The sequence below is a fragment of the Choloepus didactylus genome, chromosome 4 (assembly GCF_015220235.1).
Source record: "Choloepus didactylus isolate mChoDid1 chromosome 4, mChoDid1.pri, whole genome shotgun sequence".
Classification (NCBI taxonomy): Eukaryota; Metazoa; Chordata; class Mammalia; order Pilosa; family Megalonychidae; genus Choloepus; species Choloepus didactylus.
The window spans coordinates 131,171,896-132,198,581 of NC_051310.1; the positions used below are offsets into that span (position 1 = coordinate 131,171,896).

The 1,026,686-nt window shown below is 37.8% G+C and overlaps 8 protein-coding genes and 2 pseudogenes across 17 annotated transcripts; 5 read left to right on the forward strand and 5 right to left on the reverse strand.

The window, feature by feature from the left end:
- The first annotated feature begins 98,609 nt into the window (after positions 1-98,609).
- On the forward strand, positions 98,610-98,928 carry LOC119533358 (annotated as a pseudogene).
- Positions 98,929-214,395: 115,467 nt separating this feature from the next.
- On the reverse strand, positions 214,396-232,875 carry DTWD1 (DTW domain containing 1). Of its 4 annotated transcripts, none has more exons than XM_037834030.1 (6): positions 232,775-232,875; positions 227,849-228,167; positions 223,897-224,040; positions 222,071-222,329; positions 221,224-221,339; positions 217,070-217,206 (listed from the first exon to the last, which is right to left on the reverse strand). In XM_037834030.1, exons 2-5 carry the CDS (start codon positions 228,110-228,112, stop codon positions 221,248-221,250), a joined length of 759 nt encoding a protein of 252 aa, XP_037689958.1. In that variant the 5' UTR covers positions 228,113-228,167; positions 232,775-232,875; the 3' UTR covers positions 217,070-217,206; positions 221,224-221,247. The 4 variants fall into 4 exon arrangements, 3 of the variants coding, with proteins under 3 accessions (XP_037689956.1, XP_037689957.1, XP_037689958.1); XR_005216470.1 differs by having other exon boundaries at positions 217,179-217,206; positions 221,224-221,381; XM_037834028.1 differs by lacking the exon at positions 221,224-221,339 and having other exon boundaries at positions 214,396-217,206.
- Positions 232,876-245,943: 13,068 nt separating this feature from the next.
- Positions 245,944-519,798, forward strand: FAM227B (family with sequence similarity 227 member B). Its single transcript, XM_037835095.1, has 15 exons — positions 245,944-246,122; positions 248,179-248,232; positions 256,927-257,158; positions 260,252-260,319; positions 273,432-273,467; positions 273,940-274,044; positions 275,878-275,976; positions 292,588-292,689; positions 296,470-296,596; positions 332,132-332,269; positions 476,476-476,573; positions 480,332-480,494; positions 514,319-514,394; positions 518,383-518,452; positions 519,673-519,798. The coding sequence occupies exons 1-15, from the start codon at positions 246,069-246,071 to the stop codon at positions 519,796-519,798; spliced, it is 1,548 nt and encodes a 515-aa protein (XP_037691023.1). The 5' UTR covers positions 245,944-246,068.
- FGF7 (fibroblast growth factor 7) lies at positions 349,076-417,865 on the reverse strand. Its single transcript, XM_037834031.1, has 4 exons — positions 417,612-417,865; positions 416,482-417,034; positions 350,411-350,514; positions 349,076-349,318 (listed from the first exon to the last, which is right to left on the reverse strand). Exons 2-4 carry the CDS (start codon positions 416,765-416,767, stop codon positions 349,124-349,126), a joined length of 585 nt encoding a protein of 194 aa, XP_037689959.1. The 5' UTR covers positions 416,768-417,034; positions 417,612-417,865; the 3' UTR covers positions 349,076-349,123.
- On the reverse strand, positions 518,739-693,229 carry GALK2 (galactokinase 2). 6 transcript variants are annotated; one of them, XM_037834024.1, is made up of 10 exons: positions 693,104-693,229; positions 635,955-636,043; positions 633,969-634,044; positions 631,485-631,575; positions 628,436-628,582; positions 576,458-576,556; positions 574,838-574,990; positions 564,369-564,579; positions 536,118-536,319; positions 518,739-520,385 (listed from the first exon to the last, which is right to left on the reverse strand). In XM_037834024.1, the coding sequence occupies exons 1-10, from the start codon at positions 693,172-693,174 to the stop codon at positions 520,178-520,180; spliced, it is 1,347 nt and encodes a 448-aa protein (XP_037689952.1). In that variant the 5' UTR covers positions 693,175-693,229; the 3' UTR covers positions 518,739-520,177. The 6 variants fall into 6 exon arrangements, with proteins under 6 accessions (XP_037689952.1, XP_037689950.1, XP_037689953.1 ...); XM_037834022.1 differs by having other exon boundaries at positions 633,969-634,092; XM_037834025.1 differs by lacking the exon at positions 693,104-693,229 and adding an exon at positions 667,811-667,969.
- A 22-nt stretch (positions 693,230-693,251) lies between these two features.
- On the forward strand, positions 693,252-715,889 carry COPS2 (COP9 signalosome subunit 2). Of its 2 annotated transcripts, none has more exons than XM_037834032.1 (13): positions 693,252-693,371; positions 703,807-703,920; positions 704,584-704,661; positions 705,565-705,690; positions 707,589-707,699; positions 707,826-707,903; positions 709,106-709,280; positions 709,661-709,839; positions 709,939-709,991; positions 712,674-712,771; positions 713,840-713,922; positions 714,473-714,531; positions 715,144-715,889. In XM_037834032.1, the coding sequence occupies exons 1-13, from the start codon at positions 693,318-693,320 to the stop codon at positions 715,286-715,288; spliced, it is 1,353 nt and encodes a 450-aa protein (XP_037689960.1). In that variant the 5' UTR covers positions 693,252-693,317; the 3' UTR covers positions 715,289-715,889. The 2 variants fall into 2 exon arrangements, with proteins under 2 accessions (XP_037689960.1, XP_037689961.1); XM_037834033.1 differs by having other exon boundaries at positions 707,610-707,699.
- A 62,947-nt stretch (positions 715,890-778,836) lies between these two features.
- On the forward strand, positions 778,837-856,679 carry SECISBP2L (SECIS binding protein 2 like). Its single transcript, XM_037834034.1, has 18 exons — positions 778,837-779,096; positions 786,320-786,498; positions 787,980-788,304; positions 789,992-790,127; positions 801,100-801,329; positions 801,605-801,629; positions 801,992-802,107; positions 825,652-825,786; positions 827,443-827,523; positions 829,391-829,558; positions 829,696-829,837; positions 833,817-833,986; positions 834,770-834,902; positions 837,049-837,211; positions 839,041-839,261; positions 840,204-840,358; positions 844,809-845,028; positions 852,099-856,679. Exons 1-18 carry the CDS (start codon positions 779,073-779,075, stop codon positions 852,779-852,781), a joined length of 3,306 nt encoding a protein of 1,101 aa, XP_037689962.1. The 5' UTR covers positions 778,837-779,072; the 3' UTR covers positions 852,782-856,679.
- Positions 821,568-822,114, reverse strand: LOC119532045 (annotated as a pseudogene).
- A 36,641-nt stretch (positions 856,680-893,320) lies between the features above and the next one.
- On the forward strand, positions 893,321-1,022,891 carry SHC4 (SHC adaptor protein 4). The gene is made up of 12 exons (XM_037834036.1): positions 893,321-893,905; positions 937,192-937,262; positions 961,607-961,670; positions 964,973-965,092; positions 982,247-982,300; positions 986,376-986,427; positions 1,002,940-1,003,063; positions 1,004,565-1,004,736; positions 1,006,774-1,006,834; positions 1,012,141-1,012,320; positions 1,018,315-1,018,568; positions 1,020,531-1,022,891. Exons 1-12 carry the CDS (start codon positions 893,321-893,323, stop codon positions 1,020,684-1,020,686), a joined length of 1,893 nt encoding a protein of 630 aa, XP_037689964.1. The 3' UTR covers positions 1,020,687-1,022,891.
- EID1 (EP300 interacting inhibitor of differentiation 1) lies at positions 972,303-973,979 on the reverse strand. The gene has a single exon (XM_037834037.1). The coding sequence runs from the start codon at positions 973,906-973,908 to the stop codon at positions 973,333-973,335; it is 576 nt and encodes a 191-aa protein (XP_037689965.1). The 5' UTR covers positions 973,909-973,979; the 3' UTR covers positions 972,303-973,332.
- Positions 1,022,892-1,026,686: the final 3,795 nt, after the last annotated feature.

The following is a 1,026,686-nucleotide window of genomic DNA, read 5'->3' on the forward strand; positions in this document are numbered from 1 at the left end:
GCTATGACTTTTCAAAACTTCTTGGAAGATGTATTCCTGTAACTGGTGCAGAATGCAAATCAGCTTGGAGCTGCATACGTAAATGTCCAGAGTTCAAGAAATAAAAAAGATTAGTTGGCCAGAAATCTTTGGCTAGGTCAATTCAGATTCTGGTAAGTTTTATTAGGACAACTTTAAAGTTTTAATTAACTAGAACCCTGGGTCTATACAGAAAAATGTTAATGAACCAGGATGCATGGAGAGATGATGGTTAACTTAATTTGGAAGCAGAGTAATGATCAAGGAGAAATCTGGTCTTTTCACACCTTGTTACCATTGTTTCTATACTCTCTGCCTTCTGTATAAGTGAGAGCACTGATGACTGAGCATACGACCTTTCTTTGATGGGTGACAGTTGTGCTCCTGGTCCCTGTTCCTGAAAATCACTTCACAGTGGGCAGCACTATATAGATAAATAAGTATAAGGTGATGCACAGAGATTGGATAGAAACTATACTGACTCCGGAGCATCCTCAGGAAAGGTTTTGAATAAAATTCTTGTTACCCGGCTTTCTTGAGATGATGTCACTTTCATTAAACTGAGATTGAAAACTAATAAATTAATCAGGGATTCACAATCAGTTCGGCAGGCACACTGACCGATAAGAATTGACATGAGCTGTCACTGGCAGGTACTGCCCTCCTGCTGATGCCAGCTGACTCAGCCCTGTTCTGACCATATTCTAAGTCATGTAAAGAAACAATATCTGTTTTTCTTTATAAGGTGCCTACCTGCTCTGAACTAGATAAAAACAATAGGACTTTTAAGCCAAGTAATCCATAAGATGCCATAGGACAGTTCAAAATATTTTCTTGGTATTTCTTTGCTATACTGGCTAATAGTTTATGTTTTCTAAAGCTATATGATGATGGGTTTTGAACAACAGGAATAGTTTCTATCTGCATGTTAATGTCAAAATGTGTTTAGGTATTGTGAATGGTTTCATATCTCTATAAATTACTGACTTTATGGATTCAAATACTTTTTACAAATAAAATATTTATAAATAAATATGATTCAGGAGTTTGTGAGATTAGTTAAATTTTTGGTGGTAGTTAAAGATCATTGGAAATGTCTTTCTGATTGTCAGGACTTTGTTCTATGGTTCTTTTGCTTCCTCAAAGTGCTCAGTGTAAGGTTAACATATAGCTTACATCTAATAGACATATTTCCTCAGCATGTCCGGTATTACTTCTGAGCACTGGGTGTGTGGAGGTAAGGGTACAAGATAAATAAGAAGTGGTTCCTCATTTCTGCCCCTGGGGAGGTTCTAATCTAGTATCTTTCTACTATGTGTTACGCACCCCATATTTCATTGAATCTAAGATGCCATCAGTTAAAAGATGCACTATTATTTTATATACTTTAAAACAAAAAATACTGCCAATTAAAGTTGGCAAGATGCCATTGGATGTAGGACTTATTCCTAATTTCAGAGATGTTGAAATTTAAAATATGGCAAATACTGGATTGTAGGAGGGTGAAAAACGACTGGTGAAAAAATAAAGGCAATGAATGGTGACTATTTTAAGATGTTTGATGGTAAAGGAAGGTAAGGCTGGTAGTTTGAGTAGTTATTAGGAGAGAGGAAACATTGTTTTTAAGGACTCCCTCCCCCCACCCCACACACATGCTGAGCTCTTTTGCAGGTCAAGGAAAAGGGAAATCCTGAGAATCAAGAAGAGGGCACACTCTCAGAGCAACCTTCCAGAGAACCTCTTCCCCACGCTTCAGTGACACCAGGAACAATGAGGATGCTGCTGGATTTATCCTGGCAGATCCGCTCCCCTTCCAGCCCACAAGGAAGATAAATAACCTCCAGGCAGCTCCCCAGAATTCACAGGGTTTGCTCACTGCTGAGAGAGTATCACTTCTTCTTAGGACACTGCTGCACAGCCTGTGGAGTCCCTCTGATAGAATTGGTATCATTTGGGCAAGTTAACCTGATTAATTTACTTGTACCTATTTTCTGCTGTAGGGTCGAAATAAGAGCAAGTTATCTACAGATAAATTCACTTATTAATTTGATGGAGGAAAGTAGAGTGGTGTGGTGATTAGAGTCTGTGCTCTGGGGTCAGCAGCCTAGTTTAGCCCCACCCCTTCAGGGCAAATTCCTTAACAATGACTTCAAACTTTACTTTTTTTTCTTTATTAGGGAATTTGTGGGTTTACAGGACAATCATGCATAAAATACGGGATTCCCATATACCACCCTATTATTAACACTGTGCATTGGTGTAGAACATTTGTTATAATGGATGATAGCACATTTTTATAATTGTACTATTAATTAAAGACCATGGTTTAACTATGGTTCACTGTGTAGTGTAGTCCCATGGATTTTTTTTTTTAAATTTTTATTCTGTTTCCCTGTATACAGTCTAATACTTCCCCACATCAGATATATATTTCAGTGCTGTTAATTACATTTACAATGTTGTGCTACCATCACCACCCTCTATTACTAAAGCATTTCCATCATTCCAAATACGAACCCTGTACATTTTAAGCCATAACTTCCCATTCCATATCCCCACCCTGTCTCCTGGTAACCTATATTCTAGATTCTGACTCTATGAATTTGCATACTCTCATTGTTTCAAATCAGTGAGATCACACAATACTTGCTCTTTTGTGTCTGGATTCTTTCACTCCACATGGTGTCTTCAAGATTCATCCATGTCATTGCCATGTATCAGGACTTCATTCCTTTTTACAGCTGAGTAGTATTCCATTGTATGTATATATACATACAAGCTTTATTTTTGAAATAATCTGGCTGAAACAGTAATATTCCCTATCAGGTATGGCCCCTGTGAGGATCATGTGAGACAATGTTTGTTGCAAAATGCTTGTTATAGTACTCATACTAAAAGCTAAATAAATGTAAATTGTTGTTTCTAGAACAACCACAGGTTTGTACCCCAGAGGGCTGAATTTCCCTTGCCCCAGAAGAGATTTAACAGGCCTTTGTTTCTAAAATTTTGGTGCAGGGAGGCTAGGAAGAGCTGGATTGTCAAGAAAAGGAGGACTCTGGGGATTGAGGAGTGACTGAATGCTGGAAAGATCTGGATTTCTCAAGACTGCAGGATGAAGGGGTGGTACATTCCACGGAGCCTGGAGGAATGCACCATCAGTACCTGGTGGGCATCTGACTGCCTGGGGAGTGATTGCCAAGCTCCAAGGCCTTCAGAGCAATAGCTCCTCACCTGTAGTTTAGCTTGTGGCCCAGCATAGCTGAGAGGGCATCTGTGCTCTGATATAGAAAGTCAGACATCAGCAGCTGCAATATGGGACCCGGGAAGCAATGGCATCCATCTAGGACTCAGGACTAGGTCTTCTCCTGTTTCCTGGGACCTGGTAAGACCTGAGACTCTTACAGGATCCAAGAGGATGGAATGGGGAGACTAAAGGCTTGGAGGCAATCTAATCTGATATGGAAAGACAAAGGAATGTGAGGTGGGTACCATTATCTTCCCCATTTTCAAGTGAGGTAACTGAACTACAGAGAGGCTAAATAACTTGCCGAAAGTCATATAATGGAGGAGCTGGGATTCAAACCCAGGGAGTGTGTTGCCAGAGTGGCCTGTGCTCTTAACCCCACGCCATCGCTTATAGACACTTAGGTCATAGATTCAGTCTTCTTAGTTCCTGATGGCTTAATTTTTTATCACAAGTGCTCACACTTCCCTTCAAGACACTCCCTTTTATCTATCTGGTCCTTGAGACATTGAACACCCTTTAGTATTTCTAAGATTCCAAAAAAATTTTTTTCCAACTTTCGACTTATGGGCCAATATAAGTAGGAAAATGAAAGGTTATTTTCTTTGAAAGTTACCTTTCTGTTTTTGTTTAAGAGAACATAGAAAGTGAGCACCTGCTTTGGGCTAATAACAGGCATGTGTCAATTTTCCATGGCGCCTTGCTTTGGGGGTTCTCTAGACAAACATACTGGAATTAATCACAGTGAATTCTGTGAAGATTGCATTTCCTCATATTTCTTTGTCTGGTTTTTCGGCATTCATACCAATTCTTTTATGGCCATTAAATTGTTCTTCAACCAGGTCAGCCAGAAGGGGATGCTCCAAATTTTCAGTCTCTGAAGAACTGAAACAGGAGGTCACATGTGGTTGCTGGCTTCCAGTTTTTGGTGGTGGTCACTGGCAGACAAACCTTCTATTTTTAATCTATCTCAAGGTGTTTGATTTTTGTTTTAAATGTGATCATAGGTAGTTTGAAAGGATGGATATACTTTGCTATAAATTTGATTTTGATCCAAAGGCCCCTTTATCATATGGAGGATTGCTAATTACAGTATGCCTGTCCCATGCCAAGAAATTAGTCTCACTACCCTGGATATTACAAAAGATTTTGCTACAACCTTTGCAGATTTTCTCACATTCCCCCATCAGCTTTCTGCTGGCCACTATTTGTGAGATGGCACTGCTGATGTTTGCCTGCCTTATTTCTCCACACAATCAAATCAGAACTATGGAGATGTTTAGCAAGTCACAAGTGTAGACTCCCATTATTTCTTCTATGACTCCCATAGGTCTACTTGATTAAGGATCGTGCCCTCATTCCAGAAACTCTGTGTCTTTGGAACTAGACAAGTGTCAGTGAAAAGATAAGATATACTCCACCAGCCTGAGTGAAATAGTTGCCCCCATCTCTCCTTCTGCAATCCCTGATATATCCCTTTATAATCGCAAATTATAAATTGACAAGTCTGCCTCCTCTTCTGGACAGAGAAGTCCTTTAAGAAAGGGTCCATGTCTGACATGTCCTTGAATTTCCAGCGCATTGCACAGTTGCTGGCAGATAATTTATTGTCACAATATATATTTTTTTAAATGAATGAATGGTCATAATTCAGACTTACTGTTGAAATAAAAGTCCTTTTCTGCACAAAGCATTGATGTTGTTTGTTTGGCAATGGTCATGACGCAAATTTCTTGTTGAAATAAAAGTCCTTTTCTGCATAAAGCATTGACGTGGTTTGTTTGGCATTCCATTAGACTTGGAATGCACATCTCTCTATTTAACCAAGGATGCTTGGATACTGTGTGCTGACCACATCCTGGGAAGAAATACTGTAGTCTCATTGTTTCGGTCATCCTGCACAGAGTAAAACCTCACAGGAATTTCAGAGCCCTTAAAAATATCTCATGGACTGAACCTCAAGCATGGAAGATCTATTTTAAATGCTCTGCAGTCTTTTGGTCTTTAGGCAGTGCTTCCTCTTTGACTAATAAAGTATTTTTCCTTGGACTTGACATTTTATATTTACATTTTCCTCAGCCTTGGTTGTCTTTTTGTTTATATTTTATTACTTATTGTATCTATTAATGTTGCATTCCCACATAGGGAAAATGAAGTGGAATATGAATAAATCAATAAACTAAATAAGATTCTGCTTTGTAATAGGCAGGTAACTGGGATTCAAATTGGAGACTTTTGGGGGAGGCAGTTGGCGGTTGTCCTCCCTTCCAGTGGTCCACTCGGTGGTCATGGACAAGTCACTCAATTCACCATCACTGTTCGCTTGTTAGTTAATGAGCATTTCTGAAGTAGATAGTTGAGAATCAGTCCTTCAAAGACAGCAAATGGGAGACTATCTTCTTATGGAACAGTTACTCAGACATGGCACCAGAAAAGGACTCACACTCATGCCTCCTCGACAGTTCTTTCCAGCTCCAAAAGAACTGCTAGGGTTTTATTCTCCAGGGCTGTGGGGCCAGGATGCCTCATCTGAAGATTCTTGCTGCCTCTTGTCAAATCAATTAATCAAGCAATAGGCTGCATATCTGAGATCTGAGCGGGATGCTGGAAAAGTGTAAAACATAGTCTTGACCCTCAAGGAACTTCATGTTAGCAAGGAACAGAGCTTGGAACATGGCAATAGGATGCATGGAAAGGCCCAATTAAATAAGAGAATGAACATCAAGGTAGTTGATAGCATGCAAAATGATATAACAGGAGTACATGCTGTAATAAAGAAATACTGATTATAGTTTATACAATATAATGCTGATGGACTTTGGAGGTCTGTGTTGGGTACTTGACATCTAGGAAACTCAATTTCTTAATCTGTACAATGGGTGTATTAATACCAGCATCACAGAGCTCCTGGGAATATTGGTGACAAAATATGAAAAGCAGAGTGGCTGGCACAGAGTATCCACTGACTAAGTAGAAGCTCACATTCCATGATTACTAAAGCATAACAGTAGAAATAATATGCAATGTGTTTGCCTACAGCCTGGGAGTGCTGTACGATTTCAGAGAAGAAGTATGTCAGTCATGTTTGGAGCTTTCTTAAAAGACTTTATGGAGGAGAAGTGACTTGAGATAGGCCTTGAAAAGTGAGTAAGCTTTGCTTAGGAGGAATAAATAGTAGCAATAATCCTCTGTCCACAGACAGGGTAGCTCAGTGAGGATCGTATTTGCCTTCTTCTTTGACCTTCCAGGACAGCACCTGGCGTGGGAGACTTGGAGTTATTTATTTATGTTCTTGTCCCCTTGTGAGCTCCTGGAAGGAAGGGAACACAACCCTTTCTCATCTTTACATTTTTTAAAGTGGTGGCTCTCAACTCTGGTGGTCCATGAGAGCTTTTAAAAATATCTACACTGGGCCCCAGGGCAGACCCATTAAATCAGAATCTTGGGATGTGAGGCCTGGGTATTGGTGTTCCTGCAAAGCATCTCAGGTGTTCATAACATGAACAAAGGTAGAGAAGTGTCTTAGTTTGCCTGGGCTGCTACGACAAATACCCCACCAAGGGTTGGCTTAAACAATGGGAACTTGTTGTCTCTTGGCTTTGGAAGCTAGAAATCTCAAATCCAGGCATCGGCAAGGCCATATATTCTCCCCAAAGTCTGTAGTGTTTGAGTGCCGGCTTGCAGCAATTCTTGGGGTTCCTTGGCTTGCACCTCTGCCTCCTGCCACCTGGCCATCTCTCTCTCCTTGTGTTTGCTCTTCCATTTGCTCTGACTTCCAGCTTCTCCCTGTGGCCTTCTCTGACTTCTGGCTTCTGGTTTCTTTTCCTTATAAGGCCTCCGATAATATGGCTTAAGACCCACCCTGTTTCAGTTTGCCACACCTTAACTAATAATAATATCTTTAAAAAGTCCTGTTTACAAATAAACTCACACCCACAGGAAGACAGATTAAGATTAAGAACTTTTCTGCGTTGGGGTAAATAATTCAACCTACCACAAGAACCACTGCCTTAAAGCATCAAACCCACAAGATGACATACAAATTCAATTGTTGATATGGTTGTGTGGGAGGTAATATGCCACTGGGCTGGTGTTAGGAATGGCAGGTTCTAGCTCAGCTTACTGTTATGTAAGCCAATTGAGTTCTTTAGTCTCCCTGGGCTCTGTGTTCTTATCTGAAAAACAGGGAGGTTGGATTCTATACCTCTTTAAGTCCTGACAGTGTCTGATGAGGCCAAGCAGGCAATGCCCCACCCTCTCTGGTTTGGGAGCCAGGCTTAGTGGTGGAATAGTGTGGTGCTCCTTGTGCCTCTCCTCATAAATACACTTCTCTCCTCCCCATTCCAGCCCCACTCAGACATGCCTCAAAGGGGATCTCTGAGTACGTTTGAAGACTGTTTACCTCTTTTCCTGAGAAACGCCATGACATCATCAATCTGTGTTTGCTTTATTTCTAATGAAGGAAATGCGCCTCTTTTATTGGAAACACCTTGAGGAAGGAGGTGAGGGCCTCTCCCTGCAGTCTGGCAGCTGAGAGCAATGCTGCCGGCTGTGCCCCACCTGTCCCCACAACCGAGACAGACACGGCCCCAAATGCTTTCCATACGTAAACCTTTGTGAAGTTTAATACAGACACTTTGCAGCTTGGGCTGCCGTTGCTGTTGCTGGCCAAGGTAACTCAAACCACATGCCTGGAGGGGAATCAAGGCAAATGTGGTTCCCTTGGAGGCAGCAAGTAAGCAAGTGGTAACTTCTCGCCCTACTCATGGCCCCCTCTTTAATGAAACGACTATTGGCCAAACGTTAAAGTTGTTCCAAAGGTCAGTCCTGAAAATCACAGTGGACTCAAACTAGGACACCTGATGCTTCTTAAAATCCAGCCATCCCTTTTCACTCTTAATAAACAATGGAGGAGACTGGACTTTAGAAGATAGTACACATGCAGCGAGGAGTTTCATTCTTGCTGCCCCGCCAGTGCCAGGAGGTGGAGGCATAGACAGGCCTTGCACCCTGGTCCTCAGTGTTTTGCTCTGCTCTGAAATGAACTTTAAAGGTTTCTTGTTGGGTGGGTCTGGGATCCAGGCTGGCTTTATCCATGTATGTGAGAGTTTTGAAGAGGAGCCGTTGGTCTGTGGGTGGGTCGTGGCAGCAGGCCCTCTAAGGAAAGGCCATCCTGCAAGGACAGCAGCCAAGAATCCTCCAGAAAACAGTCCTTGTCTATGCTTCCCTTCTGATAATTTGTAAATGATATTTCCTAGTAAGGACCCCATTCGAACTTTGACTCAGCAGGATGTGGTGGAAGGAGCACAGGCTCTGGAGTCAGAATGGAGCCACATTGTTCCTATCTCAGAAAATTGCTTCTACACCTAACCCAAGTCATCTAACACCTTCTGAACCTCAGCTGCTTCTTCTACAAAATGGGAAGAACGGTAACTGATTGCAGAGTGTTGGTGCAAGGATTAGCGCACATATTTAAGCAGTTAAATGAAAAGACTCTGATGCCAGGCTGCCTGGGTTTGAATCCCCTGTCTGCCAAATACCAGCTCTATGGGTTTGGGAAAGTTAATTATTCTCTTGCCTCAGTTTTCTCATCTGTAAAATGGTGATAATAATAGGACCCACCTCATGTGATTGTTGTGAGGATTAAATTAGTTAATACATGTAAAGCTCCAGGAATAGTGACTGGTACATAGTGCTCAGTAAGAAGAAGAGTTAACATTTGTGGTGCATTGTTATAGTCCCAAATGCAGTGGCTGTAGTATTGTACATGCCCAATGATTGCTGGTAACTATGACTACTAGGGCTATTATCCACTCAGCTGAGGAAAGGAATATCTATCCTCATCCCCCATTTCCTCCCTCTTGACCTCCTGATATGATTCAGATGTGGCTTCTTTGAGGCATCATCCTGAACATGATGGCAGAGGAAGGAGGAACTGTGGGGCCAAACGAGCAGAGCAGGGACATCTGGCTGAGCATTCCAGGCCCGTGGTAGAGGCCAGGCCCAAAATTGACTGGCCATTCCAAGGAAGAAAGGAAACCATATCAGCCCTCACTTTCCCTGAGCTCTAAATGAGTCATATTAAGTCATGCTCCTTTGGGTCCCAACCCTGTGAAGAAAGATGCTTCTGCAGAAGCCAGGGAGGGTGTGGCTAGGATCTCAGGTCTGTGCTCAGGAGAGGATGCTCTGGTGGGCCTACTGGGGATGGTGGTGGGGTTTCTTGCTTCCAGGGGTCTCCAAGTCTTTCATTAGTTTCATGACACCTTGTCTCCATTTCTATTTTTTAGGATCTATTCTGACTGTCTCATGAGCCATGAAGGAGGCTGAGTATCTACCTTAAAGAGGAATACCCACCTCAGAGGTCAGGAGGGATAGAGAATAAGCAGTTTCACTGGCTGGCTCTTTAGCACAGATGCTATCCTTTTCTTTAAAATTAGTCCATGTCTTATTCCTACAGAGAAATATTCTTGACACACTTTCATTTATTCTGCACATATTGGAAAGCCCACCATGTGCCGGGCACAGGGCTAAGGAATAGCCTTAAAAGTTCACATCAAGGAAAGGAGGCTGGCAGGTAATTCTAAATAGTTACTATATAATATTTTAAGGATGTAATATAAATGGGTTTGAAGTGCAATGGGGTATCATGTAGGGGGGAACACACAAGGCTCCACAGAGGAAATGATATTGGGGTTGAGAGGGTGTTTCCTAAAATCAAACTTGCCTGAACCAAAATTCCACCTCTGCTATTTACTCAGTGATTTTGGAGAAAGTTTCTCAACTTTTTTTGGGCCTTTGTTTCTCCATTTGTGAAATGAGGATAGTAGCACTTTCTTTGAGGGCTCTGCACGTGTGATTTTTTCAGTCGAAATCTCTGTACTCCCTATGGGGGACAGACCCCCTGTGTGATGAATGGCTCTTCCCCAAATGCTTCAGTAGGTGTTTATTGATCATCAGCTTATGCCAGGCATGTGAGTTATATGCTCTTGTCATTCTCCATCATTTCTATTTCAAATAAGCAAACTGACTGCAACATCCCTAAGGGGACAGTGGCTTTGAGACATTCAGCACAGAGTTCCCTAGAAGTATCCTTGGTTCCTTCTACTCTTGCCGTCTTTCATCAGTTTCATGACACCTTGTCTCCATTTCTATTTTTTAAGATCTATTCTGACTGTCTCATGATCCAAATTGTACGACAAGAAATCTTTGAGTGGCTTGACACTGATTGGTCAAGGAAAGACTTAGGTGGACAAGACTAAGTGGAATTTGGCCCTCACTTTCCTCTCCTTCTAGGGTTATCTAATATTGAGTTCTCTTTTGGCATTTAGTATATACACTGTGTTGTGATTCTGAGATTGTTCTTAAGTTTTTTTATGATGAGTCCCCACTTGGAATGTACACTTTTTTTTTTCATTCTTTCATATTCCCCATTTCTTTTAAGGGCATCACCAAAGCAAGTCTCAAAAAACAAGTCGCTGAAATAGTGCTAAGGAATATCTGAGACCTGCTCTGCTGTAGTGCTACCAAGAGAATGTGGTTGGAGTGCAAGAACTTTCCGGATATTCCTGAAATGCTCATTAGTCAAAGTTAGCCAAGAATAAGACAGGATCAGGTCTGGTACTCAGCTGCCTCTCCATTCACCTCACGCCACACTCCTCCTGTTCCTTTATCCTCATGACCCAGTGGCCCTCTTCAAGTACTTCAAAGACTCCACTTGACACATACTCTTCCCTCTGTCTGGAATGTTTCCCTCCTCCCCATCCCCAACTTTGCCAGTTTAACACCTACTCATCCTTGAGAACATACCTTAGTTAACACTTTCTCCAGGAGTCTTTCCTGATCTCTCTCACTAGGTAAGAATCTCTTTATTTCTAATGTTCCTACAGCATCTTGTCTTCTTCTTCAGAGAACTTAATACTTAATATATTTATTTAATTGAACGGCCAGCCTCCCTCTCCAAGTGGTAAGTTCCATAAAGGCAGAGCTTGTGTCTATTTTTATTCATTACTGCATCTTAGTGCCCAGTAGATAATAGGTACTCTATGGATCTTCTTAATGAATGATTTTTAATGAATGTTGATAATTACATCAATCCATAATTATTTATTGAGCATCCATGTGGGAGAATGTGCTGAGAATTATTGAGGATACAGACAAAGGAAAAATGTCATGAGCTACAAAGGCGCCAACAGCAGAAAGGATGTTGAGTGGTACAGAGCACAGCGGACTAAGGAGACTGGAAAAATACAACTAGAAAGTCTAGCTGAGGGACCTCATGTAGGAAAGACAGGGAAACTGCATTCATGAAACATCACAAGGTAAGAAAATAGGAGAGAAAGAGGCTGTGAATAATACTGTAAAGTGAGGAATACAAAATGGAATGGATTTGGCTAATGGTGGTGAAAGAGTGCTTGTGAAGTGAACTTACATGCTGTAATGTCAACTTAGTGGGACAGCTGAGTAAAAGTCTTAGTTATCTGTTATTCCATAACTAATTACCCCCAAACTTAGTGAACTAAATAGCATTATTTATTATCTCACAGTTTGTGTGGGCATGGACTAACTGAGTCCTCTGGCTCTGGGCCTCTTCCAAGGCTGCAACCAAGGTGATGGCTGGGGCTGCAGTCTCTTCTGAAGGCTTGACTGGAGAAGGGTCTATTTCTAAGCTCACTCACATGGTTGTTGGCAGGATCTAGTTCCTTGTGGGTTGTTGGACTGAGTCTCGATTTCTTGCTGGCTGTTGGCTGGAGGTTTCTTAGGGTAATTGCCATGGAGGCCTCTCCATAGAGCAGCTCACAACAGGGTAGCTGGTTTCATCAGAGGGAGCAAGTGAGAAGGCAAGAGAAAGGTCAAGAGGGTGAGTACAGGCAATCCCGAAGTCACAGCTTTTTGTAAATTAATCTTGGAAGTGATATCTCATTATTTTTGCCATGTTCTATTACTTATAAGCAGGTCACTAGATCCAACCCACATGTAAGGGCAGAAGATTAAACAAAGGTGTGACTATCAGGAGGCAGAGATTATAGGGGTTGCATTTTAGTAGCTACCTGCTTCAATCTGATTGATATAGTCAAGCAGAACAAGGAAGATGAGCAAGATTGTTATGTTTATATTGCAGGGGTTATGAATTGTATTATGGCTAATTAAACAGGCATAAGAGGCAAGGACGACTGGGAGAACACGGTTCACACTCTTGCACATCGTGGAAGCTCAACAGGAAGGGAGACTGCTTTGACAATACATCACTTTCTGCTTGAATCCTGGTTTAGGAAGTTCCTCCCAGACAGGGGATGTAAATCGTAGAGAAATATGGGAATAGATTCAGAAAAGACAAGCAGGATTTTGAGACAGGTACTCTCATATGACTCATGCTCTGAGACCAGGGGGCAGCAGTTAAGACAAAGCCCCTTGTTCCCAGTCTTCAGTCCAACTCACCATCTCTGCAGAACTTCCCAAACTCATTGGAAGTCAACGGATGTCTAAGTCAGTGGCCATTTGGATATTTCTGTCTGTCCTCCACAGCATTCTTATTGTCATTAGGGGCTGTGTTTGTTGCATTAACCCTGTACTGAACATATGCTGATTGGGAACTCAAGACTGTGACTGAGAGGGGCCGAGACTGAATTGGATCACTTCAAACAGGCAACAGAAAGCTTTCAGAAAGAAGCACTGTTATTTTGATGTCAATCTTTTCTAACCTGATTTATTCTTGCTGTGGAAAGGATTTTTGTGTATAAATCTTTCTCCCCTAACAGTGTTGTGGCTTCTCAGAGTTATCAGAACTGGATCTGATTCCGATGAAATTTCATGCAATGCAGCATGCAGGAGAGAATTGTAAACCGACATCAAAGGAGGAATTCAGAACCGTTATAGGAAAGTTGTGCCTCCTCCATTTTTCAGCCATTTGATACCCTGGCCACATCCTAAAGACATGGATTAAACTCTGGAAGATGAGCTTGGGGATGGGAGTCTGCCTCTGGCTTCTGTGAAGAGTGGGTAGCCTGCAGGTTTTGAGAGGAAGTGAAGTAAGATCAAATTTATGGTTCACTTCTCAAATAGTGGAGGATCAGCTAGATCAAAGAGAAACAAACAATTGGCAGAAGCGTGCCTCCTTGTTTTTGAGCCCAGAGGAATTCCATTTGTATTTTTTTTACAAGGCATTGGAACAATTTAGAACCTGAATGCTATTCCCCTCCATAGAGTGTGTCTGTGGGTCTCTCTCAGGATTGAATGCCCCAAATTCCTGGGTTCTTTAGAAGCCCTGGAGACATTTAAATCCTTTGCCCTCCAATCTACCTCAGTCCCTGGGGCTTTTAAGGACAAGCTTATGGTGTAGGGAAAAGTGGATAGGAGCTCTGAGATTTGATTTCAGCTGTGCATCTATTGACAGGGCAATCCTGGGCAATTGATTTAACCTCTCTGTGATTTCAGTTTTCTTGCTGTGTAAAATAGGAAAAATAATACTCTCCTCACAGGGTTACTATAGGGATTAAATATGACATTGTAGGTAAAAACTACTTTTTAAAGTATAGTATTTTAAAAAAGGTCATTTTTGCTTCACCAGTTTCTTATTCACTCACGTATTTGTCCAGTCATTTACTTATATTATCTCACTGTCTGGGCTGATCTCTGTATGAAGAAGCATTAGCGGAGACCCCTGCCCCCAGTACCCTGATGAGCTGTGCACCAATTTCCTCACTGAAAAATGAGTATATTCACTATCATGCTATGACCTCATACCCCCTTTTTGCAGATGAAAAGACCTATTGCGGGTGTCTGAGCTTGTGCCTCGACTTACCAGGCCTGGGCCAGGGGACTTGATATCACCCCCTGGGGAGGGTAGTAGGTACGGGCGTGAGTGCCCTCTGCAGCCCCCCCGAGCCTGAGGAGCGAGGTCAAGGCAGCTCCCTTTTCCTCACCCAAAATGCCACTGGCAGGGGAGGCTTGCCGGAGGAAACCGCCTTTCTCCCAACTGCCCTTTCCCCACTTCCTTATCTTACCCACTCACTCCCTGGTGCCAAGGCCACTCCTGCCACCGCCAGTGCGCATGCACCGTGGCCAAATCAACCCCCGCCCGTTGCAACGGCTCCTGCGTCCTCTCAGAACCAATCCTAGCCCCTCTCCCTTCAATATTGCCATTTTAGGCTACTTCACCTCCTTTCCAGCCCTGCCCCTCTTACCAGCCTATATAACCTGTAATCACCCCTGAATAACTCTCTTTGGCGCATACCCCTACTGGATGAAGAGTGTTTTTTGTCCTTATCGCCGCCCTCCTTGCACGCCTCTCGCCGAGGACTCTGGCCAACGTCCTCCGCCTCGCCCTCGCCTCCGGGAAAGAGCCCCCGCCGCCGGTACCCTTTAAGCAGCCCCGAGAGCTGAGGGCTCGGCTACCGGCCGCCACTCCCCCTAGAAGCAGTAACCCCGACCGCAACTGGTGCCCCGTGTGAGGAACGTCTCCACACGACAGTTTGGCAGGTCACTCGCTCGCCCGGACGCCTCTCCAGCTTCCCGTTTCCTCGCCTGCAAGGTAGGGCCGCCTCTCCCTCGCCGCTTCCGGAGCCGTGTGAGGTTCCTTGCTCCGAAGCCGCTCCTCCCTTCCCCCACGCTCTCTTCATCCAGTAGGAACTCCTCCCTTCCCCCACGCTCTCTTCGTCCTCTTGTATGCGCACTTCTATGACCCCCGTTCCTCCTAACACTCTCCCTCTTCCCCTCCATTACTTTGCTGTAGTTCTTTGTATCTTTATTTCCTCATTTGGTGCCGTGTGCCTCTTTGCAACTGCCCCCCCTGACTGCTCTCGTTGCCAAAGGGCACTGCTTTCCGCTCTCGCCGTCTCCTTCGGCCTTGCAGCCACAGTTTATCTCATTCTCTCTGCTCGATAAACTACTCCTCCTTCTCCTCCCTGCCAGCCGGCCGGCCCGGCTCGGGAGCAACTCCCCCTCCTCTCCCCTCAGCTATGGGTAATCGTATATCTACATGTCAGGCACCTCAAGTTCGTGCTCTGGCTGGTCTCCTAGACACGCATCGCTGTAAAGTGTCTGTCCGGCAGCTGCAGATATACTGGGATCTCCTGCTGCCCTTTAACCCATGGCTCACCACTTGCCATCTTTGGGACCCTGTTACTTATGATCGCCTTATTGATCGAGTCACTAATGCCATGGAACATGAGAGCAAGCGCTTCCCTCCCGGCTTGCTCCCCACTCTGATAACCATCCGCTCCTGCCTTCAAGGCTCCCTCCCCCCTGATAGAGGCCCCGTTAAATCCAAAGAGGCCCTATCAACCCAGCCAACAGACTCAGATAGCGATACTAATTCAAATCATGACTCAGACACGGAGTCCTTAGTCGAGCAGATTAACAACGCGCTCGAGGTGACTCCCAAAAAGCAAAATAACACTGCGCCACGCCAAGATGGCGAACTTCCTCCTTCTTCTTCCATCGAGGGGAGGAAATGCTCTGGTGATGACATCAGCCCTAAGCTGGGCCAGAAACCGCATGCGCTTTACCCCGCCCTTTCACAGGGCGGAGTTAGTCCACCATCTTATGCCTTGAACCCCGCCCTTTCACAGGGCGGGGCTGATCCACCATCTTGTGTCTTAGCCACGCCTACCGCGCCGCCATCTTGCGACGCTTGGGGCCTCCCACTCCCGCCTCTCCCTCCGGCGAGCTCCCCCTCGGAGCCGCTACCGGCAGCTGCCGCCGCTCCTTCCACCCTGCCGACTAACAACCCCTGGCTGCCTTCTGCACCTCAAGGCAATCCTTGGGGCAACGCTCCCCCTACCCCCACTCCCGCGCCAAGTCCTCTGCAAGCGTGTCCTCCTTTCTCTCGTGCTTTTCGCTGTTTTCCTCTTAACCTTGCCCCCACCCCACAGAGGCCGCACGACTGGTATCCCATTGACTTAGATACTATCAAGCAGCTTCGCAAGGCCGTCAAGGAGGACGGGTTAGGTAGCCCATATGCTTCCCAAATACTACAGGATCTCGCCATGAACTATTGCCTCCCCCAAGACTGGGCCTCGCTTGCCCGTTCAATTTTTAACCCCGGTCAGTTTGTTGACTGGCGTGCTCACTTCCAGGCAGAAGCAGCTAAGCAAAGTGAGCAAGATGCAGCCATTGGAGTCTATCATCCCCCCGAAGCCTATTTGGGCACTGGAGCGTTTCTAAATGCGTCTGCTTATATTAATGCACCTGCCACCTTTTGGCCTATCCTTTGGGGAATCGCCTTACGAGCATTTGCCAACTGCTCTACCTGTCGGCCTAATAAATTCACCAAGCTCTTCCAGGAACCGAGTAAGCCTTTCGCCACCTTTGTCTCCAGAGTCGAAGAAACCTGCGCCAGGAAGGTAAGTGATCCCCAGGCCCAATATTACATGTGCCCATCCTCAAATCCTGGAAAATCGTACTGTAATTCCCCCAACGAGTACTACTGTGCATACTGGGGGTGTGAAACATTAGCCACTAATTGGAAGCCTCCTGTTCCTAATCATTACCTTACCTTAAAGTGGGCCCCTACAGGGTGCAAACTCCCTACTGTTAACTGGCTCGGCCAAGAAAGTGAGAGATCCTGCACACATCTTAATCTTACAGTGCAGCTCCCCACTAATCCCTCCTGGTTACTCGGTCAAACTTGAGGCTTCAAAATCTATGAGAAAGGAACCGACCGAAGATCACTTATTCTAATAAAAAAGGAGGCTGTAAATCAACCAGGCCAAAATACTGCATTAAAAACACCCTCTGGCATAGGTCCCAATAAAGTCATTAACCCCCTTTTTCCACAGCCCTCCAGCCGCACCTCAACTCCAACCAGCCGCACCTCAGCTACAAACAGCGCATCGCCAACCCCACCACCCCAACCTTTTCTGCCCCCTTCTCGTTATTCCTCTCCCCTCCTCAGCCTCATCCAAGCCGCCTTTGCCTCAGTGAACTCCTCCAACCCCAATTTTACCTCCTCCTGCTGGCTCTGCCTCTCCACCTCTTCCTCACTGTACGAGCCCGTTGCCTCCAACCTCTCCTTTTCAGAAAGCACAGAAGACAGCCCCTCGGAATGCAGTTGGAATACCTCTGCCGTCCCCCTAACATTTCATTCAGTCTCCTATACGGGAAAGTGCGTCCGCCCTCGCTCCAGTAACTCTCCCGACCTCACTGCCTGTGCCAGCTACTCATCTCCCAGCAGCTCTGCAAAATTTCTCATTCCTCATAACTCCTCCCAATGGCTCTGCTCCTCTACAGGACTTACCCCCTGTCTCAGCACAAATATCATCAGCGAATATAAAGAAACTTGCCTCCTAATTGTCCTTATCCCTAGGGTCTTATACCACAGCGAAGAAGACTTCTTCCTCCGTCTGGAAAGAACTACAGCTCCTGCCCTTCTGCAAAAGCGAGAGCCCATCACCGTCCTTACAATTGCCTCCCTCCTAGGTCTTGCCGGCGCTGGCACCGGAATCGCTGCGTTAGCCAGTCAAGGCTCCGCCCTAACTCACCTCAGGGCGGCTGTTGACGAGGACATTCGCCACCTACAAAACGCTATTTACCATCTAAAAAATTCTGTCAATTCCCTCTCTGAAGTAGTGCTCCAAAACCGCCGAGGTCTTGACCTTCTCCTCCTCAAAGAGGGAGGCCTCTGCGCCGCCCTAGGAGAAGAGTGCTGTGTTTATGCCAATTCCACAGGTCTCGTCGAGGACAGTCTAAAAAGGGTCCGAGAGGGACTGGAAAAGCGTAAAAGAGATCGTGAAGCCACCAATTATTGGTCCAGTTTTTTCACTCTCATCCTCCCATACATCCTTCCTTTTCTTGGCCCCCTATTAATAATTATTCTAGCTCTCATCTTAGGACCCTGCCTCATCCACAAAATTGTCCAGCTTGTAAGAAAACAAACAGATGCCATTTTTTCCTCGTTCGTGCAAATCCAGTATCAACGACTCGCCACCTCTGACGCCCCCCACTCCAAGATGACAGCCAACCTTCCGCGACCTCAACGCCACCGGTCGACCCGCCGACCGCGAGGCCCTTCTCAATCACCTGAACATCGCTCTCACCTCGAGTTCCAGCTTCTCTGAACCCCTGAACTTTAAACCCATGAACTTTAAACCCCTGAACTTTAAACCCCTCACCTTCTCCCAGCCCGCTGCAGCGGAGCCATTGTCAAGCGCCCAGGCACCACACCAACACTGAGCTCCAGCCTCGCTGAGCCACCGTCAACCCCTTTTTCCCTTCCCTGACCTCCCCCTTCCCTCATCCTTAGCGGGACTCTCCGGTAAAGCCTCTTCCTCTAATTAGAAAAGAAAGGGGAATTGCGGGTGTCTGAGCTTGTGCCTCGACTTACCAGGCCTGGGCCAGGGGACTTGATATCACCCCCTGGGGAGGGTAGTAGGTACGGGCGTGAGTGCCCTCTGCAGCCCCCCCGAGCCTGAGGAGCGAGGTCAAGGCAGCTCCCTTTTCCTCACCCAAAATGCCACTGGCAGGGGAGGCTTGCCGGAGGAAACCGCCTTTCTCCCAACTGCCCTTTCCCCACTTCCTTATCTTACCCACTCACTCCCTGGTGCCAAGGCCACTCCTGCCACCGCCAGTGCGCATGCACCGTGGCCAAATCAACCCCCGCCCGTTGCAACGGCTCCTGCGTCCTCTCAGAACCAATCCTAGCCCCTCTCCCTTCAATATTGCCATTTTAGGCTACTTCACCTCCTTTCCAGCCCTGCCCCTCTTACCAGCCTATATAACCTGTAATCACCCCTGAATAACTCTCTTTGGCGCATACCCCTACTGGATGAAGAGTGTTTTTGTCCTTATCGCCGCCCTCCTTGCACGCCTCTCGCCGAGGACTCTGGCCAACGTCCTCCGCCTCGCCCTCGCCTCCGGGAAAGAGCCCCCGCCGCCGGTACCCTTTAAGCAGCCCCGAGAGCTGAGGGCTCGGCTACCGGCCGCCACTCCCCCTAGAAGCAGTAACCCCGACCGCAACCTATCTTAACCATATTTACTGATAATGCAAGTTTACTAAATAAAAACAGATTACAATCATGAAACACAATATGCAAATATGATTTAATTCATTTAGTTATAATTATATAATAATCAGACCTGTGAGGTAGGTAATATTTGAGGCTCAAACGTGATAGATAAACTTCACAAGTATATGTAGCCAGAATTAAAACCTGCTGTGCCTGATTCCAAAATCTATACTTACCTCTGAAAACTGTTAATTTTGTGATGGACTAGAAATCATCTGTTAGGGAAAAATAGCTGAATAGATGAATCATGATGCTGAGAGAACCTCAGGGTACGAGGGGACTAAGCCAGAATGATCTGTTTCTAGGAACCTGAATGGACACTAGAGAATAAGCTCAAATTTGGGATTTATTTATTTTTTTCCTCAGGACTAGGGCTGCCAAATTTAGCAAAGAAAAATACAGGTTGTTCAGTTAAATTTGAATTTCAGATAAATGACAAATACTTTTTTAGGACAAGTATACCCCAAATATTGCATGCAACATACTTACCCTTAGAAAAAATGTCAAATTCAGAAGGTATTTATCATTTTCCTGAAATTCAAATTTAACTGGGTACCTTGTATTTCATCCCAGCAACTCTACTCAGGACGCCAAAGCATTTTGCCTTTCCTGCTATCATAGTGCTTACTTTGTTTTCCATTGCATTATAGATGTATTATAGGATTGAGCAAATGAATGCTGATGGCTGATGCTGATAAGAGTAAGGATTCTCAATATGGAAAAAGGTACATACAAATATAGCTTGAGAGAAGGCAAGAAAGAACTCCCAATGAGCATGAATTGGAATTGGAGATATCGTTGTGAACTGATGATTTCTAAATTATGTATATGCATGTTTGCATTTGCATGCATGTTAAATATATGTTTCTGTGCATATTTTATGTATTTATATATACAGGTGTATATACATGTATTTATTTCCTAGCACTGTCTGCTGAAGGGGACAAGAATTGAAGATACCATGGAAGCAATGAGCTCACCTAGAAGCCAAACCTTGGTCTCTAATATCATTCATCACTAAAAGGAGCTAGTGCTCTTTGGCAAAGCAGCTGATTCCAGAGGTGGGGCAGGGTAGGTAAAAGGTGATCCCGCCAGAACACCTTGTTCTTCTAGAATGTAAGAAAGCACTTCAAAAAAAAAAGATGGGATCATGTCACAAGGACCAAAGTGCCAATTAGAAAAGGTTTTCAGTGGCCAAATCTGGGATAATTTGAGCATGAAAATAACTAAGTGCAATGATGAATTATACACTGCTGAAAAAATAAAAAAATCATGAGTCTGTATTGAGAATAGATAGATAAATAAATTAATAAATGAATGAGGGAGAATGGAGGGTTCTTGCTTTCAGTAGAATCCTGAAAGCTGACTTGTAAATGTGGGGTGAGTATAGGAGTTGGAAAATTATCATTTTGTAATCATCATAGTAAAGAGAGCCTCAGGCAAGTATTATTAATAACTGCTAAATCTAGGGGAAAGTTTTGATGAAGAGGATTTTGCATGATCTTAAAGGGTCTCCTCACAGAATGCTTATTAGTTGTAAGGGAGAAAATAATAGTCATTACATAGAGGAAAAATTGGACAACACCTTGTCAGGGTAATCAAAATTAATATACCCAGTAGTTCTAGTTTGCTAATGCTGTTGTTTTGTAAAACACCAGAAATGGAATGGCTTTTATAAAGGGGGTTTATTTGGTTACAAAGTTACAGTCTTAAGGCCATAATGTGTCCAAGGTAAGGCATCAATAATAAGATGCCTTCACTGGAGAAAGGCCATTGACATACGGAAAACCTCTATTAGCTGAGAAAGCTCGTGGCTGGAGTCTGCTTGCTCCCAGGTTGTGTTTCAAGATGGCTTCTCCAAAATATCAGTGTCAGCTTTAAATGGTTGTCTTCAAAATGTGTCCCTCAGCTGCAGCAAGCAGTGAGCTCCTTCTGTCTGAGCTTTTATAGGGCTCCAGTGAACTAATCAAGGCTCAGGCTGAATGGGCAGGGCCACATCTCCATGGAAACTTCCAATCAGAGGTCACACCTAACCAAAGGTGTCACTCACAGTTGGGTGGATCACATCTCCAAGGAAACAACCTAATCCCAATATCCCACGAGATTGGATTAAAAGATCATGGCTTTTTCTGGGGGACATAATATATTCAAACTGGCACACCAGTGCTGGAGATGAATATTGTGTGTTTCTGTGTGATACCCTGAGAGAGATGCACCATCATCTATGCAGAATTCTGGCTGAAAATACATAACTTGAATCTAACCGTAAGGAAATAATCAGACAACCCCAAATGAGGAACTTTCTATTAATGATAAAAGGAGGGGTCTGTACCCTTAACAAAATGACCAAGAAAGGCTGTGGAAATGTTTCATATTAAAGGATCCTTTGGAGATGTGGCAGCTGAAGGCAATACCTGCCCTTAGACTGGATCCTGTTTTTGGGGGGTGAGGAGGGATCTGCCATAAAGGACGTTATGAGTTGACTGAAAAAATTGAAGCACGAATTGTAGTTTAGATAAAAATATTGTATCAATTTCAAATTTACTGGTGTTGATGACTAAATTGTGATTTAATATATACAAGAATATCCCCATATTTGGGAAATACAGTTAGAACAAATGATGAAGAAAATGGGATAAAATGTTAACAGTCATTGACTCTGGGTCAAGGGTATATGGGTATTCTTTGTACTATGTTTTATTATTGCAACTATTCTATAAGTTTGAGATTATTTTCACTTGGACATCACTTTGACCAGGTGATCAAAATTAACATCACTAATGAATGGATGAATCTGATGTGCCTCTAGAAGGATATCCTGAGAAGGACACATCACTTACATAGTCTACGTTAAATAATATGAATCTAATCATGAGAAAACATGAGATCAACTCCAAATGAGGCATGTTCTACTTAAAGAGGAGGGTTATTTTTGTTTAGTTTAATAAAATTTACACTTTTACCAAAAAAAAAAAAAAAAAAAAAACCCACCAAAAAACAAAAAAACCCCTCAAAAGTTGTATGGAGGAATGGGAGATACTTGACCCTGAGAAGATCAACTTGGTAGGTACTTGGTAGGTACCCATGAGGATAATAAGAATTAGACAAGGTTGCAGGTATGGAAATTAGTTTCATATTTGAGAGCAGTTTCAAAGGTCGGGACTTACCCAGCTTGACCATTAATTCAATTAAGTGGTGAGGGAAAGGGAAAAAGTAAAATATAACCACAAGGTTATTAGGTTGCCTTAATTTAGATAAACAGTGAGATATTTGCTGAGATAGGAAATCTTGGAGATGGAGGAGAATGAAAGAAAGAACATTCTTACTCATATTAATTGGGGAAAAATGCTGAGCAGAATAAATATATTCTTCACTTTATTTCAGCAGTGGTTTGGCTGCATTGAATGCTAACTGGGTCCCAAGCAGTGTGCCTGACTATATACTTACATTATCTCCATGATTCTCACAATGACACATTTTACACATGAGGAAAACAAGGTTCAGAGACGTTAGTAAAACTTTCCCAGGATCATACAATTAATAAATGGTTTCTACATATAGCTGATAAGTTATTTTAGCCAAAAACTGTGCTTTGTCCACTATGTCATGCTGTCTCCCAAAGGAAAAGTACGGTTTCTGAATAAAAGCACTTCACAGATGGGGTGGTCTTTTTTCTTGTCTCTTTTTTTTCCCCTAACAGGTGCTAGAGATGACATTGTATTTCCCTGGCCAAGATAATAAAATTAAAACTATAATCTAAGCATGATTTTAATTAGTTCTCTTGGGTTTACAACCACAGTGCACCAACTGCTTACAGTCTCCAGGTGGGATTTCCTAACTTTCCCAGGAAGGTGGTAATTGTACAACAGAGAGCTCCAGAAGGCTGATTTCTATCCCTGACTTCAGTTAACTAGCTGTAAATTGGTACCTTACAGAATTATATAAAGGTTAAATGAGATAACTTATAAGCACATACAAATTTAGGTTTAAATATTACTACTTCTCTGGTGCCTCCCTGTTCCCCAACTCTCCCCTGCCAAAGCAATCCCTTAACTCATTAAAGACAAAACAAACTTTAAAAGCTAGGTCTATGAAAACAAAGGCCTCAGTGAGACCCAGTGACCCTCACTGCTTCCTGCTGTTTCCTCCATCACCACAACCATGTCTCTAATGGTCCATTCTTGGCAAGGACTCAGTCAAGTGCAGTTGGGCCAAGAATTCTAAAGTAGCAGAAAGGAGAAAAGAGCTGAGGTTTGGCAATGATTTTCTCTAAGTTCTATAGTCCCAAACCTGGTGTGGTTCATCTACTTCAAAGGCAGAAGTCCTCAAAATAGTTCTGTTGCTAACCACATGTGACCGTGTCATTCCCTTCCTGTTCCAGTTTGCTAATGCTGCCATTATGCAAAACACCAGAAATGGATTGGCTTTTATAAAAGGGGGTTTATTTGGTTACAAAGTTACAGTCTTAAGGCCATAAAGTGTCCATCAACAAAGTGTACCTTCACTGGAGAAAGGCCATTGGCATACAGAAAACTGTTAGCTGGGAAGGCACAAGGCTGGTGTCTGCTTTGCATTGGTTGTGGTTGTGTTTCAAAATGGTGTTCTCCAAAATGTCGCTCTTGGGGCATTTTGTCCTCTTCTAGCTGCAGCTTCTTTTCAATATGTCACTTTCAGTTGCTCTGTGTCTGGGACTGTGTGGCTCTTTTTAAAGTACTTCAGTGATCCAATAAAGACCCACTAAGAATGGGTGGGGCAACACCTCCATGGAAATACTACAATGAAAGTTCTAGCCCACAGGTGACTGAGTCACATTTCCATGGAAACACTGAACCAGTAGGTTCCAACCTAATCAACACTAATACGTCTGCCCCCACAAGATTGCATCAAAGATAATGGCATTTTGGGGGACTTAATACATCCAAACTGGCACAGTTCCCTTCTTGATAACAGTTTTCATCCCCTGTAAATGAGGGGTAGGGGCTATAATTGCTAAGGCAATGTTGATCATAATCTTGTTCTTGAATAAGCTGGGCTGCTTGTTAAAAATGATCCCCCAGGTCATACCGTATAGCTCCCGAATTAGAATTCTTGGGCAAGGCATCTGGTAATTTTCATTTTAACCACCTGTCCCCTCACCAGAAGTAATTCTAATGCACACAAATTTATGATTCATTAATCTTAATTTATCCCTCCCAGATTAAAACAAATTCTATGGTGCAGGGCAGTGCTTCTCAAACTTCAATGAATCATTTGGAGATCTTATTAATTAAAATGTAGTTTCCTATTCAGTGGGTCTGTGGTAGAGCTTGATATTGTGCATTATTAATGAGCTCCAAGGTAATGCTGATGCTGCTGGTCCCTGGATCACTGTTATGGATTAAATTGTATTCACCAAAAAAAGATTTGTTCAAGTGCTAACCCCCAGTCCTGTGAATGTAGATTTATCTGTAAACAGGATCTTTGAGGACACTGTCAGTTAAGATGATGCCAAACTGGCTTAGGGTGGGCCCTGATCCGGTATGACTGGTGCCCTTGTAAAGAAAGAGAACTTGGAAGCAGAAAGAGAGATGGTCATGTGATGGAGGCAGAGCTTGAGTTGTGCCACCACAAGCCAAGGAATGCCCTGGAGTGCTGGCCACCACCAGATCCCCCAGGATTCAGAGGGAGCCTTCCCTGCAGGCACCATGATTTGAACTTCTAACCTCCAGAGCTGTGAGATACAATTTCTTTGGTTTAAGCCAACTAGTCTGTGGTACTTTGTTACACCAGCCCTGGCAAACTGAGACAGTTAACTAAGGCTTGATGTGATATACACAGTCATGGTGGGCTGATTTACTCTTTGGAATGAAAATGACTTAGGCAATGGCTAAAGGGTGGGCGAAGGATATATGCATGGAGAGTGACCTCAGAGATTTGGTTGGCTTGAGTGGAGACTTAGTTGATAATCTTTAGGTTACTTAGGTCCTTATGATATAGAGAAGACCCAAGCTTTGGAGACAGACTTAGTTCAAGTACCTGTCTGTCACTTCCTAGCCATGTGATCTACAGAGTATGATTTTAAGCTTTCAGAGCTTTAGGTTCCTAATCTGTGAAACAGAGGCAATGAAATACCCACCCCACCTTATGGAGTTGCTGTGAGTTTTCAATGTGACAGTGTATAAAAAATTTCCAGCCCTGGACAACCACATCAGTTCCCTTAGGTTTTCAGGGGACCGTTCCTAAGCCTTTACTGCAGTTCCCTGCTTAGAGCTGCTCATTGGAACTGTCCAGCTCCCAAATACACCACCACTTGGGAGGCAACATCAGGAAATGCTTGACTTTCCAAGGCCCACGAGTTATTTGGCACAAAGATGCCCTTCCAGATGTGTAACGCTTGCCACCACCCTGCTAGTGACAGATGGGAGAACTGGAGTCCAGTCGCTCATCCCTGATGTTCAATGGACACATTTATAAGGCTTTTTACTTTTTTTGTTTTTTGTTTTTTTTTTTGGCATTCTCCGCGATGACCTAGACACCAAAGGCAGTTGCCCGCTGCACACCATGTGCTAGCAAGGAAAGCTGTGTGTGCACGCATGGGCTGTGGTGCACAGCTCAGCTTCCTCCTTTTTCCTGCTTATTCATTACTCATTTCTGTGTGGTTGTGGTCAACATATCACCTGATCTTTTGTTCGTTTTTTTTTTTGACAGGCACTGCCGTACTTCCTTTCTCCCTAAATAGTTCACTAAACAAGTAATGAATTACAATAATAAGGACTTAATGTGAAGAGTTTTCCACTCTTTTCATAGGCATTTGGAGGGGTTATTACTAAGTATTTCTTCAGCAATGCAGTGTGCCTAGCAGCACCCCAAGTGCCAGAGAGAACCTATCACCAAATTATCTGTAAAGTTGCTTTGTCAAGCAATAGGAAGCAAACCATGAAAATGGTTCTGCTTTTCCTTAGGACAGTGGTCCTCAACTTTGGCTGCACATTGGAATCATCTGGGAGCTTTAAAAAATTACTGATGCCTGAATTCCAATACCAGAGATTCTGATTTAACTGATCTGGGATGCAGCTTGGGCACTGGGAATTTTTAAAGCAGCCAAGAATGAGGACCACTATTTTAGAAATTGATAAGTTCTACACAGAATTTTCTCATATTACCTCAATTTTTAATCACCATTTATTTTCAGGATCAACCTTTACAAAACCTTTTCACAGAAATCGTCTCTTTTAAGCCTCAAAACATCCCTGTGAAGCAGTATTATTAGTCTCAATTTGTATAGTAAAAAAAGGGGCTCAGAGAGGTTAAGTAACTTGCCCTGTGATGGACACTTGATAAAGGTGGAGATAATCCTTCAACTTATGGGTCCCAACTCCCGCTACTCTTTCCACCACTTTGTAACTGCTTCTCAAAGTCTGTTGTTGAATGACCATTCATTGGAAGGCAATACATCTCTACTTTGGATCATGTGAACTTAAAAAAAAAAAAAACAAAAACCTGGTAACTTCCGATTTTCTTACTGGCAAGTTTAATTAATATTAATAAGGAAAAAGGAGCAGTGCTAATGAGAAGCTGGGGCCTTCCTGGCTTGGTGACCAATAAATGAACTTGATATACATAATGTGTTAAGTGTCAGCAGACATTCAACACACGGCCCTACTTACTGAGGAAGTTGCTGTGAGTTGACCAAAGTCTAGGTACCTGAAGCTCATCTCCCAGAGCCTTAGGTCACCCTGGGAAATAGGACCACAGCATTCTTCCTTCTGTGATGAATGATATTCAGAGTTCTCTGGAAGGTTGCACAGACCCTTGGGACCAAATTCCTGAAAACATTATCATTGGTTGATTCCTGTAACTACTGGGATTAGATAGAAGGGTAACTTCTTTCCTAAGCTGGTGGGACAGCACATTGATTTGAAGCCTTCATTCCTGATATATTTTTCACTTGACTGGGAATAATACAAATATTTTTAAAAGTGATGTTAACTCTTTGTGACCATTTTAACCATGTTTTCTTGGGTGTGTTATTAGCCCTTCCAGTAGAGAAATGGAGAAAAAAATTGGCTGACAAAAATGGATTCTCAGTAATGTCCCTGAATCTTATCAGGGAGCCTAAAGCTCAGGTGTCATCCTACTCTCTCAGACAGAAGCCACAGCTAATGGGAAGATAACAGTCAAAGAGCGCCTACTGGATCTGTGATTCAGCATGGGACAGTAACTTAATTAGCACAGGGTTGCTTACGGAGTTGGACCAGGCTTCTAAATCTATTTGGGATACATGAACAGTTCATCTAATCAAACCACTGGCCATTCTGAAAATAGTTGGTTGAATTAATTCCAACACATTTTCTAACCATTCTTTTATTTTAACCCATTTGTATATGTGTAGATATAGCCACAAATGAAGAAGACTGTGTGCACATTAGGCTCACAAATGGGACTATTATAATAACTAAAATCACTCTAAAAACCCAGAAATTTTGAATCTGAAAAAAAAAAAATGACCCTGAAAGTTACCTCTTAACCAAACTTCTACCAAAATTATGTATTAACCAAATCTTAAAATGCAATTGCTTTCTCCTCACAGTTTCTCAGTCTCAGAAACCCTTAGAGACCAGTCTCCAAGTGCAGAGTCCCCACATCCCCTTTGAAGCACAGGAGATGATAGCCCTGTGCCAGAACCAGCTACATATTTTGTGGGGTCCTGTGCAAAATGGAAGTGCAGGGCTCTTTATTAAAAAATTATTAAGAACTTCAAGATGGCATCAGCACGGGGTCCCGTGTGACTGTCCAGGTTACACACCCAAGAAGCCAGCATGTCCTCAAGGCAGCAAGACCTTAAAAGTGCTTGTCTAGCTTCCCTTCTGTTGAGTCATTGGGAACAACAGGTACCTCATGTTATGTTATGAATTGTTATGTGGGCAGAAGTTTCCCTGCTGTCCGTGGGACATCAGTAGAAGGAAAACACGATGGACAGTGGAAGGAGAGAGGCATTCTATGACTGTATGGAACTCTGAAAAAGGATAGCTGGCTATGAAAGACTAACTGAAAGCCAACATTGTACAGGGTAGAGAAAGCCTTGGATACTCCCATCCCTAAATGAGATTATGTGACAACATAATATCTTGAGATAATATTTATATATCTATACCTGTATTATCTATATCCATAGATCTATACTTAATTTTTTAGTATTTCCAACTTTCCACCCTACCCACCAAGTTAGCAATTGGCTCTGTACTCACTATCTCAGGGGAGAGATGTAGCAGCATAAAAACAAGAAAGTGTCCTAATAGTCATCTTGGATTTATGTACATAAACCCACGAGCCAGAGAGAGCAGTGGAAATGGGACATAAAACATGTCTTGGCCAGAACAAGGATGGCAGCATTTTCTCCAGCCTAGAAAAGCAATTTTCCTGGTCTTAGAAGGGTAAATGTGTCCCGAGCAAAAGGACAAATATTCCACTTTGTAGACAGAGCCTTCTGGGAGGTAGACCTAGACTTCCAGAAGGAACAGCTTGAAGGTTTACTAGGGTGATGGTCCCTAGTGTAGCCTGGGGACAGTTGAAAGCTTCCTGTATCTCATGGATGCCTCAAAAACACCAGAGAGCAGGCTGGAAAGGGACAGAGGATGTTTTATTGGCAACTTAGGTGGAGGATAAAGGATCACATGATATGTAGTCCAACACTCCCCCACCCCACCCCACTCCTACATTCATGACTTTGCACAGGATTTCAGAACTGACAGAGAGGAGAGGGAAGCAAGAAGATGACTGAAGTTAGGTTTCCCAATAGCCTGGTAGGATGAGGATTAGGAATAGAAATTAAATGATAAAAAGGAGAATTATTTTTCCTGTGCACGTGTTTGTGGACCAAGATTCATTCTCATTATTCTGTGATGACACTATTTCCTACAATCATCCAATTCCCATCACTCTTTAATTCTACTCTCATGGAGCATCTTTTTGATCTTTTAATTTGTTTTCCAATTTAGACTTTCCCAGTGGGAAGAGCTTATTTAGACTGCCATGAATTTCTCTTGGAAATGAAAGCTGTCACTATACATGAACAAAATTGATATGTTTCTGATTTGTAAATTAGTCAGTTTCTTGTGAGTTTGGTTAACGTGGCTCAGTCCCTGAGACCTGGCTGCGTGGGATGAGCTGACAAAATGGAGTTTATGAACTTGCTGAATAAAGGGCCATGATGACCCTACTAAAGGTGCGGATACCCTACTAAAGGTCAGAGACTGCCTGACCTCTCTCTACTGATATTTTGTACTGTAAAAATAATATGGTGAAAAAGATAAAGAAAAATTTTAAAGAGCCATATTTAGTTTAATGTAGTAGTTAACAGCATATGTTCTGGAGTCAGATTGTCCAGGCTTATCACATCCTGGCTTTGCTCCTTACACTATCTATGATTTTTGTCAAACTCCAAGAAATCTCATAGGGATTGCTATGAGGAGTGGATGTATTAATACATGCAATGCATTTTTTTTTAATCATTTTATTGAGATATATTCACATACCACGCAGTCATACAAAACAAATCGTACTTTCGATTGTTTACAGTACCATTACATAGTTGTACATTCATCACCTAAATCAATCCCTGACACCTTCATTAGCACACACACAAAAATAACAAGAATAATAATCAGAGTGAAAAAGAGCAATCGAAGTAAAAAAGAACACTGGGTACCTTTGTTTGTTTCCTTCCCCTATTTTTCTACTCATCCATCCATAAACTAGACAAAGTGGAGTGTGGTCCTTATGGCTTTCCCAATCCCATTGTCACCCCTCATAAGCTACATTTTTATACATCTGTCTTCGAGATTCATGGGTTCTGGGTTGTAGTTTGATAGTTTCAGGTATCCACCACCAGCTACCCCAGTTCTTTAGAACCTAAAAAGGGTTGTCTAAAGTGTGCGTAAGAGTGCCCACCAGAGTGACCTCTCGGCTCGTTTTGGAATCTCTCTGCCACTGAAGCTTATTTCATTTCCTTTTACATCCCCCTTTTGGTCAAGAAGATGTTCTCCGTCCCATGATGCCGGGTCTACATTCCTCCCCGGGAGTCATATTCCACATTGCCAGGGAGATTCACTCCCCTGGGTGTCTGATCCCACGTAGGGGGGAGGGCAGTGATTTCACCTTTCAAGTGGGCTTAGCCAGAGAGAGAGGGCCACATCTGAGCAACAAAGAGGCATTCAGGAGGAGACTCTTAGGCACAAATATAGGGAGGCCTAGCCTCTCCTTACATGCAATGCATTTTGATCAATGCTTAGCATATTTAAGTGCTTTATAAATGTCAGCTACTATTTTTACTTTTATTGTTGTAATTATTTGAAGTGCTCCCTTCCAGCACATGTTTAGAAGTATGGGTTTCTTTACATTGTGTGCCTAATACTTTACATTCTTCCTTTTAATGTAACACTATGTCAGAAATGCTTTCTGTGTTTCTAAAGAGGCTTTACTTATCATTTTTAATGGTTACCATAATTCCACTCACTAAATAGTTAAGCACTTACCTCAAAACCAACCGTGCTATGTGGCAGGGATACCAAAATGATGGTACATTAGGGAAACTGGCAAGGGCTATGAACATGTAATACACCAGAAAATGAAATACAAATGGCAAAAAGAGAGGCTTACCTCACAAGAAGTCAGGGAAATGCACATTAAAGTAGTCATCAGATAAAAATGCTTGATAATATCTGCTTTAGGTTAGGAAGTGGGACAAAACTAGTGCAGCCATTTCCCTATTAACATTTACAATGTACAGATCCTCTACAGCCAACTATTTCCCTTTTCCATATTTGCCCTCCAGAAACAGGGACTCATGCACTCAAGGAGAGAGAAACAAGTATGTTCACTGCAACATATGCGATCGTGGAAATTGAAAACCACCTAAATACTCAATACTTGGAATGATTAAGTAAATTGATATATCCATTCTTTTTTTTTTTTCTTTTAAGAAGTTGTAGATTTACAGAAAAAGTCATACATAATGTACAGAGTTCCCATATACCACCTCCCTCCCACACACAGATTTCCTTACTATTAACATTTGCATTAGTGTGGTACTTTGTTATGATTGATGAAAACAATATTATTTTAATTATACTATTAACTTTAGTCCATAGTTTACATTAGAGTTCACTGTGCTTTACAGTCAATGTTTTTTTTTTTTTTAATTTTTATTCTGGTAGCATATATACAACCTAAAATTTCCCATTTGAACCACTTTCAAATATACAATTCAGTGACATTAATCACACTCATAAAGTTGTTATACCAGTGCCACCATCCATTACCAAAGAATTTCCAATAAACTATAATATAGCCATTCAGAAATTTAAAAGAATGAGTAATGAGTTACGTCTATCAGTATTGACATGGAAACCTTCCAAGGCATGTTGCTCAGTGAAAAAACAAGTTGCAGAAAACAAGTACAGCAAGATAACATTTTCATAACACACACAGTAAACCAAATATGTGGTTTTATAGACATGCATATGTGTATGTTTATGTGGGTGTATATGTGTATGTGAATGTATATGTATGCATGTGTGTAAAGGAATTGAAAAATGTCTGTAGGAGACTACACCAAATTTTAACAGTAGTTACCTTTGGTCAGGAAACTAAGATTGGTCAATGGGGACTTTATCTTATCTGTATTTTAAAAATGTTTTTTACAATGACAAAATTTTAAAGTATTCCTTGAATAATAAGATGAACTTTTACAAATTAAAAGATGAATAAGGCAGGGTTCCTGAATCCCATCACTAGTGTTCCATTGGGTAGATGTGTAATAATTCACTTAGCTATTGACCTACATCTGGCAGTTTAGGTTGTTTCTATTCTTATATATTATAGATCTTTATACACTGCAGCTTCTTTTTCTTCTGTTGACTTATTTCTCGAGGATAAATTTCAAGGTGGGATTACTGGATAAAATGATATAAACATTTTTCTTGCCCATGATATATTTTTCCCCACTGCTTTCCAACAGTGTTGTGTTCCCCCTACCTATTATTACTACAAAAAAAAAAAAAGAGTGAGCTCCCCTATTACCTAGTAACAACATACACAACATACTCTTCTATTACCATCTCCTGGTTCTTGGAAATGTGCACTTTTCACCTCAATTTTAAACCTGTTTTAGAACTGGGATCACTTAGAGGAGCTTTAGCTCATAATCTTTCTCCTAAGTCTACCATACATACAGCTGTGAGAGAGATATGATTAACGTCCCCATTTTACAGTCGAGAGAACTGAGGCTCACAGGGGTTGAGTAACCAACCTAGGGTCTATTTTGATCACCTCCTACTCACCCTATAGGCGAGGGAGGGATTTCCACCTTAGGGTTATAGAGATGGCCAAACTCATGACACCTGACACTGGATGGATGAGCTTGGCAGTTCATCAGTCACTGATAACTGATTATCAGTGGTTGGGAAAACAGGGGAGAAGGGAGGAAGGGACACCACATGCCATGCAGAGTCACACAGGGTTGAACAGAGTAAATAACCTGAGACTGTGGGAGGAAAGCTTTGCAGAATCGCAAAGGTGAAGTGTCCTGCAGTTCCCACTGGAGGATATGATTGGCTTGTTTGAATAATTCCTGGATCTGGAAGGGGACTGAAACCCCCTACTCAGGGATAATCTGGAACTGCACCAGGCCATTTGGTAAGGAGGGTTGTTTGGTTAGGGGCTCTTGATCCTCTGGAACAGGGATGAGGGAAACTTGTGGTTAGGCCATTTGAGATCCTCTGGATTTCACCAGATGTCAAGACGCACATAATATTGGACCTTAATTTTAGCCCTTACACCACAGCGTCCCATAGCTAACAAGTAGTAGTGCTCACCCTTTTAATCATGCATCGTACTCTCTCCTGACTGGATGTGGTTCTCCATGTGTTTGTTGTGAACATAGTTGGTTGAATCACATACCAGTCTTGCTTACACACAGGTCCACTTCTGGTGAGGCTTTCCTGTGCCGCCTGGCTTCCTGACACCAGCCCATGTCTGCATCCTCACCACCCTTCTTCCTGTGCCCTGTCTCCTGGCCTGGTTCTCAGGTTGCCAACTCGTGTTTCACATATAAAACTCCATTCCTATCTGTTTCCTCTACATTAACCTAAGGTGCTAGACCAGTGACTATATACTAGAATCACCAGGGAACTTAAGACAAAGCAAAACAAACTGGGGCCTGGACTCCATCCCTATAAATCCCGATTCAATTTATCTGGGGTGTAGTCAGGGCTTGGCTACCACCACCACTTGTGACTCGCTCACCTGTCTACCCCCCGCTCTCACTCTGCCTGCTCGACCCTGTCCCCGGTGCCCTCCCTTAGCTAAAGCACCTTGCTGTTCTTACCTTTGAACCCTTGTCCTGCTCTCCTGTTGAACTGAAGTTTCACCTCCTCCACCCAGCTTTCTGTCATCACTGCCCACACAAGTGGCTGCTGCGTCTACACTCCTGTTTCAATTATCACCTGCTTCACTCCATTCACTTTTCAGTTAGCGATGGAAGGTGGCATGTGGATGGGCGGAAGTGCTCTTAATAGTGCACAAGAACACGGAATTCAGTCAGGCAGATGTGTGTTTCAAATTCCAGGGCACCACTTAACCTCTCTAAGCCTCAGTTTTTTCATTTATAAATTAAAGTAATATATACCTCACCATCTTTATGAATGTACAGAAAGCACTTATCACAGTACTTGTTACACGGTAAAAATCTGATATGTTGACAATTAGAAGTAGAATATAAAGTAATAAGACTGATTTCTTTCAGTGACAGCAGTGGAAATTAAGAACTTGCGCATCTGAATGAGGAATTTCCCATTAGAAAACTGCCCCATAAATTTTATTATATAAATGAATGGAAGATGTTTTCTTATTCTGATGATGCTTCAGTTGCCAGATTTCAGAAATCCTCTTTTGGAATTGCCTATAGAGTCAGTCAATAAGCCAGGAAGAAAAAGGGCCTGTTACTCTATTCCTTGGTTGTTTTGACCAAAAAAGGTAATAACCAGTTTCATTGCCCACTTTATCAGTTTTGTTGCCAAATGAACTTTGGCTTTTTTTTTTTTTTTTTTTTTTTTAAGTTAAATCTATCCTGAGAGGACAAAGATGCTACTACGAAGAATATGCACAAAACATGTCACGGATTCTGAAGGGAATTTCAGAACAGAAGTTCCCAAAAAAGTTCCCCCAAGGATGTTGTAAATACCTCGATCAAAGGAATCTTATCTAAAAGCAGGGATTCTTAACCTGGAGTTAAGAGTTGAGTAGAAACTTTTATATATTTTTCTGGTTAGAGGGTCTGTAGCTTTCTTATTAATTTCAAAGGGATCTATGACAAACAGAGGTTAAGAATCCCTCTTTTAAACTACTTTGTAGGTGCCAAGCTCCTAGGAGATTGCTATAATGTTACTATAAGAGTAAATAGTGAAGGGATAAAACCTGTGCCATCTTTCATTTGCTAAGATGACAACATTCATCTTTTAGAGCACACATTGTTAATTTTAATAAAGGAGAATGGGTTTGAATTAAACTATAAACATTCCCTCAACTTGTCCTCCTGGGCTTCGTGTGTGCATGTGCTTGTAAAGCAGCTGCCAGGGTTCTAATGTGGAGAGAGTTTTCTCTTTGAATAAAGAAGGCTGGACTGTCAGGAACTGACACCATGACTTTTTGGTTATGTTAGTGACACATCCTAACACACTGTGAACTGAAACAGTGTTATTACTTGAAATAACCAAGAAGTTAGTATTCTGTTGTTTTTCTTTCAGTTCTCAATTCCATATTTTTACAAGCATTTATTTTAAATGGAGTGAGTCCGAAGGAGAACTCAGCTATTAGGGTTAAAAAAATAAAATCAGAAAATGGGGACTGGGAGAAGGGATTCTTTTACTATTGTGCTTTTTGTCCAGAAGTGTTATAGTAAATCTTCTTTCTTGGGGGGAAAAGCCCTATAAGTGTTTGTCAGCTTCTAAGGTGTAAACACTCCCAGCGTGGTCAGTTTCAAGCTACCAACGTGAGGTCACTAAAAGTTTGATTGAGAAGGAATGCATAGTGTTGGTTCTCAGCAGCCTCCAGGAGCTGGCTCCCTTGTAGCAGTGCTGGTGACCCTTATAGACCTGGGGACCCAGGAGAAGGGTTTCCAGGGGATGCTCAATTTTATAGCAGTGTCCTTTGGAAGAAGCACAGTTTAACAAATTAGAAAAGATTTCTATTATATTGAAGGAGACTGAGATAACGTAGTTTAAAACATATTCCGCAAACTCCCTGATAAAATTCCTCTTCCTCTACTCCAAGCCACTAAGACTTTCTCTCCCATCCCTTCTTCCTCTTCTACCCATGTCCAGTGCTGTTTTTGTAGATTAAATACTCTCCTGGCAGGAAAGAGTTCTTCCTCTTTAAGAGCTTATTGGAAGTGGGGTGAGAGAGGTGGGCTGCCTTTGGAGGGGAGGGGAGGGAACTACAGAACATTAACAATCTTTATTCTATCATATTGTGTACAGTGTTTAAAGAAAAAGACAAATTTGAGGAAGAAAAGTATAAAAGTGAAACTATCTTCTCTTAAAGTTTATGGCTTTTGTATCAACATGTCTTTATAAACATTATCCTTTAGAGAAGAAAAAGCAGTGTAAATACAAACCATATCCTTTTATTTCTCTTCCATTTGCTCATGGGTATTTCTTAATCTACATCTAAATTTATAAACCAATTTGGTCAGGTTTGAGATAATGAGAACTTAAAAGCCAAGCCAATTGTTTGTCTATCCTAGCTGATTTTATTTTGGCTATCTGGTCACACTCACAATGTGACCACAAGCAAGACATTTGGCTTTTCTGAACTTAAGTTACATCACCCTACAAATAAAATTGAACCGAATGGTCTTTAAGATGCCCTCTAGCCATAAGAGTTTGTGGCGGAACTAATAATGCATTTAATAAGCAGCTTCACAATTTTCTCTTATGAAAACCTCTACTTTTAAAATATCATAAGCCAGTTATTTGAATAAGTGACCTTACTTTATCTAGCATGATTGGTTAACCAGGACTCTTCCACCAATAGGAAGAATTTATTCTTTAGATGCTGCTGGTATTTTTCTCTGCTGCCTTCTCCTGACTTTGAGGCTCCCCAAAGTCATCTGGAGGAAGAAACCCCTCTGAGATTGGAAGAAGGTACTGAGTATGGATAAAGGATCCTCCCCTAACTACTGTCAACAATTTGAACTCTATTTCTAGGGCTCTGGCCCTTGAGGATTCTTATTCTTTTAACACATTTGATCCTCTATGTGTTTCTTTCTCTATCTGTCCCCACTCATTCCTTCTCCATCTCAGGGCTCCTAGTGGTCTAGGGGAGGATGGGGTGAATGGGCAATAGGCAAGTAATACTGATGGCATTACTTGGCTCTTACCTACCATCCATTTGATGATTCACTTTGCTCCGGAGACTCCTGAAAAATAATATGGTGATCACAATAGCTAATACCTATTAAGTCATTATTATTTTGGCAGGCACTTTATAGACACCTCATTTAGTTTCTCACAAAAAAAGAAAACATTAATTCTAGCCCTATCCTACCCATAAGGAAACTGATGCTTAATGAGGTTAACTCAATGCCGGAATGAGTGACAGAACCGGATGTGATAGAAAATCCCAGGACAACCCAAGCTCTGCTGCTCCAGCTGACTATTCTGTGGCTGTATCCAAAGATCCTAAAACAAAGCTAAGAGTGACAAACAGAAGTACAAATAAAAGCCCTAAGATGAGGAGGGTTTGATGGGAATTGAATTTCACAAGTTCTTCTAGCTAAAGAGAGGACTTGGGCTGTTCAGATGCCCACATACAGCTCTGAGGATCTCCTCCTTCCACATGGCCTCCTCAGCCAGGAGACTACAGACTTGGCCCTGGGCTCAAATCTCTCTAATGATCAAACTCAGTGTGAGCAGTTAGTGAAAGACTCCCTGTTCCATTATTCTAGCTTCTTGCTCCTATATCACTAGTGCAGGTGTATGAAGACTCACCTTGTAAGTAAACATAGGCAAAACTCACCCCAAACCTATGCATGCAGAGCTTTCTCTCGATGGGCAGAAGGCTGATCTTAGGATGATGACCTCTTTCTCATTCTCAAAAGACTTTGAAACCTCAATCCTAAGGCAAGGAAAAGCAAACGATATATTGCAAAAAGTGTCCAGCCATTTGGGGAGTGCAAAGGCATACATCTTAAATGGTCCCTCCCTGCATTCTTCCAATCTGAGCTGGAGGCTGAGTTATGGTGGAAGCCTAAGGAGTTGTCCCCTAGAGTGACTTAACTCTCTACCTGAGCAGCAACCGGCTTGGAGATAATGAAGTGACAGGGAGAAGCTGAACATTTTTGGTTTGGGGCTAGGTTTTTTTTTTTTATTATGTAACAAGAAAACGGGATGGCCCATGTGAGCTCAGGAGGAAGAAACCAAGAAGAAAGAAAAGATGGCAGAAGTTTTCCATTTTGTTTCATGTTGTTTTGTTTTGATCAGTCATCCTTTGGACAGAGAGACTCAAAGAGAAAGTAACTTTGGTGCTTCCTTGATTGTATTTTGATTTTGAATGGAGTAATAGGTAAGAGAAGGTCCAAGGGTGAGTGTGACCCAGGGGAATATCTGGGTTTTGTAGTACTAGAATCTTATCCCATTTAGGGGAGCACTTCTCAGAAAAATAATATGAATACAAAGTTGGGTATAGGACTTTGGAAGAAGCTCATGCAAGTGAGGAACCCTGAGATAGAGTCTCATTAGTTTGGTAGAAAATCCTTTTATGGTTGAAACAATTTAGGCATTTTCTCCAACTAGCTGGGAACATGCATACACCACTTTGAGACACTCTGGACTGAGAAACCTAAGGGTCAGGCAGAGAGATGCAAAGGGGAGGACAAGAAGAGGCCAATGAAACACAGAAGAATTACAGGGAGTTTTCTAGGGGTGGTGTATAATACTCAGAGAGAAGGTCATGTCTATAATTGATTTTATACACCAGGATCTTTTTTAGGAAAAGGATGCCTAGAGGTGCCCGGGGCCTCACAGGACCACCTATGTGGTTATTTTTTGGCCGGCATCTGAAAGAGGAGATAAGGATCAATAGTGTCAAGGTTGAAATTACTTTTCACTCTCTTTTCTGATTTCTACTAATTGTTTTGTTTTATACAGTTGGGCAGTACAAATAGCAAAACAATTCACCCCTACCTACCGCACTTCTTCTCCTTTGGCTAATTATCCGATTGACTCCTAACTGGCAAAACACCCATGTATCTCAACCTGGGTATTGAGACGTTTATGAGACAAGTAGGACCTTTTAAACTTTGAATGCCTTTTAATCTTTATCAGATGTTTTACAACTATTTTTAGATGCCTCAGAATGTAGGGTAAAACTTAACTGACCATATTCCCTTTAAACTTTGAAGCAATTAAGGGGTGTAAAAAAAAAAAGATGCCTGAGATGGTGCCAAGAGTCCAGACTGACCAGAGCTGTGGAAAATCCTAATTTTATGGAGTGAGGTTGATTTGGATGGACTCGTTAGTACTCACAAGAATCTGAAATTCACTCAGCAGCTGACGGCCCACATTTAAATTGGAAAAGACAGATTGTCAGACTCTTCTGTCGTAACAGCACCATCCAGCAACAAATTCTGCATGAGTTAAAGTAATAGAAAAGATGGTACCTTTAGCGGAAGAATTAATGGAACTCACAGAAGAGCCACTAAAAAACAAATATCTAAGCTTTAAAGTATTTTACCAGAAAAAGAATAACAAAATATATTGCAGATCAAATACAGATGGGCGAGAGAGGAGGTTTCGACAACAGCAGATTGGCAGGGGAGTTTGGGAGACATGGTAATAGGTTCTCTCTGTCCTGAAGGGAAGCCAGCAGAGGGCAGGAGGCCCAATTTCTCTGAATATTGGCCCTCAACTCCTCATAGCCAATAAAAGGAAGGCTGAGTGCCAAATCTCTGGTTCTGGTGAGGTTGTCCAATGTGCCTTAGGCCAAGACTCTCATGAGGTGGGAATGGAGCATGAGAAAGGCAGGAAAGACTTCTGCAGCCTCCTGAGAGCCCTGGCCCAGTGCAGGGGAAAGGCAGGGTTTCTTCTCATGTCTTCTGTTGAGACTCCTTTCCACATGGTTCAAACAGAGGCGAGCCTAGTTGGAGAAGGGCATTTTCCAACAAAACAGACAGAGGTAGGGCATGCCCAGCGGGAGACGCTTGAACACCACCCACAATTCAGTCTGGAAGGAGACTTGGTGATCTTTCATGTAGTAGTTTTTACTTTAAAAGAGTAAAGAAGGAGGTAATTTTCTTTTTTCTTTCCTTTTCTTTTTATATTTCAGGAAATTGTTCAACTTATATACTCGGGAGTCATGGATTTGCAGATTATGGGGCTTATCCAATTCTCTTTCCATCCAATTTTATATAAGAACAGGCTGTCACAAGTCAAAGGAGACAGTCTGATGGTCCATCCGTCCATTCATTTGTTAAACCTTAGTGGGCAGTATTTTAGGCAAAGCTTGTATTTTGAAAAAATCATGAGATACAATTTCTGTCATCAGGGAAGTTATGGCCTAGTTCAGGAGCTAGTATATCTCTACTGAAGTTAAATTGTTAGGTGACAAGTGAATGAAATTGACAATATTAGGACTTCACAAAGGGCTTGGAAAGGTCATGGAAACCTTAAAAGGGCAACAGGGATTTAACCTGTAACCTGAAAGGGTGGAAAAACTTTAAGTATCTTGCAGAAAGAAGGGAGAAACCTTGTTTGTGAGTAGTGAATGGAGGCATATATGCATGGACTTGTGGAAACCCATTGGGAGAGAAGTGGGAGCTTGAGTATTGTGGCAGATTGATTGCAAAAACTGTCATAATTATTAGCCCCTCCCTGTATTCATACACTTTGCAATGTGTTTTTGCAGGTTCTGTCATCTAGATGGCATCTGTTTTCTCACTCCTTGAATCTGGGCTGGCCTTGAAATTGCATTGACCAATGGAGTGAAGCAGAAGTTAAGTCTTAAGCCATATCATTAACTGATATGAGTGCTAAGCTAAGAAGCTTGGGACTTTTGTCCTTTATGTAATGCAAGGACTTTTAACAGGATATTGTGACATAATAAAAGAGGGATTTTAGTAAGTTTCCTGTCAACATTGTAGCAGTGGAGTTTAGTAATAATTTTAGTCTATTTAAAATTAAATTTTATTTTTATCAAAACAATAAATGCACATAGTTTAAAAGGTTAAATAGTACTGCAAAGTTATTAAAGGAAAAATGTAGCCCCAGGATCTCCTGCTACTCATACCCCAGTAGTGTTTTTCAGATTTCTTTTCTGGAACTTATATTCATATTCCTAAATACTGTACTTATACTCTTATCTTTATAATTACCTATTTTAGACATTATCCATTGACTTCATGGTATGGCAGATGGGGATTTTCTGTCCTTTCTGCCACACCACCTCTCTTCCCTACTCCAAAACCCTTTAACACAACTTTCCAATTTAATAATTGATACTATCAATTTAATAATACTATCATTTTTATTAAATGAATATTTAATGTTTATATTATTATACTATGTAAATATTGTCCACTGCTAGGCAAGGAGAGTAGTATGATAGTTTCTTTTTTAAAAATGTACTTCTTTTTCACTGCATTAGTCTTTTATTTGCTTAGTTTTCTGTGTCCCCATTATTAAATTTTTCTAAGTATAAAAACAGGTATGGAAAAAAAACCCTTTCAATTCTATTTTCCACATAGTCAAAAGCATCAGTTTATTTTATTTTTTTCTTACAGGTCTCCATCCTGGAGTCCTTGTGCTCTAATCTGGGCTGATTTTCTCCAGGTATAGCCATTATTCTAGGGCTTGCTTTGGCTGGAGCAGCCCTGATCCTGGTTTTCAGGTCTTCTGTCTTCGTTTAGACCCTTATTGTGGTGGAGCATATCCTCTAGTAGCTTCTAAAGAAATAGAGCTTGCACAGATGAAATGTCTTTATTCTTCCTCAAGCTTGATTGTTGGACCCAGAATAGGAAATATTTTTCCCTCAGAATTTCTAATGTTCATCTTCATTGTTTTCTAGCTTTCAAAGTTGCTACTGAGGACTCTGATGCCTTTCTTATTCACAGTCCTCAGTCTCTTATAGTTGTTATTATTCTTTTGTTTTCTTCATTTTGGAAATTTGAGTGTCTGAAATTTTATTATGATATTCCTTGTTGGATTTTTGGGCTTTTTTTTTTTTTCTGATTCATTCATAATTGCAGGTAACACAATGGATTCTTTCAATTTGGAACGTGTGTCCTTATTTCTGTAAATTAAATAAATGTATATATTTCTGCCCTGCCATTTTCTCTTTCTTGAAATCCTATTAATCAGATGTTTAGCCTCCTGGCTTGATTCTCTAATTTTTTTTTATTGTCTTTCACTATTTTCTATCTTTTTTTTTTTTTTTTTTTCCTATTCTGCTCTCTGGAAAATATCTTTGATTATATATTTCAATCCTTTATTGATTATTTTTCTGTTTGTTCAAATTTATTTTTCATAATGACTCTTTATCATACTCTGTTTAATCTTTGCTTTCTTCTTAAAGCATTATGTCCTTGTTCCATAGCTATAGTATCTTCACTTATCCCTCTAAAGATATTTATTGTGGATTTCTTTGCTCTCTGGATTGTCTGTTTCTTTCAAGTTCTTTTTTCTTTGTGTTGGTTTTGGTCTTCATATTTCACTTTGAAGCTTATATCTTCCTTCTTGATGGTCCATTCATATTTCAGAATGAGACAGTAGACAGCTAGATGGAAGTTCTTTGTGTCTGTGAATGGCTTGCCAACTGATGGTCCTCATAGTAGGATGATTAGGCAGTAATCAAATTTTTTTGTTCAGGAACCCTCAAATGTTGATATTTGTAGGACTTTTCTCTGGGACTTCCAGTCTCTTCAGAGAGGAATCCTTGTGTCTACTGCAGCAGAGAGATACAACTACCTGGAATTTTCTAAGATAAGGGTAAATGAAGGGGATTGGGAAGGCATTTATCCACTAGGCATACTTTTTATAATCCTTTATTTTATTTTATTTTATTTATTTATTTATTTATTTTAATCATCATTTTATTGAGATATATTCACATACCACGCAGTCATACAAAACAAATTGTACTTTCGATTGTTTACAGTACCATTACATAGTTGTACATTCATCACCTAAATCAATCCCTGACACCTTCATTAGCACACACACAAAAATAACAAGAATAATAATTAGAGTGAAAAAGAGCAATTGAAGTAAAAAAGAACACTAGGTACCTTTGTCTGTTTGTTTGCTTCCCCTACTTTTCTACCCATCGATCCATAAACTAGACAAAGTGGAGTTTGGTCCTTATGGCATTCCCAATCCCACTGTCACCCCTCATAAGCTACATTTTTATACAACTGTCTTCGAGATTCATGGGTTCTGGGTGGTAGTTTAATAGTTTCAGGTATCCACCACCAGCTACCCCAATTCTTTAGAACCTAAAAAAGGTTGTCTAAAGTGTGCGTAAGAGTGCCCACCAGAGTGATCTCTCGGCTCGTTTTGGAATCTCTCTGCCACTGAAGCTTATTTCATTTCCTTTCACATCCCCCTTTCGGTCAAGAAGATGTTCTCCATCCCACGATGCCGGGTCTACATTCCTCCCCGGGAGTCATATTCCACGTTGCCAGGGAGATTCACTTCCCTGGGTGTCTGATCCCACGTAGGGGGGAGGGCAGTGATTTCACCTTTCAAGTTGGCTTAGCCAGAGAGAGAGGGCCACATCTGAGCAACAAAGAGGCATTCAGGAGGAGACTCTTAGGCACAAATACAGGGAGGCCTAGCCTCTCCTTTGCAGCAACCGTCTTCCCAAGGGTAAAACTTATGGTAGAGGGCTCAACCCATCAAACCACCAGTCCTCTATGTTTGTGGTCATGTTAGCAACCATGGAGGTGGGGTAGGCGAATACCCCTGCATTCTCCACAGGCTCCTCAAGGGGGCACTACATCTTTTTTTTTTCCTTGTTTGTCTTTTTTCTTTTTTTTTTTTTTTTTTTTAACTTTCCCTTCTTTTTTCAAATCAACTGTATGAAAAAAAAAGTTAAAAAGAAAACAAACATACAATAAAAGAACATTTCAAAGAGACCATAGCAAGGGAGTAAGAAAAAGACAACTAACCTAAGATAACTGCTTAACTTCCAACATGTTCCTACTTTACCCCAAGAAAGTTACATACTATAGCAACATTTCAGTGAACTTGTTCCTACTACATCCATCAGAAATTAACAGACCATAGTCATTTCTGGGCATCCCCAGAACGTTAAATAGCTTATCTGTTCTTCTTGGATTATTGTTCCCCCTTCCTTAATTGCTCTCTACTGCTAGTTCCCCTACATTCTACATTATAAACCATTTGTTTTACATTTTTCAAAGTTCACATTAGTGGTAGCATATAATATTTCTCTTTTTGTGCCTGGCTTATTTCGCTCAGCATTATGTCTTCAAGGTTCATCCATGTTGTCATATGTTTCACCAGATCGTTCCTTCTTACTGCCGCGTAGTATTCCATCGTGTGTATATACCACATTTTATTTATCCACTCATCTGTTGAAGGACATTTGGGTTGTTTCCATCTCTTGGCAATTGTGAATAATGCTGCTATGAACATTGGCGTGCAGATATCTGTTCGTGTCACTGCTTTCCGATCTTCCGGGTATATCCCGAGAAGTGCAATCGCTGGATCGAATGGTAGCTCTATCTCTAGTTTTCTAAGGAACTGCCAGACTGACTTCCAGAGTGGCTGAACCATTATACAGTCCCACCAACAATGAATAAGAGTTCCAATTTCTCCACATCCCCTCCAGCATTTGTAGTTTCCTGTTTGTTTAATGGCAGCCATTCTAACCGGTGTTAGATGGTATCTCATTGTGGTCTTAATTTGCATCTCTCTAATAGCTAGTGAAGCTGAACATTTTTTCATGTGTTTCTTGGCCATTTGTATTTCCTCTTCAGAGAACTGTCTTTTCATATCTTTTGCCCATTTTATAATTGGGCTGTCTGTACTATTGTCATTGAGTTGTAGGATTTCTTTGTATATGCAAGATATCAGTCTTTTGTCAGATACATGGTTTCCAAAAATTTTTTCCCATTGAGTTGGCTGCCTCTTTACCTTTTTGAGAAATTCCTTTGAGGTGCAGAAACTTCTAAGCTTGAGGAGTTCCCATTTATCTATTTTCTCTTTTGTTGCTTGTGCTTTGGGTGTAAAGTCTAGGAAGTGGCCTCCTAATACAAGGTCTTGAAGATGTTTTCCTACATTATCTTCTAGGAGTTTTATGGTACTTTCTTTTATATTGAGATCTTTGGTCCATTTTGAGTTAATTTTTGTGTAGGGGGTGAGGTAGGGGTCCTCTTTCATTCTTTTGGATATGGATATCCAACTCTCCCAGCCCCATTTGTTGAAAAGACCATTATGGCTCAGTTCGGTGACTTTGGGGGCCTTATCAAAGATCAGTCGGCCATAGATCTGAGGGTCTATCTCTGAATTCTCAATTCGATTCCATTGATCTATATGTCTATCTTTGTGCCAGTACCATGCTGTTTTGGCAACTGTGGCTTTATAATAAGCTTCAAAGTCAGGGAGTGTAAGTCCTCCCACTTCGTTTTTCTTTTTTAGAGTGTCTTTAGCAATTCGAGGCATCTTCCCTTTCCAAATAAATTTGATAACTAGCTTTTCCAAGTCTGCAAAGTAGGTTGTTGGAATTTTGATTGGGATTGCATTGAATCTGTAGATGAGTTTGGGTAGAATTGACATCTTAATGACATTTAGCCTTCCTATCCATGAACATGGAATATTTTTCCATCTTTTAAGGTCCCCTTCTATTTCTTTTAGTAGAGTTATGTAGTTTTCTTTGTATAGGTCTTTTACATCTTTGGTTAAGTTTATTCCTAGGTACTTGATTTTTTTAGTTGCTATTGAAAATGGTATCTTTTTCTTGAGTGTCTCTTCAGTTTGTTCATTTCTAGCATATAGAAACATTACTGACTTATGTGCATTAATCTTGTATCCCGCTACTTTGCTAAATTTGTTTATTAGCTCTAGTAGGTGTATCGTTGATTTCTCAGGGTTTTCTAGATATAAGATCATATCATCTGCAAACAATGACAGTTTTACTTCTTCTTTCCCAATTTGGATGCCTTTTATTTCTTTGTCTTGCCGGATTGCCCTGGCTAGCACTTCCAGCACAATGTTGAATAACAGTGGTGACAGCGGGCATCCTTGTCTTGTTCCTGATCTTACAGGGAAGGCTTTCAGTCTCTCACCATTGAGTACTATGCTGGCTGTGGGTTTTTCATATATGCTCTTTATCATGTTGAGGAAGTTTCCTTCAATTCCTACCTTTTGAAGTGTTTTTATCAAAAACGGATGTTGGATTTTGTCAAATGCTTTTTCAGCATCTATTGAGATGATCAATTGATTTTTCCCTTTCGAGTTTTTAATGTGTTGTAATACATTGATTGTTTTTCTTATGTTGAACCATCCTTGCATGCCTGGAATGAACCCCACTTGGTCATGGTGTATGATTTTTTTAATGTGTCTTTGGATTCGATTTGCAAGTATTTTGTTGAGGATTTTTGCATCTATATTCATTAGGGAGATTGGCCGGTAGTTTTCCTTTTTTGTAGCATCTTTGCCTGGTTTTGGTATTAGATTGATGTTAGCTTCATAAAATGAGTTAGGTAGTGTTCCATTTTTTTCAATGTTTTGAAAGAGTTTGAGTAAGATTGGTGTCAGTTCTTTCTGGAAAGTTTGGTAGAATTCCCCTGTGAAGCCATCTGGCCCTGGGCATTTATTTGTGGGAAGATTTTTGATGACTGATTGGATCTCTTTGCTTGTGATGGGTTGGTTGAGGTCTTCTATTTCTTCTCTGGTCAGTCTAGTTGTTCATATGTTTCCAGGAAATTGTCCATTTCTTCTACATTATCCAGTTTGTTGCCATAAAATTGTTCATAATATCCTCTTATAATTTTTTTAATTTCTTCAGGATCTGCAGTTATGTCACCTTTTTCATTCATTATTTTGTTTATATGGGTCTTCTCTCTTTTTGATTTTGTCAGTCTAGCTAGGGGCTTGTCAATCTTGTTGATCTTCTCAAAGAACCAAATTTTTATTTTTTTTTTTATTTTTTTTTTTATTTTTATTTTTTTTAATTATTAAATTCAGTTTTATTGAAATACATTCACACACCATACAATCATCCATGGTATACAATCCACTGTCCACAGTATGATAAACATAGTTATGCGTTCATCACCACAATCTCTGAACATTTTCCTTACATCAGAAAGAATCAGAACAAGAATAAAAAACAAAAGTGAAAAAAGAACACCCAAATCATCCCCCTATCCCACCTCACTTGTCCTTTAGTTTTTTTGTTTGTTTGTTTGTTTTTTTTTATCATCATTTTATTGAGATATATTCATATACCACGCAGTCATACAAAACAAATTGTACTTTCGATTGTTTACAGTACCATCACATAGCTGTACATTCATCACCTAAATCAATCCCTGACACCTTCATTAGCACACACACAAAAATAGCGAATAATAATTAGAGTGAAAAAGAGCAATTGAAGTAAAAAAGAACACTGGGTACCTTTGTCTTTTTGTTTCCTTCCCCTACTTTTCTACACATCCATCCATAAACCAGACAAAGTGGGGTTTGGTCCTTATGGCATTCCCAATCCCACTGTCACCCCTCATAAGCTACATTTTTATACAACTGTCTTCGAGATTCATGGGTTCTGGGTTGTAGTTTAATAGCTTCAGGCATCCACCACCAGCTACCCCAATTCTTTAGAACCTAAAAAAGGTTGTCTAAAGTGTGCGTAAGAGTGCCCACCAGAGTGATCTCTCGGCTCGTTTTGGAATCTCTCTGCCACTGAAGCTTATTTCATTTCCTTTCACATCCCCCTTTTGGTCAAGAAGATGTTCTCCATCCCACGATGCCGGGTCTACATTCCTCCCTGGGAGTCATATTCCACGTTGCCAGGGAGATTCACTTCCCTGGGTGTCTGATCCCACGTAGGGGGGAGGGCAGTGATTTCACCTTTCAAGTTGGCTTAGCCAGAGAGAGAGGGCCACATCTGAGCAACAAAGAGGCATTCAGGAGGAGACTCTTAGGCACAAATACAGGGAGGCCTAGCCTCTCCTTTGCAGCAACCGTCTTCCCAAGGGTAAAACTTATGGTAGAGGGCTCAACCCATCAAACCACCAGTCCCCTATGTTTGTGGTCATGTTAGCAACCATGGAGGTGGGGTAGGCGAATACCCCTGCATTCTCCACAGGCTCCTCAAGGGGGCACTACATCTTTTTTTTTTCCTTGTTTGTCTTTTTTCTTTTTTTTTTTTTTTTTTTAACTTTCCCTTCTTTTTTCAAATCAACTGTATGAAAAAAAAAGTTAAAAAGAAAACAAACATACAATAAAAGAACATTTCAAAGAGACCATAGCAAGGGAGTAAGAAAAAGACAACTAACCTAAGATAACTGCTTAACTTCCAACATGTTCCTACTTTACCCCAAGAAAGTTACATACTATAGCAACATTTCAGTGAACTTGTTCCTACTACATCCATCAGAAATTAACAGACCATAGTCATTTCTGGGCATCCCCAGAACGTTAAATAGCTTATCTGTTCTTCTTGGATTATTGTTCCCCCTTCCTTAATTGCTCTCTACTGCTAGTTCCCCTACATTCTACATTATAAACCATTTGTTTTACATTTTTCAAAGTTCACATTAGTGGTAGCATATAATATTTCTCTTTTTGTGCCTGGCTTATTTCGCTCAGCATTATGTCTTCAAGGTTCATCCATGTTGTCATATGTTTCACCAGATCGTTCCTTCTTACTGCCGCGTAGTATTCCATCGTGTGTATATACCACATTTTATTTATCCACTCATCTGTTGAAGGACATTTGGGTTGTTTCCATCTCTTGGCAATTGTGAATAATGCTGCTATGAACATTGGCGTGCAGATATCTGTTCGTGTCACTGCTTTCCGATCTTCCGGGTATATCCCGAGAAGTGCAATCGCTGGATCGAATGGTAGCTCTATCTCTAGTTTTCTAAGGAACTGCCAGACTGACTTCCAGAGTGGCTGAACCATTATACAGTCCCACCAACAATGAATAAGAGTTCCAATTTCTCCACATCCCCTCCAGCATTTGTAGTTTCCTGTTTGTTTAATGGCAGCCATTCTAACCGGTGTTAGATGGTATCTCATTGTGGTCTTAATTTGCATCTCTCTAATAGCTAGTGAAGCTGAACATTTTTTCATGTGTTTCTTGGCCATTTGTATTTCCTCTTCAGAGAACTGTCTTTTCATATCTTTTGCCCATTTTATAATTGGGCTGTCTGTACTATTGTCATTGAGTTGTAGGATTTCTTTGTATATGCAAGATATCAGTCTTTTGTCAGATACATGGTTTCCAAAAATTTTTTCCCATTGAGTTGGCTGCCTCTTTACCTTTTTGAGAAATTCCTTTGAGGTGCAGAAACTTCTAAGCTTGAGGAGTTCCCATTTATCTATTTTCTCTTTTGTTGCTTGTGCTTTGGGTGTAAAGTCTAGGAAGTGGCCTCCTAATACAAGGTCTTGAAGATGTTTTCCTACATTATCTTCTAGGAGTTTTATGGTACTTTCTTTTATATTGAGATCTTTGGTCCATTTTGAGTTAATTTTTGTGTAGGGGGTGAGGTAGGGGTCCTCTTTCATTCTTTTGGATATGGATATCCAACTCTCCCAGCCCCATTTGTTGAAAAGACCATTATGGCTCAGTTCGGTGACTTTGGGGGCCTTATCAAAGATCAGTCGGCCATAGATCTGAGGGTCTATCTCTGAATTCTCAATTCGATTCCATTGATCTATATGTCTATCTTTGTGCCAGTACCATGCTGTTTTGGCAACTGTGGCTTTATAATAAGCTTCAAAGTCAGGGAGTGTAAGTCCTCCCACTTCGTTTTTCTTTTTTAGAGTGTCTTTAGCAATTCGAGGCATCTTCCCTTTCCAAATAAATTTGATAACTAGCTTTTCCAAGTCTGCAAAGTAGGTTGTTGGAATTTTGATTGGGATTGCATTGAATCTGTAGATGAGTTTGGGTAGAATTGACATCTTAATGACATTTAGCCTTCCTATCCATGAACATGGAATATTTTTCCATCTTTTAAGGTCCCCTTCTATTTCTTTTAGTAGAGTTATGTAGTTTTCTTTGTATAGGTCTTTTACATCTTTGGTTAAGTTTATTCCTAGGTACTTGATTTTTTTAGTTGCTATTGAAAATGGTATCTTTTTCTTGAGTGTCTCTTCAGTTTGTTCATTTCTAGCATATAGAAACATTACTGACTTATGTGCATTAATCTTGTATCCCGCTACTTTGCTAAATTTGTTTATTAGCTCTAGTAGCTGTATCGTTGATTTCTCAGGGTTTTCTAGATATAAGATCATATCATCTGCAAACAATGACAGTTTTACTTCTTCTTTTCCAATTTGGATGCCTTTTATTTCTTTGTCTTGCCGGATTGCCCTGGCTAGCACTTCCAGCACAATGTTGAATAACAGTGGTGACAGCGGGCATCCTTGTCTTGTTCCTGATCTTACAGGGAAGGCTTTCAGTCTCTCACCATTGAGTACTATGCTGGCTGTGGGTTTTTCATATATGCTCTTTATCATGTTGAGGAAGTTTCCTTCAATTCCTACCTTTTGAAGTGTTTTTATCAAAAACGGATGTTGGATTTTGTCAAATGCTTTTTCAGCATCTATTGAGATGATCAATTGATTTTTCCCTTTCGAGTTTTTAATGTGTTGTAATACATTGATTGTTTTTCTTATGTTGAACCATCCTTGCATGCCTGGAATGAACCCCACTTGGTCATGGTGTATGATTTTTTTAATGTGTCTTTGGATTCGATTTGCAAGTATTTTGTTGAGGATTTTTGCATCTATATTCATTAGGGAGATTGGCCGGTAGTTTTCCTTTTTTGTAGCATCTTTGCCTGGTTTTGGTATTAGATTGATGTTAGCTTCATAAAATGAGTTAGGTAGTGTTCCATTTTTTTCAATGTTTTGAAAGAGTTTGAGTAAGATTGGTGTCAGTTCTTTCTGGAAAGTTTGGTAGAATTCCCCTGTGAAGCCATCTGGCCCTGGGCATTTATTTGTGGGAAGATTTTTGATGACTGATTGGATCTCTTTGCTTGTGATGGGTTGGTTGAGGTCTTCTATTTCTTCTCTGGTCAGTCTAGGTTGTTCATATGTTTCCAGGAAATTGTCCATTTCTTCTACATTATCCAGTTTGTTGCCATACAGTTGTTCATAATATCCTCTTATAATTTTTTTAATTTCTTCAGGATCTGCAGTTATGTCACCTTTTTCATTCATTATTTTGTTTATATGGGTCTTCTCTCTTTTTGATTTTGTCAGTCTAGCTAGGGGCTTGTCAATCTTGTTGATCTTCTCAAAGAACCAACTTTTGGTGATATTTATCCTTTCTATTGATTTTTGTTCTCTATGTCATTTATTTCTGCTTTAATCCTTGTTATTTCTTTTCTTGTACTTGGTTTAGGATTGGTTTGCTGTTCATTTTCTAGCTTCTTCAGTTGATCCATTAGTTCTTTGATTTTGGCTCTTTCTTCCTTTTTAATATATGCGTTTAGTGCTATAAATTTCCCCCTTAGCACTGCTTTTGCTGCATCCCATAGGTTTTGGTATGTTGTGTTCTCATTTTCATTCGTCTCTATATATTTAGCAATTTCTCTTGCTATTTCTTCTTTAACCCACTGATTGTTTAGGAGTGTGTTGTTTAACCTCCAGGTATTTGTGAATTTTCTAAGTCTCTGATGGTTATTGACTTCTAATTGTATTCCATTGTGGTCAGAGAATGTGCTTTGAATAATTTCAATCTTTTTAAATTTATTGAGGCTTGTTTTATGTCCCAGCATATGATCTATTCTGGAGAAAGTTCCGTGAGCACTAGAAAAGTATGTGTATCCTGTTAATTTGGGATGTAATGTCCTGTAGATGTCTGTTAAATCGAATTCATGTATCAGATTGTTTAGGTTTTCAATTTCCTTATTGGTCTTCTGTCTGGTTGATCTATCTATAGGAGAGAGTGATGTGTTGAAGTCTCCCACAATTATTGTGGAAACATCAATTGCTTCCTTTAGTTTTGCCAATGTTTCTCTCATGTATTTTGTGGCACCTTGATTGGGTGCATAGACATTTACGATTGTTATTTCTTCTTGCTGAATTGCCCCTTTTATTAGTATGTAGTGGCCTTCTTTGTCTCTCAAAACATCCCTGCATTTGAAGTCTATTTTATCTGAGATTAATATTGCTACACCTGCTTTCTTTTGGCTGTAGCTTGCATGAAATATTTTTTTCCATCCTTTCACTTTCAGTTTCTTTGTGTCCCTGTGTCTAAGATGAGTCTCTTGTATGCAACATATTGATGGTTCATTTTTTTTGATCCATTCTGCGAATCTATATCTTTTAATTGGGGAGTTTAATCCATTTACATTCAACGTTAAAACCGTGAAGGCATTTCTTGAATCGGCCATCTTATCCTTTGGATTATGTTTGCCATATTTTTCCCTCTCTCTATTAATATCCTTTATTGTACCCATACCGAATCTCTTTAGTACTGAACCTTTCTCCAAGTCTCTCTGTCCTGTCTTTGTTTCTCTGTCTGTAGGGCTCCCTTTAGTATCTCCAGTAGGGCAGGTCTCTTGTTAGCAAATTCTCTCAGCATTTCTTTGTCTGTGAAAAATTTAAGCTCTCCCTCAAATTTGAAGGAGAGCTTTGCTGGATAAAGTATTCTTGGCTGGAAATTCCTCTCACTCAGAATTTTAAATATATCGTGCCACTGCCTTCTCGCCTCCATGGTGGCTGCTGAGTAGTCACTACTTAGTCTTACGCTGTTTCCTTTGTATGTGGTGAATTGCTTTTCTCTTGCTGCTTTCAGAACTTGCTCCTTCTCTTCTATGTTTGACAGTGTGATCAGTATATGTCTCGGAGTGGATTTTTTTGGATTTATTCTATTTGGAGTTCGCTGAGCATTTATGATTTGTGTATTTATGTTGTTTAGAAGATTTGGGAAGTTTTCCCCAACAATTTCTTTGAATACTCTTCCTAGACCTTTACCCTTTTCTTCCCCTTCTGGGACACCAATGAGTCTTATATTCGGACGTTTCATATTATCTATCATATCCCTGAGGTCCATTTTGATTTTTTCAATTTTTTTCCCCATTCTTTCTTTTATGCTTTCATTTTCCATTCTGTCATCTTCCAGGTCACTGATTCGTTGTTCAACTCCCTCTAGTCTTGTACTATGGGTGTCCAGAATCTTTTTAATTTGGTCAACATTTTCTTTAATTTCCATAAGATCATCCATTTTTTTATTTAGTCTTGCAATGTCTTCTTTATGCTCTTCTAGGGTCTTCTTGATTTCCTTCATATCCCGTACTATGGTCTCATTGTTCATCTTTAGTTCTTTGAGTAGCTGCTCTAGGTGTGTCTCTTCTGGTCTTTTGATTTGGGTGCTTGGGCTTGGGTTATCCATATCGTCTGGTTTTTTCATATGCTTTATAATTTTCTGTTGTTTTTGGCCTCGTGGCATTTGCTGACCTTGATAGGGTTCTTTTAGGGTTTGTAGACCAGTTGAAGTCCTTATCTCTAATTTATCAGATCTACAGCTTCGTGGAGTACACTTTCTCTAACTAACCAGCAGGTGGCGTCCACGAGCCACCTGTTCTCCACAAGCCAGATCTCCCCTGCTTAGCCTTTTTGGTGAGTGGGGGAGTGAGTCTTGTGGGGCCCAATTGGTGTCCCAAGCTTGCGTGTGTAGTTGGTGTTGCCTGCCCTGTATGTGGGGCGTGTTTCTGGGCAGTCGGGGAGGGGGGGTGGCCCTAACAATCAAATCTCCCTGATGATCCTAGAGTTTTAAAGCTACTGCAATAGTCTAATCCTTCAGTTCAGTCCTGCCACAGTTTGTCTCTGCCACTGACCCACAAGTCTTTGGTATTGGCGTATGGCTCCTGAGACTTGCAAGTGGGCCCCTCTTCCAGGCTGTGCACCCCGGGTCCTCTGTTGAGGGATGACTGTGCTATGTCACAGGTGAGTGCCGTCCCCCCAGGGCAGTTCTGGGCTGCTGGGCTGTGTTGGGAGGCTCCCAGTCTGCTCAAATGATGGCTGAATGGGGCTCTGTTAATTCACACTGCTCCCCCTTCCCAGCTCTGGGACATTCAGCTGAGGTTGCAGGGAAGGCTAATGTCCACGCCCAGTTTTGTGGTGTGTGCCTGTTATTTGAAGCACTTCCGTCACACTGGGTTGTCTGGGGCAGCTCTGGGCTATGGGGCTGGCGATGGGCAGGAGTGTTTCCTGTCCACCAGGATGGTGGCTGTGAGCGGACACCCCCCTTTTCTTGGGAAGTTGTGTTGTTTAGTGAATTTTCTCAGCCACTGGATTATTGCCTTTTGTCTCAGAGCTCTCTTAGTTCTGCTCTTGACTTGACGTGCCCAAATTTCAATTCTTTGAAGCTTTCTGTATTGAGCTTCTTAGAGTAATTGTTTTAGAAAAAGCAAAAAGGATTTAAAAAAAAAACAAAAAAAACGGCCCTCCTCAGAGATCTAATGGGTTATTGAAATGCTAATAGACAAAGCAACCAGGGCCATTAAGGAAAGGTGCCCAGGGCAGAGAGATCAGCCTTGCTTCGGGATTTGCATATGCGCCTCAAGGCCTGATCTCCGCCCTTCCCCTTTCTGTGTTCACCAGAACTCCAAAAATCCTCTGCTTTTATTTTGGAGTTTTTCGTGTTGTTTTTTTTCTATGTCTGTCTGCTCTCTGCTGGGCTGGCTGCTCTCAGAGTCTCTGGTGTCTGGCCTCAGTCTATCTATGGTTGGAGTTTGAATCAGTAGAATGAGTTTCCGATAAGAGCAGCCACTGCAATTCTCCCTTCTCCTTCCCGGAGCTGACAGCCCCTCCTCCCCCGGGACTGAGCCTGGCAGGGAGGGGCGTGGGTCCCCTGGCCGCAAAAACTTACAGATTTCGCTGATCTCAGCAGTTCCACGTTTTCATGAGTGTTGTATGAAGTATGCCCAAAGACAGATTGCTCTGTGGTGTCCAGTCCACGCAGTTCCTGGCTTTTTACCTACTTTCCTGGAGGAGTAACTAAAACATACAGCTCACCAGTCTGCCATCTTGCCCCGCCTCCTATAATCCTTTATTTTAAACTCCATGGTACACCTGCCTACTCTGAGCTTGTTGTTTCACTATCCATGTCTTCTCCCATTCTTCTCTGGAAAATAAAGTTTTATTTCTTACAGGTTAGAAGAGACATTATCTTGGCTACATATAATCATTATTTTAAATAAATATGCAACTGAAATACAACTAACCCATTTTGGGAAGCCTCTATTCTCAACCTGCACCATCTTTAGACAAGGCTCACTACTTTTATCCTGTGCCTAAATAAAATATTCATCTCTAAAATTTTTGGTTAGTAATAGAGTTTAAACAGAAGTTTGTGAGGATTGACAAGGAAGTGAGTTTGTGTCACAGACATCCTACACATTTTCCCATTGGATATCTCTGTTCTTCCAAACTTCCTCCCTTAGAGATAACTGCCTCATCTCTGTTCTGTTTCTCAATTTGCACCTTGCAGACCACACTCACTATCTAAACAATAGGAATTTACTTGAGATCCAGAGGAAGCTATCAGGGAAGGGTGAACTTTTTCACCACCTCGAAGAATTGAACAACTATTCAAAGTCACACCAACGATTTCTATCAGTAAATTGAGAATCAGCGGTCAATATTAAATTACCATGCCACATTGTCTCATTGGTGAACCTCTTGTCAGGGAATTGAGAAAGGCAGTTGTGGAGCCAGTGGGTAGTGATGGTTCTAGTCATCTTCTCAAATACTGATGACCACATACATATGAGAAAACAACCTGAAGCTAGAGCAATAACCACCAAAAGAATTAGAGGTAAAAGTACCTGTTGCTCATAGAGGTCCAGGAATAGTGACTGTTCCCCCTAACCAGATTGGAAAAATTCATAATTCACAGGGCATCAGTTAGAGTACTCTGAAGATATTTCTGCAGTAGTGGGGGTGGGGGGGGGAATTAGCCCTAAATCAAACACTTCTCTTGTCACACCTAATGAATAATGAAAGCAAGGCAAAATGGATCAAATAGTTTCCAAGTAACACAAATACATCCCAGAAAAAGTTCAAAAATATTTACAGGGATACAAAAGTACCAAGAAAATAATGAAAATTCACAATGTCTATAATACAGTACAAAATTACCAAGCATGCAGGAAAATATGAGTTATAATAAGGATAAAAAAACTAAACCAGCCCAAAACTGAAACAGATATTACTATTATAAGATAAGGACATGAAAAAAGTTTTTATACCTGTATTCTGTAGATTCAAAAAGTTAAGTGGAAATATGGAACACATATGTAGGGCTCAAACAAAACTTGCAGAAATAAAAACTACCATGGCTGAGATGAAAAATTGAAAAATATACTACATGAGATTAACTACAGATTAGACATTGAAGATGAAATATTAGTGAACTTAAAGACATACTAAGAGAAACCACCTAATATGAAACACAGAAAGAAAAAAGAATATCCATGAGGCAATTAAAATGGTACAATTTGCATGTAATTAGGGTACCTGAATGAGAAGAGGGCGGGAGCAGGAAAAATAATTGAAAAAATAATGGCCCAAAATTCTCCAAATTTAATGAAAACTAAAATCCACAGACCCAAGGATCTCAATGACCCCCAAGTACATGAACATGAAGAAAACTGTACAAAGGCACATCATAAAACAAGTTACTCAAAATCAGGGACAAAGAGAAAACCTTAATAGCTTACAAAGAAAAAGACACTTTTTGTACAGAGGAACAAAGATAAAGGAAGACAGCAGATTTCTCACGGGCAACAATTCAAGTAAGACGATAATAGAGCAACATCTTAAAGTACTGAAAGGAAAACAGTAAGCCTGAATTCTGTACCCAGTGACAATAGCTTTCATAATTAAAGTTAAAATAAAGAGTGTACAAGATATACAACAAGTGAAAGAATTCATCACTAACTTCATCACTAGCAGACCTGCACTGTAATACATGTTGAAGGGAGTCCTTTAGGTATAAGAAAAATGCTACCAGATGTAAATGTGGGTTTATCAAAGGCATGAAAATCATAGAAGTGTTAGCTACATGAGTAAATGCATAAGATTTTTCTTACTATTTAAATCTCTTTAAAACATGATTAACTTCTTAAATAAAAATAATAACAATATAGTGCAGGGTTAAAAACATATGTAAAAGTAAAATTTATGATAGCAATAACACAAAGATCAAGAGGGGAGACATGGAAGTATACTTTTGCAAGATTCTTATACTATACCTGAAGTGGTATACTAACACTTGAAGGTAAACTGTAGTAAGGATGTCTACTATAAATGCTAAGCAGTCACTAACCATAAAAAAATTAATAAATGAACAAAGGAAATAAAATGCAATCATAGAAAATACTTAATCCAAAAGAAGGTATAAAAAAATAAAAGGAAATAAGAACTGATGGGACAAATAGAAAACAAATAGCAAGCTAATAGACTTAAAAACTTAACTATATCAATAATCAAATTATATATAAATGACCTAAACACCCTAACTAAAAGCAGAGATTGTCAGATTGGATAAAAAAAAATCAACACTAACTCTATTCTTCCTACAAGAAATGCACTTTAAATATACACACACAAATAGGTTAAAAGTAAAAGGATGTAAAAAAATATACCATGCTGACACTAATCAAAGGAAAGCTGGAGTGGGTATAATAATATCGGACAAGGGAGACAGCAAAGCAAAGAATGTTACCAGATATCAACAAGGTCATTTCATAATAATAAATAGGTCAATGCATCAAATGATCCTGAAAGTTTATGCACCCAATAATAGAGCTTCAAAATGCATAAAGCAAAACAAACAGAACAACACAGGAAATAGACAAATCCCCATTTAAAATTGACATTTCAATATCCTTCTCTCAATAGTTAATAGGAGAAGTAAACAGAACATCATTAAGAATATAGAACAAATTAACTGACATTTATAGAACTGTCTACTTAATATAAAAGAATAAATATTCTTTTAAGGTGCACATGAAACATTTACCAAGATAGACCATATTATGGGCCATAAAACAAATTTTAAAAGATGTTAAAGGATTCAAGTCATACAAAGTATGTTCTCTTATGAACACAGAATTTAACTATGATTCAATACCCTAATGATCTTTGGAAAAATCCCCAAATATGTGGAAATTAAGTCATACCCTTAAAGGGTTGAATAATGTACCCCCAAAATTAATGTCCACCCAGAACATCAGAACGTGACCTTAATTTGGAAACAGATCTCTACAGACGTAATTAGTTAAGGAGCTTAAAACAAAATCATTCTGGATTTAGGATAGACCCTGAATTGTATGAGGAGAGGGGAGGATACTGAAGGACACATGGAAAGGTAGACCCTAATGAGATGGAGGTAGAGATTGGAGTTATGCTTCCAGGAGTCACCAAAGCAGGAGAGGTAAGGAGGAGTCCTCCCCTGGAGCCTTTGCAGGGAGCATGGCCTTGCCAACACCTTGGCCCCTTGATTGCTGATTTCTGGACTCTTGAACTGTGAAAGAATATATTTCTGTCCTTTTAAACCACCTAATTTGTGGTAATTTGGTAACAGAGTCCTGTGAAACTAATATAACACCCTTCTAAGGAACCCAATGGTTAAAAAAGAAATCAAAGCGTAACAAGAAGATATTTTGAATCAAAGGAAAATAAAGTTCAATATAAAATTTGTGGGATGCTACTAAAGGAGTATGTATGAGGACATTTATAACATTAAACACATAAGTTAGAAAAGAAGAAATGTTTCAAATCAAAGACTTAAGCTTGTATCTTAAAAAACTAGTAAAAGAAGAGCAAATTAAATACAAAGTAAGCAGAAGAAAGAGAATAATAAATGAAAACCAAAAGCTGGCTCTTTGAGAAGATTGACAAAACTGATAAACTTCAAGTCAGATTGACCTGGCAAAAAAGTGAGAAGACACACATGAGCAATATCAGGATTGAGAGAGACAACTCACCACAGATTCTACAGATATTAAAAGGATAACAGGAATATACTATAAGCAACTATAATTTCATCAACTTAGATGAAATGGGCAAATTCCTTCAAAGACACAAACTGTAAAAGTTTACTCAAGGAGAAGCAGATAACCTGGATAGTAGAGTATCTACTAAAGAAGTTGAATTTGTAGTTAGAAAACTTCCAACAAAGGAAATGTCAGACCCAAATAGCTTCAAAGGTGGATTTTATCAAACATTTAAGGAATAGATAATACCAAATCCACACAAACTCTTACAGAAAATTGAATAGGAGAAAATATTTCCCAATTCATTCTATGAGGCCAGCATCACCCTGACACCAAACAAGTTATCACAAGAAAAGAAAACTATATACCAATATCACTCACAAGCATAGACGCAATAAACCTGAACAAAATTTTACCAAATTAAATCCAGCAAGATATAAAAATGATAATACATCATACCAAGTGTTACTGAGTTTGTGAAGGAGCTTAAACTCTCTTACATCGCTGCTGCAAATGTAAAACAGTATAGCCACTTTGGAAAATCAGCTCGACAATTTCTTAAAAAGTAATGCATACACATACCGTATAATCTAGCTATTCCAGTTCTATGTATTTACCTCAGAAAAATGATACTGTATGTCCATACAAAGACCTGTGCATGAATGTTTATAGTAGCTTTATTTTTAATGGCCAAAATCTGGAAAACTCAAATGTCCATGAATTGATGAATGGATAAACAAATTGGTATGTACATACAATGGAATATACTTAGCAATTTAAAGGAATGAACTACAGTACACATTAGAACATAGATGAAACTAAAATTAATATGCTGAGTGAAAGAAGCAAGACAAAGGAAATAAAATACAGCATGATACCACCTATATATATTATGTTAATATATATGAATTTTTTATTTATATAAAATTTAGAAACAAACTAATCAAAATTGATAAGGAAGGGAGTTCAAAGGGACCCAAGGAAATTTTGGTGGATACTGGGGGTTGAATCCTGCCCCACCACAAAAGTCATGCTCAGGACCCAACCCCTGGTCCTGTGGATGGGAAGATGTTACTAGTTAAGGTGTTACCAAACCCAGTGAGGGTGGGCCTAAAGCCAATATGGGTGAAGTCCTGAAAAGCAAAGGAAATTGGGCATGGATAAAGAAGCCACAGGGAGCAGCCAGAAGCTGGAAGGCGATGAAATCCAGAAGATAAAAGAGAAGATGCTGTCATGTGCATTGCCATGTGAAGGAAAAGCTAAGGAACCGCAAAGATTGCTGGCCATCCAGAAGATACCAACCCTGGGAGGAGGCAAACCTTCTAGTCTCTGAAACCGAGAGCCAACAAATTCCAGTTGTTAAGCCAACCCATTGTGTGGCATTTGTTTTTAACAGCTAGGAAACTGAAACGGGAGTAATAGATATGTTCATTAACTTGATTGAGGTGATGATTTTCACAAGTGTATACAAATGTCCAAACACATAAAATTATATGTTTTAAATATATGCACTTTATTGTACATCAGTAATACCTCAATAAAACTTTTTAAATGTGGCTCAATTTCCTTTTCTTTGGCTTGGCCATCTCTATTCCTCTTTCTCATGCCTTTGAAACATCTGTGTAATATCTCTAGTCTGATTGCAGCCTCTTTCTCTTCACCACTGCACAAAGGAAAGAGAAATTCATCACTGTGAAGTCAGATCTCAGAACATTATCTCAAAGGAATGAAAGCAATATGTTCAGGGGTTTCAGTCTGACAAACAGAAATGCATATTGCCTGTATCTACACTGGCAATAGAATTTGATGAGGTTAATTTCCTAGTGACTAGAGACCTGGAATTCAGATTGGATAAGCCAGCCAGACTTGGATGAACACAGAATCAAATTTTTACCTTAAAAAAAAAAAAAAAAGTCTCCCAATCCTCACTCCTAGACATTCTGATTTAGTAAGTGTGAGGTGGAGCTTAGGAAATACGTATTTAAACCAGAATTAGAAAGAACAGCATTTGGCAAAATTAACAAACAGGCAAGGTTTTTGTGCTTGCTTCCCTCAGAACCCTCTACCATCTCTCATACCATGTTATAGTACCTCATAGTACTTCTGCATTATCTTTTTAATATCTGTAGAAACTGTAGTGATGTCACCTTTCTCATTCACGGTATCAGTTATTTGTGTCAATTCCTCTCTACTTACAGAGTTTCTGTCTATGTAAATAATGGCACTATTTAGGACCCATCCATCCCAAACTCCACCTGTGACTGACCATCTTACCCCTGCTTCAATTCTTCCCACATGTTTCCAACCCTTGTAGCACTTCTTACCCATGGGTTAAAGTAACTTGAAGATCCCTGGTTAATCTATTATGTTGCTCCATTTCTCTTGACTCTAGGTCAAGGACAGTGAAATAAACCTCTCTGCTACTCAATTAAAGGCCCCAGGGTTTCAAAAAGAAATTTTGTTTACAGAAAATCTGCTATTCTGCATCACATAAGTCTCTGTAGCAGAAGGTTCTCACCAGTGCTTCTTCACTTGCTCACTATATTTGACTCTGCCTTATAGACAACTAATATTATCCTGGTTTGGCTTTAGGGAAAATTATTAAGGCAAAGAGCAAAGTTGTTTATTTTTGCCATCCAAATTTCTGAGGAGAAGATATTTTTGATAAGCAATTCACTGTTGTCTTTGATCTCAGGCTATCAGCTTCAAAGCATAACATTTTAAAATAATTTTATGTGGTTTCTGTTATTTTGCCTGCCTTGCATGCACTGAGACTTGTTTTAAGATGTGTCTTCTGTTTTTGAGTATTTTTTGTAAGATCGTCAAGTGAGATGTTTATCCTTTGTAATAAAACTCAACAACTGCTTTATAGAAACATCCCAGACTTTAAGATTATGGCATTTGACATTGCTCTTCTCTACATGACACTTTCTGAGAGTCTAGAGTTCATTCCCTCTCCTACTCTGCACTGTTTTCTCTCTCTCCTTTGCAATTGTTCATGAAGAAAAAAGATTCCTCTTTGAATATCTGCTATATTTGTGTGTGATGGTTAACACTATTTCTTCTGTATGGTGGTACATAAACTTTTCTATTATTTTTGTCAGGTCCATGAGAAAAAAAGTGTGTTAGAGGTAGAACATTTGGATGATATCTTGGGGGAGTGGAATAAATATCTCTTTGAGGTCTAATCACAGATAAATAGTTGATTTTATTTCTCCTGGGTTTCAGCTTGAGAGAGAGTATAATGTAGTCGGCACAGTCAAGAAGCAGTAGTGGCACTACATACATGTCTAGAGTTGGTGAGGCTGGTTTCCAAATTCTACTCTCCAACCTATGTGATCCTGGGAGCTCTTGATTCTTTCATTTATTCATTCATTCACCCCACAAGTATTTCCTGGGTGCCTTCTGTGGGTCAGACATCATGGAAAGCACTGAGAATAGAGGGGAAAACATAGTTCTTGCTTTCATAGAGTGAGGGTGCTCCTTGCAGATCTTCAACTACAGGAGTGCAATTGATGAGGGCCCCAGTTTCTTTGCTCTGAAACCCTTTTCTGCATTTTCACCAAGTCACACTTCCCATGGGCCATTCCCTCCCAGTGACTGACGGTGGTAGGGACACTAAAGCAAGCCCATCTCTGGGAGACATGGGATTCCTCAGATGGTTGAGTATGTCTTGAGCACTTGATGATGGCCTTGCTGAACACTACTTAGACTACACAGTAGTCTAGTTCATTTCAAACCAATCTTTCTTTCCTTTCTCCTTCACTCAAGGTTAGGCTTGCATCGCATTCTGGTGGCTCTAGCTAACTTATCTGACTCTCTTCCTATTTTCTCTCATATGCATGTCCCACAATAAAAATCCTTGAACATTTAATCCCATCTTGGTATCTGTATCTCACAGAGCCTAGACTAAAATATGAGGTACATATATTAGTGGAGTTGTTGAAAAATAAACAAATAAATAATAAGGCAATTTCAGATCATGATAATTGTTTTAGGCAATAAAATAGTATAGTATGATAGAGACTGATTGCCAGGGATGGGGTGAGGGAGCACATAGCTCTTGAGCTTGAATGGGCAGGGAAAACTCACCTGAGGAGATGACTTTCCAGCTGAGAGCTGAATGATAAGATGTGAAGACAACGGGAAAGAGCAGTCTAGACAGCGCCAAGGGTAGATCCCAGCAGGAGCTGCATGTGTGAGCAATGGGAAGAAAGAGATTTGGTAACAAACCTCCAGGAGAGCACTGCAGGATGAGAGATCAGAAAGACAGATAAAGGCTTAGTTCTATAGGGCCCAAGGCTGTGATAAGGAATCTGCATTCACTCTAAGTGCAATGAAAAGCCATTGGAGAGTTTAAGAAGAGTGACATAATTTGATTTACGTTTTTGAAAGACCACTTTGGCTGCTGAGAGAGAATGGCCTTAGAGGGGGCAAGAGTAGAAATAGGGAGAGCAATTAGATTACAAGAATCTAGGAGAGAGATGGCACAGGCTTGGTAGTGATGGCGCTGGTGAGAAAAAATCAAGATATGGTTTGAAGGCAGTTCTGATAACCTGCTTAACTTTATGTCCCTTAATTTCATCATTTGTAAAATGGAGATAATAATAGTACCTATCTTATAGCAAAGATTAAATGACAAGTGATATGTAATATATTCAGCCAGGATCAGGAATACCTAATAATTATCAGCTTCTCTTATTTTGGAAAGAGTGCTGTGTTGAAAAAGAGTGGATCTATGTTTTATTCTAGATCTGTCATGAACTCAAGGTGTGGCCTCAGTTTCTTACCAGTATAATGTTTGGAGGGGATGGTGGTTATATAACACAGACCATTAGAGCTGTATGGGACCTTTAGGATTATTGACATCATCCTACTAGTAAGGGAAGGACAGACATCCCAGGAAGGAGAACCATGTCCCAGAGGAAACTCTTGGCATTAAACTATGTGGCATCATGAAGGCCTTCCCATTATGAAACTCCAGTGATTCTAATTATTCCATAAATCACTGAAAATTCTTCTATAAAGGTATTTTGGGACCTTCCTTTAGGGCTTGTGTCATTGTTCTCCTTTTCTGATCTTAACTGAGTTTATAGGTTTCTCAGGAGCAGAACAGAGAACAATATGCCAAATAAAAATTTCATTTTCTTCTCTGTTTCTCCATCATCTGTACGTACAATGACACTCCCATTGACTTCTGCCTGGGGCTTCTTGAAAATCTCCAGCCAGGTAGTGTGATCAATCTTAATATCAGCAAAAGTAGAAAACCAAACATTATGCTACTCTTTTTGTCAAGCATTAAGAAGTACACAGCACCACCTATGAAATATTGTTTTTATTTTTAAACTTTTATTAAGGAAAATTTCAAGCATATTCAGAAGTAGAGAGAATAGTGTATTTATCATATTAAATTAGCAGACACTTAAGAGGATGTTCCAGCTTCCTGTAATGGTAGAGAAGCTTGATTGAACTTGTCCTCTCTCAAATAACAATTATAAAATCTGGGCAATATATTTTTTAATTATATTAAGGAAGTGAAGGTTGACCAAAATCAAAACTAGAATTAAGTCTATAATTAACAGAATTTCCAAGGATGAGATTTGTAAGTTTTTGGGCTTCTGCCTACACAGTTGCAGCCACAGAAAGCTGCCATCTTATTGGTTCGAAGTTTCAGAAACAAAGTTTGGAGTAGACAGATCAGAAAGTCAGAGGAATAATCCTGGAAGACAGGGAGGTACACAAGGTAAGAGCGCCAGACGTCTATATATAAATACTTCCCCAAGCTTTGACCACTAAGCTATACATGACTAGGGAAGCCTCCAGGGGCCCTGGCAAAATAGCAGCAGCTGGAAGCTGAATGAATTGATATGGCGCAACCACAGGAAGGCAGATTTGGGAGCTTGAGTTCAACCAAATTAACTGCCTGCTAAAACAAAAATTAATCTTCAGAAGAACACAACAGAATTCAGGTTCCCCCCAATGTATAGTCATAATATCCAGTTGCCAATCAAAAGTCAGTGGGCATGTAAAGAAAAGGAAAAATAGGACCCATACTCAAATGAAAAAGCATTCAACAGAAACTTACCCCAAGAGTATCCAAATAATAGACATTGCAGAGAAGGACTTTAGAACAGTCATAATGAATATGCCCAAGAACTTAAAAGAATATACATATACAGCAAATGAAAAGATGAGGGCATGGGTATGCCCAAGAACTTAGAAGAATATATATATATACAGAGAATGAAAAGATGGGCAGATTTCAGCAGAATTTAAGGTAGAAAAAAGAAAGCTTTTCCAGTTCCTATCTTTCTAAGGTTGGGCGCCTCTTCTGGGCACTGAGCTCTACTTTATTCTCACTAGCCATTAGGGAAGTGTACTCAGTATGGATCACCATAACCTACTTCAGATGATCCTAATAAGGAAGAGGGTGGATAGCAGTGCTGGTGGTGGTGGTGGTGTCTGTGGTAATGGTGGTAGACGACACTAAAATTCTAACTTAAAATCAGGATGTAGGAGGAAAATATTCCAATCTTGTTCTAATTAGATGAGATTATGCATCTGTAGTACTTTCCATGAGCTTTAGCAGTTGATTATGTTCTGCGTTGTATGTTTCCTCCAATGTTTCTTGAGGAAGTTTTTGATTTCCATAGCTAGTAATGCCAAAGTGTATGAAGATTTAGTTCAAAACTCTGACACTCCAGCCAGTTTGGAGAAGTTAGTTAATATCCCAGGAAACTCTAATTTTTTATTCTCTAATATCAGGAGAATCTTGGATGAGATTATCTCTTTGTAGCTGCAGTATTATGTCATTTAATGAATCCCAGACCTGGAAGTCCCTTATCTTGGCAGGAATCATACCTCTCCTGCTTATCCCACAGAGAAGTTTTGAAGAGCAAATGAGTCAATAACAACAGCAAAAGTAGCTTACATTTATTGCGTAGTTACTCTTTTCCAGGCATAGTTATAAGTGCTTTCTTTACAGGTATTAACTCATCTAATACTAACAACAAGGCAGATATATCTTTATTATCTCCATGTTCCAGACGAGGAATCAGAAGCATAGAAATTAAATAGTTCACCAAGGTCTCTCAGATCATAAAAAGTAGAGGTGGGATTCCAACCCTGGCAGTCTGGAGTGAAGATTTAGGGAATCAAACATTCTTCAGCCTCTGCTGCTGAGAATCTAAATTGGTACAACCACTGTGGAAAACATGGCGATTTGGCAACAATCTTATAACTACTAGATGCTCACTTTCATGACCTGGAAATTCCACTCCAAGGTATGCACCAACAGAAATGCTTGGAGAGGAGCAGCAAGAAACATAGACATGTATGTTCAGTGATGCATCATTTGCAATAGAGTAAAACCAGAAACCTATGAATCAACAGGCAAATGAATCAATTATAGTATGTATATGGTGAAATTCTCTATAGCAACAAAATAAATGTATACCAGTATAGATAGATCTAGAACTGTGCTGTCCAATATGCTAGCCACTAGCCAAATAAAGCTATTGAGCTTCATTTTTTTTTTATAATATTTTGACTATATTAGGTTAAATAAAATTTACTATTAAAATTAATTTAACCTGTTTCTTTTTACTTTTTTTGATGTGAGAACTAGGAAATTTTAAGTTACATATGTGGCTCACATTATATTTTCATTGTATAACACTGATCCAGAAAATTTAATTTGAGCAAAAAAAGGAAGGTACAGAATGATAGATACAGTATGAAAAAATATGTAAACACTACAAAGCATGCAAAATAATACTATATGTTGTTCATGGAGACATATATATGCAATTAAAATACAAAAACATTGAGTGAAATGGTACTCTGCAAATTTATGATAATGGCTGCGTCTGGAGAAAGTGATAAGGGAATGGAATTGGGGAGGGAAAGAACAGGAATTTCAACTTCATTTCCGATGCTGTATTTTATCTATATAAAGAAAATATCTGAAAAAAAAAGGTGACTAAATAGTAACATTTGATTGATCATTCTTGAGAGTGGATTCTTTATACTTTCAATATTTTTTTAAACCTTTCAAAAATAAAAGTTCTTTGGAAAAACATTTTTAATTTTTAAAAAATTGGTTAAAAAAGAATGACTATTAAAATGATAAAATGCAGCAAAAGTTTGAAATATGACTAAAACTTCACACAGGCTTGTGTGCACATGCATACACACACACACACACACACACACACACACACACACACACACTTTCCAGCTCCCCAGTCATTAGGCACTATCTTAAACAGAGAATCCAGCAAAGACCACCTTGAGGATGCACAGACAAGTATGAGGACATTGAAGAGAGAGGCTAAGGTATACACATTGTCATCTGGCAATTGTGTATATGGATATTTATAAAATAATGTATGCTCATTTTAGAAAATTCTGATATTTTTGAAAAGTATAAAGAAAACTATAACAATTTTCCCTACACCCATCATAAGAGAAAGTCACTGGATATTTTGGCTTTTTTTTTTTTTTTTTCAGTCTGAGTGTTTGGATTTTTTACTTTTATTAGTATCTAGCAGATACTCTGAAACTCCTGAAAGAAATATAATTATTTTGTTTTTGATCAAAAGAACCTTTGTCTTGAGGCTCCAGATTGAGCTTATGATAAGTCTTTTTTTAAATGAAAACAAAAATAAAACCAATAGCTAATATTTAGTGAAGATTGTGCTCTGCATGCTAAACATGGAACATGCACCACATAAATTACTTTTGATGTTGAACATATTACAGTTCCCATTTACAAACAGAAAATGAGGCATAGAAAAATCTAGTATGTTGCCAAGGAGGTAGGGAAAGGTGAAACTGGGATTCAAACCCAGATAGTTGTATGAATCCAGAGCCAACACCCAGTCTCTAAGTCTCTGTGGCAGATCCCTAGAGTGAGTCTTTGTGTTTATGTTGGACGGGTCTGCCTGTGTGCAGTGACAGGGACTGGGGGTGGCACTGGGCACATTCTGCTAACATTACCTCCTACTCCCCATTCTCCAGAGACTCCTATATCTCCCTGACTCTGACCTCAGAATAAAAGGTGCCCCTGCCAATTTTAGGGGAGATTCACAGATCTATGGGACCAGTCCAGGGCCAATCTGAATCTGCAATGGAGCTCAGCCTGTGAAACTGTCCATTTAAGGTTAAGAGAGGGTCAATTCATTCACTCAGATAGACCTTTTGTTGTTATAGATTCAGAGCTATTGTCCCACTCACCCATTCCTCAACAGACTGCAGTTAGAACAAGGAATCCTAGAGCCCGGGGACTCATCAGTGTTTGGGTGTATATACTTCTTTCTGTGTCTGGGTGTACAGACAGTAAAAGTGCACCAGTTGAACTTTGTTATGGAGATAACATTATCTAACATTTAACACTTGTTGAACCCTCATTATATACAGAGCCCTGGACTCAGTACTTTACATGTTTACAATGCATTATCTCACTTCTCACTTCATTTCCACCCCAATCTTATAAGGAAGATTCTGTTATGACTCCTATTTTACTGGTAAAAACCAAGGCTTAGAGAAGTTGAGGAACTTGTTAAGGTCATGGATCTGAGAATGATGGAGTTGCCTACACTTTCAAACTGAGGACTACTAACTCCAGAGACTGTACCCTTTCTCTATCCTGTACTGCTCTCCAGCATAAGAAGATGTTCTTATTTCCCTTTGCCAACCAGTGTAACATGACAATATTTGAGGCCAGATGGGTGAACATATTTGATATAGAATCCCCAAGACACTGATACAGCCAATCAGATGAGTCTTATCTTTCATAAGGACTTCTCTTCTTTCAGTTTTTCCCACCAGGCCTGCCAAGTTTGGATTGGGTTCCCTGCTGCCAACTCCCGGTTCCACCCAGTTGGTGCTGAGGAATGGTTCATAATCCAAAGAAACAATGCTTTAAATGGCCTGGTTTTGCATTGCACATTGAAGCCCTGGGAAGAAATGTGGGTGGTTACTAGCTTATAAAAATAAGGAAATGAGAACCATGTTTAATAGGAATTAGACTGAAACTGGGAATTAACCCTTTAAAATATGATGGGGTGGGGTGAGGGTAAGATAGGGCATTAGTTTGGGGAAGGATGAATCAGAATGTGAAGGAAGCTTTAGCCAAAGGACTGATATATCAAAAAAACAGATTCTGGGCACTTAGCAAACTCTAGTAACTCTGTAATAGATGGAGAGGAAAATATCTTTAATTTTTCATTAATAACCATCCATTGACAACTGAGAAGCAGTCATCATTGGGGGCCTGAACTGTTGAGATGGCATGCCAATCAAGATGGATCAAATGAGGAATGGAAGCTAATGCACTTGTTTCTGGGGCCTAACTGCTCCCTTGGCCCTAAACCAGTGCTCTACCTCAGTATCCTTCCCACTGTATTGTTGGTATGGGTCACAAACACTGTCTTTGGATTTCATTTCTATTTCAGGTTCTACTGAAGTACCGGATCTGCACGGTGTTGTGTGCACATGGTGAGTGTTGATTAGGAAGAGAACATTGTCAATCATGGTGGAACTGTAGAACAGAGCCCCTGAGGTGAGGAAGCTAGTGAATAAATGGGGGAAATACCCCTTCAATCATATGTCAAAGACCTTAATTATTGACACAGAGATAGAATACGTGCAGAGTAAAAGGAAGCAAAATCAAAATTGAAGGGGACAAACTCCTAATTTTCCCACTCTCAAGTCCTCTAACCAAAATCAAGGAATGGGAATTAATTGTCGTTAAAAAACAAAACAAAACAAAACAACCTTTGTCTCAGCTGTATATGTCTGCGCCAATTTTCTCTCCTGCCAACAGAAGGGTTTCGCTGGGAGAATAACCATGCATTTTCTGGGAAATGAAGCCAAGTTAATGACTGAGCTAAGGGAGAGAAGAAGAAACAAAATGAAAAGATGAGAAAAAAAATTGGACAGTAGTGTCTTCGAAATTCCTTTGCATACATTTTCCCAGGCTCTAAGAGCAACATTTGTCTGGTGAAGGCAGCTGTGCCCTTCCACTCCACGTGCAGGTTGAAAACAAGTTTCCATAGTCATGCACACATCACAAAAAGCCGTTCTCATTCCAACCCTTCATAAACGGGCCTCTAGGAGTGGAACTAAGTAGTCAGACCGAGACAGTCCTGCCAGTTGGGACGCTGACCCCTCTCTTGACAGGAAATGTCAGAATTGCCTGTGGCTCCTCCTTCCACGGACAGAAAGGCTGCCTTGTACCTGTTACCTCAGCCGGAATTCTGTCATTAGCAAGGACTCTAAGACCGGAAAACAAAAAAGCTCATGATGCAAAAGGGGTATAAAACCTCACAAGATGGGACTATCAGCCAAATCCAGAATAGACTCTGAGAATATCAACAGCTCCCCTCTGTGACAACATGAATGTGCCAGTGTTTAGAAAGTGATTAGACTAAAGGGGACCATATGTTCTGGGCAACTGAGGCACCTCTGGCTTTACATTTCTAAAATGTTCAGGGATTCATTTTAGATGTCAGAATAAATGGCATTCGGGATATAAAGGAGGGGCGACTTTCTGTAGCAGGGCAAGGCTGAACACTACCCAAAGTACTTTCTTGTAGGGGGAGAAGTCTGCACTTTTTAATCATCTGGACCCCCCAACTCATGGTCTCCTGTTCAGTATTGACGTTTGTGGCCATTCCTTCTGCGAGTGCTTGGCATGGCTGCTCCTCCTCTTTGTAAGCAAAACAGTTTTGAGGTTAAAGTAACCTTATCCTGCCATCTTTGTTAGTAAAATAAACCCTTGGATTTGAGTGGATTTGCTTATTTATTTATTAGTTTAAATAAACACATAAGAGAAATTATCTTTGTTGTAGACACATGCTTTCTATGTTTACCAGTTCTACCTGTATACTACTATAAACATTCTACTGGGATCTTGCACAGTTAAGGACAATATTGCCTTCAATGTCAAATCTTTACTGAGCACCAGAGGACTTTCTCAGAGGGAAACTTGGTAAGGTGATGGGAAATTCATAAGGTGAGAACTAGGCTCTGGAGTTGGACCAACTGGTGTTCAACTCTTTGTTCTGTCACTTAAATTACTGGGGATGTGGGGCAGGTTACTTAAAGGAAGTCTTTTTCTCCATCTATAAATGGGCATAACATTATTACCTCTCTCAAGGTCTGTTGTGAGGCTTGTATTTTTGCCTCACACATAATAAGAGCCCAGTATTGTTGTTAATGGCTGGAAAAAAATAAAACATGGACCCTTGTTCTAGTTTGCTAATGCTGCCAGAATGCAAAACACCAGAAATGGACTGGCTTTTGTAAAAGGGGATGTATTTGGTTACACAGTTACAGTCTTAAGGCCATCAAGTGTCCAAGGTAACACATCAGCAATCTGGTAACTTCACTAGAGAATGGCCAATGGTGTCCAGAAAACCTCTGTTAGCTGGGAAGGCACATGGCTGGCATCTGCTCCCAAGTTCTGGTTTCAAAATGGCTTTCTCCCAGGATGTTCCTCTCTAGGCTGCAGTTCCTCAAAATCAAAATCATCACTCTTAGTTGCACTTGGGGTATTTGTCCTCTCTTAACTTCTCCAGAGCAAGAGTCTGCTTTCAACAGCCGTCTTCAAACTGTCTCTCATCTGCAGCTCCTGTGCTTTCTTCAAAGTGTCCCTCTTGTCTGTAGCTCCTCTTCAAAACATCACTCACAGCTGCACCGACTTCCCTCTGCCCATCAGCTCACTTATATGGCTCCACTGATCAAGGCCCACCCAATGGGTGAGGCTAACACTCCATGGAAATTATCCAATTAAAATCATCACCCACAGTTGGGTGGGGCACATCTCCACAGAAACACTCAGAGAATTACAATCTAATCAACACTGACAACATCTGCCCCACAAGATTACATCAAAGATAATGGCATTTGGGAAACACAATATATTCAAACTGGCACAACCCTATGTTCAAAGTCAAGAGGGGGATGTCAATCATTTAAACAAATAAACAATGATACCAGAACAAAAGTGATATAAAAGTCACTTTTAAAAAATGTACAGAGAAGCACAGGCAAGGTAGCATTCATTTTGCCAGAAAGGGTCACAAAACTTCAGGGAAGATGTGCCTGACTGGAAAGTGAAGAAAGCTCATCCTAGGCAGAGCGAACACTAAGAGAAGAGGCAGAAAGACACGAAGCAGGAGAGAATGCAGCTATATCGAGTCAAGAACCAGTCCACATGAGGAGATAGTAAGCTTTCCAATTTTGTGAAGGATTAATTTGTAAGAGGCCTGCTGAATAATCCAATAGAGACAGGGCATAAATTTTCTTTAGCCGGAGGACCAATGAATTGGCAGGAAGGGGAGAGAGGGAATCATTGTGAAGGAACTGAGTCAATGGGTACCCACCGAACCTGCTTGCCTGTCACAGTGGGTGACTTCTCGTTCACAGCGGCTGTTGTCACTGACTTCTCATCCAAAAGTGCTGCATTCTAATTTATATTGCCATCCACTAAGTCACGTGTTGGCTGCCTTGGTAGCTGTGGTGGATTGGATTGTGAACCCCAATTGGGGCATGTTTTTAGTCTCGGTCTGCATGTGGTATGGACCCAATGTAAATAGTATCTCTTGAAGATGTTACTTCAGTTAAAGTGTGACCCAACTAAATACATTTGGCATTTAATCCAAATTATTGTAGCCCTTTATAAGCAGAATGAAATTTAGATATAGAGAGAAAAACCACCGGGAACAGCCAGAAGCTGGAAGTCTGTGAAGCTCGGAGAAAAAGAAGACACCACCATGTGTACTGATCGCCATGTGATGGAAAAGCCAAGGAACCCCAGAGATTGCCATCCGGTCAGAAGATACCAACCCCTGGAGGCAGCAAGCCTTCTAGCACTTGAAACTGTGAGCCAATAAATCCCCGTTGTTAAGCCAACCCATTGTATGGTATTTGTTTTAGCAGCTAGGAAACTAAGACAGTTTCCTTCCTACTTTTACAAACTACCGTCTTATAGTACTTTATCCAGCTTCTATAGTCGTTTTCAATCACTCTGTCATAGTCAGAAGTAGGAATGCATATCCTTTCAGGAAATACTGATTTAGAATTTTTGTATTTTGATCAGGGAGAAAGTTTTATCATTTCTGTCTAAAATCTGGCCCTCATATCTGATATGAACATACATGATTCCTAGGATTATTCTTTATCTAATCCTTAGAGATAAATCCTTTTGTTTAACCTTTTTAAAGTTTTTGTTTTAAATGGAACTGAGAAATATGTACCCAATCTTTTCTACCACATCCCTGTTGTTCCTTTAAAGGTGCTTATGACTCTAGTCTTCTGCTACAAGGAAGTGTTTGACATTCAAGCTTCTTCTCATCTTTCTCCTTCTTTTCTAGCTTCTGACAACTAGAAAATGGCCAGTTCAGTGCCTGGCACAAGGTAAACACAAAATGAATGCTGATAAAATGGTTGAGTAAATGAAATTATTTCATTCTGGGATGAATGGTTGACACAGTTCTTTGATTCTTTCCTTTCATTGTTAAGCCACATCTTATTTTATTAAAAATCATTTAAAACATTTCATGACTTGAGGCTACTTTCCAAGGATCTATATTAGCAGTATTCAAGGAACCAAATTTCACAAATTCTTATCCATACAAATGTATGCTAGAAGATATGTCTATTTTGCTCTTGGAATTATTTATTTGCTTGTCATATAGATGGTCATCCAGAAATGATTTCTGACAAAATCTCTCCTTTATGCAGTTGGTTTATCCTGACTAGCATAAAAAGTTTCCATCATCTTTATTTCTCTTTGGGGATATGACAGAGCTGGTAAAAGATAGCTAGACTGTCCATTGCCTAATCTTGTCTTTTAAAGTTTACTTTCTCCTCCACCGAAGAAATAGGAAGTCACTGAGTTATATAATAAAATTCTGTCAGTTGTATAATAAAATTCCCTATGCCTTGAATTCTCTTCTCTCTTTTGTCTGCCTTGTGAACCACTTCACTGCTTTAAAATGTTATTTCCTTTTTAAAGCTTATATATATCTTTTGGAGAAATGCCTATTCAAATCCTTTGCCCATTTTTAAATTGGGTTACTTGTCTTGTTGACATAATTGTCTTTTTGACAATTTAACAAAAATTGTCATTATATTTTCTGGATCCTAGATCCTTAGGAGGTATATGATTTGAAAATATTTTCTCCCATTGTGTGGGTTGTCTTTTCACTTACTTGATAGTGTCCTTTGAAGCACAAAAGTTTTTAACTTTGATAAAGTCCAATTTACCTACTTTTGTTTTTCGTTGTTTGTACTTTGGTGTCATATCTAAGAAAACATTGCCTAATCCAAGGTCATGAAGGTTTACACATGAGTTTTTTCCTAAGAATTTTATTTATATATAGTTGTAGCTCTTAATTCAGATCTTTCATCAATTTTGAGTTAATTTTTGTTTGTGGTGTGAAGTAGGGTTCAACTTCATATTTTTCATCTGGATTTCCAGTTGTCCCAGCACCATAGAAAGACTATTCTTTCCCTAATGAATTATTTTGGTAACTTTGTAAAAAAATCCATTGCTTATAAATGCCTAAATTTATTTCTGGACTTCCCATTCTGTTCCCTTGATCTATACATCTGTTCTTATGCCAGTCTCACACAGTCTTGATTACTGTAACATTGTAGTAAGTTTCGAAATTGGGATGTGTGAGACCTCCAACTTTGTTCTTTTTCAAGATTGTTTTGGATATTCTGGGTCCTTTGCATTTCCATGTGATTTTTAGGGTCTGCTTGTCAATTTATGCAAAGAAGTCAGCTTGGATTTTGACAGAGATTGAATTGAATCCATAGATCAATTTGGGGAGTATTGATATTTTAACAATAAGAAGTCTTCTGAAACATGAACACAGAATGTTTTCCCCTTTATTTGATCTTTGTTAATTTATTTCAGTGATATTTTGCAGTTTTCGGTGTACAAGTCTTGTATGTCTTTTATGAAAATTATTCCTAAGTATTTCATTCTTTTTTATGTTATTGTAAAAGGATTTTCTTTTTTTAAATTTCATTTTTGGATTATTCTTTGCTACTGTATGGTACTGTATCCTGCAACCTTGCTGAACTAATTTATTAGCTCTAAATAGTTTTTTTTGTGGGTTCCTTAGGATCCCTAAGAAATCCTTTAGAGTCCCCAAGGAATCAAGATCATGTACAAGATTATGTCACCTGCAAATAGAGATATTTTTACTTCTTCCTTTTCAATATGGATCTCTTTTATTTTTTTCTTCCCTAATTGCCCTGGCTAGAATGTCTACAATGTTCAACAGAAGTGGCAAGGGAAGCATCCTTGTCTTGTTCTTTACCATAGGAGGAAACCTTTCATCTTTCACCATTAGGTATGATGTTAATTGTAGGTTTTACTAGATGCCCTTGATCAAGTTGAGAAAGTTTCCTCTATTCCTAATTTGTTGAATGTTTTTATGATGAGCACATTTGTCAAATGTTTTATATGCATCTATTGAAATGATATGTGTCCTTGTTCTTTATTCCATTAATATGATATATTGCATCAATGGATTTCGCATCCTGAACAGCCTTGAATTCCTGGAATAAATCCCACTTGGTCATGGTGTATAATTTTTTTGTGTGTATTGCCAGATTTGGTTGCTAGTACTTTGTTGAATTTGTTAATATTCCTTTATCTTTTTGTAGAATTTTATGTCTATATTCATAAGATGTATTGATTTATAGTTTTAGTTTTTGTGATATATGTGTCTTGTTTTAGTATCAGGGTGGTACTGTCCTCATAGAATGAGTTAGAAAGTTCTCTCTAATCTTCTACTTTTTGGAACAATTTGTGAAGTATTGGTGTTAATTCTTCTTTAAATTTTTGGTAGAATTCCCCAATTCCCTAGTGAACTCATCTGGTCCTGGGCTTTTCTTTATGGGGTATTTATTTTGTGTTTTTTTTTTAAATAATTCAATCACTTTACTTGAGTCTTCTCTCATTTGATCTTAGACTAGCTAAAGGTTTTTCAATTTTATGGATATTTACTAAGAATCAACTTTTGGTTTCATTGATTTTCTCTATTTTTATTCTATCCTCTTTTATTTCTACTCTGTAAATATCTTCCTTCTGCTTGATTTGGTTTAGTTTGCTTTTCTGTTCCTAATTTCTTAAGGTGGAAAGTTATGCTATAAATTTGAGATCTTTCTTCCTTTTTAATATTGGCATTTACATTTTAAACTTACCTGTGTGTACTACTGTATGCATCCCATAAATTTTGGTATGTTGTGTTTTCATTTTATTTAATCTCAAAATATTTTCTGATTTCCCTTTTTATTTTTTCTTTGACCCACTGGTTGTTTAGGAGTGTGTAGTTTAACTTCCATACATTTGTGAATTTCCAGTTTTCCCTCTATTATTGATACCTAGCTTCACTCCATTGTGTTTAGAGAAGATATTTTATATGATTTCAATACTTTTCAATATCTTGATACTTGTTTTATGGACTAACATATGGTCTATCCTGGAGAGTGTTCCATGTGCACTTGAGAGGAATGTGTATTCTTCTGGTTTGAAGTGGAATGTTCTATAGATGTGTTTTAAGTCCAGTTGATATATAGTGCTGTTCGAATCTTCTATTTCCTTGTTGATCTTTTCTCTAGTTGTTCTATCCACTATCGAAAGAGGTGTTTTGATGTCTCCAACTATTGTTGTAGAACTATACATTTCTCCTGTTAATTCTTTCAGTTTTTGCATCATGGATATAGGGGCTTTTTTGTTAGTTACATATATGCTTATAATTGTCATATCTTCTTGATGGATTCCATCCTCTTACTTTCAACCTGTTTGTGTCTTTGAAACTAAGGTGTGTCTCTTGTAGACAGCATATAGTTGGATCAGGTTTTCTTGATCCGTTTCTGCCAATCTCTTCCTTTTAATTGGAATGTTTAATCCATTTACATATAATATAATTACTTATAGGTAGAATTTATGGTTGCTGTTTTGTCATTTGTTTTCTATATGTATCTGTTTTTTCACACTATTCCTCTATTGCTGCCTTCTTTCATGTTAAATAAATAAATAAATAATAGTGTACCATTTTAATCCCCTTATTGTTTCTATTAACATATTTTAAGTTATTCTCTTATTGATTTCCCTGGGGATTATAATGCATATCTTAATTTATTAACAATCTAATTCAGATTAATACCAACATAATCACAATAGCATAAAGAAACTTCGCTCCCATCCTCTTTGTGTCCTTACTGTCATACTGTATATTGTATATTATAGGCCATTAACACAGATTTATAATTATTGCTTTATGCAGTTGCCTTTTAAATAAGATAGGAGAAAAAGAGTTATAAACAAAAAATACATCTGTGCTGTCATTTACATTTACCAAGGTAATTTCACCAGTGCTTTCTGTTGCCTCATGTGGATTTGAGTTACTGTGTTTTGTCCTTTAATTTCAGCCTGAAGGACTCTCTTTAGTATTTCTTGTAGAGCCAGTCTACTAGTGACAAATTCTTTCAGTTTCCAGTAGTGAAGTATTTCAGATTGGCTGCCCGAGATTTTTTGCTCAGGTATGAAGGGCACTACCTTCTGCATTTCCTGTGGTGTAATTAGTTGCTCTGCTTTCAATCCTAGAAAGTATGTGTATATATACTTAAACATATATATATCTTTGGAGTAATATACTTTTGGTTATCTTTTTTGCCTAATTTGAGAAAATTTGAGAAAGATTACATTATTAGCCTTTTGGAGGCATATACTAAGTCTTCCTGACCACTAGGGTCCCACACATTTTATGAGTATATTTTAAGTACATTGTTTATAAGGCAATTATTTATATATCAGATTATATCTTCCATTGAAATATATTATAATTCTTAAGATTTGTTCCAATAGGGAAAATATTGATCTTGGCATACCTTTAAAAATCTTACTTGGGGATCCTTGAAATGCTTTTTGTTTTTGTTAATTTTTCTGTGATAACTGTTTTCTTCATTTTCCTTTTTATCCTCTCCAACCTTCTCTTAGCTCTTTTGTCCAATCAAAAAGGTATTCAACTGAGTTAAAAAAATAAAATTAATACTTTGAAGTTTTTTTTTTAATTGACTAAATTCTCTGCTTTTCAATAGCCATGAAAGAATCAAGTAAACATAAACTATTGCATTTAACTCATTCATGCAGTCAGGAGCATAATGGACAACTATTTACATAATCTTCTACGTCACTTTAAGAGCTCACAAAGACTATCTACTTGTTTCCCTATTAGATACTTAATTCTTACCTTACTCTTCCTTTTTCTTTTATGGAATTTAACATTGAAATAGCTAAATGAACAATATTGTTTTGAGTATTGAAGCCAACTCCAAATTTTTGGAGGAAGCACGGATATCTATAATGAGGTACTTTTATTACATTTAAGTCAAACATACAGTACTGAATGTCTCATCTTGAAAAATACCAATGGTTCCTTGCTAAGGAAACTATTCTTTGCTTTGTTTTAAAAAACATCACCTGGATTCACTTCAATTAAGTATGCTTTGCTTGATTTGGAAATTCCTTATACATAGTAACATTACAAAAGGAGCTTTAAAAGGAGATACTGTTACTCCAGCTCTGTTTCTCTAAGGATTTATATTTATTCCAGCCAAATATATAAGACTATGAAAACCAGACAAACATCTATGGAATAAATTATTGCCTTCACCTCTTAAATGTGTACACTCCAAACTGCTAAATAAATGATGTGTAAAACAGAATTGGCCTGCAGTGAAGAGTCCTCCATGCTTTTCATAAATTACTAATTCCTTCCCCTTTTTATGTTATATAATCCTTAGGGGATAAATAACCGATAGTTTCCAGATCTTGAAACTGAGAAATTGAAACTAATTTCATTCTTTTCAAGACAAATTTCAGTAGGATAGAAAGGAGCAGATGAGACAAGCATCCTCTCATTGTGTTTTCTCCAAAGTTCTCACACAAGTACAACTTAAGATTAGCTACAGTTCATACGATTTGTAAAAATTTAAGTTTTAGTCTTCCTCAAACTAAATAAATAAACTTGTCACCGTGGGTGATGGACAGAAAAGTAAATTTGAAAAATTAATGCATTTTATCGACTGTGGTTCTTATTTATTGAGTATTTTAAGCCAAATTAAGTAAATGTCAAGTCTCTGTCAGGACTCTAGTGATAAAGAGGATTTAAAAGCCTCAGGTGCTACCACAAGTATTGAAGCCTGTTTAGTTTGGACATTACCAATTGCAACAGGAACGTGGAAACTCTCCCAGCAAAGTCCTTCTCTAAGATCCTCAGAATGAAATAGAACATGAGAAAGAGATATCAGGATCAGTGTCTCTCTTCATTTAATTTATGCCTTTAAAACCAGGTATAAATGCTGGTTAGGACCTCCCTGCGATCTGATATTTGGATTAGTATTTTTTGAGGGAACGAAGAAAAGGTGCCAGCAACTGACCTACGATTTTTGTGGAGACATTCTTACCATAATTAAAGGGCAGCATAAACCTACCCGATTTGAGGCCTATCATCTGAAGAACATAAATCAATTTTGATATTACTTCCTTGGCTCAGCTAGTTAATTAAAGGAAAATATTATGAATGTGTAACTTAATGTGACCAGCACTCCTAGAAATTTTCAAATAGTACCAAGAAGAGAATATAAAATTAAATTGTTTAAACAAAATAAGATACTCACCAGGGGAAACTTTTCCTACACAGATTATTAAATCTGTACAGTTCCTCTTGTCTTGTTTTTCACTGGAAATGAGCTGAACAAGGAGAACTAAATATTGTTATTTTTAGCTAAGTACCTTGAGACAGCATTGCTGGTTCAACCCTTGATCTTTACCCAGAGTCACAGTTTTGACAAAAGACAAGAGAATTTGATCATGATCCTGTGTTTTCAATAAGAATCCCACCAAAATATGCAACACTCTTTTTAATTATTCTGGAAAGGGAATAGAAGGATAGAGCAACGTACGATATCCTTTTGATTCTCCTACATGGTGTTCCTACAATGCACTGTGATAATGCATATAGAAACTAAAGATAGCAACTATTCTTTCTGAACTTTTAATGGCTTATGGAGCATACTGTAGTCATGAGAATGGGGTCTTCATTTTCTGACATGGAAACTAATCTTCAAATAAAAGTTAAATATGAATACTTCATGTCCAAGTTGCTTGTAGTATCCAACTTTCAAACAATCATGCATCTCTTCCAAAGATTGTTTCTATTGTCATTGAAAGTTGATTATTTATTCAGAAAACAAGCTGTTTGATGGAGGGTCTGAGTCACTGGTTGAATTCTTCATGAAGCCCTGATCACCAATAGCCTTGTGTTACCTTACTGGTACTGAGCCTGCCAAATGTGGAACCCAGCTTTTTCATGATTTGCTCTCATGCAAATACAACCATAGGCCCAGACTTGCTTTCCCCCTACAGATGAAAAACGTGAAGGGACCACCAAGATGAATTTGCTGCACTTTGTCCTTGGGAGAGCCAGGATACTTCCCTGTGGGTCCTGAGCTGGGGCACACCCCACCAGGGAATCAGTGACAGCTCTTTGTTTCTGGACTGGGAGGACTGAGTTGTCCACCCATGAAACCCTTCAGCGGCCAAGTGCTTGATGTGGAAGGATTCCACTGCTGCTCCTTTCCCATCTCGCCCTCCCACGTAGCTCCAAAGGACTCCACGGAACAGCCACTCAGCCGATTATCAATCAGAAATAGTCACAGTCTGAATCAGTTTAAGCTTGGAAGTGATTCCAGAGTTATTTGGATCTGGATAAGGAGCTCATTAAATGAAAATCCAAATTGGTGCAAATATTGGACCAATTATAGTCTTATTTAAGCTACATGCTGAAACGGTTTCAGATTTGAATCCTTTCAGACACTGAACAAATTCAACTCAATAAAAATATTAGATACCATTGAAGTGTTTTTGACATAGCAAAAAGTTTCCCTTACCAGTTTTCCCCCTTGACCCCTCTCCCATTCCTGTCTCTCACAAGCCATCATCATTTTGGGATGTCTCGAGGACACTCTGGAACTAAGTTTTTGTCTGATCTGACCCACTCCCCAGCCACAGCCTGTCACTAAAAGGCACAAGGAGGTCCCATCATTCATTGGCTTTCACAAGCATCTCTTACTGGAAGATATTTTGTTTTCCCTTGGATACTTGCTCATGTATTCTCAGAGACTGACAGAATTCAAAAGCTTAAAGGGCTACAGGGTCAAGAAAAGCCAGAGTCTCAACTGCTGGACAAAGAGCCACTCCAAGAGCTTTCCTTTTGGGTACAAACCTGGGAGAGGGAATGCTTCATTTACTTCAAACTTGGAAGTTCTTTCCTTTTAGTCTACTTTTCTTGTTCTGTTCTATTCTCAGCTTAGAAGATCAATAAGGTAGACCAGGCTAGAATTCCTTATAAAAAGTGTTTGTAAGGAAAAACCATTCTGAGGGCTGAGTCTTTGTAAAATTCTGAGGTACATGAAGGCTGCCTAGGGGTGATGGATGTCAAACTCAGTTGGCCCCACTCTGGGCTCACTGAGCAACCATGTCTTTGGATAGAATTCTAGCCTTTTTTTTTTTTTTTTTTTTTTTTAAGTTCTCCAAAAGATTCTGAAGTAGGTATCTATGTGTTTGAGAAATACTGGGATAAATCACACTCTCTGTCCCATTTCCTTAGCTCTCCACCTCCCACAAACAGGTACCCAGTACTGTCTGGTTTCCAAGAGTCCCCAGTCTATGGCATCATAGCCATGAAAGGCTTCCATGTTGCCCTCCCTTGCACCTCACACACATACATACACTCAAAATTCTCAGCCCCTATCTAATAGTCTGAACATGGGCCAATGACATTACTTTATATTAAATTGTAATTAATCCCCAATACGCTTAATATGCTAAATCCTTCCAGGAATAACTGCAATTTGGAAGTGGACAATTGGGGAAATTGTGAGGGGGGGGATATTATTGGTGAGGGCAGCCTTTTCTAAGACCTAGTCACACTCTGCAGAGAATGCTTACCCTAGCTACCTGCAGTACTGACGCTCACCTTCCAGGTGAACAAGGTGGTCCCCAATCATCCATGTTCAGGAAAGCCAGAACTGGCTCACCATAGCAACATGAAATACAGCTACAGCTGGCTGTTACTTCTCATTAGCTCCAGACAGACTGGGATCTACTAAAGCTGCCTAATGGTGCTTTGGCCAATGGTTGTGGTATATCCAGCTGGGACAGTTGGGTGACATTTTAAAGGCCAGGCGTATCCTCCTTGCTTAGCTTGCTAGCTGCCCCTGACTGCAATCCAAAGTTATGGCTCAGGATCTCACTCATTTGTGTCTCAGCGTCAAGCCTCAGCTATCCCATCACAAAAAGCTTATGCAAACAACTTTTATTTGGTCACTATGTAAGGAGTAGGGGGACCCAATAATTTATTTAAATAGAAGGGATATGGAGTGTTCTTTGGGATCCCAAGAACGGCGTGTATTTATATAATTGGCCGCATTAAACCCTCTCTTACATTTTGGAACATAATAGGAAAAGTAGTTGCATTGTCTGTGGATAGTGACAAGCAAAGAAGAGACCCCGTGTTGAGGGATCTTCAATCTTAGGTGCTTCCAGGCACATTTCTCTTCCAAATAAAGAGCAGAAATTCAGTTCTGTTTCCTCTTGACTTGACCTTTCAGCTAATCCTTCCAAGGCCCTTAATGCTAGTTAAGATACTGCTCTCCCAGGAACTGGATTGAGTCCAAAGCTGAGCTCACCATGACCACAGGAAATTCAACTTACGCTAATGACTTGTGGTGCTGCCAACCTGAGTTAGAACCAAGCTAGAGACTTAGGAGCCAAAGGTTCCATGTTCTTCCATTGTCCTCCAGAGTCACCTCCTTTTCTGCCTTGCCTCCAGGCAAGATAGTTTTGCTTGATCTTTCCCAGATGGAGATAACCTATAGAACACATAGCTTGGCTAACAATAAAACTAGCTGGAGACAGTTGGGAACCAGTCATATCTGGTATTCTCTTCTCACACCTATTCCCTGCACAATGTCTCTCTAAATCTCTGTTTGTATTCATTTTACTTTTACTTTATGGCATTTTCTTCTAGGAAAAGCCAGCAGGAGTCCTGGTACTTACTGCAGCTAGTTGCTTTGCCTCCAAGTCCCCTAAATCTGGCTTGGCATCAGAAATGTTTTAGAAGCTACCGCGTCAGAATCTCTGGGGGTGAGATTGTTTTCAGTGTCCAGGTGATTATGACATGATACCCCAGCTCTTCTCCCACTAGGACTGTAGACTTCGGGTCGCCATGATTCACCTTGTATCCCAGGCTGAGAATGACTTTATTGACTTCTAATCCCTGATTTGCCACTAAACTTGCTATATGACCTTGCCTAAATCAACTGATCCCTCTGGGTTTTAAGTTCCTTATCTACAAGGAAGCAGGAGTGGGAGGATCTTAGACCATTTCATTGGTTACTAAATCTATTTTCCCAAGATATTCACTTTTGGAGCTTTTGAAAAATTTGGATGTGACGATTCAGGTTTGTTTCTCCTCATTTTATCCTCCTTCAGCCTCACCATTCCCCACAATATTTCTGAGGCTCGGCCCATTCTGAAACTAAGATGACAGAAGGACATTGTCTTAGTTTTCCAGGGCTAGCTACCATGACAAGTCCACACACTGGGTTGGCTTAAGCAAAAGAAATTTATTATCTCAGTATTAGAGGCTGGAAGTCCAAAATCAAGGTTTCAGCAAGGTTATGCTCTCTCTAAAGTCTGTAGTGTTCTGGTGATGGCTTCCCAGCAATCCTCCGTCACATGGCAATCTGTCTCCTTGTGTTCCTCCTCTAGTTTCTCCTAACTAACTGTGTCTGAATTTCCACTGTTCATAAGGACTCTAGTCTTATTGGATTAAGGCCTAGCCTGATTCAAATTGGCCTCATCCAACGAGGCTCTTCCAAGATCCTATTTACAAATGAGTTCACACCCACAGGACAGGAGGTTAGTACTAGAACATATCTTTGTGGGGGACATGATTCAATCTATAACAGAGAAAGACATCTTTAAAGCATAATAATACTTGGGAACCATTCTTGTGGGAGGTTAATCTTGACAGTATGAAAGATATTATGGCTATTTACATAATCACTGTGAAACTGAACAAGGGAATGAATGAATGCTTCTTCAGAGTTTGTTTTCTATCTCCTGTCACAAGATCCAGAACTCTCTTAGTAAAGTCATAAAAAGATAAATTATTGAATCTGAATGCAGTGGGGAGAGAGGGTTGCCCAAGTATATAAATTGAAGGATCTTGGGAGGGGGTAAGAGGAAAAAGAGGGCCCAAAGGAAAGAGCGTTCTTTGCTGATCAAAAGGGGGATGCCCACACTGGGGGCCAACAGAATTAAGGCTCTGCATACATTGCAGGGGCAAGGGATGGGGATTCCCAGAACAGAGTGAGAAAAGTCATCCACTGCTCTGTGCACTTGCATGGGGTGGAATGTCTCACACAAATTCAGAACGATTTGTAACAGTCTCCTAGATACTATCTAAATGTGGTAAGACTTTAAGGTCATTTGATGTTAAAATGTGTGATCGACCCATAAGTGCTGGGTAAACAAGTTATCATTTCCGGAGATTCTGAGTCAATATGACCGGAATGTTGCCATTTTTAAACATCCGTAAGGTGATCTTGATACAAGGCCAATGCTCAGCATGACTTTAGGAACTTTTGTGTTTTCTTTCAATTTGCCCAATTTCTTACCACCCTACCACCACCAACCCCCCCATTGCCGAAGATCTTTCCCACCTTTGTAGGAAAAGGCACCCTTTCTCCAAGTAGACTCATCCCTTCTCCAGGGTGTTGGTTTGGCAAGCAGAGCACGGACTGGATTTCAGTCCCTAATGCCCCATTGGCTGAGTGCCTTGTGTAGGGCACCATTTGCACAAACATAACCAAAAGAGGAAAAAGAATATTGGCTTTGGAGATGGGCAGAGCTGTAGTTCAGTCCCAACTCCCACTTTCTAGCTGTCTGACCTTGGAGAAGTTAACTTAAATCTCTTTGAACATCAGTTCAATTATATGTCAAAGAGTGATAAGGGTACATACAGTGGTGATAAATTTTCCAAATCAATTCCTAGGCCTCATTTGACTTATCAGCAGCATTTGGCCCTTTTGATCATTCCCGTTTTCTTGAACCACTTCTCCTGCTTAACTTCTGGGACACCATTCTTTCTTCACTACTTTTCTGCCTCTTGGCCATTCTTGCCCAGCCTCTTTTTCTGAATTTTTTTTTAATCTTCCCAACATGGAAGTGTCTAGGACTCAGTTCTCAGAGCTCTTCTCTCACCATTTACCTTTCCCCGCTAGGTGACCTCATTCAGACCTATGATTTAAACACCATTTTTCTGCTGATGATCTTCAAATGTCTCCAACCCTAACCTCTCCATAATTTTAAGCTCTCCTGTTCAACTATATACCCAACAACTCCTCTTGGATATATAACAGACATCTCAAATGTAATATGTCCAAAATGAAGCTCCTGTTTTCCCTCCCCAGGATTGTTCTTTGCACAGTCTTTCCTACTGCAATGAGTAGTTATTCCATTTTTCCAGTTTCTCAGGACTAAAGCCTCTTTATCTCATTCCGTAGTTACACTACATCAGCAAATAGATGGGCTCTACTTTAAACTATATCTAGTATCTGTCCTCCATGGTTGTCATCCAAGTCCAAACCTCCAACATCTTTCTGCTCGGCTAGTGCAGTAAAGATACAACCAATCTCCCTCCATCCATCTTGCTCCACTATAATCTATTCCCATAGCTTCCAAGGAGATCACTTCTCTGGTCAAAATCCTCTGATGTCTTTCCATCTCACTTTGAATACAATCAAAAGATCTTCCCATGGCCTCCCTGGAATATAAACAAAGGTTTCTCCTCTACTATCTCTCTGACTTTGTAGATCATTCGGCTCCTTGCTAACTCGTCTCCAGATACACTGGCCCCCATGTTGTCCCTCAAACATGTCACAGGTGGTCTTGCCTCAGGGCCTTTGCACTTTTGGTTCCCTCCTCCTGGATCACTCTTCCCTTACTTCTTTCAGATCTCAGCTCAAAGTCGCTTTATCACAAAGGGCCTTAATCTAAACAGAATCTCACCCTCCAACTCTCTTAACTCTTCATTTTCTTATCCAGTTTTGTGTTTTCCTCATAGAATTTATTACCACCTGATGTATCTATATATTTGTTTATGAATGTGTTTGTTTGTTGTCTGTCTACCCTCATTTGAAATTAAGCTTGTAAGAGTAGCTCTCGCCCCAACATCTACAACAGTACCTGGCAGAGGGCTAGATCAATTTTTTTTAAATGAATGAATGCATGAAAGAATGCAGGTAACATAATAATTAAATGAGAAAATGTATATGAAGGGTTTGGTACATGCTAGATGCTTATTAGATGCTCAGTAATTAGGCTTTTCCTCTCCACTTCTAGCTTTTCTCTCTCTCCCCAAATATGTATTAAGCTTTTACTCTAATCCACTCACTCCGCTAGATTGTGATAGGAAATGTCTCAGCTAAAAGGAGCTCGTGTTCTGGTCACTACATGCTAGTGGGAGACACAAACCTGTAAAGAAATAATCATGGTTATCAGAATAAAAATTTTTTAAAACCACTTGATAAAGAAATTTTTAAAAACCATAGAAAAGTTAAAAAAAAAAAAAAAAGAAATAATCACCAGACAATGTGCTAAGAGTTACAAAAGTGATAGTGTACTATGAGAAGACAGACAAAGGGACACTTGGGTAAGGCTTCACAGGGCAGTGGCATTTAAGCAGAGTCTTGAAGGATAAATAGGGACTTTTGAGCAACAAGGGGGAAGGATAGTGTATTTGGAGGAGTCCGCAGGTATAAAAGCACAGAGAAATGAAAATGCACCCATTCCCCAGATGCAGTTTCTTAGCTGCTTAGTTTAATGTAAAGAATAGCAGAGTGAAATGAAGAGAAAGTGTAGAAATTAAAACCTCACTGTTGATATCATTACTCCCTGTTCCCTGAACTTGTGGAGAATATCACATTTCTCAGAATTCTTACACCTTCTACATTTCTTTTGATTCTAACAACATCACAGTAGGTAGGTAGTTCCTCATCTTACAACCAAGGAAAGTAAAAGGTTAAATGGTCATACAGCACGTTGATGGCCAATTGAGGGTTAGAACTCAAGGTTTCTGCCTGATGGATAGTCCCTGTAGAATTAAGTAAAAGGCAAAAGGATTGTCTTCCTTAACTGGTTAAATATGTTTCTAGAGCTGCTTTCTATATTTAAGGATTTCATGTTGCTTTTTAATTGACCATGTCTAGCTACTAATTTTTGAGAATCTATCCTACTATGTATTGTACTAGGTTTGTCACATAGTTATTTCACCAGTCTTTGAAACAACCCTATGGTAGGTGATGTTGTATTTTACAAATGAAAAAACTATGGCTTAAATGGATTTTAAGTGCCTAATGTGACTAAAGTTACTCAACAAAAGAAAGGCAACATCATGCTTTAGACGCAGGTTTTCTTGATGCCAGTGCCCTTGTTCTTTCAGCTCTGTTCTGAAATGAGATTTTGCCAAACACACGAGTATATTTGTCTGTTGGTGCCTTCTCTAAGTTATCTGTATGGCAGGAATTGACACTCTTGGCCATGCTATGCAGGACTGTTTAGTCACTGGAAATTTTATCTTCCATTGTAATTTTATATTTATGCACTCTTCTAGCCAAGTTATACCACATATACTCATGTACTATTTTTCTGCTTTCACTGCCATATGTAAGTGTGGTCATATGAATCAGTCTCATGCGTCTTATTATAGCACTGCTAAATAGGAAAAAATGACCACCAGTGGTAAAGTTAGCCTATTCAGTATGGTTAGTCTTTGTAAAACCATAAAATCAGGAAGAAAATGCTTTCAAGCATTTTGCTGACTAACCTTGTATAAGCCAGTAACCACAAGAGAAGGTGAAGCATTTTCTTAACTTACACACATCCATTCTTAGACTAAGAAAATATTAAAATCCTATTAACCATGGATTTGCCTCCAATCAGGTTCTTTTCCTCTGATGAAGCCCAGCCATGTCTGTATCCTTCAAGATTCATTTTTTTTTTTTTAATCATTTTATTGAGATATATTCACATACCACGCAGTCATACAAAACAAATTGTACTTTCGATTGTTTACAGTACCATTACATAGTTGTACATTCATCACCTAAATCAATCCCTGACACCTTCATTAGCACACACACAAAAATAACAAGAATAATAATTAGAGTGAAAAACAGCAATTGAAGTAAAAAAGAGCACTAGGTACCTTTGTCTGTTTGTTTGCTTCCCCTACTTTTCTACACATCCATCCATAAACTAGACAAAGTGGAGTTTGGTCCTTATGGCATTCCCAATCCCACTGTCACCCCTCATAAGCTACATTTTATACAACTGTCTTCGAGATTCATGGGTTCTGGGTTGTAGTTTAATAGTTTCAGGTAACCACCACCAGCTACCCCAATTCTTTAGAACCTAAAAAAGGTTGTCTAAAGTGTGCGTAAGAGTGCCCACCAGAGTGATCTCTCGGCTCGTTTTGGAATCTCTCTGCCACTGAAGCTTATTTCATTTCCTTTCACATCCCCCTTTTGGTCAAGAAGATGTTCTCCATCCCACGATGCCGGGTCTACATTCCTCCCCGGGAGTCATATTCCACGTTGCCAGGGAGATTCACTTCCCTGGGTGTCTGATCCCACGTAGGGGGGAGGGCAGTGATTTCACCTTTCAAGTTGGCTTAGCCAGAGAGAGAGGGCCACATCTGAGCAACAAAGAGGCATTCAGGAGGAGACTCTTAGGCACAAATACAGGGAGGCCTAGCCTCTCCTTTGCAGCAACCGTTTTCCCAAGGGTAAAACTTATGGTAGAGGGCTCAACCCATCAAACCACCAGTCCCCTATGTCTGTGGTCATGTTAGCAACCATGGAGGTGGGGTAGGCAAGTACCCCTGCATTCTCCACAGGCTCCTCAAGGGGGCACTACATCTTTTTTTTTTTTTTTTTTTAACTTTCCCTTCTTTTTTCAAATCAACTGTATGAAAAAAAAAGTTAAAAAGAAAACAAACATACAATAAAAGAACATTTCAAAGAGACCATAGCAAGGGAGTAAGAAAAAGACAACTAACCTAAGATAACTGCTTAACTTCCAACATGTTCCTACTTTACCCCAAGAAAGTTACATACTATAGCAACATTTCAGTGAACTTGTTCCTACTACATCCATCAGAAATTAACAGACCATAGTCATTTCTGGGCATCCCCAGAACGTTAAATAGCTTATCTGTTCTTCTTGGATTATTGTTCCCCCTTCCTTAATTGCTCTCTACTGCTAGTTCCCCTACATTCTACATTATAAACCATTTGTTTTACATTTTTCAAAGTCCACATTAGTGGTAGCATATAATATTTCTCTTTTTGTGCCTGGCTTATTTCGCTCAGCATTATGTCTTCAAGGTTCATCCATGTTGTCATATGTTTCACCAGATCGTTCCTTCTTACTGCCGCGTAGTATTCCATCGTGTGTATATACCACATTTTATTTATCCACTCATCTGTTGAAGGACATTTGGGTTGTTTCCATCTCTTGGCAATTGTGAATAATGCTGCTATGAACATTGGCGTGCAGATATCTGTTCGTGTCACTGCTTTCCGATCTTCCGGGTATATCCCGAGAAGTGCAATCACTGGATCGAATGGTAGCTCTATCTCTAGTTTTCTAAGGAACTGCCAGACTGACTTCCAGAGTGGCTGAACCATTATACAGTCCCACCAACAATGAATAAGAGTTCCAATTTCTCCACATCCCCTCCAGCATTTGTAGTTTCCTGTTTGTTTAATGGCAGCCATTCTAACCGGTGTTAGATGGTATCTCATTGTGGTCTTAATTTGCATCTCTCTAATAGCTAGTGAAGCTGAACATTTTTTCATGTGTTTCTTGGCCATTTGTATTTCCTCTTCAGAGAACTGTCTTTTCATATCTTTTGCCCATTTTATAATTGGGCTGTCTGTACTATTGTCCTTGAGTTGTAGGATTTCTTTGTATATGCAAGATATCAGTCTTTTGTCAGATACATGGTTTCCAAAAATTTTTTCCCATTGAGTTGGCTGCCTCTTTACCTTTTTGAGAAATTACTTTGAGGTGCAGAAACTTCTAAGCTTGAGGAGTTCCCATTTATCTATTTTCTCTTTTGTTGCTTGTGCTTTGGGTGTAAAGTCTAGGAAGTGGCCTCCTAATACAAGGTCTTGAAGATGTTTTCCTACATTATCTTCTAGGAGTTTTATGGTACTTTCTTTTATATTGAGATCTTTGGTCCATTTTGAGTTAATTTTTGTGTAGGGGGTGAGGTAGGGGTCCTCTTTCATTCTTTTGGATATGGATATCCAACTCTCCCAGCCCCATTTGTTGAATAGACCATTATGGCTCAGTTCGGTGACTTTGGGGGCCTTATCAAAGATCAGTCGGCCATAGATCTGAGGGTCTATCTCTGAATTCTCAATTCGATTCCATTGATCTATATGTCTATCTTTGTGCCAGTACCATGCTGTTTTGACAACTGTGGCTTTATAATAAGCTTCAAAGTCAGGGAGTGTAAGTCCTCCCACTTCGTTTTTCTTTTTTAGAGTGTCTTTAGCAATTCGAGGCATCTTCCCTTTCCAAATAAATTTGATAACTAGCTTTTCCAAGTCTGCAAAGTAGGTTGTTGGAATTTTGATTGGGATTGCATTGAATCTGTAGATGAGTTTGGGTAGAATTGACATCTTAATGACATTTAGCCTTCCTATCCATGAACATGGAATATTTTTCCATCTTTTAAGGTCCCCTTCTATTTCTTTTAGTAGAGTTATGTAGTTTTCTTTGTATAGGTCTTTTACATCTTTGGTTAAGTTTATTCCTAGGTACTTGATTTTTTTAGTTGCTATTGAAAATGGTATCTTTTTCTTGAGTGTCTCTTCAGTTTGTTCATTTCTAGCATATAGAAACATTACTGACTTATGTGCATTAATCTTGTATCCCGCTACTTTGCTAAATTTGTTTATTAGCTCTAGTAGGTGTATCGTCGATTTCTCAGGGTTTTCTAGATATAAGATCATATCATCTGCAAACAATGACAGTTTTACTTCTTCTTTTCCAATTTGGATGCCTTTTATTTCTTTGTCTTGCCGGATTGCCCTGGCTAGCACTTCCAGCACAATGTTGAATAACAGTGGTGACAGCGGGCATCCTTGTCTTGTTCCTGATCTTAGAGGGAAGGCTTTCAGTCTCTCACCGTTGAGTACTATGCTGGCTGTGGGTTTTTCATATATGCTCTTTATCATGTTGAGGAAGTTTCCTTCAATTCCTACCTTTTGAAGTGTTTTTATCAAAAAGGGATGTTGGATTTTGTCAAATGCTTTTTCAGCATCTATTGAGATGATCAATTGATTTTTCCCTTTCGAGTTTTTAATGTGTTGTAATACATTGATTGTTTTTCTTATGTTGAACCATCCTTGCATGCCTGGAATGAACCCCACTTGGTCATGGTGTATGATTTTTTTAATGTGTCTTTGGATTCGATTTGCAAGTATTTTGTTGAGGATTTTTGCATCTATATTCATTAGGGAGATTGGCCGGTAGTTTTCCTTTTTTGTAGCATCTTTGCCTGGTTTTGGTATTAGATTGATGTTAGCTTCATAAAATGAGTTAGGTAGTGTTTCATTTTTTTCAATGTTTTGAAAGAGTTTGAGTAAGATTGGTGTCAGATCTTTCTGGAAAGTTTGGTAGAATTCCCCTGTGAAGCCATCTGGCCCTGGGCATTTATTTGTGGGAAGATTTTTGATGACTGATTGGATCTCTTTGCTTGTGATGGGTTGGTTGAGGTCTTCTATTTCTTCTCTGGTCAGTCTAGGTTGTTCATATGTTTCCAGGAAATTGTCCATTTCCTCTACATTATCCAGTTTGTTGCCATACAGTTGTTCATAATATCCTCTTATAATTTTTTTAATTTCTTCAGGATCTGCAGTTATGTCACCTTTTTCATTCATTATTTTGTTTATATGGGTCTTCTCTCTTTTTGATTTTGTCAGTCTAGCTAGGGGCTTGTCAATCTTGTTGATCTTCTCAAAGAACCAACTTTTGGTGATATTTATCCTTTCTATTGTTTTTTTGTTCTCTATGTCATTTATTTCTGCTTTAATCCTTGTTATTTCTTTTCTTGTACTTGGTTTAGGATTGGTTTGCTGTTCATTTTCTAGCTTCTTCAGTTGATCAATTAGTTCTTTGATTTTGGCTCTTTCTTCCTTTTTAATATATGCGTTTAGTGCTATAAATTTCCCCCTGAGCACTGCTTTTGCTGCATCCCATAGGTTTTGGTATGTTGTGTTCTCATTTTCATTCGTCTCTATATATTTTGCAAATTCTCTTGCTATTTCTTCTTTAACCCACTGATTGTTTAGGAGTGTGTTGTTTAACCTCCAGGTATTTGTGAATTTTCTAAGTCTCTGATGGTTATTGACTTCTAATTGTATTCCATTGTGGTCAGAGAATGTGCTTTGAATAATTTCAATCTTTTTAAATTTATTGAGGCTTGTTTTATGTCCCAGCATATGATCTATTCTGGAGAAAGTTCCGTGAGCACTAGAAAAGTATGTGTATCCTGTTGATTTGGGATGTAATGTCCTGTAGATGTCTGTTAAATCTAATTCATTTATCAGATTGTTTAGGTTTTCAATTTCCTTATTGGTCTTCTGTCTGGTTGATCTATCTATAGGAGAGAGTGATGTGTTGAAGTCTCCCACAATTATTGTGGAAACATCAATTGCTTCCTTTAGTTTTGCCAATGTTTCTCTCATGTATTTTGTGGCACCTTGATTGGGTGCATAGACATTTACAATTGTTATTTCTTCTTGCTGAATTGCCCCTTTTATTAGTATGTAGTGGCCTTCTTTGTCTCTCAAAACATCCCTGCATTTGAAGTCTATTTTATCTGAGATTAATATTGCTACACCTGCTTTCTTTTGGCTGTAGCTTGCATGAAATATTTTTTTCCATCCTTTCACTTTCAGTTTCTTTGCGTCCCTGTGTCTAAGATGAGTCTCTTGTATGCAACATATTGATGGTTCATTTTTTTTGATCCATTCTGCGAATCTATATCTTTTAATTGGGGAGTTTAATCCATTTACATTCAACGTTAAAACCGTGAAGGCATTTCTTGAATCGGCCATCTTATCCTTTGGATTATGTTTGCCATATTTTTCCCTCTCTCTATTAATATCCTTTATTGTACCCATACCGAATCTCTTTAGTACTGAACCTTTCTCCAAGTCTCTCTGTCCTGTCTTTGTTTCTCTGTCTGTAGGGCTCCCTTTAGTATCTCCAGTAGGGCAGGTCTCTTGTTAGCAAATTCTCTCAGCATTTCTTTGTCTGTGAAAAATTTAAGCTCTCCCTCAAATTTGAAGGAGAGCTTTGCTGGATAAAGTATTCTTGGCTGGAAATTCCTCTCACTCAGAATTTTAAATATATCGTGCCACTGCCTTCTCGCCTCCATGGTGGCTGCTGAGTAGTCACTACTTAGTCTTATGCTGTTTCCTTTGTATGTGGTGAATTGCTTTTCTCTTGCTGCTTTCAGAACTTGCTCCTTCTCTTCTATGTTTGACAGTGTGATCAGTATACGTCTCGGAGTGGGTTTTTTTGGATTTATTCTATTTGGAGTTCGCTGAGCATTTATGATTTGTGTATTTATGTTGTTTAGAAGATTTGGGAAGTTTTCCCCAACAATTTCTTTGAATACTCTTCCTAGACCTTTACCCTTTTCTTCCCCTTCTGGGACACCAATGAGTCTTATATTCGGACGTTTCATATTATCTATCATATCCCTGAGGTCCATTTCGAGTTTTTCAATTTTTTTCCCCATTCTTTCTTTTATGCTTTCATTTTCCATTCTGTCATCTTCCAGGTCACTGATTCGTTGTTCAACTTCCTCTAGTCTTGTACTATGAGTGTCCAGAATCTTTTTAATTTGGTCAACAGTTTCTTTAATTTCCATAAGATCATCCATTTTTTTATTTAGTCTTGCAATGTCTTCTTTATGCTCTTCTAGGGTCTTCTTGATTTCCTTCATATCCCGTACTAGGGTCTCATTGTTCATCTTTAGTTCTTTGAGTAGCTGCTCTAGGTGTGTCTCTTCTGGTCTTTTGATTTGGGTGCTTGGGCTTGGGTTATCCATATCGTCTGGTTTTTTCATATGCTTTATAATTTTCTGTTGTTTTTGGCCTCGTGGCATTTGCTGACCTTGATAGGGTTCTTTTAGGGTTTGTAGACCAGTTGAAGTCCTTATCTCTAATTTATCAGATCTACAGCTTCGTGGAGTACACTTTCTCTAACTAACCAGCAGGTGGCGTCCACGAGCCACCTGTTCTCCACAAGCCAGATCTCCCCTGCTTAGCCTTTTTGGTGAGTGGGGGAGTGAGTCTTGTGGGGCCCAATTGGTGTCCCAAGCTTGCGTGTGTAGTTGGTGTTGCCTGCCCTGTATGTGGGGCGTGTTTCTGGGCAGTCGGGGAGGGGGGGTGGCCCTAACAATCAAATCTCCCTGATGATCCTAGAGTTTTAAAGCTACTGCAATAGTCTAATCCTTCAGTTCAGTCCTGCCACAGTTTGTCTCTGCCACTGACCCACAAGTCTTTGGTATTGGCGTATGGCTCCTGAGACTTGCAAGTGGGCCCCTCTTCCAGGCTGTGCACCCCGGGTCCTCTGTTGAGGGATGACTGTGCTATGTCACAGGTGAGTGCCGTCCCCCCAGGGCAGTTCTGGGCTGCTGGGCTGTGTTGGGTGGCTCCCAGTCTGCTCAAATGATGGCTGAATGGGGCTCTGTTAATTCACACTGCTCCCCCTTCCCAGCTCTGGGACATTCAGCTGAGGTTGCAGGGAAGGCTAATGTCCACGCCCAGTTTTGTGGTGTGTGCCTGTTATTTGAAGCACTTCCGTCACACTGGGTTGTCTGGGGCAGCTCTGGGCTATGGGGCTGGCGATGGGCAGGAGTGTTTCCTGTCCACCAGGATGGTGGCTGTGAGCGGACACCCCCCTTTTCTTGGGAAGTTGTGTTGTTTAGTGAATTTTCTCAGCCACTGGATTATTGCCTTTTGTCTCAGAGCTCTCTTAGTTCTGCTCTTGACTTGACGTGCCCAAATTTCAATTCTTTGAAGCTTTCTGTATTGAGCTTCTTAGAGTAATTGTTTTAGAAAAAGCAGAAAGGATTTTAAAAAAAAAAAAAAAAAAAAAAAAATGGCCCTCCTCAGAGATCTAATGGGTTATTGAAATGCTAATAGACAAAGCAACCAGGGCCATTAAGGAAATGTGCACAGGGCAGAGAGATCAGCCTTGCTTCGGGATTTGCATATGCGCCTCAAGGCCTGATCTCTGCCCTTCCCCTTTCTGTGTTCACCAGAACTCCAAAAATCCTCTGCTTTTATTTTGGAGTTTTTCGTGTTGTTTTTTTTCTATGCCTGTCTCCTCTCTGCTGGGCTGGCTGCTCTCAGAGTCTCTGGTGTCTGGTCTCAGTCTATCTATGGTTGGAGTTTGAATCAGTAGAATGAGTTTCCGATAAGAGCAGCCACTGCAATTCTCCCTTCTCCTTCCTGGAGCTGACAGCCCCTCCTCCCCTGGGACTGAGCCTGGCAGGGAGGGGCGCGGGTCCCCTGGCCGCAAAAACTTACAGATTTCGCTGATCTCAGCAGTTCCACGTTTTCATGAGTGTTGTATGAAGTATGCCCAAAGACAGATTGCTCTGTGGTATCCAGTCCACGCAGTTCCTGGCTTTTTACCTACTTTCCTGGAGGAGTAACTAAAACATACAGCTCACCAGTCTGCCATCTTGCCCCGCCTCTCTCCAAGATTCATTTTTTGTTCTTAACTTTGGAGATGTAGTGGAGACTTTTCTCCTATTCGCCAAACATTGGTGAATAGATCTGTTGAGAGTGTCCATCAGAAACAATCAAGTACACTATACCAAACAGATGCCAACTTTGAGAACTAAGTAGAAGGGCTCAGCCTGGCTGACAGTGACCACTATACCAGAGCCACTGTCTTCATCAGGTTGATCTTTCTGCACAGAGTTATTGCCAAGTTATAAATTTGACCATGGCTATCTGCAGTGGCTATCATGAAAACAACCTCAAATCATGAGATGCTTTGCTCTAAGCAGTTCAGTGCTACTTAGGAGATCAGTTCATCTAAATAAACTTCCTTCTCTTCTTCCTCTTTCTCTTTTCTTGCTAATAACAGTAATAGTGATAAACTTAATTGAGACCTATAATGGATAGACCTTATGTTAAGTCCATTGCATAGACCAAATCATTTAATTTTCACAAAAACCCGATGAAGTAAATATTACTATCCCCCTCTTCTAAATCATAATGTTTATTATTTTATAAAAAGTATACACTATAAATTTCCAAGCATTTGGTGAACTTCATTCTAGATCTCTTTAGACATACACATGTATATAGATAGAACTTAGAATGGTAGAAATAATTTTGCATGTAATGCTCTACATACTAATTTAATACAATATACTTACATTTAATTTTCAGTTTTTCAATGAATTAAAAGAGAAAAGGAAACTGAAGTGAAAAAGTGAATTGCTGAAATTCAATTGAATTTTTATTCATGACCTGCTCAAATTTTGCTTCATAAGCCCCTCTAAAGTTAAAAATAATAATGAAAAACATTAAAAATCTGAATCATTACGGTTTTAACTACAGGGTTTAACATTACATAATATCAATTGATCCCTTGCTATGAGAGATGAGAAATTTAGCACACTTAAATTTTATCCCTACTTGCCATTTCCCCAAGATTTGTAACAGTTATATTTTTTCCATAACCATGTTTTCATAATTGTTTAGTCTTAATTTGATGTTTAAACCTTTTTACTACTTGCCACAAATTTAAACCACTGCCTTTATTCCTAAATTTTAAATTTTAATTCATTTTTTGGTTAGCTTTGTTTCACTTTCAAGAAGTTTTGTTTTGTTTTGTTTGTTCCCAATAACAAATCATGGATGCTACGTCTCTGGCATTTTGCATACTCTGGAATCCTGTTGACTTTATTTTTGAAAACAACTTATCTGGGCATAAAATTCTTCAGTCATACTTCCCTTTGATTTTGTAGAAAGTGTGCCATAATTTTTTCATGTAAGTGGTGCTGTGGACAAGTTTGAGGACAACCCAGTTTTCCCCTTTTTGTCACAGTTTTTCCTGCTTGGATGCCTATATTATTTCTTTATCCTTAAAGTTCAGTAACTTCACCAGGATGTGCTGTGGAAATCTTTTTGTATTTATTTTCGGGGACATGGGGGATTTTTTTTTTTTTTTTCTGTCTGCAGATTGAAGTCTTGGTTTCTTCTGCTAGCTTTTAAAATATTTTTGTTGTTTCTATTTATTTTTTGGTTATTTGGGAACAGGAAGTATTTTGTGTGTTTACATATCTATCACCTTCTCTATAGTTTTATAGAAATATCTTTACTCTTTTTCATTTTCTCTGTATACTTTTCTATAGCCTGTTTCCTCTATCCTAGACTTCATTTTAAATTGTACCTACTCTATTTTTATCTCATTAGATTCTCCCTTTGTAATATTGCTACTTTTCTCTTCCAACTTACTCTACCAGTTTACTTCTCATCTTCCTCATTGTCCTAATATCTTTTTATTTTATAGAACTTTTTTTAAGTTTCAAATTTCTTTGAAATTTTAACTATTTGTTTAAATTATTTATCTTTTTAAAGTTAATTCTCTTTTCCTTCATTCTCTTTGTCTTCCCTTCCTCTTTTCTCTCCTTTCTCTTTCTCTCTCCTTCTCTGGTATGTATTATATGCTGTTTCTCATCTGATTATTACATATCTTTGATGGGGCTGGATATTCTTAAAGAACAGAATGGAAAGGGCTGGGACCTGGAGAGATGGCCCACAGTTTCAATTCCATTTGGTCTGCTGAAACTCCTCTCCAGATTTGATCTTCCTGCTGCTCGTGGGGTCCTTCTTGCCTCAGTGTTCAGTATCAAGAGATTGAAGTGGTTCACAGGAAAGCTTCTCCTCGCTCCCTCTTTTACCCTCTCTTGTCTCCTAAACTCCCTCACCTAAAAGGAAAGACTGTAAAAAAAATAAATAAATAAAAAATCAGAATGTCTGCAAGATTTCTCCTACAGCTCTGCCTCTCTGCTATCTTCTTAGGCCAAGCAGGGTCCCCATTAGATCATTACCTACTTCTCCTGCAGCCGGCTCATGCCTGTGGATGTACTTGCTCCAATCAGAGGAACACTGGGCAGATCCTTGGGGACTTTAACATTCATTTTTAAGGAAATCTGGGTCCTGCTTGAAGTCTGAGGGCAAAGATATTGACTGTCAATGCCCTCCCTCATTGTAGCCCACACTCAAAACCATTTGGAAAATATACTCATCACTATTTATAATTTGGGTGTTTCACGGTACTGATGCAAAAAAAGTATAGTGGGTAAAACACCTGGAGCCTTAGCATCAATCAAGGCAGTGTCACAAAACTAGTAGTTCCTGTATTCTTCACCTCCGTGCACTCACCGTTTAAAATATGTCTGTCTTGCTTAGGAATGTCCTTGATGAAAGTAGAAATTATTAATTTATTTAATCTCAACCCTTAGGTATTATGTATGACAAGGGGAGAATATATAAAGCAATTCTCGTGTATATGAATTACAATGGTTGTTTCCAGGGAAAGCACTTGGGTGATAGTTACAGCTGCAAGTCATTTTGTTTTTCGTGAAACAGTGACTAATATACCGTGATTATTGAGACTTGAGTATTTGACAGCATTATCTCAAAAATGAACCAAGTGAGCCTGTCACATCAAGTAAAACAAAGGATAATATTTGTTAACAATAATAAAATACGTGCTTTCAAGAGAAAATTAGAACTTTCAAAATAGTGTATCTGCCAGGGAGCGGGACATTCGGCTTCCGAGCGGGGGCTTTCATGTCGTGCGCTACAAAAGAGCGAATTCAAAATGGGTGATATTGAGAAGGACAGGAAGATTTTTTGTTCAGAAGTGTGCCCAGTGCCACACCGTGGAAAAGGGAGACAAGCACAAGACTGGGCCAAATCTGCATGGTTGGTTTGGGCGGAAGACAGGTCCGGCCCCTGGATTCTCTTATACAGATGCCAACAAGAACAAAGGTATCACTTGGGACGACGAGACACTGATGGAGTATTTGGAAAATCCCAAGAAATACATCCCTGAAACAAAAATGATCTTTGCTGGCATTAAGAAGAAGACTGAAAAGGAAGACTTGATAGCTTATCTCAAAAAAGCTACTGATGAGTAATAGTTGGCCACTGTGTTATTTATTACAAAACAAATGTCTTGTGACTTTTTTACATGTACCATATGTAAATTGATCTCATACTCTAGAATTCAGATCATGAATGGTGTCATTTTTGTTGGACAGTCCTGAGTTAAATAAGATTAGCTATAGTTAAATGAATGTGATCAAGCTTTTAAAATTTTGATAGTAATTCTGGTTTGGCAAATGCTGTCACTATTTCCTCCTTCTAAAGGTTTAATTGGACATGAGGCTAGGTTGAATTAATAACGTTCAACTTTTCACAAAGAAGATGAATGTCAACTCACAACCTATAAATGATTGGTTTTATATTTAGATTTATATAACTGATTTTGTGAATATATTTAAATATTAAGGAAATTCCTTCACTGTTTCATAGAACAGAGCTAGACTCACTTGGTTTCAGTTGGTATTCATCAGCCTGTTTAAAGGCAGGTGCTGAAAATAAGCTATCTATGTCCACTTTATCTTTCTGGTGTTAGCTGTGTAAATCTAATTAAAATTCTCTGTATCTGAAATGTTGCCTTTTAATTAACAAAAAGCAGTTTGATGTGGTTTATGTATAATACCAAATAAAGAATGCTGAACAATTCTCATATTTTATAGATTAAAAAAAATAGTGTATCTGCCACTATGAATTTAGCAGCTCCTCATTACTTAAAGGCTTTTCTGATAGATCAGTGGCAATATTAGCAAACGTAATTTTTTAATATTGCATAATAAATTGTGTCAACACTCAGAAGACTTGCATAACTCAGATAACCAATATTATCCAAATGACCAGTCATGCATGCTACAAAATCACGTATGGGTAAAAACTCCACCACGAGTCCAAGGGAAACTTACCGATTTTAATGTAACAGTGTTACAGTTTATTGGTATAGTTTCAGATTCCACAGTGTTTAATCTTTAATTTAGGAAACTACTACTTGTTGAGTTTGGATGATATTCAAGAAAAATATTTACAATTATCTGGAAAGTCCTTTAAAATACTCTTCACTTTTACAACTGCATATTTGTATAAGGCCAGATTTTTTCCAAATATATGTATTTTTAAACAGACAAGGATGACTTTAGGCAGGGGACTACACTAGCAGGAGAGGGAGAGTAGAACTCAATTCTGTTGAAAACAAAGGAGAGCAAGCTCTCCTTTCCTTCAGACATTCTTTTAGTCACTTTCATTGTGTGAAAGTCAGTACTTGTGTGGAAGACAGCATAACAAAGAAGGGGATTTCATGAAAGGATAAATAGAAGGATCACTAAACAATTTTTTTCTACTTACAAGAAGAGGATGTTAATAAATCCAATCTTACTGTTTTCCATAACAGTGAAAACTCCCCTCATTCTCCATGTGCCCTCTGCGTACTCCTGTCTGTCCCGCCAATAATCAGATTCAATAGCATGCTGCGTTACTCTCCAGATATTTTTTCTATAAAAGTAATATATGGCAATGTATTACTTTTTCTTTTCAAAATGTGCTCATGCTATATACTCTGTATGAGAGTTAGAATTCACACTTGTCACTTCACATTTATATAATATACTGAATTTATCAATTTGTCTCATTTTTAAAAGCTCTTTAGTTTGAAATACTTCCAAACTTATAGACAGCTACCAGAATAAGACAAACCTCTTAGAGAGAACTCCACATACCCTTACATCCCCAGATACTCAGACCCACCAATTTTAATATTTTGCCACATTTGCTGTATCATTCTCTCTATCCATCTATCGATCCATCTTTCTGTGCATCTATTTATCAATCCATTTTTGAATACTTGAGTGTAGATTGTATACATCATGCTTCTTGAACACTTAATACTACCATGTACATTTCTGAGGAACAAGGATACTCACTTATGTAACCACTTGAAGTATAGTTTTCATGTTCAAGAAACTGACATTGATATAAAGCTTACAGTCTATATTCCAATTTCTTCATATGTCCCAATAACGTCATTTTGAGCCTCTTCTTTGCTAGATCTTGCCCAGGATCTGACTGCATACTGCATTTAATTGTCATTTTCTCTTTATTTGTTCTTTCTTTTTTTTTTTCAATTGTGGGAACATATATACAACATGAATTTTCCCATCTCAGCCACTCCTAAGAATACCATTCAATGGGATTAATAATTTTCACAATGTGTGGCACCCTCACCAGCTTCCATTACCAAAACTTTCCCATCTCCCCAAACAGATACCCTACACTCATTATGTATTAACTCACCCTGTCTCCTGCCCCTGGCAACCTGTGCTCAAATTTCTGCTTCTATGACTTTGCACATTCTCTGATATTTTCTTTGTAGTTATCAGGGGGCTTCAATTTTAACACACAAAATCTATAACAATCTTGTGTGTTTTGATACCAATTTAACTTCAACAGTATACACAAACTATGTTCCTATGTCCTCCACCCCCCACCTTTATGTAATTCTTGTCACAGATTACCTGTTTATACATTATGTGTCCAAAACCACTGATTTATTATTACATATTATACTGAAGGAAATAAAAAGTGGAGTTACAAACTAAACATAAAATAGTACTGGTGTTTATATTTACCCATGCAATGACTCTTACCAGAGATTTTTATTTCTTCATGTAGCTTCAATCTATTATCCTTTCCTTTCAACCTGCAGAACTCTCTTTTGCATCTCTTGTAGGGCAGTCTAGTAGTGACAAACTCCCCCAGCTTTTATTTATCTGGGAAGGTCACAATTTCTCCCTCATTTCAGAAAGACAGTTTTGCCAGAAATATGATTTTTGGTTGGCAATTTTTTTACTTTCATCACTTTAAGTATGTCATCCAACTGCTTTCTTGCCTTCACTTAACTTTTTAAGGCTCCCTTAAGCATGATACATTTCTTCTCTTGTGGCTTTCAGAATTCTCTCTTTATCTCTGGCACTTGACATTTTGATTATAATATGCTCTGGTGTAGGTCTGTATGGGTTTATCTTGTTTGGAGTTTTTTGAGCATCTTGGATGTGGATATTCACGTCTTTCATTAAATTTGGGAAATTTCCAGCCACTATTTTTTTGAATATTCTGTCTGCCCCTTCCTTCTTTCTTATCTTTCTGGGATACCCATAGTGTGTATATTCATATGCTTGATGATGCCCATAGGTTCCTCAGGCTCTGTTCACTTTTCTTCATTCTTTTTTCTTTCTATTCCTCAGATGAGATGATTTCAATTGTCTTATCTTCAAGTTCTCTGATTCTTTCTTCTGCCAGCTCCAATTTGATGTTGAACATCTCTAGAGAATTTTTAATTTCTGTTACTGAGGTCTTCAACCCTGTTTGGTTCATTTGCATAATTTCCATCTCTCTATTCATATTCTTTTGGTGTTTATCATTTTTCTGACTTCCCTTGGTTCTTTGTCTGTGTTTTATTTAGCTCTTTGAGCATATCTAAGACCATTTTTAAAAGTAGTTGTCTGGTATGTCCCAGGTCTGGTCCTCTTCATAGATGGTTGTTGATGCTTTAAACATCTCCTTTGTATGGGCCATAACTTCCTGCTTCTCTGTATGTTTTGTGGCCTGTTGTTGAAACTTGGACATTTTGATATTTGTGTGTTATTGCTGTAATTTAGGCTCTGAGGTGTCTGTTCCTTAAGCTTGTATCCAGTTAGTGTTATGATAGAGCTTTCCTTGAATGCCAGGAGCTTAAAAAAAAAGTAGGAAAAAAGGAAAACATCTTTTCCAGTCTTTACAGATGGACCTTTGTGAATTCTCTCCTTCATAAGTATTCCATACAATGAGTTTAGAGAATAGCTCCAGGCCAAAATGTAGGGACTTTCCTGATCCTTTCTGTGCATGCATCTTTTCTTGGGCATGTGCATATGGCCCCAGGAATTCTTCCATTTACAATGACAGAAATATCCCCTCTTCCTTAGGAAACAACTTCCTCATGGTCCTGGGCACTACACTGTATGCCCTACAGCCAGCAATACCCTGTCCTAGGCAACCACAATTTGATTGTTCTCCAATAATGTTTTGTAGGAGAGCTCTGTGAGCTACCTTCCACATGCAGGGCAAGTTCTGGGATGGCAAGCCTGCAATGAGTATAGTGGTTCAGTCCTTCAGGTTGCCAGGCAGAATGTACTAGGCATATATGTTTACAATATGTGCATGAGGTTACTCTGCTTGCTCTAGAACTAGGACCACAGACCCACATTGGGAACTGTGATGATTAGGTTCATATGTCAACTTGGCAAGGTTATGGTGCACAGGTGTCTGGTGAAGCAAGCACTGGCCTAACTGTTACTGCAAGGACATTTGGGGTTGGTTAATAAACCAGAAGGTTGGTTTATTAAATCATCAGTCAATTGATTCCATCTGTGGCTGATTACATCAGGAAGGGAGTGACTTCTGCAATCAGATAATTCTATCAGCTGGATTTAACCCAATCAGTTGGAGACTTTTAAGGGAGAAGAGAGAGAACTCTCACTTCTTCAGCCAGCCAGCCTCTCCTGGGGAGTTCATCAAAGACCTTCATTGGAGTTGCCAGCTCACTGCCTGCCCTATGGAATTTGGACTAGTGCATCCTGCCCTACAGAATTTGGACTTGTGCATCCTGCCCTACAAAATTTGGACTCCTGCATCACCACAGTTGTGTGAGACACTTATATAAAATCTCATATTTACAGATCTCTCCTGTTTGTTCTGTTTCCTTAGAGAACCCTAACTAATACAGCTTGGTGCCAGGAGTGGTTCTTGAGAAACAGAATCTTAAAATGGGCTTTTTCAATTGGTTTTCTACTCCGATTATATTCAAAGGCACTAATGACTCTATTTCCAGTAATCAAGATGGCATTGATAGTCCATGGCATGAGTTGGCAATGGAGATATGCAAAATATCACCCTTTGATTCTCCTAATCATACTGTTGTATGAGGCAAAGCTCTGAGTGACAGTGTTTTTGACACCTTAACAGAGTTTTGCAGAGTTGAGAGGTGTAATGATGTTGGCTGGTTGTTCTTAGATACACTGGATAAAGTTATAAGAGAAAGGGATGAGCTAAAGGCTTCACATTTGAAACTTAAATGCCATATGACAGATGTAAATCTTCCTATATGTGCCCTGAAATAAAATCTCATTTCCTTATTTCCTTATTTCTTATTTCCAAGGGCTGTGAGGAATAAATTTGTGAGACTAGCTCCATCATCCCTGAAGAGCTCTGTAGTCACCCTTCTCTGTAAGTCAGATATTACTATGGGAACTGCTGTGACTGAGCTGGAATCCTTAAACACAATGGGGATAATTGGAACTCAAGTTGGCAGAAGCCACGTGGCAGCAGTTAATCACCAAGACAAGGTGGGCATGGCTACCATAATGGACAGCAGGCTCAAAGCAGCAGTCAAATAATCTGACTTCCAGAGACTTATGGCATTGACTAGTAGATCATGGAGTACCTAGAAATAAAACAGATGGGCAGTCTACTAAATGTTTGTTTGACCTGTATAAGCAGAAGAATCCTAGGTCAAGTGAACAAAAGTCTAACTTGAATTACAAAAACAGACTCATGGGCCTTAATCAATTCCCAGACTTGAGACCGTTTACAGACCCAGAGCCACTTGAATGAGGGGAAGGCTGTATACGCTTGGTGAAGGACCTGTTACACTGCCAAAAATTTATACCGTTAATCTTCCTCCCAGCCTTCCCCAAGGGGGCTGTTCTAGTTTGCTAATGCTGCTGGAATGCAAAATACCAGAAATGGATTGGCTTTTATAAAAGGGGGTTTATTTGGTTACACAGTTACAATCTTAAGGCCATAAAGTGTCCATCAACAAAGGGTACCTTCACTGGAAAGTCTCTGTTAGCTGGGAAGGCTTGTGGCTGGCATCTGCTCCAAAGTCCTGGTTTCAAAATGGCTTTCTCCCAGGATGTTCCTCTCTAGGCTGCAATTCCTCAAAAATGTCACTCTTAGTCGCTCTTGGGGTGTTTGTCCTCTCTTAGCTTCTCCAGAGCAATAGTCTCCTTTCAACAGCCATCTTCAAACTGCCCTTCATCTGCAGCTTCTGTGCATTCTTCAAAGTGTCCCTCTTGGCTGTACTAGCTTGCTCCTTCTGTCTGATCTTATATAGTGCTCCAGGAATTTAATTCAGACCTACCCTGAATGGGGAGATCAACACGAACATGGAAATTATCCAATCAGAGTCATCACCCACAGTTGGGTGGAGCACATCTCCATGGAAACACTCAAAGAACTACAATCTACTTAACACTGATAGGTCTGCCCACACAAGATTACATCAAAGATAATGGCATTTGGGGGGACATAATACATTCATACTGGCACAGGGACCTATAGCCTTTTATCAGAGTAACTGTGTACTGGAGAAAAGAAAATGATCAGATATTTCAGGGATTATTAGACACTGCCTTAGAAGTGACATTAATTCCTGGAGACCCAAAACATCACTCTGGTCCACCAGTCAGAGTAGGGGCTTATAGAGGTCAGGTGATCGATGGAGTTTGAGCTCAGAGTGGGTCCAGTGGGTCCACAGATCCATTCTGCAGTTACTTCCCCAGTTCTGGGATGCATAATTGTAATAGACATACCCAGCAACTGGCAGAATCCCAACATTGGTTCCCTGACTCATGGAGTTAGGGCCATTATAGTAGGAAAGGTCAATGGGAAGCCACTAGAACTGCCCCTGCCTAGGAATATAGTAAATCAGAAGCACTGCTGGATTCTTGGAGGAATTTCAGAGATTAATGCCACTCTTAAGAACCTGAAGGATGCAGGGGTGGAGATTCCCACCACATCCCCACTGAACTTTCCTATTTGGCCTATGCAGAAAACACATGGGTCATGGAGGATGACAGTGGATTATTGTAAGCTTAGCCAGGTGGTGACTCCAATTGCAGCTGCTGTTCCAGATATGGTATCATTGCTTGAGCAAATTGACACATTCCCTGGTACCTGGTATGCAGCTATTGATCTGGCAAATGCTTTTTTCTCAATAGCTGTTAGTGAGGACCACTAGAAACAGTTTGCATTCAGCTGGCAGGGCCAGCCATATACCTTCATTGTCCTACCTCAGGGGTATATCAACTCTCCAGCCCTGGTCACAATATTGTCTCCAGGGACCTTGATCATTTCTCCCTCCCACGAAACAGCACACTGGTCCATTATATTGATGATATCATGTTGATTGGACCTAGTGAGCAAGAAGTAGCAACTACTCTAGACTTATTGTAAGGCATTTGTGTGTCAGAGGTTGGGAGATAAATCCAACAAAAATACAGAGGCCTTCCACCTCAGTAAAATTTCTAGGTGTCCAGTGGTGTGGGGCACATTGAGATATCCCTTCTAAGGTGAAGGATAAGCTGTTGCATCTGGCCCCTCCTAAGACCAAAAAAGAGGCACAACACCTGGTTTGCCTCTTTGGATTTTGGAGACAACATAGCCCTCATTTGGGTGTGCTACTCTGGCCTCTTTATTGAGTGATCAGAAAAGCTTCTAGTTTTGAGTGGGGATGGGACAAAATGAGGCTCTGCAACAGATGCAGGCTGCTGTGCAAGCTGCTCTGCCACTTGGACCATATGACCAACATCCCAGAAAGGGGCTGCAGTGCTGCAGCTGTCCACTTTTGGGTGGTACCTGCACAATCCATGGTTGCTGAAAGTGTCAGTGGCAAATAGAGATGCTGTTTGGAGACTTCAGCAGGCTACTATAGGAGAATCACAACACAGGCCCTTAGGATTTTGAAGTAAAGCATTACCAACCTCTGCAGATAACTACTCTCCTTTTGAGAAACAGCCCTTGGCCTGCTATTGGGTATTAGTAGAGACAGAATGCTTAACCATGTGCCACCAAGTTACCATGAGACCTGAGTTGCCTACCATGAGCTGGGTGTTACCTGACCCACCAAGCCATAAAGTTGGGCATGCACAGCAGTACTCTATCATGAAATGAAAATGGTATTCACAGATAGGGCTTGAGTGGGTCTTGAAGGCACAAGTTAGTTACATGAGGATGTGGCCCAAATGCCCATGGCCCACACTCCTGTCACATTATCTTGTTTTTCCTAGTCCAGAGCTATGGCATCTTGTGGAGTTCCTTACAATCAGTTGACTGAGGAAGAGAGAACTTAAGCCTGGTTTACAGATGGTTCTGCATGATATGCAGGTACCACCCAAAAGTGGACAGCCGCAGCACTGCAGCCCCTTTCTGGGATGTCTGAAAGACAGCGGTGAGGGGAAATCCTCCCAGTGGGTGAAACTTCGAGCAGTGTACCTGGTTGTTCATTTTGCTTGGAAGGAGAACTGGCCAGAGGTGCATTTGTAAACTGATTCATGGGCTGTTGCTAATGTTTTGGCTGAATGGTCAGGGACTTGGAAGGAACATGATTGGAAAATTGGTAACAAAGAGGTCTGAGAAAGAGGTATGTAAGTAGACCTTTCTGAGTGGGCAAAAAAACATGAAGATAACTGCATCCCATGCGAATGCTCACCAGAGGGTGACTTCAGCAGAGGAAGATTTTAATAACCAAGTGGATTACATGACCCATTTGGTGGCTACCAATCAGCCTCTTTCCTCAGCCACTCCTGCCATTGCCCAATGGGCTGCTGAACAAAGTGGTCATGGTGGTGGGGATGGAGCTTATGCATGGGCTCAGCAACATGGACTTCCACTTTCCAAGACCGACCTGGTCACAGCCACTGCTGAGTGCCCAATCTGACAGCAGCAGAGCCCCACCATCAGTCCCTGATATGGCACCATTCCCCGATATAATCAGCCTGCTACCTGATGGCAGTTTGATTACATTGGACTACTTGCATCATGGAAGGGACAGTGATTTGTTCTAACTGGAATAGACATATACTCCAGAGATGGTTTTGCCTTCCCTGCATGCAATGCTTCCTGCAAAACTACCATCTGTGGACTTACAGAATGCCTTATCCATCATCATGGTATTCCACACAGCAATGCTTCTGATCAAAGAACCCACATCACAGCAAATGAAGTGCAGGAATGGGTACATGCTCGTGGAATTCTCTGGTCTTACCATGTTCCCCATCATCCAGAGGCAGCTGGGTTGATAGAACATTGGAATGGCCTGTTGAAGACTCAATTATGTGCCAACTAGTAACTTGCAGAACTGGGACAATGTTCTCTAGGAGGCTATGTATGCTCCAAATCAATGTTCACTTAATGGTGCTGTTCCTCTCATAGCCAGGATTCATGGTCCAGGAATCAAGGGGTGGAAATGGGAGTGGCACCACTCACTAACACCCCTAGTGATCCATTAGAAAAATTTTTGCTTCCTGTCCCTGCAACCTTAATCTCTGCTGGTCTACAATTCTTAGTTCCAAAAAGAGGAGTGCTCCCACCAGGAGACACAATGATTCCATAGTACTGGAAGTTAAGGCTGCCACCTGGCCTCTTTGAGCTTCTAATGCCTCTGAATCAACAGGCAAGGAAGGTAATTGCTGTACTGGCTGGGGTGATTGATCCTGACTATCAAGGGGCAATAGGAATGCAACTACAAAATGGAGGTAAAGAAGAGTTTTCTTGAAATACAGGAGATCCCTTAGGATATCTCTTAGTACTACCATGCCCTGTAATTAAAGTCAATGGAAAACTACAAGAACCCAATCCAGGCAGGACTACCAATGGCCCAGAAACTTCAAGAATGAAGGTTTGGGTCACCCCACCAGGCAAAGGACCATGGCCAGCTGAAGTTCTTGCTGATAGTAAAAGAAGTATGGAATGGGTACTAGAAGAAGGTAGTGATAAATATGAACTATGACCACATGAACAATTACAGAAATAAGGATTATGATGGCATGAATATTCCCTCCTTGTTTTGTCATAAGTATGTTTGTATTTGTACATAGAGCAAATATCTATGTTTTTTTCTCTAGTTTATCCCCTTACCATATGACATAAGTTGCATTGCTCATTTCATAGTATTTAAGTTAAAGGATATCATGTTTAAGAGTGAATGTTACCTAAGGACTTGCACCCTATTCTGGAGGATTTAGTGCATGTCTGGTTGTATGCAGGACAGCTGAGTATTTTTAGGTGAAACATATATCTGTTGTTATGCTCTATTTAGAGATTAAGCATAGTTTAAAGTGATGTGTCTTGCTGCCAAGTTGACAAGGGGTGGACTGTGATGGTTAGGTTCATGTGTCAACTTGGCAAGGTGATAGTGCCCAGATATTTGGTCAAGGAAGCATTGGCCTGTTACTGGAAGGACACTTGGGGTTGGATCATAAACCAGCAGGCTGGTTTATTAAATCAGCAGTCACTTGATTGCATCCATAACTGATTACATCACAAAGGGAGTGACTTCTCCAACCAGATAGTTCTATCAGCTGGATTTAACCCAATCAGTTGAAGACTTTTAAGGGAGAAGAGAGAGAACTCTCACTTCTTCAGCCAGCCAGCCTCTCCTGGGGAATTCATAGAAGACCTTCATTGGAGTTGCCACCTTGCTGACTGCCCTACAGAATTTGGACTCATGCTGTCTGCCTTGTGAAATTTGGACTTGTGAATCCTGCCCTATGGAATCTGGACTCATGCATCCCCACAGTTGCATGAGACACTATTATAAATTCTCATATTTACAGATATCTTCTGTTGGCTCTTTTTCCCTAATGAACCCTAACTAATACAGGTGACAGGCCAGCTCCATGTCAGGACTCTGTGGGGATAGGGGAGGGACCAACCAGAGAACCATAATTTTCTGCTGCTTTTAGGTAGTCTTTTTCTTGATTTGATGCTTGCCCTGTTTCCACAAGCCTTTAACTGTTTTTGGAGCTTTGGGAAAGATATTACTGCCAGTTCTTGCTGTTTATTCAAAGCTTCTGGGGGTGGGTGGGTGTGGTTATGAAGGAGCTCTGAAGCTGCTCACTCTGCCCTCCTAATCAGGGCCTCTTCAAATATTTTGACCAAAATAACATAGTTATGGATGGAACATAGATTGAGACTCTATCTGCTTTCTATTAAAACAGACTTGAAGATATTTGCAAAAATGTTAGACAGTGGCACATTTTTCATTAAACTTTTTTTATTTTGGAAAATAATAGTTATCTTTATAAAACATGTTATTTATGTAAACATGTAATAAGTTTATCTTAAAATAAATTATTAAATAATTATCTTAAATATTTCTTTTTAAATTTCTAATATGTCAAGTATTATACATATAAACTCACCTAAACCAAAGCTCTTTGGGGTACTTAATAATTTTTAAGAGTATAAAGAAATACTTAGACCAAAGAATTTGAGAATCACTATGTTAGGCATACAGCAGAAAGTGGTCCAGGAGTGCAAAAGTAGAAGAAACATACGTTGGAAATGACCTTGTTCCATTGTGGGTTGTAAGCTTCAACAGATTGCTGAGATTAGAAGGGAGAGGTAGAGGAGGAAGAGTGAAGAACTAGTGTGAGGAAAGACATGGCAGTAGGAATAGTCATGGCATGTTTGTAGGATTGTGAGTCAAGCAGCTTCACTGGATCAGAAGGTTTTATAGGAGACTGGGGGAGATAAAATTGGAAAGGTAGTTTGATCCCAGCTTGTAGAGTGTTGAAGAGTTGCAGCTTAACTCTACAAGGCACTGTTTAGCCACATCTATTAGTTTATTGCTTTCATAACAAACTACCACAAATTTAGTGGTTTAAACAACACAAATGTGTTGTCTTTCAGTTCTGTAGGTCAAAATTCTGACCGGTCTCAGTAAGTGAATGCCAAGGCATTTGCAGTGCTGTGTTCCTTTCTGGGGGCTCTAGGGGAGGATCTGTTTCCTGCTTATTGTGGTTATTGGCAGAATTCAGTTCCTTGTTATTGTAGGATCAAGATCCTTATTTCCTTGATGTCTGTAAGCTGAGGACCCTTCCCAAATTCTAGAGGCCTCCACATTCTTTGGCTTGTGGCTCTCTTCCTCCATCTTCAAAGTCAGCAACAGCAACTAGAGTCCTTCTCACGCTTCAAGTCTTTCTTCCATCTCATCTGTTTTATCCTTCCATTGTCACATTCTTTCTTTCTGACCACAGTGTGAAAGGGTTTTCCACTTTCACAGACTCATGTGATTAGACTGGGCCCACCCTGACAATTCACAATTATCTTCCCATCTCAAGGACCTTGTCTACACAGGCTCTTTTGCCATGTCAGGTAACATATTCACAGGTTCTGGGGATTAGAATGTGGACATCTTTGAGGGGCTGTTATTCTGTCTACCGTACTATGGTATATTTTTAGCAAGGAGGTGGCACAATGACAGTGGTATTGAGGTAAGAAAAAAAAAAAAGGAAATTCTCTGAGTATGTAACTGATGCAGTGCCAAATTTGAGGCAGAGCCATGCCTCTGTGGAAACCAACGTCCACATGCTTTTTAGAGCAATGAAGATGCTGCACCAGGGGACATCTGTTGATACTCTGGCAGACAGATCACTTTCTCATTGCCTGCCCTGCCATATTTGTCACCAAGGTCACCAAGGGTGCAAATATAAATAGTTTCCTGAAACACTTTCTCCTATTCTTTTATCTCCAAAATGTTCTTTGAAAAACAAGGACACAAAATTGTCATACTAGATCCTAGAAGCCAACACTTCAGTAGGACAGGGAATTTTCCCTTCTCAGGAACTGGGATTTCAGGGGTTACCTTTCACCTGAAACATCTCATTAAATGGTGTGGTTTCATTACCAAACCTTGAAGTCAGAGGCAACATTTAAATGAATACTTATTGGGTTACCACAGTATTCTGAAGAGAGAACAATAAGTTTGAGTGTTTTGAGTTACAATTTATTAGGAAGGCTAAATTATGAAAGAATGCTTGAATTAGACAAAAGAACCCACAAGATGGAAGTCGTGCAACTTTTTTCCAACATAAGCTTTCTTTTGAAAGTAATTTAAATGTTTGTCTGCTGTCCCATCACATTTACGTGTGATATGTTGAGTAATTAAGTAAGGAGGACAGAAAGGGAATCCTTGTGGTATAAATTCCAGTAACAACAGCAGACTCATACAAAGGTCACTTATAAATCAGAACAAGCCCAAATTTGTAAGCTAGGCTCAAACAGAACCAAGGATCCTGTAAAAATGAGGCAAGATGACAAAGCCATTATTTCCCTTAAAATATTTATAAAAAAACAGGATGCTGTTTCTTTAGTCAGGCTAATTACTTATCTGGGGAATTCTTAACTATTGATGCTGAATATTACACCACAAGAATGAACTTTGGCATTTTGCAACTTGTATTGTGCAAAGTATATCATCTGTTCAAATCCCTTGGGTGCATAAAGCTCACTGTTTTCGCATATGCTTGTTTTCTCTGGGAGAAGATGTCAAAAAGTTGGGACTGCTCTTAAAAAGTATAGCCAACATTTGCTATAACACGTTCTTACTTCTCTTTTGGAAGATTTTCCTTTCCCAAAGAAGCTATCACAGTTTTTCTTCCTGGAACCTAACACAGACACTGTTACCTAGAGCTCCTTACTCAATGTATTGTCCAGCTAATATGTAACATAATGGACTGTTGCCAGAAGGAGAGTTTCCCTTCCAGGCAATGTAACATTTGTAGCCTACTAGATACTACCCCCACTATAGTTTTCGAACTTATAATTTGGGCAGGTTTTGTGAATATGCGTAAGAGATGAGGTGGGTAGTGATCCCCAAGAATGGAAGTCTTGGGAAAAGCACTAAATCTGGGGACCCAGGGCATCTAACTGGGAGAATGCATATACTGAGAAACATGCTCCAGAAAGGGGTGTGAGGAGAATGGAGAGTATTTCTAAAGTGGAAAGTTAAAGGCTACAAAAGAAAATTATGGCTATTTCACAGTTTTGCCTCTGCTTCTGCCCCCTTTTGTGTGGGCCTTTTAGTGCCCATCAGTTGCATTGAGAAGGTAGTTATCTGTTTTGAGTCAGGTAATTCATGTGTCTAAATAGTTTGTGCCTGACCATGAGAACCACTTCCATAAGTAATTAGGTAATTTCATTTGCACTCATGGAAGTTCAAGGAGAAAGGATGAGCCTTGGGAGATGTGAGTTTATGGCACACTACATTCAGATCAGCCAAGGAAAACCTCCAGTTACAATTTTAAAAGACTATGCCCAGCAATGGAAATCCAGAAACGGAAGATCAGTGCCTGAAGAACTAACCTTGTAAGGTGACATCATCAATATGGTGATGTAAACAGCTGCCAAAAACTTCTCCCAGCATATCCAGCAAAAAAGGGGGATAACTCTGACTTGTTCAGGACTCTGGAGGAGGGTATGGATGGGAGAAGGACCCTACAGATGCTGAAATGAAGAAGAGAGATATATAAGGTAGGGGAACTCCATTCCAGGCTGGTGGGTCCTCTCCCCTCCCCCTCACTTGGTCTCCTGCAGCACAGAAGGAACACAGAACCAGCAGTTAGAATTCCTCTCACCTCCCAGTGGGGACACATAATAAAAAATATCTCATAGCAATGAGACAGATTCCCATCATTTGAAGATCAGTGGAGGTAGGGGAGGACATTTCAATCTCCAGATCAGTGAGGGATGAAGAGTCTGAGAAAACATGGGCAGAGACTTTTCCAGCCCTGGGTCTGAAAGCCCTTCCCCCACCCTTGTGGATACTTACCTGGAAATGGCTGAAAACTGCGGCAGCTTGGGGACTCCTCTGCTGCAGAGAGCATGGTAATCACAGCCCCACATTGAGTCAGACTTGATCCAGCAAAATGAAGGTGCAGAAAACCCACAGCTTCAACCCTGCTCAGTCTGACAGGGGCACCTGGAAGCAATTCAGCCCCAACAAACCAGACTCAGATAGGCTCCAAGAGATAATTGAGACCTACCCTGCCAGACCCAGCTGGACTCCAAGAGGTAATCCAATCCACACAGCCAGACACACCAGGGATTTAAGAGGTAATTCAGCCTCACCTGGTCAGACACAGCCTCAGATACAAAAGGTAAATGCCTTATGAGGACAATTAAGTCACCAAACAGCACCATCTGCTGGGCAGATGGAAAGTGCAAGGGAATTTTAGGAATTCTCAGAACATTTCCAGACCTTATCCCAGGCCCAGTGGAGCTGGTCTGCACCCCATGCATGGAAAAGTGACCTGGTTTAAGTTGAGAAATATGGATGACCTAATAGTTAAAGCATTGCTCTAAAAAAAAGCCAGGGCTTGCTAGCTGGTGAAAAATGGAACACCACTGGGTGCCAGCAGACTTGTTTTACCCACACACAGAGAATTTGCTGTGGTTCCTAGTGCCTAGTCCCCAGAGGTAGGCTGCTGATGGTGCCTGGTTATAGGAGGAGACTGGAGGGCAGGGCTACTCTGACAACTGGCTGGCAAGAAAGACATACAGACAGGGAAAGAACCAGAATAACTAGACCTGAAAAATTCTTATTGAACAGAAGCAATGTTAGAGGTCTAGAATAAATTGAACAGAATGCCAGAGAACAGATAGAGAACAAAGCCAACCAAAGAGAAAGCCCAAAATAAAAGAGTGAAAATGACCTGTAGAATAAACTAATCAAGGAAACCAGATGCCTAGACACCAACAAAAAATTATGAGTCACACTAGGAAAAATGAAGATATGGCCCAGTCAAAAGAAAAAACTGACACTTCAAATGATGTATAGGAGTTGAAACAACTAATTAAAGATGTTAAAACAAATGCTAAACCAATTCAAAAATCAAATCAATGGGTTGAGGGAAGATATGGCAAAAGACATGAAGGATATAAAGAAGACATTGAGTGACTCTAAAGAAGAACTCAAAAGTTTGAAAAAACAAATGGCAGAACTTATGAGAATGAAAGGCATAATAAAAGAGATGAAAAACACAATGGAGACCTACAACATCAGAATTGAAGAGGCAAAAGAAAGGATTAGTGAACCAGAGAACAGAACATCTGAAATTCTACACACAAAGGAACAGTTAGGGGAAAGAATGTAAAAATATGAGCAGAGTCTCAAGGAATTGAATAACAACATGAAGCACATGAATATACATGTAATGGGTGTTGCAGAAGGAGAAGAGAAGGGAAAGGGGGCAGAAAAAATAATGGAGGAAATAATCACTGAAAATTTCCCATCTCTTATGATAGACAGAAGATTACAGCTCCAAGAAGCACAGCATACCCCAAACAGAATAGACCCAAATAGACCTACTCCAACACTTACTAATCAGATAGGCAAATGTTAAAGACAAAGAGAATTCTGAAAGCAACAAGAAAAGTAATCAATCATGTGCAAAGCAAGCTCAGTAAGACTATGTGCAGATTTCTCAGCAGAAACCATGGAGGCAAGAAAGCAAAGGTATGATATATTTAAGATACTGAAAGAGAAAAACTGCCAACCAAGAATTCTATATCTGGCAAAACTGTCCTTCAAAAATGAGGAAGAGTTTAAAATGTTTTCAGGCAAACCAATACTGAGAGAGTTTGTGAACAAGAGACCTGCTTTACAAGAAATATTAACGAGAGTGCTACAGGCTGATAGGAAAAGAGAAGAGAAAGAACTTTGGATGAGAGTGTAGAAATAAAGACTATCAGGAAGTGTAAAAGGAAATAGAGGAAAAAATAAGATATGATGTATGTTCTAGTTTGCTAATGCTGCTGGGATGCTAAATACCGGAAATGGATTGGCTTTTATAAAGGGGGTTTATTTGGTTACAAAATTACAGTCTTAAGACCATAAAGTGTCCAAGGTAATGCATCAACAATTGGGTACCTTCACTGGAGGATGGTCAATGGCATCCAGAAAACCTCTTTTAGCTGGGAAGGCACATGGCTGGCATCTGCTCCAAAGTTCTGATTTCAAAATGGTTTTCTCCCAGGACGTTCCTCTCTAGGCTGCAGTTCCTCAAAAATGTCACTCTTAGTTGCTCTTGGGGTGTTTGTCCTTTCTTATTTTCTCTGGAGCAACGGTCTGCTTTCAACAGCCATCTTCAAACTGTCTCTCATCTGCAGCTCCTCTCTGAGCTTCTGTGCATTCTTCAAAGTGTCCCTCTTGACTGTAGCTCCTTTTCAAAATGTCACTCTCAGCTGCACTGAGTTCCTTCTGTTTGTCAGCTCCTTTATATGACTCCAGTGAATTTAATTTAGACCCACCCTGAACGGGTGGGGTAACACCTCCATGGAAATTATCCAACCAGAGTCATCACCCACAGTTGGGTGGGGCGCATCTCCACAGAAACACTCGAAGAATTACAATCTAATCAACACTGATACATCTGCTCACCCAAGATTTCATCAAAGATAATGGCGTTTTGGGGGACATAATACATTCAAACTGGCATAACATATAAAATCCAAAAGACAAAATGGTAGAAGAAAGTACTGCCCTTACAGTAATAACATTAAATGTTAATGGATTAAACTCCCCCCAAAAAAGACATAGACTGACAGAATAGATTTTTTTTTAAAAAAAGGACCCATCTGTATGCTGCCTACAAGAGACTCACTTTAGATACAAGGACAAAAACTAGGTTGAAAGTGAGAGGTTGGAAAAAATATTTCTTGGAAATAACAACCAGAAATGATTGCAGGTAGCTATACTAGTATCAGACAAATTAGACTTCAAATATCAAACAATTAAAAGAGACAAAAAGGACACCATATATTGATAAAAGGGACAATTCATCAAGAAGACATAACAATCATAAGTATTTATGCATGGAGCAAGAACACCCCAAAATACAAGAGGCACACTCTGTCAACACTGAAGGGAAAAGTAGATGCCTCTATAATAATAGTTAGAGACTTCAATAGGCCACTCTCATCAATGGATAGAATATCTAGACAGAGGATCAATAAGGAAGCAGAGATGCTGAATAGTATGATAAATGAACTAGACATAACAGACATTTATAGAACACTGCACCCCACAACAGCAGGATACACATTTTTCTCAAGTGCACATGGAACATTCTCCAGGATAGACCACATGCTGGGTCACAAAGAAAGTCTCAATAAATTTAAAAATATTGATATTATATAAAACACTTTCTCAGGTCATAATGGAATGAAGCTGGAAATCGATAATAGGCAGAAGGTTGGAAAATTCACTAATATATTTTGCCAGTTTGGATGTTTTATGTCACCCACAAAAGACATGATCTTTTAACCCAATCTTGTGGGGTGGAACCCCTTGGTTGTCTTCATGGAGATCTTGGTCACCCAACTGTGGGTGATACCTTTGACTAACTTATTTCCATGAAGATGTGGACCCCTCCCACTCAGGGTGGGTCTTGACTGGTTCAATGGATTACTTAAGAGCTGGGACAGACACTTGCTGATGCTTGGAGATGCTTGGAGATGCAGACAGAAGGACATTTGGCGATGCTAAGCTAAGAGATAAAGCCCAGATTTTGCCTCAGAGAAGCTAAGAGAGGATGCCCAGATGCTTAGAGAGAAACACCCTGGAAGAAAGAAACAAGGACACACAGGAGCTGAGAGAGAGGAGCTGAAACCCAACCTGGTACCAGCAGACACCAGCCACATGACTTCCCAGCTGACAGAGGTGTTCCAGATGCCATTGGCCATTCTTCAGTGAAGGTATCCTCTTGATGCCTTAGCTGGGATACTTTTCATGGCCTTAGGACTTTAAATTTGTATCTTAATAAATCCCCTTATAAAAGCCAATCCATTTCTGGTATTTTGCAAAACAGCAGCACTAGGAAACCAGAATATATGTGAAGGCTAAGCAATGTACTGTTAAACAACCAGTGGGAAAAGGAAGAAATTACAAGAGAAATTAGTAAATATCTCAAGGCAAATGACAATGAAATCACAACATATGAAAATCTATGGGACGCAGTAAAGGTGGTGCTGAGAGGGAAATTTATTGCCTTAAATGCCTGTATTAAAAAAGAAGAAAGAGCAAAAATCAAGGAATTAATTGTTCACCTCAAGGAACTGGAGAAAAAACAGCAAACTAACCCTAAAGCAAACAGAAGGAAAGCGATAACAAAGATTATAGCAGAAATAAATGAAATTGAGAACATGAAAACAATAGAGAGAATTAACAAAACCAGAAGCTGGTTCTTTGAGAAAATAAATAAAATTGATGGGCCCCTCATTAGGCTAAGAAGGAAGGAAGGAAGGAAGGAAGGAAGGAAGGAAGGAAGGAAGGAAGGAAAGAAAGAAAAAGAAAGAAAGGAAAAGAAAAAGAGGATGCAAATAAATAATATCAGAAATAGGAAAGGGGGCATAACCACTGACATCACAGAAATAAAGGAGACAATGAGAGGATACTATGAGCAACTATATGCTAATAAATTAGACAACTTAGACAAAATGGAGAACTCCCTAGAAAAGCATGAACAGCAAATATTGACCTGAGAAGAAATATACAACCTCAACAAACCAATCACAAGTAAAGAGATTGACTCAGTCATCAAAAAGCTCCCAAAAAAGAAAAGTTCAGGACCAGATGGCTTCACATGTGAGTTCTACCAAGTATTCAAGAAAGAATTAGAACAAATCCTGCTCAAACTCTTCAAAGAAATTGAAGAGGAGGTAATACTATCTAACACACTCTATGAAGCCAACATCACCTAATACCAAAGTCAGACAAAGATTTTACAACAAAAGAATTATAGACCAATCTCTTTAATGAATATAGATGCAAAAATCCTCAACAAAATACTTGCAAATCAAATCCAGCAGCACATTAAAAGAATTATACACCATGACCAAGTGGGATTTATTCCAGGAATGCAAGGCTGGTTCAGCACAAGAAAATCAATTATGTAATACACTACATCAATAAATTGAAGTGGAAAACCACATGATCATCTCAGTTGATGCAGAAAGGCATTTGACAAAATTCAACATCCTTTCTTGATAAAAACACTCAAATGGATAGGAATAGACGGGACCTTCCTCAATATGATAAAGACAAAATATGAAAAACACACAGCTAACATCATTCTCAATGGGGAAAGACTGAAAGCTTTTCCTCTAAGATCAGGAACAAGACAATGTCACCATTGTTATTCAACATTGTGCTGGAAGTTTTAGCTAGAGCAATTAGGTAAGAAAAAGAAATAAAAGGCATCCAAATTGGTGAGGAAGAAGTAAAATTTTCACTGTTTGTAGATGACATGAACCTATATGTAGAAAATCCTGAAAAATCTACAGCAAGGCTAATTGAACTAATAAATGAATACAGCAAAATGGCAGGGTAAAAGATCAACATGCAAAAATCAGCAGTGTTTCTATATACTAGTAAGGAGCAATCTGAGGAAGAAATCAAGGAAAAAAAATTCCATTTACAACAGCAACCAAAAGAATCAGATATTTTGGAATAAATTTAACCAAGGACACAAAAGACCTATACAAAGAAAACTACAAGAAATTGCTAAAAGAATCACAGAAGACCTAAATAAATGGAAGGACATGCTGTGTTCATGGATTGGAAGACTAAATATAGTTAAGATGTCAATTCTGCCTAAACTGATTTATAGATTCAATGCAATACCAATTAAAATCACAACAGCTTTCTTTGCGGAAATAGAAAAACAAATAAACAAATTTATTTGGAAGGGCAAGGTGCACCAAAGAGCTAAAAATATCTTGAGAGAGAGGAATGAAGTGGGAGGTCTGACACTACCTGACTTTGAAGCAAATTACAAAACAGTATGGGACTGGCATAAAGATAGATATACTGACCAATGGAACCAAACAGAGTGTTCAGAAATAGACCCTTTCATCTATAGACAATTGATCTTTGATAAGGTGGTCAAGCCAATGCAACTGGGGCAGAGCAGCCTTTTCAATAAATGATGTTTGGAGGACTGGATAGCCATATCCAAAAGGATGAAAGACGATTCCTATCTCACACCTTATACAAAAATTAACTCAAAATGGATCAAAGACCTAAACATTAGAGCTAAGACCATAAAACTTTTAGAAGAAAATGTAGGGAAATACCTTAAAGACCTTGTGATAGGAAGTAGTTTCCTAGACCTTACATCCAAAGTGCAAGCAGTGAAAGAACAAATAGATAAATGGGATCTCCTCAAAATTAAACACTTTTGTGCATCAAAGGACTTTACCAGAAAAGTAAAAAGGCAGCAACACAATGGGAGACAATATTTGGAAACTGCAAATCAGATAAGGGTTTAATATTGAGAATATATAAAGAGATCCTACAACTCAACAACAAAAGACAAACAACCTAATTAAAAAATGGGCAAAAGACATGTGCAGACTCTTCCCTGAAGAGGAAATACAAAGAGATCACAAACATAAGAAAAAATGCTCAACTTCACTGGCTATTAGTGAAATGCAAATCAAAACCACAATGAGATATCATCTCACACTTACTAGAATGGCCAGTACCAAAAAAAATCAGACAATTACAAGTGCTGAAGGGATTATGGTGAAAGAGGCACACTTATTTGCTGTTAGTGGGAATGTAGGTTGTTGCAACCACTCTGGAAGGCAGTGTGGTGGTTCCTTAGGAGTCTAAGCATAGAATTGCATTATGATCCAGCAATCCCATTACTAGGTATATATTCAGAGGAACTGAAGGCAAGGACATGAACGGACATTTGCACACTGATGTTTATAGTGGCATTTTTCATTGTTGCCAAGAGATGGAAATAGCCCAAATGTCTATCAGTGGATGAATGGATAAACAAACTGTGGTATATGCATACAATGGAATATTACACAACTATATGATGGAATAAAGTCACAAAGCATAAAACAACATGGATGATCTTGAGGACATTATGTTAGTGAAGTCAGTCAGAAACAAAAGGATGAATACTGTATGGTCTCACTAATATGAACTAACATTAATGAGCAAACTTTGAGAGTTAAAGTTGAAAATACAACTTATCAGGAGATAGAAAGAGGATAGAGATTGGGCATTTGATGCTGAAGGAATATAGAATGTTCAACAGCATAGATTGTATAGATCCAGAAATGGATAGCATGATACTGTGTGATGGTAGCACAATATTGTAAGAACAGTGAACAAAGATGAGTGTGAATATGTTTGACAGAGGAAGGCTAGAGGCAGGTAGGACACCAGAAAGAAAGGTAGAAGATAAAGACTAGGACTGTATAACTTAGTGAAAACTAGAGTGGTGAATGGTGGTGATTAAATGTACAAATACAAGAATGTTTTTACATGAGGGTGAACAAATGAATGTCAACTTTGCAAGGGGTTAAAATTGGATAGTATAGGGGAAAAATACAGTCAATGCAAACTAGAGTCTATAGTTAACAATAACATTGTAATATGCCTCCACTAATTGTAACAAAGGCAGTATACCAAAGCAAAGTGTCTATCCCTAGAGGGGGATTCATGGGAGGAGTATGGGATTCTTGGTGGCAGTGTTGTCTGTACTTTTTAATGTGTTTTATTTTATTTTATTTTTGTGTTTTCCTTTACTTTTTATTCATTTTTTTCTTTTGTCTTTTTTATCCTCTTTTTTTTTTTTTTTTTGGTGGAAGAAATGGAAATGTCCGTATATAGATTATGGTGGTAAATGCATAGCTATGTGATTATACCAGGAACCATTGATTGTTTACTTAGGATTGAATGTTTAAAGAATAAACAAAGGGGCACAAGAACTGGAGAAAATGTGGAGAGAGGGATGTACCTAATCACTGCTGGTGAAGTAGAATGGTGTAGCCCATCTGGAGGGCAGTGTGGTGGTTCAACAGGAAGCTATGTATGGTGCTGCCATATAGTCCTGCAACCCCATTATTGGGTATATACTTGGAAGAACTGAGAGCAGGGACACAAATGGACATTTGCACACTGGTGTTTATGGCGGCAGTATTCATGATTAGCAATGGATGGAGGTGGCCTAAGGGTACATTGACTGACGAATGGAATGGTGAACTGTGGTGTGTACATACAGTGGAATATTGAGTGGCCACAAGAGGAAATTAAGTTGTGAGGTATGCAAATAGGTAAATGGACATGAGGACAGTATGTATGAAATAAGCCAGAAATGAAAAGACAGACATTATAACACCTTACTAATATGGACTAACTATAATGTGCAAACTCTGAGAATTGAATCTGAGAGAATAGGTTATCAGGGGAAGGCTTACTGTAATGGTTTCTAGATTGTAAGTTCTCACAGCAGTTACCTGTATTTCTGAGTCGTAATGGTTATTTCTAGATTCTGAGAGGCTAAGCTTTTGTGTATAACCTTGTCAGTCTCTGGAATTTTGAGTATCTGTGTGACACCTAAGACTCAGAGTTAGAGTTCAGTAACTATGTATATCGACATAACCCTATACAACAAATGTTAAAGAAGCTGAAAAAGAGATCAAACTTCAATTAGAGATATGAATGAAATGGCCTTGGTTAGGACTAAGGTAAATCAGACTAAAGGGTAGAGAATGATACTGATTATATTTTAAAACTTTAACTTCTGTGTGAGACCATAAGTAGAGATGTTTATTTGGTGGAATATCTTTATTCTCTGTAGCCTGCTATATAATTTAGCTTGTATGGTCAGTTTATTCAAACACAATAATTACATGGAACCTTGAATAGAGAGTGATATCCGGTTTGTTTGTACAGGTTAGTGTGAAGCCTCAATACATCCCAGAATAATTTGGGCAGAGGATAAAGAAGTGTTTGAAAAGCCCCCTTGAGGGACTGGGGGAAAAAGTGGAAATTTTAAATTTACCCACCTGTGGAATTCCTTATAGTCTCACAACATTGAGGGCTACCAATTTAGTAGGCTGAGCCCCTGATCTTAGGGCTTGCCCTTGTGAAGTTTGTTACTGCAAAGGAGAGGCTAAGCCTGCTTGTAATTGTGACTGAGTCACCCCCAGAGAACCTCTTTTGTTGCTCAGATGTGGCCTCTCTCTCTAAGCCAACTACCCTGCCCCCTACGTGGGACGTACTCTGCCAGGTGTAAATCTCCCTGGCAACACAGGACATGACTCCCAGGGATGAGCCTGGACCTGGCATTGTGGGATGGAGAAAGCCTTCTTGACCAAAAGGGGAAGAGAAATGAAACAAAATAAAGTTTCAGTGGCTGAGAGATTTCAAATGGAGTTGAGAGGACATTCTGGGGGTTATTCTTATGCATTTTATTGATATCCCTTTTTAGTTTTTAGTGTATTGGAATAAATGGAACAGCTAGAAGGAAATACCTGAAACTGTTGAACTGCAGCCCAGTAGCCTTGTTTCTGGAAAACAAGTATATAACTATGTAGCTAATATGGTGTGACCATGTGACTGTAGAAAACCTTGTGGCTCACACTCCCTTTATCCAGTATATGGACAGATAAGCAGAAAAATGGGGACAAAAAGCAAATGAATAATAGGGGGTATGGGGAGTATGTTGTTTTTTGTGTTCTTTTTTACTTTTATTTTTATTCTTATTTTTATTTTTTAAAGTAATAAAAATGTTCAAAAATTGACTGTGGTGATGAATGCACAACTATATGATGATACTCTATTGATTGCACACTTTGAATAATGGTATGGTATGTGATTATATCTCAATAAACTTGCAAGGGAAAAAAAAACTAACCTGGGTAATAAACTGGACACTGGGTTTGTTCATCAGAGCCATCTATCTCCATTCTTTCACACAGACATATATGGTTCTGCTGGTGTCCTTTATAATGCCAATCAAAGTTAATGTATGTATTTTGACTCTTCATATATTAATTTCTTAGATGACTTAAAATGTGATTTATATTTATTAGGGTTATACTTTTTGGGCATTATCAAATTATTTCATGTGGATTTGTTTGGAGAGCATAGCACTGAGATAGGAGTAGGAAAACTTGGATTCTAATCTGTACTAGTTAAGATAATGCTGTCTGCTGAAACAAACAGTCCTTAGATCTATACAGACTTAAGTCCAATTGATGTTACTATTTCACTGAAGAGAATTCCAAAATGTATATTCTTGACTGATATGCTGCTCTCTTCCAAGTGGTGATTCAGGGACCATATCCTTCTCTCTTGTGGCTCTGCCAAATTTACTATGTTCATCTGGATCAAGCAGGAGAAAGAAGGGTTTTTCAGTTTTTAAAGTGAGTTTTTATTGGCAAGACCTGAAAAAATATTTACATCACTTTAGTGTACCATTCCCTTGGCTAGATCTCAGTAATATGGCCACACCTAACTGCATGTGAGACTGAGAAATTTAATCTAACACTGCATCAAGGAAGAAAATGAAATAGGTTGGGTGACCAGCTAGTCAGTCTTTTGCCATATAATCCTAATTCCACCACTGTTTATTTTACCTCTCCTTTTAGATTATTATTTTTGATAGCAAGGACCATTTCTTACCCATTTTTACAGCTCCCAAAATATTTAAAGAAATGGCCTACATACAGTACATTCTCATTATCTGTATGCTTATCTGATAGACAATAAATCAATCATGTTGCATATTCGTAACTGTCCTTCTTACAGCTCAAACATTGGGTGCTGTTCCAGGGGATTAAGAAGTATTTCCTTCAGGAAGTCACAAAGCATCTGCCCCAGTATCATCGTGACTGTGGAAGAGACTAATATTAATGCCACAGTTAGGTCAGGGAAGCTCAAGAGGAGGAAATGCTGTCAAGAGCCAAATATCTGAAGAGAGTCTGATGAAAGAATCAGACAGGAATAATTCTGATGAAAGAATTATGACAAGAAGATGAATGCTCTAGCACTTTGCTCACATTGCCAGGTTCTCTGGGGGTACAACAATTGTTCTAGATGGCTTGGAAAGGCCTCTGGACCAGGTTTGGAGCTCTACCAGCAAAGATCATAAAAGTCATGACAGAACGGATCCATGGGAATGTCACAGCATATGGAAGAATTTTCATGGAAATAATTGAACAATGATATGCCAGCACGAGAGATGTCTTCCTCCAAAAACTGCAGGTGCTGCTGGGGACACTGCAGGGAATTGGACTAGAATCATGCCGCTGTCTACCTGTCTATACTTAGTTATGCTCTTCTGGGCCTAGTCTGTAGGCAGCATCAAGGAAAACTACTTTGGGAGCCCAGAGACCTGAATTGTACTCCTGTTCCCTCACTAACCAGCCATATCACTTTGGGCAGGCCAACCTACCTCGTTGGACCCCATTTCCATCCTCTTTATAAGAAGTGTTGGATTATATAGGTGATGACACTTATGTGGCTATGCCCCACCCAAGTGCCCAAAGCAGACACTGATATCATCAGTCTTTTTGCTGAGCTTGCACCTTATTTCAGCATTATTATCAACATTACATCTAGGCGGCCCCTACCAATCCACTAGAATTGGAACTTCTATCTCCTGAAGCAGATGATCTCGAGTTCCTTCCAGCTCTAACATTTTGGTTCTTTTTTTATCTTCTTACTTTAAATAGGTGAGTGTTGTGCTGAGTTTAGAACCAGTATTTTAGCTGTAGGAAAGGACTTGAGCTCACAATAAAGTGTGAGCCTGTGAAACTACACAGTCTTCAATTGCAAGGGTTTTCTGAATCAGGAGTTACATAAAGAGAAATTCCAAAGAAAGTCTTGTTTAAGAGTCATTGCTTAAGTGGAGGCAGGGGAAAATGTTGGTCCTGTTTTGGGAAACCTTCCACTTTTTGTAATTGAAGGGTAAAAATCATTCTGTATGCCTCTTTTGGATTCCTTTTAGCTTTTCTACTTCTCTTAGCTCTTTTCTCTTCTTTTCCTTTAAATACTGTGTAATAGGCAGTTTCCTCTTGATAGTGTGTGATTGTATAAGTTTGGGTTTATGTTGGGAAGAATTGGGAAATATTGAGATAAATTAACCCTTTAAGAGGCCTATGGACTATAAAGCAAAACACAATAAATATATTGCAGCATATGAAGAATGTGGATTAATGAGAATACTACTGAATATTTTCTGAATGAGTAGTCTGAGTTCCATTCCAGTATGAACTGCTAAATTTTAATCCATTGCCTCACCTTTCTTTGCCTTTATTTTCTGTTTGAAAACCAATTATTCTGACTCCTCTCTAAATCCACTTCATAGAAACATTGTGAGAAATCATTTGACTTTCAAAATAAATCTGGAAATTGATTTCAGTTACTATAAAAATTGCAGAGAAGGATTATGTGTGAGGCAAAATTACATAAGCATTTGAGTGAGGGAATAAACAAGAAAGTGCTCTTAGGTTCAAGAATTGAGATTTTGGTTGAAGTAGCAATTAAAGTGTACCATAGTTATCATTTGCAATCTAGAAAACAATTAAGAATTTTTTTCCAGAAATTTCTGTGTGAATTTTTTTTATTTTTGTCATTATATGTGCTTCTGAATATGTACCCATTCACAAAACCTCTGGGAGGTCAGGAAAAATGGATGTATAATCCTCTGAGTGGGGGTAGGACTTAAGCCGACATACAGTTGGCTGGACATATAGGAAAGCAAGGAGGAAAAGCCTCACACTTCCCCCCTACCTGAAGTTGCCATGTGAAAGCTTCCAATATTTCTAGAGAAAAAAAGATGCCTCTGACTCATGTTCTGTTTGTCTTTGAGTCTTACTTAAAATAAAACATTTTCAAAAGGAAAGGAAAATGTAAAGGAAAGCTGGGGAAAAGCAAGGGCCGTGTGAGTGGGATTGCAACTTAGTTTTGTTGCCTTTGGGAATTCCAGGCCCTGACTCCTCACCCTGCATTTTCAGTTGCCATCCTCACAGCATGCTCAAAGGCCGGCACCCAGAATCCCCTGGTGTTTTAGAATCCATAGTGCAAGGGTGTGGTTAAAAGAGGGATTTGGAAGAAATTTTTCTTTGTGTCTGCTGAACTCCTCAGTTCTCACGTAAAAGCCTCCAACTGATTGGATGGGAAGACTCCTCTCACTGCTGAGGCAAATCTCCTTTGTTGATCGTAGATGTAATCATCCATCAATGCAATCAACTGACTAATGTTTTAAATCCATCTATGAAATACCCTCACAGTCATAATCAGGCCAGTGCTTGCTTGACCAAACAAATGGGTGCCATAACCTAGCCAAGTGGACACATGAAATTAATGACCACAGTGGCAAGCGACAAATGCCAGATTTCAGGGAAAACTTGGCCAGATAAAGAGGTTAGGCAGCCCCTGTCAGGCAATCTCCAGGAGGGGTGACTTGTTTTGTATGTGTGAACGTCACGCCACACGTTCTGAAGAAGGAAAATGATTCCTTCTTTTCTTTTCTTTGGGCCAGTCCACACAAAGACACCTAAATGTGGGAAGATGAATTGATTTCTCTGGGTCAGGCCTGTACTTGGGAAGACACCCAACACATTACATGACTGTAGTTACCCCAACATCTGTCTTACTTCATTCTTACCACTCTTCAAACATTAAACATACTAACATTCTCATTCTTTTTAAAACAGTAAAATGTCTCCACTGGAGTTTTAAAGGGAGTATGTATAGCAAAACACACAAAGTCAATATTATCTATTAACTTAAACACAAAATTAGTTAATCAAATTAGTGCCTGATCAGGGCATGGGCAGATAAAAGACAGTGAAATTTTAATGAGGGAGAATAAAGAGGAAGAATTTGTTTGTTTGTTTGTTTAAAAAAGTAAGTTCTGACCAGACATTACTATTCTGGAAGCCACCAAAATAGTGATTATTGGCATTGGTGGAGGAGGTTTTAGGCATAAAAAGAAATACGAGAGAAGTAGGCACAGGGAGGAGATGTGCCCCTCTCTACACTGCTGACACTGCTTTTGGACTCTTGGTAAATTCTGAATGGAGTATGAGATTGATCTGCTCTCTCATTTGTGACCCATGTGTTCCCAAGACTGATTCAGCTACTTTATGGTGCTAGACCAGTGGCCACCTCCTCCAGCACCCCCTGGTTAAAAGCTTAGCTCTGTCAGACACCCAGGGAGGGGAGTGAATCTCCCTGGCAACGTGGAATATGACTCCCGGGGAGGAATCTAGACCCAGCATCGTGGGATGGAGAACATCTTCTTGACCAAAACAGGGATGTGAAAGGAAATGAAATAAGCTTCAGTGGCAGATTCCAAAAGGAGCTGAGAGGTCACTCTGGTGGGCACTCTTACGCACACTTTAGACAACCCTTTTTAGGTTCTAATGAATTGGGGTAGCTGGTGGTGGATACCTGAAACTATCAAACTACAACCCAGAACCCATGAATCTCAAAGACAATTGTATAAAAATGTAGCTTATGAGGGGTGACAATGGGATTGGGAAAGCCATAAGGACCACACTTCCCTTTGTCTAGTTTATGGATGGATGAGTAGAAAAATGGGGGAAGGAAACAAACAAACAAACAAAGGCACCCAGTGTTCTTTTTTACTTTAATTGCTCTTTTTCACTTTAATTATTATTCTTGTTATTTTTGTGTGTGTGGTAATGAAGGTGTCAGGGATTGATTTTGGTGATGACTGCACAACTATGTAATGGTACTGTGAACAATCGAATGTACGATTTGTTTTGTATGACTGCATGGTATGTGAATATATCTCAATAAAATGAATTAAAAAATAATAAAATAAAAATATTCACACACACACACACACACACACACACACACAAAAAGAGTAGCTCTGGAGTCAGATTTCCTGAGGTCAAACTTGAGGTTCCTCTTTACTAGCTGCTTGAGCTTGGACAAGTCACTTAATCTCTGTGTCTTGATTTCCTCATCCAAAATAAGATAGGAATGTGATAAAGGCAAAATGAGATAAAGTGCATAAAGCCCTTAATACAGGGCCTGGCCTGGAGTAAACAGCAGGCAGAGGTTAGTTGTTGATACTGATATCCTATTATTGTCTCTCCTCTTTGTTGAAGGAGTCACCAACAGACTATACTTTTCAGTCCTCTCTTTATTTGACCACTACATTTTATGTTGCCATCTTGACCATCTTCTCCTTTTTGTGACCCATAGCTCTTTAGAGTGTTAATTGGAACATCCTTGCAGGTTTTATTCCAATCTCTTTTGAGATTATTTTAGACTTCTTTGTAGGTTCCATATTTAGTTTCCCTTTCATATCTAAATGACCACAAAATCCTGTAGATTCTGTATCCCAAATATCTAAAGAGACTGTCCCCCCTCCTCTCCAGCCCCTTTCTCACCTTTTGATTCAGGAGATCATTATTTCTTACCCAGAACTCTGCAGCAGCTTTCCACTCCTTTCTGCTTAAAGCTGTCACCTTTCATTTCAGTTCAACAAGCATGTATTAGTACCTACTGGTTGAAATGCTTTGCACTTTTTCACCAGTCATCAGAAAAATCAGGTGGAGTGAATGGGAGGAAGGACAGAAAAACAGAATTAAGGACCTACTTAAAGTTATACCTTCTAGTTAGATGAAAATTTTCTGTCTGCCTTTCCAGGTTGCCTGATGTTAAACCTCTAGATAGCCTTTATTTATCTTTAAATAAATTTAGTAGGGGTTGAAAGAGTAAGCCCTAACTTTAGACAGTCCTGATTAGAAATGTAGTGCTGCCCTGATATGACCTGTAAGCAGGTTACTCATCCTTCTAAGTCTCCATTTCCTCATCTGGAATTAGTTTAGTTAGATTTCATTGTTTTTCTACAATGCCCTTGGGGTAGATAGCATTCTAATATGACCCCTGCAATTCCTGTCCCCCGGTATCCATGCCTTTATGTCATCCCCTCTCCTCTGAGTGTGGGAAGGATCTGTAATTTGCTTCTAATCAATCAAATCTGGCAAACATTATGAGATTTCACTTCTGTGATTATATTGTGTTATAGGTGAGAGAATTTTGCCAATGTAGTTAAGGGCCTTAATCAGTTTGACTTTGGGTTAAAAGGGAGATTGTCTTGGGTGGGCCTGACCTTATCAGGTGAGCCCTTTATAAGAAGGCTTATGCCATCCCTGACTTCAGAGACTACAAGCCACACATACTTTCTGTCTCCCTCCCAGTGGTCTTGAAGAAGCAAACCAATCTTGAGTTCAGCAGATGTAAGGAAATGGATTCTGCTAACATACACACAAGCTTGGAAGAGGATCCCAAGTCTCAAATGATACTGTAGCCCCTTTATTTCAGCCCTGTTGAGACCCTTAGCAGGGAAAACAGCTACTCTTTGCCCAGACTTCTGATACATGGAAACAGATAATAAATTTGTGTTGTTTTAAGCTAAATTTGCAGTAATTTGTTACACAGCAATAGATAACTAATATACTTCTTCTTCCCTATAACATCATCTCCAACTCTTCTTCACTCCCTCAATAAAAAAAAAAAAAAGGTATAGGAAGTACAAAGAACACAGAGCAGACTAGACCATGCGGAGCTGGTTTGAAAGCTATCACATCCCTACCACCCCTGTTGTTGGTGATAGTAGTGATGGCAGAGAGGGGTTTCTGCCGTGGAGTGGCAGAATGGCTTTTATCAGTGCTGTTCTGAGGGCTCAGACTACACATTTAAAGAGCCATGGCCTACTAGGGGGTAGAGAATTGGTGGAATTGGGATAGAGGGCATTCTTCGGCATTCTGTTCTTTCATTTTTTCCACACTTCTGCCTATCTCTGGAACTCCAGAAACTGAGAGTTGCGCCAAGTGAAGAGGTTGCTGGCTCTGCTTCCTGGGCTCTGGATACCCAGGGGCAGACAGTGCAATCACTCAAGCACTAAAGGCTTCCTGAATGCCTAGTAGGTGTATAAGGCCCCAGGCCCTATGGGACTGAGGAACACCAAGACTGCCATGACATGTTCTGCTTTGCCCTTACGGCCTGTAAAAACTGGTTGGGAAAACACTATTAGCATATTGGGAAAGTTAAATTACAACAAAGGCCATATCAAATAATTGGCGCAAGCATTAATGCATGGGATGGTGAAATGGGGCTAGACTTGAACATCCACAGTAGTTTTGATTCTTCCACAGACCGGCTCTTGATCTTAATCACAGCATCTCTCTGGACTTTGGTTTCCTCGACTGTAACATGAAGTGCTTGGATATTCATTGCTGTTTAACTTCTTAAGGCATATACCACATTTCTCAAGTGAAATATAGAAAACAGAGGGAAAGCAGAACTGTTCTGATTAAATTAGGGCAGGAAAGTGGCATAAAGACCCCTGCAGGGGATGAAAGTTTTAATGTCTCTTCTGGCTCAGGTCTCTTCTGATGTGCCATGGGTCTCCAGGAGAGGCTGGCAGGGATAGGTATTGGGAGAATGTGCAGATTTTAACACAATGTCAATTTCATAGGGGCCTGAGAAGTGTGGGCAAGCTGGTGGGGAGAGGAGCTCATATGAGAAAGTGAGCATGCTACTCCTGTAGGGCCTCCAAGGCACACATCAAGAACAGACACAGTTGTCTCACTTCTAGGTACTCCTCCACTAGGCTTGTGGCTATTGGTGTCAGCCAAAACAGTCTCTGGTACTCCAAAGGCTGCTCTACTCTGAGTCTCAGCTAGAAAGGTTGAGCTGAGTAAGTTTCCTTCTCATTACATAAACTGTTCCAGGAAGGTTGGTTTGTCACTTTGGAGGCACCATATTTCAACTTCAATGGCATCAAATATAAACTCTCATCCACCAGTATTGCCATCCTCGATACTTGGTTTCATAATTTGTGTGTTCACATGTTACATGCTTTTCCTAGCCCCACCAATCTTCATCAACACAGATAATAGACACAAACCCCTCTCCAGAACTTTTAGTTTGGGTCATGACCAATTCCTAGTATAAGAGTTTGTGTCTCAGATAGCTTTTGTTAGTGTGTAGAGAGTAGACCAATAAATGTACATGGTGCTCATTTTTTCATGCAGTGCATTTATTGAACTCCTATCATGTGTCTTCTTGTATTATTCCAGCCATTGTGGATACAGCAGTGAACTAGGTAGCTATCATCTATCCTCGTGGAGCTCACATTCTGTAAAGGGAGGGAAGCAATAAAAAGTAATTGCAAGTAGGAAACAAAACCCAGATAGTTTAGAGTAAAATAAAGTCCCTGAAAGAAATAAACAGGGAGATGGGATAAATGGGAATCAAGTGGTGTGAGGGAAGTTGCTTTGACAGGAGGCAATCCACCACCCTAAGGAGGTGGCATTAAACTGAAAACTCAAGACTGAGAAGAAGCCAGTCAAGCTAATGTTTCCAGGAAAAGGTGAAAGAAAGAGCAAAGGCCATGAGTCAGGAGACAGTTCAGGCTGTTTGAGGAACTGAAAGGCCAACCCGACTTCAGTAAAGGAAACATTTGGGAGGATAGCATGCCTTTCCAATGGGTCCTACTCTCTTTCAAACAACTTAACTGCAGTGGAAGGTGTGGGTTGAGCCCAGGCTCTGTGACTTACTGCTCATTAGCTCTCTGTAAGAGTCAGGACATTTTCCAGAGGGACTCGGTTGGCCACAGCAGCAGTACCCTGACCCCAGCAAGCTCAGGCTGGGTCTTCTAGCTACTGTAATGGTTGGATTGAATTGCTTCAGAGTCTTGGTTTGGGTCCCCTGGGAAACAAACTCTGGGATGGAGATTTGAGTGCAGGGAGCTAATTGGAAGACATTCTTGGGAACAACGCTTGTGAGGGAATGAGGAAAGCAGGATTTGGGGATGCAGATGCAAGAAAGACTGCTTTCTATTCCACAGGGAGCTCTGAAGCTGTGATGGCCCTTCAGACTTGTCTTGAATTGAGGTTCAGAGATAGGGCCATGTTCTTCCACATTGATCAGTCATTGGATGTAAGCTGCTCCTAGGTAGATGTGGTGCTTTGAAGTTGTGTACACCCTGCAAAAACATGTTCTTAAATCTAATCTATTCCTGTGAGTATGGACCCATCATTGTAAGTAGGACCTTTTTACGAGGCTACTTCAGTTAAGGTGTGACCCACCTCATTCTGGATGGTTCTTAATCCTGTTCCTGGAGTCCATTATAAAGGAAAGCAAGACAAAGGGAGGGAAAGACACAGAAGCAAGAAGCTGAAATCAACAAAGCCCAGAAGAGAAGAGAGAGACCAGCAAATGCTGCCATGTGCCTTGCCACGTGGCAGAGGAGCCAAGGAGAGCTAGCAGCAGGTCTTTGGGAAGATGATGCCTTAATCTGGACATTTTCTCAGCCTCAAAGCTGTAAACTAATAAATTCCCATTGTTGAAGCCAAGGCATTTCATGGTATTTGCTGGAGCAACCTAAGAAATTAAAATACTGGGAGATGTAACTTTGGGTGAAGCAGCTCCTTTCAGCTAAGGACAGTGCCCAGAGAGGGACTCAGCTGTGAGTCATCAGTGGGGAACACTCCCAGCACCGGGGGAATAAATGCATCAGTCCTGAAGGGGAATCTGGACAGCAGACCACGGCATTTATATTACTCATAGATATTCTGGCCTAATCAGATAGTAAACGGCCATCATTAAGGTGCAACTTACAGTTGGATTTCTCTGCATCTGAAATCATGGTCATTAAAAAGAGGCATTTGCTATTCTCCATGGGGAAAACTGACTCAATCAGATACACTTATTTATTTTTAATTTTATGAGGTTGCTTAAAAGTCCATTAATGGCAATATTTTTTAAGGTATTTTCTGTTAGGTAGGCCTCCCAGCAAATAGTTTCTGTTTGAGGGAGAAAGAAATTTCAAGAGACATGTGCCCCTGGTCACTTGTGTGCCATCCAGCATTTTACATAACTGGCTGTGCTCCTGGCCCCTGCTTTGCCAGATGGGTCTCAGAGTGTAGACATATCAAGTCCAGGAAGTCCGGTTCCTAGCCCCCAGAGAGCAGATCAGGGTAGAAGCTTAAATGGAAGGGCTTCAGACACCTCTGAATGGGGCAGCTCATGCTCCTGTGAAGTGGTTTCATGCCTCTGTGCAAATCCGAGGACATTCTGTCACTGGACATTGTGGTGGAGGGAATGACCAGAGTCAGGAGAGAGGGTGACGGGGTGTGAGGTGCTAGTTTAGATAGGACAGTTTGAAAAAACCTCTGTGAGGAGGTAACATGTGAGTACAGACCTGAATAAAGTGAGGGAGTGAGTCATGTAGATTTCTGGAAGTAGAACGTTCAAGAGAGGCTGAGGCTGAAGAAGGTTCGAATCGCAGAAAGGAGGTCATTGTGATTGGGGCACAGTGAGCAAAGGAGGTGGGGTCAAAGGGTTGGCAGGGGCTAGATCATGTGGGCCCTGGTAAGGAGACCATGGGAAGGACTTGGAATTTTTGTCGGTGCGTTTGTTTGTTTTCCTGAGTGATATGGGAAGTCATCAGAGGTTTGGAGCAAGGGGTGCTATGATATGCCATTATGTTTAAAAGGCTCACTCTGGCTGTTTTGTAGAGACCAGACAGTAGGAAGGAAGTGTGAAAGCAGAGCACAAGTAGGACACTTTTATGATAATTAAGGCAGGAGCCTAAGGTGGCTTAGACTAGGGTATCTGTGGGGTGGTGAGAATTTGTTGGATACTGAATAAACTTTGGAAGAGACTTTCTTGATTTGACTATAGGTGTGAGAGGGGAGACAAGGATGACTCCAAAGTTTGTGAAGTTTGCAGATGTCTTGTTGCCTTCCTAGCACCATTTCTACACCCAATCCCTGCCTCTACTGCCTAACTTTAGTTTTCTACTATCTTCTTCTAACCCTAAGGACTCTCACACTGACTTGCCCAAGTACCTCAGTGTGACTTCTCTTCCATCCCAGGTCTGCCTTCTTTGGCAGTTCCCCATTCTCTACTTCTAAGTTCCTTTTTACATTCCAAGCTTTTCTATGCTGTGTTTTAGTCTATGGTTCCCTGTTTAGCAACTGACTAGCTATTTTTCTGTTTTGCTAAAGGAAGTGAGGACCAAGTTGCTAATTTTAAAATGCCATGTGCTTCTACCACCACCACCCCATACATATCCATTTTAATATATTGGCCCTGCCTTATCCCACAGTTACAAGTACTGTAAGAATTTTAGGCAACATTACAGTCAATAGTGAGAGATTTGGGTGATGGGGTCCTTTTTTAGCAGGACCTATTTCATTCCATTTATCCTCACAGCAACCTACATGATGGGTAAGTATTGCTATTCTCAAATTACAGAGAGAGGAACTCAGGTACCAGGAACCTAGGCCAAGAGCACGGCTGGTAAGTAGCAGTGCTGGTATCCATGATATCCAACCCAAACCTGCCCGATTCCAGAGTCCACTCTTCCCTCCACCCCATACCCTGATGGAACAGAGGATTGCAATTAACTTCTGGCTATGAGGACACCAAGAATGGGTCTACTCTCTAGGTATGCCACATTGTGTTATTTATAACTACAACCCAGCAGGAGAGAACTCAAAAGGCCACCTGGTAACTACATTTGTTTCCAGTGTTCAAGACAGTTTTAGGAATGACTCTTACTTCAGAGTTATACTCTGCCGATTCACTAAAACCCTGCACTGCCTGCTTCAGAGTCTAGAAGCCCTACATGTCTCTATGGCACAAGCTCTGGGACAGTTTCAATCCCTTAGAAGAGGCTTGTAGTGTATGATGGTAAAATGAGGGTAGAAGTTGAAGATGGGGATCTTTCTCACTAGACACCTAGAAATCCAGGGTTTACCATTTCCTGGCAACAGCTTGGGACCTACTCACAACTGTCTCACCACTTGCAACTGAACCACATTAGGTCTATTTCAGATCCCTTTATCCTTTACTTCTGCTTACAGGTTCAGTGAAACAATGGACCAGTAATGACCCTGTCAGTTTAATAGACCATGTCAACTTATCTAGGACTGTAAACAGAAAATCAGACCCATAGTTTTCTGCTGCCCATCTGGATTTCCAAACTGCCTTTTAACCATGAACTTAATTTTTCCTGATTAGGAACAGAGACATTATTGGGAAAAGGGGAGTGGGAGAGAGGAAGGAAAGAGTAATGAATCTTATCGAGGCAGCTTCCAACCCTAGGACTATGTCAACCAATTAGGTTATGGTTACATAGGTAAGGATGACAATTGCTATTTGTTTTCTTTTCTTAGAAAATCCTTTGCATCACACCTATCTGTCATGTAATTCTAAAGTACTAAAGTTTACTTATTAGCTCACATTGCTAGTCTATTTTATCTCTTGGAAAAAGTATACCACCACTGATTTGTGTTAAATTTTTTAGGTATTTAAAAGTGATCTTATATTTTAGTAAAAGTAACTTTTAAATTTATGTATGCTACCATTAAACTTCAGGAAGAAATCAAACAGCCAAACAGGATTAGCAGCTGTAGCTCGATTAGGTCCTATCACTCAAATTAATTAATTTTAAAAAGTAGTAAGTAACTGAAAAAATTGGTAATATTTTAAAGTAATAAATAAAATAGCATGATTTATTTTTTGTTTTCCCAGACTACTTTTTAAAAGCCACACATGAACATTTAATGATCTTTGCTAATAAAGGGGGAACAATGATAGAGCAAAAGGGAATCACCATGTATTAAGAATAATTGGTGTGCTAGGCCATTCACTGATGTTATCATATTCAACTCTCTGCATGATTAAGTTTTATGACCTGAGAAACCAATAAGATTCTCTAAGTACATTACATGGTGAAAGATTTGCAGCAGCTAATTAAAAAATTTTATTTTGCTCAATTTTAAAGTCAATAGCCTACTTGCAAATCTGAGCACATTTAAAGCTTATGGTGGGGCACATTATGCTGAAACAGAATTATCATCATTTTTGCATTCATTTAATAAATATTTATTGAGCAACTACTATCTAATGAAGTCTAGGGGATACCAAGATGAATCAGGTACATATTTGATTCTAGAAAAATTCTAATCAAATGCAATTAAATCAAAGCATTTCAGGGAGAAAGCTCTTTCATTGAACTTTGTATGCTGACTTAAAATTTGGATGGAAAAACAGAGTCAATAATTGCAAAGATCATTTTGCAGAACAGGAACAAAGTGAGGGTCTCTATCTATTATATTCCAGGCTTATAACACAAACAGTAAATATTGGTACAGGAATAAACAAATAGACCAATAGACCTCAATAGGAAACCCACAGACAGTAATACATACATGGAAATATATATAAAAGCAAACATATTATGTGCAGATCAGTTAGGAAAGAATACACTATTCAATAAATGATGCTGGGGTAATTATACATATAGAAAGAATAAAATGAGATTCCTATCTTGCTTCTCTACAAAAATCAATTTCAGATGAATTAAAGGCCTAACTGTGAAAAGAAAATCTGTGAAACGTAGAAAAAATTAAATGTAAAAAAAATTAAATATCCTTGTGCTGTCAGGTTTTCTTAAATAATACAATAGCAAAATTCATAAAGAATAAAATTTGATCAATTTGATTATAATAAAATTTAGTTAAATAAAAAGAAAGTTTCTATATGAAAAAATACCATTAGCAGAGTATAAATGATAAGCCATAGACTGGGACTAGATTGGTATCTGGAATATATGAAGAATGAAGAACTCCTACAAATCAGTAAGAAAGTGATCCAGTTGAAATTGGACAAAGAGGTAATCCCAATAGCTAATAAACTCAGGAAAAGATGCTCAGCATCAACAACAACAGATTAAGCAACACATGATTTCACAAGTATCAGAGCAACAAAGATTTTTAAATCTGACAATATAAAATGTTGGTGAGGCTGTAGAGCAATGAAAATTATGTATTGCAGGTAGGACTTATAAGAATTTCAGGAACAATTTGGCAGTATCTGTTTCCTAGAAAACAGGGCTTAAAAGGCTAATATTTATTGGGAGGTACAATTTCAGGGCAGCAAGAGTGAGGGAGAAGCAAACTGAGACAGGGAAGGATGTTGTGCTGGTTTCAAGCTGTTATGTACCCCAGAAAATGCCACGTTCTTTTAATTCATCCCTGTGGGTGTCAACCTATTGTGGGAGGGGCATTTGTTTCAATTGAGATGTGACCCACCCAATTCAAGGTGGGTCTTAATCCTTTACTGGAGATATTTATGAGGATAAAAGACAGAAAAAGCCCAGAAAGCTCAGAGAAAAACTCCCAGAGAAGCTTAGAGGAAATCCCCTGGAGGAGCTGAGAGATCCACTGAAGCCAGGAGCTGAAAGCAACGAAACTGGGAGAGAAGGACCAGCAGATGCCGGCCAGGTGCCTTCCCATGTGACAGAGGTGTCCCAGTAACTGGCTGCCTTTCTTCAGAGTCCAGGTATTATCCTGTTGATGTCTTAATTTGGACATTTTCATGGTCTAAGAACTGTAAATTGTAAGTTAATGAATCTCCATTGTAAAAGCCGATCCATTTCAGGTATATTGCATTCCCGCAGCTTTAACAAACTGAAACAGATTTGAAGCAAAAGCAAAGTGATGTTTTAACCACACAGATGGTACAAGAGATACATGTCTCAGAGCAGTCTGTCAGAAAGAGAAAGGGAAAGGAAATCAATCTTCCGAGTCCTTGCAGTATTTTCGCTCTTGTGAGTCAGACCTTTCCCGTCAGAAGCTCACTCTCCCACACTTTCAGATTCTGTCACTCAGTCTCTGTGGCAGCTTCTGTGGAAACCGTCTCCCATATCCTGTGGATTGGTGCTTCCTTCAAATCTGGAAGTGGTGAGAGGAGTCAGGTATTTCCACTGTTTGGCTGGTGAACTTCAGACAGTGGGAACCTTTGCCCAGTGTGCATTGCAGTGGCACTGGCAGTTGAGGTGGGACAAGCAGCCAAAGACGGGTGAGGAGGAGAGAGCCTGAAGGGCTATAGACAAAGTACTAAATGAAGAGGGAGATGTGACTCAGAGGTGTACATAAGGGGATTCAGCTGTTTTGATAATGTTTTATTGATTAAACAGAATTAGGTAAATGGCTGTTTGCCCTATTATACCTTTGAAATATATCTTAAATATTATATAACACATTAATTTTTTTTCATGCCATTCAAAGGGCTTAAATGATGTTAAGTATTAAATTGAACTAAGTGTTAAACCTTGTAAGACTATATTTGAGTTTTCCCCCATTCTTCTATTGGGGGCGATAAGATACGTAGAACTTCTGAAGTGTGGATCAGTTATATAAAAATAAAGGAGCTACATTTTCACTCCAAGTCTGAGTGAGCAATAAGTTAATTTTCACCCTTCCCACAATTGAGACTTCATGGAAGAAGTGAATTTTGAAACTGGCCTTCTGAGATAAAGAGATTTAGGAAAGAGTAGGTAGAGAAAAGAATTTCATATACAGTAAACAAAATAGGCATGAGACATACACATAACTAGTTCAGGGAACAGGTAATAATTCAGTTTGACCAGAGCATTTGTCTTGTGGAGGAAGTCGTAGGATATATGGTTGGAAAGACACATGAAGCTGGAATGCAAAGGACCTTGAAATGCCTGGCTGTGGAATCGATACTTTGTTTACTTGGCAATAGAGAGGTATTGAAAATTTTCATGGAGTGTGACCAGAATTGTGCTTTAGAAAAATTAATTTGGCAGAATTAATTCTCCTTGAATACATATACACATAAATCAGAATTATGTTAAATTGATTAAGGTGGAGAAATATTATGAAAAGGGTGACAAATGAAACATCTTTTCCCTGCAGCAGACTGCTAGGCTCACCAACATCCTTTCCTTCCTTTTCCTGGGTACACAGCTAAGCTATATATCCCAGCCTCCCCTGAAGTTTGGTTCAGAGATATGACTGAGTTCTAGCCAATGGAATATGTAAGGAGGCTCCTCCAGGTCTGTCTCATGAATCCTCTCTTGTAATACTTATGTTGTCTTTTCCCTTTCTTGCTGGACAGATGCAGAAGATCAAACGGAACCCCCTAAGGACCTGAAAGATAGCAGAGCCACTAGGTGAAAGAAGCCTGGGTCCCTGAATGACTGCATGGAGCAGAAGCTCCACCCCATCCTCTCTGCACACCCCAGTGGACTGTGGCAAGACCAAGAAACAAACCTTTGTTGTGTTAAATTAGCAGTTAGCCTATCTTGACTGATATTCCACATAATTACATTTATATATTTGTCTTTTCCTACTTAACTGATGTCTTTGAGAACACAAACACACACAGTTTTTCATCCTCTGTTGCTAGCAAAATATGTTCAATAAATATTTGCTGAATGACTATTAATAAAGGCACTAATAGATTTTATAATGGACATATATTTTACTAGAGTGGGCATATATATTTTATGATGTCTTCTGTGTACCCATTACTCCTTCTAAAATGGTTGCTCAAACAACCATACAGAGAAGAATGTTATTAGACATCAGAAAATTAAAATAGTAAGTCAGTCAGACTTCCCTATTTCTCAAGTACTCTCATTATCTGACATTTTGCTGCAATTAGAAAATAACAGCTTGGGACTAGAGGTTTCTAATGGGCATAATCACATATCCTCTAAAGCAAAGAATGAAAGAAAGCTTTCTATCAACCAGTCTCATAATGAAAAGAAAAAAGTCTCTGAATTCTATAGGTCTAAATTAATTTCTATCCCTAGGTTTTTATTTAAAACAAGGAAATTTGATGGAGTCACTTTTTCAAGGCTCTTTTGACTCAATAGCCATTTGACACGTTTACTTGAGGTAGCTGGTTTGACACAACTAAGTAAAAATGCATTAAAGTGACCTCAAATGTACAATCTTCTCTGTTTTTACTAGTAAGAAATATTTGCAGCACATTATCCCCAAATAATTTTAAGAGACTTTCCTTTTAAGGATATTTAATCTATATGCTATATCAAGTGCTGAGAGAACCATTAAACTTGTAATTAAGGATTCCCTATGGAGTTTGAAGCTAAGATTAGTGGATTCAATTACTACCCAAATATCCTCCTTTTTGTTTATTCCCTTTCCCATTCTCCTTGAATATACATAGAAATAAATCAGAAGCTCACAAAAAGTAGACATGCCTGTCTTCATTTTGAAATTTAAAAATCAGCTATCATTATTAAGCTGAACGTCTTATGCATTGATTTAATGTAAGTTAGCATGGCTAGTAAAGCTTTAAGAGAGAAATCAGAGAATTTGAGATTCAGACCATTTATTCATGTGAATTCTTAGAGAATGGGCAGATGCTTTACTTAAGAATGATTGATGGCCCTTTCTGAAAAGAGCAAGTATGGTAAATACATGAGTCTTGGTTATCTGCAGTTTGTCTGCCAGATATCTCCACATCTCTCTGATCCGTATTTCATTCATACTCATTTCTATGCCAAAGGACAAGAAGTGGGGATGAGATAAAAAGATGGTAAGTTCACACATTTCCTAATATTAAAAATAGTTGAAATTTTAATATGTTTTATTTTTAGGTTGTGTCAAAACGTCCATACATCGCAATAGATGCCTTAAGAATTTTCCTCAAAATGCAATTTACCCCCTCCATCCTTCTTCTGCCAAATTCCCAACATTTTGTCAACTTTTGCTTTGCTTGAATAGCTTCATGCCAAAGCAATCTCTCATGCTCAGTTTGTTAGTTTGGATTCCTAATTGTTGATCATCTTCTATCTTAGCATATGAATAAAAGCACACATATTTTCTTAATATACTTCCATATGTATTATTTATGTTATGAATTTTGGCTATGATTTTTATCTTGGTCAAAAAAATCAATTCCTGCTTCAATTACAATGAAAGTTTTAAGTGAATTATGGGGGGTGGGGGGGAATAGGACAATATCTTGAATGGATGTGTTAAGAGGAAATTTGCAGAGTATATCTACAATTCTGTTTACTGGCATATTTACACTCATATTAAATACCCCAATGTATTAAAATATCCATTTATAACTTTCTAATAATTTAAGACTTAGACATGGAGTTTTAACATTTTTTTCCAGGTCAGTGAGTTTCATTATGCAAAGGCATCTGGTTTGCAAGATGCTGGTCTACGGATATCACAAAGAAAAAAAGGCACCAGTCATGATCGCAAAGGAGGTAATGAAAGCAGGGAAAGATGTTTCTGTTATTAGGAACTTAAACTAGATGCCTGTGCAGGATATAGTTAGTATGTTGAGTTCAAAATGTCTGTGGAATCAAGTCTGACTTTTAATGTAAACAGCTTTACCATAGAAAGTCCAAACAGTGCTGCTATTGTTTGAATCAAGAGGAAAGTAATAAATATCATAGAAAAGAAATGGCAGTGTTTTTTTTCAGAGACATTTCATGTCTGTTCATATAGTGCTTACAAATAGGAATGAAACACATTATGATTCAGAAGAAATGAAACAGCAAATGAAATACTATTTAGACACATTCCATCACGTAAGGCTTTATGCTCTGCTGTTTTTATGAGATCGCACCTTGCTCTGGATATCCCTACCCAGAAATGTCCCTGAGAAAATACCTCAAGCTTTTTAACAAGATGGCAGAAAAACCATGATTCAAAAACAGCAGGGCATGGGACAACAAGGGCTGGAAAAGACTTCTCAGCATGCTCCCTTGATGAGATGTGCAGAACCGATGATGGATTGTTTTTAATTTTCTCTTGTAATTTATTTACAATTATTGAATGAGGAAAGGCATTTTCTCAGAAAAACAATGTCCTAATTTTGATAAAGAATAATTCTGAAAAAGAGGGAGGCCCTGTGAACAATTCAGTTTTTCTTTCATTCTCTACCATTTCCCTGGATGACCTCATCTCTATTCAGTTTCCCCATTTTAAGATAGATCAAACTCTCAACTTCATATATCCAGAATAGACTTCTCCCTATATATCTATATATCCCTGCCTACTTCAGTTTCCTGCTGAACATCCTCTAGGCACTTCAAACTCCACTGAATTTATCTTCAGCATCCTCATTCTATTTGTGGTTAGTCTGAGAAGTTTTGCAATTACTACTGCATTCTATAACAGCTCACCTTTGACCTTCCCCACAAAGAATCAAAATATCTTTATACCAAGAGACACAATCTACTAATGATAGTTTTAGTCTGTGTTTCTCAAAGTGTTATTGTTCTTGCAGCAAAGAATGATGTAATCCTTTATTGCCTTTAAAGATATTAAGGCATAGAAGTTTCTGGACTTCTCTGATCTGGTTGGGAAAACTCTACCTCTGTGTTAATGCTCTCTTCTACTAGAATCAGCTAGGTTGGTAGGTAGAGAATGGTTAGATAGTCGGATAGAGGGACGGAGAGATGTCAATTTTTTTAAGTGGGGGTAGAAAGGCACCCAGTATAGAGTGAGCCAATCTCTCTATTGATGGTTTCTTAATCTGTTGTAAATATGTCTTAAGTTTGAAGAACACTCCTATTTCAAATACATTGTTCCATTATGATATCACCTGTAGCAATTTTGGTATGTGGGAAATAATACTTGATGCCTCATCATCCTGCTAGGCTTAGTCATAAATTTCCCTTCTAAGCAACCACTAGAGTTAGCCCTGCCCTGGGCATAACCACGATTAGCAAAGCCTGCACCTCTATACAGTTTTGGATGATAGGGGCCACCCCTAGGTTCTCTTAAAGGCCCCTGCTGCTGCTTCTTCAGGGACTCCTTGGTGCTTCTGTCTTTCACACCATAGGGTTTGAAACCTCCAATTCCCAGTGCTCCCTCTGGGTCACGATAAAGGCACTAACCCAGGAACTGCATGTGCTCTACCCATCCTCTCCTCTACAGGCCCTCGCAGAAGCCCGAAGCCCAGCTTAGGGAAGACAGGGCCCGTCAGCCACCCTCATTCTCCTCTCTCTTCCCCCAGGCTCCTTGATCTAACAAAGATATCCTTTCAAGTATTCTCAGTTGGCTGGCTATCTGTGTTAGCACCTCATCACCCAACAGACCTTCACATAACATCTGAAACACATGGAAACCAAACTTACGGTGGAAAATAATTAACACCTGTGTTTCGCATACCTCTGTTAGGGTCTTTTCTATTTTCCTTTGAAAGTATATTAAATGTTCAACTGTAAGTCAACTTCCGTTTTTCTACTTTCCACCTTGGCCTTTCTTAGTCCTCATCTTTCTTGACCTAACAGCAGCATTCAACACTATTGACCACTCCCTTCTTGAATATTTCTTTAGTTGACTTTGGCCTATTACTCTGTCTTAGATCTTCCTTTACATCACTGACTGCTCCTTCTCAGCAGCCTTTGGTGACCCTCCGTATCGACTTGATCTCTAAATGTTGTGCTGCCCCAGGACTCAATCTTAGGACATTTTTATCTATCTACACTTTCTCTCTTTAGGTAAGTGAATGTAGTCTCATGGCTTTGAATATCATTTATATGCTACCAATGTTCAAATTTATGGCTTAGCTTGAACCTCTCACCTGAAGTCCACTCTATCTATTCAAAGTCTCCATAAAGATGTTTAATATGCATTTAAACTTATTTTCAAAACAGAACTCCTAATTTTCCCCTCAACTCTGGTTCTCCCATAGTCTGCTTCATCTCCCCCAACAGCAGTTCATCCATCTAGTTGCTTGGGACACAAATCTTGTACTTTTCTTTGTTTCCTCCTTTCCTCACACCCTAAAACCAATCTTTCAGTAAACTTGTTGACTCCGTCTTTAAAAGTTATCCATAATACCACCCATTCTCACCATCTGTTTCTGCTCCAATTTTATCACCCACATTCACTGCTACTACCTTCATTAAGCTATCATCATTTCTCACCAGGATTATTGCAATAACTTTCTAACCACTTTCCTTTTCTCTTTCTTGTTTCCTTATGTTCTATTCTCAACACAGCAGCAAGAATGATCCTTTTGGATCATGTTGGACCATGTTCTTCCTCTGCTCAAAACTCTCTGTGGTGGTTTGACACTGTATTGTACCCCAAGAAAACATGTTCTTAAATCTAATCCATTCCCATTGGTGTAAATCCATTGTAAGCTGGACCTTCTGATGAGGCTACTTCAGTTAACAGGCAACCCACCTCATTTTGGATGGGCCTTACTCCTGTTACTGTAGTTCTTTATAAGAGAATGAAATTCATGAAAGGGAGAAAGCCACAGAAGCAAGAAGCTGAAATTAAGACAAGAAGAGAAAGAATAGCAGATGCCAGCCACCATGTGCCTTGCCATGTAGCAAGGGTTGCTGACAACTGGGCTTCAGGAAGAAAGCACTACTTTGATGATCACTTTGATGATGCCTTGATTTGAGCTTTTTCTAGCCTAAAAGCTATGAGTGAATAAATTCCCATTGTTTAACCCCAACCCATTTCATGGTATTTAATTTCAGCAGCCTTAGGAAACTAAAACACTCTCCAATGGTTTCCTATCTTTCTCAGAATAAACACCCCTGATACCTTATGCATTCTGGCTCCCCACTTGCTCTTAACCTCATCTTTTATAACCTTTGCCTTCAATAAATGTGCTCTATCCATACTGTTTTCTTGCTTTTCCTTGAATACATATGTTGCATGCTGCCACCTCAGGGCCTTTGCACTGGCTATTTCCTCTGCCTGGAGTAGTCTTTCTCCAATACTTCCAAGTTTTACCTCTTATATCATTGAATTATCTGCTCAGTTGTCAACTTTTCAGAGACCTTCTCTGATTACACTAACATGAAATAACTACAACTCATTTTCTATCTCACTAATCCTGGTTAATTTTCCTCCAAGGCACTCTATGAAGATCTGATCTACTATATTTTATTAGAAAGGAAGGAATGTGTCATATGTTGTAAGACATGGGGAAAATCTCCTGGGACATTATAACACTGAGGAGACAGGAAAATAAATAGGACTGGTAGGAGGCACTGGGGAAGAAGATTGTGGTTTGTGGAAAGGAGTTTTCTCTGTAGGCAGACTCTGTATGGAATCCAAATTATCTTAGTGACTTCAGGAGGGGTTAGTGAAAAGTTTGGGAGAGAATCACAGGCTTATACTATTTGTACATGAGATGTCAGAAGTGGAAACTTCAGTCATTATTAGCTTCAGTTTTCTCCAGTCTTTGCCATCTTGAATTATAACAATGTTCCAACCACAGGGTCTCCCACAACAGATCTGGGTATCCAAATGGCCCAGGGAAAGTCCCTGATAGAAAGCCCTTTCACATACTCACTTCTTATCACCTCTTTTAATGTAATGGTTTCTATGGAGAGTAATGAGCTGTAAAGTCCATAAGGCCTCAGGAGCCCCAAAACTGGCAGTTGGGCTCACCATGGCTCACCACCAAATCCCTGGCTTCCTTAAAACTGCACATCCGGTTCTGGGCTTATAAAAGCAATGCACTGGCAGAAACCACTTTGAGAATCTGCACCCAGACTGTAATTTGCAGGATTTGAGGAACCACAGAAATAGCTTCTTTCTTTCCATTACCCAATGTGGAAAAATGGAGGATATTTTTAAGGATATAGAGATTTCTGGATAAGTGGCTCCTTAAATATGCCCTACTGTCACCAGGCTGGTAGTTACTGTTACAATCCCCAGATATGATGGTAAAGTATGGGGAGCATGTTTTGGGTATCCTCCGTGTCCGTGAACCCTTTCCACAACCCCACCACCCATCCCCAACCAAGGGTCAATGGTCTTGTGCTCTATTCTTTCCACTTGTCAATCTCTTCCACCACCAAAAACTGCTCTCAGAAAGCAATCTGATATCAGTCACTTATCCCTTAAATTTAAGGCTATTTATCTTTTCTCTAACTGTGAAAAATGTTTTAGCTCCACAGCATTGTGAAGGTCACCGTGAGCCATCTGGAGATGGAAGGAGAAAGTGGGGGCAAATTTAGGTCAGATACTTGGGAAAGCATGAACCACATGCCAAAACCTTGTTAGTGAAACAAAACCAGGACAGGGGCTGTCTTGAAGTCAGAGCAAGAAGCATTCATTTGGAGAAGGGGGCAAACACAAAATTAATTTATGGGCAAATCCACAATTAGAATGGGCTGAGGATTGTAGGGATTGTGTTTTTGGATAAGGCATAGGAAATAGGGCATGGTTGGTTTGAATGAATTCCCAGCCTGGGAAGGTTCTCTTTAGAAAGCAAAAGACCCCTGGTCCATAGGAGCACTGCCACTGTTCTCCTCGAAAGAACTAGCATTAACTGAGGACTTTGTTGTAGACACTGTGCTAAGGGCTTTATTTGCATTGTCTCATTGAATTCTCCCAACAACCTTATGATGTAAGCACTATGTTTATCCCCATAAACTTGTTCAGGCTCCCAGAATAATGTGTTGAATCCAAGCTTTGAATCCAGCTCTGATTCCAGAGACAACATCCACTCTAAACAGCCTTATGGCCTCCATATGGTAGAGTGTTGGATTTAACAAACAGTCTGCATTTGAAGTACAGAAACCATTCTCAGTATATAAGTGAATACAACGGAATATCCTCAAAATGCTTCCTCCTGTCTTACTGTTCCCCTGAGACTTTCAAGGACACTAATGGTTCTTGGTTTCTGTGTTGACAAGTGATCTGTTTTGAGGGTCTCAGCACTTGATGAACTAACCATGGCCTGCAGGATCTGGTATCTGGAATATCAGCTCTGGGATGAATCTAATATGTCTTTTTAATCTGACCCAGATGTACCCAATGGAGGCAGCCTTAAATCAGAATCACTGTTAAAAACAGACAAACAAAAACAAAAAATTATTACAAAGTCATGGGTGAAGACAATTACAGACTTTATCATCTCCTAATAACATGCCAGGTTGACCAAATTCTCCACTCCTTCCTCCCTAATAACTGTAATCCAGGGGACACACTGCCCAAAATCCCAGAAGGGAGTTTTCCAAATAATTGGAGTAGGCTGCTGAACTCCATTTCTAGTTTTCTAAACTCTATTTTGGTACACATTAATGCTGAATCAGTGCTTACTGTAAGTCCCCTCAGCCCAGAGATACATGCATAATATACCGTTTATTTGAATTCTTTCATTCAATACAAAATCACTGAGCATCTACTCTGGGCCATTCCTGGAGACTCAACAGTGAGCAGTACAGGAATTGTCCCTCGGGAAGCTTACAGTCCAAAGTAGGAGCCAAACTATGGTGTAATCGAAGAATATTAACCATAAAAGAGTTCCATTCCACCTCCCAAGAAGTTTCATTTTCCAGCTATATTTTAAATCTTGCATATTCTATAGGGTCTATGACTGGTTGAAGCTCCTGGGGAATCTCATTTAGAAAGAGACAGTTCTTAAAAGACTTGAAATCCCTGACCTCAATATATTCTGCTTCACTCTGGAATAAATTTATTCTTGCTTCTTCCTCTGCTACATATACAATTGTCCCTTCCTGGAAAAACTTCAAAGCCTAGGTCAGGTTCCCTTCTCAGAAATGTTCCTTGGCACAAGAGACTTTTTCACCTAAACTCTCAGAGCACTCATCATCTGTGCTACTTGTTATCATGACTCCTTGGATAATTTCTCTTTTTCTTATATGTGCCTTCTGGGAGTTTTTAACTTTTGCATCTTTGTATTCTGGTGTTTAGAAAAGTGCCTAACACATCACCAGTACCCAAGACATATGATGATAAAACACATATTTCATTATGAAGTTGATGATTATCAGGCCTAAAGAATAAACCCTTCCATGATCAACACTCTGTGACAATTATATTTCATCATGTCCTTAGACTCAGAATCTGCATATATCCTTTTAGGTGTCTGTCAGTATTTGCCATGGGTCATAAGACCAACTTTCTTCAGCACTGCTCCCGTGTGTGGTGATGTATTACAGAGAGGAAGCAGGGAAAAAGAATGAAGTCTTGTGGTTTGCAAGAGTGCTATGGTAGCTGATACTCTTGGGGAAGTAGCTGGTTGTTTGAATAGGCACAGTAGACAAGATACAATAATGGGTAGAAATTGTGGAGAGACCACTAGAAATTGGGGGTGGGGTGGGGTGGGGAATAAGACCATGGGTTCAAATACTGAGAAATGTCAAGAATGTAACAGAATATAGGGTGACTTATTTGATCAAAGACCAGGGAATTGTAATTATCCAGACGACAGTCTAGGTAGTGAGGGAATCTGGAACCAAACCAAACAAACAATCTAGACAGCGAGGGTTAGGAACTCAGGGCAATAACCGAGGGCTCCCATAGTAAGTGACACTTAATAAAAATTTGTTGAATGAATGGATGATTGAAAAGGACATACCAGGATCCCAACTGTAATCTAAATGAATCCATTTGCCCTCAGATTCATTCCTTGCCTTTTTCCTTGCCCTGCTCTGCTCTGTAGCACAGGAAGACTGACCCCTGTACGCTACATTTTCTAGTGACCTTCCAGGTTCAGCAGCACTGATAGGAGATAGGGGCAGGATGGTAAAGTCAGGCTAGTTCTACTCTTCTTCCTTAGCTCCAGGTGGCATCTCAAGCAACAGCTGTGCTCCCTTCCTAGCTCCAGTTCTTGATGGATCAGGACATTGAGGTTCAGTGACCCTGAGCTTTAGTAACACCACCTCTTCTAGCCCAATAGAAATGTAATGCAAGCCAAATGTATAATTTTTAATTCTCTAGTAGCCACATTAATAAAAACAGTCAAAAGAAAAAAGTGAAATTAATTTCAATACTATATTTTACTTAATTTTTGCATGTACTCTTTTTTTTTTTTTTCATTTTTATTGAGATTGTTCAGATACCATACAATTATCCAAAGATCCAAAGTGTACAATCACTTGCCCCTGGGTACCCTCATACAGCTGTGCATCCATCACACTTAATTTTTGTTCAATTTTTAGAAACTTTTCATTACTCCAGACAAGAAATAAAGTGAAAGATGAAAAAAGAAAAAAAGAAAAGGAAACTCTAATCCTCCCCTATCCCTAACCAACCCCCCTCAATTGTTGACTCCTAGTATTGATATAGTACGTTTGTTACTGTTTATGAAAAAATGTTGAAATACTACTAACTGTAGTATATAGTTTGTAATAGGTATATAGTTCTTCCCTATATGCCCCTCTATTATTAACTTCTAATTGTATTGTCATACATTTGTTCTGGTTCATGAAGTGATTTCTAGTATTTGTACAGTTGATCATGGACATTACCCACCATTAAGAATCAGACAATACCACCAATGTCAAGTGTCTAACATGCCTCTCCTATCCCCCCCTCTTATCTGCATTTACCTTAGTATATCACCTTTGTTACATTAAAGGAAGCATAATACAATGATTCTATTAGTTACAGTCTCTAGTTTATGCTGATTGCATCCCTCCCCCAATGCCTCCCCATTTTTAACACCTTGCAAGGTTGACATTTGCTTGTTCTCCCTCGTAAAACAACATATTTGTACATTTTATCACAATTGTTGAATACTCTAGATTTCACCAAGTTACACTGTCCCAGTCATTATCTTTCCTCCTTTCTTGTGGTGTCTCACGTGCTCCCCATCTTCCTCTCTCAACCGTATTCATAGTTACCTTTGTTCAGTGTACTTACATTGTTGTGCTACCATCTCCCAAAATTGTGTTCCAAACCACGCACTCCTGTCTTCTATCACCCTGTAGTGCTCTCTTTAGTATTTCCTGTAGGGCAGGTATCTTGTTCACAAAGTCTCTCATTGTCTGTTTGTCAGAAAATATTTTGAGCTCTCCCTCATATTTGAAGGACAGCTTTGCTGGATACAGGATTCTTGGTTGGTGGTTTTTCTCTTTCAGTATCTTAAACATATCACACCACTTCCTTCTTGCCTCCATGGTTTCTACTGAGAGATCTGCACATAGTCTTATTAAGCTTCCTTTGTATGTAATGGATTGCTTTTCTCTTGCTGCTTTCAGGATTCTCTCTTTGTCTTTGACATTTGATAATCTGATTATTAAGTGTCTTGGCGTAGGCCTATTCATATCTCTTCTGTTTGGAGTACGCTGCGCTTCTTGGATCTGTAATTTTATGTCTTTCTTAAGAGATGGGAAATTTTCATGAATTATTTCCTCTATTATTGCTTCTGCCCCCTTTCCCCTCTCTTCTCCTTCTGGGACACCAATGATACGTACATTATTGTACTTTGTTTCATCTTTGAGTTCCCGGAGACGTTGCTCATATTTTTTCATTCTTTTCTCCATCTGCTCCTTTGTGTGTAGGCTTTCAGGTGTTTTGTTCTCCAGTTCCTGAGTGTTTTCTTCTGCCTCTTGAGATCTGCTGTTGTATGTTTCCATTGTGTCTTTCATCTCTTCTGTTGTGCCTTTCATTTCCATAGATTCTACTAGTTGTTTTTTTGAACTTTTGATTTCTGCCGTATACATGCCCAGTGCTTCCTTACAGCCTCTATCTCTTTTGCAATATCTCTAAACTTTTTGATTTGATTTAGCATTAGTTGTTTAAATTCCTGTAACTCAGTTGAAGGGTACATTTGTTCCTTTGACTGGGCCATAACTTTGTTTTTCTTAGTGTAGGTTGTAATTTTCTGTTGTCTAGTCATGGTTTCCTTGTTTATCCAAATCAGGTTTTCCCAGACCAGAACAGAGGGAAGAAATATTCAGTATCTGGTTTCCCTGCGGGTGTGTCTTAGAAAATTGCTCCACCCTTTGATGCCTCGGGTCACTGTGCTTTTCTGCCCAGCAGGTGACGCCTGTTAGCCTATAATTCTTGACTGGTGTGAGGAGGTATGGCCATGTTCCCCCAGGCTCTGGGGTCTGGTTCTGAATGGAAAGGGCCCCACCCCTTTCCTCCTAGAGAAGACAGAGCCCCCAGGTGGAGGTCATTAGCATTTCAATGGTCTCGCTCTCTGCTTGTGGTGTCTCCGCCCTTCCCCGAGTCACAGCCCTGGAAACTGAAAATGACTGGGGCTTTCTCCACTGAGCCGAAAAAGAAACAGATAGTCCCCTTCAGACCCAGTCAAGGCGACCCTCCGGCTCTCCCAGGTCAGTCGTCACCCAAAGCCTCTGTCTGTTTTTTGGGGCTGCGTACCTGTAGTGAGCAGTTCACACTCGCTACTTAAAACCCCAGTTGGAGCTCAGCTGAGCTATATTCGCTTGCTGGGAGAGAGCTTCTCTCTGGCACCACGCGGCTCCGCAGCTCGGGCTATGGGGGAGGGGGTCTCACGACTTGGTTCCACAGGTTTTACTTACAGATTTTATGCTGTGTTCTCGGGCATTCCTCCCAATTCAGGTTGGTGTATGATGAGTGGATGGTCTCGTTTGTCCCCCCGCAGTTATTCTGGATTATTTACTAGTTGTTTCTGGTTTTTTGTAGTTGTTCCAGGGGGACTGCTCAGCTTCCGCTCCTCTCTATGCCGCCATGTTGCCTCCCACTCCCATGTACTCTTTTTTATGTTCTCTTTTTCAAAAAAAGTCTTCGAAATCTGGTTGTATTTCACACTTCAAGCACAGCCATGTGTGGTAGGGGCTGCCATAACAGACAGCCTAGTTCCAGCCTTCCGGTGACAGTGGTTTCCTGCTATTGTTATCTTCAGAAGGCCTCACCGTCACCCCCTGTTTTGCTTTTACAGCTACTACATCTCCTGTGTAAATAATTCTCCGCACTGAAACCTCTCTTTTGTAAATACTTGAACTAGTTTCTGATTTTTCATTACAGTCTAAACCAAATGTATTAACAGTGCTGATGAGGGATTACCAGAGAGTCATGGGAGGGCAGAAAGGAGGGTCACAGAAGCAGTGATAGCAGTGACCACCAAAGGGAGTGTCCAAAGAGAACAATTTATGGCCATCAGACTTTTAGAATTATGATTACCAGTCATGTTGGGGAAGTGTGTCTCAAATTATTTTACTGAACAAACACTTAACATTCAACTCATCCCTTTCCTCCCCTTGCTCCATTTCTGCAATGCCATGCACACTAAGCAATCCTCAATACAATTTGGCTTCCCATGCAGATCTGCCTACAAAAAAAAAAAAAAGCACTAGCTATGCAGACTCAAATACCTGGTCTTCTCTTGGTGACCACACTGGGCACTTGAATTAAGATGACTCCACCACTCAGCCAGGGCAGAGTTTGCTGTAGAGCTTCCAGTCAGAGACCTGATCTGGAAGGTCTTAACTCTTTGCACTTGGGCCTCCACCAACTATTCCTCTGTGAAGTAAGAGAAGAAGGATTTGATCCAGCTTTTAGAATTTTAGAGCGCTAGAAGGAACTGTAGCATATACTGGTCCAAAACCATATTTTTACAGATAGAGAAAGTGAGGCCAACAAGGATTTAAAGATTTGCCCAAGGTCATGCAGCAAGTTAGTAGCAGAACAGAGGATATGACCCACGTTTTCTATCTCTTGGGACAATGTTCTTTTATACTGTATCACATTTTAGATTATTATCTTAGATCCTGGAAAAAAATCTCAAAGTTGTGCTTGCATTTGGATTCCCCAAATCAGAAACTCACATACTGCTTGTCCAACCAACATATGACAGTTTACTTGAAACTTTATGGTCTGAATTTGGTACCAGAAATCAGGTTAGGATGTGAGATGCTCTATTAATGGCATGGACCTTTGAACACAATGCACTCAGAGTAAGGTTGGTGAAAGTACATCACTCTGTCTCCGTGCAGGTGTGATCCAACCTATCTGTTGCCAGATGATGCTGAGAATGGCAGTGCACTTGGAAAATGGAATGAAATCCATCTCAAATAATAAAGTATTTTGTTCAGATTTGAAAATAATATATATGAAGATTAAAACCAACAAAATGTAAAAAAAATCAATCATTCATTCTGTAAATATTGCATGAGTGTCTGTAGGTAATAGGCATTGAGTTAGGCAATGAGGAAAACACAGGACACAAAAGATTTTGAGATTCCACTCTTATGGAATTAAGATGGTGGCAGGAAAGCCACTTGATAAACATGTATCAGACAAAAATAATAATTAGAAACAATGGTAAGTACAGACAGAGAATAGCATTTCACTTATTTGGATAGGATGACTAAGGAAGTTCTCTCTAAGATACTTAAGATATACTGCTAAGATATACTTAAGCTGAACCCAAAATGACAAGGCTTTGCACCCCCTGTAAGTAGAAGGAAGTATTCTAGGCAGAGGTAATTAGTATAAAGGTCCTGAGGTCATAAGTTCTGGGATTTAACCATACATGCAAAACTGAAAGAATTTGGAATGCAGATAATTCAGTTTTGTAGTAAAATAAAATCAGTCAATTCAGATTTGAGTTATCACCTAGAATGGAGAGAGTGGACTCAGTAGCCTGACACAATGGACACAAGAAACTGAGTTCATTTATAGCTTTAGTTCACAAGTGGTTTCCGGAAGTTTCCCTTAGAGTGCCTGAAGGTTGTGACAGAAAACAAATAAAATAAAATAGAAACACCTAGGATAAAGACCCTAAAAATAAAATAGAACATTCCCCTTAATAGACAGCACTAGTTTGAGTGAAGAGTTAGAGCACATAGAAACCCAACTATTCCTCAGAATCTCCTAGGGGAGATTTCTAGGCTCCTAGATCTATGAGTCAGAATATCTTGTGGTGAAGACCACAATCTATGTTTTTAAAAAGCCCCCAGTTAGCCCTTCTGCATCCAGACGTTCCAGCCTGGGTAACCACCGCAGGTACTACTAAGATATATTATATATTTTATCTATTATATATATTTCATTTTATTACTCAATAAAAATCTGAATAAATGAATTGATGGTAAAAAATGGGAGATTTGTTTGGTAAAGATTGGGCGTTCTGTGTTTTATGTTCAGTTTGTGACTGGTACAAAAGCAAGAAATGTTACATACGGGTACAACTAGCAATACTCTAATTTGAGAAAAATCATCAACAGATACAAAGAGAAGTTCTAATTCTGAGGAGTTGGGGTAGGAAAAATGGTGATTTGACTTTAATGAAATAGTTCATTTGTTCCAGGAAATGGGCAGATGTTGGAGTTGAAATAAGTCCAAAGAATTAAAACCAGCCCAGATGGATTGCATGGGGAACAAATATTCTTCAATAATATTGGTATGCAGGAAAAGAGATACTTCGGCTGAAGATTTTCTTAAATTCTCAGAATGGTTTCCAACCAGTGACCGGGAAATATATGAATTTAGATTCCAGGAGAACACTGAGAAAGAACTCAAAGTACATATACTAATATTAATAAATTATGTTTTCACCTGTGTGCCGGTTTGGATGTATCATGTCCCCCAAAACGCCGTTATCTTTGATGTAATCTTGTTTGGGCAGATGTATCAGTGTTGATTAGATTGTAATTCTTCGGGTGTTTCCATGGAGATGTGACCCACCTAACTGTGACTCTGGATAATTTCCATGGAGCTGTGGCCCTGCCCATTCACCATGGGCCTTGTTTAGTTTACTGGAGCACTATATAAGCTCAGGCAGAAGGAGCGAGCTTGCTACAGCCAAGAGGGACACTTTGAAGAAAGCACAGGAGCTGAGAGAGAAGCTACAGCTTACAGAGACATTTTGGAGACGGCCTTTGAAAACAGACTTTTGCTCCAGAGAAGCTAAGAGAGGACAAATGCCCCAAGAGCAACTAAGAGTGACGTTTTTGAGGAACTGCAGCCTAGAGAGGAACACCCTGGGAGAAAGCCATTTTGAAACCAGAACTCTGGAGCAGATGCCAGCCATGTGCCTTCCCAACTGACAGAGGTTTTCCAGACACCATTGGCCATCCTCCAGTAAAGGTACCCAATTGTTGATGACTTACCTTGGACACTTTATGGCCTTAAGACTGTAACTTTGTGACCAAATAAACCCCCTTTATAAAAGCCAATCCATTTCTGGTGTTTTGCATTCCAGCAGTATTAGCAAACTAGAACAACCTGCAAAAGAAAACTAGAACATTTCTAGTTCCTCATAAGCACCTTCAATAGAGAATATTCTTTCCTTAATAGGCTAGTTTAATCTAGGGGATTTTACAAGGCTGAGGGTGGTTTTACACAAAGGGCAGGTGGATGGTAGAAAATCTAAAGTTGCAATTTCTCACTGAACTCAGTAGGCTAGAGTTGCAGTGGTTGGTGGGGTAGGGGGTGGTGGTGGAGTTGTTAAATGAAACACTCAAAATTTAGCTTATACAATACTTAATCTTACATGTTTCTAAATACACATAATAATTTAATAGATAGGTACTAGTGAGGCTTTTCTCTTGGCAATGTCACCTGGCAAAAGGGCAGGTTTAATAGGTTATTTATGAATTATCCACCTTAATTCTCCCCTTGGAAGCAGAGGGACAGTTTCATCTGACTCCCTGGAAGATTGCCTTCAGCACAGAGACAGTTTTAAAAATATTTGACATTCTCTGTTTTTCTATTTAATGTCTTCATTGTTACTTCATTATATATGAGAGCATTCCTCTAAGGACCTTTAGGTTTAAATTCACTCTTTATAACTCATATTGTTCCTAGTATTATATTTTATAAAACTGTCCACATGAGTCTTTAAATTAGTATCAAGTGCTAAGTACAATGCCAGGTACATTCTCAGGGCTAAATAAGTTAGCAAGTCACAGTTCACATATTTCATAAAAATAGCTAGAAAGATCTTTACTTGTTAGTCAGAGAAAATATTTCTAATTGACGAATTAAATTCTTGCCAACTTTGTGATAATATTGCTGCCAATTTAATTTTGTTTTTAGTTATATTGAGCATTAGTTGAATCTGAATTTTTAAATTCAATTTTACTGAGATATATTCACATATCATACAATCATCTGCAACGTAGAAGCAGTGGTTATGCATTCATTACCACAATCCATTTTTGAACATTTTCACTACCACACACAAAAAAGAATAAGAATAAAAGTTAAAAAGTAAAAAGGAACACCTAAAACATCTCATACTTCCTATCCCACCCTATTATTCATTTACGTTTTGCTCTCATTTTTCTATTAATCTGTCCATACACTGGATAAAGGGAGTGGGAGCCACAAAATTTTCACAATCGCATGTTTACACCATGCGTTCTAGTTTGCTAATGCTGCTGGAATGCAAAGCACCAGAAATGGATTGGCTTTTATAAAATGGGGTTTATTTGGTTACACAGTTACAGTCTTAAGGCCATAAAGTGTCCAAGGTAAATCATCAACAATCAGGTACCTTCACTGGAGGATGGCCAATGGTGTGTCTGGAAAACCTCTGTTAGCTTGGAAGGCATGTGGCTGGCGTCTGCTCCAGAGTCCTGGTTTCAAAATGGCTTTCTCCCAGGATGTTCCTCTCTAGGCTGCAGTTCCTCAAAAACGTCACTCTTAGTTGCTCTTGGGGCATTTGTCCTCTCTTAGCTTCTCTGGAGCAAAAGTCTGTTTTCAAAGGCCATCTCCAAAATGTCTCTGTAAACTGTAGCTTCTCTCTCAGCTCCTGTGCTTTCTTCAAAGTGCCCCTCTTGGCTGTAGCAAGCTCGCTCCTTCTGCCTGAGCTTATATAGTGCTCCAGTAAACTAAACAAGGCCCATGGTGAATGGGCAGGGCCACAGCTCCATGGAAATTATCCAGAGTCACACCCACGGTTGGGTGGGTCACATCTCCATGGAAACACCCAAAGAATTACAGTCTAATCAACATGGATACATCTGCCTGCACAAGATTACATCAAAGATAATGGCGTTTTGGGGGACATAATACATTCAAACTGGCACACCATGTAAGCTATATAGTTATACAATCCCCTTTAAGAATCAAGGCTACTGGCTTGCAGTTCAACAGTTTCAGGTATTTCCTTCTAACTATTCCAATACACTGAAAACTAAAAGGGATATCTATATAATGCATAAGAATAACCTCCAGAATGACCTCTGAACCCTATTTGAGATTTCTCAGCCATTGAAACTATTTTGTTTCATTTCTGTTCTCCCTTTTGATCAAGATTTTCTCAATCCCACAATGCTGGGTCCAGGATCTTCCCCTGGAGTCATGTCCCATGTTGCCAGGGAGATTTACAACCCTGGGAGTCATATTCCACATGTGTGTGTGTGTGGGGGGGGCAGGCAAGTCTACCTGCTAAGCTGGCTTAGAGAGAGAGGCCACATCTGAGCAACAAAAGAGACTCTCTGGGGGTGACTCATAGGCACAATTTTAAATAGGCTTAGCCTCTACTTTGCAGTAACAAACTTCATAAGGGCAAGCTCCAAGATTGAGATCAGCCTTCTAAATTGGTAGCCCCCAATGCTTGTGAGAATATCATTAATTCCCCAGGTAGAGAAATACAATATTTCCACATTTTCCCATCTCTCAATGGGGCTTTGCAAATACCTTTTTATTCTTTGCCTAAATTATTCTAAGATGTATTGGGACTTCACACTAACCTGTACAAACCAACCAGGTTTCATCCTCTATTCAATGTTCCATGTAATTATGTTGTTTGAATAAATTGACCATACAACCTAAATTATATAGTGTGTTACAAAAATATAGATTTTGTACCTAATAAACATCTCTTTCTTTGGTCTCACACAGAAGTTGAAGTTTTAAAAACACCAACAGTCTCACCCTTTACCCTTTAGTCTGATTTACCTTAGTCCTAACCAAGTCCATTTCATTTATCTCTAATTGAAGCCTGATCTCTTTTTTCAGACTCTCTGACATTTTCTGTATGGGGTAATGCCAACATTCATAGGTGCTGAACTCTGGCTCTGAGTCTCAGGTGGCACACAGATACTCAACATTCCAGGGACTGACCAGGTTATAGAAAAGAGCTCAGTATCTCAGAATTTAGAAATAGCCATTACAACTCAGGAATAAATGTAACAGCTTACAATCTAGGAACCTTTACAATAAGACTTCTCCTGATAACCTATGCTCTTAGACTCAATTCTCAGAGTTTGCACAGTTGAATATGAATTTAACGAGTTCATCTTAATCTCATAAAGAGATTTGACTTTAGCCACAACATATTAAATAAATTCCAGCATGCTTTTACCATGTATTATACATTTTCTTCTGCCTTTCTTTCTCCAAAATGTACAATAGTAGACTCCTAGGCACCTTGGAGAAACATAGGTAAAACATTGTGCGTTTTATCCAACATAGTTTAGTTCCAAATATATGCCAAGCTCTGAACTTAGTACTGGGGATATCCATGGAAGCTCTGGCCTGGTCAAGGAAATAAACATGCAAGACAGATAAGTGCAGTGGAAACTGTGTGATAGTATGATATACCAAGTGCTGTAAGAGCATGGAGAAGGGAAAGTACCTGGGTTAGGTGAGAGGACTAGTCTAGTTGGGCAAGGAATGCTTGAATTGGGGATTGAAAATGCATAAAAGTTGGGTAGGTAGAAAATGGCTGCAGCACTTTGCAAGAAGAGGAAAAAACTTGGTGTGAAGATGTGTCATGTCGGTCATGAAATGGTAAGAGATGAGGCTGGTTTAGGACTTTATCTGATAGCAAAGGGGATCCACTGAAGGGTTTCATATGGCAATATGAAGGACAGGTTGTCAGAAACAAAAATGTAGACAGAGAAAGTAGTTAGGAACCTGTTACACAAAGAGTCTAGGTGATGGATAAGGTCCTATCAAAGAAATATATTTGAAATTATTTAAAAAATATTAACATAGCACTTACTATGTCTCAAGTCCTGATATAAACACTTATAAATTTTAACTCATTTAATCCTTAAAACATCCCTATGAGGTATGAACTATTATTGTCCCCCAATTCATGAATGAGAAAACAGAGCACAGAGAGGCTAAGATTTTCCTCGCAGATAATAAATGGTCATATAGCTAATAAATGATAAAACCAAGATTTGAACCCAAGCAATTTGGCTCCAGCATCCTCCCTTTTAACCACTGTATCATACTGCCATTTTGTATTTCAGAGAAGGAGTTCATTTTATGGCTTGGGAACTAGGTAGATGGTGAAGACATTTCTGAAGACTGGGTACAGAAGGAGGAGGAGATTTGTATTGGACGAGTATAGAGGTAATGAGTTCAGTTTTAGATATGTTGAGTTTGAGATCCTTTTGTCCAATACTTTGCTCAGGACTGAATAACAACAGATAATTGATGACTGTAGCCAATTGTTTACAGAGCCCTAGAAAACTGGGCTGCATGTCAGTGCTGGTTTGAAAGCTCTTAGGGATTTGGTGGTTCCTGTGTAAGCAGAAAGCAGTGGCACACCATGCAAGCTGCTGGAACGTGTGCACACAAACTCCTTCTGACCACTATCCAGCTCCCTTTAAAGCTAGCGCCAATGTCGGGCAAAGCACTGAGAGCTGTAATATGGTATAGTTTTGGCAGAAGTTCAGAAATATGCAGTTCTTTCCTCTTCTCTCCCCTCGCATCCACTGCAAAAAATAAAAGAGCTTTCACATTTTATTGAGCACATTTTGAGCAAGGGTCACAGCTCAGAGGCCACTGAGTTAGGGTCACTGTGATAAAAATGTCAAATGAATAAATATTTATTCATGCTAATTCATTTAAAATCAGGCAATGAAAATAATATCTGTTTAGAAAACTAAACTCAGCCAAAATTCTGCCCAAATCCTCAGATTCAACTTCTACTGCTGTCACTGGGAATCATCCAGAAATATTTGAAAGAGGCAACTCTGTTCTATGAGGCATCATTGTGCCAGGGCTTTTACCTGTTACCTATCGTTGGCTTTATTTTTTCCCACTTGCCAAGGTTCAAAATTGGATACAAGATAAAACAAATTTTTGAAGCAGTTTTCAAATCTTTGGTGGTTGTTGAATTCCATTCCTTAATACTCTTGCCTCAGGAAAGGAGGGAAATAAAACATTTCTCAATGACTTGACATTTTGTCCTGTCATGCAATTAGATGGGAAAGGCAACTTGTTTTATATTTGGATAAGCATTGTTTTGCATTGCAGTGTGTTTTCTGAGAATGTCTCTGAATTCATTCTCTGACTCCTAACTCTTCAAGAAGCATCAAGTTCTAAGTTTCCATGATGTAAGGGCTCATTCAATAGTTTGCCCGTTGTCCTAGAGTGCAGCGAGTTCTCCCTTAATTTCTCCCAGAAGTTCAGAAGTCAAGAAGTCAGAAAATCACTACATAAAAACACTCCTAAGTTTTTGGCTAAGTTTGTAGATTACTTGAGGGATCTCTCTCTCCAAGTACAGACCGTACTCACAAAAGAATGATAGGCACACTAAGCGATTCAAAATAATCCTTCCAATACAAACACATAGGTTTGTGCTAAAACACTGTATTACTCTCCTTAGAGTGAGTGAAGTGACTTTGCCTTTTAGGTCCTACTTGGGAAAGTAATGTGAGTGTTAAACTTGTAGAGTTAAAAACAAAACAAAACACTGTGAATCCATTTCATCTTTTTCTCTGGACTCATGACTGATATATTTGATTGCACACAAGGCATCTATCTTCTCCAGGATGTTATAGATATTTCAATCTCAACATGCCTGGCATCTTCTCTGCAAGACATGCTCTTCATCTTGGAGTTCCTACTTCATTCAGTTAGTGGCATCACCATTTACCCAAACCAGAAATACAAAAGTGCCTTACAACTCCTTCATTTCCCTGATTCCCCATACTAATTAACCAGTCCTGGCCTAATGTATGACTTCTAAATATCTCTCAAGTGCACTCTCTCTTCTCCATCACCACTGCCACAACTATTGCCTTATATCTCTGAACAATTGTAATTATCTCCAAACTGGTCTCAGCTATTCCCAGTCTCATCTATTCTTCCTCCACAAAGCCATGGAACAAACTTTCTAAACTGTAATCACATCACTACCCTGTTTAGCACTCTTCAGGGGCCTCTAAATTCTTCGATAAGAAAGTCCAAGCTCATCAGGATAGCACCTGAGGCCCCTCAAGATCTGACTTCTCTAAACCACGTTCTCATCTTTCTTTATCCTCCAATAATGAGGTCTCCTATTCACAGACCTCCTCATGTCTCTGAACATTTCAAGGTATTCCATGTCCCTCTTCCTGTCCAGACTGGGTCAGTTCTTTCAGTGGGTACTGTCTGGCTAACACCCAAAATCTCCAAAGACCCTTACCCAGGTTTCTTGGTTTTCGTCGTGTTGTACCCATATTTTCCCTCTCTGCCAAGGCCCTTTTGTTGCCAATGATCTGGTTAGATTTTTACCTAACTTCTTACATTTTGCCTCTTGTTTTCTACCACCTGCTTCTAAGCATGAAAGTCCTTAGGGAAGTGACACTCTATCCCCACACCCTATCCCAAGCCCCTCATGCTAGATCCCAACCAGTGTCCATCGGGAAAGTAGGATGAGTCTCTGCTTTTGTACCAAGATGCCCCTTCTCTCATCTGCTGATTACAGACACATTTATTGTCCTTCAAAACCCAGCTCAAACAGCACCAACTCTGGGAAACCTTCCCAGTCTTGTTCAGATTAACAGAGTCACTCCCTCCTAGTTGGAGGTCTGTACCTTATACAAATCTCTGTTTTACCATACCTCTCTATTGTGTGATTCTGCATAGTACTTTAAAATTTGCCGGGTTCTCATCTGCAAAAATAGTATAAACTAACTCTCAGGGGTGCTGTCACATAACTGACACTCAGATGTTTACTAAGAACTGGTGGATAGGATGCTTCTAATTAGAAAAAAATAAAGCTAGAGAAAGGCTTGGGACGCAGTCATACAATGAATATTTTAGGAATCAGACATGACATTTTTATAATTGTAAGGTTCCAGCTATCCCACACTTTAAAAATTGTGGGGGACCTGATAGAATTGATAAAACTAGGTCCTCAATATCAAAAAATGCCTTAGAAACTTTAGCAAAATTAGACAAAGAATATTAATGTTTGTAAATGCAGATTATCTTTGTGTATCATCATCAATAATTGAAGTAATTATTCACACCCTGAGCTACTTAAAATGAAATTGTTCAATGAACTTATGAGTTGCCGTCATTTGGTGAAGTTGTTCTGATCCATGGTAAACTGATGACCTTAGATCCATGATTTATAGAGCATCTTCGTACAAATATACCCCAATTTCAGGGTTTCCTATGTAAATCATATCTCAGGGAGCCACATTAGGATTTTCTCTAAAGGTGGTGCTGTTTTGTTTTTTTTTTTTTTCGTTTTGTTTTTCATTTTTATTGAGGTTGTTCAGATACCGTACAATTACCCAAAGATCCAAAGTGTACAATCACTTGCCCCTGGGTACTCTCATACATCTGTGCATCCATCACACTTAATTTTTGTTCAATTTTTAGAAACTTTTCATTACTCCAGACAAGAAATAAAGTGAAAGATGAAAAAAGAAAAAAAGAAAAGGAAACTCTAATCCTCTCCTATCCCTAACCAACCCCCCTCAATTGTTGACTCCTAGTATTGATATAATACGTTTGTTACTGTTTATGAAAAAATGTTGAAATGCTACTAACTGTAGTATATAGTTTGCAATAGGTATATAGTTCTTCCCTATATGCCCCTCTATTATTAACTTCTAATTGTATTGTCATACATTTGTTCTGGTTCATGAAGTGATTTCTAGTATTTGTATTGTTGATCATGGACATTGCCCACCATAGGATTCAGTTTTATACATTCCCATCTTTTGACCTCCAACTTTTCTTATGGTGACATATATGACGCTGAGCTTCCCCTTTCCACCTCATTCACACACCATTTGGCGCTGTTAGTTATTCTCACGTCTTGCTACCAACACCCCTGTTCATTTCCAAACATTTAAGTTCATCCTAATTGAACATTCTGCTCATACTAAGCAACCACTCCCCATTCTTAAGCCTCATCCTATATCTTGGTACCTTATATTTCATGTCTATGAGTTTACATATTGTAATTAGTTCCTATCAGTGAGACCTGCAATAATTGTCCTATGTGTCTGGCTTATTTCACTCAGTATATTGCCCTCGAGGTTTTTGTCATCAACCCATTTTTGTTAATATGGTTTGTGTTCACTCACCAATTACATTCCATCCAAGTAAATAATCGATGGTTTTCTGCATTGTCATACATTTATGTGTTCACACCCCTTCGCCCACTATTTATATAAGAGCATCTACATTCTTCCACAAGGCAGGAGGGAGAGTCAAGAAGGTAGTGAGGCAAAAGAAGAAGGAAAAAAAAAAAAATGAACTGCTAGGAAGCAGCAAAAGGAAAAATAACCTTAATCAAGTAGAATAAAGAATCAGACCAATACCACCAATGTCAAGTGTCTAACATGCCTCCCTTATCCCCCCCTCTTATCTGCATTCACCTTGGTATATCACCTTTGTTACATTAAAGGAAGCATAATACAATGATTCTATTAGTTGCAGTCTATAGTTTATGCTGATTGCATCTCTCCCCCCAATGCCTCCCCATTTTTAACACCTTGCAAGGTTGACATTTGCTTGTTCTCCCTCGTAAAAGAACATATTTGTACATTTTATCGCAATTGTTGAATACTCTAGATTTCACCAAGTTACACAGTCCCAGTCTTTATCTTTCCTCCTTTCTTGTGGTGTCTCACATGCTCCCCATCTTCCTCTCTCAACCGTATTCATAGTTACCTTTGTTCAGTGTACTTACATTGTTGTGCTACCATCTCCCCAAATTGTGTTCCAAACCACGCACTCCTGTCTTCTATCACCCTGTAGTGCTCCCTTTAGTATTTCCTGTAGGGCAGGTGTCTTGTTCACAAAGTCTCTCATTGTCTGTTTGTCAAAAAATATTTTGAGCTCTCCCTCATATTTGAAGGACAGCTTTGCTGGATACAGGATTCTTGGTTGGTGGTTTTTCTCTTTCAGTATCTTAAATATATCACACCACTTCCTTCTTGCCTCCATGGTTTCTGCTGAGAGATCCGCACATAGTCTTATTAAGCTTCCTTTGTATGTATGGATTGCTTTTCTCTTGCTGCTTTCAGGATTCTCACTTTGTCTTTGACATTTGATAATCTGATTATTAAGTGTCTTGGCATAGGCCTATTCATATCTCTTCTGTTTGGAGTACTCTGCGTTTCTTGGATCTGTAATTTTATGTCTTTCATAAGGGATGGGAAATTTTCATGAATTATTTCCTCTATTATTGCTTCTGCCCCCTTTCCCTTCTCTTCTCCTTCTGGGACACCAATGATACGTACATTACTGTACTTTGTTTCATCCTTGAGTTCCCAGAGACGTTGCTCATATTTTTTCATTCTTTTCTCCATCTGCTCCTTTGTGTGTAGGCTTTCAGGTGTTTTGTTCTCCAGTTCCTGAGTGTTTTCTTCTGCCTCTTGAGATCTGCTGTTGTATGTTTCCATTGTGTCTTTCATCTCTTGTGTTGTGCCTTTCATTTCCATAGTCTACTAGTAGGTTTTTGAACTTTTGATTTCTGCCTTATACATGTCCAGTGGCTTTCCTTTACAGTCTCTATCTCTTTTGCAATATCTTCTCTAAACTTTTGAATTGATTACCATTAGTTGTTTAAATTCCTGTATCTCAGTTGAAGTGTATGTTTGGTTCCTTTGACTGGGCCATAACTTTGTTTTTCTTAGTGTAAGGTTGTAATTTCTGTTGTCTAGGCATGATTTCCTTGGTTATTCAAATCAGGTTTCCCAGACCAGAACAGGCTCAGGTCCCAGAGGGAAGAAATATTCAGTATCTGGTTTCCCTGTGGGTGTGTCTTAGAAAAATTGCTCCACCCTTTGATGCCTCAGGTCACTGTGCTTTTCTGCCCAGCAGGTGATGCCCTGTTAGCCTATAATTCTTGCCTGGTGTGAGGAGGTATGGCCGTGTTCCCCCAGGCTCTGGGGTCTGGTTCTGAATGGAAAGGGCCCCACCCCTTTCCTCCTAGAGAAGACAGACCCCCCAGGTGGAGGTCATTAGCATTTCAATGGTCCCGTTCTCTGTTTGTGCTGTCTCGCACCCTTCCCAGAGTCACAGCCCTGGAAAACTGAAAATGACTGGGGCTTTTCCTCCACTGAGCCAAAAAAGAAACAGATAGTCCCCCTTCAGACCCAGTCCAAGGCGACCCTCCAGCTCTCTCCCAGGTCAGTCGTCACCCAAAGCCTCTGCCTGTTTTTTGGGGCTGCGTACCTGTAGTGAGCAGTTCACACACTCCGCTACTTAAAACACCCCAGTTGGAGCTCAGCTGAGCTATATTCGCTTGCTGGGAGAGAGCTTCTCTCTGGCACCAACGCGGCTCCAACAGCTCGGGCTATGGGGGAGGGGGTCTCCCAACCTGGTTCCGCAGTTTTACTTACAGATTTTATGCTGTGTTCTCAGGCATTCCTCCCAATTCAGGTTGGTCTATGATGAATGAATGGTCTCGTTTGTCCCCCTGCAGTTATTCTGGAATTATTTACTAGTTTGTTTCTGGTTGTTTGTAGTTGTTCCAAGGGGGACTACTTAGCTTCCACTCCTCTCTATGCTGCCATCTTGCCCAGTCTAAAGGTGGTACTGTTTGAGGAAATGGGATAGATCCGAAAATCTGCTTTCTACCGATCATTAGATCATTCAAGACACTTGAATGATCATCATTATGGTTTTTCAGCCTTTTCTCGATCTTTGTTTCTTGCACGCTTGTGTAATTTGACACTCTTGAGATCTAACCTTATCTGGAAAAAACATTTCCCTTTTGGCTTCAGCAATGCTGAGCTTTCCTAATCCATTTCCAACTTTGCTTCTTCTGCCTTTTTTTTTCTTTTCTTCAGCCTATGAATGTGGGTGCTTTCCTTGCTTTGCTTCTTGGGCTTCTGCTCTTCTTTCTCTCTATCTTCTCTCTCTGCTTCCCTTGGATGTATGTATGTATGTATGTATAGATGGATGGATGGATGGATGACACCACATCAATATATACAGCCCCACTTCTGTTACAAGATCCAGTATGGATTTCTTTCTGTCTGCTGGATATTTCCACACAGGTATCTCAAACATTACATTAAACTCAATACTCTATGTCAAAAGTCAAAAATTGCATCTCTCTCAAGAAGAGATGCTCCTATCTCTGCTGATGATGCAACCATATTTCATTCATACAGATATGTGATTTGTGAACAAAAGTCAGAGAAACATCTTAAGTATGTTTTCTTTAGTTATTTGGAGAGCAGACAGGGCCAAGTCCTTTTCATAATTTTTATTTTACTTTGCAAAATTTCTATCATCAACAGGGGTAAGCCTATCCCGAAAAATGTTCAATCTAATAATTAGTTATAAAAGCAATTTTTAAGAAAATATACCTGCTTTATTCTTCTTTAAGTAGAAAATGGGAAATCAGAAGAAATAAGACATAAAATTTTGTGCTCTTAGTTTTAAAATAGTATGTTTACACTTTTTTTTCAGGCAATTTTCTTTATCAGTTAGAAACGGTGGGTTAAGTCTCATTTTTAAGTAATAGCCTTGTGGGCTCCAAGAGCTTTTATCAATGCCAATTTATAGAGCAACATTTTCCCAAACAAGGAATTTGAGAGTTCAGGTTTACAGAAATTTAAAATAACACTTTTCTCTTGAATCAGTACTCACTAAAACAATCAGACACTCTCATCACTTCTCCATGGTACATAACAATATCTTCCAAAGCTACTGAAAGGAAACTCCCCTTTGTTGCCCCTGCTAGTGGAGGTGAGTGATCAGTCTTCCACTTCTCCTTGGGTCCATGAATACTTGTGTAAATAAAACTCACAACTGGCTGAACCTTCCTCATCTTATTGTTTAAACTTCACCCACGAGATGATTCAGATTGTGTTTACTCAACTGGACTCAATGTAGAAAATCAGTAGAGCCAGTTGGAACTACAAGAAGACAAAAAGCCCATAGGAAGTCTACAGAAAACAGATGGAAAACAACAAGCTCTTTACAGATTCCCAAAGACTTTTGTGTCTTTAACTAGTTCTATGGAATAAAGCCTTAAATTATGTAAATTCATGGTTTTAACATTAGAAATATACAAGGTCTTAAAATACTAAGCAAGGATGCCAGGGTAACTGTGGAGGGTGATTACTGGCCTGATACAGAAAAATTGTATTTTCCTCGTTTTGTAAAAAATTTTTTTCCTCCTTCTTTTTCCCCTAATAAAAACAAAGGGGTCAAAAACATGTCAAACCATGCTGGACTGAAAGAGATAATGGCATTTAGGGATAGTGTTTGTTTGATATTTTGGCTTCAATAGTATTCAGATGCTCAACTCCTTTCATGTTCCCTCTCCTATCCTTTCCTCTTCTTTCCAAATTTTGAAAATACAACAATAAAAGATGTGAAAGGCCACTTAGAAATCTATCTAATGATCACAACTTAAGATGGCTACAATCATTTCCTTCTCCCTGGTCCACCTTTTATTTGGTCCCAAGATTCTTTTCAAGTTTGCATTAAAAAAAAATATTTTACAGTTTAGAGAAATGTTTAATACAGTTTTCCTGTGCAAAGTGCCAGAAATTCTTGACTTAGTAAACTCTTCAATGCAATGTAGTACCATAGAGTTCTCTCTAATGTCAGTTACCATGAGAAAATGTTGTCTAAGCTAAGTCTGTGGTTTTGAATCTTGCCTGCAATGGAGTTCGGGTTTAGTTGTTTGTTTGTTTTTTTTGTTTTTTCTGTTTTACAATTCTAGATCTATACTTTATTTTTAGTCTAGGAAAACATTCAGGGTTGGCAATTTTCTTGTTTTTATCCATATAACTCCTATGGCCATTTTACTAAAAACTGTTGGTATTGGACCATTTGAAGTAAGCCCATAGATATTCAGAGCCCATTTCGGATATCAAGAGAGCTTCTGATAAAGATTCCCTACACATTACTATACCACTGCTTGTTATTAGAACCAGGAGTATCACTGAATTATAGATTTTAAAAAGCTGCTCAAGAGGTAGTTTTCTTATTACCTGTATTTACACAGGGTTAAGTCACAAAAAGTGAGTCACTGGATTATTTATTTTTAATCTTGATGTTATTCATTCACTAATTATCTTGTGGATTACCACACTATGTCTTGTCAGGCATTTCAAGTTCATTAAGAAGTTGGGTATTTTTGTTTTTTTTTAAGTAAAAATGCCTGAAGGAGGCAATGTGTGGAAATGTGCTCTCTCCAGACAAATGTCAGTTGATGGAATTGACTTAGAAAACTGTATCCAGAACCAATAAACAATTGTTAAATCCTTCAAATATTTCTTTACACTATATGTTCTGAGTTGGAGAAATAAATAGCCCCTGTGCAATTGCTTTGGGTATTTGTTCATTCAGTGGAAATTCGTGTATAACATGTAAGAGTGTAGGGTATGTGAGAGTGGAATGTTCCAAGATCAGGGAACTCATGTGGTTAGGTTTTTTGCTTGTCTTTTGGTTTGTGGTGTGTATTTTGTCATTATCTTTGGTATATCCTACTTCCTTCCAAACAGGATCTAAAGTGAGTTTGGAAAGCAAGGGGAGAGAGTTGGGAGACAGTGACCTCATTTTAACCTGAAAAATTCAGAGTTTGGGGAAACAGGTAAGTATTATCAGCCATTAACTCCAGCAACAACAGGGCCCCCACTAACACTTAGACATGGTAGAGGTTGCCAGATTTATCCAATAAAAATACAAAATGCTCAGTTAAATTTTAACTTCAAATAAACTATTACTTTTTAGTATTAGTATACCCTATGCAATATATGGGAAATATTTATACTAAAAAATTATTCATGGTTTATCTGAAATTCAGATTTAACTGGTGGTACTGTATTTTATCTGGCAACCCAGTAAGTGGCAGTCAGGACACTGTTGAGTAGCAAAGAAGGGGCTAGATCAGTGGTAACCGCTAAAAATCAGCCCACATACCATCTTAAGCACTCAGAACTTGGTGGCTAATTTCCTATCTATGTTGAACGTAGATGTATAAGAACTGTTATTTTATTAGGGTAGACAATTTTGTTTTTACAAATATAAATGAGGAATAAAGGTATAAGCCTCACTCTGAAATAAAGTGAATTATTCTGCCTAGGTAAAAACAGTTGCTAAATTATGGTGCTTTTCCCTTTGAACATATGCAAGACTCTTTTTACAACATTTATTTTCTTAATGGCAACCTTCTGACCTCCCGTTTTGATCTCAAATGGTTATTGTGCTACCCAAATATGGTCCTGAGAATTTTGCTCACTGTCATCTGGGGATTTCCCTGATCTCTGCCTTAGTTTGCCAGGGTCACTGTAACAAATACTGAAAACTGGTTGGCTGAAACAACAGGAATTTATTGTCTCACAGTTACAAAAGCTAGAAGTCCACAATCAAGTGTTGGCGGGGCCATGCTTTCTCTGAAGTCTGTAGTGATCCGGTGGTGGCTTGCTGGAAATCTACAACTCAGTCTCTGCCTCTGAAACATGGCCATTTCTGTCTCCATCTTTCTTCTACTCCAGTGTCCAAACTTCCTCTGTTTATAAGGACTCCAGTCATATTGGATTATGATTCAGTTTGGGCTCATCTTAACTAGTAGGATCTTTGAATATATGTCAAATTTACTAATGAATTCATTCACTGGCCCAGGGTTTAGGACTTGAACATGTCTTTGTGGGATATGATTGAATTTATATCACATCTCTTGTATTGACTCCTCTGTTTCCTAGATCCCATGTCTTTCTCTTTCTTCATTTAATTCCTTGTTTTGATGAAACACATTTTTCAAGACTCAGGAGAAATCACCAGAGATCTCACACCAACTCCTAAGCACGACAGAGTCACATCATTCACCAAAAAAGTCAGCACTGATGTGGTAGTTATAGCTGTTTATACCCCAGGAAAGATAATGTTCTTTCAATCCATTCCTGTGGGTGTAGACCCATTGCAGGTGGGACCTTTTGGTTAGGTCATTTCAATTGAGATGTGACCCAGCCCATTCAAGGTGGTTCTTAATCCTTTTCCTGGAGTCCTTTCTAAGAGGATAAAGGACACTCAGAAAGCCTACAGAAAAGCTCGGAGAAAGGACATATGCAGAGAAACTCAGAGAAAAAGCTGCTGAAGCCAGATGCTGAAAGCAATGACAGAAGCAAAGGACCAGCAGATGCCAGCCATGTGCTTTGCATGCGACAGAGTCCCAGATGCCAGCAGCCTATTTTCAGAGTCCAGGTATCATCCTGCTTTGGACATTTTCACAGCCTAAGAACTGTAAATTGTAAGTTAATAAATTCCCATTGTAAAAGCCAACCCATTTCTGGTATATTGCATTCTGGCAGCTTTACCAAACCAAAACAACTGATCATAACATTTTTAGAACTGGAAGAAATTTTTTTGAACCACCATTCATTTTACAGATGAGGAAACTGAAACTTAAAAAAGGGAAGTAACTCTCAGTCAAGGTCACACAGTTATGAGACCTATAAGAGACTCTTCTTAAAAACAATAAAGAAAAGTTCTTTAACTTTGGGAGGAAGCTCACAATACCCTAAACTGCCAGGTTAATCAAGGGCAGAGGTGAGAAAGAAGACAAGCATAGTTGTACCCACACCAAGACAACTCTTCCTGACCCCTATTTGGTACAGGGCACTGACTTAATATAATGATCCTGAAACTAATATAATTACTCAGTCAACATTTCATCAATAAGCTAATTAAACTAATTCATCAATAATGTTATTGACTTCCATTGATTAGTAACTAACAAGAGATTTCTGATAGCTCCATTAATCTCTCTGAAACCAATTACAAAAGGTAAAAAATAAAAATAAATGATGTGTTCTTTTGAGAAGCCTCATCCCAAAGTTAAAAGATCTTACAGTTGCTTTCCAGTAAGCAGTAAAAGACCTGTATTACCCCTAAACAGTATCATTCAAGTAAAACCTTGGGTTCCTAGAATTTCTTCCAACACCAGGAACCTTTAGGTAAAAGTGGGGATCTGTCATCTCCAAGGCTCCCTCTATCTATGAGAAGGAAAACATGCCATCCATAGCACTGAAAAGGATCGCTACCCCATGTAGGGACTATAGAACAAGAATATTGTCTCAGTTTGGTCTAATGAAAATAATGTATGATAAAAGTGCTTTTGTAACCCTTTAAATTTAACCATGATCTAGACACTGGTATGAAAGCATAGGGTTTACCTCAAGGTAACAAAAGCCTTTCACTGTTATGCAATAACATCCAATTGAAATATCAAAGAATTGTCATAGTTGTCTAGTAAAACAGCCACAATTGATCCAGAGGGCGGTGTTATGGTTTGTACCTAATTAATTAAAGTAGAACCTTCTTTAGCAATGTTAATTTTGGCCTACACTGTTATGAGGCCTTTTCATCAATTATCGGAGTTTTCCTGCATCCGTGGAATTTCCCTAGCTTCTGAAATCATGTGTCAGATTGTTCGTGATCTGTTAAAAGCTATTTGTGACCTTTCTTTAAGCTTAAAAACAAATAACTCCATCTGTTGGCTTTATAAACAGGGAATTCTGGAAAAGGAAAAAGCTCAGAAGTAAAGAGAGAGGAAAGTTTTTTCTCTTGACCTTTAAAATTGTAATACCATGTTAACTGAATCTGAATTTCTTGTTAACAGCTATTTCATTGAAACATTTCTGGGAAGTGTATTAAGTCAAATGTTTGTAGGAAAGCAGGTGTTTTCTCTCACATTTTTGTGTCTGTGTGTTTTCTGCACTATATTCATTTTCCCTTTTCCTCTGAGTAATCCATTCTCACAGTGAGCTCCTGACATTTTATTCTGTAAAGCTTGAAGGAGCTTTTAGTGAAAAGTTCATTGTTTAACACTTATTTGTTGAAGAAATAAGTTATAAATATTGAAAATCCTAGTTTCCTCCTGCTCATCTCGTGACCACTATTTGTAGCTTTGTCAGCAATTAATCATTTGAGCCACAGAATGAATATTTTTTATTTGAGAGAAGCTCATATAAATATGGTCGTTCCATTTAGAAAGCCTATGCCTATATTTTTAAAAACTAAGACAATATCTTTTATATTATTTTTATTTTAAGCATTTCTGGCAATCTTCGTTTCTTTGTGTAGACTGGAAAGAAAGAAGGTAGGAAATAAGGGAAAGAGATGGAGAGAGAAGACAAAGAGAAAATAGAGAAGAATGTCAGGTGGCCTCTACTATTCTAGGATTTCTTCTCAGCCACCCTTGAATATCTGTTGGTGAATATTTAAGATTCTCCTGTAAGGTTTCAGCTCTTCTGACACATGTGAGGGAACACTGGCCCAGTGAATAAGCAGGCATCTGGGAACGAGGTAGTGTGGGGACGAGAAGAGCAACACTGTGAAGCTCCTGAGAAAGACAGCCCTACACAAGAGCTGGACAGAGGGGCCTTTAGTAGCCAGTCAACCACTCTGCCTTCACAAGGCCGGGAATCCATTTTCAGAAGTCAGAACACCACCATGTGGGAAAAAAGCTAAAACCAAAGAGTAAATCATGTGTGGTCTTAGAACAGCCAATAGTGAATAGAACCAATCTTCAGGGTAACTGATGACTTGGTAGCCACAAGTAAATCCTGTGAATTATCCTGAGGGGAGTGTTATAGTGAAATGTTCCTCAAGAGCATATTTGCTCTGATTAATTGGGATACAACAGGATAATTCAAGTTTGAATTTTCCTAGAGGCTTTCCTTTAAATACTAAGCCTCTCCTAGAAATCCTAAATTTTGAGTGTCTCAAATAAAATCCCTTTCTTTCTTCAGAAAGCAGCCCTTGAGAATTCACCAGTCCTCTAATGTGGGTGTGTATAATGCTGAGAAGCCAGTAAAATCCGAAGAAAGTTTATTTTCTTCCCATTACCAATTTTTGAGTGATTCTCTAAGTCCATCATAATTCAACACTCATCTCTGTTTTTATTTCTATTGCCCAAACTGAGCAGTTAAAAGTATTTATAATATACTTTTGGGGATTGTTGATGCACTGTTTCTGGAAACTTCTTCTGAGCTAAATTTTCTCAGGTTTCTATGTCATTTTGAAAAATAAATAATATGTGATTACAACCTGGTGTTTCTACAGAGCTGAGGGCTAAGCATACTGTTGCTCCATTTAGTCTGATTTTAGTCTGAGCTTCTACTGTCAGAAAATTCTCTCACAAATATAAAAACATGCTCTTACTTACTGTGTATTACCTTGAACCTCCATTCCAGCATTTTTAATAACACACAACACATTTTATGCCCTTCTGGATGGTGCTCAAATGTTCTGACTTGGTGTAAATAAGTCTAGATAAGACTTCTTGCAGGAAATATCTTTGTAATCAGCTCTCATTTTGGGCTGGGATCAAGGGAGTATGAAAGCTATTAGGAAAGAAAGGAATCACAGGCTAATCAAATATTCTCTTCCTTTTGAAAGAAAGCACTTGGAAAACTAAAGTTTAGTTGAAGTCATAAGGGATCAATATCAGCCAACCCAAGCCTTTAATATTTTCAAAAGTCAAAACACTAGAACCCAAATGTGTTGAATCCCAAAGACTCACTCTCCATTTTCCTTCACCCATAGGTGAGGATAGCAAGACAGAGTTTTGTTTTTTGTTTGTTTGTTTGTTTTTCCTTTGTCTTTATTCCCTTTCTGGGACTTGATACATATTAATAGACAGTGATACTCACTGTCTTCTTGGGGCCAGGTACTCACCAAGCTGGGATTATAGAAGTGGGCCTTATAAAAAGTAATTCAAAGAGGAAAAATGAAGTATTAGCAGAATGACACATAAGGGTCATGGGCTTCTTCATGTGGGTGACTTTTGACAGTGTGAAAAGTTTAATCAGCCTGAAGATTACTTTGTAAATGCTTGCTCCTGATAACTGAATCTATGGGGAAATGAGAATATGAGACAGCTTAATCAAGTCCCACCTTGACCCACTTCCAGCTTGCTCAGCTGTAACCAAGGGAAAATGTGATGAACAACAGAGAACCTAGGCCAAAGTCTAAGGAAAGTGTATAAGATTCCTCAAGTGGAAGCAGGTGGACTTAAGAGAATGAGGGATCTATGGAGGAGGGTGAGAAGAGAGAGATTTTTCATAAGAGAGGGGCTTCCAGGTGTCTATAAGAGGGGAAACCACATGGGCAGCTTCTAGAGATGATAATGGAGACGCATCATGCCTGGAGGAGCTGCTGGCAGACACCAAATAGAGAGCACGAGTCACCCCTCCTTCTATACTGTCTATACTGTAAATAAATGGCAATTGGTGATGTGAGGGTGAAGTAAGATCTGTTTCCTGGCTGGACTCTGTGTAAGTTTTTTGTTTGTTTTTTGTTTTTGCAATGGAGTATATTATATTGACTTCTGATATTAAGAGGTTATGTAGGAACTGAAATAACAATAGAAATAAAAGTTCTAGAAAGAGTAGTGAATGCATCTATATGCAAAGGTTTTTTTCCCCCAGCTTACCATACCCATCTCTTGCCAGATAGTCTGTCTATTTGTGTCAAAGAAGTCAATTTAGTGAAAACAGTGGGTCAGACTAATTTTTTAACAGTCTTGACCAGGCAATTCACTTTCAACGGCTAATTTATCATCTTCATGTTCATAATGAGCACGGAGAGCCATACTACTCGTAAAAGGGAGATAACAAAAGAAAGAAAGGAACCTAGGAATTTTGCTTTTAAAAAAAAATCTCATTGTCACCTTCATGGTCATTTCTGGAGGGAAAAACTGTCCTTTCTTGTCTCTGTGCAGTTGAGGCTGGTGAAAGTAACAGACGCAAGGCTTTAGTATTTCTTAAAATTATTTTAAAGCAGGTATTTCAAGGGTAATTGATTAGGGCCTAGATATGAGGAAAGCTTTTTATTATTATTATCAATGTCCCTGTGATACTATGCTAGTCCAACAGTTTCTGATTAGCTCTGTTTCCCAGATCCCTGGTCAATGGAACCATCTCACATTTATCATTTCAATCCCAGAGCAGGATAATTAACCCAACTCTGTGTTATAACCAAAAATTGCCATCTGACAGCCATCCTATAAATGTATGCTCTATGTCACAAAGTGGAACCCTTCCAGACATTGAGGAGAAAGTAGAAAGAATAAAGTCATCCCCACAATTTAAATAAACAACTGTTATGTGCCTTATGGATGGTTGGTCAGGGCCGTCTGTCTATCTCAGTTTAGTAAGTAACAGATTGTCCACTGTGTGCTGGGCACTGTGCCAGGTGCTAGGAAGGATACCACATCTTGCCCTTAAGGAGCTCAAAATCTTGTGGCAAGGAATGGCGGAGTCATTATGAGAAATAAACACATATGGCTATAATATAAGATGCAATGTGATATATACCATAAAAATGACATATAAAGTGATGTAGGATTGAATCATTTCATATTCATTTTCTCAATACTTTTTAATATATATTATATATTTGTTGTTTTAGTTTCCTAGCTGCTAAAATAAATACCATGCAATGGTTGGACTTAAGAACAGGAATTTATTGGCTCATGGTTTCAGAGGCTAGAAGGCTTGCTTCTCCCTAGGGTTGGTATCTTCTGGCTGGATGGAAATCTTTGGGGTTCCCTGGCTTTTCTATTACATGGCAATGCAATTGGCAGCTTCTTCTCCTTTCCCTTCTGGGTTCTGTTGACTTCCAGCTTCTGCAGATCCCTGTGGCTTCTCCGATGTTTCCAATTTCCTTTGCCAATAGAATTCTGCCTGACTTTTTCTTAAGGAAGGGATCTTTTAAACATATCAAGATGATCCAACATGAAGCTACCTTGTTCCACAGCAGTTGGTACTTTTAGGATCTTACCAGACTGATTGTGAATTATTTAGGAAATGTTCAGATGTCAAGTCTGTGTGACAATGACCACAGTGGAGGGTAAATAAAAGCATTGAACCCTCCCCAGCCCTCAACCCCAACAAAAAGGGAAGGCACTTCTGATGCTTGGATTTGGCTTTACCATAGCATGTATTCCAGTATGTTAAGAGCCCCCTTTTTTTTTACTTAATTATAGTAAGTACGTTCAGGATTTAGAATGCAAATGCTGAGACCCATTTTCCTAGAAGCAGAACCTGAGATGAGAATTCTTGATCAAAGGATGTATTGGAGGAATGACCTCAGGTGAAGAGGAGTGAAGGAAGCCAGATACCACAGGGGACAAAGTGGTAGCAAGAATAGTTTCCTGGGTAAAATGTTTCCTGTTTGTCTAGAGCAATTCTCCAGGAAAAGAAGTAGCAGGGAGTTGAGTTATTAGCATTTAGGGAAGGGTTGTAGTGGCTGGTAAAGGTCACCAGCAGTGTCCCCAACATGGTACTCTTCCTAAAGGCTCCCACTCTTGGGTAAGAGAGCACTCACACTGGGGAGCAGATGTCTTTAAAATCTTTCAGAAATAATTGAACTGATTAACCTGGAGGGGCAATAGTCTATTAAAAGTTTTGCTTCAAAATGAATTAGTTGGTTTTATCCCTCCTCAAAAAGTTCGATATGGTCTATAAGCTCTCCTCAATGAACAGATGCTCAACTTATCAACATTTTATGTTTGAAAATAGGATGTCTGATATTTTACAAGGAAGAGCATGGAGGCTTCCTGGAATTTTATCATGTGGATAATATACGTACTTGATTATTGAGGCTCACTTATGATAATGATCTAAGATACTTTAAAAACATAATGTAGTATTATGATTAATAGATGGATGGGTGGATGGATGGATGGATGGATGGATGATAGATATACAGATAAATAGATGATTAGTTACAGGGAGAGAAATAGATAAATGTTTCTCTGTTTATGGTTTAGGTTGTTTATATTGTATATTGTCTTATAGCTAGCTCATCTCAGCAGTTTTTTGTTTTGTTTTGTTTTTTGGCTAAACATAGTTAAGGTAATCAGGGCCAACCTTGTAAAAAAATGTAATTCAGGTGAAGACTTCAATATCAGTGAGTGGCCAATAACTTGAGCCAAAAACCTTGACATCATCCGTGGATCCACTCATAGTCTCATATCCCAAATCCAATTTCTCAGGGAATTCTGTTGTCTCAACTTATAAAATATATATAGAATCCAACTACTTCGCACCACTTCACTTTTAACACCCTGGTATAAGACACTGTCATCTCTCAATTGAATTTTTGCAATAGCTTCTTTGCCTACATCTACCCTTCTCCAAGTGTATTCTCAATAGCGTGGCCAGCGTAGTTCTTTCAAAACTTGTCAGGTCATGCCATTCCTCTGCTGAAAACCTCCAAATGGCTCCCCATTTTATTTAAGTATAAGCCAAGTTCCTTGTAATGGCTGCAAGGTCTTGCATGTCCCCCATAACCTCTCCAACCTCCTTTTCCCCTGGCTTCTTCCACTCGTTCTTCTTCCCCAGATACATCCAACACCACAACTACAATGGATGGTTGTGCAAGCTGTACAAGTTGTGTACTACACAACTCTAGGGAGCACCATTCACATTCATAGTCATTGCAGATGTGCATATTTATTATCACAAATTTCTGGCAAGTGGCAATGAAGAGTCTGGGAAAGGGAAGGCTATTTGGACCAGCAGCAAGTCTACCAGGCATGGTTCCATTTTAGGGCTTTTGCAAAATTGTTTCTTCAGCCTGAAAATATACATTGGGAAATTCCCTCACCTCCTTTATGCATTTGTTTGAATATCATCTTCTCTAACCATCCTATTTAATATTGCAACCTAGACTATACCTCAGTATACATACACATCCCTGAAACCTCTTAGCCTGCTGTATTTTTTTCCCATAGCATTTGTCCCCTTCTACCATGCCCTATTATTTACTTATTTATTATGTTCATCATTTATTGTCTCTCTCCCTCAGTAGAATATAAACTCCACAAGGGCAAAGATTTTAGTCAATTTCATTCATGTATGCATCCTAAGTACTTAGAATAGTGCCTGCCGTATGGTATTTTTTGTTTAAAGAATGAATGATTAATGATTAAGACATTACCTTACCTAACGTGTCTGGGTCTGTACTCAGCGATAGTATTGAATTGAGGATTCAGTGGGATTATGATGGTAAAGTACTTAGAATTTGTCTAGCAAAAACAATAAAGCCTTTTTTGATACCCTTTTCCAACTTGACTGTATGTGAAAAGCAAGTCATGGTGATCCTGGAGAGCCCTCAGGAGTCCTTAGAGAGGTTGAGACCTCAAGCAGGGGCTGATGCCATGAGGGTTCTTAACTCACTTGCAGGAAAGAATTCAAGGACTAGTCAGTGTGTACAGCCAAAAAGTTTAATGTGTAGCAAAAGTACATGTTTGAAGGGAGTGAGGATGGGCATTCTTCAAAGAAGGAGAATCACTCATGGGGGCTGGGATTCCTGAATGATAAGGACATGGAGAGGCCCCTCCCATTTTGGTTATGCTAATGAGGGATTGACATGCTGCACCTTTCATTGGTTCTTTTTGGGTGCCAACCTGGGTGAGAGCTAGGTGTGCATGCACCAAAAGGAACTTCTTGGGTCTTACGGTCACTTCCCCCTTACTTCTTTCCTATCTAACTGCCTCATTGGCACCCAGAAAAGAAAATGTCCAGTGTGCTCAGACTCACATCTTCAAGACCAAGAAAGCACATTTGTTGTGAGGTCAAAGTGTAGACATTTGCAACTCTAGGTCCAAGCCACTCTTGTACAGAGAGAGACCAGTATGCACAGATGTATGCATACTCTCTCTCTCTCCTTCCTTCTTTGCTTTTTGGCAGAAGTCTTCTGTGTTAGCTTCATCCTCAAGCAGGTTCTCATCTGAGGCAGCAAAGAGGATCCTGGGGGCGTCAGGGTTATTTGTCCTTTAGAGTTTAACCTCTTAGAAGGAGAGAAAGCCTGTTTCTCCCATTGTCCTTATGAATCACGCAGAAAAAGACTCTTTGGGCCTGCCTGTGTCACATGCCCACCCCTGGTGCCCAGGAGAATTGGCTAGTCAGGATGTCTACTTACCCCTTGTATGGGAGAGGCAAAGCTATGTGATTGAAGCCTCACCTAAGGAAGAAGTATTACTCCCAAAAAGAAAATATGCTGGACAAGCAAAACCTTTAAAAAATATCCCAGCACTTAGAACAATGCCTCAGATATTGTATATATGTATTTTTATATATGCACACAAATGCATTGTAACATCTTATGCATTCATTGTTATGTTTATAAATTGACTATAAACAATTTGGTCTTCTCTTTAGCCCAAGGAGGTTGTTTGCTTGTTATTGAAATTCTCAGGTGCATAAATATTTTGGCCTATCCTTTTATTGTTAATTTCTAGCTTTATTACATTTTAGTCAGAGAAGGTGGACTGTCAGATTTCTTCTTTGGTGAATTATTATAATTTCCCTTATGGTCTACATGATCAAATTTTATAAATGTTCCAAGAGAATTTGAATAGTCTAGTCACTATTCTATGTATCTATCTATTATTGCTTATTTTTTCATTTACATCTTCAATAACCTTGCTTTTTTTCAGTCTGCTTGATCCATCAGTTTCTGAAAAGAATGCATTAAAGACTACTATGAAGATTGTGTTTCATAAATTTCTTTTTGTGTTTCTCTTATGTGTTCTACATACTGTATGGTTGTATTGTTAGATACATAAACATTCATGCTTGTTATATCTTCTTGGTGGATTGTACCATTTGTCAATTTAAAGTGTCACCCTTTGTTTTATTTAATGCTCTTTTAAAATTCTACTTTGTCTGATATTAATATTAACCATTCTTGCTTTATCTGAGTTATCATTTGCTGAATTTTACTTAGTCCATCCCTTTGTTTTCCAACTTTGGGGACCACATTTGGAGCCGGCTACTAAGGCATAAGTTTGGCAAGGGGGAAAATTGGGGGTAGCAGCACCTTAGTACAAATATCCAGTCTGATTTGGAGAAGATGCATTTGCCAACCCCTGGTTCCCCTCTCCTACCCACCAGCAATTTGCAGTCATTGAATGAGCACAATTAACAGGACACCATTTTTATTCCTCTGTTTTGAAGCTTTTAATTTATTTTCACAGCAAAATGGTCGGGGTAGGGGAAGAGAGACAGTGTGCTTAGCCTGGATAGGAGAAGAATAAAACTGTCTGGTCTGAGTGGATAGGTGATGTGGTTTAGTTGATCAAGGCAGGTGGGCAGCACCTTGGGAAGCCTGTGGTCCCGAGATGTGAGAGGAATGCGAGTGCAGCCTCCAAGACATTGAACAGGGCTTGTATCTGAGGCCAGTATTTTCTGAATCAACTGCTTAGAGGCTGCAGGCTCCAGTTCTGAGAGGGATGCCAGAAATGAGGAAGGTGCAGACCCAGAACCATCAGGAAAGCCTACCTACCCCTCCCAGAAATAACTCCTCCTTCCTTTGGCCTTGGATACTGAGCTTGCCTCTTAGTGCCTCCCAGCAACTGTGAAGTGTTTTACAACTGCAAGAACTAACATTTTAATGTTAAAATGTGGCAAAGGGCTGGAGGTGGGGGAAAGATCAGTTGCACTCCTTGCCACTGCTTTCTGGTCTGGAGAATGCCTCTAGGAAGGCTTCCAGAGGATTTTCAGGCACATGGTGATAATAAAAAGCACACCAACAACTTTTAGTAGGTTTTACTATTGTTTCTAAATTCTCTTCAGAAAATGCTCCCTCCTATTGCCTGCACCTGGGGCAGAATGCTCCCCTCTCCTGCCCGATTCTCACATAGATGTCAAAAACTTACAATAGGGAGACCCCAGAAAACTCCACTGTCCTCCTTCACCGAAAATTCCCCTCACTGACTGGCAAGTTTTGCCTGCTATTTGAGGAAAGCTGAGTAACCTCACTCTTCTCTGCCTGCAGGAGATTATCAGAGAATGACGGGTATTGTTTCTGAGAAGGGTAAACAAGTTAAGAAGGTTAAGCAATTTAGTGAAAAGAGCTTAACCAAAAAGCTTTGATCAAGGTCAACAGAGTCCAACTAAAGCTTTCTCTCAATATGCACAGTATTTTCTGGATTTGAGGTCAATAAAGAGGGAACTAGACCCAGAGATTTGTTGACTTCAATGTATCATACTGACCAGAATGGAAATTCTCTACCATCCAAAATCAGCAGAGCTGGGTCCAGATCCTAACACCACCATTGACTTTTTCTATTATCGTAAACAAACTGCTAAATCATCATTTGCAGGAGTTTCTTCCTTTTAAAAGGGTTGTTCTGTAACAATATGAAGATGATTGAGGAAGGGCTGGGCAGTGTGGTGACAGGAGCTAGAAGCACTTTGCCAGCTGTATATTACTACCAGGTCCAAGAAACAGGCCTCTTCAGCTAGGTTCTGGGCTTCCTCATTCATGATGTAAGCAAATAAACTCTTACTAAACTGCGTATTCCACTTGCTCATACAGTGTGTACTCACTGATTTTATAGTACAGACATGGGCTTGCCAGTGTTTTTATTCTTTATACTAGTTGACGATATAAAGTGGTGTTTTGAACCTACATAGGCTTGACACCTTTATTATTATTTTTTATTGAAGTTTGGCATACCTACAGAAAAGTGTTTAAGTTGCAAGAGTATAGTTCAATTACTTTTCACAAATTTGAACAGATCCGTATAACCAGCACCGAAGAGGGACAGAAGAGCTGCACCTTTCATTGATTCTTTTCAGTTTCCTACAAGAGTGAGGGCTAGGTGTGCGCGCCCCGAACAGAGCTTTCTGCTGTTTTGTTCTTTGCTAGTTACGGGTCTTAAGGTCACTTCCCCCTCCCTCCTTCCCTATACAACTGCCTCAATTACAGATCAGATATTGATCTGTGCTATATGTGCTTCTTGAGGAATTGATAAAAGATTGCCAGAGAGGTGGGTGGAGTGTAAGAGCAGAGACGGAAGATAGGACTGGAAATTATCTTTTCCATAAAATATTGTTGGTTAAGACTAATATGTCATTTATAGCAGGCATATGATCTTGTATTATTTTGGGGGGGAAAGAAGCTTAATGAAATTGGAAGGATTTTGTTTCTTTTGTCTTGGATACGTTGCAAAACACCATTTACAGAACATTTTAAAAGGCAGGGGGCATTTCTCTGTGGCTTAACTTGGGACTTGTCTATACTTGGAAAAAGAGATATAAAGTATATGATTGTCATCTTAAAATTTTTTTAAAGTCCTTTCACCATGATATTCCCAAGAGTACAAACAGAATCCAAACGCAAGATCTTGCCCGGTTCACCAATATGTTTCCTAGGTGGTAATGGTAGGTTTGAGGGCATGAGATAGGGGTAGGGAGCAGAGGGCCAGGAGCTATGTGCCAACTGCTGCAAGGCAGGAAATCTAGTTCCCTTTCCTTTCAGCCATATCAAGTCCTCAACTACATTCCATTGTCTGACTACGCTGGCCACAGCTGTGGTTGTTTCCAAAATGAAGATGGAATCTAGCTATACTAGGATTTAGTATTCTCTAGAACTGCTGTTCCTTTGGGCATTATTTTTAGAAATATCACATTGCATGGGGCTTAATTTTTCAAACTGTCTTTTGAAAAACTTTGCAACTCCTGACTCCTGTATTGTTTATTGGTAGTTTTTTTCTCAACATAAAAGATTTCTGTAAAAGGCTTCTGTTCATTACATTTTTCCTTTGGGATGTCTTTATCCAAATGGAAAAAGAGGGTATGATAGCTCTGACTCAGGTATCCACTTAAAAAATGCTTTTTTTCTAGAACAGATAAATTATACATCATAAATGTCACAACACAGTGGCATATTTGAGCAGGAGATTCTACAGAGTGAAAGACTATGGCAACTTCTTATATGAGCTATTTGATTTAGATCAATTAATATTTTCTAAGAGCCTACAGTGAACCAGGCACAGAGTTAAACACAGATGACAAAATAACAAGATATTGTCCCTGTCCACAAGAAATTCACAGATCAGTGGGGAAAAATGCAAACAAATAATTACCATGTGGTTCTTGTTATAGTTATGTGCAATGTTCTTGCAGAAGAAGAAATGATAACCCCCACTGAATGCATGGTCAGGGAAGACTTCACAGAGAGGTGCTACAGGATAATTGGCCAGCGGAAAAGAGAAGCAGGCATACAGACAGAAGGAATAGAATATGCAAAGGCACAGAGGGTTGATATTTTAGTTTTCTAGCTGTCAAAACAAATACCATGTAATGGGTTGCCTTAAACAATGGGAATTTATTGGCTTATGGTTTTGATACTAGGAGAAGTCCAGAATCAAGGCCATTACCAGGGCAGTGCTTTCTCCAAGAACACTGTAGCGTTCTGGGGCTGGCTGCTGGGAATCCTTTGTCCTTGAGATTTATGTAATATGGCAATGCACATGGCATCCTCTCCTGGTTTCTCCCTTCCCTTCCAGGTTCTGTTAACCTTTCATTTCTGTCTACTCCCTCTGGCTTTCTCTGAATCTCTGTGACCTTCCCTATAAGGCCTTTAGTGATAGTTTTAAGACCCAAACTGTTTTGCTGGGTCTCACCATAACTGAAAGAACCTCATCAAAATGTTCTATTTGCAAGAGTTCATATCCACAGGAATGAATTACATTTAAGAACATGTTTTTCTGGGGTGTTTAGCTCCAAACCACCAGAAATGGCACAGCCAATGGTGCTTCAGAAATTCAAAGGAGACAACGGAAATATTGTGTGAGCATAAGGTGAAGGGTGACAGTTGATGAGGCTAAAGCAGAAGGTTAGGGTCAGATCACAGATTCCATCCTCTAAAGTATTTTAAGCAGAGGATCAGTATGGTTAGATCTGCAGCTTCATGATTGACTATGTTATAGGAAAAGAGGCCCAATTGGAGAGAGTGATAATGAAGGCAAGAAGATCAAGTAAGAAATGATGTTCTCAAGCTAAAACTATGTCAAGTCTTTAGTCTTATGACAAAATCTCATTCTCATTTTCACTCATTCTCTTATTTATTCCCTCTCTTCTATTTTTATTGCTGCCATTGTCCCTTCATAGTCCTATATCCCTCCACATATTTTATATAAAAAATCCTTAAATTATCCTGCATCATCCCATAGCTAAGATACTCAAACTCCAAAAACAACTTGGTAAAAAAGGTGAGAGGTTGATACAACTCAACAAAATCATAGGTCATGTCAATTTTCCTCATTATTGTAAGTATCTTGGGGAAGGTATTTGTTAAGGAGTAGACTTGTCATCTGGTGGCCTCTCTGCTGGACCTGTTTAAATTATGGCAGAGTTGGCAGCAAAGCCAGATATGGTTTCACCATTATAATAAACAGCAAAGAAAAAAGATTTCTCATTACTAGTGATATGCTTGTGACACCTACACTACCCCAAAGAGCCTGCTGGGCCTTCAGTCCTGAATCAATCAGCTCTAACCTGTCACTAGTTGGCCATGTGGACTGACACAGATCATTCCTCTGCATACTCTGCATGAATAATCTGGCTCCTTTGTATCCTGCTCCCTTCTGGAAGGCATAGATTTTTAGGAGAAAAAGGAGACTATCTACAGTGGTGGAGGAAGTTCCATTCCTAGACATACAGTTGAGCTACAGCCTAATTAATTAAGATGGACAAGACTTTGAGGAGATTGAGAAGACTTCCAAAGGATTCCCAGGTGGATAGGTATAGATGAATCTGGTGGGGAGAAATATGTACTTCCAACATGAAGTCCTCTCCTCCAGGAGTGCATATGAATCAGGAGAGGAATACATGAGGAACTTTTAAAAAATAAATATCTAAAATAAAAATATCTTAAAGCCAAATTGTTTTAATTTGAAAATTTAAATGCAATAAAAGGAAAATGGGAGGGCAGGGCAAGATGGTGGAGTGGTGAGGTGTGGAATTTAGTTTCTCCTCTAGGACAGCTGGTAAACAGCCAGGAACCGTATGGAGCAGCTGTTTCAGGTCTTCTGTGACCAGACACACATCATACATCAGTCTGGAATGGGTGAGATGGCTGGGACTTCATCAAAGATCTGTAAGTTTCTCCAGCCAGGGGGCTGGTGCTCCTCCCCCCTCCCCCCAGGCATGTCATATTGTCTTGGAGCTGATTCCCCAAGGGAAAAGGTAACAATCTGTGCTGGGAGCAAGGAGGGGGGCTCAACCAGGCCACAATTGCAGAATTAATTAACAAATTTGGACTGCTGAAGAAAAGCTCCAAGCACAGATGAATGAAGAGTGGCCACAAAAGGAACTGGGAGGATTCAGTCCAGCATAGAGGAGACAGGGTTAACAACAACAGCAACAACAAAAAGCAGAGACTTTGGGAGTTGGAAGTGTTCAGAATACTGGAAAAGGTCTGGGCTCCAAGACAAACAGACATAGAAATGGGTATCAACTCTGGCTCTTGCTTGCAAATCCAAAGAGCTGGGTCCCATTCTGAAAAAGGTTGTTTTTTTGTTTGTTGGTTTGTTTGTGTTTTCTTCTTCTTTTCTGTCTCTCCAACTCTTTTTTTTCTTTTTTTTAACTTTTCAATAGTCCATCAGAGCTGCTGGAAGGCTCAGGCTTCAGCACTGCCCCAGGAAAGGGTGGAATTAAAGTTGTCTGAGAGTAACTATTCAGGTGAAAGAGATGCTAGCCTAAAGAGTGTATCTTTAAATAGTCTCTACTGGGACTGACAAAACTTGGGGGATGGAGAAAGACTTTGAAAAGGGATTTCTATTTTTTTTCTTAACTATTCTAAGTAGTCCCTTACAGAAAGCCTCAGATATTTGCAATTGGTAGCTGGACCCAGGGAAGGGCAGAGCTAAGATAGCTCTGAGTGACAAAGCAATAAATATAGTGGAGGAGATAATATCTTAAAGGATGTAACTTCCCCCAAGATGCGGGGGGCAGACCCAGCTCAAGTTGCAGCCCTTATTCAGAGAACTAAGACCCCAAGGGCTGGATAACAGAAACAGCTTGAGTCAGCTACACCCCTGGCAAGGACAGGGTCTGCAGAGAATTAAAGACACTGCACCTCTTTACACCAGTGGGGAGCTGTGGGCTGACAAGTGCCAACTGCTGGACAGGATAGGAAAAGCATAAACTCTAGAGGCTTCAACAGGAGGGTCCGATAACCTGTGGGGTCTCATTCTCAGGGAAACATGATACAGAGTACATCCTCCTCTTGAGACCTGGGCCTGTCTGGACTAGGAAAATCTGATTGGGGTTGATCATAACTGGGGAGACTCTCTCACAAAAAGGTCACATAGAGGCAGGGCAAGAACCAGAAAAACAAAGGCTGAAAAATTCTGATCAACTAAACAGAACTATTGTTAGAGGTCTAGAATAAGTTGAGCTGAACACCAAAGAAAGATAGCAGAGTCAACCAATAAGAAAACCCTAGGTAAAAGAGTGAAAATGAGCTCCAGAATAAAGTAATTAAGAAAATCAGATGCCTAGAGAGCTAAAAATAATGAGCCATACTAGGAAACATGAAAATATGGACCAACCAAAGGAACAAACTAACACTTCAACTGAGATACAGGAATTAACAACTAATTAAAGATGTTCAAACAAATCTTCTAAATCAAATCAACGAGCTAAAGGAAAATGTGGCAAAAGAGATGAAGGATATAAAGAAGTTACTTGATGGCCATAAAGAAGAATTTGTAAGCTTGAAAAAAAAAACAAATGGCAGAACTTATGGGAATGAAAGGCACAATAGAAGAGATGAAAAACACAATGGAGTGCAGACATACAGCAGTAGATTTGCAGAGGAAGAAGAAAGGAACAGTGAACTGGAAGACAGGACAACTGAAATCATACACACAAAAGAACAGATAGGGAAAAGAATGGAAAAATGTGAGCAAGGTCTTAGGGAACTGAATGACAACATGAAGCACATGAATATATGTGTTACAGGTGTCCCAGAAGGAGAAGAGAAAGGAAAAGGGGCAGAAAGAATAATAGAAGAAATAATCACTGAAAATTTCCCAACTCTTATAAAAGACATAAAATTACAGATTCAAGAAGTGCGGCATACCCCAAACAGAATAGATCCCAATGCACCTACTCCAAGACACTTACTCATCAGATTGTCCAATGTCAAAGACAAAGGGAGAATTCTGAAAGCACCAAGAGAAAAGCTATCCATCACATACAGGGAATTTTGATAAAACTATGCATGGATTTCTCTGCAGAAACCATAGAGGTGAGAAGGCAGTGGTACGATATATTTAAGATACTGAAAGACAAAAACTGCCAACCAAGAATTCTGTATCAGAAAAACTGTTCTTCAGAAATGAGGTAGAGATTAAAATATTTTAGATGAACAGACACTGAGAGAGGTTGTAAATAAGAGACCTGCACTACAAGAAATACTAAAGGGCATTTGACAGGCTGATAGGAAAAGACAGGAGAGACAGGTTTGGAGAAGAGTATAAAAATGAAGACTAAGAGAAAGGGTAACAGGAGAGAGAGAAAAAATAAGATATGACATATAAAAGGAAAGTGTGGGATGTTTGTGCTTGTGAAAAGAGGGCACAGAATCTTTTTGAAGGCTGAGAAACACTGTTCTTAACTTCCCTCTAACTCACAATGAATGGAAAGAAGCATGGAGGAGTGATCAGAAAGAAGGACATAAACCCTCAAATTCAACACCAGTTGCAGTAGCTTAATAGATTTCTTTCCTTCTCTGTGTCTCAGTCTTTCCCTCCATAGATAAGAAGTAGCTCTTTTAATCTAAAAGGAAATAAATCCAGTTATTTTCCTCTAAAAGAGATAGTCAGAAGGGCATGACTTTAAAAACTGGATATACCAAGAAACATATTAAAAACCTCTCTGTTAAGAGCAATGAAACAAAATGTTTAAAGTCTGTTTGCAAAGAACAAAGCAAAGATGTACATTCTCTTAGTTGAAAATTTTCCCCTTTAAGCAAAAAATAAAATTTATTTGAGGCATAAAAGTGGATCTAGGATCAAGAATTATGTTATACATACAATCCTAATAGGCTTTTACAAGTTGTAAATGTTTCATAGTGTCAAAATGGAAAGAACATCAGCTTTGCACTCAGAAAAGTCTGAGTTCAAAATGCAATTTAAACTTCCAGTACTGACAAGATGGAATAATCCCACTACAGCTTACCTCCATCACTGATTATAATTTTAAACTCTGGACAAAAATTAAAAAACAGCCTCCTAAGGAATTTGAAAAGTAAGCAATAGCAGGTGGATTGGGGAGCAAAATAAAAACTTGAAGAAAAATCAATACAGCAGTAAGTTTAGTCACTTTAATTCTTCTGCTTTATCTTCTGGATTTGACTCAAGGATGGCCCAAGTCATGAAACTGCACAGAAGACACACATATAGTAAAAACACTGAGAGAAATTCTCTTTTTATGGCCAGATGAATAGGAACATGAGCCAACATGAACTAGAGAATGTGAGATGGAGCCCTAGGTTTTATTCTTTTTTTCTCCTGGTCTTCTCCTAAGGCCAGCCCAAATAGTAGATCCGCACTGATATTCCTGTGGGAAGAGCAGTAGCATCAAAAACCCCAAGAGGAAATTCATCTCTTGCCAGCAGAATCAGGAAAAGGGACACCTGTTGTCCAAAGAGTAAAGGGATAATCATATTATTTTTTCCTCTCTCTATTTTCTTTCATGGCTTTGCCCCAGATGTGGCCATAGTAGAAAGTATGAGAGAAACTCTAATTTGTATAGCCAGAAGACCATGAAAAGGGGGCCCCTGGAAGCCGGAGACTATGGAGAAAATCCTGTGGAGGAAAGAGATGAAGAAAGGAATTACCTAAATCTGTGTATGAATCAACATAAGTCCTAGACTCATCCCTGAGCTGTGCATGCATGGAACAGGCATAAGAAGTGCAGAAAGACTTTGAAAACTGAACTACAGTATAAACCACTGCTGCCCAAGTTCCAACTACCCTTCAGTTGCATGTGAATGGGGTAGATCAAACAGCATAAAAAGGCTTTAAAACTAAACTGATATTAGAAACACCTCCCATAGAAGGCAAGGCAGAATTGATGGTCCAAACCTAACTGGATTAATTTCCAGGGGAAGAAAAAAATCACAAGAGGACCTTGAAGCCAATCAAAATCTCACAACATAATATTAAAAACATACAGGATACAATAAAAAATTACTTAATATACAAAAACCAGGAGATATGACCAATTATCAAGGGAAAAGAAAACAGATACAAACCCTGAGATGACACAAATATTGACACAAGTATTATCAGAAAAGACCTAAAGTTTCTAATATAACCATACTCTATGAAGTAAAGGTGGTGAACACTCTTAAAATAAATGGAAAGGTAAACATTCTCAACAAAGAAGTAAAACTGTTAAAAAAAAAAAAAAAAAAGCCCAAATGGAAATTTTATGACTGAAAAACACAATATCTGAAATAAAAATTTATTGAATGGGTTCAACTACAGAATTGAGACAACAGATGAAAGAGTCAGTGAACTTGAATAGAGAGTAATAGAAATTATCCATTCTGAACAACAGAGAGAAAAAATAAGATAGAAAAAAGTGAACAGAGTCTTAGAAAGCTGTAGGACAATATTAAAAGGTCTCATTCCATGTCTCTCAAGTCCCAAAAGGAGAGAAGAAAAAGATAGGTGCAGTCAAAAAACAGTTTGAAGAAATAATTTCTGAAAACTTCCCAATTTGGTGAAAAATAAATGTAAAAATCCAGATTATTTAAAAAATTTTTAAACCATCCCCAAACAAGATGTGCTGGTTTATATATTATGTCCCCCAGAAAAAGCATATTCTTTAATGCAATCTTGTGGGGGCAGATATATTAGTGTTGATTAGGTTGGAACTTTTGGATTAGGTTGTTTCCATTGAGATTTGACCCACCCAACTATGGGTAATACCTTTGTTTAGAGTATTTCCATGGAGGTGTGGCCCTGCCCATTCAGCATGGGTCTTGATTAGTTTATTGGAGTACTTTAAAAAGACCCACACAAGCCCAGATGAGATATTTTGGAGATGGCTGTTGAAAGCAGACTTTTGCTACCCCGGAGTTTGCCCTGGGATAGGCTAAGACAGGACCCCTAGGTACTTAGAGAGAAATGTCCTGGGAGAAAGCATAAAGAATGCACAGGAGCTGAGGGAGGAGCTGGAACACAATCCGGGATCAGCAGACACCAGCCACATGCCTTCCCAGCTAACAAAACAAAAAAACAAAAACAAAAACAAAACAAAAAATACTATGGACCAATATGCATCACAAACAGATGCAGAAATTCTCAGCAAAATGTTAGCAAATCAAATCCAGCAATATATAGAAAGGATGATACATAACAACCAAATGAAGTCTATCCTGGCATGCAAGGCTGATCCAACATTAAAAAATCAATGTATTTCACTATTATATCAACAGACTAAAGGAGAAAAACTTCATGATTCTCTCATGCTGTTGAAAAGGCATTTGATAAAGTTCAAAATCCATTATGATTTAAAAAAATAAAACTCTCAGCAAACTAGGAACAGAAGTGAAGTACCTTAGCCTCATAATGGGTAACACATATGTGCACACACAACACACAACTTAAAGCCGTCATTATATTCAATGGTTAAGGTCTGACTTCTTTTCCCTAAGATCAGAAACAAGGCAAGGATATCTGCTCTGACACACCTATCCCAACATCATTCTGGAAATTCTGGCCAGTTCACTGGGGCAAGAAAAACAAAACTGTCTCTATTCAGAGATCATGTGATTATTCATGTAGAAAATCCCCCAAAAGCTAACAAAACCTTCATATAATTGACAAGTAGTTTAGCAAATTCACAAGATACAAGGTCAGTATACAAAATATCAATCCTGTTTCTATATATCAACAAAGAACATTTTGAAATCAAAATTTTAAAATACAAGCAGAGTGGATGTATCTGGCATATAGTGGATGATCAATAAGTGTTGGAGAGGATGAAGAGAAATGTAAAATGGTACAGCTGCTATGGAAGATAGTTTGCTGTTTGGTTCCTCTGAAAGTTGAGTATAGAATTACCATATGACTCAGAAATCCCACTTTTAGGTATGTACCCAAAAGAATTCAAAGCAGGTACTTGAACAGATATTTGCACACCAATGTTCATAGTGGCATTATTCACAATTGCCAAAAGATGGAAGCAATCCAAGTGTCCGTCAACAGATGAATGAATAAACAAAATGTGGGATATACAAAAATTAAATATTATTCAGCTGTAAAAAGGAATGAAGTTCTGATACATGTGACAAAATGGATGAGCCTTGAAGACATCATGTTGAGTGAAATAAGCCAGATGCAAAAGGACAAATATTGTATGAACTTACTGCTGTGAAATAATTAGTATAAGGAAGCTCAGAGTCAAAATCTAGAATGTAAGTTACTAGGGGATAGGGTGGGGATGGGGAATGGGAAGTTAAGGCTTAAAATGTACAGGGTTCCTTTTTGGAATGATGGAAATATTTTGATAATGTATGGTGGTGATGGTAGCACAGCATTGTGAATGTAATTAACAGCACTGAAATATGATTAAAAAGGGGAATGTTAGACTATATATATATGGCAACAGAATAAAAAAATTTAAAAAACCCATGGAAGTGCACTACATGAACAGTGAACTCTAAATTAAATCACGGACTTTAGTTAATAGTACAATTATAAAAATCTGCTTCATCAAGTGTAATAAATGTTCCACACCAACGCAAGGTATTGATAATTGGGTAGTATATGGAATCCCGTATTTTATGCATGATTGTTCTGTAAATCCACAACTTCTCTAGCAAAGGAAAAAAAAAATTTAAACAACAAAAACAAAAAAACTAGTCCCAAGCATAGTGGATATCTCTGGCATATAGTGGCACTCATTAAATATTTTTTGAATGACTCAGCATGCAATTTGAATTTCAAATGTTTTCTAATTTTGTTTCTTCAATAAATCTGCATTTCAAGATATGTTCTGTTATTGACAAATGTTATTGACAGTATTACAATTAGTCATGGGCAGTAGCAGCTAAGAACTGATCAGGATAGCTAGAAGCAGCCAAACATTATTATTGAGCAATAGTTTACCTTAAGAATGATTAAGTTCCCTTTCAGCTGTGATATTTAAATGGGCATTGTATTATTCTTGGAAGGTAAGCTTCTAGTGGAGCATAAGTTTCCTGTAACTTTGCCAGTTGGAATAGGCTCTGCACCCTTGGGTTAATTAACAACACAGAAAAATTTTAAAATACATTCTATGTGCATAATCTTAGTGACATTCATTTCACTGAATTTAGTAACCTTTAAATACATGTAAGGAGAAAGAATTCTCAAGATTAAGATTGCTGAAGATGGCAGAGCACCAGGTTCCCAAATATTAGCATTATACATCCATACCAATGCTCATTTTAGATTGTGAAATCATAATGTTTCTAGTCGGACAGGAAGGTAAATTGAACACATACTTATTGGTTATTTGTAATTAATGCTTATTTTTAAAATTTTTATATTTATAAAGCTGCAGTTCTTTCTAACAGCTGGAGCACATGTTTTCTTTTAGTGGGTGGGGCAGGGAAAACTTGCCGGTAGTAAAGTCTTTCTTTGACGCACCAAGAAAGAAACTTCATTTTAAACACTCAGTAATAAAACTATTCATATACAACTGTTCAAGCAGACAAATGGACCCTAAATCTGTAAATTAAAAAAATGAAATAAGAGTATTAAAATTTCTAAATATATAACCACCTTATCTCCTGACATAGAAGGAACTGCTACTTCATGGGATAAAAAACTAGTTAAAATAGAATTTATTTATATCAATATAAATACTTATGTGGCCAATGTTCATAATCAGGAGATTCATTGTACAATATGCCTAGATCTGAATAAACAGAATATGTTTTTCTCTTGCACTGATTAGAAAATTTAATGAGAAATGAGGAAGATGGTCAATGATTCATTTTGAAATCAGTAGAAAAGCCTTAATTACTTTGAAATCTCTGCTTTTAAAATTTCCCTTCTTTATCAAATATTAAATATTTTATACTGTTGCATTTGCTTAATATTAGAATGTATTTAAATTAATACTTTCATCTTTCTGTGGAATATACCTGCTGCTATAGTGATAAATTGTTTGGAAGCAGTTGAGCATTGGAGAAGTAAGTTAAAGTAGTCAGTAAGATTGGTCTTTGTTTGTTTTTTAGGTCAGTAAGATCATTTAAATCCCAGTTCTTTCACTTATTTGCTGTGTGACCTTCAGGAAATTACTTAACCTCACTGAGCCTGTTTTTGTTTAAATCTCAAAATGAAAATAATACATAATCTTAGGGTGTTGGGAAGATTAAAAGATAGTATGTCAAATTCCTGGTGCATAATTTCTCAGTACATAGCACTCATTTTTATTATTATTTAGCTTGTTCTTAAATGATTATTTAAGTTCACAAACATGATCTATGTGTTTTAGATACAGTTTTTATTATTGGATCTCTTTCATCTGGTAAGTTTCATTATACTTTTTTTAATCCATTTTTTTTTATTGTGGAATATAACATATATACATAGAAGTGATAACTTTCCAAGTGCAATTTAACAAGTAGTTAGAGGGCAAATTTCAAAAAATGTTATGGATTACAGTTTCATAGTTTCAGTTAACTCCTTATTGTGAAATATAACATATATGCAAAAAGGCAATAACTTTCAAAGTACAATTTAACAAGTAGTTATATAGGAAATTTCCAAAAATGTTAAGAATTACAGTACCATAGTTTCAATTATTTCCTTATTGTGAAATATGACATATATTAAAAAATGTGATAACTTTCAAACTGCAATTTAACAAGTAATTCCACCATTTCAGTACTTTCCTTCTAGCTATTCTAACACCTTAGCAACTAAGAAAAAGAAAATTATATAGAGATTCAGTATTCATAACCTCTTGTTAAATTCCTTCTTGTCTGTTGCTATCTCTTCCTCTAGTTTAATCACTTTCCCAATCTTCAGGGATGTCTAGGCAGTGATCACCCTAATTTGTTCATGTTGAAATGGGGTGTCAACATTATGGGAAGAGGGGACACATCTGGTTGATGTTCTTGAAGAGGTAATTGCCTCTGGGTTTTGGGACTTATCTGGCATAACAGTTCTCTGGAGGATTTAGTTTCTGAAGAATAAACTTAGTGAGTAAAACTTTTATGGAGTCTCAGATAGGGATCCAGGTATTCTTTAGGGCTTTTGGTACTACTGTTGGCTTTGGCTTATCATACTGTGGCCATTTGGCATATCTAGCTGGAGCTTCTATAGAGTAACCTCCAGGACAGCCTCTTGACTCTTTGAAATCTCTTAGCCACTGAAACCTTATTTTGTTGTCTTTCTTTTCCCCCTTTTGGTTAAAAAGACATTCTCAATCCCTTGATGCCAGGGTCAGGCTCAGTCCCAGAATCCGTGTCCAATGTCACCAGGGAGACTCATTCACCTGGAGGGTCCTGTCTCATGTCAGAGGAGAGTGAAGAATTTATTTGCAGAGTTGGGCTTAGAGAGAGAAAGGTCACATTTGAGCAACAAAAGAGGTTCTCTGGAGGTGACTTCTAGGCATAATTATAGGTGCTTAGCATCCCCTTTACAACCCTAAGTTTCACAAGAGCAAGCCTCAATATTGAGGGCTTGACTTAGGAAGTAGAGGGTTCCTAAGTTCACATAGCATATGTTCTGTCCACGATAATTCATCAATATCTCACATTATGATCATTTAGTTGTACAATCCTTATCACTCTTCGTTTTAAACAATTCTTATGACCCAAAACACCCCATAGCTCTTTTCAACTGTTAATTATTTGTCCCTAGTATTTGTGTGGTACCAGTAAGGTATTCCCATTAATTATAGTCCCTAGTATGCAATAGGTAGATATTTCCCATATACCATTCTGTTGCCAACTCTCTGTACCAATGTCATACCTTAGAAGTATATCATGCAGGCACCTATCTTGATTTGTAGTGCTGATCTGTGGGATATATGCCTTTAAAAAAAACCTTCAATGCAGTTATGATACTTATAATCCCATTAACAAATAATCATCACCCCTACCCATTCCCATACCTTTGAATTCACCTTCATTCACGTATCTGAACATATTGGATTATCATTCCCCCTTCACTAGCTTCTGTCTATCACTAGATCCCCAATAAGTTACCTTATAAGATACTGATTTTCCATTGTTCAGGGAGTTCATAATGGTGGTAACATACAATATTTCTCCTTTTGTGTCTTGACTTATTTCACTTAGCATTATATCTTCAGTGTTCATCCATGTTTCCATTTGTTTCAGGACTTTGTTCCTTTTTACTGCTGATAGTATTCCATCCTATGTATATACCACATTTTGATTATCCGTTCATCTTTTGAAAGACACTTGGATGTTTCCATGTCTTGGCAATTGTAATTGTGAACAATGCTGCTATGAATATTGGTGCACAAATGTCTGTTCGTGTCACTACTTTAGATCTTCTGGGTATATACTGAGAAGTGGAATTATTGCAGGGTAATTCGATATCTAGTTTTCTGAGAAACTGCCGAACTATCTTCCACAGCAGCTGTACCATTCCATTCATTATACATTCCCACGAGCAATGAATAAGAGTTCCAATTTCTCCACATTCTCTCCAGCATTTATTGTTTCCTGTTTGTTTAATGGCAACCATTCTTACTGGTGTGAGATGGTATCTCATTATGGTTTTGATTTGCATTTCCCTAATAGCTAGTGAAGATGAACACTTTTTCATGTGATTTTTTAGCCATTTGTATTTCTTCTTTGAAAAAAATGCCTTTTCATATCATTTGCCCATTTTATAATTGGGCTGTTTGAACTATCGTTGTTGAGATGTAGGATTTCTTTATACATGCGGGATGTCAGTCACTTACCAGATATCTGGTTTCCAAATATTTTCTCCAATTGAGTTTGCTGCTTCTACATCTTTTTGACAAAGTCATTAGAGGCACAGGAGCTTTTGATTTTGAGGAGTTCCCATTTATCTATATTTTCTTCTGTTGCTTTGGGTGTAAGGTCTAGGAAGCTACCTCCTATTACTAGGTCTTGAAGATGTTTCCCTATACTATCTTCTAAGAATTTTACTTTGCTGTCTCTTATATTGAGGTCTTTGATCCACTTCGAGTTAATTTTTGTATAGGGTGTGAGGTAGGGGTCCTCTTTCATTCTTTTGGTTATAGATATTCAGTTCTCTCAGCCCCATTTGTTGAAAAGACTGTTCTCTCCCAGTTCAGTGGATTTTGGGGTCCTTTCAAAAATCAGTCAACCATAGATCTAGGGGTCTATCTCCAAATTCTCAATTCAATTCCATTGATAAATATGTCTGTCTTTGTGCAAATACCATGCTGTTTTGACAACTGTGGCTTTATAGTTGGCTTCAAAGTCTGGAAGTGTAAGTCCTCCCACTTTGTTCTTCTTTTTTAGGATGTTTTGGCAATTTGCAGCCCCCTTCCCTTCCAAATAAATCTGATAATTAGCTTTTCCAAGTCTGCAAAGTAGGTTGTTGTAATTTTGATGGGAATTGCATTGAATTTGTAGATCAGTTTGGGTAGGATTGACATCTTAACGACATTTAGCCATCCTATCCAAGAGCACAGAATATCTTTCCACCTATTTAAGTCTCTTTCAATTTCTTTTAGTACATTTTGCAATTTCCTGTGTAGAGGTCTTTTACTTCCTTGATTAAATTCATTCCTAGGTACTTGATTTTTTAGTTGCTTTTGTGAATGGATTTTTTTTTTAAATTGCCTCTTCAATTAGGTCATTACTAGAGTATAGGAACATTACTGACTCAAGTGCAGTAATCTTTTATCCTGCTGCTCTGCTGAATTCATTAGCTCAAGTAGATTTGTCATCAATTTCTCATGATTTTCCAAATATAAGATCATATCCTCTGCAAATAATGACAGATTTACTTCTCCCATTCCAATTTGGATACCTTTTATTTCTTCATCTTGGCCAACTGCTCTGGCCAGAACTTCTAGCACAGTGTTGAATAATAGAGGTGACAGTGGGCATCCTTGTCTTGTTCCCAATCTTTCAGTCTCTCACCATTGAATATGCCTGCTGTAGGTTTTTTCATATATACCCTTTATCATATTGAAGAAGTTTCCTCCACTTCCTACCTTTTGAAGTGTTTTTATCAAAAAGGGATGCCGAATTTTGTCAGATGCTTTTACAGCATCTGTTGAGATGATCATTTGATTCTTCCTTTCAATTTGTTAATGTGCTGTCTTACATTGATTTTTTTTCTTGTCTTGAACAATCCTTGCATGCCAAGAATGAACCCCATTTGGTCATGGTGTATAATTCTTTTAATATGCCTTTGTACTCAATTTGCAAGTTTTTTTTGATAATTTTTGCATCTATATTCATTAGGGAGATTGGTCTATAGTTTCCCTTTTTGTAGTATCATTATCTGGTTTGGGTATCAGAGTGATATCAGTTTCATAAAATGAGGTAGGTAGTGTTCCTTTTTTCTTCAAGTTTTTGAAACAGTTTAAGCAGGAGCAGTGTCAGTTCTTTCTGTTAAAATTCTCCTGTGAAGCCATCTGGCCCTGGGCTTTTATTTGTATGTAGACTTTTTTTTTTTTTTCTTTTTGGATTAGACAAGCTTTACTGCACTTGTATATATATTTACATTACAAATATACATACAAATTACAAAAATGAAATGCTTAACACTAAAAATTAATATCTTTTAAAACCACCTATCCAATATAAAGTCTTTCTAGTGACTAATTATTAACAATTTCCCCAAGATTATGCACATATACAAACACTTACCCACCAGAAAGGCCAAGAAAAGTCTTTGAAATGAGCACATAGGCTTTAAAAATGGAGACAATCATGCTCACCAAGAGATAGGGAACATTCATTTGGCATCTGCTTGAATATTCCTGTCACAGGATGCACACTAACTTAAAAGGCAGTTAATTCCATTTCCAAGCAACTCTAACCATTCAAAAAGTCTTAATTGCTGAATTAGCATGAAATGTTAAATTAACTTAAACTGGACATGCATTCTGACTCTGTTAGTCACAAGCTTTTTAGTTAGTCACTTAGTCCAAAGCTTATTCTACCTCACCTAAATGATTATAAAATAAAGCAGCATAATTAGGGCAGTGAAAGAGGAAATATTGCTGTTTCTAATTTTTTACATTATCTATTTTTCATCCACTTATTTCTACAAAATAGAGTGTACGCATTAATAGCATGGACTCTGGAGCTAGACTGAAGCCCACTTGTGCCATATACTGGCTGTGTGAACCTGGACACTTTTTTTTAACCTACTTTTTGCCTCAGTTTCCTCATCTCTAAAAAAGTGAGAAACAATGGTACCAACACATAGGTTTGTTGTTGTAAGGTCTAAATAAATTTTTTAGTTCCTTTTATTGAGATATATTCACATACCATGCAGTCATACAAAACAAAGCATACATTCAATTGTTTACAGTACCATTATATAGTTGTGCATTCATCACCAAAATTAATTTTTACAGTTTCATTACTCCACACACAAAAATAATAAGAATAAAAATTAAAGTGAAAAAGAACAATTAAAGTAAAAAAGAACACTGGGTGCCTTTTTTTTTTTCTTCCCCCATTTTTCTACTCATCCATCCATAAACTAGACATATAGGACTGTGGCCCATATGGCTTTCCCAATCACATTGTCATCCCTCACAAGCTACATTTTTATACAATCGTCTTCAAGATTAATGGGTTCTGAGTTGTAGTTTGATAGTTTCAGGAATTTACTGCTGGCTATTCCAATTCATTAGAACCTAAAAGGTGTTGTTTATATTGTACGTAAGAGTGCCCACCAGAGTGACCTCTCGGCTCCTTTTGGAATCTCTCTGCCACTGAAGCTTATTTCATTTCCTTTCACATCCACCTTTTGGTCAAGAAGATGTTCTCCATCCCACAATGCTGGGTCCAGATTCCTCCCTGGGAATCATATTCCATGTTGCCAGGGAGATTCGCTCCCCTAGGTGTCAGATCCCACGTAGGGGGGAGGGCAGTCATTTCACTTTTCAAGTTGGCTTAGGTAGAGAGAGAGGGCCACATCTGAGCAACAAAGAGGCATTTGGGAGGAGGCTCTTAAGCACAATTATAGGGAGGCCTAGCCTCTCCTTTGCAGCAACAGTCTTCCCAAGGGCAAGTCTTGTGGTAGAGGGCTCAACCCATGAAACCACCAATCTCCTATGTCTGTGAGCACATCAGCAACCATTGAGGTGGGGAAGCCCAACACCCCTGCATTCTCCACCAGCTCCTCAAGGGGGCTCTGCATATTTTTTCATTTTTTTTAATTAACTCTTTTTTTAAATCAACTATATCAAAAAAAATTAAAAGAAACATATAATTAAAAAAAAAAAACATTTCAAACAAACCATAACAAGGGAGTAAGAAAAAGACAGCTAACCTAAGATACCTACTTTACTTCCAACATGTTCCTACTCTACCCCAAGAAAATAATCTTATATAGCAACATTTCTGTGAACTTGTTCCTACCATACCCATCAGAAATTAACAGACCATAGTCATTCCTGGGTATTCCCAGAACATTAAATTTACCCATGATAGCTTATCTGTTCTTACTGGATTATCATTCCCCCTTCCTTAATTGCTTTCTATCACTAGTTGCCCTACATTCTACATTATAAACCATTTGTTTTACATTTTTCAATGTTCACATTAGTGGTAGCATATAATATTTCTCTTTTGGTGCCTGGCTTATTTTGCTCAGCATTATGTCTTCAAGGTTCATCCATGTTGTCATATGTTTCACGACATCGTTCCTTCTTACTGCCGTGTAGTATTCCATCGTGTGTATATACCACATTTTATTTATCCACTCATCTGTTGAAGGACATTTGGGTTGTTTCCATCTCTTGGCAATTGTGAATAATGCTGCTATGAACCCTGGTGTGCAGATATCTGTTCATGTTACTGCTTTCAGATCTTCCGAGTATATACTGAGAAGTGCAATTGCTGGATCGAAGGGTAACTCTATATCTAGTTGTCTAAGGAACTACCAGACTGACTTCCAGAGTGGCTGAACCATTATATGGTCCCACCAACAATGAATAAGAGCTCCAATTTCTCCACACCCTTTCCAGTATTTGTAGTTTCCTGTTTGTTTAATGGCAGCCATTCTAATTGGTGTGACATGGTATCTCATTGTGGCCTTAATTTGCATCTCTCTAATAGCTAGTGAAGCTGAACATTTTTTCATGTGTTTCTTGGCCATTTGTATTTCCTCTTCAGAGAACTGTCTTTTCATATCTGTTGCCCATTTTATAATTGGGCTGTTTTTACTATTGTCATTGAGTTGGAGGATTTCTTTATATATGCAAGATATCAATCTTTTCTCAAATACATGGTTTCCAAAAATTTTTTCCCATTGCATTGGCTGCCTCTTCACCTTTTTGACAAATTTCTTTGAAGTACAGAAACTTCTAAGCTTGAGGAGTTCCCATTTATCTATTTTTTCTTTTGTTGCTTGTGCTTTGGGTGTAAAGTCTAGGAAGTGGCCGCCTAATACAAGGTCTTGAAGATGTTTCCCTACATTTATCTTCTAGGAGTTTTGTGGTACTGTCTTTTTATATTGAGATCTTTGATCCACTTTGAGTTAATTTTTGTGTAGGGTGTGAGGTAGGGGTCCTTTTTAGTTCTTTTGGATATGTATATCCAACTTTCCCAGCCCCATTTGTTGAAAAGACTGCTATGTCCCAGTTCAGTGGCTTTGGGGGCCTTATCAAAGATCAGTCAGCTGTAGAGATGAAGGTTTATCTCCGAATCCTCAATTCGATTCCATTGATCAATATGTCTATCTTTGTGCCAGTATCATGCTGTTTTGACAACTGTGGCTTTAATAATCTTCAAAGTCAGAGAGTGTAAGTCCTCCCACTTCATTTTTCTTTTTTAGAGTGTCTTTAGCAATTTGAGGCCACTTCCCTTTCCAAATAAATTTGATAACTAGCTTTTCCAAATCTGCAAAGTAGGTTGTTGGAATTTTGATTGGGATTGCATTGAATCTATAGACGAGTTTGGGGTGAATTGACATCTTAATAACATTTAGCCTTCCTATCCATGAATATGGAATGTTTTTCCATCTTTTAAGGTCCCCTTCTATTTCTTTTAGTAGAGCTATGTAGTTTTCTTTGTATAGGTCTTTTACATCTTTGGTTAAGTTTATTCCTAGGTACATGATTTTTTTAGTTACTATTGAAAATGGTATCTTTTTCTTGAGTGTCTCTTCAGTTTGCTCATTTCTAGCATATAGAAACATTACTGACTTATGTGCATTAATCTTGTATCCCGCTACTTTGCTAAATTTGTTTATTAGCTCTAGTAGCTGTATCGTTCATTTTCAGGGTTTTCCAGATATAAGATCATATCATCTGAAAACAATGACAGTTTTACTTCTTCCTTTCCAATTTGGATGATTTTTATTTCTTTGTCCTGCTGGATTGCCCTGGCTAGCACTTCCAGCACAATGTTGAATAACAGTGGTGACAGCGGGTATCCTTGTCTTGTTCCTGATCTTAGAGGAAAGACTTTCAGTCTCTCACCATTGAGTACTATGCTGGCTGTGGGTTTTTCATTTATGCTCTTTATCATATTGAGGAAGTTTCCTTCAATTCCCACCTTTTGAGGAGTTTTTATCAAAAAGGGATGTTGGATTTCATCAAATGCTTTTTCAGCATCTATTGAGATGATCATTTGATTTTTCTCTTTTGATTTGTTAATGTGTTATAATACATTGATTTTCTTATGTTGAACCATCCTTGCATGCCTGGAATGAACCCCACTTGGTCATGGTGTATGATTTTTTTTAATGTGTCTTTGGATTTGATTTGCAAGTATTTTGTTGAGAATTTCACATCTATATTCATTAGGGGGATTGTCCTGTAGTTTTCCTTTTTTGTAGCATCTTTGCCTGGTTTTGGTATTAGATTGATGTTAGCTTCATAAAATGAGTTAGTTAGTGTTCCATTTTCTTCAATGTTTTGAAAGAGTTTAAGTAAGATTTGTGTCAGTTCCTTTTGGAAACTTTGGTAGAATTCCCCTGTGAAGCTATCTGGCCCTGGGCATTTATTTGTGGGAAGCTTTTTGGTGACTGATGGGATCTCCTTGCTTGTGTTGGGTTGGTTGAGGTCTTCTGTTTCTTCTCTGGTCAGTCTAGGTTGTTCATATGTTTCCAGGAAATTGTCCATTTCCTCCACATCACCAAGTTTGTTGGCATACAGTTGTTCATAGTATCCTCTTATAATTTTTTAAATTTCTTTGGAATCCACGGTAATGTCACCTTTCTCATTCATTATTTTGTTTATATGGGTCTTCTCTCTTTCTGATTTTGTCAGTCTAGCTAGGGGCTTATCAATCTTGTTGATCGTCTCAAAGAACTGACTTTTGGTGTTATTCATTCTCTCTATTGTTTTTTGTTCTCTATGTCATTTATTTCTGCTTTAATCCTTGTTATTTCTTTTCTTCTACTTGGTTTAGTATTGGTTTGCTGTTCGTTTTCTAGCTTCTTCAGTTGATCCATTAGTTTTTTGATTTTGGCTCTTTCTTCCTTTTTAATGTATGCATTTAGTGCTATAAATTTCCTTCTCAGTAACCGTTTTTGCTGCATCCCATAGGTTTTGATATGTTGTGTTCTCATTTTCATTCGTTTCTATATATTTAGCAATTTCTCTTGCTATTTTTTCTTTAACCCACTGATTGTTTAGGAGTGTGTTGTTTAACCTCCAGGTATTTGTGAATTTTCTAAGTCTCTGATGGTTACTGACTTCTAATTGTATTCCACTGTGGTCAGAGAATTGTATGTAGACTTTTGATGACTGATTGGATCTCTTTGCCTGTGGCTGGTTTGTTGAGGTCTTATAATTTCTTATTGGTCAGTCTAGGCTGTCCATGTGTTTCCAGGAAATTGCCTATTTCCTGTAAATTGTCTAGCTTGTTGTCATACAGTTGTTCATAGTATCCTCTTATGATTTTTTTATTTCTTTAGGATCCATAGTAATTATCCTGCTCTCATTTCTGATTCTGTTTATTTGGATCTTCTCTCTTTTTTACTTTGTCTGTCTAGCTAAAGGTCTGTCAATCTTATTGATCTTCTCAAAGAACCAACTTTTGGTTTTAATTATTATCTCTATTATTGTTTTGTTCTCCAGCTCATTTTTTTCTTCTTTAATCTTTGTTATTTCTTTTCTTCTGCTTGCTTCAGGGTTAGTTTGCTGATCATTCTCTAGCCTCTTCAGTTATTCAGTTAGGTCTTTGGTTTTAGCTCTTTCTTGCTTTTTGATGTATGCATTTACAACTGTAAATTTTCCTCTCAGCGCTGCCTTCACTGCATCTCATAGGTTTTGATTTGTTGTGTTCTCATTTTCATTTGTCTCTAGATATTTACCTATTTCTCTTGCAATTTCTTCTTGGACCCACTGGTTGTTTAGGAGTGTATTGTTTATCTTCCATACATTTGTGGAAGATCTGGTTCTTTGGTGGTTATTGATTTCTAGTTTCATTCCATTATGTTCAGAGTTTGTGCTTTGAATAATTTCAATCTCTTAAAATTTATTAAGACTTGTTTTTTGCCCCAGCATATGATCTATCCTGGAGAACATTCCATGGGCACTAGAGAAGAATGTATATCCTGATACTTTGGGATGTAACATCTATATATTTCTGTTAAGTCTAATTAATTTATCATATTGTTTAGGTTCTCAGTTTCCTTATTGGTTCTCTGTCTAGTTGTTCTATCTATAGAAGAGAGTGGTATATTGAAGTCTCCCACTATTATTGTAGATATTCTATTGCTCCCTTCAGTTTAGTTAATGTTTGTTTCATGTACTTTGGAGCTCCTTGATTGGATGCATGAACATTCATGATTGTTATTTCTTCTTGGTGAATTGTCCCTTTTATTAGTTTATAGTGTCCTTTGTTTCTTATGACATCTTTGCATTTAAAGTCTATTTTGTCTGATATTTTGTCTGCTTTCTTTTGGTTCCAGTTTACATAGAATACTTTTTTGCATCCTTTCACTTTCAGTCTCTTTGTGTTGCAGGGTCTAAGATAAGTCTCTTGTAAACAGCATATCATTGGGTCACACTTTTTAATCTATTCTACTAGTCTGTATCTTTTAATTGGAGAGTTTAATCCATTCACATTCAAGGTTATTACTGTGAAGGGAGTTCTTGAGCCAGCCATTTTATCCTTTGGTTTTTAGTTGTCAGATCTATTTTCCCCCCTCTCTCTTTTTCCTTTAAGTTACCCTTACTAATACTCTTCAGTTCAGTGCCCTTCTCTATACCTTTGTCTCCTTTCTTTTTTTCTCAGCCAGTAGAGCTCCCTTTAGTATTTCTTGCAGGGCAAGGTCTCTTGTTAACAAATTCTCTCAGCATTTGTTTGTCTGCTAAAATTTTAATCTCTCCCTCAATTTTGAAGGAGAGTGTAGCAGTTTGAAGGTATTATGTCCCCCCAAACACCATTATCTTTGATGCCATCTTGTATGGCAGACTTATTAGTGTTGATGAGATTGTAATTCTTGAGTGTTTCCATGGAGATGTGACCCACCCAACTGTAGGTGATAACTCTGATTAGATAATTTCCATGGATGTGTGGCCCTGCCCATTTAGCATGGGCCTTGATTAGTTTACTAGAGCACTATATAAGCTCAAACAGAAGGACCAAGCTTTCTACAGCCAAGAGGGACACTTTGAAGAATGCACAGGACCTGAGAGGGGAGCTGCAGCTTACAGACACATTTTGAGATGGCCTTTGAAAGCAGACTTTTGCTCCAGAGAAGCTAAGAGAGGACAAATGCCCCAAGAGCAACTGAGAGTGACATTTTTGAGGAACTGCAGCCTAGAGAGGAACATCCTGGGAGAAAGCCATTTTGAAACCAGAACTCTGGAGCAGACACCAGCCATGTGCCTTCCCAGCTAACAGAGGTTTTCTGGACACCACTGGCCATCCTCCAGTGAAGGTACCTGATTGTTGATGACTTACCTTGGACACTTTATGGCCTTAAGACTGTAACTTTGTAACCAAATAAACCCCCTTTATAAAAGCCAATCCTGCCAGCATTACCAAACCAGAACAGACAGCCTTGCTTGATAAAGAATTCTTGGCTGGCAATTTTTCTCTTTCAGAATCTTAAATATGTCATACCATTGCCTTCTCACCTCCATGGTGCCCACTGAGTAGTCAGTACTTTGTCTTATGTTGTTTCCCTTGGAAGTGGTGAATCATTTCTCTCTTGCTGCTTTCAGAACTTTCTCCTCCTCAGCATTTGACAATCTGGTAAGTATATGAACAGAAGGTCAAAGATTATCACTGTGGTTGAAAAGGGTTGAGAAGTTTTCCCAAACTATGTCTTGAAACCCTCTTCCTAGCCCTTTACTCTTCTCTTCTCCTTCTAGGACATCAATGATTCTTATATTTGTTCACTTCATGTTATCCTTCATTTCTCTGAGATCTGTTTCAAGTTTCCTTAATTTTTTTCACCATTTGTTCTTTTGTGCATATGCATTCAATTGACCTGTCTTCTAATTCACCTATTCTTTCTTCTGCTTCTTCAAATCTGCTGTTATGTGTCTTGCATATTTTTAATTTGATCAACAGTATATTTTATTTCCATTAAGATCTGCTATTTTTTAATTAACTCTTTCAAATTCTTCCTTACACTCTTCTAGAGTCTTCCTGATGTCCTTTATGTCTTTAGTCATCTCGCTGAAGTTGTTTTGGAGATTTGTGTGTACTTCTTTAAGTACGCCCTGGGCAGTTCAGCAGGGAGTCCGCTCAAAGGCACCTTCTAGCTCTAACATGCCCCACTCCTTTTCTGCCATGTTCCTGTGATCCTCTGGGGTGTGGGAGGGGCTCCTGGTGCTTCTGTATGGCACCCTCTCCAAACCCCACTTCTTGCTGGTGCACAGCCTGGACTTCCATGGGGGTAGAGTAAATGTTGCCTCCTGGGTTCCCAAATAGGAGCTCCCCACTGTCTGACTGTGGAGGATCACCTCCCCAGCTAGCTGCCAAGGTGGGTGCATGGGAATGGAGAACCACTGCTCACTCCTTTGCCTGGTGGCCATCTCTCCACTGCCAGCCCTGGGAGGCAGTCCCAGTGGAACAAGCTCACCCTTTAGGTGTAGTCTTTCTGCGTTTTTGTCCATGTCCCCACCATATACTGTGGGGGTCTCTCTTTGGCCAGTCACACCCTGAAAACACAGTCCCGGGCATCCTCTAGCCCTATCTAGTTTCTTTCATGGAGAGGAAGCCCGCTTTGCCTCACCTACTCTGCCATCTTCCTGGACGTCTCATTATGCTTTGTGAGGGAGGATGATTGGATGCAGGTATTCCCTAACCTACTTTTCAAAGGACCAGTGGGGAACTGTCTATAGCAGACATAGCTGGTTGTCTACTCAAGCGACTTTCAAACTCTTTAATCTATACTAAGAAATATATTTTATGCCATGACTGAATATACACACAGGTAACTCAAATATAAGTTTCACAAACATATTTGCCCATACTATGTATAATGAGCATATAGTTTCTATATTATTTTATTCCATTCTATTTAATAGTTTAAATGTATGTTACAGCCCACTAAATTGTTTTCATGATCCTCTAATCAGTTGTGACCTGTAGTATGAAAATAACTAGTTTACCCAACAATCATTTTCCTTTTTGTTTAAAAAATGCAATTTCATTCAGGCATGCATACTTTCTAGGAAGGCAACAAAATTTAAAGGTAAATCCTGATTGGGCTAATCCCTTGTCAATGATTAGTTTGGGGTACGTAATTCAGATGTGATCAATGTGAGTAAGGAAAAATTTACCAGGGGGTTCTTTTGGGAATGGTTTCCTCCCTCAAAATGTGCTGCTGCTCTTTGGCTGCTGCATATTGTTATGCCTGCATGTGATGCTCAGAACTGTGGCAGCCATAGTACAACCATGAGGTGGGCTAGCATAAGGAACAAGCCAATCCCTGAGAATGCCAAATGGAAAGGTGGGAATAATCTGGGTTCTTGGTGATGTTACTGAGACACTTAACTCAAGACTTTTTATGTGAGTAATGAAATGTTCTTATTGTTTAATCTATTCTGAGTTGGGTTTCTGTCACTTTTATTCCCAACCACCATAATTGATTCAATGACTTATACATCACAGAACAACATTTTCTCCTAAGAATAAAAAATGGACACATATATTACATAAAGCTAAAAGCTTTGGTTTCTTAAAATTGTAGTCTGTTAATCTCAATCTGGGAAGACTTCCCCTTAGTAAAACCAACTGAGTAATTTCAAGGTTGATCCCTTGTAAATAGGGTTGTGCACTTCTGTCCATACTCAAAAGAAATGTTTGGTTCAAATGATAGGACAGTGGATTTCAAGGCTCAAGTTTTAAGTCCATCAAAAGAACAAGATTGCAGTCTATATTAAAATAATTTTATTAGTCATTTGAGATAAATTACTGAATCTTGGTTAAAATTGTAGGTTATAGATTATTCTAAGTATAGTTTCATAATGAATGTGTTAAAAATTATAAACAGTAAATGAATTCAACATGTTAGATTATCCTGATAACAATAGGCATATATTGTGGCTAGAATCATGTGATGGTAAGAAGCCAGCAATTGATTGTTTGAATCTGAGATATATGGGTAGTTAAGGCTACCTTCTTTCAACTCCGTGGACAATTCTGGCAAAAGTATTTGTTTTAAAACTTCCAATGTACAGAGTCCTGGGACTGCGTTCCACACACTCCAACAGAAATATATGTTCTGTATCATATGAATAATCAGATTAAGTAGGAAGTTTAGAATAATTCAAAAATTGAAAATGGTATGCCAGTTGGTGGGTGGAATAGAAAAGAGATCCTGAATACAATAAAGGCTATTATTACTTGTAAACATAGAATTTCAATTCTTTCCATAATATTTTTGGTATGGTTGTATGTGTGTATTTAAATAGAAGTTGTTCAGTATCATAAAATGACAGAAGGTCAAAGATTATCACTGTGAAGTAAAACTAATATTGAAGAGGACATTTATTTCTTCTATTTATGAGAAACATAAATATATATACTTCTTTAAAAATTAGAAAGCAATAATAGTGATGAATGGTAACTGCTTCCACAATGGAAAATGGCCAAAGAGGGGAGAAAAAACTTGATGCATTCAACAGTTTAGGTGCTTGCTTTGGAAGAATAAAGGTCTCTGGGTACATAGAGGAGAAGCTATCTGTATATAAGAATATTGTAGTGTTTAAAGCTCATTTTAGAGACCAATAATCCCATGGATCAAGATCTAGAAAAAGAGATCTTAATGTATGTAGTTAGAAAAAGCAGCCATTCTTTATCCAAAGTCACCTGCCCCTTAAAGGCTCAGATGGGTTATCATTTAATTATGGTTCATTGTTCATCAATTCATAATTAAAACCTCATATATATAATGATGTACCTGCTATTCCATGGTTTTTAGGGAATTAAATTTGAAACACCAAATATTTGTTATTATTACTAACCTGGATATAAAAGGTGATTTGCAGCAATTGGTAAACCCACTTCAATAAGTGATATGTAATTACTTTTAATGTAAACATTACATTTAAAAACCTAATGTTGGCAAACTTGGAAAATAAAAGCAATTGTCAGATCTTTAGCTTTTCTCCTATATAGTAAAGGCTGTAATTACAACAGATTGATTGACTAGATAATGAAAAAGCATCAGTTAACTATCTGGTTGCATGTTACAGAAGTTATTTGGTATCCAGCTGAACTATTTTTTAATATTGTTTTCAAGAAGGCAGAAAAAAAAAGAAATTGTTCCCTAAGATTCTTATAAAAAATTAAGCCTTTTTGTTCAGTCAGTGTTATTTCCTTCTTTCCTGCCTTCTTCCCTCCCTCCCTCTCTCTCCCTTCATTAATGCCTTCCTTCTTTGGTTTCATCCTTTCTTTCTTTCAGGATGTGGCGACTTAAAATGGGAACTTATTGCATGTACAAAGTATTAAAGGTTTTTCTAATTGAGTGTCCTAAAACATCTGTGAAATATTCACTTGAGAAACTAGCAGGGGAAAAAGGTTACAATAACAAACATTTGATAGTAAGAGAGAGAGAAAGAGAGAGAGAGAGAAAGTGTTCATCACTGTGGAAAAATGTCCTCTATAATAAGTGAAAAAAAAAGGTTAGGTAATTTTCTCTGAGAATGAGAGGAAAACTAGAATTGTTTTTCTTTTTTGTCTTACAAACCATTTTAGTCTTTAAAAACCCTGAAAGCAATGAAACTATTCATTTCTCAGACTCAGGGTGGTTATAAAATTCCAACACACCTGATCAATTAAAAAAGAAAGAATATTCATCAATAATTAGGAAATTTGACTCAGTAATTTAGGTTCTATTTGAGCATTAACAAGTATATACATTTGTTAAATCATTACCCCTGATAATAGATTGTAAACATTAAATTATTAATGCACAAAAGTAAATAAGGTAAATATTCTTTCATTAGTTTTTGAACTTTTACTTAATTCCTGGCAGAGAACCAGGTAGAATCAATACATTCATATAAGACAACTAAACATAACGTCTTCCTAAACTAATAAATTAACCATCACGTAGGAAGTATAACCAGAACAGTTATTCATGCTCCTTCCTGCTTTAGCAATTAATAGCTGTTTGTCCAAGGAAAAATGAAATAGATATTACCTCTATCTTAAATCTATTTACAAATTTAAAAATGTACTATTAATTTTTTAAGATTATTATGATGGGTCTAGAGAGGAAGGTAGAATCTGTAGATGTCTTATCCTCCCATAAACTGATAGCACATGTAAAATCATCTCTTAAGTATTCTCTACTGTTTCACCAGTCAGCAAAAGATTGTCAACATCATAAATGATCTTAGGGAAAAGAAAAAAGCACAAAGTACCAATAATAAAACATGGTCTCAGAGCTAAAATCAAATAGGAGCCTTTCCACACTACACAGAGAGGGGTCCGAATGGTGTTGTCTTGGGTTCCTTCATAACTTAAAGGGAAACTTTCACTATGTCAGGAAACTTGATGTCCCACAGATAAAGGAGGAGGATGTTCTCAAATTCCTTGCAGCAGGAATCCACTTAGGTGGCACTAACTTTGACTTCCTGATGGAACAGTAGATTTACAAAAGGAAAAGTGATGACATCTACCTCATCAGTCTGAAGAGGATCTGGGAGAAGCTTCTGCTGGTAGTCAGTGCCATTGTTGCCACTGAAACCCCAGTTGATGTCAAATCCTCCAGGAATACTGGCCAGCTGGCTGTGCTGAAGTTTGCTGCTGTCACTGGAGCTACTCCTATTGCTAGGCTCAGAATTGCTCGAAACATCACTTATCAGATCCAGGCAGCCTTCCAGGAGCCTCATCTCCTGTCGGTTACTGTTACCTGCCGATTCTTCTGTTGAATTTTTATTTCAGCAATCACATTTTTAATTTCCAGGATTTCTTTTGTGATTATTGCTTCTTCTTTTTCATACTAGCCCATTCTTGTTTTGTGGATACAATGTATCTTGTCTTTTTCCAAGGATATTCAGTCTCTTTTTTCTTTTCTTTTTTTCTCTGATTCTCTGTTTCCCTTGGATTTTTTTTGTCACTTTGTTAATTACATCCCTTTTTTTTATTTAGAGGTTGTCATGAAGTGTCGATTGATACCTGGCTGTTACGAATGGGTTAATTTTTGGCTGGTGGGCTTCAATGTAGTAGGCACATCAAGTGTTTAGCTAAACTCTTCATTGGGGTCTTCTAATTGTCAGTATTTGGAGGTAAAAACTTTGTAAAATTACTCCCTCAGTAACAGTCAAGTGGGAAAATGTAGCTAATGCACTCACAGTATTGAGTGAAGAGATTTTAAGACAGAATTTTGAAAACAAGAGTTGGCTGCTAACTGCAATTGAGATGGTACTGTTAAAAACAAGTTCATATCAAACTACAACCCAGTAGCCTTGACTCTTGAAGACAGTTGTATAGCAATACAGCTTACAAGGGGTGACAGTGTGATTGTGAAAGCCTCGTGGATCGCAGTCCTTTTATCCAGTGTATTATGGATGGATGAGTAGAAAAATAGGGACAAAAAACTAAATGAAAAATAGGGTGGGAATGATTTGGGTGTTCTTTTTACTTATATTTTTTATTTTTTTTTTCACTTTTTCTGGTACAAGGAAAATGTTCAAAAAATAGTTTGGTGTGATGAATGCACAACTATCTGATAGTACTGTGAACAATCGATTGTACACTTTGGATGATTGTATGGTATGTGAATATATCTCAATAAAAAAATTTAAAAAAACTAAATTAAAAAGTTCAAAACTAAGGAAATGGGTAGGCAAATGGAATTGAAAGGGAATACATAGGCTGTGTAGGGGTGGAAAATAAAACTGCTTCCCACCAAATCAAAAGTGTGATTACTACACACTGCCTTAGGACAAAAACCAAATCCAGGATGCTGCCATTAACATGACCTTAAGGAAAAGATCAAATAAAGGGTATAGCCAGTGCACTTTTTTTTTTTAAATTCAATTTTATTGAATTTAATTCACATATCATACAATTATCCAAAGTGTACAATTTGTTTACAGTAACATCATATAGTTGTGCATTCATCGCCACAATCAATTTTTGAATATTTTCATTATCCCCCCCAAAAAAAGAATAAAAAAAGTAAAAATGAACACCCAAAACATCCCATCCTCCCTATTATTCATTTAATTTTTGTTTCCATTTTTCTACTCATCTGTCCATGCACTAGATAAAGGGAGTGGAAGCTACAGTTTTCACAGTCACACAGTCACACCCTGTAAGCTATATAGTTATCCAGTTGTATTCAAGAATCAAGGCTACAGGGTTGCGGTTCAATAGTTTCAGGTGTTTCCTTCTAGCTATTCTAATACACTAAAGACCGAAAAGGGATATCTATATAATGCATAAGAATAACCTATAGAATGACCTCTAGACTCTATTTGAATCTCTCAGCCACTGAAACTTTATTTTGTTTCATTTCTCTTCCCCCTTTTGATCAAGAAGACAGTCTCAATCCCACAATGCTGGGTCCAGGCTCTTCCCCAGGAGTCATGTCCCACGTTGCCAGGGAGATTTACACCCCTGGGACTCATGACCCATGTAGAGGGGAGGGTAGTGAGTTTGCCTGCCGAGTTAGCTTAGAGATAGAGGCCACATCTCAGCAACAAAAGAGGTTCTCTGAAGGTGACTCAGGCACAATTTTAAGTAGGCTTAGCCTCTCTTTTGCCATAACAAGCTTCCTAAGGGCAAGCCCCAAGATCAAGGGCTCGGCCTTCTAAATTGGTAGTCCACAATGCTTCAATACACTCTTTTTAAGACCTCTGGAGGGTGCCTTTCAGCTGGAACAAAGGGTTCTTAGATTAAGGGAATGAGAAGCTCAATATACTCATGTCTACAAAGTGATAGCTACTTTGAGCATTTCTGCCTTAACTAGTCAGTGACAATTTCTCTGATCCTCTTCATTGTAACCACCAGACCTTTACTATCCCAGAATCTCACACATTTGTGTGAGCCCTATTTCCTAAATTAAACTTCCTTCTTAATATAATACTTGTTGTGAGTCTGCTTTCCTGACCAAATCCAAACTAAAACTCTGGCTTCCCTAGAAAAGAGTCTGAGGCAAAGACTAAATCCTACTACTTTTTTATAATATGCAATCCAGGACACTAAGAATGAGGAAGAAGGGAAGTGAGGCTAGCGAGGATGAGAAGCAAATTCATTGAAATTGAGAAATTACTGCATTGTGCTTACTGCTATTTCATGAAAAGCCATGAAGAGACCTGCTAATTGCTTGGCAAGTACATTTAGCGAAATGATACAGCTCTGGACCGCTGAGTGAAAAACGGTGCCTCTAAATGGCCCATCAGAAGAAGGGAGAGGAATCTATCTGACAGCTTCTAGTCTATTGATGCTTGCCAGACAGGTAGTTTCCTGCTCTTCCATTTGCATCACATAGCCCTTCAGACACTCATCAGAGAAGCCCTGTGGCATGGTGCTCCCTAGAGACCAGAAGTGGTGGCATGGGCCAGGGATTCTATGTGAGTGGACTGTTGGCCTCAGGCAGGAAAATCATGCAAGTCTACAAGTAGCCTGTCACTACGTAGGTTGGTAGCTAAGGCAAAGCAAGGGGCCAATGGCCTCAGGAAACAGTGAGGCTGAGAATCTGAGAAAGTGCTTGAGGAAGGAGTGTCTGATAATATATCCAAAGATGAGTTCTCCATGTAGATGCTCTTATATAGATAATGGTGAAGGTGGTGAACACATAAATGTATGACCATGCAGAAAACCATCGATTATTTACTTGGGATGGAATGTATGGTGAGTGAACAAAACCATATTAAAAAAAAAATGGGTTGATGACAAAACCTCGAGGGCAATATACTGAGTGAAATAAGCCAGACACATTAGGACAATTATTGCAGGGTCTCACTGATAGGAACTAATTATAATATGTAAACTCATAGACATGAAATATAAGGTACCAAGATATAGGACGAGGCTTAAGAATGGGGAGTGGTTGCTTAGTATGAGCAGAATGTTCAATTAGGATGAACGTAAATGTTTGGAAATGAACAGGGGTGTTGGTAGCAAGATGTGAGAATAACTAACAGCGCCAAATGGTGTGTGAATGAGGCGGAAAGGGGAAGCTCAGAGTCATATATGTCACCAGAAGGAAAGTTGGAGGTCAAAAGATGGGAATGTATAAAACTGAATCCTATGGTGGGCAATGTCCATGATCAACTGTACAAATACTAGAAATCACTTCCATGAACCAGAACAAATGTATGACAATACAATTAGAAGTTAATAATAGAGGGGCATATAGGGAAGAACTATATACCTATTACAAACTATATACTACAGTTAGTAGTATTTCAACATTTTTTCATTAACAGTAACAAATGTACTATATCAATACTACGAGTCAACAATTGAGGGGGGGTGGTTAGGGATAGGGGAGGATTAGAGTTTCCTTTTCTTTTCTTTTTTTTTTTTTTTTCATCTTTCACTTTATTTCTTGTCTGGAGTAATCAAAAGTTTCTAAAAATTGAACAAAAATTAAGTGTGATGGATGCACAGCTGTATGAGGGTACCCAGGGGCAAGTGATTGTACACTTTGGATCTTTGGATAATTGTATGGTATCTGAACAACCTCAATAAAAATGAAAAAAAAAAAAAAAAGATGAGTTCTCCATTGGCACAATGCTTTAAAATGAACAGCTATGAAGTTTCAGTGGCATAACAAAAATAAGCATCCATTGCTCACACATCTAGAATTAGGTAGTGGTTAACGAGGTGGCTCTGCAGATCTTAGCTGGGATCATTCACTTATCTGGAGGTTGGCTGGCTATCAGCCAATCTAGATCACAGATTTGACTAGGGTGACAAGGCAACATGACTCTGCTCCATGCACATCTCATCCTACAGCAGGCCAGGACAGACATACATGTTGTTATGGCAACAAGAGTAAATGAAAGTACACTAGACCTTTGGAAATGCACATAGTCCAGAATTAGTGAGAGGGTACTTCAAAAGAACATGAAAAAGGATAAATAGAGGGAGGGGTAAAGAATTAAGGCCATTTTTGCAGTCTATATACCAAAGAAAAACTAGACAAGCATAGTCAATTCATTGTTCTGACAAGTATTATCTTTTTTTGGGAAGAGCTTGAGATTTTATCTGGTGTTAGTTGTTAGCTTTGCTCTTATAAACTATGTGGGCCATCTCTTTTATGCCAGCTGTGAGATGGGAGCAAATGATACAATTGTTTTTTTCTTTTTTAACTATTATATTTAGTTGGTTTGTACAGCCAGTTAAATGGCAATAGATTTTGGCTCAGGGAAGTCCATATTTAGCCAAGAGAAATCCAACTTTGGCCCAGTTTAAATCAATTCAGGACTTCCCAGGGCCAAGTTCTAAACATGAATAAACCCATTTTAATTCCATTCTTATAAAATGACTGCTAAATAGGCAAGTCATTTCATTTGGTTAAGAATATGGCATTAATAATGTTTATAACTTATATAATCCACACTCCTTTTTATGAATAGCATAGTGTAATGGTGACCTCACTGAACTAAATCAGAAGTCCCAGATTTTAGACCAGCTTCTGCCACTTACACTTGTGTGACTTATGGGCAAGTTACTTAACCTCTTGAGGCTTCAGTTGGCACAACTGTATATCAAAGATTGCTCTAAATTACAATATTCCAAAATGTGTGCTGTGAAACACTGTTTCCACAGGATATCAATAAGTGTTACACATTCAAATAAATTTAAGACATAGTAGCTTAAATAAACTTCAAAATGTTTGTTTCAGGACTTTTCAGTCTTTAATATGCTAATAGATCTTTTGAATCACCAAGAGGGAAATTTAATGTGTAGCAAACGAATTTTTCCAAGAACTCTTTTTTCTTTTTCCACAAACAATGTTATGTGGTCCGCTGAATATATTTTGGGAAATGTACTATAATGTCTAGCATCCAAATGCTTTATCAGTCAGAGTCCCAGAAACAAATAGAGGGCAACTTCAAACTGGAAAACTTGAGAGTGTAATAAAAAATGACTATTTACAAAGGTATGGGAAGAGTTTAGGGAAACCAACAAGGGGGTTATGAGGTACCCTGGGGCTAGGAACAGGTAGGAGCCATTATCACACCTAAGTGAGACAGAAAAGGGAGGGAGCAGAGACCTGAGCCAGAGGTGGGTAACTGGTAACTGCTTAGATTGAGATGCCTGACATTAGAGAGACCCAGTCAACCCATGATGACCTGACAGGAAAGGAACCAGGAAATAAATACCACAAATTCATTTTCCTCTCATCCTCTGGTCTCCTGCTGGTGCTTCTCATTTATAGAACTCAACCCAAAGCCAGAGGTAAGGAAGCCTTCCTCATAAAGCAGAGGGAAGAATGAAAACAAGTGGTGGGTAGATCCAGAGGGGCAAACAGAAGCCATCCAAAACAGTCGAGGTCCATATATGTGCAACTAGAAGTGGGTGATTAAATTAAACAATGTTCTCAGGACTCAGTCTCTTTTTCTGTTACTCCACTCTGTTTTTCTTTGCTGGCTTTCTAAGTCAAGCTCTTGCCACCTGGTAGCACAGATGACTACAATAGCAGCTCTCAGCTGCTGCTGAAAGCCCCTTAGATACACTAACTCATTGATCCTCATAATAATCCTATAAAGTAACTACTATATTACCTACTCTTTATAGATAGGGAAACTGTCATATAGTTGGTAAGTGGAAAAGGAAAAGCTGGAATTTAGGATCCAGGTAGTCTTGCTCCCGAGTCTGTGCTTTTAACCACTACATCATACTGCCTTTTAAAAAATAGAACCCTATCTTCTACAGCACCCATAACAATTCTCAAAAAGGACCCTGGTTTTGGGATACATGCTCATCCTTGGATCTATTACTGTGTGTTTGGGGGTTTGGAGCTCTTAGCTTGCTCAACTGGCTCATATACTCACCCCATGCCCATGGCAGGACCATATGATTGCTAGCAATTCCCACCGAAAAAGATGCCAGGCAGATGTAAGAAGTAACAAATGTCCATCACAAGCAGTGTGTACTTATGGAAATAACCCTAGACACTGGAGCTATAATTCTAGTTCTGCCTACATTTGCCACTAACCTCAAGTATTCTTTTCAAGTGGTCTTGCAGATATATATTTTTATTTCCTAAGTATAAATAAAGCACAATTATAAGCTTATTAATTTTGGCAAAATAAAATGACACAAACGTCTTGTTAAAAATTAATGGATACATTTTTTCATTTCCTTGTTTCCAAAACATTTGGCATTCTTTATCAACTGGTACATAAAAGAATAGAAAAATAAAAGATTGTCATATTGTCCTTTATATTTCTCTTTTAGTATATCAGTATGGTAGTCTACCAAAAAGTAGTAAATGGCTTCAATTGTGGAAAGGAAGGTATCTGGTTTTCCTTTTTGATGGCGCCAAAAACAAGTTTTTCTGGTTTTCAACTCAACTTGTAACAACCCTGCCAAAAAAAAAAGAAGAAAGGTATGAATATTTCTTCTTAACCACAGGGTATGAAAAAATGATAATGATTTCCCTTAATTATTTTAAGGATTTTTAAAGAGCACAGATATGTTCCTTCAATCCTAATTTCAAACAGGATATTTTCTTAAATACATTAAGGTATATACAGAAGCAATATAAGACAGAATGAAATGTTACACATGACAGTTAACTCTAAGTCTTGAACCTTGTGGCAAGGGGTTAAAATTAGTTAACATTTAGGATAATCACCTCATTCTATCTTTTACCAGTGTTGTTTTTAATCTGTGACAGAACTGAATTCCCAGTTTTCATATTTTAAACTTTTAAAATATCATTCTGAAACTCACTGAGAGAGACAGGCAAGTTAATAGACCTTAATGCTATTAAATGTTTACTTCTAGATTATCAGTTTTAGGCTATTTATTCATGAACAAAGTACCTAGGGCTGTTTCTTTAACCTCTGTCACATCTATGTTGCAGAGCCTCAATGATGCACTCAGCAAGAATGTTTTGCTCTTGTACACTTAAAGAGGAAATGATTTATGAAACCACAGAACAGTGTTCTCATCTTTCATAATTCAGATGTCAGCATACAAACCCAGAATGCTTTCAGCACCTCAGAACAGTACTCAGACTCACATTGTTTATATTGCCAACTTTATTTATTTATTTTTAGCACATTTTATTTTTTAAAGTGGGGAATAAAAATGACAAGATAGCATCAAAGGTGGGCCACAGACCCAAATTGAGAACCTACGAGTCATTAATGATTATTTACTATCATGCCCCAACTTTTCCTGAAAATGTTACTAAAATCTATTGATCCACCTCAGAAATGCAGCAGACAGGATAAGAAATAAATAATATAAAAAATAGTAAAATATTAAGACATATGGAGGACAGACTATCTAATAGGAGTCCCACAAGGAGAGAATAGGGAGAACAGGAGAGAAGGTATTTAAAGAGATTATGCCTATGTAAAATGGTGAGCTGCCGTGGAAAACAGTTTTAACTCTGAAAGTTAAGTATAAATTACTATATGACTTGGCAATCCCACTTCCGGGTATATATCCAAAAGAACTACAAGCAATAACTTGAGCAGATTTTTACACATGGATGTCCATAGTGCTACTATTCATGATTGCCAAAAGATGGAAGCAAACAAGTGTCCATTAGCAAATGAATGGATAAACAAAATGTGATATATATATATATATAAATGTGATATATATATATAATCGAATATTATTTAGCCATAAAAAGGAATGAAGTCCTGATATATGTAACAACATGGATGAATCCTGAAGACATCATGTTGAGTGAAATAAGCAAGACAAAAGGACAAATATTGTATGATATCAATGATATGAAGTAATTAGAAAAAGCAAATTCATAGTGTCAGAAACAAGAATACAGGTTACCTGGGGCTGGGGTGTGGGTAGGGAATGGGGAGGTAGTTATAGCTTAATGGTGTAGAACTTCTGTTTAGGATGATAGAGTGGTTTTGGCAATGGAGGGTGGTGATGGTAGCACATACTTTTGAATGTGAGACACCACAGAATTGTATGTTTGAATGTGCTTGAAAGGGGAAATTTTCGGTTGTATATGTATTACTAAAATTTAAAAAAAAAAAGCCCTTCTGACTGTGTAACACAAATAGTGAATCCTGATGCAAAGCATTGACAGTAGTTAATACTACAATTATAATATCCTTTCATCAACTGTAACAAAAGTATCACACTAATACAAAGTGTTAATAATAGAGGGTATATGGAAACTGTATGTTTTGCATGATCTTTCTGTAAACCTACAATTTCTATAATTTAAAAAATATATATTAAAAAAAAAGAACTTATGTTCCTCGAAAGACACCACAAAAGCACTGAAAATATGAGCAAAAAACTGCCAGAAAGTAGTATCTACATTCCAAAACATACAAGAATTTTTACAATTCAATAAAAAAAGATAAACCATCAGAAAAATGGGCATAAGTATTTCATAGAATAGGATGTGAATGGCCAGATAAACAAATGAAATGATGCTTAATCTAATTAGCAATTAGCGAAATACAAATTAAGCCCACAAGGAGATACAATTTTATACCCAGTATATTGGCTAAAATAAAAATTTTGATAATATCATGGTAGGAGAGGTTATGAAGCAACACACATGAGTAAGAGTATAAATATACCCACTTTGGAAAACAATTTGGCATTACCTTATAAGCTGAGCATTCTCATACCCAGAATTCTACTCTTAGGTCTATTTTCTAGAGGAAGCTTGCATAAACATAAGAATGTTTATCATGGCATTATTTCTAACAGAAAAATATTAGAACTAATGCAAGTGTTTCAGCAACAGAAGACTGGATAAACTACAGTATATTCACACTAATATAGTATATAGTATATTCTCTGTAGGATAATATGCAGCAGAGAAAATGAACTATAGCTACAATCATATGACAATATGGATAAATCTTAGAAACAAAAAGGTGAGTTTATAACACAAGTCCCAGGGAAACTACATACAGCTCAAATTCAAGCAAAACTAAACATACAGTTTATGAAAACATACATACATAATACAACTATAACCTTAAAAAGTAAAAGAAGAATAAACACATAATTTAGGAGAATGGTTAACTCAGTAAGAGGAGTAAGAGAGGATTGCCTAAGGAAGGAGAACATAGATAGAAGTTATTGATAATAGTCTAGTCCTTGAATTCTTAACTATTCATTATATCATTATGCTCTATAACTTAACAGGGTTATATATGTTCTTTCATATGTATCATACTTTATTTTTAAATGCAATACAATTTAACAACAACCAAACAACAAAAACCAACCTTTGCCTATTTATTGACTGAGTTGGAGCTAGAAGTCAGGTCCAAGCCCTACTATTGCCATCAGATTTAAAATACAGATCTAATCATGTCACTTATAAGCTTAAAATTCTTTAATGATGCCACAGTATCCATGAGAAACAGATCAAATTCCCAGGCATGTTATACAAGAGCATTCATAAATTGAATTTTTCCAGTTTCTTCTCCTACCATTTTCATACTACCCATATTCCCTGATCACAAAGCATTAAATTTAGAAATCAATTTTTACCAAAATCTTCATATGCTTTGAAATATTAAAAATGTTCCCAGATGACCTGTTTATTAAAATCATAATAAATGTTATAAAACAATAGAGAATAATAAAGAAAATACTATGGAAAAAAAGTATGGGATGCACATAAAGCTGTACTCGGGGAAATTTATAGTGTTAAAATGTTAATAACAGGAAAAAGGATAGAATTTAACTAAATATCAAATTCAAGAGATAAGAGAATAGAGTAGCCCCAAATAAATAGAAAGAAATAATAAAGAACAAAAGTTAAAATACAAAATGTAGCAAAAAATGGAAATGATCAACAAAACAAAAAACTGGTACTTTTAAAAAGCTAATTTTGACAACTGTTGGGAAGGTTAATCAAGAAAAAAGAGGTACAAATAATTATACCAGAAAGGGGGACATAACTATACATTCATCAGATACTTGAAAAATAATGAGAATACCATGAAGATATGTATGTCATTAAACTTGAAATTTAGCCAAAATAGAAAAATTTCCAGAAAAATATTACTTCCCAAAATCAATGCAAGTTAATCTGAGCATCAAAAAGAAAACCAACAGTGACAGATTATAACATATCGAATTTTAAAAACATCCATGAGACCATAGTGATAACAGAGTGGGGGGAGGAGAATGGGGGAGGATGAGAGAACAAAACAAGGAGGATAAAGAAGAGATCTTCTTTATATAAGAATGTTAGCCAACAAATGTAGACGAAATAACGAAATCAGCAAATCACTCTTTTTCAAGCTTCAATGTATTTAGGCAAGGATATTAAGACCACTCAGTGAAAGGCTGCTGGGAAACAGTTCACAGACTCAAAGTAATCACAAATTACTTAATAAATTACAAAGAAGAAAACAAACCTTTATAGTGGAGAAAAGTGGCAGTCACCATTTTAATGAAGTAATCAAGCCAATAATGTAACAAAACATTACATGCCTCCTGATTTGATGCAATAATAAGTACACAGCTTCACCAACTGAATAGAGTAACCATACAACGTATCAGAACAGGTTCATTTCTGAGAATGAAAAGGCATGCTATTAACAATTATACCAAAATAATAGGTATAGACTGGAATTGGCATGGACAACCTTGGATTTATCCTAGTCAAAAATATTTAAACTGAATCTAATCATGATGAAGCATTTTGACAATTAACCTGTTCTATTTAAGAAAGTCTAAGTCATGAAAAACAAAAACAGGTGGACTGTTCTACATTTAAAAAGACTAGAGAGACATAATAGCCAAATGTGAGGGCTTTAAATGCTGTATCAGGTGAAAAAAAGTTCTGAAAGATATTTTGGGGACAATTAGGGAAATTCAAATATGGACTATATATTAGATGATATATTATTAATTTTCTTAGGAGTGATAATGTTATTGTGATTATTATGCAGGAGAATGTCCTTATTTTTAGGAGGTATACTTAAATATTTAAGAGTGAAGTGCTGTAAAGCCTGCAACATACTTTCAAATAGTTCAACCAAAAAATATACATTATATATATATATATATGTAATAAGTACTATCACATATACATATAATAAAGACAAATAAAACAAATGTGGCAAAATGTTAATGATGGGTGAATCTAGAGGAAGGGCACATGAGTATTCTCCTTTACATTTACCTGTAGGTTTGAAGTTTTTCAAAATCAAAGTTGGAGGGGAGGGGAAAATAAGCCAAAAAACAACTTCTATTTCTTACCTTGAAGTCGCTCATCAGTGAGTATTTTATTTGTTTGGTTCCAGGTGCTATCTATAAATATAATTTTTTTCAGTGTTGTGCCTTTCCACTTGCTGTCATTCAAATCACAGCCCTCTCGTCCTTCGGTTTTCTTGTGTTTACTAGATGGCTTGTCAGGGTCATCATTTTTACCTCTAACATTATCTTGAATCTTTTTTTGCAGATGAAAAGAAATGTCTTTTATTGAGACAGACTTAGGTCCAGGAAAAACAAGTGCAACCTAAAGCAAAGAAACTTAAGGTTAGCAGTCTGCTTTTGTGATCTTTAAAATGAATAAATTCTATTGACTTAAAACTTTAAGAGGGAAAAATATGCTTAGTATCCGAGAATAAACATCGGGCTTTATTGTGTATGCTTCTTTAATATGTACGCTAAAATTTTTGGTTGTTCTCTAATAATTTATAATCATAATCTACTAACTAAAAAAATTACTTCAAAATAAGTTATTCATTGATTAGTAGAGACCAAATTAATCATAACTGGAAGTAAAAAGCTAAACTATATAATATCAAACAAAATAAAAGGCAAAGTACATTATACTTTGTGAAAGGACTACTGAAAACAGCTCACTGATTACATACTATTTTTACACATACAGTAAACAAAGATAAAACAAATGATATAGTCAATATTGGTGAGGTTATGACGTAATGGGCCTTTAAAACCATTAGTTGATGTCAGGACTAAACAGTATAATTCTTCACAAAAGAAATTTGTCAATTTAAATGAAGACTATTAAATGTTCATAATCTTTGACTCAATACTTTCACTTATGGGAATTTATCTTAATAAAATAATCCTAAATACACACACACACAGATACTCACAATGCCCGAGAACATTTGTTGAAGTATTATTTATTACAGTGAAAAACTGAAATTAAAATCTATTTATTCCAGGAAAAGTTAAATAAATATGGCACCACCTTTCTTTACGCATGCTTTTACTGAGAATGGTACTTAGCTAATCCGAGAAGAAAACAATTATATTCCTAGATCCCAAAATACTCAAATATTATTTACAAACACAAATCTGTATAAATTCAACCAAAAAAATATACTGGAAAGGAAAAACTTACGGAGTTCTTTCTGAAACAAATGAATGAACTAATTTTTAAATCTGTTCCTAGATTACACCAACAAATGACCCCCAAGAGACCTAAAAGACATGCTTCTTAAAGAATTACCCAAGGCCTAATTTTTTGACAAAAGTGTTTCACTTTTCAGCAAGAAGACCAGTAATAGCTCACTGATGTGACAATTTCAACTATGTGAAAACTAATTAAGAATGTAGAAATGAACAAGGAAGGCATTTCAGGAGCCAAGAGAAATAAGACCATGTACTAAAACTCTTAATTTAGTAAGAATGTCTGAAATCCTTTATAACTCAGTCTTTCTTTCTTTTGAAAATATTCCAACAAGACTTGTAATCTGGTTTCCCGGTTTGCATCAGATTCAACCATCTAGATGTAGTACAAGCAAGAGAATGGAAAGGGAAGAAAGTAAAAGCAGGCAAAATAATATTGGCAAAAAGTAAAAACCTGAAGAAATAAAGCAGAAAAACTATAAAAAGCAGAAAGACAGACTCAAGAAAGCAAAAGTCTAGGATCAGTCAATCCTTGAAGACATCACTGAAGTAACCTGTATATTGTTTAATGCTAAATAAGGATAATACTAGGTCATTAAGAAAAAATATTAAATTATGTTCAAGCAAGATCAGGAAGGCAAGGGAGTTTAAAATTTATTTTTAGGTTCAATAAGAAGAGTTGTAAAAAATAAGCTGCCTACTTCATGGTCTTTTTCTTCATACTCTGGAATACAAGGATACGTGTAAATATTTACAAATTCAGGTGCTAAGAGTTTTGCATGTATAGCAGTACTTTTGCCATCTGTTTCATTTGGATGTTTAATGATGTCAATTGTCAATGGAAGCTAAAATTGAAAAAAAAAAAAAGACAAATGAGCAGAACAAATGTAAAATTTTCATGTTAGTAAAATTTTCATGTTAATAAAAATAGTCCTTAAAGCTTAAATTGCAAGCTCACAATAGTTTCCTATAAATAACCTTATAGTTTGAAAGCCATACTTTTCTAGACCAGAATATTAACAATGGTGAGAAGTCATAAAGCAAACCCTCATTTCTTCCTCGATATTGTTAACCATGTAATAGAACAATTATTTTCAACTCATTTAACATAGAACTTGCTCTTAAAAGAAAAGCTCCAATTTATTTTCACTTAAATTATACAAGTATTGAGTCCAATTCCTCACTTTTCTTTATCCGTGCCAAAAGCATAACTTGGTTTTTGATTTTATGCTATTTTTAAAGGATTTTGGGCAAAAGCTTCATATCTAAAATTCAAGTTAAAAATTTTGTTCCTTACATCCTTTAAGGTCAAAGGTATTATTCTTTATTGTGAACACTACGATTCTCAGAAGAGGCCTTTAACAGCACAAATGAAATAAAAATTATCGATTGGAAAAACAGTAACATAATAATAGGTCTACAAAGTGCAATCTTTACATCAAAAATAACTTTTTGAGATCGTCTTGCCTGAGTATTTTTCTCTTAAAGTTTCATTACTTATTAGTTGTGGATTATGCCCTGCCTCTGCAAAGATAAGAGTTGCATTCCTTGAGCTTGATTTTTCTATTATTTTATTTTGACTTGTATGGCTTAGCTGTCTTTATGCCTGTACAAGTCCTGCATTCAGCCATGATTATGAAAATGAGAGCCAAGTTGTATTTCCCCCACTACATATTAAAAAGACCCTCCCTTAGATGGGTTCTTCATTTCAGATTCCAAGTGACTTATTTGTTATGACACATCTCCAACCCACCCTAAACAGGCAGGATTCTAGGGATTTATCCTGGGGTACAAACTATTTTTCTTGGTTATTTTTAAACAGTTTTATTAAAGAGATAAAATTTATACAATAAACCACACACATTTAAAGTGTACTATCTAATAAATTTTAACATGTTACACCCCATGAAGCCATCTACACAATCAAGATAAAGAACATATCTGTCACCCCCGAAAGTTTTCTCATGCCTCCCTCTTTCTCCTCTCCCTATCAACTACCACTCCCAAGTCTCAGGCAACCATTATTGATCTGCTGTCACTACAGATTAGTTTATTTCCTAGAATTTTATATAAATGGAATCATACAGTATGTACTCTTTTTGTCTGGCATCTTTCCACAGCATAGTTATTTTGAGATTCACCCATGTTGTTGAACGTATCATTATTTCTAGAACTATTTTTAAAATGAGCAGCTGTTGCATGCTACTACATGTAACCTATTTCATCTATTTCTGTACTATTATGTGGGGAGAGGACAGTAAAAACAATACACCCCAGAAGACCTTAGCCCACAAATATTTACCCCAAATAGTTTTAAATTAGGGTTTCAAACACGATGTCTCCCATCCTCCCCACTAATAAGAGACAAAGTTTAGGCCTAATGATCATTTCTAAATTTGGGCCATTTGCTTCAAATCATCAAACCAACATCTAGTTATAGGAAATTTACCATTTAAGTAGGCAGTTCACATATGATTTTACATGAGTCTACTTCTGGCTGAACTCTACATCAGACTTTCCTCATGACGCTCAGTCTCAGTTGACACTACATTCCCTCTCCCCAGGGTCTCTCAGAACCAGGTCAGAATTATCTTAGCCCAGGGAAGGTAGGAAAGAGGAAAGAAGAAAAAGAAAGCAGATCATGACAAAATATTCTGTTACTAATAAAAGTGATTTTCTTCTATGGCTGATCAAAGGGCTGAAAATTTCAAAAGCAGATCGCCAACATTTTGGATAAGCTGGCTATCTTGGAAGAGTATCACTCCTATCAAGGACACAGATCTGAGTGTTACCAATATATTTTACAAACCATATACCCAGTCTATGTATAAAATTGCATGATAAAAAGAGAAAGCTGTATGGGCTAAAGTCTACACATATAAGACAATTATGCAAAATTTTTGCTCAAGAAGTATTCCTGGGACCCAGTCTATTTTAAAAAACCTTGAGCTATGTCTATCTCTGTTTACACATCTCCCATAGCCTTAAAAAAAATCATACTCTGCATTAAAATATAGACTTTTATTAATTAATTCCCTAGGCTAAAATTTAAAGCTTGGGAGGGACTTACTCATTACGAAGTCATGCTCCCTTCCCAAGCAGGCTACCCAAGGGCAGATGTTGAATGATTTTTTATGGGAAAAATGAGGCAGAAATTACAAAATTTTGTAGCATTTTTATTACTATTAAAATATATTAAAATAACATTAATTTTTATGTAGGATGATTAAAACATAATTACTTTGGAAAATTTTGCATAGTCCAGTAGTTGATCAAAAACTTGGCATGGTGTTTTGAGTCATTTCTATTAAATAGTGAATATTTGACCACTGATATGAAAAATAATCTTTTATTATTAAATATTTACGAAAATATCAGCCATGTCAATATACTATTGACTTTTATTATTCTGATCTGTAATCATTTTTGAACACATTTTAAGATAAAATTGTAATGGGATACTTACTTTATGTGACTATTACATAAACTGAAGGTAGAATAATTCTTTAAAACCTATACTTTGAAATGTAACATTCCTGTAAAATAATGGGAAACTTAAAATATATTTATACATCTATTATCCTCAAGCTCTCAGTTTTTCTAAGAAAACTGAGGCTTATAATAAATTCCATGCTTCCTTATTTTGTCCAATGAACTTTCCACTGGGCTGGGTGTTCTGAAATTGTGATGTGAGCTTCCTGAGAAGACCACGGACTTGCCAAGATGACATATGAGCTAAACTGAAATTCAAGTAACAAAATATGAGTATGAAAGTACATTTCTTACCTCAAATTTAAATGAACTGCAAAACCACCATTTAAATATTTTTAAACATAGTTACAACTTATTTTCTAAATGGCAAGTCGTAATGAGACCATGTGTAGTTTAGGCTCTCTAAAGTCTTTATAGGCAGCAGTCAAATTTTATATATTGTTTGATTTACTCCTAAAGTCCAGAAAAGTACTAGATATATTAACATATATGCAATAATTCTTCTTTGATTAGGTAGACATGATCGTCTATGGACTTTTACCTACATAAAAGTCGTCTTACTAAGCACCAAAAAATATACAGGTAAGCAATCAATTGTAATCAATTTTTAAACCTGGTTTAAAAACACTATGATTATAACACAGCTCAATGTGTAGGTCTCTCTCTTCTCAATTTTAGTTTAGTTTAGTTTTGGTCCCTGACATCTGCTCCATTTCCACTTATAACATGAAGCTAGTCTCAAAAGCCTAGGCAAAATCAATCCCAGTTCTATTAGGATAGTGGTTTCTCAGGAACAGTCCAAGAACCTGAGGTAGTTTTTGAAGCTCTTTCAGGTAGTCTATAAACTTGTCTCTTGTAGTATTCAAGTTTAAACCACACTTTTTTTCTATGTTGTAAATAAATTATAATTGTTAATTTAAAAAATAATTTCATTAAAAACAATACCATTCACCTCAGACCCAAGTATTCTGGCAATGTCTATTTTTCCAGAGACAAGAAAAACAAATAGGTTTAAAAGTCTGTAGGATTAAATTTTCCATTAATACAATTAATTTTCCAAATGAAATTATCAAGCTTGTCAATTATATTAGGACAGGCATATATGAGGCATCTTTTTAAAGTCTGTTTTTCTACTTTCAAAGAATTAAATTTCTTACCAACCTTCACATGTGGAATCTGTTCAATAGGTACATTTTCAACTGGGACATAACATGTATAGCAATAGAACATCCTTGAGCCACCACATTTGAGACATTTCGATCTCCCAGTTTGTTGAGCTTTTTGAAGAACTTCTTGAGATGCTAAGCATAAATTTTGAAGGGGGTCTTCTGAAGTTATGGAAGTAGTTTGTGACTGTTTTATCTCCACATATTTTGAGTTATTTTCTTCACTTTCTTTGAGAAATATAGGTAGGTTGAGAGACATTTTTTATTCAAACCAAAGTTTGACATCTATTTCTAAAATGTATATCATAAGTGCACTGTAAAAAAAAATAAGAGGGGGCAAAATAAAAAACAGGAAACAAAGAAAATTTCCTTACAAAGGAAACTACTTAATTTAATTCATAATTGTGCTATTTTTAGTACTTAACAAATATTAAAAACTTTAAACCATTAACTTGGCATTCTTTAAAAAACAAAATTAAAAAGTAAACTCAAAAACCATACATTACAGTTACCCTTTTGGGCCATAAAAATAGAAAGGTGGTAACTTAAAAAAAATTATTTCAAATATGAAGTTTAGGTTCCAAAATACATCTTCACATTAGGTACTGATGACACCTTTTGTTCCAAAGATGGCAACATTATATGAAGAAAGTAATGGTTTAATATTAGTATTGGCCAGGAATGCATTCAACCCTGTAAGCTCTTTCTTTAAATTGATATTACACAGCATCAAATTTCAATCAGAACTGTAATGAAAATACAAGGTTCTAGTGAAAACAGTAAAATTTTGTTGGACATATTCTAAAAGATACATTCCTTTCAAACTTAAAACAATGACACACTCACTAGCAACTAATTTGTGAAATATCCCAGAAGGTGAAATACCTGCACAAAAAAATAAGTCTGATCATAAATTTTAAATTTTTACAAAGTAACATTAATGTCCACCCACCCTAAGAATTCATACTACTTTCTAAAAAATGCATGATTCAGATTCTCCAGTTATTAGAGACAAAACAGTAAAATAATTTTCCCACTTAATATTTTCTTCAAGGAAGGTTGATGGCTGCCAAACTTGTTATTCATATACCCTGTAAGCAAGATATCTTTCAAGGTATAGCAACTGGGCCCTTTTCATTTGATAGGCATTACACAGCAGTAAAATAATTCTCTCTTTATAAAGCATTGCAGCATTGTGGTATTTAACTATGGGGCTTGAAGCACTTTGTGTACAAACACTGACAGGAAAAATGCTGTGACTGCAAAAGGAAATTTTCTGTGGTCTCACAAACAGAAAGTGAACAAAAAGTCCAGTGGAACATAAAATAGAACATTATTTGCTAACAAGAAGTTAGTGACACTAATTTAATTACTCATCAGGAGCTTTTTTAGATGCAAATCCCAGTAAATTTTAGGTCCAAATAAAAAGATGAAAAGAAAAGCACGTTGGTCATTGAAGGAAAGTAAAATGTACTTGCCATTTTACCCAAGGGAAATAACAAAATACAGTAAACACTTTTGGTGTGTACTGATTAGACACAGGTTTACATTTTGGGTTGCTCAGAGAAACTGATTATTTGAGAAGGATGGTCCAATTCCTTCCTCTCGTCTTAAAAATGGAAAACATTACCTACTTCTAACCTCTAATTCAAGTCACCTGCCTAGAAAATGGCTTCTGTCTTTGTAAATACACTCTCAACTACTAAGAGACTGCAGGATATTATGCTGCTTTTTCTTAAGTCTCAGAGCCTTTTAAGACTTGTACTGGAATCTTGGACTTTATCCCTAGAAAATGTATATACAGACACAGTATTTTGCACACAATTTCAGGGGGTTTCCAGATCTCCTACAGCCCATCTACAGTTCCAGGCAAAGAACACTTGACAAAGATAAACAATTCATTACAAGAACAGGACCAGCTTTAAGAGTCTGGGAAGATGCAACCCAGAGTATTTTGAGCAGAAAATATGAAAAAGTACTTACACAATCCCTTTGAGGGACTGGGGGAAAATGTGGAAATATTAAAATTCCTCACCTGGGGAATTCCGGATAGTTCTGCAATTATTAGGGAATCTCAATTTAATAAGTCAAGCCCTCAATCTTGGAGCTTGCCCTTATGAAACTTATTCCTGCAAAGGAGAAGCTAAGCCTACCTATGAGCATGCCTAAGAGTCACCCCCAGAAAAATTCTTTCGTTATTCAAATGAGGCCTCTCTCTCTAAGCCAACTCTGCAAATAAACTCGCTACCCTCCTCCCTGCCTGGGAGCAGGGGTGTAAGTCTCTCTGACAACGAGGAACAGGAATCCCAGGGATGAGCATGGCCCTGGCATTGTGGGATTGAAAATGCTGAATTTACCAAAAGGGGGAAAAGAAACGAAACGAAATAAAATTTTAGTGGCTGAGAGATTTCAAATAGAGAGGTCATTCTGGAGGTTATTCTTATGTATTATATAGATATTCCTTTTTAGTTTCTAGTGTATTAGAATAGCTGGAAGGAAATACCTGAATCTGTTGAACTGTAATCCAGGAGACTTGATTCTTCATAATTGTATAAGTATATGGCTTTTATCATGTGACCATGTGACAGTGAAAACCGAGTGACTGACACTCCCTTTACCCAATGTATGGGCAGATGACTAATAAAATAATGAAAAAATATATATATATATATGTATATGTATATGGGAGGAATAAGGAGCAGGGGATGGTTTGGGTGTTCTTTTTTATTTTTATTTTTTTAATTTACTTTGGAGTAATGAAAATCTTCTAAAATTGATTGTGGTGATGAATGCACAACTATATGATGATACTGTGAGCCACTGATTGTATACTTTGGATGGATTATATGGTGTGTGAGTTTATCTCAACAAAATTGCATTTAAAAAAAAAAAAAAAAAAAAGTCTGGGGAGAGATCCCATTAGTCTCCTGAAATGGGAACTTCAGAACCTCTGTTGGCCAAAAAACTGTCAACTGTCACAAACCAATAGTGGTCTAATCCCTGCACTTGGTAAGCTAATTAAGTTTTACCTAAATCCTCTAAGTTTGGGTTCCGAGGTTCTTACAAAGAAACATGTTTAGGCTATAATAGTTCTGACTTGTCCAGATCATAGGACTCATCCTAAAAAAAGAAACTGGACTGGACTAATTCAACCTAGTTCCATTTCCCTGTGTATTCCAATAGCTATTCAGTGCGTTAGCATGTGCCACCAAAGGGCTCAGGCATAGTGGGGATGAGGAATACAGTTCCTAAGTTTGCCATGAAAGTCAATGTGATTGTTTGACAGTCAACGGAAAAAGTACTGGCAAATTTCAGGAGTTGTTCTAGGCCCCTAAAAGCATACTCATAAGATGCCTCAAAATCCCCACCATTCCTATATTTCGCTGGCCTTCTGTCCATAGAGCCAAATGGGTATTAGCAAAGCCTTATATAGATGTTCCTCCTCTACCCAAATCAAAAACACAGATTGCCATGAGATGGTGACAGGGAAATATTTATGACTCCCTCCCCAGCCTCACCTACACACTGTCACCTGGTTTATGTGTCCAGACAGAAGAGGCTAGTGGTTGCAAGACATGGGCAGCTCCCTCCAAAGGTCTCTGAAACTACATGACTAGGGCATCTGTCCTGACCTAGAGCCAACAGCCTGCCTCAAACATGTATACACTGTTAATCACACACATGATTATTCCAAAACTTCAAAACATACCTGTTAACATCAAATATGTGTAGAGAAATCAACTCAGCAATACTTTCCACCTCTTTTCCTTTGAACACTTATTGTTGATTCCACATGTTTGACATGATAAATGAACTTTAATTTGGAGTTACCTTTTGGTGAAGCTATTCCTCCTATACAACAGTCAACTATGCAACAGCAGAATTCTTTCTTGATATCACCTATCCTTGTGGCTTGTGCAATAGGAAGAGTTCTACAAATATTCGTTAACTAAATCAAAACTGTTCTGAAAACAGGCAATCCAGTATACATCTCACTAATGAAGTACCTGACAAACTACCTTTAGACAGCTTGGCAGAATTTTTGCCAGAATAATTGAAAAGGCTCCTAGCTGCAATTAGGGTGATTCACTTCCCAATGGAACATTATGTAAGACTCTCCTATCCTGTAGTGTAGACCAATTCAGTGCTATATAATATCCACTCCAAATTTCTTTCTGGAGTATTTTTAAGAATCTGATCACATAATATGTAAGGGTCCAACATTTAGTTTTTAAAATCCAAGGTACCACCCTTTTTCATACAGGACTCAAGTCCCTCCTACACCATTGACCATGCGGTGGGCAGACGGTCTTGCCTCAGTTTTTTTGGGTATACCAGGGTTAACAGGAAGTAGCCCTTATATGTTGCGGTTTTAAATCAAGTAGCGATTTTGTCATCAACTGCCTGGACAGGCACCCGAAAGTGTTAATATTCTTCATTACTGTCCTACACTCCCCAAGTGTAGGACACCTGCTATTATATAATCTCCCTTGCTATTATATAATCATAATCTTAACATTTTAAAGAGCATGGCATACCTATTTCTGTACCTGTGCTATGTTTCTCCTTCCATGATTACCAAACCCCCGCAAACCACTCAGAATACTTAAAAAATAAAGAATGGGGTTCTCAGAGGACTGAGTTTGCCAGGAAAGACTTTCCTAGGTGCGGAAAGCATCGAAAACAGTTGTTACAAAACAAAAATTTTCTTAGGAAAAATCTGCAAGCCCCCACCACCACCACAAGGGCCTGCAAGATCTTCAGAACACAAGTGTCTGCTCTGGGACCGAGGCACGCTCAAAGGTGGCACCGACACGACCTCCAAGAGCAGACCCTTCTCGCGGCCGCACAGCTCCGTCCATGCCCACTGGTCCCCAGAGAGGCGCGGAGCCTGGCGCGAAAGAACTAAGTGGACTCAGACCTGCACAGCCTCGTTGTCCTCACAGCTCCGCGCGTCTTCCGCTCCGCTGGAGCTCTCGGCGCGCGCGGAATCGCGATCTCACAGGGACCGGACGGAGCGCTTTTCCGGTGACACCCGAGGGAGGAGCCCGATCGTTGCTAGGGCGGTTACTAGGGATGGGCGCGGTGAAGGTAACTTGCTGGACTCTTCCCCACTGGGGTGAAATAGGGAGGTCCCGCTTCAGCCTCTGCCTGACGCCGCTGGCATGGCTCTTCTCCTGAGGCTTTGGAGCGGCTAGCGGCGGGGATTGGCGGGGCGCGACCCCACACCCCTGCCGAATGTACTCCCGAGACTGGCTGAGCCCACATATCTGGGACGCGGTTCTTGAAAAATATTCTCAGGTGTAGCTGCAGTGAGTTGTGAAGAAATGCTGATTCCACAGAACACTTTTCCGTTTTACCATCCCCCAAAATAATTTAATTTAGTTGTGAGAACTTGGTTCTATTACTCTTTTGTGGCTGCATCAAAACAAGTATTTCTTGCGCTGTATAGTAATGAAAGCTATTAGAGAAATCGTTTGTGTTTTCAAGATTCGGTTTGCGTAAAATCTGCACCCCCAGATAGAGTCGGCACTATGTGTCCTTTTTCCAGTTTGAAAGTAAGCATAATATAAAGATTCTCCCTGCCCTTACCAAAAGAAAACCCAAACTGGAGTTCATATTAACAATTGTGAGATTTGGAAACATAATTGCCAGATATTGAACAATGTATTGAGTGCTATGAATTTAGCAAGTGGAAGAAAAAGGACAGAACCTTGAACTAGAGGAGCTTAAGATATTGAGCGTGGATAGTGCAGAAAATATAATATGACATAAATTCTAGTAATTTCAAAAGAGCTCAAAATAGAGTGGTCAATGAAGTCTTAATGGCTGAATTTGGGTAAGTGCTTGAAGAATGATTATGGTTTAGGGCAGTGTTTTCTCAGCTGGAAAGGGGATTGTGTGGTACCATTGGTGGAGGTCTTGACCCATTTGGAAGCAAGGGAATTTATTTATTCAAAACTACATTTTAAAAAATGAAATAGCATTGAGTGGAAATATCAGTGCATGGTATTTGGTAAGGTTGAGTATTATTTGATGACACTTCTAATTATATGTTTATATATATATATATATATATATGTATAGTGTACTAGGTCATGTTTGTAAAATGTATTTCTTATTGTGGGTTACTTTTTTAAAAGTTTGAAAGCCACTGATTTAGGGGGGAAGGTGAGCTTTCTGGGTGGGGGAGGTAGCAATAGCAAAGTTTCCAAGCTGGAAATCAATAATTTACAGCCATTTTATTTTTTAACTTATTTTTAGTTTTATCAAAGTAGTTCAAGTGCACAGAGTAAAAGTAAAATGGTATTTACTAGTTAGGGTAAGTGTTCAGTTACTATTGCTATGTAATAAGTTACTCCAAGATATGCCTTAAAATAACCATTTTATTACATTCACAAATTAAGGTCAATAATTCAGGAAGGGCATAGCAGGACAGCTTTACTCTGGGAACTCAGCTGGGATTATGCATGCTAGCAGAGCTCCTACCTCTGGCCTCTCCTTGTGACATGGGGTTCCTCACAGCATGGCGGCAGGGGAGTCAGACTTCTTGGCTTAGCCCCAGGGCTCCAAAGGGGAGTGTTGCAATGAACAAGGCAGAAACTGCAGTGTCCTTTTTTGACCTAGTTTAAAAAAGTAACACAGCATCATTTCCCTCACATGTGGTGTTTGCAAGTGAATTACAATGCCTATCCAGATTCAAGGGGAGGGGACCTAAATCCCACTTCTCAAAGGATTGTCAAAGAATTTATAGTATAGCCATTTTTCTAAAACCACCACAGTGAATTTACTGCTGTAACAAAAACTCCCAACATTTCAGTGGTTTAGTGCAATAAACGTTTATTTCTCCCACAAAATCCAGTGTGGATGTTCCTAGTCAGATGGCCCTCTCCCATATGTTAGACTTTAGGACCCAGATTTCTTTTCATTTTTAGTGGTTCTGCTGTCTCCTAGGACTTGGGGTCCCAAGCTTAATTTACAAAGTAAAAACCATGGTTAATCACATAAGTTTTAGGGGTCAGTCCTAAAAGTGGCATATATCACTTTGCCTTCATTCCATTAGCCAGAACTTAGTCCCAAGGCCCCATTTGAATTTTAAGGGAGTCTGGGAAATAAATGTGTAGAGGAACATGCACGTGTTGGTGAGCACTAAGTTTATCCTGTTCTGAGTTTTTAACCACTCCACTCTATTCTCAATTCTTCTCTCCAAAGGGAAATTTTTAAAAGTCTTTTCAATATTTTTTCTATTTATTCTGTATTTCTAAAAATACTTAAACTTCAATTTCTTGATTTTGCAATTTCAGACATTATCTGTTGGGTCTCTCCTTTGTAAGACAATGCTGTAGCTCTTTTATAGTACCACCCCCAAATATATCAACACTCTCTGTCCCCCTATCCCCACATACTCTTCTTATTCCCTGATGTCTCAATATAGTGATACCGCAGTTTTTGTTAAATCAGCATTTAGTGTTATCACTACTATGTCTAGGTAAATATCATTCAACCCTGAGCTACATTGTATACTATGATCACATTAACTTTTTTCTTAATACAGTTTTATTGTGGTATATTCACATATCATACAGTTGTCCATGGTATACAATCAACTGTTCACAGTACCATCATATAGTGGTGCATTCATCACCACAGTCTATTTTTTGGAACATTTTCCTTACACCATGAAAAGTAAGAATAAAAAATAAAGGTAAAAACATCACCCAAATCACTCCCCCACCACCACCACCCTATTTTTCATTTAGTTTTTGTCCCCATTTTTCTACTCATCCATCCATACACTGGATAAAGGGAGTGTGATCCACAAGGCTTTCACAATCACACTGTCACCCCTTGTAAGCTACATTGCTATACAATTATCTTCAAGAGTCAAGGCAACTGGGTTGCAGTTTGATAGTTTCAGGTATTTACTTCTAGCTATTCCAGTACATTAAAACCTAAAAAGAGTTATCTATATAGTGCGTAAGAGTGCCTACTTGAGTGACCTCTCAATTCCATTTGGAATCTCTCAGCCACTGAAATTTTATTTTGTTTCATTTCACATCCTCCTTTTGGTCAAGAAGATGTTCTCAATCCCACAATGTCGGGTCCATATTCATCCTTGGGAGTCATATTCTGCGTTGCCAGAGAGATTTATATCCCTGAGAGTCAGGTCCCACGTAGGCGGTAGGGCAGTCAGTTCACCTGTGGAGTTGGGTTAGCTGGAGAGAGAGGGCCACATTGAGCAACAAAGAAGCACTCAGGGGGAGACTCTTAGGCACAATTATAAGCAGATTTAGCCTCTCCTTTGCAGTAACTAGCTCCATAAGGGCAAGCCCCAAGATAGAGGTCTCGGTATACCAAACTGGCAGTCCTCAATGTTTGTGAGCACATCAGCAACAATCCAGGTGAGGAACTCCAACACTTCCGCATTTTCTTCTGGCTCCTCAGGGGGGCTCGGCATATATATTTTTATTCTCTGCCCAAATTACTTTGGGATGTGTTGCTATTTCACACTAGGCTGTACAAACCTACCAAGTCTCACTTCCTATTCAAAGTTCCATGTAATTATGGTATTCGAACAAACTGTATGAGTTAAATTGTTTAGGAAATATAGATCCTGCACCAAATAAACATCTCTTCCCTTGGTCTCATATGGAATTTAAAGTTTTAAAACACAGTCAATATTGTCCTTTACCCTTTGGCCCAATTTGCCCTAGTCCTAATTAGATCTGCTTCATTCATATCTCTAATTGAAGTCTGGACTCTTTTTTAGCTTTTTTTTAGCAGTTACTGTATGCGCTAATAGTGACATTCATATCTGCTGAGCTCTAGCTCTGAGTTTCAGGTATCACACAGATACCCAAAGTTCCAGGGATTGATCAGGTTATACACAAAGGGTTCAGCATCTCAGAATCTGGAGACAGCTGTTATAGTTTAGGAAGAGATATGATTGCTCTAAGAGCTTATAATCTAGGGACCATTACAATAAGTGTTCCCCTAATAAGCTGTGCTCCAAGATTTAATTATGAGTTTACACATTGTAGTTAGTCCATATTACTAAGGCATTATAGTGTTTGCCTTTGTTTCTGGCATAGTTCACTCAAAATGCTGTATACAGGATCCATTCACCTCCTTGCAGTACGTGTCTCACAGCTTCACTCCTTCTCACAGTTGCTCAATATTCCATTGTAAGCAAACACCACAGTTCACCATTCTGTTCCTCAGTCGATGTACCCTTAGGCGACCATCCATTTCAAATCATGTATACTGCCTCCATAAACACCACTGTGCAAATGTCCATTCATGTTCCTGCTCTCAGATCTTCCAAGTATATGTCCCCTAATGATGTTGCAGGACTTTACAGCACCCACATTCTTAGCTTCTTGTGGAACCACCACACTGTCCTCCAGAAAGGCTACACCATTCAGCCTCCTAACCAACAGTAAATACTTCATCCCCCTCTCCATGTTTTCTCCAGCACTTTTATCCTTATTTATATTTCTTCCTACAATTTTATAGAGCTATATTCACAAACCATGTAATTATCCAAGGTATACAATCAGTCATTCACAGTATCATCCTATAGTTGTATGTTTATCACCACAGTTAGCACTTGAACATATTGATTACTGTGAAAAAAAAGTTTGTTTTTTTAAATGAATAATGAAAAAGATAATAAAAATAAAAATAAAATATCATACAGTACAATATAATAGTAGGGTCAGACAACAGCACCATTACCAAGAATCCCTTATCCCTTCCTTATATCCCCCTCTCATACACATTTAGCTTTGGTATATTGCCTTTGTTACATTTAATGGAAGCTTATTACAATGTTACTGTTGACCAAAAATTCCAGTTGGTTTTGATTATATTTTTTCCTCCATACCTTCCCATTTTCAACACTCTGCATGGTTGACATTCATCTGTTCTCCGACATGTAAGAATATTTTTATATTTGTACATTTAGTCACAATTGTTGACCACTCCAGTTTTTGCTAAGTTAAACAGTCCCAGTCTTTATCTTCTATCTTTACCTCAGGTGTCATACATGCCCCTAGCCCACCTCTTTCAGCTTTACTCACAGACATCTTTGTTCAATGCACTTACAATATTGTGATCACATTAACTTTTAATACAACTGTTTGTTTTCCTTTATCTTAGTAACTGCCAAATTTTAATGTATTTATTGGTAATATATCCTCAAGCACCCTGTCAATCTGATAAAGCATCACAAACATATCAAGTAATTTAGCAGATCCTTTTTCTCCCTTCCAGATATTCCTCCTAGAGCATTACAACCTCTAGTCCATATGGGATTGACTGCTATCATCAATCCAATGCTGCTCTCCTTTGTTGGTACTTCTTGTTTCCTTTTTCTTTGTTTAATCCTTTGTTTTTATGAAATACATCCTGTACCACCTTCCTGAAAAAAAAGGTAAATGGGAATCAGGTAGACAGAATAGTGGCCTCCAAAGATATTCACATCCTAATCCCTGGAACCTATGAATATACTACTTTATATGACAAAAGGAACAATGTGTATAAGATTAAATTAAGGGGAGAGCCTAAAGAGCTCAGAGAGAAACACCAAAAGAGAGAAGCACCCAGAAAGCTTGGGAAAACAAGCAAAGACCCACAGAAACTAAAAGAGCCAGAACCCAAAAGCAACAGAATCCAGGAGAGAAGGATCAGCAGATGCCGGCCATTTGCCTTTCCATGTGACAAAGGAATCCCGGTTTTCATCGGCCTTTTCTCAGAGAAGATTATCTCCTTGGAGGCTTCTTCGGACTTGGTTCTAAACATTATATGGATGTTTGTATAGAAACTCCCCAAAGTTGCCAGATTAACTTGACTACCCAGAGCAAGGGGATAAAGAATTGTTTGCATTTTTGGGAAATCAGAACCCTGGAAGAAATCTGCTAGCCTCATCTTGAGAAACAGACCAAGCTTTTGTGTGAAAGCTTAGGACAGACAGATCTTTCTAACCTACAGCATTATGCCCACTGCCGCCAATATGTCTCCTTTCATGATCTTTTTTTTGGATTCATTGGATAAACACAGGAGACTGGGAGAAGAGGCAGAATATCATCAAAAGAATGGGTTGTCTTTTCTCTTTGATTATGAAGAGACCAACGGATGGTCTTTCGTGAGTATTTATGTCAGAATCAGATAATCTTCACATTTTTGTTCTTTGCAAGGGGTGTAATCTCACACTTTTCCTCAAGACCTTCATGTCACCCATTTTATTTTCTTTCCAATTTCCTAATCTGCTAGCTAACCCATTAGACACTGTTTATCAGTCGGTATAGCTCTGTACTTCTGGTGTCTGTCTTTTATGGAAAGCAGACAATAAGATGTCCTGCATGCAGTTTTTCTCTCTGGGAGAATTTTTAGTCACAATTGTCTTTCTGAGACATCCCTGGGGGAGGCTATAATGCAGGCTCATCTTCATCCCATCTAGAGGCCAATACTTGTAAAAACCCATCTGTAAACCAAGCCTAAACTTTTCCTTCTCTAAACAACTGGTCATAAGGAGCTTCTCCACTAGATTGTGTTGAGGGAGAGAAGACAAAATAGTATGTTAGGAATAGGTACCATAAGAGTCTGAGTTGCTGTTCATTCAGTTTCCTTGGCCCTTCCAGACAAACTTGATCCTTGTTTTATTTATATTATTTCAATTTAATAATGTAATGCAGCTATTTACATGCTGCATCTTCATCTGTTGGATTAGGAAACTTGAAGTTCATGATATCTATCTTGGTTATCTTGCTCTGGGTTCCAGCCTTATGGGTTTTCTGATAAATGAATTGGGGTTTAACACCAGAATGTGATATCTGGACTAGAGAATAACCACCCCAGAGCCAGTAAGTGAGCAGTTAGTTGTTCAAAGTAAAAATAAATATCCCATTCTCTCTCACTTCTTTCCCTATTATTCAATACTGATTTCTCCCAGTTGCTGATCTAACTGGAAACCAGTGTGAATGGGAGCCTGCATCATGCAACCCACAGAGGACAGACTCCTTGACACAGGACAGGGTGGAAAGGAACAGAAAGTGGGCTTGGTGGAGCAACTACAGAATAACTAGTTCACTGTGCAAAAGAGATTTTTAATAGGCAAGGAATGAGAAATGTTTCCTATGTGGAGAGAATATTATAGGCAAAAGTTCAAAGTTCCTTTTCCTTTCCTTGTGTGTGATATACTGAGGGTCAATAGAACAGACATTTACAGAGTCACTGGAAAACCATTTAAAAATTTTGGGGGGTGGAATATTGATTCCTGGTTTATATTTTATATTTGAGGATGAATATATATATATATATATATTTGAGTATGAATATATATATATATTTGCATGAAGAGAGTTGGAATAAAAGAATCCTCATTATAAAGACTGTAGGGTGCAGAAAAAATAGTTATGGTAAATAAAATATTGAAATATTAAAAAAAAAAAAAAAGATTAAATTAAGGATCTTGTGTGATTGTGAAAACCTTGTGACTGACACTCCCTTTATCCAGTGTATAGGCAAATGAATAATAAAATAAAGACAAAAAAATATATAAATAATAGGGGAGAAATAAGGAGTATGGGATTTTTTGGGTGTTCTTTTATATTTTTATTTCTTTTTTTGGAGTAATGAAAATGTTCTGAAATTAAGATTGTGGCAGTGGATGCACAACTATATGATGAAACTGTGAGCCATTATTGTATACTTTGGATGAATTATATGGTATGTGAGTATATCTCAATAAGATTGCATTAAAGACATAAAAAAATTAAGGTTTTTGGGATGGGGAGATTATGCTGAATTATCTATGTGGGCTTGATACAATCACAAGGGTCCTTATCAGAGGGAGATAGGAGGACAGAGCAGGAAGGAGAGGCCACATTGCTGGTTTTGAAGTTAGAGGAAGGGACCAGGGGCCAAGAAATGTAGGTAACTGCTAAGACAAGGAAACATTCTCCCCTAGAGCCTCCAGAAGGAACACATCCCTGCAGACCCATTTGAACCTTCTGACCTCCAAAAGTATGATAATAAATTTGTGTTATTTTAAGCCAGTAAATTTGTGGTAGTTTGTTAACAGCAACAACACAAAATGGATACAGGGAGACATTGTAAAATTTTCAATGCCTTGAAAATCTGAAAAATTTCTCTATTCTATGCATACAATTAATGATTTGTCTGTTTTTTAAAATTCCAGGTTGAAAATCATTTTCCTGGAATAATCCTCTAAATTCTTATTTTTCTCTGGTTCTTTATTTCTTTACCTTTTTTATTCTACTTTCAAGAAGATTTCTTCAGCTTTTTTTCCACAAACTTTTTGTTGAGTATTCAGTTTATACCATTATATTTGCATTTTACAGTTTTTTCTTATTGTCTCTTCCTTTATTTATTACATGCTATTTTGGTTTCAGAGATGCATTACCTTATCATGTCTCTCTGAGAATCTTAGAGTCCTTTTTGAAGTTTTCTTCTAATCTTCATATCATCTGTCTTCTCAGATTTTAATTTTAGTTATTTGTTTAGATTTCTGTATCTTTAAAAAAATTTATTTTATTTTATTTTATATTATAGTCTTTCCTGAAATGTCTACAAATCCTTGACTTCCTATTCATATTGAAGAACAAGGATTAAAATGGTGATAGAAAGCTCATTGTGTCTTTACAGAGATTGTCAAGCAATGGACTTCACAGTATGCTCAACTTTTCCATTGGAGGATTGTCAAATATCTGTAGATGAGAAGGGACTAAGGGATGTAAGAGCAGACAGCAATGAAATTAAAAACCAATGTGCACTAGAGAAAAGCAACAAGGCCAAAATTTGGTTCTTTGAAAAGATTAAGACAATTGATAAACCACTGGCCAAGAAAAAAACGGAATACTCAAAATACAAATATCATAAATGAAAAAGGGGACATCATCATAAACCTTACAGGTATTAAATATAATAAGAGGGGATATGGAGAACAAATTTTTTGCCAAAATATTTGACATTTTTTATTTTCTTTGAAAGATACAATTCACCAAAACTGATGTAAGAAGAAATATAATACCTGAATGATCTTGTATCAACTTTGAGAAATTCTATCCTTAATTCAGAACATCCCCATGTAGGTAATTCCAAGTCCAGGTAGTATCACTGGTAAGGTCCACCAAACATTTAAGGAAGAAATAGTACTGATCTTTCAGATTCTGAATTCTTCCTGAGAATAGAAAGAGCAGGAGTATTTCTCAGCTCATTTTTCTGATGCAGAATAACCTTATTTCAAATCTTAACAAGGACATCCTTTTGGAGTCCCAGAAGGAAACACAGGAACAAAAGAAAAAGTATGAAGAAACAGCGATGGATAATTATCCAAAGTTGATGAAAACTATAAATGCACAGATACAGAAAGTTCAACCAATCCAAACAGGATGAAGAGAGAAATTAAGGGGGGGAAGGAAGGAAAGAGGCAAGGGAAGGAGGGAATAAGGAAGAGAGAGAAAAGAAACCCTATTAACTGCTGAAAATCAGTAATAAAGAAAATGTCTTACAAGCAGCCCAGAGAAAAGACACATAACATATAGTTATTAAGTGTTCCCTGCTCCTCTGTTTTCTGCAAGAGAGTGTGTGTGTAGGTTTGGTACAATTTCTTCCTTAATTCTTGGATAGAATTTAGTAATGAAGCCATTTGTACTATTTACTGTCTGTGGGTTTTACTTTAATAAAAAGGCTAAGAAACACAAATCAATGGCACAAACATATATGATTAGGAAAAAACAAGACAATAAATATGAGTGATTAGTGTTAGTAATAGTGGGGCTTTAAAGAAAGACATAAATCAAAGAGATTTTTTAAAATGAATCTTGGTGATAGAAGGGGTATAGGAGCTAATGAAGGAGAAGATAATTCAGACTTTAAACCTGATGATTGTGAAACCTGCCATTAAAAACGAGAAGATTTACAGAGAACATTTCAAGGGATGATCATAATTGTGTTTTTAGAATACTAGGTTTGATGTGAAAATGCTGAAGTGTGAAATATTTATGTTCAGGTCTTCTGTGACTCTTCTGACTGCCATGGTTAATTTCATGTGTCACTTTGGCTAGGTTATGGTTTCTAGTTGTTTGGACAAACAAGCACTGACCTGACTATTACTGTGAAGGCAGTTCATAGACGGATGAGCATCTATGGTCAGTTGATTGCATCTATGGCTTATTTCATCTACAATCAACAAAGGAGACTGCTCTCAGCAATGAGGGGAGCCTCCTCATCCAGTCAGAGATCTTAAAGCAGAACTGAGGATTTCAGCAGTCTAAAGAATTTCTGCTGCTTCTGCAGCCAACCAACTTCTCCTGTGGAATTCAACTTCACCTTCAGCAGTTTCCAGCTTGAAACCTGTCCTACAGAGTTTGAAAGTGCAAGATTTCAGAATCACCTTTTTTAATGTTTCCAATTTGTGGCATGCCCTACAGTATTAGGATTTACCAATCCCCACAGCCTGTGAGCCTATTCTTAAAATAAATCTTTTAACGTCATAAAAATATCCTTTCAGTTCTGTTTCTCTGGAGAACCTAACTAAATACGGATTTTGGTACCAAGAGTGGGGATGGTCAGAGAGAAGGAAAATGTAGGGATGAGGATTTTCAAGCCTTTTTAATTCCCTTATTGGGTTCCAGATTTCCCGAATGTTTATCTTTCTTTCATTGCACATCATTTGGTCTCTTAGCACATGGAGGGGTTGGAAGAATGAACAGCCCCTCCCCCAATCTCAAGGAAGTTGAACATGTCTGCTCTGTCTTAAAAGTCATTATTATAAATAAAAATCAGTTTAAAATGATCAATTACATGAAATTTAAAAATCCATATGTTAATGATTTCAACAAATTTGACAGCTTTGAATTGCACTCATCACTGTATATTAAAGGTATTATATAATTATTGTAACTGACTTTTGCTTTCCTGGAATAAACCCCACTCAAGCACACCATATTCTCCTTTTAATACCTGGCTGGGTTCAATATGCCTGTTGTTAAAAGATTTTTATATCTATGTTCTTGAGGGACATTTGGTCTATAACTTTCTTTTTTTAATGTTCTTGTCAGACTTTGGTATCAAAGTTATGTTGGTCTCATAAAATGATTTAGGAAAAATTCCCTCCTCCTCTATTTGTAAAATAATTTGTGTTATTATTTCTGTCTTTTTTTTAATGCTATAGCCATCTGGACTTGGAATTTCTTTGCGAGAAGGTTTTTCATTATGAATTCAATTTAAAAAATAATATAGGACTGATTAGATTTGCTATATCTTCTTTCAGTTTTGGTGATTTCATTTTTAAGCATTAATTTCATTCAGATTTTCAAATTACATAAAGTTTTTCATTATATGCCCTTCAATCATTTTAATGTCATATAATCTACAGTGATACCCCTCCTTCATTCTTGATGTTGGTCATTTACATTTTTTCTCTCTCTCTTTTTTATTTATTTACTGAAGCTACTAAAGGTTTATCATTTTTTCATCTTTTCAAAGATTAACTTTTTGTTTGTTGATTTTATTTACTGTTTGCATATTTTCTAATTCAGTGATTTCTGTTTGTATCATTATTTCCTTTATCTACTTATTTTTGTTTTTATTTTCCTTTTTTTAGCTTCATGAGGTAGAAATTTAGTTGGTTTTAATTTTTTCCTTTCTAATATAATCACTTAAAGCTATAAGTTTTTTTTCTAAGCACAGTTTTAGCTACATCCCACAAATTTTGATAAATTTTGTATTCTTAATCTTTCATTATCATTCAGTTAGAAAATTTTTCTAATTTCCCTTAGGATTTCTTCAAGCAATGGGTTATTTAGAAATGATTTACTGAATATTTAAGGATTTTATAGAGTTTTTATTGTTTTCTCTTTTAATTATATTGTGGTCAGAGAATATACTCTGAATGATTTCAGTTATTTGGAATTTATTGAGACTCGTCTTATGGTACAGCATAGATCCATCTTGGTAAATATTCCATGTTCCATTACTTTAAAAGTTATAAACAGTTATAGAGTGTTGTTGTTCTGTAAATGTCAATTAGGTCAGGTTGTTACATAATGTTCAAATTCTTTATCTCCTTAACCAATTTGTGTGTGTGTGTGTGTGTGTGTGTGTGATTCTCTTGATTCATTGCTCAAAGAAGTGTGTTAAAATCTCCGACTATAACTGTGGTGTTTCCTATATCTTCCCTTAGTTCTATCAATTTCTGTTACATTTATTTTGAATCCCTGTAATTAGATGGAAAAACATTTATGCCTCTTAATGAATTGACCCTTTATCATTATGAAATGTCCTTATTTATGTTTGTTAACATTCCCTGACTTGAAGTGTAACTTTTCTGGTGTTAATATAGGCACACTGGATTTCTTTTGATTAGTGTATGTGTGGTTCTAGAATATCTAGTTGTTTATATTTTAGGGTTTCCATTTCTCTCTTGTAATACCTATCTCTTCACCTAGTATAATTCACCTTATCTTGTAACATCTCTAACATTTGTATAATAGTTGTTTTAAAGTCCTTGTCTGCCAATTATAATAACTGGGTTCTTACTGAGTTGGTTTCTATTGACTGTGTGTTCTCTTGATTATGGTTTTCCATTTTTTCTTATTCTTTGTATGTCTTTTAATTTTTTATTGTATATTAGACATTATATATGAAAATTGTGAAGGCTGAAGTGTAGTTCAGTTTACTTTTGTTTATTTTTCAGAGAGCACAATCCTTTTCCTCTCACAGTAGAGTGAAAGGCTGATCTTTTAGAGTCCTTCTAGAGTTGAGTTGAGCTTTAGGTTTGTTTGCAGCTTTAATTAGATTGAATTCACATGTGGTGATCCCAGCCTCCCCACCCTCCTCTTTCATAACCACCTCTTATAACTTGTCAATATTTGAGCAGGGAGGAGATTGGACTGCATTTGTAGGTATCTTTGGTTCACTGTTGATGTCAATTCTGGCAGGGCCCTGGAATCCAAGCACAATGAGAATGTGTTGACCTATACAGTTTCTCTATGCCTTTCAGCCCTTCCAACACTGCTGTTACTGGAAAAATTCAGGAGTGAGTTTGAGGGTGGATGTGTAGAAGATTGTTTGACTGAGTCATTTATTTTTGCATTTGGGTATCTTTCAGACTCCAGTTTGTCTGCCCAGCTCATGCTGATGCCTAAGGCCCATCTGATTTCTCTTCATCTTTGAAAAGTTACTGCACCATGGCAGGCCACCTCTCCAGTGTACAGACACGCAGACTGGGAAGTGTCTCCCAGGTAAGGAAGCTGCAACAGCTTTAAGATCACCTATGAAGGACAAACTTATCTATATTCAACATACATTTTAAACAATATTAAAATAATGAAATATTCTGTTCAACGTCAAATGTGTAATTACTTTTTTAAAACATGGCCTAGTGATTTTGTAATCTTGACCATTTTAGCTATTGATATGAAATGTATGTTTTAATAAATAGAAGTATAATGCAATCTTTTCAGCCATGTCCTCATCAGACCATTGTAGTATTAAATTCTGAATTCCTCTAATTTTTGCCTCCTTTTCACTGTTTTCATTCTCTAGAAATGTTTTATCCTTTTCTCAAATGCCTACACATTTCTCTCACACTCATCTTCCAATTTTTTCATTAATTCATGCATACTGCAAGTACTTATTATGCACTGACTATGGGCTAGAAACTGTGTGAAATTTTGACAATTTCTATCCTCATAGAGATACTAATTTGCTGTGTGTATCCATAGAGAAACTGTTTTGGGACCCAGGAAGGCTTCCTAGAAAAGTGACTTTTAACCTGATATTTGAAGTAAGAATAAGTAAAGCCAGAAAGAGATTGGAGGGAAAGAGTTTGGGACAGGTTGCCTTCTAGGCAGAATGAAGAATGTGTGGAAAGTCTCTAAGGCAAGGAAGAATTAATTTGTTAATTCTCAGTTAGAATTAATTTGTCTAATGGAAAAATATGTTTTCAATCATGAAGAAACTATTAATAAAATGAGATTATTACTTATTAGACTGAGACTTCCAAATATTTAAATTATTTAAATTATCACTAGTGTGTGGTGGTTGGATGGGTTGAGCCCTCTCCAAGGGATTTGCCCTTGGGAAGACTGTTGCTGCAAAGGAGAGGCTAGGCCTCCCTATAATTGTGCCTGAGAGCCTCTTCCGGAATGCCTCTTTGTTGCTCAGATGTGGCCCTCTCTCTCTAGCTAAGCCAACTTGAAAGGTGAAATCACTGCCCTCCCCTCTACATGGGATCAGACACCCAAGGGAGTGAATCTCCCTGGCAACGTGTACTATGACTCCTGGGGAGGAATGTAGACCCGGCATCATGGGATGGAGAACATCTTCTTGACCAAAAGGGGGATGTGAAAGGAAATGAAATTAGCTTCAGTGGTAGAGAGATTCCAAGGGGAGCTGAGAGGCACTCTAGTGGGCACTCTTACGCACAATTTAGACAACCCTTTTTAGGTTCTAAAGAATTGGGGTAGCTGGTGGTGGATACCTGAAACTATCAAACTACAACCCAGAACCCATGAATCTCAAAGACAATTGTATAAAAATGTAGCTTATGAGGGGTGACAATGGGATTGGGAAAGCCATAAGGACCACACTCCACTTTGTCTAGTTTATGGATGGATGAGTAGAAAAATAGAGGAAACAAACAAACAAACAGACAAAGGTACCCAGTGTTCTTTTTTACTTTAATTGCTCTTTTTCACTTTAATTATTATTCTTGTTATTTTTGTGTGTGTGCTAATGAAGGTGTCAGGGATTGATTTAGGTGATGAATGTACAACTATGTAATGGTACTGTGGACAATCGAATGTACAGTTTGTTTTGTATGACTGTGTGGTATGTGAATATATCTCAATAAAATGAAGATTTTAAAAAAATAAATAAATTATCACTAGTGTGGCTTTCTAAAACACTTCATAAGAAAGAAGAGAGTTTATTATATTTTTGGCTCTGGATTTAGTGTAGATATTATCCAAGATAGCCCAAAATATATCATGGAACTCTTGTAAGAATTTGAAATGAGGACATTTAGCAGGATGCATATAGAGTGCCTTTCTGGGGGCTGTTGTATAAGAGGGAAACCTTTTTACAGAATTTGGTTTGGTGGCTAAGAATATAAACATATATATCTCTGATCCTTTTAAAGGTACAGTGACTTTACAAAGTGAATTCTTGTATAGTTTCTTACAGCTATGAAAATTATAAGTTAAGTCCAATATCACATTTTTAAGTAAATTATGTACAAACATTATAAATGATCTGAATTTATGTCAATGAGCAATATTGATTTCTCTTCATTAGAAAATGCAAGAACCTCCAAAGACCCTTGAAGAATTCTTAAAGCTTCAGAATTGGGTGAGTAGAGCAGCCTATTTTATGTGCCAATACTTAAAGTATCAGTTACAGAGATGTGCAATGCTTAGGAGAAGACTTTTAGACTAGAAATTTGAGAAATACATCTCAATGTGGGAAGTTTATACAGGCTTATTTCCTTTCAATAGGCTCTGTATTGTCAACATTCCATATTGTTAACATTTTATTCTCCTTTTTTACATTTTAAAAATTCTAATCCTATATCCTGTCAGAAGAATTACACAGCCATATCTATATAATTTTACTACTATTATAAGATTTTGTCTTATATATTTATACCTTAAAGAATATCTGATGATTATACTTACTTAATTCATTTATCCATGCATCACAGCTGAAATTCACAGGTAATTTGTAGAAGTATTCTATCAGTACCCCTTGACTGTTGAATCAGAGTAAAATATTCAAAATGTGTTTTCATGTTGAAAGCTCCAGTTTCCATTGTTATGTATAACTAAAGACTTCTGGAGTTATTTGGCTTGGTAGGAGTTTTTTCTTGAGTCTATGTAATTGCAGGTCTGAAGATCAGGTTTGTTTTGCATTGAGGAGTGTCAAGTAATGGCTAAGATAAAGATGTCAATGCAGAAAACAGAGGAAAGGAGAACTTTCCCTTTTTATGAGATATGTGCATGTGTATGTGTATTTTTAGTGGATTGGGATTTAAATAATTTGCATCTATTTATATTTGAATATATACAGAATTTGTTATGACTAAACTGTTAACAATCTGTTTTCAGAAGTATCTATTTTTAAAAGTCTATTTTATGTTGTTATAGCTGTTTAAAAAAGGTTATTCTCCTTCAATATTTTGGGAAATGATTGGGTTTTCTTTAGGAACAATTAAAAAAATGAAAACATTCCTAGTTTATAAAAGTTTATTTCAGTCACTATGGCAGAATCAAATATCCTAAAGTGCTTTTAGAATAGCTTTTTGCACCTATTTTGATTTACATAATGATGGAAATGTTGGAAATGTGCTGCAGCCTAATGAAAATGTTTGAGGTATTTTTTAATATCAAGAGGAAAAGATTACAGTTAAAATTAAGCCAGATTCAACAAAAATTATGGAGACATTCGGTCTATACCATCATACTTGTTTGAGGACCTGTAATTTCAGATGCTGTGTCAGTTTGAATATATTGTGTCCCTCAAAAGCCATTATCTTTGATGTAATCTTGTGTGGGCAGACGTTATCAGTGTTGATTAGATTGTAATTCTTTGAGTGTTTCTTTGGAATGAGCCCCACCCAACTGTGGGTGATGACTCTGATTGGATAATTTCCATGGAGGTGTTGCTCCACCCATTCGGGGTGGGTCTAAGTTGAGTCACTGGAGCCATATAAATGAGCTGATGGACAGAGGGAACTCAGTGCAGCTGTGAGTGATATTTTGAAGAGGAGCTGTAGCCAAGAGGGACACTTGGAAGAAAGCACAGGAGGCAGTTTGAAGATGGCCGTTGAAAGCAGACTTTTGCTCCGGAGATGCTGAGAGAGGACAAATGTTCCAAGTGCAACTAAGAGTGACATTTTTGAGAAACTGCAGCCTAGAGAGGAACATCCTGGGAGAAAGCCATTTTTTTTTAAATTATGAAATTCAGTTTTATTGAAATACATTCACACACCATACAATCATCCATGGTATACAATCCACTGTCCACAGTATGATAACATAGTTATGCGTTCATCACCACAATCTATCTCTGAACATTTTCCTTACATCAGAAAGAACCAGAGCAAGAATAAAAAATAAAAGTGAAAAAAGAAGACCCAAATCATCCCCCCCATCCCACCCCATTTGTCCTTTAGCTTTTATCCCCATTTTTCTACTCATCCATACACTAGATAAAGGGGGTGTGATCCACAAGGTCTTCGCAATCACACTATCACTTCTTGTAATCTACATTATTATATAATTGTCTTCAGGAGTCCAGACTGCTGGGTTGGAGTTTGGTAGTTTCAGGTATTTACTTCTAGCTATTCCAATACATTGAAACCTAAGAGGTGTTATCTATATAATGCATAAGAATGTCCACCAGAGTGACCTCTCGACTCCATTTGAAATCTCTCAGCCACTGAAACTATTTCGTCTCATTTTGCATCCCCCTTTTGGTCAAGAAGATACTCTCAGTCCCACGATGCCGGGTCCACATTCATCCCCGGGAGTCATATTCTGCATTGCCAGGGAGATTTGCAATCCTCGGAGTTGGGTCCCACATAGGGGGGAGGGCAGCTAGTTCACCTGTCGAGATGGCTCAGTTAGCGAGAGAGAGGGCCACATCTGAGCAACAAAGCGGTACTCAGGGGGAGACTCTTAGGCACAATTATATGCGAGTTTAGCCTCTACTTTGCAGTAACGAGCTTCCTAAGGGCAAGTCTCATGATTGAGGGCTCAGCACATCAAACCGCCAGTCCCAATGTTTGTGACAATATCAACACCAGTCCATATGAGGATGTTCAACATATCCGCACCTTCCCCCAGATCCTCGGGGCTGGGGAGGAGGAGGCTGTAAATGTATTTTTTATTATGTGCCCAAATTACTCTGGGATGTGTCACTATTTCATTCCAGCCTATACTAACCTACCGTATCTCACTTCCTATTCAAAGTTCCATGCGATTGTGATGTTTGAACAAATCAACTGTAGAATTATACTGTGAGAAAGCCATTTTGAAACCAGAACTTTGGCACAGACGCCAGCCACGTGCCTTCTCAGCTAACAGAGGTTTTCCAGACACTATTGCCATGCCCAGTGAAGGTACCCAATTGTTGATGTGTTACCTTGGACACTTTATGGCTTTAATACTGTAACTGTGTAACCAAATGAACCCCCTTTTACAAAAGCCAATCCATCTCTGGTGTTTTGCATTCTAGCAGCACTAGCAGACTACAACAGATTTTGGTACTGGAAGTGGGGTGCTGGTGCTGCTGAGTTTGCAAATACCAAACATGTTGGAAAGGCTTTTTAAATGGATAAGGGGAAGATTCTGGAAGAATTGTGAGGGGCTTGATAGCAAAGGCCTAAACTGCTTTGAAGAGACTGTTTATGGAAATATGGACTCTAAAGATACTTCTGACGAGGTCTTGAACAGAAATGATGAATGTTTTGTTGCGAACCAGAAGAAAGGTGATCCTTGTTTTAAAGTGGCAGAGAATTTGGCAAAATTGAGTCCTGGTGTCAGATGGAAGGAAGAATTTGAAAGCAACAACTTGGAATGCTTATCTGAGGAGATCTCCAGACTATGTGTGGAGGATGTACCCTGGCTTCTCCCTGCAGCTTATAGTAAAATGTGAGTGGAGAGAGAGAAACTTAGAACTGAACTCTTGGGTTCAAAGAAACCAGAAGCTGATGGCTTGGAAAATTATGGGCTTTCAGGGAGTGGAATCCCAGAAGCTACAGCCCAATGTGAGAACCCAGCCGCCATTTCAGTACAAGCCAAGATTGGAAAAGGAGTTAAGCAGAAAGGATTTGTGGAAAGTCCTATTGTCTGACGGCTTTGACCCCTGTGTGCCTTCATGCGAAGCCAACAGAATTTTTGCAAGATCTTTATAGATGGAGCCACTGCCAGTCTGAACTGGAGGGGACAGAGAAGGAACAAACTGAAGGAAAAATTTCTTCAAAGACAGAGCCATGGAGGTTGAGGTCTGGAGTCAAGACGCCTTGGGCTGGGAGAGTGGAGTGGCCCACACGCATGGAAAGGGTGAGTTTGCCCCGGAGGTTAAGGGTGGGCCTTCAACCTTGATGCTCTGGAAGAGTTTTGCCACCCCAGGCCCCAAAGAGGGTGGAGCACATTCCCAGGGAATTGGAGAGAGCCTGGCTGCTACCACACTGTTCTGAGAGGATTGAGCATGTGCCCCGGAGATGGAAGGGACTCCGGGAGCTGCCCTGATGTTTGAGGAGGTTGGGGTCAAGAAGGTGGTCTCCCCAAAGTGTGGATATGTTGGAGCACTCACCTAAGAGTTTGGAGAGGAAAGGGCTGCCACAAGGGCCCTTATGAAGGGTTAGACTCCTGCTCTCTCAAGCCCCAAGGGTGCAACATTGTTCTGTTAATGACTCTCAGACTTTGAAATCTAATGGAATTTGTCCTGTGGGTTTTAGGAACTGTTCTGGTCCTGTCAACCCTGTTTTCCTTACAGCAACGGGAATGTTTATCCTATGAATGTCCCTCCTACATGCAGCACTAGCAAACTACAACAGATGCATAGTCCTTCTATTTAATTTGAGAATGATATTAATCAAATGTAGATCAGAGGTTTATCACAGCCCTTAACCAAAGACGGTATAAAATCAAAATCACAGCATATGAGTATTAGTGGTATGTCAGTAGCACACCGCACTTGTATGCGAAAAACAACATCTGTATTTATAGACTTCAATTTTTATCAGATAGCATTTGATGAAACAACATATCCAATTGTACCATATTTATTATTTATATACTTATGCCATTTTTCACTTATGGTTTTATCTGTAGATCTTTCTTTATCGCCTCAATTTCCCAAACAAAAGATCCCTGACCTCATAGAGTTGTCATTCTTTTAGAAATGAGGAATATGTTAAACAGCAAATGAATAAAACAAAAAAGAAATAGAAAATATATTCTAAGTTGTTCTAGTTTGCTAATGCTGCCGGAATGCAAAACACCAGAAATGGATTGGCTTTTATAAAAGGGGGTTTATTTGGTTACACAGTTACAGTCTTAAGGCCATAAAGTGTCCAAGGTAACACATCAACAATCAGGTACCTTCACTGGAGGATGGCCAGTGGAGTCCGGAAAACCTCTGTTAGCTGGGAAGGCACATGGCTGGTGTCTGCTCCAAAGTTCTGGTTTCAAAATGGCTTTCTCCCAGGACATTCCTCTTTAGGCTGCAGTTCCTCAAAAATGTCACTCTTAGTTGCTCTTGGGGTGTTCGTCCTCTCTTAGCTTCTCCAGAGCAAGAGTCTGCTTTCAACAGCCGTCTTCAAACTGTCTCTCATCTGCAGCTCCTCTCTCAGCTCCTGGGTGTTCTTCAGATGGTCCCTCTTGGCTATGGCTCCTCTTCAAAACATCACTCTCAGCTGCACTGAGTTCCTTCTGTCTGATCTTATATAGTGCTTCAGTAATTTAATTCAGACCCACCCTGAATGGGTGGGCCAACACCTTCGTGGAAATTATCCAATCAGAGTCATCACACACAGTTGGGTGGGGCGCATCTCCATGGAAACACTCAAAGAATTACAATCTTATTAACACTGATAGGTCTGCCCACACAAGATTACATCAAAGATAATGGGGTTTGGGGGGACATAATACATTCAGACTGGCACATAAGTATAGTATGGCTTCCTGGAAAGCCTGTTTTAATTTCCTTTTTACTTCTAAAATATAAAAGAAGAGGTATATGTCTGCATAGTAGTGTAGTGGTTAAGAACAGAGGCTCTAACGTCAGGTTGCCTGGGTTCAACTCCCAGATCTTTTACCAACTAGCACTTAGAACAGTTCCTGGCACCTAAATACTCACTAAATGTTAGCTGTGAGGTTTCTTTTTACCTTGTACTTTATCCTTTATCATTTCTTCTAAAGCCTTCACTTTTTGTCTAGTTGCTACCATTTCTATTATCTTTCTTTTATCCCTAACTCTTCTCATAGTTCTATGTCCCTCGATTGCCAGTTGACTACCTACTTAGCTTCCCTAGGTCTGGCTACAAAGTTTATTTTTCAGTTGATATTTCATGCAAAGGACATCAGGTTGAAGGCAAAATAGAAAGGAATAAGGAGGGAAAGTGTTTAGAGGGAGGATGAAAGGGAAAAAGCATATATGATCTATCACAAGGTTATCATCTGGTATCTGTTTAATAGTACAGCCACAAAGAATCCAGTAAAAAGATCAGGGCTTATTTAAACATTACCTTCTTTGTTTTAATGGCTTTGGGACACCAATCCATCCTCTGCCTACTTTAGGTTTATAGAGAAGGCAGATTCTCATCAGGTTTGTAGAATTTCAGGATACTTTACTCACTTTATAATATATTTCAAAATCATAGGAACAAGGATTGTGATATCTCAAGTCCAGCATATGGGATACATTTTCATAAAAGTTGGTACCTATTGTAAAATCTCTTCAAATTACATTTTGCCTCTCCCCTTTCCCCAACTCCCATAACATTAGCAACACATGACCCATAAGGATTGCGTTTTCAAATGCACCTCTCATTCCAAATTGATTTATTTGTCTTTGGAGATTTTGTCCTGTGCTCTTATCTTGTGAACTCATGGAAATTTTTGACACATAATACCCAGCTTTTGAAGCCAGAAAACTTCCCCAGATGGTTATGTGTCTCATTTAAGATATATCTTTGTAAGATTTGGGAGAAGGCACTTATGTATCCAAGTATTATTATTTTTTTCTAATGACAGAGGGGTCTAGATCCCTCTGGGAAAGTTTTCCAAAGTTAAAAACTGGGTATAATTCATGTACTTGTTATCATTAGAAAGCACAATTTATAAGTAAGGACATGTATAATGATTTTTGGAAGCTTTTAAAGGAATAGAAAGAGAAACAGAATACAGACCAAGGTAGGTCTGAAATTCCTGATCTGCAGACTTCAGATTTCTTCCCATTTAGCTATGTCCCCAGTATATCCTACCCCAATTCCATTAAAGAGTTTCATCTATCCAAGTCTCCTAATACTCCACAAAGCATTCTATCACTCAGAAACCTTTAATCATGTTAGCTAACTTTCTTTGTTTTGCTATTATTTGATTATATGTGAAAAATAATCTTGTATATAGTTTTTCAAATATTAATCTTGTGGTTCCCCCTACCTTCCCTTCCTCTTCCCTTCCCTTCCCTTCCCTTCCTTTCCCTTCCTTAGCAATTTAGCCCTAAAGCCATTTGGTGGGTGTCCACATTTGGAGAGAGGAGCACAATGACCCAGAGTAGGCTGTCTGGGCCCAATCATGGTAAAGAGGGTGTCCATGTGATACCACAGGGTGTCAAAGTCCGAGGGGATGAGGAAGTTACCCACACATAATGGTGGAGGGGAGGAGGTAAGTTGTGGCCTCGTGTGTGAATTCAGAGCCCAAGTGGGGGTAAGGATGGTGTCCCTTCAGAATGGGCAACCTGGCATGGGGTGTCAGAGCCTAAGCAGGATGAGAAGGGCATCCACATAGGAGAGAAGGTGGCAGCAGAGATGAGAGCTTGGTTGCATGAAAGGATTGATCAAATAAGTAAATATATTAAAGGTAATAGAAGCTAGGTTTTATGCTGCTGGAGATGATAATTATAATATGGAAAGAGAGAAAACTACTATATTAAAGGTAATAGAAGCTAGGTTTTATGCTGCTGGAGATGATAATTATAATATGGAAAGAGAGAAAACTACCATGTTTGAAATTGGAATTACAGCATCAGTGTGACTCATGGTTTTAAATACATATAAGCTATATAGATAAAGATATAAGTATAGGTATAGGTATATATAAAAATGTGTGTATGTGTATGTGTGTATGTATATGTAGTGCATCTCTGTCCACTGAGAGGGCCCAGGAGCAGCAGCATCCCAATGGCAATGAGCTCACCTAACACCCAAATCTTAGCTTCCAAAGACCATTTTTCAATAAAATGAGCAAGGACTAATTGAAGAAATGGCTGATTCCAGGACTGGAACAGGAAAGTACAAGGTGAGCCTTGGAACATCTAGTTAGTGCCAGAAAACAAGGAATTACTCAGAAAATATGGAGACGTTGAAAAAATAGAGAAACCAGCTTAAAATGGCTCCTGACATCCAAATTGGGAATATTTTGTGCATCAAAATAAATAATGATAGTACTAGATTATAACCCATTGAATAAAATAGGGAACCATAAATCCATACTAATATAAATTATTTAATAAATTGAAAATTTGAAAGGGAACAAAATATTTGTATTTTTTAAAAATAACCCTGCCCACAAAATATTTAATTACAACAAAATAAAAAATAACTTTTCAGAGAAAAAGTCCAGCAAACAGCACCTTAATCAATTAAACAAAATCAACATTGTCAATAATGGGTCAAATTGAAATTGTGTACTACAGGATAGAATGTAATGAGAACACAGAATCATTTCTGTGATATTCCTGCCTCCAAAGATATATAACCCAATTCTGATTTTCAGAAAATGTTACATACCCAAAGCTTAAAACAATAACTGTCCTGTAATCTTATAAGTGTCAACATCCTACAAGCCAAGGAAACACTGAAGAACTGCTGTAGACTAAAGGGGATTAAAGAGACATGGCACCTAAATGCAATATGTGATTCTGAATTACATCCTTTTGCTATAAAGGGCATTATTGGTTTAATTGATGAAACTTGAATAGAGTTTGTGAATTAGATACGAGTAATGTGTCAATGCCAATTTCTTGATTCTGACGTTATATTGTGGTTATATAGGAGAATTTTTGTACATAGGAGATATACACTAAAGTATTCAAGGATGACGGGGCATCAAGTAGGCAGCTTATTCTAAAATGACTCAGAAAAAAAGTTCTTTGTAAAGCATTAAAGTTTTTCCAAAGTTTGTTATTTTTTCGAAGTTTTAAGAAACAATAAAAATTCTGTGAAATAAAATCTCAATTTTAGCTCATTGGTTTTAACTTTATTGCTTGAATTCATTGAAAATTATTGAAGTTGTAGTCTATTTTGTATTTTTGTAGGATCACTGGCCAAGGGAAATCTATTTGGATATTGATGCTAAATGGGAATATACTCTGAAAAAAATTAAAGAAGATTGTTCATTTACTTCAATTTATACACATCTATGGGGAAATGTTCCTCGGGTATATGAAGCAGTTATGACCATGGAGACAAGATTAGGGGAATGTTCATCTCTTTTGAAAAACCATGCCTCCAAATTACTTCAGTGGGACACCATGATTTCCAAGACAGGTAAACCTTATTTATTTTTCTTCTCTTTTAAATGGCAAAGGGGAATTAAGATTTCAGATGGAATTAAAGTTGCTAATCAGCTGACTTTAAGATTGGCTTTTTGCCTTAAATTAATCCTTCTTTGATATTAAAAGTACATTTCCTGGTGTCTTAATGTGAGTGAAGTAATAGGTGTGTGTCTGACTGTGTGTATTCTCATAAAATATCTTAAATTATGTAATATCTTAAGAAATACCTTTTTAAAATCTTTTAAAAGAATATCTTATACTAATAAATTTGTTTTATTTTAAAACCTCTTCATTGCAAAATGGTCCAATGCAGATTTTTAGTTGAACAGGTGGAGTGCTTCTAGAACAAAGCTTAAAACAATAGTGAATTTTGTTAAGTTGGAGCAGAAGGTAGCAGAATATTAGGGAAACGGTGCCAGCAGGATTATATCAATTGATAATGGAATTGGTGACAAGCAAGTCAGCAAGGGTCATGATGGGAGAAGAGAAATACTTAAAACCCAGAGTAAAAGAGGTGAGAGTTAACCTGGATGTGCTAGGTTAGCCTGTAGGATCTAAATACGGGGTAAGGGAGGGAGTCATTTAATGTTCCAGGAAGGCATTTACAGGAAGGAAATTCCAGAAAGACTGGCCGCAACTCTGAGAAGAACTATGTTGCTGCTAATGTGTTTATTTGTTTGTTTTCTCCTGAGTTGCTTAGATTTTAATACTGTAAGGCTCTAGCTCTCCTTTGGATAAATTTTTTTGAACATTAAGAGATTTCACTATTTAGAGTAAACCGGTTCTCTTAGAGATGAGGGATTTTTCTATCTCACCAGGACCTTTGGTTTTTATTTCTGATCATAAAGAGACATCCTTCATTTGCCTTGTAGATTAGAGATTACAAGATTAGGGATTGTGTCCTTCACAGATCTCTTGAGTCATACCTCAGAGTGGGCAGAAGAGATCCTCAACTTCTTTGTCATCACTTTCAGTTACACTCTGAGAGTTGAGGCAGTTGTAAAATCAAAATACAATAAAAAAACTAAGGTTATGTTTTTCTAAGGCAAGATCCCAAGGAGGAGATTTTAGGGCAAAAATTGTAAAACAAGTATATGTAGTGAACAACTATTATATTTATGTCTGCCAATCGTCTTTTGAATAGGCATTTTCTAGTTGAGGAAGTTCTTTCATAATAAGTTATGCTTCCCCAACCTATATGCCAGACTCCCTGGTAGCTAAGATTCAGGCATTCAATCTGGATTCAATTGATCAGATTCACACACAGGAGACTGATTTGGATGTGGAACAATCTCTGTGTGGAGATTACATTTTTGACTGGGGAAGGTGACAATCTAGCTATAGCATTTAGAGATAGCAGTGCCTGTGACAGTGATTCCCCTGCAGAAGGGGGCATCTGGCTGTAGAAGTTACATTGGTTTGGCAGTGATAGTAGCAGTTTCTTCTAATATTTAGAGGGCAACAGTAGCAGCTTTTTTTTTTCCAACTAGCCCTTTCCATGGTGTAGTTTTGGGTATTTCCTGGAGTCTTGGCCTCTACCCTGTTGTTCCAGCTTTCCCATAATTTGAGAAGTTACCCAGCATCCTTTGCATAAAATTCTTTCAGTTTAACCAGCTTGTAGTTAAGAATCCTGTAAACTATTCAAAAAATGTATAAGATTTTAGAACTCCTTATACATACCTTTGCTTTTTACTTCAGCATAATTAATCTAAGGCCATATAGCCATTACAGGTATTTTTATTAGTTGTGTCCAAATCCCCTAAGGCACAATAGAAGATAATAATGCCGTTTACCCAGCTTCAGTTGTAGTTAGGGCACAAACCCATGATCTAGGCACCTCAGACTTGGAATGGAAAGCTAGTGACAGAAAACATCACAGGCCACCCAGAATTTATTCTGTGGTAGAGCAGTGATTGTAACATCCAGTTTCTAGAGGAAAAACAGTAAGAGAAAAAGAAGAATCCACTATCATTGGAGCAAAGCTGGTGTTTTTGCTCAGCAGTGTTTTTAGTGGTGTTCTCATGAAACCTATGCTGTGGAGTGATTTGGAACATTGCTCTTGGATACACAGATTCCAAGCCAGATCTTCTGACCTTCCTGGAGATCCTGTAAACTACTCTTTTCTTTCTAAATAAATGAGCATTTTCTGTTGCTTCCAATTAAAATTCCTTCCATATACAAGGGATTATGCTTATTAAATGTTAAAAGATACTGTCAAATTGCTTTCTTAAAAAAATTGTATTAACTTACGTTTCTATTAACAGTTTATGAATACCTGTTTCCCTTCTGACGAGCACTGGTTTTATCAATTGTGCCAGTTATTAAGCTTATGATCTCTCAGCTCCAAACCCACCCTTCTCTACTCTGCTTGTGGTGCTTGAGGTTGGGACTCAGCAAACTACCCTTTTCTTTTGTTAACTGGTTTCCTATAAGGTCCTGCCAATAGTCAGTATTAGAGGGTGACTGGAAGTCAGGAGAGAAGAGATTTATTCCTTCCAAATTTGCTTGCTTTTCCTATCAGTTTAGCAGTAGCCCTTCATTTTGACAGCAGTAGTTGGTCCAGTCCCCAGATTATTTTTCAGCATTTTCAGAACCAGCCTCACCTGCCTCCAAAGTACCATCATCCTCCAGCAGAATCTCCCCTCCTAAGAAGTCTGAGCATTGGTTCCTCAGGGCTGTCCTTCTCAGCTCCTGAAGTGTCAACACCGGTTGAGGTATATTCCCTCCTGAGAGATCTAAGTCTTACTTTCATCATTCTAAGTTCCAATAACTCCTATCTTTTTTCCTTTGTTCCCCCAGCCCTGGGGGGAGGTACCTGCCTCTTGTAGTTACTATTTCTGCGTAACTGCAATGTCCCTTTTTCCATTTATCAGTTTTCTCACACTATTTAACCAATTCCATACATTTAATCATGTCTATTGTAATACCTAGTGAGTTTTTGTTTTATTGACTAAACCCTGACTGATCCATCAATGTTTTTAATCTTTGCCAAACTGGTAAAGAATTATAAAGTATTTAAATGGTTCTTCATTTTTAAAGGATACACACACACACGTTTGTTGTGAATTCTGATTTTTTTTTCAAGGTTCTTATGGACATTTGGATAAACAGAAGGCACTTCTGAAGAAGAACTATAGGAAAAAGAAGATAATGGTATGGTATTTGTGTTTTCCTCTTCTTGAAAAATTATACTTTCACAGAAAATACAATCACTTTACTTCCACAGATAAGCACTGGTAATTTTTAATTTCCTTTTAGTTTTTGAATCAGTTATTTATCTATCTATATCTGTCATCTATCTATACCTATTCTATCAATCTGATCACTTTAGCTCTATGTTTTTAAAATAGCTGGACTCATGTACTTTTTACACACTCAGTATTATGGTGTTCACATTTCCACAGTGCTACAAGTTATGAAGACTTATTTTAATGTATCCATATTCCATTCTCTGGTTATTTAATAATTTGTAATAACTTCTTATACTTAGTTAATGCAAGTCCCTTATCCTCTTCCTTTTAAAAAAATAAATGACAATTCTTTTTGATGACCTGTAGAATTAATTTGTCAATATTTTTTTTAAAAATTAAGGTCTCAGTTAGAATTATATTATTATTTTGAATTACTTTCAGATACTTAGCCCTTTTCAAAAATACATTCTAAAAGTATATTATGTTTAAGTTATGAAGATCATGTCACCACTAGTCCAGCCAACTCATTTAATGTTATTTTTTAAGATTTCAAAGTAACTTTTATTATTTTTTTCTGATTATAAAAAACTAAGTTAATCATTTTAGAAAATTAAAAGAAAAGAATAAATCACATATATCTCTCATTTTGTCGGCATCATTTTTCCTTTACTGTGTTTTAAAATTTTTTACAAAAATCAAATAAATGATAATACTTTTTCTAATTCATTAAATGCACTATGAAATTTTCCATCAATAAATATGGTTCTACGTCATTGTTTCATAAATAGTGTAATGCCCTTTTAGTGGACACAGGTTGGTTTTCATCATTCACTATTATTTACAAAACTGTTGTGAACATATCTGTAGCTGAAGATTGTATTTATCCATGATTATTTCCTTAATATAAATTTCCAGAAGTAGAACCACATGTAAAAGTAAATATGAAATTCTTTAAGAGTTTTGATAGCTATTGCCAGACTGTTCTCTGGTAAGGTAGCACAAATTTATATTTGTATGTTTTTAACAATAGTGTTTGTGATTGATCCCTTATCCATTCCCTTGCCAACACTAAGTATTATCATATTTTTTAATGTTTACAAACTTGCCAGGCAAAACTATTGTAGATTGCATACTTTTAAATACTTTTAATGAGGTTGATTTTTATGTTTTTATTGTCCTTTGTAATTCTGTTATTGTGAATTACCCATTTATGAACTTTGATCATTTTTTGAGCTGTTCTTTTTTTTTTTCCCCCTAGGAGCTCTTTATGTTTTAAAAACATTAACACTTCTCAGTAATATATGATATAAATCTTTATACCAGTTTCTCTTTTTGTCTTTTAACCCAAATAATTTTTTTGCTATATACAGTTTTATATTTTCATGGATCTATAGCATTTATTGAAAATAAATAGTGCCTTAGTGCCATGATTATTAAGAAGACTTTCTTCATCACAAGGTCATAGATATATTCACATGTTCTCTTGTATTGTTCTACAGATTTTGTGTGTGTGTGTGCATTTAATTCTTTAACCTCTGCGTATTTTTGTGTAAGGAAGTAAAATATAAGGATCTTATTTCAGGTCCATCAGTAAATTTGTGTGGTTTTCTTTTTTATAAGTTCTGCACATTCCCTGTTAAATTTATTCCTAGGTTTCTTAATTTCTTATTACTAATGTCTATTAGATTGTTTTTCCATTATATTTTTAAATTGTTTATTGTTGGTAGATAGGATATTATTGTTGGATATTATTATGGATATTATTCCACATTGTTTTGGGTTTCTTATCTTGTCTCTGACTTTAGTGTAAAAGATGCTAGTTCTTTGCTATTAACTATAATTTAAAATATTGAGATAGCTATCTTTTATTAGATTAAGGAAATTTATTTTTATTCCTAGTTTGTTAAAGAACCATAGGTATTGATATAGATATTGATGTGGATATAGATGTAGATGAGATGTAGATGTAAATATAGATAGATATCCCCATGCTCAAAAACTTGAAGTAAAATCTCCATGGTTTAGGAAAAGAGAGAGAATGAGTTCACTGTGGTGATAGCAGAAGCTTCTTTTATTCTTTGATCTGTGAATGTGGAGAGTACATTGATAGCGTTTCAGAAGTTGAACTATCCTTATATTCTTTGGATATTCTTTTTGGTCATTATGTATTTTTTAATGCATTAGTAGATTTCATTTGCTGTTGTTTATTTGGATTTTTGCATCTATGTTTGATAAGGTATGATTATCTTTTCTTGTGTTATCTTTGGTTTTGGTATCAAAATAATACTAACCTCAGAAAATGAGTTAGCTTTATCTCTTTTTCTGGTCTCTAAATAGTTTGTTGAATATAGAAATATCATTTGTTCTTTGAATGTTTGGTAAAACTTACCTATGAACTTTTATTGATTTGTTTATTATGAAGTGGAATGAGGAGGTTGATAAAAAGCTGTGTGGACAATCACACAGAACTCTGAATAGGAAATGAGATATGGTAGGTCTGTATAGGTTAGAGTGAAATAGCAACACATCCCAAAAGAATTTGGGTGGAGAATAAAAATATATATTCGGGCCCCCCCTGAGGAGCTGGGGGAGGATGCAGAGGTGTTGGACTTCCTCACCTGGATTGTTGCTGATGTTCTCACAAACATTGAAGACTGACGGCTTGACATGCTGAACCCTCTGTCTTGGGGCTGGCCCCTATGAAGCTTGTTACTGCAAAGGAGAGAATAAACCTGCTTGTAATTGTGTCTAAGAGTTTCCCTGAGTGCCTCTTTGTTGCTCAGATGTGGCCCTCTCTCTCTAAGCCACCTTGGCAGATGATCTCACTGCCCTCCCTCCTATGTGGGACCTGACTCCCAGGGGTGTAAATCTCCCTGGCAACGCAGGATATGACTCCTGGGGATGAATCTGGACCAGGCATCGTGGGACTGAGAACATCTTCTTGACCAAAAGGGGGATGCGAAATGAAATGAAATAAAGCTTCAGTGGCTGAGAGATTTCAAATGAGGTCGTGAGGTCACTGGTGGACATTCTTACCTAAAAGATAACACCTTTTAGGTTTTAATGTGTTGGAAGAGCTAGAAATAAATACCTGAAACTACCAAACTCCAACCCAGTAGCCTTGACTCTTGAAGATGATTGTATAACAACGTAGATTACAAGGGGTGACAGTGTGATTGTGAAAACCTTGTGGATCGCACTCCCTTTATCCAGTGTATGGTGGATGAGTAGAAAAATGGGGACAAAAACTAAATGAAAAATAGGGTGGGATGGGGGGATGATTTGGATATTCTGTTTCATTTTCACTTTTTGTTCTTATTCTGATTCTTTCTGGTATAAGGAAAATGTTCAAAAATAGATTGGGGTGATAAATGCACAACTATATGATGGTACTGTGACAAGTTGATTGTACACCATGGATGATTGTATGGTATGTGAATGTATCTTAATAAAACTGAATTTAAAAAATTTAAATGTATTTAAAAAAGCTGTGTGGAAATTAACTAATTCCATATATAAACTTGGGAAAATTTTCAAAACCTAATATTGAATGAAATAAAGCAAGTTACTGAATAATATATATAGTTGATATCATTTCTTTACATTTTAAAAACACTCAAAAATTTTATATTTTTCACACATATGTACATATATGTAGAATTATTTTGAACACAATGGAAGGGATACAAACCACACAAATGATAAGTGACTACCTCAAGGAAGGGAAACAGAAATAGAACTAGAGATTGTGATAAAAGAGGAGCTAAACTGAGGAGCTAAACTTTGTATTTTATTATATATAAGCTTCATTTTTTGTGTTTAAAATGTAGTCTTGAAGCAAATTCTAAAATGCCAGCAGTCATCCATTCTAGGTTGTGGAAATATGGGAACACTGATAGTGTCATATTATTAGTTATAATTTTCTATATGTTTTTTTTTAATTTTCAAAAGAATTTTTAGGTATGTTTTAGTTACTCCTCCAGGAAAGTAGGTAGAAAGCCAGGAACTGCGTGGACTGGACACCACAGAGCAATCTGACTTTGGGCATACTTCATACAACACTCATGAAAACGTGGAACTGCTGAGATCAGCGAAATCTGTAAGTTTTTGCGGCCAGGGGACCCGCGCCCCTCCCTGCCAGGCTCAGTCCCGGGGGAGGAGGGGCTGTCAGCTCCGCGAAGGAGAAGGGAGAACTGCAGTGGCAGCCCTTATCGGAAACTCATTCTACTGATTCAAACTCCAACCATAGATAGACTGAGACCAGACACCAGAGAATCTGAGAGCAGCCAGCCCAGCAGAGAGGAGACAGGCATAGAAAAAAAACAACACGAAAAACTCCAAAATAAAAGCGGAGGATTTTTGGAGTTCTGGTGAACATAGAAAGGGGAAGGGCCCTGAGGCGCATATGCAAATCCTGAAGAAAAGCTGATCTCTCTGCCCTGTGGACCTTTCCTTAATGGCCCTGGTTGCTTTGTCTCTTAGCATTTCAATAACCCATTAGATCTCTGAGGAGGGCCCGTTTTTTTTTTTGTTGTTGTTGTTGTTGTTTTTTTTTTAATCCTTTTTTCTTTTTCTAAAACAATTACTCTAAGAGGCCCAATACAGAAAGCTTCAAAGACTTGCTATTTGGGCAGGTCAAGTCAAGAGCAGAACTAGGAGAGCTCTGAGACAAAACACAATAATCCAGAGGCTGAGAAAATTCACTAAACACCACAACTTCCCAAGAAAAGGGGGGTGTCCGCTCACAGCCATCATTCTGGTGGACAGGAAACACTCCTGCCCATCGCCAGCCCCATAGCCCAGAACTTCCCCAGGCAACCCAGTGTGACGGAAGTGCTTCAAATAACAGGCACACACCACAAAACTGGGTGTGGACATTAGCCTTCCCTGCAACCTCAGCTGATTGTCCCAGAGTTGGGAAGGTAGAGCAGTGTGAATTAACAAAGCCCCATTCAGCCATCATTTCAGCAGACTGGGAGCCTCCCTACACAGCCCAGCAGCCCAGAACTGCCCTGGGGGGACGGCACTCACCTGTGACATAGCACAGTCATCCCTCAACAGAGGACCCAGGGTGCACAGCCTGGAAGAGGGGCCCACTTGCAAGTCTCAGGAGCCATACGCCAATACCAAGGACTTGTGGGTCAGTGGCAGAGACAAACTGTGGCAGGACTGAACTGAAGGATTAGACTATTGCAGCAGCTTTAAAACTCTAGGATCACCAGGGAGATTTGATTGTTAGAGCCACCCCCCCACCTTGACTGCCCAGAAACACGCCCCATATACAGGGCAGGCAACACCAACTACACACGCAAGCTTGGTACACCAATTGGACCCCACAAGACTCACTCCGCCACTCACCAAAAAGGCTAAGCAGGGGAGAACTGGCTTGTGGAGAACAGGTGGCTCGTGGACGCCACCTGCTGGTTAGTTAGAGAAAGTGTACTCCACGAAGCTGTAGATCTGATAAATTAGAGATAAGGACTTCAATTGGTCTACAAATCCTAAAAGAACCCTATCAAGTTCAGCAAATGCAACGAGGCCAAAAACAACAGAAAATTATAAAGCATATGAAAAAACCAGACGATATGGATAACCCAAGCCCAAGCACCCAAATCAAAAGACCAGAAGAGACACAGCACCTAGAGCAACTACTCAAAGAACTAAAGATGAACAATGAGACCATAGTACGGGAGATAAAGGAAATCAAGAAGACCCTAGAAGAGCATAAAGAAGACATTGCAAGACTAAATAAAAAAATGGATGATCTTATGGAAATTAAAGAAACTGTTGACCAAATTAAAAAGATCCTGGACACTCATAGTACAAGACTAGAGGAAGTTGAACAACGAATCAGTGACCTCGAAGATGACAGAATGGAAAATGAAAGCATAAAACAAAGAATGGGGAAAAAAATTGAAAAAATTGAAATGGACCTCAGGGATATGATAGATAATATGAAACGTCCAAATATAAGACTCATTGGTGCCCCAGAAGGGGAAGAAAAGGGTAAAGGTCTAGGAAGAGTATTCAAAGAAATTGTTGGGGAAAACTTCCCAAATCTTCTAAACAACATAAATACACAAATCATAAATGCTCAGCGAACCCCAAATAGAATAAATCCAAATAAACCCACTCTGAGACATATACTGATCACACTGTCAAACACAGAAAAGAAGGAGCAAGTTCTGAAAGCAGCAAGAGAAAAGCAATTCACCACATACAAAGGAAACAGCATAAGACTAAGTAGTGACTACTCAGCAGCCACCATGGAGGCAAGAAAGCAGTGGCACGATATATTTAAAATTCTGAGTGAGAAAAATTTCCAGCCAAGAATACTTTATCCAGCAAAGCTCTCCTTCAAATTTGAGGGAGAGCTTAAATTTTTCACAGACAAACAAATGCTGAGAGAATTTGCTAACAAGAGACCTGCCCTACTGGAGATACTCAAGGGAGCCCTACAGACAGAGAAACAAAGACAGGACAGAGAGACTTGGAGAAAGGTTCAGTACTAAAGAGATTCGGTATGGGTACAATAAAGGATATTAATAGACAGAGGGGAAAAATATGACAAACATAAACCAAAGGATAAGATGGCTGATTCACGAAATGCCTTCACGGTTATAACATTGAATGTAAATGGATTAAACTCCCCAATTAAAAGATATAGATTCGCAGAATGGATCAAAAAAAATGAACCATCAATATGTTGCATACAAGAGACTCATCTTAGACACAGGGACACAAAGAAACTGAAAGTGAAAGGATGGAAAAAAATATTTCATGCAAGCTACAGCCAAAAGAAAGCAGGTGTAGCAATATTAATCTCAGATAAAATAGACTTCAAATGCAGGGATGTTTTGAGAGACAAAGAAGGCCACTACGTACTAATAAAAGGGGCAATTCAGCAAGAAGAAATAACAATCGTAAATGTCTATGCACCCAACCAAGGTGCCACAAAATACATGAGAGAAACACTGGCAAAACTAAAGGAAGCAATTGATGTTTCCACAATAATTGTGGGAGACTTCAACACATCACTCTCTCCTATAGATAGATCAACCAGACAGAAGACCAATAAGGAAATTGAAAACCTAAACAATCTGATAAATGAATTAGATTTAACAGACATATACAGGACATTACATCCCAAATCACCAGGATACACATACTTTTCTAGTGCTCATGGAACTTTCTCCAGAATAGATCATACGCTGGGACATAAAACAAGCCTCAATAAATTTAAAAAGATTGAAATTATTCAAAGCACATTCTCTGACCACAATGGAATACAATTAGAAGTCAATAACCATCAGAGACTTAGAAAATTCACAAATACCTGGAGGTTAAACAACACACTCCTAAACAATCAGTGGGTTAAAGAAGAAATAGCAAGAGAAATTGCTAAATATATAGAGACGAATGAAAATGAGAACACAACATACCAAAACCTATGGGATGCAGCAAAAGCAGTGCTAAGGGGAAAATTTATAGCACTAAACGCATATATTAAAAAGGAAGAAAGAGCCAAAATCAAAGAACTAATGGATCAACTGAAGAAGCTAGAAAATGAACAGCAAACCAATCCTAAACCAAGTACAAGAAAAGAAATAACAAGGATTAAAGCAGAAATAAATGACATAGAGAACAAAAAAACAATAGAGAGGATAAATATCACCAAAAGTTGTTTCTTTGAGAAGATCAACAAGATTGACAAGCCCCTAGCTAGACTGACAAAATCAAAAAGAGAGAAGACCCATATAAACAAAATAATGAATGAAAAAGGTGACATAACTGCAGATCCTGAAGAAATTAAAAAAATTATAAGAGGATACTATGAACAACTGTATGGCAACAAACTGGATAATGTAGAGGAAATGGACAATTTCCTGGAAACATATGAACAACCTAGACTGACCAGAGAAGAAATAGAAGACCTCAACCAACCCATCACAAGCAAAGAGATCCAATCAGTCATCAAAAATCTTCGCACAAATAAATGCCCAGGGCCAGATGGCTTCACAGGGGAATTCTACCAAACTTTCCAGAAAGAACTGACACCAATCTTACTCAAACTCTTTCAAAACATTGAAGAAAATGGAACACTACCTAACTCATTTTATGAAGCTAACATCAATCTAATACCAAAACCAGGCAAAGACGTTACAAAAAAGGAAAACTACCGGCCAATCTCCCTAATGAATATAGATGCAAAAATCCTCAACAAAATACTTGCAGATCGAATCCAAAGACACATTAAAAAAATCATACACCATGACCAAGTGGGGTTTATTCCAGGCATGCAAGGATGGTTCAACATAAGAAAATCAATCAATGTATTACAACACATTAACAAGTCAAAAGGGAAAAATCAATTGATCATCTCAATAGATGCTGAAAAAGCATTTGACAAAATCCAACATCCCTTTTTGATAAAAACACTTCAAAAGGTAGGAATTGAAGGAAACTTCCTCAACATGATAAAGAGCATATATGAAAAACCCACAGCCAGCATAGTACTCAATGGTGAGAGACTGAAAGCCTTCCCTCTAAGATCAGGAACATGACAAGGATGCCCGCTGTCACCACTGTTTTTCAACATTGTGCTGGAAGTGCTAGCCAGGGCAATCCAGCAAGACAAAGAAATAAAAGGCATCCAAATTGGAAAAGAAGAAGTAAAACTGTCATTGTTTGCAGATGATATGATCTTATATCTAGAACACCCTGAGAAATCGACGATACAGCTACTAGAGCTAATAAACAAATTTAGCAAAGTAGCGGGATACAAGGTTAATGCACATAAGTCAGTAATGTTTCTATATGCTAGAAATGAACAAACTGAAGAGACACTCAAGAAAAAGATACCATTTTCAATAGCAACTAAAAAAATCAAGTACCTAGAAATAAACTTAACCAAAGATGTAAAAGACCTATACAAAGAAAACTACATAACTCTACTAAAAGAAATAGAAGGGGACCTTAAAAGATGGAAAAATATTCCATGTTCATGGATAGGAAGACTAAATGTCATTAAGATGTCAATTCTACCCAAACTCATCTACAGATTCAATGCAATCCCAATCAAAATTCCAACAACCTACTTTGCAGACTTGGAAAAGCTAGTTATCAAATTTATTTGGAAAGGGAAGATGCCTCGAATTGCTAAAGACACTCTAAAAAAGAAAAACGAAGTGGGAGGACTTACACTCCCTGACTTTGAAGCTTATTATAAAGCCACAGTTGCCAAAACAGCATGGTACTGGCACAAAGATAGACATATAGATCAATGGAATCGAATTGAGAATTCGGAGATAGACCCTCAGATCTATGGCCGACTGATCTTTGATAAGGCCCCCAAAGTCACCGAACTGAGCCATAATGGTCTTTTCAACAAATGGGGCTGGGAGAGTTGGATATCCATATCCAAAAGAATGAAAGGGGACCCCTACCTCACCCCCTACACAAAAATTAACTCAAAATGGACCAAAGATCTCAATATAAAAGAAAGTACCATAAAACTCCTAGAAGATAATGTAGGAAAACATCTTCAAGACCTTGTATTAGGCGGCCACTTCCTAGACTTTACACCCAAAGCACAAGCAACAAAAGAGAAAATAGATAAATGGGACCTCCTCAAGCTTAGAAGTTTCTGCACCTCAAAGGAATTTCTCAAAAAGGTAAAGAGGCAGCAAACTCAATGGGAAAAAATTTTTGGAAACCATGTATCTGACAAAAGACTGATATCTTGCATATATAAAGAAATCCTACAACTCAATGACAATAGTACAGTCGGCCCAATTATAAAATGGGCAAAAGATATGAAAAGACAGTTCTCTGAAGAGGAAATACAAATGGCCAAGAAACACATGAAAAAATGTTCAGCTTCACTAGCTATTAGAGAGATGCAAATTAAGACCACAATGAGATACCATCTAACACCGGTTAGAATGGCTGCCATTAAACAAACAGGAAACTACAAATGCTGGAGGGGATGTGGAGAAATTGGAACTCTTATTCACTGTTGGTGGGACTGTATAATGGTTCAGCCACTCTGGAAGTCAGTCTGGCAGTTCCTTAGAAAACTAGATATAGAGTTACCATTCGATCCAGCGATTGCACTTCTCGGTATATACCCGGAAGTTCGGAAAGCAGTGACACGAACAGATATCTGCACGCCAATGTTCATAGCAGCATTATTCACAATTGCCGAAAGATGGAAACAACCCAAATGTCCTTCAACAGATGAGTGGATAAATAAAATGTGGTATATACACACGATGGAATACTACGCGGCAGTAAGAAGGAACGATCTCATGAAACATATGACAACATGGATGAACCTTGAGGACATAATGCTAAGCGACATAAGCCAGGCACAAAAACAGAAATATTATATGCTACCACTAATGTGAACTTTGAAAAATGTAAAACAAATGGCTTATAATGTAGAATGTAGGGGAACTAGCAATAGAGAGCAATTAAGGAAGGGGGAACAATAATCCAAGAAGAACAGATAAGCTATTTAACGTTCTGGGGATGCCCAGGAATGACTATGGTCTGTTAATTTCTGATGGATATAGTAGGAGCAAGTTCACAGAAATGTTGCTATATTAGGTAACTTTCTTGGGGTAAAGTAGGAACATGATGGAAGTTAAGCAGTTATCTTAGGTTAGTTGTCTTTTTCTTACTCCCTTGTTATGGTCTCTTTGAAATGTTCTTTTATTGTATGTTTGTTTTCTTTTTAACTTTTTTTTCATACAGTTGATTTAAAAAAGAAGGGAAAGTTAAAAAAAAAAAAAAAAAAAAAAAAGGGAAAAAAAAAAGATGTAGTGCCCCCTTGAGGAGCCTGTGGGGAATGCAGGGGTATTTGCCTACCCCACCTCCATGGTTGCTAACATGACCACAGACATAGGGGACTGGTGGTTTGATGGGTTGGGCCCTCTACCACAGGTTTTACCCTTGGGAAGACGGTTGCTGCAAAGAAGAGGCTGGGCCTCCCTATGGTTGTGCCTAAGAGCCTCCTCCCGAATGCCTCTTTGTTGCTCAGATGTGGCCCTTTCTCTCTAGCTAAGCCAACTTGAAAGGTGAAATCACTACCCTCCCCCCTACGTGGGATCAGACACCCAGGGGAGTGAATCTCCCTGGCAACGTGGAATATGACTCCCGGGGAGGAATGTAGACCTGGCATCGTGGGACGGAGAACATCTTCTTGACCAAAAGGGGGATGTGAAAGGAAATGAAATAAGCTTCAGTGGCAGAGAGAATCCAAAAGGAGCCGAGAGGTCACTCTGGTGGGCACTCTTACGCACACTTTAGACAACCCTTTTTAGGTTCTAAAGAATTGGGGTAGCTGGTGGTGGATACCTGAAACTATCAAACTGCAACCCAGAACCCATGAATCTCGAAGACAGTTGTATAAAAATGTAGCTTATGAGGGGTGACAGTGGGATTGGGAAAGCCATAAGGACCACACTCCACTTCGTCTAGTTTATGGATGGATGAGTAGAAAAATAGGGGAAGGAAACAAACAGACAAAGGTACCCAGTGTTCTTTTTTACTTCAATTGCTCTTTTTCACTCTAATTATTATTCTTGTTATTCTTGTGTGTGTGCTAATGAAGGTGTCAGGGATTGATTTGGGTGATGAATGTAGAACTATGTAATGGTACTGTGAACAATCGAAAGTACGATTTGTTTTGTATGACTGCGTGGTATATGAATATATCTCAATAAAATGAAGATTAAAAAAAAAAAAAAAAAGACATAATGCTGAGCAAAATAAGCCAGGCACAAAAAGAGAGATATTGTATGTTACCACTAATGTGAATTCTGTGAAAAATGTACAATGTTTTATACTGTAGAATGTAGGGGACCTAGAGATACCAATTAGTGGAGGGGGAATGATAATCTAATAAGAACAGATAAACTATGGAGGGTAATCTCAATGTTATGGGAATGCTCAGGAATGATTATGGTTTGTAAACTTTCTTGGATATAGTAAGATCATGTTGGAAGCAATAGAGTTATTTTAGGTTTTTTTTTTCTCTTATTCCATTGTTTTCTTAGGGGTTGTTAATTTTCTTGGGGTATGGTAGGAACATGTTGGAAGCAATGTAGTTATTTTAGATTATTTGTTTTTCTTACTCCTCTGTTTGGACATGGTTTATTAATTTTCTTGGGGTATGGTAGGAACATATTGGAAGCAAAGTAGTTATTTTAGGTTATTTGTTTTCCTTAATCCATTGCTTTGATTGAAATGTTGTGGGGTTTTTTTGGTTGTTGTTTGCCTGTTTGTTTTTAATTTTTTGATAAACAAAGTTAAAAAATTGAAAAAAAATCAGTAGAAAAATGGGAGTAAAAACTAAATGACAACTAGGGTGGGATGGGGGGATGGTTTGGGTGTTCTCTTTTCACTTTTATTTTTTATTCTTATTCTGATTCTTTCTGATGTAAGGAAAATGTTCAGAAATAGATTGTGGTGATGAACACATAACTATATGATCATACTGTGAACAGTTGATTGTATACAATGGATGACTGTATGGTTTATGAATATATTTCAATAAAACTGAATTAAAAAAAAAAGAATTTTTAAAATTCTATTGGATTTTATCTGATCCCTTTTCAAAATTTATTGAACTGACCTTTAGATGAATAATTCTAATACATGTTTTAATAATTATTCTTAGTCTGAAATACGTTTCATTGGATTTTTTTTTTTTTTTTTTTTTGGTCAGGATTTATGCCAAGAGCACTCCCTAGTAAACATTCTGAACACTAAACTCTGCCTCAGGGTATATTTCCCAGATAACCCAAACTACAGCAGGTAGTTTGTTTATATTTCTTGTTTTACTCCTTGTCTCTTTGTGTTTTGTTTGTATATGTACGTGATTCCTCTCTTGACTATGACTAATTCAAGGACAAGGACCATCTTCATATTCCTGGCATCTATAGAACATTTAGGCTTCAGTTGGATGTCATTATTTATATATGTTAATTAACTGAACAAATTTATGAAATATAAAAACATCTCTTTATTTACTGTTTTAAAGATTTCTTTTTAAAAAATGTTTTCCAGCTTTCAGATGAAATGGAGACAAAGAAGAATATAGAGGTATTTAAAATTTCTGTGCTGCTAAATTATATATCAAAGGTATTATGCTGGGTTAAAACTATGTCTGCAAAAATATAGATGTAGCTATATAGATAGGGATCCCAAGGGAGAAAAAGCTGGGAACAGGTATAGAAGCTTTTTCCTATCTGCCTAGTACATTTTTTATGGTAGTCTAGGTGAAATTCTTGATCATTTTAATATATGTCAAATTTAGTTCTCAAATATGATTTTGTTTTGTTTTTGGATTTGGTATGTGAATATCCCAGCTACCTTACTTTCAAGAAGCAGAAAATCTGAAGATTTCTCTTAGGTGCAATAAATATTTTTCACTTAATTTAGTAAAAAGGAGTAAAACAATTATTTGTGTTAGTGAATGATAGTTAAATATTAATCTATCATCTGTGGTCATATGAGGCTACTAATCCGAGAAAAGTGAAATAATTACTGTTCTATGATATTTCCCTCTTTCTAGGATTGCAACTTCTCAGGATTCAAAGCAAATGAGCTTACTCACCTACCCAGACATTTGGATGCTGAACGCATTTATCTTTTTATTTTAAAAACCCTTAACTGTGATGTATGTAAACATTTTTATTATATGATAAACTTGGAGAATACGATTTAATAAATCAGACCTTTATTTAGAGCAATGACAAATGTGGTGTTCAGCAAGATTTAATCCTTTGGGCATTAAACCTGGCTAGAAAGACCAGTGATGTCTAAGACCCTGATTACCAGAAGAAAATGTGTTAGACTGTGCTGCTGCCAGAAGTCTGAGGTTGCTAGTGTGCATTGTCTTGGCATATGGCTGTAATAGGTCCTTTCCCCTTCCTGTTTCTGCTCTGTCAGCTCAGTATATTTTAACCTGCTCATTTGACCCCACAATGACATGGGAGCCCTTCTTTACTCCCCCATTGGGTGTTCCTTTTGAGCCTCCAAGGTCCTGGGGAATTCCTGAGTGGTGTCCCTACAGGTACATAAATGATTGAAAACCTGCAGGCAAGCATAGGAAGGTGACTAGATCTTAGGGCATTGATTGCTAAGGGTAGTAGGGTGGGGGGAGGGTGCATATAACAGTGATTTGCCACACACTTGAGTACTAGGTAATCAGGTAGCAAGGTTTCTAGTTTCTAGAGGTTTGAACAATGATCCTTCCACCTCCTCCAGGCAGGTTTCCTTTCAGACACCTCTCTGAGATGGAGTCCTAGGTTTCTGGGCCCTTAGCATGGTCTCTGTTCCTCATCTCTCTGTTCCCCATCCCGCTTCCCCTTCATTCACTCCCAGCTTTTCTGTGGTTTCTGCCCACATGCTTTTTATTCCTCAATACAAAGACCCTGTTGTTTGCTTTTTCTTACTATAGTCCTTGATAGTCCAGCAGAAGGGATTTGATCAACCATTAAACCAGGATGAATTAGTTCCAGCCATTATTTTCTGTCCTTTTATTACTCTTATCTTGATGCAGTGTCCCAAGAAGTAGAGTCTGACTGAACTGATTTGGGTCTCATGCTTGCCCCTCAGGGAACAGCAGAGCAGCACCACGATTGACAGTTACACCTAGAATGTTTCAATAATGGCATTCTTTCTTATTTTCCATACTACTTAAAAGTTTTTCAATTATCTTGTACATTTTATGGGATTTTTGTGAGAGGGAAGGCTTGGTGTGCCATCTTGATGCAATCACCTGATCCATTTTTGTAGAGAAAAATTTTATGTAAATATATACAACACATACATACATACCCTGGAAAATGCTCATTGTTTATGCCTGATTCATGAGCAATATTTATTCCTTTGTCTGATAATTTCTATTTTTCCAAAATTTCCACAGGGAAAAGGTTTTATTGTTATAAAAAGAAATGAATATGGATATGGTTATTGAGTTTATGGAATGTGGCTAGTATGAGGAGCTGAATTTTTTATTTAATTTAATTTTAGTTAATTTAAATTAAACTTTAAAAATAATACTTGATTCAGTTATTGAAAAACTTTTAAGTATGATTGGAACAAACTTGCAGTCATACATTTTATAAAATCTAAATACTTATCTAATATTTCTGATGAGAATTTATTGTTCAAATTGAAATGTGCTGTAAGTATAAAATACATACCACATTTTCAGACTTAACACCAGAAAAGAAATATAAAATACTAATAATTTTATATTGATTATATGTTGAAATGGCAATATTTTAAATGTATTGGGTTCAATAAAATATTTTATTAAAATTAATTTCACTTTTTACTTTTTTAATAGGGCTCCTAGAAAATTTAAAATTACATATGTGGCTTTTGTTAAATTATTAGACAATATTTCTCTATAACTATTGAATACATGCTCTTAGTAAGCCAATTTACATTAACAATTTATAATGTATTTCAGTTTTATCTCCATATGTGTTTTTTTCCATAGGAAAAACTTTTTAAAGTCTGGAGGACTCATTTTCTCTCAGAAGCCTCTATTGCTCTTTTGCATGATTCCTTTTGGTGGTGGTTTCTCCATAAATTTAAGGTATAGTAATTATAAAACTTCTTTTTTAAAAGTGGATTTGCCACATAATTAGTATTTTAGTAGAGGTAGCACTAATACAAGAATATTTTTCTGGATCCTTTCATAGAGATTAGTTTCTGAGTATTCCACACATGATAGAAATCCTTGTGAAGTCAAGAGTTCTTCCAGAGGAGATAAGACTAATACGGAATTCAAAGATCCAGGCTCTTTCATTAATCAGGAAAAGATTAGTGAAATCAAACACTGTGATGAATAATAAGTTTGCAACTTTACTCAATACTATAATGTGCTGGTAAACACTAAACAGAAAACCCACCGCAAATTAGTGACACTTATACAAGGAGTCCACAGATTGGATAGAGAGAGAGAGTCTTCACTTGATTCAGAAAAGTCAGAACTCTGATTAGGATTAAAAAGAGAAAGCAGGGGGTATCTGGAAAATAATATCTGAAAGAAAATAAAAAATGGTAATGGTAAGAGAAAGGAAATAAACAACACATGTATCTTAAGTTTGAGAATAAGTGAACCTAGGAAAAGTAAAGAACATCAGTGACTGCTATGTGGCCTCTGGATCTTGGAAGGCTGAAAAACAGAGTAACTCAGGAGATCACAGTGTAAGCATCAAGAAGGTGTACCACCCCATTGAGGAAGACTGAAGATGGACTCAACACTTCACTTTTCTAAATTGGCTCAGATTACCCACAGAAAATTGCTTATAGATTCCCAAGAAATTTCATAGCATGAAGTAATAGGTGTTACCAATTTTGTATGCAAATCATTGATTAGTGCTTAATGTTAGAATCATTAATATAATTCTAGATTAAAGTATTTTTCCTATATTTCTGATATTGTTAGGAGCAAGAAGAGGCAAAAGAACTGATATATCAACTCCAGAAAAGTAACTACCTAGGGAAATTTGTGAAAGGATTCACAAACAGAAGAGTTTCATTACCTTGAATTTCTTTCTTTAGAGCTGGATCCTGAAAATATGTTTTCACACAAAAACAGAGGGAAACATTACTTTGCCATTTACACCAGTTGGGATCATATATAACAAGTTTTTGAAAGAAGCATAATCTAGCAATGTTCCTAGTAATTCTTCTTTCAGACCATAGTAGCGTCTTATTATTTTGGACAGATTTGACACAAAAATATTACTGATCTACTATATATGTATAGAATTGTCCTTGTAATCATGAGGAATTGGAGCTTCTTTATCTTTAATCAAAATATTCTCTAGAAACTACTAGTTTTCTGAAACTAAAATTTAATAATTTAGTAATTTTTAAATGTTATAATTTAATATTTCTAGTATCACTTAGGATTTTGACATTTTTGGAGTAGTAATATATGATTCAGCTGGATCAATGTTCTAGGGAACTGAGGGGGACAATTGGGGTTCCAGATAAAATTGGAAGCTGAGCCTTCACAGCTAGGAGCCAGTTTTCTATAATTTAACCAGGACAGTTTCTCTTTCATCTGTTTTGGTCATTGTGTTTTACCTATGATTTCATTTCATTCATTTAATCTAAGATTTCATTTGTCATTATTAAAAATAATATTTTGATGCCACTGAATTAGATACAGAACATGATGTCTTAGGTTCCAAATCTGCCAAATAAGTGTGGTGGGATGGCAACACATTATCAGCATCAGGTGGGAATAGACCACCCCTGGAATATTTCAGTTTTGTGAGGCAAGCTGCTTTTCCATGCTGTGCTACTTAGATGAATAGGAAACACATAAATTCTATTTATACATCCACTTTATCAAGAATAGTTACCATAGTGATTCTTTTCATAGTGCCATAGAAATCAGGACTAATTTTGTAGCAGGATACAATAAAACAATGAGCCACTTGCACAATTTACTTACCAGTAGAAAAATATGAAAAAATATACCATCTTCTTGAAGTATGCGTGCTTTGGCATGCTGGCTTCAAAATTCATTTCAACAGTTTATATATTCTAAAGGCAAATTTTCTTTATTTACCACCTGCAACTTTGCAACTTAGTAGTAGTTTGATACAGTAGAAAGAACACTAGACAGGAATCCAGAAAATAAAGATTTAAAATCTGGCTTCCCCATTAGTTAGTGTGAAGCTTTGGGCTAGTCAAAAAAATCTGGGGGTTTGCGTCTCTCATATGAAAAAAGTAGAAAGTAGCATATATCCTGCTTTTTTCCTACAGTTGTATATACCAAAGCAACATGAATATGAAGACACCTTGTAAACTGCAAAATATTACATAAGTGTTATATGGTACTCAGTATAACAAAGAGATCTGGCTTTGAAAAATAGGTTTATCCACTTAGTATCTAGGTGATCTTGAAGTTATTCACCTCTGTAAGTCTCTCATAAAATTAAAAAATTACCTACCTTATATGTTTGCTGGAGGAATTAAATGAGAAAATGCACACAAAGTTATTTATTTACATGGAGCCAGTTATATAGAAGTGTTCAATAGTTGCATTTATTATTATTATTATTATTATCATCATCATCATCATCATCATCATCATGGAAAGAATACAGTGTTCCTAAAATTTCTGGCCAAAGTATAGGCTAAGTAATGAGAAGACTTTCCCTGACAGTATTTGACTAGAAGAATTTCAGTAATGGTATTATAATACCCTTACTGTTTTTAAAAATTTCCCCTGGATTTTGGCTCCTAAAAGGATGCAGAAAGCTGGAAAGTACTTCATTCCCACCCATGCAACAACAACGAAAGAGCCATATAGCCTCAAAATCGCAACTTTTCTTGAATGCATGAGTTTAGGTCACAGAGCAACCAACTACCTCTAAAAGAAAGACAGATGCTTGCAAAGAGGAATGAAATGTGAGCACTTGCTACCAAGGGCAGATGCCAGATGCCATACAAGCCAATAAGAAGTCATGAAAATGTTTTTTAACAAATTGCTGAAGCCCAAGTGTGGGCAGGCATGAGCTGCAGACACAATGGGGATCCAAACACACTTATGGGCTTTTTCTCCATGGACTTCACTAGGTGCTGACAAAAAAAGATGAGAGCAGAGTGACAGACCAGAAAATGCCTCCCTTGATGTACAGACCTGGGGATGGGGAGCAGCAGCCACTGTAGGAAAAGCATGAAGCATTGTCTAGATCCTTCCACCTATCACTTTTATGAAACAAAAGCCCTAGTGCCCGAGGGTAAGAGCAGAAAATCTTGTCTCTATCAGGGCACAGGTGAAGAAAGTGAAGAAAAAACCCTCTGCTCCTGGGGGAGGGACAGGAAAATGCTGTGGGTCTAGATCATTAAGATCTCCTAGCTTAGAAGGAACGGTAAGATCACTGAGAACACCACCGTTTAGTTCCAAGGACACAGCACTCACTTAAATCTGAGACTTTGTCTTAGGGTCATTTTCAATGATATTGAGAATAACAGAAAATACACTCTCTGTACCATACCATCAGGCTAGCAAGCATCAAGTAACAAGTAACAGCGTTTTACTGCTAGTGGAGGGGCAAGAACATGGAAAGAGACCAACTGTGAGCTATAGGCACAAAGGAAAGACCTAAAACTGAGTGAAGAGGACAAATTTTTCTAACCAAGATGGAATAACAGGAACCACATTTTTCCATCCCAATTGATACAGCTGAACAAAATGGGCAAAATATATAGAACAATGGTTTTTCAAAACAGGCCTCAGGCAATGAAGAACAGTGAACCCTGGAAGATAGAAAATGAATAAGGTGAGCCCTAGAATTGTCCAGCTACCTGTCTGGAGAGAGTTTCCAGACTGCAGTGCAGGGATGGGAAACCCAAGAGGAAGCCAGAGGTCTTCTTAGGTTAGAATTTGCAGAGTAGAGCATCAGAGAGGAGAAAGCTTCACAGAGAAATAGCTCCCCAAAGATCTGCAAAGGGTGCCTCTTGAATCTTCAGTTGAGAACTAATCAGTGTGTGCATGTACTGAAGCCAGCAAAATAATTGTCTAAAAGGATTGGAAGGAACATACTTGAGGCTTATACAAGGTTGAGATTTGTTTATATTTCCATAAGCTTAGAGTTGAAAATCTCGTAATTCACAGGGCATCAGGTAGTACTCAGAAAGATTATGACTCAGTAGTGAGAAAAAATTAGCCCTAGATTGAATGCTTCTCTAGTCCTGCCTAACAAAGCTTAAAAGAAAGACCTAAAAATATAAAACAGTTTACAATTAAATTAACTGTGTCTTAGACCAAATCTTAGGAATATATATAGGAAAAGATATTCTGCACCCAAAACACTAAAATTAACAATTTCTGTCATCCAACAAAAAATTGAATGCAAAGCAGCAAGAAAATACAACACATAAGGAGGAGAAAATTCAGTCAAATGAAACCAACCCAGAAATGACACGAATGATGGAATTAGTAGACAAGGACAAAAATACACTCATTATAACTCTATTGCATATGTTAAAGAAGCTAGAGGAAAAATTTAACATTAAGTAGAGACATGGAAGATATAATTCACAACTTGAACTTCTTCAGATGTACACTGCAATATCTGAGATGAAGAAAAGTACACTGAATGAGAATAACAATGGATTAGACATTGCAGAAGAAATGTTTGGTGAACTTGAAGATAGAGCAATAGAAATGGTCCAAAACGAAATACACAGAGGGAAAAATGACTTAAAAATGATGATTATATCAACATGGCAATGGAAGACATCCCTGAGAAAACCTCCCCAGAGTTTCAGTGAATAAAAGGAAAAATCCCACTTGCTTAGAAGTCTGGAAGATAGTAAAGAGTGGAGAAAGGCTCCACAAATGAATCAGAGAATCAGAGAAAAAGGAAAATATCAGGTAGGAAACTTCTCTTCTGGACCTGCTGTTCCACTCCCTCTCCCTAACTTGGTCTTGTGCAGCTTGGGGAGTTGCTTAGAGGCAGAGGCCCAGATCCCTCCCACCTCCCACCTGGGAGAGCAGTGATAGAACCCCAGGCATATCGAGGCAGAGGGACCCTAGTTCACAGAGAACCAGGGCAGAGCACAAGCTGCTGAAGAGTGATGTATACGTATACAAAAGGACACCCAAGAGGAAAAGAGGGTGAGAAACTTTGGTAAAACTGCAGCTGGAAAGTGCTGCATTCACTCAATCCATTTTCTCTGGTCTGGACCACCTAAATACAAAACACATTTTTCTGTTGTGACCTACATTTCTGGATTGAGCCCATCTGGCTCCCTGGGGCAAAATACCCTATCAGGTAAGAAATCAGGGGCAGAAAAGCCTCACGGAGTTTAAAAAAAAAAAAAAAAGTATGGGGATTAAACTTAACTGCTTCAAGGCAGGAGATTCCCAGAGCTGAAATAGGAAGATGGGGCACTGAGTAAGGCTGAGAATTTAAAGAAATCATAGGAGCTGAGGAAAAAATTCTGCACAAAAACAAGCAGAACAGATCAAGATTCCTGGAGAAGGAACATAGGAAAGGAAATTTTCTCCTGGAGGTGAAACAATTACACAAAAAGTACAATCTTAAACTTTTTGCCACATATCCAGGGCAAGTATCAGATGAAGAAGAATGAGAAAATCTGATAAGTTAAAAACGGGCTATTCTAAAGGTCTAGAATAAGTCGGACCAAGCATCAAAGAAGAGCCTTAACACAAAGCCAGTCATAATGCATCCCTAAAGAAGAGGGAGAAACTAACCTTCAGAGTTAACTCAGTAAGATAATCAGTTGCTTGGACAACAGCAAAAAATTACAAGACATACTAAAAAACAGGAAGATATGGCTCAGATATGGCTCAGTCAAGGGAACAAATAAAGATTTCAGAGGAAACACAGAATTTGGAACAACTAATCAAAGAAGTTCAAACAAATCTCCTAAGTCAATTCAAGGAGATGAGGGGAAATATGCATAAAGAGATAACAGAACAGATATTAAGAAGACAATGTGTGAGTATTAAGAAGAATTTGAAAGTATAAAAAGAAACATAACAGAAATTATGGGGAAGAAAGGCCCAATAGTAGAGATTGAAAAATACACTAGAGGCATAAAGTAGCTGCTTTTAACAGTCAAAAGAAAGAACCAGCAAACTAGAAGACAGGGCAATCAAAATCATACAGTCAGAAGAACAGAGAAAAGAATAAAAAAAAACTGATGAGTATTTCAGGGATTTGAGTGACAGCATGAAGCACATGAACATATGCATCATGGGTGTCCCAGAAGAGTAGAGAAGCAAAGTGAAAAGGAACAGAGAGGATATTTGAGGAAATAATGACTGAAAATGCCCCAGCTCTTATGAAAGACATAAATATTCATGATTAAGATTAACATACACCACACAGAATAAATCCTAGTAGACCTACTCCAAGACACATTCCAATCAAAATGTCAAATATAAAAGATAAAGAGACAATTCTAAAAACAGCAAGAGAAAAGCAATCTATCACATACTAGGGATCCTCAGTAAGACTAAATTCCAGTTTTTCATCAGAAACCATGGCAGAGGCAAGATAGTGGCAAGATATATTTAAGGTGCTAAAAGAGAAAAGCTGCCAGCCAAAAATTCTTCATCAGGTAAAACTGTTCTTCAAAAAATGAGAGAGAGAGAGAGTTTAAAATATTCACAGATGTACAGAAACTAAGAGAGTTCAACAAGAGACCTGCCCCACAAGAATTATTAAAGAGAGTTCTGCAGGTTGAAAGGAAAGGACAGGACAAAGTGACTCAGAGTAGTGTGAAGAAATGAAGATTATCAGTCAGGGTAAAATCCAATGGTACTGTATCCTCAATATACAATTTACTTTCTAATTCCTATGTGTGTCAGAATACAATTGAATAAGAAAAAAAACATCTTTCCTGATAATGGGCATACAAAATATAAAGTGGTAAAAGGAGGCAAAAACAACATAAAGAAGGGAAAAAGGGATATGGGAGCAGAGAACATGTATGCTATTGAAGCTAGATTGCTATCTTTTCTAGTTAGTAGGTTATAGGTATAGACTATGTAATATAAACCCCAGTGCAGCCACAAATGAAGTATTTAAAAATAGATACAGAAACAGAAACAAAGAAAGGATGAGTCAGATGCATCACAAAAGATCAATTATACAGAAAGGAAGATTGCAATAAAGGAAAAATAGAGACAAGAAAAACTATGACAAAAACCAAAGAACAAAATGGTTGAAGTAAGTACTGCCTTTACATTAATAATACTGATTGTTAATGGCTTAAACTCCCCAATCAAAAGACACAGAGTTGCAGAATAGATTAAAAAAACATCACCCAACTATATGTTATTTACAAGAGACTCAAACACAAAGACACAAACAGGTTGAAAGTGAAAGGTTGAAAAAGGATCTTCCATGGAAATAGTAACCAAAAAAAGAATTTGGGTAGCTATATTAATATCTGACAAAATAGGCTTTAAGTCAAAAGCTGTTATGAAGACAAAAAAGGATGACATATACATTTATAAAAGGGGTAATTCACCAAGAAGAAATAACAATCATTAATATTCATGCACCTAATCAAGGTGACCCAAAATACATGAGGCAAAAAAATGGCAAAACTGAAGGGAGAAATATTTACCTCTATAATAATAGTTGGATTTTTTTTTTTTTTTTTTTTTTTTGGATTTTATCCCAGGCATGCAAGTTGGTTTAACATCAGAAAATCAAAGTGTATAATACAGAAGACATGATCTTCTCAATGGATGCAGAAAATGCTTATGAGAAAATGCAGCATTTTTTTCTTGATAAAAATACTTTGTAAGAATAGAAGAAAACTCCCTCAACCTGATAAAGGGCATAAATGACAAACCCAGCCAAACATCATAGTTAGTAGTCAAAGAATGAAGCTTTCCCTCTAAAATCTGGAACAAGACAAGGATGTCCACTGTCACCACTGTTGTTCACCATTGCTCTAGAAGTTCTAGCCAGAGCAGCTAGGTAATAAAAAGAAATAAAAGGCCTGCAAATTGGAAAGGAAGAAGTAAAACATTCACTATTTGCAGATGAAATGACCCTATATATAGAAAGGCACAAAGGAAATACAAAAATACTACTCGACCTAAGAAATGAATTCAGCAAAATGGTAGGGTACAAGATCAACAGCTAAAAATCTTTACAGTTTCTATACAAAAACATTGAATAATCAGAAGAAGTAATCAAGGAAAAAATTCCATTCACAATAGCAGCTAAAATAATCAAATATCTAGGAATAAATGTAACCAAGATGTAAAGGGCTTGTACACAGAAAATAAGAAAACATTGTTAACAGAATTCATGAAGACCTAAATAAATGATAGAATATTCTGTGTTAATAGATTGGAACAAAAACATCATTAAGATGGAATGAGTGTATGGATCTGTGATATTCTGTTATCTCTCGAACAGAATTGGGATCCAGGTTCAAGTTGTCATAAAGACTGGGATCTGCTTCAGAGTCAGTGGTGATCAACCACTGCTGCTGGGTTATGGGGTCTTCTGGGAGAATGGCAGGATACAGGTGTGAAAGTGCCCATGGAGGGCTTGGGGTCCAGGGTTCCCATCCTGGTTCCTGAGGGTTCTCCATGTAGATCACATGGGAGATCCATATCAGCTCTTCAAGGGGCACAAGGATGGTGCACACCTGGAGCTGGAACTCAGGAGGTAGAAGGTTGGCCATGTCTGCCTGGGAACAACCTGAGGAGATGCTGTCCTCCCAGTTATACTCCATTATCCTGTGTAGGGCCTCTCCATAAGGACAAGGCAGGGGTTCAGTCCTTGGCTTCTGGTTGACCTCATGTATAGTCCAATGTAAGTCTGTCAAACTTATCAACATGTGGAGACATTGTTGCCAGTTCTTCTTTATGCCCCTCTTCCTGAGCCCCTGGGCAATTGATTTTGACAGCAAGTGATTCTTTTTCTTCTGTCTGTGATACATCACATGTTCAAGGGATTCCCATTCCTGAATGAAAGTCCTGATTTCCTCATCACTCCAAGGAATATTTGGCTGACCTGAGGGTTTCTCTGGTTCCTGAGTATTTTCTTCCTCCTTTACTTCCTGGACATTTCTAGTAATTTCAGGCTGAAGCATCACTTCCTCCATTTTAATCCCTGAGTTTTCTCCCAAGATTCTTTTCTCTGCAGCCATAGGGCCCAATCCACAGCAGGCAAAGCTGACACTGACAGTGTTGCAGAAATTTAGGCAGGTGTGGAGGTCCCAAGTGTAGAAATGTGTTTGCTTCTCTCTGCTGTGTGGAGTCTCTCATAGTTGGATATTTTAATATACCACTCTTATAAGTTGATGGAACATCTCGATAGAAGATCAATAAGGAAACAGAGAACTTGAATAATATGGTAAATGAACTAGACCTAGCAGACATATGTAGAACATTGTCCCCCAAAGCAGCAGGATATGTATGCTTCTCAAGTGCACATTGATCATTCTCCAGGATAGACCACATGTTGGGTCGCAAAACAAGTCTCTGTAAATTTAAAAAAATTGAAATTATACAAAATACTTTCCCTGATCGTAATGGAATGAAGCTGAAAATCAATAACAGGTGAAGATCTGGAAAATTTACAAGTATATGAAGTTAAATAGCACACTCTTAATCAGTGGGTCAAAGAAGAAATTGCAGGGGAAATCAGAAATATATTGAGATGAATGAAAATGACAACACAACATATCAGAACTTACGGGATATGGTGAAGACAGTGCTGAGGAGGAAATTGATAGCCCTAAATCCTTTCATTAAAAAATAAGAAAGATCTAAGATCAAAGACTTAACTGCCATTACAGAAAGAACTAGAAGAACAGCAAACTAATCCCAAAGTAAGCAGAAGGAAATAAATAACAAAGATAAGAGCTGAAATAAATTAAATTGAAAATTAAAAACAAAAGAAGTAACAACACCAAAAGTTGTTTCTTTGAAGAGATCAATAAAATTGGCAAACCCTTAAATAGACTGACAAACAAAAAAAGAGAGAAGACACAAATAAAATCAGAAATGAGAGGGGGACATTACTACTGACCCCACAGAAATAAAAAGGATCATAAGAGGATACCATGAACAACTGTATACAAACAAATTAGACACCTAGATGAAATGGACAAATTCCTAGAAACACACAAACTACCTACACTGACTCTAGAAGAAATAGAAGATTTCAACAGACCAATTACAAGTAAAAATATTGTATATGTCATCAAAAACCTCCCAGCAAAGAAAAGCCTAGAACCAGATGGCATTGTGGTGAATTCTACCAATCATTCCAGGAAGAATTAATACCAATCCTACCCAAAATCTTCCAAAAAATTGAAGAGGAGGGAGTACTATCTAACTCTTTCTATGAGGCCAACATGACCCTAATACCAATGTTAGAAAAAGACACTTCAAGAAAAGAAAATTGCAGACCAATTTCTCTAATGAATATAGATGTAAAAATACTCAAAAAAAAACAAAAACAAAAACAAAAACAAAAAACAAAAAACAAAAAAAACTTGCAAATTGAACCCAACAGCACATTAAAATAATTTACAACATGATCAAGTAGGTTTTATGCCAGGTATGCAAGGGTGGTTCAAGAAAAGAAAATCAATTAATGAAATACATCATATTAACAAAATAAAGGGAAAATACTGCATTTTCATCTCCATCAACATAGAAAAGGCATTTGACAAAATCCGGCATCCTTTCTTGACAAAAACTTAGAACACTAGGAATAGAAGAAACTTCCTCAACATGATATGGAGCATATATGAAAAACCCACAGCTAATATCATACTCAAAGGTGAAAGACTGAAAGTGTTCCCTCTAAGATATGGAACAAGACAAGGATGCCCACTGTCACCATTGTTATTCAGAATTGTACTGGAAGTCCTAGGCAGAGTATTTAGGCAAGAAAAAGAAATAAAAGGCATCTAAATTGGAAAGGAAGGAGTAATACTTTCACTATTTTCAGATGACATGATCCTATATAGTGAGAAAGTCCCAAACAGTCTACAACAAAGCTACTAGAGCTAAAAAACAAATTCAACAAAGTGGTGGGGTACAAGATCAACATGCAAAAATCAGTAGTATTTCTATACACTAGTAATGAGTAAGCTGAGGTGGAAATCAAGGAAAAAAATCCATTTACAATAGCAACCAAAAGAGTCAAATATCTAGGAATAAATTTAACCAAGGATGTAAAGGACATGTGCACAGAAAACTACAGAATTTTGCTAAAAGAAATCAAAGAAGACCTAAATAAATGAAAAGACTTTCTATATTCATGGATTGGAAGACTAAAGGTCATTAAGATGTCAGTTCTACCCAAAGTGATTTATAGATTCAATGCAATCCCAATCAAAATTCCAACAGCCTACTTTGCAGAAATGGGAAATCCAATTATCAAATTTATTTGGAAGGGTAAGGTGCCCAAATATCCAAAAAGATCCCCCCAAAAGAACAAAGTTGGAAGAGTCACAATTCAGAATGCAAGGCATAACACAAAGCTACAGTGCTCAAACAGCATGGTCCTAGAACAAGGATAGAAATATTGACCAATGGAATCAAATTGAGAGTTCAGAAATAGACCCTCACATTATGGCCAGTTGATATTTGACCAGACTGCCAAGTCCACTCAATTGGGAAAGAATAGTCTCTTCAAAAAATGGTGCTGCAACTATATGATGGTACTGTGAACAGTTGATTGCACACCATGGATGATTGTATGGCATGTGAATATATCTCAATAAAACTGAATTTTTAAAAAATGGTGCTGGGTGAATTGGCTATCCATAGGCAAAAGAATTAAAGAGGACTGCTATTTCACCCCAAATACAAAAGTTAACTCAAAGTGGATCAAAGACATAAATATAAGAACCAGGGACTTTAAAACTCATAGAAGAAAATGTAGAGAAATATCTTCAGGACCTTGTGCTAGGCAATGTTTCTCAGACTTTACCACCAAATCACAAGCAATGAAAGAAGAAATAGATAACTGGGGCCTCCTCAAAATTAAAAACTTTTGTGCCTCAAAGACTTTGTCCTGAAAGTGAAAAGACAACCTACTCAATGGGAGAAAATATTTTGAAACCACATATCCAATAATGGTTTAATATCCAGAAAATATAAAGATATCCTACAGCTTAACAATAAAAAGATAAACAACCCAATTGAAAAATGGACAAGTCTTGAATAGACATATCTCCAAAGAGGATATTCAAATGGCTAAAAAGCACATGAAAAGATGCTCAACATCATGTTCCAGTTTGCTAATGCTGCTGTTATGCAAAATACCAGAAATGGATTGGCTTTTATAAAGGGGGTTTATTTGGTTGCACAGTTACAGTCTGAAAGCCATACAGTGTCCAAGGTAATGCATCAACAATTGGGTACCTTCACTGAAGGATGGCCAATGGCATCCAGAAAACCTCTGTTAGCTGGGAAGGCACATGGCTGGCATCTACTCCAGAGTTCTGATTTCAAAGTGGCTTTTTCAAAAATGTCAGTGTCAGCTTCCAACGGCCATCTTCAAGATGGGTTTCTCGGTTGCAGATTCTTTCCAAAATGTCACTCTCAGTTGCTCTGTGTCTGGGTCTGTGTGACTCTTTTAAAGTACTCTAGTGATCCTGAATGGGTGTGGCAACACCTCCTTAGAAATAATCCAATGAAAGATCTCGCCCACAGTTGATTGAGTCACATCTCCATGGAAACAATCAAAGAATTCCAATCTAATCAGCATTAATACATTTGCCCCCACAAGATTACATCAAAGAACATAGCATTTTGGGGGACGTAATATGTCTAAGCTGGCACCTTCCACCCCCTGGACCCCTAAATTACATGATCTTTCCATATACAAAATACACTCATCCCATCACAATATCACAAAAACTTAAATCATTTCAGTAACAATAGATAAGTACAAGATCTCAGTTACAGGTGTGGTCTGTCCTAAGGCAAATTTCTCCTTTATCTGTGGACCTGTGAAACTTAGAACAAGTTATATGCTTCCAATATAAAAAGGAGGGACAATCATAGGATAAACATTCCCATTGCCATAAGGAGAAACTGAAAGGAAAACAGGGTTAACAAGACCAAAACAGTTCTGAAAACCCACAGGTCAAACTCCATTTGGTTTCAAAGTCTGAGAGTCATTTACTGAACATCGTTTTATCCCCAAGTCTTGAGAGAGCAGCAGTCCCACACTTCCTAAAGGCTTACACTGCAGCCTTTTTCTCTGCAAATGCTGGGGAGAGTGCTCCAACATATCGACATATTGGGGAGACCACCTTCTTCTCATCCCCACCCTCCTCAAACATCAGGGTGGCACCTGGACTCTCTGCCTCTCTGGGGCAAAGGCTCTCCCCTCTTTGAACAGTGGGGTGATGGCCAGGCTCTCCCCAAATCCCGGGGAATGTGCTCCACCCTCTCTGGGGCTTAGGGTGGCAGCACTCTTCCTGAGCATCAAGATGGAAGGTCCATGCTCTGCCTCTGGGGCAAACCCACCCTCTCCACATGCATGGGCTACTCCACTCTCCCAGCCTGAGACCTCTTGACTCCAGATTTCAATCTCCATGGCTCTTTCTTGGAAGAAATTTTTCCTTCAATTTTGTTCCTTTGTCCACTCTGCTCCAGATCAGCCATGGCCCTGGCTATACAATTCTCTCAAAAATCTCATTGGCTTGGCATGAAGCACAAAGGGATCAAAACCACCAGACAACAGACTTTCCACAAATCCTTTCTGGATAACTCCATCTCCAGTCCTGGCTTGTACTGAAATGGCAGTCGGTTTCCATGTTTGGTTAAATCCTCATATGGGGCTGTAGCCTCTGGGGTTTCACTTTCTGGAAGCCCAGAATCTTCCAAACCATCAATTTTGGTTTCTTTGTACCTAACAGTTCTAAGTTTATATCTGTTATCTCACATTTCACTATAAGCTGCAAGAAGCCAGGCTAGTTTCATAATCTCCTCAGCTAAGTATCCCAGCTCAAATGCTGCCTTCCATTCAACACCAGGACTCAATTTTGCCAAATTCTCTGCCACTTTAAAACAAGGGTCGTCTTTCTTCCAGTTTGCAATGACACATTCAACATTTCTGCTCAAGTCCTCATCGGAAGGATCTGTACAGTCCACATTTCTATAAACAGTCTCTTCAAAGCAATCTAGGTCTTTTCTATCAAGCTCCTCACAATTCTTCCAGAATCTTCCCCTTATCCATTTAAAAAGATGTTCCAACATGTTTGGTATTTGAAAACTCAGCAGCACCCCATTCCTGGTACCAAATTCTGTTCCAGTTTGCTAATGCTGCCATTATGCAAAATGCCAGAAATGTATTGGCTTTTATAAAGGGGGTTTATTTGGTTACACAGTTACAGTCTGAAGGCCATAAAGTGTCCAAGGTAAGGCATGATCAACTGGGTACATTCATTGAAGGATGGCCAATGGCATCTGGAAAACCTCTGTTAACTGGGAAGGCACATGGCTGCCATCTGCTCTGGAGTTTTGATTTCAAGATGGCTTTCCCCAAAATGTCAGTGTCAGCTTCCAGCAGCCATCTTCAAAATATGTCTCTCAGCTGCAGCTTCTCTCCAAAATGCCACTCTCAGTTGCTTTGTGTCTGGGCCTGCGTGGCTCTTTTTAAAGTACTCCAGTGATCCAATCCATGGTGGGCCAGCACCTCCATAGAAATAATCCAATGAAAGATCTCCCCCACAGATGATTGAATCACATCTCCTTGGAAACACTAAATCAAAGAATTCCAATCTAATCAATAGTAATACATTTGCCGCCACAAGATTGCATCAAAGATCATGGCTTTTTGGGGGACATAATACATTCAAACTGGCACACTAGATATTAAGGAAATGCAATTCAAAACCACAATAAGATATAATTTCACACCCACTAGAATGGCTTCTATATGTATATATAAAACAACAACAGAAAACCACAAGTGTTAGAATGTGAAGAAATAGGAACACTCATTCATTGCTGGTGGGAATGTGAAATGGTGCAGGTGCTGTGGAAGATGGTTTGGCAGTTCACCAGGAAGCTAAGTATGGAATTACCCTACAACCCCTCACCCCATTAATAGGTATATTAGGTATATACCCAGAAGAGTTGAAAGCAGGGGCTTGAACAGATATTTGCACATCGATGTTCAAAGCGGCATTGTTCAAAATTGCCAAAAGATGGAAGCAACTGAAGTGCCCATCAACAGATGAATGAACAAACAAAATGTGGTATATACATACAATTAAAAGGCGGATATTGTCATATTGGATAAAAAAGCAAAGCAAGATGCAAACACATGCCTTCTACACAAACCTCATTTTACATGTAAGAAAAAAAATAGTTTAAAAGTAAAAGGATTGCAAAGAGATATACCATGCTCACATTAATCAATAAATGCTAGAATGGTGATTATAACATCAGATAAAGTAGTTTTCAAAGCAAAGAGTGTTATCAGGGATAAAGAGAGTAATTGTATCATGATAAAGTGGTCAATTCACCAAGAGGGTACAACAGTCCTAAATATTTATGAACTTAAAATGCTTTGAAAGATATTTAATAAAAAGCTTTTAAAAGTATAGGAATAAATAGATAAATCCAAAATTATAGTTAGAGATTTCAAAATCTCACTCTCAATAATTTATAGAGCAATTACACAGAACATTACTAATGATATAAAGGAATTTAGCAATACTTGACCTGACTGGCACTTATTAAACACTCCATCCAACAACTGCAGAATACATATTTTCTCAAATTCACATGGAACATTTTTCAAGATAAACCATATTCTTAGCCATGAATAACAGTTTTAATGAATATAAAAGGATTCAAGCCATAAAAAGTGTGTTTTCAGACTAAGATGGAATTATATTATAAATCAATAGAAGTAAGATATCTGAAAAATCCCCAAATATTTGGGGACTAAATAACATGCTTCTCACTGACCATGGATCAAATCAGAAACCAATAGTGAAATCAGAAAGTATTTTGAAAATGGATGAAAATGAAACCACAGATTAAAATATGTGGGATGTAACTAAAGCAGTAGTTTCAGAGAAATGTACAGCATTAAAATGTCTATTTTAGTAAAAAAAGAAAGTTCTCAAAAAACATGACATCAGTTTCATCAGTTTCTGCCTTAAGATAGAAAAAGAAGAAATGAAATCCAATGTAAGCAGAAGGAAATAATAAAGATCAGAGCAGAAAATTAGAGAAAATCTATGTAACCAAAAGTTGTTTCTTTGACTATCCTAAAAACTAGATAATACATGAGGAATTTGATGCTAGCTACTCTGCAAGAACCTTCATTAATTCAACAAACATTTGAGTGCTGTGTGACAGACACTGTCTTGAGTGCTTGAAAAACAAAGTCAAACAAAACATGATCCCTGCCCTTATTTAATTGTACTACATGCCTTTAAGGTGTATATATATTAGCTACTTTTGGCAGATGAATAAACTGGGACTTATTTCACTCAGAGCAGCACAATAAAGAGTAGTGGAGCCAGCATTTGATTCAGGTCTGCTTGATGCCAAAACGCATGTTCTTTCCACTATACCAATTGATCTCCCCTGTAAGATTAGATGAAATTACTCATATTATGCAAGAAAAAAGCCAATTTCAAATTGTAATACTAATGACTTTTAATTTCATATGTGTTTTTTCTTTAGCCTGACAGAGAAAATCAAGATTTCTTGTTTGATAGAATTTCAGAAAGTTATGTGGCACTTTTCATGAGCATACCCCTAAGTCGAAAGGATGCATTCTTTCAGGTAAACATGTAGAAATTAACAGTTATGCTAATTATTTTTAGAGCTAATGAACTAGAAAAAAACAGTTATTTTATTTAAGCACATATGAGAACATATTTTGTTCCTTTTGAAAGCAAAGCTGCCTGATATAAAGTAAATAATGGTTATATTTTAAAAATTATGCTTTTCTCTTAGAGTATTGTATTCCCTTGCCTAAAAGTCTAGTAGAATCTCCTTAGTGGTATTGATTTTTTTTTTCCATATGACTAATTTGAAAACTTTTGAATTATTGTATGCAGTGTCTTAGTTTTTTTGATTGGGATTACATTGAATCTGTAAATCACTTTGGGTAGAATTGTCATCTTAATGACTTTTAGTCTTCCAATCCATGAATATAGAATGTCTTTCCATTTATTTAGGTCTTCTTTGATTTCTTTTAGCATAATTTTTTGGTTTTCTGTGTACATGTCCCTTACATCCTTCACTGAAGGATGGCCATTGGCATCTGGAAAACCTCTGTTAGCTTGGAAGGCATGTGGCTGGCGTCTGCTCGCTCCCAGGTTGTGTTTCAAGATGGCATTCTCCAAAGTGTTGCTCTTGAACAACAAAAGGCATTTTGTCCTCTCTTCGCTGCAGCTTCTCTTCAAAATGTCACTCTCAGTTGCTCTCTGGTCTCTCTGTGAACTCTTTTATACAGACTCCAGTGATCCAATGAACACCCACCCTGAATGGGCGGGGTAACACCTCCATGGCATTTATCCAATCAAACATTTCACCCACAGTTGATTGAGTCACATCTCCATGGAAACACTCAAAGAATTCCAATCTAATCAACACTAATATGTCTACCCCCACAAGATTGCATCAAAGATAATGGCGTTTTGGGGGACATAATACATCCAAACTGGCACATTCTACCCCCTTTATAATTTATCTTTTGATCCATTTAAGGTGACTACACAAGTTTATGTAAAGAACAATGCACAAATTTATGAATTAAATGCATTTTACTGTTTTATTATTATACTAGCTAATGAATATGATTGATTATGGTCTTGAGCAATGTGAAATGAAGATGTATAGAAATGTCATTAAGTATTGTTAAGTTTAACCATCTAGCATTTCAAAGCAGAAGCCCTTTGACATACTTTGTTGCATTGGTATCTATAGATCAGAAATATTTTGGAGTCAGTAAGTGTTTTCCCAGATAAAACACAACTAAAATAAAAACAGTGTAATATCCTTAACAATGAGTATATAAACAAACAAATTCACAAATTTACCAGTTAATTATGTTCAATCTTGATCTACTTTATTTTAATCACAAACACATATATAAAAGTGTTGTAGAGGGAAATAGAGGACTGGGAATAAGGAGATGGCATCAGGTCTGGAATCTACTGCTAATAACCTGGGTAATCTTGGCAAATCATTCACCCTCTCAAGTTCCACAGCTGGTTGTCTGTCAAATGAAGATGTTGGATTAAATCTGTAATTCTTAAGTTGTTGTCTTGGGGAATAGTGGTATTCTCAGAAAGACTAGGATTTTCTGCTGCTAATATTAAAATTGTTTTTTTTTCTTATTTTGCATGAAAAAAATTAATGGTTAGGATTTTGTGTAGAGATAACAAAAGCAGTTGTTTCTGCAACCCATAATCTATCCTTTTGTGGTTTTATATTGATACGTATTTACTGAATATGCTAGCCTACCTCCATGGTTTGATGAAATCAGTCATGCTTTAACATAGGGCTCTTAAGAAAAAATAAGAGGCCTAATAAATGTGGACAAAGAAGGAAGTAGTGACACCATTGCATATCCCTCATACTACAATTTCTGGTCCTAGAGGAGGTGACTTTTATGGTCCAGATTTTCTCCCCTGGCATGGATGTGCTTTTGATAAATGTTATATTTATAACCGCTGTCAAATCATGACTATATTTTTTCTAGGTCCCTATTTTCAGTGGCTTTTTTCCAAGGGAAAATTGAAAGTTGTTGAATCTAGATTCAAAGCTCCATTTGAGAATGGGGAAGATTTAAGAATTTGAGAATAAGGAATACTCCTCCTTAACCTGTGCTCATTACTCTTGTAATGCTCCCTTCCCCTACTTCTGTGTATTGGTATCAGACTACCACCTCTACAATTCTACCACTCCTCTTTAAGTAGAAGTAGGACATCATTTCTCACTGACCAATTTCCATTTATTTTTAACTCATTCACATAAGTGGGGTTTATTTACTATTGTCTTATCTGGTTTATATTACCTAAAGAAGGGGAATTTATTAATATTTAAGGGTCAAAAAATTATCTTCAGTTTCCACTAATCAGTACAAATTAATCTGAACATAAATATATTTAGTATTGCTTTTACTTCTCTTTCTTCCAACATCACACAATGATATTCCTTTTCCAAACTCAGTGTGACACTTGATCTCCTTTTCCCTTCATCTCCTGGAGGTAAGAGATTCACAGAAAACTTTTAGAAGTTCCCATTATTAACTTTATTAAACATTTAAATTTTGATCTTTGCTATGATTTTATATACCGAAATATAATATGTGATATTTTCTGGTAGTGAAAATGTTCATAGTTCATTCAATACAATTAAATATCATATAGCAATATATTAAAAAATTCTCCCATCCTCCCTCCAAAGTAAAAGCATGGAATTCTTCAAAAGGAACCATCATTACCAGCCAGTTTGAGCACTACTGGATTAGGTGACTATTAGCTTCCTATTTCTGCTGAAACCAATTATCATAAACTTCATGGCTTAAAACAGTAGAAATTTATTTTCTTATAGTTCTGGAGGTCAGAAGTCCAAAATGAATCTTGCAGAGATAAAATCAAGGTGTCAGTAGGGCTGGATTCTTCTGGAGGCTGCAGAGGAGAATTTGTTCTTTACTTTTTCCAGCTGTGGCTGCTGGCATACCTTGGCTTGTGGCCACATCACTCCTGTCTCTTCTTCTGTATTCACATTGCCTTCTCCATATGATTATACTTAGAGCCCACCATTTAATCCATCATAATCTCCCCTTCTCAGATTCCTTAATTTAATCACATTTGCAATGTTGCTTTTGCCATATAAGGTAATATTCAGAGATTCCAGGGACTAGGATGTGGATATCTTTAAAGCCATTATTCAGCCTAACATAGTTACCTTTAAGGTCCCTTCCAGTTCTAAAGTTTTACTTTATTAAGGGATTAATATGTGATTGTAAATCCTTATTTGAATTCAGAGTACCAAAAGAGTGGATATGAATTGTTAAAACACATAAATATAAACATATGATATCCTTTTTTGTTTAATTACTCCCTGAGAGAAATTTAGTGTTTAAGGTTGTTTTAAGGCAAATAGAATACTGAGGTAGTGCCATATATTTGTATCAACAAATATTTGAATAATACAATGGTGATTACAATATATTAATTCAATTAAACAAGCTTTACTTTTTCAAAAAATGCTTTTAATTTTCATTACCCATATGCATCTCTTTCTAAAAGAGGATAAGTGAAATAAATGAATAATCATCAAACCTCATCTTAATTGTTAACTTCATCCTTTATCCAAATTAAATTGTCCCCAAAAATGCTATCAGATAACCAAATTGGCTGACTCAGTTTTCAACTTTTCTTTGCTCATGTCCCTCAAGTGGAAGTATAAAAAAGTAATAAAATGACCAAAAGCTAACCATAAGAGAAAAGGGGCATGTATATTTCCCAAACAAACGATAATAACTTTGGTAGTTGAGATATGTAATATAAAAATATAAAATTATTGTAATTGCTCTATTTTGGGTAGGTGTATCCTGATTGTTTAGCACAAGCTATCTATGCAACATTCCAGGAAGCATTTCCAGAATCCAGTAACCTCTTTAATGATGAATTTAAAGAAGATCTAGGGAATAGCATTTTTCTTTGGCTGTCAGGTATGAATATATTATTAAGGATTGGTCATTATTTTGGTATCTTAAACTTTTGGATTGCAGTATTTTGTTTTCACCAGTCAAATAATTGGTAGTTCAATATGACATTTTGATGCCTCTGTTTTAAAATAAAAATAATATTTTTTCTGAAAAATTTGTTATACCAAAATTAATTGGTTAATAATTCTAAAAATCAAATAATTTTTTTATAGACAATGCAATTATTAAAACAGAATTGCCACAGAAATACAGTCCTACAATACTGTACTTCATATTTGGGAGATAGCTGCTGTTGGACTAATAGTTATATTTTGTATCAAATATTGTTGGGTGGAGTAAATTATGAAGCTATTTGAGTTTCTCATAAAACATGCAATCATTAATCAAGGCAAAACTGTTATACTAGCATGGGCTACCATACTAGTGAGTGTTTTCAGGCAGTTTTTCTGTAAATGCTTTAGTCCAAATATTGACTTATTTTGGAACTGCTTTTTGTCAATTTATAGTAACCAGACAATTTCTATAAGAAAATTTCATATTTTAAGGAGGGGGCCCTTGAATGGTAAAGGCTGAAAAGCAACCCTGAGGAAACCTCCCCAAATGCGCATGCGCACGTGTGCACAAACACACACACACACACACACACACACACACACACACACACACAATCTCCTGCTAATTGTACTTATAAGAAATATAAGAAACCAAAAGGGAATGAGCGCAGCATCCATATGAAAATTCTGTAAGAAAAAATTATGATTAAAAGCAGAACAACTTTTCTACAGACATAAAACTCAACAGAAAAAAGTTGTCAAAAACAAATGAATTGAACAAAGCAAATAAAAATTCTAACCTAACCTTCTAACAAAAATTTCTAGAAAATAATGGTACAAAAAAAATAGTTATAAAGGAAGAATACAATTTGGAAATATAATAAGTCAGGTAAAAACCCAGCTATATGATGTATATAAGAAACTCACTTCAAATATAATGTGTATAGGTTAAAAGTAAAAAGGATGATAAATTTGTCAAAAACATAGAAATTTACATCACAAAAAGTGAACCTTAATGTATGCAAATTTTAGAAAAATCAACTAGAAGGGTAGGGTATCCCAGGATAGAATGCAGAGTAAAACAAAGTAATTTAAATGTATTATAAATGTATAACCTCACTGAAAGTGGTAGGGGAACAAAAGAGAGCTAAGTTAAGTAATTTTGGAAAAAAGGTGTTTTGACTAGAAACTGAAGGCTGAAGGCAAAATGAACTATATGTAAGCACTATACTCTAGGTGGGTTTCTTACTGAGTATGGATTAACAATTCAGAAACTGCTTCACATGCAAACCAGAATTGAACAAATAAGTAAATGAATAGGAGATGGTGATTTCTCACTGTTGGGGAACAAAGTTAGAAATAAGTTAGGGAGGAAGGTGATAATGAACCATAATGCATGTGGTACTAAATTAAGTTGGAGACATCAATATGAAGTCATATTGGCGGTGTACATATACAGATGGATAAATACAAAAATAATCATGTGTGTATGAGTACATGCACATGTGTATAGATAAGTTAGTATGCATACATATATTTCCTAGCCCCATCCACTAGAAGCAGTGACACCCCAATAATAGTGAGCACAGCTAGAACTCACATCTTGGTTTTTAACACCATCCTCCAATAAAATAAACCAAGGCTTCTTGAATAAATACAGGCAAAGGAAATCCAATGTTCATATATTTGGAGTCCTTGAAAGAAGAAATAAAGATGTTTGAAAAGAACAATGTGTTTAAGATATAATTCAAGAAAACATTGCTGAAATAAAAGACTAAATATAGAAAGGGCACACCACGCATCAAGAAAAATTGAACCGTTGTGATCAATGCTAAGAAACTTACTAGTAAAGATATCAGGCATTAAAGATGAAAAAAGAATTCCTTGGGCAGCAAAATAAAAAGATCAAGTCACTTAAAGGAAAAGAAAATTAGATTATCAAATTTTTCTTCAGCAACAATCAATGCCAGAAGCAACACCTATAAGATATTCAAGAAAAGAAAGTGTGAACCAAGCATATTATATGCAACCAACCTGTCTTCTAGTAAAAAGGCTGCAAACTGTTTCAAACGTGGAAAATCTTGTTCACGTGAGCCTTTTTTGAGGAAACTACAAGTGGTCAATCTCTAGCCAGTTGAAAGATTTAAAAGGCTGTATGATTTGTATCTCAGAAGATATGTAAAGGAATATTATGGTAAATTAGCATAAATTATTTATTTTTGTGATTAGAATTTGTGGTTATAGCTGTGTGACTCTGTGATCTTAGAAAAATACATTAATTTCTTGCATCTATTTACTCTGTAAGATTATTCAGATTAAACTATGAAATTGATTTCTTTTATTCCCATGAATTCTAGTATTTTTTATATTGCTGAATATGAATTACTTTTACAATTACGCAAAAATCAATACATACTATTTTTTAAAAAGATACATAATATTTTTGTCTTTTGCATTACCCCAGAACAATTTAAGATTCTCTTTTCGCTAATTAGATTATTTGCCTATATTTTCCTCCCAAAGAATCAATCATTTTATTTATCAATTTTATTAGTTAAAATGTTCTACTGTATTAATTTTTCTTTTATCATTAATTTCTGTCTTTTTCATGTTCATTTTGCTTTACTTTTTAATTTAAAGAGCTGAAAGTTTTGCATATTATTTTATTTCTTTCTTGCTCAGCAATAGAAGGTTTTAAGGCTGTGGATTTACCTCTGAGTAAACCTTTAAGCATATCTCATGAGGTTTAACTGTAATGTTCTAACTACAGGCATCCTTCATTATCTGAATATAATCCATTCCTGAAAATGTATTGAATAGCAAATTTTCAGGTAATGGGTGCTTACATTCCATTGTTGAATTGGGAAGAATAGTAATGTGTTTCCAACCCATCCAAAAACTAATTTCCTCAAATATCATTAAAACACGTCTAAACATCTATATAATAACCCACCAAAGATTTCTTTATAGTGTAAGTCACTTAACACACTTATTACCTACTTAGCTGTTTAGCCATTAATGAACTTATTAGTGGATATGTTTGTGTGCAGTATGCAACAACATAGCACACTATTGGCCACAAATTGTATTCACTGCCATAATGCAATGAAGAACTAAAATGTAAATTAACAATGAAATAATGTGTTAAATATTCTCAAGATACTATCTAAATTGGGCCAGGATTGTTAGTGCATTTGGATGCATGGCATAAGAAAACACTGGAAATCTTGGAGTACTAAATATACAGGCTAAAGGCAGAGAAGATGATGGCAATAATGCACAATACTTTTAAACAACAAAAGCATGAGACTTGATCTTGTCTGGAGAACACCTGAAACACAACTGTAACACTAACGATATCCTTTCAATCAGTCTCCGGGATAATTTACATGTTTTCAAAATGAATGTTATTGTTTGCTTTTGATTCAGAAAGGGAATTTTTATTTAGAATGTTTGTAAATTGTTATAGAGAATATTCAAATCATGACAAGTTCTGATAGCTAGGGATAGCTATTTTCTTATTCCTTAAATATTTTATGATTGAATTTTTCATTTTCTATTATTTACTTTTAAAATCCCTTTACTGAGATCTAATATACAGAGACTACAGTGCACAAATCATAGGTGTTCATCTTGATTGTATATATTTGTATTATATATATATATATGCAATAACCATTTATATCAAGATACATACCATTTCCTGCTTGTAGTTGTAATTTTGATTTCCTATTTCACCTAAGAGTCTTTTAAGATTGTTCTTTTTAATGGCAAAGTCTTTTGTGTTTAAACATTAGTTATTAATGTCTTCTTTTTTGCATTATGTTACACATTGTGATGTGTATCATATTTGTATTCTGCAATTTATTGTTTGCTCCTATTATATAATAATACATAGTTAAATATTATAAATGGTACTTAGTGACTTGAAAAAAAGGCATATGGCGGAAATAGAATTTTATGTTCTTTGAGTAAATGTGTGTGTTTCTATGACATCTTCTTTGTATTTCCAATAGCTTCAATGTGTTGAATATTTAATCAATTAAAAACCCCTTTCTCCCATTAAAAATGATACATGTTTACAAAAGTGAGAAAGAGAAATTCTTTTTGTCTAATGTATATCTTCACCTGATGCAGTTTAGATACATTTCTTGCTCTTTTGTTTACAATGAAGAGCTGTTGGATATTTTAGTTGCTAGCTATTTAACACTAGCTCAATTTTAGAGGTACGTAAAATTACGTGTACTTTTTGGTCTTAATTATGGTTTCCTTTTACAAGGCAGTTTATTATCTCAAACCTCAAAATTTTATATAAAGATAATTAACATAGCCATGAGAGTGCCTTCTGAATTTTCAATATAAATTATAAAGTTGTATTCAGTATAGTGCAAGAAAAAGAAATGTAAAAAATATTAGAAAGGAAGAAATAGAGTGTTTTTGCAGATAACAAGATTTTGTATGTAGCAGACACAGAAGAATCTACAGATAAAGTACGATTGTGGATGCACAATATATTAAAAAGCCAGTTATAGTTATATATACCACCAACAATTTGAAAATGAAATTAAAAATATGATTTGTGATAGCATCAGAAAACATAAAATACCAGGGAAAATAATGAAAGATGTATAAGATCTATATACTGAAAATAGAAAATATGACTGAGAAAAATTAACAAAATTCTAAATAAGTGGGAGATATTCTTTGTTCATGGCTTGAAAGATTAAATAAAGATAGCATGATCCCAAAACTTAACTATAGATTCAATGTAATTCCAATAAAAATTCCAGATGGTTTGTGTGTGATTGTTTGTGAAAATTGAAAATGTATACCAAAGTGCTAAAGACCAAGAAAAAGTCAAGAAAATCTTGAGAAGAGCAAAGTTCTTCCAGATATCAAAACCTGCTATAAAGCTACAGTCATTAAGACAGTGTAGAGTTGACCAAAGAATAGGCTAATAGACAAATGGATAGAAGATTCAGAAACAGACCCATACATATATAGATACTTGATTACAACAAAAGCATCACCACATACAGGTTGAAGGAAGTATGGTGATGGGGGAATAAATGATAGTGGGTCAGTTGGATATCCATATGAAAAAAAATGAACCTTGACCCTCAACTTCATAGCATAAAAAATAGTCAATTCCAGTTAGATTGTAGATCTAAATATGAAAGATAAAATATGAAGCTTCCAGAAGCAATACTGGAGAATGTTTTCATGACATGAAATGGGCAAAGATTGCTTAAATAGTACACAAAATACACTAATTCTAACAGAAAATATTGATTAATTTGATTTCATTAAAATTAGGAACTTTTCAAAAGACACCAATAAGAGAGTGAAAAGGACAAGCCATAGAATTGGAAAAGATATTTATCAAATAAAGTATTTGTATTCAGAATATATACAGAATTTCTACATATCAATAAGAAAAACAACACAATTTTTAAAAATAGGCAAAAGACCTGAACAGGTACTTTACAAAAGATGATATCCAATTGGGCAATGTTCTAGTTTGCTAATGCTGCCGGACTGCAAAACACCAGAAATGGATTGGCTTTTATAAAAGGGGGTTTATTTGGTTACACAGTTACAGTCTTAAGGCCATAAGCACATCAACAATCGGGTACCTTCACTGAAAGATGGCCAATGGCGTCTGGAAAACCCCCACTAGCCAGGAAGGCATGTGGCCAGTATCTGCTCCAAGTTCTGGTTTCAAAATGGCTCTCTCCCAGGATGTTCCTCTCCAGGCTTCAGCTCCTCCTGTTCATTGCTATTGGGGTGTTTGTCCTCTCTTAGCTTCTCTAGAGCAAGAGTCTGCTTTCACTGGCCATCTTCAAACTGTCTCTCATCTGCAGCTACTCTCTCAGCCTCTGTGCATTCTTCAAAGTGTCCCTCTTGGCTGTAGCTCCTCTTCAAAATGTCACTATCAGCTGCACTGAGTTCCTTCTGTTTGTCAGCTCATTTATATGCCTCCAGTGATTTAACTTAGACCCACCCTGAATGGGTGGGGTAACACCTCCATAGAAATTATCCAATCAGTGTCATCACCCACAGTTGAGTGGGGCATATTTCCATGCAAACAAACTAATCCAAATGTTCCAACTTAATTAATATGTCTGGCCCCACAAGATTGCATCAAAGAACATGGCTTTTTCTGGGGGACACAATATATATGAACTGGTACAGGCAATAAACACATGAAAAGGTTCACATCATTAGTTATCAAAGAAATGTAAATTAAAGATTCATGATACTGCTGCACACCCTCCAAAATGGCTAAAATAAAAAAGGTGACAATATCAAGTGGTAGCAAGTCTATGAAGCAATTGAATCTATCCAATGCTGGTAAAGGTGTACATGGATAATCACTTTGGGAAACTGGAAATACCTACTAACACTATTTATTCACTGACTAGAAATATCATTCCTGTATATGTATTCCAAAGAACCATGTGCATATGTCCACCAAACAACGTGTACAACAATATTCACAGCAGCTTTATTTATAAAAATGGTCAAAATTGTAAACTATCAAAATGTCCATCAGCACTACAATGGATATATAAATCATGATGTATCCATAAAACAGAATACAATGTATCTGTGCTAATTCAATATCCGCTAGTCACATGTGGCTGGCCATTTAAATTTAAATTTAAATTAATTAAAATTAAATAAAAGTAAAAATTCAGTTCCTCAGTCACACTGCCACACTTCAGACACTCAATAGCCATTTTGAACAGCACAGATATAGAACATTTCCGTCATTGCAGAAAGTTCTGTTGCATAGCACTGTAATAGAAATTAAATTATGGCTTTACGTAGTAAAATGGAAATTTTTCACATACATAATATTGGATGAAAAAAGGCAGGAATAAGATAGTATATATTTTATGATTTCATTTATATTAATTTCAAGAACAGACTAACTAAGATCATAGAAATCAGAATAATGACTTTCTCTGGGGCAGTGGCGCTGACTGGGAGGGATGTAATGAATCCTTCTCAGGTGATAAGAAAATGTCTTATATCTCGATTTGGGTGATGGCTACATGGATGTATACATATCTAAAAATTCATTGAGCTGCATAGTTAATAAATTGTGTACTTTATTGTATGTGTTATACCTAAATGAAAGAGAAAAACTAAAATAAAATTATTGAAAGAATAAAAAATCATGAATAGTTAGTGAATATTTTTTTAAAAAGAGCCAAAAAAGGAGGGCTTGCAGTAAAGAGGCTTAGTTAGACATGTTACAGAGACATAAAACAGTATGCTGTTTGTATAAGAACTAACATAATAATGAAGCAGGAGAGAAAGCTCACAAGAAAACCCATGTATATATGGAAGGAAAATACAAAAGAAACTGCTTAAATCAATGGGGAAAGGAAAGATTGGTTGATGATGTTAGAAAAATTGACTCACCATATGGAGAAAAATATAATTGAAATTCCCCAACACCACATTCAAAAATGATCTCCAAATTGGTTAAAAACCTAAATGTGGAAGATAAAATTATAACTTGATTGAAGAAAATGGAGAATATCTTTGTGATCTATGAGAGAAGAAAGAACTACATTAAAAAAAAAATCATCAAAAACAACCCATAAAGGCAAAAACTGATTAATTGGATTCCATCAAAATCAAGGATTTTTGTTCAACAGAAGACACCATTTACCAAATTAATAGATAGAATTCGAGAAGATATTTGCAATGTCTAAAACTTATAAGAGATTAAAATATAGAATACACAATCAATTCATGAAAATGAATAAGAAAATTATAACAACTCCAAAAAAATAGGCAAAAATTATAAACGGGCAAGACAGAATAGGAGATCCTTTTGGGGAAATTAAAGTAAAAACAACAAAGAGAAATCACTTTGTAGCTATTTTATTGCAAAAATTTAAAAAGTTGGATAGTGCCAAATGTTAAAATGGTTAAGGAAATATGGGAGCCATCCTATCACACAACTAGTGGGTGTATTATAATGTGCCACAGGCGTTCTAAAGAGAAATCTGGCTCTGCTTCCTGAGATTAATTATACAAAACCCAATAATCCTGCACGTAGGTATAATTATCTCAAAGAAATCCTCACGTAGACCCACAAGAGATATTTATATGGATGTTCATTGGAGTATTATATGTAGATGTGTGGTGTCTGTCCTTGGAAAAATGGATGTGATAGGCATGTATGGATACTCTGCAACAGTAGAAACAACAAATTAGAAGTATATATAACAACATGGCTAGATCTTTAAAAGTACACAGGAACAGTGTGAGATCTATAAGAAAATAATAACTTACATAAGTTTAAAATATATGCACACAAAAAAATCCTCATTTGGTAAGAACACATAAAATTTACCCTGTAGGCACAATTAAAACACTCTCTTTTGCAGGGGTAAGGGAGACACTGGATTGAAAAAATATAATAATTTTAAAGAATTCAGTGGTTAAAATATAGAGCTAAAAAATAAATTAACGAGCTCAAGATAAGCTTCAATGAAACATCAGGAAGAGATTTTTTTAAAAAAGAATGAAAGAATGTTAATAGATACAGAGGATACATTTGGTGTGTCAACATTTTTTTAAATGTAGTCTCAAAAAAAGTAAGTTAAGGAGAGGAAATATTTGAAGAAATTATTATTTTGAATTTCACAGAATTAAAGAAAGATCTAACACCTCAAATTATTGAAAGAGCTCATGAAGCATCATACAGGATAGATTAGAAAACACACATGAACACATTATAATAAAATGAAAATCATTTATTAATTTATTCAAGAGAGGTAGTTTTGTGTAAGTTAAAAACATAGACCCTGGAGTTAGTCTGCTTATTCAAAAGTAGGCACCACCACTACTCCCTTCCTGTGTGACTTTAGACAAGTTACTGAACTTTTTTTGGTGGCTCAGCTTTCTCATTTGTAAAGTGTGGATAATAAAATTACTTATCTCATGGGGTTATATGTTTCTAGCACAGAAAAAGTGCTAAATAAGTGTCAGCTATTACTCAACACATATTTTAGTGGGTGACATCTATGTGTCAGACATTATTCTGGGAATACAGCAGTTTTAAAAAGGCATATTCCTTTGGAATCATATTAAAGAGTAGAGAGACAGAGTAAACAAATGAGCAAGCAATATGTAGCATAGATAAATGCTACCTTGAAGGGGGCAAGAAAGTGTCTATTTTGTATAGAAGGTGGTATTTTTTCTTTCATATTTTTAATATTTAACATTTTCTTTTAATATTTTGTCACGGCCCTTGGGCCTTTGCTGCTGAGAGGCCGAAGAAGATGCTGGGCCTGTTCAGAGGCATGAACTTTTATTCAGGGCTTACTTACAAGGAAATGGAAATCGGTCACATTTCTTGGATTCAGGAGCTGCTTTGAATGGTGGCGGGTTCAGAGCTCAATGTGAAGATACTCCACAAAAGCAGGGGGTGCCAGGGGGTGGTTTTTAAGGGTTAGGGCAAAGACATTCAAATGAGTATGAAAGCATAATGCGGGATCGGGGTTCTTGTGACATAGGGAGGGATCCACTGTAGTCAACAGGGAAGAGGAGAGGATTATAGATTATTTTGTAGCCTCAGGGAGTGTCAGGGAGGACATAAATTATAGATTACATTTAATGCTGGAGGCCTGATCCTGCAAGGAGAGTAGGTACATCGTTAACTGACCTAGGTCACATGAGCTGCTGTGTGCGCAGTCTTCAAGGCCCTTAGGGTAGACTCTGGGCCCAGGACTTCCACATATTTCATTATCAAATTCAGATAGATTTTTATTGAAAGTATACTACACACATAATACATATTCATTTATTAACATTTATAAATGGCAAATATTCCTATAATTTAATGGTAACACTTAATTTATTAAAGTAATCATCTCAATTGCTCAGTCAATGAAGTCCCCATATATGAAAACAAGTATGATTTATGGATTGATTCTCAAAATTTACCTTAGGGATTTAAAAATTAAAAATGTGAAATTATGGCTCTCAGTGTCTGTGTAGCTTTACTCTGACTTATGTTATTTCTTGCTAGAACAATTCCTTCATCCCCCAGATCTCGGATACTCCTCCAAAATGTATACAGAAGTGTTGACTAACATAAAAACTGAATGTTGGTGATAATTACAATTTACCTGCCAGGCAAAGCATAAGTCAAGTCGATTATTTATTGACATCACATTGAGATCCAATTGAAAACAATGCCAGATGCTCAGAGGAGAAGCCCAAACAAGATTGCGAGTGATTGCAGGACAATATTTCAGTTAGAACTATTTCCAGTAGTTATTCTTTTAGGGTAGATCTGCTAATAAAAAAAAAAATTCTCTTAGTTTTTCTTTACCTGAAAATATCTTGATTTCCCCCTCTATTCTTGAAGGATATTTTTTCAGGATACACAGTTCTGGGTTGACAGCAATTTTCTTTTAGCCCTTGCAAAATATTTTGCCTCTTCCTCCTGGCCTCCATTTTTTTCTGATGAGGAATCCATTGTAATTCAAATTGCTTTTCTCCTGTAGGTAATGTGTTGTTTCTCTAGCCCTGTTTTCAAGACTTTTTCTTTGTCTTTAGATTTCAGAAGTTTGAATATTTTGTATATTGGCATAGATTTCTTTGGCTTTATCCTATTTAGGATTCATTCAGCTTCATAAGCCTGTAGGTTTGTGACCTGACCTCCACTAGGCCTTCTCTGACACCACCCTGGCTGGGGAGAGAGGGCAGGTTGAGACACCATTACCACTTGGTGAGAGTATAAGTCTAGCTCCTCAATCAGCCTTTTCTGGTGGCTATGGAGATGGGGCTGCATTTTTATCTGTGGTGTTTGGTTGACGTAGATCAGTTATTGTCTAAAAGTTTTTTATCTTGCTAGCCGATCCATATCCAGGTTCTTTGGCTAGAGAGCTCAAGGTTTTGTTGGGGCTCTTTAAAAATCTGTGACTATTGTCATTTCCAAAATTTCATTGCTTATAAAAAAGAATAAGGATATGGCTGTACTCTAAATGGTTTCTATACTATGGAAAAATTATAAGAAAATATTAGTAAATGCTAAAAGCATTTGAAAGCAAAGGAAGAGGAAATGAAGTAAGAATTCTTAAGATAATCTTTAAAAAACCTGACTTAAGAGTATGAATAGTCAGCCAAAATTTCTAATGAATTGCTAAAATCTGAGTGCAGACTAACATGAGAATGCACTTAGGACCTGCAATTACAAGGGGAAGTTGTACCCACTTGCAGACTTCTCTCCCTGGACCTCACATAAAAGGTTAGAGTCTGGGTGAGTGTTCTGAGAAAGCCTGGAGGAAGGGAAGAACAACCACTGAAGGAAAGGCAGAATGTTTTTCCAGGACCCTTCACTCCTATCTCTCCTATGTGAAATAAAGAAAAAGGTTTAAGCCACTGGGGAAGGGTAACAAATCCTTTCGCCCTTAGGGCACTAGTGAAGATCCATTTCAGCAGGAGAAGGAAACAGAGAAAAATGCCCTTTACCCCTGAGGCCAGGGTAGGATACACACTGAGCCCAGAACATTAGAAATCTCTACAGGTGGCACAGGGAAGGATCACAGAAAAGACCCAACCTGATACCTAGGGCCACAGCACCCACCCAAAATTGAGGTTGATTTAGAATAGAGAATATCCCCACCACGAGGCCGACAAGCATCAAATTTCAAATAATATCAGTCTATTGCTGGAAGAGATGTCAAGAGTATGGAATAAGATCATCTCTGAGGAGCAAAAACAAAGGGAAATCTAAAACTGAGAGGGGAGCAGACACTGATTTAAACAAACAAATAAACAAGCAAACAAAACTTTTGGCAAGCTAGTTCCCACCCTAAAAGGAATTTGAAGCATGTGGAATACTAAAAAGTAATCGTAGCAATAATAAAACTCAAACCCAGCTCTCAAGTCCTGACTAGATTGACTCTATTTAACTCATCATTACTTTACTATACAAGATATCCAGTTTTTTTTTTTTAAAGACAAATACCAAAAATCAAGGGGGAAAAAAGGCACATTGTCAAGAAACAAAGCAATCCACAGAATTTGGTCTAGATAAGACACAGATATTTGAACTATTAAATAGGGAATTAAAATAACTATGAGTAATATGTTAAAGGTTCTAATGGAAAAGAATGCAAGATCACATGTAATTTCAGGAAAGGCATGGAAACTGTAAGAAAGAATCAAATGGAAATATTAGAAATGAAAACCATAATAACAAAGATGAAGATTGTCTTTGACAAGCTTGTCAAGTAGACTTGACACAGCCAAGAAAAGATTTCATTAACTTGAAGATAGATCAAAAGAAATTATCCAAACTGCCAGACTGTAAAACATAGGAAGAAGAAAAAAAGAATTAAAAACACAGAACAGGGTATTCAAGAACCCTGAGACAACACCAAATGGTCTGACATACATGTAATTGAAGTTCAAAATGGAGATGAGAGAGAAAGTACATGGCAGAAGAAATAGTTGAGGAGGTAATGCTGAGATTAATTGAGGAGGTAATGCGGAGATTTTCCAAAATGGAGAAAGAAGAGTCTTTTCAAAAAATTGCCTTGAAACTGAATATTCATGTTTAAAAATTAACCTTGATCCATACCTGACATCCTATCCAAAATTTAACTGAAAAGGGTTATAGCTCTAAATATAAATCAAAACTATGAATCTTCTAGAAGAAAACAGGAAGAAATCTTTTTGACCTTAGAATAGGTGAAGTTTCTTAGATATGATACAGTATGAATGATGCCTAAAAAATAAAATGATAAATTGCACTCTATCAAAATTAAGAACTTCTGCTCTTGAGAAGATACCATTAAAAAGTAAAAAGATAAGCCACAGACTGAGAGAAAATATTGGCATAACAGGTATGTGATAAAGCATTTATATCCAGGATATATCAAGAACTCAAAATCCAATCAATAGAAAACAAGCATCCCGATCAAAAATGGACAAAATATTTGAATGAGCACTTCAGAGAAAATTTGTATAAACCTTTACACAATCTCAAATTGTTGACATAACTGCACATCTCAGGAAGATATAGATAACTGTGTCAGTAATTGATGTAGCAAGCAAGCAAAAACCAACTGAACAGGAGGCAGGGCAAGATGGAGGCATAGAGAGGTGTAGAATTTAGTTATTCCTCTAGAGCAACTAGTAAATAGCCAGGAGCAACTACCCCAAATAGTCTGGAACAACTGCTGGGGGACAACGGTGACTCTCCACACATTGTGGTATTGGGGAAAAAAATACAATCAATGCAGACTAGAGTCTATAGTTAACAGAAACATTGTATTATGCTTCCTTTAATGTAACAAAGGCAATACCAAAGCTAAATGCCTATAAGAGGGGGACATAAGAGAGGGGTATGGGATTCTTGGCATTCGTGATGTTGTCTTTTTCATTGTACTTTATTTTAATTTTATCTTTTCTTTTGCTGTTTTTTAGCTGTCTTTTTTTTCTTTCTTTTTCTTTTTCTTTTGTCTTTCTTTTTTGACTCTTCCTCTTTGTGGAAATATTCTTATATAGATAGTGGTGGTAGTGGTGAATGCATATCTACATGATTATGCAGGGAACCATCGATTGTTTACTTAGGATGGAATGTATGGTGCGTGAACAAAACCGTCTTAAAACCAAAACAGTGGGTTGATTGATGAACCTTGAGGACATTATGTTGAGTGAAATAAGTCAGATATTGTATGATCTCACTGATATGAACTAATTATAGTATGTAAACTCATAGACATGAAATATAAGTTACCAGGATATAGAATGAGGCTAAAGAATGGGGAGTAGTTGCTTATTTTGAGCAGAATGTTAACTAGATTGAACTTAAGTGTTTGGAAATGGACAGAGGTGATGGTAGCACATTGTGAGAATAACTAACAGTGCTGAATGGTCTGTGAATGTGGTGGAAAGGTGAAGTTTAGAGTCATTCTTTCACCAGAAGGAAAGTTGGAGGTTAAAATGTGGGAATGTATAACACAGTGAATCTTGTGGTGGACAATGTCCATGATTAACTGTACAAATATTAGAAATGTGTTTCATGAGCTAGAACAAATGTATGACACTATAACTAGAAGTTACTCAAAGAGGGCTATTTAGGGGAAAAATTACCTATTGCAAAAGTATGTATTACGGTTAGTAATATTTTAATATTCCTTCATCCATTGTCTTGGCCCGCGGGACTTTCAACAGAGGCTCTAACTCCTGCGAGGGAAGAATGGTATGGGACAAGAGACACGAAGAATGACAGCAAGACAGGAACTCTGATCAAGCTGCAAAATTTTATTGAAGAGGTAGGGTATATATACTCTAAGGGTGGAGGGAGTGGCTAGTAACAACAAGTGGCGGTCTGGGATTGGTGGCTGCTGTTGCTGGGGTGGATGGCCAATGGGCGGCTACTGTTTAGGTGCGAACTAGCTACTGCTTAGGCGGGAACTACTGTTTCCATAAAGAAGGCTGACGCTATTCAAGGTTTTTCTTGCATCAGCTCTAGCGGCCATGTTGTGTGCTTCCGGCATCGCTGAAGGTGAATATTATACGTGCTACCTTAGTAGACCCCAACATCTCCTCCCTTTGTTTTTCAAAAAGGATGGAGGAAGAATGCTGATTGAGCATTCTTTTGGCATTAACCTGCTGGGGGAAGTAGGGGCCTCATTCCCCAAGTTGTCTGTGGCTCTGTTTTTCTAGGGAGGGGAATTTTTGCAGAGCGAGCCCCTATGCAAATGAGGCATACTTCTCAAGGAGCTCAAAAACAGCCTGATTGTTTCGGCCCTCCTTTGCAGTGCTTTGCCTTGCACCCAGCGGTACCAACCATAGCATAAGCTAGAAGCATATTTTTGAGTTATATGCTGCTCCCGTAGGAGGGGAATTCTTACCCGTCAGGGTGGGTAGCATTCAAGTAGTCTAGATTCATGCCTTGGTCAGTGAGGTGGAGCCGGTGATAATGCACTTGAATGGACTTGCCTAGGGCAGAATCAATTTGATTCTTGACTAGTTGTATTATCCTTCTTATGGCCCAAGGTGCAAAAGATATTACAAGGATTAGGGTTATTAGGGGGCCTAATATAGGGAGGAGGTAAGGGAGGACTCCATTAAGTCCCCAGGAGGGGCCTCCTTGGGCTTCCCGCTCACGCTTGTGGTTTGCAATTCCTTCTCTAAGTTTGGTCATGGAATCTTTAACCATTCCGGAATGGTCAGTGTAGAAGCAACATTCCTCGCCCAATGCGGCACAAAGCCCTCCCTGTTTAAGGAAAAGTAGGTCTAAGCCTCTTCTATTTTGGAGAACAACTTCTGATAGAGATGTAAGGGAGTTTTCAAGATGGGTGATAGAGGTTTCAATACGGGCTAAGTCTTCGTCTATTGCAGCTCTCAGGCTGGAGAAGCCTTGGTTATGGAGGATAATAGAGGGGGCTCCGGTGCTTAGGCCAGCAACACCTAAAAGAGAAGCAATGGTGACAGCCGTGACAAGTTCCCTCTTTTTCCTTATCATGGCTGGAGGTTGTGCGTCCCAGTGTTGATAAAGGTCCTCTTCTTTATGAAAGAGGACATGCGGTAGTACAGTTACTAAGACGCACGTTTCACCTGTTTCAGTGAGGGCTTTTGCTGATACGCAAGGGGTAAGTCCTGTGGAAGAGCATAGCCATTTTGTTCCTATTGGGGGAATATAGAATTTACCAGGTAACGGAAAGGACGACTGTGCGCAGACGTTTCTTAAGGGGGCAGAAATGTTACCAATGCAATGCCCAGAGTGAAGAACGGACTGCATGGTGAGGCCGATTTTTTTGCTATTCCATAGACATTGGGCGGGATGATCTTCATTAGACGTATCAAATGTGGTATTAATGGCTATGGCATCATAATAAGGGGGCTTAACAGATAAGCATAGCCAACAACTGCGAGTAAGGTTAGGCTGGGAGGAGTTTAGAGAAAGAAAAGTAGCTTGGAGCACTGGCCAGAGTGGGTTATTGGTTAGTTCGAACGCTATGGGAGAGTTTGAAGGTGGTAATGTCGAAATGGGAGTAGAAGAAGTAGTTAAATGAGTTTTGTTTGGCATAGCAGGAGGCGGGGGCGTAGGTATGCGAGAAGGGATAGCTCGAGGCGGGGGCGCGAGTATTACATTTGGCCCTATGGCGGATGGTTTTTGCTGTACTGCTTCTTTTTTTATTACGATAAGACTCCCTGGGTCGGTCCCTTGCAAATAAATTCTAAAGCCCCAAGTTCGACCGATTAACCAGGAAGTATCAGTGGGGAGCTGCACGGTGAGATTTAGTTGTTGACAGTTATATTTATCGTATATATGATTAATGGAGTGGTCACGGGGTTTGCAGCCAAAAGGGGCCCATCTCAAAGTTAGGTAATGATCAGGGGCGGAAGGTTTCCAGTGGGTAGCTAATGTTTCACACCCCCAGTATGCACAATAGTATTGGTTGGGAGTGTTGCAATACTGTTTTCCGGGGTTGGAGGATGGGCACATGTAATATTGGGCTTGGTTAAGGCATGGAGTGCCTTCTGGGAATAGAATTAGATCACAGGCATAAACAATGAAGGAGGGGTGTCCTGCTGTAATTTGGGTTTGCACAATTTTGGAATCTTCCCATCGTGCTAGGGTCCATTTCCAAGACTGGTGGGGGTTATGATTAAAAAGGCCATGCGATACACAAGGTAAGAGAAGGTATAAAGCGGCAATCTTGAATGGCAGTAGGCTTAACATGGTTGTATTGGTAAGGCTTATCAGGCCCTTTAGTTAAGGGAAGGAGGCCAGCAGGGCAATGCAACCCACAATGCACAGATACGTTATAGCAAGTAAGGCTCTTTCAAATGGATTCCAATCCTTTGGGGCAACAGTAGCTAATCCGGCCGCAAACAGTAGGGCCAGGAGGCCAATGAGCAAATACCAGAGGCTCATGTGGTGTTAGCAAGGGGGGCAAACCTGTAAGCAGGACTTCTTTGACCATTAGGTGTGCACAGGCTGGGCGTTGGCAGCTGGGCAGGTTACAGAGAAATGGCTGCACCATTGACGTCTGGGCAGGCGCGGCGAGGCTGGAGGCGCACTGGAAGAGAGAAGAAAAAGGAAGGCTTCTCAGGGGGAGGAGGTCGCACCCTGGAAGAATATTATTCGAGGGAAGGGGAAGGAGGAGGTGTATTGGAAGGAGATGAGGGTTGAGATGCAAATGTATTAGGAGCGGGCTTCAATAGTGGAGGGTTAACATGTCTTATTAGCCTTTCTGGGAGCCAGCGAGGGCCTTCTTTCTCTTGATCATATATGCAAGCAGAGCCTCGTCCCCAAATAATAACGGGGTCAGGCCCATTCCACTTCGATGTCAAGGGGTCACGCCACATAACAGTGGCTTGTTGCGTTTGTGTTTTGGGATGCCAATGCCTATCGGCAGCCGATTGTCCATTAATATCTAGGGTTAAGAAGTTAAGGACAAAAAGGGCATGGTGTAGAAGGTCTCGGGGTCGTTGTTTTGTGAAATTGAGAGTGCTTTCTGCTAGGCGGTACAGGGTGTTTTTTGGGGTGCGATGTGCCCGCTCTACTATTCCTTGGCCCTGGGGATTGTATGGTATTCCTGTAATGTGCTTAACATGCAATTGTTGACAGAAGGTTTGAAAGTTTTTCCAGTATATCCCAGTCCATTATCTGTTTTAATGAGTTTAGGTTGGCCTAATATGGTGAAACAATGTAGTAAATGAGAGATAACATGCTTTGAAGCTTCCCCTGTTTGTAGGCTAGCTTGAATGAATCCACTAAATGTGTCAACACAAACATGAATATATTTGAGTTGCCCGAAGCTGGCAAAATGGGTGACATCCATTTGCCAGATTTCATTTGGAATGAGCCCTTTTGGGTTGACTCCCAGATGAGGGACTGGCAGCTGTGTTATGCAATTTTTGTAGGTTTTAACAATGTCTCTTGCTTGCTCCCTTGTAATGTTAAATTTTAGGCAGAGAGTGTTTGCATTTAAGTGGTGTTGGGCATGGGCTTGAGAGGCCAAGGTTAGAGAATCACAAAAATTGGAACATATTAGCTGGGTGGCAGCATCTGCTAGTGCGTTACCTTCCGCTAGAGGGCCTGGTAGGTTCTGATGGGCACGGAGGTGTCCTATGAAGAAAGGGAGCTGTCGTCTGAGAATTAATTTTTGTAGCTTTGAGAATAAGGGTACTGCATTGGTGGACGGTTTGATAAATGGAGTTGTTTCTAATAGTGGTATGGACTGAGCTATATATGCACTATCAGTGTACAAGTTAAATGGTTGGTCCTGAAGATGGGAAAAGACTTGTAGGACTGCATAGAGTTCAACAAGTTGAGCTGAGGTATAGGGGGAAGGTATGGAAAATGTTTGGCCCTGGATAACATATGCCGCGGTCGCATTTGCTGAGCCATCGGTAAAGACTAAGATAGCTGAGTTTATTGGTTTTGTTTTTGTGACTTTGGGAAAGGTGAATTGATGGATTTTAGCGAACTGGATTAATGGGTCGCTTGGGTAATGATTATTAATATCGCCTAGGAACGAAGAGCATGCAACGGCCCATTCATCATTGGTTTGGGAAAGCCAATGGATTTGATCTTGGGTGTATGGGATAATAAGGGAGTCGGGGTCTTTTCCAAACAGTTGGCGGCTAGTTTGCCGGCCTTTAATTATGAGGGTAGCTGTAAGAGCAACGTACGGTGAGAGCACCTTTGTTGGAGTAGCTGGGAGATGGACCCAGAGTAGTGGGTGGCCTTGCCCATTTGGCTGTTTTAAATTGGATTGCCAGAATACACCTGTAGGCATATGAGTTGTAGCAACAACTATAAAAATTAAAGGCTGGTGGTAGTTTATCTGAAAGCAAGTTTGATTTTGGATAGCTTGATTTATGATGGTAAGTGCCTGCATTGCTTCTGGAGTTAAGGTTCGGGGAGAGGAGGGATTTGCATCTCCTCTTAAGATATTAAAGAGGGGTAAAAGGGTTTCGGTGGGTAGTTTTAGGTAGGGGCGAAGCCATTGAATGTCCCCTAAGAGTTTTTGGAAGTCATTGAGCGTTAGTAGATGCGAGATTCGCAGCTGAATGCGAGGTGTTAAAACTTGTTGGTGCCAAAGTTCAAACCCCAGATAAGAAAAAGGGTCTGAGGTTTGTACTTTGTCAGGGGCTATTTGAAGACCTTTTGCTGTTAAATTTTTGAGAAGGTCTTGAAAGCAAGAATGTAGTTTGTATACGTCCTCACCTGCTAACAGGACATCGTCCATGTAATGAAGAATGTAGATTTGTGGCCATAGTTGCCTGATGGGGTTAATGGCCTCAGCGACAAATTTTTGGCGCAAGGTTGGACTGTTTGCCATGCCCTGTGGTAAGACTTTCCATTGAAACCGGGGCATAGGGCCCTTAAAATTGATTTGAGGGACACTAAAGGCGAAATATTGCCTGTCTGCTGGGTGAAGAGGTATGGAGAAAAAACAATCCTTTAAATCTATAACTATTTTGTGAAAGTTGATAGGGATAGCAACTGGCGAGGGGAGACTGGGTTGCAGTGCCCCCATGGGTACCATGGCTTTGTTTACAGCGCGTAAGTCTTGTAGTAGTCTCCATTTACCCGATTTTTTTCTTATAACAAAAATAGGAGTGTTCCAAGGGGACTGAGTAGGTTCAATATGTCCGGCATTAAGCTGTTCCTGTACTAACTCTATAGCCGCTAGGGTTTTTTCCTGAGTGAGGGGCCATTGATCAACCCACACTGGTTCTACGGATTTCCAAGAGATTTTCTCAGCATGGGGTACAGGGATGTCAATGGCTGTTAGGCTAAATTTTGGGAGATTCCAAGTCCTCTTTTGGTTGTATTAGGTGTTACGGCGATGGGTTGTTTTATTCCTTGATTAGCTTTTCCTAGGCCTTTGCCGGGGAGAAAATTCATTTTGAGCATTTGAGCAGTAACCGTATCATTAGGGCTGCACATAAAAACTTGCATTTGGGCTAAGATATCTCTACCCCAGAGGTTAACGGGGAGATGGGGGATAATATATGGTACAACCGTGCCAGTGTTTCCTTCTTCATCTTCCCACCTTAGGGTTTGTGAACTCTGCAGAGGATTTGCGGCTCCGTCTATTCCTTTTAGGTGGGTGGCAGCGGCCGTGAGGGGCCAGGATTTAGGCCAGTGGTTTGAAGATATGATGGTGGCATCGGCTCCTGTATCTAAAATTCCTTTAAATGATATACCATTTAGTTTAAGCTTTAAGGTGGGTCGGTTATGGGATATTGGCTGTGCCCAAAAAGCATTAGAAGAGCCAGGCCCTTTTGCGGGGCGCTGGAGGTTTTTGAAGTTTGAGTTGATATGTTGAAGGGGGAGTATTACAAGCTGTGCTATTCGAGTGCCAGGAGGGATAGGGATAATATTGTTTGAGGTGGCTGCAATTATCTGTATTTCTCCTTTAAAGTCATTATCTAGCACACCTGGGATAATTTGGACCCCGCGTAGGGCGGTACTGGCTCTTCCCAAAATGAAACCAAAGGTATTTGAGGGCAATGGTCCATAAACTCCCGTTGGTATGAGGAGAGGGCTGTTTTCTGGGGTTAATATTGATTCGGCGGTGGTACAGGGGTCCATTCCTGCACTTCCTGCTGTTGCTCTCCATAAGTCTGAGATACGGCAGCATGGTTTATGGTTGGGAGCACAGGTATTGTGGTTGGAGATGGCTGAACAAACCGTGTTGCCCCTGGGTTCGTTCTGGTTGGGGCCTGGGGCCGGCCCCATTGGGAGTTTCCCTGGGGCTTGGGTTTTAGGGGTTGGCCATTAATGTCTGCTCGAGAACGACATTCAGACGCCCAGTGGAATCCTTTTTTACAGCGGGGGCAAATAGATGGCCGTAACGGGGGTCTATTGATAGCGGGCAAAGGGGGGTTGGCTCGTGGCACGGGACAATTTTTTGAAAAGTGGCCAGGTCGCTTACAGTTGTAACATGTTGGAGATTTTGGTTGCATTGTAAAATTTTGGAGGGCGGCACTGATAGCTATCCCTAGAGTTTGAGTGGGCCCAATGCTAGAACAGAGTTTTATGTAATTATTAAGATCGGTATTGCGGAAAGGGCGAATTGCTGCTTGGCAGGCAACGTTAGCATTTTCATAGGCTAGGTGTTTAATGAAGTCACTTTCATTTTTGCTAGCCCCAAATAGGCACTCAGCCATGCCTTGCAAGCGGCTGAGGAAGTCGCTGTACGGCTCATGGGGCCCCTGTCTAAGTTTAGCAAGAGAAGAGGTGGCGGCCCCCTTTTGCGGAAGTTTTTTCCATGCCCTAAGCGCGGCCATTTGTACTTGTGCAAGAAGACCTGGGGGGAATTGAGCTTGCTTATTATTTTGATGGTAGGGGCTCTGACCTAAAAATTTTTTTAATGTCCAAGTTTTAGAAGTGGTTTTTCGAGCATTGTGTATGGCATATTTTTTGCAATGCTCTTCATAGTCTGATTTCCATAATAGGAAATTGCCGCCAGACAGGGCGGCTTTGGCTAAGTGTGACCAATCGTTAGGAATAAGTTCCTTTTCGCTGAGGTTTTCCAATAAGGCAAGCGTGAAGGGGGCGGTAGCGCCATAATCATTCACTGCCTTCTTTAATTTTTCTAAGTGTTTTAAACTGAGTTTTTTATATTTAGCTATGGAGGTGGTACTAGCTTCTTCCTGTTCTTCTTCGCTAGAGTTACGGGCTTCTGACTTATTATCTTCCTCGCTTTCACTGCTAGAGTCGCCATTTTGGGACTCGCCGCCATTATGGGATTCAGCAGCGCCATTTTGAGACCCAGCGGATGGGGGTTGGGCCCGACTACGTGTAACTGGAAAAGTGTAGGTGTGGTGAGTGCAGTGGGGATGTGATGAGGGGGCATTTTCTGGGAGTGCAAGGCTGTAATACTTTGAGTTGCCGACCGGAGGTCAGCAAGCAAATTGGCAGCTCGCAGGCGCTCCTGATTAAAGGCCTCTTTAAAATGATCGGCGTGCAGCCGGAGATTTTCCGCGGCTTCCTCTAAAGCGTGGAACTGAGGCAGGGATGTGACTGGATAAAATTGAGGACATGGTTGAGGATTTGGCTCTGAAAGACCAGGCGCATAAGGAGGTGGCCGAAACGGAGGAAGGGGATTATCCTCTACAGAAGGTAAGTTTTCAGACTTTGTTTTAACTTTACACTGACTGGCTAACGGGAAAACCTGACTGATAGGGGTGTTTGGTCTACCTTCTTTTTGGTCCTCGTTGAGAGGTTTTTCAGGCATGTCAATAATTACTGAGTTGGTTTCTGAGGCGGGACGAGAGTGCTCCTTTAGCGCTTCTTCCCCTTCTTTACAGAGCTTTTGAATATCAGGGGCCAGAGAATGGACCTTTAGGATTTCATTAATCAGATTTCAGTAGGTAAAAGCAGTGACAGGAACCCTTTCAGGACTGAAGGTTCGGAAGTAGTCTTTTAGACAATCTCCGACCCGCCGCCAGCATTGGTGATCTATAGTACCTTCCTGAGGGAACCAGGGGCAAGTCTTTAGTAGGAAATCAAAAAAGTGTGTGAGATCTTTTTTCTTAACTCTAGTTCCTCGTGCCTTGAGCGATTCTTTGACCTGACTAATATATAATTGGTGCTGGGAAGTTGCTTGTCCCATGGTGGGGGTGGGGGCTTACCTTTTCTTCTTTCTTTTTTCTTCTTTCGCCGACACTGACTGACTGCTGAGCGGATCTGTCTCGCGAGCGAGTTCCTTCGCGGTGATCCCGGGTGCGGTGAGTGTGAGAGGCCTCTCTCCTTGAGTGCGGCATTCTGTCCCTCGCAAAGCTCGAGCCCCACATTGGGCGCCAGTTGTCCCGGCCCGCGGGACTTTCAACCGAGGCTCTAACTCCTGCGAGGGAAGAATGGTATGGGACAAGAGACACGAAGAATGACAGCAAGACAGGAACTCTGATCAAGCTGCAAAATTTTATTGAAGAGGTAGGGTATATATACTCTAAGGGTGGAGGGAGTGGCTAGTAACAACAAGTGGCGGTCTGGGATTGGTGGCTGCTGTTGCTGGGGTGGATGGCCAATGGGCGGCTACTGTTTAGGCGCGAACTAGCTACTGCTTAGGCGGGAGCTACTGTTTCCGTAAAGAAGGCTGACGCTATTCAAGGTTATTCTTGCATCAGCTCTAGCGGCCATGTTGTGTGCTTCCGGCATCGCTGAAGGTGAATATTATACGTGCTACCTTAGTAGACCCCAACAATCCATAGTAACAAATATACTATACCAATGCAGTACAAATGCACTATACCATATTAGTCAGTAATGGAGTGGGATGGGGTTAGGGGTATGGGAGGATTTGAGTTTTCTTTTTTATTTTTATTTCTTTTCTGGAGTAATGAGAGTGTTCTAAAATTGAAAAAAAGACAATTGTGGTGATGACTGCACAACTATATAATGGTACCATGAACAATTGATTGTACACTTTGGATGATTGTATGGTATGTGAATAATCTCAATAAAATTGAATTTTAAAAAACCCAAGCAAAGCAAACAAACAAAGAAACAAAAAAACAATCTAAAAACAAAACCCAGGAAGTGTATAGAAGATTAAACATGAAATAATGGATACATGTATAGCACAGTAATTGAAAAATATACATTTGTTCAAGTATATATTAAATATTTACAAAAATTCTCCCTATATTCAGTCAAAATTTAAATCTCCACAAATTTCCAAGGATTTATATAATACAGAGCATGCTCTTTTCCAGAATGCAATAAATTAGAAATCATGACTAAAAAAATCTCAGAAACATCTTCATAAGTTTGGAAAATGAGAAATATATTCCTAAATAACCTATTGTTGAAAGAAAAAAATTGCAATAGAAACTAGAGATTACTTTTGAACTAAATGACAAGAAAAATACTATATATTATAGGATACAATTTGGCAGCTAAGGTGATCCTTAAAAGGTAATTTGTGGCCTTGAATGATATTTTAAGAAAGAATAAAAACTAAAGATTAGTGATCTAAGCATCCATATCAAAATGAAAGAAACTGAGTTTTAAGCTTTTGACATTTTTAAATTCTGAATTCTCTATATTTTATTCAAAAAGTAAGAACATGCAACCTAGTAGCCTTGATTCTTGAAGACAATTGTGTAACTATGTAGTTTACATGAGGGGATGGTGTGACTGTGAAAACCTTGTGGATCACACTCCCTTTATCCAGTGTATGGATGGATGAATAGAAAAATGGGGACAAAAACTAAATGAAAAATAAGGTGGGATGGGTTGGGTGTTCTTTTTTACTTTTATTTTTTATTCTTGTTTTTATTCTGTCTGGTGTAAGGAAAATATTCAAAAATAGATTGAGATGATGAATGCATGACTATATGATGGTACTGTGAACAGTTGATTGTACACCATGGATGACTGTATGGTATGAGAATATATCTCAATAAAACTGAATTTTAAAAAAAAAGTAAGAACAGAGAAAAAAGGGGAGAAAATAATCAAATAAGTACTACAAGAAAATTTACCATAATTAAAAGACTTGAGTGTCCAGTTTGAAAGGAATTATCTAGTTCTTAGGACAATGGATAAAAATAAGTGCATACCACAGAACATTATTTTGAAATCTCATAATCCTGAGAACAAAAAACAAGAGATAATACTAAAAACTTCCGGGGAACAGAACACATAACAAAGCATCAAGAAATAGGATCATATCAGCCTTCTCATCAGCAACTGTAAAAGCTAGAAAGTAATGGAACAATGTATTTTGAATTCTAAAGGAAAATTATTTACAACTTAGAACCAAATTATTAATTATATGTAAGGCTGATCTAAAGACATATTCAGATATGCAAGGCTTAAAAAGTACTTGGCATATATATTTTCTTTTGAAGCTATGGGAGGAGATACACCATCAAAATAAGGAGTAAACTAAAGAGGAGGAAAGAGGAAGAGGATGGGATTCAAGAAATAGAGGCTCTAAATGAGGAGATTGGTGAATCCCCAAAATATTGGTGAAGGGAGTGTACAAGGTGGATGTACACCAAGTCTAATGAAAAATTTTTTTCAGATTGGAGCACATCAGAAGGCTTTGGAAGAGATGTTTCCAAGAATATTAAGCTGATATATATTTAATACATATGAATGTTTTCAGAAGGAATTTAGGCAATTGGGGGGAGGGTTGGAGATAAAATATGCATAAGCACATAGAAACTAAGCAAACAAAAATATCAGACAATTATTAAGTTCAGGGAAAACAAATTTTCTGAAGAAAGAAAAAGTAGTTATAATATAGTTATATGGCTCAGCAGTGAATGCTTTTACATAGTTACAGTAATGTAAAGACTGATCATTTCATCCAGTGAAAATTATACTGCTTTTGACATTATGCAAAGGATAGAATATGAGTTTTTATGTTTTGTCAACAGGGAAATAAACTAAGCTGCAAGGCAACAAAGACATTTATTTGGAGTTTTGGTATTGCAGTGCAGGATCTGGGATTCAGATAGAAACCCAAAGAATGTGCCATCATGGCATTTCCAGGCAAGGGATTTTAAAGAAAAGATTAAATAAGTTTTTGTGGTTGGTGGATATTTGGGGAACTCCAGTTGTCCATCAAGTTAGCTAGTTAACTGAGTTCTTTATCTTGTGGTTTGTTTTATTGTGTCTGGATATCCTTGGGGTTTAAGGAACATTGTTGCTTGAGGTTTTGTGTACCTTGGCAGTTTGTGATATCTGGCTAATATTTGCCTGAGAGTACCCTCCAAAATGACCTCCCTACTCCATTTTAAATCTCTTAGCCATAGTAACTCTATTTTGTTTATTTCTTTTTACAGTTGTGATGGTAGAAGAGGAGGAGGGAAAGATAACTAAATTTTCATCATCTTTAATGGGAAGTTAGTAAAAAAATGACTAAAATTAAATCATCAAGAAGTAGCAATAGACTTCTGGGAAGATGGTGGATTAGGGGAGAGAGAAAAAATTCTCTTCCATGAAAAACACTAGATAAAGGATAGAAAGCACATCAGAACAGCAGTTCCGGGGTTCAACAAGCAGGGCAGGGACTTCTAAACCCATAGTGAGTGTATACTTAGAGAAACCAAGAGACTGCATTTTAAGACCAGTGAGTGTTCTGCCCAGAATGCTGGTGGGGAATGGGCAGTTAGAGCTGGCTGATGAGTGTGGAGGGGAGCAGCCTTCCATGCCCCAGGCATCCTCCTCAGCACTTGGCTCAGGTGATAATTCTCCACAGACCTGTGTCCAAGAGCCCCTGTACCAGGAACTGGCAGTTGGAGCAGGCAGATGATGGAATTCAGGATTTGGCAGGATTATGATGGTGTCTACTCTTCCTCCATGGAAGCCCATGGTGTGCACAGCCCAGAGGCAAGGGTGCTGCATGGAATGCCAGGAGCCTCCCCCAATCCCAGGGACTCATGGGTGCATGGCACACAGGGACTGTTGGGCATATGAGCTGGAAGGTAAAATGCACAGCTTGGCAGCCCCAGAATACCCCACCCACAGCCCTAGGAAGAGCTGGGATCACTGTGTCCTGGAGTGGACTCCCTGCAAAACTGCACAGGGCATGCCCCCCACCCACAGGGCTAGCAGACCCCAGTGCATATGGAAAATTGGTGTACTGATTGGACTTCTACATGGTTTGGACCCCCACTCAGTGTATAGATGAAGTTGGGGAGAACTGGCATGAGGGTAAGCGGTGGCTCAAGAGCACCATCTGCTAGTAGGTCAGGGAACATGCACTCCACCAAGCTGTAGCTCTGCCAAATTATAGACAAACATTCAAATAATCCTGCATATCCTAAAAGAACCTTATCAAGATAAACAAATGCCAAAAGGCCAAAACAACAAAAATTATAAAGCATATGAAGAAATCAGAAGATATGGATAACCCAAACATCCAAATTAAAAAGCTAGAGGAGACACAGAACTTGGAGCAGTTAATCAAAGAAGTACACACAAACATCAATCCCATGGTTCAGGATAAAAAGGCCATGAAGTAGACACTAGAAAAGCATAAAGAATTTGCAAGTGTAAATAAAAAATAGTGGATCTTATGGAAATAAAAGATAGTGTTGATCAAATTAAAAGTATTCTTGAGACATGTAACAGCAGATTTGAAGAGGTAAAGAACAAATTAGTGAACTCAAGGACAGGAAAATGGATTGCAAAAGCATAAAAAAATGAATGGTGAAAAAAATGAAAAATTTGAAATGGATCTCAGGGAAATGATAGACAACACGAAGTGCACAAATATAAGAATCATTGGTATTCCAGAAGGCAAAAAGAAGAGTAAAGGGCTAGGAAGAATATTGGAAGGCATCATTGGGGAAAACTTCCCAACCCTTCTAAATGACATAAATATGCAAATCAAAGATGCCCAATGAACTCCAAATAGAATAAATCCAAATAAACCCACTGTGAGACATATTCTGATCAGATTGTCAAATAATGGAGAAGGAGAAAGTTCTGAAAGAGCAAGGGAGAAGCGATTCACTGCATACAAGGGAAACAACATAAGACTAAGTACTGATTACTCAATGGGCACCACAGAGGTGATAAGACAGTGGTATGACATATTTAAAATTTTGAAAGAGAAAAATTGCCAGCCAAGAATTCTTTATCCAGCAAAGCTCTCCTTGAAATTTCAGGGACAGCTTAAAATTTTCACAGACAAAAAAATGCTGAGAGAATTTGTTAACAAGAGACCTGTCCTAAAGAAATACTAAAGGGAGCTCTACAGGCTGAGAAAAAAAAAGACAGGACAGGAGAGAGAGGCCTGGAGAAGGGCACAGAACTGAAGAGTATTGGTAAGAGTATCTTAAAGGAAATAAAGAGAGAGAGGGAAAAAATAGATGTGACAAATAAAAACCAAGGGATAAGATGGCTGATTCAATAACAACCTTCACAGTAATAACATTGATTGTGAATGAATTAAACTCCCCAATTAAAAGATATAGAATGGCAGAATGGATTAAAAAATATGAACGCTCAATATGCTGTTTACAAGAGCCTCATCTTAGACCCAGTGACACAAAAAGATTAAAAGTGAAAGGATAGAAAAAAATATTCCACACAAGCTACAGACAAAAGAAAGCAGAGGTAGCAATACTAATTTCAGATAAAATAGACTTTAAATGCAAGATGTCATAAGAGACAAAGAAGGGCACTATATACTAATAAAAGAGAATTCACCAAGAAGAAATAACAATAATAAATGTTTATGCATCTAATCAAGATGATCCAAAGTACATGAAACAAACATTCACAAAACTGAAGAAAGAGCAATAGAAGTATCCACAATAATCCTGGGAGACTTCATTACACCACTCTCTCTGATAGAAACATCAACCAGACAGAGGACCAATAAGGAAATTGAGAACCTAAACAATAAAATAAATGAATTAGGCTGCGCGGGCTGCTCGCCGGCTGCGCTGCGGCTGTTGCACCCCCTTTGCGCTCACAGACTGGGGGTTCTGTGTGGCTACCCGGGCTCCGTCTGTGGGTCCCTGTCGCTGCCGTCGGGTGCACCCCTCCTTCCTGTGGGGCGCCATCCGAGGCAAAAGCCGGATTAGGAGACCACGGTCAGATTGACTCTCGAGGAGTCTCTGCCTGGGGAGAGCAGTTCCGGAGACAGATGGCCCCAATGCTACTCAGAAACCACATCCAGGGATCGCTGACATTTGGGGACATGGCAGTGGGCTTTACACAGATTGAATGGAGGCACCTGGATCCTGCCCAGAGAGCCCTGTACAGGGATGTGATGCTGGAGAACTATGAGCACCTGGCATCCATGGGGCTTCTCTCTTCCAACCCAAACTGATCACCCAGCTGGAGCAGAGGGCAGAGCCCTGGATGGAGGTGCAAGATGTTCCATCAGGTACCTGTGCAGTCCAGGAGTACTGGTTTGAAACAACGATGTCAACCGTAAGGCAGAATACTTCTGAAGAATCTGTTCTGGAAGATGGACCAAAAAGTGTCATGATGGAAGGAGACCTGGACTGGGAGGGAAGAAGTTCCACAGATAGGAAGCCCTATAAATGCAAGGAATGTGGGAGAGTCTTCAAATATAATTCTTCCTTTATTAACCACCAGAGAAATCATATTGGTGAGAAACCCCATAAATGTAAAGAATGTGGGATAGCCTTTATGAGTAGCTCATCCCTTTTAAATCATCAAAAAATTCATATGGGCAAGCAATCTTATAGATGTGTTGAGTGTGGGAAATTCCTCAAGAAGCACTCAACGTTTATTAATCATCAGAGAATTCATTCTGGAGAGAAACCCCATAAATGCAATGATTGTGGAAAAACTTTCAAGAAGAACTCAATCCTTTTAAGTCATCAGAGAACTCTACTGGCCAGAAACCCTACAAATGCAATGACTGTGGGAGAGCTTTTGCTCCGAATGTAGCCCTTACTCATCATGAGAGAATACATAGTGGAGAGAAGCCCTTTAAATGTAATGAATGTGGGAAAGCTTTCAGGGATAGCTCAACTGTATGGGAACATCGAAAAATCCATACTGGAGAGAAACCTTATTGGTGTAATGAATGTGGAAAGGTCTTTAGGAGAAGCTCAACTCTTATGACTCATCAAAGAATTCATACAGGAGAGAAACCCTATCACTGTAGCAAATGTGGAAAATCTTTTATGTATAGTTCATCCTTTACTGGGCATCAGAAAACTCATAGTGGAAGTAAGCCCTATCAGTGTAATGACTGTGGGAAAAGCTTTACGACACGCTCAACCCTTAATGGACATCTGCGAATTCATACTGGAGAAAAACCCTATCCTTGTAAGAAATGCGGGAAAGCCTTCAGGCACAGCTCAGGCCTTACTGAACATCAGAGAATCCATACTGGAGAAAAAACCTTACAAGTGTAATGAATGTGGCAAGGCTTTTTCCCACTGTTCATCCTTTAAACAGCATAAGAAAACTCATAACAAAGACAGACCCATCAAATGTAGTGTGGTAAATCATTAAGAAATAGGTTATTCCTTCTGATCAGGAGGAGACATTTAAAAAAATTGCTCATTTAACAAAAATATTCTGAATGTGTCTGTCCTGAGAGCTTCTCACTTGTGAGGATGTTCATTGTACTAGTGAAACATGGGAAGAAGCTAAGTGTCAATCAGTATGGAAATAGTTGCTATGGAGCACAATGTAGCAATTGAAAAGAATGAGGTAGAACTCCCTATAGGACCATAGAAAGATCCCCATGATATCTTGTTAAATTAAAGAAGCAAGCTGGAGAAAATCTTATATATCATGGTCTCATTTATTTATATATTAAAAAATGATGCTATTTTTATGTATGTACATCTATTTATGTTATGATCAAAAAGATTTGGAAAAATAAAGGTCAGACATTAAAAAATAAATAAATAAATAAATAAATTAGACTTAACAGACATATATTGGCATTACATCCCAAATTAACAGGATATACATTCTCCTCTAGTACTCATGGAACTTTCCCAAGGATAGATCATATGCTTGGGCATACAACAAGCATCAAAAAATTTAACAAGATTGAAATTATTCAAAGCACATACTCTGACCACAATGGAATGCAACTAAAAGTCAATAACCATCAAAGATCTAGAACACTCACAAATATCTGGAGATTAAACAGCACACTCCTAAACAATCAGTGGGTCAAAGAAGAAATTGCTAAATATGTAGAGACAAACAAAAACAAGAACACAACATATCAAAACTTATGGGATGCAGAAAGGTGGTATTGAAGGGAAATTTATAGCTCTAAATGCTTATATTAAAAAGGAAGAAAGAGCTAACAGAACAAATGAAGAAGCCAGAAAATGATCAGCAAACTAATCCTAAAGCAAGTAGAAGAAAAGAAATAACAAGGATTAATGATAAATAAATGGTATGGAGAACAAAAAAAAAATAGAATAAATAAGACCAAAAGTTGGTGCTTTCAGATGATCAAGATTGAGAAACCCTTAGCTAGACTGGTGAAGCCAAAAGAGAGAGAAGACCCAAATAAACAAAGTAATAAATGAGAAGGGGGACATTTCTGTGGATCCTGAAGAAATTTAAAAAAAAAATCATAAGAGGAGGGAGAGAGAAGATGGCAGCATGGAGAGGAGTGGAAGCTAGTTAGTCCCCCTGGGACAACTAATAAATAACCAAGAGCAACTAGCAAATAATCTGGAATAACTGCTGGGGGACAAATGTGACTGTCCACACATCATACACCAACCTGGATTGGAGGAATGCCCAAGATTGCAGCATAAATTCTGTAAGTAAAAACTGCAGACCCAAACCGAGAGTCCCCTCCCTCCATGGCAGCCCAAACTGCAAAGCCTTGCTGTGATAGAGAGCAGCACTCTCTGAACAAGCGAATATACCTCAGCCCAGCTCCAACTGAGGTTTTAATTAACAAATGTTGACTGCTCAATACAAGCTATGAATCCCCAACAGTCAGACAGAGGCTTTTGGTGACAACTGACCTTGGAGAGCCGGAGGACCTCTCTGGGAGGGAAGGGGAGCACAGAGGACCAGGTCTTTCTCTGGCCGATGAGTGAAACTGAGGATGGCCACAGACTGGCCCTGAAGAGGGATTCTGTCTCTTTTGGCTCACTGGAGAAAGTCTCAGCCGTTTTCAGTTCCCAGCACTCTGACCCAGACTAGGGTGGAGATAGCAGAGTCAGAGAGACCATTCAAATGCAAATGATATCTTCCTAGGAGGTATATCTTCCCTAAGAGGAAAGACATGGTGCCAAGCTCTACTACCCACCTTCCATTCAGAACCAGACACCAGAGCCTGGGGGAGAACAGGCATGCGCCATACCTCCTTACACCAGTCTGGAGTGACAGGCTGACAGGTGTCACCTGCTGGACAGAAAAGCACAGTAGCTGGAGGCCTCACAGCCTGCATCCATCTTCTAAGATACATCCTCAGGGAAACCTGATACTATTGCCTCCTTCTGAGACCTGAGCCTGTTCCAGTCTGGGAAAACCTGATTGGGGTAACCAAGGAAAGCAGATGCCTAGACAACAGAAAACTACAACCTACACTAAGGAAAATGAAGTTATGGCCTAGTCAAAGGAACAAACTTACACTTCAACTGAGATACAGGAATTGAAACAACTAATACTAAATCAATTCAAAAAGTTTAGGGAAGATATGGCAAAAGAGATGAATTGTATAATGAAAACACTGGCATACATAAGTTAGAAATCAAAAGTTCAAAAAAAACAGCTGGCAGAGTCTATGAAATGAAAGGTACAACACAAGAGATGAATGACACAATGGAGACATACAGCAGCAGATCTCAAGAGCAGAAAAAAAAACACTCAGGAACTGCAGAACAAGACACCTGAACACCTACACACAAAAGAACAGATAGAGAAAAGAATGGAAAAATATGAGAAACATCTCTGGGAATTGAATGACAACACAAAACTCAGAAATGTACATGTCATGGGTGTCCCAGAAGGAGAAGAGAAGGGAAAAGGAGCAAAAGCAGTAATAGAGGAAATAGTCAATGAAAATTTCCCATTTCTTATGAAAGACATAAAATTCCAGATCCAAGAAGTGCAGTGTACTCCAAACAGAATAGTTCTGAATAGGCCTACACCAAGACACTAAATAATTAGATTATCAAACATCAACAATAAAGAGAGAATCCTGAAAGCAGCAAGAGAAAAGCAATCCATCACATACAAAGGAAGCTTGATAAGACAATATGTGGATTTCTCAGTAGAAACTATGGAGGCTAGAAGGAAGTGGGGTGATATATATGAGATACTGAAAGAGAAAAACCACCAGCCAACAATCTTATATTCTGGCAAAACTGTCCTTCAAATATGAGGGAGAGCTTAAAATACTCTCTGACAAACAGAAATGACAGAGTTTGTGAACAAGATACCTACTCTACAGGAAACACTAAAGGGAGCACTACAGACAGAAAGAAAAAGACAGGAATGAGAGGTTTGGAACACAATTTTGGGAGATAGTAGCACAGCAATGTAAGTACACTGAACAAAGATGACTGTGAATATGGTTGAAAGAGGAAGGTTAGGAGCACGTGGGACACCAGAAGGAAACAGGAAAGGTAAAGACTGGGTTTGTATAATTCAGTGAAATCTAGGGTGCTCAATGATTGTGATAAAAGGTACAAATATGTTTTTACATGAGGGAGAACAAATGAATGTCAGCATTGCAGGTGTTATAAATAGGGTGGGATTGGGGGAAAATCCAATCATTGCAAACTAGAGACCATAATTTAACAGAAACATTGTATTATGCTTCTTGTAATATAAGAAAAGCAATACACCAAAGCTAAATGTGTATGGGGGAGAGGCATAGAGGAAAGGTATGGTGATGTTGTCTGACTCTTTATTCTACTTTAGTTTAATGCTGTCTTTCCTTTTGTTGCTTCCTAGCTGTCATGTTTTTGTTTTTGTTTTTCTCTCTCTCTTTCTTTTTTCTTTTTCTTTTGTCTCTCTACCTTCTATGACTCTTCCTCCTTCTTTGTGGAAGAAATTAAGATGTCTTTATATAGATAGTGGTGATGGTGGTGAATACATAAATACCTGACTATACAGGGAACCATCGATTGTTTAGTTAGGATGGAATGTATGGTGTGTGAACAAAACCATCTTAAAAAATGTGTTGATGAAGAAACCCTGAAGGCACTATATTGAGTGAAATAAGACAGACACATAAGGACAAATATTGCAGGGCCTCACTGATATGAACTAATTATAATATGTAAACTCAAAGACATGAAATATAAGTTACCAGGATATAGAATGAGGCTAAAGAATAGGGAGTGGTTGCTTATTATGAGCAGAATGTTCAACTAGGGTGAACTTAAACATTTGGAAATGGACAGAGGTGATGGTAGCACATTGTGAGAATAACTAACAATGCTGAATGGTCTGTGAATGTGGTGTAAAGGGTAAGCTCAGAGTCACGTATGTCATCAGAAGGAAAGTTGGAGGTTAAAAGATGGGAATGTATAAAACAGTGAATCTTGTGGTGGACAATGTCCATGATTAACTGTACAAATATTAGAAATATCTTTCATGAAGTAGAACAAATGTATGACTCTATAACTAGAAGATAAAAATAGAGGGGCATATAGGAAAAATATATACCTATTGCAAACTATATACTACAGTTAGTAGTATTTTAACATTCTTTCGTCAACAGTAACAAATGTACTATACCAATAGTGTGAATCAATAATGGAAGGAGGGTGTTTAGGGGTATGGGAGCATTTTTTTGTCTTTATTTCTTTTCTGGAGTAATGAAAATGTTCTAAAAATTGAAAAAAAAATTTAATCGTGGTGATTGATGCACAGCTGTATGATGGTACTGTGGGCAATTGATTGTACACTTTGGATCTTTGGATAATCTCAATTAAAAAAATCGTAAGAGGATACAATGAACACCTGTATGCCAACAAACTAGACAATTTAGAGGAAATGAATGTTCAGCTGGAAACACATAAACATCCTAGACTGAACAGAGAAGAAACAGAAGACCTGAACAAACCAATCACAAGTAAAGAGATCCAATTAGTCATCATAAAGCTTCCTACAAACAAAAGCCCAGGGCCAGGTAGCTTCAAAGGGGAATTTTAACAAACTTTCAAAAAAGAATTGACACCATTCCTATTCAAACTCTTTCAAAAAATTGAAGAAAATCAAACACTACCTAACTCATTTTATGAAGCCAACATCACTGTAATACCAAAACCAGATAAAGATGCTACAAAAAAGGAAAACTACAGGCCAATCTCCCTAATGAATAAGATGCAAAAATTCTCAACAAAATACTTGCAAATCAAATCCAGACACATTAAAAAAATCATACACCATGACCAAGTGGGGTTCATCCCAGGCATGCAAGGGTAGTTCATCATAAGAAAATCAATGTAATACAACACATTAACAAATAAAAGGGAGAAATCAAATGAGCACCTCAATAGATGCTGAAAAAGCATGTGACAAAATTCAGCATCCTTTTTTGATAAAAACACTTCAACAGGTATGAATTGAAGGAAACTTCCTCAATATGATAAAGGGCATACATGAAAAACCCACAGCCAGCATAGTACTTACTGGTGAGATACTGAAAGCCTTCCCTCTAAAGATCAGGAAAGAGACAAGGTTGCCCACTATCACCACTATTATTCAACATTGTCCTAGAAGTTCTAGCCAGAGCAATCCAGCAAAACAAAGAAAAGGCATCCAAATTGGAAAGAAGTAAAATTGTCATTATTTGCAGATGATATGATCATATATTTGGAAAACCCTGAGAAATCAATGACACAGTTACTTGAGCTAATTAACAAATTCAGCAAAGTGGCAGGATACAAGATTAATGCACATAAGTCAGTAATTTTCTGTGTCTTGAAGTTCTCTCATTTGAACTTGAGGCTGTTAGTCCTCACAAGCTGTTATTTATAACCCTAATTTATTTGCTAAGTGTACATTTTATATTAACAGGTTTAAAACCTCAAAAAGGCTTTTGGACCCACTGGAAACTAAAAGGACTCAATGCAACAACCATACATGGTAGCAAAAAAGCACCTCCAAAATCTGAACTGGAAATTATTGCAAGCAGTCAAGAACGTATAATGAATAGTAAGTAAATTTATTGTAAATTGCAGAAAGAAATATATAGCCTAAATCAAGGGTATTAGGTTATTTATTAGTCATAATTTTATAATTATTTGTGCTTTGGTAGAGATTTTTAAAATAATATTTGATTTATATATTGATGCTATAGTAGTTTGAATTTTGCTTCACATTTTAGTTTTTCATTGTAAAAGTGACATGTGCTTAAGTCATTTTTCCCACTTGCCTGCTATGGTTTATTTAAATTGATTTTTAGGAATTCTTTATCTCCATGTACATCTACAAATATTCTTCTCGCTTTTATCTGTACTGCTAACTGGTTCATAATGTGTTTTGCCACATTATTCAGTAAATTATCATTATTAATTTTTTTAGTGTTTCAGTTTTATGACATGTTTGTCAGGACTTTCTTCTATTAGATTATAAACATATTTACCTGTATTTTTATCTAGTGCTTTTTAAAAATTTCCATGCTTGATTTAATCTATTTGGATTTATTTTGTTATAGGAGGATGGTTGGGTGAAAGTATTATGTTTTTTCTAAATGACTCATTGATCCATTTATAGACTTTCAAATAGTAACTCCCTTGGATTAAATATTTTTGTATTCTCTTATGCTCTCTTGAGCTACGTTCCACATTTCTGCACAAGGACCAAACTTCTCAATTACTCTACGTTAATAAACTCTACAAAGCAAATTTATTTCTTTCTTGTTCACACTGTACCTCCAATACCTGACATAGGTATGACTATCAGGCCTCATTTCTGAATCTCTGGAAGAAAGTGAGACCCAGGCTCAGTATTTTTTAAAACTATCCAGACAATTTCAAGGTGCTGGCAAAGTTAAGAACTACAGATATAGAGGAAAATGTCTTTGCCTGCTCCTTGAGATAGGCTAAGGAAAAACAACCTACTTTTCTGAAAGCTGTTCTTTAGCTGATTTCTGATTTTAAAATTAATTAATTAGTTAATTACTGGTTTTTGGATTTGTGCACTTTGAACTTGCAGAATCTCTGTTTGAGCTGTGGTTTTCAACACTCTTGTTCCTATATATGTAATCCTATATGATTTCTATCTTTTAGTAGTCACCTGTAATTTCTTGTTTGCTAATGTCACCCTTTGTGGTTTTCCAGAATGTCATAGATATTTTTTTGGGGGGGAGTCTGTGGAGGTTTGGAACTGTATGTACCCTAGAAAATCATGTTCTTAAAGCTAATCCATTCCTGTCGGTGTAAACCTATTGTAAGACCTTTTAATGAAGTTATTTTAGTTAAGGCATAGCCCAGAGTGGGTCTTAATTCTCTTACTGGAGTCCTTTGTAAAAGAATGAAATTCAGACAAAAGGAGAAAAGCCAAAGAAGCAAGAAGCTGAAAGCAACGAAACCCAGAAGAGGAGGAAGAGACTGACAGATGCAGCCAAGTGCCTTGCCGTGTATCATAGGACCCAAGGATCACCGCAGCTGGTTTTTGGAAAGACAGCACCATCTTGATTTGGACTATTTTCTCAGCCTGAAAACTATAAGCTTGTAAGCTAATATAGTCCCACTGTTAAAACCAATATATTTCCTGGTATCTGCTTTCAGCAGCCTAGCAAACTAAAATGAGGTCTTTTCAATGGATCTCCACTCTTGCTTATACAGTTTTACTTCTCGACTTCACTTATGAATAACAACTTGACTGAATGCAAAATTCAGGGGATTTTCCAGAACTTCTAATTTTGTTAAAATTTTAACTTAAAAAAAGTAACAAAATACAGGGAACACCCATATATTCTTTACCTATGTTCCCCAATTGTTTACATTTTGCCCCCTTTGATTTATCAATCTCTCTCATCTTACTTCATGTAGGCATCTAAAGCCACAAATTTCCCTACACACTGCTTTATTTGCAGTCCACAAATTTAGTTATATTATATTTTCATTATCATTTAATTCCAAATATTTTCTAATTCCTATTATAATTTCTCCTTTGACCCATGGATTATGTAGACATGAGTTGTTTAGTTTCCAAATATTTGGGAGATTTCTTGATATCTCATAGTTACTGATTTCTAATTTAAAACCATTGTATGTGTGTTTTTGTTTTAATTTTTCAATAAATAAAGTTAAAAAAACATAATACTGGAAGTTCTAGACAGCATTATAAGGCAAGGAAAATAAATAAAAGGCATGCAGGTTGGAAAAGAAGAAATAAAACTCTATTTTCAGATGACATTCTCATTTATGTAGAAAATTCCAAAGAAATCTATTTTAAAAAATCCTCCTAAAACTAATAAATGAATGCAGCAAAGTCATAGTATACAAGACTGGTATCTGCTTTCAGCAGCCTAGCAAACTAAAATGAGGTCTTTTCAATGGATCTCCACTCTTGCTTATACAGTTTTACTTCTTGACCTCACTTATGAATAACAACTTGACTGAATGTAAAGTTCAGGGGATTTTCCAGAACTTCTAATTCTGTTAGAATATAAAAACACAAAAAGTTAATTGCATTTTTATGTTCTAACAACAAAGTTCAAACTAAAATTATAATCACAAAATCATTTGTAGTTGCTCCAAAGAAAATGAGATACAGATTTAAAACAAACAAACAAACAAACAACAATTGTGGTCCAAGAGCATACTCTGTATCATCTTTTAAAGTATATTGAGACTTGTTTTATGGTCTATCTGGTGAACTTTCCATGTGTACTTGAGAAAAATGCAGCTTTATTAATCTCGAGTATATCAGTGGTTGATAGTGTTATTCAGATCTGTTTCAGGGGTTGGCAAAAACTACAGCTGTGGACCAAATCTGGCCTGTGGCATTTATTTATTTTTTTTAATGTTTGTGGTCTTTACTAAATAATATTCTGTTTCTTTGGCTAAAGCCAATAAAAAGTCATCTTTAAACTTTTCAGCCAAACTAGAAACATTACATTAAACTACAAGGTCATCAAGATAGATTTTTTTTTTTTATGTATAGAAGTTGTGAGTTTACAGAACAATCATGCATAAAATACAGGATTCCCATATACCACCCTATTATTAGCATCTTGCTTTGGTGATGAACATTTGTTATAATTGATGACAGCACATTTTTATAATTATGCTATACTGTAGTTCATGGTTTATCTTATGGTACACTGTTTGTGTGGTGCAGTTCTATGTAATTTTTAAAAAAATTTATTCTATTACCATAAATACAACCTAACATTTCTGCCTTTTAAACAGATTTAGATATGTATTTCAGTGCTGTTAATTACATTCACAATGTTGTGCCAACATTATCACCATCCATTACCAAATATTTCCATTGTTCCAAATAGGAACCCTGTACATTTTAAGCCTAACTTCTCATTTTTTATGTGACCCATGAGCTAAGAATGGTTCTTACATTCATAAAGAATTGTAAAAAATGAAAATCAGACCAAACACACCATAGAAGAATATGCGACAAAGACTACATGTGGCATGCAAAGCCTAAAATTGGAAAATTTTTCCAACCCCAGTTCTATATCCTTACTGATATTTTGATTAGTTCTTCTATTAACTACTGAGAGGGAATATTAAAATTTCCAACTACAATTGCAGAATTGCCTATTTCTCCTTAATTCCCTTGACTTTTGTTTTATGTATTTTTTAAGTTATTAGGCACATACACATTTTTATTATGTTTTTCCTTTAATTATTTTGAAATGTCTTTTTTAATCTCTGATAATGCCCCTTGTTTTGAATTCTATTTTGTCTGATGTTAATGTAGCCACTTCAGCTTTTGCATGCATGTGCTTTGCATGGTGTATCTTTCCTAACATTTTATTTACAACTTGCTTGGGTTATGTTTAAAGTGTACTTTTTGTAAACAATAGTGAACATGTTTAAGTATAATATAGGATAAACGATGTAAGATTGAAGAGTGTAATTGTAGAAGGTTAACATGGAATTGAGACAATCACTGTCACCAAGCAAAACAATGGCAGAAAGGAGTAGTGAAGAGGAAAAGAAAAGCTAAAAAATGATACATTTTTTTGACAGCCAATAAACATGAATTATTGAACACTGAATTCTCAAGGATAGGAGATGATGTACATCAATGCCATACCTCTTTGCTTTGACCTCTTGCTTTTTCTAATGGGTTCAGTTTAAATTTGACATAGGTCTAGAATTGCTACCAATGCGGATCTGAAATATCTTCTGTTGTTATACTTATGATTGATAATTTTACGAAAGTGTGGATTATTTTTAGCCCACATTCTGATTGTTGCATTTGTTGAGCAACGTATTTAAAAACCAGTTTCTAAAGATACATTTCCAGTTTCTGCTCTGACGTGTAAAGAGCTAGCAAGTCATCACTCCTGCCCTTACAACAAGAAAAAAGTTAAACAAATGAAAAGTAATGACTTTTCCTAGATCCTTCAGAGAATTGAGATCACAGGACAAACAGCCACCATGAAAAATGGAGAGACAGATCAACAGAGAATACAGATCATTTTATATGAAACAGAAACCACTAGAGGTAACAACTGGTAGGAATGCTTAAATGGTAACTTCAACAAATTCCTAGAGGCTAATTGTGGACCAGCTGGAGGCCCAGTCTAAGTCAGGCCCTCCACACACTCATGAGTTTTAACTACAGGAGTCCCACCAGGTTCTCAACTGAAAACTGGAGAAAAATTCCCTCATGTTTTTCCAGAGGGAATTTTGAAATTAATCCAAAGGGTTCTCCGTAACAAATTCCTACCCAGCAAGAGAAAAGACTTCACCAGAGCAGAGTCTTATCTGACTTGGAGGAAGGGAAATTACCCAACTCCCAACTCTTTAACCTCCTGTCTCACCTAAGGGGGGACAGTGTTGGAAGAAGCACTTGTGAAAGTCACAGACCAGGGACACAGGCTCACTAAAAGACTCAGACTTAATCATAAGATTATAGAAGGTTTACCCTCTTCCCACACCTTACCACATCAACAGGGCTCCTGTTATAATAACTGTGGATTATAGATGAAAGAGTTGCAAAGCTCAGACTCTGTTTAAGAAGGACTTTCTACGGACACCCAAAGACAAGAGGAGAGACAAAAACAAGGACACTAGAGGAAAATGGAACTTCTGATATCTACAGCTAATAGCAAGCAGTAAACCTAGCCCAACTCCTAGCCAGATAAATATAAAACCTCACACTAAATGCTTGTCTACCTAAGTTCCTATTACCCAATACACCATGTACAGCTTTCAATAAAAAAATTACAAGGCATACTAAAAGGCAAGAAAAAACAAAATCTGAAGAGACAAACCAAGCAGCAAAACCAGACTCAGATATGGCAGATTTTAGAATTATAAGACTGGGAATTTAAAATAACTATGATTAATATGCCAAGGGCTCTAATGGAAAAAGTGGGTAACATGCAAGAACAGATAGGTAATATTAACAGATATATGGTGGGGGAAGATGGCACCATAGAGAGGAGTGGAAGCTAAGTAGTCACCCTGGAACAACTAAAAAAAACCAGAAATAACCAGTAAATAATCCAGAATAACTGCAGGGGGACAAATGAGACTGTCCACTCCTCATACACCAACCTGAATTGGGAAGAATGCCCGAGATCACAGCATAAAATCTGTAAGTAAAACCTGCGGATCCAAGCCAGGAGCCCCCTCCCCCATAGCCTGAGCTGCAAAGCCTTGTGCCAGAGAGAAGCTCTCTCCCAGCAAGTGATATAGCTCAGCTGAGCTCCAACTTGGGTTTTAAGTAGCAAGTGTGAACTGCTCACTACAGGTACAAATCCCCAAAAAACAGACAGAGGCTTTGGGTGACGACTGACCTTGGAATGCCGGAGGGTCGCCTTGGACTAGGCCTGAAGGGGACTATCTGTTTCTTTTTCGGCTCAGTGGAGAAAGTCCCAGCCATTGTCAGTTCCCAGTGCTGTGACTCAGAGAAGGGTGAAGATAGCACAAGCAGAGAGAGAGAGACCATTGAAATGCTAATGACCTCCCCCTAGGGGGTCTATCTTTTCTAAGAGGAAAGGGGTGGGGCCCTTTCCTTTCAGAACCAGACCCCAGAGCCTGGGGGAACACGGCCACACCTCCTCACACCAGTCAAGAGTTATAGGCTAACGGGTGCCACCTGCTGGGCAGAAAATCACAGCAACCTGAGGCATCACAGGGTGTACCGATTTTCTAAGACACACCCTCAGGGAAACCAGATACTGAATATTTCTTCCCTCTGGGGCCTGAGCCTGTTCTGGTCTGGGAAAACTTGATTGAGATAACCAAGGAAACAATGCCTAGACAACAGAAAACTACAGCCTTGGGAAAACCTCATTGAGGTAACCAAGGAAATCATGCCCAGACAACAGAAAACTACAACCTACACTAAGAAAAACGAAGTTATGGCCCAGTCAAAGGAACAAACGTACACTTCAACTGAGATACAGGAATTTAAATTTAAATGCTAAATCAATTCAAAAAGTTTAGAGAAGATTTTGCAAAAGAGATAGAGGCTGTAAAGAAAACACTGGGCATACATAAGGCAGAAATGGAAAGTTCAAAAAACAACTAGTAGAATCTATGGAAATGAAAGGCACAACACAAGAGATGAAAGACACAATGGAAACATACAACAGCAGATTTCAAGAGGCAGAAAAAAACACTCAGTAACTGAAGAACAAAACACCTGAAAGCCTACACGCAAAGGAGCAGATGGAGAAAAGAATGAAAAAATATGAGCAACGTCTCCGGGAACTTAAGAATGAAACAAAGTACAAGAATGTACGTATCATTGGTGCCCCAGAAGAAGAGAAGGGAAAAGGGGCAGAAGCAATCATAGAGGAAATAATTAATGAAAATTTCCCATCTCTTATGAAACATAAAATTCCAGAGCCAAGAAGCGCAGTGTACTCCAAACAGAATAGATCTGAATAGGCCTATGCCAAGACACTTAAAAATCAGATTATCAAATGTCAAAGACAAAGAGAGAATCCTGAAAGCAGCAAGAGAAAAGCAATCCATCACATACAAAGGAAGCTTAATAAGACTATGTGTGGATCTCTCAGCAGCAACCATGGAGGCAAGAAGGAAGTAGTGTGATATATTTAAGATACTGAAAGAAGAAAACCACCAACCAAGAATCCTGTATCCAGCAAAGCTGTCCTTCAAATATGAGGGAGAGCTCAAAATATTTTCTGACAAACAGACAATGAGATACTTTGTGAATAAGACACCTGCCCTATAGGAAATACTAAAGGGAGCACTGCAGAGTGATAGGAGAAGACAGGAGTGCATGGTTTGGCACACAATTTTGGGAGATGGTAGCACAGCAATGTAAGTATGCTGAACAAAGATATGAATACATTTGAGAGAGGAAGGTTGGGAGCATGTGAGACACCAGAAGAAAGAAGGAAAGATAAAGACTGGGACTGTGTAACTTGGTGAAATCTAGAGTGTTCAACAATTGTAATAAAATGTACAAGTATGTTCTTTTATGAGGGAGAACAAGCAAATGTCAACCTTGCAAGGTGTTAAAAATGGGGAGGCATTGGGGGAGGGATGAAATCAATGTAAACTAGAGACTGTAACTAACAGAATCATTGTATTATGCTTCCTTTAATGTAACAAAGGTGATATACCAAGGTAAATGCAGATAAGAGGGAGGAATGGGGAGGCATATTAGACACTTGACACTGGTGGTGTTATCTGACTCTTTACTTTGATTTAAGGTTATTTTTCCTTTTGCTGCTAAAAAAAATTAAAAAAAAACATTAACAGATATATGGAAACTAATACAGAATAAAAACAGAAATGCTTGAAATAAAAACACTGTAACAGAAATGAAAAAAAAAATGCCTTTGATAGGCTCAACAGTAGACTGGACACAGCTGAGGAAAGAATCAGCAATCTTGAAAACCTGTCAATTAAAAAAAAAGAGCAGATTCTAAAGGACTCCACAGATATATAATCTAACCTTTGCATAGGCATGGTGACTTTATTTCTGGAAAAAATATTTATGTATACAATTTATTATACAATTTATCAATAGATTGTGCATCTACATCAGTTAGTAAGCAAGTACTTTTTGAGATTCTGTTTCCTTACTAGATTCCATGAGGAATTTAAAAAGAGCAATATCCTTTTTTGCTTTATCACATTTACCATATATTTATCATATAGAGCTTGACACAGACATTCTAGATTCTCAATATATGCTTATTTAACTGAAGTAGATGAAGACATATGCTTATAAAACATTATGTGTGTGCTAATACATATATATGTCTATACATGTGTGTGTGTTTGTAATCAATTCCTAGATGGATATTATAGACTAGTGCAATAGGATTCAGAGAGGAAAGAAATTGTTGTAAGGAAGGAATAAGTCTGGGAATAGCTCATTGAAGAGCTGGGTATTGAATTTTGTTCTTAACGGCAGAGCAGGGTATGGTTTGACAGTGAGAAGTAGAGACAGTCTAGATGGTAGGAGTAATATAGATAAAACTCAGGGGCAGAATCAAGTATGGTCTGTGTAAAACACTATAAACACAGTGAACTAAGGAAACAATAGGTTTATGTTGAACAATGAGAAGAGTGGACAGGTAAAGTAGAACCAGCTGGTTAAAAGCTTTGGATGTTAATTTAAGGAATTAAAATTAACCCAAGAGACAATAAGGGAACAATGTGGGTTCTTCAATTGGAAGTTGACATAGTCAAAGTGTTAGTTTAGGAAGATTAAGGAATGAGGCAGCATCTGAGATGGGAGGAACTTGAAATAGAAGAATGATTAGGGAGCTATTGCTAAACTCTACGCATGAGGTAATAATGTTGTAGAAGGACCAATAGAGAGATGAATCTAGGGTATGTTGAGAAAGACGAGGTTAGCTGCTTAGCTGGTCCTCGTAATTCTGCAGATGGTCAAAGGGAAGGAAGGAGAGGCAAGAATGAAGCTGAATAAATTTTGAGCATGAAAATTAAAATGTTTATCTACTCCTATGTACTGCTGGTCAGAGTATAAATTAGAAAAAAAATTCCTGAAAATCAGTTTTTCAATCTAAATTTTTTAAAGGGTTTTTTTTTTTTTGGCTGAATAATTCTATTTCTTTTAATGTATCCTCAGAAAACAATCATAAATATAAATAAATATATACAAAAATGTTCCTATTTGTATTACTGAGAAATTTGAAACAATTGAAATAATTAACAATAGGAGATTGGTTGAATAAAGAATAGTAAAGTAGAAGCCCTCTTATCTAGCCCAGTAGGATCTATTAGTTGATTAGTAGAAAAATTTTAAGTGATAATCATTAAAATGATATAGAAATGCTGTAAATATTTTGTTTACCTCAAACATAAACTTGTACATTCATTTGTCAATTTTTGATGCAGGGGTAGTGCCTTCCTCTGAGTATGATTCTAATAATTATTATGAATTTCGGTTTTAGTTTCTCGAAAATTAACTGAGAATTCAGTGATATTTGCCAAACAGTCTGAGTGCATAGTTCTTCTAGATTATTACTATTTTTCCTGTTGTCTTGCCCACACCTAATTTAACAGCAAAGTTTTAAATCACTTGCTTTTATCAAATTTTTTTCATGGCATTCACCTTACTTTTCACATAAAAAAAAAACCCTTTTCTGCATAATTTGCAACCATTTATGCAGTTTAATAACATGAGAATGCTGGCAAGATTATGTGAACTTAAGCAGGATTCAAATAGATCTTTTTTCTAGAAAAACAATTGGTAGGAAACAATGAAAATGTTTATAGTGGTTATCATTGGATAGTGAAATTATAAATGATTTTATTTTCTTTTATATACTTTAGGTGATTTTTCAAATTTCCTTAAGAAGTAAATATTAAGTTAATAAGCAGGAAAAATATAATTTTATTAAAAATATATATGGCTCACTATAATGCTGTCGTGCAAAACCAGCCCATTGGTTTTCAGACTTTTTAAGTAAAACAACTTTTTACAAATGAAAACTCACATGCTCAATATTCTAAATGTAAAACAAAACAGTATTATTTTATTGGTATGAATTTATTTTATATTTTCTACTTTTCCTTAGTAAAAATAATTAACATTTACTAAATTAAAATTAATCTGTAAGAAAATAAATGACATGACATTGTCATGACAGAGCATATTTAACATTTACTTATTATCACACAACTATAAGTCATGTGAGCATGTGAATAGCAGATATATCTGAGCCTTGCCCAACACTAATGTGGTATATAAGCCAACTTGTTAGGTCACTTTTACTTAATTGATATTGTACAGACTTAACTTTATATGCCAGGAAAGAGTTTCAATTTTCCTAATTGAAAGAAGTTTAAACACTAGTATAGATAAGGCCAGGAATCCTTTATTTCTAGGTCTATAACAGTATTTATTAATTAAAACTTGTGGCATGTTTATTATTTTATTATAGTTTTAAATGCTTATTTTAAAATTAAGTTTGCAAAACTGTTTGTAGAAACTGTGAATTAACTCTAGAGGATTCTATAGTTTGCAGTTTGGAAATCAGGGCTCAGGGCTAACTGTATTTCTTTTTTCTTTTCCTTGATAATGAACTGTCCTTTTCCCTTTTCCAATATCATTCCTTAGCGTAAATAATTTTTCATTATGTCCTGCTTAAGCAAGCATTCAAGAAGTATTTATTGAGTGAAAAGTCTTATTCGGACCCTACTTCTTATACGAAACTCCCCTAACTATCCTGGTAGAAGCCTTCGCTTTCTTTTTTCAACTCTCACAACATTATATGTGTTAGTGAGAGTCATCTGAATTAACATGGATTGCTTTCATTCATTATCAATGTTGTCAAATATTTCATTGCATTAATATACTATAATTTATTTATCCAGTTTCTTGTTGATGGACATTTAGATTGAGCATTAGATTTTTACCCTAAATTTTTGCTATTATAAACAATGCTACCAATAGTCTACTCTTAAGGATTTGTCGTCTATTCTGAGTGACTTGGAAAACATTACAGTTTTGAACAGAGGAATTGCTTGATCTGAATTGTCTTTTAGCAGAATCAATCTGGCTGCTTTGTCTGAGAATGGACTCTGGGAGGTGAGGAGACAGGTTCCCTTTGTGCACTTTGTATTCCATAATCATTCCAATGCAAAAACGATTATAGCTCCCTTTCTAGAGTTTTCATTTCCTTTTAGTCCCTCCCAATTGTGAATAGAAGAAATATGGAGGCATCTGGGAAAGCCAGAGATCCCAGGATCAGAAGCACTGCTGACTTTAGGATCATGTTAGAAAACATGGAATTAGGTAGGAAGCAAAATAAGTCTTTTCACAGTGTTTAAGGAAGAGACAAAGATGAAGAACCAGGTATAATTCTGAGAGATTTTACTCGCTTAGCTAATTGGTTCTCAACCATGGAAATACACTGGGGAATTTTAAAAACTCCTACCCTAGATATTCTGATGCAGTGGGCCTGGTATTGGGTCTAGGCCTCATTATTTCAAAACCAAAACCAGAACCAAACCAAAACAGAACAGGCTATTCTAAGTTCATCCAGTGTTGAAATCAATTGCTTGCAAGTCTTTTTTAGAGCTCCTTATAAGGCTCAGATGGTTTGGGCAACTTTTGACTGATTGCCTTTGTCATCTAGGATAAAATACTATGGTCCAAAGAAATTTCTCCTGTCATCTATGTACTTATTTTCTTGAGGCAGGCCAGTGGAGTGAAAGATTATCTTCAGTATAAATTTGAAAACAATGTCATTTCCTTCATGTGGAGGCAAAGTGGTATTAGTTTAGCAGCTGTATTAGAAACTCTAAGGAGGCACACCTTAGGCTTTTATGCAGTCCGGACTGTACTTCACACCTTTTCTTAATTATTCTGTGTGGGAATGGAGCACACCCTATCCCTCGGGGAAAGAGCAAAAATGTTGCCACAGAGGAAATACACCTACTGCATCTCTTTGCTGAAATGGCTCACCACTGCATGAATTACTCTTTTTAAGTCCTATAGGACCCAATCTTGTGACAATGGCTTTAAAAATATCCAGTTTAAACTTGTGGTAGGCAGCCTTTAAGATGGGCCCCTGTTATCCCAGCTTTCTGGTATTCATACCCTTTTATAATCCCCTTCCCTGAGTTTGGCAGAAGTACTGGGAGGCCACTTTCAAGATTAGGTTATAGAGGACTGGTTTTCTTTTTGGGCGCTCTCATGCACACTCTCTGATTCCTTGCTCGGGGTGGGGTGGGGGGGAACAAACTGCCATGTTGTGAGAATCCCCATGGAGAAGTCCACATGGTGAGGACCTGAGGTGGATCTTTCTCCCAGTCGAGCATTAAGATGACTGCAGCCCTGAACAACTGGATTGCAGCCTCATGAGAGACTGTGAGCCAGAGGCACCTAGCTTAACTGTGCCCAGGTTCCTGATCCCCATAAACTGTGAGATAATAAATACTTGTTGTTCTAAGTCACTGAGATTGGGGGTAATTTGTTACGTAGGAATAGATTGCTAATATATGGCTGGATTTGTCAAGAGAAGAGCCTGTCATCTTCAAGCTAAATATTTTCATTTGTCCCACATTTCCATTACCAGGATTTGGTACCAATGATATGAAAGAAAATAAATTGTGTAGGTGCTCATGAATCCAATAATGAGGATTTGGAAAAATGAATCCTCATAATAATCAAAAAGGAAAAGGAAAACATGAGAAGTTTCTTCTCAGATGAGGGGAAATACCTAATTCCTTGAGACGTATAGTTTGAGAAGGAAAGAATCAAGGATTGTTGGGTAGAGACTGGCACTTTATTACTTTTGCTTCTTGTCAAAGTCTCTTCAACTCAGGAGAAAGTAAATTCTCTTGACAAACCATTCAAAGTTGGAGGATGAGTGGGAGAATATGTGGGTCTGAGAGAACAAGTCACCTTCACCGAATAAATGTAGAAGTGGAATAAAAAGTAGCCTGACAACAATTAGACATGAAGTTTTAATGAATTATTTCGTAATAGGATACACATTAAGACTCATAGAACTCAAACCAGACAGACCAATTAATAGATACTTCACAAAAACTTTGTTTTATGGTGATCAAAGAAATGATCAGGGCTGGTAATAACAGAAATATTGTAGTGGCCGGGGTCTGCTCTCATAGATTAGTGGTATATTCTGATCATCCAGTAACCACCCATTAAAAATTTTTAATATTGTTTCTGGTCATGGTGAACTTTAGATTAAGTTTTTATTTTCTTTAGCCATGTTTTATCTATGTGTTAAGTTGGACTTTGGGAGGTACAGAATCTCTTATGTCTTAGTCTTGCCCAAGTATATGGCAGTTGTGTAAAATAAGTCACATGATATATCTTGTACATCTTTTTGAAGCATCGGTGGTTCTCCCTGGTGATAATTAGAAAAATTTTCATATGAAAGCAAACACAAATATATTATGGAGTAAAATGCAAAAATCACATGACTTTTTGTGTCTCTTGTGGGCCACCTTTGCATTATTTGTTATTCCCTTATTCTCTCCCCTCTACTATTATGGGTACTTCAGTAGAAAATTGTGAGGCATGATGCAGCTTCATCGAATAAATATAGAAGTGGAATAAAGAGTAGAATTTATTTGTGGTTATAGAATTGCTTTTACTATGAGTACAGCTAGATACATCTTTATGTTCCTAATCATTCTAAAGAACCAAAAAAGCAAATTAAGAGATGGAAACTCTGAGAGATCATCTCCAGTATTTTTCCGTTCTGTAATTAAGTTGAATTTATAGTCAACAACACAAATATCTTTTTGCTGATAATTTATATTATAGCTTATCAATACTGAAATGTTTTGGTTCACCTATTATGTCAAAAGTACCTTTTGATTACTTCTTTTGTTAACATTTTATATTCTTTCAGCTATTTCTTTCATTTTTTTCCTTCCTAATTGTTGGAAGCCTATATATTTAACCAATTTTCTTTTTCAAAGAACATTTTTGAGAGAGTTGCTCTACTTATATTGGTATTTTATATAAATGCTTTTCATTCTCCTTTGCTCTTTTTGAGTCAAATCATCATGGTATAGATTAATCGTTGTCTAAGAAGTGAATTGCCAGGACATAGGTCACTTTTCTATGTAAATGTAAGATCACATCTCAATAGAAATAATTTTCAAAAAGGAGACCACTAGCTAATAATTCCAATAACCTAGGAGTAGGAAGTACATGCTAAGTGACTTAAACTCTTGTCACAGCTCTATACCTAACCAGCTACATGACTTCAATTTCCTCATCTGCAAATAATTGGAGGGACTAAGATCCTTTTATAGTTTTAAGATTCTAGAATTCTAATTGTGTGTAACTAATGCCAGTTTTATTTTCTAAATGTATATGGTAAATGTAAAATAAATAGGGGAAAAAGCAAATAATTAAGGCAAATAGTCTAGAAAAATGTTGTAGATGACCCGTACAATTTAGGAATGGGCTTACTACCAAAGATTGATTTTGATTAATTTAACATTATTGTGTAATTTGATGATAACTGTAACTCCATAGACAAAAAATCTTTGGTCCTAACATGGCTCCTGTGTCTTACATGTGTATACATTATTTCTATTTAAATTTCTATATAATTATGTTTCACCCTAAATTTTTTTGTTGTTAAAATGGATGAAAGCACATTTTTATAATTGTACTATTAACCATAGTCCATGGTTTGACTTAAGGTTTACTGTTTGTGTTGTACTGTTCCATGGATATTTTTAAAAATTTTTATTCTAGTACCATATATACAACCTAAAATTTCACCCTTTAACTACATTCATATATATAATTCAGTGCTCTTAATTACATTCACAATGTTGTGCTACCACCATGCACAAAAATTTATTAAATGAACATTAGTCTCATTATGAATTCTCTTTATATTCAAGCATTGGATAAATTCATATAGAAATTGATTATGGACAGACACTGTGATAGGCTAAGGAAACAAATATGGGAAACATATGCCTTTCTCTTCCCTAGAAATCTTCACAATGCTCTAGTCACAGAATGCTGATCTCAGAACCTAGACTGGGAAGGTGCCCATGGATCAGATGATAGTTCAGAATATCATTCATTGAATCTCCCCAGAGTGTAACTGAGGAAGGGCAATTCTTTCTAGCTTCTTGCAGCCTGGTCACATAGATGAGCCACAAGAATATTGAATGAATCTGTTGTTTCCATTGACTTAGCCTTTTCATAGAACTCTCACCTCTAAATGTATTGCCAGATAATTTTTATGTAAAATAAAAGAACTTGAATGACAAATATACCGAAATTAAAACCATAATGGTTAGCGCTCCAACATTTTAATTTAGATTAATGTTGACTTCCTATTGGAAAACACATAAAATGCTACAAAGTTCTGACAATGGAAGAATTGTGAAGTGGAAGTTCATCTTTCTAATAAGCCTATTATTTGGAGCCTGACATCAAGCCTTCATTATATTCAGGGCCCCGAATCCTTAATGATATCTTCTATATTGGGCAGTCTGTTCTTACCATCTGATAGAAAAAGAGCTTTCATTGCTACCATCTTGTAGGATGGTAGAGATTTCTAGAGGTCAGAAAACTTCCTAACTTTTAATATACATATTCTTACAATACTTTTCTACTCATAAACTCAATATAACTTTACAGTCCTATAAATTCTTTTATCTGCCATGATTTCACTTATATGATCCAATTTAATTGGCAAGAGTGCGTGGCAAAACATTTTTCACATTTTTGAATTGTTCCCTGCAAGACATCTATTGTAAGCATTGCTGCAGGCTGTCATTTTTGTCTGCCATCCAAGATTTTCTGGCCCAAGTACTGTGTACTAGATTTGGTGTTGGTCATGAGGAGGCAGGGGAACTTGCACTTGAGCCAGACAATTTTGTTATTCCTTTAGAATTAAAAACATATGAAACAGATACAGCTTATTAAGGTTTTTTTTTTTATAAATAACAAATTTAAATAACAAAACAATAAAGTTCAAATACAACTTAAAATAAAGTTTAATGCTGTAACCACAGGAAAAAGCATGATTATTTGTGGGAAGAATATTATTAAAAGCCTTATTTTTGAATATGAATTATACAAAAGATAGATTATGTTACTTGAAAAAAACTTAAAAGATTTCTGAAATTTACTTTTAGGGTTTATAAAATGTTATTTTGTGGCAAGTGAGATGAAAGACAGTATTATTGTTATTACTATTTTATATACAAGATTTTTAAAAACATCCTTTTAGCAATACCCTTTCAATATGAGCAGTATTAGAAATTTTGTTTTTGTAATAAGTATACTTCAATACTTTTGTAAAACTACCGATTTGATTCAATTTCATAGTAGAATTTTTGAAAATATTCCTTTTTTCTGATTAGAATTTTAACACATTGTAATTTTCACTAGAAAGCATTTCAAATACTACTCCTTTTGCCTAGCTAGTTGACTTGATTATCTGACAAACTATTCCAGCAGCCTTTAGGTCTGACATATCTTATATAACATCATCTGCATTATTTTTTTATAGCAGCCATTTTATAAGCAGATAGGAATATTTAAATAATCATTACCAGATAATCAAATCCAACATATTCTTAAGGGTAAATTAATTTAAGAAAAAAAACATTACTAACACCATGATTGTACAACCAGTTTTACAATTTTTTACAACTTTTAGTTACTAAATCTGATTTTTGTGTATATTTTTCAAATCTTTCTTTAATGCAGTCTCTTAAAATATACATAAATGCGCAAGTCCAGCTTGATCAGTTTTTCAGTAGTTTTCCAGCCTTTCTTGGTTACTTAAAAAAAAAAAAAAAAGAAAAGTAAAGAAAAGAAAAAAAGAAAACAGTCCACTTAAAGAAATCTCCCTGCTGGAACTGGTTTCTTATGTACTGTTTACGATTAGGTTATTGCCATAGGAAGAAAGTGGGCTGTTTTTTGTTCTTTCTTTGTTTTTTTCCCTTTTACAGGAAGCCCCTTTTGATTTAATGCAACAAACATTTCTCCTCCATTGTGTGTCCATTTAGCTGAAGCATATGTGTTGTAATGGTTTTCCAGAATTAATTCTTTGAAGTTGCAATCTTCATTGCATTCTTTCTGTTATAAACAAGCAAACAATGTTATCCAAATGATTTTTAGAGGGGCTTAATTAAACAAATAATAAGCAGGTGATATTGGTAGAATTAAAACATATATGACATTTTTTTTTAAATTCAAGTTGAGTGGGCCTAATGCCATTTATTAAATATAGGTAAAACATATGTGCAAAATAGGCATTTAAATTAAAAAAAAAAAAAGATAAAATGGTGCTCATTCAGTTATTCAGCATGGTGTCAAATATATTGCTTTTTGATAGTCAGTTTCTACTGTTCTTTTTGTTTTAGAAGCCATTTGCCCTACTTAGCTGCTCTCATATTGCTGTGCCCAAGTCACTCATTCCCTGAACACTGGAAATTTGGTATAGCAGAGCCTCTGCCCAACTCAGATGTGGAACATATTTCACAAGTTCTCTTCATTTACTACTACGCAGCCTTTGATGGTGATAGAAAATAAAATGTTAATTTATTTGTTCATCCATCCAACTATCCATTCATTCATTCACTCAGTTAAACATATATTATTATGTAATTAGTCTGTGCCAGGCATTGTGCTGGGCTATAGGAATGTAAAAGAAACCCAACTGTATTTTATTATAGTGGGATGAACTGCTACATATTTTGTATTGTAAGAAAGTGGGATAATGTGAATGCTACTTTTCAAAGCCATGATTGTGAGATTGATGTTGATAAATGAACTGAGCACTTTAGGACTTTTTTTCAAGGATTTTCATGTCAGCAATGTGCAAAGTGACTGAACTTTAACAAAAAGAGCTTTATACTGACAGATGGAAATTTTAGATTTTAAGCATCTAAAATGCACATGGAATTTTTGAGCTGGAAGGATCCTTAGAGGTCAGCTAATCCAACTCATTTTACAGATGAAGAAACGAAAGTCCAGAGAGCTTAAGCAATTTGTCCAAGGTCACAAAGAAAACATTTTTTTTAAATGCTTGAGTATAAAATATTTTAATAAAATCATTAAAATATCTAGTTGGAGAGAAATTAATTCCATTTTTATTTTTCAGAAAAGAAGGTATCTTTGACACAAATAAGCCTGAAAAATAAAGTCTAAGTTATCAATTATCAATACCTTTGCATAGAGTTTTCCTTCTTTGTTCATTGCAAGATAATATTCACTTTCCACCCCTTTGATTGCCACAATTCCAACTGCAACTGTCCTGATTTCCATGATATCTGCAAGGAATCACAGAAAGATATGTAAATTATTTAGTCAGCTTTGCAGATTATCCAACAATGACCATATGATCTTTATTTCTCCTTCAATTGGAAGCTATTAAAATTATTAATGTGATTATTTACTCAGCCCAACACCCACTACCCATAACATACAAACACCAGTGTAGTCCTTATTAAATATGGGGAATGTAAACTGCTGGGGTTTTTTTAGAAAAAGATATCTGGATTCAAAAAATAGTTGCATATTTGAATTTAGCTTTTTATTTCTAATTTACTATAATAATAATATTTATTGAACTCATACCACATGCCAAGTATTGTTGCAGTGCTCCTAAATATTAACTCTTTTAATCATCACCACAGGCTACAAGGAAGGTACTGTTGTCACTGAAACACAAGGAGAAGTTAAGTAATTTGTCCAGATTCTCCTAGTTAGTAAGTGGCATAGCTGGGATTTGAACCCAGACAATATGGCTCTTAATCATTATATAAGAATATCAAAGTATGTAATAAGCTAGCATCTTTCCTTTTCTATTTAGTTAAACTCTAAAAAAAAAATTGCTAACAGAATATATCTTGAATGTATTGAAATTGAAAATAATTCCAATTAAAGCAATTATAAATGATAGTAAACAGAGCCTAGGGCCTTAAAGATTGTTTTAAATTGATAAGTGAGTTTTTTGATACATGAAAAGACTAATAATTTAAAGCCAAATTATGAAGCTTGTTTGTGTAGTATTTTATGACTTTATACTTTCTAATTTGTTTTTTAATCTTTGTTGAAATTGTTTTTCCAAAACATGTAGTTACCACAGGAATTTTAACCACAGGAATTTTAACCTACTATATTCCTTTATCACATATTTCTTTCCTACTATATTTTAATAATTCTTGCTAAATCCAGTGAATCTCAAGAAATTTTTAAGAACAATGAAGGAATTAAAAGTCTAGTAAACCTTTTTCTGTAATTTGCTGTTAATTATACTTTCTACATAAAGGTGAGGCGTGACACATTATCTTACCTGTGCCTACCACAATGCAAAAATAGTTCCAACTGAAAATTATCTGCAAAAATCAAATCTCCAAAAGTTGGGCTTTTTTTTCAATAAGGGAAAAATCTCAGTTTTTGACTCCATACCTTCACATCATCCCCTTATTTATTACTTTTGCTTCACTTTTCTTTTCTGGAAAATAAAATTGTTAACTTCATAGGAATTTGATATAGCTTAGCTTATATTTGTCATCTGTCTCAGAGAGTTCCACAACTGCTCATCTAGAAACTGATCTCTGAAGATAATGCAAAGGAATGGATACTGATCTTTTCAAGAATGTATAAAGCATTGTCAGAATGCATAGAACTGTACTGTAGTTTTAGCACAGAAATTAAGAAAAATGGCCCAATTTTCTGAACTCCAGAAGTTAAATCTAACAGAAATAGCAAATACATCTGTGTGTGTGTGTGTGTGTATATATATATATATATGTGTGTGTGTGTGTTTGTATATGTGTGTGTGTGTGTATCTTAATTAAAAGAGAAGATAGCTTTTTGGAGAACACAGGGCTAAAGAGGAGGCTCAGGAAAATTTTAATAATTGCTTACAAGCCCATGAAAGATTACAATACTGATGCATTCACGCAACATTCAACATATTTTCACTGAAAGTCAATTCCATGCCACACTCAATTTAGAGACAAATCCTGCCATTTTGGGGCACTCCATCTATTAACTATAGCTAACTCTTTATCGTTTTCATTAAGGAAGAGCAAAGGGAAATAATTTGTCATGCAGCAGAACTCTATTAGATTAAGTTTATGATAACAAAAGGAGCAGTACTGAAGAAATTCATTAACTCAACATATTTGCTGTATCTTCAAAATTGAGTAAATACATCTTTTTGAGGATATAGGGCATAGTTCGTTTCTAAAGCTCTTGCCACTCTAAAATTTTATGAAGTCAATGTTTTCCTTTCCTTCAGACTTGACTCTTGCCATTCCTTCCTTTATTCAATACTGTGTTTTTGCTTAGAAGCAAAGAAGAATGCTGATGTACTTTCAGGCTTAGGTTAAGTATTTTTCATGTTGTGTTATAATTGGGGAATGGAATCTGTAATGTTTGCTGGTTTTTCTTTTACAGACCAACTGTCTAGAAAAGATAGCTGTCGGATGATATAATTATTATTAACTATAAAATGTGGGCACCTTCCCTTTAAGGTCCAATCATGACATTATGTTCTTATTGCCTCACCCCTAAACCCTTTTTATCTATACCCTGCTTTTCCATTATCCACTTTGTACTTTGTAATTTGTACTTTGACATTTAATAGGTGAGGGACATTGATTAATATGTGGACATTGTTTAACCCACATATTAGGATTATAGGATTAGGATTAAAAAATCTTAAACTGGGATGAGGATAGACTTGAGAAAGCCCAGTTTCCTGATTCAGAAATATTCTTAATTGTCTGACTTATTAAAACAAAAAATGTCTTCCACACTGGGAAATCAACAGACTTAATAGTCAGTTGTTGAGGATAAGATCCTGTGGCATGTTCAGCTAGCCTCTCCACCATTCCATCATCAGCTCAGCACAGAGCTAGCCGGTGCTCCAGTGCAGGTCCCTGGTACCAGTTGCCAAAAGAATATCAGTAGACAGATAGAAATTATGAAAAGGAATCAAACAGAGCTGAAGACCACAGTAACAAATTTAATAATCCCTAGAGGGGTTCAGTTGCAGATTGGAGTTGGCAGAAGAAAGAATCAGTAGCACTGAAGATAATGACAATTGAAATCATCCAGTCTGAGGAGCAGAAAGACAAAGGAGTGAAGAAAAGTGAACAGAGCTTGAGGAACTTGTGGGACACCATCAAGTGTACCACTATATGCATTATAGAAGTCCTAGAAGAAGAAGAAAGGAAAAAAGAAGCAGAGAGAAGCTGCATGAGGAAATAAAGATTTCCAATAAAGGTAATAACATAGGTAAATATAAATGCCAGTAATTATTATATTTTTGATTTGTAACTCCATGTTTTACTTCCTACTGGATCTAAAAGATGAATGCATAAAATGTTGATAAATCAGTGCTTCTGGACTCATAATGTAAGAATATGCAATTTGTGACAAAAACTACATAAAGGTGGGAGATGGAGAGGTACAGGAATGTGGTTTGTGTATGCTATTGAAGCTAAGTTGATATCAAAGCAAACGAGACTGTTATATATTTGAGATGTTAAATTTAAGTCCCTGGTAACTACAAAGTTAATATCAGAGAACATGCAAACTCATAGAGACAGAAATTGGAGTATAGGTTGCCAGGGGCGGGTGGCAGGGGGAATGGGGGATTAATGCATAAAAGGTATAGGGTTTCTATTTGGGGAGATGGGAAAGTTTTGGTAATAGAAAATGGTGAAGGTACTTCAGCATTATGAATGTGATTGATTTCACTTAATCACATGCTTAGGAGTGGTTAAGAAGGGAAAATTCGGTTTGTATATATGTTCCCACAATAAAAAAAAAAAGAAAGAATAAAGAGACTGACATTTAAATGCAATATATGATCCTGGACAGTATCTAGTAAAGGAGGAGAAAAGGTTCAAAAAGACATTATTGGGACATATGAAAAAACTGGAATATAGGCTGTAAGTTTTTAAATCAATGTTAAATTTCTTAAACTGGACAACTAAACATAAGGATGTAAGTGAACATCCTTGGTCTTAGGAAATGTATGTGGCAGCATTAAGTGTTTAAGGAGCATGACATATACAACCTACATTCAAGTGTTCAGAAAATGGACTGATAGAGAAACGGATGGATGGATGGATGGATGGACAGATGGACTGATAGATTGATAGAATGATACGGCAAATATGGCAGAATGTTAAAATTGGTGGATATGGGTATCTGGGAGGGTAGGGGTATGTTAAAGTTCTCAATATGGGGTTTGTATTATTTTTATAACTGTTCTATAAGTTTGAAAGTATTTCAAAATAAAAGGTTAAAAGAATAAGTACATGTAATAGTTTCATTTTTAAAATATTTAAAAAGTCAGTTGCTGGAGAGAGTATTAAGCAGTATTGGCAGACTCAACACCCCTTCAACCCTGACATTCTAATCTGCTTTGCCCCAGGTGCTGTGTCCTTCTTTTATTCATGAGAACCCCAAGAATGAAGAAATTAAATTTACCAGTCTTTTGTTCATGTGTAGGGCACGGTGTGATGTTTCTTTTTAATATCCACAAAGATCTATAGACATAGTGAACTATATAATCTTGTGAAGCCCTGTGCTCCAAAACAGAAGCCAGGGAGTTGCTCAGAAAATATGATATAAAAAAATATGTGTAGATAGTAAGTTAGCTACCAAAATAGCTAACTTGGGTTTTTTTTGTCTATGGTATCTCTATTGTCTCATATAAGAACAATATAACAGCTTATCTTTTTGGATCTGTATTTCCATTTAAGAGAAGTTTATGTGTATAAATAACATTCACAATAAATTTGTCCCCCAAGGTGTGGGGCATGTGACATGGGTGTATCAAATTGTTAACATAATGACTGTGGTAATGATAGAGTTAAAAAAAAAAAGTAAGAGAGACCAGATCACATAGTAGAATATGAAAAAATAAGACAATATTTAAGCAAATTGGCCATTTAGGTTTGTCTGTCAATAACTATCAATTCATCATTTAGGATATCAGCCTTACAAGCTTAGGAATATGCCCTAAATGGCTTCTCTATTTCTTTTTCGTGTAGTTCAATCATTCATGAATTTTTCTAAAACTTTTGCCTATTTACTCTTTAAAACTGTATCAGCACTCAATAAATAAAGTTTAAAAAAAAATTTAAAAAAAAACCTGTATCAGTATTTGGAATGGGAAGTGAGGAACCTCTGTATAAATTGCAGTAACTTTTTAAAAAATTCTCCAACATGTACTTTTAGAACGTGTGTTCCCTTAATGTTGTATTTCAGAATTTGATGAGAAACCCTAGGTATTTACCCAATTGAGTTGAAACCATAAACCCATACCAAAACCCGCACCAAATTTTTATAGCAGCTTTAATCATAATTGCCAAAAACTAGAGGCAACCAACATGCCCTTCAATGGGTGAAAGGATAAACAAGCTGTGTTAGCTTCCATAAAATGAAATATTATTCAGTGATAGAAAGAAATAAGCTATCAAACCATGAAAAGGCATATAAGAAACTTAAATGCATATTGCTAAGTGAAAGAAACCAATCTAAAAAGGATACATACTGTATAATTCGACCTACATGACATTCTGGTAAAGGCAAAACAAAAGACAATAAAAGATCCGTGATTGCCAGAGGTTTAGGGCAGGGACGGAGGGATGAATAAGTGAAGCACAGGGGATGGTTTCATAGGGTGGTGAAACTATTCTGTATGATACTGTAATAGTGGATACATGACATTATGTCATATATTGTCATAACTTATAGACCTGTTCAACACAGAGTGAATCTTAATGTAAACTATACACTTTAGTTAACAGTGTCAATATTGGTTCATTAATTGTAACAGATGTACCAAACTAAGATGTTAATAATAAGAGAAACTCTGAGGAGGTGAGTGAGGGGAAGAGATAGGGTTGGTGTATGGCAACTCTCTCTAGCACCACCTGCTTAATTTTTATGTAGTCTAAAAATTAAAAGATTATTAATTTTTTAAAATATAGTCTAGAATTTAATAATATAATACAATGGAATGTATGGGAAACTATTTGTAGTGTTATTTTAATGATTGATTCTTGTCACAAATATGCAGTGCATCTGAAGTTTAACCTGGATCCAATGGTAGCTATTACTATTAATAGTGTCTTTGGTGATGGAATTAATATCTGCTTACCAAATTAATAGACTTTTGTGAAATATGAACAGTCACGAGGGATAAAGTTACAATGCAAACACAGGTTGGAAAGTGTGGGAAATACAAAAACTCTGTGTACAGACCACTATTACACTTGGACATGTATGGCATCTCCCAGATGTACTAGGATGGAAAAATAATTGGGAGCCAGTAATATTTTAGAAACCTAATCTGATGACTTTAATTATGATGTCATAAAAATATCTGAATGTTACTAAAATATATATTTGTCAAAATTCTATTCATATTTTTCCTTCTTTTTACACTAAATGTATTAGCTGATGTTCAGGTCTACATACAAGTGCTGTAACTGTACATGGCTACTATTTCCCATGGAAAGACCTGAGAGTTTATTCCTAAATAAAAGTTTTCTCCATGTCTCTCTCTATAAGAATTTCTGGAGCATGTCAACAGTATCTCTTCTTGGTCCAGCATGAGATAAGTTGAGTCCTTTTTCAAGAGTTGTAGCAAAGAGATTCTGCTAGTGTCCGTTTAGTCCATCAGAGACTGAAGAGATGGCAGAAATTTTTTATCCTCCTCATTATATTTGGCATGTCTCTAATACTATGCCAGAAGCAATTAATTATTTGGGCAATACTACATATACAATGAAATTTCAAGTAGACAACTATTTTGTCCTTAATATTGAGAATCTGAATTTTCTTTGCTGCCTGTTACCTAAAATTTTGATTAAAATGTCCATATTTCTGCTGTATTTGTATTTATCTAAAACTTAATTGCCTGAATCATCTGAATCACCAATTCTCAAAGAGTGGTCCACAGACCCTGAAGTGTCCCCAAGACCTTTTCAAAAGGAGTTTCTGTGAGGTCAGATCCATTTGCATAAGACTACTAAAGTGTGATTTGCCTTTTATCACTTTATTGACAGGTGCCCTGATGATTCATAAAAAATGGTGAATAAAACTGCAGATATGAAACTGCAAGAATTAAGACAGTGACGCAAAATTTACTAGTAGTCATTATATTCTTCACTGCCATGCAGTAAAAGAGCATATGCCACTTTCACTTAAAACTATTCTTGATAAAGCATCAAAAATATTAATTTTATTAAGTCAGTACCCTCTTTATAATATTTTTATAATATTCTGTGTGACAAAATGGGAACTATGTATAAAGCACTTCTGCTGTAAACTCAAGTATAACGAAGCTGTTTTTTTTAAGCTGCAAACCGAACGAGCTGCTTTTTTCATATAACACAATTACCGTTTGAAAAACAACTTACCTAAAAGACTTTGGTTATTCATACATGGGAATTTGGCAAACCTTTTCCGTAAAATCAGACAAGTGAGTCTGTCATATTAAGGAAAACAACACTATTTGTCATCGGTGATGAAATTAGAGTTCTCAAGCAAAAATTACATTTTCTAAAAATTTTTATCAGCTGTAATGAATTTGAGTTCTTCCCAGTACATAAAGACTTTTCTAATGAAAAAAGTGGTGATATTAACAAATGTGATGTTTTTTGATATTGCATACTGAAATGTGTCAACTTTTAGAAGATCTGTATAATTCACTGAAGTAATATTTTCCAAATGACCAATGCATGATGTTAAAAAATCATATGTAGGTAAAAAAATCTATTCAAAGTTCAAGAAAGAGCAATAGATTTTAATGTAACTGTGCATAAAAAGTTCATTGATATGGTTTCAGATTCTGCATTGTAACCAACATTTAAGAAACTATCAAGTTTTGGTGCAATATGAATTTTCTGAAAAGACTCTTAAAATACTCTTCCCTTTTCTAACGAGACATCTGTATATACTTCATTATATACATATTTACACATCTTCATATACTTCAATCAAAACAATGTATTGCAACAGATTAATGTGAAAATCTAGTTATTTTATATTAACCTAGAAACTGAAGAGATTTTTCAAAAAATATATAAAACAATGACACTCATCTCACTAAACTTCTTTGCCTTAGAAGATATAGCTCTTTTCATAAAAATATTATTTGCACAAATATAAAACAATGTCACTTTTCTCACTATTTTTAAAATAGTTTTTTCTTAAAAAATTGTCATTTACATTGGCCTGCAGTGTGTTGTTATTGTAATTTCTAAATGGATTAATTATGTGCTATAAAAGCCTCAGTGTAAATTTTTAATACAGTAAACATCAGTAGCTATAACCCTTACAAACAAAAGCTCTTCAGTGTTGTCCTTAAAAATTTTTTAAAGTGTAATGGAATCCCAAGATTAAAAAGTGTGAAAATAGCTTTTCTAAATTAATTCCATTTTTCCTGCTCTGTTAGTTGCAGTTTGATTGTACTTTTTAAATGTTGCCTTATATATATGGATTGAATATCTTTCGCTATTTTGTAACCCTCTATATGCATGAGTTTATAAATAATACTCCATTACACATGCCAACAGAAATGTTCAATTTGCTCCAAAATGTCTGGAGAATTTCTTAATGATATTTCAAAATATCAAGTTGCAAATTATAATTAAATTATGTAAGTAAACTATGTAAAAAACATGCGTGTTTGATCAATTTGGTTTCTAGCTGAATGTTAGTATGGCTTTAATTAAAAATTAGGCTAAGATATGTATTTATACTGCTGTGATTTCCATTCACTGACACAATTATAAGGATAGCAAAGAATTTTGCTAAACAAATACCATATTTTTGTATTTTTACATAAAATCCCATACCTCAGTTCTATATATTTTTAGTGCTATTTTTGATATAACCTGCATTTAATTGCTCCAATTATTATTGAATATATATGTATGTTCACTATTGTAAATTCAAAATAATTGCCCTTAAGGAGTTGGACTCTTGATTTTATCTCCTTCTGCCTCTCTTGAACATCTTCAGTCCCTCCCTTCCTTCCTTGTGATTACAGGAATTCTCTTTCCAAAATTATCTCTAACCAGGGCTGTTTTGAGATCTTCATAAGCTCCAGGTACTGTTATTTCCTGAGACACTACCCTGCATGTATCAAACATATTAAAATGTATCCATGTTTCTCATTAGACACATATTTTATAAATTATTTAAAGTTTTGTAAAATTTTCTTTTGAAATTATTTGCCTTAAAGTAACTCATTGGAGTTACCATTTGCTATAAATATTTTTACGGATATAATTACTCTCAGACATTCTTGCAAAGTGCAAAATAAATTTTTTTCAAATATTATTAAATATTATATTAAATATTTATATTTTATTATATTTATATTACAAATGTTTATTTATATTATATATTATAAACATTAATAAATTTGGTAAATAATGAAGTTGGCATTATGATATATTTCATGTATTAACTATGTGCCAATCTCTATTTTTTATTTTCTTTTCAAATTTTTACTGCCAAGATCTTAGTTTTTAAATTTTACATATATTTTTTAAGCCTTTGAAAACTTCAAAGGATAAAATTCCTTGCCCTTATCTCTGAAATCTTTTCAAAAGACTACTCCTGAGTTCTTTACACTAGCACCAAAGTCTTAGTCTGCTCACTTTTTTCAATGTGTAGCCTAATTTATATAGCTTATGTCTGCTAGCTTTTCTTCAATTTAATTTTTACGTTCTAACTTCTAATTTCATTACTGATTTTTCTCCCTTCAAGAACATCAGTGTCCTCCTAATTGCCAAATCCATAAGTTTTTTGAAATAGTCATAATTTTCTTCATGCATACCTTGACATTCTTAACCATCCCTTATTCTATTCTTAATCCCCACTTTTTTCTCTAAGTCTGCACTACCCTGGTACATTTATTAAAAATTATTTTTTGTATGTCTATAACTATAGATCTTTTCTTTAACAATTTATTCCATTGTTTTATGCTGTAAAGTCTTTTTTCCATCCCACTGTCAAAAATAATAATTTATTCTAGCTTTTATAGTTTGAATTTTTAATATCTTAAAATTCATCTGGAATTAATTTGGGGATATTGTGTGAGATGAGACTCTAAACTGATATTTTATTGCTGAAAATAGCTAACTAGCTTTTACAATATGTTTATTAAATATTCCTTTTTTATTGCTTTATGATGCCTCTCTTTTCCCTTTTCCCTTATATTAACTATCTGGCTTTGTCCCGTTGATTTGTCTGTCTCTGTGTCACTAATTCTGAAGTGGCTTATTTCATTTATAGATAATTCTTATAATACTTGTTATAAATTGCTTTTGGATATGTCCTCTGAAGCTATAAAGAATAAATCAATATCCTTTCCACATAATGCCCTTTACAATGATGAAATGTTGATCATATCTCCTATTAGGCAAAGAACCCATGGTTTCTTTAGCTCTGCCTATAATGACATGGATTCCAGACTCTTCACTAGTAATGTTTTCTTAAAACCTGTTTCTGAGTGAGAACTGAACCAATATAGATATAGTTAGATAGCCTAAAACATATTAGCAGCCATTATCTTCCTTGATATAGACCAAAAACTTGTTTCACAGCAATAAAATCTCACAATTTTCCTTAAGAATATTTGTAATCATTTCACTGTTTTGAAGTTTGGATATAATAAAAAGTGCACCTATTAAATCAAAATTTTATTTTAGATTAGTATTTTTTCAAGGCTGTATGATAAATTTTGTTTAAATATAATAGTGTTTTTAGACCTGAAGACAAATGTCAATTATTCTCTTTTTACAAATGATGAATGCTTCTTTATTTTCTTTAAATTAATTAGGTAAGAAAAAAAGCATAACTTGTCAACAAGTAAATTTCAAAATGACCTTATGTAGTGTTTGCAGAATTGAAAGTGTATTAAAATATAAATTGAAAAGTAAATGTCATAGCATCAAAAACAACAAAACATGCTTTCCTGATCTGACCTGATTATTAAAATCCTTCTATTCTATGCTTTTAAATAAATCAGCTGATTTATATTTACAGAGTCTTTTGGTTTCTGGATGATAAAATAAGCGAAATGGTGGTTTTGCTACTTGCAAACAGTATTCCACAAATAAAATACTGCAGGTGAAGACAGACTTTATACCTCCCTCATGCAAAAATGAAGCTAATTTGAATATGATTGTAACAGTGTTTTCTGTGGTGAACAGAATTATTTAACAAATGCTTATTGAGTGTGTTTACTGTAGTCAGACCCCATTCTATATACTAGGACTTTGCTGATCTGGAAGATCATCTATAAGTGAATTATGGAATTATCTTTATGTTCTTTATTAAGTTAAATTTAACTCAGTGTCCTTTATGCTTCCTGTTGTTAACCACTAGCCTGTTGAGGTTATAAATTTAACAACATATAACAATGAATGAATCTACTTAAATCTATATAATAGTGAAAACCATTATGATTTGATTAAATGATGAAAGAGTTAACTGTCATAAGCAAATTTATCACATCTAATTGCCAGTCGTCCACATTTGACATGCCTGTAGAAGCACTTAAACCATTCTTTACTAAAGTGAAAAAAATTTAAATAGATTTTATTTATCCCTTTTTTAAAATAATAGAAGTTGGAAAAAGAGTCTGTTACCCCTTTAGTCAAATGAATCCCCTGGCACCTTGGAAACCTCTGGACAGTCCACATACAATTGCTTGAGAAATGGTGAGTTGACTTTCTTAACTCAACCCAAGATTATGTTAACTAGTTTAGAGGCAGGTACATACTGATGGCATTTATTGAAGTTGCAAAATGCCTAGGATTTTATTCATGTAAATAAATCATGTCTGGTCATCATGCAACTTCTTTTTTCACCAAAATTCAGGTCTTTATATTTATGTCTCATATTCAATATTCCTGCATCTCACCATTTTTAAAATTTTAATTTACTCACCTCAAATCCTGTTTCTAAATTAGCAAAGGATAAATCACAAACAAATGATACATGAGTATATTAAAAAGTTTATGGTATCCAACAAATTAACTATCCCCTCCACTTATTATAATTGACAAATTTGAGAGATGTCTTCATCTATAATAAACAAGGTCATGTAACTCTTTTCCATCTACCATTAATATTGCACCCTGTGCTTTGTTATACTCAATTGAAGTCATACATTTTCATCCTGGTCCTTTTCTCAGAGGCCTACTGGAATTTTGAGAGGAAAGTTATTGTGGAAAGTGAGCTGTATGGAGCCTGGGAACTCTCAATTGTTTTTTAAGACAGAGTTATCACACCTCCAGGTGTTTATTGAATGGAGAAATAAATTACTCTGTTTGAGCCAAACCCAATCTTAACTAATGCACCCTCAATTTCACTTTCTTGTCTAACACATTCTTCATAAAATACACATAAAAATTAGGAGGCCATTTTTCAGTTATTCTCACCTCTCTCCATCCAGAAAGGCAAATCCTATTTTTCAACACTATTGTTAATAGCCAGGTGTTTACTTTCATAGCTTTATTTCACTTGTAAAGTCATGTGCTTAAACTAGGAGAAATGAAAACAACACCTGTGCTCTCATGTCTTTCATTTTCCTATTCAGAACGTCAGTGTCACTAGAAATATATCCCATGTTTCTTCTGGTGCTGTCATTTATCCTCACATGTGTCAGCATTCAGTTATCTTGATGACGCTTCACTGACTGCCCTTTACATCTTGATAAATGTGTCAGAAAGACCCCAGCCCTCCTAATAAACTGTGTCAGGCTTGCTTTCAGTTGCTTCCTAGTCAATGAATGAACTCATCCCAGCTGGCTTTTCTGAATACTCTTTGTTGTTTCTAAAGCTTGAGATGCTGCTGCTACTCTTTCAGAAGGACCAGATTCATTGTTTTTAGTTGGAACATCATAACGGTTCATTGTGAATAAAGCAAAAATATATTGGGCACTTAACTATTTTCAGCACTCTGTGTATCTGTTTTCTTTCTCCTCTATGTCTAATTATTCCATTTGCCATATTCTTAATGATAGTTTGGATTTTCTAGACTATTTAGGTTTTTTCTTCTTGGCTTCCTTCCTGAATTAGTTTTTCTGCCCTCTATAAAAAAAAAACAAAACAATGCTTCATCTTTCCTAATAACCTATAGCATAGAAAGTATCTCAAGCCTTTTCACAAGGACAAACAAAACAAATATGTTCTAAGTCACTGCAATAGTTCCCTTAGTGTCCTTAAATTTTGGAACTTCTCCCAGTAAGCTATTCAATTCCTGAAAGCATTTCTTTTCATTCCCTCTGAGTGATCCCCTTATCACTGCTTCTATACTTTGTTAATCTTGTTTGCTCACCCTAATAGCAAACCTTGGCTTCTTTCAGCAAAAATGATAGAAGCTGTGCCAGTTTGAAACTGTTTATGTACCCCAGGTAAAGCCATGTTCTTTTAATCCAATCTTGTACGGGCAGACTTATTGTGGGTGGGATCTTTGGATTAGGTTGTTTCCATCAAGATATGACCCACACAACTGGGTGAGACCTTTTGGTTAGATTATTTCCATGGAGCTGTGACCCCACCCATTCAAGGTGGGTCACAGACCCAGACGCTTGGAGATGCCACAGAAAGACATTTGAAGATGCTAAGCTAAGAGATAAAGCCCAGAGTTTGTCCCAGAGGGGCTAAGTGAGAACCCACAGATGCTTAAAGAGAAGGCCACCGAATCAGAAGCTGAAAGCAATGCAACCTGGGAATAAAGGACCAGCAGACACCAGCCACATGCCTTTCCAGCTAACAGAGATGTTCCAGGCGCCATCATTCTTTCCTCAGTGAAGGTAATCTTCTCATTGATGCCTTAATTTGGAAACTTTTATGTCATTCAAACTAACCTAATAAATCCTTTTTATAAAAGCCAATCCATTTCTGGTATTTTGCATTCCAGCAGCTTTAGCAAACTGCAACACAAGCAAATACGCAATATATACTTCGCAACAATGACGCAAATCATATCAGGTACATTTACTCATCCCTCTTGCCATGCCCATTTCCTCAACTTCCAGGCCCATATGTAATAGATACTGAGGCCAAGGATTCAGGAATTGGGGAAGTTAAGGATCATTTCAAAGCTGGGTGACTGTGAGAACGAGAAAAAATGAAAAAATTAGGAGGATGCTATTTTTATTGGGAGGTGTGGGGGGGGGTGATAATATGTTCCACTTCAGCTAGAATGACTGTGAAGCAATAACAGGTTTCTGGATCCTGTTCCTAAATTTGACTGACATAAGCAAATTGCTTTGTTATCTAAATCCATAATGAAATTCTGGCTGTGCTGGATATGTAAGATTAACAGAATTATTGGTTGGCAGTAATAATCATAAAAAAGAATTATGCATAGTGCCAAAAATGTTCCCAGTGTTCCAGTATCTAAAGAAGAATATCTGTAGGTGTCACCTGAAGTTTCCCCAAATGTGCTCCCCTTACCCCTGCCTCCCTTGTAAAGAATTCAGATAATCTCATCTGGAATTTCATCATTTTACATGCTCCGATCACAGTACTGAAGTCCTCAAAAGATGAAACAAATTCAGATTGCCCCAGTTTGACTAGGGTTGCATGCAGGGATTAAATTTTACTAATGGGAATGATATTAAGAAATGTATAGAAGCATCGTTATTTATTTCTATCTAATTTCTTCCTTTGTTGATAAAATGGAATCATTGAACTTCTAATTGTATTATGGTAGTGAGAATTCTTTGGTTTGTTGTAGATATATATAGTTCCTTAGTTCTCTTTGCTTATCATCATTTCTCATTTTCAATTTGCTTATTTTTATGACTCTCTAGAGTTATAAAAGATTGAAAGATTATAGCAAAATATTTCAGCCAGTAGCTTCTCTACAACATTATTGCTATTACAACTCACTTGAAGAGGCACATCTGCATTGTGACGAAGATCATGGTAATTAAGATTAGCTCATTCACTGATGCCAGTAGTTGTTCCAAATGAGGACTTAGGCTAATGTTAGTCTACCTCTTTGTAAATAAGGGTATTTAAGTAAATAATTTCTTGAGTTCTTATTGATATCCAGTAATTTAAGCCCTAAGAAGCCACTGTTTTAGCCTTGGGTATAAAAAGAAACTGTTTTTCCTGTTCTGATTCTAAGAAAGGGAATAAAAGTTGATATGCTATTAAATGGCGAAATATTTTCTTACTCTGTAATTTTTAGAATGACACAAAATAAGCCATATGCTTTATTGCAATTGAATATAAAATATTTTAATGATTAAACCAATTTTCATGCTCTAAACCCTCCAAATAGAAAAAAAAATTACGTCTAATTTAAGAGTATACCTGGAAGCAGCAGCAATAAATTGAGTGAAATACATTTTTCAGTAACGGTTTTCTATGTAGATGGTACTCAGTGAAATGAATGCTATGTTTACCTCTAGCAAAAAGGATTCTTTAAAGCAATCTGTTTGAAAGTAGAATGATATATCTCACATTAATCACTATAGATAAATTTTTTAGAAGAAAATAAATGACTCATGTACCATCTTAAATTTATTGTAGTCTTAAATTTATTTTTAAGATGGCTTATGAGTCATTTTCTTTTAAATGACTTATATATGGGCAATTGCTGTTATCAGATATAACTGAAATGTCCTGCAACAAGAGAATTGATTCTACACACTCATCATTGAAGAATAAATCAATTATAGCTTTAAATCAGTCCTGTGTCTATTTTATAATGATGTCAAAAACTGTTTAAATGACTCCTCAAACTGATAACAAAGAATCATGCCATTCATTCCAGGACTTAAAAAGAAAATAAGTAAGACATTAGAAATCTTTATAAAGTTCAACAGAATGTGGTACAGTGATGGCAATGTCTTTTTAAAGAATTTAAGTTGCAGCAGCTTGTTTCAGCAGAATTAGAACTATGCCAGAATTAGAAGCAAACTATTCAGTTATGTAATAAATAGAATGACTACAACGGCATATTACTGTCATGGGAACATCATTGAAATGTATTATAAAGACGTATTTCTACACCAATTTATTGACCTTTTCCCTTATCATTTATGGCCTCCACATTTGTTCTCTTTCTACATTACCAAATGTGTATCTATCATTTCTCTTCTGTTTCCATTTCCATCACGTTAGTTCAGGCCTTCTTTATCTTGCACCTTAACTATTTTAATAGGTCTTAACTAAACCTCTGCCTCCAGCCTCTCCAGCCTTTCCGACTTCATATTTACCCTTAAGGTATTCACAAAGCATACATTATAAAAGTTATGCTTCTGCTCTGAAATTTTGAATGGCACTCCCTATTGAAAAACGAAACCAAACATCCTTTAGCTGGAATTCAAAGCCCTCCAAAATCTGACTCTAGGCATTGTTCCTCTACAACTTACATGAGCCTTTGGCTCCAAACGAACTGATTTACTTAATGTCTTCCCCTCCCATACAAAACGCCATACACTTGCCCTACTTCCCACCAGTTCACATAATTACATAGAATTCTCTATTCCAGCGGATGTCAAACTTTGCCTCATAACTGGCTGCGTCGAATCACTTGATGAATTCTAAAGTAATTTAAAATTTCCAGGAGGCACTCCTCAGAGAGTTTGATCAAGTAGGTCTGAAGTGAGACTTGGGAATCAGTTTGTACTTACCTGAGTAACACTTTTCTTTCAAAGTCAAATGGAAATTGAAGTTTCTCCAGGATATTTATCTAGTTTTCTAATCTATTGTCATCTCTTTTAGTTTCAGAGCATAGAGTTATACTATTAATTAGCATCACTTCTATTCTTCCATTCTTATAGTTTTGTATTTTTTCTTCATCTAAATTGTAAGCTATTTGAAGAGACTCTCTCATGCCTCTAGGTGTCCCCAGTACTTAGGATAAAAGTTTGTCCTTGGCGGGCTTTTGTTAAATGCTGAAGAAGATAGAATGATACATATAGTCATACTAACTAGTATATTATATTACAAATAAGCAAATGAGAGAGAGAAATTGTTCCAGGATTAAAGAATTCGTGAGTATTCTAATCATACAAAGTTCAGAAGAGCTAAGGTAAAAAGATTAACTAGATTTATTAAATTTTCTTCTAATTTTCATTACATTTTTGCAGTTTATCTAATTATGTAAGAACCACAAAAATTCCATAGTTGTTTCAAAAAATAGTTCATATCAGATTTTATTTTGTGGTGCCAACTCAAAAAGTTTGCAAGAGCTCCAAACATTCCTAGTTTTCTAACCAATTATAGGTTTTTCTTTTTTGGTTTTGGCTAAACTTCTCTTGGACTTATTTATAGTTTTAGCATGTATCACTTATCTGGGTAACAACTTCCATATGTTTCCTGTTTTACTATGTAATATAGCACATCTATTTATCTCTCTTGCTCCTAGCACATTTAGACTTCAAATAGTAAATGCTAGTCCTAATATTTCATGAGTTGATTTTTAAGTCCCTGTTCTTCTTATCCATTTGTTGTGATTTTGTAAGCATTGAATGTAGTCCACATTAATGTTCACCTTAATACACATCTCTTATTCTAGATGAGAGTCTAATTATTTTAGCCTATATCATATATAGCTAACATCATTTATTCATTCATTCATTCTGATTCCAGGAGGCTTACATTGTAGTTTTCATTAATGCTAAGCAAAGAGAACTATATATGTATTCCAGATGTAGATATGCAATGTTGTTTGCATAGAGATATTATAATTTGTGCTGTTTTGTGTCTTACATTCTTCCTAATGATGCTCATTACCTTACTGGTCTTTTGGCTACAACTGCACAACAGGGAAACATCCAAAGTGATTTCTTGGTGCATTTTCTGTGAGGAATTTATTGTTCAGAGCCCTTTATGTTATGAATATAATCTAACTTTTATTCCAAAATATATTACATTAAATTCATAAGTTTTCTGCTTACCTATATGCAAATGTTTTATCTTCCAGCTTGTTATCATCATTAGCTTATCATTTCACTAATTTAAAAAAGTTAGCATAATCTACAAACTTGAAATTTTTACTATACATTCTCACTTTCAGATAATTTCTAAAAATGTCAACTAAGTTGGGTCATTTTACTGATACCTGTGGAATTTCAGTGATATACATTTGATTCAAAAATCCTTTCAAACAGATTCTTTATTTGTTCCTTTTCTTTATCTGTTGATTCTTACTTAAGATAATGGATTAGGAGGTGTTCTAATTTGCTAATGCTGCCGGAATGCAAAACACCAGAAATGGATTGGCTTTTATAAAGGGGGTTACAAAGTTACAGTCTTAAGGCCATAAAGTGTCCAAGGTAAGTCATCAACAATCGGGTACCCTCACTGGAGGATGGCCAAGGACATCCGGAAAACCTCTGTTAGCTGGGAAGGCATGTGGCTGGCATCTGCTCCAAAGTTCTGGTTTCAAAATGGCTTTCTCCCAGGACATTCCTCTCTAGGCTGCAGTTCCTCAAAAAATGTCACTCTTAATTGCTCTTGGGGTGTTTGTCCTCTCTTAGCTTCTCTGAAGCAAGAGTCTGCTTTCAAGGGTCGTCTTCAAACTCTCTCATCTGCAGCTCCTCTCTCAGCTCCTGGATGTTCTTCAAAGTGTCCCTCTTGGCTATAGCAAGCTCTTTCCTTCTGTCTGAGCTAATATAATGCTCCAGTAATCAAGGCCCATGCTGAATGGGCGGGGCCACACCTCCATGGAAATTATCTCATCAAAGTTATCACTTACAGTTGGGTAGGTCACATCTCCATGGAAACACTCAAAGGATTCCAATCTAATCAGCACTAAAATGTCTGCCCCACAAGACTGCACCAAAGAATATGGCTTTTCCTGGGGGACATAATACATTCAAACTGGTACAGGAGGTATAGTGGGGAGACGGCAGAAATTGTTGGGCAAAGAACAAACTTCTGGGAAAGGATGTCAGAATCATTAGGGCTTTTTCAAATGAGATACTCCATGGAAATTTTGATACTTCCCATCCCAAGAGAGCCATTCTCTCCCAACTCATCCCTCATAGGACTTATTACTATAGTTAACCAATGATACTAGTAGAAATGTTCTCTTTAAAACAGGTATTTGGGTGTGGAAAATTAACAGCCTATTCTAAGCCAAGTTTTAAGAAGTATCTTCTCTCCCCAGTAAAAAGGATCAGCTTTGCCTTAAGATGATGAGTTGGCAAGAGACATGGCCAGTGAAGAGATGATAACACTTGGTCTAGGCAAGAGCTGATGAAGGCCTGCTCCAAGGCAAGGGTGGTGGGAATAGGGGGTGGGGAGGCTACTTGTATCCTCAAATAGGTTATATTTACTTAAATGCATAATATAGATCCTCAATCCTATGTTAAATGATTTCAGACACTACTTCTTAAAAATGTTAGAATACCTGATAATGATTTTTTGATGTTAGAGAATCTGATAATGATTCTCTGTATACAGAGATCCACTATGTCCAGTACCACTGCACAGTCCCAATATGGTAAAATTAAATGCAGAAATGTCCAAATTTGATCTTAAGGAAGAAATTGTTATTTATTTTGAATATAAAATGAAGTTTATTGTTTACCAATAATCTTGTAGAATACAGTCATCCCCTTTGAATATGCCAAGATCTTTATTAGTCTAAACTACTTTCATTTCTCATATCTTATTTGTTTACCTTTCAAAGTTGTGTTTAAACTTAATTGAGAGCAAACTAAACTAGACAGGAGAAACAGGAAGGGAGAGCTATAGCAGAATCTGTGGACAAAGGTAGTTTTGCTGTCCTCCTGCTAGTCAGAGTCATTACGACCTGCCTTTACCTTCCTGCCCTATCCTTTACAGTTCTGTGCCACTGAGAATGGATCCTGTACAATGAATTAGGAGACATAACGTTAAAGTAGAATAAGGGGAGAGTTGGAAACTGTAATTGACCATGACAGAAAAGAGAATTGTGGGACTGGATTAAAGATATTTTTGGGCAAATGCTGGACCTCTAGCCAGTGTAAGGAAAGAGAAGATTGTGGAACAACTGCATATTAAGAAATCTCACCTGAGTACACCTACATTTAGTAAACAAATATATTACAGATTTACTGTTCATCTTGCAAAATACTGTTTTTTGAAAGGATTTGCTGAAAGATATTTTAAATAATGGAATCCTTTTTAGTGCATTCATATTTGATTAAGATACAAAAAAAAAGCATTAATCAGCTTTTCAAACAACATCTACTATATAAATTAGGGTACCCTAATAAATATGTACAGATAGTGAGTGCCCATCTGTTTAATTTTAAATTAAGACAACACAATAAATAATTTAAGGAAGTTCAACTTAAGTTTTCCATGATGTCTATTTTATATTTTAATCAAGTATCAAAATTTTCTTTCAAAAATTTTGGATTTCCCTTACTTTTTTGATACCTTGAGTCCCTGCACTATCTGTATACACTGTGTACAACTGTTCTAGCCAATGTATCTGCTACATTGATCAACCTCATGTGACTAAGTTAGATAGGACTAGAAGGTTAGCAATAAGTGTGGAGAAGTGCAAGAGCAAGAAATATGCTGTTTCTCAAATCAGCTAAGGACTGCATTGGAAAATATTGACAAACATGATGACAAATAAGCCACTGCCCTGTTTGTAGCTTTTATAATGATAAAGGGGTATGTCTATTTAGTGGTTTTTCAAATTTAAATAAAATGAATCAAAGTTATTGGCTGTGTACCTGCCCTGTGTCTACCATTATGCATGGATATATTGTACAGCACATGAGGAACACACAAAAAATAAGTTGCAAGCTCTCTTGTCTTTGAGAAACTAATTGTCTTTTGGGAATAATGAGAACTACAGTTAGCCCACATTACAGGAAGGGCTAATTAAGTGGTAAAGTAATTAGGGAGAGAAAAGATCAGGGTCATTAGTCTAATCAGGGAGGATTTCTAAGAACAAAAAGACCTTGAAGAGGTCCATCAGGATGAGAAACAGAGTAGAAGGAATTAGCCTAAGAAAAAATGGCAGAGGTGGGGTGAAGAGCAGTGTTTTCAGGGGAAGGCTGGCCTCACTAGATAAACATCACTGCTCTTTTGTGGTCCACATGGATCCCAGCTATCAACACTGGACTTTGACAGAATGGAATTTGACTTGAGCTAACTGAGTACATGAACTCCAGCATATGCAGTGCAGTCAGAAATTATATGTGGACACCCAATACATACCTGAAATTCTTATATAAATTATATATCACTTTTCTAAAACTTAAACTTTGCCTTCCATAAGCACTACTATATGTGTGTCTCAGCATATTGTTATCTGTATGTGAATCAGTAATTTTGTATTATGTAATTGAGTGTACAATTTATCCATTTCTAGGGGCACTGAGTTCTTCACGTTCTTTTTGGAAACTTCAGAAGTAACTTCATTAGGTACTAGGGAAAAGATAAAACTTTGCTTCCTCCCTTCAGAGTACAGAGCTTGTCTTTCCCATGATACTTGTTGCTTTCCACGCATATGCTGCCACAGTACTAACAAAACCATGAAGTCTTCTCTTGGTAGAGAAAAGGTAGGCAGCCATGCACACTTTTGGCTCTCAGAAGCCAGGATGAGGCAGCTCTAACATACCACTGCCTACAGACCTCAAGCATAGTTCATATCATCAACCACAGCTTGGTCTTAACCCCTGAAAATGTGTAAGGTCATTTTTTAAAAGCATAAAATAATAATTAATGAGTGGTGCTCCTTATCTGCCAAAAATGGGCATTATTGCTTTAAATTTGGAAAGGTTTTACTCTAAAGAGTTGGTTTTACCATACTTAAAATTCTCACACTGTACTGGAAAGGTATTCCTCAAAAGAGTATTACAGGGAAAAAATATAACCATAGTGAGCATAGAATAAAAATGTAGAGATGTGAAAAAGAAATGCTTCTGAAAATGAGAAGTAGATTTATTACAGATGAACTGTATGACATAATATATGCAAAAGCAATTATAAGCAGTACAGCACTGTATAGGTTAGCTATAAGTCTCCGCCAAACTCTATGAACTGATACAAGAGCAAAATTTGCAAAATGATAGAAAAATGGAAAAGCACTTAATACCTGATGAAAGGCAGGTTCTTTTTTTTAAAAAAAAAAAAAAAAGTCATTTTTCACTCTTCCATCTCAAGGAAAGAAAAGAAAACAGCCCTAAAAGAATCTAATAGTAGGGCATGGATTAGAAGGGTCAGAAAATGCACTGAATAGATTTACTGATTAAAGGTTCTCCAATTCTGAGTTTTAAGTCTGTTGTAGGCATCAGGTGGTTGTAGTGTCCCTCCAGAGAGCACCTAATGCAGACAGCCCATTGGGAACCTGCTCCTTCATAGTCAAAGTGGCTAAATGAAAAGACCTCTCCTCCTCAGTCCAGCACTGCTTACATCCACACCCCAACTGCAGTGCAGTAGGAGAAACACTTAGATGCTCACACACTCTCTCTCCTGCACAGAGATTGGGAACATTTAGAATCTCTCCAGGAAACTCATAAATATTCTGTAATGTTTGTATTCATATCACCAAAAAAAGGAAGATATGATCAAGTATTAGTTCTATGAGAGTAGTCTTTAAAAAAAATAGAGCTTAAGGATGTTCAAAGGAATCTTCTTACTGGTCTGTGTAGCAGATCTGTATATTTGTGGTCAGTGGTAATTTTTATCAAATAGCTAAGTAAAAAATAAATTATTTTTTATAACTGAAAAGTGGATGCTGGGCAGTCTAGAAAAAACAGAACACTTGTGCAGGGAAAAACTAATTGTAATTTATCTGCAAGACTTATTTTTGTCTATAAATTGAATTTATAGAATAGTTTCTAAAATGCAATAATTTGGGAACTACAAAAATATCCACAACTGTAACTAATCCCTAATTGTTCTATCAAACAGTATTATAAAGTTGATTCTGAGTTTTGTTGTCTGATGTATTACATTTTCACTTAGTTTGAGAGTCAGAAAATACGGGAACATAAAGTTCACTCTGATTTCTATAAAGTTAAGAAGTTGGCAACAGCAAAAAGCAATTTCCAGTCACTCTGTTCTTAAAGAAATTCTTCTGGGTATTATCTTAAAATGCATGAAATGTGTTGAATCCTAAATTGAGAAAGAGGGAACAGGAAAGTCTTGGATGAAATGCAATCCAAACAAAATTTAAAACTTTAAATGATAATTAATTAGAAACACAAGTTAACTAGGCTGGAAGTGCATGTTTATGAGTTTCAATGACCTTAAGGATGATTCAAAACCAAGTAATAGCTTATTTGTATATTATGACTATTTAAATATACTACATTTTTGGTTCTTTTTTCCCAGAGAATCAATAGTAATTATAAATGCCTTAACTCATCCACCTTATCAAGTTGAAGCCCTACCTTCAGCACCTTTCACTTAGTTTTTAGATAATTTTTACAAATATCATCTCGTTTGATCTCCCCAGCAACACTTTTGCTATGAAGTGAGTATTGTGCTCTATGGAAAAAAACAATATCAATCAAGAAAGTGCTATCTAACTGAAGATAAGTAACATCAATAATAGGCTTAATATATTTGATGCAAACATATATACATACATACATTATTCAATTATTTTAATTGTTAGATTAGCTAGATTAATTGTTAGATATTAGGTTATTTTAATTGTTAGGATTTATTTTACTATTACAGTCCTTTCCAAAAATACATCATTTAATTGAAGATATAATGTACTCATGCATTCTCTTAATTTTAATTAGTGAAATAAAACCTCAAGACTTGCCTTCTTTCTAAACAATGAATTGATAATACATTGGAAATCTACTGTCTTTGGTACTTGGGGACCACTTCAAAGATTCTGCTTTAAGAAAACCATAGTCACTTAATAGGCTTATTTACCACACTGTGGTTTCTCTCCTCTGGAGAAATGGAAGTGGAAAAGTTCCTATTCTTTGAAGAATTGTATAATACATTCATTCTAAGAGAAAACTATTGCTGTAATTTTTTAAGAAAAATTGACATTAGTTATATTTTACCAAATTTCAAGTTTAGTCCTCTTAATTTTCCTTTTACTTAATAGCATCATAATATTCCAAATCACTCAGCTCTGAAATTTCTGTTTTTTTTTTTTTTTGATCTTTATCTTTCTCATCTAATTTTCACTTCCTATGAATTCTGTCTACAGAGTAGTTTGCATATGGGTCCCAATTTTTTTTCCCACTTGTATTAACAACACATTTTTACCTATACTGGAATATTACAGTATTAACTGAACTCTCTCTTATCCTTCTCTATCCCCATGCCAATCTATCCAGTAAACTGTTTTCTGCTTTCCTAAAGAAAAAACACTGTTTTAAAGAATTTATCAGATCCCCACTGTCAAAGAAATGAAAACCAAAGTCCTTGCCTTATGTTATAGAGTCTTCATATTTTGGCATTATGGTACAGTAATAATATATTTGCTTAAGACATTACTCTAAATCTAGATTCCTCCAATTACTATCTCTATGATCTTGGGCAAGCTGACTATATTCTCCTAAGCCTGAGGTTCCTTCTCTATAATATGTGAATAATGGTATGATTTTTTAAAATATTAAATTAGATTGCCTGTGTAATGTACTGAACATAGTGTCAAACATACTGTAGAACAGTTACCTATCCTTTTCCAATCTTACCCCTCATCTACAAAATTGGACTTCCCACTAATCCTCAAAATTCTGCACCTTTTGTTCACTCAGCCTTGAAAGTGACCTCCACACCATGTTCATCTGTCAACATCCTGTTCATCTTTCAGAGTTATGCTCAAGTGTCTTCAATGATCCTCCCCCATCTTGCCCTTTTCAGAAATCTCCAAAATATATCACTTGGTCTTTTAAGAAAAAGCACCTATCTTATCCTGCTTAGTTTTGTAGCTACTTGTGTAGTTATGTGATCTCACTTTTTAGAGCATTTACTTCTTGAGGAGGGAGAGGCCAAAAAATATAATCTTTGAGTTTCATTTATATACATATATATATACCAATGCTTGCCTGTGATAGAAATACTCTATTGAATGAGTGAATGGACATATAATTTTTGAGAACTTTTACCTCAACCAAATATGTTACCAACATGAAATATAATTATAGCATTGCATTTTTACATTAACCTTTGTTAACCCTGGCAAGCAATTTTAATTAGCAGAAACAACCTGCCATATAAGACACTGCCCAGCTGCTTTCTCTTTCCATTGTTTCTTTCAACTTCTAAATATAACCATCCACTTCTTACTTCTTTCACAAGGGGTGCTATTATTATCAAACATGTTATAGGAAATGGGGTAATAATTCAGTTTTCATAGGTTAACAGGTAAAAAGTGAAGCTCTCAAGAATTAACTTTGATATTATAGCATATCTAGAATAAGAACTGGAAAAATCTCCATAAATTAAGTTTAACCAAAATAGAATTTGTTAATACAGAGTCTAGACTTACTTTAAAAGTTTAGAATGTCTCTTAAGGGGAGGATATGATAAGACCCTTAACTAAGGCAGTGTCAGTGGGAATGGATTGATAATGGTAGTGGAAGTAGAGAAGAATGGAAAATGTATTAGCCTTTACTGATAATCACCTAATGGTTATATATACATTATACAGTTTAAACCTCACACAACCCATTTTACAAGTGAAGAAATTGAGGTCCAAGGGTGTTGCATTTTTTGCCTTAAATTGTACATTAACTAAGAAGTGAAGCAGAGTTTCAAAACTAGGCCTATCTGACTGAAAAGCTCACATCTTTTCTATTATATCACACTGCCTCCCAACCATATCAACTTCCTAGCAGACATGAGGATCCAATTTGAGACATACTTAATCAACAGCATAAATAGTAGCACTGAGTAACTGAAAATAGGAGTCAGGAAATGTAGGAGTGCAAGACTTCCAGCTCAGTCAACTGAGTAGGTGATAGCATAGCTCATACCTGAGGCAATATAGGACAAAAATAGATTTGAGGGGGAAGATCATGAGTTCATTTGGGAAAACGTTGACTGAGAACTCAAGAGAAAGATGTGGAATGAAATTTCAGATTTCAGAATAATCAACATTAGTCATAATTGAAGTCATGTGTGTAGATACAATTACCCAGTGACTGTATGAGCAAAAAGACAATTAGCAGAGAATTTTAAATGGGTACTAAACAGGCTATAAGTTTTCACTGACCTCAAGGCAATATTTTAGGATGATTACCCAAGATTGTTTTTAAAAACCACATTGCCACAGTTTTAAGAGAAAGGAGAAAAGTCATTATTATAGTAGTAGCATAACTTTTAACTAAAGTTTTCTAAATTTAAGCACTCTGGAAGGAAAACCAGCTTAAAGTGATGAAAACCCTGACTTTGGAATATTTAAAATAATTAAAGAAATTTAGTTTTATCATTTTAAGCTGGTTTTAAGTAAGGCATATAATAAACATTTATTGAGTGCTTATACGTACCATGCCCTATGTTACGCTTTATGCGCATCCATTATTTTAAGAAACTCATTACTTTTTTTCCTCACTAGATTAGAAGAGCCAAAAAGACACTGATTATCTAGTTTTTCTTCCTATTTTTTTTGTTTTGTTTTGTTTTTCATTTGTGTCCTCAATTTCTAGATCCATGTCTGGTATATATTAAACACCCAATCAAATATTTTGAATTAACAAAGGGATTGTTAATTTTCCTTATGTGTTTATTATCTGTCTCTCCCAACTAGAAAATAAGCTCCACAAAAGCAGGAAGTATGTTTATATCTGTATTGTAAGGCTAGAAATTAAGACGCAATATTAAAATGCTGCTTCTACATCTTTGAACCACACAGGGCCCCAAAGGCCTAGTTGTGTGTTCTGCTCTCACCACATATTCCCCTGGCCCAGCAGAGAAGTCTCCCCACTGGCTAGTTACACTGTCAGCCAGACCAGTTGCATCCCACCTGGTCCTCGACCCAATGGGATTCAATTACCCGCCATCCTGAAGAATTATTCAAACAAACCAATCACATCCTCCTGCAGGAACCAAGGGACACCCTGCCCTCTTGTTATGATAAAGCCTGCTTCCCACAGCCCCTGCTGGTTCACTCTCTTTCTCAGTGCGATCCCTACAAAGCCCTGCATGGCATGAGGTATGCTGCTCCCAAGGGCTATGAGCATATGTGATAATAAACTACTGCTAATGTCAAAAAACAAAAACAAAACCAAAACAAAACAAAACAAAAAAAACATAACCCTACAAATTAGATATTATTATCCCTGTTGCTCTAAAGAATAAAGCAAGATTCAGAGAGATTGAGTAATTGGCTATTAGTGCTTGTGTTAAAACTTGGATTTGAATCCAAGCTGTGGTCTTTTTATTATGCTTCCTAAAAGGTCACATCCAGGAGAGCTCTCTTTAAGGTACTCATTTAAATAAATAACTTGTAACCACATAATTTTATATAAACCTTTTCCTAAAGTGCCACAAAAAAATATTCCGTTTTAGTAGCTTGTTTTTACTTATTAATTTAACAAACATGTTTTTTAACAGAAAGTATAAAGGTAAATGTCAACCAGGGTTCATTTTAACTTTCACAAATCTGAATTAGATAAGGTAACTGAGACTTAAAATTCTGTTTGATTTTCTTAAATCACATTTTGAATCTGTCAAATAGTGAAATAGGATATCATATTGAAAGGTTTCCCAATAAGCATTTTATTTTCCCTTGTTATTAAACCCAGTCTCTCAACTTTTGAGAGGATCCTCAAACCATGAGTTGCAACTGGAAAAACCATATGTAAAATAAGTCATTGCCTAAGAGATTTCAAAATTTGCTTGGGTTTGTTCTAGACAAAGGAGAATTTAACCTCTATTGTTTGATGTTTAAATATGACTTGAAAAAATTAATCAGCAAATGCTTTGACATAAAAATTAGGATTATCAATCCCCAAGAAAGCCTTCAAAGTTAGCAGGATACATTCCATGATTTGAGACACAATTAAAAATTAAAATCTGGTTACATTTATGATGTGTTTCATTTCAGTGAACTCTAAAATATCAATATAAATTAATCTCTTGAATCGTCAATGCAGATAAAGCTAAATTGAAGAAAAATCATAACAGGATTTGGAAAAGAATTACAATATAAAGAGTAAAATTTCAGCAAATTTAATATTTAACAATTTAAGCTTATTGTTGATTATATAATCTGACATATACGTAGCTATATTTATGTCTACAATTATAGTTTTATAGTTATAGTTATAAAATTATGCTCATAGTTATATAGTTATAAATTTTAGGGCCTTTGAAATTTTTATTTAAAGTTCTATTGCCAGGAAAGAATAGATTTCTCTCTAATTTTGAATGCTGCATAAAATATATTTACTTTTTACTTGATTCAACACTTCACAGAGAGAGAGAGAGAAAAAAAAAAGACTGTCACAGTGATACAAATTCTGTGCCTAACAAAACTTACTTCTTTTTTTACACAAAAAAATTTCTTCTCTCACAAAAACTTAGGTTCTGTGATACATAACTATATTAAGAAATAATGATTATTTTCAGCATGAGTTATTTTGATAGGTATCAAACTTTTTGTAAAAACTGGCAAACTTTCAATTGCTCAAAATTAAATGCCAGTATTATTCATTTCACATTCTTAGTTAATATTTACTTAGCCAGAAGTAAATCCTACAGATAATTGTTTTCTGATATACTTTTTCCAGATTATGAGATTTACATCTGACTCTTAAATTTGGTTGGATTAAATTGTCTCTTAAAAAACACTTTTGTAAAAACTATGTCCCTCTCCACCCCCTCCACCTTTCCCCACCCACTTGCAGATGGCACTGACCAGGGTAAAATATTATCTTGGTCCATTCAAAGGAGTTGATTAGTTGTGGACATGCTAACTACATCTTTAGAATAGTTGTATTTTCCAAATGGTTTCACCCAGCAGGCAGAAAAAAATAACTAGGTGGCTAAACTTTCCAATTGTGTGTAAAAGATTTTGTAGGAAAATAGGATTAGATTGATTTTTAAGTACACTATATATATTTATATATAAATTGATGTCATGATAGTTACATCCTATACAGAAATAACTGTTAGGAGCCCAGTATGAGCCAGTGTGGGTAGAAATTAAGTAGCAAGAAAAACTTGAACTAGGAATATAGATTGAGATAGCACTAGAAAGATTAAGCAACTCTTTGCAGACTAGAGGTATCCAAATCTCCATTCAAGTCTCTGATCTATTAGCTAGGCCAGCACTTTAAATAGGCAAAAGCCACTTAAAATTGTTTTGGAACCTACAAGATGTCAGAGCTGAAAGAGATCCTAAAAATATGTGGTAACCATATATCTGATAAAGGTTTGATATCCAATATATATAAAGAAATTCTACAGCTCCATAATAAAAGGACAAGCAACCCAATTATAAAATGGGCAAAAGATGTGAATAGACATATTTCCAAAGAGAACATACAAATGGCAAAAAAGCACATGAAGAGATGTTCATCTTCAGGAGCTGATCCAAACCACAATGAGATATCATCTCACACCTGTAAGAATGACTGCTATTAAACATACAGGAAACTCAAATGTTGGAGAGGCTGTGGAGAAATAGGAACACATTCACTGCTGGTGGGAGTGTAAAATGGTACAGCTGCTGTGGAAGAGAGTTGGCTTTCCTCAGAAAACTAAATATTGAGTTGCCTGCAACCTGGCAATTCTGCTATTTGGTATATACCCAGAAGATCTGAAAGCAGAGACAGGAACATACATTTGCACACTGATGTTCATAGCAGCATTATTCACAATTACTAAAATATGGAAACAATCCAAATGTCCATCAACAGATGAGTGGATTAACAAAATGTGGTATATGCATACGATGGAATATTATGCAGCAGTAGGAAGGAATGAGGTCCTGAAGCATGCAACAAGATGAGTGAACCTTGAGGACGTAATGCTGAGTGAAATAAATCAGACACAAAAGGATAGATATTGTATGATTTCACTAATATGAACTAACTAGAATATGTAAACTCAGTCTTAAAATGTAGAATATAGGGTATTTAGAGACAGACAGAAGCTAGAGAAAGGGGAGTGGTTACCTAATATGTACAGAATTGTTTATAAGGTTGAACTTAAATGTTTGGGAATAGATAAAGGTGATGGTAGCTCATTATTGAGATTGTTAGTAATAGTGCCATAATGTAGGTGAATTTGGTTGAAAGAGGTTGTTTAAAGTCATGTATGTCACTGATTAACACTATAAATATAAGTAAGTTGTTGCATGAACTTCTACAAATGTATGACACATACAAAGAGTTAATAGAGTGGTATATGGAGGAAAATTACCTATTGCAATCCATGGACTATAGTTAACAGTATACCCTAATATTCTTTCATCAACAGTAACAGGTGTGCCACACCCATACTAGGGGTCAATAATAGGGAGGAGTAAGAGATATGGGGTGTTTGGGTTTTCTTTTATTGTGTCTATCTGATGTTTTTCTCTTTGGAGAAATGAAAATGTTCTAATGTTGAGTGTGATGAGGATTGCACACGTAAGTAATGACACTGTGATACATTGATTGTATACTTGGGATTGAATATATGGTATGTGAATATATCTCAAATCTGCAGATTCAAAAAAAATCATCTATTTTAATCTTCTTATAAGGAAATGAGATTGAGAAGAGTTAAACAACTTGCCAAGTTCATAATACAAATCAAAGGCAGATCAGGAACCAGAATTCTGGCCTAATGATTCCCAGCTCAGTTGTCAAGTTTGTTCATTACACTAGCTAAGTAATTATTTAAGTGATATTAGGGGAATACTTTTCAATGTATAAAATGTTAATTATAGAAATTCCTAACTTATTTTGAAGTCACTAACCTTCCATCTCTGTTGAACCACAAAAAGTCAGAAAGGAAGCAGAAAGTCCTCTAAAGCACAAAAATAGATGTCCTGAAACCTTACATACTAAACTCATTAACTCTATTCATATTGGAAACCTCACTGGGATCATTCATTCAGACACTAGGTCTTTTCAGAGTTACCTAGTCTTTCTGAGCCTTTACTTCCTCATTTGTAAAAGAAAAATAATGCCTGTTCCATTGGATTATTTTCAAGACTAAGGGAGGTATTCTTATGTGAATTGCTTAGCTTTGTGCCTTGTACAGAGAAAAGTTTCATAAATGTCAGCCATTGTTATTATTCATTAGTCATGAACTGGAGATGTAACATGGGTGCTTCTGGCCTCCCCAAGACGACAGGAGTGGACCTTTCCTAAAAGGTCCAGGAAAGTGTGATGTTCTGAGAAAGGGGAATTCCAGGACACAGCCCCCTTATGTAAACAAGTTCTTGGCCAGCTATCACTCCTTCCAAGTAGTTATAGGGCTGGTGATCCTTGTTCCTATAAGCCAGAAGTGGAAGTATCTTCTAGCTTCAACATTAATCATCCTCGTCCTCCAGAAAACAGAGATCTATTCACAGGATAAGGGAAACAAAGAAGAAAGAGCCCTGATCTACCTTAATCCTCACACTATGCTGCCCAACTTTTTCCTGAAGTAGCTTTTGAATATTTAGCAAACACCTCCCCCTCCACTACCAAATAAACACACACATTCATCAACCTAAAAATATCATCATACAAACTCTTGTCATTCTATATTGCCATGGCAGTATACCATATATTACCTCAGGAACAAAATGTCTACACAATGTGCAGGTTCTAGTTCTGTTGATTTAACCACAACCAAGACTATAGTTTTTTTATGGTAAAATTACAGAGAAATTATATGCTGGTTATGGCTTAAATGAGTTAAGTCATAGAATAACATTAAAGCTGTGAAAAGTTAATAATATTTTGTGAAGTTATAGTTGTGGTTTTTTTTTTTTTTAATTTTCTAAGCTATCTTCCCAAGCATAGACTTAAATTATTTCCAAAAGCTTTTTTCCTATATAAATTGTTCAGGATGTGTTGTGCTCTGTATGGTTACTATAGTAGAACAAGCACTGCCGTGGAATGTCAAAGCTATAGACAGACTCGGAGCCCAGCTCTTCCACCAATGAGCTATTTGACTTTGAACAAGACACAGAGCATTCCATCTTCTGCATCTGAGCTAAACTACAATACCAGTTTCCACCTCCATCTCGGCTTGTCAATTGTTTCCATTTTTAATCTTCCCTTGGAAAAGGAAACCATGCTTTTTCCTTCAACAATACAATTTTAGTTATATTATATTCCTTTTAAATGAGGCACAATCACATCCCCTACCCCACCCCTGCTTATTAGCAGCACCACAGCAGCATTTGTTTAGTGCAGTCTCTGGGATCTTGCCACCTATTACTGCCTCTATGCCATTGGGTACACTTGTTAACCACTTTGTGTCTCAGTTTCCTCATCTGTAATATGAAGATAATAATACCTACCTCATTAGAGTTGATTTGAGGATTAAATTAGATAATAACTATACCTGCGAAGCACTTTGAATTGTTGGCACATAACAAAGGCTCTAAAATATTAGCTCCTATTATTTTTACTATTACTAGAAGCATTTTATTAATTCATTTAGCCATCTAACCATTCAGTTATTCAATTAATATTTATTAAACACCTATGTGTAAGTCATTCTGCCAGGTTTATGCAGTTGTAGAAAAAGTACTGCAGTTCCTTTAACTGTTAGAACTCTGACAGTCTCAATGAGAATGCAAACTCGGATGTTTTAAAAATTTCTAAAGTTCTCAAACTATCTTAGATCCCCAAAACCCATCTTAATATTTGAAAAATGTTTTATTAATACCTTTTTATTCCAGAGATTTTTTTGGAAGAGAAAGTACAGAAACATTTTGCAAAGATTCCCAGAAAAATTAAAAGTAGATTATTCAAGAAATCTTATCAACCAGAAATGATTCTGATAATAGTTACAGATCAAAGTGATTTGAATGTGTTAAGTTAGACCTTAAAGACCAACTGATCTTCCAAGTCATCTAACATCCCTTAATTCAGGCACACACCATATCTACCCACAACATTTAAAATAGAACTCAATGTCGAGCCAGTTTTAAGTTTATTTATTCATAATTCCCTCCCTCTTGCATTCACATTTCCACTAATAAATTTCTGCATTTATATTTATTTAGTTATTTTCCTTCCCTGGATATGCTCAGCAGCCAAACAGGAATACCATTTTCTTTGTTCTCTTTTCTATCCCTAATGCTTGACCTAGGGATAGAATGGTGCCTGACACAAGTTGATACTCAATAAATATTTGTGGAATTCTTCCATGCATCCTCTTAACAAATATTTATTGAGTACGACTATGTTCCAGGCACCATTCTAGGTGCTGGATGTATAACAGTGAACAAAATAGACAAAAATCCCTCCCCTCCTAGTTATGGAAATGGTTTACACATGAAATTAATAAGAATAATATATAGTATCTTAGAGAGTCATAAATGCTAAAAAGAAAAGGAATGAGGGCAGAGAGGAAGAATGTGTGCTATGGGAGGAGTTGCAACTTTAAACAAGGGGGAAAGAACAGAGATGGTCTCAGGAAAATGGTGACATTTGATTAAAAACCATGAAGAAGTGAAGGAATGAGTCACACAAATATTTAGAAGAGGAGATATTTAAGACAAGGAAAATAGACCATACAAAGGCCATAATGCAGGAGCTTGTCTGACTTTGTGCTAAGAACAACAAGGAGGCCAGTGTGAGTAGAGCACCATCAGGGAGATAGTAGTAGTGGGGGATAAGGAGTGCAGATCTCCTTGGGCTTTGTAGGTCACTGTAAAAATTTTAGGTTTTACTCTGAATAAACTGGGAAGACATTGGAGAATTCTGAGCAGCAAGTGACATGATCTGATTTATATTTTGAAAGGATGGCTCTTAATTCTGTGTTAAGAATAAACTGAGAAGTGCATGGATGGAAGCAGGGAGACTAGTTAGGAGGCTATTGCAGTAATCAGGCAACAGATGATTGTCGTGACTTGGACTAAGGTGGTCGCATTAGAGATGGTGAGAAGTGGTCAATTTCTGAATATGTTTTGGAGGTAGAGACAATAGGAGTTGTTAACAGATTAAATATAGGATGTGAGAAGAAGAGATAGTCAGGTATGATTCCAGAGTTTTGGGCCCATTTAACAGGAAGAATGGAATTGTCCTTCCCATTTATGAGAAGCTTTGGGAGGAAAATCCTGAGTTCTGTTTAGGAGATAGAATAGCCACCTAGGTAGAGATGAATTTATGAGCCTGGAGTTTTAGGGAGAGGTTTAGGCTGGAAAAATAAATTTGGCAACATTAGCCATTATATTAGATGAAGTCATCAAGGGCACATGTGCAGAAAAGAGGTGTATTATTTCACTATGTTTATGAAAGTGTTTCATTAGTGGCATATCAATTTGTTATTCATATGCAAAAAAGAACATGATGAAAAGGGCTTAAATTAAAGGAGGGTAATTTCCTTAGATATGAGAAAGCATCCCAAGCTAGGGTGACAAAATCCTGGAATGAACTGCTAAAGAAGATTGCGGAAATTCCATCCTTGGAGAGTTTCAAGAAAAGATTTGACAGTTATGTCTTGAATTTCTTAGACTACCAGGTAGTAGTTGGGGGAGCCTTTCTGTCCTGACAGAGTGTGACTGAAAGAGGAAAATGAGAGCCACATGTGTTAAAAGCCACATGATTGTCTTTGGGAATGGAATTATTCAGCCACCTCTGAATATTATACTTGATCATTGGTTTCAGGGAAGTGGGAGGGAAGAAATTGCAAAAGATGTTTGCTAGTATGTTATATGCATTCATTTAACCTTGCTGTACTGTATATATTGTGTATATACTGGACAAATGAGTCCTAATTTTATAATATCTAGTCTCTAGACATTAAAGAGGTTGCCAATATCTGACAAAAGTAAAGTTAGTAAAGTAACTCATTTCGTTCACTCGCTTTGTGTTAAAATTCATAGAAAGACTGTCTTCTGAAAATGACTTTTAGAAATAAAATTGTAAAAACACATCTAAGTGACACATATGTCTGTAATTCATCCACTGGATTTTGTGGTGGAAAGAAGGAATCGGGAGAAATGAAGGGTCTAGATCAAAATGTTTCGGTTTAGAAGACACCTTCAGACATAACCATTGTTACATGTGTGTAGTTTATTCAACACTACTGTGTATATAGTGGACAAATTCAAGTCCTTACTTGAAATATCTAGTCTTTCTAGATGTTTAGATGTGCACAAAGTATGTTAAAAGTAGAGGTAGTAAAATAACACATTTTGTAGATATTGTTTTGTTAAAATTCATGTGAAATATCTTTGGGAAGTGGAACGGTCAAACCACCTTCACAGCAGTACACATTCTGTTTGTGCTGTTTCAGGGAGGAGGGAGAAGAAAGTGCCACGGGCTCTATGCCAGTAAGTCTGTAGTTGGGCAACATAAAGCATCATCGTATATGTTCTGTGCATTTTGTTTTACTTTACTGTGTATATAGTGTATATAGTGGACAAAAGAATCCCAATTTTTATTGTCTAGTCTTTCTAGATGTTGAAGAAGTTGCCAGTGTAGTTAGTAAATAATACATTTTGTACATTTTGTATTAAAATTTATAGGGAAGACTTTGTTCTGAAAACATCAGAATTTCACTTGTGGAAGCAAAATTGTTAAAACACCCCCTAAGCATCACAGATGCAGCCACTGGGTTGATAGAGGTGAGAAGGGGAAGGGTTCTAGGCCAGGATGTTCCTATTTAGAAGACACTTTCAGATTATATCCTTGGTTACAGCTGTATGGTTTATTCAGTGCTACTGTGTGTATCGTGGACAAATTTAAGTCCTTATTTGAAACAGTATTTCATCTAGTCTTTCTAGATGCTTGGAAGTATTCAACGTATGTTAAAAGTACAGATGTAAAATAACACTTAAAATATTTTTTTCTGTTAATACAGAGGAATGGCTGTATTTGGGGGAATGGCACTGTTGAACTAGATGTCTTAGAGCAGTGTGCTGATGGGGGGCAGGGAAGGAAAGGCAGAGGGAAGGGCTCTTTGCCCCCAAGTTGTTAGACAAGTTCAGATTACCTGACCATTGTTCTATATAGGCATTTTAGTTACTGATGTATATTAAGGGACAAACCCTAATATACAAAGTATATTAAAAATAGAGGTAGAAAGATAATGCCTATAGAAATATCCTTGTGTTAGCTTATAGGAAGGACTGTCTTCTGGGAGTGGCTCATATTAATCTACCTCTTAGAGCTGGACACATTTCTGCACTTAGTCATTGACATGGTGGAAGAGGTAGAAGAGACAGGGCAAAGGGGAGGGCTTTGTGCTGGTATCTCTATATATAGAAGACAGCTTTAGAATATAACCATAGTTCTTTGTGCATTTTTTTAAAATACCTGTGTTTATTGTGGGTAAGATTCATTCTTTATTTCACAACAGCTAAGCTTTTCAGATATCTTGAGGTGACAATGCATGATAAAAAAAGTAGAACTAGTGAATTCATGAATTTATAAATATCTTTTTGTTAATAGAAAAGAAGCATCTATGACATGAAATTGTTAAACCACCTCTGAGTGGTAGGCCTCAGGACTTGTTCATTAGATTAGCTGCAGACGGGCAGAGGAAAGTGCAGGGGGAGGGATGTATGAAGATGTGTTCATATTTCCACTTTGACGTAACCATTGTATGTGCACATCTCTTGGCTGTACTGTAAGAAAACACTGTTAAATAATTCAGTGGAAACATACTTTGCCATTATTTCAATGTGGATCTGAAAATGAATTCTCTTAGATGTATTGTACTTATTGTACTCTTACTTTATGTATCATTTTAAATTGAGCATTAAGGAAATGCAATATTTGTAAGTCTGCCAATATCTATAGATGCTATGGCATTTTTGTCTTCTGTGAAATTTTGTCCCCAAGAAAGGCAGGAATACATTTTTTTCCCCCTGATTGAATTGGTATCATGTGTACCTGGTTATACCAATACTCGTGGTTTGGGGACTTTGAATTGGTAAATCTTCATGAAAAAGCATGATACATTCTCTGTGATCTCAACCACATAAAAATGTATGCTCAGATGTGTGTATACACATAAAGGACCTAGAATATGTCAAACTGTAAACTGCTTTTGATTCTGGATAACTTTTGTGGTCCTTGCTTCTTGTGCTTTTCAGTTTTCTATATTGCACAATTAACTTAAAAGTCTAAAAAAATGTTATTTTAAAAACCTAAAAAAAGGCACATAGTTTATCATAATTAAATGTGTACATATCAAATATATACATAAATATGCATGTTCTTCAAAAAATTAGTGAATGCTCATGAGATAAATATTTGGAAATCACTAAACAAGGTAAAGAGGAAGACATCACCCAAACATGTTACTCTTGGAACCTAGCACATTTTCTTCTCACTTTTCCCTAGTTGTAATTATTAGTAAGTCTTTTTAAAGTGATAAATATGAATTATTCTTCTTTATTTTTTTTAATTCAAGCACAAGGAATTTATTCAATCACTGTAATAAATACTTATATGTACTTCAGTTCTATATTGTGTTTAGTTAAAAATAAGAAACGGGGAAAAGGAGAAGAGACAGGAAGAGAGAGGGAGAGAGGGACAGAGAAGTGGATTAAAAAGAGAGAGGAGAAAGAAGGAGGGATGAAAGGGGAACAGGAAGTAGAAAGAGGAGGAAGATGTGGGGAGAAAAGAAGACTTAGGAGAACAAGAGTGAGACGCTAAGAAGAAGGTTGAAAATAAGTTTTAATAACATATGAAAGAGTTTCTGAGATAATCTCCATTCATTTAACCATTAAGCACTTTAGCTTAAATAGGAACATATGTTGCTTCATATTTTTGTTCTTAGAAGTTCAGATTAATATGTTAGTTACTGGTTACAGTTCTTTATCTGCTTTTCAGCATTAAAGTAATTAATAATTCTTAAATCAATAGGATATCTGGAAAAGCCTGTAAGGGGGGAAATTCTTTTCTGGCTATAGAAGCTATAGCTAGGGCACTAAAGGATAAGAGCCTGAGGATTCTACCTCCACCTTAGATACTAATCTGCATGAAAAGCAAAAGACAAACCAACTGTTTATTCCATTTATTCCAGTTCTTCAACTCTTTTATTTTTATGTTTTTCCATTATGTTAGTGACCAGTTAGTTCAATTAGTTTGAAGTCAATGCTAATGAGAATAGTCATTCCACCTAAATATTTCCATATGCATTATTGATTTTTATCAATCTTCCATGTTTTTCCCTAATCATAAAATTTGTGATTGCTCGAAAAATCTATCAATTTGTTTAAACTATCAGTATTGCCAGAAAATCCACCCCAAGCAAACATACCATTAATGGTGAATTTTATTCTAAACAATGAAAAACAATACATGAATGCATTCACTTCAAAGATTATTTAATTACAAGTAAAAATTTATGTGCTTTTCATTAATTTTAATATGGATCACACTCAAAATGCTAATTTTACTCTTGTATCTAAATCCTGTTTTTTTTAAGAAAATAACTTTGAAAAACATAAAAATCTGTCCATAATATTCCAATGTAAATATATCACTATGACTCAGTAGCCAGTGTATTTGTAAGAACTACTGACAAAGTTTCATATCATTATGCCTGAGCTAGAAATTAGTTCTTAGATACCTCTTTCTAAGTATTGGTTTCTGCATTGAGCAGTAAATGTGAAGAACCATTTGCATCATATTCAAAAAGAAGATTGCAGCAGGTCAAGAATGATTTCAAGTAAATGCAGAGGCTACTAATCTGTGCTAGGGCATTAAAGACAATTAAGGGACTTTGAGATGCTTATCTAACTTATAGTGATGACATAATGAGGGCCATTCATTATGAAATTGTCTGAGACAGATTGGGTCAACTGACAATTGCTTCTGTTTTAATTTTTTTAACAATAATGTCATAATAATAGCCTCAAGACAAATAATATTTAAGTGAATGTACTTACATCCAAGAAATAAAACCTCTTGATGTTTTTAAGCAGATACTCCAGTGTTATTTCCTTGTCTACCTAGTTTATATTTTTAAAAGCCAAATACGCGATCTGTGTTCTCAGAAGGTGGTGGATTATGGAGCTCCAGGACTAAGACCTCCCACCAAAACAATTATTAAATAGGCAGGAACTATCTGAAACAGCTAGCTTGAAACTTCAGAGGTCAGAAGAACACTCTACAGCACCCAGGGAAGAGCAGGAGAAAGAGGAAGATAAATTATGGTAAAGAACTTTAAATTGCTCTCTCTGTGCGGCGGCTACTGGCACCCATCCCTACTCTCGCAGCAGGCCACCATGGGGTTCAGCCCCTGACTAGCTGCTGGTGAAAGAAAGGGACCTAAAAATCCTCTTCCCAAAGAATAGGGGTGGGCATGGTGCATCACTGATCACAGCTTGTGATTAGCAAATTCGGATCCCTATATCCTGGTTCTGAGGGCAGCTGTTTCAACCCCTCCAAGACAGATGTAGAGGCAGCCATTGTTTCAACTCAACCCAGGAAGGGGTGGAAGCGTTGGAAATTTAAAGACACCGCGCTTCCTCAGGACTGCGGGGGACAATTAGCTTAAGGCTGCATTTGCTGAGCAGGCGAAGAAAGCTCAGCTTTGGGGAGCCATCAGAGAGTTTTGCTGCCCTTCCTGAATCCCCTCCCCAGGGCACTTTGGAGCCAATCTGCTCTGCATTTACGGGACCCTGACCCTGTTTTGGCTGGAAAGACTGACTTGGGAAAATCCTATCTGGGTTGACCCTCCTCCCAGAATTTGCTCTCCAGGAAAAAGCACCATGAGACAGCAAAAGGGGTGTAAAAACTATACAGGTAGACAGTCTGGGACAAAGGCCTGCCTATGTCAAATACCCAGGAGAGGGACATCTGGCTCCTGGGAAACAGAGGAGACAGCCAAACTCTGGTAAACAGGGGAACTCGAAAACAACTAGCAAGCAAAAGCCCAGGACCAGATAAAGGCCCAGTGAGACAGGGAAACCCCTGCACAGTGCATTCTACTTGGACAGACCTTCCTGATAGGAGAAATGAAGCTTGAGAAAATCTCTGCCTTATCAATAGCTGGTTACAAAACCAAGAAACATGCATTCCAGGCAGTAAATCCCAGAGTTAACATTTTAAAATAGTAAATGTGCAGTATGCAAGAAGAGTACAAGACAAACAGGAAATGCTGGCCCATCCAAAGAAACAGGACAAAAATACAGAAAACATCAACAAAGAAGACAAGAATTGGGCATGCCAAACCAAGCCTTTGAAAAATGATCTTACAAATGCTCAAAGAGATAAAGGAAAGTACAGGGAAAGAACTAAAGGATATCAGGAAAACAATGAATGACTGAAATGAGAGTCTACATGAAGAGATAGAAAATTTAAGAAGAAATCAAACAGAACTACTGGAATCGAAGACTGCAATAACTGAAATGAAAAATTCCCAGGAGGGTTTCAAGACCATATTGGAGCTGGCTGAAAAAAAGAATCAATGAAGTCAAAGATATGACACTTGAAATGAGTCAGGCTAAGGAGCAGAAAGAAAAAAGAAATATTAAAAGTGAAAATAGCCTAAGAAAACTATGGGGCACCATCAAGATCACCAATATACATGTTATGTGAGACCCAGAGGGAGGAAAAAAATAGAAAGGAGCAGAAGGAATAGTCAAAGAAACAATGACAGAGAACTTCCCAAAATTTAACAAAAGACATAAATATGCATATCCAAAAAGCTCAGAGAACACTAAACAGAATAAACATGAAGAAAAATAAACCCTGTTATACATTGATTTCACTACTAAATTCAATGGACAATGAGAGAATTCTGAAAGCTGCAAGAGGAAAGCAATGAGTTATATTCAAGGGAGTACCAATAAGATTGAATTCCAATTTCTCATCTGAAATCAGGGAGACAAGAGGCAGTGGGTTAAAATACTTAAAGTGCTGAAGGAAAACAACTGCCAGCCAAGAATTTTATACCTGGCAAGACTCTTTTTCAACACTGAGGGAGAGATTAAGACATTCTCAGACAAATAAAAACTGACGGAGTTCATCACCACTAGGCTGGCCCTAAAAGCAAAGCTAAAGGGATTTATTCAGACTGAAATGAAAGGACACTAGATAGTGGTTCAAAGCAGCATAAAGAAATAAAGACCTACAGTAAAGATAAACATGTGGGTAATTATAAATGCTTGTATTATTGTATTGTATTGTATTGCTTGGTATGTAGCTCCACTTCTTACTTCCTACAGGTGCTAAAATGCAAATGCATAAAAAGTAATGATAAATCTAGGTATATGGACATACAATGTACAAAAATATAAGAAGTAACAGGTACTAAAAATGGTGGGGAGACAGAGGGCTATAGGAAAAGTATATGTGCAGTGCATGCTACTAAAGTTAAGTTGGTCTCAAACCAAATGTAATTTGTATATATTTAGGATGCTAAATTTTAATACTGTGGTAGCCACAAGGAAAATAGATGGAAAATATATCCAGATAGAAGTGAGAAGACACATGATATGGTACAACACAAAAAAAGCAAATAAATACAAAAGTAGGTGTGCCAGTTTGTATGTATTATGTCCTCCAGAAAAAGCCATATTCTTTAATGCAGTCTTGTTGCGGCAGATGTATTAGTGTTGATTAGGTTGGAATCTTTTGATTGAGTGTTTCTATGGAGATGTGACTCAATCAACTGTTGGGGGGGAACATTTGACTAAATTAATTCCATGGAGATATGGACCCAACCCATTCATGTTGGGTCTTAATTTAATCACTGGAGTTCTATAAAAGAACTCACAAACAGAAGGAGCTCAGAGCAGCTGAGAGAGACATTTTGAAGAGGGCCGTTGAAGGCTGACACTTTGGAGATGCTAGCCCAGAATTTGCTCTGGAGAAGCTAAGAGAGACAAGCCTAGAGACATTTTGGAGAAAGCCGTTTTGAAACCAGAACCACAGAGCAGATGCCTGCCACATGCCTTCCCAGCTAACAGAGGTTTCCAGATACCAATGGCCTTTCTTCAGTGAAGTTACCCTACTGTTGATGCTTTAGCTTGGACACTTTTATGGCCTTAAGACTATATATTTGTAACCAAATAAACCCCCTTTATAAAAGCCAATCCATTTCTGGTATTTCGCATAATGGCAGCATTAGCAAATCAGAACAGTAGGCTTAAAGGAAGCAAGGGACGAAAATGGTATAAGACTTACAAAGGCTAAAGAGGAAAAGGGTAGAAAGAAGCCCTGTATTATTAGTGGAGACTTCAAATGTAAATGGCTTAAACTCTCCAGTCAAAAGGCAGAGATTGGCAGAATGGATAAAATGCATGACACAACTGTATGTTGTCTGCAACAGAATTAAAGCCAAAGAGAAAAGTAGGTTCATGATGAAAAGATGAACAAATATATACTATGCAGGTAGTAACCAAAAAAGGAGCTGGGCTGGCTATGTTACTATCAGATAAAATAGACTTTAAGTCAAAAACAGTTACAAGGGATTAAGATGAGCATTATATACTGATAAAGGGGACAATTCAACAGGAAGATGTAACAATTCTAAATATATATATATATATCTAAAAGTAGAGCCCCAGAATATATGAAGCAAATACTGACAGATGTGAATGGAGAAACTGACAGTTCTACATTAATAGAAGACTTGAACACACCGCTCTCAATAATGCATAGACCATCTAGTCAGAAGATCAATGATCTATTCACTTAGAACACTATGAGTAGAAGGAAACTTCCTCAACATGATAAAGGGCAAATATGGAAAGCCCACAGCTAACATCCTACTTAATGGTGTTAGACTGAAAACTTTCCCTCTGAGGTCAGGAACAGACCAAAGACAATATTCAGTATTGTTCAATATTGTTCTGGAAGTTCTTACCAGATTTATTAGGCATGAAAAGGAAATAAAAGCCATCCATATTGAAAGGAAGAAGTATAACTTTCCTTTTTTGCTGATAATATGATCCTATATACAGAAATCCTGAAAAATCCACAACAAAACTCCTAGAGCTAATAAATGAATACAGCAAAGTGGTGGAGTACTATATTAGCACCCAAAAATCTATAGTGTTTCTAAACACAAGCAATAAACAAATGGAAGAGTAAATCAAGAAAAAAATTCCATTCACAACAATAACTAAAGAGTCAAATATCTAGGAATAAATCTAACCAAGGATGTAAAAAGCTTGTACACAGAAAACTACAAGACATTGCTAAAAGAAATTAAGGAAGACCTAAATAAATGGAAGGATATTCCATGTTCATGGATTGGAAGAATAAATATCACTAAGATCTCAATACTCCCCAAAAGAATTTACAGATACAATGCAATCCCAAACAAAAATTCCAACAACCTTCTTTGCAGAATTGGAAAGGCAATCATCAAATTTATATTCTAAGGGGCCCTGAATAGGCAAAGCCATCTTGAAAAGGAATAATGAACTGGATGACTCACACTTCCTGATCTAAAATTTATTACAAAGCCACAGTAATCAAAACAGCATGGTACTGGCACAAGGACAAACATATAGTTCAATGAAATTAAACTGAGAGCTCAGATATCAACCCTCACATTTATAATCAACTGATTTTTGACAAGATGGCAAAAATCATTCAATTGGGAAAGAATAGTCTCTTCAACAAATGGTGTTGGGAAAACTGGATATCCATTTGAAAAAAGAAGGAGGACCCCTACTTCACACCACATAAAAAAAATCAGGTCAAAATGGATCAAAGACCTAAACATAAGAGCTAGAACTATCAAACTCCTAGAAGAAAACATAGGGAAGCATCTTCAGGATCTTGTGTTAGGCCATGGTTTCTTAGACTTTAAACCCAAAGTACAAGCAATAAAAGAAAAAATAGATAAATGGGACCTCATCAAATTTAAAATCTTTTGTTCCTCAAAGGACTTTATCATGAAAGTGACATGACAACCTACACAATGAGAGAAAATATTTGGAAACCACATATTCAATAAAGAACTAATATCCAGAATAGATAAGGAAATTCTTCAGCTTATCTACAAAAAGACAAACAACCCAATTTAAAAATGTGCAAAAGACTAAAAATTGGCAAAAGACTTGAACAGATATCTCTTCAAAGAAGATATACAAATGGCCAGAAAGCACATGAAAAGATGCTTAACATAATTAGCCATCAGGGAGATGCATATCAAAACCACAATGAGATCCTATTTCACCCCCATTAGAATGGCTGCTATTTAAAAAAAAAAGAAAAAGGAAAATAACAAGTGTTGGAGAGGATTTGGAGACATAGCAGCACTCATTCATTGCTGGGGGCAGTGTAAAGTGCTGCAGCCACCCTGGAAGACAGTTTGGCAGTTCCTCAGAAAGCTAAGTATAGAAATACCATATGATTCAGCAATCCCATTACTAGGTATATACCCAAAAGAATTGAAAGCAGGGACTCAAACAGACATGTTCACACAGGTGTTCATAGTGGCATTATTCACAATTGCCACAAGATGGAAGCAATCAAGGGTTCATCAACCAATGAGTGGATAAATAAAATGTGGTATATCCATATAATGGAATATTATTCAACTGTAAAAGGGATGAAGTCCTGATACATGTGACAACATGAGCCTTGAAAACATCATGTTGAATGAAATAAACCAGGAACAAAAGGACAAATATTTTATGATCTCACTGTTATGAAACAATTAGAATAAGCAAACTCAGAATCTGAAATATAGGTTTTTAGGGGACAGGATGGGAATAGGGTTTGGAAGTTAAGGCCTAAAATATACAGAGTTCCTATTTGGAAGGATGGAAATGTTTTATTAATGGATGATGGTGACAGTAGCACAACATTTTGAATGCAATCAACAGCACTGAATTATATGTCTGAAAATGATTATAAAGGAAAATGTTAGATTTTATATTCAGTAACAGATAAAATTTTTTTTAAAATCCATGGAATTACATTGCACAAACAGTGACCCAAAGTTAAACCATGGACCTTAATTAACAGTACAACTGTAAAAATGTGCTATCATCAATTGTAACAAATGTTGCACATCAATGCAAGGTGTTGGTGGTGGGTTGGTATACAAGAATCCTGTATTTTATGTGTGATTGTTCTTTTGTAATATAGTTTTATTGAGATATGTTCATGCACCATACAAACCACCCAAAGTGTACAATCACTTACAGTATCATCATAGTTGTGCATACAACCCTGTAATCAATTTTAGAACATTTTTGTAAGTCCAGAAAAGAAATAAAAAGAAAAAGGAAAACCCAAATCTTCCCATACCTCATATCCCCCCAATGATTGTTCTTTAAACCAACACCTTCTCTAATAAAGAAAAAGCCAAATATGCAATAATATATATTTTTGTCTTTTACTTTTTATACTACAGAACAGAATCTGTCACTATTCCAACCAAATTTAGTGTCCTGCATTTTAAAGACCTTTTCATAGTAGTATTATTTTACAGAGATGTTAAAAATGTCCAAGAGAATAAGCACAGGGCAGTATTGCAGGATTATGGACTTCTATTCTGTTTTTGCATTGTTTTTGGAGTGACCATAAATCCTGATGAGGGAGAAGAAAAATATATATAGTTCTCCTCAGTGAATTGTCTAGCATCCCAGCTTTGCCACTGCCTGCCCCAACATTACTTCCAACACTGCCCTGAATTCCTTATAAGAATGATCACACATCCTGGTTTGCCCAGGAGATACTCAGTTCACACCTGCTATCCTGAAGTAACTATAATAGCATCCTCTTTTACTCTCAAAATTGTTCCAGTTTGAATGACAAATTATATGCAGAAAGTGCTGTAAATGTTTAACAACTGACTCTCAGAAAAAATGTGTGCATATATATATATATATATATATATATATATATATATATATATACACATATACATACACATATGAAAATTTACTATAAATTTTTCTTATATAAAGAATGCATAGCACACAGTTCACATAAATAAAATATACAATACTCACAAAATACTTTTGCTGATTTTTATTTTCTATGAAACCAACCTAGAGTTGCAATTGAGGAACAAATGTAGTTCTGACCTAAATATTGGTTAAGATATTTATTTATGTTAATAAATAGGATGAAAAAGAATCAGTGAAGATGTATCTTGGAACTTCATTCATTTATCATTCATGTGAGTGACTTCTTTGCTGACTCAGATAATAGTTTTTGAATATGAAAGAATATTTCCTCTTTTTTTTGTTCTATTCATAACGTAAGGGCTGTAGACACAAATCATCAATTTAGTCTATATGATTAACATTTTCTCCATCACTCTCTTAAGTCTGGACAATCAACAAAATAATAAATCAAGCCCTGATTTGTTTGCTGATTTCTGTAGTATAAAAACTCTCAAGATGGCTAGTTTCAAGCTACCAACAAGACAATACTGAACAGAGTTTGGAAGTAATATACAGTAGCACACTACCAAGTAGTATTCCCACCATACAGATACATTAGCTGCAAAGAACCTCAAGAGCTTAGATAATGGTAAAATAATCTGGAAGTAAGAAGTTTTAATTATTACCTTTTTAATATAATTATTTAATTGTAAGTTTATATAATTAAATGCTTAGGAATGGCTGTATTTAACAACCTGTTCACAAAATTTCTGAAAATTTAACAGTTGATGCTCATGCCAGCTCCAGCACCGCACTTAATATGGTTGCTCTACTTATAACAGATCCCCTGTATTCATTTATTCATTGAGCAAATATGATTAAGCACTTTATATGTGCCAGGAACTGTGTTAGTTGTTGGGGAGGCAACACAGCTTCTAGCAGTTCTCCCCAATCTGCCTTTGCCATTCCAGTCTCTTTTCCTAATATAATTGATAAATGGCAAAGATTGAGTAGGGATACAGGTGTCATGTAGGAGGCCAAACAGGGTATCATTTTAAAAAGAAGTAAAGGAAGGATGGGCAAGATGGTGGCCTAGAGAAGAGTGGAGTTTAGTTAGTCCCCTGGTGCAACTAATAAACAACCAGGAACAACTAGTAAATAATCTGGAACAACTGCTGGGGGACAACCGTGAATGCACATCATACACCAACTTAGATTGGGTGGAATGACTGAAATTGTAGCATATAATCTGTAAGTAAAAACTGCAGAACCACACTGGGATCCCCCTCCCCCCATGGCAGGCTGAGCCACAAGACTTCATTGTAGGATAAAACAGCATTCCTGGAACCAGGGAATATAGCTCAGCCTAGCTCCAACTGGGGTTTTAATTAACAAATGTGGACTGCTGAATACAAGCTACAAACATAGGCAAACCCCTAACAAGCAGCAAACTACCCTGAGGTTGCTCCTAGTGGAGAGGAGGTGGGGCTGACTGAGAGAAAAAAATTAATTAAAAAAAAAATACAGAGACTTTTAGAGACTGACCTTGGAGAGCCAGAAGGTGCCTGTGCCCTGGTAAGGGGATCCCAGAAGACAAGGTGCTATCTCTAACTGATGGGTGAAACTGGGGGACTGTGGGCTGGTTCTGAAAAGGGGCTTTCTTTCCCTTTTTCTCTCTCTCAACATGAGTGGCTCAGTGGAGAGAGCCTCAGCCATTTCAGTTCTCAGTGCTCTGACCCAGACAGGGGTAGAGTTAATAGAGTCAGAGAGAAAAAGGAGTAATTCAAAATGCAGAAGATAACTCCCTAGGAGGTGTATCTTCCTTAAGAGGAGATAGGTGGGGCCCAGCCCAAGTGCCCACCCTCCCTTGAGAACTCAGACCCCAGAGCCTGGGGGAAAACAATCAATCCAGAAAAAAACTTAACCTGAAAATTAAAGGGGCCATACTCTTTACACCAGTGGGGAGTGACAGGCTGACAGGCACCACCTGCTGGGCAGTTTAGGAAAAGCACAGTGGCTAGAGGCCTCACAGCAAAGTCTGTTAATCTTCTAAGACACACCGTCAGGGAAACCTGATACTGAATATTTCTCCCTTCTGAGACCTGAGCCCATTCTGTTCTGGGAAAATCTGATTGGGGTAATCAAGGAAAACAGGTGCCTAGACAACAGAAAACCACAAATCACACTAGGAAAAGCGAAGACATGGCCCAGTCAAAGGAGAAAACTTACACTTCAACTGAGATACAGGAATTTAAACAACTAATGCTAAATAAGATATGGCAAAAGAGATGAAGGATATAAAGAAAACACTGGGCAAGCATAAGGTAGAAATCAAAAGTTTGAAAAACTATTGGCAAAATCTATGGAAATGAAAGGCACAACACAAGAGATGAAAAACACAATGGAGAAATACAACAGCAGATCTCAAGAGGCAGAAGAAAACACTCAGGAACCAGAGAAAAAGACACCTGAAATCCCACACACAAAAAAACAGATAGAGAAAAGAATGGAAAACTATGAGCAACGTCTCCGGGAACTGAATGACAACATGAAGCACATGAATGTACATGTCATGGGTGTCCCAGAAGGAAAAGAGAAGGGAAAGGGGGCAGAAGCAATAATAGAGGAAATAATCAATGAAAATTTCCCGTCTCTTATGAAAGACTTAAAATTACAGATCCAAGAAGCTCAGCATACCCCCCAAAAAATAGATCTGAATAGACCTACACCAAGACACTTAATAATCAGATTATCAAACAACAAAGACAAAGAGAGAATCCTGAAAGCAGCAAGAGAAAAGCAATCCATCACAATCAAAGGAAGCTTGATAAGACTATGTGCAGATTTCTCAGTAGAAACCATGGAGGCAAGAAGGAAGTGGTGTGATATATTTAAGATACTGAAAGAGAAAAATCACCAACCAAGAATCCTATTTCCGGAAAAACTGTCCTTCAAATATGAGGCAGGGTTTAAAATCTTCTCTGGCAATAGACAATGAGTTTGTGAACAAGATACCTGCTCTACAGGAAATACTAAAGGGAGTAGGACAGAAAGATAGGAAAAGACAGGAGTGAGAGGTTTGGAACACAATTCTGGGTGATGGTAGCACAACAATATAAGTACACTGAACAAAGATGACTGTGAGTATGGTTGAAAGAGGAAGGTTAAGGGCATGTGAGACACCAGAAGGAAAGAGGGAAAATAAATACTGGGACTGTATAACTTAGTGAAATCTAGAGTGCTCAACAATTGTGATAAAATGTACAAATATGTTTTCACATGAGGGAGAACAAATGAATGGCAAGCTTGCAAGGTGTTAAAAATGGGAAGGTATTGGGGAAAAAATACAATCAATGCAAACTAGAGACTATAGGTAACAGAAACATTGTTTTATGCTCCCTTTAATGTAACAAAGGCAATATACCAAAACTAAATGCCTATAAGAGGGGGACATAAGGGAGGGGTATGGGACTCTTGGCATTGGTGATGTTGTCTGACTCTTACTGTACTTTAGTTTAATTCTATCTTCCCTTTTGCTGCTTTTTAGCTGTCATTTTTTATCTTTCTTTTTCTTTTTCTTTTGTCTCTCTACTTTCTTTGACTCTTCCTCCTTCTTTGTGGAAGAAATAGAGATAGTGGTGATGGTGGTGAATGCATAAATACGTGATTATACAGAGAATCATCAATTGTTTACTTAAGATGGAATGTATGGTGGATGAACAAAAAAAAACAGGTTGATGAAGAAACCTTCAGGGCACTATATTGAGTGAAATAAAACAGACACATAAGGACTAATATTGCAGGGTCTCACTGATATGAACTAATTATAATATGTAAACTCATAGACATGAAATATAAGTTATCAGGATATAAAATGAGGCTAAAGAATGGGGAGCAGTTGCTTATTATGAGCAGAATGTTTAACTAGGTTGAACTTAAATGTTTGGAGATGGACAGAGGTGAAGGTAGCACATTATTGTGAGAATAACTAACAGTGCTGAATGGTGTGTGAATGATATGGAAAGGGGAAGCTTAGAGTCATTAATGTCACCATAAGGAAAGTTGGAGGTTAAAAGATGGGAATGTGTAAAACAGTGAATCTTGTGATAGACAATGTCTGTGATTAACTGTACAAATATTAGAAATCTCTTTCATGAACTGGAACAAATGATATGTGACACTATAACTAGAAGTTAATAATAGAGGGGTACATAGGAAAAAAAATACCTATTTTAAACTATGTACTACCATTAGTAGTATTTTAACATTCTTTCATCAACAGTAACAAATGTACTATACCAATATTATGAGTCAATAATGGAGGGATAGTGGTAGAGCTATGGGAGGATTTGAGCTTTCTTTTTTGTCTTTATTTCTTTTCTGGAGTAATGGAATTGTTCTAAAAATTTGAAAAAAATTAACTGTGGTGATGGATGCACAGCTGTGTGATGGTACCATGGGCAATTGATTGTGCACTTTAGATGATTGTGTGGTATGTGAACAATCTCAATAAAATTGAATTTAAAAAGAAAAGAAGTAAAAAGGGTGGAAGATTTGAATTGTCCTGTCTAAGTAGCAAGAAATTAGAGATGGGTTTTCACTGGTGAATGCTCAAATAACATACTAGTGGGCTTCCTTTGCATGCAGTTTTATAATTGTACATAATTATAAAGGACGATAGATAAGGTAATCAGTGTGTAAGTACTCGACGCAAATCATTATCCTAATAACTGAGGTGTGAGGTGAGGGTTATAGGAAGCAGAGTTGGTGAGACGAAAGTTGGAGAAGAGTTGATCTAACAGATGAAAAGAAGTAAAACACTTTAAACTCCTAGTCTAAAATCTAAAATATGATAATATAAGAAAATAATAATATTATTATTAATTGGTAATGCCTTATATTTGCATATTTTATAGTTTTCCTATTTTACCTTCACAGGGTGCTAAAGGATGTGAAAGGGTGGACTGAAATGGCCAAGGGGACAAGACAAATCATGTAAAGCACACATCACTGTGCCTGGCACATAGTTAACACTCAGTAAAGAGAAGTTTCCTATTTCCCCATCTCTGTTTTTTAAAAATTAATGTGTTAATTCTGTTCACTTTATTTTACTCATGTAACTGGAATACAAGACATTCCTTTAGGGAATTTTATGTAACTCGTGGGGCAACCCAAATATTATATGGCTGTAATTTCAATTAAGTATTTGGATTTATATCATAGATGACTAAATATAATCTATTTGTGATCTCTTTTACCTATACATATAAACACTGGGCTTTCACATTATTAACTCTCTGTAGCAATAGTCTTCCCTCTATTTTACTTATAAAGGACACACCCATTTTTTAACATTTGGTGGGGGGACAAAAGGAGAAATTGTCCAAATAACAAGAGTATATAAACAGGGAAATTTATAAATCAGCTAAGCTTTTGGCTTTACAAACCATGGTAAGAGTTCATATTGCAAACACAGTGGGTATAAATAAAAAAATGCTGAACTGAAAATCAGATTTCAATTCCGGTCCCAATCAGCTCTGCCACTAATTTCCTAACGTGATTTTGAAAAGTTATTTAACTTTTTCTTGACTCAATTTCCTCATCAAAAAATGAGTAGGATGGACTAGATCTGTTATTCGTATACTTCCCTTTGAAATGCAAATATCTTTGAGAATCTGATGAAAGCTTTGAATTCTCTCTCCAATATTTGTGTGTGCAATTTTCCCTTACCAATTTCCCTCAGGTTCATCTGCAAACTCCAGGACAAGATCTCTGGACTAGGTGAATACATGGGTTCCTTCCAATCCTTTAACTCCAGATGAAGTTGTCTTGTCTCATATAACCATTAGTGTGCCTAATTTTCTTTTCAATGCCAACAAAGTGGGGTATTAACATATTGTTTCCATTTGCTAAAGCTGCTGGAATGCAATATACCAGAAATGGGTTGGCTTTTACACTGGGAATTTATTAATTTACAAATTTACAGTTCTAAGGCCATGAAAATGTCCAAATTAAGACATCAACAGAATGATACCTGGACTCTGAAGAAAGGCTGCCAGCATCTGGGGCACCTCTGTCACATGGGAAGGCATATGGCTGGCATCTGCTGGTCCTTTGCTCCTGGTTGTCTTTACCTTCAGCTCTGGTTCCAGTGACTTTCTCTCTGTGTCCTGTGGGTCCTCTCTTAGCTTCTATGGGGCTTTTCTCTCTAAGCTCTCTCAGCCTTTTCTGCCTTTTATCCTCTCATAAAGGACTCCAGTAAAGGATTAAGACCCACCTTGAATTGGTTGGTTCATATCTCAATTGAAACAACCTAATCAAAAGGACCACCTACAATAGTCCCCTACCCATAGGAATGGATTAAAAGAACATGGCCTTTCTGGGGTACCTAACAGCTTCAAACCAGCACACATGTCATATAGTCTCCTATCTGGGAGTTTGTAGTAAGAGTAGAGGGCTGCATGCCTCCTAAGAAAACCCTAAGCCAATTTGGCAGCCACGTAAGGAGAGCTGTCTATTCCTCAGGCTAATTTCGCAAACGTATCTACTCCTCCTCTGTTGTTGCTTTAACGTAATCTTTGTTTACACTTTGACCCCCAACTTGACTAAAAGTTCTTCAGATGCAGAAACCATATGTGGTAGTCAGCCTTTGACTTGGTTCCCTATGGTCCCCTCCTCTTAGTATTCACACCTTTGTGTAATTCCCTCCCACATTTTACCAAAGTAGGTATGTATGAATAATAAAGTTTGCTAGAAGTGACGGTATGTCACTCTCAAGATTAGGTTATAAACAAACTGCAGCTTCCATCTTTGGGGGTGCACTCTTGCTTTCCCTCTCTCTCTCTTTCTCTCTCGCTTGGATCATTCAGTTTAGATTAAACCAGTTCCACATCATAAGGACACTCAGGCAAGCTACAAAGGCCCACATGGTGAGAAACTAAAGTCTCTGGCCAACAACCTGCTAGGAACTGAGGTCTGTCAACAACCATGTGAGAGAGTGTGGAAGAGAAGGCTGCAGCCCTGGCTCACAACTTGACTATAACCTCATGAGAGACTCTGAGCCAGACACTCAAACTTCTCCCAGGTTTTTGACCTTCAAAAACCATGAGATAATGTTGATTTAAGCTGCTAAATTTTTAGATAATTTGTTATGCAGCAGTAGATAACTAATACACCATTTTTTTCTTTCTCTCTCTTACAGTGCTTAGTATGATTGGTAACATTTTACAGTTGATATCTAGTCAAGCAATCTGGTTGAATTCATTTTACATTAAAACAAACAAACAAACAAACAACAACAACAACAAAACCACTGAGGCCCAAAATGGTTAGTTACTTGCCCAAGGTCATTCATTTAATTATTTTAAGCAAAAAGACTGAAATAAGATCCCATAATAATTAGTACGGTATTTTTTCTGTGTCTCCATGTTGCCTCTCATTTTGTAATCAATCGACTCCCAGGTGGCAAATAATATGTATTAATGCTTATACTAAAATATCACTATTGGTTTGATAAATAAGACTGATAAATCATTGGTGAATTGTTCAAGCCTACTTTTTCTGCCTTTTCTCTTCTCCAATTGACAATCATAAACCCCTATATCAAAGAGGGAGCAAATTAATGAAGATTAATTAACATGAGCTAATTCTGCTACTTGTGAGTAGTTCTGATAAGAAGATTTGGCAAGAAAAGAGGTTAACTTTTTAATAAAATAAATGTTTGGGGTTCTTAACAGATATTAACCATTCAAGTCATTTTTGTAACATGAATAAATGACAATTTTTGTTTAGTTTCTGCTTCTATAATATTCTCCAATAAGTCCCTATCACCAATGGGATAAAGCTCACATTTTTAAAAATAGTAAACAACTTTCCAAGATATTAGACTTCACTGCAGTCTAATCTCTCCCTACTTCCTACCTTGAGCTTGATGCTCCAGAAACACTGATTCCCATACATGCCTACCAACTCACCACTCAGCTTTACTTCATGTATTATTTTCCTGGAAGGGACGCCCTTTCTTCCCGTCTCCTTTTCCCATTCCCTATACCTAATTCACTCCCACTAGCTCTTGGAGATGTGATTCAGACATCTTTAGGAGTCTTCTTTTGTCTCTTCCTGGTTCTGTTAGCTGCCCTCCTTTGTGGTCCCTTAATATTCTGAACATATCTTCATTGCAGCACTTACCACATTGTGTTAAAATTGATTCTTTGGTTTTGGTCTCCCCAAGTAGAATGAAATTTTTCAAATAGTAGGCCTTTGCCCTATTTATTTTGTATCCACAATGCATAGCACACAGTATGTACTTAATACATAATGTGGTAACTCATATTCTAGTTGCCAGAAAGAGCCACTGTGACTTTCAAAATACAAATCTTCCAAGATATTTTTAAGACATTGAAAGACCCCGAGATCAACCATGTCACAAATAACGCATATGGCTAGTTTTCAGAAAAACATTGAGAAACAGAGATATAATATGATTTACCCAGAATCGTACCCAGAATCGCAAAAAAAAGAAATTCTTTCAAAAAAATAGAATTCCAGATATACTATCTGTGTTCTAACTCATCATTTTTATTCCCTTTCTTTTGTCTCTGTCTTTTAATTGGGCAGAATTCTAAAAGGATTAGAGAATAAAATAAGAATATATAGCAATCATGAACAAAAGAAAGAGCCACTTGCCAGTAAATTATTTCTTTTTTCAACCTATCTTTCAGAAGTGCTTGTTAGAGCAAACTCTGCTGTTTCTTTTGTTTGTTTTTGTGCTTGTTCTTTTTGGATTTAGTGGTCTTTGGAGAAGGAAATTATCTGGCTGTACTCCTGAAACTGATTTATTCTCTGAAATTAAATTGTATTTATGTACGTATTCTGTAATTATACAGCCATTTACTAATGATTGTGAGTATAGATATTTTAATAAATATCAGAAATGTGTTTAAAATACAACCAAATTAAATTTCACAGCGTCTTTAGGAATTTGTAAGCAAACTAAACTGAAAATGTCTATGCCAATTCAAGGGAAGACAGATGGAGATGTTTTGTACAAGGCAAGTTGGAGTAAAGCTTTTATTTAATAATAAGAAGATAATGCCAAATACTAATTAGGTCATAATACAGAGAAGAAAATTTCAGCTGTTTATAATTATTTAGATGCAAATTATCCCACTGCATGGTGCAAATTAATGTGTGAGGTTTCAATAATGCTTCTGATGGTATGATGACACATTTGGAAATAACAAAAACTATGCTTTGGAGTTAAACCTACTTGGGTTCACATCTCAACTCTGATGGTTACTAGCTGTGTAACCTAGAGCAAATTACTTAACTCTCAGAGTCAATGTTCCCTTATCTGCAAATAAGAACAACCCTAACAACCTTATACAAATGCTTTGAGGATTATACTACATAACCAAATAAAGTTTTTAGCACCATGCCAGACACAATAAGCACTCAATAAATTTAGCTCATCATTGTAGTTGCTTTCGTTTTATCTTAAAATAACATTAATGACTTGTGTTCTTATTGAGGAAAAAATGTTATTTAAAAATGCCTTTCTTCTTCTGCTTTAGAGTCTTTTAGTGACTTGTGTGGCTATAAGCAAACACTGGAGCTTTGTAAGCAATATTCTTTCCATTAACTTCTTGTTCTTTAATATGTAAGAATATCAATCATACAGTGAACTCATCAGGTCTACTATTCAAATATTGACTCTTTGTAGATATTAACTGATCAAACAAATATTTCCAGCATTGCATGCAAAGGTTTTAATATGATCATTTGAATCATCAGGTAATTTTGAATACCAATCTTTCTTAATTGAAATGAACAACACCTAAATAGGAGGCAAACCAGGCCTATGTATAATTTTAAAATAGAATTTGTATACCAGCAAACTTAAACTGGCTGATCTCTCCAGAGGGTGTTTTTTTTTCCCTTTTGTGAAATGGACAATAGTATGATTGCCAGCTTACAGCAAAGGGGTGTTTTGAGAATTAATTAGAATGAAATGAAATATTCTGAACCAGTTCAACTGGAATATGTATTTTTAAAGAATTATGTTTTAGTTATCTACTTAGCCATTCAATAAAAATGCTCCCAGTTGTACATTGTGAGGTTTTGCATAGGCTAAATTAGAATATTTAGGGCAACAATAACAAGCAAAATTTATTTCTACACAAAGCAGTAATTTTAATAGAAATATTAACATGAATACCTGATAAACTATTAAATGGTACTTTAAAACATCATAAATTTTAAGTCCAAGTATAATTTAACAATGGTATAGATTTATGTTCAACTTCTTTGGAGATGAAATATTATTCAATATCTGATCATCTTCAAGCCAGCTAAGAGAAAATTTGAAGACTAAAGATGACCAGAATCTTTTCAAAGTCAACAGCGCTTCTGCATGTCTATTAAACATCTAACGTTATTTTATAATGTCTTATTTGCACAAGAAGGAAGGTGAGCTCAATTTCTCAGAAACACAGACACCTTAATAGATTTACCTATGTGGGAAAACACCTGGGCTCCTGCCTACTTGCTTGGATTTAGAGAGAGTAAAACTTAAGCACATATCCTTGATTAAGTGTTCCAGTTATATAGCTAAAACAGGTGACCCAAGTCTTACGGTAATAAAAGTATGTTTTATCTTAAAGACTGTGACAGATAACCTCCATAATTTTGTACCTACAGGCTAAATATGAGCCTCAAAACCATTGTTTCTCTCACTTTTTAGATACTATTATGCAAAAATCCTCTATAATGATAATGTAGCTTTTATAGTGAACATTTGTGAACAGTTGACTAAAGCAGGTTACAGTTGTGATTAATGACTGAAAAGACACTTAAAATGAGAAAAGTTTGCAAAGCTATCCAGAAAAAACTAAAACTAATAATATTTTATTATTCTAGTTAGCAGAACTTGAATTATGTCTTTAAAAGAAATGTTACCCTTTAAAGGAAATAGCCATTTTTTAGTAAACATAGCAGGAAGGCAAAGTCAGAAAATTATAAAAAGCTTTCTCAGATTTTTAATATTCAAATGGTTTTTAATAGTTTTTAGAAAAGATTGGTGAGCTTAACACTGGCACCTGGAAAGATGTTAGAATCACTTTCAATTTCCTAACCCTTGCAATACTCGCTCTTATTACCAAGCATCTACATGAAATATTTCCTCCACAGGGACTATACTGGCCCTCTATCTTTTCCCTTTAGGTCTCAGCTTAGATGTCATTTCCTCCCAGAGAAGACTTCCATGCTCCCCCAACTCAAGTCAGGCTGGGCAATGCCCTGTGTCCTCTAAACTTGCTGCTCAGTGTTGTTGTCCACCTTCCATGTCCTACTAGACTGTTAATCCTCTGAGCATATAGACAGTGGACTTGTTCACTACTGTATCCCCAGTCTGGCATATGGAAGGTATCAATGACAATTGGTTGAATGAATGAAAGGATAAAAAAGAGGTCACCAATCTTTCAAAGTTTTGTATAACATCTTCGTTATTCATGCAAACAAAGGAAGAAATATCCACTGTCTATAAATGACCTCACCAGTCACCTCAGATCCTGAGAATCACACTGCTGGTACTAAAATTAAGAGAGAAGATTCACCAGCTTTCCCCTTCTCCTCAGCCCTCCCTCCCTATACACATGACCTCTCCTCCAACACAGGTTCACCGTGGTCCACAGTCAATCTTGGGCCCCTGCCCCAAAATATCAACCCAGTGTTAGTTTTCTATTAATATATCTCATTTAATTCTTAAAGATTTTTCCTCTCTGTCCAGATATTATATTTTAGTGCAGGTCCTCCTTAAACTAATATAGAAGTATTACTTTTTGATATGCAGGGATTAATTAACTGTCAGATGAGAATAAGATTGGATGTTGAAGAAGACCACAGCTCTTCCAATCTCCCTTCCAGTGTCACGGGTGGTACCTGTGACTGCTTAGATGGTTGGCCTCTGCAATTAAACAATTTTTCTACTAGTTCCTTGAAATTACCTAGAAAGACATTAAATCAAATTGGTACTGGAACCCAATACCTTTTTTTTTTAATGATACAGAGGAAGAGGGAAGTAAGGTATACTTCTTTTTTGTTTCATCAAGGCTTTTAATTCTGTCTGCATTAAATTCTCATGATAATGCAGTGATCCAGAGTCTTTTAGGTTAGTGCATGGGAAATGCTTTGGGTCAGTTTATAGGTTGCCCAAATAATAGATGTTGGGCATCATTTTAAATTAGGAGAATGGTCTCCTAAAGCAGCTCAGAACCCCAAACTAGGCTTAAATTCTACTGTAATCTCTCGATTTCAGCCCTTCATCCCTGCCCAAAGGGCCCAATATTTGAGTTCCACAAAGTCAGGCCTTACTTTGGTGCAAGTGCTTGGTCCAAGGTCATTCTTAAAATATTAGAGCAGATCAATTTATAGCCTTTTTATTTGGACCAAGCAACTTGAGTGGAAGCTTCGTTTAGTTCCTGACTACACCAAATACAGATCCCAAGGCAAAAGTTCCCAAATTGCAGTTTAATGAAATTTAAATGTTCTACCAAATGGTGTGTGTGTGTGTGTGTGTGTGTGTGTGTGTTACCAATTATATTTGGGCAACCCTGAATAGTCTTCTCTTAGAGCATTGCTATCCACACTAGTGTAGTATAGGTTCAGAGAAATCCTGCTGTAAAAACTTGTTCTTTATTTAACCTAATATTTTCTAATCTGTTAGCCACAGAAACCATGCTTCAGGAAGCACCATTAATATCTTAAGAGACATTTGTGTTCTAAAAAGCAGAGTTTGGAAAATGCTGCCTTAAGAAAAATCTGCAGGCTACGGTAATTCTGAATTTGGTCTCAAATCATTTTCTCAACATTATCTAAATTACATGTAAAGTTCAAATAGGCAGATAGAATGGAAAATATTAAATAGCTTTTAATAGAATATGATAAATATGGTATTTAAAGATGTGAAATATGCCTTGTTTCCCTATTCTTACATTAATCATCAAAATAATCTAGGTTTCAGAATAATCCTCATAAATAAAGATTATTATGGTTTTTTATGCCAAGTTAACTTCTATATTCAAATTTTCTGTTTGAATAACACTTGCAATAATCTATTATCACTTTAGCCCTTTTGTGCCCTGTTACTTTAATATTTAGTTAAGTGTTAGCTTCAGCATTTTAGTGATTCCATCTCTTTTGTTTTGAGCTCAGAAATCCTCCCTCTACTATGTTGTCAACCCATTGCATTCCATTGCCCTTATTCCTTAAGTGCATCAAAAAAGTTAGGAGAGCTGTATTTTTTGAGAATCCCTTATATTTAAACTCACCCTAAACATGGAATGCAAAATTCATTAATTTCTATATAAAGTCCTTTATCCTTTTCGTCTCTTTCTCTTTTCCCTCCTATTCACAAAGATTTTTTTTTCGTGTTTGTTCTTAGAAGGACACTAGCTTATGGCTCTAATAAGTACTCGTGCCTACTCCAGTAGAAGTGATTGCACTTCCCTGCAGGGAAGATAACTGGCACACCTGGAGGATCTCTATAGCCAGTTCTCCCCAAGATGCATTAAACTTTTTCCCTCTGAGAACAATATCTGCCAAAAAGGCAAAGTTTTATTTGGGTACAGGTATTACATAATTCTCCTCTCTCCTTCCCCACCCTAATCCCTCTCTCTTTATACATCACTAAATAAACCTATTCACACACTTAGCTACAGAACACTAATGGCATTTTTTTTTGTCAATGAATGAGTTTAGTATGGCTTCTCTAAGTCAGGTACAAATACAATCTCAAATGAAGACACAAATCTTGGTCTGTGATGCTTAAATGTTCAGTGACTCTTTAACATGAATTTCTGAACCATGTGAAAGACAGAAGATTTTCATTTTCCAACCTGTTGTGCAAACAGAAAGATTGGATGTGGTTTAAGAATTCATATGGAAACTTACTTCATTTAGTTTTCTATTAATATATCTCATTTAATTCTTAAAGATTTTTCCTCTCTGTACAGATATTCTTACATTAATCATCAAAATAAACTAGGTTTCAGAATACTCCTCATAAATAAAGATTATTATAGTTTTTTATGCCAAGTTAACATCCAGTCTTTTTCTTCTAATGTGCCATATATAAAATTAAAATATGGATAAGTATTGTGTTCCAGTAGTGGTGCTAAGGGAAGTTACTGTGCTACCAAAAATTATTATTTACAGAGGGAGAAATTTAAGATCCTTAGAAAATAAAGAAAACTTTGCCTTAATGTTGGGCATCATTCCAAATTTACAAAGAGAACAAACCTCTAGCTTCACATCCTTTACACTAATCTCTATAGGCTCTCTAGACTTGCAGTTTCTTCCCCTCTGGGTTTTCGAGGCTGGAGGCTATCTCTTCAAATCATAGCCTTTGATATTTGTGAGGTGGCCATGGGAGGGTGACACTCATCTTGGACTGATGTCTGTACACCCTTTGCTGCAGCACCACTTGAAAGTATCAAGAGAAATGCAGGCCTTCCTGTCATTGTGAGAGTGGCACAGGACCTATTATTCCCTGTAGAGAAGTCATTCACCAAAACAACCTTCTTAGATAGTAGCTACAGAGCTGTCATTGCATGTATTTCCTGGGCAGTTCACGGAATATTGGAGCTACTGAGATTTGTCAGGGAGGTCAGATGAGCCCAGAAAAACTACCTCAATGCATAATTCAGAGAACCATTCCTAATCAAGCCCGTTTCAAAATCCTCTAGGATACAAGTTAACTATGGAGCCTTCTAAGAGTTACAAAACATCCCCAAGATACCTGAGGGAGTCCAAGCTGAATTAAAACTCTTAGTCCTCTTAAGTTTTCAACTTGGCTGCACATTGGAATCACTGGAGGTCTTTAACAATTACTGATGCCAGGATCCTCCCTACCTTCATGAGATTCTGATTTAATTTTGCTGTGGTTTCACCAGTAATTCTAATGTGGTCCCCTTAGACCAGTGGTTCTCAGCCTTTGTGGCATGTTAGAATTATCTGGAAAGATTAAAACGTGTAATGCTCAGGCTATACTCTGGATTAATTTAATGAGAATCTCTGTGGATGAAACCTGGCATTAGTATTTTTTAAAGTTCCCCAGATGATTGCAATATTTAACCCAGGTAAAGGAGTAGAAAATTCTAGAAAAGGCAGATCCTTCCATGTATCTAACAACTGGCTTCTTGCATTCCCTCCAATTCACTTGGGCCTCTAAATGCCCTAAAACTAAAGGCTGAAGAGTACCCCCCTACAGCTGAGTCAGAAAGAGAAAGACATGAACAGATGCATTTCTAAAGATCTGCGTCCTTCCCAGTCTCAATTTTCAAAAAGGAAAAAACTAGCTTACTGATAGTCTGTGCCTAAACTGTGCCTTTCTTCCTGCATGCTCACAAGTGATTGGAAGCAAATTATCTTAAACCAGGACATTTCTTTACACTTCTCACCAACTTTGGTTTGTAAAATATTGTTTACTTTGTACCTATCTCTAGCAAATAACACGTTTCACTTTAAAACTGTGTCCGGTAGGTGATGATGGAGATTAACTCAGGCTAGTTTGGAGGATAGACTTAAGATTCAAAAGAATGTTAAGCTGTTGAACAAGGAGCCAATGCTAACATAAGAAGAGTCAATAGAATTGCATGTACTTAGGTTCAAACTTTCAACTAAGTATTCTGGATGGATATAGGAGTGAAGGTGATTGTCAGTTCAGTTGAGAATTTACAAGAGAAGAGATGTGCCTGTAGCAATTAATGACACTCTTGAGCATTTAATAAGTGCCACACACTGTTAGCTAGAAAAGCAGAGAAAGATTATAAAATGAAAAATAATTCTTAACATAGGGCTTTAAAGAATAACCAATATTTCCAAATCTGCTTTCCAGGCAATTTATTCTTTCTCCATAATTGAAAGCCTTGACCGCTTATTTAACTGAATGAGCTCACCAGTCCTACAGGTTTCCATCTTGGCAATAGTGTCTAGGATTTGTGTTCAATGCCAAAGATATATTCCCTGTTGTATTTTTTTTTTAAGTGAGAGTTTTCCTTGTTTTGTTGTTTTTAATTCTGATAAAATAAATTCTCATTCTTTTAGATACCTTGCTAACAACTGGTTGAAACAATAAGCAAGCTTACCATCTCCATATTCAGAGGTGATATGTATATTTACTAGCTATTAGCTGAGATTATTTTTGAGTAGGAGCCTATCCAAAGAATTGTTGACAACTGAACCTCTGAAAGTTTTGTGGCCAAAGTCAAATCCAACAATAATGTGTTTATTTTCTTTTTGCCAATTGTTAGGCCATATCCTGTCACAGTTTAACAATCCAAAAGAGAATATTTCCAAATCATTGGCCAGTTTTCAAGATGGCTAACCCTTTTCTTGCTATGGAACTTACAATGCTAAATTATAACCAAGTGAGGCATGCTTCTTGTGTCAATGGTTTATGACAATTAAGGATTCCTTCTTATAAGGAAAGGGTGGTACTGACAACTGTCAGGAAGAGAACAATTTTTAGTAATCAGATGCTGAAAGCAAGAATACCATTCCAAGGGGCTGGGTTCTCTGTTCCACATCTGTCTTTCTGGGCAGTTGTCAGTTGCCCAGTGCACTGCTGCTGTCTCTCACTCGGCACCTCAATTCCCACTTAAACAGCAGCGTTATTTCTGTCAGGTGTGGAGTGATTGCCTCTGTCTGCTGATGGGCTGCCTGGTCTAGTAGTTCTCTAAATTCTCCTACTGGCCTTGTCCCCAAGGGAAGAACTCTGACAACAGAAGTAGACATTATTGACTATTCATTATCCCTTGGTGCTTCTGCAGAAAGCAGGAATATTTCTTTCATTTTATGCTTTATTACCCTTTTTATTAGTTAGATTCAGTTCCAGCTTCATTTCTTAGAAAGTTACTGTGAAGCTGAACATGGAACCACCAGAGAGAGCAAGCTGAGAGGAGAGGCTCTCTGCTTCCTGGGTAAGAGTAGTGTGCCATTCCTAGGACCCGTTCTCCAGAAAGAGCTTCTCTTTTCTGAAGGGTCAGAAGTGTGGTCTAGCTTCTCCTGGCCTCTCATGAATTCCTACATTTCACGGTTAGCTCTTTCTTACATGTCTTACAAATTCTTATTTTTGTTGGGTTCCTTGGTACACTCTTTCTACAATTTATCTATGCTGTTTGCTAATTTCTAATCTAAATATATTTCACAAGGTAACACTATTATTAAGGTAAAAATGAGGTAAATGAGACTGTCACAACTCAGGGTAACTTAAATCACTTTTAAAATTCCCAAAAGACATGAGACATAAGCTATAATGTCCACCTCCCCTTTAACCCCCTCTTCTTTCTTCATCCTCTTCATTAACCTACTCCAGCCCAACACCTTCTGGAAGCAGAATTATACACTTTTTTTTTACCTCTCCTACTAGCACCAATTGATATTTACCAATGTCATGTAAACAACATTCCTATGAGGGAGCAGTGCTTCTGTGGGTGAAGTGAACCCATTACAGTCTCAGGTCACTCTCCCTTTCATTCAAAGCAAAGGCATGCGAATGGACCGGAGACTTTCTTATGGTAACCAAGAGAACAATTATTATGTTTCACGTATCTAATATCTAACTTTTCATGCAAAAATTTTTCTAAGACCTTAAAATCTATTATCTTAAAAGGCCCCCAATGAAGGGTGTTTCACAATCTGTTAACAAATTTAGGTATCAGAACATTGAAAATGAAATTTAGAGTCTGCATTTCAATCTAGTAGACAACCCATATACCTTTTACTCTCACTTTAATAAAAATATGAAGGAAACATCTTTTGTTCATTTGTCCATTCATTCTGTCAGTCAATGAGTGATTGTGGAATGTAAATAATTTTCAAATTTTGTAATTTTAATTTTCTCATCTTCTTTGTTTTTTTTTAAAACAAATTCTGCTGAGCATATTCTTTGTACCTGGATTTCCTAATAGAGTAGCTTGGATAAAAGCAGTCCATACTTTTGCTATGCAAGAGTAAATGATAGGTTTCAACTTCACAAGTGTTAATTTGCCCTTTTTTATATATGGGGCATTTACTCCTAAAAATTAGTAAAGGTACCCCTTAAATAACAGGAGATGGCTATCAAAATTCTTTTCTAATGTTATTCTCCATATATTCTTCATTGGAGTATGTCTTTCTATACATTAGGATTTCCTATAGACAAAAGTGACCTGCCCTCTTTCAACTATGCAGAGGCCTGATTGGCTCCTTCGTCAAGAAGGACAGCTTGACAATGATTTTTAGGGTTTACTTAAGAGACCCCAGTGCAAGTTTCCAAAAAACTGTTCCATTCAGTCTATGAAAAAGCTTAGAGAAGTGAAGATTATTTACATAAATATATCAAGTCTTTCTACTGCCTTGGTATTGTGACATTCTAATTTATAGTGATATAGGATAACTTCCTCTTTTTTTCCCTGTAAAATTAGTGTTATAGGAGAAATGGTGTGCCAAATTGGCTTTATGGTTACTCAAGGTTAGCACTATATTATGTTTCAAAGTGTAAACTAACTTTAGCATTTTGTGTGTGTGTGCAAATACTTGAGTTTATAGTTTTAAAAAAATTTAACCCAGACAAAATAAAATTTGCATTTGTGAATATATTCCACTTATAAATATTTTATCCCAAATATTATTCATTTTCACTGGATTTTACTTCTAATTTTTCACTTTGTCATTATTTGATAAAAGCCTTCAGAAAAAAATTAGCATATAGAAGAATTCTACAGTTTAGGTTTGATAACAAACTTATTAATACAATTTGAAATTAGTTCCAACAGTTCATCTTATCATTGAGATAATATTCACTTTCACCTCATTAAATGTGTGATAATTCTATATTGGATAATTAGACTTGTTCACATTTATTTTATATGTTGAGATTTTGAATAGAATATAAGAACTGAAAAGTAACTTGGAGATCATCTGTACATATCTCACATTTTACAGATGAAATAATTGAGGATTGGGAATAGTAAAAAATTGTCCCAAAGGCATTCATAAACAGTGATTAGACCCATGCATCTCCACTGCCACCATGGCTCAGGACTCTCCGCTGGGTTCCACTGTACATGCTAAAGCTCTATAATTTTTAAATAAACTGATTATAAACTAAATTTTGTTGCTCATATTTGAATGGATATCCACAAAACGTCCCTCTAAATAGTTACTTCCTTAGCTAAACTTTGGTATGACCAGAACAATCTTCTAAGACTAACATGATACCTTTGTTAATAAAAGTTGTAATAATAAAACCGTAATGGATAATAATCCAACTAAAATGGCCTTAACATTCTCTATCAACCATGGTTCAAAAGAAGATTCTCTCATTTCAAATTGGAAACATAATCCCCCAAATTCCCATGTATTGGTTGATTAGTTTAGAAGCCTAAAAGCCATTCATATACAGGCAACAAAAATTTTAAGTATTCACTGCAAGCCTGGAACTATACTAGGCATATGTTTATACCATTATCCTCACACATTCTTTTTCAACTGAATTTAACACACTTACTATGATAAAATGGTGAAACAATAGCATTGTCCAACTGCTGGTAATGCAAACAAAATTTATTTTCATCCTTAATGCATATGTTGAGGTTACTGGTATATTTTACTCCATTAAACTTAATACTGTTATAATTGGCTATTAATCTCAACTGCTAACTGAAAAATCCAGTCCTGATATTTAAACATGAAAAGAATAACTGATTCACAGGAAAAGTAAGAATTTTCAAGTGAAAATCATGGAATTAACATCTTTTCCAACTCCCTTTTATTTCCTAATATTTATATTTCTTTTAAGACAACATAAAACTTTTATGGCTTAGAAGATTTAGATAAGGAGAAGCCTATTTTTCTGCCTCAGTAGATAATTGAGCAATCTAACACAAGCTCACTATAATATGAACTGATGAGGAGACAGCAAATGTGCTTCTGTTTGATAACTATAAATAATTGCACAAGTCACTGAATACATTTTTGAGTACAGATTAAGTATTTTACATCATGGAAATATTCTTTCCCAGGAAATCAGATTAATAAAAAAGTAACATTTTGCATAACCTATGAGCATTTTGAGCTTAGGATATGGAGCTTGTATTTTCAAATCGGCTTGCTGTATCAACTATGACTGTAAGATTAGTAGATTTTCCCTGTTCCAGGAGCTACTTGTAGGGACAAAGTTCAACTGTCCCAATTTAGAGAAATTAGATTTTTAACTTAATGTTTTTTCTTTCAAAAAATAAAAGATAACTGAGAAAGCATCTCACCTGTAAACTGATCCTTTCACAGATTTTTAAGGTTCATAAGCAGTGCTTGAAATAAAAGATGTTACTTACTGTAATTGTTCTTCATTTCTTGGGTTCCTTTTACTTTGCCTTTTTTATCAATCCTCAGATACCACTGTGTTCGACAAAACAGTCTTCTCACTCTTATATCCCCTCCTTCCATGTAATCATAACTTCTTGTATGCCGCTCGGGGCTGGAACAGTTCACATTTGTAGCCATTTGCTCTGGAGTCATGTCATTGCAAGCTAAAGATACAGTGCCCACTAGACAGATAATGTGAAAGAATGATCTGTAGAGCAAAGTTGGCAGGATCCATGTCAGTATCCATTTGTGCATTATAGTGTAGTGCTCCGGGTGTTCATGAATAACATAATGAGAACTGAATCTTGAGTTGATTGTTGCTCCTAGGTCATTGACCTCTTCCTATGTGAGAATTGCAGATTGATTTTAGAAAGAGGAGCTGCTCTTTCCAAATTGTTAGCCTTATATTTTGTTCCTGATATCAAAACAGGAATCCTCCTTAAATAACTGTCTGTTGGTATATCCTTATAAAAACAGGTTGCAATAAACTCAGTTGCTGCGACACTGTTTACTATTTGACTTCTGTTTGCAATGAGAGATTTGGGAAGGGGAGGGAAGGAAAGAGGAAGATGAAAAATTGTATGTATACATTTCAGTGGGTAAATCTTATAATATACAGTGCAGATTATACTTTGAAGATATATTTAAAACAGCTTTCACAAAGGATGTCAACACATTTAACACTTTATGTAAATTTATAAAAGTTCTGCATTAGTAGAGACAAATCAGAATATGATTGTACCTTTCATTCCAATTGCTACTTTGTAAGAAACATCATGCAGTTAGAGCTTTTAATTTAAATTTGTTTCTAAAATTACAATTAGTGAAGTGTAAATGCTTTCCCTAGGTTTCTTATTTCATGTTTTTTTTACATTTGTGGTTAACTAATTATCTTCTTAAATGCTCACATTTCTCAACTTAAATGTCAGAATTGCTCTGGAGAACTTTATGTAAGTTCTACAGCATAATTGCTATAGATATTTACGTGTCTGAAAAATCTGATAACTTTACTTTTCCCATTAGTACTAAAACTAGAGAAAGAGATATACTATGAGAAAACATTCAGCATTATTTTCAAAGACAAATAACAGTAACTTACTTGTTCTGTTGATAACAGCTGGATACACAAGAATTCCATGTCTGTTGTCTGTCTTGTGCAACTTGAGCCTCTCTACTGTAGCTACAAACTATTTCTCAGCTGAAAAAGTCTCCAGCAGAATCATAATTGTTTCCATAAATCAACAGGCAAGAGGATTTTCTCTGTGTGTGTAAGCGCATGTGTTCTTATGTGTGTATGTGTGGAGCCTTTTATTCAGGGCTTTTCGATAAATACCTTTGCTGACCTCATTGGAAGCAATTAAAACTTAACCAGTGAGCTGTTAGTTGAATGCAGCAGCAAGAATAAAAGAAGGCTTGTATAGTACTCAGCTGTCATCAGAGGGCGCTATGAACATAGTTTATACTTAAATCAGCAAGTAGGTACCTAGTTTGTAGAAACTGCTGATTCTGAATCAGTTGGATGAGAGAAAGGGAATTTTAACTTTTTTTCTTTTTTTTACAAAATAGCAGTTGTGAATACTTTGAAATATATTCCTTTTAATATATGTATGGTTTTTTAAATAGTTAGGAAATCTTTTCCATAGCTTTATGCATGCATGCATTTCTATTACTCCTTTGTGCTTAGAATAAAGAGATACTAATATGCCTTAGCTCACATCTTATATCTTAAAGCACTATATAATTGCCATAAGGGTTTATCTCTTCATACAGAGATGTTTCACCATTGCCTATAAATTTATGTCATATTTCTAGACCGAAAGTGAGAAAACCTTTGTTCTTATTTGAGATAGGCACTAGTTACCAGTATGGCCTTGGTCAAGTCACTTGAAGTTCCTGAATCTCAGCTGCCACATTTGTAAAATTCATCTGTTAGTCTAAGTAAGTCCATGCTGCCTTTTAGTTCTAAAGTTCTGTGACTTGTGACTTATACTACTACTAATATAAAGAAGAGAGCACACCATTTTTTTCAAATTATTATTCATAAAAATTGAAAATAAAATGGTTTTGCATTAGGTGCCAAAGTTTGACTTTTATCTCAATAAGAACATCATCACAACAAGTACATGTTAATTTTAGGGATGGAATTATAAGAGCTGAAGCTAATGTAAATAGGAGAAAACTATTTTACTTTCCAACATAAGTTATTCTCCCCTTTACTTCTTGTTCTAGCTTATATATAGTAGTATTCAAGTATTTTATTAGATATTTGATGCAGAATAATTGTATTAACCTAAATCAAAATTTAGGCATATGTAACAAAATTCTCTTTCCCAGGTTATATATTCCCAACACATGTGCACACATGCACACACACACAGCCATCTTCTGCACTTGAAATGTACTACTCTACCGCCAGATGGAGCATGTAGACCAAATAGGAAAAGGAAACCAAGTCAATTCCATTGAATTACAGTTTATGTGATTTTCCTTTGTGTCTGCGCTTTTGGAGAATAGAACCAAGAACATAGAACAATTTAAAAGTACCCAGTTAATCTTTAGGTGCCAGATACTGAAAGTTCCAATTTTATTAGAGCATGGGAAGGTGAACCCTTCTATAGTGATATCGTTTGAAACCTAGATGGCTGCAAAACATTCTCTCATGTATTTCTGTAAAAGGAGGAGGAGAGAGAGAAATACAAAAGAAAAGGAAAGGTGGGGTGGGGAAGAATATTCTGAATCATACCTCACTAGTTTTGAAGGTGGCAATAAAGAACAGGGTCAGAACTCTTAGGTCTTGGATATTCCCTCTAAAGAAATAAAAATTAACAGTCAGTTCACCATGTCATGCTATTCAAGAGCTACTAAATCTGTTCCACACTTAATCAACAGATTAAAAGTCATTACTGCTAATAAAAATACTTAAGACATTAAATAAAAGAAACAAATAATTCATTAGCCAAGTAAAGGGTGGTTAGTGCCTCCTTAAAATCTTGTTGTATAGGATTAATTTTAAAGTTGGAAGCAAAGTAAAAATAAGTTTTTGATCTATGCACTTTCAGTGCATTAGATGCTATTATACTCTGTGATTTGGATATACAGTTCCAGTAATATTAATGAATAGATTAATCTCAACAAGGGGACTCTGTCAGGCCTTAATATTTTTTGTTGTATTTCCCTATTGGAGAAAAATTAATTCAAGATGGGCCCACAACCTGTTTCACTAGAACCACAGCTGTTATAGAGAACCCCACTTAAACTTCACTTATGCTCTTTATATACTTCAAGAAGGAGTTTCCAGGGACTAACAGTAACTTCAGGTATCTCTAGATAGGATAACCTGCTGTTTTTGGTTTGTTTTTTTACGTACTTAGTAACAACATTGACGACCATTTATTGCTCTTGTGTAATGTCCATTATAGTTGCAAGCTAAGCACAGAAATACTTTGAAGAATTGCCTTTCTTTTGTTGTTTGTAGATTAAGTTATCTTCATTTTCAATTGGAAAACCTGCCATCTCTTCAGCTTTAGATTTCTAAAACAAAGGATTCCTGCATTGATTCCTAAAATGTGACTTTTTGTTTTCTGTCCTTTGAAAACACAGGTTAGCTACTGGTATTCTTCAAAAAGAAATAATGCCTAATACTTATTTTTGTTTGATTAGGGGATAGAATGTATGAAAATAATACAGATAATCCATTTCAGTGAATACCATGAAAGCATAGGCAGTTATTAAAGCAATGATTCTCCATCTGGTTTTGATAAGCAACATTTACCCCTTCCCCTTTCCATGAAGAGATGAGTAATAGAAAATAATGTTTCTTTAATGAGTTTTTTAATTCAATTTTATTGAGATATATTCATATACCATGCAGTCATACAAAGCGTACATTCAATTGTTTACAGTACCATTATATAGTTGTGCGTTCATCACCAAAATTAATTTTTGAACATTAACATTACCACACACAAAAATAGTAAGAATAAAAATTAAAGTGAAAAAGAACAATTAAAGTAAAAAAAAACATTGAGTGCCTTTTTTTTTTTTTTTTGCCCCCATTTTTCTACTCATCCATCCATACACTGGACAAAGGGGAGTGTGGTCCATATGGCTCTCCCAATCACATTGTCACCCCTCATAAGCTACACTTTTTTTTAAATTTTATTTTGAAATAAATTCAAACTTACAGGAACAGTTGCAAAAACAATACAAAACCCATACACAGAACTCCAGCATACCCCGACCCCCCCTCCCCTGATACCCCGATCCACCAACTTTAACATCCTGTCACACCACTATTTCTTTCTTTCCCTCCCTCCCTCCCTCCTTCCCTATCTATCATCCATCATCTATTGATAAGCTACATTTTTATACAATCGTCTTCAAGATTCAAGGATTCTGGGTTGTAGTTTGATAGTTTCAGGTATCTACTACTAGCTATTCCAATTCATTAGAACCTAAAAAGGGTTGTCTCTATTGTGCGTAAGAGTGCCCACCAAAGTGACCTCTTGGCTCCTTTTGGAATCTCTCTGCCACTGAAGCTTATTTCATTTCCTTTCACATCCCCCTTTTGGTCAAGAAGATGTTTTACATCCCAATATTTAATTTTAAACCAATATCTCATTCATAATTATGTATAATGTAATCAACATAAAGGAACGTTATTAAATATTTTCATTACTTTGTATCATTACATCCTACCCTGTTCTCCATCCTCCCAGTTCCCATCTTCTCCCCAAAATACAGACAATCATTCTTATTAGTTTTTTTGTATATCCTTCCAGAGTTTCCTTATACATATATAGGCAAATTGAATATGTATGTATGTATGCCTATTTAACTTTTCTCTTTTTCACTCAAAAGGTAACATACCATGCTTAGTGTTTGCCATCTTGCTTTTCTCCTTTAATAAAGATAGAAAATCTTTCCATCTCAGAATTTAGGAATTCCTCATTTTCTTTTTTTACAGCTGCTTTCTATTTTATGGATTCATGGTATTTCATTGAATGGATATGGCACAATGTATTTCATTCACCAGCCTCTTATTGATGAACATTTAATTTTTTTCTAGGCTTTTTCTATTACAAAAATTTATGCTGCAATGAGTAAAATTACAAATGTGCCATTTTGTACTGTGCAAGTGTGTCAGTATGATCAATTCCCAGAAGTGGAATTCTGGGTCACCTGCTACATGTATTTATTATTTTAATAGATATTGGTAACTTAACCTCCACGGAGGTTGTACTCGTTTTACAATCCTACCACCAGTGTATGAGAGTGGCTATTTGTTCAGCGAAGTGTATTGTCATACTTTTGGTGCTTTACTAATCTGACAGGTAAAAATGGATTTCACTGTAATTGTTTTTGTATTTCTCTTGTGGGAGAAGATGACCATCATTGACAAATACTATCAAGTACATAGTGTCATGAGTGTCTCTAATAGGGGTTCAATAGGGAAGGTTTCCCTGCACAAGTACCAGTGAGCTACAAGTTGAGAGTGAATGGGAGTTAACCAGGTGAAGTGGCACCTATGCATGTACAAAGGCCCTGTGTTGAAAGAGAACTTGTCCCTTTCAAAAACTGAAACCCCAGTGTGGCCCTAGCAGAGAGAATAAGACTCTTTGTAGGGCAGGAAGAGGCTGGAGAGACAGGCAGGATTCAGGCTGTGCAGAGCGCTGTGGGCCACATTAAGGAGTCTCATCTTTATTCCAAGAGCAATCAGGGTCCGTTATAATATATTAATCAGAGGAGTGACATGATGAGATTTGTACTCCTGGCCTCTGTTCTTATCAAAACTTATTTAATTCCTATTGACAGAATAAGTTTATGAAATATTAAATTGTTTTCCTTTATCCTAATTTTTCTGTCCTCCATATCTTCAAAAAGATAGCCCAACTTTGTAATCAGAAAGCAAAGGTGGGGGGAAAAAAGTCAAACATGCTTTCTGACTTAGGTAAAGCCTGAGTACATTTGAAACAGTTGCACTAGGTATACTGAAATGAAGGAAAGCATAAGAGTGCCTTTGTGAAGCAGCTCAGGGGAGGCAGAGTCCCCTGGAACAGGGAGTGGAGATAGAAGTCTTGGGTCCCATATTTGGGGATCCAAGCCCCTATTTTTCTGGAAGTACCACAGCACACAGAAGAGACAACAAAACTTCAGAGAATTAGGACAATCTCATGTCTAAACAGATGGGCTCATAAGCATTCCTTAAAAATATTTCTCATATTTTAAAAGAAGTCTGGAATCAGCAGAAAGCCCAGACCTGAAGGAACTGAGTGAGCAGTCAGTGAATGCCCCAGAAATAACCAAGGTACACGAATGACTTAATGACCTGAGGCCCCCACCTCAGGCCTGCATAGAAACCTTAGAACCCTATCACCATCTTGAAGGGAAAAGAAACCCAAGAATAAGAGTAACTGAGGTTAAATTTTCCACCAACCTAGGAGGGTATTTTTCTCAAAATTGAAGCTGGGTTGATTTGTAAATATAAATGTATTTGTTACTTCTTGCATGTCTAAGATTGTGGTCCAAGATTTACTCCCACTAAATTTCCACAGCTATCCTCACAGTACGGGTTTATCTTCATCTTTTCTTCCACCAGCCCCATTCTATAAATTTAATCTCAACTCAGAATCATGCCATACAAACAATCTTACCTCCTTGATTCATCCATTTAACAAATATTTATTGGATGACTAAGTTGGTGCCAGATGTTGGGCTAGCCTTTTAGAGATACAATGGTGAACACGCTGGAAGCAATCTCTACTCTTACTGAGTCTGCATTCCAGTGAGACAACAAGCATAAACAAGAAGATCAGGATGGGGAGTGGGAAGGAGGGAGGGATATATTAGGATTTTAAAAAAGGTGTTAAAGGAGATAATTCAGGGCTAGAAGGATTGACTTTAAGTTGGAAAGGTCTGTTTGAGGAGGTGAACTTTAAGCTCCCTAGAACAGAAAAGACCTTAGGACCTGAAAGAAGGCCAATGTGATTGAAGTCCTTGAGCAGTGGGGAAAGTAATGAGAGACTAATGAAGCTAAGAAAGGTAGATGGGCCAGATCATAAAGAGCTTTGTAGATTTTGATAATCAGAGTTTGAGTTTATGCTAAGTAGACTAGGAAGCTAGAGTGCAGACATGTCCATCCTAGACTTGATGGACCTGGTCAAAGATGATAATTTAAACTCTGGAATAAGTTTCCAGAGTAATTGACTCAGCAAACCTAAGGAACCTATAAATCTACAGTTATATAAACTCTATGCTCACTCTTGGCAGAATGCCCCAGCATGTTAAAACTAACTGTATATATGATATGAAGTCTGAGTCATATGCTCAAAACTGTGGTGTACCTATGACTCAACTTTATAAATATCTCAGTTTAAAAGTGTACTTGACTCTTTGTATCTAAGTCTATAAAAATTTGTTTCATTTAATTTGATGTTTATAAAAAGTTCTCTAAATGCCAATCTAAAATTAAAGTTATTTGAATTATATTATTAATTTACTGAATTGTAGTGCAACTTTAGACCTGACACAAGATCTCTAGTTGGAGTTACTAGTTCTTTTTTTTTTCCATTTGGACATTTCTAAATAATAAATGCATATATATGATTTATTCTTGATTGTCTTGATTCCCATTAAATTAATGCTTTCCTTTAGAAAACAATCAATCTACTTGATTCAGTGGTAAACATTAGTGTGGTTTTTACAGCCTAGTGCCACTCTTAAAAGTTGAAACGTGTTATAATAGGTAATAAAAGAGTGTTGCTTCACCCCTAGGAGAACATCAACGAAAAACACAAGGACTTTGTGCAATTGGGGTTATTATATTGTTTGATTAAACTGTCATTGTTTGGTTCCATAGTCACTGACTACACAGCAAGGCAGCAAAAGGAGGGGTAAGACAAGCATTAGCAATTTTAAAAAAAAATGTTTCATGGATGTCAATGTGTTAATAGCAAACTTGTCTTAATTTTCAATTCATAAGATTTAAAACCATGACCTTTGAACCATCAGATGAACTTTTCTAAAGTGAGAGAAAGAGGCAGAATAAAGATAGTTAGAGTAGTAAAGAAGGAGAAGAAAAGGTATGATGTCCACCATCTTTAGTATAAAGATATACCCATGAAAATCCAGGTATTCAGTTAATATGGATCTATGTAAACTTAATGACTAACACAGTAACTCACAAGAGAAAGGAGGTTCATGCTTCCCCCATAGTCTTCTCTTCAAGCTGAACATTCCTGCAATCTTCGAACATTACTCATATTTTTCCCTCAATGGTAAATATTGAATCAGTCATAGTGAGGCCTCCTTATTCCTCTAATCAATTCCAAAAATCCTCAGTTCTATTATCACAACTTCCTATACACCTGTTTATTCCTACAAAGTATCATCTTTATATCCTAGGTCAAGTCATCATTCTCTCTCATCTCAGCTCTATTCTTAACTGATCTCCTTGCATCTCCTCTTATCATATTTTAAATATTTAAATATTTTAAATATTTCTATCAGATTAATCTCCTCAGACACATTTATAATCATGTTATATCTCTGCTCAAAACTCCTTCGTAACACCCTCATTTTTCCTGAGCAAAATAGTTTTCTTTTTCTAATATCCAAATTCCTTTGTCCAGTCCTTCTTGGCCTTAACTCTATGTCCTTTCTTTGTTATCCTCTGTGATCCAGCAAAATCGGAGAACTCACACCAAAATATCCTTTCACATTCCATATCTTTCTTATGCTATTCACTCTGCTTGTAATATTTTTATCCACTCAATTCAAATCCCACCGGTGACTCAGGGCCTAATTCAAATCGCATCACCTTTGTTTATTCTTGCCTTGTCTGTCTGACTGAAACTATTCTTTTTCTTCTGAACTTTTAGAGTAGTTGATTCCTGCATCTCATTACACTTAGCATATTCTACTTCTAATTTTAGCTGTTTAGCTATATATTCTTTCTCTGTCTTCTCAGGTATAAGTTACTAAAGTCAAGAAATTTGTCTTATTTGCCAACATGTCAACAATCAACTCTGTCTATAATGGTTGCTCAATAAATATTTAAATTAATGAATGGATGCATAAATAATTAAATGAATAAGCTCAATTTGATAATTTTCCCTTGAACAGTAGATCAAGCTTTTATAGTTAGCAAAAAGCAGGGACTTCTGGGGAAGATGGTGGAGTAGGGAGTCCAGGACACAATCCTGCCACCAAAACAGCTATTAAACAAACAAGAACTATCAGAACTATCTGAAACAACTATTTTGAAACTCCAGAGGCCAGAAGAACAGTTTCCAGGGAAGAACGGGAGGAAGAGGCTGATAAATTACAGTAAAGAACAAGAACGGTAAATTGTTCTCTCCCCACAGTGGCTACCAGTGCCCACCTCCAACTCTTGCAGGGTCCTGCCTATTGGCTAGTGGCAGAAAGGAACAAAGAAGCCTCTTACCCAAGAACAGGGGTGCACACAGCTAACCACTGAACAGGGCTTTGATTAGTGAATTCAGATCATTGGGACCTGGCTCTGAGAGCAGCTTTTGTTTCAACCCACCAGAGACAAAGGCAGCAGCAAGCATTGTTTCAGCCCTTCCTGGACAGTGGTAGAGATTTAAGGACACAGAATTTCCTCAGAGCTGTGAGGAAAAGTTAGCTGAAGGGTTGCATTTGCTGGGAAAGCCAGGAAGCTCAGCTTTGGGGAGCTGTCAGAGTTTTGGCACCCATCCTGATACCCTCCATAGGGCACTTTGGAGATAGTCAGCACCCTCTTCCTGGGTCCCTGACCCTGTTTTAGCTTGGAAAGACCAAATTAGGAAAGCCCTCCATGGGAGGACCCTCTTTTCAGAATTTGCCCACCAGGCAAAAGCAGCATGAGACAATGAAGAACTGTAAAAAAAACTATAGAGACTGACAGTCTGTGACAAAGTCCTGCTGGCTACAAATCCTGGGAGAGGGCAGTTTGTCCTCTAGAAAACAGAGGGGACAACCAAACTCCTGTAAACAGGAAAACTCCAAAACAACTAAAAAGCAAGAGCCAGGACAAGCCAGAGACCCAGAAACAAGGGAAAGCCCTGCACAGTGCTTTCTCCTTGGGCAGACCTTCCTAATAGGAGGGCTGAAGCTCAATAAAGTCTCTGTGTTATCACTAGCTGGTTACAAAATCAAGGAACAGACATCCAATGGAGTAAGTCCCAGAGTTACCATTTTTAAATATTAAAATATACAGTGTGCAACAAAAGATTACAAGACAAAGAAACAGGAAATGATGGCCTATCCAAAGCAAGAGGATAAAAATACGGAAAACACCATCAAAGACAAAAATATGAACATACTGAACAAAGCTGTTAAAAATTATCTTAAAGATCTGAGAGCAGAGGCATGAATGGACATTTGCATACTGGTGTTTGTGGAGGCAGTATTCATGATTTGCAATAGGTGGAGGTGGCCTAAGAGTACACTGACTGAGGAACAGAATGGTGAACTGTGGTGTATGCATACAATTGAATACTGAGCAACTACGAGAAGGAGTGAAGCTGTGAGACACACAAGAAGGTGAATGGATCTTGTAGACAGCATTTTGAGTGAAGTACACCAGAAACAAAGGCAAGCACTATAATGCCTCACCAATGTGGACTGACTACAATATGTAAACTCAGAATGAATCTTAGAAGACAGCCTAACAGGGGAAAGATTATGGTAATGGTCCCTAGATTGTAAGCTGTTATAGCAGTCAAATCTAATCCTGAATTGTAATAGCTATCTCCAAACTTTGAGATACTGATCCCTTAGTGTATAACCTGATTGGTATCTGGAACATTGGGTATCTGTGTGGCACCTGAAACTCAGAGCTAGAGCTCGTCAAATATGAATGTCAGTATTAGCACATACAGCAACTGTTAAAAAAAAAAAAGCTGAAAAGGAGCCTAGACTTCAATTGGTGATAATGAATGAAGCAGATCTGGTTAAGACTAGGGCAAACCAGGCCAAAGGATAAAGGTCAAAACTGACTGTTTTAAAACTTCAACTTCCATGTGAGACCAAGGGAAGAGATGTCTATTTGGTGCAGGATCTGTATTTTCTAAACAGCACAACTCTACAGTCAGTTTGTTCAAACACCACAATTACATGGAACTGTGAATAGGAAGTGAGATATGGTAGGTTTGTATAGGTTAGAGTGAAATAGTGACCCATCCCAAAGTAATTTGGGCAGAGAATAAAAATATTTTTTCAGGGCCCCCCTGAGGAGCTGGGGGAAAATGCAGAAGTGTTGGACTTCCTCACCTGGACTGATGCTGATGCTGTCACAAACATTGGGACTGGCGGTTTGATATGCCAAGCCCTCTATCACTGGACTTGCCCTTATGAAGCTCATAACTGCAAAGGGGAGGCTAAACTTGCGTATAATTGTGCCTAAGAGTCTCCCATTGAGTACCTCTTTGTTGGTCAGATGTGCCCCACATCCGTAACTAAGCCACCTCAGCAGGTGAACTCACTGCCCTCACCCCTACGTGGGACCTGACTCCCAGGGGTGTAAATCTCCCTGGCAACACAGGATATGACTCCCAGGGATGAATCTAGACCCAGCATCATGGGATTGAGAATATCTTCTTGACCAAAAAGGGGATGCAAAATGAAACAAAATAAAGTTTCAGTGGCTGGGAGATTTCAAATGGAGTCGAGAGGTCACTCTGGTGGACTTTCTTACACACTATATAGATAACACCTTTTAGGTTTTATTGTATTGGAATAGTTAGAAGTAAATACCTGAAACTATCAAACTCCAATCCAGTAGCCTTGACTCTTGAAGATGATTGTATAACAATGTAGCTTACAAGGGGTGACAGTGTGATTGTGAAAACCTTGTGGATCGCACTCCCTTTATCTAGTGTATGAATGGATGAGTAGAAAAATGGGGACAAAAACTAAATAAAAAATAGGGTGGGATGGGGGATGATTTGGGTGTTCTTTTTTATTTTTATTTTTTATTCTGATTCTGATTCTGATGTAAGGAAAATGTTCAAAAATAGATTGGGGTGATGAATGCATAACTATATGATGGTACTGTGAACAGTTGATTATATACCATGAATGATTGTATGGTATGTGAATGTATTTCAATAAACCTGAATTTAATTAAAAATGATCTTAAAAATGCTTAAGGAGGTAAAGGAAAGAAAAGAGAAAAGGAAAACAATGAATGAACATTATGAAAGTCTAAGTAAAGAGATAGAATTTTTAAAGAGGAATCAAAGAGAACTACTGGAATTGAAGACCACAATAACTGAAATAAGAAATTCCCAGGAGGGTGTCAAGAGCAGATTGGAGCTGGCAAAAGAAAGAAGCAATGAACTTGAATGCAAACTTGAAATGAGTCACACTAAGAAACAGAAAGAAAAAAGAAATATTAAAAACAAAAATAATTATGGGACACCATCAAACACACCAATATACATGTTATGGGAATCCAAAAGGGGAATAAAGAGAGAAAGAGACAGAAGGAATAGTCAAAGAAATAATGACAGAGAAATTCCCAAACTTGCAAAAGATGTGCATATGCACATCCAAGAAGCTCAGAGACCACTAACAGGATAAACATGAAGAAAATATACTCTATCATATATTGATTACATTATCTAATGCAAAGGACAAAGAAAGAGTACTGAAAACTCCAAGAGAAAGGCAACGTGTTATATACAAGGGAGTCCCAATAAGATTGAGTGCTGATTTCTCACAGAAACCAGGGAGGCAAGATGGCAGTGGGTTGAAATACTTAAAGTGCTGAAAGATAACAATTACCAGTCAAGAATTTTATATCTTTCCTTTTTTAGGTTTTAGTGTATTGGCATGGCTAGAGGGAAATACCTGAAGCTGTCGAACTGCAACCCAGTAGCCTTGATTCTTGAAGATGATTGTATAACTATGTAGCTTACATGGTGTGACTGTGTGATTGTGCAAACCTTGTGGCTCACACTTCCTTTACCCAGTGTATGGACAGATGAGTAGAAAAATAGGGACAAAAATTAAATGAAAAATAGGGTAGGATGGGGGGATGGAATGTTTTAGGTGTTCTTCTTGACTTTTTTTTTTTTTTTTGGAATAAGGAAAATGTTCAAAAATTGATTCTGGTGATGAATGTACAACTATAGGATGGTACTGTGAATAATTGATTGTACACCATAGATGATTATAGGATATGCGAATATATCTCAATAAAACTGTATTAAAAAAAAAGAAAAAAAAATAAACCACCTCTCCATCAAAAAAAAAAAAACCCACAATTTTATATCTGGCAAGATTCTTTTTTAAAACTGAGGGGGAGATTAAGACATTCTCAGACAAACAAAAGCTGAGGGAGTTCATCACCACTTGACCTACCCTACAAGCAATGCTAAAGGGAGTTCTTCAGACTGAAATGAAAGAACACCAGACAGTGGTTCAAAGCAGCATAAAGAAATAATGACTTGCGGTAAAGGTAATCATTCGAGCAACTACAAATGCCAGTATTATTTTATTTTATTTTATTTTATTTTATTTTATTGTATTGTATTGTATCATATTGTATCATATTGTATTGTATTGCTTGGTAGGTAGCTCCACTTCTTACTTTCTACAAGTGCTAAAATGCAAATGCATAAAAAATAATAATAAATCTAGGTATATGGATATACAATATACAAAGATATCAGTAGTAAAAGGTACTAAAAATGGTAGGGAGACAGAGGGCTATAGGAAAAGTATATGTGCATGCTATTGAAGTTAAATTGGTCTCAAACCAAATATAATTCGTATATATTTAGGTTGTTAAATGTTAATACTGTGGTAGCCACAAGGAAAATAGATGAAAAGTATATCCAGAAGGAAGTGAGAAGACATGATATGGTACAACATAAAAAAGCAAATAAATATAAAAGTAGGTGTGCCAGTTTGTATATATTATGTTCCCCAGAAAAAGCCATATTCTTTAATGCAATATTGTGGCAGACGTATTAGTGCAGATTAAGTTGGAATCTTTTGATTGAGTGTTTCCATGGAGATGTGACTCAATCAATTGCAGGCAAAATGTTTTATTAAATTATTTCCATGGAGATATGGACCCAACCCATTCAGGGTAGGTCTTAATTTAATCGCTGGAGTCCATAAGAGCTCACAAACAGAAGGAGCTCAGAGCAGCTGAGAGAGACATTTTGAAAACGGCTGTTGAAGGCTGACATTTTGGAGATGCTAGCCCAGAATTTGCTCCAGAGAGGCTAAGAGAGACAAGCCTAGAGACATTTTGGAGAAAGCCATTTTGAAACCAGACCACGGAGCAGACACCAGCCACATGCCTTCCCAGCTAACAGAGGTTTTCCAGACACTGACAGCCTTTCTTCAGTGAAGTTTCCCATATTGTTGATGCTTAGCTTGGACACTTTCATGGCCTGAAGACTATACATTTCTAACCAAATAAACCCCCTTTATAAAAGCTAATCCATTTCTGGTATTTTGCTTAATGGCAGCATTAGCAAACCAGAACAGTAGGCTTTAAAGGAAGCAAGGGACAAAAATGGTATAAGACTTACAAAGGCTAAATAGGAAAATTGCAGAAAGAAGTCCTGTATTATCATTAGAGACTTCAAATGTAAATGGATTAAACTCTCCAGTCGAAAGGCAGAGATTGGCAGCATGGATAGAATGCATGACCCAACTATATGCTGTCAGCAACAGATTTACTTTAAAGTCAAAGATAAAAGTTGGTTGATGGTGAAAGGATGGAAAAATATATGGTATGCAGGTAGTAACCAAAAAAAAAAAAAGTGCTGGGCTGGCTATATTAATACCAGATAAAATAGACTTTAAGTCAAAAACAGTTACAAGGGATTAAGATAGGCATTATACACTGATAAAGGGGACAATTCAACAGGAAGATGTAACAATTATAAATATATATACATCTAAAAGTAGAGCCCCAAAATATATGAAGCAAATACTGACAGATGCAAATGGAGAAATTGACAGTTCTACATTAATAGTAGAAGACTCAAACACACCACTCTCAATAATGCATAGACCATCTAGTCAGATCAATGATCTATTCACTTAGCACGCTATGAACAGAAGGCAACTTCCTCAACATGATAAAGGGCAAATATGAGAAGCCCACAGCTAACATCCTACTTAATGATTTTAGACTGAAAACTTTCCCACTGTGGTCAGGAACAGGACAAGGATGCCCACTGTTACCCCTGTTATTCAGTATTGTTCTGGAAGTTCTTACCAGATTTATTACGCATGAAAAGGAAATAAAAAGCATCCAAATTGAAAGGAAGAAGTAAAACTTTCCTTTTTTGCTGATGATATGATCCTATATACAGAAAATCCTGAAAAATCCACAACAAAACTCCTAGAGCTAATAAAGGAATACAGCAAAGTAGTGGGGTACAAAATCAACACCCAAAAATATATAGTGTTTCTAAACACAAGCAATAAACAAATGGAAGAGTAAATCAAGAAAAAATTCCATTCACATTAATAACTAAAGAATCAAATATCTAGGAATAAATCTAACCAAGGATGTAAAGAACTTGTACACAGAAAACTACAAGACATTGCTGAAAGAAATTAAGGAAGACTTAAATAAATGCAAGGATATTCCATATTCATGGATTGGAAGACAACTGCCAAAAGATGGAAGCGACGCAAGTGTCCATTAACTAAATGAGTGGGTAAATAAAATGTGTTATATACATGCAAAGGAGCATTATTCAGCCGTAAAAAGGAATGAAGTCCCAATACATGCTATAAATGGATGAAACTTGAAGACATCATGTTGAGTGAAATAAGCCAGACATAAAAAGACAAATACTGTATGACCTTGCATATGTGAAATATCTATAGACAGAGAGTAGATTACAAGTTCCAAGAGGCAGGGAGAGATGAGGAGTTGTTGCTTAACAAATTCAGAGTCCCCATTTGAAGTAAGGAAAAAGTTGGGTTAATGGATAATGGTGTTGGTAGTACAGTATTGTGAATGTAATTAATACCACTGAAGTGTACACTGGAAGTGATTAAAATGGGAATTTGGAGTTGTATATATGTTACTACAATAAGAAGTTTTTAAAAAAGAAAAGTATTTTATAGCTAGGTCACATCAATTTATCCATCAAAATGCTTTGACCCACAATATATACTACTGTGTTGCTTAGGAGAATAGATTATATGTGCAGGAATCAGCTAGGTAGCAAGCTCCATTATAAATGAAACCATGTCAGCATTATTTATTAATATAACCTCAGAGGCTGACATTATACCTGCCACATATAATTCATTGACTTATAACGTACATACTGAAAGTGCACAAATCATAAGTATGCAGCTCAATGAATTATTAAACCACCCAGAACAAGAAAAAAAAATCATTACTAGTACCTTACATGCTAACATCTATGTCATACTGATATCCATGATCATGAATTTGTTTTCTCTCTTTTGAATCTAAAGAGTAGAATCATACATTATGTATTCACTATGAGTCTTCTTTTGCTTGACATTATCTTTGTGAGATCCATCTGTGTTCATTTTCTTTGCTATATAATAACCTACTTCATGAATATTACAAAATTGACATACTATACTGTTGAGCAATACTTAAGATTCTTACAAGTTTGGGGTATTACATATAATGCTGCTCTTATTCATGTCTGTTAGTACATATCCATATACATTTCTGTTAGCTATACATTGGAATGGAATTGCTGGGCCATAGAATGTACATATACACAGCATTAGGAGATAGTACCAAACAGCTTTTCAAATATTTGTACCAATCTGTACTCCCACCAATAAAATGTAGGAGTTCCAGTTGCTCTGCATCCTCCTCAACACTTCTAGCTTACATTCGGTTGTTTGTTTGTTTTTTTAACCTTAGCCATTCTGGTAGGTGTGTAGTGGTTTTTTATTATGTTTTTAATTTGCATTTTTCTGGTGACTAATGAGACTGAACATCTTTTCATAAGTTTATAGGCCATTTAAATATCCTTTTTTGTGTGAAAAGTTATTAAAGTCTTTTGCTCCTTTATTAATTGGGTTGTCTACCTTTTTTATTTCTGATTTGTCTTTAATCCTAGGGCAGAGCCCTCCACTAAAAGCTTCTGGTGTTTCCCAGAGCTACTTCTCCTTGGCAGGCCCTAAATTCCTATTTTTGTCTCCCTAGTACCTAAGATTGCCAAAATACTTGCTTATCTTTTGGATTATATTTGCTGCTACTTTCTGCTTGGACGCTCAGTCTCTCCCTCAAGGTTTTTGGAGAATTTGCAGACACATTGGGGGCAGGGGAGAGGAATTGTGCAAAATGTCAGATTCCCTTCTCTGAGCTTCAGTTTAGTCCAGAACCTTGGTTGCTCAAGCCCTGGTTACCTCAATAGCTCTGAACTCCAATTTTGTCTCCCCAGACCAATAAGACTACCAAATTAAGTTTCTGCTTCTTATGAATGTTTCTAGTAGTAACAATCAGAAAAGCCAAAAGATGGACATGAACAAATGAATGGATATATTGTGGCATATCTATGCAATGGAATATTATTCAGCCATAAATAGGAAGTGTTGGTATATGCTACATCTCATATGAACCTCAAGAACATTATGCTAAGTGAAAGAAGCCAAACACAAAAGGTCACATATTATATGTTTCCTTTCCAGTTTGACTTAGCTTTCACTTTTTCATGTATTGTTACAATAATAAAAGAAAAATGTTAAATTAGTATTGAAAATAGTTTTAAAATGCAATGAATGTGGAAATGTTTTTAAAAGTTTTTTTTAAGAGCTTTTCTGACCACCCTCCCCAATGTAATTTAGCCTCTGCTGTTACTATCTTCAAAGCATTCTTTTTTCTTTCATATCACTCACCCAATTTGCAAGTATATCCTTATTTCAGCATTTAATTCTAAAATATGGAACTTCCCACTAGACTGGAAGCTCCATGAGGAAAGGAACCACATTTTTGTTTTTGTTTTTACCTCTGCATGCCCAAATCCTAACTAAGTTTTCAGCACATAGTAGATACTCAATAAATATTTGTCAAATGGATTAATTAATGAATAAGCTCGCAGAGTGGAAGGGATGAAGATTAGGTAGGAGACTGGTAGATAGTGATGAAGGCTTTGAATATAGCTAAGGTAAGTGGGAAAGAAAGCCAACCAATGGCATGTAAAAGGATTGTTGAAAGACACTGAAATCACTCTCAGGGTTTGATAATAGGAATCTATATTGGTAGCAACCCAGTGGATTGTGTAATTTTTCTCCAGCAGCATTCAGTCAGCAGTGTGTAGGAAAGAAAAAAATTTAAGTTGTGGTACCTGAACTCAGGTTTAGTCTTTATAGGATGATCAATATATGTTTGTAGAAGAAAAAGAGGAAAAAGAAGTATGGGAGGGAGAGATGGTGATGATAAGTGAAAGGTTATAAAATAAAGAATTACCATTGTTCAACCTAAAGAGCAGAAAAATGACTTACATATACTCTTCATGTTGAGCAAGGACAGTTCGGAAGTGAATTTAATTAATATAGCACCTCACCACTATAAGAAATTAGGGCATTTGCTCCAGGAACCAGGGCATTTTATACACTGAATAGCCAGAATTGGTGCCATATTGAAAGACTGAGCAAGGAAAAAAAATTAATGAAGAAACAGTATTGGCCTCTTCTTTTTTATGTATTGTATACAAGCTTTGTTTCTAAAGCTTTCTGCTTGATTTCAGAAATCATTTTGTCAGACACTTTTTTTTTCCTATCTGAGTCTCTAACAGCCAAACTCAATAAAAACCCTAGCAAATGAGTCAGTTCAGTAAGTCCAAAGAGTCCTTTTCCACTGCTTTTATTTACCCATTGTTTCAATTTTTTTAATTATTTTTTCACTGCTTATAACAATAATTGTAGATAAATGTACCTAACTGTGAGTCAATTAGCACCTTAATCTGCCATTCTTATTTAGTATAGGTCTCTCTTTTTTTCCAGGACACTGTGATTCTCTAAAGGACTGGTACTGTGCTCTATTTATCTTTGAATAACCAATAAGAGTTTCTTAATACATCTGGGGTAGAATGATAGTAATTTGAGTTTGAAAACCCAGGTTTGTTTGTTCAATGTTTTTTGTTTTTTTTTTTTTCAGGAACTTCTAGGTATGGCAAAAAAACAGAAATCTACTGATTTCAGTAGTCTTATATAGAAAAAGAAGTGGTATTTGTAAGACGTAATTTAAAGAGCATTCCCAGTTAGGGGTCCAGTTCCGCTACTAAAAACGTGACCTAGGCTGAGCACTTAACCTCTGTGTCCTTAGGTTTCTTATCAAATGAGGTGTTTCTAAGATCCCTTCCATTTCTAAAATTCTCTTTTATAGACTTATTAAGTTTCAAGGGAAATAGTAACATAATTTCCTCTTTTATCATACTCATTTTAAAACTTCTACCACATTTTTCAGTTTTTTACTATTTCCACAATACAACAAATAAAAACAATGAATGTTAAGTTTGCACATTGCAGGACAAACAATGTTTCCTTTTGGTGCATATCCCACGTGGATGGAGACGGAGAAGAATATCTAAAAGCAAATCCATGAAGACCCAGCCAGACCATACTATACCATTCTGAAGACTTAACTCTGTAGTCAAGACCAAAGGAAAATCTGAAAATCTTTTCCCCTGAAGTTACCAGTCTAGAATCTCTTTGATAGGATATCTCCTCTTAGATAAGATATCTCCTAAAATAGCTTTAGATCTATACTCCCACTATGAACTTCTTCTCTGTTCCATGACATTTGCATACCTTTGCTACCACAACCTCCACAAGCCACTTTGTCTTTCACAGGTGTGAATAAACAGCTGTCCTCTGGGATCTGCAACACTCCCACAACCATATAAAACTCTCCAAGTGCCTCTACTGTGGTTCCACTGAAGGCTTTCTCACTGGATTTGGGGTTAATGGGGATTCATATCCCCCCTTCCACATCTTTGTAGGGCAGTGGACTCACAGATCCTCTATTTCTATGTCCTCACCCTCTCTCTCCCTTCTGTCTTTCTCTCTTCTCTCTTATACCCTCAATCTGTATGAGGGACCCAAGAATCAGTAACCAATTACCAGTTATTTCCTTTGAAATTTTACTTACTGAGTTTTCAATGGTGCAATAAAATCCTTGGTCCTATTTATTCTCTGTTGACTCAGCTAATTACTTCAAATTAACCGTTACTGTGCATTCAGGTAATGTGCAATGTGATCGAGATACACTGTTCAATAAGATAATCAAGGCTGCTGACTTCTTGGTGCTTATATTAATGGAGAAGGGGACATATGATAACTGATAAAAATAACTGATGACATTGCAGGAGAAAATAAATAGCAAATGACAGAAAGGAGGGTGGCTGTAATATGGTCACAAAAGGCCTTCTGAAGTGGTGACATTTAAGCTGTGATCTGAATGATAAGAAGAAACCAGAACTGGCGATAGAGCATTCCAGGCAAAGTAATGGGGAGAACAAAAGTTCTGAGTTGAGAGTAAGCTTTGTGTACTCTGGGAACTAAAAGATGGCAGTCTTACTTGAGATTAGTGAACAAGAGAAAAGTTAAGTGATGTGAGATCAAAGTCTGAAGGCCTTGATAGCAATGGTAAGGCTTTGGACTTTTTTTCCTTAATGCTTTTTTTTTTTTAATTAGAGAAGTTATAGGTTTACAGAAAAATCCCATAACACCTTGCATTAGAATATTATAATAGTACTATTAACTATAGTCCAAAGTTTCCATTAGGGTAGTATTTTTCCACATATACAAGACTGTGGATTTTATCCTAACTATAATGGATTATAATCAGTGAGTAATGTGGCCAGTCTGAAATCTTTGTGGGGAATGGTTTGGAGGATGGCAAAAGTTGAAGTAAAGTGACCAGTTAGGAAACCATGGCTATAATCCAGGTTGTAGATGATGATAACTTAGACTAGCACCATGGCAAGGGAGATGAAACAAGAGGGCAGATGTATGTTGGAGACAAGGCTTGATGATAGATTTAACATTAGAGAAAAGGAGGAGTCAAGGTTAAATTCCAGATGTCTGTCATATGTAACTGGTTAAAAGGTGGCACCATTTGCCAAACTAAGAAAGACTGAAAAGGGACCAAGATTGGAGGGGAAGATAGGCAGCTAGAAAGACCTGGATGTTTGGATGAAGGGGATGCTTGTAACCTGGATCCTAGCTTACTGTACCAGAGGGATCTTCCTCCCATGAAATGGGAACTAGGAAGCATCTTCCAAATCACTTACCACAAAAATGTGGGAGCAGAAACTCAAACACTGTAAAGGAAATCTCGTGCAAAAGAAAAGCTTTTTTTATGCAGTTTTAACTATGTATTTTGATGAAAAGTTTAAAAGACTTATTTTTCTAATATCTCCCTTATTTTTCTAATTAAGAATGCTTCTGACAACTAGACTATCATAGGCCCCAGTGTTATAAAAGATGAAACATATCAAAAGTTAACGTATGGTATGAGAACTTAAAGTAAAATGCTAAGACAGTACATTCTCTGATTTTAATCATAAATAGATTTCAAGACTGTCAAAACATAGGTTAATGTAGAGTGTATAGTGTTCAGTCAACACCTGTGGCTGAGAAAGAAATTTCTTAAAAATAACAATGCTGAAACAAAATAAGGTTTCAGTGGCTAAGAGATTTCAAATGGAGTCGAGAGGCCATTCTGGAGGTTATTCTTATACATTATATAGATATCCCTTGTTAGTTTTTAGTGTATTAGAATACCTAGAAGGAAATACCTGAAACTGTTGAACCGCAATCCAGTAGACCTGATTCTTGAAGAAGATTTTATAACTATTTAGCTAATATGGTGTGACCATGTGATTGTGAAAACCTTGTGGCTCACACTCCCTTTATCCAGTGTATGGACAGATGAGAAGAAAAATGGGGACAAAAAAGTAAATGAATAAGAAGGGGGAGGTTGGGGGATGGGATGTTTTGGGTGTTCTTTTTTACTTCTTTTTTATTCTTATTTTTATTTCTATTATTTTTTTGGAGTAATGAAAATGTTCAAAACTCGATTGTGGTGATGAATGCACAACTATATGATGATACTGTGAACAACTGTACACTTTGGATGAATTTATGGTATGTGGCTACAGCTCAATAAAATTGCACGGAAAACAAAACAAAACAAAAATAATAAGGTTGTCATTCTAAAAAGAAATCAATACTTACTACCCTGTCTGATTATTTTATCTAAAAGAAAATTGCTTCATGTTCAGTAATATAGAAAGAAATATGCTACTATAGGAATATAGTAGTAAAGTTCAAATCAGTATATAATACGACAGTGGATCATACAACAAAAAAGGATGTCAAAGACTAAAATCTTTCCTATCTAATGCCAAGAAAAATTGATCAATTTGATGAAAAAGATGCAGCATATCAGTCATTTTATAATGGACTGAATAACAACAAAATAAGACTGACTGATTTCTTGCTTTCTAATAGAATTTTTTTGGCTATGCATGATTATAGCTTTGATTTCCTAGCTAAGTAACTTGGAAGTTGGAAACACTGCATCACGAATTTAGAAAGTTGCTGAACTAGTGAAATCAAAATTGTTGCATATTTTAAAAGAAATGCTGTTTGTTAATACCAAGTACTGTATGTGTAATAAATCACACTGTCACCTATTTTAATTGAATCAATAAGAAGAAAAGGGAAGTAGCTTATCAGCTTATCTGCAAAAGTGGACTCAGAAATGCTAAAGATGTTTAGAAATCACTTTCTCTCCTGAATATTTTTAAATTCCCCATGAGAACTCTTTTTTTTAAATTAATTTGGACTATCTTGGAAATGTCTGCAAAGCAAAAAGAGAAGTTTTAATAGAAACTCTATTTGAATGTTTACAAATTCTGAACTATGGGACTCCAAATAAAAGAAATTTTACTATATTTTAAATTATCCTAAAATAGAATGGTCCATTAGGGATAACATAATTTTGTTATTTTTACTTTGGATAAATAAAATTAAAGAGGATATTTCTAGTTCTTAGCACACCTAAAGGGGTGAGCAAAAGACTAATGTTTAAATAGTAATAGAACAATTTATGATAAACTCCTCACATGTCTTGGTTGCCTTCTTCATACTTTTCACTCCATTTCATTACACTTGGGATGCTGACATATGTAGCAATAAATATATTTTACTTCTAATGTAGCCAAATATAAAATCAGGAAAAACTCTAAAAAGCATTAAAAGCATTATTGTTCTTTTAATCCCTCAAAAAAGTTGGGAGAGAAGAAATAAATATATAACATTTCTGGATTATTTTACCACATCCAGGACATGTCATATATTAGATTTAAAAAGATTTTTTTTCCTTTCCTTTCAACAATAGCCCTCATCTCAGTCTGAATTTGTTCCTTTTAAACTGAGGATTATCTTGTCCCTGTTTTTCACTTCCTTGCTTTACAGGTAAAATTAAATAATGCTATTTCCTTGGTGATACCAAATATTTATGAAGATCTGGGGATTTTTTGTTGTATTTTGAATTGTGAAGCTGTGTCTTATCCTGTCCGATCCATTCTCCTTCCCTTTCTTTCTGCATTTTCCTCCTCTACTTCTACTTTCTCTCTCCCTCCCTCTCTCTCTCTCTCTCTCTCTCATACGTACACAGTTTTTCTATCATACCCATGATTCAAGTTTCTAGAACCTTCTTCAGGGCATTCTTATATTAATTTTCTATTCATTTGTCATTTTTCAATCTAGTCTTGAAAAACACATCTGGTTTCTATTCTAATCAGCATTCCTCTGAGAATAACTTCATATTATAGAAAGCAAATATTTGTCAAATAATTCATAATGATGCAACTTTTGGTGATTTTGAACTTTTATCCAATAATTTTAAAAGAGCCATTCATGTAGTCTAACTTCACAGGCTTTTTTTTTTTAATGTTAAAGTTTATGGAGGTGGGCTTTGTATGGATAGTCATTTAAAGCAAGATAATATTTAGAAATCTATTTTTTCAGAGTTAGAAATCTTGGAAACTCAACATGGAAAATGATTCACTGTTATTAGCCATACATATTTGAGAGTTCACAAGTGGCACAATACAAAGTGATACAAAGAATGGGAAGACGGCAACTCCTATTTACTAACCAAAAAAAAAAAAAAAAGAACCACTAAGCAAATAGACACTGAGTGAGAAAATGAATGAAAACTGCTTACAAAACTTAAAGCTGGGTGTATTATGAGAGAATATGAAGTTTAGAGTTAGTATGGAGAAAACTGGTTTGTGCAGTGCTTTCAGGATTTAGCTGTTATGTTTTCAATTAGACATACCTGAATTTGAATTATTTTTCTCCTTCTTAATAATTGTGTAATGTAAGCAATTTACTTAACTTGTTTAAGTCCTTCATATATAAAAAGAATATTAATAATACTTACCTAACTTATTGGTTATTGTAAGAATAAAACCAGATTGCCTGCTGGTAAGTGGCACATAGTAGGAAGGAGCTCAGTAATGGGTAGAATGTTTTCTTCTGAAAAAGTCTAAAGGACTGGATGCCTTAGAGGATTTGAAGTAGAAGAAGAGTTTTCAGAGAGGAAGATTATTAGATAACACTAGTGGCAGCATTATAGGTGTGATTCAGCAGGGACCTCTTGGGGGCAGATAAGCCTAAAAGAAGATGAGAGCAAAGGGATGATTGAAGTCTGATTGAACCTTATGCACAGTAAAAGCAGAGATAAATATAGTCTCTGTTTTATTAATCAAATGCTTACATAGCACTTACTGCATGCCAGGCAATTTCCTAAACACTTTATAAAATTAAATAATGTATCCCTCATAAGCTAGTGCTATTTTTATCCTCATTTTGCCAAAATGAAAAAACTAGTCTTAGGTTGGTTTGCTGGAACAAAGAGAAAAGTAAAGTGAAACTTGAGTTAACTTCACACCTCCACAACAGGTACTGCAAAAAAAATTAAAAGGGAGATAGTTTTGTCTAGGAGGAAAATAATAATAACAATAATAATTACAGCAACAACATTTATTGAGCCCTGGGCCAATTATACATTACATATAATCTGTATACATTATATAAAATATAGGTACTAAAGGACCATAGGTACACTTTTATCCTCATTTTTCCATATGAGGAAACGAGGCACAGGAGGGTTATAGCAGCTCTCTAAGGTAATAGAGATTGAAATTGGCAGAGTTGGAATATTTATACAGACAGCCTAATCAGAAGTCTGAACACCTAATTTTTATTGCCTTCAATATAGGATTTATTTTCACAACAGGACTGGAGAGGGGGTTGTTCCTGATCTGCCTCCATGTAGGCAGCATCTCAGAGAAGTTTCAAGAACCCACAAGAAGCCCTCCAATTATAGGTGAGAAACTTACTGAGGAAAAATTCCTACGCAACTCCAGAGGACATTCATGCCAGTTGCCTGTAAATACTAAAATATTAAATCTAGTCCTTAATTTATAGTATGAACCAAATTTGATAAACATTTAGAGAAAACATGAAAGAAAGGGATCAAGGTGAAAGCCCCAAAAATTGACCATTGAGAAAGAGATAATCCAGGAAATATAAAATATCTATTTCAAATTCTAATTAGTATCTCTATACTCCCACATTTAACAAATACTCACTGAACACCCACTATGTATCAGACTCTGAATTGTGGTACCATGATAACTACCCTCCCCCTCAAGAACACAACATATTATCTGCCCCATGAAGCTTATTTGAAATTATATTGCATCATGAAATAGCATAGCCTACCAGGAAAATTGATCAGAAAAAAAAAAAAAAAAATAGTTCTTAGGAATCAAGAATTTGATGACTGAGTAAATAACTTAGTAGAATGGTTGAAAACAGACTTAATATAGCTAAAGAACAAATAAATGATTTGGAATATCACAGCATTCAAAAGTAGATCAAAAGATGTAGCCTCTCTCTCTCCCAGCCAACTCTGCAAGTAAACTCTTTACCCTCCCCCCTACGAGGGACATGACTCCCAGGGGTGTAAGTCTCCCTGGCAACGTTGGACATGACTCCTGGGGAAGAGCCTGGCCCTGCGCTATGGGATTGAGAATGGCTTTTGACCAAAAGGGGGAAAAGAAATGAAACAAAATAAAGTTTCAGAGGCTAAGATTTCAAATAGAGTCAAGAGGTCATTCTGGAGGTTATTCTTATGCATTATATAGATATCCCTTTTTAGTTTCTAGTGTATTAGAATAACTAGAAGGCAATACCTGAATCTGTTGAACTGTAATCCAGTAGACTTGATTCTTGATGATGATTGTTTAACCATACAGCTTTTATTGTGGGACCCTGTGATTGTGAAAATCCTGTGACTGACACTCCCTTTATCCAGTGTATGGGCAGATGACTAGAAAAATAAAGACAAAAAAATATGTAAATAATAAATAGGATAAAGGGTGTGAGATGTCTTGGTGTTCTTTTTTATTTTTGTTTTTCTTTATTTTGAAGTAACGAAAATGTTCTAAAATTGATTGTGACAATGAATATACGACTAAACAATGATACTGTGAACCATTAATTGTATAGTTTGGATGGATTATATGGTATGTGAATATATCTCAATGAAATTGCATTTAAAAAAGCTTTATGATATATTTAGGTGACTGAAAACACAAAGCATAAAAGCAAAAGAGAAGAGATAGATTGAAAAGATATCAAAAAGAAAATTGTTATGGTAATAAAAGTGAAATTGGAAGAAACCCATGAGAGAATAAGACACTGGTAAAAAGAAAATAAGGAACATAGAGGAAATGAGCAAAATGGAAATCCAAGAAAATGTTTTAAATGTTAGAGAAAATTATGTAAAGATAGACAAAGAAACTCTACAAAATTGAAGTCTCCAAAGAGCTGAAATGAAAATAAGAGAAAGGAAAATATTTAAAGATATCATGTTTTAAAATAGTTTTCAGATTGGAACTTCTCCAGACTTTTTCTGTGTATTTGTAGAGAGTCTAATGTGGAATGAGGCTTGATAGGAATTTGTTTGGGCTTGCACTGTAAGACTCTGTCTTCTATTTAAAATTAAGCCTAGTAGAATGGATACAACAGGAGAACGCTGTAAGAGATTTGCAAAAATATTTCATGATTTCGTAGAAAAGACAAAGTAATGAAGACAGGATAATAGTGCATTTGTAACAATTTAATGGCAGTATTCAAAGTATGCCATGTAACACAGCATTAACCTGGACACAGTTCTTCTGTGGCATACCACAGGTCTATGTTGCTTATATTGTTATGGTCTATAAGCTTATTACATGTAAAATGGACTGATAGTCAATGTAAAGCTGTAAGGTATAGCTAACACAATAGAAAACAGAATCAGGAACCAAGAAGATCTCTACAATCAGCTGACTCAGGCAGGATAAAATGCATTAGAAGTAAAAATGAAGCACTGCAGTTGGATCCAAAGGTCCAGCTACACAGATAAAGTTTGAAAGAGAAAGGGTTGCATAGTAACAGAGTTTTTTGTTTTTTTGATTTTTAAATCTTTTTATTTTTATTTATTTATTTATTTTAATTTTATTTTGAAATAAATTCAAAGTTACAGGAACAGTTGCAAAAACAATACAAACCCCATACACAGCATATCCTGACCCCCCCGATATCCCAATCCATCAACTTTAACATGCTGTCACACCACCATTTCTTTCTTTCCTTCTCTCCCTCCCTATCATCCGTCTATTGCTCTGTCTTCTGAACATACGAGAACAAGCTGCACACATCCTTGAACAAACACTATAATTCACATATACGATTCCCATGAACAAGAACATTCTTTTATGCAATCCCATTAAGCACAGCTAAGAAGTTCAAGAAATTCAACATTGATACAAAGCTTACATTCTATATTTCCTTTTTTTTTTCCCTTATGTCCCTACTGTGTCCCATTGAGCCTCCTGTCCTCCATCCTCAGATCCCATCCAGGATCATCCTTGGCATTCACTTGTCACCTATTTAGACTGTCTTTTTTTTTTTCCCCTCAATTGTGGAAACATATATACAGCCTAAATCTTCCCATTCCACCCCTTCCCTAGCATTCCATTAGTGGGATTAATCAAATTTAGAATGTTGTAATGCTATCACCTTCCCACCATCCATTACTAGAAATTTCCCTCCACCTCAAACAGCAACCCTACACTCATTTCTTAACTCCCTATTGCCCCTTCCCCCACTTCTCATAACCCATACTCTACTTTTCATATCTATGGTCATATTCTCTGATAATTTCTTTGTGTTTACTGTGGGGCTTAAATTTAACCTCTTAAATCCATAACAATCTTGGTTTTCTTTGATACCAACTTAACTTCAATAGGACCTGTAAACTATGTTCCTATACTCCTCCATTCCCCCTCCTTTATACAGTTCTTGTCAAAAATTACATATTTTGCATTGAGTCCAAAACCACTGATTTGTCATTAGAGTTTATGTATTTTATATCCTGTAGGAAGTAAATAGTGGAGTTACAAATCAAAAATTATTGACTTCTATTTGTATTCCATTGTGGTCAGAGAATGTGCTTTGAATATATTCAATTGGTTTTTTTTTAATTTATTGAGGCTTGATTTATGTCCCAGCATATGGTCTATTCTGGAGAAAGATCTGTGATCACTGGAGAAAAATGTGTGTCCTGGTGATTTGGGATGTAAGGTTCTATATATGTCTGTTAAAATTCTCTATGTCTCTTTTTCCTTTCTTTGTTTCTCTGTCAGTAGGGCTCCCTTTAGTATCTGAAGTAGGGCAGGTCTTTTATTGGTAAAATCTCTCAGCATTTGTATGTCTGTGAAGAATTTAAGCTCTCCTTCAAATCTGAAGGAGAGTTTTGCTGGATAAAGTATTTTTGCTTGGAAATTTTTCTCTCTCAGAATTTTAAATATGCCATGCCACTGCCTTCTCGCCTCCATGGTGGCCACTGAGTAGTCACTACTTAGTCTTATGTTGTTTCCTTTGTTTGTGGTGAATTGCTTTTCTCTTTCTGCTTTCAGAACTTGCTCCTTCTATTCAGTATTTGACAGTCTGATCAGAACATGTCTTGGAGTGGGTTTATTTGGATTTATTCTATTTGGAGTTCGCTGGGCATTTATGCTTTGTGTATTTATATTGTGTAGAAGGTTTGGGAAGTTTTCCCCAACAATTTCTTTGAATAGTCTTTCTAGACCTTTACCCTTCTCTTCCCCTTCTGAGACATCAATGAGTCTTAACTTTGGATGTTTTATTTTATCTATCATATTCCTGAGATCCGTTTCAGTTTTTTAGATTTTTTTCTCTGTTCTTTCTTTTGTTCTTTCATTTTCTGTTCTGTGGTCTTCTAGGACGCTGAGTTGTTGTTCAACTTCTTCTAATCTTGTATTATGAGTATCCAGAGTCTTTTTAATTTGGCCAACAGTTTCTTTTATTTCCATAAGATCTTCTATTTTTTTATTTACTCTTGCAATTTCTTCTTTATGCTCTTCTAGGGTCTTCTTTATGTCCTTTATATCCTCTGCCATGTTCTTCTTCATGTCCTTTATATCCTGTGCCATGCTCTCATTCTTTGACTGTAGTCTTTTGATTAATTGCGCCAAGTACTGTGTCTCCTCCGATCGTTTGATTTGGGTGTTTGGGATTGGGTTCTCCATATCATCTGGTTTTAGCAAATGTTTTAAGATTTTCTGTTGTTTTTGGCCTCTTGGCATTTGCTTTGCTTGATAGCTGTGATCTTCCAGGACCTCTGCCGAGGGAAGGCTGTGCTACATCACAAGTGTGCACCTTTCCTCAAGGGAAGCCCTGGGCCACCGGGCTGTGCAGGGGCACTCCCAGCCTGATGCAAAAATGGCTGAATGGGGCGTCTCAATGCCCCCACCTTTTGCACAGCTTGGCCCCGGGCAGGAGTGTTGCCAGCATGCCTGGAAGCCAGCTGCAAGGGGTGTGGTTTCTTTCTCCTTTTGGCTCCCCCCTCTGTCCCTCTGGCCCCGGGACAATCAGCAGCAGGTGTGAGGAGGGCTATCCTCCATGCCTGACTCAGAGGTGTTGGCTACAGCCCGCTCCTGCAGTGCTTCACTGCATGGTTCTCACTGCCGTATCTGCAGCCGCTCCCGGGTTTTTTGTTTGTTTGTTTGTTTTTTAAAAAGAACTAGTCCATCTCCAAATGACAACCTGCAGTTTCCCCATACCACAGCATGGCCGTGGGACTTTCAGCCAGCTTACTCACTCATTTCAGAATACAGACTCCCGGTTTCACCAAATGCACAGTCCCTGAGGATTTAGCAGACCTTGTCCAGCTGGTGCATCGCTGGAAGTGGTATTCTGGGTCACTTTCTGGTTTTTATCTAGTATTTTTCATGGAGGTGTTTTTTTGCCCTGTCTCACCTAGCCGCCATCTTAGGTTCTCAGTAACGTAGTTTTAAACAATTAATTGACAGCAAGCATGAATGACACAATATAATTTGATTCCCAAAATAGCTAATGAAAATGTTAGGCCACATTTTAATAGGTACACCATGTCTAGGACACAAGAGGTGAATACCCAGTGTGCTTGTTGGACAACACCTGGAGCATTGTGTTCAACTAGTGACAAATACAGTAAATTGACTATAAACCAGGTTATCGTAATAATGACTAACACTGTAGAGATATAGAGTTTATTAAGCATATTCATTATCACACCAAAGTTGCATAAATATGCTTTAAGATTAATAGAATCAATATCCCTGTTTTACAAATGAAGACTCAAAGAAGTTAAGTAACTTGTTCAATTTCTGGCAATTAATAAGTGGTGTTGAAAACAATTCAAACATACTGAATCCTTTAAATTTTGTCTGAAAATGACTGCTTTTTGGCCTTCATATCTCAAGAATAGTTTTCTGAGGCATATATTTCTATCTTGGTAGTGGGGTTTTGGGGGGGAATGGGTTGTTTTGTTTTTTCTTTTGGCACTTTAAAAATGTCATATAATTATCTAGTTTCCTTTTTTTCCTGTTGAAAATCTTATTTATTTAAAGAATTTCCTGTTGAAAATCCTTTGAATGTAATGGCTCTTTCTTGCTGAGTTTAAGATTTTTCCCTTCATCCTTACTTTTTAGGAGTCTGAATATGGTGTGCCTTAGTGTGGTTTTCTTTGTATTTATCTCCATTGGAGTTTTATGAGCTTTTAAAATCTGTGAGATCATGTCTTTCAGTGGTTTTGGAAAATTTTTCTCCATTATCTCTTCAAATATTTCTCTGCTCCAGTCTGTTTCCTTTCCTTCAGAACTCTCATGCCCCATGTCTTTTACACTGTGTTATGTTCTTTCCATTCTCTGTGTGTTTTAGTTTGGATTTTTCCATAAACTTCAAATTCACGAATCCTATCTTCTTCTGCTAAATACATTCAATGAGTTTTTAGTTTCAGATATTACATTTATCAGTTCCAAAATGTACATTTTATTCTTTTTTATTCTTTCCAATTACTGATTTAAATTTTCCATTTTTCATTCATTCTTTTCATCTTTTTTTTAACAAATTTATGACAGTTTATTAATAGTCCTTTGCTAATTCCACTGTATGCATTTTCCAGTGTTTTATTTCTATTGTGCCCTTTGCATGTCTTGTAATTTTTATTGTATACCAACTATTTTATATGAAAGAAATTTAGAGCTTTTGGTGATACTATTTTCGACAGAGATGGTTCTCCCTTTTCCCATTTAGGATGAGGGGGGCTGAAGACCACAATTTAATCTGTAAATGAGCTGGATCAGAGCTGAATCAGTTTTAGTAAAATTAGCACACCTCTGGTTAATCCCTGTAGCTTGGCCATAGCCCTCATGGGCTTTTTTTAATTTTTTAATTTTTAATTTTTTTTTAATTGAGATTGTTCACATACCATACAATTATCCAAAGATCCAAAGTGTACAATCAGTTGCCCAAAGTACCATCATACAGCTGTGCATCCATCACCACAATTAATTTTTTTGAATTTTAGAACATTTTCATCACTCCAGAAAAGAAATAAAGACAAAAAAAGGAAACTCAAATCCTCCCACACCCCTAACCAACCACCTCCATTATTGGTATAGTACATTTGTTACTGTTGATGAAAGAATGTTAAAATACTACTAACTGTAGTATATAATTTGCAATAGTTATATTTTTCCCAAATGCCCCTCTATTGTTAACTTCTAGTGATACTGTCATACATTTGTTCTAGTTCATGAAAGAGATTTCTAATATTTGTACAGTTAATCACAGACATTGCCTACCACAGGATTCACTGTTTTATACATTCCCATCTTTTAACCTCTAACTTTCCTTCTGGTGACATACATGACTCTGAGCTTCCCCTTTCCACCTCATTCACACACCATTCAACACTGTTAGCTATTCTCACAACATGCTACCATCACCTCTGTCCATTTTCAAACACTTAAGTTCAAACTAGTTGAACATTCTGCTCATGATAAGCAACTGTTCCCCATTCTTTAGCCTTGTTCTACATCCTGGTAACATATTTCATGTCTATGAGTTCACGTATTATAGTTAGTTCATATCAGTGAGACCCTGCAATACTTGCCTTTATGTGTCTGATTTATTTCACTCAACATAGTGTCCTCAATGTTTCTTCATCTACCAATTTTTTTAAGATGATTTTGTTCACCCACCATACATTCTTTCCTAAGTAAACAATCAACGGTTCCCTAGGTAGCCACATAATTACGTATTCAGCACTATCACCACTATCTATATAAGGCCATCTCCATTTCTTCCACAAAGAAGGTAGAGAGACAAAAGAAAAATAAAAAAGAAAGAAAAAAAATGGGAAATAAAAAACATGACAGCTAGGAAGCAACAAAAGGAAGGATAGCATTAAAGTGAAGTAAAGTAGAATAAAGAGACAGAAAACATCACCAATGCCAAAAGTCCCATACCCCTCCCTTATGTCCCCCTCTTATATGCATTTAGCTTTGGTATATTGTCTTTGTTACATTAAAGGGAGCATAATACAATGTTCCTGTTAACTATAGTCTCTAGTTTGCATTGATTGTATTTTCCCCCAATACCACCCTATTTTTAGCACCTTGCAAGCTTGACATTCATTTGTTCTCCATCTTGTAAAAACATATTTGTACATTTTATCACAATTGTTGAGCATCTAGGTTTCACTGAGTTACACAGTCCCAATCTGTATCTTTCCTCTTACCTTCTGGTGTCCCACATGCTCCTAACCTTCCTCTTTCAACCATACTCACAGTCATCTTTGTTCAGTGTACTTACATTGCTGTGCTACCATCACCCAAAATTGTGTTCCAAACCTCTCACTCCTGTCTTTTCCTTGCAGTCTGTACTGTTCCCTTTAGTATTTCCCATAGAGCAGGTATCTTGTTCACAAACTCTGTCATTCTCTGTTTGTCAGAGAATATTTTAAATTCTCCCTCATATTTGAAGGACAGTTTTGCTGGATATAGAATTCTTGGTTGGTGGTTTTTCTCTTTCAGTATCTTATATCACACCACTTCCTTCTTGCCCCCATGGTTTCTACTGAGAAATCTACACATAGTCTTATCAAGCTTCCTTTGTATGTGATGGATCACTTTTCTCTTGCTGCTTTCAGGATTCTCTCTTTGTCTTTAACATTTGATAATCTGATTATTAAGTGTCCTGGTGTAGGCCTATTCAGATCTATTCTGTTTGGGGTACACTGTGCTTCTTGGATCCTTAATTTTGTGTCTTTCATAAGAGATGGGAAATTTTCATTGATTATTTCCTGTATTATTGCTTCTGCCCCTTTTCCCTTCTCTTCTCCTTCTGGGACACCAATGACACATATATGCATGCATTTCATGTTGTCATTCAATTCCCTGAGGCTTTGCTCATATTTTTCCATTCTTTTCTCTATCTTTTCTTTTGTGTATAGGATTTCAGGTGTCTTTCTCTCCAGTTCCTGAGTGTTTTCTTCTGCCTCTTGATATCTGCTGTTTTATGTCTCCATTGTGTCTTTCATCTCTTGTGTTGTGCCTTTCATTTCCATAGATTCTGCCAGTTGTTTTTCCAAACTTTTGATTTCTACCTTATGTTTGCCCAGTGTTTTCATTATATGCTTCATCTCTTTTGCCATTTCTTCCCTAAACTTTCTGAACTGATCCAGCACTAGTTGTTTCAATTCCTGTGTCTCAGTTGAAGTGTAAGTTTGTGCCTTTGACTGGGCCATAACTTTGTTTTTCTTAGTGTAGGTTGTAGTTTTCTGTTGTCTAGGCATCTGGTTTCCTTGGTTACCCCAATCAGGTTTTCCTAGATCAGAATAGGCTCAGATCTCAGAAAGGGGTCATATATGGTATTGGGTTTCCCTGAGGGTGTCTTAGAAGATTGACACACCCTATGAGGCCTCTAGCTGCTGTGCTTTTCCTAACCTGCCCAGCACATGGCATCTGTCAGCCTGTCGCTCTTGGCTGGTGTAAGGAGGTGTGGCCAGCTTAGTTTCTGTTTTGGCTGTTTTCCTCCAGGCTCTGGGGTCTGGTTCTGAATGGGAGGCCAGTAGTAGGACTGGGCACCACCTCCTTCCTCTTAGGGAAGATGCACCCCCTAGAGAATTATCATCAGCATTTAAATAGGTTCTTTGTCTATCTGCCTGTGCTATCTCCACCTTTGTCTGGGTCAGAGCGCTATGAACTGAAAATGGCTGTGGCTTTCTCCATTGAGCTGCCCAGGTTGAGAGACAGAAAAAAGGACAGAAAGCCCCCCTTCAGGGCCAGTCTACAGCTCCCCCCCCCCAGTTCACCTGCTGCCCAGAGATAGCACCTGGTCCTCTGGGCTCCCCTCCTGGGACAAAGAAGTCCTCCAGCTCTTTAAGGTCAGTTGTCACTAAAAGCCTTTGTCTGCTTGTTGGGGATTTATAGCTTGTATTGAGCAGTCCATGTTTGTTAACTATAACCCCAGTTGGACCTGGGCTGAGGTATATTTGATTGATCAGAGAGTGCTGGTCTCTATCACAGTGACACTTTGCAGTTCAGGCTGCTGTGGGGGGCACGGGTTCCCAGCTCAGGTCCACAGTTTTTACTTACAGATTTTAAGCTGTGACTCAGGCATTCCTGCCAAACCAGGTTGGTGTATGATGTGTGGACAGTCATGGTTGTCCCCCAGCAGTTATTCCATATTATTTACTAGTTGTTCCTGGCTGTTTATTAGTTGTTCCGGGGGACTAATTAACTTTCACTCCTTTCTATGCCACCATCTTTGGGAGACCTCCCCTCATGGGCTTTTTCTCTGTATCCTCTGCCATGAAAAAACTAGGGAGATTAATTCTTCCCTTTGAATGATTTGCACTTAACTCTTTAACCTCCATTACCACACAGCTTCAAAATACAGCAATTGTCTTAAGAGGAAAACCAATCACGTGTTTGTGAGATTTCATCTTCTAGTCACTTTGAGAATTGGAAGAGATTTCATGTAACCTTTTAGAAGTTTCTGGCCCAGCCCTGCCCCAGCCTTCCATATCACCACAGATATTAGCAAATATCATATGTAAATATTAGCTGCCAAGTGTTTGAGGTTTGTCTAGATTTCACACCAGCCAACATGACTGACTAAAGCTCTGATGGTCCATCTCTTCCATGGTAGAGTGCTCTGTCTATGCCAAGTCCAATCCTCAGCCAATACCCTGAATCAGAAAATGCTTTTCAGGGATGAAATAACTGGAGATTTTCAGCTCACATAGGAAGAACTCTCCCTCTTTGGCATTTTCATTTATCTTGTTCACTATGTTAACACTCACCAAAAGTAAGTATTACTTTTCATATCAGAGAAATTAAAATTAAAGGAAGAAAGCACTAAAAGGGATAGAGAGACTACCTACTGATAAAAACAATCTAACAAGACACAAAATTCATTTGAATATGTATGTATCCAAAACATTGCCTAGAAATATATAAAGCAAAAATGTTCAGATTCTCAATGCTAAACTAACAAATCCATAATTACAGTGGAATATCTCAATCCTCCTCATTCAGACAATAGATAAATATCTAACAAAATGAATTGGTAAAGAATATATATTAGAAAACCATTAGCAAGTTTGACATATGTGTGGGTGGGTGTGTTTGTAGACACTGAATTCAACAAATTAAATCTATACACTTCTATCAAGTGTAGGTACACATGGGACATTTATAAAAATGATCCACATACTAAGTGTTTTGCTTTCCTAGACTGCTCAAAGAAGATACCATGAAATGGGTTGACTTAAACAATGGGAATTTATTAGCTTACAGTTTGAGGCCAGGAAAATATTCAAATTGAGGAATCATCAAGGCAATGCTTTCTTCCCAAAGACTGGCTGCCAGTAATCCTTGGCTCCTCTGTCACATGGCAAGGCACATGGGGCATCTGCTGGTCTCTCCCTTCTCTTAGGTTTTGTTGATTTCATATTCTCTCTCTCTCTCTCTCTCTCTCTCTCTCTCTCTCTCTCTCTCTCTCCATTATATTTATAAAGGGCTTCAGTAATAGGATTAAGACCCATCCTGACTGAGGTGGGACACACCTTAACTAAAGTAGCCTCATCAAAAGGTCCTACTTACAATGGGTTTACACCCACAGAAATAGATTAACTTTAAGAACATGTTTTTTCTGGGAGTACCTATAGCTCCAAACCACCATGCTAGGTATTAAGTGAAATTCAGCAATATATAGATCTTATCACCCACTACTGTCCCTTACCCCACTGATGTTCTCCCTTCCCTACTTAACTAACTTATATGCTATAATCAGTCACTATAGTTATTCCTTGCCATTCACTTTCAACCCCTTTTCTAATTTTCCATTTTATAAGTTACTTGTCAAAGACACAAACCTAATTAAAGATAATTCTCCACCTTTTCCACACCTGAATGAATGCAGCCAAATATTCATGGAGAAAACATACAGCCATGCTGAGTAGTCTCATTATAAATTCATAATTAAAACTTAAATGAGCCTTAATACTGTCAGGCAATCATACTGTATTTCCCTAGTCTCTTATTTCTCCCACTCAACTAGACAATGATCTCCATCTTCTTCTCTTTAAATCTCCCACCACCCCATCTTCAATCCCAGACAGTGACTTTGCTTCCAACTTCAATGAGGAAATTAATGAGAACTTCCAAAAACTTCCACCACTACATCTATCCAATTACCAGCATTGTCTTCTATGTTCTCTGCTTTCCTTTATGTGCATCTATTTAAGATCAACTCCTCTACTTGGTCTCTAGTCCCCATTCCTTCTTGCCTGCATAGAACATTGTTCCAACAATCTCTCTTCTCTCTTCTATATTTTTTCACCTCTCACAGTGTATAGGTATTTTATTATTTTTTCCCTTAAAAACATAACATAGGGAGGCGGGGCAAGATGGCAGACTGGTGAGCTGTATGTTTTAGTTACTCCTCCAGGAAAGTAGGTAAAAAGCCAGGAACTGCGTGGACTGGACACCACAGAGCAATCTGTCTTTGGGCATACTTCATACAACACTCATGAAAACGTGGAACTGCTGAGATCAGCGAAATCTGTAAGTTTTTGCGGCCAGGGGACCCGCGCCCCTCCCTGCCAGGCTCAGTCCCGGGGGAGGAGGGGCTGTCAGCTCCGGGAAGGAGAAGGGAGAATTGCAGTGGCTGGTCTTATCGGAAACTCATTCTACTGATTCAAACTCCAACCATAGATAGACTGAGGCCAGACACCAGAGACTCTGAGAGCAGCCAGCCCAGCAGAGAGGAGACAGGCATAGAAAAAAAACAACACGAAAAACTCCAAAATAAAAGCAGAGGATTTTTGGAGTTCTGGTGAACACAGAAAGGGGAAGGGCGGAGATCAGGCCTTGAGGCGCATATGCAAATCCCGAAGCAAGGCTGATCTCTCTGCCCTGGGCACCTTTCCTTAATGGCCCTGGTTGCTTTGTCTATTAGCATTTCAATAACCCATTAGATCTCTGAGGAGGGCCGTTTTTTTTTTTTTTTTTTTAAATCCTTTTTGCTTTTTCTAAAACAATTACTCTAAGAAGCTCAATACAGAAAGCTTCAAAGAATTGAAATTTCGGCACGTCAAGTCAAGAGCAGAACTAAGAGAGCTCTGAGACAAAAGGCAATAATCCAGTGGCTGAGAAAATTCACTAAACAACACAACTTCCCAAGAAAAGGGGGGTGTCCGCTCACAGCCACCATCCTGGTGGACAGGAAACACTCCTGCCCATCGCCAGCCCCATAGCCCAGAGCTGCCCCAGACAACCCAGTGTGACAGAAGTGCTTCAAATAACAGGCACACACCACAAAACTGGGCGTGGACATTAGCCTTCCCTGCAACCTCAGCTGAATGTCCCAGAGCTGGGAAGGGGGAGCAGTGTGAATTAACAGAGCCCCATTCAGCCATCATTTGAGCAGACTGGGAGCCTCCCAACACAGCCCAGCAGCCCAGAACTGCTCTGGGGGGACGGCACTCACCTGCGACATAGCACAGTCATCCCTCAACAGAGGACCCGGGGTGCACAGCCTGGAAGAGGGGCCCACTTGCAAGTCTCAGGAGCCATACGCCAATACCAAAGACTTGTGGGTCAGTGGCAGAGACAAACTGTGGCAGGACTGAACTGAAGGATTAGACTATTGCAGTAGCTTTAAAACTCTAGGATCATCAGGGAGATTTGATTGTTAGGGCCACCCCCCCTCCCCGACTGCCCAGAAACACGCCCCACATACAGGGCAGGCAACACCAACTACACACGCAAGCTTGGGACACCAATTGGGCCCCACAAGACTCACTCCCCCACTCACCAAAAAGGCTAAGCAGGGGAGATCTGGCTTGTGGAGAACAGGTGTCTCGTGGACGCCACCTGCTGGTTAGTTAGAGAAAGTGTACTCCACGAAGCTGTAGATCTGATAAATTAAAGATAAGGACTTCAACTGGTCTACAAACCCTAAAAGAACCCTATCAAGGTCAGCAAATGCCACGAGGCCAAAAACAACAGAAAATTATAAAGCATATGAAAAAACCAGACGATATGGATAACCCAAGCCCAAGCACCCAAATCAAAAGACCAGAAGAGACACACCTAGAGCAGCTACTCAAAGAACTAAAGATGAACAATGAGACCCTAGTACGGGATATGAAGGAAATCAAGAAGACCCTAGAAGAGCATAAAGAAGACATTGCAAGACTAAATAAAAAAATGGATGATCTTATGGAAATTAAAGAAACTGTTGACCAAATTAAAAAGATTCTGGACACTCATAGTACAAGACTAGAGGAAGTTGAACAACGAATAAGTGACCTGGAAGATGACAGAATGGAAAATGAAAACATAAAAGAAAGAATGGGGAAAAAAATTGAAAAACTCGAAATGGACCTCAGGGATATGATAGATAATATGAAACGTCCGAATATAAGACTCATTGGTGTCCCAGAAGGGGAAGAAAAGGGTAAAGGTCTAGGAAGAGTATTCAAAGAAATTGTTGGGGAAAACTTCCCAAATCTTCTAAACAACATAAATACACAAATCATAAATGCTCAGCGAACCCCAAATAGAATAAATCCAAAAAAACCCACTCCGAGACATATACTGATCACACTGTCAAACATAGAAGAGAAGGAGCAAGTTCTGAAAGCAGCAAGAGAAAAGCAATTCACCACATACAAAGGAAACAGCATAAGACTAAGTAGTGACTACTCAGCAGCCACCATGGAGGCGAGAAGGCAGTGGCACGATATATTTAAAATTCTGAGTGAGAGGAATTTCCAGCCAAGAATACTTTATCCAGCAAAGCTCTCCTTCAAATTTGAGGGAGAGCTTAAATTTTTCACAGACAAAGAAATGCTGAGAGAATTTGCTAACAAGAGACCTGCCCTACTGGAGATACTAAAGGGAGCCCTACAGACAGAGAAACAAAGACAGGACAGAGAGACTTGGAGAAAGGTTCAGTACTAAAGAGATTCGGTATGGGTACAATAAAGGATATTAATAGAGAGAGGGAAAAATATGGCAAACATAATCCAAAGGATAAGATGGCCGATTCAAGAAATGCCTTCACGGTTTTAACGTTGAATGTAAATGGATTAAACTCCCCAATTAAAAGATATAGATTCGCAGAATGGATCAAAAAAAATGAACCATCAATATGTTGCATACAAGAGACTCATCTTAGACACAGGGACACAAAGAAACTGAAAGTGAAAGGATGGAAAAAAATATTTCATGCAAGCTACAGCCAAAAGAAAGCAGGTGTAGCAATTTTAATCTCAGATAAAATAGACTTCAAATGCAGGGATATTTTGAGAGACAAAGAAGGCCACTACATACTAATAAAAGGGGCAATTCAGCAAGAAGAAATAACAATCGTAAATGTCTATGCACCCAATCAAGGTGCCACAAAATACATGAGAGAAACATTGGCAAAACTAAAGGAAGCAATTGATGTTTCCACAATAATTGTGGGAGACTTCAACACATCACTCTCTCCTATAGATAGATCAACCAGACAGAAGACCAATAAGGAAATTGAAAACCTAAACAATCTGATAAATGAATTAGATTTAACAGACATCTACAGGACATTACATCCCAAATCAACAGGATACACATACTTTTCTAGTGCTCACGGAACTTTCTCCAGAATAGATCATATGCTGGGACATAAAACAAGCCTCAATAAATTTAAAAAGATTGAAATTATTCAAAGCACATTCTCTGACCACAATGGAATACAATTAGAAGTCAATAACCATCAGAGACTTAGAAAATTCACAAATACCTGGAGGTTAAACAACACACTCCTAAACAATCAGTGGGTTAAAGAAGAAATAGCAAGAGAAATTGCTAAATATATAGAGACGAATGAAAATGAGAACACAACATACCAAAACCTATGGGATGCAGCAAAAGCAGTGCTAAGGGGGAAATTTATAGCACTAAACGCATATATTAAAAAGGAAGAAAGAGCCAAAATCAAAGAACTAATGGATCAACTGAAGAAGCTAGAAAATGAACAGCAAACCAATCCTAAACCAAGTACAAGAAAAGAAATAACAAGGATTAAAGCAGAAATAAATGACATAGAGAACAAAAAAACAATAGAAAGGATAAATATCACCAAAAGTTGGTTCTTTGAGAAGATCAACAAGATTGACAAGCCCCTAGCTAGACTGACAAAATCAAAAAGAGAGAAGACCCATATAAACAAAATAATGAATGAAAAAGGTGACATAACTGCAGATCCTGAAGAAATTAAAAAAATTATAAGAGGATATTATGAACAACTGTATGGCAACAAACTGGATAATGTAGAAGAAATGGACAATTTCCTGGAAACATATGAACAACCTAGACTGACCAGAGAAGAAACAGAAGACCTCAACCAACCCATCACAAGCAAATAGATCCAATCAGTCATCAAAAATCTTCCCACAAATAAATGCCCAGGGCCAGATGGCTTCACAGGGGAATTCTACCAAACTTTCCAGAAAGAACTGACACCAATCTTACTCAAACTCTTTCAAAACATTGAAAAAAATGGAACACTACCTAACTCATTTTATGAAGCTAACATCAATCTAATACCAAAACCAGGCAAAGATGCTACAAAAAAGGAAAACTACCGGCCAATCTCCCTAATGAATATAGATGCAAAAATCCGCAACAAAATACTTGCAAATCGAATCCAAAGACACATTAAAAAAATCATACACCATGACCAAGTGGGGTTCATTCCAGGCATGCAAGGATGGTTGAACATAAGAAAAACAATCAATGTATTACAACACATTAAAAACTCGAAAGGGAAAAATCAATTGATCATCTCAATAGATGCTGAAAAAGCATTTGACAAAATCCAACATCCGTTTTTGATAAAAACACTTCAAAAGGTAGGAATTGAAGGAAACTTCCTCAACATGATAAAGAGCATATAAGAAAAACCCACAGCCAGCATAGTACTCAATGGTGAGAGACTGAAAGCCTTCCCTCTAAGATCAGGAACAAGACAAGGATGCCCGCTGTCACCACTGTTATTCAACATTGTGCTGGAAGTGCTAGCCAGGGCAATCCGGCAAGACAAAGAAATAAAAGGCATCCAAATTGGAAAAGAAGAAGTAAAACTGTCATTGTTTGCAGATGATATGATCTTATATCTAGAAAACCCTGAGAAATCAACGATACACCTACTAGAGCTAATAAACAAATTTAGCAAAGTAGCGGGATACAAGATTAATGCACATAAGTCAGTAATGTTTCTATATGCTAGAAATGAACAAACTGAAGAGACACTCAAGAAAAAGATACCATTTTCAATAGCAACTAAAAAAATCAAGTACCTAGGAATAAACTTAACCAAAGATGTAAAAGACCTATACAAAGAAAACTACATAACTCTACTAAAAGAAATAGAAGGGGACCTTAAAAGATGGAAAAATATTCCATGTTCATGGATAGGAAGGCTAAATGTCATTAAGATGTCAATTCTACCCAAACTCATCTACAGATTCAATGCAATCCCAATCAAAATTCCAACAACCTACTTTGCAGACTTGGAAAAGCTAGTTATCAAATTTATTTGGAAAGGGAAGATGCCTCGAATTGCTAAAGACACTTTAAAAAAGAAAAACGAAGTGGGAGGACTTACACTCCCTGACTTTGAAGCTTATTATAAAGCCACAGTTGCCAAAACAGCATGGTACTGGCACAAAGATAGACATATAGATCAATGGAATTGAATTGAGAATTCGGAGATAGACCCTCAGATCTATGGCCGACTGATCTTTGATAAGGCCCCCAAAGTCACCGAACTGAGCCATAATGGTCTTTTCAACAAATGGGGCTGGGAGAGTTGGATATCCATATCCAAAAGAATGAAAGAGGACCCCTACCTCACCCCCTACACAAAAATTAACTCAAAATGGACCAAAGATCTCAATATAAAAGAAAGTACCATTAAACTCCTAGAAGATAATGTAGGAAAACATCTTCAAGACCTTGTATTAGGAGGCCACTTCCTAGACTTTACACCCAAAGCACAAGCAACAAAAGAGAAAATAGATAAATGGGAACTCCTCAAGCTTAGAAGTTTCTGCACCTCAAAGGAATTTCTCAAAAAGGTAAAGAGGCAGCCAACTCAATGGGAAAAAATTTTTGGAAACCATGTATCTGACAAAAGACTGATATCTTGCATATACAAAGAAATCCTACAACTCAATGACAATAGTACAGACAGCCCAATTATAAAATGGGCAAAAGATATGAAAAGACAGTTCTCTGAAGAGGAAATACAAATGGCCAAGAAACACATGAAAAAATGTTCAGCTTCACTAGCTATTAGAGAGATGCAAATTAAGACCACAATGAGATACCATCTAACACCGGTTAGAATGGCTGCCATTAAACAAACAGGAAACTACAAATGCTGGAGGGGATGTGGAGAAATTGGAACTCTTATTCATTGTTGGTGGGACTGTATAATGGTTCAGCCACTCTGGAAGTCAGTCTGGCAGTTCCTTAGAAAACTAGAGATAGAGCTACCATTCGATCCAGCGATTGCACTTCTCGGGATATACCCGGAAGATCGGAAAGCAGTGACACGAACAGATATCTGCACGCCAATGTTCATAGCAGCATTATTCTCAATTGCCAAGAGATGGAAACAACCCAAATGTCCATCAACAGATGAGTGGATAAATAAAATGTGGTATATACACACGATGGAATACTACGCGGCAGTAAGAAGGAACGATCTGGTGAAATATATGACAACATGGATGAACCTTGAAGACATAATGCTGAGCGAAATAAGCCAGGCACAAAAAGAGAAATATTATATGCTACCACTAATGTGAACTTTGAAAAATGTAAAACAAATGGTTTATAATGTAGAATGTAGGGGAACTAGCAGTAGAGAGCAATTAAGGAAGGGGGAACAATAATCCAAGAAGAACAGATAAGCTATTTAACGTTCTGGGGATGCCCAGAAATGACTATGGTCTGTTAATTTCTGATGGATGTAGTAGGAACAAGTTCACTGAAATGTTGCTATAGTATGTAACTTTCTTGGGGTAAAGTAGGAACATGTTGGAAGTTAAGCAGTTATCTTAGGTTAGTTGTCTTTTTCTTACTCCCTTGCTATGGTCTCTTTGAAATGTTCTTTTATTGTATGTTTGTTTTCTTTTTAACTTTTTTTTTCATACAGTTGATTTGAAAAAAGAAGGGAAAGTTAAAAAAAAAAAAAAAAGAAAAAAGACAAACAAGGAAAAAAAAAAAAAAAAAAACGATGTAGTGCCCCCTTGAGGAGCCTGTGGAGAATGCAGGGGTATTCGCCTACCCCACCTCCATGGTTGCTAACATGACCACAGACATAGGGGACTGGTGGTTTGATGGGTTGAGCCCTCTACCATAAATTTTACCCTTGGGAAGACGGTTGCTGCAAAGGAGAGGCTAGGCCTCCCTGTATTTGTGCCTAAGAGTCTCCTCCAGAATGCCTCTTTGTTGCTCAGATGTGGCCCTCTCTCTCTGGCTAAGCCAACTTGAAAGGTGAAATCACTGCCCTCCCCCCTACGTGGGATCAGACACCCAGGGAAGTGAATCTCCCTGGCAACGTGGAATATGACTCCCGGAGAGGAATGTAGACCCGGCATCGTGGGATGGAGAACATCTTCTTGACCAAAAGGGGGATGTGAAAGGAAATGAAATAAGCTTCAGTGGCAGAGAGATTCCAAAACGAGCCGAGAGATCACTCTGGTGGGCACTCTTATGCACACTTTAGACAACCTTTTTTAGGTTCTAAAGAATTGGGGTAGCTGGTGGTGGATACCTGAAACTATTAAACTACAACCCAGAACCCATGAATCTCGAAGACAGTTGTATAAAAATGTAGCTTATGAGGGGTGACAGTGGGATTGGGAATGCCATAAGGACCAAACTCCACTTTGTCTAGTTTATGGATCGATGTGTAGAAAAGTAGGGGAAGCAAACAAACAGACAAAGGTACCTAGTGTTCTTTTTTACTTCAATTGCTCTTTTTCACTCTAATTATTATTCTTGTTATTTTTGTGTGTGTGCTAATGAAGGTGTCAGGGATTGATTTAGGTGATGAATGTACAACTATGTAATGGTACTGTAAACAATCGAAAGTACGATTTGTTTTGTATGACTGCGTGGTATGTGAATATATCTCAATAAAATGATGATTAAAAAAAAAAAAAAAAAACATAACATAGGCTCTTGACCCCATGTCCCACACTTATTACTGCCCCATTTGTCTATTCTCCTTTACAGTAAAACTTGTGTAAAGGGTTGTCTATACTCAATGCCTCTAATTCCTCTCCTCCTATTCTCTCCTCGAGTCAATCCAATCAGACTCTTGTCATTACCACTAATGGCTTCCACAATTCCAAATGGACAATTATCAGTCCATTTCTACTTGACCTACCAGCAACATTTGACTTGGTTGATCACTCCATCCTCTTGGAAATACTTTTTTCACTTGACTTCTAGGATGCTGCAGTTTCTTGGTTTTCCTACTACCACATTACCATAAATCATTGCTGGTTTCTCCTTTCTTCTTTGATCTCTTGGCATTGAAACACCCTGAAGCTCAGTCTTTTCTCTTCTTCTCTATCAACACTTTCTTTAGTATCTCATTGACCTATCAACTCCCAATATCATCCTTATGTTGCAACTCCAAATTTATATCTATGACCCCATCTTAATTAATGTCAACTCTATCCTTTTAGTTATGCTAAAAAACTTCAGAGGCTTCCTTGACTCTTCTCTCATACTCCACATCCAATCCATCAGGAAAGTCTATTGGAGCTACCCTCATAATATATCCAGAATCTGACACTTAACTGCTATCACCTGGCCGAGAACACCACAATAATCCCCTAGCAAGACTGTTTCTACTTTTACCGACACAACATCCAAAATAATCCCCTTAAAATGTAATTCAGATCATGTCATTTCTCAGCTCAAAACCTTACAATCGTTCCCCATTTCACTTAGTGAAGAGCAAAGTCCCATTGATAGCCTAGAATACCCTACATTATCCTCCCCCAATGCCCCCTTGACCTTCCTCTCTCTAATTCCAGTCACACTGCCTCTTGCTGTTCCCTGAACATCCCTGGCATAGTCCTGTCTAAAATCCTTTGCTCTAGCTGTTCCCTCTGCCTGGAATCTTGCATATCCATTTGGCTAACACCTCACCTCCTTCAAAGGCTTTGCTCAAACATCACCTTATCAATGAGGTCAACTTTGACCACCCTTTTTGATTCCACAAGCTGCCCCACCCTTCCACTTTCATTCCAGCACACCAGATTCTCCTTACTCTGCCGTTTTAATTCTGATCCAAAGTACTCATCTTGCAACATATAAAATTTATTTTTTCATTTTTATTGTCAATCTATCTCCCCCCCCCCCATCCTACTAGAATGTGAGCTGTACAAGAACTGGAATCTTTATTTTGTTTGCTGATGTTTCCAAAGCAATAAGCTCAGTGCCTGGCACAGGACAGGTGCTCAAATGTTATTTGCCAATGAATAAATAACTGAATATGTGAAGATATGAACTTCATGATACAATTACATCTAGCTAAGGAGGGAGGGGAAAGAAATGGGATCAGAGAAGCTTTACTATAGCTATAATATTTTATTTTTTGATTACCCAACAATGAAGAGGACAAAATGTTAAGATTTGAAAAGCTTGATGATAAGTTCATGGTGATTTTTTTATATATATTATTCTTTGTTTTGGGATATATTTTAAATATTTTATAATAAAAATAATATGGAGAACTTTAAAAGACATAAAAATGGGAAGAGAGCCAGACAGTATAGTTAAAGGAAAGATAAAAATGTATATAAATTAGGAGGGGAAACAGGCAAAAATGTGAATAGACAAAGGAACCAGGGGAAGTGTTTTATGAACTGAAAATATAGAATTGCACATTACTTTCAACATCCCTTTGTTTTTCTTGGCCTTCCAAGGAGCTCTGTATTTTCTTGAGAATAATATGTGGAATCAAGCTAATATATACATACTTATTAAAATAACGTAGGTTCTTATGGAAAGAACCATGTTAGCCTTTTGCCCCCTCTCCTTTTACTGCCACTTAGCATTCTAAACGTGTTTTGCATGGCAGAAATTGTTTTTATTTGTTGAGTACACATCTCAGAATTTTTGTGTTCATTGTGAAGATACAACTTTTCTGAGGCTTAGTTGCAATTTTCCTTTCCATCATACTTTGAGCAGCTTTGCTAGTTTGGCTTTTGTGCATGTGGACATTCAAAAGCATTTTTGTCATTGCTCTTGAGCAATGCTCTTAAGCCACAGCAAAATGCTTCCACATACCTCATTGCTGTTCTGTGGCATAAATCAGATGCATTCTTCAGGAATGGAGAGTTATACTTCCTGAGTAGAGAATACCACTTCAGAATATGACTTCATACTCTAAACCCAGGTGGGGCTGTCAGAACAGATCATTGTTTGACTACAGAGAAAATCAAAGGATCAAAGAATCAGCTCAAGTAAATTTTTAGCTCAAATATATCTTTCCTTTGGTTCTTTTAGGGTACACTGAAGGGAAAGTGTGGAGGGCAGTAGAGGAAGGGATTAAAGAAAGGAATCAAACATATTGAGAACCAGCTATTTACCAGGCACTTCACCAAGCACTTCACAAACATCTCATTGATTTCTCCAGTGAGCCAGTGAGCCTGTGAGATTGGTGTCAATGTTACCATTTACAGGTGAGGACAAAGGATGAAAGTCACATCATTAGAGAGAAGCTGTTCCAGCTCTGTATTCTCTATTCCTTTGCTACTCAAAGGGGTTCCACAAACCAGCAGCATTATCAACACCTGGGATGTTATTAGGCCCCACTCCAGACCTACCAAATCGAAAACTGTATTTTAAAGATTCCCAGGTGTTTCTTATGGCCTTTGATATTGTAGGAACACTTCTTTATACCCGTCTGTTCTTTCCCATGACCTTTCCACTGTACTACAGTGGTACCAATTAATTTAAAAATAAAATTGGTTCTTAGACCATGTTGCACTAGCACTGTCTTTCTCCCTGAGGAAGTATCATTAAGGACAGATTTACCCAAGGTATTAATTCAGACCTTCCAAAAATTCTATTAGTGTCTTTTGGTCTTGCAAATAAAGTTTCTGGTGGTGTTCCTTCTCTTGTTAAGACTGATTTGATTAAGTATGGATTCAGTAAATCTTAGCAGTCAGGATAAGAGTTTAATAGTAGCTGGATAAAAGAAATTGGCATTAGCAGCCTCATAAGCGCCAATTCTTATTCTAATCATTCATTTTAACTGTTAATTTCTCATTCACTTAGAAAGAGCTTTGTTTAACTAAAAGCAGAACCAAATTTTGCAAATTCGATCTTGGAGTATGGACTTATTTTAAGGCTTAGTTAGTAGAGAATACTGAGAATCCACCCAGTGAAGCAGTTTAAAAGCCTGTAATTTATTTTTTTAAATAACGGAATAAAGTGCTAGTTTCTTTTTTCAGTACAGAAGTATGATTTACAGTAAACATTCTGATGGAAAGATTTTGGTAAAAGGGTGGGGAACTGACACTGCATCATTAGGACTCTGCTAGTATTTTTTCCGGTAGAGCACAATGACTCCAAACAAAGAGGAAATGATATGGGTAAGCCACAGCACCCTATATTTAATATTTACACTAAGAAGAAAACAGAATGAGCTCTTGCACGAGTTTTCACCCCACTACTTTTGACCCCTCCACTCACATTTTGAAAAAAACATATTTATTTCATATAAAGCATACATAACACTGACCTCCTGAAAATGTGATTTCTTTACCACTTTGACTTCATTATTTCAGGGTTTTGAATTTTTTAATAAAAAATGTTCCACTGTGTTCTTCTATGGTAATGCATTCCTTGGTGCCTCTTTCTGTCATCAGTTTGATGGTGGTAGGACTGGTCCATCCAATTGCTGGGCTAACAAAAAATTTGGAGTCTTTGGCAAACATTTAAATTATTAGATGACAATACAAAAAAGAAAAGTTGCTGTCAATTTCCAATAGACAATTATGTTACCTTTGTCATTTGTAAACATTCCATGGGGAAATGAAGTTTATGACAATTTCAAATAATTAAGCTCATTAACAACTTTTTTATTTAAGGGGTAACCACATCACTCACATTTTAAGCAACTACATATAGTATGTAAATAAATTCATATTTATCAACCAGTTATTTCATTCATCCTCAAAGATTTGAGTTCAATGCATTATTCCGCACAGACCCATTTTAAAATTCTGCTCCATCTCAATCTTCTTTGCTCTTCTTCACATTTTTAAAGTAAGGACAAGTCCTTTGCTGGCAACCAATGTGGTCTCCTCATGATCCAGCCCAAATGTCTTGTTGCCCAGCTCCACCTGTATGTAGACACACCATTGGCATGAATTCTTTCTCGACTTCTGACTCCCTGAAATCCCATCAGTTTTAAGATACTGAGCCTTCTCTGGACATCTCATCCCATGGTCTCTGTATCACCCTAAGACTTTTACTCATGACACAATCTGTTTACCTCTTTATCTTAACTTTGTAATAGACGTTGAATTTTCCGCAGGTATGACCTACATTAGATGCCTTTTATCAATCCATTTAATTATGGTTGGTTACTGAAGCCAGAGACAGTTTCCTTTACTTCTTTTGAATATTGTACTGTTTTTCACATAATAGATGTACAAGAAATATTTCTTGAAGGAATGCATGAAAGAATGAATAAATGGAAAATAGATTTAGCCTCGAGAAATCACTTTTGTGTTTTTTCTCACTTAATATAGGTATATTAATTTTATTTACTTCCTTAAAAGCTTAAAATAAGTTAAATTATAAATTAGCATAATTTAAAATATGATTTACTATAATTAATATAATTTAAAATTAATAATATAATTTAAATAATTATATTATTTTTTTACATCTCAGATCTAAAACCTAAACTGTTATCAGTCACAGTAGAGCAGTTTAAAAGATATACCTTCCTTACCTGATAAAGGACATAAAAAATACCACAGCTAACATAATGCTTGATAAAAGTCTGAATGCTTCTTCCTAACTTCAGGAGCAAGGCAAGGATGTCCATTCTCTAGCCAGGTAAATTAGACAGAAAACAAAATAAAAGTCACCCACATTGAGAAGGAGGAACTAAAACTATATTAACAGATTACCTGATCTTGAATGTAGAAAATCCCATGGAGTCCAACAACAACAAAAAGAAAATGGTTAGAAGTAACAAATGTTGCAGGATAAAAGATCAATGTCCAAAAATCAATTGTATTTCTATACATTAGCAATGAACAATTCAAAATTTAAATTAAGAAAATAATTCCATTTACATTGTCATCAAAAAGAATAAAATATTTAGGAATAATTTCATAAAAGAAGTGAAAGACTTGTACACTGAAACTACAAAACATTGTTGAAAAAATCAACAACCGAAACAAATGGAAAGGCATCTCACATTCATGGAATGGAAGACTCAATATTGTTAAGACAGCAATGTCCCCCAAGTTGATTTACAGATGCAACGCAATTCTTAACAAAATCTTACTGCCTTGTTTGCAAGTTGACCATAAAGTTCATATGGAAATGCAAGGGAACCAGAATAGTCAAAACAATCTTGAAAAAGAAGAACAGGGGGGTGGACTCTCCCTTATCAATTTCAAAACTTACTGTAATGCTACATTAATCAAAACAGTGTGATATTGGCATAAGGATGGATATATTGATCAACGGAACAGAACTGAAAGTCTAGAAATAAACCTCACATTTTTTGGCAATTAATTTTTGACCATGGCACCAAGTCAACTCAATGGGGAAGAATAGTCTCTTTTTTTTTATTAGCATAGTTTTTATTAAACTTTTTCTGTTGAATTATTATAGACTCACAAGAAGTTGCAAAAAATACAAAGAAGCCCTATGTGCCCATTACCCTACTGCCCCAAAATTGTGGCATCTTACATAACTGTAATACATGATCAAAACCAGGAAATTGATACTGGCACAATTAACTAGTCTACAGATCTGACTCAGATTTCACCTGCTTTTTTTTTTTTTTTTTTTTTTTTTTGGTGAAATACTAATTTTTTTGGTATGTCTTTATATATATATATATTTTTATTGAGATTGTTCAGATGCCATACAACTATCCAAAGATCCAAAGTGTACAATTAATTGCCCATGGCCCCATACAGCTGTGCATCCATCAACACAATTATTTTTTTTTCAATTTTTAGAACATTTTCACTACTCCAGAAAAGAAAAGACAAAAAAAAAGGAAACTCAGATCCTCCCATACCCCTAACCCTGCCCCCCCCTCCATTATTGATTAATAGTTTTGGTATCATACATTTGTTACTGTTGATAAAAGCATGTTAAAATACTACTAACTGTAGTATATAGTTTGCAATAGGTATATATTTTTTCGCTATATGCCTCTCTATTGTTAACTTCTAGTTGTAGTGTCATACATTTGTTCTAGTTCATGAGAGAGATTTCTAATATTTGTATAGTTAATCATGGACATTTTTACCACAAGATTCACTGTTTTATACATTCCCATCTTTTAACTTCCAACTTTCCTTCTGGTGACATGCATGAGCTTACCTTTTCCACCACTTTCACACACCTTTTAGCACTGTTAATTATTCTCATTACATGCTACCATCACCCCTGTCCCTTTCCAAATATTTCAGTTCACCCTAGTTGAACATTCTGCTCATAATAAGCAACCACTCCCCATTCTTGAGCCTCATTCTATATCCTGGTAACTTATATTTCATGTCTATGAGTTTACATATTATAATTAGTTCATATCAGTGAGACTCTGCAATATTTGCCTTTATGTGTCTGTCTTATCGCACACAATATAGTGCCCTCAAGGTTTCTGCATCAACCCATTTCTTTTAAGATGGTTTTGTTCAAACACTATACATTCTGTCCTAAGTAAACAATCGTTGGTTCCCCGTATAGTCACGTATTTATGTATTGAGCACCATCACCACTCTCTATATAAGGACATCTCCATTTCTTCCACAAAGATGAGGAAGAGTCAAAGAAGGCAGAGAGGCAAAAGAAAAAGGCAAGAGAAAGAGAAACAGACAAACAAAAAACTTGATAGCTAGAAGGTGACAAAAGGAAAGATAGCATTAACCTAAAGTAGAATAAAGAGTCAGACAACATCACCAATGCCAGGAGTCCCATACCTTTCCCCTATTCCCCAGCCCCCCATATGCATTGAGCTTTGGTATATTGCTTTTGTTACATAAAAGGAAGCATAATACAATGTTTCTGTTAATTCTAGCCTCTAGTTTGCATTGACTGTATTTTCCCCCAATCCCACCCTATTTTTAACATCTTGCAATGTTGACATTCATTTGTTCTACCTCATGTAAAAACATATTTGTACCTTTTATCACAATCGTTGAGCATCCTAGGTTTCCCTGAGTTACACAGTCCCAGTCTTTTTCCTTCGTCTTTTGTTCTGGTGTCCCACACGATCCCAGCCTTCCTCTTTCAACCATATTCACAGTCATCTTTGTTCAGTGTACTTATATTGCTATGCTACTATCTCCCAAAATTGTTTTCCAAACCTCTCACTTGTATCTTTTCCTTACTGTTTGCAGTGCTTCCTTTAGTGTTTCCTGTAGAGCAGGTATCTTGTTCACAAACTCTGTCATTCTCTGTTTGTCAGAGAATATTTTAAGCTTTCCCTCATATCTGAAGAATAGTTTTGCCATATATAGGATTCTTGGTTGGTGGTTTTTCTCTTTCAGTATCTTAAATATATCACCCCACTTCCTTCTTGCCTCCATGGTTTCTATTGAGAAATCCACACATAGTCTGATCAAGCTTCCTTTGTATGTGATAGATCGCTTCTCTCTTGCTGCTTTCAGGATTCTCTCTTTGTCTTTGATGTTTGATAATCTGATTATTAAGTGTCTTGGCATAGGCCTATTCAGATCTATTCTTTTTGGGGTATGCTGCGCTTCTTGGATCTGTAATTTTATGTCTTTCATAAGAGATGGGAAATTTTCATTGATTATTTCCTGTATTATTGCTTCTGCCCTTTTCCCTTCTTTTCTCCTTCTTGGACACCAATGACACATACATTCATGCATTTCATGTTGTCATTCAATTCCCTGAGGCTTTGCTCATATTTTTCCATTCTTTTCTCTATCTGTTCTTTTGTGTGTAGGATTTCAGGTGTCTTGTTCTCCATTTTCTGAGTGTTTTCTTCTGCCTCTTGAGATCTGCTGTTGTATGTTTCCATTGTGTCTTTCATCTCTTGTGTTGTGCCTTTCATTTCCATAGATTCTGCCAGTTGGTTTTTTGAACTCTCTATTTCTACCTTATGTACATCCTGTGTTTTCATTACATGGTTCAGCTCTTTCGCCGTATCTTCCCTGAACTTTTTTAATTTACTTATTATTAGTTGTTTCAATTCCTGCATCACAGTTGAAGTGCAAGTTTGTTCCCCTGACCAGGCCATAACCTCATTTTTCTTGGTGTAGGTTGTAGTTTTCTGTTGTCTAGGCATGGTTTCCTTGGTTACCCCAATCAGGCCTCCCCAGACCAGAATGGGCTAAGGTCCCAGAAGGAAGAAATATTCAGTATCTGGTTTCCCTGGGGGTGTGTCTTAGAAAATTGGTACACCCTCTGATGCCTCCAGTCACTGTGCTTTTCTGCCCAGCAGGTGGTGCCTGTTAGCCTATAATTCTTGACTGGTGTAAGAAGGTGTGGCTCTTTTTCCCCAAGTTCTGAATGAAAGGCAGGTAGTAGAGCTGGGCCCCACCCCTTTCCTCTTAGAGAAGATAGAACCTAGGGGTCATTAGCATTTCAATGGTCTCTCTCTGCCTGTGCTGTCTCCACCCTGGTCTGGGTCACAGAACTGGGAACTGAAAATGGCTGGGGCTTTCCCCACTGAGCCAAAAAAGGAAAAATGTACCTTGTAGTGAGCAGTTCACACTCATTAATTAAAACCCCAGTTGGAGCTCAGTTGAGCTATATTTGCTTGCTGGGAGAAAATGTCTCTCTGGCACCACGAGGCTTTGTAGCTCAGGCTGTGGGGGAGGGGTCTCCCGATTTGGATCTGCAGTTTTTACTTACAGATTTTATGCTGTGATCTCGGGCATTCCTCCCAATTCAGGTTGGTGTATGATGAGTGGACGGTCACATTTGTCCCCCTGCAGTTATTCTGGATTATTTACTGGTTGTTTCTGTTTTTTTTCAGTTGTTCCAGGGGGACTACTTAGCTTCCACTCCTCTCTATGCCACCATCTTAGATCCTCGGAAGAATAGTCTTTTAAACAAACAGTGCTGAGACAACTGGATAGCCACATGCAAAAGAATGAAATGGGACCCTAATTCACATCATATCCAAAGATTAACTTAAAATGGACCATATATCTAAATATAACAGCTGAAACTATAGAATTCTAGAAGAAAGCATAGGAATAAATCATAATGACCTTGAGTTAAGCATTAGTTCTTAGACATGGAACCAAAAGCACAAGCAACAAAAGAAAAAATAAATAAATTGGACTTCAGCAAAATTTAAAAATTTTATGCTTCAAAGAACACCATCAAGAAAGTAAAAGACAACCCACAGAATGAGAGAAAATATTTTCAAGTCATATATCTGATAAGGGGCTTGTATCCAGACAAATGACCGCATTTAAAAATGAACAAAGGATTTGAAAAGGCATTTATCAAATGTACACACACATACACACACACACAAATAGTCAATAAAAACGTGATAAGATGCTCAACATTCATTTGGGAAATGCAAATGAAAACCAAATGTGATAACATCCACTAGAATGGCTAAAATAAAAAAGATAGACAATAATATATGGTAGCAAGGATATGGAGAATTTGGAACCCTCATACATTACTGATGGGATTGTAAAATAGTACCACCACTTTGGAAAACAGTTGACAGTTCTTGAAGGTTAGACACAGGGTTACCATATGACCCAGCATTCCACTCCTTGATACATATACCCAAGAGAAATGAAAGCATGTATCCACACAAAAATTTGTACCCAAATCTATTTTTGGATTGTATGGTATGTGACTTTATACTCCCTTTTTAATCACCAAGATTGTTCATCATCATGTAGACATAATTTTCATCTTATGAGATTCTTCCACATCTTTTGTACCTTTTTAGAAAGGTACATGAAATGGTCCTATGTTTTCAATAAATTTTGAAAAACTGCTCTTCTAAAGACAAGGGTATGTTTGACTGTGTTCCCTAGTGTCACTTTCTTTCAAGGTTCTTGTTTTTGTTATATTTGCTAGAATCAACTGAGTTATATTGATTAGAATTAATTTTTTGTTTCCCTTATCTTCTGAGAGATTAAATTATCAACAAAGCAAACTAGGAATTTACTGTATACTCATTTAACGGAATAAGAATTCCAACAGTTGTTAGAATTGCTAAAATGCCTCATCACCAGTGTATTTTTTCTGGCTACCAGTTGTGTTAGGCTTATTAGAAAAGCATTTTCTATATCCTCTATCCAGTGATGTATAGCATATATTCCTATAGAAGTAGTATCACATCTGTTTTCATTTTTTAAATCTATTCCAAATTCTCTCCACCATTCTTAAACTTATGGATTTCCATTTAATTGTGTCTCTTCTTTAACAGTATTTTAAACTTTACAATTTATAGTTTCCAAAAGACTCTCACAAAATTAATCTTATACTGCCACACTTAAATAGGAAGGACAGGGTTAATGTCCATTTTACAGATAAGGATGATGAGTCTCAGAAAAGGGATGTGAGTTGTCTAAAGTGAGTGAGATGATAATTTAGCCAGTTGTGGAGCCACAACTAGAATTAACTCAGGTTTTCTTTTTTTGATCTTTCCAGCATATCCAAATCCTTCCTTATTCTCCCATTCAAATAAAATAGTAGTCCTTTCTCCTATTCAAATAAAATATTTCATATCACTGTAATAATACATTCCACCAAGTCTACTCTTCAGTGTTTTGTCCCCTTATCTTAATATTTCACGCTGATCTTGTTTGTTAACCATAATCTGCTCAGTGGAGCTATATGCGTTGGTCCTGACAAATTTCCCTACTGTTCTCACTGAAAATATGGATACTATTCCACTCTGTTGATTCTTTTTTATTTCACATGTCCATAATATCATATTCTATTGAGGTTTAATTATTCTTTCCCATGAATATGTGACATATGGAAGCACAGAATGTTCACAATGTATTAAATAATGTGAAACTATTCCATGTTTATTATTGCTTAATTTAGGTTTTGCTTATTAAATGAAAACAAAAAAAATAACAGAAACAGAAATAGATTCATGGTTATGTAGGGCAAGAGAAGGATGAAAGGATTGAGAGGTGACTGCTAAGGGGAATGGGGTTTTTCTTTTTGAGTAATGAAAATGTTCTAAAACTGATTGTGGTGATGAATGCACAACTCTGTGAATATATTAAAGACATTGATTTTGAGTGGATTGCATAGTATGTGAATATATCTCAATAAAACTGCTTTTAAAAAATTTTTAAAGAAATAATAGGAAAGTTATAATGTGGAATGTGCCATAAGAAACCAAGAGGATTGCAGACAAGTTCAAAAGGAAAAGAAGGTGATCCATGATAAATATAATGAGATAAAATAATTGAATATTTGCTTTTCATACCAATTATTGGAATTTTCCTGCCCTACTCATTTACAGAACATTTTTAGACATGAAACTGAAAACATGGTTTCGGCATGCAACAGATCAATAATGAGTTCATGCATCACTAATCCAAAGAATGCAAAAAAAATTTTATGACATTATCAGTTAAGACTGTCAAGGTTTGGTTATAAAATGAAGATAGTCCCAATCCCTTTTAATTTTGTTATTTTCAACAAAGGTAGTTTGTGCTACAGGGTACCGTGTATACATATATCTTTTAAATTTTTCTTTATGTAAATAAACTTACACATCAAGACAAAAAATTATTTGCCAGACAATGTGTTCCAATTTTTGCTTCAGAACCCATTTAGTGGTTTGTTTTATTTTTTTAAATGTGTTCCATTCTATGGGAAAGTTTAAAATGGGTCAGTAGTTGTCTTCACCAACACCTTTGATCAACTCTTAAAAGCTTAAAAGCTATTCTATTTTATAATACATTTGTCATATTTGCTTCAACAGAGCTTTAGTTTATAAATACATCAGTTCTTTATTTCAGTTATTTGTCACTTTGGCCATCACACAAAAATCATAGAAATACTTAAAAACTAATCACTTGTTTCTTGCAACTATAACTTGTCTGAACAATGATTTAGTCCTTAAAGACAGAGCTATAGTTCATATTAAGTATTGATGTAAAGAAGTAAACATACCAAACACCAAAATATATGAAGTAACAATATAGCATTTTCCTCGGAGACCAAATATGATGATGTGAATCAATTTCTTATCATAATATATTTTTGTGATCTTGGATACTAAATTTAGTTCAGAGTTGGTGAAACTGAAGAATGCTAGTGATAACCTTACATGTAATAGCATATCATAGTTAATAAAGTGCATTTATAAGTACTTGAACCCTATAATCTCTCCATGAGTTATATATATATATATCTGTATATATATATATGACGTGTTAACATCACATCACCCCAAGAAGGAATTTACTTTTCCTCTAGAGCTATGTGAAGAAGTACTGAATGCTTCAGTTTGCTAATTTAGACCATGAATTACATATGGGAAGATGGCTCTGTATGTAGATATGTAGACAGATGTAACTTGTCTGAGGGGTAATACGTACACAAACCAATGACTGAGCCTGCAGGTGGAAAGATTGAAGGGATTTGGGAAGATTTATGTGTAAGGATCTGAAAAAATCTGGTAAGCATGATAAGAGAATATGTACCTGACAGTAACGATATACTTGGCTACTTGTATTTTCTTTTTTCTCTATTTCCCCTTGCATTCCAGTACTAGATGAAAGTCTCTTACAATCATTTTTTCTTTTTCTTTTTTTTAATAAGTTTTATTCACATACCATACAATTCATCCTAAGTGTACAATCAATGGCTCCTGGTATAATCACATAGTTATGCATTCTCTGCCACAATCTATATGAAAACATTCCTATTTCTTCCAAAAAGAAAAAAAGGAAAAAATATTCCATACCCCTCCCCTATATCCACTATTATTGACATTTAGCCTTGGTATAGTGTGTTTGTTCAGTTAATGAAAGAATATTACAATGTTAGTCCTTACAATAGACCTCAGTTTGCGTTAATTGTACTTTTCTCATATACCACCCCATTATTAACACCTTGTAGTAGTGGCATATATTTGTTCTAGTCATGTAAAAACTTTCTTATATTTGTACAATTAACTACTGTCATTGTCTACTCTAGGTTTCACTAAGTTATAGAGTCACAGTTTCTATCCTCTTTCTTTCCTTCTGGTGTCATACATGCCCCTAGCCTTCCTCTTTCAACCATACTCACACTAAGCTTTGTTAATTACACTTGCAATATTGTGTTACCATCATATAGTATTGTGCTATCCATTTCCAAACCTTTACAATCAACCTTATTAAACATTCTTCTTATGGTCATTTTTAAATTGCTTATTACTTTTACCGTATCTGGCTAGATTTTTTTGTTTTTTGTGGGAGGTTTGCAATTTTTTTTTTTTTGGCACTTTTTTCATAAAATTTCTTCTTGTGTTTGTCATTTATCTCTTACTTTTTTGTGTCTGTTGTCATTACTGCTAGCTTGATGTATACTACCATCTGATGACAATAATTCTACAACAAAAATTAGGTCATCTGAAAAGGAAGGTGTTTATTGTGGGTATGGTGGACATGAAGTAGAGGTTCCTTTAATATTAAAATTATATCTGTTCATAGAAGATAAAATTAAGTAATATCATGTAACTCTGTATTTATAATGGTACAAAATTGAGCAAGATTTAAAGAAAAAAAATACGTTTTATCCCCTTTCTTGCCCATTCTAACTCTAACTTAATATAACTTTGGTTCTATTCAAAAATTTAAAATGCAGTTTCCTTTGCTAGCCAATCCTGTAATCTCTTCTGGAGATAAATGCTATCTGCCCCTAGTACTTCAGGGATGTCTAATGTCAAAAAGCAGTCCAAATGTCTTTCCTCAACTCTAGAGGTTTATCATCAACACCACAACCCCTAGAACTAATTAGTCTGTGGTGACTGATAGTCAATGCCTAGATGTCTAGAACAAACCTCTCAGATCACCTTTTATCTCTTCTGTATGTTAATTTATCTTTATAATGAGTTTGTACATGTAGGCTGATGGACATGGCTGGTTAAATCATACAGTTCTTTCCTCTAAGTCAGACCAAGAATTTTTACTACCCCTAAGCACACTTAAGCTGATTTAAAGGAAAAATCATCAAGCCTTTCCTTTTTTTGGATGTCTTGTCAGAATATCGAAAAGGTGGACTCTGACATGCAAAGGCCTAACCACCCTGCTGGATTTAACTAGAGGGCCATGGAGAGAGCTCTGGACAATACACACAAAAAACCTAGGTCTGTGGCCTCTCCCTCTACTACTTAATAGATGGTGACTCTGAGCAAGTCATAGAATTTCATGCATTTTACTTTTCTCATCTGGAAATCATAGGAATTGTTGCTCAGCTTACAGAATTGCTTGTGAGGATTTCATGAAATAATGTTAAGTAAATAAATTTTACCAATTCTAAAGCCCTATTTAATAACAATATAAGATGGACTATTCATCATTTCCTCTGACAGGGACAAGCTATGATAGTATCCACCCCTCTTTCATCTGTCTCCACCTTTCTCCAGGTTTAGGATGCAGTGTCAGGAGGAGCAAGGGGTAACATGACTTTTTGTGAAAAAAAAAAAACAAAAAAACAGAATTTAAGAAAATAATGTATTTTCTGTTTTAGCTATAGACTTCGATATGATGAAAATTTTAAAGAACCCCAGAGCATATTCGGCGTCCATATCCAAGGAAGAATCAAGATTATCAAAACCGACAACAAAGGTTTGGAGTCTAGTAATTATTTTTAAATGCTCTTACTCATTTACTTTGCAATCCAATTAGCTGATCCAGCTTCACATAGGCAGTGTTGGTCATTATATTCTTGACATATAGTTTCAGAAAAAAATGTAATGATCAAAAGAGATTTATTTTGGAGAATTTTAATCTTTATGTTAAAAAGTCTTATTTTATTCTGAAAATATCCCTATCTCTAATGAAAAAAATCATAACACTTATATTTTCCTCAGAACACTTTCTGGCACTGCTTCTTGACATCCCAAGATTCCTTCTAGGTATTTTCACATGAACTTGATCTCAATCATCATCAGTTAAAATCAGGAAAAACTTCAAAGGGGTATCAATAGTGGTTGTTCGGCCCCTACCTCTCAAGGCACAGTCCTGGAATAACTGACTGCGTTTAGATACTGTTACTCTAGAGTATTGAATGTTTAGTTTCTGCATATTCCTGATAGTGCTCCCTAAGTACTTGCCACCTTGTTTCTTTAGCTAAGGTTTGAGAAGGTTATTTTGCTTGAAATTCTGGGTTTAAGACGTTTAAACTTTTAAATCTTTTACAGTGTTTATTGTTAGAGTTTTGTCTGAATTATCTAGTCAGATCTGAGCATTATTTAAAATTATAAATTAAGCGTATATAAACACCACTTTCTGAAATAGTATTCATTTATTTCCTGGTCTTTAATAATCCAGGTGTATTAGAATGTCTTCCTATCTTATTCCAGCCTTCACAATTCTGCCAAGATGGTTTGTGAGTACTTAGGATAGAAACTAGGAGTCAATTTGGAATCTACGTCAATGTCACAACATTTCTTTTATGGAAAGGATTGTTAGATTTATAAATCAGGGAAATGTAAAAGTAATTGTATATCTGGTCTTCAGCAAGCACAAAAAATGGTCTTTTATACCTTGCTTACAAGTTGAAGAAATATGGACAGGTGGATTTGTAACTGACTGAAAAACCTTTTCAGAAGACTGTTAAAGAATAGAAAACAGATTGGAGATGTCTTTGATAGTACATCATTTTGCTGCTCTGCTGGCCCTATCCCATACATACTATTTTATCAACAACTGGATAAAAATGTGGTTGTCACTTTTATTAGATAAAAATGTATAAGCCATAAAGTTTTGAAAAATCATGCATACATTGGATGACCAAAAGATTACAATAGGCTGGAGTGATAGGCTTGATGTCAGAAGGTGAAATTTTGTTGGGGAAAAGGTATAAAAGTCCAAAATTAAAATACAAATCGATAAGGCTTTAGCTTAGAAGCAGTATACCTGAAAAAATTTAGGAATCATTTTAACAGTAAGTAAGTGGTAAAATGTGGTTGATCCCAAAACCTACTTCAATCTTAGGCGATTTAAATAAATATATGGGATCTACTCTGTGCTGATCAGACAACAATTGATGTTCGCTTTGAAGCCCTGCATCATAAAAGGTGTATAGACAAACAGAAGTGTTCTCAGCAGAAAGTAATCAGCATTATGAAGGGCTTTTAAATCATATTGTTTGAGTAGTGGTAAAAAAAAAAAAAAATTAAAGATATTTCCCCTAGAAAAGAAAAGATTCTGTAGACCATAGCAACTGTTTTCAAATATGTAGAAAGCTGCTATAGAAGAGAGTGATTGGACTTTTTTCTGTGTGGTTTAAAAAGTATAACTTGTACCCGTAAGTGAAAGCTATGGAGAGACAGATTTTAGCTCAATATAAAGAGAATTTTCTAAGCATCAGAGTTGTCCAAATGCTGAATGATTTCCCGTGGGTGCACTAAAAGTATATGAGCATTGGCAGGACACACATTCAAATCTCAAAAACCAAATAGTTTATCTTGTCAGCAATTATCCTTAATTAGCAGAAAAAAATTGGGCACCAAAAACACCCCTTGGACTTTCTATTTCTAATTCATTCCTCGTGGCTCTACCAAGGTTGGCAGGGTTGCTTAGTTCTTCAAATTTATTGTTGAGATGACTTTTGACTATACAAGTTTTGTTTTTTATGGAATCTTAATTTATCTGACAATGTTCTGTCATTACCATTCACGGGATTAATAGAAGTAGTGGGGTGTCTATAATTGTTTTCACTCTTTAAAGTGTCTCTAGCAAGAGTTCTTTGGACAATTTGGGACTTTCTGCTTTAAAGCATTCGAGAAAATGGTTAAGGCTCCATAAGACAATGGTTTTGCATTTAATACCCAATTCCACTCATGTCTGATTATACTATCCTTAAAAATTATGGATTTTCCTAGAGGAAGCAGGATCCATGAACTGTGGTTTCATTAACTTAATAACTTAAAACTGCAGAAAAATAAAAGAAACTTTTATTTCTAGAACCCCAATAATACAAAACCTCTGTCTTACAAGACCCAAAGCAGAAGCAGGAAAAAGATCACAGGATTATTTCTCTAGATAGGCAAGATTTTCTTTTAATCTTGATTGAGTTTGGGCCAGTTTTGCATGCAGTTTAAAGACCAAACTGGATGTTTCCTGATGGGAATTGCCAAGGTTAAGATGAAAGAAATGATACACATCATAGAAAATAAATCTTATGTTGACATTAAGTTTTCGCCATCAAAAAATTGCTTTTGATTATGATAGTACTATAGTTTAACATAATCCTGGAGCAGCTAGAAATTCTGTAACACATAGTATTTATAAAGACATGTATAATGAAAAATGACCATCAGCAAAAGAAACCCAAGAGAGTTTCTTTATCAGTAAAAGTACATGAGAATACAAATGCCTTGTTATCTGAAACAGTGAGGTCCAGCCTGAGTACCTTATATCCATTGGAAGAGTCTCCAAATGACTGTTGACCATCTCTAAAAAATAAATCCAATCACAAATGATGGAATTTAGGTGCCAGACGAATGTCTGCTAAATTGGACTGGTCTAAAACATTCTAAAGACGGTAGCACTGCCAACCCCACAATTGTTAGACACACTGAAAGCACACCCATTCCAATAGTCACTTAACTGGAAAAAATTACTAACTAGAGGATAATTCCTTTTCAAATTAAAAAAAAAGTACATGAGAATAAAGTCTTATTTCCCTGGAGGAAGTAGAATCAATAATATTCTTCTCATCCAGGTATTATAAAACTTGAGGAAGGACTTAAAATATTGTTATACTACCTTTCCCCCCATAAAAAAAATAGATAATACAATCTTGGAGCAAATATATTTATGATTGTTGTTTTCTGGACATAGAATTCTTGGTTGACAGGCATTTTTCCTATCAGTACTTTGAATGTCATCTCACTAACTTCTGGCCTCCATTGTCCTTTGCATGTAATGAATTGTTTTACTCTTGCTGCTTTCAGAATTTTCTCTTTGTGTTTGGTTTTCAAAACCTTGATTATAATGTGTCTAGGTGTAGATCTCTGAATTTATCCTACTTGGAATTCACTCTGCTCCTTGGGTGTTTCTTGGAAATTTGGCCATTAATTCTTCATATAATTTTTCCTTCCCCTTTCTTTCTTTGTTCTTCAGACTGAATAATCTCTATTGACCTATTTTCAAGTATGCCAATAAACCCAAGGCTAGGAAATCCTTACTGCATAGACTCATAGACCTATACTTTAGTAAATTCCTTTAATTAATAGAATGCTTTGCACAATTTCCTTTTATTTCAATATATTACAAAGTAATTTATTTATAGTTATAATGCAGTTATATTTTATTTACAGTTTTTCAAAAATACACAGAAGTAATAATGGACTTGATTTTTTTTCTTCTCCTTACAGTCTCATTATTGTAGCCCTGGTCCAGAGTTTAATAGTGTTCTCTTCAATTTTGGAAGTCCGAGTCCACTGATTTTATATTATCTTAAGATGCATGAAGTAGCTGGTATTCCCAAAGCCCCGAAACAAACCAAGACTAGGCTCACTGAAATATTCCGAGAACCATATCCTTTTTTAAACTTCTCTTTAATAAGATCTGTTTGTAAAATATTCAAAACTTTTTACTAAATGTCTCAAATAAGGAAAAAATTGAATGCATTTTTTATCAATACACTTATTTAGTATTTAATTATGCTCAAAATTTTTGTAGCAAGTTTGCCTGAAGTATTTCTCTTTTAGATATAAGCCTGTGACTTTGCATGTAAGACAAATAAAACAAATAAAAAACCCAGGAACTCTAAAAATTTGTATATTTAGCTCCCTGGTAAAATATTGCCTTTACATTCTACCAAGAACTGTGGGTCATGGCCTTCCAGGCTTCTCCAAAGTAGAATTTTCAACAGAATCCTTTGTTCAAATGAAAATTTATCAGAAAACTTAATATGTAAAATAAATGGAAGTGGAGTTTATTTGGTTGTAGCAGGGGAGAGGAGCCCAGAGTTCTGTCTACTCATACTTACATGCTCCCTCTGCAAACCCCCATCCCAGTCCAGGCCTCACTAGGGAGCTGGATGAACCCCCAAGAGATATATCTAATACAGTGGTTTCCAGGCTGGAGTGTGTACAGCCCTGGCTGAAGAAAAAAATATTAGAAAAAAATAATAATTATACACATATGTGTTAGTAAAAATAACAAAGTAGCTGAGCTTTACTAATATTTAGTAAATGGGGTTCCCCTACTCAGTCAGTATTTCAGGCTGCACTCTTCTATGTTGAGGGATGTTCATGGCATTTTTGCTCTTCTATTGTTTTCTGAGTATCACAACATATTGTGACACTCAGATATATTGTTCTAGGTTGTAGTGCTGTTTTCTCTGGCTACTGAGATTTATAGAGATGAAATAAATCATTTCTGACAAGATGTAAGCCAAAACAAAATTTAAAAGACTATTTGAAACATGAATTTACAGCAATATTATAAACAATTAATCTAACTCTCAGTGTATATTGTAGTTTTCAATATTATACAATGATAGCATGATACAATATTAATTAGCAGAAAATTTAAAGGCAACTTGTCCAGAATATCAATACAAATATCTACAATGCAGTGTCCTGATGAGTGCATTGTTACTATAAACACATCCTCCCACAGCACATAGATAGACTTTTTAAAACATAAGAACTGTCCAAGGAGGGATTATTTAAACTCTACAATTGAAAATAATGTACGATATATCAACATTTACCCTAGCATAAAAGCAATAAAAAGAAATCATCCATTGTAATTGCCTGTAATGTGGAAGAAGCAAATAACCAACAGTTGGGGGAAAAAAAAAGAAAAGAAAAGGAAGAAACAGATTCATGAAAGGTCACCAACTCTGTATAATGCTACATCTTCAACAGTAAGGATCCAGAGGGAAACCCTTTAGAACCATGTGCAACTTCTTTTCTAATAATCTTAATCGCACATATACACACATATTTTTTTCTGACTGGACCAATATGTGAATAACGACTTGTAAGTTGTTACTAAGGTTAATTCCAATTTTAGTATCCAGTTCAATTCAAGGATAAATTTAATATATACTGAGGACCTGGTAATATAACACATTTAATGGATAAATTATCTGAAAGACAAATGGCTAAAAAAATTTTTAATCAGAACCCTCCCATCTAGTTATTTTTCCAATAAAGAAATGATAAAATAATTTTTTATCCCTCTTAATCCTTCTGAAATACATAGGGTAAAATTAATAGGAAAGCCTACACTAACTAGAAAGTTTGTTCCGTTCTTTACGAGATTAAAAAAACAAAATGAACCCCTACTTTTCTTCAACTTCAAAAATCAGGGTGTGGATATTACAATGTTATCTATTAATGAGAAGACCTTTCAGATAATGGAAGCCAGATGTTAACTTGCTGGAATGTGAGATCTTTTTAAATACTTTTTTTTTTTTCAAAACACACAGCCCTGAAAACCCTGTGGCAACACAAAAATAAAAGACTCCCTCCACCAAAATACGATGGAGAACTGATATTTCCACTAGTTGTCTGAAAGATGAAAAGAAAGGATGTAGTGAGTTTAGGCTGAAGGGAGGAAGAGAATGAAGAGGTGAGGAAGCAGAGAGTCTTTCTAAAACCCTTGGTTGCACTGAAGGGGCCTCTTCAGCAGCATAGATAAAAACTTTTATTCGAGCCTAGGTTTGAGCCTGATCAGATGAACTTCAAGTCCTTTTGAACCCTGAGAATCTTATTCTATTGGAAGAATTTGACTATCCACTCCATCAGTAGCTGGATTGGTAACCAGTTCAATTTTTTCTTGCCTGAAATGATGGCATTCTCATTTTGTTAACTCACTATAGGACCAAGTGCTTCTGAGGCTACACTAAGGAAACCAATGCTTAGATACTGCTTTCCTGTTGTCAGCTGTGTATTCCCATAAAAGAACACCAGAATAACCTGTTGATAAAGTTTAATAGACACTGCAGTAAGAAAGAACCACATTAACAGAGCTTTAGTATTGTCACAGATGGGAAAATTTAGGAAGATACTTTAGGGCCTGTGCTGGTTTGTATATATTATGTCCCTCAGAAAAAGCCATATTCTTTGATGCAATCTTGTGGGGGCCAGATGTATTAATGTTGATTAAATTGGAACTTTTAGATTAGGTTGTTTCCATGGAGATTTGACCCACCCAACTGTAGGTGATAACTCTGATTAGATAATTTCCATGGAGGTGTGGCCCTGCGCATTCAGCATAGGCCTTGATTAGTTCACTGGAGCCCTATAAAAGCTCAGACAGAAGGAGCTCACAGCTAGCTGCAGCTGAGACAGACATTTTGAAGACAGCCCTTTGAAGCTGACACAGACATTTTGGAGAATGCCATTTTGAAAGACAACCTGGGAGGAAGCAGATGCCAGCCATGTTCCTTCCCAGCTAACAGGTTTTCAGGATGCCAATGGCCTTTCTCCAGTAAAGGTACTCTATTATTGGTGCCTTGCCTTGGACACTTTATGGCCAGTAAGACTTTAACTTTGTAATCAAATAAACCCCCTTTATAAAAGCCAATCCATTTCTGGTGTTTTGCAAAATGGCAGCGTTAGCAAACCAGAACAGATTTGGTACCAGAGAAGTGGGGTGCTGCTGAGCTTGCAAATACCAAACATGTTGGAAAGGCTTTTTAAATGGATAAAGGGAAGATTCTCAAAGAACTGTGAGGAGCTTGACAGAAAAGGTCTAAATTGCTTTGAAGAGACTGTTTGTAGAAATATGGACTCTAAAGATACTTCTGAAGAAGCCTTAAACAGAAATGTTGAATGTGTTATTTTCAACTGGAAGGAAGGCAATCCTTGTTTTAAAGTGGCAGAGAATTTGGCAAAATTGTGTCCTGATATCAGATGGAAGGCAGAATTTGAAAGCGACGAGCGAGGAGATCTCCCGACTATGTGTGGAGGATATAGCCTGGCTTCGACTTGCAGCTTATAGTAAAATGTGAAAGGAAAGAGACAAGCTAAGAACTGAACTCTTGGGTACAAAGAAACCAGAAATTGATGGCATGGAAAACTCTGAGTTTCCAGGGGGTGGAACCCCACAAACTACAGCCCCACATGAGGATTTAACGAAACATGGAACCTGACCACCATTTCAGTACAAGCCAGAATTAGAGATAGAGTTTTCTAGAAAGGATTTGTCAAAATTCCTGTTGTCTGACGGTTTTGACACTTGTGTGCTTCATGTCAGGCCAATGAGATTTTTGTGAAATCTGTATAGATGGAGCCCTGCTGGTCTGGACTGGAGGGGACAGACAAGGAACAAATTGAAGGAAAAATTTCTTCAAAGGCAGAGCCATGGAGATTGAGGTCTGGAGTCAAAAGGTCTCCAGCAGGGATTGTGGAGCAGCCCACACACGTGGAGCAGGTGAGTTCCCTCCGGAGGCAAAGCATGGGCCTTCCACTTCCATGCTGAGGAAGAGTGCCCCAGAGAGAGTGGAGCGCAGAGAGGTTGGAGCACATTCAGGCCCCAGAGAGGATGGAGCACATTCCCTGGGGACTGGGGAGAGCCTAGCTGCCACCCCAGTTTTCAGAAAGGGGAGAGCCTTTGCCCCAGAGATGGGGTGGCACCCTTATGTTTGAGGAGGGTGGGGCTGAGAAGGTGGTCTCCTTTTGAAAGACAACCTGGGAGCAAGCAGCTGCCAGCCACATGCCTTCCCAGCTAACAGAAGTTTTATGTATGCCAGTAACCTTTCTCCAGTGAAGGTACTCTATTGTTGATGCCTTACCTTGGACACATTATGGCCTTAAAACTTTAACTTTGTAATCAAATAAACTCCCTTTATAAAAGCCAATCCATTTCTGGTGTTTTGCAAAATGGCAGCGTTGGCAAACTAGAGCAGGGCCTAAGCTGCGTAATCTTAAGGCAGGCTTTGCAAGGCAAGGAACTGCTTGGGATTCAGCAGAGTTTATGATATTATAACTTTGGCTTGGTGGGCACAGTGAAACAAGAGTCTTCAAGGGAGCCTTGATGAGCAAGCTATTGTCTTAATAAGTAAACTGTTAGTTGGTTCACAGTCCTATATTCCAGAGAAAGCATTTCCTAGAGCAAGTAAAGGTTTTTTTGTTTTGTTTTGCTTTGCTTTTTTTCTGATTCTCTGTAATGTTTAACATGGGGACAGAAAAGTCTGCAGGACCGCAGAATTTTTTAACACAGGGACAAGAAAATACATATGGTGGGTGCACTGGTATGCCTCCCAGATTCTCTTCAGCTGATGGGAAAGTACTGACGGCAGAAAGCCCTCAGCTGTCAACACCCCACAAGGATTACCTCAGTGATCATAGTGGCCTCACCCAAGGTCATGTCTTACAGCAGATTGTGTTTTACAAAAGTGGCCATAATAATATCTCTCATACCACATGCTCATTTTACAATGGGACCTTTCTACTTCTATCAGGAAATGGAGCCTATGTCCACAGTCCTTGAACTTGGACAAAACTTTGTGACTTCCTCAACCAAGAGAGTGACTCCTGAGGCTAGAACATAAATGGCTTTACACCTTCTACCTCTGTGCCAGTTTGAATGTATTGTGTCCCCCAAACACCATTATCTTTGATGTAGTCTTGTGGGGCAGATTAATCTTTGGTGCTGATTAGATTTGCTTGGAATGTGCCCCACCCAGCTGTGGGTGATGATAAATGATGGTTGTTGTTTTGCACCATTAAGATTAGAGTTGTTTATTATAAAAGAGTTGAGAGCTAGACCACGTCTCCTTCCCAGGGCAGCCCACATCCATTGACTGATGTAATATAAAGTTCTGGCCCCTTTGCCCCAACTCAGAAAAGCCCTCAAGGGTCATTTCAGCTTCAGAACTCCCTACAGTGTCAGCTGAGACCCACTGTGACTTCTACCTCTGCCTGATCTTACTTTCTTCCCTGCCTTCCACAGATGTTGTACCAGTTTTGATATATTGTATCCCCCAAAAAGCCATATTCTTTAATGCAATCTTGTGGGGGCAGAGTTATCAACCTTTTTGATTAGGGTATGACATATTGATTAAATTATTTCCATGGAGATATTGTTACTGGACCAAGGTGGTGGATTCTTTTGCCCAATGCTGTCAAATGACCAATTCCTGAGACACCGGGGTTTCAAAGAGAGAAAGAGTTTTATTGCTAGGCTCAAAGCAGGAGAACAAATGGCCTGTGAGTCTAAAATCTGTCTCCCTGAACTGCAGTAATTCTGATAGTTTTAAAGTATCAAAAGATGAGTAGGTTTTAGGATAATGAGTACAGTGGCCCCAGATTTTGTAATTAGAAGTGTTCTAATTGTTGAGCATGCACAGATTGATTACATGCTTAGTCACAGAATGTATGTAAGAAAGTGATGGCCTTAATATGATGGGTGTGATTTTTAGTATTATATTGAGGTATAGGTGACTTGTAGGTTCAAGTCTAAGCTACTGTGCATATCAGGTGGGCCCATTTTGGTTAGATCCAGCTTCAGTTATCAAGATAACTTTGGACTTGGGCTGGGTTAGTTCTGGGTTGACCCAAGACCCTTCATTATTAAACATTAGGGGCTGTCTTTAGTGACCATAAGACTTTGAAGTTGAAAAATTGGATAAATGGGTACAAGTGAAGATTAGTCACAAGGTTTTTAGAATCACAAGGTCACAAGATAAAGGCTATACCATCATTATCAGAAATCAAGGCAGCTGGATTGCAATTCAGGTTTCAGGTATTTCCCTCTGTCTGCTCTCATATACCAGAAAGTAAAAAGGAATATCTATTTAATGATTCAGTAATCATAATTGGTCCTTAAATCTTAACTTCTCAGTTACAATATGGACCCTGCCCATTCAAGGTGGGTCTTAATTAAATCACTGGAGTCCTATAAAAGACTCACAAGCAGAAGGAACTTAGCGTAACTGAGAGAGACATTTTGGGGACAGCTGTTGAAAGCAGATGCTCAAAGTTGCTTGGAGTTGCAGACAGGACATATGGAGATGCTAAGCTAAGGATGCACAGGAGCTGAGAGAGGAGCTGAAACACAACCTGGGACCAGCAGGTGCAGCCATGTGACTTCCCAGCTGACAGAGGTGTTCCAGATGCCATTGGTCATTCTTCAGTGACGGTATCTTCTTATTGATGCCTTAGTTTGGATACTTTTATGGTCTTAGAACTGTAACTTTGTAGCCAAATAAACCCCTTTCATAAAAGCCAATCCATTTCTGGTATTTTGCATAATGGCAGCATTAGCAAACTGGAACAGATGTTGATCACTCCCTGATAAACCCCCTGCATGCTGATCTCCATCTCTGAGTCTGCTTTCCAGAGAACCCAGTCTGGGCAATATGTTTGTTCTCAGTATTATTTATCACAACGACAAGGATTATATCGTTTCTGTTCTCACCACTACAGAGAAAATAATACATTGATTGCTACCTACTTTTCTTCTAGATGCCTAACAGTCAATTAAATGGAATCGAGAGAAAAAAAAATGTGTGTGAATTACATTCTTAAAAAAATTCAACATTGTGCTGTGGTAAAATCTCATTTGATGCCATGAAATGTAGTTACCTGTCCCAGAGTTTGGGCAAGATTGGCCAGGTGGCTTCCCACACCTTCTAGAGGACATGATCCAGTCAATGATATTTTACAACATTTTGTAAAATGGAAATATATACAATTTAAACAAGATTTAAAGAAATGTAAATACATATAGGCCATTAGTAATTTGTCACGTGTTTCATCATTCTAGAACTATACTGTCCAATATGGTAGCCATTAGCCATGCATAGCTATTAAATTTTAATTTAAATTAATAAATTAAATATAAGTAAATCAGTTCATCCTTCACACTAGCCATGTTTCAAGTGCTCACAAGCCATATGTGACTAGTGGCTACTATATTGAAAAGCACAGACATCCAACACTTCTGTCATCAAAGAAAGTTCTATGGACAGTGCTGTCTTGAGTAAGAAGAAAAGTTGAATCTATTTCACAGAACTTGGGATGCCAGTTTGGGCACACAGCCAACATGTATAGAGCTTTCTTTTGGCTTGCCACTTGCAGTCTTCTAATTTTAGAAGTTAGGGATTTAAGGGATTTCACATTTTGATATACCTTGTTTTATTGAGCTTCACTTTATTATACTTTGCAGATACTGTGTTTTTTACAACTTGAAGGTTTGTGGCCACCCTGTGTCAAGCAATTCTATTGGCACCATTTTTCCAACATGTGTTCACTTCATATCTCTAGGTCACACTTTGATAATTCTCACAATATTTCAAACTTTTTCATTATTATTGTAACTGTTATTGTGACCTGTGATCAGTGATCTTTATACCAGTGTATTTGTTTTGGACACTACAAACCATGCCCATTATAATACAGTGAACGTAATCGATAAATATGTGTGTTCTGACAGCTCCAATGACTGGCTGTTCCTGGCTCTCTCTCCTTGGGTCTCCCTATCCCTGAGACCCAACAATATTGAAAATAGACCAATTAATAACCCTACAATGCCTCTAAGTGTTCACTGAATGGTAGAATCTCACATCTCTCGCTTTAAATCAAAAGCTAGAAATGAGGGGGAGGAGGGGCAAGATGGCGGCATAGAGAAGAGTGGAAGCTAAGTAGTACCCCTGGAACAACTACAAAAAACCAGAAACAACTAGTAAATAATCCAGAATAACTGCAGGGGGACAAACGAGACCATCCACTCATCATACACCAACCTGAATTGGGAGGAATGCCCGAGAACACAGCATAAAATCTGTAAGTAAAACCTGCGAAACCAAGTCATGGAACCCCCTCCCTCATAGCCCGAGCTGCAAAGCCTGGTGGTGCCAGAGAGAAGCTCTCTCCCAGCAAGCAAATATAGCTCAGCTGAGCTCCAACTGGGGTTTTAAGTAGTGAGTGTGAACTGCTCACTACAGGTACGCATCCCCAAAAACAGACAGAGGCGTTGGGTGACGACTGACCTGGGAGAGCCGGAGGGTCACCTTGGACTCGGTCTGAAGGGGACTATCTGTTTCTTTTTTGGCTCAGTGGAGAAAGCCCCAGTCATTTTCAGTTTCCAGGGCTGTGAAGCAGAGAAGGGTGGAGACAGCACAAGCAGAGAGAGAGACCATTAAAATGCTAATGACCTCCACCTGAGGGGTCTGTCTTCTCTAGGAGGAAAGGGGTGGGGCCCTTTCCATTCAGAACCAGACCCCAGAGCCTGGGGGAACACGGCCACACCGCCTCACACCAGTCAAGAATTACAGGCTAACAGGCGTCACCTGCTGGGCAGAAAAGCACAGTGACCCGAGGCATCAAAGGGTGGAGCAATTTTCTAAGACACACCCACAGGGAAACCAGATACTGAATATTTCTTCCCTCTGGGACCTGAGCCTGTTCTGGTCTGGGAAAACCTGATTTGGGTAACCAAGGAAACCATGCCTAGACAACAGAAAATTAAACCTACACTAAGAAAAACAAAGTTATGGCCCAGTCAAAGGAACAAACGTACCCTTCAACTGAGTTACAGGAATTTAAACAACTAATGCTAAATCAAATCAAAAAGTTTAGAGAAGATATTGCAAAAGAGATAGAGGCTGTAAAGGAAGCACTGGGCATGTATACGACAGAAATCAAAAGTTCAAAAAAACAACCAGTAGAATCTATGGAAATGAAAGGCACAACACAAGAGATGAAAGAAACAATGGAAACATACAACAGCAGATCTCAAGAGGCAGAAGAAAACACTCAGGAACTGGAGAACAAAACACCTGAAAGCCTACATGCAAAGGAGCAGATGGAGAAAAGAATGAAAAAACATGAGCAACGTCTCCGGAAACTCAAGGATGAAACAAAGTACAATAATGTACGTATCATTGGTGTCCCAGAAGGAGAAGAGAAGGGAAAAGGGGGCAGAAACAATAATAGAGGAAATAATTAATGAAAATTTCCCATCTCTTATGAAAGACATAAAATTACAGATCCAAGAAACGCAGCGTACTCCAAACAGAAGAGATATGAATAGGCCTACGCCAAGACACTTAATAATCAGATTATCAAATGTCAAAGACAAAGAGAGAATCCTGAAAGCAGCAAGAGAAAAGCAATCCATTACATACAAAGGAAGCTTAATAAGACTATGTGCGGATCTCTCAGCAGAAACCATGGAGGCAAGAAGGAAGTGGTGTGATATATTTAAGATACTGAAAGAGAAAAACCGCCAACCAAGAATCCTGTATCCAGCAAAGCTGTCCTTCAAATATGAGGGAGAGCTCAAAATATTTTCTGACAAACAGACAATGAGACACTTTGTGAACAAGACACCTGTCCTACAGGAAATACTAAAGGGAGCACTACATGGTGATAGAAGACAGGAGTGCGTGGTTTGGAACACAATTTGGGGAGATGGTAGCACAACAATGTAAGTACACTGAACAAAGGTAACTATGAATATGGTTGAGAGAGGAAGGTGGGGAGCATGTGAGACACCACAAGAAAGGAGGAAAGATAATGACTGGGACTGTGTAACTTGGTGAAATCTAGAGTATTCAACAATTGTGATAAAATGTACAAATATGTTCTTTTATGAGGGAGTACAAGCAAATGTCAACCTTGCAAGGTGTTAAAAATGGGGAGGCACTGGGGGAGGGATGCAATCAGCATAAACTAGAGACTGTAACTAATAGAATCATTGTGTTATGCTTCCTGTAATGTAACAAAGGTGATATACCAAGGTGAATGCAGATAAGAGGGGGGGATAGGGGAGGCATGTTAGACACTTGACATTGGTGGTATTGTCTGATTCTTTATTCTACTTTGATTTAAGGTTATTTTTCCTTTTGCTGCTTCCTAGCTGTCTTTTTTTTTTCCTCTTTCTTTTGCCTCTCTACCTTCTTTGACTCTCCCTCCTGCCTTGTGGAAGAAATGTAGATGCTCTTATATAGATAATGGTGAAGGTGGTGAACACATAAATGTATGACCATGCAGAAAACCATCGATTATTTACTTGGGATGGAATGTATGGTGAGTGAACATAACCATATTAAAAAAAAATGGGTTGATGACAAAACCTCGAGGGCAATATACTGAGTGAAATAAGCCAGACACATTAGGATAATTATTACAGGGTCTCACTGACAGGAACTAATTATAATATGTAAACTCATAGACATGAAATATAAGGTACCAAGATATAGGATGAGGCTTAAGAATGGGGAGTAGTTGCTTAGTATGAGCAGAATGTTCAATTAGGATGAACTGAAATGTTTGGAAATGAACAGGGGTGTTGGTAGCAAGATGTGAGAATAACTAACAGCGCCGAATGGTGTGTGAATGAGGTGGAAAGGGGAAGCTCAGAGTCATATATGTCACCAGAAGGAAAGTTGGAGGTCAAAAGATGGGAATGTATAAAACTGAATCCTATGGTGGGCAATGTCCATGATCAACTGTACAAATACTAGAAATCACTTCCATGAACCAGAACAAATGTATGACAATACAATTAGAAGTTAATAATAGAGGGGCATATAGGGAAGAACTATATACCTATTACAAACTATATACTACAGTTAGTAGTATTTCAACATTTTTTCGTAAACAGTAACAAATGTGCTATATCAATACTACGAGTCAACAATTGAGGGGGGTTGGTTAGGGATAGGGGAGGATTAGAGTTTCCTTTTCTTTTCTTTTTTTTTTTTTTTTTTCATCTTTCACTTTATTTCTTGTCTGGAGTAATGAAAAGTTTCTAAAAATTGAACAAAAATTAAGTATGGTGGATGCACAGCTGTATGAGGGTACCCAGGGACAAGTGATTGTACACTTTGGATCTTTGGATAATTGTATAGTATCTGAACAATCTCAATAAAAATGAAAAAAAAAAAAAAAGCTAGAAATGATTAAGCTTCATGAGGAAGGCATGTCAAAAATTTCAGAAAGGCTGAAATCTAGGCCTTTTGTGCCAAGAGGTTAACCAAGTTAAGAATGCAAAGGAAAAGTTCTTGAAGGAAATTAAAAGTGCTATTCCAGTGAACACATGAAGGAAAAGAAAGTGAAACAGCATTACTGCTGATATGGAGAAAGTTTAGTGGGCTAAATAGAAGATCAAACCAAGTACAACATTCCTTTAAGCCAAAGCCTAATCCAGAACAAGGTCCTAACTCTCTTCAGTTCTATGAAAGCTGAGAGAAGTGAGGAATCTGCAGAAAGAGATTGAAGCTAATAGAGGTTAGTTCATGATGTTTAAGGAAAGAAACTATCTCCATAACATCAAAGTGCAAGGTGAAGCAGCAAGACCAAACCAACAGTATTCTTGAAAACCATAAATAATACCCTGTGCTCTAAGACTCTATAATAAAGTTTTTCTTAGTAAGTTTATTTTCTCAGAAACTTAAGACCTCCAGGTTGTTCCTATGCCAGATAAGTCCTGAAACCCAGAGTTACCAGTCTCTCCAAGAACATCAACCAGTTTCATTCCTCTACCCCATGAGGTTAACACCCATTTCTAGCACTAAGAAATTAAAACGGTCATTTTCCAGAAATCCCTGAAGACTGAGAGAATGATCAGATGAGAGGGAGGAGATGTAAATGAGAGACTAGGATTTAACAAATGATTGTGTCTACTGACTAATTGTATAGATATTTCTTTTTGGTTTCTGGTGTATTGGAGTGGCCAGAAGGAAACACATGAAATTGTTGAACTGTAGTCCAGTAGCCTTGATCTTTGATAATGATAATGATAGTATAACTATATAGCTTTTATTGTGTGACTGTGTGATTGTAAAATCCTTGTGACTGACACTCCCTTTATCGAGTGTATAAGTAGATGAGTAATAAAATAAAGGCAAAAAAAAATAATAATAATGGGTGGGGGGATATGGGGTAAGGGTATTTTGGGTTTCCTTTTTTATTTTTATTTGTTGTTTTGGAATAACAAAAACGTTCTAAAATTGATTGTAGTGATGAATGCACAACTAAGTGATGATACTGTGAATGAACCATTGATTGTATACTTTGGATGGCTTATATAGTATGTGAATATATTGCTATAAAATTGCATTAAAAAAAGAAAGAAATTGCCACAGACACCCCAAGCTTCAGCAACCACCACCCTGATCAGTCAACAGTCATCAACATTGAGGCAAGACCCTTCATCAGCAAAAAAGATTATTACTCACTAAAGGCATTTTAGCAATTTTTATTAATAAAATATTTTTAATTAAGGTACATAAATTTTTTAGACATAATGCTATTGCACACTTGATAGATTATAGTATAGTGTAAATATAACTTGTATATGCACTGGGAAACCAAAAAAAATCATGTAACTTGCTTTTTGTTATTCGCTTTATTGCTGTAGTCTGGAATGAAACCCACAAGATTGAGGTATGCCTATATCTTATTCATCCATTCATTATTCATCCATCCAATTAATTTACCAACAAAGTCAATTTCCCATCTGACTTCTTAAATTATCCCTTCTTGCTTTGCCTTTCCTTGGTTGGATTTTTTTTCCCTTTTATTCTGGCAGTTTTATTTTGGTTTTTTGTTTGTTTTTGCTTAGAGATAAACTACTTAACTACTCTCAGCATCATGCAGCTTTTTGCTTCATACGACATGGCTCTGTACAGCCCTCAGGTCAATGACTTTATAAGTAACCTAGAACTGTGTAAAATTCAGTGATTGCCTTTTTTCAATCGTAAGACTTCTGATCCATGGACTCTCTTCTACTTAATTCCCTTTGATGAAAAAACAGCTAATTTATGTCAATTACCTAAGCTAACCTAACTACTCTCTAACAAGGTTCCCAGGGGTTCCAGAAAGGACCATATTTTAAACTTTTAAAAATACATTTAAAATGTATTTAACAGAGCACCTAAAAAGCAGAAAATCATAGTCAAGGCATAGTAGGATAAAGGAAATATCAAGTATTAAAATTTGGCTCTTTGAAAAGGGAGGAAGTTTTGTTTTATTTCTAGATGACTTCTAATTGAAGCTATTCTAAACTCTGTTGAGTAGGTTGCTAAGTTTCTTCCTTTCTCAAATTCTGCCAGTTGCCTAAGAGATGGGGGTAGGAAAACAAAAATGAAAATATTGCTTTTTAAAAGAACTTGGAAAACAAAGGCATTTTGTTTTACATTAAGTGGATATGTGCGTGTGTATTTTAGCTGTTTGCAACCTCCTTGAGCCAGAGACAATTACAAAATTGCTTGTAAGATCTGTCCCTTTTTTCTCACAGACTTAGTTTAGGTTCTGTTTAGGTTTTTTCTTTTCTTTTAATAAAATATACAGGATACAAACCACAATTCACAAAGCTTATTATTAAACTAACTAATGAAATAAATAGAAAACATTAGTTGCCTTAAGAATCCAGGTTCCAGGGAGTAGGCAATATCCATTTTTCAGCCACAATTTCAAATTTAGATTATAAACTTGGCTCTCAGGAGAAATAAGTGGAAGACAGGGACTTTCATCCTGGAGTTACTAATAATTCTTTTTTTAAAAATTTAATATATGTGGTAAGCCCAATTTGTATCAAATAAGAGGAAAATTCCATTTCCAAGTAGTTTAAATGATCTTCAAAAGTGGGGAAAAAATGGGTGTTCTAACTGTACATGTTATTGCCCACTAAGATCAGGAGGGAAAGCCTAAGCTTTTTGAGCACTTGAAATTTAGAATAAGAAAGCAAAATTGCAAGTAAATATAAAAAAAAATTGACTAGATAATTTTGTGTTTACCCAATCCATTTCTCCTCCTAGAAGGTAGGCAGGCAAAGTGGAAAGTCAACAAAACATACTTACCTGCTATGCATTCTCCCCAGAAGCACTGTCAGCCACTGGCTCCAAGCAATTCTGTGAGATAATCCAGGACTTCAGAAAGTAGAGCTCATATCCTAGATGAGTCGTGTATACACAAGGAAAAATTAAAATGGCTCCTTTTGATAGGGGTCTCGCATGTATTTATTCTCGGTTTTGATACTAATATTCAAATTTACTCAGTCATTTGCAAGTGGGGGCTCCAGAATTTATATAAACAGTTTAGGCATCCAATCTGGTTACCAACAAGGGCCTAGGGAATTTGCCTTGAAACCTGCATTTGCAAAGCATACCGAAAGTTTGTGTGTTTATTTGGAATAGCTTAAGGGGGTGTGTCGATTTGCTTAAGTTGCCGAAATGCAATATACCAGAAACGGACTGGGTTTTTTTTGTTTGTTTGTTTTTTTAAATTCAATTTTATTGAGATATATTCACATACCATACAGCCATCCATGGTGTACCACCAATTGTTTGCAGTACCATTATATAGTTGGGTATTTGTCACCACAAACAATTTTTTAAACTTTTCATGACATACACAAAAAAGAATAAGAATTAAAGTTAAAGTAAAAAAGAATATTGAAAATATCCCATACCTCCCATCCCTCCTATTGGCTTTCATAAAGGGGGTTTATTTGGTTACAAGGTTACAGTCTAAGGCCATAAAGTTCCAAGGTAAGGCAACAACAATAGGGTACCTTCACTGGAGAAAAGCCATTGGTATTCGGAAAACCTCTGTTAACTGGGAAGGCACATGGCTGGCATCTGTTTGCTCCCAGGTTGCACTTCAAAATGGCGCTCTCCAAAATGTCAGCATCAGCCTTCAATGGCCATCTTCCAAATGGATCTCTAAGCTGCAGCTGCTGCTCTCTGGTCCTTCTGTTTGTGAGCTTTTATAGGGTTCCAGTGAACTAATCAAGACCCATGCTGAATGGGCAGGGCCACACCTCCATGGAAATAATCTAATCAAAGGTATTACCCACAGTTGGGTGGGTCACATCTCCATGGAAACAACCTAATCCAAAGGTTCCAACCTAATCAAAACTAATATGTCTGTCCCCACAAGATTGCATTAAAGAACATGGTGTTTTGGGGGACACAATACATCCAAACCAGCACACCTCCCTATTATTCATTTATTTTTTGTTCTCATTTTTCTATTCATCTGTCCATACACTGGATAAAGGAAGAGGGAGCCACAAAGTTTTCACAATCACACAGTCACACAGTGTAAGCTATATGGTTTTACAATCATCTTCAAGAATAAAGGCTACTGGGCTGCAGTTAAACAGTTTCAGGTATTTCCCTCCAGCTACTCTGGTACACTAAAAACTAAAAAGGGATATCTATATAATGCATAAGAGTAACCTCCAGAATGACCTCTCTGCTCTGTTTGAGATCTCTCAGCCACTGAAACTTTACTTTGTTTTATTTCTCTTCTCCCTTTTATTCAAGAAGGCTTTCTCAATCCCATGATGCCAGGGCCATGCTCATCCCCATGAGTCATATCCCAGGTTACCAGGGAGACCTACACCCCTGGGAGTCATGTCCACATAGTGGAGAGGGCAGTGAGTTTACCTGCAGAGTTGGTTTAGAGAGAGACGCCACATCTGAGCAACAAAAGAGGTTCTCCGGGGGTGACTCTTTGGCATCATTTTACATAAGCTTAGCATCTCCTTTTCAGTAACAAACTTCGTAAGGGCAAGCCCCAAGATCACGGGCTCAGCCTTCCAAACTGGTAGTCCCCAATGCTTGTGAGAATATCATCAATTCCCCAGGTGGGGAAATTTAATATTTCCACATTTTCCCCCATTCCCTCAAGGGGATTTTGCAGATACATTTTTACTCTCTGCCCAAATTACTCTGGATTGTATTGGAGCTTCACACTAGCCTGCACAAACCAACCAGATTTCACTGTTCCGTCTAATTATGTTGTCTGGATAAACCTGCCTTACAAGTTGAATCATACAGTGTGCCACAAACAATATAGAATTTGCATCTGATAAATGACAGACTGGTTTTAACAATGGGGATTTATTAGTTTGCAAATTACAGTTCTTGGACAGTGGAAATGTCCAAAATAAGGCATCAACAGGATGATACCTGGACTCTGAAGAAAGGCTTCAGGCATCTAGAACACATGTGTCACATGGGAAGGCACATGGCCAGCATCTGTGGTCCTTTACTCCTGGGTTTCATTGCCTTCAGCTCTGGTTCCAGTGGCCTCCTCTCTGAATTTCTGTGGGTCCTCTCTTAGCATCCCTGGGGCTTTTCTCTCTCTACTGTCTCTGGGTGTTTCTCTCTGAGCTCTCTGGGATTTTTCTATCCTTTATTCTGTCATAAAGGATTCCAGTAAAAAGGATTAAGACCCACCTTGAATTGTGTGGGTCACATATTGAATTAAAATAACTTAACCAAAAGGTCCCACCATAATAAGTCTGCACCCATTGAATGGATTAAAAGAACATGGCCTTTTTTGGGGTACATAACAAACTTCAAACCAGCACAGAGGGAGTGGAGAGGTTCACAGAAATAATGGGGATGGCTAAAGGCCCACAGTACAAGGCCATAAATTATAAAAGTGAGTGGAATCATTATAAATCAACAACTTGATTATCCAGCCTTATCAGGAAAAAAACTGTTGTCTATAACTAAATTTTCCTGAGAACTAAAGCTGACCATTTGAAGCACCAAAACTTTTTATGTTAACTGTTTTAATGGAAATTTTCCTAAAAGATTCTTCCCTGAATTCTTAAACAATATACAGAAAATAATTAACTTTATCATGATGAGTAAGCTTCTTAAGATGAAGTCTATTACTCAGTTGCACTGAAATATTAATAAGAGTGCTTATTCAGTAGACAAAGAACTGTAAACACTCACTGAGTACCTATTAAATGACAGTCTGGTACTAGTATGAGGGTGTTAAAAATTGGATAGCAAAGATAGGAAATAGTGTCATCAGTGACAGAAGCATGTATAGGATGCTGTGGTAGCACAGAGGAGCATCCTCATCCAATTTGGGACATCCTACTCTAAAGTAGTACAACCTAGTAAAAGTCCTGATAAGTTTGTTGAATGCTTTTAATTAAATAGGTTTATATTTCTAGTAGCCATTTTCCTGAAATTTGTAGACTATTATACAAATCTACTGATAATGATATATCAAATATGAAACTTAGTAAAGCAGTAACCCTATTTTTCACATAATACTAGAACATTTAGATTCTGGGTGAGATTCCAACAAATATGCTATCTCCAATAGAATAAGGTTCATGTGCTTAGTCTTAGTATCAGTTCTTTTCCTTCCCTTCCTCTCTTCCTCAATTCCTTCTTCCCTTCCTTCTTTCCTTCTTTCTTGATAAATGGCTATGTTCTGTCTGTTTGATAGTCTTGCAAATCTGATCTTAAAATATTTCAAGTATACGAAAGGTAAATAGGTACCATGCAGACATCTTGGCAGTTGGCTGGGAAATAACCCTTCATATACCTGGGGCTGAGAGCTCCCTTGAGGGAATTTGGGATTTGACAGACTTGTGGCAGCACACACTCTTCCTCCACAGAAGACCACAGTGTGCACAACCTACAGGCAAGGTGCCACACAGAAGTGCCAGGAGCCCTCCCCCAATCCCAGGGACTCACGGTTGTATGGCAGACAGGAACTGTGGGATATTTGAGCTAGAAGGTGAGAAGCATAGCTCTGCAGCCCCAGAGTACTCCACCTGCAGCCCCAGGAATGGCCAGTACCACTGTGTGCCAAACTATGCAAGGCATGCCCCATACCAATAAGGCTGGAAGTCCCCACTCATTGCATAGATGAAGTTGGGGGAGAACAGTCTTGAGGGTAAGAAGTGGCTCAAGAGCACCATGTGCTGGTAGGACAGGGATAGTGCTCTCCACCAGGCTGTAGCTCTGCCACATTATAGATGAATGTTCAAATAATCCTGCATATCCTAAAAGAACATTATCAAGATAAGCAAATGCAAAGAATCAAAAAAAAAAACCAGAAAATTATAAAGCATATGAAGAAATAAGAAGATATGGATAACACAGACAACCAAATTAAAAAGCCAGAGGAGACACAGAACATGGATCAATTAATCAAAGAAGTATACACAAACATCAATGTCATGGCTAAGGAAATAAAGGACATCAGGAAGACCCTAGAAGAGCAAAAAGAATTTGCAAGCATAAATAAAAAAAAAAATAGCAAATCTTATGGAAATAAAAGATCTTGATCAAATTAAAAATATTCTTGTGTTACATAACAGCAGATTTGAAGAGGCAGAGCAAAGAATTAGCAAAATCAAGGAGAGGGTGATGGAAAGCAAAAGCATAAAAGAATGAATGGTGAAAAAAAATGAAAAATTTGAAATGGATCACAGGGAAATGATGGAAAACATAAAGTGCACAAATATAAGAATCATTGGTGTTCCAGAAGAATAAAGGGCTAGGAATAGTATTTGAAGACATTTTGGGGAAAACTTCCCAACCCTTCTAAATGACATAAATAAGCAAAGAAAAGATGCTTGAGGAATTCCAAGTAGAATAAATCCAAATAAACCCACTCCAAGACATATTCTGATCAGATTGTCAAATGCTGAAGAAAAGGAGAAAGTTCTGAAAGCAGCAAGAGAGAAGTGATTCATCACATACAAGAGAAACAACATAAGAATAAGTACTGACTACTAGTGGGCACCATGGAGGCAAGAAGGCAGTGGTATGACATATTTAAAATTCTGAAAAAGAAAACTGCCAGCCAAGAATTCTTTATACAGCAAAGCTCTCCTTCAAAATTGAGAGGGAGATTAAAATTTTCACTGACAAACAAATGCTGGGAGAATTTGTTAATAAGACACCTGCCCTACAAAAAATACTAAAGGGAGCTCTAACAGCCGAGAAAAAGGGACAGGAGAGAGAGGTCTGGAGAACGGCACAGAACTTAAGAATATTAGTAAGGATACATGAAAGGAAATAAAGAGAGGGGAAAAAATTACATCTAAACCAAAGGATAAGATGGCTGATTCAAGATCTACCTTCACAATAATAACATTGAATGTGACTGGATTAAATGCAATAAAAAGATATAGATTGGCAGAATGGATTAAAAACTGTGAACCATCAATATGCTCTTTACAAGAGATTCATTTTAGACCAGCGAGATTGAAAGTGAAAGGATGGGAAAAAAATATTCCACACAGGCTATAGCCAAAAGAAAGTAGGGGTAGCAATATACTAATTTCAGATAAAATAGACTTTAAATGCAAAGATGTCATATCAGACAAAGAAGGACACTATGAACTAATAAAAAGGACAATTCACCAAGAAGAAATAACAATAATAAATGTTTACACACCCAATCAAGGTGTTCCAAAGTATATGATATAAACGTTTGCAAAACTGAAGGAAGCAATAGATGTTTCCACAATAATCATGGGAGACTTCAATACACCAGTCTCTCCTATAGATAGGTCAACCAGACAGAGGACCAATAAGGAAACTGAGAATCTAAACAATGTGATAAATGAATTAGACTTAACAGACATATATAGAGCATTATATCCCAAATTACCTGGATATACATTCTTCCCTAGTGCTCATGGAACTTTCTCCAGAATAGATCATATGCTGGGGCATAAAACAAACCTCAATAAATTTAAAAAGATTGAAATTATTCAAAGCACATTCTCTGACAACAATGGAATGCAACTAGAAGTCAATAACCATCAGAGACCTAGAACATTCACAGATATCTGGAGGTTAAACAAAACTGCTAAACAATCAGTGGATAAAAGAAGAAATTAAAAGGCAAATTGCTAAATATCTAGAGATGAATGAAAATGAGAACTCAACATATCAAAACTTATGGGATGCAGTGAAGGCGGTGTTGAGGAGCAAATTTATATCTCTAAATGCATACATTAAAAATGAAGAAAGAGCTAAAATCAAAGGACTAATGGAACAACTGAATAAGCTAGAGAATGATCAGCAAACTAATCCTAAAGCAAGTACAAGAAAGGAAATAACAAGAATTAAAGCAGAAATAAATGATATGGAGAACAAAAAAGCAATAGAGAGAATAAAAAAAAACAAAACTTTGTTCCTTGAGAAGATCAACAAGATAAACAGACCCTTAGCTAGACTGACAAAGTCAAAAAGAGATAAGACCCAAATAAACAATATAATAAATGAGAGGGTAGACATTATAGTGGATCCTGAAGAAATTCAAAAATCATGAGAAAATGCTATGAAGAATTGGATGCAAACTAGACAATTTAGAGGAAATGGATAATTTCCTGGGAACACATGAACAACCTAGACTGACCAGAGAGGAAAATAGAAGACCTTAACAAACTAATCACAACTAAGGAGATCCAATCAGTCATCAAATATCTTCTTACAAACAAAATCCCAGGACCAGATGGCTTCACAGGGGAATTTTACCAAACTTTCCAAAAAGAACAGAAATCATTCCTACTCAAACTCTTTCAAAAAATTGAAGAAAATGGAAAACTACCTAACTCATTTTATGAAGCCAACATCACTCTCAAACCAAAAGCAGATAAAGATGCTACAATAAAGGAAAACTACAGGCCAATCTGCCTAATGAATATAGATGCAAAAATTCTCAAAAAAATATAGAGAAATCAAATCCAAAGAAACATTAAAGAAATCATGCACCATTACCAAGTGGGGTTCATTCCAAGCATGCAAGGGTGGTTCAATGTAAGAAAATCAATCAATGTAATACAACACATTAAAAATCAAAAGGGAAAAAACAAATGATCATCTCAACAGATGCTGAAAAAACATTTGACAAAATTCACCATCTTTTTTTGCTATAAACATTTCAAAAGGTAGGAATCGAAGGAAACTTCCTCAATATTATAAAGGGCATATATGAAAAACCCACAGCCAGCATAGTACTCAATAGTGAAAGCCAGAAAGCCTTACCTCTAAGATCAGGAAACAGACAAGGATGCCCACTGTCACCACTGTTATTCACATTGTGCTGGAAGTTCTAGCCAGAGCAATCTGGCAAGACAAGGAAATAAAATGCATCCAAATTGGAAAGGAAGAAGTAAAATTGTCATTATTTGCAGATGATATGATCTTATATTTGGGAAATCCTGAGAAATCAATGACAGCTACTTGAGCCAAAAACAAATTCAGCAAAGTGGCAGGATACAAGATTAATGCACATAAGTCAGTAGTGCTCCTATATACTAGAATGACTGGAAATAACCAAGGATGTAAAAGACCTCTACACAGAAAATTATATAACTTACTAAAAGAAATAAAAGGGGACCTAAAGAGATGGAAAGATATTCCATGTTCATGGATAGGAAGACTAAACATTGTTAAGATGTAAATCCTACCCAAACTTAGCTACAGATTCAATGCAATTCCAATAAAAATTCCAACAACCTACTTTTCAGACTTGGAAATCTACTTATCAAATTTATTTGGAAGGGAAAGGGACCTCAAATTGTAAAAATATTCTAAAAAAGAAAAATGAAGTGGGAGGACTTACACTTCCTGACTTTGAAGCCTACCATAAAGCCACAGTAGTCAAAACAGCATGGTATTGGCACAAGGATAGATATATTGATCAATGGAATCTAACTGAGTATTTGGAAATAGACCCCCAGATCTATGGCTGACTGATTTTTTTTATTCTATTCCATTGAGATATATTCACACACCATACAATCATCTAAACTGTACAATCAATTGTTCACAGTATCATCATACAGTTGTGCACCTATCACCCCAGTCTATTCCCCAAACATTTTTCTTGTACCAGAAAAAGTGAAAATAAGAATAAAAAATAAAGGTAAAAAAGAACACCCGAATCACCCCCCCCACACACACACTATTTTTCATTTAGTTTTTTTGTGCCCATTTTTCTATTCATCCATCCATACACTGGATAAAGAGAGTGTGATCCACAAGGCTTTCAGAATCACACTGTCATCCTTTGTAAGTTACATTGCTATACAATCATCTTCAAGAGTTAAGGCTACTGGGTTGCAGTTTGATAGTTTCAGGTATTTACTTCTAGCTATTCCAATGCATTAAAACCTAGGAAGGATTATCTGTATAATGCATAAGAATGCCCACCAGAGTGACCTCTCAACTCCATTTGGAACCTCTCAGCCACTGAAACTATTTTGTTTCATTTGTCATCCCCCTTTGGTCAAGAAGATGTTCTCAATCCCACAATGTCAGGTCCAGATTCATCCCTGGGAGTCATATCCTGCATTGCCAGGGAGATTTACACCCCTGGGAGTCAGATCCCACATAGAGGAGAAGGCAGTGAGTTCACCCACCAAGCTGGCTTAGCTAGAGAGAAAGGGCCACATCTGAGCAACAAAGAGGTACTCAGGGGGAGACTAGTAGGCAAAATTATAAGCAGTTTTAGCCTCTCCTTTGCCATAATGAGTTTCATAAGGGCAAGTCCCATGATAGAGGGCTCAGCACATCAAACTGCCAGTCCTCAATGTTTGTGAGAACATCAACAACAATCCAGGTGAGGAAGCCCAACACCTCTGCATTTTCCCCCAGCTCCTCAGGGGGGCCCTGCATATATATTTTTATTTTCTGTCCAAATTACTTTGGGATGTGTTGCTATTTCACACTAACCTATGCAAACCTACCAGGTCTCACTTCCTATTCAAAGTTCCATGTAATTATGGTATTTGAACAAACTGTATAAGTTAAATAATAATATAATACCCAAAGGGACCAGCATCTTGGAATCTGGAGATTATGGCTGACTGATTTTTGATAAGGCCCCAAAATTCACAGAACTAGGACAGAACAGTTTTCAACAAATGTGGCTGGGAGAACTGGATATCCACATCCAAGGAATTAAAGAGGACCCCTACCTCACACCCTATAGAAAAATTAACTCAAAGTGGATCAAAGACCTCAATGTAATAGACAGTAACATAAAACTCCTAGAAGATAATGTAGGAAACATCTTCAAGACCTAGTATTAGGAGGTCACTTTTTAGACCTTACACCCAAAGTGCAAGCAAAGAAAGAAAAAATAGATAAATGGGAACTCCTCAAAATCAAAAGCTTCTGTACCTCAAAGGAATTTATCAGAAAGGTGAAGAGGCAGCCAATGCAATGGAAGAAAATAATTAGAAACCATGTATCTGATGAGACTGATATTTTGCATATATAAAGAAATCCTACAACTCAACTGTAATACTACAAACAGCTCAATTATAAAATGGGCAAAGAATATAAAAAGACATTTCTCTGAAGAGGAAATATAAATGGCTAAAAAACACATGAAAAAAATGTTCATCTTCACTAGCTATTAGGGAAATGCAAATCAAGACCACAATGAGATATCATCTCACATGAATAAGAATGGCTGCCATTAAACAAAACAGGAAACTACAAATGCTTGAGAGGAGAAATTGGAAATTTTATTCATTGCTGGTGGGCCTGTATAATGGTACAGCCACTGTAGAAGACAGTTTGGTGTTTCTTCAGAAAACTAGATATTGAGTTACCCTACGATCCAGCAATTTTACTTCTCAGTATATACCCAAAAGATCTGAAAGCAGTGACATGAACAGATATTTGCACACCGATGTTCATAGAGGCATTGTTCACAATTGCCAGGAGATGGAAACAATCCAAATGTCCTTCAACAGATGAGTGGATATACAAAATGTGGTATACACATATGGTTATGCAGCAATAAGAAGGAACGAGGTTGTGGAACATATGACAACATGTCATATGAATCTTGAAGACATAATGCTGAGTGAAATAAGTCAGACACAAAAGGAAAGATATCGTATGTTACCACTAATGTGGACTCCAAGAAAAATGTAAAATAAGTGTCTTATAATGTAGAATATAGGGGACCTAGAGATAGAAGCTAGTGAAAGAGGAATGATAATCTAATATGTACAGATATAATGAGGGTGAACTTAATGGTATGGGAATGGTCAGGAGTGACTATGCTTCATTAGTGGGATTAGAAGTATCAGTGATAACACTGAAAGCAAACATGTTTGTAAGTAGTTGTTTAAATGCATGTAACCCACAGAGTAGCACCACAAACCTACAGCCAATAAGAGCTCTGGGATGTTTTATGTTATGATAATTGTTTAAAGTTGAGAGTGAAAATGATTGTACAACTAAGTAAAGACAATGTAAGACAGTGACCGTTTATCTTGGGATAGAATATATATTAAATGAAATCAGGAACCCACTACTTAATAAATCAAGCCCTTGACTTGAGGCTTGGTCTGTATAGGAACTGTAACCTATAACATTCTTTGAAATTTGCTCTATAGCTACTCCTTGTTTGTGTATGTACCCTATATTTCATAATAAGGAAACTTAGGGCTGTAACCAGGAGGCAGACTCTTCCTATAATTATACCTAAGAGGCACCTCCAGGGAAACCATTTTGTTGCTCAAGTATGGCCTTTCACTTTCTAAGTCCATCTCTGCAAATAAATTCATTAACCTCACCCCCCCCCCCCCACACACACACGCAGACACGAGAGACCTAACCCCCAGGGGAATGAATATCCCTGGCAGTGTGGGGCATGACTCCCAGGAATGAGCCTGGCTCTGGCAGCAATGGATTGAAAATGACTGCTTAACCAAAAAGGGGAAAAAGAAAGGTAACAAGCTGAGGTTACAGTGGCTAATAGATCCCAAATAGAGTAGAGAGGCTATCTGGAGGTTTCTCTTATGCAAGCTCCAGCTAAACATCCCAAATGGTCATAATATGCCATGCTCTTACCAAAAGTTGTCCCCCAATACTTAGGTCCCCAGCTGATAGTCTATAAAAGATTCACTCACTAAGTTTTCTCTCTCAGAAACTTAAATACACCAGAGTGTTTCTATGCCAGACAAGTCCTAAAATCCAGAGGCAACAGCCTCTTTAAGAATGACAATCAGATGTAGCCCCCTTCCCCATACTGTTGACCCCCCCACTTTCGATATAAACAAGTTAATGTGGTCACTGCCTAGACACCCCTGAAGATGGAGAAAGAGATTAAGTGAGAGGAAGGGGTAGCAACAAACAAGATAAGATTTAACAAAGGTCTATGAATACTGAAACTTTATATAAATATATATTGTTTTAGATGCTGGGGTGTTGAAATAGCTGGAAGGAGGTAAATGACATGGTGGAACTATAACCTATAACATTCTTTGAAATTTGCTCTATAGCAACTCCTTGTTTGTGTATATACCCTATATTTCACAATAAGGAAAGAACTGAAATTGTGGAACTGTAACCCATAACAATTTTTAAAATTACCTATATAACTGTTTGTCAAGCTATACATCAAAAGTTAACACCTTTCTGTATGTATGCTATATTTTACAATAATGGAAATAGCTGAAATTGTGGAACTCTGACCCATGACATTCTTTGAGATTTGCTAACTACTTGTTAAATCGTACTTTGAAAGTTATCACTTATGTATATACGTTGAAGTTCACAATAAAAAATGCATTAAAAAATAATCTACCTACATACTCTTGGGCTGTGGGCAATAGTTTAAAAAAAAAGAAAGAAGGGTAAATATTAAACGATAATTTTTCTAAGGTTAGTGTGGGCCACATGCCAATAAGTTATTTCTAGAATTTAAATTTTAAGATTAGGAATTAACTAATTTTTTGGTGTATAAAGGGGGAGATCTGGCCACCACTTCCTCTTAGGTCCCATTTACTTGTTATACAACAGCCTTATGGTTATAATGGGCACTTTGGCCTTAAACCTGGGAAATTTAGAAACAACTTGGGGGATACTCCAAGGAATTTCTCTAAGGAATATAAGGTAATAACAAAGCCCCCTGAAGAGTCTCATTCTAGGACAACACTTTTAGCAGATAAAGCAAAAGTTGCCCCTTGGCTGCTCTATTCCTGAGTTTCACACATGCCCCCACTCTCAAAGCCAAGGTAATTCCCTTCTAGCTGCCTCAGTTTCTTCATCTATAATATAATAGAATTTCTAAGGTCTCTTATTCTCCAATATCTCACAATTCTAAGGGAGGTCCAAGACCCCAGGTTCTGAGACAAGGTCTCTAGGATGCCTCCAGGTCTTGTTTGTTACATCCCAAGCACAGTTCTTATGAAGTGCTAGAATAGGACCATTTCATTTTTCCTAAAATGGCTCCTTCTCCGTTGAGTTGCCATATAGCCTCCATGTATCACATGGGAAAATGAGGTTGAAGTCCAATTCAGACAGAGGCATTGAAAACATGTTGCCACAGATATCCCCAAAGAATAAATTATGACAATTCTTGATCATGTATAAGTTATAAGTACAGTATTTTTACACAGTTGAGAACACGGATGCCTTTAAGTATCTGAAGAGAATAAAAATTAGAATATTCATTAATAAACATTAACAGAAGTCTGCTGAAGAACATCACCCTTGAGTAGTGTAAGTAGCATTGATTAATGCTTTATTAATTAACAGCAACATCATACAGCCACGAACCATATTACACAACACAAATCTAAAACTGTGACCAAAATTTGTGGGCAGTTAGAATGACTTTATTAGAGAATACATACCCAGGTCATTTCAGTAATGCCATGTGTTCAAAATTTATAATTTTTAAGAAATAAAATGTAGTTTTTTGTTTCAATACCAACAGTATACAATGAATGTGCCAGGCAAAGAAAATCCAGTTAGTTCAGAGTGACAAACATATTCTCTCTCTCACAAATATTTCATCATGGAAACCATACTCAAGAGCACAATATAACTTTGTAGAAGAACAAAGTCTTTGAAAATCTAACACTCTGAGGGAACAATTAAATAAGCAGGAAAAGAGGAGTAATTGGTGAATTAAATTTAAGCTGCTCAAGACCATCTAAGCTTTAGGAAATGTGTATCATTAGTTGTACTTATCAGAGAAGGTCTTAGACTTTCTGTCACTTGATGTGAGTGTGGGAGTAAGACTGGCATTAAAAGTAACCTGATATCTTCAGGTATCATTTGTTTTGAGGAGATTGTTGAGGTTTCTCTTCTAATGTGACCAGTTCCTTCCCACTGTCTGTGACAGGCAAAGGTGGGGGAGGAGAGGACTTAAGGTGGAAATCTGGCATAATTTGGATTGCGGGCTTCTTGCTTATGCAAGACCAGGACAATTGTTTCTTTTTTCAATTGTGTTCATCGCTCCAGCCCAAAGCTGAGCAAAGCCAGGACTGTCTTCTCCCAGAATTCAGAAAGACCTGATATAGGAGAGACACAGCTCTTCCTTGCTAGGTTCTTGGGGAAGTGGGGGTGGGGCTAATGTTATATTGGAACCTACAATTGGGGAAAAGAGGAGAAATTGGTAAATTCACATTACTAAACCCTGCGGTGTTTGCACAATAGAGCCTCTCTGGTATATCCACTCAGTGAAATCTTTTGTAAACATTAAAATAATTATTATAAAACCTGGATGCATGGGGAAATTATGATATTATGTTGGGTAAAGGAAACAATCATGCCATATTAACAATAGTGTAAAATATATATTTGTATATGGCATAGAAAGAATGACACAGAAAATGAAAATAGTTTTTTTTTTTTTGGTTAGTGGAGTTTTGGGAATTTTTTATTTTCTTTTAATTACACTAAGCTGCTATTATATTCTTTGTACAATAATATTTTTTAAATCTTGCTGAAACATTGGTCGAAATGAGTAGCTTTTGTAAGTTTCATTTTTATCTGCTTTAATTATTTCGAGTGAGGCTTCCTCTACTTCCCTTTTAGATTTAAGGACAACTAATGTGTCCTTAATGTCGTCACTTATTCATTGCATAATAAAATATATTACTATATTACTTGTGAAGAATGAAATCTCCAAGTGAATTTTGGAAGTAATCTGGATCCAATGTAATGAGATTTTATTTTGAAATTAAACCATTCAGAATTGATTCATGTCAAGTGAAAAGTACAGTTTATATGGACATTTATTCCACTAACATCATTTAGAAGATCCTTGAATACAAGGTAATTTGTACAGTGTGATCGGATCTCATGAGCTTCATGTCACTTACTGAAGACAATGTTATATTTCTGACCATAGGTTGCCAGCAGAATCTATTGAAAACAGGAAATTCCAGTTGATAAACTGGCCATTCAATAACAGTGACTGTTTGAATATAACGTACATCACTATGGATTTTTTTCTCCCAGAGTACAATGAGCTGCCCTCAGGGCACACTGAAAACAGGGATCAAGTCCAAAAATGAGGCCTTCCCCAGAAGGAGACTTTCTGAGATGGAATTCTGCCAGGCAACAAATAGGACTGTATCCAGTAGAGCTATTTCCATAAGTGAAGACATGTCACCATCTTATATTGCTCAGCAGCCTCAAACTGAATTCTAGAGATGCTGTCACAGTGCCTGGCATGTTAGCTATCCAACAAATGTTACATTTCCTTCATCTTCATTCCCCACCGTCTCACTACCACTTTAAATGCAGTATCTTCAAGGTTTCTTAGACAACTTTAGCCCGCTTCAGTGTTTGAAATAAGCAGCAGGGTAGGCAGTGCCTACGTGTGGTGGGGCCCTAAGCTGCCCGTCCCTTCCTCCTGTGATGCTCAGTTCCAGGCCGCAGGCGTTGGCGGTTGGAGCCTGGCGGGCGTTGCAGCCAGGACTTTGGTGATGGCTGCGGCTCCTCAGACACTAGGTCACGGTGAGCTCTGCACACCCTGGGGATGTTTGGTTTTTTTGGTTTCCTATGATATGACTGCTGTGAACATCGCAAGACAACTCATTGTGTGGCCATATAGTTTCATATCTCTTGGATAAAGTAGAGTCAGCAGGGAGTAAGAGGACATCTAAACAAGATACGCCCCTCTGTGACATCTGTTTGGGGCGGCCTGACCTGGATGGTTGCTGCCGGTGGCATCCTGAGTGCCAGAACTTCCTTGTGTATTGAAAGACCTACTGCTCCTGGTTTAACTGCGTGCTGACACATGGGATAGCTGTCCACACTGGAATGTGGTCAAAATATCATTGTATGGCAGAATGAGTGGACAGGAAAACAAAGCAGCTCTAAACATGCCAGAGCATATGTGCCTCCTCTGGGTGCTGGTTGGTTACGTGGGACACACTTTTGGCCATATATCCCTTACAGTCAGATGGGTAGATGTACTCCCTTCCTGCCAGGGAGCGTTCATAAAGTTTTACCTAGCACACCACAGAATTTCCCAGGTTTACAAGATTGCTTTGGTCTAAGAGTAAAACGCTCCTTAGCCTGATAGGAATGACCACTTAGTATTTTCCTTCCTAGTGCAGGAGCATTAGATGGATTAACACAAGTTATAGCATTAGCAAACTTTACTGCACATGCCCTTAATGATACTAAATGTGGTATGAGCCTTTTAAACGAAGAAACCACCCAGATGAGAAAAGTAGTGTTGCAAAACCATATGGCCTTAGCTATGCTTACTGCCACTCAAGGTGGTACTTGTGTCTTGATTGGTGATTGGTGCCACTTGCTGCTTATATATACCTGATGAACACATGTATGTCACCATTGCTTTAGCATGTACACAAAATCTATAAGCTATATCCAAAAGTTAGGGTTTATAGACTCCTTTTCCTCTTGGCTCCCTCACCTACCCTTGCAGTGGAGTTATACTCATACTGGCACACTGATTGTATTGATTATTTGTCTATCTTATTGCTGCTTGTATTATAATTGTGGCCTTATTTCTCAATTTCATAGACTGTAAACCTGTACCTTCCTGTTCCCACACTCAGGGACTTCTGCAGAAGGGGTGATGGAAAGATTGTTAGAGTTGTGGGATGGGGTAGATTGTAATGTGCTGTCACACTTTCCAATATCCTTCAACTCTTCCAACCTTATCAGCAATTATGCACATTGCTCCATGTACTGTCTCAGCTCTGTGACTTCATTACCATTCCCCAAGGTTAAGTTCATGGGAAGTTCTGCCCAGAGGGACAAACATGAAGAAACAGTCAACTTTGTCCACAAATACGTGCATGTGCTTTCTTGGCTCCATGCCTTCTGTGTCCATCCCTACTATAAAATCCTGCCTTCCCCTCTGGTCAGTGCAAACCATCATAGCAAGGAATTGCTGTCTCTCCTCCTGCCACTGAGGATGAAGACCCCAGGTTGGCCCCCCCAATAAATGCTTGATCTTACTTGCCAAAGGAAACCAAGCAAGCAGGCTAACTTGATAAACTGGTACAAGGCTTTCCTGGGCCCAAGCTTTTAATGGTGGGGAGGAGATACGCACTGTCAGTCTTATGAGTGGACATTGATTTAACAGCTGGCTATCAGGCAGGCCTCTCCACCCAAAAATGTCACCTCCACTGCCAGGCTTGGAATTGTTCTCTTAGAAATGCCTTAGGGTGTATAATATTATTCCAATCTTCTCAGGATACCCATTTAAAAATACCCCTGATTCATCAACTCTACCTTTAAAATATAACTTGAACTGTTAACTTCTCTCCATCCACTGTTACCACCCTAGTCCAAGCACCACCACCACCTCTTATTGCAACTACGGAAATAGCCTCCCGTGATGTCTTGAATCTGTATGTACCCCAGAAAAGATCATGTTCCTGTGTGTAGACTTTTGTTGGTGGGAACTTTGATTAGGTTATTTCAGTTGAGGTATGTCCCAGCTGTGTCCTAAGCCTCTTACTGGAGCCCTTCATAAGAGAAGCTGAAAGAGAAGCAAACAAGCTTAGAGACAGAAGACAGAGAAAGGACAGAGAGAAGCTGACAGAGTAAAGTCAGAGAAGCTGAGAGAGAAGGACACACAGAAGCAGAGAGAAACCACAGAAACAGAGAAGAAGCCACTGAAGCCAGAAGCTGGAAGCAATGAAACAGGAGAGAAGGGAGAGCCCAGCAGATGTTGCCATGGGCCTTGGCCATGTGACAGAGGAGCTGAGGATCGCTGGTAGCCAGTCTTCGAGGAGACTTGATTTGGACATTTTCATGCCTAAGAACTGAAGCTTGTAAGGTAATAAATCCCCATTGTAAAAGCCAACCCATTTCTGGTATATTCCATTTCAGCAGCTTTAGCAAACTAAAAACCTTCTAACTAGTTGCATTTATTTTTCTGCTCTTTCCACAAGCCATTCACCACATAGGAGTCATGGCATAAATCAAATAGATCCGCCTCTTAAAGGCTTTCAGTATCTTCCTATTGCACTTTGCCATGGGCTACAAAGCCTTTTGGAAGAACCAGCCCCACCCACCTCTCCAATTTCATCTCCTATCACTCTGCTCCGGCTATATTGCCCTGTCTCCTACTCAAATATGACAAGCAAGCTCTTCTTTCTTCCTGATATTTGCTTCTCATTCAAGCTTTATTTAATGTTGTGCCCAAACACACACATCCTACAAAGTAAATCAGTCGCTTTATTAAAACATTATCCTATTTTATATCCTCATGATAATTTGTTTTAAATTATCTTGTTTGCTTATCTTCCTCCCCAACACACATGCACACTTACGTGCACACTTTCTAAAACATGAGCCATATGAGAGTAGAAACCTTGTATATCTTGTTCATTACTAAATCTCCAGTGTCCAGGTGCTCAGTAAGTATTTGTAGAATAAGTGGCCCTTTCTTGGTCTTTGAATTGACCTTTATGTCTCATTTGACACACAGGAAATTTTGATCCTGTTCAGGATAACACAGTCATCCAGACCCTCTCAAACTATGTGCTTGGTAGCATATAGTAGTAGACTATCAATACTGCTTCCTGCTAGTTAGTGATGCTGTAAGGAGCCTACTTTAAACAGGTTTTGTGGCAGGGCGTGGGAATTGTTAACTTCTGGCATCACTGAGAAAGTAATCCTGAATGTACAGAAAACCAATTCTTTTCCTTGATTCTAAGACCTTGATATTAAAATTATAAATGATTGAAGATACTTCCTGAATAGTTTAGAGCATAACATGAAACACATACATTCGATTCCAGTTTATTTTGAGAATCTTTGTGGAGCCTGTGGTGGTTTAAAGCTGTATGTACCCCAGAAAAACATGTTCTTAAACCTAATCCATTCCTGTGGGTGTGAACCCATTGTAAGTAAAACCTTTTGACAAGGTTACTCCTGTTAGGGTGTGGCCCACCTCAATCAGGATGGGTCTGACTCCTATTACTGGAGTCCTTTATAAGAGAATGAAATTCAGACATTGAGAGAGAAAAGACACAGGAAGCAAGAAACTGAATATCAGTGGAACCTGGAAGAGAAGGGCGAGACCAGGAGACACCTCCAGGTGCCTTGTCCTGTGACAAACTAAAGGCCAAGGATCGCCAACAGCCAGCCCCAGAGTGCCCTATCAAAGCATTGCCTTGATGAAGCCTTGATTTGGAATTTTTCCCCAGCCTCAAACTGTGAGCAAATAAATTCCCATTGTTTAAACCAACCCATTTTGTGGTATTTGCTTGAGCGGCCTAGGAAAATAAAACAGGACCATTCACACTTTCCCTTCTGGTTATCTCAACTGAGATAAGGTACTCAGAAAATGAAGGTCATAAGGTTAATTGGCTATGTGATCTTGTCCCCAGGGACCAAATCCACTGGGCTTCTCCTAATATTCTTACCCAAGATTAAAAAAAAAAAAAAAAGATTAAAATAAGCATCAAGAACAGCCTTGAAACAGAAAATAGATTTTAAAATGGGAAAACTGTGTTCAGAGAAAGACAGGGGTAATGTTGAAGAGTGGTTCCAGGTGGGGAGTGAGGCATCGGTGGACAGTCCATCCCCTGTATCTTGGGGATGGCAGAGGTTTAAGCGTTCTTAGTATATCAATGAGGCTAAGGTACTCTTTTAACACAAGCTGATGGGGCTTCCTCCTTTAGTCACTTGGCTATTTGCCAATTGCTGCTCCAAAAGGGAAGTGTCTGCTCTGCCAGATGTAGGTATGGATTAGGCTCAGGGATAGGGACACGATCAGAGGCTCTACCTATGGACAAGAGCCCGGCCTCATCAACAGCACATTTGCACCTTCTGCTTACCATGTTTCTTCTGTGCAATGAGCAGAAGCCAGGCTAACCGAGGCAGCCAACACCAATTACCTCTAGAGCCTCTCAAAAGTCGAGATATATGGGCCTCGTTTTTTTTAAGTTTCTCAGTATAAGTAAAAATGAAGAAATGCCCAAACAGGATTACAAAAATTTAGGTACATGTTTATCATTGACATTTAACAATATTTGCTTCTCATTCAAGCTTTATCTAATGTTGTGCCCAAACACACACATCCTACAAAGTAACTCATTTGCTCTGATATTAACCAGGAAAAAAAAAAAAAAAAAAAAAAAACACAGAAAAAAGAAGACTTATGAAACTATTAAATCATAGCGCACTATGACTGGTGTGGTCCAGATAATAGGACACAAGTTTGAAGTTGTCTTCTTTCAATTCTCTCGGTTTAACACTGGACTTAGTACTCATGTTTAAGCTTGAGACCCTTCATGACTGGCAAGTCCAGGCCTAAAGGCCCTCTTGGTCCACCTGTGAAGTCTGAGGTACTGTTTATCTCTCTCAAATGTTCCTAATTGGAAATCTTTCCTTAACCATAAGCCAAGCACACCACCTGCTCCAACTTACCGTGATATTACAAAGGAGGCAAAAAGACGATTTGCAAAGAACCAAAAGGATTTTAAGATGTAAGTTGACGCTATATTATTGCTAAATATAGAAACATAAACTTTTTTAGATCTGGCAGCGATTGCAGAAATAATCTAAACTAAGCTCCCTATTTTACTGATGAAGAGTTGTTTCTGAGCATCTTAAAGACTCGAAGATCCCTTTTGAGTAAGTATCAAGGGCGTATTTGTACCCACAGAGCCATGGCAAGTGCCAGGGATTGAAGGATAGAAGGAAACTTTGCTGTAGTATGGTTGGGGAGACACACCCCAACATGGATAGGCCAAGAGAAGCTCCAGAAAAGAGAGATTAGAATATCATCCATTTACAAAGATCAGCCCTGGAAGAAGGGCAGAAAGGCTGCCTGCAATAGAAGTTCCGTGGAGCTGGGGTGGCTGCTGAGGTGGTGTTGAGGAAAGCAAGACAGGAAGTCTTTTCTGAAATGTCTTCTTGGGGAAAAAATTTTAATTTTTTGTGCTTAATTTAAATGATTGATCATGGCCAGCTGTGGTAATCCTATGGGCTAGGAAGCCAGGAATCACCTAATAAGAGGATGTCCATCAATTTCATAAGAACAGATTAGGAGGGTCCAATTTTTCTATCCATGATATCAAGGTAACTGCCTAGAGACTTTATTGTCTTGAAGAGGAGAAAGGGTGGGCATCCTCTCCTTTGGGTACCTGTTGCTGCTCAGGAAACAAATCAAAGAAAAGTAGATGGAAGAGCTGCCAGCTAGGTCTTGTCCAGCTCGCAGAACAGGAGTCTGAGCCCAATGCCCTTTCCCTCCTGCCCTCCAACCCCAGCACACTCTCTCTCCCACTCACACACACACACAGCCTTCCGATCTCCTGTGCTTGGTGGGAAGAACAGGGCTGGATGCCCCTGCTGGAGGGCCCCTTGTGGAAACAGCGAAGGATGTCTAGGCCATACCCAGCTGTTGTGGGCGACAGGTTTGGCGCATGTTTGTAAGAGGGGATGTGCTGGGGGATTCCTCCCACCAAGTCGTACAGAGGGAGGGAACGCTGAAGAAGTGGTTCATAAAGGACTTTTACTGATAAATGTAGAAATTGTTGATTTATTCATTCCCGATTATGAGAGACTATTTTATTTTAAAATTTAACTCTAAATTTTGATTTTATAGAGAAAAGCACAGAATTAATGAAGAAATAAAAGCCCTAAGACGGCGGCAGGAAAAAATTGACAGGGAGCTTGATAGGTTTGTTTCTTATTCAACTTTGTAAAGGTTAAAAACACTTTAATCAGACAAATTTGTTATATAAAATCACAATTGGTTTATTATGTAAAAAGATATCGATTAATAATGCTAAACATCATTATCATCATTTCCTCTTACTCCTCTGGTCATAGGTCTTAGCTCGAGGTCTTTTAAAAATAAAATTATAACCATGACCTGTCCTAGGGAACATATAAACTAAAAAAGACAACCCATTTAGCTCAGACTGGGTCTTTGTTCCCCTTCAGCCACTGCTGTTTCCCCTACACACACAAACATCTTTCCCCAATGAAGTAAGGAAACTTGGGCTCATTTAATTTATTTTATAAATTAGACTAAGAAAAGGGAAAACTATAAAGTAATGAGACCAACCCACTTCTTCAAATACACCCACACATGCAAGAATGAGTGTCAGATGAGTGCGGCCCTTCAAACAAGCCCCCTCGGGAGAATACTACTTCGTGCCAGACACGTTGCATACTTCTAATTACTATTTTGGAATTTACAAAGCTAGTTTTCCAGTCACATTAGAAAATCCAGCCCATTACTTACAATCTTATTTCACTTTTCACTAAAAGTCTTATCACCCAGCTTTCCCCTTTGCAACACCTAAGTCATAAGATTTGATTCCAAGTGACTTTCACAAGCTTCCAATAATCAAAGCCACAGTGGACAAAATTTCTCACCACTGAATATGTGCAAAAGAATGTAGGATGGTTCTCATAGCAACTCTTAAGAAGTCCCTAAATATGCTTCATGCAATGGCACATTTTTGGAGAAAGTGAAGGGAAAAACACTTATTTGGATATATAAGTGTCTATCTGTAATCTTCAAAAAAGAGATACCCATCAAGAGGAAAGACAATAAGAAAGAGGGGAAATTAGATAGTGGTGATGGTTGCACAACTATGTGAATATAGTAAAAACCACTGAATTTTACACTTTTATGATATGTTTAAATGTATCAATGAAGCGTATTAATTTTTTTTTAAAAGGGTGCTTTAATTTAAAAGAGGGAGTTGGAAGATAAGGTTTATTTTAAGAAATAACATAATGAAGCAGTCTAAGGATGACTTGTAACTCAAGGAGTTTCTAAGAGGGTGTTACTGAGAACAGAGATATTTTGAAGTATGTTTAAATAGAACTAAGAGGAAGAGATGCAAACTGTAAGAGCCAGATTTGAGACAAACAGGACGGGACAGATGTGACACCTAGAGGGTAATAAGAACTGAGGGGAAAACCCAGGTTGAAGAGACAAAATCTGAGGAGCTAAAGCAGGGAATGGGTGAGGGGCCATCTGTGAGTCACTGAGAACGAGAGGCCCCTACTGTGTAGCTCTACTGTGCCTTCAGGTGTACTGTCCTAGTTTGCTAATGCTGCAGAATGCAAAACACCAGAGATGGACAGGCTTTTATAAAACGGGGGTTTATTTCACTACACAGTTACAGTCTTAAGGCCACAAAGCATCCAAGGTAACACCTCAGCAATCGGGTACCTTCACCGGAGGACGGCCAGTGGTGTCTGGAAAACCTCTGTTAGCTAGGAAGGCAGCCGGCGTCTGCTCCAAAGCGCCGGCCTCAAAACGGCTTTCTCCCAGGACGTTCCTTTCTAGCAAGCTTGCTTCTCTTCAAAACATCACTCCCAGCTGCACTCTCTTTCCTCTTTGAGTCAGCTCATTTATATAGCTCCACCAATCAAGGCCCACCCCGAATGGGTGTGGCCAGGCCTCCATGGGAACATCTCATCAAAATTATCACCGACAGCTGGGTGGGGCACACTCCAAGCAAATCCAACCAGCACCCAAGGGTCTGCCCCACACAAGACCACAAAGATAATGGCATTTGGGGGACACAATACATTCAAACTGGCACATGTACCTAGACAATAGGTTAAGGAAATCTACAGTAGACTTTGCCAGGAGGTTGGCTAATCTAAATTTTTAGATGGCCTTTGGGATTTTTAGAAATGTTTCTTCATACAATATCATGGAAGAAAAATAATTTTTCAATGTTTCACTTGAAAATTTCGAGTTTAAAAAATTAGTCAATTATAGACTTACCCTTTTTTATTTTTATTTTTCTCTCTCATCTGTCATTCCCCTGTCTAATGTTTCTCCTTTTTCCTCCAAGTTTCTCCCCTTCTTTCCCTAGCTTACCTCTACCCCCATCCTTGGATCTGGGGAAAGATTCCCAAGGTTTCCTGAATTCAACAAATCAAATCATTCATAAATATTTCATGAATGAATACTTGGTGTCAGAAACCATGCTGGATTCTTAGAAAATATTAAGATGAATGAGACATGATCCCTGACTTCAAAGAGCTTACAGTCTAGTAAGCGCCCTCCCCCTTCAGCCCTTTCAATCTACTCTTTTTTCTCCAGATCTTTCCTTTGTCAGTCTCTTTTACTCTTCCCTCCCCTCACATTAAAGTCCCCGCTGGAGCCTACTTAAGGTTATGCTGTGTGAACCATCCAACTGAAAAGAAAACTTCACTGCTGGAATGCAGCATAACATAATTAGACTGCTTTTGGTTCATATCCTCTGTTCCTTACTAGTGATATGACTGTGGGTGCGTTACTTAACCCATCTGAGCCTGTTTCCTCATTTATAAAAAAGGACAATAATAGTACCTATTGTTCTAAGGGTAATTGAATTAATACATGTAAAGTACTTGGCAAATGCCCAGCATATTAAACACCTTGTAAGTATTGGTTATTAGTTGGTGTTAGTATCAAGATAGTGGTTTGGTTACCAATTTTCTTTATTCCTTGATTAGACTTCAAGCAAAGGCTTCCAAGAAACCTTATGATGTCATGCATGACTTTGAGAAGTTCCTACACAGACTGGTATGTTTCCCTTTTGAATATAATTGGGAATTTTCTTGCTAACTTTTCTTACATAGACTGTACAATATTTAATAAGTGACATATGGTTTCATACTCAAGTTACAGTGACAGGCAGAATACATTCTTGTTATTTAATTATCCACATGCACCTTTAAGACAATCTCTGTTTTATATATGAATGACAACCTTGCACCCACTTATTCCCATCTTCCTGTTCTGGACAAGGATAGTTTATGCAAATGAAAACCTCCAAATGTAGTCAAAATTACAAACTAATAGAAAACTATTAGTGTTCTGAAGTCATCTTTCATTTTCTGTTAATAGTTCAACAAAAATATATTGGACACCAAAGACTGCATTAGATGAATGGCCCTTGCCCTTGATTAACAAAAACACAAGACAGTGGGAAAAGGTACTAAAATGGGACTCAAGTGTGAAAAAGAAGGAAAAGAAAGAAGACTGCTCCACCTTTTGCACCCCAGTTTTCCCTGTCCCCTCTGCTTTGGCCCCTCCTTATGTTATGGGCAGTCCTGTTATGTCTGAGGGGCCATTTCCTTCTGATAGAAAATAACATGTAGAGAACAGGATACAGTACATCTGTAGGCTGGACAATCTGAGGTCAGGAACAGGCGAGACCCTTACTTTCAGCATGTTAGGCTTTCACTCAGGGCAATCCCCATTGGCTACTGTGTAAGATTAAAAAACAGGAGTAACATAATCAAATTCCTACCTGGGCCAGAAAGGTGATAGAAAAGAGTAAAGCAAGCACTGGTTGTTTAATATGCAATAGGACTCTTCTTTACTTCCACACACAAAAAACAGAACAGTAGACGCGTGCTTTAGATTTGAGAGGCATTTGAGAAAAGGCAGGGCAGAGTGGGAAGTAAAACCTACGATCAAATAAAATTATCTGAATTACCATCCAGATAATTCTCTATTCCAATGTGAATAGACAGAGATTTAAAGTATCTTTACTCTAAAGTGCTCTATTAAGTGATGGAAAGCACAGGGCCAAAAGAATTGAAAGTGATTTAAATATCACATGTTAAAAAAATAAAGTAAAAGCAATATTAATTGAGCCTATGATTTTGTTTCTAAATCCGTCTTTTGAAAAAATAATTAAGTGTTCTTTCATATCTTAACAACTGGGGGAGTCTCAGATTCAAGTATACAATGTCCAAGAAAATATGTAAATCTTTACTCATGTATTATTTTAATAGCGTATTGAAGCTGAGGTTGGGAGAGAGTTTACTTCACTATCATCATCATCAACAGCAACAGAAGACTACACCTTTGAAGAAGAAGAACATCAAGAGAAACAAGAACTAAACTCTATTCAAGAATAATGCATACGATTCAATTATTTTACAGCCTTGTACAATTTAATTGTAGCACTATATTCAAGTACAGTTCATGAGAAGTAGACTGTGGTGAGTGTATATTTTACACTTTAAAATTTTCAAATCAATAAATCTCAGTAAATATCCTTAAAAGACTTGTCCAAGCCTAATCTTGGTTCTTATTGGTAGAAAACATATTTTAAGATGGAAAAATAATCATTATAAAGCACAGAGCACTTTCAACCATTTCTTTAGAAATAAATCTTGATAATAGCAACTGTTCTTCATAATACAAAACAGAAAGAGGATTAATTTGCTGTGGCATAGGAAGTCCTGCCAGCTCCTAAATGCCCTAAATAGTTTCTCTGAGATTTTTTTGCATTGTTTAGGCCTCAAGGAAAACCAAGGCCCCACCTCCAGGCTTGGTGGCAAACAAACTCTGCTTCTCTGGTGGTAAGCTTCTAGCGTTCCTCTGGTAATAAGCTTCGTGCACATTTGCTAGGAAGCTGGGCAGCTTGTCAGCAGGTACTATTGACACTGTGCAGCCTCCCCATCCTGCTCCAGTAAGTCGTGACCCTTGAGCACCAAATTTCCTAAAAAAAAGAAAAAGAAAAAAGAATCAGAACCTGTAAATGAAAATGAGAGGGATTTGCCTTGTGCTTACTGAACATGTAGCCAACCCAAGTTGTGAGAAGAGAATCTGTGTTTTGGTTTTGTCAAACTATTTGGGACATTAAGAAACTTAAGCTGTTACAGAAAGCTAGTCTCTGATTTTGTCTGTAAGTAGTAAAAGTCAGCAGAACCCCCATTTCATGAGGGCTGCAATTACCCCCATGTAGTACTGATTCCATGAAGGAGCCACTTGAAGAGCTGTATAGCAAGCCTACAGATGAAACAGGAAGAGGGAGTTAAAAGAAAACAGGGAATGGACTTGATCAACATTATGAATCAAAAAGTCACTCCAAATGAGGGCAAATCAGAATTTAAAATGCAGTCTTACATAAACGAAGGCTTCTGCTCGGCTGTGTTCTTAAGTCTTGGCTTTTTCATATAAAAGAATCAGTGCCCTAGAACAGATAACCTAAATTTGTGCTGAATAAATTTATCAATGAATAGCATGTTATTAAATTCTAGGTCAGTTTTTTAAATCCCTAATGGAAAATTCTGAAAACTTTTCCACAAAGAGGATGGTTGCTACCACAGGTCCACCCATATTCCCTAAGTGTCCTGGAGCTGGTCTGACAACTGGACTCAGAATTTACCATCACATAAGATCTGTCTGATTGGGATGGAAACTATTATATAAACTACCATACAGCAAGAGGTAATTTAGTCACCATCAACTAGGTACGGTTTCAAACTTAAGATCTGAACCAAAGTGAAAGGCCCTACACAAAGTACAAGGATCACTCATTCCTGGATGATGCAATTTATCCTCACAATGAAATTTAAACAAGCACTTTCAATTCCTACTAATAAAATTTACGTTAAATTAGTAGCAGATTAAAAATTCCATAAATAATTTAGCACAGTCTTGGACCCTTTTTTCCATCCTAAATGAACTACTTTACTTCCTGGAAAACATCAGTAGAATATTACCCCTACCCTAGGACAAAGATTATTGCATACCAGTAAGTAATTTTTCCCCTCAATGATTTTCTCCACTGATTTTTTCCCTCATCTGTTTTATTCATTAAAATATGCTTTTCAAATGAAAATAGATGTTTAAGGAAGAAAACAAAAATGCTTACAAACAAATAAAGGTTACTCATCTCCTCCTGCCCTTCAGGCATTCAACTTATGGCCCAGTTGTTAAACTGAACCCAAACTCCTACAGTCTAGGCTGAGAAGTCTTCCTGACCATGGAATGCTAGGATTATTCTCAGTTCCTAGGCTGACAAAGGACCCGTTTGCAGTTTAGCGATTAAAAAAAAAAAAAAAAAAAAAAAAAGTGGTTATATGTATTTGCATCAAACTCTCTCTCACTATGGAAGATGCTGAGAAAAGTAAGGGGTCATTGAAGCGTCTCTGGAAGACTTTAAAACCTAGACTTCAAAGTCAACTGTGGCATGGTCTAGTGATGAATTGTGTGTCTTCCTACTTGATTTCCTAAAACCCAAAACCATTTTGCTGCACTCCAGTCAACTGGGTCTTTAATGGTCTTCAGTAGACCTCCAGGAATATTTTCTTACACTCTCTCATTTGAACAGTTTTTGAAAACTACAATTTCAAACTTGAACCTAGAGCAAACTGATAATGTTCTTTCTACACTGGCTGCAAAAACCCTAGGAACTGCACCAGGAAGCCTATTTTCCTGAGATTCCTGCCAATTTCCCGAGAACAGAAGCTAGAAGCCTTTTATAGGTAAATGTATTCACTGCTGAGCTTCCAGAGCTGCTTGCTCTGATGCTACTCTGCCTGTTGTAGGTGAAAACGGGCTGGATCACCTCACCCACATGGTCTGAAATCATCAGCGCTCAAATTCCCTAGAGGGCGAGAAATGCTATTAAAAATAGCCCTCAACCCTGGTGTCAGTGGCACTTGTGATCACAAATCAGGAGACTGCCCCAGCACAGCTGGTCAGTAGCTTGTCCAACCACACACACACACACACACACCCACACACACACACACACACACGCAAAAAGATCCTGTCTGCAGTGGTCCTCACTGGTGCTTAATATGTCCCGCGGCAGGAGCCACAGAAATGCTGAGAAGATGGGTATAAACTTCAAATTAAGGAAGAGAAGTAGGTGGGCAAAAGATGTTCAGTGAATTTTTCCAGTTTGCATTTTTTCTGGGAGAAAAATAAAACATTAAAAAGCGTATCTCCTGAGCTACTGGGCACCAGAGAGGCAATACAAGAGTAATAAAAACCAAAACCATAAAATCCCCCAAATAACACTTAGGTGATTTTGGCGACTGGATTGGGAATAATGTGGAAGGGTTGGTTAAAGCACTAAAAGCAGCCTCTGTCTTATAAAGCCTGATATACAAAACAAAGGCTAGGGCAGATGAGTGGTGAAGATTATAAGGAATGTTCCCTTTGATCCTTTTATCACTGAAAATGTATTCACATAATGAACTTTCCAGGAACCCAATACAACCTGGACTGAATTTTCCTACTTTTAAATGAAATGATTTGACTACAAAGCACCTACCAAGGTACAAGGCACAGGGCTCTGAAGAGGGTGAAGAGAGGCTCCAATAAGACCCAGCTTTGCTACAAACTAAAAAAGGTGAGACTAGGAAATGTGCCTTATATTTCAGTTCAATTTCATTTCTTTCAAAATAAGTAAATATTTATATAGTGTTCAAATGGATATCAAATTAATCATTTCAGAAAATCCTGACTCTAGGGACAGGCCATATCTGTCTCTTTAACATCAGCCCAGCATAATTCCAGGCACTTAGTAGGATCCAATAAATGGCTGCTGAACTATTATTACATCTGTTTAAATTTATCAAAATATTTATTATGTATATAAACATAAACAGTCAGAAGTATATTCTTTACCTAGGACAGCTAGCTTCTGCTCTCTGGAAACTGGAAGGAACCTCGGGAAAATAGACCTTCCAGGACAATTTCCGTTTTTTCTTTTTTTTTTTTTTTTTACAGTAGGTTAGAAACAAGACTTTGAGATTGCTTTAGATTCAAGAAACCACACATCATCTTCTAATATAATTCAAATGAGAAAGTACAAGAAGATATGCCAAGAAGACTATTTAAGAAAGATAAGCCATTAGAACCCAGTGACTACCAGTTGGTTTGGTTGGCAAATGTCATTTTTTTTTTTCTTCATTCTATTCTTTGATAATGAGTGAAAGAGAGAGACCCAAAGAGAAGGGAGCCCCTAAGGCTAGATGATATGATTCTCATCCTTTTTTCCTGCCAGGGTGTACAGATTAGCACTTAAGGTCCTGAGGAAAAGAGCATACATGTATGGGTTTGCACTTTATTCTTCCCCATTCCGATCTAGTCAGGAGAATGGCTGTAAGAAGCTGAGCGGCACAGCCATAGAATAAAGTTGTGGAAACACTTCTGAGGAAAACAGCAAATCAATTTGTGTAAACTTTGTCAGTCCATTAAAATTTGTCATTCGTCTTCCTTAATAGCTTGGGCAATGATGTAGCAATGAATCCTCTCTAATTTCAACAAGTGTTAAAACGGAAATAAAAGGCATTAAATATTTTTTCTTAAGAAAAACCAGGGAACCAGTAAGGAATGAACTTTCTCACATATAATTGACTTGGTTTCAAATTTGTTTTGTGTTCCTTAGTAAATTCTACTTTAAAATTTAGCCATTTATTAAAATTTTACATTTTTGTTCATTTAAAAGAGATATTTTATAATTGGCCAAGCATCATCTTTTTCCTTCATTATATTTTGTCTCACATAATTGAAGTTTTCTAAATTAATTTAATAAAAATAAACAGCCTAACTGCATAAGTGCAGCTTCCTTCTTCCTCCCGGGTCCTTTCTTTAAGATTCTAAACTGATTTTCACTTGAAAAACAGTAAAAGGCTCAATGGAAAAAAATTACAAGTACTGGTGATCTCTACTATTCTTTTTTTCCCTTTCTCCTCTCCACTTGGCTCATAAAGTGGCTGCCTGTACTTCGTCCTAGGCCAAAATTATATGTAGGTCAGCTACTTAGAGAGGTCATTCTTCTATGGTTGAGTTCAGATCAAATTAAAATTGTAGCTTCTATGTAGTGCCCTGACCATTCGAGGCATCCGAGTCCCTCCTTTACTCAGTCAATTAGTTGTCTTTTCATCTAAATAGTTGCCAAGCAGGCCTTCAGAAAAACTAAAGGAATTTTAAAGTGCCACAGGTTGGCCAGGGAGGATAATCTAAAGACTGTCTTCAGAGGTGTTCCTCCCCAAACCTACATCAGCTTCCCTCTTCCCGCCTCTGGTCTCCTAAGGCAACTGACCTTTCCTGGCTGCACACCTTCCCCACTGGTGCTAACACTTTTAAAGGGAGCAGGGAGAGTGGAGGTGGTGGTGGTTCTTAAGGCAATACTCAACCAGAGGTTGAGTTTGTGGCAGCAGTGAACACTTTCTATGCCTTCCCAGTGAGATGGCCACAAGGCTTCAGAAGGAACCAGGCTTAAGCGTGTCTCCATTTTTCACTTGAAATTTTTCCCACATTTATCACCTGCTGCTCTTCTACTATATGTCTTTGCCTACTTTTTAACCATCCCTAATCTTATTACCAGTGCCCTTTGCATTGTTCTGCACTAACCCCTCTTATCATTTCTCATACATTTACATAAAAGAAAGTGCCACAGCTTTTGAAAGCGGAGGTTAGATTTCAATTTCACACGGGACAGAAATGCTCCATTGAAAAGTATTTGTTGTCTGAAGGAAGGGAATGACATAAATGACTGTATCTACTTAATTCTCCCTGGGCTATCCTCTTCTGAGGTTGCTCTGCCACAAGGCCTTTCATAGTAAATAACAACCATCTGGAATATTTAGCTGGAAAATTAAAGAATACTATCTGCTAGCCACAATGACAGCAAAGAAAAATTCATTCTATAAGAAGCTTAGAATAGACAACTAACTATTCTGGGCAATATTTTCAACATGCCAAAAGACAAACTTTCAATATGGGAGACTGTCCCTATATGGAATGAATAAAAAATTAATTTTGATACTTAGAATTGGCTTTCCAAACAAAAATAACAATGAAAAAAGGGATGCCGCTCCTTACAACTGAGTTTTTCTCAGAAAAGCAACACTGCAGATGAAAATAGGCTAGATAGGAACACTTTAGCTACCATTAATATAGGAGTTTTTCCCAAAAAAAAGAGAGAGAGAAAAAAAGATACTTTTTCAAACCCATTTAAAACACAGCCACTGAATCTTTCTCTAGAACAAATTTTGAAAACTATATAGATATATACACTGCTAGAACAGGAAAACACTGGAGGTGATACTGCAATGTAATTGCAAAGTCACAGAGCTTGGAATGAGAAGAGCCAGAGCTAGAACTCAACCTTCCTAACTTCCAGCCCAGGGATGACCCTACTCCACACTGCCTCCCTTGCTCCACATGGCCTTTACTTGATATTCAGACAGCACAGACCATGGCAAAGGCCTCCACCATTAAAGCTTTAAAGCTTTAGGAGAGGAAATAGGTCAAAAACACCCACATTTCAATGTAATCACATCTTAGTTATAACCAATGTGTAGAGAGAAGGGGTTCAAAAAGAACATTGGATTGGGAGCCAGATTTTCCCACTAAATCACTGTGGGAACGTGTTCAAATCAATAACTTCTTAGTGCCTTTTCTGATCTCTCAAGTCCCTTCCTGTTCTAATATCTTACGGTGCTAGAAGGTAATTCTGACCCAGAAGTATGAAGTCTGGCTTCCAAAAATGCAACTTTTAGAGAAACAAGAAAAGTTTCTCAGGCCAAAAACCCAAGTCATGTTGATTCCTCTTTCACCCATAAAGCAAATGTCTTGACTCTTTCTTCAAGGTATATCTGGCATCCAGTCACTTCTTTGCACTTCCACTGCCAACTTCCTCTCCTCAAAGCCAGAGTCCTTACAATGGCTTACAAGGCCCACGTAATATGGCCCCCTACTACCTCTCTAACTTCATCACCTTCTACTCTCTACTTCCTTCACTGCCCTCCAGCCACACTGTTCCTCACACATGGCAGCCATGTACCCACCTCACGGCTCATGTACTTGCTCCTTTCTCTGCATGTAATGTTCTTCCTCCAGATATCAGCATGGTTCATTTCTTCACTTCGTGTCTCTGCTCAAATATCATCTCCTCAGAGATCTCCTCTGGCCACCCCCTATAAAGGATTACCCTCCCAACTCTGGACTAGATCCCTTCTAACTTTCTTCACAGCACCATCACCATTCACATTATTTTTAATAGTCTTTTCCCTCTTCCCCTACTAGAATGTAGCTGCTATAAGAATAAGGGCTGGTTGACCATCCAAGGAAGGGAAAGTTCATTAGAAAATTCCAGGAAGCTGGCCGATGTCCTTTCACTGCTTTTATGCAGAGGAAGCTACTTCACTATCTTCCACGAAAAGATGCTGCTTCCTGATTTTCACACAAATCATTCCCACTTCTTCTTATTTCCAAAACTGAACAATATTTGTTCCTTCCATTTACTGGACCCTTGATATTTTCAGGCTAGAGGACTTATAATGAAACAAGCTCTGGAAGACTTTTTGGCAAATAATGAGCGAACAGTGATGTCAGCAGAGTGAGTCTCATCGATGCTATGGTCACATCTCTCAACAAATTGGGTTATGCATGCTACTTGGTTTAAACTTTTCAGGCTGGGAGTGTGGCAAGGATGAGGCAAGCCACAGGCACCAAGTGGTCAATTATAATTTCATTGCAGAACTGTACTATCTTCTTACAGTGGAAACAACACCTAGCCATTTGAGAGTTCTACCAATTTCCCTTTCAGTTCTCCCAAGGTCAATGAGATCCCTCCTGTGTAAACGAACCAATCTGACTCTATTATCCCTATTCTCTAGCAACTATAAGGAAGTTGTTCCCAGGCTATGTGAAAGAGCTTCCCCCTTTACATTTGTTTCATCTGACCATTTATAAATAGGACTTTCTTCAGTACTTATTTCCACAAATTGCCTAACCTAAACCCAGAGGACAGGAAATAATGCCTCCCTGAGTTATTACTTCAGCAACTTCTCTCTACACACTCCTATCAGACTTGAGGCCCTCTTTCAGTTTTCTTCCTTCTTATGAATATAATTACTAAACCTCTGTAGAACACTAGACAGGAGTTGTTGGCAGAGCAGCAATTTAGTGGGAACCATTAAATAAAATAGGTACAGTGACTCTGGTGACTCTCCCAATACCCCCACCACCACTTAGAAACAAAGAAAAATGGGAAGAATCTGTCAGAATCAACTTTCCCATACATCTGGAAAATGATGGAAGCTAGATAACAACACAAGGAACATGGAATCAGGGGGGAAAAAACCCAAAAAACTAAAACTAAAACTAAAAATGGTGGGAAAGCCAAGGGACAGGGTTTCTTGTCTGGTCCCTTCCCCCTCCCTCAGTTCATGGCAGTTCATGTGACCCACATGGGGGCCTGGCGGTCCACGTGCATTCATGTGTGGGTCCGTGGGGCCTGGTTGTTGGAGCACCTAAACAGAAATATTGGATGTCTTTGTACATTGGCCTCAAATGGCTTCATGGAAGACTTATTCCGGGCATGTGCTGGGTCCTTTAACCCAGAAATTGCCTGGGGTGGAAAAGCTGCACAGAAAAGGGGAGTGGAGCTGAGAAGCAGAGCCTACTATGAAATGTGAAGAAAAGTAGAGCAGAGCCAGTGCTGAAAGCCAGAGCAAAAAGGTTGACTGGAGTACAGGAGAGGAGCTAAGCTGACCATAGATAGCTTCTAGGGGCAAACTGTAATTAAAACAAAGAGTATAACCAAGGGTTCTGAACAAATGAGGGAAAGAAACTACTTTTTTTTTTTTTTTTTTTTTGGAGGAGAAGCAGTCACACATACTGGGGAATTCTTGAAAGCTACTCTGCCTGCTCATGGCAAGACACAGGCTCAGAGAGACTTGAGAACAACCTAACTGTTCACCATGGGCTGTTCTATAGGTTCAGTATAAACTGGAGTAAACATGGAAAAAGAGTCTTAACACAGAGCCAACCTACACTAAAACCCTGAGTAAGAGGGAGAATCTAACATCCAGAGTTGGCACATCAAATTAAACCCAAATAGACACACATTGAGCATGTCATAAACTGTTTAATGCCAAAGACAAACAGAGAATTCTGAAAGCAGCAAGAAAGAAGTGACTCATCATGTGCAAGAGATCCTCAATAAGATTAAGTGCCAATTTCTAATCAGAAACCATGGTGACAAGAAGGGAGTGGAATGACATTTACAGTACAAGAAGGGAGTGGAATGACATTTACAGTACTGAAAGGGAAAACTGTATATCAGACAAAACTGTCCTTCAAATATGAGGGAGAGTTTAAGATATAAGCAAAAAGCTGAGGAGTTCATCACCCCTAGACCTGCCCTATAAAAAATGGTAAAGGGCATACTTTAAGTTGGAAGGAAGGATACTTGACAGTAGGTAGGAGCCTCATGAAGAAATAAAGATCTCTAATAAAGATAACTACATGTGTACACAAATGCCAGTCTTAGTGTAGTCTCAGTAAGTAATTCTACTTTTCATTTCTTACAAGATTAAAAATGCAAATGCATAAGAAATAATCATACTTCTATGTTATTGAGCACACAAAATATAAAGAGGAAATGGGTGACATAAAGCTGGGAGGAAGAGTAAAGGAGCAGAGAAATGAGAAAGAGATCAATCAGTTTCACTATAAAAGATCAATTATAAACAAAAGAAGGCAGGAAATCAGGGACAGAAAAGATATAAAGTACCCAAGAAACAAATGACAAATTGGCTAAAGTTAAGTCTGATTTATCTGTAATTACTTTGAATGCAAATGGATTAAACTCTCCAATTAAAAGACACAGATTGAAGATGGCGGCATAGAGAGGAGTGGAAGCTAAGTAGTCCCCCTGGAACAACTAAAAAAAAAACCAGAAACAACTAGTAAATAATCCAGAATAACTGCAGAGGGACAAACGAGACCATCCACTCATCATACACCAACCTGAATTGGGAGGAATGCCCAAGAACACAGCATAAAATCTCTAAGTAAAACCTGCAGATCCAAGTTGCAAGACCCCCTCCCCCATAGCCTGAGCTGCAAAGCCTCATGGTACCAGAGAGAAGCTCTCTCCCAGCAAGCAAATATAGCTCAGCTGAGCTCCAACTGGGGTTTTAAGTAGTGAGTGTGAACTGCTCACTACAGGTACCAATCCCCAAAAAACAGACAGAGGCTTTGGGTAACGACTGACCTTGGAGAGCCGGAGGGTCACCTTGGACTAGGTCTGAAGGGGACTATCTGTTTCTTTTTCAGCTCAGTGGAGAAAGCCCCAGTCATTTTCAGTTTCCAGTGCTGTGACTCAAAGAAGGGTGGAGACAGCACAAGCAGAGAGAGAGACCATTGAAATGCTAATGACCTCCCCTAGGGGGGTCTATCTTCTCTAAGAGGAAAGGGGTGGGGCCCTTTCTATTCAGAACCAGATCCCAGAGCCTGGGGGAACACGGCCAGACCTCCTCACACTAGTCAAGAATTATAGGCTAACAGGCATCACCTGCTGGGCAGAAAAGCACAGTGACCTGAGGCATCACAGGGTGGAGCAATTTTCTAAGACACACCCTCAGGGAAACCAGATACTGAATATTTCTTCCCTCTGGGACCTGAGCTGTTCTGGTCTGGGAAGTCCTGATTTGGATAACCAAGGAAACCATGCCTAGACAACAGAAAATTACAACCTACACTAAGAAAAACAAAGTTATGGCCCAGTCAAAGGAACAAATGTACCCTTCAACTGAGATACAGGAATTTAAACAACTGATGCTAAATCAATTCAAAAAGTTTAGAGAAGATATTGCAAAAGAGATAGAGGCTCTACCGTAGGTTTTACCCTTGGGAAGTCGGTTGCTGCAAAGGAGAGGCTAGGCCTCCCTATAATTGTGCCTAAGAGCCTCCTCCCGAATGCCTCTTTGTTGCTCAGATGTGGCCCTCTCTCTCTAGCTAAGCCAACTTGAAAGGTGAAATCACTGCCCTCCCCCCTACGTGGGATCAGACACCCAGGGGAGTGAATCTCCCTGGCAACATGGAATATGACTCCCGGGGAGGAATGTAGACCTGGCATTGTGGGACGGAGAACATCTTCTTGACCAAAAGGGGGATGTGAAAGGAAATGAAATAAGCTTCAGTGGCAGAGAGATTCCAAAAGGAGCCGAGAGGTCACTCTGGTGGGCACTCTTACGCACAATTTAGACAACACTCTTTAGGTTCTGAAGAATTGGGGTAGCTGGTGGATACCTGAAACTATCAAACTACAACCCAGAACCCATGAATCTTGAAGAGAAGTGTATAAAAATGTAGCTTATGAGGGGTGACAATGGGATTGGGAAAACCATAAGGACCACACTCCACTTTGTCTAGTTTATGGATGGATGAGTAGAAAAATAGGGGAAGGAAACAAACAAACAAACAGACAAAGGTACCCAGTGTTCTTTTTTACTTCAATTGCTCTTTTTCACTTTAATTATTATTCTTATTATTTTTCTGTGTGTGCTAATGAAGGTGTCAGGGATTGATTTAGGTGATGAATGTACAACTATGTAATGGTACTATGAACAATCAAATGTACGATTTGTTTTGTATGACTGCATGGTATGTGAATATATCTCAATAAAATGAAGATTAAAAAAAAGAGATAGAGGCTGTAAAGGAAACACTGGGCATATATACGGCAGAAATCGAAAGTTCAAAAAAACAACTAGTAGAATCTATGGAAATGAAAGGCACAACACAAGAGATGAAAGACACAATGGAAACATACAACAGCAGATCTCAAGAGGCAGAAGAAAACACTCAGGAACTGGAGAACAAAACACCTGAAAGCCTACACGCAAAGGAGCAGATGGAGAAAAGAATGAAAAAATATGAGCAATGTCTCCGGGAACTCAACGATGAAACAAAATACAATAATGTACGTATCATTGGTGTCCCAGAAGAAGAGAAGGGAAAAGAGGCAGAAGCAATAATAGAGGAAATAATTAATGAAAATTTCCCATCTCTTACGAAAGACATAAAATTACAGATCCAAGAAGCGCAGCGTACTCCAAACAGAAGAGATCTGAATAGGCCTACGCCAAGACACTTAATAATCAGATTATCAAATGTCAAAGATAAAGAGAGAATCCTGAAAGCAGCAAGAGAAAAGCGATCCATTACATACAAAGGAAGCTTAATAAGACTATGTGCGGATCTCTCAGCAGAAACCATGGAGGCAAGGAGGAAGTGGTGTGATATATTTAAGATACTGAAAGAGAAAAACCGCCAACCAAGAATCCTATATCCAGCAAAGCTGTCCTTCAAATATGAGGGAGAGCTCAAAATATTTTCTGACAAACAGACAACGAGAGACTTTGTGAACAAGACACGCTCCCTACAGGAAATACCAAAGGGAGCACTACAGAGTGATAGAAGACAGGAGTGCATGGTTTGGAACACAGTTTTGGGAGATGGTAGCACAGCAATTTCTGTTCCTCATCATTCCTCACCCAGCTGTGTCCTGAGAAGAAAATCTTTATGGACTACAACAACAAGCTTCTTCGATCCTGATTCTGTTTGGCTAAAAGGAGGGGCTGCTGTGTGATTAGATGAATGAAGAAGAGTTTGGGGTATTTATTTCCTTGTTTCCAGTGAAGTGCTGGTAAATGTTTAACAACCAGCATATGAGATTCATCCTCCAGGTCACTTCATGGTCAATGAGAGCTGATGAAATTCCAGCCAACACATCTACTTTGCAAACCAGAAAACTAGAAGAGGTGGAGGAGCAAATAGGTATACAACCCTTTCCATTTTTTTGTTTGTTTGTTTGTTTTTTTAATTAAACCTTTTATTTTGGGAAAAAAAAAAGACACAGATTGGCAGATGGATAAAAAAGCATGATCCAACTATACAATGTTTACCAATAAACTCACTTTAGATCCAAATACACAAAGGAGTTGAAAGTGAAGGGATGGGGAATTATTCCATGCAAATAGTAACCAAAAAAGAGCTGAGGTAGCTATACCAATCTTGGACAAAATAAACTGTAATTCAAAATCTATTACAGGAGACAAAGAAGGACTACTATAAATGAATAAAAGGGTCAATCCACCAAGAAGATAAAACAATTAAAAGCATTTATACACCTGATCACAGAACCCAAAAACATATGAAGCAAACATTGACAAAACTGAAGGGTGAAACAGACAGCTCTACAGTAATAGTTGGAGACTTCAGTATACCACTTTCAATATGGATAGAACATATAGACAGAGGATCAATAAAGAAACAGAGAACTTGAGCAATACTATAAACAAACTAGACCTAACAGACATATAGAGACCACTCCACCCAACAAGAGCAGAATATACATTATTCTCAATGCACATGGATCATTCTCCAGGAGAGGCCACATATTAGGCCACAAAACAAGTTTTAATAAATTTTAAAAGACTGAAATCATACAAAGCATCTTCTCCACACAAAATGGAATGAACTTAGTAATCAATAACAATAGAAAAACTGGAAAATTCACAAATGTGAAAATTAAACAACACACTCCTAGACAACCAATGGGTCAAAGAAAATCACAAAGGGAAATTAGAAAATATCTTGAAGTGATTGAAAATGAAAACACAGCTTACCAAAACTTAGGGGATACAGCAAAAGCAGTGCACGGAGGGAAATTTATACCTGTAAATACCTATATTAAAAAAGAAGAAAGTTCTCAAATCTGTAAGTTAGCATCTTCAGAAATTAGAAAAAAATGCAAACTAAGCCTAATGTTAGTAGAAGGAGGGAAATAATAAAGATGACAGCAGAGATAAATGATATAGAGAATAGAAAAACAACTGAGAGAACCAATGAAACTAAAGTTGGTTCTTTCAAAAGATCTATAACATTGGCAAACCTTTAGCGAGACTGACAAAGAAAAAAAGAGAAAACACAAATAACCAAAATCCAAAATGAAAATGAGGACACGACTACTGATCCTGCAGAAATTGAAAGGATTATAAGAGATACTGTGAAAAACTGTACAACTAATAATCTGGAGAAAATGGACAAATTTCCAGAAACACAAAATTACCTAAACTGAGTCAAGAAGAAATAAAGGACATCAACAGACTTATAACCAGTAAAGAATTGAATCAGTAATCAGAAACCTCTAACAAAGAAAAATCCCGGACCTGGCAGCTTCACTGGTGAATTATACCAGACATTCAAAGAATTAATACCAATCCTTCTCAAACTCTTCCAAAATATTGAAGAGGAGGGAATTCCTCCAAGTCATTCTCTATGAAGCTAACATTATTCTGATATGAAAGCTAGAAAAAGGTATCACAAGTAAAAGACAGAACAACTTCCCTTGTGAACACAGAATCATCAACAAAATACCAGTAAACCAAATCCAGCAACATTTAAAAGGATTTTACACCAGGACCAAGTGGGAATTATCCCAGGAATGCAAGGGTGGTTTAACACAAGAAAATCAATCAATTGCATCATCTCAATTGATGCAGAAAAGGTATTTGACAAAATTCAACATCCTTTCATGATAAAAACACTCAGAAACTAGGAATAGAAGGGAAATTCCTCAACATGGTAAAGGGTACATATGAAAAATCCACAACTAACATTATTTAAGATGTAGTACTACTCAAAGCTATCTACAGATTCAATGCTAATACTGTCAAAGTCCCTGCATCCTTTTTGCAGAAATGGAAAAGCCAATCCTCAAATTCACATGGAATTGCAAGGGGGCCTTTAAATAGCCCAATCAGTACTGCAAAAGAAGAAGAAAAGTTGGAGGTGCCATACCTCCTGATTTCAAAACTTACAAGAAAGCCACAGTAACGAAAACAGCATTGAACTAGCACAAAGACAGACATATAAACAAACAGAATTGAATAGAGAGTTCTGAAATAAACCCTCATATCTGTATTGCCAATTGAATTTTGACAAGGGTGCCAAGTCTACTCAATGGGGAAAGAACAGTCTCTTCAACAAATAGTGCTGGGAAAACTGGATATCTATAGTCAAAGGAATGAAGGTGAACCCCTACCTCATACCATATACAAAAATTAGTTCAAAATGGATCAAGGACCTAAATATAAGAGTTAAAGTCATAAAACTTTTAGAAGAAAACATAGAAGGGACCTTTATAACCTTGGATTTGGTAGTAAATTCTTGGATATGGCACCAAAAGCACAAGCAATAACAGATAAAATGGACTTTTTCAAAATTAAAAACTTTTATATGTCAAGAGATATTATCAAGAAAGTGAAGACAACCTACAGAATGGGAGAAAATAATTGCTAACCATATATATAAGGGTTTATTGTCTAGAATATAAAAAAGAAGTGCTATAACTTCACAATAAAAAGACAACCCAACTTAAAAATAGGCAAAAGAATTTAACTGATATTTCTCCAAAGAAGACAGATACACAAATGGCCAATAGCAATGAAAAGATGATCAACATCATTGATCATCAGGTAAACACAAATCAAAACTACAATGAGATAACATTTCACACCTATTAGGATGCCTATTATTAAAATAAAATAAAATAAAAAATGTTGGCAAGGATACAGAGAAATTGAACACTTTACGTTGTTAGTGCAATTGGAAAATTGTGCAGTCACTGTGGAAATCAGTTAGGTGGTTTCTCCGGAAGTTGAACATAGAATTACCACATGGTTTGGATCCCACTTCTTGATATATACCCAAAATAACTGAAAGCAGGGACTCAAACAGATATTTGTATACCATTTTTTGCAGTAGCATTATTCACAAGAGCCAAAAGGTGAAAGCAACCCAAGTGTCCATCAGCAAATGAATGGATGAACAAAGTGTGGCATATACACACAATGGAATATTATTCAGCAATAAAAAAGGAATGAAGTTCAGATCATGCTACAACATGGATGAACATCAAAGATAACATGTTGAATGAAATAGGCCATACAGGAAAGAAAAATATTGTATAATCTTTCTTATATGAAAAATCTACAATAAGCAAATTCATAGATAATAGATAACAGGTTGCCAGGGAACGAGGAATGAGGAGAAAGCGGAGTTATTGCTTTACAAGTAGAGTTTCTGTTTGAGGTGATGAAAAAGTTGTAGTGATAGTTGTTGGTGATGGTATCACAATATTGTGAATGAAGTTAATACCACCGAACTGTACACGTGAAAGTGGTTAAAATGGGACATTTTGATTTATATACATGATACTACAATAAAGGGAATATAGACACAGACACACACACACACACACACACACACACACACACACACACAAAAACAAATATATATAAACCACAGAGCCCATGTCTGAAAAAAAGCTACCTTCCTGAAAGGCCTAATCATCCAAAGATGGAAAATTCTTTATTATGATGTTGTAAAGAGCTGACTCCAAACCTGGAGCCTTATAAAGCCATGGAACCAGGTCTCGAATATTTCATCCTACAGATATTTTGGAGGGAACAGGTTCAGCTCTTTGTCATGGGAGAACCCTAATCTAGGCTATGGGGAAGGACTTTCTTTCACTTAGAAGATTATGAAAATGTCACAATTTTTTTCATTTACTTTAAACAGCACTCTTTGGCAGCATCCCCCCACCCCACCATGCTGCTCTGAGCCTCACCGACAGATGTCCACCAGCTGGTCCAGCTCAGGGCAGCTGCATTCATACATGTCCCGGCAGCTCACGTGGCTCTGGTTCATCAACTCCCCCAGCAGCTGGACCATGTTGTCAGGTGCTTCTTCACATATCTTCTTAAACTGGAGCACTCGAGCCGCCTCACTGTACACATGCTTTGCCCGCTGGTAGAGTTTGAAGATGAGCACTTAGGAAGGAAGGAGAAGGGAAAAAAGTTAGAAATAGTGACTGAGCAAACCAGTACAAAGAAAAATATAATTATTGAGAGCCCTTCAATATATGGTAAAGGGTACAAATGAAAAATCCACAACATTATTTAAGATAATTACCTTAGACTTTAAATAGAATTCTTTACAGTGTGAATTTGTTTTCAAGTCAGTTTTACTGTTTTTCTTGATAGCAAATAAAATCTTGTAGGTATATTTTCTTCCCTTCCTTCAGGACACCCATATACGTGCATGCATGTGCATGCAAACTAATACATCCCAAAGGAAGGGAGAGGTAACATTTATTGAGCACTCCCCAGGTGTCAGGCACTTTAAAAGCATGGCCTCATGTGATTCTCATCACAACACAGTGGAAAGGTGGTGTGATCCCTGTTCAACAGATAAGTGAATGCAACTCGGCAAAGGGAAGTAATGTGCCTGAGCTCACACATCTGGAGGTGGCAGAAGCTGAGCAGCTCAGGGATGTGCGGCCCCAGAGCCACATTCTCTCCACTGCACCCCAAAGAAAGGACCACTGAAAATGCTGATAATAAAAATGTGTCCTAGAGAAACAGATAAGCACAATGATTTATATAGACAAGGATACCCACCGTAATACTGCTTATAATAGCAGAAAATTAGAAACAACTCAATCATCTCATAAGGGAAATTTTGAAAATTATACTTCATCCATTTAAAAACTTACTGCTATTAAAATTCAGACCCTAAGACAATTTACTACATGGAAACTGCTCATGATATAGTAAGTGAAAAACAAGACACAAAACTACATGTACAATATATTCATTCTAATTATACACATATACATATGTGCACAGGAAAAAACTGGTAAGAACCAAAATGTTAATGGGACTCTGTAGTAGTACATAGGGGTGGTTTTATTTTCCTTTTGACATATTTCTGTCTTTTCCAGATTATCCACAAGATTCTTTAACTTCAGTTACAGAAGCATGTCCTACTACAATGGCTATGTCTATATGTTCATAAATTCCCTTGAATAACACTCGGGACTTCCTTACCATTTTCACCCATGCCGAACAGTAGCTGAGCAGGCACAGCGGGTCTGGGAAATTTTTGGAAAATTTATGGAAATTAGCTGGCCAGGGGTGGGAATCAAAAGATGTGACATTTCTTCTTAGCTCTGTGCCAACTAGCTGTACCCAAGTTGCTACGCATATAGGTCTCCATTTCCTCCACTCTAAAATGAGGCTGAGAACCACTTCTCAAGATCCTTCCAGCGCTAAAATTTTATGATTCTATGAAGAGCTTCATCCAAATATATCCCTTAAACTCTCCATCCAAAGTGTCATATTTTGTAAACAGGATGTGAACTGTGACTGTTACCTTCTATTTGCACCCCGCTTCCACTCTTGGTCCTCCAGATTGGAAAAAGGGAGAAGATCAGCAGGAGATGAGGGGGAAGGGGAGAGAGTAAGGGCTGAGGTACCCTGATCAAAAACATGCTGTCTGAAGAAACAGCATCGTGGATGTGACAAGGACAACTCCAAGATCTCTGAATGGGGAAGGAAAGAGAAAGGCATTTATGTGCTTAAGATGGTGCCAATCATTCTATATAAATTAATATAATTCAGGTTGTAGAATATACATTTTGAAAGAAAGAAATGACTTGGGTAACTGTAACTTAAGATTGTTCTTTTTTAAAACTTGAGGTTGAAGCAAAATATTCAAAATAGCAGTTTTCAGATTCCATATGTTCCAGTTTTATTTTTTTTAATTTTTTTATTAGAGAAATTGCATGTTTATAGAAAAATCATGCAGAACATACAGAGTTTCCATATACCTCTCCCCGCATACACATTTTTCTCTATTATCAACACTTTGCATTAGTGTGGCAAGTTTGTTATCATTGATGAAATATTATTATAATTACACAGTTAACTGTAGTCTATAGTTTACATTAGGGTTCACTTTTTGTGTTGTACAATCCTATGGGTTTTGAAAAATTTTTATTCTAGTAACATATATACAATCTAAAACTCCCCCTTTCAACTACATTCAAATATATAATTCAGTGGTGTTAACTACACTCACCACCATCCATTACCAAAATGTTTCCATCACCATAACCAGAAACTGTACAAATGAAGAATTAACTCCCCATTCCCTGCTCTCACCCCAGCCCCTGATAACCTGTATTCTTGTCTCTCACTCTGTGAATTTCCTTATTCTAAGTATTTCATATTGATCATATATTAGAATATTTGTCCTTTTGTGTCCGGCTTATTTCACCCAACATGATATCTTCAAGATTCATGCATATTATCGCACATACAATACTGCATTCCTTTTTACAGCTGAATAATATTTTCCATTATTTCCATTGTATCTATATACCACATTTTGTTTTTTCATTCATCTGTTGATGGACACTTGAATTGCTTCCATCTTTTGGCAAGTGTGAATACTGTGGCTACAAACATCAGTGTACAAGTATCTGTTAGAGTCCCTATTTTCAATTCTTTGGGGGTATATACCCAGCAATAGGATTGCCAGTTTGTGGAAAGCCGCCTCCCGAATCGGGCCTAGCGTATGCGCTGCAGCCTGCTCTAGAGTTACCCCCGCCCATCGAGTGAGCCAAGATGGCGCCTGCATCCTGTTTCCGCATAGTGACGCATGTATCCGCCACCCGCTCCTACCAATCGAAATCCTGTATACGCGATACTAGCCTAGAAGCTTATTGGTTGTTAATTGTGTATAAAAGGTCTTACCCGGACGGGGTAGGGTGAGACAGCCCACAAGGAGCCGTGCCTGACGGCCACATCGAGGCTGCTCTCCCACGAGGCGCCGTGCCCCGTGTGGGAACCAGTAACACAGAATGTTCATCTAGCTGTAGTAAAGGGCTTGCTTTCACAACTGCCGTGTGGTTCGAGTCGTGATTCATGACCAGGTTAGTTCGCGCAGTCTGCATCTCTCTCTCTCCTTCCCTGTTTCCCCTCGCCGGCCGGGAACCGGGGACCGAGCGGGGCAGCGCCGGACAAGTGGTGGCCCGTACGGGGAAGCTCCTCCTCCTGCCTCGCTCTCGACGGCCCCTCTGTGAGGAGAGCAGCGCTGCGCGTTGAGCTTACGGCGGACTTCCCGCGCCTGATCAACGCGAGAAGGTGAGTGCGTCTTATTACATGATAGTTAGGGCCCGTGGGTTTTCAGGTGACCCCGGGGGACTCGGAAGAGCTCTCCGAGTGACTGAAGTATAGTGCCGACTGCAATCATGGGGCAGTCCGGAAGTTCACCTCTCTTAGCTCCCTTAAAGAACCTTTTGAAACAACGGGGTATCTCGGTCAGGAAAAGCTCCCTTCAGCGTTTTCTTGATGATGTTGATACTTTTGCCCCTTGGTTTGCCTGCACCGGCAGCCTTAGCCTACCCTCTTGGATGAAGCTCGGTCGCGACATAGACCGAGCGCGCCAGACGGGCGTGTGTATGGACCCGATTCTAGTACCCATATGGGAGACCGTCCGTGCGGTCCTTGAACTAGAATCGGCTACCGGCCTAAGCCCGTCCTCTGTCTTGCAAGAAGCACGGTGCGCGCTCCAAGAAACCCAGTCAGTTTCGTCAGCGGACGGCTCCTGTAAGGGCAAACCGCCGGAGTCCAGTGACTCTGACTCAGAGTCAGATAGCGATACTGACGAGAAGGCGGAAGCATCCCCGCTAATTGAGTGGGAGGAGCCTCCCGCCACACCCGTGCGGCCTTCCGCCCCGCCAATGTCTACCGCTGCACCCCCAGGGACACCCCAGCTCCCAACTGACGCCTTGGGCGGTCCCACCAAAGGACCTTGCCGAGAGCTCCCTCTAGTGGCCATGCCCAGTAAATGTAATTATCCTTTGCTGCCAGACCCGGAAACCCCGATGGGTCGGTCAGGGGAGGGGCAACCTTTGCCGTACCCCCCGCCCGAGTATACAGGCCCTCAGGACCCTTTGCCATTAGGTAGTGGTGGGAGACATTTCTGGAGATGGAACCCTTTCACAACATTTAGACCTTTTGGCATGCTGGGTGGCTACCAGCCACTTGAGCCGCAGCCAGTCTCAGAAATGTACCCGGTTATTATCAATCCCCAAGGTGGCAATCGGCACGAATCATATGATTACAAACTATTGAGGGAATTGAGGCAGGCCGTCCATCAGTATGGCCCCAATGCCCCTTATACCTTGAACATGATCGAGAACCTCTCTGCTCTAAATCATACACCCGCAGATATTTTTCAGCTAGCCCGTGCTTGCTTGCCGTCAGGCCGATTCATAGATTGGAAAGCATGGTTTGAGGAGTTAGCTGAAGAGCAGGCCGCAAGGAATGCGGCGGGGAGACGTGGCGGGTGGAATGCTGACATGCTGTTGGGGAGAGGCGCCCATGCCCAGAACCAAACGGGTTTCCCACAAGAGGTCTATGCCCAGATCTTCCGCTGTTTTGTGGGTGCCTGGAAAAAGCTAACAGGTGAGGGAGAGGCTCAGGCCTCACTCAGCAATATACACCAAGGCCCCACAGAACCATTTGCGGATTTTGTAGCCAGGATGCAAACCGCAGCTGAGAGAATCTTCTCAGATCCAGGAGTAGCAGAGACTGTGGTTAAGCAAATGATTTTTGAGCAGTGCAACAAGGAGTGCAAAGTTATCCTGGCACAAAACAGAGCAAAAAATTTGACAGAGTGGGTCAGGCTCTGTAGAGATGCTGGCAGCCCTTTAACTAATGCAGGTCTAGCTGCCATGCTAGCCAGCTCCCTACAGGTGGCTACAAAAAGCCCGAGAACCTTAGGGGCAAAGTCTAACGGGTGCTATGGCTGTGGCCAATCAGGGCACTTTAAGAGAGATTGTCCCAATAGACGTCAACCCCCTGCCACTCAACGGTTTGGCGAACCAGGTGCAGCAACCAGGCCGTGTGGCCGTTGCCACAAAGGCCCCCACCGCGCAGAAGACTGTAAATCGGTTTTCGATGCGCAGGGTAGACGCCTCTCTGGCCGCCCCGAGCAGATTCCAAAAAACGGGAAGAGGGGGTCCGCCCTTTCGACGGACCCCCTTGCATGCCATTCGACAACACAGGATCCGATCAAATTCGTGCGTCCCCCGGCTCAGCAGGACTGGACCTCTGTGCCACCTCCAGACTCGTACTAACCCCCTCCATGGGTGTCCAGTTAGTAGGGACCTCCTTCAAGGGGCCCTTACCGGCTGGTACTGTAGGGCTCATATTGGGAAGAGCATCCACGGCCCTGAAAGGATTAACAGTTATACCAGGACTTGTAGATTCAGATTTCACAGGCCGTGCCCAAGTTATGGTTCAATCTCAGCGGGGCACCTTAGTCATTGCAGAAGGTGATAAGCTGGCGCAGCTCCTGCTCTTACCCAGCTTACATGCAGTCTTTCCAAGCAGAATCAGACAGAGAGGGGAAAAAGGGTTCGGATCCAGTGGAGCGATTTTTGAGGGACTCCATATGTCCCTGGAGTCTCGACCTATGCTAACCATTAAGGTGCAAGGCAGATCTTTCTTGGGCCTGCTCGATACAGGGGCCGATCGGTCTATCATAAGACAACAAGAATGGCCCCCCACCTGGCCAACGAGCAGGGCGGAAGAGCCCATTAGAGGAATAGGCCAAATTTCAGCGCCCATGCTCAGTGCAGCTGCCCTTCATTGGGCCGATGAAGAAGGACACCAAGGCAGTTTCCAGCCTTATGTATTAGCCCTGCCTGTGTCTTTGTGGGGAAGAGACATTCTGACCCAAATGGACGTTACTTTAATTAGCGGCTACTCCCCAACCTCTAAGCGACTGCTAAAAGAAATGGGGTATACCCCCGGCAAGGGTTTAGGAGCTTCACTGCACGGACGTGCGGAGCCTATACAAGCTGCCCCCAAGTCTGACAGACGAGGCTTGGGTTTTTCATAGGGGCCACTGAGGAGAGATTCCCACCCACACCTATAAAACTAAAATGGAAAACCGAGGCTCCGGTGTGGGTGCCTCAGTGGCCCTTGCCACAGGAAAAACTTGCAGCGTTGCACGCCCTAGTATCAGAACAACTAGAAAAGGGCCATATCGCCCCTTCCACGTCACCGTGGAACACCCCTATATTCGTAATAAAAAAGAAATCTGGTAAATGGAGACTGCTACATGATCTAAGAGCTATTAACGATTGCATGGAGCCTTTAGGGCCCGTTCAGATGGGACTGCCCCTCCTCTCGGCATTACCGGAGCACTGGTCGATTTTCATCATAGATCTGAAAGATTGCTTCTTTTCTATTCCGCTCCACCCTGAAGACACCCCTAAGTTTGCCTTTACTGTGCCCTCTAGTAATCAAGAGGAGCCCTGTCAACGCTTTGAATGGACAGTCCTGCCCCAAGGCATGGCTAATAGTCCTACCATGTGCCAGCTGTATGTCGCTGCGAAGCTAGCTAGCACTCGGCAGCAGTTCCCTCAAGTGAAAATCATCCATTATATGGATGACATTCTCTTAGCCCATAGAGACACAGATCTTCTTAAAACAGTTTTGTCACATTTAGTCCTTAGTCTTAGAGAAGCTAACCTAGAGATTGCCCCTGAAAAAATCCAAATGACTGACATTACCACTTTCCTGGGGGCGAAAGTCGCACCCACTCATGTTTCCCCCCAAAAGGTGTCTCTCAGGCTAGACAATATACACACTCTCAATGATCTACAAAAACTCATGGGGGATATCAATTGGATCCGTCCATACCTAAAAATACCCAATGTCAAACTAACACCTTTGTTCGACCTGTTGAAGGGGGATTCTAATATAAACTCACCTCGAAGCTTCACTCCAGAGGCAAGGCGAGCACTATGCCAGGTGGAACAGGCACTCAGTGGCGCTGCATTGAAGAGAATAGACCCTGATGAGCCTTTTGAAGCCTGCGTGCTGCCGACAGAATTACAGCCCACTGCGGTACTGTGGCAGCGGGGGCCGCTGCTCTGGGTCCACCCTGGAGTTTCCCCCAAAAAAGTCCTAGAGCACTATCCTACAGCGGTTGCAGACTTGGCCCTAGAATGCATTAAAAGGGCTGTGCAGCATTTCGGTCAGCAGCCCAAAAATCTCAGGGTGCCTTATTCTTCCCAGCAGCTTGAGATACTCACCGGATGCATAGATCAATGGGCCATTCTCCGGTGTACATTTCTTGGTCCCATTAACAATCAGTTCCCTAAGGCTCCTCTCTTGCAGTTTGTCACCCGGCACCCAGTGATTTTTCCCAAAGTAACCTCTCCTAGGCCACTAGCAGGCGCCCCCACCGTATACACGGATGGCTCCAGCTCTGGAACAGGGGCGTATTGTGTGGAGGGGGACACTCCTAAAACAGTGCTCTTCCAACCACAAAAGCCTCAATGGGTAGAACTGCAGGTTATCATTGCAGTCCTGGAAAGCCTTTCCGAGCCCTTAAATGTCGTCTCGGATTCTGCTTATGTTGTGAACTCTGTACAAATTTTAGAAACGGTGGGCATTGTTAAACATTCCTCTACAGTAAGGACGTTCTTTGCCAAACTACAGGAGGTTATATGGACCAGGCAACACCCTTTTTACATAACCCATATTAGAGCCCACACAGGTTTGCCTGGCCCTATGGCCCAGGGGAACCATAGCGCAGATGTAGCCACTCGACAGCTGCACATCTTTCCGACGCTGGTACCGTATCAACAAGCCCGAGAATTCCATGCCAAGTTTCACATCAATGCAGGTACCCTAGCTAAGCGGTTCAGCATACCACGTGCAGCTGCTCGAGATATTGTCCGAGCCTGCAACAATTGTGCAGAGCAGAGAGCAGTCCCCTCGGTTGGGGTCAACCCTAGGGGTCTCACCCCAGGGGATACTTGGCAGATGGATGTCACTCATCATTCAGAGTATGGTAAGATCAAGTACTTACATGTGTCGGTGGACACATGCTCCCAAGTTTTATTTGCCTCTGCTGAACCAGGAGAAAGAGTCTCCCACGTCATTGCACACTGCCTTGCTGCATGGGCAGCTTGGGGTAAGCCAAAGACGTTAAAGACGGATAACGGGCCTGCCTACACTAGTAAATCCTTCCAAAAATTTTGTGACAACATGGATGTCCAATTAAAACATGGCATCCCCTATAACCCTCAGGGGCAAGGAATCATTGAAAGAGCGCACAGATCTCTCAAAGACTTGCTTAAAAAACAGAAAGAGGGTATAGGCCACGGCCTGTCCCCAAAAGCTCGACTGTCTGTAGCCTTGCTCACATATAATTTTTTAAACGAAAATTCACAAGGAATGACACCTGCCCTGCAACACACCACCCCGAGTCCTCCGCATAGAGGTCTAGTCCGTTGGAAGGATGTCCTGTCGGGGCAGTGGAAAGGCCCTGACCCGGTGCTCAGCTGGGCCAGAGGCTCTGTTTGTGTTTTTCCCCAGGAACCAGGACGTCAACCAGTGTGGGTTCCGGAAAGACTGGTGAGAACCGTGACATCACCTGAAGAAGCCAAGGAACAGCTGTCAGAAACGCCAACGAATATACAACCTGAACCATTAGACCAAGCCTCCGACCCTGCTGATGATGGCGACGACCGACAAGACGATAATAGTAGGACTGACCACCCCGCGGTTGCCCAAAAAGAGGATCGGTAACTCTGTTCTTTGCTCTCCTATAGCAATCCTTCTAATCTGCCTTTTTCTTTTTAGTGGAACTATATTTCCTCCACAAGCTTCAACGAGTCCTTCCCCCTCACCAATGACACACTGATCCTCTCTTTTGCTAACCTCTCTGTCAAGGTTGTCAACACCACAGTTGCGGCGAATGCTACTTGTGAAACTGGTAATGGCGAGTTAAGTAAGGGAGTCTTGCTTGAATTTCTTAACGTTACAGGGAAGAGCCGCCAGTCTTGTGAAGGGATCTTGAGTAAAAAGGAGACTCAAAGGTGCCTTTTCCTTCCAGGGCTTGCTCCTACAGTCTGCAACCGTTCCAAAGACCCGGATGCCTCGCCGCCCCGCTATCCTAGTGTATCGCCCAAGTTATGTCTGGCTCCCCGTCAAGGCAACCGACTGGGTTGGCCCTGTTTCTCAAGTTGTTTCACTTAACAATATCCCCTTCTCTAAGTCTAGGCGTCCAAGAGGCATAAAAGAATGGCTATCGAATGCTGCCAGTGTAGCTTCCTCTTTGTTTGTCCCAACGATCGGGCAGGCTGTGCTACAAGCATGGACAGATCGGCAGCTCGCCATAACGATGGAAACGGTAAATGGCTTGGTCAACCTTACCCGAGACGTGCTACGCCGCCACAATCAGATGCTGAACTTAAATTTCCAGGCCATTCAGAAACTCCAAGCGGAGATAGATGAACTTGGACTGGAAATAGATGGACTCTGGAGAGTGCTTCAGCAAACATGTGACACCCGGTGGCTTACGGTTAAACTCTGTGTCACTCCTGTCAGGGCCAACGTGACCGGAAGCATTTCCAGAGTCTCTGATTGGCTGAAAAGGTCATATTTTCCTGAATTTGTTAATCTCTCCCAACAGGTGGAATCTAGTTTAGACACAATTGGGGGGATCAAGTTAAAACCCGTTAAAGTCGATCTCTCCGGGTTAGGCGAGGTTCTACAGAAACTATTGCACAGTGTTTCTTCCTGGTTCTCTTGGCCCAATTTAACTAATTGGATCCTCATTGCAGTGGGATTATTGGTGGGATTAGTCGTTGTTAAATGTTTGCTAGAACGCCTGTTTCAAGCGCAGCAGCAATTGCGTGTTACCACTATGATGGCTATGACTCCCACCTCTGTTACCCCCGATAGTGACCGATTTATTAACCATACCCCTTCCTGGTCGCCTCAGGTGGGGCGCTTTGGAGCAAAATTTGTAGCGAATCGCATGGCTGTTTCTCGGGTGTAAAAGGCGACACCAGTAGTCATAATTTTGTCTCAGGTGGGTCTCTAGGGCAGAGTCCTAGTTGTGGCCAGACTGGACCCTAGCCATTGCACAGAGACACCTAGTGACACCCCCGACTCTGGTTACTGCTGTTCCTGCCCCCGTCGTTGTTCCCCAGTTGCCAGGCAAAGCACTGCAGGGAGAGTCACGTTGCTTCCAGCTTACGGACTCTCCGGTCTCCATATGACGTGAGCATTCTGGTTGGTGCTAGAGGCTCCGCCGCTGGATGGCTGAGGCCTAGTCCAGACTCCCCAAAGCACCAAAGAGGTTGTGAACCATTTGGGTTCACGGGAGCACGCTCATCACTGGAGACACTGGGTCAAAAATAAATAAGAAAGGGGGAGATGTGGAAAGCCGCCTCCCGAATCGGGCCTAGCGTATGCGCTGCAGCCTGCTCTAGAGTTACCCCCGCCCATCGAGTGAGCCAAGATGGCGCCTGCATCCTGTTTCCGCATAGTGACGCATGTATCCGCCACCCGCTCCTACCAATCGAAATCCTGTATACGCGATACTAGCCTAGAAGCTTATTGGTTGTTAATTGTGTATAAAAGGTCTTACCCGGACGGGGTAGGGTGAGACAGCCCACAAGGAGCCGTGCCTGACGGCCACATCGAGGCTGCTCTCCCACGAGGCGCCGTGCCCCGTGTGGGAACCAGTAACACAGAATGTTCATCTAGCTGTAGTAAAGGGCTTGCTTTCACAACTGCCGTGTGGTTCGAGTCGTGATTCATGACCAGGTTAGTTCGCGCAGTCTGCATCTCTCTCTCTCCTTCCCTGTTTCCCCTCGCCGGCCGGGAACCGGGGACCGAGCGGGGCAGCGCCGGACACCAGTTCATATGGTAATTCTATACCTGACTTTCTGAGGAAATGTCAAACTGTTTTCTACAGTGGCTGCACCATTTTTCATCTCCAACATTCCAAAAAGTGTTCCTATTTCTCCATATCCTCTCCAACACTTTTATTTTCTGCTTTCTTAATAGTAGCCATTCTAGTGGGTGTGAAATGGTATATCATTTTGATTTACATTTCCCTAATACTTAATGATGTTGAGCATCTTTTCATGTGCCCATTTATACACCTTCTTTCAAGAAATAGCTATGCAAATCTGTTGCCCATCTTTAAATTGGGTTGTTTGTCTTTTTTGTTGACTTGTAGAATTTCTTTATATATTCTGGATATTAAAACCTTTACTAAAGTCTGAGTTCATTTTTGTATGTGGTGTGAGGTAGGAGTCCACCTTCACTCTTTTGCGTATGGAAAACAAATGGTTTTCCCAGCACCATTTGTTGAAGAGTCTATTCTTTCCCAATTGAGTGGACTCAGCACCCTTGTCAAAAGTCAACTGGTGATACAATGATGGTTTATTTCTGAACTCTAAATTTGATTTTGTTGGTCCATATGTCTGTCCTTATGCCAGAAGCAGGCTATTTAGATTACTGTAGTTTTGCAAAAAAAATTTGAGACGTGTGAGTCCAAACTTTGTTCTTCTTTTTCAAGATTGCTTTGGCTATTCAGGGCCCCTTACCCTTCCTTATAAATTTGATTATTGGCTCTCCATTTCTGCAAAGAAGATTGTTGGGATTTTGATTGGGACTGCATTGAATCTGTAAATCACTTTGAATAGAACTGACATCTTAATGACATTTAGTTTTCCAATCCATGAACACGGAATGTCCTTCCATTTATTTAGGTCTTCCTTGGGTTCTTTTAGCAATGTTTTGTAGTTTTCCATGTATAAGTCCTTTACATCCTTGGTTAAATTTATTCTTGGACATTTGATTTCTTTACTTGTGATCGTAAATAGAATTTTTTTCTTGATCTCCTCTTCAGATTGACAATTACTAGTGTGTTCTGGTTTGCTAATGCTGCCATTATGCAAAATACCAGAAATGGATTGGCTTTTATAAAGGGGATTTATTCAGTTACAAATTTACAGTTCTAAGGCCATAAAAGTGTCCAAACTAAGGCATCAACGTGAGGATACCTTCAATGAAGAATGGCCGACAGTGTCTGGAACACTTCTGTCAGCTGAGAAGGCACGTGGCTGGCATCTGCTGGTCCTTTGCTCTTGTGTTTCAAAATTGCTTTCTCCAAGATGTCTCTGGGCTTCTGTCTTTGCTCCTCTCTCTCAGCTCCTGTGCATCTAAATATCTGGAGGTCCTCTCTTAGCTTCTCTGGGGCAAACTTTGGGCTTCATCTCTTAGCTTAGCATCTCCAAATGTCTTCCAGTCTGTATCTCCAAGCATCTCCAAGTGTCAGCCTCTCTGTAGGCTCCAGCTCCCGTAAGTATTCCAGTGAACTAATCAAGACCCACCCTGAATGGGTGGGGCCACACCTCCATGAAAATAATATAATCAGAGTTCTCACCCACAGGTGAGTGGGTCACATCTCCATGGAAACACTCAATCAGAATGTTCCACCCAACAAGGTTGGGTTAAAAGATCAAGGCTCTTCTGGGGGTCCTTAACAGTTTCAACCCAGCAAACAGTGTATAGAAACACTACTGATTTTTGCGTGTTGATCTGGTACCTTGCCACTTTGCTGAATTCATTTATTAGCTCTAGTAGCTTTGTTGTGGATTTTTCAGGAATTTTTGTTTACAGGATCATATCATCTGCAAATATGGAAAGTTTTACTTTTTCCTTTCCAATTTGGATGCCTTTTATTTCTTTTTCTTGCCTAATTGCTCTATGTAGAATTTCCGGTACAATGGTACAATGTTGAATAACAGCAGTGACATAAGACATCCTTGCCCTGATCTTAGAGCGAAAGCTTTCAAATATTTCACCATTCAGTATGATGTTAGCAGTAGGGTTTTCATATATGCCCTTTATCATATTGAGGAAGTTTCTCACTTCTACTTTTGAACTACTTTATCTCCCATAATATATCAAATTACAAAATCAGATTATGGAAGGGCAGGAGAAGGAGGGGAAGAGTACTATCATTTTTTACTGTAATGTCCCACGGATGAAGAAATTATCTAGTTTCCAGGTCCACTGCTATTTATGGCTGCAGCAAAAAGGCACAATAAAGCAACATCCACTATATCATAAAGCTGTGTTATTTAATTGACAAGTTGCATGCTCTGGTGTGCAAAAATATAATTTTTAAACTTTTAATTATAAAAATTTTCAAACAAATATGAAAGTAGAGAAAATATTATAATAAACTCCATATGCCCATCACCTAGATCACCTAATATTTTGCATATTTGCTTCAATTGATATTTTGCTGAAGTATTTTAATATAAATTATGGATGTGACATTTCATCTCTAAATATTTGAGTATAAATAGGATATTTTCTTACATAACCACCATATCATTATCACACCTAACAAAATTATCAATGATTCATTAACATCATCTCGTATCCAGTCCATATTTAAATTTCCCCAGTTGTTCACTAGTTTAAATTTCAGTTGATTTAAACCAGGATACAAAGTCCACACATTATGTTTCACTTTTATGTCTATTATACATGTCTAATTTACAGTGATTTTTTGATACTCTGGATTCTCAATATCATATACAAGCACATTTTAGAGTTACATCCTATAATAATATTCAATATAGTCCTTTAAGAAGACTATACTTTGGTTTTCCTTTAGGATTATATATTCCTTTAGCATTAAATTAAACAGAATTTAGAATTAAATATGCTAAAGTAGAAACTGTCCAGCAAGATGATTTATATTAAACCTTAGGGCTGTTTTGATTTGTGACAAGCAACATTCAGAAAGTGCCAAGCAGATTATCGAAACCTCACAAACCTGGCACTTCTGTGTGTATATTCTCTATTTGCAGAGTAACTGCTTAGCAAGATCTCTGAATAGGTATGTCTACAGAGCATTCTGAAGTTCTGTGAGAGCGGTCCATGTTCACACCCCTGGAACAGCAGTAATTCCAAGAATAAGGAAAAGGGCAGAAAGGGCATCTGTTTTCAATTGTGATATAAAATCCTGCCAAAAACTACAACAGATTGGGAGACCACCCTTTGGGAAGAAAAGCAGTTCTCTGTTGGCTGAATATCATAAATGCTCTCTGGGTCCAGCATTTGGCTTGTTAGGTGCTGGCAACTCATCAGGTCTCTGTTGTGCAGAAATGAAAAAAATCCCAGAAAATCTGAAACTCTGTCCATAACAGTTTTCTTCCCTGTCCAGCTAACTTTATAACCAGATGCTCCATCTGTCCACAAGTTCTTGTACTCCTTGAGAGCAATTATTATGTTAAAGGATGAAGGAAGCTGTTTCTTACTGTTCATTGCATGCATGATTACTTCCAAGGCAAATTCGATTTAAGACATAACACTAGATGATATTTTCCTAATATGACTAGTGTCCTATCCACGGCAACTCAAAGCTTCAAAGTGGGATATACTACATACAACTTGGAGCAATGACTTTCTCCATTGTTAATCTTGGATAGTTACCAATTTAATCCAGAAATCACGACACAGACTTTGAAATCTAACTGTTCATGGTCATATACATTTAAACTGCAAAATAAAAATTTCATGTTGTTGAATGATTTTCACTTGTATAATAAATTCTACTTGCTAACTCTAAACTTCCCTTTCCTCTGACTTCGTCTCTCAGCACCTACCCCTCCTCCAGTCACCACTGACCTCAATAAGCCTCCAGTACACCCAGTTGCTGACTTAGGACCATTGTGGTAGCTACTGTATTGGCCTGGGATGCTCTTTCCCATGATCTTCCCATACCTGCCCCACCACACCCCCATCGTTCACGTCTCAGATGTCACAGCCTCAGGAACACCTTCCCTCAACTCCAATCTATTCTCCTCCCAGCACGTGTCACCATCCAAAATTTTCTTATGTGTTCATTTGCTTATTGGTTGTGGTTATCTCCCACCACTACAAAGTCATCTCTGGGAGAGCAAGGGCATTGTCTCATTTCTTCCCCACTGCACCCCCAGCAGCTAAGACCCAGCACATAGTAGGGGTTTAATAAAGTTTGTTAAATGAATGGTTCAGTCCTTGTTTTTGGAACAAAAGTGCACTGAAACTCAGCCAAACAGTTGTGAGACAAATGCAATAGGGAATAAGGAAAAGATCTACTACTTTAGCAATTTGGCTTATTAGTCTCTTCACCAAAACATGGGAAAAGTTTGCTAAAATAAGGTTTCAAGACAATTTGTAAACTCCAGTGTCCAAAGTGTACCTAATACCCATTATCACAGATGACTGAGCATTGTTTATATTGTATTTTGCTTCACAGAGGTGTAGGAAAAAAAGAGATGTCTGAAACACACAAAATGTGTTTCAAATAAAAGAGAAGGAATAGAAAACAGAGAAGCATAACCAAGAAAATAAACTGTTTTCTTTTTCTTGTAACAAAGAGGTGCATACTAACTTCTACCTTAAAAAGATGGCCACATCCCAAATGGCCACAGTACGCCATGTCCTTACCAACAGTAGTTCTGAGATACCTTAGCGTATCTTGAGATTCTATGAGAGATTCTCTCACTAAGTTTTATCTCTCAGAAACTTAAATCCACCAGAGTGTTCCTATGCCAGACAGGTCCTAAAACCCAGAGGCAATAGCCTCTTTACGAACAACAATCAGATGCTGCCCCCTTCCCCATAATGTCAACATCCCCTTTCAAAATGAACAAGTTAGGGTGCTCACTGCCTAGGTGCCCCTGAAGATGGAGCAAGTGATTAAACGAGAGGAAGGGGCAGCAACAGAGGATTACAAATACTGAAACTTTATATAAACATATAAAATATATATGCATAATATTTTAGATGCTAGGGTATTGGAATCGCTAGAAGGAAATAACTGAAATGGCAGAACAGTAACCTGTAACATTCTTTGAAATTTGCTCTATAGCTAGTTGTTGAATTGTGCTTTGAAAGCACCTTTCTGTATATATCTTATGTTTCACAACAAGGAAAGAACTGAAACTGTGGAGCTGTAACTCACAACATTTCTTGAAATTACCTAAATAACTCCTTGTTGAGCTGTACTTTGAAAGTTAACACCTTTCTGTATATACCTTGTATTTTACAAAAATGGATATAAATGATTGTGGAACTGTAACCCGTTAAAAAAAAGATGGCTATATAGCTTATTATCAGAACACATTTCTAATGAAGGGATCTGAGTCAGGGCACACATAATTGGTTACTTTATTGTATCTCTGATGGGAAAGAATGAGGAAAAGCCTGTGACTGATGAAACACACTGGGCACCCATTTTCCCATAAAAGCTCCGAAAGCAGCAGGTCAACAGCAGATGAAAACATGTCTCTTCAATCCGTGAAGAAGCTCTACTGATTTGACTTTAAATTCTGCATCTGGGAACTGGTGGCCTCCTCTTTACTACCTAATCTGCTACTAAGCCTGATGGCAAAAACACTGGTAGGGTGGGCATCTAGCAACAGTCAACCAACAGTTCTTACTGAGCACCGGCTATGTGTCCCACACCACTCCAAATGACAGGAAAGACACATATGTAGAAGCCCCTGCTTTAAAAGTTCTTACAACTCAGTTAAACAGACACAACAAACTGTGAGGCCATTGGACAGTGTCCAACTGCAGCATATATCCAAGCATTAGAAATGCAGAGGGTGCATTAAGAAGGCAGGTCTTGGTCAGGGGAAGAATAGTAGTGGAAGGTGTCTTTGGACAGAGGGGACCTGAACTGAAAGCAACCAGCTAGAAGGCAGGATGACCAAAGGTCCAAGGTGGGCCCAAGCAGCATGTGTTCGTAGACCTGAAGAAAATAAGCTGACCAGAACCTGGGGCAGCCTGCCCAGGAGGCCACCCTTCCATGTGAAGCTTTAGCATTCTCTGCTATACCCACTACACAAATACACAAAGGTTACAAACTAACAATCCACGAGCCATATCCACTCACAGTGATGCTTTCCTGACCCACACAAAGTTTTTTAAACTAAGGAATTTTACATAAGAGTCTGGTTTTCCACTTTCTTTTTAAAAAGTACACCAATAGTTGACTGGAGCTAAGGGGCAGCGACCCCTCCTAGATAGGGCATGCACTCTTTATTTCCACACAGTTCCCAACATCCCCATTGAGCTGAACCTCAGCCTGCCTTTAATCTACATGCCTGCCACTTTAGGGAGAACACATGGACTTGCCAATGCCTTGAATTTGGACTTCTAACCTTCTAAACTGTGAACCAATAAGTTTCTGTTGTTAAGACAACCCGTTGTGTGCTCTTTGTCATGGCGGCTCTCACAAACTAAGACAATAACATATACACAGATTCTATAAAGCTCTCCTTGGATCCAAGTCAAGAATTCCAGCTAGAATAAGAAACCATTACAGGTTTTTAGCAATTATGTCAGTCTTGTTTGTAAATAACAGATCTAGACTAGTTAACAAGCAAAAAGGAATGATATTCTTTGGCAGATAATAAGGAGCTTACAAAATCTAATGGAATGTGAGAAAACCAGGCAGAAAGTGGTCAGAAACCAAGGGAAGCAGGCAGTGAGGAACACTGCCACAAGTCATGCCATAGGAATGGTTTGGATATGCCCTTGGACTCCAGTCAGAAACTTCATCACCTGCCCCTGTGCCTGTTTGACATGCCCTCAAGACTCAAAGCACCAGACACAGACACATCCTAGGCCAACATGGGACCCTTGCTCATGCCCAGAGTGACTGGAAGGAGCAACTCTGACCATCAGCTTCCACCACAGGAGGGAAGACCCTCCCTCCCACCACTGCACACATGGCAGGGGACATTCCTAACATAGGAAAGGGGCCTAGGGACTAAGTAGCCAAGACTATGGCACCTGCCCACTGCAGCAGGGAAATACCATGGCTTCCTGGCGTTTGAGTCTTATCTCCAGACCAACTGCCCAGCTTCCCTCACATGATATGACTTCAAGTTTCCTTCACCTGACTATTCTTCCAAATATACTTTATTCTGTGTATGCCCTTCTTAACACATGGTTCCCGGAACTGAATGCAGTCCTCCAGAGGCAGTTTGACGAGTGCACAGTAGAGGTGGACCATTGTCTCCCTCATTCTAAATACAGTTGAGTTGATTCAACTAGCTTAATATCACCAAACTGCATAAAGGTTATGCGGATATGGGAGAATGCAGAGCGTTGGTTTTCAACTAATGAGCTAGAGAGATAAATATCAACACTTAGCTTGGATGAAAATTTCATCTTAGGATAATGAATCAAAACTAACTAACTAAATAAATATACTGGTCTGAGAGAATTTGAAATCTTTATCATTTAAGTGTATATCAGTCTTTCTGAGGCATGCATATCCCAGAATACTTTCCCACTGGTTGGGTGAGGGGCTAAAAGAAGGTTTGGCTTTGCACAATCATGTTGCTGCCCACTACTGGCAGATGTCTCTCCAAAACAGAAAACTACTGAGCTAAATCAAGAGTTCAGTTCCCAAAACAGCAACCCAGAGGTAGATGGGGAAAACCACTTCAGAATCCACTCTGGAGTCCTCTGCTTTCCTATGCAGTGAAGATATAATAAGTCCCTGCTCTGAGGCATAGAATCTCTGGAGTATTTAAGAGTATAATGGAAAAAAAAAACACCATACAATCCTCATTGAAGTTGGACTGTGGTTTCAAATTTATTTTCCTAGCAATAATATTTTTCACAAATGTGAAGTTTCTGAAATGGTCAAACCCACAAAAAATAAACTGCTGTTTTCAGCCACATTAGTATCCGATTCCCATGCTGCGAAAAGACTAAATTGAATTAGTATTTTGTATTTAAAAGGGGAAAAAAAGTTTTTAACTACCTGCTTTTAAAAGCAAAACCACTGATGAAAAAAATATATATGTGCTTTCAACACAAACCTCTTTAATCCATGGAAAACTACATTCCAAGAGGCATTTGTGAATATTTTCAAATCCACAGCAAAAAGCCATCTTGTACATGGAAGGTAACAGCACCCCACATGTTTACAGTTTCCCATTCTCAAGTTTCCAAGAGCAGCAAGGGCCTACACTGTCTGTGTCTTAGTAAATTCTGCTCCACTGATCTTGAAACCTTTGTCTTGCTCAGCTGTCATCCCTCTCATTGCCTTTCATACTCTAGCAATATGCTAAGCTTCCGTTAATAACTGTGGGGTCATTCACACGACAGCTCAGACTCCATCATTTCCTTCCTTTTCATTCTATCCACCACCTCCGTAGTGTGGATTCTTGTCATCCCTTGTTTGAACACTTGCACGAGCCTTCTAATTAATCTCCATCTCTCCACCCATCAACCTCTACACAGCTGTCCTACTAAACTTCCCAAATCACCATTTTGGTTCCGGCATTCCTGAGTATTTCCTGGCATATTTCTCCCTTGCCAGTAAATGAAAGCCCCTGCATCCCAATTCATTAAGACATACTGAGACCTCTGAATGCACCCGATCCCTTCCTACCTCTTCATGGTGTTTCTGTGCCACCTCCACACTTGGGATGCCCTGCTCCATCACTGCCTGTCCACTGGCATCAGTGTCCCACCCAGACTGAGTCCTCAGTCACCACATCCCTTTCAAGATCAGCCCAGATGTCACCTCCTCCATGAAGCTCTCCAAGAACATTCTGGTCAGAAGTTATCCATACCTCCCATGTCAGCACACCTCTTTAAGGACTATGTATCCCTTTTTAATTACAATTATACACAGCTTTAGGAGGGCAGGGCCATGGCCTCTTCATTTTTCTAGCCCCCTTAGAACCCAACAGAGTATCTTGAATATAGCAGGTTCTCAATAAATGCCACCTCTTTGCTCCCATCCCATTAGCAAGGAAAAAAATCTGAAGCTACTCCCTGGATGAGCCACATTTGTATGTCTCCCTCTCTTTCTTGAGGGAAATACTTTCCCAATAACTTCCCAGAACTTTCTTAAAACTCTGTTCTTGGAAAAATTGAAAGGAGGAGACGATCTCAAGTCATCTGAAAAGGAACCTGAGGAGATGGAAAAGAAACTTGGTCAGTGCAGAACCGAATGAAGGACTATGGGAAGTAATGGGCCCACTTGCCAAGGCCTAGCCTGGCCTGGTGTTTTTACATAGAAGAGAATAAGTCCCTGTCCTAGCTTTCTCCTATTACTTGAATTACACAGGAAAAAAAAGCAAAGGAATAAAACGGATGAAGGAAAGGCAAAGTAAATCAGTGATTACCTGATTTCTATTTCTATTCTATTTCTATTTCTATCAGAACACTTTAATAATTATTTTATTGTTGTCTTCCCACAAAATGGTAAATTACAAGAGGGCAAAAACTATGCTGGCCTTACCGATTGCTAATACACAGCACCTAACACCATTCTTGAACAGTTTGTCCTTTCCTTAATCAGATGTTTGTTACTTATTTTATTCCCCAATATGATAAAAAAGTAGTAGTTTAACAGTTTATAGCAATATTTTAAGCAACAGGGTGAAGCTATGTTCTCTGCTATGCAAAAAGACCCAAACAGGTTTGTGCTGGTTTGAATGTATTATGTCCCCCAGAAAAAGCCATATTCTTTGATGCAATCTTGGGGGCAGACATAATAGTGGGGATTAAGTTGGAACGTTTGGATTAGGTTGTTTGCACGGAGATACACCCCACCCAACTGTGGATGATAACTGATGGGATATTTCTGTGGAGGCATGGCCCCACCCATTTGGGGTGGGCCTTGATCAGTGGAGCCATATAAATGAGCTGGCTCAAGGAGAGGAAACTCAGTGCAGCTGTGAGTGACGTTTTGAAGAGGAGCAAGCTTGCTAGAGAGGAATGTCCTGGGAGAAAGCCATTTTGAAACCAGAACTTTGGAGCAGACGTGAGCCACGTGCCTACCCAGCTAACAGAGGCTTCCCGGACGCCATTGGCCATCCTCCAGTGAAGGTACCCGATTACTGATGTGTTTCCTTGGACACTTTATGGCCTTAAGACTGTAACTGTGTAGCCAAATAAACCCCCTTTTTATAAAAGCCAATCCATCTCTGGTGTTTTGCATTCCGCAGCATTAGCAAACTAAAACAAGGTTACATAGTGCCGTCCAGATTTTACTTTTGGAAAGCATACAATGCAGTGGATCAGGAAGAGTGACCCGGGCACTGGACAAGGGCTGGACTGAGTGAGGCGGCTCCGACTCATGCTAAACGTGGCCCTTCTCTTAATTTCCTCATGGAAAGCACTGAAAGACAATATAACTAAATCATACCTAGAGTTTCAGAAGTGCTAGGTGGTGTTATAGAAGATAAAAATGTTTCACTTTCACAAACATCTAATGAGATGTCTCTATTCTCAAGGTGCTTATAATTTAACTGGTAATATCTTGAACAGATAAATGAGGATGCTGTTGTTTCACAAAAACCCATGATTACTTATGTGTTTATGTAGCTCTCTGAGGGCCAGCGTGGGATGCGTGTGCACACAGGCATGAGTTTGTTTGTGGGTTCTCTGCGTTTGTGTTTATGTGCTTCTCTGTAAACAGGCTCTGTAGACATATCAATCTTCCCCTTTTATCAGATTCTTTCTCCCTTTTTCTTTATCCATACTACTCTTTCCCTTTTGACCTTCATTCTCTCTGTCCCCTTTCCCTTATAAGGCTAAAATACAGAAATGAAGTGTATATCTTGCTATTTCTTGTGTTAAATTGAATTACATATTCCCTGTTCTTGGATCATTTTATATTTTCTTGTTAAAAGACTAAATTATATTGCTTTCCTATGTAGGTGGTCTCTGGTCTTATTTGCTATTGCATCAGTGGCTTGAAAGAATAAAGGCTTGGAGAATAAAGGCTCCCCAACATTAGAGAGGTCCTAATGAACTAAGGGTGTTAATTTTGTGGTCTCTCCCACTCCACTCCCTCCTAAAGACAGTACTGAGAACCATCTTCTTCAAACCCTTTTTTTTTGTAAGTGTATTCAATGTGCCCTGAAATGTAGAGTGGTGCCGTCATATTTCGCATGAAAACCTGCAGCACGAATGGCAATCGAATGAGCTCTCCTGTGGGTAAAAGTACAAACATCTACACAGATATGATGGCCTACTGTCACTACTATTACTAATTGGTAGTAACCTACTAAAAGTCACTAGACCTATTCTAACTCACATGGAAACAGATGGCACGGTTGGTAGGAAGAGGTACACAATTTGTAATTTAAAAGTTCTTATTAAGAAACTTTCTTCCACCCGAAGCTGGGTACTTCAGAAAAGAAGGAAGGTTATAGAAAGTGAAGAACTAACATCAAACACTAACAGGCATTTTCCTGGGCCATGCCCTATGATGCTAGAATGAAGGCTCCTAAAAAAAGACCATGTGAATTCTACAAGACTGGGGAAAAAAGTGACAAGGCATCAGAGGCACCAGAACTATGGAGGTTTCCACCAGGCAAAGTGCAGATAAAAAGCCAATGAGAGAAATGTGTGACATAAAAAGAGAGAGGTCACAGCATATATAAGTCTTAAGGAAAATAACTTGGAATTTGGTCAAGAACCATATTCATTGTCCCAGATATCTGGGAAGTGATGTCAATGTCAGATTTTCATATGGGAAAGTAAATCAATTCTCATTGGTATCACCAAGATTTGATAGCTACACAGCCCAGGGAAGTGTGGTTGTCATTAGGACTCTTCTCAATATCTCAGTTGTCCTCGTACATGTTAAGACTGCACTTCCCCATCTCCTTAGAAGTTTGTCACAGCCATGTGACTCGCTTTGGCCAACCACATGAGTCACTCTCCAGCAGACTTTAAGAGCCAGGGAGCCATTAGCAACCTTCCCTTCCTCCTGCCACAGCGACTGTGAACAAATGTGTTGAGATGGAGCCTCCCTGAGCCCAGGTCCCAGAGTGTCTCAGATGAACCTCTGCAGATCCATGTTGGACATGCAGGGTGACCAAGCAATAAACTGTTACTGGGTCAAGACACTGGGATTTGGGGATCGTTTGTTACTGAAGCCCAATCAGCTAGAACACATCAATCTAAAAGAGAATCACAAATAGTTATTTATATGAAAACCTAAAAATAAAAACTGAAAGCAAAAGCAGCAAACAGAAAAACAGGAATGGCAAGACCATAGGCTCTTAAGTAGACAAAGAATATATCCCTAATCGGAACCAGCAGAGGAGCAATAGAGTAGACAAGGAGACTGCAGCTCTCCCTATGGCTGTGGAAGCTTCCCTCCACTCAGAGCAGGGTGTTAGATAAATTCAAAGCTCCTCTCTCAAAAGGTAGAAATGTACCCACAATAAAATCAAATAAAGGGCACCCCAAATAATGCCAATCATCTGTCCCAGATTTTTGAAAAATATGCATTTAAAACATTGTGAAATTGTCCTTTTCCTTTCCTTCCCCTGAGACAGCCATGGAATATACAATATAAGAGGCAGTTGGGGCAGAGGAGATGGCCAGGGCCAAGGAGGCCAGCAAGGCTGAGACCAAGGTGGTGGTCAGGACTGAGAAGCTGGGGGGTGCTGGGGGGCTAGCGGGGTGGAATGCAATGCCAAGGCTAAGAGCCAGCACAGCCAGGAACAAGGAAGTAGCTGGGCCAAGAATGTAGCTGGCAAGGTCAGGAAATCGGGTGTATACAGGGATATATACCGGGCTACTGAGCAAATAAGTATAAATATGCTAACAATGATGGAGGCATATATTTTTTATGCCCCAAAGGCCTGTGCAGGGATACCAGTACTGTGGCAGTGCCTGCATGCGGTCCTCCATCTGCTGGCTCACTTTGTGGGTGGAGCAGCAGCTAGGCCACAGCTTCCTGCAGCTTCTCTGACTCTTGGGCCAGGTGTGTGTTTACTTTTCCTGCAGGACCGTGGCATCACCAAAGCTGGAAGCATGGAGGTGGTGAGAGTCTGTCAGGGGCCAGCCCATCCTCATGGGTTCCAGCTTGTCCCTGCTTTCCCCCACTTCACATCCGTCTTCACTTCCTGACTGCCTGTCCTGTGGACTTCAGCTCCAACACCAGATGCCAAGATAAAAGCCTATGTAGACTGTTTAGCCAGCTGCCACAATTGTATGTGGCCAAATCTATTTAATAAATCCCTTTCTCTGATAGAATCCTGGCTAATACAAGCCCAACTCTCACAGTGGTTAAGATTGTGGATGGAGGGTTCTGGATTCAGACTACCTGGTTTAATCCCAACTCTGCTGCTTTTTAGCTCTGTGCCTCTGTTTCCTCATCTATAAGATAGCAAAATATTGCAACCTACCTCATAGGATGCTCCCAGCAGCAAAATCATCTGAAGCCAGACTGTTCCTCTAAACTAAATCTATATAAGCTGTGCTATATTTCACTTATATACATTTGAAATGTTTTAAGGAAAAGCCCGTGCGTGAATTCAAAATCTTTACCAAAAGCATTGAGAAGCAAGTTAGAACGTCCTGTTGACTGGAAAACCTTGGTATTACTCTTTGCTTACAGAACGAAAAAGGAATATTCATTGTTATTAATTAACAAGTATGTCAGTAAATACAAACCTAACTAGAAGTAAAATGTTCAAATGTATCTGCCTTTCTCTTTTAAAGAGAATGTAAAGCAAAAAAAACAAACAAAAATACCACCAAAAAATTCTTTATTCCTTAGAAGCTGCTTAACTTTGGGAGTTTGACTTTCGTATCTCAGCAGTGTGAACAGACTACAGGGGCAGAGGCGGGGAGGGAATGGACGAATGAATATTTGAATGTGTGTCTGACAGTTTAGCCTTGGAAAGAACTGCTGCACGCAGGCCTTCTAATCATGAGTACAGTGTCACATGCAGTAAGAATCACATCTTCTAAAGGGTTAGGAGAAACATTGGCTTCAAGGTTCTAGGCCAACCAAAGCACAAAGCCTGAAACTCAGAACGGATCAAGGCAAAGACATTAAAATATTTTGAACCCTAAAATTAAAGCTGAGTGCTAAGAGAATTCAGCTGGAAATTTGGCTGAAGCTAGATGACTGGATTTAGAGAGTAAATCAAGTGACACTAGGATACTCCAGAATTCTACAGACTATTCTGCATTCAGAGATCTTTAAAATGTATTCATTCTAAAAGCAAAAGGGAAAACCCTTAGAGGATGATAGAATTATAAAATGGATTCTTCATTCAATATGTATTGACTGAGGGCAAACAAAACATAAGTGAAGTACAGAAAGTGATATAAGTAGGGCAGGAGGGCAGTTATTTAAACAGAGATGTAAGATTAAGCATGTATCATTTTTACAAAAATAATGGAATTGTTATTCTTTGCAGGTAAGAAAACTAAAATCTATTTAGCAGTACATGTAAAGATGGCTGCCTTATGCTTAACGTTTCCTTAAGCATTTTCCAAGGTTTTCTGGGAAATTAACTTATTCCAAAAATTGCCAAAAGAAGGGGAGGAAAGATGGCGTATGCAGAGAAATGAACAAGGATACAGAGAAAGAGAACAGGCTGTGGGTTGGAGGGATAAGGGAAAGATTATTGCCTTTTAAGATAGTGAAAACTGCATTTCAGAAAAAGGGGAAAGTCCATTCAGAAAGGGGCAGTGGTGTTTACAGTTAAAGGCCCAGAGGCAAGATCAAGCTTGCAATCAACAAGTGAAATGGCCCAGCCAAGGCAAAACTGTCCACGTAGGGATATATAAGCTCAAAAGGGAAAACAGTTCAGAACAGAGTTAAGGCTAAATGAGAAGAAACATAACATCCATGATAAGGAGTCTGGGCAATGAGGTCATGGTGAGCCTCTGAAGGTTTCTGAACTAAAAAGTGACACCATGAAAATTTTGAATGCCTTAAGATCATTTGACAGTGAATAGTCTCAACTTCTATTATGACTTAAGTGCTCACCTCTTTGCCAATAGTCCCTTAATCTAATTAAACAGTTTGAATTTTGACCTCTTCTACCTCTTTATTTAGCTGCTTTGCCACTAGATCAGACAAACTCAATACTAGATTTAGTGATCTGAGCCTTATCTACAAACTCAGCCTGATATCATATCACTTGCCCCTATGCACATTACTTTCAAGAAACACTCAACTATTTGTAGTTCTAATCCTCTCTTGCTCCTCTAGGCCTCTGTATCTGCTGTTCTGGCTGCCTGGAATTCTTCCTGACTGCTTGTCTGCCTAGAAAATTCCTATTTATTCTCTAACTTTTGGTTGGTTGTTATCTCCTCAGTAGCACTGACTCTCACTTCTTTCTTTTCTATTCTCCCTAGACCCAAGTACTTCTCCAACACCACACTCATCACTCCAAGCTGGAGCAGCTTTTCCCTTATCTGTTTCCACCACTGGTCTCTAAGCTCCTTGAGGATAGGCTAGAACCCTCTCACATTTATCTCTATGTGTTCCCAATGCCCAGCCCCAGGGCCTAGAAGAGGAGAAGGTGGAGAGGGAAGGAGGAACTGTCATTTATGGGCATCTCCAACACCAGGCATTGTTCTTAGGACATTACACATACTACTTCTTTAAGATAATTATTCCTATTATGCCTGTTTTCATGACAAAAATGAGGCACCAGAAAAGTTAAGAACTTGCCTGTTGTCACAAATTTAGTAAGTGAAGGAGTTAAGTTTCTAACCCAGGCTACAGAGCCTGCACTTTGATTTGCTGCCGTTCTAGAGCAGGGGTCACTCTATTAGTCAAGGTTCTCCAGGGAAACAGAACTGACTGAAAAAAAAAAAAAAAAAAAAAAAAAATATACACACACACACACACACACACACACACACACACATATTTATATGTAAATATTATGAGATTTCTTCTAAATTCCATGTGGCAGGCCACAGGTTGGGAAATCCAATGAAGTTTTCAATGAATTTCCCAGGAGAAGCTGGATGGCTGAAGTAAAGACAGTAATTCTTTCTGAGTATTGAAATCCTCAGTTCTCACTTTAAGGCCTCCAAATGATTGTGAGGAGATTCTGCTCCTTGCTGAGGGCAATCTCCTTTGTTGACTGCAGATGCAATCAGCTGTAGATGTAATCAACTAATGATTTAAATCCATGGAATATCCTCACAGCAACATTCAGGCCAGTACTTGCTTAACCAAAAAGCTGGATACCATAACCTGGTCAGGTTCATGAACTTAACTATCACTGTCAGCAAACTTTTTCTGAAAAGGACGAGATAGTAAATTTTTTAGCCATCGTGGGCTATTCAGTCCCTGTCAGTTACTCAGCTCTGCTACTGTAGTACAAATACAGCAATAGACAACATGTGGCTGTGCTGCAATAAAACTGTATTTCCTAAAAACAGGTGTCAGGCTGCGTTCGGCCTGCAGGCCATAATTTGCCCAACCCAGTTCTAGAGACTCAATAAATGTCCATCAGATTAAACTGGATCTGACAATGCTGGAAACCAAAACCCAGTCCCTGCCCTCAGATGACTTAATCTTGTCACAAAGTTGTCAGTAGTTGGAGCCTTAAAGATATTACTTTGCAGGTAAATCCACTATAGCCGATCAATAACTAGTTATAGAGTTGAACTGAAATGGAAGGAAATGGGGCCCTGAGGCCATGGTATGGCTGATTTTCATGCAAATCTCCCACTCCTGATCCCCCGATCTTACCCCAATTGGATCTTAGCTACGTGGCATTTTGTCATTTTCCCTAGTACTGAATTCCCACAATAGACAACCTGTACTTTCTTAGAGTACTTTCTACTCTAAGACCCCATTCTGTTTCTCCAACCTTTACCTGGCCTTCATCTCAGGTTTCTGATGTTGTGGGTATAAAAAAGTTGCTTGAAAGCAACAGGCAAACAGAAAGAAGCTTGCACACAACAGCAGACCACAATCTCAACCTAAGTAGCAAAGACTTCCTGACATCCACAGTGTTGTTACACAGCAGTCTGTAGCACTGCTCTAACCTAGACCCTTTCATACAAGTCGTACAATAACCAGAAAAATGGGCAGGGAAAATAAATAAGATAAAAAAAACAAAAAACAAAAAATGCATTATTGAGTTATGAACTTCTTGAGGGCATGCACCATGTGTTATACTCCTTTGCCCAGGTATATAGCAGACCAGGATACTGCTGAATGAAAGAATGAATGAACAGATGAATGAATTTATGAAGCCAAGGATCTAGGTAATTAAGTTTGTCATAAGATACATATTCTCTAAATTCCCTTGAGTATGCTTCAAAATGAGTAAGATCCTTTGGGAAGGGCTACATGAGACCACTTTCTCCAGCAGACTCACCATCTTGAGTGTTTGGACTCAGGATTTGGGTCCGGAGTTTCTCCAGGCTAATGCCCAGACAGCTGCAGATCTCCTCAGGATTATAGGGCTCAGGGTGAAGGGCATCCTCTATGACCAACAACATTTCTTCCAGACTGACCCCTAGTTTGGCCTGTACCTCCTCCAGCCGCAGTACTTCACCCCATAGCAGGCCTTTGTTCTTAGCCAGGAGCTGCAAATTCAAACCAAAATAAAGGTCAGTTTTCATTTCAGAAATTGCTATAAACTATTTTTAATTAGCCAAATTCAACTTTATACTGTTTTGTGACCCCCTACCCTCACTCACCCTCCACTCAACCGATCCAAATTTCCCACCATTGTTTGGAAACTTACACTGAGTTCAGATATTTGGAGTTAAATATGCTTATGTACCACTCACAGGCTAGTTAAGTATTTGACCTTGATTAAAAAAAAAAAAAATCCCCCACTAATTTTTTTGTCTGTCACTGCTTTCCCTCGGGGCTGTTTCTTTGAATAATTTTGTTCTTTTATCTCAATTCGGTTCATCCCTACTACATCCTACTCTATAAAGTCCACAGAAAACTACTCAAATCTCCTGTGACCTAGGTCTGAGGTGGACACTGTATGCCCGATTTCATTAGAGCACTTCCTGTTTACAACATGCTTCTTTGAAAATGGCTAATGAATTTAAGTATCTGGGCGTTTGGAGTCAAGTCCCAGATTTCAAATTAAAACCTCATTTGTGACCTTAAGAAAAAGCATTTCCTTAGGTAGCAAGTAGCAGTACAAATGCTTTTCACTACCCTCAAGAAAGAGTCTGGGTTCCAATTACATCCTGAAGCCCCCCTAAATCTGCTGGAGAGGATTAAGTACAAACCAAATCTTTATAACCAGTGCTACTCATGGGACCCTCAATCCAGAATATGTTTCTTTCCTCTACAAACAACTGACTGAGCCCTTCAGAGCAGCTGACATTCAAAATAGAGAGGATTTCTCTCACTCTGAGGTCTATAAAATTCATTCCCTGGGTGTGGGGACAGCAGGTGTTGACAGTACAAACAGCAAAAAGAAGCAAGCAAAAAGGCAAATTAGTTTTCAAGGAAATGTGTGTCTGATTTACTCTTCTATTATGCTGATGATTTGATTTTCTTTCTTTTTGAAAGGAAACAGGGTTTACCAAAAGACCATTGTACTTTGGTTAGGACCACTCATTTATGAAGAATTTTAATAACGGAAGTTCTTATATTCATTAGTCCTCTTTTTAAAAGAGGATTGTAGGGCAGAACTCGGAAAAGAGACAATCGAATTATTTATTTTCTATTGAATTATTTCACAGAACATGGTGTCATTTTTAAAGCAGGGACATGAGCTAAGACCTTTCTCATCTTGTTTGCTTAGCATATTTACTCAGTGTTTATTATGTGTACTGGGTTGAGAGCCTCCACAGACTGACTCATTCATTCATTCATTTAATTCATTCATGTTCTATATTCCAACTTATTCCAAAAATAATTTGATAAAACTTATAAGGACATACAGAATACAAAAGAATAAACACACATTTATTTTATATGGAAACAGAGCAGAAGTCAAGCATCTATTAGAATGAAGCTTTCTAGCAACACAGATCTAGAATCCAACTGAGATAAGTAATGAAACTAATAGAGATAATTAACATTTGTATAGTGCTGTGTGGTCTAAAATGTGCTTTTTCTCTCAATCTTCAACAATCCTGTAAGATAAGTATTATTTCTCTCATATAAGAGATGAGAGTAAGTGACTTGCCCTAAATCACCTAACTAGAATGAAAGAGTTGGACACTGACCCCAGGTCCTACAACTCTTTCTTTCTTCCTTCCCCAAGGGCATATTCTCAGTGAAGTATGGATGATATCCATGTCATGCTGTTCATATTAATCACCACTCAACTCTTAGAAATGGAGGCTAAGATTTGTGCTAGAAGTGAACATTCCAGTGACTTGAAATCTTTGTAGATGGGTTTTTTTCTGGGACAAACAAATAAAAACAGAGCATCAAGAGAACTGCCACAAGTGATCAGAGTGGTCTCTTCCTAAAAACCTTTCCACCAGCAATGAACACCAAGTTCCCTCCCCGGCTTCACAATTGCCTGAGGCACTTGATCCAAGGTAAATAAGCCAGTGATCACTGTGACTACAAGAGATGCCTTCAACTTCCAAGGTTCAGCTTTCAAAGGCAGCTTCCCTGTGTGCTTTACTTCTTCAGACAGAGGCACTAACATACAGAAATTCACATTCACTCCAGCAATATCCCAGTTTTCTATTAGCCCAACTGTCCACTTAGCCCTTATCTGGAGGATCCACACAGCCACTTTGGCATGTTCTTCAATTAAGGATGAATCTACCACATGCCCTCGATGACAGCTACTCTGCCCAGGAGCAGTTAAACAGTGTACCACATTGAGGGAATAAAATAGGAAAGCCATTTAAACACTTCGAAATTTGGCTCAGGAAACACAAAGATGACTTGCAGATGAGGGAAATGGGTGGCGAAGACAGAACTTCCTGAGGGAATTTACTACTTGTGGCCCTGATGACTGACTTACTTCACATTTGTAAGGTGGAGCTATGAGTCAGGGCTGTAGACCATTTTACCACAATTTCCTTGCTCTGTGGCAGGGTGGGGAAATAAGAGAAAGCAGTTCTTTGTCAACATTCACCACTCCCTTTTCACCACTGCAAATATAATTACTTGTATCACACCACCATAGAAGTCTCCTGAGCTCCATTCCCTAGTCTATGGGCAAGAAAGCAGGCAACGAGTACACTGTCCAGAGTCATGATCAACAATGCTAGGACTGGGTCTCAGGTTAGCTTCTCCTGGAAGCAGGACCTGAGATAAGAAGTTGAGAACAAGGAGTTCATTTGAGATGGTGATCTCAAGAAGCACTGGTAGGGGAATGGAAAGTGAGACAGGAAAAAAGCCAACACGAAGGCCACTGATATGGATAAATGAGGCTGGTCTTGCTGGGGTCTCTGGGAGCTGCAGAATATAAACCTTAGATGTGTTCCAGAGGCAAGAGAGCTGGGATTTTTATTCACCAGCTCTTATCCATCATTGGTTGAGGGCTGTTCCCAAGGGTGTTGACTTCTCAGCACTTCTGGGCTGCCCCAGGTACAAAAAAAACACTGCCCTGCAGTCAGAAAAATCCCTCATTTCTGGAGTCACAGGGGCTTGCAGTAAGAGGGAATGGAAGGAGAGTGCCAGGATGACATAGGGAAAGGGAGACTAACAGCATCGGCTACCAACCCTAACTCAGGGGCCTGCCTAGCAGAGTCTACCTCTTTTGACTCCTGCATTGATTGCATTTAGCAGAATTAACAAATCAATGGAAAAAGTACCAAGTCTTCTCCCTACTAGGTTTGCAGAGAATAAAATTTCTAATTCTCTCTCCAAGTTATCTCTAAAAACAATTCATTCAACAAGTTGCTTTCCACACAACGAAATCAGCTGTGCGGTTGTTATTTCTGGTTATATAAATCATACATGCTTACCGTAAAAACTTAAAACAATGCATAAAACTTCAAGGTACAACAAAAAACATGAGCTAAAAAAATCTCTGAAATCATCCCAATGAAATAAGCACCCATAGCAATTCTGATAATCATCCTTTCATACATTTCTTTATGTATACCTACACGCATACAATTTGATATAAATGGGATCATAGCATAGCTGTATGTGTGTGTGTGTGTGTGTGTTTTGTTTTGTTTTTTGCTTATTTCCCCCTTGCCCCTCTTCCAACTACACTAGAGCACTTCCTCAGTATTCTGCAGCAATGGCTTCAGTGTCCTGGTTTCACTCATAACCATCATGAACACATTCACCACGTTGATCTTACCCAATCTTGAGTCATCCCCATGTCCATGTTCTCCATATTAAGTTTGCAGACCATGGAACAAATCTGAACAAACCTGCACAATTGTGCAGAATGGGCCTACTACAATCCTCCCTGGACTCAGCACAGCCTCTTTTTTCTAAGGCAATCCAAGCATTGTGCTCTGGACCCCAAATCCTGCTTCCCTTCTATAGTGTACAATGGAAAAAGCACCTGCTAAAACAGATCTGGAGTCTTCCATTTACTTAAAACAAGTCACAATCTACCTTGGCCTGAAATGCTTGGTACGTAAAATAAAGTACTTACTGCTACTTCACTCACTATTGTGAAGATTATATGAGATAATAAAAACCTAGCACTGTGCCTGGGCTAGAAGAGACATTCTGTGAGGGTCAAGTTTCCTTCCTTCTCACATTCCTCTGCCTCTCTAGCTTGTTCTCTCTCATCTGCCACCTTTTTCTATGCTTAAGGCATATACGTAAGTTTCCTGTCTAAAAATCCCTTATTCCCATAACTACTGCTCTTCATTCCTCCTTCCCTTTCACCATCCAACAACTAGAATCAGTGGCCCATACTCACCTCCTCCAGGCCCTCACTAACCATTCTAACAACTGAAAGCCTCTCAAAGGTCCTTTATTATCTCCAAAAGCACTTCCAAAGCCATTGGTCTTTCCTCAGTACCTTTAATCCTTCAGGAATCAGTGGCTTCTGACTCTCTTCAGTACCCACCTTCTTCAAACTCCCTATTTTTTGGCTTCTGTGGCAATGAATTTTCCTGGTTTCCTTCCCACCTCTCTCCTTATTCCATTTCCTTCTAGAACTCTTTTTTTTTTTTTTCTTTTCATTATTTAATTGAAGTCATCTCCCAAATTCAACCCATGGCCCTCTGATCTTCTCTTGCCACATTCTTTCCCTTAGAGACCTGGACTTAGCTCTTGGCTTCAACTAGTATCTCGAAACATTAAATCTGGAGGCTAAAGCCCTAGCCATGAGACACATTTGCAGGCTCAAATTTCTAACCACCTATAAGAAAATTCCATGGGGAATTTTCATCATCTTCCACTTTCTAGTCACCTTCCATCTTACCTTCCCCAATCCTTTCAAAGGCAGCACTATACAACCCATCATTTAGGCTTGAAACTGCAGCCATCATTGACTCAACACTTTTCCTTCACTCACATACATCTGTATGTAATGAGTGTTTACTTTTATTGAGTACCTACTTATTCCCAGGCCCCAGGCAGATCGCAGTAAGTATATGGCTCCTGACTACGTACAGCTCACAGTCTATAGGGGAGACAGATACTAAATAATAATTATTCAATGAAATACTTAATCCAGTTGTGAAAAACTACTATAATGGAAAAATACAGAATATGATGAGAGCATATAAAAAGGCATTTAACCTAATTGGCAGGCGGGGCGGGGGTGGGGGTGGTTCAGGGAAAACTCTTTTGAAGTAAAGCCATATATGCCAAAAGGAAGACAGAAACCCAATCACAGAGAATCTTCTATACAACCCTTCACTAGAGTCAGTCATAGCTTCTCTCCTATTCCTTCCTTTTTATCCCATCCTCACAGATACTTCTGAATTGAGTGTCCAATTATCTTTGACTGAGGCAAAAATCCTGCTGCCAGATTAGTATTTCTAAAATACCTTGCTAACAAAATGAATGGCTCCACAGTGCTTCCAGGGCCAAGCCTTGGTGACCCTTGGCACAGCACTGAAGGTCCTGCCACTATCTGGTTCCACTAAACACATTACCCCTTATTCTCCAATATGTGCACCCTCTGCCATTCAGCCGGACTCTCCATTCTCTGAATATTCCCAGCTAGAGTCTTGGCAGAGTACGTCCACTAAATCAACAGGCTGAGGGAAACTGGCCACACTATTGGATGTTTGGTTTTTCTCTGCTCAAATTCAAGGAAACTGCCAAAGCCCAGAGAATGTTATGCTAACTTCTCTCCACATTCTACCACTGAACAGAGAAAAAGCTCCACGTTAACCACTAAGTGGCAGGAGCAGAAAACCGAATGAGTGATGGCCCCAGACAGGCCGTGTAAAGAATCATACTGTAAATTTTCCTTGAAGTGTCAAAAACCACATGAAACTCTCTCCTTCATTGCTTCACAGGTTGCCACATGGAGCTCAGGGAATGCAAAAAGCAGTGGCATAATTTCTCTTTGCTTTTTGACTTCCCATAATACTTATTATAGGAATCACACATTTTATCCCTCAATATAATTAAGGGATATTCTCTTTTATAGACATAAAGCATTTATAAAAAAGTTTAAGCCTCTTAAGTGTTTTTCAGAGGGGAGAGCAAAGAGAGGAGAATAAATCGTGGAAAATATAAATATGTGCAAAATACAAAAAATTGGGGGCCCATCAAAGATCCCTGGCCACTCTTTTCACTTGGGAACATAAAAGTATGCTTCACTTAAAAATATCATTTATGCAAGTAATAATTATAAATTTCTATTGAGTTTGCTTTGAAGTGTTTTTAATTTTAGTTCAAATGGCTATCCACGACTCTGAATTTTAATGAATCTGTGTCAATTAATTTTTGCCAGCTTTCCTGGGAAGCTGGTAAAAAGAGATAATAAGAGGAAGAAAGAGACACGAAGACAGAAAGATGGAGAGACAGAAGGAAGGAAGGAAGTTAGGAAGGAAAAAAGAAAAAACTAACAATATTAAAGGAAAACAAAGAAAAATTTGTTTTTATGAGTTTCTTGTATTTCCTGTATTAAGTAGATTCAAAAGGTACTCATTTTCAGAAAAGGAGCTTGGTGGTATAGGAGGAAAGGAAAAATAAGTAAATGTCATTAATTACAACTTTGCCTTGTTGAGCTCTGTCTAATCAGTCTCATTTCCAAACCATACCAATTAGCCATTTCTTTACTACATTTCATTCTCATTGCCTGAAAACAGAAAGTTTGTCCATATTAAGACAAGTTTCTTTATCTCTTTTACATGGCAGTTTATTTCTTGGTTTAATGAGACCATTTCCAAACAAAAATTAAATTCTTTCACATGGTGCTGAAAATAGAAAAATTGAGCCATTTGTAAGGAAAATATGCTTAGCAGAATCTCAGACTATATACTTGGCAAAAGCATATTCCAAACACCAATGCACTATGTACATAGTCCATATTAACAGCTTTATCTTTTCTCCCTTTTTATGGAAACTTGGATTCCAATAAATTTCTCTTCATTTTTCTTTCTTTTATATTTTTAATTGCATTTTTACTGAGATATATTTGCATAACATACAATCGTTCAAAGTGTACAATCAGTTGTTCGTAGTTGTGCATTGATCACCACAATCTTTGAAAATCTTCATTAATCCAAAAAATAAAATAAAAATTAGAATAAAAAAGTACATCCAAAACATTCCGTTCCCTACCTCCCCTCATTGTCTTTTATATTTTAAAACAGAAAAATGCAGAGTATTTAAAACAATTTTGTCTAAGCTAATTGCAAGGAATGTGTGACAGAACCAAATTCAGATGCCAATTTTGCTGACCAAAGTACCTATACAATGGAATTATGTAGTTAAACTCAGAAGATATCCTCAAGAACAGTAGGTTCTGGAGTAGATAAGATCTTCAGCTACTACTTCTTCCTAAGTAGATCCCCTCTTTCTAATAAACTCTCAGTGTACATTTCCCCTACCTGGACAATTTTCACTACAGAGATTCAGCACAATTTTATTCCTCATTTTCTTCTCACATCTTTGAGGAGAACAGTAAAAACATGAATACATTTTACATGTTTCACACTTGCATTAGATCACCTATGTGTCTGGTAGACATCTAATTTCACGATAAAACTTTGAAAACAAGGCTGTGTATATCTGAGATCTCTTCAGAAATGCAATACTTACTCACCGACCTCAAGATAAAAACTCAACAAGAGTAAGTAAGCCTTCAAACAAACAATACACTAACTTCTCCCATCTCATGAAAAAGGATGTGTGTCTTAAAGAAACAAAAGTTCATTTCACCCTTGAACTGAAAATTTTGCTACACTACATCTTCTGCATATAAACACTGATCAAATACTGTGATGAATTTAATGTTAAAACATTTCTTTTATGTATTTTTCAGGACTTCTCTTAAGGAATAAAACTCAAATTTAAAACATTAAAGCCTTCATTTAAAAATAGTGCATAACCCCAAAATTTTCCAGAAAAAAAAAGCATTTCTTTCTCTCATTCCTCATCTCTCTACTCTCCTAAATTTCACTGCTTGAGGAGGCTGGAATTAAAGGAAGAAGTAGCAAGTCACAGGGATAACTTCACCTCACACATTTCCACAATATCTAGTCCAGTACTAGGCACACAATAGGCACTTGTAAAAAGATGTGAAATGGAACCAAATGAATAGGACAGGGCAATGACACAGGGATAATTACTTCTTTATTCAATAAATGCTTATCCCATGCCTACTTCAGACTAAGCACTATGCCAGACAGCAGGGATATAAGAATTAACAAGATAGACACAGTCTTGGCTCCCAGGTAAACTCTAATTCAGAAAGGAAGACACACATTAAATAAATACATTGTAATAAGTATCATAACTGAGAAGTGCATGCGCTATAGAATATGAAGAGGGCCCTACCTTACTCTGGGGGTAGGGAGGTCAAGGTAAGTTTCCCTGAGGGACATTTAGGGACACTCAAAGAGGACTGGGGAAGAATATTCTGGACAGAGGGAAGGGCGTGTGTCAAGTTCCTGAGCTAAGAATGAGCATCGTGGCTAGCGAGTAATGGAGGTGGGGTGCTAAGAGATGAACAGGATCAAGGGCACAGGCACCAGGTCTGGCAAGGTTCTCCAGGAGGCAGTAATGACTTTTCACTTTATTTCAATGAAATGGGAAGCTTTTGATAAAGATGTTAAACAGGGGAACTACCTGATCAGATTTCAACGTCTAAACCATCATTCCAAATGCTATTTGAAGAACAACTGAGAGAGAGACATGCATCATTTGAAAAACAGTAAGAGGACCAATGGGATAGACACAATGGAAGAATAAAGGCTTGTGAGAGGAAGACTGAGTTCAGTTTTAACAGGCTCAGTTTGAGAGGTCTATGATTGATTCAAGTAGAGATGTTCAACAAGGAGTTGAACATACAGGTTTGGAGTTCAGCAGAAAAGCCTGAGCTAAAGATATTCATTAGTAATTTCATCAGCATAGAAATGGAAGTTGAGGCTGTGAGTGAGCCTGAGATGAATAGAGAGAGAGAAATGAAAGAAAAGGAGCCCAATGTCAAGGCCGTGAAGAACTCCAACTTTTAAAGGTCTCCACCATCTCCTCCTTTCCTTAAAAAAAAAGGAAGAGAATATTTAGAGATAAGGTAAGGGGATAAAGTAAGGATGATAAGATGTTAAGGAGTAAGATGAAGTCTGAAAAGCATTCAATGGATTTATCAACAAGAAAATCTTTAGTGGCCAAAGAAAGCAAGTTCAGTATTTGTGGAAAGAACAGAAATCAGTTTAGTGAGTTGTGGAATGAGCAGGAGATTAAAAGATGCTTAGCGCAATCTTGTAAGAGAACGAGAAAAAAAATAGAAATAAAATAGTGGTTGGAAAGAAATGTGAGGTCTAGGGAAGAATTTTTTTCTAAATGCAAAATAGTAGAATATGTGAAGTCTGAGATACAGGAGACAAAAAAGCTAAGAAATGGAGTGTGTTCCCTATGACCACACATGGAAGGAATGGACTTTGGTAGTAGATGCAGATACAGAGAGATGTCCAGATATGGTGGCAGGGAGCCAAAGCCTATGTGATAGCATCTATTTCCAAACTGAAGTATGGAGAAAGATTACTTGTGAAAGTTAGTCAGGATGAACTGCATGATGCGGGTTTGAAAGGGGTGAAGAATTAAATTATCACCAGGGAGAAAATTAATTCCAGGCAGTGTTGAAGGCTGGCTGAAGGCTGGTGTTCATGAATCTTTGGTGATATCTGTCAATTCAGTAAGGAGTAGCCAAAGGAAGAATAGGGGAGAACATAATGGAGCTCCTGACCCAGGATCCATTCCCCATTCCCCAGCCTTAGTTCTTTCAAATGTTCTAGTCATACCATGTGCCATTCTGGATCCTCCATAACATTTTGGTAGATCTGACTATATACAGCTTTGTTTTCTTTAACTATTTTCCATTTCATATCCCCCAAACTTTAACACTCTATTCTCTACTCCTTTGTTCTGTATCCTTTTATATATCTTTATGCTGCTAGACAACCAACAGCTACTCAATGAATACTTCCTAGATTGCCCCTTACTCCTATCTTTCTCTACCCATCTATCTCATGGTCTGTGCTTCACAGATATAGGCTGCCATCTTCCCACAAATACCACCCCAGAAGACTCAGCTTCCAAACAACTAGACTTAGAAGGACACAACTATTGGTTTATCTCCTTAGTTTGGAATCAGATTGCTCTGTACCCAAAGACCTTCAGTGAGAATATTGCAGCAGTCAGAATTTTGCTCTAAAATTTGGGGAAATAAACAAAGTAACAGGGAACACAGAGAATAAAGATATGTGAAGGCCTACTTCAAGTTTCATTGGTTTGCCAAATACATACCTTTGCAGCCAGCCGACACTCCATCACCCTGATATTGAAATGAGAAGTTGCTGCTTTATTCATTTCCACACAACTGTTGGCAATCACAAACACTGCTCCACTTGGGAGTTTCACATTAGTTGCTCTCAGAGGACTAAATTCTATCAACTTGGCCTAGTGGGAGAAAATGACAAATGAGATATAATTTAATAGAATTAAGAAAGCTTTAAGCATTTATGCATTTACCTTCACAGAGTATTTCTCCAAAAATTTATTCCCTCTTTCATTCATTTGTTCATCCAAATATTATTTATTGACTGCCAGACACTGTACTAGGCAGCAGAGATACAACAGGTGAACAAGACACTGTCTCTGCCCTCATAGAGTCTCCAATTTTGTGGGAAAGACAGTCAAGTAGACAGATAATACATTTTCTGGTTGTGTTACAATGGTAACAAAGCACAGGTGCTATTTAAACTCATAGTTGAAGTACTGGGCTAGTATAGGCTCCTTTGAAAAACAGAAATCTAAACTGAGTCTTAATGGATGAACAAAAGTAGGGCAGACAGAGGATTTCTTTCCCCAAATAGGATGTCAGGCAGAGGGAGAGCATTTGCAAATCCAGAGGTGGGAAAACAACCTGTGGGTGCTAATGGAACTTTGGGTATTGAAATTTGACTAGAGCTAGAGTTTGAGGGGTGAGGAGTGGTAAGAGGTTAGGACTCAGAGGTAAAAATGGGGTCAGATCACAAAAGGTTTTGCAAGCCCAGAGAATATGGACTTTGTTCAGGCCCTACAGCAAACTTACATTAACATCAGGACTCTTGCCATCAGGTGTGCTTGTCAGGTCCCATGCAAAACACCAATGGTATTTTTTTAGTATTAAACCAAATCTCCTCATGTCTCATGTCTTTGGCTTAGAGGAATCAACAATTATTCTTAATAAGAAGGAATCCAGGAATCCAGATTCCTTAATAAGAAGAAATCCAAGCCTGTAGGAATCTGATGAAAAGCTGAGAAAAGACATTGAAGAACTATCTGCTTCTATTTTGGAAGTGGGCAGTTTATGGACAACAGCCAAAGCCTCTGCTCAGCCTACAAGAGTTGATAGCCAAGAGGAAGTGGTATCTGACCAAGGAATTCACTCCTGGCTTATTATCAACATTCTTTTTTCTACCACCAAAGCCCCAGAAGTGTTTACAGAGAAAAATGATACCAAAGAGTAAATTATAAAAAGAGAGGCTGCAAATATATGTGGTAAGAGAACTAACATTTGGGTTTAAAACCAACAAGAGATTATGAAAATGCCATAAGATGAAGTGATATGGGATGGGGGCGGGAAAAGAAGTCCCTAACAAGCAGGGAATTGAGAAATCTCATACTAGAAATGAAGAGAAATAGGAGGGGGATAAAAGCACCACCACCAGACACATGAGAAAAACAGACTGAGGCATGATTTCTGGAAGCTTAAGGGAGATGAGAATAACATGAAGCAGTAGGTGAATTGGTGGTAGCCCTTAATTACAAAGCAGTTTGAAAAACGTCTACAATGAAGCCTAATAGAATAGGTTCCAAGCATGCTCAGGATCTCAAGACCTCCCTTTCCATGTGAATTTCCCCTAATAGGTGAATGCCACATACAGTTCCTTCCTCTGCAAGAAATGATATGGACTGGTCCATGCCTCCTCCTTCAGTGCCAATATAACGCTCACTCTTGGCGCAGATTTCTGCAAGTTCTACCTGGAAAAGTAAAAATTGAGTTGAATTGTGAGTTCATTCATAATCTATTTCTCATCCATTTCTTACTACGGGCATGAAAAATAGTTTCAATTCCAGTTCCATCTCTGATCAACTGATAGTAGCTGCCTGGAGCATTGTGTTACCAAAGATTACAAGACTGCATTTGAGCTCAGTAGTTTTGAAAACCAAGAACGGACTCTACAGAGCAAGCAGTTTCTCCCATCTTTCTCGCCACAGCCACAGAGGGTATCTTTCCAACTTTATTTTCCAACCCAAAAGTCAAGCTTTCTCTCTGGCATTTCCATCAAAAAATCAGAACTAGTGCCATCTCATCAGACGTATCTTCCTCCAACCAAGATGAAGATGTCCAATAGATGAAAATGTTCTAATTCAAAATGAAAATGTCAATATAAAACAAGATAGAAGAAAACAATAAGAATGTATTTTAGAGATCAGTTAAATTCTTTAATTCAATGCAAACACTTCCAAAATTATCATTTTTATCTGTTTAAGAATCTTCAATGGCTCTCTGTTGATTAGTGGGCAAGTCACTGGGCTGGCCACTCAAGTCTTCCTCCTTAATCGAGTCTTCCTCAAATATTCTTCCCACCATGGCATTCCCTTTGTCTGAACTCCTACAATGCTTATGGTTAGTGTCCATCCATTTGCTCATGTCATTATTCATTCATTCATTCATTCTTTCTTTCTTTCTTTCTTTCTTCTAAGACTTGATTCAGGCCCTTATTTCTCACCTGGTTTACTAGAAGATCCTCTTAGAATAATCATTCTGAAACACTGCTATAACCATCACTTGCCTGTTTGGCTGTCACCACCTTGATACTCACAATTCTCAGCATGGTACATAAGGTCTTTAATGACATATCTCTTGCTTACTTCTCCAGGCTACACTCCTTCCACTACCCCAAATAAACCCTAAGCTCCAGTCATCAGGAATACTGAGCAAATGCTGTTCTTCCTCACCCCCAAGCTCTCTCACATCTCAGTGCTTTTACAAATAGGATTTGCTGTTCTCCCCTCTCAATACTCTTCTCTCTGATACCAATCAAAAGTGGTGGGTTTTCTGCCCAATGCACTCAAATAACCAATTCCTGAGACACCAGGCTTTCAAACAGAGAAAGATTTTATTGCTAAGCATGAAGCAGGAGATCAGATGGCCTATCAGCCTAAAAACCTGTCTCCTAAAACTGCAGTAACTCTGATAGTTTTATAGTGTCAAAAGATGGGCAGGTTTTAGGATAACGAGTACAATGGCTCAAAATGACAAGGTTAGAGATGATCTAATTATTGAGCATGTGCACACTGATTACATGCTTAGCCATAGAACGTATGTGAGAAAATGGCGGCCTTAATACAACGATGGGCATGATTTTTAATATTATAATGAGGTACAGATCACTGTTCTGGTTTGCTAATGCTGCCCGTTATACAAAATACCAGAAATGGATTGGCTTTTATAAAGGGGGTTTCTTTGGTTACAAAGTTACAGTCTTAAGGCCACAAAGTGTCCAACAACCTTTACTGAAAGATGACCATTGGCATCTGGAAAACGCCTGTTAGCTTGGAAGGCACGTGGCTGGCATCTGCTTGCTCCCAGGTTGCATTTCAAGATGGCGATGTCCAAAGTGTTGCTCTTGGGGTGTTTTGTCCTCTCTTAGCTGCAGATGCTCTTCAAAATGTCACTCTCAGTTGCTCTCCAAAATGTCACCCTTAGCTACTCTGAGCTCCGTCTGTGAATTCCTTTACACTACTCCAGTGATCCAATTAATACCTACCCTAAATGCGCAGGGTAACACCTCCATGGAAATTTTCCAATCAAACGTTTCACTCAGAGTTGATTGAGTCACATCTTCATAGAAACACTCAATCAAAGAATTCCAATCTAATCAACACTAATACGTCTGACCCCACAAGACTGCATTAAAGCACATGGCATTTTCTGGGGGACATAATATATACAAACCAGTACAATCACTTACATGTCAAAGTTTAAGCTACTGTGCATCACAGGAGGACCAATTTTGGTTAGATCCAGCTCTATTCAGAAAGACAGTTTAGGAATTGGGGTGGGTTAGTTCTGGGTTGACTGAAGTTCCTTCATTAATAAACATTAGGGGCTGACTTTTGTGATCATAAGACTCTAACACTGAAAAACAGGACAAAGGGTACAAATGGGGGCCAGTCCCAAGGTTTTCACAATCACAAGATAAAGGCTATATATTTATATGACCATTATCAAAGATCAAGGCAGCCAGGCCACAGTTCAGCAACCTCAGGCATTTCCATTTGGTCATTTTACAATATATGAGAAAGTAAGAAAAACAACTATATAATGATCCAGTAATCATAATTATTTGTTCATTCTCAACTCTCAAGTTACATCTCCAGCATCCCCCACTAGTCCTCACCTTCCCATGGAAGCTGTACCACCACCCATATACAGACACACCACATAACTGCTCCTCTATACTCTTCATACTACTCTTTATGTAACTCTATTATCATTGATCAGAGTGTACTTTCAGTGTGAGTTTATTTGTCTCCTAACCCATCAGTCTATGAGAGCCCATGTGATGCCTGGACCAGAAACCTCACATAGTAGCCATGTAACTAATATTAGCTGAATCACAGAGTGTTTTACATTGTTCTTTAATCATGTCAGGTTTCAATTGCATCTGTTTTCCTGAGAAAATTGTCAGTTCTGTGAAAGACCGATCAGATACTGGGTTTCTTTTGTGTTTCCTACCTCCCCAAATGCCAGGAATATTGTAAATACTCAATGAACTCCTCTTGCGTCTACTTTCTAAGAATAGCTGACCAGATACCACCCATCAGATCCTGTAAGTGTCATATTCTTTGTCAGTCATTAGGATTCACTAACATTCACTTTGTCTTGTGACACAAGGTAAACTTGGGATTCTGACATAATGAACACTGCATGTCCCCTGCTGAACACAGAGCTGGTGACCTGTCCATAAGGGGCACATTAAATTAAATTAGTAAACAAAAGGTTAAAACACTTGGATTTGGAAAATGTAGAGAAACAATATACCCAGGTGAAGTAGTACATGCAGCATCCAATGAGGAATGATGAAACCTGTGTTCCCACCCACCTGTGACCCTGGGCCAGTGTGAAAAGTCACTGTCCCAGTTTGCTAATGCTGCTGGGATGTGAGATTCCAGAAATGGATTGGCTTTTATAAAGGGGGTTTATTTGGTCACAAAATTACAGTCTTAAGGCCAAAAAGAGTGCACCTTCACCGGAGGATGACAAATGGCGTCCAGAAAACCTCTGTTAGCTGGGAAGGCACGTGGCTGGAATCCGCTTGCTCCCAGGTTGCATTTCAAAATGGCGTTCTCCAAAATGTTGCTCTTGGGGCGTTTGTCCTCTTTTAGCTTCTCCAGAGCAAAAGTCTGCTTTCAATGGCCGTCTTCAAACTGTCTCTCATCTGCAGCTCCTCTCTAGCTCCTGTGTGTTCTTCAAAGTGTCCCTCTTGGCTGTAGCAAGCTTGCCCCTTCTGTCTGAGCTTATATAGGGCTCCAGCAAACTAATCAAGGCCCATGCTGAATGGGCAGGGCTACACCTTCACGGAAATTATCTAATCAGAGTTATCACCCACAGTTGGGTGGGACTTATCACCATGGAAACACTCAAAGAATTACAATCTAATCAACACCAATACATCTGCCCACACAAGATTGCATCAAAGAATATGGCTTTTTCTGGGGGATATAATATACACAAATGGCACAGCCACCATAACAGCAACGAGAACCATCTTCACTGAGTGGCAGGTATGGACCAAGTACCTAGCATTATCTCTTGTGTGAGCATTATCTTTTTTAAACCTCCAAACAACCCTCTGTTTATCCCCATATCCAGATGAGGAAAATGGGGCTTAGAGACATTTAACTGAATATGGAAGAGCCAGAATTTGAACCTTATCTGCCTGACTCCAAAGCCGTGTACTTTTTACACTGAACTTCAATTATTCCCCCCAACATAGAGCTAATATAGCCTATTTCTACACTACCTCAAAGGAATGTAAAAGGACAAATTAGATCACCAAAAAATTAAATATTCTCCCTCTTAAGAGGAAAAAAACCAAAGCATTGAAAAGTTTATGCTAATTAATTTTTTCCAATCTCTTGATGTTTGGCAACAATTGTATACTTTAATAGAAATAGGATATTATTTCTTCCAAACTATCCATCTGGACAAAATTCACAGTGAACCCCAGAAATCCCCAGAACCTCTGTGTCAAGGATAGTCCACCTGCAGAATGTTCTTATGTCTTGCTGCTACCTCCTACGCTGAATTCTGACAGATCAATCCCATGTCCGGACATAAACTATCCAACAGTTCTAAATATAGGAAAACTAAATGAAAATTGAGATAAGGAAGTTGAACAATGAAAGAATGACTCATTTTTCAGTACCCCAGAATGCAAATAGAATTCAGTAATAAATATAATAGAAAGAACCCAGAACCAGACACCTCCATATCTTGGTTCAAGCTCTAATTCTCCTAATCTAAGCCTGTGACCTTAGATTACTTAACTTTTCTGAGCTTCTGCTTCTTCATATAATATTAATTTAAAAAATAGTTTTAGCAGCTAAGATTTAACTGAGCACTTACTATGTGCCAGGTACTATTCTAATTGCTTCACATGAATTCATTATTTACTTCTTATAACAACAATATGAAATAGATATCTCCATTTTACATATGAAAACACTGAGGAGGTTTATTACCTGAGATTGGGCTAGTAATTAGTAGAGCTGAGATTCAAACTTGAATTATCTGACTCCAGGGCCCATGCTCTTATTCACCATACTTTATTACCTCCCACCCATAATATGGAGAAAAATACCCACCTCCCTAGCCATGGAATTATTGTGAGGATCCAATGAATTAAATAAAGATACTTCATAAGCTCTAAAGCATTAAACAGTTGTTAATTTTATTTTATTTTTACTTAATGAATAAGAAATCATTTGATTTACACAAGAGACAAATCTAAAGATAGGTTATAATTACTTTGCAATACAGGATCTTTTTCAAAGTGTTCAGGGAAAGAGAGAACTTAAAAGATTCTGGACGCTGCTAGGACAGCCAATTCAGCAAGAGGGAGTATTAAAGCCTGAGGTGAACAAGAGAGCGTTTGCCTGATCTAAAAGCGTTTAGTCCGTTGAGGGGACAAGGAATAGGGGACTGCCAGCCAAATAAAGCACGGCTGTAATAAAAAATTAAACTACAGGCCCACCAGTTTGCTTACCCAGGGGCTCTAGACCTCCATTCACACCCAGTATTTCTCTCCTTTCATTACCTTTCTAAAAGCAACAAAGCTAAACCTTAAATGGTTATAAGATATGAAGAAACTAGAAACAAATTTAAAAAAAAAAATCTCAAATCCTGCTTAAAGAAAAACTTGCATACTTCTGACAACAGGCAAAGGTCAGAGCTGGGTCTATAACTTAAGCCAGAGATGATATGATTTGAAATCAGAGAATCACTAAAGGAGGGACCTTAAGAGCATCAGAACATAAATGGAAGCAGAAAATGCCAGTCAGGCCGGGTGATGTAAGGGAGACATGTGAGCCTGCCCACACCTTTTCTGTCTTTTGGGACACTGGAAATAGAACCATGCAATGTTCTCCAAGCACTATATTCAGACAGAGTGACTTGCAAAAGCACTAAATCAACACTCCACAGCTACTTGATAGATTTCGCAAGAATAAGAAGGAGCTGTCAAAACACACTAACAAAAGTGTATGGAAAAGAAGCCTATTGGAAGTTAACTCAGGATCCAATTCTATTTAGCAAAGGAAAAGTCATTTTTTCTTCCTGACAGCCATTGGATTCTGAGTTCCATCCACTCTTCCTATCTCCCCTCCCTCTGAACACACACACACACACACACACACACACACACACACACACAAAGAGTAAAGCTCTAACAGAGAAGGGGTTCACTCCTCTCCACACTAATGTATGTATTTTTTTTCTGCTCTATCTTACACCTGAGCACTTTAAGAATCCCAAGTATGTCCAGACTAGTCACTTGCAGCATTTAACTTTCTATGCATTGCTTCAAAACTTTAATGCCAGAAAATCATAAGGGAAGATAATTTGATACATGAGAAACTTTTCCAAAGTTAGTGGCCAATAAGCTAGTTACTGTTCTGACTCCTCCCACCCTCAGAGGTTAGGAGAAACCTGACATTATTCACAGACCTCCTTTTAAAGGTACTGAAGATGGTTAGTGAGGCTAATTTAGCCCTTGTATAGTTATTCTCTTGATGCAGCCTGGGAAGGAGCCAGAAGTCAAGTAGGCTCCCTAAATTAAATAGCTTAGCCATCTACTGGCAGTGAAGCTGTGATAGAGGAGAAATTAGATTTAATAGTCACGGAGAAGGGCTAAACATTCATGAATGTGTTGCCAACTAAACATGGATGTTCATAAAAACAACAAAAATAATAATACAAAAAGATTCAAGACATTAGTACAGTGAACTGTAACTTTGTGCTTAGCAGTTTTAATAATGAGATTGTTAAAAATAAAATAAATATATAGACTGGAATGTTAATCTATTCCAGTAATTCAACCACGCCTATGGAAAGCCTAACTCTTGAGAATACAAGACACTAATCAAGCACCATCATCCAGCTATTGTTGGCCATTCTAAGTGCAAGCCAAGAGGAAAGAAAGATAAACAGCCCATTCATTCTTCAACAAGCATTTAAATAGTGCCCTAAAGATAACAAGTGAACAGGATGGTGTCTGCCCTCAAGGAGCTCATGATATTGATACTATCTTCAAATGAAGTAGTCTAGCAAAAGAAAAGGCAAAACTACACACCAGACAGCTTCTACTTGCCCCTGCAGAACTGCTCTACACTCATGTCCCTCCTGTTCTCAGCCCTAGGAGGCCCAATATGTACTATATCAGCAGGGTCCTATGCACTCGGCTTCTCTATTGGATTTGGCCAATAGAAGACTCTGGCAGGAAACGGGGCTGGAGTGAGTAGAGAGAGGAGGGGGGTGTGGAGTGAGGTCAAGTCCCTCCCTGCCAAGGTCTCTTTCAAGCCAAGGAGCAGTAACAACCAGCTACAGCTAGTCCTGGGTTTCCCCTACCTTTGTGAATAGTTCCTATGAAGTAAGTTGTCTTTGAATTAGTGAGTGTACCATCTGTCTTCAGTTATGATCCTGACTGATATATCTAGATAAGATGAAAATGTTAAGTGGCTACCCTGACTTTTCTTTACCTTCCCCCAGCAATCCTCCTCTACCCTAACTTTCAAAATGTCTCAGTACTTACCTGGGGCTATTTTCAAATTCTTCCTAAAATTGGCAGACTTATTAGGTAGAACCCAGCCAGGAAGAAGAACTCCTTCATGAAATATCACCAAGGTAAGTCTTAAAAAAGACAGATGTAAACTCACTTTATTTATAACATGCCTAATGCCCAAGCTTTAAATTGTAGACACTTTGAAAGAGTGTTCTAAGGAAAAAAGTAGGGCTGTATTAATTTAAAAAAAAAAAGAAAAAGAAGAGGAAAAGGAGGATATTATTTCTTCTTCACATCTCTAACTCAAAGAGATTTGTAACTTTTGCATCTTTTACTTCACGAAGTGTTGCCTGAAGACCCCGAAAGCTAACTGCCAAAGTGAGCACAGCAACTGACCCTGATAGTTCAGGCTGAAAAGCTCCAGTAAATAAATATAGGAAAGAAAAGAGAAAGAGTTCAAATATTAAAAAGATCAGATACAAGAAGAAAACAATAGTGAGAAAAGGGTTCTCAAAAGTAAATCTGAAATACCTGCTAAAATCTAGAACCATCAAAGAGTATGTAGTAATTATGAATGTGCATAACAAAAGAACAAAAGCAGACTTCATTGGGCAAAACATAATCTATTGAACCTAGAGACGGCTAGTAGAGGTGACATGTGACTCTTAAAATAACTGAGACACTCCCTAAGGGCAGAAGCATAGTCTTTGAGTCCACTCCCTCGTTGTGAAGTCACCCAGATTCTAAGAAGAGACCTTCACTAAGGCAGGAAAGCAGAATTTATGTGAAACACTTTGGGATTTCAGCCCCATGGAGATCCTGAGGAAATGTCTAAGAGGTTTCTTCTAGACCTCAACAATCCCCACTTGTACTGGATATGGAAGGACCCTCTTTGTACATGACAACATAGAAGCTTTTATGTTACTCCAAATGATGGTCCTGATGTGCAAATGAAGGCAGTCTTAGATGTGGCAAAAATTCAGGTAATAATGAGAGGTGACAGCAACATGGCTATGTAAGACATCCCCTGAAAAATCATCCCCAGAGATTAAGCAAATAAAAGGACAAATTCTATTTGCTTAGAACTCTGGAGAATGGTAGTGACTAGAGAAGGACTCCACAAACACTGAATCAAAAAAACAGAAAATCTCAAGTAGGAGAGTTCTGTCCTAGACCGCCAATCAGTTCCCTTTCCCCTCCCTGTCACTCAGTCCTGGGGACCTTAGTTGTCACACAGAGGCAGCACAGCCCAGGGCCCTCCCACTGTGGACAGAGACTGCGGAGCGACTCAGCAGTGAGTTAGAACTCCAAGCATATCCATGCCCAGAGACCAAAGTCTGCAAAGACCCAAGGCAGAACAAAGCTGCTGCAGAGTACTGCACAGAAAAGGGCCCCTGGGGTGCAGGGGGGGAGAGGGACTGTGACAGTTTGAATGTATTGTGTCCCCCAAACGCCATTATCTTTGATGTAATCTTGTGTAGGCAGATGTTATCAGTTTTGATTAGATTTCTTTGAGTGTTTCTTTGGAGATGTGCCCCACCCAGCTGTGGGTGATGACTCTGATTGGATATTTCCATGGAGGTGTGGCCCCACCCATTTAGGGTGGGCCTTGATCAGTGGAGCCATATAAATGAGCTGACGGGCAGAGGGAACTCAGTGCAGCTGTGAGTGATGTTTTGAAGAGGAGCTACAGACAAGAGGAACACTTTGAAGAAAGCACAGGAGCTGCAGATGACAGAAAATTTGAAGACAGCCGTTGAAAGCACTCTTGCTCTGGAGAAGCTGAGAGAGGACAAATACTCCAAGAGCAACTAAGAGTGACATTTTTGAGGAACTGCAACCTAGAGAGGAACGTCCTGGGAGAAAGCCATTCTGAAACCAGAACTTGGAGCAGATGCCAGCCATATGCCTTCCCAGCTAACAGAGGTTTTCCGGACACCATTGGCCATCCTCCAGTGAAGGTACCCGATGGTTGATGTATTACTTTGGACACTTTATGGCCTTAAGACTGTAACTATGTAACCAAATAAACCCCTTTTATAAAAGCCAATCCATCTCTGGTGTTTTGCATTCTGGCAGCATTAGCAAACTAGAATAGGGACCATGAGAGAAACGTTGTTGGGAACTTTTGTGGCCTCACTCAATCCAGTTTCAGTCAGTTGAACTACCTAAAGGCAAAACAGACTTTTCTGAAGTAACCCGCCTTTCTGGATTGAACCCATCTGGCTCCCTAGGGAGGGGCACCCTAACAGGGAGGAAACTGGAGACAAAAAAGCCTCACAGAAAAAAATGGGGGGAAGAGGGGGAGGGTGCAGGGTGGTAAACTGAACTACTCTGAGATAGGACAGGTTCATAACTGAAAAGTATAAGGAAAACAGGGCACAGAGTAAGGGAGAGAATTTAAACAAATCATGGGAACTGGGAAGAAATGTCTGCACAAAAACAAATAAAACAGATCAAGATTCCTGGAGAAGGAACGGCGGAAAGGAAGCTCTTCCTGGAGGTGAAACAACTACACACACAGAGCAGTCTTAAAAACTGCACCACATATTCAGGAGAAGAATCAGATGAAGAAGAGCTGAGAGAATCTGAATAGTTAAACATGGGCTATTCTAAAGGTCTTGAATAAGTTAGACCAAGCATCCAAGAAGAGCCTCAACACCAAGTCAATCAACAATAAAACCCTAAGCAAGAGGGAGAAACGGACTCTCAGAGTTAACTCATCAAGATAATTAGATGTCTAGATATCAGCAAAAAATTACAAGATATACTAAGATATGGCTTAGTCAAGGAAATAAATTAAAACTTCAGAGAGACTCAGAAGTCAGAACAACTAATCAAAGAAGTTCAAACAAGTCTCCTAAATCAATTCAAGGAGATGAAGGAAAATATGCATAAAGAGATAAAGGATATTAAGAAGACAGAGTGTGAGCATATAGAATTTGAAAGTATAAAAAGAAACACAGAAATTATAGGGATGAAAGGCACCAATAGCAGAGATTAAAAATACAGTAGAGGCATATAACAGCAGACATGAACAGGCAGAACAAAGAATAAGTGAACCAGAAGACAGGACAGTCAAAATCATACAGTCAGAAGAACAGATAGAGAAAAGAATAGAAAAAATTGAGCAGTGTCTCAGGGATTTGAGTGACAGCATGAAATGCACAAACATATATAACATGGTGTCCCAGAAGGAGAAGATAAGGGAAAAGGGGAAGAAAGAATATTTGAGTAAATAATGGCCAAAATCTTCCCAACTCTTATGAAAGATGCAAATATATGAGTCTAAGAAGCTCAATGTATTCCAAACAGAATAAATCCTAATAGACCTACTCCGAGACACATACTAATCAGAATGTCAAATGCCAAAGATAAAGAGAGAATTCTAAAAGCAGCAAGAAAAAATCAATTCATCACATACAAGGGACCCTCAATAAGACTAAGTTCCAATTTCTCATCAGAAACTAGAGAAGTGAGAAGGGCACTGCATGAAATATTTAAGGTACTAAAAGAGAAAAACTGCAAGCCAAAAATTCTTTATCCAGAAAAAGTGTCCTTCAAAAATGAGAGAGAGTTTTAAATGTTCACAAATAAATAGAAACTGAGAGAGTCTGCCAACAAAAGACTTGCCCTACAAGAATTACTTTGGAGTACTTTGGAGTTCTGCAGGTTGAAAGGAAAAGACAGGAGAGAGTGGCTTGGAGTAGTGTGAAGAAATGAACATCATCAGTAAGGGTAACTAAAAAGGTAAATGCAAAACTTAATACTACTGTATCCACAGTATACAACTCTACTCTTTAATTCATATAAGAATCATAGTACAATAGAATAAGAAAAAGGCATATTTCCTGATAATGGATGTGCAGAATATAAAGTGGTAAAATGGGACAAAAACGACATAAAGAGGGAAAACAGAGGGAAATGGGAGCAGAGATCACGTGTTATCGAAGCTAAGATGGTATTTTTTCAAATTAGTAGGTTATAGACATCAGTTGTATAATATAAACCCAGGGTAACTACAAAAAAATTTTTTTTAAAACATACAGAAACAGAAATGAGAAAGAGATCAGTAAGATCCATCACAAAAGATCAACTATACAGAAAAGCAGGTTGCAATAAAGGAAAGGAAAGACAAAAATACATGTGACATATAAAAACCAAAGGACAAATAGCTGAAGTAAGTACTGCCTTTACAGTAACAACACTGAATGTTAATCAATTAAATTCCCCAATCAAAAGACACAGGTTGGCAGAATGGATTAAAAAAAGCACGATCCAACTACATGCTGCTTACAAGAAACTCAACTTAGATCCAAAGACACAAATAGGTTGAAAGTGAAAGGATGGAAAAAGATATTCCATGATAATAGCAACCAAAAAAGAGCTGAGGTAGCTTTACTAATATCGGACAAAATAGACTTTAAGTCAAAAGCTGTTATAAGAGGCAAAGAAAGACACTATATATTAATAAAAGGAGGAATCCAACAAGAACATATAACAATCATAAATATTTATGCACCTAACCATGGTGTCCCAAATACAGAAGGCCAACACTGGCAAAACAGAAGGGAAAAAGACTCCTGTATAATAATAGTTGGAGACTTCAATACACCACTCTTATCAATAGATAGAACATATAAGTGAAAAATCAATAAGGAAACAGAGAACCTTAATAGTATGATAAATGAACTAGACTAACAGACATACACCGAACATTGCACCCCAAAACAGCAGGATATTCTCAAGTGCACATGGATTATTCTCCAGGATAGACCACATGTTGGTTCACAAAACAAGTCTTAATAGATTTAGAAAGACTGAAATTATACAAAGCATCTTCTCTGACCATAATGGAATGGGGCTGGAAATCAATAACTAGGAGAGAATTGGGAAATCCACAAATATATGGAAATTAAATAACACTCTCTTAAACAATCAGAGGGTCAAAGAAGAAATTGCAAAGGAAAACAGTAAATATTTCGAGACAAATGAAAATAAGAATGCAACATATCAAAACACAGAATGCAGCAAAGGCAGTGCTAAGGGGGAAATTTATAGCCCTAAACGCTAATATTAAAAGAAGAAGAAAGAGCTGAAATCAAAGACCTAACTACACATGTGGAGGAACTAGAAAAAGAACAGTAAACTAATCCCCAAAAAAGCAGAAGGAAAGAAATAACAAAGATCACAGTAGAAATAAATGAAATTGAGAATAAAAAAATAGAATTACAAAACCAAAAGTTGGTTGTTTGAAAAGATAAATAAAATTGACAAACCCTTTAATAAACTGATAAAGAAAAAAAGAGAGACGATGAAAACAAATAAAATCAGAAATGAGAGGGGGCACATTACTACCAACCCCACAGAAATAAAAAGGATCATAAGAAGATACTATAAACAACTGTACACCAGCAAATCAGACAACCTCAGAGAAATGGACAAATTCCTAAAAACATACAAACAACCTACACTGATTCTAAAAGAAATGGAAGACCTCAGCAGACCAATTACAAACAAAGAGAAGGAATCAGTCATCAAAAACCTCCCAAAAAAGAAAAGCACAGAAACAGATGGCTTCACAAGTGAATTCTACCAACCATTCCAAGAAGAATGACTATCAATCCTGCTCAAACGCTTCCAAAAAATCGAAGAGGAGGGAACACTATCTAACTCATTCTATGAGGCCAACGTCACCCTAATACCAGATAAAGATACTACAAGAAAGGAAAACTACAATCTCTAATAAAAACAGATGCAAAAGTCTTCAACAAATACTTGCAAATCCAATCCAACAGCACATTAAAAAAATTATTCACCATAATCAAGTGGGTGTTATGCGAGGTATGTAAGGATGGTTCAACACAAGAAAATCAATTAACGTAATATGCCACATCAACAAATCAAAGAAAAAAACCCACACTGATGCAGAAAAGGCATTTAACAAAATCTTGCATTCTTGCTTGATAAAAATACTTTGAAAGAAAGGAATAGAAGGAAACTTACTCAACATGATAAAGGGCATATATGAAAAACCCACAACAAACATTATACTCAATGGCAAAAGACTGGAAGCTTTCTCACTAAGATCTGAAACAAGATAAGGATGCCCAATGTCCCCATTGTTATTGTCCTTGAAGTTCTAGCTAGAGAAATTAAGCAAGAAAAAGAAAAAAAAGCATCCAAACTGAAAAAAAAGAAGTAAAACTTCCCCTATTTAAGATGACATGTTCCTATAGAAAGTCCCAAAAAATCAACAACGGAGCTACTAGAGCTAATAAACAAATTCAGCAAAGTGGTGGGGTAGCAGTGTTTCTACACACTAGTAATGAGAAAGCTGAAGAGAACATGAAGAAAAAAATGCCATTTACAATAGCAACTAAAAGAATCAAATATCTAGGTATAAAGTTAACCAAGGATTTATATGATTTGTACACAGAAAACTGCAAAACATTGCTAAAAGAAATCAAAGAATTCCTGAATAAATGGAAGCACATTCTGTGTTCATGGATTGGAAGACTAAATATCATCAAGATGTCAATTCTACCCAAAATGATTTACAGATTCAACATAATCCCATCTACAATACCCATCAGGCTGTCTTGTCTCTGCCGCCTCTGGGGACAGCTGAAGCTGTGCCCAGACACTAAGCCCTGCTGAGCAGACAGAGCATGTTTATGCATATTGTTCTTAACTTAACCTCCTTTTCATTATAAAGGACAACAGAGTTTACCACAAGCTCTTGGATGCAGAAATTTCTGAGCAATCACAATTTCATTCCATTTACTCCCTAGGTTAAAAAAAAAAAAAAAAAAAGTCAACCTAGCTGGATGGTTGGATGGATGGAAGGCTGGAGGGTTTTCTCATTGTCCATCTCTAAACACAATCCCCAAACACCCCTCCCTCCCAACAGCTCATCATCCTGAGACCCAATATAAGGCTGATATCTTAGTACGATTTCTGCAGCCCAGTAATAATAATAGCAGCTTACAATTGACTCAGACACTATCCTAAACACTTTTCATGTAATATCTAATTTAATCCTCTCATCTATGAGGAAAGTTTTTATTACTATATGCATTTTATAATGAATAACTTGAAGCATAGAGAGGTTAAGTAAATCACCCAAGATAATTCAGCTAGTAAATGGAGCAGCCAAATTCAAACTCAGTCTTGGCTTTATGCTTTATCTTCAGTACTATACTTTGTCCCCAAGGGGAAAGAGGTTTCAGGGATGGACCAAGAATCCAAAATTCAGGAGACCCATACACCCTTCCATGCAAACTTTATGTCTCACTACTACAATTAATTGAATCCCTTTCATTGTCTAAATTCTAAAAAACAAAACAAAATTTAAAAAACACACACACAAAAAAAGAAAACCAGCACATTCCAAGGTGACTATTATTGGGAAAGGGGGAGGAGGAGAGAGAATAGCCAAAAAAAGTTGTGGCAAGACAGCAGGAGGGAGAAGCCTGGCAAGACTGATGGAATCAGACAAGCCTATGACCCAAGTCCCTGCTACTAAATACCAAAGGGGCCTCCAACGCCTGTGGTAAAGGCTGGTGTCACTCCCTTGGCTGGCAGACCGCTTATTTTGGCTTGCCCTTCCCAAAACGTTAAATGATGATGATTATAATGGATGAGCAGCAGGCTTGCAATCTCTGTGGTTTGGCAAGTGAATCCTAGAACTTCAAGTCCCTCCAGTGGTTAGCGGAACCCTCCCACTCCCCCAGGGAGGGTTCTTCATAATGTGCTATGAGCAGACAGTCCTGTTCCACCCTTGAGGTCCAAACTACAGGAACTCTGACTATAAATCAATCTGGATTCTCAGGGGCAGGAGAGGGCATAAAGAAGAAAGGAGCATTAGACAATTAATTTTTATTATTCCCCCAGCACATTAATAACTGTTAGAATTAACACCTGTTGATTTTCCTAATATGAATTTAAATGTGCAGAAATCGACCCAAATCAAAGAGAAGAAATAACGTATGTGAATCATCACTTAAATCAACCAAACCTGTAACTCAGTATAAATATTTGCCTGGGGAAAAGGGTTCTATATGTACAGTATTCAATTCACAAAGACTTTGACAAGAAGTAGAAAGAATCTTTAGGGTAAAGAAATGATGGCAGTTGTTAAAAGAGCTGTCACAATTGAAATAAATTGATTTTACTGAGTTGTGTTGAAATGTCATGCCAAGGGCATCTTCTGAAGGTCATTACAAGAAATAGTCATGGAACACTACTTTTACATTTGTTTTCAGACTGTTCCAAAAATCATTTCCGTTATGTTTTGTGGGTTCTAAAGAATCCATGTGAGAAAGATTTTTTAGAATTTAGCACTCCCAAGGAAAGTAATGCCTCTTCTGAAGAACTGAAATGATTCTTCTATTCTGATCATGGCCTCTGTAACTTACTATATTTCCCTTTTTTACCTTGGCTTTCAGGGATCTCCAAAAAAATATGATTAAACAAAACAATTATGTTAATGTTAAGTCCTATGGTTGGTCTATGATTGGTATTTTTTTCGTTCTTTCCTTTGCCCTGGTTTTCAATTCCTAATTTTTTTAAACTTGTTGAATAAATGTTCTTAGTCACATAATTCCCAGACTATTTTCAAAAGAAAGTAAATGGGTTCCTGATACAGGTAAAATAAAAAACTGACATAACAGGCATCAGGTAGAATACTCATGTTAAGAGGGGCAATGATAAACAGGAGTACAGTTTAAGAAGGGGGAGTAAGAATGGTGAGGAAGTCTTGTTGCCATATTACATGAGTAATATTTGAAAGAACAGGAGATGTGTGACCTAAAGGGAAGAATAAGAAGAGCAAGGGGAGCTTTCTTCAATTCAATCTTGGAAGGACACTAATAGCAAAAAAAAAAAAAGAAAGAAAGAAAACCAGGAACTTGGGTAGAAAAGAGTCAACTTTGATTAAATAGAAATCTTTCCAATGAATGAAAAGGACTAATTTGCAAAGCAGAGATATCACTTAGGATATGCAAGCAGAGACAAGATAACAATCTCCTAAGAATGTTGAAGAGCAGAATTCTCTTCTTGTCAGGAGGTGGGTAGAATAAGTAGGCACACAGAGAGAGGTTCCCTTATATCTGGGGTTCAGATAGGTACCTCTGAAATTCAACTTCTGGGAAAACTGTAGAAGAATTCTTCACCACCCCCCAAATTATAAATACCATAAAGATTGTGTTCAACAAGAGATTTTCCTTGATATTGCAGGCTGCTGTCTGGTCCAAGAGTGCAGAGCTACCTCTCCACCTTGCAAAGCAGCCGGGGTCTCTATGCTTACTAGTCTCACCTTCTCTCCTACCACTTCCCTTCAGACAATAGGAGTCTCTTTTTCCGTAAGTTGGCAATGTACAAAGTGGATGTTTTTGGTAACAAATTACCTTAGCAATCACGCATATCTCCTGGTCTAGGCTAGTTCTCGTTCTATTAGAAATTATTTGCCCTTTCTTTTTCCCCCAATTGTTTGCTAAGCTATTGCCTGGTATTTCTAAGTTTACATCTAGGAGAGTGATTATATAACACCATTTGCAATATTGTTCATCTTTTGTTGAACACTAAAGCCTATAATTAAATATAAAAGAGATGTTTCCACATTCCTAAGAGAGGTTTGCCCCTTTAGAAACACCTCCATTTTTGGTAGCCAATTATGTATTATAGGAGTCCATCCAGTTTCACTTTCTCTTTTGTTCCTTTTACCACTCCCTCTATAATAAATCCTTCACCTGAGAGTTTAAGAGGCAGGGTATAAAATTCAGAAGTCCAAGGGTAGGGCCCAAGAGGGACAGTCTTCACTAGTACCATTACTATGGAAACTCTATTAATTCACATGATTGGATTTATGAGACATACTTCCATATATGTATACGACAGACAAAGCCTATTAGCAACTAGGATGAATCAGCACCTGGCACAAATGCCTGGAGTTAGGATAATATCACATTTGTAATAACTAGTGTGGCAAGACTTCCAACCCTTCAGAATTGACATAGGGGAGTAGGGGCATGTATTAGTGGATAGGGGCTCCTATCAGCCCTGCCTAGAACATAATAGCTCCTAAATAAATGCAGATAAATGAATAAGTCATTTGAATTAAATCTAATTGTAAAATTGATAGAACCTCAAGTGGTTATACTAAATAAAAACTCAAATAACTATATCATCAACCACAAATTATCATGTGGCAAATTAGGCCATGTTTCCTTTTCTGAATTGAGTCAGGCACCAGACTCCACAATGGGGTTCCAGACATTGAAAAAGGATTGTTTCTGTGCTTGAAGACCTCCAAGTAGTCTAGAAGAAGAAATATTTGCAATACAAAGTGAGATGCACTGTCGTCGAGTTAGAGGTTATTTGAAATCCTACAGGCCAAGGAGCATTAATCAAGGGGGAAAAAATCCATTATACCATTTTACAACTACAGACTTCACCCACAGTCCCAGTTAGCCATCTCACAAAAGCATGTAACTCATGTGGATGGAATTGAATGAGCAAACATATAAGGATGGTTCCATACCCAACTATATAACTACCCATCTGTCTCTTCTAGATGAGGCATGACAATGTTGAATTTCACCCAAGTCCTGTGATCCTGGAAAGAGTGAAGTTTAGGAAACACTGCCACCCTTTGTGTTCTGGAAAATAATAACCACTCTTCCCCATATGACAGATAAGACGCATGGATGCCCCCCTTATTTACCTACGACAAGGCCAGACACAAACTCTCCAAACTGCCATTCTTCACCTCAGAAAAGATGGGCTGAGCTGCTTATCCCAATTGATCAACAGGAACAAAATACTTGTTACTCAAACTTTGGTTAAGCTTCTGTCCTTCCTCTAGACCCCTAAACTTTAAGGGTGCCTCCCAGGAAGCAGGCATAAAATATTCTCTGATCTGCTACCTGATCATTCCACTCTTTCATACCACTTTCCCTCTTCCCTATACCTGATTCTATACTCCTCTCTACAACCATTTTGCCTAACCTTTGAGATGCTTGTAGACCTTACGGTCTGAACATTCTCCCTACTGCAATAGTCCCTCTCACTCTATTCCAATATTTCTTTCCCTCTTGCAATAATTCTTTTGAATAAAGTCTCTCTTTACCAAATCGATTTGTTCTTTATTTAATAGGCATCAACCTCTTAAGCAAAGGACAGCACTGTTTATTGTTTCTTTCCTGTAACATCTCTAAGTAGATGACTAGAGAATCCTAAAAGATCAAATGACTGTCCTGACTTCTATCAACACCACCCACCTGGGAAGAAAAAAAAGTTAATGCACATAAGAAAGCATGCATGTGACAGGCAGCCGTCTGCCCACAGCAGGCCACACTCTTAAGTCCACCTGTTCCCGAAGAAGCTCTGGCTTACACTCAACATTTATCTAGACAGCCTGCAGAAACATTTTTATAGTTTTATATACCACTGATCAACCTCTTTTGATCTAACATAAAGCTTTAAAGAATCAAGCCTGTGTAGCATAAACCCTGTAAGAGATTACAATAATTAGAGATAGAGAGACATGTAAATATTTGTTAGTCAAACCAAATTCGTGTTGCCTGGTATTTTCTTTGGACTCTGCCCATGTCATTACACTGAAATGTGATATATACAAACCTTGAGTGACTGCAAGTGAAATAATGTGACCCTATATACACAGTGATGGTTTAAATTACATTTGCTTTGGTTATTTTTATGTTAGACATCTCAAAGTTTATTCCAACCTTAGTACATTTTGTTTCCTAAACAAAACAATGAAGGAGAACATAAAATTACTTAAATAGCCATGCAACAATGAAGGATTTTAATTCCTTGTCAAAGTTGAAAATTTGTGATTTTTAAGTCATCTGAGTTCTGATTCATTCAACAAATATGCATTTTATTAACATACATAATAAAAAAACCAAATGTTAGAAGTATCTATTTCCTCTTTTAATGGATGTTTTTCATAAGTGTAGGTCTTTTATTAACAAAACCCCACAAAAAAGGAAATCTATATCAGATACCTAAACTAAGGCATTCTTTTCAGTAGGCAGTAAGTCTCTACCTATCTCTATGTATTACAAAAATTTTAAGTGTAATCATTGTAATGTGATTCACTGAAAAGATCAACATCACCCATGTAATAGTCCAGGAAAAAGAAACAAGTTTAACCCCAATATAATAAAGAGGCAACAATCTGACAAATCCAAATTGAGGAAGTTCAAGAACAACAAAAAAATTGGCTTGGGCTCTTCAAAAACTTCAATGTCATAAAAGACCAAAAAGGCTAGGAAACTGTTCTAGAATAAAGGAAACAATAAACTCTGTCTCAGAAAAAAGAAAAAGAAGGAGAAAAAAAAAAAGAGAAAGAAAGAATGAGAAAGAAAGGGGAAGAAAGGAAGGGGGAAAGAGAAAAAAAGATGGGGGAGAAAGAGAAAAAACAGAAAAAGAAAAGCTGTATAAGACATTATTGGGGCAACTGGGAAATTTCAATATGACTGCATATTAGATCAATGTTTAATTTTCCAAGTGTGATAATTATATAATGGTATGTTGAAGAATGTCTTATACTCAAAAGAAGAATGCTTAAGTATTTAGGGGGAGAAGGGGTTATAGCTGCAACCAACTTGTTTCAGGATTAAAAACAAAGAGACAAAGCAAATGTGGCAAAATGTTTACTACAATCCAGGTAAAAGACAAATATATGTTTGTTGTATTATTCTTGCAATTTTTCTGTAGGTTTGAAACTTTTTCATAATAAAAACTTGGAAAAACTTTTAAAGTGCCACTTTAACAGAGCATTAAATTTTATATATATACATATATATGATATTTTACATTGTCATCAAGTAACAATGTAAAGTACCTTACACTGTTATCCAAAAAAAACTGAAGTAAATCAGTAATGAGAACTTCATAATATAAAGGCATTAAATTGATCCAAATTGTTATAATTAAAAACCAGCAGTAAATAAATGCAAACTAATTAAGAAAACTATTTTACATTATCCTGCATAGTAAGTTTCTGTGAATTATTCCTAAAGGAAATTCACATTTAAAAAAAATTCTGATACATATGCTTAATACTATTTTTTCCCTAACTATAAGCAATTTTAATTGTGGAATTAAAATATTTTTTTAAAATCTGACAACAATTAAAATGTTTTAAGTCATGAAAAAAACATAAGTGTTACCTAAACCATAAAAACAAAAAGGAACATTTTCATTTCTTTCAGTGTGCAAATAGAGTCCTGATTTGTTGAATTGTTGCATACATTTTACAAGGCAATAACACAATTTTATCATAAGAGGAAACATTAATTAGATAGTCTCTCTCTCTCTCTGGATGCCCTTGTAACCTGGGAATCATGACCAATTTACCTTCCCTGCAATTTACTTAAATTGTAGGAGATTATGGGTTTTGATGACCACACATAAAGTTCAACAGGGCTCTGTTTCCACTTGATTTATGTAAACACAGTCAAAATTAACTGGTTAATAACCAAGAATGTCTTTCTATGTAGGATGTTACCCAAGATCTTTGAAAAAATTGTATTTTATTTGCATGTTTAAAGAATTAAATCAGCATTTTGGTTAAAGAGTAATTTGGGTGGCACTTATTAAAAATCTACCATTTGAAAGTCATACCAAAAAAGTCAACCTCCTTGTATGGTGTCCATAGAAAGACCAGACTGGTGCTTATACAAAGCAGGACACCCAGGTGTTAACAGTGCTACCTGGGTTCCCAGAAGACGAATTTTAAGAACTTGCCGTTTTCTTTATGAGAAACAAAAATGAAAAGGGATCCCCATTCCTGCTCCCACTTTTGCTCCAGAAATATGATGTTTCATGGGAAATAGTTTAATTACAGTGTAAATAACTTTAATATGTTTAATTACCAACCTGACAGTGTGAATAGACTACACATGTACTTTAGCGAACGTTAACTTTGCCACTCAGACACCCAGAAAAAAATCCTTCCTGCTCTGAAAAGTTTTATTTTTGAAAAGACTGATTTTTGTAAAAATTTAACAAAAAGAATGATAGGAACTCTGGCTTTTACATTACTTATTTTAGTTATTTAATGTGGGATCTCTTGTCATATAGCAGTGAAATAACTAAAAAAAATATGATGTAGTGAGACAAGAGTGAAAAGCATAAATAAATTTTACTGCTGTGATGGTTTGAAGCTTTATATAACTCAGAAAAACATGTTCTTAAAGTTAATCCATTCCTGTGAGTATAAACCCATTCTAAGTGGGACCTGTTGATGGGGCTAGTTCAGTTAACGTATGACCCACCTCGTTCAGGATGGGTCTTAATCCTATTATTGGAGTCCTTTATAAACAGAATGAATACAGAGAGAGAAAGAAAGCCACGGAAACAAGAAGCTAAAATCAACAACATCTAGAAGAGAAGGGAAAGAACAGCAGACACTGCCATGTGCCCTGCCATGTGGCAGAGGAGCCAAGAATTGCTGGCAATCGGTCTTTGGAAACAAAGCATTGCCTCGATGATGCCTTGATATGGACATTTTCCAAGCCTCAAAACCGTAAACTAATCCCCATTGTTTAAGCTGACCCATTTCATGGTATTTGCTGAGCAGCCTAGGAAACTAAAACAACTGTACTGGACAACAGAACAGGATTTGATCACAAAAATTAGGTAACTGAGTAATTGGTGATATTTACACATCTAACTCTAATCTGTGTCAAAGACCTGGGACTTTCTTTCATAAACAAGCTCCAGAAGAGTAGTCTTCACAACCTAGTGAAGAATCCAGTTTTACAGTAAAATCTGATCTATAAAATACTAACCAAAATTTTATTGGAAAATCCAATGGACACAGTTTTTCCTCTTTAATTATATTTTTTTCCTGAATGTTAATGCTGTACCCTAACAATGACCATCTATGATTCCCTAGATAGAGTGAGGGAAATTGTACTTATGTCCTGCGCTCAGCTCCAGCTAGAACGCCCATGAAAACTGGGAAAGGAAACATGACAAAGCAAACAGTTTGTAAATCTGCTAGAAAATCCGAATCCACAAATGGCTGCCATTCCTACTGACTATCTTCACCTAATCTCAGACAACCCAAAGGAGTTTTGCAAAAACTGGCAAATAAGCCCACCTGCCGGGGTCTTGCAGTGTCCCACTCTACCACCAGTTCTCTGCCTTACAATAAGGCAACAGGTTGGCAAAATTGGGGACACGGCACCAATGGGTAATACCATTTCCTTCAGGAGAAAAGTTTGCAAGCCAGCAAGTTGGGCCTTAATAAGAGAGGAAAGGTTCAAAAGAGCTAACAATTAAATGTTTACCAATATACTTCTACTTAAATGTCACTCCCTACATCCTCATGTTATTAGCTACCCACAATAATACTCAATTTTACCAATAATTGGTGATTATTTTAATTGGAAATTTTTCCCTTCCCTAAGTCTCTTAATTCTTTGTACTAATCACCTAACATAAAACAGCCTTTCTTCAGCTCTTTTTTTCATCATCACCAGGCATCAGCTACTTATAAAAATTTTACTATGTAAAATTATCTTGCTAATTTACTTGTTTCTTATATCTGTCTCTGTCATCTGGAATATAAGCCCTTGTCTTCCTTACTGTACCTGCCCCATTTCTAGAACAGGGCCTGGCTCAATAAATATTTTTGAATAAAGGAATGAAAAGTAAAGTTCTTTTTATTGCCCTAATCCATTTGGGGTTCACAGTACTTATGAATCTCAGGGTTAAAAGAAAAAAGAATTGTGGGAAGATGGTAGAGTAGGAAGTTGCATGAATCAGTCCCTCCACCAGAACAACTATTAAACAGTTAGAAACTGTCTGAGTAAAGTATTTTGAAACACTGGAGTCTAGTAGAACACTGTGCAGCATCCATGGAAGAGCAGGAGGAAGAGGCTGATAAACCATCTCGATACTAGTGAACCGCACTTTCCGTGTAGCAGCTACCAATGTTTATGCCCCATCCACAGGGCAGGTGGCAGTGAGGTACTGAACCCTGGCTCCCGGTACAGCTTGCTGGTGCCCGGGTGAGATATCAAGACCTAGTTTCCCAAGATCCAAGGGAACGTGGTCCAATCACTGATTACAACTTTTGATTAGCTGTTTCAGATCACTGTGGTGCCCAGCTCTGAGGATGGCCATTGTTCAAACCACCTTTGGCAAGAGCAGGCAGAGAAGACTTAAAAATACAAAAAACAGTTAAAGAGTTGCATTGACTAAGCAAGTGTCAAATCAAGAAAACACAGCTTCCAAGAGACAGAGGAGACATTCCTGGCACCCTTGCTAGTCCCTTCCTCAGCCCCTCTCCAGAGAAGTGTGGTGCTAACTGGCCTTCCCTTTGTGGGTCCCTGGCCTTAATCTGGTTGGGAAAGACTGACTTGGGAAACTCCTCTCCTGCTCTGCTGCTTACTTCTTACAGGAGCTAAACTGTGTATGCATAAAAAATAATAATAAATTGATAGTTTTTAACATACAATGTACAAAGATATAATTTGTTAACAAGTAGCAAAAAAAAAGTAAGCGGATCAAGGGAATCTAGGAACAGTATATGTGTATGCTATTGTAGGTGAGTTGGTATCAAATAAAAAATGGTTGTTATATATTTAGGATGTTAAATTGTAGCCTTATAATAACCACAAAGAAAACATAAGAAAAATATATGCAGAAAAAAATGAGAAGGGGCTAAATATGACACAGTATAAAAAATCAAATAAATATGAATGTAGGCATTAACAGAAGAGTTGAGGGTTAAAAAAAGGTGTAAAATTCGTAAAGTGGCAGAAGAAAGTACTGCATTATCAGTAGTGAGTTTAAATGTAAACGGTTTAAAATTTCCAGTCAAAAGGCAGAGATTGACAAAATGGATTTTTAAAACGGCACAACGCAACCATATACTGTTTAGAAAAGACTCAGCTTAAATTCAAACACAGAACCAGGTTAAAAGAGAAAGGATGAGGAGGAGGCGGGGCAAGATGGCAGACTGGTGAGCTGTAAGTTTTAGTTACTCCTCCAGGAAAGTAGGTAGAAAGCCAGGAACTGCGTGGACTGAACACCACAGAGCAATCTGTCTTTGGGCATACTTCATACAACACTCATGAAAATGTCGAACTGCTGAGATCAGCGAAATCTGTAAGTTTTTGCGGCCAGGGGACCCGCGCCCCTCCCTGCCAGGCTCAGTCCCCTGGGAGGAGGGGCTGCCAGCTCCGGGAAGGAGAAGGGAGAACTGCAGTGGCAGCCCTTATCGGAAACTCATTCTACTGATCCACACTCCAACCATAGATAGACTGAGAACAGTCACCAGAGAATCTGAGAGCTGCCAGCCCAGCAGAGAGGAGACAGGCATAGAAAAAAAAAATAACATGAAAAACTCCAAAATAAAAGCAGAGGATTTTTGGAGTTCTGGTGAACACAGAAAGGGGAAGGGCGGAGCTCAGGCCTTGAGGCGCATATGTAAATCCCGAAGAAAAGCTGATCTCTCTGCCCTGTGGACCTTTCCTTAATAGCCCTGGTTGCTTTGTCTCTTAGCATTTCAATAACCCATTAGATCTCTGAGGAGGGCCCGTTTTTTTTGTTTGTTTGTTTGTTTGTTTTTTAATCCTTTTTTCTTTTTCTAAAACAATTACTCTAAGAAGCCCAATACAGAAAGCTTCAAAGACTTGCTATTTGGGCAGGTCAAGTCAAGAGCAGAACTAGGAGAGCTCTGAGACAAAAGGCAACAATCCAGTGGCTGAGAAAATTCACTAAACACCACAACTTCCCAAGAAAAGGGGGGTATCCGCTCACAGCCACCATCCTGGTGGACAGGAAACACTCCTGCCCATCGCCAGCCCCATAGCCCAGAGTTGCCCCAGACAACCCAGTGTGACGGAAGTGCTTCAAATAACAGGCACACACCACAAAACTGGGCGTGGACATTAGCCTTCCCTGCAACCTCAGCTGATTGTCCCAGAGTTGGGAAGGTGGAGCAGTGTGAATTAACAAAGCCCCATTCAGCCATCATTTGAGCAGACTGGGAGCCTCCATACACAGCCCAGCAGCCCAGAACTGCCCTGGGGGGACGGCACTCACCTGTGACATAGCACAGTCATCCCTCAACAGAGGACCCGGGGTGCACAGCCTGGAAGAGGGGCCCACTTGCAAGTCTCAGGAGCCATACACCAATACCAAAGACTTGTGGGTCAGTGGCAGAGACAAACTGTGGCAGGACTGAACTGAAGGATTAGACTATTGCAGCAGCTTTAAAACTCTAGGATCATCAGGGAGATTTGATTGTTAGGGCCACCCCTCCTCCCCGACTGCCCAGAAACACGCCCCACATACAGGGCAGGCAACACCAACTACACACGCAAGCTTGGTACACCAATTGGGCCCCACAAGACTCACTCCCCAACTCACCAAAAAGGCTAAGCAGGGGAGAACTGGCTTGTGGAGAACAGGTGGCTCGTGGACGCCACCTGCTGGTTAGTTAGAGAAAGTGTACTCCACGAAGCTGTAGATCTGATAAATTAGAGATAAGGACTTCAATAGGTCTACAAACCCTAAAAGAACCCTATCAAGTTCAGCAAATGCCACGAGGCCAAAAACAACAGAAAATTATAAAGCATATGAAAAAACCAGATGATATGGATAACCCAAGCCCAAGCACCCAAATCAAAAGACCAGAAGAGACACAGCACCTAGAGCAGCTACTCAAAGAACTAAAGATGAACAATGAGACCATAGTACGGGATATAAAGGAAATCAAGAAGACTCTAGAAGAGCATAAAGAAGACATTGCAAGACTAAATAAAAAAATGGATGATCTTATGGAAATTAAAGAAACTGTTGACCAAATTAAAAAGATTCTGGACACTCATAGTACAAGACTAGAGGAAGTTGAACAACGAATCAGTGACCTGGAAGATGACAGAATGGAAAATGAAAGCATAAAAGAAAGAATGGAGAAAAAAATTGAAAAAATCGAAATGGACCTCAGGGATATGATAGATAATATGAAACGCCCAAATATAAGACTCATTGGTGTCCCAGAAGGGGAAGAAAACGGTAAAGGTCTAGGAAGAGTATTCAAAGAAATTGTTGGGGACAACTTCCCAAATCTTCTAAACAACATAAATACACAAATCATAAATGCTCAGCGAACTCCAAATAGAATAAATCCAAATAAACCCACTCCGAGACATATACTGATCACACTATCAAACACAGAAGAGAAGGAGCAAGTTCTGAAAGCAGCAAGAGAAAAGCAATTCACCACATACAAAGGAAACAGCATAAGACTAAGTAGTGACTACTCAGCAGCCACCATGGAGGCGAGAAGGCAGTGGCACGATATATTTAAAATTCTGAGTGAGAAAAATTTCCAGCCAAGAATACTTTATCCAGCAAAGCTCTCCTTCAAATTTGAGGGAGAGCTTAAATTTTTCACAGACAAACAAATGCTGAGAGAATTTGCTAATAAGAGACCTGCCCTACTGGAGATACTAAAAGGAGCCCTACAGACAGAGAAACAAAGAAAGGACAGAGAGACTTGGAGAAAGGTTCAGTACTAAAGAGATTCGGTATGGGTACAATAAAGGATATTAATAGAGAGAGGAAAAATATGGCAAACATAAACCAAAGGATAAGATGGCCGATTCAAGAAATGCCTTCACGGTTTTAACGTTGAATGTAAATGGATTAAACTCCCCAATTAAAAGATATAGATTCGCAGAATGGATCAAAAAAAATGAACCATCAATATGTTGCATACAAGAGACTCATCTTAGACACAGGGACACAATGAAACTGAAAGTGAAAGGATGGAAAAAAATATTTCATGCAAGCTACAGCCAAAAGAAAGCAGGTGTAGCAATATTAATCTCAGATAAAATAGACTTCAAATGCAGGGATGTTTTGAGAGACAAAGAAGGCCACTACATACTAATAAAAGGGGCAACTCAGCAAGAAGAAATAACAATCATAAATGTCTATGCATCAAGGTGCCACAAAATACATGAGAGAAACACTGGCAAAACTAAAGGAAGCAATTGATATTTCCACAGTAATTGTGGGAGACTTCAACACATCACTCTCTCCTATAGATAGATCAACCAGACAGAAGACCAATAAGGAAATTGAAAACCTAAACAATCTGATAAATGAATTAGATTTAACAGACATCTACAGGACATTACATCCCAAATCACCAGGATACACATACTTTTCTAGTGCTCACGGAACTTTCTCCAGAATAGATCATATGCTGGGACATAAAACAAGCCTCAATAAATTTAAAAAGATTGAAATTATTCAAAGCACATTCTCTGACCACAATGGAATACAATTAGAAGTCAATAACCATCAGAGACTTAGAAAATTCACAAATACCTGGAGGTTAAACAACACACTCCTAAACAATCAGTGGGTTAAAGAAGAAATAGCAAGAGAAATTGCTAAATATATAGAGACGAATGAAATGAGAACACAACATACCAAAACCTATGGGATGCAGCAAAAGCAGTGCTAAGGGGGAAATTTATAGCACTAAACGCATATATTAAAAAGGAAGAAAGAGCCAAAATCAAAGAACTAATGGATCAACTGAAGAAGCTAGAAAATGAACAGCAAACCAATCCTAAACCAAGTAGAAGAAAAGAAATAACAAGGATTAAAGCAGAAATAAATGACATAGAGAACAAAAAAACAATAGAGAGGATAAATATCACCAAAAGTTGGTTCTTTAAGAAGATCAACAAGATTGACAAGCCCCTAGCTAGACTGACAAAATCAAAAAGAGAGAAGACCCATATAAACAAAATAATGAATGAAAAAGGTGACATAACTGCAGATCCTGAAGAAATTAAAAAAATTATAAGAGGATATTATGAACAACTGTATGGCAACAAACTGGATAATGTAGAAGAAATGGACAATTTCCTGGAAACATATGAACAACCTAGACTGACCAGAGAAGAAACAGAAGACCTCAACCAACCCATCACAAGCAAAGAGATCCAATCAGTCATCAAAAATCTTCCCACAAATAAATGCCCAGGGCCAGATGGCTTCACAGGGGAATTCTGCCAAACTTTCCAGAAAGAACTGACACCAATCTTACTCAAACTCTTTCAAAACATTGAAAAAAATGGAACACTACCTAACTCATTTTATGAAGCTAACATCAATCTAATACCAAAACCAGGCAAAGATGCTACAAAAAAGGAAAACTACCGGCCAATCTCCCTAATGAATACAGATGCAAAAATCCTCAACAAAATACTTGCAAATCGAATCCAAAGACACATTAAAAAAATCATACACCATGACCAAGTGGGGTTTATTCCAGGCATGCAAGGATGGTTCAACATAAGAAAATCAATCAATGTATTACAACACATTAACAAGTCAAAAGGGAAAAATCAATTGATCATCTCAATAGATGCTGAAAAAGCATTTGACAAAATCCAACATCCCTTTTTGACAAAAACACTTCAAAAGGTAGGAATTGAAGGAAACTTCCTCAACATGATAAAGAGCATATATGAAAAACCCACAGCCAGCATAGTACTCAATGGTGAGAGACTGAAAGCCTTCCCTCTAAGATCAGGAACAAGACAAGGATGCCCGCTGTCACCACTGTTATTCAACATTGTGCTGGAAGTGCTAGCCAGGGCAATCCGGCAAGACAAAGAAATAAAAGGCATCCAAATTGGAAAAGAAGAAGTAAAACTGTCATTGTTTGCAGATGATATGATCTTATATCTAGAAAACCCTGAGAAATCAACGATACAGCTACTAGAGCTAATAAACAAATTTAGCAAAGTAGCGGGATACAAGGTTAATACACATAAGTCAGTAATGTTTCTATATGCTTGAAATGAACAAACTGAAGAGACACTCAAGAAAAAGATACCATTTTCAATAGCAACGAAAAAAATCAAGTACCTAGGAATAAACTTAACCAAAGATGTAAAAGACCTATACAAAGAAAACTACATAACTCTACTAAAAGAAATAGAAGGGGACCTTAAAAGATGGAAAAATATTCCATGTTCATGGATAGGAAGGCTAAATATCATTAAGATGTCAATTCTACCCAAACTCATCTACAGATTCAATGCAATCCCAATCAAAATTCCAACAACCTACTTTGCAGACTTGGAAAAGCTAGTTATCAAATTTATTTGGAAAGGGAAGATGCCTCGAATTGCTAAGGACACTCTAAAAAAGAAAAACGAAGTGGGAGGACTTACACTCCCTGACTTTGAAGCTTATTATAAAGCCACAGTTGCCAAAACAGCATGGTACTGGCACAAAGGTAGACATATAGATCAATGGAATCGAATTGAGAATTCAGAGATAGACCCTCAGATCTATGGCCGACTGATCTTTGATAAGGCCCCCAAAGTCACTGAACTGAGTCATAATGGTCTTTTCAACAAATGGGGCTGGGAGAGTTGGATATCCATATCCAAAAGAATGAAAGAGGACCCCTACCTCACCCCCTACACAAAAATTAACTCAAAATGGACCAAAGATCTCAATATAAAAGAAAGTACCATAAAACTCCTAGAAGATAATGCAGGAAAACATCTTCAAGACCTTGTATTAGGCGGCCACTTCCTAGACTTTACACCCAAAGCACAAGCAACAAAAGAGAAAATAGATAAATGGGAACTCCTCAAGCTTAGAAGTTTCTGCACCTCAAAGGAATTTCTCAAAAAGGTAAAGAGGCAGCCAACTCAATGGGAAAAAATTTTTGGAAACCATGTATCTGACAAAAGACTGATATCTTGCATATACAAAGAAATCCTACAACTCAATGACAATAGTACAGACAGCCCAATTATAAAATGGGCAAAAGATATGAAAAGACAGTTCTTTGAAGAGGAAATACAAATGGCCAAGAAACACATGAAAAAATGTTCAGCTTCACTAGCTATTAGAGAGATGCAAATTAAGACCACAATGAGATACCATCTAACACCGGTTAGAATGGCTGCCATTAAACAAACAGGAAACTACAAATGCTGGAGGGGATGTGGAGAAATTGGAACTCTTATTCATTGTTGGTGGGACTGTATAATGGTTCAGCCACTCTGGAAGTCAGTCTGGCAGTTCCTTAGAAAACTAGATATAGAGCTACCATTCGATCCAGCGATTGCACTTCTCGGTATATACCCCGAAGATCGGAAAGCAGTGACACGAACAGATATCTGCACGCCAATGTTCATAGCAGCATTATTCACAATTGCCAAGAGATGGAAACAACCCAAATGCCCTTCAACAGATGAGTGGATAAATAAAATGTGGTATATACACACGATGGAATACTACGCGGCAGTAAGAAAGAACGATCTCGTGAAACATATGACAACATGGATGAACCTTGAAGACATAATGCTGAGCGAAATAAGCCAGGCACAAAAAGAGAAATATTATATGCTACCACTAATGTGAACTTTGAAAAATGTAAAACAAATGGTTTATAATGTAGAATGTAGGGGAACTAGCAGTAGAGAGCAATTAAGGAAGGGGGAACAATAATCCAAGAAGAACAGATAAGCTATTTAACGTTCTGGGGATGCCCAGAAATGACTATGGTCTGTTAATTTCTGATGGATATAGTAGGAACAAGTTCACAGAAATGTTGCTATATTATGTAACTTTCTTGGGGTAAAGTAGGAACATGTTGGAAGTTAAGCAGTTATCTTAGGTTAGTTGTCTTTTTCTTACTCCCTTGTTATGGTCTCTTTGAAATGTTCTTTTATTGTATGTTTGTTTTCTTTTTAACTTTTTTTTTCATACAGTTGATTTAAAAAAGAAGGGAAAGTTAAAAAAAAAAAAAGAAAAGAAAAACAAGGAAAAAAAAAAAGATGTAGTGCCCCCTTGAGGAGCCTGTGGAGAATGCAGGGGTATTCGCCTACCCCACCTCCATGGTTGCTAACATGACCACAGACATAGGGGACTGGTGGTTTGATGGGTTGAGCACTCTACCATAAGTTTTACCCTTGGGAAGACGGTTGCTGCAAAGGAGAGGCTAGGCCTCCCTATATTTGTGCCTAAGAGTCTCCTCCTGAATGCCTCTTTGTTGCTCAGATGTGGCCCTGTCTCTCTGGCTAGGCCAACTTGAAAGGTGAAATCACTGCCCTCCCCCCTACGTGGGATCAGACACCCAGGGGAGTGAATCTCCCTGGCAACGTGGAATATGACTCCCGGGGAGGAATGTAGACCCGGCATCGTGGGACGGAGAACATCTTCTTGACCAAAAGGGGGATGTGAAAGGAAATAAAATAAGCTTCAGTGGCAGAGAGATTCCAAAACGAGCCGAGAGATCACTCTGGTGGGCACTCTTATGCACACTTTAGACAACCCTTTTTAGGTTCTAAAGAATTGGGGTAGCTGGTGGTGGATACCTGAAACTATCAAACTACAACCCAGAACCCATGAATCTCGAAGACAGTTGTATAAAAATGTAGCTTATGAGGGGTGACAATGGGATTGGGAAAGCCATAAGGACCAAACTCCGCTTTGTCTAGTTTATGGATGGATGTGTAGAAAAATAGGGGAAGGAAACAAACAGACAAAGGTACCCAGTGTTCTTTTTTACTTCAATTGCTCTTTTTCACTCTAATTATTATTCTTGTTATTTTTGTGTGTGTGCTAATGAAGGTGTCAGGGATTGATTTAGGTGATGAATGTACAACTATGTAATGGTACTGTAAACAATCGAAAGTACAATTTGTTTTGTATGACTGCGTGGTATGTGAATATATCTCAATAAAATGATGATTAAAAAAAAAAAAAAAAGAGAAAGGATGAAAAAATATATATGCCATGTAATTAGTACCCAAAAGAGAACTAGGGTAGCTATGCTAATATGAGATAAAATAGAATTTAAGTCAAAACCTGTTACAAGGTTCAAAGAAAGTCATTATATACAGATAAAGGGATTGACTAAAAAAAAGATATAAAAATGATAAATGTGTACGCACCTAATAGCAGACCCCCAAAATATATGAAGCAAATACTGATGGACTTGAAAGGAGAAATAGATGGCACTACATTAATAGAATGAGACTTGAATATACCACTTTCAACAACGGATAGAATATCTAGACAGAAGGTCAGTAAGGAAATACTAGACTTGAAAGATACTCGAAACCAACTAACCTAAGAGACATGTATAAAACACTTCACCCAACAGCAGCAGAATAAACATTCTTCTCTAGTGCACATGGATCATTCTCTAGGGTAGACCATATGTTAGGTCACAACACAAATCTCAATAAATTAAAAAAATTAAAATCATACAAGGTATTTTCTCTAACCACAATGGAATGAAACTAGGAATCAATAGCAGAGGGAGAAATGGAAAATTCACAAATATGTGGAAATTAAACAATGTACTCATAAACAAACAATGGATCAAAGAAGAAGTCACAAGGGAAATTAGGAAATATCTTGGAATGAATGAAAATGAAAAATCAACAACCAAAACTTATGGGATGCAGCAAAGATGATACTGAAAGGGAAATTTACATTGTTAAATGCTGACATGGAAAAGGAAGAAAGATCTCAAAACTGGAGTAGCTAAAAGTAGAAGAGTTAACTAAATCCAAAGCAAGTAGAAGGAAGGAAATAACAAAGATTAGAGCAAAGATAAAGGAAATGTTTGAAAAGATCGATAAAATTGAAAACCTTTACCTAGATTGACAAAGGAAAAAAGAGAGGGGACACAAATAACTAAAATCAGAAATGAAAAAGATGGGGCATTACTATGGACCCCACAGAAATAAAAGGAATATAAGAGATTAATAAGAACAACTGTCGCCAACAAATTAGGTAACTAGATGAAATGGAAAAATTCCTAGAAGCACACAAACTATCTACACAGACCCAAGAAGAAACAGAAGATCTCAATAACCACTAACCAGTAAAGAAATTGACTCAGTAATCAAAAACCTCCAAACAAAGAAAAGCTTAGAACAAGATGGCTTCACAGGGGAATTATACCAAATTTCCAACAAGAAATAAAACCAATCCTGCTCAACCTCTTCCAAAAAGTTAAAAAGGAGTGTACACTCCCTCTCATCCAATGAGGCAACATCACCCTCAAACCAAAGCCAGACAAAGATACCACAAGAAAAAGAAAATTACAGATCAATATCTCCTATAAATAGAGATGCAAAAATCCTTAATAACACATTAAAAGAATTATGCACTATGATCAAATGGGATTTATCCAGGTATGCAAGGGTGGTTCAACAAAAGAAAATCAATTAATGTAATACACCACATAAACAGAACAAAAGGGAAAAAAAATCACATGGTCATTTCACTTAATGCAAAAAAGGCATTTGATAAAATCCACCACCACTTCTTGATAAAAACACTCAGAAAAATAGGAATGGAGGAAACTTCCCAAACATGAAAAAGGGCATATATGAAAATCCCACAGCTAACATCATACTTAACAATGAAAGATGAAAGCTTTCCCTCTATATCAGGTAACAGGCCTACTGTCACCACTGTTATTCAACACTGTATTGGAAGTTCTAACCAGAGCAATTAGGCAAAAAATTAAAAGGCATCCAAATCGGAAAGGAAAAAGTAAAACTTTCCCAGTTGGCAGATGACAGGATCGCATATACAGAAAATCCTGAAAAATCCACAACAAAGCTTCTAGAGCTATAAAAAGATCAGCAAAGTGGAGGGGTACCAGTTCAACACACAAAAATCAGCAGTGTTTCTATACACTGGTAATGAACAATCTGAAGGGAAAATCATGAAAAATAATTCTATTTATAATAGCAGCTAAAGGAATCAAATGTAAAGGACATACAAACTACAAAACATTGCAAAAAGAAATCAAAGATGACATAAATAAACAGAAGGACATTCCATGTTCATGGATTGGAAGACTAAATTTTGTTAAGATGTCAATTCTACCCAAAGTGATTTATAGATTCAATGCAGTTCCAATCAAAATCCCAACAGTCTTCTCTGCAGAAATGTGACAGCCAATCATCAGATTTATATGGAAGGGTAAGGGGTCCCAAAGAGCCAAAGCAATCTTGAAAAAGAAGAACAAAGTTGAAGGGTGCAAGTGTCCCAATTTTAACTTATTACAAAACTCTCAATGATACGAATTAGAATAAGCCAATTCATAGAGTCAAAACTAGAATGTAGGTTACCAGGGGCCTGGGTAGGGATAGGGAATGGGGAGTTAATACTTAAATCGAACAGAGTTTCTATTCGGCATGACAGAAAAGTTTTGGTAATGGATAGTGGTGATGGTAGCACAACACTGTGAAGATAATTAACAGCATTGAAATATATATTTTAATATGATTAAAAGGGGAAATGTTAGATTGCATATATGTTACTAGAATAAAACTAATATATATACACATATATATGTATGTGTGTGTATACATATCTATCTATCTATATATATCCATCCATAGGACAATACAACACAGTGAACCCTAGTATAAGCCATGGACTATAATTAATAGTACAATTATAAAAATATTCTTTCATCAATTGCAGCAAATATTTACCACACTAATGCAAGGTGTTAATAATAGGGCAGTATATGGGAACTCTATTTTTTACGCATGATTTTTATGTCAACCTAAAGATTCTCTAATAAGAAAGATAAAAAGGAAAACAAAAAGGCTTCCAGTGAAACTAGCCTAGTCATTTCCAGAATTCTTTAACGGCAGAGGAAAGTCACCTTTTATTAATTGGAATGAAAATATTTTTATTATCATCATCTTTATTACAATGTGGTGATGATGACAATAATGATCATTACCACCAGTCTTGAGTTAGGTACTGTTCTTTATACACATTGCTCTAATCCTAACAACAACCTTACTGGGTAAATATTATTATCCCAATTTTACAGACAAAGGAACAGGTTCAGAGAGATTTAGTCATGTGCCCAAGGTCACACAGCTCTTAAGGGAATGAGCTAGGATTCCAAGATCTGTCTGACTCCAGAGTTTATGCTCTTTCCACCAGACCATGTTGTAAATTTCTGAGCTGAAATAAACTTCTAATTCCATCCTTCAGTCTGTGATCAGGCCAAGTTGTTTTCCTATCTCCTGATCCCTTACCAATTCTGCTACTATTAAAATTAAGAAATGACCTCCATTCATCCAAATTCTAAAAAACCTCCAGTAGTACTTCTAAGGCATCTGGTATATTCAGTAACCAAGGAAAATTTAATTTGTAAGATACTGGTTTTACTTAGTCATTCATCTTGGGTATATCTGGATAAAATATTATTAAATTATTTCTATATATTATTCACTAAAATCTCCCATACATATATTATTTTTCTAGTTCTACTAAGCATTTTCACCTAGTATTTGACTCCTGTCTTTTGTTTTTATAATTATCAAAGGCCTTAGAATAATTGATACAGAAAAAGTCACATTATACTTGCTAAAAAGCTTCCCAACTCTTTAAAAGTGTTCATATTTACAATTGCTCAATGTAGTTTTAAGAGATTGAGTACTAAAAATTTAACAGGAAAAAAATACTTAGAAGAGAAAATTAAAATGATCTCTAAAGACTAATCCTAAAAATTAAATATGATATACAGAAAAACTTGATAAATGAGATTTTCTTCTGAGTTGTTATTAGTGGTTTCAGAGATAGTAAATTAAACTCAGTCATTTAAAGGGGTGTGGGTATTTGCAAATTAGGTCAATGCACTTAGTTTTAATGGCAGGAAATACTCTGTGCAGCTTTGAAATGCTTCACATTGATTTACAGTGTATCTGAAAATATCCTGAAGGCCACAGGAAGCTGGATTTCACTCTCAGTCCTCACCCTCATTTTTTTTGTTGTTGTTTTACTTTTCTTTTTCTTTTTCTTTTTTATATATTCATTTATTTTAATTAAATGAAATAATTAAGCACTTAAACTAAGAGCACACTATCCAGAAGTAAAAATTGGTGTGAAATTCAAGTTCTTGGTTGCCAGTACCTCCATCTAGTGGGCACTGAGATTATAAAGTTTATTTTATCAAACAAATTCCTGATTGCTGATTAAGCAAAATAAGTGTGGGCAAAATAAACAGAAGAAAAGTAGCAGGTGATTTCCTGGTGATGGAACTGTCCATCAACAATACCAGGAGTTACATCCTTACACTATACCAAGTACCTAAAAACCACAGTGTTCTAGTAGTTCTAAAGCTTTGGATACAGCCTCCTAGTGTTTGTTTTTTCTCCCAGTAATGATTTTCTTGTCACTAAGATACTGAATCTTAGAAAACCCATTAGAAGGTTTAGATACCATATAAGCATGGTATAGCTATTATCATACAACTCTTAAAAAAATTATAGTCTTAAGAACTGCTCCACCTCTTATATCAAAGAATCTTAGTGCTGAAAGGGGCCTTAAAGATTTAGTAGTTTAAAAATTCGCTTATTTAACTAACGGGGAAACTGAGACTCAGAAACACTAAGAGACTTCTCAATTAGAAAACTGGAGAGTAGCAGGCCAGACTTCATAATCAGGTCTGTTTTTCAGTTGGACACTCTTTTGGTAAAAATAAATGCATTTCCTTAGGAGAAGAGAATGCTTCCCTTTGAGCAGAGCATTTATTTTATGTTTTTCTTTAATTCACCAAATACAGTACTAATGACGGGAGAAAATGGCTGTTTTACAGATGATGGTGATAATGATAATTCACTAATTTAATCTAATTCAATTTAATTAAGTGCCTATTTTATGCCAGGCATTGTAAAGATGGCCATAAGAAAATGATAGAAGTATCTCTTTCTTTAGGGAGAAAAGCTTTAAGGTTATTTACTATTTGCCAAACTGGCTGAACTTCTTTTATTCTTAACAGATTTACATGTCTTTTAAGACTAAAAAGTCATCTCTACTGTCAATTACCAATGCTTCACCCAAGCCCTAAATGAGCTATATGAGACTGAGTCCATCCACCCAATGACTGGGCCATCCAAACAGTTTTGTGTTGTTGCCAATGTTGCTTGATTTTGTTAGACCTTAAGCAGGGAAAGGCAACATTATCATGTTCTAAAAGTGAAATTCACTATATCTCTTTGGTATAACAAAGTCCCAAGTAAATGATCCTGTAACTAGACTCCAGGAAGTCTCTAAGAGGTAGGACCCTGGTCTAAGAAGCTTACTTTTCAGAGTTGAGTGGAATTTTCTTCGAAAATTTCCAAGTGCTAAACAGATGCTAACTTGCATTATTCATGACTCAGAAGTGTCTCTTACTGCACAAATGTTATTAGGAAAATACTCCTGCTTACCACACAAATCAGTCACACATTCAGTTCCTCTGATTAAGCTTCTAAAGATACACAGTCAAAATGTGGTAGACCAGAGAGCCTTGGGGTCTATTTAAGGGAGCAGGTGGCTTATTACTGAAAAATCCTAAAAAAATCCCTGAGTCTGTCAGGCTATTTTGTGTCCAAGTACTTTACTTCAAAATGAAATGAACCATGGGCATATGGTATTTTCAACTCATGGAAGATAAAATTGAATGCACATATAATGATCCTATCTTATGTGTTTGCCTAAATATGACTAAGAACTTCAGAATTATTAGTTTAAAAGAAGTCAACAGCAAATTGGGTTGGGAGTGGGGGGAGTATTTGCAACATCTAATAGATTAATAGTTAATATATAAAGAATTCTTGTAAAGCAATCAGAAGATGATGAATAAACACTCTAGGAGAAAATGAGCTAAGCAGACATATAGGCAAGACCGGAAAATGCAAGTGATCAATAAGACAGGAAAGATGTTTAAATTCTCTAATAATCATCAAAATGCCCATTAAAGCATACATCAGATTGGAAAAGAATTTGAAAGATTGATAGACTGATTGGTAAAGGTATAGGGAAATGGACACTCATGCAGTGTTGCTCATCACTAGATGGCATTCTGGCAATATATTTCAAAAGTTGAAATAAGAATATACTTTAACCTAATAATTCCATGGCCTGGGATGTATGCTACGGAAAGATTCGAAAAAGTGTGGAAGTAATTGTGTACAAGAATATTAATCAAAACATTTTTTATAATAGTAGAAAATTGGGAACAAACTAAATTTCCAACATAGAGATCTAGTTAAATAAACTGTGGTATATCTTTACAAGAAACAGTATTCAGTATTAAAGCTGATGCTATACAAAACCCTAGAAATAACTGAAATATCCAATAATAGGGGCCAAATGAATTAAAATATGACCATATAACAGAAAACAAGGCAGCCAGTAAAAAGAATTCAGAAAAATCACGTGTTGATATAAAACAATTCTCAACTTATATTTTTAAGTGAGAAAGCAAAGCACAGAATATATATATATTGCTCCTATGTGTAACCCAGAAAGGAAAAACATATGTGTATATAGCACTGGATAGAGTATTTCTGCTATAATTTATTAGAAACCTTTAACAGTAGTTGCTCCTGGGGTTGAAAGAAGTCTATTTATTTTTTTCTTTTATTGAAGTATAAGACACATAGAGAAAAGTATGGAAAAACAGCTCAATTAGTTGTCACAAAGAGTACACCTATATAACCTCCATAAAGGTCATTGAGTTCAAGAAATTGGGTGCTGCCAGCACTCCAGAAGATTCCTTCATCTCCCCATCTAATCATTTCCCTTCCCTCCTTCCTTATATAATGGCTTCCTATAGCCACTATACTGAATTCTATTTGTGGTTTGCTAAATCATGAATTAATGTTAAATTTTATCAAACGCTTTCTTTTATCTAACAATATGACCATATGCTTTATTCTGTTAACATAGTAAATTACATTGATTTTTCGAGTGTTAAAACAACCTTGAATTCTTGGAATAAACTAATTTGGCCATAAGATACTATCCTATTATATAACTCAATTCAAATTGGTATTATTTTGTTTCAAATTTTTTTGCATCTAGAGAGAATGACTATAATTTTCTTTACTTGCAAAGTCCTTGCCAGGATTGATATCAAAGTTATACTGGTCTCATATTAGAAAATAATAAGTATTCTCTCTTTTCATATACTTTGGAAGAATCTGTATATGCTGCTTGTGATTAACATTTCTATTTTTATGTTAATCTAGTCTCTTAACTAAGTTGTAAACTCCTTAAAGCTGTATCCTAAGCATCAAACCCTTTGATTTGGATATACCAGGATTTCAAAAAATAATCATGGTTTATTATCTTGACAATGAGTATAAAATCTGCCAATCAACAAAACCATTCAATTCATGTTAAGCATATAAATGAAAAATTAAAATTCATTTCCCTCTTTATTAAGATATCAGAAAGATCATAGAATGTTAGGGTTGGACACTATCTCTAGCATGTTCCCTATGTCTATGATATTGATTACATTATACCATAGGTATCTGCATCACTGAGTGGAAAGTACACCTATTTTGGATCAAACAGATCTGAGTTGGAATTCAGAAAACACTACTCACAAACTCTTTGTCTTCAGGCAATTATATAAACCCTCTGAGACTCAGTATTTTCCACTGCAAAACAAAAAAATAATAAAACTTGCCTTTCAAAAGTAACATGAGGTTTAGAGATGATGTGTATAAATTATCTAGGTGCTTAATAGTGGTTATGGAAAACAAGGCTTCTTTTACTCTCACACAAATCCAAAATAGAACTTTAAGTCCAAATTTTTCAGTAGTAACCTTCAAATCTTTATTTCCAAAACTGCTATACATGCCTTAAACAGTCTCCATTATTTAACCTTTTCTCTTTGAGTCACTTTCTTCTCTATGCAATATACTTTGCCTCCTTTCTGTTCTCATGACCACCAATACACTGAGAAAACCTCATATACTTACAAAACTTTCCTGACTACTGATTTATTTTCCTACCTTGCCTATTTTCTTGCTAAACTTTTTCCCTAAACTTTTTCAAACCCACTAACTGCAAAGAAAGTAAAAAAACTGGAGGTCCTCAGCCAATTCAACCAATTCTTTATCCCTGTGAATTTAAAGGAATAGTTACACTTGCACTCATTTTAGAAACAGAAACTGAGGCATAGGGAGGTTATCACAAGTTAAAGAGCAAACTGATTACAAAGCAGCACAAGGTCTAGAAAGCCCTTCATTATTCTTCTTACTCTATCAGTTTTCATTGCATACAATAAATGTAGTAGGTAAGGGCTATGCATAACACGATATACTCAAAACCAGCTACATTGTTCCAGTTAATTCTTTAAATCCTGGATAATATTTAACTTATTGCTGGATACAAGTGACCTCAAAATACAATGCCCTCTTGGGGCTTGCCCTTATGAAGCTTGTGGCTGCAAAGGAGAAAACTAAGCCTTCTCATAATTGTGCCAAAGAGTCACCCCCAGAGAACCTCTTTTGTTACTCAGATGTGGCCTCTCTCACTAAGCCAACTGAATAGGTAAACTCACTGCCCTCCACCCTACGTGGGACACGACTCCCAGGGGTGTAAACCTCCCTGGAAACATGGGACATGACTCCTGAGGATGAGCCTGGACCCAGCATTGTGGGATTAAGAAAGCCTTCTTGACCAACAGGGAGAAGAGAAATGAAACAAAATAAAGTTTCAGTGGCTGAGAGATTTCAAATGGAGTCAAGAGGTCATTCTGGAGGTCATTCTTATACATTATATAAACATCCTTTTTTTAGTTTTTAATGTATTGGAATCACTAGAAGGAAATACCTGAAACTGCTGAACAGTAGCTTGATTTTTGAAGATGACTATATAACTATGTGGCTTACATGGTATGACCATGTGATTGTGAAAACTGTGTGGCTCACACTCCCTTTATCAGTATATGGACAAAAGAGTAGAAAAATGGACAAAGAGTAAATGAATAATAGGGGCGGGGAGGTGGAATGTTTCAGGTGTTCTTTTTTACTTTTTTTATTCTTTTTTTTTGAGTAATGAAAATGTTGAAAAATTGATTATGGTGATGAATGCACAACTATATGATGGTAACGTGAACAATTGATTGTACATTGTGGATGATTGTATGGTATGTGAATATACCTCAGTAAAACTGAATTTAAAAAAAATAATACAAAGCTCTAATAATGAGAAGGATCACAACAAAAGTTCAAAAACCTATCTCTAAACTTGTAGGCATACATATTTGCAACAATCGTGGCTTCATTCGAAACCACTTGGAAATAGTGGCCCACGCGCTTCTAATCCACTGTTCCCTAATTAATTAGTATTGTTTCCTTAGTTTATGCTAAAGGTAAACAAGCATTTAGCCTAGGAAAGGAAATGGAGAAAAAAACAGAGGTGACCTAAACAATCTTTGCAAAGGAAGGCTTCTAATCTGCAACCAAATAGCTTAGTCACATCATCCAAGTGAATTCAAATTACTAAAAATCATTAAATAAATGATTCAGTCTCTAATCCTACTACCAAAAAAGAATACAACCAGAAATACAGACACGATCCCACATAACTGAGAGACACTTTGTTCTTTTTTTATTGATAAAAGCTTTATGAATTGTTTTGTATTTATATGTTAACAATATTAACTTAAAATTTCAAATATATTTATAACACAGGCCACCTAGTACCAACACTAAACCCTCTTGGTTTTTCTACCAGTGAGCACACGGCTTCGGTCCATGTTCAACACTTAATTAAGAGATTCTTTTCAAAGATTGCATTCTGGGTTTACCATCTTCTTAGAGGCTGTGCTGCTGCAGTTCATTAACAGTCAACATCTCGCAGGAATGCTTTAAACTACTATTTTCCTTAACCATTATATGGATGAGGTTTTTGTTATTCTAAGCAAACTGAAACAATGTCCTTGTATGGACTTCTAAACATAATAATTAACGACAGTGCAAACTGGTTTCTGATTTTCCACATACCATGTAGCAAAATGCTTTTAAAACATACAATTCATAGTTTAAACTTTAAATCAAATTGTGAGATTCTTTGCACTTCATAATATAGACCATGTCTTTACTTTTCAAGCACAAAGTCTCATTCTGAAGGCCAAGAAATATTTAATTGAAATGTAGTTATATGCAAAGAAAAACATAGCCTTAAACCTTCTCAAGGAAACAGCCCTTATAAACTCAGGAAAGTGAAAACTTGGACATATTTGGCACAAGACATTAAACATTCCACTAACTCCACTTCTGAATCCCTACACGGTATGGATTTCAAACTTCAAAAACTCGCTTCTGAAAAGAGTATCAACCCCTGTCTATACAACTAATTTGCCCCAGAAATTAAGTTACCCAAATCTAAATCTGTTCATGGTCTTAAGCAACCAGAAAACACTCCTGTAGTCAAATAAGGTTTTAAAAGGAATTTCATGAGGCTCCATAAGAATTTCTAAACCTCAACTGACACATATTTATAAGTCTGGCTTAGAGAACTGTTGTAATACACGTATGAGTTCACTCGGCTCGAAATGCCCGTGGGCCCCTCCCAGTACTTTGTGCCAAGACACAGCCTTTTCTTCCTTTAAAATTTTCTTAGAACCCACCACTTACTTGAAATCTTCCCTGTTTAACTTCACCAAGGACTCCTTTCAATGTCATTCCCCGGTTACATACAAAATATCTCACAGCTTGCATGAGATAAATGCATAACTAATAAGCCTTTTGTTAGTTTTCCACTAGGTACATGTAAGTTCCATAAGCGCACCGACGATTTTTTTTCTTTTGTTTCCTTCCTTCCCTCCTCCCATTCTTCTTTCCTTCCACCCTCCCTTCTTTTTTCCTTCCTCCCTCCTTCCCTCCCTCTCTCTTCCTCTGTTTCCCATGCCACTATTAGGTAGAGTATGATATTCCCAGCTGAAAGAACTCAATGTAAATCACATCTTGCCATCCCCTGTTCACAGCTCTCCAAAGGCCTTCTATTACATGTAGAATAAAATCCAAAGACGACTCTATACAATGTGGTCATTGACCACTCTCTCAGCTCACTTTATTACAATGCCTCTAGCTCACGGCACTCCAGCCATACCAGCTTCTGCTATTCCTGGCCCATGCCTAACATGTTTTCATCTTAGGATTCTGGCACTTGCTGTTCCCTGTGCCTATGGTGCGTTGGCTGACTCCTTCAGGTCTCTGTTCAAATGTTCCCTCCTCAGAGAGGACGTCTATCCAAAATAGCATCTTATGCTAAAGATATATATACACAATGCTTCCTTACCCCACTACTCCATGCTAGTCATTTCAGCCTTCAACAATCAAGGTAATAGGGGGTTGTCCTCTTTAGACTTCAGCATGTAGGATACAGCTCAGCCCTATCCTGCTCTAGCATATCCCCGCAGATACTCCAAGTGGGTCAACTGAATATCATTTGCTCAGTCCACTATCTCATGATCAAAATCTACAGCCCTGCAGTGGGAGGAATTTATGGCTGGAAGCCAGCTTAACACACCTTAACACCCAACACAAGTTTTTCGAGTTACCACCTAAGCCAGCCAGCTATCTCTAATCTAAGATCCTTAAGAGGCACTTGGTCCTTTCTTCTTGGACTCCAAGGATAATTTCAAGAACAAACAGAAACTAGACACAAGCCTAGAACAATCTGAATACCTAGCTAACAAAGTACAGGCATACCTGCAGAATGCCTCACTAACTAACATTTTCCTGGTGTAACACCTCTCGGTTTTTGACAATCATGGAAATATACACCTCTCAATACTACACTTTTTGGCTAATGTTTATATAGGAAAAATTATATTTACATCCAAACACCTCAATTAAAAATGTTTAACAAAATAGTGTGCAGAGTAGTGGGATGCCAGGTGTCAACAAAGAAGACGTTCAGCATGCTATTACATGTAAAATAACTGCTTGTTAACAACTATTTAATTGTTTGATGTTCAAGGAACTAATTTCCTACAATGTTACAAAAACAGTGAAAATTTCTATATATAAATAACATGGAAGCCGGGTTTTAGTTAGAGATTTTGAACTGATGTGTAATGTATTATAATTTTTCCTACTTAAAATAATTATTATTTCACCCAAAACCCATCAACAGGCCTCTCCCTAGACCTTTCTGATTTGGTCATGTTCCAGCAGATCATCTGGTCTCAATTGCTAGCCTTAACTCATGGAATTCTTTGTTGCTTCTTCCTCTTACAGTCCATAGAACCCCAAACTGGTTATTTGGGTTCTCCACTGCCCTTCTTACCTTTCATTCCATTTCAATTAATTTTTACTTCACTAAAGGGGTATATGCACATGATCTAAAAAGTCAGATGGAGCTCAAAGCCTTATAACAACAAACAAAAGCAGTCTCTAACCCTCACCCCTTCATCCCACCCACAGTGCAGTGTCTTCCAGAGGCAAACGCTTTCAACTTGTAGTTCTTGCCTCAAACCACCGAATAATCTGAGTAAAATGTTATCTCCTGGTTATTGTATTTGAAACTTTATCTATTGTCTTCCTATTATGAGAAATGAGAATTTTAGCTGTCATACACACTTTTCCCCTCTCCTTGCTCTGCTGTTTCTCAATAAAGTTATGTCAAAAATTTTGGTTAAATCCATATTCGGTATGTTAATTATGAAGGCTATTTTTCACTTTTGAGCTAAATAATGCAAAGTGATTCGTTTTCTTCCATACAATTATCCCCTATATTTAATAATTGTCTCATTTCCTAATTTGCTTACTTTTATTTGAATATTTAGCTCAGCCTTCCCACACCCTACAACTGCTCCATAACATTGCTCTCAATCCATTGTTCCACATGGCGAAATGTGTCAGGTTCATCTGTTCCTTTTTTTCCTAATAGATTCACCAGTTCCATTTTGTTCCTTCCCTCTTCTAGTTTTAATCAGTGCTGATTATTTTCTAAGTTGAAAAATGGGTGTTATGCTGGGATTTCCCTTCACCAATATCCTATAAATATCCCCACTGCTCTCTCCCTGTGTTGGTTTTCTCATTTTCTGGTGTCCATGTCATCATCTTTCTTCGATTACTCTCTAGTTTTATGGATTACATCCACTAGAATGCTTAGGAGGTATATTATTTTAGACTTTGCATGTTTGAAAATGCCTTTATTCTATCCTCACACTTGATTGTTTCATTTAAATAGATATTATAGACTAAAAATTCGTGCATATTTTGAAGGCATTACTCGATTGCCTTCTATCTTCTAACACTCTTTTTGAGAAATTGATTTTCATTCCTGATCCTTTGGTTGTGATCTCTCTCCACCCTTTTCTCTCACCCTCTCAATCAGCTTTTAGTATCTTCCTTATAATACTCCAATATGAAATTCCCAGATGATTTGCTTTGGTTTGGACATCTTCTCCATTTATTATTATAACCAATCTGAGAATTTACATTTTCAGTTTCAAGAAACATTCTTTAAAAAAATAAATAGTTTTCTAACCATTGTTTCCTGTTTCTCCTTTCTAGTTAGATATTGAATCACTGGAATTGATCCATAAATTTTCCTGTCTTTCTTTTATTGTCCATCTCTTTTTTTTTCCTTAACACTTTACCAAAGTTCTTCCAATTCTTTTACTTTATTTTTTGTTTTAGCTATATATTTAATATACAAAAGCTCTTGCTTATTGTTTGTTCCTTTTTTTAAATAAAATAACATTCTATTCTTTTTTCAAGTAATATCTTCTTTTACCCACCGCTCCAAACATTGCCTCTATTTCCTCTGAGTTCCTTTTTTCTCTTTGTTTCTTTATTTATTTGTTTTTGTTTGCTTGCTTGGTCTCTCTGCTTCATACTGGAGACTTCCCTCCGAAGTCTGATTATTCTTAGATGTTCTATCATCTTTAAGAGCAGGTCAATAAAATGTTGATTAGAAATTTGTAAATGCACTTCTAATAGTCACAGAATAGTTGATCAATTTTGCGGGGAGAGGCTCACCAAATGTCATCCACTTTTCTAATGGATGGTTCAGTTTCCCCTAAACAGGATCCTCCAATATTTCTGGAGAAACAAGGGTTGGTGAGGCTGCCAAGTGTGCTAGAGCTAACCGGAGGAAGGGAGCTGGGAATTTCACTATTCAGAAGGGGAATGTCCCTTAAGTCCCCAGTTTTCAATTCTTTTTGTCATCCTGCCTTTTTCAGTGCTCCGTGTTCCTAAATCCAGAATATCTCTGGTTGTTTCCGCAAAGACTCCCACTAAGGTGGGGGGAGATTGTTCCCTAATTGTGCCAAGTAAGATTTGGATCTGAGGGTCTAAATACATTCTTTGAATAAATCCCTGCCCACCATGTCCCCGACTTCTCAGGTGCCACTAATTACCAAGACTTTCCAGAGAGCTGTGGGATGAGTCAGCTTGCTTCCCATCTGCTCCTCCTTCCACAGGCATTTGGCTCTGACCTTTCTCTACTCTGCTAAGCCATGTACCATTCTTCCATCTTTGTATCTTGTGGTTTTGGATTATTTATGTTTCCTTGATTCATCAGAGATGGGACGTGGGCTTCCTGTTCTTGTTTTCCCTGTTGTTTGGGGATGGTTTTGAGAAAAGAAGATTCAGTGAGGGGTGGAGAAAAAGTTTTCTTTTTCAAAGGTCTTTTATCAAACCACACATTCTTCTACCATTCTCATTCTGTTTCATAATTTCTGGCTTCCAGACTTTCTGGGTGACTAGCCAACTTTTTTTTTTCTGGTTTCAGACTTACAACACTTATTTATTAATCAATTAACAAGTTCAACATCTAGTTATACCCCATTTGCAGTAACTGTTGTCTGCAACTGCATAGGACATACTTAATGTACATATAGTTGAGAGGAGATTTTTCATCAGTTGGTAGGGAATTAATCATCGCTCACTTGTGGGACTTGGGACTGTATTTCCTGATCAGATGGGCTAGCTATTCCCTGTTGAACCTCCTGCCCCTCCGTTCTCACATTTCTCTGTACCCCAGGAGACTGGCCTCTATGGACAACTCCCCTCTCCCATCCTCACTCATTGTCATCCTTAACCCCTCACCCCACCATCTCATTCTTTCCCTGTCTTGCTGCATTTCTGGCAATGTTAAATATTTTAATTTCCCAGCTGCTAAAACAAATATCGTAGAATGGATTGGCTTAACAACAGGAATTTATTAGCTCAGGGTTTCAGAGGCTAGAAAGCTTGCTTCTTCCCAGGGTCGGAATCTTCTGGCTTGGCCAGCAATCTTTGGGTTTCCTTGGTTTTCCTGTCACATGGCAATGCACATGGCAGTATCTTCTCCTTTCTCTTCCAGGTTCCACTGATTTCCAGCTTCAGACTGTTCCCCACGATTTCTCTCTCTGAGACCTTGTCCCCCAAAATGCCATTCTCTTTGATGTAATCTTGTCTGAGCAGATCTATCAGTGTTAATTAGATTGAAATTCTTTGAGTGTTTCCATGGAGATGTGCCCCACCCAACTGTGGGTGATAACTCTGATTGGATAATTTCCATGGAGGTGTTGGTCCGCCCATTGGGTGGGTCTGAATTAAATTACTGGTGCACTATATAAGATTAGACAGAAGGAGAGGGCTTGCTACAGCCAAGAGGGACACTTTGAAGAAAGCACAGGAGCTGCAGATGAGAGACAGTGTGAAGACGACCATTGAAAGCAGACTCTTGCTCCGGAGAAGCTGAGAGAGGACAAATATCCCAAGTGCAACTAAGAGTGACATTTTTGAGGAACTGCAGCCTAGAGAGGAACATCCTGGGAGAAAGCCATTTTGAAACCAGAACTTTGGAGCAGACACCAGCCACATGCCTTCCCAGCTGACAAAGGTTTTCTGGACACCATTGGCCATCCTCCAGTGAAGGTACCCAATTGCTGATGTGTTACCTGGGACACTTTATGACCTTAAGACTGTAACTGTGTAACCAGATAAACCCCCTTTTATAAAAACCAATCCATCTCTGGTGTTTTGCATTCCGGCAGCATTAGCAAACTAGAACAGACCTTTTCTATAAGGCCTCCAGTAATAGGATTAAGACCCATCCTGATTCAGTTGGGCCACACATTAACTGAAGTAACCTCATCAGAAGATCCTATTTACAGTGGGTTCACACCCACAGGAATGGATTAAAATTAAGAACATGTTTTTTCTGGGGTGCATAACTCTAAGCCACCACACAACATGCTGTCCATAGCTCCTGAAGTATAATGGTTTCTGGCTTCACTATTCCTGGTTGGATCCCTTGCTTTGTCCACACATCTGTAAATAATGTCTTTATTAAACTCTCTTCAGTTATATGTATCATATGTTTCCTATCAGAATACTGACTGATAAATCAATAGAAAGTATTTTGAATTAGTTCATCTCTAAAGTCTCTTGAGTTCTTATGTTCTATAATTTTCACAAGAGTCACATATACAATTGGCACTTAATTACAGACTGAGCAAATTAGGGACTCCCCTTTAGGATTTGGTCTCCCTACAGCAAAGAGACTCTCCAAATAATCATGCTTAGCTCTTAGAAAATATAAGCATTATAACCACAATTTAGACTCATGGGGAAAGCCTGGATATATATATTGTTCCTTTAAGCTCTAGGCATTGAAGTCAGATAGTTCTGATAGTGGCTATTTTTGAATTTGAAAACACATAAAGATGGCCAGTATTAATTCCAGTGGTTAAGTGTTCCTTTTCCTTTACCTTCCTTTCTTCTTTCCCCTTAAGTATTTCATTAACAGCAAAAGCCAGAAGAATGCAAAAATAAATTTTGCCAATCTTCCCACTAAAAAAAGAAATGAGTTCCTTGACTTCACACCCCTCTCCAACACCAGACTCTCTCTTTTTGTCTGCATAGCCAGACTTTTAGTATCCAATGACCTTTCCTACGTCAACCCATTTCTATCTTAAACTGTTCTTGCCAAACTTTTGTTCAACTTCCTTGTTGCTAATCCAATGGATAGTCCTCCAGCCTCATCTTACTTAACCTCGTAGCAGCATTTAACACCACTGCCAGTCCTTTCATGAAACATTCTCCTCCTAGTCTTTACCGTTACCTGCCTTTTTGGGTTTTCTGCTACCTATCTAACTTCAAAGTCTTTTCACAGGACATCTCTTCTTCTGCCCATCCCCCAAATGTTCATACTTGTCAGGGATCTATCCTAGTCTTCCTTATCTTTCCACCTACACTCCACCCCAGTTGTTCTTATTCATTCCTGTGGTTTTGAAAAAGTTATACACTAATGATTCTCAAATCAACAATCTCAAGTCCAACTCTCCCTTCTGACCTTCAGAGTTTTTTTTTTTTTTTTTTTCCGGTAACTAAATACTAGATAACTCCATTAATATTTCCAAAGATTCTTCACACACAATATTTCAGCTTTCCCTCAAATCTATTTTCCCATCTCTATTCTTCATCTAATGAAACACACCAAGCCAGAGACTTGGCTATAATACTTGTCTCTTCACTGTCTCCCTTCCCCACAACTAATTAATGACCAATGCTACTGATTCTGGTTGGGATGTTCTTTGAATACATCATCCAGTTTTCCCCATCCTCACTACATACTTTCTAAGACCAAATCATCTCCTTAATGCTAATACTGTTACAGTGAACTTCAGACTTCATAATACAGCCCCATGATCTTTCTAAATGAAGATATGATCATGTCACCCTCTTCCTAAAATCTGCAATGGTTTTCCACTGCTGTCAGGATGAAGCCTAAATTCCTTAACATGGTTTACAAGACCCAACAGCCGGTCTCCTACCTCTACTTATCTGGTCTCCTACCCCACTGTCCAAATTACTCCAGCCATAATGTGATCCTTTTTGTTCCTCCAACAAATCATGATCACACTTACTTCTAGATATTTCTGCACAATGTTCCTTCTACCTGATATATGCTTATCAGATGTTTCAGTGTTACCATGCTATCAGTGTTGCCTAACTAACATCTATGAATCCTTCAAACCTTGGTGTCTCAGCTTAGATGTCCAATGTTCTCTAAATCAGAATAGAACTTGTATTAGGGAAACAGAATTTAACAGGAAATAGATAATATTATGAAATTTATTATAGGAATTAGCTCACATGACTTGGAATGGGCAAGTCCAAATTCTGTACAGCAGGCTACAAGCTGGGAATTCTAATGAAGGTTTTAGATGAATTCCCCAGGAGGAGCTAGCTTGCTGAGGTAAAAATAGAAATTATTCCTTCTGACTGCTGAAATCATCAGTTCTCCTTTTAAGGCCTTCAACTGATTGGATAAGACTTCTCTCATTGTTGAAGGCAATCTCCTTTATTGATTGTAGATATAATTAGCCATAGATACAATCAACTTACTGATGATTTAAATCCACAAAATATCCTCACAGTAACAATCAGTCCAGTGCTTCCTTGACCAAACAACAGGACACTATAACCTAGCCAAGTTGACACATGAACTTAACCATTCACAGATCTATTCCTTTAACTCACTATATACCCACTTATCACAGTCAATTATAGTTGCCTATTTACTTGTTTCCATTCCCTTTTTAGATCATATGCTTTGTGAGGGGTAAGACTGTATTTATTATATCTCCGATGCCTAGAACACTGCCTGGCACATAGTAGCCACTAAATAAATAATGGTTGAAAAGTTGAATGATGAACAAATGAATGAACGAACAAACGAATGAGCTATCAGATTAGAATTAGCACCGGTGGGGGGGGGGGGCCACATTATACATATGGACTTTCTTTCCCCTGCTTTCTCTCCTTCCAAAAAACAAATAATAGTAAGTAAAGTACCCTTCCCTCCAAATAAGCCATTGTTTACAAAGGGGTAAATAATGTATACTTATACATGACACTTAAAGAGAATAAACCTATCTGAGTCTTTGCCTTCTCCTTCATTTCTCCTTTTACATATAAAATTTCTAAACTGAAAGTTTATACAGGCTTCACAGAAACTAAGCATAATGTTCAGTCTGTGTTTCCAAACTATCTGTAAACTTGATAGTGTACGTTCACGGGGTAAAACAAACCAGTGACAAAGGTTTTATATGAACCAGAACTCTAAAATATTAATTAAAGTTGAGCACACCTGCTCTGAACTTCAAAGTCAGAGATTTATGTGAACTTGTAAAGTTGAGGCTTTCTGACCTCTTGTTGGATTTACTTTTCCTTTAAATAAGCATTTCCTCTTTGTAATGCAATACATATTTTTAAAGTTTATTTCAGTGACTAACCTGTTGGCATAAATACATATGCTCCTCAGTTCCTTTATTGCCTGGTCTTTACCCTTCTTACCCACTGCTTGTCAAATATTTAATTTTAGGTTTTGGGTGAAAATAAGCAGGCCCAACTATGATTTCTAAAATTTCTTCCTCTAAATTTAAGTTACTAATGAGGTGATCAGAAAAGATATCCATGCATTCAGACTCCACACTTTATCCAAAAGCATTTTAATACACTTACTAACAGACCTGCTCACCATTTTGGAGGGAATCAGCTACCTCATAGTGGTTAACAAAAGCAGGATTTGCTAAATTACAAATGCTTACCCACTTGTGCCAGTCCTTTCAGGTAAATCACAGTTTTTTGATCAAAGAAAAACATTCTGACTTTGAGATCTTGAATACTAATGCCTTTAGAAACAAGGATGTGTCAGGCTCACAACATGCAAAGTTAGTTACCTTGGATAGGTTCATTCCCAGAGCTGTGAGTGTTACCAAACCAGCACAACAGACCAAAGCACTGGAGCTGGAGAGGCCAGAACTTGGTGGGATGTTTCCATCTACCAGGCAATTCATTCCAGTCAGGTTACTAAGACCAAAGTGTTCCTAAGAATAAAGGCAAAAAGCACTGGTAACTTCAGTGTTGGATTAAGGGAGTAGTAGAAATGTTCTTTCATTCCTGTATCAATGGACCTATTATACTATTTATAGAAACAACTTGTGCAATTCAGTTTAGTTGAGACTATACAAGACATTTTATTTAATGGCTCTTGGCCACAGGATAAGGTACTCTGAAGAATACCTTTTACTTTTTCAACAAAAAGCTACTGACCTATTTCTTAAACTTGCCTTGAAAGTTCTTTTGCTTGAATATCAACTGATTTGACCAAATATGGAAAAAATATAAAACAATTATAATTCAGTTTCTCAAGTAGCAAGGCAAGAAATACACAATTATTGGCAAGGAAGTTTAAATCCCTATGGAGCACAACCCCCAACTGTTATAGTAAAAAGTCTAACCCCAAGGATTGGCTTGTTTCTAAGGTATGTCTTCGTTCAGGAGATCCTCTAAAGAAAAGAATGCCAAACTTTCTCAGTTCTGTTGTACTTATGGGAAAAAGTTAGGCACCAAGAGATTAAGAGACTTTCCCAAGGTCACACTTCAAATAAATAGGGAGCTGGGAGTAGGGCCTGGTTCTCTGATTCCCAGTTAAGAACTTCTCCACTGTAGTTAAAACCTGGGCCAGCATACTGTCACTGTGATTTAATATAAGTCAGCTATATGAGGAAATCCAGATTTTTACTAGCATTTATAGATGCAATTTAGCCATATGATAACTTTCAAGACTGCCAGATTAGAATGCAGCCACAAATGACAATGCAGATTCTAAACGAAGCTGGTAAACTATTTTTACAAATAGGAAAGCCCAAAAAATCAGACTCTGATTTAAGATGGAAAGGTCTAGGTTACTTAGAATGATATCATATTATGACCTTTGTGGTTTAGGATTAAAAAATAAATTCAAAGTCATCTCCTCAAGAAAAAGTATCACATTTGTAAATTACTCAAAAGACTCAAGACCAAACCAGGAAATACTATTAAATTACATAATTACACATTTCATCATATATATTATTATTCTAGGGAGAAGTTTCAATAAGCCAGTTAAAATAACTAAAATAACAACAAAACTCTGCAAATAAAAGATTATTTTTTCCTTAATATTTTTTGTCATTTTTTCTCTAGCTGGCAAAACTCCTGCAGCACAAAAGAAGAGACTGAGTTGGATGTTCTTTTCTTGACTTTAAGTCATCTAAAAATTTCCTTTCCAGAAATACAAACAAATTATAAACTGAAACACTGCTGCTGCCAATGCCCTTTCATGCAGAACAGCAAACAGCTTGTAGAAAAAAAATATCCTTGGAGAATACTATATATTTAACCATAAACTGATCTACAGGATATCTTGAATGTGAATCATACTTACAAACTTATCACGCAATGTTTAAATTAAAATGTACAACAGATTCAAAAATGCAAAGGAGTTTTGCCAAAGTCTGTAATAGCTCTATCCCAGAAGGATAACATGTTCAATTTAATATAAACAGATTATCCTCTGGAACTTTCTACTATTTGAATGTGAATGTTTCCAAACAGGCTAACATTCAAATTTCTTTTCTGCACAAAGTTCATTGTACAAACCTACTTTTGCATACATGTCGTCAAACCAAAAAGGATGACTGAAGATCAAAAATGCTCAAAAATAACATAAAGCAACATTCACTATTCAGGTCACTTTAACCATATTCGATAAAAAGACATGGTGTTTTAAAGACGATCAAATTGTATTTGCCAGTCAAATGCTTCCAAATTCTGTAATTTCCACTAATACATATGACAAGTCAGATGACTTAAAGATTTAAAGCCTGCCAATAACTTTTCCCATAATTTACTATGTGCCTGAAAAGAAAATTTTAAAAAACATGAAAGAAATAAATGAATATGGGAACTCTAAATCAGAAGTACTACAATTAGAGAAGAGGACCATTCATCAGAAATAGACTTGGTGCATTTCTGTTAAGTTTATACCTCCGAGTCCTAGGCTACTAGCGACATAATTTCAGATAGGACAGGCAGTAATAAGCCTAGCTCTCTAAAACAGGTTTTTTTGTTTTGTTTTGTTGGCTCACAAAGGCAAAAACCACCTCTTACTGTCCTTTACTTATAATTCTGTATGAACTACCACATCTAAAAGAATTACTAAAACATAAAATGTCTCTAAAAACAGCAATTATCAATTTTCTTTCTGTCCTTCATACTTTTTTAATTATGAGAGAAAGTGGAAATATTTTATTTTCTTGTTCTGATATATGATATTAGAATAGTTCAAGGTCATTATTCAGTGTTTCTAGGAAAAAAGTTATAATAATAAATTTTACTACCATTTTAAAAATAAAATCCAACTGAAGTAGTTATAATAATACTTACATTTATTAAATGCTTACTATATATCAGGAACTGTGTAATACTTGCAACAACTCTTTTGGGGTGTAGCACCACCATATTTCTACAGATAACAAATCTGAGATTGAAGAGGTTAAATTAACATAGCTGGGCAGCACCCAAATTCAAACCTGTGGCTCTCTGAAACTAAATCCTATTGCAGTGTATTCCTATATGTCCCAAAACAAAATGTAAATAGTATAGTACTCGAATATATCCTTCAAATGAAAATTTAAGCAAAGATTAATAAAACAGACAGATGTTTGTCAGATGCACCTGACTTATGAACAGCCAGTTTTATGAAAGACCACTACTGCCCCCTAGGAACACCATCCAGAAACACTCAGACCTTCTTCATCCCCTGAAACATATAAATTAGCAAAATAGGACAGAAAAATCAATTAATATTGAAAGAAGGAGACATATGATATAGTAAATAAAATAAATCTGACATAATCCTCATCATTATTTCAAGGCTAGTAGGTGCCTTATAAACCGATTTACCTGAATTCCTTTAAATCCGCATAGGAAATAGTTGTGCCACAGAGGCTTGGTTTTGTCAATCTGAATGTTATTAACACTAGTACTGAAGTCTCTGCAAAAACAAAAGACACTGTTAATATTTAAGTCTGCAGCCCATGTCCTGCAAAATCAGCGGCTGACTGCTGCCATCTTGTGCCAAGATGCTGATACTGACATCTCTTTTTCCATTTACTGTCACATACTTCACAGTCTATCCCAAAGAACATCCCCAGCTGCTAAAAGTTAAGAGAGGAAGCTGTAGTGACCTTAGTGACCAAACTACCTCCAAGTAACCTTTTTTATTTCCTGAATGAAGAGAAACCAATATATTTGAACATAATCTACAACCATTTTTCTTTCACGTCGGTCAGTGTTACACTGGTGTAAATCAAATGGATGCTTATCCTCTGGGCCTGCTGTTTGGCATGCTCCTCACTCTAACAGGAGTATTCAAAGCCATCTTTCCCCACACTCTCTGCCACCCATCCAATTTTACCATCTGCACTGTGTGAAACAAAAGAAGGAACTAATAATGATTCTAAAGGATTATAACCCATGGAATCTATACTGATATAAATTAACAAATGACTATATAGCTAAGTGAAGGAAAAGGGAAAGCACTTCCTTTGACAGTATGCCAACCAATAGATGTTGAAGAAATGATGGAAATAAAAAATCATTATTTGGCAAGCTGTACAATAATAACTGTTTCAGGAAAAATCATCAATGGATGTTAAAATGAGTGGGTAAAAGTTTGATGAGAAACAAGACATTTACATAGTCTCAAAGATACTTATTAATTGCCAAAGGAAAAATCAGTCACTTTATGGTAGAGAAATCTGGTGGACACCTCCTTAACCAAATGACCAAAGACAACATCACGAGTAGACAGGCATCATTGCCTCCTAATACAATGCTCTCAGGACACATTACTTTTGTGGTATTCTTGTCAAAAGAGAATAATCTGAATCTAATCATGATGGAACATTAGATAAACCCAAATTAAGGGATAGTCTATAAAATAACTGACCAGTAATCTTCACAAGTGTTGAGATCATGAAAGACAAAGAAATACTGAAGAGCTGGGTCAGATTAAAGGAGACATAACAACTAAATGCAACCTAAATTGGATTCTGGATCAGAAAAATTACATTACTGGAGCAACTAGCAAAATTTGAATAAGGTCTTTAAATTGGATAATAGTATCATAGCAATGTTAATTTCCTGATTTTGATCATTGTTCTGTGTTCATGTAAATGTTAAAATTTAGAGAATCTAGGAGAAGGTTAAATGTGAGTTTTTTGTACTATTTTTGTGACTTCTTTGTAAGTTAAAAGTTATTTCAAAATAAAAAACAGATGATAGGTAGACAGAGGACAAATACTTAAAATGTGGTGGGTTGGTCAGTTTTTTAAAAAGGGGTGGTAAGACAAAGCAATATTCCCCATATTGATGAGTACTCTCCATATATCTTACTAAATACCTACTGTGTGCCAATCACTATTGTTTTAATAATATGGATGCATTGTCCCCAACAACAAATATTTAATGACTACCTAAGTGTGTAAGGCATTCAGGGGAAAACAAAGGAAAAAGGCTTAGGGCTTGTCTTTTAATAGTCTGTAATCTAGCAGAAATGACTTGAACACTATAAGTCATGGGGTAGTGTGTAGTACAGCGTGAGATACAAGGCTAGAAGGGAGTCATTTCTATCATCAGTGTTGGATGGAGAAGGAAGGGTTTCCTGAAGGCTTAGAGATGCTTAACAACTTCTCAAGGACAAAAACACAATCTGACTCCAGCTCACAAGCTCTTTACTTTTATCCATAGAAATTAAAATACATTGCTCACAGTCAACAAGGGATCAAAAGACATTCAATAAAATCTAATACCCATTAATGATTACTTTTTCAATCTTAACAAACTAAGAAATAAAAAAAAAAAAAACTTACCTAACTTGATAAAGCACATATATCAGAAACGTACATCTATTGAGCACCAGACTCTATGCTCAACATTGATGCTAGAACATTGAGGCAACAGTACCTAAAGTCACAAGGCTTACAATCCATCCAGGGATTCAGGTAAGTCAGCAGATAATGATAACACAGCACAGTAAGATACAGTACCAGGAGGATTATAGGGTGACATAGTAACATAGGAAAGACACCTGACCTCATTTTCTCAGAAATAGTTACCTCAGTAGATGATAAATACCTTGTGAGCAAGGACAGAATTACTTTTATCTTTGAATCTTCTAGTACCTAAAACAATGTCTACACATGTTGAGTCTTCATTAAATGTTTCTTCAATGAATGAACAAATGAACAAAATAAACAGACATTAAATGGTGATCTTAGATTCTTTTTCAAGTCAGTGATTACATATGAATTTCATGTCTACTGAAGAGTTCATTTGGGTACAAATACAACACCACACACACATACACAAAGCACAGATACTCACGGGTACAAGGGGTTTGTATTGGCCAGTTGGATAGTGTGTGTTTTCACAGGTTCTGCAGCTATCAGCATATCTTGTTCTACAGCCATAGGAAGAACCGAATAACCACAGTAATCTATATGCTCTCCTTGAAAGAAAAAAAAGTCCTTTTTTATCATTGTTAGCATATAAAACAAAAAAACTTCAAGTAAGTCAACATTCAGGAAAAACTTGACCACAAGCTGGTTTTAACAGAAAATAAAAATACTATGCACATAGGGTGATTCAGTTTTCTTTTTTCTCAGACATCTCAACCAGTAACTGCCGCTAGCCATAAATATATTAGTTACTTTCTGTAAATTTTTGATCTTCTTTAAATCTTCTCCCAAGTTTTTTTTTCCACTTTCTAATGAATCATGAAAACTTTCAAAGATTTATGTTATGTCAGTAGTTACATGACCATCAAAAAAATTATCTCTTTTTCTGTTGCTCTTTTTAATTCACTTTTTAAATACAAACAAGTGAAGCACTTAGCACATACTCCCTTATATTAACGTTATTTGAGTTCTGCTTTCTTACTTACTAGTCAGTGAGTTCACTAAGGGTAAGGCCTTTGCTTTATTTATTTTTGTAGCCTCCCAGCCCAAACCAAATGCCTAGCAAATCAGACTGGCACTAAGTTGTATGGGATGTGCTAGGCATGGCTAGAAAAAGAATATTTACTCTGCACTGTTTTATATACAATAAGAAAATAAAGGTAACAAAACATTCTCTTCTCTTTTTCATTCTAGTTCTTCTATGAATCATCGACAGGATTTTTTTCTGATTATACCATAAAGTTTTCCCCAGATTACCATTTAAACTCGAGTTTGTTAGTCTTAAAATTTAAATACAAAATAACAATTCAAGAAAGATGGGCTATCTCTCCCCTACATGAGACTTGACTCACAGGAGTATAAATCTCCCCGGCAATGTGACCCCTGGGGATGAGCCTAGACCCCGTTTATCATGGGATTGAGGAAGCCTTCTTGACCAAAAGCAGGAAGAGAAATGAAACAAAATAAAGTTTCAGTGGCTGGGAGATTTCAAATGGAGTAGAGAGGTCATTCTGGAGGTTAATTGTTATGCATTATATATAGCCATCCCTTTTTATACTTTAGTGTATTAGAATAGCTAGAAGGAAATACCAGAAATTGTTGAACTGCAATCCAGTAGCCTTGATTCTTGAAGGCAACTGTATAACTATATTGCTTATAAGGTGTGACCATGTAATTGTGAAAACCTTGTGGCTCACACTCCCTTTACCCAGTATATGGGAAGATGAGTAACAAAATAATGACAAAAATATATATAAATAATAGAGGGGATAAAAGATATGGGGTATTTTTGGTGTTCTCTTTTATTTTTATTTTTTCTTTATTTTGAAGTAATAAAAATGTTCTAAAATTGTGGCCATGAATGCACAACTATATGATGATACTGTGAGCCACTGATTGTACACTTTGGTTGGATTTTTTGGTGTGTGAATATATCTCAAAAAAATTTCATCTTAAAAAAAAGTAAAGATAATCACAAAAGAAACAAAAGAAAAGATAGATACATCTACAAGGTCCTCAAATCTGACCACAATTTTAAATGCAAGGAATTATGTGGTTTCTCAGTTGTTCTTATAATGAGTAAATCTAAAACCATCAAAATTACTCACCACAGTCAAAATATTTAACCTGCAGCACACAAAATTATTTCATCTCCCATAAATTAATATTAACAATCAGGTTTCAATGAAGTTATACACTTTTAAAAATGAATGTACAAAATAAATGTTAATAACATGGATTGGGAAAGATGAAAGTAAAAGTATTCCTTATGGAAAAGTGTATCTCATTTTTAGGAGATACATGTGAAATATCTATTTTTCCAGCTCTTCTGGGAAAAATTAACAAAGAAATATACTTAAAAGAATCGGCTCTTACAAAAGAAGGAAGAAATTAAAAGGGACTTTTGAAATACCTATTAGATTGACTCTTCCTGGTGCTCGAACATAAAACTTGGGAATGGATCCAAACTTAGAATAAAACATCTCCTTCAGCTTCAATAATCTGAAAGTGAGAATCAAATATTTCAAGAATATCACTTAATAGAAAATTCATTATATACACACAAATTTAATATTCCTGTTGCCATTCATTTTTCCTAAAAAGTAAAAACAAAATCTTCCACTGACATACTTCCTTGGAAACCCTAGAAATAAATAAGTAGCATGGGATAGTCAAATTTAAACTAGATTGGATATCAGGAGACCACAGGTCTAATTCTAACTGGGCCAAAGTTTGACAATTCATTTTGCTTTGGTCTCTCTTCTGTAAAATTAGGGAAGCTGAACTAGATATTCCTCACAGGTCCTTTCCAGATCCAAAATTCTTATAATACATTTAATACATTTTATACTGTTCAATCATCTTCAGTTACTTCTGTGAAACCCCCCACTATTTTCAGTCCTACCTCATAATGTGTCTGAGTAATAATACAAAGGGCAATCAATACTTATTAAATATTTATTTAAATTTTTATTAAATTTATCAATATTTATTAATGTGAATAATAATTAATTGGCTTTAGGGATTGCAAGAAACAGTAATTCACACAAACACAAGCTAAAGAAAAAAAAAAAGGAAAGCTATTACACTACTAGAAAGATATGTTGAACATTGTTGGAAATTATTTAAGTGGACCACCTGGGAAAAGAACAGTCATCAGAAACTCACTATATCATTGTCTGGCTCTCCCTTACTCCCTCATTCTTCCCATCCCTCCAAAAACATCATTACTACTTCTCTCTGCTCAGTGTACTTTGTATTCCAGCTGCCTCTGGGAGACTCTTAGTTTCTGCTCTTCATAACTTCAGTTTTCATAACTTCAGGTTTTATGACACTATGGCCTCAACTCCACAAGCCTTAACAGATCCAGTGTCCTATACTATTTGATTAAGTCTCTGTATTCCTTGGTTCAAATTCTCAAATGCAATCATTTGTTGTCAGAGCTTAGGTATGCATCTATCCTGGTCTGACCATTTGTGGACAAGGGTAAAAAAGGTCATTTGGTAAAAACAAGGTCACACTTTTTGGTTACAAATATTGTAACTTGGACCCACCCCTTCAGTGAAGGTTATGAATGACAACAGTAGATATGGACAGGGAGGCAATAATTAATATCTCTAGCACATAATTCCAGACACATATCCTGGACTCCTAGGTAGATGTGGATAATGATGGCTAGTTAAATCTGAGTCTCTCCATACATCCCCCAAAAACAGTTTAAAACTAAGAGGGCATATCATGGAAATGGCAGAGTAGAGCGTTCCATGATACAGTTCCTCCACTGAAGCTACCATAAGCTGGCAAAAAGTGATAGAATCAACTTTTTGGAACTTTGAAATCTAATAAAAAATATTATAGCAACCAGAGGAGTCCTAAAGAAGAAAGAAGCTGTGAAATTTCAGCATTTAAGGAAACCTCTGCCAGGTCACTGGCTGACTGCTGAAATAAGAGACTTCAGTAACCACACATGATGAGGAATACAGTCATTGTAAAAGTAATCTGGGAAAGTCACTAAACAAATTGACAATGTCAGACCTCAAAACTCAACAACAGCAAATTTGGGACAAGGGAGAGAATCTGATTTCCAAAGTTACATTATCATATTAAAATGTCCACTTTTGACCCAAAAAATACAAGACACACAGAGAAACAAGAAAGTATGGTCCATTCAAAAGGAAAAAAGAATTAACAGAAATCATCCCTGAGAAAACCCAGGCCTTGAATGTCCAGAAAAAGACTTTTTAAAATGGTCTTAAATATGCTCAAGATGCTAAAGGAAATCCTGGACAAAGGGTTAAAGGAAATCAAGAGAAGAATGTATGAACTAATTGAAAATATCAATAAAGAGATAGAAACTATAAAAATTAACAAATAGAAATTCTGGAGTTGAAAAATACAAGAGCTGTAATGAAAATTTCACTAGAGTGGTTCAATAGCAGATTTCATCAGCAGAAGAAAGAATCAGTGACTTAATGATATGACAATTGAATCATACAGTTTAAGGAGCAGAAAAGTAAAAGAATGAAGAAAAACTAACAGATCCTAAAGGATCCACAGGACACCTCATGTGTACCAACATGCACATTATGGGAGTCCAACAAGGAAAAGAGAAAAAGGGGCAAAAAGACTATTTGAAGAAATAATGGTCAAAAACTTCCCAAATTTGATGAAAGACATGCATCTACACTTGCACAAAGTCCCACAAACTCCAAGTAGGATAAACTCAAAAATATCCACACAAAGACACATGATAACCAAACTGTTCAAAGACAAAGAGTAAGAGAGAATCTTGAAAGCAACAAGAGAGAAGCAATGCACCATGTACAAGGGATCCTTAATAAGATTTATAGCCAGTTTCTCTTCAGAGACCTTGGAGGCCAGAAAGCAGATAATATAAAGTGCCAAGAAAAAAACAACTGTCCACCAAGAATTCTACATGTGGCAAAGCAAGCCTTTATAAATGAAAAAGAAATTAAGACAATTCCAAATAAACAAAAGCTGAGGACATCATAACTGGATCTGGGAGTCCTTCAAGACAAAATGAAAGGACATTAGACAGTAACTCAAACCCATACAAATAAATAAACAATTCCAGGAATGGTAACTATATGAGTGGTTATAAAAATACATTGTTGTATTTTTGGTTTGTAACTTCTTTTTGTTTTCTATATGATTTAAAAGATAAATGCAAGAAACAATAATTATAAATATATATTAATGAGAATACACGTACAAAGACGCAAATTATGACAATAACAGCATAATGAGAAAAAACAACTACTGTGAAACAACTAAGAGAAGAAATAACAAGGGAAATTAGAAAATATTAGAGATGAATGAAAATGAAAACACAACCTACCAAAACTTACAGGACAGAGCATAGCCAATGTTCAGAGCAAAATTTATGGCTGTAAATGCTACAATCAAAAACCAATAACAAAAAGAAAAGAAAAGTCCCAAATCAGTAACCCAACCTAACACATGGAGCAACTAGAAAAAGGAGAGTACCCACAAATGAGCAGAAGGAAAGAAATAAAGATTAGAGTTGAGGAAATGAAATAGAGAATAGAAAAAAATTCATGAAACCAAAAATTGGTTCTTTAAATAGATCTATAAAATTCATAAACCTTTAGCTAGACTGACAAAAAAAGAGAATCAATTAATAAAATCAGAAAAGATGGTGGGGACATTACTACTGACCTTACAGAAATAAAAGAGAATATAAGAAGATATTATATGAAAAATTTTATACCAACAAATTAGATAACCTAGATGAAACAGGCAAATTCCTAGACTCACAAACTACCTAAACTGAGTCAAGAAGATATAGAAGATCAACAGAACAATATCTATTAAAGAGATTGAATCGCTAACTGAAAACCTCCCAACAAAGAAAAGCCTAGGATCAGATGGCTTCACTGGTCAATTATACCAAACATTCAAAGACAAATTAACAACAATCCTACTCAAACTCTTCCCAGAAATTGAAGAGAGGGGAGCATTTCCTAACTGATTCTATGACGTCAGCATCCCCTAAAATCAAAGCCAGATAAAGATACAAGAAAAAGAAATTACAGACCATTATCTCTAATGAATATAGATATAAAAATCCTCAAGAAAATACTAGCAAACCAAATCCAACAGCACATTAAAAGAATTACACACCATGACCAAATGGGATTTATCCCAGGAATGCAAGAGTGGTTCAACACAAGAAAATAAAATCAGCATAATACATCACATTACGGAATGAAAGAAGAAAGCACATGGATCATCTCAATTGATGCTCAAAAAGCACTGACAAGGTCCAGCACCCTTTCTTGATAAAAACACTCCAAAAAACAGGAATAGAAGGAAACTTCCTTAACACAATAAGGGGTATATATTTAAAACCCACAGCTAACATCATAAACAATGGTGAAAACTGAAAACTTTTCCCTTAAGATCAGAAACAAGACAGGGATGCTTGTTTTCATCACTGCCATTCAACATTGTATTGGAGGTTCTAGACAGAGCAAGTAGGCAAGAAAAAGAAATAAAAGGCATCCAAATGGGAAAGAAAGAGTAAAACTATACCTGCATGCAGATGGCATGATCCTATAGACAATCCTGAAGAGTCTACAGGAAAGCTATTAGAGGTAAAAAATGAATATAACAAAGTAGTAAGGTACAAGATCAACACAAAAAAATCAGTGATGCTTCTATACAAAAGCAATGAACAATCTGAAAAGGAAATCAGGAAAACAATTCCATTTACAATGGCAACTAAAAGAATAAAATATCTAGGAATAATATAACCAAGGATATAAGGGACTTGTACATGAAAACTACAGATCATTACTGAAAGAAATTAAAGAAGAACTAAATAAATGAAAAGTCATTCCATATGGATTAGAACACTTAATATGAAAAGTCATTCCATATGGATTAGAACACTTAATATCATTAAGATGTCAATATTACCCAAAGCGATTTACAATTTCAATACAACCCCAATCAAAATTTAAAGTCTTCTTTGCAGAAATGAAAAAGATACATCAAATTCATATGGAAAGGCAAGGAGTCCCAAATAGCCACCACCATCTAGAAAAAAAAAAAATAGAAAGTTGGAGGACTCACACTTCCCTATTTCAAAATCTATTCTAATCTACAGTAATCAAAACAGAGCAGTTCTAGAACAAGGACAGACATATAGCCCAATGGAATAGAATTGAGGGCTCAGAAATAAACCCACACATCTATGGCTAATTTTTCACAACGATGTCATGTCCACACAATGGGGAAAGAATTATCTCTTCAACAAAGAGGGCTGGGAAAACTAGATATACACATGCAAGAGAATGAAAGTCGATACTACTTCATACCAAATACAAAAATTAACTCAAAATGGATCAACAACATAACATAAGAACTAAACTATAAAACTCTTAGAAGAAGACATAGGGAAGCATCTTCAGGACCTTGTGTTAGGCAATAGTTTCTTACACTTTACAGCAGAAGCACAAGCATCAAAAGAAAAAATAAATAAGTGGGACATCAACATGAAAAACTTTTGTGCATCAAAGGACATTATCAAGAAAGTGAAAAGATAATCTACAGAATGGGAGAAAATATTTGGAAACCATGTATGTGATAAGAGTTAATATCCAGAACATATGAAAAATTCATACAACTCAACCACAAAAAGACAAACAACCCAATTTAAAAATGGGCCAAGGACTTGAAAGAAGATATGCAAATGGCCAAAAAGCACATGAAAAGATGCTCAACATCATTAACCATTAAGGAAATGCAAATTAAAACCACAATGAGATACCACCTCACACCCACTACAATGGCTATTATTTTTTAAATGGAAAATTACAAATGTTAGCAAGAATATGGAGAAATAGAAATGGTACATTGTTGGTGGGAATGTAAAATGATGCATTAAAGTGTGGAAAATACTTTGGTGCATCCTCAAAAAATTAAACATAGAATTACCATATGACCCAGCAATCCCATTTCTAGGTAAAAACCAAAACAATTGAAAGTAGGGATTCAAAAAGATATTTGTACACCCATGTTCACAGCAGCATTATTCATAATAGCCAAAAGGTGGAAGCAACCCAAATATCCATCAACAGATGAATAGATAAATAAAACACAGTGCATACATATAATTGAATATTATTCAGCCATAGAAAGGAACAAAGTTCTTATGCATGCCACAACATGGGTAAATCTAGAAGACATCACATTTAGTGAAATAACCCAAACACAAAACGACAAATTTTGTATGTAACTCCACTATTTACTTCCTACAGGATCTAAAATACATAAACTGTAATGATAAATCAGTGGTTTTGGACTCAATGTAAGATATGTAATTTTTGAGAAGAACTACATAAAGGTGGGGGAATGGAGGAGTATAGGAACATAGTTTATGTGTCCTATTGAAGTTAAGTTGGTATCAAAGAAAAACAAGATTGTTATAGATTTAACGTGTTAAATTTAAGCCCCATGGTAAACACAAAGAAAGTATCAGAGAATATGACCATAGAGATGAAAAGTAAAGTATGGGTTATAAGAAGTGGGGGAAGGGGCAATGGGGAGTTAAGAAATGAGTGTAGGGTTGCTGTTTGAGGTGAAGGGAAATTTCTAGTAATGGAGGGTGGGAAGGTGATTGCATTACAACATTCTAAATGTGATTAATCCCACTTAATGGAATGCTAGGGAGGAGGTGGAATGGGAAGATTTAGGCTGTATATATGTATCCACAATTGAAAAAAAAAAAAAAAGACAGTCTAAACAGATGACAATTGAATGCCAAGGATGATCCTGGATGGGATCTGAGGATGGAGGAGAGGAGGCTCAAAGGGACACAGTTGAGACATAAGGAAAAAAAAAAAAAAAAAAAAAGGAAATATAGAATGTAAGCTTTGTATCACTGTTGAATTTCTTGAACTTCTTAGCTGTGCTTAATGGGATTGCATAAAAGAATGTTCTTGTTCATGGGAATTGTATATGTGAATTATACTGTTTGTTCAAGGATGTGTGCAGCTTGCTTTCATATGTTCAGAAGACAGAGCAATAGATGATGGATCATAGGTAGGGAGGGAGGGAAAGAAAGAAACGGTGGTGTGACAGGATGTTAAAGTTGGTGGATCGGGGTATCAGGGTAGGGGGGTCAGGGTATGCTGGAGTTCTGTGTATGGGGTTTGTATTGTTTTTGCAACTGTTCCTATAACTTTGAATTTATTTCAAAGTAAAATTAATTTAAAAATAAATAAATAAATGCAAGGATGTTATGAGAGACAAAGAAGACCACTACATACTAATAAAAGGGGCAATTCAACAAGAAGAAAAAACAATCATAAATGTTTATGCACCAAATCAAGGTGCCACAAAATACATGAGAGAAACACTGGCAAAATTAAAAGAAGCAATTGATGTTTCCACAGTAATTGTGGGTGACTTCAACACATCACTCTCTCCTATAGATAGATCAACCAGACAGAAGACCAATAAGGAAATTGAAAACCTAAACAATCTGAAAAATGAATTAGATTTAACAGACATATATAGAACATTACATCCCAAATCACCAGGATACATATTCTTCTCTAGTGCCCATGGAACTTTTTCCAGAATAGATCATATGCTGGGACATAAAAGAAGCCTCAATAAATATAAAAAAATTGAAATTATTCAAAGCACATTCTCTGACCACAATGGAATACAATTAGAAGTCAACAACCCTAAGAGACTTAGAAAATTCACAAATACCTGGAGGTCAAACAACACACTCCGAAACAATCAGTGGGTTAAAGAAGAAATAGCAAGAGAAATTGCTAAATATATAGAGACGAATGAAAATGAGAACACGACATACCAAAACCTATGGGATGCAGTAAAAGCAGTACTGAGGGGGAAATTTATAGCACTAAACGCATATATTAAAAAGGAAGAAAGATCCAAAATCAAAGAACTAATGGATCAACTGAAGAAGCTAGAAAATGAACAGCAAACCAATCCTAAACCAAGTACAAGAAAAGAAATAACAAGGATTAAAGCAGAAATAAATGACATAGAGAACAAAAAAACAATGGAGAGGATAAATAACACCAAAAGTTGGTTCTTTGAGAAGATCAACAAGATTGACAAGCCCCTAGCTAGACCGACAAAATCAAAAAGAGAGAAGACCCATAAAAACAAAATAATGAATGAAAAAGGTGACATTACTGCAGATCCCAAAGAAATTAAACAAATTGTAAGACGATACTATGAACAACTGTATGCCAACAAACTGGATAACGTAGAGGAAATGGACAATTTCCTGGAAACATAAGAACAACCTAGACTGACCAGAGAAGAAACAGAAGACCTCAACCAACCAATCACAAGCAAAGAGATCCAATCAATTATCAAAAAGCTTCCCATAAATAAATGCCCAGGGCCAGATAGCTTCACAGGGGAATTCTACCAAACTTTCCAAAAAGAACTGACACCAATCTTACTTAAACTCTTTCAAAACATTGAAGAAAATGGAACACTACCTAACTCATTTTATGAAGCTAACATCAATCTAATACCAAAACCAGGCAGAGACGCTACAAAAAAGGAAAACTACAGGCCAATCTCCCTAATGAATATAGATGCAAAAATCCTCAACAAAATACTTGCAAATCGAATCCAAAGACACATTAAAAAAATCATACACCATGACCAAGTGGGGTTCATTCCAGGCATGCAAGGATGGTTCAACATAAGAAAATCAATCAATGTATTACAACACATTAACAAATCAAAAGGGAAAAATCAAATGATATTCTCAATAGATGCTGAAAAAGCATATGACAAAATCCAATACCCCTTTTTGATAAAAACACTTCAAAAGTTAGGAATTGAAGGAAACTTCCTCAATATGATAAAGAGCATATATGAAAAACCCACAGCCAGCAAAGTACTCAACGGCGAGAGACTGAAAGCTTTCCCTCTAAGATCAGGAACAAGACAAGGATGCCCGCTATCACCACTGTTATTCAACGTTGTGCTGGAAGTATTAGCCAGGGTAATCTGGCAAGACAAAGAAATAAAAGGCATCCAAATTGGAAAAGAAGAAGTAAAATAAACTGTCATTGTTTGTGGATGATATGATCTTATATCTGGAAAACCCTGAGAAATCAATGATACAGCTATTAGAGCTAATAAACAAATTTAGCAAAGTAGCAGGAGACAAGACTAATGCACATAAGTCAGTAATGTTTCTATACGCTAGAAATGAACAAACTGAAGAGACACTCAAGAAAAAGATACCATTTTCAATAACTAAAAAAATCAAGTACCTAGGAATAAACTTAACCAAAGATGTAAAAGACCTATACAAAGAAAACTACATAACTCTACTAAAAGAAATAGAAGGGGACCTTAAAAGATGGAAAAATATTCCATGTTCATGGATAGGAAGGCTAAATGTCATTAAGATGTCAATTCTACCCAAACTCATCTACAGATTCAATGCAATCCCAATCAAAATTCCAACAACTTACTTTGCAGACTTGGAAAAGCTAGTAATCAAATTCATTTGGAAAGTGAAGATGCCTCGAATTGCTAAAGACACCCTAAAAAAGAAAAACGAAGTGGGAGGACTTACACTCCCCGACTTTGAAGCTTATTATAAAGCCACAGCTGTCAAAACAGCATGGTACTGGCACAAAGATAGACATACTGATCAATAGAATTGAATTAAGAATTCGGAGATAGACCCCCAGATCTATGGCCGACTGATCTTTGATAAGGCCCCCAAAGTCACTGAACTGGGTCATAACGGTCTTTTCAACAAATGGGGCTGGAAGAGTTGGATATCCATATCCAAAAGAATGAAAGAGGACCTCTATCTCACACCCTACGCAAAAATTAACTCAAAATGGATCAAAGATCTCAATATAAAAGAAAGTACCATAAAACTCCTAGAAGATAATGTAGGAAAACATCTTCAAGACCTTGTATTAGGCGGCCACTTCCTAGACTTTACACCCAAAGCACAAGCAACAAAAGAAAAAATAGATAAATGGGAACTCCTCAAGCTTAGAAGTTTCTGTACCTCAAGAAATTTGTCAAAAAGTTGAAGAAGCAGCCAATGCAATGGGAAAAAATTTTTGGAAATCATGTATCTGACAAAAGATTGATATCTTGCATATATAAAGAAATCCACCAACTCAATGACAATAGTACAAACAGCCCAATTATAAAATGAGCAACAGATATGAAAAGACAGTTCTCCGCAGAGGAAATGCAAATGGCCAAGAAACACAAGAAAAAATGTTCAGCTTCACTAGCTATTAGAGAGATGCAAATTAAGACCACAATGAGATACCATCTCACACCAATTATAATGGCTGCCATTAAACAAACAGGAAACTACAAATGCTGGAAAGGGTGTGGAGAAATTGGAGCTCTTATTCATTGTTGGTGGGACCGTATAATGCTTCAGCCACTCTGGAAGTCAGTCTGGCAGTTCCTTAGAAAACTAGATACAGAGTTACCCTTCGATCCAGGGATTGCACTTCTCAGTATATACTCGGAAGATCTGAAAGCAGTAACATGAACAGATATCTGCACACCAGTGTTCACAGCAGCATTATTCACAATTGCCAAGAGATGGAAACAACCCAAATGTCCTTCAACAGACAAGTGGATAAATAAAATGTGGTATATACACACGATGGAAAACTATGCGGCAGTAAGAAGGAACGATGTCATGAAACATATGACAATATGGATGAATCTTGAAGGCATAATGCTGAGCAAAATCAGCCAGGCACAAGAAGAGAAATATATGCTACCACTAATGTGAACTTTGAAAAATGTAAAACAAATGGTTTATATGTAGGGGAACTAGCGATAGAGAGCAATTAAGGAAGGGAGAACAATAATCCAATAAGAACAGATAAGCTATCATGGGTAAATTGGACTTTCTGGGAATGCTCAGGAATGACTATGGTCTGTTAATTTCTGATGGGTATAGTAGGAACAAGTTCACAGAAATGTTGCTGTATTAGGTTACTTTCTTGGGGTAGAGTAGGAACATGTTGGAAGTAAACTAGTTATCTTAGGTTAGTTGTCTTTTTCTTAGTCCCTTGTTACGGTCTGTCTGAAATGTTCTTTTATTGCATGTTTTTTTAAAATTTTTAAATATTTTTTATTTTTTTATTCAGTTAATTTTTTAAAAAGTTAATTAAAAAAAAAAAAAAACAAGGAAAAAATATGCAGAGCCCCCTTGAGGAGCTGGTGGAGAATGCAGAGGTATTGGCCTGCCCCACATCAATGGTTGCTAATGTGCTCACAGACATAGAGGACTGGTGGTTTCATGGGGTCAGCCCTCTACCATAGGTTTTACCCTTGGGAAGACTGTTGCTGCAAAGGAGAGGCTAGGCCTCCCTATGGTTGTGCCTAAGAGCCTCTTCCCAAATGCCTCTTTGTTGCTCAGATGTGGCCCTCTCTCTCTAGCTAAGCCAACTTGGCAGGTGAAATCACTGCCCTCCCCCCTACATGGGATCAGACACCCAGGGGACTGAATCTCCCTGGCAACATGGAATATGACTCCCAGGGAGGTATGTAGACCCAGAATTGTGGGATGGAGAACATCTTCTTGACCAAAAGGGGGAAGTGAAAGGAAATGAAATAAGCTTCAGTGGCAGAGAGATTCCAAAAGGAGCTGAGAGGTCACTCTGGTGGGCACTCTTATGCACAACATAGACAACCCTTTTTAGGTTCTAATGAATTGGGGTAGTGGCAGTAGATACCTGAAACTATCAAACTACAACCCAGAACCCATGAATCTCGAAGACAATTGTACAAAAATGTAGCTTATGAGGGGTGACAATGGGATTGGGAAAGCCATAAGGACCACACTCCACTTTGTCTAGTTTATGGATGGATGAGTAGAAAAATGGGGGAAGGAAAAAAACAAACAAAGGCACCCAGTGTTCTTTTTTACTTTAATTGCTCTTTTTCACTTTAATTATTATTCTTGTTATTTGTGTGTGTGTGCTAATGAAGGTGTCAGGGATTGATTTTGGTGAAGAATGCACAACTATGTAATGGTACTGTGAACAATCGAATGTACGATTTGTTTTGTATGACTGCGTGGTATGTGAATATATCTCAATAAAATGAATATTAAAAAATAAATAAATAAATAAAAATTAAAAAAGAAAAGTGAAAAAAAAATGTTACTGAAAGATACAAAATAAGCTTGAGCAAATGTAAAGGCATACCATGAACTTGAACAGGAAAACATCACATAATAAATATTAATTCCCCTAAACTTAAAAAAAAAAAAAAAAGACAATGACAATTAGGTGTAACATACAATACTGGACTGGATCTAACATTGGAGGATAGGTAAGGATAGAGAGACTCAAAACAACAAAATCAATAACATATGTATATACACATGTATCAAACTTACACCCTGATAATACGGAGTATACCTTCTTTTTAAGTACACATGGAACATTCATAAATATTGATCATATATTAGGTAACAAGGAAAACAAATTTCACAACTTACAAATACTACAAACTTGGAACACAGTGCAATAAAACTAGAAATTATTAACAAGATCAAATCACAAAATGGTCCTCCTATTGGCAAGTTTTTTAAGTGCCTATTAACTCTTGGGTGAAAGGTGAGATAAAGTATAGAATTTCTAAAAAAATAGTTATATTAAAATATTACATATCAAAATCTATGGGATACATTTAAAGCAGTGAGGAAAATACTTGTATTAATAAAAATGAAAGAACAATAGTAAATGAAGTAAATGACAGCTCAATAAGCTAGAAAAAGAACAACAAAGTAAACAAAAAGAAAACACAAGGAAAGAAATAAAGGTAAAAATAGAAATTAATGAGGTGGTGAATAGAAAAACATAGACCTAATTAATAAGTTAAAATCCAGGGTTTTAAAAAAAATTAACAAACTAGACAAACTACTAGCTAATGAATTAAGAAAATGGGGGGAAAGGAATACTGCAGAAATCCACAAAATGAGAAACAAGGAAAAAATATTAAACAGAAGAAATTTTACAAATTATAAAAACTACTTTGTAGACCTCGATCTAAATAAATTTGAAAATATAACAAAGAATTTGACTCTATTTTTTGATGTTTGGCTGCTGGCAGCTTTTAAGCCTCACTCTTCCTTTTCCCCCTTCTGTCTCACATCTGAATAAGCTGATAAGAAAGGCCACGGGCTCCCTCCTCTGGCACCCACAGGAAGTTCAAACCATGCAAGCCCTTGCCCATGAACAGGAATCCTCACCACAGCCTTACCTGCTAACCACCATCAAAAACCCCAAGCCAGTCTCCTTTCCCTGCTCTCTCAAGCCATTTTTGGACCAGCTTGGGAAGCCTGGCCTGTTTTCCCCAGAGAGCCTTACTAATTGAGTAATAAACCTTTCTATACTTTCTTGGGTGTGTGTATATGGCATCATCAGTCTCATCCAAACCAAATTTTGGGGTGCAGGTCCATTCTGACTCTATGGGATAGCCAACAGAAATCCTAAAGGAAATGGATAATTTCCTAAGGAAATACAGTTTACAACAAAAGACTCACTTTCATTGAAGAAATAAAGTTATCAAAGAACCATCCCATAAATATACATAAGCACAGATGTTTACAAAGGGGACTCTACTCAACCTTGAAACTCCAGATAGCTCTCGTGCTCCATAGGTTGCTCCAGAGCATTGAAAAATATATGAAGCCTATCTAATTCTTGCTATTAAATACAACATCGACAACTAAACCAGGCAAAGACGGCCCAAGAAAAGAAATCTATAGACCAAAGTCATTTATGAATACTAATGTAAAAAGTACTTAATAAAATATTAGTACATTAGACAAACTGACACCACATTCAGAAAATAATCCCATGACCAAGTGGGATTAATTGCAGCAATGCAAAATTTTAAATACTAAGAAAAATCCATTAAAATAATACACCATATTAGTAAATATAAGGAGAAGATCACAGAACTACCTCCATAGACACTGAAAAAACCTTCAGTGAAATTCATTCCTGAAGGGTTTTATATTGAGATGGTTGTATATATCTTGGGCTTAAATTCAGAATCTCACTTAATGGGGGAATAGTGGAGTCATTTCCACTACGATCAAAAACAAGGCAAAGATGTCCAACATGTCCACACTGTACTGCAGGTGTTAGCCAATGCATTTAGACAAGAGAATTCAATCAGATGCATAAGAATTGGAAAAGAATTAAAACTATCTTTATTTGCAGATGATATAAGGTACCTGAAAAAACAGAGAATAAATGACAAAACCAGTTCAAACAATAAAACAATTCACCAAGATAGCAGGATATAAAGCAGGATACAGAAATCAATAGCCTTCATCAATGACCAGATATAGGCTACAACAGTAGAGAAAATCTCATCTTTGATAGCAACAAAAAAGATTACATAGTAATAAATCTAACAAGAAATGTGAAAATGTCCTTGAAAGTCACAAAATAGACTCAAAAGAAATGGAAAGATACTCTTGTTAATAAGAAGATTCAATATCATAAAGATGTCTGCACTCACCAAGTTGCAGGGAATGGGGAGTTAATGTTTAATAGGCATAGAGTTTAAGTTTGGGGTGATGGAAACGTTTTGGTAATGGATGGTTGTGATGGGAGCACAACATAGTCAGTGTAATTAACATGACATAATTTTAGCATCCATGATTATGGCTAATTTGACCATAATCTCCACAAAAATACCCAAAAGACTTTTTAATGGAGGTAGACAAGTTGATAGAAAAGATCAGGTGGAAAACAAATATACAGGAATAGCAATAAAAACACTAAAAAGGAAAAGCCATGAGGGAAGGATAGCCCTAACAAACATTACAGCATAATATAAAGCCTCAGTAATGAAAACAGTTATGTACCAGCACAGAAATAGACAAGCAGACTAGTGGAATAAAATAGAGTCCAGAAATAGGCACAAGTATATATGGATATGGAGATGGCATCTCAAATCATGGAGCAGAGATGAACTTTTTAATACATCACTGGTACAACTCGTTAACATTTTGGAAAAAGAAGAAATTATATTCAGATCTTACACCATACACAAGAATAAACTCCAAATGGATGAGGGATCTATAAGTTAAAAAAGAAGCCATATCCCCACTACGTGGGATCTGACACCCAGGGGTGTAAATCCCCCTGGCAACGTGGACTATGACTCCCGGGGAGGAATCTGGGCCCAGCATCATGGGATGGAGAACATCTTTTTGACCAAAAGGGGGATGTGAAATGTGAATCTCCAGTGGCTGAGAGATTCCAAAAGGATCTGAGAGGTCACTCTGGTGGGCACTCTTACGCACAATATAGGTAACCCTTTTTAGGTTCTAATGTATTGGAATAGCTAGTAGTAAATACCTGAAACTATCAAATTACAACCCAGAACCCATGAATCTTGCAGATGAATGTATAAAAATGTAGCTTATGAGGGGTGACAATGTGATTGGGAAAGCCATGTGGCTCACACTCCCCCTTGTCCAGTGTATGGATGGATAAGTAGAAAAATGGGGGCAAAAAACAAAAACAAAAACTTAAACAAAAACAAGCCATGCAAGCAGTAGAAGAAAACACCAGTGTATTTCAGTATAACTCAGGTATAGGGAAAAAGCTTTGATTCAAAATCTGGAGTCAATTTTTTTTAATTTGACAAATTTAACTCCATAAAAATGAAAAGAAAAACAAACTTTTGCATGACAAAAACCACAACAATCAAAGTCAAAAAACAACTAAGAAAATATACTTTCAATAGATATCACAGATAAAGGGCTAATATCCAAAAATTGAGTGGGGGGAAAAAAAAAAGAACAAAAACCTGAAAGAAAAAATGAGCAAAAGATAGGAACAAAAAAATTTATAGCAAGAGTTTAAAAATGGCCCTTAAAAATGAAAAGCTGTTCAACCTTACTTATAAACATAGAATGCAAATTAAAACTACACTGAGATACTATCAGATTGGTGAAGGTTAAAAAGTATGACAACACTGGCTTTTGGTGATGTTCTGGGTGAAAAGGTACTCTTCCAGATTGTTGTTAGGAATGCAAATTGATTCAATACTTTTAAAGAGGAATTTGGCAATATCTAACAAACATACATATGCATTAATTTTTTAATTTATTTTTTATTAGAGAAGCTGAAGGTTTATGCAAAAAATATATAGAGTTCCCAACACCCCCTCTCATACACTCAGTTTTCCCTATTATTAACACTGGTACATTTGTAACAATTAACAAACAATATTACTATAATTATATTATTGGCTATGGTCCATAGTTTACATTAGGGTTCACTGTATTCTACAGTCCTATGTTTTTTTTTCTTTTAATTTTTATTCTTGTAACATATGTACAACCTATAATTTCTCCTTTTAGCGACAAGCTAAAATTATGTCATGTTAATTACACTGACAATGTTGTGCTACCATCACAACCATCCATTACCAAAACTTTCTATTTTCCCAAACAGAAACTGTACCAATTAAACATTAACTCTCTAATTCCCTACAACTACCCAGACTGCTGATAAACTCTTGTTTTTAACTGTTAATTTACCTATTCCAAATATTCCCTATAAGTGAGATCGTATCATTTCTGTCCTTTTGTGACTGGCTTATTTCATACAATAAGACATCTTCATATTTCATACATGTTGTCACATGTATCAGAACTTCGCTACTTTTTATGGCTGAATAATATTCCATTGTATGTATATACCACATATTATTTTTCCATTCATCAATTGATGGACACTGAGTTGCTTCTACCTTTTGGCAGTTGTGAATAATGCCACTGTGAACATCATCGTGGAAATATTTGTTCAAGTCCAAGCTTTCAATTCTTTTGGAAACATACCTATCCATCTAGTGATATGACAGAGATTTCCTTGAGTTCCAGGAGCTAGCAAAACCAAACAAACCAATGCAAAAAAACATTTTCACAGTGTTTGTAAATTGGCTCTACGCTGGCTGGTACTGTCATGCAAAGTTTAGGCCTCTTGTTAAGAATATGCAGACAAGGTAAATGTGATGTGCAGGGTCCCTGCCATCTTTTCTGAGCCTATGTCTTATCCTGGGCTTGTGCTTGCTTGTGACCTTAGGAATTTCTCCATTTATAGGAATTCGAATGTTCCCTCTACTCCCGAGTGCTCTACTGTATGGCTAAAGAAAGTAACTCTTTATCTCCAGCTTTGACTTAATTCTTTCTTACACTGCTTCTGCCTGCAGAGCAAGTTTTGGGATGGTGAGTCAGAGACAAGTTTTCTGGTTCAGTCTTTCAGGCTGCCACCTGATAGACTGGCACTGACACATAGGCCCCTGAGTATGCACATAGGGGTTACTCTCTTCCCTCCAGAACATGGCTGGGGTCCCACAATGGGAGCAGAGGCTGGCTCCATGCTGTGCTGAGGAGAGGGTGGGAGAGGGTGGGATAGGGGCCTGTAAGTGCACCAAGTGCTTCTCCTACTTTTTTTTTAAAGTTGTGTTTTCTTGATTCAGGACTTACCCATTTACTGCACTGCAACCCTTTGTTTTCCAGAGTTCTGAGGAAGACGATTCTGCTAGTTTTTGCTAGTTGTTCAAAGATTTTGTGGGAGAACAGTACTATGGAACATCTTGTGCTGCCATCATGGTCACCCAGAAACCATATGCATTAATTTTGACCCAGCAATCCTTTGTAAGAATATGAACAATATTCCAACAATATGAATATATTTATTTATTTATTTATTTAAGGCTATGATGCAGAATTTTCTGTGATTACAAATTATTGGAAACAACATAAATTCTCTTATAAGAGAGTATTTGAATAAATTATGGTACATTTACAAAATGAAGTACTATGCAAGTATAAAAAATGAGGAAGATTCTCTAGTAACTGTTATCAGGTTAACTCGCAGAAAATTTGTTTAAAGAAAAAAACAATGTGCTTTATCTTCTGAGAGAGCCTATAAGCATTAACATTCCAGTAGCAAGGAGCATACCTAGTGTTTGGATCTTGGTTTCAAAAGAAACCAGAGAGTCACAGGGCGGGGCAAGATGGCAGACTGGTGAGCTGTAAGTTTTAGTTACTCCTCCAGGAAAGTAGGTAAAAAGCCAGGAACTGCGTGGACTGGACACCACAGAGCAATCTGTCTTTGGGCATACTTCATACAACACTCATGAAAACGTGGAACTGCTGAGATCAGCGAAATCTGTAAGTTTTTGCGGCCAGGGGACCCGCGCCCCTCCCTGCCAGGCTCAGTCCCGGGGGAGGAGGGGCTGTCAGCTCCGGGAAGGAGAAGGGAGAACTGCAGTGGCTGCTCTTATCGGAAACTCATTCTACTGATTCAAACTCCAACCATAGATAGACTGAGACCAGACACCAGAGACTCTGAGAGCAGCCAGCCCAGCAGAGAGGAGACAGGCATAGAAAAAAAACAACACGAAAAACTCCAAAATAAAAGCAGAGGATTTTTGGAGTTCTGGTGAACACAGAAAGGGGAAGGGCGGAGCTCAGGCCTTGAGGCGCATATGCAAATCCCGAAGCAAAGCTGATCTCTCTGCCCTGTGGACCTTTCCTTAATGGCCCTGGTTGCTTTGTCTATTAGCATTTCAATAACCCATTAGATCTCTGAAGAGGGCCGTTTTTTTTTTTGTTGTTTTTTTTTGTTTGTTTTTTTTTTTTTAAATCCTTTTTTCTTTTTCTAAAACAATTACTCTAAGAAGCCCAATACAGAAAGCTTCAAAGAATTGCAATTTGGGCACGTCTAGTCAAGAGCAGAACTAAGAGAGCTCTGAGACAAAAGGCAATAATTCAGTGGCTGAGAAAATTCACTAAACAACACAACTTCCCAAGAAAAGGGGGGTGTCCGCTCACAGCCACCATCCTGGTGGACAGGAAACACTCCTGCCCATCGCCAGCCCCATAGCCCAGAGCTGCCCCAGACAACCCAGTGTGACGGAAGTGCTTCAAATAACAGGCACACACCACAAAACTGGGCGTGGACATTAGCCTTCCCTGCAACCTCAGCTGAATGTCCCAGAGCTGGGAAGGTGGAGCAGTGTGAATTAACAAAGCCCCATTCAGCCATCATTTGAGCAGACTGGGAGCCTCCCTACACAGCCCAGCAGCCCAGAACTGCCCTGGGGGGACGGCACTCACCTGTGACATAGCACAGTCATCCCTCAACAGAGGACCCGGGGTGCACAGCCTGGAAGAGGGGCCCACTTGCAAGTCTCAGGAGCCATACACCAATACCAAAGACTTGTGGGTCAGTGGCAGAGACAAACTGTGGCAGGACTGAACTGAAGGATTAGACTATTGCAGCAGCTTTAAAACTCTAGGATCATCAGGGAGATTTGATTGTTAGGGCCACCCCTCCTCCCCGACTGCCCAGAAACACGCCCCACATACAGGGCAGGCAACACCAACTACACACGCAAGCTTGGTACACCAATTGGGACCCACAAGACTCACTCCCCCACTCACCAAAAAGGCTAAGCAGGGGAGAACTGGCTTGTGGAGAACAGGTGGCTCGTGGACGCCACCTGCTGGTTAGTTAGAGAAAGTGTACTCCACGAAGCTGTAGATCTGATAAATTAGAGATAAGGACTTCAATAGGTCTACAAATCCTAAAAGAACCCTATCAAGTTCAGCAAATGCCACGAGGCCAAAAACAACAGAAAATTATAAAGCATATGAAAAAACCAGACGATATGGATAACCCAAGCCCAAGCACCCAAATCAAAAGACCAGAAGAGACACAGCACCTAGAGCAGCTACTCAAAGAACTAAAGATGAACAATGAGACCACAGTACGGGATATGAAGGAAATCAAGAAGACCCTAGAAGAGCATAAAGAAGACATTGCAAGACTAAATAAAAAAATGGATGATCTTATGGAAATTAAAGAAACTGTTGACCAAATTAAAAAGATTCTGGACACTCATAGTACAAGACTAGAGGAAGTTGAACAACGAATCAGTGACCTGGAAGATGACAGAATGGAAAATGAAAGCATAAAAGAAAGAATGGGGAAAAAAATTGCAAAACTCGAAATGGACCTCAGGGATATGATAGATAATATGAAACGTCCGAATATAAGACTCATTGGTGTCCCAGAAGGGGAAGAAAAGGGTAAAGGTCTAGGAAGAGTATTCAAAGAAATTGTTGGGGAAAACTTCCCAAATCTTCTAAACAACATAAATACACAAATCATAAATGCTCAGCGAACTCCAAATAGAATAAATCCAAATAAACCCACTCCGAAACATATACTGATCACACTGTCAAACACAGAAGAGAAGGAGCAAGTTCTGAAAGCAGCAAGAGAAAAGCAATTCACCACATACAAAGGAAACAGCATAAGACTAAGTAGTGACTACTCAGCAGCCACCATGGAGGCGAGAAGGCAGTGGCACGATATATTTAAAATTCTGAGTGAGAAAAATTTCCAGCCAAGAATACTTTATCCAGCAAAGCTCTCCTTCCAATTTGAGGGAGAGCTTAAATTTTTCACAGACAAATGCTGAGAGAATTTGCTAACAAGAGACCTGCCCTACTGGAGATACTAAAGGGAGCCCTACAGACAGAGAAACAAAGACAGGACAGAGAGACTTGGAGAAAGGTTCAGTACTAAAGAGATTCGGTATGGGTACAATAAAGGATATTAATAGAGAGAGGGAAAAATATGGCAAACATAAACCAAAGGATAAGATGGCCGATTCAAGAAATGCCTTCACGGTTATAACGTTGAATGTAAATGGATTAAACTCCCCAATTAAAAGATATAGATTCGCAGAATGGATCAAAAAAAAATGAACCATCAATATGTTGCATACAAGAGACTCATCTTAGACACAGGAACACAAAGAAACTGAAAGTGAAAGGATGGAAAAAAATATTTCATGCAAGCTACAGCCAAAAGAAACCAGGTGTAGCAATATTAATCTCAGATAAAATAGACTTCAAATGCAGGGATGTTTTGAGAGACAAAGAAGGCCACTACATACTAATAAAAGGGGCAACTCAGCAAGAAGAAATAACAATCGTAAATGTCTATGCACCCAATCAAGGTGCCACAAAATACATGAGAGAAACACTGGCAAAACTAAAGGAAGCAATTGATGTTTCCACAATAATTGTGGGAGACTTCAACACATCACTCTCTCCTATAGATAGATCAACCAGACAGAAGACCAATAAGGAAATTGAAAACCTAAACAATCTGATAAATGAATTAGATTTAACAGACATCTACAGGACATTACATCCCAAATCACCAGGATACACATACTTTTCTAGTGCTCACGGAACTTTCTCCAGAATAGATCATATGCTGGGACATAAAACAAGCCTCAATAAATTTAAAAAGATTGAAATTATTCAAAGCACATTCTCTGACCACAATGGAATACAATTAGAAGTCAATAACCATCAGAGACTTAGAAAATTCACAAATACCTGGAGGTTAAACAACACACTCCTAAACAATCAGTGGGTTAAAGAAGAAATAGCAAGAGAAATTGCTAAATATATAGAGACGAATGAAAATGAGAACACAACATACCAAAACCTATGGGATGCAGCAAAAGCAGTGCTAAGGGGGAAATTTATAGCACTAAACGCATATATTAAAAAGGAAGAAAGAGCCAAAATCAAAGAACTAATGGATCAACTGAAGAAGCTAGAAAATGAACAGCAAACCAATCCTAAACCAAGTACAAGAAAAGAAATAACAAGGATTAAAGCAGAAATAAATGACATAGAGAACAAAAAAACAATAGAGAGGATAAATATCACCAAAAGTTGGTTCTTTGAGAAGATCAACAAGATTGACAAGCCCCTAGCTAGACTGACAAAATCAAAAAGAGAGAAGACCCATATAAACAAAATAATGAATGAAAAAGGTGACATAACTGCAGATCCTGAAGAAATTAAAAAAATTATAAGAGGATATTATGAACAACTGTATGGCAACAAACTGGATAATGTAGAAGAAATGGACCATTTCCTGGAAACATATGAACAACCTAGACTGACCAGAGAAGAAATAGAAGACCTCAACCAACCCATCACAAGCAAAGAGATCCAATCAGTCATCAAAAATCTTCCCACAAATAAATGCCCAGGGCCAGATGGCTTCACAGGGGAATTCTGCCAAACTTTCCAGAAAGAACTGACACCAATCTTACTCAAACTCTTTCAAAACATTGAAAAAAATGGAACACTACCTAACTCATTTTATGAAGCTAACATCAATCTAATACCAAAACCAGGCAAAGATGCTACAAAAAAGGAAAACTACCGGCCAATCTCCCTAATGAATATAGATGCAAAAATCCTCAACAAAATACCTGCAAATCGAATCCAAAGACACATTAAAAAAATCATACACCATGACCAAGTGGGGTTCATTCCAGGCATGCAAGGATGGTTCAACATAAGAAAATCAATCAATGTATTACAACACATTAACAAGTCAAAAGGGAAAAATCAATTGATCATCTCAATAGATGCTGAAAAAGCATTTGACAAAATCCAACATCCCTTTTTGATAAAAACACTTCAAAAGGTAGGAATTGAAGGAAACTTCCTCAACATGATAAAGAGCATATATGAAAAACCCACAGCCAGCATAGTACTCAATGGTGAGAGACTGAAAGCCTTCCCTCTAAGATCAGGAACAAGACAAGGATGCCCGCTGTCACCACTGTTATTCAACATTGTGCTGGAAGTGCTAGCCAGGGCAATCCGGCAAGACAAAGAAATAAAAGGCATCCAAATTGGAAAAGAAGAAGTAAAACTGTCATTGTTTGCAGATGATATGATCTTATATCTAGAAAACCCTGAGAAATCAACGATACACCTACTAGAGCTAATAAACAAATTTAGCAAAGTAGCGGGATACAAGATTAATGCACATAAGTCAGTAATGTTTCTACATGCTAGAAATGAACAAACTGAAGAGACACTCAAGAAAAAGATACCATTTTCAATAGCAACGAAAAAAATCAAGTACCTAGGAATAAACTTAACCAAAGATGTAAAAGACCTATACAAAGAAAACTACATAACTCTACTAAAAGAAATAGAAGGGGACCTTAAAAGATGGAAAAATATTCCATGTTCATGGATAGGAAGGCTAAATGTCATTAAGATGTCAATTCTACCCAAACTCATCTACAGATTCAATGCAATCCCAATCAAAATTCCAACAACCTACTTTGCAGACTTGGAAAAGCTAGTTATCAAATTTATTTGGAAAGGGAAGATGCCTCGAATTGCTAAAGAGCCTCTAAAAAAGAAAAACGAAGTGGGAGGACTTACACTCCCTGACTTTGAAGCTTATTATAAAGCCACAGTTGCCAAAACAGCATGGTACTGGCACAAAGATAGACATATAGATCAATGGAATCAAATTGAGAATTCAGAGATAGACCCTCAGATCTATGGCCGACTGATCTTTGATAAGGCCCCCAAAGTCACCGAACTGAGCCATAATGGTCTTTTCAACAAATGGGGCTGGGAGAGTTGGATATCCATATCCAAAAGAATGAAAGAGGACCCCTACCTCACCCCCTACACAAAAATTAACTCAAAATGGACCAAAGATCTCAATATAAAAGAAAGTACCATAAAACTCCTAGAAGATAATGCAGGAAAACATCTTCAAGATCTTGTATTAGGCGGCCACTTCCTAGACTTTACACCCAAAGCACAAGCAACAAAAGAGAAAATAGATAAATGGGAACTCCTCAAGCTTAGAAGTTTCTGCACCTCAAAGGAATTTCTCAAAAAGGTAAAGAGGCAGCCAACTCAATGGGAAAAAATTTTTGGAAACCATGTATCTGACAAAAGACTGATATCTTGCATATATAAAGAAATCCTACAACTCAATGACAGTAGTACAGTCGGCCCAATTATAAAATGGGCAAAAGATATGAAAAGACAGTTCTCTGAAGAGGAAATACAAATGGCCAAGAAACACATGAAAAAATGTTCAGCTTCACTAGCTATTAGAGAGATGCAAATTAAGACCACAATGAGATACCATCTAACACCGGTTAGAATGGCTGCCATTAAACAAACAGGAAACTACAAATGCTGGAGGGGATGTGGAGAAATTGGAACTCTTATTCATTGTTGGTGGGACTGTATAATGGTTCAGCCACTCTGGAAGTCAGTCTGGCAGTTCCTTAGAAAACTAGATATAGAGCTACCATTCGATCCAGCGATTGCAATTCTCGGTATATACCCGGAAGATCGGAAAGCAGTGACACGAACAGATATCTGCACGCCAATGTTCATAGCAGCATTATTCACAATTGCCAAGAGATGGAAACAACCCAAATGTCCTTCAACAGATGAGTGGATAAATAAAATGTGGTATATACACACGATGGAATACTACGCGGCAGTAAGAAGGAACGATCTCGTGAAACATATGACAACACGGATGAACCTTGAAGACATAATGCTGAGCGAAATAAGCCAGGCACAAAAAGAGAAATATTATATGCTACCACTAATGTGAACTTTGAAAAATGTAAAACAAATGGTTTATAATGTAGAATGTAGGGGAACTAGCAGTAGAGAGCAATTAAGGAAGGGGGAACAATAATCCAAGAAGAACAGATAAGCTATTTAACGTTCTGGGGATGCCCAGAAATGACTATGGTCTGTTAATTTCTGATGAATGTAGTAGGAACAAGTTCACTGAAATGTTGCTATATTATGTAACTTTCTTGGGGTAAAGTAGGAACATGTTGGAAGTTAAGCAGTTATCTTAGGTTAGTTGTCTTTTTCTTACTCGCTTGTTATGGTCTCTTTGAAATGTTCTTTTATTGTATGTTTGTTTTCTTTTTAACTTTTTTTTTTATATAGTTGATTTAAAAAAGAAGGGAAAGTTAAAAAAAAAAAAAAAAGGAAAAAGACAAACAAGGAAAAAAAAAAAAAAAGTTGTGTTGCCCCCTTGAGGAGCCTGTGGAGAATGCAGGGGTATTCGCCTACCCTACCTCCATGGTTGCTAACATGACCACAGACATAGGGGACTGGTGGTTTGATGGGTTGAGCCCTCTACCATAAGTTTTACCCTTGGGAAGACGGTTGCTGCAAAGGAGAGGCTAGGCCTCCCTGTATTTGTGCCTAAGAGTCTCCTCCTGAATGCCTCTTTGTTGCTCAGATGTGGCCCTCTCTCTCTGGCTAAGCCAACTTGAAAGGTGAAATCACTGCCCTTCCCCCTACATGGGATCAGACACCCAGGGAAGTGAATCTCCCTGGCAACGTGGAATATGACTCCCGGGGAGGAATGTAGACCCGGCATCATGGGACGGAGAACATCTTCTTGACCAAAAGGGGGATGTGAAAGGAAATGAAATAAGCTTCAGTGGCAGAGAGATTCCAAAACGAGCCGAGAGGTCACTCTGGTGGGCACTCTTACGCACACTTTAGACAACCCTTTTTAGGTTCTAAAGAATTGGGGTAGCTGGTGGTGGATACCTGAAACTATTAAACTACAACCCAGAACCCATGAATCTCGAAGACAGTTGTATAAAAATGTAGCTTATGAGGGGTGACAATGGGATTGGGAATGCCATAAGGACCAAACTCCACTTTGTCTAGTTTATGGATGGATGTGTAGAAAAGTAGGGGAAGGAAACAAACAGACAAAGGTACCCAGTGTTCTTTTTTACTTCAATTGCTCTTTTTCACTCTAATTATCATTCTTGTTATTTTTGTGTGTGTGCTAATGAAGGTATCAGGGATTGATTTAGGTGATGAATGTACAACTATGTAATGGTACTGTAAACAATTGAAAGTACAATTTGTTTTGTATGACTGAGTGGTATGTGAATATATCTCAATAAAATGATGATTAAAAAAAAAAAAAAAAAAAAAAAAGAAACCAGAGGTCCTAAAGGAAAAGGCTGATTCCAGAGATGGTGAAGAAAAAGTACAATATGAACCTAGGACATCCTGAGGTGCAAGAAATTAAGGCAGCGCTCAAAGACAGCAATGTTGTAACCGAGAAGTTAGGATTTAGGGAATGATTAGGATTCTTGACTCATTATACAGAAATTCCTTTTTACTTTCTGGTATATTAGAGCAGACAGAGGGAAATACCTGAAATCTCTGAACTGTAATCAGCTGTCTTGATCTCTGATAATGACTGTATAGCCCTTATCTTGTGCCCTTGTGATTGTAAAAACCTTGTGACTGATCCTAACTTGTACCCCTTGTATCTAGTTTTTTGACTTTAGAGTCTTATGATCACTAAAGACAGACCCTAGTGTTTATTAATGAAAGGCTTTGAGTCAGCCCAGAACTAACCCACCCCAAGTCCAAAGTTATCTTGATAACCGAAGCCGGATCTAACCAAAATGGGCCCACCTGACATACACAGTAGCTTAGACTTTAACCTACAAGTCACCTGTACCTCATTATAATACTAAAAATCATGTCCATCCTGATATTAAGGCCACCACTTTCCTACATAGATTCTGTGACAAAGCACATAATCAATCTGCACATGCTTGATAATTAGATTACCTCTAACTACATCATTTGGAGACACTGTGTTCATTATCTTAAAGCCTGCACATCTTTTGATACTACAAAACTATCGGAATTACTGAAGTTCAGGGAGACAGATTTTTGGGCCAACAGGCTATCTGTTCCCCTGCTTCATATCTACCAATAAATTCTTGCTCTCTTTGAAACCCCAGTGTCTCAGGAATTAGTCATTTGAGCACAATGCGCCAAGAATCCACCGCCTTTTTCCAGTAATAACTATAGATTCAAAAGAGTATTTAAATTTTTTTCATCTAGACAAAAATCATTGCTTTTTCTCTTGGGAAATAAAAGTTTCCCAAATTTACAAAAGAGATTAAAAATAAGGAAAAAAACATAAAAAAGTAGTCAGAAATATACCCCTTATGTGTTCGTACTGTTAGACCTTCAAGGAAAAGATGATCCCTTGTTTTTTATAAATGATTCTGAACAGAAGCTGTGGAAAGTCTTCCCACTTCATTTTAGGAGGCTAGTATTACAAAGGTCAAAACCTAACAAGAATATCCCCTCAAGGTGAACCACATGTGTATCTCACTTGTGAAAACTCTAAATACAACACTGGTAAATTTAATCCAGCAATTTATTAAAATAATATATGTGATCAAACAATTTGTTCCAAGAATATGAAAATAGTCAGCAACAAGAAATCTATTTATTAAACACACTATGCTAACAGAATATAAAAGCGAAAAACTTATGATTCCATGATCCTCTCAAAAAAGTACTATATATATATATATATAATTGAAAACCCATTCCTGATATTTTAAAATAAAATTTCAAATTAAAAACAAAAGCTCTTGACATGCTAGAAAATAAGGAAATGTTCTTAATTTGATAAAGGATATTTGCCAGGAAATTTCAGCAAACATATTTAATAACAAAATAGTAGAAACATTCACACTAAAAAGTTTTCAAGAAAAGGACGCTATAATGGTTTTATTCAATACTGTACTGTTGCATAAAAATATAAAATGTCTATCACATGAAATGATGCCTTATTTCATTGGATCTTCATGACAAATCTCCATTAATTCTGTCACTTTTGTCTTCATGTATTTTGGTACTCTGTTTTTAGGTGCATATTTATAATTGTTATAGCTTACTGATGAATTGACTCTTTTATCACTATTTAGATGTCCCTCTTTATCCCTAGTAATATTTGTTGTAAAGTCTATTTTGTCTGATATTACTACAGCCACTCTAGCTTTCCTATTATTGCTGTTTGCATGATATATCTTTCTCCATCCTTTTACTTTCAATCTGTTTGTGTCTTTGAATCTGAGGTGTCTCATGTAGACAGCATTTAATTGGGTCTTGTTTATTGTACAGTCTGACAGTCTGAGAAAGCTGAGACTCAGTTAAAGTAATTTGTCAAGTCCCTCAGAGCCAATGTGGTCTGATACCACAGGCAGGCTTTTCTGCTAACTTTAATGTAACTAATTATATCAAAGTTACTCAAAAATAATGTAAGATAGTTTTAAAAATAATTATTAATATGATAATAGAGAAACTTACTCCTTGATGCAAGAAGAGAGAAAAAACATACAAAATTCTATCTATCATCTATCACTCCAAAGTGGAAATTATTTATTCATACAGATAAGGATAAAAATAGTAAAAAGAGTACATGAAAAAATGGAAAACATTATGGTAGTGGAAGTGTGGGTGAATTTTCTTTTGTTTTTGTTTTTGTTAATATCCATGTGTTTCTGTAATAATAATTCAAACAATCCAATCAGAAGGCCAAGACTGTCAGACTGTACAATAAACAAGACCCAACTAAATGCTATCTACATGAGACACCTCAGATTCAAAGACACAAACAGATTGAAAGTAAAAGGATGGAGAAAGATATATCATGCAAACAGCAATAATAGGAAAGCTGGAGTGGCTGTAGTAATATCAGACAAAATAGACTTTACAACAAATATTACTAGGGATAAAGAGGGACATCTTAATAATGATAAAAGAGTCAATTCATCAGTAAGCTATAACAATTATAAATATGCACCTAAAAACAGAGCACCAAAATACATGAAGACAAAACTGACAGAATTAATGGAGAAAAAATAATTTAACAATAATAATTGGAGAGTTCAATACTCCATTTCAAAATGGAAAGAACAATTAGACAGAAGACCGACAAGGAAATTGAAAAACACTATAAACCAACTAGACCTAACAGTCATCTAAAGAACATCCCACCCAACTAGAGCAGAATATACATTCTTTTCAAATGCATATAGAATATTCTCCAGAATGTACTATACTAGGCTACACACACACATACACACACACACACACACCCTCAATAAATGTAAAAGGGTTGAAATAATACAAAGTATGTTCTCCTACCACAATGAATTAAAATTAGAAATCAGTAATAGAAAGAAATTTGGGAAATTAATAAAAAAAATGGAAATTAAACAACACATTTCTAAATAAACAATGGGTTAAAGGTGAAATTACAGTAAAATAAGAAACTACTTTAAAATGAATGAAAATGAAGACACAATATACCACAATTTACGGAAACAGCTAAACAATGATTAGTGGGAAATTTATAGCTGTAAATGCTGATACTAAAAAAGAAGAAAGATCTGTCAATAACCTAATCTTTCACAATAATTCTCTGGCAAATAAGACTGAAGTAAACCTTCTAAAGTAAGCAATAGGAAAGAAATAATAATGATTAGAGCTGAAATTAAAGAAATAGAGAATAGAAAAATAGACGAAATCAACAAAACCAGAAGTTGGTTCTTTGAAAATATCAACAAAATTGACAAACCTTCAGCTAGACTGAGCAAGAGAAACAAGAAAGAAGTCTCAAATTACTAGAACAGAAATGAAAGTGAGAACATTACCACTGATCTTATATAAATAAAATGATGATGAAGGAATACTATGGACAACTGTGTGCCAATGAATTAGATAACTTAGATGAAATGAACAAATTCCTAAAAAGACACATTACTGAAACTGACACAAGAGGAAATAGAAAATCTGAATAGATCTGTAACAAATAAAAAGATTGAATAAGTAATTTAAAAAACTACCCAACAACAAAATTGCAGGTCTAGGTGGCTACACAGGAAAATATATAGATTATAATACCTAGATTTAACTAAAAACTAACCCTCCAAAAATGAGTAAGTGGCTGAAATAAATTCCTGCAAACAAAACACTGCTTGAAGCTAATTCTTATATTGCACGCACAAGTGAAAAACAAGAAAATGGCGGAGCATACACTTACATGACTCTTATAATCATTTCATATGCCACATATATTACATGGTCAGCCATGAACAGCAAAAATATCGAATATTAATTTAAATTTTTTAAAAATGATTTACCTACATTAGTTTGGGGAAAAGAGAATATGAACACTTAAGGAGACTTACCTTCCAAATAGGAATTTAAGAATATTATTTAGAAATCTAAAGACAGATACCAGAAGAAATAAAGAGCAATGGAAAGTGGTTTTCCCTGGGGGAGTGGTTGGAAATCAAGGAGTGGGAAGTAGTGAGGACTGAAGAGTCTCTTTATTAAGACTCACAGTACTATCAGACATTTTGTCTTACTCTGATACATTTAAAAAAAAAAAATACTTAAAATAGCTTCAAACTAGAATTTTCTAATCTGTTTAAAATTCTCCCAAATGCAGGACTTCAGTGGGGTCTAAATCCATTGGTTAATAAAGACAAAAAAGCAATACATTCCAATTAAGTTAATAAGAACAACCAACATCATTTTGCTAGCCAAAAATTGGGATTGAAAAATGTGCATCATAACTTACTAAGTGCATCAATAATGCACATCTACAATTTCAATCTGTGTATCTTTGTGAGGTGTCTTTTTTGGCTATGACAGCTATTAAAATCACGTTTATAAAAATAAACTAAAATAAACATTGATCATTATGATTAAAATAATATAAAATGGAATCAGAACACTATTAATAATAGAATTACTTATTCTAAACAATAATTAATAATAGGATCACCTATGGGAATAATAGGATGGTATTAATCCTATTAATAATAGGGTGTTAATAATAGGATGCTATATGGGAAAAAATAACTAATGAAAACTATGGACTATAGTTAACAGTAATATGATAGTATTCTTTCATCAATTGTAACAAAGGTACCATACCACTGCTAAGTGTCAATAATAGGGGGTATATAAGGGGTATGGGATTTTTCTTTTTGGAGCAATGAAAATGTTCTCAAATTGATTGTGGTGATGAATGCACAACTCTGTGCGTATACTGAAAGCCAATGACTATACACTTTGGATGGACTCTATGGTATGTGAATAAACCTGTTTTGTATAAAGAAGCATTGAGGAAGAAGTAGATGAACAGATCTCCCGATTTCACTTCCCTACCACAGGCAACTGTTTTAAACTATGGTTTGTACCTATGTATTTCAGTTCATCACACTATGCTATGACTTGGAATAGAGCTCCTTTCAAAATTTATAAAATTATAGTCATGTTGTTTGGAATCAATTTTAGAAGCATTTGATAAAGGCATGGGAAATAAATATCCTTTGGGGAAAAAATAGACTCAGAAGAAATTTATATGTGGACATATTTTCTGTAAAAAAAAAAAAATGAACTATAAGGGACCACATTACATTCATGTAACAAATTCCTCATGAACCTTATTTGAGGCATGTCTTTAATAAAGTTTCCTAATTCATTCAAATACATAAAGGCCAAGAGTACTGCATAAGACCTCAAGAGAATAATAGTAAGACACCCAGAGACATTCAGAAGTGGTACGAAGCTTAGGAAGCTGTGCTGTTCTCTATAATTAAAAATATTGCTTCTTTCTGGTAACTAAAGACACACTGTTTGTAGGCTTAAAGGTGAAACAGCATATCCAAATTTTACTAAGTTATAATATTGACAACTATCAGATGAATAATAAAGCAGGAAGTAGGGAGAGCTTGAAAGCGTGGTGTTAGAGAAAAAAGTAACAGGGGGAGAAAAAAAGAAAAAAGAAAAGTTGGAAGCAGCAAAGAGGGAGAGACAAACCAACCACAGAAAAACTGTTGTGCCAATGTAACAGGTGAAAGACTTCATTGTATGAGATTTCAGTTTTATATGTCATTACAAAGTATCTGCAAAAATCCCTCAAATGAAAGCTTCCTTCACTTAGTATCACTAAACTATTAGTTATTCTGTAGCTAGGTACACTAGCAGCAGAATAATTCCTTTAGAGGCAGTTCAGAGATTCAGTGTTGTTGTTTTTAAGAGGCTGCAAAGACCAAGAATTTTGTTTGATTATTTTTAATAAATACTTAGAAAAGAAATAAAAGCACTATCAGCTGGCAGCTAATATAGAAAAAGGGTTCAAAGTAGATTTTGTGCTGAAGGCCAGTCGAAAGAATGAATCACCTTCGGCAAGAAAGAGGAAAGAAGGATCTACGCCGATGGAGCAAAACAAACAACCTTCAGTAGCAGTCAAGGTGAAAGTGTTTGCGCCGTGTTCTTGCAAGCCCAGCCTCGCAGCCTTATAGAATCATTTTTAGTTCAGTCTGCTCCGGGGTGCAAAAGCAGGCCCCAAGGCAGGAGACAAAAACCGTGGACCCTATCTGCGCCGGGCGTTCCTACCCGCCTCTCTTCTTTCCCACCTGAGATGTTCTGCCACCTGGACCCGAAACGTGGTAGGGCACTCCGCAGCCATACTTCGCCAGATAGCTTCCTTCTTCCGCAGCTTAAACTAGCAAAAGCAAAGCTCCGGAGGCAATCACGAGACATCTGAGGCAGGAGCCTCTTTCTTCCGGGCGACACTGGCTCCCACCCTGCGGAAATCCTGCAGCTTCGCTGAATTGGCTGCTTCCAGTCCATCTGTCCCGCCTCCGGCTCCTCCTCCCGGGAATCTTGGGCCAAGTGCTCACCCAGCAGTTGTCAGGTGCAGCCACCCAGTTGCTCTGAGTGCCTAGGGACTCACCCACTGGAACCCCTAGCGAAAACTAAGGAGATTTTCTTTCTGTTCCCTGTGGATACGTCTAGATGGAGAGTTATAACCTGGTGCCTTTCGCACACCTTCCTCTTCTAACTCAGGCCACCTTTTCCCACTGCTCCCTTTGTGCCACAGAGGAAACGCTGCTTTTGTTGTTGCTGCTGTTGTTGTTGGGGCCAGCAGTTATTCTACTTTAAGCAACAACAAAATACTTAGTAATCACTGCTTCTTACTGATTGTGGATTATTTTTAAATCGGGCAGCATAAAATTAACGCAGCACTTGATTTAAATGTATTTGCATTTATTTCCAGAATAAAGGCAGATAGCAGTATTCCTAGAACACAATTCAGTGAAAAGAAGGAAATATGTCTTTCAATCTGCAAGAACTCTTTACATCCAGTTCAAACCCCTTCCAATTTTCAATTACCTAGAGAAATCTCAGATGCCTTATCTAAACAAGTACACCACCCCAACACCTTCTTTTTCCTTCATTATTCCCATAATTACCCTGCATATTTATTTTCTTAGGTATTTATTGTCTATCTGATCACCTCCACCATCACTACCACTAGAAGGTAAGCTCCTTGAGGGCAGCAGCCATGTATAAGCTTCTTGAGGGCAGCAGCCACGTATGCCCAGCACCTAGAAGAACACCAGGCAGGTAGGTCTTTAATAAATAGGTAAGATGAACTGAATGAAAGATGAAGTGACATGCCTAAGGTCACACTGCTAATAGGTAGCAAAACACAAATTAAAATTCAGGTCTATTAATTCCCTAATCTACTGCACTTTGCATGTTAGAATACTGAGATTAAACCCATGAGAAGCCAGCTGAATACACCTATTCCAAAGTTTCCTAGTTAAAGGAAGTTTGGGCCAACATGCCCAACACAGTAGGAATAGTAACATAACTCAGAGAGATTCAAGAAATTGCCACTCTAGAATTTCTGTGTGTGTCGTGTGTGTCTGTGTGTGGTGAGGGGGTGGGGGGAGGGAGAATAAGAGAGAATGAGAGGGAAAGGGGGAGAGTGGGAGGGAGAGAGAGAGGAAGACAGGTAGGGGTGGGGGTGCAAAGTGCAAATTGACAATATCAAAGTGTGGCCAAGGAATAGAAGCCCCTTTCCCCTTGGATTATTACTATAATTGGTACATAATGGAAACTAACTAACTCTGGTCTCAAGGCTGCTTTCTATTATTTTAGGCCACTCCTTATCATTTTCAAAGGAAGCAATTATATCTTCTGTCTTTTGCAACCCAGTAAGTCTCGGTATGATGCTTATTATGGTTTACTTTTGGGTAAGGGTAGGCATAATTATCACTTCCTGTAAATAAGTTTTAATGGGGAGGGACCTAAGTGAGAAAAAAATATGTAAATTTTTTCAGATCATAAGTAAATACGGAAAAGGCCAGAATCAATTTTTAAAAATGCACGTTTGCTTCTAATATATCATTCTGTTATACAGTAATGGAAAAAATTTTATATTCCAAAGTTTTGAAGCTTGATTTAAAAATAATCCAAAATAAACTTGTTTTATGCAGTATAAAAAAATGAACACAATAATGATGAATGTGTATTGATGACCAAATACTGAACTTTGCTAAATGAAACCTGATGGCAAATCATTTATTTGGATCTTGGAAACATTTCTACTGCAGTCTTAACAAAACTGATGCAAACTGATAGCATTTAGAACTGGAAGGACCTTATAAAGCAATTAGTGAAACTGCCTTTTTTAAAATGATTGGCCCAAAATAAAAGAGTAAAGGGCTAGAATTAAAACCTGAGTCTCTGGACTCCTAGTCCAAGGTCCACACACTTCTAAATGCGTGACCTTTGATGAGACACTAGTAAGGGTGTTTAAAAGCAAATTACTGCAACAATTAGTAAGTCTTATCCCCAAATTAAAATGTATACATTAAAATTTTTATAAACCATTGTTCTCGAAATAACCCGTTCTCAAGCTACCAGAGAACCCCATTAGGCACCAAAAAAACAAAACCAACAATACTTTCTTATACTACCTTTCTTATGCCAGGCCCCTTGCTAACTTAGCACTTTATATATAATATTATCTCCTTAAATCTTGACAATCCTGGGGAAATTGTGGGGAAAATATTGTTCCTTTGTCGATTTTAAGAATTATTCCTTTGGTTCTTGTTAGATGTATGTGACAGTGTAAATGTTTTCAGTAATTTTATTTTCACAAGTCTTGAAATCTCAGTTCTTTATTTCTTGCACGTGGGCATATTTACAATAAAGTTTAAAATCTAAATTTACAAGCTTAACAGATGACATCTCATGACAGACTCTTAAGCAGAAATCTAATTAATAAACTTGAAATTATTTCTCCTCCAAGGATATTAGCTCTGTTCAGATAAATTACAGTAAACCAAACAAAAACAAAACAAACAAACCCAAAATGAAACAAAACAAAAACTTAATCCAAGGAGGACGTAAAAGCATGGGTGTCATACAGACCTGGCTAATGCCTACATATATTTAGGTCAAAGCTTAGAAATCACTTCCTCCAGGAAGTTTTTCCTGTTCCCTGTGCTCACTTCCACCTTTAAAACTAAGTCCTTAAGCACACTCGGCTTGCCCAGTCCTAATAATTATCACACCAGCATTGTAATAACCCGTTTATTTTCTTGTATGTCTTGTCTAGAGCCTTGCTACTCAAAGTGTGGTCCCCAGACCAGCAGCCTCAGCACCACCTAGGAGCCTACTAGAAATGCAGATTCGAAGCCCAGCTCTACTGAATCAGAATCTATAATGCAAGCCAAATAGTAATTTTTTAATTTATGGAAGCCACTTTAAAAAGAGTAAAAAAACAAGAGAAATTTATTTTAATACATTTAACACAATATAACCAAAATATCATTTCAAAATGTAATTAATATGAAAAAATTAAGATATTTTACATTTTTTTTTCACAGAATCTGACTCAGTGTCTAGCAGGCACTCAAGGAACATTTAATGAAGGAATAAATTAATGAACCTAGATTAGAATAATTCAACCACTTTCTAACTTTGTGTCCCTGGGTAAGTAATAACTCCTCCTTATTAAAGAGAGAGAAAATACCTACTTCACAGGGTTGTGAAAATTTTAAAAACTACCCCAAGTTTCACATCCAGTCACTTTCTATCCCCTAAACTTTTTTTTTTTTAATTTATGGCTATCTGAAATTACATCATTTATTGATTTTTATATTTATTATGTCTCCTCCACTAGAATTTATGTTCCTTGTTTACTCCATTATTTTATCACCATTCATTCATTTAACAAATATTTATTAGGTACTACTATTTTCTAAGCACTATTCCAGGAAGTGGGGATATAAAAATAAACATAAACAAAAAATTCCTGCTATCATTGCAATTAATATTGATAAATATTAATTATGCAATTAAATGAATTACAAAAATTGATGTAAACATGTGTATAATACATTCAACATTGTTAAAATGAAATATGATAAACAAATGTTTAATTTAACTTGATTTTGAAATTAAAAGTTTGCATTTCAAGCTTATAATATACATCAGGCTGAGAGGGCCAAATTGCAGACAAGCTGCCCCAGTTAAAACTATTATGTTGGTTTGTCTTTTTTTTTTTTGACACAGAAACAAAATATAGTACCAAGGATGATCATACTTGACAATACTTTTGTCATTTTATCTTGTCATAAGCATCCAATATTGCCTATCTATAAGAAGTCGATTATGATTATAATTTTAAGCAATTATTTCTTTTTCTTCATTTTGGTATACATTTGCAAGAGATTCCTGGTGACTGACACAATTCAAAGAATGTTCTAAGAAAACAGCAGGACAGTAAAAACAGTCTATATCATCAAAACATATTCTATAGACATAAAGCTTTTTAAAAATTTTTGATTCTCAGATCAGACCATAAAAATAAATCTATCCTCACCTGGACTGATGCTGATGTTGTCACAAACATTAGGACTGGTGGTCTGATGTGCTGAGCCCTCTATCATGGGACTTGCCCTTATGAAGCTCATAACTGCAAAGGAGAGACTAAACTTGCATATAATTGTGCCTAAGAGTCTCCCCCTGGGTACCTCTTTGTTGCTCAGATGTGGCCCTCTCTCTCTCTCTAACTGAGCCACCTCAGCAGCTAAACTCACTGCCATCTCCCCAATGTGGGTCCCAACTCCCAGGGGTGCAAATCTTTCTGGCAATGCAGGATATGACTCCCAGCGATGAATCTGAACCTGGCATCATGGGATTGAGACTATCTTCTTGACTAAAAGGGGGAAGTAAAATGAAACAAAATAAAGTTTCAGTGGCTGAGAGATTTCAAATGCAGTCAAGAGGTCACTCTGATGGACATTCTTATGCACTATATAGATAACACCTCTTAGGTTTTAATGTATTGGAATAGCTAGAAGTAAATACCTGAAACTATCAAACTCCAACCTAGTAGTCTGGACCCCTGAAGACAACTGTATATCAATGTAGTGTACAAGGGGTGATGGTGTGATTGTGAAAACCCTGTGGCTCACACTCCCTTCATCTAGTGTATGGATGGATGAGTAGAAAAATGGGGACAAAAACTAAATGAAAAATAGGGTGGGATGGGGGGGATGATTTGGGTGTTCTTTTTTACTTTTATTTTTTATTCTTATTCTGATTCTTTCTGATGTAAGGAAAATGTTCAAAAATAGATTGGGGTGATGAATGCATAACTATATGATGGCACTGTGAACAGTTGATTGTACACCATGGATGACTGTACGGTATGTGAATATATTTCAGTAAAACTGAATTTAATTAAAATAAATAAATAAATAAATCTAAGCCATAGAACAGCAATACTAGTTCTAATAACTCACGCAGAATCCAGTGCCCTGAACTCTTAAACTAAGTACTTAGTTGGGGTGGGGATGGAGTAGAGAAAAGATTAGTAGAGATTCTGAGAAATAGGTAAAAACTGGGAGGAATAGGAAAATGCTCTAATTAAAATGTCCAAAGAGTGAAACAGAGGTCTCTGGAATGTGAAGCAGATTCTGGAAAACAGAAGTATGGTGGTCTCCAAAAGGGAAAGGAGGTGGGGTAGGAAGTGGCAAAGGAAGCTACAGCATTCCTATGCACAGACTGTCAATTGAGGACTGCTTTACTTCACAGGCAGATCACTTGAGGATTAAAGAATTTGTGGATTTCACTAAAGAAAAGAAACAAATTAGAGTACAACTGTGTCAGCCTTCTGCTTTGCCTCCACACCATACATTTTACTGAAAACTGGGTTAGTTTCACAAAAGTAGGAAGGTATTGTTATCATTTGAGGAGGAAATAAAAACAGGTGGGCATCAAAAGTAACAAAATAGCAAATAAAGTTGTTGCTAAAACTATGTAATTGAATCAAAATATTAGAGGCATGTTTACAAGGTAAATAGCCAATGTAAGGGATGTAAGCCAAGCGTTAATTATGTCTAATCATCCTCTATTTGTATATTCTTCCCATGGCAGTTTTGCAGATGGAAGATATAATTGCAGTATAGAGCATTCTGAAGTCTTCCTATGAGTAGTTGAGCTAAAAATGATACATGCATCTACTTTCATCATTTTATTTAATCTGAGGAGATTGAGCAAGATTAAAGGGAGAGCTAACCCAGGAAGTTCTTGGACACCAGTCTATAAGTGCACTAACCCAGAGGTGGAATATCAGAACTCATCTCAGGAATGAGTAGGTTTTAAATGTAAGAGGAAAAAAGCTACTTAGGTTGGGTGGTAAAATCATGGGATATGCTCCAGCAAAAACAGATGGTCACCAATTTGCCTTTGAAGGAGAGAGAAATCCTTCTCCAAGTAAAGTATATAATTTATGCTACAGCTGAATTGCATGAAATAATGTAGTGTTGTTAAATCTCTATTTGACTCTTGGATCCCTTCTCTACCCTTCTCTGTGCTTCTGGAAACTGATCTCTATGGACTTTACATGCCCCCCTTACCTTCTGACTTCTGGTTGGATTTGGTCAATGGGAAGCACTTGACAGATCAAAGGGCAAAAGAACAGAGAGGTAGCGATATTTATCACCTCCTGCCCCCACATCCCACTCCACCTTTGCCAACGTTTTGGCAATGGCCATATTTCTCACTATCACAGCTGCTGTTGGGAAGCCATTCTTCCATGGCTTCCACTCTTGCTGAGCTCTGGTTAACCATTTCTTCCCTTTTTTCCTTCAGGCCTTCAGGGGTAGTAATGACTGCCAGCCTGTTGCTCATATCTGGGTGCTTCAGCATCCCTCGCTGGTCCCCTTAACCCTGCCTTATTCTCTATAAATAGTCCCTTCATTGAAACCCTTTCATTAAACACCCTTCATTAAAACCCCTGAGTATGCCATGAGTTTCTTGCCCAGACCTTGACTAATACAAAAGGAGACCTTTTACCCTTCTAACACACAGTGCTTAGCCTCTCTAAATAAATGTAGTAACACTTTTAAGAGATAATCAGTCTGAAAGAATGCTAAATCATGAGCCTGTTTAGGGTAACCATAGATCTCAGTCCAGGGTAATGAAGAGTCAGGAATGCTAGAGTTTTCTTAAATACATCACATATTCATCGAGTATTTTCTATAGGCAAGGCACAATGCTGAGTTTCAAGGTGTTCAGAGATGTGTCCTCAAGGAGCTTTCCATTTAATAAAGAGTAAGTGCAAAATAATCATAATACAAGGTAATATAAAATTACCAAAAATGCACTAAAAATAGGTCAAATTATGTTGGCAAGCAAATGGCCAAACAATTTTTGAAAAAGGTATCAAGGCAATTCAACAGTGAAAGGATCATCTTTTCAACAAATGATGCTGGAACAATTTGATTAATCATTAGCAAAACAAAACAAAACAAAACAAAAACCCACTAACCTCCACACTTACCTCACTAAACACACACACACACACACACACACACACAAAAAAAAAAAAACTTGAAATGGATCACAGACCTAAATCTAAGAGCTAAGACTACATAAAAGGTCTCGAAGGAAGCATAGGAGAAATTTCTGTCGTCTTGGGTGTGGCAAAGACTCCTTAAATGCAAAACAAAAAGTATTAACTATAAAAAAAAAAACAAATAAACTGGACTTCATCGTAATAAAAATTTCTTTTGCTCTACAAAAGACATTGCTATATGAAAAGGCAAGTCACAGACTGGGAGAAAATATATACAAATCATATATCTGATAAACATACATAAACAACAAGACAACACAATTTTTAAAAATAGACAAAATAATTGAAGATATACTTTACCAAAGGTGATACATGGATGACAAGTAAGCACATGAAAAAATGCTTATTAGTCATTAAGGAAATACAAATTAAAACCATAATGAGATATTACCACATTTCCACTAGAGTAGCTAAAATTAAAAAGATTAACTATACCAAGTGTTGGCAAGGATGTGGAGCAACTACGATGTTTATATATTACTGTTGGAAAGGCAGATGGTAAAACCACTAAGGAAAACAATTTGAGAGTTTCTTAAAAAGTTAAACATATTCCTATCATATGACACAACCATTACAATACTAGGTACTTACCTGTATTTGCATCTAGGGCTGTGCAATAATCTTACAACAAACTTAGCAGCATAAAACAATACACATTTATTATCTCACAGTTTCTGTGGTTCAGGAGTCCGGGCATAATTTAGCTGGGTCCTCTGCCTCAGAATTTCATAAATCTTTCCTAAGGCTTCAGTAGAGAACAATCTGCTTCCAAGATTTATGTGACAGATAGCAGTATTCAGTTACTTGTGAGTTGTTAGATTGAGAACCACAGTTTCTTGCTAGCTGTTTGCTGGATGCCACCCTCAGCTTTTTGCCACATGGTTCTTCCCCACATGGCCACTTGCTTCCTCAAAGCCAACAAGAGAAAAAGAGTCTCTCCTACCAAGAGGGGCTTACAAGCTTGTATAATGTAATCATGTAACCAAGTAGTTAGGATTTAACGATAATCATGATTACCAAATTATTATATAGATATTCCTTTCTACTTCCTGCTGTATAAGAGTAGACAAAAGGAAATATCTGTAATCTCTGAGCTGTAATTCAGCTACCTTGATCTCTGATAATGATTGTATAGCCTTTATCTTGTGCCCTTGTGACTGTAAGAACCTTTTGACTGGATAAACAAAATGTGGTATACACACATGATGGAATACTACACGGCAGTAAGAAGGAATTAGGTCATGAAACATATGACAACATGGGTGAACCCTGAAGACATAATGCTGAGTGAAATAAGCCAGACACAAAAAGAGAGATATTGTATGTTACCACTAATGTGAACTCCGTGAATAATGTAAAATAAATGTTTTATATTGTAGAATGTAGGGGACCTAGAGGTAGACAGCAACTAGTGAAGGGGGAACGATAATCTAATAAGAACAGATAAGATATTGATAGCAATCTCAATGATATGGGAATGCTCAGGAATGACTATGGTTTGCTAATTTTCTTGGGGTATGGTAGGAACATGCTGGAAGCAATATAGTTATTTTACGTTGTTTTTCTTATTCCTTTGTTTTTTTTTTTTTTTAGTTTTTGATAAAGCATTTAAAAGAAGTAAAAGGAGGGGACACTATAAAAAAAAAAAAAAAACCTTGTGACTAACCTTTATTTATACCCATTTATAAAGTTTTTCAACTTTATAGAGTCTTATGATCACTAAAGACAGCCCCTAATGTTTATTAATGAAGGGTCTTGGGTCAGAACATAACTAACCCACCCCAAGCTCAAATTTATTTTAATAACTGAAGCTGGATCAAACCAAAATGGGCCTGCCTGACCCATGGAGTAGTTTAGACTTTAACCTATAAGTGACCTATACCTCATTATAATACTAAAAATCATGCCCATCATATTAAGACCACCATTTTCTTACATACGTTCTGTGACTAAGCATATAATCAATCTGCACAAGCTCAATAATTAGATCACCTCCAATTACATCATCTGGGTCCACTGTGCCCATTTTCCTAAAACATGTCCATCTTTTAATAGTATAAAACTAACAGAATTACTACAGTTTGGGGAGAGATTTTTTTAGGCCAATAGGCCATCTGCTCTCCTGCTTCGCACCAAGCAATAAACTCTTTCTCTCTTCGAAACCCTGGTATCTCAGGAATTAGTCATTTAAATACCTCAGGTAAAGAATCCACCGCCTTGCTCCCATAACAATTTGGTGACCCCTAGATGGGAAGAAGCCCCAGTAGGACACATAAGAACAGTAACTGAGCCTTTTGTGGCCGCTGGACTGTATTTAGTCTATGAGGCTGGCAATCAGGTTTTTCTCTGTCCTGCCGGCACTCCAGACCCTTTTGGTGCCTTAAAAAGCTTCAAAGAGAGAAACTGTGTCCAGTTTCAAGTGCCGTTCACGTTGCCCTGGACCCGGCCTTGAAGCCGTCCCATTTCCAGAACGATCCCCTTTACTTTGACCTCTACCTCCTTGTTTTCTGGGTACCATTCTATATGGGATTTGAGGCCCTGACCTGAGTTTGTCTTTTGAGTATACTCCTGGAAAACAAGTAATCCAACAATTAATTAGTGTTCAATGAAATTAAGTATGCCTGTTTAACTGTTAACCGGTGTGTTACCTAGGTACAGTTAAGTGTTTAATGCTTAACTGATAATTGCTGTGTTTGGTCTAGTTATTAATAGGTATGTTACTTAAATATATAGTAAGTTTTAAGTGTCTTTAGATTTGTTAGTTGGTGTCTTACTGCATTAGTATTGGTCAAGTGTTTCTAATTAGTTACTGATTACGGAAATTCTTTAAAAAGGGAACCTTGGGGCTGTATTGAAAAACTGGAAAATTTTTAATTATGAGTCTATGAGAAAAAGGTTTATTTCCATAACACAATCTGGCCTCAATATGATTTAGAAGCAGGAGAGAAATGGCCTGAGAATGGTTCTGTGGAAAGATACTACCATTAGAGATTACAGTTAAAGATACTACAGTTAAAGGTGTTCTGCAAAAGAGAGTAGAAACAGGATGAGATGATGTATATTCAATCTTTTATTTGTCCCTCTCAAAATTATTTGTGTTCTTTCTTTTTACTTTTGTCTGTCTGCCTGTTCAATGTATATTCTCATACCTCCAGATGGTAATGGCAAATTAAAAAAAAATTCTTAAAGAGCTCTATTTGAATTGCTTAAACATGAATAAGCACACATACACACACACACACACACACACATGTGCACACTTTATTTATTTATTAGTACTCCTGGAGTCCCAGGAAAAAAAAAAAACAACCCTGGGCAGCAGGGTTCAAAGGGTTAGTTTTGTAATTACATAAATAAACCTGGATATTAGAAAGAAATTGCCCCTGGAATTTCATTAAGGCAGCAGAAGGCTAACAGAGGGCTGCCTCTGGAAAAGTCAAAGACCTTTTCCAATTATCTGGGTCACAGATTTAAGTGAAATAGATGTAATAATTAGAAATTATTAAGAGAAGGACATAGAAACTCTTAAATCCCACCACCCTCATTTAAAACTTTTAAAATCAAGTTCAACAGACCAGACCTCATTATTCTGTCCACCTTTACTATAGAGTTATATATGTTAGTAAATAGCTAACTTAAGGCAGCTACGAGGGAAGGACTGCGTACAGAAAGGTGGGGAGCTGTGGTTTAGAATTTTTTTAACTGGGCCTAGAGGTCAGAAATGGCAGGCATAGAAAAAATGCGGAATAGGCCATGTTTGTTAAAATTATTTTTTTTCCAATAATACCTTTGTAATGGTAATTGTAATAATCAGATCATTAAAATATGAATAGCCTTGGAGTAGAAGTATCTGAATAAAATCTAATTACCAAATTTCAGTAAGTAAAATGAAAGGTCCTTGAAAACTATGAAAAAGTTTTCTTGGATTTAGGCTTGGGACAAATTAAGCAATTGCAGTATATTTCCCAGAACTTCATAGTCAATATACCTGTAAGGTAATTTGTAATTTTAGGATATTATACAAGATTGAAGATTTTTTTTAATCTTCAATAGAAGGAATTTTATGATGATTTTTAAATTGAACAAATACAATTCTATTCTACTTAGGTATGTTCTCCCTAAATTTATATAGCTTACTGATAAAATAAGCTAGTATTATAAGTACATTATCAATTCATCTCAAAAGTAGTCTAACCAGAGAAGTTGCATCAACTGAGCAATGTACCTGGTAATAATGACATTTATATAATATAATAAAATGAAAACATGCTGGTGCTTTAAATATATCCTATTTAAGAAATCAGTTACATTTAGTAAGAAATATGATATTTTTTTATAACCTTGATTACCTGGATTTCAAAGAATCTGGCTCTTTAATTACTTTGCCATTTGTTACCCAGTATATGGAAGAATTTGAATTTGTAGTTGCTTTGTTAATGTCAGGCAGTATACTCTGTGAGTATATTACATAATCAGGTTAATAAGTGCTGTCATGAATGGGGAAGACATGATTCTTAGCTTCAAAGAGTTTATATTCTGCTTAGAATATACTTGTACTAGGGCACAATATAAGACAGTAGTATTTAAAGTACCAGCTAATTACCTTAAAGAAATAAAAATGCTGGAAAATTTTAAAAAGCAGATAGATTTTTTAAAAATGATCTTAGAAGACCTCATAGAAAAAAATGACATGTGTAAGACCTTTAAATAAGAAAGTAGCATCTGAATAAATGGAGCTCTGAACCAGTCTTTTAGAAGCCACAACTTAATTTTGTGAACTAACATATTCCTGGTATTATTTAGCACTTGGGAATAATGTTGAGAAAAATTTGAGAATTTTTTTTTGGATATAAACCCCTTAATTTACTGAAGAACTGATTATATTTCAAACTTGGGCTTTTCTGACATTTGAAGGTAGTGCTGGATTGGACTGAGAGATTTTAGGCACACAATCATTTGTGTGTTTTGAGTATCAATTATATAAATGCCTGGCTGTGTTCCACTCCAAGCATAATTTTTTTTCCTTCTTCCACTATGCTGTAGTATCTCTGTCTCTTCTTTTCTTCATGAATACTGTTATTGGAAGGTAGTGTGCACGTTCCAAGAGCTTTGTAAATTTGTTATCAAATTTATTTCTAATTGTATGCAGTCTGGATAAGTAAAGACTATAGGTGGATAATTAGTAGTTTTATTATTTCCCATACTAAGATATTTTCTAATCAAAGTGAATTTTGTTTGTATCTGACTACAAGCCCTGAATAGATATGGAAAGTTGTAAAAGATTGATAAAAGTAAATTCTGTCTGTCATAGTCAATGCTGATCAAAAATTTGATAAGCCTGTTTATAATATTTTTTGAAAGGCTTTTGTGTCAAACTGTGTATTCATACAAAACTAAAGTTTAGTTTGCTCTCTGTTGAAGTAATGTGGATTGTTAGTTTGCTCCTAATGAAAAGTTTCAAAAAGTTTTTCTTAATCATCCAAGTACTCTGTCTAGAAGACAAAGATTTTATATCAGAATAATATCCTTGTTAATGTTTATGTTGGCCTTATCATCCTTTATTTCTGAAGACAAGTCTCACTTTTAAGGAAAAACTGTTACAAAGGATTTGTTCTTTCACCTTGAAAAAGTGAGGTGCTAAAATAGTTTAACCTATTACACGGGAAGTGTTTGGGAAGTATTACAATAATTAAAAGGGATTTTCTATTCTACTGTTAAACAGATTTGCATGGGTGAAACATTATACATCTATCTAGAAATTGTATAAAATTCCTAAAAATACACTGTCCATGTATATCCTGATACTGATCTGTGTGCTAGGCAACAGTATGATGTTAGTCATGGTTTTAGTTATTCTTAGAAAAAAGCTACAGTTCATAAAAAGAGCCAAATGTGTCAGCTGCACTGCTTTGCCCTAATGCTTCTCTAAAAGTGTACGTGGTCAGCTATAAATCAGAACTTCATCTGCAACAAAAAGGGACTTTAAAAGAGAAGCAAGACAAATACATAAAATATAAGACGTCTTACCTGTTATTTAAAATTACTCTGGTAAATGTATAAAGGTGAAACAAGACAAAACTTCCTCTATGGTTTGTTAAAATAAGACAACTGTCAAATGTTTTTATTCCTGAAAACAGCTTCATTTAAAAATGTTATAAGAAAATCAGGGCTTAAATTGTAAGCTCTTGCAGCAGTCAAATTTACTCTTAAGCTTTAACTGTTATTTCTAAAATTTGAGGTGTGTTACTCTTTGTATAACCTGATAGTCCCCTGGCACTTAAAGTATCTGTGTGACACCTGAGACTCAGTTAGTGTTTTCCAACTCTGAAAGTCAGCATTACTTCAAACAGCAATTGTTAAGGAGCTAAAAAAAGAAATCAGACTTCAATTAAAGTGTGAATGAAGCTGATCTGGTTAAGACTAAGGTAAATCAGAATACAGGGTAAAAGATGATACTGTCTATCTTTTAAGACATTAACTTTTGTGAGAACAAAAAAAGATATTTATTTTATTCAAAATTTAAATTTTCTGTAGCACACTATCTAATTTAACCTGTCTAGTCAGTTTATTTAAAACACCAAATTCATCTTTATTTGACATAGAACCTAGAATAAGGAAAACAATCTTAATATTCTGTACAAGTTATTGTTATACCCTGATGCATTTCAAAGTATTTGGGGCAAAAAATGAAAAAAGGATTTACAAAATCCATTAAGGGACTGAAGAAAAAGTTGAACTATTAAACTTCACCAAAGGGGGATTCCTGATATTCTCTTAAGCAATAGGGGCTCCCAATTTAATAATCTTTCTATAATGGCAAAGCTAAACCTACTTATAACTAATTCCTAAGAGTCACCCCAAAGAACCTCTTTTGTTGCTGTCTCTCTCTAAGCCTAACTCTGCAAATAAACTCACTACCTCCCCCCTACATAGGACATGACTTCCAAGAGTGTAAGTCTCCCTGGCAACATAAGACATGACTCCCAGGTATGAGCCTGCCCCGGCATTGTAGAATTGGATGACCAAAAAGGGGAAAGGAAGTAAATAGAGTTTCAATGGCTAAGAGATTTCAAATCAAGTGAAGCAGTCATTCTGGAAGTTACTCTTACCTAAATTTCAGCCAGATATTGCAAACTGCCACAGTATGGCAAGCCCCAACCAACAGTGTTCCTGAAAACCTGAAAGTATTTCTGGGTGCTAATAAAATTTGACATTAACTTTGTTTTTCAGAGACTTAAAGTCTCCAGATTGTTCCCATGCCAGAAAAACCCTGAAACCCAGAAAACCAGTCTCTCCAAGAACAACAACCAGTTTCATCCCTCTGCCGCTTAATGTGGACACCCCTTGTCAGCATAAAGAAATCAGAGGAATCGGTGCCCAGATATCCCGCAGTATTGAGAGAAAATTATCAAATGAGAGGGAGGAGCTGTAACTGAAAAATAAGGATTTAAGGGTAATAAAAATTACTAAGTTATTAAATAGATACTCCTTTTTATTTCTTGCAACATTAAACAGAAGGAAATGCCTGAACTCTCTGAACTGTAATTCAGCAACCTTGATCTCTGATGATTGTATAGTCTTTATCTTCTGTCCTTTTGATTGCAAAACCTTGTGACTAACCTTCACTTGCACCCATTTATCCAGTTTTTTGACTTGAGTCTTTTTTTTAATCTTTATTTTATTGAGATATATTCACATACCACACAGTCATACAAAACAAATCGTACATTCGATTGTTCACAGTACCATTACATAGTTGTACATTCATCACCTAAATCAATCCCTGACACCTTCATTAGTACACACACAAAAATAACAAGAATAATAATTAAAGTGAAAAAGAGCAATTAAAGTAAAAAAGAACACTGGGTACCTTTGTCTGTTTGTTTCCTTCCACTATTTTTCTACTCATCCATCCATAAACTAGACAAAGTGGAGTGTGGTCCTTATGGTTTTCCCAATCCCATTGTCACCCCTCATAAGCTACATTTTTATACAATTGTCTTTGAGATTCATGGGTTCTGGGTTGTAGTTTGATAGTTTCAGGTATCCACCACCAGCTACCCCAATTCTTTAGAACCTAAAAAGGGTTGTCTAAAGTGTGCGTAAGAGTGCCCACCAGAGTGACCTCTCAGCTCCTTTTGGAATCTCTCTGCCACTGAAGCTTATTTCATTTCCTTTCACATCCCCCTTTTGGTCAAGAAGATGTTCTCCATCCCACAATGCTGGGTCTACATTCCTCCCCAAGAGTCATATTCCACACTGCCAGGGAGATTCACTCCCCTGGGTGTCTGATCCCACGTAGTGGGGAGGGCAGTGATTTCACTTTTCAAGCTAGCTTCAGTATAGAGAGAGGGCCACATCTGAGCAACAAAGAGGCATTTGGGAGGAGGCTCTTAAGCACAATTATAGGGAGGCCTAGCCTCTCTTTTGCAGCAACAATCTTCCCAAGGGTAAATCCTGTGGTAGAGGGCTCAACCCATCAAACCACCACTCCCCTATGTCTGTGGTCATCTTAGCAACCATTGAGGTGGGGCAGGCCAATACCCCTGCATTCTCCACAGGCTCCTCAAGGGGGCTCTACATATTTTTTTCCTTGTTTTTTTTAACTTTTTTGTTTTTTAATCAACTGTATGAAAAATTTAAAAATTAAAAATTTAAAAATTTAAAAAAAATTTTAAAAAAGACATACAATAAAAGAACATTTTGAAGAGACCATAACAAGGGAGTAAGAAAAAGACAATTAACCTAAGATAACTACTTTACTTCCAACATGTTCCTACTCTATCCCAAGAAAGTTACCTAATATAGCAACATTTCTGTGAACTTGTTCCTACTATACCCATCAGAAATTAACAGACCATAGTCATTCCTAGGCATTCCCAGAACGTTAAATTTACCCATGATAGCTTATCTGTTCTTCTTGGATTATTGTTCCCCCTTCCTTAATTGCTCTCTATTGCTAGTTCCCCTACATTCTACATTATAAACCATTTGTTTTACATTTTTCAAAGTTCACATTAGTGGTAGCATATAATATTTCTCTTTTTGTGCCTGGCTTATTTCGCTCAGCATTATGTCTTCAAGGTTCATCCATGTTGTCATATGTTTCACGAGATCGTTCCTTCTTACTGCCGCGTAGTATTCCATCGTGTGTATATACCACATTTTATTTATCCACTCATCTGTTGAAGGACATTTGGGTTGTTTCCATCTCTTGGCAATTGTGAATAATGCTGCTATGAACATTGGCATGCAGATATCTGTTCGTGTCACTGCTTTCCGATCTTCCGGGTATATACCGAGAAGTGCAATCGCTGGATCGAATGGCAGCTCTATATCTAGTTTTCTAAGGAACTGCCAGACTGACTTCCAGAGTGGCTGAACCATTATACAGTCCCACCAACAAAGAATAAGAGTTCCAATTTCTCCACATCCTCTCCAGCATTTGTAGTTTCCTGTTTGTTTAATGGCAGCCACTCTAACCGGTGTGAGATGGTATCTCATTGTGGTCTTAATTTGCATCTCTCTAATAGCTAGTGAAGCTGAACATTTTTTCATGTGTTTCTTGGCCATTTGTATTTCCTCTTCAGAGAACTGTCTTTTCATATCTTTTGCCCATTTTATAATTGGGCTGTCTGTACTACTGTCATTGAGTTGTAGGATTTCTTTATATATGCAAGATATCAGTCTTTTGTCAGATACATGGTTTCCAAAAATTTTTTCCCATTGAGTTGGCTGCCTCTTTACCTTTTTGAGAAATTCCTTTGAGGTACAGAAACTTCTAAGCTTGAGGAGTTCCCATTTATCTATTTTCTCTTTTGTTGCTTGTGCTTTGGGTGTAAAGTCTAGGAAATGGCCACCTAATACAAGGTCTTGAAGATGTTTTTCTACATTATCTTCTAGGAGTTTTATGGTACTTTCTTTTATATTGAGATCTTTGGTCCATTTTGAGTTAATTTTTGTGTAGGGTGTGAGGTAGGGGTCCTCTTTCATTCTTTTGGATATGGATATCCAACTCTCCCAGCCCCATTTGTTGAAAAGAGCTTTATGACCCAGTTCAGTGACTTTGGGGGCCTTATCAAAGATCAGTCAGCCATAGATCTGGGGGTCTATCTCCGAATTCTCAATTCGATTCCATTGATCTATATGTCTATCTTTGTGCCAGTATTATGCTGTTTTGACAACTGTGGCTTTATAATAAGCTTCAAAGTCAGGGAGTGTAAGTCCTCCCACTTCGTTTTTCTTTTTTAGAGTGTCTTTAGCAATTCGAGGCATCTTCCCTTTCCAAATAAATTTGATAACTAGCTTTTCCAAGTCTGCAAAGTAGGTTGTTGGAATTTTGATTGGGATTGCATTGAATCTGTAGATGAGTTTCAGCAGAATTGACATCTTAATGACATTTAGCCTTCCTATCCATGAACATGGAATATTTTTCCATCTTTTAAGGTCCCCTTCTATTTCTTTTAGTAGAGTTATGTAGTTTTCTTTGTATAGGTCTTTTACATCTTTGGTTAAGTTTATTCCTAGGTACTTGATTTTTTTAGTTGCTTTTGAAAATGGTATCTTTTTCTTGATTGTCTCTTCAGTTTGTTCATTTCTAGCATATAGAAACATTACTGACTTATGTGCATTAATCTTGTCTCCCGCTACTTTGCTAAATTTGTTTGTTAGCTCTAGTAGCTGTATCGTCGATTTCTCAGGGTTTTCCAGATATAAGATCATACAATCTGCATACAATGACAGTTTTACTTCTTCTTTTCCAATTTGGATGCCTTTTATTTCTTTGTCTTGCCAGATTGCCCTGGCTAGCACTTCCAGCACAACGTTGAATAACAGTGGTGATAGCGGGCATCCTTGTCTTGTTCCTGATCTTAGAGGGAAGGCTTTCATATATGCTCTGTATCATATTGAGGAAGTTTCCTTCAATTCCTACCTTTTGAAGTGTTTTTATCAAAAACGGATGTTGGATTTTGTCAAATGCTTTTTCAGCATCTATTGAGATGATCATTTGATTTTTCCCTTTTGAATTGTTAATGTGTTGTAATACACTGATTGATTTTCTTATGTTGAACCATCCTTGCATGCCTGGAATGAACCCCACTTGGTCATGGTGTATGATTTTTTTAATGTGTCTTTGGATTTGATTTGCAAGTATTTTGTTGAGGATTTTTGCATCTATATTCATTAGGGAGATTGGCCGGTAGTTTTCCTTTTTTGTAGCATCTTTGCCTTGTTTTGGTATTAGATTGATGTTACCATCATAAAATGAGTTAGGTAGTGTTCCATTTTCTTCAATGTTTTGAAAGAGTTTCAGTAAGATTGGTGTCAGTTCTTTCTGGAAAGTTTGGTAGAATTCCCCTGTGAAGCCATCTGGCCCTGGGCATTTATTTGTGGGAAGCTTTTTGATGACTGATTGGATCTCTTTGTTTGTGATGGGTTGATTGAGGTCTTCTGTTTCTTCTCTGGTCAGTCTAGGTTGTTCATATGTTTAAAAGAAATTGTCCATTTCCTCTACATTACCCAGTTTGTTGCCATACAGTTGTTCATAGTATCCTTTTATAATTTTTTTAATTTCTTTGGGATCTGCACTTACGTCACCTTTTTCATTCATTATTTTGTTTACATGGGTCTTCTCTCTTTTTGATTTTGTAAGTCTAGCTAGGGGCTTGTCAATCTTGTTGATCTTCTCAAAGAACCAACTTTTGGTGATATTTATCCTCTCCATTGTTTTTTTTTTGTTATCTATGTCATTTATTTCTGCTTTAATCCTTGTTATTTCTTTTCTTCTACTTGGTTTAAGATTGGTTTGCTGTTCATTTTCTAGCTTCTTCAGTTGATCCATTAGTTCTTTGATTTTGGATCTTTCTTCCTTTTTAATATATGTGTTTAGTGCTATAAATTTCCTCCTCAGTACTGCTTTTGGTGCATCCCATAGGTTTTGGTATGTTGTGTTCTCATTTTCATTATATATATATATATATATATATTATATATATATATATATATATATATAATATATATATATATATATATAAGACCAATGAGTCTTATATTTGGACATTTTATATTATCTATCATATTCCTGAGGTCCATTTTGATTTTTTCGATTTTTTCCCCCATTCTTTCTTTTGTGCTTTCATTTTCCATTCTGTCATCTTCCAGGTCACTGATTCGTTGTTCAACTTCCTCTAGTCTTGTACTATGAGTATCCAGAATCTTTTTAATTTAGTCAACAGTTTCTTTAATTTCCATAAGATCATCTATTTTTTTATTTAGTCTTGCAATGTCTTCTTTATGCTCTTCTAGGGTCTTCTTGATATCCTTTGTATCCCGTACTATGGTCTCATTGCTCATCTTTAGTTCTTTGATTAGTTGCTCTAGGTGTTGTGTCTCTTTCGGTCTTTTGATTTGGGTGCTTGGGCTTGGGTTACCCATATCGTCTGGTTTTTTCATATGCTTTATAATTTTCTGTTGTTTTTGGCCTCTTGGCATTTGCTTAACTTGATAGGGTTCTTTTAGGATTTGTGGACCAATTGAAGTCCTTATCTCTAATTTATCAGATCTACAGCTTCGTGGAGTACACTTTCTCTAACTAACCAGCAGGTGGCGTCCACAAGACACCTGCTCTCCACATGCCAGTTCTCCCCTGCTTTGCCTTTGTGGTGAGTGAGGGAATGAGTTTTGTGGGGTCCAATTGGTGTACCAAGCTTGCGTGTGTAGTTGGTGTTGCCCGCCCTGTATATGGGGCATGTGTTTAAGGCGGTCAGGGAGTGGGGGTGGCTCTAACAATCAAATCTCCCTGGTGTTCCTGGAGTTTTAAACCTGCTGCAATAGTCTAATCCTTCAGTTCAGTCCTGCCACAGTTTGTCTCTGCCACTGACCCACAAGTCCTTGGTATTGGCATATGGCTCCTGAGACTTGCGAGTGGATCCCTCTTCCAGGCCATGCACCCCCTGGTCCTCTGTTGAGGGATGACTGTGCTATGTCACAGGTGAGTGCCATCCCCCCAGGGCGGTTCTGGGCTCCTGGGCTGTGTAGGGAGGCTCCCAGTCTGCTGAAATGATGGCTGAATTGGGCTTTGTTAATTCACACTGCTCCACTTCCCAACTCTGGGACAACCAGCTGAGGGTGCAGGGAAGGCTAATGTCCATGCCCAGTTTTGTGGTGTGTGCGTGTTATTTGAAGCACTCCCATCACACTGGGTTGTCTGGGGCAGCTCTGGACTATGGGGCTGGCGATGGGCAGGAGTGTTTCCTGTCCACCAGGATGATGGCTGTGAGCGGACACCCCCCTTTTCTTGGGAAGTTGTGGTGTTTAGTGAATTTTCTCAGCCACTGGATTATTGCCCTTTGTCTCAGAGCTCTCTTAGTTCTGCTGTTGTCTTGACCTGCCCAAATTGCAAGTCTTTGAGGCTTTCTGTATTGGGCTTCTTAGCGTAATTGTTTTAGAAACAGAAAAAAAAAAAGATAAAAAAAAAAAAAAAGCCCTCCTCGCAGATCTAATGGGTTATTGAAATGCTAAGAGACAAAGCAATTAGGGCCATTAAGGACAGACCTAGGGGGCAGAGAGATCAGTTTTTCTTGGGGATTTGCATATGAGCCTCAGGGCCTGAGCTCTGCCTTTCCCCTTTCTATGTTCACCAGAACTCCCAAAATCCTCCGCTTTTATTTTGGAGTTTTTCTTGCTGTTTTTTCCTATGCCTGTCTCCTCTCTGCTGGGCTGGCTGCTCTCAGATTCTCTGGTGTCTGGTCTCAGTCTATTTATGGTTGGAGTTTGGATCGGTAGAATGAGTTTCCAATAAGAGCTGCCACTGCAGTTCTCCCTTCTCCTTCCCAGCGCTGACAGCCCCTCCTCCCACGGGACTGAGCCTGGCCGGGAGGGGCGCGGGTCCCCTGGCCGCAAAAACTTACAGATTTCGCTGATCTCAGCAGTTTGACATGTTCATGAGTGTGTATGAAGTATCCCCAAAGTCAAATTGCTCTGTGGTGCCCAGTCCACACAGTTCCTGGCTTTCTATCTACTTTCCTGGAGGAGTAACTAAAACATACAGCTCACCAATCCGCCATCTTGCGCCGCCTCGACTTTAGAGTCTTAAGATCACTAAAGACAGCCCCTAATGTTATTAACGAAGGGTCTTGGGTCATAACAGAACCCACTCCAAGTCCAAAGTTATCTTAATAACCAAAGCTGGATCTAACCAAAATGGGCCCACCTGACATGTGCAGTAGCTTAGATTTTAACCTATACATGACCTAGACCTCATTATAATACTAAAAATCATGCCCATCATAATATTAAAGCCACCATTTTCTTACATATGATCTGTGACTAAGGATGTAATTAGTCTGCAAATGCTCAATAATTAGATTACCTCTAATCACATCATCTGAGGCCATTGTGCTCATTATCCTAAAACCTGCCCATCTTTTAATACTATAACACTATAAAAATTACTGCACTTCAGGGAGACAGATTTTTTTAGGCCAATAGGCCATCTGCTTTCCTGCTTCAAGCCTAGCAAAAACTCTTTCTCTCTTCGAAACCCTGGTGTCTCAGGAATTAATTTTTTAAACGCATCAGGCAAAGAATCCACCACCTTGGTCCGGTAACAATCACATACACATAATCATGTATATCACCTTTTGCCATCTTCTCCCACACACTCAAGGGAAAGAATTATCCAAGATCATGGATAACAGGGGACAACTTAGAGTTTGTCGACCACATTACCTAAGAGAAATGAAAACGTATGTCCACACGAAAACTTGTTCTTGGCAGCTTTATTTATATTAGTCAAAAACTGAAAGGGGAGCTTGCTGAGCTGTACATCAATAGTTAACACCTTTCTGTGCATATGTTATATTTTACAATAATGGAAATAGCTGAAGTTGTGGAACTGTAACCCATGACTTTCTTTGAAGTTTGTTTTCTAACTACTTGTTAAATCATACCTTGAAAGTTATCATTGTTATGTATATATGTTAAAGTTCACAATTAAAAAAAATGCATTAAAAAAAAAGAATTCACAGGAGGAAGGCTACCACAAGTACTTACTATGTGCCGGGCATTGTGAGAGGTACTTTATGAAAAAAAAAAAAAAAAAAAACTGAAAGAGGAAACAAACTCAAATATCCATCAACAGGTAAATAGATAAATGGTGGTATATCCATATAGTGGAACACTCAGCAATAAAAAGAAACAAACTATTGACATATGCAACAATATGGACAGATCTCAAAATAATTATACTGAGTTAAAGAAGCCAGGCACAATTAGATTTTATATGAATGTTCATTTAAAATTCCATTCATATAAAATTTATTCATATAAAATTCCAGAAAATGCAAATTAATTTCATTCATATAAAATTCATATAAAATTTCATTCATATAAAATTCCAGAAAATGCAAACTAATCAATAGTGACAGAAAGTAGATCAGTGGTTGCCTGGAAAGAGTTGAGGAGGGAGAAGATAATTTCCAAGGGGCAATGCAGAAACTGGGGATACTGAATATGTTTATTATCTTGATTGTGATGACGGTTTCATGGGTCAAAAGTCATTGAATTCTGCATTTTAATATGTGCAGTTTGATGTACCTAATACAGCTGTTAAGTTATACCTCAATAGACCTGTTTTTTAAACAGATTTTTTAAAAACATAGGATCCACTTTCAACAAGTATACCACATCACACCAGTGAATCCTGTTAAAATTAAAAAAAAAAAAATCATAATTGCACAAAATATTCAGGATAGGCTATGTAAATGAAATGACATTTAAAAGCATTTTTCAGAGCTGAAAAAGTTTGTTTGTTTGTTTTTCAGAAAAGAATTTGATGGATAGAGAGAGAGATAAGGGCATCCCCTGCACAGAAAGATTAATTCATTAATGCGTTAATTCAACAAGCATTCATTAGCACCTGTGTACCCAATTAGTATGCTAAGCACTGTGAAGGCCTTTTCAACTGCTCTTACCAAACCTCTAAACAGAACTTAATTAATTTGGGTATGGCCAAGGAGATTAGGCTCAAAATTTACTGCAGTTTTTCTAATGCTCCTAGCCAACAACACAACTGAAAAACACCTTTTCCCAATGTAGGAGTAAAGAATTAGACTAAACAGCAGCAAATTATATAAATAAATTCAATGTAAATCAACATTCAGTTTTATGCATGTGATCAGTGGTGAACAGGAAATCAATTTCAGAACTTCTATCTTGAGTAAAAAGCAAAACTATGTACATCTGATTACTCTGAGAAAATAAGCCTCTTATTAATTTTGGGATTCTGTTTTCTCTTTTGAAGATCTATGGATTACAGGTAAAGTAACCTTGTGATTTACTGTCCAAAATTCTGAGAGTGATGGGTGCTATTAATTAATATGCTAGGACAACAGCAGTATACCAGATCTGTTCCAGGCAAACTGAGATGTATAGTCACCCCAATTATAGGGAGGCTTGTTTTGCTTAGTTTTAAGGTTCAAAGTCCAAACCCCTGAGCTCCACCCCAGACCTACTGAATCAGAATCTCTGGTGGGATTTGGGAAGTTATAATCTAATGAACTGCCATGATTGGGAATCCATGGACTCTAGAGAGATATCACTAAATGTTCTTTCCATTCCATTTAAAATGCTATGTCTATTAGAGAAATTCTGAACAAGGACTGGGTATTAGGGAATTATTAATTTTCTTAAGTGTTTTAATGATATTGTGTGTACATAGGAGAATTCCTTATTTTTAGGAGACATATGTAGATGCATTTAGGGGTGGTGGGTCATGATATCTACATCTTACTTTAAATTTTTAAATTGATTCAGGGAAAATATACACATGCACACATAACTAAAGAAAGCAGATAGTGGATACACAGGTGTTCACTGTACCATTCTTTCCATTTTTCTGTGTGTGTGAAATTTTCCATAATAAAATGTTGTGAGGAAAAGACCCTATTATGGGAAAAAGTACATTTATAGGTGACACAGTATTATTGTTATAAATTAGACTATAATCAAAAAGATGTCAAGTGAAGTTATTACTAAAAAAACCAAGCCTGTAATTCCTCTTCTTGGACTTTTTCCTACAGAAAAATAAAGTGATAAAGATATTCACTGCAGTAGTTTAAAATAGAACTGTTTTTGCAACATCTTAAATGTATAACAATACTGGCATGCTTAAGTCAATTACAGTACATTGGTACATTCAAAGGAAGGATTTTTAAGCAACCATTAAAATAATCATTGTCAAGAACATATTGTTCACATTGTCCTATGTTGCTACATACGAGGTGCAAAAAAAGAATCCAATATATACATGCTATAGCTACATAAAATTAGAGTGGACAGAACTCGAAGTTTATATTTTAAATGCTAATTGCTTGCAAAGCGGGTTTTTCCTTTATTTCAATTTCATTTCTTTATTTATTTCGACTTCTGCTAAAGATTTTGTGCAACAATACTACATTAAAAAAAAAAAAAAAAGATCGTTAAGAGTTACCATAATTTGGTCTCAGAAGCCGTAAAGGTCAGTTATAATTCGTTAAACAACTGAATTAGTCTTTAGACGCTTCAATTGATTGATGCCTACCTCATTTGGGATACCCACAGAATCGCCTGCCAAATACATATAAAATAAACACTACACGTAAATATGTTTCTGAAAAGATCTCAAACAGCACAGGAACATCCTCCGCACTGTGTGGACTAAATGCAGAGATAATGGCATACATAATACTACCTGTCATTTATTACGGGTTTGTCAGCCTTTCCTACGCGAAATGCTTGTGGTCCTAGGCGGTCCCTTACTTTCACCACGGTCATATGGTTCCAGTGTCCCAGGCAAGGGAAGAGACTGCTCCCTTGCCCGGGAGGCTGGAAACTGCTCGTCTTGGGCGCGAGGTTCCCGAGGCCCCTCAGCGGAGGCCCACAGTACTGGCGTATGTCCCACGATTCCCCAGTTGCTAGGCTAAGTTGCTAAGGCACCAACCGTTTCGCAGGAAGATGGGACGGTGCGCTCCTTTTTGGCGTCGTAGTAACTCCTCTCCAGGCCGAGCGCATTTGTTCCGGAAGGAAACATTCAGTTCCTTTAAGAGCGACGGGAAAGCGAAGAGGAGAAGCTGGGAGTGACGCCGCGCGCCGCGGAGGATTGTGGGAGGAGGTTGTCTCCAATTTCTCCTCCCCCTCCCCCTTTCCCGGCCAAGATGTCTGACATGGAGGATGATTTCATGTGCGATGATGAGGAGGACTACGACCTGGTGAGGCGCAGGGAACGGAATTCTGGCTCTAGAGGTGGTGCCTGGTTTTCGGGCCTGGGGTAGGGGGCGGCCGCAGCCTCTCCCCATAAAGCATGTGCTCCTTCCAGCCTCTCCTAGTGCAGTGACAGGACGGGTTTACCTCCTCCCCCATCCCGCACTGAACCTGGGCCCTGCTTTTCCAGCACGGAGGAAGGGAGGGTTAAGGAGGCAGCCAAGGGGGTCCCAAGCATTGCGCTCCAAGTCCGAGTGCCTCCCCGGTTTACTCGGACGCCACTGGCCCCGGGCGTCTGGTTCTCGGTCACCCACTACCTCCTCCCACTTTGCGCGAGCTGACTCGGGGACCATGCAGCGGTGTAAGCCCTGGCATTGCCTTTTCGGGCCCAGGATTCCGGTCCCCTCTTTACACTCGGCCTGAACAGGTGCAGGATGCTGGGAAGAGTCTGAAAACTGTAGGAGCCTACTGCACCTAGGCCTGAACGCGAAACGCCACTGTGCGTCTCCTGGAAACAGCTTAAATAGTCCTGTCCACGGTCAGTCTTCCTTTGAGGTAAAGGTACGGTGGAGAGTTCAGGACAGCGGAAAAAAAAGAAGGTAGTTGAACTACTTGCTGTGCTCATTAAAGAGAAAAACTAGGGAAGAGATTTTGCCTTTTGGGGGAAAGCGGAGGGTTGGGTAGGAAGATCGATCCAATGGCTTTCTCCAATGACTTTTTCCTAGACTTAGAAATTTTCCAGTTTTCAAAGTTAAAAATATCAGTTGCATAGAAATGAACGAATTTATCTAATTGAATGTTGATTTTTAAAGATTCAAGGTTGATTTTATTAATGATTTACAGCTTTTTAAAAAACTAACGTTTCAGTTGCTATTTTAAAATATGTTGGAGCTAAGAAAAATTACCCCTATCAAGAATTAGCATCAACTTTGCTTTGAGTTTTGGGCTCGTTTTGTGCATGGCTCTTGTATATTACGGTGATGCTGCATTATGTAAAGTTGTGAAGTAGCTGCTGAGGGAAATTTGGCACATCTTATAGTTTAAATGCTGGAAATTCTCAAGGCATGATTCTCAAGTGTGTAACTTCTTTGTATAAACGTAATCCACAAGTCATTTCCAGTTTATCTTTCCATTTTAAAACAAGGGACATTTTGCATAAGAGAAAGGGAAATGCTTGTTACCTGAGAGTCAAGGTAGAGATCTTGATAATAAAGTCAAATGTAGAGTTTCGCTGATAGTGATGATCTCTTCCTTACATTTTAGTTTGTGCAGTCCAAGCCAATTGTACATAATGTCCTTCAGTTCATTAAGATCATTAATTGTATTATCTTATGCATTTTTATTTATTTAAATGTTTACTTGTATTACAGGTGTTTTTGTAACCATGGAAATGTTTTTAAATGTGTTTGTATTTTAGTTTGTGTGTTATGTGTTTCTACTTATTTCTTTCCTAAGGAATGGTTTATTGAATATATGTTTACTAGCACTGTGGTTCACTTGAAGATCAACCTTAAGAGTATGTGTCAGAATGACAGTGAGAATCGTATTGTTCCTTGAAGTACTCAATTTTTGTGAGACTTTTAATTGAACATACAGTGTTTTAACTTGGCTGCTTTTCTCTAGTCTTTTAGGGCCTAAACTAGATGTGCAGTATAATTAAGTTGAATATATAGTTGTTTTAACCTTTTTGTTTCTGAACAAAAAAAAAACAGATTTTAAACCACTACGTAATTAAATGAAATTTTTTTTCAGGATTCTATTAAGTAGAGTGTGTCTGTCCTGTGTCTGTGTCTCTTTCTCCCATGCCATTCTGGATTCCCAATCATAAAATTCCTACTCAAAAAAAGTGAAAACTTTTATGCCTCATCTAATAACAGTTAAACTCTTTATGTATCATAAAATTTAATAATTTTTTTACTTCCTTAGCCAATTTCCTTCAATCATTTTATGTTTTTTAAAAAAAAAAAAGCTTTAAAGAACTGATTGCCATTTCATGCTTACATACATAAAAGAGAAGTTACATTGTTGTTTTCAATAGTTTATTTTTCCTGTGTCTTTTTTCCATTTCTTAGGATTTAAAGAGTCTGTAGTATTGATTTGATGCCTTACGGATACTTCTTTTTTTAAAAAATGTACTGTTTGGTGGAAATTTTGTGATCACTTCATTTTGTCAAGATGTTAATTAAAGTCAAGAGTATTTTTGACCACAGTGATATTTACCACATCTTTCATAGGTTGTCCACTGATAAATGTTAATACCGTAAATCACTTTTTGTCCTTGCCCAATCTAGTGGAAATAGTTATTTTTAGCTATTTCTAAAATCATACTGTTTGTATCCGAGAAAGTAAATAATGATTTGTGCCAAGTTTTAAAAGAAAAGAGAACAGACTTGATAAATAAGAAGAAACACTCCAAGATCTGATTGATTTTTATTAGAGGCAGAAGCAGGCATTTTCTAAGCATAGTGATCTGTGTAAAAGTGAGTAAAGAGAAAAGAGATGGTTCCTACTGGTAGATGATGTTTAATCGATGTTAATTTTACAGATTTACAGGTATTTACTGGCATAATTATACTAAACAGTAACTATAGTGCCGTTCATTAAGTTAATGCTTTGATAAGTTAACTATATTATAATTCCACAGTCATTCCTTTCTAGCATGAAGTTGCTTAATATTTCTAATAGTCTTTTTGAAAGGATTTAAGACAAATTGGGTCAAACCAAAAATTTATTCCTTAGTAGGTCCTCTTATATGTAAGGCATTGTGTATTTGAATAAAACATTTAATGTATCACAAATGGAAAAAAAATTGTACAAAAAATTCAGTCATTCCACTTGGTTAAATATATATTACCAAACTATGAGCCTTATATTCCAAACTCATAGTTGGGGTTAGTGAATGAATGTTTACTAGTATTGTTTTATTTTGGGCTTACTATTTGGCAGTTTTAATGCCCTAAAAATGTTCCTTTTTGTCTACTTTTTTGGTGGGGGTGGGAGATGAGTCTCTGATTTTGGCCACAGGGTATCTTACAGAAAACTCTTTATTTGTCACTATTTTACAAGATCAGCAGAGAAATGATGTGTTGAACTTTGTTTCCCATATTATAAAGAAACTTTCATGGCTTAAGTTAAAAATGACACTTTCATTTTTTAAAAAGGAATTTTGAGTTGATGTGAGTAGAACCTAGTAAGCTCATTTGAAGAAGTGATAGATGAAATAATATGGGACAAGAGCAAAAGAATAGCCTTTAGGGATTTGTGTGTTTAAATAAAAGACTACTTAACATTCACTGTGTAAATAAGGAGCTTGGAGGTTACAAGTTATTTTCCTCTGAGGCTTTTGTCCCTATAACTTACTCTTGACAAAATGTTGGAGATCTTCAAGAAGAGATTTTCAAACAATATACTTTTTATAAAGGTCTGGGCCAGTGTTTCCTGTGCTGCACACACATTTGGAATTCTGATTGTGGTCTTCACTCAGATGAAGTTTCATTGTACAGTTGAGGCTTTTAAAGAAACATAACATGTTTCCAGTTGGGCATTGTCTTCTTAAAAATAATCGTCAGAGGTGTTCATCGTGGTTTTTTTGTTTTTTTGTTTCTATAATTATAGATTATTGGAAACAACCTAAATTATCAGTAGTAAGGGAGTACTAATTCTAATCAAGAGAATGATTGATAAATTATGCTATATCCATGCAATGGAATGCTATGCCAGCATTTCAAGCTGTTCTGAGGAATATTCAATACCATGAAAAAATACTTTTGATAAATTGTATCAATCAGGATTCTTGGGTATAAGCGATAGATACACAAGTCAAACTAGCTTAAAGAAAAAGAGACTATATTGACTCACATCACTGGGAAGGGCAAGTATGGTGGATTCATGGGTGCAAATGATGGTGTCAGGTCTTTCTCTGTTTCACTGTCTCCTCCTTGGGCTGCTTTCCTCACTGTGTTGGCCTAATGTCTTCTGCTGTAAAGAGTTATCTTCCTAGTGTCATAGCCCCAAAGGCAAGAGAATTCCTTGCTAGCTCCAACAGGGGACTCCCAGCGATTACTTCTGTTGACCCAGTGTAGGTCCATGTGCCCATCTGTGGACCACTCACTGTAGAAAGGAGATGGGTTGCTCACCCTTCTCAGTGGCAGGGACACTGCAATTGAAAACCCTTGTCAGGACCACATAGAGAAAGGGAAGGGTCCATCACCAGTGCTCGGCACACATGAATCCACTACAGATGTTAAGTTTGAAAAATATGTAGGACAATGTAATCCGTGTTATACCATTTTTGTTGAGTGGGAAAAAAAAAAAAAAGTCGGGAAATAAATTATGGGTGATTTTTTTAAATTTTGTTTTTAAAATGTATTTCTTCCAAACCTTTAACAGTAAACCTATATTTTATTTCTGGGGTGGGGAGGTGGGTTACAGTTTGCAAATGATGAGCAAAAAATGTGACCTTGGCCTCGGGAGGCCAAACAGTGATTCTGTCATTGGTTAAAATTTTTTAGAGTCCCTCTTGCAAAATTGTCTTCAGAACCTAAAGCATTTTCAACTTAGCTTTTTAAATAGGTAAAATGTATACATGGTTCAAAATCAAAAAATATAAAAATGTATTCATTAACAGTTCTCCTTCCATTCTTGTTTCCCATCTGCCCAGTTCCCACTCCTACCATAGGTACCAAATATACATTCTTAACGCCCTCACTCCCCCCTTTTTTTAACCAGAATATAGCATATTAGAGATATTGTTCTACACATTTCTTTTGTGATTTAATTTATCTTAAAGATTATTCCATTAATTATGAGAAGAGTTTTTACAGCTGCATTGATTTTATGCATGTACCATGCTTTATTTAAAGTTTCCCTATTGGTAAACATTGGTGCTTTTCTATCTTTTGTTGTTATAAACAATGTGCAGCTTTTTTTTTTTTTTTTAATAATTTCACTGTAGCCAATGCTTTGTCCTTTGAGTAGATTTAGTTGAAAATATGTATTCACAATCACGTATGATAAGTTAGTTGGGCTGTCAAAATGGATGATGCTGTTTTAGATTAGAAATACCTGACAAATGGAATTAGTTTTCTTCAGAATTTCAGAAGCATTATTAATAACCCAGGCAATATCATTGGAGTAATTTTACTGCCTCTTAAAGTTACTACTTCAAAGAAAATACTGATTTATAATATTAGTTTTGTTAAGCTTTCAAAGGACCTATTATATTACTCTATAGATGTATGCTGTGGAATGAAATTAGAGAGGTTCAGTCAGGGGTAACACAAATGATAATGGGAGGCTGCTTTTACATGTTTAGAATAAAATAAATGCAAGGTTTTTCATTCCTAACTTAAATCTGTAGCTATGAATATTCCACAAAGTGAATTTGTACTTGTGTATTATATCCCAGAATGAATTCCTGGACCTCTGTGGGGATTAGAACTTCCAGTAGGATTCAGTCTCCAAACTTGACAAAAGAGTAACTGAAGCATCAAGAATGAGTGACTTACCTAAATTCACAGGACAAATTAGTGGGAGAGTCAGAACTAGAATCCAAGTCTAAAGACTTTTATGATTGGGAAATTTAATTTGAAGACTGAATGTTTAGGTCAAAGAAAGAATGTTCTAATTTACACCATAGCCGAAAATTAAGACCCATTAACTTCAGTGTAATGTTTAAAAGTTTAGAAAACTTTAAATGGTTAAACCACAAATGACTACAGAGAATTGGTTATTGGGGCATTGCCCTGTACCTCTCTGCCCAACATCTGGTACAGCTGTCTAGACATGGTCAAGGCTTACGAAGCTTTGTTAATAGTGCATCTTGATCTCCCAGAGCACATTTCTTAGGACTTTTATCAGCAGCAGACACAGGAGTAAGTAGATGAACTGTGGAACTCACCCTGTTTAGTAGCAGCTCCATTCCAAAATATAGTTGAAATTGACCACAGTTGTGTATTGAGTTATCTTGGAACACACTTCGGAACACTTTCTGTTTCATTTAAGCAAACATTGATTGAGCATTTTCCACATTCCTTGCTCTGGGGATACCAAGGTGAGTAAGGGAAAATTTCTGCTTTTGAGAAGCTGGTGGGGCAGGTAGAGGGGGATGGGCACAACATAAACATACATTGCAGGTCATGTAGAAGCATAAATGAGAGCATTTACTTTGCTAAGAAGAGTTGGAGAATGGAAGGTGAAATTCAGGTAATGCTTGATTAATATATTTCTGAGGGGTGTTAGGGCTGGGAGCATAGTAGGAGAAAAGTGGGGAGGTTGTTCGGAGGGGAAATGATTTTGAATTCCTAGCAAAGAGAACACCTTGTGCAAAAGCCCAGAGATTTGAAGTTGTGTGGCATATCTGGGGAAAGGAGAGAAGATTTGGGTGGTGTGGATGGATTGCTTTGGGGAGATACCATGACATAAGTTATATAGAGCTATTATTCAACTTTAGTTGTGTTTTTTTTTTTTAATCTCTTCTACAATATTCAAGTACTTGTTTTTCATATATCATTTAAACTCTTCTTTGTTTTTTTAAAGCATTCTCAATATTTTGATTAAAATTTCAGTTTCTTTTTCTACTAAAAACCATTTTATTTAAGCTTTTACAAATTATGGTTATCTTTTATTCACCTGACAATTCAGATTAGCAATATTTATTTAATGTTTCTTCTTCTATATTCCCTAATCTGATTAATGGCACCAATATGTGACCAAGCCAGAACCTAGGAGTCATTATAGACAACTTTAATTTCCTCTTGTCTTATACACATTTGGTTGATCCCATTGATTTTATATCCTAACGTCACTTATTATTTCTGTATTTATCCCATTGCCTTCCTTTTCTCCCCACCTTACTACTTGGAATGAGGCCTCCGTCATCTCTTGGCCAGACCGTTTTCAGAATATTCAGTGAGCAACTTGATTTCTACCTGTCTGTCCAATATAGATCTGTCATCAACCCTTTATGTGCTTCACTCAGCCAAATCAGACTATTCATGGTTCTTCCAAATGTGTAATCTATTTCACACTTCCATGCTTTTACATATGTGTTAATTGCTTTGTTTTAAATGCCCTTTCTCATTCCCAGCAACTCCTGTCCATACTTCCAGACCTGATCCAACAGTCTTCTCCTTCCTCAAACTCACTGAAGAGTAGTTGATTACTCCTTTTTTTGGCTGCTACCATATCTACTATGTGTCTGTATTATATTGTTTTTATTGTGTTATATTAGAAGGGAAGGACTGTTAATTTGCATTTATGTGAACAACACTCAAATGCTGGCATATATTGAAAATCATTATTTAGAGTATAAATATTATAAATAATAGAAACATCAAAACCACAAAATCATTCTTCTAAAGACTTTTCTGAAGATCATCAGTGTTAAAAATCATGCCATTGTAATATCAAAGAATGGTTTTGTAGTGCACAGCTTGTGGTAATAGTGTGATTAAACTGTAAATGACAGGTTGGTGATGTCATGATGGCTAGTTAAAGCCATGTAAATATGATGGTGCAGATCGTAACAAGATTGCCTATTTATAAGAAACCAGAGAGCAACACATGGGTTTTACCAGTTCCCATTTATTTATATATTTCAGCAATAATATTTACATAACATTATGCAAAACTGTTATACATTCTTTTTCTTAATCCATATAATATGAAAAAACAAAAGAATATATTCAGAAAACGTTGCGGGCTAGATCATTCTTGTCTCAATCATTGTGTTCTTTCGAATTTACAACATCTGAAGTTTAGAAATATTGATTTGCAGCCAGTCATATCCTAGACATTGCTTGTAGCGATTCTTGTACTCAGTGATTGAATGACGACGCACTGTATAAACATAGCAAGAAATGTAAAAATTCTTGTTTTGAGCAGTGTTATAATTGGTTCAGTAATTTGCAGATAATGAAGTTAACCTCTTTAATTCCTAAAATATTATTTTCTGTTTCTCCTTTAGCATCTCCACATTCTACTAATGTTATGTGTACCTCTCTCCACTTCTTCCCTCTCCTCATATCCTGGCCTAATTGTTTCCTCTAATCTATTGTGAGCCAAGAAACCAAAAATAAATGGGCTTTGAATGAGAGACCAAATTATTAGACTTTATGATAAATGTAAATCATAAATAAACATGTTTCATTTTACCTCCAGGTTCAGGGTTATATTCCTAAAGGTTTTGTTTGCAGAAAAGCCAATTTCTGGTTGAACAAGTGATTCCTGTAACTTATTGAACAGTTTTAAGTGAAGATTTGTACTTTAAAAAATTTTTTTCTGATTAATCTTAGATGTAAATTTTTGGAAACATTTATGTTTGTTCCAAGTTAACTAGACAGAGAAGAACTGTTTTCCTAAGGTGTAGAATAAATTCTATAGCTATGACACTTTACCCCCGAACCCTCAAAAAAATTGGTCTTCCCTGAGCAGGTGATATTTAAAATGAGATTCAAAATGATGTGTAGTAGTTAGATGAAGAGAGGTGGGAAGAAAAAGGACTAGCTTGTAAAAGTGGGAACAAGTTTACCCACATGTGAAGTAAGGCCAGAGTGCCTGCAAAAAAGTGAATGAAGGAAAGCTTAATAGGAGATAAGACTGGATTCATAGTTAGGAGTCGAGTTTTGATCATTTTGAACTTGATTTTAAGAGCAACTGAAGCCATTTTTGACAAGAGGAATGAGATAGTTAACATTTTATGAAGATTATTTTGCTTTTGTACCATGAGAAGATTGGAATTTGAAGAGTATAAAGGAGAATGGGAAGGCTATTTGAAAGTGGCTTGGTATGCTAAGGTGATAGCAGGGGAGAGAATGGCAGTAGATAGATTTGTGATTTATTTTGGAGGTAGAATTAGTAGGACTTTTTTCATGGAAGTTCAAATGGTCTGACTGCTTTTGGTTCTTCAGTTACCTCTTGTTTATGCTATTTTTGCATGTATTTTTCTCTTTCTTTCCCATTTTGTCTAGCAGGCAAACTCCCATTTATTTTTCAAAACCCACCTTAAAATCTATCGCTATCGTTTGGTATATAGTTAATTGGCTTTTTCATTCTTTATTAATTACTTTTTAATTTTGATTGGTTTCATTATAGTGAAACCTAGATTACAAGGGTTAAAAGTGAATGAGTGATTTTGAAATTTATGTACTACTCACAGCTTGATCTCATTCCTGAGAGAAGTGTTCTGAGGAACTTTCATATATTAAACATACCTAAATGCTACCTCTTAATCTGTGAGAGGAATACCAGTGCTTCATGTCCTCACATAAGGAAATAATTAGCCTCTAGAGGGCATATGTTACAAAGCCACTATTTCAGTTCTTACTATGGCTAAAAAATTTGTTTTATACTAACGTCAACATCCTCCTCCATCTAGTGGTCATAGGAAAAAAAATTCAACTTGTATTGATGCATCTTTGAAATTCCGAACACTGAATACACTCAATATCTTTGGGACATTACAGAATTTTCCCTTAATACCTCTGTGAAGAAATTTATTGACTGTATTTGGATTTAGAAATAACTGTAATACTATTCGTATCTTTTTGTGTTTATTTCCAGGTACTATTCTTAATTTGACATGAACTTACCTGTTGTAATGACTTGTAGCTGAGAAGGAAATAATCTTTATCTTGTGTCTTCTTAAAATAATAATTTTCATTTTACTAATCCATGTGTATTTTATAATCCTTATTATTAGATTGAATGTTCTTGAAAGTATTTTAAACTCTTGTTTATACTGCTCCACAAAATAGTTGTTTTATTCCAAATTTCCCTTGTGCCTTATTCTAGTACTGTTTCTCACTAAGAACAGAATTTATGTGATGGAAAGCTCATAAAAATTACGTAAATCCATTGTGTTTTACTTGTTTTGAGTTGCTGTAAAACTATACTAATAGGCATTAAATAAACAACTGTAGAGTAATGTAGAATACAGATAAGACAAATACTCTTATTAATATATAATTTAGCAATATACCATTATACAATATGTAGATCACCATCCTAAATAGTGAGGCCATGTTAGAATAATGAAATTTAGATTTAGGGAGTAGAGGAAATTAGATTACAGAATCAAAGATAAATAGTTAGTACATATTTACATTAAATTTTTCTCAGGTTCCATGACCAAAAATAGGTTAACCACCAAATAATTGGGTGGGGGTATGTGGTTAGCCAGTGTTAGTTCTTTGCTTTCTGCTTTGTGTTGTTTCTACAAAAGCTATAGTTTTGATCTGAAAGAAGTTATTCTATTCTACTATTCAAATTTGGGCTCCCCCCCCCTCTTTTTAAATAATAGTTAAATAGCAGCATTTACCTATGTATTCAGAGTTGTTTGGTTTTATATAAGCGTAGGGTTTTTCCATATTAACAGCACTCACTTTTTACAATGCAGTGTATAGCTTTCTTATTTTCATTTTAATTTTTCTTTCCAACACACAGGAATATTCTGAAGATAGTAACTCCGAACCAAATGTGGATTTGGAAAATCAGTACTATAATTCCAAAGCGTTGAAAGAAGATGACCCAAAAGCAGCATTAAGCAGTTTCCAAAAGGTTCATATTTTTTCCAGTTGATTCTCTATTTTAAAGTTTTATTTTTTTTTAGTGATGTCTTAAATCAAATAAATCCCAATGATTTTATCCCATAAATGTGCTTTGGATACTCTAAGGTAAGTTTGCATTATGCAGCACAAGCAAATATATAAAAAGGATCATCCTGTTGATATTTTTCAATTAAGCTATCTATGGAACAGGCCTGTTATCCTGAAAACCTGGCAGAAGGATGAACTAAAGTGATAGGCAGTAGATATTATCCCTGCAATCCTGTTTATTCTTTTGGGGACAAATCACATGTAAGTGTGATTTTACTATTATTATTATTTACTATTATAAATAGCTTGATTTCTTGATACACTTTTGGGTTATTATTACCAAGAGGTTATTGGAGGAAGTGGGGAGTACTTCAAAGACTGTCATAATCAAGTAGTAGTTCTTACTTAATCTTCTGATGAAGAAACTTCAAAACAAGCTTGCTTATCCTTAAATATTTTAAGTTGCCCTTTTTTTTTTTAAGCTTTTTAAAACTGAAATTGAGAAATAGTGGAATTCTTGGGGAAATGTATATGATAAAAATTAATTCAAAGCCCAGATGCTGTGTGTCATTAGAAAATAATATAGTAATGTTAAGTTGGACTAAAAATTTCTTCCTTTGTTTAGGTTTTGGAACTTGAAGGTGAAAAAGGAGAATGGGGATTTAAAGCACTGAAACAAATGATTAAGATTAACTTTAAGTTGGTAAGATTTGTTTTCAGGGGAATTAAACTAATAATGAAATAAATTATGTAGGTAAAAACCTCATGGCAGCAAATGGCATTTCATTATATCTCATTCTCATTCTCTAAGACAGTTCTGTTGATATCTCCATATTTAGCCTGCTTTGTAGTTCTAATAATAGTATAAATTAAGTAAAAAAATTTTAAATAGATAACTGCTGGAGATTTCACTAGTAGTGCTTTATTACTTTGGATCTCTCATGTTTCTTTCAATAACCCTGAGTAATACAAATAGTTCTGCAAGGAGTAGCAACATTTAAACTATTAGCAACATAGAGCCTTAGCAGGGAGGACTTTTCTTTACAGAGGGCTAAGTACCCAGGCTTGAAGAGATTCTTCCACTTCAGATTTTATGGAGAACCATCCATTAATAGGGAGAAAAGAAGCGTGTAGCTGTTGCTGCAGAACTTCCTGGATTATGGGGTAAATCATTAGGAAAAGACATAACTTATATGTGACAGCTGGTACCTAAGGCATTTAAAAAGTTGGAATTTTTAAAATACCTATCCCTTGTTTTTGAATTTTATATTTTTTGGTCTTTGACTATTTTTGGTAGTTTTTGTGAATTAAATAAATATGTTATGTAATAAGCAGTATCTAAAATTAGGAAAATCTATAAGTTGTACTTTTTTATAGGCTAACTTCATAATTCTGGTTCATATGTCTGAGTAGTCTTGTTATTTCAAATTTAAGATAAAATATTTATAGTATTCCTGGCATATGTATTTCCTCTTATCATAAAATATTATTATTTTTCTATTATGTAATATATGGTATACTCTTAATCATGTGCATGTATTTTAGTACGTAAACATGTATCTAATAATGCATTTATTTTAAACTTTTAATTTTTCTCCCCTCACAGACAAACTTCCCAGAAATGATGAACAGATATAAACAGCTGTTGACATATATTCGGAGTGCAGTCACAAGAAATTATTCTGAAAAATCCATTAATTCTATTCTTGATTATATCTCCACTTCTAAACAGGTTAGATTTAGTTTTTTCCTCTTGGTACTTATTAATATGTTCATTGCTTATAATGCTTTTTTTTAAAACCTAGAAACTATATTTAAGCAGTTTTGCTAGTTATTGGTATGTTTTTAAAAAGTAATAAGTACTGTTTTCTTGATTATAGTACTAATTATGTGATATTTAAAGGTAGTAACTCCCACTTAATCTCTTTACATAGTATCTTCAGATACTAAAATATCTGCAAATAACCTTTGCAGGCTTATATTAGATTCCCATACAATTACTATCACAGTTCCTTTTAATAAATGGCATCATCACTTCAGCTGTCCAGCCTGAGCTCCTGAATACTTAACAGTTTGAATCATAAATTATTTGTGTATAGATTTAATTAGAGTAAGATCCTTGGGGTGAAGCACCTGTACTCATGTCACTTAGTGCTTGGCTTTACTTGTTGGATACTCAATAATTGCTTCTAGAATGGATGAGTGGGTGGGTGGTTGATGAAAGGAAGGGTATATGATGAAAGAAACTAAAATGGGCATTGGGAGTGATAGTGCTTTTATTCTTTTATATTTGGGTTGTTAAGAAAAACAGTACTCATTTTAGTTTGATGTTTTTGCTGAGATAATTTTTAATTGAATTGTTTGTTCATATTCTGTTAATCAACATAAAGTCCTAAATTTCAGCTTTCTTACTCTGATACTTGAGTCTAAGAAGTATTCCTATATGATTTAGTATTTCTTAAAATAGTTGAGATTCCTGTACTCATCAGTAAAATGTTCATCTCATAATCAGCCTCTTTCATTCCCTGTCTTTTCTACTAAATGCCATTTTTATTCCTTGAAGCGGTTTACTTTTACTCCTCAAATATAATGGGAGCTCTTTTTTTTTAATGTGGGAAAATATTTTCTGAGTTTTACAAACAAGTGTTATAAAATATTTTTACTGCACTTTTTATAAATGTTAGGCCAGGGATTGGGTAGGGGGAAAAGTAGTGATTTTAAAACCTAAAGATTATATATTTTTGCATTCTATTATATGTAGGCTCTTTGTCTTTTGAAAGTAAGAATAGATTGTGGGTGGGTGACACTCAACTTCTTCAGTATGCCATCAGCAGTCATGAATAAATAGACAACCTTTCCTGAAAGTTTCACACTTTCCTGCTATCATGGCCCTCTTACCTCTTCTCTTGATCCTATTAAGTAGAGCTCTAAAGAATCAGATATACAAGCAAAAGCAGAGCTGGAAGTGTTAGAGGGGTGGGGGAAACCTTATCATAATGCAAAACAAGTAGTGATTTCCATGAAAACTGTCATTCAGATTGATGAATTGATGGTGGTTAGACACAGCTAAAATTAAACTAGACTTCTCCTCTCCACCCAGCTCCATAGTTAACCAGTGACTTAAAAGTGTGCAGTCCACTTAATTGATTTGTCACATTTGTAGAATTTGGGGGGAAGGAACTTGTTCACCTTTTCCTTTAGCAGCTTGCTTGGTATTTGCCACATAGTAGGCAATAAATAAAAGCTGAATGAATAATATATGCACTATTAATAACACAGTACAACTGTATATGCACATCATTTACTTTTGTTAATATAAAAACAAGTTGTTAGATTGGGAAGGAAAATCTTATACTATTAGAGCTTTAGAACTTACGGCAATATAGTTTATATGGGAAAATGTTTTCTGAGTTTTATTTTTTTAAAAACATACATAACAGATTTTGACACTTATCTTTTTTGTAAATGTGGTATGTATTGTCTTAAGTAATGTTAATTTTGTGGACTGTAGAAGACATTTGGTATGATACAGATAGTGTATCTTGTATGTATTAAAGTTCAAAGATGCACTTTTTAGTTTGCTCAAATTAACTTTATTAACAGGTACAAATTTGCTGTTTACAATTATAGAATTCTGATTTTTTATGTCAGATGGATTTACTGCAGGAATTCTATGAAACAACACTGGAAGCTTTGAAAGATGCTAAGAATGATAGACTCTGGTTTAAGACAAACACAAAGGTAACAATTACAGTTACATTTTTGCTTTTTGAAGAATGGGTGGGTTGTCCTTAATAATCTCTCCTAAAGATGGCACACCTTTTCCTTTAGAAATCTTTTGATTTTAATAAGTTTACTTTCTTGCAGCTTGGAAAATTATATTTAGAACGTGAGGAATATGGAAAGCTTCAAAAAATTTTACGCCAATTACATCAATCCTGCCAGGTAGCATTCCCTTATTTTTTCTAAATATTTTATTCTTTGCAATAAAGAAACATAAGAACTAATTGTGTTTGAAATATTGTGTAGGGGTGTTTTTGTTCAGGCATCATCCCAAAAATAAAATTTGGAGCAGTAAGTTACGAAAATACTAATTTTTTTCTGAGTATTACTTTCTTATTCTAATCCTCATACTCTGTGGAATAAGGCAAATATTGATACTTATACAGTTATTAATAATTATTAAGAGTAAGCCTTTCCTGTTTAGTTATGTGCCCTATGGAAATATAGCAAGAATATCATAAACATATATAATAAAGTTATATATGTGACTGAGGAACTGAACTTTATATTTTATTAGTTTAATTAGTTACATAGATTGGATGGCACAGTTCTATGACTTTTTAAACAGTGGGCTATAATTTTGTATTTACTTTTTGGTCTGGATCAAGTAAATTATTTTATATTAGTTTAAATTTCATGTAGAAATACTATTATAAATATTTTAAAGCTCTTGTAATACTATGTGCTATTATTTAATTATATATATGTCATTTCTATGAATAGGGAAAAGTTGAAAAGGAAACTTTTCTAAACTTATTCACTTGCAGATATTTTCATTTAATGGTTTTGCTTTTTGAAGCAGATTAGTCACACATTCGTGGAAAAGTTGAGTCTGACTAATAAGCAACTATTGGTTCCTTTCATTGTGAAATAGAAACGGTGGACAAGACATTTCTGAATGGAGGAGGGTCTTTCACTGTGTGATAATAACTTAAACATTGCAGCATTTTATACATATCAAAAAGCCCTGGCCACTTTTTCTTTATCCAATGACTAGAAAGAATATGGGGGGGTTCTTTTTTAGCCACTAAAGGTGGTATTCTTATTACTTTCGGTCCCAAATGAAATTTTGTATTGCGTTCTCACACAGAAATAATACTGTAGATGTAAGGTTCCCAGGCTAATGCAAATAAAAATTACTTGTGGTAGTATTCTCTCTCTTTTATATTGTGGGTTAATAAGTTTTGTTGGACCACTATATCAACTTATAATATTTTTTCAATGGAAAAAATGTTAATTTCCATTCAGCTTACTTTAAATGAACTGTTTGTAATAAAAGTCTATAATACTATCTGCCTATGTGTTTATTTAGTAAATAAAGTTGTCTCTAAATTCTGTCTTGACTAAAGAATTTGCTTTTCTAGACTGATGATGGAGAAGATGACCTGAAAAAAGGTACACAGTTATTAGAAATATATGCTTTGGAAATTCAGATGTACACAGCACAGAAGAATAACAAAAAGCTAAAAGCACTCTATGAACAATCACTTCACATCAAGTCTGCCATCCCTCATCCACTGATCATGGGAGTCATCAGAGGCAAGTTTGGTTTCCAGAAGGTGGGCAGTGAAATGGGAAGATACCAAGGTGTTATTACATATGATTAATGACTCTGAAGATTGTTTTCTGTTTTACTGAAAACAAATGATAAAGTATTAAAGTCAATGAAATGATGAAGTCCTAGAAAGAAATTAGGATAAATTTTTTTGCCTTATAAAATTAACATAAAAGTAAGGATATTATTAATAGAAAATTCATTTTATCCAAAGTGTATACCCTGGAGCTAATTCTATTCAGGTTATAGAATTACAAGACTAAAAGTCACTGAAATAATTTGCATTTGACCTTTATAAAGTAGCATTCATGTTGTTACTACAGAACTGAAAATGTTCTCATTTCTCATGGTTTATTCCTTATAGAATGTGGTGGTAAAATGCACTTGAGAGAGGGTGAATTTGAAAAGGCACACACTGATTTTTTTGAAGCCTTCAAGAATTATGATGAATCGGGGAGTCCTAGACGAACTACTTGCTTAAAATATTTGGTCTTAGCAAATATGCTAATGAAATCGGGAATAAATCCATTTGACTCACAGGAGGTATGTGTGTGCTTATCAGCTATCATTTATGGAAATAAATTTTATTCTTTGTACATATACATAGTTCTTTTTTGTTTTTTTTTTCTTTACCATGTTTAGGCCAAGCCGTACAAAAATGATCCAGAAATTCTAGCAATGACGAATTTAGTAAGGTAAGATTTTATATTTCAGTTAAGGTAAATTTCCTTAAAGCAGTCACAAAGGATACACACACACACACACTTATCCATATATTTATTTGTATGTATGGAGACAGAAAAATAAAACTTTTCAAAATTTATTCTTTTGTATTTTGGTTTGCAGTATATCACAGTTTGTGAAATTTTTATCTTCTGAAGTCATTTAATTTGCTGTTTCTATTAGTCACAAGATTTTATGAAGTATCTGCCGTTTTGTGTTATTGTTCTTGCGTGTTGTGGTTCTATGTTAATTTCCATGGAAAACTGATTTTAGATGTTTTAAAGCATTCTTTAACAATGTTTACTGCTTCTACTTCCCTTAATCCAAAATAAGGTTATGAATGGTCCACATAAACCAAGAACTTTCAATAGCACAAAATTATTGCTAAACATATTTCTTTACTTAATCATATATTTTCTCAGTGACAGGATGAACATATTTTTAAAATGTATTCCCCAGATAGTTTTCTGAGATGGGAGTAAGGGGGCAGAGGGATCATACTGGTGAGAAACTAAACGATTTATTGAAGGCTTCTATGGAGGAAGATGTACATAATTATGGTTACAACCAAAGAACCCATGATAATAAATTAATATTAAAATATTTTAGAAGATAGAACCAAACAAACCTGGAAGAGGCCTATGTTTTCAAACAGATACTGATGGGCAAAGAAAAACTTTACTTCACACCAGGAGAAAGGCCAGGAATAAATGGAGCCCTAGGCTTTAATGGGCTTTCTTTGTAGAAAAGTACAAGTTTCTTCAAGTCCTTTGTTTTCAGTTGTACAGCCTAGTTTATAAAAACAGGAAGGGTATAGAGACATAGGGAATGTTATTTGGAGATGTATGTAGATAGTTTACATGACCAGTCTCTTAGTAGGCTTTTTCAATTATAAAAAAAGTAATGGTAGACTATAAAATATAAATTTTATATATTTGGAGGAAATAGCTTATTTCATGATGTTGTTTAAGTTCCTGTGTAAAATTTCCTCATTTACTTTGTTTTCACTTGGCAATGATTTTTATAAGTTATTAAGCTTTATATATATATTTTAAGGAAATCTTAATTTTAGCTGTGAAAAGTAGGAATCAGTTTATTTTAGGTGAACTGGGAACTCTGAATTGCTATATTAAGAGATAAATTTCTTGTGTATTGTTTGCTTTTTGTCTGTTTTAATATATTTATTGAATTAAGTGGATTTTAGTTATGAAAGGAGAATTTTCCGCCTTCATTTCAAACAGTTCCAAATGCATTTGATTTGGTTAGAGATTAACTTCATAATACTTTTAAAAAATTGTTTATAAAGTTAAATTGCTACACAGTAAATTAAACTTTTAAGACTTTAAAATATTGAGGAAAAATTTCACCCTAGACATTGACTGTTTTCTCTAAATTAATTGGTTGAATATATTAAAATGGATTTAAAGACTGATTTATCAGATCTTTTAAAAAGTGAGAGCTATATTTATATATTTTATAATTACTCTAGTGAAGCATCTATACTGGAACTCAGAAACTTCTTTAATAGTAAATTTTGACCCAGACAAGTGGCCCTTGATGTCCCACAATTTTGTATAAAATTTTAAAAAGAAAACCACTTAAGTAGTGGAAAAATGTCTCTTAAAGTATACGTGTATGCAAAGGTTTTCACTACTGGAATGTATCCTCCTATAGCATATTACAATGTTTTGGGGATAGGTAAGAAAGTAATGCTTCCTAATTTTATCTTCCTAGTCAGTTGCCAGCAGACTAGAGGAAAATAATTCCTGTTGAAGCACTTGAATCACCTGCCCCTAACATGAAGTTACATTGCGGCCCAACAGATGGAAGCACAGCAGAGGGCGAACAGAATGGCTGATGATATGTCTTACATATAAAGCAGACAGTGGTGCCATATCCAGAAGGTTGGCATCTTCCTTCTCAGCACCTTTAGTAATCCCGATAGTGCCTTACAGAATTGATTTCAAGAATAGACAGTAGACACTTCAGAGAATTGTGAACATATATCAGCCTTTGGCCTTCTGCATCAGTCTCTACTTGTCTTTGTACCCCATTTGGTGCTTTCTGCCACTGATGTTTCCACTGTATAACTCAGTGACTAGAGAGACTTGAGAATCAAATGTTCCCTTTGAAAAGTTTTGGCAGTCGCTGGTAGCTTTCTAGAAGATAAAAATTAGGAAGCTGCATTTTCTGAATAGCCTTCAGGGAGGATATACTTTATTTAATTAGAAAGACAAGGCCAAACTCCTCCATACAGTAATGTGCATAAACTTGGTGTCTTTCATTAAGAACAATTAGGGATTAAATGCACAATTTAATTTTAAAACATCAAACATTAAATAGTTACACTGTCAACTCTTAATGAAACTAAGATTTTGAGATGTTTTAATTAGCTATGTATAAATATGGGAGATAACCTCAAAAGAGTTAATCTTTCCTTTAAAAAGCCAAATGCATTAAAAAGGAAATTCATCTTATTTGCAGAAATACGTGTGTTTAACTGATTTCCTTTCTTCTTTCTTCATACAAATTAGAGAAACTGTAATATAACTTAGATTTCTGCATATAAAAATTGATAAACAGGCTCTTTGGATTATCTGATTTATTCTCTGACTTCATAATTGACAAAATTTATACTTTTCTTTTTCTGTTAGTGCCTATCAGAATAATGACATCACTGAATTTGAAAAGATTCTGAAAACAAATCACAGCAACATCATGGATGATCCTTTCATAAGGGAACATATTGAAGGTCTGTACTTTCTACTAAATAAATTCTGTTACGTTCTTTGCCATAGTTAAATAAATCCTTACTAGAGTTGCATGAAATTAAGCCGTTTTTCTTTTATTTATTGCAAAGTATAGAAATGTTTCCAAATGCCGTCATGGAATAGGATATTCCAGTGGAGTAGAATACTTCATTATAAAGCTGTTTTAAATTAATCATTAGCAAATTATATATTATTTCTATAATCAGGTACATAAATGATATCCATTTCATTTAAGGGGGCTGTCCTTTTTACCTTTTTATTCTAATTTAGATATTGTTGCATTTTATTATTGATACTGAAAATTAATGAAAGCTTTGAAAATCATCCCTTTGTTAATGGGGCCACTTATCACCCCAGTGATCCCACCTATTATGGAGCTATTTGAGGGTTTTTAAATGACTGTTTGGAACAACTCATTCTAACATTTAAATTCCAGGTGCCTCAGGAAAATTCAAGGAATACTTTGGAGGGAATGTTCTGTTCTCCACCTTCCATTCTCTTTCATTCAACATTTTTAAGGTTCTTATGTGTACTTTGTGGATATAGAAAAAAACAGAAGCCTTATCCCAACTAGTAAACAATAACAACAACAAAAAACACTTCTACATGAAGAAGCTGGGGGAAGGGGGACAGGATGGGGTTGTGAAAGTATTATATAAAATACAGTATTCTAGGTGCTGAGAGAGCTTACAGAACAAGGAACTTAGCTGGTTTAAATCAGAGCTTCTTGAAAGATGCTAACTGTTAAGAAAATGATGGGCCATGGAGTATTATTGAGAAGGCAAGAGGATATAATTAGGAAGTCTCAGCATGAGCAAAATCAGGGAGGTAGAAACAAGAAAAATTATGGGAGAGGCAATCTCAAGTCATACATATTCTCGTTGGATCCAAGTATTTGTAGTCCTTCCAATCAGAAGAATGTATTTTGAGAACATATATGATAAAATTAGTCAATTACTAGGATTTAGAAGTGCATAATGATCCATAAAGATAGCATACAAATTGTTAAAACACTAAAATATTATTTTAATTTTTGTCTTTTCTTCCAGAGCTTTTACGAAACATCAGAACACAAGTGCTCATAAAATTAATTAAGCCTTACACAAGAATACATATTCCTTTTATTTCTAAGGTACTAATATTAATGGATTTCAATATTTATAATTTATACTTATAAATACAATATACCCACCTTCCACTTAAAAGAGTAACTCTAACTTAATACTTTGTAGTATTACGTTTTTTTAATTAAGCATAACTTAAAGACTTTAATTTTAATGTGAATTTTTCTTTGTTTTCTTAGATAAATTGAGTTAATAGAAAAGCTCTTTTAACATTTTAAGATATAGAAATGGGAATGACTAAATTTGTTTTTCAGAGTCCTTCAGCCCAACAGCAAATTGTAGAAGGGAAAGTAGTGGCTAAAATATATGATTGAATAAAGATTAACTTCAAACAGTAAAATTGTGGGGAGGGAGGAATATACTTCAAAAAGGTACAAAGTTAAATCTTTATCAGGCCTATGTTCTCAGATATTTTGAAGTAATAATATTTGTTTAAAATCTTTTCTTCATTAATTTTCCTTTAAGTGGTGGAAGTAAATATAAAATCAGTAATTATATAAGATCATGAAGACTTTATATATGTTAATTAGTAGAATTATAATGAGTCTTTTGTCTTAGGAGTTAAACATAGATGTAGCTGATGTGGAGAGCTTGCTGGTGCAGTGCATATTGGATAAGTAAGTCCTTTGTTATTTTTTACCACAAAATGTTCAGGACCATGTTTTGAATAGCAGTGATGAAAGTAGCAGCTGAGTTATTGATTTTTCATAAAAAGCACCCACTGGCTATAATTTTCTATTATAAAAGATGTATGTATATTGTATCTGTGATGTTTTTGATAAATGAATAAGCATATAAAACACAATCTCTGGAAGCATTCTGAATGGATTTTCAGAGGAATTTCTCATTCAGTATGTCCCATAATACAGCTAGAAAATTATTTGATGAATAGTATTTCTTTATGGTTTTAAGTATAAGATATTTGGTACATAATAGTTTTGAAATTATTTTCTAAAAGCTTCACAAATGACATTTGTTCTTCATTAGCTGAGTAAGTCTATGCCTATTGGTTCTTTTGGTGAAGCTGATGAAAAGTAGCTGAAATCTGGTTTCTGTCTAGTGTTTGAATAAGGAAATGAGTGTCATAACTAGTGCTGAACTCACTCATTTAATGTTAGGCAGCAGTTTTTTTCTTTTGCCCATATTGATATTGTGAATATTTTATGAGACAGTATAAAAGATTACCTTAGTAAAGTTATTTGTAGACACGTCTTCTTTTATTTTTACAGCACTATTCATGGCCGAATTGATCAAGTCAACCAACTCCTTGAACTGGATCATCAGAAGAGGGGTGGTGCACGATATACTGCTCTAGATAAATGGACCAACCAATTAAATTCTCTCAACCAGGCTGTAGTCAGTAAACTGGCTTAACAGAGAACAAGCTTCTACAGACATACTTAAGGCAAAGTGCAGAGATGTAATCCTTAAAAGAACTGGGAATGGCAAAACTACTGTCGGTTGATGTGTCCTGAAAATTATTGGCGTTATGGCAGAAGTGCTTTTTGATCAACTGGTTTGTGTTTTGCTGCTGCATTTATCCCAAGAAAAACAGCTTTAATCTCCAGAAGAAAACCAAAATGCCATGGGATTTATGCTGTATTGACATCTTGCCCTAAACATACAACATCATAGTAATTTGTCGTGGGCATCATGACCAGAGAGAAGATTTTTGTCATGATTTTAAGTACACTGACATGCTACTGTTGGTTAAATTTAAACATGTTTTACCTGCAGAAATTCTCACAAATAACCTGCAATAACTTGAAATGCATACCCTTTTGAACACTTCTTTTTCTCATGTATAAACTAAAATGTTTGCTGCATTTTGCAAAATGTCAATTCTCCAAAAATGTGTCCGTATATTTCTGTACCTGCAGTGTAGTAAAGGTTTAGATGAAACCCCTTAATTATAGTGGCATACTGTCACTTAGGTTTCAAGCAGCAAAATAAACAGTGCAGCTCAGAAATTGTAGTTTGGTTCTTGATGTGTTTTTATTACACTTGGGGTTTTTGTTGTTTTTTAGTATCTTAGAGATTTCAAATTATTTTATCTTCAGTTAATGATTTTAAAAAACCTGGGGGCAAATAAGTTGGTTATTTACTTTCAGGTTTTTAAAAGTAGCCTTTATTGATAAAGTAAGGAAAATTAGTTTCTAACAGAACACTTGTATAGTACTGACTTTGACAGTGATGCTTTAAAGGAATAAAATTCTTTTTTTTAAAGAATGATATTCCTTTTTAAAGGAATAAATTCTCACTATCAGAATGTTCACTTTAAACAAATATGTCAGAACATAGACAGCTAAATGAATGTTACCCTGCTTAGTGATTGTGCTTAAAGATTATTTCCTAATTCTGGCAATCTACCATTGCCCCAAACTGCTTAGGTTTGGCTCTTTTAGAATTGCATTCAGAGTTAATCTGTCGCACACACTGTTAACTTTATGAGTACCCACTGTTTTTGTTTTTGTTTTTTGTTTTTTGTTTTTAAGTATTACCAAGCTAGATTGTCCTTAACTATTATTTGGCACCAAATGACTTAACAATTTCCAAAAATTACATCTGTCTTTGAGGCAATAATAAAAAGCATGCAGCTAACTTTGAAGGCAATCCCAAAAGAGTTTAAAAGGTATCTTGAGCAATGGCAGCATAGTTAGAAAAATGAACTGTGGCCTTCCAAGGTAACTTGTCACCTTAAAGGAAACTCAGCTCATTTGAATGTATTGAGTTTTGGGTATATTTGTTTCTTTTAAAAAGTTCACATTATTTTATAGCATCAAAAAAGAACTAAGATTAAGATAATTTTTTTGGTTTTCTATTGCTTGTTATTATGTAAAAATTGAATGGCAGTTCAGAAGGAAGAGTATTGTAACCGAAGAGTGACAACCAAGAATTTTTGATCTTTAAATCAGATTTTATAAGTAGTGGAAAGAGCATGGACTTCAAACAAGGCATGCTTATTTGATTTTGTCAAAATTTTACGAAGATATGTGATATATATTTATATTAAACTATATAATCCTTAGATTTAGGAAAGCAATCAGTTAATGTCTTTAGCAGATTAAAGCAGTATTAACTACAGGTACAAGTTGGAAACTGTAGAAAACTGAAAGAAAACGAAAGACAAAATTTATGTCTTTGGTAGGGAATAAAAAAGTTTAAGATATAAAAATTACGTGTATTTTCTTCTCTTTTACATAAATCATTTGTGAAAAGTGTGTGCTAATTTTTTTACAGGAGTGGTATTAATTAGGATTTATTTTTCAGTATAATTTGGAGACCCTTTGTTACCCAAATAAAAATGACAAGTATCTGTGCCTTTATTAAAATATGTATGCATGTGATAACTGTGGAAAGCTAAAGCCCTACTTAACTGAGATGATGGATGTAGATTTCAAAAATTTGAATAATGTAATTTAACTCTTAACATCCACCGCTTACAATGCCCAGTTTTCTTGTGATACCTTCCCTGTGTGCAGTAGTGCATCTTTCAATTTTGAGAGAGAAAGAATGCACTTGTTGTTTTTAGGAAAACTGGGCTAAAATATAACAGTATCTACAGCTATACCATAATCTTTAATTTTCATGTAAGTGTGTATGTACCAACATAGCCTTTGTTTACTATAATCCACCCCCACCCCCATACAGGTTTGTTCATTTTTTTTAGACCTTAGAGCACAGATTTTTGATACATCTTAACAGTCTAACTTAAAACAATTTGATATGTTTTACCCTTTAAACATTTTTCTGTATTTCTGTGCAACAAATTTTGAGATGTGATTTAGAAATTGCTTATCAAAATATAACTAAATTTAAGAGAAGTTAAAAACTCATCAGCAAATTCCTAGCATTTATCCATTGATTAAATCTTTCCCCTCATTTGTGGAAACTATACAGATAGTTTACATTATATTGTGATGCTTATACCTCATTTTTCTTTTTACTCCTGAACCTGGTTAAACTAACTCCATGGCAAACTTTGGGTACCACAAATTGATGCTATCTGCTACAAGTGCTGGATTTCCATTACTCATTCTTGTTCTTTAAAGTCATTGATTAAACATTCTTTTTTTTAAAGATGATATGAGTATACATGTACTATTACTTTCATTACATTGCCCCTTCTAGCTGATAATTAAGAAGGTGGTTGGATTCTCAAGACTACTGAGACTTGACTTCACATTGTGAGTGTATTTTAAATGAAGCCTGTTTTAAATGACATACACTGTGGATGATGTATTCAGTATTGTTTGTTATGATAAAGACAGGTTTGTCCCAGACTGAAAAACTGCTATTTTTGATATTTTAAATATCCATGATAGCAGAAATTTTCTCTTTTAATCAGCTGTCCTTAAGAACAGTAAGCACAGGTAAATACACTTCTTTTGGGGTAGAGGTGGGGAAATCTAATCAGCATGTAAAGCAAATTATGTTGGTATAAAATGTTAGTCAGATTGATCCATAAGATAAAACAGTACTTGCCTGGTAGATTCCATTTACATCCTTTAAGGGGCTCAGAAGTATTTGTGCATATAAAACTCTAGTAAGCTGGGTGTTTCATTCTTTATATGGGATTTTTGACCATAAAAATATCTAGCATTTCTAGGAAAATAAACATCATTTTCAGCTGAGATATACAACAAAAAATAGAGAAGGAATTGACATTTATTTTTGTTTCAGTGTTAAAGAACACTATCCAGGTATTTAGAACAAGGGACTGGGTGTCCAGTCTGAAACCTTGAAGTTGTTCAAGGCCTTTGGTCTTCATTTGTGTTACCAATATAAAAAATGTCCAACTTTTTCCTTTTGTTTGGAGGTTTTACTTGTTTTTATTTTGTTTTGTTTGTCTTTGCTTTAGTTTCTTGGCTTTTTTTCAAGCATCATCCTGTATTTGCTTTGATACATTATATAAGTAGGAATTTTTAAGAACTTGCTCAGTATAAGCATATTGGAGATTCTACTATTTAACTCTAAATTTTACTATGTATCTTCTAGGTACAGTGTATGCCATTGATGACATGGGTTTACCAGTGGTTCCAAATTTTATTTACTCCTCTTTGAATCATTAGGTGAGATTTGGAAGGGTAGACATTTTGTAATTTCTAGAAAAACACCAATTAATTTAAAATTTTAATACAGTTTGGAGGATTTATGTTTTATTACACTAAATGCCACAACTTAAAATGATATTTGTCAATTGATTCTAAATATTTCTCAAAAAGCTAAAATTTGGTATCACTTACTTGCTTTAGAACGATAGATTTGTTTATTCTAATTTGGGTTACGTCCGGAAGAAACCAATGTGTGGATCTCTGAATTTTTGCTTTTTTTAGTGTCATGTATTATCTAAAAACCTGTTGGAATAGTTTAAAATCACCCTTATGCCATCAACTCTTAACAACATCAAAGGTAGATGTCATCTCTACTTCAGGACCCTGTGACAGCCAAGAAAAAGATTTTAAATACATTATCTTAATATTTGGGAGTCAACTTTGTTTCATCTTGATAAAATTTTTAAGCTTTGGTCAGGATTTCCACCAACTGGCCAGCCAGTGCTATTTTTTGTGAGCATATGTATTTATGTGTATGTGAGTGACACAAAATTCACTTCCCAATCCATCTTTAACTGTAACCATGTAATGTAACTGGTCACTGGGTTTATATGAGTTTAGAAATTATAAAAACAAATCTCTGGCAGTTTTAATCATTCCATGAAGTTGCCAAAAGTTTTGCCACACTTGGTTTTGTTATATTGGTAGCATATTAGTGCTGACTGTTGAATATCTAAATTTTGTTTACATGTTCACTGATAACCCTACTACTACACTACAATACTACATTTTTATGCATCTATTTTAAATTAGACTCTGGGCCTGATTAAAATAAATTTTCTGTTATATTTCAAACAAGGAATGGAGCAATGATAACAAAATTGATTTTGCAATGTGTTATATAATTGGTTGTATTATGAGTTTTTTCAACTTGTTTTGCTTAAGCTAGTATTAACACTGACAAATTCCTTGAGCAAGCTCATTCTAACTAGGTGGTATAAAGTAGGTGACTAGGAGTATATCAGAGGATGTCTACCTGGAATTGGAAATCCCACAGTTTAATACTTAAGAATTGACTAATATATGCATAATGAGTCACAAGATGCTAAAAGTCTTAGGTACTCAAGGATTTTTTTCTCATTTCAAAGTGCACATTCCTTATTGGTGATAAAAATTGCATAATCTACCTCTTAAGAAATACTTACTGTATAAATAATACAATTGACATTAAAAGTACAATTTATATGCAAGCTGAAGTAATTCAGTAATGTATACTTAGGTAAAATTACTTTTGAGGGTTTTAAAGCTGTTTCTCACAAAGCAGTACTAAAATTCTTGTTTCTTTGGTTTGAAAAATCAGGGATTATGCATTTTCTACTTTTAAGATTGGCTTCTTATTCAGCTTTGAAGCATCTGTGGAAGAGTTGGTCTGTCCTGAACACTATTTAATTATCTGTCCTAGAAGAGCTCATGTCACAAACAGACTTCTTGTAGGAATTATTCCTTCAGAATGAAATTAAACATTACCAACCATAAAAGGAAGCCAAGGAAAGGAGTTCAGGAAGAAACGTATTCTCCCAAGTCCCTGCTATGGTACTTTGAAATGAACCATTTAAGGGTTGCAACATCTAAGAAATCACTTTTGAATTTATTATATATTCAAAAATAATATTCTCTGGTGTAATCTTCAACCCAGCAGAATGGGCCACCCTAATCTCAACAATGATAATGTAATCAGACAGCTTTTGAAAGTCAAAAGAGCTTTGGTAGCCCTGTAACCAAGTTTCCAATATAAATGTCTTAAACCAAGGTCATTTCTTTGTACATTGCAAATTCTTTGGCATTCCAAGTTGTTGGAGAAGAAGTGGAGCAGATTAGCTACTTCTATTTCAGCTACATTTTGAACAGTGGTGACAGGTGGTTTTACATTGACAGCATTAGTCCAGCAAGGAACTACATAAGCAATATACATCTAACATCTTGACTTGTGTTTTTTATTTGTTGTGTACTTAATCCTTTTATGTCCCAACTCTTAATTTTAGAGTAATGGATGGAAATTTATTATTTTCTTCCTAGAAACCTAATATTAAGCTTTGTTGTATTATAATTGATCCTCTGTAGGTTAGTAGCTTTCAACTGAAGAAAGGTTACCTATCTCAGAACTTGTTAAAAGTGAATTGTATTTTGAATGAATACAGGATAAAAGCTGTACTTTATTGGTAGGATAGGGCCAGTTGTTAGAACTTGGTCACTCCTTTCTCATTGTCTTCACCACCAAGAAGCCATCAGGGAAGAAATTCAGAAGTGCTGCTCTGCTAATAAGAACATGCCCTTTCTTTAAACCCTTCATCTGTTTAATGAACTGATATTTTATTGAGTGCCTACTATGTGCTAGTGACTGTTCTAAGGGTGAAGTACACAATATGGAACAAATTATATTTGTTTCCAAAGAGCTTAGTTCTGTAAGGAGAGGCAGATAAACAAGATAATTTACAATAGATTTCTATCAGTAGATAATGAAATAATGGTGAGGGAGGCATCTATCTCTCAGGATGTGAAAAGTGATTTCACACTTGAATGAGGAGAAGGAACTAGCCATGCAGAAAATCTAGAAGGGCATTTCAGTCAAGGTTGAGTATAATATTAAACAAGATTTGAGAATTATACAGAGACCAGGTTATGTGTAGGTCTATAATAATGAGTTATCTGGGAAGCCATTGAAAATTTAAATTCTGATATACTCTTTTAAAAGATGATTCTGGCAACTGTGGAGAAATGATTGGGGCAAGAATGGAAGTAGGGAGACAAGTAGAAACCTAGTGCAAATGTCTGGGTGAAAGATTGATGGAGCATTTTAGACTAGGATTCAGAGAAAAGTACATACGATCAAGAGAGCCAAAAGGATTTGCTTATGACTTGGAATTGGGTGTTGTGAAGAAAAGAGACATCAAGGGTGGCTCTTAAGTTTCTTATGGAGCAACTGATGGGTAGTGGTACCATTAAATAAAACCGTGAGACTGAGGAAGCACATTTTTGGCAAAAGAGAAGGGTACAACAAAAGAAACTGGCCTAGGAGTTTAGAAATAAACAGTGGTATCACGGGGGCTAACCATTTCAAAAAGGAAAAAGTGATTAACTTGTTTTTGTTTCCTAGCTACTAAAACAAATACCATACAATAGGATGGCTTAAACAATGGGAGTTTTATTGACTCCCAGTTTTGAGGTTAAGAGAAATCCATAATCAAGACATCAGCAAGGCGATGCTTTCTCCCTGAAGATGAGCACTCTGGGGCTGCCTGTTGGTGATCCTTGGGGTTCCTTGGCTTTTCCATCATGGGGCAGTACATATGGCAGCATCTTTCTCTTCTGGGTTCCACTGACTTCCAGTTTCTGGCTTCTTCCAGTTGCCTTTCTCTTTGTGGCCTTCTGAAGCCTCCAGTAGTGAGATTAAGACCCATTCTGATTCATTTGAGCCACATTTTAACTGGAATAACCTCATCAAAAAGTTCCTATTTACAATAGGTTCACACCCAGAGCAATGGATTAAGATTAAGAACTTGCTTTTCTGGGATACATAACTACAAACCACCACAACTGTGAATACTGCTGAGAAGTTAAATAAAAGGAGGACAGAGAAGGGCCTTTGGGTTTTTAAGTCTTTGGTGATGTTAATGATCACTTTTCAGTGGAGTGATGGCAATGGAAATATGTTTCCATAAAGAAAGTGGGAGATAAAGGAATGGAGACGGCTGATGCAAACAACTCTGGGTAAAGAAAAAGAAGCAAGAAAAATGGGACAGTAGCTGTAGAAAGAGGTAGGGTTAAGAGATTATACTTTTAATATGCTTAATAATAATAGAAAGTATTTGTGTGCTGGTGAAAATGGTGCACTTAAAAGGAGCAAATGATTCAGGAAAGGGGGTAATTCCAAGATCCAAGTCTTGGCATCTCTTGAGTCAGATCTCAGGCAATGCAGATTTGTTGTGAAGGCAGAGTACTGGGCTCTTATTCCAGCTCTTCAACTCCACTAAAAACTTTATTTAACCACTCAGTACCCTTAATTTTTCTTTTTAAATTGAAGGTTAAGTTAAAAAGTCCATCCCTTTTACCTCTTCTCATTGAGAGTGAAATAATATAAGAAATAGAGCAGACCATGAGTCCAGACATTTAAATAGTCTTCAACAAAGTGTCTCTTACTACAAAGTATTTTAGAACTAGTTTTTTTCCTTCAAACACTATATATTATAAGCATTTACTTTTTTAAAGTGTCTTTAGATGTCTGTTAACTAATAATTTTATATCTCCACTAAAGTTGTCAAACCTTTCTAGCGTTCATGAAGATTGAATTGTAAGCAAAGCTCTTTCAGTTTATCAACTTTCATTATATCTTGGAATATCAAGGTAGCTGTATGTTATGTTACTCAAAAGAGTGCACCAAAATCATGAATTATAGAAATGTTTTGGCTTGTTTCCAAGGAATTGGTTCAAATATAAACAATAGTATAACACTTAAGAAAGGTATTTTGAATAATCTCAAATTGGTAGTGGAATAACGAAAACGCTTAGCCTGAAATTACCATGTTTTATCTGAAAACACATACTTTCTCCAGTGATAGGCATTCATGTTGGTTCCAAATCCTTGCTACAGTAAACAGTTCTGTGTTGAACATCTTTATGCACTTCTATGAACCTGTGCAAGAATTACTCTGGGGTATATTTCTGTAAATACTGGATCTTTGGGTATAATACTTAACTTCACCAAACACTGCCACATTACTCATCAAAACGAGTGCACCATTTATGCTTCAACCAACAGCGGATGAAGGTTTCTGTTTTCTCCTATCCGTGCCAGCCCTTGATAATATCTGACTTTCTAAAGAAATATTATTATTTCTAACTCACATTTTTGTAATTGCTAATAAGCTTGTACATCTTTTCATACACTTATTAGCTATTCAGGTTTACCCTTCTCTGAACTGTTTACTCTGCACAATGTGTTACTGACATCTTGTTTTTTATTGATTTGTGGGAGATCATTGTATATTCTAGATAATAACTCAGTTTTATTGTAGGCTTACAGATACTTGGAAACATTTTCTCGGGTATCCGTTGAACAGATATTTTTAATTTTGAGTCAAATCTATCCATTTACCCCCCTCTTATGGCCATATTTGGGGGAGGGGGATTCTTGTTTAAGAAATCTTTTCTTACATCAAGGTCACAAAAATATTCTTTATAATTCATTCTATTAGTTTTATAGTTTCCCTCTTTACATTTAGGTCTTTATTTGGGAGGGGGGTTTGTTTTTGTTTTTTGATATATGATTTGATGTAGGGATTAAGCTTTGCTTTTGAGCGTGTAATGAGTCAGTTTTCTCAGTTACCATGTACTAAATTATTATTCCCTGCTGATTTGTGATGCTACCCTTTTCAACTACTAAGTTTTTACATATGCAAGGATTATGTTTCTGGGTTCTTTGATCTGCTTAACTATTTTATTTGTTTCTTCACCATTACCACCTTCTATTTTTATTACTGAGCTATGTAACATCTTAATATATGTTGGAAGACTCTCCACTGTCATTTGCTGCTTATTTTGAAAATTATTTTAGTTTTTCTATATCTTTTTTCTGTATCAATTTTGGAATCAGTTTGTCAAGTTCCCTTAAAGTTCTGTAGTGTTTTAATTAGAATTGCATTGAATTTGGAGATTGTCTCCTTTTATGTCAGTGAGAGAGTTTTTAGTTTCTATAAATATCTTGAGCATTCTCTGATATATTAATTTCTAAATTGGTATAGTTCATGGTATCTTGTTTTCTAAAATATTTTCTAGTTATTATTGAGGTAGGAGAATGATACTGATATTTTACATATTATTTTATCTATCAACCTTGCTAAACTCCTACTCAATTTAATAGGTAATCTGTTGATTCACCTGTGTATTCTATGGAGCTTATCTTATTATCAAGCAAACAATTACGTTTTTGTTCACTTACTTCTTATCCTTATACCTTTTATTTCTTTGTCTTGTTTCACTGCATTGCTCAAGATATCCAGTAACAGCTGGAACAGTAGTAGTAGCCAATATCCTCATATTGTACCAGCCTCCAAGAAAATGCATCTCAGCTTTCTCTATTAGATATTAGGTTTGCAGTAAATTTTGGGGAGTTAGCTTTCATTAAATTAAGAAAGCTCCCTTCCATTTCTAGTCTTGTAAGAGTTTTTTTTTTTTCAATTATAAATAAGTTTTGGACTTTATTAAATGCTTCTGGACCTAGTCAGATGAACATGTGATTTTTCTAAGTCCATTCGTATTGTGAATTACATGAATACATTTTCTAATGTTAAATCATTCTTATATTCTAGGATAAACTCAAACATATCATGAATATTCTTTTCTAACATAATGTTGGATTTATTTGGCAACATTTTACCTAGAGGTTTATCATCTATTCATAAGTGAAATTGGCCTTTAATTTTCTCTTCTTGGACTAATTTTAATCAGTTTGTTATCAATGTTTTGTTACAACCTAAAATGAATGGGCAGCTTTCACTCTGTTTTCTAGAACAATACATAGAACAAGAATAATCTGTTCTTTGAAAAATTTACTTGTAGTTATTGTTAGGTTGATATTTTTTAGAAATAATAGGATTTTTAAGTTATCATTTCAGTTCCTTTAATGATTATTCATCCTTTCAAATGTGATTATTCATCTATTCAAGTGTTCTTCATCCTGTGCTATTTTGGCTTTTTGTTTTATCAGAAATATATTTATTTTGCATAGGTCTTGTAACTTAGGATAGTTTATAATATTTTCTTAATATCATTGTGTTTATGATTTTTTCCCCTTTTGTTCTGTATTTATTCATGTTGTCTGTCTTTTTAGCCTTGTTCATCTTTATTGTTTTTTTGTTGTTTTTCTCTCATTGATTTCAGCCCCAATCTACATTAGTTCCTTTATTCTCATTTCTTTGAATATTCTCTGGCTCTTTTTCTAATTTCTTAAGTTGAGCATTTAGCTCATTTGTTTTCAAGCTTTATTATTTTCTAATAAATTTGCTTAAATCTATGCAACTACTGTTTTATGTGCCACAATTTAATAATTTAACAGGTAAACTTTTAGTTGACATTCATTTTCTTTTTAACCCAAGGATTATTTAGCAGTGTGGTTTTTAGTTTCCAAATATATGGAATGCTTTCAGATATCCTTTTATTATTTATTCTTCATTTTAATGCATACTATTTAGAGAATCTAGTCTATAATATAGATACAGATTCTTTGGAATGTGCTGAGAGTTCCTCTGTAGCTTGGAATAGACAAATGTTGTGATTGTTTCATTTATGCTTAAAAGAAATATATATTCTGAGTTTGGTGTAATGTTAACCAGACTATCTATGTGGTCAAATGTGCTCAAGTTATTCAAACTTTCCATATCTTTGTTAATTTCTTTGCTTGATTATCAGTTTAACAGAGATATTTATTCAAATCTACAAATACAGCTGATGATTTATCTATTTCTTCCTGTAATTCTGTCATCTATTGCTTTATATATTTTAAGTCATAATTGTTAGCTATGTATATGTTCGTGATTGTTATATCTTGTTCCTTTGACCAATAAATATGTCCCTCTTTTTCCTTTATAAATTTTTCCCTTATAATCTTGTCTCACATTAAAATTGCTTCTTTAGCTTTTTGGTGCTGTTGTTTAAATTTGCCTGGTATATCTTTCTTCCTTCCTTTTACTTCCAAACTTTTCATATTCTTTGTTTCCTTTAACATGCATCTCTTGTGGACAACATATTGCAGGAGTTTAATATTTTAAAATTCAGTCTGAGAGCCTGTCTAGTTTGATGTTCATTTTTAAATTTTACAATTATTATCATAGTTATTTTAGGACTTATTTCTGCTACCTAATAGCTTTAGTATTTTTTCTTCAGTAGTTTTATTTTGAAATAATTTGAGATTTATGGAAGAGTTACAAAGATAGTACAGAAAATTCCTGTATACTCTTTACCCAGCTTTCCCTAATGTTAACATCAGTGTATGATGGCACATTTTTCAGTTCCTAAAACTTAGCTCAATATCTACTATGTCTTTTCATCAACAAAATAAAGTATCTTCACATTTCCCCCACTTCCCTTTGATCTATCTCCTTCCCCCCCAAAAAATCATGTTGGAATCTATTAGAATTTTAGTTTGAAGTTGTTATGAATATATTTGGACTCTTTGATCATTTCTTATTTAAACAACAAGAAACGGTATGGATTTGTTTCCCTTCTTTCTGAATGCGTTTAGAGAGGGTCTTTGTATGTTAAATTTTCTGAATTCTTGATATGCCTGTGGATATTTTGATTCATCTTTACATTTAAATAGTAACTTAGTTAAAAGTAAAATTCTAGGCTCAATTTTTTTTCTCAAAACTTGAAACTCATTATCCTGTTGTCTTTTTGCATCTAGTATTGCTGTAGAGAAATTGGAATTGGTCTGACTCTTGTTCCTTTGCAAGTAATCTGTTTTACCTTTTGGAAGTTTGTAAAATTTTCTTTGTCTTTGACGTTATTTTATTTAACTTTAATGTTTTTAGGTGAGGGTTTTATTTTATTTATTTTTTATTTTATTATTTTATTTATTTATATATTTTGTTTTGTTTTGTTTTATTATTTTATTTATTTATTTATTATTTTATTTATTTTATTCATTTTTATTTTATTTATTCACTTATTTATTTATTCATTTTGGTTACTATTATTTATTTTTACCCAGCCTGTTTGACATTCTATCGAACCCTTTCAATATGAAGACTTCAATTTTTATTTAATTTTAGAAAATTACCAGTCATTATTTCTTAAAACATGTCCTCCCTTCTATTTATTCGTTTTCCCTGTGCTCTTTACTTAATTCCTGGAAGCCTATTAAATGCATCTTGACACTTCTACTCTTGTCCTTCAACTCTAACTTTTTTCTCATTCTTTCCAATTTTTCTCCTTTCTGAAGTATCTGCCTTTTAAAAAATCTAATATTCCACTAATATTCTCTAATTTGCTCTTCAGGTACATCCATTCTGTTATGCAACCCATGCACTAAATGTTTCTATATCCATCATCTCCTTTTTTTCCATAATTGTTTCTTCCAGGTTTGATTTGATACCAACTTAATTTCAATAGCATACACACTGTTCCTATATCTCTCTGCCCGCCACCTCTTTGTTGTATTTGTTACAAAATATATCTTTATACATTATATGTCCAGACCATATATTTATCATTATTTTTATGTATTTGCATTTTAGAACCTGCAAGAAGTAAAAAGTGGAGTTACATACCAAAAAATATATAATACAACAGTACTGGCATTTATCATTTCCCATTATGGTTTCCTTTACTGGAGGCCTTTGTTTCTTTAAATCACTTTGATCTATTGTCTAGTGTCCTTTCCTTTTAGACTGAAGAACTCCCTTTTTGCATTGCTCGTGGGGAATATCTAGTTCTGACAAACTCCCTCAGCTTTAGTTTATCTGGGAATGTCTCGCTCTCCCCCTCATTTTTGAAAGACAGTCTTGCCAGATATAAATTTCTTAGCTGGTAATTGTTTTCTTTCAGCACTTAAATATTTCATCCCACTGCCTTTTTGCCACCATGGTTTCTGATGAGAAATCAACAGTTAATCTTATTGGACTCCCTTGGTACATATTGCTTTTCTCTTGCAGGTTTCAGAACTCTCTTTGTCCTTGGCATTCAATGGTTTGCTTGTATGTGTCCTGGAATGGTTTTCTTCTAGTTTGTCCTGTTTGGGGTCTGCAGGACTTCTTAAATGTATATATTCATGTTTATATTACATTTGGGGAAGTTTTCCATCATTATTACTTTTTAAAATATTCCTTCCCCTCTCTTTCTTCTTCTGTCACTCCCATATCACATGTATTGGTGTGCTTGATTGTGTCCCACAGGTCTCTTAGGCTCTCTTCACTGTTTTTCAATTTGCTCCTCAGCCTGAATTTAATTGTCTTGCCTTTGAGTTAACTCTTTCTTCTGCCATCTCTAATCTGCTGCTGAAATCCCCTAGGGAATATTTCATTTCAGTTATTGCAGCCTTCAACGCCAGTATTTTTGTTTGGTTCCTTTTTAAATTTTTTATTTCTTTATTGAGAGTCTCATATTGTTCATTCATCATTTTTCTGATATCCTTTAGTTCTTTCTCTGTGATTTCCTTTATCTCTTTGAGCATACTGAAGATTATTGTTTATTTTGTAATCTTTTGTGGCACACCGAACATTTCAATGTTTTAACTCTGGGATTTAGTCCCTGAGCTGTCAGTTCCTTAAGTTTGTGTACTGATAGTGATAAGACAGAGATTTCCTTGAGTGCCAGCCTAACACAAGCAAACAAATAAATTCAAAAAACATACAGGCACCTCAGTATGTACATAGTGATTACTCTGCTCCCTCTAGAACAGGGTCAGGGCCCTACTATTAGCATAGGCTGACTCCATACCATGCTGGGGATGGGGTGGGGAGGGACTTGCAAAGCTGCTGTGAGCTTCTCCTACCATTTTTAAAGCTGTGTGTTCTTGATTCAGAACCCATCCAGTTACTGTAACCCTTTAACTATTTTTCAGTTTGAGGGAAGATGCCTCTGCCAGTTTTTTGCTAGTTGTTCAAAGATTCTGTGGAGAAACTGTACCCTGGAACATCTTACACCGTCATCTTGGTCAGCCCTGAAATGTCTTTGATTCTCTTTTCACCTATATGTCATCTGTTATTAAATCCATCCATCAAGTTCTTAATTTAGGTAACTGTATTTTGCAATTATAGAATTTCTCTTTTTTTCATATATTTAAGTCATTTTCATAATTTTAAGAGATACTGTTAAAGGCAGTGTTACTAGCATTTACCTAGTGATAGAAAATAAATTTTGTGAGCATTCAGATTTGTAAGGATACCACTGATTAGACTGCTAATAATGTACTGTTAAAAAAATCATTGGAGATTCTTAACTTGAAAATGTACTCTTCCAGTGAAGCAAGAGAAGCTAGTTAAGAATACTAGAGATACAGATAGACAGGATACAGGAAGAAAGCTACAAATTTGAAGGAAATATATAGCATCTTTAAAATGTTTTATTTTGATGACCAGATTTCAGATAACCTTCACACTTAATTCACACACACACACACACACACACACACACACACACGTAAATTCATTTTTCTTGGTACAGCTACTATTCATACTAACAGGCAATGTTGTTTTTAACTGGCCATCCACTTAGATGTGTACAGCCTTTCTGAATTTATGTCTTGGAGTTAATTCCCACATCCCAAGACAAAAAGTAACTGGATGCTTGAGATGAAGACATCTGGATAAACTTTATTCAACCCACTTGTGGTGGTTTGAAGCTCTGTGTACCCTGGAAAAACATGTTCTTAAATTTAATCCATTCCTGGGTGTCTGAAACTATTGTAAGTAGGACCTTTTGGTGGGGCTACTTCAGTTAAGGTGTGACCCACCTCATCAGGATGGGTCTTAATCCTGTTTCTGGAGTCCTTTATAACAGAATGAAATTCAGACAGAGAGAGCCAGAGAGAGCAGGCAGAAGCTGAACTTCAACAGAACCCACAAGAGAAGGAAGAGACCAGGAATTGCCACCATGTGCCCTGCCAACGACAAACTAAGGACCAAGGATTGGTAGTGGCCAGCCCCAGAACTCCATAGTTTTGGGGGGAAAGCATCACCTTGACTTTGGACTTTTTCTAACCTCAAACTGTGAGTGAATAAATTCCCATTGTTTAACCCGACCCATTTTATGGTATTTGCTTGAACAACCCAGGAAACAAAAACATCACTCACTAAAATTGAATAGGCATTTCTCAAATGCCCTTCCCCAGTATACCTGGTTATTGAGCCTTGTTCCATTCATGCTTACTCCACAACTAGCACATATCAAAATATAACAAAGTTCTGTGGCATGGTTCCATCAACTCTTCATCCCTAAATGTTTCGAGGATGCATTTCTAAGGCCTGGTTTAGTTTACCTCACCTCTATTCTCTCTCCTGAGACTGCATTGATAAATTCTCTCTTCCTCTCTGCCTTTGGCTTTATCTTTCTTCTCTCCATCCATTTCCCAGGTCCTCCATTTTCTAATTATCCCTAATAGGTGTGGCCAAAATTTTACTATGGAAGAAAAAGAATACAGAACTAAATCCAGGCATGTTGTAATCTTCCATTAGGAAACTCAAGGTAAGGAGAGATTTTATAACTTCAAATATGATGCTACAGTACTATACAGGATTTGAATACTAGTCATTGCTGATAATAGTCTAGCATTCTCAGCAAATTGACTAAACTCTGTGGTGCCCCACAGCCAACTGATCCCAGCTCTCCAAAGCCCCCCTTCCCCACTGTAATGCAACCTCCACATTATGCTGTCCAGATCCAAGTAAAAGAACATCTCTGTTCTTACCTACTTGTTTCTTTCCTTTCCCTGGTAGGCTAGTCCCTTGCCCCACCCCCTTTCCTTTAGCAGGATCACCAGCTCTCTCTCCTTGTCTCCTGACTTTCCAGTGGCACAGATTTAGGGTATGCCATCCCTACCACCATTATCACTTGTCTACTTATAATGTGGCAAAAATAATAAACTGAGCAAATAATTTTGGTTGTCAGGATAGTAAAAAACTGAAACTAATCCAAACAGTTCAGTCACTTTAACACGAGTCTTCTCTCCTGTATTCTTCTCCAACTACTTGATAATATACATTTTATACTCATGCCAGGGACCAAATACAGTGAGATTTCTCTTTCCTGTGGCTTTGAACCAATACATTTAAGTGTTTCATTTTTTATAGTCTTGTTATCAGGGAGATGAAGCAAAGAGGAATAGATTGTAGACTATTTTGGGTATATACAGGGAAATGCGCAGGAGACCTATAGATTCACAGTGGTAGGGGAGAGATTTTTATATTTTCTGTTTAATCTCCTTTGCAGAAAGTTCTGTCCTCATTTTGCCCAGATGACCCAAATAGGAGGGATTCAGCCAACACTACCCTGTAAAGTAAAAGGGAGTTCATGTTGGCCAGGTGGCCTTTTACTGTAAACCTGAACATGGTGAAGCCTCTTGACCTATAAACTCTCTTCATGCTACCCACATATAAGTCCACTCGCTAAACACTCCTTTTTAGTATATGGTCATTATCCATATACTATTTACATATATACATAAAAATGAGGATCATGTGAGTAGAGGAGCTACAAGTTTCTGGATCATTTTATTTTGTAGGACAAAATATTCACTGAAGACATTTATATCTACCTGCCTACCTTAGAAGGACTATGTAAAAAGTGGCATTTTCTTCTGTCTTCACCAAGACTCCTTCTTTTCTTGAACTTTATTTAACTTCAGAATCCTTATTCTGACCTTAATTTGGACTTGTTTTGCAATACAGTTTGGGATTTTTTAGGAGGGCTCTTAGTGCCTTCCATCTCTAGTTTAGATTATGTTTCACTCTACCCTCACATCAAGATATGTCTTTCCAGGAGATTTTAATTTTTCATTCAGTTAAATGTCCACTTTTTTATAAGAATGCAGGAAGGTTTTGTTATAAGCAATTGGTTTGACCTTTCTGACATAATATCCAGGAACTGGGGTCAGGGTACAGGATAAAAATCAAGTACTTAGAAATGTATTTTTAAGGCACAGGAGATCCATTCTCCTTATGGTACATCTACAGCTTTTACAGTCAGTGTTCAGACTCAATGAAGGAAAAGTGTTGAGCAGAATTGGGTGAGACACTAAATATACATCCAGTTGGGCAACTAAGTTATCCCTAAGTTATCAACAAGAAGTGTGGCTGGAACCTGCAAGTCACAATAGCTTCTTCTGGATTGAACTGGGTTGTCTCATTTTAATGAAACCTCCCTGTTTGCAGAATAATTCTAGAAGTTCTTAGAGGTAATTTTTACCAGAAACTCCTTGTTCTCAGTGTGAATTATGCTCTAAGTAACTGCCAGAATATTACAGTAGGTATATACAAACTCAATTAAACGTTTATTTTGTCTTTTTGTTTCTCTTTTATCTAGAAAGACAGTTTCAGATGACAATTTGTTTTTATCTCTTCTCCCTAAATTATGTCTAGAGCACTGAGACCTATTCTTGTGCAGTTTTTTTCTGTGTGTATTTTCAAAGACTTAGAAAATTATTGTGGAAATAAAACATGTTAAAAAATTAATTCCAAGTGTACACAGGAGTATTTAGTGAAAAGTAAAAGAATCCTGACCTTAGATAAAATCACTATTTACAGATTATTGTATGTCCTTCAGAAATTATCTGTGCATATAAAGGCATATAATTTGCTTTGTCCCTAATGTGTATATTTTAAGCCTACATAAAAAGGCATAGCAAGACAGTGCCCACTATGCAGTATGACATTTCACAGTGTTATTTTCTTTTGTTCTTGACTGTAACATAAAGTGCCTTTAAAGTGACCTTTTGTTTGGTATGTATGGCAGGAACACAGGAGTTTTACAATAAACAATATCTCACAATAATGACTCATTATTTGGAGGAAAAAAATCCAGCAAATATCTTGGGAAAATGTCATCATGCTACTGGTGGTCAGCAAACTTGGAGTGGGACTCCTTTCTAGTTTCACTGCATTCCATATTCAGTCTCACTCACAAAGAAGGGAATTGTGAGAAAATTCATCTTACCAGTGGGATGTTTAACTAAAATTTTTTGACCAAGATACTCCCATTATTTTCAAGACCTATAAGCTAGTTAGATTTTTAAAAATAAGCTCCACACAAAGCTTAATGCTTATTATTTTTTGCACTACAAACATTCTCTCTATTAGCTTAGGAATAACTTCTATCATTTAATTATTTTAGCGCCTAGTATGTGCCAAACTATGCAAATTGCTTTAAGGACATTATCTCATTTAATCCTCATAGCAACCTACGAGGTACATACCGTTCTTTTCCTGTTTCCTTAATGAAATGGAGGCAAACAACTGTTATAATGTGTCCAAGATTACACCACTAAAGTGGGCAAGCTGAGATTTAAACCCTTGCCAGTCTGCTCCAGAGGCCATACAATAACCTCTGTGCTACTAACTTCCACCTCCTAGGTAACACCTTGTCCCTTCTCTTCCCAACTATTGCCCTTGCTTTGTTGGTGCACCCCAATCAGCACACATGCCACATTAGCTTAAATAATGTATTGCCTGTTGTGCCAGTTTGGATATATTATATCCCCCAAAAGCCATGTTCTTTAATGCAATCTTGTGAAGGCAGACATTAATCTTTTGACTGAATATCTCCATGGAGATGTGACTCAATCAACTATGGGTGAAATCTTTGATTAAATTATTTCCATAGAGATATGGACCCACCCATTCAGGATGGGTCTTGATTTAATCCTATAAAAGAGCTCACAAACAGGAGCTCAAAGCAGCTGAAAGAGAGCTTCAGAGAGAAGCTAAGAGCTGACACTGATGCTGACACTTGGAGATGCTTGGAGACGTTTGGAGATGCTAGCCCACAGTTTGCTCCAGAGAAGCTAAGAGAGGACCCTGGTGCTTAGATACACAGGAGCTGAAGAAGCTAAGAGAGACCCAGAGTCATTTTGGAGAAAGCCATTTTGAAATGCAACCTGTGAGTAAAGGAACAGCAGACACCAGGCACGTGCCTTCCCAGATGACAGAGGTGTTCCAGATACCACCAGCCATTCTTCACTGAATGATCCTCTTGTTGATGCCTTAGTTTGGACACATTTATGGCCTCAAAACTGTAAATCTGTAACCAAATAAACTCCCTTTATAAAAGCCAATCCATTTCTGGTATTTTGCATAATGGCAGCATTAGCAAACTGGAACACCTGTTTTACCTTTTATTTGTGTCTTTTCAATCTCCCTTCTAGAAAGAGAGTCCTATTGTCATTCAGCTGTCAGCACACTAAAGAAGAGGGTCAGCAAACACTGCCCATCAAAGTGAAAACAGGGAGTTCACATCGGCCAAGTGGCCTCTTTCTATTTCTAGAAATCTGAACAAAGTGATGCATCAGCTGTGTGCCACCTATGTCTGTTTCTGAAACAATGATTTTTAGTATGACACATATCCATAGAGTAGTGAAAAATGAACGTACCTTGATTAGCAGAATGGATTGAAGGGAAACTCATCACTCTGGTGATGAATTCTCTGCTGAGTTTCAGCAGTCTTGAATCTTTATCCTTTCTTCTTTGCTGCCCCACCTTTGACTCTCCCTCCTACCTACCCAGTCTTTTTCTCACCAACTTATATTGTGAACTTATCCTTTTATTTCTGCATTTGCACCCTTGAATTACTATTTCACAGATGAGTACAAGTATGTGCAAGCAGGCATGGGTGAGTTGAAGTACATGTGGTTGGAATGTCTGTGTATGGACAGGTAAATGGTGTATTTGTGTGCCTCTGTTATAGGTGTATGCTCAATAAATATGATAAGCAAATAGGAACAAAGATGCAAAATTCCTTTTCTATAACAAAAATATGGTAGTAGGGCTAGGGGATTCCTCTCAGCCTCTTTTCCCCTGGAAAGCTAACCTTTTTGTGTCCTAGTCAAGGTTTGCAACATCCTTATAATCTAGCTTACAAATTAGTTCCCTAGACTTTTCTCTTTCAGTTCATCCTAGTAGCCAGTATCATATTTGTCTCCCTAAAACTTCCTACTTGAGAACCTAAGTAAACCTCTTTTATTCTGATTCCATACTCCTTAATACTCTTTACCAAATTCAATCCCACTAAAATTACCCAGCCTCATCTCTAACCTTGGCATTTTCTGCAATACTCAAGTGTGGCTGTTCAGTGTTCCCTGAATACCTGCTTTTTTATGGTGGCTCCCCTTTCAAAGGATATCCATACCAACCACTTCTCACCACCTCCATTGTAACCATCCTGGTTCAGCTCTCCACCTTCTGAATGATTATTTCAACAGCTGCCTATTGTGGGCTCCCTGCTTTCACCCTTCAATTTATCCTCAGACTACTCCTTGCACAGCTGCCACAGTGATTCTGTTAAAACGTGCCCAATTGTCTCACTCTCCGTGCAAAACTTTCCAATGGATTCCCATCTCACTCAGGATAGAAGACCAAGTCCTTATAATGGACTCCAACGCCCTGACCAAACTGTTCCCCTGCTGATCACCTGCTACTTACTCCCTTGCTCACTTCACCCAGCCACACTGGTCTCCTTGCAGTTTCTCAAACCTGTCAGGCACAACCCTTCTTGGCCCTTGCCTCTGCTGTACCTGGAACATTCTGTTTCCCTTGATAGCCACATGACTGATTTCTTCACTTCCTTCAGGTCTTTGTTCATATATATCACGTTCTAAGAGAGATGGTCCCTGACCACCCTGTTTTAATTTACATACCCACCCAACTTCCTGTTCTACCCCAGCCTTATTTTTCCTTTCCCACCCTCTAACCTATTATATTTTTAACTTATTTTTGTTTATTGTCACATCCTTCTAGAATGTAAGCTCTCTGAGTGTAGGGATTTTGTTTACTTTGTTCCTTGCTTCATCTCCAGTGACAAATCAGTGCCTAATACACAGTAAATATTCAATAAAAAAAAAAAATTAAGCAAATGCATGCATCCTGGGGCCTCTAGGTCATTTCCTATTTGATTTAATTTTTCCAGTGTACTGTCCCAATCCACACTACTGTCACCCCCACTCTGCTGAGTCCTTAATTTTTCTCTGTTTAATAGGTGTTTAGTTTTGTCTTCCCAGCCTAGTGAGTTTCTTTAGGGCAAAGACAACATAGGATTTCTCTTCTATAATTCACAGCACCTAGCAGAGCACTAGACATGTAGTCAATATTCAATAGGTTCTTGATGATTAGATTCTGTCTAAAGTGAACCAGAGTCTTTCAAGGCGATGCTGCTTATTGGATAGCTAAAAATTACAAAGGGGCCATGCAACTGGGCAAAAGGTAAATTTCCATCGTAAGTATCCAAATTCTTTGGTGACAGAAATTTCCACAATTCTGAAGTACCAAGTACAGAGTCCATTGTTTATTGGGAGCTTAAGGAAATAAGGCTCCTATACAGGCTTCTAAGTAATCTTCAGTAATTTCTACTATGACATCTTCAGGAAATATAAGAATGGTGTCTTAGTTTGCTAATGCTGCAGAATGCAAAACACCAGAGATGGATAGGCTTTTATAAAATGCGGGTTTATTTCGCTACACAGTTACAGTCTTAAGGCCACAAAGCATCCAAGGTAACACATCAGCTATCGGGTACCTTCACCGGAGGATAGCCAATGGCGTCCGGAAAACCTCTGCTACTAGGAAGGCAGCCAGCGTCCGCTCCAAAGCTCTGGCCTCAAAATGGCTTTCTCCCAGGACGTTCCTCTCCAGCAAGCTTGCTCTTCCTCAAAACATCACTCACAGCTGCACTCACTGAGTTCCCTCTCTCTGAGTCAGCTCATTTATATGGCTCCACTCATCAAGGCCCACCCTGAATAGGCAGGGCCACACCTCCATGGGAACATTTCATCAAAATCATCACCCACAGCTGGGTGGGGCACATTCCAAGCAAATCTAACCAGCACCCAAATGTCTGCCCCACAAGACCACAAAGATAATGGCATTTGGGGGACACAATGCATTCAAACCGGCACATTCCACCCCCTGGACCCCAAAATGACACTATCTTTCCAAATACAAAATACATTCATTTCATCACAATATCACAAAAACTTAAATCATTTCAGTAACAAAAGTTAAATACAAAATCCCATCAAAATCAATTTAGGCATGGTCAGTCCTAAGGCATAATTCCCCTCTAGCTGTGGATTTGTGAACTTAGAACAAGTTATATGCTGCCAATATACAAAGGAGAGACATTCATAGGATAAACATTTCCATTGCCATAAGGAGAAACAGTAAGGAAAACAGGGTTAACAGGACCAAAACAGTTTCTAAAACCCACAGGACAAACTCCATTAGATTTCAAAGTCTGAGAGTCATTTACAGAACAACGTTGCATCCTTGGGGCTTGAGAGAGGGGGAGACTAACCCTTCCCAAGGGCCTTTTTGGCAGCTGTTTCCTCTCCAAATGCTTGGGTGAGTGCTCCAACATATCCGCACATTGGGGAGACCACCTACTTGGCCCCACCCTCCTCAAACATTGGGGCAGCTCCCGGATTCCTTTCCATCTCCGGGGCACACGCTCAACCCCTTCAGAACAGTGGGGTGGCAGCCAGGTTCTCCCCAATTCCCTGGAAATGTGCTCCACCCTCTTTGGGACCTGAGGTGGCAAAACTCTTCCAGAGCATCCAGGCGGAAAGCCCGCCCTCGACCTCCAGGGCAAACTCACCCTTTCCATGCGTGTGGGCTGCTCCGCTCTCCCAGCCCTAAACCTGTTGACTCCAGACCTCAACCTCCATGGCTCTGTCTTTGAAGAAATTTTTCCTTCAATTTGTTCCTTGTCTGTCTCCTCCAGTCCAGACCGGCAATGGCTCTGTCTATAAAGATCTTGCAAATATTCTGTTGGCTTTCCATGAAGCATACAGGGGTCAAAGCCATCAGACAGTAGGACTTCCCACAAATCCTTTCTGGATAATTCCATCTCCAATCTTGGCTTGTACTGAAATGGTGGCTGGGTTCCATGTTTGGTTACATCCTCACATTGGGCTGTAGCTTCTGGGATTCCACCCCCTGGAAGCTCGTAATTTTCCAAGCCATCAGCTTCTGGTTTCTTTGAACCCAAGAGTTCAGTTCTAAGTTTATCTCTCTCTGCTCGCATTTTACTATAAGCTGCAAGAAGAAGCCAGGGTACGTCCTCCACATGTAGTCTGGAGATCTCCTCAGCTAAGTATTCCAGGTTGTTGCTTTCAAATTCTTCCTTCCATCTGACACCAGGACTCAATTTTGCCAAATTCTGTGCCACTTTAAAACAAGGATCACCTTTCTTCCAGTTTACAACAACATAGTCATCATTTCTGTTCAAGGCCTCATCAGAAGTATCTTTAGAGTCCATATTTCCACAAACAGTCTCTTTAAAGCAGTTTTGGCCTTTTCTATCAAGCTCCTCACAACTCTTCCAGAAACTCCCCATTATCCATTTAAAAAGCCGTTCCAACATGTTTGGTATTTGCAAACTCAGCAGCAAAAGCACCCCACTTCTCTGGTACCAAAATCTGTTCTAGTTTGCTAATGCTGCAGAATGCAAAATACCAGAGATGGATAGGCTTTTATAAAATGGGGGTTTATTTCGCTACACAGTTGCAGTCTTAAGACCACAAAGCGTCCAAGGTAACACATCAGCTATCGGGTACCTTCACCGGAGGATAGCCAATGGCGTCCGGAAAACCTCTGCTACTAGGAAGGCAGCCGGCGTCTGCTCCAAAGCTCTGGCCTCAAAATGGCTTTCTCCCAGGACGTTCCTCTCCAGCAAGCTTGCTCCTCCTCAAAACATCACTCACAGCTGCACTCACTGAGTTCCCTCTCTCTGAGTCAGCTCATTTATATGGCTCTACTGATCAAGGCCCACCCTGAATAGGCAGGGCCACACCTCCATGGGAACATTTCATCAAAATCATCACCCACAGCTGGGTGGGGCACATTCCAAGCAAATCTAACCAGCACCCAAATGTCTGCCCCACAAGACCACAAAGATAATGGCATTTGGGGGGCACAATGCATTCAAACTGGCACAAATGGCTATAACTTTTATAGTAGTCCCTCCCCTCAAATCCCAGCTAGATCTGCTGATAAGAGGATGGTGTATCTAAATGTGAGAGTTGAGTTTGTATAAGTTACTGTAGCCACTTTGGAAAACAGTTTGGTGTTTCTCAAAAAGTTAAACATAAAAGTACCATATGACCCAGCAATTCCACTCCTCGATATTTACCCAAGAGAAACGAAAAAATATGTCCACATAAACACTTGCACACAAATGTTCATAGAAGCATTATGCATAAAAGCCCCAAACTAGAAACAGCCTAAATGTCTATCAGCTGATGAATGGATAGACAAAATGTGGTATAGCCATACAATGGAATACTGCGCAATAAAAGTGAACAAACTACTGGCACATGTTACATGAATGAACCTCAAAAATATTATAATAAGAAAAACAATGTTGGAGGACTTACACTTCCTAACTTTAAAGCACATTAAAAGCTACAGTGGTCAAAACAACATGTAATGGCATAAAGATAGACATACTGAACAATGGAATCAAATTGAGAGTTCAGAAATAGACCCCCATAACTATGGTCAACTATTTTTTTTTTATTATAAGAGTTGTCAATACCTTTAATAGTTGTAATAGTTACAGTATACTTTATTTTAGTTGTGGTTTTATAATAAATGCAGGATTTATTATTTTTATTGCTATCTCAAACATTTACTTTTTCAAATAAACTTTAAAATAATTTTGACCAGTTCTAAGGCAACAAATTGGAATTCTGATAGAAAAAGCATTAAATTTATGGGATAATTTCATAAGGATTGACTACATTATGAGACTTAGTCTTTCCATCCAAGATCATGGTCTGTTCCTCTATATATAGTATTTATCTTCCATCTTTTAATAAGATTTTGTAGTTTTCTTCATGTAGGTTAGAAATCTTTCTTGTTAAATTAATTCCTAGGTAAGGAATTATTGTAAGTGGAATAGTCTTCTATTTCAAATAATAATCAATGTATTAGTTAGGGTTCTCTAGGGAAACAGAATCAATGAGAGATATCTATGAATATAAGATTTATAAAAGTGTCTCATGCAACTGTGGGTATGCATGAGTCCAAATTTCACAGGGCAGGCAGCAAACTAGCAACTGCAATGAAGATGTTTAATGAGCTCCTCAAGAAATGCTTCGCTGGGCAGCCAAAGAAGTGAAGGTCCTCTATCTGTCTTGCTTGAAAGTCTTCAACTGATTGGATTAAATCCAGCCAACTGCATTCTCTCATTGATGGAGACACACCCTTTGTTGGCGACATCAGTCATAGCTGCAGTCAATTGACTGATGATTTAATAAACCAGCCTGTTGGGTTATTAACCAGCCACAAACGTCCTCGCAGCAACAGTTAGGTCAGTGTTTGCTTGACCAGACAGCTGGGTACCATTGCCTGGCCAAGTTGATCAATTAATTTTTGGCAAGCCTCCCAAGTCCAGTCAACTAGAACAGAACAATTTCTTCAACAAATGGTGCTGGGAGAACTGGATATTCATACGCCAAAGAATGAAAGAAGACTCCTATCTCACACCCTATACAAAAATTAACTCAAAATGGATCAAAGACCTAAATAAAAGAGCCAGGACGATAAAACACCTAGAAAAAAATGTAGGGAAGCATCTTCAAGATCATGTGGTAGGCGGTGGACTTTACACCTAAAGCACAAGCAATGAAAGAAAAAATACACAAATGGAACCTCCTCAAAATGGAATACTTTTGTGCTTCAAAGAACTTAGTCAATACGGCATAAAGGCAGGCTACTCAATGGAAGAAAGTATTTGGAAACCACGTATCTGATAAGGGTTTAATTTCTAGAATATATAAAGAAATCCTACAACTCAACAATAAAAAGACAACCCAATTAAGAAATGGGCAAAAAACTTGATTAAACAATTCTCCAAAGAGGAAATACAAATGGCTAAGAAGCACGTGAAAAGATGCTCAGCATGACTAGCTATTAGGAAAATGCAAATCAAAATCACGATGAGATATCATTTCATACCTACTAAACTGGCCACTATTTAAACAACAGAAAGCTACAAGTGTTGAAGAGGATGTGGAGAAATAGGAACACTTATTCACTGTTGGTGGGAATGTAAAACAGTATAGCCACTGTGGAAGATGGCTGGCAGTTCCTCAGGAAACTAAGTATAGAACTGCCATATGATTCAGCAATCCTACTACTAGGTAATTACTCGAACAAATATTTGCACACTGGTGTTCACAGTGGCATTATTCACAACTGTGAAAAGATGGAAACAACCCAAATGTCTATCAACTGATGAATGAATAAACAAAATATGACATATACATATGATGGAATATTATTCAACTGTACAAAGAAATGAAGTCCTGATGTATGCGACATGAATGAATCTTGAGGGCATTATGTTGAGTGAAATAAGCCAGACTCAAAAGGACAAATGTCGTATGATCTCACTAATATGAATTAAATATAATGAGTAAACTCATGGAGTTAATTCCTAGAGTATAAGCTACCAGGAGTTGGAACGAGGGTAGAGAGTGGGGAGCTGATGCTTAATTTGTGCAAAATGTTTAATAAGATTGATTGTAAATGTTTAGAAAGGGATCGAGGTGATGGTAGCACATTATTGTGAGCATAATTAACAGTGCTGAATTGGGTATGTGATTGTGATTGAAAAGGGAAGTTTAAGGTTGTGTATGTCACTAGAAGGAAAGCTAGAGGATGAAACATTGGAATGTATAACATAGGGAACCCTGTTGTGGATAGTGAATGTGCTTAATTGTTCCAATATAACAATGTTCTTCCATGAACTAGGAAAAATGTACATCTCCATTACAAGGTGTTAATAATGGGGTAGTATATGGGAAAAAATGCACCTAAAGTAGCCTATGGACTATAGTTATCAATAATATTTTAATATTCTTTCATCAATTGTAACAAATATACCACACCAATGCTAAGTGTCAATGACAGGGGGTTATAAGGGGTACGAGGTTTTTATTTTTTATTTTTTGGAGCAATGAAAATGTTCTAAAATTGATTGTTGTGATGACTGCACAACTCTTATGATTATGCTGAGAGCCAATGATTGTACACTTTGGATGGGGTGTATACTGTGTGAATAAAACTGTTAAAAATCATTATAGTAAGTAAAAAAAAAAGATACAAGCAACCACATATTGTATGATTGTATTTATATGAAATATCTGTAAAAGGCAAATGTGTATACACATAAAGTGGGTTAGTTGTTTTGTTGAGTCTGGGGATAAAACAGGTTAACTGTAGATGAGCATGAGGGATCTTATTGGTAGTTTAAAACATTCTAAAACTGGTTTATGGTAATGCTTGCACCACTTGATAAAGTTCATCAAAATCATTGAATTGTACACTTGAAATGAGTAAATTTGATATGTAAAATATACCTTAGTAAAATTGTTTAATAACAAGTTAATGTACCTTTTTCTGATTGTAAAAGGAATACCTACTCATTTTAGGTAGGTATAGAAAAGCATAAAAAAGAAAATGACCAGTACCTATCAAGAGAGAACATTTTGCTTATTTCCTTCTGGTCTTTTTTTTTCTTTATGTGTATTTTTCTACATGAGATCATTTTCTATATGCAATTTTATATCCTGATTTACTGACCGAACATTATAAATTATAAACATTTAATCTCTCCTTTAAAGTCTTTTAATAATACCAGTATCAATAACTGAATAATAGTTTACCATGTGGATATATCATAATCCATTCAAGGACCTCCACCCCCCATTGCTGGATATTGCAATTTTATAAATAACACATGCTGAAACATCTTTCTACAAAAAAATCATTAAAGCTTATTTTTCAGTCTAGTTTATCCTTATTCTTGGTACAGCTTACAAGGTTTGAAGATGGAAATGTAACCTTTGAAATATGGGCTTATTGGTTGGTGAAATGAGCCCTGCTTAAGTACAGAAAATCACTCATGATTTCAAAATAGGTCATGGGTGACAAAAGAATGGGGCTGATCAGCTGGGCCTGCTTACCCTGAGGAGAGTGCCAAGTAGGTGTCAGGGGCTGGGATCTGCACCCGGAAAATGAGAAGTCCAGTGTAGCAAGAGATCAAGAGCAAGCCATGGAGGATATGGCAACTCCTGAAGTCAGTGGGTTACCTGTTGTCAGGAGCCAGCTGGGGTCTGGAAGCCAAGAGGTATCCAAATAGAAAGAAGCCATCAGCTCTGTTGCCTCCAGACAGAAACAAAGAAAGCTCAAAACATAGCACAAGCAATCAGAACCAAGAAGTGAGCCTGGCCCTAGGGCAAAGACTGTTTGTTATCTCCTCTCTCACATACTGACCAAAAGGGAACTGAGTGTGCCAGCCTAAGGGAACACTAGTTAACCCTCTTACCTGTCCAGGGGTAGGAGGACTGGAGTTATGGGGTGTTATTAACCGACAGGTCCTGGTTTGAAAAACATCAACTTAAATAATTGTAAGCCTAATAATGAATGGAGACCGTGATTTCAAATGCCATGTGAAATAGTTATTTGCTTTCTCATTATTCATAGACATTGACCATGACTAGGCTATTCTTTAATATCTTGAAGATGAGGCCTATGAACTTCTCTCCATATGCAAAATCTCTACCCCATCTGCCTGCCATTGAACCTAAAATTTCAGTACTAAGGACTGATTGCTCTGTGTTACTCCATTGCTTTATCCAAACTCTCATAGTACCCTGGGAGACCCAACTCAGTGGAATGGTCATTAAGAAAATGGTGCCAGTTTCCCATGGTGGGTTAGTGCACCTCCATTAAAAGCTCTGTGAAACATGGAAAAATGAAGATGTGGACTCCAGATACAGTATCATTACAACGACATAAGAAAAACCTTTTGTACCAAAAAAAAAAAAAAAAAAAAAAAGCATCTCAGAAGAAATTAAATTAAAATACTAACAGCTGTATGAGAGGAAAGTGAGAATGAAGGTGATTTTCAAGAGATAATAGTCTATGGATTTAAATTATGAATTACTCTGGGAGAGGCAACAACACCTCAAGATCTACTCAGAATCTGCTGTATGAGAACTGCTTTTTTCAGTGAAAATTTGAAATATGAAATATGAAAACTCAGAGTGCTGTAGGGCTAAAAAGAGGAGAAAAGACATAGCAGAGGTGGGGGAAGGGAGGGAAGTAGATAAAGTTGCCTTTTGTTCTTGTTTGGAGGTTTTTGTTTGTTTCTTTTTGTTTTAACCATATGCAGCAAAACAAAACAAAACAAAACAAAACAAAAAACAGTCAATTTGAGACAGTTGGATTTGTCTTCTCTCACCTTGGCCTCTTCTGTTTACAAATATTTTCTTTGCAAAGCTACCAAATACTGGCCGCTGTTCTTCCTCTTAAAGAGATACCTCATACTGGGTAAGTCAGACTGAAGCCCTTTCTAAAGCAAATCCAATCCTGACTCTAGAGGGCCTAAAAGTGTCCTGTCTCATCTCCCTTCGTGATTTCTTTAAAACAACCCCTGACCAAAACTGGATTTCTGTTCCCAGGACTGCAGGGGGCGGGGTAGGAGGCCCAGATGGATCAGTGCTTGGGCTGACCTGGCTAGCTAAGTAGTCAATAGATTGTCCTGCATTCCAGTTTCAGGGGCAAAGCTACCAAGTCTCCTCAAAACGAGCAAGCATGAAGTGCTAAGTCAATAGACTTAACACTAGTGTTCCCAAGGAGCGTTGTCAGGTTTATTAATTATCAACAGATTGTTCATTTGAGAGACAGGCCTGGAGAAGACCCTGGCCTGCTCTTTGACAGTTGTTGGATCAGGGTTTGATTGTAAAAAGGAAGCATTAGCTCAGGGAAGACTAAAGAGGGCCTGTGTGGTAGCTGGAAACAGAAGGTGGCGTTATGCTTGAGGAAAGACTGGATGGCTTTTCCCAAGAGCCAGGCTGAAGCATGTGACCAGAAGTGAGCTAGGAGACAGCCTAGCTGACAGTAGTCTCCTTTCTCTACTCTGTTATTCAGCAGGCCAAGAGCTCAAAGTGCTCTACAACATCAGCAATACATTTTTTTCCAGCACATTTGAGGTATGTGCTGCAATGCAAAATAAAAATCACACAAAAAAAACAACCTGACAAAATCAAGTTTCCTTCTGTTTTCTATTTGAGGATCAACAGGGTTGTGTATTCCACTGAGAGTTTTTTGCATGTTCTTCTGATATTTTGCTAATGTTAACTAAGTATGCAGAATTAACTACTGAATTATCCATGGCTAAAACAGAGTTGTTCTCATGTGAAAAGCAAGGAGTCATTTAAAAGCATTTTTTTTTTAATGGGGTATACCAACTCTCCACAGAAGGGATAACCCAAAGAATATGAAAATATTTCTCAAGTAGATTTTTTTTAAACTAGAGGTGATCTTATCTTAACGTTACTTAAGTTACTTCAGGTTACTTAAGCTAACCCCCTTAATCATTTAAGCATTTGCTTCCTTAAACTAGGAAGATTCAAACTACACTTTTTCTGTAGAAAGCATATTAGTATTGCTTGGTAAAATCTTAAAACATATTTTTTACAACTTAAAGATAGATGATTTTATTTTAAAGCATGTTATAGCCTGACTATTTTAAATTAAATTTGTGTCACTGGAAAATTGAGATTTTTTTCATTATTCTGACTAACCAAGCTAGTGTATATAAAGTTACAAGAAAAGAAATCATCTCTAATTCATGAGCTTAATCTGATTTTTCAGCAAATATTTTTGCACAGTACATCTGTCATTGTTTAAATCTTGTTAGAATGAAAATATGTCTCAGATATTTAAAAACATGTATATGTGTATATATATATTGCTGTTATAGTTACAAAAGAAATATGTATCACTTAAAAATAAAATTTTAATACTTATAATGGTCCACATAAGAAGTTTTAAAGATGGAGGAAATAAATTTATCTGAATTTAATTTAAACTTAGAGAAGAGAAGACTTAGGGAGGGCAAAATAGCTATTTTCAAATACTTAGAGTATATTTGGGAAACGGTCCCAAGAAGTTAGAACTGAGAGACCAGTGGGAGGTAGATATGGAACCATAATGAGAAATTATTTCCTTCAATTACAGTGGAAGGCAGAGGAATAGGGTGCTAATGGTGAGCTCCCCCAGTTAAGAGGTTTTAAGCTGCAGTTGTACAACCTTTTATTTAAATTCTTATGACTTGAGGAAAATAAACAAACCAGTACATTCTCCCACTGCCCTAACTCTGTTTCCCAAGGCCCAAATGGTAGCTGGTATACAATAGGCCATCAATAAGTATGTTCAAGTAAGTAAATATATTGTAAGGCTCATTGCTACATATGGTTAAGATTGTAGAGATACAACAAATTAAAATCCAAGTATGTAGTTATCTGATGGAAGTAATTGTAAAAAAACCTTTAAACTGATTAAACATTTAAAATCCATTTTAACTTTTTAAAGCATTTCTTTAAATATTGAAAAAAAATGGACTTTTATTTCTACATTGCTTTGAACTTTAGGCTGTATCTGGATTGTTAAATAAAATATATGCCTGCTGGACTGCAAAAGAGTCTATTTGTTTCACATCAAAACCATTTTTAGTTTTAGCCTATCTAAATAACCAATCAATCCAGACCATGACATGACACAATTTAAGCTACTTTCCAGCTGGGGATGATATTTTTGTTACTGGAAGAAACATAACTATGTACATTATCTGTCTGAATTTTAAAAGAAAACCATTTCCCCCTGATTATGAAGGAGGTAAAAGAAATACAGGTTCACTTAACTAACTAATAAATTTTTTTTAAAATAAAGTAAAATAAGAAAAAATAGAAAGAAATAAAGTTCTGGAATCTCATACATCATTGTATGTATGTATACATAAAACAAACAAACAAAATAGGCATTGGGCTGTATATTTACTTTTGACTCCTGCTCTTTCACCTAATGTCATATTGTGGTTAGGTGTTTGACATTTTGTAAAAAGAATGCTTCCCTGTTTTTGTTTGTTTGTTTGTTTGTTTTGTTTTGTCGGTTTTTGCAGTGGTTTACCCTATAGAATTAGAGTATTCTTGATTTCATCCCACGTGCCAGAACTTTAAATAAAAAATTTTGAAGGCATTTGTTCATCATACTTGAATGTCATTGTTTAAAATTTATAGACTAAGGATTTTGCAAATTCCTTGAAGTAGAATTTAAGAAAATCTTCAGCGTTTCATAAGTCATATCCTATTCAATGTCCTGTTTTCAGTCTTTTTTCCAGAGCAGACAAATTCCCCAGAGCTCTTCAGCGTTCCAGAGCATTCTCCTTTTTATTTAATTATTTTGGAGGATGAAAAGCTTTTTCATAGCACCCCCACAAAGTCTGCTATACCAAGCACCGCAAGAAGTTACACATAGCATTGAGCCCAACACAATGCCTGTGATTGTAACTCTTTCTCTGCTTCTGTCTCTCCTTTCTTCAGGGCTGTAAATTGTACACATTTCTTCTGAAAGCAGATTTAACACTAATGCACCCAGTAACCACACACCTCTCCCTCTACGTGTCTGAAAGTGTTGGGCACAAGCACCCAAGTAAGGAAGCCAGAAGATCAAACCTTCTTTAATCACATGTGAACTGGTTCTGTTGTGAGATCATAGGAAGGGCCGTGCTAGCACATAACTGCCAGCTATTGTGAGCCCAAAGCTGTCCATTTTGGACACTATCTCTCAAAATATAACAGACTCCAACTTAATAAAAACTCCACGTGGGAAGTGATTTCCTTCAGATACCTATCCATGTATACGTTTGCAAGCAGTTTAATCCAGAAGCTTCGCCAAGAGGTAGATGGCTCAAAGTAAGAATTTCTATGGGGGTTTATAGAGCGTTGTTATTTTGTATTTGCTTTGGTGATTTTGGTGAAACTTACCTTAAAAATGTTACTCACCAATATTACTTTAGCTATGCTGAAATGGCATAGAATGTTAGGTCTTGGCTGTCTGATTTGTCCCAATGTTGCTGAGGGTGATTCCCCCACCTCCCACATTTGTCTGAACTGAGGTGTCCACCTTCCAGGCAGTTCTGACCAGCTGCGCTTCACCTGAACAGATGACCAGGTCCTATCCCGTGGTTCCTGTGACTCATGTAACTGCCCATGTCCCCTAACTGTGTCGGTTGCCATAAAGATCAGACCCAAATTGGTGGCCACCACTAGCAACTGGGTGGACCACAAGGCACTGTGTACTTATCTCATCACTGGGCTTACCTTGTTTTGTTTACTATGTATCTTTGCTCTTTGTTACAACTCTGTCGTGGGAATTTTACATATTTTTGTAAGCTGCCTAAAATTCTTCTTGGGGATATGAGTAAATAATCATATATATACTAGTATATCATAAATTTAAAATAAATCTATCATTCCATGGTGAGTATCAAGAGTTCTGATTTATTATTCTCATCTGGAGGAACCATTCTTATTCATGGGCATTTATTTAAGAGTTTTGTAAACTTCTGCTTTCTGGGTGTTCACAATTCTTAAAAGTCCCCCTTTCCTGTTTTTGTATAAGGAGGATTTAAAAGGCAACTGGTAGCAGGAACCTAAGATGGTGGCTAGGTGAGACAGGGCAAAAAAACACCTCCATGAAAAATACTAGATAAAAACCAGAAAGTAACCCAGAACACCAGTTCCAGTGATGCACCAGCCAGACAAGGTCTGCTAAATCCACAGGGACTTGTGCATTTGGTGAAACTGGGAGTCTGCATTCTGAAACGAGTGAGTGAGCCAGCTGAAAGTCCGGTGGCCGTGCTGCGGTGTGGGGAAACCATGGGTTAGTGTTTGGAGACATAGTTCTTTTTGAAAAAAAAAAAAAAAAAAAAACCCTGGAGCAGCTGTGGATACAATGGGGAGAACCATGCATTGAAGCATGGCAGGAGTGGGCTGTACCAATGCCTCGGTGTCTGGCATGGAGAAGAGCCCTTCCCACACCTGCTGCTGATTGTCTCAGGGCCAGGGGGGCAGAGGGGAGCCAAAAGGAGGAAGAAACTGCGCCCCTTGCAGCCATCTCCCCGGCAGGCTGAGGACGCTCCTGCCCGGGGCCAGACCCACAAACCAGAGCTGCGCCAAGAAACTCAGTGTGATGGGGAGTGTTTCCCGCAGCACTGCACACATGCCACAATATCGGCTGTGGACAGTGGCCTTTAGTGCACCCACAGCTAATTGTCCTGGAGCTAGGAAGGTGGAGCTGTGAGAAGAGGGGGAAATTAACATACTCCATTCAACCATCTTTACATCAGGCTGGGAACACCCCTGCATGGCCCGGCGGCCCAGGGCTTCCCTGGAGGGCTGGCGCCCACTTGTCACATGGCACAACTTTCCCTCAGCGGAAGTCCTGGAAGAGCACAGCTGAGAAAGGAGACCTGCTCGGAATCCCAGGGACCCTATGCCAATACCAAGGACTTGTGGGGTCAGCAGCAGAGACAATCTGTGGCGAGACTGAAATGAAATCTTAGACTCTTGCGACAGACTTAAATCTCCAGGAACACCTGGAAGTTTTGATTATTAAAGCTGCCCTGCCTCCCTAACCACCCAGACACATGCCCCACATTCAAGGCGGACAGCACCAACAACACACCCAAACTTAGTGCACCCATTGAACCCCACAAGAATCAGATCCCCACACACCACAAAGACAAAGTTGGGAAGAACTGACTTGAGGGGAATAGGTGACTCACAATGCCATCTGCTGGTTACTTAGAGAAAGTGTACACCACCAAGCAGTAGATCTGACAAATTAGAGATTGGTATTTTTTATAACCTGAAAGAACCCTATCAAGTAAAGCAAATGCCAAGAGGCCAAAAACAACAAAAAATCTTACAGTATATGATAAAACCAGACAATATGGAGATCCCAAATCCAAACACCCAAATCAAAAGATCAGAAGAGACACACTACTTGGTGCAATTAATCAAAGAACTAAAGACAAACAATGAGAGCATGGCACAAGATATAAGGGCCTTGAAGAAGAGCATGGCACAGGATATAAAGGACATAAAGAAGACCCTAGAAGAGCATAAAGAAGAAATTGCAAGAGTAAATTTAAAAATAGAAGATCTTATGGAAATAAAAGAAACTGTTGGCCAAATTAAAGACTCTGGATACTCATAATACAAGGTTAGAGGAAGTTGAACAATGACTCAGGGTCCTCGAAGACCACAGAATGGAAAATGAAAGAACAAAAGAAAGAATGTGGGAAAAAATTGAAATGGATCTTAGGGATATGGTACATAAAATAAAACGTCCAAATTTAAGAATCATTGGTATTCCAGAAGGGGAAGAGAAGGGTAAAGGTCTAGAAAGACTATTCAAAGAAATTATTGGGGAAAACTTCCCAAACCTTCTACACAATATAAATACACAAAGCATAAATGCCCAACTCCAAATAGAATAAATCCAAATAAACCCATTCCAAGACATATTCCAATCAGACTGTCAAATACTGAAGAGAAGGAGCAAGTTCTGAAAGCAGCAAGAGAAAAGTAATTCACCACATGCAAAGGAAACAACAACATAAGACTAAGTAGTGACTACTCAGTGGCCACCATGGAGGCGAGAAGGCAGTGGTATGACATATTTAAAATTCTGAGAGAGAAAAATTTCCAACCAAGAATACTTTATCCAGCAAAACTCTCCTTCAAATTTGAGGGAGAGCTTAAATTTTTCACAGACAAACAAATGCTGAGAGATTTTGCTAATAAAAGACCTGCCCCACTTCAGATACTAAAGAGAGCCCTACCGACAGAGAAACAAAGAAAGGAGAGTGAGATACAGAGAAATTTAACAGACATATGTAGAACATTACATCCCAGGTCACCGGGACACACATTCTTCTCTAGTGATCATGGATCTTTCTCCAGAATGGACCGTATGCTGGGACATAAAAGAAGCCTCAATAAATTTAAAAAAAAATTTTTAATTTGTTCAAAGGACATTGTCTGACCACAATGGAATACAAATAGAAGTCAATAACCATCAGAGACTTGGAGAATTCACAAACACCTGGAGGGTAAAAATGAAGGGGAGATGAAAACACTCCCAGATAATCAAAAGCTGAGGACTTCATCACCAGTAGATCAGTCCTATAAGAAATGCTAAAGGGAGGTGAGCAGGCTGAAAGGAAGGGACGCTAAACAATTGACTGAAACTGCATGAAGAAATAAAGATTTCCAGTAAAGATCACATGGTAAGTATAAATACCAATACTACTGCGTTTTTGATTTGTAACTCCACTATTTACTTCCTACAGGATCTAAAATACATAAACTGTAATGATAAATCAGTGGTTTTGGACGCAATGTAAAATATGTAATTTTTGACAAGAACTACATAAAAGTGGGGGAATGGAGGAGTATAGGAACATAGTTTATGTGTCCTGTTGAAGTTAAGTTGGTATCAAAGAAAAACAAGATTGTTATAGATTTGTGTTAAATTTAAGCCCCATGGCAAACACAAAGAAAGTATCAGAGAATATGACCATAGAGATGAATAGTAGAGTAGGGGTTCTGAGAAGTGGGGGAAGGGGCAATGGGGAGTTAAGAAGTGAGTGTAGGGTTTCTGTTTGGGGTGAAGGGAAATTTTTAGTAATGGATGGTGGGAAGGTGATAGCATTGCAACATTCTAAATGTGATTAATTCCACTAATGGAATGCTAGAAGGGGTTAGAATGGGAAGATACAGGCTGTATATATGTTTCCACAATTGAAAAAAAAAAAAGACAGTTTAAATAGATGACAATTAAATGCCAAGGATGATCCTGGATGAGATCTGAGGATGGAGGAGAGGAGGCTCAAAGGGACACAGATGGGACGTAAGAAAAAAAAAAAAAAAGGAAATATAGAATGTAAGCTTTGTATCAATGTTGAATTTCTTGAACTTCTTAGCTGAGCTTAATGGGATTGCATAAAAGAATGTTCTTGTTCACGGGAAATGTGTATGTTAATTATATTGTTTGTTCAAGGATGTGTGCAGCTTGCTCTCTTATGTTCAGAAGACAGAGCAATAGATGATGGATGATAGATAGGAAGGGAGGGAAAGAAAGAAATGGTGGTGTGACAGGATGTTAAAGTTGGTGGATTGCGGTATCGGGGGAGGGGGGTCGGGTATGCTGGAGTTCTGTGTATGGGGTTTGTATTGTTTTTGCAGTTGTTCCTGTAAGTTTGAATTTATTTCAAAATAAAATTAAAAAAAAAAGGCAACTGGTAGAGGTCACATAAAAGGAAAGAAAAGAGAATATTAAGCATACAGACTTGAATTCATTTGACTTTATTCATAAATAAATTCTCTTTATGGAGAATACACACATTGTTTTATTAAACTAGGATTCTATTATTCTGCATGAATTTCTAGACTCTTATTCAAGTTGATAGCAACTAGAGACTAAACAGAGTTGACACAAATATCTAGTAAATAAATTAAAGATAGTGAATTATTTTAAACACACAGAGGACTGTAGGTAATGTCCTATATATAATGTAATCCAAGATCACTTTGTCTTTTAGTTGTCTGGACTTTTTTGTTTTGATGGATGGTTTAAAGATTTAGACTTGCTTTGGTTATGAGATGACTGAGTTGGGGGAAGGGGAAAAGTAAGGAACCATTGCTACCTGGTGGTAGAATAAAAGAACTGTGAAGAGCTCATCAAAAGCAGACATTTTTATTATGGAAAGGAACACTTTTGTAAGATAATTTGCTACCAAAATTATCATTGAAGAGAAATTCCTGTGTCCAGATCAACAGAATATAATATTGAAGGCTATTTAAAACTGTAGTTATCTTTTTATTATACAGAAGCCTATCTTTCTTATAACATTGTACAATTATATTAAATATATATTATTTGTAATATTTATAATATATCACATATATTTCTATGTGCACAAATATATCCTTAACATAACCTTACTTGTATTAACAAACAGGTTGCAAATTTAAAAAGTAGGGTGATGTTTGGTGAAGAATGAAATCTCAAGGCAAGTCTCAGTCTTTCTCCACCAGAGCCCCGGTTCTCAGCTCCCACTTCTTGCTGGACAGCTTGGACAATGAGACCCTGGCAGGTTTGAATTTGAAATAAATAAATCATGTGTTGACTATACTAACTGCTTTGAGACTCTAATAAAGCCTTCAACTCTTTTGAGTAGCTGGCATCTGGAACTAACGGTGTTGATTAGGATTGTAGTAGCCTTGGTTGTCCTTGCTGTTTTCTGTTCTCAACCATATTATCCTTTTGAGGAACCAAACCTTGATATCCTGTATTACCATTTGTTGACAAATACTATTTATTCAGCTTTATAGCTTTTCCTATGATTTCTCTGATGCAGTCCCTTTAGCTTTTCCCCTCAATTCTTGTTTAGATTTGAAAGCTTTAAGTCAATTGTGTAAATTAATATTGTGCAATCTTTTTTGCTTCACAAAATAAAGTGTCTATTATCTTTCCTGGTAATCTATTACAAACTTTGCTAAAGGTAAAACAAACATCTTAATAAAGGACTTCAAGTGCAATGCTCAGTCTTCTTCATGCATTTTAGCATAATCTAATTTTATTACAAACTGTATTTCACACAAAATCTCAACTGCTAGTTCACTCTCAAGAGCCTCCAGTTGTTCTTTTGTTTACAGATCCTGCATTTATTTTTGATAAAAAGGCAGCATTTTGTTTGCTCTAATTAGTTTGGCTCAGCTTATTAGCTGTACTAACAATAGACTAATTGTCAGTGAAATTGGCTTTTTATCTGTCACTCTCTCCCCTCCTCCAATTTCTAGCTTAGTATAGTGGCAAGAATAGGCTCTGATGACTTGCAACAGATGATTTCCTCTTTCTGAGCCTCAGTTTTCTCTTTTGCAAAATGAGCATACACACATCCTAGGGTTGCTGGGCAAAACAGGTCAAATTTCTCCAACAGAATAGGCACTCTATAAATGTGAATTTCTTTGCTTTCAGGTAAGGAGCTTGTAGGATACTATATCAGCAAAACCAGGTCACTGGAAAGCAAGAAGTCATCTCAGGTTTCTTTCATACAGACTTTAGCACACAATACATGCTTTTAAAAAATCATTCTCCCAAACAACTCTCAAAATTTTGAAGCAAAAGAAAGTCCAAAAAGAAGCTTGTAAAAAAAAACAGTTTTAAAATTTGTCCCCGCATTTAATGTTGACTTCTCCCTTGACAGTCAAATAATGATAAATTCATTCTCAAAGCACTTTGCCCTTTTCCTTTATAGCCTTTATCACAATTGGAACTAAATGCCTTGAGCCCTGTGGTTTATGAGCTCTATCTTGAAAACAGGTACTGTGCCTGTCTTGGCCACTGTTATATTCCACAGTTGACATATAATAGGTGATCTCAAAAATGTTTGAGGAATAAATGAGTGACAAAAGTAGTCTGTGCTTCTTTTTAAAGCAGTACTTCTGAAAGGCTGTGGGTAAATTCACTTTGAGTCCATTTTTTATTTTTTCCAAATGACTTATGGTGAAATTAGTATTAATGCCTTACCTCCATATTGGACTGATCTTCACTTGGCGTTATCTCATTAAAAGAATCTGTTTTTTTCCCATTGTTCTTGCTCCAGCTTTGTAAATAAAGGCTTTAAGAGTAGAGGGAGATGACCTAAGAGGCAGGGGCTTCTATTTGAAGAAATAATATTGCAGAATCATTTTATTAAAGCCAGAATCTTTTGACATGTGAAAAATTGGCCCTCATTTGTGTGTAGTAATGTTAGATTTTCACCTTTTGCAACTTCATTAAAAAATGTACACCGATATTTCCTCAGTACACTCAGTAAACATTTTTAAAATATTTTCTTAAAAGAGCAAAAAACATCTTTAGAAAAATTCCATTTTAGTTTTATTCTTATTCTAAGCAAAAAAAAAAAAAAATCTACTTTTGCTACAACAATACTCAACACTTTCTATTCATTTTTACACTTGATCTTAGCCAAAAGGCCAAGAAGTGATCTCTATTCATTTTTAAAGTAAAAATACACCAGCAAAGTATTTAAAAATCTATCAGTAGAAAAGGGGAAAGGATTTAATATTTCAGTAAAGCTGGGGATGGCAGTGGAAAGAATGTATAATGGGTTGGAATTCTTTGATTGCTTTTTTCCTGGGTGGAGGGGGGTCGGGGGGAAGGTTGGGGATGGGAAGCCTTTCTCTGAGTTATTGTGACAGGATCGTTTCACAAAGGCAGCCCTTTTTTATTGTTTTTCAGGCCCTTGTGGGTTGGGATAGGGACCTATGGGGTCAGAACACAGACAGACCAAACACTTGAGCTGGGACTTTTTATATTTCAAAGAAATTTCTGAATAACAGAAGATTCTTTAGCTTTTGTGAAAAACAATTCAAAAAATGCTCTTCTAAATCTGAATATGAGCAGTCCCTGGTTTACCCCAGGCCTTAAAACAAGGTTCTGTGTGTACTTAAGAATTACCGTGGAGTTTGTGAAGAAGACACACAACAGGTGTAGGGCAGAGTTCAGGGACTGCATGTTCAGCCAGCAGGCTGTGGGAGCCTTATGAAGATGGTCAATGAATGCTATTTCAAGATAGAAATGGACAACGGAATTTCAACAGACTTTGCTTTTCCTGTTTCTCCTTTTCTCTTTCCAGTCAGTCAGTGCCTGAGGTTACCTTCCCAGACATCCTTCATCTGCTCCTCACCAGGATCAGCCTATTCAGGGAAGGTTCATAATAGGATGTTGTCTCCCACTTGCATCTCCTTTCCTCACTCCTCCATTGCATCCTGGGCTTCCTTTTAGCCCACTTGCTCATGATGTCTCAGAATGGTTTTCTATCCCACTTCCTCCCCATGTGTCCACAACCTCACCATTAATATTTCCCCGGGTGTTTTGTCCTGGACCTCTGTGAACCACAGTGACCATCCAGAATGCATCAAGAGTAGGGTAACCATGGATACCATACCCATGAAGTACACTGATAGGAACTGAGGTGTTTAGCTTGGAGGGCAGGTCCTAACTGGGACCACTAAGTAAAAGTTCCTCAAAAGCAGATTTTTGGCTAAGGATAAAGAAGAACTTCCTAATAATTAAAGTTGAAGCCTTGCAAAGTGATAAAATTCCAGTCAGTAGGAATGTTTGAACAGAGGATGGATAGTTTCCTGTAAAAATTTGGTAAAGGAAAGTTTTCTATTAGTGGGGATTAGAATTCATTCAATCATTCATTCATTCATTATTCAATTAACATTTATGGAGCACCCACTGTGTGGTTGATGCCCCGAACAGCAGGGATAAATAAAATAAACAAGTCACATTTCATGTTTTGGAGGAGCTCAAAATCTAGAAGGGAAGTGGACATGTGAGCAAATACATTGCATTATAGCGTAAGTATAACAATGGTGTAAAAATGGAAGAGTGCACATAGAGGGATTATAGCCATTTGAGTGAACAAGCTTCAGAGATGCTAGCCCCTAATGCCAGTTGCACCAGCTGACACTGAGTGGAGCAGCAATGAGCTCCCCCCACCCCAAACTCCACCCAAGTCGCAGATTTGTGAGCAAAATAAATATTGTCATCGTTCTAAGCACTAAGCTTTAGGGTGGTTTGTTCTGCAGCTATAGATAACCAAAACGAAGATGAAATGAATTGACCCCTGTAAAAAGCATAGAAGAGTTATGTAACACATAGTAAGCACTCAATAAATATTAGCTACTATGGGTATTATTTTATTATAACTTAGCATTACCTATCATGATTTGTGTCCATTTATTCAGTTTTTCATCCCATGAATTATCTGTTCACATTTCCTGCCTTTTTCACATGCTTTTCCTCCTTCTTCCCTCACTGTCTGCATCTCTCATGAGCACAGAGAGCTATTTCATATTTGCTATATGTTTACCCTCAGCTGGACTATTTCAGTAACCTCCTTCCTGGTCATTCTGCTTCCATGCTATCCCGTTCAATCTATTCTTTGATTCAGAAGCCAGGGAGATTTTTTAACTCAAATCTGACCTTTTCACTCTTCTACTTAAAGTCTTTCAATGGCTTTCCACCGTTCTTAGCCTCAACCCTAACCATGGCTTCAAAGACCTATGTGGTCTGTCCTCTGCCCATCTTCCAGCCTTATCTCCTTAGCTCGCTCTGCTCCAACTAACATGGCCTGCCTGTATCTGCTCTCTTTTCTGCCTCTTGGTCCTGGAACATGCCATTCCTTCTGATCTAAAGTCTCTTTGAAGAGCCTTTGCATTGAATTAACTCTTCCCTGTCCTTCAGACACTGCCTTGAGTTTTACTTTCTCAGAAAAGATCCTGTGTTCCCTAGCACTACTTCCAATGGTAAAAAAAAAAAAAAAGAAAGAAGATAGTTTGTATAATTATTTGTTTAATGTCTGCCTCCACAAAGCCGGGGAGGATTTTTTCACAACCGTATCCTCAATACCTAGCACATAGGAGGCAAATGAGTGCCACATCGACTCGTTTCAGTGTGGTATACTCAGGCTCCTCACACTTTTCTCCTCCTGGGACTTCATACCAAAAAAAAATTTTTTTTTCAAAGATGAAGATACCACCCTTCTCTTCAAAGAGTTCACTATCAACCATTGCAGGATTCTGAAGCAAAATAAACATAAAAATAAATAGCAGCTGTGAAGTGTGATTGTGATAAGCACCAGACTTCAGCATGGTAAAAAAGCTGATCCCCAACAGGGGGAAGAAAAGGGTAGGTCAAGGAACCCTTCCTGAAGGAGCTGGCACATCAACGGAGATGTAAAAACAAGTAGGATTTAGCCATTAGGAGATGTCTGGGAAAGTTTTCCCAAACAAAGGAAACAACATGAGCAATTACATGATGTTAAGGAAAAAAAAAAGATAAAAATAAATATTTATTGAGATTTTCTTAAAGCCAGGAACTGGGCAAAATGCACAACAATTTTATTGCATTTCACCTTCACAACAATCTTGTCAGAAGAGCACTTTTAACTGAGATGCAGAGAAGTAACTAAGCCAGTAAGGAGCCAAGCTGGGATTTGAACCCAGTGACTCCAGGGTATATGGATTTAGCTGCTGCATTCCAAGCCAGAACCTTCAGAAACTGCAGTAATCCAGGTGAGGGTGACAGTTGCCTGCCCAAGGACAATGGCAGAAGTGTTGTGAGAAATGGACAGATTAGAGCACTATTAGGAAATAGAAGTAAAAGGTCTTGGTGATTAACCAAAAGAAGTAAGAAAGCAAATTGCAGAGTAGCAGTCAGGATGCATTGAGTCACAAGTAATAGAAGACAACTAAAAATGACATGAACCAGAGGCAAAGTGACTCCCAGGAAGATCTGGGGCTTCGAAGGTATCGTTAGGGAACAACTGGCATCCATCTTTCCCATCTCCAGCATGCTGGTGCTATATCCCTTATAGTCCCAGATCATCTGCTGAAGTTTCTGGTGTCACATGCAGAGCTGACAGTTTCACCCCTAACGTTTTCCAGAAAAGGGTATAGCAGAGCCCTTCCATCTCTCCCACCAACTGCCTCCCCACCAGCCATGCTGCATCACACACCATTAGCGACCTTAAATGCATGCGTAGCATGTTTCCCCCTAGCAAAGGCCACCCCTGGGGTCTAAGGAAGAGCAGCTAGCAGTGTCATCCACCATGGGGGAGCGACAGGGAAGAGGCCTTTTTGGTCCTGGAAGGGGTTCAAGAAGGTGTGAACGGGAATTAGGTGTGAATGGGAATTACTCACTGGGTAACCTCACCAGTGGTGTGGAAGGTAACCTGAGTATTGCCAGAGAGTCCTATTGCGCATATTTCTTTATAGCTTCTTAGAACCTCCCTCCCTACTCCCTCACTGCTCCCCAGCCCCCCTCCCCGTAGACTTCCCCTCAGGCTTCTGCAGCCGCTGAAATGGATGCTGGGAAAGCAAATGTCAGACCTTTTCAGGCTCTGCAGTGGGAGAGGCAATGAAGAAGGGCGGGGGTTGGAGGATGAGATGGTTTTTGGGTAGGCAGCCGACCATGACTGCTGTAGAAAGTCAGAAGTAACGCTCAGCAATTACTTTAAAAAATTAAAATAAAAATATACCTACCATATGACCCAGACATTTCCCTCCTAGAAATTTACCCAGGGAAACTGAAAGGATATAGCCACACAAAGACTTATACAGGAATGTCTATAGCAACTTTATCTGTAATAGTAAAAAACTGAAAACAACCCAAATGTCCATCAGCAGGCGAATGGATAAACAAATCATGGTGTATCCATACAATGACATGTTATTTACTAACAAAAAGGAATGAACTAGTAATATGTACAACATGGATGAATCTCAAAATAATTATGTTGGATGAAAGAAGCTGGACAGAAAAGAATATTTGCTGTATGATTCCATTTATAGAAAATTCTAGAAACTGCAAACTAATTTATATGACAGAAAGATCAGTAAATATGTGCAGTTTATTTGGGTATGGCAATTACACCTCAAAAAAGCAGTTTAATAATAATAAAAGACACTGCCCAACTTTCTTGTTTGGGCAATTGGTGGTTCATGGAAATGGAGAACCACAGGTTTTGGAGGAAGGCATTGAGTTCTGTCTGGGGCATACTGTGTTTGAGACAACCGTAGAATATCTAAGTAGAGATATCCATTAGTTCTTGGATATAAGAATGTCAATGAAGAGAAATACTCTGGCTGGAACTGTTCTTTAAACAGATGAAATAGACACATTGAATTTTGTGCCATTAACCATTAAGGCTGATGATGAGGACAGAAGCCAAATTTGAGTAGATTGAGGAGTGAGGAGGAAGCAAAGAAATATAGAGAGGAAAAGAGGCAACTCATTTGATAAGTTTGGCCATTCTGGAGAAGCGAAAAATAGGGCAATGACTGGAGGCAGTGTCTGAGCTGAGGGAGTTGTGTGTATTTGATTTTTTTTTTAATTTTTAAACTTTTTATTTTGAAACAATTTCAAACTTACAAGACAGTTGCAAAAATAATGCAAACCCCATACAGAGAACACTAATATACCTCCACCCTGCTCCCCAGATACCCAGATCCACGAATTTTAATATTTTGCCACCTTTGCCAAATTATTCTATCATCTATCAATTTATGTATCATCTCCTTAACAGTTAGCACAGGTTGCACACATCATACTCTTTGAACACATAATACTTTCATGTATGTACATTTCCTATGAACAAGGATATTCACTTATGTAATCACCTTTAGGGTCAAGTTCAAGAAATACAATGTTGACATAAAGCTTACATTCTTATATTCCAATTTTTTTCTTCTGTCCCAACAATGTCATTTTGGGCCTTTTCTCACCCATTCTTAGATCCCATCCAGTATCATGTATTGCATTTAATTGTCTTTATCTTTTTAGTTTCTCTTTCTTTTATTTGTGAAAACATACATACAACGTAAATCTTCCTATCCCAACTCCTCCAAAGCATATCATTCAATGGATTAATTACACTCACAATGTTGCAGTACCCTCACCACCATCATTACTAGAACTTTCCCTTTCCCCCAAACAGAAACTTGACACTACTTTTGCGTTAGCTCTCCATTGCCCCTGTCCCCCACCCCTGGTAATCTGTCCTCTGCTTTCTGCTTCTATGAGTTTGCATATTCTCTGACATATTCTTTATGGTAGCCATGGGCTTACATTTAACATTCTAACTCTATACCAATCTTGCTTGCTTTGATACTCATTTGTCACAAATTGCATGCTTATACATTATGAATCTAAAATCCATGATTTATCATTACATTTTATGCATTTGCCTTTTAGCTTCTGTAGGACGTAAAAAGTGGGGTTACAAGTCAAACATACAATAATACTAGTATTTATATTTACCTATGCCATTATCTTTGCCAGAGTCTTTATTTCTTCATTGACTTGTCTACTGTCCTTTCCTTTTAACCTGCAGAACTCCCTTTAGCATCTCTGGTCAGACTATCTAGAGTCAGTAACTTTAACATTCTGAAAGGCATGGCCTCATGATGCAAAAAATTTATTTTCCATTAACAATACAATGACTCAGCCTGTATGGAGGAAAGATGGCGTATAAGGAGTACCTTCCTGTGACTTCCTATGGGGCTAGACACTCCCACATGTGCTCCCATAGCACCCTGTGCTTAATTATATTTTAATGTCTAACCGTTAGTCTTTTCCCTCTGGTAGACTATGAGCAGCTTGCAGTCAGGGACTGTGTATTTTATTGGGCCCTGGCACATTATACATCCTCATTATAGGAATTATTTTCAGAATAAGAACATCAAGGATTATATGTGTTTTATAGTAGCTAAAGAAAACAGGTATCGATGTCTATTTCTATAAAATGACAGAGTTCAATTGCATGATTGCTAAGATCTGCAGATGTTGAGGGGATCCTTTGTCTTAATCACTTGGTATACTGAAATGATTTGGAACTTCCTGAAGTTTTCCCAAGAATCCATCAGCTATTGATTCAAGCACTTCACTAGAAGAGGGCAGAACCTGAAATCTTAAAGACCAGGGCCCCATTAAGCACTGGAAATCTCTAAGATATCAGAGGTGATGAGTTGATGAGATAATGACTGTTTGAGGGCCTGCAGTTTCACCTTCAATAAGTCACTGACAACCTTGAGCTAGGTAAAGATTTATACCAAACTTCATTCTCTGAAATTACAAATAATATGGTTTTAACTAACTACAGAAATATAATAAGGGGTCTACTTAAGTATCTTAAGATATTGGATCTATGACACCAAAAATCTCCCTCTGCCTATAGGCTTTAAATAATAATAGTGATGATGATGATGATGATAATAGCTAATACTTACTGTGTACTTACTTTGTTCCAGGTAGGCTTCTAAGCTATTCTGAGGGTATTAACTCATCTAAGTTTCACAATAACCCTATGAGGTGAGTACTATTATTATTCCCAGGTTACACACAAGGAAACTGAGGCATAAGAAGGTGGGTTGTCTTGCCCAAGTTCACCCACCAGAACAGTACATGGCAGAGTTGGACTCAAACTCCAGTCTGGCCCAATAGAAGACTTTGCCCATTGTTCATGGCTCTGAAAACACAATTGATACAGCTTGTTGTGGTACATGCAACTGATTTGAAGAGACTGTTTGGTGATATAACCAAGCTCTTTATATGATTTTTCTTAATGGCAAAAATATATCTGTTTAGTTTTCAAGTGAATAAGTGCAACGATGGCACCTAGTTGGTCAGCAACTCTGTTGAAGGAAGAGCTGCTACATAGAATTGGCCCAATCAAATGGGACAAAGTCAGAAATACTTTGTGAAATCTGCTGACACCTTTAGTCAGACTTTTAAATGGCATGGATGCTCTACACCTAGTTTCCTGTTTGTCTTCCTGGGAGACTTTACCTCTAGAAAGGATGGGTGATACCCTCTCCAAGAAGGGGCTCTGTGGACACTGAAATGTTGAAGAAGTCCTGAATTATTCAGGACTTCTGAATAAAATTCTGGCAAAACACCTTATACAAAAATAGTGTGGGAAAAGTCTTTACTGGTTATTGAAAAGCCATGACTGAGAAAAGCTTCTATTTTTGCATGCATGGCTTTTTATTAATCCAGTTATATGCTCTGAAGTATCCTGAGGCATGTATTCTCAATCTTCTGAATATGATGCAACTCTTGGTTCTCAATGTCCTTTGAATAATCAGATCATCTGATGTCAGGTGATATACCCCTATGGCATAAGTTCTGGGCTTCGATCCAGCAGAAGCTGAATAGTATGCTCTTTCAAGGTGGTGTTTCCTCGTCTGGAGTCCATACTCCACATCGTTAAATCTGTGACTCACCACATCCTCCAGAAGGGGTTAATATGCCTGAAACTGATCTGCAGTTATTATGGAACACACATTCCTTGTGCTCAGTTGACTGTGGGCCAGAGTTTCTGCCTAGATCATGGACAATATTTAAATTACCACACAGTTTCTCTCTCTCTTGCTCTCCAGTATATCCTCTAATACCTAAAAGAGTGGCATATAGTATGTCCTAAATATGTGTTGAATGAATGAATAAATGAATGGTCTAACACTCTTACCAATAGTGCTAAAGAGTGAATTTTCACAACCTAATGTTGTCCAATTTTCTACATAATAACATTTCATCTTTTCCCTCTAAGTATAGTATATTTCCCTCAGAACATACTTCCTCCTGACAATAAAAAGTATATTTGAATGCTTTTGAAACAAACTCCAACAACTAACTAATCAAACCAAGAATTTCAGGAACACAAGGATACAAAAACACCAACCGAGACGTCAGAAGGGACAAGAGTAATAGCACCAAATCACAGATTTCCCCATAGCATGTAAACTTCTTTCCCGTGGAATTGCAAAACATTACAGAAGATACGGGTCAAAGTTCGCCAAAAGGTCCTGGGTGGAGTAGGCAAGGACTCAGGACTAAATTACATCACTGAAAGCTCTACCATGCTATCAAAATCTAATCCACAGGACCTGACCTCAGTGAGAATAAGGGTGCAGTGCTCTGGACTTATATCTAGCTCAATTAATTTTCCAGTATAACAATTTAAGTAATGAGTCACACTCCGGAGCCAAGGCCAACAGCTCTTTTAGTGCTGCATCCTTCCAAGGAGAGCTTTTACAGGGTGAGGAAATGGGCCAAGGAAGAAAAAGTAAGTGTTGGGGAGGTGGAAAAGGGAAGGAAGAGCAGGAGAGCAAGAAAGGGATAGGGTAGGGTGGCAATGTGGGGAAGGGCAACTAGGTGTGGAATTCTATCAGAGCTCCCTTCTCCTCACCTCTCTCCCAGCCCTGTTGATGGCCCTGGCTCTGGCCTGCCTGGCAGGCAGTCTTTGGTAACCTGTATGTTGAGAAAAGGGGAGCGTCACACACATGGCAGGTCTTCCCAGGGCATCCCTTTTGTCTCCTCAGCTCTCTTGGCTCATCTCTTGCTTTTATTTTTTCTCTTCTTTATTTCTTCTCTCTATGCCTATTCCTTGTCCTCTTGCTTTCCTGCCCACAACTATAGTTTTTTCATCATTTGGAATGGACACATTTATTCCCTGCAAAGGAGACAGTGGGTTTTCTTACTCCATGGGAAAATATATTAACAGGCCTCATGATAACTTCATGACCCAGGAGCCCTTTGCTGCAGCTGCCAAGACTTTTCTCTGATCCCAGTTGATTGGGAACAACCAAAGCCATTTCCTCTGGCTGTGATCTGGTGTGTGAACTTAACAGAAGGACCTTTCCTCCAGAGCCTTAGTTCCTCTTTCTGTCCCAATCTAGGTTCAAGGTTGTTTTCTCTGCCAGGGCATTTCAGGCTGGAATGAGGAGCCAACCGCATGACTCTGCTATGGTCAGGACACAAATGACAAGACCGAGCACTTAGGAGGCCTGTCCCAGCTCAGGACCTTACAGTCAGTGAACTCCAAGACAAACCGTAAAGTGTTTCCTGCATTAGTCTCATCATCAGAAAAGAGTGGTCTCCTTATGTACTTTGCTGGCTGTGTTCAAATTCCAGCTCTGCCACTTTCTAATTGTACAAGGAGCTTGTATAAGCTAATTAATACATATAAGTCTCAGTTTCCCCTTCTGGAAAAAAGAGATAATAATAATTTCTACCTCAAGGATTGTTGTAAAGATTAAACGAGATACTTTCTGAAAAGGGCTCAGCACTATTTCTGGCACAGTCAGTGTAAGCTATTGTTATTATTACTACTCAGCCAGAAGTCACCGTGAACAGTCTCAATAGTTCATTGTTCTTGACTGCCAGGGGCTGCCATTCCTCTTGTTTCTCTTTCAGAGATCTTGACCAGTTCAAAGCCTGTGACTTGTAACATGTTAGGGCTTGACACAGCTGGGAATCTAGAGACCCCATGGTCAGCCTGCTGGTGACTTGACTGTTACAAATAAATGTAAAAAAACGAGCAGGTCAGCCAGAACCAACAAGTCTGGGATTGCTACAGGAGTTGGCTTTCTCAAGATTTCTGCCAACTCAGATTGTGGAAGGGCTTGGGAAGAGGCTGATCTTTAACAACAAAAACAATAAAAACACCTTGTCTACATGTATGGTTTCTTGTTGACTTATGATGTTGATCGGTTTGGGGGATGAAAACACCACAGAATTGCGGTGATGCCTTCTCTATATCTCCAACACAGTTTTAGGATTTTACATTATTACCTTTTGGCTCCCAATATTTATCTAATACTTACTACCTTCTGCCCACAAGCCCAGATAATGTAGGGTCTAGACAGTTTTGGCAAAGAAATATGGACTCGCATTCATCAACAGGAATATTCCAGCTGTTCTTCAAAGGGATGAAATTATGTTTGACGTCTTGTGGGGAGACCCTGATGTGTTCTGGGCTCGGCGATGGTTCTTTGGACCAGCTGAGTCATGGATCAAGGCCAAGCAAGGCATACTTTAGGGTCAGTCCTGGGCCTCATCTCTCAGATCCTCCTGAATTCCCAAATCTCATTTATACAGGCCCCAGAGCATGGGGCAGAGATTTCTTCCTACACCATTTCTAAAGAGCCGACAGATACTCCATTGCACAGATACTGAAAGCCTCCAGATTATACTTGGATGAAAACTGTGTCATATAGATGCCTAGGCATATAGATGAACAAGACTGGAAAGGAAAAGAGTACATATGTTAGAAAGGTGAGTGGAGTTTGCAGATGATTTTCTTTCCTTTTTCTTTTTAAAAAATTCATCTCATTTCTATGAGGCTATTTAGGCAATAAATTTGAAACTCCAGGAAAACAAAAGAGAGTCTGTCGTCTATAAAGCATGCTTTTTTGGACTGCGTCCTTTGAGGGCAGGAAATCTTTTAGAGGCATTATTTCTGCTACCTTAGGTATTATCTAGGACTTCTTATTTTCCCTTCTGCCTCTGGTGTTACAGGTCTTGTTCAGTAAACGTTGGTTAGAAGCCTTAGGGAAACTGGTAATATACTAAGACTAACAGGAGTTATATATTCATAGATCAAGCTTCATAAATTCCTCGCTCCAAAAACCAGGCCCTGCTGATAAAGCTAGCTTCCATTAAGAAAGGACATCCTCCAAAGAACCTAGTTTTGGAGAGCTGTGGATATGAATCACTGACTTGAAAAACTGAGATAGCTTGTTAAGAAAGGTTCTTAAAGGCAGGGCAAAATTACATTGGTTTGAAGGAGATTTTCCAACTTCAGATTATATAGCATTTCCAGATGAGGGGGAAGTGTCAGAGATTTACTGTTTTCACTCTCATATGATAGGTCCTCTAAAGAAAAACTGAGATTTGGAATAGTTCATGAAAACCATGTGAAGGACATCGTAATAAATCTGAGATGTTATTTCCTGTTTTTACCCTGCTTGGCCTGAAGACCTCATTGCTATTAAAATAAATGCCATGTGCAAGTATTCATCTGCTTTTCAGAGTCCAGTTATGCAATAATTTGTTCCTTTTCAATTCACTCTCATCTATTCTAGGCTATTCACAAGGAAGTTTATTGGGATTTGCTTTCTTATTGTTGATCTGTCACCACAAATTATTTTTGGATGTTACCATCTTCTCTTTTTATTTTATTCACGTGCAATCTTTATCTTTACAGGAGCTAGGAGGGCTGTCATTTAAACCCACCATTTAATTACTTTTCTTCCATCTTCTGGTGAATGCATCTATAAAGACAGGCTCATTTGCTCATTCATCAAACAATGCTGCGTACCACTGCTCTCAAGGAGTGTATACTCTTGTGAAGGAAATGATTACACAAATAATTATATGCAATACACAAATAATTTAAGGTAGGAGATGGCACAACAAACTAGAGTAATTTTGAGGGGATCCTGTTCATCCTGGAAATGGAGGAAATTATCTTTAAGATGGGAAGGGCATGGTAAGCAGGAGGAATTGAACGAGCAAAGACATGGAGATAGAAAAGCACAGGGTACATTTAGAGTAGGCAATGAACCATCATTGACATTTTAGGTTGAGGAAGGGGCATGCTCAGGGCTTCCATTTGGAGCAGCAACAACAAATATTTACTAAGAGCTTGCTATGGGCTAGCTAGTGTTCTATGGAGAAAAAGCTGGTAGGAGAAAAGGGGGTGTATGTGTGTGTGTGTGTGTGTGCGTGCACACATTCACATGCACATGTGCTATTTTAAAGAGGCCTCACTGGAAGGTCACATTTAAGCAAAGGCCTGAAGCGGGCTTAAGCCACATGGACTATCCTGGGGAAGAGTGTTCTGGGCAGTGGAAGCAGCAAAGGCAAAGGCTCCGAGGTGGGAGTGTGTTTGCAATGATCCAGAAACATAAAGGAAGCCAGTGTGGCTGGAGCTTTGTGAGTGAGGAAGAGAAGCGAGAGGCATGGTGGGGGCCAGACCACCGGGGAGGGGACCCTCACCAGCTACTCTAAAGGTGTTGGCTTTTACTCTGAGATGGGAAGCTCCACTGGAAGGTTTGAAGAAAGAAGTGAAATGATGTGACAAGATTTCATAGCTGACTCTGGCTGATCAGGAGATTATTCACTCCAGAGATTCTGATTTAGTCTAAGAAGAGGACTGAGCATCTTAGTTTTACAAACACCCCAGGTTGAGAACCATTGCTCTAGAGCTTGGAATGTATTCTCACCTTCATTACCTTACCTTGAGCCTCTCATCAACCCTCTGCAATGTGCAGATGAAGGAACTGAGGTCCAGGGAAGTTTCAGTGACTTTCCAGGGCACATGGCCTGCAAAGAAAATAGCTAAGATTTAAACCCAAGTTTTTGACTCTTCGTCCTGTACTCTTCACCATACCACTGATATTATAAATGGGACCTTTTTTTCTCCATCAGTTTGCCACTAATACATAGGAATCTTTCTGGATTTATCTTAAATCCTGAAACATGTAAGTATTACCTTTGGTAAATTTTAGTTAGTACTATCTTTATTTGCATTTAATTACACGGTCTGTCACTTAACCAACCTCTTGACACTAGATCATGTTACCCTCCTGCATAAAACAAGGGATATACTCAACTTCAGCTGTGTTCTGGCCCTCATATTTAGCATTTAGCTAAAATCTGCTTTTCAGGTTTACCATCAGGCTTGGCCTTTGGAAGCCCAAATTATCCAGTGCCTACTTCACTTTCTGGCAACCCTAAACTTGGGTGGCCCCTGATCTGGTGATCTTATTGGTTAAACAACACATCTAATCAACCAAACTATATAAGTTATAAGAATGAGGCATGTCAGTCAGAGTTATTTTTAATATGCAAATATTCACATTTGAACATAGGTAAGCTTTTTGAATGTAACTCCTTATATTCAAATTCTAATAGTTTGATAAGGTGTAAATAATAGTGCAGTAACAATGGTGGTTGTGAAAATTGTTAGTTTTATGTAAAAAATTATTGAGAGATTTCAATAGTTAAATACATAGGAAAATAATTGAAAGTTAAAACACTTATGATGAAGAAAGTTTGCCTAGACAACTTTAAGAAGAAAATTATTTCCTTTGAACAAGTATTCATATAATTTAATTAATAATAAAAAGTATGCAGAAATAAACAGATATTAAAAATTTAAACTCAAAGTGAGAGAAATAATCTTAGGTCTGCATTTGAAAATATTCAGAACACTTCTTCAAGCAGAGCACAAAGTTCAGTTTCTAAGGGGTGTAAATGAAATTGATTCATCTCCATCAGCCAATCTTCAAGTCCATGAGTCACTTCCTATTAGAAAAGAAGAGACGCTTAATAACAGATGGCAATGCCACCACTAGGAGTGTAACTGTATAACTGCCGACTATAGGTTTGTCCGGCAAAAGAAGTACTCTATTCTGGCAGAGCTAGCCAAAAATGGTCTTGCTCCTTGTCTGACCTTAGTAGAAAGTGGGCTTTTACTTAAAATCGTACAATACTGTGACTGCAGGAATAAGTAAGAGGTAGCAATTGCCTCACATCAGACTTCTAAATTTTGACTACTAAACATTTTTAATAATAAAATTTAATAGTAACTCAATTCTTAGATAAACATTCAGATTTATTCCTATATCCCAGGAGTTAAATATTAATTTTGACAGCTGACTCTTCAGCATGTGGCCAACATGTGAATTCATGGTATAGCAAGTGTACCTCTTCAAAATCCTCCAAATGGCTTTTGGGCTTAAAATTGAATTGGCAAATTCCTTACCAACGCCTGCAGTATTCCCACGCGATCCAGTTTGGTTCCAGTCCTTGTTCCATCCATTGCTCATACCATCTCCCCACCCCACTCCTCCATTCTCCATTCACACTGGCCATGTCCTTGTGTTCCTCCAATGCCAAGATTTGTCTCTCCCAGGGCTTTACTTTGTCTTTCCCCCACTTTTTCATTTTCTTTGCATTTCAGTTCAGATGTCAATTCCTCAGAGGTGATCCCACCTTTGCCAGAGCTGCTATGACAAATACCACACACTGATTTGGCTTAAACAACAGGAATTTATTGTCTCACCATTCTGGAGGCTAGAAGTCCAAAGCCAAGGTGTTGGCAAGGCCATGCTTTCTCCGAAGTCCTTAGTGTCCTGGTGAAGTTTTTCTGGCAATCCTTTGTCAAATGGTGATCTGTAGCCTTGTGTTCCTCCTCTGGTTTCTCCTACTACCATGTGGAATTTCCTTTGCTTTTAAGGACTTCAGCCATTTTGGGATTAAGGTCCACCCTCATTCATTTGGGCCACACTTTAACTAATAAGATCTTCAAAGATCCTATTTACAAATCCACAGAACTGGGGTGGGGCGGGAGGGGTTAGGACTCAAACATGTCTTTTGTGAGGGACATGATGCAATCCCCAACACCACCTAAAGTAGTTGCCCTCCCTCCTCCACTTGCTCTCAGTCACAGCAGTATATTTTATGTCCCTCATAACACTCATTTCTACCTGAAATTATCTTCTTTACTTACATGCTCACTGTCTGTCTCTGACTAAACTGTAGATTCCACAAGAGCAGGAACTTTGTCTGTCTAGTTCACTGTTGTATCCTTATTGCCTAGATCTATGTCTGGCACATAAAAGGTGCTGGATATTGGTTAAATAAATGAACAGGTAATAAGATATTAAATTGGGACTTTGACTGGGTCCCCAAAAGACAATACAATAGGTGCCAAGTACTCCACATCCTCAGCCAGGTGTTATTCCACCCTTGTAAGACATGCAAAGAAATTGTGTGTGAGATTTGTTCTAGTTTGCTAATGCTGCCGGGATGCAAAACACCAGAAATGGACTGGCTTTTATAAAAGGGGGTTTATTTGGTTACACAGTTACAGTCTTAAGGCCATAAAGTATCCAAGGTAATGCATCAACAATCAGGTACCTTCACTGGAGGATGGCCGATGGCATCTGGAATGTTAGCTGGGAAGGCACATGGCAGGCTTCTGCTCTGGAGTTCTGGTTTCAAAATGGCTTTCTCCCAGGACGTTCCTCTCTATGCGTCAGCTTCTCTCCAAAATGTCACTCTCAGTTGCTCTCGGGGCATTTGTCGTCTCAGCTTCTCTGGAGCAAAAGTCTGCTTTCAAAGGCCATCTCCAAAATGTCTCTGTAAACTGCAGTTCCTCTCTCAGCTCCTGTGCATTCTTCAAAGTGTCCCTCTTGGCTATAGCAAGCTCGCTCCTTCAGTCTGAGCTTATATAGTGGCCTAGTGAACTAATCAAGGCCCATACTGAATGGGCAGGACCACACCTCCATGGAAATTATCCAATGAGTCATCACCCACAGTTGGGTGGGTCGCATCACCATGGAAACACTCAAAGAATTACAATCTAATCAACACTGATATGTCTGCCCACACAAGATTACATCAAAGATAATGGCATTTTGGGGGACAAAATACATTCAAACCAGCACAGCATTATTGGTCACTCACCTCCAGTCTACTGAGGGTGGGGGTGGAGGTGAGGACTCATGACTCAGGCAGGCTACTGCTTTGGACATAGGTGATTCCTACCCACACAGGATAAAGCGAGAAAGATGTGTCCCCTTAATCTCAAGCTGTTTGAGAGGAGCTTTCAGAGGAAAACATGGAGAACTTGCTACATGGCTCCTGGAGTCTGGGGGAATACAGGAAACCGAAGTCTTATACTTTCCTGAGAAAACAGCGCTGGAAACAAGCTGCATCTTCACTGACCATGGATACATGTTTTTTCCCCAGGAGAAAGTATAATGATGTCTGTAATTTACTTTGAAATGCACCAAAAATGAGATGGAGTAATGGAGGATGGATGGATAGATACACGATAAAGCAAGTATAGGAAAATGTTCCCAGGGATCAGTAGGAAGGATTTTTGCCTGAAGTCATTTTAAAAGGGATTCCAGCTAAGAAGGCTGCCGGGCTGAGCCTCTAAAGGACCATGCAGAGAGTTGAACCTTGGAAACTTAAGGACTGAGGGCTAGTTACGTGCATGAGTGGTTGACTTCATGCATGTCACAGTAATTGAACATCTGAGAAGCTTTGTCATTCTCCCCCTCACAACCAAACGTCTTCTTCCTAAGGGCCCAATGAGGGAGGAGTCTAAAAGCTTAACAGGAGAGTGGTGGAGGTGAGGAGGTAGAAACGTACAAGGCAGAAAAGGAAACAGAGGTGGACTATACCCCTCTCCCACCATCTCCTCCCCCACTGCAGGCTTCCAGTCTGAAGCCGTACTGAGCTGGGGAAAGAAGACACTTTTAACTTGGAATGAAGTTTGTGTGATATTCTTGAAATTTCATCTGGGGCAGAAAAAGAAGTAATCCTCAGAGAGTTTGAAGGAACAGTGCAGTAAAAAAAATAAAATAATTGAATCCTGCTCATTCAACAAAATGCACATGCCTAACAAAACCCATATCTGCATGAAAAAAATCCTGACTTAATTTCCTATTACATGTTCACTTATTCAGCAAATATTATTGAGTACCTGTTATATGCCAGGCATTGGTCTAGGTAGTGAGGATACAATCGTGAACAAGATACAAGTAGAGAATTTTAAAAATTCGGGGAGAGGGGGAGGGAAGGGATGGTAGCATTCTAAATTTTGATAGAGATTTGGGTTACAGAGGTGTGTACATTTGGGTTAGGATGTGTGTGCATCTGTTAAAACAAGAGTTCAGTATTTTTTCACAAATTTTCCTGCATCATAAAATTTATGTATAATGACATGCACAAATCTTAAATATACGTTTGCTGAGTTTTGATAGATGCATGATTACCAAAACTCTGCCTCTGCCCATTGTCAGCAGATAACCTGAGAAAATAGAAGCCATTAGGCAGGCATTCCCTCGATTATCAGCACCAAACCCTTCTGCAGTCATACCCATCCTTTCCTCTTTTCCTTTGGTTATAAGGGGCAGCATGTCCTTCCTCCTATTTTAGGCCAGTGTCTTCCCCTGCTTTTTGGACCCCATCTCCCTTATCTCAGAGCTTTGCTCTATTGGATTACGTGTTGCATCCTTGGCTCTCATCTCAAGGGATAAACTTGTTAAGTGCTAATGCTAGATTCTTTCTCTTACCTCGGGGTCCTCACACATGCCATTCCTTCTTCTCAGAACAACTTCCCTGCTTCTTCCCCTTCACTTACTGAAACTCCTACCTGCCCTTCAGATCATTGCTTAGATGCTGAGTAAGTACTCAGATATGCCTTCCCTGACTTTCCACTCCCATACTATGTTAGAACCTATTGAACTTCTTTTTTTATTCATCTCACTTGTAATTACTTGTTGTATGTACATCTCAAAACAAATATAGTCTCTGCTCTCAGAGTTTGTTGTTAACCACTGTAGCTCCAATAGTTAGCATAGTACCTGACACGTTAAACACTTGTTGATGAATCAATAATTAAATTTAATCATATCACCTGTATAATTAACTATTTTTAAAATGGCTTCTTTTCCTTCATAGATTTTAATTTTTTATCCTAAAAGCGATTGCCGTCTTTTCTAGGATGAGTAAGAAGAGCAATGTAATATATTTGCCTTGTTCTTTTATTTTAAATGAATGACTTGTACATAGCAGATGCTCAACAGAAGCTGTTTCATAAAAATCCTACAAAGTGGAAAGATCTTCTATATCAGTTTCCTTAGATCATTCCTCAGAAGAAAGACCAAGGCACTGCAGTATCTTTATGACTGCATTATTTCCTTCTAGGATTGTGGTAAATGCAGATAATAAAAAGCTGATAAAAAGTAAACTAGAGTTTTCCAATAATTAAAATGTTAGCACTTGGTTTTAAATAGTAGTCTCTCACATCATATTCATACATTCAATCACTCACAAACTATTCTTTTTTTTTTTTTTTGGCTAGATAGCACTTTCCGGCTTTATCCACATGGAAAATTCTGCTTGAAACTTCAAGCCTAGCTCAGACATAACATCCAACAATAGAGTTGATTACTCTCTCCTCCCTGCTACCTTTAAGCTTTGTATATACTACCGTTGTTGCATTTTTCTCAATACACTCTGATTATTTGATTATATCTATCTTCCCTTTTAAATTGTGATCTACTTGAGGACAGGATCATGTCTCAGGCATTGCATCCCTACAGTCACCCACTGGCTCCTTCTATTTATTTACTGTGTTAGTTCCCTAGGGCTGCTGCAACAAATTGTCACAAAAGTTGGTGGCTTAAAACAACACGAATATATTCTCTTACAGTTTTAGAGGCCAGAAGTCTGAAATCATTTTCATTGGGTGGAAATCGAGGTGTCTGCAGAGGTGTCACACTCCCTCCAGAGTATCTAGAGAAGAATTGGTTTCTTTGCCTTTTCCAGCTTCTAAATCTGCATTCCTTGGCTTTTGGCCCCTCCCTCCATCCATATCAGTAGTGTCTTCTTCTATGTCAAATCCCCCCCCCCCAGTCTACCCCTTATGAGAATATCCAGATAATCCAGGATATTCTCTTCATCTCAAAATCCTTAATTTAATCACATCTTCAAAGTCCATTTTCCACATAAGGTAATATTTACAGGTTCCATGGATTAGGACCTGGCTATCTTTCAATGGATATATTTGACAAGGGACAAGGTCAAAAGTAAAAGTGGTTGGCCTTGTTTATTCCACCCTTAGCTCCAGACATAAAGTTTGACATCTTCTGACTCAACTAACACATTTAGTCAGGCCCTCCTCTAACCCTTACAATTATAGAGTAGACAGAACTTTGCTTATCTTTCTGTTTCCCTTCTCAGTATGAATTTATTTATTCCTTCAGCCCTCACCCAACCCTGGAAGAAGTTATGTGGAAATATTTTATAACCTGTAACATATTGTATAAATTTTAGTTACAATTTGTGACCATCATATGAATTTTTGAATTTACTTGTTCTTGTGTTATGTCAATATCTGCCTCTGATTCTAGCAGCTCTCCATCCCAGGGATGAATTCTGATGTTTTAATTGGGATATCACTGAGTGCAAAGTACTGAAATTCACTCAAAGCTCAGCTAAATGGAGACTTTGTTGTAAGAAATAGGCATACACTGGGCAACTCTAGGGAGCAGCCACTTTGTCTTTTCCATATTTCATGGCTTCTCTTATCCATTGTGTCTTTCTCCGTTCTCTTCTATTTCATCTGATATTCTCTGCTTATGCTTCTTGTTCATGACTCTCTTACTAATGTCTTATGCAGCCTCAAGTCAATACAACCTTTTAGTTCTAGCATCTGCAGTTCCCAGGCAACTTCCCTCTGTGTCTTTTGATTTAAACTTCTAAGAGAATCTGATTAGCCATAAAAGACATGAAATGCTGGTTGCATGTGCCTAGGCTACCCCCTAAGTCAGGCATCTACTTCTGTTCAAAGCATCTGTGATTGGAGTTGGGAGTGGGGTAGGGAGTAGAGTCATTTGTTCCATAGTCCATTTTGTATGGTCTTGTTAGGAATTGCCCAAGAAGAGGGCAAACACATCCTGAATTATGTCTAGTATACTTACTTAGATATAGCAGATAATTATTTTAATATGTCATGGGATTTTTTTCTTAGATTTTTTTTTTTTTTTTTGGTATCTATATGTGTAAAACCAGTTTATATGATTTCTGTTTTGGATGCTATTCTTCTCAGTATTTAGAATTAAAACCTAATTTGCATCAAAAAATATCTTGACTTTACCATTTCCCCCATATTTTGTAAACATTTATGCAATTCAAATATTTATTCTTTAAAAGTTTGCAAAAATTCCCTAGAGAATCCATCAAGGTTAGGTGCCATTTTTTGTGGAGACTGATTATCTTTGTCTTGATTTGTTCTATGTTTTGTAGCATAAGACTTAATGTTTGGTATTTTTGTAGGTAATTTATTTCTATGTGGTTTTCAGATTTATTAACCTATAACAGAGAATAATACATACCTGATAAATATTTCTATTTTTTTCATTTTCCGTTTTCTCATTTATTTTTCTTCTTTCTCTAGCTGAATGCCTTTTTCCATCAGATTTCTGTACCAGATTATCTGATTGCTATTTCTCTGTCTGCAATATTACTTTTGTTACCAGCAATATTGTCTGTTTACCTGTCTCTTTCAAATTATGTAGATCACCTCCAAATAGGCCTAGGAAGATAAGAGAACTCAAAAGTTTACATGCAGCAAATTCACTGGGAAGTTTTTTCCCTACATAGAAAGAGACAATTATAAAAGAAGAGTCTGAGTTGAATGAATTTTAGTCCTGCTTTATTCTTAATAACCTTCATAGTTTGTAATAATTTTAGATTTACAGAAAAGTTAGAAATATAATACAGAGAGTTTTTGTATATCTTTCACCTGGCTTCCCCTATCTTAAATTAACATATTTATCAAAGTAAGAAACCAGCATTGGAATATTATCATTTATTAAACTCCAGATTTTGTTCAAATTTCACCAATTTTTCCAGTAAGCTCCTTTTCCTGTTTCATATCCCATCCAGGATACAACACTGTGTTAGTTATCATGTCTCCTTAGTCTCTTCTAGTCTGTGAGTTTTTCAATCTTCTCTTGTTTTTGATGACCTTGACTGTTTGTAGAGTACTGGTATTTTGTAGAATGTCTCTCAGTTTGGATTTGGCCAATGTTTTCATCAAGATTAACCTGGAGTTATGGGTTTGGGGGAAGAATGCTACAGAGGTAAAATGCCTTCCTCATCATATTAGGTGCACATGACATCAACGTGACTTATCACTGGCGATGTTAACCTTGATCACTTGGCTAAGGTGGTGTTTCCCAGCTTTCTTCATTGTAAAGTTTCTGTTTTTCCCTTTCCATACTCAATTATTGGGAAGGGAGTTACTCAGTTCAGCCACACTCAAAGGGGAGAGGAATAGTAAGTTCTACTTCCTGGAGGCAGAGGTATCTACATATATTATTTGGAATTCCTCTGTAAGGAAGATTTGTGTTTTCTCCATTATTTATTCAATCAATTATTTAGTCAAACATGAATCATTTATTTCTATCCAGTCCTGCTTTTTTAAAATGCCAATACACCAATTTGCACCAAAAAAGTATTAAAATTTTAAACTAAGAAAATATACCCGTCACTCAGTTTATGTTAGCAAAATATCCTATTAGGAAAACCCTAAAGGACCCCTTGGTGTTGGGAAAATGCTGATGAATGAAATCCTATAATATTTCTGTGAAGATATATACAGAATTGCATAATGGTGTAGCAGAAAGGTGGGGGAGGCAGTGGTCCACCTACTGCACCCTTCTCTAGCTCTACTCTTAAAGTAACCTGGTGTTACAAAGAGAGTCCCAAAATGAGGGAGAGGGGTGAGGTGGGTGCGGAGACAAGTAATCTCAAAGGCATGGTGGTAGTGCCTTTTTACTCTTGTGGGGTATGTTATCAAAGACCACCAATGGGAAGACGATCTGAAAATTCAAAGTTCTTTTTATCTTTCAATAGTGGAGGATGATCATCAGTTAGTTTACATAACTGCACCTTATAAATAGCTTAGTTTATCTGAGGAACTCTAAATTAATTCATCATTCATTTAATCCCTAATAGGAGAGTGCTAGGCACTACAGACACTAACATTACTAAGTCCTTGAATTGCTCATATGTGACATTCATACATACATGTGCAATTCACACAGTGCAATTCAAACACTTGCATGTGTGTGAGTATATATATGTATGTATACATATATATTCAATTTGAGTTGACAGAAAAAACAGAAGAGATCTCTATGTAGAAGCATAAGTGTTTCTTCTTACAAAGCGTTTCTATCACCAGCATTAATGTCAGGCTTTTTGATACAATATGGCTTTTTTCACCAAGACAAGTATCACCATAAATGCGGACCAACCTCTTCATGGAATCCTATTCAAACAAAATAAGACAACAACCTAGACTGACTGAAGAAGGAATTCACCTTTACTGACACCCCCTGAAGCATGACAAAGCAAACTTTTTAAAACCCCCTTTCCCTTTCCCAGCCGTGGATTGCCACACGAGTTCCCCAAAGAGCAGCCACCTCTAGTTCTCTTCCTTCACCTAGTTTACATGGCGTTTTATTTTACTTCTGTATCCTGGAGCTGACCAGCAAGCAAGAACTCTTGGGGAAAGGGGGTGTGCGTTGGACGGTGTGTCAGAGGAGATGCACAGAAAGAATTTCTGCCATGCTTAACAAAAGCCCATTTGCCCTCAAGGAACTAATGAGCTGGAGATAAAAGGTAGATTCTATAAATACAGTGGAAAAAGCAACATTCCAGGGTACATATGTGTTGGGTAGTGTCATACACAACCTGGGTAAATCAGGGTTTCTGAGAAGGGTGAGGTTAGCCCGGATGGGAACCTGGAGATAGGCATGCTCCTGAACGACGAATTAGTTAATAAGTATTGTGGAGCTTCCTGACAAGGTTGTTTTTGGCCGTTGGCCCCTCTGTGGCATTTTCCTTTAGAGTGAAGGCCTTTATCTGGGTAACATAAGGAAGGGTCAATGTACAGCCGGTAGCTAAAAGCTCTTCCAATGTCACTAAGAGGTGGTTTCAGATCTTGAAGTCTCTGAAGGCTGGAACCCGAGTGTCCTAGATCCGAGGAGGCCCGACACTCCTCCGGTTTAACAGTCCAGGGGGCGATTACGTCCCGCACAAAGAGCGGTGCGGCTCGGGGCACCTAGTTCCTGAGAATCTTCATCTGGTCTCAGCCTCCAGGTCGGCCAGCCCTGGCTCACTGCACCCACTCCTCAGAACCTCCGCCGTCACCCCGCCCACTGCTTTTCTTGGCTTCCTCCCTCCTTTCTCTTCCGCGAGCCTCCATTTTTGATTACGCCTCCCACACAATCAGGCCCTCCTCGGCTTCCGTCCCAGATGATCCCTCCCCGAGGGTGCCACCACCTCCTCCATCTCCTAGAGCTGGAGCCGTCTCCTTTGCCAGTGGCGTAGCCGGACTCGGTGTTTGGGCCAGCAAGATAGGGGTGGAGGCCCGAAGCCCGGTCTGGACTCCAGCGGGGGGCCATGGAGAAAGCGGCCCGAAGCGCTCCCCACACCGACTAACGCAGGTCCGCTGCAGCTGCAGGCGCCATGGACCGAACCCCCACAGACCAGGTACGAGGGATCGATGTGGGCCGGCTGGATAGGGGGCTGGGTGCCACTGCATCCGCACGGGCCGGGCCTGGGTCTCCGAACGAGGGGCCAGCGCTGCCCGAACCTTCCGGTTCTTGCGGGGCGCAGATTCCCCTTCCCGGGAGACTGTTTGCGTTTTTCTCTTCCGCATTGTTCCTCAGCTGCTGCCTCGTCGTAGGGGCTTACAAGCCCCTGATTACTCCTGGGGTGGTGGGACTCTTTGCCCCCTTCTGCCCGGTTTGGCAAAAAGGGTCAGAAGGCTCCAAGTTGTTTTTGCTTTCCGGTGAGGGTTTGTGACTTCCATTGACCTCCCTTCCCCCTTTAATCTTGGAATGTGTTTTCAAGGTGGAAAGGCTTTTGAAGGCTGCTCACCCAGAAAGACCGACATAGAATATGCGATAACTACAGGTGATGGAGGGTCATAGGCTTTTTAGATCTACGTTCAGTTCAGTGAAGCATTGTTTTTAGAAGGTGTTCTTAAGATATGAAATACTACAATCAGTGCCCTCGTTCCCCTCTGTCCATTTTTTGCAAAAATTGTAATTAGTGTTTTTAAAAAATCGAATCTCTTTTGTGAAGGATAGGAAGCAGGGGTTGATTTCCAAGCCCATTTTTATATTCGATAGATAGTCCCATTAGTGTTTGGTTTTGTTTGTTTTTAATTGCATCAAATTCTTGATAATCCATCCAGTAAACGCAGGGATAATGGCAATGTAAAAAATAATCTAAAATAGTAGTTTTCCCCCCAGAGGTTCAGTATTTTCCACTTTTCGAACTTCTGCGAAAACGACTTATTGATAGCAAATTTGATGAAGTTGAAGTTTACTCCCAGTCCATTCCCTTCTTCTGTTGGAGGCCTTGCTTAGGGGTGCACTAGGCAAATGGATGAAGGAAAAAGAGAGGCTAGTGATTTGCCTAATTATTTTACAAATGAAATGCTTAGTGCCTGAAAAAATGAGACAGGATTTCCAAAATTCCTGAATTCATATATATGTAGCTTGTCAGAGTCAGTTTTGATTTGAAATTGGGTTCTTTTGGCAGGCAAAGCCAACTTCATCTTGTGTATATTTGTTTTTAATACAATCTTTAATATTTTTTCTTTTAAAAACGCTTTGTGTGAATGTAACTCTGGAAACACTAGTTTTATAAAACGATATATGGAATTTCCAAAGCAAAACTGGTATGGAGCCTCTTGGCAAATATATATAGGCTTTTCTATGACCTGGAGTATTCTGTGTACTGCCTATATCCAGTTTAATTAAAAAGTTTTTGTAGACATCAGGTCTAAGATGCTTGAGATATCAAGGCCTGTCAAATGAGTAGGAAATTTCCTTGAACGATTTCCTTGAATATGTGCCACTAATGAAAGGGTTAAACAGTTTGATCCTTCACCAGGATGTCAGAACTGTAACTAGTAATTCCACCACATGTATATTTATGGTTCCTTTCATCCTAGAGGAAATGTGATTAATTATTTAGAAGCTAACTTTTGGCATAGGTATTTGTGTGTGATTATCTTTCTAACAGCAAGTGCTGTGAGGAAATTATTTAAACTAGAGACCGCCTTCCTCTTTGATTCCACGTCTTTCCAAAGTCCAAAACCATTGGAAATGTCATAGAAATTTAGGGACTAGGAAAAATCATAAAAGAAGATTTCCACTGAATATTTTTTCCCCTTCAGTACCTTCTGCTTCTTCCCTGGCCTAAACCTAAGTGAGAGGAGAATAATTTAAACCACCTCTCTGCCCTCCCTCCATACACACAGGAAACTGAGATCCAGAAAAGTCATGCGACTTTGCCTAGTTACAGCTTAGCCATTTAATTCAGGGCTCTGTGGCTGACCTGGAAAGAGTGTATTTCATTTTATATATGCATTTTGGGGGGGCCAAAAATCCAATATTTTTATCATATTGTCAAAGGGGTCCATGAATGAAAAAATGCTAAGAACCATTAACTTAATGGTAGAGTAGGGGCTAGAATGGAGATTTTTCAACTTTGGGGAGTTCTTGATTCTTTCCCCTAGGGCATTAAGTAATGTAATGGCAAAGATATAATGTAATATACTTTTATATTTCTACTAGTGAAGTGACTTTACGTAGGTAAAGATCATTAAAAAGTGTATATGGATGTGCTCAATTGCCATTTTCCCTCACAAAATGTTTTTTTCTCTTAAAGGTGTTGGCTCACATTCAGAATTTTTGGAAATGCCTATAGCATTAACCCTTACTCATTATAATATCAAAGTGGTTAGCAACTGGTAGACATTCAATTTTTTTAAAAAATAGTACTTAATACGAGCTTTCTGCATCTCATTTTAACCCAATTAGATCTTTGGAGCATTGTACAAAGTGTAAAAGTAAGTTACTGGGAATGCAGTGCTAGATGGATAATCTTAATTGCAGTAATGACTGTTTGAAATAATTTTGTATACCAGAAGAGAATCTGGAGAGTATTCTCTTTTACCAAGACTAGTATATCAGAGCATGCAGCTTAATGTTAACTGCTACAGTTAAGTATTCTAAGAACAGATGGCTATTGCGTGGTATAATATATGCACCCCCCACCCTCACCCTCCCCACCCCTCCAAAAAAAAGCTGGTGTAAGGATGTGAAGAATAAATCATGGAGTTCATTTTGTTTAAAAAAGCTTAGTGTTTCTATCTTGAGGTAATTTAGGATGGTGTTTTGAGAATTTTTTTTTTAACGGTGGTCTTAGAGGCTACAATCTTGAGATTTATAGTGTCTTTTGTATTTTCACAAATTAAACATTGGTTTAATATTTAGTGCATTAATATTAGACAGAGTTTTTAAAATAACTTACAGAATTATTGGTTACCAGTGTCTTTTATTTTTAGAAAAGTAAGCCTGTAATGAATATATATAGCATTTGTGTAATATGCTATTCACTAATGAGGGTACAAAATTATCTCTGCCTTATAATTGTTTCCTTTAAATAAGTAATTTATAAACTTCAAATAGTATCAGTACTCCAAATTAAATATATTCTAAATAAGTTACTATAAAATGTTTATTATTCAATAGTACTTATAGTTGGTCTTTATATATAGATAGAAGTAAATGAACTGTCTTACCAAATTAAAAAAAAAATAATACTTTTATAAGCAAGAAAAAAGTTAATACTTGCTCATTTGGAGAAAATACGATTTGGAAATTTAAAAAGGCATTTTCCCTAAACCCTTAGCTCAAAAAGGAAATAAGTAGAACTGTGTGTTGAAAAATTAATAATAATTAAATACCACATATGGAAACCTATGAGATGTGGTTGAAGCTGCACTCTGAGGTAAATTCATGGTCATAAATGCTTTGATTATTAAACAATTTAAAAAGAAAATAAAATTAAGCATCCAAGGCAAGAAGTTATTGGGGAAACCCCATCAAAGCAGGAGAGAAAAGAATATAAAAAGAAACTAATACATTAAATGATCCAAAAACTAGTTTTAAGCCTAGAAAGATAGTTCTTGAAAAAGTTCCATCAGATTTTAGAAGGATAGAGTTTGTTGTTTTAAGAAAATGGGAGAAATATATGGATAGCAAAGCAAGTGGGCAGAATCAAAGTTAAATACTTTGATTTTTTTCCCCTCGGTATTTTCTGAAGTCTTGCAAAACTTTTAAATACTGCAGTTTGTTTTGGCAAGTGATTTACTTTCTGTATAAGCCATCCTAATCAGGGAACAAGAAAGCCAACAGGTGTCTTTTAAGCAGTAACCATATTTTCCTTCAGAAGACATTTATTTTACCTTTGGCTATGGGACATAAAATAACTTAATGTTTGATATGTAATATTTTTACCTTAACACGCTAAGACTATGGAAGGTTTTCATAGTCTTTTTTTCTGGGTATGTGGTACATACTGAAATTTCACTGTGTGAGAGTGCCTTTTTATGTCATCAGTTTTGATTTTAAGTGGATGTCATTTTTCTGTTGCTTAATATGGGAGAATCATTTGCACTCTTCTGGAGGCTCCATCTTGGAGCTGTTAAATATGCATTCCCTGCTGATGTGTGCTTAATAGTAATGTTTGCCCATTTTTCCTAAAACTACCTAGTACAGTGCTCTTTCCAGAACATGTGCTCAATACATTTGTTGAATTATATAAGCTTTCAGTTATTTGAATGCATATGTTTAATGTAGTGTTTTAAACCTAAGGTTTTTCTAGTTTCATGTTCTGATAAAGTTTTTGGATTTTCTATATTATTCATATTAAAGAAGTTTTATTACTGACATTTGCTTTGATATATATATATGAGCTTAAAGATGAGTATGAAACTGCTTAAATGTTTTTCCAAACATAGGTGTCTGGGGAATTATTAGGATTTTTCATACTTGGAAAATTCAGGGGTAATTTCTGAAAATAAAGATAATTTTACTATGTAGATAGTTTTTTTTTTCCTGATCTGAAGCAAATGATAGTACAAGAATAGTTAGACTTTTTTTGTGATTTAGAATTCCATATTTATACTTTATTCTAAGGAGACAACTGCTTGCTGTAAAATTTCTGATGCCTAAAAAATAGATGCTGACAAAAGTAGAGCTACTAAACAAAGAAAGTCAAACTAAGGAATAAAATTGTATGAAATAACTATTCTAGGTAATTTTCCATATATTTTCTTGTCTACTTTGTGTGACTTTTTCTTTTGTTTCTGTACTAATATTATTGAAATATTGTCCACATCCATTGCTTTCTTGCCACATTGTCTCTTTGGGCTTTTTTATGTAGAATTTTAGTAGTTCAGTATCTTAACGTTGCTTTTCAGGTCTGAGAACAGCAGATGCTGCATTTTGATGTACGATATTGAAGGCCCCAAAGTCACAACAAACATTTAAAACCATACAGAGCAATAACTATAAAGTTTTCCAGTTTGTTCCTATTAGTGACATCTTCTCTTTGTGCAGCTGTTGGCTACAGCAGCTTCTCTTTTTTTGCTAAAAACAAAGGACCATTTCAGTGTTTTTGAGTTTTATTGTAGAACTCTGATATCTGGAATAGCGCTTAGAATAGAAACCAATAAAAACTTATATTTAAAGGTAAATATTTTGTATATGTGCAGACATTAGTTCTAAATTATGCATGACATGTTGAGCAGTGGATTGTCTTAAGTTCATAAAACTGTTAAAGTACAAACGAAACCGGGCGTAAAAAACTCATTCCAATTTTTAAGATGAGTAAGAATTTGAATTTGTTGTTACCAAGGTAATTTATGAGTTAATATTTTTTGGAGGGGGTCAGGAAAAGTGATATTTCTAAATTATCTTATTTCTTTATGGTAATATTAGTTTTTTTTCATTTTACATTGAGAATTTGATGTATCCATATTCCTTGCTTTACAAAAAACCTGTCTAGTAGTCTAGATTTATAATACTGCTCAGAGCATTCTCTTGCATTCAGAAGACTTTTTGATTTAAAAAAAATCCTAAAAATTATATTTTTAGTGAAGTTAAAATATGTCTTTGTTTCCCTTCTTATAATTATGTATGAACTATGTAAAGCAAATTTCCATTATTTTTCATTTTTGTTGAAAACAAGCTCTTTTTTCTACTTGGGGGTACATTTATTAGGTTGATATTTTATACCCTATATAAGTAAGTTTTGGGTTCTAGTGAATATCACAGAGTAAAAATTATTCATATTGCTAGCATTTAAAAGTGGTTGTGTCTCTTATGTTGAAATTCAAGAAACTACCTTCAATTCACAAGTATTTGTGTTATTATATCTACTTCAGATTTTGGTTAATAGAACAACTGTAGACTTTGAAGTTAAATGAAGTAGAAAGGAAGGTTATTGAATTAATACTGCTATATACTTCAGTTTTCTCCCCTCCCCCCTTTGTTTTACAAGCAGGTTTGAATAGTCAACAGTGGACTCTTTTCAGAGAATTTAATTTTTCTGGATAAAGTCTATATATTGAGCAAATCAAACCTGTCTTTAGACTTTCTTGGATTTGTTACTGATTACTTGTGTGAAAAACTTGCCAGAAATTTATTCTGAGAACTATGCTTTGGCATCTAATAAATATCACCCTAGTGGGTTTGTTGAGGGAAAAGCAGTGGTTAGGACCATTGCTTTGAGGTAATTGATTTAAGTGGTTGAAACATTGGCTTGTTTTTCACTTACTGGCTTCATTGAAAATTGTGTTTAGGTAATATCTTTTTAGATTAAAATATTTGTGTTTTTTTGTTTTTGCATTCTGCTTTTATTTTTGCAGGGTTTTAAAAACTTTTAGATTCATTGTTATGTAATGAATACAGAAAACTGCTAAAACAAATGTACAACTCAATGAATTTTTATAAGGTGAACACCCTTGTAACCACCCATCTCTCAAGTTAGGATATAGAACTTTGCCAGGCACCCCAGAGGCTCTCTAATTGCCTCCTTCCAATCACAACTCCTTCGTTTCTGCCCAAGAGTAACCCCTATCTTAACATTTATGGATCTTATTTTCTTTTCTTTATAGCGTTGTCATTCATATTTGCACCCCTAAATATTAAAGTTTTTTGTGTCTTTTAAATCTCTATAGATTTCTTTAAAAAAAAGATAAAATAAGCTAAAATAGAGCATGTATTAGGAGTTTAGTTCACTCACATTGCCTGCTGGTTTTGAAAATGAAGTTTTCGTTTTTTTCCCTAGTTTAACTATGAACCAAAGGCTTTTTCCCCTTATGTTAAGTATTTTTTCTTTCATCTTAGACACTTTCCTTCCTTTTGATTTTAGTTAGTAATCTAATTTTCTGAAACCGACAGAAATAGACTATTTTTTAGATTGTTTATCCAATACAAAATAATTATCTTTCAGAACTCGGTTTAGTGATTATTTTTCCCATAAAAAATTAGTTTAGAAGAGATTGTTTTATCTAAAGAGTTTGATTTCTTTCTTCTAGCTTTATTTTTGGACTCTGAGGTATGACTTCCTCGTACTCTTGATTGTTTTAAACAGTTTTTTGATTATGTAAGAAATGATTTCGTTAAGATGTAACCTTTTATAAGTTTTTATTTTATTTTATAGCTTTGTTTAAATAACTTGGTCATAATTTAATTATTTTCAATTGCCATTGCTATTCCTTTTGAAGGTTTTATAAATACTGAGAAGAGAATTATTGTTTGTAAAGACTGATCGCTCTTGGCAAATTGCAAATTTGTATTAAGGGTTTTGCTCATTTATTATTAATGAATCTCTTCCTCTGTTTGAAGAATGTCAAGCTGTCAGCTGAAGTAGAGCCATTTATTCCCCAGAAGAAGAATCCTGATACATTTATGATCCCTATGGTACTCCCAAATGATAATGGAAGTGTTTCTGGTGTAGAACCAACTCCAATTCCCAGCTACCTGATTACTTGTTATCCATTTGTGCAGGAAAACCAGTCCAATAGGTAATTTGTTCATTATTTTTCTCTTTTTTTGTGGGGAAAGACGAATATAGAAGTTGGCAGAGACAACTTTTAAACATTAACCATTTCTCTGTTTTTTTTTTTAAGGGGAGTAAATAAAACTAGATGATGTAGAAATTTGAAAATTATTAACATGGATTATTTTCTCATTTTAAGAAGAAATAGAGTTCTTTGGATGAATTCTATGTTAAATACCTGAAATTTGTTTGAAATAAATTGACCCAAAGGGAGGAATGAAATATTCAGAAAGAGGTGAACAGAAACAATTTTATCAAATCAGGCATCTAATTTCATAATTTGCCAGGACAGTCCCTGGCATAGTAATAAAATACCAAGGGATGGATAGCGCTTAAGTTGGAAGTCTTCATGACTAGTTAGCATGTATTGATTCTAGTTTAGATTTAGCTTTTGTGTGCTAGTCCAGGGTGATTTAGGAAAATACCTGCAAGTTACGTAATGTATAGCCTAGTGGTTAGAGTGTAACTTGTGATAGTCATGTAACCTTTCTAACGCTGTGGAAACTGCCTGAGTAGTTGGCACGTCATTGGTATATTTCATTGTATTATTGTATGAAAGTACTTTCAGCTCTTTTCAAGTTATGACACATACCAAAAATTATACTTCTCTAGCATTCTGGGATCCATGGAGGAGGCAGCTGGCAATGAGGTGGCTCTAGAACTCTGCCCAACCGTCCCTAAATACTGACTGGTATTTCCACACATCTGTAGCCAAGGACATTCTTTAAGAAATTCAGATATGAGGGCACTAAACTATCCTTTCAAATGTTAAATATTTAAGTTAATTTTCTGGACACTTAATAAAGAGTCTTGGGGTTTGGACAGACGGTAAGAACTAAAGGATCCTTCTCAGATAAGTTAGCATTATATGACCTATATTGGACTTGGTTTTAAGTGATTTGTAAACTAAATTTAATAATACAGTTTATTGTTTGACAAAATGGCAGTATGATAAATTTAATTTGTTTTTTTACCTTATCAAATAATCTTTGAGAATTCATGAGTAAACCAGTCAGCAGATTATTTTAAAATATTTTTGGAATGATGGTAGTGAATGTTTTTTCCATTTTGCTTTGTCATGGGAGTAGTGAGAAAAGCTCTATGTTCCAGCTCCCATTTCCCAGGACCACTCACTTATCCTTAGCAGCCTCCAGTGGGAAGCATTACAAATAAGAATGGTAGGAATTTAAAAATTTTGGAATGCAGTAAAACCATGAAGTTGAATTCCTTTATCCTGTCGTCTAAATTGTTTTCATGTATGCATCATAAACTTTACTTACCTCAAAGAAATTTATAAAGTCATGATTTTGTCCCCTTTCCCAGAGTTATTATGAAGCTGCTGTTCTGTACTGTTTTTTTTCTTTTATTACAGTGAGTTGAGATTTTGCCATAACATTATTCTTAGACTTTTCAATAGAATTTTTCTTTTATGATTTGCTTTTGCAGACAGTTTCCATTATATAACAATGATATACGATGGCAACAGCCCAATCCAAACCCTGCTGGACCATACCTTGCTTACCCCATTATATCTACTCAGCCACCTGTTTCTACAGAGTATACATATTATCAGCTGATGCCAGCACCATGTGCCCAAGTTATGGGTTTCTATCATCCTTTTCCTACACCTTACTCCAATACCTTTCAGGCTGCAAATACTGTAAATACTATAACCACAGAATGCACTGAGCGTCCAAATCAACTGGGACAGGTCTTCCCATTGTCTTGTCATCGAAGCAGAAACAGTAACAGAAGCCCAGTGGTACCAAAAGTAAGTGACTGATTTTGATTGGCTTTTCGTTTGATATTTCTGTTGTTAATGCTAGTATAAGTAATTTGCTACTTGTGTTCATTGACCTTTAATGCTGAATTTACTATAAACATTCTCTTCACTATTATAAAATAGTCAGGGGTATATAATTTATAAAATATTTTTTTCTGTGTTCTTTATTGCTCCTCATTCTTTGAGGATTTATAGTCCTCATCAAGAAGACTGTAAGTCATGTCTCATTGCTGACATGATTTACAGTCTGCTTAAAGTTCCTTCGTAGAGTTTTATGTAAATAATACACATGTATTTCTAAACTATTTTAATTTAGTGATAAAAATTGCCTGGTGACACCAACATTGTTCAATAAGTGGTTAGTAGGTATCCCATGCTAGCAGCATTGAATGGCTAATGGACTCTTGAATGGCTCATGCACACCAGGATATTTCGGTTTTCAGAAGTTTCCGTAGATACTATGGAAGAGAACACTTGTGACTCATTAGATTCCTTCAGCTGCATTGCTGCTATTCTGTGAATTTTTAGTAGGAATAGCACTTTGTTACTCAAGGGGTGCTTTACTATTGTATGAACACAGGGTCTCCTAGGGCAGAAGAAAATGAAAAATAAATGTGTGAAACCATTTTTATTCAGGACCAGTCTTTTGAGTAAGTAAAAACAATGAAATGAAGACCTTGAAACAACAAAGGAATTAACGTTTATTCTAGGTAGCTGTTTTTTAACTCTGAAAGTTTACTTTGCATTGAGGGCTTTATATCAAAGCTAAGAAGAAAAACTGTTTCTCCTTAGCACTTTTGAGCTGATAGAAGGCAGAGTGACTTCTTAGACTCATCTTGTGAGACATTGGTTTGATGCTTTTTCTAAGATTCCATTAGGCCCATCTTCTTTAGTGAAAAGGCTTTGCTCTCTCCTGGCATACTTTTTACAAACTGAGCTACAAACAAGCAGCAGAAGTTTTGCTTTGAAAAGCTTTTAGTCTTTGTTCATGGAAACACCCCAGATCAAGGGAATCCTTTTGGGATCTCTGAGAATGAAGATAATTAAGTGTTGGAAATAAGATAATAGTGTGTAACACCCAGATTTGGAAGGAATATGATATCTCAGAGTGTATTCTGAGCCCTTGAATTTATAAAGTCAGATTCAGAGTTCTATTCTGTAAATTGGTATTAAGCAGCGAATACTTGTATTTTAAAAAGAGAAGGAAGGACTCAGCTTTTACATTTTCTTTTTGAACTTTGATGCAGATGTTTCTATTGTAGTTCATTGCTATCACAAAACTAAATTTTAGCCTTAGGATAGGTTGCCACCTTTTTACTATCCTTTTTTAATAAAAATTTGCAAGCCTTGATATGACATTATTACACTGCTGTTATTTATTGATTGAGAAAATACAAAATGCAAGTAACATTAAAAATGAATGCATATTTTGTTAATCATATTGTTGATCATTATTTGAAAAATAGTACATATATATATACATATTATTTAGCCTGTTATGCTTTGCTGCAGATAATTTCATGGAACCCTTACAAGGAAACCCTGTTCATGGTTTGGAAGTCACTAATTTGAAGCACACATTTAAGTGTATTTTATAATGTGTGTGTGTGTTTTATAATGTTTAGGGTTTTGAGTAGGATCTTAATTTTTTTTTTTTTTTTTTTAACTAAATTAGCAACAGCTTCTACAGCCGAACATAAAAAGCAAAAGGCCGCTGGTGAAAAATGTAGCTACTCAGAAAGAGACAAATGCAGCAGGTCCCGATAATCGGTCAAAAATAGTGCTTCTGGTAGATGCTTCACAGCAAACTGGTAAGGCAAGGGTTCTCTTTTATATATCACTGATTTGGGGGGGGTAGTGCACATTTAATTTTAATGAAGTGTTTTCAGATAGAAAAAAACAGGTCTTCACTCTGAATTTAGCACATTAGAATGCAGTTGCCCACAGTATTTCAGTTCGTATTAAATGAACCATTGCAAATAATGAAAAATTCTCCTTTATAAAAAGGTACAACAGGGCATTATTTCCCTTAAGAGTATACCTCAGAGGACAGCAGAAAGAAAGATCTTCCAGAAAATATTTGAGAAGCTTTGTGGTAGTTAAGGGTGAGGGCTATGGGTGTCAGGAGACCTGGGTTTAAATTGTATAACCAACCTTTCCTGGCTACATAACTTAGATAAACTATTTAATTTTTATATGCCTCCTTTTCCTTGTCTATACAGTGAATTTAGTAGCACTAATTCCCTCATAGGGTTGGTGTTAAGATTAGAGGTATATACCACTGATTTTTAAAATTTGTTTTCATTCGATTTTATACTTGAGGGTTGTATCACTTTTCAGGATTCTATACTTACATCCTTCCATTTGTCCTGCCAGTTTGTGAGGTTAAAACAGTCTGTGTCCTTAATGTTCTTTTTTTTTTTCCTTTTTAATTTTTATTGGATTGTTCAGATACCATACAATTATCCAGAGATCTAAAGTGTACGATCACTTGCCCCTGGGTACCCTCATACAGCTGTGCATCCATCACCACACTTAATTTTTGTTCAATTTTTAGAAACTTTTCATTACTCCAGACAAGAAATAAAGTGAAAGATGAAAAAAGAAAAACAAGAAAGGAAACTCTAATCCTCCCCTATCCCTAACCAGCCCCCCTCAATTGTTGACTCATAGTGTTGGTATAGTACATTTGTTATTGTTTATGAAAAAATGTTGAAATGCTACTAACTGTAGTATATAGTTTGCAATAGGTATATATTTCTTCCCTATATGCCCCTCTATTATTAACTTCTAATTGTATTGTCATACATTTGTTCTGGTTCATGGATGCAATTTCTAGTATTTGTACAGTTGATCATGGACATTGCCCACCACAGGATTCAGTTTTATACATTCCCATCTTTTGACCTCCAACTTTCCTTCTGGTGACATATATGACTCTGAGCTTCCCCTTTCCACCTCGTTCATGCACCATTCGGCACTGTTAGTTATTCTCACATCTTGCTACCAACATGTATGTTCATTTCCAAACATTTAAGTTCATCCTAGTTGAACATTCTGCTCATACTAAGCAACCGCTCCCCATTCTTAAGCCTCGTCCTATATCTTGGTACCTTATATTTCATGTCTATGAGTTTACATATTATAATTAGTTCCTATCAGTAAGACCCTGCAACGATTGTCCTTATGTGTCTGGCTTATTTCACTCAGTATATTGCCCTCGAGGTTTTGTCATCAACCCATTTTTTTTTATATGGTTTTGTTCACTCACCATACATTCCGTCCTAAGTAAATAATCTGTGGTTCTCTGTATGGTCATATATTTATGTGTTCGCCACCTTCACCACTATCTATATAAGGGCATCTACATTTCTTCCACAAGGCAGGAGGGAGAGTCAAAGAAGGTAGAGAGGCAAAAGAAAGAGTAAAAAAAATGACAGCTAGGAAGCAGCAAAAGGAAAAATAACCTTAAATCAAAGTAGAGTAAAGAATCAGACAATGCCACCAATGTCAAGTGTCTAACATGCCTCCCCTATCCCCCCCTCTTATCTGCATTTACCTTGTTATACCACCTTTGTTACATTAAAGGAAGCATAATACAATGATTCTGTTAGTTACAGTCTCTAGTTTACGTTGGTTGCATTCCTCCTCCAATGCCTCCCCATTTTTAACACCTTGCAAGGTTGACATTTGCTTGTTCTCCCTCGTAAAAGAACATATTTGTACATTTTATCACAGGTGTTGAACACTCTAGATTTCACCAGGTTACACAGTCCCAGTCTTTATCTTTCCTCCTTTCTTGTGGTGTCTCACATGCTCCCAACCTTCCTCTCTCAACTGTATTCATAGTTACCTTTGTTCAGTGTACTTACATTGTTGTGCTGCAATCTCCCAAAATTGTGTTCCAAACCACACACTCCTGTCTTCTATCACTCTGTAGTGCTCCCTTTAGTATTTCCTGTAGGGCAGGTGTCTTGTTCACAAAGTCTCTCATTGTCTGTTTGTCAGAAAATATTTTGAGCTCTCCCTCATATTTGTTTTTTTTTTTTTTTTTTTTTTTTTGCCTTTTTTTTTTTTAATTACTGAGATTGTTCACATACCATACAATTATCCAAAGATCCAAAGTGTACAATCAATTGCCCATGGTACCATCATACAGCTGTGCATCTATCACCACAACTAATGGTTTTTTTAGTTTTTAGAACATTTTCATTGTTCCAGAAAAGAAATAAAGACCAAAAAAAAAAAAAAAGGCAACTCAAATCATCCCATACCCCTAATCACCCGCCTCCATTACGGACTCATCGTATTGGTATAGTACATTTGTTATTGTTGATGAAAGTACATTAAAATACTACTGACTGTAGTATATAGTTTCCAATAAGTGTATATTTTTCCTGTATGCCCCTCTATATTAACTTCTAGTTATAATGTCATACATTTGCTCTAGTTCATGAAAGAGATTTCTAATACTTGTACAGTTTATCACAGCCATTGTCCACCACAAGATTCACTGTTTTATACATTCCCATCTTTTAACCTCCAACTTTCCTCTGGTGACATGCATGACTCTGAGCTTCCCCTTTCCACCACCTTCACACACCATTCAGCACTGTTAGTTATTCTCACAATGTGCTACCATCATCTCTGTCCATTATCAAAAGTTCACCCTAGTTGAACATTCTGCTCATAATAAGCAACAACTTCTCATTCTATATCCTGGTAACTTATATTTCAGTCTATGAGTTTACATATTATAATTAGTTCATATCAGTGAGACCCTGCATTATTTGTCCTTATGTGTCTGTCTGTCTTCATTCAATGTAGTGCCTTCAAGATTTCTTCATCAACCCATTTTTTTAAGACGGTTTTGTTCACACACCATACATTCCATCCAAAGTAAACAATCAATGTTCCCTGTATAATCATGTGTTTACATATTCACCATCATCATCACTATCTATATAAGGACATCTCCATTTCTTCCACAAAGGAGAAGGAAGAGTCAAAGGTAGAGACAAAATAAAAATAAAAATATAACAGCTAGGAAGCAACAAAAGGAAAGGTAGCATTAAACTAAAGTAGAATAAAGAGTCAGACAACACAACCAATGCCAAGGAGTCCCATACCCCTCCCTTATGTCTCCCTCTTATATGGATTTACTTTTGGTATATTGCCTTTGTTACATTAAAGAAGCATAATACAGTGTTTCTGTTAATTATAGTCTCTAGTTTTCATTTATTGTATTCCTCTTTCAACCATACTCACAGTCATCTTTCTTCAGTGTACTTACATTGCTGTGCTATCACCCAAATTGTGTTCCAAACCTCTCACTCCTGTCTTTCCCAATCTGTCTGCAGTGCTTCCTTTAGTATTTACTGTAGAGCAGGTATCTTGTTCACAAACTCTGTCATTGTCTGTTTGTCAGAATATTTTAAGCTTCCCTCATATTTGAAGGACAATCTTGCCGGATATAGGAATCTTGGTTGGAAGTTTTTCTCTTTCAGTATCTTAAATATATCACCCCACTTCCTTCTTGCCTCCATGGTTTCTGCTGAGAAATCTGAACATGGTCTTATCAAGCTTCTTTTGTATGTGATGGATTGCTTTTCTCTTGCTGCTTTCAGGATTCTCTCTTTATGTTTAACATTTGATAATTTGATTAGTAAGTGTCTTGGTGTAGGCCTATTCAGATCTATTCTGTTTGGAGTATGCTGCACTTCTTAGATCTGTAATTTTATGTCTTTCATAAGAGATGGGAAATTCTCATGGATTATTTCCTCTATTATTGCTTCTGCCCCTTTTCCCTTCTCTTCTCCTGGGATATCCATGACATATACATTCATGCACTTCATGTTGTCATTCAATTCCCTGAGATGTTGCTCATATTTTTCTTCTTTTCCCTATCTGTTCTTTTCTGTGTAGGCTTTCAGGGATCTTGTTCTTCAGTTCCTGAGTGTTTCCTTCTGCCTCTTGAGATCTGCTGTTATGTCTCCATTGTGTCTTTCATTTCTTGTGTTGTGCCTTTCATTTCCATAGATTCTGCCAGTTGTTTTTTTGAACTTTCGATTTCTACCTTCTGTATGCCCAGTGTTTTCATTATACACTTCATCTCTTTTGCCATATCTTCCCTAAGTTTTTTTGGATTGATTTAAGCATTAGTTGTTTCAATTCCTGTATCTCAGTTTAAGTTTGTTCCTTTCACTGGGCCATAACTTTGTTTTTCTTAGTGTAGGTTGTAGTTTTCTGTTGTCTAGGCATCTGGTTTCCTTGGTTACCCCAATCAGGTTTCCCCAGACCAGAACAGGCTCAGGTCTCAGCAGGAAGCTTTAGTATCCTGTTTTCCTGAGGGTGTGTCTTAGAGGTTTGGCACACCCTGTGAGGCCTAAAGCCATTGTGCTTTTCTGCCCAGCAGGTGGCACCTGTCAGCCTGTCACTCCAGACTCGTGTAAGGAGGTGTGGCCCATGGCTGTTTTCCCCCAGGCTCTGGGTTCTGGTTCTGAATGGAAGGTGGGTGGTAGAGCTTGGCACCACCTTCTTCCTCTTATAGAAGGTACACCCCCTAGGGAGAGGTTATTTGCATTTGAATAGTCTGCCTGACTCTGCTACCTCCACCCTTGTCTGGGTCAGAGCGATGGGAACTGAGAATGGCTGAGGCTTTCTCCATTGAGAGATTTTATGCTGTGATCTTGGACACTTCTCCCAATCCAGGTTGGTGTATGATTTAAGCTGCTGAAAACTGAGCAAACTTGTGAATCTGTTCTACCACTGCGGCAAACGGAGCGTGGACACTTTCATCAATCAGACTCTGCATGTAATGCACTGCCTCTTCATCAGACAGGTCTAGGCGGAATTTATCTTGAACCTTTTTCACGGTTTTATCTGGTTCAAGAGCAATATCTGGAATGTTTGCATCTACCATCAAGGAAAACAAGTTCAAAATTAGATTAGAATACCTTCGAAGGTGGAGAAAAGCTGTGTAACACTGTTTACGGAATTCTTGGTACTGCTCGCTCTGTGTGCCCCCCATGCCTTCTACCATTTCTTTATTCAGCTTCATTGGAGGAGGAAGAGGCTTCGGATCCCGACCCAAAATATATCCAAAGTCTATGTGGAAGAGTTTGCCTCAGCAACTTTTGGAGGCACTCCATCCCCAAGCACTTCTCTGATGAAGCAGTGCTGACCCATGTAATATGAGAGTCCACAGGTCCTTTTGAAGGCATCTTTCAGTCGTTTCAGCTCTACATCAGTAACTCTCCTCAGCGCCTCCTCGTAGCTGAGGAATCCGATCCGTGACTCCTTGGCACCCATGCTCCCCTCATCCCCTCGGCCGGGGGTCAGAGCCTGATCTCGCCCCCACCCCCCTCCCGCCTTCTCCTCGGCGTCCCTGGGTGACGGTGTCTCCGTCCCTCGACCCCCTCCTCCCCTCACACTAACAAGTGTCTCCCTCATATTTGAAGGACAGCTTTGCTGGATATAGGATTCTTGGTTGGCGGTTTTTCTCTTTCAGTATCTTAAATATATCACACCACTTCCTTCTTGCCTCCATGGTTTCTGCTGAGAGATCTGCACATAGTCTTATTAAGCTTCCTTTGTATGTAATGGATTGCTTTTCCCTTGCTGCTTTCAGGAGTCTCTCTTTGTCTTTGACGTTTGATAATCTGATTATTAAGTGTCTTGGCATAGGCCTATTCAGATCTCTTCTGTTTGGAGTACGCTGTGCTTCTTGGATCTGTAATTTTATGTCTTTTATAAGAGATGGAAAATTTTCATTAATTATTTCCTCTATTATTGCTTCTGCCCTTTTTCCCTTCTCTTCTCCTTCTGGGACACCAATGATACGTACATTATTGTACTTTGTTTCATCCTTAACTTCCTGGGGACATTGCTCATATTTTTTCATTCTTTTCTCCATCTGCTCCTTTGCGTGTAGGCTTTGTAGGCTTTCAGGTGTTTTGTTCTCCAGTTCCTGAGTGTTTTCTTCTGCCTCTTGAGATCTGCTGTTGTATGTTTCCATTGTGTCTTTCATCTCTTGTGCCTTTCATTTCCATAGATTCTACTAGTTGTGTTTTTGAACTTTCCATTTCTGCCTTATGTATGCCCAATGTTTTCTTTACAGCCTCTATCTCTTTTGCAATATCTTCTCTAAACTTTTTGAATTGATTTAGCATTAGTTGTTTGAATTCCTGTATCTCAGTTGAAGTGTATGTTTGTTCCTTTGACTGGGCCATTACTTTGTTTTTCTTAATGTAGGTTGTAATTTTCTGTTGTCTAGGCATGGTTTTCTTGGTTATCCAAATCAGGTTTTCCAAGACCAGAACAGGTTCAGGTACCAGAGTGAAGAAATATTCAGTATCTGGTTTCTTAGAAAATTGCTCCACCCTATGATGCCTCAGGTCACTGTGCTTTTCTGCCCAGCAGGTGATGCCTGTTAGCCTGTAATTCTTGACTAGTGTGAGGAGGTATGGCCATGTTCCCCCAGGCTCTGGGGTCTGGTTCTGAATGGAAAGGGCCCCACCCCTTTCCTCTTAGAGAAGATAGACCCCCTAGGGGGAGGTCATTAGCATTTCAATGGTCTCTCTGTCTCTGCTTGTGCTGTCTCCACTCTTCTCTGAGTCACAGCCCTGGAAACTGAAAATGACTGGGGCTTTCTCCACTGAGCTGAAAAAGAAACAGATAGTCCCCTTCAGACCTAGTCCAAAGCAACCGTCCGGCTCTCCAAGGTCAGTCATCACCCAAAGCTTCTGTCTGTTTTTTGGGGATTGGTACCTGTAGTGAGCAGTTCACACTCGCTACTTAAAATCCCAGTTGGAGCTCAGCTGAGCTCTATTCGCTTGCTGGGAGAGATCTTCTCTGTGGCACCAGGAGGTTTTGCGGCTCGGGCTGTGGGGGAGGGGTCTCGACTTGGATCCTCAGGTTTTACTTACAGATTTGATGCTCTGATCTTGGGCATTCTTCCCAGTTCAGGTTGGTATATGATGAGTGGATGGTCTCGTTTGTCCCCCCGCAGTTATTCTGGATTATTTACTAGCTGTTTCTGGTTTTTTGTAGTTGTTCCAGAGGGACTACTTAGCTTCCACTCCTCTCTATGCCACCATCTTGCCCGAGTTTTAATCCCCTTAATGTTTTTTTGACTTGCTTACTGGCTTTTGTACAATTTTGAGCATGCTTTGAGGTTTCCTTAACTTGTTAGATTAGTAGAGCAATTCAGAAATCAGAGATGGAATTTTTGCAGACAGATTAGGAATTTGAAATTTGAGGGACTCATTTTGATGAAATAAAATTTCTACATGTCTATAACTAGTTTTAATTCTTTAGAAAACATCCTAACATCCTATGAAATCTTAATAGAAAGAGCTTAGAATGTTTTCTGCATCATATTTTAGCATAAAAATATAAATTCTGATTTATATCTCTGATCTCAGTTTAATATTTATAGATTGATTCTCACCGTTGTTATTGACACTAATAGAAAATCTTTATGATCCAAGACCAAGAATTTGATCTATTCAAAGGCACAATTGCTTTTTATCCCTCTACAGTCTCCACTAAATTAGGTTAGGATTGAAATGAATAAGGTGGCTTATACTTCATTTCATTTGGGCTGTACCTTTTCTTTTGGATATCTACTCTTTTATAGTTTCTTAGATGCACTAGTTGCTGAGAAAGGGCCTGGGAATCAGTTAAAAAACAGTCTTGCTGATAGTGAAATCATTGTGTGATTTGTAGGGCACAAAGCATCGAGATTAACAGACTGACAAATGCTTGGAGTGGTTATGGAAAAGAATCATAATGTGATATTTTACAAGGCTTTCTATGTGTCGATTGTTCCTATTCATAGTCAACCCGTTTCTATATGCTTTCAAACCTGGGAATGCTTTTAAAGATTACCTTATTTCTTTAGTTTGCTCATTAAGATAACCACAAAGGCAACCTTCTGAAGCATAGGAATTAGAAAATGAAAAGATTAAAGGCATAATTTGAATAGAAGATTGTACATTCTATCAATGTTTTAATTCTTTAGTTTTCAAATCATGAGGATTAATTTATGATACTTCATTCTGTGATTAATATAGTTTAAAAAATGTGTCCTCTGATTTGAAATAATTAGAATAGCCAAACTCAGTCAGAATCTAGAAAATAGATTACTATGAGCTGGGTTGGGGTTAGGGAATGGGGAAGTTAATGCTTAAATTGTACAGAGTTTCTGTTTGGGTTGACTGTAAAGTTTTGGTAACGGATGGTGGTGATGGTAGCACAACATTGTGATTGTAATTAACAGCACTGAGTGATATTTGAATGTGGTTAAAAGGGGGAATTTTAGGTTGTATATATGTTACTAGAATAAAAAATTTTTAAAAATCAAATGTAGGATTGTACAACACAGACAGTGGACCCTATTGCAAATGATGAACTATAGTTAATAGTACAATTATAAAAATGTTCTTTCATGAATTGTAACAAATGTACCACACTAATAATAAAAAGAATGTCTTTCCATTTGTAAGATTTTTTTTACATTGAACACAAGCTTATATTATAGAGTTTAGTAAAATTGCTAAATATACAAAAGTTCATTGTTTTCTAGTATGCCACCAACAAACAAAATTAGAAAGTTGTACAACTTTATTGTAGGACATTAAAAAACCCTAAATATCATGTAGGAAAATTTGATGATGCAAAGTCAGTTTCCTGTCTGTTAGTCTTTAGATTTGATACAATTCTAGTCAAAATTCTGAAATGTATTTTTGTGGAACTTGACAAACTAATTCTAAAATGGAGGTGCAGTTGGTCTGCGAAAAGCCAGCACATCCCTGGAAAACAACTTAAAATGCTTTAAGTTTAAAAGACTTAATTCCTACTGGTTTATGATATCAGTGCAGTATAAAAAAATAGAACAGAGTGCCCAGAAACAGACCCACATGTGTGTGGAAACACATATGTGGAAAATGACATCCATAGCATACCTTATCCACATCTATTCCAGATGGATTAAGATTTAAATGGGAAAATCAAATGTAGAAGAAAATATAGGCAGATATCTTTATGACCACAGGGAGGGGAACTAGTTCTAAAATTAAGAATTTCTATTTCTCAAAAATGAGAGAAAGAACTCCCCATGGTGAAAAGGTTTTCACCGTGTGCCTACTTGAAAAAGGGTTAGGATGAGGACATAATAAAGAATTCATATGAATAAATGATCAACCCCACCCTGCCTTTAGGGTTCTGGTACACAGCACCTTTAGGATAAAACCTTTAGAGTAAAACTTCTTGGGAAAACAATTTGGCAGGACTTTAGGAATCTTTGTTTCCTTGACCCAGTCTTCCAATTCCTGTGAATGTATCCAAATGAAATCTTCCCCTTGAAAGGAAAAGAGCTATTTGATTAAAGATGCACATTTCAGCCACACAACAAAAACACTGAAACCTTCTTAGTGTCTAGTAGCAAGTGATGAGTCAAGAAAATTACAGGATATCCACTCAGTGGAATAATTTAAGCCATTATACATTGTAATCATGAAGATTTGTCATAACATGATACAATATTAAGCAGAGCAGAACTCACAATTGTTATCAGTGCCATATAAAAATTATATATGGGCAGGTATGTGGAGAAAGGAAAACTGATGCTTGGTTGGGTTGGAAGAAGATTTTAAGAGATTTTGTTTTTTGACTGTTAATTATTATGGTTACAATTTGTGAAATATAAAAATAAGAAATAACCCAGTAGAAAACTGGGTGGAAGTCAAACAATCCAAAAGGAAAATTAACAAGTATTTTCACAGGTAAGGAAACGTTAATGGCTAAAAACATCAGAAAAGATGCTTAGTCTCATTATTAAGCAGGAAGATATAAACAAAAACCCATAATAAGCCTTTTTTATATCCAACAGTTGGCAAAAATTAAAGTCTAGAAGACAGTTTCAAGTACTTGGTGAATATATGAATCAGTGGGAATTTGAATTCTGCTGTTGCATTGTAAATTGTTTTAACCACCTCTGTAAATGATTTGTTATTGCCAAGTAAAGTTGAATAAGTGTGTACCCTGAGTTCCAGTAGTGTATCTTAGGGGAACTTTCACATGTGCATTGTATACATTCATGTATAAGTAAAAGAATGCTCACCACAGTATTGTTCTTAATAGTAAACAGCAAAATCATTATCCATGTGTCCCATCAGTGGTACAAAGGATAAATAAGTTATGGTATATTCATACAAATGCAATCTAGAGTCCGTTGATATTAATGAGTTAAAGCAACATGCATCAGAATCTCAAAACTGATGTTGAATGGGGAGAAAGCAAATCACAAAACAATACCTACAGTATGATTTCATTTTTATAAAAACTGCAAAATTATATGATTTATATTTTAGGGATAGAAAACTGTGATAAATCCATAAAGAAAAGTGAGGGAATGATAAACAGAATTCAGAATAGAGGTAACTTTCGGAGGAGAAAGGATGCAGTAATGGAGCAGGGCAAACAGTGGACTTCAAAGAATTGCTGATGTTTTTACATGGGTGATGGGTACATAGGTGTTTGTTTTATTATTTCACTTGTAAAGATATATTATTCTCCTTTCATAATAAAAACATGTTATACACAATTTGTCAGAAATATCCTGCCTTTTAATGATCTTTTCAAAAAGTTCTCACTTATTTCTTATTTCTCTGTTTACAAAGTTAGACATATATTTTCTTACAATCTTCGTTAATGGTAATTTAACAAGAATATATAAATTTGGTCACCACCAAGAGTTGTTATACTTTTCTTGCCTTGTAGATTTCCCATCAGATATTGCTAATAAATCTCTTTCGGAGAGCACTGCCACAATGCTCTGGAAGTCAAAAGGCAGGAGGAGAAGAGCATCTCACCCCACTGCTGAATCCTCTAGTGAGCAGGGGGCTAGTGAAGCTGACATTGACAGTGATAGTGGTTACTGCAGCCCCAAACACAGCCACAACCAGCCTGCAACAGGGACTTTGAGAAACCCTGATTCTGGGACCATGAATGTATGTAACATCTTGATCTCTTTATCATTCATCTATGTTAGTACTACCTTTGTGTCTTCTACTAAAGCTATTTTAAAAAATAATTGCTGTAATAATAGGATGGTTAGAATACCTTTTGTATATTTTATTAGTAATATGAAAAACATTTCTTTTTTTTAAGATTGTAATTAAGCATGCTTCACAGTAGACTAAATTATGAAACGTTTTGCAAAGTATATAGTGTTGACTCCTAAATAGAAACTAATTGTCTTTTCTGTTTCTTTTTTTTTCTTTAGCATGTGGAATCATCTGTATGTTCAGGTACTTGTTTTCTGCATAATGATTTTCTTTACTTATTTCTTTACTTTGTCTGTGTCAGAAATTTGCTTCTAAGAATGAAACTTGCTGATGCTGCAAAAAAAATTTGGAAATCTTCCAAAGAGATTTGAGTTAATTTGAAATTACAACTTTGCTGATCAAATTGAGGAAATGCCAGTGGGAGGTATTCTGCAAAATAACACTGGTATTAGTAAAAACTGGAATACCACTTAAATGGTATACAAAATATTCCACTATTATATTTATAGTAACTGAATTTTAGTACAAGCTAGGGGGCAATCTTTTGGGTTTTGGCATCTTTTGTAAGTAAATGTAAACGTATTTTTAAATCTCATTTGTTGCAGGTGGTATAAATTGGTCCAATGTAACTTGTCAGGCAACTCAGAAAAAACCTTGGTTGGAAAAAAATCAGACATTCTCTAAAGGTGGAAGGCAAATGGAACAAAGAAATAATTCACAGGTAATTTGAATTAGGTTGGAGAAATTGGATTAGGTGTGAGAGGATGTTAGGGTGTTCTTGTAAATTTGTTATTATTATTAAGAGACAGTGTCCTTAATTTTTAGAGAAACATATTAAATTATTTAGCAGTGAAGCATGATATATATAACTTTAAAATTATTTAACCAATAAATAACTAATGAAACAAAAATGGCAAAATTTAAAATCTAGGTGGTAGATATATGTGTGTACATTGTACCATTTTCCTACTTGTCTGTGTATTTGAATACTTCAGAATTTTAAAAAGGATCCTCTCTAATCCTGCTTCGTCACTATTTCCTACCTATATATGAAAAAAATTAAGCATTTTAATACATTAATATTGATTTTTTGAACTTCATTTCTCTAGCTAAAACCTCCACAAGCCACCCTTCTGTGGTAGTGGCAGTGCCATGGTGATGGCTGCCTCGTACTGTAACAAAGCCAGACTAGGCAGCTTCCTGACCTTGAAAAGCAAGGTTCTAGTAATAAGACAGCAGAGCCAATTATACATTGCCATGAACCGCCAGTAGCCCTGTGTTTTTCTCTGTTGGTTGTCTGTGAAATCAGGGAGTTCTTTATTTGGTTCATAGTTTTCCTTTTCATTTTTGAAATAGTTTTCCTGGATTCCTTAAATCTAGTTAAGATATTAAGGTTGTCATATGAGTAGTCTTGCAGATTGACTAAAATTAGAACCAAGTTACTAATGGATAAAATAGGCCAAATTCTTAGATGCTCTTTTGCCTTTCTGAAATGGACTTAAGATGTACCTTAATGTTATTTAGACTGTCAGGGAAGCAAGGAGAATAATGCCCTCTTCCTTATGGTTATTACAAAAATGAGTCATCGCTGTTTGTGGCAAGCTAGCTTTATTTGATTAAAAACAAAAGAGCTAAAACAGGAATCATTTATGTCGTTTCAATAAACAAAATCTAGCAATGTTTACTTAAGTGCTGAAATTTTAAGTTGAGATTGTAAGTATTAGTCCTGCCAAGTTTGCAGTCTGGGTACTGTTGCTTTTAATATCAGTGTTAAGCAGCTCACAGGAGAGGAAATACCACAGAGACGGAAAAACATTTTATCTCTGCCTCAGAAATGGTGAGGAATGGTAGAAGAACAAAAAAGAAAATTATATAAGTAGATATGGTATGTTAAGATTTGTTAATTTTGTATCCCTCTTCATTCCAGTAGAAGAACTGGAGCCAGATGTTGAGCAATGTGTGTTTTCTTTTCTACTTTTGATGCTTTGTTATACTTACACTTTTCTTAAGTATTTATTTGTTTGATTTTTATCATGGAGAATGTTTTTGTTTCTTCCTTTAAGCCAAAAGTTTCTCCCTCTTGCAATTTCTCAGATTGTTTTTGGGCTTAAAACGTCTTTTAGAAATTAAATATTCACCTATTTTACACTCCCTTTTTGTAGTGTAATGTTTCAAGACTTTTAAAATCTAGATTTATTTTGATACATGGTTGATATAAGATGTAGACTTTCAGAGTCATTAATCAGTTGTCCTAACTTTAGAATTCATTCTTTCCTCACTGATTTATACTGCCATTTTAATCATTTGCTAATTTCTTATGTCGTAGGTGCTGTTTCTGGGCTATTTGTATTGTTCCATTTATGAGATTTTTATACCATACTGTTTTTTTGTTGTTGTTTGTTTTTTTTAAAGAAGGGTGTTTGAGAATGGTATATATTTTTTACTTTTTTCAATTCAATTTTATTGAGATATATTCACATACCATACAGTTATCCAAAGTATACAGTCTGTTGCTCACAGTACCATCATTTAGTTGTGCATTCATCACCCCAATCTATTTTTTGAACATTTTCCTTGTACCAGGAAAAGTGAAAATAAGAATAAAAAATAAAAGTAAAAAAGAACACCCAAACCATCCCCCCTACCCTATTTTTCATTTAGTTTTTTGTCCCCATTTTTCTACTCTTCCATCCATATACTGGATAAAAGGACTGCAATCCACAAGGCTTTCATAATCACCCTGTCACCCCTTGTAAGCTACATTGCTATACAGTTGTCTTCAAGAGTCAAGGCTACTGGGTTGTAGTTTGATAGTTTCAGGTATTTATTTCTAGCTATTCCAATGCATTAAAACCAAAAAAGGGTTATCTATATAGTGCATAAAGAATGCCCACCAGAATGACCTCTTGACTCCATTTGGAATCTCTCAGCCACTGAAACTTTGTTTCGTTTCATTTTGCATCCCCCTTTTGGTCAAGAAGATGTTCTCAATTCCACTGGGTTGGGTCCAGATTCATCCCCAGGAGTCATCCCACGTTGCCAGGGAGATTTACACCCCTGGCAGTCAGATCCCACGTATGGGGAAGGCAGTGAGTTCACCTGCCTAGTAGGTTTAGTTAGACAGAGAGGGCCACCATCTGAGCAACAAAGAGGTACTCAGGGGGAGACTCTTAGGCACAATTATAAGCAGGTTTAGCCTCTCCTTTGCAGTAATGAGCCTCATAAGGGCAAGACCCATGGTAGAGGGCTTGGCACATCAAACCATCAGTCCTTAATGTTTGTGAGAACTTCAGCAACAATCCAGGTGAGGAAGCCCACCTCTGCATTTTTACCCCAGCTCCTGGGGGCCCTGCATATATATTTTTATTCTCTGCCCAAATTACTTTGGGAAGTGTTGCTATTTCACACTAACCTATACAAACTTACCAGATCTCACTTCCTATTAAAAATTCCATGTAATTACGGTATTTGAGCAAAGCATACGAGTTAAATTGTTTAGGAAATAGTAGATCTTCCACCAACTAAACATCTCTTCCCTTGGTCTCACATGGAATTTGAGGTTTTAAAGTACAGTCAGTATTGTCCTTACTGTTTGGCCCAATTTGCCCTAGTCCTAACCACATCTGCTTCATTCATATCTCTAGTGAAGTCTGGACTCTTTTTCAGCTTTTTTAACAATTGCTGTGTGTTCTAATACTGACATTCATATCTGTTCTAGCTCTGAGTTTCAGGTGTTACACAGATACCCCAAGTTCCAGGGATCGATGAAGTTATACATAAAGGGATCAGCATCTCAGAATCTAGAGAGATCCATTACAATTCATTAATAGATGTGACTGCTGTAAGAGCTTACAGTCTAGGGACTGTTATAAGTGTTCCCCTGATGAGCTATGCTCTAAGGTTCAATTCTGAGTTTACACGTTGTAGTTAGTCCAAATTGATGAGGCATTATAGTGTTGGCCTTTGTTTCTGGCATAGTTCACTCAAAATGCTGTCTACAGGTTCCATTCACCTCGTTGCATGTCTCATGGCTTCACTGCTTCTCACAGTTGCTCAGTATTCCATTGTATGCACACACAACAGTTCACCATTCTGTTCCTCAGTTCATGTACTCTTAGGCCACCACCACCCATTGCAAATCATGCATACTCTATCCATAAACACAAGTGTGCAAATGTCCATTCATGTCCCTCCTCTCAGATCCTCCAAGTAAATGCTGCCGAATGAGGTTACAGGACCTTTTGGCACTGTTCTAGTTTGCTAATGCTGCTGGAATGCAGAACACCAGAGATGGATTGGCTTTTATAAAAGGGGGTTTATTTGGTTACACAGTTACAGTCTTAAGGCCATGAAGTGTCCAAGGTAACACATCAGCAATTGGGTACCTTCACTGGAGGATGGCCAATGGTGTCCCGAAAACCTCTGTTAGCTGGGAAGGCACGTGGCTGGTGTCTGCTCCAAACTTCTGGTTTCAAAATGGCATTCTCCCAGGACGTTCCTCTCTAGGCTACAGTGCCTCAAAAATGTCACTCTTAGTTGCACTTGGGGTATTTGTCCTCTCTTAGCTTTTCTGGAGCAAGAGTCTGCTTTCAACAGCCGTCTTCAAAATATCTCTCATCTGCAGCTCCTGTGCTTTCTTCAAAGTGTCCCTCTTGGCTGTGGGAAGCTTGCTCCTTCTGTCTGATCTTATATAGTGTGCCAGTAATTTAATTCAGACCCACCCAGTGGGTGGGCCAACATCTCCATGGAAACACGCAAAGAATTTCAATCTAATTAGCACTGATAGGTCTGCCCACACAAGATTACATCAAAGATAATGGCATTTGGGTGGCATAATACATTCAGACTAGCACAGGCACCCACGTACTTAGTTTTGTGTGGAACCAGCCCACTGTCCTCCAGAAAGGCTATACCATTCTATCTCCTAACCAACGGTAAATACATACATCCTTCTCTCCAAGTTTTCTCCAGTACTTTTATCCCTGTTTATATTTGCCCATACAATTTTATAGAGCTGTATTCACAAACCATATAGTTATCCACAGTGTACAATTAGTTGTTCATGGTATCATCAAACAGTTGTGCATTTATCACCACAGTCAGCACTTGAACATATTGATTACTGTGAAAAAAAAATTTTTAACAAATAATAAAAAAGATAATAAAAAGAAAATTAAGTATACAATACAATACAATAGTAGGGTAAGACAACAACACCACTACCAAGAATCCCATATCCCTCCCTTATATCCCCCTTGCGTAGACATTTAGCTTTGGTATATTGCCTTTGTTAAATTTAATGGAAGCATATTACAGTGTTACTATTGACCATAGACTCCAGTTTGCTTTGATTATATTTTTCCCCAATACCATCCCCTTTCCAACATTCTGCATGGTTGACATTCATTTGTTCTTCCACATGCAAGAACAGTTTTATATTTGTACATTTAGTCACAATCATTGACCACTCCAGTTTTTGCTAAGTTAAACAGCCCTAGTCTTTATCTTCTTTCTTTACCTCAGGTGTCATTCATGCCCCAGCCCACCTCTTTCAGCTTTATTCATGGACATCTTTGTTCAGTGTATTACAATATTGTGCTACCATCATACAATATTATGCTATCTATTTCTGGATCTATACAATCAATCCTGCTGAACATTCTATACTCCTTCAGCATCAATGCCTGATCTCTACCTTCTGTCTATCTCCTGGTAGCCTGTGTATCAGCTATTAACTCTGAAAGTTTGTTTATTAATGTTAGTTCATATTAGTGAGACCATATAGTATTTGTGTTTTTGTTTCTGGCTAACTTCACCCAATATAATGTCCTCAGGGTTCATTCACATTATTATATGTTCCATGTCTTTGTTCTGTCTTACAGCTGCATAATATTATATCATGTGAATGTACCACAGTTTGTTTATCCACTCATCTGTTGATGGACATTTGGGCTGTTTGCATCTCTTGGCTATTGTGAATAATGCCACGATAAACATCGTTTTACAAATGTCCGATTGTGTCTTCACTTTCAGTTCCTCTAGTAATGGAATAGCTGGGTCATATGGCAGATCTATACTTAACTTCCTGAGGAACTGCCACACTGTCTTCCAGAGTGGTTGCACCATTCTGCATTCCCATCAACAGTGAATAAGTGTGCCTCTTTCTCCACATCCTCTTTAGCACTTTTAATTTTCTGTTTTTTTGGATAATAGCCATTCTGGTAGGTGTGACATGATATCCCATTAAGGTTTTTTTTTTTTTTTTTTTTTTTTTTAATTTTTATTGAGATTGTTCAGATACCATACAATTATCCAAAGATCCAAAATGTACAATCACTTGCCCTGGGTACCCTCATACAGCTGTGCATCCATCACCACACTTAATTTTTGTTCAATTTTTAGAAACTTTTCATTACTCCAGACAAGAAATAAAGTGAAAGATGAAAAATGAAAAAAAGAAAAGGAAACTCTAATCCTCCCCTATCCCTAACCAACCCCCCTCAGTTGCTGACTCGTAGTATTGGTATGGTACATTTGTTACTGTTTATGAAAAAATATTGAAATACTACTAACTGTAGTATATAGTTTGCAATAGGTATATATTTCTTCCCTATAGACCCCTCTATTATTAACTTCTAATTGTGTGTCATACATTTGTTCTGGTTCGTGGAAGCAGTTTCTAGTATTTGTACAGTTGATCATGGACATTGCCCACCATAGGATTCAGTTTTATACATTCCCATCTTTTGACCTCCAACTTTCCTTCTGGTGACATATATGACTCTGAGCTTCTCCTTTCCACCTCATTCACACACCATTCGGCACTGTTAGTTGTTCTCACATCTTGCTACCGACACCCCTGTTCATTTCCAAACATTTAAGTTCATCCTAGTTGAACATTCTGCTCATACTAAGCAACCGCTCCCCATTCTTAAGCCTCGTCCTATATCTTGGTACCTTATATTTCATGTCTATGAGTTTACATATTATAATTAGTTCCTATCAGTGAGACCCTGCAATAATTGTCCTTATGTGTCTGGCTTATTTCACTCAGTATATTGCCCTCGAGGTTTGTCGTCAACTCATTTTTTTTTTTTATATGGTTTTGTTCACTCACCATATATTCCAACCTAAGTAAATAATTTATGGTTCTCTGTATGGTCATATATTTATGTGTTCGCCACCTTCACCACTATCTATATAAGGGCATCTGCGTTTCTTCCACAAGGCAAGAGGGAGAGTCAAAGAAGGTAGAGAGGCAAAAGAAAGAGGAAAAAAAATGACAGCTAGGAAGCAGCAAAAGAAAAAATAACCTTAAATCAAAGTAGAATAAAGAATCAGACAACACCACCAATGTAAAGTGTCTAACATGTCTCCCCATCCCCGCCTCTTATCTGCATTTACCTTGGTATATCACCTTTGTTACATTAAAGGAAGCATAATAACATGACCACAGACATAGGGGACTGGTGGTTTGATGGGCTGAGCCCTCTACCATAAGTTTTACCCTTGGGAAGACGGTTGCTGCAAAGGAGAGGCTAGGCCTCCCTGTATTTGTGCCTAAGAGTCTCCTCCTGAATGCCTCTTTGTTGCTCAGATGTGGCCCTCTCTCTCTGGCTAAGCCAACTTGAAAGGTGAAATCACTGCCCTCCCCCCTACGTGGGATCAGACACCCAGGGAAGTGAATCTCCCTGGCAACGTGGAATATGACTCCCGGGGAGGAATGTAGACCCGGCATCGTGGGATGGAGAACATCTTCTTGACCAAAAGGGGGATGTGAAAGGAAATGAAATAAGCTTCAGTGGCAGAGAGATTCCAAAACGAGCCGAGAGGTCACTCTGGTGGGCACTTTTATGCACACTTTAGACAACCCTTTTTAGGTTCTAAAGAATTGGGGTAGCTGGTGGTGGATACCTGAAACTATTAAACTACAACCCAGAACCCATGAATCTCGAAGACAGTTGTATAAAAATGTAGCTTATGAGGGGTGACAGTGGGATTGGGAATGCCATAAGGACCAAACTCCACTTTGTCTAGTTTATGGATCGATGTGTAGAAAAGTAGGGGAAGCAAACAAACAGACAAAGGTACCTAGTGTTCTTTTTTACTTCAATTGCTCTTTTTCACTCTAATTATTATTCTTGTTATTTTTGTGTGTGTGCTAATGAAGGTGTCAGGGATTGATTTAGGTGATGAATGTACAACTATGTAATGGTACTGTAAACAATCGAAAGTACAGTTTGTTTTGTATGACTGCGTGGTATGTGAATATATCTCAATAAAATGATGATTAAAAAAAAAAAAAAAGGCAACACAAGAGATCCTTGTGTCATAGAAATATTCTGTACCTTGACCATGACCATGTTAATATCTTGGCTGTAATATTATGCGATAGGTTTGCAAGATGTTTTCGTTTGTGTGAATGGGGTCAACAATGCATGAGATATCTCTGTATTATTTTGTACAACTGCATGTGACTCTATATCTACAAATAAAAAGTTTAACTAGAAAAAAACAAAAAAATAAAAAAAATAAAAAAAATAAAGGAAGCATAATACAATGATTCTATTAGTTACAGTCTCTAGTTTATGTTGATTGCATCCCTCTCCCAATGCCTCCCCATTTTTAACACCTTGCAAGGTTGACATTTGCTTGTTCTCCCTCATAAAAGAACATATTTGTACATTTTATCACAATTGTTGAGTACTCTAGATTTCACCAAGTTACACAGTCCCAGTCTTTATCTTTCCTCCTTTCTTCTGGTGTCTCACATGCTTCCCACCTTCCTCTCTCAGCCGTATTCATAGTTATCTTTGTTCAGTGTACTTATATTGTTGTGCTACCATCTCCCAAAATTGTGTTCCAAACCACACACTCCTGTCTTCTATCACTCTGTAGTGCTCCCTTTAGTATTTCCTGTAGGGCGGGTGTCTTGTTCACAAAGTCTCTCATTGTCTGTTTGTCAGAAAATATTTTGAGCTCTCCCTCATATTTGAAGGACAGCTTTGCTGGATATAGGATTCTTGGTTGGCAGTTTTTCTGTTTCAGTATTTTAAATATATATCATACCACTGTCTTCTCGCCTCCATGGTTTCTACGGAGAAATCTGTACATGGTCTTATCGAGTTTCCCCTGTATGTGATGGATTGCTTTTCTCTTGCTGCTTTCAGAATTCTTTCTTTGTCTGTGACATTGGATAATCTGATCAGTGTCTTTGAGTAGGTCTACTGAGATCTATTCTGTTTGCAGTATGCTGTACTTCTTGAACCTGTAATTTTCTGGCTTTCATAAGAGTTGGGAAATTTTCAGTGAGTATTTCTTCTATTATTCTTTCTGCCCATTTTCCCCTCTCTTCTCCCTCTGGAACACCCATAACATGTATATTCATGCACTTCCTGTTGTCACTCAACTCCCTAAGACTCTGATCATATTTTTCCATTCTTTTCACCATCCGTTCTTTAGTGTGTGAATTCAAATGTCTTGTCTTCCTGTTCACTGATTCTTTCTTTTTCCTGTTCAAATCTACTATTGTATCCCTCCATTGTCTGTTTCATCTCCTCCGTTATGCCCTTCATTCCCATAAGTTCTGCCATTTGTTTTTTCAAGTTTATGAATTATTCTTTATGGTCATCCAGTGTCTTCCTTATATCCTTCATCTCTTTTGCTTTGTCTTCCGTCAGTTCATTGACTTGATTTTTGAATTGATTTAGATTTGTTTGAACATCCTTAATTAGTTCTTCCTTCAGTTCATTGAATTGATTTAGCATTAATTGCTTCCACTCCTGTATCTTGGTTGAACTATCAGTTTTTCCTTTGGCTGGTCCATATTTTCATTTTTCCTAGTATGGCTCCTTATCTTGAGCTGTCTAGGCATCTGATTTTCTTGATTAGTTTATTCTGGAGCTTGTTTTCACTCTTTTACATAGGGTTTCTTTTGTTCTGTAACCTTTGGTGTTCAGTTCAGCTTATTCTAGACCTCTAACTTAGGTTCTATTTAGTTGATCAGTTTTTCACCTCTTGTTTTTCTGTTTCTTGCCCCGCCCCTATGTAGCCTTCTTATGTGAGGGTCTCCTCAGATATGGTCAACCCCAGTCAGGTTTTCCCAGTCTAGAGAGCCCAGGACTCAGGAGGAGGGTATGGCGTTTACTTGAGAATGAGACCCTCCTGTGAGGCCTTTAGACTCTGTGCCTTTCCTATTCTGTCCAGCAGGTAGCTCTTGCCAGCCCGCAGCTCCCCCACCAGTGTGAGGAGGTATGGAGCCTTTAGTTCTCCTGGTGACCCTGACCCTGTCGGGGGCGTGGCTGACTGAAGCTGGTTTCTGAATTCCAGCCCCTGGGGTCTGAGTTCCCCAAATGCCATGCCCCCCTTTTCTTGGAGAAGTTATGGTCTTTAGTGAATTTTCTCCTCCACTAGGCTTATTGCTTTGTCTCTCAGAGCTATCTTAGCTCTGCTCTTGCCTGGGCCCAAATTGCAAGTCTTTGAGGCTTTCTGTAATGGGCTACTTAGAATAGTTATTTAAAAAAAAGAGAGAGAGAGAAAGATTTAAAAAAAAAAAAGAAAAAGAAAGGCCCAATATAGACTATTTAAAGAAAATCCCTTTAATTCCGTTCTTGCAGTTCTGATGGGCCATTGAAATGCAAAAAGACAAGGTGTTGGAGTGCAGTTGAGTAGCAAACATGAAACCGGAAAAACCGACTTTTCAGAGAAGGGCCCTGGCCCCTGGATTTGCGTATGTGCCTGATTCTGTTTGAGCCCAGCCCTTCTCCGTATGCTGTTCACCTCCAACTCCAAAAGTCTTTGTTTTTGTTTTTGTTTTTTTCCTAGTGTTTTTGCTAGCCCTATCTCCTCTCTAGCGGGCTGCCTGCTCCCAGATTCTCCAGTGTCTGGTCTCAGTTTATCTGTGGTTGGAGTTTTTGTTCAGCAGTCTGAGTTTGTTAATCAGTGCTGCAACTGCAGTTCTCCCTTCTGGTTCCCAGCACTGATGGCCCCTCCTCTCTCAGGAGACCAGCCATAAAAGAGTCTCTTGTGCCTTCAGGAAGGGGCATGGGCCCCCTGGCCACAAGAATTTACAGATTTTGCTGATCTCAGCTGGTCCACGCACTGGAGAGTGTTGTAATACGTGTGTCCAAACTCAGGTTTGTCTGTGGCATCCATTCCACAATGTTCCTGGCTATCTACCAGCTGTCCCAGAGGAGTAACTAAAACACACACGTCACCATTCCGCCATCTTGCCCTGCCCCATCCATGCTATTTTAATTACACTGATTTTTAACATTTTTAGCAGTGGTTTATATTTGATAGGGCAGATTCCTTTTATACTGTAATGTATCTTTAATTTTAATGATGGAAAAGCTCTGAAAACTTTAATCTTTTAAGGTATTTGTATTTTGTGAATAGGTTGAAAAATAGAAGATGAAAAAGGTATACAATGAAAAATCTCATTTTCTCCTGTGCCTCCCCTAGCTCTCTCCTCTACCGAATACCCTTCCCACTCTGATTAGTTTTTTAAGTATTCTATCAGATTTGTTCTTGTCATTATAAGTAAATACAAATACGTATCTAACATTTTAATCCTTCTCTTACATAAGAGGTAGCATATATACTTTGTCCTGTACTCTGCTTTTCTTCCTTAACATATCTTGGAGACATTTCCATGTAATTTTGTAGAGAACTTCTTCGCTTTTATTTTTAGCCAACTGCCCAATATTTCATTGTATTGCTACACTACTGATTTGAGTCCTGTTTATGGGCACTTGACTTGTTTGCAAATTTTTGCTATTCAGACATACTGCAATGTCATTTAGTATATGTGTGTGTTCAACAGAATAAATTCCTAGATGAGGGACTGCTGGATCAAAAGGTAAATGCATCTGTTATTTTGGTAAATATCACCAGATTGTACCAGTTTGCATTCTCAACAGCAATGTGAGAGTGTTTCCATGCATCCTCAGAAATAGTATGTTTTCAGATTTTTGGATGTTTGCTAATTAGGTAAAAATGGTTTCTTAGTGTAGTTGAGCATCTTTCTATCTGTTTAAGGGCCATTTGTAATCCTTTTCTGTGGTCTTATCTAGTCATATCCTTTGTCTGTTTTTGAATGTTGAGCTATTTCTTTTCTTTTGTACATTTTAAATCAATTTGGTCCAGTTCTTAACACATTATTAAAATTTCTAGGAGTCTTTAGTCTATAATGTGAATTGCAAATATTTTCCCAAATGTTCTCTTTTTTTTTCTTCTCCTTATTTCCTTGCCAAAGCTTATTTTATTTTTTTAATACATTAAGAAGTTTATTTTTATAAATTTACTTTATTGGTTTTTATTTTTAAAAATGCTTTCTGGATTTTAAGTTATAGTTAGAAAAGCCTTGCAAATTTTTGTAAAGTAATTTGCCTTTAATTTACTCTTGTGTGTTTATGTTCTCATTTTTTACATAATTTAAGTCTTTAATCCATTTGGAGTTTATCTTGGAGTATGGTGTAAGATATGGGTCCTACTGTGTATTTCCCAGATGGCTACCCAAAGCTCCCAGAATGACTTACTGAAAATAACTTTCTCACTGATTTGATATAACCACCTTTATCACATCTTCAATTCCCATACATATTGGAATTGATTTCTGGACTTTATATTTTGTCACATTGGCCATTAAATTAATCTGTAAACTTAGGGAGAGTTAAGTCTTCCTATGCAAAAATAGTCTTCCTATTTTTTGAGTCATTTTTCTATTTTGAGTAATCTTTTTCTGTCCTTCAGAAGTGATATAAATTTTCTTAAAATAAATTTGCGTATATTCTTGATGTTTATTATAAATGAGGAATGAGAATTTAAATCTTTTTTTTTTTTATTTCTTGTTTTAAAAATTGTGATATTTGCTTTATGTGGTGGTCTGGAAACAAACCTGCAGTATCTGAGGCATGCCTGTGTGTGTGTGTGTGTATATATATATATATCACAATCAAATGGTGCCATTTTACCAATTCAGGTGACATGTAGAAACTTTAGATCCTAGTAATGCTCTTTACTCTCCCATGTTCATAATATAATTTTCTTAAATATTTCTTCTACGTACTTGATAATCACATCAAATAATGTTAAAATTTTTGCTTCAACTGTCAAATATAAGAAGAGAAGTAAAATCTATTGTATTTACTCCTGTTTTTACTTTTCTGTTTTTTCTTCCTTCCTGAATTTCCAAGATTCCTTCTTTTATCATTTCCATTCTGTTACTAGAAATTCGTCTACCCGTGCTTTTAGAAGTAGTTCTGGCAGTGAAAGATTCTCTTAGTTTTCCTTCCTCTCAGAATGTCTTGATTTTCCCTTCACTCCTGAAAGACATTTTTGTTAGATATAGGATTCTGGGTTGACAGTTATTTTTCTTTCAGCACTTGAAAAACGTTTTGTCACTTCTTTCTGGCTTCCATAGTTTCTAATGAGAAATCCACTGTCATTAAAATTGTTTTTCCACTTTAGGTAAGATGTTGTTTCTTGCCTGCCGGGTTCAAGGCTTTTTTTCTTTTTCAGTTTTCGGAAGTTTGGCTATGATGTTTCTTGGCATGAATTTCTTTGTGTATATCCTATTTGGGATTTGCTCAGGTTCTTTGTGTGTGTGTGTGTGTGTGTGTGTGTATTTTATTACTCATCTGCCTATACACTGGTAAAGGGAGTGTCAGTCACAAGGTTTTCACAATCACATGGTCACACGATAAAAGCTATATAGTAATAAAATCATCATCAGGAATCAAGTTTTACTGGATTCCAGTTCAGCAGATTCAGATATTTCCTTCTGGCTATTCTAATACACTAGAAACTAAAAAGGAATATCTGTATAATGCATAAGAAAAACCTCCACAGTGACCTCTTAACTCTACTTGAAATCTCTTAGCCACTGAAACATGATTTTGTTTCATTTCCTTTCCCTCTTTTGGTGAAGAAGGCATTCTCAATCCTATGATGCCAGGGACAGGCTCATCCCTGGGAGTCATGTCTCACATTGCCAGGGAGATTTAAATCCCTGGGAGTCATGTCCAATGTAGGGAGTAGGTAGTGAGTTTATTTGCAGAGTTGGGTGAGAGAGAGAGGCTACATCTGTTTCTCAGGTTCTTTTTTTTTTTTTAATGCAATTTGACTGAGATATATTCACATACTACACAATCATCCAAAGTGTATAATCAGTTGTTCACAGTATCATCACATAGTTATGCATTCATCACCACAATCAATTTTTTTTATCTTCATTTTATTGAGATATATTCACATACCACGCAGTCATACAAAACAAATCATACTTTCGATTGTTTGCAGTACCATTACATAGTTGTACATTCATCACCTAAATCAATCCCTGACACCTTCATTAGCACACACACAAAAATAACAAGAATAATAATTATAGTGAAAAAGAGCAATTGAAGTAAAAAAGAACACTGGGTACCTTTGTCTGTTTGTTTCCTTCCCCTATTTTTCTACTCATCCATCCATAAACTAGACAAAGTGGAGTGTGGTCCTTATGGCTTTCCCAATCCCATTGTCACCCCTCATAAGCTACATTTTTATACAACTGTCTTCGAGATTCATGGGTTCTGGGTTGTAGTTTGATAGTTTCAGGTATCCACCACCAGCTACCCCAATTCTTTGGAACCTAAAAAGGGTTGTCTAAAGTGTGCGTAAGAGTGCCCACCAGAGTGACCTCTCGGCTCCTTTTGGAATCTCTCTGCCACTGAAGCTTATTTCATTTCCTTTCACATCCCCCTTTTGGTCAAGAAGATGTTCTCCGTCCCACGATGCCGGGTCTACATTCCTTCCCGGGAGTCATATTCCACGTTGCCAGGGAGATTCACTCCCCTGGGTGTCTGATCCCACGTCGGGGGGAGGGCAGTGATTTCACCTTTCAAGTTCGTTTAGCCAGAGAGAGGGCCACATCTGAGCAACAAAGAGGCATTCGGGAGGGGGCTCTTAGGCACAACCATAGGGAGGCCTAGCCTCTCCTTTGCAGCAACCGTCTTCCCAAGGGTAAAACCTATGGTAGAGGGCTCAACCCATCAAACCACCAGTCCCCTATGTCTGTGGTCATGTTAGCAACCATGGAGGTGGGGTAGGCGAATACCCCTGCATTCTCCACAGGCTCCTCAAGGGGGCACTACATCTTTTTTTTTCCTTGTTTTTCTTTTTTTTTTTTTAACTTTCCCTTCTTTTTTAAATCAACTGTATGAAAAAAAGTTAAAAAGAAAACAAACATACAATAAAAGAACATTTCAAAGAGACCATAACAAGGGAGTAAGAAAAAGACAACTAACCTAAGATAACTGCTTAACTTCCAACATGTTCCTACTTTACCCCAAGAAAGTTACCTAATATAGCAACATTTCTGTGAACTTGCTCCTACTATATCCATCAGAAATTAACAGACCATAGTCTCCTGGGCATCCCCAGAACGTTAAATAGCTTATCTGTTCTTCTTGGATTATTGTTCCCCCTTCCTTAATTGCTCTCTATTGCTAGTTCCCCTACATTCTACATTATAAACCATTTGTTTTACATTTTTCAAAGTTCACATTAGTGGTAGCATATAATATTTCTCTTTTTGTGCCTGGCTTATTTCGCTCAGCATTATGTCTTCCAGGTTCATCCATGTTGTCATATGTTTCACGAGATTGTTCCTTCTTACTGCCACGTAGTATTCCATCGTGTGTATATACCACATTTTATTTATCCACTCATCTGTTGAAGGACATTTGGGTTGTTTCCATCTCTTGGCAATTGTGAATAGTGCTGCTATGAACATTGGCATGCAGATATCTGTTCGTGTCACTGCTTTCCGACCTTCCGGGTATATACCGAGAAGTGCAATCGCTGGATCGAATGGTAACTCTATATCTAGTTTTCTAAGGAACTGCCAGACTGACTTCCAGAGTGGCTGAACCATTATACAGTCCCACCAACAATGAATAAGAGTTCTAATTTCTCCACATCCCCTCCAGCATTTGTAGTTTCCTGTTTGTTTAATGGCAGCCATTCTAACCGGTGTTAGATGGTATCTCATTGTGGTCTTAATTTGCATCTCTCTAATAGCTAGTGAAGCTGAACATTTTTTCATGTGTTTCTTGGCCATTTGTATTTGCTCTTCAGAGAACTGTCTTTTCATATCTTTTGCCCATTTTATAATTGGGCCAACTGTACTATTGTCATTGAGTTGTAGGATTTCTTTATATATGCAAGATATCAGTCTTTTGTCAGATACATGGTTTCCAAAAATTTTTTCCCATTGAGTTGGCTGCCTCTTTACCTTTTTGAGAAATTCCTTTCAGGTGCAGAAACTTCTAAGCTTGAGGAGTTCCCATTTATCTATTTTCTCTTTTGTTGCTTGTGCTTTGGGTGTAAAGTCTAGGAAGTGGCCGCCTAATACAAGGTCTTGAAGATGTTTTCCTACATTATCTTCTAGGAGTTTTATGGTACTTTCTTTTATATTGAGATCTTTGGTCCATTTTGAGTTAATTTTTGTGTAGGGGGTGAGGTAGGGGTCCTCTTTCATTCTTTTGGATATGGATATCCAACTCTCCTAGCCCCATTTGTTGAAAAGACCATTATGACTCAGTTCAGTGACTTTGGGGGCCTTATCAAAGATCAGTCGGCCATAGATCTGAGGGTCTATCTCTGAATTCTCAATTCGATTCCATTGATCTATATGTCTATCTTTGTGCCAGTACCATGCTGTTTTGGCATCTGTGGCTTTATAATAAGCTTCAAAGTCAGGGAGTGTAAGTCCTCCCACTTCGTTTTTCTTTTTTAGAGTGTCTTTAGCAATTCGAGGCATCTTCCCTTTCCAAATAAATTTGATAACTAGCTTTTCCAAGTCTGCAAAGTAGGTTGTTGGAATTTTGATTGGGATTGCATTGAATCTGTAGATGAGTTTGGGTAGAATTGACATCTTAATGACATTTAGCCTTCCTATCCATGAACATGGAATATTTTTCCATCTTTTAAGGTCCCCTTCTATTTCTTTTAGTAGAGTTATGTAGTTTTCTTTGTATAGGTCTTTTACATCTTTGGTTAAGTTTATTCCTAGGTACTTGATTTTTTTAGTTGCTATTGAAAATGGTATCTTTTACTTGAGTGTCTCTTCAGTTTGTTCATTTCTAGCATATAGAAACATTACTGACTTATGTGCATTAATCTTGTATCCCGCTACTTTGCTAAATTTGTTTATTAGCTCTAGTAGCTGTATCGTCGATTTCTCAGGGTTTTCTAGATATAAGATTGTGGTGTTTAGTGAATTTTCTCAGCCACAGGATTCACAATCAATTTTTTGAACATTTTCATTACTCCAAAAAATAAGAATAGAATAAAAATAAAAGTAAAAAACAAAACAACAAAAAAACCACCCAAAACATCTCATACTCCTTTTCCCCCCTATTATTCATTTACTTTTTATCCCCCTTTTTCCTACTCATTTGTCCATACACTGGGTAAAGGGAATGTGTGAGCCACAAGGTTTTCACAATCCCATAGTCACACCGCATAAGCTGTATAGTTACTGATTCTGCAAGAATCAAGGACACTGGATTGCAGTTCAGCAGTTTTGGGTATTTCCTTCTAGCTATTCTAGTACACTAAAAACTAAAAAGGGATAGCCATATAATGCATAAGAATAACCTCCAGAATGACCTCTTGACTCCTTTGAGATCTCTCAACCACTGAAACTTTATTTTGATTAATTTCTTTTCCCCCTTTTGATCAGGAAGTTTTTCTCAATCCCACGATGCCAGGTTCAGGCTCATCTCTGGGAGTCATATCCCACGTTGCCAGGGAGATATACACCCCTGGGAGTCATTTCCTATATGAAGGGGAGGGCAGTGAGTTTACCTGCTGAGTGGGCTTAGAAAGAGACAGGCCTCATCTGTGTTGCTCAGGTTCTTTAATCTTTTACCATATTTTGGATATTTTCAGTGATTTTTTTTTATGTTTTTTACTGTGAAATATAACGTATATACAGAAAAACGACAGCTTTCAGAGTATGATTTAACAAGTTTGCAAACAGATTTCAAATTCAAAGAATGTTTTGGGTTATAGTTCCATAACTTCACTTATTGTGAAGTATAACATATATATAGAAAAGTGAAAACTTTCAGAGTATGATTTAACAAGTAGTTATAGAGCAAGTTTCAAAGAATGTTATGGGTTACAGTTCCACAATTTCAGTTATTTCCTTATTGTGAAATCAGCATATATTCAGAAAAGTGATAACTTTCAAAGTACAATTTAACAAGTAGCTATAGAGCAAATTTCAAAGTATGCTGTGGGTTACAGTTCCACCATGTCAGTTGTTTCCTTCCAACTATTCTAGTACTCTAGAAACTAAAAAAAATATATATTGTATGATGATTCAATATTCATAATCCTTTGTTAAATCCTGTCTTGTCTGTTGCTACCCCTCTCTCGTTTGGTCAGGTTCTCAGTCTTCAGGGATATCTGGGCAATGACCACCCTAACTTGTTCATATTGAAAAGAAATGTCAACGTTATGGGGAAAGAGGATCAGCCGTTGTTTTTGAAATACCAATTAAGCCCTGTGGTCTTTCTCCTCCCCTTCCAAGATTATGTTGGCAGGACTGTTAGATATTTGGTAGTTGTTTCACAGGTCTTAAGGCACTGCATTTTTTTCAGTCTATTTTTTCTATAATCTTCAGATTGAGTGACTTCTCTTGTTCTGCCTTCAAATTCACCAGTTTTTTCCGTTGTCCTCTCCATTCTGCTGATGAACCCATCCATTTTTTAAAAGTCATTTTTCAGTTCTAAAATTTCCATTTGGTTATTCTTTATATCTTCTGTTTCTTTCCTGAAAATTTTATTTTTCATTTGTTTCCAGTGTGTTTGTTATTGCTTGTTGAAGCACGTTTATGATTACTGGTTTAAAATCCACGTCATGTAATTCTAACATCTGTGTGATGTCAGCATTGACAACTGTTGACTGTCTTTTCTAATTCAAGTTCAATCTTCCTGGTTCTTGATATAAGTGATTTTTTATTAAATCCTGGACATTTTAGATAGTATGTTATAAAACTCTGAATCTTATTTAGGTCATCTGTTTAGCAGACATCTTCTGAAACTTTTCCAGCAAGGGAAGGAGCGTACTGTCTTATTACTGCCAAATGGAATGAAATTGTCTCATTACCACTGTGGAGGCAAAAGCCCAGGCTCTCTGTGGTCTCCAGTGATTGTAAAGACCAAAGATCCAACTGGAATTCTCTTCTCCTATGGGAGAGCTCCCTCTTTGGATTGCTTTCCTTTCACATTGTCTTCCTTTGGTGGTTTCTTTCTCCTGCTCCTTGCTACCAGTCTGGTGATTCTCCTAAACTTCAGATGTAGCAAGAAGCACTTGAGAGGAAACGTCTTCCCAAAGCATAGCAATCTGTTTGGAGTAAGCTTGCAGTTCTGAGGCCATGAAAATGTCTAAATCAAGGCATCAGCAGGCAATGCTTTCTCCCCAAAGATCCTCTGTCATTTGGCAAGGCACATGACGCATTTGCTAGTCTTTCCCTTCTCTCCCGGGTTTCTTTATTTTCAACTTCTGGCTGCTCCATCTGTGGCTTGCTTTCTCAGCTTCATCTTTCTCTCTCTGCTTTCTGTGTCAATTATTTCTTAATATAATCAAATATTCAGTCAGTGTTCAAATATGTAATTGTAACATAAATGTTATACATTGCTTTTTCCCCCCAACAATATTTTAAAATAAGGATTCGAATAAAATCCACACATTGTGATTTGCTTGTGATGTGCCCTTTTGTTATTTTTTAATCTATAGGCTGCCCTCCTTTTTTATTCAGGTTTTTTTTTTTTTTTTTTTTTTTTTTTTAAAGAAACAGGTCATTTGACTATCAGTTTACCCCAGTCTGGATTTTGCTGTTTGTACTTCCATGGTGTAGTCTAGCATTTTGTTTGTTTTCTTTATTTCCTGTAAATTGGAAGTTGGATCTAGAATTTGATCAGATTCAGATTCAAATTTTTGGCAAGAATACTTCAAAATAGTGCTGTATTCTTCAATCAGAAGGCATCATTATAATTCTATCATTCCTTCTTCATCTATTAACTGAAATTCTTTTATACAGAGAAATTTCCCTTCATGAGCAGTTTCTTTCAGTTTGTAATGGCCTTCAAAAATGGTCTTTCTTGAGATTTTTTCCCTCCATTATCCATGTTTTTTTCTTACTCTCCAACTCTGCAGTCTGGATTGATTTGGTAAGTAGATGTCCTGGGATTTGCTGGTTAGTGAGTCAGCTTCCATTTCCTCCTACTTGGTGCTCCCCTTCTGGAGAAGGACAAAATTCTTAGAGGATAGATCTTTGTCTTTAAGCATTCAGTCACATCCTCTATGAGGGTCACCACCTCTTTGCTGTTCTTTGGATATTGTAAATTCACCCAAATCCTAACCTCTTCAGGAAGGATTGTCAGGAATTGTTCCAGCACCAGCAGCTCTAGGATCTACTTCTTTGTATGACTCTCTGGTCTCAGCCTCTGAAAGCAGCAGTCCCAAAGTTGGCTCAGGGCTTCATGAGGCCCAGCCACTTCCAAATACTGGAATTGTCTGAACTTTTGACAAGAGATCTCTGAGTCATATGTCTCCATTACTGAGATGGTTTCCTGCTGCCGAGGATCTTCTTCTTTTAGAACCTCACTTTGTAGATGGCTAGGTTTTGAAGCTTTAAGAAAGTTATCAGCTTGTTCAGGGACTGCATCTTCCAGGATAGAAATCCCACTGTAGTTCAAATTTGCTTCACCAGAGGATTCCTTGAGTTCTCAGACTTCGGCTAAGCATCTAGATGTAGTGTGAGTTGTGCCAAGTTATAGTTTAGTAAGGAAAAAGTTCCAGGAGCTTCAGACACAAAGTCAATATTCAGGAACCTGAGAGACTGAGCAAAGCACCCATCCAGGGCTCTGTTCAGCCATACCCAGGCACCAGCTCCAACAGGAGCCACAGAAGTCACCATCTTGGTGGGTAAAAGGAGCAGGCATGGTAATCACACTGGAATTAAGAACTCCTGGTCACAACTGACTCTCAAATGTTGTGGCTGGTTGCACGTCTCACCAAGCCTGATGGAAGACACACCTTAAATCATTTAAATTTAATTTTGTACTAATCATTAAAAATCTTGATATATGTATATAATAGTTTCTGCTTTGTTCTGTTCTATATGCCTACTTTCTGTTAACAGCATTCTTTTTTGTAAAACTCATAAAAAGTATTTAGATGTTGTTTCAGTTTGCTAAAGCTGCCACAATGCAATATATAAGAAATATATTGGCTTTTACAATGGGGATTTATTAACTTAAAATTTACAGTTCTAAGGTCATGAAAATGTCCCAATTAAGGCATCAACAGGATGATACCTGGACTCTGAGGACAGGCTGCTGGCATCTGGGGTTCCTCTGTTATATAGCAAGGCACATGACCACTGTCTGCTGGTCGTTTGCCCCTAGGTCTCGTTGTCTTCAGCTTCTGGTTCCAGTGGCCTCTGCTATGTGGGTTCTCTCTTAGCTCCTTTGGGGCTTTTCTCTCTCAGCTCTCTTGGATTTTTTTCTGTCTTTTATTTTCTTCATAGAGGACTCCAGTAAAGGATTAAGACCCACCTTGAATTAGGTGGGTCAAATCTCAGTTGAAAAGCCTAATCAGAAGGTCCCACCCACAATAGGTCTGCCCTACAGGAATGGATTGAAAGAACATGGCCTTTTCTGGGGTACATAACAGTTTCAAACCAGCACAGATGTCATGAGGTTATTTATTCATTCCAGGAAGCAATTGGAATACTCGTATCTTTGGGCCTCATGAACTTTGTTGGGACCATTAGTTTGGGAGTTTTAATTAATCATGGCTTTATGTCTTCAAGTGTAGGAATCAAGTTGCATGTTTTTAAAGAAAATAGTTTTAGTATTTGTAACAACGTAATACATGTATACTACCTCTGGTTTACAACAGAGCTAACTAATTCTGGTTTATAACAAGGCTAACTTTGATGTGATTATAATTCTGTTTGAAGGGCAGGTTTGCATTTACCTTTTTGTGGTGGTGATTGTACAGAGAAATGAAGGGTTGTATTCAAGAATTATTACTTCTGTTGCTTTCACTTGTCTTTATCTTGGGTCTTGATTATTAGTATTCATTTCAGTGTTAATTTATGTGAATTAAGTTGTTTTTTTGATACCTTGACATTGTAAATTGCATTTGTTTTACTGCTGTTTTGTAAAATTCCTCTTTCCATGAGCAAATTTTAAAATATTCTATTAAGAAAATTTCTAAACATGCGGTAAAGTTGAAAGAATTTTTTAGTGGAAACCCATATAGCTAACAGCTACTCTCTTTAGCTACTTTACTAGAAAAGCTTCACGTATGTATTTACCTGTTCATTTTGATCCGTATTCATGAGCTTATTTTAAAATGAGGTAAATATTTAAAACCAATAGCTGGAAAATTATCTGATTTCCTAACATTTACTGTAGGAATCAGACTGCTGAAAATCGTGGTCACAGTACATTTTATGAGGAAAGAATTAAATTTGCTATGACTGTCCTGTGGCTTGTAGCCCTATCATTCAGCCTTCTTCTCAAAAGGAAAAAAAAGTTATTAACCGCAAGTCTTTTAGAGCAACAAGGACCAGTGGCTGCATAGGAATTGCCAGTTGGTTCCAGGTCTTTGTGCACATACGTTCAATTTGGTATTCAAGGACTGTGTACCAGCTCCTTCTCTCCGGGTCTCCCTCAAGTTCTGTTTATTAGAATTTGGGTAGCTATAATATATGAAAGTCATATATTACAAGTCTTTTAAGTGTGCTGGTTAAAAGAGACACTTAATGTACTTAAAAGAGGAAACTTGAAATGTATTAAGATTCTTATAATGTTTAATATGTTTTTTTGTAGCCTATATAACAGTTGAACATTTTGCCAAATTGTTGATAGAATGATAATTTATGTGATTGAGTGAAAGTTTTATTCTCTTAAATCTGTTCTAGTTTGCTAATGCTGCCGGAATGCAAAACACCAGAGATGGATTGGCTTTTATAAAAGGGGGTTTATTTGGTTACACAGTTACAGTCTTAAGGCCATAAAGTGTCCAAGGTAACAACACATCAGCAATTGGGTACCTTCCCTAGAGGATGGCCAGTGGTGTCTGGAAAACCTCTGTTGGCTGGGAAGGCACGTGGCTGGCATCTGCTCCAAAGTTCTGCTTTCAAAATGGCTTTCTCCCAGGCCGTTCCTCTCTAGGCTGCAGTTCCTCAAAAATGTCACTCTTAGTTGCACTTGGGGTATTTGTCCTCTCTCAGTTTCTCCGGAGCAAGAGTCTGCTTTCAACAGCCGTCTTCAAACTACCTCTCCTCTGCAGCTCCTGTGCTTTCTTCAAAGTGTCCCTCTTGTCTGTGGCTCCTCTTCAAACATCACTCACATTTTCTTGATAACAGGATTGTTATTAAATAGTTTTACCTAGGAATTTTGTTTTTTTGTTAAACAAAACTGCAGATAAGGCTGAGAGATTCCAAATGGAGTCCAGAGGTCACTCTGGTGGACATTCTTATGCACTATGTAGATAACACCTCTTAGGCTTTAATGTATTGGAATAGCTAGAAGTAAATACCTGAAACAACCAAACTCCAACCCAGCAGTCTGGACTCCTGAAGACAATTATATAATAATGTAGATTACAAGGGGTGACAGTGTGATTGTGAAGACCTTGTGGATCACACCCCCTTTATCTAGTGTATGGATGAGTAGAAAAATGGAGATAAAAACTAAAGGACAAATGGGGTGGGATGGGGGTATGATATGGGTGTTCTTTTTTCACTTTTATTTTTTATTCTTGTTCTGGTTCTTTCTGATGTAAGGAAAATGTTCAGAGATAGATTGTGGTGATGAACGCATAACTATGTTATCATACTGTGGACAGTGGATTGTATATCATGGATGATTGTATGGTGTGTGAATATATTTCAATAAAACTGAATTTAATAATAAAAAAAAACCACAAAAAAAAAACTGCAGATGAGACTTATAGTAACTTAATAAAAACATAGTGTGCTTTAATGATCATATTTTCATATTTTCCATATTGTAATTACCTTATTTGTCAAAAGCTTTGATCTTTTAAAATAATTATGCCTTCTGTGAAACTTCATTGAGTTGTACACTTTTGTCTTTTTTTTCTGTTATGTTATATACTTCAGTATAACATTTACTTAAAAATAATAAGATATGTTCCCTGCACCCTGCTCTGTGATTTACTTCAGGTTGGATTCAGATGCCGCGGACATAGTACTTCTTCAGAAAGAAGACAGAATATGCAAAAGAGACAAGATAATAAGCAGTTAAACTCCAGTCAATCCCATAGAAGTGACCTAAATTCTGAGTCTTTATATTTTAAGGTATTTTTTTTTAATATCTATTTGGAAAACGTTTTGGCAAATATTACCATTAAGAAATTCATTTTTCACGTTGTAAACATCATAAGTACTTTTTACGTCTTGACTCTGTTATAAAATATTTGAAAGTATTGACTCAGTTTTATTTGTCTTGGTTATATATACTTAGTCAAAATTTATCTTCTTAATGTTTACTTTTATAAGTTTTTGTCATGTGTGTTCATCATTTTGAGGTAACATGTAGGGGTAGAACTTGATTTCGTGTGGACTTTAGCTAGTATTGAACTTTCTCTTAACGTTTGTTGTTATTGCTGTTGTTGACAGGTTTTTCAGATTTGAATAGTTGAATCTAGGTAATTTGTGCTGCCAGCCAGGAGAATCTTGGAGAAGAAAGAGAAAAGGCTATTTTATTTTCTTTAAAGGCAGACTGTTTATATCCCAATTGCAACATTTTTATTGTTTGTTCATTGAATTGGCTCTAGTTGGGGGTCTGTTATGTGTGTAAACTAAGATGCTTTGAATGATATATTAAGGTGAATGGACAGATTACCCTTAGGGAATTTCCTGTGTAGTAGAGGAATATAGACATGGACATACTTAATACTGGGTTGATTGAAGTTGGAGTTGAAAGGAGAGGAAAGTCACTTTGGGTTTGGGGCAGGGTAGGGACAACATTTGGGATGGTTTTTAAAGAATGAGTAGAATTTGGTTGTATCAGGATGGTGAATAATATCCCAGTTAAGTCATTTGAGGAACTCATTTAGGTTAGATCATAGATTCTATAAAATGGGTTCATCGATGGATATTTAACTGGAAAAACTTGCTTGGGGCCAGAGGATAGTTTGAATAGTATGTTGCATAAGCTTAGTAATAGGCCCAAAGTACTTCAAAGTGCATGTCAATTATTCTGTCAAGATCTAGACGTGATAATTTTATTATCTGCACTTAACCATATAGTTGTTCCCTATGAAACTGTATTAGGTATAGTTTCGTGGGCATATTAAGAAATTTGAACCGAACAGATTTTTTAATTTTAATTTTTTAACTTTTATCCTTAATGATAAAAGTTTTGAACAGTAGTGTGCGGCAGGAAATGTATTAATAAAAAGTTGTATAAAGTAATGTTGGGCAGAGAATGTATTAATAAAATGCATATTAAGTACCAATTTAAAGTGTTTGTAAAGGCACTGACTAAGTGGTTAAACTTGGCATCACCAAGAATGGGATTGCCTGTATAGAATGTTTGCATGGAATAATTGTAAATAAAAATTAGTAAGTGAAAAAAAAAAGTTTTTGAGATGACAAACAAAAGATCAGGAAACTGGTTTCTTTAAAAGAACTTTTCCAAAAATCTTAAATATGATAGAATCCTATTTCAATTTCTTTTCATTTACCTATCTATCTTAGTGTAGAATTAATAAAAATGTAATAGTAGGTGCAGGTGAATGTGTAGATATGCCCCATCCTTCAATAATTATCTGTGTTTTAGCATGTGGGAAGTGAGATTTCCTTTTTAAGACTGACTTTAAATAGTTCAGTATTAACATAAAAAAACTACCTTCTCCATTTTCCATTACTTTTGAGCATTTTAAAAAGTAGTTTTTCTTAGGAGCTTATTGCCTTAAACTCTGTTTTACTTAAAATGTGAAACTGTTTCAGGATGAAGATGGGTTTCGAGAACTAAGTGAGAATGGAAATGCTAAAGATGAGAATATTCAACAGAAACTTTCTTCAAAAGTAGTAAGTGACTTTTGAAAGAGATAAGCAAAATAGAACATATTTTAAACTATGGCTATGTTAAAAAAGAAATATTAAAGATAAGTACTAAACACACATGGGGCAGCATGGCATAGAGCAAACAGCATTGATCTAGCAGTTCAGGGCTTCTAAGATGAGCAACTTTGGCAATGTTACTTAACCGCTAACCAAGGTACCTAATGTCTAATAAGTTGTTCTGGTTTGCTAATGCTGCCAGAATGCAAAACACCAGAAATGGATTGGCTTTTATAAAGGGGGTTTATTTGGTTACAAAGTTATAGTTTTAAGGTCATAAAGTGTCCAAGGTAAGTCATCAGCAGTCACGTACCTTCACTGGAGGATGGCCAATGGCATCTGGAAAACCTCTGTTAGCTGGGAAGGCACATGGCTGGCATCTACTCCAAGTTCTGGTTTCAAGATGGCTTTCTCCCGGGATGTTCCTCTCTAGGCTGCAGTGCCTCAAAAATGTCACTCTCAGTTGCTCTTGGGGTGTTTGTCCTCTCTTAGCTTCTCCAGAGCAAGAGTCTGCTTTTAGCGGCTGTCTTTAAACTGTCTCTCATTTGCAGCTACTCTCTCAGCTTCTGTGCGTTCTTCAAAGTGTCCCTCTTGGCTGTAGCGAGCTCGCTCCTTCTGTCTGAGCTTACATAGGGCTCCAGTAATCAAGGCCCACATTGAATGAATGGGGCCATGCCTCCATGGAAATTATCTCATCAGAGTTATCACCTACAGTTGGGTGGGTCACATCTCCATGGAAACACTCAAAAAATTCCAGTCTAATCACACTAAAACGTCTGCCCTACAAGATTGCATCAAAGAATATGGCTTTTTCTAATATGGCTTTTTCAAACTGGCACATAAGTAAGAGATTGCAGCTAAACTTATTCAGTGGATGATTCCTAATTTTGTGGGATCAAGTGAGGTAAATTTGATGATGGGATATGTAATAGAATCTCAAAAGTTTTGGATATGGATTTGACAGTAAGGCAGGTCATTGTGGAGATTGGAGAAATAGTACATCTTTATTTATAATAGGCTATCCTATAATGTAAGTCATATTTTATTTCTAATATAATTCTATGGCCTAATAGATTTCTACCATATTATATATAATATGATCTTAAGCTTTTGCAACATTAGAAATTGGTGTCATTAAGTAATTAAAATTAAAGAAGGACGTTAGGTAGATTGGTCAAAGATAGAATTCGGGAAAACTTAATTCTTTTCAGAGCATATTTTTTAATTTAAATATTTTAGCATACATCTCCTAAGTAAAACAGTATTTTCTATGAACTTCACAGTTCCATTACTCTACCTAAGAAAATATCATTAATTAAATTACATCATTTAACGTACAGTCCATACTGAAGTTTCCCCAATTATTGCAGAACTTTCCTTTGGAGTATTTTGTTTTGTTTTCAGTCCAGGCAGGCAGCATCCATTCAGGCTGTTTTGTCTCTTCATTATTTCCCAGTCTAGAATGGTCCTACAGTCTCAGTCTGTTCTTTATGATATTGAATCTTGTAAAGATTCTAGGCTAATTATCTTATAGAACATCCCACCTTCTGGATTGTCTTTCCTCATGACTAGAGGAGGTCAGCTATTTCCAACAAGAGTACCATATAGGTGGATAATGTCAGCCCATCCCACTGTTGGCAATGCCAAGTTTGACCATTTGGTCAGAAAATACTTTATTTTTTTTTTTTTTTTAAGTTTAATTACGCCAACTGCTCCCTGTAGATATACAGTTATACTAAAGCTCATCCCATCTCTGTTGTCCATCTATTGTCTTAGGTATTCTTCTGTAATTTTTGTGGGCTCACTAACAGATGTTTTTCTTTGGTTATCATAGTTGGATGATTTACCTGAAAACTCACCAATTAATATAGTTCAGACTCCAATTCCTATTACAACCTCTGTTCCCAAGCGTGCAAAAAGTCAGAAGAAGAAGGCTCTAGCTGCAGCCCTTGCCACAGCTCAGGAATATTCAGAAATAAGTATGGAGCAAAAAAAACTACAGGTATATATTCATTTTATTAATAAATGTGATAGTTTATTTGCTAGGTTTGGGAGGTTGGACAAAGGAGTGATAGGTGTTAAATTGCCACACTTTTATATTATAGTGAGAAAATAGATGTTTCCATGTTCACCTTGCAGGAAGCTTTATCAAAAGCAGCTGGAAAAAAGAATAAAACACCTATGCAGCTGGATTTGGGGGACATGCTAGCTGCTCTGGAAAAACAACAACAAGCGATGAAAGCACGGCAAATTACTAATACTAGACCTCTGTCATATACAGGTGATATCATTAGTTTGAGCAAATTGCTATTTGTCTTTGGTAAAATATTTTGGATTGGTATTATTAATAAAAAATTATATTATATGTGTATATTTATCTTAAATTCAACTCAGACCACAAGATCTGAAATAATCCATGTTCTTTTTCCCTGACCCCCCCACCCACATTAAGTTCTTGAGCACGTTCTAATTTACCTTCAGAACATGTCTAGAATCTATCTACTCACAGTCTCCTCTCCTGCCCTGCTAGTAGCCCCCCATCATCTCACAGCATTGTAGTATCCATCTTCCCCTTCCCCTACACCCAGTCTATTTTGAAAGGAGCAATCTTTTAAAAATATAAGCTGGATCATTTCACTCCATGCTTAGAACTCTCCAGTAGTTTGTCATCTCACCTGGAGTAAAGCCAAAGTCCTGACTAAGGCCCTCTCTCATTTGACCCCATTGTTTATCTGCCCTCATCACCATTCTCTCCTGAGATACTCTTCTCTAGCTACATTATCCTCCTTGCTGATCATCAGATACACTGGACATGCTCTTAACACAGCATCTTTGTGCTTAATATTCCCTTTTCCTGGAACACTTTCCCCAGATATCAGTGAAGTCTGTTCCCTTATGTCCTTCAGGTCTCTGCTCAAAACTCAGTTGGTGGTCCATTTTAAAGCAGTAAACTTTTTTTTTTTCTTCTTTAAAGTTTGAAATAAAATCACAAGTAATTTGGCTCTCATAACTGTTACATTATCCAATTTAAAACCAAATGGCAAACATAGAAGTTTATTTTAAATTGTATGTGTCTATTTGTCTGTGTGTGTGAGAAAATGTCCTGGCTTTTTACTGAAACAGCAGTTTCTATTTTAACAAACCTTGTCAAATTTAGCACTAATGTGCTCCCTGTTTCTTTTCATAGTCTTTGTTTAGAGGGTGAGATATCAATAGAAAGCTCTGATGTCCAGAGATAGAATTAAATTTTCTGTTTTTTTCCTGTTCCTATGTAAAAGGACTATTGCTTATTGACAAAAACATAAGCAACAGTATATAACTTTAATCCTATGTGCAAAATGTTTAAATCTCTAGCTTGTTACCCATCCATTACAAACCTTGGCATTGAGTTAGCCATTAGTAAAAATAATATTGAATGCATACTAAGATTTAAGGTTTCATGTTGTTTAAATGGGGAGAGCGCTAGTAATATCTCACCAAGATTAAAGGACCACAGGGAATGTACCAAGAATTAGCAGTGTTCTGGAGGTAGTGTGGCCAGTTGGTTAAAGCTGGGCTCTGGAGTCAAGTTGCCTGTTTTTCCACATATTTCCTTTACAATTTACTTATCCCCCCTTTGTTTCAGTTTCCTCACATTAAAATGTGGGAAATGAGAGTACCTACTTAGGATTGTTTTAAAGATTAAAGAAGATGACACTTATAAACTGCTTAGAAGAGTATTGGAGGTATAATCACTCAATGAGTGACATCTAACAATACTATGGAGAAGTGGTTAATCTGTGATACTTCAAATGGCTTATTGTTACAGGCTTGATTCAGTTAGCAGATAATATATACAAACAAATATCTACATGCAAAGCTTGGTGTCAAGAACTGTTGGTATTACAAATAGGATTAAGATACATCTGTGGTTCAGAAGTTTATAGTCTAGAAGGGAGAAAGACATACACAAGTAACTAATAAAAAGCTAGTGTCTTAGGAAAGATACAAGCAAAGTTCTGTGAACTGCAAAAAGAGTGTTTTATGTCAACAGGGAGTTATGGGAGAGTGTTATAAAGACTTCACAAAGTACTGGACTTTGAAAGGGGAGTGGGATTCTTGACAGAAATGAAGTTAACTTCCATGCTATCACCAGTGTTTAAATTGGAGAGAGTAGATTACATAGAAATCTATTGGGAAATCCAAGAAAGGGATGATACTGTGGTAGGAATGAAAAAGAATTGTAAGGGGTTGAGAGGGTTTACTGATGGAATATGAAAACAGGTTGAAGATGACTCCAAGCTCTCTGGCTCAGATAATTGATAGTGGTAAGGGCTATGAGGAAACTAAACAACATAAGGATCATGGAAGAAGAGTTTTGAAGGAACGAACAAGCTCTGGACGTATTACATTTGAAATTTCAGTGAGGGAGATCCTTGTGGCTGCTATTTAGCGTACAATGTGAGTGTGTGGTTTAGATTAGAAGCCTATTTCAAATAGAGATGATTATTGATGCTGCAGAAATATGTAAGATTGCCAGGGAAAGAAAATTCAGGAAGAAAAGGTTCAGGGATAAACGCCTTGGAGAATGCTCAGATTTAAAGTTCAGAAGGAAGACGAACCAGAAAAATAGATTTGAGAGAAAGGAAGAACAGTAGGAGAGTGTAATGTCGCAGAAGGCAAGGATAGAATTTTGAGGAAGAGGATGTGGTCTTTGATACCAAATGTTGAAAAAAGCTAGAATAGGATCAAGACTCAGAAAATTATATTTGGCATTTGTAATGTTATTGGTGATCTTGGTAATAGCAGTTTCAAGAAAGTGGGTAGGGCAGAGGTCATATTGTGATGATTTGGGAATTGATGTTGATAAAGACTTCAGAAGGTTAACGGGGAACTGAAGGGGAGTAGTGGTAATTTAGCTTGAAGGGAAGCCAGTCAAAGGAGGGATTTTGTTGGCTTGTCTTTTTTCTTTTCTTCCTTCTTTTAGATAGAGGAGATTTTAGCTTGTTGTAGAGAGTCAGGGAAAAGAACTGGGTTAAGGAGGAACTTGAAATATGCCAGGGGGAAGGAATGGAGCAAGATCCTAGGGAAATTGAGATGAGTTGAAGAGCAGAGGTGGTTGTTGACCCTTGGATAGGAATAAGGAGGCCTGCTACCTCACTCAGGTGGTTTTTAAGTTTAGGTTGGATAGCACCTTCTTGGGGAAGGAGAATGAAAGCTTCTCTGCTAGACTCAGAGTGAATTGAGATTGGAGGCTTAGGGACATTAAAGGATTAGGGCTAGCCAGTGGAGAATGAGGATATCAGCCAGTCAAAAACAAATTGTTGAATAGTACTAAGTGCAACTTAGGAAAAACAATTGTTTTAGTTTCCTAAGTTGATTAAAGCAGATACCATGAAATGAGTTGGTTTAAACAATGGGAATTTATTAGCTTGCAGTTTGAGGCTGAAAAATTGTCCAGATCAAGGCATCATCAAGACGATGCTTTCTTCCTAAAGACTGGCTGCTGACAATCCTTGCTTGGCTTCTCTGCCACATGGCAAGGCACTTGGTGGTGTCTGCTGGTCTTTCCCTTCTCTTACAGGTTTCATTGCTTTCAGCTTCTTGCTTCCATGGCTTTCTCCCTCTCTCTGTACTCATTCTGTTTATAAAGGGCTCCACTGATAGGATTAAGTTTCATCCTGAATGAGGTGGGTCACACTTTTAACTGAAGTAGTCTCATCAAAAGATCCTACTCACAATGGGTCCATACCTACAGGAATGGGATAGATTTAAGAACATGTTTTTTTGGGGTACGTACCAACTTCAAACCACCACAATCCCTATCATCATTCTTTATTGACAGACTGAAATGAATGAAAGACTGATAGACCACGTATCTTATATATGAATGAATAGCAAATTCAATAGGAATAAGGAGAGGTGCATAGTTTTTAAATTTTAGTGGCAGAATGGTTTTGACTGAAGATGAATTGCAAAGAATTGCCATGCTTGAGAGTTGCTGCGGTCGAGTGGAACTAATATTTATCTGTACTTTGAACTGCTAGATTGGTTTATAACATTGTCTTTGTCTTTTTTTTTTTTTAATCTTATGGAGCTAAAAAGATGGATAAAAACTGAATCTGAGGGACACTGCATAGCTATGTACTGCTCCTACTATTATGATGTCTGTTTTTTCCACAGGAAGAGGATGTTCTTGTTTTTGTAGGTTTGTCACTGGAAATTCTGAAAGTATTTGGCATTGGTTGTAATAGCAAAACTAATGTTCTTGTTTTTTTTAGTGGTCACTGCAGCGTCTTGTCACACTAAAGACTCTGCTAACAGAAAACCTTTAACCAAAAGTCAGCCCTGTTTGACATCTTTTAATTCTTTGGACATTGCTTCCTCCAAAGCAAAAAAAGGAAAAGAGAAGGAAATTGCAAAACTAAAACGACCTACAGCACTTAAAAAGGTAAACCTAAATCTGGGGATATTTTTTACAGGAAAAATAGTGGTTAAGGTGTTTTGCAAAAATAGTTGTGGCATTTTAGCAAACAGATGATTGTGAAGTCTTCATAGTCATGCATCTTTATGGTGGCCAGTTAACTTAAGGTTGGGGATAGCTTCAGTATCATGGCTATCTTTCCGAGTAGCAAGACCCTGGAGAATGACTTCTTTCTATAAAGTTAAAAAAAAAAAAAAAAAGAAAAAAGTTTAATATTTAACAACCATTCCTAGACCCTGGGAATCAGAAGTCTGGATTCTAGCACTAACGTCGGTACTTATTTTGTAGCTTTAGGCAAACTTTACCCTTGTCTTCATTTATAAGTTGGGGTTAATATTTGCCTTCCTTAATTCAATATTGTTATTAGGAGGATCAGAATGAGATAATCCACATCTAAATAACTGAAAACTACAAAATGTAAATCAGATGTAGCCATATGACTACTTTCTGAACTTTTTATTTCTTTCATTTTTGGGGGAATAGTTTGTCACCATGGATTTAAAGAATGAAGCAAATGTCATTTGATAGCTGTAATACTCCATAGCATGATTCCCTACATTTATTTTGGATACGGTACTTCAGCATATAGCATCTAAAGTTACATTCACCTTTTTTTCAGCCAATTTCTACTATATATAGTAACTAAAGTCTTCATGTCCATTTTCAAGTGAACTGCTCTCACTGTGTAATAGTATACATTGAAATCATTCAGTACGTACTCAGTAATTAAAGACTGGTAATGACTTTTAGGTTATTTTGAAAGAAAGAGAGGAAAAGAAGGGTCGTTTAACTGTGGACCACAATCTTTTGGGATCTGAAGAACCAATAGAAATGCACTTAGATTTTACTGATGATTTGGCACAGGAGATTGTTTCCCAGGAAGGTAAGAACCTTCTCTTTTCCCCTCCTCTCGTGGAATGGTCCAGAGTATTTTAATTGATAGACCTCTGTCCTAATTGGAGGATGTGCTCCATATTTTATATAATTTTTTTTAAAATATTTTTTTGTGTGGTTTCTTTTGAAGATGTTTCTTACAGGGGGATAGTTAGAAAAAGGAAGGTGTTCCGGTTTGCTAATGCTGCCAGAATGCAAAATACTAGAAAATGGATTGGATTTTATAAAGGGGGTTTATTTGGTTACAGAGTTACAGTCTAAAGTCATAAAGTGTCCAAGGTAAGGCATCGACTATAGGGCACCTTCGTTGAAGGATGGTCATTGGGGCCAAAAAACCTCTGTTAGCTCAGAAGGCACATGGCTGGCATCTGCTTGTTCCTAGGTTGCGTTTCAAAATGGCGTTCTCCAAAATGTTAGCTTTCAATGGCCATCTTCAAAATGTGTCCCTCAGCTGCAGCTTCTCTAAAATGTCACTCTCAGTTGCTCTCCAAAATGTCACTCACAGCTGCTCTGCATCTGGGCCTGTGTGGCTGTTTTTAAAGTACTCCAGTGATCCAATAAAGACCCACCCTGAATGGGTGGGGCAACACCTCCATGGAAATAATCCAACGAAAGGTCTTGCCCACAGTTGATTGAGTCACATCTCCGTGGAAACACTGAACCAATAGGTTTCCAACCTAATCAACACTAATATGTCTGCCTCCACAAGATTGCATCAAAGATAATGGCATTTTGGGGGCCATAATACATCCGAACTGGCACAGAAGGGGATCAGAACTATATAGTAGGTCTGATATTTTTGAGGCTTAAATCCTGAATTTGTTATAAACTCTCAAATTTATGAAGCTCATTATTGTATGAGGTTTCTTTGGTCACAGTTCTTTTCATGTTGGCTTCCTTTATATCCAAAACATTATTGGTAATCTTTCTTTTCTTTACATGGTTATTTTTGTCATTTTTATTGGTTTTATTTCTTCCATTTATGAAACTAACATGTCACACTGAGGTAGAAATCTCAAAGTCTGTTGCAATGCAGAGTGCAGTTGGTCAATAAGATTCAGTCCCATACAGTAGCCAGCACATAAGATTCCAGATGGGGTACCTCAGCAAAATAGTAGATTCCTTCTAAAATTTATATTGCCATGGAAGATAGATTTTAAAAGAGACCTGGCTAGGTCCCTTTTCCTGCTGGCATATTTTTGTTCTTCAGCTTTTTGCAACACATTTATATCTGGTTTATACATAGATTGAGTAGCAGTGTTCCATTGTTTTTAGAAAATTAGTTTACTTCTAAGGATTGTTCAACTAGGGTACATTTGGTTAGGATTATCTTTTGCTGCCAATTTAATATGATTCCCTGCATATTTAGGTATATCCATCCATTCATTCAGCAAATGTTTATTGAACACCTACCTTGTATACTTTAACAACTGGGGTTGGGGGCAGGCTGGGGAATATAATAAAGATACATAGTGGACTGATCCTGCTATCAAAGAGTTTACTATTTGGGAAAGAGATAAGATGTATGACTTTGCTAATTAATGACTGGATATACAAATATCAAGTCTTTTCCTGAGTTGAGCTGTTTAGGAAAGAAGGAGGAGAGTCAAGAGATAGCATCTAAATATACAGCTTCCTGAGCAGAGAAGCAAATATCAAATGAAAAAGAAATTAAGGTGGTCTCTGGAGAATAAGGAGTGGTGTAAAGAGAATGAATGAGATATACTTTGTCATTGCCAGCAGCAATGGGAATCTTTAGACAGTTAAGAAAATACGTGATTTCTAAGATATAGGTAGAAAAATAAGGGCAAAGGGAGATAGGTGATAATGATCTGGAACGAGGGGCAGAAGTTAATACTTTTGTTCTTTAATTCAAATCACCTACTAATACATGTTTTGGATAATTTTGCCTTTCATCTTCTCTGTGGAGTATATTTTAATAGAAAATAGGAAGACTTCATTTTTGTAGTGTGAAAATTATTTATTTGTGGTATGAAAAATGTCCAACTTGTTAGCTTCTGGAGAATTTGTGGTTGCCCAAAAAAACAACTGCCATTCTAAATTGTTTTGATCAATATATAGCTTGTAAACATTTGAAGTTTCTAAATTCTTTTCCCTCCCTGGCACCTCCCCAGATACTGGACTGAGCATGCCCAGTGATACTTCACTCTCTCCAGCAAGTCAGAACTCTCCATATTGTATGACACCTGTGTCACAAGGTTCTCCTGCTAGTTCCGGGATAGGCAGTCCAATGGCATCTTCAACAATAACCAAAATCCACAGCAAAAGATTTAGAGAGTAAGTTTTATTTTTGTTACTGAAGTTGAATAGTTTAAGTATCTTGACTGTAGTCCTGAACTTATTACTGTCATTGTTACTCTGGGTTGAGCAGACAAAATACCAAAGACCTTTCATTTTGTCTTTCAGATTTTGTTAAGCAGCTGGTTTTATTATATTTAAAACATTAACCTTCTGTCAGCTGTCTGTGTACATAAGGAAGTAAACTGATAGGAAATATATTCTCTATATAGCAAATAGTGTATATACTTTGGGAAATCTAGACTCTTATACTATATATATAAAATGCTACACAGTGAGTTTTTCCTCCCCAAATGCTTTTGTTTTTTTCCATATTGTTACCCTTCAAGAATCCTCTCTAATCAATTAATAAGTTTCTTGGATCCTGTTACATGAAGTGAACCTGTTACATAAAACTATTTGTTTATAAGCAAATATTTCTATATTTTAAAGTTGAGATAACTTAGGGAGTTACAAAATATACTCCATCTGTAGATAACCTTAAATTCACAGTTTTACTGTGAAGGATTTTAGGATTTTAACATTAGTGTAGATGAATTAATTTTACCTTTAAAAATGACATCTGAAAGAATCCCAGAGTGAAAGTATAATCTTTGTGAATCTTAACCACCTTGGTTTGTTTTTTTTTTTTCCTTTTCCTTATACTGTTGTTTTTGAGCAAATACCTCTTGCCTTGATTTTTGTGAAGTCAATTAAATATCAAATAACAGATGTGGAGTGGAGCAAAGGAAACGCTTGGGGAATAAAGTGTTACACACATATGAAATAGCTTGAAAGAAAAAAGGAGGAAAGAGAAAAATTGCATTTTTGATGTTTTCTTTAATCACATTCTTTAATTTGCCATATTCTAATAATATTTATTTCCTCAGTCTGTCCAGTTAAACCTTCTCTTATGAAGTGTGTTATACTTGTACTTATTTAAACATTTTTCACATAAACTTAAAAAAAATTCCTCAACCAGAAATTTTTTTGCCCTAAGGAAGGGCAGGCCTAGAATTTTCCACTGTGTAATGTAGCTTACAAGTGGAAATTAGCTTACCTGGCTATTCTTAGATTAGGAATTATACCAATTCTCCTTGATAAGGACCTGCTTGTGGTAGCAATAAAGGATGAAAACTAGAAAAGATGGAGAGTATATAAGGAGTAAGTAAACTGGGATGACTTTCTTATCCCTGAAATAAAATATTATAGTGGCATCACACTACTTTTCTGTTTTTCACTTTATAGCCATACATGATTTCATAAAGAACTTCATTTTATTCTATTGCTTTGTCTGATATAAAGGCCTGTGACCTTTACCTCAAGCCCTCTTTGGTTTTGGCTTCAGATTAATTACTGAATTCATTCTCTATAGCATAGAATTTCAGAGCTAGAGAGATAGTTGAGGCCATCTTGTCTAACTCCTTTTTTAAATAGATGAGCAAATTAATGCCCAGACACTGTGATTTATCTAAGCTTGGAGGAAGAGCTTTTGGTTTTAAGGCTTTCTGTTAGCTCCTTTGAAATTATATTTCTTTTTTACTAGAAGCATCTTTGGTATATCCTCAGGAGTTTAATCATTGGGGGTTTGAATAGTTTTCCCTGAGATTAATCTGTCCTTTACATAAAACCCAATCTATTGAAATTCAGAAACAGGCAATCACTTTTTTGGTTTTCTAAATTGACTGAAGGATTTTAGAAGTTTTAAAGATTTGATTTTTGTGGAGACCTCTCACTGGATATATTTTTTTTCCCAAAGATATTTTCCTACAATAATTTTATAATTACAGGAAAATAAAACAGTTACCTATTTTTGTTTGCCTTTGCAGGTATTGTAACCAGGTTCTTTGTAAAGAGATTGATGAATGTGTGACTCTTCTTCTCCAAGAGCTTGTCAGTTTCCAGGAACGGATTTACCAAAAGGATCCTGTAAGAGCAAAAGCAAGGAGACGGCTGGTTATGGGTTTAAGGGAGGTTACCAAACATATGAAGTTAAACAAGATTAAGTGTGTGATAATTTCTCCAAACTGTGAAAAAATCCAATCAAAAGGTATGAACATTTTCCTTTGAGGTACTTTGTAAACATTTAGTATAATTATAGGACATATAGTAGATTTTAAAGTGGAAGCTAAATGTCTTTTTCAGCTGAGTTTAAGTATAAAACAAAATATTGAATATGAGGGAAGAAAATACAAATCTTTCAATATTTGAAATTTAAGTAGTATAATTAAGATTAGATTTTGAAGAAAATTCTCATCTATGAACTCTAAGGATTTAGGTTGGGCCCACGAAGTATCCCCTGTGAAAATTTGTTCTGCTTTTTAATTTTTTTATATGACCTTCCTTTGTTCTTCATCTTAAAAATAATTAGAAAAATATTAAAGGTCTCTTCTCCTGCTTATGGTAGAGATATGTCTGTCAGTTACCAGCAGTTACATTCAGAGGTTCTTGGGCGAGCTGGCATATGTGTACTTTGTACTGTGTGATGCACCTTTATTTCTCTCTTTTGATGGAGGAGCCAGTTTAAGTGATTGAGCAGATAGATGCATCAAGTAGCAGTAATAGGCATATCTCATTGGAGAAACACCAATACAAGCAGTAATGTATTATATATCTCATTGCATTGTAATAGATTACTTCTTAAACTGAGAGATTAGAAAAGGTAGTCAGCTACTTTTAATAATTTTAATTCATTTCTTTTTACTAAATCCTTGTTGAATTGCAGTTTGGCTTCTGCTGTGCTATTCCCTGTGAGAGAGACAAAAATACCTGTTTTTAAGGAATTGGGGGTTTAGGTGGGGAGAAGAAACAACATAAGTACATATATCCACACATGCTACAAATTCAAGGAGAATGTGTGGAACACCTTAAGTGCTGCAAACATTCTTAGAATCCTTTGATGCTATACTTTATGCTTTAGCTGTTGGATGCTAAATTAGCTTCATTTAGGAAATGATTATATTAATACCTCTCCATGTGATGACTTTCTTAGGTGGCCTGGATGAGGCTCTCTATAATGTTATAGCCATGGCACGGGAACAAGAAATTCCTTTTGTGTTTGCACTTGGAAGAAAAGCTCTAGGACGCTGTGTAAACAAGCTGGTTCCTGTTAGTGTAGTGGGAATTTTCAACTACTTTGGTGCTGAGGTAAGAATTCAGAAGACACACTCCCTAATCTCCCCCTCACCCCACAAAGAGCACATTTTCTATTGACACATGCCAGTGTTATGTTTAAGCATTTGAAGAAGTAACATGACGACTCTCAAAAGAATGATTGGAAAATTCTTGAATTAGTATTACATTTCTTTTTTTTTCCCTTTTCCCAGTAGTGGTGAAAACATTTGCATAGATTAATTCCACAGCATTTTGAGAAGATTTTGGTTTCTATTTCTGCCAGAGTATTTTTTCTTTCTGGGCTTGACTGTGGAGATCTTGGTAATTTATTTAACTGCTAGGTTAAGATATCTAATATTATACAATAAAAAATAATTTTCTTTGGTCTAGATGATGGATATATTTTGTGCTACTAGGAGATGAATTAAATGGAACCTTTAATTAGAGATTTTCCTTTAGAAGGTGAATTTCCTAAACTAGCAGTTAGAAAAGTTCTGCACTGATGATGCTGTCTTCTCCCTCATAGTCTGCTAATAAAGAACTTTGTCCATAGAAGTTGATAACATAAGAGTTATTAACTTAGAGTGATGCTCACCACTGATTGCTTTTTTTTCCTATTGTGGTATGTGTATAACATAAAACTTGCCATTTTAACAATTTCTAAGTGTACAGTTCAGTGGCACTGATTCCTTTTTACAGTATTGTAGTACTATCCCCACTTTCCATTATGAAAAGTTCTTCATTACCCTAAACATGTACCCATTAAACAATAACTCTTCATTCTCTCTTCCTCTAGCCCCTAGTAACTTCTAATCTACTTTGTGTCTCCATGAATTTGCGTATTTTTAGTATTTCTTATAAGTGGAATCGTACAGTATTTGTCCTTGTGTGTATGGCTAATTTTACGTAGCATAATATTTTCAGGGTACATCCATGTTGTAGCACGTACTGAAACTTCATTCTTTTTTATGGCTAAATAGTCTTCTATTTATGGATATACCACAATTTTATTTGTTCATTCATCCGTTGATAGACACTTAGATTGTCTTTACCTTTTGGCTGTTGTGAACAATGCGGCATGAACATTGGTGTTCGAGTATCTGTTTGAGTCCCTGCTTTCAGCTCTTTGGAGTATATGTCTAAGAGTGGAATTGCTGGCTTATATGGTAATTCTGTGTTTAACTTGCTGAGGATCTGCCAACTGGCCACACCAGTTTACATTCTACCAGCAATGTACAACGGTTTCTCTTTCTCCGCATCCTCGCCAACGCTTGTTATTTTCTGTTGTTTTTAATAAAAACAATCCTCATAGGAAGGTAGTGCTACCTTGTGGTTTTGATTTGCATTTCTCTAATGGCTAATGATGTTGAGCATCTTCTCATGTGCTCAGATGGCCTTTGTATATCTTCTTTGGAGAAATGTCTATTCAACTCCTTTGCCCATTTTTAAATTTGATAATATTTTAAGGCTTTTTTATGAAGTTTATTCAAAACTTCTTTGTTATATTACTGATGGACCATTTCCCTCTCTTCCCAACTATGCTGTTCTTAAATATTTAAGTATGTATTCTTTCCTGTCCAGTCACCACATTTGCATATCCCCATTTCCCCATCCAGTTTCCTTCCCACCACCCATGAAATTATGTATCTACCCACCTACTCTCTGTGAGCAAATTGATATTTGCTCCCACAATAGCCCATGCTTTTCTCGATTATGGCATATCATACTGCCTGGCTATAGTTTGTTCACATGTGTTTCTTTCCCTTTGAATGTAAACTCTTTGAGGGCAGACCCCTTGTCTTTGTATCCTTGATACCTAGCATATTACTTGAGTGTGAGTGGATGATAAATGCTTGTTGAATGAATATGTAGTAGATGTAATCTGCTTGCTTATGCTAAAGTATATGTGAAAATTTGGGTGACGATACCTCTGTGGAAAACCAGGGACATATATAAAGAGACCTAATACATTTAAATAGAATGTACTCCTTTTTTGTTCACTATTAGAATTTAAGGAATAGTAGTGGGATCAGGATTGGGAAAAGTGGACATGTTTGTTTTAAATTGTATTGGCTTAATGAATTATGAATTATAGTTTATTTTTATGGTTTTATATTATAAAATGCTTGCCAGTTTTGTTTACACATTATTCTACTTGCCTGCTACGATTTTAAGGTAGTAAAATTAATGTTTAAACTAAAATTCATTAAAGAAAATTTTGATATATTATCAATTATATCCACTTGGAATCATGTGGGAGTTCACCCCTAACTTCTTGTTATCTAAAACCAACCTCTGTATTAAGTTTCCAGTCCTTACTTTCATTTCATGATCCTAGCTTATTTCTTCAATTTTACTGTCTTCTCTTCCCCTATATTCTTTTATTCCCAACAATTTCTGTGTTTTGTTTACACTGTAAAACTAACGTTAGTCTCAGAATCGCATATCCATATGCCTATTTTATTGTTATTGGTTTCACTTAAATGCTTGATTCGTTAAAGGCTACAAACAAATGTTGATCAAATCTGGTACACGTAACACATTAGTAGCTACTCTAGCAGAATCTATCCCTCTCCCCCTTTAAAAATAAATAAATTCCAATACTACTGGTAGTTAGCACCCAGCCCTCTTAAAAAGTCAACACAGTCAGTGTGATTTTGAAGACCTTGTGGATCACACCCCCTTTATCTAGTGTAGGGATGAGTGGAGGAATGGGGATAAAAACTAAAGGACAAATGGGGTGGGATGGGGGGATGATTTGGGTGTTTTTTTTTTTCACTTTTATTTTTTATTCTTGTTCTGGTTCTTTCTGATGTAAGGAAAATGTTCAGAGATAGATTGTGGTGATGAACGCATAACTATGTTATCATACTGTGGACAGTGGATTGCATATCATGGATGATTGTATGATGTGTGAATGTATTTCAATAAAACTGAATTAAAAAAAAAAAAAGTCAACACAGTTAGCAACAACATTTATTGTATTTGCTATTTTAAACAAGTTAAACTTCAGCTCTTCTCCCTATGCAAAATGGGGAAAGCATGCATTTGTTTTTCTCTTCTTTAGAAATAATGTTTCTAAAAACAAACATTATTCCACATCGATCTGCCACTTTTTGACATAGTGTCATCTTGTTAACTTGAATTCTGTTTTGATTGCTCCAGGTTTATACTTAAATGACAATGCCTTGCTAAGAGGAAAAATAATTGTACTGTACTTTTTCTACCATTGTCTGAAAACAAAATTTTATATATAAAATTAAACACTTTTTTCCAAATATACAGGTCATGTTTACCAGCTGAAATTCTGTGCTTAATTGTGGGTATTTTGCATTGTGATACTAAAGCAAGGCATTAACATGAGTAGAAAGTTGTTGAGCTTTGATGTAAGAATCACTAAAAATAATTGTTTGATTGTCCTTCTAGCTGCTATGGAAGCTCCATATGTTCTTTGACTTCATTAGACATTAATTAAAGTACAACTTTAATGCTACGTGAATTTTGCTGTTTTAGTAACATGAGTATATTCCATGTACGCACCTGTGACTGGAATTACTTATTCCATTCATATTCATTTTTGTTACAAATTTCACTGATGGAGGAACTTTTGGATATTTGAGTTCACATTTTACTTCCAAGCTATATATTCTTTTTCCATAATTTGCCTTTGGTACAGTATAATCTTGCTTCTTTATCTTGTGTCGTATTTTCCTCAAGGCCCCAGCAAACCATACCACCACTGACTTGTTTTTGGTCTTTAGGTTCTTCCAATAAGCAAAAATGACAGGGAACTTTAATTACTATGGAGTCTGTCATCGTCTCCTGAAGCCCTAGACTTCGGTTACTTAGCACACATTCATTCCCTATATTCTGATATAAATAAGACTGTTTACTCTTCCCTGAACAAGTTTTGTACTTACTTCTATCCATAACTTTTCATGGTTTTGCATTCTTAGCTAAGAATGCCCTGTCTTCACCACTTAAAACTGTACCTGTTCTTCAAGGCCTATATCTCCTGTCATCTTCTTTCATAAATTCTTCATGAATGTCCAGCAATTAAATTTGATGTCTGCTCCAAAAGCCATAGCACTTTATTCCTCTGAGGCTTTTAAGGGATTGTGCCTTGAATTATAGCTGTCTCCTGTCTTTTCTTTCCAGTCACAAGGAAGGTACCTTGAGAGTAGAGTTGATGTTCCAGTCCTCTTTGTTCCCTTCATAGTGCCAGACACAAAGAGTGTTGAATTAATAGACTCTGCCAGAACTTGTAATATATATCACATTTAATGACTAGTATTAGAACCAAGAAATTTCTGCGGACTTATGAAAATTAAATAAAATTATTTAATTATAAAATTATGTGGTTTGTGTACCATTTGCATAATATGGAAACTATACCTGACTCTGAAACAATGGTGATGTTGCTAATTAGGAATCAAAATTGTAAGAAAAAAATGGACTAATCAAAATATCTCTTTGTTATTAGAGCCTGTTCAATAAGTTAGTAGAACTCACTGAGGAAGCCAGGAAAGCATATAAAGATATGGTTGCAGCAATGGAACAAGAGCAGGCTGAGGAAGCCTTAAAGAATGTGAAAAAGGTACCACACCACATGGGACATTCTCGAAATCCCTCTGCAGCAAGTGCAATTTCTTTCTGCAGTGTCATATCTGAGCCCATCTCTGAAGTAAATGAAAAGGAATATGGTAAGTTGTTACATATTATTTTAAATGTTTTAAATTTTGGAAATGACTTCCATGCAACCTTTTGTTGTTTTCTTTTAATATATTCTTGATTATTCAAATTTTGCTCAAAATTTTGGTTTAAAAATTGTGTTAAACATGGCCATTAAAAATTGGGAGACTATTTGGGACTGAGATTTTCTGTGAGATCCTGAAATTTGGTCTCAGTTCTAAAATTAATTAATTTTGTTGAATGATCAAATAGAGTTCATGAAATTATGGTCTAAGAAAATTATCAGATAAATAATTAAGGTAAACTTCATATCTGAGTTAATTGGGTTAGGGCATCCTTAGAAGCCTGTGTATGCAGTTCCTTTCATAAGGGATACTTCAGAGAGACTGGCTAATAATATGAGTTGTGGTAAAATGCCTAAGGGAATTTAAAAAACACAATGCACCACCATACCTATGACCTATAACTAAATAAATACTAGGAAGTTTTATTCTGACACTTTATACTTAGTTATTAAACTTTTGTATTTACTAAGTAAACTAAAGATCAGAATATTAGTCTGTTTATGAAATCTAGACTAGTGACATTTTGAGTTAAATTTGATTGTAGTCAAAAATGTATATAAATAGACTAAAAAATAGTATTTATTTTTAATGTTTAAGATAACATTATTTACTGCATTGGATATCTTAATAGTTTCCTTACCTTGTTTTTCTAGTACTTTGAACCCTTAAGTTCTCCTCTTTCTTGATCTGGTTTCTGATTTGCTTCCCCTCTGCCTTGTTCTTTTTCTTTTTTTTTTTTTATAGTATTATAGTATTGCCACTTCCTTCAACTGGGCCATTGTTTTTTTTTCTCTTCTGTTCTCTTTTTAATTGATCTGGGAATTTACCAAATAGACAGTTGCCACCTAAAACTTAACATATAGAAAACTGGCTCCATCATTTCCTTCTCTTATTTCCATGCTCTCTTTCCTTCTGTCTTATGTCTGTGATTCTAGGTAAATCTTTGTAATGCTTTTGATAAAGCCCTAGACCAGAGGTAATTAAAAATTTATTGTAGTCCTTTAGGAAACCAAAGGTCAGGGTTGGTGATATTGGCTTAGAGATAGACATGTTTATTTTGCTAAAGTGGTATTTAGTTGAAAATAAAAAAAGATAAAATGACAAATTTGTCAATGAAATTCTCTCTATAGAGTGAAATGCCAGCTCCCAAAGACAGATTGCAAGATAAATTCATGAAGCTGTGAATGGACAAATGATCTTCGTATGCACAAATTTAGAGAAAAGTTATATAAAAAGAAATTTTTAAAAGATTCAGGCAGTGTTTTTAGGAAGCACCAGGTAGAATTAAAGTGTTAAAATATTGAAGTCTTGGCTTTTTCACACTCTGTGTAATGGGTTTAGATATAGTTGATTAACCTTTGGGCCTTAGGTTTCTCTTTAGTGAAATGGGGAGCATTGAACTGAGTAATCTATAAGGTTTCATTCAAAGATAAAATTCGGTCAGCAAATGGTTAAATCATAGGGAGGAATCTAGACAGAACCTTAAAGATTCTAGCCTTATGAGCTGATATATCAGAATGCCAAAGAAATGGGTGGAAATAACCATAAATAGTACTGGGAGAAAGCACAAGGTTATTCTGTCTATATCATATGTATTCAGCTACAAACATAAACTCTGCTAATTGTTGCACAAGAAATTAGAATATTTAATTATTTCACAGATGAAGTCAATTCAGGGCTAAAAGCAGTTGAGGGCTGATAGTCACTCAACAGTGTCATCAAGGACCCTAGTACTTTTTGCTCTTTTATTCTCAGTCTGTGGCTTCTTGTTCTTGTGCTTTTCATTTCATGCTCATAAATGGCTGCTGCAGCTCTGGCTTCACAACTAAAATCAAAAGCAGAAGGTTCATGTAATATACTCCTTTTATCAATGAAGGACAGATTTTTCGGAAGACTTCCTTTTTGTTTTCCTAGAACTAATCACATGATCACTCTTTGCTGCAAGAGAGACTAGGGAAATAAGAGTATTTGGCAAAGGGGAATAGAATAGCCATCGTTGGCTAAGAACTATTTTAATTTATCTCATGGGACTGAATTCAAGGCCATCCCAAGTTTGAGGGTTCTGTTAGCAAGGAAGAAAATTGGGAATGACTGTAGTAATCAACACACATCTCTGCCATGCCATCCTGCTGCAAAATTACTAAAATATGCTCTTTTGATTGTACTGTTTAAAGAAAAAAAAAATGCTGAGAAAGGGCTACCAGATATTAATAGAATAGGAAAGCTTCTATTGATAGTTCAGTCTCAGTGTCCTTGTGTACATACTAATTGTTTCTTTGCTTATGTATTCTCTTCTACCTAAGCTGAGTCTCAGTTCTGTCACACTTACATGAAACAAATAGTTCTAAACATAAATCCCAACTAAATTGTAAGTTCTTTTAGGATTGGGACTTGACACATAACGGGCACTTGATAAATAATAATAACTCATTTACTGCTGTATAATAATATCTCTTAGGTACTTTTCTAAGCACTTCACATTTATTAATTCATTAATCCTCTCAGCAACCCTGTGAGGTAAGAAATATTGTACTCCACTTTATGGGTGAGGAAACTATGGTAAAAAGAGGTAAATAACTTGTTCAAAGTCTGACTCCAGGACTTGCTCTTTTAACTTGTGATGTATGTGTTCCCTGTCTGTTGAATAAATGCCCTATAGGACTCAATACAGTAGCACCACAGAGTAGGTATTCAGTAACCTATTCAGTAACTTATGGGAGAGGCAACCTCAATGTGTAGTTCATCCATCCTGCATTTCCTTCTCATTGTCTGTCATCACCCCTTCCTCTCTAGGTTCTCAAACTCATTTGAAGAAACTCTGAGAAACCCCCTAGTGATTTGAAAGTTTGAAAGGCATTTTCAATACAGAGCTAATAAACAAAACAAGGAAAGCCAGAAGGGGTTAACAAGCAAAGAAGAGCTTTATCGAATAATCTCTATTAAAGTAAACAATTCATGTATATAGTAGATTTGATCAGTGTCATTTCCAGATTTGTTGAGATCTCTGCTCCTTCCTTTAACCTGCTTCCTAGTCCTTCAAAAGTGGGCTTCTGGATATTTTCTGCTGGTTCAGACTGTGTGTATTTCATCCCCACCTCCCTGCATGTTTTCTCCCGTCCCCTAGAGAAAGATGACACTTTAATACCTGCTCTGTTTCTCTTTGTCATGTTCATGTGTTGGTGTGCTCATCAATTGTTGATCAAGCTTCACCTTTTACTTTATGGTGGGAGCCTTGGCCCTGGGTCCCTCTGCAGATACATGACCTTGTGGGCATTTTGATCATTGTAACAGGTCTCTGAGTGACTGGAAGCAGAGAGTCCCTTGTCTCTGATTCTAAGGCCACATCCCTCTTTCCTTTCTGAAGGATCTGTCTGGCTTTCAGCTCGCCTACAGAAATGATGACTGCCTAGTACTAAGTCTCTCAATACTAAGAGGTCATCCTGGCTCATTTTATTGACCTTCTTTTCCTAGTCCTTTGATTAATTGCTCTGCTCATTGTCAAGAGAAGGGTGGGAACTCCCCAAGACCCCATAAGTGAATTCTTGGAGTACTTTGGAAGGGGGAAAACTACTGTAAGGAAATGCAAATGTGCATCTAAAAATGATTTTTATTTTTCCACATAAATTAAATATATTTGTGGAATTTTTCATTTAATAGACCCCCTCCCCCCAGCTTTTACTATATACCAAACATAGGGACAAAATGATGAGCTGGAATGGGAGTGAGGAGGCATGAGGGGGTGGAACAGCAAACACAAAAACAAGTACTTTTCTTTTAAAATTCAGTTTTATTGAGATATATTCTCATACCATACAGTCATCCCTGGTGTACAGTCTGCTGTTCACAGGACCATCATATAGTTGTGCATTCATCACCCCAATCTATTTTTGAACATTTTCCTTACACTAGAAAGAATAAAAATAGGAATAAAAAATAAAAGTAAAAAAGAGCACCCAAATCATCCCCCCCAGCCCACCCTCTTTTTCATTTAGATTTTGTCATTTTTCTACTCATCCATCCATACACTGGATAAAGGGAGTATGATCCACAAGGTTTTCACAATCACATTGTCACCCCATGTAAGCTACATAGTTACATAATCGGTGCAGTTTGATAGTTTCGGGTAGTTACTTCTAGCTGTTCTAATATACTAAAACCTAAAAAGGGATGTCTATATAGTACATAAGAATGTCCACCAGAGTGACCTCTCAACTCCATTTGAAATCTCTCAGCCACTGAAACTTTATTTTGTTTCATTTCGCTTCTCTCTTTTGGTCCAGATGTTCTCAATCCCATGATGCTGGGTCCAGGCTCATCCCCAGTATTACCAGGGAGATTTACACCCTTGGGAGTCAGGTCCCACATAGTGGGGAGGGCAGTGAGATCACCTGCCAAGTTGGCTTAGCTAGAGAAAGAGAGCCACATCTGAGCAACAAAGAGGCACTCAGGGGGAGACTCTTAGGCACAATCACAAGCAGGCTTATGCTCTCCTCTGCAGTAACAAGCTTCATAAGGGCAAGCCCCAAAATAGGGTGTCTGCACACTAAACCATCAGTCCTCAATGTTTGAGAACATCAGCAACAATCCAGGTGAGGAAGTCCAATACCTCCACATCCTCCCCCAGCTCCTCAGGGGAGCCCCGAATATATATTTTTATTCTCTGCCCGAATTACTTTGGCATGTATTGCTGAAAAACAAGTACTTTTGACCTGTACATACAAACAGCTGTGGAACTTCAAGTTGGTGAATGCCTCCCCTAGGAAAGTCATGAAAGGAACTCAAATTTAAAATGACAGTTATCAAGGATGAGTGGGAGTCTGAAGGGTAAAGGAGGAAAACATATCCCATACAGATAGAACAGCTTATGCACAGACAAGGAATTTAAACAGAAAGGGTATGAATTTTGGGAGCAGTGAGAATGCAGTGTGATACTGGGCATGAAACATATGGTTAAGGGTCAGAATGAAATAAGACTAAAAAGATAGACAAAAGACTTGATTGTGTCAAGCTAAGGAGTTTGGATCATACCCTTGCCTAATGGAAAGCCAGTTGTACCAATTCACAAGGCCAATTAGGAAAATACCAGTGTACAACAGGATGTGTAACAAGATAAGGCCTGAGCTAAGGTAGTACTGATGGGAATGGGGAAAAAGGACCAAATTCCATAATAGAAGTGGCATGACATAGTGATGAGTTCAGTGGGTTGAAGGGATGTAGTAAGGGAGAATGATAGAATCAAGGATTACGACAAGTTTTTCTGTTTTGAGGCTGTGTAAATGGTACGTCATAGTGAGAATGAAAATATAGAAAGGGGTAGATTTTGATTCATGGGGGTATAGGAGTCAGAGTGGGGTGGACCCATTCTGCACTTGAAGTAGCTGCAGAAAAGAAAGGTTTTTCCAAACCATGTGTCCTGACTTCAGGTGCCCAAAATATAGTCTGAAATACAATCAGTGGGTAATAATCAAGTTGAATACATTAATATAAGTAGGTCATTGTGGACTTGCTTATATCGTTACAAACTGATAAGAATTATACCTATAAAATGTAAATAGCACCTATAATATAAATTGAAGGGAATTTTTATTTAAAAATAAAAAAGAGGGGTGGGAGAGCTGTACTTCACCTCCTGATTCCTGTTACATTTTGTGCTCTATAAACTGACTTTCTTTCATTAAAAATAACTTTTTGTTGTCACTATTACATAATATCACTTTTTTCTTTTTTGCCCCCAAAGCCTCTTGGTAAGTATCCAGAGATAGCCAAACTGCGAGAGTAAGGGCACAGCCTTCCAGACCGCCAAATCTGCCCTAGACTTCTGATCCTAACTGCTAGGATTTAGGGATCCAATTGCAAAGTTAGAGGGAAGAGTCCTCACAAGCCCATACTCACTTCTGACACTAATTACAGATTCTAGTGTTTCCCAAAACCACCCTCAGATTTGATAAATTTGCTAGAAAGAGTCACAGAACTCATGAATGTGGTTTATTACAGGGAGAGGATAGAGGAAATTCAGCCAGAGGAACAGATGCATAGGGCAGACTCTGGGAAGGTTCCAAGTGCAAAGCCTGTTGTCTTCAGGACACAGTATCCTCCCAGCATCGATGTGAAAATGTGCACAGGGTACTGCCAACCCAAGAAGCTCAGGCTCCTCAAGCTCAGTGTCCAGAGTTTTTATTGGGGCTTCATTAGTAGGCCAGATTGATCAGTTAATTGTCCAGCTGCCTGAACTCAATCTCTGATGGGCCCTCCCTTCTTAGAGGTTGGGCTGATAACGTGTGGCCCAAGGAGCTCACCCTAGGTCACCAGGTTAGCATAAACTTATCAGGTGTTGTCTGAAGGGCCCATCATGATGAACAGAGACAGTCGTATTCCTTCAGAAATCCCAAAGGGTTGGTGGTTACCTCTTAGGGGCCAAATTCCTTACTATGCAGTAAGCCAAGCTAGGTATGTTTTAAGGTAAAATTTCACAAATGCTGGAAATGCATGGATGGCTTCTTTGTTTATAAATGTAAACACAAGTCCCAATATGGGCGGAAAGACAAGTCTTAGCTTGCAGAGAGAACGTGGTACACGTCTGTCAAATCAGAACTGTTTGTGCTGGACATCTCAGCTCTGCCATATGTGTGAGTCCTGGGTTCTTAAGCCTACTATATCTCTAGGCCACAATAAAAATTAGACTTCTTTGTGATTTTTGAGAGTATATGGATTTTATATATGACCGTCAGTGAGCTCTTGTTGGCACAAGATCTTTTGTTTTCTGAAGCATTAATAACTAAGAGAGTAACTAAGTCCATGAAGTGTTTTGTGCCTCCTTATGTCTTTATCTTGAATACATTTTTGAGAGTTGTTTTCCTTTTATAATATTAAAACTAGTACTAGAATAAACTAACTTCTTAGTTTTTCCGATCAGTAGCTGAGCCAACAAATTTCTTTATATTTTCTTCTCTCATTTTTAAGAATTGCATGACTCTGAAACTGTTCTGGTTTTTAAAAAATCTGTTCAATATTTGCAGAAACAAATTGGAGAAACATGGTGGAAACTTCAGATGGACTGGAAACCTCAGAAAATGAGAAGGAGGTTTCCTGTAAGCACACTACATCTGAAAAACCCAGTAAACTTCCATTTGATACAACCCCTGTTGGTAAGCAGCCATTGACAGTGGCTACAGGCAGTACTACCTCAGCTATAAGTCCTGGGAAGTCTGCAGCAAGCGATAAAGAGGAAATGAAGCCAGATGACCTAGAATGGGCTTCACAGCAGAGTACAGAGACTGGCTCTTTGGATGGCAGTTGCCGAGATCTTTTGAATTCCTCCATCACTAGCACCACCAGCACTCTTGTACCTGGCATGCTTGAAGAAGAGGATGATGAAGATGAGGAGGAAGAGGAAGATTATGCTCATGAACCTATATCTGTAGAAGTACAGCTCAATAGTAGAATTGAGTCTTGGGTCTCAGAGACCCAGAGAACTATGGAAACCCTGCAACTTGGAAAAACTCTTAATGGTTCTGAGGAAGACAATGCAGAGCAAAGTGGAGAAGAGGAAACAGAGGTGTCTGAGCCGCTGGAGGTGGGAATGGACAGTGAGGCGTGGACTCCTGACCAAGAAGCAAGTCACGAGCACCAGAAACCCAGCAACTGCAGCTCACTGAACCAAGAACGCTCTGATTCTAATTGTGTACCCCAAAATATATAACTCAGGAAATGTCAGCTATCTCCAACTATATTAAGGGTTGCAGCCATTACCTTTTATGCTTCATCTCAACATATTGCACTGTTCAATATTTAATACATGTATTTAATTTCCAACTGAAATACTTTTGTAGCTTTCTTTTACTTGTTTTGTTCTATAGCTCAGCTTTTAAATGGCATCTGAGTCTTTCTAAGAACTGTGTGGAAAATTCAGAACCATTTCAGCTTATGTAATGGAAAACAATGGTTAAAAAAAGACCAAGTTTTGAAGAAAATAAATTTAAATTACCTATTTAGACTCATTTTGAAAGTTAAAGATCAAGTTTCTATGGATAGGAGCATTTACCAGAGTTTGCTTTAAGACCATGCCTCCTTTCATGTGACCAGAAAATTGTAAGAGTTCTTTAAAAATGATCTCAAGGTAGAGTCAGAAAATGATATAAAAGTCTGAGAGTAAGTCCATGAAGTGTTTTGTGTTAAAAATTGATGAAACTTTTGTTTTGCTCACAAATACTGATTTCAGAAGTCACTGATCATTGTGAAAGATTCAAGTTGGAATGGGCTACAACAGAACTTTTAAAACAGGCTAGCAAAGGAAACCAGCCACCATGATAGGTTATAGCTGGCCTTATTTGTAGAAAGTGATAGATGTCTGTGATAGTGAAAAGTCTCCCACGTTAGCACCTTCCAGGTAGATCTAACATTTGTTTCTTACCTCAGGAATGCTCTTGTACGTAGATTTTAGGCAGACTTCAACAGGTGAATAACTGTAATTGATTGTATGATTGTAGCACTTAATGTAAACTATCCAGAAACAAAGCTCTTATGCTTGTGTGTTCTCTTGCATACTTCTGGCCCAGGATCCTCTTAGTTTGAGCTATGGATCTAGTTGGGTACCCAAACTCATCCTGAGTGAAACTGTTTCACCTTTTTAAAATATACATTTTGCGCTTAGCCTTGAGCATCTTCCATATAACAATGACCATAGTCACTGACAGGAGGTAAGGGAAACAAGCTTTACACAACTTAACAACATATATCCTGAGAATTCAAGGCTTGGAAGAGGAAGTTTTAGAAGAAAAGAGAAAGTTGTTTTACTGTGCTGAATCTGTTAGGTGATTTATAGTGTGCAGGTGTTAATTCTTGATCACTGTTACTTATCTCTGCCCTTCTCTAGGAATGTATATATCTTCTTGGGAGAAATTAAACCTGCTGAGCTAAATATTTTATTTGCTAGTCAGTCACCAGCTGGACTGTAGTGACCTCTACAAATTTATGTAATAGGGGGAAAATTATAAATAGCTATTTTTATGACTCCCCTCCAATCCCCCCACCTAGAAAACACCCTGAAACATGCACACACCAGCCCTCCAGTTATAAGCTCCCATAAAGAAGCACAAAGAAAACCAGGGAGGGAGGGGAATTTTCCCTGTTCTGGTTATATCAGGCTTTGCCTCATAGAAGGAGAGGAGAATTGGGCAGAATATTTACCAAACACATTGAGACTACTGTGTTAGTTTTGGTGTTTTATAATGCTGATATTTAACTACGAAAGAGCTAAGATTCTTGGTTGATGATTTAGTGTTTGTGAAGTGTGGAAGTTTGGGAGCATTGCTGTGTAGGAAATGTCAGTCTGTCAACCTTACTAGTGTGCTGAAAGGGGATGTTATTGTACTATCCTATCTAAACTGTTTTCCAGTATTGACTTCTTAGGCACTAAGTATCCAACACTTAAAGGATACAGTATGTAAGGAATGAAGCCTCTGAAATAGAAATCATGGATTTGTATGTGGCAGATCTTACTGTCTACACATTCGGAAGCATTAGTTTAAAGAAATGATAGAGGTTTTGAACTACTGACAGTCTTAAAAGTGAATTTTAAAACTTTTCATAATTTTTATGGTGTACATTTCCTTTGCTTAATGTCAGTGATTCAGATAACTCTTGATCTTGAGATAATGGCTTTTCAAAGGTTTCTTATATTTTATATCTCTTTTGAACATGAATTGCCATTTTAGATTTTTTGACATTTGTATCAAAAGAGAAGTTCAAGAAATCCTATGAGCACCAATAATTTTAAATTTTGCTATATAGACTTCAGGAGTGTTCAGTTATATATTCAATAAATGCTCTTGCACATGCAGTACCCCTTCTGCCAGCAAACCCAAGGGACCACAGCCTTTTTTTTAAATGCAGGAGACAGGTCACCTCTAGAGGATAAACCAAAATTCGATAAAGGAAATGCTACTATGTTGAGAGTATGCTTTAAGTATTAATTATGTGCTTAAAATTTGTTTCCTTTAGGTAAATTTTGGAATTTTGTTATATTAGAAGCCTCCTCTTTGGAGGATGTGTGAAAGTTAGGAAAGTGGTGTTCTGTTTTGTTTTGTTCTTGGAAGAGGGTGTGGCTCTTTTGAAACCTAGAAAAAGACCTAATGATAAGAGTAAAATTTCATCATCACAAGAAATAAAAACCATAGTGATTCTTAATTCTTAGTTTGTAGAGGTTGTTTTACTGGCACTAATTATTAGATTTATATTTCAATATATGTGTATGAATTTCAATATGAATTGCACTCCCAAAATTAGATTTCTGCTTCAGTAGGTTTGTTTGCTGTAAGATTACTTCTCAAAAGACAAATGTTCATATTAGCTTAATTTTTGGTTTAAATATGTTGTAAATGATACAATATATTTCTTTTGACTAAGCATGGAAAATAATGAAAAATTTTTAAAGGCTTTGGCTGGAGGTCATTTTTGCAGAGAAGGTATTTTATATGCTTCCAGTATTTGGAAAAGAAGTAGTCAAAAGAAATTCACATAGTTTAATTAAATACTGAAGAAATTAATATCCAAATAATGCACTTGTCTGATTTCTTACTAAGCTCGGGGAGGTGGGTGGGTGGGAATTGTAATGTGCAAATTAGTAATGAACTCTATATTCATTTTCAACTCTTTAACATAAAGCTGTTAAATTGTAACACATTTTTACTTTAAATATATGTATTAAGAAGTATTACTGTTTGTTAAGCTGCTGTTTGCTTAAAACAACAACAAAAAAACCAACCCTGTCATTTAAGTATGTTCTGTACATTGTGCCAACAGGTTAGAATATTAATTTAATGAATGTTAAAAATTAATTCTCTTGTACTGATTTAAATTTTTTTTCTGTGAAATGATTTATTTACAAACATCTTCTTCCACCCTTACCCCATCGAACCCTCACATACATACAGAATCAACCAAAATGTGTTTCCCTATCTGAAATCTGAATCCAAGTCAGTGATAAAAATTTAAACTTTGTTGGCAAATCACACCTTAAAGTATTTGCATTATTTTGTAATTTAATTTCTAAATATTCCACATAAATTTATAATTTAATGTCTCAATTTTAATGCTCTAATAAAAAGCTAGCAAAAAGTAATGAATTATAACATGAAGGGATTTTCATTTTGTTCTTTTGCTGTATGAAGGATAATTATATTACATGTTGGGGGTAATAACAGCTTTTTTGCACTATGTAAATACTAGTGGGGATTCTTCTGTAACTAATAAAATGATTATTGAATGTAGCCTATCATTTTGGAATTCATATTTAAAGAATTCATGACTTGCCCATCTTTTATGATAGAGGGAAAAAAGGAATGTCCAGCTTGTGATATTGCTCATTGCTTGCATGGTTTGCCAAAGAGGTAGTAAAAACTATAGTAAGGAGTTACTAATAAAAATCTCCATCTGGGGTGGTCATTGTCTTCTGTAGTGTGGGCCTAGGCGTCTAGCCAGAGACTATTCTGATGTTAGGAGAAGGTTCCTACAAATTCTTTCTCCTTCTTGTGGTAGTTACTCTGTATAAGGCATTGTTGGAAGCCATTTCCCAACATTAAAATATTTAATCCTCACAATAACCCTATGAGTAGAGACTATTTATTTCTCACTTTTCAGATGATAAGTAACTTCCTCAAGGTTACATTTCTGGTAAATGGCAGATCTGGGATTCAAACTGAGACAGTTCAACTCCAAAGTCCGTGCTATATTATTTTTTTAAACTTTATTTAGAAATAATAATAACAAACTTAAAAGACAGTTGAGAAAATAACACAAACCCCATACAGAGAACTCCATCATACTGTCATATTCCCCAGATCCACCAATTTTAACATTTTCCCACATTTGCTCTGTCATCCAAACTATCCATCTGTCTATCCATATGTCTATCTTTTGTCTATCTTCTGAACATTTGAGAGTAGGTAGGATGCATTATGATCCTTGAACACTTAACTGCTTCCTTGTATATTTCCTAAGTACAAGGTTATTCACTTATGTAACATTTTAAGCTCAGTTACCAAGTTCAAGAAATTTAACACTGATATAAAGCTTATAGGCTAATTCCAATTTTTTCACATGTATCAATAATGTCCTTTTGAGCCATTTCTCTAACCAGGATCATGTATTGTATTTAATTGTCTTTGTCTCTTAAATTGCTTGCTTTTTTTTTTTTTCAATTATGGGAACATATATACAATCTTCCCATCTCTACCACTCCCAAGCATACCATTGAGTGAGATTAACCACATTCACAATATTGTGGTACCCTCACCACCTTCCTTACTAGAACCTTCCCATCACCCCAAATAGAAGACCCACATCCATTATGCACTAACCCCCCTTCCCCTGCCCTCCACCCATGGTAACCTGTACTCTACTTTCTGTCTCTATGCAGTTGCATTTTCTCTGATACAACGTTATTTGTAGTAACCAAGGGGCTTAAATATAAAATCCTAAATCTATAACAATCTTATTTGGTTTGCTACCAACTTAATTTCAATGGCATATACAAACTATGTTCCTAAAGCTCTCTGTTGCCGCACCTTTATGTAGTTCTTGTCACAAATTACATATTCATGCATTATGAGTCCAAAACTGCAGTTATCATTACATTTTATGTATGTTCCTGTTAGATCTTATAGGAAGTAAAAACTGGTGTTACAAATAAAAAATACAATAGTATAAGTATCCATATTTACCCAGGTCATTACCTTTACCAGGTGGATTACATTTCTTCAGGTGGATTTGATCTTTTGTCCAGAGTCTTCCTTTCAACCTGCGGTACTCCCTTTTTCATATTTCTTGTAGGGTCAGTTCTAATAGTGACAAACTCCCTCAGTTTTTGTTTGTCTGGGAATGTCTTAATCTCTCCCTCATTTTGAAAGACAGTTTCAGCAGACAGAAAATTTTTGGTTGGCAAATTTTTTGTTTTTAGCATTTTAAATATGTCAACCTTCATGCTTACTTGCCTCCATGGTTTGTAATGAGAAATCGCAATCTTGTTGAGGCTTCCTTGTACATGGCATGTTGCTTTTGCAGCTTTCAGAACCCTCTCTTTATCTTTGGCATTTGACAGTTTGTTTACAATACATTATAATGTTTGGGTATACTTGGATTTATCCTATTTGGAGTTTGTTGAGCATCTTGGATGTGTATATTCATGCCTTTAGTTAAATTGGGGAAATTTTCAGCCATTATTTCTTCAGAAAAAATATCTGTCCTCGGACTCGTACAATGCACATATTGGTACACTTGACAGTGTCCCACAGGATCCTCAGGCTCTGAGGATCTTCTTCATTCTTTTTCTTTCTGTTCCTCAGCTGAATGATTTCAATTGTCTTATCTTCAAGTTCACTGATTCCTTCTGTGAGCTTCAATCTGCTGTTGAACCCCTCTATGGAATTTTTGATTTCTGTTATTGTGGTTTTCAGCTCTATTTGGTTCCTTTACAAAATTTCTGTCTCCTTATTCATATTTTCTTTGGGTTCATCTAATGTTTTCCTAATATTCCTTTAGTTCCTGTACATATTTTCCTTTAGTTCTTTGAGTGTATTTAGGACATTTAAAAAAAAAAAAAGTCTTGTTCCAGGTCTGGTCCTCCTCACTGATAGTTTCTAATGCTTTAATATTCCCCTTTGCCTAGGCCATCACTTCTGTTTCTTTGTATGTTTTGTAATCATTTGTTAAAATCTGGACATTTTGATATTTTAATGTATCACTGGAATTTAGATTCCAAGGCCTCTCTTCCTTAAGCTTGTATCCAGCTAGTATTATGACAGAGCTTTCCATGAATGGCAGGAGCTAACACTCACCCCCCCCACCCCACCCCAATCCACCCCCCAAAATATACCTTTCCCAGTCTTTGCAGATTGGCCTGAGTGAGTGCTCTCCTTCAGAGTTTAACCATACAGTGAGTTTAGAAAATAGTTCTTGGCAAATGCATAGTATCTTCTCCAGTCCTTTCTGTGTATGGGTCTTGTCCTGGATATGCACGTGTGGCTCTAGGAGTTCCCCCATTTACATAGATCTCAATGTCCCCTAGGAAACAGTTTCCTCGTGGTCCCAGTCATTGCACTGTGCGTCCCACAGCCAGCAAACCTTTGATCAGGCAAGTGCAATTGGAGTCTTCTCTTACAGTATTCTGTAGAAGAGCTCTGTGAGCAGCTTTTGACATGCAGTGCAAGTTCTGGATGCTAAGCCTATGACAGGTGTCCTGGTTTAGTCTTTCTGGCTGCCACAAGAGAAGATTGGTCCAGACATACAGGTTCCTAGTACATGCATGAGGGTTACTCTGCTCCTTCCAGAACTGGGACCAGGGACCCGCACTGGGAGTGCCAGACAGCTCCACACTGAGCTGGTGGAGAGATGGGGTAGGAGCCAGACTGGGCGCTGGAAGATTCTAACATTCTTGATTCAATGCTCACCTTGTTACTGGAGTCCTTCATCTGTTTTCCAGAGCTTTGAGAAAAAATGTTTCTGCCAGATCTTTCTGGTTGTTTAAAGCTTCTGGGGTGAGGGGATAGAGCCCTGGAGTCAGAGCCCTGGAGCTTCTCATTCTGCCATCTTGATCAGGCTGACCCCAAAGTCCATACTTCTAATCACCATGCTTTTTTGTGTGTATCAGCACAAAGTGCTCAGGGTGTGCAAACCAACAGTGGTTCCCTCACCCTGTTCTTTCAGGTGTCTTCTGGGACATGAAATGTGCCAGGACTGGTTGATTGCCTAAGTTAGTGGATTTATTGGACCTCATCTGATCACTCTTTCCCTAGAGTAACCTCAGACCTTGTCATTGTCAAAATGAAATGTATGGATTCTGGAAAGAGTAGACTCCATTTGTTAGAAAATCATAGGATCACTAATTTTCACAATGAAAAGAAATGAAGCTTTTGCTGATCACAAAGAAAAAGGAGGAATGCCTCATCAAGTTGTATCAGATATTTCCTTTACAGCCAACCTTTGTATCCCTCCATGGATAGAGTTCTTTTATTTCTAACAGTGATCAGTTTTTCTGCTGACCAGAAGAGGGTGTGCATGGCACTTGAAAATGGTCAAAGGCTAACGTGATATTAATAATTTTGTTAAAGTGTGGAGAGGAGGAAGGCTGAAGTAAAGACCGTGCCATAAAAGTTACTTAGTTCTGAGTCTAAGCTCAGAACTTGATGATGTTGTTGACATATATGAACTATGACACTTGGTTTTATTACATACGAGGGATCAATAGAGGCTTTGTTATCCAGGGCCAAAACATGCTGCACTGGAGCTCCCAGCAATCCAGGGATTGGTGAAATGGGGAATGTTTCAATTCTGAACCCAATCCCAATCCCTATTCTTCCCCACACCATTCCTCCCTTTTTGATGCTTGGAGTAATTATTTGGCATCCTTATGGCAAGTAAGCAGACATTTGCCCTTGCAGAAATGGGCTGGACAACTATGCTGCATTAGCCTGCCTGTGCCTGTAGCCAAAGTTCCAGTCTGGAAGCAGAGGGTTAGAGCCAGTAAGATAGTAAACTGCATGAAATTTGGGGCTCCCAGCAGAGCATGGTGTACTTTATCTGATTGCTTTGGAACCAAAGAATAGAATTGTGAATTGTGAGCTATGGAGTATTATACGTTTCTGTGGAAGGAATGCATGCTTTGTCTTCTCGGTGGCCTCAGGCTTGGCCATGGCCCTGAATAATGCAGAAGGAACAGGTATTGTTCAGGTTTGCTAAAGCTGCCAGAATGCAAAATACCAGAATTGGGCTGGCTTTTACAATTGGGGTTCATTAGTTCACAAATTTGCAGTTCTATGGCCATAAAAGTGTCCAAACTAAGGCATCACTAAAAGGATACCTTCACTGGAGAAAGGCTGACGGCATCCAGAACACCCCTGTCAGCTGGGAAGTCACATGGCTGGCGTCTGCTGGTCTTCTGTTCCCAGGCTCTGGTTTCAAAATGGCTTTCTCCAAAATGTCTCTGGGCTTCTGTCTCCCTTAGCTTCTCTCAGCTCCTGTGCATCCTTACTTGTTCTCCCAGGGTGTTTCTTTCTAAGCGTCTGGAGGTCTTTCTTAGCTTCTCTGGGGCAAACTCTGGGCTTCATCTCTTAGCATCTCCAAGTGTCCTTCTGTCTGTATCTCCAAGCGTCTGAGTATGTGTCAGCCCCTGAGCTCTCTTAAGGACTCCAGTAAACTAATCAAGACCTACCTTGAATGGGCGGGGTCATGCCTTCACGGAAATAATCTAATTAAAGGTCTCAAGCATGGTTGCCTGGGTCACATCTCCATGGAAACAACCTAATCGAAAGATCTTTCCCACAATAAGTCTGCACCCACAAGGTTGGATTAAAAGAACATGGCTTTTATGGGGAACATAATAGATTCAAACCAGCACAGGTATTAGCCATAGCTTTCCCATAATGGAACTCTGATTTAGGCAGCTGTAGTGGTTGAATTCTTATCTACCAGGGGAAGAGTGATGGGTGTAAAAGGAGTATGCACTTAAATGTACACAGATTCCTTAAATTATTGTTTTTATTCTTTGCTTCTCATTCTTGTTTCTGTTCATGTGAGTTGGAGCACTTTCATTGCTTTGTAAACCCTCAGCTTGAGAATGAGATAATGAATTGAAGTTTAAGTAGTTAATTTTGCTTGTTAGCTGTGGTTAAGGAATAATGTGAAAAAAAGTTTGAAAGTATTGGTTTTTGACAATAGGAAACAGGTTAGAGGTCATTGTTCCAGTCATTATTCCTTTTCCTTGCTCCCCCCTCCCTAAAGCCAATTATTGTAAGGAAAATGATGAGTTTCTAGCTAATGCTGTTACATTTGTAATTAAGAAGGTGAGAAAGCTCTGTTTCATCTTTAGAAGTATTTAAACACAATGATGACCAAGAAGAAGGGCACAACTATTTCTTTAATTTTACTCTTTCCTTTATACTTAAAAGGCATCATTTCAACAATTTAATAACGTTTTAGATTAGGGGTTGACAATCTATACCCTATGGGCCAAATTCAGCCAGCAGCCTGTTGTAAAGTTTTATTGGCACACAGCGATGCATGTACAATTGTTTACATATTGTCTACAGCTGCTTTTGTGTTATAATGGTTGAGTTGAGTAGTTGTGAAGGAGACCACATGACCTGCAAAGCCTAAAATATTTACTATCTGGTCCTTTACAGAAAAAGTTTGCTAATACTTAAAATTCAGATGATGTCAATAGCATTTCACGCTGATGAGATTTTTCCCCAACTCTTCCTTTTATTTCTAGAGATGTTACATCTGTTGTGGATTTATGTATTAAAAACTACAGTAAGTTCTGCCCAATGGTAGAAGGCCTATGGATGCATGGTAAGAACACCACCAGGACAAACCCTGAGGCTTTGATTGTACTGGGACTCAGGAGACCTGGATTCTCTTTCTCCATCCTCTACTTATTCTGGAGTATTGGACAAGTTCCTTGATTTCTCTGGCTTTCAGATTCATCCTCTATTAATGAGCAATGCACTGAATATGTTAAAGGACCTCTGAAACTTGTCTCCTCCCTGGGGAAGCAGTAAGGCTGTTCTTTAGTCAAGGCTGGCCATGAGTTGGACCAAGGCTGGGTACTTGGCTAAGACCACCACAGCCAGAGACTGCCCCGTACCCTCAATGTGGCCTGGTTCCCAGAACCAGACATGGTAATTAAGCCAATTACCCTACTTCCCTCAAAAATATGACCTGAAGAAAGGGGAATGGCATAGATATGCAGAGAATGTAGAAAGATCAGATCATGAGAGCAACAGAGCAAGGAGCTAGCTGCCTTCTATCCTGACAGCTTTGCGATTTTAGCCCATGTCTGTATCTTCATTCAACATGTTTTTTCCTAATTGTGGCCAGCTTGCCTTTGTTTTGGTCAACCAACTGAATCTTAAACAGATGATATTTAAGGTCCTTCCAACATGAATGGTCTTGAGGTTCTGTGACTTAGAGAAAAAAATGCTTTGAGAACTTGATGCCTTCATAGTGACCTATGCCAAAGACCAATGATGTGGCAGGGCAGGTGGTAAAGAGCATGTGGAATGGACTCAGGACCACAGTGGGGATGTCTACAGCTAGGACACAAGCTGGGTAGGAGGACTTCCTCTGGCAGATCTGTGGAGGTAGTGACCTTCCAGCTGCAGCTCCAACAACCACCATCAACATTATTCCCTGCATGGTGTGTTCCAGAACCAACTGGCCCAAAGGCTTGGCGTCATCCTGACTCTCTTCTTTCCATACATCTATATCCAATCTGTCAGGAAGACCTGTTAGTTTCACTTCAAAACATATCCAAAATCCAGCAACTTTTTAATCTGTCCACTGCCATCACCATTTCTCCCTCTGGGTTTCCTGCTTTCCCTCTTGCCCTCCTTTGCTCTCAATATAGCATCCATAATGATCCTGTTAAAAACCTAAGATAGATCGTGTCATTCCTCTGCTGTAAACCCTCCAAATCCCATGTCACTCAGAATACAAGCCTTCTTTTTTATAAGGTCCACACACATGGGCACACAGAGAGAGTTACTTCTCTGACATCATATTCTACTACCCCCACCTCCCCTCACCCTTGCTCATTCTACTATAGTCACAGTGACCTCCTTTATGGGTTTGGGACATGCCAAGCAAGCTGCTCCCTCAAGGCCTTTGCCCTGTCTGTTCCTTCTTTGCTCAAATGCACCTTCACAGTGAGGCTTTGCTTGACTGTCCACACAAAATTGTAGCATCCCTTCATCACTTTATTCTTCAAACTTGCTTTTGGTTTTGTTTTGTTTTTCTTTTACATTTGCCCTTATCACACTCTAACATACTAGGAATTTCATTTATTGTGCAGAGTTCAGCCAACTGCAAAGTTAGGAAACAGTTCATACAAGATCTCCTTACTTCTGACACCAATTGCAAGTTTGGGACTTCCCCAAACCAGCCACATGTTTAATAATTCACTAGAAAGTCTCACAGAACTCACTGAAAGCAGTTATACTCACAGTTATGGTTTATTACAGGGAAAGGATGCAGATTAAAAACAGCCAAGGGAAGAGACATATAGGACAGAATCCAGGACAAGTGCCAAATGAGGAGCTTCCATTTGTCCTCTCCCCATGGAGTCAGGACAATGTTTTCCCGACATCAATGTGTGACAATATGCTTGGGATATTGCCAACAAAGGAATTGCCAACAAAGGAACACCCAAGGCTCAATGTTCTAAGTTTTAATTGGGGCTCCGTCACATAGGCCTGATTGATTGCCTACATGTCTCACCTCAGTCCCCAGTGTCTCTGGAGGTTAACTGATACCAGGTAACCCCCAAGCCCCCTCAGTCATCCTGGTACTACCTGGTGTGCCAGCCCCTACTCTAAGACTCTCCAGTGAGGCCTTTTCTGACCCCAAATCACATTAGACTATCCATTGTGACCCCAGGCCACCAGGCAAACAAAGACACTGCTATCAAGCATGACATTCCAACAGTTTAGAGATTACTCCCAGAAGCCAAGGTAAAGGCCAGACATCTTTTGGGGCAAGGTTAAATTCTTCATTGCACATCTGTTTGTTTTTTTCAATTGTCTGCCACCACTCCCAAATAGAATGTAAGCTCTGTGTGCAGAAACCTTGGACTATTTTGTTACTGCTTTATCTTCAGTGCCTAGCACAATGCCTGGCATATAATAGGTACTCCATAAGTCTTTGTTGAATGAATGAATGAGGGAAGGCTAAAGTAAGGGCATCAGAATTTACAATGCAGCCATGCCCTGTGCAGCATGTTACACTCATACTGTCACTACCTGGCTTCCCCATTTTCTCACACTTGTTCACAGCTTGGGTTTGGAGGAAAAACTAACCTTATCCCAAATAGAAAAGCATTTTCCACCACCCCACTCTAAAATACAGTGCTTCTAGAGTTATTCTGTATTTAATAGTCCAATATTGCTTATGCTTAAGAACATACAATAAGTTTAGTAACTATTTAATGATTCCTATTTAGAGGTAGGTGGCAAGTGTGAGAAGTACTTTATGAGATTAAGTGGAAAGAGGGCAAGAATGCACAAGCAGCTTCCACTGTATATTTTGCTTTCTTTGATTTTTATTTTGAAATACTTTCAAATTACAACAGTTGCAAAAATCATACAAACCTCACACAGAGAACTCCAGTGTATCCCTACCCTCCCAGATACCCAGATCCATCAATTTTAACATTTTGCCATATTTGCTGTATCATTCTATCTACCCGTTTGACTATCTGTCTGTCTGTCTAGTTCTCAATCCATTCTCTGCACACTTGAGTGTAGGTTGTATATATATACCATGCTCCTTAAACACATAATACGCCATGTGCATTTCCTAAGAACAAGAATATTCACTTATGAAACCACCTTCCATACAGTTATGGAATGTATGGAATGGGCAGTTCAAAATATTTAACATTGATATAAAGCTTACAGTCACTGTTCCAACTTGTCCTAATAATGTCCCTTTGAGCCTTTACTCCTCCCTTGTTAGATCCATCCAGGGTCGTGTATTTCATTTCATTGTCATTGTCTCTGTAGTTTCTTTTTCTTTTTTTCTTAATTGTTGGAACATACATACAACTTAAACTTTCCCATCTCAAGCACTCCTATGCATACCATTCAATGGGATTAATCACATTCACAATATTGTAGCAATCTCACCAACTTCCATTACGAAAACTTTCTTATCTCCCCAAACAAACCCTATACCCATTGAGGATTAACTCCTCATTCCTGCCCCCTACCTCTGGCAACCTGTACTCTAGTTCTTGTGTCTATGCGCTCACATATTCTCCAATATTTTCTTTGCAGTTACTATGGAGCTTAAATTTAACATCCTAAATCTCTGACAATCTCGTTTGCTTCGGTACCAACTTAACTTCAATAGTATACACAAATTTTTTTCCTATTCCCTCTCTGCCCCATCTTTATGTAATTCTTGTCACAAAATACATGTTTATACCTTATGAGTCCAAAACCAGTGATTTATTGTTACATTTTATGCATTTGCCTTTTATATCCTGTAGAAAATAAAAAGTAGACTTACAAACCAAAAATACAATAGTATTGTCATTGATATTTACCCATGTCATTAACCTCACCAGTGATCTTTATTTGGCTTTGATCTATTGCCTATTGTCTTTTCCTTTCAACCTACAGAACTCGATTTAGCATCTCTTGTCTGCCCAGTCTAGTGGTGACAAACTCCTTCAGCTATTGTTATCTGGGAATGTCTTAATCTCTCCCTCATATTTGAAAGTTTTGTCAGGTACAGTGTTTTTGGCTGGCAGTATTTTGCTTTCAGCACTCTAAAATGTATCATCTCACTGCCTTCCTGCTTCCATGGTTTCTAATGAGAACCTGGCCCTTAATCTTATTGAGGCTATCTTGTACATGACATGTTGCTTCTCTCTTTTGGCTTTCAGATTTCTCTATCTTCGGCATTTGACAGTTTGATTATAATATGTTGCAGCATAGGTCTATTTGGGTTTATACTGTTTGGAGTTTGTTGAGCATCTTGGATGTGTATATTCATGTATTTTGTTAAATTTTGGAAGTTTTCAACCATTACTTCTTTGAACAGTTTCTCTTTCTTTCTTCTCCTCCTGGCACTCCCACAATGCATATATTGGGACATTGGACAGCCTCCACAGGTTCCTCAGGCTCTGTTAACTTTTCTTCATTCTTTTCTCTTTTTGTTTCTCAGACTGATTTCAATTGTCTTATCTTTAAGTTCACTGATTCCTCTGTGAGCTTCAATCTGCTGTCGAACCCCTCTAGGGAATTTTTAATTTCTATAACTGTGGTCTTTAGCTCTGTTGGGTTCCTTTTCATAATTTCCATTTCCCTGTTGATATTCTCTTTGTGTTCATCTGTCATTTTCTTGACTTCCTTTGGTTATTTGTCCGTGTTTTCCTTTAGCTCTCTGAGAATATTTAGAACCATTTATTAAAAGTCTTTTTCTGGAATATCCCAGGTCTGGTCCTCCTCATTGATGGTTTCTAATGCTTTAATCTTCTCCTTTGCCTGGGCCATTACTTCCTGTTTCTTTGTACGTTTTGTGACCTTTTGTTGAAATAGGGACATTTTGATATTTTAATGTGTTAACACTGGAATTTAGATTCTGAGTTGTCTGTTCCTTAAGTTTGTATCCAGCTAGTGTTATGACATAGCTTTCATGATTGCCAAGAGCTAAGAAAATAAAAAGGAAGGGAAAAAAGAAAACACCTTTCCCAGTCTTTGCAGATTGACTGTGTGAGTGCTCTCCTTCAGGGCTCATCTATACAAAGAGTTTGGAGAATACTTCCAGGTGAAAGCATAATGGCCTCCCTACTCCTTTCTTGTCTTGAGCATATGTGTTTGGTTCTGGGAATTCTCTCCATTTACAGGGATAGGAATATCCCTTCTTCCCTAGGAAACAGCTTCCTTGCTGTCCTGGGCACTGCACTGTATATCCTAGAGCCAGCAATGTCTTGCACTAGACAGCATGACTTGACTGCTCTTGTATAGCATTCCTAGGAGAGCTTGGTGAGCTGCCTTCTATATGCAGGACAAGTTCTGGTATGGTGGGTCCCTCAGGAAACCACCAGACAGATTGAGTCAGACATAGTGTCCCAGTATGTGAATGAGGGTTGCTTTGCTCCTTTTGAAACTGGAACCAAGGATCCACACTGGGATTATGGGCTGCCCTGTGCCCAGCTGGGTGAGTGGTGGGGGAGGGGATGGCAGGACACCAGAAGATCCTACCATTTTTTACTAGCCTCTTTCCTTCCTCCTTCCCTCCTTCCCTCCCTCCCTCCTTATTATCAAGGCAACTCAGGAGAAATTGGAATCATATTGTTTTTATTTTTCCAGTTTGATGGCAAACATGTTGAAAAGGAAAGACTTATGTTCTGTGTTAACAAAGTGACGCCAACTGTTATTCACGGCATATACTACATTCATCTTCTAGAAAACTATTGGATGTGTGGTACCACTTGAGCAAAAGGATCTGATAAGTTAAATAGCCTTTTTCTTGATTCAGCACTTGCCCTGTTACTACAGTCCTTTAACTATTTTCTGAAGTTTTGAGAAAGTTGTTTCTGCCATTTCTGGCTGATTGTTCAGTTTCTGTGAGGGACAGAACTCTGCAGTGTCTCACTCTGCCACCTTGAAAAGAGCTGTGTGTCTACATTTTAATTTTTTTTTAATGGCAATTCTATTTTTTTATTAAGATTTATTCACATATTATACAATCATCCAAAATATACAATCAGTTGATCACATTACTATCATATAGTTGTTCATTGATGACCCTGATCTATTTTTTTTTAACATTTTCCTTGTACCAGAAAAAGTGATAATAAGAATGAAAAAATGATAGTGAAAAAAGAACACCCAAATTGCCCCCTCCCTCTCACCTTATTTTTCCTTTAGTCTTTTGCCCCCATTTTTCTACTCATCTATCCATATACTGGATAAAAGGAGTGCGATCCACAAGGTTTTCAAAATCACACTGTCACCCCTTGTAAGAAACATTATCATACAATCATCTTCAAGAATCAAGGCCACTGGGTTGGGGTTTGATAGTTTCAGGTATTTACTTCTAGCTATCCAATACATTAAAACCTAAAAAGTGTTATCTATATTGTGCATAAGAATGTCCACCAGAGTGACCTCTCAACTCCATTTGAATTCTCTCAGCCACTGAAGCTTTATTTCATTTCATTTTGCGTCCCTCTTTTGATCAAGAAGATGTTCAATCCCATGATTCTGGGTCCAGATTCATCCCTGGAAGTCATATCCTGCGTTGCTGGGGAAATTTACACCCCTGGGAGTCAGGTCCCACGTAGAGGGGGAGGGCAGTGAGTTCACCTGCTGAGATGGCTTAGTTAGAAAGAGAGCGGGCCAATCTGAACAACAAAGAGGGACTCTGGGGGAGACTCTCAGGAACAATTATAAGCAGGCTCAGCTTCTCCTTTGCAGTAACAGGCCTCTAAAGGCAAGTCCCATGATAGAGGGCTCGGCACATCAACCTGCCATACATTTTACTTTTAAGCTGTGTGATCGGTATAAGAGAGTTTGCACTAATATGCTCTATACTTTTTAATATGCTTAGCTGCCAAAAGGAATAGGGAAACTAAAACACAACCCATTATGTGTTCCATGACTGACTTATTAAACTTTGCGTTGTCTGACTTGAATACATTTGCAAAGTAAATTAATGGTAAAAATGGGACTAGAATCCAGGATTAACCCATTCTTGATTGATTTAGCACATAATTGCTATTTATTAAATAGACAGTTGCTACAAATTATATCTTCTTCCCATGAACTAGAACCTGTCTTCCTTCATCCTTCACCTGGTCAAACCCTCCCCTCCAACAACCCCTCCCCAGTAATGAGAAATGTGGCGTGCTCCTATGACTCCCCCATTTGCTTTCTAGCTGGAGCAAGGTGCTTTAATCTTCATAGAAAGATTGAAGATTGTGTTGGCAACCTACTTACTGGTTTCCTTAGCAACTGGAACAGTATTCAAAGTGACATCATCCCTTGCTCAGAATAGAAATTGAGTAAGCTTGATTGTGTTGCCTCAGGTCCACTCAGAGCTGCTTTGCTTCTTCAAAGAATATTCCTCACTCACATGGCTATTCATAGTAGCAAACTTCTAAAGGGGGTACCTACCTGGAATACAATCACAGCAAATGCTCTGGACCCATATCCACAGCCAACTTCATTTTTGCCATATTATAGTGGTCCTTATCTCCAGTCCCTGGAAATACTGACTAAACTATCTCTTTTAACTCTAGAACTTAAGAAATTGTTTCCATCTCCTTGTGACTTTTGTAGCAATTTATGTATGCCATCAACAGGTTCCATGAAATCTGAGCAAGAATCAAGACAATGAAGCTGTCCAGGCATTTAGGAAATGCATAAAGAAAAAAATTAAAGGAAATTGCCATTAAAGAACTATAGTGTCACATCTATTGTTTTGTGTTCTTAGTATGTTCCTCCTTTGGGGAATGGTTCCACTCCAACCACCAGCAATCTAATGTCTTAATTGCAACAGGAGCAGCCAGCTAATTGATCCTGAAACGGTCAATTGGTCTGGGCATGGGAACTCGATCCAGGCTGGACCAGTGAGTCTCTTTCTTGGGATTTGTGGACTTGGGGCTGAGAAAGATTGGGTTAAGTGGTCTTAGGTGCATGGATTATAAGACAGGAATCTTTAGAATCATTAGTGGTCATGAAAAAGCAAAGTCTGAATCAAACAGTGATAAACAGATTGATTTACTGTCAGATTTTGTAGCGCCTCCAAAATCCTAATGTATTTTGACTCTTCTTGAGGGAAAGACTGCGTATTTGTCAGGCAGCATTTCCACAACATGTTGGACCATGGAACCCAGAGCTCCCCAAATTTACTTGGCCACAGAGCTCTTTTTTCTGGGAAATACCTATGAACATCCCGGGAAATTAGTTTTTCAAGTAATGTGCATTAAGTCATGTTACCCTAAAATATTAACGTCCAGGAGGATGGGACATACAGCAGAAGCCTGAAGTGTTCTAACTTAATGGTTCTCAACTAGGGGCAATCCACTCCCCCCCCACCCCATCCCCAGGACATTAGGCTATGTCTGGAATCATTTCTGGTTGTCACAAGTGGAGAGGGGGCTGCTATTGGCAACTAATGGGTAGAGTCCCGAGAGGCTGCTAAACATCGTGCAATATACAGGACAGCTTCCCACAACAAAGAATTATCTGGTCCAAAATGTCAATAGAACAAAGGCTGAGAAACCTTAACTCAATGCCAGGATCCTGGATAATTAATCCTGTATAAGTTCAGGACCCCAAGCAGGAGGGCATGTGCTTACATGGTATAATCAAATGCCCTTGACCTCTGTTTCTGGCCCATATTAGATATTCTAATGTTTCTGAGCGAACTTAGCCAGACGCGTCCAGATTTTCCAGATAAAAGAGGCCTTTTTTTTCCAGTTCCTGGGGGAAGAGAATGAGGAGAGTTTGACCCCGAGCTTCTGATCACATGCCAGTGCCTCCTCCTACGTCTCCCCCTTGTTTTCTCCCATCACGTGGGGAGGCATATGAGTAGCAAAAGGGCAAGGAGGTTCTTCCGGCAAGGGTTGTGGAATGAAAGCTCCAAGTAAAGCGAGTCGAGTGTTAACAGATGACCTGGGGAATGAACTGGTCTGATCTTGACCACGTGTTTAAATCAAGCAAAAGTGGGGAGGGCTGAATTTTATAAGACACCATGAAGTGAAATCCAGTCCCCTGCCCATTTAAACAATGTCCCAAATGCAGATGCGTTAAAGCCTCTGCATGCTACACCAACCACTTCCCATGGAATGGCGGCCTCAGAACCAAGCCCATGGGATAACCACTGGACAGGGGCTTGGAAAAGCCTGAGCAGCCCTTATGTTTATGGAGAGGAGAAGGGAGCACAGAGCCCCTGCCTACAAAGCAACCATCTTTTGGGGTCAGCAACCATCCTGGTTTGCCCAGGACTGACAGGGGTTCTCAGGACACCGGACTTTCAATTTTAAAAACAAGACAGTCCTGGGCAAAATGGGAAGAGTTGGTCACCCTGCTCTTCAAAGACATGGGGAGACCAATTTAATCACAAAATGTGATTCACCTTTATTATATCTTAATTTAATTAGTGTTTATTAATGCTGATTAGGTGCCATGACAGAGTTGAGAGTAGTACAGGCACCTCCCGACTCATGCTTGACCATGTGCCGAAAGTTAGTAAGCCGTTTGCTTGGACTCAGAATATTTCCTCAGGGAGGCTATATGAAAATGCTGATTATAGTCAGTCCCAAGCTAAACCCATAGGTTATGCAGGTTAAACATAACCCGTATTGTAGTTGCAATGATAGAAAAAATCCACAACCTTAGGAAAAAAGTCTTCTGCAAAAATAGTGTTTCAGCTACATGATTTGAAACCACTGGGGTGATTTCACCTTGTTTCTAGGAGAAAAAGTAGATACCTCAGGATGATAGGGACACATCTGCAATTTCCTGACCCCTCCTATCAACACATGCAAATGAACACATACACATGTATGCATGCACACACACACACACACACACACACAGGTGCACACACATGCACATGCTCTGTTTCTTACTCAAACTCCCACCAGATTGGGGCAGTTTAAGAATCAAGGTCTCCTAGTGTAATGTCAAGTCAGAGGCACTTTCCCCTGCTAAAGGGTTCATAACTCAGGATAGACTGTCACCTATTTGTCCTATCTCTCCAGATGCTGCTGACAGGGATGAGAAAACACAGCACACTCTCCTGAGCCTGTCGAGAGAAACACAGGGCAAGCAACATGTGGTTAATGACTAATGTGAGCTGACTCAAAGGCAGAATTTCCAGGACAGGATCTAAAGTATGGAAAGATGTGGAAATGATTTAGTTCAGCCCCCTTGTTCCGGTTTGCTGATGCTGTTGTTTTGCAAAACGCCAGAAATGAATTGGCTTTTATAAAGAGGGTTATTTGGTTACACAGTTACAGTCTTAAGGCCATAAAGCATCCAAGGTAAGGCATCGACAATCAGGTACCTTCACTGAAGGATGGCCAATGGCATCCAGAAAATGTCTGTTAGCTGGGAAGGCATGTGGCTGGCATCATAGCTTGCTCCCAGGTTGCATTTCAAAATGATGTTCTCTAAAATGTTGCTTTTGGGGCGTTTTGTCTTCTCTTAGCTGCAGCTCCTCTTCAAAATGTCACTCTCAGTTGCTCTCCAAAATGTCATTCTTAGCTTCTCTGAGGTCCTTGTCTGTGAACTCCTTAATATAACTCCAGTGATCCAATTAACACCCACCCTGAATGGGTGGGTAACACCTCCATGGAAATTATCCAAACGTTTCACTCACAGTTGATTAAGTCACATCTCCATGGAAGCACTCAATCAAAGAATTCCAATCTAATCAACACTAATACATCTGCCCCTATAAGACTGCATCGAAGAATATGGCTTTTCTCGGGGACATAATATATACAAACCTGCACACCCCTCATTTACAGATGTGGAAACTGAGGCCCAGGCAAGTGAAGGGAACTGCCCAAGGCCACTCAGCTTTTTGGAGGCATATTAAGTGTTGGAACCCAGGTCCCCAATTCCCAGGCTGTTCTCTTGCCACTCCTTTCCATGCCTCAGAAACTGGAAAATACTCTGGGGTTCTCCCCCACCTCCAATTCTCCTTTTGAAAATAGATTCTCTAAGGAAAGATTTGTTTTCTGGCTGAAATAGCTGTGCTTGCCAAGTTGGGGTCATAGAACTTCTGTGGCAGAGATTCCCAAATTTTGCCATCCCATGACAACCCACAGACTCTGCAATTTCCCTGCACCTGAAACCTTCCTCCTATTGAGCAGAAAGCCACAGCAGCAACACAACCAACCACCCACAAATGTCTTCCATCAGTACCGTGTTTACTTCCACCAGTTTAAGAAAGGCTGCCTCACTTCTGGCCATCTTCTTACCTTTGTAAACATTCTTAAAACCCAAGAGGAGTTAAACCACTTCCTGTAGGTATGTGATGGTAATGGAAGAGGAAATATGAATGCTGCATTGAAAGATTTAATTCTGGTGCTTCATGTTGCTTTGTCCACAGATATTTAGTAAGTATTCAAACTTCTTTTCTAATCAGGAAATGCCAGTTATCTCCCGTAAGGCACCTGCTGTTGTTTACAAAGTCCTCAGACTGCCAGAGTGGATGGATTGTGGAGCTGACCTTAATAAGATGCACTCTGGATATGCAACTGTGATATAATTCTGTGTTGTATATGCAGGGTTATTTGCATCTTCCAAAATGCTTTTGCGTGCGTGATCTCATTTGACTCAGAGGGAAGTAGGGCAGCTATTATTAAACCCATTTCATGGATGAAGAAACTGCAAATAAATTTGATTATTCCTTAAATTTATCCAGTGGCTGAGATGAGATTAGAACCTGAGTCTCCTGGATCCAGTATCTTCTCCACAAAAAATATGCAATCTTTTAAAACATTTTAATTGTTTTTAGATAGGAAGAATCTACATGTAGTTCAGAACTGAAAAGGTACAAAAAGATGTACAGTGAAAAGTAAGTCTCCTCCTTATTCCTCAACTCTCATCCCTAAAGGCAGGTCTCTGGAGGTGCAGCTTCCAGAGCTGTTCTATGCACATACTAGGAAAGATGTATATATAAATTATACATATATATTTATGTATAAACACAAATGAGAACATGGTTTTTATTCACTTGAACATATGTATTTTCCACTTCTGCACATGTGGAACTGCCTTCCAAAAGAATCAGTAACGCTCACTGGTGGGAACAGGGCAGTATATCTTACAGTTAAGCACATGCACTTCTGAGTCAGAAAAATTTAGGTCAGAATCCATCGAAACATACATGTTACATAACCTCTCTAAGCATCAGTTTTCTCTTCTGACAAATGGTCATAGTAATTCCCAACACATAAGTGCAGGGATGTCTGTAACTTGTCTGACACATGGTGTTCTGGTTTGTTAATGCTGCCATTTTGCAAAACACCAGAAATAGATTGGCTTTTATAAAGGGAGTTTATTTGGTTACAGTTACAGTCTTAAGGCTATAAAGTGTCTGAGGTAAGGCATTGACAATCGGGTGCCTTCACTGGAGAAAGGCTATTGGCATCTGGAAAACTTCTGTGAGCTGGGAAGGCATGTGGCTGGCATCTGCTTGCTCCCAGGTTGTGTTTGAAAATGGAGTTCTCCACAATGTTGCTCCTGGGGCATTTTGTCCTCTCTTAGCTGCAGCTGCTCTTCAAAATGTCACTCTCAGTTGCTCTGAGGTCCTTGTGCCTGTGAACTCCTTTATACGACTCCAGTGATCCAATTAACACCTACCCTGAATGGGTGGAGCAACACCTCCATAGAAATAATCCAGTGAAAGTCCTTGCCCACAGTTGACTGAGTCACATCTCCATGAAAACACTCAATCAAAGATTCCAAACCTAATCAACACTAATAACGTCTGCCCCACAAAATTGCATCAAAGATAATGGCATTCTGGAGGACACAATACATCCAAACTGGCACACATGGTATGGCAGATTGAGTTATATACCCCAGAAAAAACATGTTCTTAATCTTAATTCCATTCCTTTAGGTATAAACCTATTGTAAAAAAAGAGCTTCTGAAGATGTTATTTTCAGTTAAGGTGCAGCCAGCTGAATGAGCATGGGTCTCAATCAGGATTATTGGAGTCTTTTATAAGCAAAAGAAATCCAGGCATAGAAAAAGCTGTGGGAGGAGGCAGCAGCCAGAAGTCAGCAGTAATCTGGAAGAGAAAGGAGGGTACATTGCCTTACAATGTGAGGCAGAGATATAAGACATGACCTGCAAGGATTACCAGCAGTCAGCACCAGAATGTTACAGACTTTGGGGAGAAAGCATCGCCTTGCCAATACCTCGATTTTGTTCTTCTCCTAGCCTCAAAACTAGGAGCCAATAAGTTCCTGTTGTTTAAGCAGCCAGAAAACTAAGATATATGGTAAGTGTTTTCAATAAATGGTGGGTATTTACTATGGACCTACTAGGTCCAGGAACTGTTGGAGGTACCAGAGAAATGAGATGAATAAAGTAAGGTGTTTGCCCTTAAGAAGCTTATAATTTAGAATAGGAGAAGGAGATTGCAGCAAACAATTGATAGTACTGTAGGATGGATAGAAAGCAATTAATGTAGAGGGTAAGATCATAGACTCTGGATTCAGACATTCCTGGGGTCAAATCCCATCTCAACTTAATCTTGGACAAGTTACTTAACTTGCCCTTAGCGTCAGCATCCTCATCTGTAAAATATATAGAGTTGTTGTAAGGATTAACTGAAATACTTGCAAAGAATTTAAAATAGTTCCTGGCACATAGCAGACATTCAATAATAATTTTAATAATAAGATGTAATTCTGTAATATTAATCAGTGCAACAATAGGGCTAGGTACAAAGTGCCAAGGCAGGACCAGGGAGAAGGCTAGTATCCCCATGACCCGAGATCAGCGATGGTAGACCCCTTGCACTGGGATTATCAGGGGCCAGTCCATAGAGCTGGCCCTTCACATGAATCACCTCACTCAATGCTCACAACCTCCCTATGAAGAAGATATTACCCTCTTTTCTTTTTTCAGAAGAGGAAGCCAAGACTTAGGCAGGCATGGGAGTATCCTTCTCATCCTCCTTTCATCCTCTGGCTCCCTAAGGAAGAAAATCACTAAACCAGGTTGTCAGGGACCTAGGTGTCCCCTTCACAACACTCACTCAAGCATTCACGTACTTGCTTTTCAGATGTTTACGGACCCTGCTATGTACCTGCCCCAGTGCTGAGCCCTGGGTGAGGGCAGGGAACAAGATGGAAGCCCAGCCCTCATGGTTAGACCGACTTCAAAGCCTCAATGCACACCTGATGATTTACACACTGCTGTGAGAGTGAAAAGAAGGAGATGTGTCTAACTGGGGACCTGACTGGGTTCAGGAAGATTTGGGGCTCCATCTCCACCTGCTCTTGCCTTCCCAACATCCAAGGTTGGAGGCGGTGAGGATGGAAGAGAGGGAGAGACTAGGAGCAGAGGGAGTAATTGGACATGTTATTGGAATGAAGGGGAGAAAAGTGCTCTTTTCGCCTGGCAGGATGACGCTTTCATGGGGCCTCTCGTCACAGTGGCTGTCAGAGGTGCTGGCTGTGAGCAGCACTGGCCTTGGCCAGGCAGCACCCCTCATGGCCAGGTGGCTGAGGTGATTGTGGAAAGGCTCTTGGTGACAAAATGCCAGAGAGTAGAGCCTCTGTTAACTATTGTGATCACTGTTGATGTTTTGTGCACGTCAAATTTATGTGGCACCTTCTAGTTTATATCCACCATTTCATTTTATTTTATTTTATTTTGTAGTAAAATTGGGTGCAATTGGGGTGTGAGGGTGTGGGGGGTTGAGAATTCTCTTTATCACTGCTACACCTCTCCCTACCCCAATTTCTGAGGTAGACTAGGTAGGTTTATCAACCCCATTTTACAGATAAGGAAACTGAGGCTGTGAGAAATTAATGACTTGCACAAGATCACAGAGATACCATGGCCGAGCCAAAGGTTTAGTCTGTAGGGTTCCAGTGCTAACATGCCATGATGCTGTGTTTGACCTCTTGTCAGACCCTGCCCAGGCTCCACAGCCTGTACAGAAGAGCCCCCTCTAGCTATACATTCTTTACCAGGTAGGTCTAGACTGTCCCACAGCCCACTAGTCTTGAGGGAGTAAGGTCTTTGTTGGCAGATCTGGACTTTTCTCCTTTTCTATGTGCCAGAGACACTTGTCCACCCTGGCTCCTGTGAGCTAAATCTCCATGTTCATGTATTTTTTCTTAGGGCATGGAGTCTAGGTGATTTACCCAAGCTATTCTTTTCCAGCATTCTCCATAACTGACTGCTTAAGACCTCTTGTCTCTTCTTTCTCACCTTCTCAGTTCCAATCCTTCACCTATGACAACTTAGCTGTCCTCTATTATTCTGTTTCTTACCAGCTGTGCTTGTTAGGATGTATTATGGCCCCCAAAATGCCGTTATCTTTGATGCAATCTTGTGGGGGCAGAAGTATTAGTGTTGATTAGATTGGAATCCTTTGAGTGTTTCCATGGAGATGTGTGGAGGTGTTGCCCCACCCATTCAGGGTGGGTTTTTATTGGTTCACTGGAGCCCTATAAAAGCTCAGACAGAAGGAGCTCACTGCTAGAACAACTTAGAGTGATATTTTAAAGAGGAGCTACAGCGAGAGACATTTTGAAGATGGCCGCTGAAAGCAGAGTTTTGCTTATGCTTTAGAGGTACTAGCCCAGAGTTTGCCACAAGAGGCTGATACAGAGACATTTTGGAGAACGCCATTTTGAAATACAACCTGGGAGCAAGCAGATGCGAGCCACATGCCTTCCCGCTAACAGAGATTTTCTGGATGCCAATGGCCTTTCTCCAGTGAAGGTACTCTATTGTTGATGCCTTACCTTGGACACTTTATGGCCTTAAGGCTGTAACTTTGTAACCAAATAAAACCCCTTTATAAAAGCCAATCCATTTCCTGGTATTTTGCAAATGGCAGCCTTAGCAAACTGGAACACTAGCCTATCTCGGGACCATTAGCTATTATCAATATAAGGCAAGAAGTGTCTTCTTTGAGTCTCTTACTGTTGTCTACAAAATACTCAATTTTGGTGGATTCACGGGCATGTGTATAGACACAGCTGGTTTGGAGTCTTCTAGCAGTGGGCTTTGATCAGGTCGCAGGACTGGGAAAGTAAATGGATTAGTGAACATGAAAAGGATGTGCCAATTGTGAAGTGCTAATTGAACAAGCGGAACTATTGTAGTTGGTGGTGGTAGTATTTAATTTGGTGCTTGGAGAAGTGCCTTCACTGAATTGTGTGTTGACAATAGTCCATCATTATGAAACACACTCTGGAATTATAGAACACATTGCTGATGTTCACAAAAGTACAAGGTTTCATTTTCACAAAAACTTTATTCTAAAGGCATTTTTAAGGAAATGGCTTATGATCCTTAGAGATTATTTTTCATAAGTGAATACCATGAATTATGAAAACAATTATATTTCCCTCTTTCTCTTGGCCGCTTGGGAACTCAGAATTAAATTGACAACCTACTTCTAGAAAGTTTACTTGCCCTTTTGCCAAACACTTTACATACTGTCAATCCATGCGTCACCTTAGTTTCCATCCTATATTTTTCTTTACTTATTTCTTAAATATATTTATGTATTTATTTCACAAGTTAATGCATTAATACATTCTTATAAAAGATGGAAAGAACTCAGAATTACACCAAGCAAAACTTGAAAGTATTCATTTATTATTTATGTTCTAGTACTATTTATATTTAAGTAGCCTCAAACCATTTGGAATGATATTAGGAATAATCAAGTTGAAAAAAAAAAAGCTCTATTTCAGGTTTACTACCATGCTAAGAACTTTCACATGTGCTTTCTCTTTTATTTTCTTTATTTCTCAAGACAACTCTAAGACAGATATCATATGCCCCTTTTAAAGCTGAGGCCATTGAATGAGGTTAAGTTAGTTGTCCAAAGTCATGGATAGTAAGTGGCAAAGTTAGGAATGAAACTCAGGTCTGTGATTCAAAGTTTGTGTGTGTGTTTAACTCTCTTGCTTCTCTATACCAAAAAGCTGGATTACGAAATTTATGTACAGTTGGGATGTGGATTTGTGTGTTTGTGTGTGTTGGGGGGGACTTGTGGGTTCCTCTTCATCACAGCTACTCCTCCTCACTCTGCCTCAAGCCACTGCAATTATTTAGGTAATTCTGCCCAAAGCATTCTCTCTAAGTGCCAAGAGACACCTTATCCAAGATGGCTGACCTACTTTGACCTTGCACCAACTTCAGGAAGAGACTTAGCAAAGGTCAAGGGCAAGGACGTCTTTTAACCACCCACCACTAGCCCCCCTCCCACCTCCCCCATCAATGGGCTTCAGCCATCAGGCAGGAACACAGCATGGCCTCTCTCTTTGGTGAAGATGCAGTGGCAGATCTGGTGCAAAGAAATTTGCCCACCTCCAACCCCCCATCCCCAGCAAGGCCAAGTTCATATTGGTATGTAAGATGTGTGCCTGGTCCCCTACTGGACCACCATTCCAGTAATTTGTACTGGCTTCCCCTTCCTCTTGGGCCCTGGCCAGAGGACACGGCTATTGACATAAACACTGACCGCTGTCCCAGCTAGCAGGCAAGCACATTTCTATTTTGATCTGAATTCCCAGCATCTTGGGGAAAGAACTTGGCCTGATCCTATCGACCAGACCCCTGACAGGGGAGGAGAGCCCGCAGGCTCCTTCTGTAACCTTCCTTTGACTTGGACTCAGAAGACAAAGGTGAACTTGAGCGCTGTGGGAGACACAGCTTCCCTTTATGCTCCCACCAGGCCCCGGGGCTGCGTTCTCTCCAGCACTGAGGCGCTTTTGTCCCGGCGGGGCACCCACAGCCTGACTGCCCACACTGTTAAAGTGCAGGCTCAGCGTCCTCTCCCCCGCCCCCCGAGCCACTCTGCCTGGAGAAGGGCTTTTGAATTTCAGGGACTCACACTGGTCCTTTCTTCTGGGGGTGCCTGCAGCTTTGATGCTGTGCGCCTGGCAGCCTGGTGCTCCGCTGGTCTTTTTCAGGGAGGCCGTGCGAAAGCGCAGACGAGGCGCGCTTCCAGCCACCCAGGCTTCTCTGGACAGGGGTGCAGCCTGGGCAGCGGGGAGAAGCCTCGCTCCCCATCTGGACGGGCAGCAGCTCCTTCCTTTCCTGCCTCACCGAGGGGGAGCGCCGCCTGCCCTGGGGTGGAGCCCCACCCATCCCAGAGTTAACCCAGAAATTTGGTCATCCAGCCTGCATTTCACATCTGAAAAACAGGCATCCCCTTTGACCCAGCAGTGGCACTTCTAGGAACTCGTCTAAGAAGATAGTTACCGCTGCATGCAAGCCTTAAAAAATTTTTCCTACCCATATTTTAGAATAAAACATTTCAGACGTACAGAAAAGTTGCAAGAATTGTACAGTGGACACCCTAGAGTCTGCAATTAGTGGTTTGTATGCAAGGATTTAACTCCAAGAGTTATCACCTGTCCTATGGTGTGTGAGTGTGCGTGTATGTAAACCTAAATGTCCACCCCTCAGTTTGTTGAATTATGGCACATTTGCACAATGGTGCTACATAGCCATTAAAATAACATCATGTATTTACTGACATGGAAAAATGCGATTTTTTTGTTGTTAAGTGAAAAAAGCATGCAGAAAACTGTGTGCACAATATCATGTCTTTTTTTGTTTGAAAAAATTAATTGTTTGTAGGAAAAACACCACCCTGAGGTTATATATTAAAATGTTAACAATGATTTTTCTAATTTAGGATATGGATGAATTTCTTTCCTAGCTTATTTATAACTCCTTCAATAACATCCTTTTATGTAAAGTGAAATAAGTGACTTCAAAACTGCCTGTTCAGCTCAGGAGGGATTATTCCAGCACCATTTATCCTGTCAGAAGTCCTGGGCTGCCCTGGTCTTTCTGTCCCAGCTCCCCATGCAAGCCTCCATGTGTCACCCTCCTCACCCTCTAGAGCTCCCACGTCTGAGCACCAGGTTCTCTCTTCCCTCTGGTTCCCGCTATCTTGCAGAAACCAGCTTCCTTCCTCTCCTCATGTTCTCTCGGGCGAGGGAGTTTCCTTGGCCTCTACAGAGGGAAGGCCTTATCGGGCTATTCACTCTCATTGCCGGAAGCAGGAGTCTTGGCAGGTAAAATTCCTCTCCTGAAAGAGGCCAGGGCTTGACCCAAAGTCGGCCCGAGTTCCCTCTCTTTGTGAGGGGCCTGGTCCCCAGTTAGACTTCCAAGGGAGGTGCTGCTGTAGTGGGGGTTCTTTGGGAACTTTAGGAACAGTTGGATAATATTTTCATTACCATGCAAGCAACGACACTCAAGAGACAACAGTGATAATAACTCACTATGTATACATATTTTTTTGTATACACACTCACAGTGGTTCCCTCGAGCAGTATCGAAATCTTCTGGAGATGGGTATAGGATTGCCAACTTCTATTTTGCCAAGTAAAGCCATTTAAAAAACTATTATTCACAATTTCTATTATTTCATAACAGAAGGGACATTTTACCACACACACATAATAGGAAGAACAATCTATAAGTCTTTAAATTTAACTTTATAAAATCCTTACTATATTGTCTGCCTCCTCACCCCTCTCTCACTTACTTTATAAATTATTATTATTTCTATTTAAACTGGTAGACACTTTTTCACAGACCAGCACCTGTTTGGGGACCAACATTTGGGAACTGTTTCTCCATGGCTTTGATACTTAAAATGACCTACTTGCAGGTGAGGAAACTGTTCAGAGACTGTCAACTGATAGATGGTTGAATGAGGATTCAATGTCAAGTCTGTCTGCTCCAGAGCCAGTGGCTTTTCCCTATTCCACATTGCCTCTTTGTAACCAGGTTGCCTTTGTGGTTCTGTCAGGCACTGTCAGGAGACAGTTGACAGGAAAAGAGACCTGACTTGCTTTTCAAGGATTTGGCCAGACTTGGGTCACCAGAGAAAACCCAGTGCATCAGATTTATTGTTGATCCAAAAATCACTGAACTCATCAGATTGTGTTAGCCTTTCAGGGAAGTTCCTTCTTAATTTCATTATTTTCTTTACCAGCAAAGCCATCTTATGGAAGATTCCAAGGGGAGGAGTATATGTAATTTGGTGGAAGAGAATTCCATTCTACCCATATACATCTACCAAATGAATGCCTGAAATTCCTCCAGTTTGGTTTTCTTCATTGATGTATTAAAAAAAATAATGAATACAAAAGAAAAAAATAATGAAAAACTTGAGAATAAGACAAAAAGGTGGACAGCATAGACACATTATAATGGGGCATTGTCTCACGGGCTTAACAAAAATTTAATTATCCACAGAATGTAGCTATATTTGACTTTGCTTTTTACTGTTAATTAAGGGTTTAGAAGCTGAAGTTACATGTTAACTTGTAGACCTTATCTGGAATACAGGCAAATAATTTCTGTCCAATAGAAAAGATTATCCCAAACGTTATGATTTTATTGCCCTGTAGAAAATTAACCAGTTTTGTCTTTCATTGGCAAATTTATTTCGGGATGCCTTTCCTGGTAGACTATGTAAACTTGTGTTCTTCCAATTCCTCTTTGAACCAGCCTTACCATACTGCTGGTTTGTTCTCTCTGTAATGACTTTGATAAAGTCTATCTAAAGGCAGTCTCCATCAATACCACTTTAAAATGCTATTAATAATTTGCCTCTTGCTGTGAATGAAGAATCTGACAGCAGATTTTAAGAAGTGGAAAGGTGCAATATTTGGGTTCTGAAGAAGATGAGAGAAGGAAGTGGAGTGAGAGAGAGGATGTATGGGGAGGTGGATTAGCCAAACTTCTTAGGACAATTATATCAGAACACCTTCATCTTCACACATAATTCTTCTGTCTTGGGGCAGTGACCAGTAGCATGGTTTGCTAGAAATGGGATTTTCAAGAATTAATGACTGGAGAAGAAATTGGGGCTAGCCATGGTGAAGGATTAGAATTTTATCCTGTAGATTATGGGAGTCACCAGAGGTTTTAATTCAGGAAATGATATGATCATATTTTTGAATTAGAAAGAAAAATAATTCTGACAAGAGTATATTGGATGAGTGGAGGAAGTGTGTTCAGTAAGTGATGACCAGGGCTTGGCCTGTAGAGGTATGAATGGAAAATTGAGGACAAAATCAAAAGGCAGTTCAGAGTTAGAATGGACGGGTTTGGTGAGTGACCGAAGAGAGAAAGGAGTCCAAGATGACTGCTGGATGGATGGAAGGAATGGCGATGCCACAAGGCACACAGGGGGAGGAGCAGGATGTCAAGGCAGAACGCTCTGCTTTTGACCTGTTGAGTTTTACGATCTGAAATTTGAATCTAGAATTAAGACTTCGGAGCTAACTTCGCTGATGTATTAAAAAAATAATGAATACAAAAGAAAAAAATAATGAAAAACTTGAGAATAAGATTAAAGGTGGACAGCATAGACACATTGATGATAAATGGAAGCTATGGAAAGGTATATGATTGTTGAGGAGAAACATGTCATTGGACAACTTCACCATATTGTCACTGAACGATGGCGTTCACCGGAAGGCATCCTCTTCAATAACAGTGTATTACTGTTAGCCATGAATGGCCCACTGCCCAGCACCTTGGCCAAGAATATCCATTCTTCATACCCATTTTCCTAATGTAGAAATGGAGGCTCAGGAAGCCAAAGCAAATTTCTTAAACCTGTGTTGCAGGAATGGAAGATCAGACTAGAAACACCCCCTAGTTTAATTTAATCCTGCAGCCCTCAAGAGTATAGATCACCTGACCCAAACTTCACATCCCTGCTTCTTCCCCTCTACTGACCAACCTGACAAGAGTGGTGCTGAATCTGCAATGAATTGCCTACACTATTTCGTCCCTCCAGCCCTACATCAGGCAGTCGTTTTACTGGACCTCCAGGCCCCACCTATAGGGTCCACCTTATCCCAGGCTTTACGAAAGTAGACAGCAAAGTGTAATTCCCATGTACCCATCACCCAGCTTCAACAATTATCAACATAACAGCTAATCTTGTTCCATTTGTGCCCTCTTCCCCCAGCTTTTTCTCCTGTATAGATTATTTCAAAGTAAATTTCAGTCATTGCATCACATCAGTATGTGTATCTAAAAGACAAAGACACTTTTTTTTTAACATAATGTTAAACATATGTTATAACATAACATAATCTGGTCTAAGGTGCTCTAGATCAGAATGTATTGGCCTCAGTATCCGTTCAGGCTTGTTGGTTAGTTCTGATCTTTCCTTGGGCTTCTATTCCAGTAATAATGACTACCTTGCAGTGAAGACCTGCTGTATGTCACAGACTCATTTTATCCTTACAGCAATGCCATATGGTGGAAATCACTATCCTCACTGTAGAAATGAGGAGAAACTATTCTACCTCTCACAGAGGTAGAATAACTTGTCAAAATGACATAGGTGATATGAAAAGGACAACTGAGAGACAAAAGCATTTAGAAAAGAAAAATTGTTTACTTTGTAAGAAAGTTCTGCACACATACATACACGCACATAGACACACAAAACAAAACAAAACAAAACCAAAACAAAACAAAAGACCCAATGGATATTTAAAGAAAAAAACACAAGAGTAGCAAATTACCAAGTTTGCAGTTAATCTAGGTCATGGTGGGAAAACAGCAATTATCATATCTGCAAAGGTCATCACATATCAGCAGTCATCAACATTGCAAAAGCTGGTAAATTGGCAGTCTCAGTTACAAGAAAGGCTCAAGATACCATTTGTTTGGGGGACTAGAATTAGATGGGGCAAACCTTTTTTTTCTTAGGTATTTATGTTCTATATGTATGTATGTATTTGGCTTGTTGTTCTTTTATCTCAGGGTACAAAATGCTTCTTTCCCCTTGACTCCTAGTGTCAGGCATATGTCTTAGTTTCATTTGCTGCCATAAAAAAGTACCACAAATTTAGCAGCTTAGACAACAAATTTATTATCTTAAATTTCTGTAGGTCAGTCTGTTCTCTAGCTGCCAAGATTCCCACATGCAAAATACATTCAACTACCTATTATAGCATCAACTTGAAGTCCAAAAATCTCATCTAAGTCTCATCAGCCCCAAAGTCCTAAATCTCATTATCTAAGTCACCTAAATTAGGTATGGCCCTGGGTATACTCCATCCTGGAGCACAATTTCTCTGCATCTGTGGATCTGTGAAAATAAAGAAACAAGCTCTCTGTTCTGTCCTATCGTAGGATAACAGTTATAGACATTCCAGTTCATAAAGGGAGAAAACGGCAAGCAAAAAAAGAGTCACTTGTCTCAAGTAATTTCTAAATCCAGCCAGGCAAATTCCATTACATTTCAAGGTCTTGGAATAATTGTTATTGTTCTCAGCTCTGCCCTCTGGGTTCAAGGCCCTGTCCTCTGAGTCATTCTTCCTTTTTTTTGTGAAAGGTAGTATATGTTTGCAGCTGAGTAGTCTTTTCAGTCTGTTTCCTGCCTGTAAAATTTTGGGGGTTTGACAGCCTTCTTTCATTTCATGCTCTCTATCCCTTTAGTCAAGCTGGCAGTGTTTCTGCTGATATAGAATTCTCAAGAACCTTGCAGGCCTTCCATTTATGTCACAGAGATTTATTCCATGAGACAGGAGGCTCATCTACAGATCTTCCATAGATAATCCTGTCTCTATTTTTGACTTGTGTTGACATGGCTGAGAGAACAGACCTTCAGCTTCTAAGATGCTCTCTGGTTTGATTGAGGTATTTGGGAGTCACACCCTTAATCTCTTCAGAGAGCCTTTTGTGTGACTGCAGACTCTGACCTGTTGATCTTTCTGAGGTATCAGCAAAAGGTTGTGCAGCCATATCCTTGTCTTTTTTTCTGTAGGGCACGTTTTCCTGACATAGAATCTCTTAATTTGGATAAACTGAGAGTTTCCTGAACCAAGTCCTGGTTCCTTTTGGTTTAACAGTTCTTTCCTCAATTTATCTCTTTCCTCTCACTTTTCAATATAAGCAGCAAGAAGAAACCAGACCCCACCTTCAACACCTTTCTTGGAAATCTTAGCTAAATGTCCAATTTCATTGTTTCCAAATTCTGCTTTCCACACAGCTACAAGAAAACACAGTTTCTGCTAAGCTTTCTGCCACAAGGATCCTCTTTCCCCCAGTTTCCAATAACGTGTTCCTTATTTTCCTTTGAGATTTCACTGGCAGTTCCTTTAATGTCCATATTTCTACTAATAATCTGTTCAAGGAAAATCTAGCCTTTTTCTATCCTGTTACTCAAAATTCTTCTAGCTAAACAGCATGAGTTTATTATTTTACTGTTCTGTAGGTTGAAGAAAACGTTTGACATCGGTATCACTGGGTAAAATCAAGGTGCCAGCAGGGCAGCATCCTTTCTGGAAGCCCTACTGGGGTCTTTGCAGCTATAGGTCTGAGATCCCCGTTTCTTGCTGGCTGTCAGCTTCAGGGCCATTCCCAGCTTCTTTGGCTTGTGGCCCCCTCCCTCCATCTTCAAAGCCAGAAATGGCAGGTCAAGTTCCTCTCACACTTCAAATCTCTGTCCTCCTTTTTCTGCTTCATCTCTCTCTCACTATAGTCAGGAAAGGTTCTCTGTGTTTAGGAACTCATGTGATTAGATTGGCCTACCCAGGTAATCCCTACCCATCTCAGATTTTGTAATCTTAATCACACCTGCAAAGCTTCTTTGGTCATGTTCCAAGGATTAGGGCATGGATATCTTTGGGATCCATTAGTCTGCTGACCATAGTGTCAGAATCCAGATTTCAGCACAGGCTGGTCTGACTTTATTTGGGCTTTTCCCACCAGACTTGCTAGTCTCTTCTCATAACTGGGCTTCTATCTTATGCCTAGTGGCCTTTCTCATCCTGTGACCCTGTTCTTGTCACTGTCTCACATTGGATAGTAATGAGTTGGGCTGTAAGTAACAGCTTAAAGATAAGTGAGTGCTGCTTGAACCAACAGGGGTTTATTTTTGTCACATAACAATACACCTGGAAGTGGTTGATGGTCTTGGTTCAGTGATTCAATGATGTCAAGACCAGTAGCTTGATGATTTGCTTGGCCCTTCCCTTGTGGTTGCAACATGGCTGTCACAACTACAAATGATTACATCCACAGTCATGACCGAAGACAGGAAAGGGAGGGCTTCAATTTTCTCTGCTCCTTTTAGCAGGAAAGAAGCTATTTTCCCAGAAGCTCCCCAGCAGGCTTTCATTTGTATCTCATAGACCAGCACTATGTCACATGTCCCCATCCCTGCAGTTTCAAGGAAGCCCGAGAAAGTGAGTATTTAGTTCTTCCTCTGTGGTGGAGCTGGGGAAAGAAAAAGGGGGTTGGAAATGAGGATTGGATTAGCTAACTCACAGTGGCAGAATTTCAATCTGTCCAGGATACTGTCTTTATGTCCTTTTCTCTTCCTAGCCCACAATTAAAATTGGAATCCTGTGCCTGAATCAGACACTTCCTGATGACTGTGCTCTGACCACCTGTCCAATACCACCCACTCACTCCTTCTTGTAAGATATCCCTGACCCCAATTAATTACCTAGACTGCGAAGTGCAGCAGCCTGGCTGCACTTCCTGTCACTGCTTGCTGCTGGCTCCTGGAAGCACCTGACCACCTTCCAGAGGCCCAGAGACTCCTCCAGTCCTGTTAGCTATGCAGAGCCAAGCTTCTGTTATGACAGCACCTATTTTTAGATCGTTTTAAAGCTTCATTTTGTGTGTGTGTGTTTGTATGTGCACTCATGCACCTGTATACCCATATGCACAGAAAAGGGGGGGACGGAGGCCACACTAATCAAGGACATTTTTATCCCATGCCAGCTTCAAATTTTTATGTAGGTAGAAGATGTACCATATATTACTGTAGCAGAGACTACAGTTGTCTACCACAATATCCATTGTCTTCTTCCTCTGTAACAGAACTGCGATTTGTGTGCATCAGGAATACACTCAGACAAAAGACTTCTTCATTCTCAGATGAAGAAGGCTTTATTTTTTGCAGGTAGGCGTGACCATGTGACTAAGTTCTGGCTAATGAGATGTAAGTGGAAGCATTGTGTGGGACTTCCAGGATGTTTCTTTAAAGAGAAGGGGCATGTCCTTCTTTGTCCATTCCTCCATTTTGCTGCCTAAAGTGTTGAAATGGCTGGTGCTCCATCAGCCATTTTGGACTATGAGGAGAAGGGTCATACTTTAGGTGTGGGTAAGAGCTGTCACTAGTCTTAGCCTTTCCACCTCCAGGGAAATAAAATTCTTGTTTAAGTCACTGTTCTTTTGGATTTTTGTGCTGTTTGCAATGAACCTGACCCTAAGTAATTCATCTACTTTTTGTCTGCATGATGTCTTATGCTTTACACAGCACATTATTCAGGTACATTATCTCATATTCAATAAGTAGGAAAATACCTGTTTTCCTGTGCTGTTTCTGGTTAGTCCTGGTTCTAGGAGAACCAGTAAAGGCCAGTAATAACCATCAGAGAGCTTTCAACCTACCAAGGATGAAAACTGTTGGAAAACTGAAAACATTTGGTTCAGGACAAAAGGGAGATGTTTCCAGAGTTAAAGACCACTCTGGGGGAAACAGCCTGCCTCCATTTTTGTGAGACTAGACCCTGACTCCCAAGGACTCAACCCTTTCTCACTGTCTCACTTCCCCATCTTGATAATAGTATTTTGATCTCTGCCAAGAATGTTATATAAATGTTGTCTTGTGGAATTTTTTTCCTAAACCGCATTAGCAATACTTGCATTCCTCACCAATGGGCTTTAGAATCATTCTGGATATCGTTCAGTGAATATTCTTTAGGAATATGCCTGCTTTGTGATAGAAATGGTAATGGTGGCTGTAGTAACAGTCCTTGTGTGATAGAGCTCTGATGTCACCTGCTGTACTTTTTCCCAGAGTAGCAACTGGTGTCCCATCCCCCAGACTTGTTTCTGCCTTGTTCTGCCCTTTACCTCCCCACACCCTCCTCCACCCCAAATTCCATAATGGGTTATCTCCAAATCTGAGCAGGCATTTTTGCTCATGTTCCCTTCTCCTCATGCCCCCTCCTCCAAGAAATCCTAGCGGGACCTGGCTAATTCTAGCATGGACCAGTCTGACACAGCTCTTCTTGACTCTGTCTGCTCCACCCAAGACACTCAGCCAGAGTGGGCTGTCCTTGAGAAGCCAGTATATTGATTCACACTTACCAGGGATCTCAAAGCAAAGGAGGCATGTGGCAGTGGTCAAAGCAGAACCTGCTTTCCAATGACAGTGATGAGAGGGTTTAATGGTTCTGTAATGGTTTAATGATAATAACATATCTTTCTTATCTATTATCTATGTTTTTACCCCTAGCAATCCTATGAGTTGTCTAGGGTGAGTTTTATAGGTATGATCTCCAAAGGGGAAAAGGGAACAGGAACTAACGTTTAGTGAGCATTTGGTGGGAGATAGGTACTTACATACACTGGTGACTAAGGACATGGCAGTGGGAGTTAGTCAATGCTTAGTTCTATACCAGACCTGCCAGTTGCTGCTGTGTGGCTTGGACAAACCACTAAACATTTCTGAGCCCTGATTGCCTCTTTTGCAACATGAGAATGCCATATAGAGTTGCTATGAGGATTAAATGTGAAGTGTTTAGTTCAGGTCCTGTTCCAGAGTAAGTGCTATTGCACCCATTTTACAGGTATGAAAACTGAGGTTCAGAGACGTTCAGTAACTTCCTCAGAGTCCCACAGCTCGTTCTGTAACTCCCAAGCTAATGCTCGTCCTACTAAATTATGCTATTAAATGCACAGAGCTTGTGGGTAGTGGCAGTTACTCAGGTTTCTTGAGACATCTAGTCTAGTATTGTTTTCATTCTTAAGGAATTATTTTTGGGCTAAACATACTTTTCTCTGGGAGTTGTGGTGAGGGAGGGGATAGAAAGGGAGAAATGGGAGGTGGGAAAATATCCTGTCAGGCCCCTCTCTGGCTGATCTGTGAGGACAAGGTTAGGAGAGGGTTTCCCAGCAATTCTAGACTCTCTAAGAAATCCCCAGCACTTACGTTTGCTCAGTCATTTTCCTGGAGCTCCAGGGAGCATTGACATGTCTGTAACCCTCAACAAAGGCCTGGAGTCTAGATTTGAGCTCCTCTGGTCCCCTGGGAGGCAGCAGAGTACAGTGGCTACCAGTTCAAGCTTTGCTGTGAGGCAAAGCTGCTGGAGGAATCCTGGTGTATCATTCTCCAGCTGGGGTTCCTTGGCCAAGTCCCTGAACTTGCCCTGAGTCTTGTTTCCACAATTGTACAGAGATGATGCAAATAGTCTCAGCCTCCAAGCACTGCCGTGATGGACTGTTGGAGCAGCTTTTTAGCCCCTGCCTTTGGGCTGAGAGAGCTGCCTGGCTGGGCCAGCCACGCCACTGAGGCTGCCTACCCACTCCCAAACTGCAGATCTGGGTCTCTCACCTTCATAAAAGGTTCTGGTGGAGCTGCATAGAATAGCCAGCGTTTCCAGGGTTCCCAAGGACAGAGAAGCAGCCCACAGCAGCCATGGCTGCTTTCTTACCTTACCTGATCCCACCTGGTCCCTCCCCACCCCTCCCAGGACTCCCTGCTTCTGAGGAATGGGAGTAGTCTGAGCCCCTGGGGTCTGGGTCCAGCATGGTGCCTACGTGGATGAGCTGGCAGCACTCAGTCCTTTAGTCATGAAGACCTCAACAAGTCAGCCAGGCTGACTTCTGTCAGTCTGTCCCTTCTCCGGGCCTACAAGATCATTAGGAGATTATTTCTTTAGGCAATGTTGGCTTTTTCAGCTTCTTCCTTTTGATGCTAATTTTTTTTCTTTTTAATTACCCAGACTGGCATAGAGTCTATACTGTGGAGGGTAAGAACACCAGCTTCTGAGTGGGGCAGAGCTGTTCAAATGGTGTTTCTTTATACTGCCAGCTATGTGCTCATTGAGACAAGCACTGTGACAAGTGCTTTACATGGATCAGGATTATATCATAAACCCTCATAGCATCCTCATTAGCTAGAGGATGAGGAAAATTGATGAGGAAATTCAAATAAAGTAACTTTCTCAAGGTAGCATTGCATAGGATCCATGGCAACAAGGAAGGGACACTAGTGAGGGGTTTTGCCAGGAGGTGTGAGAGCAGGAAAAGGGAGTTAGCAAGGATTGATAGAAGGGTTATGACGATGCAGAAAGGCCTTCCCAAAGAAAAACACATCATCTTAACAGGTTTGGCAGACAGGATGCAAAAAGGTGCATTATTTCTGAGGGGGAGCAGGAAGCCAAAGAGGATGTGTTTTCTGCTGGTGACACTCAACCATTTAATTGGGAAGCTGTGTTTGGATCCCAAGGGAGCTCAGGCCACCAAAGTCATGAATACTCATGAGTTTAATTCAGGCTTGTGGGCATCCCTCATTCCTGTTTTTACCAGTTTGTTTTAATTTTTAAGTTAATGAGCAATTTCACACACAAGAACCATGACCCACTGAGAAATTTAACATTCAGCAGAGATTTTTCTGACTCTTTGTATACTTAATTTCCACCCCCTCTCCGCCCCCATGTTTTAGCAGTTTCCTCTTCTCCATCACTAAAAGTACCTGCATTTCCCTTTCCTGGCTCCATTTTTGGCTTCCTGTGTGCTAAACCTCTTGTAGTTGTCATCATGTCTTCAGAATGCAGTTGATAGGTACAGGAAGTTACACCAGACCGGAGATGGAACCAACAATCAATAGAAAAGGAACTATGTTTCTAAGAAAGATGCATCACGGCTTCCCACAGGAGTTGTGTACCATATGTCTTAATATCTGTGGAACAATGGATCTAATTTTTACCTCCTCTGCTTGGCTTTCCTAGCCATTTCAACAACAAAGAAAATAGATCTTTTAACATGCTGCTCCCCATACTTACTGATGATTTATTGTAAAGATTGTGTTTCCTTTTAACCTATTCATCAGATATCACAAAATAAAATCTACCCCCCCTCTGCCCACCCCCACCCCCAGGGTTTTATTTCTCATGGCTACTAGTTTAGTGTATTTATGGCATATGAGTCATCAAGCTGCTGCCTGATTGGATAAAAACCAAGCACCCCTGAGACCGGCAGTCAATTACAGCTATTCTGAGCTTCATTCACAGATTTATTAGCTTGCACACACAGAGAAAAATTCATTCAGCAAAGTTCATTCATAAAAATTTCAACACTCTGCTTTTCGTCGTGTACATCTCAGCCTTCTCCTGCAAATAGGCTCCTGAGAGAAGCCCCGAGTGGAGCCCAGGAGGAAGGAAAGCTCTGAGCGAGGGTGGGGAGTTCGGGCAGGCTGGGAGGGGATCCGAGGAACACAGAGGGATGGCAAGTCCGTGAAACAATGCAGAGCAGCGCCCATCACTGGTACTCCTGGCTCGTGGCCCAGAACGGGATGCAAGACAAGATCTTCCAAGAGAAGGCAGCCACCAGAATCGACGAACCCAGGCAGAAGGGCCTTTGGCACACACGTATATATATACATATACACATATATGTATATATATTTAAATGAACAATCGCTGGAACAAATAAAGGGTTAAATCGGCCAGTCATTGCTCCGCCCTGTGAGAGCCATAGGGAGCAGGTTTGAAAGTTCCTGTGTGCAGAAGGGGAGGCTGGGAGGTGAGGGCGCTAAATATTTCTGTGCTTTCTGCAAGGCTAGCTATGCGGCGGGACCGGCTGGCTGGTGTTCGGCGGGGCTCTGTGCGGAAGAGTAGGCGGTGAGCGACCCCCGCGGCCGCGAGCGTCGCTCGGTCCAGCTTTCCCAGCAGGGAATCCAAGGCGAGAATACCGGGAGCTGCTGCCTGAGCCAGCGAGGGACCGAAATCGGAGCTGAGGAGGCGTTTCTCTTCTGGGCTGTCACCATTAAGGGGCCAGGAGCCGATGCAGGCTTCCTGAGAGGCGAAAGCGAAGAGTTGGAGAGGTGGCTGCCGCGAGTCGCACCAGGCGGTAGGCGTTTGATTTCCGTACCGTTTATCTACCAGAAGACGAGGCGATTTATGCAACAGTATCCTGTTTCAGTACTGCCAAGGCTATGCGAGAACGCAATCAGGACAGCCTGGCAGGACTCGTGCTGTATGTAGGACTCTTCGGACACCCCGGGATGCTGCACAGGGCCAAGTACAGCCGCTTTCGGAACGAGTCCATCACGTCCTTGGACGAAGGCAGCCCTGGAGTCTCAGTCGGGGCCAAGGGCTCTCCGCAGCCTTCCTACCCCGCCCTGGCACCTCACCTGCCGGCGGATGATGCCACCTTGGCGTCCCAGGAGAGCCCCACGCCGCTCTGCACCTTGATCCCCCGCATGGCGAGCGTGAAGCTGGCCAACCCAGCCACCTTGCTGAGCCTGAAAAACTTTTGCCTGGGTACCAAAGAGGTGCCCCGACTGAAGCTCCAGGAAAACCAGGATCCAGCTCCGAGCAGCCCTGCTTCCCCTGAAACCAGTCTAAATAGGATCGGGTCTGCTCCTCCGCCCCAGCCAGACGTGGTGGGGCACAGGACACATGTCCTAACTCAGGGTGCCTGCCCAGTTCCCCGCCCTGGGGAGCCAACCCCTGGAAGCCGGCAGGACAGGCCCTTTCTCCAGCACCTGCTGGGGATGGGCATGAACTACTATGTGAAGGTAAGTCCATTTCCCTCTCTGCACTCGAAGACTTGTGGGGAAAGGAGGCTCTTCTCTGTCTTCTCCAAGAGGCTGCACATCTCCTGATTGGGTTCTAGGTTTGGACAAGACCTTGCACAACAGGATGAAGGGGCAGGGAGCTGGGTATCCAGATTTCCCTACAAATACCTGGAGTCAGACAACCTTTGCCTCAAGGGCATAAACTGGTGCTAACTTGCAGGTAGTTATCAGGTGTAGGGGCAACTTCTAGATAGAGGCAGCTGAGATGGCACCTTCTTGTCCCCACTCAACCTAGCATTCTGGCTAAGAAGAGACAGAGATTCCAAATCTGATAGTGACTGAGACCCAGTAGATCATACTGGCCATTGTATGTCAGATTAAAGCAATAAGGATTTCTGTGCTAGAGGAACACATGGTGTGTAAAGGGCTTGAATTATTTTTAAAAATTTAATTCAGCATTTGTCAAGCGCTTCTTGAATAATGGCTGACTCTCTAACCTTGTGCAAGGAGCTAGTCTAGCTCTTCAGTGCACATATATTGCCTCTATTGCCTGTGCTGTGTGGGTGGGCCTTGTCCATGGGCTATGTGCAAAATCAAGGTCCTTATTAGCCTTGCATCTGTCCTTGCCCAATCCGGATCTGGAAAAATGAAAACGAGATTTGGTCCCTGCCCTTCTGGGGCTCAAATTTTAGTTGAGGAGATCAATGAATGCATTTGAAATAGTGAGAGAACAATACTTAGCAATAGACATCTAGTGTGAGGATGCTGAGGGAATTCCGATAAAGGGAAAGATAGTGGTCTGGGATTCATTCACACGAGAAATCTTCAAGAGAAGCTACATGTGGAGGGGCAAGAGAACAAGCAAAGTGCAGGAGGCAGGATTCACTGTGGCAGATGAGGGGAGCATCTCATAAAGTGGGCTTAGTTGAAAGGGATGGGAGATGTTGAATTGAAGAGTAGCGGCTGATAGAGGAGCTGGCACATAGTTGGTGGTCAAACAATATGAGTTGAATAAAGACAAATACAGATCATGGGTAGCTGGGGCAGAGGGAATAGTTGATCAAAGCTCTTAAAAGCCAAATGAGGAGTTTGTAAACACTCTAAATGGAAAATGAGAACCCTCATGAGTTCTTAGGCAAAGTATGACCTGCTTTAAGTGGATTTAAAAAGATCAATCTGTTGATTTATTTGAGACGAGTTGAAGTAGGGAAAAATTATAGACTGAGAGGCCAGTGAGAAAGATATCCTGGGAGTTTAGGCATGAGGTGATGAGAACCTGGATTAAGGTGCAGATGAGAAAAAGGAGATGAATTCAAACGCATCTGAGAGAGAAGTGACAACAGCCTTGGTTGGTTAATCAGATAATTTGAGATAATAGAAATAGTAAAATAGTGAAAAATTTATTGAGCAATGGGTAGACCTATGAGTTTGTTGTTGTTTTTGGAGGTGGGGGAGGATTATTAATGAAGCATTGGGAAGAGTGAAAGATAACTCCAAATTTAAGTCCAAGAATGAGATGAGTGATGCTGATGATGCTGTTAGAGTGAACTAGGAAGGGAGACTCATGCTAAGTTTGCTTTTGACATACTAAGTTTAAAATAATGATATCTAAGTGGTACTAATCTGTAGGTAGGTAGTCATGTAAGTCTAGCACTTGGCTGAAAAGTCTGATCTGAAGGTATAAATTTGAGAGTGCAATACCTGTATCACAAAACTTAATTAGGATCTCAAGGAAGTCCAAATAATGAATGCCAGAAGGGTGACAGAGAGAGCAGACTTGGGGGCAGCCCTGGCAGAGGGATAACTAAAATTTCTAAGGAAGGTAAATTTATGGGACCCACGGTGCTTGTCCTCACCCACAGTATTGTGGCTCATAATGAAAATAGTTTCATGTTTCCACTAAACGTTCATGGGCACATTTCTCATTTGTCAAATCCAAGTGTCTGAGAGGACCTATTGGGGGAAAAGAGCAACTTTCCAAACTTATATTCTCTGTCCCTGCTCTCCCATCACCTAGACACCCTCTATCCTCTGCTTGCCTTTCCTTCCCTCTTGTACCTCCTTCTACCTCTCCATGCCCACACACCTGTACAATTTTAAATATGAAACAAGTTGCTATGTGGTCTCCATTTTCCCTGGGGAGCATCTCCACTGGCATTTTAGATTTTTAATGAGGACATCTGTATTTTCATGGTGATGATAACTGATCCCAGGAAAATTGGTGGCCCCACAACCCAAGTGGACCTCACTATATTGCCAATGGACAATGACAGGTACGCCAGTTAAGTGCCTCTCTTAGGAAGTCAAGATATCTGGATGATCTCACTTTATTAATTTCTAAAGAATTCTAACTTTGAAAGATGAAAGGAGCTCAGAAGTCATCTAGTTCAATGTTTCTTTAGGGAAAAATGAGACCCAGAGAAGCGACTTTTTTAAGGGCACTCAGGAGACTCAAAAACAGAGAGAGATCTAGAATCCAAATCTCCCTGTGCCACCCCTTGTTCTTTTCACCACAGGTTTCCATCCTGGTTGAGACTCTGTCCTTCAGAATGTTTTGAGATGTGAACCAATGAAAAAAATGGAGTGCCAATATATTAATTTACAGTAAAAATATCATGCCAAGTGGGCCAAAATTTTGAGCCCTGCATTTTCCTTGGTAAGAAAAGGCACATAGGAAAATTTAAATCAAAAGCTGCTTGGTGATGATGGAATCAGGGCAGAGAGATGAGACACGTTCTTAAGGGCTAGTGGACATAGTACTAGTGCACATATGAGCAAATTTTGTAGGCGTAGGGCCCCATATTCTACTTCTTTAACTATATCATGTGACTTCTCCCCTCTCTGCCCAAACACATTCATTAATTCATTCACTCCTTCATTCAGCAAATATGTATTGTGAACAATTATGCAATGGGAACTATTCTAGGCTGTGGGAGGTTGAGGCAGGAACAAAACAGACCAAGTCTGAGCCCTCATGGAACTTACATTTTAGAGAGTGGATATAAGCTCTAATTGAATAAAAAAAGTAAATATACTGTGTCAGATGATGATAAATTCTATGGAGAACAATAAAGCAGAGTAAGTGGGAAAGACCTGGGTGTGGATGGAGGGTATTCCTTTTGGGTAGCATATGGCATTATTATAGCTACCCTTTATTTTGTTTTCTTACTTTTTTTCTCTTTGCAGTATGGGCTGTACTTTGCATTTACCCTAGTTAGAGTTGACTTTGGGTTAAATATCCTTTTTAAGACATTTCTCTTCCGTGGGACTTATGATATTGAATTAATTATGCAATGGGAAATACTTTATGAATCCTGAGCACCTATTTCTGAGTAATTTTCATTTAAGTCCAGACCTTGACCTACCTGGAGGACTCTTGAGGGACATGGGCTGGGAAACCATGTTTTTGAGAGATACTGAGCCAGGAATGGGATAGCCAGGCCCTGGGCTGAGCAAGGTAGTGAGGTGGGTGAAGTCTGTAAAACAGGGCCAAACATAAGGCTAAGTGTCATTTCTTGGAGGTCTTCGCAAGTCACTTAATCCATCAATAGACATTCAATGAAGGGCTCTGAGGTGCCCAGCATAGGGTGGTGGTAAGTGTGGGAAATACACAACATGTCCAGTGCTCTCTACTCTAAATAAGAGGCTTGGCCTGTATGGTCTCAAAGGTCCCTCCCAGCAGCAGCACATGATGAGTCTAGGGCTCATTTCTTCACATGGAGGTGCGTACAATGTTAATTTACTTTCCCCACAATTTTGTTCAAGACTAAATAAAGCAGATGCTAACCACAGCTAATCCTCACAGCAACCCTCTGAGGAGGGCTGCATTCTCCAGCGAGGACAGTATACTTTACAACCAGTAAGTAGCAGAGTGAGGATTCAAATCCAGATTTGTCGTATTCCAATGCCCATCTTCTTCCTGCCCCATCATCATACCTCCAAGTTGGACAAGCAGTCCTGGAAATTTGTGACTGCCATATCATAGATGAAGGATCATATTGTGCAGAACAGATTTTATTATGGTACCATCCATGGAACTTGCCTGGTTGCATTCATCTGCATAATTCCAGTTTTCTTAGTTCAACCCAACAAATCCCATTTCCCAAGACACAGCTCAGTCCACCAGAACAATTATTGTAATGTGTTTGCCCACACAGGCATCCTTGGGTATTGGGCTCATCAGCTTTGTGTACAAATATGAATTTGAGTTGAGGAATTTTTTTTTTTTTTTAATTCCTTGCAAATCTCATAGCATATGCTTACCTCTGTCCTCCCCTGTCTGATGTTGTATCTCATTCCTAAGCCCAAAACTAGTATTGTCTATCTCTAGACCAGATACAGCCCACCACAATGTTATGTCTACCCCAAGTACTTTTACCACAGGAGAGCACAGGTCTGGGAGTTAGGAGACCTGGGTTAAGGTAATGGCTTTAACACTGACCAGATATGTGACCATAAGTGAGCCACTTCACCTCTCCAAGCCTCATTTTCTCATATTTAAAAAAAGAATTTCAAACAAAATGCTGTCAAATATTCTGAGACTCCAGGTCTCCTTTCTTATCTGTCTGAAATCCCTTGCTATTAGGATCTTTTGGGTGAGAAAACAGATCAAGAACTTTTTTCTTTTTTTAAACATCTTCATGTTAACAGAGAAGAGAAGGATTGTCCTTCAAGACTGCATTAGCATACACCTTAGCATCCTCTTACTGACACTGAGCTGCCTTCACCATTAAAGCAGAAAGGGATGCATCATACTTCATACAGGCATGGGTGGAGATGGTGAATTTTAGAGAAGTGATGCAGAGAGGAGTCAGATTGTGGATCAGCATTGAAGTGTAGGATTCTGGGGAGGGGTGGAGGGCAGGCCTGTCCAGGGGGCAGGCCAGGGTTGAAAGAGGAGAGGAATGGTGGCTGGGATGTGAGTTGGCCCATGCTGGGGCTTGTTGTCCAACCCGAAGTCTGTAGGAGCAGCAGGAATGAACTTTTCTCTATTCTCTATGGACAAAAGATGCTAAGGAGAAAAAAGCACTGTTACACACATGGGCAGTCTGGGGGTCACCCTAATCTCAAAAAGCTGAGATTTAGAAACCCCCAGAGAGATAGTCCCACGGTTCACATACTCACTGCTAAGGAAGCTAGCTTTCTGCTTCTGCTCATTTCCCTCTTTCCTAAGTTATTGGCATTTAAGAGGGAGGTAGTGTGGGTGGGAGGAAATAATTCCAGCTAAAACCGACAACTTGGGATAGACAGTGTTATATTTTCCTTCCTGTTTCTTTCTTGGAGTACATGTGGAAATAGATCCTGCTAGAACTTAGGAAAATCCTGGCAGGTTTGACCTGTTCTCCCTATCATTCTCTTTAGACCCTCATGCATCTCTTGACTTTTCCAGTCCTTCCCTACCCTGGACCACTAGAGCATGAACTGGAAGAAAGAGTCTTAGATCACCAAGACCAAATGCTCCACTTTACAGTTGAAGAAACTTCACCTCAGAGAGGTGAAGTGACTTGCCCCCAAGCCACACAACTACTTAGTGGCAGAGCCCAGACAAGGATTCCCCATTCCGTGTATAACAATATTTTTCACTCCCATCCTGCTTCACCTTTCGTCCCGGAACTAATCAGTGCTATACCAAATGTCTCTACTTGATTAAAAATGCCATGTGGTTTTTTATTTTAAAGGCCATTGAGGAAAACATTTTTCTAATATGAAAATTGTCTTAAAATAGCAGTGAGAAGGAAAAGAGAGCAAAGAATAGTGTTAAGGAGCCCAAAGTACACTTGCTTTGCCAATTTCACCTTTTTGTTTAAGGAGGTCCTTGTTGATGGTGACATGTTTATGATGAACCAGGACTTGTTCAATGTCTGTGGACTGGTCCCTGTTTCATTCACCTTCCAAAAACCTTTGGGGACATTCTCCCAATATGTTTTTTCTTCTTAATTCCATTTTCGTATTACTGTAAATTCAAATCCATGTCATTACACAGATTGGATGAACCAACCTTGTTTCCCAATGTAACAGTTCCCTCACTAGGAATCTGATCTAAATGATGTGAGCAACTCATGGGGCAGGGCTGCCCATCCCCTATCCCACAACCAGTAGTTGGGATATGAGGTGGCTGTGGTTTCTTTCTCCTCTCTGAGAAAGATAAAAGCTTTGTGTTTCAGGGAGGTCTGGTCACTTTTGCATCAAAATATCAAGATCATGGTGAACAAAAGAAGCAGGCCTCAATACTGCCCACAAATAGTCATTTCATGAGAAGATTACATCTGAAACAGGGGAATTTGGGGAAAAGTTAGGAGGCCTCAAAGAACTGGATTTTTGATTGAGAGTATTAAAATGGATCATCATATGATCATCACATGATAGATTTGCAACTATAAGTTCAGGGCTACAAGAGATGGTATTAAAATATTTTCTTTATGTCACATGAAACCCAACTCTAAGCCCTCATCCTGTTTGGCTGACAATAACTTCAATTTTGGTCATTATTGTTTCCTCAGTAATCCCTCATCAGGATCACATAATGAATCAGGAGGCTTATTTTGTGTCCCCAAATGGGGAAAAACCTTTAATCATCAGTTCCTTGTTTTTGCCTAATAGTTCCCTACAGACAGGAGGCAATGCTTCCAGAACTCCACTTGGGTCACTAGAGTCTTTATCCATCTGGGAGCTGCTTGCTGAGCATCTGGCCTTCCTTGGTGGCTCTCCAGCCATTCCCCCTTAGAAGACCTTGCCACCTCCTTGGGGCCCAGCCAGGATGCAGGCCATAATGCAGTATTATGGTCCATAATGCTCATAGAACCACCAATGTCATCTACCCATCCTCTTCACATTTATTTCTCTTGAATAACAGACAGAGCAGATGGCTTAACCAAGCTAATGGGAAATCCAGAAGCAACTAGCAGCCAAAGGGTTGATGATCAAGGAAGGGCACGGAAGAGGGGCACCGGTCCACCTATGGAAAAGAATGCAGATAAAAAGACATTTAAAGCTGGGAAAGGATGAGATGAAGTTAAAGTTGCCTTCATTTGTTAGGGTCAGACACTGGAAGTCAAGGATTCTGAAGGAAAAAGAGGCTGAAGGCAGTTCTTGAAAGGAGTTGGGAATTGTATTGCCTGTGGGAGGTTGTGGAGGGAGGGGAAGGGAGAGAGGGAGAGAAAAGAATGCACAGTACAAGCAGTGTCCAACCTAGAAAGGAATCTGCAACACAGAGGTTATAAACTGACAGCTTAGTGACATGTTTTGTTTCGTCAAATTAGAAAAACAATGAAACAAATTTTTGATTAGTTGCCAACATTTAAAAATCAAGAAATTCCACCTAGAACTCTGGGGTCAGAAGGAGAGGAAATTTCTAACCCCTTTGTCTTTCGTTTTCCAATTCAGAATATGTGGGAGAAAGGCCGAGAGTATCTTCTTGGGTTAACAAGACACACAGAGTACCCAGGGCTGGGTGAGACCCAAGAGAGGGGTTCCTGCCTTCTTGGCTCAGAAAGCCTTTTCCCATCCTAACAGAGTTGCAAAGAGTATTTAAGGGTAGAGAAATTCCAGGGCTAGTACAGACTGTACCTGTTTTGTGAAGAGGTTGTGAGTCAAAAGTTAGTTTGTGAGTCAGTTCTTTGGGGCAATGAATTTTCCCAGAGAAATAATGTTAAAAGTTGATAAGCTTCATCATAAGGTTAGGGAGAGGATTAAATGAAAAAATATCTGTAAAAAGTTTGACTCTTATAGGTCTCAGGTGGAGGGAGGAGAATGGACTTTCAAAGGTCCAGGGGTACCTCTGGGTAAAAAAAGAAAAACTAATAATGTAACATTAAAAACTTTTTAAATGTTTTATTGTAAAAAACATGTATACAAGTCAAAATTTCCCATTTTAACCACTTTCAAGCATACAATTCAGTGGTATTAATTACATTCACAATATTGTACTATCATCACCAACATCCACTACCCCAACTTTTGCATCACTTCAAAGAGAAACTGCACCCATAAAGCATTAACTCTCTCTTGTCCTTCCACCCCCAGCCCTTGAAACCTATAATCCACTATCTGTCTATGAAATTTGCTTTTTCTGGTATTTCATATAAGCAAGATCATATATTATTTGTCTTTTTGTGCCTGGCTTACTTCATTCAACCTGATTTCTTCAGGTTTAATCCATGTTGTTGCATGCATCAGCACTTCATTCTTTTTTTACAGCTGAATAATATTCCAATGTGTGTATATATACCACATTTTGTTTATCCATTGATTGGTTGATGGACACTGGGGTTGCTTCCACCTTTTGGCTATTGTAAATAATGCCACTATAAACATTGGTGTACAAATATCTGTTCAAGTCCCTGCCTCCAGTTCTTTTGAGTATATACTAAGAAGTGGGATTAGGCAAAAAAAAAATGGAAATAAACTAAATTTGATTTTGGCATTTCACCATTTCCCTGTGGCATTCTTTCTCTCAGCTGGCAGTGTCACCTGGTGGAACTTTCTTCCCTAAGTCTTTCATATGGTGTCCACCAGGGCCTGCCTTCCTCCCTAAAATTACCTACTGTTCCTCCAGTAGTCAGATCGGTTTCCTCAGTACAGTGGAGTGAACGGTATTTGCATTTTGAAAAATGTTTGTTTACTTCATTGAATCATCATTGTATTATTTCTTAGATTATGCAAAGGACCACCTATATCAGTTTAAAATACTGGCTAAAAATGCACATTCCCAGCCCCTATCCTGGACTTATTCATCAGAATCTCTGAAGTTGGGGGTCAGAAACCTGCAAGTTTTAATAAACTCCCTATGTGATTTTTTTTTACTAGAGAGTTTGTGTGTTTACAGAACAATCATGCATAAATATAAGGTTCCCATATACCACCCTATTATTAACACCTTGCCTTAGTGCGGTATATTTGTTAAAATTAATGAAAGCACATTTTTATAATTCTACTCTTAACTATAGACCACAGTTTAACTTAGGGTTCACAGTTTGTGTTGCGCAGTCCCATGGACTTCAAAAATTTTTTCTTCTTGTAACATATATACAACCTAAAATATCCCCCTTTTAGCCGCATTCAAATATATAATTCAGTGCTGTTAATTATGTTCACAATATTGTGCTGCCATCACCATCATCCATTCCTATAACTTTTCCATCATCCCAAATGGAAACTCTGCTCATTTTAAGCCTTAACTCTCCATGCCCTCTCTCCACCCCTGGTAATCTGTAATCTAGATTCTAACTCTATGAGTTTGTTTATTGTAATTAATTCGTGTCAGTGAGACCATATGATAGTTATCCTTCTGTATCTAGCTTATTTCATTCAACATGATGTCTTCAGGTTTCATCCATGTCGTCTCATGTATCAGAACTTTATTCCTTTTTGTGGTTGAATGACATTCCATCATGTGTGTATACCACATTTTGTTTATCCATCGGTTGAAGGACACTTGGGTTGCTTCCATCTTTTAGAAATTGTGAATAATGCTGCTAAGAACATTGGTGTGAAAATACCTGTTCAAGTCCCTGCTTTCAATTCTTTGGGGTATGTACCTAGAAGTGGGATTGCTGGGTCATATGGTAATTCTATACTTAGTTTTCTGAGCAACTGCCAAACTGTCTTCCACAGTGGCTATACCGTTTTACACTCCCACCAGCAATGAATGAGTGTTCCTATTTCTCCACCTATCCAACATCTGTAAATTTTCATTTATTTAATAGTAGCCATTACAGTGTGTGTGAAATGGTATCTCACTGTGGTATTGATTTGCATTTCCTTAATGGCTAACGACTTTGAGCATCTTTTCCTATGGCCATTTGTATATCTTCTTTGAAGAAATGTCTATTCAAGTCTTTTACACATTTTTTAATTGTTTGTAATTTGTTATTGAGTTGAAGGATTTCTTTACATATTCTGTATATTAAGCCATTATTGGATATGTGGTTTCCAAATATTTTCTCCAGTTGTGTAGGTTGTCATTTAGGCTCATGATAACATCCTTTGGGCTCAAAAGTTTTAAATTTTGATGAGGTCTCATTTATTTATTTTTCTTTTGTTGCTTGTACTTTGGGTGTAAAATCTAAGAAACCATTGCCTACTACAAGGGCTTAGACATACTTCCCTATGTTTTCTTCTAGGAATTGATATTTCTGGCTCTTATATTTAGGTCTTTAAATCCATTTTGATGTTGATTATTTATGTGGTACAAGGTAAGGGTCCACTTTAGTCTTTTGCAAATGCAGTCCTGTTTTCCCAGCATCATTTGTTGAAGATTCTATTTTTTCCCAATTGGGTAATGTTTGCCTCCGTGTCAAAAATCGGTTGGCCGTAAATGTGAGAGCTGATTTCTGAACTCTCAATTCAATTCCATTGGTCTATATGTCTGTCCCTGTGTCTGTACTGTGCTATTTTGATTACTGTGGCTTTGTAATAAATTTTAAGATCTGAAAATATGAGTCCTCCAACTTCATTCTTCTTTTTCAAGATGGCTTTGGCTATTCATGGCCTCTTACCCTTCCGTATAAATTTGATGATTGGCTTTTCCATTTCTGCAAAGAAGGTTGTTGGAATTTGATTGGGATTGCATTGAATCTGTAAATTACTTTGGATAGAACTGACATCTTAACAATATTTAGACTTCCAAACCATGAACACATAATGTCCTTTGATTTATTTAGGTCTTTTTTTATTTCTTTCAGCAATATTCTGCAGTTTTCTATGTATAAGTCTATTACATCCTTGGTTAGATTTATTCCTAGATATTTGATTCTTTTAGTTGCTGTTATAAATGGAATTTTTTCCTTGATGTCTTCTTCCAACTGTTCATTGCTAGTGTATAAAAACACTACTGAGTTTGGGGTGTTGATCTTGTACCCCGCCACTTTGCTGAATTCATTTGTTAGTTCTAGGAGCTTTGTTGTGGATGTTTCAGGATTTTCTGTTGTATAGGTTCATGTCATCTGCCAAATAAGGAAAGTTTTACTTCTTCTGTTCCTATCTGGATGTCTTTAGTTTGTTTTTATTTCCTAATTGCTCTGGTAGAATTTCCAGTACAATGTTGAATAATAGTGGTGACAGCGGGCATTCTTGACTTGTTTCATATCTTAGAGGGAAATATTTCAGTCTTTCACCATTAAGTATGATGTTAGGTGTGGGTTTTTCATTATGCTCTTTATTATTTTGAGGAAGCTTCCTTCTATTCCTAGTTTTCTAAGTGTTTTTATCAAGAAGAGGTGCTGGGTTTTGTCAAATGCCTTTTCTGCAACATTTGAGATGAGCATGTGTATTTTCCCTCCTTCATTCTGTTAATTTGATGTATTACATTAATTGATTTTCTTATGTTGAACCAACCTTGCATACCTGGGATAAATCCCACTTGATCATGGTGTATAATTCTTTTGCTGTGTTGTTGGATTCAGTTTGCTAGTACTTTGTTGAAGATTTTTGTATCTGTATTCATAAGAGATGTTGGTCTATTTTTATTTTTTTTCTTGTGTTATCTTTATCTGTCATTAGTATGAGGTGATGTTGGCCTTATAGAATGACGTAGAGAGTTCTCCCTCTTGTTTTGGTTTGCTAAAGCTGATGAATGCAGTGTGCCAGGAATGGGTTGACTTTACAATGGGGATTTACTAACTTTTGATTTATAGTTCTAAGGCCGTGAAAATGTCCAAATTAAGGCATCAACAGGATGATAACTTCTCTGAAGAAAGGCTGCTGGGGATCTTGGGCTCCTCTGAAAGATAACAAGGCACATAATAACATCTGCTGGTCCTTCTCTCCTGGGTTTCATTGCTTTCAGCTTCTGGCTTCAGTGACTTTCTCTTTCAGATCCTCTGGGTGTTTCTCTACACTTCTCTGGGCCTTTTTTATGTGTCATTTATCCTCTATAAAGAACTCCAGTAAGAAGATTAAGACCCACTTTGAGTGAGGCGGATCACATCTCAATTGAAACAACCCAATGAAAAGGTCCCACCTACAATAGGCCTCCACCCACAGGAATGGATTTAAAAGAACATTGATCTTTGGTTGCTAACATGACCACAGACATAGGGGACCTGGTGGTTTGATGGGTTGAGCCCTCTACCACAGGTTTACCATTGGGAAGACGGTTGCTGCAAAGGAGAGGCTAGGCCTCCCTACGGTTGTGCCTAAGAGCCTCCTCCCGAATGCCTCTTTGTTGCTCAGATGTGGCCCTGTCTCTCTAGCTAAGCCAACTTGAAAGGTGAAATCACTGCCCTCCCCCCTACATGGGATCAGACACCCAGGGGAGTGAATCTCCCTGGCAACGTGGAATATGACTCCTGGGGAGGAATGTAGACCCGACATCGTGGGACGGAGAACATCTTCTTGACCAAAAGGGGGAGTGAAAGGAAATGAAATAAGCTTCAGTGGCAGAGAGATCCAAAAGGAGCCGAGAGGTCACTCTGGTGGGCACTCTTATGCACACTTTAGACAACCCGTTTTAGGTTCTAAAGAATTGGGGTAGCTGGTGGTGGATACCTGAAACTATCAAACTACAACCCAGAACCCATGAATCTCGAAGACAGTTGTATAAAAATGTAGCTTATGAGGGGTGACAGTGGGATTGAGAAAGCCATAAGTACCACACTCCACTTTGTCTAGTTTATGGATGGATGAGTAGAAAAATAGGGGAAGGAAACAAACAGACAAAGGTACCCAGTGTTCTTTTTTTACTTCAATTGCTCTTTTTCACTCTAATTATTATTCTTGTTATTTTTGTGTGTGTGCTAATGAAGGTGTCAGGGATTGATTTGGGTGATGAATGTACCACTATGTAATGGTACTGTAAACAATCGAAAGTACGATTTGTTTTGTATGACTGCATGGTATGTGAATATATCTCAATAAAATGAAGATTAAAAAAAAAAAAAGAACATGATCATTTCTGGGGTACATACAGCTTCCAGTTACCACACCTCTTCAATTTTTGGAAGAGTGTGAGGAGGATTGGTGTTAATTCTTGGAATGTTTGGTGAAATTCACCTGTGAAGCCATCTGGTCCTGGGCTTTTCTTTGTTGGGAAGTTTTTGATTAGTGTACTGATTCAATCTCTTTACTAGTTATAGGTTTGTTGATACCTTCTATTTCTTCTTGAGTCAGTGTAGGTCTTTTGAGTATGTCTAGGAATTTGTCCACTTCACATGGGTTATCTAATTTTTTAGCATACAGCTGCTCATAGTATCCTCATAGTCCTCTTTATTTCAGTGGGGACAGTTGTAACATCCCCCTTTTCATTTCTGATTTTAGTAATTTGTGTCTTCTCTTTATTCCCCTTTATCAGTCTAGCTAAAGTTTGCCAATTTTTTTTGATATTTTCAAAGAAGCAACTTTTGGTTTTGTTGATTCTTTCTTTCTTTCTTTTTTTCTTTTATTCCTTATTTCATTTATCTCCACTCTAATATCTATTATTTATTCCTTCTGCTCACCTTGGGTTTAGTTTGCTCTTTTTTCTCTAGTTCTTCCAGTGTTGAGATTAGGTCTCCGATTTGAAATCTTTCTTCTTTTTAAATGTAAGCATTTAGCACTATAAATTCCCCTATCACTGCCTTTTCTGTACCTCTTAAATTTTGGTATGTTGTATTTTCATTTTTGTTCACCTCAAGATATTTACTAATTTCCCCTGTGATTTACTCTTTTATCCACTGGTTGTTTAAGATTATATTATTGAATTTCCACTTATTTGTGAATTTTCCATTTCTTCCTCTGTTACTGATTTCTAGCTTCATTCCATTGTAGTTGGAGAAGATACATTGTATGATTTCAGTATTTTTGAATTTGTTGAGACTTGTTTTCTGACCCAATATATGGCCTATCGTGGAGAATGATCCATATGCACTTGAGAAGAATGTGTATTCTGTTGTTATTGGGTAAAGTATTTTATATATGTTTGTTAGGTCTAGTTGGTTTAGGGTATCATTCAAGTCTGGTATTTTCTTATTGATCTTGTCTAGATGTTCTATTCTTTAGTGGAACAGGTGTATTAAAGTCTCCTACTATTAATGTAGAACTGTCAATTTCTTCCTTCAACTCTGTTCCTATTTGCTTCGTATATTTTTGGGTTCTGCTGTTGGGTGCATTTATATTTATAATTGTTACATCTCTTCTATTGAATTGACCACTTTATCAGTATATAATGCTTTTAACTGAGAGGGGGGCACACCAGAGAGGAGTTTCCCAAGTCAGTCTTTCCCAGCTGGAACAAGGCCAGGGACTCACAGAGGGAGTACAGGCTGGTTCCAAACTGCCCTGGAGAGGGGATAAGGAGGGGCTAGAAAGGTGACCAGCAGCTTCTTCCATTATTCTCCAAAGCTGTGCTTTCTTGACCTGCCTAGCAAATGCAGCCCTTCAACTGTCCTCTGAAGCTCTGAGGAATTGTACTGTCTTTAAGTTTTCCCCACCACCTTCTCCTGGGGTCAGTTGGAATAATGGCCACCCTTAGAGCCAGGCCCCCAGCTTTTCAAAGTAGCTAATCAAAAGCTGTGATCAGAAATCAGCCCATGCCCACTCCAGATCATGGGGAAGTGGATTTTTATGTACATTTCTGGCACCAGTATGCCAGGGACTGGACCCCACTGCTGCCTACCATGAGAGTAGGCACCAAAATGCCTCTTGGCATTGCAGATTGTCCCCTGAAGGGGGAAAATCATCTCCCATTGAAAACCACTGCACTAATTGGACCCACAAAGGTTTTCAAATTTTCTTTGTATCAAAATCACATAGGGCAGAGGAGTGTGGGAAGATGGCAGAGTAGGAAGCTCCAGGAATCAGTCCCTCCACAAGAACAACTATTAAACAGGAAGAAACTCTCTGAATTAATATTTCAAAACTCTGGAGTCCAGGAGAACACTGTGAACACACAGGGAAGAGCAGGAGGAAAAGGCTAGTAAATTACAGTAAATAATAGAAAATTACTGTCTCCATGGGGTGTACTGTCTCCTCTCAGTATGCTTCCTTTAAGTCTGGACTCAGAATTCCTACCGATATATTAGACTACAAAGATGTGTTTCATCACAAGTGAACCTATCCAAGGCCACAGAGCTTATAGTCACAGAGCAAGTACCAAAATTCAGGTATCCTGAACCCCAGGCTTGTGCTCTTTCCACTATATCATGTGAATAAGACATAGTTTTTGCTCTAAGGAGGTTACAGTATGAAAGAAGAGCAAAGATGCTTGCAAATTACTGCCATACAAAGCTGTGTAAGTGATAGAAGTAAGTATTATGGGAGTTCAAGGAAGAAAGTGGACACTTTCCATTTGAAATGATTAGAGAAGGCTTCATTTATGAAGTGGCATCTTAACTGAGTCTTGAGAAATGTGCAGAATTTCAATAGGTAGAGATAAAGGGAGAGGATTCTAGACAAAGAGAATGACAGGAGTGAAGGTATGGAGCTGGAAAGTAGAGGATGTGTTTGGGGAATAGTGAGTAATTTGATTTGGTTGGATAGAGTATGGGGCATATGTAGGAGATCCAAGGGAAAATAAGTTGGACACCTTCTATAACAAAATTTTATAGGATCTGAAAAGTTGGCTTTTTGAACAGAAAACCATTGAAATTTTCAAAACAGAGGAAAGATAAACTCAAAGGTATGTTTTAGGAATATTATATGGGCAGCAATACTCAGAGAGGATCCAAGAGAAAGGAGACCAGAGAAAGTGGGGACAAGGTGAGAAGCAGTATGGGAACAAACTCAGTGGCAAAAGAAATGAATGGAAAGATGGGAGACCCAGTAGAGGAAGAACTGACCAACTTCTTGCCTCCTAGGAAATGGGAAGCCTAAGTAATAGGGACAGGTAGGGAAGTAACTAGGCATTAAGCTTTAGGGGTTGGAAGTGAGTTCCATTTTGCATGTTCTGCATTCAAGGTGACTTCTAAGTGTGCAAATGGAAATCTACAGCATTAAATTGACTAGTTAAGACTAAGGAGGCATTATTTATGTTGCTATTGTCATTGAGGTTCAGGGAATGGAAAAGGCTGCCAAAAGGAGAGTTTAGAGCAGGAATAGAGGTGACCTTCAGGAATGCCACATTTAAGTATTTTGTGGAGAGGAGGCATTGGAGACCATGGGGGTGGGGAATCAAGATGGGACAGGGTCATCTAAGGAGAGGGAGGAAAGAGTTTCAAGGAGAAGGAGGTTGGTCAAAACAATGTTAGAATCTGTGGAAGATTCAAGGAAGATGAGAATTGAGAAAGAGAAGTAGAGTTTGGCCCTTTGTCTTCCAACTCTCCCTCTCCACTGGGATATTAAATTCAATGGTCCCAAACCACAGACAACATCAGATACCCCACATCCCCTCTGTCCACTTTCTGTCCTCTCAGGTGATGGTGCCTCTCAGTTGTCCAAGTCATAAATCTGGAAGTTATTCTAGAGCACTCTCACTTTCTCTGATCCCACACAGTCCTCAGTTATCAAGTCATGTCAGTTCCACTTTTATGATGTTTCACATACACACCCATTGTTCTCCATTCCCACTGCAATTTCTAAGTATTCTAAAACTTATTAGATCAGTTTCTTACGGAGTGAGTATTTTGTGAAACATACTTTAGGAAACTGTGCTGTTTAGCTTTCAGTTGAGATTAGGAGATGAATAATCTTATACTATGTGGGTAATGATAGATGCCTATCAAAAATAGCTAAGCCAGTGTAGTGAACTCTAAGGAATACAGATGATTTCAAATTTGGTGTTCATGGAAGACTTCCAGGGGAAATGGCATTTGAGAGGGTCCCTACAGATTAGATAGAAGTTTAACTGCAGGAATGTAATGAAAAAGAGTATTCTAGATGGAGGGGACATAGATATGGAAAATGTAGGTTGTTTATAGGGCAAAGCATTGGTTTTAGTATAGTAGAGGCTGGTGGACAATAATGGTGAGATTTGAGCCAGATTATAGCAGGTCTTAAATATATAGCTGAGAAGTTTAGATGTTTGAGCCAAAGGCAGGACATGATCATGAGGATTCATTTTGAACTAGGATTCATTTGAACTAGCAGTGACTGGAGGTGGAGAAACCCTTTCAAAGGCTATTACAGCAATAGTAAAAGTGAGAGGAGTCTGTAATAGGATCATGATGAGAGGAATGGAGTAAAGAAACAACTGCTGATGCAATCAACATGGCAAAGTAAACAGCTACTGAAAACTCCTCTCCAGAGATTCAATAAAAAAAGAATAATTCTGAATTGATTGAAACACTAGAGGTGGATATAGACTGGAGAAGGACCCTGCAGATGCTGAATTGAAGAAAAAGAATAAATATCAGTTAGGAATCTTCTGTCCCAGACCAGCTGGTCCTTTCCCCACCCCCTCTCTGTGTGGGAAAGGCACCAAATCAGCAGATGGGACCCCTTCCACCAGGGAAACAGATTTTAAAATCTCTTACAGCAATGAGACATACCCCCACTGTTAGGGGAGGACATTTCAAGGCCCAGGTCAGTTAGGGACAAAGAGACTGAGAAAATGTGGACAGAGACTGCATTTCCAGCCCTGGGTCTGAAAACCCTTCCCCCACCCTTCAGGGAAGCAGCAGCTGGCAGCCATTTCCTTGCCTTGGGAACAGGTGGAGTACTGGGTCAGCTGAGGGAGTACTCTTCCACAGGTGTAGCCCCACATTGAGCCATATTTTGGCAAGCAAAGTGAGTGTATAGGAATCCCACAGTTTCAGCTCACCTGTATAGATGCAGCCTGTGCTCAGAGGCAAAGCAGCCTCTGAGGATAATTAAGTTACCAAGCAGTGTCATCTGCCAGACAGTCTGGAAAGTGCAAGGGAATAGAAACACTTTTTAAAGAAGCTCCAGATCCTTTATTAGGACTACAGGAGTAGTCTATATGCCCTGCACAGAAATCTAGCCCTGTTTTGGCTGAGAAATACAGACAACCCAACTGTTAAAACAGGTTTCTAAAACAAACCCAGGTCTTGATGACCGGCAGAAAATAGAGCACCACTGGAAGCCAGCAGATCTATATTACCATACACAGTGAACTTGCTGGGGTGTCCAGTGCCTACCTCCCATCCTTGTGGCATGCCACAATGGGTGCCTGATTTGGGGGGAAAACTGGGGGAGGCAGAGCCAATCTGACAACTGGCCAGTGAGACAAACAAAGAAATATAGAGATCAAAGAAAACCAACAAGAAAACCCAAGGCAAAAGACAGAAAAAAACCTCCAGAATAATCAAGAAATCAGATGCCTAGACAGCAAAAAAGTCACAAGCCACACCAGGAAACAAAGATGTGGCCCAGTCAAAGGAACAAACTAACACCTCAACTGTGACTCAAGAGCTGAAACAGCTAATTAAAGATGTTCAAACAAATCTAAATCAAATCAACGAGTTGAAGGAAAATGTGACAAAAGAGATGAAGGAAATAAAGAAGACATTAGGTGACCATAAGGAAGAATTTGCAAATGTGAGAAAAAGAAACGGCAGAACTTATGGGAATGAGAGGCACAATAGAAGAGATGAAAAACACAATGGAGACATACAACTGCAGACTTGGAGAGGCAGAAGAAAGGATTACTGAACTAGAGGACAGGACATCTGAAATTCTACACACAGAAGAACAGATAGGGAAAAGAATGGAAAAATATGAACAGGGTCTCAGGGAACTGAATGACAACATGAAGTGCGTGCATATATGTGTTATAGGTGTCCACAAGGAAAAGAGAAGGGAAAAGTGGCAGAAAGAATAATAGAGGAAATAATCAATGAAAATTTCCCAAGTCTTATGAAAGACATAAAATTATAGGCCCAAGATGTGAAGCATACCCAAACAGAATTGATCCAAATAGAACTACTCTAAGACACTTACTAATCAGATTTTCAAATGTCAAAGATGAAGAGGTAATTCTGAAAGCAGCAAGAGAAAAGCAATCTGTCACATACAAGGGAATCTCAATAAGACTTAAGTGCGGATTTCTCAGTAGAAACCATGGAGGCAAGAAGGCAGTGGTATGATGTATTCAAGATACTGCAAGAGAAAAACTGCCAACCAAGAATCCTATATCTGGCAAAACTGTCCTTCAAAAATGAGGAGAGTTTAAAATATTAACAGATATACAGACACAGAGAGATTGTGAACAGGGAAACTCCTCTACAAGCAATTCTATAAGGAGTGCTACAGACAGACAGAAAAAGGAGAGAAAGGTTTGGAGAAGAGTGTAGAAATGAAGATACCAGGAGAGAGAAAGAAGGTAAAGATTGGACATTTGATACTGAGGGAGTACGGAATGTTCAACAGGATTGATTGTATAGGATCCAGAAATGGATAACACAATACTGGGTGATGGTAGCACAATATTGTAAGTACACTGAACAAAGATGACTGTGAGTACAGTTGAAAGAGGAAGGTTAAGGACATGTAGGACACCAGAAGGAAAGATAGAAGTATGGTATAACTTAGTGAAACCTAGAGTGGTCAATGATGGTGATTAAGTGTACAAATATAAGAATATCTTTACATGAGGGAGAACAAATGAATGTCAACTTTGCAAGGTTTTGAAAATGGGATGGTATTGGGGAAAAAATACAATCAATGCAAACTAGAGTCTACAGTTAACAGTAACATGTAATATGCTGTCATTAAGTATAACAAAGGCAATATACCAAAGCTAAATGTCTATAGAGGAGGCTATAAGGGAGGGGTTTGGGGTTCTTGGCATTGGTGTCGTCTGGCCTTTGCATTCTTTTTTATTTTATATTAATTTTATTTTTTCTTTTTGTTTTTAGGCATCTTTTTTTCTTTTTAATTTTTTTCTTTTTCACCTCTTCCTCTTTTTTTGTGGAAGAAATGGAAATGTTCTCATTTGATAGTGGTGATAAATACATAACTATGTGATTATACAGGGAACCATTGATTGTTTACTTAGGAGGGAATGTATGGTGTGTGAATAAAACTGTCTAAAAAATAAACAGGGATACAAGCGCAGGAGATAATGTGGAGAGAGGGATGTACCTAATAACCATTTGTGGGGGAGTAGAATGGTGCAGCCCATCTGGAGGGCAATGTGGTGGTTTCACAGGAAACTAAGCATGGGGTTGCCATATGGTCCTGCATATATATTGGGTATATACTTGGAAGAACAGGAACGTGAAGAACTGGTAACAGAGACATGAATGGACATTTGCACAGTGGGGTTTATGGTAGCAGTATTTACAATTCACAGTGGATGGAGGTGGCCTAGGGGTACATTGACTGATGAATGGAATGGTGAACCGTGGTGTATACATACAATGGAATATTGAGCTGCTACAAGAAGGAATGAAGTTGTGAGGTATGCAACTAGGTGAATGGACATTGAGGACACTATGTTGAGTGAAATAAACCAGAAATGAAAAGACAAACAATATAATGCCTCACTAATATGGACTAACTATAATGTGCAAGCTCTGAGAATTGAATCTGAGAACACAGGTTATCAGGGGGAGGCTTAGTGTAAAGGTTCCTAGATTGTAAGCTCTCACAGCAGTTACATCTATTCCTGAGTTGTAATGGTATTTCTACATTCTGAGATGCTGAGCTCTTTTGTTCCCTGGAACTTTGGGTATCTGTGTGTCACCTGAGAATCAGAGCCAGAGTCCAAAAAGAAAAAAAAAAAAGAAGAAACAATTAGTAAAGAAATTATGCAAGAGCGATTAGATAAAGAGGAAAAAGGAGAAAGCAGAACCCAATCCAATGTGCCTGAGACTTTGAGATAGAATGTTTGGGATTGGGGCAAGGAAGAGAAACCAGAAAAAGGGGCACGGGAGGAGAGGCAGTGTTGAGAGGAAAGGTAAGAGGTTCTCTTTCCAACAAATTGAGCTTGATGTCCCAGGGAGGCATCTAGACAGAGGGAGGTATTCAGCAGGCAGGCAGAGTTCGGGAGAGCATCAACCCTGATGTGCACTATATGGGTCAACTCAAGCGATTAGACAACTTTATCTGACAAGTGTCCCATTAAAACAGAGAGATTTTAGGTGATTTTCAGGTGGTGAAGAATAGAGTGTTAATATTATAGGGTAGAAGGTCTCTTTCTACCCTATAATTTTATGGATATGATGATTAATATCCTCTTTCTTCAGTCTTGCATAAACCACACCCATAGTGCCTCATCTATGATTCTTTGTTTCCGTTTCTTTAAAGTGGAGTGAGATCTTAGAGATATCCTCAAGGTTATCTGAGTGCAGAACGATTTTCATGTTTTTACTCTCTTTTTCAGAGTTGTTTTATCCACAACTGTCTTTAATATTATTTTTAAAGCAACTTACCTCCATAGAGTCTTTCCAAAGCTTTTGACTTAATTTTCACAGAAATGACCAAGCTTTTTATCCACACTCATTTTATCAGGTTGTTTAATACCTACTTAAATTATATGATTTCAATATCAATTCCTACTGCCATAAACAGGTATGGTAACAAACACAGCAGGGCTCTTGGTAATCCCACTATTCAAATGGTGATAGCAGAAGGTGTGGACATACCAGTAGCCTGCTGGCTGCAAGCAAGTTGGTTGAGTGGAGGACAGTTAGCAGGGTTTCTACTGTGGCACTGTGTTTTAAAAATTCAGCAACTTGATTTGTTGATGTATCTCAAAATGCATTTCTGAGTTTTGTCACTACATGTCCATGTTTGCTACAGAGCTGTTATCACTGAGTTAAACTTGACAACAGCATCTTGCCCTTGAAGAGCAGACAGCATATAATAAATACTGTTGGACTTATTCTCCACATGGTTTCTGTTCAGGGAAAGTGATAAAGAGAGAGTGCCCCAAGGCAACCTAGAAAATAGAAGGTGCAGTTAGGAATACAGCAGATATCCTGACTGCCCATGTAGACTCCTATCCAAGACCCTCCTCAGGAGATGAAACTGAATCAGCAACAAGAAGAGTATCTCTGGGGATGAAGGATTAAATTTAGAAGCTCATCTACTGGCCCTAAGCCTTTCCCTTTACAAAGAAAGCACTAAATAAGTGAGGTTCAATTTCGTCCCAACTGTTATCAGCGTTTTTACCAGCTTAAGACTAAGTGAAAACACTCTGGGTTTTGTGCTTATTTTCCTGGTGCTCCCAGGAACTCAAAGGCCTCCAGAATTCTCATGAATCAGGTTGTTCTCTCAATTTTGTTTTCTAAAAAGTGGAAGAGTAGCAGATGGAATAAGGGAGGACCAACAACAAGAACTGTTTTCTGACTTCTTTTTGTTTAATCTAATTTTTCTGTTAGCATATTTTCTGAAATGTCAAAGGTCATGTATGCTTATTTTGGGAAAAATTCAAACACTGCAGAAGATAAAAGGTGAAAGTCCCTTCTTAGGGTAATAGCCACTACTAAAGTTTTCTTTGTTTCAGTCAGACACTCTTCTAATCATTATTTATTTATAGATACATGCAACTATAACTGTTGACTCAGATGAAGATTATACTGAACACACTGTTCTGCAGTATGCTTTTATCTCTCTGAGTAACAGATTGGGGCACCCCTGCCTGTCAGTGCATGCTAATCCCCCAGTGGCAGCAGAGTGTCCCAGGCGATGGACCACCCTCTTAGCCGTTCCCTGACTTCCTAACCCTGGTGAGAAGACCCTCTTCTTCCATGCACTGTTTCAGTTTACTGTCTTCAGTCTACTGCTGTCCTCACCCCACAAGGCTGCTTCTCCAAGCAGGGCCCAGTACAAGGAGCACCTGTCTCAGTCTAGGAACATGCTATGGCACTTACTTTGTAGCTGGAGATGCTCAGATCCGTCAAGACCGTTTCCCCAAGGAAAATGATTAACTATTAGCTACCCTGCTCACAGCAACAACTCACCCTGAAGTGTGCATGTGTGTGTGTGTGTGTAGGTATGTGTCTGCAAATGTGAGTGTTATATTGTTTAAGAAAGTAAAGCCTGTATTTTTGTCTAAGGTATTTCTATTAGAGAATGGCACTGGACCAAGAAAACTTAAAATCATTAATATCATTTAAAGAATAAATTCTAGTGTGTATTTTTGGTTGATCATTTATTCTAATATACGGGCTAGCTTATTTAGGGCTAGAAAAGATGACATCTTTTTAGGCTGTTGGTTTCTCTTTCAACATTAAACTCAGCTTCTAGAAGCCAAAACCAGTGGGTGTGATTACCCTTGAATAGATGAGAGAAGGTTCAGGCTAGTGAAGTTGAGCATCTTTTCATGTGCTTCTCGGCCATTTGTGTATCTTTGGATAAATATTTATTCAAGTCCTTTGCCCATTTAAAAAATTGGGTTGTTTTTCTCTTTGTGGTTGAGTTGTAATTCTTTATATATTCTGAATATTAAACCTTATCAGATATGGTTTCCAAAATATTTCTCCCATTCTGTAGGCTGTCTTTTCACTTTCTTAATGTCTTTTCATGCACAAAAGTTTTAACTTTGATGAAGTTTCATTTATTTTTTTTTCTTTCGTTGTTCTTGCTTTTGATGTCATATCTAAAATCCTTCACCTAATACAAGGTCCTGATGATTTTCCCCTAAATTTTTTTAAGAGTTTTATGGTTTTAGCTCTTATATTTAGATCATTGATCCATTTTGAGTTAATCTTTGTATCTGGTGTGAGGTAGGATTTCATTATTTTGCATGCGGACATTCAGTTTTCCCAGCTCCATTTGTTGAAGAGACTATTCTTTCCTCACTGAGTGGATTTCAAACACTTGTAAAAAATCAATTGGCCATAGATTTGTGGGCTTATTTCTGAGCTCTCAATTCTATTCTATTGGTCTATTGTCTGTTCTTATGCCAGTACTACATTGTTTTGATTACTGTAGCTTTGTAATAAGTTTTAAAATTGGGAAGTGTGAGACCTTCAGCTTTGTTGTTTTTCAAGATGATTTTGGCTATAAGGTGCCCCTTCCCATTTTGTATGAATTTGATGGTTGGCTTTTCCATTGCTGCAAAAAATTAAAAATTAAAAAGCTGCTGGAAATTTGAATGGGATTGTGTTGAATCTGTAAATTATTTGGGTAGTTTTGACATCTTTACAGTTTTGTTTTCCAGTCCATGAACACAGTTGTCTTTCTATTCATTTAGGCCTATAATCTCTTTCAGCAATATCTTGCAGTTTTCATTGTACAAGTCTTTTATATATTTGGTTAAATTTATTCCTGGATACTTTATTCACTTAGACGCTATTTTCAAGTATTTTTTCTTAACTCCTTCAAATACAGAGGTGTATTTTTAAAAACATGTAACAGATCCAGCGTATCTATAAGTTGCTCACTTAAATTCCTTATTTTTTATGACAAGCAGCACTAAGTTGTTAGGTTCTGTGAAAATAAAAGCTATGGTTTCAAGCAAGTTATTGTTGTGCCTAGTTCAATAATAGAAGTGCTTTGTAGAAGTAGTGTCCAGAATGTATTGCCCAGAGAGCAAGAAAAATGATCAGAGTGAGGCGACAAACACAGCCACACAGGAAGCCCTAACACAAAACAAGTGAAAGAGATTCTGGCCTGGAATGCATGGTGAATTTCCAAATCTCCCTTCAGAAAATGTTAAGAATCAGATTTCTTTACTAGGATATCACCTATGAAAGGAAGGTGGAACTGTGGGAGGAGAGGAAAGGGGAAGAGAAGGATGTTGACATTGCTGTAGGAGGCCCTTGGGCCCTGGCAAGCAGTGGGTATTGATCCTGGAGGCCGCCAGGAAGCATAATGTGCATACTCACGAGTAATTTATTTACGACTTCCAGAAAGGTTTTGAGGTGGTTCACCCACAAGTGAGTTAATGCTTCCCACACACACTAAGGAACTCTGAGAAAGTGAAAGAGCAGAAACTCGGTGAGTCATCATCCAACTGTTTAAGTGAGTTAAGAGCAGGGCTGTTTCTTCTGAACAAATTGCCCACAGACTCTGTCAACACCCACCATAGAAATCCTGTCACAGCAAAGCCTCCTTTAGTTGACATCACCAGGCAGTCATCCAGGTTTTCGTACAACTGAAGTTTCCCCCTTTAGAAGCCAAACTTCTAAAATTTTAAATATTTTACATGGAAACCTCTGCGTAATGAAGAATGTATGTTTCCTTCTCTTCATAGATGCTTGAAACTGATTGAATTGGGGGAGCAGGGAACACAGGAAAGTATCAGAGCTTTTTTCCCCCTAGATCTGTGGTTTACTTTTTTTTTTTTTTTTAACAGCTTTATTGAGATATAATGCGACTGTCACTACTAATTTTGGAACATTTCATCACTTAACAGAAACCCATATCCATTAGCAGTCATTTCCCATTCTTCCTTCCTCCACTCCCGGCTGCTGACAAGCACTAATCTACTTTCTGCCTCTTTGGATGTGCCTATTCTGAATATTTCATATAAATGGAATCATAATATGTGTTCCTTTGTGCCTGGCTTATTTCACTTAGCATAATGTTTTCAATGTTGTAGCATGTACTGGTATTTCATTCCTTTTTATGGTCAAATAATATTCCATTGTATGGCTATACCACATTTTGTTTATCCAGTCATCAGCTGATGGACATTTGGATTGTTTCAACACTTTAGGGCTATTATGGATAATGCTGCTATGAACATTTGTGTACAGGTTTTTCTATGGACATATGCTTTTAGTTTTCTTGGGTATATACCTAGGAGTGGATACCCATTGCATTTAACTTCCTCTTTTTTTCTGGTGTAAATGGAACCTTCATTATAACAGTCATTGTGCTGTGTTGGGACCCAGGATTGTCCTCAGGAGCTAATGGAGTGTGATGGGTTGGTTGTTCCTGATCTCCGGTCGCCAGATGGCTGAGCTTTTTCAATTTGTGCATCTATATTTTTATGATCTTTATGGATCCTTCTGTTTAGATAGCTGTCACTTTTTGCTTTTGACTGGGAGCCTATCTCTAGGAGGTCCCAACACTCCAATTTTGGCTTCTGATCTGCCAAGGGAGATACAAGTATATCTAAATCAAGAGTAAATGAAGAGTAAATGAAGGACTGAGGTGCTCTCCTAGGGAAAACAAAACAAAAACACAAGCATAAGCTTTACTGCCGACTTAATTTTTTGAATCTCTTTGGGCACTTCTGTATTCTCAGCCATACTTGGAACATTTGCAATTTTCAGGTATAAGACCCCCCAGTTAAGAAATTATTGTATAAAGGGTTTACTTTCAGATAAAATATTACTTTTGCAGACATATGGGAAAGTCTGTTCAAGAGCTGCTGAACTGAACTGATTCTGGTTAAGAAACCTTTTCTTGGAGCTCTCCTTTGGTAGGAAAGGAGAAGCAGAGGGTAAGCTGGGCTCTTACTCCCCTGCTGCCTCCGGCAAAGCACAGGTTAAAAGGCCTCTGTATCATTTAGGATTAGGTCATCACAAAAATTCAAGCAACTGGAGCTGAAACAAGACAGAAGTGTGTTTTTTGCTGGTATAAAACAAGTCCATAAGAGGGTAGGCCAGGGCTACATGGTGGTCCCACAGTCACCAATAACATAAGCTCCTGCTGTTTTTTCCTGTTCTGCCATCTTTAACTCATGGCTTCCATCCTCCGATTGCAATGGCCACTGTAGCACCCACTCCTTGTCCATTTTCAAGGTCAAAAGGGCACACCTCCTGCTGAGTTACCCCCTTTAAATAGTTTCCTGGAATTCCCACCCAATGACTTACCCTTATATCTCATTGATCCCCCGGCTTCAAGGAAAGCTGAGAAATGTAGTCTTTAAGCTGGATATATCAGGTGTTCTGCTAGTAAGGAAGAAAGGGGGAAAGGAAAAAAAGGGGAAGGAAAGAAAAAAAGGTAGGCAACCTACAATTTTTGCCCTGGCCTTCTAGGAGCTCAGGCTTACAAAGGTAGATCATATACTGTTACACAGAGAGCAGGGCAGAGCTTTAAAAGGCCCATCCTTGGACTACTTCAAAATATATAGGCTTAGATTGTTGAAAAGGATGATTTTTACTAATTGCTGAATTGTCCACCTCAGTTTTTCAGAGGTAGCATTGGAGAGCTTTCTGGAAACATGGTATTTCAGTAGAACATTAAAGAAATGATGCTATGGACAGACTCTGTTTAAGTATTATGAGAATGGCTAATTGAAAGCCACCTGTACAGTATCATTTACTTGTCTTGGTCCCCATTGATTACTCATAAATGCCATTGGTAGGGGGACATTCAGGGCAATGGTTGGAAGTTTGGGGTGTGGTTGGGGACTGGGAAAGGAAAGAAGCTGCTTAACTTCCATGAGAATCTCAAACCTGAGCTACACTTCTTATTTTTAGCTATATCCAACTGACCTTTCCCTGCCCCTAGAATCTTGCATTAGCTTCCCTATCTTTTTAATTACCTATATTGATCTACGTATCCTTGTAGAAAGTCATTACTTAATACAATAACTAGTAGTACTAATAATCTATTTTGTGCTAATGGACTTTGATAGGAAATAAAGTTTCTCCTTGGAACCTTTTCTTTCTCTTCATCTGAAAAAGCTGAGAGATTTTGTTTAAAGAGTACAGCTATAAAATAAATAAATTGAATCTGAGCTGTTACTTGAACTGCATTCTGAAGGTGTACCTTCACATAATATGAAGGCATTATTTGAATTTGATTTACCAATCCACATTAATGTTTGTTAGGAACTTGGAGTCTGGGATTGAGTGAATGGTTTAGCAAATCTTTATGCTTGCGTAGAATTCCATGATGCTGTGACTTCAGACAAGTCACTTAAATGCTTCATAAATAAGGAGTTGGAGCATATGGTCACTTCCAAGACAGAGGTTTTGATTGTAGGTGTTTTACTTATTTTTTTAAAACATTGACTAGCAAGGTCATCTCTTTCTAACTCTGATCATATGCCTGTAACATTTAATCCTGAAGCAATGCCATGGATTACTGAATTTACAGGATCCTGCTGCTGCCCACCATAACACTATTTCCACTTACACAAACTTAGGCTTGGTCCTGATTATTTACAGGAATATTTAAGAATTCAGTAAATGTTATCTGGATATATCAAAAGCAAAAATGTTTCTTCCAGCTTTGAAACTTATTTGATTTGAACACTTGGGAGAATACGACTCATCATTAAATGAATTTCTTTGAATCAGGCCATACATATTTCATGGACAGTCTCCACTCCTGTCTCCCCAAGGACATGGCCATGATCTTCCCTCTCTTCTGTTATTGGCAAGCTTTCCATCCTTAAAATAACTCCTTCCCCTTAGCTCATCTTTCCTCTTTTGTTAAAATATAAATTTCTCAAAACTAGAACAAAACCAAAACAAATAAACTTCGATCACTGGTTTTCTTTCTCACTTCTATATTACACTCTAAATCTCCTGCCATCTGGCTTCTAATTCTACTACTCTGCTGTTATTACAGCCCTAAAGCCAACAGTTGCCAAATTCCAGTGGACATTTCCAAGCCCTAAGCCTACTGGCTATCTCTGCTGCCTTAAATTCAGGGCACACTCTTCATGAAACTTTCTGTACCCTTGACTTTCACTCTGTCATACTCTCCTGATTCACCTTGTACATTTCTGACTTTTGTTTTGAATCTTCAGTTGACTGTTTTTTCCCTGCCCTTTAAGTGCTGAGTGATGTCAGACAAGCCGGTTAATTTTTTTATCTATAAAAAGTAGAGGGTTGAAATAAATAATCTTTAAGGTCCTTCAAGCTTTAGTAGTCTCTTAGTTATATTATTAAGAGGCAGACTTCACTGACTTGCGCTACAGAGAACTCTTGTGTTTCACATAAATAGAAGTATAATGAGAGATGATTAACGTTTGAACTGCATTTCTACAAAGGCATATTGTTGGCTGCTTCTTTTTCAGAGAAACCATAAAAGCTGAAAACTAGTACAGTATCATTCAGCAGTTTATAAGCATGTGGGAGATTGACTAATGTGAGCTGTGGTTTCACCATGATGAACAACTGGTCATTCATGCAGGACTTCGTTGCTCTGACTTTGAGGGAGGGTGGTGTGAATGAGGTTATTTGGCCACCACAGTCTCCAGACATTACCACCCACTGGTGATGTTACAGTTCTAGAGAGCTGGGAATAGTGAAACCATGTTCATCTGATGCTTCTCCTGGGGACATCGTGTTTGACCAAACATGGCAACTGATAACTAAAATGTTGCTTTTTTTGAATTGACTTTTTCCAATAACAATTAAATGGTATACAGAGTTTTTAATAGTCATTCAGTTATATGTAATGCTATCCAAGATACCAGATTAGTTCCTGAGAGCAGGATTTAATATGATCAGTAAAGACAGGAGCAATAGTTTAAGGGTTTTTGAGTCTTTAAAGGGGTATGGGTTCAGACACCACTCGGTTGGGAAAAGTCAATTGAAGAAAGAGGTTGATGGAGCTGTGAAACCTTGTCTACCTTGTGGTAGTACTCGCAGATGCTCTCATTTGTGAACGTACAGGGTTCCTCCAAAAAGTATTCAATTCGGTTCAATAACTGTAGGCCCTGGGCACTTAAGGGTGATTCAGAATTGAATGATTTTGGAATGTAGGGTATAATTTATTTAATTGTCTTTGAAGAGCTCAGAACTGAGAAATAGGATCATAAAAACCAAAGATGTAGCATTTTAAGTGGTTTGTGAGTTATCAGGAGAGACCATACACACACTGTCACTATTAGGTTAGGATTTACGTTCCCAACTTAATTGGACAAGGAAACAATATAGTTGGTAGGCCATTTGCTAAGCCATTCTACAACCATATTAAGACCATAGCTAACAAGACGGTAGACAGATTGTGCCACTGAGACCAAAAAAGGTCCTATGCCATCTTCTTGAGCATGCACCCAGAGCACCCTCATCAGCATTGTGTCTGGGCCATCCCTCTGCTGCTCTGGGATGGGCTGCTCAAGGTTGCTGCCCCTTGACACCTCTGAATGTGAGCCTTGGATTATCAGATGGGCTCCCGATGGCAGGCCTGGGAATTGCATTAGTTTTATCTGTGTGGAGATTGTGCTGGCATTTTGCCTAACCTTTCAGAGCAAAGGACATCCAGCAAACTCTCCTGGGAAGCAGATTAATTTCTGTGAGTCACTACTTTTCCATCTCATTTATGATTCATGACCTGGGCTATATTTTTAGCTTTTATTTTTTTGGGTCTGAGCAGTGGGTTGTGTGGAAGTGTGTTTGGAGTCTTATGGGACAATGGGGCGAAACTGGCACTATGCTTAATCTAGGATGGCCTGAAATTTGGTTATAATCATCAGGCCTACAGCACACATTTACTGAGAGCCCAGTAGGTGCCATGTACTGGGCTGGACTCCAAGGATACAAGGGTAAATGAGACCCAGCAATTAAATAGAGAATTAATGCACTGTAGCCCCTGCCTACACTTCCTAGCCATATCTCTGGTTTTTAGCCATGTTGAAGTATCTGGTGTTTTGGGAGCACCCCTTACTCTTTCCCTTATGTCTTGCATATGTCATGATCATTACCTGGAAATCTCTCCCCCAACTTCTCCTTATTTGCTCTCATGACTCAACCCAGCATCCCTTCTTCTGAAAACTCTTTCTGATTCCCTGAGGCTGGATTGGAGCCCCTCCTATGCACTCTAACAGCACCTTGCATCGTAGTGTTTGTCGCACTCCCGCAAAGAGGACTCTGGATTGAGGTCCCTGTAAGCTGTAAAGTGGTTGAGGCTTATTCATCTGCTCCTCAAATTAATAGGCAGGTGGAACTGAAGAGGACAGGGAAGAACAAAGTCATCATCCTAGTAGAGAAACTATCATTTTCTGGGTCCTTTCTATGTGCCAGCCACTGTTCTCAGCACCAAACACGATTATCTCATTTGATCCTCACAGTAACCCCATGGAACAGATTAATTAGTGTCCCTGTTTTTTAAATAAGGAAACAGAAGCTCAGAGAAATAGAGGTTTCACAGCTGGTACACGGCAGAGCTAGTTCTGCCTGACTCTCAAAGTCCATGCTCTGAGTTTCTATGCCATATACTCTCCCCCTTTCATAGATACTTTATCAGTCAGGCTAGGTTGTGCTGTGGTAACAAATCATCCCAGCATCTCAATGGCTTAGACAAAAAAAAAAAAGGTTTATTTCTTGCTCATGTCATGTATCCATAGCAGGTTGGCTGGGAGGCTCTGCTCTATGTTATTTTCATTTAGGGACCTAGGCTGAGGGAGGCTCTTCTATCTCTCTCTCAATTCTCCAATTGCAAGAGAAAAGAAATGTGGCAAATCACTGCCAGAATATTAGTCTTCTTGAATATCATTGGCCAAATCAGGAACCACACCCAACTTCAAAGGAGCAGGAGAAGTACAATCCTACTAAATTCTAGGAGGGTGAAAAGTTGGACATATTTGCGTATCAGCACTAATGACTCCCAGATATACAAAAGAGAGGAGTAGGGGAAGTGGAAAATGGAAAGAAAAGAGAAAGATAAAGTGTCCAGAGGAATGAGGGTCTTCCCAGGAATAAGAAAAAATCTGCCTTTTAAACCATAGGTCTCCACTAAATGGCTGTTGGGATCAATTATTCAGTTGTTCTTCCTGTAAGTGGTACTGTCAAGGCTTTTTCTCTTCTGAATGTATTAATGCTTTGACGCGATTTGGGATTTTGCTAGTCCATCAGGAGAGAGTAGTCAATTGCTATTACAAAAGCAACTTAACCTGCATAGGACCAGCTTTCGTAGACCAAGACTGCAATCCTCGTTTTCATTATGGAGAACCAGTCCAGCCAGGTTAGAGACACTCCAAGAAAAAAAAAGAAAATAGCATTCCTGGTCTCCTGGGATTAAGCTTACACAATGATAAAAAATCTCTTAAAAGTTTCTTAGGAGGCTTGAACACAGTGCCAGCACTAGCGCCTCCCCACAAAGGATTTGTTAAAGTTATTGGTTGCAATGTTTGAATCTCAGTAACAACATTCAAATTAAGTATACAGTACAAGGTTCCTGAGGAGTATCTACAAAGAACATGATGAGAATATTTGGGTAAAGGAGGACTCACCTTTGTGCAATGCAATTCCTGTTTTATGAGAACACAAAGGTGATTGACATGGTATGCAATATTTATTGGCTTAGGTGGTGGATGCATTAATCTTTCTCCAAGTCACTATAAGTTATTGCAAAATTTAAAAAACCATTTGCTACCCACAGAGGATGGCTAACTTCACCACGTTTCTTTGTCTTTATGCAAAAATATATATATATAGGTATATACATATATTGTGAGGATTTGGGTGGATGGGTGGAAAAGAGGCAAAATATAATATCTTCAATCCAGAAGTTCCCTGGTTTCATTTTCTTTTTCACTATCTCCCCAGACTATTCATTGGGGCATAAAGAATCATGGGGAAATGTCTACTTTACCCAGGTACCCTCTGGGAATTGCTGCCAACAGATGGCTCATTGATAGGACAAAGCACCCTTGAGTCTGTTAAATTAGTGTCTAACATCACTGCACACTATTGTAAATTTTTTATGGATGCAGGTTTTGGAGTCTTCTCTAGATCACAAGCTTCTCCAGGTCAGGGGGGTGACATGGAGTAGCCTCTGAGAATCAGTTTTCCCTGCTACAAAAGGAGAGTCATCTACATGTCAGGTTCTGTTTCTGTTTCATTGTGAGGACCAAACGAGAATAGACAGAGCAACTCTGCTCATGCAAAGGCACATGATCACACAGGACTTTTTTGGCCATGCCCAGCAGCAGAAAGAGGCACTTGTGGCTCTCAAAATGTGGGTGCAAAGTTATTCCTAGGAGAGGTCATAGCCCTCCAAATGCTATCAGTGTGGCTTTTGCCACAGGGATGGCTTCAAGCTAAGTGACTATGTCCATGTTCAGGTCTGTAGGCAGAGCTGAGATCTCTCTCATGCCAAAAAATCCCTTTGTGTAAGGGATTTTCAATGGGAGTAGGACTGCTGGTATGAGGCACTGCATATCTGCCCTATATGATGCAGATAGTTGTCATACTTTTCTTGCCCACAGACAGTAAGTACTTTTAAGGATGAATTGGAAGGTTTCCTTGGACAGTTGTGGGCAGACCATATCCCAGTATATTAGGGTTTTACCAAAGGGCCAACCGGACCATGATCTTTAATGTTTATCTGGCCTTCTAGCACCCAAGTCACCCTATTTGCGGAATCCTGGGTTGCCCACTGTTAAAGAGAAACTTTTCATCTGAATCAATTTAAAGCTTCCCTCATTTAATTCTAAAATTTCCTGGGAGATTATACTTGAGATGTTATCAGCCTGCTTACCTTAGAGGGCCTAAGAATGAACTCTGAAGATAGGGGATGGGGGAAGGAGGTTGTCTACCTCTGCTAGCTACGTGGCCAGGGAAGAACATAAAAGTGAGGCTTTGCTCGCTTCCCAGCCCTGCCTTTTTGTTTGAGCAGAAGCCCTGTAGAGGCAGATCTTGCTTTTTCAAGAACAAGCAGAGCATACAACTTACCTTAAGAAGATTCTATCTTTGTGGGCACTAAGGACACAGATGGTTGAAATTTCCCGGTTGCCAAGTCCAAAGTATGAATGAATGAACAAATCCAGAGTTTTAGGCTTTTGAACCTGGAGCACAGGGAGGAACCCTTAGCAGGGTAGACATTTGGATTTTTTAGAAACATCTTTCCAATCAAGAAAACTATATTTTGAGGGGCTGCTGTATGCCAGGCAACGTTCTAGATGATGGGGACGAAGCAGTCCCTGCTCTGCAACTAACCTTCTAGTGGGAAAGACAGAAGTAAACAAGCAGATCCATAATAATGTTTTCAGCAACAAGTGCTACAGATAAAAATAAAGATAAGGGGACAGATTATGGAGAAGGGGAAGGTGTCAACATCCCTGTGTTTTCTGAAGGACAGGAGTTTCAAAGGTGCTCCCAAGGACAACAATGTTTGCTAAGACCAAGTGTCTTTTCCTTTGAGAAAAGAGAATCAGAGAGGCCATCTCCCTGCCTCTGACCTGCCCCCCAATCTTGCTCCCCATTCAAGGGGAAGGGTCCCTCATCCCCAGTGCCCACCTGCTCAGATTTTCATTACATTGGCACTGCACTAAAACGGGAAGGACTTTCCATTCTCTTCTTAACCTACGTTTTGATTCAAACCTGGCATGAGGAGTTCTGGGAAACTTAACTGCAGGATTATTTTAACTGGCCATATACCCCTTTAAGAAGGAACACATTACAGATGGTCAAGTTAAGATGCAGGTTATTTTGAGACTTCCTGAACATCATTTCTTGGCTAGTTCATTCAAATAAATCATTTATTGCACTGTAAGGGGTACTGGGCATAATGATGACTAAGACTCACTGTCAGCCTTGAGAAGCCCACAGTCTAACAGTGGGCCTGGACATTCAAACAGATAAATCACAGCACCGCTGCATGAGTACAGGCTTGGGTATGACCAAGATGCTCTGGGAGCCCAAAGGAAGAGCAGTCAACTCTGCCTCCAGGATATTGGGGAAGATTTCAAGCAACCATAATAATTTTTGTTACCTCATTCATTTATTCATTATTCATTCTTTCAACAAACATTTACTGGATGCCCACTCTGGGTCAGGGATAGTTTATCCTTGAGGTCACACACTGCCTGCAGACATGGTTTGTTTGGCCTGTTATTTTTTTTTTTTTTTTTTTTTTGTCTTTTTTGTTAACAGCTTTATTGAGATATAATTTATAGATCATACAAATCATCTGTTTAAAGTGTACAATTTAGTAGTTTTTGATATAGTCATAGAATTGTGCAGCAATCACCACAATAAATTTTGAAACATTTTTCACATTCCAAAAAAGAAACTCAGTACCCTTCAGCAGTTGTGCTCTATTTCTCACCCCCCATCCCTGCCCTGTACTTTCTAGCTCTATAGGTTTGCCTATTCTGAACATTTCATATAAATGAAATCATATAATATATAGTCTATGTAGATTGGATTCCTTACTTAGCATGAAGTTTTCAAAGTTCATCCATTTGTATCATGTATCAATATTTCATTGCTTTTCATTGCTAAATGATATTCCATTATACAGATATACCACATTTGGTTTTTCCGTTCATCAATTGATGGACACTTATTTGTTTTATTCCCACTTTGGGGCTATTATGGATAATGCTGCTATGAGCATCTGTGTATAAATTTTTGTGTAGACATACGTTTTCAGTGCTCTTACATATATACCTCAGAGTGGAATTTCCAGGTCATGTGATAGCTCTATGTTTAACTTTTTGAAGAACTGCCACACTCTTTTCTACAGCAGCTATACTATTTTGCATTTTAGGATGAGCTTGTCAATTTCTGCAAAGAAGCCAGCTGGAAATTTGACGAGGATTGTATTGAATCTGTAGATCAATTTGGGGAGTATTGTTATCTTAATGATATTAAGACTTCTTATCCATAAACATGGGATGCCTTTCCATTTATTTAGATATTATTTAGATCTTCATTCATTCCTTCTAATTTCTTTTGTTAAATTTATTATGAAATATTTTATTCCTTTTGAATCTAATGTAAAAGGAATTTTTTTTTCTCAATTTCATGTTTGAATTGTTCATTGCAGCCTTTTGGTTTTAAAACTTAGGAAATTTCTCACATAAAGCTTGATTTTTTTTACTTCTCTTGAAAACTCAGATGATTTGGTTTTTCAAATGGCAACAAGAGAATAGTGACTAGTTTGGGACCCCTCCTTTTTGTAGGCCATGTAGTTCCAAGTTTGCTCCAGTCTGGCTCCTTCCTTTGATCTGGCCTAATTCACCCAACATTATATTTTTTTAATCGTGTTTTTTATTGTAAAATATATATATATGTATATATAGAGAGAGAAGTGATAACTTTCCAAGTGCAACTTAACAAGCAGTTAGAGAGCAAATTTCAAAGAATGTTTTGTGTTACAGTTACACAGTTTCAATTATTTCCTTATTGTAAAATATAACATATATGCAAAAAGGTAATATCTTTCAAAGTGTGATTTAGCAAGTAGTTATATAGAAAATTTCCAAAAATGGTATGATTTACAATACCATAGTTTCAGTTATTTCCTTATTGTGAAATATAACATATATACAAAAAAAGTAATAACTCAGATTACAATTTAACAAGTAGCTATAGAAAAAATTTCAAAGGATGCTATGGGTTACAGTTCCACCATTTCAATTCTTTCCTTCTAGCTATTCTAATAATATTACCTTGATTATTAAGTATTGACTTTGTAATCTTTATGATTGCTCTTTTGGGAAATCTGAGTTAGATAAGATTCAGTATGAAAGAGGGGTTAAGATTATCTAGCTCTTTAATATGATTTTGTGTGTGTGTGTGTGTGTGTGTGTAAAATCTCCTATCCTTTCTCAAAACTCAAAAAGAAGTGACTTGTGTTGCCTTATGAAAAATAGAAGTGACTTGGGTTGTCTTGTGAATGATAAATTGGTGTAAGCCAGGTGGACGTGGATAGGAAGGGCAATCCAAGGTGAAGGAGCAATGGAAGGGGGTAGGTAGTTCTTATCCTTTAAATGGCTTGATGAGTTCAATCAAATAACTATAGAGTGTAAGGTGAGAGGACAAGAAGCAGAAGGGAAAGGCTAAAGGGTTAAGCAAAAGTCAGATAATCAGAGACCTTGTCCATTATGCAAAGAAAGTTGGATCTTTTCCTGAGGGCTGATGTTTTCTCCAAAGTGTGAATTTGGGCTATCTGTAGTGGAATCACTTGTTAAATGCAGGAAAATGTATTTCCTGGACCTCCTGAAGCAGAATCTCTTAGCATGGGGCCCAGGAATCTGCTTCTTTAGATTCTGAAGCCTTCCAATGTTTGAGGAACTCAGCTTTAAGAATGGGGGTAGGGGATGTAGCCATAAGGGTTTTTAGGGTGAATGGGCCATGACAGGATGGAGAAATAACATGTCAGATCTGTATTTCAGTAAGGTGCTGACCACAGTGTGAAAGACAGATGCAGTGGGTGGCACACCAGGGACTCCGTCTTTTGAAGGGTTGTGTTCTGAAGTGAGCACTAGGGTGAAATTCACGTTGGCTGAAAAATGACACTAAGCCATCCCCTAAATGTGTAACACCTGGAATGTTGGTCATCAGAATCAACAGCTTGTATTTCTGTTTGCATTTTACAGGGAGGTCCCCTTTACCTGAGTGATAGAAGTGAAAGTCTAATTTGAAGAACAGAGTTGGAGGGCTGAGAGGATGAACAAAGGGATTGATCTCTTGCTCTCTACATGCTAAATAGATATAGTTGAATTCAGGTACATTGAACATGCATATGATATAAGTCCACTGTATTGCAAGTGAGAGACAGACACGCTGTATTGCAATTGAGTTCATTGCCTAAGCTAGGGTGCTAAAAGTTGGGCCATAGTGTGGAGTTGAAGGGAGAAGACAGGGAAGATATGAGACATGATATAGAGGCTAAATTGATGGGACTTGGCTCCTGACCGTATGAGCAGTTTGAGGGAAAGGAACTTGAGTTTTCTGCTTTATGTTCCTAGGTAGATGGTGATACCATTGATTGAGATCAGAAATATAAGTAGAAGAATAACCTGAATATATTGAATTTGAGGTAGAAGTGGAATATTCATGTGGTTATACAGGTCTGGAGCAAGGGAAGGAGCTTGGGCTGAAGATGTGTGTGCCATGAGCACATAGGTAGTAATTGGAGGCATAGAAGTGAACATGCCAGAGATTGATTTAATTGGTTTGAGTAGAGCCTGGGCATTGGTATTATTTTTTAAGCTCTCCTGGTGATCTTAGTGTGCAGTCAGGATTGAGAGCCAATGGTGTAGAGTGAGAAGAGAAGGGGCCATTTTTAAAAGCAAAAGTAGGAAAACCAAACCAAACAAAAAAAAACTCAACAACCCCACAAAGAACCAGCAAAAGAGACTGAGAAGGGACAGGATGAGGAACCAGAGGATATGCTCACTTGAAAGCCAAGGAAGGAGAGGGGTTCAGAGGAAAAAGGTGTGGATGTGTGTGTGGGAGGTGGGGTGGGCGGGGGTGGAAAGTAGAAGTCAGCACTGGCAGGTGCCCTGGATGGGTGAGCAGGAGAACAAAATCAGTTCACAAGAGTTGACTTTGAAGAGGTAGTTGGTTTGCTCAAGCAGTTTCAGTAGAGTATTGAGGACAGAAACTTGACTATAGTTTGTTGAGCCATGAGTGGAAAGTACGAGGGTGAAGACAATGTCTCAAGGCTATAAAGAGAATATCCTCTTAAAAAAAAAAAAAAATAGATGGGAAAGACTAGAAGACTTCAAGTGGTAGAACAAAACTCCACAGCTTCTTCCTGCCATATTGGTGGCCTCTACCATTGTTGAACATTTGTTGCATGAGGGTCAGACTCTAATCATATGATACTTGATTATATAGTCTTCCTCACTGCTCTGATTGTTTCATTAATGTTATTCTTTCTTGTCTTATATCACTCTTATTATCAACTTAACAAGTACACGGCCTATACTTGAACCTCCTCTTGGACAATATTTCCTCATACTCCTGGCAAAGGGCTAAGCACATTCATGAGGAAGGAAGGGGATATGCCCTTGCAAATAAATGGGTTTAACCCTACTTAATAATAAACTGAGGTTCCTAGATGTTGAGTGATGAGCCTTATTTATTGAATTTTTTAACTCTAAAAGTAATATTTACTTATTTTTAAAAACATAAATAGTACAAAAGTGTAAGATAAAAGAAAGACTGCTAGTTTCCCATTCCCAGAGGTTATCACTGTTAAAACTTTCTAATGTATCCTTCAGATATTCATTTTGAGGATATGTAAATATATATCTTTTTTTTTTTAAGAAATCATAATTCTGTAAGTCAGGATGAGAAGTTCCCACAAGGTAGCTATCATTCCTTCTCTCTGAAAACTCCAATAATTTCTTCTCTGGAATACGGAGCCCAAGATACACATGACAATGAACGGGCAGACCACCTCCCCCTGGGAGCACGTGGTTGAAGCTCAGACAGTACAAAAATGTTATTACAGCCTTGGGGCATGAAGGGAGAGAGAGAGAGAGAGAGAGAGAGAGAGAGAGAGAGAGAGAGAGAGAGAGAGAGAGAGAGAGAGAGAGAGAGAGAGAGAGAGAGAGAGAGAGAGAGGGAGAGAGAGAGAGCAGGGAGTTAGGTAAGCTGTCTGTTAGGTGCTGGATGGGAAGGCTGTCTGAGCACTGCTGAGCTCTGCCACTTTCTCACCAGCCCAGGATGCCTCTAAATAAAGGCCTTCAGTGTCTTCTCTTTGTTACAGCGTCAGAAATTAGGGAGTGTCTTCTGCTTCAAGTGCCACCTCCTGCAGTTCCAGAGCAGCTTGGATCCACATTTGTTGTTCTTGTGGCTACAGTCTGGTCCCTGTGCTACCTACCTGGGTAGATCAGAGAAGGGTCAGTGGGAGCCAGCTGGTTAACTTCTGTTTTTCTTTTTCTGTTGTATAGGTGTTACATATAGAAAAGGACTCCAGACTTGGAGAGCAGTCCCTGATTTAGTAACACTGAATAAATGAAACTGAGCCAGCCATTTCCCTTAAACAGGCTTTAATTTCCTCATCAATTAAATGAAGTTAATTTAATTCTAATTTAACTCTTTCTGTGAGGACTAACCTCACAGAAAGAAAACATAGATCATCTCTTTCCGTGGTTCTTCTTTCTTTACAAGGCTGAGTTTCTTAAGAAAAGAAATCGTGTCTTATGCAGATTTGCATTTAATAAATGATTGTGATGTATTTTCCCCAGTTTATACCTAAATTAAATCAAACTTCTCTTTCCCCAGGCCTTGACATTCAGCCACTATCTGCTTATGCAGGCATCAGGTACCTAAGCAGAGATAATATGGACAGATTATTTTAATATACCTCCCTCTTTGCATTTCCTTACAGGAGTGGTTTCCATGTGAAATGAACTGTGTGAGTCAATAGGAAGACCAACTCCATTCCAGGCTTTGGGGTAATTAGAGGCAAAAACAGGGTGTTGATTCCTTCTCTCATTTCGTTCAGAGTGGCTTCCTCACCACACACCCATGGTGGAAGGGGAAATGTACTTGTCACAATCATCTTAGGCCAGGATTCATGTTTCTTCAGAACTTTCATTGTATCATAGTGAGGCTGGCAGGTGGCATCACCCGTGCCATTGTTGACAATGAGTGTGCAAAGCAAAAAGGTTTCAATGAAAGGTAGCGGATTTGGAAGCAAGACCAAATCCTTAGAAGGAAGCAGATAAGGGGATTAAGAGCAAAACCTTGGAAGAGTCCCTCTCTCATTCCCTCACGTGAAAATCCTTCTTCTCATTGATAAACAAAATCCCACCGTGGTTGCATCATTCCTTCAGGCTGAGAATTGCCTCCACTACCTCAGTCCCTCAAGGACTGGGGTATATTCTCCACATCTTCCCACTTTACTACCAAGTATAGTAAAGTGTACACTCCCTTGAGGACTAGGGTATATTCTCCACATTTTCCCACTGTTCTCTGTTTTAGGTTGTTTATTGTCAATCTCTAAAATGGTGAATAACAAAAATAAACATGCAGGAAACTACAAAGGAATCCAGAAACCTCCCAAAGATATCATTCTGGCCTGTGGTTCCCAAGTCTTCCTAGGAGGTCTCCTGTATCCCTTATTTATTCCTGAAGATGGAGACATCAAACCTTCACCTCCCTCCACCCTGCTTCCTCCCTCTGCTCATTTTAAAGGTATAGCTGGAGTTGAACAATAGGTGCTGCATTCATTCTTCCAACCATCACTTATTGGGTCCCTCCATGTGCTAGGCCTGTCCTGTGTGCCAGGAATATAGCTGTGATCCAGGTCCTTACACCTGTGGCACTTACAGCCAAGGGAAGGAAGCAGGTAACAAAAAAACAAGTTAGCAAGTAGACCCGATAATTACCAATTGTAATTGGTGAATTCAATGGGGATGACAATTAGGGGATGTGATGAAGGATGACTGCAGCTGGCCTCTGAGGAGGTGACTTTTGAATTGAAACCTGAAGGATGAGAAGGAGACAGTCCTGCAGAGAAATGAGGGAAGAGTCAGGCAGAGGGAAGAGTAAGTGCAAAGGCTCGAGTCTGGAAAGAGTGTGCTGTATTCCAGGAATAGAAAGGAGGTCAATGTGGCAGCAACGTGCATCAGGGGAGAGTGGTACAGCTGTAGTTGGAGGATAAGCAGAGCCAGATAACACAAGGTCTGGCTGCCCATGGTAATAAGTTTGTTTTGATAATAAATGCCAGGAATTTTAGACAGTCGAGTGACACAATCCAATTAGCGTTTTTGAAAAATCACTTTGGCAGAGTGTGAAAAATGCAGGTGTTTGGTCACATTTTCAGAAGTGTGCACTGATAGGCCAGTTGGTATTTCTTCACCTGAAATGGGTGATTTACAGTTGAAGAGAAAGATGACATTGAACTCTGCACAGGTAGAGCCTCCTGGGAGAATTGGAGGGGTAGCCCAGACCTGAACCCCAACCTGTGTGGGGAGTCAATTCTTTCCAAGGTGAGGCGTGCAGGAAATAGGAGAACAGGAGCTAAAATTCTAGAGCAGAAAGCACCAAAAGGCAGGAAACCTAGAGCCAACCTCAACATGGAGTTTGGATCCCTCCACAACAGTTCTGAGATGGGCTTCCTAAATAAATTCTAGCTTTCCTTTCCTAATAATTTTTATTTCTTGACCAGAAATCCCTAGACAACACTGACTTCCCACTAACTACCCAAGCCTTGGGAAGTTCAGTGTGCCTGGGACAGAATACAACGTCCAAAATTTTTCTGTGTCAGTGTTGGAGACACCCAAGGAGTCTGGCTGAGAATCGCTGGGCGGTGGCCTGAGCCAGCACGCTTTCCCCAGCACTGTAGGCAGCACTGGGTGCACTGAGCTGCTCTCATAATGTGTGAGCTACAGAATTTTCTCAGAAAAACTCTCATGATGCTTAATCTATAGAATGAGCTCAGGAATACTACAAGATATGTCTGCAGAGGGGACCCAAGCCCCTGCCATCTTTCTGCAGTGTTTTTGCCATTTCTGAGCAGAAGGAGGCTGAAAACCTTCCAAAGGAAATTTGAACAGGAAGCATATCATTTCCAAGGAGCCGACAGATCACTTTCAATCAGACCTCTTGACTCTCATAACATTTCCAAGGCAGTTCTCAGAGAAACACTCTCCTTAGTCAACTAAGGCTCTGCTAAGAGGATTTACTCCCACGGCTTCACCTCGCAAAGCTCCATGGAAGACTCCTAAGTCTGCATCCTTAGGCTTACTTCCTCTACACTATTCCAGAATCCAGTTTTCAACTACCAGTTTTTAATTTCCTGGATACCACACCAGTGTCTTACAGTCAATGGGTCCCAAACCAATTCATCATCTTCTTCTCTCCTGGCTTTCCTGTTTCTGTTTATGGCATCACTGTTCTCTCCGTTATCCCGGCTGGAAACTTCTGAGTCATCTTTGACTCATCCGTCTCTCTTATTCTCTATAGCAAAGCATATAACATCCATTTCTGTGATGTCACTTGAATCTGTCCCCTCCTTCCTATTGCCACCACTCCTCCTCGGTGTGGGTGGTCATTATTTCCTCTCGGCAGGGCATTTAACTTGTCTCTTAACTATTAATCCACCTTCGTATTGCTTTTGACTTAAGCCTCCTAGAATACAGATCTGGTCACATCACCCTCCTACTGGCAGCCTCACGTGGCTCCCCACTATGGCCACATTAAATATAAACCATCTATTAGCTTTAGAACCCACAATTCCTTTTCCAATACTTGGTGTTCAAGCTAAATTTACTAATCTCTAATGTAGGACATGACTTTTTGTTCCCTCTCTTGGACTCCCTTAATAAATGATCTTATAGAGTCCCTGTATTACTAAATCTTGTATTATATGCACTTATATGCTTGCTTTATTTTCTTAGAAGATTTGACATTTCTCAAGAACAGAGACTGTATTATTTCTTTCACATTTATTTTTGCTTCCTCTAGTACTTGAGCACTTGTATATTCTACTAAACTGTTTGTGTGTGTGAAATAATTTAATGCTCACAGAGATTCTAATTTTATTCCCATTTTACCAATGACAAAATTGAGATGCAGATAAATTGAGTAACTTGTTCAAGATTCCAAAACTAGTAAGTGGCAGAGCCAGGATGCAATTTCACATGGTCTAGCTCCAGAGCTCACACTCTGAACCACTGAATTCATGTTCAGCCTTGTTACTCTTGCATGCCTGATATCATAGTTTGGATTCACTAGATATTTTATAACCGAACTGTAACTTAAGGCATGTGTCCCATTAATGTATCAAAAATATTAGGCTAAGTTTGCAAATGTAACTTTATTCAGAAGCTGATTTAGGTATTTCCCAGGAAATCACTATGAGGTTAAAAAACATTTATATGCTGTTTTTTCCCTACTTGTACTTTTCTTTTCTTGTTCCAGTACATGGGCTGTATTGAAGTGCTGCAATCAATGAGGTCCCTGGATTTTGGAATGAGAACTCAAGTTACAAGGTAAGAGAACAAAAACGGGAGGTGCTTTGAGGGTCATAGTTTGAAGTCAAAATAGTTTCTAACCAAAGAAATTTCAAACAAGCCTTCAAAGTCAGTATGAGTTTTTATTCATATGGCTGGAAGACAGAACATGGCCCAGCAACTCTGGATGAGTGTCTTTATCTCATCGTGGGAACGATTTCCTAACTTTCACTGGGAGAAACTGGGGGAGCATCTGCATTCCATATGAGCTCTGATAAGATGATCCAGTCAGGGAAATAGCTGGTTTTCCCAGTACCAAAAGTAATTAAAATTATGCCTGGGAATAGGGATATTACAGAACCTTAGATCTGTGAAGGAGATAGCTGAAAATAAAAGCAGGAAAGTACAAGCTGTCACCATTTTTTTTTAAAAAGTCTTCATTTTATTGAGATATATTCACATACCACGCAGTCATACAAAACAAATCGTACATTCGATTGTTCACAGTACCATTACATAATTGTACATTCATCACCTAAATCAATCCCTGGCACCTTCATTAGCACACACACAAAAATAACAAGAATAATAATTAAAGTGAAAAAGAGCAATTGAAGTAAAAAAGAACACTGGGTACCTTTGTCTGTTTGTTTGTTTGTTTCCTTCCCCTATTTTTCTACTCATCCATCCATAAACTAGACAATTTCCCAATCCCATTGTCACCCCTCATAAGCTACATTTTTATACAATTGTCTTCGAGATTCATGGGTTCTGGGTTGTACTTTGATAGTTTCAGGCATCCACCACCAGCTACCCCAATTCATTAGAACCTAAAAAGGGTTGTCTAAATTGTGCATAAGAGTGCCCACCAGAGTGACCTCTCAGCTCCTTTTGGAATCTCTCTGCCTCTGAAGCTTATTTCATTTCCTTTCACATCCACCTTTTGGTCAAGAAGATGTTCTCCATCCCATGATGCCGGGTCTACATTCCTCCCTGGGGGTCATATTCCACGTTGCCAGGGAGATTCACTCCCCTGGGTGTCAGATCCCATGTAGGGGGGAGGGCAATGATTTCACCTGCCGGGTTGGCTTAGCTAGAGAGAGAGGGCTACATCTGAGCAGGAAAGTACAAGCTGTCACCATTCATGGCATCTCTGACATGAGACCCTGCTTGCTCCTTGTCCAGGTCTCACTCCTTTAGGTAAGGTGAGCTGGATGGAACAGTTGAACCAGAGAAACCTTACCCAGGGTGGCCCCAAGCAGATTGGGAGAAGAGCCAGAATCAGTGACATGCACAGCTCAAGTCAGAATCAGAAATATAAGACATGGTTCATTCAGGCCAAGTACAAAGCATAGATGGAAAGAGGGGGTTGGGGAGTAGAGTATCCAAAACTTGTAACTGGGAAATGGAGGCAAGGGAGATGAGTGAGAGGACTGGATGGATATGAGTGATTCAGAACAAAGACGGGCATCTGTTTTTTTGTGGTGTCCGGGTATGTCTCAGGGACACCTGTTCTGAAGGTGAATATCCTCATTATGAAGCTAGGATAGCTTTTCTTCATGCTATCCCATGGAGTTCTAGGCCTGGAAAAGGTCTCTGCAGTCTAAAAGATTTGATAAAAGGAACAGTATTGCTCTTTAGGAGAGTGGCATTTATATGATAGTGTATTAAAGACTCTGAGAAGTCTTGTGCTGTAATTTAGAAGACTCTAACTTTATCTCAAGATTTTTTGGGGAGCCCCTGGCCCCCAAGTGTCTCAAAGACTGCACACAGCAGTTTGCTTCACCAAGGACAGTTAAGGTTTGACCTATTCTACTTGTAATATCAGATGCTAACTGTAATCTATACCCGAAACTACTTCCTCCCTGAGACTCCCAGAGATACTGTTATCTCTATAATCCGCCCCTCCTCCCTGTTGATTACAATCAACTCCTCCCTATGTTGCACGACCCTGCTCCCTGCCTTATGTAACTCTCATACTCATTGGAATGTCGAGCCCTTATAAACAGCTTATTCAGCCCCAAAGTGTGGACTGTTTCCACGTTGTGCTCTGAACACGCCGCCATTCAGAGCAGCTGCTGAATCCATCCAGAGCAGTTCCCTGATTTCAGGGCAATGTGGCTCGACTTCCCCACCCTGTAGGTAAGCCTTATAATAAAAGCTCATGTCTCAGAACGTGTCCGGTGCTTTCTTTAGTCCTTTGACTACAAAAGCCCTCTTGTGCCATGATAATTTTCTAAACTGATTTGGTCCCAGAATCCTTTTTTTTCATGTCACATAAATGAACATTCCATGTATCCCTAGGATTCCACCAAATGCACTTTAGGAAATGCTGATAGAGATTCTTTTCCTTATGATACTTCAAAACCTATCATTCCAAACTTCTCATTGAGCTTTGGTTTTCCTGCCGGAGCCACAGATCAATCTGATCCTGTTTTTTGTATTCTCAGTACCTAGCTTAGTCCCTGGCACATGGAGGAGGCTCAATGGATATTTACCGAATAAATGCATGGTTTCACCTGACTATACTTCCAGTATTTGGAGACAGCTACAACTGTCCACTTCATCTCCCCTTTAAGTTTTCAGTTTCACATTCTCAATCCCTGCAATTATCCTTCTAGTGACATGGTTTCCGGACTACTCCTACCCTGTTGGTCCTCCTCTGGACATATCTTAGGTTTTATTTCATCCTCATGATCCTTCTCCTGGAGAAAGCCCTTTCTTCAGTCCTGAGTAGGTTAGGGTCTACCCTAGTGGCCTCAGATGGGAGCACAGATCAGGCACAAGTCCACTACCTAACCTGAAGATGACTTATTTTCTATTCATTGATTCATTCATTCATCCATCCATCCATTCATTCATTGACTCACACTCTTTCATGCAAATATTTGAGTGCTTATTAAATTCCTGAGACTGTTGAGGAATTTAAGATCCAGCAGTAAAGAAGACAAAGTCCCTGCCCTGCCCTCATGGAACTTACATTACAGCTGGAAAAACAGACGATGGCTAGTAAACAAATAAATATATAATATTCTTTCAGGTAGTAATAACTGCTATTATGACAACAATAAAGCAAGGCAAGAGAATAGAGATGTAGTGAGTAGGCTTTTAAATTTAATTTTGTTTTCCAATTATTAAAATATTGCAGGTTTACTTAGAACATTTGGAAAATATAGAAAAGGATGAAAAAATAAAATCACTCATAATTTCACCTAGAGATAATGTCTACACATATTAGGTGTTTTGGAATATCTTTCCAGTTTCTTTTTCTATGCATGGACTTACAGTAATTTTAAAGAAAATCTTAATAATATTATACTGTTTTATAATACTTTCTCTCAACTTGAGCATTTTCCTGTTGCTAAACATGCTAAACATTTTTAATGGCTGCATAATATTTTCTTATTTTTCATTATTATTAGCGATGCTGTGATGAACATTGTTCCGGTTTGCTAATGCTGCTGTTTTGCAAAACACCAGAAATGGATTGGCTTTTATAAAGGGGGTTTATTTGGCTACAAAGTTACAGTCTTAAGGCTCTTAAGTGTCCTAGGTAAGACATCAACAATAGGGTACCTTCATTGAAGGATGACCAATGGTGTCCGGAAAACCTCTGTAAGCTGGGAAGGCATGTGGCTGGCATCTGCTGATCCCAGGTTGAGTTCCAGCTCTTCTCTCATTTCCTGTGCATTCTTCAAAATGTTGTTCTTGGGGCATTTGTCCTCTCTTAGCTTCTCCTGAACAAAAGTCTGCTTTCAACGTCCATCTTCAAAATGTCTGTCTCAGCTCAACGGCAGGCTCTTTCTGCCTGAACTCTTATATAGCGCTCTAGTAAACTAATCAAGGCCCATGCTGAATGGGCAGGGCCATGCCTCCATGGAAATTATCTTATCATAGTTAATCACCTGCAGTTGGATGGGTCACATCTCCATGGAAACAACCTAATCCAAAGGTTCCAACTTAATCAGCACTAAGATGTCTGCCCCTACAAGATTGCATTAAAGAACATGGCTTTTTCTGGGGGACATAATATATACAAACCAGTGCAAACATCCTGTCTATATTTCTTGATTATTTCCTGAGGACAAATCCTAGAATAAGGCTCCCTAGTCCAAATATTAAGTCATATGAACATTTTTAAAGCTTTAGATGCATATGTGGTTAAATTGCTCTGCAGAAGACTGTACTAGTTAATGCTCCTCCCTCTCAGCCATATATCTTTCTTTGTATCTACTTTTTAAAAATCTTCATAAACTCCTAAGTCTATATTTTCCTATCATTTGGTAAATAGTTAAAGATTGACTACTTTTTGTCCCTGCCACAAGGATTCAGTTTAAGATTAACATACACCTCCAAGGGAAAGCATCTGACATGGTACCTGGATATTGTTATTTTGGGATGTATGTGATTCAGGCATGGCAGATTATGTTCTGGGCAGATTTATGCTCTCATGATCTGTTTTAGATTTGGTGGTCAGGGAAGGCTTCTTTGTCATTTGAGCTAAGACCTGTGTAAAGTGAGGGATTCAGCCATGGGAGAAGAGAGCTCAAGGAAAAGGGAAGATGGCTGTGTACATCTTCTGGTCAACAGCATCAACATCAACGAGGCTCATAAGCTATGCAGGTAGCTTGGTAAGAGCGTGAAGCATCACCTCTCCCAAAGGCGGATGCATAAAACATTGAGTGGGCCCCAACTCAGGAGAGAGAGATCCCAATTATATGGGAGGATCAGAATTCAGGATGCCCTATGGTGTCAAGTGGGCCAACATAAAGGCAGGAGACTGCAGTCACCTGCAGCCTAGGACCTTATCCATGCATGGATTGAAAGCAGAGAGGCTGATTTCCATGAGCCAGGGCTAAACATCAGTCTCATTGCTTCAGAATCACATGCTCCAGGCTGTCCCTTCCTAGCTTCCTGAACTCCTTTCCTGGGATTCATAGAATTTGAAATGCTGTATCTGGTAGCTATCTGGGCTTGGAAATATACCTGGCTTCCTGATCCAGAAAGGAGAAGGAGAAAACCTACAAGGAAGGTGTTCCAGTTTGCTAATGCTGCCAGAATGCAAAACACCAAAGATGGATTGGCTTTTATAAAGGGGGGTTATTTGGTTATACAGTGACAGTCTTAAGGCCATAAAGTGTCCATCAACAAAGGGTACCTTCACTGGAGGATGGCCAATGGAATCCAGAAAACCTCTGTTAGCTGGGAAGGCACGTGGCTGGCGTCTACTTGCTCCCAGGTTGCGTTTCAAAATGGCGTTCTCCAAAATGTCTGCATCAGCTTCCAATGGCCATCTTCAAAATGTCTGTCTCAGCTACAGCAGTGAGCTCCTTCTGTCTGAGCTTATATAAGGCTCTGGTAAACTAATCAAGGCCCACGCTGAATGGACATGGCCACACCTCCATGGAAATACTGAACCAATAGATTCCAACCTAATCCACGCTAATACATCTACCCCCACAAGATTGCATTAAAGAATATGGCTTTTCCTGGGAGACATAATATATACAAACCAGCACAGAAGGTTAGATGGAAGACGAAAGAGAAGATAAAAAGTAGGTATTCCAACTTTAAGGAAGTAGCAAAATTCTAAACTTACTGAACAGAAAACAATTCATTGAAGACTTCATCTATGGGTTCCTTTAAGTAGTGAATTCTTTGCTGGCATTTCAAAGAAAATTCAGTACGCAAAAAAATTATTTTCATTTTTTTTTTTAGGAGCTCACATAATGCCGAAAGTGAGGGTGAGCGTTGAAACCTGTCTTTGAAACTCTAGGTCATGCAGGATATTTTACAAGTGGATATAAGCATAGGTATTAGTGCACACAATAGATTCCTCCTATTCTTTAGCTTGATGAGAACATTTTATTTGGGTCCAGGATCTTTTCTTTAGCCCCCCTCTCATCTTGAAATCAGTCTAGTACATTCAATAAAATGTATATCTCAAAGCCACATGAATATTGCCACCCTGGAGCAGATTGTTTCATTGTTATCATGAGACCAGATTAAGAAAATGGTCATTATCACTATAACCTCTACTTCCAAACTTACTTCCCAAATATTTACTCTTCTTCCTTCTCTTTTATTTTTCCCTTCTTTTTCTTATTCTCTTTTCTTTTCTCAACTTCTAAGCATCTTTGACATTTGAATGTCAACCACTGTTCAAGTTGCTTTATTACCAGTTGTCTTGGATGCTATAATTAAAACATTACTGTTGAATCAGGTTTCAAACATTTTTATTTAAAAATTTCATATATTCATGAAGTTTCTTTCTCTATCTTGTAGTCCTATTTAGTCCAAGAAAAATTTTCAACCCAGACCAGTAAGGATTCCAAAAGGAAGAAGAGAATTTATTTTGTGTGACCACATTTATAGCCTTGGCAGCTATCTCCAGACATTTACCATCAAGCATAAGATAAATCTTGTGTGAATGCTAATAAATTAGTTAACTAATCAAGCATAAGATAAATCAGGTGGAAATGCCAATAAATTAGTCCAACTAATTTCCACTACAGATACAAACAACTGGAAGCTGATGTCTCACCCATGGTAAATGGCTTGCTATCTCTAGACTAGCTGACTCATTATTCTAGATAAACAGGGAAACAGCAGCATGAAATTCCTGATAAAGAAGAGGAGCCACAGTTATGATACAGCAGTAGGGTCAGCACTTGAAACAGGAAAAAGAGTGGAATTCTCCCTGTCTTTGCAAGGGACCTTTCTTCCAAAGACTCAAAACTGTTTGAGGGCTGAACCCACAGGAATACAGGAACACAGGGAGTAACTCAAAGAGCAGAGAAAAGGAAAAGGACAAGTGGCCATTCACTTTCTCAGTGATTCTCGGATTACACCCATTCCCAAACTCTCATCACACTCTCTGCCCTCATTCCCCCGGACTCCGGATTTAGCCTGGAGGAAGCCCCTTGGGAGGATTTTGCTGTTGTTCCTACACAAATCGTCACCCAGGCATTTATTCCCTTGACTGATTCAAAACCAGACCTTAATTTTTAGTAGTTGAGTAATCATGTACAAGAGGCAAAGGAGTGGGCTTTTCCTCATAGTAAAGAGAAACAAACTTCCTAGAAAGGTTAACGCTCATAGCCATGGTTCATCAGAATGTCTGGAAAAATATCAAAAGGAAATATTGAGAATGGGGAAAGGGAACTCCATCATGCTGAAGATGCTATAGCCATTTGCTCTCCCCCATAAAAAATGGTCTCATCATGATTTTTAAAACAAAGCCAGAGAAACAAGCAAAACATCCCATTTGCTCTTAATCCACAAATTTACACACAAAAAGAATTCAGAACATCAGAATCTAAAGCCGTACTTCCCTTCCTTGAACAAGCATCCACATTACGCAAAAAAGAAAAAACATCTTCCCTCTCCTCCCAAGAGTCCTTCCTTCTTCGTGTCTAGGTGGGAATTTGCCTCACGTTCTAGGAAGGAATAGACCCACCAGAGCAAACTCCCCAATTGGAGCTGGTGTGACTGGGCTGGGCTGCCAACCCTGAGAAACAGAATTTCACATTTTGAGACCCAAGGAAATTATAGAGGGGACATCTAGCTCATCACCATCCCACCCACTCTACTTAATTTACCCCGAGGATCAGGGCACACTGTTGTGGGTGGGAGATCTGGATCATCATTTTACTACTCTGTCTTCTTCCGGTATTTATTGCCTTGCATTTGTAACTCATATATGGTAATAAAATCAGCCAGGCTGAGAGCAAGGCGCCCAGTACAGGATCTGCTCACATGGGGCTCCAGGGATAGAGGCGGGGAAGCAGCAGCAGCAAGGGGGTTGCCTCATTGGAGTGATGGGAAGGAAAGCGGGGAGCTCTTAAGAGGACATGTGGTAGTTCTCCCTTTTGGGGTCCTGGCTTAAGAGTAGTTTCCTCATAAGGGCCTGCACACTGTAGTTTATTTATCCGCCCGATTCCATTCTATGGGTCGAGCAGGGGTGGGGGAGGGTGCAGAGCCTGAGCAGTGTTGTTTTCTTAACTGCTGATGTAGACAGTAAAGAAGCCTGTTTGGGTGATTTGGTACTGGGTAGAGCAACAAGGAAGCAGAGGTCATAATTCAGAGGATGTTGTAATTGGACTAATTTCCTGTTCATAATGTTTTTGCTCCTGAGCAGTAATTCTGCAAATTTAATTCACTCTCTTGAAATTTTGATTCTTTGGCTTCAACAGGACATTAAAGGCAGTTCTTTACAGACAAATGCATACATGTGTTTGTGTGTGGGCACACGCGTTAGCAGCCATCAGATGCAAAGCAGATCCCAGTTGCAGCTGAATATTTACATAAGTGTCTGATAAAAATATTGCCTGTGGTTTCTAAGAAATGTGAACATTAGGAGGAGGAAACTATTCTATAGAGGTCAAATATCTGTATGTTAGGTGCTAAATTAAGATATTTGTTTGTTTGAAAACAGGTTGACATGTATCTAAATTTCCTGAGGATTATAGAAATAGGATTGATTACAGCTATGCATGGATAAATGTGTTAATCTCTGCATAAACTTGGACACCAGCACATGGTATATGGATTCTGGGTTAATGTGTGATCAGACCATGGAGTTAGGATTAAGATTGTACCCCACATGGCATGTATCAAAGAATAAAATAAAAACCACCAGAGGGCTGATAAAAGACTGCCAGGCAGAGAAACACGCCCCAATGACAAAATTTATTGAGAAGTGTGCTAAGGAGAATAAAATAAGGATTTATAAAGTTCTAGCTTGTGGTGGTCATTCTGCAGACTAAAAACCACCACTCTGTTTAGGATAGAATGTACATGGTTGGTTAAAACATGTTTCATTGTTCAATGACCAGTAACGTTCTGGTGTCCCAGGGTCAGAGTTCATGCCCTTTATCAGCTGGTTGTAATCATACTATAAAACATAATATATTCAAATTTGATATCTCCCAGGCAAGCACTGCTGTAAGTGGAGACATTTCCTTTCACATATGCATCGATGTCAGGAAAGCCCTTCCCAGATGTGTAGATGTTGTATGTGTCCGTGTGAGTGTGTCTGTGTGTGTGTGTGAACAGAGTCCACCTCTTCTAGTTTCAAGTTTCACTGCTCCACCCATTCCACACAACCTATTTGAGGTTAACCCTATTTGGGGTTAAATCGCCAATTAAATTTCCTTTAAAAATCATTAAAGATCATGTAAACAAAACAAAGCAAAACAAAACAAAAAAAAACATTTCCAGTCATTTAGAAAGGTTTCTAATAGCATAACAGAGTCAAATACAGAGAGAGGGGTATTAATGACAACTGCATCATTTTGCTCAGTGCCATTATTAGCACAATACCTTTCACCTAGTAGGTGCACTGTTAATATTTGTTTGAATGAACAGGTGTAAGATGAAGAAGTAAAGTTATTCGATGAGTTTCATTTTTGCAGTATTAAATGTTGCATAAGTTAATTTTATTTTGTAGGAAAGGGCACAAAGCCAATTAGAAAAGGGTAAGTGAGGTTTCAGGGCTTGAGTTTTTGGCAGGTCTTGGAGCAATTTGGGAAGAAGTACATGATGGCCTCTTTTGCTATCTTGGGAGGGCAGAACAAACAAAAGCCCCTCAGCAGAGTGGGCTGCAACTGGAAAAGAGGAGAAAGAGTGGCTAACATTAGCTGATGTTTGTTTAGCACCGCACAGAGCTTTTGCATCCATGTTCTCTTTTGAATGCACAATCACCCTGAAACAGGGGGTGCTATAATTCCCCATTTTAGAGCAAGGAAAGTTGAGGCTCAGAGAAGTGACAGCTGTTTACTGGGGCTTAAACCCAGGTATTCTCATTCCAAATCCTTTTCTTATAGCACTTAATGTCTTCTAGTGACATTGCTGTTGTTTGAAACAAAGAATCTATTCTTGTAGCCTCAAATAGACCTCGATGGTGGGAAATAATTGGGAATAAAGTGAGGCCTGAGTCTTCGTTAAAAATCATTTATCAGTGAGACAAAACCATTGCCATGACGATTGTCATCGTGAACAGTAGTCCTCTGTGCAACATCTATATTCTCAAAATTCTTAAAATGTTATCACTATTATTTTCTGATTATAAAAAAGTATATCTGTCTTGTGGAAACTGGAAAGTAGGGTAAAATAAAAGGAAAAATGGACAAATCACTGGAGAAAACCAATAGTAACAGTTTGGTTTTCCTGCTCCTATGTTTAACAACTAAACTGGGATTATATGGTTCATAGTAATTTGTCATGTGCTTTTTGTCATTTATTGTGCACATTTTCTAGGTCATTAAGTATGAGCAGTAATTGTTTCTACCTGAGCTTTAAAGTGAGAGAAGTAATTTTAAGTGCATACTAGCCAGCGGTGTCTTTATTAAGAGTTCATTTGGCGTTAAGTAACAGACTGACTCTGCCAGGCTTTAGCATATAGGTTATTGGGGCACCTCGTGGAACTGGAGGAGGAATGAACAATCAAGTCAACAGGACAGGGGTAAGGGCGTCCCCGCAGGCCTCAGCAGCAGGAGAGCAGAGACTCCCCTATCTCTGGTTCTCTCGGTACCAAATGTCCAATTCTCAGAAAAGACTGGGATTGGGACCCAAATCTGGAGCAATCATCTTTGGCCAGAGCAGAGTCTCACTGTTGTAATATGGTAGTTCCCAGGTTAATTGTGTATTAGGAAGGGGAGTGGTGGGAGGAAGAGGAAGAGAAGAAGGGAAGAAAGAGAAGGACGTTTACAGAGTGGAGGTGGTAGAGGCAATAAAGAAATAGATTTCCATTACAAAGGGAAAAGAAGACACTAGATGAAATTTTCTTGGATGCTTTTTTTTTTTGAAAGAATGATGGGGATTATTTAAATTAGCCCCCAAATGTTCATGAAACTCTAAGAAGGTTTGCAAGGTTATTAATAAAATGTTTAATGCTATTTTTGCTAGTGTATTAATTTTAGAACATATTTGTATTGAGCAGTATTTTTTTTTTGTCCTGGTTAAACGTTTCAAGATACTTTAAGACTCTATGTGTAGGTACTGTATACAGTTTATTTATGCCCCTTTTGTAGGGCTTAGGACATTGTTTTAGTGTTTTAGATATTTATAGAGGTCTGTAAAATGGTCATATTTTTTCTTCCATGATGGGCTGTCCACAGTATCTATATTTTCTTTGCCCAGGAGGTCAGGAATGAAACTCCCAATTATAGCCCCTTTTCCATGGAAAATATGATCCGCTTTAAGAAGTGGTTTCTAAAATTATATTGTAGCTAAAGCAAGACCTCCTCATTTATCCATATGAATCTATAGACACTTACAGATGTGCAGATATTATCACACACACACACAAACACACACCCTCAAACAGGTGATATACACACATTCACTGACCTAAGCAAGAATGTTAGACGTCTGTCCATGTCTAAGTATGCATGGTAGTCGATGGCCTTGAGTGTTTACAGGAAAGAAAATTTAATTTAGAACTTAAAAAGCATGAGTGATAGAGCATATGCATGTGAGGGAACTCCAGTATTTTTAACTTTGATTGCTGAATGGAATAGATTTCTTCAGTGATTTCTTTCTGGGCCTTCCTTACCACTCAGAGCCAGATAAGAGTGTGTTCTAGTAACTCCCTTCTGTGCCACCTATTTGGTTTCCTTTAGAAGTTGGTACTGGATGCTTATAGTCTCCCAAGCATTCTCAATTAGACTTTGTACAAATGTTCTCCAGGAGGAAGAGACTGGAGTTCTCATTTTGATTGTGATAAAAACAGTGGCCAGCCCCTACTCTGAATCATTTTACAAAGCAAGTACAATGGATCTTCTGATCCATTGTTCCTGAAAGCACCAATGCTGCATTTGCATGGGGGCCTCCTGAAGGTCCCAGAGTGTATCTGGCCTGGAAGGGATTGGATCTCTTAAAGTTCAGTAGAGCAATCAGAAGGTCTCCATGTCTATCACCTTTGGGCTTTAAGGTTTTCCTTTGAAGCCTATTCCATGGAGCTGGCAGGTTTTAGAGCCACAGAGCATAGGGCATAGTTGGATCAATGTATAGAGATTTCAGGGCTTCTCAGGCCAACACCATAGATCTTGAGATGACCCTGGAGGTCTTGAAGGCTCCGTGGTTACTACTGGTAGTCAGAGAGAAGCAATAAAATGTAAATTACCCACAAAGAAGGGGTCTGGCATCCTGATCCAGACTAAATTCCAGAAGGAGGAGCTTTTAGACAATTTCTTTATGAGAGAGTGTCTGGCACATGGGGTCCATCCATATATATTGTTGAACAAAGGAATAAATTATAAATTAACCAAAGATGCTTAGTTGGGTTCATACAGCCTTGGGATCCAAGGAGTTGATTCAGGTGAACAGCAGAATTTCTCAATCTACATGAAACTAAGTGAATCTCTTTCTAGTTGAGAGAATTAAACATGGTTTTCAACAACTACTATTAACAAGCAGTCTATAGAGCAGTTTATTATTATTAAATAGCTATTATCATCAGCATCATCATGTCACAAAAGTTAACATTTATGACATAGATATTATAATAATCCTATTTTACTCATAAGAAAACTGTGACTTAGAGAAATCAAGGAACTTAAAAAGGTCACCTAGTAAATTAATAAATGGTGGAACTGGAAGCCAGTTGTACCTGACTGCTATGCACTAAGTCTCAATAAGAGGTCCCTGGTAAGAAAATTTTAAGGAACAAATCTTAGAAAAATGCTGAAAGCCAGAAGTAACAGAATAAGAAAATGTTCGTTCTGCAGGATAGAATTTGGTCTGTGTTCAGTTGGCCAGATCCCCATTTGTGGGCTCTCTCTGAAAAGGCCTTCATGAAGATGCTCATGAATCTGCAGGTGAGAATATTTTTAATGTCCTTTTCTGATCTCCACTAAGGAAAAAAAAAAAAAAAAAAAGATTGTGTGAGGTAGTGGTTCTCAAACTTTAGCATGCAATAGACCTACCCAAAGGGCTTGTTAAAATACAGACTGTTTTTGATTCAAGAATTTGGGTGTCTAAAATATTCTCAGGTGATGCTGATGCTGCTGGTCCAAGACCCCACTTGGAGAATCCCAGGTATAAGGGAAGCCTGTCCAGCAATTTCAAAATGAGGGCCTAGTTGGAACATGGATCATATGGGAATACCTTGTTTTTGAGCAGGTGATTCCCCAGGAAATCACAAAATGTACCTGTGTGTGTGTGTGTGTGTGTGTGTGTGTGTATGTGTTCGGAACAGAAAAGAGGAAAGCCTGGGAATACTAGAGCAGCTGTTTGTTTTAAAATTCTGCTAAATATTAAATAGCCAGAAAAATTAATGATGCAGTTCCCTCTGGGAACGATGAGGTAGATAGGAGGCATTTAATTAATTCATTAAAAACTAACCTCAGCCTGAGAATCTCTCTTTGATAAAAAGTGAGCTTGGTGGCCCAAAGAAATGCAGGATGATTGGTGCATCTCTCCACCTGTAAGGCAGATTCATTTCATCATCTGTGAGTATTCTCCTTAGGAAAACTGAGAAATACCTAATATAATAAGTGTACAGCTCTGGTTCTTTTAATTAAACATAATTGAATTGTAGCTTGAAAGAGCTGCACTCACTCTAGGAAAATGTTTATTTTCAAGTGTGTTTGAACAATAAAAGGGTGGGTGCTTTTGACGCAGATCATCTGAGCCACTTAGGAGAAATTCTCTGAAAATGATATTTTTCGCTGTCATCTATGTCAACACAGATTCTTAAAGAGGAAAGACAATCTAGTTAAGTGAATATGCAAATATAAGTTGTCATTACTCTGGCAGCAGCTCATTATCAGGTCTGGGGCTGGGTCTAGAGGCAGATTCTGACATGGAGGTTGAGTGCAGGAGTTTTATTGGGAGGGTTCTCAAGATTAGCACGTGAGGGAGTGAGGGCAACAAGAGTGAGCAGAGGGAGAGGCTGAACTGTGATGCAGGCATAACAAAGACCTTAGCAGATTGCATTGGCAGTTCTGGAAAGGTCCTTCATAGTTCTCCAGAACTGAAGCCAGGGGGCTGCCTCTGAACCCCACATTACCGGTCACTGGACTCCCTCTGTCCCTAGGGACTGAGTGTATTAGTGGGCAAGCGACTCCCTTCAGGAGAGGACAGTTTCTGGGGAAGGAATTCAGCTCTAAGGCATTAGTGATCAACACTTACAGCAGCTGGGGAAGTGAGTGTCTCAGTCCTAAAGGGGCGTTTGGATTGGGTAGGGGGACAAAAATCATACTTTGTTTCAATGCCATAGAGATGCCTAAACATTAGTTTATTGAATGCACAATAAGTCCATGGTAGCCTCATGGGCATCATGGAGTATCCAAAGAAAATCAGACATGCATCTGCCCTTATAGATTCCTAAACTATCCAGTACTATTTGAATGATGGACATAATTTGACTCATTATATGGCATATTACCTACAGCATCCTGGTTATGACACAGAGCACTTTGCTGGGTACTAGGTATTGTAAAAAGCAGGTTGGACCCAGGTCATGATGGAGACAGCCATAGTAATCGCTAGCACATACCAAAGCACTGTTCAAGGCACTGTTACTATTCTTGTTCTATAAATGTAAGGAACTGAGGCAAAGAGAGTGTTAAAAACATGCTCAAGGTCACACAGCTTATAAAAGACAGAGCTAAATTTTGAACTCTGGCTGTCCAATTGCATAGCCCACTCAACCAGGCCTTCTTCATTTTCTGTGCTCCTGGGTGGGGAAGTTACAGATAAATTAAAGCTGCCAATTTTTTTTTGCTTTTGATATTTACTGTAATTTTTTCACCTTTTCCCCTGAGCAATCAAGAAATAATATTATAATTATTTCTGTATCAACCAAAACATTTTGCACTGTATCATGCATATAGTATCACTTACTGAAAGTTAGTTGATAGTAAAATAACAACAACAACAAAACAGAATTGCACCTCCCCTTTCTCTCCCTCCACTGAGCCTTGGTAGGAGCAACAAATGAAAGGATTGGAAATGATAATTAATGGTTTGTATAAGGTATTCCATAATCTTTATATTTACATAGTAAAAACCCATTTCTCGTAAAACACAACTTCATTACCAATAAACTGAACAAGACCAAGTCCTCAATATGTGTACATAATCTTTGTCTTTAAAGATTAAGAGGTTTAGTGCCATGTGTAAGCTAATAGCCGATCATAACCCCAAAACTCTTACATTCATTTCTGATTTGCTCTTAAACAGGGTGGTCAGCAAACCATGGTTTGGGGGTCAAATCCAGCCTGTCACCTGATTTTGTATGGCCTGAGAGCCAACAATGGTTTTAATGTTTTTTAATGGTTGGGGGAAAAAATCAAAAGGAGAACATTTTGCAACATGTTAACATTATATGGAATTCACATTTCAGTGTCTATAAGTAAAGAGCTATTAGAACATAGTTGCCACCTATTTGTTTACTTAACTGAGCTACCACAGCAGAGTTGAGTAGTGGCAATAGAGACAGTATCACTCACCAAGCCTAAAATACTATCTGGCCCCTTACAGAAAAAGTTCACTGACTCTTACTATAGAGTGATTTTCAACCTTAACTGCGTTGGAACAACTAGGGGAGCTTTTAAAAATCCAAATGCCCAGGCCCCACTTTGTACCAATGAAATCAGAATCTCTGGAGACGAGACTCAATAGTCAGTATTTGCTAAAGCTCCCAGGTGTTTCTCCACCATGCGGCCAAGGTTGAGAACCACTGCCTAGAGCCTGAATGCATTTTGAGGAGCAGATGGACTATGAGCCTCTCTGCATCCAGGCTGTCAGATGGAAGGTAGAATGCAGGTCACTCCTCACCATCTATGTGTGCAGACCATGAAGTGAATAAAACCCTCCAGATGACCTCTGGTTAAAGCTCTGCTCCATGAGGAGGAAGGGATGAAGGGAACAGAGGCAGGACAGAATTGTACCAAATATGTTTCCCTGCACATAGAGTGACTAAATTGAAAACAAACTTTTCCCCAAATGGAACAAGATCAAATGTACAGGTGGTATGGCCTTCACTACCCTAGCCACTAGGAGCAGGTGACCTAATTCCTTAGTGTTCAGTAAAGCAACCATCTGGTCAAAGCTACAGAAGAACAGAGCCAGGCACCCCGTGCAGTGTGTCTGAGTAGAAGTTTTAATCAGCTGTGCAGTCCAGGAACTGATCTGTCTCAGAGGAGGCTTGTTAAATTGCAGATTCCTGGGCCATACCTCAGACCTGTAGAATCAAATTCTCTAGGAACAGTCCTAGGAATCTGCATTTTAACCAGCTTCCCAGCTGGCTCTTAAGAGCTTTAAAGTTTGATCACCACTTACTGAAACGGCTTGCCAGTGAATTCTTCGAAGATGTGCCAGCTATAGTTGTCCTACATTTAGCATCACGGTGGACACAGCTGGCTAGGTCAGTTATTTTTTTCCAGAGAGGCACATGTATAACAAAGTATGGTCTTCTCAGATAAAATCTATAGTATATATGCCAAATTACCTTTAAAATAACCAGAGATATTTAAAAAAAAAATGGTAGTGCAAGTCATATACTCATTCCATCAATTGCTCAATATTATAGACACCTCTATAGCAAACAGTTTCAAATATTTTAAATAATGCCAACTCTTTTCCTCCTTTGAAGATAGACCCAATTTTTGGAAGTAGAAAAACATCATTTGAATTGAAATTTGGGTTATTAAGTTAGTGATTAAGCTGGATCTGCTTTGGTTTAACAAAAATGAACTGTGACTCTTGTAAGTGACCACACTGCATAGCACACATCACTTGGCTCTGACTCCAAAAGGCTTGTCTACATGACATTTAAAATATTTTCTCTAATACAGAATTGCTTTAGAAAAGTCCAGATGATCCCAAGGTAAAGGACAACAGTCCCTTGCATTTATAAATTCCAGTATCTTTTGTATGAAGTTAACCCCCATGACTTCATTGTCATTTTCTTAAGGCATAAGGTGATACACCATCAGTCTGTGGTTATAGGTGTTTGCATTTTTAAATGTGTGATTCTATTTCAGGAAGCAATTGTGGGGATGAGAGAAAATTAGCACTTCATTTCCATTCATGAGGGAAGACTCATAAGGGAGGTGTGATACTGGGGACAGGATGGTCTCAAACCTCATTCCAGTGCAATCGCAGGCTCCACATTTACCTCTGAGCCAAACCACAGGATGGCGGAATACAAGAATAACCCATGTCCTAGGATTGCTGAGAGGGGTAGAATTGCAAATGTATCCAGAAGCAGGTTTTAAATGTAATTCAGGTTGACGATAAATGCTGTGGGCAGCATTGAAAGGTTTTTTTTTAACCATCCTGGACCTGAAGTGCCTCTTTCTAAAATGAAAGGATCTATTTTATGTGTTGAATCTACCCTCCTAGAGTACGTGGGTGATGCCCCTTGATGAGAGCACAAAAGGAGTTTGAAGCTTTCCCTTTTCACCTGGTCTGTGGGCTTTGACTGCATTCATTGTTTGCTTATCGGCACGGAGCAGGATCATGTTCTAAATTGTCCTGTCTGAGGGCCTGCACAAATTCTTAGATGTCTTTAATTTCACCAAGCTGAACAAAATTGCACACATTGATCACTGAGCCTTGATGTGAGCAGATTCTGAAAAAGATGGTACTCTTTCCTAGAGCAACCAGAATGACAACACCATAGTAAGTGGAGTCGGAATTACAAGTCTGTCCCGGCCCGCGGGACAATCAACGGAGGCTCTGATACCTGTAAGGGAGGAATGGTATGGGACAAGAGACACGAGGAATGACAGCAAGACAGGTTTCTGATCAAGCTGCAAAACTTTATTGAAAAGGCAGGGTATATATGCTCTAAGGTAGAGGGAGTGGCTAGTAAAAACGGGTCGCGGTCTAGGATTGGTGATTGCTGTTGCTAGGGTGAGAGGCAGATGTAAGGTTAGCTTTTGGCGCGAACTAGCTACTGCTTAGGCGGGAACTACTGTTACTTCCTTGAAGAAGGCTAACTATAGCTTAGGCTGTTCTTGCATCAGCCCTGGCAGCCATGTTGCATGTTACCGGTATCGCTGAAGGTGAGTATTATATATGCTACCATAATCGTCCCCAACACAAGTCTCTTCATTCATCAATAAAAAGGCAATTTGAGACATTCAGGTGACAATATGTCCCTCAGACATCGTTAACTGATTTCTTTAAAGATTCACGTTGGTAGTAGAAAGTAAGGAAAAGTCCCTTGGGAAATGGGATGAATTTGTTTAGTCAGACTATTTTTGAGTTGTAGTGTGTGATTAAAATTTATTCTCATTTCTATTTGCCTGGACTCCTTCAGTGTGTGTGTGTGTGTGTGTGTGTGTGTGTGTGTGAGAGAGAGAGAGAGAGAGAGAGAGAGAGAGAGAGAGAGAGAGAGAGAGAGAGAGAGGTGTGTGTGTGTGTGTTGGGAGGTGGGGAGAGTTCCTTTAATCTTTCCACTGGGCCATTTCCCTGGTCTCTTGTTAACACATTTTTTAGCTTTCCTATTTACTGAAGAACTGCGTTTTTTTGACATTCACTAGCAAAAGTCTGTCTCACAGCCTCTCTCCCCGATAGATGCTCCACTTTCTCTTGGATGGTGATACAGCCTTCCAAAATTTAAAAATACGGGAGGGCTGGTGGGGAGGGAGGCTAGGCAACATTTCTTCCAGACGAGCTTAACTGCTTAAGGGTTAAAGACATAGAAAAATTATAACCTAAGTACTGTAGTGGCTAAGGGCTGATGAAGAAGGGCTTTTTGTCTATTAAGACAGACAAAACATCTTTTTTTTTTTTTTTGGTTTTTTGGCGTAGGCAGGGTTTTATATGCTTAACAGCAAATCTTCAACTGCATTCTCTTTCTCTTACATCAGCCCACTTCTCCCCTTCCCTCTCATGTGGCAAAACAATAAACAAAGTGTCCACTGTTGGTGCTGTAGGGCGTTTCTAGCTCTTTCTAGTACAGGCTCTCAGGATGGAGATCTTTTCTTTGGCCATCTAAACTCTAAAAATCCTGCCCCTCTAAGAGAGAACTTTTGACAAATATTTGGTAGCTGGAGAATGTCCCATGGCAAGCCAGCTCCTGGGTAAGCAGAAATGCAGGCTGCTTGGGCCACTGGACTGACCGGGACGCCCTAGATCCTGTGGGAATCTCTACCTTGGGCTCTCTGCTTGGTTTTGTTTTTCCTCAGCATTTGTAAAGTCAACGCTTTAGGCCAGAGGGTGTGGCTGAAACTCCAGAAAAGCATTGAAAGTACTATTTGTTCTTGAAAATGTTACAGTTAATCTCTTGGTCCCCATCTGGGGGAAAGAAAAAATCTTTGTGAAAAAAGGCAACACAATGCTTGCATCTATCTGTCTCCCCTGGTTGGGATTTCAGGAGATTTATTTACGCTGATACCAGCCAAGAAAGCAGAATTTAAGTGGTTATTTTAAAGCAGTGGTTCCTAACTCAGTATCTCTGGGTTCCCAGGAGGTTCAAAGATGGTTTTCTTGGGACTTATGGACTCTCTAAAATAGAACAGAAAAGTTCATATATAGAGGCTTTTTATTGGGGTGTGGTCCCATGGCTCTCTTTAGAGTCTCAAATCCAAAATACTAATAACTGCTTTTAAAAAGCAAGTCCATAAGTCAAGTTTTCCCCTTTTTTCTTTTGAGCAGAGCTGTATAGCAGAGATTTTCAGAATCTGTGAAGCCTCAGGCACCTTGACTGACTTTAAAGTTCTGTGTGTGTGTGTGTGAGCGCACACACACGTGTCCTTGCTCACGCACACGTCCTTGCCATGCTCTTCTCTTCCATCAGAAGATAAGTGCCAAGGTACAGAAAGCAAAGGGTTGGGGAAGGGCTAGGAACAATGCATAAGCATTTTCCAGAATTGACCCCTGCCACTTTGCCTTATTCTCTCAGCAGTTTACCCAAGCCACATTAATATAAGGATTTGCCAAAAAAAAAAAAAAAAAAAAAAAAATAGCCCTTGCTCTGTTGGGGGTGGAAGCAAAGGAATGATGGCCAACATACTACTCCCCCTAGACCCTAGAGCATAAGATGCCCCCCATTTCCTCCAGCTCGGAATATGATCCTCCCTGGCGAGTCCCACCCCGGGTGAGTGTTGATTTTTAAGTTGGGCCTGGATTTGCTTTCTGTCTCTCCCACAATCAGTTGCATTATTTGGAGGCAGTTATTTAAATTCATTGAACTTAGGTTTTCTTCTTTGTAAAATGGGGGGGGGGTAAAATACCTACTTTGAAATGATATCGTGAAGACTAAATGAGATGATGTGCATAAGGTGTGTACTGCTGGGCCTGCTCAATGAATAGGTGCTGCTCCTTCACCAAAATGCAGGCTCCCCACTGCAGATGGTATATCATGGCCTGACTTCTAAACACAGGGATTTCTAATGCGAAAGCATTGCTAAACCTGGTCAAGCATTTTTTTTTTTTCTTTATGAAACTTTTGGGAATGGAAGTAGGCAAGTCTACCAAATAAACTGAAAAAGCAAATCTGGATATCGTGACTACAAAGATGGAGGAGTTAAAAGCTAACCTGGGATGGGGCCAGGGAGAGAAATTCAGAACATCTGTTATTATCTGTAACATGAACAGTGGCCCATTCTCGGTGGGTGTTGGCAAGAGAGAGAAGAGCCACGTCATCTCTCCACTGGGGCGTCATTGACATGCCCTCAATTTCCACAGCACCTGTGCCTCACGTGAGCAAATATCCTGCTGAGGGAACTTACTTTGCATTGTTTTGAATATTTTAAAAGATTGTGTATCCAAGGAACTGTACATGAAAGTAAAAGATAACATCTAAACATCAGTAGAACCAGAAACAGGACATAGCAAACCATAAAAAACATCTAAAACCAAGTCACTGTTTATAAGCTTTTTCTACGTCACTGTTTATACAGAATTTTATGTACCTGCTACCAATGTGTATATACAATTCCAAGTTCTACTTTTCTCCCCACTAATTTATACAGTTTTTCCCCTTATTTTTGTAGTCATCATCATTAGCATTCTAAGTGGCAGTATTTATCTTAACAGGGTCTCTATGTCACAATTAAGTTTTCGGTTGTTTTAGGTTTTTGACTCTAAAACATTTCTTTTCTATGTATATTTTTATTTTCTTATTTTAAAATTACTTTATCAAATAAAAAACATTTCCAAACAAAATAAAGCAAAGCAATGGGAAAAACAAACATCCTGAGATAACTTCATTCCTTCCAATATACTCCTACCATACCAAAAGAAAAATAACAAACCATAGTCACACCTGAGCGTTCCCATATGATTACCCTCAATATCTTGTCTGTTCTGATTAGGTTATTGTTCCCCCTTCTGTAGCTGCTATCTCTAGGTCCCCTATATTCTACAATATAAGACACTTCTTTTACATTTGTCACAGAGCTCACATTAGTGGTTACACACAATATGTCTCCTTTTGTGTCTTGCTTATTTCATTCTGCATTGTATGCTATTTTGATACAAGTCCTCCTCCCTTGTCAAAAGCTCTGATAAATTTTATGGCATTGGTCATCTTTTACCAAATTACTCTTTAAAAGGACTTAATACAAATCAGCTCTTAGCAATGGATACAAAGACCCTAAGCTGAATTTTTCCCTCTTTCTCAACACTGGATTTTGTGTTTGCCTTTTTTTTTTTTTTTTTTTTTGCTAATTTAATGAGAATGAAGTGAGTATCTTGTAGTTATTTTAGTTTTCAATTTAAAAATGATCATGAATGTGACTATTTTCCCATTTTCTAAAACTGAACTATTTCTGTCTCCTTTTGTGTGAATTACCTATTCCAGGGGTTGGCAAATTATGACCAATGGACTGAATCTGGCCAGCTGCCTATTTTTGTAAATAATAAAGCTTTACTGGAATATAGCCATGCCCATTTGTTTACATATCGTCTTTGGCTGCTTTCATGCTACAACGGCAGAGTTGAGTACTTGCAACAAAGCAAAGTCTAAAACATTTACTAATTACACTTACTAATTGGCACCTTACAGAAAAAGTTTTCCAACTCTAATCCCTTCTCTTAGCTCTCATTCATACTTTATGCTCCAACAGTATCCAAGTACCCTGTAGTTCCCTTGGTATCATGATACTTTATGTTTTAAGTATCTTTGCACACGCTCTTACCTCTGTCTGAACTTCCAATCTCCAATTTCCAAGAAGGTTCATCCTTCCCAACCCTCCTTTGGAAGGTGCTCATGCTATAAAGCATTCCCTTTAATTCAAACTCACGTCTTTACCTTTTGTTGGATGATATTGACAGTTGGTGTGAGAATCAAGAAAATAATGCCTGGGAAAGCACTTGTAAAACAACAAGGTGCTATATAAAAGTAACAACTTCTTCTAATAACAATAATTATTTTTCTTATTGTACTTGGCAGCATCAGTGCCCACATTTGTTTCTACTTTTATTTCAAACCATTTAACTCAAGCTTTTTAAACCAAAGTGTTCCAGTCAGCTCTCATGGAGTAAAGGATCTGCCCTTTCTTACAGTATCTCTTTATTCAATACAGACTAGATGTTGGGGCATCTGGACTAGTTATTTTGGAGGTCCCAGAAGCCAAATTGGATCAATCCTGAGTCCCATCAATTATTGAATGATCATTCAGATGACTCAAAACATCAATCAACCAACCAAACAAAAGAGCCCAATCCTGTTATCCTTCTCTTTGACTCCAGAGAGGCAATGATTAGGCAGAGAAACAGTAAATATAAAATCCTGAGAGAATATTCAAAACAAAAGAATCATTCTATCCATTGGTGCAAGTAATTATGCAAAAATCAGACAAGATAATACCTTGGAGAAGAATTTTATTTACCCAGAAAAAAAGGGGGATCTGAACTAAAACACGTAAGTCCAAAATGAAGCCCAGAATCTTGGAGGAGCCTCCTACTTATCTTCCCAAAGTGTCTGCTAGAAAAGCATTGCTCTGCACTCCAAATATCACACTGTAGTTTTTAAAATTGTGTCTGCATTCCTCTGTCTGACCTCCCCCCTCTTCTTCAGGAATCAAAAACGTCTCAGAAAATATTTATAAGAAATATAAGATATATAAAAACTGAAACACAGTGTTTTGTGTGGGTGCATGTGCGTGTGTGTGTATTAATACAGTTTATGAATTTAAACAGTGATCTCAGGAGGATCCAGGAAGGAGTTCAGATATTTCCACTTGTCTTGTGAAAAGTTTAATACGTGTGTTGAAAGCCATAAGCCTAAGTTTCAGATTACTCAGAGCGAAAGCTTGGGAGGTTATGAATGCTCAGGATCCCAGAGACAAAAGCTCTTAGTTATAACTGCATTTCTGGAGAGCAGGGCGCCAGAATGTTTACCACTTCCATTAAGGAGCAACTACTTATTTTAGTGGTGCTTTTCTCTCAGGAAGTACCATATATAGTAAGGGCAGAAAAATAAGCAACGGAGGAAATTTGTTATTGATTTTATTTTCTTCTGTGAAATTACATGAAAGCTCAATGGCTTCTCGCAGTACCTGAGTCAATAAGGCTCCATTTGAGACCACCTTGAAGTTCATTGCTCTCCTGATCCTTTTAAACTTCCTCTAGTATCGGGTTCTATTGTATTTAATGGCTTTGGTGCTGAGATTCTAAGAACGTTTTATTCATGACACGAAAGAAGGTTTGGCTAAAAGTAAAACTGTGAAATTTTTCCAGAAAATGAAGATGTGCTCCTTTTGGATAAAAAATAACCACAGAAAATAAAGACCACAACTGAAAAGCCAAGGATAAAAATAAATTAATAAAGTAATTTAAATAAGTTACAGTACTCCTTATTACAGAACAATGTTTCGGTATTAATATGTTTCTAGGTATCTTGGTTTGCCAGGGCTGCTACGGCAAATACCACACACTGGTTGGCTTAAATAACAGGAATTTATTAGCTAACAGTTTGGATGCTAGAAGTTCAAAATCAAGGTATCGACAGGTTATGCCTTCCCCAGAGTCTGGTGGCTTGCTGGCAATCAGTCTCTGCCTCCATCCCATAGCAAGTTGTCTCCTGTTTCCTCCTGTGGCCTCCGTTCCCATGTCCAAACTTCCTTTGCTTACAAGGACTTCTGTCATATTGGATTAAGGCCCACCCTGGTTCAATTTGGCCTCATCCAATTAGGATCTTTGAAGATCCTATTTACGAATGAGTTCATACAGACAGTACTAGGGGTTAAGGACTTGAAAAAGTCTTTGTGAGAGACATGATTCAGTCTACCACAGCAGGTTTTCCTGGGTTTGAACTGCAACAGGATTAAGAACAGCATTTTCTCCTTAAGGGTCGGTTATCTCAGACTCACCGCTATACGTATGTACATTTCGGTCATGATGATTTCTAACGTTCATTGAGCATTTATTGTGTGCTAGGTAGTATGCTAAGTCTTTATATGGTTTCTCTTCTGTAGGGAAGCAATAAGTCGCCTGTGTGAAGCTGTCCCTGGAGCAAACGGAGCCGTTAAAAAGCGAAAGGTAAATATTCAGTGATTTTATTGTTTTGCTCACTATGGGAAAGATAACATCAAAAGTTGTTAGTTAATTCCACCATATGACTCAGGCCCAGGCTGACCTTTATTAGGTGGCAGGATATCAGAGCTGCCCTCAAAGTTGATCTTGTCCCTCAAGTTTCTCTGACCCTCCCCAGATACTGTCTGAAATGGTGATGCCTAGAGTGACAGAGTGGAGGAAGCATCTGAGCTTTCAAGTCAGAACACATTGGATTTGAGGCATAGGTCTTTATTTACCTTCGAGCATATTATCTCATCTCTCTAGGACTCTGTTTTGTTCTTGTAAAGTTAGAGAGTTGAATCAGGTGACCAGTTTGGTCCTTTCCAGTTTCAATATTTTATGATGTATGTATTCTGCATTATAACATTTTAGACTTTTTTAACTCTGTATTTTCACATTGGAGCATAGATGGGTGGAAGGAGCTTTCCATGCTGAAAGATGTTAGACTGACTTAGATTTAAATCCTGCCTCTGCTACCTACTTACGTGTGATCTTGGGCAAATCAGTTAACCTCTTGAGTCCTTGGTTTCCTGATCTGTAAAATGGGGGAAAATAGCACTTACTTTTTAGGTTGTGTAAGAATTAAGTGAAATGATGTCTAAAAAGTACCTAACACAGTGCCTGGCATATATTAGGCATTCAACAATGATGGTAGCTAGTAGTATTGCTATTAAGCTATTAACCCCAGAATGTTTCGTTTCTTTTAAAAGTACAAAGGGGAGGTACAAAAAGTACAAAAGTACAAAGGCTCTACAGACAACTAAATTTGTCATAGAATTATAGACTGTGTAAGAGGGAAGGGATTTTCAGAGGCCCAGTTCAACCCTCTCTTTTGCCAACTACCAAACCAATGCTCAGAGAAGAGAAGGGATTTTCCTTGAGTCACTAAGACAGTTAAGGTCAGACCAGTTCTAGAAGCCAGGTCTTCAGATTCCCAGCTTAGTGCTCTATTTCTATACCGCCCTGTCTCTTTTTGTTGTTGTTGTTATTTTTCATCATTTTGCATAGCACTGACCCCGGTGTCACCCAGAGTGACTCAGATGAGCCACAAGATATGGGAAAACTCTGACAAAAGGCCCTTAAATTCTAGTAAGAACTCTCTATTACTAGTTTGTTTGACAGTGCCCATGGCCCCGAAGCAGCAGTCTCTAGCCTCCTCCTGCTTCTCATAACTTCTGAGAACAGGATGCTTCAGCTAGATGATCCCAACAAACAGGCCCACTCATTTAAGCCTTTCTCATAGTAGGAGTAGGGAGTCCATCCCCACAACACAACAAAACAAACCAGGTTATTATCTCTCCATAAAGCACACTCACAAAGGAAAAAGAAAATTTTGAGTTAATTTCCTTTTGATGGCTAGCATTTACTGAGTACTTACTACACACCAGGCACACTCCCAAGCACTTTACATTTTTTATACTCTTTTAATCATCACAAAATACCTTGACAGCAGATCCTATTGTTTAGCTCCATTTTACAGTTGAGGAAACTGGGGCCCCAGAGGGGTTACGTAACCTGCCCAAGGTCACACAGTCAATATGGAGGAGCCAGGGTCAAGCCCAAGCAGACTGGCTCAAGGACTCAACACTTAAACCATGATGTTATCTGCCACTCTGGCCTAGCATCTCCCCCTGGGTGAGGGAGCCAAAAACTATTTAAGGTCAGCTGAATGTGGTCTGGATCTTCTTTTGATTCCATTAGGTCTGCGGGCTATTTCAACATAGACAGTTTGGAGAGCTCAGGATTTAGCCACTTATGTGATATCCCATGGCTTTGAAGTCTGAAAGCTAATGAGTTACTAAAAGAACTGGGGGCTCCCCGAGAGACTAAATGATATGGAGTCAGAACAGTCAGGCTTCTATGTTGGTAACAAAGTAGAGTCATTAACATCTCTAGATCTTAAGAGTTTTCTCATTTATAAAAAGTAGATAATCACCTGTCTGTCCTGACTGCACCTTTTAGTCAAAGTTGTGAAGTAGCCCATCCTTGGCCTCCCCTTTCTCTTCTCTTCTCCTCTCACCCCCATGGAGACCTCAAAGTATTCATTCATATGTTGAGGAATCACCCACTTTCCACCCACTTTCCATCCTCAACATGTCTGCTTTCCAGCACAGGATTTCAGGACATAATCTAAAAATCACAGTATTTAAATATCTGAAATTATTTCTTAGAGCTTAGAATCTTAGTGTTGGAAAGGTCCAAAATAACAACAACAACAACAACGGTAGCAGCAACTTTCATTTATCCAGCCAAGTACAGTGCTAAGTGTGCTTTCCATTCATTATCTAATTTAATCTCCATGACAGCCCCCTATGAGATGGCTACTTTTTTTATTCATGTTTAACTGAAAAAGAATTTGAGGCTTAGAAAGCTTAAATTATTTATTCAAGATTATACAGCTGGCAAGTGGCACTTCTGCCTGAGAACCTTGATCAGCACAACCTCTCATCCTTCTATTGCCATCTCTTTCCCCACTTATGACCTCCATGCCTTTATAATTCTTGGGCACCCTAACTCTCATGATTCTTTCTCCATCCCCCAAACCTCCTCTCCCTGAGAAATGCCTGGTTCAGATTTTTAACTTTTATCAAAACATGTCCCTTGCCTCAGGAGCCTCCTGTACATTTCCATTAGCAAATTCTAGTAAGCCATCTTTGTTAGTGAGTGAATTGGAATAGGCCAACCCCTTCCTAGTAATATTTGTTCATTTTAACAACAGGGACCTTCTGGAAACAATGATTTAACCTAAAAGAATGACTGAGGGTGGAATTTCAGGCATTGTGTTTCTCTGAGGATGGAGATTAGGCTGGTAGGGAGGTCTTTTTCAACTCTGGCAACGGGAAGGCGGGGGAGAAACAAGGGATGGTTTCACTAAAGGAAGCAGTTATTTAATTGGACAGTGTTCATTAGTGCCTTCACTGGCTGATTATCAACTTAGATTCATGATGTTGAAAAGTACTTGAGAGTTCAGCTGTTCCAAACTCTTACAGGAGTTCCTTTTACAGTAGACCCCTTCTCCCAAATGGGGAGAGGGAGAATGCATGAGAAAAGTTCTAAGGACTCAAATTTCCCTACTTATTAGAGGACTTGCTGCATTGCAATTTTTAAAAAATTTTTATTAAAAAAATAATTCCATCTCTTTTGATTTTACGTAAAGTAGAGGATACATGTATGGTTTTGACCTTTTAAAAAAACATTTAGATAGCATTAACACTAATTTAGTAATAAAGTCCACAACTTAGAATGTTGTTTTGTTACTTTTAAAGCCTCCAGTAAAGTTTCTATCGACAGTGCTTGGCAAAAGTAATCTTCAATTTTCGGGAATGAATATAAAACTAACCATCTCAACATGCAGCCTCACGTTGCTGAATCTCGACAACCAACAGGTAAGATCCTGAATGTCATTTATAATTTCAACATAGTGCCTATTTTTCTAGAGGAACCTGGGGATAATAAAGAAAATAAAGTTTCAGATGGTGTGTGCTTAAAATTTAATAAGGCACAAGAGAGAAAATCTGCCAAAGATTTATGCCTAACATTACTGGGGTGTTTTACTGCCTGCATATGTGCCTCTGCCTGATTGGCTTTGTATTAAGAACTAGGAAGCACAGTACATAGTAAATACCATTTGGCAATTCATATTCCAGAACCAGTCATTTATTTCTCTCCACCAACTTCCCCAAAGGGAAAGAAATTCCAATATCAGAACTAATGGACTGTGTATATTGGACAGGGGTGCAAATGATGGGTAAGGGGGAGGAGTGATGTTAGGGTTAATATTCTAGTAATTGAGATTTAATTAGAAATCACTTCCTTCCAACTCTTGTGGTTGAAAATCTTTCTAAAATGTTATTGCATATGGCGTGAGATAGGGATCTAACTACATTCTTTTGCATGTGAATATCCAGTTTTCTCAGCACCATTTGTTGAAGAGACTATTCTTTCCCCATTGCATGTACTTAGCATCCTTGTCAAAAAACATTGGCCACTACGGTGAAGTGTGGGAAACGAGATTCTCTCCATCAGTGTGTGTTTGTACAGTAAAAAAGAACATGCATGTGAAAGATAAGGGCATAGACAGCTGTGTATATGTGTGAGGTTTGTGAAGCAGATGTCATAAAACTACAACAGAAGGAGGATGGGAGGTGGGTTGGAATGTGTGATAAACAGAGGTCGTGATGCCCGTATCTGGCCAGGAAGCCAGCCTTGGGAAATCTGCTCAGGCATCCCTGTGAAGAAGGCTGCGAGTAAGACTGTTTTGTTTATTTTTTTATGCCACAAGAAGGAAAGTAAACTAGGTTAGAAACACACACACACAGACACACACAATCAACTGGCCATAGATGTGTGTCTATTTCTGGACTTTCAATTCTGTTCTACTGGTCTACTGGTTTCTGTCAGATCTGCACTGTTTTGATTACTGTAGCTTTGCAGCACAATTGAAATTGGGAACTCAAAGTGAATCAACTCAAAATGGGGCAAGGACCTAAATATAAGAGATAAAACTATAAAACTCTTAGAAGATAACATAGGAGCAGATCTTCACAAACTGAGATTTGACAATGGAGTCTTAGCTGTGACACCAAAGGCCTGAGCAACAAAAGAAACGTATAAATTTGACTACTTCAAATTTATTTCATTTTTTGCATTAAAGGAAATTATCAGGAAAGTGAAAAGACAACATACAGGATGGGAGAAGATAGTTGCTAACCATATTTTGGATAAGGGCTTAATATCCAGAATATATAAAGAATTTTTACAATGTAACAACAAAAAGACAAATGACCCAAATAAAAAATGGGCGAAGGATTTGAAAAGACATTTCTCCAAATAAAATATACAAATGTCCAATAAGCACATGAAAGGATGCTGAGCATCATTAACTATTAGGGAAATGCAAATCAAAAGCATGAGATATTACTTCATACCCACAAGGATGACTATTATTGAAAAAAAAGAAAAACAGAACAGAAATAACAAGTGTTGAAGAAGATGCAGAGACATTGTTGTCTGTGGGAATGTAAAACGGTGCAGCCACTTGTGGAAAAACAATATGGTGATTCCCAAAAAGTTAAATATAGCATTATCATATGGCCCAGCAAAAAATGTGAAAACAGTCTCAAACAGATACATGTACACCAATGTTTATAGCAGCATTATTCATAATAGCTGAAAGGTGGAAACATCTCAAGCATCCATCAACAAATGAATGGATAAACAAAATGTGGTACATGCACCCAATGGAGTATTATTTGGCCTTAAGAAAAAATGAAGCTATGAGACATGCTGTAACATGGAAGAACCTTGAAAACATTATACTCAGTGAAATAAGTAAGGTACATAAGAACAAATATTGTATATCACTTATAAGAGATGAAAAATAGTAAATTTGCAGGGATAGAAGTAGATTAGTGGTTACTAGCTGACAAGGGGAGGGGGAAAGGGAAGTATTTATTTGAGAAAAACTGATTGCAATCATTTACCAGCCAAAAAAAAAAAAAAAATCCATATCGCAAAATGATAGACTATGCAAAAAAAAAAAAAAAAAAAGTATGGATGCACAAAAAAGCTTGCTCTAAAGGACATATAAAATCCAGTAACTACAGTTATCCCTTCCACATGGCAACTTTTCCTCATCGCTGTTTAGATATATCGCCGAACAACATAAGAAATTAAATGGGAATTTGGGGGGGGAGTTTTGAGGAAGTAAAATTATAGTTCCCAAATGTAGTGTTCCTAGTTGTTTGGAAACTGCTACCACTTGAAGGAAAAAGTAGAATTGTTAGATATGCTTCATTCAGGCAAAATAGCTGCTGCGGTTGGTGGCCATTACAGAGTCAATGAGTCCAACCTAAGGCATATCAAGAAAAAAAGAGAAGGAAATCCGCGAAACTGTTGCTGCAGCTATACCAACAACTGCAAAGCATTTGCATAAGCCATGAGATCTGCATCTCTCTGGCATAGAAAGTGCAACATTCTTTTGGGTGCAGGATTGTTATAAAAAAGGCATTCCGGTAGAATCTGGCATCAAATGAAAAAAGGTTGAGTCCTTACATGATTCCCTAAAGGAAAATGAAGGTGAAGGGTCTACCCCTACGGATTTTCAGGCCAGCAAGGGCTGGTTTGAAAATTAAAAAAAAAAAAGATTTATCCTACATAATGTAAAAGTAAAGAGAGAGGCAGCATCTGCCAATCAAGCAGCAGCTAGGGAGTTTCCTGAAACCCTGAAAAAAAATTTTGACACGGATTTTCCAGATTGCGGGGGCACCAGACCCCTAACACCGTGATATAGAAGGGAATAAATGTGATGATTTTGAGAAACTATACTCTTTAAAAGCACATAGAAAATTAATGAAAACTAGTTAGATGCCATAAAACAATGTTACTTTATAAACACAATATTTCTTCTTTGATGATTTATGATACTATGGTGTGTCTGAGTTTTCATTTTGTGAACCTTATTTCTCACAGAACAGTGTTACTAAAGCAGACGCAAAAGATACATGCGCATTCAACTAAATGTGCACCTAAACTAGGGCATTCTTTATTACTTGCTTTTGATTATTTTTAACTTGCTTTTGATTTTTTAAACTTAATTCCTTATATCACATTATTTATGTATCTTAGGGTCTGATTTTTTTCTTTGTCTAATATATAGTGATTCAGTGTTCTTGATATTTAATATTTTCCTGCATGGAGGGTTGTTTGGAACTCCTGGAAAGTTCAAATGTGCACTCAGCAATGACGACACACTAAGAGGCTTTGAGGTCAGACATACATAGGGTTGAAATTCTGACTTTGCCACTTACCAGCAAGATACCCTACTATACTCTGAGCTTTAGTTTTCTTCATCAGTAAAATGAAGTTTTACTATGAATAGTACTTATTCATAGGATTTCTAAGAGAATAGATTTAACACTAGTGCATATAAACTAGTTGCTGTTACTAGATATGTGGTAATTATTATTTTCATTATTACTATTATTAACGCCAATATTCTTTCTTGGAGACCTTTTTGTACACTTAGTACTTAACAAGGAAAGCACATTATATAAAATTATAAAATGGTTAGTAACATATAAATATAGTCATATATGATTTGACATCTATTTTTCACCAAAAACTTCATTTAAAGATTTGCTTTATATTCTAAATTCAGAAACAGAAATTAAAAAAAAAAATACCTTAGGAGGAAAATGCTTAATGGGAGACAGTTCAATATAGAGTCCTGTCTTGTTGGGCCCTGATTGATTATCCGAGGGTGGTGATAACATTGGTATAAAGACAGACTAACATTTTGGGCTGTACTTGGAAGATGTAACATATCTGGGTAGCAGGCAAAATATTCATTCAGTCATTTAGAATCTGTGCCCTCCACGCAACTGCAGATTTAAAATTATTTTTAGTTTTCACCCAAGCATATTGCACCAGGAATCTCAGTGCTTTTAATCATGAGTTCTCATTGAGTATAGGAGTCCTTGATATCCTGTCAGAGTTTTACAGGGGAAAAAGAGTGGGCAAAACTGGAGCCATCATGGTGACAGCTTTAGGTGCAGAATCCAATGAGCAGGTTTTAAGTGGCTCTTTCCAAGGGGTAACTGAAGTGAATGGGAAACTCAGGAAGAATGGGGTTGGAGTGTGTCTGGTAGTGTGTTCTTATTTTCAGTATCTCTTTCCCTACCACTACCCTTCTTTAGGCCACTGCAGTTGTAGGTGGTATTTTCACACACCCACAATCTTTAAGGCAGAATAGAGGTAAGGAAAGTGGCATGGTGGCGTCCACTTCCAGTAACTGTAAGAATGAGATGCTATTGGGAGTGACTCATCTTTTCTTCACTGGTGGCATGGAATAGGGTTGTGTTCAGCCAGAAATGAGAACCAAAGTTAGGATTTCATTGATCTGACTCAGGGACTGATTTTTAAAACTTATTGTGGACTACTCTGCAGAGACAATGGCTGGGAGGAAAAAAGACGTGCCACTTTGAATGCATCATCTCAAGTTTTAGTTGTCCATCAAAAGGGCAACTAAAATATTTCAAGAGACGAAGGCAGCAGAGAAGGGCCCTTATGGATATAGCATGCGGACAGGATTTGTTTATTAAATCCTCCTTAAAGAAAGCTACCTGCCACCACCTGAAGTTCTAAGACGGATCCAAGGAAATAGTAATACCTTATAAGAGACACTTTGGATGAAAAACATGGACAGGTTCAAGTTTATGGATACATTCATAGATGACAGATCATTTATAGGTCAGTTGGCTCACATTTATCTTCAGCCACTGAGGACATCAACAGTATAGCCGTTCACTCCCAGGAAGTGTTTCATAGACTCTCCAGGGCTGAAAACAAAATTATAACACTGAATGCTTGCCATTTTAAAAAATTACTATTTTGGGGACAGGAAGTACATTTTGGTTAAGTTATAGGAGTTATAGGAGTACCTATATATTCTTTGTTTTAAAATTTACACAGCAGTCTTTCTTCACAGACTTTAAGATGGCATTTTAGGGATTTAAGCAAAAATGTTAGTCTCAGTAGCTCCCATTCCCACTAATTCTTTACTCACTTTTATTATCACTAACTCCAACAGCTACAGAATTCTGAAGGGTAATATAGAAGATAGAACAGGCAGAAAATGGAAACATCTTTTAGTCTCCATGAGGGGAGGCAACTTCAAACATCTACAAAGGCCAGGCAGGTAACGCCAACTGTCCAAGTACAAGAAGCAATGGTGCAAGCACAATGATAAACGGTGGTGCCACTTGGTCTTTGCATTGTGGAGACAACACTGGGGAAAATGGCAAACAGAATACCTTCTCTATCTGAAGATGAATTAGATGTCTTTTTGCCTTATAGGACTGCAGATGAAGTGTCAGATCTACTGGGAATCTGGGTTTTTAGCTTCTAACTCCTGATTATGAGATGTTGGTCTCTAAGAAATTAACAATTATAAACTGGAGCCAAACAAACGGATCTGTGGATTATCTGTAGCCTGAGGGGCAGCCAATGTGGGACATTTGATCTAAGCATTTATAATACAAATGGATAGATCCAGAAAGTCCTCCCCCAATCACACTATGTACTCATAAGCTCCATTAAGTTCTCCCTCCCCATCCACCATTCCCCCAATCAAAACAAAACAAAACAAAACAAAACAAAACTCTACTTCAAGATTTCCCCAGAACTTTTTTCAGTTCCCAGTAATAATAGTAACACTTACTGCTACATATAGCTTACCACGTGCCAAACATTAAGTGACACATATATCTTCATTTAATTCTCATGTTATAAGGTACATCCAATTATCATCCCTCTTTTCAGTTAAGGACCCTGAGGCAGAAAGATTAAGTAATTTACCCAGTTACAGAGCTAGAAAGTAGTGAAGCCCAGATTTGAACCAGGGCTCCAGAGTCTGTGATAACTATAAAATTTAAAATAGAATACAAAAGTGATTTTATACCTCTAAAGTGGATGTTAAAACATTACCATTTTCCATGTTCAGTAAATACTAACAAGTATGAATTTCAGTGGTCTCTCAGGTTACTATGTTGAAAACCAACAAACCGTCAGTTGCACAGCCCAGGTCTTTCTCCCCAAGAGAAGCCTTTAAACTCAACAGCCTTGAGTTTAAAGAAAGTTTAAAAGAGTTTTCTTTTCCCCTCTCCTTGCTCTCTGCTTAGTCCCAGAAAGAAATGGAATCATAATCTCCTAGGTTGTAGACCTCAGTTCTTTCCTGAGCCGATCTTTCCTGGCATCTTTAAATGCAGACAAATACAACTGGCCAGTTTGTTGTGTACTGGCATTTTTTCGGAGCACTGTTAATTCACATTGTACAAATTATCTATCCAGACTCATTTGACTGGAGTTAACAAGCTATTTGAGAAAGCAGTGGAAGAGGTGAGGAACAGGAGAGGCATTAGGATTAAGATATTTAAGCGCCAACATTTTACCTCCTGTCTAGACGTTCCCCATCTCCCACCCCACCAAGCTGGCATTTGATTATGAATCATCACTGTGACTTAATGGTCACAAGCCTGTATTTTACAGAAAAGAAACTCCCTCCCCAAGGACAGGATGACTATTCCAGAGATAAGGCTCTGAGTTGTCCTGCTGTATGTAATGTGTCCTTCACTGCCTTGATGGGCAGAAACATCTGGTAACCTTTTTACTGATCATGATAAAACCTACTGATTTACAATTAGATTACATTGGGTGCAGCCTTCTGACATCATCTTTCCTATTTTTCTTACAGAACTGCAGTATCTTAACATAATCCCCATAATACACTCACTTATAGGGCAGGTTTTCCTAGGTTGGCAAAAATATTTTGCCGGCAATACTTAACTTACATTTTGAGTTCCACAAATTAATTTGTATTTGAAACTAGTCACACTTTCCCTTATAAAAACTGGTTAAATTTCAATCATAATGTAGTTGCAATGATATGTACAATAAAAAGTAGTATATAGAGAAAGTATGTATGCAATGCATTAGTCAAACAAAAGACACAGAACAAGAAATTTTATATTGAATGCTGGTGCATAATGAATAACAAGCTTTAATTAGAGGAGGAGAAGAGGGAAACAGATACGGAAGTGGATTTTTGGGCAGGTTTAAAACCACCTTTAAAGATTGATGGCAAAACTGTTCATAAAGTCTTTTTTTTTTTTTTGGTAGTTCAAGATGTACAGCTTTCCTTCTACTGACAAATTTTCACTAACAGTTCTCATAATATGAAGTTCAACTAATCTTTTGCCTGACAAGTTACATGAAAAATAGAGAGGGAGCAAAACAGAAAATTTCCCTAATATGTAAGGGTGTTATAAATAGTTTCTTTTCTCTGTATTTTCACATACAATTTTAGTGTTTACATTTGAAACATTATTAAGAGAATCTTAATTTTTAATTGGTCTTAATTTTTTAAATGGTCATAACAATGGATTCTTTTGAATTATAGAACACAGTAGCTTTATAAACTATCAAGATACATGTAAAAACAGAATTTCAGATGCTCTTGGAAACACATTTTAAGATACAGCATATGTGATATGTATTTTTGAGGGGGTTTGTTCATCCTGTTGGGATACTGAAAACTCTGTCTTATACAAATAATTTAGCCTTTGAAAACTCTAGTTTGAATAAATCATAAAGTTTGAATTTTCAAAGTTTTCTCAATAGGCTTCCACTCCAAATAACTCAAAGACATCTTGTGCCCTAAGATGGACTTTTTGCTTATTTTTTTGTCTCAATACACAGTTTTAACAATGGGCTCTTTGCTGGCAGTTTGTCTTGGTCATGACTTATTCTTGCAAAACCATTCCTTACTGTGAAGCAGGTAGGTAAGATCTTCCCCAATGCAAGGAAAATAATCTGGATCAATAACAAAGTCAAAGGCATAGGTGTTTCAGGACATTCTGGAAAAGAGGTTTCAAGTCTACAGATCCTTTTTCCTTTTCTTCCAACTGTGCAGTCACTGCCCTATTCTATTCGGCAAAACGAAAACAAAAAAATTTCTTTTTGAAGATCAAGTTTTTCACAGGTACGGAACTATTTGTAATGAACCCAAAAAGTAGTGGAATGTTGGGTCTCTCCTCAAGTAGTTTCCTCCTCTTCCAACAGCTTGTAACTACTCTCTATCGATAATCTCATCACAGCCGAGTTCTTCGGTCAGACGATTGACAACCATAAGTGAAAAGAGCTCTTCGATAAAAGCCAACTGATCAAACGGGGTCTTCTCATAATGCATCTGAAATCCGCCATCTAGGGCTGCTTCTCTTGCTCTAGATGTTCTCAGAAACATCTTGTTGGCTTCTTCGAGGGCCGCGGACACTCTGTAGCCTGCACCACTCAGCTGCTCCTCTTCGGGATAGTCGTAGTCGTCCTCCCAGTCATCAAATTCCTCACCCTCGTCCTCACTCTCGAAGTATGGGGCTGCGATCTGGCCTGGCTGCTCCCCAGGGTTGGGACCGTTCGCAAGGCCCCGTTTCCCCACAGGCTCCGCCATTGGCTGGGCCTCCTCCTCCTCCATTGGGCCTTCTTCCTCGAGCTGTGGCGGGGCCCCGTTGCGGGAGGGGCTCGGGGATGGCTCCCGGCTCCCGCTGCCTACCTCCATCTGCGGAAGGTCACTCTCGCCAGGCATCACATCCATCTGCAGGTCACTGCTCTCTTCATACAACTCGGACAACACGGACATTTCAGACATCTTACAAGCTGCTTGAGCGCTAGCACAGCGTTTTCAGCAAGATCGGAGATACGCGGCAGTACAGTACTGCGCGTGCGCAGGCGCCCTTGCGCTTGCGTAACCCTGTGCGCATGCGTGACCCCCAGACCCTCCCCCCCTCGCTTTCCGCTTGGCGCGCTGAGGTGGTGGGGTCTCTTCACTGTCCCTCGGAGAACGTTATAGTGCTTTGTGGTTTACGTTGCATTCGATTCTGACTTCATACTTAGAGACTGTACGTCCAAGAGCGTTACTCAGTCCCTGTGTTACTTAACTGTCCTGCTACGTATGATGCTATAAATTTGAGAATACCCCACGGGTCCGAAACATTTCATCCTCTTCCCAGTCCTCTCGCATTTCCCCCTCCCCTCCACCATACCCCCTTTCTCTCCCTCCTCCTCCTTCTCTAGACAATCGCATCTGCTCCCGTAGTTAACTACCATCTCTCTGTGCGCTGATGACTTCTAAAGTCTTTTTCAATCTACATCTCCAAAGCAGGCAATATTCTCAACCACAAATCAACCTGCTAAAAACGGGTCTATCTCAAATATGCATTCTGCTTTTCTTCTGTTTATGACGTTAAAAAAAAATGTTAAAGTCAAATAGTAAGTGTATATCCGTGTTGTGTTCTGTTTTTTTTTTTTGCAAAAAAGTTAAAGTGAAAAATATTTGGTCCCATTTTATCCCCAGGAGGTAACTTTCTGGCAATTCTCACTGTTACCCATTTGGTGTGTATTCTTTCAATTCTTTTTCCTTGCCTTTACATAGATCTGTATTGTCTTCGTGACAAATATATTGTTTTGTGCTTTACTTGTCTGCATATTTTACATAACTGTCTTCAGATTTTAAAAAAACGTCATGAGTGTCTTGAACATTTGGCTCTGTTAGTATACATAGACATGTTTTATGTTTTCGCAGCATTTCGTTGTATAGATAAACTGTACAGATATGCTATGTTGACCTAATCATGGACAAATAATTTCGGAAATATTTATATTATGAATTATGGATAAATGGACATCCACATTTGGCAGTATTTGTCTAGAGTAAATACTCAGAAGTGGAAAGGCACCATCATAGAGGATGCATACTTTTCTCTTAATAAATATGGTCAAATTGTTCATCAAAGTTTCTATTCAAATTTATGCTCTAGCCAGCAGTATTTGAGAATACCCATACCCTTGTTACACATGATTTTGTTGAATTTTAACAGTTTTATCAATTTAATGATATGTTGTTATTATCCATGACTATGTCTTGTAGATTGAATATCATTCAGTATGTTTATTGAACATTTCTATTCTTCTGTGAACCAATTTTGTTTTGTTTTGTTTTTGTATTGATTTGTAGGAATTCTTTGTTTTACATTCTATAAATACATTCTCCCTGCCTTTTGTTGTTTGTTCTGGTCAAGTGGTCTTTTCTCATACAAAAGTTTTAAAATTAGTTTTTATGCTGTCAAATTTGAGCTTTTTCTCTCTCTTTTTTTTTTTTTAAATTTGCCTTTGCTTTTCTTGCACATTTATTCTTCCTTCTAATTTTAGAAGTAAGTAGCTTGAAAAGATCCTTGAATGACATTGGTGGAAATTTTAGTGTAATTGCATGGTATCTATAGATTACATTGCAGAGAATTGACATCTTTGCAGTATTGTCTTCTCATCCATAAAGATGATATGCATCTTTCTAATTGTTTAGTTCTTGCTATACCTTTCAATGACATTTTCCAGAAAGTCTTAACATGATTCTTATCAATTTTATTCTTAGGTAATCTTGTAAAATATAACTTTTCCCCCAATACAGTGTCTAATTGGCTATTGCTGATATATGGGAATAACACTGATCTTTGTATGTTGTATGTTGTATCTTGATTTTCTTGTTTTTAGTAAGCATTTTTTACTAAAATGTATTATGTATGTGTATAGATATGTACATATATGCTATAAATATAGAAAAGTGCACAAATCATAAATGTGCAGCTTGATCGTCACAAAATATTTGTGTAATCACTACCCAGACTAAGAGTACTATTTCCAGCATCCCTGAAAACCACTTGTGCTCTCTTTCCTTGCCCCAGAAGTAACCACTATCCTGACTTTGAAAACAACAAAATAATTTTGCCTGTTTTTGAAATTTACGTAAACAAAATCACGCAGTGTATTTTCATTACATCTGGCTTCTTATATTCAAAAACATGTTGCATGACATTAACACCATGTTGGAGTCCATTGTTTGAATATCACAACAGTCATTTGGGATTGTTTCCATTTTGGGGGCTTTTGTGAATAGGGCAGTTATTACCTTTCTTGAGCATGATTTTTTGTTTGTTTTTGGTGCACATACAAACACAGTTCTGGTGGATGTACATCTCAGAGTAGACTTGCTTGGTCATCTTATGTAAGCAGTTTTAATAGTGTCCAACAATTTTCCAAAACAGTTGCACCAATTTACACAGCAGCATATGAGAATTCTAGTTGCACCACATTCTGTCCAACACAAGCATCCTGACACAATATATTTAAATTTAATTTCAGCCATTCTTGTGAGTTCATAATTTAGTACAGTTTTCGTTTGCATCTTCCTGATGACTGTAAAGGAGAATACCTTTTCATGTGTTTATTGGTGGATTAGATATCCTCTTTTGAGAAGTAAATGTTGATGTCTTTGCCCACTTCAAAAATTTGTGTTGTCTGTCTTTTGCTTACTAATTTGTAAGAGTTTTTTTTAATATATTCTGTATACAAGCTCTTTGTCAGTTACTTATTTGTGAACATCTTTCATTTTGTGGCTTGCCGTTTCATTCTCTTAATGGTATCAATTGTTTAGTACCAATTCCTAATTTGGATGTAGTCCGATTTATCAGTTTTTCCTTTTCGCTAGTACTATTTTTGTCCATTTTTTGACATTTTGTCCTGAACGTGGTCTCCTATATCATCTTTTAGAAGCATTGGTATAACTTTCAGAATTAGATTTACAATCTACCTAGAACTGTTTTTTAGGTATGATGTAAATAAGAGGTCAAGATTAATTTTTGTCTATATGGGTATTAAATTGACCCAGTATCAGTTTTTGAAAAGACCGTTTTTCCTACTGTTCTGCAGTGCCCCTTTGTGATAAGTAAAGTATTCATGTATGTGTTCTCTGTTTCTATAGACTCTGTTTGATGTCACTTGTTTATTCTGTCCTTGTGCTTATTACCATATTGTCAATAATGACTGTAGCTTTGTAGTAAGCCTTGACAATCTGTTAGTGTTAGTTCTCTGCGGTCGCAGTTGATTCGTCTGGGGGAGGGTGGCGGCCGGTTGCTAAATCCTAGGCTCCCAGGATTACTCCGAGGGTACCGGCGGCGGGGGCTCTTTCCCGGAGGCGAGGGCGAGGCGGGGGACTTGGCCAGGTCCCCGGCGGGAGGCGTGCAAGTATGGAGGGCGGCGAGAAAGGAACAGGCGGGACACGATTTCTTTTAAGGATGATGAAAACCAAGAGAGAGAGAGAGCTTTATTAGGGGAGAGTACAAGTTTATATCGGGCGGTTTAGAGGGCGGGGTAGCTGTAGGGGTTAAAGGCTTGGATTGGTTCTGAGAGGGCGCGGAGGTAGATTGAAAAGGGGCGAGAGTTGCTCCCGTAACGGTGTCCGGCAACAATGTATGCGCACCGGTGGTGATGGGAGTTGCGCTGGCAACGGGGAGTGTCCGGGCAAGATAAGGGGGTGGGGAAAAGGCGGTTCCCTCCGGCAAGCCTCTCCTAACATTTGGTATATTTTGGGTGAGGAAATGGGGCCTGCCTCCGGCCTCACTTTCCCAGGCCCGGGGGGCTGTAGAGGGCGCACTCACCCGTACCCACTACCCTCCCCAGGGGTGGATCCGGTCCCCCAGCCCAGGCCCGCCAAGTTAAGGCACGTAATCAGTGTCCCGCAGTTCTCCATCTTTTTTCTTCTTTTCAAGGCATTCTTGGCTAGTCCTGGCCACTCGCATATAAATTTTAGAATCAGCTGGCCAGTTTTCACAACCAAAATATTTGATTGAGATTTCATTGACTCTATCAATTGATTTGGGGGGAGGGGTCATCCTTACAATATTCAGTTTTTCAGTCCATGAACCTATCCTCCATTTCTTTAATTTATCTCAGTGTTTTTCAGTTTTAGTGTAGAGGTCTTACACATACTTTGTTAAATTTGTTCTTCACAAGTGATGCTATTGTAAATTGTTTTCATTTTTAAAATGTTATTATTTAATTGTTGCTGGGTATAGAAATATAATTTGTTGTATATTAACCTTGTAAAAGTGAACTTGTCAGGTTATCGTATAAATTCTAATAATTTATGTGTAGATTTTCTTTGGCTTTTAAAAAAATGATCATGTTATCTATAAATAGGGACAATTTTATCTCTTTCCCTTCCTTATTTCTTTCTTTTCCATGTTTTTTGCAGTGCTAAGATCTTCAGTATAATTTTGGGAATGGGCATCCTTGTCTTACTCTGCAAAAAATGTAAATTATTTATGTAGTAAATTATTACTTAGTTTTACCCACATATTTACCCTTTACTCTTCATTCTTTCATCTGTTTTCATGCTTCATATAGCATAATTTCCCTTCTGCCTGAGAATTCCCTTTGCCATTTTCTTTAGCATACGTCTGCTGATAATTAATTCTTTTTACTTTCTGTTTGCCTGGAAATGTCTTTATTTTAATTTTATTTTTGAAAGATACTTTCTCTGCATATGGAATCCTCTGGTAATTTCAGCACTTTGAACGTATCATTTTAATGTCTTTTAACTTTCTTTCTTTTTTTTTCTGTTGAGCAATAATGCCAGTCTTATTGTTGCTTCTTTGAAAATAATTATCTTTTTCTCTAGCTGCTTCTAAGATCTTTCTTTTTCCTTTTTATTTAGTTTATAGCAGTTTTCCTATAAGATTCTTATGTGTGGTTTTCTTTGTGTTAATCCTGTTGGGGTTCAAAGAGCCTCTTAAATCTCTGGCTTGATGTCTTTTCTCAATTTTGGAAAATTGTTGGCCAGAGTCTCTTCAATGTTGTTTCTCCCTTAATCTCTTCCTCCTCTCTTTCTGTGTATGTAATTACACACACACACACACACACACACACACACACACATATAATTTTTACCATGTCTTACATGTCTTTTATGTTCTTTCAGTCTTCTAGTTTTTGGGGTTTTTTTTTACATTTTAGCTTTTGGCCATTCTTGTCTCTTGCTGTACCAGGATTTTGTTTTGTTTTGTTTTTCTCAATGCCAGATATAGGGCATGAAAAATTAGAGATAATTGAAGGCTCAAGGTTGTGTTATCTTTCTCCAAAGATAATTTGCTTCTGGTCGGGAGTTAGGGTAGGGATAAATAAACTTAATCTAGTTAGTGATTGAATTGATTCAAAGATAGGTTTCAGACTTTGTGAGAATTGGTCAAGTTCTTATTCACTCCCACTGTGAGAGTGTAGTCTTCAGATACTCCAGCTGAAGCTGAAGCATTTGCCAGGGCCCCTCTGGGTCTTGAGCTCCAATTTTTGTCCCTCTTGTAAGTCTTGTAAGGCTGCCAGAAGCTTGTCTCAGTTTCTCTGTCTCTTAGATGCCTCTTGGAATTGGCAAACGTCTTAAGAGGGAAAGCAGCGTTCAAAATCAGATTCATCTGTTTGCACTTCCCTTGTCTCCATTATGTTGGCCTCTCAAGTCCACAAAACCTTGCTAGCTCTCTGATGCCTTCAACCAGATGTGCATTGTTTTTTCTTATTTGTTTTAATAATTTGTCAGTTGAGTCACTTTTTTTGTTTGTTTTGAATTTAGATATTCAAATTGTGTGTAAAAATCATAGTTTTATTTTTCTTTTTAGTCTAAAACTCTACTTTTTTTCCTTGTATTATATGTAATAGAAGTTATAGAGAGACGTTCTGACTTTAAAGATAATCTTTCTTCTTTTTGACCGAAAGGGGGATGTGAAAAGAAATGAAATAAGCTTTAGTGGCAGAGAGATTCCAAAAGGAGTCGAGAGGTCACTCTGGTGGATACTCTTATGCACAATATAGACAACCCTTTTTAGATTCTAATAAATTGGAATAGCTAGCAGTAAATACCTGAAACTATCAAATTACAACACAGAACCCTTGAATGTTGAGGACGATTGTATAAAAATGTAGCTTATGAGGGGTGACAATGTGATTAGGAAAGCCATATGGACCACACTCCCCTTTGTCCAGTGTATGGATGAATGAGTAGAAAAATTGGGGCAAAAAAAAAGGCACCCAGTGTTCTTTTTTACTTTAATTGTTCTTTTTCACTTTAATTTTTATTCTTATTATTTTTGTGTGTGTGGCAATGAAAATGTTCAAAAATTAATTTTGGTGATGAATACAACTATATAATGGTACTGTGAACAACTGAATGTATGCTTTGTATGACTGCATGGTATGTGAATATATCTCAATAAAATTGAATTAAAAAATAAATAAAGGTAATGTTTCTAATGTTTCACCATTAAATGCGATGTTTACCCTTTGATGGATACCTTTTATCAGTTAAGAATGTCCTTTCTATTCCTAGTTAAAGAATTTCTGTCATGAATGGGGTTGAATTTTACCAACTGCTTTATTGACATCCATTGATATTATTATATGCTTTTTTCTCCTTAAATTTTTTATTGTAATGAATGATATGAATAGATTTTTTCCTAATATTGCACCAGCCTTGCATTCCTGAAATAAATCCTGCTTGGATTTGATTTTTAACATTATATTTAGGATAGTTTGCAACTATGTTTATAAATGGGACTAACCTATAGTTTTTGTCTTTTGTACAGCCCTTGTCCAGTTTCAGTATTGGGGTTATCCTATAATCTTAAAGTCTGTTGCGTTGCTTTTCATCTTTTTCTGTGCTCTGGAACATTGTGTATAGGATGGAAGTTACCTGTTCTTTAAATATTTGGTGGAACCTTTCATAAAAACATCTGGGTATGCCCTTTTCTTGGAATAAAATTTTGACACCAGTTTAGTTAATTCAAAGTTTATTAATATATTTAGATGCTTTCCTTTTTGGGTCTGTTTCTGAAATGTATATTATTCTAGCATTGTCCGTTTCATTTTGTTTTCAAATTTATTGTTATAAAAGTTCACACAGTATTCTATTTACATAGTATCTGCTTTCTTGAAGAAGTTTTCTGATCAAATTTTTAATCCACATTTACCACTTTTATTTCTGTTTTGAGGGTTACTTCTCCTAGGTAAGAGATGGGTTTATCTTGCCTGACTGACACCTGTCAAAAGGTGATCTCTACTGGTGTGTCAAGAAACAATCTGGAGAGCCCTTAAAGTAGTGAGCAAATCCAAATTGTCCATGCATTTGGATGAACAAATAAGTTTTTTAAGAAACAGAGTTGACAGGCATGGAAAGAACTTTTCTATGAACAGTTATAGAGGGGAGGGATCAATTTATCAGACTGTCCTTGATAACTTATCAGCAGGTACTCTGTACTGAAATTTTGATACTAGGGCTTGTAAAGAGGATGAGCCAGTAGGTGTATAGTTGGTGTTTTAAAGAAACCAACTTAAATACACTCTGCATATTGGTCATTGCCCTGTATTTCCTAGGCAAGCACTCCTATAATCCCGAGTAAAAGATCATCTTCTTGGCTAACTAATGCAGTTCACTTGGATAGTTCTGTTTCGTACTGGAAGTCTTAATGTCAGTGCCTTAGTCAGTATTCTTTTGGTGGTGAATGACTGAAACCCCGTCAAACTAACTTACACAAAAATGAATAAACAAATAAAATCTAAAAATTAAATAAAAAGGAAGGGGGGAAATTTACTGGTTCAAGTGATGGAACAAATGTTACTACAGGACTTTTTTCTATTTATAGGTCTCAGCTCTGATTTTCTCCAGAAGGAAATCTTCATTTTCCAGCAGGCTTTTCCCATGTGGCAGCAAAAGATGGCCTGGAGAAGCTCTAGGCTTATGTGGTTCTTAATGCCAGAGAGAGATATTTCCTCTTCTATTATTCATCCCAATTCCTCCCAAAAGACATTGGTTGGTTCTGCTGTATCCAGAGGGATGGCATTTTCAGATTGCCTATACCTGAATCTTGTACCCACCTAGGTGGGGGAGGGCGGATAAACTGGGCATGTCAAAACCACCTGACCCTCATGGTCCAAACAGGCTTATTATAGAATTTGGGTGGGGTGGTTCCTAAAGGGATACTGAGCAGGCAAAGTCAAAACAAACAAATGTATATCTAGTCCTTTTAGAATGTATATAACAGACTAATATTACTAATTAATTATAATCAATTTGTAGCATCATACATGTTTAATTTGTTTCTGCTTTTCAGATTATTGCAAATCATCATATGCAGTCTATTTCATTTGCCTCTGGAGGGGATCCTGTAAGTATGGATTAATAAAAGTTCTTTTTGTAAGTGTTAGAAGTTCTATGTAAAGCATATGAGCCAGTGCACGTTTTCCAAATATCTTACTATAATTTATAAGTAGCTACCTACAGAAGGTAACCAAAAATTTGGTTCTGACAAATACTCCCTGTCACTGATCAAAAACATTAGTGTTAGCAGATGAGCTAATAATACTCTGATGTGTTATTATTAGCCTTGGAGTTATCATCTGAGAAACTTCTTGTTAGTAACTTCTAAGTTACGGAAAGCAAATGTGTCATGCATGTGCTGTCAGTCCTCTCTCAGAATTCTTCTCAAACTGAGTACCAGGAAGACCCTAGTAATTGGTTGAACTTGGCATATGAGGGAAACCTATTTGCCATTCTGGCTGTCAGCCAAGTCTGCTTACTCAAGGAGGAGAAGCTCAGTTGGTTCCTGGGGAGACCTTGCAGTTCCTCATGACCAGGGCTTCATGTGGTGCTTTCAATTTGTGTGGGACAGAATGGGCACTCTCCCAGACTGCTTTGCAGAGTGGACTGTCATTCTCTGTCTCCCTAGTGCATCCTTTCTGTACCAGAGTAAAGAAAAGGGAACCCATGACTGAACAAGAAACAAACTGGTTTAAATTAAGAGACTGAGAGGATTTTCCTCCTTTTTGATAGCCTGGGTCTTTTTCTTATACCTGCAAACATATGGAAAGCTAAAGGAAGGCAGAGAATGACTTTCAGAATGATTGAACTTCAGTAAAACCAACAAAACATATGGCAAACGTATACAGAACTTATTTCCCAGAATGTATTACCTTCTTTTCTGCAAAACATGAATTATTAAAGATTATACCCTTCAGAAGAGAGGCAATGAAATCGAGTTTTACAATTGATGTTTTCTATCCACTTTTAGTTTCCTGCTTTCAATTGAGGAATGAAATTTAGGGTCATAAATGATGGGACACATAACCCAGAACCCAGGAGTGGTATGTACAGGTGGTAGAAACAAAAACCTGGTAGCTGGTATTACTGCAAAGCTTTGATTTGTTTTCAACTTTATGCTAAGTATTTTAAGGGAAAAAATAAACTGTCTATCCTGAATGGTAATCAAGTTCTGAAGTTACTCTGTGTAATCATTGCTTTGGTTTCTAAAATCTAAAATATTTAAGCAAGTTCCTCCACTTGGGTGTTGGTGTAACTTTGTTTTGTGTGAAATGTATAGCTAAGTGCTATCTTGATGCCATTCTTTAGAAATTGTTCAATAGGTTTTTATCTTCACATTGGCTAACAGTGACTATTTAAGCATATCACACCTAGACAACCTCCCTATGAAGCAGACAGAGGAAAAGCAGATTTTTACAGGATTTCATATCATTGTTATTTTCTTTTATTAGTGGATACTCAATTTACCCTTTGGGTTTACTTCCTCACCTTTCAGCCTTGGGTATGGTTATTTTCAAATGAAGATATTAGTTCCATGATGCCATCATTTAAAAGTAAACCAAATTTTAAGAGCCCACCTTTTCCCCCAAGAGACTCCAGAGTCCGCAGGTGGCTAATTGTGGATTCGCCAGCAAGCAGGAGGCTTCCAAGCTGGCTAGCTCTTAGCAGCTGTAATGTCATCCTAAGTACCCAGCACTATACTGGATCAGAACTTGGATCAATTTAGCCTTGTAATCTGGTCTCAATAGTGACACCAAGGGATATGTTGGGTATCAGAGAGGGCCAATTGACTCCAACCTGAAAATGCCAGCCAGCCTTTGTTTTTTCTCTTCCTAACCAATTGTAGCTTATTCCTCCATGAAGGAAGTCAAATAGTTTTCTTAAGATATTCAAATGAATTCTCTAAGTCTAGTATGAAAAGTAATTATTGGTGTTTGCCCTAAATTTTCCCTTTTCGAGTTTCAAGGGTTGCTATCATTTTGGGATTGGCAAGCAAATCCTCACTTACTTTAGGTATGCCTTTCACAATTTCCGTCATTTTTCTCCTGAATCTTTATTCTTTTCAGACTGTCTTCATGTGCCTTTCCTTTAGTTCTTTCGATTCACCGAAGCATTGCCACCACTAAAATCAAACAGTAAGGAATTTATAGCCACTGTGGAAAAGTTTATACCTGCTGAGTTGAGTGGGACCCCTGTGCTCTCTGCAGCTGGAGAGAAAGATTTCTGATTTGACTTTAAAAAAGCAATCTAGAGCCCCTGTAAGCAAAAGCATTGGAAATCCCCTGAGTGTAGTTTTACTCTTAGGTCAGGGAGACATTAGATTGCACTTCTAGGCTTTGGAGTCAAGTAGACTTGACTGACTTCACCTCACTGAGTGTCAGGGTCCTTGTCTGTAAATGGAGAATGACCACTTTTGACTCACAGTGTTGCGAGAATTAAGTGAAATGAAGCACCTGAAGTGCCCAGCACATGCCAGGCACATAGTGATAGGTGGTAACTATCACCTCTGTTACTAACTAATGTCTGTATTTGTTTTTGCCCAAGAGCTTAGGATACTCACTGAGGTAATTTACAGCTTCACAACTAACCAGGCACCGCAGGTAGGAAGCTGAGTTAACAAAGTCCCTGTGGCCCAAGATAGTAACCTTGCCACCAAATTGCCTCCGAAATTTAAAAAATTCTGGCTGTTCTTTCTCAACTCCTGACCTTTGCTCCCTCTCACCTTTACTGTCTTCCTACAAACAGTTTACTTGTTTTCCTTCTATCAACACAGAAGATGGTTCTTGGCAATGCTTCTATTCTAGATATGTTTTCTCCATTTCAAAAATGCATTTTGTGTATGTCAAAATTAAACACATTTTTTTTTTTAGGTTTCCCCTATTTGTGCTTTGCTTTTCATGTTCTTTAAATTCTGCCAGATATTTACATTCATAGAATTTTAGAACTGTAACTGTGTCAAAGACTGTTTTGAAGATGACGAAACTTGAGGTCCCAAAAGGTCTGATGGCCTCTTTTCCCAGCGTCTGATACACCGGACAGCATTGCTGGCATCCTACCACCTTGTCAACTTTGAAAATAGAGATGGAGTCCCCAGCAGTTGTGGCTGTGCTTCTGAATTAAAATAAAACAATGCTTGTAGATATGACCCTATTTATTTAGAAGATAATTCAAACCATTTTTTTTTTTTTTTGGCATAAGAGAAATTTACTTAGGTGTGTGTTATTTTTTAAAATAGCCTAAGACAAGTTATGCTGACCCTGAGATCTGTTTCCTGTGTGATTCATTGTGAGTTATTAAGTGATTGTCCTTGAGGGTATTACTAACACGGGCTTTTATTTCCTGCCAGTGGATTGCATCTTCTCTCTAGAGAGTCATACTTCTATTCTGCAAATGGCATTGTGTGTATTTTTTTCCCGAGACCTGAGATAACAAAAAGCATCTTTAATTATTAAAATTTTATCATTCATCAGCTTACTGTTTTCAATAAAAGTTGAAATTACCAAGTGGCTTTTTGTTTTTACAAAGTCAGCAGTGCATCTCTTTTTGAACTCCTTAGGTTTTTCTTGGACACTTTAGGTTTTCCTTTTTACATTTTGATCAAATAAATGCCTTGTATTTTTGCTTTATTAGTCCTTAAGTTAACTTGCATTGCATACAAGGAAGCTGTCAAACACAAAGTCCAATGTGCCTCTTTAATCAGCTTTTTTCCGACATGCCTGGTATCTAGGTGAACAACAGTGAAATCATGGTGCCACATCCTAGTTTATGACATCTTTGTGATCACATAACCCCTGGTATTTCCACTTTCAATGCATTGAGAGCCGTAGGCTCTAACCATTTTTTTTAAGAGTATATGCCCCAACATCCTCTATCTGTATTCTCTTTTATTTTTAGTGACATGGTTTGCCTCTGAATTTTTAATATTCAAATTCTTTCCCCAAGAGGCAGAGAATGTGGACTCCACAGTTGTTAAACTATTAGTATTATTAGTTTATGGTCTCTTCTAAGATGTTTTCCTTATCCTTTTAAACAGAAACATTAGTCTTTAAGTCCTTGCCTTGGTATCATGTCCTAAATGTATGCTTATCTTTCAATAGTACAATCCATTCATTTTAAACAATGTCATTTTCCCTTTTTTATAGGACACCACAGACTATGTTGCCTACGTAGCTAAAGATCCAATTAATCAACGAGGTATGGAAAACAATTTCTAAATTTTCTTAAGAGCTGGTATATACCACTTTAAAAAGTAACAAGCAGTTATTTTCAGTATACAGAATGGTGAGGATCCCTAGGATGCTATATTGGGTTCTTGAAATATTATGTGAATCTGAGTTGGGAATAAATAGTCCTGCTAGCAAAGCAAAGTAGAAAAAATATATAGGTAGGGTTTAAGTCATTTGAGAAACCCACAAACAAAAGGGCTTATCGATTTGCTTATGACAACAAGAACCTGCTTTGGTTGTGATGGAAGGGGCTGGCTGCCATGCTCCCCGTGGCCAAATGAATTATACCTAGTCCCAAGCCAGTGAGGTTATTGGACTGCATTGGCCTTGGCAATTGTATGCCTGTGTGTGTGTGTGTGTGTGTGTGTGTTGATTGTGTTGAGCCTGTGCACTTACTGTCAGGAGCCTGGAATATCACTTTAGGTATTGGCTTCTTCTTATCTTTTGGATTTTAGCTTGAATGTTTCTTCTTCAAAGAGACCTTCTTTGACTCATAACACCTCCTGTATCCAGTAGCACATCCTTTATACATACTCCATCATAACACCTTCTTTCTCTTAATAACACTTACGACACATTATAATTATTATTTACTTATTTGTTGGTATGTTTAATGTATGTCCTTTCCATTAGGTTGCAAGTTCCATGAGGACAGGAATCTGTTTATCTTGTTCACTGTTATTTCCCAAGCATCCACCACAATGCCCAGTGTATAGGTGATGTTCACTAACTATTTTGTGAAGTACTGAGTGAATGAAAGTGTGAGTTGATTGGATTTCTCATCTCTGGATTTAATAAGGTTGCTCAAGAAACTAATCTCCCAACCATACTTTGAGTCAAAATTCCTCAGGTCACTGGACCTGTCTAGACAGACTTGGCTAGTATTACTTTCTGTTCCTGACTCTGAGACATTTGGATTCTCCTTAGGGACAAGTGTTAGGTTAGTTCTGCTCCTTCACTAGAACCTATTAACTGGGGAACATTCTCTGCTACCCAGGATTGGAGTTTGCCCCCCAAATATTCATTAAGTGTAATGGAGTGGAACTTAGAAGTTCAAAATGCTATGAGACACAGGGGTAGAGATGCATATGGCAGGCTGGGGAGCAGACAAATAGAACACACTGGAATGCAGGTTGTGCATGGAGAAAAAAGTCTAAAAGGCATCTGGGGGCAGATAGGAGAGGGCTGATAAATAAGGACCTAATCCTTGGGAAAATGGATGGAGACTACTGTTTACAAAGCAGGCCTTTAGGAAGATTGATCGGGCAGTAGGATGCAGTAGATGGATTCATGGAGCTATACAAGGCAAGGTAATCCATTTGTAAGCTACCCCAGTTGTCAGAAATGAAATAATGAGGATCAGCCACTGGCACAGAGCCTGTGACATAGTAGATTCTCGGTAAATGTTTGCCAAAAGAAAATGACCTTGATGAGTTGGGAAGGAAGGAACAGACAACAAATACTATATGCAGCTCTGCATTAAATTCAACTCCCTCTAAACTAAATAATGAAGAATGGATAACAGCCTGTGAGTGGGTAGGACAGACAGAAAATAGTGCAAGAGGAATAGGGGCGAAGGAACAAAATACAATAGAGGATACCAGAAAAGAAAAATATCTTTTAATCATCACCACCTGAGCTTCCCTAAAGACTGACAGCTTGCTGTTTTTTGGTAGGCCCTTTCAAAAGGAAAGCCTTTTCTCTTAATGTGAAAAGGACAGGTGAAAGGAAGAAAAATTACATCAGGAAATCTAGATGTTTAGTAACTTTGCCATCAGTCACTCAATATCTCTGAGCAGGTCGTTGCTCTTCACTAAGTGGTGGTGAGGATTTCAAAGATTAATGTGGGTTGCCAAGGGCAATGGCTGAGCAGGATCCACTTGCGCAAATCTTCCCCCTTGCTTAAGTGAAACAAGAGAACCAGAGAAAATTATGATGAAGCATGTTTACTTTGAAAGCTCCAGTTCTGGTGCCTGAATAGTCTGTCTACTGAGCTGCTTGAAGGGGATCCATGGGGATCCTGGCATGGGGATTCTGAAAAGGCATTTATAAGAACAGTGGAGTGAAGTCATTGATGGGATTTTAGGGTTAAGTAGAGAATGAACTCAGAAACAGACCTTATAGAAGTTTCGGTATTTTCTTTCTTTAGCTCTCAGCCTGTGTATAGGAAATAAGGTAGATACTGGAGTCAGACAGCTTGCGTTGGAATCACAGTTCTTCCACCATCTCACCATATGACCACAGGCAAGTGGTTTCATATCCTTGAACTTCGATTTCTTTACCTTTTAAATGAGAATGAAAACATCTACCTCCTGGTGTTGTTAGGAGGTATAACTGAGAAAATACATGGAAAGCATCATTTTCTTTCCTCCCGCATCTTATCTTTCTTCCTTCTTTAGGGGAAAGAGTTTATTCAGTAGGTAGATGATAGATGACTTAGAAATATAGGATAATTTTCTTGGATTAAAAATTCAGTAACTTGCCATCACTTATTCTTCCTTTTCCTGCCTCCTCATCCCCTCTCTTATTTATCTTGGTTATAGAAGTCTTTGTGAGAAACTACTCTGTTCTCACCCTTCTAGTGTTTAATGTTTTCCCTCACCTGAGTCCCTGAACCTTAAGAGGTACTGACACAGCATTCGAGTCTACAAATAATTATTAACTGTATATTAATATGCAGGGACTGAGCTAATCATTTTGGAAGAAAAATCATTCCTGGCCACCATGAACTCACCATATTGTGGGAGAGATAAACATAACCCATAAGAGGGGTACAGAGAAGGAAGGGTGCCGTAATAGGTGCTCGCTCAGGATTTGTGGAGTAAATGGAATAAAAACACAGACCAAAGAGCAGTATAACGTGAACTTAGGGCATGTGTTTCGATGGTGTGTGTGTGTATGTGTGTGTGTGTGTGTGTGTGTGTAAGGGTGGGGTACATAGAATGAAAGAGTAAAAATAGTGAGCCACGACTAAAAAGATAGACCAGAGACAGATCGTGGAGGGTCTTGAATTCTGGCCCACTGGGAACACTTGGATATTTTGAGCTTTTTAAGAATTATTCTGGCTTCTGCCATTCAGCTGATTGTAGAATGACAATTCTTCTGGCACTTACGTTTGCAAAAGTGATATAGGAGGCTGGAAAAGAGTCTAGAATCATAGAGTCCAATTTGGGGGATATCTTATTAGTCCCAGGCAGAGGTGGTACTCATCTAAACTACATTGGAGAGAGAAAGGGTCAGTTTGGATTAAATTTGTGAATTATCAGTACTTAATGACTGTTTAGATTTGAGGGTGGATGGAGAAATAAGAATCAGAAGATCCTGAGGATTTAATCAGATTCTTTGCAGAGCAAGTATCTCAATGCCTGGCTCATATTAGTACTCAATAGAGGGTAGCTATTATTGTTATTATCCCATGTAGTTTGGAAAGTGGTTTTGCCACTAAGGAAAAAGGAATTTTTACACAGAGCAAAAAGACAATCTAATGGAGATATAGGGCAAAGAATCATACCTATTATTACTGCATGCTTATCATATGCCAGGAATTGTCAGGAGTAATTTGAACACATGATCACAGTTCATTTTCACAACAACCCTAAGATGTAGGAAGTAATGTTATTCCTTTTTTATAAAAGAAAACTCTGGAGTTGAGAAAAGTAAGGTAGTTTCCTAAGGTCACACAGCAAGTAAGTAGGTGAGGTGGACCGATTCCAGGTTCTGAGCACATCTTTATGAACAACATCATAAAGCATCAAAAAAAATTTCTTTAATTAAAAAAAAAAGTGTAACCTCAGTAGCAATCAAAGAAACACAAATTATAATGAGATATAGTATTTCATCTTCAGACTTCAAACATTTAAAAAAGGTACAATGCCCAGAGTGGGTGAGAATTTAGGGTAGTGGTAGTTACTCTTGGCACTGCTGGTAGGACTGTAGATTGATCCAAACTTTGTAGAGAGCAATTTGACAATTTGCATCAAAAGTCTTAAAAATGTATATGCCTTTGACCCAGCAACTTTGCTTCTCAGGAAATAATTAGGACATGCACAAAGATCATTGCCATATATTATTTATATAATAGGAAAAAGTAGAATGAATTTAATATTCAGAAATTGCAAATTATTTAAATCAATCCACAGAATTTAGTACTATGCAATAACTAAATTTAATGTAGAAGAATAAGTAATGGCACGTGGAAACTACTCACAATGTTATTAAGTACAAAATGCAGATTATAAAACAATGTGTGTTGTATGATCCCAAGTAATTTTTTGAAGGTAGATATACATAGAAAAAAAGATTGCAAAGACACATGCCAAAATGTCAGCTATGGTTTTTCCAGGATAGTGAGATTTTGTGCAATTTTTATTTATTCTCAGTGCCTTTTTATTTTCTAAAATTTCTACAATGAATATTTATTACACTCATAAAAAATGTTCTAAGTACTTGAATAAATACGAAAAATAGTGAAGTTAAGAAAACAACTTAATAAAATAATCTAGTGAGTTTGAATCGTCTAGGGGAAAGTACCTGGCAGATAGGAGAAGCCCAGGGACTGATTGTTGAAAGAGAGAGAGGGAGAGAGAGAGAGAGAGATTGGGAGAGAGGATAAGGCCAAGGCTTCAGGTGCAGGTTTGGAAAAAATGCATGCAACTTCTAAGCCCTAAGAGTGACTGAGATCACCAGAGGAACTCAGAAAAAAGAGGGCCGAGGATTTCAGTGAGTCAAAGTCAGAGGAGACAGCAAAGAATCAGGAGCAGTGAATCTTTCAGCACTCATCAGGGGTGAAGCAGGAGCTGAGTACCATCAAAGAGAGAGGGAGAGCAAGTTTCTCAGGGAGAAGACGTCCCCAAATGTCATACACTGAGAACAAGTTAAGGGGAATGAAGGTGGGAAGATGACATTCACTTCTGCAATTAACAGGCCATGGTCACCTTGGAAAGCACAACTTCAGTAGACTGTTAAGGTGGTACCAGACTGCAGGGATGGAGAGGAGGAGAGCATGGCTGGCAGGAAGTGGAGGCAGGCAGCTGAGACCAGGCTTCATGCTAATAATCCTGAATGCTCAGCTGTCTCCTGTTTGCTTTATCACTTTTAATATTAGTGTGTCCAAGTCAGAGCAGTTGCCACTTTTCTCCATCTTGGCTTGGACCCTTTAGTGAACTCCTCCTCATTTTCTACAAGTCCCTTCTGTAGAAAACATTAAGTTCCAGTAAAAATGTTTGGAGTTTACTTAGTGTCTTATAAAACCTGCCCTTGTAAATCGCTGTAAGTGATGAAATCTGTATTCTCTTCACGTCTTGCTCCAAATGTGTAGCTGTCCCAGAAAGTTTACATATTTTCTCTGGACCTGGTCAGTGAAGAAGCCCAAGTTTACCTGGACCGCTTATTATAGGAAAGCCATGGTCCTGAGTCTCTATAAAAAGTTTTAAAATAGAGAGAGAGACGTAAAATCTATTTAAGTTAATCTCTCTGTTCATGTTTATGTCTGTGGCGATAAATTACATGCTCTGGTGACTAGTTGACTGTGGGCTGACCGCTGGCTTTCTTTGGGCTTATTTCTTCCTAAGGCCTGGAGGATGCCCTGCTTTGATCCCATGGCACCATCTGGTGGTTGATCCAGAAGCTGAACTTTTGAATTTCTGGTTTTCTTGTAACAAAACAAACAAGCAAAGACATCTATTAAAAACAAATATAAAACAAATAAAGAAGGCACTGTTCCCCATTTTAATCTTTAAAGAATAGTTCTCAGCCTCTTTGTCCGTGACTACCCTATTAAGGAACCAAATGAAAAAGATGGGAGAATATGAATCTAAGTTTCTTTGAGATCCTCCTTAACCTTATACCCATAGGTAGAACTGTGGTTTATTTGGCTACAAAAGGGAGTTAAAAGAACCCAGATCTGTATGTGATTCCAAACATGGAGATCAAAGCTCAGGCCTCCATAGGCAAAGTTATATCACTGGAACGTTATACTCTCTTTTGGGAATTGGGACTTGTCTTTCTCCCTTTCCATTATATGAAGTTTGGGCGATTATTGGCCAAGCCAGTTCCTTAGCTGGGCTTTTGGAGATGGGTCTAATACTACGGACTGGGCATATTTGTAGGTGCTTCACAATCCTAGCTCATGTCCAGCCTAAAAAAGAACCAAGAGCAGTATGTCTGCAAGTGGCAACAATAGCATCATCAAACATGCGTGTTCCCTGAAGGAAGTAGGTCTGGTTTGCTCTGGGCAGAACATGTGCACACAGTCAGCCTCTTTGTCCAGTATCACTTCTTTCATGCTAGTAGGCACCACTGTTTTATTCCTGTTTATTCTTCTCAAAAAAAGCGTAATACGGTAGTAACAGGACTATCCAAAGCAAAAGTAAGATAATTATGTTAGTAGCATTAGCCCAGGAACAGGACCCAAACCTCAAAGCAAGTATTTGTGAGCAGAATCAGAAGAGTCAAAATAGGTAACGTGTTTTAGAAATGTGTTAGAAGTAAGAGAGGTTGGTCAGTACGTTGGTGGGTTTGACTGATTAATTCATTCCCTAGTGCCCACATGCACCCTGATACTTGAAAGGTTTAAGTTCCTGTGGCAGAGGAAGGATAGGATTTGAATAAAGCACAAAGGGACCACAGGGATCACTCAGTGCCCTCACTTGGCAGGTGAGGACCTAGAGGTAGAGTGACTTGCCCCAGGTCACACAAATGGTGGCAAAACTGGAACTTCAACTTGGATGTGAATCTTTTCACATTTCTTCTCATCATACCCTTTTAAACATCTTTCCTCTTTCTTCCCTCCCACTGGAAGTTCAATTGATCTTTTCTTATTATTTTTCTCATTGCTTGAATGTCCTGTTGCTTTCATCATTCTTTCCCGTCTTTACCTCTTCTGGACATCTCAAATTCTTCAACCAAGGACTAAAGAAATTTACAAAAATTGTTGTCTCCATTTTTGTATGATTTCTTACTTGACTACATTTTTAGTTGGACCAGGAATTTAAGAAATTAAAAACAAAAGAATCAAGTGAACCACCTTTTTTTTAAAAAATATTGTAATTAACACTATTTTACTTGGCTCAACTGGAGGACAGATCTCCAACCAAAGGCACTTTGCAAGTTATGAGGATCTGAGGCCTGACTAGGAAGGTGGAGACTTTTTCGACAAAGGACCCAAGCAATCATTCGCATCACTCAATAGCTATTAAAATGCCTTCTCTGGGGTCTCCCTGCTGGTCTCACTTCAGTCACATTGAAGGCTGTTTTTTCCAGCAGGATTGTTGACATGATCCAGGAAAACTGACATTCATTCAACAAGTATTTTTTAAGCACTTTCAATGTGTTGGCTTCTGAGGAGGACTGCTGTAGAGAAACAAAAAGGGATGATATAAAATATCATTCTAGAGACAGACCCTTCTAATGTAATGAGGGGCAATATAAACTGTCAGTTACTAAAAATAGTAAGCTTATAGCTATTCTTAATTGGGTTTTCAAAAGTAGAATTAGCTTTTAGGTCTATTTCACAATCCAAGGTGTTTCTTTAAAGGGACAACCTTATAAGAAGTGGCAATTATAAATCCTTTGGAGATTTGACACCTTAGCAACTTTTGTTTAGAAATACCACTCACCACCACCACTATGCCCGCATTCATACACATATACACATACACAAATCTCTCCCCAAAGTGTTCAGAGATGTTTATCCTTTAAATAAAAGTCAAATTCATACTGGAATGAAAATTCTTTGATTACTTCAGATAATTACAAACATAAGGCTGAGAAAAGCTGTTATGGGTTTGTATTAGTTAGGGTTCTCCTTGGAAACAGAATCAATGAGAGATGTCTCTTATTATCAAATTGTAAAAGTGACTCACGCAACTGCGGGAGCGCACGAGTCCAAATTCTGCAGAGCCGTCAACAGGCTGTCAACTCCAAGGAAGACGTCCGACGAACTCCTCGGGAAACGAACCAGCAACTTTGACGAACTCCTCAGGAAACGAACCGACAACTTTGACGAACTCCTCAGGAAACGAACCGACAACTTTGACGAACTCCTCAGGAAACGAACTGGCAACTTCGATGAGCTCCCCAGGAAAAGCTTCACTGAGCAGCTGAAGAAGAAGGGTCTCTAACCGTCCGGCTTATAAGCCTCCAACTGATCACCCGGACCAAATCCAGCCAATTGCATTCTCTCTCTGTGGAAGCACACCCCTTGATGAGTCATCAGTCAGCTGCAGTCAATTGACTGATGATCCAACAAACCAGCCCGTTGGTTTATTAACCAGCCTCAAATAGCCTCACAGCAATCGTCAGGCCAGTGCCCACTTGACCAGACAGCTAGGCCACCTAGCCAAGTTGACACATGAACCCAACCATCACAGTCCACCCTTTGTCAACTTGGCAGTTGTACACATCACCTAAAACCATATCTTCAAAATGAACGTTACAGCTTATGCCATATGATAAGGGGATAAGACAGAGAAGAAAGCAAAAATATTTTCTTCACAGACAAATACAAACATAATCATAACAAAATGAGGAGGAAATATTCATATCATCATAGTCCTCGTTTCTGTAACTGGTCACGTGGCCGTAGTTCATATTTATCACGACCTTCTTCCACTACCCATTCCATGTTCCCTTTACCCTCAGCAAGCACTTCAGCTGGCCGTGGTTCTTTGCCTGGTGGGGTGACCCAAACCTTCATTCCTGAAGTTTCTTGGCCATTGGTAGTCCTGCCTGGATTGGGTTGTTGCAGTTTTCCATTGACTTGAATCACGGGGCATGGTAGTACTAAGAGACGCCCCAGGGGATCTCCTGTATGCCAGGAAAACTCTTCTTTACTTCCATTGTGTAGTCGCAGTGCTATTTCCCCTTGATAGTCAGGATCAATCACCCCAGCCAGTACAGTAATCCCCTTACTTGCCTGTTGATTCAGAGGCATAAGAAGCGCAAAGTGGCCAGGTGGCAGCATTAACTTCCAGTTCAGTGGGATTATTGTTGTGTTTCCTGGTGGAAGCACTCCTCCTTTTGGAACCAAGACTTGTAGACCAGCAGAGCTTAAACTTGCAGGGACAGGAAGCAAAAATTTCCCTAGTGGATCACTAGGAGTGATAGTGAGTGGTGCTACTCCTGTTTCCACCCCTTGATTCCTGGACCCATGAATCCTGGCTATGGGAGAAACAGCACCATAGAGTGGACGCTGATTCAGAGCATACACAGCCTCCTGGAGAACACTGCCCCAGCCCTGCAAGGTATTGCCACCTAGTTGGCGCCGTAATTGAGTCTTCAATAGGCCATTCCACCGTTCTATCAACCCAGCTGCTTCTGGATGATGGGGAACATGGTAAGACCACAGAATTCCATGAGCATGTGCTCATCCCCTCACTTCATTTGCTGTAAGTGGGTTCCTTGGTCCGAAGCAATGCTGTGTGGAATACCATGACGGTGGATGAGGCATTCTGTAAGTCCATGTATTGTAGTTTTGGCAGAAGCATGTTGTGCAGGGAAGGCAAACCCATATCCGGAGTATGTGTCTATTCCAGTAAGAACAAATCGCTGCCCTTTCCATGATGGAAGTGGTCCGATGTAATCAACCTGCCACCAGGTAGCAGGCTGATCACCCCGAGGAATGGTGCCATATCGGGGACTGAGTGTGGGTCTCTGCTGCTGGCAAATTGGACAATCAGCAGTGGCTGTGGCCAGGTCAGCCTTGGTGAGTGGAAGTCCATGTTGCTGAGCCCATGCATAACCTCCGTCCCTACCACCATGACCACTTTGTTCATGAGCCCATTGGGCAATGACAGGAGTTGCTGGGGAAAGAGGCTGATTGGTATCCACCAAATGGGTCATTTTATCCACTTGGTTATTAAAACCTTCTTCTGCTGAAGTCACCCTCTGGTGAGCATTCACATGGGACACAAGTGTCTTCATGTTGTTTGCCCACTCAGAAAGGTCTATCCACATACCCCTTCCCCAGACTTCTTTGTCACCAATCTTCCAATCATGTTCCTTCCAAGTCCCTGACCATCCAGCCAAACCATTAGCAACAGCCCAGGAATCAGTATACAGACGCACCTCTGGCCAGTTCTCCTTCCAAGCAAAGTGAACAACCAGGTGCACTGCTCGAAGTTCTGCCCACTGGGAGGATTTCCCCTCACCACTGTCCTTCAGGGATATCCCAGAAAGGGGCTGCAGTGCTGCAGCTGTCCACTTTCGGGTGGTACCTGCATATCGTGCAGAACCATCTGTAAACCAGGCCCGAGTCTTCTCTTCCTCAGTCAACTGACTGTAAGGAACTCCCCAAGATGCCATAGCTGTGGGCTGGGCAAGAGAAGGTAAGGTGGAAGGAGTGGGGGCCATGGGCATTTGGGCCACTTCCTCATGTAACTTACTTGTACCTTCAGGACCTGCTCGAGCTCTATCTCGTATATACCATTTCCATTTTATGATGGAGTGCTGCTGTGCACGCCCAACTTTATGGCTTGGTGGGTCAGATAACACCCAGCTCATGATAGGTAACTCAGGTCTCATGGTAACTTGGTGGCCCATGGTTAAGCGTTCTGTCTCTACTAAGGCCCAGTAGCAGGCCAACAGTTGTTTCTCAAATGGAGAGTAGTTATCTGCAGAGGATGGTAAAGCTTTACTCCAAAATCCTAAGGGCCTGCGTTGTGATTCTCCTATAGGAGCCTGCCAAAGGCTCCAAACAGCATCTCTATTTGCCACTGACACTTCCAGCACCATTGGATCAGCTGGATCATATTGTCCAAGCGGCAGAGCAGCTTGCACAGCAGCCTGGACCTGTTGCAGAGCCTCATCTTGCTCTGGTCCCCACTCAAAACTAGAAGCTTTTCTAGTCACTCGGTAAATGGGCTGGAGTAGCACACCTAAATGAGGAATACGTTGTCTCCAAAACCCAGAGAGGCCAACTAAGCGTTGTGCCTCTTTTTTGGTTGTAGGAGGGGCCAGATGCAGCAGCTTATCCTTCACCTTAGAAGGAATATCTCGACAGGCCCCACACCACTGGACACCTAGAAATTTTACTGAGGTGGAAAGCCCCTGTATTTTTGTTGGATTTATCTCCCATCCTCTGCCACGCAAATACCTTACCAACAAAACTAGAGTAGTTGCTACTTCTTGCTCACTAGGTCCGATCAACATGATATCATCAATATAATGGACCAGTGTGATGTCTTGTGGGAGGGAGAAATGATCAAGATCCCTGTGGACAATATTATGACATAGGGCTGGAGAGTTGATATAACCCTGAGGTAGCACAGTGAATGTAAACTGCTGGCCTTGCCAGCTAAATGCAAACTGTTTCTGGTGGTCCTTGCTGACAGCAATTGAGAAAAAAGCATTTGCCAGATCAATAGCTGCATACCAGGTACCAGGGGATGTGTTGATTTGCTCAAGCAATGATACCACATCTGGGACAGCAGCTGCAATTGAAGTCACCACCTGGTTAAGCTTATGATAATCCACTGTCGTCCTCCAAGACCCATCTGTTTTCTGCACAGGCCAAATAGGAGAGTTGAATGGGGATGTGGTGGGAATCACCACCCCTGCATCCTTCAAGTCCTTAAGAGTGGCATTAATCTCTGCAATCCCTCCAGGAATCTGGTATTGCTTCTGGTTCGCTACTTTGCTAGGCAGGGACAGCTCTAGTGGCTTCCACTTGGCCTTTCCCACCATAATAGCCCTCACTCCAGGAGTCAGGGAACCAGTGTGAGGATTCTTCCAGTTGCTGAGTATGTCTATTCCAATTATGCATTCCGGCACTGGGGAAATAACCACAGAATGGGTCTGGGGACCCACTGGACCCACTGTGAGACGGACCTGGGCTAGAACTCCATCAATCATCTGACCTTCATAAGCCCCAACTCTGACTGGTGGACCAGAGTGACGTTTTGGGTCTCCGGGAATTAATGTCACTTCTGACCCAGTGTCTAATAATCCACGAAATATCTGATCATTTCTTTTTCCCCAATGCACAGTCACCCTGGTAAAAGGCCGTAGGTCCCCCTGGGGAAGGCTGGGAGGAAGATTAACAGTGTAAATTTTTGGCAGTGTGACAGGGTCCTTCTCCAAGGGTACCCGGCCTTCCCTTCATTCAAGAGGCTCTGGATCTGTAAACTGTCTCAAGTCTGGGAATTGATTAAGGGGCTGTGACTCTCTGTTTTTGTAATTCAGGGGAGATTTTTGTTCACGTGGCCTAGAATTCTTCTGCTTATATAGTTCAAGCAAGAATTTAGTCGATTGCCCATCTATTTTACTACTTGGTACTCCATGATCCACTAGCCAACGCCATAAGTCTCTGCGAGTCATATTATTTTGATTGCTGCTTTGAGCCTGTTTTCCATTATGGTAGCCCTGTCCACCTTGTCTGTGGCGATTAACTGCAGCCACTTGGCTTCTGCTGACTCGGGACCCGATTATCCCCATTGTGTTTAAGGATTCCAGTTCAGTGACAGCAGTTCCTACAGTAATATCTGACCTACAGAGAAGGGTGACTACATAACTCTTCAGGGATGATGGAGCTAGTTTCACAAATTTATTCCTTACAGTCCTGGTAAAAGGTGTGTCCTCTGGACATTCCAGGGCTGTGTGAGCAGGTTTTCCATGATAAATCCACTCTAACATTCCAATCTCTCTAAGCCTTTGAATCTCCTCCTCCACGTTATACCAGGGCAGTTCTGGCATTTCAACTTCTGGTAATGCCAGCCACCTTTTGATCCATGTTTCAGCCAGCCACCCAAACAAACTGTTAACACCCTTTCTAACCCCTCGAGCTACAACATTGAATGCAGAATCTCTGCTTAGTGGGCCCATATCAGTAAATTCAGCCTGATCCAACCTTATATTCCTTCCACCATTATCCCACACTCTCAATATCCATTCCCACACATATTCCCCTGGTTTCTGTCTGTATAAGTTGGAAAACTCATACAGTTCTTTTGGAGTATAGCGTACTTCCTCATGGGTCACACTTTGTACCTCACCCTTTGGGGCTTGTTGGGACTTGAGCCTAGTTATAGGTCTTGAAGCAAAAACTGGTGGTGGGGGTGGGTCATGAAAAGAGTTAGAATTATCTTTCAAGCCATTCACCTCAGGGCACTCTGTTGCATTTTCATCTCTTAAAACAGGATTAATCTCTCCAGAAAAAAGAGTGAGGGCTGCTTCCTCAGGGGAGGTGATTACAAGATTAGCAGGCATTGAAGGGTTAATCTCCTTAGGTGGGGGTTGGGTGGCAGGCTCCTTAGGGCAGACTGGAGGCAGAGAAGCTGTTTCCCCAGGACAGCCCTCTTCAGGTAAATCTAACAATGACCCAGCAGAATCCAGGGTTCCAGTGTCCTCACTGTCATTATTATCAATCCATATGTCCCCATCCCAAGTTTCCGGGTCCCATTCTTTTCCAATCAATGCCTTTACTTTAACAGCAGACACCCGGAGAGGTTGAGATTTTAGTTTACGCTGTAAATGTGCTACTCGCACAGTAAGAGACTGCATCTGATTTTCAGAAACCTCCAGTCTGCGGGCACAGGAAATAAGATTTTCTTTCAGGGCACAGATGGAACCCTTTACATCTGTCATACGGCATTCAAGTTTTGAATTTGAAGCCTTTAGCTCATCCCTTTCTCTTAAAACTGTATCCAAAGTATCTAAGAGCAGCCAGCCAACATCATTATACCTCTTAATACTGCAAAACTCCGTGAAAGTGTCGAAAACGCTGTCACCCAGAGCCTCGCTTCGTACTAGGGCACAATTAGGAGAATCAAATGGTGCTATTTTGCGTATTTCCTTTGCCAGCTCCTGCCATGGACTCTTAGTACCCTCTTGATTATTGGAAATAGAGTCATTAGTGCCTCTGAATCTAATCAGAGTAGAAAACAAATTGTAAAAGCCCATTTTAAGATTCCGTTTCTCAAGAACCACTTCCGGTACCAAGTTGTATTAGTTAGGGTTCTCCTTGGAAACAGAATCAATGAGAGATGTCTCTTATTATCAAATTGTAAAAGCGACTCGCGCAACTGCGGGAGCACACAAGTCCAAATTCTGCAGAGCCGTCAACAAGCTGTCAACTCCAAGGAAGACGTCCGACGAACTCCTCAGGAAACGAACCGACAACTTTGACGAACTCCTCAGGAAACGAACCGGCAACTTTGACGAACTCCTCAGGAAACAAACCGACAACTTTGACGAACTCCTCAGGAAACGAACTGGCAACTTCGACGAGCTCCCCAGGAAAAGCTTCACTGAGCAGCTGAAGAAGAAGAAGGTTCTCTCACCATCCGGCTTATAAGCCTCCAACTGATCACCCAGACCAAATCCAGCCAATTGCATTCTCTCACTGTGGAAGCACGCCCCTTGATGAGTCATCAGTCAGCTGCAGTCAATTGACTGATGATCTGACAAACCAGCCCGTTGGTTTATTAACCAGCCTCAAATAGCCTCACAGCAATCGTCAGGCCAGTGCCCACTTGACCAGACAGCTAGGCCACCTAGCCAAGTTGACACATGAACCCAGCCATCACAGGGTTCTACTAAACACTGTTGTTGGTTCTACCATAACCTATTGTCGTAGGCTCTGCAAATTCTGCCAGATGTGAATGGATTGCCTTTCCCCCCACCCCCCTTTCCAAGACAAGGAAAAGCATGAAATCATACTTCCAAGTCACAGCACAATTAAATTATTCCACAAAGACTCTTCTCTCTCCTCTCTTTGGATATCACTTTTATAATGTGCTCCAGTCTTAGTTTCAAAATTCCAAGACCCAAGAAGCTTTCGCTGGTACTTAGTCTAATTCCCCATGCACTCAATTAAGCCCATGTCCCTTTTGTTTTCCATTTTCAGAGATAACAGTTTTTATTAATTAAATTGTATACGTTAAACTTTTTTCTAGCCTTTCATGGTCCCTCAATTTTTCAGGCTATACAAACCAATATTCTTCTTTTTTATTCCTCATGAGACTTATTGCTCTATCTTTACATCATCCTTAGAACTCTTTCTAGGTCATCCTTATGAAACTTCAATTTCAATTAAACTTTCATACTTCAAGGCCCTAAGCAGGACACCATACTCTAACCAAGGCAAGAACAATGTTAAATATGGTGGGAAGATTAATAGTCCCTAACAGGAGCTCCTGTGTTTACATATCAGTAGCAGATTTACTAGCCTATACAATTGTAATATGTTCTATGAGTCATCCTTCCCAACAGGTCTATTTTGCCTGAAAAACTAAATTCCTAATAACAGCTTTTCAGAGAAAGTATCTGTTCTAGTTTGCTAATGGCGCCAGAATGCAAAACACCAGAGATGGATTGGCTTTTATAAAAGGGGTTTATTTGGTTATACAGTTACAGCCTTGAGGCCATAAAGTGTCCAAGGTAACACATCAGCAATCGAGTACCTTCACTGGAGGATGGCCAATGGTGTCCGGAAAACCTCTGTTAGCTGGGAAGGCACGTGGCTGGCATCTGTTCCAAAGTTCTGGTTTCAGGATGGCTTTCTCCCAGGACGTTCCTCTTTAGACTGCAGTTCCTCAAAAATGTCACTCTTAGTTGCCCTTGGGATATCTGTCCTCTCTCAGCTTCTCCGGAGCAAGAGTCTGCTTTCAACAGCTGTCTTCAAACCATCTCTCATCTGCAGCTCCTGTGCTTTCTTCAAAGTGTCCCTCTTGGCTGTAGCAAGCTCACTCTTTCTGTCTGATCTTATATAGTGTGCCAGTAATTTAATTCAGACCCACCCAATGGGCGGGCCAACACCTCCATAGAAATTATCCAATCAGAGTCATCATCCACAGTTGTGTGGGGCGCAAAGAATTACAATCTAACACTGATAGGTCTGTCCACACAAGATTACATCAAAGATAATGGCATTTGGGGGAACATGATACATTCAAACTGGCAAAGTATCTAATGAAATTTTGATATCTTCTAGTAATGACACCTTCACAATATTTTGATTTTGATTCTTTAGTGGGAGTTCAAAGATGTGGACTACCACACTTATCTCTAGTTTATAGAAGCAATGACTGAGCAAAGGGGTGGCTGGGGGAACAGTATTCTAAAGCAACACCTCCCTGCTTTTTCCATCTTCTGTAATGTACCCTGCAACGACAAGACTTCAAACCCCATCTTCCCATCAGATTACTGCCCTAAGCATCTCCTGTATTGAACTGTAGAGCTAGCACTGAAAATTTGTCACCTTATTACTAAAGATCAATCTACTTCTAAAAATGTGGGCTCAAAATATCTGCCTTGACCAAAATTTGTGTTTTGAGATATTTATATGTAAAACATGCATGTTGGTTCTTTTTGATTCATATGAAATATAAGGTATTCTTTATACTATTTCAGAGCTGAAGAGAACTGGTAAACCTACCTCCTTTTATTCACTTGCCAGTTCATGTTCTGAAAGTATTTGGACTTTATGTAGCCTTCGCTTACCGAAAATGTATTGTAATATTATTTTTCACTTGTCTCCTTGCAGCCTGCCACATACTGGAATGCCACAGTGGAATGGCTCAAGATGTTATAAGCACCATAGGGCAGGCTTTTGAACTCCGATTTAAACAGTACTTGAAAAATCCTTCTATGAATACTTCTTGTGAAAGGTCAGCCAAGAGTTCTAAAATTATTTGACTCGCTATATTCTGTTTTCTTTCTAAACGAATATGGTGTTTACAGATTGACTAGTGAAAATAGTAGTTTTTTCTTACACATAGACATAGTTTCAGTATAAAATAGTAGTGAAATTTTCTATTTTTCTTTCATTCATTTTAGTCTAGATATTTGCTCTTGCTTTGTGACAAGACTAAAAGAGACACTAAAGAGTGAGACAGGCTCAACCCTGTCTCACTCTTTATGAATTAATAAATTAGCATTATACAATGATAAACTATCAACAGATTTCTCGGTTTTATTTTAACCCCCACATCCCTTAATGTCAGTTTTAAAAAAAAACCATCAAGAACAAAGAGTGAAATAATAAATATCTGTAACAGGACTTCCTGTGAGGCCATGCTAGTTTGCAATGTAAATAGATCAGCTTCAAATAAACCGTGGCAGGGTTGGAACACGATGTGACCCAAGGCTCTGGTTGTTCAGTCTAAGGCACAGAACGTCCGACATGAAAGCTGAACCCTTTCAGTCCTGTCAGACTCCACCATGCGTGGAATGCAATGAGGCCTCTGGCTCCCACCGTTCACGCCTGAGAAACTAAACTCTAGGGCCCTTTGGAACGTGTTTTTTCCTAATTTGTCATTGTGTTTATCAACAAACACTGGGTTTGGAGATCTCCTTTTATAAGGTGGTCTAGGGTAACAAAGGAGGGGTTCCAAGAAGGCCTTGGTATTGAATTTTTCCCAGGGATAGCAGGTACATCTTAGTGCCATCATTTTGTTGACATGTAATGAACCCAGCAAAACTGTGTGGGTTGTCAGTGGAACCCATTTAATCCAAAAGGCCTTGATTTATTCTGTTTCATAAGAAACTTTTACTAATTCCAGTTTGGAAGAAAAGTCCATGTATTTTTTGCCGTGTTTCAATTTTTAAAACAATTGCGTATTTACATAAATCTACCCACTTGCCACATGTGGTTCTAATAGTTCTTTATGATTCCCATACACTCCTCCAGATCTGTGCAGACAAGATAGTTGGCCATAGCTCTTTTATTTTTTTCATCTTGGTTTAATAAAACTGGACCAGGCCCTCTACCCAAAGAAAAATATCTAAATTTTCTTCCAGCAAAACATTTCCAAAGTGGGACAATGAAAGCATGCTGGAGATATTCAGGAAAACTTTGTATTTCTATGGTTCTATGACAAAATGGCTTACATTGAGGGCGTTCATAGTTAGCATTGTGATGAGGCTACTAAAGTAACACCCTGGCACTTTGTGTTGGCTTACCCCACTTTAATTGTCTTAAGGAAAGCTAAACAACTCAGCCATCTGGTTGCTTCCATCCAGATGTTTGACATCACTTAAGCATGGCTATAAACTGAAAACATGAATGCAAAGTTTGTCAGGATGGTTTGCATTGTTCTGATCCCTCTACAACCCCCACAGCACTTGAATTCTCTCCCAGCCTCTTGGGGATTCTTTTTTCCCTTACAGTGAGGAGGTGCATATTGATGGCAATATGGAGGGGAGAGAAGACCATGAATATTACAATGAAATCCCAGGGAAGCAGCCACCTGCAGGTGGTGTTTCAGATGTGCGAATGAAAGTTCAAGCCACAGAGCAAATGGCTTACTGCCCCATACGGTGTGAAAAGTTATGCTATTTGGTAAGTAATGTTTTATTGTTACTGGAACCAATGATGCTATTCTACCCTTATCACTAGATTGCTTAATTTTAGGGTTTCCAAATGCTATTTTAAAGAAAGTCCCATCTTCCTCAAATATGGGGCTAGAGAGTGAATTATTGTCAGAGCTTGTACTTAATCATTTTCACTCGTAAACCCCCAGCCTCAGCCTCAGCGTATGTCTTCCCTGGGAATACTGGGGCAATCTAATGTGTTACCCTAAACTTCACCCTTCCCCATCTCCAAGTTTTCCCACGTATTCTTTGCTCTTCTCCCTTGGCTACTGCCTCCAAAGCTAATCCCTTTCCTTGTACTCCTGATCCAATCCCCTCCTGCGGCTCTATGTCCTTTTCCTGTCCATCAACTTCTGCCTCAATCTTTGTTCTCTCTTGACTACTGTTTTTTCCCCTTATATCTGCAAATAAACTTGGACTCCTCTAACCCAACTAAAAATGTCCCACTTCCTTCTCATCTTCCTTTTATCTGCAAACATCTAGAAAGTATTATCTGTATCCCATTTTCACTTCCACACTATACTTCCCTTAAGTTCGATAAGATCTGAACTCTGCTTGACAACTTGATAGAAATTACTTTTACAGTGATCACAAACGATTTAATTGCCAGCTACATTTCCTTCTTCAGTGCCCTGAATCTGTCTACAGCATTTGACCCCTGTTGGTTGCCTCTTCTTTTTTGATGCCTTTCCCATTAACTTCCAAAGCATTTCCATATTGTGATTCTCATCCTGCATATTTAATTGCTACTTTTCTTTCTTTCTTTTTTCATTTCCCAACATTTTATTATGAATATTTCCAAACATACAGAAAAGTTGAAAGAATTGTATAGTGAACATCCACATACTCACCATCTAGATTCTGCGTTTCACATTTTACTGTATTTGCTTTATTACGTATCTAGCCATCTATCATCCTGCTATCCATCAATCTATCTTATTTTTGATGCATCTCAAAGTAAGTTGCATATTTTCTTTTTAATATCGTGTTTTTGCTATCCCCTTCCCCACAAACCCAGCCCCTACCTGAAGTCTCCCTAAGTCTCTCTACCTTTGGTCCTCACCCTCTCCTCTGGCAGGCCACCTGTGGGTGCCCTCCTCCAGCTTCTGTGTCTTCAGTACTTACCTGTCCCTCCAGCCACATTGTATTACATTGCTGATTTATATCCAAGGTCAAACTCACCATTTTCCTCTTGACTTCAAACCACTTTTCTCTACTGATTTATTCATGTTTTTTAATGACGTTGCCATTCTTTCACTAATCCAAACTTTTTTTTCTTTCACACCTTGGGCCCCATATCAACTCAGTTTTCAAGAGCTAGGATTCCACCATGAAAATACCTTTTGAATTCACCCTATCTTTTTCCATTCCGACTGCCACTTTCTAAGTTCAGATTCTTACTTGCATAGATGATTCTAAAATCCTGCATCCAGTCTCTGTCCCCAATCTCATTCCCTCTAACCCTCCTGCACACTACTGCCAGATTAATCTTTCTAAAGCATAGAACTTCTCAAAGGCGTCAGTGCATCCCCATTCTATTATCAAAGAGAACTATATGTATAGAGATGATTGAATCCCTTTTATTGACTATTTTCCAAGGATGAAAGGTGAGCCTGGCACAAGCCTCAGTTCAGTAGGGCTCCAGTGTGCTAATGCAAAGTTAGATAGAGGTTTGCTACCTGGTTGGTGTTTATACAAGCATCCGGGAAATCATACTTTCTGGGTGATGCTTTGCATGAATCCTGGAATGCGACCTTCCAAGCAGAAGCAGAAGGACCCTCCCCAAACAGACCCACCTCTGCAGCTTCAAAGCAAGGCGCTATGACAGGACCATAAGGTCCCCATCCAAAATCTGGGTTTCCTTTTCTTACCTGTCAGGCACTTCCTGTGTCAGTAAGTGAACCACTCTGTTATATTTTGCTGGGAGTATTATTAGTGTTTTTCTTTTTAAGCTTCTGAGTATGTACTATCTTTGTAAATGTTTTGCAATTTGTTGTTCATACAGCCTGGAAACTCCAAGGGCAGCAGCGTGTATGAGAACTGTTTAGAACAAAGCAGGGCAATTGGTAGGTACAACTGCCTTCCCCTACCTGCTACCCTCCTTATTCCTTTTAAGTCTTATGGGCACATGTGGCCTGTGCTCTTAAATGCTCCATGGAAAAGTCAGGTGTATATAACTAAACAATAATACTCTGACTGTAGGCTTCCCAAAGAGGCCCTGAAATGCCACACATGTGTCTCTTGGAAAGCTCACAGTTCTCCCTTGCTCTTGTGTGCTGATCACACTTACAGCTCTACTTCATGGGAGCTCTCTCACTGGAAAGGTGCTTTCTCTGCTCAAATCTCAAAGGAGTTCCTGTTCAGAGAAGATCAGACAGTAAACTAACATGAAAATAGATGCCTGTTAAATCCATAAGGATTAAGATAAAACCTTTATTCCAGCTTGACAAAGAGAACAAAAGGATATCTGAGATGTGAGAGCCCCAATGAGGGGCTCACCCACCCCATACTTGCCAGAGCATTAAATGTCCTATTACTGCACATGGTAATTGTTGGGCACAATTTTTTCACATAGCAAATGTAGAATGTTAACTGTCAGATTGGAAATATATTTCCATAAAAATGTTATACTGCTAGTAGGTCATTTCATTTTTATAAATTGCTGAAGGTATTTATGTCTTTGGGAAGGAAAGTTTTGCGGCTTTAGAGGGAGAGATAATGAGTAGCATAAATAATACAGTGGAGGACAGAGTTGGGTAATCAAATTTAAGGACTAAAATTAATAAGAACTTGCCACTTAGAAGGTAGTGTCTTCCAAGGATACTTTCCATTTCTTATGGAATTATGCCAGCATTTCTTATTAATTTTATTACTTCTTAGATAGTGTGGGGGGATATATGAAGATTTATTATTCTTGGTATAGCTATGATTACCACCCTCCTCCACCCTGCAAAAAGAATAGGAACAGTAAGATAAGGCAGTATTTTAAATTCTTTAAAAATATGGCTCCATCCTATAAAAATTAGAAGTTCATGGTATTCTTTAAAGTTATTTAAAAGTTCAAAATAATTCTCAGAACATGCCTAAAACAAATTAAACTACTGGTAAGTGGGAATGTTATTCTTGAGATTATGCTTTCTGGGAACCTCCCTCCTTCTTTTCCCTCACCCTAAAAATCCCTAACCTAAGAATTTAATAGTTGTAGCATACCACACATACCCTCTGGTATTCTAACCATTTTCTACCTATACCGAAGCTCACTTGGAAAATTTTCCATGTGCTGTATTATCTTATTCATATGTTCTTCATGTCTTCAACAATTTACTCAATGACTTTTTACTAAGGGGTCAGGTGCTATGCCAAGTACTAGCAATAGAGACACACTGCATGTAGTTTGCAGTTTAGCCAGGAAGGCACATCTTAAAGAAATGCTTACAAACCTTATGAGTGTTTCAAAGGGAGAAGCCCAAGATGTCATGGGAATGAAAAAAGGGGAACCTTCCTTTATCTGGGACATCATAGAGGGTCTCTCTAAGGAAGTAATAACTAAACCAAGATCTGAGGGATGAGTGGGAATTATCCAGGCACAGAGAAGGAAGGAAAAGAGAGACAGAGAGAGAGGGAGAGAGAGAGTTTGAATGAGAACTTTAAAGTGCACCGGGAGCAGTTCCAAAATCATTGGTGCAGAGAGAGTACAGGGCAAGGGGTGAGAGATGAGCCTTGGACCTAGGACAGAGTCCTAAGAACTTCAGAATTCTTAGCCCTGCCCAAATACCTGTCTTCCCACTTTTACTCCCTCCTCTCAATAAAATGGTCTTTGCTGCCACCTCCTTCTGACTTAAGTCGCCTAACTTCTCAGGAGAACTCATGGGGCCCAGGAAGGATGAAAATCCTCCAGGTTCCTAGAAATATGTTAAATATGCTAAATCACAACACTACTATTAGAGAAAAGGGGGCATGGTTTCCCTTTTTTTCCCCTCAAGAGATCTCACTTTGATTTTTATTTTACATTTTTAAAGCACCCTTCTCCCCAAAGCACAAGTTTATGAAGGTATGAAATGGAGGTGGAGGTAGCATATCAACATCATTCAAGATTTTTCATTTTGTAAGTGTAGGCTTGTTAGGGAATTCAATTTATTTTGTTCCTGTTTATCTTGCTTTTCTATCTTCTTTAAACCAACACTGGTGTAACCTCTTATTCTTATGAAGTTTTTACTGTCCTTATGCCAGTATAAGCAGATCCAAACTCATTAACAGGCCTTGTTTGTTTGGAGCCTGGAATACATTTTTCCATAGAATTAATTTTAGCTGTGATGGCTAACTCTTAGATAAGCACACCACAATCTACTATCCTATTTAGACTGTGTGGGTGCTTAAATGCATATTTATAATGACAAATACAATAATAGAAAATCGTTTTGCAAGTATCCTGTTCTTCAGTTACTTTATAATTGCAGAATAGTCTGGTACCAAAACAGAGCCAGCACCCTACCTCTGTAACAGTGGCTGTGAGTTAATGATTCATAATGGGGAACCTTTCAGAATCTTGGGGAGGTAAGAGATGGTGTTCGTAGTTTGGAAAAAGTTCTCCAGCTGGACACGTTCTTTCTTGTAAATCACTGAGCTTCAGCATTATTTTCTTAGAAGAGTGGGGGACCAGAATGCTAGGAAGCCATCTCCCCCAAACCTCAGCTACTAAAACCATATTGGGATAAAAGAACTCAACTCCTGCTCCAGGCCTATGGCAAGTAAGGTCCTTCCTATTGGCAGGAAGGATTTTCCAGTGCAGTGGCCTTTTAGCCACAGACATCATAAATCAGGTGTTCCTATCTTGGGGTCTGCCTGTGACTGCTTGAGAATATGTTTGAAAAGTTTTCTGAAATTCTTGACCAATGAGCAAATTAATATCTGTTGCCAGAATAGCACCAGTTTTTGTGGCTTTTCCCAGAGATTCATGCATAAGCATTTGAGAAACACCTATACAAATATTTTGAATAAGTTTTGGCCTTTTACCTTTGAGACATTTATTTATTCAAATATTGACTTAAAACTTGAATTCTGGTGTATTATAAATACCTTTATAGACTTCTGGCTGTTGAAAGAGTTAATGGTATTTATCACTAGATGTTTAAAAGATTCCTAGCCTTAATACTAAATTCACTTATGGAAAAATATAATTAGCAAAATAGCATAATGCTTCCCCAACCTTCAAGTTAAAATGGAAATGTTGATACTTTTAATCAAAAAGACGTTTAATTTCCACAAACGTTAAGGGTTTGCACTTAAAAATTTGGGTACTTACAGTATAGACATTGTGTATGTATTTATTTTCAACCACAAATCTTTTCTTAGATGGGTTGGATAGGTTCTCAGAGTAATACTTGGCAAAAAGAACTTTTGGAATGCATAATGGCTGGCATGTGTGGTTATGTTCTTGCCAACCACATACTTTAGCCTAAAATGATTTTAACTTTGAGTTCAGGGTGGGGTATCTTTTTTTTTTTTTTTTTTTTTTTTCTCATTTAAGACAGCATCACTGACTTAAAATGTTATGGTGCATTTAATGAAAAGGAGTGGCACTTTTCAAGACAGATGGCAGAGACACAGACAACTTTGTAAAATCCCATGGGATGGTAAGTCTGATGTGGTTACCTCACGCTAATGCTCTATGAGGAGCAGATGTGTCAGGGTCCTGTACTGATGATTGTTTAAGGGTCTTTAGAACAAATATGCTAGGAAAGAAAAACTGGGTAGACATTTAGTCATACAGTCATTCAGTCAACAAACATTTTTCTTTTGAGCACCTGCTTCATACCAGGCACTGAAAATGTAGAAGATGCAAAGAAAAATGAATTCCAGTCTCTCCATAAGGACTCAAGGAGTTTGCAATCTCAAGGAAAAGACACACGAGCAAACAGATAATTACAGTGTCTTATGATGTGGCACTTTACTCAGCCGGAGGGAGGGAAGAATTCAGGGACGGCTTCCTGAAGAAAGGATTCAGAGCAGAATTTTAAAGGGCAAAAAGGAGTTGGGTGAAGAAAGTGGTGAGAAGGATATTGCAACAAGCTAAGCATCATGTGCAGAGACCCAGGATCAATGAGAGAATGAACAGTTAAGCAGCAATGGAAACTATTTATGAAGTGCCTGTGATGAGATAGACTTTATGCTCAATATCTCACAAACGCTATTTCATTTAATCCTGACAATCATATTCTAAATTATGCATCCTCATTTTTCTGAATAAGAAAACTGAGTCAGAGAGTTAAGTAACTTGCCCCAAATCTACGGAGAGTAAGAGGTACCACAGGGATTTGGACTCTGGTCCATTTGAATTTAGAAGCAGAGCTCTTAGCCACTTGCAAACACTTTGCTCATACTCCACTTTTAGTAAATATTATGAGTGGGAACTCCTAAATAAATGCTTAGTAAATCATTTTTAAGTTATAAATATATATGCTAATATATTATGCATGTACATACAAAATATAGAATTCTAAAATTTGAGGTAAACATTTTTTTTAAATGTCTTGCTAATCACAATGGCTGAATACAATCATCAGATAATATCTCAAAACACAATAACATTTGGGGACATTTATTTATAAAGATAATATATTTAAATCTGTATATCAACTAGTCTTGATAATTTTAACTTTTGGAGGGCCAAACTTAGGATCTGATTTAATCATTCTTATTTATAAGCTTATATAGCTAAGGAGGGGCATGTATTAGAAGTAAAAGAATTATCTTCAATCTTTGATTTCTTTGCAGTGATCTTTTTAGTCATTTATCCATTTGTGAAAGTAGGTTTAGTCTAAACTAGATAATATAATCCAAAAACCTACTTTACCAAGCAAATGGAAACTGTAATATGTTGCAAAGTACAAGATATTCTAGTAATATCCATTAATAACATTAGAATTTTAAGTATTTCAAATTAAGTAATGAGTTTTTTTAAAAGAAGTTAAAAGATAGATATTAAAATTCAGCACATGTGTTTTCCTGACTCCTGGAGGACAGCTCTGAGCAGTGCTGTGTGTGAGTTTGGGCTGTTTGCCGAGACAGCTGGCCAGCCCTCTTCTTCCCTGGCTGCACCTCCTTTGGATCTTCCCACTTGTCTCCTGTCTGCTGTTGAAGCAACGGATCAGCTCAGAGGCAGGACAGGGAGAGGAAGGGAGGCCAACAAGAGGGTGGCTTTCCCTCCTGGGCCAATGCTTATCTTGTTTTTACAGGTCAGATCTAAAAGTCAATGTTCGTTCCTTGTTTGGGATGGGGGTGAATTGTTTCCCATCCATTCTAGACTCAAACATGATTTTATTTATTTTTAAAAGCAAAAACATAATACATTGATCACTATTGATCACTACAGGTAATATCCATGATAGAGGGGTGCAATCCCCACGAGATGCCTCATTAATGAAGCACACATGTCGAGTAGATCTCTTCGATGACCCCTGCTACATTAATACACAGGCTCTTCAAAGTGCGCTTGGCTCTGCTCGAAATCAAAGTTCAGCTCAACCACTCGGGAGCCAGTGGCACTGTGAAAGTAAGTAGCTGCTCACCGTCTGTATTAGTTTCCTAGAGCTGTTGGTAACAAATTGCCACAAACATAGTGTCATAAAACAACAAAAATTTATTGTCTCACAGTTCTGGAGTCCAGAAGTCCGAAATCAAGGCATTGGCAGAGTTGGTTCTTTCTGGACGCTCTGGGGGAGAATCCATCTCATGCCTCTCTCCTAGCTTCTGGTGCCTGTTGACACATCTTGGTGTTCCTTGGCTTGTAGATGCATCACTTCAATCTCTGCCTCCATTTTCACATAACGTCTCTCCTGTGTCTCTGTGTTTCATATCTTCCTCTCCTTTCTCTTACAAGGACACCAATCACTGGATTTAGGGCCTACCCTAAATCCAGGATGATCTCATCAAGAGATCTTTAACTTAATTACATCTGCAAAGACCTTATTTCCAAATTAGGTCATACTCGCAGCAACCAGGGGGTAGGACTTCAACATACCTTTTGGGGGCCACTATTTACCCCACTACATCATCTCTCATTTTCAAGAAAGCTACTTCCTTGGCTTTATTTTCAGGACCTAAATGGATTCCTTTTTACCCCAATCCTTCAACTCAGTGTAGATTAGAACTTTGTGGAGATGTTCTAGATTTCAAGATTTTAGTACTTAGATTTTTAATAATCCTTTCAGATACTTTAAATTTCCTCCCAACTTTTGATTTCTTTTGTGTTTTTGCTGAAAGAAAGGCTGTCCAAGCCAGGAGATAATTTTGAACTTTTTTGCTTAAGAAACTATGGTCACTATTCCTATTCTGTTTAGTGGTGGTGTTAATTTTATTTTAAAAACCCTTGAGAAGTCTATATGCAGAACTAAAATAAGACTGCTCCTTTCTTCAAGCATATACTGTGGGTAAAATACAATAAGACAAACATTGGTTTCCTGCCAAATTGTTTCCAGGGATAAATGCATAAACAGGAACATAAATAAATGAAAGTAAGACAACCCAAAATCCCACAACCAACTGAAAACTAAATGAACAACAAATGCTTTTATATAATGTTGAAGCTTATTGGGCTCAGAGATTGGCTTGGTGTCAAATTTGGTTTGTTTGATAGATGGAGAACCAGTCACTGAGAAAGTCCTTCCACTAAACCAGGAAGTCTCTCTCTCTCTAGGATTGCCAAGGGGGCTGCAAGTGCAAGACAACATTTAAAAGGATGTTTTGCTGAGCCTGGGCTTCACCAGACCACCTTAACACTCTAGACTAAGAAACAAAGGTCCTCATTGCAACCAGGTGCCAAGTTGTACATCTTTTCTCCAGCTTTCTCAGACCACTCTTGGCACCCAACCCAATCAAGTTGGGTCCTCTGGAAGCAGACACTGAGGTGGAGTTTTGCATGTAGGGTTTTTCTTGGGATCAACATCAGGAAGGAAGGGGGAGCAAGCAGGACTGGGCAGAAGGGGAAGAGCAGATGTGGCCTGTCAGAGCTATCCCATATTGGACCCAAATTGCTGGGCCTTTATAACCTTTGTAAGTTGGATATAGTGGTAGTAGGATGCACAAGCCCTTGGGCAAGTAGAGGCAGACCGTGAAGGGGCAGTCAGCTGGAGGCTGGCTCTGGGCAGCTGGTCTCTGCGTCTGTTCAGAGGGCATCTTGTACCATGGATGAAGGGATAGGAAACTAATTCATATCTCTTCAGTAAGCTTACTAAAGCAGTCAATGTAAAGTATCCTGTGAGGGTAAGCTAATATTTACTAGAGGGACAGCTTTTTGAAAGAAACGTTTCTTGACCCTGGGTTTTAAAAATAACTTTCCAAGAGTATACACTTGATAGCTTCCATTTCATGGGCTTTGCAAAGCAATCACATATTATTAAAAAACTTATTTAGTGGGTGGCCCAAATTAGGTAATCTGAAATATCCTTTAATTAACAATTCCTCTTCTTTATAATCAAGTCTTCAATGTTAAAAATCTTTATAACTCAATCAAAGAAACTTTGCCTTTTGTCACAGACAATTCAATAATATGAAAAGGTAAAATTAATTCATAACAAAATTCCTACCATCAATAAGTTGAAAGTCAATTAAGGCCTGTTCTAGCCAAAATTGTAATGTTAAAATGTATTTTCACTGATGTCAGTCTTATCTTTTTCTCATCCTTTCTTCCTCTCTCTGCCTTGGGGGCAAAATGTGTAATAATTTAGGCTCCTGGTCTTCTTACTCTTCATTTTCAATTAGGATTTAATATACCATAGTCCTCCTGGGTTAATTTCAGCCTGCTATTTCTCCCCTCCAAATGATTTAAATCCGACTCCAAAAGCACTGGTAAATAATGTTGTTTAATAAAATTTAGTAAAGAGATGAAGGAGGAGTAATTTTACACATACTTTTCTGCAAAATATCCTAAATATACCTTGAGTCATCACTCCTCTCCCCCATGCTTCCTCCTATTTTTTTTCTTTCTCCCTCAAAAAGCCTCTTTACTTTCTTTAGGCATACTTACCCTCCCTTACCCAGATAAAAAGTTACCGATCAGTTCAGTAAAACAGAACAAACCCAACAAATCCAAAGACATGAACCTATTATCTCTTATTATCTCTCAAGCATGCCAACAGGGTTCCTCAGTAATTCATCCTGCCACACTGTCAACATAGGAAAAGTTCTGGCGCACTCTTCATTCTTATCAAACAAGGCAGAAGGAAATCATTAGTTCTGGTACTAATTTTTGAGTCAGTTTATTATTAGTGTCAGTCTAAGCTGCCCTAACCAAAGAAACTCCCAAAATACTGTGGTGTCAAAAAGGATCAAAGTTTATTTCCTTTGCCTGATAGTCCAGTGGTTGGCACTACAGGGCTGGTAGATTGGTACCTGGCTTCCACCTCTGATCCAGGTGTCAGCTTAGGCTTTTACCATCACATCTGAATTCAGCCAGTGGGAAGACAGAAGGGCATTCCTTTAAAAGACATGACCCAGAAGTGGCAGATAACATTTCTTTTCACCTTATATTGGCAGAACTTAGACATGTGGCTACATCTATCTTGAAGGGAGGCTAGAAAAGCTATTCTAGATGGGTTGGATACATGCCCAGCTAAAGCTTAGGTGTTCTACAGCGTAATGAAATGTAATGAAAGAGAGAATAGATATTGGTAGACAACTAACTGCCTCTGTGTATATCTTTCTGCCACTGGAATATCTGTGAACCCTTCTTTCCATATAGAACGTATTTGCGCTCTCCCCAAATAACCCACATAGTTACTGCATCCAGCTCGAAGTCCAGGACATCTGGGTGATGTACAGTTCCCTCCATCAAGATGGGATGAAGACCCTTACTATCTGCCAAGTTGTCCACCCACTCCACACCCAAAATTAGTGGAGGAACAGGAATAGGATAGCTGCAATAAAAACTTAGGTTCACAAAGGGGAGGAATATGAAACCCATAGCGGTCACTGGTTCATAGTGGTTACCAAATCCTGCTGGGCAGTAATTTTGAAGAGTCCCTGAGCTGGAAATAGAGAAAGTTCTTTGGTTGGACCCTGATTCAAGTTTATGAGATGAATTTCCATGTCCATTGTCATCTCTGGGCCTGGACTGTGGCCTCTGGGTTGCTCCTGTCCATTATCCTCTGTACCTTTCTTTGGGGTTTTACCACTTTTACAGCCTGTTGCCTGTTGGTGTAGGCTTGAGAGGTTGGGGTTTTCTTTAAGGGCCAAATAGTCATAGACTTTTGCAAGATGGGATTGCCATTTCTTTGGCAGTGCAATTTCCTCAAAAACTTAGTAGGATTCCACCCTATTGGCTAGAGTCAGTTCGTCATGAAGTTTTCCATAATGTTCCTTCATTGTGTTTTATTGCCTGGAGTATCTGTAGTGATGCCCCTTCTCTCATTCCTGATATTGGTAATTACTGTGTTCTCTCTTTTTATCTTGATCAGTCCTCTTTGAGATTTATTAATTTTATTGATCTTTCCAAAGTACCCAGCTTTTGGTTTTATTGATTTTCTCTATTGCTTTTTGTTTTCTGTTTCATTGATTTCCACTTTCATCTTTATTATGTTCCTCTTTCACTCTGTTTTGATTAAATTCAGTCTTTTTGTTATCTACCTTCTACTGAATCTTCTATTGGCTTTATAGTTTTATTTTCATAATAAAATCTTAATTCCATTTGAAGCTTATTTTTTATATAGATATGAAGTAGGGGTCTAACTTAATTTTATCCATGTAAGTAAAGTCAATTTTCCAAGCACCATTGATTAAATAGTCTTCTCTTTCCTTAATGCCACTCTCTATTATACTAGATTCCTCCTATATATGTGAATCTGTTTCTGCGCTCTTCATTATACTTTTTCTCTTGATCCATTTGCTTCTTTATCAGTACATTAATTACTATATACTAATAAATGTGGCTTTATAATATGTCTCTTATACACACATACACCACACACAGCTAACTCATCAGAAGTTCTCCATTGTGCTTGAAAGGATACAACACTAAGGCCAGCTATAACTATGTTCATCAAATCTGGACACATTTATTCAGGTTTTTGCTGTTAACAATGGAAACCCCTGATTGTAGAGGAAATATTTCTAACCATTACATGCAGACTACAGCTATTTTTAAAAGATATATTTGTAAATGTTGTCTCATAACTGTGTTATGCTGAGAGAAGTTGTTAAGCAGTACAAAGCTATAACTTTAACAGGAGAGTTTGATTATGTCTCCAGGGCATTGGTTGCCTATACTAATGGCGTCACGGGATCAGTCATGTACAAGCTGTAAAACTCAGAGTCAAGAAAATTTCTTATTGGTGAAAGGACTCTTACATGAAGTTTTGGGAATACTCCTTTGTATTTAAGAAAATGAAGGCTGGTTTTTAGGGTTATTTTCCTGGTAACTTTGCAGTCATAAACATACAATTCTTACCTGGCTTCAGGTATGAGAATTTTATGTTATTACTTCTGCAGTAGCTGTATATCATCCTGACAGCCTTGCCTATCTAGTAGGGACCTTTCTGGGTACTACAGAAGTAAGTAGTAGACCAGTTTTGAAAACTGAAAAATTCTCACAACCAAGGCAAGGACTTTAGGGTGTGATGATTAAGAACCTGTGCTGTGAAATCGGATTGATCTAATGTCAAATCTCAGATCCATAACTTACTAAACATGTGACCTTGGGCAAGTCACTTAACCTTTTTAAAATCCACTTGCTTGCATGTCTGATTTTGAGAGTAAAAGGAGATAATGTAAGTAAAGCATTAGGCAGTGCCTGTCATATTTAGTAATTGGGAACTACATAATAATTATTATCACTATGGTTATCTGTAGTTTTACTAAGTGCTGCCTGGATGCACCGTCTCCTCTTCAGTCCTCTCAACATATTCTATAGAGCCTTGGGGATCTGCCTCAGGCCACACCTGCCTGATGCTTTGCCTTCATTTGCCTACAGGTGACTGATACCAACAACAGAGTGGTCATTTAATAGGAATGCGATGAAGCTCAGCATAGCTTTGAAGGATTTGGTTGGAAGAATATCTAGACTCACATTAGTAATTTGGTTTTAAAAAATTCTAAATGCTAAAATGCAGGCAAAGCCCAAAGAGACCGTAGGTATTTTTCATATAGTTTAGGAATGTTTTAGAAGTTATCTGTAATCCAGGTTCAGCATTAAGTCTCTCTCTCTCTTTTTTTTTTTTAAATATAAAGCCCCTGGGACAAAAAGAGCCCCCTCCCACCCCCGCCTCTAGTTATTTAAGCAGTCCTCATGGGTCGGCTCCATTTTTCATCTGGAAGGAAAAGTCTTGCACCTGAGCGAGCCTTTCCTGGTAACAGAAACCAAAGGGAATGTTTGGATCTACCATTAAATTAGAGCCTGTTGGAGTTTCTGAAAACAAAAACCTCATTTGTTCCAGAAAAGTTGTTATTTAAACAGGGACTGGCACATAATAGGGTCTCAGATTTTATTTGCTGAATGAATGAATGAATAAGGAGGCAGCTTGGTGATGTATATCTTTTGTGTCCTTGACTTCAGAGGCCCCAGAAACTGTTCAGCCAGGTGCCATGGCCCAGCTTGCCAGCTCACATTCTTTGCCACACATTAAGCAGCAGCTGCGGAATGAAGACTGCTACCATGGCAAGCTGAGCAGGAAGGCGGCAGAGAGCCTCTTGGTAAAGGATGGGGACTTTTTGGTTCGAGAAAGTGCAACATCCCCTGGCCAGTATGTGCTGAGTGGACTACAGGGAGGCCAAGCAAAACACCTTCTCCTGGTGGATCCTGAAGGCAAGGTATCATTGACCCCTCATTACAGGCTTCACAGGATGTTTTTCCTATTAAAGATACTCTGATGATTGACTCAAATCCTGGTATTAGAGCATTAAAGGCTAGTGGTTTACTTTTTCTCAAAGCTTCCAGCTGGAGCAGGAAATTCTAAGTAGAGGCTGGTAGAGAGGTTTGTATGGGAAGCCACCCTGGAATATCAAGTAGAGGACAGCATCTTTCTGCCCTTCTCAATTCAATTCAACATTAAATGAGCACCTACTACATGGAAGTACAGGGATTCACAATTGGCTATTGTTCAGTATTATATACATAGTCCTTGCTCTCAGGGTACTTGCAGTTCTGTAAAACAGATGCTTGAATAATTGCAATATAAGGCTGAATGAGGTAAGAGCGTTTCAACCAAAGCCTATGGTGTTTCTCAGGATAAAGAGGTCAGTCTGGTTGAGGCAAACTGAAAAGGCGTCTTGCAGGGTCTGACATATAAGGTGAACCTTGAAAGAGGGTAGAATTTCAAAAGCGGGGCATTTACAGAATAGTGAACCACATAAGCAGGCAGAACAGTAAAAGGGTATTAATCCAATAGAAGATTAGTATAGGTGGATGGAGCACAGGTTGCCTGTAGATAAAAAAGGATCCTGGAAAGGTAGGCTGGAGGCATTGTGAAGTATGGGAATGTAGACCAAAATGCCTAATTCACCACAAATGTTGCTGGACCAGGCCAGTAATGTAAAAGAGTAAAGCTGGGCAAGTGATGGGATGAGCACACAGAGCAGTGGGCTGTGATGGACTGGGGAGTGCACGTGCTGTCTAAGGGAGATAGATAGTCAGCTCCTGCCAGTTGTTGCCTTATGGAGTAGAGGCCCAGATTTGCTTTTCCCAAAGAAGCAACAAAACCAGTTTTATATGAAATCTTCCATATTTTTATTTCAGAACATTTAAAAGTGCTGCATGAGTTAACCCTCCCACTCTCCAGCAAACTGAAACACCTCTGTGGGTATTCATCCAGAGAGTGGCTAGTTTACAATCTCTGTACTAGGAAGATTAATTTGACATTTGTGTGCAGGACCAATCAGAGAGAGAGAAAAGACAAAGGGTTGAGAAAACAATTAGGGGCTTCTAGGTAAAAAGCAGTGAAGGCCTGAACCCGAATGAGGCAGAAGACATACACATGGGAGAGTAGAGTGAGCTGGAATTAAGAACGCAGACTGGCAATGAAATGGAGGAAATAAAAAGTCTTCAAGATTTGGAGACTGTTGCCTTTTACGTCTACATATTTGAGTGGGTATTTCCTAAGAACAAGGATATTTTCTTATGTAGCCATGTTACAGAGATCAAAATCAGGAAATTTGACATTGATACAATACCATTATCTAGTCCATAGACCATATTTCAGATTTTGTCAATTATCCTATTAGTGTATATGTGTGTTTAATATGCTGAAAACTAGTATGTAGACAGAACTCAAAAGAATCCCTTGTTGGAGAGCCAGCAGGATTGCATCAGGAGGTGCTCCCTGACTGCTCCCCTTCCTCTCCTAGACTGATCCCAGCTACTCTCCAAACAGGAGCACATGCATGGCCAGACTAAGGAACCATTGGAGTCACTGTGGGTATATCATTGTAATCCTGGGAGTCACGCTTGTATACAAGCCAGTTAAATATTTATAGACATACTGACATGAGAGAATATATAAAATAACATGGCAAAGAGACTGGTTGCAAATTTGACTTGGGTGACAAGTGCTTATCATTCGCCTAACTGGTAGGGCCAGTTGCTTAAAAAACGTAATGGGGAATAAGAAAGTTATTTATTAAGGGATATAGAGTTGGAAAGCACTTTTTCTTTTCTTTATTCAGCAAAATATCCGCTTCAGGGACATATCTGTTTTTCCCTCACTGATTGTTTAACATTTGTTTCAGAAGAACTGCTATTTTTTAACCTACATGCATTTATACTTCCTTTTCAAGGTGAGGACCAAGGATCATGTATTTGATAATGTTGGCCACCTTATCAGATATCACATGGATAATAGCTTGCCCATCGTCTCTTCTGGAAGTGAAGTAAGCCTTAAACAACCAGTGAGAAAAGATGCTAATCCAGGACTGTTGCATTCCAGCAAATGACAATATTGAAACAGCATCACACTGATATTTTAAGAAACTCCATTTCGTGTTAGGACACAAGATAACTTGAACTTTGTTTCTCTGTTTTATGTTAGGAAACAAAGATAATGCAAACTTTGTAGATAAAAAAGAGCACAAACCATGAAGTGCATCTTTCTGAGACCATCATGGATTAGGTCCTTTATAAAACAAAGAATTAACAAAAGTTGATCTCAAGAAAGTGAAAATCAGAAAAGAGGAAGAGGATTGGTCCATTTGAAAAGAAACAATACATATGCACGGATGTCACTTTTTAAGGTCATGTTGCATTGATAACAAGCTAAAAGCACAACTAAACCTTCACATACTAAAGACAACTTGAATGAACTGCTAGGGCAGTAGTATGTGCCTTTCAACTTGATAATTTGGGGACATTTTCATATGAGGTGATTAGTTCCAAGTGTCTTTATGTTCCATAAGTACAAAACCATTTGCCAAAAAGAAAAGATTTTTTCTTGCTCCAAAAAAATAAGAAGCAATTTGCTTGGTAGTTATTGACTTTATTAGATCCTCTGTTTGGTAGCACTTTTACTACAATGTTAAAATAAATTTGACAATGAATATGGACTGGGTCGATGCCAGTGGAATCAAATCAAGGCCACTGAAAGCCAGTGTTTCTTTCACTGATCTGTCCCATTTGTTGTTTAAAGGGTTGGGGCCCAAATTCTCTGGCCTGGTATTTCTCAGTCTTTGTTACACAGAGTGTTCGTATGCAGCATGTGACACACCGAAGATGCCAAGTCTATCAGTCCTATCTGATTTCATCATATTCCTGCCTGCCACCCCCACCAGCACCCTGCCCCATCCTGAAAAAAAGCTCATGTGTTCATGGGTTAAGGATGGCAAACAAAACCAGTGTTCTTCATATTCAATATCCAAATTTGTTCCATTCTTAAAGTACTGAATTTTTGTGAAAGTATAGGCAAATATCCTTTTGACTGGTTGCCACTGAATCACTGTCCCTCACCTACTTGTATCCTTAGTACCTTTCCTAGATATGATCAGACAAAATGGAGAAGGGAGAAAGCATATTGAATGGAACAGTTGGAAGGTTTGCCACATGTTGATCCAACCATAAACTAATGGTGTAATTAAGCATTCTGTTGGGAAGAGCTCTGGGCTGGGGCTCAGTGGGCTTGGGCTCTGGGTCTCACCAAAGTGAACCTCTCTGGACTCTAGTTTCCTTAGGTATAAATAAGGGAGCAGGGCAAGGTGAATTCAGAGGTCCATTCTAGCCCTAACACATTATAAGTAATTGAAAAGCAAGATCCCATTTATTTGGGGTCGATACTGATAACCAGTCTGGATAGTTAAGATGAAGAATTCAGTTCTTTTCTCTAGTTTGTGTTCACAGTCAGAATGAATGACTTAACTTATATCTACGTTCAGATAGTTGAGACCCAATCATTTCCATTTAAAACATTGAAATTTTGGAATATCATAGGTAATGATGGTAAAAGTAGATGTTTTGAGTGGTAAACTGCATCATCCTTTACATGCCTTTGCCTATAGCGTTATGACCAGACAATAGAGTGTTTCACTGTTGTATTTTAACCTGAGTTATCTGGACAACTGCCTTAACTCCACTTAATTTTGGCTGTGTAGCTACAACTTTAATCTTTGTAATTATCATATACTTATTAAGTTTTAAATAAAATATGGGAAACTTCCTTTGGATGGAAATCAAGCACAATGAACTCGAAATTTTTATGTAAAATAATTTCATTTTACTTTTACTGCCATTGGTTTCTTAAATAGGGTTGTTTCCTTTTGTACAACTAGGAAATAATGTACTTTTCATCAATTTTACATATACCTTAGTTCTTAATATCTGCACTAAAACAGGGAACAAAATGAATATAGATAATAGAAAACTATGGGTATATCAGAAACAGAGCAGGGCTGGGGGTTCATTCTAGCTGAGCAGTGTTAACAAGAGTTCCTGATACAAATAGATATAGAGTATAGATTATATGAGCAGTGCACAGGGATAATCCATATTTAGCTGTAATGGTATCGTAGTGGGTTGAGCAAATACTTCATTTACAAATGCCACAAAACAAAACACACAAAAAAGAAATGTCTGATTGCATGTTATTTTTATCTCACATTCTTATATTCATCTGTCTTAAAGTGGAAACCCATTGCCTATAAATACCTGTAAATGACTGAAAAAATAAATGATTATTGCTTTGTGACAATAGAAAGTCTATGTCTGATGTTTGGGATTTGGGATATTTATCATTTATAGGCTGTATCAGCATCCTGGCAGGAAACAGATGGCTCTTTCGAATTGAGTAATTCGAGGCGAGTTTTAAAAAGGGACTATTACCAAGGTGTGGGCAGAGTGTAGGGAAACCACAAAGGATGGGGGTGAGGTGAGGGAGCGGTTGCAGAATCTGGAGAGGGAGGTGTGCAGCAGGGCTGCCTTTTAAAAGCTGTGGCCTACAGCGGAGGGTGTTGGTTTCCTAAGGCAGTTGTAACAAAGGGCCACTAACTGGGTGACTTAAAGCAACAGGAATATATTGTCTCACAATTCTGGAGGCTAGGAGTCTGAGATCAAGGTGTGGGCAGGGCTATGTTACCTTTAAAGTCTGTAAGGAAGAATCTCTTCCATACCTCTCTCTGGGCTTCTGGTAGTGGCTTGCTGACAGCTCATGGTGTTCTCTGTTCTGTTGTCACCTGGTGTTCTCCATGCTGCCTCTCTGACTCTCTGTCTGTGACCAAATTTCCTCCCCTTGTAAGAACACTGGATTAAGGGCTGACTCATTTTAACTTCTCTAATTCCATCCGTAATGACCTTATTTCCAAATAAGGTCACTTTCTGAGGTACTGGGAATTAGGACTTCAACATATCTTGGTGGTGGTGGTGGGGGGGGCAATTCAAACCATAACAGGGGGACTTGACCAGCCCTGGCGACTCCACAGGGAGGATGTTGGGGGTTATTAATAATCTGACTTTTTTCTACTCCCTTTCTCTGATCACCTGCCTGGGTTCCCCAGTGGCCATACAACTTGCAGCTGGAGAGCAAGCTTGCTCCTTGAAATAGTCCCAAAGATCAGCCTCCTGGAGCACAGAGCAGGATGGCAAGTCATAGTGAGCGAATCTGGAGGGATGAATGGAGCACATCCAGTAGAGAGGACTTCGGAGATATTCAAGTTTGTGAAAGCATCAGAGAGCATTTGCATTAGCTGTAAGAAAGGAATAAGTTTCGTTTTCACATAGAGACAGCATGGAATAAGGGAAATGGAGGCAAAACCAGTTTAAACAAGCCCCAGACAAAGAGAAGAGAGAATCTGCCTGATGTAAAGAGACATGAGGTAGTATCAGAGGCGGGAACTCACAGCAAAAAAAATAAAAATTTGGGGGGGGATTGGCTAATCAGTTCAAAATCTCAATAATGAGCTAGTTGGCTCTCTGGGATTGGCTGTACAAATTAAAATCTCAAAAGATGAATTAGTTAGTGTTCTTGGATAGGCTGTAACCTCTGTAGTACCCAGTCAATGGGGAAACAGGGGAGGGACTTGCGAATTAGGAGTAGGAGATTTAAACATCGCCATTCTCTTCCTCTGGCGCGCCAGCCTTCCGCGTGTTTGGCTGGACGCCCCATCTTGCAAGATCGTAAATAAATTCTTTTCTCCTCCAGAATCGAGAGAGCGTTTATTCCCTTACAGGTACCACTTTATTTCCGACATTAGCCAGTGAGGAGAAGCTAATTTGCAGAGGAATAAATACAGATTTTCAGGTAGCCAGATATTAATACAGCAAAAATGCACCTTTTTATTATTATTAAAAACCAAATAAGCCATGATTTTGAGATGTTGGCTATTTTGGTCAAGAGCAACTTAAAATATATTTCATTCTTACAGAGATACCTTTCTTTAATCCTTGGTCTTCATGTTTCTTGTGAGTCCTTCTCATTTTTAATCATATGTGGGAAAATATTGAATCTGACTCTGCTACCCTTTATGGTTGGAATTATAGATCCACATCGATTACAATTTCAGATCATATTTTATACATCAAACACATACACAAAACATACCATCTATTTGTGTGGAAAATATTGAAATATCTATATATTACGGTTAAAATGAATTGTTACTTTAACCTCCTTGAGTTTCTTGTCTCAAATCAGGAAAAGAAAGGCTCTTTCCTTAGTTGGTATGCTTCTCCTTGCTTTACTTGTAGGCACTTAAATCTGTCTATGGTTTGCCACAATCATACTAATGGGACAAATGCACTCACTAATGTGAGATTTGGAGGAGCAGACAAAGATGAGCCTGTCTTTTTCTGCCTGCTGATCAGTACCAGATCCTTGTTGCCACCTTGATCTTGATTCTTGTTCCTTGACTTGGTTATGATGACTTTGGAGCCTCCCAGAATTCATCCCAGCCTAAAACTGGTTATTTGGCCATGGCGTTTGGCCCTTTAGGCTTCTCAGAAGGGGATCTGGTAAACTTTGGTGTAGAGGATCATCCTGATTATTCTCTTTTTGTCCATCCAGATCTATTCTCTAACCTTTATGTCCTGCTCTATGCCCTAGTATTTGATCTCTATGGACTGCATCATAGGTGTTCTCTGGGCTTGGCCAATCCCCCACCCCCAACCCTTTACCTATTACCCCAGCTGAGCCATGGCATTGGCATTGGCTGTGAAGGGAAGATCAAAGTTTTGAGAGGTCTGAAGAGTACACAATTTTGGAGGCCCTTTTTAACAGGAAGAATAAAAAATGAGTACAACATTTTGTATGTACACAGGTGGTTGGATTTTCCTGGAAGCATTCCTTTCAGAACAGGTAACAAAAAATTGTGATTGCAAACTCCATAACTTTCTTTTACTAAATCTAAACTTAAATGTATTGTCAGCCAACTCAAATTCCCATTGGGCTGGATCCCAAAACTACCCATGGCTGTTCCAATGTTATCCAACATGAAGTGTTATGGTGGGAAAGTCAGAGTGGAGACAATGGTCTTAACCAATTGTGGATAAAATATCTTACCTTTTAAAACTGAAAAAAAGTCCTACAAACATATTAACAGAGGCACATGTAAGTGACAGGCCTTGAATCTTTGAGGAAATTGTACCTCTGGTGGCTGTGCTCCTTGATCTAAGGCCACAGCTCCTGTTAGGTGGAATCTCTCTCAAAGTTACAACTCTCCCCTGATAACTCCATTTCTTCTCATGTCTCATGTCTCTTCAGATCTGGAGTTTGTAACAGTTCCTGCTGTGGCTAATTCCTATGCTTTTACCATTGCCAGAATTTTCTTAATTCTGCTCACATACTGTAAAGGGCCCCTTCATTTACCTCTTTTCACGTACCCCTTTGAGAACATGGTTGTTTTGTGTGTGTGTGCTGGGACCTTAACTGAGGCAGAAAGGGAGGGTGACAACTCTGAGAAGTTGGAATGTGATGATCTGGCCTCTTTAGCTTTCAGTCATCTGATGGCTGGCCATTATCAAGATCTAACATGGGTGCCAAGCAGGCAATCACTATGGGATGTAAGAATGCCCACCAGGGAGCAGAGAGCAGAGAGCAGAGCTTGGGGACCTGGCCTGAACTAGTCTCACCTAGCTTAAGGTAAGAGACTAACATCATGAAATTTAAACACATGGGGTTATTTTAAGGCTGTGGTTTGGGGATGGGCCCAACACTTAATAAGCATTTTCTGATTCTGCTGCTTGTTCCAGTGAATAATTTTCAAGGACATAGAGCTAAAGATAAGGAAGCATCAGAAAGATGTTCAGGACAACATTTTCCCTTTGGCCAGAAGAGCTTTATAGAAACTCAGTCTGGCCTAATTAGATTTTTCTCTGGGGCTTCATGACCTACAAATTAGCAGGCCATAGTACAGACCCTCATCCATATGATTATAGATGCAAAAATCCTTAACAAAATATTAGCAAATAGAATTCAGCAATATATGATAAGAATTATTCAATGTGACCAAGTGGGGTTT

Coding starts and splice junctions, on each gene's coding strand:
- DTWD1 (XM_037834028.1), bottom strand. CDS start 228,112: ATGTCTCTCAACCTACCTATATTTCTCAAAGAAAGTGAAGAAAATAAC. Junction 224,041..227,848: donor AACAGATTCCACATGTGAAG/GTTGGTAAGAAA, acceptor TTTCAATTTTAG/CTTCCATTGACAATTGACAT. Junction 217,207..222,070: donor CACTGATGAGCGACTTCAAG/GTAAGAAATAGA, acceptor TTTTTTTGGCAG/GGTTGTTACAAGTTGAGTTG.
- SHC4 (XM_037834036.1), top strand. CDS start 893,321: ATGCGAGAACGCAATCAGGACAGCCTGGCAGGACTCGTGCTGTATGTA. Junction 965,093..982,246: donor TGAATCTCGACAACCAACAG/GTAAGATCCTGA, acceptor TCTGCTTTTCAG/ATTATTGCAAATCATCATAT. Junction 1,018,569..1,020,530: donor TGGTGGATCCTGAAGGCAAG/GTATCATTGACC, acceptor TTCCTTTTCAAG/GTGAGGACCAAGGATCATGT.
- FAM227B (XM_037835095.1), top strand. CDS start 246,069: ATGGCAGGCCACCTCTCCAGTGTACAGACACGCAGACTGGGAAGTGTC. Junction 246,123..248,178: donor GACTGGGAAGTGTCTCCCAG/GTAAGGAAGCTG, acceptor TCTCTTCATTAG/AAAATGCAAGAACCTCCAAA. Junction 274,045..275,877: donor TAAAAACCCTTAACTGTGAT/GTATGTAAACAT, acceptor TTTTTTCCATAG/GAAAAACTTTTTAAAGTCTG.
- FGF7 (XM_037834031.1), bottom strand. CDS start 416,767: ATGCACAAATGGATACTGACATGGATCCTGCCAACTTTGCTCTACAGA. Junction 350,515..416,481: donor AGAAATGAAGAACAATTACA/GTAAGTAACATC, acceptor GATTCCTTGCAG/ATATCATGGAAATCAGGACA. Junction 349,319..350,410: donor AAGGAAAACTCTATGCAAAG/GTATTGATAATT, acceptor TGTTTATAACAG/AAAGAATGCAATGAAGATTG.
- EID1 (XM_037834037.1), bottom strand. CDS start 973,908: ATGTCTGAAATGTCCGTGTTGTCCGAGTTGTATGAAGAGAGCAGTGAC.
- COPS2 (XM_037834032.1), top strand. CDS start 693,318: ATGTCTGACATGGAGGATGATTTCATGTGCGATGATGAGGAGGACTAC. Junction 703,921..704,583: donor CATTAAGCAGTTTCCAAAAG/GTTCATATTTTT, acceptor TCCTTTGTTTAG/GTTTTGGAACTTGAAGGTGA. Junction 709,840..709,938: donor ATCCATTTGACTCACAGGAG/GTATGTGTGTGC, acceptor TACCATGTTTAG/GCCAAGCCGTACAAAAATGA.
- GALK2 (XM_037834022.1), bottom strand. CDS start 693,174: ATGCGCTCGGCCTGGAGAGGAGTTACTACGACGCCAAAAAGGAGCGCA. Junction 636,044..693,103: donor TCCCATCTTCCTGCGAAACG/GTTGGTGCCTTA, acceptor TCTCACTTTCAG/ATTATTGAAGCTGAAGGAGA. Junction 634,093..635,954: donor AGGAAGAGTCAATCTAATAG/GTATTTCAAAAG, acceptor TTTTCTTTCAAG/GAGAGCATATAGATTACTGT.
- SECISBP2L (XM_037834034.1), top strand. CDS start 779,073: ATGGACCGAACCCCCACAGACCAG. Junction 840,359..844,808: donor TCAACTACTTTGGTGCTGAG/GTAAGAATTCAG, acceptor CTTTGTTATTAG/AGCCTGTTCAATAAGTTAGT. Junction 845,029..852,098: donor AGTAAATGAAAAGGAATATG/GTAAGTTGTTAC, acceptor CAATATTTGCAG/AAACAAATTGGAGAAACATG.